This window comes from Dermochelys coriacea, chromosome 5, assembly GCF_009764565.3.
Source record: "Dermochelys coriacea isolate rDerCor1 chromosome 5, rDerCor1.pri.v4, whole genome shotgun sequence".
NCBI classification, from domain to species: domain Eukaryota; kingdom Metazoa; phylum Chordata; order Testudines; family Dermochelyidae; genus Dermochelys; species Dermochelys coriacea.
Window position 1 is genome coordinate 61,386,423 of NC_050072.1, and position 1,058,241 is coordinate 62,444,663.

General features: G+C 40.8%; 12 protein-coding genes and 3 long non-coding RNA genes across 56 annotated transcripts in view; 7 read left to right on the forward strand and 8 right to left on the reverse strand.

The window, feature by feature from the left end:
• KIAA0825 (KIAA0825 ortholog) overlaps positions 1-42,734 on the reverse strand; it is a 423,444-nt gene extending 380,710 nt beyond the window's left edge. For 2 of the 8 annotated variants that reach the window (XM_043514586.1, XM_038403487.2), the window contains exons 1-2: positions 42,251-42,377; positions 3,724-3,835 (exon numbers count right to left, since the gene is read on the reverse strand). Coding sequence is in view for 2 of the 8 variants with exons in the window: in XM_043514581.1 (XP_043370516.1) it covers positions 42,251-42,692 (442 nt within the window). In the remaining 6 variants the exon portion in view is untranslated. Of the gene's footprint in view, positions 1-3,723; positions 3,836-9,958; positions 9,978-33,275; positions 33,342-42,250 lie in introns of those variants that run through there. The other 6 variants (XM_043514582.1, XM_043514584.1, XM_043514583.1 and 3 more) reach the window with 6 other exon arrangements.
• Positions 42,284-110,232, forward strand: SLF1 (SMC5-SMC6 complex localization factor 1). 7 transcript variants are annotated; one of them, XM_043514590.1, is made up of 18 exons: positions 42,284-42,426; positions 43,537-43,650; positions 43,848-43,923; positions 58,740-58,983; positions 63,181-63,343; positions 66,522-66,653; positions 68,344-68,397; positions 69,510-69,668; positions 70,909-71,075; positions 74,158-74,295; positions 75,064-75,229; positions 84,299-84,446; positions 92,602-92,747; positions 95,181-95,350; positions 95,952-96,085; positions 98,090-98,182; positions 98,599-98,781; positions 102,623-103,619. In XM_043514590.1, the coding sequence occupies exons 2-18, from the start codon at positions 43,537-43,539 to the stop codon at positions 103,123-103,125; spliced, it is 2,790 nt and encodes a 929-aa protein (XP_043370525.1). In that variant the 5' UTR covers positions 42,284-42,426; the 3' UTR covers positions 103,126-103,619. The 7 variants fall into 7 exon arrangements, with proteins under 7 accessions (XP_043370525.1, XP_038259420.1, XP_038259418.1 ...); XM_038403492.2 differs by lacking the exons at positions 42,284-42,426; positions 102,623-103,619 and adding exons at positions 42,439-42,572; positions 110,193-110,232; XM_038403490.2 differs by lacking the exon at positions 42,284-42,426 and adding an exon at positions 42,439-42,572.
• A 13,962-nt stretch (positions 110,233-124,194) lies between these two features.
• Positions 124,195-580,738, reverse strand: MCTP1 (multiple C2 and transmembrane domain containing 1). 6 transcript variants are annotated; one of them, XM_038403494.2, is made up of 21 exons: positions 579,707-580,731; positions 396,963-397,077; positions 353,500-353,642; positions 350,420-350,499; positions 349,261-349,369; positions 341,154-341,192; positions 329,693-329,863; positions 316,618-316,748; positions 288,185-288,371; positions 283,131-283,224; positions 271,463-271,565; positions 269,343-269,445; positions 268,911-269,012; positions 268,485-268,559; positions 266,320-266,439; positions 206,102-206,221; positions 193,639-193,692; positions 142,253-142,362; positions 140,158-140,267; positions 126,816-126,913; positions 124,195-125,743 (listed from the first exon to the last, which is right to left on the reverse strand). In XM_038403494.2, the coding sequence occupies exons 1-21, from the start codon at positions 580,283-580,285 to the stop codon at positions 125,672-125,674; spliced, it is 2,715 nt and encodes a 904-aa protein (XP_038259422.1). In that variant the 5' UTR covers positions 580,286-580,731; the 3' UTR covers positions 124,195-125,671. The 6 variants fall into 6 exon arrangements, with proteins under 6 accessions (XP_038259422.1, XP_043370530.1, XP_043370532.1 ...); XM_043514595.1 differs by lacking the exon at positions 579,707-580,731 and adding an exon at positions 415,191-415,420; XM_043514597.1 differs by lacking the exon at positions 579,707-580,731 and adding an exon at positions 412,923-412,946.
• Positions 530,757-536,737, reverse strand: LOC119856218. The gene is made up of 3 exons (XR_005293208.2): positions 536,653-536,737; positions 532,610-532,775; positions 530,757-532,139 (listed from the first exon to the last, which is right to left on the reverse strand). It is a non-coding gene; the product is annotated as an uncharacterized LOC119856218 (long non-coding RNA).
• On the forward strand, positions 579,608-606,207 carry LOC119856219. Of its 3 annotated transcripts, none has more exons than XR_006281360.1 (3): positions 579,608-579,817; positions 585,596-585,715; positions 606,043-606,207. It is a non-coding gene; the product is annotated as an uncharacterized LOC119856219 (long non-coding RNA). The 3 variants fall into 3 exon arrangements; XR_005293209.2 differs by lacking the exon at positions 606,043-606,207 and adding an exon at positions 592,991-594,275; XR_005293210.2 differs by lacking the exon at positions 606,043-606,207 and adding an exon at positions 590,067-590,271.
• A 23,963-nt stretch (positions 606,208-630,170) lies between these two features.
• On the forward strand, positions 630,171-694,654 carry FAM81B (family with sequence similarity 81 member B). The gene is made up of 9 exons (XM_038402878.2): positions 630,171-630,510; positions 634,398-634,460; positions 655,197-655,449; positions 662,538-662,656; positions 671,977-672,106; positions 676,230-676,336; positions 685,794-685,929; positions 691,415-691,607; positions 694,348-694,654. The coding sequence occupies exons 2-9, from the start codon at positions 634,420-634,422 to the stop codon at positions 694,440-694,442; spliced, it is 1,074 nt and encodes a 357-aa protein (XP_038258806.2). The 5' UTR covers positions 630,171-630,510; positions 634,398-634,419; the 3' UTR covers positions 694,443-694,654.
• A 4,735-nt stretch (positions 694,655-699,389) lies between these two features.
• Positions 699,390-789,582, reverse strand: TTC37 (tetratricopeptide repeat domain 37). 9 transcript variants are annotated; one of them, XM_038403413.2, is made up of 41 exons: positions 789,445-789,582; positions 787,041-787,138; positions 783,207-783,350; positions 781,178-781,269; positions 780,100-780,175; positions 778,584-778,724; positions 775,291-775,389; positions 775,082-775,190; positions 767,249-767,389; positions 764,848-764,949; positions 763,747-763,886; positions 761,557-761,643; positions 761,362-761,465; positions 761,143-761,269; positions 759,623-759,802; positions 757,925-758,049; positions 756,894-757,147; positions 752,813-752,915; positions 746,188-746,364; positions 745,564-745,708; positions 745,329-745,407; positions 745,174-745,235; positions 744,997-745,053; positions 743,795-743,863; positions 741,881-741,955; positions 740,944-741,085; positions 739,812-739,905; positions 733,807-733,884; positions 732,033-732,157; positions 731,205-731,328; positions 723,824-724,045; positions 722,809-722,881; positions 722,361-722,414; positions 722,133-722,244; positions 711,686-711,814; positions 709,308-709,429; positions 706,919-707,077; positions 704,811-704,963; positions 702,877-703,007; positions 701,625-701,748; positions 699,390-700,274 (listed from the first exon to the last, which is right to left on the reverse strand). In XM_038403413.2, exons 1-41 carry the CDS (start codon positions 789,464-789,466, stop codon positions 700,197-700,199), a joined length of 4,728 nt encoding a protein of 1,575 aa, XP_038259341.1. In that variant the 5' UTR covers positions 789,467-789,582; the 3' UTR covers positions 699,390-700,196. The 9 variants fall into 9 exon arrangements, with proteins under 9 accessions (XP_038259341.1, XP_043371157.1, XP_038259344.1 ...); XM_043515222.1 differs by having other exon boundaries at positions 787,041-787,135; positions 789,445-789,579; XM_038403416.2 differs by lacking the exon at positions 789,445-789,582 and adding an exon at positions 789,303-789,424 and having other exon boundaries at positions 787,041-787,135.
• A 212-nt stretch (positions 789,583-789,794) lies between these two features.
• On the forward strand, positions 789,795-840,910 carry ARSK (arylsulfatase family member K). 6 transcript variants are annotated; one of them, XR_005293200.2, is made up of 9 exons: positions 789,795-789,968; positions 798,178-798,307; positions 802,889-803,048; positions 820,722-821,004; positions 824,505-824,676; positions 826,958-827,182; positions 827,495-827,622; positions 829,370-829,953; positions 831,061-831,135. XR_005293200.2 is itself a non-coding variant. In XM_038403422.2 (8 exons), the coding sequence occupies exons 1-8, from the start codon at positions 789,795-789,797 to the stop codon at positions 840,501-840,503; spliced, it is 1,650 nt and encodes a 549-aa protein (XP_038259350.1). In that variant the 3' UTR covers positions 840,504-840,910. The 6 variants fall into 6 exon arrangements, 3 of the variants coding, with proteins under 3 accessions (XP_038259350.1, XP_043371161.1, XP_043371162.1); XR_006281705.1 differs by lacking the exons at positions 829,370-829,953; positions 831,061-831,135 and adding an exon at positions 839,453-839,576; XR_006281704.1 differs by having other exon boundaries at positions 829,370-831,305.
• Positions 840,911-858,672: 17,762 nt separating this feature from the next.
• GPR150 (G protein-coupled receptor 150) lies at positions 858,673-861,193 on the reverse strand. The gene has a single exon (XM_038401194.2). It carries the CDS (start codon positions 860,935-860,937, stop codon positions 859,651-859,653), a length of 1,287 nt encoding a protein of 428 aa, XP_038257122.2. The 5' UTR covers positions 860,938-861,193; the 3' UTR covers positions 858,673-859,650.
• A 19,064-nt stretch (positions 861,194-880,257) lies between these two features.
• Positions 880,258-888,512, forward strand: RFESD (Rieske Fe-S domain containing). Of its 2 annotated transcripts, none has more exons than XM_043515450.1 (5): positions 880,258-880,315; positions 883,317-883,497; positions 883,597-883,631; positions 884,418-885,781; positions 887,328-888,512. In XM_043515450.1, exons 2-4 carry the CDS (start codon positions 883,320-883,322, stop codon positions 884,685-884,687), a joined length of 483 nt encoding a protein of 160 aa, XP_043371385.1. In that variant the 5' UTR covers positions 880,258-880,315; positions 883,317-883,319; the 3' UTR covers positions 884,688-885,781; positions 887,328-888,512. The 2 variants fall into 2 exon arrangements, with proteins under 2 accessions (XP_043371385.1, XP_043371384.1); XM_043515449.1 differs by lacking the exon at positions 880,258-880,315 and adding an exon at positions 880,332-882,200.
• A 718-nt stretch (positions 888,513-889,230) lies between these two features.
• Positions 889,231-909,158, reverse strand: SPATA9 (spermatogenesis associated 9). Its single transcript, XM_043515467.1, is given in 8 exon segments — positions 889,231-889,301; positions 889,304-889,413; positions 889,415-889,476; positions 890,138-890,152; positions 890,421-890,717; positions 903,540-903,628; positions 903,754-903,822; positions 908,906-909,158. Coding segments are annotated over 8 exon segments (966 nt in total).
• Positions 909,159-913,699: 4,541 nt separating this feature from the next.
• Positions 913,700-925,107, reverse strand: LOC119855425 (carnitine O-palmitoyltransferase 2, mitochondrial-like). 2 transcript variants are annotated; one of them, XM_038401295.2, is made up of 5 exons: positions 924,914-925,107; positions 921,410-921,490; positions 919,679-919,785; positions 916,682-917,983; positions 913,700-914,495 (listed from the first exon to the last, which is right to left on the reverse strand). In XM_038401295.2, exons 1-5 carry the CDS (start codon positions 925,105-925,107, stop codon positions 914,167-914,169), a joined length of 2,013 nt encoding a protein of 670 aa, XP_038257223.1. In that variant the 3' UTR covers positions 913,700-914,166. The 2 variants fall into 2 exon arrangements, with proteins under 2 accessions (XP_038257223.1, XP_038257225.1); XM_038401297.1 differs by lacking the exon at positions 919,679-919,785 and having other exon boundaries at positions 924,914-924,975.
• A 203-nt stretch (positions 925,108-925,310) lies between these two features.
• On the forward strand, positions 925,311-995,246 carry RHOBTB3 (Rho related BTB domain containing 3). 7 transcript variants are annotated; one of them, XM_043515442.1, is made up of 15 exons: positions 925,316-925,469; positions 926,150-926,302; positions 932,583-932,808; positions 933,736-933,810; positions 945,429-945,621; positions 948,886-949,037; positions 968,964-969,075; positions 970,598-970,963; positions 977,944-978,056; positions 981,790-981,910; positions 986,379-986,552; positions 988,032-988,198; positions 989,039-989,135; positions 990,475-991,684; positions 992,442-995,246. In XM_043515442.1, exons 2-14 carry the CDS (start codon positions 926,274-926,276, stop codon positions 990,588-990,590), a joined length of 1,941 nt encoding a protein of 646 aa, XP_043371377.1. In that variant the 5' UTR covers positions 925,316-925,469; positions 926,150-926,273; the 3' UTR covers positions 990,591-991,684; positions 992,442-995,246. The 7 variants fall into 7 exon arrangements, with proteins under 7 accessions (XP_043371382.1, XP_043371377.1, XP_043371380.1 ...); XM_043515445.1 differs by lacking the exon at positions 989,039-989,135; XM_043515446.1 differs by lacking the exon at positions 970,598-970,963.
• Positions 982,615-983,541, forward strand: LOC122460458. Its single transcript, XR_006281769.1, has 2 exons — positions 982,615-983,227; positions 983,370-983,541. It is a non-coding gene; the product is annotated as an uncharacterized LOC122460458 (long non-coding RNA).
• Positions 995,247-1,008,678: 13,432 nt separating the features above from the next.
• Positions 1,008,679-1,015,809, reverse strand: GLRX (glutaredoxin). Its single transcript, XM_038403409.2, has 3 exons — positions 1,015,512-1,015,809; positions 1,012,003-1,012,123; positions 1,008,679-1,008,915 (listed from the first exon to the last, which is right to left on the reverse strand). Exons 1-2 carry the CDS (start codon positions 1,015,716-1,015,718, stop codon positions 1,012,013-1,012,015), a joined length of 318 nt encoding a protein of 105 aa, XP_038259337.1. The 5' UTR covers positions 1,015,719-1,015,809; the 3' UTR covers positions 1,008,679-1,008,915; positions 1,012,003-1,012,012.
• Between the last annotated feature and the right edge of the window lie 42,432 nt (positions 1,015,810-1,058,241).

The following is a 1,058,241-nucleotide window of genomic DNA, read 5'->3' on the forward strand; positions in this document are numbered from 1 at the left end:
AAAGGCAGAATATATTTCATAATAGAAGGTAAGGAAAAATTGATAGAGAAAAGATAAAAAGGTAGTAAAAGATTTCCCTGCAGATTTCCATTAACGAATTCACAAATTTATTTTTTCTTTAATTAATTTTACTGCATTTTTACAACTTTTATATAAAGCAAAAAATTACAAAACTCAAGAAATAGGATGATGAGGCAGCTAGGAACTTATATTATATTCAAGATTTTAAAAGCTTAATCCATTGTTTTTTTTGTAATTTAACCACTTAAAACTGAGTGCAGTGACAGCTATGTTGGATGAGTTCCGACTAAACCTATTTTTAGTTCAGTTGTTCCATTACAGTATGCTTCTCTTAAATCAGCTACTCCATCTCATCTGAAAGTGCAACCACGCTTTGTCCGGGGACCACATCCCCCGGGTCTGGAGGACACCGATATGCACCCCCCCAAGCCGAAATAGAGACGTCCAACACCAACTCGATGGAGTGGGGAGGGTTGTCGAATGGAACCCCTTCCAGGACAGTTCTGCGGTCGGTCCACCACTGCAGGGAAGCAAGTATCGATCTTTGGTAACAATCTATTCCAGGGGGTCTCAGAACTGGGAATAGACCGTCGCCAGCCATTGTTGCAGGGGCCACATCCGGAGCCTGGTATGGCAGACCACCTAACTGCATGCTTCCATGTGGCCCAGCAGGCGCAGACAGACTCTGGCAGTAGTCAGAGGGAATGCAGAGACTTCTGCTATGAGGTTTGTCAATGTGTGGAACCTTTCCAGCAGCAGGAATGGCCTGGCACAGGTCGAGTCAAGGACCGCTCCGATGAACTCTATTCTCTGCACTGGCACTAACGTCGACTTTTTGTCCTTCATCAGTAGGCCCAGAGCGCAGCATGTAGCTTGAAGCACCATGACATCCCTTTGAACTTGAGACCTGGAGCTGCCTTTGACAAGCCAGTCAGTCATCGAAGTACGGGTAGATCTGGATACCCCTGCACCTGAGGTCAGCCGCTACCACCTACATGCACTTGGTAAACACCCTTGGTGCTGTCACCAGCCAAATGAGAGGACCGTAAACTGGTAGTGGTGGGGCCCCCCCGTAAACTGGAGGAAGTGTCTGTGTCCTTGAAAGATCGCTATGTGGAAGTATGCACCCTTCAAGTTGAGGGCAGTATACCAGGCTCCCCGATCCAGGGAGGGGAGCAAGGGGGAGGGTAGAAAGGAACAGGAGGGTATAACCCTGTTCCACTGTGCTGAGGACCCACCAGTCTGAGGTTATAGCTGACTCGGCAGGGAGGAAGAGGGAAAGGAGAACACTCAGAAAGACAGATCCGGGGAATGGTCTGGTAGTTTGTTCTTGGGTGCACCCTCAAAACACCTTTTAGCCCCCTGCTTATTCCAGATCGAACCCGACTGGGCAGAGGGTAGAGGCAGGTGGCTGGGATGGCACTTGTAGCCCTTGACTTGTTTATGGGGCTGGTCCTGCCAAGGCTGGCTCCCCGACCCTGTGGCTGCTGTGGTTTGAACGGCTTATGTGCCAGGGCTAGGACGTAGAGACTGATGGTCTTCATGGTGGTGCGCGAGTCTTTAAGGCCATGCAATTTGTTTTCTGTTTGCTCTACAAATAGGGCCCAGCCATTTAAGGGCAGGTCCTGCATAGACTGCTGGGTCTTGGTGGACAACCCAGAGAGGAGCAGCCAAGAAACTCGCCACCTGGAGATAGTGGAAGCCATGATGCAGGCAGCAGCAGCAGCAGCGTTTGACACCACTTGGAGGGCTGATCTGGCTGCGGTCATGACCTCATCATAGATCGCTCGGAACTTTTGAAAGCCTTGGGGAGCGACCCTTCAAACTTGGCCATGGCTTGCCACATATTGAAGTCATATCAGCCAAGGAGGGCTTGGTGGTTGGCTACTCTCAGCTGAAGGCTGGAAGATGAATAAGCCTTACGTCTGAAAAGATCCAGCCTCCTGGAGTCTTTATTTCTGGGGGTGGGCCCTGGTTGTCTCTGCCTCTTCTTGTGTTCAACTACCTCGACCACAAGAGAATTGGGGGCTGGGTGGGAGTACAAGTACTCACGGCCCTTGATTGGCACAAAGTACTTGCATTTGGCCCTTTTAGAGATGGGGCCAGGGAAGAGGGGGTCTGCCACAGGCATTAGTGATCTTGAAAACACCTTCATGAAGGGGTAGAGCCCCCCCCACCCTGGCAGGAGCCAAAGAGTATAGGATGTCAAACAGGGAATCTGAGGGCTCTTCCAGAGGGCTCTTCCAATTCCTCTGCCTGAAGTTAGAAGCGACCCTCTTCAAAGTTCCTGGTGCGCTTTGGTGTCACGTTATAGATTTGTCTGGTGACGATAAGGATGATGCCAGTGTTACGGGAAACTCCATATCCACTGGTGGTCCAGCAGCTTGCTCCCCTTGGTCCTCATGGACCTGTGGGGTCTTACCCTCTGAAGTCTCAAGCACCTGAGAGGGATGGGATACCGAGGCCAATAGCCCGACACTGATTAGCAGCCTGGGAAGTTGGATGAACCCCTCAAGGGTTCCCCAGGTACCATGGCGCCGGCCACTGAGCTTGGGGCCATGGGACAGGTTTCGGTGCTAATAACATAGTTGGCACTGCCGATACCGGGGCTTGTCCCGCAGTCAGGGCCCCACCATCTCCAGGGAAAGCAGAGAAAAATTTGAATTAGGGCCCGGACAGCACTGCCCTCTGATAAGGCTGTAGAATGAGTACATGACACCCCATCGCTCCCTGTCTGGAGGGGCAGGGTGTAGTGGAGACACATTAGGCTGCCTGGGGGAGAGGGGTGGAGACGTCCTCCCCCAAATATCACCACTCCCCGCTCGCATCCCTGTGATGCTGCTTGTGGGGCTGTGGCTGCACAAGCAGCTGCCCAGGGACACACTGCGCCCCAAAGCACAGTCCAACCACCTGCACCATACTGGGAGGCCCTGCACTTGGAGGTGGGCATGGCTCCACAGGGCTCCAGCCCTGGCTCGGCTTCAGCCCGAGCAGTCCATCAAAAAGCCTCTGGCAGTCCAGATTTGGCCCAAGGTCTGCTTATTGACTACTCCTCATGTAGAATAACCTTTAACGTACCCTTAGGTTAAGTAACTAAGCATTTAACAACTCATATAAACAATCTGCAGACTAGCATCAAAATAATTGCTATGTCCTATGACCATGCATCATATGACATATAATACAATATACTGTTATATATAAACTACTACATTGCTCTGACCTGTTCACATATTGTAACACAATCATCTACAGTATATTCAGAGCCCAAATCTACCTATTTCTCTATGATTATGCCAAGTACATCTGGTCCACAGAGAAATTATGAATTTCTGTAGTTGCTCACCCTGAGCAAGATCACTTTTAACTTTTCTTTTAACTTAAAAAAATAAAAAAGCTGAAATTCAAAGTCAGCAGCTGTTACATGGTTCTCCAAACAGGTGTCTAAAGAATAAAGTCTCACATAGTCTTGATTAGAAACATCTGACCTATAAGTCAAAGAATTTTTAAAATGTAAACTTATCTTTCATCCTTTGTTTCTGGTCAGTGGGAGGAGAATTGTGTTTTGAATGCACATGTATGACAGCTATGACAATTTTCACACTAGAATTTCATAAACATATATAATTTATAAACAGGGCAATCTTGAAAAATATCCTACCAGGTACATATGTACTAATTACAGACTGTACTATACAGTACCTTCACTAAACAGATTTTCTTTGTAACACCACCTTGTGACCTTCAACTTTAAGAGTTTTCTTAAGGGACCATGTTGAGTTCACATAGCACTAGCAGAAGTTTTTCAATAGCCCTATGTAAAAAAAAACAAACAAACAAACAAAGTAATAAGATTACTGACTGGTAGAATTTTAGGAATAAAAATATTCAAAAGTAAGTCTTAAAGATATTTTAATGTTACATAAAAACATTTTTCAATAAAAAGAGAAAAATCTTAATTCCCATTGATAAATTGTTAGCTTATGCTCTTGGACAGATTATTTTTTTTTTATTTAAGTGCTGGTTTTAACTTGGAGTTTCTTCACTTCAGTTGGTGCATGTCTCAAATTTGTGTGTGTCTGTAAATCTTCTGACCAATAACTTAGTCTGAGTCAGATTTAACTTGGAGGGATCCACATGGGTCTAAAAGGGCTACTGCTGCTTACTATAGAAGTACAGTATATCCCATCCATCAACTGAATATTCTATAATACAACTTTGTGAAAAGAGGGTTCTTGACTCTTTCAAGTCAAGTAATTTTTAAAAGTGACTGAGAATTGTGGAGGGTTTTAAAAACTCAATTTTGTATAAAGGAATGGAAATTCCTTCTGGAGTCCTCTCCAGAATGGATCAGCTGTGGCAATGGGAAGAATTCTCAGTCAAGTAGCTGGGATGTATGTTGGGAAACACTAATACCACCTCTAGTCCACAATTAAAAATTAAACTCCTGCCTAAATATGCTTTTAACTAATAGACCAAAACTACTGAACAATCCATTTCTGTCTCCTGGGTACAATAACACACAGTGTTTTTTTTAAAGAAATAAGTAATAATGGAAATACAAAAACCTATATGAAAAATGACATTAAGGTTGTGACACCAGAGAACAAAAGCCAAGCAATTTAAGTTAAGCTGACACTCAGTCCTTAAATCATGCTATTGTGCTTCTTTTTAAAAAGCAACAATGCGAGTTAATGACAAGTTGTCAGCCTTAACTTTGAATTGCCTGAAGTTTGTCATTTGGTGTTTGTGTCATAACCTTAATGTTATTTAAATGTAGTTTTTAATATCTATTATTTAAAAAAGGTCTACTTTAAGACAGCAAAGAGCTTTGAAGGAGTAAACCTCAAAGCACACCGCATTGCTGGTATGCCACTTCATTAGAAGTAGTGCATAAAACATATGCTGTTGACAAATCTAATTCATTAAAGTTGAGATAGATGCACTTTAAAACAACTGGCTGGCATCATTATCTACAGTTCCTTTTATAAATTATTCCTCTTTTTCCTTTTGACTGAACTTGTCACTGTTCCCTTTTCAGAGTGTGAATGTTATGCCTTAAAATTCAATACTTTCAACGTGTTTAGACAAGTCATAAGTTAAATAAAGTAGCTTATTTGCTAAAAATAAGTGTGTAAGCAAAAAAACTTACACTGATTATTTCAGTGATTTTAACTGAAGACAAGTAAAATTAGTTAACAATGTATAGCAGTTTCAGCTTGATCAAAAACATAAAATAAAAATGTATTGAATAGGAATAGGGAATTAAAAAGTAGGAGAGAGTAGATTCTGGCAGCCCTGTTGCATTGCCATGCTGATGATTTGAATTTAGAATTGAATTGTGCTCTGCAAGAGAGAGGAGATCAGGCACATCACAATGTTGACAGCTGACACATACTTTTAAAGGGAAATTGCTAACTGTATTACTCTTAGAAACCAAAACACAGTGCAGCATTATGTTGACTGTTTGGAGGAAGCTATGAGCTGGGAAAGTACACTTAATCAGAGAAGAAAATTTCTCAAATATTAGCTACTTTCTTTTCTATGAATTAGATGTTCAATTAAAAGGTCATCCTTCCTTGACAGTATTTGAGGGTAGCTACAAAGCTCATCTGTAGGCTTCTTCAGTGCAAGAATTGAACTTTTAGTTTCTTTCAAAAACTACATAATGCTACACACAACTGGAAAAAACTGTTATTGAATTAGTTACATAAAATGCATCTCAGCATCTGCATATGCTGTAACAAATCATTTTAAAAGGCTGGTGGGAGCAGTGGATATGTAATTCAGAGAAAGTTAAATTAGGAATTTTTTCTTGCTCTGTCCTATACACCTACCAGTTCTTCACTAAATATTAGGTGTCCCAACTGATTCCATAGTCTCTTCTCCTTATGTTTTGGATGAGGACAAAAGCATAAAGAACTTTTTTTTTCTTTTAGGATTTATTAAACCTCAAGTTAATTTAAGGGTAAACTCTGGACATGTACCAGGAAAAAAAATTTTCCTGATGAAAAATGAAGTTCAACTGACCGAACTTCAGAAATCCAGGAGAGCTGACTGTATTTTAAAGAATCCTTATTGAGGTTGCAGGAACAAATCATCCCGATGTGTAGAAAGAATAATAAATATGGCAGGTGACCAGCTTGGCTTAACAGTGAAAACCTTGCTGATCTTAAATACAAAAAAGAAGCTTACAAGAAGTGGAAGCTTGGACAAATGACCAGATATGAGTATAAAAATATTGCGCAGGCATGCAGGAGTGAAATCAGGAAGGCCAAGCTGCAACTAATATGGAATGTTAAGAGTAACAAGAAGGGTTTCGACAGGTATGTTAGCAACAAGAAGGTGGTCAGGGAAAGCGTGGGCCCCGTACTGAACAGGGGAGGCAACCTAGTGACAGAGGATGTGGAAAAAGCTAATGTATTCAACACTTTTTTTGTCTCTGGCTTCACGAACAAGGTCAGCTCCCAAGACTACTGCACTGGGCAGCACAATATGGGGAGTAGGTGACCAGCGCCCTGTGGAGAAAGAACTGGTTCAGAACTATTGAGAAAAGCTGGATGAGCACAGGTCCATGGGGCCAGATGCACTGCATCCAAGGGTGCTAAAGGAGTTGGCGGATGTGATTGCAGAGACATTATCTTTGAAAACTCATGGCGATCGGGGGAGGACCCCTGTGACTGGAAAAAGGCTAATGTAGTGCCCATCTTTTAAAAAGGAATGAGGAGGATCCGGGGAACCACAGGCCAGGCAGCCTCACCTCAGTCCCTGGAAAAATCATGGAGCAGGTCCTCAAGGAATCAATTTTGAAGCACTTAGAGGAGAGGAAAGTGATCAGGAACACTCAACATGGATTCACCAAGGTCAAGTCATGCCTGACTAACCTAATTGCCTTCTATGATGAGATAATTGGCTCTGTGGATGAGGGGAAAGCAGTAGACGTGTTATTCCTTGACTTTAGCAAAGCTTTTGATACGGCCTCCCACTGTATTCTTGCCAGCAAGTTAAAGAAGTATGAGCTGTATGAATGGACGATAAGGTGGTGTGACAAAGCTCTGTCCTTGCCCCGCGTTTCCTGGCGGATTTCACTAGCTTCAGAGGCTCACTGTGACCCTCCACGTAACCCTTCTTTCTCTAGAGACAAGGGTCATAGTCTACTGAGCCATTTTCATCATAAGCCAGCAAGGGAGGTGAGGAGAAGTTATCCTTCCTTGCACAGTCTCTGTTGTCTCCCAGTCTCAATGATTAATCAGGGGGCAAAGGTTGGGGGGGAGCCGGGGCCCACCCTCTACTCCATGCTCCAGCCCAGGCACCCTAATAGTATCAGCTATGGTAGCTGACCTTTTAGAAACATGACATGTATAATTCCCTGGGCTACTTCCCCCACAACAGCCCTCACTTCCTCAAGCTCCACTTCACCCTTACCTCAGGGCCTCCTTCCTTGTGCCTGATATGGTGTGTACTACTCAGCCTCTCCAACAGCGCAACATCTTCCCACAGCTCCTGACATGCACAACCATCTGACTGACTGTCCCAATCAACATAGCATTCTCCCTGCCTTCTGGAAAGTTCTTAATTGGCCCCAGGTGTCTTAATTGACCTGGAGCAGCTTCCATTTAACTTAACCTGGTACCATTTGTACCATTAAATCATTTGTTTAGCCTGGAGCTAATATATCTATCTCCCACTACTTTTCTATAGCAATCTCGCCTTGCCCCGTCACAGTGGATAGAAAACTGGCTAGATCATCGGGCTCAACGGGTAGTGATCAATGGCTCCATGTCTAGTTGGCAGGGGCGGCTCTACCAGTTTTGCTGCCCCAAGCAATCACCACCGAATTGCTGCCGCCGCATTGCCTCCACACCCGGAAGAGCAGCAGACCGGCTGCCCAAGAGCCGCCGAGGCGGGAAGAGCGGCGGAGCTGCCGCCGAATTGCCACTGCGGGACATGGACTGCCACCCCATTCTGAATGCTGCCCCTGGCACATGCTTGGAAAGCTGGTGCCTGGAGCTGGCCCTGTTAGTTGGCAGCCGGCATGAAGCGGAGTGCCCCAAGGGTCGGTCCTGGGGCCGGTTTTGTTCAATATCTTTATTAATGATCTGGAGGGTGGCGTGGATTGCACCCTCAGCAAGTTTGCAGATGACACTAAACTGGGAGGAGTGGTAGATAAGATGGAGGGTAGGGATAGGATACAGAGGGACCTAGACAAATTAGAGGATTGGGCCAAAAGAAATCTGATGAGGTTCAACAAACACAAGTGCACTTAAGACAGAAGAATGCCATGCACTACTACAGTCTAGGGACCAAGTGGATAGGCAGCAGTTCTGCAGAAAAGGACCTAGGGGTTCCAGTGGACAAAAAGCTGGATACGAGTCAACAATGTGCCCTTGTTGCCAAAAAGGCTAATGACATTTGAGGCTGTATAAGTAGGAGCATTGCCAGCAGATCAAGGGATGTAATCATTCCTCTCTATTTGGCATTAGTGAGGCCTCATCTGGAGTACTGTGTCCAGTTTTGGGCCCCACACTACAAGAAGGATGTGGAAAAATTGGAAAGCGTCCAGTGGAGGGCAACAAAAATGATTAGGCTGGAGCACATGATTTATGAGGAGAGGCTGAGGGAACTGGGATTATTTAGTCTGCAGACGAGAAGAATGAGGGGGGATTTGATAGCTACTTTCAACTACCTGAAAGGAGGTTCCAAAGAGGATGGATCTAGTCTGTTCTCAATGGTACCAGATGAGAGAACAAGGAGTAATAGTCTCAAGTTGCAGTGGGGTAGGTTTAGGTTGCATATTAGGAAAAACTTTTTCACTAGGAGGATGGTGAAGGACTGGAATGGGTTACCTAGGGAGATGGTGAAATCTCCTTCCTTAGAGGTTTTAAAGATCAGGCTTGACAAAGCCCTGGCTGGGATGATTTAGCTGGGGAGTAGTCCTGCTTTGAGCAGGGGGTTGGACTAGATGACCTCCTGAAGTCCCTTTCAATCCTGATATTCTCTGACTCTATAACTCTTTGCACCAGACACTGTGGGAAGACAAGACACCAGGAACATGATTTAACTAGGCCACAACTTTATTAACACATTTGGAAACTATCCAGCAACAATTCATCCAGTGCAGGTCACCCTTCTTTTGTAATCCATGCCATCTGATGGAGGGCTGCCATCAGCCTCCCCCACTCCTCAGTAAACCTGGTCCCAGCATCATTATTGGAATCTATTGTCTTTTCCTCATATGAAAGTTATGGAGGGGTTGTCTCCTCAATGTATTGGACATTAAGAACCCCAACCCCAGCCCCAAATTCTTTAGGAAATGCCTTCTCCTCATCCATTTCCAGTTTATCAGTGAACTAGACGCCATACTGAACCATTACCTGCACTGGGCACCTGCCACTAGGAGGCACCAGAAATTTGCTTGGCTTCCTCCCCACCATGCCTGCTGGATTCCCAGATTGTTAACACTTCATTCCCTAGTAGCCGCCAGATTAACCTCCATTCCCCACTGGAGAGATGTACAACCTCTTCTTTGAATAACTCAAGTACTGAATATGCATTTTCATGATGGGTAATCATCAATTTTTCCTGCTCACATAATTTAACCACCAGTCAATTTAATTCTCACCTGCCCTTGCCCACCCACTCCCCACATTAGATCCTCCACTGCAGAAGCTCAGGCCAGTTCATGATTACCCCCAGGAAAAGGACTTAGTTCCACTCCTAATATCTTTGTCCTAATCCTTATCTGTACTCCTTTACTAAATCCCCAAATAGTTTCCTACAAGGTACACAATGATCCATTCACATGGCCCCTTCCTGGTCAATGAATATAAGAGTGGAAGCTGCTGATCCCAGAGTCTGCCCCTCCAGCTAGACCAGTTTAGAGCTGCCTCATTACTGAGGCCCAGCTTTGAATTTCCAGAGAGAACTGGCCACCTACCTGTGGGGACCAAGTGCACAATACTTCGCCTCCACAACTAGATACCTATTCCTGTGACCCATTATCTTGATCTTGAAGGAAGAGAAAAAAAAAGGAAGAGTATAGTACATTTAGACCACTGAATAATCATCCCAGAAGGGAACGTCTATACATCTGTATGCATTTGGATGCCCCCACTGATACCTGAAACAACTGTGAAACTTTGAAAAGTTTCCAAGTAGCAGCTGTGTTAGTCTGTATTCACAAAAAAGAAAAGCAGTACATGTGGCACCTTAGAGACTAACAAATTTATTTGAGCATAAGCTTTCGTGAGCTACAGCTCACTTCATCGGATGCATTTGGTGGAAAATACAGTGGGGAGATTTATATACACACACAGAGAACATGAAACAATGGGTTTTATAATACACACTGTAGGAGAGTGATCACTTAAGATGAGCTATTACAAGCAGGAAGGAGGAGGGGAAAGAAGGAAAATCTTTTGTGGTGATAATCAAGGTGGGCCATTTCCAGCAGTTAAGAACGTCTGAGAAACAGTAGGGGATGGGGTAGGGGGAGAAATAACATAGGGAAATAGTTTTACTTTATGTAATGACCCATCCACTCCCAGTCTGTATTCAAGCCTAAATTAATTGTATCCAGTTTGCAAATTAATTCCAATTCAGCAGTCTCTCGTTGGAGTCTGTTTTTGAAGTTTTTTTGTTGAAGGATAGCCACTCTTTAGGTCTGTAATCATGTGACCGGAGAGACTGAAGTGTTCTCCGACTGGTTTTTGAATGTTATAATTCTTGACGTCTTTGTGTCCATTTATTCTTTTACATAGAGACTGTCCAGTTTGACCAATGTACATGGCAGAGGGGCATTGCTGGCTCATGATGGCATATATCACATTGGTAGATGCGCAGGTGAACAAGCCTCTGATAATGTGGCTGCTGTGATTAGGCCCTATGATGATGTCCCCGAATAGATATGTGGACACAGTTGGCAACGGGCTTTGTTGCAAGGATAGGTTCCTGGGTTAGTGGTTCTGTTGTGTGGTGTGTGGTTGCTGGTGAGTATTTGCTTCAGGTTGGGGGGCTGTCTGTAAGCAAGGACTGGCCTGTTTCCCAAGATCTGTGAGAGTGATGGGTCGTCCTTCAGGATAGGTTGTAGATCCTTGATGATGCGTTGGAGAGGTTTTAGTTGGGGGCTGAAGGTGATGGCTAGTGGCGTTCTGTTGTTTTCTTTGTTGGGCCTGTCCTGTAGTAGGTGACTTCTGGGTACTCTTCTGGCCCTGTCAATCTGTTTCTTCACTTCAGCAGGTGGGTACTGTAGTTGTAAGAATGCATGATAGAGACCTTGTAGGTGTTTGTCTCTGTCTGAGGGGTTGGGGCAAATGCGGTTATATCAAGGAGCTTGGCTGTAGACAATGGATCATGTGGATGAAAGCTAGAGGCATGTAGGTAGGAATAGCGGTCAGTAGGTTTCCGATATAGGATGCTGTTTACGTGACCATCGCTTATTAGCACCGTAGTGTCCAGAAGTGGATCTCTTGTGTGGACTGGTCCAGGCTGAGGTTGATGGTGGGATGGAAATTGTTGAAATCATGGTGGAATTCCTCAAGGGCTTCTTTTCCATGAGTCCAGATATGAAGATGTCATCAGTGTAGCGTAAATAGAGTAGGGGCATTAGGGGACGAGAGCTGAGGAAGCGTTGTTCTAAGTCAGCCATAAAAATGTTGGCATACTGTGGGGCCCTGCGGGTACCCATTGCAATGCCACTGAATTGAAGGTATACATTGTCCCCAAATGTGAAATAGTTATGGGTGAGGACAAAGTCACAAAGTTCAGCCACCAGGTTAGCCGTGACATTATCGGGGATACTGTTCCTGACAGCTTGTAGTCCATCTTTGTGCGGAATGTTGGTGTAGAGGGCTTCTACATCCATAGTGGCTAGGATGGTGTTTTTAGGAAGATCACCAATGGACTGTAGTTTCTTCAGGAAGTCAGTGGTGTCTCGAAGATAGCTGGGAGTGCTGGTAGCATAGGGCCTGAGGAGGGAGTCTACATAGCCAGACAATCCTGCTGACAAGGTGCCAATGCCTGAGATGATGGGGCATCCAGGATTTCCAGGTTTATGGATCTTGGGTAGCAGATAGAATACCCCAGGTCGGGGTTCCAGGGGTGCGTCTGTGCGGATTTGTTCTTGTGCTTTTTCAGGGAGTTTCTTGAGCAAGTGCTGTAGTTTCTTTTGGTAACCCTCAGTGGGATCAGAGGGTAATGGCTTGTAGAAAGTGGTGTTGGAGAGCTGCCTAGTAGCCTCTTGTTCATATTCTGACCTATTCATGATGACGACAGCACCTCCTTTGTCAGCCTTTTTGATTATGATGTCAGAGTTGTTTCTGAGGCTGTGGATGGCATTGTGTTCTGCATGGCCGAGGTAATGGGGCAAGTGATGCTGCTTTTCCACAATTTCAGCCCATGCACGTCGGCGGAAGCACTCTATGTAGAAGTCCAGGCTGCTGTTTCGACCTTCAGGAGGAGTCCACCCAGAATCCTTCTTTTTGTAGTGTTGGTAGAAAGGTCCCTGTGGGTTAATATGTTGGTTAGAGGTGTGTTGGAAATATTCCTTGAGTCGGAGACGTTGAAAATAGGATTCTAGGTCACCACAGAACTGTATCATGTTCTTGGGGGTGGAGTGGCAAAAGGAGAGGCCCCGAGATAGGACAGATTCTTCTGCTGGGCTAAGAGTATAGTTGGACAGATTAACAATATTGCTGGGTGGATTAAGGGAACCACTGTTGTGGTCCCTTGTGGCATGTAGTAGTTTCGAGAGTTTAGTATCCTTTTTCTTTTGTAGAGAAGCAAAGTGTGTCTTGTAAATGGCTTGTCTAGTTTTTGTAAAGTCCAGCCACGAGGAAGTTTGTGTGGAAGGTTGGTTCTTTATGAGAGTATCCAGTTTTGAGAGCTCACTCTTAATCTTTCCCTGTTTGCTATAGAGGATGTTGATCAGGTGGTTCTGCAGTTTCTTTGAAAGTGTGTGGCACAAGCTATCAGCATAGTCTGTGTGACATCCCTTAATTGGTTTTCTGACCATGTGAGATCTCTCCTTCTCATTGCAGCTCTTTAAACCCCAAATCCCTATCCAAATCCACCGTTGCCGACCCCTTAATAATCCTTACTGAGACGAACCCCCCATAGCCTAACTAAAACCCACTACCAAGGTTCTGGTAACCCAGTATCTTAACACAAAGCATGTTGCTCAAGCAATCCAAAATGCAATATGATGCCAACCTTCAGTGTACCCATGATGCCATCAATTGTACTACCCAACATAAAAATAGGTCAGATTTTCTGAGAGCTCTCTCCTGTCCTCAAATGGAGTTGAATAAATTCCTCAAGAGTCCCAACATACACCTGAATGTTCTAGCTGCTTTGCAATGAACCAAGGTTCTAGAGACCTAGCTGCACCTGAATGAAAAATAAGAGTTACATCATCGTTCTTTCCAATCACTTATTAACTTTCTCATATTAAGGCACTGGCTCAAGTCATAGTCCTCAGGTTCTTTTGGGGTACCTGCTTCAAAAGAGAAGTTCACAAATCTGCTATCATGAAAGACCCTGAAACTATTTTTTCCCTACATAAATCTCATCTCTTACTATGAGATATAAGCCCTCCAAGGACTTTGAAGTCTGGAATCATTCTAAGACATCTATCTCTATACAGGTTTCAGAGTAGCAGCTATGTTAGTCTGTATTCGCAAAAAGAAAAGGAGTACTTGTGGCACCTTAGAGACTAACAAATTTGATTAATTCACGAAAGTTTATGCTCAAATACATTTGTTAATCTCTAAGGTGCCACAAGTACTCCTTTTCTTTTTATCTCTATACAATATATGCTATATTTAGTCAGGCTGAACATAGTTTCCTCCCTATGCTCTCCCTTGTCATGGTAATCCCACAGGAGTGCCCAGGGTATCTTGAGCTCAATGACAGATTAAGCCAGTTCTCTGTTCCTATCCCTAGATGGAGAGCATCTGACAGACTCCCACTGATGGAGTGTAACCTCCCCTGGGAGTCTGGACCAAACGTGCTCCACCATTGCCAAAATGTTTTATTTTATTTTTAACCTCCATGTTTGTATTTGCATGAATTCCAACAACATTTGCCCTCAGTGAAGGTTGTCTAGTTGGGAACAAAGGATGACATTTAAATAGCTGAAGTCATCCATTCTAACTACATATAAAGATAACGCACGCGCACACGCACACGCACAGACCATTCATTATAAATAACTAAGGTTGCCAAGTCAAGCACTTAAAAGTTAGGAAATGGCAGAATTAAGATTGCCATTGAGCCCCTTGTGTATGTTCAATATGATCTGGTCTTTAATTACACGAAAACACTTTTGTTTTTTAAAAACCTTCAGTGCACAGGATGGACTTGTTCTCAGGAATGAATTGGGATTGTGTAGTGAAGGAATGGGTTTGTTTAGGACCGCTGCTTCATTTGTTGCAGATGATGAATGGTGTGTAGCAAATGAGGCTAGAGATTGCAGAAAGGAAAAGGATGCTCTCATGGTTAAGAAAAATGAATACTGCTCTGGTGAATTGGATTCTATTCCTGCCTCTGCCACAGAGTTCCTGTGTGATGCTAGGTAAATCACTTAAACTAAACCTTTCATGGGTGGTCACTAATTGTGTACTCCTCATTTTCTGGGTTCCCCTCTCGATACCCTGGAGTCTGATTTGCAGAGGGCCTGAGCACTCTCAGCTACAACTGAAGTCAATGGGATCTGTGGTTTGAACATATAAAGTGCTATGTAATCTTAGGTATTCTGAAAAATACCTGAACATAAAAGTACTATCAAAAAGAAAAGGAGTACTTGTGGCACCTTAGAGACTAACAAATTTATTAGAGCATAAGCTTTCGTGAGCTACAGCTCACTTCATCGGATGCATTTTCGCATCCGATGAAGTGAGCTGTAGCTCACGAAAGCTTATGCTCTAATAAATTTGTTAGTCTCTAAGGTGCCACAAGTACTCCTTTTCTTTTTGAGAATACAGACTAACACGGCTGCTACTCTGAAACCTATAAAAGTACTATGTAATTAGGTATTTTGAAAAAAAATCACATCCTAAGTGTCTCTAACTGGACACTCAAAATTAGTAGATATTTTTTCCCTTAATCTCTCTGTGACTCAGTTCTTCCGCTGTAACATGGGGATAATAAACCCATTCATCTTACGTGTTATAAAAATAAATTAATTGTTTGTAAAGCACTCAGACACTATAATATCCATAGAAAACCCTATGAAGAAATTAATAATTCTGTCTTCAGAGCAGGATCTGAATAGTGTGTAGTAAATAAGGCAAGCGACCACACAATGAACAATTAAAAAACAAAATATTGAATAGCTGCTCATTAAGTGAGCATCATCCATCCTGTTTACTAAATGAAGCAGGAGCATGTAGCTAAAGACTGTATCATAATACAGATGCACAATAGGGCTGAATCAAAGTTAAAAAGACATATTTACTTCTGTCACTTCCTAACTTTTGAGTGCTTGACTTTGCAATCTTAATAGTATTGTTTTAACATAGTTTGTGTGTGTGTGTAATTTCTTAGATTAATAAAAAAAACTGAAAAACCAAAAATTCCATTAAGTGACATTGTAGTGATGATTCCCACTTGGTTCATCAGCAGGGTTGGAACCTTTAGCTCCACTGTAACAGGTAGCAGTTGTATGTTGTCATCTCTTGTGGACCAGCACTGTGGGGGGCAGGAAGGGAGGGAATGAGACACTTTTCCAGGACGTTCCACAAATATTTGTTGACAGCAGAGAAACACTGAGATTCAGGAATCTTGAGTTCCATTCCAAGCTCTGGAGTCGACGGTGCTTTGGTGGCAACAGTCTCTTCTACTAGTTAGTCACAGACCTGACCCATTCTGCTCACCCCTTCCAACCTGTTCCAGTCCTGCCTCTTGGCAAATTTGGCAAAGTGAAAGCAACTGAAAACAATTCATAATGGGAAGTGCTGGGTAACTTTAATAATAGGCAGTGATACCAGCCCCATCTATAGTCAGCCTGGTCGCACTTAATTCCCTTACACACTGGAACCATCAATCCAATTTCTTCCAAATAGGCCCATGCCAGAGCCCTAACTGTACTGTGGACCCAACAGACTTATCTGTTATATTCTGACATTGCTGAGTCTTCCTCTGAATCTCTGTCCAACAGCATGCCTGCACATCTTCAATGGGAACCATGCCCACTTTTCCAGATCCAAATTAGTCCGTTAGCTTCCATACCCTCCTTTTCTGTCTTTGCTCCTATCTTCCTTTCACAATAATTAGATTTTATATATATTCATCCCTTTAAATATGATCTCTATTGGCTTAGAGAAGAAGGTGCACTATAATAGAAGCACTTCTATTAAAGCCTGCTTCACCAAAAGTCCCTGGAAAAATCTTAGAGCAGGTCCTCAAGGAATCAATTCTAAAGTACTTAGAGGAGAGGAAAGTGATCAGGAACAGTCAGCATGGATTCACCAAGGGCAAGTCATGCCTGACTAATCTTATTGGCTTCTATGACTAGCTAACTGGCTCTGTGGATGAGGGGAAAGCAGTGGACGTGTTGTTCCTTGATTTTAGCAAAGCTTTTGACATGGTTTCCCACAGTATCCTTGCCAGTAAGTTAAAGAATTATGGGCTGGATGAATGGACGATAAAGTGGATAGAAAGCTGGCTAGATTGTCGGGCTCAATGGCTAGTGATCAATGGCTCCATGTCTAGTTGGCAGCCGGTATCAACTGGAGTGCCCCAATGGTCGGTCCTCGGCCGGTTTTGTTCAATATCTTCATTAATGATCTGGAGGATGGCGTGGATTGCACCCTCAGCAAGTTTGCAGATGACACTTACCTGGGAGGAGAGGTAGATACACTGGAGGGTAGGGATAGCATACAGAGGGACCTAGACAAATTAGAGGTTTGGGCCAAAAGAAATCTGATGAGGTTCAACAAGGACAAGTGCAGAGACCTGCACTTAGGATGGAAGAATCCTGTGCACCGCTACAGACTAGGGACCGAATTGCTAGGCAGCAGTTCTGCAGAAAAGGACCTAGGGGTTCCAGTGGAAGAGAAACTGGATATGAGTCAACAGTGTGCTGCTGTTGCCAAGAAGTCCAATGGCATTTTGGGATGTATAAGTAGGGGCATTGCCAGCAGATTGAGGGACGTGATCGTTCCCCTCTATTCGACATTGATGAGGCCTTATCTGTAGTACTGTGTCCAGTTTTGGGCCCCATTCTACAAGAAGGATGTGGAAAAAATTGGAAAATATCCAATGGAGGGCAACAAAAATTATTAGGGGACTGGAACACATGACTTATGAGGAGAGGCTGAGGGAACTGGGATTGTTTAGTCTGCTGAAGAAAAGAATGAGGGGGGATTTGATAGCTGCTTTCAACTACCTGAAAGGGGGTTCCAAAGAGGATGGATCTAGTCTGTTCTCAGTGGTAGCGGATGACAGAACAAGGAGTAATGGTCTCAAATTGCAGTGGGGGCGGGGGAGAGGTTTAGGTTGGATATTAGGAAAAAAATTTTCATTCGGAGAGTGGTGAAACACTGGAATGCGTTATCTAGGGAAGTGGTGGAATCTCCTTCCTTAGAGGTTTTTAAGGTCAGGCTTGACAAAGCTCTGGCTGGGATGATTTAGTTGGGGATTGGTCCTGCTTTGAGCAGGGGGTTGGACTAGATGACTTCCTGAGGTCCCTTCCAACCCTGATATTCTATGATTCTATGAAAGACTGGGACTGTTAATTGCAGTGGCTTCCACCACACTACATGCCTCCCACTCACTCTCAATGCAGTGGAAGCCATCTGAGTGGCCTTGAGTTAGATTTAAAGATGTTTGATCTGTAACATTATGCCTGCGGGAAGGACCAATGCTCCATTGGCTGCTGCCATTACTCCAATCTTGAACCTATGCAAGTCATGAATTGGTGTAAGGCCCAGATTTTATGACAGCGGATTACTTTGCCTACCCCTAATGTTTGCGCACTAGGATCCAGGAAATCCACAAATCCATTTTAGCAACACAACTACCAGAAGAATATGGAGCCTGTGGTGCTAACTCCTAAACAATCCAGGGGGAAAGAAAACCGCTTCAACATCTGATCATTGTTTAGAGGAGATCTTGAACCCCTGTCAAAGGGAAACTTCCAAGTTCCATCCCTTATCCCCCACCACAGATAAATGATTTCAGCCCCTAGGGAACTTCCTGCCTTTCCCCCCCACTTTTCTTTCCTGCCATAGTCCTGTGGGGGCAAGAGCTCAGCCAGCATATCAACCATGCTGCCCCTTCAGGACCCACTCATCCATCCTGGGACCAACAAGAAACATCCCCAACTTCCATCCTCCTCTATTACCTCCACAGGGGAAAAGCTCTGGCTCCTATTGCGTGCAAATGGCCCGGCCCAGCCCTGGGCCACTACTTTGGCATGACTGCTGCCACACATTCTTTCTGCTGCTGCAATCCTGAGGGTGATTTCCACCCAGTCCTTCCTGGGACCCAGGGACTCTTGCTGCCAACTAACAGAGGATTACACAGGGATCTCCTGGGTCAGATATATGCATAATAGTTCACCAGAGGGGAGCATGTGAGGTCTACCAAGAGCCAGTATCCCACTGATCATAATAATTATGACAAGACATTTGGAGAATCATAGAATATTAGGGTTGGAAGCAGTGATGAGCTGCCAAAATCTTAACAACCGGTTCCCTATAAAAAGTTCTGATTTAAGGGATGTGCCCTTTTGTATCAACAGCGTTACCATATGTCCATATTTTCCTGGGAGGAATTTTTAAAATTTAAAAATTCCTCCCGGACTGCCATTTAAGAACCAAAAAGCCTGACTGTCCGGGAAAATACGGATGTATGTTAAACCTGCCTAAAGTTCTTTTTTAAAAAAAGATGGGCCTGAACTAGAGATGAGCTCTGTTTCACATGTGTGGGTCCCCTCCACTCCCTGGGATATGCTAGGGTGACCAGATGTCCCGATTTTATAGGAACAGTCCCAATTTTGGGGTCTTTTTCTTATATAGGCTCCTATTACCCCCAATCCTTGGCCTGATTTTGCTGTCTGGTCACCCTAGGGTATGCACATGTGTGGGTCCCAGCTGCTCCCTGCCCCTCTCATTGAAGCAGGTATGCAGGGTTACTGCCCTGGGAACTGCAGGGCACCAGTGAACATGGGGCCAGCTGCAGACAGGGGCGTGGGGCTGGAGGCAGGGGGTGCAGGGCTGGCTGTGGGCAGGGCAGGGGGTGTGGAGCTGGCTGGGGACAGGAGGATGCGGGGTTGACTGGAGCAAGGGGGGCTGGCTGCGGGCAGGGCAGGGGGTGCAGTAGGGGCTGGCTGCAGGCAGGGGGTGCAGGGCAGGCTGGAGACAGGGCTGCAGACCGGGCAGGGTCTGGCTGCGGGCCGGGCAGGGGGTGCAGGGGTGGCTGGAGACGGGCTGGCTGCAGGCAGGGGGTACTGCAGGGGCTGACTGGAGGTAGGCCCTGGCTGCAGACAGGGCAGGGGGGTGCAGGGCTGGCTGCGGACAGGGGAGGGGGTGCGTGTGGCAGGGGTTGGCTGGATACAGGGCAGGGGTGCAGCAGGGGCTGGCTGCAGACAGGGTAGGGGGTGGCTGGAGATGGGTTGGCTGCGGGCGGGGGTGCTGTGGGTGGCTGTAGGCAGGGCAGGGGCGGCTGGAGAGGGGAGCTGGCTGCAGGCAGGGGGTGCGGGGGCGGCTGGAGGAAGGGCAGGGGGTGCAGCAGGGGCTAGCTGTAGGCAGGGGTGGCTGGAGACGGGCTGGCTGCAGGCAGGGGGTGCGGGAATGGCTGCGGGCAGGGCAGTGGGTGGTTGGAGGTAGGGCAGAGGGTGCGGCAGGTGCTGGCTGTGGGCAGGGCAGGGGTGGCTGGAGATGGGGGCTGGCTGCAGGCAGGGGGTGCGAGGGTGGCCAGATGCAGGGCAGGGGGAGCGGCAGGAGCTGGCTGCAGGAGGGGGTGCTGGGGGTGCAGCAGGGGCTGGTGCGGGCAGGGGGTGCTGAGGGTGCGGCAGGGGCTGGCTGCAGGCAGGGGGTGCTGGGGGTGGCTGGAGACAGGGCAGGAGGTGGCTGGAGACAGGGGCTGGCTGTGGGCAGGGCAGGGGATAGCTGGAGACAGGGGCTGGCTGCAGGCAGGGACTGGCTGCGGGCAGGGCAGGGGATAGCTGGAGACAGGGGCTGGCTGCAGGCAGGAGGTGCGGGGGTGGCTGGAGGCAGGGACTGGCTGCGGGCAGGGTGGTGGGTACTCACCGGGAGAGCAGCAGGACGCAGCCCAGGCCCAGCAGAGCAACCGGGGACGCACCAGGCAGTATCGAGAGCCCCAGGGCAAGGGGAGCAGCAGCAGCAACAGCGCTCGTGCCCAGGGCCAGGCGGCAGCCCACATGGCTCCCGCAGCACAGCGCCCCCGGCGGCCGGAGGAGGAATTACATCACTTCCCGGCCGGAACCCATCAAAGCCTCAGCGCCCCCTGCAGGGAAGCAGGTTAACAACCGGTTCTAAAACTGGTTCAAAATTTATGAAGCAGTTCATGCTAACCGGTCAGAACCGGCTCCAGTTCACCACTGGTTGGAAGAGACTTCAGGAGGTCATCTAGTCCAACCCCGGGCTCAAAGCAGGACCAATCCCCAACTAAATCATTCCAGCCAGGGCTTTGTCAAGCCTGACCTTAAAAACCTCTAAGGATGGAGAGTCTACCATCTCCCTAGGTAACCCATTCCAGTGCTTCACCACCCTCCTAGTGAAATAGTGTTTCCTAATATCCAACCTAGACCTCCCCCACTGCATCTTGAGACCATTGCTCCTTGTTCAGTCATCTGCCATCACTGAAAACAGCTGAGCTCCATTCTCTTTGGAACCTCCCCATCAAGTAGTTGAAGGCTGCTATCAAATCTCCCCTCACTCTTCTCTTCTGTAGACTAAATAACCCCAGTTCCTTCAGCCTCTCCTCGTAAGTCATGTGCCCAGCCCCCTAATAATTTTCGTTGCCCTCCACTGGACTCTCTCCAATTTGTCCACATCCCTTCTATAGTGGGGGGACCAAAACTGGATGCAATACTCCAGGTGTGGCTTTACCAGTGCCGAGTAGAGGGGAGTAATCACTTTCCTTGATCTGCTGGCAATGATCCTACTAATTCAGCCCAATATGCTGCTGCTGACTCATATCCAACTTCTTGTCCACTATAATCCCCAGGTCCTTTTCTGCAGAACTGCTGCTTAGCCAGTTGGTCCCCAGACTTCTTAAGTGCAGGACTCTGCATTTGTCCTTGTTGAACCTCATCAGATTTCTTTTGGCTCAATCCTCCAATTTGTCTAGGTCACTCTGGACCCTATCCCTACCCTCCAGCATAACTACCTCTCATCGCAGCTTAGTGTCATCTGCGAACTTGCTCAGGGTGCAATTAATCCCATCATCCAGATCATTAATAAAGATGTTGATCAAAACTAGCCCCAGGACTGACCCACCCCTGGGACACACCAGTCGGTCCAAAACGGGTGAAGTAAAACTTGTCACCTGAGTCACCACAAGCCTCAGGGCTAACTCAATCAGCACATAGAACCATGAACACCTGCCTAGTGTCTAGGCCAGGTGCAGGCCTGACGAAGACAAAGAACTCCAAGATAAGCCTCTGAAGACGGGACCTCCTGGGATAAGAGACAACGGTCTGTACCAGCAACAAAAACAACAAAGAGAGGGGACAAGATTTTATCTTTCATTAAAGAGGCAAGCTGACAGCATGACTTGTCTCATGAATGATGGATGACAGCAAAACCCGGCTGTAAAACGCTGAAAGGACTTAGGGTAAGTATTGTTCTATAAGACTTGAAAGTATCAGGTAAATAAGTCTAGGTTCTAGAATGTATGTTATGATATTATTTTACATGTAACCATTTGTTTCCAAAAACTACTACCTGCTATCATTTGAATCTCTGTACTTTGTTAAATAAACTTTTACTTGTTTTCACAAAAAACGTATCTAAGTATTGTTTATTAACATGAGAGGTGATCTGAGGTAAAACCGGTAAGCTGGGGAGTACTGTTTCTTTGGAAGAACTGGTTCTGTGAATGCTGTGAGTGTCCAGTGGAACAGGGGCTGGACACTCCACGAGGTTGGAGTGTGCCTACTGCTAAGCTGTAGAGAAACAGTGGAGCCTGCATAGGCCTAAAGAGGAATGCTTGTGTTGCCAGTGGAGTAGGGGAGCTGACCCCCATCAGGGACGGACAAGGCTTCTTCATGCTAAGGGCAGGTAGTAGCAAGTTGTTTCACAACCTTGGATACCTCCAGGAAGCATTTCAGATCCCATTTCTAACCCTGAGGCTCATGGGGACCCTCCACCTTGCAGTGCACAGTGGGGTGCCCTGGATATAAACAACCACAGCAGGCTTTTCTGCTGCCTGCCACCTTAAAGTAACTCCACCTCCCTCACCAGGTGCAGAAGGAAAGGCTCCTGTGCAGAAGGAAAGGCTTACACTCTCTCCCCTTGTGTGCGAGGCAGCCAACAGGCTTATGTTGCACTCTTCTATCCAACCCATCAGCCACAGTATCACCTTCTGACCTCCTCAAAGTGAGGGGAGGTAATCCTTAAAGAGGCCATGCTTCTTCTTTCTCTGCTGCCCCAGATAAAGCCTATCCATGACCTCTGAGGCTAGGGGTGGAGGGTTGGAAGGAGTGCAGCATTGTTCCAAAACTAGTATAGCTGCTCAGGGACCTAATTTTCAGCAGTGCTGTGCACTCACAGTTCTTACTGAAGTCATGGCTTTCAGCAACTTTGATAATCAGATTTATGCTAACCCTTCACACACACACACAACCTTGAAATTATCTTTTGCTAGAAACACTCTTCATTTGTTGGTATCCATAACAACACTAAAATGGTCCATTCTCTGCTTTGGAAACATTACTCTTTCCAAAATCAATAAGACATGGTATTTCTGGCCAATACTCCTTGCTTCATCTGCTTGCTGGCCAAGTCTTCCCAACTGACTGTGATAAATAAGTTATATACACATGCTAAATATATTTTAGAACATAGAGTTGCTACTATTACAAGAGTTTTTAATGAGAAGTTTCAGGGAGTTGATAGCCCAATAGGGCAGGTTGGTACTGGTAGTGACTCGGAACTCTTATGGCAAAGATAAATGAAAGCATGAAGATACAATATACATCTGTAAGATCTGTCGGTGACAGGAAATATCCTTCAAATTGATGTGAGGACAGACAAACATCTCCATGATAAATGTCTTCTAGCATCTTACAGACAGCACTTGAAAAAAAAAATTACCCACTATACACTAACCTCAGGACTAAAACGTACTAACCATGTACAAAAATTACAATTTAGTACAATTCTGGGCACTAACACCACATTTCCCGGCAGTCCCAGTAACAAAATGAAAACAATTTCCATAATTATAACATACTGTTAGTGATTTTTTTTACTTTTAAAAAAATATAACATGGTAATACTCTGCCTTTGTTATACTTTCTTTACCTTCCTGATTTTACTTTCACACTCCTCCCTTTTTTTCTTTTTGATCACAGCATATGGTATATATTTTCCTGCATTGCTTTCAGCATAATTTTATTTTCTCTTCCCTTCCATAACCTTATACTGCTTCATCTTTCTTTCCTTTCATCCAAGGCAACCACAGACGTAGTGAACAGTAGGAAAGGCAAGTAGTAGATGGGGAAACATATTGCCCCAGTTGTTGCATCACATGTGAAATTACTTTCTAAAGTTCTGTGGGATAGGGTTCACATTTATCTATCATGTGGCATCAAACATGGTGTTAGGGGCTGTTTAATAAAAACATAGCTTTCTGCACTGTAATGTTTGTCCTTTGTGAAGAAAAATAAATAGCGAAAGGATAACTGCTTCATTGGAAGTTAAAATAAAAATATACATTTGTTTTAATATGTGGTCACAATTATAGAACTATCACTATGCACATGCACCAATTCACTTGCAAGTGCTGAGAGAAGGCTAGTGCATAACAGAAATAAAGAATTTAAATAAATAAATAAATAAATAAATAAAATGAATTGATATATTAGGTGAAAAATGCCCTGTGGAAAGGATAGGAAGAGTAATTTGAACAAGGAAAGAGGTTGCTGACCAGCTCATGAAGGACATTCTACATAGGGAAGAAAATATTAGAAGGCTGTGAGGGAAGCAGAACAATTAAGCATTCCAGGCTGGTATCACTGGTTTAGGTCAGAGGGAGAGAAAGGGAACATGATAGGAAAGTTGCGTCAGACAGACAGGGAGGGGCAGGGTAATGCACAGTCCTGAAGGCAAGGACAAGAAGCTTGAACTTGATTCAGTGGTGAAAAGGGACCTAGTGGAGGGATTCAAAATCTTTGTCTATGCTAAAAAATAAATAAAAATAAAATATACATGCATACCATGCCATCCTTACTTCTGCACTGCTGCTAGCAGCAGCTCTGCCTTCAGAGCTGGGCTCCTGGCCAGCAATCGCTGTTCTCTAGCTCTGGAGGTAGTGCCGTCACCAGCAGCAGTGCAGAAATAAGGGTAGCAGTACCACAACCCCCCCACAAGTAACCTTGTGACTCCCCCCCGCCCCGCTTTTTGGATCAGGACCCCTACAATTACAACACCATTAAATTTCTGATTTAAATAGCCAAAATGATAAAATTTATGATTTTCAAAATCCTATGACCGTAAAATTGACCAAAATGGACTTTGGTAGGGCCCTAATCATGGCAGATTCTTCATCACTGACAATTTATGAAACAAAATTAGATGTTTTCCCAAACGATACGCTATAGGAATTATTTTGGGCAAGTTCTATGGCTTGTGTTATATGGTGGGGGGAGGGGGGTCAGACTAGATTATCACAGTGGTCCCTTCTGGCTTTAGAATCTATGAACCTATGGAGTATTGATTTAGCAGTACCAAATGACAGCACATGTTGTCTATAGTGGGTTTGTTATGAAGAGCAGACAACCTAATGAGGTCAGATTGATCTAAGAGGATGATTTTAGAAGGGTTTTTTATAAGAACTGACAGGAGACCAGGTGGGTGTGGAGATCAGAGAAGATGAGATTTCAGAAGTCACAATGGAAGGGGATTAGGATGTAGACAAAAGTTTTAGTTGTCTGAGCTGAAAGCAAAGGAAGCATCTTTGAAATACTATGGAGAAAGACGCTTCAGGCTGTTAATACAAAGTTGTAATTAAGAATTAAAATCAACAAGGTTCAGAAAATAGTACTAAGTGTTGTGAGAACTATTCTACCACATTGCCATATGTGTATCTAAGCATGAAACCTACTGCTACACAGAGCAGTACAAATGTCTACATTTGTGGAAAATGAATTAATTGTTAGGTGAACTATAACTTTTGCATGTACTGGCTTCTGTGCATTTAACTGTTTAGCTGTAACATTTCTATTTTCTCTTTTGGCACTATAAGTTAACATGACACCATAGTGAAGGATGCCACATGTTATATTCACTGTATATTTTGGGGAAGCGCTGGTTTCATAGTTAAGGAAACCTTATGAAATGGCCTTAAAATGAGACAAACTTATTTTTTTCCTGTACATGCAGGTGGTCTTTCTGTGTGAAATTTTATACAATGTTAAATAAATCAAAATGTACAAACTATGAAGCTTCTGACTGATTTCCTTTTATAAATTTTTAACAGGAAGTTTTTGACATTGGGCTATGACTGAAATTTGTCTGTGGCAGTCCAACATGTATTTAGTTGAATTATATCTGTTAAAAAAAATTGCTCATCTACAAAAACACTGGTAGAAAGGGTAATCATCAGTAAATCTTGTGCACTAGATAAGGTTTTTTAATATAAATATATGTAGGATAAAATATTTCCCCATCATATGCATAAAATATTCTCCATTGGATAATTTTTTTTCCTTTCAGTAATTACACTTTTCTGTGAGATTATATTTTACAAGACAGAATGTTTTATGCATGTACTGTACCACTATCACAACTATCACACACCACTTATTCATTATAGGCAGAGCTGCTAGCACCTCTAGTTAAGGTCTTTTCAGTTGCTTATGACTGCTGAAGTTTTAACTGCTTGAGCTGAAATGTAAATACCACATGTTTGACTCAGTCTAAATTTTTGGGGGGGAAACGTCACTTAAAATGGTTCAGTTGTTTCTGATAAACAGTTAGGAAAAATACACTGTCCCTTTTGGGGGGTTATTTTTGTTTTGTTTTTACAACTGTTCTGTTGCCAAGCTAGTTCCTCCATGCAATGGAGCAGGCACTTGAAATCTGGCTGGCCGGGGGGGTGAGGAAATTTGCCCAAAATTTGTCTAAGTTATAAGCCTCCAAAAAAATTCAATGCTTAGTAGATACTAATTAGAGTTTGGCAGCTAAATTATATATAAATTCTGACTGTAGTGAGCTCCATCCCCTCGCAGCTTCTACATGACTACCAGAGTCTGCATGGCTAACGTGTATAGCAACTGAACATGCTCCATCCTGGGACTGCATGGACGGAGCAGGATTTTTCCTAAAATTGCTCCTCCCAATAGCAGGGGTGACCCTGGGGTGCTGAGCATAGGAACTGAGAACAGGGATTGTCTATCTTGAGCACTTAGTGCTCGCACCAAGGAAGCATGGAGGAGGAGAAGCAGGAGGAGGAGGAGGAATCAGCCATACTGGAATACAGAGGAGTGAGACATGATGAGGGGGACTGACAATTGCAGAAGCCAGGGAGGGACAGGAACAGCAGGGAGGGGGCAAGAGCCAGGGAATGCGGTGATGGTGGATGGGAGCAGAGGGTGACAGATGCTGGGGGAACATGTGTAGAATCAAATGGAAGGGGGGGCAGGAGACAGAAGAAGTCAGATAGGAGCACAGGGGGACTGAGACAAGCTAGGTGCACTGGGGCAGAAGAGTCTAGAACTATTTGAGTACATTCCCTTACAGAACTTGGAACTGAACCCAGCGTTTCTGAGTTAACATTCCTTGGCTGTCAACAAATATCTGTGAAACCCAACGCCGAAGTGCGTCTCTCATCCCCCCTGTAGAGACTTGTGCACCCAGAGAATAACAGTATTGTTATTGTTATTCTACTATTGTTATCAGTTACTCCATTATGTCAAGGGAAAGAGGTCTCTACTGTGGACTTAAAGGTTCCATCCCTACAGATGACCCAAGTTGGGGGTCAACATGGTTCCACATTAATTTGTTTTTTTTTTCCATTTTATTTTAAAAAAATAAAATCATAAATTACATAACACACATTAAAATAACATTAAGATGGCACAGTCAAGTACTCAAGAGTTAGAAATGCTGTTAAGGCTCCTTTGTGCATATGCATTCTCACAATCTTGAATCACATGCTGTTTTTTCCACAGAACGCTTGCTTCATTCTGTTAATGGGGGCAGTTATTTAATATTTCCTTTTATATTCCACATTCAACGTGTCCCCCCCCCCAGACTTTCAGTATTGCATCCCACCCAAAACCTGCACTGAATACAAAATGATTTATTTCCTCATGGGCATTTCAGTGATGTTTTCACTACAGTACCAATGTGCTTCAAAAACAATGAATTTATCTTCACAATACCTGTGGAAGATTATTATCCCCCATTTGATAGCTGAAGAACTGAGACAAGAAGAGGCATTGTCAAGACCCCACTAATTCTGGGTGCCCAACTTGGGACACCTCAGGCCTGATTTTTCAGAATATTTAGCATTTTATACGTTCAAAGCACTGATCCACTTGACTTAAGCGGCAGTTGTGAGTGCTTAGCACTTCTACAAATCTGGCCCCAGATTGCTCACATTGGACACGCAGAAAATAAGGAATAATTAGTGGCCAGTGGTTAGTAATAATTAGTGGCCAGTTTGATTGAAAGTGACTTATGCAGCATCACATAGGAACTTTATGAGAGGAAGGGACAGAATCTAATTTCCCAAGGTGTCATTCAACTTTTTTAACCAGGAGACCATTCTTTAGTCTTCCTGCAGTCCCATATGTTTCATTCATTACACACCTTCCAACTTGTGCAACAAATGAAGTAGGAGTCCTCCAGACAACAGCCTCATTCACTACACAACCCTCGTTCATCCCCACAGCACAATCCATCACACACACTGAATAAGGCAGGGGTCTTATAGTAGGTGATCATGTAATTAAAGACTGTATCATAATGCATACACAAAAGGAGGCCACATTAAAGTTCTATAGGCAACCTCAATTCCGCTGTTTCCTAACTTTTAGAGTTCTTGACATTTCAACCTTATCTTATAATGAAGGTTTTTAAAATATAATTTTATACAAGTTATACACCATTATCGTAGCTGCACAAATGTGCTGATAGATAACTGATGATTGTTTGGGATATCATTAAGGTTTTTCAACAAATTAGATTTAGACTAACAAACCACTGAGATTTTTAAAGTATATCAAAACTGTGCTGTAAGTATGGCCATTAATATTGTTACTTTGAATACACCATTCCCCTTGGAGAACAGTAAACTGGTGTTATTTTAACAAAACTATGTGAAGTTTCAATAATGTTACAAAATCAGTATTAAGAACATTTTAAAGTTAAGAGCTATCTTAGTCACCTACTTTTTAATCATGGGATTGGAAAAGTAAGTAGATCAAAAGAGGCAAAAGAGATTACGGTTATATAGGTCTTGTCCTCTGATAAAGTAACAAGAATTTTGAGATTGTATTGAAATGTTGAATTTAAGGGGGAAAAAAGTCTTCCTTTTCCTGTGGAGCTCTTGCACAAGTAGAAATGAAAATTCTCTACCGAGTACTGACATATTTTATGTAAACTAGGGATTTTTTTTTAAATTGCCATATTTCATTAAACAGGGTAATATACTGTATGTATTTGAGGCATCTATTGTACTATTTAAATAGAGATTGGTCATGGAAAATTTTTTTATGTATAAAAATAATCAAGTGGCTAAAACTAAGATGTTTTGGCTGAAAGTTGATTGGGTGTAAATTAGATTGGTATGTAAAGGGAACAATGAACATGACTCTGAAGAACAAATACATTTTTCAATAGTGAAAATGAGGTGATAAATATCTGGTTTAAAAACAGATAGCACGTAAATCTTAGAGAAGTTATTTCAAAATTTAAAAGGTGCAAACAGTAAACATCTACGGTTGGTAATACGAAGTGTACTAAATAAAATGGAAAAAAAAAAACTTGTGTTGTACGGGTTTCAGGAGTCAAAGAAAATTATTCTAAATGCTCTTCCATAGTCTACAAAAAGTAACTGAAGATTGATATAATGGTCTTTTTCTGTAATGCTGAAATGTCTAACTTCTGCAGTAAAGATATTTGCTGGAAGAAATAGTAACTAGACAAGAATGACTAGGACACTGCCAGAATTCATAACTAAGCATAATCATCATCCTCTTGACAGACCAATACTAATACTTAGACTTGATTTACTTCTTTTTTTTAAATAAAAAATGCAAGCTATAGAAAGAGATATTCACAGTGCTGAAGAATTTACAGTATTTTTGGAAATCTAGATTTCCCAAAATTTCCCACGTCACTGAAATATCTCATCCACAGATTAAAAGACATCTTGAAATATACAGAATGCTTAACTTAAAATCATAATATTTTATGAATTCTGAAGTTATTTTACCTTTCTATATGTATTTTGCTCTAAGCTTTCAAGTTAAATGAGAATGGGTACACATGTTGTGATCCAACCTTGAATGCTGTATTGATTTAGTATATGCAAGTGACAGTATTGCATTCCATGAACTTCCAGAAATCAAGCCCACGTGCCCCAATATTCAAAACCACAAAAGCTATCATTCCTTTTACGATTGTCAGCCTAATGAAGCACAATGCAACCTTTTTGATTTTTTCCTCACAAGAATTTGTTTTTACTACCAGAAATGGATGGTAGGCTTCACTCTCCATGCAGACACAGTCTACAAAAAAGCATTTACAGCCAGCCATAGAAGATTGGAGAACTCTGTGCTGCCAAGAAGGAATAAATAATTTTGCATTGTTCCTGTCATAAATATAAAGGGAAGGGTAATCACCTTTCTATGTACAGTGCTGTAAAATCCCTCCTGGCCAGAGGCAACATCCTGTTACTTGTAAAGGGTTAAGAAGCTCAGCTAACCTGGCTGGCACCTGGCTCAAAGGAACAATAAAGGGACAAGATACTTTCAAATCTTGGCGGGGGGAAGGAAGAAGGCTTTTGTTTTGTGCTCTTTGTTTATGTGGTTGTTCTCTCTTGGGACTGAGAGAAGCCAGACAGAAATCAATCTTCTCCAACCCATCCTAATTCAAGTCTCCAATATGGCAACCAGTATACATAAACCAGGCAAGGCAGATTAGTTTATCTTTTGTTTTATGTGAATTTTCCCTGTGTTAAGAGGGAGGTTTATTCCTGTTTTCTGTCACTTTAAGGTTTTATCCAGAGGGGGATCCTCTGTTTTGAATCTGAATACCCTGTAAAGTATTTTCCATCCTGATTTTACAGAGATGATTTTTACCTTTCTTTTTTTTTAAATAAAATCCTTCTTTTAAGAACCTGACTGATTTTTCCATTGTTCCAAGATCCAGGGGTTTGGGCCTCTGATGATTTTGTAACAAATCGGTTAGGATATTATTCTCAAGCCTCCCCAGGAAAGGGGGTATAGGGCTTGCGGGGGAAGACGTCTCCAAGTGGTCTCTTTCCCTGTTCTTTGTTTAAAACGCTTGGTGGTGGCAGCATACTGTTCAAGGACAAGGCACAGTTTGTACCTTGGGAAAGTTTTTAACCTAAGCTGGTAAGAATAAGCTTAGGGGGTCTTTCGTGCGGTCCCCACATCTGTACCCTAGAGTTCAGAGTGGGGAAGGAACCCTGACAATTCCTGACAAAGTTTCACATCACTGGATAGAAAACTTGTGATGGTGTTAGATTTTGGAGAGGAGATGAATGCTAGTTTCCTGAATAGAAACTTTTCTTTTTAAGTCCCTCTGTGAAACTAAGTAAACACTTGCTGAGCCAATCAATTCTGCTAGAATGTTAGAAGTTATTGTAGAAGGAAAACATTTATAAGCAGCCTAACCAATAATATAACCAGATTTGAATATAGTAGGATTTAAATCCATCAACACACTAAACATGGAACAAGAGAAGAACAACTAGCATTTTATACCTTATGAAAAATTAGCTTTTACACAAATCTAGAGAGTTGAATACGATGCTGCTGCAAGTTACAAAAACAAGTTTAAGACATGACATAGGTAAGGAACCAGAAAAAAGCACTGGAAAGAAATTTGGACCATCAATGAGATTGGTCTCCTGTGTCTACAAAGATAAAGGTGAACTATTTTATGCAAGAAGTACAATATATTACAAGATAAGAATATTTAGCTACTATAATCAGAACTCAGGCAGGACGAATATGGAGTAGGGAAAAGAAATTCAGGATTCTAATGAAAAAGACATGCAAAAGCATGTCTTTAGTACAAAGTCACTCGAAATTGTTAGACTGAATGCAATGCAAGTACAAACTTCATGATCCTTCAAAATTTCATTTAAAGAGTAATTATTTTATATCATTACACCACAGTGTGGTCACTACAGTAATTTAGGACCATCATGCAAGGAATGTTTTGATGACAAATCTGTTGTCCTGATCCCATGAGTTTTGTGCATCAGAGTAAGAATAATATAATTCCCGTATAAAAATAAATTTAAAATAAAGCAAAAACTAGAGAACTGGGTAAACCCATAAAGATCTAATGACCATCACATAAGAACACAGCTTCATCACTACTGGCAGAGGATAAAATAACCTTCCTTTTTTAACTAATGCATTGCATTTTCAGCTGTATAATAATTATAATCTCAGAGTTAGAGGAATTAGTCCTGAGAAAAGACCCAAGCCATTAATAAACCTCCTTATTACATCATTCACATCTTTTGAGTTTAGATTCAAGGCATGTTTCTTTTTTTATTTTATGTAGTTTAAAGGAAGATGTTTGTCTACTGTTTAACTGAGAGTGTGTTACTGGGGTGAGTATCCTGGCATTGGCTTTAGTATTTTGTAGGTTGTGTTACCTGTGGTATTGTTTTCTAGTTTGGGAAATTAAGTGCCCTTGTAGAGATCCTTTGTAAAAAAGTATATTAAAATATTAAAATGAAATAAAAATATTAAAATGTACCTGAAATATTGTTTTAAATGAACCTATCTTTTACAAAACTTAAAAAGCTCCAGAAATATTGCCACAATTTTGTTTTCTACATTCCAGCGGAGATAGTTATGTTAAAAAATGTACTCAGTGCTACTGAATGCAGTGACTCTTTTTTTCTGGGTAGCAGAAAAAAGAGAATGGGGCTCCCTACTACATTTGGATTTCGATGGAGGAGAAAAGAGAACAGCCTTACCTGACTGAAACCAAGGAGAGAACAGGAAGGAACTTGGCCGGATGGAGGCACTGACCTACCATGCACACTAGGCAAAGGGGAGGGTATTTATACCCTATGCATTCCAGAAGAAATTCTGCCTCCCATAGTCACTGATGAGCAGTGTCCACCCTCAGGATCAGGGCAGGACCAGATTCTATGATTTGCTGTGGGTTTATGCTAGTCGCCTTTTTCCTGGAGGGGGGGGGGCAAGTGTGGGAGGGGAGAGAGGTTGAGAAGTAATTTTTCTTTCACCACCAGATTGGCAGAGACAGGGTGGATTTTTGAACCTTCCCCATAGCAGAGCACTAAAATCAGAAAAAATACTTAAAAATAAACATTGACATTATCCATCAAAATTACAAAAAATAAAAACTGAATTCTGCCAAGCCTAATTATGATATAATCTTTCATTAAATGATCACATACTAGTTTTTCCACAGGACCCCTGCTTTACTCAGTGCACAGGATGGACAGCACTCACTGAATGGATAACTATTCAATATTTCTTTTTATCTGCATCCATGTGTAACATCATTTTATTTACTGCACAAAATCCAAACTTTACACTGAATAAAAAAATAATAATTTCCTCATGGGCTTTTTATTTACACTCATCACCATAGCAGCTGAATGCTTCACAAATATTAATTAATTATCCTACCAATACTTATCTAAGTAGAGATAATTTTACTGTCTCCATTTAATATATGGGGAACTGAGGCACAGGAAAATTAAAGGTCAAAATCATCCATTAACTTTAGGTGTCAAATCTGAGGTGTCTACAGTCTGATTTTTCAGAGTACCTAGCATTTTATAGTACTTTATACATTCAGAGAAAAGCTTCCACTGACTTCATTTGCAGTTGTGAATACTCAGAAGTTCTGCAAATCTGGCCCCAGACGTCTCAAATTAGGCACCTACAAAATGAGGAAGACACAATTAGTGGCCACCTGGGAAAAGTTTGGTTTAAAGTGACTTCTTCAGAATCACACAGGAACTCTGTGAGAGGGGCAGGGATAGAATCCTGTTCTTCAGGGTGTAATTCAACTTAATCACAAGATCATCTTTTATCTTCCTGCATTCCAATGTCTTATTTGCTACATACCTTCCATCATCTCCAACAAATGAAGCAGGCATTCTACAGACAACAGTCTCATTCACTAGATTACACTAACTGATTTCCTGCCCATCCTGTCCAGTGAGACTCAGGGATCCTCTGGAAAGACTAGAATGTGATCATGTAATGAAAAACTGGATTATAATGCACAAAAGATCTTATGCACAAAAGATGCATGTGATCTTATGCATGTGATCTTATGCACAAAAGATCTGAATTAAGATTGCACAGGCAACCTTAATTATGGCACTTCCTAATTGCTGAGGGCTTGACCTACAACTGTAACATTATTTTAATATGGTATTACGGGGGGTGAAGGGGTGGGAGGGGGCTTAGTTTGCTTCTGGGTGGATAAAAATCAATGATTTTTAAAAAAATACGATTTTCATTTAAATTGGATTTTTTTTTTTATAAAATGCTTTTTAAGGAAAAAACCTATCTAAAGATAGTTTTAATTAAGATATCTTTGAGCTATGATGCATCTCATCATGGAATAGGGATTATAAATTCTAATTCTATAGTATGAGACAATATATTCATGTAATGTTTAAGAAAAGTTTTGTAAATGAGTTCCAATAGTTCATGGATTAGGGACTCAATCTTACGGGGTTCCAGGGGCTTCTGTATATATTATTTAGGTTAATCTTTCTATCTACCCAATGGGACTCAGTGCTCAGTCTAGAAGATACCATCAGAGATGCTTAGTTTTGCAGTTCTCAAACTGTGGATTCGTTCATCAAGAGATAACATGCTTGTTAACAGCAAAAAACGGTTAAAAATAAAAATAAATACATATACAGAGGTGAGAAATAACAGACCTTAACCCTACTGTCCCTCTGCAAATTTGTACACAGAGTCAATCCCTTACCTCTCTCTAAAAGTGCAAAGTTTCAAAAAGTTCAATGAATAGAAGATTGTCCAGATCTATTCCACCCCCAACAATGAGAAGAAGTCTGGAGATAAATGTAAGAAGGGAAGGACAGACAGTAGAAACAAAAGTCAAACTGTATGAGCAGCATATTCCAGAAGTCTTGAGGTCTTTCTGAGTGCAGCCTTCATTGATTTGAGATCTACCATACCATTCTCTCACTAGAAGGGAAAACCTACAATGGCAGCAGGCCGTAAGAGAGACCCAGTTTAGGAATATTTTAATGAAGTTCCTCTACCTGTGGGTAAGACAGGCATGTGTGCAAAATGCAAACAGTGCAACAAAGAAATGCAAGGCCTGGTTGTCCGAATGAAACATCATCATGAGAAGCGTTCCTTCTCGGGAGGAAGCCGCACTGAAGATGATGAAAGGAACATGTCTGAACATGCAGGATCTTCAGGTTGGTAAATTTTTTTATTTCATACTTCTTTTTTAAGGACTGCCCATCTTCCTTCTGGGACTATTCTTGAATTCTCATGTTTGAGCAAAAAATATAGTTGTTTCTCTATGGCACTATCATTTTAGATGCAGTTGTGATAAAAAATAAATAGCTGAAATAGGCAGATCTTCCTTTTACAATTTCACATTTAAAGTAGTACTGAGTGTTAGTGAATGCAGTGAGTAATAATAAATGAGCAGTATGGTAATAATGATTAAATAACTGCATTGACTTATTTTGTTTCGGAGAATCCATCCTCAACATACAAGATTCTGAAGACTATTCACTTTCAAGATCACCATCACCTTTTATAGTTTCAGAATTATCTGCCAATGATAGTGTTTCAGTCACGTCATGTATATCCCATAGCCACAGTATATCATCTGTAGATAAGTTTGTGATAAGAACCAGCAGATTTTTAAAAGAGAAATATACAATGACAGAGTTAAATTACAAGCATTAAAAAAAAAAATAATGGGACAAGCACAGCTCATTTTCTTGCAAATATTCTCAATACCTGGTACCAGGGTCAAACCTGAAGAAGAGGAGTTGGCTATGACATAAACATTCAGCAATCATCCGTCCATAATAAACTTCCGAGCTAAGGGTGAACCATTAGAGAAATATAGGTTTGCTGATGAGGTTTTAAGAAAGTCACACAAGTGAATTGATGGAAGTCACTTAAGCACTTGGATTCAGAGACCATTGAAGTGATAATCTCTTCTTCTGCTGGTGTAGAAAGAATATTTTCTTCCTTTGGACTAATTCATTCCAAATTGAGAAATCGTTTGGGACCTGAAAAAGCAGGAAAGCTTGTTTTTCTTTTCCAGATTATGAACAAACAGGAAAATGAAGGTGAAGATGACTGAGTTAGCTGCAGAAGCCAATATTTTAAAATTTCTCATGTTGACCTGACTGACATATTCGATTTAATTTTGTTTGTTTTTAAATATTTCATTTAACTATTTTAATTAAAAAATAATTTTAACAAAAACAAACCTGATTTTAAAAAACGTGAATGTTTAAATTAAAAAAATGCATATGCTTATTTTGTTAAAATATTGTATGCTTGCCGCTGAAGGAAAAAAATCCAGAATACATAACGTTGTTGTTTTAGTTAACTAAAACAATTTAAACGTCTGTCTGGTAATGTTCTCCTCCTAATACAGCATGGCAAGAAAATCCTCCAAATATTAATGATTAACCTGTTGAAGTGGAGATAGTTCACCTCCCAATGACTTCATAAATATCTGCTTCAATTACCTTTGGTAAATGAAATAACCAAACAATCATTCATTTTCTGATATAGCTGTAAAACTAATCTGAAAAGTTTTCAAAATAAATCACTTTAAAAACGTATAGTATGTACCTTCTAAAAATGAAGCCTACATCTATCTCTAAGGTGTGAAGAATATGTATTAAGGTTATAACAACCAACAAGAATGCACTTTTATGTAGAAATCCATGATTAAATTGAGTCTTTATGACTAGTGGTTTAAATCAATTTGATTTAAATCAAATCCACCCTGGTTTGCTTTTTTAAAAACTAAGGATATTCCATCATGTAGAATTGTACTGGTCCTCATATGGGTCATCAGTAGGGCTGGAACTAATACCAGATATTTTTGAGCTCTTCTATTTTGTTTCATAAACACAGCACCAAAAGCATCACCTTGCCACCATCAGCTGAAAATGGGGGAAGATTTAAAATAAGATTAAGTTGTTCAGTGAGGGAGGAGAAGATCAGGGTCAGAACTCTGGGGTGGTTTTTGCAGCAGAAGAAAAAACCGCCACAAGCAGTGCCAGAACCTGCATCAACTAGCAGACCCTGACAGAACTGAGGGAAAGAAACCTATGGAGAGTAGGCATGCTTGTTATAAGGTAAATATAGAACTGAAATCATATTAATGATCACGTTTGGAGCAATAAAGATGTGTATTTCTGTTAGATCAGTGGCTCTCAACCTTTCCAGACTACTGTACCCCATTCAGCAGTCTGATTTGTCTTGAGTATTCCCACGTTACACCTCACATGAAAACTACTTGCTTACAAAATCAGACACAAAAAGGGTCACAGCACACTATTACTTAAATTGCTTACTTTCTGATTTTACCATATTATAAATGAATATAAATACTGTACTTACATTTTAGTATATAGAGCAGTATAACCAACTCACTCTCTGTATAAAATTTTAGTTTGTACTGACTTCACTAGTGCTTTCTATGTAGCCTGTTATAAAACAGGCCAAATATCCAGATGAGCTGGAAGACATTTGCATCCCCCTGGTTGAGAACCACTGTATTAGAGCTTAAACTTTATACATATAAAACAATGTAAAATTTCTGTCAGCGACTGCACATGGCTAATCACCATATGTAGCATACGTGCAACACTTAGTACTGTTCTCATTTTATGACACTGCAGTTCAAATATTTTTAAATCTGTATTAAGGAATCGTGTTGATGAGATTACATTGTAGCCAGGAAACATCAGTGTGCTACTATATTACAAGATACTTTGTTTTGGAAAAGTACTGCCTGTGTGTCAATCAACTATATCAGAAGACCGTATCTGTGTCCTCCCAAGGGTAACTGATCTAGGATACTCTGGGGAGTTTTTCTAAAAAGGGAACCTCTAGTAAACCGAGGGCATTTCTCTAGGGCAAGCCCCCTTTCACCATTTAGAAACATATTAATAGGTTAGTAGGCTACCTTGAAGGGAACCTCTGGTAAACCCAGGAGGGGGCAACAGATAAGCTATTCTGGGGGTACCCTGGGTCTATTTTGGGGTAACAGAACCTTTAATGCACTGTACAGACCTCTGCCACATGAGCTAACATAGTAACGAATAGCAGGAACAGGTCGTCATCCAGTATGTAGATCAGCCTCTAGAGCAGGGATTCTCAAACTTCGTTGCACTGCGACCCACTTCGGACAACAAAAATTACTACATGACCTCAATGTCCTGTATTACTCTAAATTATAGAGTCTAGAATCAGGGCTTGTGTTAGGGGGTGGTAAGCAGGGAAATTGCCCGTGGCCCCATTCCACAGGGGGCCAAGTGAAACTAAGTGGCTCATGTGTTGGCTTCAGCCCTGAGCAGCAGGGCTTGGGCTTTAGCTTCCGCCCCCCGCGGCAGGGTGTCTAACACCAGCACTGGCGACCCCATTAAAAGAAACTTGCGGCCCACTTTGGGGTCGTGACCCACAGTTTGAGAACTGCTGCTCTAGGAGATGAGACACACTTTGCCAGTCAGTTTCACTGATATTTACTGGCAATAGAGGTATGTTCAGGCGCAGGAATACTGGGATCTATTGCAAGTTTCTGGAGGTAGTGTCATCCAGGGGATACAGAAGCCACAGACTCTGTCCTTCCTTCCCAAGCCTGAGCCATTCTGCCTAGTTCCCTATCATGTTCCTAGTTCCCTAGCACTGTGCTTCTGTACCCCACCCGACTGACTTGTTCCCCCCCTCTAGCTCCTGTCCCTGTCCTCACTCTTCTTTAACAAACTCTATTGAGCATGGCAATACCGTCCAGATTGGTATGGATTTTCATCGGGAAAGCAAAAGATACCTTTTTGCAGCTAGGGTGAGCCCCCTACCAAAATTCCACTCACTGCTCCACTGTATATTAGATGATAAAGGTGCTCATCAAAATGGTGGCAAGAATTTAACATTGTTTTGCCAATATACTTTTCCCTAACCTTGTTCTGAGAAATAGTTGAACTATTTTTGCTGTTTTTGTTTTTATTTTCCAGAAACGTTCAATCTGAGATAAAGATGCAGCATGAAAATTTCATCCTGAATTAACATTTGGCAAAGCTGTAAGCAATGAAAATGCTTATAATGGAAAGCGTTAGACAGCATTTACTATTGTTGGTGCTATAAGCTCCACCTATAATTTCAATAGATTCCAAAGCCAGAGGGGCCCATTGTATAACACAGGCCATAGAACTTCCCCAAAATAATTTCTAGAGCATTTCTTTTAGAAAAAGTATCCAGTCTTGATTTAAAATTGCCTGTGATGGAGACTCCTCCACGACCTTTGGTTCCAATGGTCCAATTCCAATGGTTATTACCCTCAGTGTTAAAAATTGACACACTATTTCCAGTCTGAATTTGTTTAGTTTCAACTTCCGGCCACTGGATTGTGTTATAACTTTCTCTGTTAGACTGAAGAGTCCATTATCAAATATTTGTTCCCATGCAGGTATTTACAGTCTGTAATCAAGTTCCTTCTTAACCATCTCTTTGTTAGGCACAAGCAGCTCAATCTATTTAACTTATTTCTCTAAGTAGGTTTGGCAGAACTCAAATTTTATTTTTTTTTATAATTTTGACAGATATAAATGTGTATTTTTTAAGCATTTTTCTCATTTTTATCTATTTAAAGTTCCAAAATTGTGCAAAATTATATATGTTAAGTATTTTTCATCCATTTTTATCTATAATCTTTCAGAGTTGTGGAAATTATAGGGGGCAGACAACAATAGGTATCAGATAATTATTTAATGACAGCAATGTTGAGATTCAAAAAGTTAAAGCTTTATAATAATTAAAACACAAATTGTCAGCATCACATATATATTTTGATATATGAAATAAATATCCCTGAATCAAACTGTAATGAGTTCTCAAGTAGTATTTTTCTTAATTTACTTACCTATAAATTTCAATTATGTATTACGGAAACTTTTTTTTTTTTTTGGAGTGTGTGTGTGTATGGTAAAACTGACACGCAAGCTAATCCTTCCAAGCCTAACTATAAGGCACATTTCCTAATCTTTTAATAATTCTCATGGTTCTTCTCTGAATTCTCTCCAATTTATTAGCATCCTTCTTGAATTGTGGACACTAGGACTGGATGCAATATTCCAGGAACCTTCACACCAGTACCAAATACAGAGGTAAAATAACCTCTCTGCTCCTGCTTGAGATTCCCCTATTTATGCACCCCAGAACTACATTAGCCCTTTTGGCCACAGCATCACACTGGCAGCTCATGTTCGGCTTATTATCCCCCATGACCCCAAATCTTTTTCAGAGATACTGCTTGCCAGGAAAGAGGTCCCCAAGTATGGCCTACATTCTTTGTTCCTACTTGCACACATTTACATTTAGCCATTTGAAAACACATATTATTTGCTTGTGCCCAGATTACCAAGCAATCCAGATTGATCTGTATCAGTGATTTATTCTCTTAATTATTTATCACTCCCCCAATTTTTCTGTCATCTGCAAACTTTATCACTGATGACTTTGTGTCTTCTTTCAAGTCATTGATAAAAAGATCAAATAGCATAGGGCCAAGAATTGATCCCCGCAGAACCCCCACTAGGAACACAGCTGTTTAAATGATTATTCCCTACTTAGAATTCTATTTTGAGACCTATAAATTAATCATCTTTTAATCCATTTAATGTGTGCCATCTTCATTTTATATTGTTCCAGTTTTACAAAGGGTTGTCCGGTACCAAGTCAAATGCCATACAGAATTATAAGCACATTACATCAATACTATTATCTTCATCCACTAAACTCAGAATCTCATAAAAAAATTACAAAAAGTTAGTTTGAGGGGATCTATTTTCCATAAACCCAAGTTGACTGGCATTAATTATGTTATCCTTCTTTAATTCTTTATTTATGCGGTCCCATATCAACCACTCCATTTTCTTGCCTAGGACTGATGGCAAACTAAGAGGTTTATAGTTCCCCAGGTCATCCAGCTTACCCTTTTAAAATATTGGCATAACATTAATTTTTTTCAGTGTTCTGGAACTTCCCCTGGATTCTAAGACTTATTGAAAATCAACATTAGAGGTCCAATGAGCACCCGAAGCAGCTCTTCTAAAACTCTTGGGTGCAAGTTATCTGGACCTGCTGATTTCAAAGTGTTTAATCTTAATAGTTACTATTTAACATTCTCCTGAGTACACCAGTGGAATGGAAAGAGTGTTATTATCATGACTACATCATCTGTTTTCCCCCTGCAAATACAAAACAGAAATATTTATTTAACACTTCTGCTTTTTCTCCACAATTCTACCATTTCCATCTAGTAATAAACTAGTCTCTAAGGTGGCACAAGTACTTCTTTTCTTTTTGAGACTAAAACCAATTGACCTAAATAACACTAACTAGGGATACCAAGCATTTGTAGAAGACTTGAATTTTCAGACTCGCCATTAATCCAATTTAACAACATCTCTTTTGAAGTAGGTGGCTAAGACTTATTTGCCTAGTGGGGAAACTGAGGCAAAGAAGGTCTATGTTAGTCATTCTTCAACAAAAAATAATGTGATATATGCCATCATGTGCCAGCAATGCCCCTCTGCCATGTACATTGGCCAAACCAGACAGTCTTTACATAAAAGAATAAATGGACACAAATCAGACATCAGGAATAGCAACATACAAGATCCAGTAGGAGAATACTTCAATCTCCCTGGACATACAATAACAGATTTAAAAGTAGCCATCCTTTAACAAAAAACTTCAAAAACAGACTTCAAAGAGAAACTGCAGAGCTACAATTCATTTGCAAACTTAACACCATCAATTTGGGCTTGAATAGGGATGGAGAGTGGCTGACTCACACAAAAGCAACAGTTAAAGTTAAAGTTAACACTGGTTCTCCGCTTGTAAGATGACTCCCTTCTCTTCATGTGCCAATATACATTTATGCGTGTAATTTTCACTCCATGCATCTGAAGAAGTGGGTTTTTTAGCCACAAAGGCTTATGCCCAAATAAATGTGTTAGTCTTTAAGGTGCCACCGGCCTCCTCTTTGTTTTTATGATGTGTGCAAGGTCACAAAAGAAGTCAGGGCAGGACCAGAAACAGGCCCTCCCCATCCCAGTGTCCCGACTAATTCCAGGCCCTTCTAACCAAACGTGCCGTCTTTAATTTATAGCACCACCACCACCACCACTTGGCAAAAGGAATACATTGTAGGATTGTAGGGGGGCAGCCTGGGGTCGTCACCATCTGCTCACCCCGGGACAGACGGTGGCACACGGCGTGTGACCCGGCTCTGGCGAGCGCAGCAGCCGGAGCGCACCACACGCTGTCAGACAGCCAAGTTAGTTATTCACAGGCACGAGTGTGCGTGGCGGGGGAGGGAGGGGCACTAACGGTCAGTCACAAGGAGCGTCCTGTTGTGGGGGCTGGAGGGGAGCCGGGCCCGGGGACAGGAGAGAGGCTAGTGGGGAGCAGGGCGTCTGCCAGGGCGGTTCGAGTGGGGCCCAGCTCCCCAGGAGGTGCGCGTTGGGACACAGCGGCCCCGGGGATGTCTCGGACCCTGCCCACGGTCTCTCCACCCCCGCCAGGCTCACTTACCGGCCGGGCCCCGCTCGGCTCCGTGCTCACAGCCCCAGAGACCAGGGAGCGTCAGTGACAACGTCCCGGAACTGCTGGGTCCCACATCCGGGGGCGGGGCCGGGGCCGGGGCCGGCGGGAAGGAGGCTGCAGGGGCTGGTGCGGCCGCGCGCCCGCCGTCTCTTGCAGCAGCTCCGGTAAAGGCGGGGTCGGGTCTTCTACAGCCGCTGCGGCGCTGCCCCCTCTCGAGAGCAGCGCTTGGGCAGCTAATGCCAACAGGCACGAGAGGGGGCGTTTGAACCGCCTCGTCTGTGTGAGCACGACCGTCCCTCGGCCGGGAAAGGTGAGTGTCCCGGGGTGACCGAGTGTGGCCTCCCCCTGCTCCCGGGGCCCCCTGGTAGATGTGGGCGGGTGAGAGCTGAGTACCCCACCATGATGCACGTCCTAGGCCTAGCAATGCCATGCAAACTGTTCCCTAATATCCATGTAGAATTGACTGGTGATGCCCCAGGAAGTCCAGCTGCTGGTTCAGGTTTGAAAATGTAGTTATTGGCGCCACCTCCGTTCAACATCCTGTCTCTTCCCCTTCTGTTTTACTTTTTCTATTAAGATGCCTTGGGGCCCTTTCTGCTACAACCTACCTTGCCTAGGACAGCTGGTTTCGCTTTGCTTATTATGCACCTCCCCCATCAGTGGCTGGTCTGAGTTCCTCTATCTGCACCCAGGGATTTGGTTAGGGAACAGTCACAGCAGACCTTGTTGACACGTCTAACTCTCTTCTTTGAGGTGGGTAGGCTGGCACACAAAGTTGCAGACCTGGGAGCAGCATGTAGGTGCTCAGCATTGTTTGGAACCTCTGCTTTAGGCTAAAAGAAAAGGAGTACTTGTGGCACCTTAGAGACTAACAAATTTATTTGAGCATAAGCTTTCGTGAGCTACAGCTCACTTCAGCAGATGTATTAACTCACAAAAGCTTATGCTCAAATAAATTTGTTAGTCTCTAAGGTGCCACAAGTACTCCTTTTCTTTTTGCGAATACGGACTAACACGGCTGCTACTCTGAAACCTGCTTTAGGCTGTTATCTTTAGTTGACATTAATGCTACTTAGTAACAATTTTAAAATGGTTATGTTTTGTAGTATCTCAAAGTAGCATTACTCTAATAGAATCATTTGCTTATAGAGCTATATTAAGTCTTTAATTTTATCCAAACACATGGAAGGAATAGAAAGTTCAAATACAAATTGTACAAACAATTTATGCATATATTCCTCCCCCCCCCCCCCCCAAAAAAAAACATTTTACAGATGGCGACTACTATCCAAAAACGGAGAATCCAACTAACTGGATTTAAGAAACAAGAAAAGGAGGCTATAGTTGAATTACTACTTAAACTGGACTGTGTTTTTATTGATACTGAGGTAAGCATATACATTCGTTGTTTCATTCATTAAATTCATAGAAGGAGCAAAAGGAAGCAGCAGATAAGATGGAAGCCTACAGACAAATAGGCTGGATAATGGTCTGTGCTATAAGCTAAAACTATAAGTCTGTGCTAGTAGCTAAAAAACTAAACCATTTTCAGTTACACTTTTTTGTTTTGTTTTGTTTTTGTTAGCAATACAGAAATTGCACACATCTTATAGCAAAACAGCTTTCCAAGAGTGAAAAGTTCTTAGCAGCTTGTGCAGCAGGTGAGTAACAAGTTGTGATATCCTCTTTAACTGTATCAGTTAATGAACAAATAAGATTATTAACCTTGTTTTATAATTATTCTTATCTTTACTAATAAACAAGACTTTTGCTCAAGCTTGGATTTGCTTCTTCTCAGCTTATCTCTTCCCTTTGTTTGACTGAAATCATTAAGTCTGTTAGCCCACAAAAAGATAATTGTTGGTTAAGGTAACAGTTAAGATTGAGAAGTCACTTTTTATTCTCTCCAATAAATAACTTGTATTGGAATACTTGCTATTGGTAGCATACAATTCTGACGCTAAACTTCACACTGACATTCACTCACAGACTACAAACTTCTGCCTGCACAGCAACCCCTTATGGCCAAAAGAAAAACCCTTACCTGTGCCTTTTATATTGACTCTAGACTCCAATTTTACTCCTTTGTTTTTTTTTCATATCTATGGCCAGAATCTGAAAACCCTTACTCAAACCATTAAAGGTTTTCAAGATGAGACCTCTATATTGTAAGATGTTTTTGATGTGGGGCTTCCTGGAAGGGCTTTATGGTGTTTACATGCTGTTATAGACATAAGTTTTGCAGTGGCAATATACTGACATGGTACCCATTTTGAGTATTATCATCCACTTTTCTTTTAATCATACTTGTGTCATATATATACTGAAGCATATGTATTATTACTAATAATTATTTGTATTATCATAGTGTTTAGGGGCCCTACTCTACACCAGGAGGACCACATTATACTAGGTGCTGTACGAACACACAACAAAAAGATGGTCTGTACCCCAAGGGGCTTATGATCTAATCATAGATAAGACAAACAGATGGGAGAGTTCAAGTAAACAATGAGAGGTACAGGTCAGCATGGTAGGCAGTGCACATTAGCAGCCTAACTTAAGTTTTTCATAGGCCTCACTGCAACTGAGAATTTTGGGGAAGGATTTTAAGGTGAATAATGAGGTCGGTTTGTGAATATTTAAAGAGGGTAGCTCCCAAGTGTGTGGGGCAGCATTGGAGAAAGCATGGACAGGCAGGCAGTGGAATCTGGCATCAAGGAATGATTGGAGGTGAGAGTTAACATGTCAATAGTGAATGAGAGAAAATTAAAAGAGAATATAGGCAGCTTATATTTGATTCAATAGAGAAGGGAAGCCAGTGAAGGGGTTCAAAGAAAGGAATGACATGGTTGAAGTGATGGGCTAGGAAGATCTTAGTATCTGCATTTTAAATTGAAATGAGCAGGGCATGATTGCATTTGTTAAGGCCAGAGAGAAGGGTGTTCCAGTAACTGAGACACGAATGATGAGAGCTTGAAGGAGAGTTTTGACTGTGTGGATAGATGGGCCATATAGAGACACTATGCATAACGAATTGGTAAGATTTAGATGTAACCTGGATACGAAGCCTAGAGAAAGGTTGGAGTCGAAGATGACACCCATGTTACAGGCCTGAATGACAGGAAGGGTGGTAGTGTTATCTACAATGATTGAGAATAGAGGCTTTATTTTTTAGCCATGTTTAGCTTGAGCGGGCAGCTAGATATCCACAAGATCATCTCCAGGAGGCAGGTCATGGTTTTGGTTTGGACAGAATGGGACAGGTCTGGAGTTGAGAGGCAGATTTGTGAGTTATCAGCATAAAGATAGTGGTTGAATTTGTGTTTGTGAATGAGATTACCCAGAGATAAAGTGCAGATGGAGAACAGAACAGAACCAAGGATGGAGCCCCCACATAAAGTTACAGGGTGGATGAGGATCCTCCAGAGGATATGCTGAAAGAGCGATTAGAGAACCAGGAGAGAAGAGAGTCACAGAAGCCAAGCAAGGACAAGATTTCAAGATTGTGTCAAAGGTAGCTGACAAGTCAAGGAGGACGAGGATGGAGTACTGGTTCTGAACTTTAGCTAGAAAGAGGGCATTAGAGATTTGGTAGCAACCATTTCAGTGAAATGTAAGGAGCAGAAGTCAGATTGGAAAAGGTCTAGGATAGAACTGGAGGAGAGGCACTCCAGAAGGCAATTGTAGACAAGAGCATTCAGTGAGTTTATAGATAGATGGGGAAGTAGTTATAGGCAAGTGGGGTTAAGGATATTGTATTTGGGGGTTTTTTGAGATGGGAGATGCATGTATGCTGGGGTCATAGTTCAAGGCAACCGCACTCATGTTTCTCCTCAGTGGTCCAGCAAGGACACCATTCTCAGGCTGCCAGCTCCCCGGTCTGTCACCTTTCTTGGGTGGAGACTTCCCCCCCCCCCCCTTTCTGACAAGGGTATCTCCAAGCTATACAGTTCCCTGCCTTCACTATGGTGTTCCAGCACAGACAGGTTGTCCAAGGAATACCTATTTGTTTCTCTTCAGAGATGGTTAACGTGTAATTGCTACAGTTGTAAGTACCCCAGAGTTCTTTCTATGCAAGCCTACTTTAGAATAAAGGTAAAAAACTTTACAGATAGTGTATTGAAAACAAACAAGAAAAACCTTACATGTATGCTAATAAGGTTACCAGACATCATCGCAGTCCTAACATGGATTCTGGCAGGAGCAGTCCTTCAACCGCCATCACTACCTAAAGGGATTCCCTGTGGTTCATCACAGCTGAAGCTCAGAACAAGCCCTTAGTCCAGTGGTTCTCAACCTGTGGTCCAATCAGCGCACATCTGCGGCCCAGGTGACATCCTCAGGGTCATACACGTAGTGTATATATATTGTATGGATACGGCCCACATCAACACAGAGCTGCATATACGGCCCACGATGGTAAATGGGTTGAGACCCACTGCCTTAGTCTTATGAGACCTCAGTAGTCCCAGTCCTTCCAACCCTAACTTAAGGACTGGGGCCCTCCATGGACCAGGGTTCTTGTCCATTTGGTGGTTCAAGAAGGCCCATAGCCAGATTAAAACCAGGCTATTTATCCAAAAATCCTCTTTTTCTGTTGGTCCCTGGAGAATCCTGTCAGAATTAGTATATACACATAGCTCTGCAAGGGGGTGGCTTCAAAGAGATAACAGAAGGAAGTGCATCCCCCCACCCTCACCAGAGAAGGTACATACAATGCCACAATAACACATGCACAGTTGTTTTTTAATACAATATACCTCAAAGGTATTAACCTTAATTTGATAAGATTTAATTTATATAGAGTTAATCTTAATTCTGTAAGGTTTGTTTAGAATATTACAGGATATTGTCAGTCTGGCACAGTTTGAATTTGAAGACTGGTATAAGGCTAACAGGCTTATATACACAGATATGCTAAATCAGTATTTACTGATGATTGTAATATTGTTCAGTTGTATTGGCATTTAAATGCCAGTGATAGACACCTTTGAAAATTCTAGCATCTAATGACAATTGGCTATATGTGGGTAGACTGGTACCCCATGCAGAGCCTTATTGAAGTCAGGGCTATAGAATTTAGGTCCTGATCCTGCAGCAAGTTCCATGTCTGCAGAAGCAGACAAGGTTCTATTTGTGCTGGAATTCCTTGCAGGATTGGGGCTTTAGTGAGAGAAGTTAAGTGATTTGCTTGAAGGCATAGAGAGATAATTGGTGTCTGAGTCAAGATTAAGAGTCATGATTTTCTGTCTCCTGTCTAGATGGTATTATCTCCTCCAAAGGTGCAGGCACTTAAACCAAATTGTTTTTGTAAACAGGATTACTTTTTTCAAGGAAGGATCAAGCAAAAGAGAAAAGTGGGTCCGTGAAAAAGAAAATTCCTATTAAAGCACATTTTTCAGTAGTCAAGAAAACCCAAGAAACTATTGGCAAATTCAAAGTGTGAGCATGTATGCATATGCTTAACATTGTATAATATGAAAAGTCCTTTACCTATATTTAATGAAGTAGATTCACATGGTTATGATGTTGCATACAATGGACTTCCATCTCAAACCATCCCTTACAAGTCGTCTCCCTTCCTCAAGAGTCAGTATGGGAGAATTCAGGCTTCTTAAATCCTTCAAAACTGCATCTTCCAAACTCATTTGAGGCAGACCTTGTGCTCCGCTTCCTTTCCACTCAGCTCTGTAAACCTTCTGTAGATGCATACCTTCTTCTACATGAGAGAGGTTCTACGTGACCCCACAGCTGCACTCTTCTTGTTCTTCACTGATGACAGACGGATGATCCCAGCAGATGCAATCTCCTCGTTTGTGACAAAATCAAATCAGTGGATGTTAAGAATCTGCTGTAACTTTTTTAATATTGAAAACTGTTTAATTTCCTCTCCTCAGCTGTTCAACTGCCATCTTTCTGATCCATATAACAGGGTTGTAATCACCACCACATTAAACAATAAATATCCTGCCACGTAAACAGAGGCCGTTGAAGACACTGAATACCATTGACAAGACCAATTCAACATGTGACTACTTCAGTTATAGAACACCTTGCTGTCAACCAACTACCCAGATAGAGAACTCTTCATCCATTTGACGTCATTACCATCTACCTGTAGTGTCAGCTGATCATTTGTTTCCATTTTATAGGTACTTCTATTTATCACCAATGATCTTAAGTCCCATAGTTTCTGCATTAGCTGTAATTGGTCAGTAGTGACTTCAAATAAGGCAATATCATCCACATATTCAAGATCCTCAAATTTCACCCCTCCTACTCGGCCTCCATCAGCTTCGTTATCAGTTTATTAAAATACTAGATAATATGGGGGAGAGAGAGAGAGAGAACACACATTCCTGGAATACTCCTGATTCTACTGAAAACCAGTCTAATACAACCATTGACCCTCACACTACTAAATGTACCATGGTAGAATTCCTCCAATAAGCATGCTACGTTGTCAGACACCCTAAACTGACATAGCAGTACCCAGGGTGCATCATCTGATTGATGCACTGTTTCAAAAAGTGGCTGCAAAAATCTCTGTAAACACAATGTTAACTTCCTTTTGCTGCTCCAGTCATTTTTCAGTGACATTCCACAAGGTAAATATAGCATGGATTTATTCCTTGGGGCATTCTGCACCAAAAAATTAAATTCTGTGCACAATATTTTAAAATTCTGCAAAATTTTGCACTTTTTATTTGTCAAAATAACTCTACATAGTCACGCCAGTTTCAATTATTTTAGTAATTTGTTTCAAAATACCTGTCAGCAATATGCCTGTAACAATACAGACACCCCACAAATTCCCCAAGGAGCATAGAGTTAAAGAAAACCCTATGACAACCCAGTTCCTGTTTCTCTCCCCCTCCCCTGCCCCCAACCCAGAGATCCAGAGTGAGAAACAGACTGATGCTCAGTCCCAGGCTTGCACAGAATTTCCTGTGTGCTGCCCTCTTCTTCCCTCAGGGCATGCTGGGCACTGCAGCAGCCAGGAACCCTCTAGCTCTCTCTCCCTCCTCCCAGCAGTGTTTTCTGTGTGAGCTGGGCTCTTCTGGATCCAGTGGCAGCTAGCAGCACAACAGCCCATTTTTGGGGAGGGCAGAAATTCTGCACGCACAATGTTAATTTCTGCAAAATTCTACATTGTGCAGTGGCACAGCATTCCCCCAGGAGTAATGGATTGTAGATCAACCTGTACAGAGGCCATATTGGTTGTTTGTCATACTAGGGTTGAAACAGTATTTCAATCTGTTCAGTAGTATGATCATATACATCTTCCCTGGGACGGACAGACAGGGTTATTCCTCTGTAATTTGCTCACATTTGTCTCTCCCTTTTTAAAGTAAGGGATGATGCACTCCCTTTTCCAGTCTTCTGGAATGTTACCAGTTTCCCTAAGTTTTAAAGATATTATGAAGCCAGTGAACTAAATCCAAACCTCCACTCTTTTTTAGCAGTTCTCCAGAAATTTTGTTAAGGTCGGATGCTTTAATTTCATAATTGTGTGACTGCAAATATCACTTCCTTTAATGTCACCAGCCTGTTTTTTGCAAGGTTCATTTTTGGATTAAGTTTTAGTATACATCTTGGTGGGGAGCTGTTGATTATTTAACAAAAATTTTCACGCCAACTGTTATATTGTGCATCAATATCCTGGCAATATTTTCAATTTTTGTCCTTAATTTGCAGAAGTCACGGTAATGGATGGCCAGTTAGGACATTCAGAATCTCAAAGATGCATTCCTGGTCATGTCTTGGAGGGTCTCTCAGTGCTCTGCATTATATTTTTCCACCATTGATTATGGTCAGTCCAACAGGCCCTTCTAACTGCACATTCAAGTTATTTCTTTTCTTTTGTTGTGCATTTCCTCTTCTCTTACATAAGAACAGCCATACTGGGTCAGACCAAAGGTCTCTTTGCTAACTCTCTTCTGATCTTCCAGGACTTCCATTCTACACTGTGTCTTCCCCCCCCCCCCCCCATAATTTGGTATCCTCGGTATTCCAACACATCTTTTTAATGCTCCTTAGTCCTAGTCATTCTCCAGCAGTCTCTGAAATAAAATCCCCAAATGAAGTCTACTCTTCCTCTGCAGTAGACAGCTAGTCATCCAATATAGAATATTTATTGGAAGTTGCTACTGCATAATTCTTATCAATCATTTCATCATGAAGCTTATCAGCACTGAAGCATTTTGACGCAGTAGGTATCAGTCTCTGAAACTTGGTTCAGTGGAACATCATTGTTACTATTAGTAGTCAATCCGATTCTGAAGCTAGATCAGCACTTGTAAATATACTTACATCCAGGATGAGTTTAATCAGGGGTTTCTGAACTAGAACATGATCTAAGGTTGCAGTATTGCCAGACGGATATCAAAATGTACATTTATGGAAATTCCTGTGGTGAAACTAGGTAGCATTAAAAATAGTCTGTGTTGAAGCAAATTCTAATGGACACGCACTATTATCGGATTTCTCTTCCAATAAGGTGTGTGGCCCCAGTAGCAACACAAATCTAGTTGTCTAATGACCAGTTCTTAAAGTTCTCCATTATTTCCTAAAATAACAATATGATGTTGAAATGAAGTGCTTGATAAGTCCTCTAGTGTGGCATAAAAAGCATCGTTTACATCATCAGGCTTTACAGCAGTGGCTTGCGTTCTGAAGACCAGTGATAATCTGAAACTTTTGCTTTTCTAGAGAGAGTTGGCTGTCATGTAATGCTAGTTCCTCACTTCTACCTGACTTAAAATAAATGTTTTCCTAATATGCAACTATTGTAGATGCCATGACGTTTTTATGTCGTTGTGAAGAGGAGAGAAGTGGTCCATAAGACAGCCTTTCTATTAAAATAGGGTTTATGCTAGGAAAAAGTTTTACCACACTTCATAGGAATCCTGGCAGTATTTTCCATTTTTGTCCTTTAATTGGCAGAAGTCATGGGAATCAGTGTCCAGCTAGGACATTCAGAGTCTCAAAGATGCAATTCTGATCAGGTCTTTGAGGTTTCCTGAGGGATTCCTAACCAATTATTATTCCCCATCCCCAAATATTTTCTCATGGATACCAGGAAAATTACTATAAATGAGCTACGTAGTGGGGAAAGGGCAGTTTTCCCATGCTTGAGGGGTGGCCCAGACACATCAGCAGTCCTGTGTTGCTGTGCAGCAGCATGACAGTGTCTAGCTGATGCTGTCTGAGAGCTTGGGCGATATGAGAGGAGCTCTGAGCAGCCCTTCCGATAGGGAAATGGGTACAAACAGGACAGGTAAAACTGGGGAGAAAAGGGTCTTTTCTACAGCTGCCCCTGAGCTTTACCTGATTTAAAATATCCTCCTCTCATTGCCTTTAATGGGGCTAAAGCCAAGTTTCCTTCAGTAAAGGTGGTTGCGATTTCCCTACACTTTTTCTGATGTGGAAGTGTGGTTGCCCTGAGTAAAGATAGCTGCCAACTCATTATTTGTGGTGCGACTGAAACTAGGCTGCCCTCAACTCAGGGGCGGCCATCTTCCCTAGTTAGGATAAGGTAGTTTGGAGATCAGGAGGAGGCTAAGAGAGTGCGGAGGAAGCAGAGAGGGGAAATGGTAAGGGTGGATCTTGTAAAGGGCAAAGAGGGAAATAATGGGGGCAACGAGGGGGTAGACACTGTGGAATATGAAGTGGGGAGGAAAAACTGGGTTGTGTAAGGAGAGAGATGTAGAAAGGAAAGAAGCAGGATAGTACTCCTGGGGGAATTCTGCACCAAAAAATTAAAAATTCTGCACACAATATTTTAAAATTCTGCAAATTTTATTTGTTAAAATAATGCACTATAATCCTGTTGGTTTCAATAATTCTGGTAATTTGTTTAAACTACAATACAATGGATGAAGAATGGGAGTAGGGAGCATTGGAGGAAATCCCCAACCCCCGCCACTGTCTAATAGTAATGTAGTTAGTAGTAACCCTTTAGTCAACAAATATATGCAGCCATATGCTCAGTATTACATCATAGGCAACTGAAGAACAAGTGAGGGTGGGGACTCAAACTCGCAATTTTTATTGGCTACTGACCATCTCCAGAAAGGTCAGTAGCAAATAGTTCACAGAGCACATTTTGATAAGAATTTTTTTCAGTCCAAAAATGTAAACCAGTTCTAATCAGTAAAGCACCATAAGCATTTATACGGCCACACTGTCCTTTACAATCAAGATCCTTCATACCACTCTGGCAATGTAAAGGAGCCTTAAAATTTTAACACCTTTTTATACTCCTTGGGAATTCACTAAGAACACTGGGAACAATTAACTAAGCAGGCAGGCTGTTATATTCTGCTCTGCCTAAGGGGACAGAGGCTGCCTCACGCCTACCTCCCCAGAAACATCCCAAAGCCCTGCTCCTCCATGCTGAGGGCGCCACAATAGCAAGTGAGAGGGACAGAGTATCTGTCTCTCTCTCACACCTGACTTCCCAGCTCTCCCATCTCGGCAGCGATTTATGTCTCTACCAGCTGCTCCAGGTGCCCAAACTGACCTGCCTGTGCTACCAGGGAGGGGCTTGTGACCACTCTGGCGGCTTCCCTTTGCTTTCCCATCAGAAGTCATTTTTCTGCGGGGAAGCAAAGAAATCGGCCAGGGCCATGAATTCTGCACAGTGCGGAGTGACACAGAATTTCCCCCCAGAGTAATGATAGCAATAAAGTATGGGGATGGACAGGGAAAGGATGGCAGCTTCTCCACTCTAGGGTTTAGGAATGTTTGTTAGTTCTCAGAAGCTAGCAGGAATACTCACATTTCACATGTGCTTGTCGCATTAGATTTTGAGCATGAAAATAATCAGACTAAAGGTACAGGTGGCTTCCATCTAAAAAACTTGGCGGGAAATTAAAACAAATCCCAGATTTTAATTCATCTTTCTTGACATCTGACTCATGATTTTAGACTATTAGGGATTGGCTGTAGTGCATCCATGCAGATGGCTCCCCACTCTGTGGGCACAGGGTCTTGATAAGTCTCTTAAGCCTGTAAATCCTCATCCTTTCCCATTTCCACACCTGGGGTGGTTAAAATACATTGAAAACAGGGTGAGCAGCTCTCACCAACCAGTTGAGCAGGAGCAGCTGCAAGAAAGTGCTCCTTGCATATTCCAGGGAATGGAGAAAGAGCTTTCCCTGCTTTTACCAGAAGGGGGGAGCCGCTCCCTCTCTTTAATCTCTGTGCAGCTCCCCTCAGATTCTTCCCCCTGAGGTAACAGTGTAAAGCAGGGATGGGCAAAACATGGCCTGTGAGCTGGATCCGGCCTGTCTAACATTTCTGTCCGGCCCGCCATAACTAACATTTCCATCTGGCCTCTTCTGCCCCCTTGCGATCTCTGATTCCGGGCCGCTAAAAGTCCCATGGCGCAGACTGCACCTTGCACCCCCTCCCACATCCCAACCCCCTACCCCAGGTCAGAACCCCCTCCCGCACCCAGACTCCCTTCTAGACCCCTCACCCTCTCCTGCACTCCAACATTCTGCACCAGCCTGGAGCACCTCCTCCATTAATATAGTAGAAATATGCGGCCTATGACAACTTACCAAAATACGGGGAGTGGCTCCCCTGCAAAAATTATTGCCCACCCCTGGTGTAAAGGGAACTCTGTTAGGGATATTTCAGGAAGATCTCCTGCACATCATACCTCTCCTAGGTAAGGACTTCCCTCCCCCCTTTCTCTCTCTCTCTTTCTCAAAAGGACAACTAAACCACCAAAACAGCAGGAAGAGACAAAGTGAAAGTATCAGAGGGGTAGCTGTGTTAGTCTGTATCCACAAAACAATGAGGAGTCCAGTGGCACCTTAGAGACTAACAGGTTTATTTGGGCATAAGCTTTCGTGGGTAAAAAAAATCCACTACTTCAGACGCATGGAGTGACAATTACAGATACATGCCTAAATATAGGTTTCATAGTAACAGCCGTGTTAGTCTGTATTCGCAAAAAGAAAAGGAGTCCTTGTGGCACCTTAGAGACTAACAAATTTATTAGAGCATAAGCTTTCGTGAGCTGCAGCTCACGAAAGCTTATGCTCTAATAAATTTGTTAGTCTCTAAGATGCATAAATATAGTGGCACATGAAGAGAAGGGAGTTACCTTACAAGTTACCCAGTGTTGACAAGGCCAATGCAGTCAGGGTGGATGTCCACTCCCAATAATTCATGAGGAGGTGTCAATACCAAGAGAGGGAAAATTGCTTTTATAATGAGGCAGCCACTCCCAGTTCCTATTCAAGTCAAATTAATGGTGTTAGGTTTGCAAATGAATTGTAGCTCTGCAGTTTCTCTTTGAAGTTTTTTGTTAAAGGATGGCAACTTTTAAATCTGTTGTTGAATGTCCAGGAAGATTGAAGTGTTCTCCTACTAGCTTTTTGTGTGTTACCATTCCTGATGTCTGATTTGCGTCCATTTATTCTTCTATGTAGAGACTGTCTGGTTTGGCCAATGTACATGGCAGCGGGGCATTGCTGGTACATGATGGCATATATCACATTATTAGATGCGCAGGTGAATGAGCCCCTAATGGTATGGCTGATGTGGTTGGGTCTTCTGATGGTGTCGTGAGAGTAGATGTGGGGACAGAGTAAGCAACAGGGTTTGTTACAGGGATTGGTTCCTGGGTTAGTGTTTCTGTGGTGTGTAGTTGCTCGTGAATATTTGCTTCAGGTTTGGGGCTGTCTGTAAGCGAGAACTGGCCTGCCTCCCAACGTCTGAGAGAGCGAGGGATCGTTTTCCAGGATAGGTTGAAGATCGTTGATGTGCTGGAGAAGTTTTTAGTTGGGGGCTGTACGTGATGGCCAGTGGTGTTCTGTTATTTTCCTTGTTGGGCCTGTCCTGTAGTAGGTGACGTCTGGATATCCCTCACACTTTGTCAGTCTGTTTCCTCACTTCCCCAGGTGGGTATAGTAATTAAGAATGCTTGGTAAAGCTCGTGTAGATCTTTGCCTCTGTCTGAGGGATTGGAGCAAATGCGGTTTTATCTTAAGGCTTGGCTGTAGACAATGGATCATGTGATTGTCCTGGATGGAAGCTGGAGGTAAGTATAGCAATCAGTAGGTTTCCAGAATAGGGTTGTGGTTATGTGACCATCACTTACTTGCACTGTAGTGTACAGGAAGTGGCTCTCTTATGTGGACTAGTCGAGGCTGAGGTTGATGGAGGGGTGAAAATTGTTGAAATCCAGATGGAATTCTTCAAGGGCCTCCTTCGCGTGGGTCCATATGATGAAGACGTCATCAATGTAGCACAAGTAGAGGAGGGGAGCTAGGGGACAAGAGCTGAGGAAGCGTTGTTCTAAGTCAGCCATAAAAATATTGGCATACTGTGGGGCCATGCAGGTACCCATAGCTATGCCACTGACTTGATGGTATAAATTATCCCCAAATCTGAAATGGTTGTGGGTGAGGACAAAGTCACAAAGCTCAGCCACCAGGTGTGCTGTGGCCACATCAGGGATACTGTTCCTGACAGCTTGTAATTCATCCTCATGTGGAATATTGGTGTAAAAAGCTTCTACATACATGGTGGCCAGGATGGTGTTTTCAGGAAGATCATGAATTCATTGTAGTTTCCTCAGGAAGTTGGTGGTATCTCAAAGTTTGTTAGGAGTGCTGGTAGCGTAGGGTCGGAGGAGAGAGACCAAATATCCAGATAATCCTGCTGTAAGAGTGCCAATACCTGAGATGATGGGGCATCCAGGATTCCCAGATTTTTGGATCTTGGGTAGCAGATATAATACCCCTGGTCAGGGCTCTAGGGGTTTGTCTGTGTAGATTTGTTCCTATGCTATAGAAGGGAGTTTCTTGAGCAGATTATGTCATTTCTTTTGGTACTTCTCAGTGGAATCGGAGGATAGTGGCCTATAGAATGTGGTGTTGGAGAGTTGCCTGGCAGCCTCCTGTTCATAATCTGACCTGTTTATGATGACTACACTACCTCCTTTGTCAGCCACTTTGATTATAATGTCAGAGTTGTTTTCTGAGGCTGTGGATGGCATTGCGTTCTGTACGGCTGAGGTTATAGGGCAAGTGATGCTGTTTGTTCACAATTTCAGCCTGTGCAGAAGTCCAGTCTGTCATTTCGACCATCAGGAGGAGTCTACGCAGAATTCTTCTTCTTTGTAGCATTGGTAGGAGGGTTCCTGTGTGTCAGTGCACTGTTGAGTGGTGTGTTGAAAATATTCCTTGAGTTGGAGACCGTGAAAGTAGGCTTCCAGATCACCGCTGAACTGTATCGTGTATCGGGATGGTGGGGCAGAAAGAGAGTCCCTGAGATAGGATCCGATGAAGTGAGCTGTAGCTCACGAAAGCTTACGCTCAAATAAATTTGTTAGTCTCTAAGGTGCCGCAAGTACTCCTTTTCTTTTTGCAAATACATATTAACACGGCTGCTACTCTGAAACCTGAGATAGGACAGATTCTTCTGCCGGGCTAAGTGTTTGGTTGGATAGATTAACAATATTATTGGGTGAGTTAAGGGTATCACTGTTGTTGCCCCCTCTGGCATGTAGGAGTTTAGATAGTTTATTGTCCTTTTTCCTCTAGAGAAGTAAAGTGTGAAAATATGAGACTTGTTAGAGGGATGGGGTAGTGATAAGGCTGTTGCCTCTGGAGAGCAGAGCAATGAGAAGGGCTGCTTGCTTCTCTTTGTTTCTTGATCTAGACCCTGTAAATTCTTTCTAGCTCTCCACTTGTTTCCAAGTTTATGCTATAGTTTCTACATTTTCTGTCTTTTTTTAAACACTAAATACAAAGCTATGTCCAGTGTGATGGAACCTTGCAGTTTTGATTCTGCATTCTTTAGTGTCAGAGAACTAAGGCATAAAATAGTCTTGGTCTGTGTCTATCAGTTTGATTTATTATATTATACCATTTTGACATAGATTTGTACCAGAAGTTTAGAAAATCACTATATCTGAAAATTGAGAAACATTTCTATAAGCCGTGATGGCATAATAGTCTACAAATCAGAGCATTATATAACTAAGATCTGTGGCACAGACCTAGTAAAAAGGACTGGATCACTTTGTTCCCAAAGTGAAAAATGTACATTTACTATTAAAGGTAGTATCAACATCTTGAGCATAAGAGATTTGACTTTTCGACTAAAGGCTAATAGTCTTCTCTAATTATCTTTGAGGTACGTTAGCAAGTTAGCTCTTTTGGAGAAGAGGGATAACTACCATTGGAAAGTAGATAGCCTAAGTTTTGTGAGTGTCTGTTTACATGATTTTAAAAAAAACAAAACCCTCAACTCAGTGCATTCAGAATCTTTTTTAAACTGTTGCTCAGGGACCATAGTGTATGAATTAAAATGGGGTGAAAACTTAATTTAGGGACCAATCCCTCTCCCCGTCTCACCAAACATTAATCAAAGGACTTTGTTCAAGCATTTCTTATTGGGTTTGGAAGGATGGAGTCCTTCTTTCAATTTACAGAGTGCCAGTAGAGCTGCTCTGTGATGACTGTTACATCTCTTCTATTAATGGATCTTCATAATCATGTAGGCTCTGGCTGTACTTCTGCTCTCCATCATGGAGCCCTCCTATGTACTGTGGGGAATCGCATTTGTTTTGCACTCTTGCACTGATGCATTTTACCAGTAACCCTGCTGTTCTGAGAAATTGATTAGGATCGCACAATTTCACTTAATGTGTGCTGTAAGCAGTGTTTCAATACAAGAGGATCACAACTCCTGATCTGAACCTGAAAAGATGGACATTTAGAAAAGAGGGAGAAAGAGGCAGAGGAGGTGAGGCCAAGGGAGGGGAAAGGATGTGGAAAGGAGTACTAGTCTAAAATTGTTTCCCCCTAATATTGGTATCTACTAAACTTACACAATTAGAAATGTCTAAACTTTCAGAGTTTAGAGATGAACTATGCTGTGCTTTTAGAATGCTAAAAATTTGGACAGTTTTGTTAGCTGGTGGTACTGGTATTTATGGCTTCAAATAAGAAACTAGCATGGAATGCCTTTATTTGTACATCCAAACAGATTATTCATATAGGTGATTTGACAGAGTTGTTGCATTTTCTCCGAGTGCACAGAATATTCACAGTCAGGAAATCTATTTTTACAGTGTATTGTAAAACATCATATAAGAATACTAAGGCTAAGCTGATACTGGACAAAAGACACAGGAGCAAAATCTAGAGAGGCAAATTAATATTATGATTGTTCTTTTGTCTGGTATTATTTTATTCTGGAAGACCTAAGAGGATACTATGTCATTAGAAAAAAGCAAAACTACCATGTCCAGTGACTTTGCGCAATTCTGATGTTAAAATATTAGGAAAGAAGAACTTTTGGAGTAGAAAGAAAAATTGTTTGAAATGTTACATAAAGATGTAGTGTAGTATTTGAATGAGAGAGCTTGAAGTTAATTTTATATTTCATCTTCATTTGTCTGTACAAAAATTCTTTTGTGGCTAACAGTTAACTTGCTTTCTAGGAAAGTGGATACTAACTAAGGACTACATAATTAATAGTGTTGAAAGTGGCAGATGGCTTGATGAAACAACTTACGAATGGGGATATAAAATTGAAAAAGGCTCCCATTATTCACCTCAAATGCAATCTGCACCTAAAAGATGGCGTGAAGAACTAACATGCTCTGGTGCTTTAGGGGCCTTCCACAAATGGAAAGTTATCCTCCTTGTGAAAGAAGGTGATAAACGAAGGGGTTCTATCACAAGGTAGGATATACTACTTAAAGTTGAAATAATGAATGATAAAGTAGTTGATATAGCTGAATTACATTGTTGTTCTCCCTCTCCCATTCCAATTAATTTGGTCTGCAACAACTCCCAGTGCTTTAGTCTCTGCATGGCATACTGTTCCACATAAATATAAAAGTTGGAACAGTAAAAATTGCTGGTTTTTCTCTTAGTACTATTACCACATTGTTAACTATAGCACTTATGTTTTTATGCATATTTTAAATGAATAGCCTAGGAAGACTTTCTCTGCCCCTCACCCTGATTGGTTCTTAGCCATATCCTTGGAGTTCATGCTCATTAGCAGTATTCTTTTATTTTTCTGTGGTACTGAAATGAAATGTCCAGAACCATATTTCATTCGTGTAATGAAGCTTTCTTTGAGTTGTATAAAGAAAAGGAGTACTTGTGGCACCTTAGAGACTAACAAATTTATTAGAGCATAAGCTTTCGTGAGCTACAGCTCATGTAGCTCACGAAAGCTTATGCTCTAATAAATTTGTTAGTCTCTAAGGTGCCACAAGTACTCCTTTTCTTTTTGCGAATACAGACTAACAGGGCTGCTACTCTGAAACCTGTCATTATTTGAGTTGTATGTTACAGTCTACTATGTATCTAGCATTTTGTTAACTTTGACAAATGTTTAGATATGAAAATACCATTAAACTGTTCCATTACTATAGTATTTTTAAAATAAGGGCATCTTGGTCTAGTTTCACATTTTTCACCTCACTATTTTTGGTCCCCTCCTCCCCCAAAACTGTAATGCCTAAATGCTAATGTTGAACTTGGAGAGGCAGGATGTGTGATAAAAGGGCAAGGAATACAGATAGATCTGTGATGAACTTAGTCTATTGTAAAACTTTTTTTTAAAGAATTTTTTTTTTTAAAATCCCACTTTTCTCTGGGATGGCAGCTTTGTCTTTTATTATATGAGTGGCAATCTAGAGGAAAACAAGACTGTCTCATAGGTAAGAGTGAAATAATATGCTAAGTATGGTTCGACATATTGTAAAGGCACATTCTGACTGACTTGGGCCTTTTTTGTGTCACACTCATGCGGCAGATCCCCAATGGTACACTGCTGCAGCCTCAGAACTGAAAAACACAAAAACTTACTTGCATCATGGTAAATAGGGAAGATTCGAAAGGAAGGGGACAGAGATGATAAAGGAGGGAATGGGAAGAGAAGGAACTGACGGAAAAATGAGTTTAAAAGTGCTCAGTAGTTGGTATATATTCTCAAGCCTCCCCAGAAAAGGGGGTGAAGGGGCTTGACGGGATATTTTGGGGGGAATAGGGATTCCAAGTGACCCTTCCCTGAATTTTTGTGTAAAACACTTGGCGGTGGCAGCAATACCGTCCAGGGACAAGGAAAGCAATTTGTGCCTTGGGGAAGTTTTAACCTAAGCCTGTAGAATATAAGCTTAGGGGGTCTTTTATGTGGGTCCCCACATTTGTACACCAGAGTTCAGAGGGGGGGGGGAACCCTGACAGATGCATATGTTTTAATAAAGTGAACTGAAAGTGGCCATTGGACCACATTCTGCTGCTGACAGGGCAGGTAGGCTTCTGAAGGACAGGAGTGAATCAGGAGGATCTTAACACTCAAAAGTTATGATAAAATTTCTAGTAAAATATAGGGCATAATTGCTCCTCATGTTTATTAAATTTGTTTTTTTAAAATAAAAAAACCTCATTCCAATAGCTAGTTAAGTCATTAGTGCATCAGGTGGTTATTGTTGCACTATGGTGGTTGAAGGAATTCTGCCTTCAGCCTCATGCCCCACAACTCATGATATATGTTAAAAGCTTTATGATCTGCACCTTCTTGTGACTTATTGCTATGTTATCAGGGTCTGCTAAAGACTCTCCCTTCCTTAGAACAAGCAAGTTTGAGCTCAAGCATCTATTAGGTAGTGAACAAAGGCTCTGAGATTAAAGCCCCATTACACTAGGCCTAGGTGTAGACATGGTCCTGGCCTTGAAAAGCTTATATTCTAAAAAGACAAGCAGTATAAAAGGGTGGTGGAGGAGATGCTATACAATATTATATGCACATATACTTGTCATATTTGATATATATTTTTTTTCTTCTCCAGGCTTAGGGGTAAGGAGGCAGGAAGAATTAGAGTAGGTCAATACTCTTGCTGCAATTACAACACTTGGGCAGGCAGGGGGAAAGCAAATATGACTCGTATCTGAGCATATAGAAAGAATCCTTGTTGGGATTTAAAGGAAGATGGAGTAATAGTCTGACATATCAGTTTGGAGAGTGTTCAGGACTGCAGCTTTCATCCAAGCCATTTTCTAAAGCAGATTGAAATCCAACTTAATTTTATATTTGTAATCCATTGTCATTTAACAGCAGGTTCCTCTGTCAGATTAATCTCTATAGATCAAACAGTAGAGATCTGAAAATCCCATCTTCTGCTCATATGAGACCAATGTAATTCCCCTGAAGACAAAGCCAAATTTTTTCATTCTTATATGGCCTAAGCTCCTTACAGGTCTCATGTAGCTCTCAAAAACTACCTCAAGACAGGCTGTAATAACTACTTGTCTTTTCTCCTCGTCGTCTTTTCATCCTCATATCAACATTAACCTAGGTTACTACTAGACTGAAACTTCCTTTTCTTTTTCCTTGTAAGTAGGTAGTCAGGCTGCATCCAGAAATTGTGAGCTATGACCCCATTCCAAAAGAGAGAAAACTATTAACATCTAGTTTATTAAGTTGTATATGGTTTCTCCTTTCTTGGCAGGGGGAAACTGAGCTGTCCTGTGCCCTTCTCAAGCAAAATTCGTTAAATATTGCTTTAATGGCAAATTTCAGAGTAGCAGCCATGTTAGTCTGTATTTGCAAAAAGAAAAGGAGTACTTGTGGCACCTTAGAGAGTAACAAATTTATTTGAGCATACGCTTTCGTGAGCTATAGCTCACTTCATCAGAGGATATAAACAAGCCAATTTTCTTCTTGTCAGGGAAAGTAAACAGCCACTATTCCTGACCTGTGGCTTTAGCGTTCCACTACAAGTTATCATTGTTCCACTTCTTCTTTCTTTGTTGCTGTCTTAGCGAGACACAGCTGACTACCTCTCCTTTTAGCTTGCCAACTAAGGTGCTCTTTACAAAATGAGACAAGTTTTCTTCCCTCATCCTCAGTGTCTGGGTACATATATCCTGCAGCACTTCTGAAAGACATTCTGTTCTTTCACTGGAATCTTAACCTGATTCTTCAAATCCCTGTTTGTTAAGAATGAAAGTAACTTTTAATAGCAGCTACATCAGCAAGACAAATGAACTGGGAGTTGTATGCATTGGGGAATCTGTATTGTTTCCTAAGACATTACCATACAACAACCTGGGCATCCCTTTACTTATGCATAAAAGCATTGCAAGGTAGATATTTTGCTTTCTGAAAACATAGCTTTCAGTCAAGTCTCCTACAGGTGCCAGTAACTTTTAAAAAAGATTGATTTTTCTCTATCAGCTGTACATAATACCTCTGTTTATTTGTTTGGTTCTCTTCTGCTTTTCTCCAATTATGACTAACCTAACTTGTGTGTGTATGTGTGTGTGAGAGAGAGAGAGAAAAGTAGGTGATCTTTCCTTAGAAATATAAATTGCAGCAGTGTACCTTTTTGAAGTTGTGTATGGGGAAACGATTATAGGTAGCAGGCCAGAAACATTAGCTGAGCTGTCTGGGTATTACATTAGGTGGGACTAACTGTACAGTGTGGAGTCATTCCTGCAGTGTAGGTATATCTTATGAAAGTTCCAATTTACAGATAAGGAAAACAATACTCCATTTTCAGTAAATGCCTCTTTATTTAGATAAAGATCCACTAATTCTCTTAAGCTGTATTGCAATAAACCATAGGTATTTTAATACTAACTTTGATCTTTATAAAATGCACTTGTAGAAGCTTTCTAAAAGATGAAGAAAATTAGTGTTTTCTCTTCTAAACTGAGAAGGCAATTCTGTCTAGTTGGGTTACCTACTTATCTCAGGGCTCTGAAATGCTCAGTTAGCCTGCTAAGGAAGGAAGTGTGACTTCATACCTGCCCATTTTCTGTTAATTTTGGGTGCATTGTAGGTTGTGAGCATTAAAATATGTATTTACTGTAAATTTGTTTAAGTATTTTTTAAACTGTATTATTATTATTTATTATTAGAGTTCTAGAAGCTGGAAAGGCAATTATATATCCACCACAAAAGGAAGTGAGAGCTGTTACTCATGTATTCACTGATAATAAAAGTGTCACCATAGAGAGAGAGAAACATCTCTTTGAGGCTCCATATTATCCTGTGCAATACATAGGGGATTATCTTTTTGAGGTAAGTAAAATAAATATTCTTAACTGAAATTCTGATGACCTTTTAAATAGCATGTGCTAACTTTTGGGGGTTTTTTAAGTGTCCTTGAGAAGATTGTGTATAGCCAGGTTTTCTGCTTTTGGTTGGGTCTGATAGCAACACCACCAAGCACCCTCTTTCTCTGTGCACACACCTGCCTACTATCTCTTCAATTGCTGCTTATTCACTGCTGTTACTTGTAAACATACTGTTAGAGCTACAGGTATAAATTTGAGCAGTTCATGAAAGCGATGCAACTGACCAAACAGTGAAACTAACTATTCACAAAATGCCAAAGGAAACCTATTTTTTTCCCCTGTAATTGTTTTTCTAGTATCTAAGTACAAAAATGTCAAATGGAAGTGGATTTTTTTTTCCAAGTCTGACAATGTCTACTTAACTGCATTAAAACTGTACCTTCACGCTTCAAACACCAGTTTAGTGATTTACTTTCCCCGCCCCCATGCATGAACTCATAACTTACCCTGCATTTTCATCCAGATCATATAACATTTTAGCATAATTTGTAAAGGTTCAGAAACTTACTGAAAGCAAATGCAGCTTGCCAGTGGTTAATTTGGACCAGTACCTAGTAATATCGTAGCATTTATGAAACTGAAAAGGGACTCAAAATTGGTAGGTTCAAAACTTCGTGTCTTGCTTTTCACTCAGCGCTTTGCAAAGCTAAGTCTTTAGTGCAGTTTCAGGAAAAAAAGTGATGAATGTTCCACAATACTATGTGAAAGACCTGGGGTCATGTCTGCACTACAGGAACTATATAATATGTTGGTATAACATGGTAGCATAGACACAGCCAACAGCAACAGAAGGGGTTTTTCCGTTATTGTAGGAATATCACCTCCTTGAACAACAGTACCTAGGCTGGCGGAAGCATTTGGGGGTTAAGTCAGTATGGCTACAGCGCTTAGGAGTGTGGATTTTTCACACCCCTGAGTACCACAGCTCTTTTGACATGCATTTTAAAATAGAGTAGGCCTTAGTCTGCTCTCAGTTTCTGCTCTGTAACCTTGGCCAAGGAATGTTTTCTAGAAAAGAAGTGCAGATATGAACATGGTACATTTGAATCTTGCTCCCACTGAGGCCAGTGGTAGAACTCCCCTTTAATCTCATTGTAGCTGGTTACAGCCTGGACTCCTGCAGGGAGTGTTCTATGCTGACTTGGATTGATTCTGTAGTCCAATTTAGGATCTTCCTTTGTCCCAAGGAGGAGTTAGTTATCCAGTCCTTTTAGGCCAGGGAAAATTGTGGCCGCAGCATGGGGCTTAGATGGGAGGGAGACGATGTGTAAGGAAGAAAGGATGCAGAATATTTCCACGGTAGGAATCTAATGTGGTATTTATATGCAACCTTACGATGACAAACCAGCATGCAACAGAGAGATACTTGAAAGTTCTCTTAATAAAATATGTAAATGGTTATAAACTGTGACATAGTTAGACTTTTGGCGCCTTAGAGACTAACACGGTGCCACAAGTCCTCCTTTTCTTTTTGCAGATACAGACTAACACAGCTGCTACTCTGAAACCTATACTTAGACTTTGTCTGTTAGATCACAAATAAATAGAGGACAGGTGAAGGGAAAAGACTCAGTTTAAAGGTCTTGTAAAGCAGAATTCTTCTTTGAGTAGCCTGTAGTTAGACTGTGATTCTACTAAGGGAAGAGTTTAAGACCTAGAAGGACTGGATGACTTGGATAACTGGTTAATAAGATATGGAACCTTTGTTACACTAATAAAAATATCAACAGGATCTTGTAAGAGGGACAAGACAAAATGCCACGTTTATTGTAAATACAACAAAACATTACTATATGCAATTTCTATATAGATCCATTCACACACACAGGTTTCAGAGTAGCAGCCGTGTTAGTCTATATTCGCAAAAAAAAAAAGGAGTACTTGTGGCACCTTAAAGACTAACAAATTTATTTGAGCATAAGCTTTCGTGAGCTACAGCTCACTTCATCACACACACAGACATTTACACAGGTTCTGCAAAGAGGTTGTTATAGTTACCAGCGTAGACATTGCTTGTGCCAAATCACTGGCCAGGTGGCCTGGACACGCAAGTGGAGCTGAGTCATTGTCAGGTGCTCATCCGATGCTCCTGGAGGGTGATTGCAGAACCAGACTCAAAGAACACAGTCCCTGAGTCCAATTTTTATAGGTCTCTGGTTCACTCTGCATATTCTTCGGCCCATCGATAGCAAGGTTGTAATTCTTAGGATTAGGCTGGCACCATTTACTAACCAATTATTTCCCTGCTTCAGGCTTTCAGTTCCATACACTCATCATTCATTCTTTTACTTAACAGCACAGTCTCATGACTCTTTTGGTTTTAACAAGTTCCATCCCACTATCTTTCCTTCTTTGGATACAAAGATTTACATAGGCATGACAAGGGGCCCCGTGAGGGAAGAGCGTCAGGGTGTTGCTTCAAAGAACAGCATTATTTTCTCAAAGTTCTTATCAGTTTCCAGCACAGACTCTTTGTCCTGTACCAGCCATTCTTATCATCTCCTTGCATAGTTTATTAGCTCAGTCCTTGTACCAGCCTGAAATAATTAGCACTTTGGCCTTGCATTTGTTACAGAATGAAATTCAACAGCATGGAACTGATGTTCATAACCTTTTGCAATACCTATATACTCTTTTATCTATCTTAATTATAATTATGTAGTAGTAGAAATAATCATACTTGTATAACTTTGAAGATGACCCAACACCTTTAAACTGTAGGTTGCCAGTTGAACTTCATCACTGGTAGTCAGCCATTGTAAGGGATTGACATCTGATCGTATTTTGTTGCACTTTATGAAATTGGGGCTTTTCTAGACAAGGACTTATTCCAGAATAACAATTCTTGATTAACTCCTTGTGTGAACACTCTTATTTTGGAATAAGAGTTCCTTAACCCCTGGATTAAGCTAATTCAAAATAAGAGCATCCATCCACAGAGAATTAATCAGGAATAGTTATCTTTTAATTTCACCCCCTATTTTAGTCCGAAATAATTTTATAAACTTCATAAAAAAATATGCAAAAATATCTATAGAGGAGAGAAAAAAGGTGTAAGTAGAGTTGATTTAGACAGCTGTCTCTTTATATACAAGTTTTTTTAAATCTTTTGACCTTCACAGAATGAAATAGAAAATATTACTGAAGATAACCAAATGAACCATCTTTTAGCTGAACAAGAAGCCAGAGATGCATCTGACATGCAACTTGTTGAAATGAAAAATGCATTAATAAAGCATATATATTTTGCTCAGGTAAGGAAAAAACCAGTACTGTGCCAACTTTTAATTGTAAAAATGTAATAAAATTCTCCCTAAGTATATTTGCCCTTCAAACACAAATGTAAGAAAGATAACGTTAGATTTCTTAACATCTGCATAAATTGTAACAATATATTGTAATTTGTAAAGTTTACAAATTCTGTATTTTGTACAATACTATCTTTTTATTACCAAACTAAGATCCATTCTATTATTAGGTGATTGTTTAGTATGTGTCTAGTGAAAAAAATGATGGACTAGATGAAATATCAGTTCTAATACCATAGATAACTAATTGATTGGTCATTTTATTTAATTTTGGTTTTTAACTGTCTCACAAAACAGTGGATTGGCTTTTAGTCTTTCAGTGACTGACCTTTAAATAGCTATATTTATATGTTCTTCTCAAAACCAAAGATATCCCTGAACAAGCAACATTTTGCTGAGCATTATGAAACATTCCACACAGCAATAAGAATTCATGTTAGGGAAAATAAAAACTTAATGTATTCTACCATTTTAATAATATCACAGATTTAATCATGAAGTGCATTAGGAAGTGAGAGCATTATTTCATATTTAGAAAAATGAGCAATTAATTGTCTTGAATCAGTACAGAATATATTACCAGCATAATATACTGATTGTTATTTTAGTAGTTATTTTGTGAGCCTTAATACAGCAAACACACGTTTGTAAACTTAGACTTATGAATATATGGATCTTCAGGAGCAGGTCCATGGTATATATTAATACTTGTTTTATTATTATGCAGTAAGGTATGTTGTCATTTTAGGGTTGCCACACTCACAAAAGCAAGGAAAAAAAATTTAACCCTCTAACAGTAAATATCTAGTGCTCTTCTACCCACAGGCACATAATTTATCAACTACCATACATCACAGACCATTCACTGCCACCGTACCTCTGCCCCAATCTTTTCCTTCCTCTTACACACCTCTTTACCGATTATTTTTTCCCCCAATGCTAGTAGTTGTGGATGTTTGGTGGATGCCTGGTTATGATAGGAGAAGGTCATTTAGTAAAGGGTTAGGCACAATGATGGGTGTGTGCCCAAGAGGGTTATTGAAGGCTGGCATTCCCAGGGGGGCATGCTTTTTTTTGTTAAGGTGCAGTTTTTTTATAATGTACATTAATAGGACCATAGTGGTGACCCCTAGCTGGATGTAAAAATGATTTTACATTTATATTTAGTTCATTTTATTTCATAGGCTACCAAAGCACTTTACATCATAAACACTAGTGTATATACAACATCTCACCATTGGAAAAACAGAAAAGAAAAGAAAATCAAGAGTATGCTTAAGTGCAAATTAGGTATCTTAAACTGAACCTGTCTTCATAAAGCAACAGTTTAAAACAAAAAGTGAAGAATAATGCATTAATTCAAATTGCAGGACAATTTTAGATTTGAAGAATGAAATTGCCCAGATTATTTTTTGACTTGGGACACCTCTTGTTAAAAGTTTCATAAGTAGTACACCTTTGGTTTCTATAAAATGAGCACTAACTAGATCTCCATGTTAAATTTGCCTTTATTTTTTAACCAATGGTTAAATATTTTTTAACGTTGATGTATGTTTTGCTGGTCATTAAATGTAGTATTTTCAGTATCCAACCTAAGGGTTTTCATGCATGCCCTTGATTTACTTCTGTTTTACAGACTGTGAAACAGAAGTCTACTCAAATAGACCAACTGAGTGGATGTGGTACAGGGGTAAGTACCTGTAATTTCTTGATTTCTGAAGGTGTAACATATAATAGTTCAGCATTTATCCAATCATCTTCGCTGAATTGAGGGATCTGTTTTTTGGAACAGGTTTTTCAGATGATTTTTCACCACTCCCAGAAAGGAACTTGACAGTTGCAGGCATTGGAAATCATTGTGGTTTCCATTGTGGGTGTGATTATGTGAGGCACCCCATGGCTTTAGAAATTTTATTCTGTGGTAGTTTTCTACCAAGCTCTCAGAAGGCACACCCAAAAGAGTGAAGACTTCCTACAATATATACCTTAGGCTATGTCTACACTTACAATGGCATGTACAGTATGTTCTGTACACCCTCAGCACAGGAATAAATAAAGTGTAGACAGTGAGACGCTGCTTAGGCGACTAAAGACACAACAGAACCTGAGGGTATATACTCTACATGCCCAGCAGTGCCTCCTCCGTTTGCACTACAGTTTTTAGCAGTGTAGCATCCTGCTGCTGGAGCAGTTCTTTGTGGTGGGTGAAGATTTTGGCTGCTTCCCACTGCTTTTCCCCCCCATCAGAGCCATTCACTGCCATGTGTAGCTACACACTGCAGTGTTGACACTGCCTGCGCTTCACTGCAGCATGTAAGTATGCATACCCTACATGCCAGTGCCAGTGTAGATGAGACCTTAGAGAGTAAGTACAGTAAATTGCTGGGGCTTAAATAATAATATTATATAATTCCATCACCTGAGATAAGTATATCCTGCAAGGTACTGAGTGCTTTTAGTGGGAGTTCAAATCAGTAGCGGTTAGGAGCAGTGAGGTCCTTGCAGAAGACATTCAGCATATCAGTGGATCGCACTATAAATTAGTAATTACTTTAAATTAGAACTGTTGTTTTCTATATCTTAAAACAATTTCTTACCTTGTTATATGATGAACAAAAGTATATACATACTTTTTGGCCAAAGAAATTTTGTATAAAGATTCATAAATGTTTCCCTTTTGTAACTAAAGGGACTGAACTTTCAGTTGGTTCTCATTTTTCTTTTACGATAGAACTATGTTTATAAATCTTTTATTTAGCCATTCTTTCTATGCAGTTATTCACAAATATTTGCCATTCCTAGGTTAAAACTATTGACCTCTCCAGAGGTATATTGTGTATACTTGAAGGACTAGTAGAAGGACATTTCTTTACTGATGTAATCACAGAACTTGCTGCTACTCAAAAATACTCTATCCCTCCTGTGCAACTTCTTCATTCTCTTCTAGAGCATATGCTACAGGTGAGAACTAAAGGCTTGGTCTTTTGCAGTATTAAATCAGGGGAGGGAATGTAAAAAACATGGTCTTAATCAGATACCAACAGTATATTTTAAAAAAGAGGGTCTTCATCCATGATTTCTTTAACCAAAGTTCCCTTAACCACTACTTCATCAGAATATACTGTCAATATATTGTTGAAGGAGTCAAATCCCAGCATACCATGCAAGACAGAAAATTATTCATTCAGATTGAGCAAATAAATAGTGTCTTTTTTTCATACTGTCAACATTACCTCCTTTAGGACTATACTATCTACAGGTAACAAATTATGTAGTAAGTTACATATTTGTATCAACTGAGACTATAGTGTATATTAGGATAACCACTCTAAGACCACAGGGAACATCCATGGATTAAAGTGAAATGCTTGTGCATGTACTCCCACTCACTCTCAACTTTTTCTTCAGTACAATTAATTTAAATAATTGAAAACAGTCAGAAACCAAATAGTATTTTTCATAAGCCCTATTTATGTAGTACCCATCTTATTGTTAAATGCTGTCCTTTTATGTAAATGTAAAAACAGTTACAGAAAGGAAGGGTAAGCAGTGAGGTTGAGGCTTTCCAATACTTTGGTTGGCAGCAATAGAAATCTTGGTCTCTCTGAATAGCATAAAGATAATTTGGAAATAGGAAACAGGTCGGAATTGGAAAGAGTTGTAAATTCAGGATTAAGCAAATAGTGTAACTTGCACTGTTTTTGGTATTGTGATTCTCCAAAATGAGCATGACTTGCATATACACAGGTCTGAATTGGTAGTTGCAGGCAAGGCAACAAGCAGAAGGGTGTATATAAAGCAATTGCATGCACACTTACACTGCATCATTAGTCTCTAAGGTGCCACAAGTACTCCTTTTCTTTTTGCGAATACAGACTAACACGGCTGCTACTCTGAAATGCATCATTCCCAACTCTGTAAGAGATAAAATTCTCTGGTATAAATGAGTTAATATCAGAGCTGAATACCATTTTTGGTTCAAGTTATGCTTATTTTTTTCCTTTCCTGTGCAAATTACAATATTTTGCCTCTTGTATTCCTCTCTCTCCCTTTCCCACATGATATTAAGCTAACATTTGTCATCCGTGAATTTGAATTTTGGATGAGTTTGAGTTTAGGAGGACTATGACTAACACAAGCTCTTCTCTATTAAGTCTTTGCCCAGTACAGAACCAATATTTATTTCTTATTTTTAAAACAGGGAAATACAGACACAGTATTCTCCACTAAATTTTTTCACATCTTGTATATTCTTCTTCAACTTGATCCTCCTTGGAAGTCTCCTTCCATGTTAAGATATTATCTGGAATTTCTTCAGTGTCCTATTTGCATGAGAGGAACATGGTCTCTGGTAGAGATGCTTGTGAGGTAAGAAGCAGTTGGAAAGGGTTTGTTTTGTTTTGTTTTATGTTCTCTTGTTTGGGGGCTTTCTCTCTCTCTCTCTCTCAAAGCTTAGCTAAGTGGAAACAATATCACACTTTTTCAGAAAAAGGTCTCCTTAGTTAAAAATTATAGAATTTACATATAAAGCCCTATTATATGGAAGTCACTTTTTCAATGTACTGTAATCACTTCATTATAAGTGAAGGTTTTCTATAACTAGAATAGCATTTGTACATTTCAGAACTTTTATTATAAATTTCAATTAATCTGAACTCCCTGAAAATAGCTATCACTTTAGAGAAAAATTATACACTTCTTGTTTCTCCCATTCTTTGCATTTCTATATTAAATGTTTCAGGATAATTATTTGTATATTGTGTGGCTTTTGAGAATCTAGATCAATGTATATTACTACTGTTTTTTTATATCTATTTTGCTGCAAATAAAACAGTATAAATCTTATCTTGTCAAATATGCAGTTTCATGTTATATTTTGATTTTAAGCATGAAATTTGCAAACTTGTTCATTGATCTTAATTAATCACTATACAAACACAAGACTCAGGACAGCAGCCTTTTGGGTGCTTCCACCCGATAAAAGGAGAATTTCAGGTTTCTATGACTTTTGTGAACAGAAACTGATTAATTTCATCTCTGGAAAGAGTGAATGCACCTCAATTCATCACTGTGATATCTTCTCTAGTTTAACATTTAAGTACTCTAATATGGCAATGTTGACCAGTATAGAAATGCATATGGGTTTTTTTTGTTTAAATATATCATTCCATATTCTGAAACCATTGTAAGTATTAACTGTTACACTCACATACAAACTTTATTCACTTACAAGGAAGGTCACTAAAATGCACATTCCTCCATTATTAAAGCTCAATGAAATCACAAGTCCAAGGCAGACTTAATCATTTGTTTTAATAGCCAGTCATCATGCTATCCAAATGCACACTGACTCCTTCTCTCCCCAGCAAACTCCCTCGTACTTCCTAACATATAGCCAGCCATAATGCACAGATCCAGTTCCTCTACATCACAATGAAACACATAACCCATCCACCACGGCCACAACTGGGTAGTGTGGAAACCTCTTCCAGAGGTTTGCAGGGAAGACATGAATATTGTGTATTCATAGCCTTTTTACCTTCCTAGTGCACTGTGTGGGGAGCTACCAGGAGGATGAATAGCAGTGTGGGGGACAGAGGTAAGGTGGGGTTGTACTTCCAACTTGAGTTGGAAAGGTTATGCATAGGTAGACAGGGACTCTGCAGTAGACCTGGGTGGGGAGCCAAGTTACTGTGGCAATCCATAAGAGCTTGAGCTGCCAAGTGCTGATGCCTTAGCTTTGTAGCACACCAAGGCACTGGCTCTGTAGGGAGTCCTTGATGTGTTCATGTTTTCCTACCTCTGTCAAATAATTTAATACTAGCATTTCAAAGCTGATACACCATGCTTTCAAGTACAGACAGAGAAGACAGTTGAAAACTAAAATGATTATCCTAATGATGGGTAGAAAAGAGATTGGTGTGTGCTTTCTTTTTTTGTGGGTGGTTGAAAAAGAGCAGGCAACTCCTTGAATTTAAAAGCCATATGTTATGTGCAGGGCTTGAAAAAGCCACTCACTCATGGCCACTAGTAACCTTTTCAGGGTGAGCGAAGAGGAAAAAGTTGAATCTGTGTAATTTGACAAATAACAATTTTGTATAGGAATGCTTTGCAAAGCACTGTTCTCAGACGGCTTATTGTCAAACCATCCTGAACAGAGAAGGAAGGCACTCAAACTCAGAATGACATCAACAGACATGGGACATTGGGCTAATAGGTGGCTTATACAATTCAATGTAGGAAACTTATGCTAATGAGGTTTTAATTCAAAAAGAAACCAGAAATAAACCCATCAATGTTCTGATGCTAAAAAATATCTGAGACTTGGGAATATAATTGTTGATAGAGCTTTTCAAACCTTGGGCAGAAGACTGAATTGCAGAAAAACACAAAACAAATCAGTGCTGGATATATCAAGGGTACTTACTCTGCCAATGTCAAATTCCTCCAAAAATGTAAACTAGAAAAGATGTTCTGCTCTTATCTTAAAACAGTTCATCATGTTGTTAAATTATGAAGTTCCATCAAGGCGTGGCTAAAATGATATGCAAATAGGATCTAATCATGGAAACTCTTACTCGTGTTAGTAAAGGTTTACAGGATCATGCTGTAGTTTCCAAAGTACTAGGAAATATTTTGGAATTAAAGCCTTTTTTATAAATATTCTATTAAATACAAGAACTCTGCCCCTCCACAAGGAATTCCCTTCCTCCTCCAGTGCACAAGGAAATGCAACAATAATTTATCTCACACTATAACATGCACCTTTAATTAAAACTTTTTTTCCCCAAAATAACACATGAGATCAAACACCTAATCAGTGACCATGCCAGCACAGAATATATATTTTAAAAATTGCTGAAAATCTGGCCTTAAATCATCAGTGGTATTGGTATGTAAATATACGTTTACTTACAATATATAAGAAACACAAATTAATGTCCTTTAAGTAAAAATTAATTTGGGAGGACTCACTCTGTGCACTGGGCCAGCATAAGGCTTATGCATTACTTAAATTCTACTTAAGGCTTTAAAATAGAACTGACATGATAGTGCCTTGCATTGGCCCTCCGTACACTGGTGAAGTTCAACTTTTGTGCGCAAATAACTAACTTTCTTAATTTTATGTTTTTAATCTGGACATAGAGAAATTCCCTCCTAAATTGATATTGTATATGGCAAGTTTCATCCTGAGCAAAGTTTTGACCAAGTTAAAGAATCCTTCAGTTATTCTCACTTTCATGTTCAAGTGTGACACCTGTAATGGGGTCACTATGTTTTGTCATTTTATTAATTATGATTATTTCTGAACTGCTGATTTGATTGCATTTACAAAACCTCACAAGGACGTTACTGCAATTTTGGAACTAAAATGTCAGAATTGCGTCGTGCATTGATTAGTTAGTAGATCATTTGAAACTTAAAGATTGTCTGGTGTTTTATTTTTCAGATCTTGCCTTTACTGCAAAATGTTTTGTCATGCAGTCTCTGTTTCAGAAAAAATAAGTGAACAGAAGGTGGTTCACAAAGCATTACTCAAATTTTTCTTTAATTTAGTGAATGCTGAAGTACAGGCTTTAACAAGAAGGTAAGTGTTATAAGAGAATACTTTACTTTCTTCTGCTGCTGCTGAAAAATTCAAACCCATTTCTCAATCCACAATGGAATTGTACCCTGTCTTTACTATGCTCGCTGTCTCTGAAATGGGATACAGTCCTCATAGAGGTTTGCAAGTGGTATTTGGCCATGCACTTGCTAAATGTTTCCTCTGAAATCTCTCATTTCTTTGCCTGTTCATAACTAGATTTCATTATGTTAAAAGAATATTCTGCCTGGATGTTAGTATGGAGACTTCTGACTAATTTTTTTTGCATATTATTTTCCCACTAAGTTGCGTGTGTGGATAGGTGTTTAATTTTGTTTCATAAGGGTGAGGTTTTTAGCTTTGCAGTTCTTAGATTTTTTTTTTATTGTCTAGCAAATACTTAATTGAAAGACCTTGAACATACAACATACATGTTGTCTTTTTTAATCTGTAAGCACTTGTATTATCTCATCCTCCCTATTCAATGTAAATGAATAGATGTATGTATGATTGCCTTATAAAGTAAAAATTTTCCTTTTGTTCCAACTGTAATTATATTTATATAATATTAACACAACATTTGAGTTCCTTCACTTTGGCTGTCTTCATTTTACATATATTATTCATCAAAAAATTGTGTGTGATCTTTCTGTGCTTAAAAATTTCCAAACCTTTGTATGTTTTGACAGGAGACGTGTTATCTGTCTAGTAACTATAGTAATCAAATTGGCATAAAGCTTTAGGTTTTGTTCACTTTTTCTTCTTCTATAGATTATGTGAAGGGGCCAATTCGCAGCTTCTGCAAGTTATGCCACAGACAGTTCTTCTGAAGACCTTTTGGTTGGGAAGTGAAACCTCTCTGCTTTTTACCAAACAGATAAATATTCTGGTAGATTGGGTCATACATTCCTATAGAGAAAAGTTCAAAACAAATGATGTGAGTATGATTCTTTTCTATAAAAAAAGGTAATGAAGGTCAATGTATTTTTTTTAAAAAGGATTTATTTCTTCACTCCTTTCTGAGAAACTACGTTCAGGTATCAAAGCTGCTTGTTACATCTACCTTTTGTTGTAAAGCCTGCTGACTTTTGCTCCACAAAAAGAACTCTCTATAAGATTCTCATATGTTGATCTGTAAAGAGGAAATGTAATGGAGCCATGAGTGGTTTTCTGTTTGCACTCAGATGTTCATATGCCTTTACCAGCAGTTGGTGGTGCAGTCATTAGGGACATAAGGTTACGATATCTTATCAAATAAACTGTAATCAATGAGGTAATTATCTTATTTTACTAAGAAAAGTACTTTTTAGGAAAAAAAAATTATTCAGTAAAAATTGTCCGAGGATAGAACTAATGAAACAAATGTTTTGTTTTTTTTTTGTTTTACATACCTTTTTTAACCTACCAGTTTTCTTCCCAATCCCTTGAGTTTCCTTTGGTGCCTCCTCTAGTTCTTTTTCATCCAAACAAAATGGAAGACAACATAACTGCTGTTCCATAGCATGCTGGCCAGCAGGACAATGACCTGAACTGAAACTGGCTGTCCTCTATATACCACCCTTCCCTTGCTAAAGCCTTTCTAAAGTCTTTGACTATTCAGTTCCCGAAAATTACTATGAAAGTATAGAATACGAAGGCAACACACATCCTTTCAGCACTATTGCAAGACAACTACAGAAAATGAAGTATTGTAGAAAGAAAAACATTTCCAATGTACTATCTGATTGTTCTGCATAGTGTGAAGAAGGCAGAGAGATTTAAACACGTTGAAAGCTTTTCTCAGGTTACTTTAATTATAGCCAGTCCACCTACTGTTTTTGAGAGATGGTGAAACAAGCCATGCAGAAATAAAGTATTGACCTTTATCCATGATCAGGATATATACATATACATTTTAGGCTTCTAAATCCATATTAGCAGCTTAATCAAGTGGCATGATTTTTTTTTCGAAGATACTGAACACCAAGAAAGCAAATGTCCAGTTGACTTTCAGTGGGAATTCAATACTGCTTGAAAAGCAAACCATTCTTTTAGGTTCCAAAGTGTAAATTCTGGAGCTTAAGTGTAGGCACCCACTTTCTTTTTTTAATCTTGCCCTTTCTTCTGTTCAAAAGTTTCAACTTTTTTAAACCATACAGTGTTGCAAGTTGTATTGTTTCTTCAGTAAGTACAATATTAACTTGTAGACAAGTAGACTACAGTATAAGGTGTATTGATTAAAAAGAAACCAAAAACTTTTGATAAGACTAAACTGTAGTATCAAACATGCACAAAGTCTGCAATAGACTTAAACCTAAAGTATCAGTTGTCCTTTTCCACAAAAACAAGGTTCCCATTCCTGTTCAACTTTCATTTTATACGCTACATTGTATAACATCCCAGCAGATGTGAAATCTGACTTTACAATGCAGCTATATTATATTGTTCCCTGACAAGCTACTGTGTTGTGGTGTTTTGCTTTGTTTTTTTAAATAGCCCTCATTCCTTAACTGTGCATTTAATTTCTTTACCTCATATTTTAAACAAAAATAAGATTGATAAAAATGTTTTGTATGAATAACTTTCTCCCTGATATGTGCAAAGCTCATTATTATCCCTTTCTGTGTTTTCAGTTTTGAGCTATTGTCTGCCAAACATGGGTACCAAACTTTGTCTACATAGTCAATTTTAAATCCCTTAATGTAGATGAAAAGATCAGTTCAAAAGAAATACTCACAGGAACAAATCCTCCCCATTGGTACATAGCTAGCTGTGCCTCTCTTTTCAATTTCTTTGTGTTAGAGGTGCAGAAGGAAAATTTGGAGTGTTTCTGTAGCACTGAGCTTAGCAAATAGGGAGCAGAATTCTCCTTCTCTCCATAAGCTTGGGCGGGGGGGAGAGGATTGGTGAGAACTGTCTGGTTGTTATGTGAAGTAAGCAATGTTAATTAAACCCTACAAAATCAAAGAAAATATTTAAGTGAGTTTATTTAGAAAAAACCATTTATCTGTCTTAAAATAGTCCAATAAATGGAATATTAAGAATCTGAAATCCAGTTAAGTCCCACTATTTTTCTGGTACCAATGTTTAGGTCTGCCTCCTCTCCAGGAACATAGGCCAACCTTTTGGAGGTTAACTGGATAAACTTGGTATTTTAGTTTACAACAATATTTGCATATCCCAACAAATTATTACAAGAGTTTTAAATCTAATCATTTGGCTGTGTCCTAGGGCATATCTATATTGCAATGTGAGCCCAGGGCTCTTGGAACTTGAGTCATCTGATCCCTGATTAGAGAACTCAGGGCTTAAGTGTCTACACTGATTGTTAACCCTACATGAAGAATTTTCTAACCTGGGCTGGAACATGGCGCTCTGGCATTCACACTGCAGAATACAGACCCGTGTCAAACCAACCATAGCCCAGACTCCCAAGAACCCTCCTGAAATGTGGCTGCTCTAGCCCTTTGACCATGGTGCATTGTGAGAAAACTTGACTGTCCACCCTGCACGTTACAGGAAGTTTGAATGACCCATCAATACATCCTGCCGAGCACTCACTTTTGTCTGTGCATCCCCAGCTACTGGAGCCAGAACATGAAAGAGATGCCTTTTGCTTGTGCTTTCACTCCTGTGTCAGGAAATAGGCAGAGCTTCCGTGAAATGCTGGGAGCATAGTTTATGATGGAGGAGGAGGGCACAGACATGGCAGGCTCGAACTGGCTGATGGTGTTCATGGCACTCGGTACAGCCACTGGTGTCCCCTGCATAGACCAGTACTTCTGGAGTAAGGCCACAAGCACAGCCTGGTGGAATTACATCATCATGCAAACCTAGGATGATCAGCAGTGGTTCCAGAACTTTAACATGAGGAAAGCTACATTTTTAGAGCTTTGTAAGAAGTTTGCCCCAACTTTCCCAGTGTAAAGACACATGCATGAGAGTGGCCTAGCCGATCCAGAAGTGGGTTGCTGTAATCGTTTGGAAGCTGGCTACCACAGATTGCTACAGGCCTGCTGCCAACCAGTTTGGTGTTGGAAAGTTTGCCTGTAGATAGAGTAGTGGTGGAGGTTTCTGAGGCAATCAGGCAAGTGGTTTACCCCAAGGCAGCGAGCTTAAAAGATATTCCTGAAGTAACAGCTTGCTCTGAGAGAATGGAGTTTTCAGACTGTGCGGGGCCATTGATTGTACTCATGTGCCCACAGTTTGCCCACCTAAAAGAGCACGAGAGTACATAAACTATCATTGTGCAGGCCCTCGTGGACTACAGAGGTCAATTTTTGTGAATGTCAGTGTGGGTTGCACTGGAAAAGTTCACGTTGCCAGGGTTGTGTGTTTGTGTGTTTTGCCAATCAGGGGTCTACATTCATGGACAGGCTGGGACACTATTCACACCAAATGATGTTGTAAGCAGAATTACTGTCCCCACCATTATTCTGGGGGACTCCTTGTACCTGCATTTGCTTTGGCTTATGAAACCATACACTGATTTCAGAGGCCCTGGCAGAAGATAGTTTAATTACACTCTCAGCCAGTAAGAATGGTGGTTGAATCTGCTTTTGGTAGATTGAAATCCCATTGGCGATGTTTACAGACTCATTTGGATTCCAGTGTAAGCAGTGTGTCCGCATTACAGTGGCTTGTTGTGCTCATCACAACATTTGTGAAGCCGGATGTGAGCTGTTTCCTCCTGAATGGACCCATGACAGTGAGGGGCTGCTGAATCAGGGATACTCAGCCAGAAAGTGAACCTACCACAGCTGGAACTGGATGCACCCAGGCCCCAGAAGTCAGAGATGCTTTGTGTTCCCACATTATGGACTTGGATGGCCCAATGGAAGTGGAGGGACAGTATCTCTATGAATGTGTTCGTGGGTGTGGGGATGGGGCTCATTGATTGTGTGGGTATATGTGGCTTCAGTGGAACCATGTACAAGACAGAAACCCCATACTATTGCATGTGTGTTGGCCCCTGTTCAGCTTTCCCCTTTCTCACCCATTTGCTATGCAGTTTGTGCTGGGGAATGTGGGTGGAGGTATGCATGGGGAGGGGATCAATATGGAAGATTGCAAGGGGCAAAGTTGCCTTGCCCAGCTACTCATGGGAAGCCCGATTTGCATCAGCCACCCAGCCATGGAGTTTTCCAAGCTGTTTCTGGACTGCATCAGAGGGATACCCTTTAGGGGGCTCAGGCCATGGTGTGGATGATGCAGCAGGAGCCTGTACTCTTGTAGCTATTAGTGATAGCAGCAGCTCAAACAATTCTTTCTGCTGAGCTCTGTCCTCCTCTCTTAGCTGCAGCTCCTGTTCCAGGAACTCCAAAGCAAGTGCCTGCTCCCATGCTGAAACCCTGTCCTCAAGCTATGAAGCCAGGCTGAGGTTTTCCTCTTGCCTCTCGCCATGCCTTCCTTCTAGCCATATGGCCCTCTGTTTTTTGGTACTGGACCTACTTATTGGCCCAGTCCATAACTTCAACCATAAGTTCATCATGGAAATGCTTCCTCTTGGAACGGTCCAGAGGTATGTTGGTCCAGGCTTCTGCCACAATGTGAGTGAGCTGTTGACATACTGCAGCCAGTAGAAGTTGAGGAGCCTGGAATAGGACAAGACACTTAGGGTTACTGTCTGGTATATCTCAGTGCAGTGAAGGCCACTCTTCAGCACCAAAGATGAGCTCAGTGGCCTCCAGGCACCGATCGCACCTGCTGGTGCTGCATAAGAAGCAAAGAAGAGCTGAGGGGGGCGAGTTGCCAAAAGTAAGAGCAGTGGAGTGGGGTGGTGCCCACCGAGTGTGTCTCGTACTGGAACACTCAGCTCCTGCTCAGGCAAAACGGGCACCGTTGACTCTGGCCACACAGGTGGACCCATTGAGTCTGATCCCGTTGGACTGTCCAGCATGGGACAATCAAATGGGAGAGTTGGAACTGCCATCTACCCCGGACATGTTCGAGGACACCAGGGACCTAGTAGAGATGGCTGCCCTGCAGTCACAATGACAGCACTGGCACCGCACAGAGGAGCGGTGCATTCCAAGGGCAAACCAGCCATGCTCCGGCACTGGTCATCCTCACCTTGGCACTGCTCTCCAGCACTGTGCTGCACGGCACTGCTGTGGTCTCAGAGGTCAGACTTGTCTTCGGGGTCGGAGCCGGAATCATGTCCTAAGGTGGATCCGGCACCGCTCTTGGTATTTGAGGCGTGAAGGACACCAAGTCTCCATGATGCCCTGGCCACTGTAATGGTAGGCACCCACGTAGTGGCTTTTCTGGAACCCATGGGCATAACATCAAGCACAGGGGATGAGCTCCAGGTCCCTGTCAGTTACCTTGGACACATGAGGCCCCCCGTCTTCCTCAATGGTGAGGGAACCTTCATGGGGATCGCAGCCCAGTTTCTTCATTTGCTCAGTATCTTTATGGGTTGTCCTTAGGAGCATCTTCTTTTTATGAATATGTAGTTTGTTAATTATATATGTATTAGGGTTGTAATTCTTTCTTGACAGTTATATTTCCTTTGTCTTTGACAGGAGATTCTTAGAACATCTTTAAATGTAGCGTTTTAGCTCTGTTCAATCCATTTTCTGAGAGCGTTTTCAGTTTCATTAGGGTCTAACAAGAAACAAAATTCTGCCTCCAAAAAGTCCAAGCACTCCTATGCTTTTATATAAACATTTTTTTAGTTTGCAAAAGTTTTTTAATATTAAACAATACTTAGAGAGGATTTACCTTAAATAGTTATTTAAAAGTTGCTGCTTCAAAAATTTTTTTGGCGAGATGATGATTCTTGTCTTCCTGAGTTGGTTGAGAGAACTGCTTAAGCACTGTGTAATTATTTTCCCATTAATGTCAATATTCTATACTCAAATAGCTTCTTGTATTGGTAATCAGTTTAATTCAGGTTAGTACACAAAGTGTTTTATCATTTACAAAACAATGATATTTGGAATACTAGGAGCTTTGCTTTTAGCTAATATTTGCAAGTATGCATTTCACAAAGGGGTTTGTCATTTCAACATTTAAGAAACACTCAGATTTACAAAGCCATTGTTAATTTTTAAATACCAAAATCATTGATAAAAGGTCTCTTCATCATGTATAAGATTCTTGCCTTCAATTATATGCTAAAACTACTCATCAAAATAGTACACTAAATTGCAGAAGGACTATGTAAAAATGCAAGGGTTAAAATGTTTAGGAAGCAGAGTAGAGTTATACAATAGCAGTATAGATTATTTTAATACTTTGGTTTGAAGTTTTCTATTATGGTTAATAAATAGGAGCTATATAGTTGCACAGTGATTGTTGCCATGCATGATTAATGTGGAAGTTAACTGAGACTTTTTTATACACATACTTTTTCATTAAAGTATATATCACTACTATTTTTTTGGCAATTTTCATTTAAAATAATTTCATGCATTTTCATAGGTCTTAGTGTTAGTGGTTTAGGATACCATTTTCTTTATGTGTAGCATTGGAGCATTTTCTTCAAATCATTAACTAAACAGAAATGCTTAGTTTATGCAAATGTTGTTTTATCATGTCAGCCAACTGAACGTATGCCAGTTCTGCCAGCTGACGACATAGCAGTAAATTTCATTATCAAGAATCTGAGAATACAGTAGGCTTTCCTTGGCAGTGGACAGAGGTGAGATACTTAATTGTGGAGGAGTTGTAGCTCCAATTTGTGCATCTGCCAAATTGCTCTGCAGCTCTTTGCTATCTGTTTTGTAGAACACCATTAACATATGCTCTATAAGCAGGTTTCTGGAACAGTGCCAAAAGTGGCTCCATGTGGTCTCTGCTCTAGATTAAATCCCTGGAGAGGTGAGAGAGCTGGCCAATCAGCACCCTTCCCCCACCCCAACTGGCCAGTGGGTGCTAGAGACTCCAAGGGGAGGTGGGAGGAGTTATCTGGTGTCCCTCATCAGCAAGCGTCTCCCTCCCTCCCTCACTGCTGGGGCTGTCCGCTTTCATTGCTGGCCCCATCAATTGCATTTTGCTCTATAAGCAGCTGTTATCCCCTCTTACACTTCAAGATACCTACAACCTTTGCCAGAAAGAAAAATCAGGGAACAAGTAGGATGGAGAGGTGGCTGAGGAACAGGAGAAGGAAACAGAATATCTGGCTCTGTTCCTAGATATACCCTAGTCTACTTGTGTGACCTTGGGCAAATCACTTAATCTATCTGCAGTAATTCTGCTTATCTCAGTGGTCCACAAACTGCGGGGCGCATCCCCTGTGGGGTCTGGGCCCCTCAGGAGGAATGTTGAGAGGGAGGGGGGTGCACGGCAGGGCCTGGATCAGCCCCCACAGATGGGCGGGGAGGGAGCAGCATGCAGACAGATTCCATTAATGATAAGAGGGGGTGTGACTGGAAAAGTTTGCGCACCACTGGCTCTTAAAAGTGCATTATAACAAAACAAATTTAAATTCTGTTAATCTCTTCTGCTTTCTATTCCTGACTCTCTTAGGAATGTTTAAAAATATGTACATCAAGCAGGGAAAAAGTGTGCCACTTTTTTACCCTTGCCCTGCCCAACTAATCTCCTCAATTCTACCTTCCTCACTTTTTTTAAATTATATGCTAAAACTACTCATCAAAATAGTACACTAAATTGCAGAAGGACTCTGTAAATTTCTCACTCCATCTTAAGTAAAGTATTAGTTTTTCTTCATTTTACTGTGTTCTAAGTGGAGACTCTCCCTGTGTATTATAAATGGACTGTGTGTGTGTATTCCAGAATTGGTTTAGAGATACCTTAAGTCTGATTTGTCCCATAGTCTCTATTATTCTTAAATCTCTATCTGATTTATGAAACTTGTACTTTCTCAGTCATTGGTGCTTTCTAATTCTGCTAAGAGAATTGTTTTTAATATTAATTTGATCCTCAATCAGACTTTGGTCTTAGAAATATCAGACGTAACTTGGGGCATGGTTGGTGTAATTGATATACTAACATATAAAATGGTCCCAATCCATAATTTTGTTGCACAAAACGAACATCATTTTTTCAAGCTGAAAACATGAGAGAGAACTTCTTAAAGGAGATGAAACTGTGCTATTTTGTTCATCGTGGTTTCTTGCACCAGATCTCACATGTTGTATGATGCAAGATTTAATATACAATATGTGGGTTGGAGCATCAGTCGAAGAGCTAAACTTTGTTTTTGACTGCTACGGATTGATGAGGGTGAGGTGAAACCTTAGGTACCTCAACATTAGTGAATAGGTAATAAGACCTCACAAGTCAAAATGCCTCCTGAGCACTACATTCAAGATCTGTAAAAAATTGGGTACACATTTTTAAAAAGCTGAAGCTTATTCTTTTTCCCATGCCTAGTCCCCTATAGCAGGCATGGAGGGAAGGGATAAGGCTTGTATCTCCATCTCCATTCCTCCCAAACATGCCCCCATTGGGCTGGTTAGAATTGTTGACAGTACTAAGAAAGTTCCCCATTCCAAAATGCTAGGAGACAGAGTTTGCCTGTCTCCTGCACTTGTGTTCTGTGGAGCAAAGGACCTCTTTACATCTTCACCTGCCTCTAGCAAACCCATGTCTGGTCATAATTTAGCTTTAAACATATATTTGATGATATCTTTGAAAAAAATAATTTTAATGAGCAACAAGGGAGGAAGATTTCTGTAAAAGTAAATAAGCAGCTTAATTGAAGTAAATGCCCAACCTGAAATCATGCATTTAAACCCAGACTTAACTCAGCCTCTTTTGTGTGTGACTTTAAGTATTGATCTCATTTTGCATGTGTTTGTTTTTAAATATTGTAAAGCACTTTCTTCTGAGTGTTCAATTGACTTGTAATTAATGGCATGTTAATCATATTAACTTACCTGCAAGAGTTAGCCCTGGAGCTGGAGAAAGTAAAGTCTTTGAGAAAGTTAATTGTCAGCGGAGTGGATCTTTGTTGTTGCTGCTGTTACCAAACCATTATCGTTTTGTTTTGGGATTTTTTGGTATTTTGGTATTTCTTAAGGCTATTCTACAAATACTACATACTCTGTTTTAGGTCTTCAAAGACGAAGTAGCTATGCTGCTAACTGGAATTCTTGGAAATGTAGTAGAATATTGGATTCTTTCAGGCTTCATGATGGACAGAAACGTGTTGCATCAAGTGGCAGATGACCTGGCAAATTACATTGCCATTGCATGTGACGGTGAGTGTCTGGGATACATTTTATCCTCTTTTAAATGTTAGTCCTAATTTAAGTTAATTTAAGTTTCCTGTTAAGCTATTTTGCCTTTCATTATGCCTGTGCAACCTCATTGCATAGATATTTTAAAATTATAAAAGGGGTAATGTTTGACTCTTCAGTCTATTAACTGATGCAAGGGCCAAAATTTAACTGGCTTTCCTTGCAGATTTGTGCCGGACAGGTTTTTTCATCAGGCTCCAACTCTTGTTAAAATCCCTCTTAAGTTGCAGAATGGGAGCTCTGCTGCAAATGCTGTTAGCCCAGGAAGAGGCTCAGAACCTGGAAGGTTTATTGGGGTCTCATCGTACCCCATATCTGCTGGGACTCCACTAGGGATATCTCGTTAGGTCAGATTATTCCTTCAGCTCTTGAGACTCAGCAAACTGGACACTCCTCACTGACCAAAGACTTTTTTTTTCAACAAATTTGAAAATCACTTTGAATTCCCATGTCCAGTGCACCTTGATGGAAAAGCACCAGTGTCTCAGCCCACGTCCTTAAATCAGTTATTGAGTCACTGGGTAAGAAATCAAATGTTCTTCTGGGTTACCATTTCTCCCAAGAGTAAGACCTGGGGTCTTTTAGGGAAATATCACTACACTGCCTCTCAAATTATGTATTAAATAATGAAACACCATTTCACAAACTGACCACCACAACCATGATCCAACAGGAATCTCTAGCTGAGAGAAGAGCTCTGTCCTCCAGGGATGATGCCAAAGGGGAAAGGAAACCAAAAATGGAAGAAAACAAAAATACCTTTTTAAAAAAAAAAAAAAAAAAAAAAAAAAAACCTACTTGCCTTCCATAAGCTCTTACCCACCAAAAGATACCACGAATGGACTCGCTTTATATTACCTTCACTCAGAACACCAGAGAGAAGTCTAGATTAGGGAATAGGTCCAAGTCCTCCTTCTAGTCCAAACAGCTAGCATTACTATAACAGGGCCTGCCTCAGTATAGGAATACAGGGAGTCTTGGATTTACGTCAGACGCCACTTACAACGCTTTTCAATTGACTGCCCATTTTGCCCCTATAACATTTGTTTCGCCCTTACGATGTTCGATTTGCATAAAGTTCACTTGAAATCACTTCCTGGTTGAGTAATACTGGTATGGAGCTGGAAGGGGTCACTTCTGATTGGCTTCGAGGCAGTAGAGTAGCTTGTTGTCTTTGATTGGCTGAGCCCAGTGCCGGGAGCCAATGAGAAAGCTTGAACAATGATTGGCTGAGGCTCAGCATGTGTGCCATTCTCCCTGGCTATCTGAGTATGTGTTGCTGGCATTCTGAGCAGCATATGTGAGTTTATATGTTTGTTTGAATGCTATTTACAAAAAACAATTTACAGTAAATACATTGATGTTGCAACATTAGTCATCTATAATTCGTTTAGTATAAAAATCTGGGTTATTGTGGTGAAAATAGTGGTTCAGGAACCAATGCCCCCTCCATACTATTGATTCCTATGGGAAAAGTAGTTTCGCTTTACATTTAGACTTACAATGCAGTTCTGAGGAATGAATTGTGTCGTAAGTCTGAGGATTCCCTTCATACCTCATACATAGGGTGCAGGCACTTCTTGACACCTGGATCTTGTCATCTTCAGCCAGAAGGGTAGGTGCAGGAGATAATGCTGCACTGATACTTTCTGGAACTTCAGTTTGTTTTTTGAGTGCCTTATCCATATGTGTTCCTCTAAGCACAAGCACGCCAACAAAGCACTTGAGTTCAGATTGTTCTGGCTAGCAGTGGCTATTGCGGAATCATACCTGTTTCCTGAGTGTTCTCATGCCTCTAACTGAGAGTATAAAGGGTGGGGTGACCCCAACAGTCCCTCAGTTCCTTCTCACTCACCCTGTAGTGTATTTCTTGTGTAAACAATTGTAAATAGGTAGGTACTTGATAACATTTCCTAACACTAATTATTAAGAAATTACTCTCTTGCTTTTACAAGGAAAGTTGCTCCTTTATTTTGCCTGTGAGTTACTCCTGATACTGGGATCAGTCATGACTGAACACAAAAGTGTAATGCCTCTAAATGGTGGGCATATCAGATACCTACTGTGTCTTGCTGAAGGGCACATTAGAGAAATGTGCTATCTGTAAATCTTTTAAATGAGACTCCCTAGCTCTCTGGGTTCTCTTAAGAAAAAAATGTTTCTTTTGGAGAAAGCAATGCATTTCTTCTCAAACACTGGGATGCCTGAGGCAGAAAGTGCTGAACATGCATGTAAAAGTTCTTCAGCTGGCTCCTGTACCTATAAGACTTTAAGTTCCTACTTCCAAAGATCTGTTGTCCTTGCCTGGGTGACAGGGAGGAAAGACCACAGAGAGAATAGGCCTAGGTCTAGGTCTCCTTCACCAGGCCCTTCCTCAAAGAACCACAAATCTCCTCTAGTCTCTGAGGTTAAGGATAGCACAAGGCCCAGAACAGGATACCTTTGGCACCCAGTCAGGCACTGTGCCTCAGGAGCAGGTTTTTGGTATCACATAAATCACCTGGTACTGACCCCTCATCATGGAATTGCCCCAGTTCTCCAAGATTTCCTGAAAATTGACATTAATTGTCCAGAAAGCTTCTCGATCAGCTCTTTTAAAACTCTTGGGTGCAAGCTATCTGGACCTATTGATTTCAAAATGTCTAACTTCAACAGCTGCTATTTAACATCCTTTAGAGATACTAGTGAAATGGAAAGAGTGTTATTACCATATGATGAAACTATATCATCTGTTTTTCTCCAAATACAGAATAGAAATATTTATTGAATGCTTTTGCATTATTATTGATAATTCTACCATTTCTATCTAGTAATGACCAATACCATTGTCATGATTCTTTTTGTTCCTAATATATTTTAAAAACTTCTCATTGTCCTTAACTCTGCTGGATATAGATTTCTTCTTTCGTCGCTTTGCTTCCCTTATCCTTTTCTACAGCTCCTAACTTCTGACTTACATTCATTACTATCAACTTCCCCTTTCTTCCATTTTGTTATATATTTTTTATTTATTTTTTTGCCATCACTTCCCCTATAAACAGATCAGTTTTTAACCATTATGGCCTTCTTTGTTGACTGGATTTTTGGGCAACTAGTAAGACAGTCTTAAGCCCCCAAATACTTGAACTGTTTCACTGTCTTCCGCTCTTGTCCACTGACAGTGATATGTGAGCTGATCCCATCACATTTGTTTGTCATCAGGTTGGTTTTCTCTGTACTGATTTCCATACCGTATTTTGCGAAGGTTTCATCCAATCATTTTACAAGGTTGGCAATTTCATCTTCACTGCCTGCCAGGCCATCAATGTCATCAGCATACTGAAGATTTGAGATTGTGCATATGTGATCTAGGGCCTCAGTCATTATGCACTCCGAGTAGATGTTGAACAGTGTGGGCGAAAGAAGGGAGCCTTGCCGGACTCCAGCAGCGGTGTGAAACCACTCTCCTATTGTGCCATTGACAAGAACTGCACTGCTGGCCTTGGCATACAGCTGTTAAATGGTAAGAAAAAGCTTACGACCAACATTGTACTTCTTCAAGGTTCCCCAGAGAGTTTTGTGCCATACTCTGTCAAGTGCCTTTTTGAAGTCAACAAAGACATGGTAGATATCCTGCAGGTGTTATGAATATTTCTCACCTAGAACATGAAGGTTGAAAATCTATTCTGTGGTACTTCTTCCAGCAGGAAAGCCAGCCTGTTCTTCAGCCATGATATTGTCTGCTTGTGGCTTCAATCTGTTCACTATGACTTTCAACATTTTGACACAATTATAGGTTGCCTCTCTTTGGCAGAGTAACGATTAGTGACTGTGTCCATGTGGAGGGCCACTCATCTGTTTGCCAGATCTTGTTGCAGATCTTGCAGATCGTGAATACATCTATTACTATTTCTCTTCCGAATTTCATCAGTTTGGCTGGGATGTTGTCAATACCTGTAGTCTTTCCATTCTTGAGTGATTTCACAGCTGTCTCCCCTTCTTCGCATAGTATTGGAAAGTCCTCCTCCTCCTCTGTTGAATCTGGGCTGTCTAAGACACTAGAATCTCCATTTGTCAGGTGGTTCTATAGATCACAGCAGTAGTTTGTCCACTATTGATGATGTCCCTTTCTTCTGTAAGACTGTTCCCTTCTTTGTCTTGGATTGCATTCACTTTGATCCATCTCTCCTTTGTCAGATCTTTTACAGCCTGGGAGGCTTGTTTGCTATTTTTATTATTGATACACTCTAATTTTAGAACATTTGTTTTTCAATCCATATCTTTTTGGCCATTTTCATTCCTTTTTTGATCTTTCTGCCAATCACCCTGTATTTATCAGCTCCCTCAGTGCTGTTCTTGTCTCTCAAGTTCTCTTCTAATGTCACAGATTTGTAGTATTTCATTTGTGACCCATGGTTTTTGTCTTCTTACGATGTTTCCCAAGGATGTCCGTTGCTGCCTCATTCATTATAGCATTGAAATTGTTGGTCATTGTTTCTACGTCTTCCTCTAGAGCAAGCTGCACGGGGCAAATTTTCCATCGATCATTGCTTGAAATGACTCTCCAATGTTTTGGTCTCTGAGTCTTTCTAAATCAATCTTGGTTCTGGTGAACTTTGGCCTGACGATTTTTTCCTTTGCCACCGCCAAAAATTTAGCATCAGAAGGTCATGATCACTTCCAATATCAGCACCGGGGAAGCTCCTTGTTTTAGCACTGTTAATCCCAGAATGAAATCAGTTTTGCACCATTATGTAGTCTATCTGGCTGTGATGTAGACTATTAAGTATGTGCCATGTTGATCGTCTGGATGCTTAATGTGTTTGCAAGAACCAGATTGTTATAGCTGGCAAACTCCAAAAGTCTCAATCCTCTCTCATTGGGTACCGCATTACAGAAAGGGCCACAATAATCTTGCCAATCTGCCTGTGCATCAGTACCCACTTTAGCATTCCAATCTCCTTGTACAATCAGGATATCTTTCTTGTGTACCTTATTAATGGTCTCTTGGAGCTGATTGTAAAAGTCTTCATTTTGCTCATCATCATAGTCTGTTGTTGGGGCTTAGACTTGTACCACTGTGATATTAAACGGTACTGCCTTTAGACGGATGTAAATAAGCCTGCTGGACATTGGGCGGCATCCTAATACTGAATTCTTGATATCTTTATGCACAAGAAATTCTACACCATTGACATATTTGTCCTCTCCACTGTAATAGAGTACATAGCCGCCTTCTCTTAGTACCTCTCCAAAGTTCTTCCATCTGACCTCAGAGATTCCTAGTAGGTGCCAGGTGTATTGTTCCATTTCGTACGTGAGTTGTTTCAACATCCCTATTTGTCTCCATGTCCTTACATTCCATGTGGCTATGGTGATGTTATCTCTTCCATGGATCCTCTTTGTTGGGGTAACACCAGCAGTATACTTGTCGCATCTGCCCTGGTGGAGACAGATGGTACGGTCCATTATTAACCCGGGCTGCGATCAATCCGGTATGTACATTGTTGACTTGCTCATGTGTGTCTTGGACAAATTTCTAACCTGGTGAAACCCATCCCTCTCCCCCTTTTAGTCACCTCTTACGACATGCAGGAGGAGCAATGGGCCTATTCTATCCCCGGATCCACAGGGGAACTTTTGCACACTCAATCCTTCCTAAATAGGCTATAACCATTGATTTTTAACATCCTAGTCATGGTTAATCATCCCATTGGTTTTAGTAATATCAACTAGATCACATTTATGCTCATAAGAGGAATTCAGATTGCTCATTTGTTTGTTATCCAGACTCCTAGTATTGGTGTATAGGCAATTCAAAAAATTTCTTCTCTTAATGTGCTTTGTTTCCTTGATTAATTTTGTTCTCAACATCTCAATATTGTGCTAAGTGCTCTTATCGTTCCTCTTTTTACCCTTCCCTTTTTCTATTTGCTTAATGCCCCCTGAATACTCTAGCTAGCTTTTCCCAATAGAGACTGGTTCCCCTTCTACTGAGATGGAAGCCACCCAAGCTATACAACCCCTTCTCCCCATAAAGAGTGGATCAGTGTTCCACAAACCCTCCACCCCTTACCTAGCCAGTAGTTCCCTTATGCATATCAATATTCCTGACCCTACTGGGGCCTTCGTGGAATACACCACACCAGAAGACCGGTGTCATCTTCCTAATCCTGGGCTAGATTCCTTTTTCCACCTCACAAGGGGGCTTTACCACCAGCTCAATATGTTCCTCTGCCAACTGTAAACAGATTATTATTCAAGTGCTTGCTCATGTCCATTCATGTAGGTGTGTGCTCGCCCCAAGTGCCAGTGCCAGAAAGTTTTAAGTTCTTTTAGGGAGCAGAAAGTCATCTACTAGAGCTACGTACCTGGAAAAGTGGGAAAGATTCTTGATCTGGTCGGCGCAGAAAGGTGTCTCGCCCACGTGGTCATCAGTGCCTTTCATTCTGGACTACTTGCTACACCTGAAGCAGCAAGGACTATCGGTGTCATTGATTAGAGTCCACCTGTATGCAGTTTTGGTGTGTCACCTGTGGGTGAAGGGCCAGTCTGTCTTTGAAAACCAATCTGCAGTCGGTTTCTCAAGGGTTTAATAGACTATGCCCCCAGGTACGTCAATCAATCCCACCCTGGGATCTCAACCTGGTATTGTCGAGACTCATGGGTTCCCCATTTGAATCATTGGCATTGTGTCTTCTGCTCTACTTGTCCTGGAAGGTGGCCTTCCTGGTGGACACAATTTCAGCTAGAAGGGTCTCCTAGATTAAGGTCCTTACTTTGGAACCTCTGTACATGGGATTCTTCAAGGACAAGGTACAGCTGCATCCTCAACCAGCCTTCCTCCCGAAGATGGTTTCACAGTTCCATAGTAATCAGAACATATTTCTTCTGGTCTTCTATCCAAAACTGCATGCCAACAAACAGGAGTAGAAACTTTAGATGTTTAGATCTAAACACTAGATGTCAGATACACGCTGCCTGCAGGCTTCCCAAAAATCTCATAACTGGGAAAAGGCCATTTCCAGGAAAGGCATTTCTGTTCTAAATCTACTTGCCTTCTTCTAATGAAGATCCCTTACACAAAAACTGAGGGTACATTTACACTGCAATAAAAGACTTGTAGCAGCTGGTCCAGGTCGGCTGACTTGGGCTCATGAGACTTAGGCTGTGGGTTATAAAATTGTAGTGTAGACATTCTGGCTTGGGCTGGAGCTCAGGATCTCAGACTCCACGAAGTAAGAAGGTCTCAGAACCCAGACTCCAGCCCAAGTCTGAGCGTCTACAGGGCAATTTTATAGCCCTGCAACCCAAGCTTCATGAACCCGAGTCAGCTGACCTGGGCTCTGAGAGGCGATGCTGGGTTTTTTTATCACCGTGTAGACATACCCTCGAAATACTGAACTTAACAGAAAACCTTGTTACTTTAACCAAATATGCATTGTATTCAAATGTAGCATTTAATTTATTAATTTGGGGGAGGAGGGAAAGTGTTCTAAATGCCTTCCTATGGAATATGAAATTTGTAAAAACAGGTGATAAAAGATTTGGTTATAAACAATGTTGAGCATGTTTGGGGAAGGGGAGTCAGCCTCCACCTTTGTTACAATCATTGGATATTCTTGATATCGAATACCATTAACATGTGTCAGCATCATGACAGCATAACATTCATCCAGGATTTACTACTGCACTGTGTTGCTTTTATTATATGCCTTCTTGACTAATGTTTAATACTTTTTTTTTTTCATATGGATGGTATTATGTTGTCCCATCTGAAATTTTGAAGATTATCACTAGTGTAACTTCCTTGAATAAATACTTTCCTTTTCAAAAATCTTAGCATAACTGTTATGCAGATTGTATCAGAGATAGTCTTTTATTTTAAAATGATTGATTTAATATTTTAAGCAGATTCACTTTTTAAAACCTGATGAGCCGTGTCACAAAAACTATGCTTGTTAGCTACTGAATTATATGTTTGTAAATTGGCAGTTTTAATCATTTAATTTATGAATTATCAGTAGTAGGAAAGAAATCCAGCAGGGGCATGAACTATGATTTCGCCTTCTTTGATATGGCTTATGTATCTATCTTTTATTTGTTTTTCTGTCTGTTTAATTTTTCCCCAATCTAGACTTTTCAACACAGGAATTAAAAATGTTCATTTGTTCCATACCATCTCTCTGGCTTCAAATGTTTGTTGCAGAGGCAGTCTTTAAAAATTTATGTTTACGGAGGAACATTACTATTTCTGCCAAACCTCTTTCTCTTCACAAAATAGTAAGTAGCATTTGTACTGCTTGATATTGAACTACATTTTGGAATGTAAAATGACTAACAGACTAATGGAATTCTGGAAACCAATAATTTTTACTTATTTGCCTTCTCCTTGTCCTATACCACAGTTAGAGGAGATACGCATTGCCTGTGTCGCATTCCATCCTTGGAGAATCCAAAGCATTTAAATGAAAAATAATATTGGGTTTGGGTTTATCCTGGCACAGATCTGAGATCATAGTTCAAATATGGATATGATTTTTTTTCTTACGAAGCAATTCTTAGTGACAACTGTCTTGTTAAGGTGGCAGCCTACACCATCAGATAAAGTGAAAAACATTAAAAATAATCTTTTTTCATTGGAATATTAAATTCCAGGTGTAGGAATATGCCCAATTTTGTGTGATAAAGTAAATACTGAAAAAAGGCAATTCTATCCACTATATTATTCCCAAACACAACATTGTTTCATGATTCAGAACAACAGTGTTCCATCTAAATTTTCTCCTGTTAATGTTCCATCTTCTACTTCTGTCAAAGTTGCTACCTTCACCTCACAATTTCTGGTGCTTGGGTATGCAATGTCAAGACTGTCTTCAAAGGGTATGTTGTAGTCAGGGCAAGGGCAGAACAGGGAGAGGATGGGGAAAAACAGAGTGGAGCTCTGTTAAAGTGGACAATCAAGGCCTAAACCCTCAATTCTTGAAGGTGGATTCAAAGTCAGACAGCTTCACAAAGCATAGAATATCAGGGTTGGAAGGGACCTCAGGAGGTCATCTAGTCCAACCCCCTGCTCAAAGCAGGACCGAATCCCCAACTAAATCATCCCAGCCAGGGCTTTGTCAAGCCTGACCTTAAAAATCTCTAAGGAAGGAGATTCCACCACCTTCCTACGTAACCCATTCCATTGCTTCACCACCCTCCTAGTGAAAAAGTTTTTCCTAATATCCAGCCTAAACCTCCCTCACTGCAACTTGAGACCATTACTCCTTGTTCTATCATCTGGTACCACTGAGAACAGTCTAGATCCATCCTCTTTGGAACCCCTTTTCAGGTAGTTGAAAGGAGCTATCAAATCCCCCCCCTCATTCTTCTCTTCTGCAGACTAAATAATCCCAGTTCCCTCAGCCTCTCCTCATAAGTCATGTGCTCCAGCCCCCTAATCATTTTTGTTGCCCTCTGCTGGACATTTTCCAATTTTTCCACATCCTTCTTGTTGCGTGGGGCCCAAAACTGGACACAGTACTCCAGATGAGGCCTCACCAATGCCAAATAGAGGGGAACGATCACGTTCCTCAATCTGCTGGCAATGCTCCTACTTATACAGCCCAAAATGCCGTTAACCTTCTTGGCAACAAGGGCACACTGTTGACTCATATCCAGCTTCTCTTCCACTGGAACCCCTAGGTCCTTTTCTGCAGAACTGCTGCCTAGCCACTCGGTCCCTAATCTGTAGCAGTGCATGGGATTCTTCCTTCCTAAGTGCAGGTCTCTGCACTTGTCCTTGTTGAACCTCCTCAGATTTCTTTTGGCCCAATCCTCTAATTTGTCTAGGTCCCTCTGTATGCTATCCGTACTCTCCAGCGTATCTGCCACTCCTCCCAGATTAGTATCATCTGCAGACTTGCTGAGGGTGTAATCCATGCCATCCTCCAGATCATTAATGAAGATATTGAACAAAACCGGCCCCAGGACCAATCCTTGGAGCACTCCGCTGGATACCGGCTGCCAACTAGACATGGAGCTATTGTTCACTACCCGTTGAGCCCGACAATGTAGCCAGCTTTCTGTCCATCTTCTATACAGAACAGTTGCCTTCAGCTTACATATGGATATAGAAGAATTCAAGATAGATTGGAACTTTTTTATGCATTGTTCACCATAAATAATCTTTAAGCAGAGCACTGGGGAAAGACATATGTAAGCTGACAAAACAAGCCAAGAAATGAACACACGAGCTAGCTTTACCATGTGTAATCAACACATACGCAATAGAAAACTCTACTAATGTTTATATAACATAGTCAGCATTATTAAGTCTTCATATGACAATTGCACAGTAAAGTAAATGGAAACATTTTTTCAGTGAATAAGGCAAATTCTCATTCCTTTTGCAAATTTTTCTTGGTCTCATGGAGATTTTTCCCCTCCTCCACAGGGTGGTATTAATTTCTGGCCTAATTTTGCCGCCTGAACTCCTGTTGAGTATTATCTTGTTACCTAAGTAGTCCCACCTTAGCAGTATAAACATTCTTAAACTTTTTTAAAGTAATGGGTGTAGTGATGTGATTGTGGTAGGAGACGGTCTTACGTAGAGTAAATGCAGCAAAAGATGGAGGGAAAATGAATTATAATTTCTAATGACCAGTTAAGCAGTACTTCTTTTTCCCTAAACACAGTCATAAAAATTATACAGGCATATTATTTTTGCAACAGGTTTGTTCCTATTTGCCTGCTTTAGGAGAAGTAGGTATGCATGAGACTGGGAAAGTGCAGAAAGTGAAGAAAAAGAAAATAGGGCAGTGGCCTTGCCCTAAGTCTCAAAGGGCATTACTGATGCTAAATGGTGATGAGCAGAACCAAGCCAAACTGCTGCCTGATCTACCGTAAGTAATATCTATAACATCACCAGTTTTATTCTGCTTTGGGGGACAGCTTCTGACCTGACACATTTCTTGAACTTTATGTGACCTGTGTTGTTGTCTGCAAATTACTGTGACAGGCAGAAAGTTCCATTTTAAACTTGTAACACATCTGGGTAGGTTTTTTCCTCTCTCGGTTTATATGTATATTGATGCACGTTCATTTCCCTAAGGAAGCATTTTGCATTAATAATGGGAAAATGTAAGTATTCACAGAATTATTTTTTTTAAGTCTGATCCCCATATAATTACTGCTTTAAACAAGTATGTACTTTGCCAAATGTTTTTAAAATACAATTAAGATTAAGTATCAGAGGGGTAGCCGTGTTAGTCTGTATCCACGAAAGCTTATGCCCTAATAAATCTGTTAGTCTTTAAGGTGCCACCGGACTCTTTGTTCTTTTTAATTAAGATTAAATTTCAGACTCTCTAACTCGAAAACACACATTATATGTATGGATTATATACATGCTGTAATAACATTAAATATGTACATATGTTTAATAATTTTCCAAAATGATTAATTTAATAAAAATATACTTGTCGTTGCTTGTTTTCCTTTTAGTGAACTGATCTTCAATAAATTCCCTCCATTATCAAAGAAGTTAAGGATGAAAGCAGAAGTTGAAGTGTCAAACACCAAAGAGAATCGCCACCCTTTGGATGAAGAGATGCACTTTTACAAGACTAATATTAAAGGTATTCTGTATATCTAATTTATGCTAAAAATTTCATATGGTTACAATCAGTACTTTCAGGTTTAATACACTTGCCCTGATGAATGATGAGCTAAAGTGACGTCCCAAGCCCAAGAAATACTTCCTTGTGTATCATATTGTTGTTTTCAACATTTATTTGAGAGAGAAATCATTTTATACATGGTGAAATAAAGCTGCTTTCTCTATTCCCCTTCCTCCTCCCAACCCCCCCGAAATATTAGAGTGTATAGCTTGTGTGAGCTCATTCCAGTCTTGCCCGTCTTACTTTGCTAATCCACCTCAACCTGTACTTGGTAGGATCAACATCTTCTGATTTGAAAGTATAATTCAGTTTTCATCTCTTTCAGTCCTAGACATTTTGTGAACAAAGACTGAGAAGTATGCTGTGTTGCATAGCTGTGTTAAGCATATGGACGGTTTTCTTCCAGGCATTGAGCCCAGACTATAAAATGCATTTGGCTTTTAGTCTTAACTATACTGGAACCCAAGTATCTTGGAATGAAATAGCACTGCAGTAATTCACTCAGGCCTCACTTACTATACAAATTTAATAAAATGCACTTTACACAAGCCTGTACCTAGCCAGAATCACTTGCTGGAACTGGGTGGGTTTTTTTGCTTTGTTTTGTTTTTTAATCTGAGCCTTACCAATAGTGTTTCTAATACAAATATATCTATCATGTAGACACTCAAGGGAGAAGTGAAGTAAAATTGGCACCCAAAAAAAAAAAAGGCCCTCATCATTCAAGGTTTTATATTCAGTAGTGTATGTCTCAAAAAATGAAGGACAAAAAATTCACCGCATTTTGGGATTTATTTAAAAAAAAAAATTCATCAGTAACAGAGCCAGGCCATGCATTTTAAAAAATTGGTGCCCTTTCCCTTTACTGCTACTGTAAGTAAAATTAACATGAATGATTGCAGGCTGCTTTTATAAAGGCAAAATGAACTAGAGGAATAGGGCAGAAAATGGTCAACTCTTCATCTTCCCCATCTCTCTACCAAAATCTCAAGTAGCATCTCAATAAAAATAAAAATTCTACTGAAAAGAACTAGTAGGGAACTGACATTTGTACTTTAATGTGTGCATTAAATATCGTAAAAATACACTGTCTTGGCACTATTGTAGAGATTGAGAAAATTAGTCTGATATATATTTCATTTCTAACCTGTTTTGCTGTTGCATCTTCGGTCACCTTGCATCAAGATTTTGATCTGGCTTTTGTTCAGATATAATCACTTATTGAAAACAAATTTATGCATACAGTAGGCCTGAAGTTCTTACCATGTATTCATTAACTGTATCTTTACTTATACATAGCAGTTCAGTCTCTTGCTATTCAGTTTGTCACCTTTGTTTCAGCTTTAAATGGTACCTTATCTCTGTGAACGATTTTTTTTTCCCTTTTTTTTTAAATGACTCCCTTCCCCCTCCCCCCCCATTGCCAAGTCAGACAGACTATTGAGAAACAGCAAACCATCTGTTAACGGATTTGAAATTCTGAATTATATTTGAATGTGTAGAGGCACTTGTGCTTAGCCAGAAACATTCATTTGAATTAAGCTATAAATGCTGTGTAAAAAGAATCATACATTTAACGTAGGTTCATGAATAAATTTAAGGGAGGGCAACTGCACGCTAAACTTTTATTGCTTGAAAACCCAGTATTTTTGGTGTTCTGTGATCATTCAGTGCTTTATAGTGTGATTGAAGCTTTAAACCTTGAATTGGGGGGCGATAATTCCACTGTTAAACCTTTTGCAGTACAATTTCATTGCTGGATCTGTGACGGAACAGAAGCTCTGTGGGTTTTTAAATTTTTTTTATTTATTTTTTTTAAGAAAGATGTTTAAACAGGACAAAGGAAAATCTTACTCATTATTGAATTTTCTGGCATGCAGCCAGATCTAGTTCCTAGTTTGATTATTTTCTTTAGTTGCTATCTTGTCTAATCTAGTATAATCTATTATTCTTTTATGGTAGGGGAGACAGCCCTGCATATAGCTTGCATAAGAAACAAAGTGGAGAGACTGATTCAGCTTCTCCCTTTCCCTGGAACAGACATTAATGTTAAAGGTAAGCTTGTTGTTTTTCTCTACTGAACCAACCTATTAAACCAACCAAATGATTTTAGTATTTTCATTTTGAAATACAAAGTTCACCTTTTAGAAATACTTAAGATTTTCTTTAATTGTTTTAATAATATGGAATCATGACTTAAAGTACAGGTTTTATGAACAGCTAGCCTGTAACTAAAGTCCAACCATGTTTTATATTAAGTCATAGGTGAAGTCTTAAAAATTTTCCATGTGTTTTTGAACGAATTTCTTTTTATTATTTTAAAATGGGATTAAACTTCAAATGTTAAAAGGTAAGTGTGGTGCTATTTAGCAGAAAGAAAGTAGTGCCATTTAATGAATCAGAATTATTATATTATGAACAGTTTACTACTACTTTTGCTCTTTTAAAACTTCCCTTGATTTATAATTCAGACTATGCTGGCTGGACGCCTTTGCATGAAGCCTGTAACCATGGTAGCACAGTGTGTGTCCATGAAATTTTGCAGCGTTGTCCAGAGGTAGACCTGCTCAGTCAAGTGGACGGGGTGACTCCTTTGCATGATGCACTGTCAAACGGACATGTAGAAATCGGCAAACTGCTACTTCAGCATGGGGGTGAGTGCATTTATGCTAAACTGGTTTTAAGAAAGTGTCCAGTGTTAAATGAGTCCATATGAAGTTCATAGCATCCTTCTTTGCTGATGGTTAAAATGCAATACTCTTTTAAAAGAAATGTTTAAAATAAACTTTAAAAGCCGTTTTGGTCACTATAGATAAAATCCTTTTGATTTTTTTCATTTATTCAGCTTCTCATAAATATGTGAAATATAATATATGCTTGACTTATAAATTCTTTTCAGGGTTTGAGTGTTTTGATTTTTTTTCTTTGTTTAAAATGTTTTATACTCCCATGATGAGTTAGAGAGTTATATTCTGAAAGATTTTAGTGAGTGAACATAAAGATTACCCAGTTACCAAGCAAATCTACAGAATTTTTTTATTGTTTCAATCTATATTTCAATGATTTCTATAGAGATTTGCTAGTCTAGTTTTCTAGGTTGTGTTTATATATTTAAATTAAAACTTGCTCAGTATTTATGAAAATGATTATCTTTGAAGAATACAGTTTGCTGACAAACTAGCTGAAGAAGGGACGTTTTGTAGTTGTCATAACTGCTGTTTGGGGAGGGGGGTACCAATAGGAGGGAGACCATAGTTTAACACGCATACATTGTTCCCAATACAATTTACAATGCATGCTTTTAATAATTTTTTTCTTTAGTGACAGAATTCTTAGATCATGTCTTGATAAATGCTATACCAGCTGAATTAACTTACCATGTTCATGAACAAAGCTCATGTAAAATATTGACTGTTTAAAAAAAACACAAAAACAAAAAAACAGTTGATGTCTCATCTGCTAAAACAGAGATTTATGGCTACAGTACTTGCTTGTACTGTTCACACTTACTTTGTGTCAATCTAATCTCTATGCATTATATCCCATGTCCAAATCTTTGTGATAGTGATCATTCTGCACATAACCACATAAGGCAAAAGAATGCACTGTATTTAGATGACTTATAACTTAATTCAGCTAGAGACAAAATTATGTTTGGTTTTTGGAATTATAAGACTTCTGTATTTACAGTCTTCTCCTGCCCCCTAAAGGCTACTTCTGTGTCCGTTGGGCAGACATCATCTCATAATCAATACATTCTTTTGCTGTTCTACCTCGGTATGTTTGATGAGCTTCAATGCTGTGGCTCCCAGGTGTTTTATTTGTCTACTCACCCATGTATCTGACAGTCCAAGCCAATACCTGGCCTCCCTTCAATTGGTCTAAGTGATGCAAGAGCCAATATTATAGTAAGCCCAACTCTTCAATAGAAAATGGCATTGCACTGACAGATGTGCATTTTTCCTGAGCCTTTGTGAAGAATAGGCAGTGGATGATGCTCTTGTCCTCGGGGAGATCTACTTGCACTTGTATTCATCAAGGTCTTCTGGCAACTGTACAGACTGCATGCAGCCTTATCTTTGCCTTTGTCAGATTCTAGGTTTTGGCCTGTCAACCAGTTTGACACCATGGTGGTGGGAACTGCATTACACATTCATATTAGATTCACTAAGGCTTGGTAGCTGTAATTTGGAGCATTTCTGCATTAACTTTCATTTTCTCTTTCTCTCTAGTATTCAGGTTTTTACAAAGTATTCTTTTTTTTTTCAAAAAGGCTTCACTTTGCAAAAGTTATTGTAGCTACTTTACATAATCAGTGTTAGATTAAAACAGTGTTATATTTAAAGCAGCATTAACTAATTTAAAATACTCTAGCTATTGTGGCTAGATTTAGTGGTATGCACATGGTACAATAACCTTCTATTGGAGTTTAAACTGCAATTTACCTTTTCAAAAGATAGGCTAATAGAGAGACGTTATGTTAAAGAAACTATGCCATTTTATAGCAACCCAAATTTGCAACTTAAATAAGCAGTCTTGAAAACACCATGTGTTGTGCATTAACATATTTCTGGTATGGCCATTTAACTTACTTGTGATCAATACATTTGTAAAGTGTTACAAATCTGAAACTATTTTAGTAATACATTTAGGGATTATTAAAAGGAAGAATCTGACACAGTCTGAAAAGCTAGCATGTTGCCTGTTGAAAGTTAATAGAACACAGTTTAATACAATACCTAACCTCTGTATTGCAGAGATTGCTAAAAACAGGTATTGTAACTTAGTATTTAATAGCTGAGAGGGACCTGGATTCTCATCTTGCCAGCTGACTTGGTGCATGACCTGGGGAAAGGTTACTTGACCAGCTTGTGCTTTAGCCAGCCCATCAATAACATAAGGTAAAATCTGGACTATGCTAATAAATGCTGCATTTGGGCCCAGCTTCTGCAAGTGTATATCAAATAACTGATCACTAGAAATTCTTAATGAAACTGCCCACGCTGCACCTTAAATCAGCGGGGTGCGAGGAGGGGAGGGAGACCTTGTCTGGCTTGTCGGGGATAGGGGTATATCAGTTTAAGGATTGGGAGGAGAGAGGCACAGACACTGCTGCAAGGGCAGGGTGGGTCAGCATTGTGACACTGACTCATCCCTCAGGAACCAGGGGACTTGATAAGGGCAAGTCCGGTGGGAGAAGCTCCTTTTCCCTGAAGCAGGTGGAGCAGCTTCCACCCTTGGAAGTGGCAAACTACCAGATTTGGTTGAGACCCACTGTGGGCATTGCACTAGCTGCTCCTTTTTCGGGGGGCTGGGAAGGAATTTTTCCCTTACCACCAGATTGGCCAAGGCTAAGTGAAGTTTTCTTCGGCTTCCCCACAGAGGGTTCAGGGGGGCTTTGTTAAAGTGCTTAGTGAAGGGAGTTAGGCTATGATGTCACAACTTATTATGTAAGTGTGGGGCAGATGTCCTGTGCAGGTACTCCACAGGGAAGGGATACAGTGGGGGGGGTTTCATCTTCCTCTGCAACATTGGGCACAGGTCACAGGCAGGTTGCCCTAGTGTACGTGGTAAATTTTCTGTAACTTGAAGTCTTTAAATCATGATTTGAGGACTTCAGTAACTCAGCCAGAGGTTAGGGATCTATTATAGGAGTGGGTGGATGAGGTTCTGTGGCCTGCCATGTTCACTAGGTCAGACTAGATGATCACAATAGTCCCTTCTGTTCTTAAAGTCTATGAGTCTGTGATATAGTGATCAGATAAATGGCTTGGTAAACAACTTAAAGGAGGTGTTTGTTAAAGGAGCTGAACAGGGTGGGGTTTGGGGACCAATGACTGGCATGGCAGGGAGCCAACCCCCCGTTCCTTTATAGCCCACCTTAACCCTCCTTCCAGGTGGGGGGATGGTAATGTCCCAGCAATGGGTTGTCTGGGACCAGGATGGAAAAGGAAAAGTGGGGGCTGGCAGAAGCCCCCAGGTGGACATAGAATGAACATGGAGTTACCTGCACTCTACACTTATCTGCTGGGTAGTCCCAGACATCAAAATATAAAGTTGCGTCCTGATTAAACCATATACATACGTCTCCTTTCCTTCTTCCGATATAGCCAGACAATTAACGTTTGCAACACTTCCAATACAATGCATGTTAGTTTGTATGTTTGCAGTATAATGTCACTTAAATTTAAAATAATTAAGATGATTGTGATTTTTTTCAATTTCCAAATAATATTTTGCTTTCATATAATATATCAGATGGTAAACCAAGGTTTATATAATTTTGTACAAAACTAGGCAGTTGACTTGAAATTGCTTACTAATGTGTCTTGACTAGGCACATGTAACTAGTTAATTGTGCAAACATAATTCAGTACTAAAAGAGGTTATAAACAGAACCCCTATGTGCTGCTCCCCTCCCCCAAAAATAGCAGCACGGCTCAGCTGCTATCTTAAAAATGCTGTTACTATTAATATTTTATATTTTTCTTGCAGGACCACTGCTCCTACAGCAGAGGGACTTTTATGGGAAATTGCCACTGGATTATGTGGAGTCCCTAGCAGTAAAACAAGAACTTTTGGATATTGTCCACCCAGAAGAGACTGTCAAGGACTTCTATGAACGTGTGGAAAAAGATTTCCACAGCCAGCAAAGAGAACTTTGGTTAATTTTATTTAATAAGTTGTTGCTAAATTTTTGTTCAGTTTATAACTTATCTTCACCCTCTCCTTTACCTTTTAAAGAAGTAGCCCACTTAAATTCACTTCCATTAGTGGCTATTAATGGCTGTAAATTGAAAAGTAGGTCTCTTACTGATTGGTTAGTAGATCTTTATGTTGGAGAGCTACAGACTTTCCAGAAACTTCCAGAGTTTATTCAGGAAATATCTGAGAACCTAAAAAAATCTTTTGGAGAACAGGTACATCCCTTACTGGCAACACTAGAAACTATGGCAATGGCAACTCAGCTGTCTACTTTTCATCTTTCTAACCATTAAGATTAATTTTCAGATCAGTTTCATTGGTTCAATTGTGATAGTTTATCATGGACACTCAACCCCTCTTTTTTTCCCCCTTCTAGCACATTTTCTGTCATGAGGAACCTTGTGCAAGAATTCTTTGCTGGTTTCAAGGATGTTGACCCTAAAATTTATCTGATTTAGACGCTATGGTTGGTTACTTTTTTTCCAGGATGTACAGTTATGCCTGCTGTTCTCATGTGACTAACTTTTTGAATAGTTGTCAAATAAATAAAACAAAAATGGAAAAACTACTACTACTACAATTATCCATATTTTTTATATCATCATCTTGGGAAATGCATATCTTTAAAATACATTTAAAAATTTAGCTCAAAAGTTAGTTTTTAAAATTGTGTATTTACAGTACCAGTTTACAGTACTTCCCCTATTGTCCTTACTGATTTTCTATCAAAGGATATTGACAAAGTTTTTCATGCAAATGATCCATTAAACTTTCTACTAGCTTTCTGCAGTATTGTGGCGCTCACTCATTCATACCTATATAATGATCAGCTTGACTCAGATCCTCAGCTACATTAGAACTGTGGTTGGCAGAGCTGAATCAGGAAGGGCTAAAAGGAACCAAGCTTTCTTTATGCTTTCCAGATTCCGAAAGCTCCTGTGGCCCAGTTTGGCCTCCAACATAAGTTACACAACCTTGGGGCTTCTCCAAACTATGCTGGCTTGTAATAGCCCTATATAAGTCTGTATCACTGGCAGGGATTGCCAAAGCATGAAATGTTGTAACGACATCCTCAAGCCTGCAGTGGTACTTGTACAGAACTGACATTTTAGTAGCTGGGGATCTCACCCTGTCAAGATAAGGCAGTTTTAAGGTAGCTCCATGATGCTTTTTTGAAGTTGGGGTGCCAGCCTCCTTAAAAATTGCAGCCCCATTAATATTAGGATTTTGTCCTCAGTACTAAGAATATATGAATACTAGATGAGATAAATCCTCTACACTGATAAACAAATCCTCTAAACTGATAAACTAATCCTCTAACCTAATTTAGGATTGTGTGCTTATAAAGTATTATATTGGCTGTGCTTAGTAATTAATTATACAGAAGGGGCAAATCCTGCCCCCTCCTCCAAATGTACAAAAATTGGTGTTTCTGATTCATAAGAGGAAGGGCTGAAGGAGGACAGAATTTGGGGAATCCATATTGTGCTGCCCTGCACAGGGGAATTGAGAATAGGATGGCAATGGGGGATCTGCCAAGATATGGATACTCTTCACGCCCAACTCAATTTAGGCTGAGGTCTGGAGAAAGAATTTGCCCATAAAGGAAAATACAAAGAAATGCTGCTTTATAATAAGGATACCTTACTGAAATAGTAGGACAAATTATAATTCATTAAAAGATTAAGAATAATCTAAAATCTTAACTGTCAGAAGGAATGGGCTGATTACTAATGTTTCAATTTGCAGTTCTTTTCTAATAGCAATGTATAGTGTTAAAGAAACTAAAAGAAAAGGGGATAATAGCCATTTCTGGAATTGGTGTTGCTTGACTAGAGGGAATAAGTTACATTGATACAGCTGGCTGAGGCACATTAAAACTTTCATTTAGCTTTCATGCAATGGAGACGTGAACTCGGCAATAAATACACTAAAGATGCTCAGGCTGGTTTGGTCGTGGAACCAGATATTTATTACAAATGTTCAGTGGTTATTAATGACTGATTATTTTTATTAGGCATGTATATTGAGTAAACTGTTCTAGTGAGGATAAGGAGTCCTCTTAGGTTAGATTTGTTTGTTCTGAGCATTTTGACTTTTCTACAGTCTGATACTTTACAATAAAATAAAACTTTGTTGTAGATGAAATGTGATAGCAATTGTAATTTCAGTGTATGCTGTAGTAAACAGGCATAGTGAAAGTGTTCTTATGTACAGATGTTGCTAAGATTGCAAAATATGCCCTTAATTGGTCACATTAAATTTTATTTTTTTTTAATCATGAATTTGAGACTCGGTTACATCATCACACCATAGCAAGCCACAGCAAAAGGATAGTGGTAATACTTGTAAGGTGTTGGTTCAGACTTCAGAATAAAAAAAATCTTAGATACAGAGATGAAAGCCTTCATGGCTTTTCCTTGACCTGATGGAGAGAGTTTCTTCTTTGCTTCCTTAAACTTACATTTAGTCCAATATATTTCCCACCACAGCTACTTGCTATTTTGTCATTTAGTCAGGGCAACAAAGAATAGTACAACTACCAATTCTAAGACCTGTTTATATATAAAATTTATTTTGAGTGTATCTCTATAGCATATCTGTAGAACGACCATGATTGGTGCTCTCCTGCAAAGCAAAACATGGATAGGAGAGTCTGGGCTGTGCCTGTAAGACCGTGGGTCTTACGGTGGCTTTAAGCCATCTTTGCACCACCTAGACCTTGAGTTGCTCTGCTGCACCCTGCATAATTTAGACAGCCCTGGTGGCCCTGTCAGAATTATGGCAGCCTGTCCTTAGCTGCCTATGGGCACAGCACAGCCCTGCCTGAAATCTCCATAATGCTACAAAGTGCAGCCCCTCCTGCAGCATGCCAAGACTGGTCCTCTGAAAGCAACCTTATGACACTTCTCTCCAGTTCCTGCACCACAGGAATCTTCTCCCAGCCAGAGTCTGAAGATAAGGATGATTCCATATCCCAGTGGTTGGGCACTAACCTGAATATAAGAACGGCCATACTAGGTGAGACCAATGGTCCACATAGCCAGTATCCTGTCTTCTGACAGTGGGCAGTGCCATATGCTTCAAAGAGAATGAAAAGAACAGGGAAATTATTAAGTGATCCATCCTCTGTTGTCCACTCCTAGCGTCTGGCAGTCAGATGTTTAGGCACACCCAGAGCATGAGATTGCATCCCTGATCATCTCGGCTAATAGCCGTTGATGGACATATCCTCCATGACTTCATCTAAATCTTTTCTGAACCCGGTTATACTTTTGGCCTTCAACATCCTGTGGCAACAAGCTCCATAAGTTGACTGTACATTGTGTGACAAAGTATTTCCTCATGTTTGTTTTAAACCTGCTGCCTATTAATTTCATTGGGTGACCCTGGTTCTTGTGTTATGTAAAGAGGCAAATTACACTTCTCTATTTACTTTTTCCACACCGTTCATAATTTTATAGACCCTTAGACGTCTTTTTTTCCCCCCCTAAAATGAACAGTCCCAGTCTTTTTAATCTCTCCATTTGGAAGCTGTTCCATGCCCCAACCACTTCTGTTGCCCTTCTCTGTACCCTTTCCAATTCTAGTATGTTGCTTTTGGGACGGGGTGACCAAAACTGCACACTCAAGGTGTGGGCATACCGTGGATTTCTATAGTGGCATTATGATATTTTCTATTTTATTATTGGTTCCTAGCATTCTTTTAGCTTTTTTGACTGTCGCTGCATATTGAGCAGATGTTTTCAGAGCACTGTTCACAACGTCTACAAGATCTTTCTTGAGTGACAAAATCTAATTTAGACTCCATCATTTTGTATGGATAGTCGGGATTATGTTTTCCAATGTGCATTACTTTGCATTTATCAACATTGAATTTCATCTGCTATTTTGTTGCCTAGTCACCCAGTTTTGTGAGATCCCTTTGTAACTCTGGCTTAAAGTCCTTGGTCCAATGATTATTCAATTAGTTATACAAAGTGAAACAGCTTCAGCAGGAGAAACTGCAAGAATGCAATCAACCAGCTATTGCCATCCAGTAGCCTAGCTAGCAGTCAGGGCACTCATCAGCGAGTGCCCCAGAGTGAGAACCTGGATCTCTCACATCCCACTACTATTGAGATAAAATGTGACCACTAAACCTCTTGTGGTTTTGTGACTGCTACCTACATCTCTTTGGGAATCCACCCTGAAAAATCAAAATGATTCATTCTGATAATGTTCAAACACACCTTTTGAACACTTCCATTTTTTTTTCATTTAGACTGAAACAATTTGCTGAAATTGACATAAATTCACAAAATGTTTTGGTCAATCCAAATCTGCATTCGTTGGTGAAAACCTACTGTCAGTGTAACAGGTCCATTCAGGATATCCAGGATTGTTTGATCCCCTTTACACTAATCTGCTCCCTTTCCCAGTAAGGAGCTCATCCAGAGTTGACACAGTGCACCATATCTGAATAAAAGTTGGCTATAAAGGTTTGTAGCAATAAGGAGGTGCTTTTGTGCAATCTTCTGACATTTCTTTGCCTTAACCCTACCTTACATGTATTCAGGATAGCAAATTCAGTAATTTTAGAATCCTTTATATGTTCTAACTCTTGCCTAACGCATACTATATTTCTAGTAAATTAATAGGAAAATCTACATTTTTGTCTGAAAGCAAAACTTTTACGTGAATTAATAATTGCAGTAAAATGAGACCTAAGTTGATGAAAAGTAAATTTGTTTGATTTTTTCATCTCCTGTACTGAGGAGATTCTTCATTTCCTCCTGAAGTTTTGAAGAAGCTGTTTTCTTGCAGACCCTTCTTTCTCCACTGGAAAAGTACCCCTTGTCATGTTGGTAGGCTGCCTTGTTGTCCCATCTCTAGGTCTCCCTGAGTACACCCCACGTAGGTATCAGAAATCATCTCTTTACCTCTTCTGGGAAGGAATTCCACAATTCACCCACTCTCAGACCAGGTTCTGGGTTACAGCCCCCTGGATAACCACTGTGATATCCAGTAATTCAGCAGATTTAACTGGGGTTGGACCCTGCAAAGGTTCTCTCTTTCGGAGTCTGTGACAGCATGCATTTGCAGTGAGATAAAAACAGCTTCCTCAAAACAAAGCCTGATTTATTTTGCTCAAGAGGTACTCAGCACTTAGAGAAGTGGATTTAAAATAACAGTGACCTTATCTAAGTATAACCTCTCTATCCATAGCTCAGGCCAGGCTGGCTTCTTCTCCCTTGTAAATTGGGAGAAACGCCTACTTTCTTACAATCTTCTCCCTCTGTTTCTGAAGGCTGTCATCCTCAGGCTACCAGTCAGTGAGTTTAATATTTAATACCAGTTAATTTTGTTTTTGTAAAGTGCTGTGCAAACCCATCATGCTGTTTAAAGAATATATTTTGTTGGAAATTAACAATTCCTTGTCTTCAATATTGAAAATTGCTGTGTCAAAAATTGAATTTGAATTGTAGACCTATGCATGCTTTTAAGGTTTCTCTTGAACTTGATGTTATTGAATGTACTGGAACATAATGGCATATAATATTTAACATAATATTTAAGTTGGGATGATATAGTGTTGTAATATTTTTGCTTAATATCATGGTGTTTTGAAAACAGGCTCAATAAATAGGCTAACTTGAACACAAAGTCTAAATCTAAATAGCTTTGATTCAAACCATCTGAGGACACTTAAATGTAGGTCTGTCCTACAAAGGAAGCATGTTATTTATCTTTCTGATGTACTAATGGGGCAAAATAAAACAAATATTTATGAGAATTACTAGCTTGATGTCTGCATTTGCAGCTAAGTCTTAAATACAAATATCCGTGTCAGAAATTAAGGAAATCCCATTTAGTAAATTGTGAGAAAATGTTCATAAACTGGAATGAGGGCTGGTCTAACCGCCAGATGTGGAACACCTTGAAACCACTTGTACAAGTCCCAGTTATTCACATAAAGTAGATAAATAGAATCTTGATGGGTGGGTGGGTGTGTCTTTAAGATGAGACCTTAAAAAAATTTCCCACCTGCTTTGCATGGATGTTAAAGCTCATGTGGTGCTTTTAGGTTTGCCTTCATGTCACAGGGAAATGTTTTTGCCATTCTCCTACTGTTTCCCCCAGTGTGCTGTGGTCAGTTGGCTGCCTCCTTACTCGCCCATCTTGATTTCAGTGATGCTGAATGTATATATTTAATGTGTAAAGAGTGTTTTGCTCCTTTTCAATGAAAGGCAATAGAAAAGTATAAATTGTTTTATTATTATGATTATATGGTATCTACATGTTAAATCTTTAATATTGGTTTAATTTTAGACTTGATTACATTTATCATCTTAACTCATCAACTTATTAAAACACAAGTACTTATTTTTCCCCGTGTAAACCAATGTGGTTCAGGGTAAGTTACTGTAAATGGTGTTATCACTAGGTATCACTATTAGCATATGCGTGCAGTCCTGAAAACTTAAAATAGCACCTCTTCTTAAACAAAATTTCCTTTTGTTTTTAGAGGAATTCCCATATTATTCTAGGGAATTCATACAGTAGGGGAGGAAATCCCTTGTAGGACATGTGAAATTTTAAGGCTCCAAGACTGTAGTAATGTTACACTGAAATATTTGAGTATCTGTAAGCAACTATGCTTTAAATGACTGATTAAATTACTCCAAAAATACTTATAGACACTAATATTGATCTTTTTGTGCATCCCTATCTGTTTAAACTTGATACTAGTTAAGAAGGGAAAAAATGGAATATACTTGTAATGCTAGTAGGAATTACTGTTGTAGACTACTACAGTGGAAGAGATTACTGGTTGGGAAGGAAAAGGGAAAATATGTCAGTATTTAATGGTTTTTCTGTTTCTATACTACATTAAGACAAGCATATCTGAATCTGGGATCCTGCATTTAAATTTCGCCCGTTCAAACGCTCCACCAATCTTTCAGATGGGTTGTTGCTGTATTGGCCTGTGAAAATTGTGATTCATCTTGATTGCAAAAGAATTAAAAACAAAAGAAGGATTGAGTAGTCAGTCTATAAAGCTTGTTAATCCAGGAGTGCTGACGCACACAAAGAATTTTATCTGTCATCGCAGTCTCTTGTATATAGCTAAAGGTTAGAGTAATGAACAGTAATTCTTCTCACTCATAACTGAACTTTTTATGCATTTCTTAATTTTCAGAGATATTCAAATTGGTAATTCTTGAGGAGGGTCTCCACATTTTTCTCTTAACAGCTGGTACATTGAATTCAACCAACATTGCTGTTTTATTTACAAATAGGCTATGTTTTAGTCAGACTACTAATCTGCAATAAGACAACTATTATTATTCAGTTATCCTGTCTTTTTTTTTTTCAGAGAAGCAACATCTATTTTATTGAAAAGACATTGAAGATAGAGAAGGTATGATGTAATGATTTGTTTGTGAAGCTCTTTTTAGAATATAAAAACTATTATATAATCAGATTGCAGTAAAACATTATTTCACGTTTTAATTGTTTGTTTTTCTAATCATGTCTGCACTAGTTGTCCATTTATTCTTAATTTGGTATTTTCTACTTCACACTTTAGGATTTTTTAATGAGGTCTTATCGTGTTACATAGATGGGTATTTTGGGGACATTAAGGTATGTGCTGAAATTTTCCTCTGAGAATGTTTCTGATCTGTCAGTTTGAGGTGATCTACCAATCATTAGTTTAAGCCTTCCCAAAGCAGACCTTTTCTGTGTGAGGGACATGCTATCTATAATGGCTCTTAAACTACTAAAGACTGAACTTTTTCATATGGATACCACGTGGCTTGATGATAACATATCTTCTCTATCAAGCCCTTATGATTTTAGGAGTGTTCATGGAACATGAAGAATTACTTGTTCCCTGATGGGTCTTTTCAAACTCAACACAAAAAAGCAGGGAGGGAATTGATAAGATTAAATGATGGGGACACTTATCAAAGGCTCTACCATAGATGTATTTATAGGGAGTTCACTACTGTTATTAGATTATGGTTCTTTTTTCTTGTCAAATCCAGAAAAATGCTTTCAAATGCATATTGTATGACAGCAGCATCAGGTTTAAGAGACAATGCTTTGAAATGGTATTATCTAGTTTGTCTACAGTGAGTCCTAGCTACCAGTCAAATTGCTGGCTTACTGTTCTGTCAAAGGGTGTGATCTCATACCTCCACAGTGGAAAGAAGGAAAGCAACTTCTGCAGAAGAAACTTTACACAGGTGAACTGTCTAATTTTCAAACTTTTCATTTTATGTCTGCTGACAATTATTTTTTTTGTAAACAGGCAAAGTAGTCTGAGTTAAAACTACCCAACTGACAGCAAAAGCTAGGGACAGACTGATCAACTGGAAACACAAGTAGATTGTATAACTAGCTGGTTGGTAAACTACCCACCCTATAACTACAGTATATGTAAGTGGTATACACCTTCAGTTTCTCAGCAAACTTTGTTTTCTTTACTCTCCTTCTGCCTGCCTCTGTTACGCCAGCCAGATTTTTGAAACCCTAAACATGTTACATTATTTTTACAATGCACTGGGTATACATGAGGCTTCATGTATCCATCTGGAAACATGGTCCTTGTCCTCAAGAATTTAGTCTTAGGTCCTATATTCCCCTCTGCTTTCTGCATGCAGTGGAGAGAATCCATATATCTAGACTGGGTGGGGATTGTACATGGATGAGTGCCACCAGTCCCACTACCTGAATTTCTGTAGGGACTCCAGGTGGGGCATGTGGTTGGCATTTTCCAATCAGTAGGGGACCTATCTCCGCTTTGCCAGATTCTCAACCTACTCCCAAAACCCATGGGGGAAGCTGGCCTAAATTACTGTAAACAGTAGCTGCAACACAGTATGCTGTTTGCTTCTGTGCTGATTTGAACCCCTTTCAAGTGGTCCTATGGAATTCCATGTAGAAGTAAAGGTGCCTCATCTCATCATTGGCAGTGGTACCATCACCTTCCCTAGCCCTGCTATGCCTTCCCATTTCCTCTGGCGTAGCAGGGCTGAATCTGGTCCATTCTCTTATGGCTTATACATATTTGTTTTTGTTCTTTAATTATGGGGTTACTTTGTCCTAAATGATAAGTGTTTTATCTAGTTTAGAATTCTACACTAACCATTTAATTGCTTGTCTTTGGTAGCAGGGTCTGCAGATCATGGTATAGCTGAAGTTAAAAGGTGAGGGGTTTGGTTTGAAAGGTTGGCAAATTTACCAGTCAAGACCAATTATTAGAAGTTCCTGAGTGACTGGTGTCTAAGTCTCATTGAATGTCCATGGAACTTTGGTTTTTTAAAAATTTTTGGCCATCGTCTGTTTACTTTTGCTAAATGATATGTCCCAAATAGATTTAATTAGGATGTACGTAAATGAGAATGTCTGTGGATTTGAGATTGTGAAATCAATGTTTTAAAAACATCAAATAACTTTGATTTCTAGAGTTCATTTGTAGATGCGGTTTAACACTGAGATGAGATGAGTATAAACTAGTAGCTTTTGCATTTACTACTTCTGCACATACTGAGTTCAGACAGTAGATCAATAGCTTTTTTGGTGTTACAAGGATTTAAAATGTAGGGTAAAAGGTTGCTGTTAAATGATAGTGCTGGATGTTCTTTCTGTAGGGGTCTGCGGACATGAACTAAAATACAATATCAGTATAGCAACTTCACAGACCCTGTCGAACAGCTACAGTAATGTATGTCATATTTCATCAATTGTATGTTAAATGCAAAGAAGAATTTAACTTTCAGGGCTGAGATTCAGACAAAACCCAGGAAATTCAAAGGCTGACAGTTCATCCTTATCTGTTGTCATTTTCCTTTTTAAATTGGTCACATTTAATTTAGTGCTGATGAAAAGTGTGGGATTAATGCACCAGGTTGAGCCAGGAGCAGCATGGGCAGATACTATGCAAGCCTCCACACACAGGTATGACAGTGCACCTAAAGCCTCATTTGCATTAACCCATCTCTTCTAATCCTGGTTACTTTTAGTTGTGCCAGATTATGAGGTGGGTCTGTGATTTAAGGACTAGCAGACACCAAAATTCTTGAATATCTTTATCCTCAATGAGATTTGAAACCCAGTTCTCTAGCAGGGCTGCTGGTATGAACACTTAAGCTGCACCATTGAGATTTTTTTTTCCTCTTTTTGATTTACCTCTGGTTGAATTAAAATCTAAATAATGTTCCTAAATTTGAATATCCTCACATTTGACTGTGCATCAATTAAAAAATGTTAAACATTTAAAATTCTATTTTATTTGTAAATGTCATTGTTTTGGGGAGAGTAGGGTCAAAACACAACCTCTATGTTGCCCTCTAGAAGAAGTTCCCTCTGTGTTGCCAAACTGCAAAAATCAAATCACTGTGTATAATTATAAAAAACAGGACTTAGCAAAAGAACAGGAAAATTGCAGTGTGAAAATTAGTTTTCGGCTTTACATAATTCATTAGAATAACCCTCTTCTATCCATCCCCAGATGTCCTTGCTTTGACATGAGTGCTTACTGGAAACGCAACACTTTTTACAAACCACTGCTTTCCTGTTTTTGTTGTTGTGGCCTTGTCCTTAAACATTTTCAAAATAAAATACAAAGATATGATTTGATTCTAGTCATTCAGAAGCACAATTTCCTCCCCTTTCACTGGAGCGCAGCCAGATTTTGTAAATCTGTATACTTTAGCCCCAAATGACCTAGCCCATAGTTTAATGCTTACACGCTACAATAACACCTACACAACCTCCTGCCAAAGAGAGTTGCTTCCCTTTATTCCCAATGCTACTGGTAGATCTTATATTCTAGTATTTTTAATTTCTATAGTACCTTTCATGTGGTAGGATCCCAAAATGCTTCAGAATCTGTGTCCACCACTTAAATATAACTACCTTAAGCAGTGAAAGTGAGCAACTAAGTACCTAACCAGCATGGAAGGAAAAATCTCTGCCAAGGACAGGGGGGATGTTACGTAAAAGACTATAGCACCCAGTATCCCTAGCCACCAGCAGAGCCCCATAGTGCTAAATGCTGTAATAACAAGAGATCAATCTTTCTCTAAAGAGTTTATAACCTAATATTCAGAGCAGGCATAACAAATGGTCATAGTAAATATTTAGAAGAAATGGGGGAAGGCAGATGAGTAACCATAATATGAAGGTATGTTTACATAGGATAGCTAGATTGTCTTCTGTTAGGAAGCCCAGAGAAGAGGTTTCTGTAGGTCAGGATGGTAGATGAGGGCCTGAACTAGAATTTCAGTGCTGTGAACAAGAAGAAGAGGCCAAATCTTAAGGATACTATGGAGGACGAAGTTGAAGATTTCTATGAGATTGAGATGTGCAGGATCTAGAAAGAAGATGGGGTCCAGGATGCAGGCATGATTGAGAGGAAGGATGGCAATGGTAAATGAGAGAAAAGAGGAAGTGGGGGAGGGCTTGAAAGGAAGACAAGGTACTCTGTTTAAGTTGAGGGTGAGACGCATGGAAAAGATGTAGGTCTGGACTGGAGACGGCTCCAGGAGTTAGGATAAAACTGACGTATTGGTTTAAAGATAATAGTTGAATCTGTGTGAAGAGAGGATTGCCAAGAGATTAGGAGAAGATAAAGAGAGTGAAGGATAGAGAGGAGAGGAAGAGGACTCACTGAAAATGATGCTGAAGGAATAACAGGAGAAGTTGGAGAAGTGGCAGCTGAGAAAGGGCAAGATTTTAAAAAAGGTTATCAACTGTGTAGAAGCAGTCAAAAGGTCGAGGAGGAGGGAGCAGAAACCTTGGAACTGGACACTTAAAGCCCTGGGTGAGAGCAGTCTCTAACAGTGGAGGGGATCCAGGAGAGGAACTCAAGTTATAAGTGATTTGTTCAGTGAGTTAAGAGGTGAAAAGAAATTGGATGGTAGGTGGAGAGGGAGGTAGGGACAAGACTTTTTTGTTTTGTTTTGTTTACAGGATCGGGGAGAAGAGAATATGCTTGTGTCATGAAGGGAAAAAAAATATAGGACACTGATCCATCAGTGACTTCTTTAGTGTGTGCTCCATCCTTTTTTCAATAAATCATGAGGGCTCTTTCTAAAATTCTGTTACTATCGCTATGAATCTTCTCTAGTTTTGTTTTCTTGTAAACAACATTCACTTTCAGGAGCATATTGAAGTTAAGATTCTTGTCCTTTAAACAAAGGATTAGTGCTTTATTACTAATCAGTGACATCACAGTTCTGTTTTTAACAAAATTGTCTGTGGCAATTAACATTTTTACCTAGAAGTGCTGTGAAAAATGTATTTTTTACCTTTTAACAATACCAAAGGGTATGTGGTCAGATTCTCAGTTAGAGGTGGAGCAGATCTTGTTTAAATATACATCCTAACAATCCTTAAAGGATTATTGTGTGTGTGCTTGTAGGCACTTTCCTCAGTTCAGCTTCACAATAAAAATGCCCCAGCCGACCTATTTTCAGAGATGCGGCAGTGGGGGAAAGAAGGCCCTGAGATTCCTTTAAGGATTTTCATCTTCTTCCTGGGCTTGAGGAGCAGGAAATTAACTGGAGCAGGGGAACTTCCTAGTTGATTAAGGGGACTGAAGGATGCAGTGGAAGATCATTGGTTCCTGTGCAGCCAAGGGGAGGATTAATTGGCACCCTAAGGAAAGGGCCTTTGTTTTGGAGGAAGGGTTGAGGCTCAGAAGGAATTTTTCCCTCGCTGACCAATTGGCTTGGGCAGTGTGGGATTTTCTTGGTTTCCCCTTAGGAGCCCAGCCCTGTTGAGTATGTTAGGTTGAAAAGATCTTGTTTTTGTTGCATCTTGACAGGTGCTCAGTGCCAGTCGTCATTGACTAGGGGGTCTGGTTCCATGACAAACCACAGTTGGAAGCAAGATTAGAAGAAAGCATCTTTGAAGAGGTTGCACAGGATGGGATTGAGGCTCCTAATATGTGGTACAGCAAGGATGCAATCCCTATTCCTTGTATCTCTTTAAACATCTTAGGAACAAAAGGCAGTGGGGTCACAGTAATAGTACTGAGATCAAGTTAAAGGTGTGGAAAGGGATGCTGCAAGTAGCTTCCTCTGGTGATACAGATTACAGGAAAAAAAAATGACCTGCACCTAACAAGTTATTGCCAGATAGTTTCCCAGATGTGTTTGTTAAAGTTGCATCATAATTAAACCAAAATCCTGATGATGTCTGTATTCCCACAGTGTCCAGAACAATCTGTTACATACCTTATATTGTAAAACAATTGTTTGAGACATTTCATTTCTTTTCTAAATTAAGAGAGTTGTGAAGCTTAATCATGCTGATATTAAAGGTTCCCCTTTATTTAATAAGACTTCCAGCTGGCTGTCCCTCCTTTGCCACAGGTCAATGCATATCGTTGTACCCAAATGAAACCACAAAGTTATATGTACTGGAAGTAATGTTGTTTGCCTATTTGTTTTTAGTGATTTTTTTTTTTTTTTTGCTCCAAAAAGTTGCTTTATCAACTTTTGGCCTAAAAGCATTTTTTAAGAGCAAAGTCTATAAAATTATGAAAAGCTACTCAATAGTGATACAACTGTACTATTGCCTTAACTTTAGCATTGAATCATCCCAGCAGGATAAAGAAGGTAAGCAAATGTCAGTTCATTTGAATACTCTTTAATCAGCTTGATATCAATAAGCAAATAATTTTGTGGACTTTCTGTGAATAACCTGTTCTAATTTATTTAGAATTTGACTGAGAAACAGCAGTTTTGTCTTGTGTTTCTATTAATCTTTTATGTTAAAAGTAACATTTGTGTTTACTTATTGCTACACGAGTAAGGGCTAAACTATTTAGGCTTTTCTACTAAATAATCTGACAAATATAAAAAAGCAGTTTTGACATAATTGGATTTTTGTTCTGGGAAATAATGTTTATATTTACTTACCATCTTACTGGGACTCAGTTTGTCTTTTTAGGATTTTTATATTAAATATCCAGATTTAACTGATTTAAAAATATGGCTATGGCTTAATTCGTTAGGTGATAAATTCTTTCACACCAAAATGAAATTCTGTAGAAGTTTCACTCACACACACACACACACACACACACACACACACTCTCTCTCTCTCTCTCTCTCTCTCTCTCTCTCTCTCTCTCTCTCTCTCTCTCATAGATACTTATTGCTCAAGTAGATTAGCATACTACTTTGGATATTAATACCGTAACAGTTCATAAAATGTGTGTGTCAGTTTTTAAATGAATATTTTATTGATCTAAAAATCTTAATTTATAAGTAAACCTTAAATTCCCTGGATTTATTACTGTAATGGATATATTGCATTTACAGTGAATCGTGCTGCAAAAATAATCTACCCTGCCTGACGTTCTGACCTTTTCCTTTTCAAATCCCTTAGGACTACTAGCAACAGAGTTACACGCTCCTTTAATTTTTTATTTTTTTATTTTGCCTTTAAGGGCCTACATGCTCTAGTTCCTGCCTCTCTCTACTTCCCCATCATCACTCCTTTTGCTCAACCCCCAGCCACTTGACTAGCTGCTTCATGCTCTCAAACTTGGTCATCTTCCACATAGTTCTCTAAGTTCTCTTGAAAAGATAATAGTGGCTTTTTGTAAAGATACCATGTTTACATCAATCCCGTTGATAAGCTAAGTATCTCACAGCTCTTTCTGAGAGATAAATTCCCTAGTAAAGGATTTGAAGATTGGTTTCCTTCATGCTTTAGTTGTTTTAAGATGAAATTAATATAAAATGTTCCAAATGTCTCTCTCCCAATACCTGTAACTGCAGTCTTGCTCTCCAAAGCCTTTGGAAAAGGAAGGTTTGAGATCAGAGGAGTTAATCTGTGGTAGAAGAATGGGAGAGAAGGCGTCTTCCTAGACCCTAACAATCACCATTTTAAAAAGAGAGTGGCCTCTATTTCAACCAGCTGTTTCTTGCAAAGCAATCTGGAAATCACCCCACCAAGACTGTGGCATGCTAGAAAATGAGACAAAATCTGTTTCCCCTGTAAACATAGCCTCTCATAGCAGAATAGATTAAGGAGAACTATTATCTTCATATTGGATAGCTGTTGGTAGTTTTAACTCTTTCCCCCTTCGTCCTAAAAGTATTGCATGCCATAGTCTTACTGCCTAATAGCATAGTAAAAAAAAAAATTGTTATAACATGCAGCCTTCTTAATTACTGTGCTTATTCCATTAATATTTTAACTCTTACCTATTCTACAGTAAGTAATAATACTACAACATTTTGAATAAGACTTTAATAAGTACAGGGTACCACTTTTCAGTTAAGCTTCGCACTATTGTGAGAACTACTTAGGCTGATAGTACCTTAGTTGTGCTCTCAGTCTCATAGAGCTGAGAATAAACTCCTCGTGACTGCTCGTCCCTTGCTACATGTGATCCTAGAACACACTCCACTCTACATACTTATTTTGTGAAAACCCTTCTGTTTGACCTAAGTTATAATGCAGCATCGCTTTCTGAGAAAAGGTACTAAATGATTGATTAAACCTTTTTTCCCCCTTCCTTGTGGCAGAAATGAGAGGGTATAGACCAACCCTGGTGGGGGTTTTCTGTGAATGGATATATTACTACTTTAATAAAAGTTAATTTCTTGGTAAAATATTGCTGTACAAAAAAGTCATTTCTCAGAAATGCCATGAGATAATTTCATTTTAAATATCTAAATAGCTGTAGAAATAACCTCTAGAATTAATCTACTAACATGAGGCACAAGTCGAGACTAGTTTCAGAGGAGCAGCCATGTTAGTCTGTATTCGCAAAAAGAAAAGGAGTACTTGTGGCACCTTAGAGACTAACAAATTTATTAGAGCATAAGCTTTCGTGAGCTACAGCTCACTTCATCGGATGCATTCAGTGGAAAATACAGTGGGGAGATTTATATACATAGAGAACATGAAACAATGGATGTTACCATACATACTGTAACGAGAGTGATCACTTAAGGTGAGCTATTACCAGCACGAGAGCCGGTGGAGGGGGGAGGAACCTTTTATAGTGATAATCGAGGTGGGCCATTTCCAGCAGTTGACAAGAACAAACAGTGGGGAGTGGAGGGGGGGGAATAAACAAGGGGAAATAGTATTACTTTGTATAATGACCCATCCACTCCCAGTCTCTATTCAAGCCTAAATTAATTGTATCCAGTTTGCAAATTAATTCCAATTCAGCAGTCTCTCATTGGAGTCTGTTGCTGAAGTTTTTTTTGTTGAAGAATTGCAACTTTTAGGTCTGTAATTGAGTGACCAAAGAGATTGAAGTGTTCTCCATCTGGTTTTGAATGTTATAATTCTTGACGTCTGATTTGTGTCCATTTATTCTTTTACGCAGAGACTGTCCAGTTTGACCAATGTACATGGCAGAAGGGCATTGCTGGCACATGATGGCATATATCACATTGCAGGTGAACGAGCCTCTGATAGTGTGGCTGATGTGATTAGGCCCAATGATGGTGTCCCCGAATAGATATGTGGACACAGTTGGCGACGGGCTTTGTTGCAAGGATAGGTTCCTGGGGTAGTGGTTTTGTTGTGTGGTTGTTGGTGAGTATTTGCTTCAGGTTGGGGGGCTGTCTGTAAGCAAGGACTGTCCTGTCACCCAAGATCTGTGAGAGTGCTGGGTCGTCCTTCAGGATAGGTTGTAGATCCTTGATGATGCATTGGAGAGGTTTTAGTTGGGGGATGAAGGTGATGGCTAGTGGCGTTCTGTTATTTTCTTTGTTGGGCCTGTCCTGTAGTAGGTGACTTCTGGGTACTCTTCTGGCTCTGTCAATCTGTTTCTTCACTTCAGCAGGTGGGTATTGTAGTTGAAAGAATGCTTGATAGAGATCTTGTAGGTGTTTGTCTCTCTGTCTGTGGGGTTGGAACAAATGCGGTTGTATCGTAGAGCTTGGCTGTAGACAATGGATCACGTGGTATGGTCTGGATAAAAGCTGGAGGCATGTAGGTAGGAATAGCGATCAGTAGGTTTCCGGTATAGGGTGGTGTTTATGTGACCATCGCTTATTAGCACCGTAGTGTCCAGGAAGTGGATCTCTTGTGTGGACTGGTCCAGGCTGAGGTTGATGGTGGGATGGAAATTATTGAAATGATGGTGGAATTCCTCAAGGGCTTCTTTTCCATGGGTCCAGATGACGAAGATGTCATCAATGTAGCGCAAGTAGAGTAGGGGCATTAGGGGACGAGAGCTGAGGAAGCGTTGTTCTAAGTCAGCCATAAAAATGTTGGCATACTGTGGGGCCATGCGAGTACCCATAGCAGTGCTGCTGATTTGAAGGTATACATTGTCCCCAAATGTGAAATAGTTATGGGTGAGGACAAAGTCACAAAGTTCAGCCACCAGGTTAGCCGTGACATTATCGGGGATACTGTTCCTGACGGCTTGTAGTCCATCTTTGTGTGGAATATTGGTGTAGAGGGCTTCTACATCCATAGTGGCCAGGATGGTGTTTTCAGGAAGATCACCAATAGATTGTAGTTTCCTCAGGAAGCCCAGCAGAAGAATCTGTCCTATCTCGGGACCTCTCCTTCTGCCCCTCCATCCTCATGAACATGATACAGTTCTGTGGTGACCTAGAATCCTATTTTCGATGTCTCTGACTCAAGGAATATTTCCAGCACACCTCTGAACTACATACTAACCCACAGAGACCTTCCTACCAAGACTACAAAAAGAAGGATTCTGGGTGGACTCCTCCTGAAGGTCGAAACAGACTAGACTTCTACATAGAGTGCTTTCGCCGACATGCACGGGCTGAAATTGTGGAAAAGCAGCATCACTTGCCCTATGACCTCAGCCGTGCAGAACACAATGCCATCCACAGCCTCAGAAACAACTCTGACATCAAAAAGGCTGACAAAGGAGGTGCTGCCATCATCATGAATAGGTTGGAATATGAACAAAAGGCTGCTAAGCAGCTCTCCAACACCACTTTCCACAAGCCATTACCCTCTGATCCCAGTGAGGGTTACCAAAAGAAACTATAGCATTTGCTCAAGAAACTCCCTGAAAAAGCACAAGAACAAATCCGCACAGACACACCCCTGGAACCCCGACCTGGGTACTCTATCTGCTAACCAAGATCCATAAACCTGGAAATCATGGACGCCCCATCATCTCAGGCATTGGCACCCTGACAGCAGGACTGTCTGGCTATGTAGACTCCCTCCTCAGGCCCTACGCTACCAGTACTCCCAGCTATCTTCGAGACACCACTGACTTCCTGAGGAAACCTACTGACTGCTATTCCTATCTACATGCTTCCAGCTTTCATCCAGACCACACCACACGATCCATTGTCTACAGCTAAGCTTTACGATACAACCGATTTGCTCCAACCCTTCAGACAGAGACAAACACCTACAAGATCTCTATCAAGCATTCTTACAATTACAGTACCCACCTGCTGAAGTGAAGAAACAGATGGACAGAGCCAGAAGTCACCTACTACAGGACAGGCCCAACAAAGAAAATAACAGAACGCCACTAGCCATCACCTTCAGCCCTCAACTAAAACCTCTCCAATGCATCATCAAGGATCTATAACCTATCCTGAAGGAGACCCAGCACTCTCACAGATCTTGGGTGACAGGACAGTCCTTGCTTACAGACAGCCCCCCAACCTGAAGCAAATACTCACCAGCAACCACCCAACAGAACCACTACCCCAGGAACCTATCCTTGCAATAAAGCCCATTGCCAACTGTGCCCACATCTATTCAGGGGACACCATCATAGGGTCTAATCACATCAGCCACACTATCAGAGGCTCGTTGACCTGCACATCTACCAATGTGATATATGCCATCATGTGCCAGCAATGCCTCTCTGCCATGTACATTGGTCAAACTGGACAGTCTCTACGTAAAAGAATGAATGGACACAAATCAGACGTCAAGAATTATAACATTCAAAAACCAGTCGGAGAACACTTCAATCTCTCTGGTCACTCGATTACAGACCTAAAAGTTGCAATTCTTCAACAAAAAAACCTTCAGAAACAGACTCCAATGAGAGACTACTGAATTGGAATTAATTTGCAAACTGGATACAATTAATTTAGGCTTGAATAGAGACTGGGAGTGGATGATTCATTACACAAAGTAAAATTATTTCCCCTTGTTTATTCCCCCCCCCCAACCCCCACTGTTCCTCAGATGTTCTTGTCAACTGCTGGAAATGGCCCACCTTGATGATTACTACAAAAGGTTCCCCTCTTCCCACCCCCCTCAGCTCTCCTGCTGGTAATAGCTCACCTTAAGAGATCACTCTCGTTACAGTATGTATGGTAACAACCCTTGTTTCATGTTCTTTATGTATATAAATCTCCCCACTGAATGCATCCGATGAAGTGAGCTGTAGTTCACGAAAGCTTATGTTCAAATAAATTTCTTAGTTTCTAGGGTGCCACAGATATTCCTTTTCTTTAAGTCAGGACTAGTCTCCATAGTGGTATCCTATATATCAGATGACCCTCAAAGAGCAAGAATGGAACCTTAGACAAATCAGTGAGAAACCAGAGAAACCACTGACTTTAACTGCTGCAGGCTCATCTTATATAATGAGGTTGCATTTTTAACCAGTGTTGCTTATGTAAATTTCATTTGCACAATGAGATACTATTTTTCATGCTTCACCCACTTGCAGTGTAAGTGGTAACTCTCTACTTTGATTTTAATCTTGAACAATTTACTACTGTATACTGAAAAGTTTTCTGTCTGGCCATGCTTCTTCTAGCATATAATTCAGGAGAAAACAAGAGTACAGGTTACCAAAGATTAAACATACTGATCTACTTAATACTGACAGCTTCTTGTTTTAATGATCTCGCCATACATTAAGCAGTGGAGACTGTCTAGCTTTTTGGAAAAGGTGTATGCCCTTTAAGGGCTAGTAAACCATTCTGCTACAGACTAGGTCAACCAGAGGAGGCTAACCCATTCCTCCCTACCTCCTGCTGACCAGAAGAGAGGGGAGGGACTATATTAGTCCATGCCAGTGTAGCAAGAGCCCTCTTTTGGGTGAAGCAGCACTCACCCTCCCACCCATGGAAGTGGTGAAATACCAGGTATTGGCAGAATACACTGTGGTCATTGCGGTAGTTGCTTCTGTCTCCCTCCCAGCCCATCAGATTGGCTAAAGTAAAGTGTGTGTGTGGGGGAGGGGGGCTTGTCACTTCTCCACAGCACGTTCAGGGAACTTATTTGGGGCAAATATGAAACAGGAGTTAGGCTAGGATGTCACAACTGCTTAGAATCATAGAATCATCAGGGTTGGAAGGGACCCCAGAAGGTCATCTAGTCCAACCCCCTGCTCAAAGCAGGACCAAGTCCCAGTTAAATCATCCTAGCCAGGGCTTTGTCAAGCCTGACCTTAAAAACCTCTAAGGAAGGAGATTCTACCACCTCCCTAGGTAACGCATTCCAGTGTTTCACCACCCTCTTAGTGAAAAAGTTTTTCCTAATATCCAATCTAAACCTCCCCCATTGCAACTTGAGACCATTACTCCTTGTTCTGTCATCTGCTATGTAAATGTGAGGCAGCTGTCCAGTGTGGATTCTCCATAGCAAAGGGCCAGAGTGATCAGATTAAAGAATACCTCCTTTAAATCCTTTATCAATCCATTTTAAGGAGCAGAAACAGGTTGTTTAGAGCACCTATAACTTGTACAGGCTGGAACTAATATTGTCCATAGTCGTTGCGAGTCCCCCTGTTAACCCACATTTGAGAGGAGGAGGGTGACAAAAGCCCCCTCCCTATAAATTTATGGAATTACCTGCACTTTCTTAAATATCTGGGAGTATCTTGCAGATGAATGAAGGTGGCAGTACATTTAAACCACTGCATATCTCCTGTCCACCTTCCAGTGCTGTAAATGTTCTTATGGTAGACATTACCATTGAATTAAATATTAGAAATTCAGTATAGGAAAGTGCAAACAACTGATGGATAAGATAGAGTACAAGGCTTTCAGTACAGCAGAGAGAGTCTGGACACATCAATGGGGCCCAATTTTTATACCTTTGTTTGAATAACTTAATAGAGTCCCATCAATAATGATGCTTTAGTAAGGTTGAGTTGTTTATTAATGGTGTATTGTTCTTCAGCAACCAACAGTGACAGGATAGGTATGGGTGCATTTTAAATAGATCACTATAACATAATGATCTAACTGGAGCCCATTTAGGCCAAAGGCTTTTCACAGAAAGGTAATAGGAGTGGCTTTCTTTCAGGCATGTTCGACAAATGGAAAAGATCAAAATAGCTCTATTATAAGAAATAGTAATTAGCAACATATCTTTACAACAAAAATAAGTTTCCAAATTAGCTCTCATGAGCAATGCAGTTTATTTTTTAGACACACATATATATATTTCCCTGCACACACTATTTCTAAATATCCTTTTCAAATACATATTCCTACAGTAGTGCAATACAACTTTCCCAGCAATCAGAACACAAGCCAGCTGCCCCACAAGATAGGGCATAGAGAATTTCTCATGGCCACAATCCTGCAGTTTCTACTCGGTCAAAACTCCTAGTAAAGTTGCAGGGAATTTTGCTTAAGAGTCAAACTATTAGGCCCTTAGTGGATAGTAAACTCCTCTGTGGGGAGTTACTTTAGGGATATATTTTCATATCTCTGCCTGGAGAGTTCTACACCTAAGTAGTATTTATACAATGGCTATTAAAACATTTGAAATGTAAATTATTTGTGTGTGTGTGCTCTATAATTTACAAAATAGACTTTCAGGCAGTGGGGCATGTCTGTATCAGGAGGACTGATTACTTTAGTAAATAAAGAAATAAAACTGGTATATCACTTTTACCATTGCATTTTTCCCTTACACTGTATGTCACACCGGTAACAGGTAATATAATATGCCATAAAGCATCTTAATATGCCCTATAATTAGAAAGCAAAAACATTTTCTGTAACAGTTTAGTATTAAAATTCTTTGTGCACAAATGGCGTTCATAACCTGACACCTGAAACAATATGGATTTAGTTTGATAGTTCAGTTGTGAAGAAAATACTATGTACTTCATTCACTAAACTAGTTAGTACAAATTAATATTAGTGGTACATATAAAAAGAGATGCAGTCAGTTACAAACCGGCAGTATTTTTAGATGTATGTATGTATTTTAAAGTCTCATGATGGAATGATAAAAAAGGCAGGAATCTCTTCAATTAATGGAGCTCCTGTATGAGATTTGCACTCTGCATTTCTCATTAGCTTACAAACAGCCCAAGTCAGTCTGAATACACTGCACCAGAAGTTAACAAGCGTTGAAAGCTCTGATAAAACTTAAATGCAGTAGATTCCATTACTTTGTATTTCTGTTTAAATATATAAAACATAAAAACTGTAATGGAAATTTATTGGATAAAAATATTAACATTCAAATAAAACCACACTTACATTTTCAAATCAGATTTAAATTTATATTTTTGCAGATTTCATCAGCATGACTTGAATATTTAATTTAATTTTATGTGCCTTCTACTATCAAAAGATATTACATATCTACCACGTATTTTACATTAGGTATTTTTATTGTATTATGTTATCAATCACAGGCTTTCCCCACAGCATAACCCATATTTGAAGGCTTCATCAAATTTGTCTGTACAATGCTAAATCTATTTTCAATGATAAATGCCTTTGTACAATATTTACAAATTCTCTCCATTGTGATTAAAAAGGCAAAACCAAATAAAAAGCTTAGAGAAAGGAAATGCTGCCTAGGCTTTGGGCTTTTTCTTTTATCTTCCCCCCAGCAGATGCTAGACTCCTCAGGAGATGAAGTTGGCTAGCCAGGATTGTTTCTCTTTCTCTTATTTGGGCTGTGACTGGGATCTTGTTTCAGTTCTTGGTAGTGCACCTGTTTAAACACAACGTTCAGAAGGAAACTGGTCAGGTGGCCACTCATGAGCAGAAAAAAGAGCACTAAAGGAATGAGATTTTTTTTTTTTCCTTGCGGGGGGAAGGAAACTGCTTCAAACCGTATGGGCTCTGCAACTGGGCTGCAAAAACAACAGAATGATGGATCTGGAGTAAGAAGAAAAATCAGAATTAGGAATATCCTGCCAGAAAATGCAATAGGGTATTGATTTAGTGAAGTTTTTTTGTTTTCCTCACAAAATATTACATTGAAAATAAAACAGTATCAAGTTGAAAGAGATCAATAAAAATTCCTTACAATCTGTTATTTAATACATTCTCCAGTAATGCAGAGCCCATAGCATTAGAGGGGCAGATTCTGACATAATGTATGCAAGTGCAACACCAAGTGTGAATTTAACCCAGCATCTGAAAATGTTGAAAGCCTATCCTCTTGATCTACCTAGTGAGTTATGAGAACATGCTGTAGCACTTAGCAGTTCATGGAAGATCCCACACCACACTATAAGTGCACAAACTCCATAACACATTTTTTAAAAGGGCAACCTCATTCCCTTTACTAAATAAAACAACAGTTTTCACCTTAGAAAAATAGGTGGCAACAATCACCCAAATTCACAATGCTACCACACGATACTGGGCAAAACAGCCTGCCATTGACTGCACTATTGAATTTGCTTTTATTACTGGATATCCCTAGTTCCTCTCTTCAGGGGCTGATAGCTTCAGGCAGCAGCACTTCCTACAACAACCCCAGCGATATTTACAAGTCCCTGGTGGTTGGTTAATAGCACCGTCACCCACTACCATTTCCTAAACATTCTTTTTTTACTGATTGCCCCTAAAGAGACAACCAAGGCAAAACTAATTTCATAACTGGAAAAAGTGCAGAAGACTCATCAGCCTGTTTGAATTTTTGTTTCTTTGGGCCAGAGAATATAAAGTCAAAACAAAATAATACAGTTTTTAAAATTACAAAAAACAAAGGCATAGAATTATTAAACTAATGTTAAATTGACAACCATATGAGAATTAAAATAATATATACACACCACTTGTACATCTGAGGGAACTCTGGAAAGGAAGTCAAGTAGCTCATTGTTATCAATTGCATATGGACTGCGAAGTTTCTTTGTAAATTTATTGATGCCTGGAAAAGTGATAGTTCAAACATTATTAAAATCTCTGGAGTTTTTATATCACCAGTTATTAAAAACACATTTCTGACAAAGATTTTAAGATACATTTTTAGCATTAACTTAGTGCACTATATACTCAGGCCTGGTCTATATTACAAAGTTAGGGCACCATAGGTTGATTTGCATCGACCTAGTTGTGGCATGTGTCTACACCAAAATTTGTCTCCTGCCAGCATATGCACACCATTACAGTGACACAATGACACCATCTCCCCAAGTGACACAGTTGACCTACTTAGGGTGAGAGTGCGAGTGTAAACACTGCATTTCCTATGTCAACTCTAACTGCTCTCCAGTAGCTGTTCCACTCCTGCAACAGTGGACACTCTGGTCACAAACTCCACAGCCAAGAGGTCACAGAGACCCGAAGCTGCCCACCACCTCCTCACCCCTCCTTTAAAATCTGTATGTTTTTGAAATTCCTTTTCCTAACTGCCTCCCCCTTGAGAAACACTTACCAGCTCACCTTTGTTGTGTGCATCAGACCTGGCCAGCTTCAGAGGCACTAGAAGCACTCCTGCTGAGAGCAGGCAAGAAGTTCTGGATCTACTTATGTGGGGAGAAGAGGCTGTGCAAGCACAGCTATGGAACAGCCACAGAAATATTGACAGCTATGTGCAGATTGCACAGGGGCTGCTGAAATGGGGCAAGAGAGGGATGAGCAGTAGTGGCACCTGACAACAAAGGAACTTTGCTTGAGATACCAGAAGGCAAGGGAGGGCAACAATAAATCTGGTAAAAAGAAAAGGAGTATTTGTAGCACCTTACAGACTAACAAATTTATTTAATTTAATTCAGTTAGTCTCATAAATTTGTTAGTCTCCAAGGTACCACAAGTACTCTATCTTTTTGAGGATACAGACTAACACGGCTGCTACTCTGAAATAAATCTGGTGTTGCCCCCAGACCTGCCGTTTTACAACAAACCATGGCATACTCGCTGATGACCCACCGACAGTCTACAGAGCACTGTGAATGCTTTGCTGGAGCCTGAGGACAAAACCCCTGCTGTGAACAGTGATGAGAGGGCAGATGTGGACTGGAAAGGGGTCATTTTAAATTGTTGGACACAACGTAATTTTATTTTAAAAATTACTAAAACTATTTAGCTGAGGGAAACAAGAAGCGGTAGGCCAACTCTTACTAATTATTTCTCTGGCTGCCAACCCATGGGTGTAGCTCCCACTATTTAGTCATGGGGGGTCTTTTACATACTTTAAGGGACACCATGATTAAGGCAAAGAAAAAAATCACAATTATTAATCATTTTATTATTAAAGGAAAAGAAAACAACACAAGTAAATCACTGGTGACTTCCATTACATCTCTTGTCTGTCTCTCTCTCTCTCTCTTTCTCTCTCTCTCTGTGGAGAGCTTTAAAAGAGATTACACCCTGGAGAAAGAACCAGTCCAGGGGCTGCTTTTCTCTTAGTAAGTTAAGATCAAAGAATATTGTTTCCCAGAATTATTGTGAATGCACTTTAGCATTGTATTAGATACTTCAACCAATTATTGTTACCTCTACATAAACAGCTTAAGGCCAAGTGGATTTTGTTGGTTATTAATAAATAACCAACCAGTTTAGTTTAAATATTTTCTTCGATTTCATAGGATTAGTTAAGATTACTTACTTTCTCCAATTATAGTTACCTAGTAGAAGCCATTTCAGGCTAATTAACCAATACTAAGAATCCTAAATCCAATTAAAATCCACTATTTCTCTGTTTGCCAATGTTTAGCCCATCTTCTCTCCAGGAAGTCATGGTTTAACCATCTGACGATTAACAGGAGAAAGTTAATATTTTAAGTTACAACAGCATTATAACATCCCAATAAAATCATTACAAGGGTCTTGGCAGTGTCTTAGTTAATTTTCTCTCACCAAACTAGGCCCTGGTCTACACTAGGCATTGAGGTCGAATTTAGCAGCGTTAAATCGATGTAACCCTGCACCCGTCCACATGATGAAGCCCTTTTTTGTCGACTTAAAGGGCTCTTCAAATCGATTTCTTTACTCCACCCCTGACAAGGGGATTAGCGCTGAAATCGGTTTTTCTGGGTCGAATTTGGGGTACTATGGACGCAATTAGATGGTATTGGCCTCTGGGAGCTATCCCAGAGTGCTCCATTATGGGACAGGACTGGACAGGACTCTCAACTCAGATGCACTGACCAGGTAGTCAGGAAAAGGCCCATGAACTCTTGAATTTCAATTTCCTGTTTGGCCAGTGTGGCAAGCTGCAGGTGACCATGCAGCGCTCATCAGCAGAGGTGACCATGATGGAGTCCCAGAATCACAAGAGAGCTCCAGCATGGACCGAACAGGAGGTACGGGATCTGATCGCTGTATGGGGAGAGGAATCCGTGCCATCAGAATTGCATTCCATTTTTCAAAATGCCAAAACATTTGTGAAAATCTCCAGGGCATGAAGGACAGAGACCATAACAGGGACCCGAAGCAGTGCCGCATGAAACTTAAGGAGCTGAGGCAAGCGTACTAGAGAACCAGAGAGGCCAACGGCTGCTCCGGGTCAGAGCCCCAAACATGCAACTTCTATGATGAGCTGCATGCCATTTTAGGGGGTTCAGCCACCACTACCCCAGCCGTGTTGTTTGACTCCTTCAATGGAGATGGAGGCAACACAGAAGCAGGTTTTGGGGACGAGGAAGACTATGATGATGAGGTTGTAGATAGCTCACAGCAAACAAGCAGAGAAACCAGTTTTCCCGACAGCCAGGAACTGTTTCTCACCCTGGACCTGGAACCAGTACCCCCTGAACCCACCCAAAGCTGCCTCCCGGACCCACCAGGCAGAGAAGGGACCTCTGGTGAGTGTACCTTTTTAAAATACCATACAAGGTTTAAAAGCCAGCATGTTTAAATGATTAATTTGCCCTGGCATTCGTGGCTCTCCTGGATATATTCCCAAAGCCTTTGCAAAAGGTTTCTGGGGAGGGCAGCCTTATTCCATTCACCATGGTAGGACACTTTACCAGTCCAGGCCAGTAGCACATACTCAGGAATCATTGTAGAACAAAGCATTGCAGTGTATGTTTGCTGATGTTCAAACAACTTCCGTTCTTTATCTCTCTGTGTTATCCTCAGGAGAGTGATATCATTCATGGTCATCTGGTTGAAATAGGATGCTTTTCTTAAGGGGACATTCAGAGGTGCCCATTCCTGCTGGGCTGTTTGTCTATGGCTGAACAGAAATGTGCCCCGCTGTTATGCGACCTTGTAACGAAAGCACATGTGCTATGTATGTAATGTTAACAGCAAAGTTTACCGTGAAAGAGTGTACCCATTGTTCTATAAAAATGTCTTTTCAAATACCACTGTCCCTTTTTTTTTTTTTCTCCACCAGCTGCATGTGTTTCAAGGATCACAGGATCTTCTCCTTCCCAGAGGCTAGCGAAGATTAGCAGGCGAAAAAAAGTTCTCTGAGCTCATGCTGTCCTCCCACACTGACAGAGCACAGACAAATGCACGGAAGCAGACAATGTCAGAGTGCAGGAAAGCACAAAATGACCAGGAGGAGAGGTGGCGGGCTGAAGCTGAAACGTGGCGGCAGCGTGATGAGAGGAGGCAGGATTCAATGCTGAGGCTGCTGGAGGATCAAACTAATATGCTCCAGCATATGGTTGAGCTGCAGGAAAGGCAGCAGGAGCACAGACCGCCGCTACAGCCCCTGTGTAACCAACCGCCCTCCTCCCCAAGTTCCATAGCCTCCTCACCCAGATGCCCAAAAATGCAGTGGGGGGGGCCTCCCAGACACTCCACCCCAGAGGATTGCCCAAGTAACAGAAGACTGGCATTCAATAAGTTTTAAACTTTTAAAGTGTTGTGTGACCTTGTCCTTCCCTCCTCCACCCCCTCCTGGGTTACCTTGGTAATTATCCCCCTATTTGTGTGATGAATTAATAAAGAATTCATGAATGTGAAGCAACAATGACTTTATTGCCTCTGCAAGCGGTGATCGAAGGGAGGTGGGAAGGGGGGTTAGCTTACAGGGAAGTAGAGTGAACCAAGGGGCAGGGGGTTTCATCAAGGAAACAAACAGAACTTTCACACCGTAGCCTGGCCAGTCATGAAACTGGTTTTCAAAGCTTCTCTGATGCGCATCGCACCCTCCTGTGCTCTTCTAACTGCCCTAGTGTCTCGCTGTGCGTAACCAGCAGCCAGGCGATTTGCCTCAACCTCCCACCCCCTCATAAACATCTCCCCCTTACTCTCACAGATATTGTGGAGCGCACAGCAAGCAGTAACAACAGTGGGAATATTGGTTTCGCTGAGATCTAACTGAGTCAGTAAACTGCACCAACGCGCTTTTAAATGTCCAAATGCATATTCTACCACCATTCTGCACTTGCTCAGCCTGTAGTTGAACAGCTCCTGACTACTCTCCAGGCTGCCTATGTATGGCTTCATGAGCCATGGCATTAAGGGGTAGGCTGGTTCCCCAAGGATAACTATAGGCATTTCAACATCCCCAATGGTTATCTTCTGGTCTGGGAATAAAGTCCCTTTCTGCAGCTTTTGAAACAGACGAGAGTTCCTGAAGATGCGAGCGTCATGTACCTTTCCCGGCCATCCCACGTTGATGTTGGTGAAACGTCCCTTGTGATCCACCAGTGCTTGCAGCACTATTGAAAAATACCCCTTGCGGTTTATGTACTCACTGGCTTGGTGCTCCAGTGCCAAGATAGGGATATGGGTTCCATCTGTGGCCCCACCACAGTTAGGGAATCCCATTGCAGCAAAGCCATCCACTATGACCTGCACGTTTCCCAGGATCACTACCCTTGATATCAGCAGATCTTTGATTGCATTAGCTACTTGGATCACAGCAGCCCCCACAGTAGATTTGCCCACTCCAAATTGATTCCCGACTGACCGGTAGCTGTCTGGCATTGCAAGCTTCCACAGGGCTATTGCCACGCGCTTCTCAATTGTGAAGGCTGCTCTCATCTTGGTATTCTTGCGCCTCAGGGCAGGGGAAAGCAAGTCACAAAGTTCCATGAAAGTGCCCTTACACATGCAAAAGTTTCGCAGCCACTGGGCATCGTCCCAGACCCGCAACATTATGCGATCCCACCAGTCTGTGCTTGTTTCCCGGGCCCAGAATCGGCGTTCCACCATATGAGCCTGCCCCATTAGCACCATGATGCCCATATTGCCAGGGCCCGTGCTTTGAGACAAATCTGTGTCCATGTCCTCATCACTCTCATAACCGCGCTGACATCACCTACTCGCCCGGTTTTGCTTTGCCAGCTTCTGGTGCTGCATATACTGCTGGATAATGCATGTGGTGTTTAATGTGCTCCTAACTGCCAAAGTGATCTAAGTGGGCTCCATGCTTGCCGCGGTATGGCGTCTGCACAGAAAAAAGGCACGGAATGATTGTCTGCTGTTGCCCTGACAGAGGGAGGGGTGACTGACAACATGGCTTAGAGGGTTGGCTTTAAAATCAACAAAGGGGGTGGCTTTGCGAGAAACTGAAAGGCCGCCTCAAGGATAGAACTCAAAACTGGGTTTAGTAGGCCGTTGATTTCACAGAGGAAGGGAGGGAGGAGCAAATGAATACAAAACAAATCTGGTTTATTTCTTGTTTTGAGCCAATTCATCTATCTTTATATATCTTACTGGCAGCAGACTGTGCAGTACGACTGCTAGCCATCGTCACCTCCTGGATGCTCTGCAGAAGACTGTGCAGTATGACTAGTGGCCATTGTCTTCTGCTAACTGCAGATTAAAAGACAGTGCACTGCCGGGAGGACACAATCGCCATGAGACGAAACAAGGGAAATGACCTGGCTGAGTCACTCCCATGTTTGCCCAGGCGCCCGGTTAAAAGAGCACCCAGGACTACGTCGACGACGGCTACCAGTCATACTGCACTGTCTGCTGCCAAAAGGCAATAAACTGCTGCTGTGTAGCAATGCAGTACCACGTCTGCCAGCACCCAGGAGATATACGGTGACAGTTAGCTGAGTGGGCTCCATGCTTGCCGTGGTATGGCGTCTGCACAGGTAACTCAAGAAAAAAGGCGAAAAATGATCGTCTGCCCTTGCTTTTACGGAGGGAACGGGGGCCTGACGATATGTACCCAGAACCACCCACGACATGTTTTAGCCCCATCAGGCACTGGGATTTCTACCCAGAATTCAAATGGGTGGTGGAGACTGCAGGAACTGTGAGATAGCTACCCACAGTGCAAAGCTCCAGAAGTCGACGGTTGCCTCGGTACTGTGGACACAGTCCGCCGACTACATGCACTTAGAGCATTTGTGTGGGGACACACACACTCAACTGTATAAAAACGCTTTCTACAAAACCGACTTCTATAAATTTGACCTAATTTCGTAGTGTAGACGTTCCCTTGGTTGATGTTTTGGGGAGGTTTCCTTGGTTTCTTCTTGAGTCTTCTGTGTTTTTCCTATCTGTCTGTGTCAGCTTGCTGGATGGATAGGATGGTTTGTGAGGTCCTTGCTGTCTAAGCAGAATAGCGAGGGTCAGAGGGCTTTATGCACGTGTGAGGCGCTCACTTCAGAGTTTTTATGCCCTTCTTCCTATTTTCAAGAAATGATAGGTAAACGCACTCTTTTGAGGTTTTTATATTTAAGGTTGATTGCTGTCACCCTTTCAGAGTTGGCTTAGGTGATACTTTCAGCTCTTGAATATGCAGTCTGTTTAATGAGTATGCAGCATTTCTTTAACTGCCTTTGTTCTTGGGGATGGAAAGATCCAGATGTGTGTTAAAATGTTCTTTTTGTTCAGTCCATTTTCTAAGATATTAAAACTTAAAATATATTTTTCCAATTGTCCAAAACATTCCTGTTTTTATACAAAAGTTGTTCTTAAAACAGTTTTTTTTAAATTAAATAATTCAAATAGTCTTGAGCTTAAATAATTAAGTGTTGACGACTTTGGAGATTTGATACTTCTGTTCCGGAGTTGGTTGAGGGTCTGCTTGTGCACTGCCAGAAATTAATTTCCCATTAATATGAATATCCTATACTTAAATGGCTTCTCACACTAGTTGAGCAAGGTCATTAGATTCCATGTTGGTACATAAACCATTTACACAGCAATGACATCAGGAGCTACATTAGGAAGTTGTCATTTAGTTAATGTATTTGGAAGTCTGCATTTCACAGACGTGTTTGTCATTTCAACATTTAAGAAATAAACAAAAGTTTAAAACATCTCCAACTAAACATGTTTTTCTCTAAAGTGTTTAAGAACACAAGCAGATTTTCTTGTAAGAGTATGGGGGTTGGTAGAGCCCATTTTACCTAAACTTATTGCTCTGATAACACCCTACATTCCTTTCACAGTCATGGTTCTTCCTAAAACATCAAAGTTTACATGGTTTATTTCTTGATGTTTGTTTGTCCATAAAAACAGAAACCTGGAATTTCTTTGATTAGCTTTAACATTTTGTAACATAACCAGCCAAACGTATGTATTTCTAAACATCCTGATTATAACCTTCTTAAAGCTATATCTTAATATTTAGTAAAGGTGCAAACAAGTTTGTAATGACTTAAGAAATTAAGTTGAAATACATTTATCAATGTAATTTTTGCATCAATATTGAAGTCTTTTTTCCGCAAGAAACTGGGCAAGGAGGAAATGTGGCAGGGACCATACTGTGAGGAAGGATCTGTTTGAAACTCTCCTGGAGTCAAGCCAATCCCAGGTGAGTGCAGATGTGCTGATGAAGGGGAAGGGAGCTCAAGTAAGGTAGTATGGTACTCCAATTACACAATTCACATCAGATCAGTTCCTGTACTCAGGTCTGCTTTTCAATTCTTTCACTTGTTGAGGCAGGCAGGAGGGGGCCATGCAGAGTAAATTGTTTATCTGAATAGGGATGTCTCTTCTACCCTCATGAGAGATGTTAATGAAACTTTCATGGAGATATTCTACAATCCTCTTCCAAAAATTCCTATGGAGCACATCCTTGTTTCTTCCCCCACAATAGGAGACCTTTAATGTAGGGGGATAATGTAAGACAGTTTTGAGACTTGTCTTTCCCTTTCCATTGTGACTGTATATCTGTGCTGTATCTGTCTGTTTTAATCAGCAACCCCTGGCAAGGTGGCCTGGAAAGGTGCCCCTGAATGTCTGACCCTGATCAGGAGGCGAAAGAATAGGATTCAGAAGGACGTGCTCTCTTGACACCCTCCCATCCTCTACTACCTCAGTTAGTGAACATAGGGTTTGGGAGGAGCCGTATGACCATGAAAGACCAAGAATGGAGAAACCAGTTGTTGCAGGAGAGGGAAAAAGGCAGAGGTGCATGGGGAAGCGCACCAGGACATCATGAGTTTGCTCAAGCAACAAACTCAGATGTTGCAAGCAGTATTGACCTACATGCCCAAGATCCTGGACTCAGCAGCCTTTCCAGTCATTGGAGAACTCCATAGTCGCAGCTCCTTACATCCCCCAACATACCAAATGGCAGCCTAGTCTACATCCTTATCCCTACCACTGCACATGGGCAGGACAAGAAGGATCATAGTGACATATACAGGCCTGTGAAAACCACATGGTGCATGTGTGGCCACAACCTACTATACCACAGTAGGTTTTACTTATATGAATATTAACTATCACTTTTTACTTCGCATTTTCAAGTATTGTTCAACCTTTTACAGTGTTGGTAGAAGACAACTTTGTGTGTTTGTTGGCTCTTTAATTTTGTTGTCTGTTTCTTTGCAAACAAAGTTCTATTTTTGGAGATTCGGTATCTTTATTACTTTACACCAAGCATTACAAAATTCATAGCCGGAAGCAAACTCCCACTGATATTTAATCTTCATGCACACGACAGTCACTTTCATAAAACCATCAGACAACATGATTGTGGTTGACGGTTAAAAGAGAGTCTTTTTTTAAGGCCTCCTTTAGCCATATATCTCCAGTTGACTCTATCAGCCCATGTGTCTGGCTGTTCAAATTCAGCAGTCACCCAGTCCACCCTGACAGTAGCTTTTTCCACTTCATCCTCACAGATATTATGCAGTACACAAACAGCTATAACAATGGAGATGTTGGCCTTGCTGAGATCCTAGCTAGTGAGTAAACAGCACCAGCATTCCTTCTATCTATCAAAAGCACATTCCGGGGTCTTTACCTGCTGAGTTAGAAGCTGAATCTTTTTTTTGTCCAGGTAGCCAGTGTACAGCTTCAAAAGCCAGGGAGCAATGGGTGGGCCAGGTCCCCCAGAATCACTATTAGAATTTCAGCATCACCAATAGTAATCCAGTGGTCAGGGAAGTACGTTCCTGCTTGAAGCTTTTTGAGAAGTCTTTTGTTCTTAAAGATGAGAGTATCATATTGCTATAAGTTAAGTGTCCCTGGTGATCCACTAGCACTTGCATAACCATGGAAGAGTATCCCTTTCTGTTGATGTACACAGTGACAAGGTGGATTAGTGCCAGAATAGAGAGATGCATGTTGTGTGTCACCCCAGTATAGTCTGACAACCTGATTGCTGCAAATCCATCCACTATTTCCTGTACATTACCCAGCATCACAGTCCTGCATAGCAGGAGTTGCTTAGTGGCCTTACACACTTGATGACAACTGCCTCCACTGTGGATTTTCCAACTCCAAACTGATTGCCAGCTGATGGACAGCAATCTGGCATTGCATCCACATCATGATTGCCACTTGCTTCTCCACTGTTAGTATAGCTCATTTTGATGTCCCTGTACTGGAGGTCTGGGGCAAGCTCAGCACACAGATATTGGAGTGTAGCCTGTTATATTCAAGAGTTCTGAAGCCACTGCTAATCATCCCAAACCCTTACAATGAGATCCTATTAATCAGCCCTCATTTCTCAGGCCCATAAGCAGTGATCCACCATCTAGAACAGCTCCGCAAACACCAGCCGCAACCTGGCATTTTTTTCATCATCCCCATCAGTATCTGATTATTGTGCTTGACCATCTCTTCATCTTCATCTCTCATCACAATCTTGGTTGTAGTAGTACTGGTTCAAGTTCTGAAAATACAGGAGAATTGTGCATCCTGTATTAGCAACTCTCATGAGAATGGTGCTGAGCTGTGAAGGATCCATGCTTCTGCCACAGAGATGGCAGAGACAAAAATGCAGTGCATGAGGCTGTGGGAATTTTTTTAAATGATGTGAAAATTATAGGATGTCAAAATTATTTCAGGATGGAGAAAGCGGCATGGTGGTAACTTGACCTCTTGCTCCCAGAAATCCCTAGGCATATCACTGGTATCCCACAAAGCACCACAAAAATGTAGCTGCCCAGAGAGATGGGGAGTCCTGACATCCCACAATATTTCATCCCAGAAACACTCAAACATGATGTTTCTAAAATATGCCATGTGTTGATGGGGCTGGCAGGCTCTCTGGCTCCATGGCAGCCTCCACTCTGAACATTCAGGAATTGTCATGGAGCTGGGGATCCTGGAAGCCCCAAAAGCCGTAGCAGCTTCTGATTACAAAACTGCATGTCAGTTACAGTCAGCAACCACCAAGGGTCTTGGGGAACATATTTCACTCCAGAAATATGTTTTGGTATTTCTGAAATTAAATATTACAGAACTTCAGTTCCACGAAAAATATGGACTCTTTGGCCTGATTGGAACAAATTTTCTGAAAACTCTAACATTACTGCAGAATGGACATTTGATTTCCTGGTCGGCTCTAGTGGCGTGCGCGCGCGCGTGTGTGTGTTTGTGTTAACCTTTTGGAACTTTACAGTAAATTGAGGTAATGATCTTTACTCCTCTGCTTCAGAACTCTCAGGCTATCCTGTCAGATTTAAGCTCCTGTCACAGTTTTGTTTAGGGTTTTTTAATATATATTTTGACTTACGAATATTTTTAGAATGGAAGGTCTGATAGTTCATTTTTCCACACACAAAAAAGCTGTATTGGGTTATTCAAATCAGCAACCAAAGTTCAAAGGCACCAAGCCCATCTTCCAAGACTAAGCTAAAACAGCATTTCTAAATTACAAATCGCTATTGCATCATTAGAGACTGGGTCTGAATCACTCCGGTGGGCTCACTGGGTACTAGCCTGGAAAGACCTAGTTTGTGGCCTGTGGAAACAAAATATGTCCAAAGCAGGGCCTACAGTGGCACAAGCCTCCCAGAATCCCACATCACCCAGAGCAAGCTGGGACAGCTCTCAAAATGAACTGGGCCTGCTCTATGGGTTTTGGGACCAAGCTAGCTGGGAGATGAGATGATTCAGTTTCTCATTCAGGCAGTCTTTGCTGGTAGATCATCTATGGAACTGTAGCCAGGTTATAAAGCTTCATGCCCTTGGCAGAATGTTTATAACAGAGCAGCAGTGGTAACACCACTGGCGTCCCACAGAGTGAATCCACAATTCTACACAACTGCCCAGCAATGCAGAGTGGGAGGAGAGGAGAAAGTTGCACCTTGTGGGGGTGAATTTTTTGGTATTTGGTGTACATTTTGAAATCCTATCCCTTACTAAAATTGGTGAATGGGGAATCTGAGACCCAGCCACATCCATTTGAGAGGACCCAATTGAGCATGGAGGCACTGAGAAATCAAGTGTCTATCCCAGACCTTCTCAAACTGATCTGTGGACCACCTGTCGGTAAGGAAGAGCTGGCAGATCTCATGGAATCAGCTGCTTCTTGGTAGCACAAGAAGAGTCTGCATATCTGTAAAAATAGCTATAAATAAGGAGGAACAAACCTAGGATCCTCCTGTTAGCTTTATCATATGAAAGGAGTAAGAAATGAGCCACCATGACTGGAGATTGCAGCCAGACAAGAGCCACCATTAGGAGAGAAGTGTTCAGGAAGAAGGGAACCAGGCACCATGTGAAAAGGAGTGGGTGAAGCAGAGGACTGTACAGCAGTGAGACAGAGAAGAGAAGAAAAGCAAAATGGATGGGAGGGGAGCTGAATGGAGAGCAGAAGGAAATGATGTGATTAAGCCTTTTCAAAACGTTTAAGATGAAGCATTTTGATAAGAGCTAAAAATATATCAATACTTTCCTAACATTATTTTTCCATACAAGCAGCTGTGTTAGCCACAGGGATGCTGCACAATTTTGAACAGAATTAGGCTGCAGGTGGTCCAGAAGAGACACTGGACAAGTTTGAGAATTGTTAGTTTATGCAGAGGAAAGAGCAAAGAATCCTTTGGAATGAAGAGTCTCAGAGAAAAAGCCTTCTGTGGGTGCAAAAGAGGAAAATGTAGCAATGCAGATGCTATCTGATGTTGCATGGAGGAAATTTCTTTAGAAGAGTCGCTAAACAGCAGCATGGCCGTATGAATTTGCAAAGCAGCTCAGAAACTACTTTCCTGGAAGTGACCACCTGTCTTTCACTAAAATCAAATCAAAATAAGCATTTGCTTTTAAATGCAGAAAAAATGAATGAGAAGAGGAGTTGAATATACACCAATGAGGGTAGAAACTCCAAATAAAGTGAAAATGTGTGAGAGTTTGCAGGGTTCCATTTCAAGAGCAGTTTTTAAATGAGACAATTTTCTCTGTGCAGGGTGTGTACTTACAGAATGCAGGTACAGCTGCTACAGAGGTGGCAAAATATGTGATCGAAAACGTTGAACAATCTTTATATCTGGTATACTGTACAGCAACTTTTCTAAATCAGTATAAAGAAAATACACAGCCTATGTGAGAGGTTAAGCTGTCTCCTAAAAAAAACCCAAACAAAACAAAAAAACCCAACCCACTTTTGTTCATTATCCACCAGTAAAATATCAAAGTTTTTGTTAGTCTAAAGGTGACCTTTTAAGCAGGTGTCTAAGCACTGTGTTTACATACACTTTCACAAGATAAAGTGCTGCAGCAAAAACATATCGTCCTAAATGCACTATATAGATTGAAATGCCCCTGTTTGTGTGTAAGTGGTGAAAATAAATCAGAGTAATATCTAGACAAAGCTACACTTTGATATATGAAAAATCCTCATGGCTACATGTTTATAGTATGATGAAGTTTAGAATGCCAGACAAGAAAAATGCATTTTCCAGGTGGGCCTAAATCTTTACCCAGTTGTGATTTTTAACTAACCTGTCTGTTTCCATCATGGAATAGCTTCATGACCATAAATACTGAAAACTACTGACACTATAATTCATCCCTTAAAAAACAGTTTGTTCTAAGTGGCTCAGACAGTTAAAAAAAGGCTTTACTTACCCCAGACAAGGACAATGTATCTCAGTGGAATTAAATACAGGATGACTGTGAACACACAGAGGGCAACAATTGCCAACCAGCTTAAGAATGGGACAGTCCAGTTGAATGTACTGAATGAAAAATTAACATAAGTCAGAAGTCTAATCACTTCACAGAACTAATAAGAGAACAAATAACGGGCAGGCAGATTACAACTCTGTAAATGGAACAGTCAGTCTTCAGCAATGAGAGTACTGAAACTGCATATGAATGCATGGATGCTAAATATGTTGGAGATCTGGGGTTTGAAACACAAACACCCCATGTGTGGGAACACTGGCTCCTCACTTAGCAAACCTCCTTATGTGCTGTGTTAGCACTGTATTCAGTACAATTTTCCTTTCCTTCCAATGTTCTTTTACATTTTTAGGAACAAAATTACAAAGATTTATAGGAAGTGTCATTAATCTCACTTATTTAGCAAGTTATGCTGCTTTCTTATACAATGGAGCAAAAATATCTAATTCCAAAATGCACCATTTAACAAAATAATCAAGATGACCTCCCTGTGCAGCCTTTTAATGAAAAGTTTCTTTCAAAAGGGGGCTTCTTTTTAGAGCTTGCACAATATAAAGTGTCTGTGCCTACCTCTGTGGTGTGCATCTGGCCTGGTTTAAAGTTGCATAATGCACTATTTTACACACATACTCCCACTGGAAGAGCTCTCAGGTTTTCCTTTTAAAGCCTTTGTTCTGAAATTCATAGACTACAACTTTCTGTAACACTATTCTCATAGAGTCACAGAGTTTAAGACCAGAAGGGACCATCAGATCACGTAGTATGACCTCCTGTTTATCACAGGTCACCAACACCACCCAAAACCCACACTCTAAACCCAGAACATCTTGATTCTAAAACACTTTCTACTAGCCTATTAAGAGGTGACGGAAAGCAGCATTTGAGAGCATGAGAAGCCTCATATGTCCTGCGAACTGGCCACTTGCCAATATGGCATTTCTTCTGATTCACTTCCATTGGGAGTATTTATTTTGTGACTATATTACTGTGCACATATTGCAATCTCATAAACATGGAATATAAATGATCACCTAGGCCAGATTCACCAAATCTAGAACAGAGATGTGTGAAGCCTGAACCCTGGATAGTGTTCAAAATGAGGCAGGAAAACAACGCTTTCACTGTCATTCTCCACTTTAGAGTCCATTGAGTGTATCGCAGGAGCCTTGCTGATGGAGACTGTTGAGGGGATGCTCTGAATCAGTGCAGCTCCTATCTTTTTGGCTGTGCTGCCATAGCAGAAAGGAGGTTGTGAATGCTTTGCACTAAACATTCCATCGTTGGGGGACATGTACCTGACTTTATGTTGGCAGAAGTCCAGGATGAATTTAGTCCTGTCTTTTAGTTGAGAGAATCTTTATGGAATGTTTCTCGTTTCAAATAATAAATATTAAATTACTCATTCGTTTAACATTTCAAACACCTACCAAATTTCCTGAAATGGGCCAGCATCAATCAAAGGCAAACACTGAATAATTTTGTTTTCAAAAACAATCTATACATATGCTGTATAGTTTTAACCACTGCTTATTTTTTAAGATTTAAGTATTTTGGTAAATCATATATTTTATGTACAAAGACTATAAATTACACATAAAATAGGATGAGAAATTGGTAACCTGATCTAAATAAAATCTTCCTAGTAATAGAATACATGTGTATCTTCAAAATCTCTGAAATTCTTATTTAGGTCTGCTTATTTCTTTTATCATGACTTTGTATTGATTTTTTAAAAATATCTGGGTTAAAAACAGTGTTATGTCTCTCTCATCTGAAAGACAGTCTTATTTCTTACTTCAAAGCCACAGTTCTGATTCTTTTCCAATTCATATATTTCTAAATTCCAGAATTAAAATGACAGGACTTCCATGCATCCAAGGGCCAGCATAAAGCAAAGTAAATAATGATGAGATTTAGCAATATATCATCCAAAACTGTCGGCCCCTGCCAAAAGAATATAACATTTTGCAGCTTGGTTGGAGGGAAAAAATGTGAGCACCATCAGAGAGCAATCCAGCACCAATGTGTCAGCACTCACTTCTTTATCCTTTCTCCAAAGGAAGCCACTTCATCAAGGACATTCTGGACACTGACACACACCTCCTGGATGGCATAGAGTTTATTCATAAATCCTTTTTTTTCACTATCCTAAAAAAATAAAAAGGAAGTTGCAGCAATAATTGGTGTGAAAACTTTTTTGACCATACTCATTATACTATATACTTCTGAAGTAAAATTCAAAATCATATATATTGCAGACATACACAATGCTCATCAGTAAAAAGTCAGCATTTAAAAACTCTTACCACATGGCAGTATCTTAGAGACCACAATTCTTACCCTCTACTTTGAATAGAGGGTACAGACAGTGTATAAACTGGGTACATAATGGAGCGTAGTTTCATTTGTCACTAATAGTTTTCTAAATACATATTTCAAAAGTCCAGCTCTCTGGTCAGTGATAAGAGTCAGGCAGCTATATTACAGCTCAGATTTCTGAACTGAACTTTCTTTAGTTGATGCAGACATCCACATTTCAAGATGATGAAAGCTCCTTTGGCAGTACAGGGAGTAAGAAACCAGACACACTTCAGGTCCTAAGGACAGGCTACTGACCTTAGAAAATGACTTGTCAAGTTTCTGTATATGATTTTTCTCCCCCTCCGCTCATGTGTGGGCAGTGATTACTTTGAATTGGGCTGAGACAGTATTGGGAAATGCCAAATGAATTAACTTGAATGTGATAGGAAGGTTTGGAGCTCCTCCCTTCAGCTCTGAATATTACAGAAATCCAAAAATCCTTGCATTGCTGGTCCTCTGCTGCATCCACTATGCTGCTATCATCTTTTAACATTCCAATTAAACGTATAGCCTACTAGGACATCCTGGTACACCCACAGCACAGCACGTGCAGTCTCCCCAGGCAAACCTGTATGCACTATTTAGCAGCAGACAGATGTGTGTTTAAATTGTCAGACATACCAGTGACCTCAACAATCATTCCACTGAATTTAGCCAATGAGCATACACCATCTTCCTGTTTCCCCTCTTAATATTCCAAGTGCCAGTGTACATGCAGTGTATGTAAGTGTACAACTTCCTTACAAAATATTTTGTATAGTTAGCTGTTTTAGAGTAATGAGTCAGCCCTAAAAGGAATGAACGATTCCAGGAGAGGTGGCATTCTGTATGATAGTTTGGTTACTTCCTTAGCCAGGTTTCCAAGCTGTATTGGATTTTGATTCATAGAGCCATTACTTTACTTTATCTACATAATAAGATTCCAGGATTGTCACTCTGTGTTGTCACTCTGAAGCCTAGAACATCTGTGTTGTAGCCACGTTGGTCCCGGGATATTAGAGAGACAAGGTGGGCGAGGTAATGTCTTTTATTAGACCGACTTCTGCTGGTGAGAGAAACAAACTTTCAAGCTCACAGAGCTCTTTCTTCAGGTCTTGGAGAAGAGCAGCTCTGTGTAAACTCAAAAGTGTGTCTCTCTCACCAACAGAAGTTGGTCCAATAAAAGGTATTACCTGACCCACCTTCTCTCTGTACAGTCAGTGTGAAGCAATGGAAACAGCTACAAGCATGGTTCAGAGTTCTTGTTTGTTCAGACTATCATCAGATTCAATAATCACAGATTTGCAGTCCGTGGCCAATTTAAGTTCTCAGCCATTTTTCGTCTTTTTTTACACTTTATGAATTATACCCATGCAACAGCATGCACCTAGTGTTAATGTAAAGGTCTAATTAATTATACATCCAATGTCATTATCTTTTTCAACTTTTAAGATTCTTTGATCAATTTTTTTTTGTGAAATGACCAAAACAGAGTGATCATTTGCCTCTGAAAACTAGGAATCATCCCTTACAAGTCCTTTTCATGCTAATGTTTTACTAACAGCAACATTTTGTCTGTTTTTTTTGCCTCCTGAAGGAACCGTCAATCAGCGGAACAGATGAAACTGACAAGGAGTAGGCTAAGCAGATACGCACCTGAAGGACCACTCCTCACAAGGTATGCCCCATGTTGATACTCTGTTCTCTTCCCCTAGGAGACCTCGCCAAGAATCCTCACACAGTAGCCACATAGCATCAGATCCATATGGGGTCAGATTCTACCACTGAGAAATGCTGCATGTAACGACTCTACCACTACAGCGGCTAAAAGTAATTTTCTCCTGGCCTTTCTCAGAACACATGTGATTCGGAGGTTTGACAAATAAGCCAAAAATTTACTAATGGATTGATTCATTGTCATCCTGTCTATAATGTATTTTCTTAAAAGTGTTTTATTTAAAAAGATGCTTTTCAAGGTTAGCAAAGTTTTGAAAAGCAAAATGTTTTGATAGAAATTTTTTACTTTAAAATTTCTTCCATTACAAACTACGTACTAACGTGGTCCCCTATGAATGAAGTAGTTACTCTTTATATATTGTATCTGACACAAAACCACAGTAGATAATGGAATTGCTCTGTGTTGCATTCTAACATTTCTTACTTTTTCCACTAATGTTCAATAGTTTATGAGTAGAAAATACAATGGTATATTTCTTGTAGTGTCATTTTTGCTTTTTTCCTTATAAACCAGCTTGGATGAGGGAAATATCATCTAGCGTTTAAACGTACAAAAGTTCTTTAGTGACATTGGTTCAAAAACTGCAATGTCAAGATTTCTTCTGAAGATGTTAAAAGAATTGAAGCACAAAAGATGGGTTGGCTTTAATGCAGCAATCATAGGAGGAATATATATGGCAAAACTATTTCTAATGATTCAGTATACTTTGAAAGCTGTAAATACCAGGGAATGTAAAACATCCAAGTCTTTTTGAACCCACTTATAAGAGTCAGATTGTATCCTCAATTCATTTGTGAGGTTAATAACAAATTGCTGTTAGTTCAAATAATGCCTTGATCAAGCAACAATGAAACTGTGGTACTCTTAACCCACCCAACAATATTGAAGTCTTTTTGAAGATTTTATTGAAGTATGGCTACTTTTCAATCTGTTATAGAATGTCCATGGAGATTGAAGTGCTCTCCTACTGGCTTTTGTATGTTATCATTCCTGATGTCTGATTTGTGTCCATTTATTCTTTTACTTAGAGACTGTCCGGCTTGGCCAATGTACATGGCCAAACCCCGTTGCCTACTCTGTCCCCATATATACTTTAGTGACACCAGAGGACCCAACCACATCAGCCACACCATCGCGGGCTCATTCACATGCACATCTACTAATGTGATATATACCATCGTTTGCCAGCAATGCCCCTCTGCCATGTACATTGGCCAAACTGGACAGTCCCTACATGAAAGAATAAATGGACACAAAACAGACATCAGGAATGGTAACATACAAAAGCCAGTAGGAGAACACTTCAATCTCCCTGGACATTCTATAACAGATTTAAAAGTAGCCATCCTTTAGCAAAAAAATTTCAAAAACAGACCTCAAAGAGAAACTGCAGAACTAAAATTCATTTGCAAATTTAATACCATTAATTTGGGCTTGAATAGGGACTTGGAGCGGCTGGTTCACTACAAAAACAGCTTTGCCGCTCTTCATCAATTATTGGGAGTGGACCACATCCAACCTGACTGAATTGGCCCTGTCAACACTGGTTTCCACTTGTAAGGTAACTCCCTTCTCTTCATTTGTCAGTATAATAATGCCTGCATCTATAATTTTCACTCCATGCATCTGAAGAAGTGGGTTTTTTACCCATGAAAGCTTATGCCCAAATAAATTTGTTAGTCTTTAAGGTGCCACCGGACCCCTCATTGTTTTTGTGGATACAGACTAACACGGCTACCCTCTGATACATGAAAAAAAAAAATCTGTTTTTTAATATAATAGGAAACAAACAAACCACACTTCAGCCACAACTGCTTTCTGCTCTTTATACTATATTTAGTTTTGCTTCTTCAGTTTACATTCTGAGATGCTGCTTTCGTTATAAATGTATCTTGATTTATAATCAAATTGTGTGAGAAAAGAATTATAACAATGTAATAAAAACAATGGCCTTTGTGACGTCTCCAAAACTCAGCAGGGATTACTTTAGGAGATCCTGAGGCTATTTTTCTTTACAAATATTTTACAAGACAAACTTGTACCATTTTTGAAAGCACGTCTGTTCCAAATTATTCCCTTAAAAAAAAGAGAGAGAGAGAACGTGAGAATCACCATTCCTTCCCCCCACCTTCTGAGTTTAGAGGAAATTTGTTGACATATTCTGAGGCAGGCATAGACAAAACAGCACAGGAAAGACAAGGTGGTCAGAAGGATCAGGGTTCGGCTTTGCTTAAACTAATTCCACATGCCCCTGCTCCAAAGATTGTAGAGAAAATAATCTAGGATAGGGAAAAGCTGCACTTTTTTTTTCCAGTAAGATGCTGTGTTAGCAAATGGAACATATGAGCCACCTTCAGAGAACCAAGGTCCTTAATAATCCATTTTTCAAACACTACTGGCATTTCCTTTCCAGACAAAGATGGACTGTGACAGGAATCAATTTGATCGTTTGTGTGGCTACAATTGCCAAGTTTCTGGAAATAATTGCCATTTAAATACTGGATAAAATTTATTATATGAAGCCAACAACAGTTTTATTACTATTTAATTTCTATGATTGGTTTGTTTGCAAGGTAACTCAAAAAGCAAGATGTTTGGCGAGGGATGGGTTTAAGAATAAACTACAAAAAATGTCAAATTAATGTTGGTCTGACTTGAATTCTCAAAAGTAAAGGGAATTCAGAATAAGGATTGAGACCGCCTTCTCATAAATTGTGGTTTACAGTGAATATACTACCTGACAAATAACACCACTTAGCACTGATACAGTGATTTTCAACCATCTCTCTATTTTAGATATAGTGAGTCTGAGGAAGAAAGTTTAATGATTTCTCCCAGATCACATTGCTGATCCATATGAGAGACAGACAGACTATAACCCAGCTCACCTGTGTCCCATGCCCTAGCACTGGACCATACCTCCAATAGCATGCTGCAATGTGGTGAGTTAAGAAAAGAATAACAGCTCCAGCACCATTTTTTTTTTTTTTAGTTAAAAGGCAACTCTGAAGCATGTATTTTAAAAAAGGAAAAGGGGCAAAAATCAAAAGGACAGATTCTTCACTCAGGTTGCTGTAAATCAGGGATAACTCTACTGAAGTTAATTGACTCAAATATGTAAAGAACTGGTTTTAAGTGAGAGAACATTTTAAAGGTAGAAATCAAAGCTCTAAATAGGTTACAGTGGATAAATGCTCCAGGCACAGACATAACTTGACTAACTGGAAGGAGTGGGGCAGTTTTGGAAACAAGACAGAGATGGGTGAAGTCGAGGGGATGGGGGGAAAGAATCACAAGTGGAAGTAGGTAATTTCTAAGTTTTTAGGTGGTGCCATGGTGAGGAGCAGGAACACAGAGCATCCCTCATTTCCTGAGCCTCTCTTTCCACCTGCTTCCTCAGGATAAGGAGCAGCAAGGCGTGTGTTGGGTGGTTATTTGTACAAAGGCTAAAGCTGACTGGCATGTAATAGATAAAGCAGGAGAAGAGGAAACTAAGCTATCAATGGTAGAAGACCAGATAGGAATCTCCTCATTGCACCATAGGGAGTTTTTTTCTGAACCTATCCCAGGGTTGTGGTAAAAACAAACATTTAATTCTTTACCTCTGTCCCAGTGAATTCCCAGTTTCTGCACAAACACTGCAGCCATCAGTAGGGACTCAACTTGTGACTTTCAGCACTAAAACCAAAGTTCTCAATAACTTGAGATGAGGAAGAACTACTTTAGCAGTTGGAATACCATCTGTAAAATCCTATCCAGCAGCCCCATTCCAAGTCATGGGTCTCCCCATTAATATACCCTGCCTTTACAAGGTTTCAGAGTTGACTGTTTCTCCCTATGACGAGTTTCTCATCTTCTCTGCAGATAAGAGTGATTAAGATTTGGGTCAGTCTCAGTAGCAGAGAAGCTGCAACATCAAACCAGAAGAAATCACATGCACTGCCTCCCCTGACTGAGTTTCAACCAGTCTCACAGTTGAAATGTGCTGGGAAATGTCCATTCAGCCACCTGAAAATCAGACCCATATCAGTTGGGAATGCCTTAATCCTTTATTGGCAGGAATTGTTAATGCCTCCCTTAGGGAGGTCAAACGGGCAGCTATTGTTAAACACTATGCTATGGCCTGGCTCTGGCTCATAAAAACTGTCACTAGGGATTAACAACCTCACCAGTTACCTGTAACCCCTGATTTCTGGGGAAGATCACTGAGAAGGTGATAGTAGGCCAACCCCAACAGTATTTGATCTTCTCCAGTTTTTCTAAACCAGTATCAGTTTGGCTTCAGACCTGGGCATGGCACACAGATGATTCATTTGCGTATCATTTCCTCGGGGAAATGAGAAGAAGTCAGACATCCACAATGATGCTACTAGATCTAAGCAGGCTTTGATGCTGTGGATGCTGCTGATTTGTCCATGAGACCTGAGGGGGCTCATAAATGATCTGGAACTGGTTTAATTCATTATTTTTGTAGTGATCTCAGAAGCTTAGGATGTTTTAATTGCTCTTCTTCCTTACACTTGTCACCTGTGGAGTACCATAATGATTCAATTTTGTCATGTCTTATTTAACAAGTATGTGAAGAGATTGTGAGATTCTTTCAATGGCATTTGAGGGTGTTTAACAATTTGCAGAATCCAGCCCTTAATCTCCTAGCTAGTGATATCCCAGGTCCTTTTTCTCAGCAGCTGGTTGAATTCTGAAGAGAGATGGGGTATCAGTATGTGCTCTCCATTTTGAGCAAATCTTGCCATTTCCTAATCATAATCATGTAAAAGGAATGCAGATACTATGGGGTTGGGGGAGACTTACTATACTGTAATTTATTTTACATTTATTTATTTATATTATGTATTACATAATACATTATAGTCATTCTGAGAGAGACTTTTATCCTGAAGCAACATTCTGGACTTCCCAAGCCAGCCCTTTGGAGTCTACTGTTGTATGAAAGGCCAAGGTCTACTGATATTATGGAATAGGAAGGTCCTGAACCATAGGTTGTCTAACTCAGGCAAGAAATATGAAAAAGCAGAACCTTACAACAGTCATACCTATCACGAAAATGAACAATTGAGGCAAACTTTACATTAGATAATCAGAGCTTGATTTTCAGTTTCTGGCCTCCACTTGTGCATTACAACTTTTCACAATCACATCAATAACTGCACTTTTGGTGTACTGACATCTGTATGCAAAAATGCCACGTGTTTCACCTGCAAATTCCATTTGCTAACATCATTCTGTATATGCCAATTCAACCACCTGCATCTACAGATATTAGTGCACAGATAGTATGTGCATGCATAGTTGCATGTGCACAGATTGTGGTGTTACTAAAAGTCAAAACTAGGGGGCAAAAGGCCAAAATGACTATTAACACTTTATGGAGAAAAGGATATTTGTGGTTATCAGTTATTAAAGTAAAACAAGATTACTAACTAATAAGTGTTCAATATTTAAAACTGCAAAAACTAGGCAAGAAACAATGTAAACATACAGATAAAACACTGTAGAGTCACTATTTATGAAGACACCATGACTGTGAGCATGAACATTATCACAATCATGCAGAGCTGATAATCATTTTGAATCTTCTGTTGTGTGTGACTTTTTGGCATTTCTATCCATGTTACATATTTAACTTTTTATGTATGAACTGCTGCTATGATAAAATATAAATTTAACCAAATTAAGTCAAGAGCTACACTGATAATCTAAGGAAACACAGGCAACATTAAAATCTATATGTTTAAAAAAGGAACGTTGTAAAGACAATTTTCACTTATCTTAAATATAAAGATTTTCTTTTCAATTTCTTTATTTTCTCTCAGCCCCTTCCTCCCCCACTGTTACCAAATACAATTTAAATCTTTTTCTTCATGATCTTACTTTCATTGTATGCTTTAATTCAAAAGAGATACCACTCCAGATACAATACAAAAACATTAAAGCAGTAGTGCCAATTAATAGTCTGACATGCCATTTTACTGAAAAGCCATCTAGTGGGGAAAAATAATGCACTTAAATTTTGAATAATGGAATAATGGAAACATTGGCTGATTTTGGCGAACATGACATATTTACGAACTACTGTTTTCAAAAATATTCTAAAACAAAACGATGCTTCAAGAGGACAGCAGGTTTGTCTGTTGCTTGCATAAATATCTAGTTCCTTATGTTTCTAGCAATTTATTGTGGGGTAGATCATTGGGAGAAAGGGAATCTATTAGGCATGCCTGCTGAACATGCAAGGTTGAAAATCCTGAGCTCTTCCTTTTGGCTGACCATTTCCTTTTTAAATGGGAAAAATAAAATCCTCTATTTTAAGTGAAACTGAATGATGCTAGAATTCAAAAACTATTTTCTTTGTGTATAGTATACACTGCCTGTATAGTATTCTTTTCTTTTTAGTCTAGTCAACATCACTTTCACAAAGGAGAAAGTCCCACATAGACTAAGACTTGGGTCAAAGGCGTAAGGTTAGGCTAGTGTGCTGTCAGGTCAGTTATTGGCCTAACATTTTAATATTTTCAAAAGCAGATTTGTTGTCCATGGGAATATGGGGTATATGTAGATCTCCCTATATTCGAGAATATTATTGTCACCAAGTTGGAGGACAATCTTTTTTGTATCTTAAATGCTTGTCAGGCAGTAAAATTATTGGAATTAAATAACAAAGATGTGTAATCATTTGATTCTGGTTATTGTTTGGACTGTGTGTTTCTGTGACCACAGAACAACAATTAGCCACAAATGGGAAAATCTAAAGCACCTGCAGGATATTCCATCAGCCCTGCAAAGCGGTGCACCCAGTCATCTACCGTAAGACAATTTAAACTTGTACCCATCCTATCTAGGTATTTGCCCCAGGACTGTAGTATCTCAGTGTCTCAACTCCCCTGTGAGGTAGTGAAGTATTATCCCCCTGTTACTGATAAGAAACCATGGCAAAGAGACTAAGTAAATTTCTCAAGGTCACCTAGAGTCTAGAAATTGAACCCAGATCTCTTGATTCCCAGGTTTAGTCTTTAATCAGAAGCCTATCCTTCCATGCCAAGTTCAAATAGTTCCGCCTTTCCTTTACTACCTTTGGTAGTAGATCCTCTCTATGCTCGTGTCAGCTCTGGGCATTCTTCCATAGCACCCTGAAGAAGCCTCAAACCCTGGCATTCTGGGGTATCACTAATTGGTTGTCTTCAGTACTTACTTACATTGAGTTAGAACCCAGCCTTGAGGAGCTATATTACTGAATGTGATTTGTCCCTATCTACACTGATGGCTAAGTTTCAGTTAACATTGTGTCAGTTAACATAACTCCTCAAGGTTTTGTTTTTAGCAAAGACAAACTGTAAAAGTAAAACCACAAAGGAGTCACAATTTAAAACAGGCAACAGATCTTGCCAATGTTATTGGAAAGACATCTACTTCCTCTGGGAAAGGCCCTTGATGTTGGACAGGCTGGAAGGAATGTAGGGAGAAGAAAAGGCACAGAAATTCCCCCTGAAAATTTCTGAAGAAAAGAAGATTGGAAGAGCGTTGAGGAGCCAGAAAGGGAAACTCAAAAAGGATCGGGGGTTAGATAAGCATATGTACTTTTGGATGCTTATCCAAACCAGACCTCCAAGATTTCTGAGGTTCAACCTTCATTAACAAGAATATTCAATAATGAACTGTTTGATATTGAATGTTTAAAATAATGTTCAATAACTTGTTTATTCGTAAGAGTCATCTTTCAATGTACATCTCTACAGCTCTCCACTCTAGGAAGAGGATTGATTATGTAGTTCTTCTGGAATTATGTTAATCATAATTATGAAGTACATTGGTTCAAATATAGCAGATATAAAAGTTAGACCGATGTTTCAGTTTAGACCATGGAACGTAATTTTCATTTTCTCTTTGAAAACTTTAGGATAAACAAGTTCACAGACAATAGAACCTAAATAGTCAAGATCTTCATCATACAGATTTATGACATTTTAACTCAGTGTCAGACTATACTTTGAAGATTTACTTTGTTTTGAAAGTCCTTGTCAATAAGATATTATGATTTCATAACTCTCTCTTGAGTCATTCAACTAAACAAACAGAGATGAAGATTTTAGGCTAAATTATGGCTGGACTTGCACACCCAAGAAAGGGGCTGCTGTAAATGTTGCTGCTGTCTCAGAGACCTGCAGCTCCAGGAAGGGTGCACCAGAGGGAGGATCACTTAAAAGATGCTACCACTGCTGCAACAGCTGTCACCCAGATAAAGACTTACTTGCTCAACAACTGATATCAGAGAGAGGAACCTACAAATTCTGGCTCCTTTCTAATCAGTATCTAGACCCTATTGCTCCAAGTGCCTCACTGCTATGGATATTTCACAGCTGTTATTTCCACCCACCCACGCCGCCTTTTTTATTAGATCAGGGGTTTCCAAGTCAATGATGTTTTGATCCTTAGCTGCTGAAATTTTTGGCTTGGACCTTTTGGTTCCTAAAAATACTAAGTGACAGGGAATTTCCCCCCCTAGATTTTAATTTTAAGTTACCTGGACGTGGTCACAGAGAGCACACTGTAGTCGAGGGCTCTAAACACATCTCCCCTGCAGAGACCAGGTTATCTATTGTATATGTCTGGGGGAAAAGAACATAGGCCATACAGAAGACAGGGGATTCTATCGTGGGAAGCAGTGATTCTGAAAAAGATTTGGGATCATGGTGGATATCAGCTGAACATAAGCTCCCAGTGTGACACTGTGGCCAAAAGAGCCAATGTGATCCTGGGATGCATAAACAGGGGAATCTTGACTAGGAGTACTTGGGCACTGATGCAACCACAGCTGGAATACTGATGCAAGTTCTGGTGCCCACAATTTAAGAAGGCTGTTGATAAATTAGAAAGGGCTCAAAGAAGAGCCACGAGAATTATTAAAAGATTAGAAAACCTGTTTTATAGTGGTAGAGTCAAACAGTTCAATATGTTTAGCTTAAAGAGAAGGTTAAGGGTGTAAGTATCTAAATGGGGAACAAATGTTTAATAATGGGCTTTTTAGTCTAGCAGACAAAGATATAACATGATCCAATGGCTGGAAGTTGAAGTTAGACAAATTCAGACTGGAAATAAGGTGTAAATTTTTAATTGTGAGAGTAATTAACCACTGGAACATTTTACCAAGGGTAGTGGTAGATTCTCCTTCAATGACTATTTTAAATCTGTATCGGCCGTTTTTCTAAAAGATCTGCTCTAGGAATTATTTTGGGAACATTCTATGGCCTGTGTTTTACAGGAGGTAAGACTAGATGATTACAATGGTCCCTTCTGGCCCTGAAAGATATGGATCTATCCCCCCCCCCAAACAAGAATCTTTTATGGCTGACCAACCAAAACATTTTGGCCACCTTTTCAGTTTATTGATTTAATTTAATGGTGACTTATCGTGAAAAACTGGAGGGGGGGGGGGAAAAAGAATTCTCCCAGGAATGTAGTCTATTGATCAACAGTTCAGGGACTTTTAACACTATAGACCAGACCCTCAGCTGATATGTATCAGTGTAGCTGCACTGAAGCCAAGATTGCTAAGCAGATTTACCATGATGAAGATCGAGCCCTAAAATTTTAAACTGAAAAGATCAGTCTCAAGTACTCACTGCTAATGCAGATTCTTTGCATATAGTATTAAATACAGGGATTAAAGATATTGGCTTGATTCTTAGCTGGGTGCTAATCAGCATAGATTCATTGAAACTATTCATTCTAAATAGGATTTCATAAAAACAGTATTAAAAGTAGTAACTTTGGGGTTCTGGGCTTCCTAGCTCATAATGAAAGTTCTAATGTTGGCAAAAACATTTTGGGAGAAGTTTTGAGACTGAATTTCAAAGCAGCAAATTGATCTTTACAGAGCCTACAACATTTTTACTAGAAGTTCAAGAGGTGATGGTAAATAAAAAGGTAAGCTTAGACCCTGAAGTGCAAGATGTACTACTATGATCATCTCTTCAGTTACCACCTCACAGAGATCTTATTTCTAGAGCAAAGAAGATTAACTAAGCAACCTTTGAGCGTATTGAATATATTTATTTCAAGGGATAGTTTAAATTATTCAAGCACACTGCTGAAGATTAATGTAATTGAAGGAATTTCAGAAAAAGCACTACTGCTTCTATGAGTTCTTCAGATAAGGTTTAAGTTTGGCAAAAATACATTTTTATCCCCAGTTACAACAAGGGGAAGGGTGAATGAGTTGTGAGACATTGGAGGGTGGAGTAAAGAAATCCACCTGTCTGTCCAATGTTAGTAGCATCTATCTCAGTGATACTCAGACTGAGGCTTTCAAGCCATAGAGACTCTTTAATGTGTCTCCTACAGCTCTTTGCAGCACATATTAAAACACTGTGAGATTGAATATATAATACTACAATAAATGAAATAATGGAATCACACTATTACTGTGGCTCTTTTGGGTAAAGTTGGTCTCTAATCTGGCTCCTGAACCACTGAGTCTGAGTATCACTGATCTATCAACACCCTTGGGGCACTTTCAGCAAGGAGCTGGATACCTGGACCAGAGATCCCAGGCTAAAATTCCATGATGTTCTGAGAGGAAGTGTCCCAGAGAGGGGCCTTAAGAGGCACACTGCCTGCTTATTATCCACTATACCAGCTGACTGAGGGGCCAGTTAAGAAGCGGGTTGAAGCTACTTGAGTGAAAGGATGCTGTAAGGGTTTTCTTGAGGCATTTCCACTTCCGCTTACTGGCCTGTTTGTGCTAGCCTAGTGGCATTGAAGAGTTACTGCTGGATCCCACTGAAGGCTGCAGGACTTCAAAGGTTTGGCAGACTAGAGCTTCTACAGTGTTGAGACTCCATCCTAGAGCTGCCTGCCTATCCAGAAGGGAGTCAGAAAGGCTACTTGCTTTCTCAGTGTGACCCACTGATGCTCCATACTGATCTGCCTGGCTATTCTATAGGAAACTCCTCCAGGTCAGAGAGGCCCCTTGGGATAATCTTTCTTGGGAACAAAGCAAACAGTTCTCTTCTACAAAGGAGGTCCTGCACTTGCAACAGGATACATACTCCTTTTGTTCCTTCTGCTTCATGCTGCTGAGTTTGTCTACTTTAAGGTCCTGGTGACAGGTAAGGCTAATCTGCCATGAGGAAGGAAGCAGGGAACAGAAGGAGACAGCAGACATAGAAAGGAATAAGTTTAAGGCAGATGGGAATGTTCTGAAGATAAAGCTGAGTCCTTCCCCTGTAGTAAGTGACCGACACTCTCTGACAATTCACAGTCAAGTGAAGGATCCAGAAAGAGCTGGCAGAAAAATGGGGTGAATTTTCATGAAAAAATCATCCCCTTTGTTTAGTTGGAAAACTTTGAAATTTGACATTTTTGGACTAGCTGCAGTTTCAATCATCAGTTTAGAACAATCAGGACCACTGAATCTACAACCTTGCAGTGCAGGCTATCCTGTCACAACATGATGTTAATGTGTAACTATTTCCAGGGTATTTTCTGTATTCATTATATCCTTCTCATGCTTCGTCAGAAAAATATACATCTATTTTTCCATATTCATACAGGGCCCCAATGAATTAAAGTCTGAGTAAAAACTGAATTATGTCTTTAGGATTTGGAGTACAAGAAGTTACATTAAAATTTTTAAAAAGCTGCTTACAAGCAAATATTTACACAAACTCTATTTGCTTCTTCAAATAAACAAACATTAAGCCATTATGACTTGCCAAAGCTTTCAGTGTGTGTACACTTATTACATTACACTACAAAACCTTGTAGAAAAATGTGCTAGGTTGTTTTCAGTCACCTTAGGTGAATTTGCTTTTGAGAGATGTATAATGAAACTCTCTCAGTTGAAGTAATAATGAATGTGAACGTTTCAGATGGCAGCACAAAAACTATTGCTAGAATTAAATGCAAACTCCACATGATTAGTGCAGTATTAAGAATGATAACTGAAAAACACAAATGGCAAAAAGCACATGAAAAGTTAGGCTACTCTTGATAATGTTAACTTGCTACTTATGCATCATTTGGATCACTGATGATGCTATAAAATATACTAAAGCAGGGGTTCTCAACCTTTTTCTTTCTGAGGCCCCCCAACATGCTAAATTCCATGGCCCACCTGTATCACAACAACTGTTTTTCTGCATATAAAAACAGGGCTGGCATTAGGGGGTAGCAAGCAGGGCAACTGCCTGAGGCCCAATGCCACAGGGCCCCCCCCACCAAGCTACATTGCTCAAGCTTCACCTTCAGCCCCAGGTGACAGGGCTCATGGCCCCAGGCTTCAGCCCCATGTGGTGGGGCTTCAGCTTTCTGCCCTGGGCCCCAGCGAGTCTAACACTGCCCGTGCTTAGAGAACTCCCTGAAACTTCCTCGTGGTCCCCCAGTGGTTGAGAACCCTGTATTAAAGCAATATAAGCAGAAATCCAGTATACTGGAACAGAGTTGTGTGTGTTTATATTTTATTTCCCCAGCTACTAAAAGAAAAGAAATACTCTGGTGCCCCATCACCTCTAGCTGCCCACTCTCCTGATCTCTGTAACAAATCCACTATCCCCTTCCCAGAACGCTCCTTGATTACATACTGTAATTTGAACATGGAGATATGGATGTTTGGAGGGTTTCTCAAAGTTGTGAGAACTAATGGACCTGACAGCAGCAGAAGGAAGGGAAACCAGAGGATTCCTACAGGTTAGGGAGTTTGAGTTTATCACACCGGGGGATAATTCTGGAGGGTTTGGCAGATGAACTGCAAGCATGAGTGAAACATTGGAAGAAGGGGTGAATTAAAATAATTTGGCAGTTGATGAAAGATCTCACATTATACATCCAGTGGGCCCACAGGCCTTTGCATGCAGTGTCACTTTATATGCCATCATGTGCCAGCAATGCCCCTCTGCCATGTACATTGGTCAAACTGGACAGTCTCTACATAAAAGAATAAATGGACACAATTCATAGATACTAAGGTCAGAAGGGACCACTCTGATCATCTAGTCGGACCTCCTGCACAGCGCAGGCCACAGAATTTCACCCACCACTCCTATGAAAAACCTCACCCATGTCTGAGCTATTGAAGTCCTCAAATCATGGTTCAAAACTTCAAGGAGCAGAGAAGCCTCCCTCCAGTCAACCATGCCCCATGCTACAGAGGAAGGCAAAAAAACCTCCAGGGCCTCTCCAATCTGCCCTGGAGGAAAACTCCCTCCCGTCCCCAAACATGGCAATCAGCCAAACCCTGAGCACATGGGCAAGATTCACCAGCCAGATACCCAGGAAAGAATTTTCTATAGTAACTCAGATCCCATCCATCTAATATCCCATCTCAGGGGATTTGGCCTATTTACCCTGAATATTTAAAGATCAATTACTTACCAAAATCCCATTATCCCATCATACCATCTCCTCCATAAACTTATCGAGTAGAATCTTAAAACCAGATAGATCTTTTGCCCCCACTGCTTCCCTTGGAAGGTTATTCCAAAACTTCACTCCTCTGATGGTTAGAAACCTTCGTCTAATTTCAAGTCTAAACTTCCTGGTGGCCAGTTTATACCCATTTGTTCTTGTGTCCACATTGGTGCTGAGCTGAAATAATTCCTCTCCCTCTCCTATATTTATCCCTCTGATATATTTATAGAGAGCAATCATATCTCCCCTCAACCTTCTTTTAGTTAGGCTAAACAAGCCAAGCTCCTTAAGTCTCCTTTCATAAGACAAGTTTTCCATTCCTCGGATCATCCTAGTAGCCCTTCTCTGTACCCGCTCCAGTTTGAATTCATCCTTTTTAAACATGGGAGACCAGAACTGCACACAGTATTCTAGGTGAGGTCTCACCAGTGCCTTGTATAACGGTACTAAAACCTCCTTATCCCTACTGGAAATGCCTCTCCTGATGCATCCCAAAACCGCATTAGCTTTTTTCACAGCCATATCACATTGGCAGCTCATAGTCATCCTATGATCAACCAATACTCCAAGGTCCTTCTCCTCTTCCGTTACTTCTAATTGATGCGTCCCCAACTTATAACTAAAATTCTTGTTATTAATCCCTAAATGCATAACCTTACACTTCTCACTATTAAATTTCATCCTATTGCTATTACTCCAGTTTACAAGGTCATCCAGATCCTCCTGTATAATATCCCGATCCTTCTCCGAATTGGCAATACCTCCCAGCTTTGTATCATCTGCAAACTTTATTAGCACACTCCGACTTTTTGTGCCAAGGTCAGTAACAAAAAGATTAAATAAGATTGGTCCCAAAACCGATCCCTGAGGAACTCCACTGGTAACCTCCCTCCAACCTGACAGTTCGCCTTTCAGTAGGACCCGTTGCAGTCTCCCCTTTAACCAATTCCTTATCCATCTTCTGATGTTCATATTGATCCCCATCTTCTCCAATTTAACTAATAATTCCCCATGTGGCACGGTATCAAATGCCTTACTGAAATCTAGGTAAATTAGATCCACTGCATTTCCTTTATCTAAAAAATCTGTTACTTTTTCAAAAAAGGAGATTAGGTTGGTTTGGCACGATCTACCTTTTGTAAAACCATGTTGTATTTTGTCCTATTTACCATTGACTTCAATGTCCTTAACTAATTTCTCCTTCAAAATTTTTTCCAGGACCTTGCATACTACAGAGGTCAAACTAACTGGCCTGTAGTTACCTGGATCACTTTTTTTTCCTTTCTTAAAAATAGGAACTATATTAGCAATTCTCCAATCATTCGGTACTATTCCTGAGTTTACAGATTCATTAAAAATTCTTGCTAATGGGCTTGCAATTTCAGGTGCTGATTCCTTTAATATTCTTGGATGAAGATTATCTGGGCCCCCCGATTTAGTCCCATTAAGCTGTTTCAGTTTCGCTTCTACCTCTGATATGGTAATATCTACCTCTATATCCTCCTTCCCATTTGTCATGCTACCATTATCCCCAAGATCCTCTTTAGCCTTATTAAAGACTGAGGCAAAGTATTTGTTTAGATATTGGGCCATGCCTAGATTATCTTTAACCTCCGCTCCATCCTCAGTGTTAAGCGGCCCCACTTCTTCCTTCTTAGTTTTCTTCTTATTTATATGGCTATAGAACCTTTTACTATTGGTTTTAATTCCCTTTGCAAGGTCCAACTCTACTCGACTTTTAGCCTCTCTGACTTTATCCCTACATCTTCTGACCTCAATTAGGTAGCTTTCCTTGCTGATCCCTCCCATCTTCCACTCCCTGTATGCTTTCTGCTTCTTCATAATCACCTCTCTAAGATGCTTGCTCATCCAGCTTGGTCTACAACTCCTTCCTATGAATTTTTTCCCCTTTCTTGGGATACAGGCTTCCGATAGCTTCTGCAGTTTTGATTTAAAGTAATCCCAGGCCTCAACTGCCTTTAGATCCATAAGTTCTTCAGTCCAATCCACTTCCCTAACTAATTGCCTTAATTTTTGAAAGTCAGCCCTTTTGAAATCAAAAATTCTAGTTGCAGATTTATTTTTGTCAATCCTTCCATTTAGTTTGAACTGAATTAGCTCATGATCACTTGAGCCAAGATTGTCCCCTACATTTCTTCTATGAGGTCCTCGCTACTCACCAAAATTAAATCTAAAATGGCATCCCCTCTAGTCGGTTCAGCAACTACTTGATGAAGGATTCCATCAGCTATCGCATCTAGCAAAATCTGAGCCCTATTATTATTACTAGCACTGGTCCTCCAGTCTATATCTGGGAAGTTAAAGTCTCCCATGATCACGCAGTTTCCATTAGTATTTACTTTATTAAAGACATTAAAAAGGGCTCTATCCATAACCAAATTAGATCCCGGAGGTCTGTAGCACACCCCAAGCACTATCGTAGGAGAGGCTTTACTAGTTTTCTTCCCCAATGTAATTTTTGCCCAGACAGACTCTGTCTTATCCATTGCATCGCTTCTTATTTCTTTACATTCTAACTCATCGTTGATATACAATGCTACTCCACCCCCTTTACCTTTGTTTCTGTCTTTCCTAAGCAGCACATACCCTTCAATACCTGTAGTCCAGTCATGACTACTATTCCACCATGTTTCTGTTATCCCTATAATATCTGGTTTCACTTCCTGCACCAGTAGCTCTAGTTCCTCCATTTTGTTACCTAGACTCCTCGCATTGGTGTATAAACATCTTAATTTTTGCTGTTTGGCCTCGCTCACATTTTGTACCCTATTAGGCACAGTCATTCTACAGCCAGTATAACCTATTAGACTAGTATCCACACCGCCCTCGCTCCTTATATACATTCTCCTACCCATGGCTGTATCCTTTCTTACTTCATCTTCTTCCCTCTCAATGCTAAAATCTGGCGTGGAGATTTTCTGGACATCTCCCATCCATCTCCCCCCAATTCCTAGTTTAAAGCTCTCTTTATCAGTTGTGCCAGCCTCGATCCTAGAAGTCTATTTCCTTCCCTACTCAGATGAAGTCCATCCCGAGAGAACTGACCTCTGTCCGTGAATGCCTCCCAGTGGCCATACATCCCAAAGCCCTCCTTATAGCACCACTGCCTAAGCCATCTGTTGACAGTCATAATCTTGTCACACCTTTGTTGCCCTTCTCTAGGAACAGGAAGGATCCCGCTAAAGATCACCTGAGCCTCAATTTCCTTAAGCGTCTTCCCCAGCCTAGCATAGTCTCCCTTGATACTTTCCAGCGAGAATCTGGCTGTATCATTTGTTCCCACATGAAGGATAATTAGGGGATTCTTTCCCGCTCCCTTGAGGATCCTTTTCAACCTCAGGTCTACATCCCTTATCTTAGCACCCGGAAGACAGCACACCCTTCTATTCTCTGGATCAGCTCTAGTTACAGGCCTGTCTATTCTTCTCAATAAAGAGTCCCCGATCACATAGACCTGCCTTTTCCTGGTGACAGTGCTATTCTCCAGTCTCTGCCCTGTTCCCTCTGGCTGCAAGTTCTTTCCATTCCTATTTTCCCTTACAATTCTCTTCATCCCATCCTGTATCCTCCTGGGGCTCATATTTGGTGTAGTCTCCCTTGACTCTTCCCCTTTTTCTATAGGGCTAGCCTCTCTTCTCTTCTTCCTTACCCTTCCACCTTCAGCGACTACCTGCTGAGCCCCTTCTTCATTTTCCAACTCTGCAAGCCTGTTCCTAAGCTCTATTTCTCCTTCACTAGCCCGTCTTTTTCTCTGCCTGGTTCTTTGAGTCACATGTTTCCACTGACCACTTTCCTCATCCAGTCTCTCCTCAAAATTCCCCCGCCCTGCTTCCATCCGTGAGTCTGAGCTTTTCCCTTCAGATACCTCATATCTTTGCTCCATCATCTGCTCAAACCCCTTCCTAAACTCAACGAGACTTTCCACCTGCATCTCCAAACCTCGGATCTTTTCCTCCATCAGCTCTATCAGACGGCATTTCATGCAGACAAAACTCTTACCGGTTCCCCCCTCCAGGATCATGTACATACCACAGCTTCCACATCCAGTCATCCTCAATGTGTCTTTCACTGCAGGAGTCACTCCCACAGCTTCCTCTGTGTTTGTCATCGCCTTCCCACCTAAATCCTGTTAATCTGGGAAACACAAGCCACACCAAAAAGACCACCCCCCCAGCAAAAGCAAAGCCCAAACAAGCACCACAATCCAAACTCCCCTTGCAAACTCCCACTCAAACTCCCCTGTTTAGAGCTCTCTTTGCTGGCTCCTGTGCCGCTGCAGCTGTCTGTGCCGCTACCTGACTGGCTGGCTACCTTTATAGGGCCCCTAGTCAGAAGCCCCACCCCCTAGGCAGGGCTCAGCTGCTCTCTCAGCACAAAGCCCCACCCCCTAATCAGGCTCAGCTGCTCTCCCAGCACAAAACCCCTACACACACACACATACAAATACAAATACTAAAAATACAAAACCAAATACAACTACCTTCTCCTCCAACAGAACTCCCACTCAAACTCCCCTGTTTAGAGCTCTGTTTGCTAGCTCCTGTGCCGCTGCAGCTGTCTGACGTCAAGAATTATAACATTCAAAAACCAGTTGGAGAACACTTGAATCTCTCTGGTCACACAATTACAGACCTAAAAGTGGCAATACTTCAACAAAAAAAACTTCAAAAACAGACTCTAACGAGAGATTGCTGAATTGGAATTAATTTGCAAACTGGATACAATTAGGCTTGAATAGAGACGGAGTGGATGGTTCATTACACAAAGTAAAACTATTTCCCCATGTTTATCTCCCCCGGCCCCCCCGCCCCCACTGTTCCTCAGGTGTTCTTGTCAACAGCTGGAAATGGCCCACCTTGATTATCACTACAAAAGGTTCCCCCTCCCCCCGCTCTCCTGCTGGTAATAGCTCACCTTAAGTGATCACTTTGGTTACAGTGTGTATGGTAACACCCATTGTTTCATGTTCTCTGTGTATATAAATCTCCCCACTGTATTTTCCATTGAATGCATCTGATGAAGTGAGCTGTAGCTCACAAAAGCTTATGCTCAAATAAATTTGTTAGTCTCTAAGGTGCCACAAGTAGAAGAAGACCAGCAGAAAGATCTCCAGACCACTATATATAATGATGTAATCTAAAAAGTTAAATCCAAATCTTTTCTTTTATTTCTACAAGTGCCTGTACAATCATACTTTTGCCCAGAATTCCACACCAGGGGTGGAAAGAGATCTGCTCTGAAGGCCTGGGTGGTGATTTGTGGTGTTTCTCAATTATCCTTGACTTTGGCAACTGCCTCTCCCCCTCCACTTCTGCAAGGTTGCCTTCCCTGTGCAACTGAGGGAATGACACAGTACACAAATGGTAACAAGATGCAGTATTTTTGCAATGCTTTTTTTATTAAAATCCCCATGGGTTTTGCCAGAGGAGGGGAGGATTGGGCCCCGTTTTTTCCAAAACAGAAAAACCCTGGCTTATTTTAGTGAGACTAACAAAGAAAACATCACCAGTCACAGTATGAATTCAATGACAGCTCTCATCTTCAACATTTGGCAGGCAGTTTTTGTATTATTTATTGTCTAGTAAATAAAGTTTAAATGTTTTTCAGCCTTGGTTGCAAACTATCTACCCGTTTGCAGTCCAACAACAGCAGGGAATAAAAGCTGTGATCATCTAATGTCTTTTTTCTCCTCAGTGTACCTCTTTTCCATAGATTTCATTATTACTACTGGATCTGCACACATTGTCATATCTAGGGCACAGCAGTACTAAGTAAACAGGGAGGAGAGATGTGAAATTTTTATAATCATTGAAACAACTGGTTGGGAGGATATACTGTATTCACCCTTTCCCAAAGAAAACAAAATCAGGAAGAGAGCAGGTGCTGTTCCTCCAGAATATGATCTGCACTTGCCTAGTCTGACAGTTTGAGATTAAATGCACAAACACCTCTGAGATGTTTATACTTCACTGCAAAATGATTAGGAACAGACTGCTGAAAGCAACCCAATCAGGATTAAAATAGCTTTTTAAAAGGGCCAGATTTGTATTACATGATTTTATAATATATAGAACAGATCTAAATTGATTGCTGTTGAAAATGTGTTGATTATTCCTTGTAACAGGATGACTTGTCCTGTTAAGCACTTGAGGCCTGGGGTAAGCTAACCTTAGTAACTAAGTAGGCACATATGAAAGGGATCAGGTATTTCCCCTATAAGAGCAGTAGAAAGCTTCAACCAGTGAGGAATGGTGGGGGGCCGTGGGCAGTGGAGGTGCTTTGGGAGAGAACCAGAAAAAGCTGTGGCAGAAACTTCAGAAGAGCTTCAGTGAGTAGGGAACTCTTAACTGGAGTAAGGTATGGGCCTGGAAGTCAGAGAGCTAGTGATGGCTGAGGGCCAGGGAGAGTGGACTCCACATGAGTAGAAAAAGACCCCAGTCAGGTAGCACTGTGAGTGACTTGCCAAAGCAGGGAAGAGCTGCAAAGAGCAGACTTGGAGGGAAGAAGAGAAGCCCCAGGACTTTGGTGTTTTATGCCAATAAATTAGATCCTGGGAAAAAGAGCATTATTGATCAAAAAAGCCTGTGTATGGTTTATTTAAGGAAGTCCATTATGGGGGAAACTGAGGTAGGGCTGCTGCAGAGCAGCCCCGGGACACAAGAGGGTACTGGGGAGATGGCCTGCCCTACAACACTCATTTAGTATGTTGGGGGGCACAATTGTGAGCCAGGAGGTGGTGCTGGAAGATTTGATGGTTAGAAATATTGATAGATGGGTATCTGATGACTGAGAATCTTTTGGTAGTTTGCTATGAAAAGAACATGCAAGACAAGCAAGTGGTAATGAGAAACCTGCAGTTGTAGCATACAATTTGACCAGTAAATGGGCAGTGTAGGACAGAGGTCCTGTGTCTGAGAGACATTCTGGCCAATTTCAGCCAATAGGACTTTTGCCATGGACTTCAATGGAGCCAGGATTTCATTCTACATTAACAGAAAAGGGCTTAAATGCAATACCTCTTTGGTCACACAGAAAACACCACCACTACGGCAGTGAATCTCAGAGCTCAAGGCAACTGACTCAGGCTTGTGGGGCTCTTGGTATGGGGCTAAAAATAGCAGTATAAACTTTCCTGCTCAGGGTGGAGCCCAGGCTCCGAAACCCGGGGATGGTCGCAGAGCCCAGGCTACCACCTTTTTCAGGAATGGCTACGCTGCTATTTTGAGCCCTCTAAAGCACAAACCCAACTCAGTTGAGTTAAGGCTCTGAGACTCGCTGTCATGGGCTTTTTTGTTTGGGTTTTTTTTTTGTTTTTTGTCTTTTTCAGTATAGATGTACCCTGTGGAAGCTCTCTCTGAAACACTTCTACTTCCATGTGCAGGGCTATTAGGCAGTCTCAATGTATGGAGGACAACATGGTGCAAAGAAAAGAGGGTTAAATTCATTAGGAAATGGGGAAGCTTTTTCCTTACTAAAATCAGTTAGTATATCAAAGGATGGAAGGCAGCAAAAGTACCTGGTCTTTTTAAAAAAAAAAATCGATTAAGTGGTCCTTGGAATTACAGCTCAATAGACATTACATCAAGACCTGGTAAACTAGATGAAACAATTAAATACAGAATTATAAAAAAACCTAGATGGGCATGATAGATTAGTGACAAATAGTATGATTTTAAAGGAAAACTGATGGTCTAATTTACTGCAGTGCTTAGAGTGTAAAGAAAAGAATGGAGAAAGGAAAAAACAATCGACAATTTATTTGGCCTTTTAAAAAGCCTTTCATGTAGTCTCTGACAAAGGGGTATTAAAGTAACTAAGGAGTGAGGAGAGAGAGGTAAAATACTTACTTGTATTGGAAACTGGCTAAGAGACAAAAAGAGAGAGTAGGAATATGTGGTCAATTTCTAACATTTCATAAGGTTAACAATAGAGTGCTACAAGATTCTCTATAACTAATTGTTATTAGTACATTTGTTAATATGCTGGAAAAGAAACGAAGATTGAGGTAGCAAAATTTGCGGATGACAGAATTATTTAAGCTAGTCAATACCAGGGAACACTCTGAGGGACTTAACAAATCTAAATGAATGGGCAGCACAGTGGCAGATTAATTTCATTGTTGACAAAACAAATTATAATCGGGTATTATTATAATATTATATAAATCAATTATATGCCCTCTCCTGAAATACTGTGTTCAAGTTCATCTTAAAAAATGGCAGAAACAGAAAGGGTGCAGACACAGGCAAGGGAAATGATTAAAAGCATGGAGGAGAGACCGAAAAAAGACAGTTACCTTTTCCGTAACTGGTGTTCTTCTAGATGTGTTGCTCATGTCCATTCCATGTTAGGTGTGTTTGCTTGCCACATGCACTGGTGCCGGAAGTTTTTCCCTCAGCACTATCCATAGGGGACTAGCTCTAGCACTCCCTGAAGTGCTGCCCACATGGTGTGGTATAAGGGGCGCTGCTGGCTCCCCCAACTCCTTCTTGCTGGAAACGCTGACAGTAGTGAAGGAGGACAGGTCATGGAATGGACTTAAGCAACACATCTCAAAGAACACCAGTTTGAAAAAGGTAATGATCTTTTCTTCTTCGAGTGCTTTCTCAAGTCCATTTCGTATTAGGTGACTCCAAAGCAGTACCCCTGGAGGTGGGTAGGAGTTCACAAACATGTAGATTACAAAACGGCTTTGCAGAACCCAGTGTCGTCCTTGGCTTGCTGAATGATGGCATAATGAGTAGTAAACATGTGGACAGAGGAGCACGTTGCGGCTCTACAGATGTCCTGGATAGGAACGTGCGCCAGTAAGGCCACCGAAGACACCTGAGTTCTCGTTGAGAGGGCTCTGACAATCAGCGATGGCAGAACCTCCACTACGTCATAACAGGTTCTTACGCATGAGGTAATCCAATTGGAAATCCTCTGCGAGGACACCAGGTGACCCTTCATCCTATCCACTGTAGCAATGAAGAGTTGAGTTGATTTACAGAAAGGCTCGGTATGTTCTAAGTAAAAAGCCAAGGCCCTCTGGATGTCCAGGGCATGAAGACGCCTCTGTTCATTGGTCTTGTGTGGTTTGGGACAGAACTCCGGGAGGAAGATGTTCTGGTTCATATGGAAAGTGGAGACCACCTTTGGCAGGAAGGCTGGGGGCAGCCACAACTGAACCTTATCTTTATTGAAGACTCTGTACAAGGGTTCTGAGTTCAAGGCTTTAATTTCTGAGACCAATCTCGTTGACATCACTGCCACCAGGAACGTGACTTCCATCACAGATGGGAAAGGGAGCAGGACTCCAGCGGTTCAAAGGGCAGACCAGTGAGCCTAGAGAGGACCAAGTTAAGATGCCACTGTGGGACGGGAGCTGACACCTGTGGGAAGAGTCTCTCCAGCCCTCTCAAGAATCTGAGATGGAGGAACTAGAGCTACTGGTGCAGGAAGTGAAACCAGATATTATAGGGATACAGAAACATGGTGGAATAGTAGTCATGACTGGACTACAGGTATTGAAGGGTATGTGCTGTTTAGGAAAGACAGAAACAAAGGTAAAGGTGGTGGAGTAGCATTGTATATCAATGATGAGATAGAATATAAAGAAATAAGCGATGCAATGGATAAGACAGAGTCCGTCTGGGCAAAAATTACATTGGGGAAGATAACTAGTAAAGCCTCTCCTACCATAGTGCTTGGAGTGTGCTATAGACCTCCAGGATCTAATTTGGATATGGATAGAGCCCTTTTTAATGTTTTTAATCGAGTAAATACTAATGGAAACTGCATGATTATGAGAGACTTTAACTTCCCAGATATAGACTGGAGGACCAGTGCTAGTAATAATATAGGGCTCAGATTTTCCTAGATGCGATAGCTGATGGATTCCTTCATCAAGTAGTTGCTGAACCGACTAGAGGGGATGCCATTTTAGATTTAATTTTGGTGAGTAGCGAGGACCTCATAGAAGAAATGATTGTAGGGGATAATCTTGGCTCAAGTGATCATGAGCTAATTCAGTTCAAACTGAACGGAAGGATTAACAAAAATAAATCTGCAACTAGAGTTTTTGATTTCAAAAGGGCTGACTTTCAAAAATTAAGGAAATTAGTTAGGGAAGTAGATTGGACTGAAGAATTTATGGATCTAAAGGTAGAGGAGGCCTGGGATTACTTTAAATCAAAGCTGCAGAAGCTATCGGAAGCCTGTATCCAAAGAAAGGGGAAAAAATTCATAGGCAGGAGTTGTAGACCAAGCTGGATGAGCAAGCATCTTAGAGAGATGATTAAGAAGAAGCAGAAAGCATACAGGGAGTGGAAGATGGGAGGGATCAGCAAGGAAAGCTCCCTTATTGAGGTCAGAACATGTAGGGATAAAGTGAGACAGGCTAAAAGTCGAGTAGAGTTGGACCTTGCAAAGGGAATTAAAACCAACAGTAAAAGGTTCTATAGCCATATAAATAAGAAGAAAACTAAGAAAGAAGAAGAGGGGCCGCTAAACACTGAGGATGGAGTGGAGGTTAAAGATAATCTAGGCATGGCCCAATATCTAAACAAATACTTTGCCTCAGTCTTTAATAAGGCTAAAGAGGATCTTAGGGATAATGGTAGCATGACAAATGGGAATGAGGATATGGAGGTAGATATTACCATATCTGAGGTAGAAGCGAAACTCAAACAGCTTAATGGGACTAAATCGGGGGGCCCAGATAATCTTCATCCAAGAATATTAAAGGAATTGGCACCTGAAATTGCAAGCCCATTAGTAAGAATTTTTAATGAATCTGTAAACTCAGGAGTTGTACCGAATGATTGGAGAATTGCTAATATAGTTCCTATTTTTAAGAAAGGAAAAAAAAGTGATCTGGGTAACTACAGGCCAGTTAGTTTGACATCTGTAGTATGCAAGGTCCTGGAAAAAATTTTGAAGGAGAAATTAGTTAAGGACATTGAAGTCAATGGTAAATGGGACAAATACAACATGGTTTTACAAAGGGTAGATCGTGCCAAACCAACCTAATCTCCTTTTTTGAAAAAAGTAACAGATTTTTTAGATAAAGGAAATGCAGTGGATCTAATTTACCTAGATTTCAGTAAGGCATTTGATACCGTGCCACATGGGGAATTATTAGTTAAATTGGAGAAGATGGGGATCAATATGAACATCAAAAGGTGGATAAGGAATTGGTTAAAGTGGAGACTGCAATGGGTCCTACTGAAAGGCGAACTGTCAGGTTGGAGGGAGGTTACCAGTGGAGTTCCTCAGGGATCGGTTTTGGGACCAATCTTTTTATTAATGACCTTGGCACAAAAAGTGGGAGTGTGCTAATAAAGTTTGCAGATGATACAAAGCTGGGAGGTAGTGCCAATTCAGAGAAGGATCGGGATATTATACAGGAGGATCTGGATGACCTTGTAAACTGGAGTAATAGTAATAGGATGAAATTTAATAGTGAGAAGTGTAAGGTTATGCATTTAGAGATTAATAACAAGAATTTTAGTTATAAGTTGGGGACGCGTCAATTAGAAGTAACGGAAGAGGAGAAGGACCTTGGAGTATTAGTTGATCATGGGATGACTATGAGCTGCCAATGTGATATGGCTGTGAAAAAAGCTAATGCGGTTTTGGGATGCATCAGGAGAGGCATTTCCAGTAGGGATAAGGAGGTTTTAGTACCATTATACAAGGCACTGGTGAGACCTCACCTAGAATACTGTGTGCAGTTCTGGTCTCCCATGTTTAAAAAGGATGAATTCAAACTGGAGCAGGTACAGAGAAGGGCTACTAGGATGATCCGAGGAATGGAAAACTTGTCTTATGAAAGGAGACTTAAGGAGCTTGGCTTGTTTAGCCTAACCAAAAGAAGGTTGAAATTAGACGAAAGTTTGTAACCATCAGAGGAGTGAAGTTTTGGAATAGCCTTTCAAGGGAAGCAGTGGGGGCAAAAGATCTATCTGGTTTTAAGATTCTACTTGATAAGTTTATGGAGGAGATGGTATGATAGGATAATGTGATTTTGGTAAGTAATTGAATATTCATGGTAAATAGGACTAATCCCCTGAGATGGGATATTAGATGGATGGGATCTGAGTTACCCAGGAAAGAATTTTCTGTAGTATCTGGCTGGTGAATCTTGCCCATATGCTCAGGGTTTAGCTGATCGCCATAATTGGGGTCGGGAAGGAATTTTCCTCAGGGCAGATTGGAGAGGCCCTGGAGGTTTTTTGCCTTCCTCTGTAGCATGGGGCCCGGGTCACTTGAGGGAGGCTTCTCTGCTCCTTGAAGTCTTTAAACCATGATTTGAGGACTTCAATAGCTCAGACATAGGTGAGGTTTTTCGTAGGAGTGGGTGGGTGAGATTCTGTGGCCTGCACTGTGCAGGAGGTCGGACTAGATGATCAGAATGGTCCCTTCTGACCTTAGTATCTATGAATCTGACCTTTATGTCATGTGAGAACACTGTCTGTATTTGGATCAGCGGGTGAAAAGTGGAGATGGCCACAAGATGCACTATAATGGAAAAGTGTGCCAGGCCCTGGTTCCTCAAATGGATCAGGCAGTCAAGGACAGCCCGTATGGAGGAACGTGAGGAAGAGATGCCCCATTCAGACACCAGTGGGAAAAACCTCATCCACTTGGCCAGGTAAGTCAGTCTAGTTGAAGGCTTCTACTTTCCAGGAGGACCTGTTGGACTCCTTCTGAACAGATCCATGCTGAGAGGTGGAAGGACCCAAAGTTTGGGGTGTAAGAGCCGACCATGGTCCTGTGATAGCAGGTCCAGTGGATTGGACAGGAGCCAGGGAGGGGCCGCCAACAGGCTCATGAGAGTGCTGAACCAGTGCTAGCAAGGCCACGGGGGGGACGGAGGGAATCATGATAATCTGTGCCTGGTCTCTCAATCTTTGCCAGGGCCCTGCTGCTGCGTGGAATCAGAGGGAACACCAGGCTCCCTGAACACGACAGGAGGAAGGCATCGGAAAGGGAGTCCTTGCTCAGACCCTGTCGAGAACAAAACTGGTGGCATTTCCTGTTCTGTCTGGTAGCAACTTGGGAGTTCCCCACCTTTGGAAGATCATGCAGGCTACCTCTGGATGGATGAGAGGGAAGTCCCTGCTGAGCTGGTTTGCCAGTGTATTCCTGATGCCAGGAAGATGACAAGCTTCCAGGTGGATTTCGTGGCTGATGGAAGAGTCCCGGAGACGGAGCACCTCCTGAGAGAGAGCCGATGAGCATGCCCCCCCCTTGCCAGTTGATGCAGAACATCGAGGCTGTATTCTCCATCAGGACTCGTACTATCTTGCCCAACAGGTGGGGCAAGACGACTCCACATGCCAGCCAGACTGCTTGGAACTCCTTGACGGTTATGTGCAACCACGCTTTGTCCCCCGAGTCTGGAGGATAACGATATGCACCCCCCAGCCGAGGTCCAAGGCATCCAACACCAACTCAATGAAGGGGGCAGGGCTGTCAAATGGAACCCCTTCAAGGACTGTTCAGCGGTTGGTCCACCACTGCAGTGAGGCAAGTATCAATCTTTGATAATTATCTTTTCATGGGGTCTCAGAACTGGGAATAGACCGCTGCCAGCCATTGTTGCAGAGGCTGCATCCAGAGCCTGGCATGGCAGACCACCTAACTGCACACTGCCAGGTGGCCCAGCAGGTGCAGGCAGACCCTGGCAGTAGTCAGAAGGAATGCGGAGACTTCCATGATGCGTTTCGTCAGCATATGGAACATTTCCAGTGGCAGGAATGCCCTGGTGCAGGTCAAGTCGAGGACCACTCCGATGAAGTCTATCCTCTGCACTGGCACTAACATCGACTTTGTCATTTACCAGGAGGCCCGGAGTGCAGCACGTAACTTGAAGCATCGCAACATCCCTTTGAACTTTAGACTTGGAGCTGCTCTTGATGAGCCAGTCATCGAGGTATGGGTAGATCTGGATACCACAGCACCTAAGGTAAGCCGCTTCCACCGACATGCACTTGGTACACACTCTCGGTACTGTCAACAGGCCAAATGGGAGGACCATAAACTGGTGGTAGTGGCGCCCCACTGTAAACCAGAGGAAGTGTCAGTGTCCTTGAAAAAAGAAAAGGAGGACTTGTGGCACCTTAGAGACTAACAAATTTATTTGAGCATAAGTTTTTGTGAGCTACAGCTGTGGAAGTATGCATCCTTCAAGTTGAGGGCGGCATACCAGTCTCCCAGATCCAGGGAGGGGATAATAGAAGCCAGAGAGATCATGTGGAACTTTAGCTTCTTTAGGTACTTGTTGAGGTCTCGCAGGTCCAGGATGGGTTTAATTCACACAGTGAAAAACCATCTTTTAAAGCAGATTTTATAATTTAAAAACATTTATTAACGTCCATTATGGTGAAACATGCAACCAAATTCAGATGTTGCACATTATGGTCATTTGTGACAAATTTTGATTGCTAGTGCCACATTGACAGGATTGAAGTTTTACAGATCAGATAATGATATCGGAACTTTATTAAGACACATTATGTTTATTAATACATGTGTACACATGCACAATAGTACCTACTCTATTCTATGTATAAGTATTCTCTCTCAAGCCAGTTAAAATTTCCACATTTTTAAAGTCTGACCACTGTGTGTGCGCGTGTGTGCGTGTCAGCATTTTTCAATGAGATTTCAGAAAGTGGCATTTTATCTCTTTTTGTTTCCCCTTTTTTATTCTTGAGTTCACTCTTCTATAATGTATACATCTCTTATATGCATGCTGATTTACATGGTTAATTCATTACAATTTCTCAGCATATGTATAGCACTACTCTCTTTAGCCTCTTTCTGTTACAGCTATCAATAGGATACCACATTTATTTTCTTTTCAGAACACTATATAAATTGTTATTGTTTATTAAATTAGGTTTCTCAGTCTTTCAGGAAGGGAAAGTTAATTGAAATGTTGTATGAATTTATTCTTTTCCTTGTAACTGATTACTTTTGAGGGTTTTTCTTTCATTTCCTATGGTTTTTCTTTTCTCATTAAAATGTTTCATCTAACATTCAGAATTACAAATGAAAAGAGTCAGAATCTGAAATTCCACTCTCTCACTGCTTCCTGAGTGAACCACAAACAAAGTCAAAATTTCCTCTTCAAATTACAAATTATGCTTTTACAAACACGTAAAACCATTTCCTTAAACCAGATATGAAGAACCATGTCTTATTTCCTGCAGGAATCTACCCGAAGGTTCCTGCAGATGACTGCATTCTCATTAACAAAAATTCTGTAACTCCAATTTCCTTTCTTCTATTCCAATTGTAAATTCCAGCTTAGTTAAGTTACAGAAAATTTCTGCTTGACACAATACTGGCAATACAAGGGTGATCTTGAGAAGCAAGTAAGTGCCACCGGGTCATCAAACCTGATCAAAATATTATTTATTTAAACAAAACAACATATACATGCCTTTGACTGCTTCACTACAGAAATAAACAATATGAAAGATAATTTTAAAAGCATTAACGTAGGTATAATGGGACATACTCTGCCCCGTCCTCTAATGTCCCAGAAACCTTAAAAAGAAAAGGAGTACTTGTGGCACCTTAGCGACTAACAAATTTATTTGAGCATAAGCTTTCATGAGCTACAGCTCACTTCATCGGATGCAGTCAGTGGAAAATACAGAGGTGAGATTTATATACACAGAGAACATGAAACAATGGGTGTTACCATACGCACTGTAACCAGAATGATCACTTAAGGTGAGCTTTTACCAGCAGGAGAGCGGGGGGGAAGAGGGGGAGTAAACCTTTTGTAGTGATAATCAAGGTGGGCCATTTCCAGCAGTTGACAAGAACGTCTGAGGAACAGTGGGGGACGAGGGGGGGGTAAACATGGGGAAATAGTTTTACTTTGTGTAATGACCCATCCACTCCCAGTCTTTATTCAAGCCTAAGTTAATTGTATCCAGTTTGCAAATTAATTCCAATTCAGCAGGCTCTCATTGGAGTCTGTTTTTGAAGTTTTTTTGTTGAAGAATTGCCACTCTTAGGTCTGTAATCGAGTGACCAGAGAGATTGAACTGTTCTCTGACTGGTTTTTGAATGTTATAATTCTTGACATCTGATTTGTGTCCATTTATTCTTTTATGTAGAGATTGTCCAGTTTGACCAATGTCAAAGCAGATGTCATGGCAGAGGGGAATTGCTGGCACATGATGGCATATATCACATTAGTAGATGCGCAGGTGAACAAGCCTCTGATAGTGTGGTTGATGTGATTAGGCCCTATGATGTCCCCTGAATAGATATGTGGACACAGTTGGTAACGGGCTTTGTTGCAAGGATAGGTTCCTGGGTTAGTGGTTGTTGGTGAGTATTTGCTTCAGGTTGGGGGGGCTGTCTGTAAGCAAGGACTGGCCTGTCTCCCAAGATCTGTGAGAGTGATGGGTCGTCCTTCAGGATAGGTTGTAGATCTTTGATGATGCGTTGGAGAGGTTTTAGTTGGGGGCTGAAGGTGATGGCTAGTGGTGTTCTGTTATTTTCTTTGTTGGGCCTGTCCTGTAGTAGGTGACTTCTGGGTACTCTTCTGGCTCCGTCAATCTGTTTCTTCACTTCAGCAGGTGGGTATTGTAGTTGTAAGAATGCTTAACAGAGATCTTGTAGGTGTTTGTCTCTGTCTGAGGGGTTGGAGCAAATGCGGTTGTATCGTAGAGTTTGGCTGTAGACAGTGGATCGTGTGGTGTGATCTGGGTGAAAGCTGGAGGCATGTAGGTAGGAATAGCGGTCAGTAGCTTTTGGTATAGGGTGGTGTTTATGTGACCATCACTTATTAGCACCGTAGTGTCCAGGAAGTGGATCTCTTGTGTGGACTGATCCAGGCTGAGGTTGATGGTGGGATGAAAATTGTTGAAATCATGGTGGAATTCCTCAAGGGCTTCTTTTCCATCAGTCCAGATGATGAAGATGTCATCAATGTAGCGCAAGTAGAGTAGGGGCATTAGGGGACGAGAGCTGAAGAAGCATTGTAAAACTATTTCCCCACATTTATTTCCCCCCCACTGTTCCTCAGACGTTCTTGTCAACTGCTGGAAATGGCCCACCTTGATTATCACTACAAAAAGGTTTTCTAACCCCCCACCCCACGCTCTCCTGCTGGTAATAGTTCATCTTCAGTGATCACTCTCCTTACAGTGTGTATGGTAACGCCCATTGTTTCATGTCTCTGTGTATATAAATCTCCCCACTGTATTTTCCACTGAATGCATCCAATGAAGTGAGCTGTAGCTCACGAAAGCTTATGCTCAAATAAATTTGTAGTCTCTAAGGTGCCACAAGTACTCCTCTTCTTTTTGCGAATACAGACTAACACAGCTGCTACTCTGAAACCAGAAACCTTACAGATTCTGTCCAATAAGTGGTAGTTTCATGTGGGTGTATTTATATCCTCATCACCAGTAGTCTCATGCAACGAAGTATTTCCAGTGTTTCTTGCCCTTTAGCCATTTCCCTTTGGCCAGGGAGGAATAAATATCTCCCTTCCTTGAGCTCTCAGAGCATACAGGGCTCAGCTAGCCCAAGTCCTCCCACATTGTTTCTTTTATACCCCTTATGATGTTTTATCCTCAGCTGATGGCTAACTGGTTCATCAGCCCTCCCAGCCTGATCAGCCAATTTACTGTATATTGCCCAAACAGCCATCTCAAGGGGAACTGATTGGTGCCTAAGTGATCAGAGTGCTAGCTCACCTGCTAGCTTCTAGCACTTTGTCACAGTGGGTCCTACTGAGAATGACTGGATTATGAACATAGTTTTCCATGTTTTTTTGGGGGGGGGGGGAACAAAAACCAAAACACACTATGCATCATAAATGAGATAATATTTTTCCCTTTTTGTTTTGCAGCCAGAAGAGGGATATGTTATTCATCAGGGGGCCAATCCAATTCCCACTGACTTTAATGGGAGCTAGATCAGGCCCCAAGAAAGCACTATGTTATTAGCAATTACCATGCCAATTATATTTACATTTACAAACAACTGTCCTTTCCTTTCACTGGAAATGAAGGAAAAACTGCATTTTAGCTTTCTTTTACAATTTCTCTTCATCATCAACTATAGCTACTAAACAAACCGTGGGAAGGATGCTTTCCACTGCTTGGAGCCCTTCCATGCCACCTGAGAGGTGCGGAGGGGCTGAATCCAGAACACAGCAGCATAGCTGAGAGGTCCTGCAGGAGAATTCTTAGCTGATGTAAAGCAGACACAGCAGTCTCTTCTACCTCTCAGCTCTGACCCAGCCTTATTTTGACTTAAGGATATGGAGGGGGTGAATTTCATTCTAAATGAACAAGCCTCACAACTCCTCTGAGACAGAGTCAGAGTTTAAGGCTAGAGGGGACCACCAGATCATCTACTATATATAGATAGACAGGCAAGCATTATTTCTTTTTACAGATAGGAAACTGGGGATAAGAGATTTAATGACTTGCCCAAGGTCGTAGCTTTAGTCACTGACACAGCCAGGAGTAGTACCAAGATTCCTGACTCTTAGGCCTGGTCTACACTGGGAGGCAAGGGGGATTGATCTAAGTTACACAACTTCAGCTATGTGAATAATGTAGCTTAAGTCGACGTACTTAGAGCTACTTACCACAGTGTCTTCACCGCCTGCGTCTCTCACTCTGGTGTAGTACCAGAGTCGACAGGAGAGCGCTCAGCGGTCGATTTATCATGTCTTCACTAGACGTGATAAATTGACCCCTGCTGCATCAGTCGCTCCGAGGGTAAGTGTAGACATGCCCTTAGCCCCATCTCCTGACCATTAGGCCATGTTCCCCCACTCCTACCCCTTTGAAATTTGCCACTTCCTGCTTTGAAACAGATTACACTTTATTAAGATTCATTAAGAACAAAAACAATTTAAAAAACAAATTCCTCCAATTCATGACTAGAAAAATACAATCAGAGCATCCTCACTACATTTCTATTTGAAAGTTCCCCCCTCAGACACAATAATCTCCATGTTACATGGATGAATGTGAACACCTGGCCAGAGTCACAGCCAAATATAAAAAGCACCTGAAGAATTTTTTTTTTTAAGGTGCAAGGATTTCCCTGGTGTTTTTTTTTTTTATTTTGTTTTGAGATTTGGGAGTTTGTTTTGTTTTTTCTGATGAGGGAGCTTCAAAAAAATTAGTGCAGAGGCCAGTGTTCCTGCTTCAAAGTGAAATGAGGATGGCAAAAATTGCTCCTTCCCATTTAGAAACGGTGAGCTTCATCTTCACAAGGCATCAAAGCTTATGGGGAAACTTCATATTGCTCCTGAGCTTGTATCTTCTGCACAGTATCTCATTATACTGCCACAGCCAAATCACTGAATCAGCCCAGCAATTTTATTGTTTGTATATTGATGTTAATGGTTTTGATTCCTGTGCAAAAGAAATTACTACTATATGTCTGTGGAGGGGAATTCAATAGCAAGGCTTATTCAAAACACTGGAGCAAAGACTACAGAAGTATCTAGTGTGCAAAGCATTTCTCCCAAGTACCTGTAAGCAACTGGGAAATACCCCCATTGTATTATGCTAATGTGAGGTGAATCTAAAAGTTTCCTTGGCAACCAGAAATGGCAAGTCCTGATTGGATGTAGTTCAAGTGTTTTGTTTGAAATCGCTCCTCACCTCAGGGAGGAGGATTATTAAGAGGTGTTTGTTCTGAGAGAGAGAGAGAGAGAGAGAGAGACTGACTCTCTCTCTCTCTCTCTCTCTCTCTCTCTCTCTCTCTCGACTATGCCAGGAATGGGATTCTGGGTAGACCTAGGTAGCCCCAGAGGCTTAGCCTAGCTTAGGTACTGAATCAGGGGACGGGAAAGAAAAACAGCTAGCTAGATCAAAGAAGGTGGGTGAAGGAAGTGAAAGGATGTCAGAGATTAAGTTAGCAAGTATCTTTAACAGGCTAATTGATGAAAGGAGCCATTAGCTGAAGAATTAGAGTTACAGGGGTAACTGTGCCCACAAAGCCAAAGTGAAGCAAGAAGCTGAATTTATTGCTGACTGGTGGTCATTATTAATATTTTCTTTGTATACATAGCCTTTATGACTCTCACCAAGGTATTACTAATGTTTATCATTTGTATTAAAGCAATGGCTCGAGGCCCCTTTCAGGATTCAACTACCATTATGCTAAGCACTCTACATGCAGACTAACAAGATAGTTCCTGCTCCAAAGGATTTAAAATCTACACAATCTAACCTTAGTGGCTATTATTCAGCAAGATTTTCTGTATGTGTTCATGTCTTTCCAAGTTCATGATTTTCCACCTATGCACCATAAAATTATATGACCAAATCCACTCTGGGTTATCATTCCAAAGTTGTTTTTGATTCTCACACAAGTTATGGAAAGAAACAAAAGAATGAAGCTATGGAATTTTAATATAAAAACAGAATGATTTGTTTGGAATTATTTTTAGGAAGCAATATATTTTAATTTTATTTACACATTTAGTTTGCCTTATTGCTACTATGAACATTTTTTAAAATGATAAATCATTTCTAAGCCATGATTTAATGGTTTAAAGAGAAAGAAATTTAAATCTATGAAATGACAGTGATGACTTATTATTGCAAATTATAGTTTTTACAGGTACAGGTAATTTAGCATATCAAATCACAATTCTAATTTCCTTCTACAGAGTAAAAGCAAGAAAGATTGTACTTGAGAGAAGAAGGGGCAGAAGGAAACCAAAAGACCCATACATATATAAATAGGACTTCTGATTTTAGGATTTCTGATACACTGATAAAACACCCCCAACACACACAAAAAATGGCTACTTGTATCTAAGGACTTATCTACACAGAGTAATGTGGACTACGGGACTGTAATTTCTAAAGTGCATTAACATGTTGTACATTAATTAGGCCACGTAGACCCCGCTGGTGTGTACTAACGGTTCCCTAATGCGCTTCACTGTAGTGCTGATCCAAACAGTATGTTAAAGCACACTAGTATGTTAAAGCACAATAAAGCACATTACAAAGAGATTACTCTAATACAAACTAAATAAGTAATGCATATATTATAGTACATAGAAAGAGAAAGCAACTTCCAATTTTTAGACAGCTACATAAACCTCAAAAATTGCTAAAAATTTTGCTAAAACTTCATTTTGGGGAGTAAACACTGAAAAATAGAAGCCATACTTAAGTCATTGAAAGTATTAATAAAAAGTAACCTGCCTACTATAGCCTATACTTTATAAACATGTGGGGTCTACAGGTATTATCCTCTGAAGCACAGTTGTCTTTCTGGGCTTTTGTTAGGATATACTTCTGGATATCATCATCAACCTAGGCACATAATGCCTAGAAGAAATGTATAAAGTATCCATGGTATTGGCATCTCTAAAAGGAAAGAATGACACTAAGAATGTCACGGTAGAGGAGGTGAGTTTGAATGGCATGTGTCCTTGAGTATGCTCAACAATGAATGAGGAAAAGAGGGCAAAGAAGGATATTACAAGAATATAATTGTAACAATCTTTCCCCCTGTTTAGTTTCATCCTTGAGAAAAATACACTACCTTTGATTCCCTGGCAACCATTACAAACCTCTTTCTTGTAAATGGCCTCTTGACATTTATCCAAACCTCATCTAAGGCAGGACCTATAATTTAGGCACACATGATGGAAGAGACAGAGATATCAGAAGTACATGAGGACTTTGATTTTCAGCAGACTAAAGTTCTAAAGATGGTAAGCTTTTATATTTCAAGATTCTCTTTTGAAAGTGGTTACATTACATTCTCTAGGTATTTTTCAGCTAGGAATCATGAAGACTCATCTCTTCAACCTTCTTTCACCTTGCTGTGAAATTGACAAGAAGTATGGAAACACACAGTCTTTGGAATGGGGAAATGGGTAAAAAAGAAAAAAATATGAGAATCTGTCAAATTTCCAATCACTGACACCAATTTTTGGAGTGCATTTTGATTTAAAAATAATAGCCAATTGCTCTTAAATGGAAGCCTATGTGGATTGTAAATTGGACTAGTTGATGGACTCATGAGATCATTTTAATGTATGGTAAATCTAATTTCTAGTGAGCATTTTGTAGGCTTTTAAACAAAATAGATGCATTTTATGTCAGACATTATTTAAAATATGTGCCATATCATGATCTGTGCTCCTTGAGTATCCAGAATCTGGAGGTTCCTCAATATTTCATTCCTTCTAACGCCAAACCTATAAAAGCCTCTTTATGGAGCTGTGTGGGGTCCTGGATCTGAACATGGAGAGAAATATGGTCAAAAGGACTGTCCTGTGGTTGGCCCTAGATATTTAGCCATTTTTTCCTCTGAAAATTTGTTCAATTTTTTTTACTAAGAAAAAAGACAAACTTTAATTGCGAGGAAGATTCCCCTTTCACTTTTGAAAACTGGTACTATAATTTGTTTTTCTCCAATCATTCAATATCTTCTCAGTTATCCATGACTTTCCAAAAGAAAATGTCAGTAGTACAGCAAGATTTTTAGATAATGCCATTAATAACCTAAAAGGTATGTCATTCCTAATCATCTTATTTACATATTTGTCCAAATTTTCCCTTACCTAATCTTTAATAACAAGTCTTCCTTTCTTTTTGCTTACAATTCCACATGGTTTGCATTAAAAACTTTATTTTAAAAGGGTGCCATGACAGGTTGGACCTGCCTTCTCGGATCCCACCTGATGTACTGGGATTTCACTGAGCCTACCTGCTCCACTAGCCTCAGCTCCCTCCCCCTGTTTTGCTGAATGAGGCTCTCCAGCCTCTGGCAGCGCACGCACACACACACACACACACACACACACGTGCAGCTCCCCTCTGGAAGGTAAACCCCAAATAAAATGGTCTTGCGCTGCAATGAAATCTATACAAATTAAGCTCATAAATTCACCCACTTCCTCAATGTGGAGGAAGATATGCACAACTTTTTGCCCCCCGCCCCCCACTTAGAAATTGCACAAACTGAGTTTAATAAAAAAAACAAGTTAACAACTATAAAAGGCAGATTAAGTGATTATAAGGGATAACAAACAGAACAAGGCAGATTACTAAGCAAATAAAACAAAACATGCATACTAAGCTTAAGATCTTAAAGAGACTGATTTCAAGAATCAGAGGGTAGCCGTTTTAGTCTGTATCCACAAAAAACAATGAGTCCGGTGGCACCTTAAAGACTAACAGATTTATTTGGGCATAAGCATTCACGGATAAAAAACCCACTTCTTCAGATGTATGGAGTGAAAATTACAGGTGCAGGCATAAATATATTGGCACACAAAGAGAAAGGAGTTACATTACAAGTGGAGAACCAGTAGATAACAAGGCCAGTTCAGTCAGGGTGGATGTGGTCCACTCCCAATAATTGAGGAGGGGGTGTCAATACCAATTGCTTTTGTAGTGAGCCAGCCACTCCCAGTCCTTATTCAAGCCCAAATTAATGGTGTTAAGTTTGCAAGTGAATTGTAGCTCTGCAGTCTCTCTTTGAAATCTGTTTTTGAATTTTTTTGTTGAAGGATGGCTACTTTTAAATCTGTTATTGAATGTCCAGGGAGATTGAAGTGTTCTCCTACTGGCTCTTGTATGTTACCATTCCAGATGTCTGATTTGTGTTCATTTATTCTTTTACGTAGAGACTGTACAGTTTGGCCAATGTACAAGGCAGAGGGGCATTGCTGGCACATGATGGTATATATCACATTAGTAGATGTGCATGTGAATGAGCCCCTGATGGGGTGGCTGATGTGGTTGGGTCCTATAATGGTGTTGCTAGAGTAGATATGGGGACAGAGTAGGCAATGGGGTTTGCTACAGGGATTGGTTCCTGGGTTAGCGTTTCTGTGGTATGGTGTGTAGCTGCTGGTGAGTATTTGCTTCTGGTTGGGGGGCTGACTGTAAGCGAGGACTAGCCTGCCTCTCAAGGTCTGTGGGAGTGAGGGATCGTTTTCCAGGATAGGTTGTAGATCGTTGATGTGCTGGAGAAGTTTTAGCTGGGGGCCATACGTGATGGCTAGTGGTGTTTCCTTGTTGGGCCTGTCCTGTAGGAGGTGACTTCTGGGTACCCGTCTCTGTCGATCTGTTTTCTCACTTCCTCAGGTGGGTATTGTAGTTTTAAGAATGCTTGATAAAGATCTTGTAGATCTTTGTCTCTGTCTGAGGGATTGGAGCAAATGCGGTTGTATCTTAGGGCTTGGCTGTAGACAACAGATCGTGTGATGTGTTCTGGATGGAAGCCAGAGACATGTAGGTAAGTATAGCAGTCAGTAGGCTTCTGGTATGGGGTGGTGTTTATGTGACTATCACTTATTTGAACTGTAGTGTCCAGGAAGTGGATCTCATGTGGACTGATCCAGGCTGAGGTTGATGGTGGGGTGGAAATTGTTGAAATCCAGGTGGAGTTCTTCAAGGGCCTCCTTCCCATAGGTCCAGATGATGAAGATGTCATCAATGTAGCGCAAGTATTAGGGGACATTAGTATTAGGCATTAGGGGACAAGAGCTGAGGAAGCGTTGTTCTAAGTCAGCCGTAAAAATGTTGGCATACTGTGGGACCATGCAGGTACCAATAGCAATTCCACTAACTTGAAGGTGCAAGTTGTCCCCAAATCTGAAATGGTTGTGGGTGAGGACAAAAAATCACAAAGCTCAGCCACTAGGTGTGGTTGTGGCCTCACCAGGGATACTGTTCCTGACAGCTTGTAATCCATCTTTGTGTGGAATATTGGTGTAAAGAGCTTCTACGTCCATGGTTGCCAGGATGGTGTTTTCAGGAAGATCACCAATGCATTGTAGTTTCCTCAGGAAGTCGGTGGTGTCTCGAAGATAGCTAGGAGTGCTGGTAGTGTAGGGTCTGAGGAGAAAGTCCAAATAACTGGATAATCCTGCTGTAAGAGTCCCAATGCCTGAGATGATTGGGCGTCTAGGATTTCCAGATTTATGGATCTTGGGTAGCAGATAGAATACTCCTGGTCGGGGCTCTAGGTTTCAAGAAGTAATTTCTCACTCTAAATGTTGTTTTAGGCAAGTTGCAGAGATTCTGTAGCTTAGAGTTCCAGTTATTTCTCTCTACAGACTAGACTCCTGTCTTAGTCTGGACTCAGTCCTTGCCTTTCCCACTTCTCAGTTCCTTTGTCTCTTCAGGTACTTTCAGCAGTCTTTCTTCTTGGGCAGGAAGGCAAAGGAGAAGAGTCCTGTTTGCCTTACTCCCCAGCCTTAAATAAGATTTACATAAGGTAGGAATCTTTTGTTTCCCAGTCTTGACCTCCCCTTCCTTTTAGTGGAAAATTATTAGAAGTCCAAGTTGATGTTTAGTACAGGTGACAGGACCACCTGACCTAGCAGTGTCACAGCTAGGGGACGCCTTTCAGGAAGGAGAGATTAGTATCTTCATGTTCTTGTTGTTTCTTCCTAATGGCCCATCAAAGCTGATGGCCTGTTGTCTGGTGGGTGTCTGCCAAAATACACACTCAGTTGTAATTGTTACATAGTCAATATTCCTAACTTCAAATACAGAAATGATGCATGCATACAAATTGAATAATCATATTCAGTAAATCATATTCTTTCCGACGATACCTTACAAGACTCACCTTGCATAAAATATATCTCAGTTATGCCATATCCATATCATAAGCATATTTCCATAAAGAATATGGGGTATAACATCACAGGTGCTCAGTACCAGCTATTTTAAACTAATTTTATGCCTTTCCTCATGTATTACTGGACCTAATTTACCATTTTTACTGTCCCCTACATTTTAATCATGGCATGATTTTAGTAACCAAAATTTCATAAATCACTAATGTTAGAGATTAAGGGCTAGATCCTTGGCCACAGCCAAGATACACTCAAGTCAGCTGAAGCTGGCCAGATAGAAGGAGGTCTGCCCATAGTTTAAGTTACTGACTGAGGTCACGAAGAAATTGATAGGACAGTTCTAAGGGTTGTCCTTAAGCTCAGAGGATGATAGGACAACTGCTCCAACATGCCATCTTGACCTTTAGGAGTCAAAGATTTTAAGAGCTTGGGGTTTCTGCTGGTCTCGGTTAGGTAGGCAAGACACGTAATCCTGCAAGATGATGTCTTCTGAAAAATGGACTTACAAATAATTAATTTACCCATTTTAGGTCTGAAGATATAAAAAATTAAGAATTAGTAGTAGTAGTAGTAGTAGTATTTGCCTGAGACTCTGCATGCTCATAATGGTCTATTGAGTAAATTCCTAATTAGGGCCTTTCAAAAAGGACTTTAAACCTTCTTGAAAATGATAGTTTTTACTGAGGAATTGCAGTACCTCTCCTTAATTCACAGATTATTGATCATCTCAATGCAGCTGCCACTCGTACGATCTGAGTCTATGTTCTAAAAATCCTTATGAAATGTCATTGGGGGGAAAAGCCTCACTTCAGAACAGTTAAAGGAAATAATTCCATATTTATGGACTAAACCTGCAAAATTCAGAAAAATATAACAGTTTTCAAGATGAGCAACATACTTTGTTCTAAAAACAAACATATTTCTTTTCTTCCCCTCCTCCTTCTTCTATAAAATAAAAACAGTATAACAAGTATTTTCAAAATTTTATTTAAAGGAACTACATTTTTGGGCTAAGATCCTATGTGCTATATTTCAGTTCAGGGCAAATTTTCATAGCTGAGTTATTAGATTTAGAAAACTCTTGTTTTTACTAGAAGTGATCACCCAATAAAGCTATTACTATGCAAACCACGCCACTATCAAAATGCATGGGTTTATGTTAAACTTGGAAAAATAACTGACTGAGCTATTTCCCTATCTCCTCATATGCTGTATGTTGATCTAAAGTATACCAATGTGATTTGTTTACTGAGAAGGGACAGCACAACAGTGCTGGAACTCCACAGAATCAACTCCACAACATTTTTATGTCAATATATATATTAGACTATCCCAAAAATTTAAATAATACAGCCACAAACCAAAAGAGGAAATGTCCCCTGGGACTGCCATCTCTCTTCTCATACTGTTACCATTATTTAAAGTTTTAATCAAGAAATATTTCAAGGTCAACAAAGAACATGCCTGCATTTAATTTCAAGTGACAGCTAATATGGTGCACTAAAGGTGAAACAGAATACATGTGGTAGTCACATATAGCAAAGTTAAAAGGGTTAGAACATTCATAAGACATCCTAAGTCTAAAACACTTAAAAAGCATATTTGCTGAACAACTAATGTTAAATTTTAATTGGTTGCAAGGCTTCAATATTCTCTAATAATCTGAAAGTCAATACTGATGCAGTTTTGACTTTCAGATTATTAGAGAAAAAGATGAATCGTTTTTAGATAGAGTAACATCAGCTTCCAAGTAGACTTTTTCTCATAACTTCATGTTACTTAGAGGCCATGAAATATCTGTTAAAAGTTACTTTTATATAAATGGATTACGTAAATTGTTTTTTCAAACTCATTAGCCTTTAGAACAACAATAGTTCATTAGTATAAAATATTCCTCTCCCCATCCCAGACTTTATTACCTAATGACTTGAACAAACTAAAAAAGAAAAGGGGTGAAATAAATATTTAACAACCATTTTACAATTTCTTTAACAACCATTTTACTGATGTTGTTTTTAAAAAGTATGAAAATAATCCAGTTGCATTCTTTAGCTTGATTACTTACAAATAACTTATCTGTAAATCAAATAAATCTGTCAGTTGTGCAAGTTCAATTTTCCATGTGCTATCTAGAGATAAGCAGGTCTGTAATATTAGATTTCCACTGACATAATTGTGCATGAATTCTGATCTGATTTGGTATTACATGGTGCAAAAGGTGACACATTTTCTCTAATATAGCCCATTCAAAAAGGAAAGAAATTGCCAATGTATGAAATCTGAGGTGTCTGATTCAAAGACTGGGAGACTTTGAGGTCAACTCAATGGACAAGTAACTTGTTCGACTACCCCAGGCAATAAAAGCGGTGACAAGCAAACCTAATACCCATGGTAGTTACTCAGTTAGAAAATCAATAAAAACATTACATTATCAGACTGCCCCAGCTGCATGTTAGCCTATCATATTACCTTGTCTGTTCCCAAAATGCTCAAACATGCATTTACTGATCGTTCAGATAACAGATACCACCCCAATGCATGTGTTACACCTAGTATTTAATAAAAGAGTGCTGTAAGGAAATTAGTGAGCATTTATATGTGTTTCCATATACTGTAACATGATGAATTCTAAAGTTAAAGTTATATATATATATATATATATATATATATATATATATATAGAGGTAGATCAGGGAAATGGATGTCTGTTGTGCACAACTATGGCACCATTATTCTTTAAAGAATTTAGCCTTCAGTTTCATTGGTTTTGACTGTGAATACTAGGGAACTAGCATGTTAAAAATGTTTTGTGTGTATCAGATGTTAAATGGCACCAAACTGACAAACAGAAAATCCATAAAAAATTAGCAGTTAAGAACCATATCATCCCCTTTGCCACTGGAGACTGGGCTTCATGGAGTAGGAGAGGGATGGGCCTGCGATTTGGCTGTTCTTGGCAGCACTGTACCCCCTGCAACTCTGCGCTTTAACATGCTTCTCCCCTCCCTTATGTGGAACATACATACCAGGGGGTGAAAGCTGGTTATGTGGGGGCAGTGGCTATTGAAACCAACCCTGGAAACATGGCTTCTGAAGGAGGCACAAGATCTCCAGACATCACAGGTGATGGGTCTGTAGAGGCTGTAGCTTCTGCTGAGGTGGCTACAGCAAACTACACTTCCTCCTTTGTGAGGAAAACTATAAATGCAGTCTCATGCAGTTTTCTAGGCACTGCACTCTGTAGGAGATGGTAGGGCTCTTACAGATACATATATATCCATACAATGAAAAGGAAGTAGTCTAGAGCTGATTATATGTGCTATTTATTTAGGAACTCCATTCACGACAAATTTGCTTCTCTGCCTGCTAACCCATGAAGCTCAGCAGCTCCTGAGGCTGCTCTCTATTGCACGGAGTTCTGTCCTCATGGAGACAACTGACGATGCTAAATTTGTCTTTCCAAACCACATTAGTCTCTAGGTCATTTTGCACTTATGTTATTTTGTTTTATTTTGTCAGGATTGTATCTTGTTTAGCTGATCTATCCAACTATTTCTTTGCATGTAAAACAGCTAACAACAGCTATTAGCATTATGTAAATAATAAACAATTTTATCCTGATACTGCAGAGTCCAAACAACATATAAAACATATACAAATTGTTAGCACAAAATACAATTTGCACAATATTTGTTCACATTCTCATATATCTTATTAACGGTTGTTTCATAAAACACAGCAACATTTGATCAGCTGTGCTACCAAGTTTTGTAGTTAGGATTGCAGCTTTTTGTTACACGCCTCTCAATGAAAGAAAAGCACATCACAGATTCACAAGCTAGATTTTAACTTATGATATGCCATAACCCTTATTGGCATGCCTCACCTGAAATACTGGAGCGTGACATGTCTTCCATTTCACAGAGAACCATGCTGCTGGGATATGCCAGTATTTGCTCCACTCCATGTGAGTTGCAGGCTTCTCTCCCACTTATCTTAATACTGTGTCCATAAAGCACTCAGCCATAGGCTAGCATGTTCCCAGAATGCCTATTTAGACAAGCCTTGAGGTCTAATACTCACTGCTCTTTTCTTCTCAGTGAAATATTTCCTGGGGCTGGGTACAGCAGGTCAGTGGGTCTCCCGCCCCAAAGACATGTTAAACACTCCCATCATAGTCCCCCAAAGTTGTGCCTCAGTTTTATAATGTCTCTGATTTTTCATAGAATTAGATAAAAAGGTTATTTTACGCTCTGGGCCTGTATTTGAAAAATCACTTTTTTCTGGGTGCTCAGCTCAGAAGATTCCATCCAAGTTGGATATATTAGGCTGAATCCACCACTGTGCCCAATAAGCTCTGGGAAAGGCTAAGGTGGGGAACCATAAAAGAGCTTAAGTAGAGATTTAGATGTCTGTCTAACTTTATGTCTAAATGTTCAAACTTTGGTGTTTGTGTGACTTGCCTGCAGCTACACAGGTGGTATGCGGCAGGATCTGGAATAGAACCCAGATCTCCAGGCTCTTATTCCTGTGCTTCAACCTATACAAAGTCTCAAAAGTTTCTATGAGAGTCAGAAATGGCTCTTCCCATTGGTTTCTAAAATGCCATAATGAATGAATGCCCTCTTTATAATTTAGGAGTCAAACAATCATTAGGCCTACATTCACATTAAGGTCCCAAGGATGAGGCAAATAATGAGGCAAATAAATATTTCCTTTTTCTTGAGTCACAAAAGGGGTACTAGAGACATATCACTTATACTCCTTTCCCTGAGTAGTTAGTTAAAAAATAAATCCTTCCCTAGACAAAAAAGAATTTAAATCTGCTTAGTTACCACAGGAAACAATATTAAAAATAAAAAATTTGCAGGGGTAAAATTGTGTCACATTTTGTAACAGCTAACATAATTTAGAGATGGTCTTCATTTGATGTAATAGTTTATTGAATTATATTTGGATTACTTAATAAATGAAGAATATTACCTATATTGTATTAGTCACAGGTGAAAAAAAGCTACATATATGGATGAGTGTAATCCATTCAATAGTTTATTGACCCAAAGTCCCCCAGAGACTATCACAAATACACATGATATCCCTGAATGTTAAACTTTGCATATGGATCTGAGTTATCCATATGTAGTCAGCGGGCCACCTTCTGATCAATTCTACTGGTGTAACTCCAGAGTCACCCATGACTTCAACAGAGTTACTCCAGAATTATACCGGTATAACTGAGTAACTCAGAATCTGGCTCCCTAGTGACTAACTATCTGAGGCGCCTTTTCTCAGTTGTGATTCCCACAAAGAATATATTGTGTTTGTGAAATATGTCCCAGATTCACTAATATTGGAGGGGGCACCAATACCAGACAGAAGCATGGGTGAGATTTGCCTTTTTGGGAGGTGCTAATGCAAAGCTCCACATGCCTCGCGGTAGTTCTGGGGACCAGGGAGAGAAAGGACACATGGAGTGAGGTGCCAGGGAGGCAAGCTCCAGGATTATGGTTCAGTGTGGATGCAGTGGCCACAAAACCCCTGCACAGGGGCTGGGGAAGGACATCAGCAGCTATTTCAGCCTATAGGCTGAAGCAGCAGAGGCAAAGGGACCCTGTTTTTGCCATCATCCCTTCCCCTATGTAGGAAAAACTATATAAAGCCCATTTACTCGCCCAATTTATGGTGATTTTTTAAATATCACCCTAAATGAGTAATTGGCATACAGCGAAAAAAAGTTTCTCTTTTATTCTAACCACATACTTATTTCAGATTATTCGATCACAAATAAGTGTGTGTGTGTCCTAACTAACTTTTCAGAGGACAGAAATATCACATACAGCTACAATTTTGGTTAAAGGCTGAAACACTCAATATGCTCAAATGCATATATTGTTTCTTGTTTAGGTGGTATACATATACAGAATCTAAGATCAGAATGAAACCATAAGTGTGTCTGAAGATTTTTCCATTCAATTTTTTTTTAAATTCCCTTTCCATCTCCTCCTCTTTTTTTTAAACCTGTTTTCCTACAGAGCATTTATTTTATAGAAAGTAACTGCCATTTTGACAGATTAGAATCTTTTTCCTTTTATATCATATCACAGTTATCCATCCCCCCCCCCGATGTACTCAGGATGCACAGACATGCTTCTGAGGCAGGTTACAAACATGTTTGGGCTTGAAAACAACGTTGGTATCTCTAGGCAGCTATGATTAAAAGCTTAAAAATATATTTTAACCCAAGTATATTTCATTATAATAGCATCAAGTTATCTTCATACATGATAACATTGACTTAGAACTACACAGATTTTTCCAAACGAAGTACAAATGGTTAGAGAAAGAAGCTGAAGTGCAAGTGACCTGATTTTTAATAGAGCCTTTTAACTAATACAGTTAAAATCCAGAGTTCACAGGTTTTTTCCTCTTACAAATCTGAACTATTACTGCTATTTGGGGGTGTGAGCTGCAAAGTGCTCAATGCCTCCTGCAAAATGCTGAGCTAGATGCTCATCAGCTCACCCATCAGCCCCTGCGACTGCCTGGACCTTGTTAAAAGCATAAGAAGCTATATGAAAAGCATGCCTAAAAACTTCTTAAGGTACAGAAAGAAATCTTAACTTCATTACTTAGATGACTAGATTTTGCATGTTAACCACTTTATTATTATTACATAACACTGTAAGAAGCCATTTTATGGTTTGTTGATAACTTGACTCCAAGTAATTTAACTAACTCTTATTTGCTAAGATACTGTATTAACCACCAAGTCAGAGTTTGGAATAGGGTAAAAAAAAAATCAGATCAAATTGTAAATTTGTGGTTGGCACAGGTTTATTGAAAAGTACAGAACATATGGAACACAGAATGTAGTGTTATCTTTTTGAAACGCGAGTATTAAATTTATGACAAACGTCTGAACCAAACAGCAAACTGCAACAGCATTTCAGTTCTTAAAAGCATATTAGTAAGTAATACTATTAAGAAAGCAGTGTCCCACAGTTGAACAGTAAATTGTAGCTGATAACAACGGTAAGCATACTTGCCATTTTTAAGTATTAATCATATTTCAATTGAAAAGAAATGTTAATGTCATCCAGTTAAAAGAGTGTTAGGCATCACACGACCTTAAATTTTTAATCTTGCCTGTCTGATTATTTGCACTGCAAGGTGATATAAAAATGTAAAATGGTAAATCTGGAACAAAACCAAAATAAGGTTTGAGGAAACAAGCAACAACCTAATTACAACTCTACCTTTGCCAATCTTAATTAAACTCCACACAGGTACTAAAGGTAATTATTAATAAAAATATTTTACAAACTATTATTTTAGCTAATTATAAACATTTGGATAATTATCAGTCTCAATTTATCACTTGTGCGATTCTGCAATTTATATAGGGATGTCAAAAACAGCACTCCACCACACATCCAATAACCTATTTTAGTGTGTGCCCACACGGACCTCATCAAGTAGCCAATGAGTTGTTCTTTCATTGTGAGTAAGTGACTAATATCTATACTGGCTCTAAAGAAAGACACTTTTCATAATCGCACAACAATCTGCTAAATGAAAACATATGGATAGGCTTAGGCAAAGCCTGCCAGGGGTCTTTATTGAATGGAAAACAGGTGCTTTATTTTTGTGCCATGTAATACCCCATTTACCCCCAAGTCCAAAGGTTACAGGACTAATAGCTGCCTTGTGGTAATCAGGGAAAGCAAAGACAGTGGCCATGGTTAAACATCTGGGACATATTTTGCATACTTGCAACATATGCTTCAGGTTCAATTAAAGTGAGGCTTTGGCACATTTATTAATCTTTTTACTTTTATCCTATAAGAGGACCCATTGACCTGACTTTACTATTATACCACATGAGAAAACAGAAGTAATGACAACTGGAGGTCAGTACCTGCCAGTACTGCAAAATGTGCATTTGTTTTCTCACCAAATTTCATTATGCACAAAACTTTAAGATTAGGAATCTATGAATTTAAAAAAGGAGTATAACACTGTGCTCCTTCAATTCAGACACACCAATATTAAAAATCTTCATCATCATCTTCATCTGCAAACAGTACATGATACAACTTAAAGGAGGAAACTGGCAAAAAAAAGGAGCTTTGTTATCTGTTTTACAGTTTAGTGTCTGAAATAAAATGTCCATTCTAAGAATAACTGTGTACACTGTACAGTATAAGCATTTTTTAAAATAAAAAATATGTCATTTTCTTTTCCATTCAAAATGTGATTTTCATGATAGCATATTACAAGAGCTCAAATAAAACTTACATATTAATGAAACAGGACTTTGAATTTATAGATATCAACCTACATGCCTTTCATATAAGAAACACACTGCTCTTAGGTATTAAATAAAGACTACCACTGAATTCACACAGTAATTTAAGCACTCACCTTCAGTCAACGTTGGTAACTATATCTTTAAGTGTGTAGAACCCTGGTGTCAGTTTCAGACAGCTAAACACTAGATTACAATTGATACAGCTCCAGAGATTTGGTGTTATTTCTAACCTGGTATGTTCTGTTTGGCATCTACTTTAGTTAGACTGTAAAAGGCTTTTTAAAAAGGGATATCGCTTGTTTAATAACTCAACTGCCCCCTGACCCCCCAACTAAATGGTAAATAGACTGACTAACTACAATTATTAAATTACTGTACTTTGTGAACCAATCAGAGTTATTAACATTGCCAGGAATATGTATACTGTACTACTGGGATGAAGCTCTTATAGTTGCTTTAATAATAAAGCAGCAACAAGCAGGGGAAAATGGCCACAAATGGATGGCAGATCAGTGTTTATCAGAAGAGAAGTGATGATTCAGAGCTTGCATGTTGAGTTAAAATACAAGCTCTCTACATCTACATGATTGACCTTTGCAATAAATCATGTATTTTATTGCCAGAAGTGTATGCTCATATCATTTAGTGCTAAAAACTAGCACGTACATGTTTTGTAAAAAGGAGATTGTTATTACGTTTGATTATTCCAAAATGATGTAGCTAATGATTTAAATTATGTACAGAAGAATTTCACATATCTTTCTGTCAATTCTAAAATATTTGAACTAACAATAGAATGAGGGAAATACTCTTTTTTTATCCTCTCTCAAATCTTGGGTTAGCTAACAGAAAAATAATCATTCAGGGGATTAACTAATCACAGTGAATTTTCTGACATTTCAAATATTTGCTGCCAGCATATGAATTCTTACAGTGGTATATAACTATATATCTCTACTAGAAACAAAGGTCAAGGGAATAAATTAAGATACTGTTTTTCTCTCCTCTTAAAAAAAAAAAGAATTCATTGCTTTACTACAACAGAACTAGGGAGAACATTTATGAAGGTCAAAATTGTCTGTATTTAATTCAAAACTGTTTTAAAATAATCTGTATTTTTCCTCTTTCATGTTTCATTTTTTGGTATGCAAATCCCACAGACAACAACAAGGCTGTTTTCACTGCACTTGTCTCTCCATCAAAGCTGTCCTGCCAACACTATCCATGGCTTCGGTGGTGCAAGGTCATTTTAATTTCCTCCCTCTGGTTTTTCCATCTCCCCAGGGGACAACCAATCCAACCAACCCATAGCTTGGCTCAATAAGATGTGGAAACGAGCTGTTATTTACTGTGGTTGCAATCCTCAACCCAACCAGCAGCCAGGAATTGAACCACATATTCTCAAAAGCTGAAAGATCCACAAAAAAGTCTCCTACCTTGCTGGGCCACAATGCCAGCTCCAAATGAAGTAGACATCTATGAGAATTGTGATTATTTAAATGTCATACAGAGTGCAGAACATATCAGCCATTCTTCCACCAAGTAATTCACTGAAAATTACAGGTGGCAATATCCGATTTTCAACCCATGTGGAGTTACTATTTTTACACCATTTTTTCCCCTAAAGTACAGCCCTATTTGTAATACCCAAGACAGGACAAATGTTTGTCCTTCAGAAACAGTTGTCACTGCAGTTATCTTCACAAGAGCTATCAAGTTCCAGACAAGCTGAATTATTTTTGTTCCTGGCAGAAAAATATTTGACACAGCTCTGGACAAAACAAAACAAAAAAAAAGGGGGATTTATAGTCCTCTATCCCTTCCTACAACATACAATATCATTGTTAGGATGATAAACAGCTCTGTCCAATTTTCTGGAATAAAACACTTCAACTCCTTTTTTAACTGTCTGTAAAAACAGTGTCATGTCTAAATTCTCCCATCCCAAGGTACCCAAGTGCTAGGAAAGATAATTACCTTGTCATCTCTTTCATCCTCTTCTTCCTCGTCCTCTAGCATGTCCTCCACTACCTACAGACAGAAACAGAAGTAGTTGTCATGATTTAAAAAGGAAGAGTTTTGTTCTGTCAATAATAAACCTTTTGTAGATGAAAACTTTATTAACATTTGAAATAAATGCACAGCAGGAAATGTACAACTAGAAAAACATTGGATCTAGAGATTCAGATTTAAGAAAGTGTTGTAACTTTAATTGACCTACATCAGGGAATAAGACACTGAAAACCTCTACCTTTATAAAATGCTGTCTTGACAATTTAAGTATTTAAAAAGGTAATTCAAAATTCACTCCAGTATATTTTTAACTAAGGAATCCTTTTTATCAGCTCTAGTGGTGGCTATGAAATACAGTACAAGTGCTTACTTTGGATTTACAGCTAACCTGAGAAATATATAGCATTTTGAACTTAATTTACATTGTTCATCAGGAGGACTAGGAAGCTTTCAATCCCAAGAATAAATTCATGCTAGCTTGCTTCTTTATGGTAATAGCCCACAGCAGTGACCCAGGGTGCATGCTGTATCATCATCAGCACAGTGTTTCCTAATAGTGATTTTGTACTATTAGTATATCTAATATACTGCACATGCATCTCTCTCCCTCTCATTATGTGCAACTGTACCACATGTCCATTTAAATAGATAGTAGACCGGTAGATTGATATGTGAGAGAAAGAGACAATACCTACCACTTAAGGTTTTATGTGTTCAAGGCACTGTACTCACATTAATAATTAATCTTATTGTATCGTTGTGAGATAAGTAATAATTATACCCATTTTACACACCAAGAGAGGGAGTGACTTTCCCGAGGCACTTGGAGAGTTAATGGCAGAACCAGACTTAGAACTCAGAAATTCCTCCCTAATAACCCCATGATCAAGCATTCAAACTATGGACCAAATTCTCGGCTGATGTAAATGGAAATAGAGTTGAACCCCTTTATACCAAAAGATAAATTATCTCTATAGTTCTACATATACAAAAGTCAAGACAGAGCTGTAGATACAAAAGGGGAAAATTCTGGTCTATTTTACAGTGAGTTATAAACTAAAATCATAGGATACACCATTAGAGAAGACAAAGTTAAACCATAATTCTACATTACAAATTAGAATGACAAAAGAGGATGTCACATTAGAAACTTATTTAAGGAACATATTGGTTGCTATACAGGAGAACACAGAGACTCCCATCAACCCTAAAGAAAACTACATATGTTCGCTCGCCAGAGTTTCAGTTGCTACAGTATATTGAAGCAAGATTGCAATTTTGGTCTGTGGTACTGCAGAGATGCAAAGCAGCCTCTAACACAGACTAAAAGCTAACCCTTAATTTGTATGTCAAGTATATAAAGCATATTAAAACCAGAAAGTGATGTAAACTGTTGCCCAAAACATAAAATTTACAAGAGGATTCTATATTTTTTTGTCAATAAATTACCACTAAAATAATAATTTAGAGACAAATAAGTAAGTTCCTGCCCTAAGAATTTAATAATGTAAAGACCAGATTGTGACCATATCCTGCATGGGTATAGAAGGTGAAGAGAAGGGACAAGAAGCCTTCTACCCTTTCAGCTCCCCATGCAGGGGCAGAACAAAACTGAAATCTCACACATCTGCACACACCTCTTGCAGTGAGTAAGCTGGCCATGAAAGGGAACACATTCTGCATGGGTGTAGCAGTACGTGAGTTTACCCTTTATATCAAGGATCTCTGAGAGCGAGCATGCCCAAAGGAGGCATAGTGCCTATTAGAGATTCCATCTGCAGCCATACATAGCCACCCCACCCCTACTCAATGCCTTAAAGCACAAGAACGCTCTAAATTTGTCACACGTGCCATTTTAAATAATATGTTTAGACTATTTCTTTTTGATTCTTAGTCCAAAGAGCCAACAATAATTGACTGGATAAGCTATTTACGACTTAGTGTGAACAGTGATCCTGCATTAGTGCAGGGGGATGCGCTAGACGACCTATGCACTTCTTTCTTTTCCAGTTGTCTACAATATAAATACTAATGTATCTGCAAGATGTCCTATCCAGAGACCTAAAAGTACATTAATCTGAGTTCTGAGACAGGCTATATTAAGTCCTTGACCAGTACCAAAACAAACACTGCTAATGCAAGGGATAAGTGATTGATCCAGTGACTGATATCTTATGAACTGCCAGGGTAAAAATGAATATTGTATGACACTGGACGGCTGAGATCCACAGCTTCCCCGTGATATGCGGTATTCATTTTTAGATATTGTAGATAACAAAAAAATGGACCATTGACACATCATTCTGGCCTGATCTGAGTGACCACTATCTTGTGAAGCTCTGGACCTAGAAACAATGTTTTATGCCACTAGAAGCAGCAGGGAATCCAAGTTTTTAGATGATATAAAGTATTAAATTACTCTAGGTTTGTGAAATATTACTAAAACAATAAATAAACTCACACAGTGCTTTCTAGCCACAGATCTCAAATCACCTAAAGGAAGGTAAGTATCATTATTCTGATAGGGAAATTAAGGCATAGAGGTCAAACAACTTACTCTACGTCATACTAAAAGTCCAGGTAGCTAAAGTATCAGGCCAGAAATGAAAGCGTGGGCACCGAGGGATTGCATAAGCCCTATATTATATTTATGAAAATTTCATTTAAAATGTAAAGTTGCGATACAAGCTAACAAAAGTAAGGAAATTAACTTGCATTGTTGGGGAAAAGCCAGCAAAAGCCCTACCCTGGGGGGAAGAAAAAAAACAAACGAACAAAAAAGCCGCTAAGGACAAAGTGTCAGCCTCAACTCTGAATTGTTAGCTATTTACTGGTTCTTACTGGTTTAAACATTATTTAATCTATGGATGGATTTTTGTGGGGCTGGAGAGGCCCGCACTGTAACAGACAGATCTTTCAGCATTATCTAAGTTACAGCCGCCTCCGTAGAGTTGCTCTATGGGCTACAATCTTGCATACTATGGCCCTGCTCCTGGCACACCCGTACACCAGGGCTTGAGAGAGGGTGTACAAGAGGCAGTCTTTCCTTTTCTGCACTAGCACAATCCTCTGGGCAGTTATGGGGCTTTTAGGGCCCCTTTACACCACTGTGGCTCTTTGACACAGCACAAAGGAGGTTGAGCTGGGGGGTAAGAATCTCACTTTTCCTTTTTCAGTCATTGGTCTCATAAGTTTAGCTTCTGTGGCTCACTATGAGGGCGCTGACCACAGTGGCCCCGAACAGGCAGGTGTGAAGAACAGTCCCTTAGGAATGATGTGTGACCATTTCAGTTGCAACCCCCTATCCTCCTACATTCCCACCATGGGGCTTGGTGTGGAGGGCCTTGCCTGGGATCTCTACATGTAGGTGAATTTCACCCCTAAAAACTAAATTCTGAAAAACGGAGCTAAGCCGCTCCCCTGTTACACTTACTTTTTCCCTTAGGGATTGGCTACATGCAAAGCTCCACCAGCGTAACTAAAAATATGATATATATTCAGTTTAATTAAACCAGGACCCAGGGTTGCATGGAGACATTTAATTGAACTATAAACCTCTACAAATCAGGGTTTACAATGGAAATGCTGACACCACCTTAGCTGTCTCATGGCAAATAATGACTCTGTTTAGATCACAAACAGTCTTATTCTAAACAAACAGGATAATACTTCACACCTGTACTGTGATTTTCATCCAAGGATCTAAAAGAGCATTACAAACATTAATAAACTAAGCCTCACAACACTGCTATGACCTATAGAGTATTATTATTATTTTAATAGTTGAGAAGTTTGACTTGCCCAAAGTCATACAAGAAGTCTGTGACAGCCAAAAATTGAACCCAGATCTCCAGTTCCCAACTTCTGTTGTTTAGCCAGAAAACTATTTCCTCTCTCCCCCCACCCCGTGGTGTTCCATCCTATTTTCTCATTCTGTGTTAGTCACATCATCAATTAACTAAGCTTTAGGAGTGTCAAATTGTCTGGAAATGAAAAATGATTTAACTCAGTTATTGTATCAAAATAAAATGTAATAAAAGTACGGTACTTCCATCTCTGGCCAGCATATATTATTCTTCATGGCATATGAAACATTGACCCATGTTTTCACTCATCATGAAAGTTTGAAAGAAGAGTTAGAAAAAAAGGTGCAGAGTGAACGCACATCACTAGAATGAAACAGTGGATCAGAAGAAATTCAGATCCTCAAGTTTCTTAAGACTGGTTGCTACCCAAAATTGAAACAATGAAAACAGAATCCTTATAACCACATGATATATAAAAAAATCTGCAAGCTGAAGTCTTTTTTAAAAATAAACTTCAGAAAAACCTATTTACACAGACATGTAAAGCCAGGATTTATAAGATCATTACAGCAAATACAAATTCAACAGATTCCAGCTTTTGAGTTTAACGCCATACCTAGGATCAAACCAAGAGTAAGAAAAAGGATTTTTTTCTTTGACTCTAGCTCGCTGCTTTTCAAATAAAAACCTTATTTGTGCTACTTTGGTCCTCAGCAACACAATACAGTAATCCAGACATCTAACACAATATCATGCTTTTTCCAATGAGAAAAATTATTAAAGGGAAAAATTATATTAAGGGGAAAAATGTATATCAGTTAACAAAAATATCAGTTATTTTACAAAAAGTTTTACAAAAAAAAAATCTTAGATCAGCCCTAGAATACTCACTCTAAATTTCCGATACCTTGCTTGAAATCAAGGTAGTATTAATCAAACAAAGGAAGGGCACTGGGGAAATCAGAAAGATCTAATGCAAGCAGTTAAAAGTGACATGACCTTCTGTAATGTCACTTGTCACAGCCTTATATGCCACACACTGGTAGAAGGTCTTGAAAGAACCTGATTCTTGGTACTGTTCCTTGAATGTAAGACTAATACAGATGACATTTTAAAAAACACACGTAGACAGCCTCAAATATGGAATATTTGGCCAATATTACGGTCAAACAATAAGGAGATATTAAAATGTCACAAAACAAAGCCCTTCCTGTAGTAAATAGTTTTGAACAGTAAATATTGTTCAGAAAAAACACAATAATTTGTATATGATAGGAGATCACTCTTGCCCCATTCCCCATGTAACAGAATTCTGTCTGCAAATGCTGCATAATTCACAGTGTGTTGCTGTAGCACTTCTAACAGAAGCCACTTTATACAGTAAGTTATCTTAGTTACATTCAGAAATATATAGAAAAACCTTCACTACCCTCTTCATGCTTTGCAAGAGAAGAAAATTGGATTAGCATGTACTCTTAGAATTTAGTTGGCAATCAATTACTTTTTAGTTACTCCTCTTCTAGAGTTTAAAAAAATCTAACTATTTATTAATAATTCATTAAAAGATGGGATTTGGGAATAGTGGGGACTGTTCAATGTAACATCTAATAGCAACATCAATAAAATAGTAGTACAGTCAGATTCTTGTTATTTACAACCATCTTAGGTCAGGATGAGAGTGAAGAATAACTCAATCCCAAAGATCCTTACAAATATCTACTGAAATTAAAAATTTTCACACAAAGGAAATATATTAACTGTGCATATAATGTTAGCAAAATTGTCTCTTACTTTAGAACACTCCTGCAGTTTCTAGAAGAAAAGTCACTACATAATCACAGCAAACGCACAGTAATTAAGTACATTCATCTACCACCAACTTTTGTATAGCTATTCCATTGGAAACAACTGTGTGGTTAAAGGGGTATTTTGATACATTTCCAAGTGAGTAATACCACAGTACTCTTTTACTCTAATACGCAATGTAAGAGCATTCAAAATGAAGAAGAACCATAGTCATCCAGATGTGTTCAATGACTGAAATCTTAATATAATTTAAAGGCCAAATCCTGTGAAGTGCTCAGCAATTCCTAAAAAGGAGTAGGGAGGTGCCATGAACTGGTAGTTCAAGTGTTCAGCACTTCTGAGATGCTCAGCACCTCAGTGGATTGGGCTTTAAAACAATAAATTGTTTCAAATGAAAAAAACATGTAATATTCTATTTTATTTTGTTAAAATGTCCAAATGCCTGCAGACACTAATATTTTGATACAACCTATCACAAATCAGGAGTCTGCTCCTGCTTCCATTGAACTAAAAGAAGATAGGATTGGGTCCCAAATAAACATTTCCACCCTAGAGTTGGTTAGCTGTATTCTTCAGCACAGTCTGGAGTTCAGTTAGATCATTTTGTCTCCATGTAAACTAACTACAATATGTGTTGGTGTGTCAGTGGATTTATAACACTTCTGTGTAAATGTTATATAAAATTATTGAATGTGTATGGATTGAGAAGGATTCCCAAAACTGCTCAGGCTATTTCAAGCATCTTCAAAGTACCTGAGGTCAAACTGAAAACTTTCATAGTCAATAAGCTTGTTATTACTGTGTTTATGTTATCTTAGTCACAAAAGGACATCTGCTTTTCCCACAGAGCTGTTGAAGAGGAACTTTTCAAAAGACCTAGCTTAATTAAAATATCCATCTATTTTACATCATATTTATAAAGACAATAAAACTCACTAACAGATTTTAATTTAACAATGTAGTGTATCTGAAATACAACTGAACTTATGGTAGCTCCTGAGTTTGATTCACACAATTAAAGACTTGACCTTGAAGTATTTCATCTACAGGAGTCATCAAGATAACTGAACTACTAGATGTAATAATAATTAGTGTGATAAGCTTGCCAGTAAGGCTGAATATATTGCAGTACAAAAGAGGAGACTAAAAAGAAAAGCATTAGTATTTTACTGCTAAAAGACTTCCTGATTTATACAGAAACAATTATTTATTCTTACAGAATACATTTCCTTGGCTCATTCTGAGAAGTGCTCATGATGTAATTTAGTCTGATTCTTAATAGGAAATGTGACTTTAATGTGGCTATCAGATGCCTTTTGATGCATGCCACTGATTACATATAGTCATGTAACATCAACAAAAGAATTTTTATTTGCAGTATAATAAGTTTCTCTGTAATATACTTTATTACACAATAACATGTAACTTTTTGCTTGATGTTAGCTTAATATGTACCCAATATTTACTTGCTAATGTGTAAAACTAAACAATTTTCATATAAAATATGGCATCAGTAGAAGAGTTTTTCAATGCATTTCTTTAAATATTTGGATCTCAATGCTTTCAGGAATTCTAGCTGATATTTACACAAAGCATTGTGAACAGAATACTAGATTTTTGTTTGAAGTATGTCTCCATCTAAAGGCTTCAGAATGTACTATATATTTGTCTTGTAGACAAAATCTGTCTGGCTTTATGACATTTTTAAACCAGTGAAGCAGAAAAAATATTCTAATTTGGCTAAATATAAATTGTTATATCGTTGTATAAATTATTTATTGTGTTACTACACAAACTTTTAAACATTTTAAAATATTTTGTCACCAAGGTGTTTAAATAAAACATTGACAATAAAGTAATTTATTATATTTCTTGTCAACAGAATTAAAATGTAATTGTTTGTTTTAAATTTGATCATTAACTTTTCAGTTAGCGCTAGGATTCTAGGAGGACAAAACACCACTCAGCTACATATACATACACCATAACATATATATTTGTTTAAACAACATTAAGTTTGTGAGTGGTGCCAAAAGTTAAGATGCTTAAAGTTGGGGCAGCATTTTTGCCCGGTTACATATATGGAATTGTATATCCATATTATACATATGTCACTAACATTAGCCCAGCTGATTATGACAACTCTTTTTTATGTAATTATATATTTGGAGAAATGTGCTAACTTTGGAAAACTTGAAAATTACTGAGATCTAGTCTGAATTAACATCCATATGTTTAAAAATAACCTCATAAATGCGATTTTTTACTCCAACACTAAATTTTTCTTAAAGAATATTGACCAAGACATTTTGGAGCTGCTACAGTATTATGTCAATCCAGTAGTTACGTAAGTCTGGACACAAATGGAAAAAAAATTAAGAATTTTTGCATAAAAGAATGCCTATGCATTTTCCATACAATAGTGTAAGGCTTAAGGGGAAAAAGGGGTTGCAAAATTTCACTTTAAAAATTACTGTTTTGAGGAAAAAAGGGTAAAAATCTTTCTAAAATGAACATTTTTGGGATTTGTTTCCCTTTCTGTAAGCAAAAGCAACTGAAAGTAAGCTAGGGTTAGAGAAGTTTTTTAAAAAGTGCTATGGGGCTGAGACCTTGTATGCCCTGTTAGTGAGTTTCTATGGCAGAGATAGAATATAAAACCCTGAAGGCAGAGAATTATAATGGAAGCTTAGACAGCCTCCTTAACTATAGTGGCATGAATAGCCAACTTTAATAATGCATTCCTTTTCATTGTAAAAGAGAAATGCGGCACAGCCAACCTAATGTTTTCTTTATGTAGTGTACTGTGTGATTGCTAAATTAGTGCATAATGTATTTGTAATATTTATAGTACCAACATTTAGTTAAGTAACGTTTATGTAAGATTTATGTTGATTTTTTCATTTCTCATTTAATGGCAGATTATGAAGAGTGTTTCATAAAGATAATTCTCCATTTAAATTCATCAGGCCATTAAATATTAAAATTATGTTTCTGATGCAATCTAGAACAAATTTGTCCAGCTTCAGTGATTATTTGCATTCATAAAAATTAGGCTTGATTAATAAAATTTAAATGCTTGATTAAGCTGACATTTTCATGTTTCAGTTGTGATTTATTAAAAGGAGCCCCTGTCCCCTGGTCTGATCGGGTAAGATAGTTTACTTTTCTTCTTTACTATAGACGTAGTATATAAGGAATAAACACTTAACTCCATAAAAAGGAGGAATGGTTCTCAGCAGACTGCTGCTTTTGGTCTGTGTTCTGACAGAGCCCAAGTGAGTATACAGTTTATAACCAATCTATAAAGGCTTTTTTTAGCCAATCACTGTGCAGTTGAGAGTATAAGATGAGAACAGGTTGTATTTTTGTAGAAGTCAGCAACCAAGGAGACAAGTTATAGAAGACTAATTTTGTAAGGTAACCTTTGTGCACTTTCCTGCATTGCTGAAAGAGTTTTGAATGCCATGTGTCTCAAGCAGAACCAATGTCAGGATTAGAGTTGAAGCCTATTTTACTGTATACAGGAGAACTAGAGCACCTTATAGTTAGATAGCAAGCTATTGTTTGGTGAATATGCTACACAACCATTGCTGTGCAATCCTAAACAGTATTGTACAGTGAACGCAACTGTGTATTTCCCTTACCTTTATGGGATTACAAAACAAAAGCTAGTTTATATGTATGTATTTATATGTGAACCTGAAGATTTTTATTCTTTGGCTACCACTACCATTTATGCTTTTTTAAATAAAAGGCAGCTTTTCCTAATGAAATCTCAAGTGCTAATCCCAGAACTATCAGCAACTCTCTCTGGGGCAAACAACATAACTGCAGTTTTTTTCCATCTATTAATAGGGACAATACTATTTATCATCTTCATAGATTTGTTGTGAGAATTAAATTAGGTAATGTTTGTAAAGCACAATGAAGATGAAACACACTAGATATGTTGCCTGTTTGCCAACGCATTAAAAATATCAGTTCTTTCCCTCTCTTCATTCTCCTTCAATAGGCCAAGTGGTCAGTCATTGTGTCATGCTCTGCTACTCTGTATGTAGTATATGGAGGCTCAAAACAGATTAGAAGTGAAAAAGGAGATCTTTTATTCCAGATCTTTTATTCCACATAGAAAATTAATCAGGCTGCATCTTGAAAAAACTTCCTTGCACCCATCCACCCACAACCCCCTGGAGCATGCTCACTATAGCCTTAGGGCTTCTAACAGTAAATAGCTATTCTCACATTGCCACCAGGTGGCAATAAGCATAACAAAAATACTTACAACATTACACTTGACATGAACTACGTGAGCCGGTCCCATGTAGAGGCAGCACTTCCTATCAGTGAGTGACTGACAGGAAGTGTTGCTTCCAAAAATACAGATTCAGTGCAGCTGACTAGGAGGGGTGGACAGAAAGGTAGAAAGTGTACCAGAAATAGATACCACTTTGTTAGAAAACCAGAAAGAGACTGGACAAAAGAAGAAATACTTTTGCCAGGTTATTTTTAAGTTGCAAAAGATTTTGGAATGGAAGCAGAATGAAAAGGAGCCCAGGTAGCAACATTAAAGGACGAATGATATTGAATCCTGGGACAATATGAAACTGTGAGCCTTCATCATGTGTGCGCATGCATTTTCATAAAGATGTTCTAGGAGGAGAATTATTGCTAAATTGACAAGACATGATTTTAGTGGGAGAGATATCCAAGGGCATACTTATTGACAGGAGAAAACGTGAGATTATGTAGTGTTTCTTTAAATAAAAGAAGAAAACAAGGAAGAGGCAGCTAGGAAGATTTCAGGCAGAATCTTTGCAGTTGAAGACAGAGAAAGAAAAGCACTAAGGATAATACTATTTTACTTAAATTCTACTAAATTCTTCCTCATTCAGCTTTAAAAGAAAGCGATTCTTTCTGTGATACGTTACAATTGTCAAGACATTATGTAAAAAGTTTACTTAGTTTGGACCACATGTATTGCTGTGCTACCCTAGTACTCAGACCACAGCCTTAGCAAAAAGAAACAGTCATGTTTAAAAGAGACCTAAAGCTAATGAACAGAACTCTACACCTTCCATTTTTATTAATTCAAGTGAACCAGCTAGACAAAATCCTCCTTAAAGCAGACACCCTGATGCATTGACAGAAAAGTTCCTTCTTCAGTGTTGGAACAAGCAACTCTGTGATACTTTACCACTGCCATGTGATAGGAAAGTAATCAAACAAGGTGTTAGGGGAAGCAGAGGGTAGAGTTGGAGACAACGACAAGTGAGCCAGCAACCATAAAGATGTTGTGTATGTGTGCATGAAATGGAAGCAAGTCAGCATCCCTTTATGATTGGACATATTAGCCTGCCTACTAGTAGCATTTTAGTTCACAGCAGGTTTGCAATGTTTGTATATGCTAATCTGTGGGTCTTTTGAGCATAGTATCTGACCAGTATCATATGACAAAGAATGATGTAGGAACTAGAATTTGACCTCCCAAACTCATTTTACTTTTGATCCAAGTCAGGACTTGCGTTTACAAATGTATCAAAAGACAGAATAAGTGGCAGGTTAACTTAGCTCACATACAAATGATCTGAGTGTGATTTGTGTTGTAACAAAATTCTTCAGATCATCTGACAAGAGAAGAAAGGATTATGTCACAACAGAATAAGTGTCAATATGCTACAAAAGGGTTGTCACCTGTGCGGGCAGAGAAAATTATTCCTTAGCTGTAAAAATATTCTAAGGATGATGACTTAAGGTCAGTTCTACTCAGATAATTATTTCATTGATCTGCAGCAGAGTACAGCCTTATGCTTCAGATGGTTAGACAATTGAGATTGGCATGTAGTGGGGTATTAAAAATCACAAAGAACTCCCCAGTAGTTCTCCTTTCAATGTTCCCAATGTGTCTGATTATTTTTATTCATATTAGACAAGTTTAAAGAACAGTTCTTTATTAATGAGTATAAATTCATGTGCTGGGAGTTGAGCATTTAAAAACACTAATTAATAATAAATATATTTTGCTCTTACAATTTACAGAACCTTTAGCTTGACAATCTCAAAGCAATTTACAAAGGTGGGGGATATGTTTAGTTTACAGATAAGTACTAAGTGACTTGACTGAGGGCAAACAAGTCATTGTGAGAGCCAGAAATAGAACCCAGATCTTCCGATTTCCAGGACATTCTCTATCCAATAGACCACATTGCTTCACTAATTAGTTATTTTTTTCATTGTGTAGTAATTTAGAAGACAGAAATATTCTTGATACTTTGTCAAATTTCCATATGATACCTGTTAGTGAACTCAGCTGAGACCATCATGTAAAGATTTGTGATGGACCTTAAAAGCCATCTGACAAGTCTGCAGGTCTTAGTGAAAGAGGAATTTTGGTAGAGTCAACACTGCTTTTAATTTCAATAACTAAAAAAAAAGTTAGACTATAGTTTTTATAAGCTTTCAACAGGGCTACACTCACACACACACACACACACACAGTTTTCAAAAGATTTGTTTGCCCTTTCCTAACCAGTAAAATTACCACACATACACACAAGCTTTGACGACGGAGCATACTCTAATGCATTTTTAAAATTAGTTTCAACAAAAGTAGAAATATTTATTGAACAGCTGGAAAAAAGTTCAAACATGGCGAGGAAGAACTGTCCATCAAGCATCATAAACTGAAATGTTTTTGAAAGGACGTTGTATTTAAGTAGAAAAATTCAGTTTCTGAAACAAACTCAGTTTTAAAATCTTGTCTTAGTATACGTTAAACACACAAGTACAAGTATTTGCTTAAAAAAGTAAGTACTTACTGTATCATGTTGCCTGTTATCTTTCCCTGATAGTATCAAGAAATAGTTCCATGCCAACAGTAATAACAAAGCAAGCGGAATCATGTAGAGCTCAAAGTTCCAAACCACAAAAAGAAAAAGCTAAAAGATAGAGGAGAGATAAATGATTAAACTCTGAATTTATTCAGAGTAAGGAGCAGTACATTAAACAAATCTAAACAAAACACCACCCTCTCTTTGAGCAGACACCAGGAATGATTGGTTAATGTGGCTGAATGAGCAACTGAAACCACAAGTTTGAAAGCTGCTACACCTCTGAAAACCAGCAGTGACATGACAAACTTGATATAAAGCACCAAACTAAATATATACAAAAGAAAATATAAATCATTCCAAAAATGTGAAATCATTTGAATAAACAGCAATAACAATGTTTTACATATCAGAAATACTTTATTAAAGATTGTTTAACTTAAAAAAAAACAATCCCAGGATTTATTAAGAGAGTGTCTTCTTGGGGCACAGCTTTCAGCTAAAAATACTAAAGAAAAGGTGAACAAGATGACACTTGTACATACATTTGTTGAGATTTTTCTCTTCTCATAATAGACTTCCAGCTCTCACAATCTAAAATTACTTGCTTGGTTTTCCTCTCACTTGACAAAAATGATAGCTGAAAATACTATGGTAAACAATACGTTTGCTGAACCTGCTCCCAGTCTTCAGCATTGTGTATTGATAACACTACATGCTTTTCTTCCAAATACTATATTCAAGCCTTGCACTTCCTAACATTTCTTCTGCTTTCTAAAATCAATCAAGTGCAGTGTCCCAGAACTATGGCAAACCCAAACCAAAACATAGCTACTAGAGCAGAGGTTCTAAAACGTCATTGCGCCATGACCCCCTTCTGACAACAACAATTACTACATGACCCCAGGAGGGGGAACCAAAGCTTGAGGCTGCCCGAGCCCCACCCCCTCAGAAGGGAGGAGAAGGGAGGACAAAGCCGCACCTGAGGCTGCCCAAGTCCCTTGCAGGTGGGCCAAAGTTGAAGCCCAAGGGCTTCAGCCTCAGGCGGGAGGCCTGTAACTTGATTCCCACCACCCAGGGTTGAAGCCCTTTGGCTACAGCTTTGGTCCCAGGCAATGGGGCTTGGGCTTCAGCCCTGGACCCCTGCAAATCTAATGCCAGCCCTGGTGACCCCATTAAAATCAAGTCACGAACCACTTTGGGGTTCTGACCCACAATTTGAGAACCGCTGTACTATACTCAAACTAAAAAATGGCTCCTTTTGCTCATTCCTATACATTAGGTACATTTTAGTTCGATAGAGAACTAAAAAGGGATTTTAATAATCCCTTAAACTTGTGGATTATGTTTAATAGAGCCAAAACATAACATCAGATCATAAAAGACTAATGCAAACACCAATGTAAAAACCTACATTTTAAGAACTCCACAGTACCAGATCAACTAACTTGCCTTCTTCCTTCCTATGGCCACCAAATGGGCTGTATATGAATGTCTTGGGAGATTGCAGGACAAGCTTGATAGCTATTGAAATTTTTGGAACAGAAAGGTGTTATGTGGTATCAGACAATTAAGGGGATACTGGCACTTCTGATACTCATTACTGCAATTAGGAAATCTGTATGTTGTTCAGGTTATTTAGTTTAAAAGGAAACCCATTAGCAGTAGTGTTGAGTAAGAAACAAGTTTTAAGAGAATTCCAGAGATCTGTAAGAATTACTTATGAAAGAATTCTTCTAAGGGTTTACTAATATACATTTTGAAAGGAATATTTACAGGAATATGATTTAACAAGATCAACGCAAGTCATCTTTAAACAGGAATCTCCAGCTCAGAAAAGAAACTCACCTCTATTCACTCAGAAAAAGGCTTGAGTGAATAGGTAAGAACATAAGAGCGGCCATACTGGGTCAGACCAAAGGTCCATCTAACCCAGTATTCTGTCTTCCAACAGTGGCCAATGCCAGGTGCCCCAGAGAGAATGAACAGAACAAGTAATCATCAAGTCAACCATCCCATTGCCCATTCGCATCTTCTGGCAAACAGAGGCCAGGGACACCATCTCTTCCCATCTTGGATACTAGCCATTGATGGACCTATCCTCCATGAACTTATCTAGTTCTTCTTTGAACCCTGTTATAGTCTTGGCCTTCACAACATCCTTGGGCAAGAAGTTCCACAGGTTGACTGTGCATTGCATGAAAAAATACTTCCTTTTGTTTGTTTTAAACCTGCTGCTTATTAATTTCATTTGGTGACATCCAGTTCTTGTGTTATGAGGAGTAAATACTTCCTTATTTACTTTCTCCACACCAGTCATGATTTTATAGACCTCTATCATACCCCCCTTAGTCCTCTCTTTTCCAAGTTGAAAAGTCCCAGTCTTATTAATCTCTCCTCATATGGAAGCCGTTCCATAGCTCTAATCATTTTTGTAAACTTCAATGGGAGCTCTGGAAGTAAACTCTGCCAGACCAGGGAAAACAGATTCCAGAGACTGACTGCTGTGAACTGCCCCCTGCCTGCAGATCTCCCTAGCCTTAATTTTAAATCTGGTGACCAGTAAATGGAGAGAAGTAATTTCTAAAGAAAGACCCAACCACATATGGCTTTGTAGAAAAACACCCTGAAACAATTTGGTAACCAGTGCTGTCTATGGAATACAGGTATAACGTGCTCCTGGTCTTCCAGGGTAGTCCCAAGTAGAGTTCACTGTAATAATGCACTCTGGTCAGAAGACAGAAATAGTTAACTATGGCAAAGCCCACATCCAGAGGGAAAGCGTGTAAGCTCCTTATTTGATGCAAGTGAAAGAAAGCAAGCTCTGAATTGATGCATAAAAACAAAGGACTCTTACGCTGGAAACCTTTAACAATATGCAGACATTTCCAATGAATACAAAGAGTAGATATACACTGCCATCTCGTTTAGATGATTTTCCTGACCCACCAACATTATTTCCATCTTGTCTGGGATGAGCTTCAACCAATTTTCTCATTAAAACACCTGTTTCAGTCAGGCACTAGTAAAGCAAGGACACCACATTTGCTATGAAAATGAAATGAATAGCTATGGGAAATCAGGATACTGATAGGACTGCAGCTCAAACCGCTTCACTAGCTCCCACCCCGTCCCCTCATTAGAAAAATGCACAATAAACAAGACATGTAACAAACTAAAAACTCCCAATGTTAGAAAGATTAACATACATGATCAACCCCCAAAACTACCTGGGGCATAATGATGAAAAAAAATCCATGGGGATTTTTCACTTCCCACAGACAAAGCATCTTACAACTATTTTAAAAAGAAAAAGTTGTGTGAAAGAATCTGTTCCTTTAATTTCATTTCACCCATGAAAGGGAAGAGAAACTACATATTCCTCCATTAAAGTACAGATAATATCAAGAAAAGGAACAGGTAGAAAAGAAAAGGAAGAAGGATGAAAGGTCGCCGGGCCCTACCCATACCCGTAAAACATCAAATTGAACATGGACTATATCTGCTATGCTCTCTTTTAAAGAAATAATGGGTCCTCTCAAGCTTAAAAGAAAAAGAAAAAAAGGATCTTCATTACTAACGAAACAAGCTAACTATTTTAAGGGAGGAGTGGGTGTCCCAAAGGTTACAATTTAATATAGCTGCCATTTCCTACACAGGAGACTACACAGAAGAATTTTTTCCTTCCTTTCTCCCTGGAGACAAGGATTTCGAGAGTCACTGGCATGAACCAGTCATTTACAACATCACATCAGTTGATACCCTTAGTGTGAGATATATATGCATAAAATGATTATTCAGTGCGACACGTGATACTACCCTGGTGTACCACACTTCAAAAAATAATTTAAGTTGGAATATTGAATATCCTATTCTTTTGAAAATTATAGTATTTTAAAAAGAAATCTCATCCAAAATGATTAACACTTCCTACTGTTCAGGAAAAAAAAGCCTACCCTTTCAGACTAGCAGCTGTGAATCATTAGCTTTCCCGTGATGAGATGTGTTTGATGAGTATTTTTCTTTCTAATTAAGAGATGAGATTCTCTATTTGACTCTCTCTTCAGACAGAAGTGAAGAGAATGCTCTCTACCTATGTGGAGAGACCATATCCTACAGAACAATTATTTCAGATGTCTTTATGTACTCCCTTCTAAGTTCATTTATTTTTTTAATTGAACCCACATTTGCACCTAAGCCTTCACAGCATTTACCTATTTGTCACCTAAGCTTGCCCCTACTATATTATCCCTATTTTTTTCTATAATTAAACATGTTTCAGACATTTTACCAATAGTCAAGTCCTATGACCCATATATCTTCAGCTACAGCTGAAGGTGCAGGGAGGGATGGTGCAAGTGTTTGTATTCCCCAAGCCTGAGTTGGCTGTGCTAGGCTAGTCCTCCGGGATAAATTACATTAGAAAACTGAGGTTAAGGCATGATCATGCCATCTTCATTAATACTTGTAATTTTTACTCCAATGAAAAGGTTCATTGATTTTAAGTGGTATTTCTCTCATAAGAAAGGGTTGCATTATTTAAATCCTTAAGGACCTACCCCAAACTTTATATACAGTCTTTGCCACAGCCAGGAACAGAGCCTATGTTTGTGACTGAGTCCTGTGCTTTAATCATAGCATCACCCTTTCCCCCTTTAAGCTTAAAAGTGTTTTTGTGGGTATTCTCTTTTCTCATGTTTTTGGACTCAGAACACAAGTCTGGGTCTATTCCATTGTTAACAGAGCTACCCCATGAGTATCACAGGTGGTGAATTCATAGAATCATAGAATATCAGGGTTGGAAGGGACCTCAGGAGATCATCTAGTCCAACCCCCTGCTCAAAGCAGACTCTTGGATGTTTTCTCAAAAAAAATGAGAAGAAAACCTGCATAATATATTGTTTGGGTCTCCTTTATACGTGCTGTAGGTTTCGAGGCTTCAATGAAATAATGTATGTTCTCTGCACTGTAAAACACTGAAAGAATTGTTTCAGTTGAATTTGGCCTGTAGTCTATTGCCTGTTCCATTAAAAAAAACCAAAACCACCACACCCACACCAGGAATGAAAGTACTGCCTTTGGTGGTCAATTCCCATCTCACCCTCGGTGATATTTTTTATTTTTAAAAAAGCATTTTCTTCCACTTCATTGGATCCCACGCATGCTGAAAGTGTAAATGTAAACATTATATTGTGTCAGAGCGTGCACATTCAGATGGGGGTGGAGAAAATGAGCTTCGTAAGCAAATATTAAAATACTCCTAAGTTTTTCAGGCTCATTACCTGATCACGAGGTCTAGGTCAAATTCAAAAGGTCTCAATCTTAGCCAAGCTATCTACATCTACAGTAAGCAAACGTAGTCTGGAAAAAAGTGAAAGCATGGTGTGATAGTTAAAGCAAAGTATCAGGAGCCATCCCACTCAAATTTGCAATGTGACCTTGGATAAATCACTTCACCTCTTACCTCAGTTTCCCCCATTTAAAAATGCCTCATTGGGGCCCTAAGAGTGTTCTAAATCCTTTGAGGAGCTATAAATACAGTAAGCATTAACATGTACAGGAACAAACTATTGTGAGATTACCTATATTTTCACCTTCCAGTGCTGTGGAAATGTACTGAACACTTCATTACACTGAAATCTGGATATTTTCCCCTTTCGTCCTGCCTAGAACCAGGAAATGCAGAGGCTTCCAAGATGAAAAATAATTTCAAAAAAAATGTTAAGTAACTTTTATTTTAACCTAAAAAACTGTTAAGTTGAGGTTCAGTTCAAGCTTTAAAGTGAAGTTTCAGGTCAATTCTTATTTTAATCACAGCCCTGATGAGCCCTTTGGCATATTAAAAATTATGTTGCCTCTCTAGTTAGAATACTTTGGTGCAGTATAAAGAAAAAGCAGTTGATATCAAAGCTCCCATTTCTTAACAGTTCTGGGTCTTGGTTTTTGCATGCTGATAGCTGGTATTATAAGTCAATAGTTATATTGCATTTAAATTCTTTCATGTAAGCATGGTTTGACTCCAGTTATTAAAGAAGCAAGTATGAGAATTAGATACGATTCATTTGATGTGTTTCAACCCACCCAATTTTCTTTTGAAAGATCTCTATAGCTAAATGGACTTATTTCACCTGAACAGCTTCAAAGATGATGCTATCATCCAATCATAACATAATGTAGGTTACCTGTGTCTTGACAAGTTTGTCAGCACCAATAAAACCTGCCAGCTAGAGGCTTGAAAGATTTTTATTTAAATTTAGATTTCCCCCCCCCCCCCCCCACTTACAACTTGTATGACATTTCACATCATTTTATAGAAGTCAAAGATGAAAGTGCGATGACTTTGCTTTGAGGATACCGACAATTCCAAAAAAGTGAGTCCCAGAGCCTGTGAATACAAGCATCACATTAACAGTACGTGAATTACAGATGTAAAATTCATACCACTTATGATTTTCATATAGCAAAAGTTAAGTAAGCTGTAGCTCATGAAAGCTTATGCTCAAATAAATTTGTTAGTCTCTAAGGTGCCACAAGTACTCCTTTTCTTTTTTGTAAATAAAAATGACATTTACAAAGGAATCTGTAAATATTCACAAAACGTTGACTCTCTCTTGGGTCACTCTCTCTTTCAGTTAAGAATTTCTGAGCTGTATTAGTGATAGTAGCCAGATATAAAATCTAAAGCTTGGTTCACTGAAAAGATCGGCGCGTGCAGGTTCTACTTGACTGAAGTTCAATACATATTTGTTCTCTCAGATTTACAAAACACACAATTAAGAAAAATCGGTATTACTTTGCGTGTGACAAATATACTGGTATCAAGTAACGACTGCCCTACAAAGATACATTAGTGACTAGATCAAAGAAACGCCTCAGAATAAGGCTATTAGGTTCATCAAAGCTTTTCCCTTTTTAGTACTCCATTTCCCCAACAGAGTCAATTTTTTTCTTGAATGACCCATGTCTTTGTCTCTGCCACATTACCTAGCAAATCATTCTATACATTAATTATTTTTAAATGAAAAAAACGCTTTTAATGCCTCTCCTCAATTTGTTTTTGTTTTACTTTTCCATATGCATCTTAAGCAGAGTTACTGTTTTCAGTGCAGCACTGATGAGGAGGTAATCACTGTTCAAAAAGATTCAAGGCATTATATAACTCAGTTATATCCCTATTAAGTGTCTGATTTTTCTCTAGGCTATACAAAATACAGCTTTTTAAGCCTTCCCTCATTGCTCATGCCTTCTAGGTTTGAGATCAATCTAATTCTTATTGCCTCTTAAACTTCCTCAATGATTGTTTAACACAATTACAGAACTGAACATGCTATTTCATTTCAAAGTGCATTGATACAAAAGGTATCATTTCTGTACAGTACACTTTACATTTTAGACACATTTTCTAAACACAAACCTATTTCACAATGTTGGCTCTATATTTTTAGATAGGAATTTACTGCTTTGCAATTTCAGCAGATTCTTCTGTAGTTTTCACACTGTTAGGAGGAGGTATTGAATGTGGAAATGACTAAATGCATACGACTTTACTACACCTTAAAAATTAAAGTTTCTTTTCTCGTAATTACCCAGGTGAAAATCCTTTTGAATTATTTACCCATCTCTATGTGCTCACTGCAATATCAAATATACATGATCAGCAAATATAACCAATTTAGAACTTAGCTACACACAAAAGTTGCATACCTTTGTGCTGCTTTAACTCTACTGATATAGCTAAACTCCCCTCCAACCCGGCATGGAAAGGGAATAAACCATATCAGTACAAGGCACCTTTATATGAGTACAACTGTGCTCACACTAGGGGTTGTATCTGTTAATTATTATACAATCACATGCCTAACCAACACTATTACGCTGGTACATCATCTGTATGTAGTCCAGGCCTGGGTTTGTCTCATCTAACTGTTGTAACTACTTAGGCCTGGTCTACACTTAATATACCTATGTTGGGAAAAGCACTATACTAATATGACTGTTCTTATACCAATATAACTGCATCCATACCAGAGGGTTTTGCTGGGTCAACTATACTGGTATAGCCAGCAAAACCCTACTAGTGTAGACAAGGTTTGACAAAATAATGTTAGGTGAAATTCACTCTTTTCTCACAAAGACTTTTGTAATTGTGTGGAAACTCTATGGGGGCTGACTTAAAACTTTGGGCAAACTGTAGAAGTGCAATATTACCCTTCTGTGGCCATTATTCCAGCAATATAGATTAGAGGAATCTTTGTGATATCCTTCTTCAGGCGGTTGAAGAAAAGATTTTTTTCAACTCAATCACAGTCCCAACTAGAAGAGGGACTGTAGCTTCTCACCCATGCTAGCTACTCCATTCCTTCTGCCTGGTCAGTTTCTATCTGCCTCTTCATCTTCACTGGCTTTTCCACCAAGCCCCTAATTGTATCCTACCATAGAATTCCTCCTGGTCCCCACTCATTTGCCCAGTGGGCCTTTATCCTGAAACCCATCACTAAGGACACAGCAAAACTACATTGCATTTCAAGACAGGAAGTGAAGAAACTGTACAATTATGGAAACTTCCACTCTGACTCTTGAGGGATACTGCTCAACTTCTCTACCTGTATCTGACATAGCCAGTGACTATCCAAATATGGAAAAATAAATGAAGTATCTGCAGATATTTTTCCTTTTTCTCTGAAAAAAATTGAATTTTCTTCTTCTAAAAGTTACAATCTGCATAAATTTAAATTTATTAAACACCTTTATTATTACAAGAAAAGGCAATGTTCTAACAAAGAATCTCCATTCAAATATACAGAGCATCAGGATATGCAAGGTAAGTCTAACTGCTGTACAAGCAAATTTTGTGGTTGCATTTGGTGAACAGGTAAATGTATACTTTGCTGGCTGTACAGTCAATATTGACATTTAAGCAGTAGTAATTAGGATTCAAAGTCACCTGGCTAAGAGGAAAGTGGGCAGTCTAACCCTTTCTTCGTAGTCTTGCTTCAGTCTGTCTGTACATTAAGATACTTTCCAAGAAGAGAGTATAGAAAGTTATGCAATATGTCCTAAAATCCAAATTTCACAGATCAGATTTGATTTGCCCTTGAACAGAGTTCTTCTTGGAGATACTCGAGGCCAAATTTTCAGATTAGACTTAACCTGCACTTTTGCTTCCACAAATATTTGTTGGTGGCGTTAGGTCAGTTGGACATGTAAGTACCTGGCTGCGTCTACAAATTGGTTACTTTGATCTCCAGAGGACTTTAATTGTTACTACAAGGTAGTGCTTTTCCAAATCTGGCCATTCAGTCAGACCCAAAACTTTGTATCATTACCTTTCTCCTCCCCGAAAGAGAAGTCCAGTAGGAAACCAAAATTTTTAAAACGGCACAAGAGTTTCTCTTTATTCAAATTTTACTATATGTGGATTTGTTTAAATTGCCCTGTGATTTTTTTTTTAAATTTTCAACATTAGGCTCATCCTACTAGGTGCTGATTGTCATTAACTCTCATTTGACTTAAAGTCATTTGGAAAAAAATTTATTTTTTAAGATCACCATCCTGCCTTAGTGTTCTTTCCATGATGATTTTATCAGGTTCCTAATTGATTACCTGCTCTGTTTTACTGTTATGGGATGCCTAGAACATTGGCTAGGAGTAACTGCTAAATAAATGAACAGTGCTAAAGATTTGTTGATTTTCCATTCTCCCCAAATACTTAATATCTGTGTCTCAATTGAAAAGTCATTCAGCTGATGTTAGCTTTTTTTCTTTAAACTATACTCCACTGTAAATATATTATTCCTTAAAATGTATTTCAGCTATCTTGCCACCCTTTGTAACTTCATCTCCCAGTCTGTCTTGTAATTTTCTAATTTTCTCCTTCACTGATTTCAAGTCTTTTTTCCTCAGTTCTGGAAAAAACTTCAAGAGTTATGTTTAGCATCTCTAGCAATGTCTGCATGTTTCTCTTTGCAATTCAAATATTAATCTTAGGCTGATTTAAGAGACTTCTCTTCTCAATATTTTACTCTTGATATATGATGCCTAAGGGGAAAAAAAGATTTTTTTCTTGATTGATCTGTTAGTTATTTAATTCTGGAGAGCTCTATATGTTTGTATACTAGGTATATATTTCTCTTCTATATTTACCAAACCTCTAAACACTCTTGTATCGAAAAGGCTACAGTAATAGGAAGACAACAGAGAATACTGGTTTCTACAGCAAAGCAAGTCAAGCTCCAACTGTTCAAACGGCCTGAATTCTGTAGTAAAAAGAAAAAAGTAAAAAGAAAGGCCCTAGGCCAAGGCCACTGAGATAGGCAGGTATTTTTAGATCACTTGTAAGATGACTGCAATACAATTCTACAATATTTTCTTTAAACAAAATGCAACAAAACATAATTCTTTAAGCTCCTTCTAAGCTGGGTTTTCTTTAGGAAAATACACAGATTCTTGAGGAAGCTAAAGTACATTCAAGTAGAAGTAAAAACACTGGTGCTATAAACAAAATACAGATATCTGTTATTAACATAAATGGTGGAAACAATGTCCTTTTCATTCAACGTATTTACCACTCACTGCACGGTGTCCCAGAAAAGGGATGGAAAACAAAGAATTTTGTTGCTATTTATTTTCCCTTCCAGAGGTAAGGAGGGGCACATTCTTCAACTTGATCAGTGCAACAAAAAATTACAAAAACAACAAAGATATTAGGTATTTACTATGAGTTAATTTTATTTCCATGTGCCTTCACTAGATTCAGTCCCCTTTGCACAGATCCAGCAGTACACGGGGACTTAAAATTGCCCTATGCAGTGGGAGAACCCACAGCTTGTGTAGCCCATATGCCCCACTTTGGAGGTAGGGTATGTGTTCAGAGCCAAGAAAGGAAGGGCCAGAGTACAGTTCACTCCAGTGATCTGGAACTCTTCCTACTGGTATCGTAACAGGGTCAGCTGCCTCCTGTCCATCCCCTCAGAGTTTAGGATCACACTATATGCAGCCTGCCTCTATTTTCTCCCTCTTCAGGCCCCTTAAGAACTCGCTCAGATCCCCTTTGGGGGTTAAATTTGTTGAGTCCTCCAGTGTATACTGGCCCTCTGGACCCCAATCATAGTTCAGTGTTTCTCTCCTGGCAGGCCAAAATAACAAAGACATACTCACACAGTCTTTATCCCAAGTTTCAGTTGGACACAACCCCTTCTCCAAGGGACTGTCTTTCTGCTTCCCAGGTCCTCCTGCTTGGAGTTTGCTCTTCTCGTCAGGCTGTCTCAGCTGGTACCCTCCCCCTACTTATTCAGGGCCCTGCAAGAGCCTTCTTACTCCTTGCTGTGTCTACAGACACAGCTCTGGTGTCCTAGAGTTTCCCCTCCCTGTGCGCAGCTTCCTGCTACTTTTATACTGTAATTACCTGATTCATCTCAGGTAGGACTCATTCTGTAATCACAACAGCTTTGCCCCAGCTGTCCAGCCCATAAGGCAAGTCAGCCTGTTACTGGTATACATTAGAGGATTCCTGAAGCTGGTCCCAGGACTGGGGGGACTGGGAGTGGCAGAGTGGGTATGATACACTTACACTCCTCTCTTCTTAGATGTATTAAGGTCAGATCAGCTTCATCTGAGTGTTAAGCTCTATATCAGGAACCCAATAGCACTTCTTATGACTAGAGAGAGAGTCACATTCTGAACTGATGAGGATTAGCAAGCAATGGAGAACTAGGCCTTGTATACATGAGGATGGGGACTATTCCAGTTACATACATTTGATGATGGCTGTGACACATTATCTCTTGTGAAAAGGCTGCATCAGTGCCCACATAACTGGTGCACATACCAACTTAGTTTACTGGGAAAGCTGGAGATGAGAAGCACTTGGACTTCTGAAATGAAATATGTCCATCAGATAACGGAAATGTTATGTGCAGACAAAATAGAAGAGGTTTGCTTAGCAAAACCAAGTAGAAGGCAACAAAGTGTCTGCTTTTGGCTTACAGCTAAAGGAAGAACATGAAATTCTGGGGAGAGTTAAGAAATGATCACATGAAGTGGATGCTATAAAAGTTTATGCCAGGTGGGGACAGAATGGAAAGCAAAGATGGAGAACAACCATGAGTGAACAAAACAGGCAGAAAGCTCTCTGGAGTCAGGCGAACTGGGTAGGAGAGAATTTGGAAGAAAACAGCATGGCATGAAAGTAAAAATATAGCTGTATTATAATCATGCTGACTAACTTAATTTTGGCATGAGATTTTACATATTTTCATTTCAGTTTGTTAATGTTCGCTCTCGTCAGCTTATCTATAGTCCTACCCATTGTACTGAGAAATAAATTCTCTCTCCATTCATGCCACAAACACAGCAGGAAACTCTTTGACAGAGATCAGCAATAGTTTATTGGTAAACGCTGGTCAGTGAGACTGACTCTTTGTTTTGTTGGGTTTGTTTCCTCAGTATATTACATCAAGGAAGCAGAAATGAAAACTGATGATCACAGCAGGAAGAGTGAAATAAAGCTGGAAACTGCTTCCCACTGTTTTTGTTCAAGTAGTTAAGGTATTGCGAAAAATCCTGTATCTTTGTACAATTACAAAATAATAATCTTGCCATTCCAATTGTTTCTTCATAATGAAACTTATCAGTGTGTTTTTACATGAACTAAATTAAATCAAGTATAGAAAAGACAGGTGTGCGCTGGCAGATTTCCCATTGTTTTTAAAGTCATTTTTCCAGCCATCAAGTGTTGCAATCTAAGCTGGCTCCCTCTTTACAGTTAGCTTTCTCTGTACTTTAGCTCACAGGGAGACAGGTGTGGCAAGAGAGCAGCCAGGGGCACCAACCACACATATACCCTATCATAGGGAGCAGTGAATGAGTCTTAAGGAATACATATAAATAACAGTCTTCTTTCCTGCCTCTCTTTCTCTAGAATAGAAATAATATACAAACAAATACAGTTATATTTTCCTATCTCTATTATGCATCTTTGACACAAATATTATGGGTTAAATATTGTTCTCAGTTTCACCTGTCTAGGACTGAATCTCCATTGCTTTGCACCTTGTGTAATCATTTACAGTTGTGAAAAGTGATTGTAAAGTGCCACAAATCAGAAAGTGTCTCACACCCATGGCACACTCCCTCTAGACAGGTATAAATGACTACACAAAGTGCAAGGCAGTGGAAAAGTCTGGCCCAGATCCTCATGTACAGCTCAGAAGAGCACATATTGTAGCTCAGGAGTGAAGGGTAAAGAGGACTTTTGCAAGTCTCTGTCCCTCAGCACACGAGATTTGTTGACTGTTAATGACCCCATCAAGCCAACATGGCAACTTGGGATGGATGGGGTGTACACAAGCCTTAGCTACATACCTTTTCACTTGCCATGACCCCTACACCCTCAGAGGAGGAAAAAAGGATGCTGCACGAACCACTAGACTGGCTCTGCACCACTAGGGCATCCCCCATGCAGGGGTGATCTTCCCATAGCCAGCTATGTTGCTTTAGGGCCACTCTGTACTGAGTAAGCAGTGCAATGTGGCTGCACTGCAGGAGAGAATCTGTGAATCATTCCCTTAGAACAATCTGTAATGCAACATAAGTCAGAGTGGAACAGCTGTGTTATATGGGTTAACCACTGATGTGATATAAGGTTTCTGGGCAGTTAACTCTGGCCCCTGAGTTACCTGCAAATTTTCTTTGGAGGCTGTACTTTGACCCAAAGTCTGACACTTATCCCAGTGCTTTCTGCTTAACTCACACCATTATTTATGTCACATCATTGTATGGCTCCAGACAGCCGTGTCTTCAATAGAGCCAACTGTATTTTATAACATTTGATTAATCTGTTTTTCCTTACTACCTTCCTCACACGCAGAGGGATTATGTTAAAGAATAAATGAACAGAATCATGAACTGGCAGGCAGTTAAAAGCCTGCCCAAAATATCAGTTGAGAACAGTGGGAAATATTGGAGTTGAAAAAGCCTAAGGCTTTCGTTTGAGGATATTTTAGAGCAACTTTACAAGACATCTTTCTGTAATCTCCTTCTTCAATTTTAAAGAAAGGTTTACATTAAAAAATAAATCATACCACTTTATTAGAAGGGCCTTTGTCCTCTAGAAGCCTTTAAATAGATTTATATGTCGTTTCTAATGATGGATGGTTTCATAGTGAAAAAAAAATCTATTAAAAAAGCCAAGATTTTTAATTTTTGTTGTTATGGCTTCATTCCCAGTTAATCAATGTGTGGTTACTTTTGGAACCTAATATAAACATTTCAGGAAAATACCCTGTAATGTGTAAACACAGATGAAATTCTAAGTTTAGTGACAAAAAAATTCAGTGTTTCACCTCCTTCTCTGCACTATAAGGGTTTTGTCAGGCTACAAGCAAACAATCTTGTTGAAAACTTGGTTGAGCAATCTTTTTCCATTGCCGTGAGTATGTAAAACTGTGTGTGTGTGTACTACCTCAATGTTATATATTAAGGCAATCATCTCATTTTACTAGCCGGTAAGATAGCTAACAACAGTTCAATGGTATTTGGGAATATCCTTAAGGTTTTGCATAAATCACTCAGTATACCTTACATCAATCCCTGTACAGCATACTTACTATAATGAAGTGATACGAACCAAATGTTTTTGAGATTTCTACGCAGAGGGGAGGTAAAGTGTTGGGAATGTACACCAGAACTACATATCACTAGACCACCAATAAGGCTTCCGGTAGTACATGCAGTCTAAATGTATTTAACAAAAATTTAAATTAGTGTGAAGGATTTAGTTATACCTACATATTAAAGATGTTATACAAAAATATAGTGTGTCGGGTGACATATTGGCTAAGATATGCTGCAGGATTTTTTTGTTTTTTGTTTTTTAATAGATCACCAATAATTAAAGGAGGCTGAAATTAGGAGAATACTCTTCACATACAATAAAGCATATATTCTTTTGGCACAAGTGTCTCCATATTTGCCATATTTGCACTCTTCAAGATCATACAGTGAAAGGCAATGGAGAACTACAAAAGGAAAATAAAAAGCAAGAAAAAATCTGTTTCATAATTATGCTACAGAATATCTTATTAGTGAGCCCCATCCTAACCAGCTCTCTCACAGAGGCATATGACATGCTCTTCTACTGGATGAACAGGTATTTGATTTTTGACTTAATGGCACCATCTGAAAAATGTGACAACTCCCTGAGGTAAAATTTAAGATACTAGTTTTCTGCTGAAGCAGGTGAACCCTAATTGCAGATATGGATTTCAGTGTCTCATTCTATTCTTATACTGTGCCCATCATCATGGAATCTCAGAGCCTTCCAAAAGTGGGAAATGTCTGTCAAATGTATTTACTCTCCCATAAACATTTTGGAAAGTATAAAATATTTGTGTGCAAAGCTTCTTTGAGCATTATTAGCTGGGGAACAGGCAGACTGCTTAAGGTATTTCAGGTAGACTATTCAAAGCACTAGAAAAGATTTTATAGGGATCAACACTGCACCAACAGAGGGTCCGATGGACAAAATGACCTAATAGGCCTTTTTTCATCTCTAGCATCTATGATTCAAACAAACAACTCAAACTTTTAATTTATCAAATATGAACACTGCCACCATAGTCAATTCCCCATAGGAGAGGTGGGAGACCTCATAGTCACTTCACAAATGTTCAAAGCTTTTTTCTGTTTGATGAAGCTCTTTTGAGCAGACACAATACCTACAAACACAATGAACCATTTCAGTTTTCCTCTTTACTCATTTTCTGTGGGAAAGGCATGTAGCTGTGATATGTTAGTGCTTAATCTATTATCCACCTTTTTCATTCTGTCCCTCTCCCAGCCCTCATCCAGCCACTTCTCCAGTCCTCACATAGGCATCATCACCAGCAAAAGAAATAGCTAGTAAAATTTTCAAAGGTGCTGATGTGACTTAAGCCTAAGTCCCATTTTCAAAAATGACTATGTCCCAGGTCCTCAATAGGAGTTAGGGAGTACCTAACTCCCATTGATCCCAAATGCCATCAGTGGGAGTTAGGTACCTAAATACCTTTGAGAATCTGAGACTTAGGATCTTAACTCACTTAGATTCTTTTGAAAAATGTACGCAGCAGTTTAGATACGAGTTTGACAAGGTTACCATACATTTTTGCTGCTTAGTTGGCTCTTCTATTTGTAATATTTGAATTTACTTTGGTACTGATGTATTTTTGGACGTCTTCATTATGCTCAGTCTACCTAGATTTTCTGCTGGCACATGAAGGCTCTTTTCCTACAGAAGTTCCTCAAATAGATAAATAAAATAAGAATAAAACAGCAGTGTAAGATGCAAAGAGCCTCTTTTTTTTTGCTATAGTTTGTTAGTAGGGTAAAAGTTAATTATAACACAAGAAATATTAGCAATAAATACCAATTTTATATTTATACACCTCCTTTCATCTCAACCTATATATAATTCAATGCCACTGAAATGCAGCTGAACCTTGGGTTGAAGATGTCAGGCAACCAAGCTGCACAACAGTGCAGGAATGTGAAATATTTTAAGAAAACTAAGCTTACAGACCAGTCATGGGATTTTTAATGTCCACATAGACCTTGTTTACTTTAGATTTTTCTCCTTAAAATGTCCCAGTGCAGATTTGCCAGTGATAACAATGGTGGAAGCTTTAAGTAGGTAAGCCATTGTACCATGTCTAGACAATATGATAGTTAAAACACTGGCAGCCAGTTTATCCCAGTGTTCCCATCATTGCTAGTATCAGAGGATCTAGACCTTTTCCCAGAGGATGACAGTCAACTGGTCTGAAATGATGAAGTGGGTGATACAGTGGGAAGCCACCGGGCCACTACAAGTGGACAAAGCCCATCCCATAAAACCCATCAGATTTGATACCAGAGTTACTCAAACATGATAGTGTACACCTCACTGATTGGGGAACAGATATATATTTTAGCTGACATTATGGAGGGAATAGTTAAATATCTGGAAACCTGGGTGAATCTGAGTGGGGGAGACAACCCAGCTAATTGCTGGTGCCTCCTTGTGGAAGGTGCCCAGTGCAGATACTCATTCCATAAGGTACATAAGATCCCTAATAAATTGGAATTGGAAGTGGATTTAGGGGAAGGCATCCTCTAACAGAAGTGGGGAAAAGGGCTGGGTTTCTAATTTCTGGTACAACAGGGAGAAACCCCCCGCGCACACACTTTTTCCTGCCCCTTAATCCTTCTACAGGGGGAGGGTGATGGGGTCTCATCAACAAGCTGAGATCAGCTGTGGAGGAGTGGAAAGCTGATGGCAGCCATCCAGCAGGTGGAAACAATTAAGGAAAGAATTAAGGCATTCATTTTATGAATTACAGTGGATAGCACTCAGATGAGTTAAATTAATATAAAGTTGCATCCTAATTAGAACACATCCCTTGCATCCTGTCTTTTTTCCCATGTATCCGGGACAAAATGCAACCCCCTGCCACCTCAAGGTAGTGGGTGGGGCAGGGGTATATTTGGACTGGCAGGAATAAAGGGTAGAAGAACACCTCTTCAGATGTCCCCTCTTCCCTCAAAAGTGAGATGGCCACATGGACAAGAAGGCATTCCTGAGCTCTTGGGGCTCAGGTAATCCATTGACCATGTGCACCTGTGGGAGGGTACATAAACACCACTCCTCCAGCCTGAACCCTTTCTCAGCCCTGAATTAACCACTGCCACAAAATCAGAGTAGGATCAGCTTTTTCGATCTGTTGTGGACATTGCACTAGTTGCTGGTTTGGGGACTGGGCACTAATTTTTCCCTCACCACTAAATTGGCCAGGATAGGGTGGGTTTTTTCAAATTTTCCCACTGCAGCTCAGAGACCCAGTTGGGTAGGTCAGGAGGTAAGGTTCAAGTTGTTGCAATTTAGCAGGTATCCAGAGCAGGTACTCATTTAATAAAGATCTAGTTCTTTGATGAGGAAGCAGACTTATGGGGAAGGCATCTCCTAAAAAAAGCTACGTATCCTAATGTTAACCCCTTTCCCCATCCCTTTATAGAAAGAGAAGGTGGTAGGGTCCCAACAGCAGGCTGGGGATCAGCTGTGGAGGTGTGGGGGGCTGATGACAGCCCTCCCCCAGCTTGAAACCAGGGTGGATTAATTTAAATCAAAGTGATACAAGTCAAGGATATTGTTTTGCATTTGCACTTTTTAGTTATTTTACTAAAGAAGGGTTGATTCTCATGGGTTGGTAACCATTAAAACATGTTACAAACATGCAATCAAATACAGCCCTTGCCCTAAATGTGGTACCAGGAGGATACGTTATACCCATACACATTTTATGTTAGAAAATGGTGAATGACATTTCTTATTTACCAGAAAAAAGAAAAGGAGTACTTGTGGCACCTTAGAGACTAACAAATTTATTTGAGCATAAGCTTTCGTGACCTACAGCTCACTTCATGGAATGCATCTGATGAAGTGAGCTGTAGCTCATGAAAGCTTATGCTCAAATAAATTTGTTAGTCTCTAAGGTGCCACAAGTACTCCTTTTCTTTTTTGTGAATACAGACTAACACGGCTGCTACTCAAACTTATTTACCAGATGAGGGTTAATTATTTACTTGTGATTTGTGTCAAGCTGTATTTGGATGGAAATTGGAGCTCAATCAAAATGGACAAAAACAACATTTTAAAATTATGTTGATTAGATATATAAAAGCACCTTAAGTGTGCTGGATACATAAGGGGGGAAAAGTAAGTTTATCAAAATATGTGCTGCATTTAACCTAACTGATTTTCTAAACAAAGGAAGTATCTGTAGTTAGTGAATTGAACTGATTTTTCTGGTCCCCATGCATTCAAGATGTTAGAACTAGTAGATATCATCATCTCAGAACTTGTTTTTATTCATACACTGTAAGAGGAAAACAAGCTCACCTGCTTTTTCAACTTTCAACTGGTTTCTCAACTTTAAATGAATTAGTAATTGAATTGAACTAACTGAATAAATTGAAATGAAGAAAATATTCTTTCTGCACTAGGGTAACCAGATAGCAAGTATGTAAAATCGGGACGGGGTCAGGGGTAATAGGCGCCTATATAAGAAAACCCCCCGAATATTGGGACATCTGGTCACCCTACTGTGAACCGTATAAAAGGCCACTGTTGTTAAAAGTTGTTTTAGCAGTTTAACCTACTTTGGTACCATATGTCTAGCAATGAGTTCCACCAGTTCAATGGTTTGACTTCCTTTAAAATTTGGCAGCAAAGATTTATTATTTGAAAATATTTTTATTTCATTGATATTTTAATAGATTATGCTAAATTTAAGCCTTAACATAGGTACTAAATTTCAAATTTGATTTTCAATTGATTTATTTAAAAATGTATTATTTAAAAAATCAGATTTAAAATTAAAAATGTTTGATTTTTTTTAAATATTGATTTTTGTCCACCCCGGTAGAAATGATTAAGGAATGAATGGTGATCTGCACTATATAAATTATTGCTGAATAGTTCCCAGATGAGTCAAGTTAATAAAGTTGCAGCCTAATTAAACCAAAAGTCTTGCAACTCATCTTTTTGTTTGTCAAGGACAAAGGTGGAAACTTTAAGTGGACATTGGAGCATGTCTAGACAACATGATAGTTAAAAAAATTGGTGGCCAGTTTACACGTGTGTTCCCATCATTGCTAGTATCAGTATCAAGGACTATGTAAGTGAAAGCAATTATAGGAATTTTAAAGAAAAGAATCTAGTGTAAACCCAAACACAGAACAGCTGAGACCATATTCTTAAAGGCCATATCCAAAACACAAATACACAATAAGCAGTATAGCCGCTTATTTATCTGCCTCAGAAGGATGAAGGACTACACTGAAGAACTACACTGACTATAAAGCAGGGTGTGTCGTGATGTGATAACACACATTAAGTGAGTTGGTCTCCTCTTACTTCCACACTCCAAGATACTTAGTTATCTCAGTATGACTGCACACGGGGAGGGTTATAAACAGCTTTCGGAAAAGGTGAAAAAAGCAGTCAAAGAAATACAACCAAAGAAAACAGAACAACAGAATAATGAACAAATCAAAAAAGAAGAAAAATCAATTGGTGTAAAAATGTATTGAAATACCAGAATTTTTGAAGTCTCTTTAAAATATTTTTATTTTAATCATATGTAAATGTATTCTTATGTTATGATGCTAATCAACCCATGCAGTTATAATAAAATAAGGGCAATGGCAAAACCTCATCATCTAATCACATCACTTCTTTCATCCAAGAAATTTTAGCAAGATATTATTCACCACCAGACTACTGGAGTTTTATTTTTGTAAATAACTCATATTCTAAAATTGACTAGGTATAATAAATTATGTCTAACATACCCCAATTATGAAACACTTCTTTAATTAAATTATTTGTATAATTTTAATGCAAGCAGGGTGGGGAGATGGAGTCAAATTTATATTTTAAACAATTAAAAGGAAGAATAAGCTGTTAAATTATCTGCATAATATGTTCTTATTTCTGAATGCTATTTATTAGTTTTGTAAAAACTTTCTCTATGGAGCTCTGATAGCAGTCTTAGACTATTGTAACAAATGGGTTTTCTTCTTTTCAGCAGTACAATTCTATTCTAATCTTAAGAATCAAAACAAAATAGATTAAGTTCCACCCACAGTAAAAAGTAAAAATATGTGGGGGTAGCAATGAGGATTCTTCAAGCTACATACTGCAAAAGTAAAATAAATTGGGGAAAGTTAAAGGGGGGAAAACATTTATTAAAACACAAATATAGCATACAAATTGACCAAAAATGTGGAGCAAACTTTTCTAATTCAAATTCATCAAGAACCAATATTTATCACTTCCATTCCCTCCTTCCTGAACCCCTCATACATAATTGTATCATCTGCAAGACCTGTATTGTTTCCATGTTTAAGTCCTTTTTTTAAGACCCACTTCTGCTGTGCTGCCTAACTTTAGGCATGAGTAGCTCCTCATTTTCCTTCCCCAGTCAAGCCCTTCCTGCTACCTCCTTTCTTGATCACAGTGGACAACACTACCATCTTGCCTATCACTCACGACCATAACCTGGTCAAAGAAGATGCCTTGGACCTTCTTCTCAGTCCTCATATCCAAGCTGTATCTAGATATGGAGATTACTTACCTGTAAGTAGAAGGTGTGTGGCCCCTATGTGTATTGCATATATAGGTACACATGTGCACCATGCACTTGAGACTGGAAAATCTTGTGAGTAGAGTCCATTGGTCCATGGCTGTGCCCTGGAGCTTCTTGTGCTCAATATCAAAGGTATAAGGATGGTGCAGACCAACCATCTCTCCATTTCCTTCTTGACCATGAATCCAGACAAACTGAAGCACCGGTCTAGGAGGGCGACTAGTGGAATATAGATAGGGACCACACATCTCAAAGAACCTCCAGTTACAGGGAAGTTACCTCCATTTCTTCTTTGAGTGCTGGTTCCTACCTGTATTCCACACATCGGTCACTGGGAAGCAGTAGTCAAGTAAGAGCAGGGTGCAAGGATGGAGACTCTATAGATATCTGTAATACTGCCATTCCGAAGACTGTATCCGCAGAAAAGGCTTGGATTAAAGCATAACACTTTGTGAAGGCAGGGATGGAAATCCAGGTTGCTGTCTTATAAATGTCCAGCATAAGCACTTCTCAACGAGATTTTACTGAAGTTGCCTGTGATCTAGTGGAATGGACACTCAGCCCATCTGCAGGAGGGAGATGTACTAACTGATAGCAAAGGAAGATACAGCCAGAAATCCAGTTAGAGCAAAGGTTCCCAAACTGTGGTCCATGGACCACCAGTGGTCCACGAGCTCCATTCAGGTGGTCCACAGATAGTTCCCTCTAAGGTGTGCACCTGGGCGGCTGCAGACTGGAGAATAAAGGGCCACCCCCCTAATTAGTAGAGTTGCGCAGCCGTGGCTCCACTAATTAGGTGCCTGGACCCTGGAGAAGATGCACATGTAAGGTTAGGTGGTGGCCTTGGGGGGAATAGGGGGTAGGTGGGACGGGGGCAGTGGGGTGAGAAGATGGGGTGGGGAGAATCTGGGACGTGCAGGACTGTGGCAGCCGGAGAAAGAGGCGACTTTCCCCAGCTCCAGGGCTGTGGCTGCTGGGAAGAGATGGCCCTCCTTCCCAGCCTCAGCTCTGCGGCTGCAGCAGTGTGGGAGAGAGGGCACATCCATCGCATTAGAAAAGTAAAACTACCGATATTAAAATATGAGTTGTGTGCTTTTATTTGTTGAACAAAAAATGTTAATTATCCAAAGTGCTTTACAATAGTTAGCTAACAGTACAAACAACATTTGGAAAGATCATTAAGTGGTCCGCCGAGACCGTCAGCAATTTTCAAGTGGTCCATGAAAAAAAAAGTTTGAGAACCACTGAATTAGAGAAAAGAAAAGGAGTGCTTGTGGCACCTTAGAGACTAACAAATAATTACTCTTTTTCTTTTTGTGAATACAGACTAACACGGCTGCTACTCTGAAACTGAATTACAGAGTATTTGAGCAGATATTGCTTGACCCCATGTCCATTCTGCTATAGCAACAAGTAGATTAAGCTTTTTCCTAATTGGTTTAATTCTTTGCAGATAGATCGCCAAAGTTAATCTGACATTGAGAGAGTGAAGACTCCACTCCACATTGGAGGCATGAGGTTTCAGGAAAAATATTGGTAGTGAATTGATTTATATAGAAAATTAGAAATTACCTAGTGAGACCCTTCAGGAATATAATTATTATTGGGTAATTAGAAACAGAGTAGCCTTCTACAAGAGGGTGGAAGGCACTAACTGGGGATAGGTGGACCAGTAGCAAGCTAACAGACAGGCCAAATGTCTTGAGAGAGAGGAGGTAGTCTAGAATAGCAGGAATATCCAATGCCTCTGTGGACAACTGGTTTTGTTCTGCTCTGCCAGAGATATGCCCCATTTAGCTAGATAACATTTTCTGGTAGTTTTTTCTACTGTGATTGAAAATAGTTTGACCTGCCTCTGAACATGAATGCTGTAGGTCTGACACCCATCCAAATGCCAGGTCATGAGGTGAAGAGAATCCAGGTTGTGATGTCTGATCCTGCCATTCTCCTGAGTTAGCAGATTTGGAGAGGGTTTTATACTGATGGGAGGGTGGGTTGACATTTGCAAGAGGTTCGAAAGCCAGAATTGCCTGAGACAAACTTCCTTGCAGCAAATCTTCTGCAGACCTTGTGGTAACAGTGGAATAGGAGGAAAGGCGTACCACAGGTGGTCTGACCAGGATAGCAGAAGGGCTTCACTCTGGCAGTCCCAACCTCATGCTGCTCTGGAGCTATATATATTTAATTTCTTGTTCATCAGATCTCAGGCGCCAGTTCCCCACTGAGTGAAGATTTTGTTGAGCACTGAATTATGTACCTCCCACTTGTGTTTGGTGGAGAAATGCCTGCTGAGATTGTCTGCCAGAGAGTTTTGCACACCTGGGAGGTAGGTCTCTGAGAGTCTGATCTGGTTCCGGATACACGGTTCCATAAGCATACTGCTTCTATGCACTCAGGAAGGGGTTTCAGACCTCCTTGTTTGTTTATATAGAAAACGGTCATCATGTTCTCTGACATTATCTGGACATATGGGGACTGTATAAGTGGGAGGAATGATTATAAGTCAGCTGGACTGCTCTTGGCTCCAGAAGATTGATATGCAGCATCCTGGCCTCCCACGGTATCCACCTATTTGTGTCATATGATCAACCATGTGATCTCCCCAACCTATGAGGGATGTGTCTGTGATAATGGTCACATTGTGTGTGGAATGAGAATCCAGCGTGCACTTGTCTGGTGAACACAGAACAAGGGAACTTCCCAGTTACAGTTGCCTGTTAGGAGCCAATCATCCAGGGACAGTGTAGTCATTTTATCTCATCTATGCAGGCTGTTAGGGTTCCCTCCCCACTCTGAACTCTAGGGTACAGACGTGGGGACCTGCATGAAAGACCCCCTAAGCTTATTTCTACCAGCTTAGGTTAAAAACTCCCCAGGCACAAATTCTCCCTTGTACCTGGGGTTTAAGTAACGCTTTAAGTAACGCCACAACCAAGTGATTTAACAAAGAACCAGGGAAAAAGACCACTTGGAGTTCCTCTTCCCCCAGCAATCCCCTCAAGTCCTTACACCCCCTTTCCTGGGGAGGCTTGAGAATAATATCCTAACAAATTGGGTACAAAATGATCAAAGACCCAAACCCCTGGGTCTTGGAACAATGGAAAAATCAGTCAGATCCTTAAAAGAAGGATTTTATTTAAAGGAAAGGTAAAAGAATCACCTCTGTAAAATCAGGATGATAAATAGTTTACAGGGTATTCAGATTCAAAACACAGAGGATTCCCCTCTGGGCAAAGCCTTAAAGTTACAGAGAACAGGAATAAACCTCCCTCTTAGCACATGGAAAATTCACAAGCAAAACAACAGATAAACTAATCCGCCTTGCCTGGTTTACCTATACTGGTTGCAACATTGGAGACTTGGATTAGGATGGGTTGGAGAAGATGGATTTCTGTCTGGCCCCTCTTACTCCCCAGAGAGAACCCCCACACAAAACAAAGAGCACAAACAAAACCTTCCCCCTCCCAAGATTTGAAAGTATCTTCTTTCCCCATTGGTCCTGTTGGTCAGGTGCCAACAGGCTATTTGAGCTTCTTAACCCCTTACAGGTAAGGAGGAATTCCAGGCTACCCTTAGCTGTATGTTTATGACACAGGCTCACCTGGAACTCTGGGCATTGTCCTTCTCCTGAGAGGGGAAAAATGGGGAGGGTCCCAAGGCTGGGAAAATTAATCTAAGCTAGCTATAAAGACAACACTAAAAATATATATTCAATACAATGTACAGATCAGGATGAAAGTGCAAAGATAACTTCAGATACAAAGGATTCCAACTCAAGCCATGCAGAAGTAAGGAGGAACTAAAGAGGCAGTTGGACTACACCTCCCCTTATGTCTCATTGCTGAACCAGGGCACAGATGCAGATCAACAGATACTTCCTGCAAGATTTTCCAGTCCCAGGCATGTGGTGTACGTACATACCCATGTGCGAAATACACATAGGGACCAGCACTTGAACTTTGCTGACTCTTTCTGCATAACACCTCTAACATATGTCTTTTCCTAGCCATCCACACTGCTAAAAGTCTCATCCAGGCTCTCATCATCTCACATCTCAGTTACTGCAATATGCTTCTCTCTGGCCTTAACAAATGCAATCTTGACCTGCTCACATCCACTCAGAATGCTGCTACAAAGATCATTCTCCTAGCCCTTTGCTTTGACCATATCATCCCTCTCTTTCAATCCCTCCACTGCCCCCCCCCCGCCATCTCATCAAAACACACTTTCATAATCCTTCAGTATTGCAATGTCAATTCTCACCTCCAAATCAATCAATATCAAGCTGGGTAGGGTTGCGAGTGCTTTGGAGGATAGGATTAAAATTCAAAATGATCTGGACAAACTGGAGAAATGGTCTGAAGAAAACAAGATGAAATTCTAAAAGGACAAATGCAAAGTACTCCATTTAGGAAGGAACAAATCAGTTGCACACGTACAAAATGAGAAATGACTGCCTCAGAAGGAGTACTGCAGAAATGGATCCAGGGATCAGAATGGATCACAAGCTAAATATGAGTCAACAGTGTAACTCTGTTGAAAAAAAAAAGTGAACATCATTCTGGGATGTATTAGCAGGAGTGCTGTAAGCGACACAGGAAGTAATTCCTCTGCTGTACTCCATGCTGATTCGGCCTCAAATGGAGTATTGTGTCCAGCTCTGGGCACCACGTTTCAGGACAGACGTGGACAAATTGGAGAAAGTCTGGAGAAGAGCAACAAAAATGACTGACAGTCTAGAAAACATGACCTATGAGAGAAGACTGAACAAGTTGGATTTGTTTAGTATGGAAAAGAGAAGACTGAGAGGGGACATGATAGCAGTTTTCAAGTACATAAAAGGTTGTTACAAGGAGGAGGGAGAAAAATTGTTCTTCTTAACCTCTAAGAATAGGACAAGAAGCAATGGACTTAAATTGCAGCAAAGAAGGTTTAGCTTGGACATTAGAAAAAGCTTCCTAACATTTGGGATAGTTAGGCACTGGAATAAATTGCCTAGGGAGATTGTGGAATATCCCTCATTGAAGATTTTTAAGAGCAGTTTAGACAAAACACCTGTCAGAGATGGTCTAGATAATACTAAGTTCTGCCATGAGTGCAGGAGACTGGACTAGATGACCTCTCAAGGTCCCTTCCAGTCCTATGATTCTATGAATAATGCCAGCCTCCCACCCAGTTAAATGTTCACTCAATAATTTCATGCTTTCTGACATGTGCTGCCACTTGTGTCTGGGAAAAGCTCCGTGTAAGCATCCGCAAAGCTACCTCATTATTCACCTTCAAATCCCACCCTAAAAACTCTCCTTTGCAGTGATGCCTACAGGAAACTTGGCTATGATTAGGCAGCTGGCATGTTCATAAATACTGCATCTGTTTCTTTGCACTACCCCATCTATGTGTATCCATCAGTCTCAAGTTATACTTTTACTGTATGATCATTGGGGCAGAGGCCATCTTTTTGTTCTGTGTTTCTACAGCACTTAACACAATAGGGTCCTGGTCCATGACTAGGGCTCCTAGGTCCTATGGTAACAGTAACAAATAATAATGTCAGAATCTTGGCCAGAGGGAGGCCAAGAAACAGTCATGTTTCCTGCCTGCAACTCGGAGAGAGGATTTAAATCTTTCCAACCTCTATTGTTCCCTTCACAAAAACAGTTTATTGGGAGGAGGGTAAAGGAGGGGAAGGAGAGCTGTGGTTGCTCAGGGCCTCTGACAATCAGGCCACTTTTTATTTAGATGCCTAATTTTAAGCATCCAAATAAAAACATGTTGGTATCAGTTTTTATAATTCAGGAAGAATTAATTTAGCAGCTCTTCCACTACTTCCTACCCTTCCAAAAACTGCATCATCTGTGAGTGTTCATTTCAGTCACAAATTTTGGGTCAGTGATGAAGAATGTGACATAAGTGGAGAAAACTCTATTTGCAATTGTTGGAATATCATTTGCTCTCACTGTGCCTGCTTCAAACTTTTTTTTTTTAAAAGCTCATTTTCTATGCTGTTGCTTCTCACTACCTTATGAAGGCAAGACACCCCCATATGTTGTAGAATTATTTTCAATGTCAATTTTTTGTTTATCACTTTTTCCATCCTATATATCTTTTAGTAACTGATAAGTCTCCCTGGGATCTAGATACAACTCTGATAAAGAGCTGCTTGTCTGCTGCATTCTTGACACACACATTCTTTTATCTCTATATAAATATATGTAAACAAAACTATAAAAACACATTTGTATGTATATATGTTCCTGATAGTATGGACAAACACATATACAAAACAAATGCATATGTGCACTCATATACATACAGTAATTCGATGGGATTCCCATAGGGAAATGGGGAAGTTATTGTTAAAATGTCTGTGATTCATGTAAAGGAAACAGCAATGAGCTGGGCATAAAATCTGCATACAGCCCCAAGCACAGAGGTTCCTGTATATGTAGTGGTCTACTGTTCTTGATGATAGGCATATCTGGCAGGAAGATTCTGTCAGGATTAGCTCAGGAAAAAACACCCCCAAGGAGATAATTTGAAGACATACTGAGAATTTGCCTCAATACATGAAAATAAACACGAAATCATCAGGAAACTATGTACACTAAAAGTTACCACAAACAACTAAGCCACACACCAGGGGATAATCTATTTCAGCTAATTAACACACAGCCATACACAACATTGTTAGAAGTGGTTGCCACTTAGGACTGATTTAGGTCTCATATTGCTTAAATAAACTTGGGAAGAAAAGGTTTTTTACAAATGTGAAGGGAATGAGGAAAAAAACAAAAAGTAAAATAGCTGAGAAATAAACAGGTTGAGATTCTTTGGATGTCTTATTTACTTTTCCAGAAGGTATCAGCTCAGTGTTATAACACTATTATGATGTAAACTAACTACATAAAAATTAACAGTATCTTCCTTAATTTTAACACTGCTTTCTGTGAAGTCAAAACAAGTACATAGCACCCTAGACCTGTAGCTTCAAAAGTATAAAAAAATAGTTTAACTTTAAACTTTGTAAACATTTTGTAACAAGAACTACTCATGTATTTTGTAAACTGAAATGGTAACAACCTCTTTTAGGATCTAGGGAGGAAGCAATCTATACAATACATATCTTATTTTAAACAAATTTTACCAACGATACATTTAAAAACAAAAATTACCAACAGTTCCCAGGATTCAAAGGGGAGAATACACCAGCCTCTTTGCTGGGAGTGAGAGAACATGCCAGATGCAATTTCATAATACCAGACCACAAATATCTAACTGAGAGGAATAATAGAACACCATAGAACTAAAGGACATGAAAATATGTTTACAAAAACTCATAGGTAGATGTCACATGTAAATACCTGTACTTCTTGTAAACATACACGGTAATGATTTCAAGTATCTTTAGTGTTTTATTTACCAGACTAATTAATTTAGCTGTAGTTATTTAGCTGTGTATTATGCACAGCTTATGGAAATTGCTGATGAATACAGAAGAAGAGAGACTAAAGATACATTCCATTGAAGACTGCTGATTTACAAGAAAAAAAGCTCAAAGTTAGTGTGTAAACTAAAGTTCATATTAACCCAGGAAGTCTATTCTCTGAGATCAAGGGATCTTTTCAGAAACATCTGAACAAATATAGGAGACTAGCAGAAGCAAGGATACAGTATGAGAATGAGAAATGTATCTAACAGAACAATAGATACCCATAGGTTTAAAAAAAAAAAAAAGGTTAAACAGCTACAAAACGCAGGAGTTTAACACCAGAATTGCAAGCTATTGGCATATATCCAGCATGACAAATGATGGTCAATTTTCAAAGTCCAGTAACATGAAACAGTAAAACTTTCCACCAGGAATATAAATTTATTGAAGAGGTTAGGCAAGGGCAAGTAGATCAGTAGAAGAATTTTCCCCATCTCTCTCATTAACCCTAGCGGTAAGAGAAAGATGGCATTATTTAGAAATAAATTGGCACCATAAGATTTGATTAATGATTGGAAGGGGAAACAGAATATTTTAGCTCTCAGGGAAACTAAAATAGATTCTCATGTGCCAGAGTCAGGGGAAAATATGTTATCCTCTATTAGTTTAGGGGGTACAGGCCTCATTCCCCCATTCCTTTCTAAATGAAAAAGAACAGATTCATTTTGTATGCAGGACAACCTCAGACATAATGCATGTAGTCTACTAAGCAATTTGATAAAAAGTGTTACCACTGTGGGCTTTTGGCCATAAAGTATTGCTATGTCCTTTCAGATTTTGGTGTAGGCCATATAATCACTGGGAGTAAAATTTTCTGTATCTAAGTGACTTAAGCACTTAATAACAGGATTTTTTTGCAAAATATGATGAAGAATGAGCAACTTAATGAGTAGCTTTTAGGGCTGTATTAGAAACAGAACAAAAAAGAGAATGGCAAGAGAGAGAATGAGCTAAGGACAAAGAAAGATATGGGGAGACACAAGGAGAAGGTGGAAGATGTGAATTCTCGGAGGCAGAGACCCTCGGGAAAGATAAGAATAAAGGAATCAAAAATAGCATTGCTAATGTAATAATGAAGCCGCAAAAGGAAAATGAGAGAGAGAAATAGATGGGAGTGAGGGGGGAAGAAGGAGAAATTCCCCACATCCTCAAATATTGCCAGTATGGGAGCACACTGATTAGCAATGCCTCAAAAGAGCATATAAGAGCGAAGTAATAATCCCCAAGAAAATAGTGATGCAGACGGAACACCATCAGAAGAAAAAAAAAGAGACCTAAGGACTGCAGTGGGCAAGGAGGCCACTAGTTTAAGGTTAACAGAGATAATGAGTTTGTGGGAGCAGGGATGAGGTTGGCGAGAGTATGTTTGTCTCTTGTTGCACTATCTACCAAAACTATCATCATCATAATTGAGCATTTCAAACAAGCAATTTTTCTCATAAAATTTCTGTATTGTCCTTGTTTAGGGATGGAAAATTGACACATATGGAGATTAAGTGACTTGCCCAAGGTCACAGAGACAGTCTGTGGTAGACCGGGAACTAAACCCAGATCTCCTGAGCCCCAGTGTAATGCCAAAACCATAAGACAATTCCATCATTCTGTCTCTCACTTGTACTCACTCTCTCACTTTTGCAGGCTCTAACTTGTATTGAGCTTAATAAAGATCTGGTGAGCACTGCCCTTGCGCAGGCTTTACATGTTTTCCCATAATGTTTCCTCTGATGTCTAGGCATTGTCTTTTCCCCTTTCTTTCTGGTAGAACTTCCACCCCACCCCGTTTTTCCGCAAACTTAGAAAGTGGGATGGGAAGAGAGAATGAGATATGAGAAGAATGAGAATACACGGCGGGCAGTATATGACTCTTACCATTGGTAATGGGAAGTGCAGGTGACAATGGTGGGGCAAGAGGGGGTCTGTTAGGGGTAAAGAAAAGGAAGAGGGGAAAGAAGAGGGAAAGTAGTCTCATCTCTAGTGAAAGAGAGAAAACTGAAGCAAAGGTAGAATGAGAGGCTTAAATAGGGGAGAGGTAAAATAAGAGGGGGGTGTCTCATCATCTAATATGGAAAGGGAAACAAAATTTGGAGCAGAGGAAAGGAGAAATATGCAAATGAAAAGAGAAATGTAATAATATATATGGACAATAAAGTTCTCATGTGCCCTAGGTAAAGCATTATTGTCAATATGGCTGCTCCAGTTCACTAACCTTAAAGCAAGAAAAGGCTGAAGCTGGAGGTTTCCGCAGAGCTAGAAGCACACATTTTAATAATGCAGGAGAAGAGTATGAGCGATAGCAGAAATTAATATGGCCTCATCTCAATGCAACAGTCATGCTGGTCCAGATGCAGGGGGTATAATAGTTACAATGTGGTAGGAATTTTGTTTGCTTTCTCTTTTGAACTGATGCCTCTGATGTCAGAAATAGCCCCAAGAAGGTTAATGGCAATAGATTTTCAAAATGGAAATAATTTATATGTATGAAGAACCCATTCCGAGAAAAAAGGGAAAGAACTGTTTGAGGATTTATTTTGTTGTAATTATGATATTGGGGGTTGATTCTAACTTTTGAGCATAAACACAAGGAGTGTTGGAATGAGGAGTCCTTTTAAGTGGAGAGTAGGAATGAGTATCTGTTTAGATAAAAATAAGAGTTTTGACTGAGTTGTGTGTGTTTATTTATGGGAAATCTTGGGGTGGTATTGAACACCAATTTGTTTTTCAGGTGGTTGAATGCCTTTTATCAGGGGATTGTCACCAGATCTTTTATGAACGGGTGGTTGTGAAATTAAGTCAAACTCTTTTTTCTGGGGTCAGATAAGAAGGCCCTGAAAAAGCTCTGGCTAGTTCACAATGCTGTAGCCCACCTGCTCGGAAACATATCACCCTGATACACTGTTCTGCACTGACCCTCTGTGTGTCTTTTTATCTCTCTCTAGACTCTTACATTGGCATCTCTCATATCTTGGCGCTTCCCAACAATATGAATGATAACAATATCTCTCTTCCTCTTCTGTGAGCAAGAGACAGGCTTAGGGGGTCAAGGTATTTTGTGTTGTTTTGTTTTAATTGAATATATAAGTCTGAGTGTTGTTGCGGATGATGATGATGGCTAATGTAGTGCTCAGCTTTAAAAAAGGGAAGAAGGAGGACCTGGGGAACTACAGGCCAGTCAGCCTTACCTCAGTCCCTGGAAAAATCATGGAGCAGGTCCTCAAGGAATCTATTTTGAAGCACTTAGAGGAGAGGAAAGTGATCAGGAACAGTCAGCATGGATTCACCAAGGGCAAATCATGCCTGACTAACCTAAATGCCTTCTATGACGAGATAACTGGCTCTGTGGATGAGGGGAAAGCAGTGGATATGTTGTTCCTTGACTTTAGCAAAGCTTTTGATATCCCACAGTATTCTTGCCAGCAAGTTAAAAAAGTATGGGCTGGATGAATGGATGATAAGGTGGATAGAAAGCTGGCTAAATCATCGGGTTCAATGGGTAGTGATCAATGGCTCCATGTCTAGTTGGCAGCCAGTATCAAACAGAGTTCCCCAAGGGTCAGTCCTGGGGCTGGTTTTGTTCAATATCTTCATTAATGATCTGGAGAATGGTGTGAATTGCACCCTCAGCAAGTTTGCAGATGACACTATACTGGGAGGAGTGGTAGATATGCTGGAGGGTAGGTATAGGATACAGAGGGCCCAATACAAATTAGAGGATTGGGCCAAAAGAAATCTGATGAGGTTCAACAAGAACAAATGCAGAGTCCTGCACTTAGGACCGAAGAATCCCATGCATTGCTACACACTAGGGACCGAGGGGCTACGCAGCAGTTCTGCAGAAAAGGACCTAGGGGTTACAGAAGCTGGATATGAGTCAACAGTGTACTCTTGTTGCCAAGAAGGCTAACGGCATTTTGGGCTGTATAAGTAGGAGCATTGACAGCAGATCGAGGGGTGTGATCATTCCCCTTTATTCAGCATTGGTGAGGCCTCATCTGGAGTACTGTGCCCGGTTTTGGGCCCCACACTACAAGAAGGATGTGGAAAAATTGGAAAATGTCCAGCAGAGGGCAACAAAAATGATTAGGGGACTGGAACACATGACTTATGAGGAGAGACTGAGGGAACTGGGATTGTTTAGTCTGAGGAAGAGAAGAATGAGGGGGGATTTGATAGCTGCTTTCAACTATGTGAAAGGGGGTTCCAAAGAGGATGGATCTAGACTGTTCTCAATGGTACCAGATGACAGAACAAAGAATAATGGTCTCAAGTTGCATTGGGGAGGTTTAGGTTGGATATTAGGAAAAAACTTTTTCACTAGGAAGCATTGGAATGGGTTACCTAGGGAGGTGGTGGATTCTCCTTCCTTAGAGGTTTTTAAGGTCAGGCTTGACAAAGCCCTGGCTGGGATGATTTAGTTGGGGATTGGTCCTCCTTTGAGCAGGGGGTTGGACTAGATGACCTCCTGAGGTCCCTTCCAACCCTGATATTCTATGATTCTGTGGTACTATTGCAGGAAAGATTTTAGTTGGAGATATGGGGTTTGTATTTATCTCTGAATTTAGTGAGGTCAGCGATTATTCTTATTTCATCTATAGGTAAGTTCTGTAGTCTTGATCCTGCTCTTGTAAAGACCTTGCTAATGTCATGAGCCTCTCTCTGTTGGTTAAGTTTAATTTTCCAGTACCATGAAGCTTTTTTGTGATGTAATAATCACATTGAGACATTACTATCAGGTGGCTTTAACCAATTCCATACAAAATGTTCACAATCCTTGAACTGAATACCTGGACTCAGTGGAGATAGAGGCTCTAATTCAGCCTCTGTCCTTATAGATGAAGCCTGGATGTAGCTTCATTCTAAGTCCAATTTGGACTAGCTCTAAAATGGATAGTGGGGTCACTTTTGAGCAAAACTAATGTCTCCTCTCCCAACATGCTTACGCCCAGATTTTTAAAGTCATTTAGGTCAGCCAATGGGATTTAGACTGCTAGATGCCTACCTCCCTTTTGAAAATGAGATTTAGTCTCCTAAATCAGTTATACATTGCAACTCTGACCACAGGAACACCTAAATACCATTAAAAAGCTGGACCTAGGTGCATTGCTTTCACAGTGCCTCCCAGCCCACAGGCCTTAGGAATAAGATATCTGGGGCCTATTCTGATCTCAAAAATGTGTAAAGTCAGGAGTAATTTCAATAAAGTTAAACCCCAGTGTAAAACTGGTCTAAACAAGAACAGAATCAGATTTCCACGTTATACTGCAAAGCACCAACACTAAACCTTCAAGGCAGTGAATACTCTGCACTAATAATGTTTATTCATGTCATATTTCAGACAGAAAAATATATTAAGAGGAAGGCCACGATTCCCAGTGTCTGTTTTCATTCTTGAAAGCTTATGATTGCATTCCAGTTTTTCCTTTGAAAATTTGATCTTGTAGCTTGACAGTGACAAAGCACTGGTTCTTTTGCTCTGTGGACCTTCCTGATAAAAGATATTCCTCCATAAGTGAGGGAATATTTCAGGTAAACCCATTCATATGGACTGAGCCTGCCCTTTACTGAAAAAGAGTTTGATCTAATTGCCTGAATGACATCAAAGGAAAGAAACTCTCTAAATGGATTACCATGTAAATTTTAAATAGCTGAGAACACTTGAAAAACAACTTGAAAAAGTGTTATATATTGTAACTGCTCACTCATGGTAAGGGCCATCGACTATTAATATATTGACTAATCCTTGAATATAATTAGTTCCTTTCAAAATTTATTTTGCTGAGGAAGAAAACAGGTTTAAAAATAAAATTGCTCTGTACCAGTTTTATCCCAAAGTTTCCATCAAACATTATTTTGCCAGTTTCCTTTCTTACAACTTCTTCTATCCTTACAGCCCATCATGATAGCCAGTATTAGCACATGATGTTATTGCCCCCACCAATTTAACAGCTGGGAAACTTCATTGGATCTGCAAGGAGCCAGACAGCTTTAGAATAAAAGGGGGAACGTATACATTAATAGGTCCTCCTCTCCCTGGGTGATATGCTACCTGTTGGTCAGCCAGAGAGATGCAAGCCAATTATCTGTTGCTTCCCACAATCATTTATTTAAACCATGCCCTGGGTTTCTCAGGCTTCTTGCCCCATTTTTAGCATTTTTACCTGGGTCAGTCCTCATTCATGTGCATGTCCTGATCAATTCACTGCATGTTCTCTGCCATGGAGTTTTCTAATTATTATAACTGCAACTAGGAAAACTAGCAAAAGATCACTCAAAAAGTCTCTTTAGGTAACTGTTTTCCCATAGCCACCCTCCTTCAACACGAACAGCAAAACAATTCTACAAAGCAGATCTAGCTTGTTACATTTAGAGTTGCTTTATTTTAGCCAGCACTTGCAAGAAGCAGAAATGTTCCTGAAAAGAATATATATAAGAAAAAAAATAACAAGTCATCTCTGTACTTGTTTAGCCATTTATCATTATGCAAATTAAGATCTGTGTATGACTTGCATGTAAAACAGGAGACACAAAAAAAGAAATATGCATTATTGTGATGGCATGAATAGGGGAGCTTTTGAAAAGAAAAGCAAGTGCCACTAAAAAAAAACAGATTTCATGATCTATAGATATAAAAGCCTCCTTTCCACACACTAAATTTATTTCCCTCATCTCTCCACCAGTTTGTGTTTCTGTTGATAGAGCTCAGTCATTAAGAATCCCTCTTTTGGGGCTTCTTTCTTCCCCTGGGGACCACCATGTTGGAAAATGACTCCCTTGTCTAACTAGTCAAGATAGGAACATTTGCTGTGAACACCAGCTGCAGTTCTAACTTGGCTACAGACACTGCAAATTGAAGCAGGGTCTTCAAGACCCAGTAAGCTCTTCTTGTTAGCCTTACTGCATTCACACAGGAACAAGATTTAATCAAAAAAGCATTCTTCTCAATTTCTTTTATGGCTGGATTCCCTTTACAATTTAGAAAATTAGAAGGTTCGTGTTTTATAAAAATCCATGCACACAGTGGTGCAGTGTGCGTGGAGAGGCTATCTGTGCGTCTTTCCTTCGTGATAAAGATAGTCTATTCTAGTGAGACAATGAAAGGCTGAAAACTCCCATGCTGATAGTCTTAAATATTTTTGCTGCTACAGTGAGTCAAAGGTTAGCTCCCTCCCACCTGCATCTGATTTTGCATGTTCTAGTGTACGCACAAATGTGCAGATAATAGGATTAGAAAACAGCTTGTTCATACAAGGCTCTCTCAAATGTGCAGTGTTCCCTTCTCAAATATCCCATGGTGCAGCACACTGACAAAGGAATAATAAAACTTCGCTAAGGTGCCACAAGTACTCCTTTTCTTCTTCCAGCCTAAATAAATGTCTCTACAAAGACTGATTGTTTTGTGGTACAAGGGTGCTACCTACAGGCGTGAGTGGAGAATGACATTCAACTGAGATATAAAATCTTGAAGAACCTACAAACAAGTGCAGCATTTACTTTATCTACACACAAAATAAAAGATTAGTTATTTGTAAGATAAGCAATATACATTATATAGAAAAAATTATATTAAAATTCTTGTTGAGATTTTCATAGTTAACCAGTTTTTGAGACTATCTAATTCTTACAACGATGCCAATATTTTTTCTATCTATATGGAATTGTTTTCTATGGTTAAATTTTTCTGCTACCATAAAAGTAAATAACAGCTAAATCCTTCTGCTATATTTCAGAAATTGAACTATGTTAAATTATTTTGACATTCATAACTATTAAAAGGTCACAGTCGTGGTTTTGGTCTCCAAAACCACTAACAAGCATCTAGATAAGAAATATATGTATCATATTACATATTTCTTGAAACTATACCACCAGTATAAAATAAACGATAAAATAGGTCCCTTTACTTCAATAGGGCACCATCATATGTGAAATTATTTATAAAAAGCTTAAATATTCATCTTTTCCCAACAGCTTTGTTTAAGATTATTAAAAATATTTGGGAATTGTAATTTAATTTTAATATATATTTTAATTTCTATGTCTTTTACCCTTTGTATGCTGCTAGCTTGTCTTATGAAGGCCTGATCCTGCAAACATTTACACATGTGAGTAGCTTTATTTATGGAAAAAATCACATTAATTTTAACAGAATAAAATGTATTTGCAGGATCAGGCTCTCAGATTACGAACTCTTCAGGACAAGAACCACATCTTTCTACGTGTATGTGCTTAACACACCGTGGACACTACAAGAATAAAAAAACAATACATAGTATTTTTTCATTAAATTAATTAATATTCAGACAAGCCAGGGATTTTAATACAAGAATGTTGTGACTTTTTCAAAAGGCAAAATGACTTTGTGATATTGGATTCCCCATTCCCTTTTATTGTCGGCTACATTTACCAAAATATTATAAAAATGGACAAAAGATAGAGACCACTAAATTATCTTTATGTGGCATAGTAATGACTGAATTTGTTTTTCCTTCTAAATATAGAATTCAGTACTTTTGTATTTAAGGATACATTTTTATATCCATAGTGACTAGGACACATCACTTGTCACAAGTACAATTAAATATATTTTAATATAATTACAAGTGCCATAATTAGGATTATCTGAAAATAAGTAACATTTTGTTTCTCCAAACTGTTGTATAACTGTTTAGGTACAAATATTAAGATACACTTTTGCTTATATATATTAATTTCAAACTTCATAACTATTTCCCCAGCAGAGAACAACCAAACCCTTTACTTGAAATTTCCTGTAAGCACACTGGTTAAACTGAATTTCTGAAATTAAGTCAGGATGAATTATTATTTATACTAACATTAATTATAAGCTGTATTAATTTGAACAAAATAAGAAATGTGTTAATCAGAGAAAAAGGTCAGTACTGATGAAAGCTAAAGTATTAAAAGGAAATGCATAACTTTATTGCTTTAATTTTGGATAACTGAAGATTAATTCTATTGATATTACTGAATATTGTAACTGATTTTAAAATGAAATACTGAAACAACAGCAGTTTGACAAAATTAAATCCTGAACTAGTCACAATTTTCTGATGAAAATTTGAACAATAATCTGTTCACTATCTGAAAATTATCAAATAACTATTCTTTCCCTTTTTAAAACCGAAAAACAGCAATTGTTGATTTTTATGAGATTTAACTGTATATAATAATATAATTGCATCACAATTAAATGAGTTGAATTAAATTTGAATTAAGGAGATAATCATGAATCATTTTTATTAGAAATGTCTCACTATAATTAAACTGTTCAGAAAACATTTTAATAGATGTTGAAGAGAGAATCATATAAACTGTGAAAGTATGTTCATAACAAATTTGCCCCAAAATTAATATTTAATTTCTTTAAAAATACCTTATACTTCCTATATAGCAGTCTGTAAATTATTTTAAGTTACCTTTCCCACTGATTGAACTTTTTCATATTTTATTCATTTAACCAAATCTGTAATGGCATCACAGTTAGTGCTTATGTTCTTTGGTTATAGAGAAACATTAATAAGGAAAAAAGTTATTACCTGTCTGATTAGGCAAATTAAATTTTAAATCATATGTCCAAGTTTTATCAATTACTCGTGTGGAACCAACAAACATACAAATATTGAGCCTTATTTTAGCACATAAAATAATATTGAGGTATTGAGATATTTTTTTCTGATCAGATTTTATCAGCAAGACTGAATTTCCCTAAAAGGGTAGGTTGGGGGGCACACCTGTGTATCACAGGTATGGGGAAAAAATGGCACATGGTCATATCACCCAAAATTGGCTAAAATAATGCTTCCAGTAAGAAAAAAATAAAAACAGCAAAACTAGTTTTATATGTAAGCATTTATTCCTAATTCAGTGAAACATACGTAGAAAATTTATACATTTTAAAGATAAAACAGTATTTCTCTAAATCTGCTATTGCTTTTTTTTAAAAAAAAATATATAGTCGGATTCTACTTATGCTTTCCCATCGTCCTGGCACTCAACGTGCACTGTGACTAAAAATTCTTTCCCATTTTGTACTGTTATAACATTATCTCCCACACAAAGTTTCTCTCTTGCAGGAACAATAGTATCATTCTTTCTTTTGTTACATTTTCTGGAACATTCACAGACTTTTTTAGAAAACTAACATAAAATAAATAAAAAAAAGCATTTTCTTTATGAAAAGCTCTATGACCTTTGGCATTATTCACTATTTAAAATCCCATAAAAGAATAGATAACAAATATATGACTCACAAATTATCAATTGTGAAAAATAATCTGGTGCAGAATTGCTGCACTAATGCAAAAAGATGGATTACTTGTCATAAACCAATAAAGCTTTTGTTTGTGAATTCAATATCTCATTTCCACTATTCGGGCTGGATAACTTAAAATGATTTTTAAACCACATTATCTTTAAAAAATGCAACTGTTATAAAGGTGAACACTGAACTCCCTCCCCCCAACCCCTGACATAATCTGTCATTCTTGAAACAATTTATAGTTTGTATTCAGCCATTAGCTCTAAAAAATAGAGATTAAGTCACCGGGGCTAGATGCACCACGAACAACCATACAGTACTGTACTTTAGAGATCGGTGAGGGTGTTAGTTCAACCATACAGGACTTAAAATGGTCTCAAAGATGTGCCAAGTCTGTCATTGCCAGACAACAGAATTTCATTAGTTCATAACTACATTTTAGAGTTCAGACAGCTTGTTTAAAGGCATTTCTGATCCTTCCTTTCAGTTGAACAGAATGTTTTTTTCTTTCTTTCTTTTTTTAATTCTAGAAAGTAAAAGTGGAGTGGATGTCTGCGTAAAATGGTATGAATGCCAACCAAGGAGCTGTGTAGCATAGTGTCACCAGCCTAATGAGAGGATATCTGGGAAAGGACCTAACATAACGCTCCCAACAAAGAGACTGACATAACCCTCCTCAACTAGCAAATGACAGTACCGCCAAGGTAATGAGTTAAAAAAAATCATCAGAAGATAAACCAAAGTAAATGTATAGGATTTATTTTCACCCTGAAACGCACAGATATCCCTCATCCATTTCATGTACCCTTTTTGCCTTGTATGTGCATTGTAGTTCCACTTCTTGTGGCACCATGATATGAAAAGAATGTTTATAGGAAAGTTATAGGAACACACCCTGGATGTATGAAAAGCTAATACTGCACTTACTGTTAGTTGAATTTGGGATTGCTATTTCAGAAACAACCCTTTTATCCAACTCAGAGCTTGCTACTGATTCCGTTTGAATCTATGACCTTGAATGACCCACATTACCTTAAGCCTTGGTCTCATCAAGTTTAGATATCTGATTTTAAATTAGTATTTTCACTTATAATTTTTAACTCTCTCTCATTGTGAGGGACAGTCCCACATTTTCAAAACAAATTCCATCTGTCTTACAATTGGGTGATAAATGAAAATACACTGGATATTTTGAATAAAGCAACAGAATGGCATCTCCGTTATCTAGATATAGTGAGACACATTAACTAAGCAACAGATTCAGGTTCAAATCCTGGGGTCAGATTCTCACTCCCTACTCTCAACTGTGATTGGGAGCATGCCCAAAGGTGACATGTTCTGCACTTAAGAGTGACAAGAGGGACAGGGAATTAATCACATTGTCACTCAATAATGACAGCTGCTGGCTGATCAGGAACCACATTAACTAAGCTCTTAACTTTAAACTTTGCAAATTACTTAGGTCAAACTTGTGGCAATGGCTTGAACAAGTGAACATGGCCTGTGGATTTCTTATTATCTAATCAGAATTAAAGGCACTGATCAACTACCACAATCAAAAAATAAGTTGTGCTGTGATAAAACACTGTGTTGACTGAAGTTGACCAGCTTTACAATTACTCAGGCACTGTTTTGCAAGTGTTGTACTTTTTCAATAATAAAACAAAACAAAGCTTATGGACAACTAATGTTATTATTTCATATCAAATGGTTAACCACAGCCATCCAATAAATGGAAAACTTTACTTAAGCAATTTAACCATTTATTTATTCTGCAAAAACAGACTATAAGAACAACCCATGAACTTTATCCATTTATTGGGGAAAAGAAAAAAAAAAGTAAGTAGGTCCGTATCTAAGCTTAGCCTCATGAAGAATTACTTTACTATAGTCTTTATTGTAATTCTTGACTGGCTAAGCTCCAAGTCAAAGACAACCTGCATATTTACTTTCAGGAAACTTGTAAGTTCACCATGTGCACAATTTAGACAAAAACCTTCCTTCTTCAATCTACTTTTAAGTTAAATTCAAAACAGGTGTTTAATGCTAAAGCTGTAACCAAAATATTTCCCCTTATAACCTATGACTCTGATAAGGCCTCCTTCGGAAATATAATGGTTACACATCCCTTTTATGGCTTTAACAAACCCCTATTTTCTCTCTTCCATCCATACAATGTAGAGTCTATTTGCACCCATTCAGTACTAAATTACAGATAAAGTTACAGCAAATTTGTTTTCTCAAAAAAGCAGTGAGGCCTAATATCCCTTGAGTAATAACAGACTTGTCATTCATTCAGAAGTAGAACTGGCATAATTTTCTCTCAGAAACAAACTCTACTTCCTATGACAATGGAACTGTTCTTAAAACTCTGAATGGGATACAGCTCAATTTGCAGGTGTTCAGGTAGAAAGGCAAGAAGGCATTTGACCTGCAGTGGGTAATTGTTGCTGTGGTAGGTAACTTCATTCTGTTCAGTTATATCATTCTATTAGACGGGGCTGCCAGGGTTTTCAGCTCTGAATAGTGAGGTATGTTCAAGTGAATCAGTAATTTATACAGATTTATCTCATTCATTCTGCTGATATAAAGATACATACCAACAGCTAGCCGCAGCTTTAGAATAAAGCAAGAGATATTGTAAGAGAGCAAAATAAACCATCCCTCTGTGTGAGCAGAACAATTACATAATAATTATCTAATAGATTCTTAATTTCATTTTCCAACTTCTCTAACAGAGTGTGATAACAAATAGATTTTCTGTGTTTTACTGAAGTTGCTTTATGCGATGTTAATATCTATTTCACAAGAAGTAGGTACACAAGTGAAACACTAAAAATAGGATACATATTTAGAATTGTGGTCACCCTTTTTAACATACTCAGAGGAGGGCTCCCCAGCCAGCAAGCCAGAACCTTTAGCCAGTTTTTTTTAAATATTAATCCAATTCTAAATAGGTAATAAATAATGTACTATGTAATATGTTAATGTTTTATTGTAACTTTAATATATTTTTGAAAGACACTATTCAGATTGATTTAAAATTATAATTCTATTATATATAGAAACACAATAGAAAACATTTAAAATATAAAATTTAGAAATCCAAAAAGGTTACATTAATTAGCTGTATTTTAAAAAACTAAATTCTCTAAAATATTTAAAATTTCTGGTGTAAAAGTACTTTCTAAAAGATGAAAATCAAAGGCAGTTAGGGATTGAATGCTAAGAGTGCTGTTGCTGTGGCCTTGTGCTGTTAATCATTATCTTGGGGAAATTATATTCTGTTTCATATACTAATACTATCACATTTTTATTAACTCATAATCCCTTTGCTAACAGTGCTGCATTAAGCAAGTAATATTAAGCAAGAGGGCAGCAAATATTAAAAATGCCTACTTTTAATCCTTCAGTCCTCTTAAAGAGATACAGTGTCTTCTAGCATTAGAACTTCTTTAAGGACAAACAGATAAACTTAATATTATATTTCAAGCAGAAACCGATAATATATACATTACCAAGGAGGCTTAAATAATAATTACTAGTATGCATTATACCAACCTTTACATCTATTAAGGGAATTGCTTATTTTAAATTACAATAAATGTGCCTTCCCTGGCGATTTAAAGATTTGTGGTTCTTGGAAATAGGGTTCAAAATGGGCCTGAGTAAGCCTCTGTCTTCTGGTTTGCGACTGATGCTCATGCTGTTCTATACTGTTGACGGAAACATTCCATTTGGTGTTCACTCCACCAGGTCTTAGGCACAGCAAACAGAGGAGCACAAACAATAAGGCATCAGAAGTGGACTTAATGATGAGGGATGGTGGAATGGGAGCTGCTCAACTTCCTTAGCAGAGAGGGAGAAAATGAGATTTATAGAATGCTGCTACCTAAGCTATCCTATAAGTTGATAGAGGTAAGAAGGAAAGAGCCACTGAACAACCTTACAGAAAGTGAAAAAGTGAGAAGGAAGAGATTCTCCCTCCCTTATAAAGGTCAGTACACATGAAAGAGCCCCCAAGAGAGAGAAGACAGAAATGTTAACACAAGCTGATATTAAGAGGAGACTAAAACTGAAGTGAGAATCTCATAGCAGAAGAAGGGTAGAAGATATGCTTCATAAGAATATAAATGTGTGGCATGACAAGAACTATTAAGAAAGAAGTCCAGGTTCATTCAATGCTACTGTTGTTACACTATAGATTTGTCTTCAGCTTTACACTTTTACCTCTGAAGTTATGATGAGCCTTCAAAAGAAGTCTGTGGAGGATCACAGTGGTATATGTTAACTGTGACTCAAATGCATTTCCTCAACATGCTATATCATTTGTTGTAGTGACAGATGCGAAGATATATGCAGTGTAACCACATATAATTGGTTTCATTTCGTTTGATTTTTTTCTTTGCTAGTTTTTTTTAATGGAGTAAGGAAGTGTCTCTGTCTGCCATTAATGAACAGTGTCTAGTTAAAGAGGCTAGTCAATTAGAATCAGAATACAGGCATGCCTAATCATGACTGCTATATGGTTATGGAGAGAAAATCATGTCTACTATACAGTCAGTGCTCTGTACTAATTACCCAAGAAGTTCCAAGTGCATAATACCAGTTAACATCACTCAACTTTGGAGAGATGATGATAGATATTGGGGGGATGGGGTGTTTATCTTATATAAAGAAGACTAAATTTTTGCTTTTTCAGAATAGTTAATAAACTTTCGTGTGCCTATTTCTAGGAAAGCAGTTCACATCCTGTAACTTTAGCATTGCTGTAATTCTGATGTTATTCATGGAAATATACAAACTTTTAAAGATTTGTAAAGCAACAGAAAAATCTAGTAAGAAAATCCATTCTGTATTACATGCAGTAACTTGTCTTACACTTATTAATCCTTCTTTGGGATGCAGGGATGCAACCCCATTGCTCAGAGTGTCTCTAACCTTTTAGCGTCAGAAGCTGGGACTGGACGACAGGGGATGGGATCACTTGATAAATTGTCCTAGTCTGTTCATTCCCTCTGAAGCATCTGTCAGAAGACAGGATACTGGGCTAAATGGACCACTGGTCTGACTCAGTAAGGCTATTCTCATGTTCGTTAGCTAAGATCCTGTTACTGATCCCTAAACTGAGTTATCTCCACTGCTCCACTCCATAGTTATTCCAGAACTATGTTAGTCAAAATAAGTAAAATCTAAAAATGGGCTAGAAATAAATCATACATTCCTAGTTCCAAACAGAAACTGTAGTACCATATCAGTGACAGACTTCAAAATAGTTCTCATTGTAACATGGTTTTCATTTTAATTTAAAATCTAATAGGGTTAAATAAACTAACGAAATGATTTCTTGTAAGACTTGTAACCACTTGCTGAATATAGAAATTTTACTTCAAGGTCAGTTGCAATTTTTTGCTCTTATGGAAGGTGAATCACTTAAGCTTGACACTCAGTACATATTCAACACACCTGTAGCTGTCTAACAAAACTAGTTCCATGTATTGAAAAACTGTATAGATTCATAGATTCATAGATTCATAGATACTAAGGTCAGAAGGGACCATTCTGATCATCTAGTCCGACCTCCTGCACAACGCAGGCCACAGAATCTCACCCACCCACTCCTGCGAAAAACTTCACCTATGTCTGAGCTACTGAAGTCCTCAAATCGTGGTTTAAAGACTTCAAGGAGCAGAGAAGCCTCCCTCAAGTCAACCATGCCCCATGCTACAGAGAAAGGCGAAAAACCTCCAGGGCCTCTTCCAATCTGCCCTGGAGGAAAATTCCTTCCCGACCCCAAATATAGAAATGAAACTACCAGTACTTAATGCTAATGATGTCACCAAGTGACATTTATGCCTGTTTTGTACTATTCTCAATCTGTGCCTCAGGTAGTTTTCATGTCTGTATGAAAATTTATTTATTTTTGGAGGGCATGGAAAGAGAACATTTGGCATGCTATTTCCACATATGTACTTTTTCCATCAGAAATTAGTCTTTCCTGACAAAGAGGGAGAGCTTCCAATTTCTTGCCAGACTGGAAAATGAAGTGTTAGCAGAACCTGGCCTGTTCTGAAGTGCTATTTGCTCTTCTCTAGTAAAAGAGCAGGCAAACTCTTTATATCGGTATCTTCCACCAGGATTCATCCAGGTAGGGAAATGGAAAAAATAAATATCCATGATATTGTTTGCTCTAATCCTACTAAACAAAAAGGAGTTTAAAGGCACTCTTTATTGCTCTTTACAATGCTGTAACCAGTATAAGTTATTAGTCTATAAGACTGGGCACAGCATGTACTCAGTCTTCACCACTGACTACAGACAGGGGACACAAAGTTCATGTTAGCACTCTCCTGTATGACTTTGCCAGACCACCAGTTTGGCTTGTAATTAAGGAATTTAAGTAAATATCCTGCCTCGACTGCAATCTGTTTAATGAAGCCTTGTCAATAAGAATTGTAGCTGCTGTCTGGGGTCCACAAAAGGCAGCCCTTGAAGATCTGAAAAGAAAAGGTGGCGGGAGGAAACAATGTGGATGGATAACTCAGAGAAGCATCAAGGTAACCCTTTTCCTTATGAAAGAGGCGTAATCCTAGTTCCTTAAATATGGAAAACAGCCTGCTTTTGAAAACAACAAAAAATCCCATTTTAACATTACTAAAATGTATAATAAGTATTATGTTAGTAATGTGCCAGCAAAAGTCTGCTTACATTTTAAAAACAAAATGAAACTGATGTACATAAACTTTAATCTAGCAGGAACAGGTATAACAAGATCCAATGGTTGGAAACTTTGAAGCTAGATAAATTCAGTCTAGAAATAAGGAGCACATTTTTAACAGTGAGGGTAATTAAGTATTGGAGCAGTTTACCAGGGTTGTGGTAGATTCTTTATTGCTGGTATTTTTTAAATCAAGATTGGATGCTTTTCTCAAAGATATTATAGTGAAAACAACAAAATATAGTTCAAGTGTTATAGTTCAAACAGGAATTAATTCAGGGAAGTCCCATGGCCTGTGTTATACAGGAGGTCAGAATAGATGATCACAGTGGTCCCTTCGGGCTTTATGATCTATAAATTTCTCAGGTGTTCCCTAGCTTTACTATACACATTATTATCTTGTCCGTATGATACTAAAACAGAGTCTTTGTAATACTCTTAACACATCAATATTATATCTATCTATCTTGTACTAATCAAAGGAACTCTTCCTATATTAGTGTTTTCCTATTATGAGAAAGTCCCTCTGATTAAAATAAACAAATGGAGCAATATTTTTCTATCTGTAGTCAAACCTGGCACGCTGATACATAAAATTTTCTTAAACTGCATGAAGCAATTTTATTTTGAGCTTATTCCAACTGAAATAAAAATTAGACTTTTAATGATAGAAGGTCCATCTTATGCAGAAGAAAGCAAAGTTGTCAAGAGATAAGAGAAAGCTTGTCAATCAGAGGGAACCAGCCATCTCTAGCGTAGAACAAGCCAGCCACAGCCTACCAGCTAACTGCATACTTAATAATCCGCAGGTTCCAAAGCAGACGGGGCGGGGGGAGAATATGAGAAGGGGGATGGATGGGTTGCATCTGCCTTCACTCCAATATCCTGCTGTCTTTAGAGATACAGAGAATGGACCGTACCGTCTCCATGACAGTTCTGCTATTTTTTGAAAAGAAAGGCCACCAATAGCTATCACATTGGTCATCCTCTTGCTGTCTCCGAAGTGAGTTGTCAAGCTGTCTGTCTGCCCCAATCACGCCACCTTTGGAAAGGGAGCATATACTTGGCCTCTTCCCAAACACACCTGGTGCATGTGCCAAATCATACAGACTGTAACAATGGTTACCTAAGATATTCATTGAGGCTTTATTTATCAACATAAATAAAATCAAATGAACACCAGTACAGTTAGGCATACTGTATGTGCTGAAATAATGATGTTATGGATTAGTAGGGAAAAAGTGACCATGAGAAAACATGCTTAATTATTATGTAAAATACATTCTAATATAAAATGTTTTAAAACCATCAAATCTTAGTATATTCAGAATGAAACCAGCTTTTCTGTTCTTAATTCTTCCAATTATGTTCAGGTATTGTAGCTAATAATATCACCCACTATTCTTCAGCCCCCAATACAAGCTGACTTTGTAGACATAAGCTTATATATACCTAGATTCAATGAGGTGCATTAGTAATAGAATTGTAACCTTAATTCTGAACATTCTATTTTTATGATTTTCTGGTATATCAAAAGTTTAAAAGCTTCTAAATCCTGTTTCCATTAGTTTGGATTTTCTGACTAGCATACAATACAACTGGTTTTGTAATGACTGTACACAAATTAAAGGGGGGAGGCAATATTAATAAATAAAAAAATAATAATTAAAGCCAACAGGCCTAAGCTTACAAGTACTGTTCTAGTTTGGTTTGTATTATAGCCATGTACAAGCCCAATAGGCCAAAGGCTAGGACACAACACAGTGCCTGAGTGGATAGTCTGTGATCTAGATAGTCTAGAGATCGGAGTGGATTGGAGTGAAGGAATCCTCCCCTTTGCTAAGGAATGGCAGCAGAAACATTCCACAGTTGCACTTGAAGACTTAGGGTTACAACAGCTACTCCTGCTGCTATACTTCATTTCTGTAGGTGAGAATGGCTGATGGATCGTCAGGCACAGATCTACCAGCCCTGTAAGCGCCTCTCCCCCAAACCTAGAGTGGTGCACCGACAAGTTCTCCAAAATCGACCCGGCCCAGGAGTCTGAAAGTCACCATCCCAGGGCAGTTCACATGACAGGGCTTTCCAGGAGCCACAGCCTCTGAGAGCTTTGGCAAGTGCTGAATGAAACTGACCTTCAGCATGCCACAGAAGAAGTTAAACAGATATGAATATCCATTTCACATAGCAGTTCCAGGTCCAGGGCAGCACATTTCATTTTGGAAATACCATGTGTTGGAATGTATAGTTTAAGATAAATTAGGAAATGAGTGGTTTTGATTGATTCAAAACTAAACCAAACTTTGAAAAGTCAAAACTTCTCTGAAACTGAAAGTCACAACTTTCAGCCAGCTGTGCTGCAAGCACCTCAAATCCTGCCTAAAATTTTGCAGGACCACATAAATTTTGCTGAGTCTTCTGAAGCCATGAACAGGATTTAGATGACCGTGGGTTCTATCTGCTTTTAAAAAGGAAGAAGCTGATTTTTGTGATTTCCTTCCCTTTCCTTATGATAAGGCTGAAGCTGGCAGAGCTGAGACACTGTCGGACATATATGTGCATGCTGTCATAAATGAATCCATCACCTGGGTTTGTCACCACTGTATCATTCTGCTTTTGCAGAATTCTCTTTTGAAAGCTGATAGTCTTGTCATCAACAAGAACTTTTTTTTTTAAAGTTATTTTCAGGCTACAGTAGGTTGCATTATCAACCACCTTGACAGTGCCCCTTCGAATCAGTTTTTGGACAGGAGACTTGCAAGAGGGAATCTGTTTTTTTGGGGTGGGAAATGGGAGTGAGGAGCCAATCTCTAAATCAAAGTATGTCAAAAAATATTTTTCTACAAATAATTTCCTTCCAATTTTGAAGACTTCTATACACAGATTTAGCCAATGTGATTTGAAGTTATTTATATAATAGGCCCTCAAAAATTGGATTGATAATGGAAACATCCACTGACCATTAAATACAGCCACAAGATTCTATTATGTATTTGCAAAGCCAAAACAAGAGAGAAATACTTAAGATAATTCTCATACGTGCATGAGAGTGCTTCTGTTGATATATCATCTCTCTTCCCAAATATAAAACTCTTTTTACAAAAGCAACCATTGAAAATGCTGTAGTGGGCATTTTGGAGGGTAGGGAAACAAAATGTGTCATGTCAGTTGAGATAACATAGTACAGTTATTTCTAATTTCTTATTCCCTATTCTAAAGCCTATCTCCTTTTTCTGTCTTCTTTTCTATTAAATTGTGTTATAACATTGCTACTTCATTGACTAAGTCTGAGAGGACTAACACTTCATGAAGGGCCTGCTCCTCTCAGGAAGTTATTATGCCATTTACACACACCAATTGTGTGATGTTGGAAGAAAAAGGAAAGGTGAAATAGATCTGAACAATGACCTAACTTGAAGGTAACATTTAATCACAGTTTAAAAGTTCAAGAAAGAACAATTCCCCTTGTCTGACATATACAAAGGTATGGGGAGTCAGAATAGGAAGAGAAGGATAAGTGCATAGAAAACCTTCCTGTGCACTGGAAAGTGGAGGTGATCATGGAATCATAGAAATGTAGAACTAGAAGGGACCTTGAGAGACTGAGGCAGGACCAAGTATACCTTAGACCATCCCTGACAGATGTTTGTCTAACCGGCTCTTAAAAATCCTCCAATGACAAGGATTCCACAACTTTCCTTGGAAGCCTGTTCCAGTGCTTAACTATCCTTATAGTTAGAAAACTTTATAATATCTAACCTAAATCTCCCTTGCTGCAGGTCAAGCCCATTACTTCTGGTGCTATTTTCAGTGGCCATCCAGAACTTTTTAAGAGCCCTTAACATATCTGACAACTTATCAGGTCTCACACTTTGTCTTCTTTTCTCAAGACTAATCGTGCTCAGGTTTTTTTTTTTTTAACCTTTCCTCATACGTCAGGTTTTCTAAACCTTTTATCATTTCTGTTGCTCTCCTCTGGACTCTCCTGATTTGTTTACATCTTTCTTAGGGTGATGGTGGCTCTAGTCTTCCAAATGAGAAAGGAAACAAGTTCATTTTATGAGTAAGAGTAAAACATTCAAACTGGCAATTAAAGTGCTTTATTCAGGCCATTTTGGGACACCAAATACTTAGATAATGACAGGTTTCAGAGTAGCAGCCGTGTTAGTCTGTATTTGCAAAAAGAAAAGGAGTACTTGTGGCATCTTAGAGACTAACACATTTATTAGAGCATAAGCTTTCGTGAGCTACAGCTCACGAAAGCTTATGCTCTAATAAATGTGTTAGTCTCTAAGGTGCTACAAGTACTCCTTTTCTTTTTGCAAATACTTAGAGGATCAGATATTCCATAATATTTCATGTTCAATTCCTCTAAGTATAATATGTGGCTCCCTTTAGTTATTCTGTTATGAATTTTACTTTAAAGGCAAGAGGACACTTTTGATAATGCACATCTTAAACTTTTCATTAAACTACCAAATTTAAATTCTCCCTTTTTGTGCACTCTGACATTTTTGTCTGGCATTTTCATTAATTTTGCGACATACATAAATGTAGCTGAAATGTTAACTGATCAATACTTTGTCTCTCTCATGTAGCACTAGAGCTCAGTTCCCGAAGGACCACGTAGCAGTACAGAAATTAAATGTGTAAAATATCAAATGTTAATGTTAAACACAGCAGCACTTACTGCATAACGACTGAAAAGGCTAAAACAATTCAAAATGGACAGATGGTAGCACAAATTATCTACAATCACATTTAAAGATTAAAGTTTGTCCTGTAAAATAATTCATTGACTCATACTGAAGTGTGTCCTTTTACTGATAGCTCAGTTGTCCAATTATTTTTGTGCTCATTAAAGTGAGAAATGACAGTACTGGAAAGAGACAGTGTACACTCCCTCCCCCCCACATATGGCACCCACTGACATCCACAAGAACACAAATGTCTGGTCAAGAGGCTGATGGAAATTAGACCCAATTTAGTAGACATTTCATTGCCTACAGTAGATTATTCCAAAGAGAAACCTTGCCACTTTTGCATAGCATATGACTGGAGTACAATTGTTATGCATAAAACATTACGTATTAATTACTGAACTTAAGAAATCTGTTGAAATAATGTTAAAAGGTCTCTCTTAAATATAGAAAAGCTAGGAAATTTAAAGTGAAGGCTTCTACTCTGTATTCTGCTCATTTCCTTTTCGCCGGGGTGTTAGAGAAGAACAAGTACAGAAAGAGATCATACATTCTAGGTCCAATACCTAGGTATAACAGGGCCATTTTAGAACTGTAATATTAATTTGACACTATTTTTGTGTTTTGCCTTTAACAGTTGGAAAAGAACATACATTGGTAGGAGAGAGGGAGAACTTTGTCAATTTCAAATCTGCTGATATTTCAGATCGAAAGGCATATCATTGTAACCAGACAAAAAACGGTTACTAACCTTCCGTGACTGCTGTTCTTCAAGTTGTGTTGCTCATGTCCATTCCATGTTAGGTGACTCACAAACAGCATGCCAGGGTGTGGGCTCAGAGTTCATGGACATACTCACTGCAACACTGCTTTTCCGAACCCGGTCTCATCTCAAACCCCGTTGAGCAATGGCATACTGGGAAGCAAAGGTACGCACCAATGACCAAGTCCTCAGAGTTCTTGTGAGGCTTTGAGAAGACGACATGCAGGAAAATAGCCTGGTTGCTATGGAATTTTGGAACCACCTTTGGCAGGAAAGCTGGGTGGAGGCAAAATTGGACCTTGTCCTTGAAGAGCACAGTGTATGGTGGTTCTGACATATGCGTCCTGATTTTAGAGACCCTTCTTGCTGAGGCGATCACCACCAGAAAGGCAACCCTCCAAGAGAGAAGTAGCAGAGGGCATGATGCTAGCGGTTCGAACGGAGAACCCATTAACTTTGACAGGAACAGGTTTCAATCCCTTGGAGGGATAAGCTCACGGATCTGCAGGTCAAGCCAACCATTTTGAAATCGGACCATTATCTCATGGAAGAATATTGACCTGCCATTCACTGGCTGGTGGAAGGACAAGATCATTGCTAAGTGCAGCTTGATAGATACAAGAGACAGACCTTGCTGCTTTAGATGGAGCAAGTAATCCAAGATAGCCTGTAGGGAGGAACGAACTGGAAAGAACACTCATTGGAATACCCACATCAAGAAGCATTTCCATTTAGCAAGGTAGATAGCCCTAGTGGACGGTTTCCTACTGCCTAGCAAGACCCAGTGAACTTCCTCTGCACAGGCTTGTTCCTCCAGTTCAGTCATGTAGCATCCACACCATTAGGTGAAGGGAGGTGAGATTCAGGTGGATCAGCCTGCCATGGTCTTCCGAGATCAGGTCAGGACAGAGTGGGAGCAGAAGAAGGGGTGCTACTGAAAGGTCCAGCAGCTTGCCGAACCGGTGTTGCTGTGGCCATGCCAGAGCTATAAGAATAACTCTTGCCTTGTCCCACTTGATATTCAGGAGGACCTTGTGAACCAGAGAGACTGGGGAAAAGCATAAAGTCTCTTCAGGAAAGCATCAGAGAGGGAACCTGGACCGTTCCCATGTAGCGAGCAAAATTGATGGCAGTTCTGGTTCCGCTTGGTTGCGAACAGGTCTACGTGGGGAGACCCCCACCTTTGGAAGATGAACCTGGCTATCTCCAAGTAAAGAGACCACTTGTGGTGAGAGGAAAAGGAACTGCTAAGGTAATCCACCAGTGCGTTTAGGGCTCCTGGAAAATGTGACACATCCAGGTGGATACAGTGCTCCACATAGAATTCCCAAAGAAGGATGGCCTCCTGAGACAGAGCCAAGGATAAAGCATCTCCCTGTTTGTTGATATAGAACATGGCTGGGTATTGTCTGTCAGAACTTGCACCGCCTTACCTGAGACCTAAGGGGTGGGAACGCTTGGCAACGTACACCCTGAGTTCCCTGACGTTTATGTGCAGGGAAAGTTCTTCTTGGAACCACAGGCTCTGAAGCAGTTGAGATGAGCTCCCCAACTTAGGTCTGACGCATCTGAAACTAGGGACACTGACAGTTAAGGGGCAACAAAGGGCACGCCCCATTGTTACGGATCTCAGGTCCATCCACAAGTCCATGGAAGTGAAGACTGGGGAGGAACAGTGAGCACAGAGTCTAAGTGGTGTCTGTTTGTGGGGTAAACTGATGCCAGCCACATCTGGAGGGGCCTGAGATTCAGCCTTGCATACTGGACCACGAAAGTACATGCAGTCACGTGCCCCGATAGCTTGAGGCAAACTTGGGCAGTTGTAATTGGGTGTACCATGACCTTGGATATCAGGTCTGACAGTCTGAAATTGGGTCTCCAGAAGGAAGGCTGTGGTCTGGATTGAGTCAAGCATTGGCCCCAATAAATTATATTCTCTGAACTGGGACAAGAGTCGAATTTTGCATGTTTATCAGCAGACTCAGTGCTTAGAAGGTGACTTTGACCATGCTGATGTTGGCCTGCACATGAGTCTCTGACTGACCTTTAATCAGCCAGTCATTACCGTCTGAGGAAGGCCTCTACTACTGCCACACATTTTGTGAAAACCTGTGGGGCTGCTGACAGGCTGAAGGGAGAGCAGTGAATTGCTAGTGGCATTGGTTCACAATAAATCTGAGAAATCTTCTGTGGCCCCTGAAGATATATGTGAAAGCATGCATCCTTTAAGTGGAAGGCAGCATACTAGTCCCCTGGATCCAGGGAGGGAATGATGGAGGTCAGGGAAACCACGTGGAACCTCAGTTTCCTAGATATCTGTTGAGGCAACCCAGATCCAGAATGGGCCAGAGATCCCATTTGGCCCTTGGGATTAAGAAGTATTGGGAGTAAAACCCCTTCCCTCTCATGTCTTGTGGAACCTCCTCCACAGCCCTCATTGATAGGAGGGATTGCACATCATGGATGAGGAATTGCTTATGGGAAGGGTCCGTGAAGAGGGGTGGGGGTGGGGTGGATAAAAACTGAAGGGTATAGCCAACTGTCACCGGACTGAGCACCCAACTGTCTGATGTTATGCAGACCATGCTAGGCTGAAATGGGATAGATGGTCCAAAAAAAAGGGAAAGTCAGATCTGAAGTAGTGACTGGTATAGTGCCCTCGAGTGCACCTTCAAAAGGCCCACTTTGGGTCTCCAGAGTATCTCTGTGACTCTGGCTGGGATGCTGAGGTGGATGGGAGTGGATGGCACCATTTATAACCTCTCCCTTTTCTTTTATGGGAATCCTCTCTCGGAGGCACCAAGCAACGAGGAGGCTGTTGGGGCCTGAAGTGCTTCCTGGAAGCCGTCAGAGCATAAAGGCCCAAGGATCAGAGGAGGGCCCTTGAGTCCTTTAGACCATGAAGTCTTGTGTCCGCCTGCTCCAAGAATAAAGAGGAGTCTTTGAAGGAGAGGTTTTGGATGGATTGTTGGACCTTGTGAGGAAGTCCAGAGGACTGAAGCCAAGAACAATGCCTCATGGGTGACTGTGAAGGCCATCGTCCTGGCTGCCAAGTCAGATGCATCCAGAGCTGCCTGGAGAGAGGTCCTGGCCACATTCTTATCCTCCTCCTACAGGGCAACAAATTTCTGCCTTGAATCTTGGGGCAGAGATTTAATTACAAATTATAGTCCTATCTCCCCAGCAAAGCTTGCTGGTTTGAGATACATAGTTGAAGACTATCTGTCAAATAAACCTTTCTTCCAAAAAGGTGCATTTCTTGGCATCTCTGTTTGGGGGCTAGCTCTCAACTGGACCTGCATGTCCCTCTCGTTACTGCTGCCACAACCAGGGATACTATAGGGGTGTGTGAGTATAGGTATTCAAATCCGCTCACTGGCACATAATACTTCTTTTCTGCCCTCTTCGAGGTGGGGGGAAAGAGAAGAAGGAATTTGCCACAGGGCCTTGACCAGACATATCACAGCTTCATTAATGGGTAAAGCCACCTTGAAGGGAACTGCTGCAGCCAGAATATCAATAAGGCTGTGTGATTTCTTTAAGCACCAGGTTTACTGCTACCCATTTGAGGAGGTCCTGATGGGCCCTGAAGTTATTCTGCAGAAGCAGGCTACTGGGTCCTGCTATAGCCTCATCTGGGGAGGAGGAGGAATAAGAAGCTTACACCAGAGGAGTGGCTTATTCCTCTTCCTCAACAATGTCCACAGGAGCCATATCCTTAACGTTGGTACTGGGGTAAGTCCCAGAGTCAGGGTCCGGTGCAGAACAGGAAGGAGAAGTAGCCTGCTTCTCGGAAACCCCTGAATAAGAGCAATGGGAGGAAGATCCGGCAATGGGAGAAACCCCAGGGGTTCCAATAAAGCTACTGTATTGGCCAGTGACCTGCTGGCCAGTGCCGGTGGGGGGACCGGCACCAAAATCCTGTGGCGCATAAGATGGGTTCTGGTGGTGACTCTTAGGTTGCACATAGGATTCCCCTTCAGACTCAGAAGAGGAGTCCTCTCTTGCAGACCACAGAGGAGCGATACCCACATTTGCTTCTATGTGGTGCCAGTGGTCTGGAGACTGGCGGCAGACTGGAGATGGTCAGGATGACATGATCAGGGCCTGCTTGCCTCTTGAAGCTCCTGTTCTTCCTGTTTCTGGTCATCAGAGCTGGCACTGGAGTTGGGGGGGGGGTATCAGGAGAGATAGTAAATTCCTGGATGCTGAAAAGGCTCCGGAGTCAATGGGATAGTCAGACTGTGGCGCCATGGTGACTTCCAGATGTCGGGGAAGATTTCGCACTGAACTCAACGCTCTAGGTGGAGTCAATGGTGCCATTCGTGGGGCTGGGAGTGGAAAAGTGGCTCAGCATGGGTCTCACTGCATTGCTTTCCCCCCGTTTGTCCTTTTGGTGCACCAGCGAGCACCCTCTGTTGGTGCACTGCTTTTTGTGTTTCTTCCTCAGCACCAGAGATGGTGAACAGTTTCCAGAAGAGCATGGTGCCGGAGGAACACTTCACACCGATGCCAAAGTGCTCAGTGCTGAATCGGAGCAGCTCAGCTGAGATGGGCCTGATGGTGGCTTCCATGAGGACAGCATTCAACCTGATGTTTCAGTCTTTTTTTAGTGTGGGGGTCTAAAGTCCAGACAGATCTGGCTCTTGTCCCTCATGTGAACATTCTAGCAGCTAGAGTGTGTGTTGCTCATAGGCACAGGTTTGCCAGAGGAGGCATGAAGTTTGAAGCCCAGAGACCAAGGCATGTTCTCCCCCTGGGGTGAAGATGTCCCTTGATGATAGAGACTATTTACACTAAATACGTACACAAACACTAATTACAACAATACAGACTAAACTATGATAAACTAGAGTTAGAGTCCAAAAATCACTGGGAAGAAGCCTTGCTGAAGCAAGAAGGATCATTCCAGCAACCATCACAGGCCGTAAGAAGGAACTGAGAGGGTGAATAGTCGGCAGTGCCCCTGATACCAGCGCGCAAGCATGCGACTCCAGAGGGAGCTAGAGCTGGCCCGACAGATACCACTGAGAGAAAAATCTCTGGCAACAGTGCACTTGGCACACACACACCTAACGAGGAATTGACTCGAGCAAGCACTCAAAGAAGAAATTTATTTTTTATGAGTTACTTATACATAAATGGGATATTCAGAGGCACTGCCTTATTAATTTAAAAGCTACATTTTTGGAATAAGAGATTGTATATTATTGTCTGTTCAAAAATAAAGTGTCCCTCCAATATTGTTATATTTATTCTGACATATTGAGGCATGGCTAAAAAAGAAAGTGAGCTAAATCTCTGAACTCCCACTGAAAATAATGGTACTCAAAAGTGCAACAGAAACCTGGAAAATATTTAGTATAGGTGATGCATGAGCCAGAATGCCCCGAGCTTGGTTTTCAGATCCCAGACTGAATTTGTAAATCTGGGAGTTAGATAAAATGTATTCTTACTTACAAACTGAGCAAATATTATTGGAAATTCTTGAGAAAAAAAATAAACATGGAATTCCATGATGACACTTTTACAAAGTCTTTGTCATAGTATCATTACATTCTAAAGTTCAACAAGCAGTTCAGTTCTGGAGCATAAGCAATCAGAAAGAATCCACTGAAAACTTTTGAATTCTCTGAGATGAGCATTCTGGCTGACAAAATTTTAAGTGTTTACTATTAAACCTACTGACTTTGAAAAGTGCCCCAGTGAACACTTCAATGTGCAAAAAGCCCAGAGTGAATACCTTATAGCATCATAATCTTAATTAAGGGTCTGCATGTGTTTCCATTCTAAAGTCTATTTCTCAGTGGTGTACCTTTAACTTCATAGTTAAAGTTCTGACTCCATCTCTAAATTTGTGAAAGTTAAGCTAGTCCTCTGCGAGTGTGTGTTTTTTGGGGAAGAGGAAGAGGAGGTGGAAAGAATGGGTATTTGTGATTTTTTTTAAACGTTTGGTTATTCAGATGAGATGTTTCTGGATTATGATGTGAAAAATCATACCTAAAGTATTTCACTTTTGTAAAATTATTCTGAATTTTTATTTTAACACTATCAAATATAGCTTGGTCCAGAAACTCCATGTTGGGTTTTGCTGTTGTATTCTAAAAGGATTGGTGTTGGTTTTTTGGGAACGCTGAATGTTAATTTTAAACATTATTTTCTTTTCTGCACATGTAGCTGGGAACCTGGAAAACCCTATTTTTAATCCCTGTTGTGACACTGATACCGATTTATTCTATGGTCTTCGGAAGTCCTCTAAGGGCTATGATTTGTAATGGATTTCAAAGCTGAAAAGTGATATATATGAGGTAAGAATTATTATAAAATTGTTTTCCAAAGGGAGTGTTGAATAATGGTACAACCTTAGCACAAGCCAACATAAGACCGCCAACTGAAATAAGTCACACTTTCACAAGGCTGTGCAAGATTTTGCAGGGACCCAAGGAAGCTATGAAAATCCCAGCCACCATCTTGAAATGAAAACTGCCCTGCAATCCCTTTCTGAAGTTCTTGGTTTAAGTAACAAATGTCTATTTTATGATAGGCAACATTACAAATGCTTTTTGAAACCGAGGGAGAATGCTTCACAAACACCCATAGGGACTTGCTCCTCAGAAAGAGAGATTCCAAAATAGCAGCCATAGTTGATACCCACTTCTGCAGGGCAGGACCACAACACATTTAAAGTCACAACACTGAAATTGGTACTGCTTATCAACATCTGTTCCTAAAGTCAATCTAATTATGAACCAATTCTCTTCTGTGCAGAAAAAAGAATTGTGTTGGTGAATAGAAAAGAAAGTATATTGTTATATAACCAGAAATATGTTTTTACTGCAATGTACAATAGCTAGTGTTAAAAAGTATATTTATTATGGCACTAAAATAAAAGATCTGTATTTATCTATTCTCAGCTTCTTGTTATGATTGCTTCTGATCATATAGAATTTGTTTTGTTAAGATTTAATAGTGACACAGCTTTCTTGATAGTGACAGCAGTGCACCATGAGAAAGACTGGCAAGTGAAGTAGACTCTACCAATGACACATAAAGCAGGGTATCACTCCACTTTCCTGTCTTCTACTGATATTAAAAGGGAGTTCCATGTCAAAAGGAAAACTGAACAGATGTGTATGTATTAATCCTAATAGCAATACAACTAGTACAAAATGCTGCAGCACGTCTCCTCTGCAACACAAGCTACTGTGAGCATACCAAACCTGTCCTCCACTCTCTACACTGGTTTTCCATAGAATTGCAAATCAAGTTCAAGGTTTCGGTCCTTATCTTCAAAGCGCTCCATTTCCTGTGCCGAGGGTACCTAACAGACTGTCTAAAGGACAAAGACAGTAGTCAACAACTTCGCTTCTGTGGCACAATGGAACTCTCACCAGTAGGAGTAAAGCTTGTCTGTGCATGAGACAGAACCTGAGACCAGAGGTGGTCCGAGACTGTGTAATGAACAACCCCAGGAACTAAGGATCATCACAAAGCCACTTTTGCTCCAAGTGCAAGGCACATTTCTTTACATTTATCTCTAAATGTAACAGGTACACAGCAACAGGTACACTTATTTAATAAATAAATGAATGAATAAAAACAACAACAAAAACTTTTATCAAAACAAGACATTCCTCTGCCTCTTTGAAGAGAGGATGAGAGAACAACCAACACATGGCAGATGTGATCATGATACTTAATGCATTAATGAAGAGGGCTCAGGTACTATGACAACAAGTGTGGTATAAGAACTTATATAGGATAGGACAGAGCCTTAAGGAGAAATGTGCATTATCCTAAAAGTTTTATCATTCTGAACTCAAACAATGAAGTACTAAAAAGGATATTTAAATTATTTTAGATAGCAAGATAAGCCAAAAACAGCCAAGGAGTTCAAATACAGACTGACCATTTGTGCTACAATCATATCTTGGGGCACAGCTGAAGCCCCCTCCACCTCTGCTGGAAGCTGCAACCAAGAAAGAATTCACCTTCCAGGGGTAGTGGTACTGCTGCTGTCCTCTGCCAGGGAATAACTTTAAATTTTAGCCATCAGATGAAAGGAGATGCTAGCAGATGCTCCCTGGAAGATACATTAATTCAGTGTGGCTCCAAGATGCCACAGGCAGCTCTTCCCACTTTGTGAGTTGCAACACATGGCAGCAAACCCCTCAAAAAAGTGTGTCCCCACACCACTATTGCTACAGCTGGTCTTCTGACCAGCCGAACCCAATCAGTGAATCTGACCACCTACTGGTAGCTCATGTACTGTAAAATGAAAACAAACAAAAAAGGCACATACATTATGTCCCCTTAGTAAATGCTGAGTTTTAACTTAGTATTTTCCAGTTTTGACAAGCATGAGGTAATTTCCATGGGATCACTAGATGCAGAACTGTGGCCAGAATTTGGTATCTGGTGATTTTTAAAAATTGCAATTTAACTGGCAGATTACATTTTATCTAAATAGGTGCTATTGGTGTTTAGGGTTACTCACTTTTTTTAAAAACAATTTTAAAAGTATAATTTTTTATTAAAAAATGAAGGAGCTGATCCCATTGTAATGTATATTTATTATTGATGATGTGTACTAAAAATTCTTATGAAAGCTTTGCCACCTCACTGTTTTCATCCATTTTTATTTCAAAGTATCAAAAGCATTAAAAACAATTTATAGACTAATTGTGCCATATTCAGCAAATTGATCAAACTGAAGTCAATGGGGCTATTTGTGAGGGTAAGAAGACTAGGGTCCAGTCCACAGTTTACCAAACTGTGTTTTTGTTATATCACAAACTAGTTTTATTTAGATAAGTACAAATTTGAGTATAAACTAGTAAGCTTTTCCTTCTTTGCACCCATGCAATTTTAAAATTAATTGTTTTTGAAATGAAAATTTAAAAATATGTTCTGTGACTGAGACACCAGGGTACAGCAGGTCCAATTTCAGCCAGGATTAAATGCGTACAGCCATTCTGAGGACTGGAGTTTATCATAGCATCTTTGACATTAACTTTAACTGCAGCTAAACAAACACACAACTATGATTACAAAAGGTAATCAATAAGTATATGAAGTGTTACAAGATGATCATACCACAAAAGCAGCCAGACTCCTTTGGGGTGAATCCCAGTCAAAGCAACTGTTAACATAGTAGGCAGCATTTATGAGCACCATGACACATCGCTTCATGCGGATAAAGTTCCTTAACAGCAGCTGTGGGAAAGATGAAAAGATGAAAATATATTCAGAAAAAACAAGACTTCAAACTATCAAGAGAGCTTACAACATCTTCAAGCTCATTCTCATTAAAGCAAGTTAGTAAAGTTGAAAGAATATGTCAAGTTGTTTAGTTTACGGATCTAGAATAATATCAGTATTTACTGAAGAATGGGAAGGGGAAGCAAATCTAGACAGTTATACAAATCAGTTTATCGCCTGTTGAACTTAATTCTAATGTTTATAATTTTGAATGACATACAAATGTCTGTTTCTCCCAAGCATTTCAAGATATTGTGTTTAAAAAAATATAATAAACAAGAACATGAAACATAATTTGCAAAAATTCAAGCATTATTTGGTCAATGAAATTTGGGAGTTCTATTAAATATGTTGACAAAATTTTTCAAAATTGGGTACCTAATATTAGGTTTTTCAGACTACATTTAGGCACCCAAGTAAGTGGCTTGATTTTTCAAAAGTGCTGAACTCTTGAACTCCCATGAGTTTAATGTTTTGAAAATCTTGGTATTGTTTTAAAAATTTGCGTTGTGGGCCATTGTGCACAAACTGTGCAAAATTATAGCTCTAATCAAACATATCACCTATATTCAGTGCATCCAATTTTTTCCCCTTTGCTTTAGAATATCTTGCTATAGTTGCTTTTACAGTCATCATGTATTTTATAGCATTTATCCCTGTAATCTTAACCATAAGAGGTCTTATTCTTATCACAAAAGTGCGTCATATGGAGATACAGGTTTCAATTCAGGGAGAAAACTCTTTAAATTACCTAAAATGATAATGAAACCTAATTTATAAGAGAGCTGAATGTAGTAATGCATCATTTAATTTAAGTTAACACATTATATTCTTCTGTGAAATTAAAATCCCACTGATCATTAGGAAATGTAGACATTTTAAAATGCTACTGTAGCTACCATTAATTCAAGATCTCCCTTTGTAATTTTTGAATAGCCCTTTTCTTTTATATGATGTATTATATTATAAGCTAATATCCTAAAACTAAAAGAAGGTATTTAAAGTTTTTGCCAACTGCAAGCAAGTACAATAACCATCATTTTCTGTTATGAAAGTGGGGAGAACAGCGAATCTTGAATAAAAGGCCTTCTTGTTTGTTTGCTGTAATAATGAGGGAAAAATGCAGCTCTAGAAACTGCTTTCCTTACAATAGTGAAGACAGACAGTATTTTGCCCTTTCCAATCTCTTCTGTGAAATACAATGGACAATGCATATACAATTCATGTGGCAGATATTGCAAATCACATTAATGTTTATGAAGGCTCATTAGTATTTGAATAGACTAGGGTCTGACAAAATAAAATGGTTTAAAACCTACCCCTTTCCCACCACAAACAACAACAAAAAACTCTACTCCTCACAGCCCAACCAAATATCATACTCTACATAACTAAAATACAGTACTGTGGAAAATGAAAAAAAGTTATATCAAATATAATTGAGGACAAAAACGTAAGATGTGCCTTTAAAATAATTATTACCAGAAAATATTGTAACCATATGAGGCAAAAATATTTGAAAAGGAAAATGGAACACAGTTTTCCCAATCGGATGGCCCTGAAAAGTTATAGATTATTTGATTTTGTAGTCTCATTTGAGATTCTAATAGAGCACAACACTTAAAACCTAGCTCAGAGAATGTTAATACACTCCTTCCCCCACAAACAAAATGGGGTGCTTTCAGATCAAGGTTAACGGCATAAGTTTATGCTAGACTTAGCTTAGATCCACCTATGCTATTACCTGATATGTGTGGACACACTGATGATTTGTGTTCTCACACACACTTTTCATGGAAATCAAATTGCAATTTATGATGAACTGATATAATAAAAATTATATATTTGTTTTTCTCTCTTCTTGAATCTCATAATTTAGTTTTGTAAACAGATCACGGAAATGTAATTCTTTTCCCCCACTGAAGTTTGACATGAGGTATCTAGAAGCTCACAGCTGATATTAAGTCTTGCAAAAGGACTAGTCTTTTCTTATGCTTTACCTGTTTAGACAGTCTGTTTTCCTCTTCGATGTACTTCTGTTCTTTGGGCATTAATGTTCGTATGCTGGCTTTCACCTATACATCAAAATACGTGTCAATGTTATGGGCTAACTTAACACTCACTAATAATACAGACATCAATTTGCAATATTTATTAAGTTTCAAAGTCATAGCTGCCAAGCCCATAAAATATAAACGTATACACAGGCACGAGTTTCTGTTTCTTACATTAGCAGCAATAGCAGCAGCCACAGCACAGTAAACAAAAAGAGAGGGTGTGCCAGCCAGTGGCAGAAGAGTATTCTGTAGTATACATCAAGGTTCAGAGAAAATGAGGAATGACAGAAATTCTCTACAAATCAGGAACAAAAGCTTTCATGAAACTGAACTCTTTAGCAGTACAAAAAAGCCAAAGTTAAGACTTACAGCATTAAAAATCACATCTATTTCAAGATAGATGACCCCCTTTGTTGGCCCTGTCAGCTGCTTGTTTTTCAAGACGTAGGCTTTCTGTTCACCATTTTGAATCTGCAGGAAAAGGACATGACAGCCGTCTGTCTCGCGGTCTCCACTGAATACACTTCCTCAGTAACCTTTGACCCCCAGCTGCTGAAACTGACAGAGAACCCAAAACAACTGTGGCAATTCTGACAAGTACCTGTTCATTACCAGGACCAAGTCTGTCAGGAAAAATTAATTATCATGGGATTCAAACATGGCCGTGAATTGAGTATGTTAAAAATTTTAGTGTTCTTATTACAGACCTTGGCTGAGAAATGACAGACAGAGTTGAGATTTTTTTATGTTTTCCTTGAGCAAAAGAAATACAGAGCAATATGTCAGGTGAATGAAACTTACAGACAGCAATGGTATCGCAACTTTGCCCAGAAAGTCAGCACTCCGATCTCTATCTTCGTCATAAACTGTCACTTCAAGAACTGAGTGGATATCTTTAATATTGCTATTCAGGAAAAAATACACACGGGGGGGAGGGAGAAATGTCATTAACATCAATAGTTACCAAGGACAAAAACATAATAAAGTTAACAAAAAGCAAGTAATACGTATATTTTTTTAAAAGCATCCAGGGAACAAAACTTAGGTAAATGAAAAGCCCCTGAATGCAGGAAAACCACAGTTTTGGTCACTTCATAGGCAGCATGGCAGTTCTGCTATTTGCATGACCTTACACCATAGACCTGATTCTTTAAATCTTCTACCTGGTGTGGGCACTGCAAGAGTTATAATGAAAAGCAGTGATGAGTAGCACTAAGGGATTTACAGATGCAGACAGCAGATCTGATACCCATAAAAGACTATCCTTTAAAATGTTACTGTCTAAGATAATTTCAGATGGCAACCTCTTTGATATCTGTGGCTCTCTAAATGAAAATAAATAATAATGAACTAGCTGAGCAGATCTTTGGGCTCAGAATGAGCCCTCTACTTCCAAAATTCCAGTTTAATGCAAATTATTCAATAGCCACACTAAAAAGAAATTTAGAAAGATGGATACAAAGCATATAACATTATTCAGCATTTTATAGTATTTCAGCTACTAGATATTAAATAGTCCATTACCATGCATAGCAGATGGCACAGTAAAATCTTATGCGATTACTCAGATTTTTGGTTTGGAAAAAAAACCAAAAGTTGTTAGACAGCACTTGTTCTTTGATCAAATTGCTTACCCAGAAAACATGAATTAAAGGAAAATAACTGAACTTGAGTAAAACACCCACACACATGTAGGAAATTTTTTTTAAAGGCAAAAATCAATCAGCAAATTTGAGAATATCCCAAACAATTGATACAATTATAGATATTACAGAAAATCCTGTGAAGATCCTCCTTGACGATTGTATGAGTTTTTCTAGTTTCTGACCAGTCTTTTGTCCTTTACAAAAATGTCTGATTCCTCATTCAGAGAGCACAGTCAGGTAGCGGAGTTTGATTAGTTACTGATTCTCTTAGCATTAATTAAAAAAAATAATGAAGAATTTAGAATGTTTTTACAGATTCATAAATGAGAACTTGTGAGGAAGCTACTGAGAAGAACAATTGCTGTGGAATTTTTCTTTTGTTCTGTGTTCATTACTGAGGCCCCATCACAGAGGAAGGGGAGCAATGATCTATAGATCCTGTAGCATAGGTTGTAAAGAGATGACTGACAAATTTTAAGAACAATGGGGAAATTAAATTAGAGGTTGTTTTGGGATCAAGAGCAATACTTGATATTCTCATTTATGACAAACACACAAAAAGCTAAAGTTTCTACTGGTTTTTAGAGTGGATTGTTTGCAGATTTCAGTTTTCTGATCAGTTTTCTCCTCATTGGTGTGGTGATGCACTCAGGGAGAAACAAAGTATTAAAAAAAGAAAGAAACAAGGTGACACTTCATTCTTGGAAGAAAAATTCTGCCTTGAATTTGTCAAAACTTTTTATTGTTTTCAAAATCATAGAGAAATAAAAACAACATGCACCACTTCCTCCACAAAATGAATGTTTCAGACATATATTATCCAATAGCAGCACTGCATGAGTATAATATAGGATACTATTGTGTCATGGTCATTTGACAAAATGAGAGAAAAATAATCAATAAGATCTTACAGAAAAATAAGTGTGTTTTACATTTCTTCCCACAGTTAACTAGTGTTTTATAATTACATTTTATAAAGTTCATAAGCATCAGTATATTTCCTCATTTTCAAACTCTAGGCCCTAGTCCTGTGACATCAACTGTCACTAAAACTAGTGGGAATTTAGAATGCTCAGCACTTCACACTTAGCATCTCATCGGAATGGGACTTCTTTTCTTACCATCAAAGTGATCTAGTCTTCATTTCTTTGAAAACATTTTTTGTTATCCTCAACTGAATTCCTTTTCAGTGAATTATTTGGTTTAAAAAAATAACAGCGTTCTAACTCTATCTTCCTAGTTTAGCAGTAGGTAGCTCTGATTTTAAAAACTTACAATGTGAAGACTTTGTTCCATTCAGGGTTGAGATTCTTGTAGACTGTATGTGTCAGCAGTCTGTCATTGTTCAACTCAACTACGCAAAATGGGTCACTTTTACCTAGAGAGAGAGAACATGGAACAAAATCCATGAATATTCTGCACCTAAAACTCACAGAACCTCCTCTCAACTTGGATTAAAAAAAAAAAGCCGTGAATGTAAAGATAAATTCATACGTACTGCTTTTCTGATCACAAACTGCAGGATCCTTCAATGTGCTGAGCACAACCAGGAGGCTTTGAAATGTCTCAGCACCTTGCATGATCAACCATATAGTTAGCTATACTGATCAGATAATTAAATCATCCTGACACACAGGAAATTAAGAAAGAGGCACAACATGATGCAAATTATTCACCTGATACTTCAAATTAGATATTTTCCCTCAAATAATAATAATAAAAACTCAAACTAATTCATGGGTGGAAGAGAGAGTCTGTCCAGCTCTAGGTCTATTTTTATTTACATAACGATTACTTGAAGAAAACAACCACTTCACTTTGTTGCATCATTCCCACTCTCCCATCTGATTAATTAATAAAATGAAGTAGCATTTGCTCAACAAGAATATTGCACGTAAATTCCAACATGGCCTGATGCTGATGGCTTAAAGCCAAATTCTATGCTTATTTATATGCATGAGCATCCTATTTAAGTCAATATGTTTCGCACAAAGTGCACATGTGCACAGAAGTTGCATGTTGGGCTGTGAATCATTATTAAGGGTACCAATACATTAGTGCCAAGTCCCAAAATATCTCATACTCCCATAAGCTGAGGGAACTATGTTTCCCTCACGCAAATTAACATCGACAACTAAACTGCGTATTACAGAGTGGATCATCCTTGTCTCTGGTCTGTCCATAGAGAACTAAGTGTTGGAAAGTTATTGAGTGTTGGCATTAGCTCTTCACAATCAAATCTAGCATACTAAGCAACTATATTTCACAATGTCTTCAATATTCCTGTAATGCGATGTCATGTATTATAAGAACACACAAATTCAATGGCACTACATTAATGATATTAGTAAGGCATGTAATTTGTTCATACCTTTTGCAAATAACAATGAAATCAATATTTAGACAAAGCTCTCCAGAGGTCACATCTTCCAAACTGAAATATTGATTTAGATTACAACAGAGTTTAATGTGGATATTATTAACTTTAATGATAAAGAATAATTGTTTTAAATACAATGTGAATTACAGTCACAGTGGACATTTACATTCTATAGAAAGCTGAATATCACTGAATCTTTTAAACTTGAAAAAAAGAGACGGATACAATATTGCATCTCAGAATGTTTACCCGCCACATCCCAACTCTAAAAGGAAATTAGAAACTGATTTCTCACATTTCTTAGGTTTTCTGTTTCAATATTTCAAAAGAAAAGAGATAGTCACAATTATAAAGCAGAACAAATGTACTAGCTAAGCAGAGTAAACTGTTATTGTATCATCTTCTTTGTTCACTTATATTTGCATATGATTGTAGAACATGATTAGTTTGAATTCATTGTACACAGAAACAGGAATATGGTTAAAAAGTTTCCTTTCACTGAAGTGTCTAAATGCCCTTTACTATAAATAAAGAAAGTATCTGATACAATAAACTCATTATGAAAATGAAATTATGATAACACTTCTTTTGTTTACTGCATACTTTGATGTATCACTTTTTTCCATAACTTTCTTCTTACAAAGGTATATTAATACCAGTCCAGTCAAGAAGGCCAAATAATAAGTGACATGAATCATGGTGGACATTTGATCACATGCTCCTGCTCCTCTAGATTGAATCTAATTTCTCCATCATTATTGGAAAAAAAACAACCCCTCTGCATGCATAAGTTCAACTTTTTTCAATTTTTCTAAAACAAATGAAGGAATAATATTGACCTAGCTTTAGGACATAAGGGAATATCATGACACTTTACATGAGGTGTCCCATATACTCTTTACTACACCAACAGAAGTTTTGTCACCATTGCCATCTCCATCAAGGAATAACATCTTACTCTAAAAGGAGGAAAGGGATCTCACATGGGAAGACAAATCTTTGTCCATGAGCATATTTTTCCATATACTAAAGCCCTCATATCTGAGTTAAACAGCTGTATGACAAAGCACCTTGTCACAAGGTGAACTGGCCCTTTAAGGGGCTTTGGGCTACACCTGTGCCAGTGTTAGCTTGCCCCATGTAGAAGAAATAAGTGACAAAAGATCAAGTGGCTAAGAGTAGGCCTGTGGTGAGAAGAAGAGCAGCCTGTAGTTCAGTGAGGGAGGGGTGGGAGTGGGGATAGAGGCTCAAAGAGAGGAACTCCAACGAGAGGAGACTTTGGAATTGATTCTTTATAAAGAGACAGAGAGCAGCCAGGAGGTCTGGGAATACAGGAAGAGACACCAGGAAGATGACAAGGCAGTTTTGGACTATAGAAGGCAAAGAGCCTCATCGTTCCAACCCTGGTAACCCACAGTAGAGGCTGGACATAGACTCCCCATATCCTGTCACCTGGTGAGGAGGAGCAGTGACCCCTGGAAACAAGGTGTGGATGGATGTCTAAAGCCCAAAAGAGGTAGAAGCTGAGCTCAGAAGAAGGGCAGCACTGGAAGATTTGTGTTTGTTTTGAGCTACAGGGTTAAATCACTGGAGCCACCTGATGACACTGGGAATCAGGAATTCTAGGAACTAGTGAATGATTGAAACTGAAGAAAAACTGAAGCAGAGGCAGGATCTGGTACTAGGTTCAGAGTGGCCTTGCTATTCTCCTCCAGATTAGCATTTCTCCTTGAAGCATCCAAAATTGAAGCTCATACATCATCTTCCATTGTGTAGTCTCTGGAGGTATAGGCACGAGCAAACCTTACTCTGAGCTGGAAATCAATATTTCTTATCTTGAATAAATGGACATCATCCACAAAGACAAATCCAGAGAAATCTTACAATTGTTTGGTGTGGCTCATGTCTACCCTTCATCTCACTGGTTCTGGACACATGACAAAATAACTTTATGCTGTTAGCCCCTTTCCCAAAGAGCTAACATTTCCCATATGACTGTTTAAGTATTTAGCACGAAGGGGACTGGACCAGTTTAAGGCCTCTAGGCTGCCCCAAAATAATAATAAATATCAGTAACTATATCAGGAGGAAGGGGCACTTAGAAGTCGAGGCTTGTAAACTCCACTCAGCACCATGACAATAAAATGAATGAAAAAAACCCCAAGAACTTTACTTGCTTCTGTGATTACTTTTGTGACATTCCATCTTCCGTTTGAACCTAGGATGCTTCCCCTTTTTACTTCCACTTTTGCAGCAGCTGCCTGCCTCCCTTTCCAAATGAATCTCCTTGAATAATTTATAACCCCTTGTTGTACCGTCTCCCCTGAATCAGACCATAAAAAGAGATCCGGAGGGCACTGTTCCAAATCAGATTTTTCCAGAGGTCTTTTTAATAATTCCTGTTAACACATTTTTCTTCCTCTGATTCTGTAGTATTAAGGTAGGAGAGCCTAACAGACAAATTAACTCATCTAGTTTCCTTCCTGGACATCATCTATTTTTTCTACCTTGTCTTCAAGACAAGGCACATTAATTGGTGTATCCTTCATGGCATCTAAATGCCTTATATAAAGCAACATCAAATTAATGAACTCTCAACTGCCTCAGCTCCTTATTCTCCTGAGCAAGTCCAGTGGGCGTGGCCCTAACCTATCACTTCTACCAAAGTTCCAAACCTGTAGGGTGCAGAAGCCAGAGGAAACCTCTTTTATTCTTAGCACCTCTTCCTCCAAGTGAAAATTCTTTATTTCAGGGCAAATTTCCTTTTATATCAGGTAATTCTTCAAGCAATGTAGTTGCATTTTTGTACTCTTTTTCCTACCCTGCCAAGTCACTAAGACACTGCACAGACAATTAAAATATAATAAGAATAAACTATAAGAATGACACTATTGGGTTTAGTGTGCAGGTGCTGAAGGGTGTTGATGGTCTGAGACATATGGAAGGACCAATTAGGTGATTGGGTGTTCCCTTTTGGCCTTAAACTCTACGACTCTAAAAAGCCAAACATGGGTAATCATTTTTCAAGACATGCTTCCCCATATTAATATCTTTTCATCTACTCATTTTAAATATCAGCAGGCAATAACCATCATACCATTCAGTAAACTTTGCCTCCTTATATGGTATCTGAATAAACAACAACAATGAGACCACTGGTGACACTTTTCCAAAGTCTCTAAGTCTCTTATCTCATCCCCTTTCTTATCCTCTCATTATATTAGGGCCTAATTCAAAACCAATTGAAGTCAACTGCAGTCTCTCTCACTGACATTAGTGGGCTTTGGAAAAGGTCCATAATGCTCCCACTGAATCTTATATGACAACTTGGGATCTACTAACCTACCTATTTTGACTACCTCAAATCACTCAAATCCTTCTTTAAAATGCACTTCCTTCCATAAAACTGTCCAAAAATGATCCTTCCAAAGAAGAAAAAAGTACATAATAGAAAATTATATTTTAATTTTACACAATTTTAGATTTCATCTCAGTTTTCTCATCTGGTGCACTGTGTGTTTGGCGTTTTCTGTTTAACTTCATGGGGCAATGATGAAAAAGGCATTTGGGAGGATAGAATGGATTTATATACTGTATTGCAATGCTCTTGATTCCCCTTCTCTTTAGTCCCGACCACTTTAACAATGCAAAGTAATAAATGGGAGTTTTCCCTGATTAAAGGCCATCGAATTTGGCCCTTCTTTTAAATTTCTCACTGGCTATATTATACACAGATTAAACACAAAAGCATTTTCATTATAAAGTGATATTAATTATAAGCAACATGAAAATATGAATGTACAGAACTCTGCTGCATAATATTATTGGGTTAAGTAGGTTAGACATTTTAAAAAGTGAGGCTTCAAATGCATAAGACTAGCATTTGCAGATGCATTCATTTGAATTAAAATGACAGTCACCAATATTCATATTACAGGAAATAAGATGACTTCCAACTAGGATCAGGCAGAATGTTTCCTTTATAGAATTATGTCATCATGTTTTTTGTATTTGTTTTTTTCATACCTTCCCTTAAAAATCCATTAATAACTGTTAGAGAGAGCAGAACACAACTGACTTAAAGGACAGAAGGTCTCTCCAAAATGGTAATTTTTATATTCTTAATCAGAGCTGCCATTGATCTATTCTCTCCCTAGAACTGCTAGGGCTAGATTCATTTCAGTAGACATAGGAAGATGTACAATGCACCTCCACCTGCCCCAAAGCGCCCACTGTGCGCTGTGAAGATTCACTTGTAGTGCCCCGCTAGCCCCACTAAGCTACACAGATGGCTACAGTGAGGATGCACTAAATTTCCTGGTCATGTCTCTTTCCAAGACCATGGTTACATTGTATCTTTGGCATATATATATATACTTTTTTATTTTCTTTTTTTACTAAGAAGGATCATGTGTCAGCATAAACCAGGAATGAATGTAGCTTAGAACCTAAATTTCTGTGGGCTCCATAAAGCTATGTACAACTATGATAGTTTATATTACTCAAGCAAATTCTAGTATAGAGTTTGCTAGGTTGTAATTAGGCTAGAGCTTGAATATCAATTCTGTGCCCAAGATAAATATGATCTGAATTATTTTTTGCACTATTCATGTTATACTAACAGTCATTCCCTTCCTGCCTCCTCCTAGCCCTGAGCAGACCTTTCCTTTGAGACCTGCAACAGTGACTACTTTATTTTGAAGACTTAGAAATGTCAGAAGTAATTTCAATTGCACTTATCAAAAATAAGTTCACAGACCTTGTCCTCAAAAGGATATTTACATAAATGTAATTCAGTTGCTAGAATTGAATGTTTGTCATTTATTGTTTGAAAATATCACAAATCATCATGCAATTGCCCATGGCTGGCCATTGCGATCTATGAAACCCATTGCCAAAAAATTGTTCATTTTTGAACGAACTGCAAGACAGTTCATGACCGTGCCATTGGGGCAGCCTCTAAAGTCACAAAGGTTGCTGCAAGCTCCCTAGCAGCCAGCTGCCTGCAACTGAGCAGCTAGTATGACCTCTGGCCACAAGGAATGATAGCTCAACAGCGTCGTGTTATGGTCTGTGTTATACCGGATGTCAGACTAAATAATCACAATGGCCCCTTCTGGGCTTAAAATGTGTGAATCTATCTATGAGAGGCTGCCTTATCTAATGGATTAAGTACAGGACCAAAACCAAGAAACTCCAGCATTCTTATGGTAGATTTGACAATGATGCAGTCTGTGGCCTTAGTTGAGTCACTTAAACTTTCTTAGTTTTCCACCTGTAAAACAGAAATGATGATAATATCTACCTCACAGTGATGTTGTTATTGATTAATTATGTGTTTGAGTGTCATGAATATTCAGGATATCTGACAAGGACATTCAGTTCAACAACCACATTTAAACAAATTTTGTAGAATATTTGAATAAAGCAAATTTCAAGTTAGTAATCAAGTATTTGCACCAAAAACCTGATTCTGAGAGCTCTGCTCATCCAATCAAGGAACAGAAAATAAACATCTGATATAGTTTTGTTACTTGTTTTTTCCTTTAATAATTAAAGCCTTTGAGTACATAAAATATTAGGGTCAGTTTGAGTTTCTATTTATCTTACAATATTGTCTATTTTGCATGATTGGTAGTTACTTTCATAAAGACTGATTTAAAAACTTATCTAGACACTGGATATGCTGCTACTAGATAGTGCAAATTACATTTGGAGCCATGATTTCAAAGGGTTACTAAATTTGCTCCAACAATTTTTTTGAGTAGAGCCTTCCATATCTGTACTCAAAATTAACATTTGTACACATAAATATGACATTTGATTTGCAAAATTTTGCAAACATTTCAGGAACAAATTCAAATGATGTTTTGTGAAAACATAGCCTTAAAAAACTTACCACTCCACAGTCTTGAAATTTTATCATCTTGATTCTGATCCTACTTTCAATTAAATCAATCAAAATTTTAACATTGAATTTATTGGGAATAGGATTGAGTGTCTTATATAAAACTTTGAAAAAATATAAAAAATGATTCACTCAAACTGCATTTTCTTTCTGTTCTCTGAAGAATCTCACAGCTATCTATGATAGTAAATCCAACTATTGTAAAGCCTTTTATAAAAATATACCTTTTACACCAAACTCTATCTAGAAATCTCAGAACCTAAAACACAGTAACAATCAACTGATAATGAGGTCAGAAATACAAGTAAATTTACTTCTAATGAAGTCAGGAGACACAGTAATCAAAGTGTTAAAAATTCATTTCATGCATATCTCATTTGCCTCTTAGCTGATATTTATCACATAATACTGTGAGAAAGTAGAGGTCTAAGATGCTCCAGATAAATGGCTCAATTAATTGTACAGAGGTAGCCCTCTTTGAGCTGAACCAGAGCTGTGAGCTCTTTATTAAAAGCACTATTCTGTAGCCCATAACCTTGTTCCTTGACTCCTCTCTAGTTTCCAATTTAAACAAGTCCCCATGCGGCCTGCTCTAAAGGGCTTTGTCTCCCTGTCATTGTTAAGAGAGCCAAGGCATCCTGGAAGTGTGAAATCAGACCTCATGAGCTGAACGGTTCCCCAGGGAACGCTGGACTGAGCAGAAGGTCAAAGTCATGGGCTGGACCATCTGAAAGCGTCTGATCACCGGTCTGTGTCACAGCAAGTGGGGTGGGGGAGCTAGGAGACTGGAATTGAACACATCTTAATTAAAGCCCACAGACAGCAAAACAAACTGTTTTCTAGGCAGGCTGTCAAATGGAGCTTAGATTTAGCATTACTAATGAATCTGAATTGCTAACTCTTATTTCTTAAGATAATAAGAGTCTCAGAGAAGTTGATAAAAATGGGGGGATATCTATTTCCTCCGTTTTCTTCCTTAAATAATCCTTAAATAATCTGCCATCAATAATAAGGCAGCTTTCTTCAAAAGAAAAGCATGAACATGTTTACCTTAATAAAGTAGTAGCAAACACCATCTTATTAAACCAGAAGGTTTTTCACTCCAGAGGGCTAAGCCTTCTATATACGTAACCTTGTTGCAGAAAGCAGAATACATTTTACCTGGCTATTGCTTTAACTGATATTGTATCTCATTTTAAAAAGTGCCTATTGCTTTCTGAAATATATTTGGGTTAGGTACACAAAATATATTAATTTGAGATATCAACTTACAGGATGATTCCATTATGCATTACCTTTCACTATATTGCCAGTATATATCTTCATTTAAAAGGGCTTAATTGTATATACCACAAGAGGCTTGCCTCTCTGAGAAGACTTTGATCACTTTCTGGGGAATCACAAGCTGGCTGAAGGTAAAGTGGGGAAAAGGGATGAGAACTTTCTTTTTTGTTGAGGACTTGGGGGAGAAAAACCAACTGCAACCCTGCAACAACCCACCCCCAAGCATGAATAAGTAATATTCAGTAGGGGATTTAAATTAAAATGTCTAAGGCAGAAAAGAAAAACCAAACAGAGTATTTTGTTCCATTCCATTTGGTCAAATTAGAATTCCAAAAATATATTTTCTAATATTTTTCTGGTGAATGCCCTTTGCTCCACCACACTTCCCAACTTAATAAAAGTGGACATTGGTGAAGGTCCTAATATTTTTGGCCTGAGGCAGGAATTCCACGACCACATTTGAGATACACTGCTCTGTATTTTTGTCTGGTGCAAGGAAAGTATATTCTTACAGTAGGTCAGCTCCTTTAGAGACCAATCCTACAACATGCTCAGCACTCTCCATTTCCATTGAAATCAAGCTGGAGTGCTAAGCACTCAACACCTCAGAGGATTATGCCCTTTTCGTGTGTTCCTGGAAATGGGTTCACCAAATAGTACTTTTCAATACTTCAATCTCAAACCTAGTTATAGCACACTTAACTGTGACCAATTTTCAAAACTGTAGCACCCAGTTTCTCAGGCTGTGAAAGCCTGCCCACAACTTGACTGAAATTTCAATCCACTCTCGTGTCTTGTTCAATGCATGTGTATGTGTGGGAGTTGTAAATGGAGGCCTTAACCACCCAGTTAATCTCTTTTTTTAATCTGTATTAACCTTAATGATTTGAAGTGCACTGTCCAATACTAGGCTATTGAGCCTAAAGAAAAAACTACCCTCTACTATCAACAGTTTATTAGGGGCTTAACTGAAGTGACCTACTGTAGTCTGAACAAGGCTATGGGCTTTTTGTGGAAAGGAAAAGAATTGAGGGTTTCATTAAAAAGTAATTTGTGCTTTTTACTCCCTCATTCAATGGGACTCTCAATTGCTCTTTATTCACACAGAGTTAATACAGTATTACAGTGCTTCTCAATGAATGTATAGTAACAAAAGAAAAATTTTACATTTTGAAAGGAAAAAATTCTTTTTTACTGTAGTAAGATTGACGACTACTTAAAAGATTACAGAAATCTTTCCCACTCTGCGCTTATGCTTAATGATGGACTATTATGATTTTTTTTAACTATTCAGCCTAAACTAATGAATTTTGACTTATTACTTTATATTAAAAAAGGCCTGAAAGTGAAATGGGATATTTTCAGCCTACAGAAAGGGAATAAATCACACAGGTACTGTACAGGCGTGTCTGTGTGTAGCTGCTTAGACTCAGGAGAAAAATCCATAAGATTAAATCAGAAAAAGGATGTATTATTATTTGTATTATTATAGAAAAAATGCAGATTAGTATCCTGATCCATGTTCATATGAGCAATTCTTAATCACACATGTAGCATTGTTGATGTCAGCTGGTCTACTCACATCAGTGAGGATTACTCACTTAAGTAAGAGTTGGAGAATGAGGTCCTAAATGTTATTTACAAGACACTTCACTGGAGATGTACATGGGATGAACATATAATGAATAATTAAAGACCAAACAATCAGCAAATAAATCATCAGTTATTTCTAAACATACATTATTCAAATTCAAAATTTAATCTGAAGGTATATCAGTCACATAATTCTAAAGGTCAGTACACAAAACAGGTGTAAATTACAGCATTTCTTAATAAACCTATCAGTTGCCTTTCAAACTGATGGCAATTTTTTCCTCAAAAAGGTGCAATAATTTCTATAAACTTTGAAATACATAGCCCTTTAAAAACACCTATATTATATAAACAATTGTTCTGGCTATTCGTGGTGGACAAAATATTTAGGACACATAGGAATGGGGAGGATATCAAATATCCCTTCCACTTGCTAACCCACAGTCATTTTGAATGTGCAGAGTCTGAAAATAGTTTTTGGTAGTTATGTACATCTCTAATTGAATCAAATGTATTTCCAAAAACTTCTGCAACTGGTACAAATGACATATTGATCAGGAAAAGTCCAAGACTGAACAAGGTCAGAGACTGAATTATCCCATTCCCCCTGAATAACTTAATCTCTCTCTCTGTTCAGACCACATTGGATTATAAGGTCAAAGCAGAGTGAAGAACCTTTAGAAGTGTTTTACCAATCTCTGCCAAAGAAAGAATCTGTTATTTTGAGTTCCACCAACAGGATGACCAGTTTCAGCAATAATTTTTTTGTCCTGTTAGATCATCTAAGATAATAAACTATTGATATTCATGTTAATTTACACAGAACTATTAGGAAAGGAATTTTCTACCATATATCTATATTTATACCTGTGACAGAACTTGTACTTCAGGTTCCCAAGTGGCAGCTAAGCCAACTAGGTTAATATAGTCAGCATATTCATGAATTCTTACAGCTGCAATGGCTACTTTCTGAAAGAGGACAATCTCAGTTTGTTCCATTCAGCATGTGCAGTGTGCAGGTGGTGTACTTTTAAGAGATAACATATTTCTGAAGAAAAATGGTTACTATGACTGCAGTGATTATTTTTAAATAATTTCCAAAAGCAGAAGGCAAAATTATCCAATCAGCTAAATATTAGTACAAGGACAAAACAAGAAGATTTAAAAACAGAATGATTTCAAAACTGTATTTTCTTGTGATTATTTTGGAAGCAGTTATTCAAGGTCCAGTCTTTTACCTATAATGGGTTATTTACATTTGTAGCACTGATTGCGGGAAACTATTTCTTTGGAAGATTTTTTTTTTTAATTTTAAACCACATACAGTGTGGCAAGCTCTTTAGCAAGTACCAAAATTTTGATGATTTAGAGCAGTATTTGACTTTCATATTTTGAACTGTTAACTCATTGCAGTTTTGATTCTGAGAATTTTGTATATTTATATCCATTAAAGAATGAAGTCCTGCATTTGTAGCTCATGAAATGTCTTTGCAGGACCTCTGATGGAGAAAAAGGTGTATTTCTCCTTTCCCATAGACTCTCTATATAGGACTCTAGGCCCTGGTATTACAAGGGCTCATAGCATATAAAAAGTTTTGGTTGGGGATTTTTTGGGGATAAAAGGTGGGATTATTTGCAAACTGGGCAATGAAATTCTGACATACTTATCTTCCTTAAACTTCACACCTTGTGGAGACCGATCGATTCTTTAAAAATGACCAAATCCAAGACTCTCTAATTATACTATCTACTATCACAGAAACTGAATCAGTCCTTGCCTGTGACATCTGCTGCCATCAATGCTTCTGCTCTGACGACCTTCACCTGTAGAAATCCTACATCCTTCATGTTGTGAAACATCCTTATTGTGCTCTAAACAATAATAATAAAAAGTTATTACAGGTTGTGTGGAAAGGAAAGAGGTTAATGGTTTTCCCTCCCCAATCCAAAATTCATTAAATACAATGCTGTTTCAAATGATTGCCTTCTTAATTTTTTAATTTTAATAGAAACTTACTGTTATCAATCTCTGTTTCAACACACTCCATTACCCAATCATTATAAGATAAAAATGGAAGAGTATGTCAGGATAAAATATATTAATAAGAAATTAAGGCTGCTGTATTACTCCCCTAATATTAGATATTTGAGCTATTAACTACAGTTTTAAATTTTGATATCCTATTAAGAATAACAAAATATTTTTTAAAAAATTATCAAATGTACAATAGTCCCTCCTGCACATGAGAATCATACTTATGTTTTCCTTGTTATAGCTTGAGCAAGACAGGTTCATGTGTGATTAAGGGCCAATTTTTTTTTCCCCTTGAGGAAAATATGCAACTACCACTGTGCTTAACAAGAGTGACACATGCAAAGAGAGAAGAAGAGACTGAAAGATGGCTCTCAGTACATTACAAGGAACTCTCATAATAAATCTCTTTTCCCCACCACCAAGGTTTATGTATAATTTAGACACATTTTATAAAAAGAAGAAAAAAAACTGGAAAAGAGTACAAGCCCTTATTCATGATAAGCAATATTTTTAGAATTCTCTGTTACAACTATTTAGAAACAGTATTTTGTTGTGTTTTTAAATAACAAAGTAACAGAATGGTATTACAGTAACTGAGTGCAATAGGCCAGAAACATTTTTTATAAAGCTTGAATGCAGTGGCCAGTTCCACAGATGCAGTTTTAACCCCACAATTAGGTGAGAGGACCACTGCTAACATTTATATATTATACATTTAAATCAGTATCTCCAAAACTGGGAAATTAAAATTAGGCTTCCAAGTCCAGATTTAGACACCTAGGGATGTGGTCTGATTTTCAAAAGGGTTTGAAAATCTTGGCGGTAAAGGTTATCATTTGCGTACAAAGTCACTCATCAACAAAACACTTGGACCCATTTTTTAAGGCCCAATAGGTTTTATGCCAATGGTCTTATTCTATTATTGTGACACAGATAAAGCATGTGAAATCTCTAATTTATGGCTGAATATTTATAATAATATTTTGGTTTGTAGGTCATGTAAGTATCAACAGAGACACTGAATCAAGGATTTTAAATTATATTACATGGGTAAAACTGACTATTATGGAAAATTAGAGTTTGATGTGAGCAAACTAAGATTACTGTTCTACTTGTTAAAGATGCTATTTGAATATAATCTTAAATGTTAGACTGCTTGAAAAATATATAATATTTATGCATACCAAACATAGCTATTAAAAAGTTAGGAGTATAAAATGCATCCTTGTCTTTTATTAATAAGAAAATTTTGACAGTCAAATCATACTCTGACATTAATTTTATAAGTCCCATCTGACCGTTTATTGTTTGTCCTTGGTATACTGAGCTGAGGAAATGCAGTTATGTGTAATCTCATATGGTTTACTTTTTTCATATATGAAAAGTGTTTATCACAAGGATTATGTTTTAATCTTTTAAAACATTTGTTTATCTTCAGAAATCTGTTTAAAATAGACAGATGACAAAGTTTAATCAAAATATACTTCACCCTCTCTTTATGTGCTTGCAAATTGAGGGTGGTGGAGGTGGTGTTACAGATAGTGATGTTATAATTCAAATATTTGTTGGCACAGTCTGTCATTTATTACAATAATGATCAAGTTTTGGAAACTTCTTATCAGGGCTGGTAACAACAGAAATAATTTCCCTCTTCTAATGCAGTGTGGAAGATATTTATAAAAAGGTTTCTGCACCATATTTTTTGAAGCTACTTAACCCAAGTTTCATGGTGGCTAGAAACAAACAAAAAAACAATAAACCCTCGCAACCCCCCAAAAACACACACAACATTGGTAAGCTCACTCTGCAAAAAAGGCAGCATTGCTATATTTCACTTTCAATACCCGATATCCATCTTCAGACTCTGCAGGATAATTATTGTTTGAACTTTTAGTTTCAGCAAGTCAGCTGATTTAGAGTCATTTATTGCATATTCTGACATTCTGGGTCCCTGACATATGGTACAATATTATTGTAGGGCCACTAAGAAATATGAATTATTTTAATATATTACTTTAAATATGTAACTTTAAGTAATGATTTATCAAAAAGTATTCTGTCTTCTTATTTATGATTATTGTTGAAGGCCTCAAAACCTGGATGGTTTCTGAAGCCTGAAATTTCCATAGCAGAGGAATCTATGATTTGCTGTGAATCCTTTCAGCCCTCAATAGATGGGGAAAGATTGAAATGCTCAGGAGATGAGTCCTCTTTATTTTTTTAATGAAAGGCTGTATAATATATTTTCTGTATGGCTGCAGCAGCTGTCAGGGAGAGCATCTCAGTTCAGCTCTATTATGGGAGAAGCAATACCCCATCCTATGGCATCGAGATACACTGAGGGGCCAGTACTGATTGACAGCTTGTCACCGTGACGTCTTATTCCATCTCTGTTATGGAGAAAATTAATGTCACAGCACCAGCCTTATGACTCGCTGTCATCTTAGAACCGCTCACCTTTTATCAATGCTCTAAATAACATTTCAAGCCCATCGTCTCACGGTGGACAATCCGGTCAAGGGACATTAAATCGGATGACTGTGAAATGTCATAATAAAAATGGAATGCTAACAACTTCTTCTCTAAACTAGCTCCTCTGGTTTTTAAACTGTGACAAGGGGGACCAGGGGTTCAGCACACCCATTCTGAAAAGGTCATACAATCTCTCTTGGTCTGTACCCATTACTGCGCTCCTCCCCGAAACCCAAAAGGAATTAATCTTCTCAGACAATTGTGGTAAAATAACGGTTCAAACAGTAATGTCTGTTAAATTTGTAGGGCTCTAATGTTCAGCTACAAATGGTTAAATGACAGTAATAGAGTAATTTTCCAAGGCTACTTGATCTGATGCCAGGGTCAGCTGATGGACTGCTTTTGGCCACAAGAATGGGTGCAAAATACATTTCAGATGGCAACTAGATTCTTTAAGAAAGCAAAAAATAAAAAGCCCTAAAATAAAGACACCAAATGATATAGTGTACCTCACTAATTGCATAATACTGGTTTATTACATCTCTGTCCTTTAAGGAAGACAACCACTGAAGATAAGCAGAGAGCTAAAGAAAGAAAATTTGAATTTTGTAAATACTGTATTTTAAGTCTTTATCCTCTATTTCTGCTGCTATTTATAGATCACTTTAGTGAACAAAATATTGCAGTTTCTTAGCAGGCATTTCCAATGTTAAAATCTGGAATACATGTAATTGTAAACCTTATTTTTCTACCACATATCAAATTAAATACATCCTTCAAACAATGCTTATTTGTGCATATTGAAAACATATTTAAATTTTGAAAAATGATGTTTTGTATATAAGAACATGTCAGAATACAAAATCATTTGATCATTCTTTTTCCACATAAATAATGCCATGTGTTTAATTTATGAAGCAAAAAGGGAATTTAAGAAAGCTATTTAAAAATATGGAGCAATACTACTTTTCTATACTGCTGCTAAACTATGAAAACTATCAATACCACTTAACTTGTATCATCCTACCACAATAATCTACAAAAATATGGTATTTTTACACATATCAAAATGTACGTAACTATCAAATTAATCTATCGGAATGTATTGTATTTATAAAGATCTATTCTGACAACAGACTCTGTACTGGTGGATACCAACATCTGAACTAATTCTTATAATTTTAATTATTTTTTAAAGATGGTGCACAATACCTTAGCTCTCAGCTGGGTTAGAAAATATAATGTTTAGCCTTGCTAAGTCACCTCTATTAAACTGTGTTTATGATAACACTATTGGTGTATGAGTTGTACAAGCATTAGAGGACAGCTGATTCAGTGGAGATAGCCAGAATAAATTTGCTGAAGCGCACATCCTGCTAATCTGTTTGAAGAATATTGTACAGCATTAGTACTAGCACTTCATGTTATCTGCACAGCCTGATAAGGTACATCTTTATTAAATTCAGTTATTGAAAGGATGTCAGTCAGGGAATAGGAATATTTTAAAATCTAAAAAAAAAAAATATTAAGCGGCTCTTTGTTAGTCAGAGCTTGGTTTAATGGCTGAGTGTCTAGAGAATCCTTCTAAACACCTGGCAGCATTGTACAATAAAAGCTTTGTAATTTTAAGTGGAAATAGCTTTTTTTTTAATTCTTCATATGTAGAAAGACAGTTACATTTAGTGATTTAGGAATTAATAAATGCTGGAGTAAGAGCTCCCCTCTCTGTTGCTTTGATAAAACTACACAGATTCTGCACCATGTGAGGATGCTGGGAAATAAAATAATTTGTTTCAGAATATTCTGAAATGGAAAGATGGTTTAATACAATTATTTTAATGAGACAAACCAGTTCTCCAAACTCTAACACTTAGTCAAAAAATAAGAATTCATCCCGCTTTCTACTATGCTGTATAACAACTGCAAAACCTTTGAAAAGGATATGGGTGCTTTACACAAGCTGAAATGAATAGTTGCTATTGTAAAGATTCTCTGAAATATTGTAAAACTGCTAAACAACATCTTAAATTATACTGCACTTGGAAAACAAAAATAATCAAAATTACATAAAGTAGTTAAATTAACTACTTAAATGACACATGGTCAAATACAGTAGCTGACTATTCATGTACACAACATTTATAGAAAGGTAAATTTTAGGGCTCTAATGATGTTATCTAGATATTTAAGTCAATTACTACTAATATTAATTATCTTAAATCAGCTCCATTGATTACATAGTAGATATATTCAGAATTTTTTTCTCATAGTAGTTAATTATTTGCAACATTACGTTAAGAAGGATAAGCGATAGGTGCTACATACATATCTCTTTAGTATTTCCTCTCGCTCTTTCTGGTCCTCCAAGGAGTTGACAGAGAGGTCAGAGATACTGACTGCAGCTGATGCTGTCAGGGTGACCAGCAGTACCAACCACCCTTCTCCTTCCTCCAGCTGCAACTCCAGCTTGTGAGTTTGTTCTCTACTCAGGGCCGACAGGTCAACCTGACACCTACAAACAAACGTTTTGAATCAGTGAGTGGCTTTCTTCACAAGATCAAACAAAGGCCATATGGACTGACCTGCACTCCACTATGCAAAAAATAAATAAATGGAAATTCCTTCCCAGTCTGTGGAAAGATTTATCTTCAGTTACAGCCATATCTCTTGCCTATTTTTAGCTTCAACTCATTATTTGCTGAGGCACTGTACATTTATTTTAAATATATACACAGAAAGAAAATCTACGACCAAAGTAGGGTGCTAGGAATACAGATTCAGATCCAAATTGTGAAGCTTTAGTCAGTCTCGTATGTACACATAAAATAAAAGAATTAAGTGTGCCTTTTTAAATCTTTGAACACTAAAACTAATACAGTCATGCTTTTTTAAAAAAGAATTCTTCATTAAGGGATTGAATATGACAGTAGATAACATGGCTGGACATGAGAGTAAGGGGAAGGAGGCATCCCTCCAATGTCTGCATTAAACCTCTTATGGTGGTTCTGGCTACAAGAGGCAGAGCAGGAGCTGCACACACTATACTTCCCACTGTGAGCAAGTAGACAGGAGTAGCCTCTACATGAGCCAGCCAACAATGTCTGGGCACAGCTGAAATATGCTTCATCCTTAAAAGCCAGAGAGAAGCAGGGAAGAAGTTGTGCACCACTACTCACACAGGGCCGTGCCTAAATGCTTAATCAAGCTTTACAGGAGAATACAGTCCATAAATATTCTTCATATATATTCTAGGTCTCTTGTAATTAAAACTGTCTTGTATTTTTAATATATTAGTCTATTTTCACATATTTAATCTTTCCTAGAATGTAGCTGTGAATTTCATATTATGGTCATTCTGAAAACTTGTAGAACTGCCGCATTACACTGAACAGGAATTATTAAAAGTATTACTTGAACTATTTATATCCATAACTTTTTTTCTTAAAGTTATGGCAATAAATTAACAATCCATGAAAATAAAATCCAGATGAAGTAAATGGATACATTCTACTTATAGTTTTTCCATTTTATAATGTAGTTTTAACAGCAATTATTTAATCTGACAGGTCCATGTTCTATCTGCCACTCTGACTAAGCTAAACATCTCACAAATTCTTTTAATAAAAATGTGAACTGCTTTTGAAGAGAAAGATAATGTGGTGACGAAAGGGCCAATAAACTGAGAGAAAGGTGGCAGACATGAATAAATAGGCATTTAAAGACAGGATATAGCCAATTATGAGAATAAATGTGGCCCCATAAAATGGACACTCTGCTATTATGGACAGGTTAAATTTGTTACAAGGATATTCCCCTTGCCCTCTCATTTACTGTATATTGTTTAGCGTTTATCTTTCATTTTGGATTTTTTTATGAAGACTAGCAAGCAGTGGAAGGAAGTGAGAGGAATAGGGAAAAGATTAAAACTACCCTGGTCAGTATAAATGCTATACCTCTACCTGTGTTATAAACTTACAATTTAGGCTGCAATAAAGAACAATTTCTTCTTTACTATAATGAATATTGGTAATTAAATACTCAGAGATCTAATATAATGTCAAATGATCAATCTTTTACAATTAAAGGTAAAAGGTTTATTGTGATTTGGATTGCTTCTATTATTAAAATCTGATATTATATATTCCAGTGTAGTTATTTTGCACCCCCAATCCCCCTCCTCCAAAACAGGCAGCATAGACCCTAAAGTATCCTTAAAACGTCTCCATGACAACACTGCTGTGTTGATCACTGGACAGTATTACTATAAACATGGTCTTTAATTTGAATAGTTTAAATTCTGCCAACAGGGTCAGTAAGAGAGAGTGACTAGGACTTAATATCAGTAATCCAACTGAAATCAAAAATAGACTAGTCATTTTAGAGTCTTAGCCAGAAAAAAATAAGGAGAAATTGATGAGTCTTGATATACACACACATACAGATCTATTCATCCACTAGTCTGTTTGTGTTATAAGTGCAAACAAAGAATATTTATGGAATGCTAAAGTTGAAATATCAGTTCCAAAAGTTATATTCTTCTCCTCCAACATTAACATAGCACTCCACATATCTTTTGATATATGTTGAAAGGGACACCATCAACCTGAACATCAAAACTCTATTCAAAATGGCTGTATTCACAATTCTACAGTTATACACATCATCTAATATTACTGTAACTAAGAAATCTACTGGAAAACATTTCTCTACTTCAACTGGTTTATTCTACACATTCAATAGCAATGCATGAACAGTCAGTGTTTTGTTGATAATTGCACTTGATGTGTCGTGGATTATCACCACCACTCTGGGCAAAATTTATATGCACACTCCTTATATGCACACATGCCAGGACCTGTAAGGGGGTGCTTTCCAGAAAGAGCTTCTGCTCTTTCTGAGTATGTCTCTCCTTTTGAAGCTCCTAGGACTCCTTGCGTAGAGTAACAGCAACAAGGGGTGCACATCAGAAAAATCCTCTTTCCTCTCAGGAATCACACAAAGGGCTAGGGAGTGTTTGTTATCTGGGGGCAGGAGTGCAGAGGCGATCCACAGGAGCTTTTTCTATCTTTCTACCGCTGCTCAGAAATTGGGGGCTTTTTCTGTGGAAAATTTCAATTTTGGGGGCAAAAAATGAAAATTTAAATATAGTGGCCAAAAATGAAATATTTTATGTTGAAAATGCCATCAAGGTGCCTTTTGGGAGTTATAGTTTGGGTGCCTCATTCTCCCATTCTTTTCTATTGGTTACGTTTACTAGTCAAACTACATTTCTCATCATGCACCATGGTCTCTCCTGTTTCAGAGGGAAGGCAGTACCTTATGGGAGATGTAGTCTGGCTGGAAAGCCCAGCCTATAGAGGAGAATAGGGACAGAGGAAAGCAAACTACAACTCCTATGAGGCACTGTAGTGGCATATTCTATTGAAATATTTTGGATTTTGGCTGAAATATTTCAGTTTACAGGCACTAGTTTTTTCAATGAAAAAAAAAATTTTGTCACAGAAATTAGGCACTTACATCAAACTCTGTTTAGTCACAAATCACATTTTACATTAATGAAAAATTTCAACCATGCTACTTCTTTCCCTCACCAGATCCTTGCATGGGAGCAGGGATGAACAAAAGCCTGAGAGAGGATAGGAGGAGGTGGGGTTCTTCATTCCTTAGGATGCTACTGCTGGTTCCAGTGAGAAGTTTAGAAGCTGGAAGGTCTTACTTAAGTGCTAATGCTATTGCTGAAATATCCTTTATAAACATCAGTAGGGAGCTATAAAAACCTTATACATCTTAAAGGAATTTAATAAAAACAAATTAATGACATGCTATTTAATCTACCCCAAAGAGTTGAAGTTAACAGCACCCTTTAATAAATAATACAACCTTAAAAGTATTATTTAAAAGGAAAACAAACAGACAATACTATACATATAAATCATAGAAATTTAGGGCTAAAAGGGATTTTGAGAAGCCACTAAGGCACGATCAAGTAAACCTAGACCATCCCTGATAGATGTTTGTCCAATCTGTTCTTAAACCTCCAGTGCTAGGGATTCCACAACTTCCCCTGGAAGCCTAGTCCAGAGTTTAACTATCCTTATATTTAGGGAAATGTTCTCATATCTCTAAATCTCCCTTCTTGCAGATTAAGCCTATTATTCTTAACCAGCCTTCAGTGGACAATGAGAACAACTGATCACAGTTCTCTAAACTTATCTGAAGATCTATCAGGTCCCCCCTCAGACTTCTTTCCTCAAAACTAAACATGTCTGTAACAATCTTGGGATTCATTTAATAACAAACCAGTGAATGAGAAAGGAATAAAACTTTAATAAAACAAACTGGAGAGTTTCTGTAGTGAATTTCTGCACACAGCCACGTGGTGTTCCCAGCTTGCCTCCAGGGCACATCTCCAAATTCCCACACTCATAATACTGTCCCTTATGAGGGAGCATCTCCAAATCACAATCCTTCATAAACATATCTCTACATCGCTTACAAGTATCTAACACCACATATTATATTCTCAACCCATCTAGTACATTTTCATAAACCCAGTGGGTCAACTACCTAGAGAGGAGAGGTTACCAGAACATCACTCTTGAGTGAGTCTTTACCACTCACTTTTCTCAAATATCCCTTTCTCCAGGAAGGTTAGCAAGTCTCTATGAGTCCTTCAGGATGTTCAATCTCCCGCTCTGATCTTCTCAGTATCAGCCTTTCATTAGAGTTTGAGTTGTTCTCTTGTTCCTTGACAATTTCTCCTGTGTGTGTTGATGATAAAGGATCAGTCAGATGGGAAATGCCAGAGTCCACCTCAATTGTCAATGTGTTGGAACTTTCTAGAATTACTCATAGATCCCTTTGATTACATTGAAATGTCTCCCCCTGGTCTGTCTGTACTGTACAAGACCTTGAATGTAGTTGTTCTTTAACAGTACCTATTTGGCCCCAAATATTAGAGGTCTGATTCCTCTATCAGATGTGTTGAGAGATGAGAGATCACAGACCCTTTTGTCAAAATAATATTTCTGATTTTCTTTAATCTTCCATGTGGTTGCATGGTTATGAGATTTCAGCAGGTTATCAATAATTGGTAAATTAGATCTGATCCTTCTTCCCATTAACGGCTGAACTGGAGAAAAGCCATACTCCAGTGGTGTACTTTGGTAAATCAATAAAGCTTTATACTAATGACCCCTTCATCACATCATGAGGGAAAGAAGTAGCATGGTTGAAAATTTTCATTAATGTAAAATGTGATTTGTGACTAAACAGAGTTTTATGTAAGTGCCTAATTTCTGTGACAAATTATTTTTTTTCATTGAAAAAACTAGTGCCTGTAAACTGAAATATTTCAGCCAAAATCCAAAATATTTCAATAGAATATGCCACTACAGTGCCTCATAGTGCCCACTGTCCGTATAGACTTTTCCACAAGTCCATTTGATTGGCGGTAATTTGGACTTAATGTTTTGTGATGAAAGTCCCAATCTATGGCAAATTACCTAAAATCTGCACTGGAAAATTGCGGCCTATTATCGCTAAAGACTTCAGAATTCCATGTCTGGAGAAGATTCCCTTCCTGCCAGCTATCACTGATTTACTATTCGTACTGTGCAGTGTGCTAATTTCTGGATACAGAGAATAATAATCTGTGACTATTAAATAAACATTTGATTGCCAGGTAAATAAGTCAGTGCCTACCTTCTCATAAGGCCTTAATGGAACTGGATGAGGTCTCAGTGGCTCTGCTTGTTGGCATGGTTTGTATTTCAAGCAGGAAAAGCAGTTTCCTACCACATTAGTGATGTTGTGATTGATCCGTGGTCGACATAGCACCTCTCATGCTCATTGTTTGCACTTCTCAATTCCTAAATGACCCTTGTGGATCTTCTGTAGCATTCATTTTCAGAGGCTCATTGGAATTACAACATACTGCCCTTGAAAATCACCCCATCTATCACAGTAAATTCATGTCTGCAGTCCAATACTCTCTTATACTTGAATAGCAACTGTTTATTTCTTCAGGCCAGCCTTAATTATCACTTCTTTAAGGATTCCTAATGATTCATCTTTCTCCATTTCCTCTCTTATTTGTTGCAATTTCCTGTTAGCTATAGGAATTGACTTTACAATCAGACCTACATAGGCTTGCATCTCTATCTCTAAATTGTTCTCTAGTTTTTGGGAGCCACTTCTCTAGAAAGTGCTTTTGCTGTAAACATGCAATTTATCAGGCATGTAGGTCACAACCAAATCCTACTTTTGCAGCTTTATCATTTGTATAACACTATTAGGAGTTTGTGGGACGTTTAAACTTCCACTGTGTGTCCATAAATATACTGATTGAATCTCTCACAGGCAAACAGTATTCCTAAAAACGCCTTTTCAATCTGCATACATCTCGTTTCTGCCTCAGTCAGTGATTTGGCTGTATCATGCATATGCCACTGGTTACCAACAACCCTCATGCTTCTGTAAAATCATGGCACCTAACCCAGACTGTGAAGCATCTGCTGAGATTTTAATAGGCCTTTCTGAGGCATAAAATTTCAACACTGGTTCTTGTATCAGTTGTTGTTTTAAACCTTCCCATGATTCCTCCTGTTCTTCATCCCAATATCATTCATTTTTATTCTCTAGGAGTTTTCTCAAAGTTGCTGCTTTGGTAGATAGATTAGGTATGAATTTTATAAAGTAATTAGCCATTCCCAGGAACCATTGTACATCTTTCTTTGATTGGGATGTGGCATCATTTCAATGGCTGAAATCTTCTTTTATCAGGTTTTACAACCTTTATTGGAAATAACGTACCCAACGAAAGTCAGTCCTAAAACATGTCTCCCTATTTAGTTTGAGGTTTGCAGCTCTAACTGCCTCCAGCTGCAAACCTCAAAGTAGCTGCCCGAAGTCTAAAATCATGCTCCTCTTTCGTTGAGCCCCATATAATGACATCATCCATTAATGGTGTTGATACCTGAATATGTTCATAGATCATTCATATGTATGGCTTTGTGGTACCCTTCTGGTGCTGAAGCTATGCCGAAGAATAAGCGTAAGAATCTATCTTCCAAATGGGATATTAAATGTGCATAGCTTTGAGCTTTCTTCAGTTAATTTTAGCTGCCAAAAACCTAAGGATGAATCCAATTTACTGAAATATTGAGCGTTTGCAAATTGAGCCATAACCTGTTATCTGGTTGGTAGTTTGAAATGTTCTCTTTTTATAGCCTTGTGGAAGCCTCTGGGATCTAAGCGTATGCGTAGCTGGCCATTTCTTTTCTCCACAATGACTAGGGAGCTCACCCATTCTGTTGGTTCCTCAATTTTGTGTATTAATTGCATTGCTTCCATCCTTGCAAGTTCAGCCTTGAGTTTATCGCAGAGTGAAAATGGCACCTTTCTACATGGATGGATAACTGGAGGGACCTGCTTGTTTATCTGGATGGTCACCCTTCAAGCAACTCAACCCTGGAAACAAGTCATGATATTCCTGAAAGAGTGCTTCATAGCCAGGCTCAGTATGATCTTGTAGTGGGAGCAGCAGTTTTACCAGATTGAGCTTCTCATGTGCAGTCGAGCCTAAAATTGGTGTCACCTCTTTTGGTATTACAATGAAAGGGAGCCAGTATATGGTGCTTTTATGGTTGATGCTAGCAATCCACCTCACCTTCACTGGTATATTTGTTCCAGAATAACCAGTTACTTTTATTTCTGTTGGTCCCAGTTTTGGTCTTATTTTTTGTCTCTAATGTGGTTCAGACAGAATATTAACCTGAGGTTCTGGAATAATTGCTCCATTCACTGTCATAGGCAGTATCCAGTCCCTCTCATCAGGCTTGCCAAATTGCAGTACACCTATGAAAAACTCCTCAATCAGATTTGTCTTTAACTGAATATACTTGACTTTTCTGCATTTGGCATCTGCAGAATTTTGCAAAATGATTATTTTCCCCACATTTATGACAGCTTCCCAAAGGCAACACACTGTCTGGGGCCATGCTGTAATTCACACCTTCCACATGACTGTCTGTATGCGGTCTTTTCCCTAGTATTGGTTTTCATAGCAAGCAGTTCCACTCTTTGCTTTGACCTATTCTGGCTGAATTATTTTGTACTTAGTACATAGATAACCCCTTCTGGTGAATTCAGCTCTCTGATTTGTGCTTTCACAGCTGCATATTTGGAGAACTTTTTCCTAAAGTTAAGTCTCCTTCATGGAGCATTTTCTCTCTTAACACATTGTAATTAAGAATCATTTGTGGCATATCTCTGATCAGAGACTCTGTCAGCTCACCAAAGTCACAGGTTTTACTGAGTTTCCTTAATTCTGAGACATATTGCTCTACAGTGTCATGAGTTCTTTGCATTCAAGTAAAACATTTATCCCTCTCAAATGTTTCTTTCCTTTTTGGCATGCAATATGCCTTAAATTTAGTCAGTATTTTACTTAACTCACCTTCTTCAAACTAAATGTTGTTATGCTTCCTCCCCAACAATAGGCAAACATACTTATGATTTCACTCTATCGTTTTTCACCTCTGCCCCATGGCTGCTAAATACAATTAAAATCTGTCAATTTTTCCAGTTCTCTGCAACATTGCCTGACAATTACAGATGGGATGGAGGTTGCAACACATCCATTTTTGTTTTTTTCCCCCTTCTTAAGCTAGTCAAGCTACTATTGTGCTCACCAAATATATACAAAAGCCTGTTTCTGGTGCCCCATTTGCTTCTTCGGTGCCTCCCTTTGTCTTTTTTTTCAATTGCAAACTCAGAAGTTAACTTCAAAATGACTGCAGTTTCCTTCTCATTCAGCACTTCTGACACCATGTAATGATCTTGGGGTTGATTAAACAACAAACCAGTGAATGAGAAAGGAATTAAACTTTTAATAAAACAAACTGGAGAGCTTCTGTAGTGAGCTACTGCACACAGCCAAGTGGTGTTCCCAAGCCCTGCCTCCAGAGCACATCTCCAAATTCCCACACTCAGAATACTGTTCCTTATAAGGTAGCATCTCCAAATCACAAATCTTTCATAAACATCTCTCTACAATGTCTAGGCTTTTTTTTTAAAATCTCCATCATAGGCCAGGTTTTCTAAACCTTTTATCATTTTGTTGCTCTCCTCTGGATTCTCTCCAATTTGTCCACAGCTTTTCTAATGTGTGGTGCCCAGAACTGGACACACTACTCTAGTTGAGGCTTCACCAGTGCTGAATAAAGTGGGAAAATGATCTCACGTATCTTATATATGACACTTCTGTTAATACAGCCAAGAATGATATTAGCTTTTTTATAACTGCATCACATTGTTGACTCATATTCAGTTTGTGACGTAGATCCTTTTCAGCGGTACTAGCACCTAGTCAGTTGTTCGCGATTTTGTAGTTGTGCATTTGGTTTTTCCTTACTAAATGAAATACTTTGCACTTATTTTTATTGCATTTCATCTTGCTGAATTGAGACCAATTCTCCAATGTATCCAGATCATTTGAATTGTAATCCTCTCCTCTAAAGTGCTTGCAACCCCTTTTACCTTGGTGTCAACTGCAAATTTTATAACCATACTCTCCATTCCATTATCCAAGTCTTTAATAAAAATATTGAACAGACCCCTGTAGGACCCCACTAGATATGTCCTCTCTGTCTGACAGTGAACCATTGATATCTACTCTTTGAGTATGGTCTGTCAACTAGTTGTGTCCCCACCCTATAGTAACATCATCTAGACCGCATTTCCCTCATTTGCTTAAGATAATGTCATGTGGTATTGGGTCAAAAGTCTTACTAAAAATCAAGATATATCACATCTGCTGCTTCCCACCTCCTTACCCCCATCCACAAGGCCTGTAATTTGATTGGTTTGGTAAGATTTGTTTTTGACATCAAGGATGAGAGCTAGCTATTCCTTATAATCCTACTATCCCTCTAGGTGCTTACAAATTGATTGTTAATAATGTGTTCCAGTAACTTTCCAGGCATCTAAGTTAGGCTGACTTGTCTATAATTCCCTGGGTCTCTTTGTTCCCATTTTTAAAGATAGATACTATATGTGCCATTCTCCAATCCTCTCGGACCTTACCTGTTCTCCATGACTTCTCAGAGATAATTACTAACAGTTCCAAGATTGCTTCAGCTAGTTCCTTAAGTAGCCTAGCATGAATTTCATCAGGCCCTGACCAACTTGAATAAATCTATCTTATCTAAATATCCTTTCACATATTCATTCCCTATTCTGGCTTGCATTCCTTCCCCCTTGTTGTTAATTCTGTGTTGAACTTCTGGTCACAATTAACGGTTTTAGTGAAGACTGAAGCAAAATCGGCAAACACACCTCTGCCTTCTTGATATCAGTTATTAGCTTTCCTTCCCCACTAAGTAGAGGGCATACACTTTCCTTCATTTTTCTGCTGTTCTTAATATATTGTGACAAAGTTCCTCCTCTATCTTGGTGGGTCTTGCGCTTATTGGCAGATTTGCTCGCCTTGGAGCTTCACGGCAGCCCTCAGTTTGGCCGATTTCATGAACCCACAGTCCAGGTCAACTCCTCCTGTGTCTGACCAGGAGTTGGGGGGCTTGGGGGGAACCCGGGCCCACCCTCTACTCTGGATTCCAGCCCAGGGCCCTGTGGAATGCAGCTGTCTAGAATGCCTTCTGAAACAGCTGTGTGACAGCTACAACTCCCTGGGCTACTTCCCCATGGCCTCCTCCCAACACCTTATTTATCCTCACCATAGGACCTTCCTCCTGGTGTCTGATAATGCTTGTACTTCTCAGTCCTCCAACAGTATGAGTTCTCACTCTCAGCTCCTAGCGCCTCTTGCTCCAAGCTCCTTGCACAAACTGAAGTGAGCTCCTTTTTAAACCCAGGTGCCCTGATTAGCCTGCCTCAATTGATTCTAGCAGCTTCTTGATTGGCTGCAGGTGTTCTAATCAGCCTGTCTATCTTAATTGTCTCCAGAAGGTTCCTCATTGTTCTAGAACCTTCCCTGTTACCTTACCCAGGGAAAAGGGACCTACTTAACCTGGGGCTAATATATCTGCCTTCTGTTACTCTCCTGTAGCCATCCAGCTCGACCCTGTCACATAATTTAAAGACCCTCTTTTTTATTGCCTTTTATATCCCTTGCTAGTTGTAACTCATTTTGTGCCTTTGCCTTCTGATTTTTTCCCTACATGCTCGTGCTATTCTTTATACTCATCCCTAGCAATTTGTCCATGTTTTCAGTTATTACAGGATTCCTTTTTGATTTTCTGGTAATTAAAGGACTCCTGATGGAGCCATATTAGCCTCTTATTATGATTCCTAGCTTTCCTTTGCATCTAGATAGTTTGCAGTTGTGTTTTTAATATTGTCTCCTTGAGAAACTGCCAGCTCTCCTGAACTCCTTTTTCCCTTAGATTTTTTTCCCTTAGGACCTTGACTATTAATTCTCTGAGTTTAAGTCTCCGCTTCTTTTTAAGTGCATTGTCCTTATTCTGTTGCTCTCACTCCTTCCTTTCCTTAGGATCATGTAAACTATCCTTTTATGATCACTTTCACCCAAATTGCCTTCAATCTTCAGATTTGCTAGCAACTCCTCCTTCTTGGTCAGAATCAAGTCTAAAATTGCTGTCTCCCTGGTTACTTCCTGCACTTTATAAACCAAAACATTCCCCCAATAAATTCCAATAACTGACTGGAAATTTTGTGTTTTGCCATACAATTAGGTAGTTAAAGTTCCCCATTATTACCAGGTCTTTTATTCTGAATATTTCTGTTTTTTTGTTCTAGAAATGCCTCATCCACCTTCTCTTCATATAGTCTACTATACACCACCAGAACAGGCAGTATGTCAGAGTTAGTGATAGGGAATAATATGGAATTCCCTGGCTTTTGAGTGCCTAGTATTTCAATCTTTAAAAATGCATTAATGTTGGCTTTTTCATTTAATATCCCAAGTCTTTTAAAAAATAAAATATATTTTAAAATTCAGAGCTAGTGAGGTTGGGTAACTCACAAGCACTTCTGTTTGTGACAGGGGCTGTTGTTTCCTCCCTGAATTTGAACAATGTCTGTGGCTGAGGTCTGGGCTTGAAGGAGAGCTGCTGTCTCAGCAGCTCATTTTCTCTATGATGAAGAGACATAGATCTTGTGACTAAAGTGTCACTCTACTGTTCTTAAAAGTGTGGAGTGCTTTGCCTTTAATACTGTTGCATATGGTAGTCCCTTCAAATGGGAGGTCCTCTATAGTAGTTTGGACCTCCCACAGGATCCCAGATACCTAGAGGCAGGAAGCACATCTCAGGGCAATAGTAGATGGTCCTCTGTATCAGAGGTGGCAAGGGTGGCTTACAAGGAGGTCCTGGTGGTCAGGTGTTCCTCCACCATCAGAGTCTTCAGATGCTCCTGTTGCTTCTGTGGTAATTTGTGATGCTGGAGAATCTCCAAAAGTAGAAAATCATACTTGGAAAGCAAAGCTTGATAATCTTCCACCCTCATTTGGAGGCGGGTGGAGAAAGACACCTTGAAAAAGACCAATCTTTTTGGATCCTTGCTGTGAGGACTGCTTCTAGCGTTTCCCTGCTGTTTGGATTTACACTAAGCTGCTTTGACCACTAGAAAGCCAGCGATAGGGTGCCAGAAAAAAAGTACTCATATCACTTCTCAGGGAATTGCTGATTTCTGTCTGCTCTTTGAGGTGGGTGAAATGGAAGTGGAAATATGCCAGATCACCTTGGCAGACTTGAGAAGATTTTCATTAATGGGCATAGTTATTCTGCCCCATGTTACTGTGTGGAGATGTCCAACTGTGGATGGTGTTTCTACTGTATGATTAAAGGAGGAATGTCAAGGATGTTTGTGATTCTCTTCAAGAGGTCTTGGAAGGTTTTGAACTTGTCTTGAGAGATCAAAGAAGGTGGATTAGCCACCATATTAGGTGACAAAAAGGAAGCCCCATAAGAGGCCAGAATCTCCTGATCTGGGGAGATGGTAGTCTCCCCTATTGAAGTACTCCTCATCCTCTACACATTGGGGTTGAGGAATTTGCATAGTTGGAGGAGGCTGCAATTGCTTCCTCAGTGAAGGAAATCCTGGAAGAGACACAAGAGAGGTGGGTCTCCTGCAATACGGATTCGTGCACCAAGGAGACCAGTATGGTCACAGTTGGTAGGCAAACTGTGATGGTGGACATTCGGGAGGGTACCATGAAGGATGCTCTCTGGAGACTACAAGTCTCTGAGACTCTGTTTCTCAGTTTAATGCTCTCTGGAACCCCTACTGGACTCCCAGTGGGTCACCCGGAGTGTAGACTGAGGTCAGGAGGGTGGGGTGTTCTGGTGAGGACAACAAGGAGGAATAAGTCTCCTCTAGGAGTCTTATTTGGAGTACTGGGTCTACATGATATGAGATAAAGTGAAGCAAGACAGATGGTTGCTTCAAGATGGCATCTTACATGAGGTCCAGGACAGGAGACTTTGGTACCGGACTGATAGATAAGTTGGCTGATACCATGAAAAACATTGGCACCAGGACCCCCAGTGCCAAAAAATCCAGTACCAGAGTGAGGGTTAATGCCAAGTAGTTGATACTCAGTACTGCAGGCAAAATTGGTAGTAACAAGAGGTCTGATTGCCAGGATTGGTGCCAGAGCACGTGGTGCTGGTGTGGTACTGGAGGCAGCACAGTTCTTTTGGGATGAAGGAGCCATCAGAGGTAGGTTTCTCTTTGGTGCCAGGGCACCATGGAAAGATATTGAATTTTGGGTGTTAGTGGAGGAAATCCAAGGAAAAATTTTAGGTCTCTTACTCAGAGTTGGGGAGGGTGATCTGTGCTTGGACTCCCAACTAAGCAGTGCTCCTTCCTCCCTTTCTCCAGAGATACAGACACAGTTTCTGAGTGTAATCTGTGGGAGGAACCCTTTTGGGAGGTAAAAGCAGAACCAGCTGACTGTGATTCTAAGGTGGGGGACAAATCCTGGGGGGCAGGAGCCAGAGATTACATGGATCTCTCAAGAAAAAATAACTTCACCTTGCCTCCCTATTCTTTAAGGTCCTCATGGACAAAGAGTGGCATATAGAACAAAACTCTGGTATGTGCTCCTCTCCAAGACAGATGATGAGACATCTGAAGTGCCTCCCATAAATGGGTTTGGTGGAATCACATAATGGAGGGGTCTTGAAGCCAGGAGACGTACGATCCACACTTATGTGGAATTACGTCTTTGTATGAGAGTGGGTGGGCGGAAGAATTCTGATACCTCTTTAACAATGTTTTAATTAGCCAACAGGTGAAAATAAAAACTAAACTAATATTAAGCAAAACTATAACAAGTCCATGAAATGAAACAAGAGGAATAGCTATGTCACATGAGGATGTGGACACTGCTGGTGTTCCAAAAAAGAACAAAATAGAAGCTTACAAGAAGTGGAAGATTGGACAAATGACCAGGGAAGAGTATAAAAATATTGCTCAGGCATGCAGGAGTGAAATCAGGAAGGCTAAATCACACTTGAAGTTGCAACTAGCAAGGGATGTAAAGAGTAACAAGAAGGGTTTCTACAGGTATGTTAGCAACAAAAAGGTCAAGGAAAGTGTTGGCCCCCTACTGAATGGAGGAGGCAACCTAGTGACAGAGGATGTGGAAAAAGCTAATGTACTCAGTGCTTTTTTTGCCTCTGTCTTCACAAACAAGGGCAGCTCCCAGACTACTGCACTGTGCAACACAGCATGGGGAGGAGGTGACCAGCCCTCTGTGAAGAAAGAAGTGGTTTGGGACTATTTAGAAAAGCTGGATGAGCACTAGTCCATGGGGTCAGAAGCACTGCATCCAAGGGTGCCAAAGGAGTTGGCGGATGTGATTGCAGAGCCATTGGCCATTATCTCCATTATCTTTGAAAACTTGTGGCGATCAGTCCCGGATGACTGGAAAAAGGCTAATGTAGTGCCCATCTTTAAAAAAGGGAAGGAGGAGGATCTGGGAAACTACAGGCCAGTCAGCCTCACCTCAGTCCCTGGAAAAATCATGGAGCAGGTCCTCAAGGAATCAATTCTGAAGCACTTAGAGGAAAAAAAAGTGATCAGGAACAGTCAGCATGGATTCACTAAAAGCAAGTCATGCCTGACTAACCTAATTGCCTTCTATGACGAGATAACTGGCTCTGTGAATGAGGGAAAAGCAGTGGACGTGTTATTCCTTGACTTTAGCAAAGCTTCTAATACAGTCTCCCACAGTATTCTTGCCAGCAAGTTAAAGTAGTATGGGATGGATGAATGGACAATAAGGTAGATAGAAAGCTGGCTAGGTCATTGGGCTCAACAGGTAGCGATCAATGGCTCCATGTCTAGTTGGCAGCCAGTATCAAGTAGAGTGCCCCAAGGGTCGGTCTTGGGGCTGGTTTTGTTCAATTTCTTCATTAATGATCTGGAGGATGGCATGGATTGCATCCTCAGCAAGTAGCACTCCGAGTACTAAACCGGGAGGAGTGGTAGATATGCTAGAGGGTAGGGATAGGATACAGAAGGACCTAGACAAATTAGAGGATTGGGCCAAAAGAAATCTGATGAGGTTCAACAAGGGCAATTGCAGAGTCCTGCACTTAGGACGGAAAAATCCCATGCACTGCTACAGACAAAGGACCGAGGGGCTAGGCAGCAGTTCTGCAGAAAAGGACGTAGGGGTTACAGTGGACGAGAAGCTAGATATGAGTTAACAGTGTGCCCTTGTTGCCAAGAAGGCTAATGACATTTTGGGCTATATAAATAAGAGCATTGCCAGCAGATCGAGGGACGTGATCATTCCCCTCTATTCAGCACTGATGAGGCCTCATCTGGAGTATTGTGTCCAGTTTTGGGCCCCACACTACAAGAAGGATGTGAAAAAATTGGAAAACGTCCAGCGGAGGGCAACAAAAATGATTAGGGGACTAGAACACATGACTTATGAGGAGAGGCTGAGGGAACTGGGATTGTTTAGTCTGCAGAAGAGAAGAATGAGGGGGGATTTGATAGCTGCTTTCAACTACCTGAAAGGGGGTTCCTAAGAGGATGGATCTAGACTGTTCTCAGTGGTGACTAAATGACAGAACAAGGAATAATGGTCTCAAGTTGAAGTGGGGGAGGTTTAGGTTGGATGTTAGGAAAAACTTTTTCACTTAGAGGGTGGTGAAGCACTGGAATGGGTTACCTAGGGAGGTGGTGGATTCTCCTTCCTTAGAGGTTTTTAAGGTCAGGCTTGACAAAGCCGTGGCTGGGATGATTTAGTTGGAGATTGGTCCTGCTTTGAGCAGGGGGTTGGACTAGATGACCTCCTGAGGTCCCTTCTAACCCTGATATTCTATGATTCTATGATTCTAAGATGCAGGTCTCAAAATGGCTACCATTTCTAATTGTTCTCAGTCTGACTATGGCCAAATGTTACCCTAAGGAAAGATTCCCACCACCATTTACCTGCTCCTCTCTGCTTCCTAACAACATAAGGGTTCACTTTCCTCCCCGGGAATGGCTTGTCTTCACTCCTGTTGGAGACAATGAAAGGTAGTGGACATTTTGAAAGAGGGCTTCTTAACTGATGACACTTTGTTGTCTTAGTCCTATTCAGTACTACAGGAGATAGCAGCCTTTTTTGAAAGAGGGCAGTTCTTAACAAATTTCTTCTAAAGCGGAAAATTTATGTGCCGGCATCTGCTGACGTATAAACTTCTTTGATCGATTGTCCTCACCTAGTCCATTCTTGGTGTGTATGCACTCCATGCACATGAGATGAGATTCTTTTGACTAGCAGTATCTGTGGCTGTGCCTCCGCCCCTCATCTCCCACACCTACCGGAGTCAAAGTTCTTTCCTACCATCTGTGGTGTGAGGAATCATAGAATACCAGGATTGGAAGGGACCTCAGTAGGTCATCTAGTCCAACCCCCTGCTCAAAGATTCCACCACCTCCCTAGGTAACCCATTCCAGAGCTTCACCACCCTCCTAGTGAAAAAGTTTTTCCTAATATCCAACCTAAACCTCCCCCACTGCAACTTGAGACCATTACTCCTTGTTCTGTCATCTGCTACCACTGAGAACAGCCTAGCTCCATCCTCTTTGAAACCCCCTTTCAGGTATTTGAAAGCAGCTTCTTAACGGAGCACTGCTTCTGACCTTTAATGCCTCTGGGAATAGGAGATGGGAGCCATTTCAGATAAGGGCTGTTCCTTATGGAAATTCTCTGGAGAAGAAAAATTTCAGTTATGAAGAATTATGACAAAAGTTACCATTAATCCTAACATATGTACATATTCAAATGTAGCCTATACAAGATTTTAGTGTGTTTTAACTATATGGGTAGTTTGAAGAGTCTTATTCTATTATTGAGATCATTTAAGAACAAAAAGGTCCAACACAAGGTGCTACATTTGTTAAATGAACAATTTTTTAACTTAATTTGAACTCATAAATCAATTAATTGATATACTTTCAGTTTTCTGAGAATTCAGTTCTGTGCTCAAAGACTAAGTGCTATAATTTGGGGAAGGAGATATCTTCTCCCTACATGGATACTTAAAGATTCACAGATTTTAAAGCCAGAAGGGATCAACAAATCATCTAGTTTGATTTCCAGTATGACACAGGCCATAGAATTTCATCCAGGTAGTCCTCTAGCCAGCCTAATAAATTTGTGTTGAATTAAGGCATATCTTCCACAAAGGCATCCAGTTTTGATCTGAAGATTTTAAGAGATGGAGAATCTACCACATCCGCTGATAATTTTTTATCTGATTTTTTATCAGTGGTTGATCATCCTCACGCCTAAAAATCTGCATCCTACATTATTCCTAACTGGAATTTGTCTGGCTTTAATTTCCAGTTATTAGTTCCTATTGTGACAGATTGTCACACCCAGAGTGCAGTCTGGGAGTTATGGAACAGCTGCGCCCCTCTAACCACCCAGCTGGGCTGGCCCTACCCACACTGCTTTGTTGATGATTCAGCCTCTCTAGGCCCTGTTATCACCCAACACGACAGCAGGCAGCGCCACACGCCCAAACTGAGCTACCTGAGTGGTGTACCACCAGCTGCTCAAAGACAGGCAGGAGACAACAGCCAATTTCTCAGCTCCTCCACCTTGCATGCTTGTTGGAGTATAAACCCAAAATTATACAGTCTTACACTGCACAGGGATTTGTACAAGGTAAGCTCATAAATAAAGTTCACCTTCCCCTTGATGTGGGAAGGATAGGAAACAAGCCTGTGTTAACCAAACTGAGATTTTTCCCCGGACACTTCAAAGGCACACTGATTTAGATAAAGCAAAAACAAGTTTATTAACTATGAAAGATGGATTTTAAGTGGGGCATCACTGGTGGTTTGTGGGGGTGGACTGGGACCCCTGCTAGTGCTGGGGGAGTAGGGCAGGCAGCAGTGCATAGCCTGGAACCCCCACTGCTGTGGGGGGGAGGTTGGTGGGGCTGGTAGGCTCCCTACCTGCCACCGCTCATCTCCCGGAACCAATGATATGTCCCTCCCTTGGCTTCTAGGGGGAGGTGCAGCCAGGCAGCTCTGTGTGCTACCTCTGCCCTGAGCGCTGGCTCTGCAGCTCCCATTGGCCAGGAACCGCAGCCAATGGGAGCTGCGGAGGCAGTGCCTGTGGGTAGAGGCAGCACGCAGAGCCATCTGGCTGTGTCTCTGGCTAAGAGATGGGAGAGGGACAAGTCACTGCTTCTGGGGAGCCCCACACAGGTAAGTGCCACCCATAGCCCTCATCCCCTCCCACATCCCAACCCACAGCCCTGAGTCCCGTCCCACACCCAAACTCCTGCTGCTGCTGGGGGGAGGAGGGTGCGGTGGCCCGAGACTGCCCCAGCAGCAGCCAGTGTGGCTGGTACTGGGGCTGCCTGAGCTACTCAGGCCAGCCGCACCAGTCTCTGCAGAAGTCACAGAGGTCCTGGAAAGTCATGGAAGCTGTGACTTCTGAGACCTCCTTGACAAATTTGCAGACTTAATTATAAGTGATAGTAAACAGATCAAAGCAGATTACCTAGCAAATAAACAAAACACAAACTAAGCCTAACATACTAGAAGAGGCCCTGGAGGTTTTTTGCCTTCCTCTGTAGCATGGGGCACAGGTCACTTGAGGGAGGATTCTCTGCTCCTTGAAGTCTTTAAACCACGATTTGAGGACTTCAATAGCTCAGACATAGGTGAGGTTTTTCGTAGGAGTGGGTGGGTGAGATTCTGTGGCCTGCGTTGTGCAGGAGGTCAGACTAGATGATCAGAATGGTCCATTCTGACCTTAGTATCTATGAATCTATGAAACTGATAATATATAGCTAATCTCTCACCCTGGCTGATGATACAAGCAGGTTACCAGGTTTCCTTGCACAGGCTAGAAATCCCTTTAGCCTGGGACCAGCACTTCCCTAAATTCAATCTTTGCTCCTCAGGTGTTTCCAGGAGTTTCCTTGTGTGGGGAGTGAGCCCATTAGATGATGTCATACCCCACCTTATATCGCTTTACCATATGGCGGGAACTCTTTGTTCCAAACTTCGTTCCCATCCCAGTTTGTACCAAACTGAAGTTCTGTATCATGTGGTCTGGTCACATGCCCTTGCTGAGTCATAGCGGCCATTACTTACAAGCTGGCTAAAATGTTTACAGCAAGGCTAAGCTCTTCTACAGACCATTGATGATGGCCCATCAGCAAAGACAATGTTTAGCTTCTTTACTGTTGTACCTGAAAGGCTAGCTGTGGGTGTTCCCAGAGTAAGCAATTTTGAAATTCAGATACCTAGTAAATATTCATAATTTCAGATACAAAAATGATACATGTATACCACAGGTATATTCAGCAAATCATAACTTTTCCATAGACACCTGACACGATGTATCTTGTACAAAATGTGCCATAATTATATCATAATCATACAACTATGAAGAACATGGGCTGCAGTGTTACACCCTATGTCTTTCTCTGATAGTTTAAAGAGCCCTTTAATATCCAAGTATTGTCTTCCCACAAAGGTGTTTATATACCACAATCAAGTAACTTCTACATTTACTTTTTGATAGGGTAAATAGAGTGATCTCCTTCAGTCTCTCACTCTAAGACATTTTCTCCAGCCCCAAAATCATTTCTGCAGTTCCTTACTGCACCTCTCCATTTTTTTCCTTACAGCTCTTAAGTGCTGATTGGACTACACATGCACCATCACCACAAAGTGATTGAGAATGCCCTATTTTGAGGCTGCAGAGGCTGAACATGACTGTCCCTGCAGTTACTGCTCCAGGCTGCTGTGGTATCAGACACAAGTATTAAGAAGGGAGATTGTCCCTCCTATGCTCCCCTTACTGTGAACCAAGCAGCAAGAAGTAAGTAGCCTGACTTAGAATGCAGATGGGTGAGAAAGAGAAGGGGGGGTGGGACAGTAACTGGATGGGGATGTGGCGTGGCGGGAAGTAGTGAGAGACAGAAGCTGGGAGGATGGCAGCATACAGGGAGGGATACCAGGGCCAGGGGCCGGCAGGGTTGGCTCTCAGCAGAGGGATGTGCAAATCCTGGAGGGTATATTGATGCAGCTGAGGAGGGGAGCATAGGGGAAAAGGGTAGGAGCCTGGAGGTGGGGGGAGGAAAAGAAGAAAGGAGGTTACAGACAGGCTTGAGGAAGGACAGGGAGCAGAACAACATAAAACCACTAGAGCTGTGCTCATGGTTATAGTGCTGCTTGTATATCTGTCTTCATTCTGCTCTCTGAATGTGCTCCCTCAGGTATTAGGCCTCCCCTTACCTGTTAGGGGTTGATTTTTGCAATTCTCCCACTCTTAGACCAGGATCTGGGTCCAGCGCCCCATCTATGCCAAATTCTTGTTACAGTGCAGGCCCAACTGGACACCTGAATCTCTTTCCTTGGGGAGCCTATGACTAGCACCTTACAGTGACAAACATCCTTCTTAAAACAAGCTGGTTCCAAACATTAGAGAAAATGATTTTACAATTTACCAGCATTACTATACTGGTATAAATCCCTGTGTAGACACTCATTCGTAGTACCAGTGTCCCTTTTTTGATTTAGCTTATGTCAATATAGTAAAGCTGGTAAATTCCCATGTAGACAAGCCCTTGGATGGGCTTCCCTCTTGAGTTACAGGAAAGGAACTGACCCTGCTTACATTCTTTTAGCAAGCCCAAGAACTCTTGGGACCCAGCGTGGACTCAGTTTGCTTTCCAAAGAATGTGTGTCCCAGTCTGCCTCTCCCTGGTTCTCAAAAGCTATCTTCTCTGTGTGAGCCTGAGCCTAATTTCCTCAAAAAGGAACCTCATCTTCACATAACTCTTTAAAATCTTCTTCCACCTAATATCTCTGCTCTCATTTCCCCCACTCACTGTTGTGTTCCCGACACCTATGCCAGTCTTTTCATTTTTACTCCCCTATTTCCCACTCACAGTTGAGTAATTTTGACCCCATCCCCCCAAAAAAAAGTTGGTAGAGAAAGGGACAAAAGAAGCTGGCTCTACAAATGTAATGAACAGCTACTGTTGCAGATTTGTGAGCCAAAATATAATCTAGTTCACTATTTTTTGTCTTAGAACTCTAGTGGCTCTTTAGCTTTCACAGTAGTAACTATATACATGGATATGGTTTGGAATATCTTGAAAGCCAAATCCTGAGAGTTGCTGAGTACATGAAATCAATGGGAGATGTAGGTGCATCTTAGAGAACTGATGCAAAGATTAGTAGCACCGTTCAATTAAAAAAAAAAGAAAACTGTGAGATATAAATGTTTTATATACAAAATCCCATCTCTTCAGTTTAGAACTTCCTGACAAGTATACCACTGTGCTTTCAAATTAATAATGCAACACTACAGTTCTCATTCTGCTTTTATTTATGTGTGTGCTAACAGAACCTCTATAGCTTACTTACTGTGAAAAAGATTATATAAACAAACCATAATGGACTGGGTGTCAAAAATTTAAATTAAATAACTAATTTTCAGTGTTTTTAACCTTATGTTTTCATGACATTCATTTTAGCAAGAAGCAAAGTCAAACAAATTTGCAGAATACACACATAAAATTTTAATGATATTCAGAGACAAAAATATGAAAAAGGAAACTTCTCCCAACAAATATAAACAATATGTAGTGTAATGAATATACAACACAAGGTGTTCCACTCATCGCTTGCATCAATTTTGGAAGGTAGTGAAGACTCACAGATGCTGATGAAAACACACACACACACAGACACACACACACTCTATTACTGTTAACTAAATAGATAGATAGAAGTCAAGAGTAATCCCCTAGTATAAAAATATGAGCAAAAATCAATGTCATTTTGAAGATAAACATGCATTTCCCCACTAATAAATAATGTTATAAGTCCCACTGTATTGGATTGCAAATAGCTTTATCTGAATAAAATTGCATGACATGGGATTTAGTTATCCTGCATGTTCACAGAAACAACTTGTTCTCTGACAGCATTCATTCTTGGCAATTTATGGCAGCTGTCAGCAACCAATTTGTTCCGATTACTGCTATGCATAAAGGTATAACAATCATAAGGATTTATTAGCTGATTATTGTAAAGGTGACAGAGCTAGAATCGCTTTCAAAAATGCAGGTGATAAGAAAGCTAAATAATTACATGGAGATTAAAATCATTTCACCTTCATTTGATTTTTTTATCTTAATAGTAGCTGCTTAATATTAGCTGCCTAAACTTTCTACAGTATACAGGTTTTATCAAACTAGTCTATTTTCTGACACAACAAGGAAATAGTAAACATTTACTTCCAGTTATGGTAAATCTGTGACTATTTAATTTATTCACCAACTGCATGATCTGGACATTCAAATTATGTTTTTCAATATTGTTGATGTAAAAGTTATAATAAAAATATTTGGTGAAAGGATATACTCATTAGAAGTGATGACTGATCCTCCAAAACCTTTGGGAGGTTCAGAAAACCATCCCAATTTTCACATTTATCTGAACTTATAAAGGCTGCCTGTAAGCCTCTAGGTTCTGTTGCTCTCCAGAAAAATCCCTCCACAAGGTACCCAATGTACCTAGGGCAACCTCCTATTCCCTAGACCTTGGCCCCTTAACCTTTTATATTATCTTTAGAAGATTGAATGCTCTCTCTTTCCACCCTCCAATAGCAGGTCCTAGCTTCTGTTGTTTACGAAGCTAGGTGGTTCTTTCTGGTGATAGGACCCAGTGTTCCCTCACCAGAGCCTGCACGTCTCTGAAAATTTATTTGCACTCTGAGTCTTTCCCAGTTCTATCATTCAAGTGTCCAGTGTGCTTCTGAAATCCTAGAATATATATTTAAATGGTTCTAGGTTTATATATTTTAACAATACTCTGAGATACACATTCTAGTAAAGCTCCAGCTTACCTAGAATGGATTACAATTTGCCCTTGTTCTTGTTCTACCTGAATAATTTCACCAATTAATAAATAGGAGTATGTATAGGAGAATGCATTCAAGTACTGTACAGTGCAAACTCAACGGAACTTCATGGGTACGGAGTGCTAGAAGGTACATACAACATTTTGTTTTTCAAATATTTCACTGCATTAAGTGACACACAGTTAATATTATGGTCTATTTTAATTATACAAAAAGGGCCAGACTGGTTTCCCCTGCGTAAAAGGTTGAAGAAATTTGGCTTCAATTCCCAATTATTTTATTTCATGGGAGTCCTACCAAGCAGGGTACCTCACCCAGGTGTCAGATGGAACCAGAATACCTTATACCTTATATCATTAAAAATAAATTTTATTGTCCTTTTGTGAAGGGGTCGGGTCCAATTTTGTTTTACCAAAAGAAAATGAGAGTGATGTGGGGGTTCAATGATTAAATCAGAGGGGAAAATTTTAGAATAAAGCTTGCGGAGGCAAGGGGGAAATTTTATCTGTGAACTGTGATAATTTTGGAATAAGTCTGTACAATTTATAAATTCTGTGGAAGATCATATATTTATATATATATATATATATATATATATATATATTTTACACACACACACACACACACACACACACACACACACACACACACTCGGCTATCTGTATACTCTGTATATCTGAATAAAATCTGTATCTGACATGTTACTCAGGTAACCAGGAGAGTCTGTACACATACACACACTTCCTCACTCTCCTGGTTAGCTGAGTAGCAAGCCAGACAGAGATTTTCTTTGGATAATCAAGAGGGCAGTGCACTGCCACACCTGCTATTTCAATTATTGCAGGCACAAGGTTCAATGATATAAGCTAAACTGGTACAACTTGTGCAGACAAGACTCTAGCACCGCCAGGAGACAGCAATCCTGGCAGGGCAGAGTAGAATCCTGAACAGGGATTGGGTGTCATCGGCCTTGTGGCAGCACAGGACCCATCTGCAGTTCCACTGTTAGCGCCCTGCTCACTCACTCCTGTGACAGCAGAGCTGCCACGCAGGAGCCTTCAGCAGCAGAGTGGCCTCCCCTGTAGCCCAGGAATCTCTGCTCTCTTATCCAAACCTCGTCCTTGTCCCATGCTGGGGGACAAGGACAGGATTCAGATAATGTTGAGGTCTGGAGAACAGGGTTTCAGAAAATCAAGAAGATACTCTATGTGTGTGTGTGTGTGTGTGTGTGTGTGTGTGTGTGTGTGTGTGTGTGTGTGTGTGTGTCAGACACACACACACACACACACACACACACCAAGCTCCAGACTCCATTTTGAGCACGCTTTTTGGTAGCCTGATCTGTTATCCTTTGCCTCCATGTTGGGCTGTAGTCCCAAGATGTAGATACAGCGCTGAGAATAGAGGATAGTTGACTAAGTACCCAGTCCCTGGAAATCTATTCACTCTGGACAAAGGACTGGTCCCTGCTCAGAACAACTGGTTTAGCAAGAGGGAGCTCACCTTGTCAACAAAGTCACCTGGCAGGGGGCCTCTGACCCATCAAGAGACTGGGCAACGAATTTGAAAGTTTTAAAAGAGAAGTTATTCTGCTCAGGGGACATTTTCTCCAGTATATGAGGGAGAAAAGTCCCAGCATATGTAACAGTCAGTGAGAGGGAAGGGAGCTTGCTTGCCTTCCTGGACACACATGGTCCCCGCAAGGACTCACAGGGGAAGGGTGAGCTAACGATGGACATTGTAAGATGTTTATTGCTTTGTATGATTTGTACTCATTCGTGTTTTATACCACTAAGTAGAAGAGCAGTAAGGGGCTAGACTCTGAACAGTGTTTCTGCATGTTAAATGCTTTACAGCTGTTGCGTGTCTCAAGAGAGAGTTAAATTATAAACCAGCAGCTTCACAACTTTGGAATGGGATTCTGGGACAGGGAGTGTAGGCAACTGGGGCATCATAGCGGTAGGGGCGGAGGGGGGGGTCAGCATTGGTCCTGGGAGTCTAAGGAGCTCCAATTCTGGGAAGGCATAGCAGACAGAGTCAGTGCTCAGGACATGTGCCAGAGAGGCCTAGGGAGGAAATAGTGTGGGCAGCCTGCTGAGACACAGGGAAGCTTAAATACATGGGGATCTACAGGGTTGGGTTCCCCTCTCAGCAGTCCAGTGGGTAGCTGGACAGAAGCCACCAGCTGGATTTGTCACACTAACATACAATATTATAAAGGTAAATATCTTTTCTGAGATCCACAAAGCAACACTTTTTTTGTGTGTGCATATTCTGCATTTATTCCTCTCAATTTCTGCTGACATTCATGAGTGCTCTGCAAGCAGAATGTATGCAAAATGTGCAATAGAGAACTGCACTGTGGATCAAAGATGAGACTTTGTTCCCTAAATAATGAATACTTTTTTTTCCTCTATTTCTCTCCTCAATTTGTTCCATTAGTGGAAACTCTCTCTTCATCATAAAACATGGTTTCTTCCTCACCAAACTTTAGTCATATATGGCAGTCATTCAGGATGGAGTCTTAGATTTGCATTATATAAAAAATTACCTCTAGGAGAGAACTGCTAGTGCTTGAAAAATATTCAAGGTGGCAAGAGGTCCTTATTTAAGATAAAAGGAAAGATGCCTGAACACTCAGCTAAGCAGGAAGAATAGTTTTCAATTTCCCATCTAGATCCTAAGCATATCACCTCTTCTGATACTGAAAGCACAAGATCTCATGTCACCCTTATTATTATTATTATTATTTGTATTACCATAGTGCCTAGGAGCCCCAGCCATGGACCAAAGATGGCGCTTTGTGGAACCCCACAGAAAATTGGAGAGGGGACAAAGAGGGTCCTCCAAAGAACACACTAAAAAGTGATTAGAGACGTAAGAGGAGAAGCAGGAGAGGATGGAGTCATGGAAGCCAAGGGAAGACAAAAATTCAGGAATAACAGAGTGGTCTCAGACTTTAAAGCCAGAAGGGACAATCATGCTCATCTAGGCTGATCTCCTGCACATTGCAATCCACAGAACCTCACCCACCCACTCCTGTTATAGACCCATAACTTCTGGCTGAGTTAGTGAAGTCCTCAAATCATAGCTGAAAGACTTCAAGTTACAGAGAATCCACCATGTACACTAGCTTAAACCTGCAAGTGACCTATGCAGAGGTCGAAGACTGCAGAGGAAGGCAAAAACTCGCAGGGTCTCTGCCAATCTGACCAGGGGAAAAATTTTTTCCTGACCCCAAATATTGCAGTCAATTAGACCCTGAGCATGTGGACAAGACCTACCAACCAGATACCTGGGAAATAATTCTCTGTAGGAACTTAGAGACCTCCCCATCTAGTGGATATTTGCTACTAGCAGTCACATATTGGCTACATGCCATTGTTGGCAGTCTCATCATATCATACCATACCTCTATAAACTTATCAAGCTCAGTCTTGAAGCCAGTTAGGTTGCCCCCCACCCCCTATTCTCCTTGGTCAACTTGTCAAAGGTGGCTCACAGGTCAAGAAGGATGAGGATAGATTATTGTTTCTGAGATATGCCTAGAAAGAGGTCTGTCTGTCTATTTCAGTATTTATATAATGTGAATCACTTTCATATCTTGAGGCAGACCACCAAAACCATTCAAATTATTCCCCATTTTAAAATAGCAATGGTTACAAGCAGTCTTTTTAGAGAAAGGTATTCTCTTGGTATTATCCATCAGATGTCTCCATGAAACAAACAGAAATCACTATTTTCATGATGCCCACAAGTTTTTTTTTAAAAGACGAAAAATTCTTTTAGATGTGTGCATAATTATCTACACAACCTCATGTTCCTGTGGTTACAGGCCTCTCTTCCTGCTCTGTAACTATTTTATTTTTACACTTGTATGCTTTATCTTTATTTAGACTGCAAACTGTATGCAGCAGGGACTAAATCTTCATCTGTAAAATACTTTTGTGGTAAAAATATTACTTGTTAATAATAATAATTAAAAAAACCCAAAAGCTGCCTTGAATACAAAGAGTCCTGCAAAGTCAATTGTTGGAATTTTAAATCTCGTCTTTTGAGAAAAAACTCTGTAGCAGATGAACACAGAATAGAAGCTATTTTCCAAGGCATAACAGGTACTCACATAGGACTGACCCATTCAGCTACTCTGCCAAACTAAAGTTATTATTATATCCACTCACTGCAGATGCGACAAAGACAAAATGTATACATATATTAATCCCCATTAATATACATATATTAAACCTATTAATAGGTTATCATTGTATAAAATACAATTCCAATGAATATGTGTTTTTTAAAAAAAACCTGATTGACATTGAGGCCCTTATACACCAAAAAATTTAAATCTTTTTTGATTCTTTACATTATATAAAAGGCTGTCTCCAAGAGAAAGTAAAATGTAATATTATGACCAGTCTGCCCCATCATCTAGTATGGTAAACAAAGGCGCTTCTAAACACAAGCATAGAGAGGGAAAGATTAACACATTGACATAGAAAATATATGGCTCAGTTCATAGGAATTCCATTCATGAATATGTACTTTCAACAATGACTAATTCTACTGATTACAAAGCATCAATGTACTAGTCATAGCATCTACAAGTTTTTAATATTCTACTCTGACAGACAACTACCCAGAAGAGAGAGGATTAATACAATTTACCAGAATGTGCTGTAACTTCATATTATGTAACTGAACATTTGAACTTCCCAATAAGGCTAAGTTTTCACAGTAGCTACACACATTTAATATTTTGAGACTTTTTTCCGATTATGAGCTGATACAAATGGGCTGTATTTACCATGACCTATCATAATAAAACAGTTTGAGCTTGGTGATTCAGATTTATATAATTTCCTGAACTCTGAGAAAGATCCCAAAGATTGAGTCACTTGAGAATTAATTACATCGATGATCATATTTTATTGCTAAAAAGGTTGTGTGCAGTGCTTTAAGAAGATTCTCATTTCACCCAACAGTAGATTAAAAATGAGGATGTGTTTTAGTCTTACGAGCATTTTGTAATTCATGATATTTCTTTCACCTCTAACCCTGACCCTGAAATCGTTGCCGCATGGAACCTCCTGCATCTTGATTATACTTAATACAATATGTCCACATTTGAAAATCTATGTCTATGAATAGGTAAAATCTGCCACCTACTGGTCAAGCAAATAATTATTTTGTCAGCATTACAGTGAGGATGGTCATAAAGGCAGGAAAATGTACTTATACTTTGTGAAAGCTCAATATTTTCTTTACAAGGACAAATGGTTATAAGAAATAGTTTTAACAACAAGACTCATTGTAATCATCTGCTCCCATCTCCAGAGTACTAGTAGATTGTAATTACACACACCTGCCAATAAAATCATCCCTTTTGCCAGCATCTTTGTCCCACACAGTAATATCAATAATTCCACCTCGCTCTTCATAGAGATGAAAGTCAAATTGCTCCCTCCACTGAGGATTTAAAGTTTTTGGCACAATCTGAAAGGAGAGTAAAGAAAGTCATTACTGCACTGTGTAGCCATGTTCTTCCTGAATAGTGAAATTAATTTTTAGATGCTGCCCAGAAAGTCTTGTTCACACAATTAACGGCTTTAGTGACGTTTTTTAACGGAAAAAAATAAGGCTACTGAACAACCCCATTCCCCTGTTGGACACAGTACCAACCTCCAGAATCTCACAGTTCATCACCACTGAAAGTCTGTAAAACAATGAATTTGCCCTGGGAACTGAATCATTTTTTCTCTAGAGTAATGATTCCTCATCTTGTGTGACAGGAAAGTGACAAAGTTGTCTTTCTAAAACAAAACCAAAAAAAAAATTAAAAAAAGTCTACCTGAAAATGACAAATAGACTGAAATTGAAAGTACTTAACCAGCAACTGCAGTTAACCAGCAACTGCAGTTAACCAGCTTTGCATGATTTCCTCCTCTTTTTCTTGCCATTATAATGTTTTGGATTGTAGGGGTGGGAATAATGAATTTGCCAAGCTAATTTGTTGTTTATTTTTAATTACAGGAGCAGATGCAAATACTTATTTAAATATGAAGTTTTCCTTTATTGTTGAATTCAGGTTGAAGTAGACAGCTTCAATAGTAGACAGCAACACTAGTTCAGGGGTTCTCAAACTGGGGGTCGGACCCTTCATGGGTTGCGAGCTGTCAGCCTCCATCCCAAACCCTGCTTTGCTGCCAGCATTTATAATGGTGTTTAAAATATATTTTAAAGTGTTTTTAATTTATAAGGAGGGGTCGCACTGAGAGAGACTTGCTACGTGAAAGGGGTCACCAGTACAAAAGTTTGAGAACCACAGCTCTAGTTATCTTTGAGAAGAAGAGGTTACTCACCTTGTGCAGTAACTACAGTTCTTCAAGATGTGTGTCCCTACGGGTGTTTAACTTAAAGTATGCACGTGCCCCATGAACCTTTGATCAGAGATTTTAATTAGCCGTGCCTGTTCGGCCCACACGTGCTCCAGACATCCTTATGCCTCGCACTCAGGATATATAGAGTGGCACAGGCAAACTGCCCTCAGTTCCTTCTCTGCCATGAATTTCCTTGAGACAACTCTGAAGCATAGGAAAGGAGGGCAGGTAGTGGAGCACCCATAGAGACACAGATCTTGAGAAATCCAGTTACTGCACAAGATTGAGTAAACTCTCCTTCTTCAAGTCGTGTTCCTATGAGTGCTCCACTTCAGATGGCTCCCAAGCAGTATCACTGGAAGATGGAGGGAGCTTCAGAGTCGAGTCCAACACTGAAGATAGCACTGAATTACCAAGCTCAGCATATGATCTGGCATCGTGAACCATGGCATAGTGTTTGGAGAAAGTATATGTTGAAGACCTCTCTCAAGAGTGCCATGGAAGCAGACTGGAATCTTGTACAATGGGCTAACGCCCTACAAGGAAGTTGAATGTTGGCAGCCTTGTAACAAGAGATAATACATCCAGAAATCCACTTAGAGAGTCTCTGAGTGGAGACTGTGGAGACTTTGGATTTGTCTGTAAATTAAAGAAAATGTGGAGACTTTCTAAAAGACTTGGTTCTGTCCAGATAGATGGCTAATGCCCTTCTGACATCCAAAGTATGGAGGACAACTTCCTCTGTGGTCTGGTGTGGTTTTGGAAAAAACACTGGAAGAATCTTGGTTGATATGGAATTCAGAAGATACCTGTAAAAGAGAAATCTCTTGTGAGAGGCATAAATAGCAACATGAAAATATGCATCCTGAAGGTCGAGGGTTGCAAACCAATCCCTGGAATCTAATGATGGAATTGAAGCTGCAAGACACACCATCCTAAAATTCTGTGATTTCACAAAGGCAGACAGGAGCCTAAGATCTAATATTGGTCTCCATTTCCCATACTTTTTTTGGAACCAAAAATAACTTGGAATAGAAGCCTTTCCCTTTGTGCTGGATTGGAACTGGTTCTATGGCTACTATGAGTAGGAGAGAGATGACTTCCTGTCTCAACAACAGTTTGTGAGATGGGCCCCTGAAAAGGGTTGGAGGTAAGATGGTTGGAGTAACCCGTTGTTATAACCTCCAAAACCCATCTGTTCGAAATAATCTGTTCCCAGGAAGGTTGGAAATGGAAAAACTGACAGCTAAAGGAGCATGTATTCTCAAAATACCCGGCCCCTCAACCAGACCATCATCATGGCTGAGGATGACAGTTGGGTAGTGGTAACAGTTCCATTAGGGTGTCTCTCTTTTGATATCTTGAGCTCTTTCTTGGTGGCTTTACAGATCCATGATATTTTGAAAACTAGACCATTTGGGATCTCTGTGTGGTTTGAAATCTACTATATTTTCTTTTATTGCAGGCAAATATATTTAGAGAAACATGAGTGTGCTCTGAGTCTTTTAAGATATGTAAGGATTTATCTGTGGACTCTGAAAAGAGCATGAATCCATCAAAAGGCAGGCCCTTCCACAGTCTTTGACCTCCTTTGAAAAACCAGATAATTGTAATCAGGATGCTCAATACATAATGAAGGTGGAGATGGATAGAGCCATAGTCAACTGCATCTAGGGAGGCTTGCGATGACGTCTTTGCTAAGAACTGACCTTCCGCTATGATGGCTCTGAACTGTTCTCAGGTGTTCCTCAGGGAGATGTTCAATAAAGCTGTTGAATTTACCATAAATGGTGTGGTGATATTTTGCCATCAGAGCTTGGTAATTTGTGATCCTGAATTAGAGAGTCACTGCAGAGTAGCTGTTGTGACCAAATTGTGTGACTAGATTAAGTCACTTTTAGTCTTTGTTGTAAGGCTCATGTTTTGCATGGCCCTGTCTGCCACATTCATTGATTAAAGAATTTGTTGGTAGGTGCAAGAACAAAAACCTCAGAATTTTTGGCTGGCATGGAATATTTTTGTCTGCCCATTTATAGACAGGCCATGCCATCTCAGGGGTCTGTCAGATGGTTTTAGCAGGTTCCATAAGAGCCTTATTGACTGGTAATGCAATTTGGCCAGAGACTGTCAAATGTACAATGTCCCAAAGTTTATGTTCTGACTGTTGGATCTCCTCTAAGGAAACTGGAGTGAGTCAGCAACATGTTTAATCACCAAATGAGGTGGTCGAGGCATTACAGCTTCTTCTGGTGATGACAGAGATATTTATATTGGGGTGGGGGTCCCCTTTTTGTCACCTCTAGCCTCTTCCTCCTTGAAAGTTTCCTCTTGAGGCTGAGGAGGAAGATATGGTACAGAAGAATGTATTTTTATATGTTCCCCATGGGAGTAGCTAGGAGCTTTCAAAAACTGCTGGAGATAGAGAGCCCAGAGGTCCCAATATTGCTACTGAGGGGGAGCATAAGGTAGAAGAGAGGACATCCAGTGTTTGTCATACTAATGAAAAGGGCCACAAGGTTATTTCTGTGTATGCACTTTCCCCTCATGGTGGGTGGCCCAGGAAATGTCCTCTCCGTGGTATATAGGAGACACCTAGACAGAGATCTGGGCATAAGAGAAATTATTCATAATATAGTCCAACAGTGAGGTAGAACTAAAGATAAAGGTAGTTGTCTACCATGTGCAGCAGGTACTGAAGAAATCAGAGTCACCATGGAAAGATAAAAAGAAAAGGAGTACTTGTGGCACCTTAGAGACTAACACATTTATTAGAGCATAAGCTTCCGTGAGCTACAGCTCACTTCATCGGATGCATTCGGTGGAAAAAAAAAAGATAAGAAAAAAAAAGATAGATAAGATCTCAGTGACCCAGAAGATCTTGATACTGACAAGCTAACTTCCCTCTAACCTGTGCAGCTGCATAGCTGCCTATTAAGCTCCATGCAGGGGTTCAGGGCTGTGGCGGGGAGAGGCACCTTTCCCTGCTGGCCCCAACATGGATCTGCCATGGCAGGGAGAGGCGCCTCTCTTTGCTGGCCCTAACACGGACCTGCCACAGCAGGGAGAGGTGCCTTTCCCTGCTGGCCCCAACACGGACCTGCCCCGGACTTGTGTGACCTGGGGAGAGGCATCCCTCCCCCAGCCCCAACCCAGCCCTGGCATGGACCTACCACTGCCGGGAGAGAAATGCCTCTCTTCCCCGCTCCCGAGCCTAGGTGCTGCTGCGGGGAGAGAGAGCTGGGGGGAGTCCTCTCTCCCTGCCGTAGCCTCCAGGCAGCCTGCACCCCAAACCTCTCATCCCCAGCCCCACCCCAGAGCCCACATCACCAGCCGGAGCCCTCACCCCCCCACACCTCAACCCCAGCCCTGAGCCCCACTCCCACAGGCTGAACCCCTTAGCCCCACCCCAGCTACATGAATTTTGTTATGTGTACCAATATGGAAGTGATTTTTACACATCACCTCCGTATTGGTGCATATAACAGAATTCATTCCTCACATGCATGGGAAAATTTAGAGGGAACAATGCTAACAAGTGCTTGGTACCCATTAGCAATGGGGATTCCAGTTCTTCAAAAACAAAAAGACCACTGGAGAATCTGAATTCTTGTGGTGCTGAATGTATCTGAGCTGAGATTAAGTGAGCCTCCACAACATCCAGGGTCAATACTAATCTTGTTGACTGCTTTGCCATTGTCTGTCTCAGTCTGAGGGTGCTGATTGTTTTGGAGGTGCATGTCTAACAGACAGTGCCAATACCAAATATTCTGATGTTGTCTGGTGCATTGGTGTGGCAGACTGGGATCCCAGTTTGGGTACAAAGGTGGATGTTATCAGCCTTCTAGAGTCAGAATGCTTGGGGTCTGCAGATGGTACTGGTTTCTAAGAAGCAGATTTCTTGGGCTTTCTGCTCAGATCATGTTTCATTGGTACTGAAGCATGATTGGTAACATGGTTGTCAGAGGAACTCAAAGCCTTGATGAGCTCCTGGCACCAGAAATACTAGGAGCCTCAATAGTACCTATTCCAGGACCTGAGGTCTCCTGGGGTGATTGAGATTTCTTCAAAGAAGGATCTCAGGTGGCAGACTCAGAACTTCTCTTTCTTGGAGCCTTGTCAGAACCTTCACCCTTATACTGCAAAGGTCTCTGTCACCTTGACACAGAGGTTGATGAGGCACTAAATGCACTTGAAGGCTGGTGTACAAGAGGGTGCTCCAAACCCAGGTCCGAAGCTGGGATCAGGGCTTCCTCTTTCATAAGATGCCAAAATTCAATACCTCTGTTTCAATTTCTACATCTGCTATTAAAAGTAGTACAGATCTTACACTTGGATAGAACACAGGTGTCTCCTAAATAGTACGGGCGTAGCAAACCACCTTTGCTAACCAGGGTGGACCCCCCACCGGAAAGGCAGTGCTTAAAGCCTGGGGACCTTGGTATAACAAGTGATAACGACCCCTGATAGTTGCCTCTCAAAGTCCTGGTCTACACTACAAGTTTAGGTCAAAGTTAGCAGCGTTAGATTGATTTAACCCTGCACCCGTCCACACAACGAAGCCATTTTTGTTGACTTAATGGGCTCTTAAAATCGATTTCTGTACTCTTCCCCGACGAGGGGATTAGTAGGCCTCTGGGAGCTATCCCACAGTGCTCCATTGTAACTGCTCTGGACAGCACTCTCAACTCGGATGTACTGGCCAAGTAGACAGGAAAAGCCCCGACAACTTTTGAATTTCATTTCCTGTTTGGCCAGTGTGGCGAGCTCATCAGCAGAGGTGACCATGGAGTCCCAGAATAGCAAAAGAGCTCCAGCATGGACCGAACGGCAGGTACTGGATTTGATCGCTGAATGGGGAGAGGAATCTGTGCTATCAGAACTCCGTTCCAAAAGACAAAATGCCAAAATATTTGAAAAAAATCTCCAAAGGCATGAAGGACAGAGGCTATCACAGCAGTGCTGCATGAAACTTAAGGAGCTTAGGCAAGCCTACTAAAAAACCCAAGAGGCAAACACCCACTCAGGGTCAGAGCCCCAGACATGCTGCTTCTATGATGAGCTGCATGCAATTCTAGGGGGTGCCCCTACCACTTTTCCACCCCTGTACTTGGACTCCTGCAAGATGGGGAGTCTCATGCAACAGGAATGATGATTTTGGGAATGAGGAAAATGATGAGGAGGGGGAGGTTGAAGATAGCGCACACCAGGCAAGTGGAGAAACCGTTCTCCCCAACAGCCAGGAACCGTTTATCACCCTGAATCCAATACCCTCCCAACCTGGGCTCCCGGATCTTGAAGGCGGAGAAGGCAGCTCTGGTGAGTGTACCTTTGTAAATATAATACACAGTTTAAAAGCAAGCATCTTTAATGATTAATTTGCCCTGAAGACTTGGGATGCATTCGCAGCCAGTACAGCTACTGGAAAAGTCTGTTAACGTGTCTGAGGATGGAGCGGAAATCCTCCAGGGACATCTCAATGAAGCTTTCCTGGAGGTACTCCCAAAGCCTTTTCAAAAGTTTTCTGGGGAAGGCAGCCTTACTGCGTCCTCCATGGTAGGACACTTTACCACAGCAGGCCAGTAGCATGTAGTCTGGAATCATTGCATAAGAAAGCATGGCAGCCCGTAGTCCTGTGTTTGCTGGCATTCAAGCAACATCCGTTCTTTATCTCTCTGTGTTATCCTCAGGAGAGTGATATAATTCATGGTCACCTGGTTGAAATAGGAGAATTTTATTAAGGGGACATTCAGAGGTGGCCGTTCCTGCTGGGCTGTTTGCCTGTGGCTGAAAAGAAATCACCCCGGCTCTTAGCCACACAGTGTGGGGAGGAATGAAGCGATTATCCCAGAGAATTGGGTGCGCAGGGGGGTTTAGTTGGGTTTGTGCTGCACGTTAACCCAAAAACATCAGCCCCTCCTTTTAAATGGCCAATGTGTCTTTTTCAATTTTAATCTCCCTTTTTTTCCTCCCTCAGCTGCAAATGTTTCAATACTGCGACTAGCATCTCCATCCCAGAGGCTAGCACAGATAGAAGGTGAAAAAAACGCACTCGCGATGAAATGTTCTCTGAGCTCATGCAGTCCACCCAAACTGAAAGAGCCCAGCAGAATGCATGGAGGCAGACAATCGCAGAGTCCAGGAAAGCACAAAATGAACCACGAGGACAGGAGGGACGCGCAAGAGGATAGATGGCTGGAGCAACAAGAGAGATGGCAGCAACGTGATGAAAGGATGCAGGATGCAATGCTGAGGCTACTGGAGAATCAAACTGATATGCTCCGGCATATGGTTGAGGTGCAGGAAAGGCACAGACCGCCACTCCAGACCCTGTGTAAACAACAGCCCTCCTCCCCAAGTTCCATAGCCTCCTCACCCAGATGCCAAAGGACGCTGGGGCGGGGGGGGGGAGGACAGCTCCGGGCACCCAACCACTCCACCCCAGAGGACTGCCCAAGCAACAGAAGGCTGGCATTCAATAAATTTTGAAGTGCAGTGTGGCCTTGTCCTTCCCTCCTCCCCTCATCCACCATCCCACCTGGTGCTTCCCTCCTCCCTCACTCCTCCCGGGCTACCTTGGCAATTATCCCCCTATTTGTGTGACAAACTAATAAGGAATGCATGAATTTGCAACAACAATGACTTTATTGCCTCTGCAAGCAATGATCGAAGGGAGAGGGGAGGGCGGTTGGCTTACAGGGAAGTAGAGCGAACCAAGGGAGTGAGTTTTCATCAAGGAGAAACAAATAGAACCGTCACATTGTAGCCTGGTTAGCCATGAAACTAGTTTTCAAAACTTCTCTGATGCGCAGCGCGCCCTGCTTTGCTCTTCTAACCGCCCTGGTGTCTGGCTGCGCATAATCAGCAGCCAAGTGATTTGCCTCAACTTCCCACCCCACCATAAACATCTCCCCCTTACTCTCACAGATATTGTGGAGCACCAGCAAGCAGTAATAACAATGGGAATATTGATTTAGCTGAAGTCTAACCGAGTCAGTAAACTGCGCCAATGCGCTTTTAAACATCCAAATGCACATTCTACCACCATTCTGCACTTGCTCAGCCTATAGTTGAACAGCTCCTGACTACTGTCCAGGTTGCCTGTGTACGGCTTCATGAGCCATTAAGGGTAGGCTGAGTCCCCAAGGATAACTATAGGCATTTCAACATCCCCAACAGTTATTTTCTGGTCTGGAAAGTAAGTCCCTTGCTGCAGCTGTTCATACAGACCAGAGTTTCTGAAGATGCGAGTGTCATGTACCTTTCCCGGCCATCCCACATTGATGTTGGTGAAACATCCCTTGTGATCCACCAGTGCTTGCAGCACCATTGAAAAGTACCCCTTTCAGTTTATGTACTGCCTGCCTTGGTGGTCCGGTGCCAAGATAGGGATATGAGTTCCGTCTATTGTCCCACCACAGTTAGGGAATCCCATTGCAGCAAAGCCATCCACTATGACCTGCACATTTCCCAGAGTCACTACTCTTGATAGCAGCAACTCAGTGATCACGTTGGCTACTTGGATCACAGCAGCCCCCACAGTAGATTTGCCCACTCCAAATTGATTCCCAACTGACCGATAGCTCTCTGGCACTGCAAGCTTCCACAAGGCTATCGCCACTCGCTTGTGAACTGTGAGGGCTGCTCTCATCTTGGTATTCTTGTGCTTCAGGGAAGGGGAAAGCAAGTCACAAAGTTCCATGAAAGTGCCCTTACGCATGCAAAAGTTTCGCATCCACTGGGAATCATCCCAGACCTGTAACAATATGCAGTCCCACTAGTCTGTGTTTGTTTCCCAGCCCCAGAATCGGTGTTCCACGGCATGAGCCTGCCCCATTGCCACCAGGATGTCCAAATTGCCAGGGCCTGTGCTTTGAGAGAAGTCTGTGTCCATGTCGTCATCACTCTCGTCACTGTGCTGCCATCGCCACCTCGCCTGCTTTTGCAGGTTCTGGTTCTGCATATACTGCATGATAATGTGCGAGGTGTTTACAATGCTCATAACTGCCGCGGTGATATGAGTGGGCTCCATGCTTGCCATGGTATGGCGTCTGCAGGAGAGTAGAGTGGCAGCAGAAGCGGTGGTTGGATGACTAGTTTTGCCTAGACTAGATGACCGTCTGCTGCCAGGACACAACTGCTGAGCGGGCTGCATGCTTGCCATGGTATGGTGAGACAAGAACAGCCACGCAGAGTTGCAACGGAAGTGGCCCTGTGAGACCACCAGGAGAGCAGAGTGGCAGCGGAAGCGGTGGGTGAGCAGTCCTACTGCACTGTCTGCTGAAAGCAGTATGGCTCCTGCACAGAAAAAAGGCACAAAATGATTGTCTGCCATTGCTTTCATGGAGGGAGGGGCCACTGACGACATTTACCCAAAACCACCCGAAACAACATTTTTGCTCCATCGGGCATTGGGAGCTTAACCCAGAATTCCAATGGGCGGCAGAGACTGCAGGAACTGTGGGATAGCTACCCACAGTACAACGCTCTGAAAGTCGATGCTAGCCTCGGTACTGTGGATGCACTCCACCGACTTACTGTGCTTAGTGCATTAGTGTGGGAACACACACAATTGACTATATAAAATCGCCTTCTAAAAAATCAACTTCTATAAATTCGACCGAATTTTGTAGTGTAGACATACCCAAAAAAAAGAGGGGGAAGAAGGTGTGAGATAAAAAAAAGCCCAACAGAAATAGAAAGGGGGCTTATCCAACTAATAATGACAAATAACGTACTAGACTACACTAAACTAAACTATACTAAGTTACAGCAAAGGTGAACTCCAGGAAAAAAATTGGGACCAGGTAAAATAAAGGTTCAGTCTCAGGTCATCAGGCAGTTGAGAAGGAACGGAGAGCGGTGTGTCTGTGAAGCTCACACATCCACTCTAGACATCCTCAGTCCAAGGTAAGAGGAGGTCTAAAGTGGATGTATGAACTGAATGGGCTCTGTTACTGAAAATCTCAGCTCAGAAGCATATGTTCACTGGGCCCAGAGGAATGCTACTCAAAGAAGAAACATATAATCTATAAACCGAGCCCTCTCTAGAGAAAGCAGTAATCTCCTCCATCATAGCTTAATAGTAGTGGTTAACTCCTGTACTGAGCAGGAGTGGAAATTGGCTCAATGTCTGCGTTATGGGGCAACTACTAACTTCAACAAAGGCCACAAATTCCACTGGATTTATCACTAGGAGTCTTACAGACCTTTGAAAGAACTAAAAAGTACTTTCTTTAATCATTTTTAGTAGAACTAAATATCCAAAAGTTAACATTAAAGTATGGGTGAAAATTTGGTTTCAGCGTTTTGGTTTGTACATATAAAAATGTGTCAGCTTAGAGATGCCAACAATTCAAAATAAGTAACATTCAACAACTCTGTATAAAACAGGTGGCAATTAACTTTGTTAATTCTAGCCTCTATGTGGGAATGGATGGATTGGTGAGTTGTGGGAGATGCAAGAGGATGCAGGAGAGCTGATTTCACCCTACTGATTCTATGATGAACAGACCTTCAAACACCTGAAGAGCTTTATGGTATCCAATAAGGAGTTCATGCCAACACAATGCATAGGTATTATAATTTCAAAATTTCTTATAATTTAAAAGTTAATCATAGAGTCAGGGAGTAAAAAGGTCAAAATAAGACAAGAGTCCATCATCCATATAGTAATTATGGTTCAAGCCCAAACACCAGCATAATAAAAATAAGGAACATTCATTCCAACTGTACTTACAGAATAAAGACACTAAGTCAGAAAAAATATGGAAATATGTGAAATATGGAACAATTGTCTGAAGACAACTGGCAGTTTCTAAAACTATACAGCATAATCATACTGTCCCTTCCCATCAGTATCGCGTCATTCACTTTGGAACTACAAAAGCGAAGTTGTTTGTTTCAAGCAAAAAACCCAGGGTATGGAAAAATGGTACTTGAAAAAAGTACCTAGATTAAAAAAAAAACAGGGAAAACATTCCCTATGGGGGTTTTCTAAAGGAAAAAAAAAGTGGTTTTGGCTGCTCTATTAGTCTTTATGTCATCCTTTGTTTTGCCCAGGCTGGTCAAAGCAAACATTGCATTAAAAGATTACTTTTTAGACATGTAACACAGAAAAGTAATTTTTTTTACTCTTCAAGCTGAAAATATGTTGCACGTTATTTTATCTGAAATGTTTGAAAAGAAATTATTTCATTAGTTTCTTTGGAACCATGTTCAACACAATGTTCTTTCCAAAAAAATATATGGTGTCTTCTGACCTCTGTTGGTCCAAACAATGACAATGTAGCTATTAAGCTATAGCTGATTAGATAATTCTAAACTGTCTAGTCCCCACAGTCTGAGTTTGTGAGAAAAACAGTTTGAAAAGATAAAGAGAAACATTTTTGCATGGGGGGGGGAGCAACACAGAGCTTATATTGACCATCTTGACAACTAAACAAAGTATAATGCTCATGGCCATGCCTTCCCACTTCCCATGGCTTGCTCCATTAACCCCACCCAGCCACTCGCTATGAGGACCAACCCCTTTCACCTCCCCCGGGCTGTGCCCCAATGCCTCCAGCCAGCCCCTCACTTTGAGGGTCGACCCCCCCATCCCTCCAGCGCCGTGCCCCATTGCCACCATCCAGCCCCCCGCGCTATGCCCCATTGCCCCCGGCTGGCCCATCACTCCAGGGAGGTACTCAGAAAAGAGGGGCCTGATGAGCTCAGCTCCCTACACCAGCCTCTGCTCTCCTGCTGCATGCCAAATCCCTGAGGTAAAATCCACCCTTGGAAACAAGGGCTTGCTCAGCTGAAGGGAGCCCACTTAGCTCAGTAAAAGGAGATGAGCCCATTACCAGAAACCATCCTTCCAGAAGCAGCAAGCAACCTTCCCTCAACTTCCTCCTACACAAATTATTGCTTGCTCTTCCCTCGGCTTCCTCCAAACACTGAATGCAGATTTCTAAGATGAAACTGTCTTCCTCTTTGGACAGGAGGCAGGCAAGCCCCAAAATCCAAACCAATAGGAGCAGCATCAAGAATTCACCCTTTTCCTGCACAACTCACACCCCTCCCATCTCCAGAATACTGACTTTCTGAGATAAAAAAATCTTACCTCTTCAATAAGCCAAGACAGCTCCTCTAAAGGAGGAGTAAGAAGTAGGACTGAGTGGACTTGTAGGCTCTACAGTTTTACATTGTTTTATTTTTGAGTGCAGTTATGTAAAAATAATAATTATATATTTGTTAGTTCAACTTTCATGGTGAAGAGATTGCACTACAGTATTTGTATGAGGTGAATTGAAATACTACACATTTCTTTTGTACATCTTTTTTACAGGGCAAATATTTGTAATAAAAATAATATGAAGTAAGCACTGTATACTTTGTTTGTGTTGTAATTGAACTCAGTATCTTTGAAAAGGTAGAAAACATCCAAAAAACGTTTAAGTAAATGGTATTTTATTATTTTACAGTGCTATTAAAACTTCAATTAATAATGATTAATTTTTTAATCACTTAACAGCCCTAGTTTTAATCCTTCCTCACAACAGCCTGGAAATCTGACCAATTAATTAGGACAATGAAAAAGGAAAGGAAAAATAAATTAAAAAAACCCCAAACTGTGCTGTTACTTGCAGTCAGTGTCCTGTAACAGGGATAGATGTTGTAAGTGGGTGACCAGTTCCTGCGGTACACCCAAACACACAAACCAGATTGGTTTGATCTGCAGGTGCTTAAGTCCCATGCAGATGGAAATCACTTTCACAGGCATCAACAACCCCTGCAATGGGGCATACGAGAGCCCAGCACTGGCTGAATCCCTCCATGAGAGTATTGGGAGTAAACATAAACTCCTGAGCATGTTACCATAATATTGCTGTATTTGGCATATTGAAAAATAAAATAAAAATTACTTCTTTTTCCAATGCTTCATTTTCTTCATTCACATATTTATCTCAATTTTAGTAGTAATAAATGACAACTATACAAAGGTTCTAGGTGCTGTAAAACCTAAGCAGTAATACAACAAAACTCCAGAAGTTAAGTACAAACACAGTTAAAAGAAGTTACCTTACTCTTGTACTTCTGATGGCCCAGCCGGAACTTCACATAGGGATCACTCAATCCATTTGCATCCATGGCCTTCAGTTCACATCCCTCTATCAAAGTGATACTGACTATTCCTCTCCAGAGCTGAGATTTTCTGTGCATGTCTGACAGGCGTAAACTCTGGGGCTGAAACTTCAGGTTAAAGAAAAAACAGATTTAGTTAAAATATGCAAACATTTCTTTTGTAATTTATTCTTCCAGCATTTATTGAAACATAAGGGAAACAAACTTTTCAACCTATCTGTAGATTTTTGTTTTTTTTTTTATAAATCAAATATAGGGCCAAATACACAGGTAAAATAACCTCTCTACCCCTACTCAAGATCCCCGTTTATTCATCTAAGGATCGCATTAGCTCTTTTGGCCACAGCATCACATCGGGAACTTGTGTTCAACTGATTATCCACCACTACCCACAAATCTTTTTTTGGAGTCACTGCTTTCCAGGACATAAACTCCTCCCCCGGCCGACAGGAATAATTATGCTTCAATTAAATACATTTTTTAAGATCTGATGAAGAGGCATTGTATGAACGAGTGAACTGAAAAAGGAATGCCAAAAATATTATGGGAGAGGAAACCTTGATTAAAATAATGCAAAGCACTATGAGAAGCAGGAAGGGGGGGGGGGAAGAGGACTACAAAAGAGGAGGAAAATAAAGTTCAGAATGGCTGTGTAAATGACAACAATCTACAGTCCCTAAAATGATTCTTATACCCACAAACACTTGACTATTATGCAAAAACACGGGGGGGGGCAATCTTACAGAGGCACCATTTTATATTCTCAGCAGACATCCCTTTGTTGATGTTTATGTAGGTCACTTCCTAATTTGACCATTACTTGAGAATGGAGAATTTAGAAACAAAACAAAAAATTAAAAGCTTAATTAAACTTTTAAGTACAACTACTAGTGGATCTACTAGCCACATGTGCCAAAAGGGAATTTAGGGAACAGCCTCACTGGTTGTGGAAAAATCCTTGTATCCTTTTTAAAACATAGGTCCTGATTACAAAATGTTCTCTCAAATTCGTTCTTGATATCTTGTTTTCTCTCAGAAATTCAGACGAAGCGTCCTTGTTTGCAGTAGTTTGATATGATTGGCTATCCATAATTTAACCTGACATTTCAAGATTCAGTAAAAGAAGCATGCCACAAAGTGTACATGCATCAAAGGAAGTATTTCCACTGTCAGTATTCCCTCCTGCCTACTTGTAGTATTATATAATTCTGAAGCCATCTTAATGATAATTCCCATTCTGATTTACAAAGCACATCACCACATCAAGTAGTTCTAGAATTAGGGTCAACAATAAAGGAGAGTCATTATATAGTCTTTGTCTTCTATCCAGTACAATACAACAGTTTAGTGTAAATGCCAGAAATAAATTAACTGTGTTTGAATATTTCAGTTAGTGATGTAACTGCTCTTTTCACATGTGTTACAAATATTGCAGAAAGTTAGTATGTTTTCACCAAAGTGAGTCTGTTGACTAAGTTTAGTGCATGTTCAATCTCTGCAAAGAGAAAATGGAATTAAACTTCAACATATATTTGTGCATTTTGGTAACATCAATAGTGCTCTTCCATTCAAGAATTCCAGGACTGAACTAAAGTAATTATCAAAACCATGTGGACACTTGTACTTAAACCCATCTGAACTTGTGAAACAGAGATTGAACACTGAAAATGTTAACATTTACACAGAAATATTTCTTACCTGTTTTGATAATTAACCAGATAGGCCCTCTTCTTCCACTCACATTTAACACAAATATAAGTCATACTGAATCTCTTGTCTTTTCAAATATTAGTGTGGTAGCCACTATTCTCAAGCGTTTTGCTCTGCAATTGATTCTTACCTGCTATCATCCCAGTAATTTTTCTGTAAACATCATTTATTGCTGACAAATTGACATCTAGATGTGGCTATTTTATGAAAGTGAAAATTCTCATATTTTATAGATTAAGGTACTTTTAAAAATTATCATTCCCCTCCCACTTCCAAATTATACTAAATTATTATTGCAACATATTAATCATTTTCTGAATTAAGAAATATCACACAAATTAGTGTTTTTATTTGCTTCCATAATCTTTATAATATAATGTGCTATTTCCCATTTTTATTCTCAGCTCATGAAGCCTCATGCAACACTGGAAGCTGTGCCTCCATTCTAATAAGGGAAACTATTTGACAATGCTGCCAACATTGGGAAAAAGAAATCAGTGACTACACACTTAAACATCTTGAATCAGGCACAAAATCATCATCTCATCCAGCCACCAGTTTCAGCCTTTCACTTTGTACAAATTTAGACTTGTTCTGGAAGTGCACACAACATTTAAAAAAAATCAATGAGATGGGCAAAGCAAATGTTGCATTGTTACCACAAATACTTTTTATAAATTATAATATATGAAAATGTATATTTTAGACAACATACACAATCCTGTCACTAAGTTCTGACAAAAACTGTGACTGTAACGCAAGTTAAAATTAAGTGTATAATTTAATGTTGTAAATGGAAAGGAAAATAAATATTTAGGAACAACATTCGTAAATATTCATCCTTCTTTTGGCAATAAATGTCGTAACTATTTTACTATAATTTGTAGGTCTGGTGAATCAAAAGTAATTTCCAAACACACACTGCAGGATGCCAAAATATTTTTACTGGTATGCTGCTAATTAAAATAAAAACTTGCTATAATTCAAAATATTTCTAGCTGAAGTGATGGAGAATGGACTTCAGTCTCTTTTTTATTATACCAGTTTTGTATACTGTAGTACTAACATGGTAGATAATATTCTTAATGGAGCACTACCAGAGCTCAAAACAACTTTTCCGTGGCAACTGAAGGTGAAAGAGGGAAGAGAGGGAAGGTTTTTTTGAACCCATAAAGTTTGCTACTTCAAACTATAGATTGGAACTAAAAAATTATACTGACGACAGACCTAATTAAGAGCAAAGGCCTTATTTTAGAAGACAATTTCCTATCTTCACATTTTCCCCTAAATTTTACCAGTACATCATGACATGACAGAGAAGAGCTGATAATTGTCAAATAACTACTTTTTTCCATTATGTTTGACTAAACATGCAAGATAATCTGTTACTGCACCTTTCCTTAAATTAAGGCACTTAGAGGATTTTACTGATGTATTTTAATGTGTCATTAATATATCAAATTTAACTATGCTCTCCAGATTTAAGGCCCAATCCTGCTTCAGTTGACTTCAATGGGAATTCTGCTGTTGATTTCAATGGGAGAAGAGCAGGCCATTACTGAGCTGAAAATAATTTTCAGTTTAAATGAACAATATTCCCTTCCAGGGCCTTATTTTGGCAAGCTTTTGCTATAAGGTATTGTCTTGCATTAAAATTCCTCTGCCAAACTGATGATAATAAGAGTCTTACATAAAAAAGCATCAGCAGCTGGATTCTTTTCTTGGCATGCAAACTGTGCTTAAGTGCACTTAGCATATTAATTAGACACTCATGAGAGTGCAAAGTGCAAGTGGTATGTATAGATGTAAAATAAAGCTGTTTATGGAAAGACAGAATTATGTCACTGATCACAGCAAGCATTGGTTGGTTTTCCATCAGAAATGCTGATTCGATGAAATCAAAACATTCCATGGGAATGTGCAGATTCATTCAAAACTTTTGATGAAAACCAGGCAGATAGGCAGGTTTTCTGCCTGTTTGTCTGCCTGCCTCCTTGGACTCCCCAGCTCCTCAGCAATCTGTCTAACAGGTTGCTGGGGAGTCACGGTCCCAGGGCTTACAAACCCTCAGCTCCTTGGCCACTTACATGATGGGTTACCAGAGAACCCAGGCTTCTTAGCGTCCCAACTACCTAAGCAGTAAGAAAAGGAGGACTTGTGGCACCTTAGAGACTAACAAATTTTTTTGAGCATAAGCTTTCGTGAGCTACAGCTCACTTCATCGGATGCATTCAGTGGAAAATACAGTGGGGAGATTTATATACATAGAGAACATGAAACAACAGGTGTTACTATACACACTGTAACCAGAGTGATCACTTAAGGTGAGCTATTACCAGCCTCAGCCCCCCCACGGCCCTCTCCTGCTGGTAATAGCTCACCTTAAGTGATCACTCTGGTTACAGTGTGTATGGTAACACCCATTGTTTCATGTTCTCTATGTATATAAATCTCCCCACTGTATTTTCCACTGAATGCATCCAATGAAGTGGGCTGTAGCTCATGAAAGCTTATGCTGAAATAAATTTGTTAGTCTCTAAGGTGCCACAAGTACTCCTTTTCTTTTTGCGAATACAGATTAACACGGCTGCTACTCTGAAACCTACCTAAACAGTATGACTCTCCCTGTGGAGTTGGGTAGCCCCTGGGAGCAGGATGAAAAATTCTTTTTTGGTTCTCCAAAAACAGATTTTTTTTAGAATTTAGCTCCCATGAAAAATTTTAAATATTTGAATTTTTCTTCTGATTCGCGATTAATATTTTCCCCCACATTTTTCCCAATGGCAGTTATATTGTGTTTTCCATCCAGCTCTACTCATCATATTGGACAACCAGTACCTCCAGTGGACTCCTCAAGAATTTGCCCAAAACTACTCACATGCTCTAAGTTAGGCACTTGCTTAATCACCTGAGGGTACGTCTACACTACAAGAGGCAGTGCAGCTACACCACCATAGCACTGTAGTGTAGATGCTTGCTACAGAGATGGAAGGGGTTTCTCCATCTCTGTAGTAAATCCATCCCTGCAGAGGCAGTAGCCAGATTGATAGAAGAATTCTACAGTAGCTGCATCTCCTGTGTTGGTTAGGTCGACCTAACTACATTGCAGAGGGCACAAAATAGTTCACAGCCTTCGGTGACATAACCGGGTCAGCTTAAGTTTTAGGTGTGTACCAGTCCTTAGTCAGGGCCTTTAAGAATGTTTATAATATTATAAAGTAGAAGCCTTTATCAAGTCAACATCTGGCAACTGTTGTAAGTTACCACAGACGTATCCTATTCAAAGCTTAAAGAAAAACTGTGGTAATTGCATAACATTGTGTTGTTAGTGCTGAAAGATTCAGACTTTTTAATGGTAAACACAAGTTTGACTCTATAATGGCTGTTGATAAACCAATGTTCTAGTTTACCCAGCTCCAAATCTGGATATGTAACCTGGTGCAGACATTGCACACTGCATGAAAGGCAACACTGTCATATGCCAGAATTAAACTGAGACTTTCTCAGTTGCCTGTTAGGAGGCTTACTTTAGACACTGATGTTAATCATTCCTCTACCACGGCTTCTTAAGTGAAACTCACAGAAAGGGTGGACATACTGTATTTGCATAAAACCAGCCTATTTTCTGACTCCAGCTTAGGAGGATTTAGACCACAGTTCCAATAGCAATGAGTTGCACTTCTCTCTCACTTCCAACATCCAGGATGACTATTTTGCCTATTTCTAAATCATTACAATGTCCTGCACACAGTCGGTTATTTGAATTCCATGAACTATCAGTTAACCATAGTGGATACGGAAATTAGAATCATAGGACTGGAAGGGACCTCGAGAGGTCATCTAGTCCTGTCCCCAGCACTCACGGCAGGACTAAGTATTACGTAGACCATCCCTGACAGGTGTTTGTCTAACAGTTGTTCTTATGCTGGTTTATGTGCTTTGTCCTTACACTGGTCAAATCATTTTGGGTTTGTAACTTGCATGTGAGGTAGGGTCCCCTGTTGGTCATGCCAGAGGCAGAAAGAATAAAATATATTTTAACAGTCATATGTGGGCCCAGCCTGGAGGTCCCTTTCAAAGCATTCTATGACTAGTAATTGATTAACTTCAGCAAGACTAAATGGAACAGCTGTATGTCAGATATCTTCTCAGTTGAGAAGCTAATTGGATATATTTGGATTTACTTTACAATATTGTAAATCCAACTGTAGAAAACATATTCATATACAAAGGAATAAGGAGGGACAGTTCCCTGGACATGCCTTTCTCAGAGAAGAGAAATCGACAGATCAGTCAACATTTTCCATTCTCTATTGAGTTGGTGTGCCCAATGACCAAATTATTTGGTGCAGCCAGTAGTAAAAATACAAGAGAGAAGAACAGTAAATGAATACTAACAGACAAAAAAAGAGACTATCAGGATTTAGGCGGAACCATGGCTTGGAGCATCATATTCCTGAAAAATTCTGTGTAGGGCAGCTTGTATGGTCAGCTTTCATGTTTGGATGTTGGTCCATGTTGCCACTTTGCATACTATCTTTGCTGGACATGCTGGCCTTCTATACTAAGAATGTGGCCATTGATCTAGGACTGGGCTTTGGGTCCCTAAAGTGCGATTAAATCCCTGATTTTGTAAATTGAATTCATTCAATTTTATATCTGGTAGAAATGATACCTCTGTCAAAGATGAAAGTAGAGAAAAATCAGACTTCTTGAATCCTGTTTAAGGATAAAATGGCAAGTATAAAATATTGTGAAATGGAAAATTCCCTTATAAATTGACTCCACTATGTCAGCAATGCCAAGAAAAATGCAACAGTAAGTTTCCAGCTAGATTGCTCCCAGCTCTGAGAATGTGTGTGGACATAACTGCTGCTGGGACTTCTAGCATAATAGTAAGGAAATAAAGTGACATTGTACATAGCCTGGACTAGATTCGCAATGGGTGTAAATGATTAGTGGGCCTGTGAATGCCTGCGGTATAGCACTGAGTTTCCTGGGTGGATTCACCTATTCTGCAGTTTAAGGAATTTGAATATTTGAAGCTGAGTGATGAGGTACTACTCCCCTGGAGTACAAAAGTTTGATACAAGAAGATATATGTCCCGTGAGGGTACTGGCTCTAACACCAAGAGAGAACTTCTTGTAGGAAAAGCACTATCTTGTGGTCCACATTTTTTCCAGAACATCAGTAAATTCAAAAATTTTATGTATTGCTCAGGTATCCTGGCCCCTCTGAAGTCCGTGAGAAAGGATTTTACCCCAAAAGCACATTCATCACTTACTTTGATAGAAAGGGAATTGGTAAAATGCATAAAGTAGCACAGAAGGCCACTAAAGATAGCACATTCATTACTGCTTTTTAGTCTGTCTCTCAGTAAAAGAATAGTGATATCTTGCAATTTGATGATATTGCTGAAAAATCTATATTCAGATGTTGGAACCTTAAAGCAATCTCTTGAAAAACTGCCTGGTTCAGAGATCATTCCACTGAAAGATGTTTTCCAACTGAGGCGGTCTACTTTTATGTTTAGGGGGCCCTTTATGTGAGTGGTGCTCAGAATCACAAAGTATAAATCTATCTACTGAAAAAGCGACACAGGCTTCTAATCTGTCCCCATCAGACTCTTCCTCACTCTCTGCCCTGTCCTTAAGAAATTGTCCTACTCTCCAAAGATCGTTTTTATATTTTTTCTCTCTTCTGATTCTCCCACCTGTGGTTACAAGTCAGACTGCTGGACTCCACCCAGTCAGAGGTAAAACTTCAAAAGCAAATTACACTTGCATTGTCCTTCAAGGGCTGGTAAACAGGCTAGTTGAAGCTCTCGACCCCCTTCTTGCATAGATACAAGCAACTTCAGCTTGAATTAACCCCTTGTATTCATATAGCAAAAACTACGATATCAAACAAATGGATGGGACATACAATATTTATAAAATATTACAGGCATCCCCATATCCTTCATGAGAGTGGACTGCATTTTTATCTAAAATACAGCTTTGTTAAAGAAATAATCATTAGGAAAGCCTTTAGCTTTTCCAAGTCTACACAAAGAAAAAAAATCCCAACCAATTGCTGAATTCAGATAAAATTACATCATCTGTTTTTAATAAAAAGAAAAGGAGTACTTGTGGCACTTTAGAGACTAACAAATTTATTTGAGCATAAGCTTTCGTGAGCTACAGCTCACTTCAGTGCATTCAGTGGAAAATACAGGGGGGAACTCCTTTTCTTTTTGCGAATACAGATTAACACGACTGCTACTCTGAAACCTGTTTTTTTAATAATAAACTTGGATCGTAAATGTGTACATTACAGACACTACTCTCACTGTGAGACGTAAAGTTAGCAATTATTAGCGTGAGTAAACACTAATAATCTAACATTTTGCCATAGAAACACTTTTTTTGTTTTTGCAGATTTTTATCCCCTTCCTGTTTCTTATTATGATCAGATGATGTTTGGTTTTGGGCAGATAACACATTTGCTCTGGGTAACATATAAATCAATACTGAAGTTCATTTACTGTTTCACTGGCCACAGGCTTACTATTTATCCTTTTGATTTCAACACTAAACAAACCCAATTTCACATTATGTGAGTGGCAGAAGTAATAAGATTTTATCTGGGGGGAAAAAAAAGCCTATTATTGGCAGCATAGCTGAGAAAGAAAGAAACCTCATCAATGGAAGTCAAGACGAGGAAAATAGTGAATGAGTACTTAAGCAATGGAAATGCTGTATCTTGTACAAAAAGGATAAATACTACATTAAAAAAAACAATGCTACTCATTTCTCTCTATGATTATTACTTCCTTCAGGCTCAATAATACAGAAGAGATATTTTTAACCCTTTCCAGATAGCATTGCACTGTATAGGAGTATAAAAAGTTATAAAGGCAAAAGATTAAAAGATGCAAATGAGACACTCATTGATAGTCGGCCAACAGTTTACTAAGGGCCTTGGACATCATCTTCCCTTTGGATGGAGAAGGACTGGAAATGAATCTATTTTTCCAATACATTTTCATAACCAACCAATTCAAGTTGATGTTCTTTGTTCATGAAAGCTCTAGTTATATTAATAGTTGTATCACAGTATTTTGTGCTGGAAAGAACTTGAAAAGCTAGTATTGTTCTTTTCACCACATAGACATAGTGCTGACTCTCATAAGTACAAATTATTACAATTAATTACTGAAAAACTATTTTTAGAATGTTTTAGGGAGTTTATAAAAGCAATTCATAACTCACAATCCGTAAAGCCAGATTCCCTTACTATAGGTGCAACTATAAAGACCTTGGAGGGTTAAAAATGTACTTAATACATTTTAGATACACCTAAAAGTTATCTCTAATAGCTTTTCTAATAAATCATATCATGATCTTAGGGTTTGATATCTCAAGCTCCTAGGTCCACAAATAAGTACTGTGTCCCACTGAAGAGGGGTGGAGCGGAAGATTTCCCTCCTACACAATAATATAAAGTACCTATTTCCAGACATTCCTTAAACCTCAGTGATACTTCATTTAATATTGATCCATCCCACATCTCAGCTTATTGCAATTTTTGGAAGAAATTCTATATTTGTGAAGACAAGAAAACATCTTTAGTACAGGTTGCTTTTTTTAATTTAAAAAGGCAGCTGTTTGAAGTTTTTTCAACTTCAACTTTTTCAAATTCAGAGATTTGCAATTGTAGAAATAGTACAGGTGAAGATGGATTAATAGGCAAAGTGCAAGTGAAATGGCCTAAGCTGCACAATAAATGCAGTTTATCACCTGACTATCATCATCATATATGTGATAGAAGCACCTCTATGTATATGAACTCCAGTGAATCTGGCTTCAGTGAATTATAGATACATGAATACAATATTTAAATTAATACATTCTGTATGTACCAAACGTTTTTATATGCCTATCAGTGAGAGCTGCAACTGTTAAATGAAATTGCTGTTAAATGACTCTAACATGAAAGTGAATAGAAAACAAATCATATAGGTAGGACATTTTTGAGAATTCTTAACTATGACATCAAGCATTTTGGATTATCAAGGCTGTCAACTGCTCATCGTCAAATGCAGATAAAGCATGAGAAATTGCTTTTCAAACTAGGGAAGTTCCACTTGAATGAAGGTACTAAAACACTGGAAGTTAAAGCTTCACTTACAGGATACGTAAATCAATGTGTTTCACCAGCTCCACAACAACATTTCATTAGCACTTCAGAAGAACTCCAATCCGAGTTCCCTGTGTATTATGGAAATTGCTGAAAATGCTTAAATTAATAATCATACTTCCATAGCATCTTCCATCTAAGAAGCTCAATGTTTTGTACAAACATCAATGAATTATTGTTCATCACACTACTGTGAGATAATTACCCATCATCTTCATTTTACAGATTTGGAAAAGAAAAAAGAGAGGATAAGTGGCCTGCTTAAGCTTACATAGGAAGTTTACGTGAGTGTCAGGAACAGAACCCAGGAACTCGCAAACCTAGTTCTGTACTTTAAATATGATTAAATGATAAAAATATTGATTTAAGCATTTTCCATTGAGTATGTAATATACAATTGCCCTCTGCAATGACACTATAGTTAAGTTTTTTTATATACTAGAAAAGTAAACCATGTTTTTTTAAAAAAATAAGACTCGCCCTTGGATGGCTAATATGTTTTAAGGAATTTAGAGGATAAATAGCTAATCTCAAAATCAGATTTTGCAGTCAATTTCAAATCTTGGAGCTGTTTTCCTTCTTTTTTTAAAGTTACATAAATAAAAAGGAATACACCTCAAGAGCAGTACCTATACTATACACAGTATATGCTTAATCAGAAAGCATACTGTACTTCTGTGGTATCAGTTCCTAAAAAAAAGCAACAAAAGCTTTTTAAAGTGTGAACTAACTTTACAGAAACATGCACAGAAAATATGTAAAACTTAAACTTTGTTTGGTGTTAGTGATCTCAGTCAAAGTCTTAGTAGCCAGATCTGTACATTGCATACACAACCATAACTGCTTACACTATGGTGGAGAGTGTTAGCAGAAAGTCCAACATCTGAACTGGCTTGGAGATGGGCCTATTCAGCTACCACTTGATACTCCCTGACCTGGTCCCTCAAAATAACAGTTGAGGCTCATTGTTGGAGTTGGGGTACAGTAGGAAAACTTGACTACTCTTGCTTATCCTGTGTCTGTCCTGTGGTTAGAGGAGTTAATTCCTTAGACCTATCAAGATTGAAATTATGCTTGCAAATGTTTCTGTCAATTTAACTATTTTTTTCTAATTTGATTTTAAGTGATATTGGGACACAGAGACCCTCACATATCTTTCAGCTTAGCACATGAACTTTTATTTTTAGGCCCTGTTGTGTACAAAAGAAAATTTACCATACATGATAGGTTACCAGTGTTAGGGAAAACATTGCCACGGTTGCCATTTACATAAATAACTGGACGTGTTTGAATGGATTTGAGACAAGTTAAAAGGTTGTAAAAACACACTTGAGTAGTTTTGTTATTACTGAAAAGGCTCACTCAGTTGTCCCCAAAATTATATAAAAATATAACTTCAATAGAGAATAAATCCTGTGCCATGGTATGCAATACAAAGAGAAATATTTAGCATGGCGTATCAATCTTCTAAAAAATAATGCTAAATGACCACATGCTAAGAATTACCTTACTTGATCTTTTCCAACTCTTCCTCATTAGCATGGTCTGTAAATAAATAAAACATTTTAATTACCTTTTACTCTGACAGACTCTGATAGAAAAAAGGAGGCTAACTGTCTTCCAAAGGGACAATCCACATTTAATCACAGCTACTGTAGTGACAGATATTTTCCAGTGACAACTACGCAGGACTGAAATCAAGGCAACTAGAACCCCCTCCCATACTCAAGCAAACTCTTCAGATGGATTTGGTTCTCGTAATATTTTTGGAGAAATTAAGGTAATGAATGCAAAGAATGTCTAAAATTAAAAAAAGTAGGGAAGTGGATAAAGCAATGAAAAAAATCAATTATTTTAAAAGCAATTGCAATTTTTGACTGATCACTTGAGTAATAAGCTTTGAATTTTAGGAACACATGCTCCAATACTTTAGAGTACTCTAGCTCCTTTGCACAGCAGATACAGCCACAGGTGGATACCTCCTGCATAATGGCATCTTTGTGTGGTGTGCAGCCACTATAGAACCTTTAATACTACCCTTCTAGTAGCAAAGTGGTGAGGGAAAAGATGTGTGACTGGGGCTCCCATGTGTCTGGCTAATCCCTGGCCACCAGTAGCAGATGGCATAAAATAGAGCAGCCTTTAGTTTGATCTTCCTTCCAGGCTAGTGCCTCCTAATCCTAGGATCAGGTGAACACAAAGGCTGCTTAAAGTTGTTGTTCTCTGTCCATCTCCAGACTTGCACCAAGCACTCCTTGACTGCTCAAGAGACTTTGGTCAATTGAAAATTTTTCTGGATTTTATTTTCTGCTGATAAGAAATTAGAACATTCAAAATTTTGTTGCTGTGCTATGAAGTACTGATCACTTTCTGCCTTTTTTATAGTTAAATTTTATACACAGCACTGAGAAGCAAGATGTATTATAAGGTGTGTAGTGTCTAGCCAGGATGTTGTATAATAAAACTGCTGAAGAATTGAAGGTCTCCAATAACCTTTTATTAATGGCACACTACACTTTCTGGCATTCATCTTACAAAATTATGATATTTGTTCTTTCTAAACAAAGAGGCCCACATGAGATTACCTGAATAATTTGTCAAAATTTAGCATTCCAAGGACATCATTTCTGAGGGAGGAACGAGCATGGACACAAATTCTTAATCACTGAATAGAATAGATTCTACTGGTCAGGATGCAGGGGGACAATTTAGCTGAGTTCCAACTGCCACATCAAGCATTTTACTTGAGCAATTAAGTTGTGTACCTTATATTCATAAAAAGGTTAATGTTATTTTAGCAATGTAAGTTTTAATTTAGTGTGAACAAATAAAATGGCATTAAGTTCCACTGAAACTTTCTTTGTCCCTTGCAAAATAAGCAAATTGTGCACTATGCTTAATTTTAGTCACTTTCTTTTTCAGGTGGTCTGAAAAGAGATTTAAAATATGAGATTTCACAGTCAGGAAATAAAAATACTGTATGGAGGAAAAAAAGGTGGAGGGGGAGAAAGATGTATGTTATTGATAATCTTAAAATAAATCATGAGACTTTTCCATACCAAAAATAAAACTTTAACTGGAAAATTGGAAGAAAAATGGTTAACCCATGTGTATTTATTTAAGCTGCAAAGCATAGTTTAAACCTAAAGGGACAAATTTTGTCCTCAATAAATAATATTCAAATCTTAGCAAGTACTTTTCATCCACAGATGTCAAAGGGCTTTACAATGTTGGGTAAGCATCATTACCTTTATTTTTACAAATAGGAAAACTGGGACATACAGAAGTTAAGTAACTTGACTAAGGTCACACTCTGAGTCAACCGCAGAGCCAGCTCAAGAACTCAGATTTCCTGAGTCCTATTTACTGTACCACACTGCCACGCACTGAATACAGTGTGTTTTGGATAACAGCCTACGTGAGGAGACAATTGGCTCCCAAGGCTAAATCAGATAGAAATCTAATACTATTTCATCTCTGAGAACTTTATTTTGTATTCTAGCTACAGAAACGCATGATTGTATGTTTGAACTTATCAATATTAACACAGGTGTTGCAGTATAAGTTTAAAGTTGTAGCAATAACAATCTAATCAACTTTCCTTAGAAGTCAATAAAATGAATGCATAGCACAAAACAGACTGATAGATGAACTGCAGGAAATGGTATCATTTGAAAACATTCCATGACCTGAATCCATTCCATTCTTTCATTCTCTTTTTCTGTGACATTATTAACCTTTAGGCAGATACATAAATACATAATAGAATTCAAGGGGACAAACAAATCAACTACATTTTAACAATGGGTATATTTTTTCTAAAATCAAACTAAGATTATGCATAATCATTTGGGATAAACCACTTCAGAAACAAATCAGTACCATAGGTTTTATTTGCATTTATCAGTAACATCCTTGTAACATTTGTATATTTGAGGATTTTTAGCTTTTATTTTATTTTTAATCTTCTAACATTAGCCAAGCTGTTTATAGTTCTAGAAAATATAATGGAACATGCAGTTACTTTGTAAATTATCCAGTGATGAAATCTGTGCATTGAACTTTGCTAGAGAAAGAGCTAGAAAAATTTCGTACATGCACAATAGCACAAATTACCATGATACAGGACACAAGTTTACAAGAGGCACACCAATATGCTTTTTAAATCAGTTTGCATGCAGTTGTAAACTATATATATGCCATGCTTTACATTACACTTTACAAAACAAATATTTATCATAAACAAATGCAGTGAGTTAAAAAACCAAACAAGCTTTATTCAAACATGACTCAGATAATTTTAAAGCTAATTTTAGGCCTCATTTTTCTAATTATATTTTATATATGTAGCAATTAATAGTGTAAAATCATTCATACACTACTGCTTAATTTTTTGTAATTAGAAATACCATTTTTCTAGTGCTTCTCATATTTTATTTTTCTCAACTCTTCTTTTACTTGCATTGATTATCCAAACTGCCAGTCTACACGACAAATATTCAAACTGCATTATTCATGTAAGCAAAGGACAGCGTTAGCACCACACAGCAAATACACAAGATTTTCTGATTTAGAATTGTTGGAACTAGTGCTACTGCAACTAATACATAATTAGGAACCATTTCTGGAAAGCACCTCGAGAAATATAGTTTTTATAGTTAAAATTGCCCTAAAAATGATAGAACTACAATTTTTATTCATGATATTTTAATATTTTAATAATGCATTGTGAATGTGCTTATACCAATATTGTACTGAATCTCCTTTAAGCTAAGGTCTCTTCTTTCACCTAGAAGAAATATCGGAAAAGTAGAATATTTAGCATAACTTTACACAATTTATATCATCTCACTTTTCCCAGTACCTAATATGCTTTCACAGATTTTCTGTATTTTAGAAAGTGACATGTTTTTATGTGAGGAAACTGGATACATCAGCTGCAGATCTGAAGGAAGATCATCTCACCAGTCAGTATTTTGACCATTGCATCCCATCAGAGCTTCTCTCAAGCAGATAAACCAGAGAGAGTGCTCGATAGCACTGGAGAGGAGAGTGAGTGTGTGCAAGACGGGGTGTGGCTCGTCTATCTTTTGGGTATTTATAAGTTACAGAGGCTGGGCACCCTAAAATCAAACACCTACTATTCTTGAATCAATACTGTTTGATGTTTTCATTTGGTATCACATTTGGTATCACACATCTGTTAGCACAGATAAGAATATACAACATGCCTAAACATATTTGCATCACCTGAGGCACTAATCCAAACCTCCAAAACCATCTTTCCCTACAACACAGAACCAAAACACTTCAACATTTCACAAATGGGATAAAAGGATGTGGCTCCCTCCAATACTCAGTCACATTACTCTTGATAGATCATCAAAAGTTAACACTGGAAGCCTTACCTTCTTTTGACACAATATGGTTAAATATTTAACTGCCATGATACTTCAAATCCTTCTGGTTTGGGGACCAAAAGATCATATCAGACTTTGTAATCTGCATCACAAATGCATCAAACAATATTATAGTTCACAGGTTCATAATTACTGGTAACGTTTGTTCAGGAGGGGCTGAAGAGAGGAACAGAATCCTTGCAGGAAGCATGAGTACCAGGACTAATCTCCACACCTGAATGATGGTGTAAAAGTTGCAGAGCTCCTAGTGCAGCATCCTTCAGGTCAGTAGCATAGGGATACCCTACCCATTGAACCTAAGGATGTGTCTGAATTTATGACATCCTAAAAACCAGTACACCTCTACCCAGATATAACGCTGAGCAAAAAAATCTTACCGCGTTATATCAAACTTGCTTTGATCCACCGGAGCACGCAGCCCTGCCCCACCGGAGCATTGCTTTACTGTGTTATATCCGAATCGTGTTATATTGGGTTGCGCTATATCGGGGTAGAGGTGTACTTCTAACTCCAGTATTTATAACTATTAAACCATGTTTGGCGATGCTCCAAAAATTTCAGTCCTATTCCAAAGTACACTTTAATTAAAAAGTATACTATACAATACAGATGGCAGAGTAAAAAGGAAAATTATTTACTCAAACACTACAGACCATCCACTCTCATTACTTACTCTTGGAGTGTTATTTGAATAATTATTTTATAAGGACCACGTCTTGCCTATGAAGTTGCATAGGAATAACTAAGAGAAAGGTTTTGACTTATATCTCTAATATAATTAACTGTCTCTTGAATCTGATTTACATTAAATTTCCTGAAAACTACTCTCACTATTACAAGACCTGTTAAAAGAACGCCCTAGGATGATGGTTTAATTGGAATGAAATACATTTTTAAAATCTCTATGTATAAATAAAACAAATAAGTAAATAATGTGGAAGCAGAACACAAGATATATTGCATCTTGAATCTTTAAATAATTGACTCATTCTTATGAACCAACTCAGTGTTGGTAGGTCTTCTTTCCTTCACAATGACACAAACTCTTTTAATGTAACTTTGCTAGAACTTTACTCCAATATGCATAGCCTGGCATGCTATTTTTTAATAAGAAATTCCATCCTCAAATTACAAAGTAGAATAATGAAGGTCTCAGACCCTCTTCAAAATGGGAGGTCTCAGGTGATCACAGTTTAAATGGAAGAATAAAATTGTTCCTTTTGCTAAAATAATATATAGAAAGTAAATGGAGTTGAAGATCTAACATAACAGCATGTCTTCCTGCTGCTACCATCATAATCCACTGAATCTGGAAGAGGCTGCAAGCCAGCGAACATATGCACTCCTGGTCCTTTCTCACATTCAATTTCTATCCCATAAGGTAAAGATCTTGTTGAGGGGCAGGAATGAAGAAGCAATGCTGTTGTTATGAGGTAATTTTTAGTATATTTAGATTTCACTGTGTAATGGATGGTCATTCTTCCTGAATAGTGACTAGCACAATATATGTCTGTGTTTGAGTATGTGTGTTAAAAAAAAAATCTTTAGAATGTTACTTTCTACATCAGAAGTTTTCCTTACAAAAAAGTAATATTCTTCTGACTGTTAAACCAATGTTAAAGTAGAATAATTCCAATTTTACAAGTTAGGTCACTTTGAGCAACAGGGTTGTTGCAAAATAGCTCAGTAATGCCTGCTTTAAGGACAAAATTTAATCTCAGATATGTTTTACAATTTATTATCAGAAATACTTGTCATGATGCAAATTTGTAGGATATTGTACTGAGCAAAATGGATGAAGCCATTGTTTAAAAGAGACATTGCACTTCCATTTTTTGAACATACACATAATAGGTTTGTCTTTTTTTCAAGCAACTCTTACAGAATGTCATGAGGGGACTTAATGGTGGGAGAATTGTTTTCAGAACTCTAACTCTATAGCATTCCAATTACCAGTCATACACATTCATGTACTGATGGTTTAATTATAGCTGGAGGAAAAATGAAGAACAATGTTTCAGTCCTCCCCAGACTTCTCTAAGTATAGTAGTTGTATGACACTCCAACAAGACTACATACTATATACTACAGTCCTGTTTTATACAGGGTAAAATACAGTCTGCGAAAGACCATAGAGACAAACTTTTTTTCTGTTCTACCTACTGTTAAACCACTTAGCTTGGTTTACTTGACCTTTGATGCTTGGTTTGGGTAGTAAGACTTATGTTTGATCATCGGTTGTGGTGGGCGGATTTTACACTCCCTATTGAAAACCCAGAAGATTAAAAGGATTTTTTCAATTTTGGTGTTTAGGAGTGAGTACTACATATTTCTTGAAATCTATTTCACATAAAATCTATTTATAATTCAGAGCAATAAAAAACAAATATGTCAACCCAAATTCCATGAACCTTTGGGCATGTTCTTATGTGGTCCCACTGAGAGGGGGAATGGAAAAGGTAGTGGGGAGGATTTACCATCATACAGTGGGCCTTAAAACTCATCTCACTATATAACTTGTCAAGGGGCTGATGCTGCTTTCCAGAAGGGATTTTCTCTACTTCCTTTGTGAAATTCTAGGGGTAGACTCAGGTTTCCCATTCATTTGAATAGAGGAGTTCAACTCAAAATGCAACTCAAAAGTCAACAGGAGAAAGGATCCAAGCTAAATGCTGAATTTACATTATCAGGGCATTTGGAAAAACAAAAGGATAACATTTTCAAAATCACCTAAGTGTCTTAGACTCAAAACTCAATAGGACATACACTTTCAGAAATTTTACACAAAAGATCAAATTTAATGACATAGGTTATAATAAATAGAAAATATAAAATTGGCAAATCCTGTAGGAAAGCTCAAGTTTTCTGCATATAATGGCCCAAATGCCCACATAATGTCAAAATTTTCCAGTGTTTTAAAGTGCCCATTTTGATGTTACTGCTGTATCCTATGATTCTATGAAATGTCATCCTTTGAATGAAAAGTGATAGCTTTGCAGTCAGCATAAATAAATAATAGCAAATATGATCAGGAATAAAATTTGACACAATATAAATGTTAATTCTTCATTACTTAACTTTCTCAGATCTTTAAAAGCTACAGTTGCATCCATGTTCTGTATTGTAAACTAAAGAAAATTCTCTCTCTTTATAGATTTTAACTGAAAATGAGAGAGAACTAGTTTATGAAGCTGTGAATCAGGTTTAATATGTTGCAGATTTCACAGATTCTTTCTTGAAGCAAATAGTTACCTGGTAAAAGCTTGACTTAATGAAAATCCATCCTGACCAAAAAAATGTTTAAGTTATTTAAATGTATTTATTTTTGTTCTTCTCCCAATCTCTGGAACCTTGTTCTTGACCATCATCTTTATGCCATGCCCTTGGCTTTTTCATGGCATGATGGAGAAGTAAATTACAGTAAGTGCAGAAAAGAAAGGGTCATTTCATTTATGGCACTTTACTAAGACATCAAAAAATATCCAGTGTTTCCATAATTAAATGCCAAGAAGCAGAAATTCTAATTATTGCAAGTTTCCCTCTTCATTCCAATACTGTAATATGGTTAAAATGTTGACACTGCAGCACTAGGTCCAAAATTCTTTAACAAGAAAATGGTTCATCAGTGCACTTCCATATTAATTACTAATATTCACCTGGAATTTTGTTTGAGACTGTTGTACATTTATGTTCCACCCATATCCCTCACTATTTTCACAAGAGGATCTGATCTGAAGTAGGACACTTTCACTCAAATGCACCATAAACAGTGATCAATAGTAAAAAGAAAAGGAGTACTTGTGGCACCTTAGAGACTAACAAATTTATTTGAGCATAAGCTTTCGTGAGCTACAGCTCACTTCATCGGATGCATTTGGTGGAAAATACAGAAGGGAGATTTCTCCACCAAACGCATCCAATGAAGTGAGCTATAGCTCACGAAAGCTTATGCTCAAATAAATTTGTTAGTCTCTAAGGTGCCACAAGGACTCCTTTTCTTTTTGTGAATACAGACTAACACGGCTGCTACTCTGAAACCAGTGATCAATAGTGTTTACCTATAACAAATTTGTTTCAAGATTGTAGTCTCCTCTTCTTATGCTACCAATCATCTGACCGTGGAAGGATCACATTATCTATGTTCTGTACGTGAAAACACGTTAACACTTACTTTTTGAAACTTTTAAACTTACCACTTCCCTCTGTTCTTCTTTGGGAACCAATAGAACTGATAATAATATAGTTCCCAGATCATGGTCAGGGTAGTGAGGATCCTTCAGAGTCAAGTTGATATCTGTTGGTCTAGCAGACCAAAAGACAAACATTTATTCTTCATTTTGAGCACCAGTTTAATGACGTTTCTGAAACACCAGGCTCAACAGAATCCACATTTTATATGAAACAACTTAGAAAATCATTTTAAAAATCAATTACTTTAATGAATTTTAATTTATCTCTATTCTTAAGGACAAACCTCTAAATACATTTGTGTAAGAGCCAACATGTCTCAAACCTGGATCTGTAGAGCTGCCAGGCAGTGAACATCTCCATGCTGTAACTCAGAAGCAGCTATAACCAGCTCATGCCCCACTACCCATGACTTGCTGTGGACACAGACCATGGGAAGTCCTGCCTCAAGAGGTCTGCAAGGCAGCAGCCTCACAGCTACTGATTGGCTTCCTGCTGTATGTAAACTGAAGGGGTGTTCCAGGAAGTGTCCTGGCAACAGCACACATCTCCTGTAGCTGCCACAATCATTCCATTCATGCTCTTGAAGTCCTGGCTTCAACCTCAGCTTCATTTGAACCTTTCCTCCTGATCCAGCCACTGAAACCTGACTCGGACTCTTATCCTTGTTATCAACCCCAGCCTGGAACTTGACTATGAATTCCTCTGCTACTCTCAGCCTCAGGTTTGACCTTGCTCAAACCCTTGGTCCCAATTGTCCTTGTCAGGATCCTGACAATTTCACATTTCATGCTTTCTAAGCGGCTGGTACATACTGAAGTAATTCAATCTAAACTATAAAATTTATTTCAATTAAAACAGAAGAAAGCTAAATTTAAGAACAACAATAAAAATCATGGGAACAGAAATAAAATGGCTGCATCCTAAGCCATCTGTAGGTACTTCAGCAAGTGTTATGTACAATGACTCAACACAGTATTATTATTAACATTAATATTAGCAGTGCTCTAAAGCTACGTGTCCTTTGACTGTTAGCTGAAGTGGCAGAGACTTGTTATTTTTAAGTATCTTGAAAATTCTATTTGCAATGCCACAAATATGAGATTAGTTGACACCTCAAGGATTGTGCATGTATGACTATGGACTTTCACACCAGCATCGTACCTGTTTAATTCTAGTGACGTGAGATCCAAAAAAGCTGATCCAATAAAGTCATCCTGAAGTCCAAAATCATAATCAAAGACCTAAGACATACAAGAGAAGAAAGTGTTTCCAGTATTAAAAACTTTTTTTGAAACTTCCTTAATTAATGAATGTTTCTTAAGTGTCCATTTCTCAGGATGGATTTTCATCCTGTTAAAGCAGGATTACCAAGGGTTCATGCCTATCTGAGGCAAGTAAATTAAAATTTGAAGCTGGTCATTTAAAGTTCAGTGTGCCTACTTATGGAAATGCCCAAGGAATTATTAGATCTGGACTGCATAAAATGAATAATATCAACCTTCTATTGACAGAACAAGCCATTTTATAACAAATCCATTGAGACTGAAAAGGAAAAACAGATATAAGAGATTTAAAAAAAATCACGGATTCAGCATCCAGGTTATGAATTATACCTAAATTGTTGCATTGAGCAATTCTACAAAGCACAGGCTGGAGGGCTGAGATATAGTTGTCAGAAGTAAATGGACTGTGGTGGAAGTATTAGTACTGATAATAGACTGCTAGCAATATAATTTTGCAAGGTGCTTTATAGAATTTTCTTTAAAAAGAAATTACAATCTAAATTAAGCAATTAGGAGATTTACATAAGGGGATTTTTATCACTGGAAAAATTAATAAATCAGTATGTGGTAGCCATTAGCTGACTTGTCTGCCCAGAGAGGGTGGAAGATCTCATGAAGCATCTAAACCAGAGGTGGCTAAACTGTGGTTCATGAGCCATATGCGGCTCTTTTACAATTAAAGTGCAGCTTGCAGACCCCCCTCCCATTCTCCACCCACCAGACTGTGGTGGGGGGGGGACATTATCTGATTAAAAGTATGACCATGCAAACCATTGTTGCTACTGCTGTCATATAATTCCAATGAATCTTATACAAACTGTAACACATGGCCAGAAATGGTTAAGCAGCTTGCAGGCTAAATGACCCAAAGCCAACCATTAGAGAAATGTTAGAAGAGTATATAAATGGTAATTAGGGCCATTCCATGGTAGATAGACTACAATTTTGAAATGCAAACCTATATTGTTAGAAATTAGAGGCGATACTAATTATATGTGTGTACTCATATCTTGTCAAATATTAGCCATGTAAACAGACAGTTCCTGTCTGTCACTATGGCTGTTGATTCAAAGATCAAAAGGGAATATTAACATCTAGATGAATCTTGGGTGAAATAATATCATTGTCTATATGTCTCTTTAAAGTTTGTGATAGACTGCCTCATGGATAAACTGCCTTGTGTTCATTTGGGTAACTAATTACCAATGATGCTTAGGAAATAGGTCTACATCAAAGTATCCATAATTGCCTATTGTTTGCCTAAGGATAAAGATGCCTTGGGTCCCAATCCTTTTTATCTCAGATCTACTTAATGCTTCAGGCAGGAGAAGCTTAAGCCCAAGATTGAGATCTCCAGTCCTAAATTGGAACACCCTGAATATAAACATTGGACTATAACCTATGAACCAATTCTGAAAGAACTCTTTGCAGCTACAAAGCTCACCATCTCTGCTATGGTTTCAGAGTAGCAGCCGTGTTAGTCTGTATTCGCAAAAAGAAAAAGAGTACCTGTGGCACCTTAGAGACTAACAAATTTATTAGAGCATAAGCTTTCATGAGCTACAGCTCACTTCATCGGATGCATAAATGCTCTAATAAATTTGTTAGTCTCTAAGGTGCCACAAGTACTCCATCTCTGCTATGAATCTGAATCTCAGGAATTATACTCATGTCTGTATGCATACTGATCTTTTAACTAATACTCTCTCTCTTCTTTTTTAATAAATTTTAGTATAGTTAATAAGAATTGGTGGTAAGCGTATATTTGGGTAAGATCTGGAATATTCATTAACCTGGAAGTTAATGTGTCCGATCCTTTGGGATTGGTAGAACTTTTTTATATGATGAATAAGATTTTCAGTAATCCTCATCATATATGACTTGGGTGTCTCAGTTGAGGCCCAAGGCTGGGTTGTTTTAAGGGAACTGTGTTGTTGGATTCTGGGTAACCAGTGAGGTATTACAGAAGCTGTTTTGTGCTGGCTCGGTAAATCTAAGTATTGGAATATCCACCAGCTTTCGGGATTGCCATGCCCCATTCTTTGCAGTTGAGTGACCTTAGCTGATCTCCCCCTAGTCACAGGTTTCAGAGTAGCAGCCGTGTTAGTCTGTATTCGCAAAAAGAAAAGGAGTACTTGTGGCACCTTAGAGACTAACAAATTTATTAGAGCATAAGCTTTCATGAGCATCCGATGAAGTGAGCTGTAGCTCACGAAAGCTTATGCTCTAATAAATTTGTTAGTCTCTAAGGTGCCACAAGTACTCCTTCCCCTAGTCACAGGCAGAGATCAGGACTTCTGCCTTGCAGCAAGGTGGTGGGGTAGGGGCTTGTGCCCAGTGGGAAGGGGGGCCTGGATGCATCCGATGAAGTGAAGCTCATGAAAGCTTATGCTGAAATAAATTTGTTAGTCTCTAAGGTGCCACAAGTACTCCTTTTCTTTTTGTGAATACAGACTAACACAGCTGCTACTCTGAAACCTATGTATAAAGGTGTTCGTATAAATACAAATTAAAAACATTATATATAAAAACTCAATTTTTTTCCTTTTCTTTACTAATAACAATAGACTATTAAAAACTGAAGAGTTTTGGAAGCCTAATTTACATTTTTTATTTCTTAATTTTGCATTTCACTCAACTTGGATACAAAAGACAGACGTCTTCTTTTTAATCAGTTTCACTTTCTGGCTTTCACGCACTAGCACACTATTGTCTGAAATGACAACATGAAAAAGATGTATTTAAATTTTTTTTAATTGATTTACCCGATTTTGTAAAAATATAATGAAAATCATTACCGCTGTTTTGCTTAAAAAAAATAACTTTAGAGATAAAAATTTGCTGATCGTATCCCTTTATGAAATGTAGCATTACATGATAATTTTTGCAGAGATAAAGAACAATATCTAGAATTGTTAAGTAAAACTTCTGGAGAAGTAAAATAAATGAATAGCTCACCTTTATATACAATGGTTCCCGAGTGTGATCAATAAGAATGCAAGTTTTTTCCTCCCACACTGGATTGAGATTCTTGTGAATAGTTTTACTTCTAAACACTTCTTTTCCTCCAATTTTAAACTTGACGTATGGATCGCTGGTCCCTGTTAGAGAGAGGAACACATTGATGCAATTTAATTACATAACTTCTGTGTACATTGGGAATTTAAATCACCCTAAAATGAATTAAATATAATTTCACTGACTATATGAACTTTGGAGAGAAGAAAATAGAGTTGATAGAGGGAAAAAATAACTTTGCTTTGTTATTTTAGGATTTTATTTTATACACTTGTTAGCTATGTTATTAGGACAATGAGAAAATATGAAGGGTGAAATCCTGGTCCTATTGAAGTCACTAGCAGAACTCCAGTTGATTCTATTGTGTCCAGGATTTTACCTTAAATTTGGGAAGATTTTCTTCCACTACCATGAATAAGCAAATTCCCCACCCCACTCTCAACACCACACACTGACATCCACACAGGTTTAGTGTTTAAACTCAACCGCTTCCTGCAGTCATCCCCACTGCCCATCTAAGAGAGGTTCCAACCCTTGTTAACTGTAATTAAATCATTCTGGCACCAGCTCTTGTGCAGCTTCTTCCAAAGTTGTACTCTATACACTGTCAAAGAGGGACTTCAATGCCTACACTAAGAAAGTATTAGGAATGGCAGTTTTCAAAGGCTTTCATATCATAAATATAGTTTAGTGTATGAACTGCATTTCTGTTTACTTGCAATTGTGCTGTTCTAAGTTCCTGCTTTTATGGCGCCCTGACAGAATCAAACTGGTCAAGTGCAGAAAGACCACAGCTCTTTCCCTGCACTTTTTAAATATAAAATTTAATTTCACAATTTTGTAAAAATCTTGGAAACATTAAAATTGGGTAAACACTCTCAAAACACCGATCAATTTTTAACCTACTTTTGTAAAATTGAATTTAAATTTCATAAAAGGTGCTGAATTGACTGCAAGTTTGCTGATTCTCTACCAGTTAACTGTCTGCAACGACACTTCTGTTTAGCTCCATTTCATCCAAGATGATTTTAAAATAAATGCAATACCTTCAGTGTCACCACAATTACAAGAGGTGCGAGAAGAGACCGCTAACACAGAATGTAGAACTTTTCCAAATTTTCTTATTTATATTTTTGTAGACTGTAAAAAGTTTATGATCATATCCACAAAAATTTAATAAATGAATTTTGTGAAAGTACTTTATACCTCTAAACAAAAATAAAACTTTTTACAAGTTTCAGAGTAGCAGCCGTGTTAGTCTGTATTTGCAAAAAGAAAAGGAGTACTTGTGGCACCTTAGAGACTAACAAATTTATTTGAAATAAATTTGTTAGTCTCTAAGGTGCCACAAGTACTCCTTTTCTTTTTGCGAAAACTTTTTACAGTGCTCTTTGCAATATTTTATCTAGCCACTAGATGGCACTGTTATTTACCTAAAAACTATACACTTCATTCTAAACCATAGCTGTGGGTACATTTCAAGCAGGTTTAAGTCTAGCTCCTTTATTATAATAGGATCTTAGTTTCATTGGCAACACAATGTATGGTCCAATTATAAAAAAATAGTGAGTCAACCAATTCCTTCATTCTTCTATTGATGATGAAGCTCTTCAGGGTAAAAGTCATGGCTTTTTACATTTGTTCTGTAAAGCATCGAGAAAATTTTGGGTGTAAGTAACAAAATAAACAATAGTGATAATAGCTAAAAGGGTTTGGCCTCATGCCCAAACACAAAGTTTCTCCTTCCCTTCACTGTTAAGTGTACCAGCTGTCTGCCTAGCTGTTGCCTTTCATGCCGCATTTCTGGATACATCTACACTAGCGACTGTACATGTGTCCAGACATCCATTTAAACTCCAGACACTCGTGTCTGAAGGTGAGTAAGCTAGCAACCCTCAGGGACATGGGTAAGTACATGTCTTTGGCTGTAACATATCCTTGTACCTATGCCAGTTTGCAGTGTGGACAGGGAAAAAGGGCCGTGTTCCAGATCATGCCTTTCAATAGTCCTCCAGTCCCGAGTCCAACAGTGCACTGTACCCTTTTTTGCCTGACCCTTACCCAGTCTATAAGGGTCCTTGTCCCACCCCCCGCCCCTTCCGTTTTCATTGGTAGTAGTGAGTTGATCACATCAGAATACCTTCATACTTTACTTTTTACAGATCAATACAGGTAAACATCGATCCTGCTCAGAGAGCAGATGCTCGGTCTACAGACCACACCATGTGCTGATCAATATACGGTCAGAGTACACCATCATCCACCTGGAGTGGCAGGAATATTCATCTGTACCTGGAAATTTCGCAAAGGCTGGAACAGGTGGGCAACTCAGCAAATTCTGGCCAGTGGTGAGCTGGAGCCGGTTCGCACCGGTTCGGGCGAACCAGTTAAATTTTGAACCAGTTTTAGAACAGAACCGGTTGTTTACCTGCTTCCCTGCAGGGGGCGCTGAGGCTTTGATGGGCTCCGGCCGGGAGGTGAAGTAATTCCTCCTCCGGCCGCCTCCAGCCACCCCCTGCCCTGCCCGCAGCCGCCCCTGCACCCCCTGCCCTGCCCTGCCCTGCCCTGCCTCCAGCCACCCCCGCACCCCCTGCCCTGCCCGCAGCCAGCCCCTCCCTCCAGATACCCCCACACCCCCTGCCCTACCTGTAGCCACCCCCGTACCCCCCTGCCCTGTCTCCAGCCAGCCTCACACCCCCTTGCCTCCAGCCAACTCCGTACCCTCCTGTCTTCAGGCGCCCCTGGACCTCCTGCCTGCAGCCAGCCCCTGGCGCACCCCCTGCCCCACCCACACCAGCCCCTCACCCCCTGCCCAGCCTGCACCAACCCATATCCAGCCACTCCTGCACCCCCTGCCTGCACCAGCCCGTGCCGCACCCTCTGCCCATCTCCAGCCACCCCCGCACCCTCTGCCCTGCTCAAGCCAGCCCTGCAGCTAGCCCTGCCCCACGACCCTGTCTGCAGCTGGCCCCACGTCCACTGGTGCCCTGCAGGTCCCAGGGCAGTCAGCCTGCACACCTGCTTCAATGAGGGGGGCAGGGAGCAGCTGGGACCCACACATGTGCACACCTTAGGGTGACCAGACAGTAAGTGTGAAAAATCAGGATGGGGTGGGAGGGTAATAGGAGCCTATATAAGAAAAAGAACCCAAAATCGGAACTGTCCCTATAAAATCAGGACATCTGGTCACCCTAGCACACCCCCAGGGTATGGCGGGGACCCACACATGTGAAATGGAGCTCATTACTAGTTCACGCCCATCTTTTTAAAAAAATAACAGGGTTAACATACATCTGTATTTTCCTGGACAGGTCAGGCTTTTTGGTTCTTAAATCGCCATCCAGGAGGAATTTTTTAAAAATTTAATTTTTTAAAAATTCCTCCTGGGAAAATATGGACGTATGGTAACCCTGTTGGTACAAAAAATACGTACTGGGGCACATCCCTTAAATTGGAACTTTTTATAGGGAGCTGGTTGTTAAGATTTTGGCAGCTCATCACTGATTCTGGCCCAATGCCAGGACCCTGAGGCTCCTTTACAGGAGGGATCACCTTAGGTGCCCCTTTTTACAATAAGCTTGACTGGATGCAGTCAAGGGCTACCAATACAGACCCTGAAGTGGCTCATAACTGCTTCCTCAACCCTACTGGCCTCATTGTCCAATGGGATGCTGATGAGGGCAAGAGTGAGGAAGCAGAAGGGAGCACAGAGGATACCCTGGAAGATGAGGAGCATGTGATTCTGCACCTCTAGCTGGAGGAGCTGGCAGAGGAACTCCCCATATATGAACCAGAGGAGGAACCACAAGAAAGGCAAGAACCAGACCTCAAGGCAGGGAAGTTACAATGGACCAACACCAATATCTCCTCTCGTTCCAGTGCTATACTCCTGATTTTAAGCCCAAACCCTGTTCTGTTTCAACCCTTATATGGTCCCCAAGAAAGACATGACTGTACATCAATAATTGCATTGATTTCCCACGAACCACTGTTATGCATTTGCCTGAAACTATAAAACAGGTTGTTTGATAATAATCATTGTGCCCGTGTGTCTGTGCTTTTCTCGGCCAAGCCTCAGGCAGCAAAGGCCTGGGGGCCACACTGATGGCCACAGGAAAGGAGAGGCTAGAAATGTATAGTTGGTTGTCTAAAGTTAGAAACAGCCATCTTTGTTCCTTGGAAGATAACAGTGTTTCATGCTGCTTCTTCCCACCCATATCTTACCATTTCCCTTACAAACACACTGAGCCATGCCGAACAAGCTGGGAGAAATGGGGGTAGGACAAGGAATCAATGTGACAGTTGGCAAATACAGTGTCGCTTCACTATAGAGAGGTGAGGTAGTTGTGGTGTTGATCTGAAACTTTTGGGGAACAAAATGAAGTTGTGGTGTCTCTTTCTCTGTCCATGTTACCATTGTTAGGTGGGCACAGAGGCAGGATTTTCTAGTGAAACCGAGGCGGAGTAGTTCGTGTTCATGGTTAGCTTTGCTTGTGCCATGGAAACTCCATATGCTAGCTGAGAATATAGTCAATTTCCAGCCAAACTGCATCCCAGTCTTCTAAGCATATGTAGCCAATTAGTTCATTTTATCATCCATTTATCACTGTATTATGTGATGCTATGGTCAACTCATATGCTATTTCATATATAATCTATGTATGCTAAATAGATTTAAATTGTTGGATTATTGAAATATAGGATTGATAAGTATTTAAGAATGATGAGGCGAATTAGGAATTAGTAAAGCATGGCTGAAACACAGAGTTGACAGGCAGAGACATGTAAGGTTTTAGCTTAGCCAGGCTAGGCCAGAGGCTTAAGAATGCTTGACATGAGTGAGGGACCAAGGAAAACCCATGCCAACAAGGTCACAAGGTTACTACATAAGATGTGCCAGTAGGTGAGGTTATGGAAAAATGGATTGCAATAAACTGCAATGTGTTTTCCAAGAACACAAGACACCTGACTGTAACTTCTTTGAATTTCTGTTTGACCCTGCCAGTAGATGGCATGCATAAATGCTAATGAGAATAAGAGAACCTATGAACAACCTATGAAAAACGGGGCAGTTCAATATTCATGGGGTGCGAAAGTACAGATAAGGAAAAGACGGTTGACATCTTCACACACATGATTAAAGTGTTAGGTGTACTCAGAATTACACTGTATAAGAGGGTTGGTCCCAGAGGTGAAAGTAAGCTGGTACGGGCTGGTATGGCATACTGGCAAGAGCCAGTGCACTGGACTGGACCAGCTTCCTCAGGCCTGCGATGTAAAAGAGCCCAGCACTCCACTGCAGTAGTGGTGGCTGGGAGCCCCTAGCCCTTTAAATCACTGCTGGAGCCCTGCCGCTGCTACCCCAGGGCTCAAGCAGCAGGGCTTGGGCTGCGATTTAACAGGCCCGGGGGTTTAGTCGCTGCTACCACCCCGCGCCCATTAAATCACCGCCTGAGCTCCACTTCTGGAGCCACTGGGGTAGTGGTGGCAGCCGGGGGCTCTGGCAGTGATTTAAAGGGCCCAGGGCTCCTAGCTGCTGCTACCGCAGTGGAGCCCCGGGCTCTTTAAATCTCCGCCAGAGGCCCGAGGTAACAGCAGCAGCTGGGAGCCCCAGGCCCTTTAAATCACTGCCGGAGCCCCGCCGCCGCTACCCCAGGGCTCCAGCAGCAGGGATCAGGCTGCAATTTAATGAGCCCAGGGCTCTGGCCGCCGCTACCGCCCCGGGCCCTTTAAATCACTGCTGGAGCCCTGCTGCCGGAGCCCCTAGGTAGCAGTGGCAGCTGGGGGCTCCAGCGGCAATTTAAAGGGCTCCATTGTAGTAGTGGCGGCCGGAGCCCCAGGCCCTTTAAATTGCCTCCTGAGCCCCGCTGCTGGAGCCTTGGGGTAGCAGCGGTGGCCTGGGGCTCCAGCAGTGATTTAAAGGGCCAGGGGCTCCCATCCGCCAGTACTGCAGCAGAGCTCCGGCCCCTTTAAATCTCCCCGCAAGCCCCACTGCCAGAGTCCCGGGGTAGCGGTGGCAGCTGGGGGCTCTGGCGGTGATTTGAAGGGTCCGGGGCTCCACTGCAGTAGCAGTGGCCAGAGCCCCGGGGTTCCCAGCTGCCTCTGCAGCTGGTAGCTCCGGCTGTGAGTTAAAGGGCCTGGGGCTCCCAGACACTGCTACCCCTGCCCTGGGCCCTTTAAATCTTGATTTAAAGGGTCCGGGGATTTTAAAGGCCAGCCTCTTCCAGTTGAGGCCCCGCCCCTGCTCAGGACTCCGGCATATTGGTAAGTCCTTTAAATTACTTTTACCCGGGTTGGTCCCCTGATTGGGTATACGTGGGAAGACCCAACGGATGACCCAAGAGGAACTATCCCTCTACTGATAATAATCTATTGAGAAGTCCACAAGACCCTAGAATATCTTTGAGGATGTAAGTATGACCACAGTTATAATTATTGCATAGGTTTTTGTAGGATTTCTATATTCATGGGTAATTGTAACTTTATTTATTGCTTTAGTAGAACTTGTAGTACAAATAAGACTTTGTACTTTGATTGTGTCTGTGGTTATTATCCTTGGTCTTCGTGTGTTTCTAGAGCCTCCAAATTCGAGAAAAGCACCAGAGGCAATTTCACTGTATTGAGCCTGAAACTGTAGCAACCAGAGCCAAACCCATGATGACATAATAAAACATCACTAAATTTGCTTTAAATAAAATAAAAGGCTACACATATTTCAGCAAATTTCTGGTACAGCAAAAGCTCTAGCTGGGTCTTAAGGTTCAACTGCACTACAAATTTCCTTGGCTCACTTTTAGAGCTGACCAAACCCCTTCATTCAGCAAAATACAGAGGGGTGACCATTAGCAGAAATTTAATAGTGGAAAGTGCAAGGTCATGCATTTAGGGATTAATAACAAGAACTCCTGTTATAAACTGGGGATGCATTACTTGGAAGTAACAGAGGAGGAGAAGGACCTCGGAGTATTGATCGATCACAGGATGACTATGAACCGCCAATGTGATATGACCATCAAAAAAGCTAATGCGGTCTTGGGATGCATCAGGAGAGGTATTTCCAATAGAGATAAGAGGTGTTAGTACCGTTATACAAGGCACTGGTGAGACCTCATCTGGAATATTGTGTGCAGTTCTGGTCTCCCATGTTTAAGAAGGATGAATTCAAACTGGAACAGGTACAGAGAAGGGCTACTAGGATGATCCAAGGAATGGAAAACCCGTCTTATGAAAGGAGACTCAAGGAGCTTGGCTTGTTTAGCCTAACCAAAAGAAGGTTGAGGGGAGATACGATTGCTTTCTATAAATATATCAGAGGGATAAATACCGGAGAGGGAGAAGAATTATTTAAGCTCAGTACTAATGTGGACACAAGAACAAATGGATATAAACTGGCCATCAGGAAGTTTAGACTTGAAATTAGATGAAGGTTTCTAACCATCAGAGGAGTTAAGTTCTGGAATAGACTTCCAAGGGAAACAGTGGGGGCAAAAGACCTATCTGGCTTCAAGATTAAACTCAATAAGTTTATGGAGGAGATGGTATGATGGGATAACATGATTTTGGCAATGAATTGATCTTTAACTATTCATGGTAAATAGGCCCAATGGCCTGTGATGGGATGTTAGATGGGGTGGGATCTGAGTTACTACAGATAATTCTTTCCTGGCTGGTGAGTCTTGCCCACATGCCCAGGGTTTAGCTGATCACCATATTTGGGGTTGGGAAGAAATTTTCCCCCAGGGCAGATTGGCAGAGGCCCAGGGGGTTTTTCACCTTCCTCTGCAGCGTGAGGCACGGGTCACTTGCTGGAGGATTTTCTGCACCTTGAAGTCTTTAAACCACGATTTGAGGACTTCAATAGCTCAGACATAAGTTAGGAGTTTGTTACAGGAGTTGGTGGGTGAGATTCCATGGCCTGCGTTGTGCAGGAGGTCAGACTAGACTATTATAATGGTCCCTTCTGACCTTAAAGTCTATGATTCTATGATTCTCTGGCATAGATGAAAACAGCTATGTTCTCCAAATGTTCAGCTTTTAAAGAAGAAATTGCAAACTGGTAAGATAGCCCTTTGGAAGTAACTGCATCCCTCACCCCTCACTCATCCTCCTTAGAAAATATAAACGAATATTTTTTGAAAACATTTGTACATTTATCTTACCATTATTAGCTTCTGCTCCTTCCCCAGGGGCTGTTAAAATTGTTTGAGAACCAAGGACAGGCTAACAGTTCTATTCCTAGTATACTGAAAAATATCAATATTGTGACCTCCCACAGCAAAATCATGTAATATGGGGGGATTTCTCGACTTCATCAAAGGGAAAAATAATAATGTTATCCTCATCTTTTGAATTGGCAGGACTTTTGGTTCCTGAGCAGGAAACTATTCCACTGGGGATGGGGCAGGTGAAGCACACCAGACAGACAAAAGATCTTGCAGGAGTTGCTTATTTGCATGGACAGGAGGAACCAGGGCATTCTGAATTCCTCAAGGTAGAGAGAATCAGGCTCTTCAGCAGAAAGAGACATTGATGAACTTGCTCTTGTTTCGGCATGGCATAGGGAACGGAAGATGCCCTAATGGAGAGGCTCATAGAACTAGTGGCTGAATGAATTTGGGGTCTGTCTGCTAGCATGGCCATTATGCCTCTCTGGGAACTGGCAACACCTCCTCTTTCTTGTCCTCCTCTGGCTGTCACCCAGAGTGCTGTGGTGGCAGAAGACCCAATTCCATGAAGTGATCTGGAGGAGCCTACAAACCTCTCACCACGGATCCCCTGAGCGTCAAGCTCACCAAGTGCCCTTGTGTTTTGTGCCATTGTGTTTTGTTGATTTACTTCTCCTTTGACAAAAAGTTTCCATTACATATTGGATATATTAATTTTAACATATGTCAGTTTCCTTGATTTATGTATGGACCCTCATTCTTGAGTATGAAGAATGTGAAATGTTTTCAGATTTGGGGGCCCTACAATCACAGCACATGAACTGGAATAGTATAACTGTCTGGTACCATCACTCTGCAAACAGTTTTCTGTCCAACTCACACCCATTAACTTCCCCACCCTGCCACCAGATCAAGAAATATCTGAAGTCCCAAGGACACATGAGCGGGATGGGGAAAAGTACATTGTTATGTGCTTACAAAGCATTGATAGTTTTAAAAACAGCAGAACTCAACACAGAAAATGTTCTTTGTGGCTTAGTTTGCATGCAGAATAATGAAACACAATTAAAATAAAAATACAGGTATCTGCCACTACCCACTGTTTAAACAGCTCATCCTTCCCACTCCGCCACTCCGCCTCCCACAACCCCAAAATCTTCACCAGTTTCAATCTTTGGGTTAGTGCTCCAGACTTCACACAGCTACCACTCTGAGACTTGCTCCAGAAAGGCTGTTAAGTGTGCTTAGCACTGCTGACAATGAACGGGGGACGGGAGAGTGAACTCCTCCATCCCCTAAACCAAATGTTCATAAGGTCATTAAAACAGACTGAGTGTCCCAAGAACAGAGGTTTATAAACAAATGTGAACATTTAAGACAAAAGTGCTGCACAATGGCCACATTACAACTCAGCCACCACCCTCCACAGATGTAAGATGTTAACTCAGTTAATACATCTTGTTATAATAGTCTGTAATAGACCAATTATCAGAGGAACAAATGGCTAATGACCATGACAGGGGAACAACCCCCCCCCAGTTATTTCGCCCTACAAGTAAATGCCAATGTCCCCCCCTGCATTTCCAGCAGGACACATGAAGGTGTCCCTTGGCGCCAGCACCTTCTGCCTCCTTGTTGTTCCAAAATGTGTGCATATGGCATCCCAGATTTCCCTTGTCCCTGGAAACCAGGACTACTGTGCATGTGGCTGGGATCCAGCTGTCTTATAGAGTTTGTAAACCAGACCTGTTCTGTGTCCACTGCAATTTACTCTTGCAAATGTTATGTGATGCACAGCAGGTGATGGTGATGTGATGTGAATGGCATTTGCCACGCTCGCATTCAGATAGATGCACAGGCAGCACCAACAAGTTTTCGTCTTACCAAACACACACTACACAACCATTCTGCAGCTACTGAATTTTTATCTGAATTCCCGTTGTTCAGGCTCACTGATGGCAGCGTATGGTTTCACGAGCCAAGCTAGGAGCAGGTATGCGGGGTCTCCAAAAATATCCATTGGCACAGACATACCATAAAGAATCATATCGTTTCTGGGGAATAAAGTCCCTTCTTCTCTCCAAGTACAATCCCGATCTCCTCAATACCCTGGTTTCATGGATCTTTCCAGTGTTTCCCAATCATAAATCTGTCTCTGTGGTGCAACAAACCTTGCAGAATGAATGAATAGTAACATTTTCAGTTCACGTACTCACCCTTTTGGTGAGCAAAATACTGGGACATGGGTGCCATCGATGCCCTTGCACAGTTCAGAAACCCCAACCTCAAACACATCTATTATTTCTGGAACTTTTCTTATGGCAACCACACGTGGGTAGATTGCAGTGCTAACTGCCTCGCAAACTTGCACAAGCAAAATGCTGACAGTGGTCTGCAACTTATCGTTAGCGATCTGCTGTCGCCAACTAATACAGGGCAATAGACACCCATTTCTGCACGAGTATGGCTTTCCTGAATTGAGTGTCCTGGTGATGGAGATGTATGGTAAGCTCATCACAGAGCACCATGAAAGTCTGTTTCATGATTTGGAAGTTCTGAAGCCACTTCTGGTCATTCCAGATTTCCAAAATGATGTAAATCCACCACATGGTGCTGGATCTCCTGTATGAGAAGCAACAATCCACCTGGGGCATCCTGGGGCATTACTGGCATTTACCATATCTGTTCCATGAGACCAGAAAGGATTGTCATTCATCCACATGGTCAATCATCTTTGGCATTCAGAAAGTCTTCCCAGGTTCCATCCTGCATCTTGATGATCATCTACTCCACTACATAAACATCTGTCCCTCAATCAGGAGTGGGAGAAGAACCGGATCATCATCCATTTACACCATGTTTCCCATCCAGTTTGGCAGGAGGGAGACGTGAGCAGGAAATGCCATCAACAAATATGTGAAGGTGGGAGATAGTACCAACAACACACAGTAAAGCAACTCCTAGAGTGTCTCCTGTGATGCACAGAACTCTGGATACCGCCCCTGAAAGGGCAGAGCTAATGTTCCATAAAACAGAGGGAGTGGGTACGTAGGTATATGTTTGTACACGTTATATGCACCTTCAGCAGAGCATCTCTGGACACTTAGCACAGACGTGGGGAACATGCACAAGCACGTACATGATCAGTTAACTGAGTTTGCATACCAGTGCAGACACAGTCTGACTGACACTTTTCTGAGAGGTTTGTGAGGCATTTAGGGATCCTTCGGAATGAAGGTATTATATGAATCAAAAATATTTTTTTGTGGAGAAGACGCATTTAGATTTTGGAGGATGTTGGAAAATCAAAACATCATATCGATAGTTTTTGTGGGGGCCACGACGGGAGGGTTGGAATTCCCTCCCAAAATTAAGCTGAAATGTATTAGTAGTTTAGGACAAATATTAGTCCCACTTAAATTAGTGACAAAACTTCCATTAACTTCAATAGGATCAGAATTTGGCCCTTTAAACTATAAATACAGCAGTTTAAGGATTCTTTCAAAATCTGATTTAGAATCTTTAGATAAAAGCACTGTATAAAAGTGCTAACTTATTGATTTTTGTGTATTAATGAACCACATTCAATAAAAGACTGCACACAAAGGAAACACTACATTTGGAAGCTCATTTATCTCACTTTTAATAAAGTGGAAAATTCAGTCAATACAAAATCATTTATTAAAACAATATTCAAAAGCTATTATTTTAACTCTAAGCTCCTCCTATTATTTTCACCTCTGTACAGGAAACCCTGCAAGTTTTGGCATACTCTTCTTTTTGTTTGCACATACTTTCTATCACCACCAAAACTCTCCCTCCGGCACACACACTTCTCTGCTGTTGATTTTTAGTCCAACTTACATTCATAAGCTCCTCCAAGCAGAAATCTTGTTTTTTATTTTTCTTGTAAAATAATTACAATTACCAAAAAAAAAAAGGCCACTTACAGTTGTGTAAAATGAATACCTCAGGTAAGAAAGACATCCGTCAGTTTTTATACTTTCATATATTCTTATGTATACATTTCAATTTCTCCCTACTGTTAGTCATACCTTCTTGTCAACTGTCTGTAATGGGCCACTCTGTTATCACTTCAAAAGTTATTTCTCCTCCCTTGGTATCCTGCTGTTAATTGATTTATCTTGTTAGACTGACCTCACACTTGGTAAAGCAACCCACTTCCTCTCATATATTTGTACCTGCTCCTATATCTTTTACTTCATACATCTGATGAAGTGGGTTCTAGCCCATGAAAGCTTACACCCAAATAAACTTGTTAGTCTCTAAGGTGCCACAAGGACGCCTCGGTTTTTTTTGCTGATACAGACAAACATGGCTACCACTGAAACCACAGCCAAAGGGGGAGACAGCATGGTTGGTCTGCCCAGGAGTCCTAACCCTACTGTTTCTTCCCACTCAAGCTACAGGAGCTTTGTTCAACAATTACATCTTATTTCTTCCTTTTATAACATATAATGCACAGAAATTGGAACCTACCATTAGTTGAATCTCCAGCTCTTTGTTTTGCTTAAAAACTGCCAATGTGTCTTCAGACACTTCCCACACCTACACATCTATAGCAGCTAGTCCACACAGTCCACTCCTACCCTTGCCAGACAGACCTACACTAGCATTGCTAAAAACAGCAATTGTAGATACAGGGAGATGGGCTTCAATGCAGGCTATACAACCACACCAAGCATGCCTAGGTATGCCAATACATACACGCATTGTTGGCCTGTACTGAAGTCCATGTTGCCACAACCACATAGTTATTTTTAGCTATCCTAGTGCAAGTAAAGCTAACATGGGTATGTCTATCCAGACTGCAGTCACACCTGGGATTGCCACATGAATTGATTGATTTGCCTTAATTTTCCTCAGTGTTCCTTTGTAGACATACCTTAAGTCAAGTGAAGCAACAGTAGAATGAGTGCTAATTGAAAACAATAGAGGGGGAGTTAGGTGCTAAATGGATGTAGGGCAGGAAATGCAAAATACTGTGTCCATTTGAAGCTGCAGATTGAATTTAGGTAGACAAAATGCAATTATCTGTACTGCAGGTTGATTAGGATATTTGAGATAGCATTCCTAGTGTTTCTCATCTAGATATCGATCCAGCACTGTCCTGTTAGTCAGGTCAGCTTTCCCACAGAGCTAAAACAGTCGGTTTTTGGCTGTTGTGCAACAAATGCCTATGGAAAGCATATGATTTTCCATCATAACTACAGAACCAAAAATCTTAGAACTAGTGTGTTGGTCCTTATTTGCTTTATACACTTTTTTATACCTTTTTTCCATAGTCTAATGGGGAACGTTCAACGTCTGACATCATTTCAAAAATAATTTGGGTCATCTAATCTGAAATTTTTTAATGACTTTAAAGGTTTCTAGGAAGATAAAGTATTTTCTTACTCTTTAGAAATACTGACTCATCACCATACAAATATTTGCCTCTCTTCTGTTCAGGGAAAGGAGGCCCTCCTAATACAAATCAAATGGAAAAGAGAGGAGATATTTAATCTTGATGAGAGAAGTTTGTGATATACAGGTAAAATTTCAATTGTGTTTATATCTGAAAAAGATCTATTAAGGTGATCAATGTTCTCATTAGGGATGGTCAAAATTTTTCCTTTAACTTTTCTCATGGAAAAAATGACTTTTTAACTTAAGCTTTTTAAAATTTTAATTTGTTTTTTTTCCTACAGTAAATAAATCATTTTTACTGGAAAAGTGAAAACAGAAATGTATTTATTTTTGGCAATTTTCAGCTGAAATTTCTCAGTTTTTGCTTATCCCAAATTCCTCGGTCTCTTTCTTTCTTTTTTGACAAAAGTAGACATTTACAGAAAAAAAACCCTATCTTCTGACCACACAAGTTATGATGTCTAGTTGAAGGGAGACTAGTGACAGGCTGGAGAACAGATTCTAACTAACTTCAATTTCCAAGGTACACCGAACATCCAGGGCATGAAAGCTGCACACACACTCCTCTCAAAACAGTTGGAGACTCAGGGAAGCCCATAAAAATCTGGAGTCCCCAGCTTCAGCTCCTCTGTTGCAAATAGATGGCTCAACACAGTTCAGACATAAAGATTCTTACTAAGGGCTACTTGTGGCACCTTAGAGACTAACAAATTTATTAGAGCATAAGCTTTCGTGAGCTACAGCTCACTTCATCGGGAAAGCTTATGCTCTAATAAATTTGTTAGTCTCTAAGGTGCCACAAGTCCTCCTTTTCTTTTTGCGAATACAGACTAACACGGCTGCTACTATGAAACCTACTAAGGGCTAGTTTACATTGGCACCAGGGACTCCACAAGGGGAAGGCAGCTTTAATCTCTCTCTTTCAGAGGAACCCTTACAATGATGGCAGCAGCAGGGATATGCTAAGTTAGTGCATCCCCTCAACACCTATGCCATGCTCTCTCATGCGAGGGTTGCCCACTTTTCAATCTGAGTAAGTCTGGCCCATTGTCTTCTACTATGTCTTAGTGGAACTCCATGTAACCCTGCCCCTCTCCCTTCATTTCTCAGCCCTCTGCATTCCAATCAGGCTGCCTGAATGCCTGCAACAGACACATTCAGAGTAGGGTTGCCAACTTTCTAATTGCATAAAACCAAAACTCCTGTCCTGCCCCTTCCCGAAGGCCACACCCCTACCCAGCCCCTTCTCAGAGGCCCCGCCCTCCACTCATTCCATCTCCCCCTTCCACCACTGCGCACTCTCCCTCACTCACTTTCACTGGGCTGGGGCAGGAAGTTGCGGTGCAGGAGGGGGTGAGGGCTTCGTCTGGGGTTGCAGGCTCTGGAGCGGGGTAGGGGATGGGGGCTTGGGGTGCAGGAGGGGACTCCAGGCTGAGGCAGGGGTGCGGGAGGGGATATAGGGGCAGGCTCCAGGAGGGAGCTCAGGGCTGGGGCAGGGATGTGGGCTCTGGAAGGGAGTTAGGGTGTGGGATTGGGACATGGACTCCAGTTGGGCAGCACTTAAATCAGGCAGCTCCTGGTCAGCAGTGCAACGAGGCTAAGGCTCCCTGCCTGCCCTGGCTCCGCACAGCTCCTGGAAACAGCCAGCATGTCCTAACTAGAGGGGCCAGGGGCTCTGCATGCTGCCCACACCCACAAGTGCTGCCCCCGCAGCTCCCATCGGCTGCAGTTCCTGGCTAACGGGAACTGCAGAGCTGGTGCTGGGGGCAGGGGCAGTGCACAGAGCTTCTCTGACCACCCCTCTGCCTAGGGGCTGTAGGGACATGCCGGCCACTTCTGGGAGCTGCGAGGAGCCCAGGCAGGCAGGGAGTCTGCCTTATCCCTGCTGTGCCACCAAGCAGACTTTTAACAGCCTGGTCAGCAGTGCTGACCGGAGCCACCAGGATCCCTTTTCGAATGGGCGTCCTGGTCAAAAACCAGACACCTGGCAACCCTAATTGAGAGCACAGCAGAGACTGTCTCTCTATTCTCAGTTCCTTCTGTCACCACAGCAGCCCTAAGCAGATGGAAAGAACAATTGCAGGGAACGTACTGTTCAGCCCCCTATGTCCCTGGATTGCAGCATACCCAGTGAATGCCCAAAGAATTTGGCTGGTAAACTTTAACAAGTCTCTGCTAAGCATGTGTGAATTGAGATTTTTTCCAGAGGTTATAACCTGACTATATTTGGGTAAATTTTCAGAAGGATGGTGCCCTGACATAGGGCACCCCCTTGCCAAATCTTAAACTTTTGTTCCAAAGAATGGAGATTAGAACTTCACAACAAAATGGTTGTATGATTTTTTTTTAAACACTGGCAAAACAATATATTTTTTCCAAAAAAAAGTTGAGCCTGATGCAGACACCTAGCATGGGAAATTTTAATCCAAAGAGTTAAAATCTGGCAAAACTACTCAAGCAACTGAAAGCAGGGTCTTATAATGGAAAGTGTGGGGCAACCTTAACTATGGGCAGTGCTACCAGTTCTGCCTACAATGAGATCTATAAAACAGTTATAAGATCATTAGTGGCTTCATGATGGGTTTAATCAAATCTCTTGTACAATTTCCATTCTGCCTTGTGGTTTGCTTTAATACTAACACATCAATACCTATTCTGCCATCTACAACTTTCAACAAACACAAGCACGAAAAACAAAAAGTGATACAACACCACAACCACTCTAGTAATTATTCATGTTCCCTGGTCCTCCCACTCACCTCATCCAAACACAAATGGAATGAAGATTTCTTAGTATGGAAAATTATTAATCTTAAATCTTAAAAACAAACATTTTCCGCAACTCCGTCCTCCCCCAGCAAAACACCACACTCACATGTGCTGTCTAATGATAATACCAAAGGCAGTACTAACATCCAGATGATTAAGTAATGTTTTGAGCAGAAAACTGAATAAGCAATGCATGATCTATATTTATCTGTTTGTCAAACCAAATGAGAAATCAATACCACATCTGTGAATGTACACACTTCACATTTATTGAATTTGATTTTCTCATTTTAATTTCTATCACTGGACCATTGGAATACTAAAACGTAAAAAGACCTTAATTCACCATGAGTGATTTTCAAAAATAAATCTGATATGAAGGGGATATCAACAGCCCTTTGAACATACTTTGTCAAGAAGATCTGTATAAATGTTAATCTTTCCCTACTTCCCTATTTGGGAGAAAAACCCTACCCATCTTACGAACTTAAAAATCTGCATGATATTGCTATACTCTTTGTCCACCCTTCCCCACCCTAATTCCCTCAATCTTTTATGACATCTATTACAACAGCTTGTCTTAACTTCCACTGTAAACTCTTCACTGGGGAGAGTGGATGAAATCTGGAACCCAGTGAAGTCAACAGGAGTTTTGTCGTTGTGTTAAGTAAGGCTAGAATTTCATCCCAATTTTATCTGTCTGTGAAGTGCCATGCATGTTTATGATGCTATATAAATAATAGTAATAAAACATCAAGCATTATTTTTTTCATCAAAATCAGCAGTCTGGAGCTCCCAAAGTGACAGACCAGAACCAAAGACCAAAAACCTGATTCTCATGCGCAATCTATGTTGGGCTGAGCATTGAGGACATCCATACGGACTGCAATGGAGGAACTCGCCCACCACTGAAGACACAGAGCCACTTTAAAAATTACATAAAGACTATCACAACCTCATTTTCAACTAGGGAATCTAAAGTATAGCAGTGTGATCAACACACCACCCTAATACCAACTTTAAACCTATATTACAACGCCCTCCCCCCCCCACAAGATAGACACCCTTAAACGAATCCAGTGAGACACATCCTACATTCGATATCAAATTCAACTAGGATAGCTCCTCCAAAATAAACTAAATGCTCTTGCTGAACTGAATACTTGCCTAGAGACAACCAGATCCTAGTAAAATTCAGTTGCCTCATTCTTGATCGAGTTATGGACAGTGATAGACTTCTTAAGCACTGAACTTGCTTTAAACATGAACCATAAAGAGAGGGTCTTGGTCAGCAGATGCCTTTAGCTCTTTAAGTAAGTCCTAGACATGGCAGTATTTTATATTCAGAGGAGTGCATGACACAAAGCCCCAACGGATACAAATTTCAGTAAGTTAGAAAGATCTATACATTGTACAACTATAGCTAGGGCTGGATTTCCTATTAGGCATAATAGACATGTACCATGGGGTGCCTTACCACTCTAAAACTGTGTGCAACACAAAGATCAGCTGTAGGTGGTGTGTGTGTGTGGGCGTGCACGTGCGCGTGCTGAAGATGCTCCGTCTAGGAGCATATGAGGTGTAAATCTGGACCCTATAGCCAGGACCCTTCTACACCTATATCCAAAGACTCGCATGGATTTTTTATACTTTGAATGACTGATATTTGTATATGAAAGCTGGGCAACAGAAACTTCTGAAAAGGAGTAAATTATTAGCCTCTGTGCATCATGCTAATATGTAAATAATTTTTGTAGGTCACGATTACGTTAAGCTCCACAGAAAATGCATATCTAGAGAAAGAAAAAAGTTAATTTTAACCAGATAATCCATAAAAATGTGAATTAAAGTAGATAACGTACATTTTTTCTACAAGACTTGCAGAGTGAGCACCATGGTAATGAGACTGATAGAAATGGAATTTTGCTTGACTCTCATTATTTAATAAATGTGATTACTGAATGATTCATTCTCTAGTGCATTCACAATGAGAAAGGAAAACAGGAAATGTGTTTTCTTCTCAACACAGTTAATCTAAAGATGGACATTCCCAAATCATAATGAAAACTGAAGATAAAAATTATGATCATAAGAAGGCCTTTGGTGTTATTATCAGAATCTTTTGCTATTTAAAAGAAACTCATTATCTTTATTCAAATACTAGAAACTAAAATCATCAACCTTCTGGTCTGATGCAAAAAGTCACACTCCAAGTAGCTAGATTTCCACAAGGGGAAACTCAAACCACCATTGATAATTCAACGCCATCAACACTTTGAATAAGGTTCATAATTGTCATTGTGATTTACAGTTGATCTGCTGTGTGTGTATAATCCAAGTACATACCCAGGGTCCTTGGCAGGCTTGAACTGGAGTGGTGAGTCTGTGCTTAATCCTGTGCTACCACATGTTCATTACTATTGTTACTGGAGTTAGCTAGATTAAGATAGCACAGTGCTAGCTAAGAATCACAGTTTAATTTGTAGTGTAGACATAACCTATGTGGAGCTGGGAGGTATGATTTCTAGCTTAAGTAGACACGTGCACTTGCTTTGCTTGAGCTAAAACAGTAAGGACAGCTGCCTGAGTATGCACCTAGGAGCACGGACAGGGTTGCACTTGCCACTGCCCATGATAATACAGCCATGCTGCTATTTTTAGTGCACTAGCTCTAAAAGAGCTAACATGTATTATCTACCTGAGCTGGGAATCAGCTGCTGTGTAGACATAGCCTAAAAGGTCTCTGAGGCACAATGCCTTCTGGTGCTCTACTACGCCATTGAGGGTCTGCACGGTCTCCAACACAAGTTTGGGTCTAAAAGCCAGAAAAAATCCCCACTATATCTTCTTTATATGTCCAAATCGAGTTTCCTTTACATCTATGACAGCAGTCTCCAAATATAACAAATTGAAAATTGAGTTCTCAACTAGAAATGGAGTAATTTATAGCTAGCTACCTTTAAAATAATATTGAACAGATGCAGATGTATAATTCATGTTACTGTTTCAATTGAAATAATATACCAAAGAAAAGCATTGTGAACTTGAAAAGTTTCAGTTTACAAATACAAAAAGAGTATTTCATTATATGCTCTTATGAATTACCAAAGAGAAGGTTTGAAGGTTTCCATTTGCAGTGCAGTAGAAACCAATCTGGAGAATAACTAGTCTGTTGAGAGGAGCAGGATAAATGTGAACGATTAGTAAGATTTACTGTTTACTGAAAAACAAACCAATAAAATGGATCTGATTCTCTACTCTGTGTTCATTTTTATGTTAGTGCTACTCCATTGATAGAAATAAATATTTTTATTGGTAGAGCTGGATTTAGAAGTCATGTTAAAACTCCTATATTTTCCAAAGTGACAATGGGCCAAATCCATCACTGACTCACCCTATGTAATCCTATTGGGCCCAATTCTTATCTCATTGACACCAGTGTAAAACCAATTTCTCTTGAATTAATTCAGTGGAATTACTTTTGATTTACACTAATGATATCAGAATTGGACCCAATGACTTTAATTGGCCCATTCATTTTCTAGTTATTGCAGGCCGGCAACATCATCTCTTTTTTTTCTTGAATGCCTCTCTGACTGCATCCATCTTTTCTCTCATACTTACATTGTAAGCATTTTGGGTCAGGGACCATCTTTTTGTTTGGTGTTTACGCAGTCCCTAGCACAGTGGAGTCCTATAAATAAATAAATAAATAAATAAAAATAAATAAATGCCTGCTGGTACATTAGCTTCAGTTATAAAGAGCATCATTGTCCAGTCTACACAAGTAGTAAGCTGTTTTTAGTATCGGTTAGTAAGGTGGATAGTAAGATTAAAAAAACTCAATTTCCAAAAGTACTATTGAGATTTAAGAACTAGAGAAGGAGAGTATTGTGGGTAAAGTAAATGCCCAAAATTAAAATGATAAAAAAGTGGTTCATTTTTAAAATAAATTCAAGACAGACTGTGTGATGGTGTGAAACTTCCTGTAAAGTCTTGCTTTGCAGAATGAACTACAGAAAAAAAAGGTTTGAGTTTGAGCAAAGGATTCACATTCATTGAGAACAGTTTTGATTTGTTTTTAACCTGTGTGAAGTCAAACTCTAGGAACAGCAGCCATTTGAGGGTAGATGGCCAATGACTGGCTCTGAATTTGTGAGTAGAGGATTTCTGAAGATTGGGTGTGACAAGGTAAGGCAGGGGTGGAAGCAGCAGCAGAAGTGACGCACTCCTTTTCTCCCCTATATGGGATCCCACTGTATTTTAGTGACCAAAGCAATTGTGCTGCTCTTAACTAGTGGGTATGAACCACTGGATGTTTCCTCACACACCCTCTTTTGGGTGATGCTCACTAGCTGAGAACTGCTGTGGTTATTGTGTTTTTGGATGTGTGTTAGTGATAATCAAAAAAAATATGGTATTACATGCACTCATAAAAGGAATATTTACAATAGATTGACATTAACTCATCCTGTCACCAAAAGGATCCCATCACAATTATTATTGTGACAGCTACAACAGTAGATACAGCAGACAGATACACCAGTAAAAGGTATTACTATAGCAAGCCAACAGAGCAGTGAGGAGATAGCAGCATATGCTACTCTGGCTGAGATTAAATTTATGACCGTTAGAATTCCATCTCACTGGAAGAACCACCAACACACAAAGGCAAACATGAGAAAAAGTATTTATTATAAAAACAACAAAAATCCCACACAGATTTTGCTTGTCATTTTTCATGTTTTCTTTTCTAATCCTTTTCCTTTCTCTGATCATTTCCTTTTCTGACGCCAGTACACAGCCTGAGCAACCAAGCTGCACAATCTGCATGGATTTAGGAGAGGGCTAAAAAGTGTTTTTCCTAAATTGAAAATTTCTCTGTGAAGACAAGGAATATTTTTAATAAGGACACTGCTAAAATTTTCTTAAGCTATTTTACAATCTTAAAATCCTAATTTAGCAAGTCATATCCTCTGAATTCTAAGATTAGAATTCCACTGCCTTGCATCTTGTGTTGTCATTTACAAGGCTGCAGAGAATCAGGAGCAACGTAGCTGACAAGTATGCTTTTAACTTTTGCATTATATCCAATCAAATGCTGCAATGATTTTCTAAATAATAGCATGGATTAAAAGAATATATACCCACCTCTGCACAACTAAGCTATACGCTTGTTCCCAGCCCATGCTTGTAACTCCAGCTGGCATCGATGAGACTGCCATACTGTGACAGACTGACAATATCCTGAACAAACCTCACGGAATTAAGATAAACTTAACTAAATAAGTTAAAGAGAAAGCAAGCAGGTGTGCAGGAGCAGCTTCTCTCTGCTGGGAATAATATAGTGAATGCAGGGAACCATGAAGCCTGGACATATCATGGTCAGAAAGGAGTGAGATGCAAGTTTCCACCCAAAAAGGCACTGGCTGGAAGCATGAGAGGGTGCCCTTGTTGAACCACTGAGAGGAAATACAGGCACAATCACCCTGAATTGTGACACACACACTTGCATCAGGTTACGGCACTCAGACTAATTTCATTGAGCGATTCAGATGATGTCATGAACTACACATGGGAAGCTTTACTTATGTATCCATAATACGGAATACCAAATAGAATTACAGACTACTTTTTTGTAGATACATTATATGCTGGTGTTGTCTGCCACAGTTTGCCTCAGATCCTTCTTGCTCATCTTACGAATCTCTACTTACCTCCTTTCCTGAGTCCTTCATTCTCCTTCTTATTCAGCTCAACTCCACAAGATTACCCTTTGAATATTTATTTCTTCCAAATTCATGCATTGTGAAGCTTAATGAATATTTGTAAACTATTTTCAGATCCTGGGATAAAAGGCACTATGAAAAGGCAAAAAATATTTCTATTCCATAAATTATATATTATGCATTATGTACTTTCCTAACTATTATTAATATTATTTATGTATGTTTTGGAAGCATTTAAGAGTCCCAGTGAGGATCAAAGTTCTGTACTAGACACAGTACAAACATAGAAGTAGACATGGTCACTTTCTTATTTTGGAATTAAGTACTGAACAATACTAACCATGCAAATGCTTATTAAACCTGTTAGAGAATTCCATGTACTTTTATATAAAGACAGAAATCTTGTTAACTGTAGTTATTTTGATTTTGACAATTTTCCAAGTCACGAGACAGCCCCAACACTTAGCAACAAATAGTTAAATGTGATCTTTGAAATAACTCCAGTAAAGATTAGCACCCACAAAAAGGTCTTTCCTTAAATGAATGCTGACACCAATTAAAGTTTAATACAAAAAAAGAAAAAAGTTAGACAATCACAGTGAAATGAACAATAAAACTCAAGTATCTTTTTTTAAGAGACAAAAAGGCTATCAGAGAGCTATAAAACCTTGAATTTGGAATGTGTACACCCTCTACCTGGGCCAATATTTTAAAAAAATAGGTACCTAAAGTAAAGCTCCAAAATCCTTGTTTAGGCACCTAAAAGGTGTCATGATTTTCAGAGGTGCTGAGCACCAGCATTTCCCATACTTAATGAAAAGCATTTTCTACAGAGGCCCAAGGGGAGAAAAGGATTTTGTTTTATTAACTATTCCAAGTATCCATAACTTTCATAGACGGGTCAGACCCACACAATGTACTATACGAAAAAGAAATAACACCTAATATCCTAAAGATGTATTTTTTTCTCTTATGCAGAATTTTTAAGTAATCTCTCATTTTTATCCATGTTCTGAGATAATCCAAAAGGAGTACGAGTGGAGGAGTTTGGTGCGCAGTTGGTGTTCTCTTAGATCCTTCTGGCCAAGGGTAGGGGCCCAAGCAGAGAGAGAGATGCATCCTGGAGGTGAATTCCTGGCTGTGAAGATGGTTTTACCAGGAGGGCTTTGGCTTCCTTGACCACAGGATGCTGTTCCAGGAAGAAGCACTGCTAAGCAGAGATGGGGGTCCACCTACTGAGGAAGGGGAAGAACATATGTGGATACAGACTGGCTAACCTAGTGCAGAGGACTTTAAACTAGGTTCGAAGGTGAGCGGCAGGTGAGCAAAGCTAAGAACATGGTGACTGGGAGAAAGTTTGGAATTTGGGGGGAGCATGGGCTGTTATAGCCAGGATAAAGAAGAGACAAGACAGAACTCAGGGAGGGGCGGGAATCAAATCGGTATCTTAGATGTCTGTATATTAATGCGAGAAGTATAGGAGATAAACAGGAAGAACTCGAAATGCTAACAAACACAACTATGACATAGTTGACATCACAGAGACCTGGTGGGATAATATACATGACTGGAATATTGGTATAGAAGGGTACAGCTTGCTCAGGAAGGACCGGCAAGGAAAAAAGGGAGGTGGGTTGCCTTATATATTAAAAATACACACTTGGACCAAGAGTGTCTCCTATTTCCATCTGAAACTTATTGAAAGTCTCTGGGTAAGGATAAAACAAGGGTGATGTCATGGTAGGGGTCTACTACAGACCACCTAACCAGGAAGAAGAGGTGGATGAGGCTTTTTTTAAAACAGTTAAAAAATCATCCAAAGCTCAGGACATGGTGGTGATGGGGGCCTTCAACCACCCGACATCCATTGGGAAAATAACACAGCAGGGCACAGGTTATCCAATACATTCTTGGAATGTATTTCAGAAAGTGGAGACAGCTACCAGGGGAGAGGCTGTTCTAGATTTTATTTCGACAAATAGGGAGGAACTGGTTGAGAATTTGAAAGTGGAAGGCAGCTTGGGTGAAAGTGAGCATGAAATGATAGAGTTCATGATTATAAGGAATGATAGGAGGGAGAACAGCAAAATAAAGACAATGGATTTCAAGAAGGCAGACTTTAGCAAACTCAGGGAGTTGGTAGGTAAGATCCCACGAGAAGCAAATCTAAGGGGAAAACCAATAGACGACAGTTGGCAGTTTTTCAAGAGAGACATTATTAAAGGCACAAGAGGAAACTATCCCACTGTGTAGGAAAGATAGGAAGTATGGGAAGAGACCACCCTGGCTTACCCAGGAGATCTTCAAGCATCTTAAAAAGAGTCCTATAAAAAAGTGGAAACTAGGTAAAATTACAAAGGATGAATATAAACAAATTACACAAGTATATAAATTTGAAAGGCCAAGGCACAAAATGAGATCAAACTAGCTGGAGACATAAGGATAACAAGAAAACATTCTACATTAGAAGCAACAGGAAGACCAAGGACAGGGTAGGCTCATTATTCAATGAGGTGGGGGAAATAACAGATAATGTGGAAATGGCAGAGGTGCTTAATGAACTCTTTGTTTCGTCTTTCATCAAAAAAGGTTGGTGGTGATTGTACGTCTAACATAGTGAATGCCAGTGAAAATGATGTAGGATCAGAAGAGGCTAATATAGGGAAAGAATAAGTTAAAAATTACTTGGACAAATTAGATGTCTTTAAGTCACCAGGGCCTGATTAAATGCATCCTAGAATACTCAAGGAGCTGACTGAGGAGATATCTGAGCCATTTCCTTTGCAGTTATCTTTGAAAAGTCATGGGAGATGGGAGAGATTCCAGAAGACTGGAAAAGGGCAAATGTAATTCCCACCTATAAAAAGGGAAATAAGTGCAAACCAGGAAACTACAGACCTGTCCGTGTAAACTTCTGTACCCAGAAATAATAATGGAGAACATAATTAAGCAATGAATTTGCAAACATCTAGGAGATAATAAGGTGAAAAGTAATAGTCAGCATGATTTGTCAAAAACAAATTGTGTCAAACTAACCTGACAGCTTTCTTTGACAGGGTAACAAGCTTTGTGGAAAGGGGGGAAGTGGTAGACATGGTATATCCTGACTTTACTAAAGCTTTTGATACTGTCTTGCATGACCTTCTCATAAACAAACTAGGGAAATGCAATCTAAATGGAGCTATTATAAGGTGGGTGCAAAACTGGTTGGAAAACCATTCCCAAAGAGTAGTTATAAGTGGTTCACCATCATGCTGGAAGGGCATAATGAGTGGGGTCTTGCAGGGATCAGTTCTGGGTCCAGTTCTGTTCAATATCTTCATCAATGATTTAGATAAAGGTATAGAGAGTACACTTATAAAGTTTGCAGACGATATTGGGAGGCGTTGCAAATGCTTTGGAGGATAGGATTAAAATTCAAAATGATCTAGACAAACTGGAGAAATGGTCCGAAGTAAATAGGATGAAATTCACTAAAGACAAATGCAAAGTACTCCATTTAGGAAGGAACAATCAGTTGCACACATACAAAACGGGAAATGACTGCTTGGAAGGAGTACTGCAGAAAGGGTCTGGGGGTCATAGTGGACCACAAGCTAAATATGTGTCAACAATGTAATGCTGTTGCAAAAAAAGCAAACAACATTCTGGGCTGTATTGTGTTGTAAGAAGTGTTGTAAGCAAGACACGAGAAGTAATTCTTCCGCTCTACTCTGCTCTGATTAGGCCTCAACTGGAGTATTGTGTCCAGTTCTGGCCACCAAATTTCAGGAAGGATGATGTGGACAAATTGGAGACAGTCCAGAGAAGAGCAACAAAAATGATTAAAGATCTAGAAAACATGACCTATGAGGGAAGATTGAAAAAAATAGGTTTGTTTAGTCTGGAAAAGAGAAGACAGAGGGGATATAACAGTTTTCAAGTATGTAAAAGGATGTTACAAAGAGGAGGAAGAAAAATTGTTTTTCTTAACCTCTGAGGATAGGATAAGAAGCAATGGGCTTAAATTATAGCAAGGGCAGTTTAGGTTGGAGATTAGGAAAAACTTCCTAACTGTCAAGGTGGAGCACTGGAATAAATTGCCTAGGGAGGTGTTCGCAAAAAGAAAAGGAGTATTTGTGGCACCTTAGAGACTAACAAATTTATTTGAGCATAAGCTTTCGTGAGGTTTTGGAATCCATCATTGGAGATTATAAAGAGCAGGTTAGACAAACACCTGTCAGGAATGGCCAGATAATTAGTCCTGGCATGAGTGCAGGGGACTGGACTAGGTGACCTCTCGAGGTCCCTTCCAGTTCTATGATTATGTTTAGCTTCCATTAGGGCTATTTCTTCCACCTTTATTTTCTCTTCTATCCCAGCATATGAGCGCATATCCTATTCCCCTATCTGGTTCTGGTTTGCTCACCCAGACTACTCCTCTGCCCACACAACAATTTTTGTTTTTAAAACTATTGTTGCCCCTTGGTCTAACCAGCTAACCAACATTCCATTTCTTGCCGAGTGATTTCCATTACAAGAAAAAACTGATGAAGTCAGTTATTTCTTTGATACAATCCTATTTCTTTAAAAAGAATTTTACATGTGTTCAGGGAAACAGAACCTAGTTGGAACAACAGGTTTCCTTATTCGTAAATCCAAGTCTGTTTTCCAGCTAGTGCTGTGCTCCACGGAGTTTTATCTCTGCTCCTTCTCATGGCTATGCTACCAGCTGATTTATCTGGCTTTATTATAGATTTCTGATTGCTTTCTTCTTCTGACACACACAGCTGATCCACACTGAGCCCCTTCACTTGGGTTACCTACTTTCTAATAGCAGAAAACAACACCCTTGTCCCGCCCTTTCACTGAGGCCCTGCCCCTTCTCTGAGGCCCTACCCCCACTCACTCCATTCCTCCCTCCCACCCTCCCTCACTAGCTCCTTTTCAATGGGCTGGGGTGCAGGAGGGTGGGGAGGGCTCCAAGTGGAGGTGTGGGCTCTGGGGTGGGGCCAGGGATGAGGGGTTCAGGGTATGGGAGGGAGCTCTGGACGGGGGCAGAGAGTTGGGTGCAGGTGTGGGCTCTGGGAGGGAGTTCGGTTGTGGAAGGGGGCTCAGAGCTGGGGCAGGAGGTTGGAGGGCAGGTGGGGGTGCAGACTCCAGGTGGCGCTTACCTTAGGCGGTTCCTAGGAAGTGACTGCATGTCCCACTGTCTCCTAGGTGGATGTGTGGCCAGGGGGCTCTATGTGCTGCCCTCGCCCAGAGGCGCCACCCCTATAGGAACACCGCTTCTGGGAGTTGTGCAGAGCCAGGTAGGGAGCCTGCTTACTCCACTGACCGGACTTTTAACCACCTTGTCAGCAGTGCTGACCAGAGCCGCTAGGGTCCCTTTTCAAATGGACATTCCGTTTGAAAATCGAACACCTGGCAACCCTATCCTTCACTTGCAATTGGTCCCAGGAAAACCCTTTTTTATTCTTCCTTATTTAGATGTTGCTCAGGCCTTCCAGTGCCTTCAGAGGTGGCTTCTATTATTTCAGCTATCACTAAACCAAGGGGCATTTAATTGTTCTCTCATTGGGCCTGAATGAAAGATAGCTAGCATGCTCAATAGCTTCAGTTAGGCCTGTGATTGCCCAGAGATCAAAGTGACACTTGCAGGCAGCCACTAACACTCTCTAGCATAACTAACTATAAATTGCCTTGAATTCAGTTCTCCATTTTCCCTCTCATGTAACCATATGCGCTGTTAGAAAACCCTTTTAGAGGCTAACATAGTTCCTATTTTTAAGAAAGAGAAAAAAAGTGATCTGGGTAACTACAGGCTTGTCAGTTTGACATCTGTAGTATGCAAGGTCTTGAAAAAAATTTTGAAGGAGAAAGTAGTTAAGGACATTGAGGTCAATGGTAAATGGGACAAAATACAACATGGTTTTACAAAAAGGTAGATCATGCCAAACCAACCTGATCTCCTTCTTTGAGAAAGTAACAGATTTTTTTAGACAAAGGAAACACAGTGGATCTAATTTATCTAGATTTCAGTAAAGCGTTTGATATGGTGCCACATGGGGAATTATTAGTTAAATTGGAAAAGACGGAGATCAATATGAAAATTGAAAGGTGGATCAGGAATTGGTTAAAAGGGAGACTATAGCTGGTCATACTGAAAGGTGAACTATCAAGCTGGAGGGAGGTTACCAGTGGAGTTCCTCAGGGATCGGTTTTGGGGCCAATCTTTTTATTAGTGACCTTGGCACAAAAAGTGGGAATGTGCTAATAAAGTTTGCGGATGATACAAAGCTGGGAAATATTGCCAATTTAGAGAAGCATCGGTATATCATACAGGAGGATCTGGATGACCTTGTAAACTGGAGTAATAGTAATAGGATGAAATTTAATAGTGAGAAGCATAAGGTCATGCATTTAGGGATTAATAAGAATTTTTGTTATAAGCTGGGGATGCATCAATTAGAAGTAACGGAGGAGGAGAAGGACCTTGGAGTATTGGTTGACCCACAGGATGACTATGAGCCGCAAATGTGATATGACCATCATAAAAGCGAATGCAGTCTTGGGATGCATCAGGAGAGGTATTTCCAGTAGAGATAAGGAGGTTAGTACCGTTATACAAGGCACTGGTTAGACCACATCTAGAATACTGTGTGCAGTTCTGGTCTCCCATGTTTAAGAAAGATGAATTCAAACTTGAACAGGTACAGAGAAGGGCTACTAGGATGATCCAAGGAATGGAAAACCCGTCTTATGAAAGGAGACTCAAGGAGCTTGGCTTGTTTAGCCTAACCAAAAGAAGGCTGAGGGGAGATATGATTGCTCTTTACAACTATATCAGAGGGATAAATACTGGAGAGGGAGAGGAATTATTTAAGCTCAGTACAATGTGGATACAAGAACAAATGGATATAAACTGGCCATCAGGAAGTTTAGACGTGAAAGTTTAGACAAAGGTTTCTAACCAGCAGAGGAGTCAAGTTCTGGAATAGACTTCCAAGGGAAGCAATGGGGGCAAAAGACCTATCTGGCTTCAAGATTAAACTCGATAAGTTTATGGAGGAGATGGTATGATGGGATAACATGATTTTGGCAATGAATTGATCTTTAACTATTCATGGTAAATAGGTCCAATGGCCTGTGATGGGATGTTAGATGGGATGGGATCTGAGTTACTACAGAGAATTCTTTCCTGGGTATTTGGCTGGTCAATCTTGCCCACATGCTCAGGGTTCAGCTGATCGCCATATTTGGAGTCGGGAATGAATTTTCCTCCAGGGCAGATTGGCAGAGGCCCTGAGGGTTTTTCACCTTCCTCTGTAGCATAGGGCACAGGTCACTTGCTGGAGGATTCTCTGCACCTTGAAGTCTTTAACCCATGATTTGAGGATTTCAATAGCTCAGACACAGGTGAGAGGTTTATTGCAGGAGTGGGTGGGTGAGATTCCGTTGCCTACATTGTGCAGGAAGTCAGACTAGATTATCATAATGGTCCCTTCTGACCTTAATATCTATGAGTCTATGAGGCAGCACTTCCTGTTAATGATTAAAAGAAAATAAAGGAGGATTCACCAAGTGACAGCAGCAGCAACCTCATATTAATGTTTAAAAATATTTGAATAGGAATGGGTTACATCACTCATTTACTCTCTCTGCTGCCATTACACAAGATCAATTTAATTCCACTAACAACTCCAATGGGAAAATACAAAAATACCAATCATATTATTGGAGGAAATGTTTTCAGAGGGCCAGACTCTTACTCTGACTCACATCAAGTAATAATGCATTACGTGTAAGCACATACTGCATTGAGAATGGCGGAGCTACTTTAGAATAACAGAGCTTCTCGTACAGTAATACAGTATTCAATGTAATTATGGGTGGTAGAAGTTGACAAAAAATTGTATTGATGCTCCATGCTAGGAAACATTATTCCATATTTCTTCCAAATTTGGATTCTCGTTTGTTTTTAAATTGGGAGGTGTCTTTTGAAAACTACAAACAGGGTTCCCCAAGAGGCTATACTTTGTTGTGTCTAAGTGGTTACTGGACAGTGAATTTAAAACAAGACTATTTCCTGTTTTAATTGAAGACCAAAAAGCAGTTTCCTTTTGAAATGAAATCCATACCACATTATTAATTCAATTATCCAGATGATGGTGGAAATCTATGCTCATTATACATCACCATCTGTTTCAACTGTTTTTTTTTTTAACATTTAATAGCAAAACTCACCCAAAGATCCTTCAGTGACAATCTTCCTACCAATTAGTAAAGGAGAATTGTACTGTTTTATTCATATTATAATTTTTTATAGAAAGTTATACATTTGATAGGTACAGCTGTAAGGGGTGAAATTCTGGTCCCAATGAAGTCAATGTAATTTTACCATTGACTTCAATGGAGCCCAGATTTCACCTAAGATTTATAACAAAAAAGTAGCTTGGTGGAATAAATGCAACACCTATCATGAAACTGACATACTCATGAAAAAATGGAAAAGCCTTCTACCTTTTATTCTATAAACAGTTCATAAGCATTTAATATGGCAAATAAATTTCATTATAATTATAAAATGTTAAATAGTATAAAATTCCCATATTTGTTCTACTACTTTCTCTTACTAATGCAATGTTTTCACTGCAGTAGGTTATATCATTGCAATAAGTTATATTGAGACAAAAATGTATATTTTAAAAAGTCTTAAATATAGGTGCCAGTCTTTTGTCAAAATCTGGGAACACAGAACCCTGCACCCATGCAAAAATCTCAAGGAAGTCAACAGGACAACGAACAGGTCAGGGAGGAGTGGGGGTCCTAGTTAGCAGATCTCAATGCAAGATGCCGACATTATAAAAAGCAACAAGACAAACAACCAGTGGGCAGCCCTGTAAGGAGACTCAGGAAACAAATGAGCTCCTTTCTCGACTAGTGTTCAAAAGCAAATATTATTCCTCTGCTGAGATGGTCTACAAGTCCAATCATTTTGGTCTGACACCCTCCTGATCCTGCCAGGATGCAGGACCTTGCCCCGAATCCCACCTAGAAATTCAGACTTCTTATCTTGAAATGAGTCAGACAAGCAACATGAGAAAGAGCCTAGAACAACAATAATTTGAAAGGATAGATATTGCTCATTCGGTGTTAAGAGCTTCTTACAATTTCCCTCCCACAACTGATGCCGCTACCTGCTATGCTCATCACTGATATGAGTAGAAGAGATGAAAAGAAGCAAATCTAGCCCTGTTTTCTCCTGAGAATGCAAAGGGAAAAGATCTACCTCCTTATCTAGAAGACTTAAACATGACTGCACCCAGGTCTGTGTCCCCGTGGGACGAGAGAGTAACATGATACTGAAGACAGGGCACTGATTTAGGACTTGGGAGTCCTTTGCTCTACCACAAAACTTCTGTGTGGCTTTAGGCAAGTCAATTCATCTCTCTGTACCTCAGTTTCCCTTCCCATACTTGTATGTGTCGACTATTTAGACAGTAATCTTTTTCCTGAGGGGTTGTCTCTTAGCTGAACGCAGTGGAGTTCAATCTTGAATGGGACTTCCAGGCACTATGGTAATATAAATAATTAATAAAAATAATAGGGCATTTCAAACAGGAATTGGGCAAAACATTGTTTGTCCCATCCAAATAGTCTGCTGCTGGATTCCTCTCAACACTGCAACACAACCTTGATCTTCTCTGTACCCTGGTGAACTTAAGTGTTTTGTATCCTGGTTTTGAGTTAGTTAAGTGGGCAGCCAATTGGATGAGGAGGCAAATTACAACAGCGGCTCCACTCTAACAGGATGGCTGCTATATGACATAGATCACTCAAAGTGAAGTTTATTAGATAGGACTTTTTCCTCTGATGTAAGTGTAAAGAATTTTCTATCTAATTTAACTGAGAGTGTGTGGTTCCTGTCATATAGTATATATTTATGTATCATTTTCATTGTGTATCTGTGCCATAGATCACTGTATCTGTGAAGAATATTGCTGATTTCCCTGTTCTTAGTTTTTATTAAAAACTTAATCAGGGAGGTTACCTCACTGTGATGTGAGGTAAGCTGTGATGGACTCCCTGTTGAGGTGAGAAGCCAGACTCTCTTTAAAATTATCTTGGGGGATAATACTTTCAGATCATTATTTCTAGGTGAGGAACTCTTGGAGAGGAAGGATGGATGATGGAAAGAAGGATGCATTGAAAAGGAAGAACTAACTTTAGACATCCTGATTTTTGAGAAGCGCCCCCTCTGAATACTAATTACCTTCAGGAGCAAAACTGGCTCAAAGAATCTGATTTCTCACTGGGATATGTTTCCTCCCCAAAAGATCTGGAGAAGGAAATCTCAACCTCCACCGAGTGAGAAGGTTCTTTGACCTGATTTCTATTCTTGAGGTGTTTTACATATTCTTCCTCTTGTGAAGGAAGGACTATTAAAATGGGACAAGGGCCACAATAGGTCAAATGAAACAGTACATCTTTCGCGCCTTCCTGAATGGAGGGGGAAGAAAGAGGTAGGAAGACTACCAGTAGGGGGACCGACTCATACCATTGGCCATACGAAGGGAGTTTGCTGTTGCTTCTGAGGTTGCCAGTGGGGTCTGAGGTAGTGGCAGGGAATGGGGATTTCCTTCAGGTATCTGAGTATTGCTGGGCTAAGGCAGAAACAGGAAAGCACCATCAGGAGAGAAATACTGCTCAGAGGCTTGAGCTGACAGATCTGTTTGCTGGAATGGAGCAGAACAACTTTTGAGTTGAAGGGCCTTAAGCCAATGAGTTTCAACTGAGAACAGAGGCTATGAAAGGTGCATAACTGCCACCTCAAGCTAGTAGGAATCAAAAGGCCAGGACTGAACCTGCTTTTTTGAGAGTCTTCCGTTGGATGTTATTAGATATCTTGGTGGTTGCCAGCAGTGGTTCCTTTACAGACACCAGCTAAGCAGGAAAAAGCCACTGGTCCTACACTCATGTATGAGAATGAGGAAGTGGGGGGAACTATTCTTCACCTTCTACATGTTCTCTCTCCTCATTTTCTAGCTATCGCTACCCATGCATCCTTAATTGCTGACCGCCTCACCTTAACGGTTCCTCTTCTCCCCCACACCTATCATTGCTTGGACCATCTCTGGTCCAAAGCCTCTTCAGGATGAGAGCCATTGCATGGCACTTCAGCTCTGGCCTTTCAATAAGGAGCAAAGATCACTTTTGGTCCCCACTGCTGCTGAGAGGCAGGTGGCTCAGCCCAGCAGTGCTGCTGCATGGACAGATGACAGAAGCTGGGTGAGAAGAAGGGGCAGATAGGGGCTAACTTTTTAGCATATATGCAAATATTTTTCTCATTTTCATTTTAAATTAAATTGCATGCCATATCTATGTCAAATATTCCTGAAAAGATTAATGCTATCCTAAAAATGCAACCTTCTACTTGCAGAAAGAAGGTGAATGATGATTACCTTCTGCTTGAAGCATAGATCTCTTTACTGTCCTGCAGAGAGAAAAAAATTGTACCCAGTGAGCATGCAATAATGGTATTCTTGAAGCAGATGATGTTACACCCAAAGTGACAGACAAGAAATTCTCTGGTTCAAACATAAAGAAGTACCATTGATCTACTATCACTGTGGCATGTGATACTGTATGTGCACAACTGGAGTTCTCAAATGAATATAAATGGATATCCAGAGAAAAGTTAATATTTAATGTCACAGATCATTCTCAGGACAATGCAGGCAAGATAGAATGTTTCATGTCTAAATGGCGATAGCTGTAAAGTGAATAAGACAAAATGAATAAGAAGGCTCTTCTATCAGAGCCCGCAGCTCACAGACTCTCCTTGTGGATGTTATCAATTCCAGAAATGCTGTCTTCTGATACAAAAGCAGAATGGGACAAGATGCCAGGTGGTCAAATGGTGGTTCCATTAAAGCCACTAGGATTGTGTTAAGGTTCCACAGACGAACCGTTTCTTGGATCGGAGGAGGGAGACAAAGGAAGACTTTTTAAGAATTTTGGTTCTATGGCTTTGGAGAAGACTGATCTTCCCCAAATGGGAGGATGAAACACACTGATATGGTTCAATGAGCTAAGCCCAAGATCCAAGGACTGAAGATGCAGCAAGTACTCCAAAATGTGCTCAGTAGCATCAGTTGAACTCTGTGGCCCAACAACCACAATGAAAACTGCTTCCATTTTGCCCAATAGGCCATGCTGGTAGAGGGCTTTCTACTGCTCAGTAGGACTTGTTGAGCAGCCACCAAACACCGCACTTTCTCCTCATTCAGCCACAAAACAGCCACGCCGTGAGGTGCAAGTAACTGAGCATGGAATGTAAGGTGCAACTGTGATTCTATGTGACTAGATCGGGATGGAGAGGAAGGGGCATGGGAGGCTGAAATGACAGTGTGAGAAGGTTGGAGAACCAGCACTGCCTCGGTCATGCTGGGGCAAAGAGCTTGGTCCAGTCTGCCTTCATCTTGAGGATGACCTGTGTGATGATCAGGATTGGGGGAAAAGCATACAGGACAGTTGACTGTCAACTGAGATGGAATGCATCAGACAGAGAACCTGGACTGAGGCCCCCTCAAGAGCAGAACAGATGACATTTCCTGTTGTTCCTCATAGCAAACAGGTAATGGTTGGAATTGCCCAAGCTGCGAATATGACCAGGGAGGATACCTGTCTCTCAGGAACTTGTGACTCAAGGGAAAACTCCTGCTGAGGTGGTCTGCGAGATTATTTTGGATACTGGGCAAGTGGTTGCTTATTGGAGTGATGCTCTCCTCCGTCAGAACTGCCACAGCCTGATCACCTCTTGGCAGAGCACCCTGTAGAGCACTCCCCCTTACCTGTTCACATAATACATTGCAATGCTATTGTTGGTAAGTATGAACCTCGCGAGCCCCTTATACAGTCCAGAAAGGCGTGACATGCTCACAGAGATGGCCCAAAGCTGCAGTACATTTATATTCAGTGAAGACTTTTGCTCTGACTACAGATTTTCAGCGACCTGAGATGTGCTCCTCATCACATCAGAGAGGCACTGGTGACAACAGGCCTAGTTGATAAGGGCAGACGAAGAAAACATGCTAACAAACATCTGGAAGTGTCCACCACTGTAAGGAATCCAGGACCAGTGGTGGGATATGGACCAGTCCATGCAAGGAGTGAAGAGTTAGACAGTAAACTGTCCTGAGCCACATTTGAAGAGGGCTAAAAGACAACCTTGCAAACTGAACCACTTGCATGCAAGCAGACATGTGGCCCAAGAACCTGAGGCACATCCAAACTGCTGTAGAAGGCTCAGACTGCAGACTGAGACAAAGGTGGCAAATCATTTGAAAAGGGCCGGTCAGCAAACTTGTAGAATCGTATAGGGCACCAATGAACTTGGTATGCTGAGTGGGAACCAAAATTTCTCTCACCCCACTGGATATTGCAATTCATAGTACACAGATTTCACCCTTGAAACCTGGCCAGTCTTCTCTGTTGGAGTCTTCAGTCTTCTGAGTGTCCTTGTTGCTTGCAGCATAGGTGGGGAGGAGGAGAAAAGGCCAAGCATGGGGCCACTGTGTTCTGTTTTATACCCTTAGTCCCATGTGCTTGGAGAACACAAGTCCAGACATGTCTGGTGGGCATTGCTGAGTCCCCAGGCAAGGCTGGGCAATTCCCCTGGTGTGGCCTTGTCCAAGCGTGTCATTGCATTGTAGCTCCATTGCTGGACAATAGCTGTTGATGGTTGTTCGACGCCTGCCCAGCTACTGGTTACTTTCTTCGTTGTTGCTGGAGAGCTAATATCTCACTGATTTTACAACTTACAGCATGTTTTAGTGACAACCATACAACACAATCACATAACTTCATATGCACTAAAGATATACATATTTAGATAGAACAGTGACTTTCAGCAGATCGTAACCTTTCTTGTGATACCTCACATGGCATATTTATATATAATTGTGATCTTGCATATAAAGTAAGGAATATACGGATTACAGGGTGCTCCCCCAAGGTATAGAATGTCACAACGATGACTTTGACTCCTTGATCTGGAGCAATGTTACAATGGGCACTTGAAGGCTCTAAGGGTATGAACAGCCAATCTGACATCTGTAGCCCAGAATGAAGAGGGAACTGGCACCAACGGTGTAAATGGTACCGCCAGCACAGAGTATGCCTCCATCATTTCCAGTACCAGCAGTATTGACTCTAAAGTCAGCAGCAGAACCAAGGAGACTCACAGTGCTGAAGCAGAGGGCGGTGAGAGCCGCCGCAACATTGGTGGCACCGACTGCAGGGGTGATGAAGTTCCCAGTGCCAAGGAGGTCCCACAGGTTCAGCAGCCTGCCCAGCCAATGGGGCTATAAACAATACAGCCCTGGCAAAATCCTGGACCAAGGGAGAGGTTGGAACAGAAAGGCAGAAGAGGTCCATAGTCGTCTGATACACCATCAGCATGTAAACAGCTGGTGCCAGCATGAAAGGATGCCCTGATGCTGGAACCAGAGTACATGGTACGGGGTCTCTGACCTCTCTGTGCAGCACCAGGGAGCGGTTGACAGGACTTGCTCCATCCCATGCACCAGCATTCACACTGTGCCTCTCCACACTCCTACTGGAGGAGGCAGACCAGTCCCCATGCAACCTGGAGCACCCTCAATTGGCCTAATACAATCTTTTCCCTGGGGAGAGACTCCTCTGTCTCTTTGGACAATCACAGACTCCATAGCATGAAATGGCAGCACTCTCTCAGAACCCAAGGATGGCCTCCTATCCAATGTAGACCTTGAGGCCAAAGCAGGCTGCGTGGCCTGTTCAAGCAGGTGGTGCTTTACACAAAGATCCCTTGCCATCCCAAGTTCGTTTAATGAACGATTTGCAAATTGAACACTGCTCCTTGAAGTGGGCTTCACCTAAGCACAGCAAACACTGCAAGAGGAGGTGGATCGCTCCTTAACATGATGGACAACATGTAAACCTTGGTGAGGATATCACCAGGGAAATACTTAACTGAAGCTAACTTTATACTAAGGATACTAACTAACTACATACAACTAGAAAAATCGCTAAGTAATAGAAAGATTGTGAGGTTAGAAACCAGAGCTCTGACTCCAGCCACAAGTGGTAAGAAGAACAGAGGTGGGATCAAGGCATTGCCACCTCATCTAGCCGGGGATGGGCTATGAGCATGAAGTGTGAGTGCTATCTCCTGTGGGTACTGCCAGGCAAGATTCTCCAGCTCTGGTGTGCTGGGCACGCACACGACTAAGTGGAATACACAGCTGCATCTAACTTGAAGAAGAACAAAGCAGTGTCCACATAAAGTAAAAGAAAATAGTATTAAGGAAATAGATTTCAGGTCTCAAGAGGTTATTATAAATATACTGTAAATAAAAGAGGTTTTAAAAAATATACTTTTTAAGAAGAATACTTTTAAGTCTCTCAAAATAATCTCATGAGAATTTTGATTTATTATGACTGAAGAGTGGAAAAACACTGGTGTCTCAGACAAGGAAACTTTTCTTTTTCAACAATACTAACCTTTCACTTTACATGTCTTATTGGAGATCTCTCTCTTGGAACACAACTACTTAACCACATGTTTTGTAAGAGTTTATATCAATCTCTAGATATTACTAAACATTTATAAAAGGAATGCCACCAATATAAAGGAGCTTCATAGAATTTACATTAAACTCAAACAGTGTTACATATATTTAAAGAGGAATTTAAACATTTGCCATTATTTTACTGAAGTTCCCCCCGAAAGTTACCTTGTTTTAGTTATTCCCACACAGTTATAGCCTCAAATTTCTGCATCAATAAAAATAGCAAGATGTTCGCCTCTCCATCCTAAAGCTTATTTCCACCAAAGCATCTCAGCACATTATCTCTTTATGCTATACAAAATTTATACTAACAAACATTAAGAATGCAACATTAAGCACTAAAGAAGTCAAGAAATGATAAGGCTAGGGTTAATATTCAACAGGATATTTTATCAATAAAGATAGATTAAGCTTTTGTTTTTAAAATTAAAACTTATTTTCTGCTGAAAACATTTGAAATCTGAAATATTCATTTAGGGCTTAATCCTACAAACACTTAAGCATGTACTTAATTTAGTGCACTGAGTTATCCCATTGAAGTCAAATTTTAGATGTACTTATAGTATTTACTGATTGCATTTCACTCAACTTAGTTAATGAAAACAGACTAGTCAGTTTCAATTAATGGTTCTCATGCATTAGCACAGAGCTAAAATATATGAATTGCAAACATTTCCATGGATTATTTGCAGAAAAAAAACTTTGTATTGAAATAAAAATAAATCATATAAATATTTATATTAAAATGAGATTTTGTACAACTTTGGGCCTTGATTCTGCTCCCATCTGAATTACTCTAAATCCATTTATTTCAATTGACTTACACTTGAGTAAGCTTCAAAGTATGTATGTGAGTACTTAAGTCAATCCCTATTCAGCAAAGCCCTTACACACATGCCTACCATTAAGACTGTGCTTAAATTACATACTTTGCTGATCAGCAATAGAATGCTGGTGAGAGAGGATATCTTGTTTCAGCCTGATCTTCTTGAAAGTATTCTTTAATGCTACACATACTAGTGGGAGAATTTCTGTCCCTTAAGTTTATCTGAATTATTATTTCACATTATATTTTTTGAGTCTGAACACACATTATAATCAGTGGTGTCATTTTATATTATTGAGGCAAAACAAAAATCATTTCCCATATCTATCTAGGAAGTATATATATATATATATATATATATATATATATATATATATGGGTGGTGGGTTTGAGGTAAGTCTACTATTAACTCCAGTTGTTCCCATCATCTGGCAGACCCACAATGTAACCATTTTTCAAATCCATTAGGAAAAAGCCTTGCAAAATAATCAACTAAATTGAACATATTGATTATTTTTGAAGGGGTTTGACCAAGGGAACTATTATAAGTCATGCCTTCGATCACTGTACTATTGCCAGAAGCAAAAAGTGTAGCATGTTTCATCAGGTAGCTCAAAAGTTCTACACTGTTTTGGGACAGGAGGCTGGATGGGTATGAGGGTAGAATTTTGCCAGTCTACGAAGTCACTTGGAATGAACAACAGTATTTCCTTCCATCATATTGCACATACAGGAAACATGAATATTTCATTTGCTAACATTAGGTGTTATTTTCAAATTGAGAAGTCAACACTTCATTACAGGCTGCTGCAAGTTATTGGTTCTCTTACTAGAAAAAAATGATGTTTCCCCCTTATTAACTGGTTTTATCATCTGTGATTATCAACTGTACCATTTACCAGCTAATTGCCATGATTAATGTTGGTGTTGTGTCTTATTGTAGTTAGCTACATAAATACAGCTGCAAACTTTTCCTTCCAAGACTGATGTGGACTCAGTGTATTCAAGTTTGGGCAAGTGGAAGCATGCATGATTCATATATACCATCTTTGCTTGGAAGATTTGAATGGCCTGACAGTGAAAATATTGATAAGAATTTTGTTTTGAATTCCAGGTTTACAACAAGTTCATTAATAGGTTCCTGTAAACTGGTGTGGAATTCCAGTTCACAAACTAATGAAGATGAAAAGGTAAAATTAAAAGTCAATTATTCTCTATCATATAGTTTAACTACTCCATAAGAGTGAAGTTAATTTCATCCACATAAAAGACAAGTAATCAGACTTTATTTGGGTGAACTGCACAAGGGCTTAGACCGGGGCGGGCAAACTTTTTGGCCTGAGGGCCACATTCGGTTTCTGAAATTGTATGGAAGGCCAGTTAGGGGAGGTTGTGCCTCCCGAAACGGCCAGGCATGGCCCAACCCCCGCCCCCTATCTGACCCCCCTTGCTTCTCTTCCCCTAAAGCCCCCCCCGCGCCATCCAACCCCCCCCCGTTCCCTGTCCTTTGATGGCCCCCCCGGGACCCCTGCCCCATCCAACCCTCCCTGTCCCCTGACCGCCCCCAGACACCCCAACCCCTGACTACTCCTCACCACCCCATCCAACCCCTCCTCTCATTCCTGACTGACCCCCTCCCGGAACCTCTGCCCCATCCAACCACCCCTTCTCCCTGACTGCCCCCGGAACCCCTGCCCCTGACTGCCCCCCACTGCCACATCCAACCCCCCTCTCCTTCCTGACTGCCCCCCCGGGATCCCTGCCCCCATTCAACCCTCCTGTTCCCTGCCCTCTGACCATCCCGACCCCTATCTACACCCCCACCCCATGACCACCAACCCAAACTTTCCTGCCCTCTATTCAACCCCTCCTTCTCCCTGCCCCCCAGAGGTGAAAGTAAGCCGGTATGCCCCGGTACGGTGTACCGGCAAGAGCCGGTGCGCTGTACCGGGGTGGATTGGTTTCCCCAGGCGCAATTTAAAGGGCCTGCGGCTCCCAGCAGCGGCTGAAGCCCCCGGCCCTTTAAATTGCTGCCAGAGCCCCGCTGCCGGAGCCCTGGGGTAGCGGCAGCAGGGCTGCGGCAGTGATTTAAAGGGCCTTGGGCGGTAGCGGTGGCTGAGCCCTGGGCCCTTTAAATCGTCCCGGAGCCCCGCTGCCACTTCCCAGGGCTCTGGCAGGCTCCGGGGATGATTTAAAGGGCTCGGGCGGTAGTGGCGGCCAGAGCCCCGTCCCCGGAGCCCTGCTGCCAGAGCCCTGTGGAAGCGGTGGCGGGGCTCCGGGGACAATTTAAAGGACCCAGGGCTGCGGCCGCCGCTACTGCCCAGGGCCAGAGCCCCTGGCTGCCGTTGTTACCTTGGGGAGGGGGAAGGAGGCACTTGATGGTACAGGATGGGCTGGGGCTGGCTTTGACCCCACAGCCCCGCCCTTCTGCCGGAGGCCCCACCCCTTCCGGGAGTCAGAGCTGGCCCCAGCCCAGCCCTGTACCGGTAAGTCCCTATACTTACTTTCACCCCTGCTACCCCCTTACCGTGCTGCCTGAAGCACTGGTGGCACTACAGTCGTGCTGCCCAAAGCACCAGGAGAAGCAGCTGTGCCACCTGGCTGGAGCCAGCCATGCCACCGCACAGCACTTAGCACCAGGTCAGGGCACAGCTCTGCAGCTGTGCTGCCCAGCAAGAGCTCACCGCCCCGCTGCCCAGAGCATTGTGCCGGCGGCGCAGTGAGCTGAGGCCGCGGGGCAGGGGGAACAGCAAGGGAGGGGCCGGGGCTAGCCTCCCAGGCCAGGAGCTCAGGGACCTGGCAGGAGGGTCCCACGGGCTGTAGTTTGCCCACCTCTGGCTTAGACAAAAGGAGTGGAAAAGAAATGCACTGCTGCAAGCTGGGGCTTAGAGTGAGAAGCTACAGTGAAGCATTCCTGTGATCATTATTCAAGCCTATGGATTGGAACAACACAGTAACACCTCTGTGCTTTTAGCCCAGGCTAAGAGGACACCTGGATATACATAATTGTATGGCCCTTCTTGTGGACTGCCCCATCACCACCTTCTGCCCTGGCCTACACAAGGCTAATGCAGAGTATCTCTGCAGTGTGCAGGGAGTTCAGATGCTCCCTTGCATGGTTGCTTGATTAATGCCCCCATATCTCTAAAGGCCTACCAAAGGAATTAAACTCCTAAATTATAGAAGAAAAACAACAACAAAATGTAATTATTGTGGTTAGTTATAAGAATCTTGCCCACACAAAAAGAAATTTGTACTCACATTTTAATTTCATATTTAAATAAAATAAAGTTATGTTTTTATTCTAATGCATTTGATTCAGACACTAAGTCAATTATATGGACATCTTTCTACCTCATGGAACATCATAATATCTTGTTTTATGAACATCAAGCACACTTTGCTAATGTACCTATACACCAAGAGGAAGAATAGAGTAACAAGTTATTCTTGAAACAGAGAGCCATATTCAGATATGTTACACTGGTATAAATCTGAAGTAACACCATTGATTTAAATGGAATTAATCCAGATTTACACTACCGTACCTAGGGTGACCAGACAGCAAATGTGAAAAATCAGGACGGGGGTGGGGGGGTAATAAGAGCCTATATAAGAAAAAGACCCACAAATTGGGACTGTCCCTATAAAATCGGGACATCCGGTCACCCTAACGGTAGCAGAGATCTGACTCTAGCCAGGCAACTTTACACAGATCATGTGACGTGACCAATAAGTCTTCCTTGGAAAGATTCTTGACAATATTATTGTTTCTTATATTTCCTGCACAGCTCCTCAGTATCTGACAGGGTCTATTTTGCAACAGATTCAAAGTATTTTTAGTCAAATTTTCACATCAAACTTGCTCCTCATAAAAGTCTGAATATACAATGTTCAGGTGGTCTGGTTTTCAATGGCAGCTGCAGATGCATGTTCTGCACCACTGGAAGAAAAAAAATATTAAACCATTTATTCCTATAGGTCAATTTGCCCTGTAATAATGTTTTCTTTTTCTAAACTAGGGTGCCCAGTGCATGACGCAAATGCAACCTGTGAAGCATAATACGTGGCCAGTAGTTGCAGACACACTGTATTTGCAAGACTAAGACAAAAAAACTGATCAAGCAGAGTTTAAGGTATGTGCATTATTTACCTCAGAGAAACACATGCTTATTCCCCCCCACACACTGTTACTCTCACCTTCTTGTCAACTGTTAGAAATGGGCCATCCTGATTATCACTACAAAAGGTTTTTTCTCCTGCTGATTATAGCTCACCTTAACTGATCACTCTCATTATAGTGTGTATGGCAACACTCATTTTTTCATGTTCTCTGTGTGTGTGTGTGTGTGTATCTTCCTACTGTATTTTCCATTGCATGCATCTGATGAAGTGGGTTTTAGCCCGTGAATGCTTATGGTCAAATAAATTTGTTATTCTCTAAGGTGCCACAAGTACTTTTTACATTTGGGCATATCTGTTCTAGCCAAACATTACAACCTAACACTTAGGACTTGCCTACATGGGGACTCTTGGGAAAGTTAAGCCCAGCTAACGAAAGGTGGAATTTAAGTGCATTAGTTAAACCACATTAAGCTCCTATGTGGATGCTCTCATTCAGAAGGAAAGCATCCACAGTTCACTTTAGCTGTAGCTTCTGAATGAAAGCATCCACGCAGAGGATTAATACAGTTTAATTAATGCACTTTAAATTCACACCTTTAGTTCATTTGGCTTAATGTTCCTGAGTGTTCCCATACAGACAAGCCCTTAGAGACATTTTTAAGGCTAATAAGCCATTAGAAGTATTTGTACTGTATTTAATTCAACTACCAAAAACATAACTTACACGACACATACAAAACCACATTTATCAGCATATTCTTACCTCCACGATCCCGCGCTGCCAAATTTTGACCCCTTTTTAACGTAATGTCCAACTGGTACATTCCAGGATCACCCAAGGGAAAATCTGCATTACTAGTTCCAATTGTATTGGTTCTCTGAAAGGCAAAAAAACCCCACAAAATAACTATATAATACATATGGCAGAATAAAGAACAAAAAAAATACATCTATAACTGAGGCTGCAATCCTGCAGAACCCCAAGACCACATAGAATCTCTCTGACTTCAGTGGAACTCCTCAAAGGAGCACCAATATCCACTCACATGGAGTCAATTACAGGTTTGTGGTCTAATGGAGTGGAGCCAGGCAGATACATTCCTGAAGAGAGCTCTGAATTTCCCCCCAAAATCCGGCCTGGTGCAAAACAGGTAATGTATGTCACAGTAGTGATGACTTCAGCAGCAGACAAAATGCTTGACATAATCATTGTAAGTGAAAGCACAAATGGCTAATTCCTAACACATTATTATTATTAGCAAACTCTTAGCCTGTGTCTACACTACTAGCTAGGGGTGAGATTCCCATCTTGCATACACATACTCACACTATCTCTCATTGAACTAATGCGAATATAAGTAGCAGTGTAGCCACAGTAGCAAAGGCAGTGGTGGCCCAGCTTAATCAACACCCCCAAAACCAGTGGAAACATCCTTGACATGTCTCCTATCACTGCCGGTGCTACCATGGCTATGCATCAGAGTTGTTTGCCAAAATAAGAAAGGGGGATGTGAAGGGAATAAGAGGACAGGAAAGGAACGGAAGCATTCATACCCAAAGTATTGAAGAAACACTCTGACCATACTTTTAGTATTATTCATATTACACCATTGATGTCCATGGCATTTCAACAAATAGACTCTAGAAATATCAGTATAGGAACTGCAGGTGTTCTCCATGCCATTCCATCTTCACCTTGTTTGAATTCCAACAAGTTCTCTCTAATTACACAATCCAGGGGACAGCTTCCCCGAAAATATACAATCATTCTGAAAGCAGAGACCCTAGCTATATTTTCATAGCATTTGCAAATTTTATTTTATTTACAGCTAATAGTGATATGTCGTATCTGTTATAAAATAAAATTCATGGAGCATAATTCTAATTTCACTTTTCCTGGTGTAAATCAGAAATAACTCCACTGAAGCCTATGGTGTTACATAGGTATGGGATCAGAAGTTGGTCTATAGAAGAATTATCTTAACAGTTAATTGCTAACCCCTCCAAAAAAAATTTGGCAGATAAATGGATCCCGATTTCACATTAGAACATTCCCACTTGCACTAGGTTTCTGCTACTTAGAGAACAAACCAAACCAAACCCAAAAGAAACCAATGTAAGTTCCTCAGACGCCAACATCTGCTCCTTATAACAGAAGCTTCCACACCTGAGAAAACTAAAATCCTCAAGGATGGCTCAGCATGGTTCCCTCTCTATCACCAGCCAGCCAGGGAGAGCAAGATTATAGCCCACTTCATTTCTGCCTTTTTTGGGATGATTAATGCTCCAATGATTGTCACTGGTAGCAATCTAGCCCTCTGTGTAATAAATAAATAATATTTTTCCTTCTTTTCCTCAATATTTGAAATAAATAATATTTTTCCTTCTTTTCCCATTTTTACTCTAAACTTTATTTTATTCTGTCCATTTTTTCATAATTTGTTTTGTTCCAATATATATGGGAAAGTCTATTTTTCTTTTGTTATTCAGGCGAATAGCTACAGCTCAGTTCCTAGAAGTTCCTGATTATTTCAAGAACTAGTAAATTCCCACATATATTAAAGACTTAATCTTGACCTTTTATATTTTATGGATCCAATGAAGTAGTTCATGGATAAAAATGTTGTTGTTTCTGCAGAACTCTTGTGCCTGGTAGCTGAAGGTTAAGTAGGTAGAGAGAAAACTAATTCCTAGTTTAAGATTTTAGCATTAAAACTCTGTTATAAGTTCTTACGGGATTTTTTACACCAAAGTTAAAAAATATTATACTTATACTAATTTGATTAGAAATTCAAATGAATAAACCAAATTAAAATTACGTTTGACCTAATGACATGGTCCAGTAAACACTATAAATTTGGAAAGCAAGCAAAGTGAAACTCATTTGTAACCATTTGATTCTGAAATAACTCTTCCTTTAATATGCATATGGAGCCACTGAGGGTATTAAGAAGACAGAGCTGGGTGTCATCAACATGCTGAAAGCACCTCAGCTCCCATCTCCTCACGAGCACTTGATCCAGCCAACACAGTCAATTGCCTTGCCCAGTAGTGAATACAAATGGGACATGGATAACAATTAACGGACAGACTCAATATAGAGAAGATTGTGGTGATGTTAGTTGGTTAGGGGAAACAAATGGAAGAGCTGGTGAAGATAGTACCAACTTTTCTGGTTGGGGAGAGTGTAAGTCACAAAGCTCCCAGCAGCAGAATTCTAGTGCCTTTCTTCAGGAATAGGATTATTTTCCAAAACTAAAACAATCCAGTATGAAAGCCCCTCCCACGGCCAAAAAGGGGGTGTGAGGCATAACTGCTACACTCTGAGGTCTAATAGGACGTCGGGGTGAGACACTCTACCATAGACTTGAATAACCTAGCCAAGACCATAGAGACTACGAATGCTTCCCCTGGCAATGGAGAGCATGTGTGAAAACAAACAAAATCAGGAGCATCCCACGTTAAACAGGAGACACAGGACATCTAGAAACCAAAGCTGGTGCAGAATTTGGCAACTCATTTGTTCAGGTCTCACCTGAAGAAGAGCTCTCTGTAAGCTCAAAAGCTTGTCTCTTTCACCCACAGAAGTTGGTCCAGTTAAATATATTACCTCATCCACCTTGTGTCTCTAATACCCTGGGACCAACATGGTTACAACAACACTGCAAACAGTAAGTAATAGAATGTCAAGCCACTATCTCTGCATTAGGAGTGGTGCTTATTCAACTAAATGATTAAAAATGGAGACAAACTATAGATATGACTATCAAATGAATCATCTTTCCAATTATCTTTAACAAATATAAAATAAAATAAAAAATAAATAAAATATAAAATATAAAAATAGCACTCAGAAAATGATTATTAGTACATAGGGATCACTGAAAGGCTGCAATCTCCTTTGGAAAAAATGTTAAGACAAACTTTATGATCAACAGATTACCAAACACTTCATAGCATAAGCATTCCAGACAAAATTGGAAATAATACCCAGGGATTAAAACTTGCTATTGAAGTGTTTTACAGGGATTTTACACTTACATTTAGGGATTTGTTTTAGCACACTATTTTATATCTTGCGTCTTTTACTAAAATTTATGTCCAAATAAGTTTCTCCCTATGTATTCAGGACTATCATACCTATAACACTGTAGCCAAAATGAAAGTCAGCATTTAATGGTTGAAAGGCAGCTTTCAGACCTCATGCCATCTGTTGCAGACATAAAAAACACAAATCAGGCAGTGTCAATTTACACCAAGAAACCTGGGAAGTATCCTTCAGAGACTAGAAGCTTCTCTGAATGTACTGCTTAATAACTTCAAAAATAATTTCTTAAAACTTCCACACTCCACCTTGTCTCGAAGTGGGAAATATTTTCTTCCACACAAGTATCCAGAATAGATACCCCAGAACCAGATCTATATCTTTATTATGACATCTGCCATTCCTTTAAGCTAGTACTGGAAGATAAAACCAAGACATCTGAAGCAGAGACTCTGAAGGAAAATTTTGTCTTCTTCTCTAATATCCTAGAATGTAGTGAGGGTCTTGAAATACAATATTATCTTCACCATGAAGTCAAATAAAAACATTGGAATGATAGATAGCAGAAGGCCTTTACACATTCTATGAAACAGAAGATATTAATCATTAAGTGTTTAAGCTCTACAACTAGAGATCCTCTAACGGAAACAATGCTTGAACAACTACTTTTCAGCTGTATACTTTGCTTTGAAGTTACTTGGTTATGTTGGTAGTTTGTCTCATTCTATTCAGAAATAATCTAGTGAGCTAAATGATATTACAGTTCTTGGATCCAACTTAATTCACAATGAAAATGTGGATGAATTTTTGTCTCAAAAGAAAAAACAGTTTATTTAGCTAATACAACCACCATTGCCACAGAACTCTGAAATACTATTAAAATTGTAGCTTACAGAACCACATGAGCATGATGAAAAGAAGATGTCTGATTAAAAAGATCAGGGGAGAGATATCAATGATAACAGCATTTTATGTTTAGTAGACATTGCATTAAACTCCCTTGATCAGTGCTTTTATCAAATCAGTGAGAGTGCTGCTTTAATTTTCAATTAAAGGTCTAAACCGGCAGTACATTTTTCTTTTAATAGTCTAAATTTAAAATAAATGGATCATCAGTTATAACTTGTTACTGACTTATGACATTTTAAATGGATTTTCTTACATGTCCTAAAAGCGCATAATTTAACTGAGTTTTGTCTAAATCCACAAGCAAAAACTTAAACTATCATTAGTTAAAGTTGCTGTGATCAATAAACTGAACCATAAAAAAATAGGAAATACAAAGTTAAGGATTAAAAAATATTAAAAGGTTTCAAACCTATCACTGAGAGAAAACTCTGCTAAAAAGGAACTTGGAGATCACAAGTAGATGCAACTTCTCCAAGTTAAATCTATAGTCTGAAAGTGAGAGAAAAATTTTGGATTAATGCTAAAAGATTGGAGATTGTGATTTATCATCAACAAAAGAGCATCATCTGTCTATAGCATCAAATTATATGCCGATGGACCATTGTTAATACTCTGAATATTTGGGTGAGAATGTATGATCATCTCTGCAGACATTAGAGCCAGACTGCACACAAAAGAGGTGTCTCTGGGGAGGTTAAATGAGTCTGAAATAATGCCAATGGCTAAGATACAAGGCATAGGGCCCTTATATAGAAGTTAACCCATTCACTAAAACCGAGCCCCAAACCAAAACTTTGGACTGTATATATAATGTATTCACAGTTCACTATCTTTTCTACATCCAAGGCTAAAAGCCACTATTATAACTAACAGCCATAAGTTATCCAAGTCATGCAGCCAGTCATAACAGCCTATAGCCAATCCCAACCTGATCTGGATGTGATGCGTGACCAGAAAGGGTTAAGTATCCTGCAGGACAAATGACTCAAATTCAACCCTTAAAAACATATGGGTAGTGTGACAGGGTCAGGCCAGACAGCTATAAGAGTGATTTTTTTTTAAATGTAAAACATTTAATTTAAAAATGTTGACACTACAATATATAAAATAGCTATTATAAATGAACAGTGTATTATATAGCTGCCAGGTTTACTGTAAAAAGAAAAGGAGTACTTGTGGCACCTTAGAGACTAACAAATTTATTAGAGCATAAGCTTTCGTGAGCTACAGCTCACTTCATCGGATGCATTTGGTGGAAAAAACAGAGGAGAGATTTATATACACACACACAGAGAACATGAAACAATGGGTTTATCATACACACTGTAAGGAGAGTGATCACTTAAGATAAGCCATCACCAGCAGCAGGGGGGGGAAAGGAGGAAAACCTTTCATGGTGACAAGCAAGTTACACTGTGCTTAAGACTTATAGTTTCACCCTCTGAAAGTCCACATTCTATCACAGTGATGTATGGTCAGATTTAACAGCCCCAATTGTTAAACACTTGGATCAAGTCATAACCAGTTTTATTGCAAAAGGACCATGTACATATTTATATCAATTTTAGTACCTTACAATTTTAGCTACCCAACAAGTCATTAACATATAGTAACATGCTTGAGAAGCAAGAAAAAACACACATCCCTTCTGCACATTAGCAACTTGTCACTCTTGTGAAACAAGGCTCACATCACTGCGGTTTGTGAACAGTCACTTTTAGCATTCATCTTGAATGAAAGATGGTCAAAGGCAGGGATTAGCCCCAGGATAAGCAGATCTCTTTTCCCCCTGGTAATTAAACAGGGGTTACTCCAGGTTAATTAGGACACCTGGGCCCAGTCAAGGGCCTGCCAGAACCTGTTAAAGGCCTCCCCTCCAGTCAGATAGCAATAGGAGCTGTAGGGGAGACACCAGGAGAGAGACTACAGAGGTGAAGAGCAGGGAAAACCCTACACAACTGGGTATACAGCCCTTCTGGGCCCCAGAGATTTGAGGGAAGAGACCCCGCCGGAGGGGAGAGACTGAACTGGGTGTCTGGCCTGTCTCCACTATGTCCGAAGGAGCTACTAGAGACTAAAAGGCTCTCCTCCCCATCTCCTGTGAGGGACGCTGGGAGGAACCCCTACTCAGACAAGGTGGGGACAGTAAACCCAGGAACTTGAGGAAATTCCTAGAGAGAGAGCAATCCCCCAGTCCGTGCTAAGAGGAAGAGTGGAACCCGCTAAGGTGGAGAAGGAGCTCTGCCACCACAGATAATGTTTGTGTTTTTGTGTATTTACATATATATATTGGTAGCGGTCAACTATGTAATCAAACAATCAAGATGCCAATATGTAATCAAACAGTCCCTGTCTATCCTTCATTCTGTTAATTCAGAGATCAAAAGGACAACATTTAAATGAACTGTTAAAATAGGATATCACTGCATTCATCTCTTTGAAATGTATAGCAAATCATCTGTGAATGGTGGAAAAGCAGGCAATTGCATTATGTTAATCTGTGTGAATAATAACCAGCAATACTTAGAAAATGAGTGTCTGTTGTTCGCGGAGGAACTCCAACCTGTCAAAGGCAGCCTGAAACTGTATAAAAAATGGCTTGGGTCCTAATCCAGTCATCTCATATCTGCTTGAGGTTTCATGCAGGGGAAGCCTCTAAGCCATAAGGACTGAATCCCGCCCTGAGTGATCACTTAAGATGAGCTATTACCAGTAGGAAGGGGGGGGAGGAGGAAAACCTTTTGTGGTGATAATCAAGTTGGGCCATTTCCAGCAGTTAACAAGAACGTCTGAGGAACAGTGGGGGGGTGGGGGTGGAGGAAGAAATAACATAGAAAAATAGTTTTACTTTATGTAAAGACGTTATGTAGAGACTGGGAGTGGATGGGTCATTACATAAAATAAAACTATTTTCCCATGTTATTTCTCCCCCCATTCCCCCACCGTTCCTCAGACGTTCTTGTTAACTGCTGGAAATCACCCACCTTGATTATCACCACAAAAGGTTTTCCTCCTTCCCCCCCTCCTTCCTGCTGGTAATAGCTTATCTTAAGTGATCAGTCTCCTTACAGTGTGTATGATAAAACCCATTGTTTCATGTTCTCTGTGTGTGTTTATAAATCTTCCCACTGTATTTTCCACCGAATGCATCCAATGAAGTGAGCTGTAGCTCACGAAAGCTTATGCTCAAATAAATTTGTTAGTCTCTTAGGTGCCACAAGTACTCCTTTTCTTTTTGCGAATACAGACTAACACGGCTGCTATTTTGAAACCTGTCATCTCTGCTATGAATTTGAAGCTCAAGATTTGTGGCAGGAGCCTTCCCTAATTTCATGGACTTCGGGCACTTAGAAGCTCGGATGATGCAAATGGGGCATCCAGATTCTCCTGCTGAACCTCAGAGTTGGGGCACTTGTATTTTAGCAAAGGAAATGTCCAGGGCTTTCTTTGAAGGGCCAGAATCAGAATTGCACTAACTTTATAAAAATTAAAGAATTGTTTATTATGCTCATTTCAGATTGCTGAAACAATTCCCCTAGCTGCCATTTGTGTACAACCTGCCTTCTCCCTCAACTCCGAGAAGTCTTGTCTTAATCGAAAAAAAAGCTCAAACTCTGCTTGGGCCACATGCATCTTATTGAGCACATACCTTTTTCTGGTCAGTCTGCATAAGAATTCTGGGGAAGGATTTTGAGCATACTCCTTTCTTTAGCCACAGCAAAAACAACAATTCTGCCTCTAAGAAAGACTTTTAAAGTTTCCCATCGAAGCTTGCTATAGGGAACTGAGGGCTCATTGGTCTCCAGGGAGTGATCAGTTTCCTTCTTTATAAACAACTTGAAATGGGGGTCTAAGATTACTAAAGTAGTAAGCTTCCATTTATTTTGTTTCTTGCCCAGTGTGTAGGGGGGGAAATTGTAGAATAATGGGTGCATGTCAGAGATCACCATTGTATTTTTGAGTAACTGAACACAGATTGGACTACCTGCCCTGAGATTAGATAGAAGTCAGTAGGTGAATATGTATGATGGACAGGGAAGAAAAGTGTATGATCTTTCTGTTGGATGTGTGAAATTTATATATGCACCATGTGAGCCAAGACTTGGTGCTTTTTAAATTTATTAATTTTCTTCAGCACCTCTTCTTTTGGTGCCTCAATCCCCAATAATGCCTTGTTATTATCATCAGAAAATAGCAGGTTTGGGGTATGTATTTCCAACATTCTTTGTGGTAGACACTGATGCAAAGAAATCTTGTAGTGCCTCAGATTAGAAGAGCCCAGTGATTTTCTCTCAGGCTTCCCATTTCTGATAAATGTAAAGCATTTATTTGTTTTTGTACTTTTAGCTACTTACTCTTCAAATTCCATTTTAGCCCTCCTAATTTACCTTACGTATTGCCTGGTCTAGTTTATGCTCTTTTAATTTCCATTTTCTGAAAGTCAAAGTCACGTGCATGGTTGCAGGATGTGGCTCTAAAAATTATATCTCTATCTATATTTTTAAAGAAGATGTGCTGGGGAAGTCAATGTCATTTTGAACTGATGAAGACTGACTTTTTTAGTCTGGTTAGTTACATAACTTTTAGTGAATGTGGGGTGAAAAAATCATATCACAATGGTCTGGCCATACTGGAAGAAAAACAAATGGCAATGCATGTGGTTTAGTGATGTTGCAACATCATTCTCTTAAAATACTGGGTGTAGCTGTAATAAATAATAATAATAAATAATAAATTGCACAGTACAGGTCATCAACATTTCCTTAATCACCTCCACATAATTCCCCCTTCCTCAGCTCCCTTAATGGGCAGCTCAAAAAGAAGTGTGTGTGTGTGGGGGGGGAGAGTCACATCCCTACTGCCCCAGATGTAGGTGCCCCAACCCCTCCACTTCCTCAGCTCCTTTAAGAGATTATTTCTTTCGAATGCTTTTTAATCAATGTTCTTTTGTAAACGTATCCCTTCCATAATGAGTACCTGCACTGGGCATCTGCCATGAGTTTTGCATATTTATATCTAAATTATGACATTAGAATCTAACCCCCATGCACCACCTCACTGAGTCCCGGAAGGCGGGAGAGAGACCTTCTTCAGCCAATCTGTCAGCAAGGGAAAAATTCCTTCTCAGCCCCCCAGGGAAAAAGGGCTACTAGTGTGTTGCCCTCAGCAGGTATGAGAAATCCTAATCCTTATTTAGATTTCATGGGTAGATCTGTGCTTCCACCAGCTTAGCCATGTCAAAGAGGGATTTCTTCAGGGCTGTATGGCATACAAATACTTCCCATCTTCTGGTGAGCAAGAAGGGCTGTGCACTTCCTATCCACTCCACCCGAAGTGGTTCAGCTGCTTCCTGCTCTTCCCTTTGCCATGCTATAAACCTTCCCACTCCTACTCCTGCTCTGCCTTCATTGTAGGGGAACCCCTTAAAAGGGGCAATAAATAATCCCTTTTCTTCCAGCCAGCCAGACAAAATACCCACAGCATCAAGCTTCTGGAACCAGTGAGCACACTTCCTGACCTCTAATCTTGCTAAAACTGGCATGAATATAAAGAAACAAAGCAAATGCAATTACCAGAGATATTGAAGTGACAAATTTGAATTTTAACAGGAATTTAAAGCCATACTGATGAAATGTAAACTGAAGCCTTTCCTTAAGGACAAGTTTTTTAAAAAATATTTTTAGTCAATTTATCTCCAGATCAAGGGAATAATTTTAATGGACTGACCTGTTTTCGATACATGTTTTGCTTAAATCACCTCTAAATCATGACCCTACAGTACCATTATTACAGACAAAACAAGAAATAAATTTACTACCCAAGTTTCTTATAATGAATCAATGCACTTTCAGTCTGTCAGTGTTCGCAATTTGGCACTTTTAGTTAAAACCTAAAAAGAAGATATTGGCTACAATTTTACTATCCATTACACTTTTTCCAAATAGTTCTTTGTGATGCAGAGTTAGCTTTGGAGAGTAGGGAAGAGCATGGAGGGACACCTACCAAGTTTAAAATGGAGGGAAAAAAAGCCACCAAATTTTAATCACAAAATCTTTACATTTTTAAACTGGTTGGATAGTTAAACAAAGATAAAAGTATAATTTAAACTGGGGTCCTGATTCTGCGAATGTTTATGCATGTCAGCATGACCAACTGTTAGAAGGTACTCTGACTGCAAGCTTTTGCAGGATTAGTTTATCACTTATTTTAATTTTCCTAAAATATTAACATTTATATCTGCTGCTTTACAACATTAGCATAAGGAAGGAAGGAAGTTTTACTCCCAAATATGGTGGCAACTTTCAAAATCAATGAGAACTACGTGAATAATATACCCCATCTATCTCTAAATTCAAGTTCTAAATTCTTTTTCCTCCTGACTCTACAAAATTCAAGTGTTTATTATAAAAGAATGTAATCTAATTTCATTTCCTTAGACAGTTATTTCAGCTGTTTACACTCACAAAGGTACCTAATATAACAAAAGCCTGATTTGGAAGTTGAAAGAGCAAAGGGGAGCATGAGCAGGCCCCAAAACTCTATTATAGCTAGCTTTTAAAGCGAAACACTTCTTGAGACAGGCATAGATGGCCTGTGGCTAAGACTGGAGCTCTGCTGAAGTGCAGACAGTTTAATAAATAGATAGATTTCTTCATTATAACTACTTATATGCTGTTCCATAGAGACCAACAAGTGGATAGTTACAAAGATCAACAGCTGTCATATTAACTAATTTTATTACCCCAACAGAAAATTAATTGTAAAATATCAGGATTTTTTCTATTTGGGTAATTTTTCTTCCACTGTTTTGACAGAAAGATCTTCAATGTTGAAAATTGTTGAGATTACTGGGAGACCTTCAAGATTCAGAAATTAATGTTTCCCTAGCCATATTCAAGTCACTTCTACACTCAGCTATACAGAACATTTACTTTCTCAACTCCAGGCATGTGCAATGTCTCTTACATAAGAGATTTCAACCTTCCTTATTCTTTTTAATATAGCTTCCTTTTATGTTATCTTTAGACCTCCTATGGGTCTATCATCAGAAGGGCAGCTTTCCACTTTCAGCAATTAAGCTATATCTGTTTGGATGAGTTTTACAAACTAGTGAAATTCATATTTAAATATTCTATCTGCTTGTCAACCTTAATCATTTGGGATAACAACAATGTAATAAAAAATGTTAGCTCTGCATCACACCCATCTTGTCTTGAACAGAAAGTAAATTACTGCTCTTTCAATACTCTATAGCAAATTAAGTCTAGCTATTTATTTCAAGAGGGTAGTCCAAAGTTAACGTATCTTTTTATCTGCTGGCCCTGACAGATGTATTGGAACAGCCTGTTCTATATCCATATTTCAAGTAGGTGCTTTACATCTTTATTTTCTTTGCTATTCCTGACAACCTAAGAAATGTTTTTCTTTTACATTCCAATATCTCTATTTAAATGCACCATATTTCATATCTATGTCATGATAACATTATGCATAATTTTGACAGGCATTTTTTTCAAAGCCTCGCTGCAATTTACATATCTATTTCTCTTTACACAGGTTTTCCCTTTATACTACATTATTTTTCATCTATTACAATTTACACAAGCATACATAAAGATTGCAAATTGCGGTCATGATCCTGTAAATGTAATAATCATCCCCTTGGTCATCACAAGAAATTGAACCTGAAACCTCAGAGTTCAGAGCATAAGCTTCTATAGCTCAAGCAAAAGGACTTTTTAGATTAGTAAAAGGAGCAAAGTCGCTTACTATGTGGATCAGGCACATAAGAGCTCATGTCATATAGACTTAATGGGCTTCACAGTTACGCATGTGCTTAAATTGACAGAAGTGGGTAACCCAACTGAAGCCAGTGAAGCTACTCACATGCATATAATTAAGCATGTGCATGTTTGCAGGATGCGTAAGCGACTAATGAGAACAAACCTGCTAATTACATTACTCAGCAAGACCCAAAAGGGTGTCTGAGTTGTGATTCTGGCACATCCAGGCATGAGGATGAAGGCAGAGTTCTAAAACTTGAGAAGATGCAACAAAACTTTAGTACATAAAACATTGTATCATAATAGGTGAGCCCTGTTAAATATTATTCCAGGACAAAGGGAGAAAAAAAAGTTAACCTACTTTAGTATTTTCCTATTCTCTTCATTGACTCCAAACTCACCTGGAGCGAAGCTCGCTCCATTGTATTTCCATCACCATTCTCACAGATAATTTTTCTTTTTGAATTCTGTACTAGGTGTGATTCTACATTTTGTTCAAATCAATGGATTTATACAAGTGTAAAACTGGGGTAGAAAAATTGCAAATCAGGCCTGGCCCAACAAGTTTTCATTGTGTATCACTCCTGATGTTGCAGTCTTGTTGGGCAGCACACAGAGCATTTGAACGCAACCTGGGCAAAGTGTGGTACAGAGCCACATCCCAGTGGTAGTTTAGACATTTTTCATGCACCGAAGTTTTAAAATCCTGTCATGCTGAGTACCCTTTCCTCTACTTGCTGTAAGCCTTAAAACTATTGTTTTCCATTATTTTCTAGCAAGTTATTTTGTTAATTGCCCTACACAGAGCAGTGACCATTTATACCAAAGTAATATAATCATTTTTGGTAGGAAGCTGCTATGGCTCCAGTTATCTGTTTCCTCACAGATCTTGAGGGACTTAAGCAAGACATACTTGTCCTGAGCTTCTACGCATGGCTGGTTTCTAAACTGACCAATTGCATAATATCAGACTCAAGTTGACCAGTGAGGCCACCAATTCAGTGCTAATTATCAGGACCGTTACCACTTATGTGGTGGATAGAGTTAGGATGGGAGACATCCATCAAGATAAAAAACCATGTGTAACTTGCATGAAATTAGCGTCCCGCTAGCTGCCTGAAGATGGTGGTTGGTGAAAGAGAAAAGTGAAATTTCTTAAGAGGCCTCATGAAATATTGTGTCCAAGTTAAAATGCCTGAGTAGGATACTAGCATGCATAATAGTCACAGAAGGACATGAGCTTCAGAAGAGCAGTTGACAGAATTATTGTCTCCTTTCCTTAGAGAGGCATACATTATACAGCCTGGAATCAATTACCACTCCAAAATATTGGATCTCTGGAAAAGTTTCTTATAATGCCATAATCCTCCCCAACCCCAAGAGCCCCCCCCCCCAGGTCCCTTCTCACAGGGGTCAAGGGCTCGTGCTCGCATTCTCCACCATGTGTAAGGGAACTCAGCCAGGGCTCGTCCCTCGGCGGGGTGGTGGGGCACCACACTGCCTCACTACACTCTCTGCTGGGTTGGGGAATACCCAGTCTATGGCCCAGACCTTCAGGCAGGGTCCCGCAAGCGGTTCGATATAAGCCCCAGCTCTGGGTCAGGGCGAAGAAACAGCAAAGAAACAGTGAGGGGCTCAGGCCCTCAGGCAGGGGCTGAGCAAATAGTTCAGTATAAGCGTAGGCCCTAGTTTTAGCAACCAGGGGGAGGGGGAGACTGCCACCTGCAAGATGGGTGGCAGGGGGGACGCAGGCCCACCCACTCTACTGCATCCCAGCCCGGGGCCCTAGCAGCAGTCGAAGACCCTCTGCTGTGTCGGGATGGGGGAGGGAGGGCTCTGCGCAGCACTTACCTCAGGTGGCTCCCAGAAGTGGCTGGCATGTCCCTTTGGCTCCTAGGTGCAGGAGCGGCCAGGGGGCTCCGCGCGCTGCCCCCATCCACAGGCGCCGCTCCCACACCTCCCATCGGCCATGGTTCCTGGCCAATGGGAGCTACAGAGTTGGCGCTTGGGACAGTGCCTGTGTGGAGCACCCCTGGCCGCCTCTGCACCTAGGAACCAGAGGGACAGGCTGGTCGCTTCTGGGAGCTGTGTAGAGCCAGCCGCTGTGGCCAACTGGACTTTTAGCAGCCCGGTCAGCAGCACAGCCGCCAGGATCCCTTTTCAACTGGGCCTTCCTAATGAGCGGATCATCTCTCTGCCCTTTGCCCAGAGTTACCTCATTTCTCACAGCAGCATGTTTTTCATAACAGCTTCCCCACACGGGTTAAACCCCTTTAAAAGGAAACAGTTACTGCAGAATGGGAATAGCGGCAACCAGGTCATTATTAAATCCTACTGGTATTTTTCTGCTAGTCTGTCAGAGGTTGCTGGGTCCATTTCTCTGCAGTTTAATTCCCCATCTACCTGTCATGTCCATTTAACAGGAGCAAGCTGAGCAAACGTTCATAAGACACCCTTTAGTGGGATCAGAGAGAAGAAAGGAGGATGCCAATTAGGCCCCCAAACTCCTCCCTCAAACAAATTTGGGGCAACTACTATTGGTTTTCTGATAGTTTTATCCCTTCTAAAAATAAAATGAGAGAGTGGCCCTATCCTTTATTAGCAAATGAACAAACATTCTACAAAACATTCCTGAGGCAATATTTTTTATCAGATTATTCAGCTCGTTGTAAAAATTGTTAGACTTATTCATCCCATTGCATGTTGTGCAGAGTGCTGGCATTATGGTCCTTTCTGTTAATCTAAATACCCATTGGCTACTTATAAATTAAACAACTTTTTTAAAAAGTAGTACAGAACTTCATAAGTTATCACAAGAAATAGAGTAAATATTCAACATGGTAGCAAATCATCAGAAACTTCTTGGAGGCTAACAATTTAAAATATATTACAGATTGTTTCTCTCATGTTTATCTTACAGTGCCATGTATAGTACAGACACTGAACACGCAGCTAGCACTGAGCAGTGTACAAGTAGCAGTGTACTGAGTCAGTGCTCACGTGAGTAGAGTAGGGCATAAGATTCAGGACAGGACGGGACTACACACTCACGTAGTGCCTCCCAGGTTTACAATGTTATTTTTAGCAGTGTAGTGGCCTGCTGCCAGAGCCTTTCTCCAATGAAAGATGCCGGCAGAAGGGAAAGTCCCTGCTACCCCCTAATGCCTGCTGGAGCCCTTCACTGATGCCTGTAGCTACACACAACAGTGAGTACAGACACAGTTTGCCTTTCACTGCAGCGCCGAACTGCATGTTTCCTACACTCTGACACAAACATAGGCAAGAGTAGACAAGGAGAGGTCATACAGCTGTTTTCTTTTGAAGCTCAGAATAAACAATAACTTTATAATAAATGCTGGCATATGGTTAAATCTGTTCTCTTGTCGCCAGTCTGCTAGTTCTGGCTGGATCTGGTAGAACACTATTGCAACTAATGATTCAAAAGTAGTTTATTGTCTGCATTTTTTTTTCTGTATAAGAATATAGTGTGCTCAAGATATGCATAAATGCTGAACATTTTTGAACAAGCTAGAGAAAGCATATATTGTAGTGTCCGTGCATGCTGTTAATTTAACCCTCCTGTCCCCGCCGCGATGTTGCCAGTGTTCACCAGTGCCCAAGGCCACTCTTTCTGAAGGCAGACACATTCTTTTCAGTGGTACAGCAAGACATATTTCATGTTTATATACCAATTTAATATGCTTTCTTCATAGATGTATAGTGTGTCACATGTCTTCAGGCAAAAAGCTAGTTAAACAGCCAAGAGCTTTAGTTTTTAGCAAAACCAACAGAATGGTCACTGTCTGTTTCAACACTGCTGATTTCATCAATAAAATAAGCACTGTGGGAATATTTGTTTCTACCAAGCACTTTCAACAAAACAAATCAGGATGCATTTGAGCCATAGTACTGCCAATAAGTTCAAAGAATACAAGAGAAAATACATCTGAACATAGAACATGATCAGTGTTCACATTTCACTTACCTCAGAAAAAGACTAGTATGGTTTTAATGTACATCATACACTATGAAAGCCTAGTTGCAGACTTTCATACACACTATTACATATAACTCATAAATCCAAGAGATGGTGTCTTCAAAACAAGTCTCAAGGTGAAATTCAACACTCGAGAAACAATTTTTTTTTCTGTGGAATTGTTAGGTGACAGATTCTCTGGGTCACATGAGGCCAAATACATTGCTGGTGTCACTCCAATCCAGTCAGAGTTACACAGGAATAAATACGATGCTCAAAGTCTTCCACAGAATGCAAAAAAATCTCCAACCACACTTAAATTCAGAAAAATCCCACAAGTACCATCATCACTACTAGTGGAAGAATCTACTTCTTTAAGCAGAATGGATGAAAAAAGACTCATGAAATAAATTAGCTGACTTTTTTCACATGTGTAAAAGAATTCAGTTCTCAGTATAGCTGAAGAGTATGTGCCTCCCAGCCCTGTTCTAGCTAAAAAGATTATTGGGAAGTTATGGGTATGTGTGAGGGGCAGATGGACTACAAAGAACTAGCTAACAGATTTTATAGATTTCCAAGCCAAGAGCTACAGTATAAAACAAATATCTAAAGGCTTATATAAAACAAATATCTAAGGGCTTCAAAATCCATGGAAAAGCATATGAATTTTTTTTAAAATACACTTTTCCCCAAAATGAAGTACGAGATCCTAGAATCACCTTCATGTGCCAGTTAAATACAAAAATCATATGTGCATTTCCTCATCACTGTTCAGTAACCTGAAAACCATAGCCCCAGATACATTTAGTGCTAATCAATTTCTGTGGTAACTATATTTCTAAACAAATTAGAACAAACTTAAAAACACAAAAGGCCTCTGATTTGCCTGAAGAGTGCAGGATTACATTGCTAGTTGTATCATAAGCACTGCACAAAAAGAATAACTCGATCAATATCTACAGACAGATGTCATGTTCATGCCTGTGAAAGGTCCAAAACTGAGGAACTTCCTCCATTTCAAAGGTGACATATTATACACACACACACACACACACACACACACACACACACACACACACACACACACACACAAGTAAATGTAGCACATCATTTTCTCAAGTTCTCCTTCAATAGCCATAGTTTAGAAAAAATAGTCATAGTTTGAATAGCTGAATCTCCATACTACAAAATAAAACTAAGACATCTAATTTTAATTAATAGAGATTACCCATAATTATTTACTACTTTTAAATTTAGATTCTAATGATATATCAGAAACTAATATTTTAGCACTGCTTCTTTAAAATGGAAACTATACATATATTTAAAGTCTTCTGTTAAGTCAGGTACTCTACTACAGTACAATCAAATCAACTCCATAAATATATGGCTGATGTTTACAGCTACTGAAAAAAGTCTAAAGAAGAGTGGCTATTCTAGAGGCAGTTTCCTTACAAAATCAATATAGTACTCAGCAGTATGCAAGTATATTCAACAGCGACTGAGGAAGTGAGCTAATGATCTTAACTATATTTTAAACATAAATAACTCAATTGGTAAGTCGATAAACAAGAGTTCCTGTTAATATGCAAAAAAGAAAAGGAGTACTTGTGGCACCTTAGAGACTAACACATTTATTTGAGTATAAGCTTTCGTGAGCTACAGCTCACTTCATCGGATGCACAAGTACTCCTTTTCTTTTTTGCGAATACAGACTAACACGGCTGCTACTCTGAAACCTGTTAATATGGAGATCTTAACATGAGCATATCAAGGGTGGAATTTCACCACTGTTTTATTTTCTGACTAGATCTCTAACTACATGATGACAAACACACACACTGTAGGATGACAAAAAAACCCTCAGTTTCATAGTTCCTAATCTATAAACATACATGATGCTTGAAAGAGAGAAACAATACATGTTAAAATGTATTTGTTAATGTAGATAATTAGTGCTATTCCTTCCCACCTTCAGCATTCTGAATTTGAGAAATACATTCATTTTTCTGACTCAACAACATGCGCATATTTAAGGGAATGTATAGTTTTCACAAAAAAAAAATCTATTTAACCATTTTCCAGAAAAGAAGTATCTTTAAAAGTACTTGGATTTCAAAATAACAGATGAGAGAGCCTTTGCTATTTGTGTAAGAAAAAGAACACAGTATTACTTGGTATACAATATTATACAGAATTGATTTAAAACAAGATGTGATCTAGTGCAAGTCACTAGAGCATGGTACACTTCACAAAGATAAGCCAAAAACATCTTACCTTATTGTACCCAAATGGCAAAGTTTCTCCAGTTTTCAGCTTGCAACTATCTAGCATAGTGGAACAGGAGAGAATAGAACATCTTTTGCTTTACAAAAGGTACCTGCACATCCACAACTAGCCCTTTTGAGATGACAACAGCTAAGCAATATTGTTCACCTCCAGCTGGCAGCAACAGCCTCTTTGCAAATATCACTTGCTTGCTGCTATGAACTGCAGCTACTCAGAATGAAAGTAAGGGGAAAACGTGATGTGGGAATACTGTTGCTTCATAGTTAGCTTCAAAGGAATGACATCTCCCCACCTCAAGACACTAAGAACTGCCTTTTCTGCCAACTCTAAATGCTGAATACAGAGAGTACAGAAAATGAGTAGGGCGTATGGGTTTTATATATACATAAAAATAAACATGATCCAAACATTTACCTGTTAAAACATTCATTTTACTATTTAGCATGTTTCCCACACAGAATTCATGTGTGTGATCACATATACCATAGAAATAATCTCACACAGCAAAAGAATCTGTAGAAAAAAAGATATGTTCTGTAATGCTGACCAGATATGTGGTTACAAGCTTGCCAATGTGAATAGTTCCAGTCCGGTATAAAAAGGTAGAAGTCAAACATGCTAAAACTGTTAATGAAAACTAACAAAGTTCTTTTAAAAGCGCCTTTTTAAAAAAAAAAAAACCACACACACAGACTGTAAACATATATTTTTCCTTAACATATCCTGAACTGCATTATCATCATCTCGTGACAGTAAAACAGTTGTCTCCTCTGAGTCAAAGCTATTTATTTTTTCAACTTTGTCAACATTTCTTCACTTGTTATATACAGCGCTGTTGTAGCTGTGTTGGTTTTAGGATATGAGAGAGAAAGTGGTGAGGCCTAGTAAAAGATATCACCTCACCCACATTGCCTCTCTAATTATCTACATTAAAGTAATTTCAGAGCTAAAACATTAACACTGAAAACAAATTCAAATACCATCGAGAAGATTAACAACATAAATTAAATCTTTCTACCAAGAAAAAAAGATGGATTTTATGCTGATTATGGGGGCATATGATGGTGGAAAAGGGGGATGGGGAAAAATCCTGAAGGAAAAGAAAGAAAGCAAACATGGATTTTTGGCTGAATATGATGCCATATAGTCACATTAACACAAGCATTCCACTGCTGGATATTATTATCTGCATGTCCCTAGAGATTGTCTAGTTTTTTGTACTCTTGGTAGGATATGTCATTGATTTCTTTAATCTTCGCTCTGGAAAGAATGTACTTTTGTTTCACAAAAACAAAAAGGAGTACTTGTAGCACCTTAGAGACTAACACATTTATTTGAGCATAAGCTTTGGTGAGGTACAGCTTACTTCATCGGATGCATGCAGTAGAAAATACAGTGGGGAGATTTTATATACACAGAGAACATGAAACAATGGGTGTTACCATACACACTGTAACGAGAGTGATCAGGTAAGTTGAGCTATTACCAGCGAGAGGCAGGAAACTTTTGCAGAGATAATCAAGGTGGGCCATTTCCAGCAGTTGTCAAGAAAGTGTGAGGAACAGTGGGGGAGGAATAAACATGGGGAAATAGTTTTACTTTGTGTAATGACACATCCACTCCCAGTCTTTATTCAAGCATAAATTCATGGTGTCCAGTTTGCAAATTAATTCCAATTCAGCAGTCTCTCATTGGAGTCTATTTTTGAAGTTTTTTTTGTTGAAGAATTTCCACTTTTAGGTCTGTAATCGAGTGAGCAAAGAGACTGAAGTGTTCTCCGATTGGTTTTTGAATGTTATAATTCTTGTCGTCTGATTTGTGTCCATTTATTTTTACGTAGAGACTGTCCAGTTGGCCAATGTACATGGCAGAGGGGCATTGCTGGCACATGATGGCATATATCACATTGGTAGATGCGCAGGTGAACAAGCCTCTGATAGTGTGGCTGATGTGATTTGGCCTTATGATGGTGTCCCCGAATAGATATGTGGACAGAGTTGGCAACGGGCTTTGTTTCAAGGATAGATTCCTGGGTTAGTGGTTCTGTTGTGTGGTTGCTGGTGAGTATTTGCTTCAGGTTGGGGGGCTGTCTGTAAGCAAGGACTGGCCTGTCTCCAAGATCTGTGAGAGTGCTGGATCATCCTTCAGGATAGGTTGTAGATCCTTGATGATGCACTGGAGAGGTTTTAGTTGGGGGCTGAAGGTGATGGCTAGTGGCGTTCTGTTATTTTCTTTGTTGGGCCTGTCCTGTAGTAGGTAACTTCTGGGTACTCTTCTGGCTCTGTCAATCTGTTTCTTCACTTCAGCAGGAGGGTATTGTAGTTGTAAGAAAGCTTGATAGAGATCTTGTAGGTGTTTGTCTCTGTCTGAGGGAGCAAATGCGGTTGTATTGTAGAGCTTGGCTGTAGACAATGGATCATGTGGTGTGGTCTGGATGAAAGCTGGAGGCATGTAGGTAAGCATAGCGGTCAGTAGGTTTCTGGTATATAGTGGTGTTTATGTGACCATCACTTATTAGCACCATAGTGTCCAGGAAGTGGATCTCTTGTGTGGACTGGTCCAGGCTGAGGTTGATGGTGGGATGGAAATTGTCAAAATCATGGTGGAATTCCTCAAGGGCTTCTTTTTCATGGGTCCAGATGATGAAGATGTCATCAATGTAGCGCAAGTAGAGTAGGAGCATTAGGGGATAAGAGCTGAGGAAGTGTTGTTCTAAGTCAGCCATAAAAATGTTGGCATACTGTGGGGCCATGCGGGTAACCATAGCAGTGCTGCTGATTTGAAGGTATACATTGTCCCCAAATGTGAAATAGTTATGAGTGAGGACAAACTCACAAAGTTCAGCCACCAGGTTTGCCGTGACATTATTGGGGATACTGTTCCTGATGGCTTGTAATCCATCTTTGTGTGGAACGTTGGAGTAGAGGGCTTCTACATCCATAGTGGCTAGGATGGTGTTTCAAGGAAGATCACCGATGGATTGTAGGAACCTAAATAAATTTGTTAGTCTCTAAGGTGCCACAAGTACTCCTTTTCTTTTTGCGGATACAGATGAACACGGCTGCTACTCTGAAACCTGACTTTTGTTTCAGTTTAGTTTGGTGGGCGAGGGAGTGTTTTGTTTTTGTTTTATTAAACAGGTCATTTATGATTTACCATTTGGTTTACATTTATCTTTTAAACAAAATGCAAATTGTGTGTTTATATCTTAGCGTACTGCCTAGAGAGAACACTGTATCAAATACTTCAGACTCTTAAAATTTATTGCTATCCTTATTTTGCTGAGGGGAAACTGCAGCACATAAAAAAACACTGTGAAACTTACAGTATGAGTGTGACCATACATGCATGCATGTTCTTGCATGCAGAGAAAGTGGAAAAAAGAGAGATGCCTTTTACTTTAAAGTATTTCAATTATGTATATTACACCCTTACTGATAAAGAGCCTGATTCTCCACTTACTTACACTTGTCTAAATGTGGAGTGATGCCATTGAAATTGATTAATCTGAACTGATGTAAAAAGTGATGTAAAAAGAATCAGGCTCAATAAATGTTAAATCCTTGCTTTTTTACCTGCTTGGCATAATTCTTGAGTGATCTCATACAAGATATTTGAATCTGAGAGCCCAAGAACCACAGGTAAAATGTAAAATATTATCTCTTCTGCAATATGGGTACGCAGAAAATGTGTAAAATTTATTTTAGACTCTAGCCAAAAATAAAAACACCATTCTGGCTCTGGAATCCCTCAGCACATCTTTTGTCCCAATCTCAACGGTGAAAGAAATGCCACACTAATTTCTCAATTAAGCATATAATAAGTGACATTCAGAAATGAGTTAATTTTATAAATTGCATCTTCTATTCCTCGTCACAAGCAGCACAAAAAACAACTGAACTACTTTAAACTTTTCATTTTGAATGGAGTTTTCCTGCTCTCTAAAGTTCATCTCCCTGAAAACTCATAGTCAAGGGACATCTAAGATAAATAGACAGTCTAACAAAACACCCACATTTCTCTTCTGCTCCTCCACTACAGCTGGCACGAGATCAGTGGAATAGCCAGCTGCCTAAGGCAAAAGAATATTTGGTATCAAACCCTAAAGGATTGAAATTCTGCAATTATGAAAATTGTTTTCCACCACTCAGATTACTCCATCTTTTTCTCACTTTATTTTGTCTTATCACTTCAGAAAAAAATGAAAGAATAAAATATCCCTCCAGCATTAACTTCGTCTCAAGGTGGATTTTAAACTTGGTGTTCCAGTTATGACTGTGAGGCACACACATTTTCCAATTTGCCTAAGGGAGCAAAAATTCTAAAGACATTCCTATATCTGAGATTGCTTTAGGGCATAAATCAGTCATCATCTTGGCAAATAAAAGTGCGAGTTTCCCTTCCACCAACTATACTACAATGTTACTTCCTCAGAAGCACCTTGTACTGACAATTGCTAGAGACAAGATACCAGACTAAATGTAGCAGCCTGATGGCAATTAATTCCTACCATGTGTTCCTAGGACCTTTAAAAATGAATAAACACACCAAACAACAAGGGAAAGATGCTATATCACTGTTGATTTGGAATGCAAGAATTCCTCTTGCAGGTAAAAATTCATTTTTCTAAACCAGTCATCAATATTTCACTAACAGAATCTGTATAACAATTTCTAACAATACAAACAGCCCTACAATCTTATATTGAATTTCACATCTGCCAAAACAAGACTAGTAATTCTAATAGCCAAAGAAAACAAAATGTAATTTTTAAGTCTCACCACGGCCTCACTATTTTCCACCCAATAAGAAGACAAGGCTGACTACCCCCCCGGCAACTCCCACTCCCCGGACATTAGTTCTCTCTAAAAGGGCTTTTGAGATTCGTTGTCTGATACAGCTGACAAAGATAGTCATGGACCAATAAAAGATTTCTTAGGACCTACCTAAATAACTAGTCAAACAGATGGAGCACTTGAGTCTTTGACAGATAGAACTAAAAGGAAGAACCCAAAGACACAATGAACATCCAACAAGAACTGTCTTCTTCTGGGTTAGAATATAGACACATTTGGTAAGAAGAGAACTTTGTCTCGCTTTGCAAACTGTCCCATTAGAGTAATGTATGGAGTTTTGGGTAGTTGAAGGGCCCTCAGTTAAAAAATATGGAAACACTGGAAGTAGGAGGAAGTCATCTAAACCAAATTTCAGTAACCCAGATCAACCTATACATTGCAAGTTTAGACTCAGGTTCTCCTAGGCTCATCAAACCAGGTGACCCAGTAACACCAGAGTTGTCCCTTGATGTGGTTGTACATAGTTTCTGTATGTAGCATAGATAAGGTCTTACCCAGGGTTCCAGAGGAACCCAATGAAAGTTCTGTAACCAAGTCAGAAGACAATTGGATCATAACCAGATCCCTTGACTCAGTCAGACCATAAATGGGGGTCTCTGCTCTCCAGAAAAAAAGACAGTGAGGAGAAAGAGCAGATACACTGCACTTCTCCAGAAAACAAGATGGCGCTTAGAGCTCTCTTGCATGCCTGGATCAGCTGAAGCAGACTGAACTCTTCATGCAGAAAGCTGGGGGAAATATTTCCCTTTGGGCAGACCCTTTTGTCTACTAGTATATAAAAGCAATTTAGACTCATTCACTAGGAGCACTGACTGGCATGAAATAGGACATTTGACCTCCCTGGCAGGAGATTTCTCTCCCCATTGACAGAAACTGCAGGAATGATTCCACAGATGCAGGAGAGGACTGGGACTCAGGAGCTCTGGGTTCAGTTTGTGTTAATTCTTCTGTGTGATTTTGGGCATGCCACTTAATCCCTCTGTGCCTCAGGTATCCATCTATAAATGGAGAATAATAATACTCCTCTACCTCATAAGGATGTCATGACCATAAATTCATTTTTTGTGATGCACACAGATACTACTGTGATGGGACCAACATAAGTATCTACACAGACAGCATTTACTTTTGGTCCCTCTATTTACATAAGATACAGCCAAAATGTTGCCGAACATGACTAGAGCTCACAGGTGCGATCAGTTCATCTTAAGCACTGAAACACTCCTCTTACTATTCTCACCTCAAATCCTCAAAGAATTTTACAAAGAGTCTTTCTATACTTGAGAGTAGAAAAACGAGCACTGGATGAAAACCACAATATAGAGGGAGGAAAGCTGTCTGAAGATATAAAAAATTGGAGCAATACCATTTATTACTGTTGCCTGCTACTCAAAACCCTAAGACAGGAAAACCCATCTCTTCCAGTTTGCTAGACACTAAGAGAGGGATCCCCTGCTATGTCCAAAGTGCACACAGAACAATTCTGGGTAATATAATGTTCAAAGGTGGCTTAAAGAGTAGCTTAAGAGCCTCTAAACCACCAGAGGTTGATAATAGCTCTATGCCACCAAAGGATTGCTCTTGCACTGAAGTGATCCTCCTTGAGTCAGCTATCATCAGTTTTAGGGCCAGTTTACACTGACAGTGTGGCACAAAATGATCATGCTACACTGAAAAATATGGTCCAAACAGCTCAGAAAATTGTTTAACAAAGCTTAATAACTTTTCCTGGTAAATTTAATACAATAGCACTGAAGTTTAGGGTCTAATTTATTAAATTATATCTTAGAAACAATATGAATTTTAAAATGAGAAATTACTATAGATTGGTATTGCAGATTTGATGAGAGCATCTCTTCAATGCACTGAACTTTCATATTAAATGAAAGCAATCATTTTTAGCAACATGATGTGGCACAATATTTGTAAAACTTAATATTTTTAAAACATTTAACAAAATAAAGGTATTTTAACCCATAGAGAGCATACTATAGACACATGAATGAAAAATTGTTTAGTTTTTTTCTTTAGTCACCACAACCACATTATTCAACTTTTGCTCTGTGACTCCCTCTCATTTTAATGGGGCAGTATTCAAACAGAATAGTATGGGAAGTCATATTATGTTCCATATATTTCTCACTTTTAAAATATGCCTATCTTCTTGGTATCTAAAGACAGATGTAGTTACTTCATGTTTTTGAATTTAAAGCTTTTTCCAATATCTATTTTAAATCCTATATATGGTGTATAAAAGATTTGAAATCTTACTTATTCTGCAAGCTAAATCAGGCCCCTAGTATGTTAAAAAAGTAATAACTCCTGTGAGACAGCAAACAGATAAAGAATATAATATAGCAAGTTGTTTTTTAAATGTACAATCTTCACTACATGTACATATTGGGATACAGGAGGGCCAAGGAGCAGTGGTAGAGGGGAAATATATAAACCCTAGGCTAATTAAGGTGTGGTTCCCTGAAGACTAGGGAGGGTTGCTACAAGTTAATTGGAGCACCTGTAGTCAATTAAGCCCTGTCAGGAACCTAATAAAACCCCCCTGCTTCAGGCAGTCATAGGAGGAGAAGGAAGGAGAGAGGATGGGAGCTTGGAGGTGTGTTGTAAGATGTGAAAGACCAGAGAACCAAAGTAAGGTATACCCTGCCCAGCAGTGGAGGGAGACTTTCTCCCACAGCATCTAAGGACTGAAGGTTCCCCACCCAAGGGGGAAGAGGGTAAGAACCTGCAGGGGTTGAGAAGGGCTGGGACTCAGAGTGAAGAGCAGACCCTCCCCTGCTTCCCTCCTCTACCACCTTCCTGGGCCACTAGTGGGGACCTCAGTGGCCCAAAAGCAGGGGCAAGGGGTGGCATCTTAGCCCCCCTGCCAAGAAAAAGCCCCCCACCATACTAACATTGGCCATCTTGCCACAATATTTAGACCAAAACAGATTGTGTGCTAAAATACATATCTGTATTTTAGATTTTGCTTTTGAAATCGGAATATTCAGAGTTAAAGGTATAAATAAGTAATCAACTTTGCTTCATTCAAGCAAATGATTAGAAAATTTAGTAAATCGCTGTAGTAACAGTTATCTTAACCTGAGATAGAACAACTTCCTTGAGATAAGCAGATAGAGCAGCATGGTTCTGTTTGTCTTGAGAAGTTTACAGCTTCCTTTGAGAGTCAGTTTTTCAAGGACTTGCTGTGTCTTTCAAAAAGAAAACCTATGTGGTCTCCAGGACTGTTGTAACCTCACATCTCAATTTTCCCCATAAATAAACACTGTCGCAAGCAAATTGTGAGGCAGCTGCTGCTAGTCCAGGTATGTACAGAACAACACTTCTCAGGCCAAGGAAAGGAAAAGAGGGAGTAACCAAAACACTTAAACAATTTAAAACCCCCATCAATGTACAGTTAACAGTGATTTGCGTAATGCAATAAGAATCAAACTGAATGGATACCCTTTTTGTGCTTCCTTCCCTCAATTTGTTCAAACTTTTCCTTCAGCTGATAATACTTGTATCTGAAAACACACTTATACAGGCATACAGCTAAAGACTCATTTCTTTATATCAAAAATATGGAGATTACAGAGTTGGTCTCTTGGTAGCAGAAGAATAATAAGTTATAGATCTAATCTTTCAGAGGTGCTGAGTACTAACAACCCCAATGAATCAATGGGAAATGCAGGTGATCAGCACTTCTGAAAATCAGGCCCTGGCTGTTCAGGCTCCATAAACATGATCTCTTGGAACAAACTGAGTGAATGCTGATGGAGTAAATGATTACTTCTACAACCAAACAATAATTCTTCAGTGAGTTGAGTCCAAACAAAATTTGCCTCAACCTACTCTCTCCCTTCACTTCCTCCTTCACTCACCCTCAGATCACTAGTAACCACAGACATTTACAATGCTTTATGACTGAACTATAGATCAGGTAACTATAACCACTATGGATCTATGCCTAAACTTCTAAATGATAAAATAATAAAACTCTTGTAATGCTAAAAAAAATTGTGAGACTATGCCCCATATATCCTATAATATCTCTCTGACGAATGATTATGGCATAACTACAATGCATTTTATGCAAAATAGGTCATATGAGATTATATTGAAAAGGTGATCTACTGAATATGCTTGGTTTTTTTGCATGTATCATTTTGGTATCTGAAGTTAGGAATGTCGTCTATGCATCTATTACAAATGGAGTTTACACCTGGGGAATGCCCACTAGGCAGAATCCAATCCATCTTGATGGCCTGCTGGGAAGGACCACTAGAGAAAACTGGCCTTAGAAGAAGTTTATCTCCCACCAGGGAATCTTCCTGAGGATGCTACAAACAACCTCAGAGTCATGGCTGCTGTGACCCTACAGGGACATGTGATCAACCTACCTGGTATTAGACACCATCTTGGAATACCAGTGTTTTTCCACTGAGCAGACATGGGAAACAAGCTTGGAGACAAAGGGCTCCTTTCCTAATGAAGGGGAGTGACAACATCATAGTTCTTCACTGACTCCCTACCCAAAGACAACTCTTGGAAGCACCTGAGGAACAAGGACTGAACTGGGGGGTGGGGAGGTGAAGGGCTGGACCCATGCTAGAGGGATTTCTAGCCTGGGAAAGGAATACATGGGGTTTTAAGTTGCAAGCAAGGGCAGCTGGCCCCTTAAGAATCTCTGCAACCTACTTAAATCATCATTTAGGGTGGGACATTGCTACTCATATCCAATTTCTTTAGTATATTAAGCTTAGATTGCATTTTTTGTTTGCTAGGTAACATCTCTTTGCTATCCCTTATAATCACTTAAAATCTATTTTTTTTTAGTTAAACTTATTTTTGCTTTATCTAAAACCAGTGCATGGGAGTCATAACTTGGGGCAGAAAGCAGTGTATATTCCTCTCCACATTGAGGGAGGGGGAGAATTTCATGAGCTTACACTGTACAGTTCTCTGGGCAGCGCAAGATGGTATAATTTTAGGTTTACCCTCCAGAGTTGGGTGTGTAGTTGAGTAACTGGGCAGTTCCAGAGTTCATCTCAGCATCTGTATGTTGCTGAAGCTGGGTGTGTCCCTACCTGTATGTGTGCTGAAAGGGGCATGAGGGTTGTCACAGCAGTACAGTGTAAATGGAGCCCAGGTTGGTGGGTCAGGTGGGCTTAGGGGTACCCCAGTTCCAGGTGGTACCCTGGGGGGAACCCATCACAAACTGCTACAATAAAGTTCCCCATGCCTTACATAATGCCACTCAGTATTTCTCTTTACCTAGAATGGGGACAGTGCATACTTTATCTACATTGCTCCATACATGTGCCTAGTCCTAATCTACAGGCATCATTTTTAAAGATACTAAATACACCCTCCATACTCATTTAACACAAAGCCCAAGAAGTTAAACTTCCAATAAAAAGGTCACTTGTAATAGTATTTTTTGGTGATGAAGATAGTCTCATGAAGACTCTGAGGCTACCAAAACACATTCCAGGTAGATCCTGGGCAGCCATTAAAAGTAAGTAATGTTCAAGCACTACCACCATGGGGAAAATTGAAACTGGTAATTTACTGTACAAGTGAAAGGCTTTCTATCCTACGATCAATCCGCCTTGCCATCTAGTCTCCAGTAAATATACTACTTACATCAGGCTGCTGAACATTAGAAAAGTCCTTTTAAAAATTCAAAGGATGAGTCTCTCTCCCCTAGATAGCATAGAGGGACCAGTGCAGAGGGGCCAGAAACAGCATCGATGAGCTATACCAGCCCTGGATCTGGCTGGAGAATTCTGCTGGCAGGGGAACTGAGGAAGACAATCACAGGCTGCATTCCAAGAAGCTCCCTGTAAGCCCACTGCCTGAGGACATGCTGGGTTGTGGCTAGGGGTCAGAGGAGAATGTCAATGGCAGGGCTGCAGCATGTAGTGCTGAGAAGGCGCTAGGGGAGTTCTATAAGCCCATAGGGCAATCTACAGAGGCTCCCCTAACTTAAGCACTCGGGCCATCCACACTGTCACTCGCATTATTTAAATTACGCCAGTGGGCACTCCAGCCTCCTGATCAGCCCAGAATCAGGAAGGAACAAGGGTAGCTTCAAGTGACCTTAGCTCTCTTCCCCTGGCCCATAAACTCTTTGTTGTGTCTCAAAAAGGTGCAGCACAGAAACTCACCCAATTTTTTTGGCCTTCCTGGAAGAATTTTGAAGGAAGTATGTTTAGAGTTAAATTAGAAATTAACCCACTCTGCTGGAATATATGGAACAAGGTGCGCCATACAACAGACCATTAAAGTGGAGAGCATTAAGTAGATATCGTGGATAGAATAGCTTCTGTATATGAGGAATCACTTTCAACTATGTCAGCACAAGAACAGCCTTGGGGCAGGCCATAGGAGTGACAACTAAATCCATGGACATGTAGAGGAAAGCAGTTAGGAACAACTCTAACCAAGGGGCTAGAACACTTGCTGCAGAAGGGCTCTAAAACTGTCCTTCCTCTGCCAGCATGCTTGCGGTAGAGCCTATCCTTCTCCAACTCTTCCATCAGTCTACTTATCTATGAGAAATAAGCCTATGAAACAGTTAACTTAGCTATAATTCCTGTGAAGCTGAGCTGAATCTTTTAAATATTTACAGTATACCTCCACTGTCAGTTACTGTACTATATAATAAATCTGTATATACAGGAAACTCTTCAAAAAGGTATGGCTGTTTTATTTACAGTGCTAACACCAAATAAGATTTATCCTAAGTACCTAATTCTCTGTGAAACATTCCCCACATATTTTGGAAAATATATAGTTCTATGTATTATATAGTTATATATATTCTATATATTCACACTAGTTCTGCTCACCTACTACACTTCTAGAGCAAAAGCCTGTTATAAAACTGAATCCACTTGCACTTTGCTAATTTGAGATATACTTTCATATCCTAGACACAGGGAACACCAAAGTTGAAATGGTACTGATGTCATATTCTAGGGCTCCTACGTGCTATGATAATACAAATAAATAAAACAAAAACACTAGAATACTACATTTTGAAAACAGAAGAAAAAAAGTATTTTTCTACAATAAAAGTAAACAAAAGTTTTCCATACTGGTAGTTACACTGGAAATACCAAATCCTTCCCCATGAGTAACTTTAATTTCAAGAATCTTAAAAAAGAAAAACAAATGCAGGCTGTTTATACTAATGAGGTCTACTCAGACCTTTTGCTTCTATAGCACCTCTCTCTCGTGTGCGCTCGCAGACAGACACACAGACACACCCCATTTAAAGTATACACTTTTTGGTTCAACTCCATGCAGATGATTAGTATCTGATACGAGAACATAAAAAGAGAATGTCAGCTGTTTATTCTACACCCTACCACCTGATAAATGCTCCTAGGTTAAGAAGATGCATATTTTGCTGTTGTTAAAACACCCACTTACTATTAATGATTTGCTTTTCACAACAAGATCAATTCAGAAAGTATAGGCAGCTTGAAATGGGAAAAGTGAAGCTTTAGTACAACCTCTGATTACAGAGACTTTCAAAATGTGGAGTCATTTAAAATGCAGTTGACAAAGAGCAGCACCTGTAATTTTTGGAAGAAAATATCCAAGCACACAGGTTCATTACTGAAATAATCTAATCAGAAAAGTTATTTTTCACTTCTCCTCTCCCTTAAATATTATAAATTCAGGTTTTTTAAGTATTTGCAATTACGTCAGTTTCCAAATGATCTGTATTTAAAATTACAACAGCAAGGCCTTTATACTTCATTTTAACTGAAAAGGTTTAAAAAAAAAAAAAAGACAGCTCTACTTTGTGATCCTATTATTGGAAACTCATCCTCTTCAGTCACTGCAATGTACTGGGTTCTTTTTCTAAAATAGAGTCTAAGCATTCCCATAAGGTAATGATGAATAACTTTAGGAATTTTTCTATAAGGTTATTTTTCAGAAATATAATACAGAGTCTATGGAAAATATACATTAAGTGAAGAAATGTCAATAGATGTTCCCTGTTAATTATGTGATTATAAATTAACTGCGTCTTAAAATTTTATTTTCTCTCCCTTGGAACCAGCAGCAGAGTCAAAAACAAAACAAAACAAAACACCCCATACACAACACAAATTGTATTAAACGTAAACTAAAAAAAAAAAATAAAGGGAAAGCAGCATTTTTCTTATGCATAGTATAGTTTCAAAGCTGTATTAAGTCAATGTTCAGTTGTAAACTTTTGAAAGAACCACCATAATATTTTGTTCAGAGTTATGAACATTTTAGAGAGTTACAAACAACCTCCATTCCCGAGGTATTTGTAACTCTGAGATTCTCCTGTAATAACTACAATAAAGATGGTATTGAGAGATGGAACAGGGAACCTTCCCTCATGGGTTTAGAGAAAAGTTTCATGAGCTGAATAAGAATCTGGTTGTGGGTTCGCTAACCAAAGAGCAGATGTTCATTAACTCTTTCAAGAATTTTTTTTACTATAATTAGGGCGAAAATAGTGTTTTCCTTGACTAAGGTGGGATGAACTGAAATGGCTATAAGATGTACTTTTACAAGTGATAGGGAGAGTCCCAAGGATTGCAAATGAAGTAAATTCTCCAGGAGGGATTGAAAAGGAGCTGAAGCTGGGTTTAGGTTATTGTTGCCCATGAACTGAACCTTTTCCATTTATGATTTTAACACATACTATTTGACTGCTTCCTGCAGTTTAACAGAATGTCCTTCACTTTTTTTGAACAGTGCAGTTCTAAATCTGTCAAAATCCTATGGCCCATGCTGTCAAAGTGGAGAAAGCGAAAGTATAGTTGGTAAATCCAACCTCACTACTGGTTCTGTAGATCCTGCTCTGGCATTTGTAGTTGTGTCTTGTTGCAAATAGGTCCATTTCCAGATACCTCACCCGGAGAATATGTCATTCACTACAGAGTTATTGAGAGATCATTCATGATTATGTACAACTTTGCTAAACTGATCTGCCAATATCTACCTTGCCTTCAAGGTAGAGAGCTATAGAGTAAATTTGCATCTGACGAAGGCATCCGATGAAGTGAGCTGTAGCTCACGAAAGCTTATGCTCAAATAAATTTGTTAATCTCTAAGGTGCCACAAGTACTCCTTTTCTTTTAGAGTAAATTTGGCGTACAATACACCAATCCTACAGAGCTAAATCCACTTTACACAACTGGCTGGAATACACTCTTCCCCCATCCCCCGCAGGTTAACATAAAACATCACTGTAGTGTTGCCACTTGATCCACTCAGCCATATAAATGCGGGAAATAGGGCTTGAAAGCCCACTATATCACTCTTAATTCCAGAATGTTGCTATGCACTTTTTCCTCTGAGGAATTCCAGCAACTGAATTGTTAAATTCTTGCAATGAATTCCCTAGCCCAGACTGTAGGGATTGAAGGTGACTGTGGCCAATAGAATGGAGTTGGGGCGGGTGAATAAGGAACACATCCATGAGTAGTATCAATTTCATAAACATAGCTGTATTTGTGTCATTGGTTCATCTGGGCATCCTCATGGGAGGGCCTAGCCAAAACCTATCAATTAAAGGTAGACATGGATACCCTAAAACCTCAGATGTCACTGAAAGGAACTTTGTGAATACTCAAGGTGCAGAAGATGGGCTAAATGGATTGTTTATAATGGTAATCCCTTCCACAAAAGCCATAGGTATTTTCAGTGCCAAGGTCTGACAATAGGCATCCTGCCAATTCAGAGCCCCAGACTTTTGGTTTTCTATAGATAAAAAGAGGGGATAATAGACACTATGGTAACTGCGCTGAGTTAGAACTTTATGGTGAAAAAGAGTTGAGCTTCTTAAGATTTAGAATGGGTCAGAGATGGGATCAGAAAGCACCTAGAATAAAATCCCTTTCCCTGAAATTCCTTGGGAACTACCTCCGTGCCATCCAACTCTAAAAGTGAATAAACTTCTAAACTTGTCTGCTACTGTTGGAATTATTTGGTTTGAAAAGAATACAATGTAGATGCCAATGGTATGGCTTTTTGTAAGGTATAGAGAAATCCCCAGATCTGGAGATCTCCTTGCAGGAGATCTGGTGTCTTTCAGTTTCTCTAGAACATCATCAGTTGTAGAGCTAAACAGCCTTTCACCATCAAATGGAAGGTCTTCTATCAAGGTTCTTGTTTCCAGAGAAAGTCCAGACAAACATAGCCATGAGTAGTGCCTCAAAGGAATGATGGATGCTACAGCTCTAGAAGCCACATAGGAGGTATTGAAGGACATGCTCAGGAAGTGCTTAGCAACCAAGTGAAAGGCAATGTGACTCATTGGATAAAGCAATGGACTGGGACAGAAGACCTGGATTCTATTCCCAGTTCTGCGACTGGCCCACTGGGTGACCTTGGCCAAGTCATTGTCTCAGTTTCCCCTTCTTGAAAATAGGGATAACAATTCCTTTGTCTTCCTTTGTAAAGTGCTTTGAGATCTACCAATGAAAGCACTATTATAAGATCTAAATCTTTATTATTAACAACTGTCATTTGGTAATTAAGATTTTGACCAGTTCTCTCTGAACTTCTAGCACAGACTGGGCAAAGAGTACAAAGAATGGCAGCTACCACCAACAATGGATAAGTCTGCAGGAACAAGAAACCCTCAGGATGCAGGTGGTATAACAAGTCTGCTTTCTCAGAAATTTCCAGTCCAGAGACTGGGTTTAACTAGGTATATAAGCAGGCTAGAATAAACTGCTAAAAACCAGGCAGAGGCTACTCATAGACGTATTATCCCCAATTTAAAGATAAGGGAATGGGGAACTGAGGCACAGAGAATGAGCAGGTTTCCCAAATTCCCACACAGTCTATGGCAGAACCAATAATCAAACTGAAGTCAAACCAATAAATCAAACCCTTTGAGGCATTCCCTCCTGCTTCCACTCCTCTCTCGGCACAAGGTTTCACTGATTTCTTCCAAGAGACAATTGACAAAATATGACAAAATTCCTCCTTCCCTCAGCTTGCCTCCCCTTCCCCTCCAATAAATATCACTGCCTTCTTCTGTCACAGAGACAGAAGTTTCTCATATGCTCTCCTCCTCTAACTCCTCCAATTGCCTCAGTGACCAAATCCCATTCCAATTCCCAGCCTCCCTAGGACCCACTCTCATCCCCCATCTTACTCTTCTCCTGACCCTCTTGCTCTTTTCCCTTCACAATACAAGCATCATCTAGTCTCTCCCACCTTTAAAAAAACCCCCATCTTTGACCCCACGTCTCTCCAATTACTGACTCATCTCACTTTCACTTCTAAGCTCATTAAACTTGCTGTTTACAATGGCTATCTGGAATTTCTCTCCTCCAATTCCATCCTATACCCTCTCCAATCCTGCTTCTGCTCCTTGCACTCCATTGAACCATTCTTGCTAAGGTCTTTAATGACCTCTTTCTAACTAAAGCTCAGAACCAGTACTCCATCCTCATCCTTCTTGACCTGCTGACCATTATCATCTCACCGTTTCCTTGTACTCCCTATCTGGCTGTACCCATCTGTTATCTATCATCTTAGATTTAGACTGTAATCTCCTTGGGGCAGAGTGTGTCTTTTGTTCGGTGTTTGTACAGCACCCAAGCATGATGGGGTCCTAGTCCCTGACAATGCTTCTATGCACTACAGTAATATGAATAATAAATAAATCACATGCTAGTGCCTTGTTCTGGTAAATAAAAGGAAAGATGAACATGTAATTAAGCCACTGGTCTGGGGCTTAACATAGGATATTAGAACAAGATTGGTAGAATGTGTTTCCTAAAATCTATACAAATGAAGTATTATGGATGATGGTCATTTATTATATATATGGTATTTATGAATACTCCCATGGGTAACATGAGATGCCATTCTTGTTTAACAACATATAACAGTTATTCAATAATACTTCAGACTTGGGCTAGGATCATTTAATTTAAAATAGAATACTAAAACTATTCAATTATCTAGAAGTAACCTTGAGCAGAAAAATGTAAGATTTCATTTGTTCCTATTTCAGTCCCTCTGCCTAGAAACCACTCATTTTAGTAGTACATTTATCCATATCATGAATGCTTATTGTATCCTTACAAACTGATAGTTCTATATGTTCTAGTGTCCTTGAAAAAGTCTATCAATATTGTAAAATTACAGATGGCCAAATTACAAGAGGCCAAGAGGATAGTTTGCATCTGACATACTGGTCCTTGTTTCATTAGCAGTAGGCATACAGTTCCATATTTTCAATCTTGTGTGAACTAAATCCTCTGCGCTTTTGCATGCTTCTAACTTGCACATGCACAACGTCCAATGCATGCAAGTTTAAGATTTGTACACACCACATACACCTAGATAGGTGCAGCCTCAAATTCAGGCATCAGGCATTAGCAATGCAAGTCAGGATATAAAGAAAGTGCCCAGGCACTATTGAAATTGTGAGTCAGTTGCTCAGTTCTATAGAAAAAAGTGTTTATGTACCTTGAAACTTTATTGAAATATACCCTATTCTCTCTAGTAGACAAAATCACCACCACTTCTTAGTATTTTGTTTTCCCATTAGTCCCTTGAAAGAATATGCATCTCTGCCAGAACTCCTCTGGACAGCCTCCATATTTGGTACTATATTTGTAAAAAGAAGCTTCAAATAGCTATTCAAAGCAACTCTCGTGGTAGGGGGAGAGCTCAAGTCACAAGAAAAAGAGTAAGAGTAGCTTAACACTAGTACATATCTGATATGTTATCCCTCATGCTTAGGGTTACTATATTTCAAGTTCCTAAATAGAGGACACTGCTGGGGGAAGGGGAAACTGGGGGGCAGTACAGCAGCCGCCACTCTCCAACTGCCCAGCTCCAAAGGCAGCGCCGCTGCAAGCAGCGCAGAAGTAAGGGTGGCAATACCATACCATTCAACCTTTACTTCTGCACTTTTGCTGGTGGCAGCGCTGCCTTCAGAATTCAGCATCTGGCCAGCCATCGCTGCTCTCCTGCTGCCCAGCTCTGAAGGAAGCACAGAAGGGTGGCAATATCACGGACATGAGTTCACATTTAAAAAATCTGCCCAGATGGAGATCAGAGGACCAAAGAAAAGAAAAGGTCATGTCTGGGAAAATCCAGACGAATAGTAACCCTACTCATGCTATGGAGCAAGAGAATCCTGCACAGGAAGAGCCCCATAATTAACTTTCTCTAAAAAAAGATTCCCCACCAAAACATCTACTGAAGAGGTCATGGAGGAAGAGGGAGAAAACCTTTAAAATGCCTCACATTTTACACAGCTTCAAAAAAGCATCTTTAAAATTAGAGGAAAGAGTTTTGAAGTGAACATATGCAGAAGGAAAATGACAGATTCTTTATTTGTAAAAATGTAATTATGTATTAAGGGAGACATTATCTCCTCAAATGCTAATGGAAGCTGACACTTCACTCTATCAAGAACAAAGAAAGTCTTTGTATAAAAATCTGTAAGACTCAGAAAAAGTAAAACAGACTCTGGGAGCTCACTGAACATACCTACAAAATGTGAGCCATCGAGTGACACAGAGGAGCTGGGAATGGCTAGTAAATGGCCTTTGTTGTGGGGTCTGATAGAAAAAGTGTGCACCAATAATTGATGTGGACACAGTGACAAAATGAGGACAGACTCATGGAATTAAGCAATAGGCTGCTATTTTTATTAAACTTTAAACACAGGGAGGGGGCTACCCTCCCATCACTGATAATCTCCTATACCAAGCATTTAATTGGTTCCAGAGCAGGGCTTATAGGCCTCTTACCATATAACTAGGGGCCTGCCAAATTCACGGCAGTGAAAAACATGCCACGGACCATGAAATCAAACCTCCCCTGTGAAAGCTAGCTATTGGAAGGAAAGGGCAGGGCAGGGCAGAGCAGCGTACTCCTATCATGCTCCAGATTCCCCTGCATGGCCGCTCTCGGAGGGAGATCAGACCCACCCTCCAGGTACCACCCCTAACTACAGGAAGCTCCCTGGCTGCACTGCCTTCAGAGAACACAGTCTTCCTAGCTGCTAGTCCTGGCCAGGCTGGAGAGGGACAGAACTTTTCTCCCCTCACACAGCTGGTCTAGGCAGGGAGATCAGACCCGCCTCTGGATACCAACGCCTTTGCCACACGGTTGCAGGAAGCTCCACGGCTGCTGCCTTCAGTTCTGCACTGCATGCAGACAGCTGCAGAGATGCAGCTGGGGAGATACCTGGAAGGTGGGTCTGATTCTCCTCACCCCAAGAGCAGCCATGCAGGGGAAGAGGAAGTCTCATCCTTCCCCAACCCTGCCAGGACTGGCAGCTAGGAGCCCACGGCTGGGGCTCTCCCAGCAGCATGGGGGAGATCAGACCCATCTCCAGGAAGCTCCAGGACTGTTGCCCAGTCCCAGAGCTTCCTGCAACCATGGGAGGTACCTAGAGGTGGGTCCAAGCTCCCCGCAAGAGCCGCCATGCAGAGGAAGAGCAAGTCCAGTCCCTCCACAGCCTGGCCGGGACTAACAGCTAAGAGCCCCTAACTGAGGCGCTCCCAGCAGCACAGGGGAGATCAGACCCACCTCCACCTCTGGGAAGCTCTGCAGCTGCTGCCTTCAGAGCTCAGCCTAAGCACAGCTCAGCTCTGAAAGCAACGGAAAAATTAAGGTGACATTCCCACGACCCCCTTACAACAGCTTTGCAACACGTCACAACCCCATTTTGGGTCGGGACCCCCACGGTTACAACTCCATGAAATTTCAAATCTAAACATCTGAAAACATGAACCTGACTAATTTTAAAACCCTATGAGCATGAAATTGACCAAAATGGCCCATGAATTTGGTAGAGTCCTACATATAACCCATAATTCAGAGTGGCTCTCCTCAACCTACCCATTCCCCTGGGGGGGGGGGACCTTGGCCCATAAGGGCAATAAGATCCTATCACATGAGCCCAAGGTCCATCACCAAAATCCCAGGTCTTTTACCTCTGGGAACATTTCATTTTATTTTCTTAACCACATTGGAAACTGGCTACAAGTTGCGACGAAGAAAGAACACCCCCTGCCACAGTACCTCAGCTGGTTTATCTTAACCCACAATTTTCCTCATCCACTGATGCAGGTGGGTGGCATTTTTAACCATTGCAATCGTATTACCTGCAATAGCACAGTTTTTGTAGCCTTCTACTAAACAAAAATTAACATAAATGGTCCTTTGTTTTTATGGGGTTCTTTTCTAGTTCTCAAAGAACAGTATTTTTAAAGTACAACCGTAAGTTAGAATTGACTGTTAACAATGAGGTGTAGTATCTGCCTGTGTATCCTAGATATGAGAGAATCCCAAAAGAGGTGAAAATAAAAGGTCCAACTAGTCTAGTGATCTCCAGATCACGGAGGCTTCTGTCATAGGAGTACATCATACAATGTCTGGGGGTTAATGCTAGCACACAACAAATGCTCATTACAGGTTTACCACAGCTATCACTGGCAGTCTTCTCAAGAAAGAACTGGAATATCATGGGTAAAACTGGAATATCATGTGTAAATTGTGAAAAGGAAGTCAGGTGAGTTGCAAGACCTCTGTAGGAGGGCTTATATACACTTACTCATCTTAGTCGTAACTACTAATTAGTACTTTTAAACATACTAATGAAATTAGCCAAAATAATTTTAAAAGTTTAAAAGCATTAAGACTTTTCAATGCAAAATTTAATTTTAATTGAATTAGATTGAGTACGGAATAGGATTTTAAATTATTTCAACGGTGATTTTAAATACACTGGACATACTTTTTATTTCTTTTCCATTTGTAGTTGAAATAATGGCAGTGCAGTCACAACTATCATATCCATCTTTGTTCTGTGGTACATCTGATTGGTGTGGGGGTGGAGGTTGGGGGGGAGAGAATGAGATTTTTGAAGTCTCTAAAGCCAGCTAGCTACAAAACTGTGAGAGGCTAGAACTCCTGCTGTTATTCCACTATGTGAATGAACACAGAAAGTTAAATGTTGCCACTTCCACAGGAGTGTCAAAGAATTCTTTTAGCCTAACCATACAAGATGGTCTTGAATTGCCACAGCTTTCAAACAGTCCTGTCAGTGAGTGAAGAACCCCGAGATTTTCATTTGCTTCCCTTTGTGCTTCAGTTTCGATCGTCCTTGATGAACAAGAGCTATGAGACATAAGAGTTAATGGCCCAATCCTTCATCTCTTCTACACCCAAATCTTTTGGCCCTAGACTGCAGGATTGGACTCAATCATTTGATTAAGGCGAGTACTACTGTTTTCAATAAAGAAAGGTAAGGAAAACAATTAGACAATTTGAAAATACCATATCAATAAGACGCAACAAAGAAAATCTTGTCAAGTTAATGTTCCCACTTCCAGAACAAAAAATACAGAGGAGACCAATTTTGATTAGCCATAATGCAGTCACACAGGGCAGTCAGGGGAAGTAAGGATCTCCCATCCTTCTGCATGGAGCAGAGGGACAGAGTGCGCAGAACCACCATTGTGCCTCTCTCTTCTGTGTCAGCCAGGAGAGCTAACGGAGTGAAAAGGAGGGAAACCAAGCTGCACACTAAAAGGGGTGAAATAACTTCTGTGTCCCAGAGCAGTAGAGGAGCATGAAAGAAGTTATGACCCTTTGAGAAATTCACAAAGCTCGTTCTGAGACAGGGCAGATATGTGCTGTCCTGTACTCATGATTGATCCTAAAGACTCAATCTAGCCCAGGATGGTTAGATTACAAATGATTTTGGATAGCTTTACAGATAATATTCTGTTCACTACGTTTTGCATACTGCTGAAAAAATAAAAAGTCCACTACAGGGAGAGTTAAACATACACTTCAGGGAAAACAAGTTTCTCAGAAATAAAGGACCCCCATGTGCTGCCCTGTTTTTCCATCTACGTTCTATTTTGTTTTTTGTCTTCGTCAGTACATCAAAGACATCACTTCAGTGAGACTGTTAGAGTTAACCTTCAGGACTTTCCTTTCATTATATCTATAGTAACAGAGGATGAAAGCCAGGATCTTGGCATTACACAGGATCAGCATCTAAAAGCTTTAAAATAACTAATTTAAAATTCAGAGAGACAGATGTTTCAAATCAATTTTACATCAAATTTTAAACTTCCCAATTGAAGGATCTTCTTCCCCATATCTAGCTTTGCCCAAGGTAAGCTAATATGGATAGTACTTATATGACAATGTCTTTGAGAAGCCCCTATACAATGAGGGCCAACTACCTCATTTCTGGTAAAGGATTCATGTTCAGCTCAATTTGAAGGATGAGACAGTAATATGACTAGTTCTCAGGGAAATAGGCTCTCTCTAGGACTAACTTTTGCCCAATGCAACAATAACCAGAGATATGGACAACTTCAGAATTAAATGTAAGGCATGCCTCTTTATTATGCTGGCTTTCACCAAGTTTTGCAGACCCAAGATGTTTGGGTATTTCAGGTAAAGTTCAGATAAATTCCAAAACTTTTAGACACTGATCTAGACTAAACCTTCTAAAGTTCAGCAATGGTTATGGGACTGTTTAGATGTGCCAAACAGGCAGAAAATTGTAAAAAGACAGTGTTGGTCTACACTACACAGTTAAGTTGTCATAAGGCAGCTTATGTCGACCTAATTATGTCATTGTCTACACTACAGCCTTCCTTCTGCCGATGTAAATGCCCTACTACACGACATAATAACTCCACCTCCATGAGAGGTGCAGGACTTATATTGGTATAGTTAGGGCAATGCAGTGTCTGGGTAGACATTGTCCCTTACGTCGGCTGTTGGCTGTCCTGTCAAGTTCAAGGGAGGAGCTGTGAAAGTGACATGAAAGCCTGAAAGCTACAGCCCAGCTGCCCCCCTCTCTCTTGGAGAGCTTGGGTGAGAAGCCCCAGTAGCCCCCTGGTGATCCATGAAATTGACAACTTTGTTGATGTTTTGGAGGCCAGTCCTGCATTCCTTGCACCCAAAACTAACTCTGGAATCAATTAGACTTTGGGTTGTGCACGAATACCAATTCGGACTTCTGCCAGTACTAGTGCACGAATACCAATTCAGACTTCTGCCAGGAGAGCACTGTTGGCCAGGAACAGGAGCTCACACAGAATCATTGCTAGCTTGACACAGTTCTGTCAATGGGTGAGGCAAAATAAAGGACTGAATCATGAAAGATGCCCTCAATTCCCACTGAAGCCAGTGGTTGTTGACAGCTCACCACATAGAGGATAACACCTTGCAAGAGAAAGCTCAAAAGAGATTACATCGGATTAATTTAAGACCAACTGTTGCAACACAGAATGATTCAACAGTTAGAAAAGGCTCTTGAAAATGATCTTGTGTGGGAAAAAAATAAAATTATCTTGCTTCTGAAAAGTCCCTTACATATTTTTCTTTTGCTTATGTTTATATATGCTATATGTTTATCTTGTATTATTGACAAGTTTGGTACTTGCCAGTAGCCCAAGCTATATTCTTACAGCAGCTCAGAAAAATTCAGAGGGGAAAAGAAAGCCCTTGCAGGAGTGTGTGGACTGTTTCCCATGTTCCTTGCGAAAATACAAGTCATTTGGGGCAATCTTCTGTGTTAAGTTGTTTTTTGTTCAGATATATTTTTATCAACCTGTCTGGGACAATTTAGCAGTATCAAGGTAGGAGCATAAAATCTACCAACAGCAGAGAAATCACTCCAAACATCACCTGCCTCATCTACATAATATATAATTTTGGCATGTTCATGCTCAGATTGAGGCAGCTGTACAGGGGAACTACAGTTACTGGCCCAGGACAGACAATGCCCAACTACAATTAAAGAAATTCTATGTGGACCTAAACTGTTGGGGTATTTATTATACGATAAATACTAACAGTGACTTTTGATGCACCAAACTCATTCTAACACCCCTGACATGTCACAAGGGACAGTCTCTATTATCTCTTTCATCAGCATTAACAAAATAAATAGTACTAATAACAATTAACGCTGTGCAACAGAATAAAACTAAGTACTACATAATAAAATATCACCCTCTTAAAATACTGAGTAATGAGAATTATATTGAGGGAAGAACACTCCATGACTCCCTTACAAGCATAAGATGAGAGGTATTAACATTACAGCTATATACTTCTAGTTCTTAAATAAAAAAAGTTTATTTATATTGAGTGGTACATGTTCAAAGCAGTGTACAAACATTAACTAATCCTAAAAACAAGGAAAATACAAGAACCAGCACATTAAAGAGAGACCTCCTAAAGACAGAATAAAAATGGAAGCATCCATAATTACATTTTACTTAACCTTTTTAAGGTTTGGAAACAAGCAGATGTTATCTTACATGAATCCAATAAAAAGATACACATCTAGAGGCTGAAACCGCCCCTCCCACCCCAATTTAATTCTACAATACAAGAAGCTGGTATAAAAGGAGGAAGATAGTAATAGTTTCAAAGTTTGAAATGGAACTGCAGTTACTATACTGGAAAAATACACTCATATTTACAGAGATACAAGTTCATTCGCTTTTAAATTCCCCCCCATTTCTAAATAGAATATTTTTCATCTAAAGTTTCTCTCTCTAGATCACACCCTAGGTAACAATGGTTCTGGAAAGCCAGCTGTAACTTGAAATGGTTAAACAAAGTTAAATTTACTTTAATGAGATCGGACTTAAACATCACTTACAGCCCAAGCCAAATAGTATTGTTCCAACCTACTTAATATAGATTAAATTGCTTTGTATCTACTTGGTTCTTTCAATATAATGGTTTAAGTGAGTTACTTGTACCATAGTTGTAATTATATTATAATTTCTATTGTGATAGTTTCTAGATGGTCCACGTCATGGACCAAGACCCTCCCATTTTGTGAGGCACTATGCAGAATAAAAGAGGAAATTTGCATTAATTAGTGTACACACACACACACACACACACACACATACAACATCGTAGCTTCTGGCAGAGGAGAGCATGGCAGAGTTTGTGACTGTGATATGAAAGCAGCTTCTTCACCTAAATAAACACTACTCAGGCAGGTCTACACTTAAAACACTACATAAGCGCAGCTGCACTGATGCCACTGCACCGCTGTAGTGAAGGCTCTCCTATGCCATGTAGTTAATCCACCTCGAGAAGAGATGTAGCTATGTTGATGGGAGAAGCTCTCCTGCTGACATAGTGCTGGCTACAGCAGCGGCTAGATTTTTCTGAGCAACGTAGTTATACCAATATAAGTCTGTAGAGTAGACCTTGCCTCAGTCAGTCTGTCATTCTACTGCAGAAGGAGTGGAGGAAACACTGTTAGGACCCAGTTTATAAATTTTGGTGCCTAAATTGGGTACCCAAATCCTAACTGTATGTATCCAAACTGGCCACCCAAATTTCTGACTCCCAGCCTTTGGCCTCTAAATGCCAAATTGGGTGTCAAAGCTTTAAAATAAGGTTTTATGCCTGGTATGCAAATATACTGTTATTTGTGCACTATAAATGCAACATAAATAATAAAGTACAATATAAATACAAGAATTTCCCCTTTATATTCCCTGGTGGTGATTTATATTATATTTTTCATTATTAATATTAAATCACCCATTTTGAATCATTTGCTTTTCTTTCATTTGTAAATTGGTTTCATACTTAAATGGTTAAACATTCTTAAATATAAAAATTAAATTTGAAAAAGGCAATTGAAAGCAGTAACTTCTTATTTCCAGATAAAATCTTGGTGACCAACAAGAACTGGTCACCAGTAGAGGGACAGATTCTATCCTCCACCATGGCCTGATATGACACTGCAGCAACATGTATAGGCCGGAACTGTGCCCCCAGAGGCCAGGGAAAATTGCCCCCTGCACGGGCAACAGGGTAGGGTTGCCTACCACAGGCAGCAATGTGGTGACCCCTTTGCTAGTCCCAGTGAAGTCCTAGTGGGGTAAGGGTTGAAGGTAACAGTAATAATAATATGGTACCTAACCTTTCATCCATAGATCTCAAAGCACTTTACAAATGTGGTTGGCATCAAAGCTTTGGTCAACTCCTAGTGTAGAGGTTGAATTTAGCAGCGTTAAATTAATTTAACCCTGCACCCGTCCACACGATGAAGCCCTTTTTTTCGACTTAAAGGGCTCTTAAAATCGATTTCCTTACTCCACCCCTGACAAGGGGATTAGCTCTGAAATCGGCCTTGCTGGGTCGAATTTGAAGTACTGTGGACACAATTAGATGGTATTGGCCACCGTGAACTATCCCAGAGTGCTCCATTGTGACCGCTCTGGACAGCACTCTCAACTCAGATGCACTGGCCAGGTAGACAGGAAAAGACCCGCGAACTTTTGAATTTGAATTTCCCGTTTGGACAGCGTGGCAAGCTGCAGGTGACCATGCAGAGCTCATCAGCAGAGGTGACCATGATGGAGTCCCAGAATCACAAAAGAGCTCCAGCATGGACCGAACGGGAGGTATGGGATCTGATCATTGTATGGGGAGAGGAATCCATGCTATCAGAACTACATTCCAGTTTTTGAAATGCCAAAACATTTGTCAAAATCTCCCAGAGCATGAAGGACAGAGGGCATAACAGGAACCCAAAGCAGTGCCGCGTGAAACTTAAGGAGCTGAGGCAAGCCTACCAGAAAACCAGAGGTGCAAACGGCCGCTCTGGGTCAGAGCCCAAAACATGCCGCTTCTATGATGAACTGCATGCCATTTTAGGGGGTTCAGCCACCACTACCCCAACCATGTTGTTTGACTCCTTCAATGGAGATGGAGGCAACACAGAAGCAGGTTTTGGGGACGAGGAAGATGATGATGAGGTTGTAGATAGCTCACAGCAAGCAAGTAGAGAAACCGGTTTTCCCGACAGCCAGGAACTGTTTCTCACCCTGGACCTGGAGCCAGTACCCCCCGAACCCACTCAAGGCTGCCTCCCAGACCCCCAGGCGGAGAAGGAACCTCTGGTGAGTATACCTTTTAAATTAGTATACATGGTTTAAAAGCAAGTATGTTTAATGATTAATTTGCCCTGGCATTCGTGGCTCTCCTGGATATACTGACAAAGCCTTTGCAAAAGGTTTCTGGGGAGGGCAGCCTTATTCCATCCACCATGGTAGGACACTTTACCACTCCAGGCCAGTAGCACGTACTCGGGAATCATTGTAGAACAAAGCATTGCAGTGTATGTTTGCTGGTGTTGAAACAACATCCGTTCTTTATCTCTCTGTTATCTTCAGGAGAGTGATATCATTCATGATCACCTGCCTGAAATAGGGTGCTTTTCTAAGGGGACATTCAGAGGTGTCTGTTTGTCTGTGGCTGAACAGAAATGTTCCCCGCTTTTAGCCACAGGGAGGGGGAGAGGGGCTAGCCATGTGCTGGGGGGAGGCAAAATGCGACCTTGGAATGAAAGCACATGTGCTATGTATGTAACGTTAACAGCAAGATTTACCGTGAAAGAGTGTACCCATTGTTCTATAAAATGTGTCTTTTTAAATACCACTGTACCTTTTTTTTCGTCCACCAGCTGCATGTGTTTCAAGGATCACAGGTTCTTGTCCTTCCCAGAGGCTAGCCAAGATTAGAAGACGAAAAAAATGCACTCGCAATGAAATCTTCTCTAAGCTCATGCTGTCCTCCCACATTGACAGAGCACAGACGAATGTGTGGAGGCAGCCAATGTCAGTATGCAGGAAAGCACAAAATGACAGCAAGGAGAGGTGGCGGGCTGAAGCTGAAAGGTGGCGGCAGCGTGATGAGAGGAGGCAGGATTCAATGCTGAGGCTGTTGGAGGATCAAACTAATATGCTCTAGCGTATGGTTGAGCTGCAGGAAAGGCAGCAGGAGCATAGACCGCTGCTACAGCCCTGTGTAACCAACCACCCTTCTCCCCTAGTTCCATAGCCTCCTCACCCAGATGCCCAAGAACACGATGAGGGTGCCTCTGGCCACCCAGCCACTCCACCCCAGAGGATTGACCAAGCAACAGAAGGCTGGCATTCAATATGTTTTAAAGTTTTAAACTTTAGAAGTGCTGTGTGGCCTTGTCCTTCCCTCCTCCACCACCCCTCCTGGTGCTTCTCTCCTCCACCACCCCTCCTGGGCTACCTTGGTAGTTATCCCCCTATTTATGTGATGAATTAATAAAGAATACATGAATGTGAAGCAATAATCACTTTATTGCCTCTGCAAATGGTGATCAAAGGGAGGAGGGGAGGGTGGTTAGCTTACAGGGAAGTAGAGCGAACCGAGGGGCGGGGGGTTTCATCAAGGAGAAACAAACAGAACTTTCACACTGTAGCCTGGCCAGTCATGAAACTGGTTTTCAAAGCTTCTCTGATGCGCACCGCGCCCTCCTGTGCTCTTCTAACCGCCCTGGTGTCTGGCTGTGCGTAACTAGTGGTCAGGAGATTTGCCTCAACCTCCCACTCAGCCATAAACATCTCCCCCATACTCTCACAGATATTGTGGAGAGCACAGCAAGCGGTAATAACAGTAGGAATATTGGTTTCGCTGAGGTTGAACTGAGTCAGTAAACTGCGCTAGCGTGCTTTTAAACGTCCAAATGCACATTCTATCACCATTCTGCACTTGCTCAGACTGTAGTTGAACAGCTCCTGACTACTCTCCAAGCTGCCTGTGTACAGCTTTATGAGCCATGGCATTAAGGGGTAGGCTGGGTCCCCAAGGATAACTATAGGTATTTCAACATCCCCAACAGTTATTTTCTGGTCTGGGAATAAAGTCCCTTCCATCAGCTTTTGCAACAGACCAGAGTTCCTGAAGATGCGAGCATCATGTACCTTTCCCAGCCATCCCACATTGATGTTAGTGAAACGTCCCTTGTGATCCACAAGTGCTTGCAGCACTATTGAAAAATACCCCTTGCGGTTTATGTACTTGCCAGCTTGGTGCTCTGGTGCCAAGATAGGTAAATGGGTTCCGTCTATGGCCCCACCACAGTTAGGGAATCCCATTGCAGCAAAGCCAGTTTTAGCCCCATCAGGCACTGGGATTTCTACCCAGAATTCAAATGGGTGGTGGAGACTGCGGGAACTGTGGGATAGCTACCCACAGTGCAACGCTCCGGAAGTCAACGGTTGCCTCGGTACTGTGGATACACTCTGCCAACTACATGCACTTAGAGCATTTGTGTGGGGACACACACAATCGACTGTATAAAAACGCTTACTACAAAACCGACTTCTATAAATTCGACCTAATTTCATAGTGTAGACATACCCACAGAATCACAGAATATTAGGGTTGGAAGGGATCTCAAGAAGTCATCTAGTCCAACCTCCCCCCCCGCCCAAAGCAGGACCAATCCCCAACTAAATCATCCCCGCCAGGGCTTTGTCAAGCCTGACCTTAAAAACTTCTAAGGAAGGAGATTCCACCACCTCTCTACGTTACGCATTCCAGTGTTTCACCACCCTCCTAGTGAAAAAGTTCTTCCTAACATCCAACCTAAACCTCCCCCACTGCAACTTGAGACCATTACTCCTTGTTCTCTCATCTGCTACCACTGAGAACAGTCTAGATCCATCCTCTTTGGAACCCCCTTTCAGGTAGTTGAAAGCCGCCATCAAATCCCCCTTCATTCTTCTCTTCTGCAGACTAAACAATCCCCATTCCCTCAGCCTCTCCTCATAAGTCATGTGTTCCAGTCCCCGAATCATTTTTGTTGCCCTCCATTGGACTCTTTCCAATTTTTCCACATCCTTCTTGTAGCGTGGGGCTCAAAACAGGACACAGTACTCCAAATGAGGCCTCACCAATGTCAAATAGAGGGGAATGATGACGTCCCTCGATCTGCTGGCAATGCCCCTGCTTATACATCCCAAAATGCAATTGGCCTTCTTGGCAACAAGGGCATACTGCTGACTCATATCCAGCTTCTCATCCACTGTAACCCCTAGGTCCTTTTCTGCAGAACTGCTGCCTAGCCATTCAGTCCCTAGTGGTGCATGGGATTCTTCCGTCCTAAGTGCAGAACTCTGCACTTGTTCTTGTTGAACCTCATCAGATTTCTTTTGGCCCAATTCTCTAATTTGTCTAGGGCCCTCTGTATCCTATCCCTACCTTCCAGCATATCTACCTCTCCTCCCAGTTTAGTGTCATCTGCAAACTTGCGGAGGGTGCAATCCACGCCATCCTCCAGATCACTAATGAAGATATTGAACAAAACCGGCCTGGGGAGCAACCGTTGGAGTACTCCACTTGATTCCGGCTGCCAACTAGACATGGAGCCATTGATCACTACCCGTTAAGCCCGACAATCTAGCCAGCTTTCTATCCACCTTATTGTCCATTCATCCAGCCCATACTTCTTTAACTTACTGGCAAGAATACTGTGGGAGACAGTGTCAAAAGCTTTGCTAAAGTCAAGGAACAACACGTCCACTGCTTTCCCCTCATCCACAGAGCCAGTTATCTTGTCATAGAAGACAATTAGATTAGTCAGGCATGACTTGCCCTGGGTGAATACATGCTGACTGTTCCTGATCACTTACCTCTCCTCTAAGTGCTTCAGAATTGATTCCTTGAGGACCTGCTCCATGATTTTTCCAGGAACTGAGGTGAGGCTGACTGGCCTGTAGTTCCCAGGATCCTCCTTCTTCCCTTTTTTAAAGAGAGGCACTACATTTAGCGTTTTCCAGTCGTCCGGGACCTCCCCCGATTGCAATGAGTTTTCAAAGATAATGGCCAATGGCTCTGCAATCACATCCACCAATTCCTTTAGCACTCTTGGATGCAGCTCATCTGGCCCCAGGGACTTGTGCTCGTCCAGCTTTTCTAAATAGTCCCAAACCACTTCTTTCTTCACAGAGGGCTGGTCACCTCCTCCCCATGCTGTGGTGCCCAGTGCAGCAGTCTGGGAGCTGACCTTGTTCGTGAAGACAGAGGCAAAAAAAGCATTGAGTACATTAACTTTTTCCACATCCTCTGTCACTAGGTTTCCTCCCTCATTCAGTAAGGGGCCCACACTTTCCTTGACTTTCTTCTTGTTGCTAACATACCTGAAGAAACCCTTCTTGTTACTCTTAACATCTCTTGCTAGCTGCAACTCCAATTGTGATTTGGCTTTTCTGATTTCACTCCTGCATGCCCGAGCAATATTTTTGTACTCTTCTCTTGTCATTTGTCCAATCTTCCACTTCTTCTAAGCTTCTTTTTTGAGTTTAAGATCAGCAAGGATTTCACTGTTAAGCCAAACTGGTCGCCCGCCATATTTACTATTCTTTCTACACATTGGGATGGTTTGTCCCTGTAACCTCAATAAGGATTCTTTAAAATACAGCCAGCTCTCCTGGACTCCTTACCCCTCATGTTATTCTCCCAGGGGAACCTGCCCGACAGTTCTCTGAGGAAGTCAAAGTCTGCTTTTCTGAAGTCCAGGCTCCATATTCTGCTGCTCTCCTTTCTTCCTTGGGTCAGGATCCTGAACTCAATCATCTCATGGTCACTGCCTCCCAGGTTCCCATCCACTTTTGCTTCCCCTATTAATTCTTCCGGTTTGTGAGCAGCAGGTCAAGAAGAGCTCTGCCCCTAGTTGGTTCCTCCAGCACTTGCACCAGGAAATTGTCTTACACTTTCCAAAAACTTCCTGAATTGTCTGTGCACCGCTGTATTGCTCTCCCAGCAGATATCAGAGTGATTGCAGGCCCTGGTTCTCATAGGATACTTCAATCTAGTAACTTCCGTTAGTTGCCAGAAGAAAGCCTTGTCCACCTCATACCCCTGATCCGGTGGTCTATAGCAGACTCCCACCATGACATCACTCTTGTTGCTCACGCTTCTAAACTTAATCCAGAGACGCTCAGGTTTTTCTGCAGTTTCATACTGGAGCTCTGAGCAGTCATACTGCTCTCTTACATACAATGCAACTCCCCCACCTTTTCTGCCCTGCCTGTCCATCCATGACAGTACTCCAGTCATGTGAGTTCTCACCAAGTCTCTGTTATTCCAGTCACATCATAATTCCTTGACTGTGCCAGGACTTCCATTTCTCCCTGCTCATTTCCCAGGCTTCTTGCATTTGTGCATAGGCACTTGAGATAACTTGCTGTTTGTCCTGCTTTCTTAGTATGAGGCTGGAACCCTCCCCTTTCACGTTCTCCTGCTCATGCTTCCTCCCGGTATCAACGTCCTCACTTACCTCCGGGCTTTGGTCTCCTTCCCCCGGTGAACATAGTTTAAAGCCCTCCTTACTAGGTTAGCCAGCCTGCTTCTGAAGATGCTCTTCCCTCTCTTTGTTAGGTGGAACCTGTCTCTGCCTAGCACTCCTTCTTGGAACACCATCCCATGGTCAAAGAATCCAAAGCCTTCTCTCCGACACCATTTTATGGATAGGGGAAAGAGAGGCAAGCAGGGCTGCAACTCACCCATGATCACCTACCAGTCCATGGGCACACCCAAGAATATAACCCAGATCCCGAGTCCCAGTTCACTGCTCTGTGTATTAGGCCACATTGCTTCTAGAAGGGGGACTCTCTCTAGTGCACACAACTATGAAAATTCTGAGCTGCTCCAGACAGAGGGTAGCCTTCAAAAGTTTGTTGTAAATTAGAGTTGCTCTAATTTACATTGCGAGCACCCCGGAATTCAGAGGACAAAAAGGTGGCTTAAAGCCACTTTTGCCCCATCTCTCTTCTGTGACGCACTTCCAGGACTCAACTATCTCTCTCATCCTGCTGTGGGATCTGTAATGCCAGACTGGTATGCCTGTGCAAAGTCATGCTGAAATCACTAGAACTGCCTGAGCTTATTCTTTTGCAGAATCCGAAAAACAGTCATTAAATTGGAATGTTAGTTAGTTTTTTCTTTTACAATAATATTGAATTTTTACCCATCATCTGAACCTGGTTGGAAATCTTCATATATGTGAGTATTCACAGAGATTTCTAAAGTAATTTGAAATATAGCCATTACATAGATATTTTATTAAATCCATTAAATCTACTTTTATAAAACATTGAGTGAAATATTTAAAAACTACTATTCATTATGAAGTAACTTTACAAGTGTGGACACAAATGGAACTTTTTGATCAGCCAATTATGTCATATCCATAGCAATAATCTCTTGTTAATACACAGTCATGATCTTTCTATTTTGATGTACTGTGAGTATTAAATATGTATGTGTTTGTACGTACACACCTATGCATACTACTGGCAAATGTCACCTCTGTAGGCAGAAGGAGGTACAATTTCAGTATTGCTAACTCCAGTCATTTAAAAGAGCTTTTACAAAACAACAAGTTATGGATTCTTTTTATTTGCCTTCTAGTTTTTGAGCCTTTAAGGTTCACATTTGCAAGCTATTCTCTGAAATCTTGAGGGCTAAAAATTGAGCTTTCCATAAGAAACAAAAAGTGAGATTTTCACAAGTTCACCTGACTTCGAGAACAGAGACTTTTCAAAAGGTGCCAGATATTGAGAGACTTGGCATAAAATTGTGAGTTAGCTCTGTATACTGAATGGGGGCAGTTTACCCTGATAGAAAAATTTGCTTGCCAAATTTACATTAAAAGTCAACTGGTCACATGGTGCTCTCTCTCCTCCTCGTTCCCAACTGCTAAATTACTTTAAAGAACAGCTAACATTAAATACTTAATATCAATTTCCCAATATGTAAGTAATTGCTATAGTGCCACAGGGATATTAGACAGGTGAGCATATTTTCACAAATGAAAAATTAGGATGCTTTAATAGTGACTTTTTAGGATTGTGAAATAGTCATACAAAAGAAAACAGCTACTACCAGCTTCTAACTCAGTGACGGGCATATTCCTCAGTGTGGGGGATTTTTATTGTTAACTTAGTGTTCTGAATTAGTTTATCATGAAAGACTAACTGTCATTAACATCCACTTTAGACAAAAGAACAGCTTTGATAGTATCTACACTCATTTAACTTTTCTGTTCACTCCAGACACTGTTCATCACACTGAACACTCATTCCACTGGGAGTGCTTATCCTGATAAGCAAAGAGCAAATTTTACTCTGTAAAGTAATGAATATTGAACAATTATATTGTAGTTATATGTATAAAAAAGAAACACCTTCTAGTAAAAGAAAGAAACTGACATTTCAGGTTATCACAGATCATCTTGATTTCCTTGAAGGACACTTACCATAGTGTTAAAAAGAAAAAGAGTACTTGTGGCACCTTAGAGACTAACAAATTTATTAGAGCATAAGCTTTCGTGAGCTACAGCTCACTTCATCGGATGCATTTTGTGGTCTGAAACCTGTCATTATGCAAGGCACTGAATTTAGCCGTATAGAGTGGAAATCTGTCAACTTCATGAAGGTTTTTTCCACCAAATGCATCCGATGAAGTGAGCTGTAGCTCACGAAAGCTTATGCTCTAATAAATTTGTTAGTCTCTAAGGTGCCACAAGTACTCCTTTTCTTTTTGCGAATACAGATTAACACGGCTGCTACTCTGAAACTTACCATAGTGGTGTGAGAGGATTAAACTGAATGCATGGCTTCCATCACATATAGAGTTTACAGTTTTGTTCAATATCTTTCAAGACCCACACGCTAAGGTTTTGTCTACACTGGCACTTTCGTCGTTAAAACGTCTGTTGCTCAGGGGTGTGAAAAAACACACCCCTGAACTACAAAAGTTTTAATGACTAAAAGCACTGGTGTGGACAATGCTTCAGTGGCAGGAGCCACACTCCAGTTGATGAAGCTATTGCCCCTCACTGGAGGTGATCTTATTTGTCAATGGGAGGGCTCTCTCCCGGCGACAAAGAGCAGCTACACTGCTTTCCTTACAATGGCACTGCTGCAGCAACGCAGCCACTCACAGTGTAGATATAGCCTTAAAGCATCCCTGCATGCACACCTGGTGAAGACCTCAAGTCCGAAATCCTCTGGGTAGTGGGGACCCCACAGTCCAATTGCCTAGGCTCTGAAACTAGTTGATATCTCCCACAGCTCTTGTACATTCCCAAAAATCACACCACAGGTATGAGAGCCTTCTGAGTTTACCTCTACAAGGATGCACAATAACGAAAGCCAACAGACTTTGCACAGGATTCTAAACACAGTTTACTACAAAATAATAAAAATGCCTGCCTTAGTTCCCTCACCACTCTGCAGAGTCCAGGATCTTTCCTTTCCCCCTGCCCATGGCTTTTCATCCCTTCTTTTCCCCACCCCCAAAATGACTGCTGAAATATCCTCTTTTATGATCTCCAGCTCCCTTTTTCAGGTGACTCCCTGGTCAACCTCATCAGGTGCTCAAAATCCCCTGTCAAGTGATTTGTTGCTTAATTGCCAGCCCACCAAGGCAGACAGACTCTTCTGGGTAAGAGGAGATCTATTATCTCAATGCCAACACACTTAACTTAACAACCCTTTATTGTTAGCCCTGAGCTACTACCTCTTGGAATGCCAAATCCAACAGGGAAGTAAAAAGACAACAGGGAAAGCAAACAAACTCCACACTCAAAAGGGGGTATGCAGTCTGACACAGATGTATGTCAGAGCCACCAATATCATACAGAATTCATAAGCTGTACATAAAAAGATTCCCCAAATCACCACATACATGTCCCAAAAGAAATGTCCAGAACATGGACATAAACGGGAAGGAAGGTGGTGCACACAGTCAGGTGACATTTACCCCTATCCAGAGGATCCGTCCAGAGGTAAATTTCAGCCATACCTGAAGGGAAAATGAGGAAATGCCACAGCTCATGGTGGGATAAGTTGCCACAATTGGAGCAAAAAGTGCCTGAAGTCTTGAAGAGGCTGGTTCTTACACCAATTACAACCTAGTTGGTCACTGGATTTAATTTGCCTCCATTTAAGATTCTAACAGACTGAGCACTGGTCTAGAAGCCAGATCTGTTCAATTCTAGTCATGACTCTGACACTGATTAATACTGGATAGCCTTGGGCAAACCTTAACATTCCTGTCTTCGTTTTCCCTTCTGTGAAATGGGAACAATAATACAACATCAAGAATCCCATCTCTATAAGATGGAAGTATGCTCCTTTCACACACAACTTCCTTCATAACCACTTTACACAGGTAGACATGTTAGAACTTACCCGAAACTGCATAACATATTGCCTGACATCAGTCTATTCTGTTGCCTTTTTATCATATATTAATGCTTTTTTATAATTTCACATTCGCAAAAATACAAACTATATCTTGTGTTTAGAAATCTTGAGGAAAAGAGAAAATATTTGATGTTTCCCGCTAAAAAGAAAGCTATTTACAGCTGTTGCACTTTGCAGAGCATGTAGGTAAATGTGGTAGCCAGTAAGTCCTCTGCAACAGATCACAGAACCTGGATAATTAAAAACCCATTTTGCTCAGTAAAAGAACACCACCTTTGAGATTTTAGTTATTGCTTACTCATTTAGGTTAGTGCCACAGGAACTTCATCTTCCATTTAAAACACCCATCATAAACAATCCAAAAGGATGCCAGTTTAATACCTCATAAAAAAAAAAGACATCTCTAACCACAACACCCCAATCCTCTGTTCAAATGCATTTGCATAGTTGCACATCCTCTGGCCTGTCCCCAAAACAACCCTCCAAACAAAAGCAAATTGAGCCCCCAGGGCAGAGCTACTTGACTCCTAGGAGATACAAACATCCTGTGTGGGCTCAGGACACCTTGGGCACCCATCTCACAAAATAGAGCTGTACTGGTTCTGCTGCTTAAGGTCTTATACTTTATAGAAAAGTTTGGGACAGGACTTACCTCTTGGTTTTAGAGAATATCTAGGTTCAGAGGCAGCTCATATAAAATTATTGTATTCTTTAATTTTAGTATGTTATACGTGTATACACTGCATTTTTAACAGATATTCAGGTAGCTATAAACTTACTAAGATTTTAAAACAGGTCGATCAATTTAAAAACTTTAGTTAACTAAACTTGTGTGTAAATACACATTTTGAGAAAGCCCTCTAGCTTGCAAAATTCCTATCCCATCAGGAAGGAGTGATGCCACAGAGTCTGTTTCAGGGTACAATTTGTTGGTTAAGCATAAAATTTAGGAATACCACCAAAATTAAGAAGTTCCTCTGCATGACACAGGATATAGTTCCCAAAGGCTTTCCCCATTCCTCTGTCAGCCTCTCCAGATCCTTACTCTGATCCAAGATCTCCTCCTACAAGAGCCTTTCTATTCCCTGCAGTTCTCTCCCCAAGCCATCTGCCTGGGAGTCATATCATAAAGTGCAGAAAGTCCTGCACTTAGGATGGAAGAATCCCCCTAACCCCACTTAGGTTGGGGACTGACTGGCTAACCCACAGTTCTGCAGAAAAGGACTTGGGGATTACAGTAGATGAGAAGCTGGATATGAGTTAACAGTGTGCCCTTGTTGCCAAGAAGGCTAACAGCATATTGGGCTGCATTAGTAGGAGCATTGCCAGCAGATCGAGGGAAGTGATCTATTGGGCACTGGTGAGGCCAAACCAGTATTGTGGAGTATTGTGTCCAGTTTTGGTCCCCTGACTACAGAAGGGATGTGGACAAATTGGAGAGAGTCCAGTGGAGGGCAACAAAAATTATTAGGAAGCTGGGGCACATGACATGGTTGATGGTGGGATGGAAATTGTTGAAATCATGGTGGAATTCGTCAAGAACTTCTTTTTCATGGGTCCAGATGATGAAAATGTTGTCAATGTAGCGCAAGTAGAGTAGGGACATTAGGGGACGAGAGCTGAGGAAGCGTTGTTCTAAGTCAGCCATAAAAATGTTGGCATACTGTGGGGCCATGCGGGTACCCATAGCAGTGCCGCTGATTTGAAGGTATACATTGTCCCCAAATGTGAAATAGTTATGGGTGAGGACAAAGTCACAAGCATTCTTACAACTAAAATACCCACCTGCTGAAGTGAAGAAACAGATTGACAGAGCCAGAAGAGTACCCAGAAGTTACCTACTGCAGGACAGGCCCAACAAAGAAAATAACAGAACACCACTAGCCATCACCTTCAGCCCCCAACTAAAACCTCTCCAGTGCATCATCAAGGATCTACAATCTATCCTGAAGGACGACCCAGCACTCTCACAGATCTTGGGAGACAGGCCAGTCCTTGCTTACAGACAGCCCCCCAATCTGAAGCAAATACTTACCAGCAACCACACACCACACAACAGAACCACCCACCCAGGAACCTAAATCCTTGCAACAAAGCCCATTGCCAACTCTGTCCACATATCTATTCAGGGGACACCATCACAGGGCCTAATCACATCAGCCACACTATCAGAGGCTCGTTCACCTGTGCATCTACCAATGTGATATATGCCATCATGTGCCAGCAATGCCCCTCTGCCATGTACATTGGTCAAACTGGACAGTCTCTACGTAAAAGAATGAATGGACACAAATCAGACGTCAAGAATTATAACATTCAAAAACCAGTTGGAGAACACTTCAAACTCTCTGGTCACTCGATTACAGACTTAAGAGTGGCTATCCTTCAAAAAAAAGCTTCAAAAACAGACTCCAACGAGAGACTGCTGAATTGGAATTAATTTGCAAACTGGATACAATTAACTTAGGCTTGAATAGAGACTGGGAATGGATGAGTCATTACACAAAGTAAAACTATTTCCCCATGTTATTTCTCCCCCCCCCACCCCACCCCCCACCGTTCCTCAGATATTCTTGTTAACTGCTGGAAATAGCCTACCTTGCTTGTCACCATGAAAGGTTTTCCTCCTTCCCCCCCCCCCCCCCCCGCTGCTGGTGATGGCTTATCTTAAGTGATCACTCTCCTTACAGTGTGTATGATAAACCCATTGTTTCATGTTCTCTGTGTGTGTATATCAATCTCCCCTCTGTTTTTTCCAGCAAATGCATCCGATGAAGTGAGCTGTAGCTCACAAAAGCTTATGCTCTAATAAATTTGTTAGTCTCTAAGGTGCCACAAGTATTCAAAAACTAGTTGGAGAACACTTCAATCTCTTTGCTCATTCGATTACAGACCTAAAAGTGGCAATTCTTCAACAAAAAAAATTCAAAAAGACTCCAATGAGAGACTGCTGAATTGATATTAATTTGCAAACTGGATGCAATTAACTTAGGTTTGAATAAAGACTGAAAGTGGATGGGTCGTTACACAAAATAAAACTATTTCTCCATGTTTATCTCCCCCCAGCTGTTCCTCAGATGTTCTTGTCAACTGCTGGAAATGGCCTACTTTGATTATGGCTACAAAAGGTCCCCCCGCCCCTCACTGGTAATAGTTCACCTTACCTGATCACTCTCGTTACAGTGTGTATGGTAACACCCATTGTTTCATGTTCTCTGTGTAAATAAATCTCCCCACTGTATTTTTCACTGAATTCATCCAATGAAGTGAGCTGTATCTCAGGAAAGTTTATGCTCAAATAAATTTGTTAGTCTCCAAGGTGCCACAAATACTCCTTTTCTTTTTGCAGCTTTATTCAAATTACCTTAATCCACTCTGTTAGGGACTGGAAGAATTATTATACTGTCATGAACACTAGTATCCTAGTAGCTGATGTATAGTACATGGCAGGTAGTTGTTATGCTGGTAGATCTGTGTGTTACTAACTCCAGTATTTGTATCGTGGTTCCATTTTGCTTACCAAGTTGTATCTATCAGCTCTATTTTACCTCATGGAATTCGAAATGAAAAATCAAAACATGATCTACTTAAAAAAATTAGCTGAACAGTATTCTGCATAACATAGTAAAAAGTAATTACTGAGCAGTAATTACCGATATACAATACATAATTGAGGATTTGAAGAGGTGGTGCTTATTGAATCTTGACTAATCACAAAGAAAGTGATCTCAACTCAGCAATTCAGTGGTACAGTTCTGGCGTTAGGAATGCATGTACCTGTCACTATACCTGTTTCCCCACATTGAAGATTGTTCATTTATATGAAGATTTATACAAAGGAAAGTTACCCCTATTGAACATTATATATGTTAACAACTTCCATGTGATTTGGCTCAGATAAAGTTGTCATGCCTTGTCAAACTTAATCTTCTACCTATAGTATGGAACAATATATTTCTAACATATTATTTTGAAATCCAGAGTATATGTCAAATAGAGCTGCACTGAAAATGTACCTGATGTCCAGTGATAATTCCACTTGACTTAATGTGTTATTTAATGGAGGCTTAATGGTCTTGCCTTCCAGTCATAAAGGGTATGTCTACATTGCAGTTAGATACCTGCAGCTGGCCTGCTCCAGCTGACTCAGGCTTGCAGGACTCAGGCTAAGGGGCTGTTTAATTGCTGTGTAGACATTCGGGCTCAGCCTCTAGGACCCTGTGAGCTGGGAAGATCCCAGAGCTTGGGCTGAAGCCTGAGCCTGAACATCTACTCTGCAATTAAACAGCCCCTTAGCCTGAGCCCTTCGAGCCCAAGTCATCTGGCACTAGCCAGCTGCAGGTTTTTAAATGCGGTGTAGACATACCCAAAATGCCTAACAGATGTTAACATTGCTGCTACTACTATTGAGCTTTTGAAGTGGAGGTGTTACTGCTGTTGCATTTGGGTCTCCTTAATTCAGATATGAGCAGGAGTAGGCTCTGCACAGACTAAAAAGGAACTTGTAAGTAAAGTGTCTGATTTGTGGCTGATATGTGCACCATTAATGTTTCACGAAGGGAACTGCTGAGATTTTCCAAATAAGTCATTTAATTACTACATGGCTTTGCACAAGAACTGGGATTTTCTTGGAATTTTACATTATAGTCCCTTTTTGTAGCTTGATGAATTCAGTTAGGTACTACTCAGATTGCTTCAGAAGAGCCTATGAAACACCATTTCTCTTTGAGAACTATTTTGGTCTGGGAGTAATATGAGCCTGTTGAGTGACTATCAGTGGGAAGTTAAATAGTACTTGAACTATACTGTTGAAACTTCTTTAGGGAAAGACACACTTTGCCTTGCCTAGGCATTTACTGTGTGTTCTCAATTTACCAGCTTGTATTGCTGGTAGGCGGGTTGTCATCTGTGCTCTGAATGAAGAATTCACCTATATCAGAGAATCACTCATCTTTCTCTCACGCTGAGGTGAACAAAAAAATTCTCTAATATACCTGGGTATATGCAGTCAAAGTGACTAGAAGGTCACACAGCTAATGCCAATATTTGCACAAACTATTTCTTCTGTACAGTAATATAGAGTTAAATGTTTGATAAACAGCTGGAAAAATAGAACCTGTCTGTGCCTTGAAAAAAATTAATATCCAGTGTGGTGATAATAGAAGTCTATAAAACAGATCATCAATTTAATTATTCCCAGATCAGTCTCAAAATTTTTTCAGACATATCAGATGATTTCTTTAAACAAAAATCTGATGTTGATAAATTTCTCGGAATCAATACTTTATCATAGTACAAAATAAATATTGGCACAGGAGATATCAGATATAATCAATACTTAAAACTATGTGGGATTAAATGGCTTCTCAAATTGTCATATGTAGTTTTGTAATGGCTCTAAAATAAATATGTTATCCATTAAAATGTATTAATAGTTTATTCATGCCCAAATACTGTCCGTGACCTTAACAATAATACCTTCACTATTAATTTTTTTCTAAAGGTATCTGCATTTAAGTAAGGAAAATATGCAACGGTCTGCAAATTATTTAGGTACATCTGAAAGTCCTTTTGAACTGCAACACCACAAGATCATTGTGTGTACTTTTACATAGCTATGATCAACAAGAATTTAAGGGATCTGTAGGTTGGTTTGCTAATTCTATAATATTGGGGGAAGTGTATGACTCAAAATTAGGATTCAGATGTTTGGATTGTTTTTAAAAACACCATGTTTTAAGTGTACACCAAAATCTGTGAAGAAAGTAAAAAGGATAATGTTGAGACTAAATCAATTATATGAATTATTAATTTCCATTGGTACATTTAGGTTAATTGCATTTTTCATTAGAGATGTGTACAGGCCAGTTAAAACTGTCCATGATTAAAAATTTTAGAAAGCATAAAAGAAAGGATATACTGCAAGATGCTGAGCACCCGGCCCCAAGCTAGCAAAGCACTTAAGTACATCTTATTTTTGAGATGCATTGACCTCAGTGGGACTACTCATATTTAAAGTTAACCATGTGCTATGTTGGATTAGGGCCAAAGCGATCAGCATCTTGTTAGATCAAGCCTCATATTTGCCTACTGAACCTTGGACTATGGAAGGCTAGCCATAAAGCTGAGTGAACTGAGTCCATATAGCCCTGTTCTGGAAAAGATACAATCTGGATAAAAATGAATTGCGAAGTTTTTAATTGTTACTTCTTGGCCTATGTTGGTATGTCCACATTTGTACACCAAGTCCAGGCTCTGCCTCAGGTTTCATCTTAAGCCCCCCATCCTGACACAAATATCAGTCTGACTCAGGTAAGCAAGGACTCAGCTTGTGGTCCTAGGACCCTACTAGAGGGGTAAGTCAGAGCCCAAGCTCTGCTGAGACTCAGAGCCAAGCACATTTTGCAGTGGCCCTCGTGGTGATTTGAGTTTGAGATCCCTGATCTAGACCTTAAAAAATTAGGATCATCTGAAGTCACCAACTACCTCATAGTAACTTTGAGTGTGTTAGGATTGTCTGGTATGGGATCTAATGCATCAAAGTTGCTGAAGGATTTTTTCCTCTGCAACGTTTCATTGAGTCTATATATCAAAATGTTTTAATTAAAACTTTATATCACAGTTTGGAACAGACTTCTACAACAGAATGGTTTGTCAGAGTTTCAGACATTATAGCAATGGAAAAAAGCATTAGACAAAGCAGAAAAAAAAAGCAATCTTTCCAAATGTAGGTGAGGAAACTTCACCACAGTTTAAATCCATTCAATTAATGTCAATAGCTCTGTTCTTATATAATTATACTATGTGTAAAAGGACATTATGCACTTTGGATTGAACATCTAATACATAGGTGTTCTTTTTATTAGATATTTATTATTAAGCACCACTATGTTCAGTACTGTAGGAGATGTTAATAGGAGATATTTCCGATCTTGAAAGAGTTTGTAATATAAAAAAAGGCAAGCACAGGGAAAACAAGATGTACTCCGAAAAACAGAGGCAGGAGTCAGGTTTGTGTTGTTTTATTTTGCTTTTTTAAATAATTACTCTGATGTTGGGATGGGAAAGGCATACAAGGAGGACTGGTATGTATGAGAACAGTTTGTGACCAGACTGATCTCAGTTACAGTGATGGAAATCAGAATCTGGATCATTGTTCTTGTTCTTTTTTAAATTCATTTTTTAAAAACATTAAGCATCCTTTGGCAATTTCTACTTAAAGGAGAACTGAAAAAGTTTTGCTAAATTTTTTTTTGTTTTTAAAAAACTACAGGTAAGATCCCAATAGGTGAAACTACATATAGTTGTTTAAAAATGTAATGAGCTCTGTATTTTACCCCACCTCTACATGAAACCTGAGCTGACGTTTTGATTTCATCACAAATACTATGACAAAGAAAAAAGAAAAAAAAGTGATGAAAACAGGATTTAGGGCCCACTTCTGATCCTACTTAAGTCAATGGGAGATTTGACATTGATTTTAATAGGAAAAGGACCAAGTCCTTAGAATGGAATGGTTCTTTCCAATGTTTTATTTATTGTACTTGTGCTATCATTTGACACAGCAAGAAAAAGAGGAAACCTGTAACTGAGGAAAGAGGCATTTTAATTGTGTTAAAATGTACTATTAATTATATTTTAAAATAATTTCTATATATTTTCTCCCTTTTTAGCCACTATGCAAAGGAGTTTTAAGAATTAAAAAAAAAAATTGCAGTTCCCCTTTCGGACAGCCGCACCACGTACAGCAAAGGTGATGGTAATTCTCTAATTTCTTGGTAATACTCCTATATTTATTTTTCTTTCTGTTACCTAAAAAATGAAGATGTATAATAACAGTGTTAATATTTCTAAACTCGAATAGTTCCTACCCTATTACAGTATTTCCTGCTTTATTCTTGTTGACAGAAATGATTCCTTGACTCTTTTTCTATAAAACACTTACATGTCAAGAGGATGTAGTCTTAAACAAAACACTCCTGTGATACCAGCCATGAAGGGAAAGAAGGAATCAATTATATTGTAAGGGAAAGGATATAAACTTTCAGATATTGATCTTGATCTTGTGTTAATTCTTTAACTAGGTTTGTTTCCTTTATTTAGCTATACAGTCTAATCCAGGGATCTCAAACTCAAATCACCATGAGGGCCCCATGAGGACTAGTACATTGGCCCAAGGGCCACATCACTGAAACCTTTTCATACATTGATACAAAAGTTTAGTCAAAAATGAAAAAAAAAATGAAGAGCAATATAGTATGCTATTAGATTCATAGATACTAAGGTCAGAAGGGACCATTCTGATCATCTAGTCCGGCCTCCTGCACAGCGCAGGCCACAGAATCTCACCCACCCACTCCTATGAAAAACCTCACCCATGTCTGAGCTATTGAAGTCCTTAAATCATGGTTCAAAGACTTCAAGGAGCAGAGAAGCCTCCCTCAAGGCAACCATGCCCCATGCTACAGAGAAAGGCGAAAAACCTCCAGGGCCTCTCCAATCTGCCCTGGAGGAAAATTCCTTCCCGACCCCAAATATGGCAATCAGCTAAACCCTGAGCATATGGGCAAGATTCACCAGCCAGATACCCAGGAAAGAATTTTCTATAGTAACTCAGATCCCATCCATCTAATATCCCATCTCAGGGGATTTGGCCTATTTACCCTGAATATTTAAAGATCAATTACTTACCAAAATCCCATTATCCCATCATACCATCTCCTCCATAAACTTATCGAGTAGAATCTTAAAACCAGATAGATCTTTTGCCCCCACTGCTTCCCTTGGAAGGTTATTCCAAAACTTCACTCCTCTGATGGTTAGAAACCTTCGTCTAATTTCAAGTCTAAACTTCCTGGTGGCCAGTTTATACCCATTTGTTCTTGTGTCCACATTGGTGCTGAGCTTAAATAATTCCTCTCCCTCTCCTATATTTATCCCTCTGATATATTTATAGAGAGCAATCATATCTCCCCTCAACCTTCTTTTAGTTAGGCTAAACAAGCCAAGCTCCATAAGTCTCCTTTCATAAGACAAGTTTTCCATTCCTCGGATCATCCTAGTAGCCCTTCTCTGTACCTGCTCCAGTTTGAATTCATCCTTTTTAAACATGGGAGACCAGAACTGCACACGGTATTCTAGGTGAGGTCTCACCAGTGCCTTGTATAACGGTACTAAAACCTCCTTATCCCTACTGGAAATGCCTCTCCTGATGCATCCCAAAACCGCATTAGCTTTTTTCACAGCCATATCACATTGGCAGCTCATAGTCATCCTATGATCAACCAATACTCCAAGGTCCTTCTCCTCTTCCGTTACTTCTAATTGATGCGTCCCCAACTTATAAATAAAATTCTTGTTATTAATCCCTAAATGCATAACCTTACACTTCTCACTATTAAATTTCATCCTATTACTCCAGTTTACAAGATCATCCAGATCCTCCTGTATAATATCCCGATCCTTCTCCGAATTGGCAATACCTCCCAGCTTTGTATCATCTGCAAACTTTATTAGCACACTCCCACTTTTTGTGCCAAGGTCAGTAATAAAAAGATTAAATAAGATTGGTCCCAAAACCGATCCCTGAGGAACTCCACTGGTAACCTCCCTGCAGCCTGACAGTTCGCCTTTCAGTAGGACCCGTTGCAGTCTCCCCTTTAACCAATTCCTTATCCACCTTTTGATGTTCATATTGATCCCCATCTTCTCCAATTTAACTAATAATTCCCCATGTGGCACGGTATCAAATGCCTTACTGAAATCTAGGTAAATTAGATCCACTGCATTTCCTTTATCTAAAAAATCTGTTAAAAGTCAATGTATTAACTTCTTAAAAACGAATGCAAAGCGCTGCCAGCTAAGTTGCCAAAAATGAAATGACTGCCAAAATGAGCACTGACTTTTTGCATCAACCAGAGCATCAATATTAGGTTTGATATCCTGTGACAAAACCAATCTCAGTGTTGCTTGCAAATGTTCATCAGTGAGCCTTGACCTTAACACAGATTTGTTAATCTTCATGGAAGAGAAAAACTGTTCTCATATATATATATATATGTACTTCCAAACATTGCCATTACCCTTGTGGAAGCAGAGAACATGGGAAATCTTTCTTTGAAAGAAACCAGTTGAATTCTGGAATTCCAACATCTGTATACTTCTGCTTCAAAATGGCATCACACTGAAGCTCCACTAACTCCATCTGCATTTCCTCTGCAACATTGTCAATGTCCACAGCAAAAGGTGTGGAAAAAAGTTGAAAATGTGGTTCAAGTGCCTTGAAATCTTTAAACCATACAAACTGTTTGTGTAAGTTAGAAATGATATCTGAATCACTTCAAAACATTTCCACAACTCAGCCATCTAACTTGAGTGTGATACAGAAGTTCCCCATATTCACTGTCCATACTTACTAGAAAAGTAGTGAACTGTCTGTGATTCAGCTCTCATGCACGTATAAAATTAACGGTTTTAACAACTACATCCATAACTTCCTTCATTTGTAGACTTTTACTACTCTGGCTTCTTGGTGCAAAATGCAATGTATACTGGTGAAGCTAATTCCTGGTATACTGAGGCTGTTCAGTTTGGTCTTCAATAATCCAACCACACCAATGTTTTCAGAGAACATAGATGGCGCACTGTCCATAGCCAAAGATACAAGTTTGGCGCAGCTTTTTCAATGCACTCTTCCAGTCCTTGAAATATGTCATGTCCTGTTGTGGTACCCTTCAGTGGCATTAAGTCTAGCAATTTTTCAGTTATATTCAAATTGCAATCCACACTTCTAATAAACACTGCACACTGTGCAGTATCTGCTACATTTGTACTCTCATCAAGAGCAATTGAAAATGCTTCAAAGTCTTTTGCCATTTGAATCAATTGTTTTTGCACATTATCTGCTAAATCCATTATCCTGAAGGCAACTGTATTGGCAGACAAGCTTATGCCTTCAAAGACTTTCTTCCTATCAGGACATAAAATTTCACTGGCCTTCACAAGACATTCTTTTACGAATAGGCCTTAAGAGGTTGCAATGATTTAGCTATCATTTTGCTTATCACAAAACTTGCTCTTACTGAATCTTCACTAGACTTGTTAATCTTGGAAAAGAAATTTCTTTGCTTGGCAAATGCTGCTTTAAGTTGCCAAACTTTTTCCTCTCGGATTTTTCTGGTGAACCCATCATATTTTTCTCAATGTATTATGTTGTAGTGCCAACGCACATTAATCTCCTTAGGAACAGCAACCATTTGCTGACAAATAAGGCATTGAATTTTATCTTTTACCTCTGTGAAAAAAATATAAATTCTCCCATTTATCTTGGAAAACTCCTTTCTTCCATGAGTGTTTTTTTTGATGCCAAAGTCATTTCTGAGGGGTTTTAATAAAATATAAAACCACTCAGTAATGCACTTCACTCAAAGGACAAAACACGCACTTACTTTTAGAATTACTTGTTAACCCCCATCCCCGGCTCCACCTCTTCATCCCTCCATCCCTTCCATGAGGCCCCACCCCGGCTCCGCCACTTCCCACTCCTGCCGCACCCCCATTCCAACCCCTTCCCCAAAGTTTCTGCCCCTCACTGTCCCTATTCCAACCCCTTACCCAAATCCCCACCCAGGTCCTGCCTCTTCTCGGCCTCCTCCCCTGAGTGCCCCAGTCCCCACTCCTCCTCCATCCCTCCTGGAAAGTCCTAAGCACTGCCAAACAGCTGTTTGGCAGCAGGAAGCGTTGGGGGGGCAGGTGGAGGAGCAGGGATGCAGCGTGCTCGGGGCAGGGGTGGGAAGAGAGGGGGGTTAGGGGAGCGCTCCAGGAAATAACAGCGTGCCCTTGTTGCCAAGAAGGCTAACGGCATTTTGGGCTGTATAATTAGGAGCATTGGCAGCAGATTGAGGGACATGATCATTTCCCTCTATTCTAAAGATCTAAAGGTGGAGGAGGCCTGAAATTACTTCAAGTCAAAGTTGCAGAAACTATCAGAAGCCTGCATCCCAAGAAAAAGGGGGGAAATTCATAGGTAGACCAAGCTGGATGAACAAGCATTTCAGAGAGGTGATTAAGAAAAAGCAGAAAGTTTACAAGGAGTGAAGATGTAGGGACAAAGTGAGAAAGGCCAAAAGCCATATAGAGCTGGACCTTGCAAAGGGAATTAAAACCAATACTAAAAGGTTCTATAGCCATATAAATAAGAAGTGGGACTGCTAAACACTGAGGGTGGAGTGGAGGTTAAGGATAATCTAGGCATGGCCCAATATCTGAACAAATACTTTGCCTCAGTCTTTAATGAGGCTAATGAGGGGCTTAGAGATAATGGTAGGACAACAAATGGGAATGAGGATATGGAGGTAGATATTACCACATCTGTGGTAGAAGCCAAACTTGAATAGCTTAATAGGACTAAATGGGGGGGGGGGGCAGATAATCTTCATCCAAGAATATTAAAGGAACTGGCACATGAAATTGCAAGCCCATTAGCTAAAAATTTTTAATGAATCCGTAAACTCAGGAGTTGTACCATATGACTGAAGACTGCAAAGGATCACACTGAAAGGTGAACTGTCAGGCTGGAAGGAGTTTATGAGTGGAGTTCCTCAGGGATTGGTTTTGGGACCAATCTTACTTAATCTTTTTATTAAAGACCTTGGCACAAAAAGTGGGAATGTGCTAATAAAGCTTGCAGATGACACAAAGCTGGGATGTATTGCCAATACAGAGAAGGACTGGGATATCACCCAGAAAGATCTGGATGACCTTGTAAACTGAGCAATAGTAATAGGATGAAATTTAATAGTCTGGAAATAAGGTACAAATGTTTAACAATGAGAGTAATTAACCACTGGAACAATTTACCAAGGGTTGTGGTGGATTCTCCATCACTGATAATTTTTGAATCAAGATTGGATGTTTTCTTAAAAGATCTGCTCTAGGAATTATTTTGGGGAAGCTTATGGCCTGTGTTATGCGGGAGGTCAGACTAGATGATCATAATGCTCCTACTGACCTTGGAATCTATGAATTTGGATTAAGATAGGGTGTGAATTTAAATCACAATAGCTTTTCCAGAAAAACTGCATGTGTGGACACACTTATTCCAGAATAATAATTCCTTGTTCCTGTTTAGACTAGTCCACTTTCCAAGTAAAGTAAACGGAAATGGAACATGGCACTTATTACTCCACAATAAGAGAGTGTATACACATGGTGTTAATCAGGAATAGTTATTCCAGATATTTCCTTTTATAGTACTTATTCATTTTAAATATACCGGTTTCTGATTGCATATTCTTTTTTCAATCACAGAAAATGTTTCATGGATTAACCTAAATTCACTCCACACAGCATTTAGCAATCTGCGTGACTGTGACAACGTAGAATAAATATAATCATATATACTTGCAAATTACATTCCATCATTTTTTACAGTCAAAAAAATTGAGTTGGGGGAGGAAAACAAAGCTATTGACATGACTTCTGAAATAAGCAGTAATGGCTTGTTGGTTAGGAACCGTGAAACACTTTAGAACAGGTATTAATTTATTTGCTAAAAATAAGTAGAATAGAATCATGAATTTTACCAAGTCTTAAGAAATATTTGCTTTTAAGAGCATATGAAAGATTTATATGTATATTAGATAGTTGTATAAAACTGCAAATAAATTGTAAAATTTTGATTAAATTACTTTTAGGCACATATGATAAACTTAAATTACATAGAATTTGTTAATACATATTACTAATATTTTAAGTAATAAACAGTTGACATTTTATCTAAGGATCTCAAAGAACCATAAAGAACTAGATATTAGTCCTAATTTTACAGATGGAAACACTGATGTAGAAGATTATATGGCTAGCCAAAAGAGATACTGAGTCAGTCTGTGGTAGTCAGGAACAGTTCTCCTGGCCTCAAGCTCCTGGCTCCAAAAAACATTATAAAATGCTGTCTGCTATAAGGCTAGAGTTGATATGAATTTTCTAGTCAAGTGTTAAGGTCTGATTCTATTAAATCAGGTGTGTATATCAATCTCCCCTCTCTTTTTTCCACCAAATGCATCCGATGAAGTGAGCTATAGCTCACAAAAGCTTATGCTCTAATAAATTTGTTAGTCTAAGGTGCCACAAGTACTCCTTTTCTTTTTGCGAATACAGACTAACATGGCTGCTACTCTGAAACCTATTAAATCTTTGTGATCCTTGGCCCTATTCAGCCTGATTTACATTGCTCCAGGGCACAAAGCAACCAAAAATTTGAGACCTTCCCAGCTAAGGATTCCAAAGCAGCATAAAGAAAAGGAGTACTTGTGGCACCTTAGAGACTAACAAATTTATTAGAGCATAAGCTTTCGTGAGCTACAGCTCACTTCAGCATAGAGTCAGCCCTGCTATCCAAAAGCACCAGGGAACTTCATGAGTGGTTGAAAAGCTGGAATATAACTTTGTTTTACAGATTCCCGGCTGTGAGAATGGCCTCTTCGGGCCAAGGACAGCCAAGCCTAAGGCTGTTCTATGTAGCAGCAAGAGCTTCCCTAGCCTGCCAATGATTAGCAACAGGGTAAGGAAGCTGCAAAGCTGACATTAAGCTACCTTTTTCCCTGCTGCCCCCTCACCTTCCCACCATCCCTCCTCCACCAGTCCTGTACTGAGTGCAGTTTGGTCAGACAAGTGCATCCAGCTCAACACAGAATTGTTTATACTTCCAAAGGAACCTTACATTCTTCAATGCCAACTCTATCAGCAACACCAACTTCTAGCGTAGTGGCATTCAGCTTTTAAAAGCTGAACAGTCACGGTCTCCAAACGCAGCATCAGCTTTCCAAAAACCACTAATTAATCATCCAAATACATGGATATCAAAATTAAAACATAAAAACAGTAGAGCATAATTACCATGCTACACATCAAGGCTGAAATTTTCACTTTTCCTAATTAGATACCAATACAAATACAAATGTAACATATGAAGAAGGGTTTCAACAACCATGAACTTACCAAAAATGTAATAGGAGGCCTTATTCAAACAGGAGACTAGAACCCAATACAGAGCTTTATTTCTCCCCCCAAATGTAGCTCTAGTGATTCTGTACTTCAGTATTTCTGATAGAATAGAATGTGTTATGGAAGCTAATAAAACTGTGGTTTAAACTTCCAACTTACTTTTATCAAAAGTATTGAATTAGATCTTAAGTGTATGTACAATTAGTAACAGCTTTGTGTTAGTCTGAATGTGGTGTGTTATCAGTATACATAGTAACCAGCACTGACATTGAGCTAAAGGGGTACTCATAAGCCGTTCTTAAATTTATTTTCCTACCCACACTGCAATCTTTTACTGAACAAAAGTTGCAGCATGCAGAAAATTTTGCCTCTGGAAAGAGTCAGCTGCAAACCAGCTGAGCGGCAAACAGCAGAGAGGCTAACAGAGGGATTTTGCCTGGGATCTGTCTAAGAGGAGGTATGCCAAGGGCTGCATTAGGGAGGCTGTATTGGTGAGTATCTGAGTGTCTGTTGTGGGGACAGTTTGACCTTGTTTGAAAAGTGTGAATTGGAAGTGCTTTGTTCCAAGTGAGCCTTGAGTGGGCCTGACTGTTATAAAAAGCCAGTCAGCTGCGAACCAGCTCAGCGGCGAACGGCAGAGAGGCTAACAGAGGGAGTTTTCCTGGGAGTTTGCCTGCGAGGCTTACATCTTGCCAGCTTCTCTGAGAAGTTACTACAACTCCTGAGGAAGCTCGTAGAAGGAAGGTAACAGGGATGGGGAGCGTTCAGCTGTTGTGACCTGCACTGGATGTGCCATGCGTGTCTTTCTTCCACAGGACAGAAGCGACTTTGTCTGTACAAAGTGCAAGCTGGTCTCCATATTGGAAGGTTCAAGGTCTGGAGAAACAAGTATCGACCCTGCGTTGCTAAGAGAAACTGAAGATTTCCTGGACAGACGTCAGGATATGCTTCTACGGGCACAATGTTCTGTAGATTCAGAGCAGGCTGCGCAGCAGGGACAGGAGGACGGTGAAGAAATTTGGCAGCATGTGACCTCCAGAAGAAGAAAGGGGAGCATCCATGTACCAGCAGCGCAGATACAGGTAAGCAACCATTTTCATATTCTCTCCACAAGTACCAATGCAGAGAGTGGACTAGATGATACATCTGAGGGAAGGGAACAGACGGAGACTCCGCCGATTGGAAGGCATGAGATGCACTGTCCTAGGGATGGGGGTTCCACGACTACCGCTCCGAAGAGGAGGAAGCAGTGGTGGTGGTGGTTGGGGACTCTTCTCAGGGGGACTGAGTTATCTATCTGCTGCCCCAACCAGGAAAACAGAGAAGTCTGCTGTTTGCCAGGAGCTAGGACTCACGATGTGACGGAGAGACTGCCGAGACTCATCAAGCCCTAGGATCGCTACCCCTTTCTGCTTCTCCACGTGAGCACCAATGATACTTCAAAGAATGACCTTGAGCAGATCACTGCGGACTACGTGGCTCTGGGAAGAAGGATAAAGGAGTTTGAGGCACAAGTGGTGTTTTCGTCCATCCTCCCCATAGAAGGAAAAGGCCTGGGTAGAGACCGTTGAATTGTGGAAGTCAAAGAATGGCTACGCAGGTGGTGTCCGAGAGAAGGCTTTGGATTCTTTGACCATGAGATGGTGTTCCAAGAAGGAGGAGTGCTAGGCAGAGACGGGCTCCACCTAACGAAGAGAGGGAAGAGCATCTTTGGAAGCAGGCTGGCTAACCTAGTAAGGAGGGCTTTAAACTATGTTCACCGGGGGAAGGAGACCAAAGCCCTGAGGTAAGTGAGGACGTGGGATACCGGGAGGAAGCATGAGCAGGAGAACGTGAAAGGGGAGGGCTCCTGCCTCATACTAAGAAAAGAGGACAAACAGCAAGTTATCTCAAGTACCTATGCACAAATTCAAGAAGCCTGGGAAATGAGCAGGGAGAACTGGAAGTCCTGGCACAGTCAAGGAATTATGATGTGACTGGAATAACAGACTTGGTGAGATAACTCACATGACTGGAGTACCGTCATGGATGGATATAAACTGTTCAGGAAGGACAGGCAGGGCAGAAAAGGTGGGGGAGTTGCATTGTATGTAAGACAGTAGTATAACTGCTCAGAGCTCCGGTATGAAACTGCAGAAAAACCTGAGTGTCTCTGGATTAAGTTTAGAAGCGTGAGCAACAAGAGTGATGTCATGGTGGGAGTCTGCTATAGACCACCGGATCAGGGGTATGAGGTGGACGAGGCTTTCTTCTGGCAACTAATGGAAGTTACTAGATTGCAGGCCCAGGTTCTCAAGGGAGACTTCAATCACCCTGATATCTGCTGGGATAGCAATACAGCGGTGCACAGACAATCCAGGAAGTTTTTGGAATGTGAAGGGAACAATTTCCTGGTGCAAGTGCTGGAGGAACCAACTAGGGGCAGAGCTCTTCTTGACCTGCTGCTCACAAACTGGGAAGAATTAGTAGGGGAAGCAAAAGTGGATGGGAACCTGGGAGGCAGTGACCATGAAATAGTCGAGTTCAGGATCCTGATGCAAGGAAGAAAGGAGAGCAGCAGAATATGGAGCCTGGACTTCAGAAAAAGCAGACTTTGACTTCCTCAGAGAACTGTCGGGCAGGTTCCCCTGGGAGAACAACATGAGGGGGAAAGGAGTCCAGGAGAGCTGGCTGTATTTTAAAGAATCCTTATTGAGGTTACAGGGACAAACCATCCCAATGTGTAGAAAGAATAGTAAATATGGCGGGCGACCAGTTTGGCTTAACAGTGAAATCCTTGCTGATCTTAAACTCAAAAAAGAAGCTTAGAAGAAGTGGAAGATTGGACAAATGACAAGAGAAGAGTACAAAAATATTGCTCGGGCATGCAGGAGTGAAATCAGAAAAGCCAAATCACAATTGGAGTTGCAGCTAGCAAGAGATGTTAAGAGTAACAAGAAGGGTTTCTTCAGGTATGTTAGCAACAAGAAGAAAGTCAAGGAAAGTGTGGGCCCCTTACTGAATGAGGGAGGAAACCTAGTGACAGAGGATGTGGAAAAAGTTAATGTACTCAATGCTTTTTTTGCCTCTGTCTTCACGAACAAGGTCAGCTCCCAGACTGCTGCACTGGGCACCACAGCATGGGGAGGAGGTGACCAGCCCTCTGTGAAGAAAGAAGTGGTTTGGGACTATTTAGAAAAGCTGGACGAGCACAAGTCCCTGGGGCCAGATGAGCTGCATCCAAGAGTGCTAAAGGAATTGGTGGATGTGATTGCAGAGCCATTGGCCATTATCTTTGAAAACTCATTGCAATCGGGGGAGGTCCCGGACGACTGGAAAACGCTAAATGTAGTGCCTCTCTTTAAAAAAGGGAAGAAGGAGGATCCTGGGAACTACAGGCCAGTCAGCCTCACCTCAGTTCCTGGAAAAATCATGGAGCAGGTCCTCAAGGAATCAATTCTGAAGCACTTAGAGGAGAGGTAAGTGATCAGGAACAGTCAGCATGTATTCACCCAGGGCAAGTCATGCCTGACTAATCTAATTGTCTTCTATGACAAGATAACTGGCTCTGTGGATGAGGGGAAAGCAGTGGACGTGTTGTTCCTTGACTTTAGCAAAGCTTTTGACACTGTCTCCCACAGTATTCTTGCCAGTAAGTTAAAGAAGTATGGGCTGGATGAATGGACAATAAGGTGGATAGAAAGCTGGCTAGATTGTCGGGCTTAACGGGTAGTGATCAATGCCTCCATGTCTAGTTGGCAGCCGGAATCAAGTGGAGTACTCCAACGGTTGCTCCCCAGGCCGGTTTTGTTCAATATCTTCATTAGTGATCTGGAGGATGGCGTGGATTGCACCCTCCGCAAGTTTGCAGATGACACTAAACTGGGAGGAGAGGTAGATATGCTGGAGGGCAGGGATAGGATACAGAGGGCCCTAGACAAATTAGAGGATTGGGCCAAAAGAAATCTGATGAGGTTCAACAAGGACAAGTGCAGAGTCCTGCACTTAGGATGGAAGAATCCCATGCACCGCTACAGACTAGGGACCGAATGGCTAGGCAGCAGTTCTGCAGAAAAAGACCTAGGGGTTACAGTGGACGAGAAGCTGGATATGAGTCAACAGTGTGCCCTTGTTGCCAAGAAGGCCAATGGCATTTTGGGATGGATAAGTTGGGGCATTGCCAGCAGACTGAGGGACGTGATCGTTCCCCTCTATTCAACATTGGCGAGGCCTCATCTGGAGTACTGTGTCCAGTTTTGGGACCCACACTACAAGAAGGATGTGGAAAAATTGGAAAGAGTCCAATGGAGGGCAACAAAAATGATTAGGGGACTGGAACACATGATTTATGAGGAAAGGCTGAGGGAACGTGGATTGCTTAGTCTGCAGAAGAGAAGAATGAGGGGGGATTTGATAGCTGCTTTCAACAACCTTAAAGGGGATTCCAAAGAGGATGATCTAGGCTGTTTTCAGTGGTACCAGATGACAGAACAAGGAGTAATGGTCTCAAGTTGTGGTGGGGGAGGTTTAGGTTGGATATTAGGAAAAACTTTCACTGGGAGGGTGGTGAAACACTGGAATGCGTTACCTTGGGAGGTGGTGGAATCTCCTTCCTTAGAAGTTTTTAAAGGTCAGGCTTGACAAAGCCCTGGCGGGGATGATTTAGTTGGGGATTGGTCCTGCTTTGAGCAGGGGATTGGACTAGATGACCTCCTGAGGTCCCTTCCAGCCCTGATATTCTATGATTCTATAGTTGGATAGAGGATGTTCAAAAACTTACAACTAACCTTGATGATGTTCAATTAGAGGTACTGATAGATGACTGCAATGGGTAATTCTGTAAAAATGCAAGGAACAGGTCCCTACTGCTCATGTCACTAATCAACAATTAGTGAATCAACATTTAAAACATATAAGCATGACCTTTGTAAGTATTAGAGGGTTTTTTTTAAAATACTTGCTGGGTTTGGTTAATTTTTCAGTTATATTTCAGTTAACTACTTAAGAATGCTTATTTTATCACACAGTAAAATAAACTGTCAATTTTAAAAAGCCAAATGTGTTATTTTCTACAGTACTATTTGATCATCTCTTATGTTGCTAGCTAATAACCTCAAAAGCATAAACTGAAGTCATACAAAAAATTCACATTGGCAAGTAAAACTTAGGTTTTCCTCATTTCATTTATCATGCACAGTAACATACTTTGTTTCTTCAGCAACAATCACAAATTGTAAATTATGCTGTTAATCCAACAAATTCATACCAGTACAGACAGTATTTCAGGTTTTATATTTGCTAGGGATTAACATATAATACTGACAAGACAATTTGGCGCTGTTTATACTTTCTAATCAGCAGTACAGGATGAAGCTAAAATAAAAAGTGAATCATAACTAGAGAAGTACAGACAGGTTTTGAAGAGCACTGGCAGTGAAACAACAGAACAGAAGGACACTCATGTTGTACCAATATCATGCATCCAGTCCAGTATATCCTCGTACAGTTTACACAACCAAAGCTATCTTCAGGATATCTAGTTGTATTTAAGTTGTTCAATAGCAACATTATCAGAAATACCAGATTCTACTGTAGTAGCACTCAATGAGCACACGAGTTAAATCTCCTGTATTACTGGTACCTTCACAAGTATACATTATAAACAACACTTAAAAAAAAACAGCAATGTGCCACAAAAGTTAAAGTTACTAATGTTCCAAGCCTGAAAAATTTGATCCATGTAGGCAGTCCCCTGTAAGCTCAGAGTCCCACAGAGTTCAAAGGGGCTCCATACCTGCATTGGGGCCTGTCTGGATCAGATTTCAGGAATGATGTCAGCATTAAAAGGGTTCAGTCACTAGCAACAGGGGAATAACATGGCAACATCTAAAGTATTACTCATCAATCTGCAAATGGCAGCCCAAACCTTAAGTCCTTGTTCCAGCAGAACTCTCACTGAGGTCAATAGAAAAAATGAGTAGAGACTACAGACTGGACAAAAATAAGTTGGCCTTTAGTGTATTTTCCAATAAGTTTCCTACTTGCTGCAGGACTTGTAATGGGGCTGTTTTGGGTCCTATTGTGGTTAGAAATAACTTAATAGTTTATTTTGGTTGGTCTTCTGATTTTTGAACTCTTGAGTTTGGTATTACTTCCAATTGCCTATGAGCGAGTGCCACATAAGAATCTGGTGCATTACAATTCTGGGTCTATCCCTGGGTAGGCTAACTCTATATCTCATCCATACAGTGATTTGTTGAAATTTGTATTAAGTTTCATCCTTTTTTCAGAACAATGGGACTACTTCTAAGAGTGTAAATTGATTTCCTTGTTTGACAGTCAGTTTAAAGGGATCTCTAGTTGTAGTGATAATTTTGCTAGTCCTTTAATGATCATGACTTTGATCTTACATATTTTTAGTGGCTGCTTGAATTTGCTCATCAGTTGTCCTCTAAAATGCATTTCTTTCATAAGCCTGATGTTACAAAGGTGTAAATTACCTCCTAATGGAAACTTCATATGCAATAGGGACTACATTTTCTTTAATTTTTTTTTTACACTTTTTTACACTTACATTTTTCAACACTTTACAGTGTTGTTTTGCTCTTTTAGCTTCTACTCTGTTCTCTCATTTTCTAATTTCTTATGTACTTTGCACAAAGTTTGAAGGGAAAGGATTAAAGGTGGTGTTTGGTAGATGCGTCTTTCAAAGTTGGAGTACAGTACTCCTCAATTCTTAAGGAGGAGTCTCACCATGGGCTTTTTATAAATCTGTTAAAAATAAGAAGTCTAGTTAAGAGCAATATGAAATTTCATTCTATTAACTTTTCATCATACATACCTACAGAACTTTAACTCATGTTAAATGTTTGTTTTCTTCTAGAGGGAGACATTTCAACTTACCCTAGTTTAAACTGAAAGCAGAATTTGGGACAAAAGTGATGGGTATCACCAAGACACAACAAATCTCAAATAAAATAGTTGAACACTAATTAAAAATACGAGTTCAGAAGAAGTGCAACACATTTAAAATATATTAGGAATACATTAATAGCACTTCATTTTATCTTACTGCATAAGGAAAGGCAGTCAGTTATAATAATTTAGCTTATAAAAGAATTGATTATTGAAATTTATTTAAAAAGTGTGTCTGTAACTATAACCCTTACTCTCGCAAGTAATTTTCATACATACATACTGTGGTAAAGCTCCAACCTTGTTCCCGTGGATCCCACACTTCCAGGAGGTTTATGCTAGCCTCAGAAGCTCACTGCGACCCTCCACATAGCCTTCTCTCTCTAGGATCAGAGTACAGTCTACTGAGCCCTGTTCATCATAAGCCAGCAAAGAGATTGGTGAGAGAACTCTGTTGTCCCTACAGGCTTATTCCAGAATAGTTTAGCCTCCTGTCCTGACAGGGGCCTGTCTTCCCCTCCCAGGAGGTGTTTCTGTAGTGGGGGATTGAGAGGAACCCAGGCCCGCCCTGTACTCTGGGTTCCGACCTTTCACTGCCAGAGTTGCTACATTTCCCTGGGCCACTTCCCCACAGCTCCCCCGCTTCTCTCTCTTAACGCCTTCTTCACCCGTACCTTAGGGCTCCCTTTCTAGTGGCTTGAGGGTGTCTTCACTACCCAGCCCATCAGCTGCACTTCCTCTCCTCTGGCTCCCTGGCTCTCCTCAGCCTGACTGGAGTGAGCCCTTTTATAGTATCAGAGGGGCCTTAATTAGAGTCAGGTGTTAACATTAGCTTAACAGCCTCACCTGACTCTTTGCAGGTTAATTGGAGTCAGGTGTTCTCATTAGCCTAGAGCAGCCCCTGCTCTGGTCAGTCAGGGAACAGAAAACTGCTTAACTAGTGGCCAGGATATCTGCCTTCTTCTATGCTGCTGTACCCAACTGGCCTGGGTCTATCACAATACATACATGCAGTTCCATTAATTTAAACAGAACAACTCACACAACACCATCATCACCTAGCTCTTATATAGCACTTTTCATCCATAGGTCTCAAAGCACTTTACAAAGGAGGTCAGTGACAATATGTCCAATTTACAGAGGGGGAAACTGAGGTACATAAAGGGGAAGTGACTTATCCAAATCTCCCAAGGCCCAACCTGCCCCATTGCCTACATGAGTAAGGGTTGTCAGGATCGAATCCTTTGCAAATTACTTTGGTATACTTCTAAGTACTTATAAGGCTCTGATCACATATAAACACCTCCACAGATCCTAAGGCCCCAATCCTGCAAGGAGCTCTGCACTGCCAGAGCCTAAATCCTGCAGGAACTCCAACTGAAGTTAATGGAGATCTACCTATATGCTGCTCATTGCAGGACTGGGATAAAAAGACAAGTGGCAGATGAAGGATAAGAAGAAGATGACAACTATCAAATATTTTTATTTTATATTCAAATACATATTTTCAACTTTCTCCCTATTGTTAAACAGAATGAGTGCCAACTAGCCCATTCTTCCCCTCAATCTAGCCATTATAATTTGACTGACATCTTGCTGCAGCAGAGGTGGTCATTGCTTAATTAAGATGGTTTTAGAGCACGTCTGAAGCATAACTGATACTTTGTGAGAATTCCAGAAAGGGGATACTATTCTTTGCTTGATTCACCAATATAATGAATACAGCCACCATGGATACTTTTGAGTGTACAAAGAAGCAATTTGTATGCTTTGGGTCTTAAAGATTTATTGGTCCTATACAGTAAAGATATTCTAGCATCACTACTCATTGTCAGGAATAGCTGAATGCTTTTCTTCCCCCCGCCCCCCACTGTAGACAATTCTAGTGCAATATGACAGAACACATCTAATTTTTCTACAGCATCGTTCCTCCCATGAAATACAATAGCAATTTACTAATTCCTTCAAAATTCACAGAAAACAATGGTGGCTCCCCACTTTATTAAAAATCTAATAGCAATGGTCCTTGCATTACCAATCAAGACTCATTACTTTTCCAAAGTAAAATATACAGCAACCACAGGGCCTGGTGAAGTCATCTAGCTGCAGTAGTTGTTGTGTGGTTCCACACTGCTCCATAATCTGCAGGAAGAGGAAAACCCCATGCACCTCTCTAGAGCTTATCCCATTAATTCAGGTTGCGTGTTCACAATTTCTCACTTACTTCTTAAGTTAAAAAGTATTGTAAACCACAATGGCTTTCCCAGCTACTTATATGAATGAAAAAGGATCTACTATGTCACCAAATGCTTTAGAGAGAGACCATTTTGATTTAACCTGCAACTTATTTTGTCTTGTTCTTTCACTAGCAGCACTTCAGACAAAAGTGCAATGAGAACATTGACTATATTTCTTGTTACTGAGGTCTTGATAGAGACTAATTTGTGAATGTCAACTCCTGTAGATATTGATCTGTTTTTCTTTCCTGTATATTTGGTTGGTATCAGTGCCCATTATCTCAGTTGCACCATTCAAAGATACTCAAAGTCTCCTACTCAAAGTCACATGAGATGAAGTAGAGAAAAAGCTGTCACCACAGAAGCTCAAGTAGTTAGAATCCTTTCAAGAGACTGGTCAACCATAATAGGTTCAGTCTGTTGACAAGCGGTGATTGTGAAGGTCAAAACTTTAACAGACCAAGTGACTTGAAATAAAGATGCGCAAAATTATCAATTTCTTATCCATTGCCTTGCTGCAAAATATGAAATTGTCATTAAAATTTGGGCCATTGATTTTTTTTGTCGTCAAGTACACTCAAGATGTTTGCTTACCACATTTTTCCCCCAATGTTTGTTTTTTAAATTTTACAAAAATTCATAAATTGTGGTACAGGACAGATTTTGAATGGTGTTAAAGTATTGCTGTGCTCAGTGTTGCAATGCCTAACTGATTTAGGAGCGTAAATCTCATTTTCAAACATTAGGCACTTAGGAGCCAAAACCCCATTGACAGTCAATAGGATTCAGCCCCCTAAGCACTGAACTCCCTTTTTGAAAATGATATGTAGGCTCCTAAATCAGTTAGGCATTGCAACACAGAGCACAGCAACACCTAAATACCTTCAAAAATCATGGTCTTTGTCTTCTGCAAGATTTTGAATTTATTCCCTGTTCTCACTTTCTCAAAGACATCTCTACCAGCAAAACAGCTTTTCACTATAGGAAAGATAGATCAAAATGGTGGTATTACCAAGTAGAAAGGTAATTTGTGTTTGGGAAAAATTACAGAATCCAGATGTATACTACAGATACTCTGCTAAAACCAGAAATAAAAGGACCTGATCCTGAAATTTTATCACTGACTTCAGCGGAAGTGGGAACAGACTTTAAAGGGCCTGATTCTGGAAGGTACTGAGTGCCCTCAACCTCTATTTATGTGAGCTAAGGGTATTCAGCACATCAAAGGATCAAGTACATCATTAAACTCAAATATTGTTATAATGATAATGGTAGCTTTATCTAAATGAAAACAAAGTTCCTCTACTATTTTGGGCTTCAAATTGCAACATTATGGATTTATAATACCATTCGCTACACTAAACACCTTGGAACCAAATTCTGTTGCCACTTAGCCTCACTGAATCCTTCTTAAGTCAATGGAGCTTCCTGTGTATAATCAAGGACAGGATTTGTCCTGCAATATGCAGCCAAAAGGTTTGATAGTTTTCAGATTTTTTTACCTGGTCAGTAATTCGATGGAAAAATTCCAGTGTTAACCTAGATGCTTCAGGAAGTGGTGCTCTTGAATGTCTCCATACTGATTTATGGTTTTCATTAAAAAAAAAAATCTAGTGAAATTAGTGGATTTACATTATTTCAAGACAGATTCAGCAATTCTGACTGACTTTTGCTTTGAGATTGGGGACAAATTCCAATATCAGTGTAAAAGTTGGGAGGTGAGTACTTGTGTGAATCTAAACATTAAAAAAAAAAAAAGGTTGGCAAACCACAGTGAAGTAAAACAGCTGAGTTTCACATGACTCTGATTTCCTTGTATCTGTACGACAAACACAATGTAAATAACTGATGTAGCACTAGTTCTATACCCACACATTTATCAACAAGAATCCACCTCTCAGGAAGAAAACAGAAAGCAAGTATGTACAATATTCTGGACCGGGCAAATTTATTAACATAAAACACCATCATATTGGCAAAGCAACCATAAAATGATATAAAAGAAGAGGACTTTTGGTATTCTGAAAATAAAGACTCTTACATCTTGTGGGGAAGCACTATTCTTTTCCCAGGCCAGACATTCTTCTAATCTCCACTTTACTAGTATGAATCAAAAAAGTGGCAATATTTGCATATCATACTGGGGACAGTGACAGATATATATTTCATTCTTCCTTCTACCTGATGTAACACATGAAAAAACCCCACACATTTGAGATTAAACATTATGCTGATGAAGAATTCTGAATTCGCTTCCCAACTGAAATTTAAACTAAACTTCCTACAGAAGGCAAAAGAGTCAGCAGAATTAAAACTGCTATCTAAGGATGCTAGAAAACCTTATTAACAGACTCTTGTAACAGCTACAATAGTCACAAAGAGACCATTAATCTTTTAATTTCACTTTAGAAGCAAGGACTACTCAAGGCAAAAGGACTACTCAAAGGGCACCCAACTAGAGCTGGATGAATAACTGATTTTTTGGTCCAGTAGCAGTTTAAAAACAATTTTTTTTTGTTTGGGTTGAACCAAATGTGAAATTTTTTGGAATTTTCACTGGAATTGAAAAAGTCCATTTTGAGTCTGTTCCAGAGTAGAGATTTGAACCTAGTTCTCCTACATCCCTAACCGCTGGGCTAAAGGTTGCAAAGGTAAGGAAAGGGCAACAGCATCACCAGCACCTACTTCTTCCTCCTCATCTGGTTATTTTGTGAATAACTGAAATTATTCATATCAAATTCACGAATAGTTTTGGGTCAGCCAAAACTGCATTTTTCATTACATAAACTATTAGTCAGAGTGGCACCAACCAAGGTCTCAAATCAAAGGGATATAATACCCCATCAGTGCTGCAACCCTTTTATGGCTGTCACTCCTGGTGTTCAGGAGACTCGGTCTCCTACCACCACATCTTAGCTCCTCAACCCTTTCTCCTAACTGCCTGATCTCAGAGGCAGCCTAGAGAGATTGTGATTTGGAGGCGCTCCCACATAAGTGACTGTGTTGTGAGTGTGGGAATTTGGAGATGTGCCTTGGAGGTGGAGGTTGGGAACACCACATGGCTGTGTGCCGCAGTTCAGTAGGTATACTCTCCCGTTTGTTTTATTCCTTTCTAATTCACTGGTTTGTTATTTAATGAACCCTAAGATCATTACCAAGGCCTCCTGAGTTCCCTTTTCTATCCTGCCTCAACCCATATTCATCCAACCAGTCCCCTAGAAACACAAAAACACACTTACTTCCACCTTACTTTCCCGACAGCATCCAAGCTCTGTCTCCCATTTGACTCTTTCCCTTTCAGATATAAATCGGCTTCTTTCCATCTCCACTCTTCCCTACCCCATTCTCACTCACACCACCTACTTCCCACTACCCTAGACCTTGCATATTTCAGTGCATAGAAAAATGAATTTCCAAGTAAGATCCACTTTCTGAAAATAGTCAGTAAAGAGGCAATTAACAGCTAGTCATCGTAACTTCATTTACTAACCTTAGGAAAGGCTGCTAATTTTCACAGCTTTCTTTTCTGATGTATTTGTGCAAATTTATTCAATATCTGCAGATCCCTATTCCACATCAAATCTGCTAGGAAGCATCAATAAATTCTAGTTCACCAAGTTTAAGTGTTTTGTTTGTTTTACTTCTTTCTTCCTGCTTGCTTCCTTTGCATCTCCCCAAATGATAGGTTAGTCCTGGGAAGATGCCATTACTAGGAGAAGACCTTGTAAATGTTCTGCATTGTCAGGTTGGTTAGCAAGGCTGCTGAGGTAGACTGTACCCTGGTGGAGTGGGACAATATACTGCCAGGCGCCTGTTTGGCCACTAGTTGGTAACCAGTCTTGATTTTTTGAGCGATCCAATTTGATATCCTGTGAAGACATGGTCTGCCCCTTGATTCTCTCTGTGTAAGCCAGAAACAGCCTGGGAGACTTCCCAAAGGATTGTGTCATATCAAGGTAGAACAACATGGCTCTGCATACATCCAGTGTATGCAACTTCTGCTATGCTCTCCCAGCATGAGGCTTTGTGAAGAAAGTAGGTGGGTGCATGTCCTCATTGATATGGAATTATACCACCTCCTTAGGATCTGACTGGGGACAGCTGCTGGTTCTCCTGAACATCAGCGGATCAGAGAGCACAGTGCTCCGGGAGCGGTGATGCTCAACTCATAGGGCTAGGAAGGTTCTGACTGGGTGCTAGAAACATTGACACTGCCAGATCTAGGAATCTGGAAGGCATCAGGAGGCCAATGCACCTCCAATAGCTGTGAAGGCACCAGTCTTGGTGAAGTAGCCCAGAGTGCGAGAGCCCCTATCAGTCAGTGCAGCAGCAACCGTTCAGGTTACCAGTGCCAAAGGCAACAGGATGGCTGGTACCAAAGTCAGACTTCCACCAGGTACTGCATGAGCTGATGCTAGTTCCAACTGCCTCAGTACCAAGGACACCAGTACTGACATGATGCCCTCTATTTCTGCCATATCCATTCAGCTGGCGTCAATGCTCAGGGAACTTTTCCTACATTTTGAAACATTCTTAATGTCTGACAGCCTCATGGTCTTATGCACCTTCAAAGTTAGATCGGGGAAGGCGATATCCACCTCTTCTCCTTTGAAGACTTGGGCTTCAAATCAAATGTGTCTCTGTGCTTCCCAGATGAGGTAGTCATAGGCCTGAGTGACCTTCCAGACAGTTTCAGAGTCAATGCCGGGGCAGATTTTAACAACCTCCATCCCTCCAAAGGCTTAGACACCTGAAACCCAGGGTTGGAGACTGACCACATTACCTTCTCTGAGAAATCCTCAGGCATGCTTCTCTCAAGCACTTTGAGAGAGTAGGACCAGAAGATTTCACAGCTCTCCAGGGCATGCCCATCACCGAGGCAGAACAAACACCTTGTGTTTCCATTGTTAAAAAGGCATAACTGCCTTGCAGGATGGGTAGTTCCTGAAGCCAAGGGACTTGCAATACTCAACCATGGCAACTGGTGATCAGGGGAAGAGGAGCCCTTTTCCCAGTGGTGTCTCCTAAGCTGCGCTGACTAACTACCACTGCTAACTAGTTATAAAATGCTGACGTGGATGTTAATCCAAGGACAGTTGTTCCAAGATGTGTCACAGGTGGTAGAGAAGGAACTTGGGTGCAGTAGGGCGGTGCTGCCCTGTAGACCCTTAGCAGAATGCACAAGGACAGGAAGGGTTCTTGAGCTGCCCTGATGGATGCATGCAGACTAGAAAGTTCTCAGACATAGGTGCACTGGACGTGCACTCACCAGCTGTAGAATGTGCATATAGACTAGCACTCAAAGAACTCCATATTTGAATCAGTAATTTGAAATAAATCACATTTTTGGCATTAATTTTTGAAAGTGTGAGTTTTTTTTTTTTAAATAAAATAGAATATTGAACAAGTATTCTAACTTTTTCAGGTCCCAGTCCTGCAAACACATGCATGCTTACCTTCATGCACACAAGTAATCCAACTGGGACTATTCAAGTGCATTAAGGTAACCATATATGTAAGTATTTAATGGACCAAAAACTCAGTTTGTAATAATATAAACCCAATTTATCTACATTACATTTGCTCCTCCTTATAGTATAATGTTTCCAATCCAGCAGCTCTCGTCCCCTAATGCCCCTACTCTACTTGCGCTACATTGATGACATCTTCATCATCTGGACCCATGGAAAAGAAGCTCTTGAGGAATTCCACCATGATTTCAACAATTTCCATCCCACCATCAACCTCAGCCTGGACGCGTCCACACAAGAGATCCACTTCCTGGACACTACGGTGCTAATAAGCGATGGTCACATAAACACCACCCTATATCGGAAACCTACTGACCGCTATTCCTACCTACATGCCTCTAGCTTTCATCCAGATCATACCACTCGATCCATTGTCTACAGCCAAGCGCTACGATATAACCGCATTTGCTCCAACCCCTCAGACAGAGACAAACACCTACAAGATCTCTATCATGCATTCCTACAACTACAATACCCACCTGCTGAAGTGAAGAAACAGATTGACAGAGCCAGAAGAGTACCCAGAAGTCACCTACTACAGGACAGGCCCAACAAAGAAAACAACAGAACGCCACTAGCCATCACCTTCAGCCCCCAACTAAAACCTCTCCAACGCATCATCAAGGATCTACAACCTATCCTGAAGGACGAGCCATCACTCTCTCAGATCTTGGGAGATAGACCAGTCCTTGCTTACAGACAGCCCCCCAATCTGAAGCAAATACTCACCAGCAACCACACACCACACAACAGAACCACTAACCCAGGAACCTATCCTTGCAACAAAGCCCGTTGCCAACTCTGTCCACATATCTATTCAGGGGATACCATCATAGGGCCTAATCACATCAGCCACACTATCAGAGGCTCGTTCACCTGCGCATCTACCAATGTGATATATGCCATCATGTGCCAGCAATGCCCCTCTGCCATGTACATTGGCCAAACTGGACAGTCTCTACGTAAAAGAATGAATGGACACAAATCAGACGTCAAGAATTATAACATTCAAAAACCAGTTGGAGAACACTTCAATCTCTCTGGTCACTCGATCACAGACCTAAGAGTGGCTATCCTTCAACAAAAAAGCTTCAAAAACAGACTCCAACGAGAGACTGCTGAATTGGAATTAATTTGCAAACTGGATACAATTAACTTAGGCTTGAATAGAGACTGGGAATGGATGAGTCATTACACAAAGTAAAACTATTTCCCCATGGTATTTCTCCCCCCCACCCCACCCCCCACTGTTCCTCTGATATTCTTGTTAACTGCTGGAATTAGCCTACCTGCTTGTCACCATGGAAGGTTTTCCTCCTTTCCCCCCCCCTGCTGTGGGTGATGGCTTATCTTAAGTGATCACTCTCCTTACAGTGTGTATGATAAACCCATTGTTTCATGTTCTCTGTGTGTGTGTGTGTATATAAATCTCTCCTCTGTTTTTTCCACCAAATGCATCCGATGAAGTGAGCTGTAGCTCACGAAAGCTTATGCTCTAATAAATGTTAGTCTCTAAGGTGCCACAAGTACTCCTTTTCTTTTTACAAAACCACAAACATTATCTACCAAAATGTCCCTAAGGGTTGAATTTCAGTCATTTATTCTGCAGGATGCTTAACCCTTTTTAACCACATGTCAGATTTAATTTTCACAATAAATCTGTGATATAGCGGGGCATCATTATCCCCATTTTACGGATGGGGAGCTAAAGCATAGAGATTAAGACCAAATTGCCAAAACTGTCCACTACTTTTGATACTCAATTTGTTAGAATACTTTGGCTGTGTAACGTGTTGTAAAAATGCAAAGCCCAGCTCCAACTGACTTCAGAAATACTGAGTACTGACAGCTCCCACTGAAAATCAGAACCCAGGTATCTCTAGTTGGGCACCCAGAAAATTAGGAATACAAACTTAGTGACCACCTGTGAAAAGACTGGATTTAGTGACTTGCCTAGCATTACATAGGAACTCTGTGACAGAGGAAGAGAAAGAATCCAGTTTTCCAGGACAGAAGTTAGGCGCCTAACTATATTTAAGTCCCTAATGACCCATGCATCTCAACCATGACTCTCTTGAATAGCAATAATAATGGATTCTGAAGAGAGTCTCATTTCAAGTCTCACAAGATGGAAAGATGATGGCCGGCATACATCAATGGGAGAAGGCTTGAAGAGGGAAAAAATTAATCCTCCCCTCCCCAACCACCCTAAATCGAGAAGAAAAAAAAATCAAACAGCCACATATTGAAGAAAATTATACAGAGTGATCAGATGTCCTAGTTTGCAGAAAAACCCTGATATCTAAGATGGATCATTCTAAAGTTAGGTTTTATACCTGCTTTGATATGAATTAGCTAGCTGTCCATTCACCATGCCATTCACACTTCAGTTTAAGGTGCAGAGACAAACACCTGTCAGGGATGGTCTAAATGATACTTAATCTTGACTCAGTGGAGGGAACTGGACTAGATGACCTACTGAGGTCCCTTCCTGTATTTCTAGGATTTTAGGTCAGCGGGGTAGGGTAAAGCAGGAAAGTGAGAAGGCCAAGTAACAGGTGGAGATGGGTGAGGAGTCACGAGCATGGCTACTTGCCAAAACCCTTCCTACAATGTGATTGATACCTAAACATCACAATGCCAGCTTCCATAGCAACCACACATTTATCTCTCTAACAGCACTCAAAGTTAGTCAACCTTCTCTTTCTCAAGTGTGGTAGTCATTAATTTGAGTGGTTTGAGTAATTTGACGTTTTAATAAAATGTATATTTATTTGTTCTATTTCAATTATTCCATTCTGATGTGACCTTTCTGCTTGACTAAAGCAGCCATACAGCCAATAAGCAATTTATGAGGCAATAACTTTAATGGAATATAAAGTAATTCCTCCACAAAATTGCAGTGCATAATAAATCAAACAAGAGCCTCAGAAATACCTTTTCGGCATCTCACAAAACTGGAAGGCCAGACTGACAGTAAATTCACCCACACTTTTAAAACTATTAAAACTATTCTTAAGTGCTGAAACAAAATGAACATCCTTACTACTTTTAAACAATGACTTGCAATACAATTTACATACTTTTTATTTGATATATTTCAATGTAAATACGGTATTGTTCTGGAGTTCTACACTAATGTGAAAACACACAATGGCGAAGGCCACATCTTTGCTATAGCAGCACAGCTACGGTGCTGCAGCTGTGCCACTTAGCGCCGTAGGGTAGACGCTTCCTACCTTCACAGAAGGGGATTGTGTGTCAATGCAGGGAATCCTCCTCTCAGAGGCAGTAGCTAGGTTCATGGAAGAATTCTTCTGTCAACCTAGTTGTGTCTACACCAGGGATTAGGTTTACCTAACTATGGTTCTCAGGGAACACATTTTTTCACAGTGCTGAGCAATATAGCTAGGTCCATCTAATTTTTAGATGGACCAGGCCTAAGATTGGCCTGTATTTGGATGCTCCAAGAAGTCGTTTCTGTCCCTAGCGTTATCTATGATTGGAATATAACAAGATCAGAATATTTATGTTCTTGTTTATTTTAAATTTAACATGTATAGATCAAAGGTCTGCACATTTTTAAAATGCATCATTTTCTTTTGGTGACAAAGGCACATAAAAGACAGACAGAACTCTAACTGTAAATATATTATGAGAATTTCCTGCCACAAAGACAGTATGGCCATAAAGTTGAGGAAAAATTACAACCCTACTGCACATGTAGTAGCAGATGGCCTATTCATGAGCAGAAACTGCTAACAAGACAATACTACAAAGGAGCTGAGCCAATGAAAAGATGCATTGTTGTTTCTAAAGCATTAGCGTGGGATTTTGGGGGAAAATGGTGGTAGTGTATTGGCTCATTGAGGTGAAAGGAAGAGTGCATCTTAGGCAGGAACTTCAGGTGTGTGCGGAGCGTGACCTTAGGAAGAATGTGGTATACAGATGTTCCACCATGAGTGCTCCCATTTCTCCTACTGATCTGGCAGACATGATTGCTATCAGGAAGGTGGTCTTAATGGATAGGTGGAGAAGGAAGCAGGTAGCCATTGGCTCAAAGGGTTTATCCATCAGGGCTCTGAGAACTAGGTGGAGGTCCCAGGGTGCAGCAGGTGGTTTTACGTCTTGATAATATGTTTGGATGCACTTCAGGAACCTTTTGGTTACTGGATGGGCAAAGACCGTAGTATTGTCAATCTTATGGCGAAATGTGGTGATTATCATGAGGTGGACTTTGAGGGAACTTGCAGAGAGACCTGATGTTTTAAGGTCTAGCAGGTAATCCAGTATCAGTGAGAGTGGGGCAGAAACTGGGGAGGTCTGTTTGGCCACACACCAAGATGTGAACCTCTTCCATTTATGTAATTAAGTACTGCGCATGGTGTGTGTCCTGCTGTGTAGTAGGACTGTCCACACTTGTTCAGAACATGCTAACTCCTCATCAGAAGAGCACTGATTAGCCAGGCCCTCAGGTGGAGTCTCTGTACATGAGGGTGAAATAGCTGGTCCCTGCATTGTGATAGGAGGTTGCTGGGCGGGGGAGAGGGGGAGAAGGAGAATCAGTAGCTTGACAGACATCCATACGAGGAAGGTATACCATGGTTGTCTGGACCATGATGGAGCTATTAGAATGATGTTGGATCTGTACGTTCTTATCTTCTGTATTACTATGTTCAAAGGTATTGGTGGAAATGCATACATGAGAGTGTCGGTCCATGGGAGCATGAAGGAGTCTCCTTGAGAGCGTTTCCCCAGGTAGGCTCTGGAGCAGAACGTCTGGCATTTTTTGTTTATTGCCGTGGCAAATAGATCTAGTTGGGGATAACCCCAGGTCTGGAAAATGGTGGCTAGGATGGCATCATCGAGTTCCCACTTGTGCTGTATGGGGAAGGATCGACTGAACTTGTCTGTGGTGGTGTTCTGAGAACCAGGCAGGTATGAGGTGGAGATATGAATATTGTGTTGAAGGCACCAATTCCATAGTTTTACCGCCCTCTGTGCAGAGGGAGTGGGATCGGGCTCCCCCGTCTGTTCACATATAACATGCATATGATGTTGTCTGTCATGATCCGAATTCTGCAGTTTTTGATAATGGGAAGGAAATGGAGGCAGGCATTGCGAACAGCTCGGAGCTCTAGTAGATTTATATGAAGCTTGGTTTCCGTAGAGAACCAGAGGCCCTGAGTGGTGAGGTGACCCATGTGAGCTCCCCATCCTGTGAGCGATACATCTGTAGTGATGGTCAGTGAAGGGGGTTCTTGTCAGAAGGGAATCGCCGCACAGATGTTGATAGGAGAGGTCAACCAGAGGAGTGGATTCTTGACTTTCAGAGGCATAGTTAGCAATTTGTTTACTCTGCGGATAGTTGGTTTGTATCCCATAGCTAGCCACCCCTGAAGGCATCGCATGTACAGGCAGGCAGTTGGGACCACGAATGTGGAAGCGACCATGTGCCCTAACAGCTGCAGATAATCTCAGACTGTAACCTGCGGGCTGGCATGTATCTGGGTAATTAGGGTACCCATTGTGTGGAATCTGTCCTGGGGAAGAGAGGTAAGACCCGTGGTGGAGTTGAGGTGTGCCCCGATGAAGTTTATTTGTTGGGTAGGTCGTGAGGTAGATTTGTTTCTGTTTATTTGCAGACCCAGGGTGCGGAAGCAGTGCACAGTTGCAGAAGTCACTCTGATCACCTCCAAGTGAGTGGGGGATTTGAGGAGACAATCGTCCAGGTAAAGAAAAATGAGGACCCCTTTCTTTCTGAGATGTGCTATTACTACAGCTACCACTTTGGAAAAAAGACACATGGGGCAGTGGATAGGCCAAATGGCAGGATCCTGTATTGGTAGTGTTCCATTCCCACGACAAATCTGAAAAAACGTCGATGGGCAGGGTGAATAGTGACATGGAAATATGCATCTTGGAGGTCGAGGGCTGAAAACCAATCTCCCAGCTCCAGCGTCGAAATTATCATTGGTAGAGTAACCATCCAGAATTTCTGTTTCTTCACGAACTTGTTTAGATGTTGAAGGTCGAGGATAGGGCACCATCCGCCATTTTTATTTTCTGTCAAGAAGTAGTGGGAGTAAAACCCTTTTCCTCTGTGTTGAGCTGATACCCGCTCTATAACTCCTAGTTGTATGAGGTGTTGTACCTCTTGACAGAGCAACTGTTCGTCAGAGGGGTCCCTGAAGAGGAACAGGCTGGGAGAGTGGGTTGGGGGGGTATGGAGAGGAAGGGGATGGGATAACCTGATCTTATAATTTCCAGGACCCATCTGTCCATAGTGATAGCTTCCCAATTTGCAAGAAACGGGTGCAGACGGGGTCCAAAGAAATGGATGGTTGAAACTGACACTGAAGAGGGTGGGAGGTTTTCTATACCCTCGACCAAGGCTTCAAATTTGTTCGTTAGAGGCAGGAGGATGGGTCGCTGTTGTTTGTGGAGGGCAAAGTCATTGGGTTCTGGGTCTATGGCATTGTTGTTGCTGCATATCATATTGTCTGAAATGTTGATTTTGCACAAAAAGCATGGTAGTGTGGCCATTGGTATGGCTGATATCTGTACCGCCTCTTTTTTTGTGGCAGGTGGCTGGATACCTAAAGATCTGAGTGTGGCACATGATTCTTTCATGGAATGGAGGACCTCATTGGTTGTAGAGGTGAAGACCTTGACTCCATCGAAGGGAAGATCCTCGACAGTGCTCTGTATCTCCTTGGGAAAGGAGGAAGAAGTAAACCATATGGCACACTGCAGGACAATGGCTGTAGCCGTGGATATGGTAGCTGCATCCGCAGCATCAAGAGCAGCCTGAAGAGCTGTGCAGGAGATCAATTGGCCCTAGAACACCACTGCTTTGAATGGTTGTTGTTTGTCTTCCAACACATCATCAATAAATTGCATTACTTTAGCATAATTTTTGTGGTCATATTTTGCTAAGAGCACCGCGTAATTCGCTATTCAAAATTGCAAAGTGGAAGATAAGGAGTACTTGTGGCACTTTAGAGACTAACAAATTTATTTGAGCATAAGCTTTCGTGAGCTACAGCTTACTTCATCAGATGCATGCAGTGGAAAATACAGTGGGGAGATTTTATATACACAGAGAACATGAAACAATGGGTGTTACCATACACACTGTAACGAGAGTGATCAGGTAAGGTGAGCTATTACCTGCAGGAGAGAAAAAAAAACCTTTTGTAGATAATCAACATGGCCCATTTCCAGCAGTTGACAAGAATATGTGAGGAACAGTAGGGGGGAAAAACAAACATGGGAAAATAGTTTTACTTTGTGTAATGACACATCCACTCCCAGTCTTTATTCAAGCCTAAATTCATGGTGTCCAGTTTGCAAATTAATTCCAATTCAGCAGTCTCTCATTGGAGTCTGTTTTTGAAGGGTTTTTTTTTTTGTAATATTGCAACTTTTAGGTCTGTAATCGAGTGACCAAAGAGACTGAAGTGTTCTCGGACTGGTTTTTGAATGTTATAATTCTTGACGTCTGATTTGCGTTCATTTAGTCTTTTACGTAGAGACTGTCCGGTTTGGCCAATATACATGGCAGAGGGCACTGCTGGCACATGATGGCATATCACACATTGGTAGATGTGCAGGTGAATGAGCCTCTGACAGCGTGGCTGATGTGATTAGGCCCTATGATGGTGTCCTCTGAATAGATAGGTGGACACAGTTGGCAATGGGCTTTGTTACAAGGATAAGTTCCTGGGTTAGTGGTTCTATTGTGTGGTTGCTGGTGAGTATTTGCTTCAGGTTGGGGGGCTGTCTGTAAGCAAGGACTGGCCTGTCTCCCAGAGTCTGTGAGAGCGATGGGTCGTCCTTCAGGATAGGTTGTAGATCCTTGATGATGCGCTGGAGAGGTTTTAGTTGGGGGCTGAAGGTGATGGCTAGTGGCGTTCTGTTATTTTCTTTGTTGGGCCTGTCCTGTAGTAGGTAACTTCTGGGTACTCGTCTGGCTCTGTCAAACTGTTTCTTCACTTCAGCAGGTGGGTATTGTAATTGTAAGAACACTTGATAGAGATCTTGTAGGTGTTTGTCTCTGTCTGAGCGGTTGGAGCAAATGAGGTTGTATCGTAGAGCTTGGCTGTAGACAATGGATCGTGTGGTATGATCTGGATGACAGCTAGAGGCATGTAGGTAGGAATAGCGGTCAGTAGGTTTCCGATATAGGGTGGTGTTTATGGGACCATCGCTTATTAGCATGGTAGTGTCCAGGAAGTGGATCTCTTGTGTGGACTGGTCCAGGCTGAGGTTGATGGTGGGATGGAAATTGTTGAAATCATGTGGAATTCCTCAAGGGCTTTTTTTCCATGGGTCCAGATGATGAAGATGTCATCAATGTAGCGCAACCACTGCATGCATCTGATGAAGTGAGCTGTAGCTCACGAAAGCTTATGCTCAACTAAATTTGTTAGTCTCTAAGGTGCCACAAGTACTCCTTTTCTTTTTGCAGATACAGAATAACATGGCTGCTACTCTGAAATGCGGAAGATGAATACACTTTGCGCCCAAAGGAGTCCAATCTCCTGTTCTCCTTGTCAGACGGGGTAAATAGGAAAGGTTGGTGCTTATTTTTCTGTTTGGCCACCTCGACCACTAGCAAATTGGGTGATGGGTGAGTAAATAGCAACTCCAAACCCTTCAACAGGACAAAATATTTGCAGTTCAGTCTCTTGCTAGTGGGGTTTATTGTGGGTCTGCCAGATAATTTTAGCATGATGGCCCCATTAATTGGTAGGGCTATTTTTGATGAGGTGGTAGCTTGTAATATGTCAGTGAGTTTGTGGTGGGTTTCTGGTACCTCCTCCAGGGTAATCTTGAGTTCATCGGTTACCCTTTTAAATAATTCCTGAAAGCGAATGAGCTCATCAGTAGTGGGAGGTGGTGGCGGCACTGTGGCCTCCTGTGGTGCTATCACTGTAGGATGGGGAGCGATGTCCTGTGCAGGCAGTGAGGCTGCTTCAGGTCTTATCTGCCTATCCATGTGAGAAAGCATAGGGGAGCGCCTGACAGCTTTTCTACGGGCAGCACAATGAACACTCGATTGTGCTGTGCTGTAGTTCCATGGACCCCAGTGTGGCCATTACCCAGGAAAGGGGGTAGGTGGTCCCATCCAGGGGTTGCCATACCAGTGTGGGTAGCCACTAGGATAGGAGGAGTGTGGTATAGTGTGTTTCCCACTTGTAGGTAAGCAAACCTAGGAGGAATATTGTGAAGAAAACATTATATATATATATATATATATATATATATATATATATATATATATATATATATATATATATATATATATATATATATATATATAGTCATCGTCCCCTTCCTCCTCCTCCTCTTCTCCACTTGAGAGGCTTGGAGTGGTAGGGGAGTACCGCAGATAGGGTGCTGAAAGTCCTCGTGATAAATCGGTGCCGAGTAGCAGAGACTGAGGGGTATATGACACTCTTAAATCCCCTGGATGTAAAAACTGAGGCGGTGCAGTGACTCCAGGTGTCAAATAATAAGGCAGGAGAGGAGTAAGGGTTAACCGAAGTGGAGCTGGTGCAGCTGCCGTTGGTGCAGGCAATCTGTGGAGGCAGCTGCTGCACCGAAGGTTGCACTGGGGGTAAATACTGTGCTACAGGAGTAGGTGCCCCCGACATGGGCACTGTCGGGCAGGCAGGCGACATGAGGTGGCTCAGTGCCAGGAGCATCGGCTGCGGCGGGTGAGAAAGCAGCTCCACAAGATCAAACAGCGGTGCCGTGATCTCTGCTTGAGTCTCGTCACCGTGACAGCACTCGGCCCCATGCTGTCAAAGGTTGCTGAGGAAGAGTTGTAGGAGGAGGGCAACTGAAAGCCCTGCGCCCTGGCACCAGGCAGCTGAGCAGCCAACTGACAGTCGGTGCCTGAGGTGCCTGCAGAGTTAAAAGTGCTGAGCCGTGGAGCTGCGAACACTGGTGAGGTGGAAGTCAACTGAGACTAATTTTTTGCTGAGGAGCGGCCCTGAGGAGCAGGGTAGGAAGCTGGCCGTTTCTTTGTTTTACCTTTCTCCCTTGAGGGTTTTAAAGAGCTTTGCTGGCCAGGGTCAGACGAAGGTCTGAGGGAGTTTTCTAAGAGGAGCAGTTTCAGTCTGAGATCCCTGTTCTTGCGGGTTCGCACTTTAAGCTTATTACAGTGGACGCAGTTTTGGGGTACATGAGAGTCCTCCAAACAACGTACACACTGTGAATGACCATCTGAGATAGGGATGGCCTTGTTGCAGGAGGCACATCTCTTGAAGCCGGGGGAGCCGGACATATCCGTAGCCGAGGTTTTTGTTTTGTTTTTTGCGCTACTCAAACACTGACAGCTTGTGAGGCAGGCAGAGCGCCTGTGTGGCCTGTAGGGGTACTGCTGTAGAAATCTCCGATCAAAGACACACTTTGACTGAAGTGGAGCACCCACAGGGACATCTCTCGAAGAACTGTTGAACATTAAAGTGATTAGACCGTGTATTGCTGAAGACGAACCATCAGCTAGCCTTGATAAATTCCACTGTTTCTCAATTTAACTGGGATTTAGGATTCCCAATAGTCATTAATTGCTTGTTTCAGGACCACTCCTTCAATAACTTCTTTTAAATAGCTGATTTAAAAAAAACCAAAACCCTCTTCTGTTTCATAGGATTTAGTTAAGATTACTTTGCCCATTTGTAAACTGTCTAGGTTAACCATGATTTACCAAACAAGATTCACCAATCCTAAAATGGTGATATAATACACTAAAACAAGACTCTCTGAGTTTTGGGAATAAGGTACTTTGGTTATCTTGATAGACCCTCTCTCCAGTCTAGCAAAGAAAGATATAACATGATCCAACAGCAGGAAGTGAAAGCTAGAAAAATTCAGAATGGAATAAGATGTAAATTTTTAAGTGAGAGTAATTAACCCTTGGAATATTTTACCAAAATGTGGTGGTGGAGGATTCTCCATCATAGCAATTTATTGAATATTTTTCTAAAATATATGTAACCTCTGTTGAACGCTTCCTACAGAGATGTATACAGAAGAGGCTGTAACTAAAGTAACCATTGTTTGTGTTAAGGAAAAAAAATTAATCATACTAATTGTAACTAATTATTTTCCTTGTTTTTAAATCATAGCATTCCCCAAGGCAGGCAAAGAACCACTTGTGACTAAAACAGTTGGGAGCCATATCCCTGAAATGTCATGGAGAGAGAGTTATTAACATTTGGTCCATGCTTTGTTTCTCTAGTGTAATTTTTAGTAATTTTTTAAATTAAATAAAATTACTTGGCTCTCAACAACTTGAAACACCACTTTCTGCCCAGCCCCTGCTCCTCAGTACAGAGCTAAGGCTCCCAGCTAGTATATTTTTTGGAAATACCAACCCATTTCTGCTGTGAGAATGTTTTGGTGTTTCCAAAACAAAATCATGGAATTTCAGTACCAAGAAAAATTTTGTGGGAAAAAAATAAAAAGGTTTTGGTTTTTATCCCAATTCAGGCTACTAAAGTTACTGATAAAAATTCTAAACTTTTCATGGAAATGAAAATTTTGTTTCCCAGCCAGTTCTACTGATGACCTCTCTTTGCTAGGTTTCAGAGTAGCAGCTGTGTTAGTCTGTTGAAGTGAGCTGTAGCTACAGCAGCACAGAAGCTAGCAAACAGAGCTCTAAACAGGGGAGTTTGAGTGGGAGTTCTGTTGGAGGAGAACGTATTTGTATTTGGTTTTGTACTTGTAGTATTTGTATTTGTGTGTGTGTTTAGAGGCTTGTAGGGGCTTTGTCGCTGGGAGAGAAGCTGAGCCCTGATTAGGGGGTGGGGCTTTTCTGACTAGGGGTCCTATAAAGGTAGCCAGCCAATCAGACAGCAGCACAGACAGCTGCAGTGGCACGAGAGCTAGCAAACAAAGCTGTAAAAAGAGGAGTTTGTATTGTGGTGCTTGTTTGGGGTTTGTTTTTGCTGTGGGGGGTGCTCTTTTTGGTGTGGCTCCTGTTTCCCAGATTAACAGGATTTAGGTGGGAAGACTATGATGGATACAGAGGCAGCTGTGGGAATGACTCCTGTAGTGGAAGACACAATGAGGATGACTGGATGTGGAAGCTGTGGTATGTACATGATCCTGGAAGGGGGACCTGGTAAGAGTTTTTTCTGCATGAAATGCTGTCTGATAGAGCTGATGGAGGAAAAGATCCGAGGTTTGGAGATGCAGGTGGAAAGTCTCGTTGAGTTTAGGAAAGGCTTTGAGCAGATGATGGAGCAAAGACATGAGGTATCTGAAGGGAAAAGCTCAGACTTACAAATGGAAGCAGGGCTGGGGAATTTTGAGGGGAGACTGGGTGAGGAAAGTGGTCAGTGGAAGCATGTGACTAAAAGAACAAGGCAGAGGAAAAGACGGGCTAGTGGAGGAGAAATAGAGCTTAGGAACAGGTTTGCAGAGTTGGAAAATGAAGAAGGGGCTCAGCAGGTAGTTGCTGAAGGTGGAAGGGCAAGGAAGAAGAGAAGAGAGGCTAGCCCTATAGGAAAAGGGGAAGAGTCAAGGGAGACTACACCAAATATGAGCCCCAGGGGAATACAGGATGGGTTGAAGAGGATTATAAGGAAAAATAGGAATGGAAAGAACTTGCAGCCAGAGGGAACAGGGGAGAGACTGGAGAATAGCACTGTCACCAGGAAAAGGCAGGTCTATGTGATAGGGGACTCTTTATTGAGAAGAATAGACAGGCCTGTAACTAGAGCTGATCCAGAGAATAGAAGGGTGTGCTGTCTTCCGGGTGCTAAGATATGGGATGTAGACCTGAGGTTAAAAAGGATCCTAAAGGAAGCGGGAAAGAATCCCCTAATTATCCTTCATGTGGGAACAAATGATACGGCTAGATTCTCGCTGGAAAGTATTAAGGGAGACTATGCTAGGCTGGGGAAGACGCTTAAGGAAATTGAGGCTCAGGTGATCTTTAGTGGGATCCTGCTTGTTCCTAGAGAAGGGCAACAAAGGTGTGACAAGATTATGACTGTCAACAGATGGCTTAGAAAGTGGTGCTATAAGGAGGGCTTTGGGATGTATGGCCACTGGGAGGCATTCATGGACAGAGGGCAGTTCTCTCGGGATGGACTTGATCTGAGTAGGGAAGGAAATAGACTTCTAGGATGGAGGCTGGCACAACTGATAGAGAGCTTCAAACTAGGAATTTGGGGGAGATGGTTGGGCGATGTCCAGGTAAACTCCACGCCAGATTTTAGCATTGAGAGGGAAGAAGACGAAGTAAGAAAGGATACAGCCGTGGGTAGGAGAATGTATATAAGGAGCGAGGGTAGTGTGGATACTAGTCTAATAGGTTATACTGGCTGTAGAATGACTGTGCCTAATAGGGTACAAAATGTGAGCGAGGTCAAACAGCAAAAACTAAGATCTTTGTACACCAATGCGAGGAGCCTAGGTAACAAAATGGAGGAACTAGAGCTAGTGGTGCAGGAAATGAAACCAGATATTATAGGGATAACAGAAACATGGTGGAATAGTAGTCATCACTGGACTACAGGTATTGAAGGGTATGTGCTCTTTAGGAAAGACAGAAAAAGGTAAAGGTGGTGGAGTAGCATTGTATATCAATGATGAGGTAGAATGTAAAGAAATAAGAAGCGATGCAATGGATAAGACAGTCTGTCTGGGCAAAAATTACATTGGGGAAGATAACTAGTAGAGCCTCTCCTACCATAGTGCTTGGGGTGTGCTATAGACCTCCAGGATCTAATTTGGATATGGATAGAGCCCTTTTTAATGTCTTTAATCAAGTAAATACTAATGGAAACTGCTTGATCATGGGAGACTAACTTCCCAGATATAGACTGGAGGACCAGTGCTAATAATAATAATACGGCTCAGATTTTTCTAGATGAGATAGCTGATGGATTCCTTCATCAAGTAGTTGCTGAACCGACTAGAGGGGATACCATTTTAGATTTAATTTTGGTGAGTAGCGAGGACTCAGAAGAAATGGTTGTAGGGGATAATCTTGGCTCAAGTGATCATGAGCTAATTCAGTTCAAACTAAACGGAAGGATTAACAAAAAATAAATCTGCAACTAGAGTTTTTGATTTCAAAAGGGCTGACTTTCAAAAATTAAGAAAATTAATTAGGGAAGTGGATTGGACTGAAGAATTTATGGATCTAAAGGTAAAGGAGGCCTGGGATTACTTTAAATCAAAGCTGCAGAAGCTATCGGAAGCCTGTATCCCAAGAAAGGGGAAAAAATTCATAGGCAGAAGTTGTAAACCAAGCTGGATGAGCAAGCATCTTAGAGAGGTGATTAAGAAGAAGCAGAAAGTATACAGGGCTTGGAAGATGGGAGGGATCAGCAAGGAAAGCTCCCTTATTGAGGTCAGAACATGTAGGGATAAAGTGAGACGGGCTAAAAGTCGAGTAGAGTTGGACCTTGCAAAGGGAATTAAAACCAACAGTAAAAGGTTCTACAGCCATATAAATAAGAAGAAAACTAAGAAAGAAGAAGAGGGGCCGCTAAACACTGAGGATGGAGTGGAGGTTAAAGATAATCTAGGCATGGCCCAATATCTAAACAAATACTTTGCCTCAGTCTTTAATAAGGCTAAAGAGGATCTTAGGGATAATGGTAGCATGACAAATGGGAATGAGGATATGGAGGTAGATATTACCATATCTGAGGTAGAAGCGAAACTGAAACAGCTTAATGGGACTAAATCGGGGGGCCCAGATAATCTTCATCCAAGAATATTAAAGGAATTGGCACCTGAAATTGCAAACACATTAGCAAGAATTTTTAATGAATCTGTAAACTCAGGAGTTGTACTGAATGGTTGGAGAATTGCTAATATAGTTCCTATTTTTAAGAAAGGGAAAAAAAAGTGATCTGGGTAACTACAGGCCAGTTAGACATCTGTAGTATGCAAGGTCCTGGAAAAAATTTTGAAGGAGAAATTAGTTAAGGACATTGAAGTCAATGGTAAATGTGACAAAATACAACATGGTTTTACAAAAGGTAGATCGTGCCAAACCAACCTGATCTCCTTTTTTGAAAAAGTAACAGATTTTTTAGATAAAGGAAACACAGTGGATCTAATTTACCTAGATTTCAGTAAGATGTTTGATATCGTGCCACATGGGGAATTATTAGTTAAATTGGAGAAGATGGGGATCAATATCAAAAGGTGGATAAGGAATTGGTTAAAGGGGAGACTGCAACGGGTCCTACTGAAAGGCGAACTGTCAGGTTGGAGGGAGGTTACCAGTGGAGTTCCTCAGGGATCAGTTTTGGGACCAATCCTATATAATCTTTTTATTACTGACCTCGGCAAAAAAAGTGGGAGTGTGCTAATAAAGTTTGCAGATGATACAAAGCTGGGAGGTATTGCCAATTCAGAGAAGGATCGGGATATTATACAGGAGGATCTGGATGACCTTGTAAACTGGAGTAATAGTAATAGGATGAAATTTAATAGTGAGAAGTGTAAGGTTATGCATTTAGGGATTAATAACAAGAATTTTAGTTATAAGTTGGGGACGCGTCAATTAGAAGTAACAGAAGAGGAGAAGGACCTTGGAGTATTAGTTGATCATAGGATGACTATGAGCTGCCAATGTGATATGGCTGTGAAAAAAGCTAATGCGGTTTTGGGATGCATCAGGAGAGGCATTTCCAGTAGGGATAAGGAGGTTTTAGTACCATTATACAAGGAACTGGTGAGACCTCACCTAGAATACCGTGTGCAGTTCTGGTCTCCCATGTTTAAAAAGGATGAATTCAAACTGGAGCAGGTACAGAGAAGGGCTACTAGGATGATCCGAGGAATGGAAAACTTGTCTTATGAAAGGAGACTTAAGGAGCTAGGCTTGTTTAGCATAACTAAAGGAAGGTTGAGGGGAGATATGATTGCTCTCTGTAAATATATCAGAGGGATAAATACAGGAGAGGAAGAGGAATTATTTGAGCTTGGCACCAATGTGGACACAAGAACAAATGGGTATAAACTGGCCACCAGGAAGTTTAGACTTGAAATTAGATGAAGGTTTCTAACCATCAGAGGAGTGAAGTTTTGGAATAGCCTTCCAAGGGAAGCAGTGGGGGCAAAAGATCTTTCTGGTTTTAAGATTCTACTCGATACATTTATGGAGGAGATGGTATGATGGGATAATGTGATTTTTGGCAAGTAATTGATCTTTAAATATTCAGGGTAAATAGGACTAATCCCCTGAGATGGGATATTAGATGGATGGGATCTGAGTTACCCAGGAAAGAATTTTCTGTAGTATCTGGCTGGTGAATCTTGCCCGTATGCTCAGGGTTTAGCTGATCACCATATTTGGGGTCGGGAAGGAATTTTCCTCCAGGGCAGATTGGAGAGGCTTTTCGCCTTCCTCTGTAGCATGGGGCACGGGTCACTTGAGGGAGGATTCTCTGCTCCTAGAAGTCTTTAAACCACGATTTGAGGACTTCAATAGCTCAGACATAGGTGAAGTTTTTCATAGGAGTGGGTGGGTGAGATTCTGTGGCCTGTGTTGTGCAGGAGGTCGGACTAGATTATCAGAATGGTCCCTTCTGACCTTAGTATCTATGAAAGCTTATGCTCAAATAAATTTTAGTCTCTAAGGTGCCACAAGTCCTCCTCTTTTTGCTGGTTGATCTCATGGTAGATAGGTACCATGTCTCATGCACCTTATTATTTTTCTCACTTCTGCACATTTTTTAGCAGGCCAGTCCTCTATTAGCCTCCTGTTCTTAATTTCCATAACAAATCTGCTTCTGAAGCAAGCATATTAGCATAAAATAAATATTGCCAACTCAAAATATTCAAAAATCATGACTCATCGCAACCTGCAAATCACAAGACTGACATTAAAAGAAAATCATGGAATTATAAATTGTGGGGCAGGACTGTTTGCCTTCTAGGTTTTGAGCACTTAGGTTATGTTTTCAGTCATCTCCACAAACACGAAGGCTAGAAACTTGTATTTTCTTTTTAATTATAAAGCTGAGATTTTTACATAAATCACAGTTTAAATAGCTGAGGCATTAAGAAATAAACAATAATAAATTAAAATTGTGAGCTCGTAATACTGCAACACAGAAGTCCAGGAGTTATGAAGGGGCCAGTAAGGGGGTATTTTATTGTTAACTAGAACGACAAAGTTAAGTCAAAGAGAGTCATACACTTTAAAGAACTCATCACACTGTGAAAAGCTAAACTAGCCATGCTTTTCTCAGTTAAATTATTATTTTTCATTAATGTAGAATAGATTCTTTTTGTGGTCCTGACAACTTTTTATTTAATGTGTTAAGCACAATATCATTTGACACATTCAAAGAGAATGATCATAATTCATTTTTTTCCTCTGCTTAGGTTTCAGGCGGCTGTAGGAGTGAAATTAGTGAATTTTAATGGTTGTGAGTAACAAGCTGACAGCTGTAGAGGAAGCCAAACAATTCAAGAAACTGCTTTGAAAGCTTCTATGTATAGCTTTATCCAAAAGAAACCCCGAATCTGGACCTATAATGCACCTGCTATTACAGTTTTGGGCCTCCTATAAAAATAAACTGTTTTGAGAAGCCAGCTAGACAATTCACCATTTTATTTATTTATTTGTTTATTTTGAAATCAGAGCTGTACAATCAACTACTGTCAGTGCTGCTGCCTACTAGCTGGATTGCAACTACATAGTTTGCTCATTATCATTATTGGCTAATTTAATAAATAGAAATAAATAATAAAATGATCTACGCCTGGATGTCCTCCCTTAATTTAAAAAAAAAAAAAAGTTAACAGACTTCTCTTCCCACACGAAAAGATAATACACACTTGCCAACATTAGAACCACAAATCACCCCACACACATAATGAAATCCCCCTCCAAAAGGCACGTAAACATCTCATACTAACCCCTCCAATTTAGTCTCCTCCAAGCACTCCCCAAATGTCCTAGAGAAAAGATGAGTTTTGAAGATAGTTACTTTTTCATGAAAAAGTAACTAACACGTTACAGACCATTGCACACGTCTGTAGGGGATAGATCTTAAAGTCTCAGTTAAATATGAGGGTTTGAGTGCAATTATGAGGAACTACATGTGTGCACCGTAGTTGGTTATATTTTGGATTTGAAATGGAGCTCTCCGGGGAGCTGAGTGTCTGAGTCTGAATGTTTCTGGATATTTAGATGTTAAGGTGGAGAGGTATGTAATATGAGTTAAGTCTGGATACTAAGATCATATTAACTAGTGATTTCCCTGATTCCTAGTGATTGTATCAATAGGAAATGCATTTGAGCAACCTTATTTCTAAATAAAAGCTAATTTTTGAGAGAATTATGTTCATGTATTATTTTTGTTAGCAAAGAGCCCATCAATCATGTCCTTTCCCCATCTCTTTGCACTTCTATCCCAACACTAGCTATTCCTTACTTCACAAATCAATCTGTTGCCTTAAAGTTCTTGATTCTTTTAACAAAGAGTTGTCTAAATACAATTTTTAACTTTACTGCAATCTTACTATTTGAAGATTCTTCTCTCTTGCATTGAAGCTTTGTTTTAGAAAAACAAATTGGTAGTTTTTTTTTTTAAATTTCAGAACATATCTGAGACAGGTTGGACACCCCCCCCCTTCTGGATACCACCTGATGAGCTGGGGTCCCACTCAGCCGTCTGGCCCTGCCAGCCTGGGTTGCACTGGGTTGCTGTGCCAGGCTCTCGCACCCCTTTGCAGCACATACCCAGGCAAGACCACACCCACCTGCAGACACAGACTGCAGTCAGATCTGTGTGAGAGGATTCACCCAGCACTCGCATGCACACCCACTGTGGAGAGGTAAACCCAGATGATGATGTCTTGCGCTGTACAGAAAGATCTGCACAGTGCAAGCTCATAAAAATTTGCTCTCTCCCTCAATGCGAAGAGAGATGTACACAGATTCTCCCCTCCCCCACAGATATGGTTTGCACAAACTGGGTTATGTTATTAACAAGAAATGAGTAACAACTGAGAGAGAGATTTTACATGCTTATAAGGGATAGAAAACAGAACAAAGCAGTTTACCGAGCAAATAAAACAAAACATGCATACAAAGCTTAAGATCTTAAAGAGACTGGTTTCAAGAAATAATTTCTCATCCTAAATGTTGTTTTAGGCAAGTTGCTGAGTTTCTGTGGCTTAGAGTTCGTTATGTCGTCTTACAGACTGGACCCCTGTCTCAGTCTGGACTCACCCATGTCTTTCCCCTCAGATTAGGTCCTTTCTCTCTTCAGGTACTTTCAGTCTTTTTTGGGTAGGCAATGGAGGAGAGTCCTGTTTGCCTTACTCCACAGCCTTAAATAAGATTTACATAAAGTGAGAATCTTTTGTTTCCCAGCCTTGACCTCCCCCCTCCTTTTAGTGGAAAATTATTAGAAGTCCAAGACTGTGTTTAATACCAGGTGACAGGACTACCTGACCTAGTAGTGTCACAGCTACATCCCAGGATGCCTCTCAGAAAGGATTCAGAGTAGCAGCCGTGTTAGTCTGTATCCGCAAAAAGAAAAGGAATACTTGTGGCACCTTAGAGACTAACAAAATCTCCCCTCTGTATTTTCCACTGAATGCATCTGATGAAGTGAGCTGGAGCTCATGAAAGCTTATGCTCAAATAAAGTTGTTAGTCTCTAAGGTGCCACAAGTATTCCTTTTCTTCTCTCAGAAAGGAGAGATTAGTATCTTCACAATCTTCTTATTTCTTCCCAATGGCCCATCAAAGCTGATGGCCTGTTGTCTGGTGGGTGTCTCCCAAACTACACAGAGTTGTAATAGTTACATAGTCAATATTCCTAACTTTAGATACAGAAATGATACATTCATACAAATTGGATAATCACATTCAGTAAATCATAACCTTTCCAATGATACCTTACAAGACCCATCTTGCATAAAAAATATATCTTGGGCCATATTCATATCATAACCATATTTCTATGAAGAAGATGGGGTGTAATGTCACAATGTGGTTGGATTTTTCCTTCCCTTTCTTTCCCTCTTTCTTTATAATATGGACAAATGTGAACTACTATAGATAAGAGGTTAAGACCAGTAATTCCCCCTCCCAATTTTTAACCTAAACCGGATTTAAACTCAGAGGATCAGATGACAGTCTAAAAACCTCTAAAACACTTAAGTCATGGAAGCCCAAACATTAGAGTTGCCAACTTTCTAATCACACAAAACTGAACATCTTTGCCCCACCCCTTCTCCAAGGCCCTGCCACCCCCTTCTCAAATTCCCTGCCCCCACTCACTCCATTCCCCCTCCTGCTGTCACTAGCTCTCCCTCACCCTCACTCCCTTTCAGTGGGTTGGGGTATGGTCTCCAGCTGGGGGTATGGGCTCTGGAGCGATGCCAGAAATAAGGCATTTGGGGTCAGAGGGGGGCTCAGGGCTGGGGATTTGAGTGCGAGCAGGGGTCTGGGGTACAGACTCTGGAAGAGGGCTGGGGCAGGGGTGCAGATGTGGGAGGGGATGCAGGGCTGGGTCAGGGGGTTGGGGTGCTGGAGGGGGATCGGAGTGTGGGCTCCAGTCAGCTTACCTCAGGCAGCTCCTGGTCAGTGGCGCAGCAGTGCTAAGGCAGGCTCCCTGACTGTCATGGCTCCACACAACTCCCTGAAGCTGCTGGCATGTCCCTGAGACCCCTAGGCAGAAGGGCCAGGGGGCTCTGCATGCTGCTTGCACTCACAAGTGCTGCCCCCGCAGCTCATACTGGCCACGATTCCCAGCACTTCAGGCAGGGACAGCGCATGGAGCTTCCCTGATTGCCCCTCCACCTAGAGGCTGCAGGGATATGACTGCTGCCTCCAGGAGCTGCGTGGTGCCACAACAGGCAGGGAACCTGCCTCAGCCCCACTGAGTTGCTGACCAGACTTTTAACAGCCTGGTCAGCAGTGCTGATCAGAGCCACCAGGATCCCTTTTTGACCAGGCATTCCAGTCCAAAACGGACACCTGGAAGCCCTACCAAACATTTATAATTAAAGGAAAAAAATAGCATAGCATTAGCCCTTATCTCATCTACCTTCTTTACTGTTTAGACCATTCCCCGCCCCCCAATAATATACTATGGCTATTTATAATTTTTTCCTGTGATATACAACTCTACAATCAAAGTGAAAGCAGTACCTAATAGATAAATAAGGAGTTTTGAGATAAACATCCTCCCACAACCTTCCAAAATCTTCCCTCCTCAAATGGCCTTGGTTCCTCATGATCTATGATCCATTCATCATTTCTTCAGCTGCATGATCTTTGGCAAACAATCGAGGAAACTCATCCTTTTGGTGGCAGCTCTTCTTCAGTAGCACAGCCTCCTCCTATACCCCTCTTTATTTATAGCAATTAGCCTGACTGCAAGGCCCTGCATTCTCTCAGTTGGCACCTGCTGCTTTACTTAACTACATTGCTATCATGTTTCCCCCTTAGTGATGATGCCCCAGAATGCATGGCACATCTTGAAAGGGAGCTCCACACTGCAAAAGATTTGATTTTTTTTCCCAAGGCTTCTGAATCACAGTGTGCACTTTACATCCTGACTCAAAGAAAGCCCTAGAGTAGTAGGAGATTTAAAAGGGGCAGTATCTGGGCCCAACAGAGATTCTACAAGACATGTTGAACCCTCTTCAGGTAAAGCACATGGCTGGGGAGTGAGCTAGGGGATAAATTGTAAATTGGAGGCGAGGGATTAATTTCTGAACTAATCCATAGTTTAAAAAAACAATTCCAGTTCAATTCAGGTGATAAGCAATGGTTCATGTCTTACTTTGCCTGAACAGGGTAGTCCATCTCTAATATGCATCTTATTAAGTAATTCTCTTAAGCATTAAGTACATAGGATTTTGGTGAGATAACATAACTACTGAAAAGTTAGAGTCAATTGTGAAAACAATGGTTCAAAGTTTAAATCTTAATCTACTAGAAATTGTGCAATAAACTCCATAAAGTTCTGTTAAAAGCAAACATTGTGTCCAGTTCTGGGTGCCATATTTCAGGAAAGATGTGGACAAATTGGAGAAAGTCCAAAACAACAAAAATGATTAAAAGTCTAGAAAACATGACTTATGAGGGAAGATTGAAAAAAAAAAAAAAGGTTTGTTTAGTCTGGAAAAGAGAAGAGAGTGAGAGGGGACATGATAACGATTTTCAAGTATGTAAAAGGTTGTGACAAGAGGAGGGAGAAAAATTGTTGTTCTTAACCTCTTAAGCAATGGGCTTAAATTGCAGAAGGGAGGTTTAGGTCGGACTTTAGGAAAAACTTCCTAACTATCAGGGTGGTTAAGCACTGAAATAGGGAGGGTTGTGGAATTTGCCTAGGGAGGTTGTGGAATTTCCATCATTGGAGATTTTTAAGAGCAGGTTAGACAAGCACCTGTCAGAAATTATCTAATAATACTTAGCTTTACCATGAGTGCAATCATAGGACTAGACTAGATAACCTCTCGAGGTCCATTCCAGTCCTATGATTCTATGCAACTCCTGTGATGGACTGAAGTTTCTCTGTCTCTAACTGCATTAAAAAAATATCAAGGACTGCAGCATTCTGTTGCATGTAAAGATGCGTTTTTGTGCTCTCCTACACAAAATACAATGGGAATATTTGAATGAGACCATGACAAATTAAGTTATACCATTAACTTGGATTAATTTGTCAGCAAGGTGATGCCTGACAAACAGGATCTCTACTTGATAGAGCAATAGAACATTCTGAAAAAAATACATTCTGCAGGACAGAGCCTTTTGTGTAAGAGTAGAAATGTTTGAAAAATAGATCTAAAAGGTTTGTTCTTCTTGGCTGGGTTGTTACTTACTAAAATGTAACATTTCTTTGGGACATGACAGGTTTATTCCATAGCAATGGAACATTGGACACAAGGGGACATTACAGCCTGATTAGAAATAATTTGTAACCATCCAAATCTCAGTCTTTTAGCTGAACATCTGTCATGAACACCACTATTTTTCAAATTACTTATTTCAGACCCAAAACCACAAAAAAAAATCCAAATGGCATAGGTAATTTTTTTAAAGAAAAGCAAACACTATTAAAAGAGTAGCAGTCTCAGGGAGAGGCAAGTGGCCAATATACAGCCTTAGAGATCTACAATGCAGCTTGAGAGGTCTCTTAACTACAGATCCCAGCATGTGATACTCTATCTTGATGTATTTGCACATGCGAACACCATATATTTAAGTATTACATGGGTACGTCATAAATCAGATGGGCATTGATGGGCTAGAGAGCAATGTGGTGAAGCTGCTGTAATTCTCCAGTTGGGGAAACTTATACGTCAACCAGCCCGGGAGGTTTTCATGCCTTTTAGGGGAGCAGATACAAAGAGCAAATCACAGAGGCAGGATGGCTAGTGTCCTGGGAGAAGTGGAGTATTGGAAGCAGTTGGAGGATGTTCATATTGGCATTCACCTTTTGAGGTCCTCAAAAAAGAGAGTTTGTAGGGAAAAGCTGGCTACTGCTGACTAAAAGGCAAGAGAAGAGGAAGAAGCCAACTTCACCGCCATGGCTGCCACCTCCACTGTCTCCTGGGACCCTGAGGTCCAGTGTGATGCCATTGTGGCTTCTCTCAGGATTAGGAGATATCCTGATCAGACTGGGCCACAGAAAGAAGAACCCAGATGACATTGCCACCTCCAACTCCAATCCCACACACAATCTGGTGTGACAAGCAAGGGAAATAACATGGGGAAATAGTTTTAACTTTGGAAAACCAGTCGGAGAACACTTCAATCTCTCCGGTCACTCGATTACAGACCCGAGAGTGGCTATCCTTCAACAAAAAAACTTCAAAAACAGACTCCAGCAAGAGACTGCTGAATTGGAATTAATTTGCAAACTGGATACAATTAATTTAGGCTTGAATAGAGACTGGGAGTGGATGAGTCATTACACAAAGTAAAACTATTTCCCCATGTTATTTCTCCCCCCACCCCACCCCACTGTTCCTCAAATGTTCTTGTTAACTGCTGGAAATGGCCCACCTTGCTTGTCACCATGAAAGGTTTTCCTTCTTCCCCCGCTCCTGCTGGTGATGGCTCATCTTAAGTGATCACTCTCCTTACAGAGTGTATGATAAAACCCATTGTTTCATGTTTTCTATGTGTGTGTATATCAATCTCCCCTCTGTTTTTTCCACCAAACGCATCCGATGAAGTGAGCTGTAGCTCACGAAAGCTTATGCTCAAATAAATTTGTTAGTCTCTAAGGTGCCACAAGTACTCCTTTTCTTTTTGTGAATACAGACTAACACGGCTGCTACTCTGAAACCTGTCATTATGCAAGGCACTGAATTTAGCCGTATGGAGTGGAAATCTATCAACTTCATGAAAAAACTCGTACAGATACAGACAGACATCATCTTCCTCTCCAAGTGCAAACAGATGGACATTATACCAAAAGGACTGAAGGTAAAAAATCCATTACAATCTACATACCACACAGACTATGCTGACAGCTTGTGCCACACACCGTCAAAGAAACTGCGGAACCACCTGATCAACATCCTCTATAGCAAACAGGGAAAGATTAAGAATGAGCTCTCAAAACTGGATACTCTCATAAAGAACCAACCTTCCACACAAACTTCCTCGTGGCTGGACTTTACAAAAACTAGACAAGCCATTTACAAGACACACTTTGCTTCTCTACAAAAGAAAAAGGACACTAAAGTATCTAAACTATTACATGCCACAAGAGGCCACAACAGTGGTTCCCGTAACCCACCCAGCAATATTGTTAATCTATCCAACTATACTCTTAACCCAGCAGAAGAATCTGTCCTATCTCGGGGCCTCTCCTTTTGCCCCTCCACCCCCACGAACATGATACAGTTTTGTGGTGACCTAGAATCCTATTTTCGATGTCTCCGACTCAAGGAATATTTCCAACACATCTCTGACCAACATATTAACCCACAGAGACCTTCCTACCAATGCTACAAAAAGAAGGATTCTGGGTGGACTCCTCCTGAAGGTCGAAACAGCAGACTGGACTTCTACATAGAGTGCTTCTGCCAACGTGCACGGGCTGAAATTGTGGAAAAGCAGCATCACTTGCCCCATAACCTCAGCCGTGCAGAACCCAATGCCATCCACAGCCTCAGAAACAACTCTGAAATCATAATCAAAAAGGCTGACAAAGGAGGTGCTGTCATCATCATGAATAGGTCAGAATATGAACAAGAGGCTGCTAGGCAACTCTCCAACACCACTTTCTACAAGCCATTACCCTCTGATCCCACTGAGGGTTACCAAAAGAAACTACACCATTTGCTCAAGAAACTCCTGAAAAAGCACAAGAACATATCTGCACAGACACACCCCTGGAACCCCTACCTGGGGTATTCTATCTGCTACCCAAGATCCATAAACCTGGAAATCCTGGATGCCCCATCATCTCAGGCATTGGCACCCTGACAGCAGGATTGTGTGGCTATGTAGACTCTCTCCTCAGGCCCTACGTTACCAGCACTCCCAGCTATCTTTGAGACACCACTGACTTCCTGAGCCACTGTATTTTCCACCGAATGCATCCAATGAAGTGAGCTGTAGCTAATGAAAGCTTATGCTCAAATAAATTTGTTAGTTTCTAAGGTGCCACAAGTACTCCTTTTCTTTTTGCGAATACAGACTAACACGGCTGCTACTCTGAAACCTGTAAGGGAGAGGGCAGCATGCCCAAAGACATTTTGAGTGGCTGGACAGCAGGTAGACATGCTATTGAATGGCTCCTGGTTGACTGAAATACAAGAGACACTTTACAACATAGAAAGCATTCCAGACATAGTGTGACATTAACAACAGTGACATAATGCATTATTATGACGGATACAGACTAACATGGCTGCTACTCTGAATAATGCATTATGCAGAGTCATGAAAAGACAAAGTCAATTGTATTGTAAAAAATTACTAGATATGAACGTGGAAAAACTGTTCAAGCTAAGTGCAAGTTCTGTACTTCTAGGAACGGGACATAGACAGAATGGAGAAACTTGTTGAATGGAGAAACTTGTCAAAGCTAAATTATAGCAGTCAAACACCAAGAAAAGGAAAACTGGTCTGCATCAAAATTTGTTTTCTTCTGTGCATTCTCCTTCTACTTAGTCTTCAGCATCATTATCACGGAGCAAGGAGTTTTTTTATGAAGACAGTGATATGAGTGACAGCAAAAGTGAAACTATTTCCATTTCTTCATCTATTCCAACTGCTTCTGCATCAAGAATCCTGACTCCCAGATAGTCTTCAGATGTTCACCAAATTGGTATTAAGATGTTTTCTGACAGAATATCCCATGACTAGAAAAACAAACTTGATCGTACATTTGCTAGAGGTATTTATGCCAGCAGTAAACCATTTCATATAGTTGAAAATTCTTAGATGCTATACTTTTTTTCATAAGTTGAGTCCAATTTACAAGTACCTGAATGGAAATGGCTTGCGGAAAGTCTTCTGAATGCCAAAGTGGATAATGTGAAAAAGAGTGGGTGTTCTTGTTGTGCAAGCTCCTTACATCTCTAGTGTCTGATGGAAATTTTAACAGCTGTATAGTGTAGCGAGAACTCACCGGCGCGGCATCTCCTGCTGGTCATCTTGGGAATTAGCTCTCCAAAGTACAGAGCGCCTCCTCCTAGCCAGTGTCTCACCTACCGCTGGCCCCTGTGTCCCTCCCAGACCCCGGTGCCCCTTTATCTTGGGGTGCTGCCCCCTGGCAGTGCCCCCACACTCTGGGTCTCCCCTCCCAGGGGAACCTCCAACCCTCTATCCCCACCTTGCCTCAGTGGCTACTGCCAGTCATCATCTACCCCCTGCTCACTGGGGCAGACTGCAGTCTGTAAACCACTCATCACTGGCAAGGGGGGGTTGGACCTATTGTCTTTCCCTACAGCCCAGTACCTCTCTTTAGGCCTTGCACAAGGCCTGCAGCCTGGGGAGTTGCCAGGCTTGAGCTCCCCAGCTCCTCTTGCCTTTCCCCAGCACTTTTCTACCTCTGGTACCCTGGCTCCCAGGCAGCTAGGTCCTTCTCTCTCCACCACTAAAGAGAGTGACTTAACCCATGGCTCACAGCCCTTGTATAGGGCCAGCTATGGCCTACTTGGGGCATGGCCCCAGCTGTGGCTGCTTCCCCAATCAGCCTAGCCTTTTCTCTCAGAAGCAGGGTAACTGCCCCGCTACAGGGTGTTACACATTTTAAGGATATACAAACAATTCTGACAGAGGTAGCAAATTATAAAGCAAGAAACAGCCTGTTCAGTCATAAAACAATGTGGAATGCAATCCCAGTAATTGAATCAGAACACCTTACTCCATCAAAGCTGGAAAGTGGGGTGTCCCCCTTGCACTCTAGTTACAGGGGCAGAAATTATATTAACACTTCCATATACTACTGCATGTGCAAATCAAAATTGGTCAGTTTGGGAAATCATCCACTCCAAAACCAAAAAACAGACTGAAGACCTCCACTGCTGGGAAGCTAGCTGATCACCATGCATCACAAAATAAGATTAGAGAAGAAAATGGCAGATAAAAAGTTGACTCAACATTCATCAGACGAAGAGGAATGAGAAGATATTGATGAATTTGACTATGAAGACAAAGATATAAATAAAGCAATTGAAGCTAATAAAGATGATAATAAAATGCAAGATGCGTGAAGAGCTGGCCGTCTGCTTACAGCGTAAGTGCATTTAAAAATTACTTTTTAAAATAGTTGCTATGCATTTAAACAAAAATAAAAACAATTTCATTTCTCTTTAACTGTTTAGTCTTGAACAACGTTCACATTTAAATCTGAACTTAATATTGCTAAAAATTGTATTTTTTTCTTTTTTTAGAATTTCATTGTTTCATATTTTTCCCCCCGAGTTAAAATAATGCAGTTAAAATAACTTGTTTTTTGTAATTAGGCGTGGTACCTAAGGCAAGCATATTGGAGATAATAAAGTCTTACTCCTTGTTCTAATAAATTAGTTCTTTTAAATATTTGACCATATTGCACAATATTTGACAAGTCAATTGACCAATTACTTTTGGACCGATCCAATGCTCAACCCTAAGTTGGCACAGGCACACAATGCAGACACCGCAATGAGGAGCTGAGAACGGATATGTATATACAAATTGAATGTTATCCATTTACTGATTTATTAATCTAAGCAGAGAATAAACCAGTCAAATGCCATGTCATGTTGTCAGTGAAAAGGGAGGTGCCGCTCTTCAAACTATCATTCCTATGTGCAGTTTCTTTTCAAACACATCAGTGACAGGGTGACTAAAACAAAACAAAAAACAATCCATATAAACAAGTTAACATTTAAAAAGGCACATTAATACCTATTTAGGGCCCAGATTAGACACTTGCTATAATGAAGAATGTCTAATTTTTAAGTTAGAGTTGAATTTAACTAAATTAAAATCCAATTTAACCAAATGAAAAAGCAAAACCCAACTGGCACCATGCTGTCACATACGATGAAAACAATGATGGTCTGAATAGTCAATTTAAAAAGAAATTACTCCAAAAGCTGTGCACATTTTGCTAACCTCAGTTCATAGATCCATAGGGTTTAAGGCCAGAAAAGACATCATATATTCTGACTTCCTGTACATCACAGGCCATAACATTTCACCCAGTTACCCTTGTATTGAGCCCCCAAAATTGTATTTGCTAAAGTAAGTCTTCCAGAAAGACATCTAGTCTTGATATGAAGAGTCCACCACTTCCCTTGGTAGTTTATTAAGCGCACACACTGTTAAAAATGCGTTCCTTATTTCCAATTTGAATTTGTCTGGCTTCAGCTTTTAGCCATTTGTTCTTATTGGACCTTTCTCCACTAGATTAAAGAGCCTTTTAATCCCCAGTATGGGTCAATTGCCTCTAAAGGAAGCATGGCATGCCGGAAAGTATAGTCTGTGGGGAGGGGGCTGTAGGCACCGCAAGGCAGGATAGAGGAGTGGAAGGGAACTCAGCTGGGGCTCGTCCCTCGGCGGAGTGGTGGGGCACCACACCACCTCACTACACTCTTTGCTGGGTTGGGAAATACCCAGTCTATGGCCCAAACCTTCAGGATGGGTTCCGCAAGCAGTTCAATATAAGCCCAGGGCCTGGGTCAGCGCGGGGCAGCAAACAAAAGTCAAGAACTCAGGCCCTCAGGCAGGGGCTGAGCCGAATAGTTCAATATAAACCCAGGCTCCTAGCTTTAGCAACCAGAGGGAGGGGGAGACTGCCACCCACGAGGTGGGTGGCAAGGAGGACACAGGCCCACCCACTCCACTGTGTCCCAGCCCAGGGCCCTAGCAGCGGCCGAAGACCTGCCGCTCTGTCAGTGGGGATCCTGGCCGCAACACACTGACATTGGCTCTGGCACTGCTGCAGCCAGACCGGCTGCCCTCAGGCTACTTCCAGACTCCCCTTCGTAGGGTACTTGGGTCAGGGTGGTGTCCTCGGAAGGTTCCAGCACATGGGCTCCTCTGGGTAGCTGGCGAGGGGTAGGCTCGGCAGCTCCTCTGGGCGTTGGTCAGCGTCAGGCATTGGCCAGTCTGGCCATTCCTCGGGTTGGCCGCGACTTGCTGGGGTCTCCCAAGCCGGAGCCAGGCCACGGGCATCTGGCCTCTCCAGCTGCTGTCACCCAACTGAGCTCCGGGGTTGGGCTTTTTTACCTCCTGTCCTGTGCCTTGACCTCTGGGGGGTGGGCACAGGATCCACTGGCTCTATCCATTTTGGTGTCTGGGGAGGTTCTTCCCTTGGCAGGGTGGTGGGGCACCACACTGCCTCACTACAAGGAGGTTTAGCGGGACTGGCTGCTGGCCACTTGGCTGCATGTGGGGCATTTTGCCTTTGGATGTCTGAAACCAGACAGGTCAGTAGCAGCAAAACCTAGACCATCTGTCGGGCTGTGTGGTCTCCTCTAGGAAACAAGCGTGATGGGTCTCAGGCTCGTTCAACAGTTGGCAGGCTCCAGGCACAAGGCTGGATTACTCTCTTCCCCAGGATTTAGGATGCAACAGTCAGGTTTCAGGCATGTTATCTGGGCTGTATGCAGCCTTGTGCTGTTGCTTTTTTTACAGCACCTGTCAAACTTAGATGAATTGAGGACTTCAGCATAGCACCTCAGGGGCAATAAATGTGCTTACATTTATTTAAAATTCACTTACATTATATTTTTATTGTCAACAAAAGAAATCCAAACACATTTACCTAGTAAACCTAGTAAAATTTGCAGAATTCTGCAGAATTTTAAAATATTGTGTGCAGAACTTACTTTTTGGTGCAGAATTCCCCAGGAGTAATATATGGAAAATGTCAAATGTATTTTAAAAATCATTATTGGCTTTCTAATAATAAAAATGTTAAAAGGCTTGGTAGAGGGTGTAAGGGTGGGATCCATCTGTATCCAATTATGAATTCCATGTTGTTTTGGACATTGTATCTGGACATGCCAAAGACAACCTACTTTTCTACATTCTGACAGCTGCTACCTAGGAAAGGCTATGACAGCCCATTGAAGGACCAACACAAAATTAACAGGGAGTTAATAGCTTTAAGAACCACCATCAAGAGTTCTTCAAAGTCAATGGCTCCAAACTACTAGCCCCCCATGGAACAATGATAGTTTTACACAAGGTGGGGGCAATCTTAACTCAGGGAGGTGGCTGAAGATCCCAATGAAGGACATGACAAAGAGATAGAGGTTTACTTAAAAGCAGAGTGCTGCTCTGGGTGGTGGGGCCAGGGGAAAGGGAGCATCACCACACACATTCAGGTTTCAGAGTAGCAGCCATGTTAGTCTGTATTCACAAAAAGAAAAGGAGTACTTGTGGCACCTTAGAGACTAACACATTTATTTGAGCATAAGCTTTCGGTGCATCTGATGAAGTGAGCTGTAGCTCACGAAAGCTTATGCTCAAATAAATGTGTTAGTCTCTAAGGTGCCACAAGTACTCCTTTTCTTTTCACACACATTCAGACACACAATCAAAGGACTTGCAGGAGGACAAGAGCAAGAGTGACTCTAGGTAGCCTGAAATGCTGACAAACCTCAGACTCACAAGAAGGGGAGAGATCAGACCAGGAGAGGGTGCATCTCATGACTTTTGTTTTAGACATCTGTAACTTTCAAGTGTTTTAAGAGTAAAGTTACTGTAATTAAGAAATTCCTTTGCTAAACCAGTATTCCCTGCTTTCCTGCCACACTGTCTCTGAAGAGATTAAATTAGAAGACAGGCATTCTCACAGCATAGCTGGAGTTCTGAGAGAGGATGTGTAAATGACTGGGGTGGGGGGGAAGGGACTCTTGAGATCTCAGGCACAGATTTCAGGGTCTAGGGAAGTGTGGTAATGCCCCACATCCCAAAGAAGGGTGTCCGACAAGAGGTCTGAGCCTGGAAGCATGCCCTGTAATCCCAGAGCCAGAAACAGTAACTAGACTCCACCCAGACCCAGTTGTCTTGGAAGCAACCAACTGGTAACCATACAGTGGGGTATGGAGTCAGGTGTTAATAGAGGGAAATCAGGAGAAGAAAGATTGACCAAAAGCCAAAGAGGCTCCATAACAGTCAAAGGTTAAGACACACTGACTGAGTCAACTCGTCTGCACTAACGAGCTTGTTATATTTCTGTGTCAGATGAGTACAGTTTCCAGTGTATTTTTATAAACTTGTAGTTCTTATTTCTACACATATATCAATCAGTTTGTTCTGCCTTGGGTATGAATAATTTGAACCACACATACTTGACCGGATTCTAAACACAGCAAAAAAAACTTAATCATCACTGAGTATAGTCCCAAGGAAGGCTTCTGCTAAGTATACAGTAATGGTCACAACAGCAAAATCAATGTTGCTTAAGTGTAAGGTAGGTAAAACACTCAAACATAAAGTGTATAGATAGTCAAACTCATGTTCCACTCCCTCAAATATTCCTAAACACACCATAAGAACATTTAGATATTAAGGTCATTTTTTACGTTTTACGTTGTTGCCTTGGCTGGACTGATACACAGAACCAACAGAGTGCTGTCTCCAGTTTCAAATCTTCAAGCGCACCCATGCAAGTGTCTAGAACTCTGAAATCCAAAGGAGGGTATACTACAGGGTGGGGTAAATGGTGGCAGTGTAAATGCCAGTTAGATAAGTTTCATTTATTATTGTATACTATATTTGTAAATTGATTTTATTCAACTGCTCCCGTAGATTTAAAATCAGTAGTGACATTTAAATCTTAGTCTGTTATAACCTGTTTCTTTAAATTGTTAAATTAGAGTTAATGCATCTTTATTTAAGTATATTGGATGTATATTATTTATAACTGGTATTTTTGAGTTAAACCCATGCCACAGATGATTATTATTATTATTATTATTAGAATAATAGATGTTCCCAAGGCACACCATTGAGCGTGTAAAGGGGCCAGCCAGGTGGAGGCACTGACAATTTTAAATTCCTTTAGGAGTAAAGGGACTGCAGCAGAGGGGTGGATAGAGGATTCCCATCTATCCATCACCACCAGTGGGATACTCAGGATCTCCTTTAATGTCAACAACATTAGGCGCCCAGGCACACAGGTGAGTGTTACCTGCTCCTGAGTAACCCAGGGAGGAAAGAGGGGTTACCAGGCCCGGTGCAAGGACGTTTCACGCCCTAGGTGAAACTTCCACCTTGCGCACCCCCCAGGAACCCTGCAGCAGCTCCCCATTGCCCCCCTCCACCCTGAGGCACCCTCCTGCAGCAACTCTCCTCCGCCGCCCCCCCACGGCCCGGGGAGCCCCCCTCGCGGTAGCTCCCCACTGTCCCCTCCCTCCCCTCGGCCCAGGGAGCCACGTACGGCAGCTCCCCACCCCAGCTCACCTCTGCTCCACCGCCGCCCCCAACCACCTAGTTCGCCTAGTGGTTGCACCGGCCCTGGGGGTTACATATGTAAAATAAGGCAGCCTACTAATTAGGAGGAGTTTCTGACTGTGAATGTATGAGACCTATGTTGCACGATCTGCACTAGGAGCTGGATTATGAATGGAGCACAAAAAAGCGTTGCTTTTGATCTATAAAGCTGTGGCTTGGGACCTGCTTATTTGAGATACTACTTCTCCTATACCACATTGCTCTGCTAGCAGCTTCTTTGCTTTTAAACCAATAGGGTTATAGCTCAGCCACATTCGGTGACTGCAGATGTCGCATTCTCCATGAGGGACTGTGAATTTTGACATTCACTCTCAGCCATACGATGGTCCTGAATAGTATATAGAGGAGTAGAGTTGCCAGGTGTCCAATTTTTGACTGGAACGCCTGGTCAAAAAGGGACCCTGGCAGCTCTGGTCGGCACCACCGACTGGGCTGTTAAAAGTCTAGTTGGTGGCACAGTGGGAGACTGAAGCTAAGGCAGGTTTTTTGGGAGAGGGGAGAAGGGGGGGTATGCTTGTGCATCAGTCTTCATCAAGTAAGGCTAAGAATTATGGCACAGTACATTTTTAAATTTTAAAAAAGACCTAAGAAAGAATGCATACAATAAAGACTGGTGGGAAAAAGTGAGGCATGTTTGCAATCTGTTTTTAAATACATTTATAAAATCTCTGTTCTCTTCTTTTATAGCTGGCTTTAAAATTTACAAGGAAAAGTTAATACCATTCAAAAAGTTTACCATTTTTATGGGTATGCTGTAGTATTTCCTTTTGGTTTTATAAGTGGAGTTGTTTCAAGATAATTGCTTGAAGTGTGTTCTCTAGGGCATACGATTCCGTGAGCTCTATCATTCTCAGGTGGGTATGTGAAATAAAGATGTCACCCACTATTACTTTTAGGTATTTGTTATAAATTATATCATGTCTTTATTCTCTGCTTCTTCCAGAAAATCTAATAATAAACAGGATTGTTTTGAAGAGCTGGTGGGGGAGGGGGAAAATCTATTGTTTTGTCCATTTTCAAACATTACATGGTGTTATTTTCACTTCCTGTTGTCCCTGTGATACAGTCTTCAAGTTCTTGTACTCATTCTGCTTAAATTTTAATTAATTATTGTGTCTGTACTTTCAATAGATTGTTTGAGTTCACATGCCCCTGTTCATATATCTGTTTCTTGCTGCTCAGTCAATGTGCCCTCCAGTAGACAGGATAAAAGTCTGTAATTGGATTTTCCCCTTAGGATGCAGTGTTTTTGGCTGTCTGGTTGTTTTGGTGTGTTTTTGTTTAAAAAAACAAACAAACAAACAGTTAAATTGTTTGCTTTATTCAGACTAAAATTTCTTTTGGATGGAAATTGTTTTGGGACTTTTAACCAGAAGCCTCCACAGAAGCTTTTCAAAAAGTGTCTGTATCTGTCCATCCTCATGACAGATCAGAAGACTATCACCACTCTTTCAGCCCCACCCCCACCCCCCGACAATCCACTTCCTTTACAGATCCCATCCTCAAGACCTTACATGGTAGTCACCAATCACTGCCAGGACTCCACTGTCGTTCATCAATGTTGCTCACCAAAATCTGGTTTAGACCAACATTTTTCAAAAGTCTCCAACCATTGCACTACCACATTGTAACAATAGCGGGAACACTAGTCTAACAAAGTTTACACATTTTTGCCACTACTTGTCCTCAACCTGTCTGGTGATTACAGACAGCCCACCAGTCTGAAGCAAATACTCAACAGCAATCACACACCACACAACAAAAACACTAACCCAGGAACCTAACCTTGCAGCAAAGCCCATTGCCAACTGTGTCCACATATCTATTCGGGGACACCATCATAGGGCCTAATCACAGCAGCCACATTATCAGAGGCTCGTTCACCTGCGCATCTACCAATGTGATATATGCCATCATGTGCCAGCAATGCCCCTCTGCCATGTACATTGGCCAAACCGGGCAGTCTCTACGTAAAAGAATAAATGGACACAAATCAGATGTCAAGAATTATAACATTCAAAACCAATCTGAGAACACTTCAATCTCTCTGGTCACTCGATTACAGACCTAAAAGTTGCAATATTACAACAAAAAAAACTTCAAAAACAGACTCCAATGAGAGACTGTTGAACTGGAATTAATTTGCAAACTGAACACCATTAACTTAGGCTTGAATAAAGACTGGGAGTGGATGTGTCATTGCACAAAGTAAAACTATTTCCCCATGTTTATTCCCTCCCACCCCCCACTGTTCCTCACACATTCTTGTCAACTTCTGGAAATGGCCCACCTTGATTATCTCTACAAAGTGTTTTTTTCTCTCCTGCTGGTAATAGCTCACTTTACCTGATCACTCTCATTACAGTGTGTATGGTAACACCCATTGTTTCATGTTTTCTGTTTATATAAAATCTCCTTACTGTATTTTCCACTGCATGCATCCGATGAAGTGAGCTGTAGCTCACGAAAGCTTATGCTCAAATAAATTTGTTAGTCTCCAAGGTGCCACAAATACTCCTTTTCTTTTTGCGGATATAGACTAACACGGGTGCTTCTCTGAAACTTTTCACAAAGTGAACACTCTATATCTGACTTCTCGGTCCTCAAAGGAAACTTGCCCAAAACCTTCAAAAGATGAGCCTAGGAGCTTAAATTCATAAATTTGCTAGACACTACAAATCGTGGACTTAAATATACTGAATTTATGGCTTATTACAACAATCTAAAACCCACTATCCCCCCCCCCACTCCCTACCTCCAATGACTGGACAGGTGTTAATGGGCCACTTTGCCTTGAATGGTTCCTTGAGATATCCGTTAAGTGTTTATGCTAAACAATCTGTTCCAATTTGTCTTTATCTGTACTCTGTGTCACATTTTCCAGACATGAAAAAAGAGCTCTGTGTAAACTTGAAATGTTGTGTCTCACACCAAAAAAAACTGGTCTACTAAAAGCTTACCCATCTTGTGTCTCTAGTATCCAAGGACCAACATGGCTCCAACAACACTGCATACATTTTATTGTTACTGACCATTACAGAGATCATTATTTTAAGCACCTGGACAACTGACAAGGGACAGAAAACTTTGATTCCCTTGACAACGGATTCCTTTTACATAGACAATATTCTGCATTACATCATGCAGCAATGTGAGGACTTTTGAGACCCATGACCTCCCGTGATCACCTTCCTAAAACAAACAAACAAACAAAAAAAACCTTAAGTATCTTTCAGATACTGTTATGGATGCTCAACCTCATATTTGAATCTGTTTACAGAATAAGATTACAAGTTGTAGTTTCTGTATGCATTTTAAAATTTAAAAATTAAATATTCTTTGCAGATAAATTCCAATTACTACATTGATTTATTTTATTCTTTTTACACCCAGGAGTCAGAATTTTAGTTTCTGTGCTTCATCAAGATCCCAAATTCAGAGTTAGCTTTGAGATTCTTACTTCCATCACTACCCTGTGAACAAACTGAAATTTCTATAGAAATAGGTTTCCTAGCAAACCAGTATGAACGGTAATTTTAAATAAAGTGTTCATGAAGGTTGCTAGAGAAATATTCCACACTGAAGTCTTATAACTCTCAATCTCCATCAGTAGCCAAACATTAAGTTCTAACTGTGCTTTCATGTCTGCACCCTTTGGAGTAAGACTTCAGGAAAGCTTGATAAGAGCAAAAGGTAAGGTTTATTCCCCTCACTCTTTCACTGTGCTCGCATTCTTTGTTTCCCCTCTTCTCCTACCCAGTGCATCCTGCAAATTGTAATTCCTGGACTCAAAGCTATAGGAACCAGCTAGGAACAAACTTACAAACACAAACTGGGGTAGTTATCAGCACCTAGCTAGATACAACATGTGGCATTAAAATTATTCACCACTTCCAGAGCTAAAAGAACTCTATTCTTAACATGAGAATGATTCACACAGCAGGAGAAAAAATGAGTTTCCACTCAGATTCCTACTCATTCTTATGTCAGGGATAGGGAGGAATTCACTTCATGTAAAAACCTGGGTTTCTACTCCTCTCTCCTACACTTGAGGTGATGCAAGAAACAATGAATATCATGTGAACATCCACTGCCATTGCTCTAGGACCTGACCTCACTGGCCTGGCTGAGGAAGAGCACAGTTTCTGTAGAAACCATGCTACCAGGCACTTTCAACTGCTTCATGGGATTCCATAGCATAAATTAATATACTCCCCTGCAGGCATAGGAATCCATAGATAATCCAAAGGAACACAGCGCCCCCTAAGTTCTCAAAAGGACTTTTATGTGGTCCAGGGGAAAAGGGATATTCTGCCTAGAAAGAAAACTCATACTCTCCATGGTTGCAGGCTGGGGAGCACGAATCCTAAATCAAACCCATATTCATTCAATCTTAGTCTCTTTACTCTCTGGTGGAGCAGACTGTCAACTGAAGAAGTGTTCAGCTAGATCATGCAAGGTACAGTTTCCACAAGTGAATAAATCAAATTTCACTCAGTGGACATGTAGGTTTTCTACAGTCTAGACTCTAGCAGAACCTGGGACAATTTTTAGTCTGAATGGGTAAATGCATATACCCAGTAAAACCATCTTTCTAGGTAATGTAAAAGGGATGGGAGCGTACTTCCTACTGCTACCCTCTATTCCTTCTCAGTGATTCATTCTAACAGACTATCCTGCCTCCCGGTCCAACTTTTCTGTTGCTCCTATACACTTTTCCCTCCTGAAAGAACCTACATCACATAAGAAGAAATGAGAAAAGAGAAAACATGAATTCCCAGAACCCTGTAAACATCAAAAGACGACCAGAAATGATTAAAAACTACGTGCAAAAACGAGGCCAATTGGTTTCCAGGACAACTATTCACCAGAGACTAAACCAAAGCAGCAAACTCATCGCTTAAAATTCAGGTTACACTTTGTCATAAATATAGAGGGAAAGGTAACCATCTTTCTGTACACAGTGCTATAAAATCCCTCCTGACCAGAGGCAAAACCCTTTCTCCTATAAAGGGTTAAGAAGCCAAGGTAACCTCGCTGGCACCTGACCCAAAATGACCAATGAGGAGACAAGATTCTTTCAAATCTGGAGGGGGGCAGGGAGTGGAAGGCTTTTGTTTGTCTGTCTGTGTGATACCTTTGCTGAGAACAGATCAAGGATGCAAGCTCTCCAGCTCCTGTGAAGTTAGTAAGTAATCTACCTAGAAAATGCGTTACGTTTTCTTTGTGTTTTGGCTTGTAAAATTCGCTGTGCTAGAGAGAATATATATTCCTGTTTTTATGTCTTTTTGTAACTTAAGGTTTTGCCTAGAGGGATTCTCTATGTTTTGAATCGGATTACCCTGTATTTACCATCCTGATTTTACGGAGGTGATTCTTTTACCTTTTCTTTAATTAAAATTCTTCTTTAAAAACCTGGTTGATTTTTCATTGTTCTTAAGATCCAAGGGTTTGGGTCTGTGTTCACCTGTACCAATTGGTGAGGATATTATCATCAAGCCTTCCCCAGGAAAATGGGTGTCGGGCTTGGGGGGATATTTTGGAGGAAGACATCTCCAAGTGGTCTCTTTCCCTGTTCTTTGTTTAAATCACTTGGTGGTGGCAGCATACTGTTCAAGGACAAGGCAAAGTTTGTGCCTTGGGGAAGTTTTTAACCGAAGCTGGTAAGAATAAGCTTAGGGGGTCTTTCATGCAGGTCCCCACATCTGTACCCTAGAGTTCAGAGTGGGGAAGGAACTTGACACACTTTAAATGAAGCATCCTAGAAGACAGATACGTTCTGCATCCACTAAAATCCCAAAATACTTCTTAAGAGATCCTTTATTCTTACATAAAAATATGAAAGTATAATTAGTTTCAACATCTGAAAATAAAGCTACATCAGCATTTAGTATTTGGATTCCTTATGCATTTCCTGTTAACTTCTATTAAGATTTCAAAAATGCAAATAATGTAAAAATAAGCTACTGCACATTATCCTCACAAATTTAATCCTCCACTGATTCCCCCTTCTGTATCACATCATGTTCAACCTGTCTGTCATGTTAGTAAATATTAATTTTTTTATATTAAACTTTTAATTTCTTAACCAGACGTCCCACAATCTTTTCTGTTTTGGCCAAAGGTGCTGACTAACCTCTAATGATAAAGAGTTTTAATTTGAATCAATGTATGTCTTTGTCCCAATAGGTTTGTACTTTATTATCCACTCTGCTTTACTCTGAACTTCAGCTCACCCTAGTGTGTTATCTATAAATTGAATTTTAGCTGGGACTTTAGCTTGTTATTTAATAATGGATTGTATCTCCTTTTTATTCTAAGCTATTGACCCTTAGGGGAATATCCAGAAAGGGGCCACTTGTAGCCTAAATGGTGCAGGTTCTCTAATAAATAACATAAAAGCATCCTTTGATGATTACTATCAGGAATTACTCTAAAATGATTTCTGTAATAATGACTGGGTTATAGATATCTTTTCTAATGGATAATAGTGGATGTTTGAACAGATGTCTTTACCTTATCAAATATGTAAGTCTGATACCATGAAAAGAAGTCCATGGTTAATGGTTCATTTCTTTGTCTCTGTTGTATGTTGTAATGGACAAAATGGTGTAACTGATAAGTAGAGCCCTACCAAATACACAGCCATGAAAAATGCATCACAGACTGTAAAATCTGGTCTTTTACCCTATACCAGTGGTTCTCAACTGGGTGGTCCGCAGCGCCCTGAAACCCAGTGCCCCAAATGGGGCTGAAGTGGGGAGTGGCATGGGGCTGAAGTCCTTGGGGCAGCTCCACCCCTCCACCTCCTCTCCCTCAGCCTGGCCTCAAGCCCCACCCTCTGGCCAGGTCTAGGTGGGAAGCCGGAGCCAGGCAGTGTGGGGCACCTGCTCCTCTGGCTGCTGGTGCCATGGAGTGGACATCCATGGCATTCCCTCATCTGCTGCTGGTGCTCAGGGTTATGGCTGCCTCTCAGCTCCCAGTCCCCTTTTACTGCTCACACAGCTGGTCAGAGCTGCCCAGGTGGCTCCACTGTGCAGAGCTGGCCAGAGCCCAGCCAGTCCTTCCCCACCACAAAATAGAAGTCAAACTATGCCTATGCCCAAGGGTTCCCCTGGCCCAGAGCCCTGAATCCCCCTCCCCCTGCTAGGCCCTGGAGCTTTTCTAGCATGTTGAGGGGAGCCTCAGAAAGAAAAAAGTTGAGAACCTCTGCCCTATACTACACAGATTTCATGAGGGAGACCAGCATTTCTCAAATTGGGGGTCCCAACCCAAAAGGAGGGTCACAAGGTTATTGTAGTGGGGTCCCAGTATTGCCACCCTTACTTCTGCCCTGCCTTCAGAGCTGGGCAGCCCCAGAGCGGTGGCTGTTAGCTGGGAACCCAGTTCTGAAGGCAACTCCCCTCCAGCAGCAGCACAGAAGTGAGGGTGGCAATACTATACCAAGATATCCTTACTTCTGCACTGCTGCTGATGGCAGCTCTGCCTTCAGAGCTCGGGTCCTGGCCAGCAGCCACCACTCCCCAGCTGCCCAGCTTTCAAGGCAGTGCCACCACCAACAGCAGCACAGAAGTAAGGATTGCAGTACCTCAACTCCCCCTACAATAACCTGGGGATTCCACTCCCAACTCCTTTTTGGGTCAGGACACCTAGGATTATTACACCATGAAATTTAAGATTTAAATAGCTGAAATTATGAAATTTACTATTTTTAAAATCCTATGACCATGAAATTGACCAAAATGGACTGTGAATTTGGTAGGTTCCCACTGATAAGCCATACTCAGAAATGCTCTGTAATTGACAAACTTAGTAACTGACAAAATGGACAAGGTACATGTGGTATAGCAGGTATGCTATTAAAAAAAAAAAAAAGCAATGCATCAGCAAAATATGAATGGATTAATGCCTAAATATTAAGAGCTAATTGTCGTCACAGAATTTATTCCAGTAATGATGTTAGTTATGAATATCATTGGCTTATTGATTCAAAATAAGAAATTATTTTTTATTATTTTGAACAGTACATAAAATGGTGAGTTTTAGGGAGTTAGTCATAAGTGAACTCAAGTAGCCTGCCTCACTTCTACAGCCTCAGATTTGGTACGTATGTTCCCCTTTGTGTATAGTGCAGTTTTAATTGTCTTGATTGTCTTACTTAAATAAAACTTCACTTGAATTAGTTATTTGACATCATGACTTATTAAATCTGAACATGCAACAGTCACTACCTTTAAGGCCTTACAAAAATTTGCCCCTTCTTACATAGTCTGTGTTATAATTGTTCAGGCAGAAAGTCCAGAAATCTGTAAGATTTATACAAGTGACATAATACCCTAATTTGCATCTCTCGTGGACATGCTCTGCTTCATCTATATAAAAGGCAGCAACTGTTTTGATTCCCAGAGAATAGGCCTGAAAAAGACAGCAGCATAGAACAAGCTTTAAGAACCTAGTGATTACCATACTAACTGAATCCAGTGGTTTATCTAGTCCAATATCCCATCCCTGACAGCAGACAGAACCAGATATTTCAAAAGAAGGTGCAAGAAACTCCACAGTGGATAATTATCAAATACTGGTACCTGTCTACCCGTAGGCAAAATATCTTCCTAATCCCTATCAGTTCTTGGCTAGATTATGCTGTGAAGCAGGAGGATAAGAATACTATATTAAAAGAAAAATATTCTTCTGCTGGCACTGCCCCAGGTTCACATGGACACTGCCACTACTTCCCACCCACCCAAATGGACCACAGGGTACAAGACCAGGAGTTAAACCCCTAGAAGTCAGGCAGGGATGTAGCTGCATCTCTAGGTTACATAGGGCACATAGAGGTGAAAATTACTCTTGCTTCTGAGTCACCCTCCTCCCTGATTGCACCTAAAAGCTTCTACAGCCACCTTCTTGTTCGTTCTCTCTCATAATTACATTTTTTTTATTCTGGCTGTTTGGGCAGTTTCTCTCTGCATTGTACCATGCAGGGCCTGCTGCTGACTTGTTGCTAATAATCCCAGCTGGCATATGGTCATCTCCCAGGTTTGGTGTCCAGGTAACTTGGGCTGCTGGCCTGAGTCTCTGGCCCTGGATTTGCCTTGTTCTAGAATGCTCTGCTGTAGTTGGGCTGCTAATTAATGCTGGCCTTGAACTGGGAGGGAGATTTGGCTGTTTCCTGACATCAACTGGGGGAAGCTTTAGCTGTACCACTAGCCCCTAATTGGGAGCCTAGCTCTGGCTATTCTTTGACCCCGACTCGGAGGTCTTACCTCTGGCAGGTGCTCCCACACCTCTTATCATAATTTCAAGGTAATTGCACCTGATTCCCATCCTCCTCCCCCCGACCCCGGTCCACTTCAGCAGTTCCCAATCAAGTCTCAGGTCTTAACTGTCACCTGTCTTTAGGCATGGACCTCTGTCCCACTCCCTTCTGATCGAAGGTTTTAAGGCAGTACAGCTCCCTGCCTTACACTGATATCCCCAGGAAGCCAGTCTGCCTAAGGGCCAGCGCCTATGCTTTGCTTTCTCCAAGGGCCATGAACAGTATTGCCAGAAGTTACAAGTTACCAGACAGCTCTTTCTAAGCATGCAGCTTTATTTTTAAGTTAGAAGTGTTACAGAGAAAACAAAAACAACAAACAGATTTCAAAACACACACACGACATACCGGGAGTTAGCTATCAGGCCCTAGTAAGCCTATGCCTTTCCCACCCTTCCTCAAGGGCGGAGGTATTGGGCAGAAGGTCCTGCCCATTTGCTGGATCAGAAAGAAGGCCACATGTCAGTACAAACTCATCCTTTTACACTAATAGCTCTTTCTTTGTTTTCTATGTGAACCTTCCCAGGGTGGTACCACTATGGAAATGTTTACAATATGAGTGACTCACCTCAATCACCCTTACTGTTTTACTTCCTGGCAGAGCTGTAATGCATCCGATGAAGTGAGCTGTAGCTCACAAAAGCTTATGCTCTAATAAATTTGTTAGTCTCTAAGGTGCCACGGGTACTCCTTTTCTTTTGGCAGAGCTGTAGTAACCATCTCCACAAGTAGAACACAATAAGGCAACAATGCATAAAATTAATACCATATGTTCCCCCCAAAAGTAGGAATATCCATCCCATCTCCCCCCAAAAGAAGGAGGTATACCTAAGGCTCCTGACTAGTATCCTAGGGGAATCCCCAACTTATTCTCTGGATGGTGTTTCTGCCATTATTATCTTTATTATCTTTCATAATTTCACATTTCAACTATTCATATAACATACATTCTACTAACAAGCCAGCACATATTCATAAATCCATACAGTGTCATTTGACAATCCCCCTCTGTAATTTCTCTCTTTAGAACCCCTGGGGCATATTTGTAAGGGGAGCTCTCATAGCCCTTCTTACCCATCACCACAAAATTTTTGCGTGTGAAATTGAGACCTGATCCTCCTGCCTCCCACTTGGATCCTAAGGAGTGTGCCTGGGCTGTCCTTTTGTGCCTTAAGACACCGTTTGTCCTCATCGTGGGTGGAGATTCCCCACTCCTCTTTGATATATTCCAGGAAGAAACTCTTTGGACAAAAGGAAGAAAAAGGCAGGGCTGACTCCCAGAGAAGCAGCTCTTAACCCCACACTGTTTTTAACAGCAAAAGGAGTCAGGTAAGGGAGATTCTTCAGACCTCCCTACAATCAAATTCATTTTTCTGCCCCATCTCCTCAGAGGTCAGGGCCTGGGGACCCGTCTAGCCTGACCTTAGCTCCTCTGAGAAGAGGAGAGGAAAGATTATTCATCCCCCCCACATCATTGGATTGACCCAAACACTGAGTCAAGGTGAGCAGCAGCTCTTCCCCCACTAGGCTAATGCCCTTTACCTTTTTTACAGATCACCAGGCAATTACAGATGGGGGAGAAGTTCCCCTTTCTTCCAAGCTGTAGTTACCGCCATCATCTCCCAAGCAGCTGTTGTATACTTTACTTTGGTATTTCTCACCCTGGGTGTCATACATTTGGTAGAGCACAGTAGCTACTTCAGTGTCCCCACTTTTGGTTGGAACGGTCATCATCAGGTTGTGTATTACCTCTGGTTCCCTGGTAAAGGAAGGCAGAGAACTTATCTCCCTGGCCTCAAGTCAGGATGGCATCTTGCTCTCATGGGACAGAAGAATGTCTCACCCCATTCCAACGCAACCTTCCCTCACCTTCAGGTATTTAAAATGGTTGCATATCCTGGGAAGGTAACTTGTTCTGGACAATGTTTCCTCTCAGACACGGACCACACCCCTAGTGCCAGCTATCCTGTTTGTATTTTGGTTAACAGTCCCTTGTAGGTTTGGAAGTAACTAAGTGGGCCTGATTTACCCCATCAACTTTTAAAGCCATAATATCATTCCCCAGCAACAAAAACCACAAGACTGTCTGCCAACACAGCTACAATCAACACTCCTGACCCTCCCTCAGGCAACGTAGCAATCTGTGCTGTATGTAAGGTGAAGGCTTTTACACCAGGAACTTGAACCCAGATTTCACACCCTGTGAGCATTTGCTGGGGTATCACAACAAAGGGTTTATAATTTCAATTTATAATCTTAGCTGTGAACAGTCTCTCTCCATACAAAGAATGTCTCCCCATTAACACAAGCCACCTCTCTCCCACTAGGGAGGAGATGGATCTGCATCCAGGAGGATTCAAAATGACATGTGGGAGGTGGATGGTGGTATGAATAGTTTGGCATGAACATTATAGGTCATTGGCAGACTGACTGTGAGACTCTCTCCCTTTGAAAATTCAGTCACACAGTTAACTCTCTATGGGTGAGCTGCAGCTAGCCTTTCCAGCACTGCACTGGGCCTCAGTGAGCACAGTGGTCAATTCCAGGTAAAATAACTCAGATGTCCACAGATAACACTTTCCCCCGCCTGTTCCAGGGCTTCTCAGAAGTGGTTTCCCTCCTTCCCTGGGTGTGGGTCACAGTTTGGTCCCAACCAGTCTTCTGATCCCTTTCCGTCCCTATTAGGTTTTCTATCAAGCACAGGCCAACTATCCACAACATGAGTTGGGAAATAGACAAAGATCCTAGATGTAACCAAGTCTTCCAATTAACCACAAATTGGGGTAGGAGGGTTTGAAGAATTGTTCTAAAATCTTTAAATTAGGAGGCTTTATCAACCAGGATAACTCCCAAACCACTTGCCCATTTTTTTATGCAACTCCTAATTTGGATTGACACCTCAGCATAGGTCATAGCCTCTTCTCTCAACTCCCTGAAACCTCCTCCTATACACTTCAGGTGTCAATTTAAACTTTTGCAAGAAAGTTTTTGACACAGTCCATAATCTCTATAGTTCTTTCTGTCCACATGGTGAAAATGCCTGAGGATTTTGTCCCTGACAGTTATTGTTCCTAGGATGCCTTTGGCTGAGGCATTCGGCGTGGTGATGTTCATCTAGTAGTTGTGTGGCATTAGCTGCTAGTCCTTCGGTAGTAGGCCCAGGCTGCCCCTGTGGAACTTTGGATGTGTGGTATGCCCTATACCCACCCCTGACACTTGAGTCTGATCAACACAGTGTAGCTCTGCTGTATGCCAAATAAAGGAACCTGAGTGAGGAGTGTTTTGGATCACAGAGAACTGAATGAAGTGTTTTCCCAAAACTGGACAGAGGGTTTGGATAAGCTGACTGGAAAAGGTCTCGGAGGGAATCCCAACAGCAGGGCTGACCTGAAGCCACAGACCCTGGAAGACCTGTGGTCCACAGTCTCAAGCCAATCCACATGGTGGGGCTGCCCCATAGTTACCAACCCTGGAAGTCCAGGGTCCCCAGCAGTCAGTCAGGAGCAGAGGCAGGTTTCCAGCTGAAACCTTCATGTGATTCAATGGAAGTTCAATGAACCCAAGATATTTTTGTGAAACATTTCAGGTTTGACAAATTGGCATTTTCCATCGAAACTCTGTTTTGTTGGAAAATTCCCAGACAGCTCTACTCCCAAACTGTGGTATAGGGGTCATTGTGGAGGTGAGACAAAATGAGACAAGGCAGATATTCCAGGCAGCGTTGAAGCCTATAGGGCAGCCCTGGGAGGCTACTGTAATTTAGACAGGTCCCACAGCTGTTTACCTATACCAGGTAGTCCAGGAGCCCAGGATTAGGAGGGTGCAAAGGTGACTTAAAGCCACCTTCAGGGCCATCCTTAGCCATAGGCAGAATAGGCAGCCACGTAGAGCACTACGCTGCCTAGGGCACCACTGTGCTGGGAATCGGGACAGAGGGGAAGCAGTGGATCATGTAAGAGGGCTGCTGGGTCCTAGAGAGAGCCGAATGCAGCACAGTCTGAGGGAGGAGATTGACTGCTGGGTCTCTGGGAAGGGTAGGAGTTGGGGGAGGAGGAACTCGCCTGTGAGTGTGACTCTCGCCCCTGGCATGAGGTGAGGCAGGCTCGGCGGCTGCAGCACCCCCCCCGCTCCCCCCCCAAGGAGCACCCCTCTCTCCCCCCTCCCCTCCAGCAGGGCTGGGTTGGGTGAGGGGAAGGGGGGGGGCTGACTAGCTGCGTGCTGAGGAATGAAAGTGAAAGTAACTCACTTCCTTGGCAGCCAGCCAGGACTGGAATGGTCACACGCAGCTGGCTGGGCCAGATAGCATGTGTGAAAAATCAGGATGGGGGTTGGGGTAGGGTGACCAGATGTCCCACTTTTATAGGGACAGTCCCAATTTTGTTTTTTTTTTTTGTTTTTTTTTAATATAGGTTCCTATTACCCTCCACCCCCTGTCCTGATTTTTCACACTTGATGTCTGGTCACCCTAGGTGGGGGTAATTGGTACCTATATAAGACAAAGCCCAAATATTGGGACTGGTCCTATAAAATCAGGACATCTGGTCACCCTAGCTGGGGAGTGTCTCTCTCCCCCAGGCTAGCAGTGATCCATCTCATCTGGTGGGGAGCTGCACAGGGCAGGATGAGCTGCTGCGGCTCCATGGGTGCCCCATCCCCAAGATCAGATGCTGTGCTAACTTCACCATGGGCTGGCAGTGGTGCCCATTGGCCTGTGATCGGACCTGAGGGTTTGCTGCTGCTGTTGCCACTCTGCACCCCAAAAGGTGGATTTTGGGATACTGCAGTTTTCTACCTATCTCCTCCTCTACTGCAGCTGTTGGACCAGGAGGCTGGGCTGGGGGGGAGAGGAGGTGAGTGAAACAAACATGAAAGCAGTACTGTGTTGCCATTTAGATTGTCATTTAACAACTTTGTTGCTAACAATCCTGAATCCAATTTCAATTTTTTAAAATATATATAAATCTAAATCTAATCTAATCTATTTTAGCCAAAAACAGAAAAATAAGTTGACAATTATTTGTGACAAGTTTGGTTTGGGGCAGGGAGTGGGCCAGTTTTCATCAAAGAAACAAAAAAATGTTGACTGGCTTTCCAATAGCCCTGTTACTGCTAAATAGAGCCCTCCAACAACTGTAATATGCTCATCTCCTTACTAGTGTATAGAGTGACCACAGGTTGTACTAAGATTCTCTTGCTTTTTTTCCAGTGAGTCAGTATAGCTTTTGCCAGTCCAGAGGTTGGGCAGCCAATGTCTTATGTTTTCACAATGTTTTGTCGAACTTTCATAAAGTAAATGGTTAATATGAGTTTAAAAGGTCAGGGACACTTCCTTGTGAAGAATCTGTGCAGCAGATCATGTCAGAGTTGTGAAAATGTCAGTTTTTGATGGAACTTTAGAGGCAGTGATTTATCATATATTTCTAGTCGTGCCTAAAATGTGCTGCTATTGCTAATGTCTTTCCAAACAAAAAATAAGGCACAATAGGACTTCTGTAACATTTCTGTGCTACCTTAATCTAGAGGAAAGGATTCTGTGCTGACTTCATTTTGGTCACTTTGTGCTTTACCTAGGAGTAAAACTAGGGTTATATTTTGCCACTGTTTGGAAACCCAGCTTATTAAACTGGATAATGCCATTGATCTAGTTACAGTACAAGGTTGATATAGAGTTGTAACTAACATTAAGACTTATGCCCACTATACATTTAAAACTAAAAAGTGGCTTTGTAAAAATTTGTAAAATTTGTAAAAATGACATGGGTTTCCAACTCTGTCTCAGTCAGGGTGGAACGCCTTGTGAGGTGTCTTCACACTAGCTCAAGGTCACAGACTCATGACTATCCTATATTATTTTAAATAATATTTCTGATAATTTAAAACAGTTATTTCTTTAAAAAAAAAACACGCTTATAAGTTATGTCGTATCGAAAACAACTTTCCAGGTCACAAAAAAGAAAAACCTGAAAGATGAAATAGGATTAGCTGTACAAGCACTTAAGTTTGTACATCATGAAAACAACGAAGTTGATCAAGATCATCAAGTAACTGCCAAAGAAAATGTTTATGCAGACAAAGCTCAAGAAATGCAGCAACATACAGAACAATTATCTGAAACAGATGCAGACACAAAACAAGAAATTACAACAGTTGAAACTGTACTAGCATGGGATATTGATGACATTGGCACACGGCCACAATCTTTAAACTACTAATTCCGTGCCATCATACTTGAGAAAGGCCCTGGAGAATAAAAGGTCTTGAATACCCTAAAGACATTAGGGGTAGGAAATTCACAGAAAACAAATTACTACAAAAGACTTTCTAATGGTGAAATTAACAGACTGTGGCTTGTGTACTCTAAATGCAAGGATGCTATATTTTGTTTCCCATGCAAGCTTTTCAATAGTTGCAATTTTAAGATAGCAACCATGGGTATTAATGATTGGAAAAATCTTAGTAACATATTACCGCAACACGAAAAGACAAAACACCGCATTGAAAGTACGTACAAACAATGTGAGCTGAGTGTAAGGTTAAAAAAAATCAGACAACTCGTGATGCCCAAAAATCAAAGATTACTGGAATCAGAGAAGCAGCATTGGTGTCGTGTTCTTGAACGTCTATTATCTATTGTTGAATAGATAAAAATCTTGCTTTTAGAGGAAGCGTTGAGAAATTATTCCAGCCCAAAAATGGCAATTTTGGGGGCCTTGTATAACTGCTGGGAAAATTTGACACAGTGATGAGTGAACATCTCCGAAGAGTAACTGAAAATGAAATACAGGACCACTATTAGGGACCAAGAATTCAAAATGAACTGATCATGCTAATGAGTGATAAAGTGAGAGACAAAATTGTTTCATTGGTTACTTTGGCAAAATATTTTGCCATAATTCTAGATTGCACTCCGGACATAAGTCATCAAGAACAGATGTCGTTAGTAGTGAGATTTGTCAACATTAGTGATTCAGCACAGATTACAGTTAAGGAATCATTTATCACATTTTTAGAAGTAGAGGACGCTACAGGTTTTGGACTTCAAGCTCTCCTTGATGAACTAAAATGAATGGGATTGGCGGTAATTAACATTAGAGGACAAGGCTATGATAATGGTGCCAATATGAGAGGATGCATTTCTGGTGTGCAAGCTAGATTGCTGGCAGAAAAATCCATGAGCCTTTTTTGTTTCATGTGCATGCCACAGCCTTAATTTGATTTTGTGTGATACGGCCAAGTCTTCTGTAGAAGCTATTTCTTTTTTTGGTTTGCATTTACATGCTCTTTTCAGCTTCCACTCAATGATGGCAAATATTCAAAGCACACGACAATGGTATTACTATTAAGCTTCTATCTGAGACACGCTGGGAAAGCAGAGTAGAAAGTGCAAAAACATTGAGATATCAATCTGAGGAAGTTTACAAAGCACTGGTTGCTATTTCGGAAGAAGCCAGAGATCCAAAAGCTAAAAGTGAAGCACAGTCATTGGCCTCTGAAATATCCAGCTTCAGGTTTCTAACATCTGTCGTAATCTGGTCTGACATTCTTGTTAAAATCTCAAGTGTAAGCAAAATAATGCAGAGTCCCACAATGCAACTTGATTTAACACACAAAAGACTTTTTAGTGAAATACAGAGAAAATGGATTCAAAGAAGCACAGGTTATAGCAAGAGAGCTTGCATAGGCACTCGGTGTAGAACCAAAATTTCCATGTCCGAACATGACACGAGTTTCAAGGAAAAAATGGCAAGTGGAATATGAAGGGGCAGATGAGCCCATAGATGATCCAGAAAAGAAATTTGAGGTTGAATTTTTTAATGTTGTGATGGATAAAGCAACATCTGCCATTGATGAAAGGTTTAATACCTTACGAGCACACCATGAACAGTTTGGATTTTTGTAGGACATAACTAAATTCAACAAAATAGGAAAACAAGAGCAGCAAATCACGAAGTACAAGAACCTAGAGAGCCTCCTGAAGCACGGTGATAGTTTTGATTTAAACCAACTTCAACTGTACAAAGAACTGAGTACATTGTCATCAATGTTGTCACATGCAAAATTGGTGATGGACATTGTACAGTTTATTCATATCAGCAAACTTGTTGACATATATCCTAATGTGTACATTGCCACTCGTATTCTACTGACAATTCCTGTAACAGTCGCATCAGGAGAATAGAGTTTTCCAAAACTAAAGCTCATTAAAAACCATCTCCATTCTACAATGAGTCTGGAATGATTGACTGGTCTTGCTACTCTTGCAATCGAACAAGACATCATTTTGTCTTTATCATATGATGACATTATTAATGATTTTACAGCCAAAAAAGCCAGAAAGATCACTTTTAATTAAAAACAAATCCTTGTTTCAATACCTCTTAGAAATTTCCAATAAAATGTTGACATTTAAAAAATTATATTATTTGTATCATTCGATCAATAAATCAGAATTTTTTCCTATAGCACTACTTCTTTAGTGCTAGTCCATCAGCATTACAGTGTGCTTAATTAAGTTAAACTGTTTTTAATAAAATGCATGTGGCAAGTTTTCCAATACTGTAAGCTTATGTTTGTGTTGCTAAGAGCACGCCAGGCATAGGGGCACCAGTTTAATAATCCCGCCTGTGGTGCCATAAATCCTAAGGATGGCCCTGGCCACCTTAATGCTCCTCTTTCCCCAGGATGCAAGGTCTGTGCTACACACTTAGATGCACAGCCTCCGGAATGTCACCCTGTACAGGGTTGTTGAGAAAACAGGGGAATTTAGGGAACTGCCAGTTCCTTATTGTAGATCAAGATGAGTTAGAAGTGAGTTTTAATGCATATAACAAACTTGAAGAGCTCAGTAGTTTTTAAATTTAAATGGAAAACAAACAAAAAAAAATACTATCTTTAATTTAGTTGTCACAGATCAGAGCCTGTTGTGCCTTGTGAATATACCCCTGCTTGTGATAGGCCTTGGAGTCACTCCCAGACTGGATTTCTGGGCTTCAGGGCCCGTTTTTTTGCTACAGCTCTTTCAGCAGGGCCAGTTTGGCTTGGTTCCCTGCAGGAGTCTTCCCCTTTGGAAGTCTGGTAAACAAAGAAAAAAGAAAAATGCATGCAGTGATATAGTTCTGTCTTTTCAAAACAAAATATTATTTTGTCTACAGAAACACAACAGTTAGAGATATGGGTTAAAACAACAAAGAAGGTCTACATGCATGATTCTTAGTTTCCCCTTGCATAGTTAGGCAGGCCCTGCTTCACCCAGGCAGCCTTGGATTAGGAAAGTGATCTGACATACCTACGGCCCCTCTCTCTCTCTGTCTCCCCCAGAGTCTGTCCTTCCTTCCCTGTATGCTAGAGAAAAAACACCCTAAACATTTGTGACTTGATAGACATACTCAGTTCAGGACCTGCTGTTTGAAAAGCAGCCTTTGGAGGTGGCAAGGTAGTTATATCAATTTCAAATTATGTCACAGGCAAATTTCAATCAAATTTTGATGTAAAGCAATAGTAGTTCACAAGGAAAGCCTTTCAAAAGTAGTAAGATTCCTCACCTGGAATTTTCTCTGTGCTTCAAATGAATTTACAGTAGTTAGAACAACTTTATCAATCCTTCCTGTGCCTGTTCGGCAGAGCATCCCACCCACAGGTGTTTTGACACCTCCCTAGGATTCTCATCTCTTGAACATGCGTTTCCTCAAATCAGTCCTTCTACAGCTGCTGAAAAAGAAAAACCTGACATTTGCTTAAAAATTCCAATTGAATATCATATACAAGAAATGACTTAACTAGATATAAACTGCGGGGGAGGGGAGGAAGAGGATAGCAGACAAATTAATTGGTAGGCTGAAAATTCACATTTTTCAGTCCAACATATCCACCAAATTCTAGCATCTGGGTTCTGAATAGCAGTTCTGAACTACCTAAAAACAAACCAATATAAACTAGGGCTGTCAAGTGATTAAAAAATTAATCATGATTAATAGTGTGATTAATCGTGCTGTTAAAAAAATGGAATACCATTTATTTAAATATTTTTGGATGTTTTCTACATTTTCAAATATATTGATTTTAATTACAACAGTACAAAGTGCACAGTGTTCAGTTTATTTTTATTACAAATATTTGCACTGTAAAAAATAGTATTTTTCAATTCCCCATTACAAGTACTGTAGTGCAATCTCTTTATCAAGAAAGTTGAACTTACAAATGTAGAATTACGTACAAAAAAAAACCTGTGTTCAAAAACAAAACAAATGTAAAACTTTAGCGCCTACAAGTCCATTCAGTCCTACTTCTTGTTCAGCCAATTGCTCAGACAAACAAGTTTGTTTACATTTATGGGAAATAATGCTGCTCACTTCTTATTTACAATGTCACCTGAAAGTGAGACCACTGAAGTAGCTGGCAGCGCACAAAATTTACATGCCAGATGCGCTAAAAATTCACGTCCTTTCATGCATCAACCACCATTCCAGAGGACATGCTGATGATGGGGTCTGCTCGATAATGATCCAAAGCAGTGCAGACCAATGCATGTTCATTTTCATCATCTGAGTCAGATGCCACCAGCAGAAAGTTGATTTTCTTTTTTGGTGGTTTGGGTTCTATAGTTTCCGCATTGGAGTGTTGCTCTTTTTGACTTCTGAAAGCATACTCCACACCTCGTCCTGCTCAGATTTTGGAAGGCACTTCAGATTCTTAAGCCTTGGGTCGAGTGCTGTAGCCATCTTTACAAATCTCACATTGGTACCTTCTCTGCATTTTGTCAAATCTGCAGTGAAAGCGTTCTTAAAATGAACAACATGTGTTGGGTCATCATCGGAAACTGCTGTAACATGAAATATATGGCAGAATGCAGGTAAAACAGAGCAGGAGGCATGCAATTCTCCACCAAGGAATTCAGGCACAAATTTAATTAACGCATTTAAAAAAAAACGCATCATTAGAATGGAAGCAGGTCCTCTGGAATGGTGGACGAAGCATAAAGGGGCATACAAATGTTTAGCATATCTGGCATGTAAATACCTTGCAATGCCAGCTACAAAAAAGTATCATGAGAACGTCTGGTCTAATTTTCAGGTGACATTGTAAATAAGAAGCGAGCAGCATTATTTCCCGTAGATGTAAACAAACTTGTTTGTCTGAGCGATTGGCTGAACAAGAAGTAGGACTGAATGGACTTGAAGGCGCTAAAGTTTTACACTGTTTTGTTTTTGTTACATGACTGCACTCAAAAAAATCTACATTTGTAAATTGTACTTTCATGATAAAGAGATTGCACTACAGTACTTGTATGAGATGAATTGAAAAATACTATTCTTTTTACAGTGCAAATATTTGTAATAAGAAATATAACGCAAGCACTATAAACACTTTATATTGAATTCAACTATAACAGAATACATTTGAAATGGAGAAAAATATCCAAATATTTAATAAATTTCAATTGGGATTCTGTTTACAGCGCAATTAAAATGGCGATTAATCACAATTTTTTTTTGAGTTAATCGTGCGAGTTAATAATCGTGTGAATAAATCGACAGCCCTTATATAAACTAATTGAGGGACTGCCCACAATGGTAGCACTCAGCAGGCAAAAATAACTTAAGTAAATTCTTGAACATCTACTATAGCCAAGATATACCAGACTGGAAATTCTGGGGCAACTTCAGGTAAAATGGAAAAAGATTTTATTGAATAAAATAGACTGAATTAGTACAGGATTCTTTGTTATTTATTTTGGGGCAGTTTTTGATACACTTACACTGAGTAGCAACTAACTCCACATGTAGCCTCATCAATTTCAATGGAACACCTGTGAGAAAGGGTGGCAGAATCTGGCCTTTTGTTTTTAAATTCAAAACACCCAGAGAACAAATTTCAAAAAGGCATTATAACATGTATTGTGCTCTACAGAATCAAAGAGCCAGTCAGGATACATAAACGCTCCCACTACAAAGCATTATGGAGCAAAGGTTATTGGGAATAGGGAATGACTTGAAAAAGAAACAAAACCTTAGCTGGATTTTCAGATAAACAATTCAGCAGTTTTTACAACTCACACAATTCTATCTGGCTTTCACAATCTCTAAAGTCCCCAGGGCCTCAGCCACAGCCCTAATAATCTTGCTCATAAATGCACACACAGCTATCAGTTCATTTCTCTGGGCCAGTGCATATAGTGAGATACTATAAAACAGCAGCCAAGAATAGCTACAGGCCATGCCCATTCTCCAGCAAACCTCTTATGCCAGGAGCTGTGAAGGAGAGTGGCAAAGGGCTATTTCACCGGCTCTGTGCTACTTGGGAAACTCTTATGTTGAGGGTATTCCCTAGATCAGTGGTTCTCAACCAGGGGTATGTACTCATTTGGATATTTGCCTAGTTTACAAGGGGCTACATAAAAAGCAGTAGTGAAGTCAGTACAAACTAAAATTTCATAGGACTTGTTTATACAATTCTATATACTACACACTGAAATACAAGTACAATATTTATATTCCAATTGATTTATTTTATGTTTATATGGTAAAAAATGAGAAAGTAAGCAATTTTTCAGTAATAGTGTTCTGTGACACTGTTTTTATGTCTGATTTTGTGAGCAAGTAGTTTAAGTGAGGTGTAACTTGCGGGTTCACAAGAGAAATCAGACTCCTGAAAGGGGTACAGTAGTCTGGAAAGGTTGAGAGGCACTGCCCTAGAGCTTGTTGCTGACCCCTTCATAGCAGCTGTGGCAGAACAGAGAATCAGCCTTGAAGTAAAATACCTTATCTTTTCTCTTTGAAGAACTGTAATTTTCTGTTCCCTCTCATTTGTCATCTGGCTTTTGAATTCCCTTGACTAAACCAGTGTGAGAGTGAGAGCAAGAGAGATGCGCATGCACAATTATAGGTGGAAAATTCAACCCTAGATGCGCTTTGTGCCCACATTTCTTCCTTCCCATTGTCCTCCCTAGAACTTGCTCCCACAGATAGTGTGGAGGCTGCTGGAGCTCCTGAGGTCCCTTCCAACCCTGATATTCTATGATTCTAACAGCAGAAGCAAAGTGTAGACAGCCTCCAACAAGACCACAGACAAAAGAACTGAACTCTGACCGGGATATTTGCTGGCCAGTAAGGCCACCAAGAAAGGGGTGGCCTGAATGGAGTACCCATGGCTCTAGGCCTGAGGAGCCCCATGAGGTACAGTCACCTTTATATCTTTGGACCGACTGGACTGCCCATGGGATCTGTGTTATGAACTCTTTGGTTGATCTTCATTGTAACTGTTAAAGTAATTGCCCCTAAGAGAACTGCATCTTTTATTTTCTGGCAGCCCAACTGTGAGCATTAATGGGAATCCACCAACCAGGAAGAGTCTGTAGGGCCTACTACCTGGAGCATATGTAGTTTTTGCCTCCAAACTCTTGGTACACAGAGCACACTACCAGACATCTAGAGGGGACTGATGTATCACAACATTCAGAGCAGCACCTTGCAGTGGGAGTGGTTACAATATAGATAATACACTGAAGGATCTGTAGCAGAGGTAGATGTCTGTAGTACTGGCATAGTTAGACTGTATGTTCCACAAATGGAACCTCTAAATACCTTACCTGGGGCAGGAGATTGACTATCTTTTCTCCTCTATTATTCATTCATTTGCTGTATACACACATTTGGAAAGCAACGAGCTGCTCCTGTTTGAAGACACCACAAACACTTCTGAAATACATATATGATAAAAAGCCAAATTCTTTGAGCTCTGAAATTTCCAGCTGTTTATTTGCTCCTCTCCTTGTTCATTACACAATGAGATCAACTTATTCATTCTGGATTCTAAGGAATAAATAACTCCAATCTTTCTGTTGCTTCAGCTGATGAAACCTCCTCCATCAGAAAAAGTTATTTTTCTTAATCCAATTTCTCATTTAAAAGTGGGACTCAGTTTCTTCTGGAATGGGTTATCTTTTCCATAGCCAGCAAAGCATGCATTTATGATTCATCTCAATAATTAATTAGGAGTATCTAATTTTGAGAACTTGCAATACTGTAAATGCTAGCTACTGTAATTTGTCTTATGTCATCCCTGTTCCCCAAAAGGAACTCAAAGTAGACGATAACTTTGTCCACTCTTTTGGAACACAGCACAACAATCTAATTGAAAACTGTTTTAATTTACGGCATTTCCACCAATTGTAATAAGAACAAATCCTTTCTGCTCTGCTCCACTATAACTTTTTACCCAGAACTGATGCAATTTAATTTTCCACTGGACATGGGCAAGACAGTAAGTAGTTGGCATTAGACAAAGGATTTTTTTTTCCAAAAGTACATAAGTGACTTAGTTGCCTAAGACCCATTTTCAAACATGATTTGTATACTTAGGAGTATAAGTTTCACTGAAAGTCAGGTTCCTAAATGCCTTAATTACTTTTTGAAAATGGATTAGACTCTTAAGTATCTTAGATTTGGGGCAAAAGTTTCAGAGCACCTGTTGCTCCCTTCCCGCCCAAAAAATGTTCCTATCATTTCCTTTATTTCACATCAACAAGCAAAAAGAAAAAAAGGAATATATGATAAACATGCTTATTCGCTGGCAAGCGAAACAATTTGCAAATGGGCAATTACATTTTTAAACACACAGAAAATTAATTTAACATGAGAGAGATAAAACAAGATGAAACCGATAAAAAACCTACTATTTTATTTAACATATATCTAGAAGGAGTTATAATACTCATAAAATTCTTGAGAGTATAATACAAAATCAGTTAGGGGTTATTGGTTATTTAAACTGCTCACTGTAGTTTATCTAATCTCCTATCATTACAAATCCATCCTCTTTTTAAACTCCTTTAGCAGTGGCAAAGTTAAAAGGCATGCGTCTGATGTGGCTCTCCCTATACTTCTATTGGACTCTTCCTTGTGCACATAGGCCTGGATCCACAAAGGGATTTTTAAGCACCTAGAAAAATGACTGGAACAATGGGATCCACAAAGCCTGAATTAGGTGTCTAGGCTCCCTATAAAAATGAATGGAGAGAGGTAGGTGCCTAGCATGTGATCCACAAAAGCCAACACACTAGATGGGGAGCAGCCTAAGTTAGCTAATAGGAGATATGACCAGAGAGGTTTGTCTTAAAGTCCCATCCCCTCAAAGTTCAGTGCCTAGTCAGGAAGGGAGGCAACAATCTCTGCTTGCATTCCACAGCCAGGAACTCTCTCCTTGAGTCAGGTGGTTTAGGGTCCTATGCTGTATCTTGCAAGAATGAGCTGGGCAAGCACCTAACTCCACACAAACCGGTTGGAGGTGGTGGTGGCAGCAGTAGCCTTCTGGCCAGGGGTTAGGGAGACTGGGTCATGGGCAGCCTGGCCTAGTGGTTAGAGTAAGGGTCAGAATCAGAGTTGAGTCTGGATGACGGAGCCAAGGTTCAGGGCAGAGTCAGAGACAGGAATCACAGCCAAAGGTCTGTCTAAACTAAGTGGGAGTTTAATACGATATGAAGCATACAGAGACTATTCTTCCTCCCAGGCTGAAAGTCTCAATTAAAAGCCTCAGACTATGTCTACACTTAAAACATAGACACCCCCTAAAGCGACGAGAGGGATTCTCCCATCACTGTAATTAATCCACTACCCCAAGGAGTCACTAGGTTGATAGAAGAATTCTTCCCTCATCATTATCACTGCAGCTTAACCTGGAAGAATCTTTGGTCTAATAAGCCCTCTTACTTTTGCCTGGAGCTCCATAACAGAGCTCTTTTTCAAGCAAAATTCACTGCTGGGCACACATCAACTTAAAATTCTCCTGTATCTAACAGTCAGCTATGGAAGACTATCTGGAATATACTCCATATTAGAACCTAGTTATAGGTAGGGGCCTCATAAAACATTTCTAGGGCATGCACTCTGAAGGTAGTTTTCATGAGAATAGAGCTCTCTGTTAGGAGATGCCACAAACCAACTGCTGTTCTTCCAAATCCAGACTTTTCTGTCCAATAGACTTATATAATTATAAATCCTAGCAAAGTAGATGAATCAATGTCCAAAACAAAAAACAAACAAACAAACAAACAAACCACAGAATCACAGACTATAGGGCTGGAAGGGACCTCACTGTGGCAGGACCAAATAAACCTAGACTGTCCTTGACAAGCATATATCTAACCTGTTCTTAAAAACATCCAGTGACAGGGATTCCACAAGCTCCTTTGGAAGCCCGTTCCAGAGCTTAACTACCTTCATAATTGGGGGTGTGGGGGGGGAAGTATAGTATCCAACCTAACTCTCCCTTGCTGCAGATTAAGTCAGCAATGTGATGGTTCTGGTTCTACCTTCAGTGGACATGGAGAACAATTGATCACAGTCCTCTTTATCAAAACGGCCCTTAACATACTTAAAGACTGCCTCTCCTCTGACCTCTTTTCTCAAGACTAAACATGCCCAATTTGTTGTTCGTTTGTTTTAGCCTTTTCTCATATGTCAGGTTTTCTAAACCTTTTATCATTTTTGTTGATCTCCTCTGAACTCTCTCCAATTTGTCCACATCCCTCCTGGCATATGGCACCCAGAATAGTACACAGAGCTCCAGCTGAGGCCTCATCAGTGCTGAGTAGAGCAGAACAACTACTTTGTGCGCTTTACATGCGATGCTTCTGTTAACATATCCCAAAATTATATTAGTCTTCTTTGCAACTGCATCACATCGCTGACATTCAATATGTGAGCCTCTATAACCTCTAAATCTTTCTCAGCACAACTACCATCTAGCCAATTATTCCCCTTTAGAAGCTGTGCATTTGGTTACTCAAGTGAAGTACTTTGCATTTGCCTTTACTGATTTTCATCATGTTGACTTTGCAATTCTCCATATCAATTCTCCAATTTGCAAAAGATCATTTTGAATTCTAATCCTGTCCTTCAAAGTGTTTGCAATACCTCCCAGCCTCTGATCAACTGCAAGTTTTATAAGCATACTCTCCACTCCATTATTCAATTAATCATTAACGAAAATATTGAATACTGGACTCATGAAACCCCAAAGTTTCCCAGTTTGACAGCAAACCATTGATAATTACTCTGAGTAATTTTGTTGTGCACACACCTTATAGTAATTTTATCTAGACTGCATTTTCTTAGTTTATGAGAATAATGTGGGCCTGTCAAAAACCTTACTTAAATCAAGATGCATCAAGTCTACTACTTCCTCCCTATCCACTAGGCCGGAACTCTGTCAAAGAAGGAAATTAGGCTGCTTTAGCATGGTTTGTTCTTGACAAATCTATGCTGGCTATTCCTTACAACCCTATTGTCCTCTGAGTGCTTACAAAGTGATTGACATTTTCCCTCTTACTGGAATATATTTTGTCTAAATACTTAAATTTAGATGAAAATCTCTCTCTCTCCACTTTCACTGTCAACACAAGGACTGAGAGGATATCCTTTGGGTCAAACCCCCAAGATTGGTTGCAAAGCTGCTTTTCTACAGTCACTGAATTTTAGAGAATCTAACCTATCGTTATTATATAGTCTCTTTATTAAAAGGAATATATGTTATAGACAATATTTTTTTAAATGGATGCTTAAGTTATATTCCTACATCTATATTTAAACATGTGAATGAGTAGGCTGAGCTCCTAATGATGTCAGTGAAAATTGCTAGGTGCTGAGCACTTTTGAACACCAGGCTTCTTTATTTAAGTGTCCTAATATGGATTTGAGACTAATCTGAGGCATCCACTTTTGAAAATATGTTTGCATATCTATGCTATGATTACAAAGACAGTATTACTGTAAACATCGACAGCGTGCAACTTTATAATATTGAGAAAAGAACATGTTTTACAGGGTGGATAAAAAACAATGTTTTTTTAAAAAAATATTTAAATTGTATTTTTTGATAAAATGCTTTGAGGAAAAAACCTATCAAGATAAAGATATCTTTGAGCTATAATGTATCTCATCATGGAGTAGGGATTATAAATTCTAATCCTATAGTATGAGACAATATATTCATGTAATGTTTAAGAAAAAAAGTTTTGTAAATGAGTTCCAATAGTTCATGGATTAGGGACCCAACCTTATGGGGTTCAAAGGGCTTCTGTATAGATTATTTAGGTTAATCTTTCTTTCTATCTACTGAATGGGACTCAGTGCTCAGTCTAGAAGATACTACCAGAGATGCTTCGTTTTGCAGTTCTTAAACTGTGGATTTGTGTCTCCAGAGATAACATGCTTGTTAACAGCAAAAATACAAACAACAAAACAACAGACCTCAACCCTATTGTCCCTCTGCAAATTTGTGTACACAGAGTCAATTCCTTACCTCTCTCTAAAAGTGCAAAGTTTCAGAAAGTTTAATGAATAGAAGATTGTTGGGGGCGGAACAGATCTGGACAAGGAAAAGAAGTCTGGAGAGATGTGAGAAGGGAGGAACAGATAGTAGAAACAAAAGTGAAACTGTTTGAGGAGCATATTCCAGAAGTCTTGAGGTCTTTCTGTAGCTTTCATTGATTTGAGATCCATACTGTTGCTTGCCTCGAGCATTTTGTGCCAGCAACAATACCATTCTCTCACTAGAAGGGAAACCATATAATGGCAGCAGGCCATAAAAGAGACCCAGTTTGGAAATATTTTAATGAAGTTCCTCTACCTGTGGGTAAGACAGGCATGCGTGCAAAATGCAAACAGTGCAACAAAGAAATGCAAGGCCTGGTTGCCCGAATGAAACATCACGAGAAGTGTTCCTTCTCAGGAGGAACTGCATTGAAGATGAAAGGAACATGTCTCGATCTTCAAATATTGGCAGAATCTTCAGGTTGGTAAACTTTTTTATTTCATACTTCTTTCTTAAGGACTGCCTGTTTTCCTTCTGGGACTATTCTTGAATTCTCATGTTTGAGCAAAAAAATATAGTTGTTACTCTATGGTACTATCATTTTAGATGCAGTTGTGATAAAAAATAAATTGCTGAAATAGATAGATCTTCCTTTTACAATTTCACCTTTAAAGTAGTATTGACTGTCAGCGAATGCAATGAGTAATACTAAATGAGCAGTATAATAATATAAACAATTGCATGGACTTATTTTGTTTAGGAAAATCCATCCTCAACATACAGGATTCTGAAGACAATCCATCATCAAGATCACCATCATTTTCTATAGTTTCAGAGTTATCTGCTAATGATAGTGTTTCAGTCACATCAGTCACAGTATATCACCTGTAGCAAAAAGAAAAAAAAAAATCTCCGTCATCCAGAAACAACCATAGATAAGTTTGTGATAAGAACCAGAATACTTACAAGAAGTAGCAGTAAAAGCTATAACAAACTGTGGAAAAAAATTCAAAATGTCTAATATGCATCTTGGTCACAGATTATGCTGCAAATGTATACAAGAGAGAGTCCCAAGCTAACAACATACAGTTGCAATACTCATCTGATGCATCTCCTAGCCAAAGTGTTCCAGAAATAAAAGCTAATGTTGTTGAAATTGCAAAATACTTCCGTAACAACCACTCTGCAGCAGCTCCTCTGAAAAGAAAGGAGAGAGGAACCAAGCTAACTCTCCCACAAGACGTGCGATGGACCTCAGTAGTGAACTGTTTTGAGCACTATATCAAGAACTGGCCTAATCTGATGACAGTTTGTGAACAAAATCATGAAAAAATAGATGGTACTGTCACAGCCAAAATTCTCAACATTGGACTTCAGAGAAATGTTGAACACATGCTGAGTACCCTGAAGCCTATTTCTGTAAGAACAAAATGCAGGGAAATAGTGATTTTATTGCTGACACTATTGAAATTTGGAAGGAACTGAGTGAGATCTTAAAAAGAGAAATAGGCAATGACTGAGTTAAACTACAAGCATTAAAAAAAAAAAAAAAAAAAAACAAATGGGACAAGCACTATCTCCAGCTCATTTTCTTGCAAATATTCTCAATACTTGGCATCAGAGTCAAACCTTAACTGCTGAAGAAGAGGAGTTGGCTATGACATGGACATCCAGCAATCATCCCTCCATAATGCCAACTATAATAAACTTCAGACCTAAGGGTGAACCATTCAAGAAATATGTTTGCTGATGATGTTTTAAAGAAAGATACCAGTGAACTGGTGGAAGTCACTTAAGCACTTGGATTCAGAGACTGTTGAAGTGATAATCTCACTTAGCAGTAGCTTCTTCTGCCGGTGTAGAAAGAATATTTTCTTCCTTTGGATTAATTCATTCCAAATAGAGAAATAATTCGAGACCTGAAAAATCAGGAAAGCTTGTTTTTCCTTCTCCAGATTATGAACAAAGAGGAAAATGAAGGTGAAAACGACTGAGTTAGCTGCAGAAACCATTATTTTCAGTTTCTCATGTTGACTTGGCTGACATAGTCGATTTAATTTTTGTTTTGTTCTTTACTATTTCATTTAATTATTTAAGTTAAACAATTTTAACAAAAACAAACCTGATATTAAAAAACTTAAATATTTAACTAAATTCAAAAATGCATATGCTTGTTTTGTTATAATATTATATGTTTGCTGTTGAAGAAAAAATCCAGAATACATAACATTGTTTTAGTTAAATAAAACAAATTTAAATGTCTGTCTGGTGATGTTCTCCTCCTAATACAGCATGGCAAGAAAATTCTCCAAATATTAATGATTAACCTGTTGAATTGGAGATATTTATGAAGCCATTGCGAGGTGAACTATCTGCTTCAATTACCTTTGGTAAATGAAATAACCAAACAATCATTCATTTTCTGATATAGCCATAAAACTAATCTGAAAAATTTCAAAATAAATCACTTTAAAAATGTATAGTGTGTATCTTCTAAAAAAGAAACCTACATCTATCTGAGTTGTGAAGAATATGTATTAAGGTTACACCAACCAACAAGAATGCACTTTTATGTAGAAATCCATGATGAAATAGAGTCTTCCTGACTAGTGATTTAAATCAAATCTACCCTGTTGTTTTATCTGGCATATTTTTTAAATCACCAAGTTCATATTCACTGACTGTCCACTGCCAGACAATATGCATATGTAATACAAACGTATTACATTATTGTGTGGTCTTTTGGCAGAACTAGAGAAAAAGATTCTGGCTAGATTCTCATATATATGATCACTGGGGTGGGGGCAGAAGGAGTGCAATTTGGAGTCATGGATGGGAAGAATTTGAGAGCTCTTCCCTTAAAGAAAAGATTTTTTTAAAATTAAGATTCTCCTAGCACAGTATTTTCTTCCTTCATTTTGATTTATACATTATCATTGCAGTTATCTAGGGAAATGTAATACAATTTTAGAACAAATAAATAAATTTTGGATATTTATCCTTTGTTTTAATATAGTGTGTGTATCCTGAGAATGATGCCATTTGTATCTTTTTCAGTTCAGGAATTCTGAAAAAAAAATTTTTTTTTATTTATTTACATGGTGTCCTTGGCATTTGATTTCCTACCAGTGACACATCTCAGAATTGCAGTGTCATAAATAATAATCAGTTTCATTAAACAAAAAAGCCATTTAAAATCAGAAAAAGAAAATGTAGCAAAACCCACAATCCTCTTCACCTAACAGCAAGATCTAAAAACACTAATTTCATTTTTGTACTCTACAGTGTAAAACAAATTTAAACATGTCAGCATTTTATAATTCTACAATATACAGGACCCAGTTGCTGCTCTTTACAGTTAAAATGAGTTTCATTAAATGTTATAATTTAGTTAGCCATTGTATCTAGTCAATATTTATCTTTGGCAATATAAATTGCGAATAGAGTTAGCCACTTGATTTCTACATACAACAGTGATTTTGAAGAAACAAGACAGATGAGCTGATATCTTTTATTGGAGGAACTTCTGTTGGTGAGAGAAAAGTTTTCAAGCTTTAGAATGCCCAGTGTGGACAGAATCTGGAGATTTTAGCTATTTAAACTCTAGCAAATCTCAACTGAGACTATGTGAATTGCCTTTCTCCCCAAGGCTTATAACTTCTTCAGATGTGAGCAGTTTTTCATGGGGATGGCAAAAGGCGCATCCTTGACAGAAGAGCCAGCCTCAGACAAATTTCAAGTTCCTTCTCCAAAACATGAGGTGCTAGAGCTTTCCAAGGAAAACTTTGGCAGAATTTTTTTTTAAACACTGAAAAACATTTTTCTCCAACCCTCATTCTCAGAAGTTGTCCAAACTGTTTTTTGACCTCAATGAGATTATTCGCAGTGCATAAAGTTAAGTGTACAAATTCTGCAGGATTAAGTTCACTGGAAGTATTTGCATGTAAATATATTCATCTCTGTAGGTGTTCCAGGGTTATGGCCTAAATAAGCCTATTTAGCACTTTTAACAATAAACCAAACAAAAACAAACAGAATTTGGCTTAATCCTGTGTCTGTTTAAATCAATGGCAAAACTCCAATGACTTCAAAAAGCACTGTATGCAGTGTTGTAGACATGTTGGTCTCAACATATGAGAGAGACAAGGTAGGGTAGGGGAGGTAATGTCCTTTATTGGCCCAACTTCCATTAGTGGGAGACAAGCTTTCGAGCTTACAGAGAGCTCTTCTTTAGGTCTGGGAAAGCTTGAAAGCCCTGGAGAACTGGATTCTATCCCTGCATCTGCCACAGAGATCCTGTGTGATGCTGGAAAGGTTATTTAAACCAAACTTTTCACAAGTGGTCTCTAATTGTGTGCATTCCTCATTTTCTGGGTGCTTGGTTTGATACCTTGGGGTCCGATTTGCAGAAGTGCTCAAATGAAGTCAATGGGAGCTGTGCTCTGACTATACGAAGTGCTAAATAATGCCATGAACACTGAAAAATCAGGTCCTAGAGGTCTCATATTAGGCACCCAAAATGTGTGGACACATTTTACCTTGCTCTCTCTGTGCCTCAGTTCTCCATCTGTAAAATGGGGATAACAATCTCTCATGTCACAGGGATGTTGGGGAAATGCATTTGTGTGTTGGAAAAACATTTGGATACTACTGATACTAGTGGATACTAGTGATGAGTGCTTTGTAAAAAAGCCCATGAGGAAATTAATAACTCTGCTTTCAGAGCGGAGTTTGAATAGTGTGCAATTAAAAAGGCCTAGGGCCACCCCTTTTACATCAAGAGGAAAAACAAAATGTTGAATAGTTGCTCATTAAATAAGTAACATCCATTCAATGCATTGAATGAGGCATGGGTCTTGAAGAAAATAGTATATAATCATAGAATTAGACTGTATAATGCATACACAGAGGCAAACCATAATTCTGACATTTCCTAGCTTTTGCGTGTTTGACTTTGCAACCTTAATGTTATAATACAGTTTTTTTATATGTAATATGATTATACAAGGCAACTGAATATAGCATTCAGTGCTAGATACAAGATGTTTCACAATTTTTTGTACTTTAATATGATTCCTTATAAAATCAGAGCTTTTTTCCCCCCAGAGGATTTGTAATGAAAAAGTATATTCGCAGAGAAATTAAATGAGGAAATTGACCTAACAAGGATTTTGAAATTTTTTTTGGGGGGGGAGGGGGGGAAAGATAGTTGAAGCGTGCAACCCTCAGAACAGATCCTCACAGGCCCCAAGATACGTAATGGACAATCTGTCAGTCTATTCTATATATCTTATTTCTGAATGTCAGAGATTTCTATTTGTCCCTTTGACCATTTTTTCCTTTTAACATGAAAAACAAAAAAGGTAAAAGTACCATAATTCAGTCACCTTCAGCACCAATCAAGAGTTAGGAAGCTTGCTACAGTAATTTGCCCAATCATTTAATTATAGCAAAACTTGTCTTAAAGTATAAATCTGCTCTGATTGTGTAAAAGTGTCATAGTGGGACTGTTTGATTATTGTTCCTCAATGTCTTCTACATCAAATGTGCTCAGTTTTCAACTATAAAGTTGAACTATAAACTATTTTTTTCCTAACTACCAGCTATACAAATTCAACCTCATACTATATATATATTTCAAGCTGGGTTCTGTCCTTCTTATACATTATCACCAGTGATAAAGGCTCTCAAATAGTGCATAGCAATTCTTTTCCCATTAAGATTTTTTTTTTAAAAATTGATCAACTACATAAGACCAATTTCTTCAGGTCAAATTCTGATTGCCATGTGTGCTGTTGTAATAAATGGACCTGCATTTTACCTTAAATTATGAGCTCAACTGTAAGAAGTAAGTGAAAGTTTATAAAGTGTCACAATAACCCATCACAAATGTTGAAAAGATGCAAGAGCAAGACAGACTAAGTTAGACCAAAACAATAGAGGCCTACTTATATAACTCAAGGCTTGTGTTAAGATCATGCCAGGTAAACGAGGAAGTTTTGGACCAAAAATCAATGAACCAGGAGTGGTGTGTGTCAGATTTTAGGCTTAACTGGTGGCCAAAATAATGAGACAGGCTGTTCTGCCATCACACCCCTGTTGGGGTCCTCAAAGACACTCTGGGGGAACAGACGACCACTGGCTGTCTGAAAGGAGGAGACGTGAGCTTCATCATGGCAGCCACCCCCATGGTCTCCTGGGTCCCCAGACCTCCTTGATCCTAATCCTGAGGGATATCCTGACATGACCTGGCCAGAGAGAAAGAGAGTGCCGGGGTGCTAGAACTAGGCATAATACATCCAGCAGCATCCCCACTTAAAGTGGTTTCCATCATAGCGAGGGTTTACATTTTTGTTGAATGGCTTTCAGCACCCCCACACCCACGCTATAAAAAATTGTTCCAACGCTATTGGAGGGACCCAGATGACATCTTCACCTCCAGCAACTAGTCCCAAATACCACCAGAGTATGAGCCTCTCTCCCCATACCATGTGTTCTTTTCCCATCTCCTTTCTTGTTCTGTCCAATAAGAGTTTGAATTAGCCAACCAAGGCCTGGTCTACACTGGGGAGGAGTGGAGGGCAAGCTAAGTCGGTTTAACTTCTGCAACTTCAGCTACAAAAATAGCGTAGCTGAAGTTGACATATGTAGAGCTACTTACACTGTGGTAGGTCAACTGCTGACGCTCCCCCGTCGACTCGACTCCACTTCTCACTCCGGAGAAGTACCGAGTCGATGGGAGAGCGCTCAGTCGATTTATTGGTGTCTTTACTAGATGTGATAAATCGACCCTCGTTGGACCTATCCTCCAGAAGTAAGTGTAGACATGCCCCAAAACTGCATATTTTTGCAACCCTGCTAAGCCTGTGCGATCAAAAAGGCAGCTAATGCAGTATCCCAAACAGTCAGCAAGTGAAAGTCAACACCAGAGACAGAGGCTGCATTTTCTACTTTTTACTGTTCTTTTCATTCCCCTTGAGTGTTTGTTTCCCTTATTTTGTCTTCTAGAAAACCGGATAGGAGTTCAATAATGACAGCTCCAGCCCACCACTAAAAACTTCTTTCCCCAAAAAGAACAGTTATCTTTAATACCATCTAAGACTCTCCAAGCTCATCATCAGAAGCAAACTCCCCGGAGTCTAGCACCCATCAACTCAAAGCAGCACTATACCCTGCCAGAACAGACAAAAATCCTGTAGACATCTCATTGCTGTGATGATCAGCACCCTCCCCATGACATACTTTTCAAGGTCCATGGGGCCTACACATGCCTATCACAACATATGTTGTACCTCATCCAGTGCCCCCAAAACAAATATGTGGGTGAAACAAGACAGATCACTGTACTCTCAAAGGAACTCACAGAAAAATGATAAGACAAAAACAACTTAGCACCTGTGAGTGAACACTTTTCATAACCTATTAATTCCTCCCTCCCCACCTTATCTATGACTACACAGGTGTTAACTGGCCACTTAACACATATTGTAAGAGGCCATTCACAGTGAACTACTTATGCTAAAAAAGAAAAAGGAGTACTTGTGGCACCTTAGAGACTAACAAATTTATTTGAGCATAAGCTTTCGTGAGCTACAACTACAGCTACAGCTCACTTCATCGGAAACCTACTGAGTGCTATTCCTACCTACATGCCTCTAGCTTTCATCCAGATCATACCACTCGATCCATTGTCTACAGCCAAGCGCTACGATATAACCGCATTTGCTCCAACCCCTCAGACAGAGACAAACACCTACAAGATCTCTATCATGCATTCCTACAACTACAATACCCACCTGCTGAAGTGAAGAAACAGATTGACAGAGCCAGAAGAGTACCCAGAAGTCACCTACTACAGGACAGGCCCAACAAAGAAAATAACAGAACGCCACTAGCCATCACCTTCAGCCCCCAACTAAAACCTCTCCAACGCATCATCAAGGATCTACAACCTATCCTGAAGGACGACCCATCACTCTCACAGATCTTGGGAGACAGGCCAGTCCTTGCTTACAGACAGCCCCCCAATCTGAAGCAAATACTCACCAGCAACCACACACCACACAACAAAACCACTAACCCAGGAACCTATCCTTGCAACAAAGCCCGTTGCCAACTCTGTCCACATATCTATTCAGGGGATACCATCATAGGGCCTAATCATATCAGCCACACTATCAGAGGCTCGTTCACCTGCGCATCTACCAATGTGATATATGCCATCATGTGCCAGCAATGCCCCTCTGCCATGTACATTGGCCAAACTGGACAGTCTCTACGTAAAAGAATGAATGGACACAAATCAGACGTCAAGAATTATAACATTCAAAAACCAGTTGGAGAACACTTCAATCTCTCTGGTCACTCGATTACAGACCTAAGAGTGGCTATCCTTCAACAAAAAAGCTTCAAAAACAGACTCCAACGAGAGACTGCTGAATTGGAATTAATTTGCAAACTGGATACAATTAACTTAGGCTTGAATAGAGACTGGGAATGGATGAGTCATTACACAAAGTAAAACTATTTCCCCATGGTATTTCTCTCCCCCACCCCACCCCCCACTGTTCCTCTGATATTCTTGTTAACTGCTGGAATTAGCCTACCTGCTTGTCACCATGAAAGGTTTTCCTCCTTTCCCCCCCCCCCCCCGCTGCTGGTGATGGCTTATCTTAAGTGATCACTCTCCTTACAGCGTGTATGATAAACCCATTGTTTCATGTTCTCTGTGTGTGTGTATATAAATCTCTCCTCTGTTTTTTCCACCAAATGCATCCGATGAAGTGAGCTGTAGCTCACGAAAGCTTATGCTCTAATAAATTTGTTAGTCTCTAAAGTGCCACAAGTACTTTTTTTTTTTTGAGAATACAGACTAACACAGCTGCTACTCTGAAACCTACTTATGCTAAACAATCTCTTCCACATTGTATTTAGCTTTGTCAGGGAGTACCTTTCCCAGACCTGAAGAAGAGTTGTGTGTAAGCTCAAAAGTCTTTTTCACCCACAGAAGCTGGTCCAATAAAAGACATTACGTCACCCACTTGTCTACCTAAATATCCTGGGACCACCAAGGCTACAACACAACCACTGCCTAACTCTGGTGGGACTTAAAATGCCTTAGCATCTACATTTTCATTGTAAAAGACCCCTGAGCTATTTCTATCATTCAAATTGCTCACTAAGAGAAGTACATTTGATAGAAACATATGAAAGTTAGGCCAAATCCTCAGCTTGTGTAAACTGATTTAGCTTTCTTAACTTTAATGGAACTATGCATATTTAAGCCAGGTGAGGATCTGGTCTACTAGTGAATTTAATTCTCAGTAATAGAAGCAGTTGATATCAACAGTACTAATTAATGTAATCAGGTCAGATGAGTTCCAGGGAGTTCTTTAACCTAGAGTGAATAGGTGTCGTCACTTAAAATTCCAAAATAAAGAAAATTAGCTTTCATTCAACTGCCTCATAAAATGAAATTGTTCCATGTCATCTTTGCTCCTTCTCTGTCTGGGTCAACCATTTGAATGACTCACAGAGAATTCCAGAGAGACTGCCGTGTAATTCAAGTCTGTCCACAGAAGTGATACGAATGGAAATAGTTCATCCTGCAGTGAATCTCCAGTTGCAGAATGATATAGGGAGAAATTTTTTAAATAGGAGGTTGATAATCTTCATATATCTTAAAACCTGGTAGCATTACTGTTTGGAGGGCTATTGGAAGGCTGGATATTTGCTGTTCTTGCACTTTCTACTTGGTGATTCAGACTAATATCAGACATATACTTGCCATTAAAAGTAATCAACCTAAAAAGAATTCACCATTTGTACATCAACAGAGCAAGCATTATTTTGAATAAAAAACATATTACAAAACATTTTCATGTTACTGTTTATCACGTGATATTTCTGACAGTCCTTAGCTTCAAGATGTGATGTGAAAGGCTGTCAGTGGAAACTCATTTCTGTTCCTTCTACTTAGGAGAAGTGATAATGGTGTCAAAGCCAGTCTCCTAGCTTTTCATACTATTTCAATAAACACTTCTACCATCTTTAAGGCAAGATCCCTCCCACCTATAAGGAATACTGCAGCATACTTTAAACATCTGTAGCACTATTAAGCTTTCTAAAAAGGGCTTGCTCTCTCAGAGCAGTGGCAGACCCATGGCCTGAGAGAACATGTATACCACATTAAGAAACTGGTAAGGCAGCTGATTTATCATCATTGCACTCCTTCTCAAAGCAAAAAAGCAAAAACAAAAAACAAACAAAAAAATCACCCCCACCCAATATATATAATCCTCATCGAACCCAATGTTTGGCTGGAAAAGTTATATGTGGCAGTTTCTCCATAATTGTCTTCTAAAAGAGTTGACTGTCTTAACTAATCAAGTACAATTGTTGCTTAGTCTTCATTCCACTGTTCATATCTATCTCACTGCTCTCATGCTTCCCAATCTGTCAGATCCACTGTTGCCTCCCACCTGTAAATTTGGATGAACACCTTTGTGTTCTTGGTGTGTTCAGCCGTCTTTTTGGTGTGTACCGTACCTAGTAAATAGCATTTTAGCTTCCAGGTTCTGTCACAATAATATAATTGATTACTCCAGTTATCTTCTCTTTGGCACACTTCTGACAAAGCCTCCTTAAACCATCAGCTAACCTAGAAGTTAGCAAGAACAGGAAACTTGTTTGGTTATATGAACTTTTTCTTTATTACTTAATTTTTTTTCAAGTAAAACACACCATAAATCTGGCTATCCCTGTTAAAATGGGGATATTATTACAATAAGGATCATCTGTATTTTGATGAGTTCAGAGATTCCTGACTGCAGCAGAATCTTGTATCTATAAGCCAAACCCATTTACCCTGAGTTGTTAATACATCATAACATTAAATGTGTTTCAGTTTTGAAATTATTGCACTGGAAGGCTCCTTCATGGGCAGGGTTTAAGTCTAAATTTTTGCCTCCAGAGCTATATGGAGACAGAGGGATCGATTGAAAAATTCATTGTCAATATATGGCATCCGCTCTCCCTAAGCTTGCTGGGAAAGATTCACATGATTAAATGTAATAGTCTTCCTATACACCTCTATATTTTAAGTGTCGTACCTTATTTTAAAATAGCATCATTAAAGCCTCTCTGGGGGGCTTGACCTGGTAAATGACCACAACTATCATTTAAAAAGCTACATCTCCATGTAGGCAAAGGGGAGAGGAGATGTTAGATTCCCAGACGTACTTATGCTTTTATCAAGTCACACATATCAAATTGTTCAGTTGCCACCCATGTGGGTATAAGAGCGTTAGCAAGCTAGAACCAAAGTATTAAAGCGTCCGATTCCCCCCGCGAGTCTCCTCGGCTCCTCTTTCTGTCCAGTGGAGAAAAAGTAAGGAGCCTACGGTGGTGGCTGTGTGAAGGGTCTGGGCTATCATAGCGAAGAGGTACCAGTTTCATCCTCACCATCATGCAAAAGCACCTATCCAGACAAACCAGATTTTCCAATTGGAAATAAATCTAAAATTTGGAAGAACTGGCTGTACAGGGGCATCATACAGCTTTCCCAGTTAGTCAACAATGAGAGCTTTGTCCCTTTTTGGGCACTAAAGCAGTGCTTTGGCCTGCAACACAGAGTGGAGTGGCAATACTTGCAACTAAGACTCTTGCTAATGTATCAGTTTGGCACAAATGCCCTAGGAATATTACTGGGAACTTTAGAAACACTTCAGATTCCCCAGATTCATGTCAAATATATGTGCTTTACTAATGAAGAGAACTTAGTCTGGAGTTCTTTATGAAACGTGGGAAGGGGATTTATCACACCCCTCAGAAAAAATCCCAATAGCAGAGCATATTATACAATATTAAAAATGCCTCTGTTGATCTCAGACTACGCTTGATACAACAAAAAGGTTTTATTCAAAATGTATTGGGCACTACAGTGGTTGCACAAGATAAAGGCTTATCCTCTGACATTTGTTGGCACTGCAATAAAGAAAAAAGCCCTGACTCGTACACTATGGGACTGTCCAATAATCAGGCAGCTGTGGAAAGAGGTGGTACAAGAGTTAAAATGATGCTTGACTTCAAACAGCTGAACCTCTGCCAAAAATTATATCCTAGGATACTGGCCTCCTAAGCTGCACTGTAATACAAAGACTGGTTCTTGAGATCTGCAATGATCACCAAACACAAGATTTTACAAAAATGGAATAGTAGGCTTAATACCACTGCTCTGCTGTGGGTATCAGACCTGTGACTGAACAGTCAAAGAATAGATGATCAACAGAGAGATTAGTTATGTGGATCTGACAAAATTTGGACCCCCATTTCTAGATACATTTGGATTTAAAAAAAAAAAAAAAAAAAAAAGACAGCTCAAATTATGCCACACCTTCATTCCACTAACATCTCCTTTTCTCTTCCCGTTCCCCTACTTCCCTTTTCCCATTTATGTATGCTTTCTTAGTGTTATCACGGTTATCCCCACCTTAACTTGTAGGGTCTATGTAATCTCTGGTTTTGTATTGCCTCATCTTGCAGGTTTTACAAGCTATAAAATTGTATTAGTGATTCTGTGAAGCGTGCAATATTTGGAAATAGATACAGTAGTACTTCTGAGTTATGTTCGTAACTCTAAAAAGTTTGTAATGGAACAAAACATTATGGTTGTTCTTTCAAAAGTTTACAATTGAACATTGACTTAACTGCTTTGAAACCTTACTATGCAGAAGAAAAATGCTGCTTTTAACCATCTTAATTTAAAATGAAACAAGCACAGAAACAATTTCCTTGACTTTATATTTAAAAAAAAAAACCCTCCTCCGCCCTCCCCCCCCCCTTTTTTTTTTTTTTTTTTTTTTTTTTTTAAGAACTTTACATTTAACAATACTGTACTGGAAGTTTGGTTGTTTTTTTTAATCTCTTGTGTTGCCTGATTGGGTACTTCCAGCTCCGAATGAGGTGTGTGCTTGATCAGTCAGTTCATAAGTCTTGTGTTCATAGCACTAAGGTTAAACTGTACAAGCCGTACGTCATTCATTTTTTTAGTATTTCATTGTTTTATAAAAATCAATTTAAAAAACAATTGTCAGCACAGCCAGCGTGTTTATTGCTAAAATGAAGTCAATGGTCTTGAGCAGTGCAATTGTAATTTTACAATCAAGATAACTGGAATAGTTACGTGGTCCTAGTGTCTATTACTAATACCAAAACCTTTCTTAAAAAATAAAGTGTATTTTTGTGTAATACCATTGGAGAGGGTGCTCCTGAAATATCAGACCTCTAGGGGACTCACCCAAACTACAGAAATAATGTGGCAGAATTTCTGGGGAGAAACAGGGCATAGTGCCCAACAACCTCTGAAGGTTATATCCAATCATGGCCCATTCCCACTGCAGACTGATTACACCTGTTGCACATTCAAAGCAAATCTCACAGATGAACACAGTTGCTGATATATTCTGAAGACACCATTACTAGGATGGTGCACTTATTCTACTTTCTTCTCCCCAGAGAAGCTCTGTCTCTAGTGATAACTGAATCTTTAATTTCAATATGCATTTCAGAGCTATTTCCTGGACCCCTATGGTTTTTTTCCCCCACAGAAATGCAACACTGGGTTCAGAAGTTCTTAGGATGATCCCCTCTTCTTATAGGAATTGTGAACCTTGATCACTGTAATCTGTTCAGAATAAGTTTCTGTCAAAGATCAATATTAGAATTATGTGGCATATCGTTCAGTCATATTCCACTATAGCACCTTCAATGGCTGAAAGATATGATAAATGTTTGCATCAAATATAAGCTAGTCTTTATTTTCAAAGCCTTTCATGACCTATCATTTCAAATGCTAGTGAGATGTCAACTCCTGCCTTCCATGAACCAATCAATCTTGCAGCCTCCATGACCCACTTATTAAAAACTTTCAAAACAAGTACCTTTGTGCTTTTTTCCATGCTGCCCTTCACACTTGGGAGGAGCTCCAAGTAAACCTCCACAAAGCTACTACATTGCCTTCCTTTAAAAAAAAAACAAAAACAAACAAAAAAAAAACCACAACTTTGTTCTGATGCCTACAAAAAAAAAAAAGTTTACAATGGTTAGGCAGCTGGTGTGCTGAGATCACTGCCTATGCTGCTGACCAATATTGTATCATGGTTTCCTTGTACTCCTGTGACAGTGTCTCTGTATCTAACCATTGTCTTGTCTTAAGCTATAAGCAATTTGAGGTAGGCATCATCATTTTGTTCTGTATTTGTACAGCATCTAGCACATTGGTGTCTTGGTCCCTGGGGCTTCTACAGTACATAAATAAATCCACACACCATTAATACCTAAACTAGTATTTTATTTATGTAGGCAGAGACACTGCTTTATAAAGCTTTAAAAGTTCTTCTACTTTTTTTTTAATTTTAAAAAGAGAGAGAGACACACTCAACCATACCACTCTGTGTCCATGCAGGCCTCTCCCCTTTCTGCACCCAAACACACATTATACTAGAATTTCTGGAACAACAAAATTGTTTTTTATAGTGTCAGACTGCGATGATAGGGAGGCACCCGATTGAGCAGGTACCAGGAGTGGTGATGCTGATGTCAGACACTTGCCTCAATAAGTACTTAAAAAAGGTTTTGGCTCATTTGTGTGTAAACCTGGTGGCAATGCTTTGTAATCATCATTATGGGTGAAAAGTGAGGTGCTACAGTTACACCTAGGTACACCTTATATTGCTTTACCATATCAGTGGTTTATGAGTGTGTATGGCAGGTCCATTTCCCCAGACAAATGCTGCACATTCAAGTGTACTAGCCAAAAGCTTTAAATAAATTCATTGTTACTGTGTGATTCTACAGCTAACACTGGATTCTGGGAGTATAAAACTGCAGGCTGCATTATGTAGTCTATTACTACTAATAGGTCTATAGTATGGGAAAATCCTAATCCTAGTTAAAAAAAAAAGTGTTACAAGTTATTGAAACCAGGACAAACATGATTAGAGGTCAAAGCCATATTTCTTAAGCTATTTTTACAGAATCAGGTCTGTACATTCAAGTGTAGATTTTGGCCTCTAATAATTTGAAAGCATATAACCACCTTTTTAGGTAGATATTCTGGTGCCGTTTTATGGGCCACCTTGAGGATTTTCATTTGTCCCCTGAAATGTTTTTATATATTTTAATTATTTTAGTAAATAATTGTTGATAGTACACTTCAGTAACATCATTTCTTATTGACAAGATTCAGCATTTGTGGGCTTTTGGGAATGTCAGAGTATTAAGGAGAGATTAGAAAGAGTCAGAAGAGACATGTAAATATAGTTGCATTATGCCACTGCAAAATTATATGTATTCTATTGAAGCCATCACAGTTTCTACATGACACTTCATTTTTCCAATCTTAATCAAATATTTACATTGCTGTCTGAGAGCAAGACCATAAGTAAGCTCTTCTTTGGTCTTATGTGACTAACAGACACATTACATTAAAAAAAAAAAAAAAAGAGAGAGAGCTCATGATAGCTGAAGTATATAGTAACGGTAGATTAAAATGACCTACTAAAGAATGAATTCTAAAATTTTCTGAATCCAGAGGACCCATATTGGAAGTTTTGAAAAGATAGCAGACCTTCCTGTCAAAGGCATTTACACCTGATGTGTTATCTGCAATTCTGCATGGAGGGCTGATGCACTGCTAGCATGCCCCCGCATCTTCACACTCAATGCGTCATCTGCATAAAAGAACTGTGTAGCCAACCACCATATGTTTCCAGTCTACATGCCAGGCAAAACAAGCATCTAACACTGAAACAAATCACTATTTTGCATAGCTGTACAAATCTTATAAGGAAACTACTGGCATTCTGAGAACCTGCATCAGAACAATATTCTTGTGTTTAAAAATCTACATAATTAGAACATTCCTAATTGTTATTCTGCATTAAGTAATCTCATGAAATTATACTACAGTACCTGAATCTTTAACATTAGTAGTCTTCTCTTGAAATTGTCACACTATCTGCTACCATACAGCTGGAACTTGATTTGTTAATCAATTTAAGAACAAACAAACAAACAAAACCACACATACACACACCCCCATTAGACTTGGTGTCTTCATCAAGAAGATAGTTCTGCAGTAGCGTTTCCACAATTCTTAGTGAGTTTTGTATGCTCTAGAAAGATGCAACATCATGCATATCCATTTCCCTATCCACATTCTCTTCACTTCTGCCAGTTTCCATGGTGTACTAATGTTATTTTCATAAACACAGTGTAATACTCAAGAAGCAGAGCTCACCTCATGACATCTTGAGACTCAAACAGTGTTTATTTTAATATCAACTGGTTACATAAAACGAGAAGCAAAACAAGGATCAAACGTTCATAGCTCTTTACAATTAAAAATTACTTCTATTAAAATTGTAATCACACATTTCTTGCAGAAGAAGAAGTTCTCAGCCAAGCGAAGGAGGGAGAACAAACTCCACAGTAGTACAGAAATAGCAGAAAGCACAAGGAAGAAGCACCATTTCTTCCTCCTGCTGCCAGACTCTTAGGATCATCCCCTTTAATTTCCTTAGGCTCTCCTGCTGTGGGCTCCCTTTCTGCTGTGTTTGTATGAGTATTGGTATTGATAAAGTCTAATTGACTAACTTCCTTTCTTTTCCAGTCCACTAAGTTACTATATTGTTCTATTTTTCTGACCATACCCCAGACAAAGTAGGAAGCCATCCTTTATTTTTTTCCTGTCTAGAAAGTAGTTTGTTTGGCCCTTGAGATTTAGAGCTGTGTCCCTGGTAGAATCAGGTAAAACTCATTAGCTAGTGCTCAAATTACAACATAAGCAGAATTCTAAACTTGTCAGATAAAAAGCAATCTTGGAATCCCTTAAAAGGACTTGTATTACTGACTGATGCAGAAAATATTCCTGAGGGAATTCTGCCCCAAAATAATTAAAAATTCAGCAAATTTAGTCAAAAACACTGTATAATCTTGCCAGTTTCAATTATTTTGGTAATTTATTTCAACATACGTGTCAGCAAGTATATCTGTAACAATACAGACACACACAAAGATTCTCCCAGGAGTAGAGAGTTAAAGAAACCCCTATAACAGAGGTTCTCAAACTGTGGTGTGCGGATCACCAGTGGTCTGCGATCTCTTTTCAGGTGGTCTACGGATAGTTCCCTCTAAAGGTGGGAATGCCTGAATGGCTGCACACAAGAGAATGAAGGGCCACCCGCCTAATTAGTGGAGCTGCACACTTAGGTGACTGGACTCTGGAGAAGACACACATGTAAGGTGAGAAGACACACATGTAAGGTTACATGTGGGAGGGGGCAGTGGGGTAAGAAGAGGGAGTGGGGGGAATTTGGGACATGCAGGGCTGTGGCGGCCAGAGAAAGGCGACTTTCCCCAGCTCCAGGGCTGCAGCTACTGAGGAGAGACTGTCCCTCCCCCCCACTTCCCAGGCCCAGGTCGGGGAGAGAGAGAGGGCATATCCATCTTTCATAGATACTAGGGTCAGAAGGGACCATCTAGTCCGACCTCCTGCACAATGCAGGCCACAGAATCTCACCCACCCACTCCTGTGATCAATAGCTCAGACATAGGTGAGAGGTTTAAGTCCTCAAATCATGGTTTAAAAACTTCAAGGAGCAGAGAATCCTCCAGCAAGTGACCTGTGCCCCATGCTACAGAGGAAGGCGAAAAACTTCCAGGGCCTCTTCCAATCTGCCCTGGAGGAAAATTCCTTCCCGACCCCAAATATGGCGATCAGCTAAACCCTGAGCATATGGGCAAGATTCACCAGCCAGCTTTTATCCAAAGTGCTTTACAATAGTTAGCTAACGGTACAAACAACATTTGGAAAGATCAGTAAGTGGTCCAAGCCCCTTAGCAATTTTCAAGTGGTCCTTGGGGAAAAAAAAAAAAAAAAAAAAAAAGCTTGAGAACCACTGCCCTACAACAACCCATTTCCTATTTTTCTGCCCCCTCCTGAGGCCAGCTGGGTCTCCCCCCCTCATCCCAGACACTCACACCTCCTTCCCCCCGAGAGCCCAGTTGCTTGTGTGAACATGACCAAGCCATACTAAAATCATGATTCAAACAGTTTATTTATGAAACACAGTTGGTGATTCATAGACATGCTCACAGAAGCTGGAGATAGCCAGAAAACCAGTGTTTTATGGCAGCGGTTCTCAAACTTCATTGCATCATGACCCCCTTCTGACAACAAAAATTACTACACAACCCCAAGAGGGTGGACCAAAGCCTGAGCCCTCCCAAGCCCCGCTGCCCCAGGCAAGGGGGAGCAAAGCCAGAGCCTCACCACCCCAGGCGGAAGGGGCAAAGCCGTAGCCCAAGGTAGCTTCAGCCCCAGGTTGGGGGCCTATAAACTGAGCCCCGGGCCTTAGCAAGTCTAATACCAGCCCTAGTGACCCTATTAAAATGCAATCATGACCCCCTTTGGGGTTCCAACCCACAGTTTGAGAACTGCTGCCTTATGGTAATATTTTACTATAAAAGTCTAAGGAAGACTATACTAGTCTTAAGACATTCAACACAATTGGATACAGTGTTGTTGTAGCCATGTGGGTCCAAGGATATTAGAGACACAAGTTGGATGACTTGAAGAAAAGCTCTGTGAAGCTTGAAAGCTTGTCCCTTTTACCACCACACATTGGTCCAATAAAAGATATTAACTCATCCACCTTGTCCCTTTAGTTGGGCTATGAGTTTAAGCATGTACTTTTTTGTTGTTTATTTAAGGTTCCCAAACAAAACAATCTTTTTTTGAATAAAAAAAATCAAGTTGGTGGGGGGAAAAAATAATCTAGCAGAATCTCTGACGAGTTATAGGTTGGTAAAATAACAAATTGATTATACTGATTATGGAGCAATCATAGGTGCTCTAGTGTTAAGGCTGAAGCCATCTTTGCATTATATGCCAAATGTTCAAACCTCCTCCTCTGAATTTCTCCAAGCAACAACCAATCCCCCAGAAACTGTACATGTCAGATCTCATGTCTCATCCCAGCATACTAGTTTTTATTTTTGGGTTAGGGAGGAGGAGGAGGAAGGGGAAGGAGAAGGAGTGGAGGGGAGACATCAAAAAGATTTTTAAAGTTCCAGTGTATCAAAAGCATCCCTCTTAAATTGTATAAAAATATCCTAATCATACTTAGCTCATTAAAGCAAACTCCAATTTCATTTTGTGGGCCTTGCTCAGGAAAATTTAGTCTTTTTCTCTTTTTTTTAACAGGGAGAAAGTTAATGGGAAAGTTACAAAGACACAAAGAATTGGTTTTACATGTACCCAGAGCAAAACGTTTAGAACATTAACAATATAAGTGTTCATAAATAAGATGACCTACTGCTTCTGCTGCCTCCAGGCTTTGTTATAGCAGCTCCTAGTCTGAGCCCTAGGTAGATGATGTAAGACATGGGGAAGTATGGAGGGCCTGCACTCTAAAAGAGGGAGGGGTAGGGCATATAATGAGGACAGCAGAGGACCAGGAAGAACATTTACTGATGGGAAGGAAGAAGGTGAACAAAGTTGCACTCTCTGATCTCAAAATGGTAACTTGACATGGCGTGAAGATGGTGTGGGTGTTCGAGGAGCACAAAAGAAGAGTACAAAATGGGAGAGCATAAGAAGAGGCACCAAGCCGTTTCAGAGGAATGTGGTAGGAATGGCTGGGATGCAGGAGACTGGAGGGGCATGATGAACAAGGGTGTTCAGGGGACTAGGTTGGTCACAAAGTTGGAAGAAAGGGCATAGAAGTAGGATTCAAAGGACTAGATAGGTAAAGAGGAGGACAGGGAAAGTCACTCTGAGCTAATATTTTGTTTGTGAATCCATAGACATTCTTTCCTCTAAAAATACTATCTCAATCCTATATGTCACATTTAATACTGCTTCCAAGTGTAAGCAAAGTCAGGATGAGCTCCACCCTGACATCTGGTGGTGCGTTGTGGCAAGTTGTGGAAAAGAACTTCAGGGGCTGATCTCATTTGCATAGGCACGCACACCCACCCCGCCTAGCATGAGCCCATAGCTGCCAAAATGGTCACTTTGGCTGCTGTGGGATCCCCAGTTTCTCCGCTATTGGGGCAGGAAGAATAAATTGTGATTATCCTGATTATGTGAATCAAGGACAGTGGAACTGTACTTGGCCTTTTGTTATGCTAGAGGGACTCCCCATCAATTAAGTAGCACCCGCTAGGCAAGGGACATGGGTTCCAAAACTCAGTGAATTGAGAGAGGTGGGGGACAGGTATTAATGGTGGTATGGACCCTACATGCCAATTGCACTTCTTCCTCTCTCCACTGTGGAATATCAGAGCTAATTGATTCCAGTAGGAGTCTAGTTACAGGCTACTCATCTCACAAACCATACTGCAGAACTAGAGGAGGTTCAGAGAAGGAAGATGAGGGGCCTGGAAAAACACATGAAAAGACTGGGATTGTTTACTTTAGAAGGGAAATTAATAAAAAGGTGACATAATAAAAGTATATAAAATAATTAATGGTATGGAACAGGCAGACTGGGAATTTCTATTTGCTTATTCTCATCAACACAAAAACCAAGGAACAGTCAATTAAATTAAAAAGGTAGCAAGTTCAAAACTGATAAGGGTAACATATGTAACAAAATGTAATTAGACTCACTGCCACAGACAGTTGTTGAGGCTAAGTAAAAATCAATAACTTTTGAATGCCCTATGCAATAGATTCCAAATTTTCAGGGAATATGGTAGGCATCGATGGAAAGAATCCAATTAATTTTGATGAAAACTGGAAAACCAGAAAAGGAAAATGGGGGACATGTGCAGCTTCTGGCTTTTAGTAGCTGTCCCAGCAGCTTCAACTGCGCAAGAGTGTGCCTACACTGCAGCTGGGAGTGTGACTCCCAGCACAAGTAGAGAGACTTGCACTAGTTCCACTTGAGCAAGCTTGCTAAAAATAGCAGTGTGGATGTTGCAGTGTGGGCAGCAGCTCAGGCTAGCCACCAGAGTCTAAGCTTAGTGACTACTTGGATCTGAACTGTGGTGGCTATCCCAAGCCACAGCCCATGCCTAAAAACAGCACTGTGGATGTTAAGTGTTCTAGCTCAAGCCTATCTACCTGGGCTGGGAAGCACATTCCAAGCTGCTGTGTAGACATACTCAAAATTGTCTATAGATAAAAGAACCTGTTGGCGTAGCCATTAACACCTTCCAGCACAACATTATCCCCTGTGTCATCTCAGTTTAACACACTGAATTCCTCATCTCCTAGACAAAGAAAAGAAATAATGGCGGGAAAGCGGGAGAATGGGGCAATAGGAGAGCATCCAGAGTCCCTGAAACAGAGTGAAGGTGGTGCACACAGAGTTTGTGGGAGGAGAATGGAAGGGTTCAAGGAGCCCCTGGTACAAGCGAGGAGTTCCGCCTACAGAAGCAACAAAGCATGCAACCCCCTAGTCATAATTATAAATATTTTGGAAGGGATGGTAAACAATGCTTCACTGTTTAAGCCAATCCCTATCTATCATCAATAAGGATAATACCGTGTGTGTGTGCACGCGCGCGCGCACGGGAGGGAAGGGAGAGTAGATTATCCCACATCTGCTTACTGCAGAGTTATTACACCTTCGTCTGAAGCATCTGGTACTAGCCACTGGGTCTGATCCACTATAGCAATTCCTGCATTCCTTTGTTGATGGCAGCTTTGGGAGAGCTCTATTTCTTAAAACATGCGCCTCCAATAGTTATAATGCAAAAGAGCAGCATAGAGCTACATCTCATTGGCTGGTATAAGAAACAGACTTTGCAAGGGAGAGCTCATTACTATGCTATGCTAAAAAGTCAGCAGTCACCGCCACTAGACACCCAGCTCTTATACATGGTAATCAATTTAGCAGATAAAGGCTTCCACTTCTGAGAAAGCCAGGAACAGTGTGAAAAAACAAGACATCTTGGAATGTCCAGCAGCTACCAAATGAGAATACCATTTCCAGTATAAATCATGCTTGGCTTGATGTCAAAAGACATCAGAGCAAGAATTCAATTGTATTTCAAAAACAGTGGCTCTAAACACACTTAATTTAAAAGTATAAAGCACCAAATGACTGCCACCCTGTCAGAGGGACAAGGTGGGTGAGGTAATATATTTTATTGGACCCACTTCTATTGGTGAAAGTGACAAGCTTTCAAGCTACACAGAGCTCTTCTTCAGATCTAGTTATCATTTCAACTGACTGGAAAATTCAGGACACTAGCTTCAGTAAAGAAGGAGAAGGAGAATCAATGTTAATGTGCCATTCATTCATCGCTCTTCCTGGGTTTGGATTTAGTACTACTATAAAAAAAAAAAACACCAAAAATCATGTTGCAATGGATATTCTGGGTGCTCCCAAATCCTATTTTGTATTACAAAATGTCATTTATATGATAACATTAGTATGGGTGAAGGCTTCTGATACAAACTGTTTTAACAACACATATGCAAAGAACAATATTGGAGTACAATGAAATGAACAAAAGTCTGTATGTATTTTAAATTTAACAAAGAAAGTATCTGCAAAACTGATTTAAAAGAATCAGACCTGTTCAATGGGATGCAGTACTGCCAATGCCAAAATTTTAAAAATCATAAATCAAATCCAAAAAGATTGTGAAATTGGCCCAAAAGTCCTCAGATTTTGACAGACAGGTTATATTGTGTTTTTTTGGTTTATCATTTGGTTTTTGAATCCCCCTTGTGACCGTGTGTGTGTGCACATAGGGAGAGGAAGGGGGGGGAGGCATCTGGGGCACTTTTGGCCAGTCACAGGCATGCTCAAGGATTGCCTTAAGGTGTGGAGCTTCTAGCTTCTCCCCAAACCCAGAACTTCTCATCAATTAATTCTGGCCCCAGCCAGAGATCTACCTATTTCCTAACCCATCACTTCACTATGCATTTCATTAAGCCCCTTTTCTCCCCGCCCTCTTAACTTTGCCTCCTTCCACCCCACATCTGTCCCTGCTCCTCAAAGGATTCTTTGTTCCTTCTCCCAGGCCCAAGGGGCAGTTGCAGCAGTAGCATCCCCTTCTCAGGCTTGGAGGCGGGACAGTTGCAGGGGCTCTACACCCTCTCCCTTCTCTGTCCCTGAAACACCAGGCCTGGGAAAGGAGAAGGAGAGAACAGACTCCATTATTCACAGGAGGGGAGTGGGTAAGGATGGAGCAGAGATGCTGGGCTCTTTGTGCTCACTCCTCCCCTCATGTCAGAATGGTATCAGCTGCTCTTTCTCCCCCACCCCTTACCCAAATACTCCTGCCAACTCCCACGAGATAAAATTGTGCCCGTCTTCTGCAGCAGATGGCTGCTCTTCCCAGGAGGTGTGGAAGTGGAGAAGGCATCTAAGCACAGGAGGCTTTCCTCTGTGATGGGCTGGAAACTGTGGGAGGTGGGAAAGCGGGAGGAGTTGGCTGGAGCTGCTCACCTGATAGAGAGACTGGCTTCAAGCAGGGGCCAAAGTCACATGGCTGGAGATGAAGTCAGGAGAGCTGGTAACATTATGAATGGATTAAAGGATTGGAAAGGACCATAGAACCTTTCGCCTCTAGCAAATCAGTTAAAAACTGGCCCAGATCAGCAGTAACCAAAATTATTTGGGGCAAGGAGATAGTTCCTCAGCTTATGCTGAAGGCACATTGGTAAGGTAGTGTGGGGAAGTTTTCACTACTATTATATCATTCTGTGGATCAACAGGACATTTCATTCTCAGGTGCTAATAATGGGAGCCTTACATGAATGCTAAATATTCATTAAGTTGTTTTAGAAGAATCACATAACCAATGCTTCTCCAGAAAATTTCAAAATATTTGGAGGCAACTAATAATGAATTCTTGTTTTAAGGCATACACATAGGTGATGACTGAGCGGTGCAAGCTGTAAGATAATGATTTAAAAAAAAACAACCTTTAAACTTTGTTGTGTACTCCTTTGAGCCAAGTATTTTTACTATTGTGATGAAAAGATAGCTATAGTATGTAGTATCATGGATGTGTATAAATACATTGAAAATACTTGTAAATAGTTTTTTTAAAAAAACAAGCCTTACTATATTTTGCATTAAGACATACTTTTTGCTTTGCTATGACAGGAAATACTGCAATTAACAAAAACGTGTTTTTAAACAAGGATATAAAAGGACACAATCCCTGTCAGCAGACCTAAGTTACATCCTAGCATGGCATTTAGCTAGTCTTAAGAGTGGACACCTTTAGGCTCCTAACTTCTATTTTGGCTCTTAACTTCCATTGAAATTAATGGAAGTTAGGAACCTAAATTGCTCTATGGATTCTATCCCTAGTTCTTACTTTAAGGAATCCACAAAATTGGATTTTTGAAGAATCACTCAATTTGAATAAACAAACAGCGTGTGTGTCAAGGTTCCTTCCCCCTTCTGAATTCTAGGGTACAGATGTGGGGACCTGCATAAAGACCCCCTAAGCTTATTCTTACCAGCTTGGTTAAAAACTTCCCCAAGGTACAAACTTTGCCTTGTGCTTGAACAGTATGCTGCCACCACCATGCGTTTTAAACAAAGAACAAGAAACCACTTGGAGACATCTTCCCCCAAAATATTCCCCCAAGCCCTACACCTCCTTTTCTGGGGAAGGCTTGATAATAATCCTCACCAATTGGTACAAGTGAACACAGACCCAAACCCTTGGATCTTAAGAACAATGAAAAAATCAATCAGGTTCTTAAAAGAAGAATTTTAATTAAAGGTAAAAATCTCCTCTATAAAATCAGGATGGTAAATACCTTACAGGGTAATCAGATACAAAACAGAGAATCCCTGTAGGCAAAACCTTAAGTTACAAAAAGACACAAAAGAAGGAATATACATTCCCTCCAGCACAGCTTATTTTACCAGCCATTAAACAAAAGAAAATCTAACGCATTTTCTAGCTAGATTACTTACTAACTTGACAAGAGTTGGAAGGCTTGCATTTCTGATCTGTTCCCGGCAAAAGCATCACACAGACAGAATCCTTTGTTCCCCCCCACTCCAGATTTGAAAGTATCTTGTCCCCTCATTGGTCGTTTTGGGTCAGGTGCCAGCGAGGTTACCTTAGCTTTTTAACCCTTTACAGGTGAAAGGGTTTTGCCTTTGGTCAGGAGGGATTTTATAGCACTATATACAAAAAGGTAGTTACCCTTCCCTTTATATTTATGATGGTGTGCATACTCAATAACATGAGGTATATAATCTAGATATATAAATCTGCAGCCATATCACCTTTTGTTATTGGTTTGAGAGATTTGATGGGCTATGAGAAGCATGATGGTTAGGTACTTTGACGGTATTGGGAAACTTCTAATAAATACCTAGTTGCTGCAGGAAGTGGTGATTTAGTAGGGGACACTCTTCCCCTTGACTTTCCATACTGAAGTGTTTTAGTACTATTACAGGGTACTGTGTGGCTGGCAATTGCCAAATCAAATAATTGCAATTGCCCTGTCTAGAATTCACCCTAAATTTTAATTTGGGTATAATGTGCTTCTAAAAATATGAGACGGATTCTTCTCTCCCAGCTTTGTGAAATTAGTGCAACTCCAACTCCTGTTTTACACTGATGAAAGAGAGAAAGGAAAAATCAGACCCCTGGCTGTGTTCCAACTCACAGCAAAATGCATTTCCGTGGCAGGTGAAGTGATCCTTTTATGTATTTCCCAAGGCGATGAGACTTTAACATTTGTAAAGTACTACAAGATCCCTGGATGAAAAGTACTAGTGGAATACAAATTAGACTATTACCCTTTCAGTATATTTTGCTATTTAACTTGCAGTCTGAGGTTAAAAACAGTACTCCAAAAAAAGTTTTTGTAACACATTTCTCTAGCAGCATTGTTACTGAATTTATACCACGATGCATAGTAAAGTATTTGCAAAGAGTTATGTAAGCCTCTGCCAGGCATCATTAGCCCAGTTCATTACTGTCCAAGGCTTCTGTTTAAATAAAGTGACTGGCTCAAACCACCTCCTAAAATCTTATCCTATCCACCACAAGCTAGGTTTTAAGAATTTAAAGTTTTGACTCTCCGGGTACTTTCACAGGTGCTTCTGCTCCACTCAAGCACACTTTGGGAATACAAACCACAATTACTCTTATCTGGGGAGAAACAACACCACATAAAAGATTAAAAATTTAAAAACCCAAGCAGTGCATGAGGTGTTTGCCAGATGCCTCAATCCTGAATATAATTGTCTGTTTTATTGAGGCCCAAAGTTCTTAGTCACAAAACTACACTCACTGGTGCAGCGATGATCAAGTAGAAAGCAGAAAATGGCTTTCCTCATTGTGAATTCTCAAGTTCTGAGAAGCCTTTACCACCAGGTTTCACTTCAGTTACTCTATAAACGGTTCCAAATTGCTGGTCAGAAAACTCAGACAGGACCCTCCAATTCACTGGTTGAATTTGGGCGAACCAACCACATTCCGCCAGGATGACTATCCACAGGCTATATCTTTCACAATTTCTATCCATTTCATAAACACATTTACATGCATCATTTAACACTCTTTTCTAAAAGAACTCCAACACAAAACACTATGCAGAAGTGAATGAGGGAATAATTATAAATTGTGTAAATTAAGTCTCTCATAGCCAATAGGTAGTAGAACTATCGGTGCTAAGCTGTCAAACCCCGTGGTTTGAAGTGGTTTCCATTATATAAAGGGTTTACAGTTTGATTCAATAGCTCTCAGCACACACACTCCTCTATAAAAAAATTGTTCCAGCATCCCTGGTCTAGATTTTTTTCCTCTTTCTTTATAGAGAAAGCAAAGAACTACTTTTATTTTAAAAGCTTAAAACACTGGGAGGTTACCATTATTTAATAGCCTAATTCACAACATGGTAAATGGAACAAAATACAACATGGTTTTACAAAAGGTAGATCATGCCAAACCAACCTAATCTCCTTTTTTGAAAAAGTAACAGATTTTTTAGCTAAAGGAAACGCAGTGGATCTAATTTACCTAGATTTCAGTAAGGCATTTGATACCGTGCCACATGGGGAATTATTAGTTAAATTGGAGAAGATGGGGATCAATATGAACATCAAACGGTGGATAAGGAATTGGTTAAAGGGGAGACTGCAACGGGTCCTACTGAAAGGCGAACTGTCAGGTTGGAGGGAGGTTACCAGTGGAGTTCCTCAGGGATCGGTTTTGGGACCAATCTTTTTATTACTGACCTTGGCACAAAAAATGGGAGTGTGCTAATAAAGTTTGCAGAAGGTACAAAGCTGGGAGGTACTGCCAATTCAGAGGAGGATTGGGATATTATACAGGAGGATCTGGATGACGTAAATTGGAGTAATAGTAATAGGATGAAATTTAATAGTGAGAAGTGTAAGGTTATGCATTTAGGGATTAATAACAAGAATTTTAGTTATAAATTGGGGACGCATCAATTAGAAGTAACGGAAGAGGAGAAGGACCTTGGAGTATTGGTTGATCATAGGATGACTATGAGCTGCCAATGTGATATGGCTGTGAAAAAAGCTAATGCGGTTTTGGGATGCATCAGGAGAGGCATTTCCAGTAGGGATAAGGAGGTTTTAGTACCATTATACAAGGCACTGGTGAGACCTCACCTAGAATACTGTGTGAGGTTCTGGTCTCCCATGTTTAAAAAGGATGAATTCAAACTGGAGCAGGTACAGAGAAGGGCTACTAGGATGATCCGAGGAATGGAAAACTTGTCTTATGAAAGGAGACTTAAGGAGCTTGGCTTGTTTAGCCTAACTAAAAGAAGGTTGAGGGGAGATATGATTGCTCTCTATAAATATATCAGAGGGATAAATACAGGAGAGGAAGAGGAATTATTTCAGCTCAGCACCAATGTGGACACAAGAACAAATGGGTATAAACTGGCCATTAGGAAGTTTAGACTTGAAATTAGACGAAGGTTTCTAACCATCAGAGGAGTGAAGTTTTGGAATAGCCTTCCAAGGGAAGCAGTGGGGGCAAAAGATCTTTCTGGTTTTAAGATTCTACTCGATACATTTATGGAGGAGATGGTATGATGGGATAATGTGATTTTTGGCAAGTAATTGATCTTTAAATATTCAGGGTAAATAGGACTAATCCCCTGAGATGGGATATTAGATGGATGCGATCTGAGTTACCCAGGAAAGAATTTTCTGTAGTATCTGGCTGGTGAATCTTGCCCATATGCTATGGGTTCAGCTGATCGCCATATTTGGGGTAGGGAAGGAATTTTCCTCCAGGACAGATTGGAGAGGCCCTGGAGGTTTTTCACCTTCCTCTGTAGCATGGGGCATGGTTGACTTGAGGGAGGCTTCTCTGCTCCTTGAAGTCTTCAAACCATGATTTGAGGACTTCAATAGCTCAGACATAGGTGAGGTTTTTCATAGGAGTGGGTGGGTGAGATTCTGTGGCCTGCGTTGTGCAGGAGGTCGGACTAGATGATCAGAATGGTCCCTTCTGACCTTAGCATCTATGAATCTATGAACATTACATAATCACCAAGGTCTTGAATCAGTAACAAAATTAAAGACTGAAAGACAAATTCTGTCCTCAGACGTCCACCTAGAGGTCTCACTGAAGCCTTGTGGAGCTCCACAGAGATGCATCCCAGGGCAAAATCTAGCATTTGTTAGTATACTGTGCCATACTACAAAACAAAATAGTTCATAAGCCGAATATTTTTTAGTAAAAAAGGAAAGCACCAGAGAAAGGGGTCGGCTTATGAACGGGTATATAGAGAGGGAGAGACGGGGGACAGCCCCTCCCCACAACAGAGGGAGCAAGGAGAGGCAGCACAGCCAGCAGACACAGAAGAAAAGAGGCAGGGCCAGAGTCTCTACGCTTCTAGCCACACTGCTCTCCCTCACACCTCCGAAGCAGCTGCAGCTCCCGCCCGGTTTGGTCTGCCCGAGCAGGCTGCAGCCATGCTGCCCAGCCTGCTGGAGCAGCTCCAGCCAAGCCAGAGACATCCTTTCCTGGCCCTCCCCAGATAAGGTAGGAAGGAATGGGATGGAGAGAGTGTGGGGGTCCCAGACTAAGGGTGGTCAGGGGTTACTCCCCTGGCCTCCAGCTTCTCCGCCCCCCCAAAAAAAAATTTCCCCACCAGTTGCTGTTCCAGCCCATCAGGGTAAGCAGCTGGCACAGCGGGACACTTTGTTTACTTACAGGTTTCAGAGTAGCAGCCGTGTTAGTCTGTATTCGCAAAAAGAAAAGGAGTACTTGTGGCACCTTAGCGACTAACAAATTTATTTGAGCATAAGCTTTCGTGAGCTACAGCTCACTTCATCGGATGCATTCAGTGGAAAATACAGTTACCATAACACCCATTGTTTCATGTTCTCCATGTATTTTCCACTGAATGCATCCGATGAAGTGAGCTGTAGCTGAAGGTACCACAAGTACTCCCTCTCTTTTTGTTTACTTAGTTTATCTTGAGCGTCCGCAGGCACGGAAGTAAACCTATCTCGACCCGCCAGCGGCTTATCCTGATGGCCCGGGAGCCAAAGTTTTGCTGACCCCTGAATTATAGGGTCGGCTTATGAATGGGTCATAAAAATTTTTCATTTTTACTTATCCATCTTGCGGGGTCAGCTTATAAATGAACTGGCTTATGATAGAATATATATGGTAATTTAAGAGTACTTAATGAAGCTGTACGATTCATAGATTCCAAGGACAGAAGGGACTATTGTGATCACTAGTCTGACCTCCTGTACATAACAGGCTACAGAATTTCCCCAAAATAATTCCTACAGAAGATCTTTTAGAAAAGCCTCCAATCTTGACTTAAGTTGTCAGTGAAGCAGAATCCACCATGACCCTTGATAATTTGTTCCAATGGTTGATTACTCTCTCTGTTAAATATTTACACCTTATTTTCAGCCCAAATTTGTCTAGCTTCAGCTTCCAGCCAGTGGACCTTGTCACACTTTTCTCTGCTAGACTGAAGACCCCATAATTAAATATTTGTTCCCTATGTAGGTACTTCTAGACTAACCAACTCTCCCCTTAACCCTCTCTTTGTTAAGCTAAATAGATTGAGCTCTTTAGAAAGCATGCCTTAAGATTGATTAAAAGATTGAATCTTTCTCTTGGCTCTTTTCTGAACCCTCTCCAATTTATCAACATCTTTCTTCAATTGTGGGCACCAGAACTGGGCATAATATTCCAGCAGCACACTGTGGTGTGCAAAATACAGAGGTAAAATAACCTCTCTACTCCTACTCAAGAATCCTTTGTTTATGCATCCAAAGATTATATTAGATCTTTTGGCCAGCATCATATGGAAAACTCATATTCAGCTAATATTCACTATGACCCCTAAATCTTTTTCAGAGTCACTTTTTCGCAGGATAGAATCTCCCATCTTGTAAGTATGGCTGACATTATTTGTTCCCAGATGTATTAAAATGCACAGTTTGCTTCCGCCCCGCTTATCAAGTGATCCAGATCACTCTGTCAGTTGACTTGTCTTCTTCCTGATTTACCATTCATTCCAATTATTGTGTCATCTGCAAACGTTATCAGTGATGATTTTATGTTTTCTTACAGGTAATTGATAAAAATGTTTGAGAGTATAGCCAAGAACCAATCCCTGCAGGACCCCACTAGACACCGTCAGTTTTAAAACTGTGTGTGCTGATGCTTTTAAGTGCTAAAAAGCACTTTTTTTGCAATGAAATGATAGAACTCTAAGTAGGAATTCTTTGCCTAACAACTTTTCGATATGCACTTCACCATAATGGCAATGTAGGCTGCTGCCTTGTCTCACCCAGCCCAGGAAAGACTGACACCACAACCTGAGTCTGGAGGAGGCCCTTTTTATCAGGGCTTCATTTATGAATGCCATCAACACTCTTCAACAAAAAAGTTCAAAAGCTAAATCATTTCACTAGCACAGGTCTTCCTTGTCAGACCCTCCCTACTCCTGGCAGCTTTCCTCTGTCCTCCCACAGGCAATATACTGGGACATCTGCTATTCCAGGACTTATCCCAAAAGCCAACCTGCTTCCTGTAGCTCCCTTTTCCTCTTCCAGCCTTTATAGTAATCACCTAGACCCTTCCCAGTTAGGATTGATAATGCCCTCTACCACAGCCAAACAGCTCTGGCCACAGACCCTTAAAGGGGCAGATGACTCCATCATAGGCAAGATGAAGCCCTGAAAAAAAATTCCTAAAATTCTATCATAGTAGCAAGTGGTTTTAGATTTTTCACTTTAAATTGTGGATCAAGCACGAACTTTTACTCTTTTTAAAATGGTACCTATGGCGCACACATGGAACAGTTCTATAGTAACAAACCTATTATTTTCCATGCCTTGGTGGTCAAAGGAGTTAGTCCCCTTGTTAAAAAAATGTTTCCTTATAGATGCTACTATTATAGAAAATAAAAGATTCAGCAATGATCACGGAAGAATTTAGTTGCAAACTACCATGCTGTAACAATTGTGGTAAAAAGGCTTTTTTGTAAATACAATTGTATTCAATTCAACTTTCACAAGTACTACTGTATTTTTACCAAAAAACAGGAAAAATGAAAGATATGGGATTGCAGTATCTAAACATAGAAGTAACCCGTTTACGCCACACTGCGTTCCAGTCCTGACTTTCCAATGAGCCATTCATTCCCCCAAATGCAGTTTGGGGTGGGGGGCAGAGGGGGAGAGTAAATTATAACCCTATACCTGCAAAGATTTCAAGAGGAAAAAATGAAAGTTCAAAATAAATGAGGTTATGAATGACAAGAAGAGTTGCTAGCTGGCTTTGAAATGTCTCTGTTCTGGTTACCGCACCCCAGAGGATGGGGAAGAAATTTAAATGCTAACCAGCCAATTTTGCAAGTGATCCACTCTGAAAACTCCAGGGACCAGCTTTAGTTAATTATAAGCACAAGTGAACTTGCACTTGATTAAATACGGTTGTACTGTACTTTCTTTTGATTTTAAGGTCAACTATAAGTGCATACACTTAAAGTATTGTGAAGTAAGACATAGATCAAAGACACAGCCTAAGAGATGAAAAGCAGACAAATACAGCTCACACTGCTAAAGGAACATCTTCTGTCAGAACTGCATAACTGGAGGGTGTCTGGGGGAGATTCCAGAAGCTAGACTCATCCAATGGTATTATTAAAGACCAGGGAAAAGAAAGCCTTCAGAAATTCTTCAGAAAGCTGTTGCAGAGGAAATCTTTAGCAACAGCTCCTTTCCCCACTCCTTTATCTTACACTTTTCCATTAACTGATAGGAGGTTCTCTTGGCCCAAACTCCTGTACTCTGTTTTTATTCTGGCATCCCAAAAAGTAAATTGTTTCCTGCTTCCATACCATGCCTGTCCACAGGGACGACAGTATAGGAACTCAGTTGGGTCCACCTGAATTTAGGAGAAAGCACTACTGTAAAAATTGGCTCTTCTTCCTCTAACAGCCATCCATGACAGCCCAGAAGAGGGGAAGGGGGAGGGAAAAAAAAAAAAGCTGAGAACCAATGACCAGTTACACCTCCCCAGTGGTTAAACAGGATTGAACCAGGAGGGGGATGATCACTACACTAGACAAGAGAACACTGGATAGAGAGCACTGCTTACCCAAGCCAGGGCAAGGAGGGAATGCTCCCTCTGCTTTTAGCAGAGAAGGAGGAGATGTGCTCCCTCTACTTATTTTAACCTCCGCAGCTCACTATCTTACACCAGCTAGCTAGAAATAGCTGGAACTTAGGTCAAGCAGAGGAAGTGGAACTGGGCAAAGAATAGGCATGAAGTAGTATTGACTGTGGCCTCTTGACCTTGTGAAATAATATCATATGTTCATTTTTTATGCTGAAAAGATTGGACACCACTTACCTAAGCCATGATCCTGCAAAGAGAGCTCAGCAGGTACACCCCCCTACACCAATACAGTTCTTTGTGCAGGATGAACTCCTCAGGTCATGGAATGCATCTTTATTCTCCTGGTGAGGTGTCATGCATACTGACAGCAGTGTAGACAGAGTAAATTAATAATAGATTGTTTTTACTAATTAAAGATTAAATGTGCCCAAGACCACATCCTTAATTCTTTTTGAAGAGTCATATTTCTATATTCCTGGTTTTTACTGTGGAACCAGGGCCGGTACAACCACTAGGCGAACTTGGCAGCTGCCTAGGGTGCCAAGTGGTTGGGGGCAGCCAAAAGCGCACTCCGGGTAAGCGGTGGAGCAGAGGTGAACTGGGGCAGGGGGGCACAGGGAAGGCCACCTGCAGCAAGTAAAGGGGGGGGGGGGTAGGGGCAGCGTGCAGGGGAACCGCTCCCTGCCCCAGCTCACCTCTGCTCCACCTTCTCACTCCGCTTCTCCTGCCTCCCAGGCTTGTGGCGCCAAACAGCTGATTGGCGCCACAAGCCTGGGAGGCAGGAGAAGAGGAGCAGCAGTGGCATGCTTGGGGAGGAGGCAGAGGTGAGCTGGAGCAGGGAGCTGCTGCTGCAGCGGGCCAAGAGGAAGCGGCGGCGGGGAGTGGACAGGCGCAAGGTGGAAGTTTTGCCTAGGGCACGAAACATCCCTGCACCAGCCCTGTGTGGAACTATGGCAACTTCTACAAGTTAAGGGCCCAGCAATACAAGGTATTGAACAAAATTTGTCCTTAAACAGTATTTTAAAAAAAATTACATGTACTTTTGTTTTTTCTTCCTAAATTATACATGGTTATATCCATTAATACGTTAAGGGGAGGGGTTGGAAATCAATCCTGAAGTTATTCCACACACAGAACTCTGATCAACTTCCATGGGACTCATATGCTCTGTATCAGACCCATTAATCAGAGACCATTCGATATAAATGGGTAGGCTTTCATTGACTGAGTTTATGGGTTGATTTTGTTTTATAGGTTGACTCTGATATTACTCACTCCGGTATAACTCCACTGAAGCCCGTGAAATTAAATTGCTGTATGTGACAGTAGAATTATGCCCTTAAGGTTTGCTTTTTTGGCTTTGCTATTTTAGAAATGTGAGAAATCTGCTATTTGAAATTCAGCTTCCATTGCTTTGAAAGGTTATCGTCTTGACTGAATGTCCTACAAAGTGCCCAACACACAATGTTTTTAGGGAGTTTTTATATATTCAGCTATCAAACTAAAAATTTATGAGTATAGCCACAGCTACTGTATTGATTTTTATTGCCACAAACATTAGAAGTAAACAAACAAGCAATAATAAATTATGTCCTTGCAGTGCAAGCACAACCTGAGTGAATCCTAGAAGCTAGAGAATGCATCTAGGCCTATATTTCATTAATGAGACCAAAGTTAGAAAGAAGCCACTCAGTTGAGGGCACCAGCAGTGGCGGATTTAGAGTAAGTGGGGCCCTGTGTGCAGCTTCATTTTCAGGCCCTCCCCTCGGGATCCAGCCAAGAAAAAGAATACTCTCCCATCTCTCCACCATTTTTCATTCTTTTTTTCCTTCAGCCTCCCTCTATATCATAAGTAATGAGAAGTTAATGAAAATAAAATGAAGTACCTTGATTGGGGCAGGGGGTTGAGGGTACAGGAAGGGGTGCAGGCTCTGGGAGGAAGTTTGGATGCAGGCTCTGAACTGGGGCAGGGGGTGGGGAGAGGTTTGGACTCTTGAGGAAGTTTGGAAGCGGGGTGCAGGCTCTGGGATGGGGCAGGGAGTCAAGGGGCATGGAGGGAGGGAGGCAGAGCGGGCAGGGAGCTGCCTTAGCCCTGCTGCTGGCACGTCTCTGGGCTGCCCTTGGAGGGAGGAGGCGAGTAGGTCTAGTTAGCACACGGAGCCGCCTCCTCCCCCCACCAGAGGCGCACAGAGACATGCCAGCAGCCGGCCACTTCCGGGAGCAGCATGGGGTCACCGGCCACAGCATGCAGGCAGCCTGCCTGCCTGAGCCCTGCTGCGCCACTGGCCTGGACTCAGGGGCAGGTTGTCAGATATTTGTCCTGCATTTTGGGGGCCCCCTGTATCGCTGTGGGCCCAATGCCGCCACATGGTTTGTTTCATGGTGAATCCACTCCTGAGCACCAGTCTACTTTGCTTACAAGTTACATGGCACTGTTTTACAAATGTTATGACCCAGCCCCTCTTAAAGTGAGGCTGTCCCTCTTGACAAAACTTAACATTGCAAAGCATATGAAATACATATATAGTTCCCTTGCCTAAACATCAAATTAAGCAGAACAATGTTGAGAAATGTTTTCATGTTTATCATGAGAATGTTTTTAAATTGCCAAATACAGTAGACTGTAAAAAGGTAAAATATACCCCGCTATTGTAATTACATAACTCATGTAATCCAGAGCAGTGGAAGGACATCCATAGCAGTAGAGGTTATATTGCATTTTATAGAACTTCCTCATGAAATTCAGGGTTTTTTTTGTTTTTTTAAAAACACAAGAACCACTCATTCATTATCTGCAATATTTTGTCCTGGTTTTGACAAGTCTAGGCATGATACTATGTCTTCCTCCCTACATTTTCAAACTAAAAATATCACCCAGTTAAAGAAAATTTTCACTCATTCCAAAGTTAACTTTTTTAAAGTTAGTCCTTGTAATGATCTTCAGTGGTGAAAAATCATTGAAGAGAAATATCCATTTTATAAACTCCTGCTTAAAAGTGATTTTGATTCTAAAATCAAGAAGCAAAAGTAATTTAACAATTTTCCTGATCTCTCTCAAAACACTGGGAAGCTATATAAAGGCCCTGATTCAGCAGAGCACTTATGACTTAATGAAGTCAATGGGACTGAGACATATGGTTAAAGTTAAGCTTAGGCTTTGATTCTGCACAGATTTTTGCAATAATGAACTTTACACATGAGGAGTCCCCTTGACTTCAATGGCATAAAGTTCAGAACACACAAGTCTTTGCAGAATCAGGGGCAGAATTTGTTCAGTGCTGACTAACTCAAATATACATATACACTTTATTCTTCCTGACACTCAAAAACTGAAGTGCACCTTTTAATTCAGTTACTCATTTCTCCCATAGCTAAAGATCAAAGAAGAATGATATATTCTTGTACCATATTGTAAAATGATTATTTCTGCAAAAGTATTTGATTGCTTAGACATACTCTAACTGCAGAGTGACTCACATATCCTGAACTTTTCTAGTAGAGAATCCATTGTAGGAGTTGACAGACCTATCAACAAGCATCATCACTTATGGCTGTCAGTTTGAAGTTAAGAGTGATAGCTTTGAACAACACCTTCCTCCAATAATGAGAAAAATGACTATTTCAGCCTGAAATTACTGCAGTGTGCGTGAAACATTTGCTAGTAGTGTCTGACAAATATTCTGCAAGTTTATTATATATATATATTTTAGAAATAACTTGTATTATCACAGATGCTATTTGTGCTGGTATTTGTACATATGCACAAAACAGGTTCACTTTTCTATATTATGCGAGAAAAGAAATTACCCAACCAGAGCCGATTTTATTTTATGTTATTATAATTACCGATAAATTAAAGTAAATGGGGCACATCATCAGGCTGTAACAGACACAGGGCTTTCCTACATGGGAAAGTTACACAAAGTATAAGATGGTGTGAATTTAAACCATTTGAGTTATACTGGTATAACTCCCTGTGAATGCTCTTACGAGGGTATGAGAATGCCTTTTTCTGATTTAGTTTATGTCATTGCCTTTTTGTGATATAGTTTAAACCATTTCCATTCTTATAAGAGCATCAACATGGTGGAGTTACACCCATATGATTATAGCAATTTAACTATACTGATATAGTTTATCAGTGCAACTGGAAACGTTTCTTGTGTAGACAAGCCTATAGTGAGGCATACAGAATTACTCTGGCAGTGTTAATCTCATGATGTGCCCTGATGTCACCAGTATGTTTGATTAACAGATTACTCCTGAAAAGGCCCAGATGGTACAACCACTTACAGATGTTTAACTTTAATTACTCATAAAACTTTTAATTCAATGGAACTACTTACATGCATGAAGTTACACACAGCGCAGAGTCAACCTGCGGAACTCTTTGCCAGAGGACATTGTGAAGGCCAAGACCATAACAGGACTCAAAAAGAACTAGATATGTTCATGAAGGATAGGTCCATCAATGGCTACTAGCCAGGATGGGCAGGGATGCAAAACCATACTCTATTTGCCAGAACCTCGGAACAGGCAGCACAGGATGGATCACTTGTTGTTTACCTGTTCTATTCATTCCCTCTGAAGCACCTGGCATTGGCTGCTGTGGGAAGACAGCACACTGGGCTAGATGGACCATTGGTCTGATCCAGAATGGACATTTTAATGTTCTTATTAAGTGGTGGTAGGATCAGAGCCAGAGTTTTTCCAGTGTTCCCCAGTCACAACTTTTCTAAGACTCCAAAAGCTGCAAGCCAAACTATGAACATGGAACCCTATGCCTATAAAGGTCATATGACAGGATCAAAGCCTAGAAGACATACTGTTAGCATTATACAAATACTCACACAAAACTTCAATTTTTGTTAACAGCAATGTGGCCTGAATAAAAGACTTCAGATTTACACAGAGCAGAAGGTGGCCCACAGTGGAACATGTGCACATTTCGTTTTTAATTGTGTCCTTATACTTAGCCAGGAAATCAGAATGATATTGGAATCATTTGTACTGTGAAGAGAGAAGACCGTTCAGTGCACCACATGGCGATGTTGATTACTTTGCCCCGGGCCTCGCCCCTACACTCACTTTCCCTCTTAAATACACGGTGCCCCCAATAAAAACAGTGGTGCAAACACACGCTCCTCCCACAGCCTGAGGCTCTCCGTCCTGTGTGCACGTGCAAGACACACAGCTGACAAGAGTGAAGCTTACACTGAGTCACGCTCTTCTTTCCTGAGCGGGTTTCAGAGTGGCAGCCCTGTTAGTCTGTATCCGCAAAAAGAACAGGCGGGCTTGTGGCACCTTAGAGACTAACACATTTTGCTCAGGAAAGCTTATGCTCAGATAAATTTGTTAGTCTCCAAGGTGCCACAAGTGCTCCTGTTCTTTTTTCCTAAGCAGGTTTGCCTCCCTTTCTAGGGCGTTTGAAGGGAGCTGGTTTAGCTGCCCCTCCGGTGGAGCGAGGGGCCTGACTTTCCTCAGCCTTGCAGCTGCTGTCCCATTAACACCTTTTCAGGGCGGGGGGGGGGGAATGCTACGAACCAAGAGGCGCCTGTTTCCCGCCCGCGCGGCGTGGCGCCGGGGTAGAGACCACCAGGCTCCCACGCTCAGGGGAATAAGGGCGCTCTCCCGCCCCCCTCCGCCGGAGCTGGCAGTGGTACCGGGGGGGGGGGACTCACCGCGCTGCCCCCGGCTCCCTCGTCCTCGCTCCGCGCGGCGCTGGGCTCGTCCTGCAGTAGCTGCTCCAGGCAGGTGGAGCCGGGCAGAGAGGAGCTCTTCTGGTGGGACAGGTGTGCTGCGGGGCGGCGTCCCTCCTCCCCGCCGGCCGGGGCAGCGGGGGGCAGCGGGGAGGAGGAGCCGGCAGGGCGGCCGGGCGGCGGCTGCCCCTTGCCCTGGTGGAGCAGGTGCTCGCGGAGGCGGCGCAGGGCGGAGGCGGGCTCGCCGCCCGGCTCCAGCGGCTCGGCCGAGGAGCAGCACAGGTTGGGCTGCGAGGAGGAGAAGACGCGGTCCAGCACCTGCTTCCGCCTCTTGAAGCCGCTCCACCTGGCGCCGGGCAGCGGGTCCCCCTTGCTGCTGCCCGCAGGAGGCGCGGCGGGGGGCGGGGGCTCCGCAGTGCGGCGCTCCGCGCCGGACCTGCAGCTCCTGGCTCTGCTGCCCAGCTGCAGGTTCTTCCAGAGCCAGGCCTGGAAGGAAGCCGCCGGCTCGGGCTCGCTGGGCTCGTCCCCGGCAGCAGCAGCAGCAGCCGCCCGCGGCTCCATCCTCTTCCTCCCGCCTTCACTCCGCCGCGGCTCCTGCTCTGGCGGAGGCTGCGGGAGCAACAGCAGCAGAGTCCGCTGGGTCTCGGCCGCTTCAATCCAGCCCCGGGTGGGGAGGAAGCTGCGCCCGCCCTCGCCGCGGGATGCGCATGGGGGGTGCTGGCGCTGCAGCAGCTCCGCCGCGCCGGCTCTTTCCACCGGCCCGCTGCCAGCGGGCGCAGCAGCTCGAGGGGCCAAACCGATGGCGCCGAAGTTTACCTGCCTCCTTTTCCCTAATTCCCTTCCTGCGGCTGCGGGCGGTTTTCACTGCCCGCAAGAGCCGGCCGCTGGCTGGGGCGGGGGGTTAACAAACACGTGTGCGATCATGGGGTAAACCCAAAACGCAGGGGCGGGGGGGGGGGGGGAATCATGGCTTCAGATCAGGATGGAAAGTTTGAAACGATAAATCCGCAGCTGATCCCCTGGCGGTTCCGGGCTGCTATGAACCCAGACCGCCCTGCTGCTGCTGCTGCTTGGCGGATTGGGGCTGAGCTCAGAGGTGAGTCTGCAAACGCTTTGATCGCGACGCCAACCGTGAAAGTTAGGAGTTTGTGGAGGGACGCTGATTAATTGGCCCACAGCATAGTTACAGTTGCGGAGGGGATGATGAGTGGCTTGTCACCGTACGCATCCAAAGTTGTAACATAAGCGGGTTCTCCCTGTTGTCTCTTCAACATCTGACTGCGTTTGCATTTGGGACAAGTCTGTATGAGAGAGCGAATATAACAATCGGCAGATACTTCCATTTAACCAGTAGATATGGCAACAGACTCCAACGAGAGACTGCTGAATTGGAATTAATTTGCAAACTGGATACAATTAATTTAGGCTTGAATAGAGACTGGGAATGGATGAGTCATTACACAAAGTAAAACTATTTCCCCATGGTATTTCTCCCTCCCACCCCACCCCCCACTGTTCCTCAGTTATTCTTGTTAACTGCTGGAAATAGCCTACCTTGCTTGTCACCATGAAAGGTTTTCCTTCCTCCCCCCCTGCTGCTGGTGATGGCTCATCTTAAGTGATCACTTACAGTGTGTATGATAAAACCCATTGTTTCATGTTCTCTGTGTGTGTATATCAATCTCCCCTCTGTTTTTTCCACCAAATGCATCCGATGAAGTGAGCTGTAGCTCACGAAAGCTTATGCTCTAATAAATTTGTTAGTCTCTAAGATGCCACAAGTACTCCTTTTCTTTTTGCGAATACAGACTAACACGGCTGCTACTCTGAAACCTATAAAAATGACTGCAACCCTGTGATTCCTTGCAGGCTAGTTCCGGGAAGTGGGGGGATTAAAGGCATAGCATCTATATGTAGACTAAAACAACCTTTGCGGGGTAGGATTTCCATTTATAGCACGAATGTCTGCTACTTGCTCCCTATTTCCCACACCGCGAGGCGTGCAGATAGGGCCGGACTGGATCTGGGGTCTCGGACTTGTTCCGCACGATTGCCTTGAGCTGCTGCACCGCCAAAGGTTTTCCCTTCCAGATCTCGCCAACTGGCTACATTGGCCTCATGCGTGTGAGGGTTAGTTTGCTCACAATGGGAACTGGGCTTTTGCATATGGAGACTCGGGTTGAGGAAATTAATCTGAAATTATAGGCAAGCGATGTCTGGCAAATCTCCTTTTGAGGGATTTCAGAGTAGCGGTCCTGTTAATCTGTATCCGCAAAAAGTAAAGGAGTACTTGTGGCACCTTAGAGACTAACAAATTTGTTTGAGAATAAGTTTATGCTCAGATAAATTTGTTAGTCTCTAAGGTGCCACAAGTACTCCTTTCCTTTGATAGAAAGGCTGAAACAGCTGACTTTTCTGCCAGGCACACTTGCTTGGGGATAAGCCTTTAATTCTCTGCACCTCCGGCAGTATCTTAACGTAACATTGTCTTCCTAATAGAAATTAGGAGTTCTTGAAAGCAAATATTAGTAATAAAAAGAAAGAGGAATATTACAGCTACCTCTAATCTCATGAGCCCACGCACTATCAAAGTAAATCACCAAAGGGATCGCTTCAGGGAGGAAGAGAATAGAGACTGTAAATAGAGATCGCCTTTACCCCGTTTGACCTGCTTCAGGTTCTGGATCTTTCAACATGGATCATTATGAATACCTGACCTATTCTCCCAATAGTATTTTCTCTAAAGCCATTCACAGAAGTGTCGCTGTTGAAAGTGACACTATGGAAGTGATGTTGGAGCAATGATTATTTAAAATGACTGATGCAGTAACAATCGCAGACATCACAGAAAACATTGACTTTAGTACACTATTTATCCAGGGGTACATGATGCATCTTCTGGTTTGTAGCTATATCCATATCCAGCCTTACTTTTCTGAAGGTATGAGAAAAATCATCTAGTGGGTTCCAATTTTCTGTGCAGCTAGAAAGCTTGTCTCTCTCAACAACAGAAGTTGGTCTTATAAAAGATATTACCTCTCCCATCTTGTCTCTTATTACATTGAATTGTCTGTTCCTATCACAACACACACAAAACATAGGTAAACAATAGAGCAACAATCAAGGATTAGCTCTCACAATACAACTTTGGATCTCTCTGAAGCTTTGTTGTTTATTTATTTAAAAAGTTGAGGGATTCAAATGGTGTCTTTTAGAACAGTATTCCACCATCACCAGCAAGGCCAAAGTATGGAAGTATGCAAAAGGCCAGATCCTTACCTCATGTGCCTCAATGTAGCTTTATTGACATCACTAATGTTCACTAGCTGAGAATCTGGCCCTGAGTATTAAGGACACTTGCTGAAATTCATGCTACTTTTTACATTAAACTGTAAGTCTAATGGGTATGTTGCTAATGTAGTACATAAGAAAGTTTTGTTGATGTAAATCCAACATGTGGTAATGGTGTTTATGGTACTGAGCGAAATTATAAGATGGGCAGAAGCTCAACTTGTTGCATCCCAGAAAATGAGAAAGAGAAGATGTCCTGTCAGAATAAATAGAAGCAATTATACACGAGGACAGTCATAAAGGACCAGGTTTTCAGTAATGTTTTGCCTACAGAATATACAGGTGCAAACAGCTGCACTTGCAAAATACATAATGACAAGATGCAAAATTGCATATGCAAATACCTGTACATGTTTTGCACATGTAGCTTCTAGTTTGCATATGAAAACATATATTTTGCAAATCATCTTCAGCACCTCTGAAAATCTGGCCACTAAAATCACTCTTGACATATGTCAAAATTCCCAAGAGGAGAAAACAAAAAAAGGACAGAGTTAATCCTACAAAGCTAGCAATCAAGACAAACTTAATTATTTAACCACAATAGCCAGAGTACAAAGCTAGGAATATTTAACATAAGGATTCAAACTAACATAGAATCATAGAATCATAGAATATCAGGGTTGGAAGGGACCCCAGAAGGTCATCTAGTCCAACCCCCTGCTCAAAGCAGGACCAAGTCCCAGTTAAATCATCCTAGCCAGGGCTTTGTCAAGCCTGACCCTGAAAACCTCTAAGGAAGGAGATTCTACCACCTCCCTAGGTAACGCATTCCAGTGTTTCACCACCCTCTTAGTGAAAAAGTTTTTCCTAATATCCAATCTAAACCTCCCCCATTGCAACTTGAGACCATTACTCCTCGTTCTGTCATCTGCTACCATTGAGAACAGTCTAGAGCCATCCTCTTTGAAACCCCCTTTCAGGTAGTTGAAAGCAGCTATCAAATCCCCCCTCATTCTTCTCTTCTGCAGACTAAACAATCCCAGCTCCCTCAGCCTCTCCTCGTAAGTCTCCTCTGTGCTCTAGACCCCTAATCATTTTTGTTGCCCTTCGCTGTACTCTTTCCAATTTATCCACATCCTTCTTGTAGTGTGGGGCCCAAAACTGGACACAGTACTCCAGATGAGGCCTCACCAGTGTCGAATAGAGGGGAACGATCACGTCCCTCGATCTGCTCGCTATGCCCCTACTTATACATCCCAAAATGCCATTGGCCTTCTTGGCAACAAGGGCACACTGCTGACTCATATCCAGCTTCTCATCCACTGTCACCCCTAGGTCCTTTTCCGCAGAACTGCTGCCGAGCCATTCGGTCCCTAGTCTGTAGCGGTGCATTGGATTCTTCCATCCTAAGTGCAGGACCCTGCACTTATCCTTATTGAACCTCATTAGATTTCTTTTGGCCCAATCTTCCAATTTGTCTAGGTCCTTCTGTATCCTATCCCTCCCCTCCAGCGTATCTACCACTCCTCCCAGTTTAGTATCATCCGCAAATTTGCTGAGAGTGCAATCCACACCATCCTCCAGATCATTTATGAAGATATTGAACAAAACGGGCCCCAGGACCGACCCCTGGGGCACTCCACTTGACACCGGCTGCCAACTAGACATGGAGCCATTGATCACTACCCGTTGAGCCCGACAATCTAGCCAGCTTTCTACCCACCTTATAGTGCATTCATCCAGCCCATACTTCCTTAACTTGCTGACAAGAATGCTGTGGGAGACCGTGTCAAAAGCTTTGCTAAAAGCTTTTGCTTACATCCAAAATGACAAATGGCAAGAAATAAATTTATTTTTGCCCTTACTTTTCACTGTCTGAAATCTGGATGCCTGGTTAGGTAACAGGATGCTGAACTGCTACAATTCCAGGCCATCCCTAAATTACAATCATTCATTAGATCATTCATTTGCCTAGAATGAATTAAACATAGGCAGGCCCTTTGCTGTCTTTCCAAAACCATATTTACAGAACAGAAATTGACCAGTGTCTGCTCTCTAGTAATCTTGCTTTCTTTGAAGCTATTGCCTAGATTCCCATTAAATTCCATCAGAGCAGAGTTGTTCCCTGGTTTGAAGTAATAATCATGCAAACTCATGGGGTATGTCTTTACTGCAAAATTAGTCTGGGGAATTAGCACCCAAGTCAGAGCACTGGGGCTAAGCTAACCCAGGTGTGAGCATCCCTAAAGGTAGAGTCTGGGAATGCTTAGATGAGGAAAATGGGACTGGGATGAGGAGTCAGAGGTGATCCACCACTGATCTAAAGGTTCCAACCCTGATGATGAACCATGTAGGTGTGATTATGATGGATTCCACATGATGTAATTTTTGCTTTTTCGGTTTGCTTTTTTAACCTACGAAATTATACCCCAAAAATGTTAAAAGAACATTATTGCAAAGTCAAGCACTCAAAAGTTAGGAAATGCTAGAATTAACGTTGCCTGGGCAACATAAATTTGGCTGCCTATGCATTATAATACAGTTAATTACATGATCACATATTACTTTTTCCTACAGGACCCCTGCCTCATTTAGTACACAGGATGGACCTGCTATGGGGATGAATCTGTGAAGGTTGTGCAGTGAAGAAGATTCTTGTCTGAAGGGCCACCTCTCATTTGTTGCAGAGGTTGAAAGGTGCGTAGTGAAAGGTCTTGTGAGTCAGGCTGTTTAATTACAGCAACTCACACCATCCTTGGGGTGAAACATCCAAGATTGGAAGGCAGTCTAATGATCCATGGCAAAATTGCAAGAAGTCATGATGGCATAATCTGGCATTAATCAGAAGCAATCATCATAAACAGGTCCATAAGAAAGGGAGTTATTGTACATGTTGAATTCTCTGAGCTAAATTACCTTTTGAAACCTTATTGTAAATCTGGAAGGAGGGTCATAGCAAGAAGGCTTATGCCATTGTAAAACCAGAAGTCACGTTAATTTTAAAATTCCTAGTTTGAATGAGACAAGAGTGAGCATGCAATGGCATATGGGACTTCACACCAAAAATAAATAATATTTTCACAATGTGGAAATAAGGTTTTATTCAATGCAAATATATAATTTATATATGGAAAAAAGTACTTGTCCGTGTTTTGTCATTAGTTGCTGTGCTGCTCTATGTTTCTATAGATTAAAACTGAGACAAATACAGAGTGACTTGATAACTCAAGCAAGAGGCAGAGAAAATACAGAGTAGATAACTACTTTTTCATTTTCACTGTTACTGTCAGAAAGGAAGAAAAATCTTGTGAGAAAAGCAGTCTTCAGTACTCTGAGGCATTTCCTAGTTCTTGCTGTAAGTGACACAAGGCTAACCTAAGCCTGTTTCAAGTTGAAAAATAAAAGTGACATTTTTATAGATTCATATATTCCAAGGCCACAAGGGACCATTGTGAACATCTAGTCTGACCTCCTGTACATAACACAGACCATAGAACTTCCCCCAAATAATTATTTTTTGAAAAAATCCAATCTTGATTTAAAAGTTGTCAATGATGAAGAATCCACCACAACCCTTGGTAAATTGTTCCAATGGTTAATTACTTTCACTGTTAAAAATGTATGCCTTATTTTGAGTCTGAATTTGTCTAGCTTCAGCTTCCAGTGAGTGGAACCTGTTTTACCTTGCTCTGCAAGACTGAAAAGCCTGTTATTAAATATTTGTTCACTATTTTAGATATTTACGGACTGTAGTCAAGTCACCCGTTCACCTTCTCTTTGTTAAGCTAAATGGATTGCGCTCTTTGAGTCTATCACTATAAGGCATATTTTCTAATCCTTTAACAATTCTTGTGGGTCTTCTCTGAACCCTCTCCAATATAACGATTTCCTTGAATTGTGGAGTCCAAAACTAGACACAACATTGCCACAGTGGTCTCCCCAGTGCCAAATACAGAGGTAAAATAACCTCTCTACTCCTACTCAAGATTCCTCTTTTTATGCATCCCAGGATCATATTGGCTCTTTTGGCCACAGCGTCACACTGGGAATTCGTGTTCAGCTGATATCCTCCATGACCTCAAAATCTTTTTCAGAATCACTGCTTCCCATCCTGTAAATATGGCCTACATCTTTTTTCCTGATCATATACATTTACATTTAGCCATATTAAAATGCATATTTTTGCTTATGCCCCTCTTACCAAGCGATCCAGATAACTCTGTATCAGTTAATCTGTCCTCTTCCGTACTTCAGTGGTTCTCAAACTAGGGCCGCTGCTTGTTCAGGGAAAGCCCCTGGGGGGCCGGGCCAGTTTATTTACCTGCTGCGTCCACAGGTTTGGCCAATCGCAGCTCCCACTGGCCGCTGTTTGCCGCTCCAGGCCTATGGGAGCTGCGATCATTGGCCTGGAGCAGTGAACCGCGGCCAGGGGGAGCCACGATTGGCTGAACCTGCGGATGCGGCAGGTAAACAAACTGGTCCGGCCCACCAGGGGCTTTCCCTGAACAAGCGATGGCCCTAGTTTGAGAACCACTGCCTTTCTTACCACTCCCCTACTTTTTGAGTCATTTGCAAATTTGATCAATTATGACTTTTTTTTTTTTTAGGTGATAGATAAAAATGTTAAATAATGTAGGGCCAAAAATCAATCCCTGCGGAACCTCACTGGAAATACACCTGCTTGATGGTGATTTCCCATTTACAGTTACATTTTGAGACCTATAATTTATCCATTTTAAATCCATTTAATGAGTTTCACATTAATTTTATATCATTGTAGTGTTTTAATCAAAATTTTGTGCAGTAACCTAGTCAAACGCCTTACTGTAGTCTCAGTATATTATGTCAACACTATTACCTTTATCCACCAAACTTGTAATCTCATAAAAAAAAATATTAAATTAATTTGACAGGATCTATTTTCCATAAAATGTTGATTTGTTGATTTGCATTAATTACATTATCCTCTTTTAACTCTTTATTAATTGAGTCCCATATGACCTGCTCCATTATCTTGGTCAGGATTGATGTCAGGCTGATAGGCCTATAATTACCTAGGTTATCCTGTTTACCCTTTTAATAAATTGGCATAACATTAGCTTTCTTCCAGTCTTCTGGAACTTCCCCAGTGCTCCAGAAGTTGTTGAGAATCAACATTAGCAGTCCAATGAGCTCCTCAACCAGTTCTTTTAAAACTGTTAGATGCAAGTTATCTGGACCTGGACCTGATTTAAAAATGTCTAACTTTGTACCTACTATTTAACATCCTCCTGAGATACTAGTGGAATTGAAAGAGTGTTATCAGCACTATATGATGAAACTATATCATGATTTTCCCCCAAATACAGAACAGAAATATTTATTGAACACTTCTGTCTTTTCTGCATTATTATTGATAATTCTACCATTTCCATCTAGTAATGGACCAATACCATTGTCACGATTCTTTTTGTTCCTAATATATTTTTTAAAACCCTTCTTATTATCCTTAACTCTGCCGGCTATCGATTTCTCCTTGTGTCCCTTTGCATCCCTTATCAATTTTCTACAATTTCTATTTTCTGATTTATATTCATTACTATCAACTTCCCGTTTTCCATTTGTTATATATTATTTTTGTATTTTTATAGCTGCCTTCACTTTGCCTCTAACTGAGATCAGTTTTTTAACCAGTACTGCATTTTTCCTTCATAGTGGTGTTCTTAAAATGGTTGCCAATTATCAGTCACATTTTTCTGATTAAGTTCTTCCTCTCAGTGAATTTAGCTCATAATTCTTTTCAGCTTTGTGAATTAGCTTTATTAAAGCACCAAGTATATATATTAGTTGTCTATTCTGTTTGGACATTTTAAATGTAATCCAGTCATGATCACTTGTACCTAAACTACCATTAATTTTTAGTTCTGAGATCAATTCCCCTTTATTGTTTAAGACAAGGTCCAAAAAAAAAAATTCCCCCATTTTGTGTGCAATACTTTTGGAGTTAGGAAATTGTCATGTATAATATTAGAAATTCCAAGAAAGTTTAGTACTGGCAGCATGATATCTCCAGTATATGTCACACAAATTGAAGTTCCTAATAATAACACAGATTTTTTTTCTACACATTATAGATAGGTGCACAAGGAGACAGTCATCCTGTTCCCTAGTGTGATTTGGTGGTCTGTAGGAGACACCAACTAGTACTCCATGTTGTGCTTTACCTGTTAGGACACTGATCCGTAAGCATTCAATACTCATAGACTTTAAGAGACACAAGAGACTTTAAGACACAAGAGACTCATAGACACAAGAGACCATCACAATAATCTAGTCTGATCTCCTGCACTTTGAAGGCCCACAAGATAATTTTCTTCTGAGTTATCAGTGACTTGGAAACTAATGCTCTTTTTGACATGCTAGGTACTATGCATTACATACATTTATTTTCTAACACACTTAGGGGTTGATCCAAAGCTCACAGAAGTCAATAAGAATCTTTCCACTTCTATAAGATTTGAATCAATCCCTGCTATTTCTCCCTATTCTTAGGTTCAGATAGATCTGAAATTTCTAATTCTGATACTTTCCCCCCCCCCCAGCCCCAAAATCCAGATACATTAGGAGAATTTTGAAATATACATAGATTAGTGTGGGGCAAAAAATATTTTACCATCAGGTTAGTTCAGGCTACATAATTTGGATATAGATTTGACCATTCCCAAGTTAAAGGGTATTTCCCAAGATCTGGGATTTTTGTTTCAGGTACTGTAACAATAGAAGCCAATAGCAAAGACTGGAACCACATTTTCCCAAAATTTGTAGGTGTTCAAAACTGGTGTTACAGTTTCATCCTCTTTCTACTCCCAATATTACTTTGGTCTGGAATATCCTGAATTTGTTTTTCCCCCCACACCTTTTTCCTTCTGGTGGGATATTCTTCTTTAAAAATGTCACAATTCTTGAGGGTTTTTCTTACTTCCTCTCACTATGTGCTACAGTTTGCTCTCGTCAGTTTTTGAAGATAATGCCTATGTTGTGGACTTTTTCTTTTTTCTATTGTGGACAGGGCTGGCTCCAGGCACCAGCTTTCCAAGGATCGGCAATGAGAATGGGGCAGCAGTCCGTGTCCTGCGGTGGCAATTCGGCGGCAGATCCGCCGCTCTTGCGACGCAGGCAATTTGGCGGCGACTGCTTGGGGCGGCAAAATTGGTAGAGCCACCCCAATTGCGGAGTTTTCAAATTTCAACATCACAAAGCAAAATAAAATCACATGTACTGCCTTTCTCTGAACCTTTTCTTCATCCATTGCATTCTGTGTCATCATTTACAGCTCCGCAAAGTGAGTTCTGAGTGGGTGCAAAACCCTAGCATTCTCATGTGTTAGCATTTTACATCAACTGTGCAGAGGTGTAAATGCCTGCACAAAGCAATGGATAATGAGGGCCAAGGTGAGTGTGTATGAGCAGTTTGCATAATTGTAAAATAACAATTTCAGTAGTATTTTCCATTGCTTTTTTAATATAACCTAACATCCTTTACTCATTTTGATTACTTTTTCTTCCAAATCATTGCTGAATATATTAAAGATACTGTAAAAATCAAACCATTTATTTAATTGACTAAATATGGATTTGGGTGCCTAGCTTTAGGTACCCAAGTCTAAATATTTTGGTCTCAGAGCCGAATAGTTGATACAAGTTCGATAGTCTTTTGTCTCCCTGAAGGAGTTGGCTGCATACCTGAACAGAATAGTGGAGGGGGGACCATTTCTTGCTGCCTGGGGCAGAGGTCCATTTGGGATGACAGTGAGATTCCCTTCAACTCAAAGCAGACCCGTTCATATCCCTAACCTTTTCTCACCCTCTGGCTGGAGTTATATAGGGATCAGGAGTTACAACCCTAGGGCTCCAGTAACTTTTTTACATGGCTGCAACAGATGCGACCAGGAAACAATCAAGGAGGATTCCTAACTGTGTTTTGGCACTATTCAAAAATGTAACTTGGTTGGAGGATTTGGATTCACACAGGGTCTCCTCCTCCTCCCTTGCTGATAACTTCAGCCTGTTGTGTCTCTCTAGCTAAGCTCTGTTTTGGAGCTGTCGGTCAAGGAGATGTCATTTGGCCATGCAACACTTTTAAGTCTTTTTGCTGGCTGATTATTAAAGGAAACTGCCTCTTGGTGGGATACTAGGGAACCAATGAGTAAAACCCTGATATCATTCTCCAGAACCTGAGTGCCACATCTGACAATCTGCTGGAATGGTGTAATAAAATCTGCTCCTGGGAAAGGAGGGAATTAGGTAGCCACCTAAACTGTACATAGCCATGTTTGGAGGTGGCAGAGAAAGGATCCCTCTTATGATTCAATAGCAGCCTCTCTGGCTGTAGAGCTCAGGTGGGTGTCAGAGCTCCTGTGGACTTCATATGGCACAAATTGTTAGCTAAGAACTAATTCTGCTCTTTTATGTCTATACTCAACTCATATTGAAATTGCATGTGAATATGGGAAGGCAGAACATTGCACCACAGTGATGTTTTAACTTGGCACTCAGGAGACTTCTACTTATTGAAATGCGATTTGGATCAAGTCTTCAGAGAGCACTTTCCTAATCTCTTTCTGGAAATGGCTGAAACATTTTTGCTAAAACATTCAAACAAAATTCAGCCAGAGACAGATACCTGTCATGGAAAATTTCAGCCAATATGGTTCAAATTTGGCAAAGTTATAAGCAACTGAAAACAGGGACTTATAATGGGAAGTGTTAGGCAATCTTATCTATAGGCAGTACTGCCAGCTTCATCTAAAACACACACACACACACACATATATATACTTAATAATACTTAGCTTCTTTCTGCTGGGATTCTTAATTATTCTCCTATATAAAATTTAGATAAAACATGTTCTAATTAACAAAAGGTAGTATCTCAGAAGGAAAATTACAATTTCCTCAGCAAATATCACCAAGTGTTAAATGTATATAGATATCTTAAAAACAACATAAGATAAGAGAAGAAGTTTGCTGTGAAGCTCTAGAATTCTTATTAGCTCTGCAAAATGCCTTAGCTTTTGTATTATATAAATTATTTTAACCTATTACTGGGTTTACAGATGTATTGAGGAAAAATGTGTCTGAGCACTCAGACATTAATGTGTGACAGTGTGGCTTCAAAATGCATTCTTAATACAAAATAGCTCCCTTTTTAATGTTGACAAAGTAACATGGAAGATTTTAGGATAAATTGTAACAAGAACTTAGGTACATTTATTGGAGGTTAATTACTCTCCTTTGAGTTAATATTTGTACATCTGATATTTTTGTAAAATTTCTAGCCTTCTGTTTAAACTATTTAGCTGTAGGTTTAGTCACTTATATTGATGTCTGTGATAGTTCCTCTAATAACTACAAATTCCAAGGCCTAGAACAGCATTTCTGCTGAATAGTTTGTGTAAAGGAGCAGAGAGCTCATGCAGGGAAAGTCCATAAGCCCAGTATATTGTGATATGACATCCATAACAATTCTCCTCAGGGGGATTTTGAATGGTGGGAAGTCCATCAAGACACCCACAAAAATGGGTGTGACCAGTGATTCCATATGTTTAAAACACTTCTGCATTGGAGGAGTGCAATAGGTTGCATCTTCTTCTTCTATCCCTATCCACAGTGGCTAGCAACCAACCAGTTATGTCAGTTGCCTGGCCCTACATATATGATCCATTATCCACAATAGTAAATAGAAAGACTCTCATTGACATTAATAGGACTGTCTTTCCTTCAGCGCTCCTGCCTTGAATCCACAATTCCATGTGAACAAGCCCTCTTACTTGGGCTTTGTTCCCTTTTTCAGGATTGGACCTTGTATAAATAAATGCATCTTATTTATTAATTATTATTGACTTTCTGGACCTTTTACAGCTTAAATGTGTGTCCATGGTCTTTTATTTGACATCTGACATCTACTTAAATACATTTTTCTTCTATTCTTCAGAATTCTTCGTACCTCAGTGGCTTCTCCACTTAATATATGAAAACATCACTGAAGAGGAGCATGGTTACATTGCAATACGCCACTTTGAAAATAAACCCCTTTACTGTCGGATCATACTGCAAATCTTCACATTTAGAGTTCCTTCAGGGCTTCCTCAAATGGAATTGCACAGAGTTCTTACTCATATGAGGTGATGACCCCTCTCACCTCCAGTTGAAGTTAAACATTGTTGTACAGCCATGCAGATTCTTCTGTTTCCTCTCACATCCTAAAAATATCTGCCACCTCGAGAGGGGTGATCAAAATTAAAAAGAGCCAAGGCCTACTGGTGCAAGGCCTACTGGTGAGAGATGAAGAACTTGGAGTCATTTGAAGGATCGCATATGGAAGTGAACTTTTTATTTGTTAAAGGTTTTATTTATTGATATTTCAGGTCATTTATGTGTTGGGGTTCCCCTGCTCCCAGCCTCTTTGCTTCCCATAAATGACTCAGGGATTCTCCCTTTTGTAGATACCATTTTATAGTTTATTTACAGTGTTTCACTCAATCACCTTTTACAAACTAGTGCAGTCTCAGTATTTACAATGCTATTCAGCTTTACTACCCCTTCTACAAAAAGGAGCGGGAGTGGCAGAAAGGTGTCTCCTCCCAGAGAACTCCCTTTTGTGAGGCCCCACTAGACTTCTCCCATTCCACTTCTCCCCCCAACCTTCTCCTGTGCTCTTTAATTCAGTTTCCTTGTTAATGGGTAATTAGCTCATTATATTTCCAGCCCTAATCTGTTCTGGAAATTAGGACCTCCTCTCCTTCATCAGGAAGGGGGAGGGGGAGCTAACTGATTAAAGTGCACAGAGTGTTGGTTTAGTGGCTAATTCCCAGTACTCTGTCACAATTAACAATAAAACATTTCAACTACAGTGTTTTAGGGAGGCATAGCTCAGTGGTTTGAGCATTGCTTCCTAAACCCAGGGCTGTGAGCTCAGCCATTGAGGGGGCCAAAAATTGGGGATTGGTCCTGCTTTGAGCAGAGGGTTGGACTAGATGACCTCCTGAGGTCCCTTCCAACCCTGAGATTGTATGACATAGAAGTACATACTTAGCTATATAATAAAATTTCAGGATTGTCACCTGTCTGTGTAATGCTGAAGCATAGAATCTCTGTTGAATCAGTGGGAAGTGATGGAAACAGCTACAAGCATGACTGAGAACTCTTTATGCTCAGAATATCACCAGGTTCAATCATCAGTTGGTATTTGTTTGATATTTTACTGTCCAATTTTTAAGTTCTCAGACATTTTGACTTTGTGAATTACATGCATGCAGTGTACAACTAAAGTAAGACATGTTTCTATGCCACACCAAGATTCCTAAATCATTGTGATATCAGAGGTAACTCAGCCATCCACTACCCTTACTCTACAATTAATTTGCATGCTACAATTTCATTAGTTGTATGAAGGAAACTGCACAGATGATCGATTAATTGGCCCCGTTACCACATCTGTGCGCCCAACTGCCGCCTACACAAATCTCCCAGCACAATACAACTCACACACAATATAACCAGCACTCACAATTAGTCCAAACACACATAGCCCCTCACCACAGCATGCATCCTACATTTGCCACTTGCAAAAATTCTCCCAGAACAACCCCTCTAGTCACAAAACAGAACTATCACACACAATAATCCCAGACATCACTGTGAAGTGTAGACTGTCTATTGAGTTAGTGTGAAGTGATGGAAACAACAACACACACGATTGAGAGCTCTTTTTTTTTTTCCACAATATCACCAGGTTCAGTCATTACTGGGATTCACAATCAGTTGCTGTCCAGTTTTGAAGTTCTTAGCATTTTTGGCTTTTTTTAAACACATAGACGCATGATTATACAGATTAGACATGTGAACTAGCATGGACTTTCAGCTACTAGGTTTCTTTAAAAATCCCATTCAGTTCCTTGTCTCAAAAGATTGCCAACAATGGTGCCAACTGTGGTATTAAATTTGTCAATATCAAATGTACCAGTACCATTGCCAAAAATTAATTTCACTTATGTCACCAAAGAGAAGGACTTTTGTCCATGAGATTTTCACCAGAACTGGTTTCAAGCCAATAACCTAATGGTGGAAGACATCTTCCCATGAACCATTATTAATCCCAGTAGCCATCTAAAAAGAGATTGTTTTTAAAGCTGACCCTAACTATGTTTTTTTGGTATTTAATATCTCTGTATGTTAAGCATGATTTCTGTATTGATTATCCATTTAACATCCTACGCATTGTGAAGAACCAGTATCCTTTTGATAGTGAAAGAATTTTTTTTCACAACATCCCCTACAAATTTTTGATTGGTGTGTGAATATCTCACTTCACAATGCCAGTATATGCTGTTCTAACAATGATAAAATAAAGGGAACATAAAGTCCTTAAAAACTGTAGCAATAACACAAATTATTTCCTCTGCTCAGCATAAACAACTGCATGTCTTAAACTGCAATTACGTTATTCCTCAAATTCGCATTAACTTCTTACTGAGATCAGGCAAGGCTCTGTTGGACTCTTTCCAACAGGCAGCTTTCTTCAGGAAACTCATTTGTGACATGCTATGTTGTAAATGGTTTACAAGAGGTGCAAAAATTGTGTCATTAAATCCAAATTGTCAAAGGAGTACAATTTATACACACCTCTTATGTGTTGAAGCCCCTGGTGTGTACCCAAGGTGTGTGTTGCTTGCTTGAAAAACGTACATTCTCATGTGATATTGTTTACCTTAAATGTTTTATGAAGTATCACACACTTCTTTGGGGTGGTTATCTGCCATCTCCATTCCCTACTGATAACTACTTGTATTCACAGCTATAAGGCTACATTTTATTTACAAGTCTTCAGCACCCACTTTTCTTTACATCAAAAATAATTAAAACTTTAGTAGAGATTTTGAACCTTCTTACTGAACGTGAATCTGAAGAAATATTAGGGAAGAGGTTCTCAAACTGATCTATGGAGTGCTTGTTGATGGTCCACAGAAAGCTAATAGTCATAGTGTTGGTTCCTTGTCTCCACCAGTGTAATTCCAATAAAAAGATACAAATACTTTCCTTTACCCATAAGCAGCAGTATAGTTATTACAGGTATATTATATGTTTGCAAATGGGAGGGCAGGAACTCTGTGGAATTCTGAATGGGAATGGAGACTGTCTCTGCATTAGGATGTGGTTGGAGTTAAAAAATTTGGAGAACCTCTGTGTTAAAACAACTTTGCACATTATTGAATACCACAAAGCCTCAAACAGCAGTATCTATAGTTAAGGCTAAGTTTTTGTCACGGCTATTATAAGTAAAAGTCAGGGACAGGTCATGGGAAATAAACAAAAATTCATGGCAGCCTGTGACCTGTCCCTGACTTTCACTAAAAATATCCCTGACAAAAGGGGTAGTGGGGTCAGCATCCACTGCTGCTGGGGCTCCCAGGTCCCCAACCAATGCAGTGTGTGGCAGCTCCAGGGTCCCCCTACCCCTGGGGCTGGACTGCAGCGGGGTCCCCTCGCCCCAGGCAGCTGGTAGCTGCAGGGTCCCCCAGCCACTAGCTGTGGCTGCAGCTGGGCAGCTGCAGTTCTGCCAGCCACGCATTGTATCAGTGGTTTCAGAGTAGCAGCCGTGTTAGTCTGTATTCGCAAAAAGAAAAGGAGTACTTGTGGCACCTTAGAGACTAACAAATTTATTAGAGCATAAGCTTTCGTGAGCTACAGCTCACTTCATCGGATGCATTTGGTGGAAAAAACAGAGGAGAGATTTATATACACACACACAGAGAACATGGGTTTATCATACACACTGTAAGGAGAGTGATCACTTAAGATAAGCCATCACCAACAGCGGGGGGGGGAAGGAGGAAAACCTTTCATGGTGACAAGCAGGTAGGCTAATTCCAGCAGTTAACAAGAATATCAGAGGAACAGTGGGGGGTGGGGTGGGAGGGAGAAATACCATGGGGAAATAGTTTTACTTTGTGTAATGAAAAGGAGTACTGGTGGCACCTTAGAGACTAACAAATTTATTAGAGCATAAGCTTTCGTGAGCTACTCATCCATTCCCAGTCTCTATTCAAGCCTAAGTTAATTGTATCCAGTTTGCAAATTAATTCCAATTCAGCAGTCTCTAATAAATTTGTTAGTCTCTAAGGTGCCACAAGTACTCCTTTTCTTATTGTATCAGTGGGAGACCTGGGAGCCGCAGCAGCAGTGGGTGCTGAACCCACCTACCCTTTTTGTCAGGAATATTTTTAGTGAAAGTCAGGGACAGGTCACAGGATGCCATGAATTTTTGTTTATTTCCCATGACCTGTCCCTGACTTTTACTAAAAATATCCGTAACAAAAACTTAGCCTTACCTATGATTAATGTTTTCTGGCCACCTCACTTCTGCTTAAATCTCCACTATGAAGCACAACACAGCTGGATTCATGCTGCAGATACGTGGGCCCTGGTGCATAACAAGTGTTGCCCAACTGAAAATGTCACCTATATTTTAAAATAAAGAACTGACACTTTAAAGAGATAAAGTGCAAAGGAGACACCTTCTTTACTGTGTGTTTTATTACATATATGTGGAGGAGAGCTCAGGGAAGGGAAGGCTTCAATTGTGTTTCCTCCTCTCTGTGTTGTGTTTTCAAACACAAAAATGTTACAGTGAGCTTAACTAAACATAGGAACCACTGACTTGATGACTAGTTATGAGGGATCCATCCTGCCCCGTCCTGCAGTTGGAACTTGACAAGTTGAAAGCCAAGTAATCTTTTTCCCTGACTATGGTTACCCTTATCATAGGAGATATTATGGGAGAGCTCTATATGTGTATATATGTAAATATCTAGTTAGTAGCAGCTGGTGCTCAAACATATACAGCACGGATCCTGTGTTTTGTTGGTCCAATGAGACTTGTGCACTGCAAATGGCTTCCCTTGTGTCTCTTTACATCAGCTGTTAACAGGAAATGAGCTAAGGTTGTTTCACTTGGAAATTCATCTTTCCTTCCTTACAGTTGGTATCCAAGAAGTTTGGGCCTTCCAGAGACTAAACTGTTATCTTTTCCTTCTGTCTTTTGTTGTATTGGGGGCTTGGTAGTGGTATGATGATAGAATCAATTACAGGAGTTTAGTTCTACTGATACCTGCCATGTGACAATATTATACCCATTTGTAACACTGATCCATGTCATGTGACTGGGGCCAGGAAATAACAAGAACTCTCTTAATAGTATTCCTAAGTATCATGCTCTTATTATAGCTGTGCCTTTGTTATTTTACTACATTATATTACACCTCTCTAACAATCCAAAATAATGACTGCTGGTTGGTAAACCTGATGATATAAAAAGCAATGTGTATATTTTACTAACACCAAAATCTTACAGAAAATTTCTCATCTGATGCACCCACCTCCTCCAAGTTATAGGTATTCTAACTGTCTGCGAGTCTTCTCTTTTACTGGTCTTTTCAAGTTCAAGTTGTTGAAAGGGCATCTTCGGGGGTATGAGGGGAAAGGTCTATCTCTGATCCAGATTAAGATAGACCAACTGTGGGTACATGCCTAGGGTCCTGGGTCCTGAAGTTCTGTGATGCCTTCAAAATCTTGAAAGATATGTTTCTAGCTCTAATGGTTCTGAAGGAACCATGAAAACATGCCCTGAATGTACCCTGTACACTGACGACTAACTGTACCTGCAGATAGCCTGAATCCAACAGCTATGACAGGCCCCATTCATCTTATAGTGCTGAAAAACATTGCCCCCCACCAAAAACATCCCAACAAGGGACATGCATGGAGTGTTCTCTGCTGGCGTGCTGTTGTTATCAACCTCTTGGCCTCTTTCCAATTGTTTGAGACAAACTTACTTACCATGTTGTTAAAATGGGTTGCAAACTCTTTGGGGAGGACTTCCAAAGTGTTTGTACACCTCCTTTGGGTTCAACTCAGTACAAATAAATAAAATATGTTCTTACTGCATCTTTCCCTTCCCACAGGAACTGAGGAGCCCAAGCCCTCATAAACACAACCTCCATGAACCTGGATTCTTTTTCAACCTTCTCAGCTTCGCTAAAATGGTAATTTAGTCTCTAAGGTGCCACAAGTACTCCTTTTCTTGATGGGAAGTAGTTGCTGCAGTTGAATGCCCAAATAAGAACAGCCAGGGCAAGCTGCAAAGTCTGTCTTGACCAGTGATCCTCCCGTCCCTATATCAATCCCAAAATACTTCTGTCCAACCCTCCTCACACAACATAAAAATCAGTTTCTTTTGCCTAACAATTTCAAGTGTCCCGTCCAACTAACTATCCAAAAATATTTAATCCACCTATTCCAACCACTATCAGAAAAATTTTATGGTGCTGTTAACATTTTTAAACATGAAGGATAAACATGTGCTGTAAAATTCATGAATATCATGAAATGGATCAGATTTGGTTTCAAGTAAAAAAAAAGAGTAGAGAAAATACAGATTTCTGGATCACCTTCAAGAAGATGAGCACAAAATGGATTATAAAAAGCCTATATTCTGCATATTTATTCTAAATGTTTGTAGTGAGTCTTTCCAGAATCTCAGTTGCATACAATCACTGCCTCTAATGGCTCACTAGTGGTATGGATTTCCAATGGAGGCAACTGTATGGACCGCAGCCAATAAAAAGTGTCTATCTACCTTTTAACTTTGTTTTAATAATTCCAAAATATTTTAAATAAACAAATATTCAGATCTATTTCTAATTTGGTTTCAGCACCATCTTCATCCTTCCACACCCAGATTTCTGTTTTGTTTTATCAAAATGTAAACTCATTGGGACATGGAACATGCCTTACTCTGTGATTTGCAAAGTGTCATTCATCTTTACAGCACTATAGTAAGCATTAATAATATGGGTATAATACTTAGTTCACAGGGGTGTTGGGAGGGTAAATTAATGAATCTTTGTAAAGTATTTTGAGATTCTCAGATGGAAGGCATGGTATAATTGCAAAACATTACCCACAATTAGAGTTGTTGCAAAACTTAAGTCTTTTCCTATCATTACAGCAAGAAGTGTTTTACAAGAAATCAGTACATTATATGAACGTACACTAGCTGTAAGAATTCAGAGTAGCAGTCATGTTGGTCTGTATTCGCAAAAAGAAAAGGAGTACTTGTGGCACCTTAGAGACTAACAAATTTATTTGAGCATAAGCTTTCGTGAGCTACAACTCACTGAATGCATCCGATGAAGTGAGGGGTAGCTCACGAAAGCTTATGCTCAAATAAATTTGTTAGTCTCTAAGGTGCCACAAGTACTGCTTTTCTTTTAGCTGTAAAAAGATACTGTTCTGGATGTTGTACACATAGGAAAGGCCGGCTCCAGGCACCAGCGAACCAAGCAGGTCCCTGGGGCGGCAAATGTAAAGGGGCGGCAGGACGTGGGGCTCTGGGGCAGCAATCCGCCCTCAGCGGCGGGGGGGAATTCGAGGGCTGCTCGGCAGAAATTTGGTGGGCGAGGACGTGACTCTTCTTCAGTTGCCAGCCGCACCATCACTCCGCCTCCGTGTTCGGCGGCAAGGTTTGTTTTTTGTTTTTGTTTTTTTGCCGCTTGGGGCGGGCAAAAACGCTGGAAACGGCCCTGCACTGTGGCTGAAAGTCACTGACACACACAAGCAAATAGCTCCCTTGCACCCCCCCGCCCCTTTGTTGGCAAACCTTCTTGCCAGATTGACAGTGATATGTACAGACTAGACCACAGGTTTGTGTTATTTAATAAAAGCAGAATATCACATGCTGAGAGAGCCTGCTGTCTGCATCTTTCATTACCACTATTTCCCATTTTATGTAATTAGAGTTTTAAAAAAAAGACTATTCATGAGTTCTGCGTTTTCACAAGGATCTGACTAACCTGCCACCCACACAGGTTTCCAGAATGCTCTGCCTGTTTGGATGCTGGGAATGGGGATGATGATGTCTGCTTGGATTAAGTCAAGGTGACATCTCTCTCAGTTCAGTTCAGGTCATTCTCCACTGCAGAGTTAATTGCCTTCAAACTAGACCCATGGAGGACAGTGAACTAGCAAAACTCTTGAGGCTTTCCAGTGACTTTTAGCATAACTGCTCGTTAGTAGCAACTAATGTAACCTACCGAGATATTTTCAAGCATTTGTCAGAATCAATAGTGTGATATATGGCCTCTGTCTTTCAGTGTCCTCTTTCTTTCAATGAATCTATGCATCAGTGCCTGTTTTCTTGTTTACATAGGCAAGGATATGTTGTATCTGTATAACTGTGAACCACAAGCTGATCCCCATGCTGGCCCAAACAGTGAAAAGCAGTCATAAAGTTGATGGCTCCAGTCTTCCGAGAATCCGCCCAATGTGAAGCATTCCTCAGGTGAGGGAGAGCTGCTAAAGCAGGCTGTTTGGATTCTTGGGGAGACAAAAAACCAGAACTCCTGAATAGTGTCATGTCTGGGATGTGCCTATGCCCAGTATTTTTTTTAAACAGCACTTCTCCATGTTTCTTATTTGGCTATTGATCTGTCGTCTTCATGGCTTTTGGCAGACAGTACAAAGAAAAGCAGCCCTGTGGCTGACCTGCTTAAACTTGGAACTGGTTTGGACACTAGCTACCCCAGGATTGAGTGGGTGAGGAGGTTGGGATAAAGGCAGTGTTAAGGCACCTTTGAGCCCCACCATCCCATTGAGTTGTGCTTAACACAGCTCAGGGTATTAGCCAAAAAGTGGTTAAATTATTTTTTAAATCTTCCTGGTTGTTTTTTCTCTTTGTATAACTACACCTTTACCCTTTTCTGGTTAGGAATGTAGGTCTCCTTACTCATGGTGTCTTGTGCTTGATATCTTTTCTGTTCACTTAGGGCCAGAGTCAAAGGCCACTGAAATCAATGGGATTCTTTCAACTGACTTTAATGTGCTTTGGATTGGATCCTCATGCCTTTCTTCAGTTTTCAAAAGTGATATAAAATTCAATAGTATCACCTGGCTAGATATGAATAGAAAGTTGAGTTTGGGATCATCGCTCTTGACAAATGGTGCAATTAACTCTCCCTACATCTGCTGTTACTCAGAAGAGGACAACACTTGTTTTCAGTTTGGTTTCTTGAAGTTGTTGCCAAATCTCATACAGCTACCTTGATTTAAATTGCACCCCTTGTGCACTGAAAAATGTAGCTAATATTGGCAAAACTACAGAACTGTCTCATTAATGCAGCTTTCAGAGTAGCAGCTGTGTTGTGATTTACTGGTTTCATCTTTCAGGTATTGTGCCACCACATAGTTTGATATGGTATCTTGCACCACAACCAAAGACTGGTTTCAGCAGAGGCTTCTGCAAGTAATCTATTCAGTTCAACATCTGAAAACTCAGTGAACATGGAAATGAATTTTAACCAAAGTTACTGCCGAAAGATTGTCAGCAACATTAAGCAGCCAAAATTATAAGTGTTGGTATAATTAATGACCAAATAATAATCTGGATCTGAGTCTTGCTGAAACATGGTTTGTTGAGCTTGGGCTTCCTCTTGTGGATATCTTGACAAGCTAAAAATAAGTCAAGGTCCTTAAGATATTGCTATAATATTTTAAGCAAGACCAGATTAAATTTGTTCTCACATCACAGACCTGGCTAAGCATAGCACATCTATTACCTGAATGTGTTTAAGAATTGTAAATGTGTGTTCTAGTGGTGAGCTGATGTTAGTGCTGAATGACCTGGCTTTACATTAACTGATGACGTTCAAGCCCAGTAAAACAACATGAGTAATATATATCCCTGGGACAAAATTGGTCTCTTCAATGCCAATGCTTTCTGAAGTTGTGAGCAGAATCTGTCAGAAAACTCTCTTACATTGCTGTATGCACTGGAGATTAAGAGTTCTAGAGCATGGTTTAGTTGAAAGGCAGGAAAATAAAACTTGGAGGTGGATTTGTTCTGGAGAAGGTTGGCTTAAGAATGGTCCTTTACTCTGAATGAGCTCCAATGAACAGGAATTGGGACTCAGGTTATTCCATAACTCAAGCAGAGCCCAAATGGAATGAAAGCAACTTGGAGAATGTGGTTTGAAGGTCTGAGGACTGACAATAGATAGAAGGTTCCATGTTACTGAAAATACAAATGTCTGCCAGTGCTGGAGAATGGAAGAAAGTTGTTCATTTCTCTACAGTGAGAACTGAGGGGGTTTGATTCTCTGTGACAACCATTCTCTGACCTAAGACTAGAAGAATTTCTGATTGTCGGTTCACTACAATATTCCAGGAGTAGTGTAGCTTTGCAGTGGCTTTCCTCTGGTCGGGCAACTGTATTTTCTGCAGTCTTTACCACTAAAATAGGATTAATGTATAGAACATTAGTCTCTCATCCATCAGGATACAGTAACTCCTCACTTAAAGTCATCCCTGTTAACGTTGTTTCGTTGTTACATTGCTGATCAATTAAGGAATATGCTCATTTAAAATTGTGCAATACTCCCTTATAATGTTGTTGGCAGCTGCCTGCTTTGTCCATTGCTTGCAGGAAGAGCAGCCCATTGCAGCTAGCTGGTGGGGGCTTGGAACCAGGGTGGACCGGCAGCCCCCCATCAGCTCCCCGCTCCCCTAAGTTCCCTGGCTTTACATTAACTGATGACTTTCAAGCCCAGTAAAACAACATGAGTAATATATATCCCTGGGACAAAATTGGTCTCTTCAATTGGCTATCAATTGCCAGCAGTTCAGCCATCCCTCCCCCCACTGCCATGTGCTGCTCCTGCCCTCTGCCTTGGAGCTGCTCCCGGGAGCCTCCTGCTTGCTGTGTAGGGGAGGGGCTAATGTCAGGGTGTCCCCCTTCCCCCTATTCCTGCCCCCCACTTACCCCTTCTCCATATAGAGCAGGGTGGGGACAGGACAGGGCTTAAGATGGAGAGAGCTTGCTGGCTGCAGCTGCTGTCTCAACTTCCTAATTTTTTTAAAGGCAATGTACTTAGAATGGGGTCAGCATACTTAAAGGGGCAATGAACATCTCTCTCCCTCTCCCATATATAATATAGTTTTTTGTCTGGTGAAAAAAATTTCCCTGGAGATAACCCCGCCCTTTACATTAATTCTTACGGGGAAATTGGATTTGCTTAACATAGGATTTCACTTAAAGTCGCATTTTTCAGGAACATAACTACAACATCAGGCAAAGGGAAAGAATGCTGGAAATGCAGCTAATCAACAGTCACTTTGGTAACAATCATCCGATGAAGTGAGCTGTAGCTCATGAAAGCTTATGCTCAAATAAATTTGTTAGTCTCTAAGGTGCCATAAGTACTCCTTTTCTTTTTAATCATTTATGAAATTGTAACAATATAATAGAGTCTCTGCAATGGTGGGGACTGCCACTGGCTGCAGAAAGAATTATCTGTTTCTGATTCTACTTTTGCATTCTTTCTTACCCATAACATTTTTATTATCTGTTAGTATTGACTCTCTCTGTTCATCCATCTCAATCCATAGGTGAGATACCAGATACCAAAATGAATGATAAATATCAGGTAGGCTTTTTTAGAAATAAAATTGAGAAAACTAATTAATTTAGTCCTTTCTTCTATTCAGAAATCAGCAGCAAACAGGCTGTTGCTTTTAGCAGGCCTCTGTCACCTGAGGAATTTTCAGTACCAGGGAATCTTCATGGGGCTGTCTCTGCCACAATGACAGCGTCTTTATGCTGCCAGAGTGGCACAAAGCAGCTGGAGCTTAGAAGGGGATCTGGTCCAATATCTGTGGTTACATGGATAAATGAATTCCCTATTTGTTTGCCTTGTTGCCAAGGAGGGGAGTTCGAGCCTACATTACCCCATGCAGTGAGCGCCGATGCCTACAGGTGGTGTCCAAAATTTTGTGAAAGAAAAAAGGACAGTAAAGGGTGACAGATTCAGAACAGATAAATTCAAGAGAATGACATTCATTCCAACAGACAGACTGCTCTACATTCCATGATATTCAGAGTGAAACCAATTATGAGGAGATCTCCAGATCAGTAGACTCCATTGGTCTTCTAGGACCAAGCATAAATTTTCTGTAATGTCATCATTTCACTGAAAAGTTGTTACAGTTTAGTTCCAATTTTTTTTCTAAATAGATTAAATAGTCTAAATTTTAGGGGACATGTGTTGGTGAAATAGGCACTAACAAGAAAATGAGACTAACAAAAATCAGGAAGGATTACTAACAATTACTCAAATTCGGTAACCTTTGAGGTAAGTTATTTTTGTACCTCTACCCAATCTGACCTTCATAAGCAGATAATATTTCATACGGCATATCTGAATTAAGTTACAAAATTGGTAACTATCATGATCTCCATTTTATAGAAACTGAGGCTCAAAAGGGTTATATATTTTACCCAAAGTCCCACAGAAATCAGTGTTAGAACCTAGGGGTTCTTACTGTGACACGCACGCCTAGTCCACTAGGCCATAGCCTTTCCCAGCTAAACCACCTGACATTAAACCCAATTTATTTTCAGATTTCCCCTCTAACAAATACACATACACACCAAAATACTTTTGGGCAGTTTGTAGATATTATCTGAACAACAATGGATTTCCCCACCTGACTCTTTCTTGTATTACTACCTTGTGTATAGCTTTGGAAGAATGTCTTCACATTTTTTAAATATAGATTTTTATTGAAAGGTAATGAAACACTAAAAATCTATATTTAAAAAATGTGGAGACATTCTTCCAAAGCAATTTGGTTTCAAAATAAACTGTTTAAATCAGCAAAACTCCACGTGATCTTCATACCCAAATTATCTTCCAGATAACATTACATAATTCTTGATAAACTTCATGATGTTCAGCCAACAAATATAGCATAGAAGTTACACACTAGAACTATAAATGGAGTACAACGAAAAATCAATACTAATGCAATTAGACATGTCTCCAAAAAGATTTAAACTCAGTTTCGAGCTGGGGGAAGGGCTGCTAAAATGGCTGGCTGATGTTCTTTCTATTTTCAGTTCTACTGGCTATGTTTTGTTTCTGTCTCTTCTAGTGTGAAGCGGGGAAAGGTCTCAAAGGTTCTGCTTTCCTCAGCCTGCTTCCAGTGCACTGGCCAGAAGGCAAAAAGGGACTCCATGGCTCTCTTTGATCAGGACTTGCAGGCAATGAGGACAGACACGGGAATGGATTTAAGCAGCAGGTCATAACTTTATTAACTTAACACTGGGGAGGGCGCTAGCCACCCCACCACCCCTGACTTTCACATACCATTTAAGTGGGTCCAATGTGGGAGTTATGGCCGGTCCCACCATGAAACCCATAATTGGCTGGTCTCTCTTTTCAGCCTACCCTTAGGACGCGGCACACTTTTCTGAATCTTCTCGCCTTCCCCTCCATGAGGAGGACAGAGGGTACCAAAGGGGCACCTCAGGCTGCAAAGACTTGAGGTCTCCCCTTCTCCTATAGTAGGCACAAGGTCCACCAGCAAAATCCCAGGTCCCTTGTGCTTCTAGGAGCTGGATCTTTTGGCATTTATTCCCCTGGCAAGATAGCAAAGTGGAGCTCAGAGGCTCCCCTTTCCTCTGGCTGCTTCCACTGCCCTTTGGTGGTAGGGGGGAGGAAGGGAAGGGGAATGAGAGAGTTCCAGGGCCCCCTTCTCATCTCTTTTCATCCTTTTCTCTCTCTCTCTCTCTCTCTCTCTCCCTCCCTCCCTTTCTTCCCCTTCTCTATCACATTTCTTTCTGCCCCTCCTCTCTACCTTTCACATACTCACAAAGCGAAAGGGAGGGACAGGAAGAGAGGGAGGGAAAGGGAGAGGATGAGTGAGGGAAAGGAGGAGATAATAAGCATGGGGAAGGGCCTGAATGAGAAGGGAGTGTGAGTTAGGAATGAGTGAATCAAAGAGTAGATGGAATAAGTGGGGGAATGGAAGTGGGAGAGGCTGTGTTCAAAAGTTCTAAATGTGAATGCCGCCAGCCTGTCATTCTGTGTACAGAAAATTTACAAAAAGAAAAGGAGTACTTGTGGCACCTTAGAGACTAACAAATTTATTAGAGCATAAGCTTTCTTGAGCTACAGCTCACTTCATCGGATGCATTTGGTGGAAAAAACAGAGGAGAGATTTATATACACACACAGAGAACATGAAACAATGGGTTTATCATACACACTGTAAGGAAAGTGATCACTTAAGATAAGCCATCACCAGCAGCGGGGGGGGGAAAGGAGGAAAACCTTTCATGGTGACAAGCAAGGTAGGCTAATTCCAGCAGTTAACAAGAATATCAGAGGAACAGTGGGGGTGGGGTGGGGGGGAGAAATACCATGGGGAAATAGTTTTACTTTGTGTAATGACTCATCCATTCCCAGTCTCTATTCAAGCCTAAGTTAATTGTATCCAGTTTGCAAATTAATTCCAATTCAGCAGTCTCTCGTTGGAGTCTGTTTTTGAAGCTTTTTTGTTGAAGGATAGCCACTCTTAGGTCTGTGATCGAGTGACCAGAGAGATTGAAGTGTTCTCCAACTGGTTTTTGAATGTTATAATTCTTGACGTCTGATTTGTGTCCATTCATTCTTTTACGTAGAGACTGTCCAGTTTGGCCAATGTACATGGCAGAGGGGCATTGCTGGCACGTGATGGCATATATCACATTGGTAGATGCGCAGGTGAACGAGCCTCTGATAGTGTGGCTGATGTGATTAGGCCCTATGATGGTATCCCCTGAATAGACATGTGGACAGAGTTGGCAACGGGCTTTGTTGCAAGGATAGGTTCCTGGGTTAGTGGTTTTGTTGTGTGGTGTGTGGTTGCTGGTAAGTATTTGCTTCAGATTGGGGGGCTGTCTGTAAGCAAGGATTGGCCTGTCTCCCAAGATCTGTGAGAGTGATGGGTCGTCCTTCAGGATAGGTTGTAGATCCTTGATGATGCGTTGGAGAGGTTTTAGTTGGGGGCTGAAGGTGATGGCTAGTGGCGTTCTGTTATTTTCTTTGTTGGGCCTGTCCTGTAGTAGGTGACTTCTGGGTACTCTTCTGGCTCTGTCAATCTGTTTCTTCTCTTCAGCAGGTGGGTATTGTAGTTGTAGGAATGCATGATAGAGATCTTGTAGGTGTTTGTCTCTGTCTGAGGGGTTGGAGCAAATGCAGTTATATCGTAGAGCTTGGCTGTAGACAATGGATCGAGTGGTATGATCTGGATGAAAGCTAGAGGCATGTAGGTAGGAATAGCGGTCAGTAGGTTTCCGATATAGGGTGGTGTTTATGTGACCATCGCATATTAGCACCGTAGTGTCCAGGAAGTGGATCTCTTATGTGGACTGGTCCAGGCTGAGGTTGATGGTGGGATGGAAATTGTTGAAATCATGGTGGAATTCCTCAAGAGCTTCTTTTACATGGGTCCAGATGATGAAGATGTCACCAATGTAGCGCAAGTAGAGTAGGGGCATTAGGGAACGAGAGCTGAGGAAGCGTTGTTCTAAGTCAGCCATAAAAATGTTGGCATACTGTGGGGCCATGCGGGTACCCATTGCAGTGCCGCTGATTTGAAGGTATACATTGTCACCAAATGTGAAATAGTTATGGGTGAGGACAAAGTCACAAAGTTCAGCCACCAGGTTAGCCGTGACAGTATCGGGGATACTGTTCCTGACGGCTTGTAGTCCATCTTTGTGTGGAATGTTGGTGTAGAGGGCTTCTACATCCATAGTGGCTAGGATGGTGTTTTTAGGAAGATCACCAATGGACTGTAGTTTCCTCAGGAAGTCAGTGGTGTCTCGAAGATAGCTGGGAGTGCTGGTAACGAAGGGCCTGAGGAGGGAGTCTACATAGCCAGACAATCCTGCTGTCAGGGTGCCAATGCCTGAGAGGATGGGGCGTCCAAGATTTCCAGATTTATGGATCTTGGGTAGCAGATAGAATACCCCAGGTCGGAGTTCTAGGGGTGTGTCTGTGCGGATTTGTTCTTGTGCTTTTTCAGGGAGTTTCTTGAGCAAATGTAAGCGATGGTGAACCCATTGTTTCATGTTCTCTGTGTGTGTATATAAATCTCTCCTCTGTTTTTTCCACCAAATGCATCCGATGAAGTGTCCTGTAGCTCACGAAAGCTTATGCTCTAATAAATTTGTTAGTCTCTAAGGTGCCACAAGTACTCCTTTTCTTTTTGCAAATACAGACTAACACGGCTGCTACTCTGAAATCAGAAAATTTACAGGGATCATTTATAAACATAGCTATATACTAAGAAATTGGAATGACATGGCAGTTAGTGTTGGAAGTGGCATACTCTAACACACACCTTTTTATAACTCCTTTGTGTTTACTGCTCAGTTCAGATCCTTAGGGTGTGAGGCCTGGTCTACACTACGGGGTTAGGTCGAATTTAGCTGCATTAGGTCGATTTAAAAATCACTGCGTCCACACAACCAACCCTGTTCCATCGACTTAAAGGTCTCTTAAAATCCACTTCTGTACTTCTCCCCGATGAGGGGAGTAGCACTAAAATCGACCTTGCTGAGTGGAATTTAGGGTAGTGCGGAAGCAAATTGATGGTATTGGCCTCCAGGAGCTATCCTAGAGTGCTCCATTGTGACTGCTCTAGACAGCACTTTGAACTCCAATGCACTAACCAGGAACACAGGAAAAGCCCCGGGAACTTTTGAATTTCATTTCCTGTTTGGTCAGCATGGCGAACTCAGCAGCACAGGTGACCATGTAGTCCCCCCAGAATCATAGAGCGTAGAATGTTTCTACGCTCCCCCTATCATCTCCGTCCCTGAGATTATTGCAGATTAGAAGGTGAAAAAAATACACTCGTGATGACATGTTTTCCGAGCTCATGCAGTCCTCCTGCATTGATAGGACACAGCTTAATGCATGGAAGCAGTCAGTGGCACAGGCCAGGAAAGAATTAAGTGAGCACGAAAAGCGGAGACAGGACGCAAAGCTGAGGCTAATGGGGGAAAAAACGGACATGATGAAACGTCTGTTGGAGCTGCAGGAAAGCCAACAAGATTACAGACCCCCACTGCATCAACTGTATAACCGCCTACCCTCCTCCCTATGTTCCATAGCCTCCTCACCCAGACACCCAAAAAAGCAGTGGGGGAGGCTCCGGGCACCCAGCCACTCCACTCCAGAGGATGGCCCAAGCAACAGAAGGCTGTCATTCAAACAGTTTGATTTGTAGTGTGGCTACAATAAGCAATGTGGCCTTGTTCTTCCCTCCTACCCCACCCCACCCGGGCTACATTGACCGTTTTCTCATTTTTTTAAAATTAATAAAGAAAGAATGCATGGTTTCAAAACAATAGTTACTTTATTTCAAAGGTGGGAGAGTGGTTGGCTTACAGGGAATTAAAATCAACAAAGAGGGTGGTTTGCATCAAGGAGAAACATACAACTGTCACACCGAAGCCTGGCCAGTCATGAAACTGGTTTTCAAAGCCTCTCTGATGTGCAGCATGCCTTGCTGTGCTCTTCTAAAAGCCCTGGTGTCTGGCTGCTCAAAATCGGGTGCCAGGCAATTTGCCTCAACCTCCCACTCCACCATAAACGTCTCCCCCTTACTTTCACAGATATTATGGAGCACACAGCAAGCAGCAATAACAATGGGAATGATGGTTGTGCTGAGGTCTGACCTAGTCAGCAAACAGTGCCAGTGAGCTTTTAAACATCCAAAGGCACATTCTACCACCATTCTGCACTTGCTCAGCCTATAGTTGAACTGCTCCTTACTACTGTCCAGGCTTCATGAGCCATGGGAGAAAGGGATAGGCTGGGGTAGGTGTGACCATGCGGTGACGCTGGCTGGGAGAGCAACCTGAGGCAGAAGCCTCCAGCTCACATAATATTTCAGGCAGGACTGAATCTCCATGAGATGAAACTTAAAGAAGAGAATGACTTGGAGTCTCTGGCTCCCATTCAGTGCTCTAAGAGAAGGATAGCCATGTCTGTCCAGGCGCCCCTGATGGACCTTAACCAAGGTCTGCCAGTAGCACCCAGGAGATGTACAACAGCTATCAGTCCTACTGCATCATCTGCTGCGAAGGCAAGGAGCTGCTGCTGTGTAGCAATGCAGTACCACATCTGCCAGCAGCACCCAGGAGACATATGGTGACGGTGAGCTGAGCGGGCTCCATGCTTGCCATGGTATGGCATCTGCACGGGTAACCCAGGAAAAAAGGTGCAAAACGATTGTTTGCCGTTGCTTTCATGGGGGGGGGGTTTGACGACATGTACCCAAAACCACCCACAACAATGTTTTTGCCCCATCAGGCATTGGGAGCTTAACCCAGAATTCCAATGGGCAGTGGAGATTGCGGGAACTGTGGGATAGCTACCAACAGCACACCACCACTCTGTAAGTCGATGCTAGCCACGGTAGTGAGGATGCACTCCGCCAACTTCATGTGCTTAGTGTGGACATACACAATTGACTGTATAAAATCGGTTTCTAAAAATCGACTTCTATAAAATTGACTTAATTTCGTAGTGTAGACAAGGCCTCTGAGTTACTTATACTGCCTTAAAGTTACATGGCCAAACTCAGACATAAAGTAAAAAATGGAGTGTGAGTTATATATTGGTAAATGGGTGTAGTCTAAGTCAGTAAGTCACAGTTTAAGTAAGCATGAGAGACCTAAAGTGCATGTAACAAGCAAGACAAGGAGCCAGAAGAAGATAAGCAAATTCTTAAACTACCAAACCCTTTTCTGAATTTGATCCACTACCTTCATAATAGAAAGTGAGATGCACTGAGCTCCAGGCTACACAGCTTTCATTGAATTTTATGGATATTTTGAAGTATTTCTCTGCAGAAATATATTGCAAAGTAAAAAGAAAATTAATTTAAAAAAAACGAATATGAGGTGACGGAGTCTCACCAACAAAATCTGCTCCGTAGTTTATTCCCAGGTCTATTTGTTTACAAAACATAATTCAAATCAGACTTAATTAATTATGTTTTGCTTCTGGAAAAATGAAAATTATAACAAGAGTGTTCTTATATTTTAGAAATAAATTTTCGTAAAATGGCATCTAACAACACAATTTTTGGTATATGGTGACAATGATTAAATGTGTACATGCTAATTAAAATGTCAACCTAATGCTCTTATTGTAACAATAATGCTCTTATTGTATCTTGTCATTAGTTACTATTAGAACTCAACACTCAGTTGTCTTAGTCTGTGGGCCAAATTACTACTACTAATTACTAATTACTAATACTGTCTTAAAAAAGATGTGAACAGCATGCAGTAAGGCAGGCCCAGGACAATGAACAATGAAGATAAAACAAAATGTCAAATAGCTGCTTACTAAGTGAGCATCTTTCATCCTGTGCACAGAAGGAGGCAGGGGTCAGGTGTAAAAAAAAACAGTATATGAATGTATAATTAAATACTATTATACTGCATACTCTCAAGGGGGCCAAATTAAGATTATGCAGGCAACCTTAATTTAGCATTTTCTAATTTCTGAGTGCTTGATTTTGTAACCTTAATAATGTTCTTTTAATATAGTTTTTTGTGTATAATATATTTACACACATGCATGCAGAGATAGATACATGGCATAAATATGTGTAACATCATTTATTACACAAACACTATAACAGATATGAAGTAGTGTATACTTTCTTGTATTGAAAAACAATCTGTTTAGCTCTATTAATTTGACAATACTATCAGTAATAGTGCATCTTTATCCACAGTACATGCCTCATATTTTTGTGACTCACTCATGGTACATAAAGTATTTTTACTGACAGTATTAAGATTATTCTAGTGTGAGGTCTATTGTAAGTATTGTACCATACATATCTTCTCCTAATGCACACATATGTGTTTCATCAACATTATAGCTGCTAATAATAATCCTTTTCAAATGTGTTGTTTGAAACAATACACAAAACTGAAAAAGTGCACCCTGATTTCTATGAGGAAAGTGGAGACAGTGGTATGCAATGCCAAAGGGACCAAATTCATATAGTGCCTGCACTAAATAAAGTGAGAAAATAAGGCTTGTTAGGTAGAGATACAATTGTGAATAAATTCCTTTCCATCTCGCAAAGTAAAACTTTTTCCCAACCTCTTTTTTTGCGCAGTGGCTCTTGGGATTTATTTCTGAGAGTACATAGTGCAAAATCTATTTTCCAGCCCATCTAGTTCAGACTCAATTATATAGCTCAGGGAGGGCAAAAAAAAGTTTAGTGATTTAGCTTATGTACTATACCCACAACTAGACACATTAATTAATTAATTAATTAATTAATTAATTTTCCCTGTCTTCAGTTCATTCTCTATTATGGGCATGTCTACACTTACCTCTGGAGCGATCGATCCACTGGGGGTCGATTTATTGCATCTAGTGAAGATGTGATAAATGAACCATCGAGCACTCTCCCATCAACTCCAGTACTTCACCGGAGCAAGAGGCGTAGGCAGAGTCAACAGGAGAGTGGCAGCAGTTGACCTAACGCAGTGAAGACACCGTGGTAAGTAGCTCTAAGTATGTCAACCATAGCTATGCTATTTTCTGAACTTAGACCGACTTAGCTTGGCCCCCACCCACAATGTAGACCAGGCCTATATGACTCAGCATTAGGTATCTTAAAGAACATCCTATTGCTAGACTGAAAAGTAAAAAAAGATATATAAACTGAGGTTTAAATGTAGATTAATCTGCATCAACCTTAAGATTAATTCAAATACTATTTTTTCTATTTCCTGCAAGTCTTATAAACCTTTTCTTCCACTCTCATTCTATTCTAAAATAAACCTCACTCATATGCCTTTTGACTTCGAGGAGGAAATTACAATAGATCATAGTGGCACAAAAGTTCTGCTCTAGTTAACAGAAGGTAAAGAGGTACACAGAAACACAGCGTGGAAGAAATCAGTAAAACATGCAGGAGACAGTAGTTCAGATTCAGTTACCTGAACCCCATCCACTTGACCACATTACATAATCTAATCATGGAAGAAATTTAACAGTATTTCACTTAGCTTCGCTTTCTGAAAGTACAGTTTAATAATCAGAGGAGTACAATGTGCGTTCATGTATTTATTTAATAAACATTTATATGGTGCCGATCACCGAAATATATTAGTGCCATGTGCATGGCTAAGATTGTGGCAAAAAAAAAACCATTTCTCATTTATAGGGAACTAATACCCTACATCCAGGTGACCATAAAAATGAACTGGAACAGCTCTAATCATATAATGAATTACTCAAAAATGTAAGCAGCATTGCACACCTTTGTACTTGACTGAGTACTCCCATGTATAGAAGTATCAGTGTTATGGTGCAATCTTTGCCACAAGGAGGAGTTAATATCAAGTGATTGGGATTTTAAGGGATCACTTTAATGTTCCGATAATTTTCATTAGTACAATATTTTATCTCCAGCTATCAGGTTCCTTGGTCACTACACAATAATCCCTACTTCCATTACAATGAACATATTCCTCAGCTCAGTTTGCTCATTAATCATTAATACCAGACTGCTCTGACATTAAGGTGCCTGACTTTTGTTTATTTGAATGTAAGAAAACCCAACAATTCTTCTATGATCATTACCGCTATATCAAGGTTTTTTCTTTTTCAATCAATTTAAGAATGATCAGAAATGTCTTTGAGTTTCAAAAGTAGGTTGCAAACAATGGGCCTATCCCTGCTCCAGTTTAAGGGATTTAAGTACGAGTGTTGCTCCAATTTAGTATGAGTATTGATATTTATTTCAGCTGGAGCAGCCACAGGCCCAATGTGAATTCAGATATAGTTAGTCATGTATCATAAAAAAATAAATATCATATGGGTGGAAAAATAAATATGGGTGGAAAAAATCTTAGATGATTACAAATCATTTTAGTGATTCTCTTTGATCTTTCCTTTCTGTACTAAACACTCTGGAAGCCTGATCCAAAGCCTATTGAAGCCAACTGGAATCTTTCCGCTACCTTCAGGGGGCTTTAGATGTGGATAGTCTTGACTCTTAGAGCTGTCTATAGCCCCAGAACTAGCCTTAACCATCTTTTTCTGCTCCAGGGCACAATCTCTTTCTTTGCTCTTGCATGCACAGTTTCTGCTTACAACTGAGGTAAAAATAATCCAGCAAAACAGTATTTTCCCTTGTCATTCAGTAAGAAATAATTGAGATGTCTATGCTGTCCCACCCTCACCCCCTCAGCTACTCACCCCTTCCACTCACCCATTATAACTAATTTCTCTTCTAATTTCCAAGACTTCATTTTCTCTTCTAGGCCCTTCTGTTCCAAGACATCCTTTGGTTTTTGTCACGACAAAACCCCATTTTAAACCTTTTTTTAAAAAAAACAGATATAATATATATGTTCTTTAAGTTACCTACAAAATCTTTCCTAAAATCTTCCCCGCCCCGCCTCGCTCTCATTCTCTCTTTCACATACAGGGTCCACTCCACTTTCAATTTAGCAGCCTGAAAATAATAAGGAATCATAGAATCATAGGATGGGAAGGGACCTCAAGAGATCATCAAGTCCAGTCCCCTGCACTCATGTCAGGATAAAGTATTATGTAGACCATTCCTGACAGGTGTTTGTAACCTGCTCTTAAAAATCTCCAGTGATGGAGATTCCACAGCCTCCCTGGGCAATTTATTCCAGTGCTTAACCATCCTGACAGTTAGAAAGTTTTTCCTAATGTCCAACCTATACCTCCCTTCTGCAATTTAAGCCCATTGCTTCTTGTTCTATCCTCAGAAGTTAAGAACAACAATTTTTCTCCCTCCTCTTTGTAACAACCTTTTATGTACTTGAAAACGTCCCCTCTCAGTCTTCTCTTCTTCAGACTAAACAAACCCAATTTTTTCAATCTTCCCTCATAGGGCATGTTTTCTAGACCCTTAATAATTTTTGTTGCTCTTCTCTGGACTTTCTCCAATTTGTCCACATCTTTCCTGAAATGTGGCACCCAGAACTGGACACAATACTCCAGTCAAATTTGAACTAACAGCCTAGAGTCCTGTTAACCGTGCAGTCACCCAATATCATTGTTATGGGCAAAAATATTAAATCAAGCAAACCGTCAGTTCAAACATAGAGGAAGTGGTGATCTGCTGGCAATTGAGAGAAACATGGGAAATCCATGAGTTTCCAATGCATCCCTTGGGATTGCTCCTCAGAATCACTTCAGCCTTCCTGAGCATGTAGTTTTGTAAAAGCCAGAATAGGCCTCATTTTGTGGGAATTCAGAATCTTTGAAAAGCAAATGGCATCCCTAAATGCACACCTATCTCAGAAACAGTGAGCCAATTGTTCTCAATTACATTGGTGAACTAACTCCTTTGGCTTTGCACTGAGGTAACTCTGTTGAACCCAATAGATTTACTCCAAATTTACAAGTATGGCCCAGCATGTATATGGCCTCTTTTCTTCCTCCTTGCTTTTATAACATATGAGTGGTGGGAGAAAGTGCTGCTGCTCTGAGATACAGAGAAAGGATGCAGTCTCTAGTCCTATCCCAAGTTTAAGGGAAACTGGCAAATGTACGTTCTCTCAAGGTCAGTATGCCTTTTAGAATATTAGTATATCTATTGCTTTTTATTTCTCCAAAACCACAGAAGATCTAATTTCTACAATAAGGTTTTTCAGCTGCAAATAAAAACTATCTAATAGTGATGGATATAAGCATCACAGAAACCAAAATATTCTAGTTATTTATCTACCTTAGCAACCTTCATACTACCATCCATTGTTGTAGGATCTTTCAATTAAAATAGCTTAGCAAAAGCAAAGTCCCTACCAGACTTCTTGGAGTCTATGGCTTTTTGCCTTTTAGGTTATAGAAAGTTTTGCTTAGGGTAGGTATTTCTGTGTGTTTGTTTTTAAAGGAGGATGATATTGTAAATTGTTTTGATTATCTACTTACAAATCCATTACAGTATTTTGGAGCTATGTTTATAAAGTACAATACCCATAAAGACTTTATCAGTAGCAGGGTGGCAGTAGTGCCAGTCCCAAACGTTCAAAAATAGTAAGTCTAGACCCCAAAGTCATGAGGGTTTTTTAAAAAAAAAGAAAAAAGAAAAGAAAAGATAAAAGATAAATGTTGATTTCTTTTTATTTGCCTTTCTGGTTTTTGAGCCTTTTGGTGAACTCACTTCACACTTAAGCTTTTCTCTGCAACCAAGAGGCCTAGAAACGTACTCTTTTCTAAATGAAAGTTGAGATTCATGGGGTATCTCTACACTGCAAATAGATAACTGTGTTTGGCCCATGTCAGCTGACTCATGCTTGCAGGGCTATTTAATTGCAATATAGATGTTTGGGCTCAGGCTGCAGCCTGAGCTCTGGGACCCTCCCATCTCATAGGGTCCAAGAACACAGGCTCCAGCCCAAGTCGAAATGTCTACACTGCAATTAAACAGTCCCTTAGCCTAAGTCAGCTGGCACAGGCCAGCCACAAGTTTTTAACTGCAGTGTAGACATACCCATTAATTCCAAGGCCAGAAAGGACCATTGTGATCAGTTAATCTGGTGATTTTCAACCCATGTCCTGTGTGCTGTATGGCCGAATCAGCACACAGCTGCGGCCCATGTAACATCCTCAGGCACATACAGGTAGTATATGTATTGTGTGGATGCGGTCCACATAACAAATAGAGAGCTGCATATGTAGCCCACAATGGTAAATAGGTTGAGAACCACTAATCTAGTCTGACCTTCTCTATAACACTGACCACAGAACTTCCTCAAAATAATTCCTAGAGCAGATCTTTTAGAAAAGCATCTAATCTTGATCTTAAAATTGCCAGTGATGAAGAATCCACTATGATCCTAAGTAAATTGTTCCAATGATTAATTACCCTCACTGTCAAAAATTTATGCTTTATCTCCAGTCTGAATTTGTCTAGCTTCCCCTTCCAGCCATTAGATTGTGTTATACTTTTCTCCGCTAGATTTAAGAGCCCATTATTAAATATCTGCCCACTGTGTAGATACTCACAGACTGTATCAACTCACTCCTTAGTCTTCTCTTTGCTAGACTAAATAAATTGAGCTCTTTGAGTTTATCACTATAAGACATGTTTACTAATCCTTTAATAATTCTCATGCTCTTCTCTGAAGCTTCTCCAATTTATCAACATCATTCTTGAATTGTGGGCCCCAGAACCGGACACAGTATTCCAGCAGCAGTCATACAAATGCCAAATATAGAGGTAAAATAACCTCTCTTCTCCTACTCAACATTCCCCTGTTTACGAATCCAAGGATTGCCTTAGCTGCTGTCAGGGTTCCCTCCCCACTCTGAACTCTAGGGTACAGATGTGGGGACCTGCATTGAAGACTCCCTAAGATTATTTCTATCAGCTTAGGTTAAAAACTTCCCCAAGGCACAAATCCTTCCTTGTTCTTGGATGAGTACTGCTGCCACCACCAAGTGAGTTTGACAAAAGATTTAGAAAACTTGGAGTTCCTGTTTCCCCAAAATATTCCTCCAAGCCCCTTCACCCCGTTTCCTGGGGAGGCTTGCGAATAATCTACCAACCAGATAGGTAAACAGGGTGAGCACAGACCAGATCCTTGGGTCTTTAGGACACTAAAAACCAATCAAATTCTTAAAAAACAGAACTTTATTATAAAGAAAAAAGTAAAAGAAGCACCTCTGTAAAATCAGGATGGAAGGTAATTTTATAGGGTAATAAGACTTAAAACACAGAGGATTCCCCCCTAGGCAAAACTTCAAAGTTACAAAAAATAGGGATAAACCTCCCTCTTAGCACAGGGGAAATTTACAAGTTAAAACAAAAGATAATTTAATGCATTCCTTGCTATTACTTACTATTTCTGTAATATTAGATGTATCATTTCAGTAGGAGCTGGATTACTTGCTTGGTCTCTCTCTTTGTCTCAGAGAGAACACACACACCACAAAAACAAAGCCCCCCCCCCACCAGATTTGAAAGTATCTTCTTTCCCCATTGGTCCTTCTGGTCAGGTGCCAACTAGGTTAATTGAACTGATTAACCCCTTACCCGTAAGGGGATTCTGTACCTCTGGCCAAGAGGGATTTTATATTACTGCATACTTAAAGGTTGTTGCCCTTCCCTTTATATTTATGCCAGCTGCTTTGTCCACAGCATCACATTGATTATCCACTATGACCCCCAAATCTTTTTCAGAGTCACTGCTTCTCAGGATAGAGTGACCCATCCTGTAAGTGTGGCCTATAATCTTTGATCCTAGATGTATAAATGTACTTTTAGCCATATTAAAATGCATATTATTTGTTTGCGCCCAGTTTACCAAGTGATCCAGATATCTCTGAATCAGTGTCCTCTCCTCTTCATTATTTACCACTCCCTCAATTTTTGTGTCATTTGCAAACTAACCAATGATGATTTTATATTTTATTTACGACACTGATAAAAATGTAAAGCATAGGATCAAGAACTGATCTCTGCAGGACCCCACTACAAATACTCATGCTTGGTGATGATTTCTCATTTACTGTTTCATTTTGAGACCTATTGTTATCCAGTTTTAAATCCATTTAATGTGTGCCATGTTAATTTTATATCATTCTAGTTTTTTCATCAAAATGTCATGCAAGTACATTGGTCAAACAACTTTTAGATGTCTACATATATTACATCAGTACTATTACCATTATCAACCAAGCTCGAAATCTCATCAAAAATATATCAATTATAATCCAACATCATGATTCCAGCAACTGGAGCTTGCAGAATAAAATATTAAAAAATCATGAGACTTGCTAAATCATGAGACATGATAAAAATCAAAAGAGCAGTCATACCACTGTCTGAAGCTTTATGGTCCAATATGCAGGCAGCTTCAGTCCTTTTCTCCTACATCTTCTGTCTGGGAAAGGAATTTCTGCCACTTGCTTTGAGTGGTAAAGATTTTTGATCTTGAAGGAAATCCAGTTCCTTAAATAAGATAATTTTTATTGCTAGAATGGTTCACTTTGCTCTTTCCTTGTGTTCAGACCAATTTGGAATGCCCAATCAGCATTTCTCTCGTTAGGTTGTTACAAAAATTTTCCAAACCTGGTGGATGGACATAAGGATCTGTGTGAAGCCAGGACCACCTGCACAGAAGGCCTGTACCCTTGCAGTTCATAGTGTTCTTTCTTGCCACAAGACCAGAATATAATAACCTATGACAGTATTAGCTTCTAATGTAGTCAGTTTTCAATAAGGAGTTATTTCAATTTGTCAAAAGGTTAGCCTTCCACTAGCTCTTAAATTGTCTTAATTGTTATTCACTGGGTTTTACTTACCATAGAACTGGGCAATTATATTCTTCAGTGCTTGGAATACATTCAGATTCTTTCCTTTAAAAAAAATATCTGTTTTACAAGCAGCTTTGTATAACTTACAACAGTGAAAGTGCCACATGGGCAGGGAGGGACAGACTCATGGACAGGCAGCATATGCATTCCCTACAGCATATGCATTCCCTTCTAGTAACAGGCAAAGAAAGAGAAGTTCAATCTGTATTTGCTCTCATAGCAATAAATAAAAAATGTAGCATCAAGTTATGCTTTGATGCTTTATTTTTAGAGAGTTGCTCTAATGAAAGGCAATCATCATCAGTGGTTGACTCCTCCTCATGTCTCTGACCATGCCCCCCAATTGTTGCATCTGTATAGGATGCAGCTGCAGCTAAAGGAGTTCAGTGGAAGTTTTTCCAGACTAAAGATTGCATGATTGGGACTTTCACCAGCTGTAAAAGTGCAAACAGAGGCCTGAATTCAAGTTTGGAGAAGTTAGGAAAAGAAGAAAATGTTTTATCTGCTTTGTTTAAAATATTGCTTAACTCTAAAAATATATTATGTACATTTAAGAAAAAGAAAAACTTTCCTTTGTTTTGCCTTACGGGTTGATGAATGTAGTGTTCTATCATCTTTCTGTTTATAAATGTTCCCTGTGAGATTTGGGACTGAATGTGGGGATGAGTTACTGATCATATCTCACTCTCAATTTAGTTTATAGATTAAACAGTGCTTTATTGACACAGACAATCAGGAAAAGCTGACTAATGTCTTTGCCTCCAAAATGTCCCCTTGCTACCAGCAGTTGATACTGAGTATTGGAGAGAGAAGTATCTGGGATGTCGCTTCAGTAAGTTATTATATTTCAAAATTATGGACATGAGATATCTGGAAATGAAACAGTATGGAGAGAAATCAAGTCCTAAATTATTGTGGTGTAGGTTGTATGGAGGACCTTCCACATCTCCTGGTGATTTAGTTCTCCAGTTTACTGGGCTGCATCTACACTGAGAAAAAAATGGGACCACTAACAGGCTATCAGAGTCTACCAGAGTAGCACCACTAAGAGTAGCAATGATGGAAAATCTAGCATAAACAGACAGATGTCAGATGATATGGTGATAGAAAACATGCCTTACTCACACTACAGCTTTCCCTGTTGTAGAACTGCACTAGCAGACTCTGGTAGTGAGTTACAGGTTCCATTTTTTCCAGTGCAGACAAGACCTTAGAGATCAACTAAGGACTACTGCTCTGGATTGAACCATCTGAACTAACAGACGATAACTAGAATCTCTATTCCATAATGGAAAGGAAGATAAATTTAGAGCAGTTATCCACATATAACAAGAAAACAATTTCTAGGTACAGAGATAAGGGAGGTTTGCAATTGCAGGGGGATCGTGGAATTTGCAAGAAATTAATGAATGCCCCTTGTAATTACTGTTTTTCATTATTGATTGAATACTTCCATGTATGTTATGATAAGGCCATTTGACATAAACTGCTAGCACTATGCAGATTTTTCACTAAGGAAAAAAAAATTATGGGTATGGAGGACCCTGAATGGAATGCTGCAAAGAGGGACATAGCAAAACTGTTTAGGTTTTACTGCACAAGGCAATCAGGATATCAGGAAGGTTTACAGAACGGCTATACCACATGCTAGTGGAGCACAGTGCCATAGCCTGAGTTATGGAGAAGTCTTTTGGGGAATGGCTGGAGAAAGAGTTGGGCTAGTGAAAGAATGGTTGTACTAACATTGCACAACATGCCCGTGACCCTTAGTGATCTCTTTAGACAAATGGGGTAATCTTTTTCTGTTCATTAGTAAAAAGGCCAACAGTTTAGCAGCAAAACTTTCATTGGCTTCAATAGAAATAGGATCCAGCAGTAAAACATTATGTCTGATTATGTGTGGCACCAAGGGGCTGTTCTGGCAGACAGAAATAGTAAGAGCACAGATGTGTAGAGCCCTCAAATCTGCTGACATATGCTTTATATCTGTGGATCTCCGCACCCACAGATGCGGATACAAATATCTGCGGACCATGTTTGCGAATCAGATGCAGAAACAAATTTTGTATCCACACGGGGCTCGACAGATGTGCCTCAGCCACATCCTTTCCCAGGCCATATGCTGGAAGGCTGCAAGAAAGATGGTGCTATGTGGCCTTTTTGCCATTCTCAGATTCTCCCTTATGCTAGGGGAGCCTCTGGGTAGTTGGCTAAGCTTGTTTTACAGCCCCTTTTGTGCAACTGAAGCAAAGGTTCTAGAATAGACCTGAAAAATTAGGTCCCATGTATTTATTTTTGGTGCAATTTGGTTGTACTGGTGGGTTTGTCCAATTACCACTTGTATGATATATTATTTTTTCAATGCCACAGAATGACTTACAGCTTTTTTAATCCATTCCATTTTTATCAAGATACAGTATTGTTTATCACCACCCAGGGAAGTTTCTTCTCATCTGCTATATTCCACAAGGGCTTTTTATTTTTATTATACATTCAGCTATTGCTTTTTGGTGTATGTTTGTAAAGATTCCATAGTCATTGTCCATTTACAGCAGCAACAATAAAAAGCCAGAAAGTCATAATTGTCATTTTGCATTGCTTCTGCTCTAACAGATATTGCCAAGTTTATGAATATTACATAACGCAAGCAAAACACCTACGGCCTCTGGATGAATTTACTGCTGTGGAGAGGCATAGTCAGTTTGGTTCTCTTATTTTACAGCTATCTGTAAACAGACCTCTCAGAGTAGGGCTATTGTGTTATAATTTGAAATACATTCAAGGGTCACCCCATGCCAAAACCACCAATCAAGATTTAGTAATGGTCTGACACAGTGGTGGTATAGTTAACCCAGCAGGAGAGACGTGTGGGGAGGGGGCACTGGGGATGTGTGGGAGGGGAAGGGATGTTGCGCCATGATAAACGGTTATTTAATGATAGCCAAGCTAATACAATGGGTTGTCAAAATAAATAACATAATGGGAATTAAACCAGAACTGGATTCTACCTACCTACAAGAATATTAAATGGACAAAGAATATCTATAATAAAAATGTATAATGGTTCAAATACACACACACACACACTCTAAGCTTTTTTCACAGTAGCAGCCATTAGTCTGTATCCGCAAAAAGAACAGGAGTACTTGTGGCACCTTAGAGACTAACAAATTTATTTGAGCATAGGCTTTTGTGGGCTACAGCCCACTTCATCGGATTCATAGAATGGAACATATAGTAAGATTATATATAATATACACATAGATATAAATAGATATATACACATAGATATAGATATACACACATACAGATAAGTTGGAAATTACCATGCAAACTGTGAGAGGCTAATTAGTTAAGGTGAGCTATTATCAGCAGGAGAAAAAAACGTTTGTAGTTATAATCAAGATGGCCCATTTAGACAGTTAACAAGAAAGTGTGAGGATACTTAACTTAAGGAAATAGATTCAATATGTGTAATGACCCAGCCACTCCCAGTCTCTATTCAAACCCAAGTTAATAGTATCTAGTCTGCATATTAATTCAAGCTCAGCAATTTCTCATTGGAGTCTGTTTCTGAAGCTTTTCTGTTGCAAAATTGCCATCCTTAAAGCTTTTACTGAGTGGCCAGAGAGGTTGAAGTGTTCTCCTACCGGTTTTTGAATGTTATGATTCCTCATGTCAGATTTGTGTAGATGTGCAGATTAACAAGCCCCTGATGTCGTGGCTAATGTGATTAGGTCCTATGATGGTGTCACTTGAATAAATATGTGAACAGAGTTGGCATCGGGCTTTGTTTCCAGGATAGGTTCCTGGGTTAGTGGTTCTGTTGTGTGGTGTGTGATTGCTGGTGAGTATTTGCTTCAGGTTGTGGAGCTGTCTGTAAGCGAGGACTGGTCTGTCTCCCAAGATCTATGAGACTGAGGGATCATTTTTCAGGATAGGTTGTAAATCTTTGATGATGCGCTGGAGAGGTTTTAGTTGGGGGTTGAAGGTGACAGCTAGTGGCGTTCTGTTATTTTCTTTGTTGGGCCTGTCCTGTAGTAGGTGACTTCTGGGTACTCTTCTGGCTCTGTCAATCTGTTTCTTCAATTCAGCAGGTGGGTATTGTAGTTTTAAGAATGCTTGGTAGAGATCTTGTAGGTGTTTGTCTCTGTCTGAGGGATTGGAGCAAATGCAGTTGTATCTTAGAGCTTGGCTGTAGACAATGGAACATGTGGTGTGTCCTGGATGGAAGCTGGAGGCATGTAGGTAAGTATAGCGGTCAGCAGGTTTCCGGTATAGGATGATGTTTATGTGACCATCACTGTCACCTTCAGCCCCCAACTAAAACCTCTCCAGCTTATGCTCTAATAAATTTTTTAGTCTCTAAAGTGCCACAAGTACTCCTATTCTTTTTACTCTATAACTTATTACTAAGTGTACTTAACTAAATATAACCCTCTAAATAAAGAAACATATCCATATCTATTTCTGTATGCACAGGCTATTATCTTATGGGTTATTATTCTTTTATTTTTATTTTTTTAGTCCAAGGATCTCCTTTCCCAAAATATCTCACTGGGTTTTGTCTAATGCCCAAGTCAGCCTTTGAACCTCAAGCAACTTTTGTGACTTCCTGAGAAGATTGACTTGATTCCAGTGATTCTTGCTTGTGGGGGTGACATTAGGACAGACCAATGCTGGGATCTCCAGGACCACATGGATCAATGATAAAAGACAACTGGAACCAATGATCAGAAACAAACAGGAACAGATGTTCAGGAACAAGCCATCAAACATAGACTGACCTGATCAGCCAACTTTAAACTAAATGGGACCCTCTTCTGCATGTCTGTCTGTCTGTCCTGCTCAACCTTAGTCTCTTCATTTACTGGTTTCCCTCCATCCTTCTCTCTGCCTTTTCTCCCTCTTCCTTCAGCACTACACTGCCTGCCTCTCCCTCCATCATCTCCCTCTTTTCCAAACGTCACTTCCCCTCCCTCTGAGGGAAGGGGCCACCTCCTCTCACTTTCTCAGAGGGAGAGGCTACCTCCTCTCCAGAAAAAAGAGACTGCATTTATCCTGAACCCACCCTAAATCATATATCCCCATACAGGGTTGAGTCCCTTTACCATATTTACATGTATATTACTCCTATCTAACAGCTGACTGGTCACATTGTCATCTCCCTCCAATACATGCTTACTTAATGTTGTTTTCTAAGTACTGTCAGGCTGACAGCAGCCCTGCTAAATTATTGACTTCAGTCTATTCTAGCTATAAACAAATTCAGTGAAATGATGTACATTAAATGAGATAGCACAGTTATTACACATAGGCATCTGTGATTAATGAATAACTCAACTTGTCCATGGAGACTACAGAGTTTTATTTTGTTTGCCAGACACACATTGGAAGCAGGGTGGACAAAGCAGTAGTGTTCAGGCAGAGATGCCCCAAGCCCCATTCTCCATGGGGAATGCAGATGCACTCAAAGAGACTCCGTGGACCACGGGTAAATTCATTTATCAGAGCTCCTTACAGATGGTCCTTCAGAAAGAAGCAGCATGCATCGCCCTTTGTGCCTGCCTCAGAACACAGCAGCTATGCCAAGTGTGGGGCAAATGGCTAGACAACTCTCCCACACACCTGGAGCTCCCTCCTTAGGGAGAGTCATGGATATTTTAGCCAGACTCTCTGTGAATGGGTGAGTACATCTTCTGGAAACCCTCTGTAAGGGATGTGGGGTCTGTTCAGGAACACCTCGTTGAGCCAGTCAAGGGATTGTGGGTTACCGAGCGTTGGAAGACAGCTGAGAGTTTTACTGTCAACTGGAAAAATAACTATGTGCAACTGAGACTTCAAGCACTGGAGGGAATATAGCAGCTAAATTTTGTGCAGCTACATGTGTGACATTTAATGCAAATTATTTACTAATATGTAATTTTGTTTATTACATAATTTGCTAATTAATCAGCCATAAACTTCATTTTCAAGTCAATCAATCCTGCCCCAAGCATCAGTGGAGAGAGAACACAGAACTTCATGAAACTTGGCAGCATGCTATACTGGGGTGCCTGAGCATGGTCAGCTAGGTTTGTGGGGGTATCTGCACAGAAGATGCGCTTTCTGGGGATGGGTGTCTGATGAGGGGGGCAGCTGGTTGCAAGCAGGGAGCCTGGGGCCAGGACTGGGTCCTCTGCATTGTCTGTCTCTGGCGCCTCTTGTCTGCTCCTCCCAGTTCTGCTTTTCTTCTTCCATCCATCAGGGAGAGCAGTGAGACAGACATAGCTTCACAGCCTGCAGAGAAGGCATTGCAGCGGTCTCTGTCAGTCACAAGATGCAGTTGCAGTCCAATCCTGCAGGCCCAGGGTTTGCATGAGTATCCACAAAGGGGCAGCAGCCTGCATGCATGCATGAGTGCCCTAGAAGATGTGTTATACTTGACAGGTCTGAGAGTGGAATTCTCATAGGAGAGATAGGTGTGGACTAGAAAGCTGGGCAGAGAGCACTGGGGAAAGAAAAGCTACCCTCAATGCTCTGTAATACTTCTTTTGTATTTTTTGAGTTCACTGCTTATAAAGCTGCATGGAAAGAATAGAATTGGAGACTTTTCCCCAAATTGGTGTCAATTAGATTAACCTATAACCCCTCCAATAAATCCCAAGTGAGAGAGGGTGATTTGTGCATTCAGCTCGAGGAGGGTGCAAAAGGGAAGGCCTCTTGATTCATACTGAGGAAGTAGAGCAATCGGCTAGTTATCTTAGGTTCCTGTACACAAACGCAAGAAGCCAGGAAAACAAGCAGAAAGAATTGCAAGCCCTGGCATAGGCAAGGAACTCTGATGTGATTGGAATAAGAGACTTTGTGGAGTAACTCACATGACTGGAGCCCTGTCGGGGGTGGGTATAAACTGTTCAGAAAGGACAAGCGAGGGAGAAAAGGGAAAGGAGTTGCACTGTATGGAAGAGAGTGGTATGATTGCTCAGAGCTCCAGTATGAAACTGGAGAAAAGCCTGTTGAGAGTCTTTGGATTTAGTTTAGAGGTGAGAGCAACAAGTGTGATGTTGTGGTGGGCGTCTGCTATAGACCACCAGACCAGGAGGATGAGGTAGACAAGGCTTTCTTCAGACAACTAACAGACGTTTCCAGATCACAGGTCCTGGTTCTCATGGGGGCTTCAATCACCCTGACATCTGCTGAGAGAGCAGTACAGCAGTGCACAGAATCCAGGAAGTCTTGAAAAGTGTTGGGGACAATTTTCTGGTGCAAGTGCTGGAGGAACCAATTAGGGGCTGTGCTCTTCTTGACCTACTGCTCATAAACAGGTAAGAATTGGTAGGGGAAGCAGAAGTGGGTGCCAATGTGGGCAGCAGTGACCATGAGACAATCGAGTTCAGGATCCTGATAAAAGGAAGAAAGGAGAGCAGCAGAATACAGACTCTGGACTTCAGAAAAGCAGACTTTGACTGCCTCAGAGAACTGATGGGCAGGATCCCCTGGGAGGCTAATATGAGGGGAAAAGGAGTCCAGGAGAGCTGGCTATATTTTAAAGAAGCCTTATTGAGGGCGCAGGAACAAACTATCCCAATGTGCAGAAAGAATAGCAAATATGGCAGGCACCAGCTTGGCTTAACAGAAAAATCTTTGGGAAGCTTAAACACAAAAAGGAAGCTTGGATAGATGACTAGGGAGGAGTATAAAAATATTGCTCGAGCATGCAGGGGTGTAATCAGGAAGGCCAAAGCACAATTGGAGTTGCAGCTAGCAAGAGATGTGAAGGGTACAAAGAAGGTATGTTAGCAACATGTTAGCAATGTTAGCAAGAAGGTGGTCATGGAAAGTGTGGGACCCTTACTGAATGGGAGAGGCAACATAGTGACAGAGGATGTGGAAAAAGCTGAAGTACTCAATGCTTTTTTTGCCTTGGTCTTCACAGACAAGGACAGCTCCCAGACTGCTGCATTGGGCAGCACAGTACGGGGAGGAGGTGAGCAGCCCTCACTGGTGAAAGAACAGGTTCAGGACTATTTAGAAAAGCTGGACATGCACAAGTCCATGGATATGGATCTAACACATTGAAGGGTTCTGAGGGAGTTGGCTGATGTGATTGCAAAGCCATTGGCTATTATCTTTGAAAACTTGTGGCAATTGTGGGAGGTCCTGGATGATTGGAAAAATGCAAATATAATGCCCATCTTTAAAAAAGGGAAGAAGGAGAATCCAGGGAAATACAGACTGGTCAGCCTCACCTCAGTCCCTGGAAAAATCATGGAACAGGCCCTCAAGGAATCCATTTAGAAGTACTTGGAGGAGAGGAAGGTGATCAGGAACAGTCAACATGGATTCACCAAGGGCAAGTTATGCCTGACCAACCTGATTGCCTTCTATGATGAGATAACTGTCTCTGTGGATATGGGGAAAGCGGTGAACATAATACCTTGACTTTAGCAAAGCTTTTGATACGGTCTCCCACAGTATTCTTCACAGCAAGTTTAAAAAGTATCGATTGGATGAATGGACTATAGGGTGGATAGAAAGCTGGCTAGATCATCGGACTCAGCAGGTAGTGATCAATGGCTCGATATCTAGTTGGTAGCCAGTAGCAAGCAGAGTGCCCCAAGGGTTGTCCTGGGGCTGGTTTTGTTCAACATTTTCATTAATGATCTGGATGGTGGGATGGACTGCACCCTCAGCAAGTTCATGGATGACACTAAGCTGGGGGGATAGGTAGATATGCTAGAGGACAGGGATAGGGCCTAGACAAATTGGAAAATTGGGCCAAAAGAAATCTGATGAGGTTCAACAAGAACAAGTGCAAAGTCCTGCACTTACGACGGAAGAATCCCATGCACTGCTATAGGCTGGGGACCAACTGGCTAAGCAGCAGTTCTGCAGAAAAGGACCTAGGGATTACAGTGGATGAGAAGCTGGATATGAGTCAACAGTGTGCCCTTGTTGCCAAGAAGGCTAATGGCATATTGGGATGCAATAGTAGAAGCACTGCTAGCAGATCGAGGGACGTGATTATTCCCCTCTGTTCAGCACTGGTGAGGCCCCATCTGGAGTATTGTATCCAGTTTTGGGCCTCCCACTACAGAAAGGATGTGGACAAACTAGAGAGAGTCCAGTAGAGGGCAACAAAAATGATTAGGAGCTGGGGCACATGACTTCTGTGGAGAGGCTGAGGGAACTGATCTTATTTAGTCTGTAGAAGAGAAGAATGAGGGGGGATTTGATAGCAGCCTTTAACTACCTAAAAGGGGGTTCCAAAGAGGATGGATCTAGACTGTTCTCAGTGGTACCAGATGACAGAACAAGGAGTAATGGTCTCAAGTTGTAGTGGGGGAGGTTTAGGTTCGATGTTAGGAAAAACTTTTTCACTTAGAGGGTGGTGAAGCACTGGAATGGGTTACCTAGGGAGGTGGTGGAAATCTCCATCCTTAGAGGTTTTTAATGTCAGGCTTGACAAAGCCCTGGCTGGGATGATTTAGTTGGGGATTGGTCCTCCTTTGAGCAGTGGATTGGACTATATGACCTCCTGAGGTCTCTTCCAACTCTAATCTTCTATGATCTGCATGTCAGTTCAATTTTTCTCTCCTGTTTCACCACAGCACTGTGATACCCTCTACCCCCGGTGCAATCCTCATTGAACACTTGTGTTCCTACTTGGCCTGACGCCTGCACTGCTGCAAGAGGGCAGAGGCTCCCTGCGCTCGCTCCCCAAATCCAAGGCATCCTCCCACAAAAAGCATGTGAGATCCTTTAACATTATTCTACAGAATCCTCATCAATGACTGTCAGCATAAGACAAATACAGCAGCTCAATTTCCTGTACACTTCCTTGTCTGAACAGGCATTTTGGTTACCTAGAAACAAGAGTAAACACAAGTGTCTCAGCAACAGTGATCCAAGAGACTCAGGGAACTTGCAACTCCTGTGTCTTCTACAAGTCCAACAGCCTTTTCTGATTTTATTTTCATTTCAAAATACTGTCACTGCTCCCAGAAATGTGCAGAATTGTAGGGAGTTTACCAGCCGGTATTCCTGGGTAGTTTGCCATTTTTCTGAGCTGCCCAGTGAACTTGCAGATGGACTGATGATGGTATGGGGAATTTGTGTTTGGGAGAGTTTAGCTGTTTCCTTGACAACAGCATTTGGGGCTCCCATGCACTGTGGGACTGAGACAATTAATGGGAATGACTTAAAGAGTTAAAAGAAGAACAAAGAAAATGTCAGCTGCAAGGTAAAGTACAATATCTACACAGAGAATGTATTCTCAATGCTGGACTCACTGGCCTCCCAAAGACTTACAGTAGCTAATATCAAATAGGACAATTAGTGTTTTTCAATGTCCATTTGGTAGAAAGTGGTTGGTTATCTTGGTGTAATGTCTATAACAAAGTCAAAGCATGCAATTCTAATATCCTGCTATTTTTCCTTCATTATAAGAGAATTTATTTTGTCTGTGTTATGGTTATATGTATGCTGTACTATTTAAGTTATTTCTTACAGAAATGGTTAGTGAAAAATTGTTTCTCATCATACAGAGATAGAATTTCTATTAAGTCACATGCCCAGTAAATAAGGTGATACAGTGCAAACAATTAACTGCAAACAAGCAGATGTGGAGTATAGCTATCTAATAACATTAGAAAAAGGGTTTTTCATTCAAAATAACTCTTGGGAATCCATCTGTTCTGTCACTATGATGACAGGGCTGCAGTGTGTGCAACCTCATTGACTTTGATGAAATTGCATCTGGATTTACTGAGAGCAGAATTTGTCCCATGTGTATGAGTATGTGTGTGTACACATCTTTTCATTATTACTCTGCATCTTTACCAGTTGGGTTACTCTTTTTTCTTTTCCCTATGACCTGTGTTAGTTCATGTCAGCCAATGGTTTTCTGCTTTTACATTATTTAATAAACCCTTTTCATTTGTATTCTTTGAAAATGATGACAGTAGAACTTCAGAGTTGTGAACACTTCGGGAATGGAGGTTGTTCATAACTCTGAAATGTTCATAACTCCGAACAAAACATTATGGTTGTTCTTTCAACAGTTTACAACTGAACATTGACTTAATACGGCTTTGAAACTGTACTATGCAAAAGAAACATGCTGCTTTTAACCATTTTAATTTAAATTAAACAAGCATAGAAATGGTTCCCTTACCTGGTCAAATCTTTTTTTTTTAAAGCTTTCCCTTTTTTTGTAATTTATGTTTAACACAGTACTGTACTGCATTTGCTTTTTGGGTGTGTCTCTGCTGCTGCCTGATTGCGTACTTCCAGTTCCAAATGAGGTGTGTTGGTTGATCAATCAGTTCATAACTCTGGTGTTCATAACTCTGAGGTTCTACTGTACTAGTGCTTGAGAAAGATGCTGGATTGACAGCCATAAAAACTGAGGACCTGAAGACTGGAAACCAAGAAGTGCAAATTTTCAGCACAACTCCAAATGTGTCTGAAATCTGCTCATAAGAGCTCTGTCCTTTGTCTCTTTGCTGTCTTCAGAGTGTGTGTACTATATATGGAGAGGATACAGTTACATAAAGGTAAAGTTCAATTCACCTGCATTTGAAACTGAGTGTCTTTCTAAAATATATATAAAAATTGTTATGTTTGCTACCACAGCAGAAAATAATAGTTCCGTCCACTGCCACAGTTAGTGAATGGCTTGTTATGCACAAAGTCAAACTAGATGACCACAGTGGTCCAATGGATTTTAAGGCCAGAGAAGCCAAAGCATCAGGCTCCAAGTAGGTGAAGTGCAGGGCAGTCGGGCTGGGGAGGTAAAACTCATTCCCCTTGCTGTCTTGGAACTAGGGTTAGAGCACTGGTTGCAGTCTCTGTGTTATCTGCCTAGTGTGATGGTGGATCCACAGAGAGATCGTCATAGACACAGATCTCAGGTTCTCTGCCCTAGCTTGCCTTTGGTCTTCTCCCAATGCAACACTCTACACAGCCCTTGGTGAAGCTATCACAGAAACCACTCCTGCAGCATACACGGAACTTGGAGGCATACTGAAGTGGATGCTCCATCAGTTTCTCCACAGACAGTCTCAACCTGGGATTTTAGTGTTGTGGAAAATCTTGCACTAGCTCTCCCTAACACAGGTTACATTTTAGCTTAGATGCTTGACACAGCTAATTAACCTTGCCCCTAAAGAGCTAGTTCATTCTATACACATGAACTAAATGGAATTCCATTGAGCAGTTTTCTTTCTTTTCTATGGGAAGAGACAAAAAAATTATATATATTGTTTGCAACTATTGGTTCAGCCTGGATTTAGTTGTTATTTTACCTAAAATTCTATTCGTGTCTAAGAGCTGTTCTGTTTCTATTTGAGAAACACAGTTAAAGAGCAATGGAAGAAGTACTAAATAAAATAAAACTAAATTCACCTCCTCACAAAAATACAGCTAGATCACAGGTATTTATAAACAGCTCATTTTAAGGAGGTGCAATGTGCTATCTGAAGGAATTCAGCCCATCAGTGGGATCTGGTTTGTATGTAATGCAATTCAATTGGTTAAAAATTCTGTAACTGGTCTTATGCTTTACTCACTGAACTTCAGAGTTTCAACTATGTGCCTCAGAAACTGGAAAGATGACATCACAGCATCTCCAGGGAAACAGATGCTCATTCTAAGCATCTTTTAGAATGGGGGCAACTGCCCCAGTATTTAATGCAATGCAGGACACCCACTGGTTGATGAACGGGCATACTTCTCTTCCTAAGTTTGAGGTAGAATTGGAAGCCCTTTATTTATCCATTTCCTGATTTTTGAGGGATTAAATTTATAATCCTTAGTTCTTTATTTAATGTAGTTTTTGCAATGAATTATATGTATCTTATTTGTGCACTCTTGTAATAAATGCTTAATAACAAAAGAGTGTTTTCCTTCTGTCCTATGTATATACATAAGTACAGTATATAATTCTGTGACTGTTTTATGATCCCATTTTTGTTCATGTATATCTCTTTATGATGATCTGTTTAGCACCAACAATGAGCTTAATGCTGGACAATGCACAAAAGTAGAGATAGCTCATAGATCATATGTAAGAACTAAGAATAAACCACTTTGCAATTTTTCACTCCCTTTATATGTTAGTAGTTATAAGGAACAATAATTTTAAGGAGGGAATAAGTCTTAATGTGAATACTCAGGGATACATGCCAGTACTGTATCGGTATAGAGGTATCAGGTGACAACTCTTAGCCCTAACCACTTTATCCGAATCAGACAGTCATTAGCTGCTTGGCAGTGAAAACAAATCCAATGTGACTCTTGAGAAGTATTCACATATTCTCTTGTTAGTTGCCTTTGGGTCTAGAGAATCCAGTCTTACCATGTCACAATTGTGAAAGGTAGGGCCAGTCTCTCCTCTATGTCTGAACTCCACTCAGAGGCAATATGTGTAGGAGAGTGTGGTGTCAAGAATCTGATTATTGTGGTCTTTTGATTAAAGCAATGAGAACCTGTATTAACAGCCAAGTTATTTGTAGTTAAAGATTACGTAACTCTTACCCAACAGAAACCAGAGCCTGTTGTTCACTGTGACCTGCAGTTCATGCACAGTCCCTGTATGGAAAATCATAGCTACACTCTATATCCTTACACAACAACAGCTATTCCACATATTCCCTCATCCTATGGGCTATGCCCATCTATACTAGACCTGACTTTTGTGCAAGTAGGCTGCTCTAACTTACACTACTGGCAACTGAGGGACCAGAGGCCAGTGGAGAATCATAATTGAGCGGAGCTTTGCCATGTTCCCTTCCTGACTTGCTCTGACATGCCTCTTCTTCTAGAACAGGAGATGACATTGGTACAGGAGTCGGCTCTCCTGACTTTGTGCCTGTGTTCCCCTTAGCTAGGGGAATTATCTGCTGATCAGATACAGTCAAAGTCTAGCCTTTTGCTCTCTCTGAATGGAAATCAGAAACTGCTCAATACTCTTCTGATTCTGCTATAGTTTCTGGGAAGCTTGCGGGTGTCTATGAAATATATATTCATGTATGAAGCCCTGTCCTGAAATATGGACTGTATAGATTGTAAACTCATTTGAGTCATGTACATGGAAGCCACAAATAAACACTTTAAACTTTTCTTTAGATAAGATTTTCTTCAAGCAAAAATGTCAGAGAACTCCACTGAGTTGGTTAACTACCCTGACAAGTAAGTCTGCAATTACTTAAAATCACAACTATTACCACAATTTCAGTGGAAGTTTATTCCATTCAAGTGCTTATTTAATGGATTGCAGAGTCCCAGACATAAAGCACGGTTCACTCTCTTGTACTTACTACCACTGCTGTGGCGAACAGAGAACAATGTAGATTTATTGGTACGTACTTGCTAATTGTGATTGGTGCTCTACATCAATGGTACTTAATCTGTGGACCTTGAACTGAAGAAAGGAAGAGAACCATTGCTATGTATGGCTCAGGTTCTATTGCATGTATTGCCTGTAGTGTATCATACCATTTTCTTCAGAATGGAATAAAATCACTCAACTGGTTGCTTCCATGGTCCATGTCGCTATGCAAGAGTGGACTTGCTAAGCTCTTTTGAAAGTAAGGTATACTAGACTTCATAATCGAATTCTGAATATGTGAATAACGGGAAGATATCATAAAATCATAGAAGTGTAGGACTGGATGGGACCTCATGAAGTCAGAGTCCAGCCCTCTGGTCTGAGGCAGGTCCAAGTAAACCTAGACCATCCGTGCTAGGTTTGTCTCACCTGCTTTTAAACCTTCCAAAGATGAGGATTTCACAACCTCCCTTGGAAGTCTATTCCAGAGTGTAACTATCCTTATAGTGAGAAAATTTTCCTAATATCTAACATAAATCTCTCTTGCTGCAGATTAAACTCATTACTTCTTTCCCTACCTCCAGTGGACACAGAATAATTGATTACTATCTTCTTTATAACAACCTGTGACAGGGCCACTCATCTCATGTGAACGACCCTGCCAGCCAAGTGTGTTTGCACCTGCATTCTCTCAGCTTTGCTTCACTTGCTGTGATCCCTGTTGATAGTTAAACTTTTTGAGCAAGTTTTCAGTGAGAGCTGAGTCACACAATCTGTGGGTATACAAACAAAACAGTTCAGATAAATATTGGCTCTCTTTGAGGTCTTCTGCCACCTTCTCCGGACTTAGGCCACTCCACCTGTGGCTGGTAGAGGGGACCCAGGCCTGCCCACTACTCCGGGTCCCAACCTAGCTCCTTCCTTTTAACTTGTGGTTGCATTTCCCGGGGCCACTTCCCTTCTTAGCCCCAGCATTTTCAGCTTCACTCTTACCTCTGGCCTGAAGTCTAGCTTGAGTCCCAGTCATCAGCCAGGAGCACCTTCTTTGCTCCCCTGGCTCCAGCTAGCAACTGATCTGCTCTCTCCAGCCGCTCCTGTCACATGAGCTTGCCGGGCTCCGATTGGCTGCTTCCCTGCAGCCTGGAGGACCCACCTCTACTGCTCTTTCCTTGGCATGGTGTGGGAGGACCACAAGGCCTCCAGCAGAGGGCCTCAAAGGGCCTGATACACCCCGTCACACATCCCTTGACATATATGAAGAGTTTTATCAGGTCCACACTCAGTCTTCTTTTTTCAAGACTAATCAAGACCAGTTTAACCTTTCCTCATAGGTCAAGTTATCTAAACCTTTTATCATTTTTATTGGTTTCCTCTGAACTGTCTCCAATTTGTCCACATCTTTCCTAAAATATGGCACCCAGAACTGAACACAATACTCCACCTAAGGCCTCACCAATGCGGAGTACAGTGGGACAATTCCCTTCCATGTCATACATGCAACACTCCTGTTATCACACCCCATAATGATATTAGCCTTTTTCTCAACAGCCTCATATTGCACCTTTTACTCAATTGCACCAAGAAGACCCCCGTTGCTTTTCCCCTCAAAAACAGTGTAATAATTATCCATGGGTATAAGTTACCACCCAGCCCTTTCTAAGCAAGCATATTTATTCTTAAGGTGAAAACATTACAGAGAAAATATTAAAACAGAAGAATCTACATGCGTATTAATAAGCTTACCAGGGATCACCCCCAGATCCAACAAGAGCTCTGGCAGATGAGCAGTCCCTCAAACTCTACTAAGGAGTTTTTTCTCTGGTCACAAGTTCACAACAGCTGTTAGCTTAGAACAAGCACACCCATGAATCTGAGTCGTGTCATTATACAGTTTGTGTCTTTGATCTGCAGAGACCAGGAATAGTTAGTCAGCCAGACAATAGCTCCTATTCAGGGTGAAGCGTCAAAAGGTTGGGTCTTTGCATATCTGAGCATGGTAATTTGCATTCACCTCCTTCCAAATATTTCCTAGAAAGCCCACTTCACTTGGTTTGTCTGGCACATTGTTTAAAATAATCCTTTGAAGCTCATAACTCTTTCCAATGTTTACATTGACTATCTTCCTTCTATAATGACAGGTTTCAGAGTAGCAGCCGTGTTAGTCTGTATTCGCAAAAAGAAAAGGAGTACTTGTGGCACCTTAGAGACTAACAAATTTATTAGAGCATAAGCTTTCGTGAGCTACAGCTCACGAAAGCTTATGCTCTAATAAATTTGTTAGTCTCTAAGGTGCCACAAGTACTCCTTTTCTTTTTTATCTTCCTTCTAGAGAAGTTACACACAATCCCAAAATAATACATAAGCTTTGCATTTTTAATAAATGAACTCCTAAAACACTTAAACTTAATTCAATTAGGTTTATCTAGAATATTGCAGAAAGTTACTATAGGTGGCCCATCAGTCAGCAAAACTAGGTTGGAGTAAGGAGGAATGCAGACTGCATCCAAGTAAAGGGAAAGCATTTTGTGCTGCTGTGAAGTTTACTGGAGGCATTGTGCCTGCCTCATAAATGATTCAGTGCACACTTGATTGTGCACAATGGTTGCTGCATAATCCCTCCTCCTCTAGCTAGCTGGAGCCATTTAAAGATGAATAAAAATGAAGTAATCATTGCTGACATGAAGGAAATGCAAGACTGAATCAAAAGTACAAACTCTAGGATTTCTCTTAAATTCTACCCCAATACAGATTTCAAAGAACCAAATGGGATAAATAATTTATGATTTCTCCATGTGAGTGAACTCAGTCATGCAACAACTGAGTGACAGATACTATTTTTCAAACTTGATAAGGAATATCTTTATTTTTTTAAGGATTGTACTAAGCCTCCTTTTTAGCCTTTTACTGCATATTTTGCACGCTAATACTACCAGTAGCAATGTGTTAAGTAGGCTGGCCCCTGTGGTTAGTGAGCCACACTCTAGAACCCCGACCTGGGGTATTCTATCTGCTACCCAAGATCCATAAACCTGGAAATCCTGGATGCCCCATCACCTCAGGCATTGGCACCCTGACAGTAGGATTGTCTGGCTATGTAGACTCCCTCCTCAGGCCCTTCGTTACCAGCACTCCCAGCTATCTTCGAGACACCACTGACTTCCTGAGGAAACTACAGTCCATTGGTGATCTTCCTAAAAACACCATCCTAGCCACTATGGATGTAGAAGCCCTCTACACCAACATTCCACACAAAGATGGACTACAAGCCGTCAGGAACAGTATCCCCAATAATGTCACGGCTAACCTGGTGGCTGAACTTTGTGACTTTGTCCTCACCCATAACTATTTCACATTTGGTGACAATGTATACCTTCAAATCAGCGGCACTGCGATGGGTACCCGCATGGCCCCACAGTATGCCAACATTTTTATGGCTGACTTAGAACAACGCTTCCTCAGCTCTCGTTCCCTAATGCCCCTACTTTACTTGCGCTACATTGATGACATCTTCATTATCTGGACCCATGGAAAAGAAGCTCTTGAGGAATTCCACCATGATTTCAACAATTTCCATCCCACCATCAACCTCAGCCTGGATCAGTCCACACAAGAGATCCACTTCCTGGACACTACGGTACTAATAAGCGATGGTCACATAAACACCACCCTATATCGGAAACCTACTGACTGCTATTCCTACCTACATGCCTCTAGCTTTCATCCAGATCATACCACTCGATCCATTGTCTACAGCCAAGCTCTATGATATAACCGCATTTGCTCCAACCCCTCAGACAGAGACAAACACCTACAAGATCTCTATCATGCATTCCTACAACTACAATGCCCACCTGCTGAAAAGAAGAAACAGATTGACAGAGCCAGAAGAGTACCCAGAAGTCACCTACTACAGGACAGGCCCAACAAAGAAAATAACAGAACGCCACTAGCCATCACCTTCAGCCCCCAACTAAAACCTCTCCAACGCATCATCAAGGATCTACAACCTATCCTGAAGGATGACCCATCACTCTCACAGATCTTGGGAGACAGGCCAGTCCTTGCTTACAGACAGCCCCCCAATCTGAAGCAAATACTCTCCAGCAACCACACACCACACAACAGAACCACTAACCCAGGAACCTATCCTTGCAACAAAGCCCGTTGCCAACTCTGTCCACATATCTATTCAGGGGATACCATCATAGGGCCTAATCACATCAGCCACACTATCAGAGGCTCGTTCACCTGCGCATCTACCAATGTGATATATGCCATCACGTGCCAGCAATGCCCCTCTGCCATGTACATTGGCCAAACTGGACAGTCTCTACGTAAAAGAATGAATGGACACAAATCAGACATCAAGAATTATAACATTCAAAAACCAGTTGGAGAACACTTCAATCTCTCTGGTAATTCGATCACAGACCTAAGAGTGGCTATCCTTCAACAAAAAAGCTTCAAAAACAGACTCCAACGAGAGACTGCTGAATTGGAATTAATTTGCAAACTGGATACAATTAACTTAGGCTTGAATAGAGACTGGGAATGGATGAGTCATTACACAAAGTAAAACTATTTACCCATGGTATTTCTCCCCCCCACCCCACCCCCCACTGTTCCTCTGATATTCTTGTTAACTGCTGGAATTAGCCTACCTTGCTTGTCACCATGAAAGGTTTTCCTCCTTTCCCCCCCCTGCTGCTGGTGATGGCTTATCTTAAGTGATCACTCTCCTTACAGTGTGTATGATAAACCCATTGTTTCATGTTCTCTGTGTGTGTGTATATAAATCTCTCCTCTGTTTTTTCCACCAAATGCATCCGATGAAGTGAGGTGTAGCTCACGAAAGCTTATGCTCTAATAAATTTGTTAGTCTCTAAGGTGCCACAAGTACTCCTTTTCTTTTTGCGAATACAGACTAACACGGCTGCTACTCTGAACTCTGATGAAAGATTCCGGTTCAGTTTCCAGGCTCAGCTTTGCCTTCACAAGTGCAGAGAGTAGGGTTGCCAACTTTCTACTTGTACAAAACCGAACACCTTGCCCTGCCCCCTACCCAGCCCCTCCTCCGAGGCTCACCCCCTTCATCCCCTCCCCTCTGTCGCTCACTCTCCCCACCCTCACTCACTTGCTCATTTTCAAATGGCTGGATCAGTGGGTTGGGGTGCGGGGGTGGGAGTGTGTGCAGGCTCTGGGATGGGGCCACAGGCCTCCAGAGGAGGTCAGGGTGAAGGAGGGGGCTCTGGGCTGAGGCAGTGAGTTGGGATGCAGGAGTGGGTGAAGGCTCCATCCGGGGGTGTGGGCTCTGGGGTGGGGCCGGGATGAGGAGTTTTGGATGCAGAAGGGGACTCCGGGCTGGAGGGTGAAGCCAAGGGGTTCGGAGTATGGGAGGGGGCTCTGAGCTGAGCCAGGGGTTGGGTTATGGGAAGGGATATGGGCTCTGGGCTGGGGTTGTGGGTTCTGGGGTGGGGCCAGAAATGAGGGGTTCAGGGTGAGGGAGGGGACTCTGGGCTGGGGTGGGGGGTTGGGGTGCAGGGGGTTGGGGTGCAGGGGGTGAGGGCTCCGGCTGGGGTGTGGGCTCTGGGGTGGGGCTTGGGATGAGGGGTTTGGAGTGCAGGAGGGTGCTCCAGGCTGGGATGGAGGGGTTCGGAAGACAGGAGGGGGATCAGGGCTGGGGCAAGGGGTTGGGGCATGGGGGGGGTGAGGGTTCCAGCTGGGAGTGTGGGCTCTGGGGAGGGGCTTGGGATGAGGGATTGAGGGTGCAGGAGGGTGCTCTGGGCTGGGACCGAGGGATTCAGAGGGAGGGAGGGGGATCAGGGCTTGGGCAGGAGGCTGGAGTGTGGGAGGGGGTCAGTAGTGCAGGCTCCAGGTGCTTACTCAAGCAGCTTACCTCAGGCAGCTCCAGGAAGCAGCAGCATGTCCCCCTTCTGGCTCCTATGCAGAGGTGCAGCCAGGGACTCCGTGCGCTGCCCTGTCCACAGGCGCCACCCCTGCAGCTCCCATTGGCTGGGAACCACGGGGCAGGGGCAGCACGCGGAGCCACCTGGCTGCACCTAAATGTAGGAGCTGGATGCGGGAGCCTACCTTAGCCCAACTGTGCCACTGACTGGACTTTTAATGGCCCAGTCAGTGGTGCTAACCGGAGCTGCCAAAGACCCTTTTTGACTGGTGTTCCAGTCGAAAACTGGACACCTGGCAACCTTAGCAGAGAGGTACAATTTTCATTCTCCTATCCCTGTGCCAGCAACGCAGCTGGGCTGGAAGGGGAATTCACTCATGTGGAAAGGCAGCAGTGATCCTCACAATGCTCTTTAAAGTAGAATGTCCACCACAGAGCTGCACTGCCCAAATCAGTCAACCCCTGTGCCCCGTCACCGAGGATTGCAGAGTTTGGAGCACTGTTTCCATAACATGCTAAAGCCTATGGCAGAAAGAATGCAAAGCTCTGCAGTGACCCAACACTCAGCCAGTAGGAAATCACTGTGACTCTAGGTTTTAATGAGGATTAAACTAGACAAAAAATAAGATGGAATCATTGGAAAATCAAATGTTATGTGGTACTCTTAATTGTGCCAGTTTGGGGGTCAAGGCAATGGACAGTTCATGCACATAAAGTGTTTTATGGTTGGATATCAAATGAAGATTTATTTTCTTCTAGACTGAACATTCAGGGTTCATAGGAGTTGAATATAAGGAGCATGTTTATGGCTCATGACCGTGAAGTACCCCATGCTAAAGTGGTACTACATGCTGAAGTACCATGCTAAATTATTCCTTTTTGCAGAAATGAGAGAAGGCCTTGAAGTAATGGAAAATTGATTAACTACCCCAGTATTACATGTATAAATGTTCCTCTCATGAATTTACTTGATGTGTTCTTGTGTTAATTTTTTCTTCAAACTTGGTTGCCTAAAGTTAGAATTGTCAGAATTCTAGAATTGTATTATAATTCACTGTTGTGGAAATGATTACAATGTCACTGAAGAATAATTTTTAGTTCAGATAGAAAATAAGTAGCAGGAGGAGAATTCTAATGAAACAAAAATCTTGTTTTCATGCAAATAAAGGAAGAAATCCAGAATAACATATTAGCAGAATTGTTCCCAATAGAAAATGTCTCAGTTTTCCCATTGTTTTTCTTAAAAGTATTCTGTTTGATAGGTTGGGGCAATGGTCGCTAATGACCCAGGTGAACCCTGAGGTTCTGTTCTCCCCCCGTTGCCCCACATCTTCCAAAGAAGCGATGTGATCTTAATTGATCAGCTGTGTTTGGGATCACAGACGTACATTTTGGCATCTGTACTCCTTCAATGACATAATGTCGATGATGCCAGAGAGGGTGGGGCAACACTACTGATCACTGGGAGATCTAACACTTTCTAGAGAGCTCTCAGATTCCTAACTGATGTAGGGAGTGCAGTATAGCTGATTCTCTGGCATCTTTCCTCCTGTCCCAGTCTCCTCCTGATCCCTCAGGAAGGAGTATATTTCTTTTATAATAAACATAATTTTTCACTAGCCTATGCCTTTGGACCTAGAGTGCATTCCTGAATTCGTATGTCCAAGTTGATCATGCAACTTGCTGTTGCTTGCTCGCTGAGCCAGTTAAATGAGGTGATGCTGGTAGGCAGAGGAAAGTATTTTGAAAAGCTTGCAGCTACAGTACTGTCTGTTTAATCAATTCACTCCATGGTCTAGGAGTACTCGTGGATTCCTCACCTATGCTGAGCTCTCACATAGAAAGCATTACACACAGATGCTATTGCCATCTCTGCTTGACTAGGAAACTCTCTCCCATCCTGGCAGGTGAAGGCCTGGCCTCAGTTATTCATACCTTTGTCTCCCTGTGGCTGGATTACAGCAATGCAGTATACTGGGGCATGAAGCCTTCAGCATTTAGGAAACTCATACTAATACAGAATGCTGTAGTGCATCTCCTCAGCAAAACAGGCTGCCACAAGCACATCAGAGCTTTCTATGCTGGCTTCCCATAGAATTTCAAATCTAGTTCAAAGTTTCACTCCATATCTTCAAAGTGCTTCATGACTTGGGCCCAAGATATTTAAAAGATGCCGAAAGCTCTGTGATTGAAGGCTGTGGTTGACAATTCCGTTCCTCTGGCACAATGGAATTGTCAAAACAAAAGTAATGCTCATCTGTGCAGGAGACAGAACTTTCTATGGGGATGGTCTGAGAGTGGAATGAACTCCCCCAAGAACTAAGGACAATCACAAAGCCACCACTTTCCACTCCAAATCCAAGATGCATTTTGTTGACCTTGCCTTCTCTAACATAAACACATAGCAACAGGTATATTTATATAAAACAACAAAACAAAAAACACCCCCTTCACCACATGCCTCCTATCAAAACAAGATACTACACCGCACACACTACTTCCCCTAGGAAGAGGATGACAGAACAAACAGCATGTGACAGAAGTTAATCACATTGTTTAATGCACTACTGGAAGGTGCTCACATACTACAGTGAGCATGGTCGAGGAAAGTGTGAGGCCCTTACTGAATGGGGGAGGCAACCTAATGACAGAGGATGTGGAAAAAGCTAATGTACTCAATGCTTTTTTTGCCTCTGTCTTCACGAACAAGGTCAGCTCCCAGACTACTGCACTAGGCAGCACAGTATGGGGAGGAGGTGACCAGCCCTCTGGGGAGAAAGAAGTGGTTCAGGACTATTTAGAAAAGCTGGACAAGTACAAGTCCATGGGGCCGGATGCGCTGCATCCGAGAGTGCTAAAGGAGTTGGCGGATGTGATTGCAGAGCCATTGGCCATTATCTTTGAAAACTCATCACGACCAGGGGAGGTCCCATATAACTGGAAAAAGGCTAAAGTAGTGCCCTTCTTTAAAAAAGGGAAGAAAGATGATCCTGGGAACTACAGGCCAGTCAGCCTCAATCCCTGAAAAAATCATGGAACAGGTCCTCAAGGAATCAATTTTGAAGCACTTAGAAGAGAGGAAAGTGATTAGGAACAGTCAGCATGGATTCACCAAGGACAAGTCATGCCTGACTAACCTAATTTTGCCTTCTATGACGAGATAACTGGCTCTGTGGATGAGGGGAAAGCAGTGGATGTGTTATTCCTTGACTTTAGCAAAGCTTTTGATCTGGTCTCCCACAGTATTCTTGCCAGCAAGTTAAAGAAGTATGGGCTGGATGACTGGACTATAAGGTGGATAGAAAGCTGGTAGATCATCAGGCTCAACAGGTAGTGATCAATAGCTCCATGTCTAGTTGGCAGCCGGTATCAAGCGAAGTGCCCCACGGGTCGGTCCTGGGGCCAGTTTTGTTCAATATCTTCATTAATGATCTGGAGGATGGCGTGGATTGCACCCTCAGCAAGTTTGCAGATGACACTAAACTGGGAGAAGTGGTAGATACACTGGAGAGTAGGGATAGGATACAGAGGGCCCTAGACAAATTAGAGGATTGGACCAAAAGAAGTCAGATGAGGTTCAACAAGAACAAGTGCAGACTCCTGCACTTACAACAGAAGAATCCCATGCACTGCTACAGGCTGGGGACCAACTGGCTAAGCAGCAGTTCTGCAGAAAAGGACCTATGGGTTACATTGGACGAGAAGCTGGCTATGAGTCAACAGAATGCCCTTGTTGCCAAGAAGGCTAACGGCATTTTGGGCTGTATAAGTAGGAGCATTGCCAGCAGATCGAGGGACGTGATCATTCCCCTCTCTTCGGCATTGGTGAGGCCTCATCTCGAGTACTGTGTCCAGTTTTGGGACCCACACTACAAGAAGGATGTGGAAAAATTGGAAAGAGTCCAATGCAGGGCAACAAAAATGATTAGGGGGCTGGAACACATGACTTATGAGGAGAGACTGAGGGAACTGGAATTATTTAGTCTGCAGAAGAGAAGAATGAGGGGGGATTTGATATCTGCTTTCAACTACTTAAAAGGGGGTTCCAAAGAGGATGGATCTATACTGTTCTCAGTGGTACCAGATGACAGAACAAGGAGTAATGGTCTCAAGTTGTAGTGGGGGAGGTTTAGGTTCGATGTTAGGAAAAACTTTTTCACTTAGAGGGTGGTGAAGCACTGGAATGGGTTACCTAGGGAGGTGGTGGAATCTCCTTCCTCAGATATTTTTAAGGTCAGGCTTGACAAAGCCCTGGCTGGGATGATTTAGTTGGGGATTGGTCCAGCTTTGGAGGAGGAGGGTTGGACTAGATGACCTCCTGAGGTCCCTGATATTCTATTATTCTAACCTATATAGAACAGAATTCAGTCTCCTCCTTTACTGTTTCTTCTTTAGTTTCTTCACATTGTATTTATTAAATGACCCAGTATGGCCATTCTTATGTTCTTATGTTGTGTTCTTAGCAAAAAAGGGAGTCTGTCTGGTGGAGGCATTGGTTCGCTTTATTATAGTCAAACTTGGCATGAGGGATCAAAGACAGCCAATCATCTCAGTCATTTAGAAAGCAACACTGGTACTGTTCTAGCTCCCTGGCTGCTCAGTGCTTATGCCCACCACTGTGACTATTCTTGTGTTTCCTTGTTCCTGCTGCCCCTATCTTGCACATATCTTTGCCTCAGCCCTGTTCCTGCCAGAGATCTCTTGCCTTACCCTGCTTGCTCCTGGTGATTCCAATTTTGACTCTTGGCTCTGGGCTCTCATTTCAGCTTGACTCTCAGCTGTGAGTCCCAGTGTCTGAACTCCAGCCTGATCCTTGGTTCTGGCTTCTGACTACTCCCGTCAGCTCTGACACTAGGCCCTGATTTCCGATGCTCGGTTCTTGATGCCACTCCAATCTGTAGGCCAAACCACCCACATCCTGGTTGCCTGACAAGTCAGAAACCTTCACGACTTTTGGCTTTAGTTGCTGTTAGGAAAGTATAAGAGAAATCAAAATTGTGTCAATAGAGCAAAAAGAGAATGCAAAGGAGCTAGGACAAACTTGAAGAAGCATCCTTTTCCCTGGGAAAAATGTCTCCTTTATTAAAAGTAAGTCTTGTTATATAGGTTGAGATTTTCTGCATTTGGATGCCTAACTTTGGACATTTAATTTTAATGGAAAATGTTTGTCTACATCTCCTGGATTGCTTTGAAAATCTCAACATACATGACAAGGCCCACTTTACTGAAGCCAACGTTTCTGACAGGAAAATGGAATGAAAATCTCACCTGTCTTTACAGTTTTATGACCAGAGCCTGTGCAGCTGGATTTCAGGAGGACTTTGAGTTTATGGCACACGCTTTCAGATATTTTGAAGAATTTAATTAATGCGGCAAAGTGGTTTAGAAATATAGCATATGGAGTTCTTAAATGTATATTCATTTTTCCAAAAGCATGACCAAACACAGATTTTAATTTCTATTTCAAACCAGCCAGACCAAAAAGATTAATATCAGTGACAGTAATTTATGGTAAATGAATTACCAAAATCTTTGATAATTCAAAATCCCGTAATAGCTCCAGAATCTGGTAAACCACTTTCTCAGATCTCACAGGTTCTATAGTACCCTTTTGACAAATATCAGCATTATGAATCCCACAAACCGATGGACTGGAGAAAGAAAGAAATAAAACTCTTATAAAATGTGGAGGAAATCTGAAAGATGATGCAAAATATCAACATCAAATGCTCCCATATTTGATATTTGCATAAAGAGAAGTATCCCACAGGCTTTCCCTATTCAAACAGAACCAGTCAGTGGAATACGGCACTGCCTGAGGAGGGCAAAGTGAAAGAGTCTAATGTTCTGTCTTGTAATGGAGCTGAAGGCCTCAAGCTTCTTGCAGGATCAGGCCCTTCATGAGGGATTTAAAACAGCAATCCAGATAGAAGAGGAAAATAGATTTTCTTTGTGTGTTATAATGCCGAGTCATGGTTTGTTCTTTTGCAGCTGTACAGCCATCTACCCAGCATGGTTCTAGGGTGCAATACTACATAATTAGTAATGGCAGAATAATACTGATATGGTTCAGGAGTGAGCTGTACATTTCACCTTTCTCTGGCTCCCAACGGTCACTTCTTTCAAGTGACAGGCCTACATTTGCACTTCACCCCGCGTGGAACCCCACATTTCACCCCACTTTTAGACGGGATCATCAGCCTTCAGCACCCCAGTTTACCAACCCTTAGTACTTTGACAATACCAGCTAGCTTTGATACATGCCATTTACATCTCTCCAGGAGCTTTGACCAGTTTGAGAATGCAGCTTGTTCAAAACAAAGTGTTATTTATCCACAGAACATAAGCAGAGAAAAAAGGCATTATCACAACAAAAGCACCATTGTCTTATCTAAACGTAGCATTTGCTCCTCCCTTCATTTTTCTGGGGATCAAGTTCCAGCCTGCTTTTCTGCAAACTGTCTCCCCTGTCTCATCAGAGGCTCGTTTTTAACTGCGTCCAGACTCTGTTTCAGAGTTCCCACACAAAAAAGTCTTGGGATTCAAGCTGCGGTCTTTCTTTCCACCCTCCCTTCCCCTGCAGAACCCGTCAGGTTCCAGTTCCATATTAGGGGAGATAAACTTCAAATTATCACCTCAATTGTATGTTTGACTATCAGTAGTCAGAACTGTCTCTAGTCATTAGCTTTTGGTTCCAGTAATTCCAGGTTAACCAAAACTAATTTAACTTTTTGTTACCTGTTAGCCAGCAACTCAACCACCAACTCCAGAGATATATACATAGCATCCATACAATTACTACAGATCTTTCACATTCCTCAGATACCATAGTGCAACAGCTACCCATTATAAAATAAATAATAATAAAACTAGCTCTTACATAGTGCATTCCATCCAAAATGTTTAGAAAGGAAGTTAGGAACATTATCCCCCACTTTACAGCTAGGAAAACTGAGACAGAGCAGGGATGTGAATCCTAGGTGTCCCAGTAGCAGAGCAGAGAATAGAATAAATATTTCCCCATATAGTTCAAGTCTTAGTTAAAAGATATCTGTAACATGTATTGCTTTCAATCCATCTCTGACTCCTAGTGGGATGGGGACAGAATGGAAATCTCAGTGTAAAAAAATATGAAACGGAAAAAGAGCTGTCATAAATATAAAGGGAAGGGTAACCACCTTTCTGTATACAGAACTATAAAATACCTCCTGGCCAGAGGCAAAACCCTTTCACCTGTAAAGGGTTAAGAAGTTAGGATAACCTTGCTGGCACCTGACCAAAATGATCAATGAGGAGACAAGTTACTTTCAAAGCTGGAGGGGGGGACAAAGTGTCTGTGTCTGTCTGATGCTTTTTGCCTGGACCAGATCAGGAATGCTCCTCAGAACTTCTGTTAAGTTAGTAAGTAATCTAGCTAAAAATGCATTAGATTTCCTTTTGTTAAATGGCTGGTAAAATAGGTTGTGCTGAATGGAAGGTATATTCCTGTTTTTGTGTCTTTTTGAAACTTAAGGTTTTGCCTAGAGGAATTCTCTGTGTTTTGAATCTGATTACCTTGTAAGGTATTTATCATCCTGATTTTACAGAGGTGATTCTTTTACTTTTCTTTAATTAAAATTCTTCTTTTAAGATCCTGATTGCTTTTTCATTGTTCTTAAGATCCAAGGGTTTGGGTCTGTGTTCACCTATGCAAATTGGTGAGGATTTTTATCAAGTCTTCCCCAGGAAAGGTGATGTAGGGCTTAGGGGGATATTTTGTGGGGAAGATGTCTCCAAGTGGGCTCTTTCCCCGTTCTTTGTTTAACACGCTTGGTGGTGGCAGCTTAGGGTTCAAAGACAAGGCAAAGTTTGTACCTTGAGGAAGTTTTTAACTTAAGCTGGTAAGAATAAGTTTAGGGGGTGTTTCAGGCAGATCCCCACATCTGTACCCTAGAGTTCAGAGTGGGGAAGGAACCTTGACAAGAGCCTTGGGTTTTCAATTTGGTATATTGATGAATTTCCATCAGACTGTTGGCAAATGACTAGATAGATCATCAGAAAGAAAGGTAAATGAAATAATAAAGCTCCAAATATCAAATAATTAATGTCTAACTAGCAAGCTCTCTGAGATTTAGTGAATGGAACTCTAAATCTTTCTCTAGTCAGACAGCTAATATGTCAACAGGGTTTATTAGAGTTTCATTTTCATATAATTAACAGGAGCCACTTTCTTTGTTAAACATGATGATCTGTGGGAAACAGCAATATATTTATAAAACTAAATAAGATTTTAAATAACTCTGTCCTACAGTGCAGGATTCTCAATCAGTCTTCCGTGACTTTGGTTCAGCAGTCACTGATAAAGCACAGCATACGCAATCTCAAGAGGTCAGTTTGATATTTAAAGTTTATAGAGCAGTGACTGACAATAAATGTTTATTTCCAGTGCTGTTTCATGGCTGGCAATGGTTGTGTTTATTTTTAAATCCTAATTGCACAGCTAAATGTAAAATAGCTTTTGGTACAAACAGCCCAGGAGCCAGAATATCTTTAGCCATATGGTTGTAAAATTTGTTGTGGATTACCCTTACACAAACATCAATCAGTAAACTGTCATCTTTGCATTTTCTATATTGATTGATCGGGACAGTTGAATTTTCTTCTCCTCTTCTTTCTTTACGTTATTTTTATATCAGGACATTTATTTATAGCAATCTAAAAGCAAAGATCACAATAAGGGAAAATGCATCTGATTTCTTTCCAGATTACTATCTGGGTATTTTTCTTTATTATTAAATTACATTTTTCATCTTAAACCATGTTATAGGGTACTGTCCTATGCCATTGTGGTTAAATTAAGAGACACATGATACAAGTGGTCTTTTGGATGAGATGTATATCCAAGGTTCTGACCCACTTGCAGTAATTAAAGATCCCATGGGACTTTTTACAAAAATAAGAGTGTCTTGACCAATTCCAGATTGGGTTTATCTATGAGTCCATTTCAAATGGATATGATATTCTTCCTCCCTTCCAGCTCTAGACAACTGCATAGTTTTGCTGCATGCTCCTAAATATCTGGTTCATTCCACCCCAGAGATGGGGGGTATGTGTGTGTGTATATGTGTGTGAGAGAGAGAGAGAAATATGATTCCTCTGGCCATATTCCTGTGTTCCCACATCCACAAGCAGATGGGCCTTGAATAGCAGTAGAATTAGCACAGTTCTTCTGTGCAGGGTAATCAGGTAGGTGGCAAGCCAGAGAAAGGTGGCCAGTCTGCAATTATTGTACACCATAGATCTGTGTTCTGTGGGGATCAGGACACCATCTGCAGTAGCATCAGGACAGTTTTGTGTGTGTGTATGAATAGACGAGGTATAGTTTATACACACACAAAAATCTTCCATCTCTGTGCAAAGCCCAAGTCCTAATTCTTTGTGTGGGAGCTCTTCACAGGCCAGGGAATGGAATCTTCCTCACAGGTGACTCTAAAGCAGCTGCATGTGTGGAGATTAGTAGTGGACCCACATAGCTGCTCAGATACCATGATGATGCATAAGAACCTTGGGGGAACAATGACATCAAGACCATTATGCAATATGGTCCCCATTTTTCACTATGACAGTAAGTGAGAATTGTAAACAAGCCAGGCCTTTAAAATGAATAAACTTCTCGTACATGAAGAGGTCACTAGAGAAGCAGACCTGATATCAGAATCCGTCCATAGTAAGGTAAATGAAGCCTTGATCCAAGGCCAAGTTTTATTTGGATTGATTTTCTTTATTGACAAAGGTAAGCTAACAAAAGAGACATTAACCAGAACAAGTACAAATTGTGCAAGTCCAGAAGAGCTACCAGTTTTGACCACACTATGCATTATGGAACAGTTCTGCATTAAAACTACATTGTTTCATTGTTGTTCTGTTTGGCTTTATGCAACTGTGTGAGTAAAGTTAAGATGAGGTATTGAATGACTCACGGGACTGATAATGGGACATAAGGGGTTTTGCTTCCAGGTTCCTAGTTCAAACCCAGTCAACATCAGTAATTACTAGAAATTTTTTCCATTTGAAGGCTGTTAGGGGATCTTATGTGAAAAGAGTTTGGGATCTCAGTCCAGTTTCCAATGGAAAAGTGTCAGCATTAACCAAACACTCACCATCACAATTGACATCAATTAGCACCCTACAGAGGGCACAAGGGCTGAACTACCTCTTAAAGGAAGAGATGGTCACTCCAGGTTGGGGCTGAGGCATAATGACAGGACAGAGAGAGACAGCTTGCACAGATATTGCCCAGGCTGTACTTGTTCTGCAGATAAACAGCAGACTCTAGTCTTCAGGGCTGTCAGACTTGCATTTTTTTAAAAATAAGAACATTGTGATACTGTGTTTGAAGGGCCGGCTGCCTAGCAGTTAGCATACCTGACTTCCAGCCCATGGTTTCTCTGACTGGACAGCAGGGATGCCTAGTTCCTGACCTTTGGATGGGAATCTTCTGGCCTCCACTTGAATCTGGGCATCAGTCTTGGGGGGGGTGTAGTAGTGAGACTCCGGCCCTCCCTCTCTACCATGTCCTAGCCCAGGGCCCGGTGAGAAGCAATGCCAGCAGGATCCTCTGAATGGATAATTCAAGTCCACTGCCCTGGGCTACTTCCTACCTATGTCCCTTCAGTTTGGGGCATAGCCCCTATTGTTCAAACAGTCTGTAGTGGCTCAACTTGACAAGCGCCCCCTCGTAGAGCTTCTGCTGCATCCTGCCACAGCCTCAGGTCCTCTGGGCAGGGTGGATATAAGCCCCACAATGTCTTGAAAGTCAAAATCGTAAAGTTCATTCACTGATGGATGCTCCCCAGTCTCCTCAACAGTCTCTCCCAGTCAGGAGTGCCTCTCCTGCAGCAGCTGTCCTGTCTGTCAGGCTTGTAGCGATGGCTCCCCTCCAGTAGAGAGGCAGGACTATCTTCTGCCTCTTCACCAGTCAGCCCTAAAATGAGCCAGCTTCTCTCCTTTTCTTCCCCCACCAGGCCTGCCACTGGACTATCTGTGCCCATAGGCTCTCTTTAACATCTTTTCTGCTGGTGTGAGGTTTCTCTGCTCCATCACACACATTTACAAGAAAATATGAAATTGTGCCATGCCTTGTATTTCTGTAACCTGCTCAGTTAGGGATGCTCCTTTTGGTCTTAATTTGACACTAAATAAAGGTATTACTATAAAACTTTATTAAATATTACTATTATTTGTACCATAGCAGCACCTAGGAGCCCAAGTCATGGATCATGACCCCACTGTGCAAGACATTATACATTCTTTGAGCTCCACATACAGTCTATACCATCCCCTATATCACAGTCTTTTCACTTTTCATGGAAAGCCTTATCTTCTAACCAAATAGAAGTTTTGCCATTGCCTTCAGTAGAAGTCGGACTGGGCACCCAGAGAAGATGTACTATGTTTGTCCAAGATCCACATATGTCTTATTTTGCTAGACTGTGATTTGTGTGTCCATGGGCATTCATGAGACTAACCCCTCCGTTTTCACACACCTGCACCTGCAAAAGTCTTTGTCTTGTGAAGGCATTCTTATGGTTTGCATTGAATGGGTGGATGGGATGTACAAATTATTACTGTTATTCATTATTTGTATTACAGTAGCATCTTAGAGGCCTCAGTTAAGAATCTGAACCTGGTGTGCTACAAGCTTGTGACAAGCCAGGTCCAGACATCCCGAAGGAGAACAAGAGATTTGAACCCCAAAGAATAAGGAGTTGAATCGACTGATTGTATAGAATGTTATTGTGCTATAAAAACATGTTGAGTAAGGTCTTTTATGAAAGCTTGTAATGTTCTAAACGTTAATAATCAGAGGATTTGTATACAGACAATGGTTATGATTTTATGTGTATATAGAGAACTGTACTCATAAAGCTTTGACTGCACCTCACAGCAGGATTGTGAGCGATCAGACAGGTAGAGACACCTCCCAATCCAGTTGTTTACATGAAACCACTTCAAGTACCCATCCATTGTCCAGCCCAAGAAAGGACAGCCATGGCCCACTAAAGTTAATGGAAAGACAGACATTTCAGCTCTCAAATCAAGAGAGGTTTTCCGCACTCTGAATAAACATGAGTCGCCAGGGACCAAGAGGGGGAAAAACAAAAGGAAAAAAAGCCTTTAAAATACAGACTTGTGCCTGTGGTTTGACATCCAGAAACTGAGGGACAGTCACTTGGCAGACTCTGTACATGAACTGCTGAATCCTCCCTATGGCTAAAGGGTATGCTGGGAAACTGTTCAAAGGCAATAGGTAACTTGTATTAGAAAAGAGATTTTATCTCATATGGAAGCGTAAAGTTTGAGGTTGTGTCCATAATCTGTATATGTTTGCTTTCCCTTCCTATTTCATCTCTGAATCTCTGACTTTTCTATTAAATAAACTTTTTGTCTGTTTTTACCCCAGGCAGGTCTCTGTTGTACAAACTGTGTGGAGTGTGTCCCCCAAAGTGAAATGGTGACTGTCGGGCTGGTTTCACACACTGGGGGTGATGAACCAGAGGGGGAACAGTCAGGATGTGTGATATTTAAGAACTTGAGAAGGACAAATTTAGGGAGACTCAGGACTGAAGGGCTGTTGGTTTCACTCTGCAATGAGTAACTAAGCTGGTAAGAGCTTGGGTGAGACCTTGTGCTTGTGGGGTGGTTATAGGTGTAAAGGAATTAAACCAGAGCTGCACAGAACAAAGGGCCCTAAGATTACTGGATTAGCAGTGACAGAACCTCTTATTGGTCTAGTGATCCCCAAAGCATCACAGTACTGTTCAAACAGATAAAATAAGACCATCTAGGCTCCAGAGAGCTCAAAGAAATCTTTCTGAACAAAGGGAGTAGCATGTCACTTTGTGCAATATAGCTATGTTATTCCCACAATCAATAAGGTGATAAAGGTGATATTTTTCTCCTGCAGAACAGTCTATATCATTATCAGCTTCTCCCCCCGTTACACTCTTGTTGTCTATGACTGTAGGTATTTATGTTCAGTCAATTTTTAGAGTTCTGCCAATAGATAGGGCCCTACCAAATTCATGGTCCATTTTGGTCAACTTCACGGTCATAGGATTTTAACAATCATAAATTTCATGATTTCAGCTATTTAAATCTGAAATTTCACGGTGTTGTAATTGTAGGGGTTCTGACCCAAAAAGGAATTGTGGGGGGATCGCAAAGTTATTGTAGTGGAGGTTGCGGTACTGCTACCTTTACTTCTGCACTGCTGCTGGCAGTGGTGCTGCCTTCAGAGCTGGGCAGCTAGAGAACGGTCACTGCCGACTGGGAGCCTGGCTCCGAAGGCAGAGATGCCACCAGCAGCAGCGCAGAAGTAAGGATGGCATGGTGTGGTAGAATCACAGAAGATTAGGGGTGGAAGAGACCTCAGGAGGTCATCTAGTCCAACCCCCTGCTCAAAGCAGGACCAACACCCACTAAATCATCCCATCCAGGGCTTTGTCAAGACAGGCCTTAAAAACCTCTACGGATGGAGATTCCACCACCTCCCTAGGTAACCCATTCCAGTGCTTCACCACCCTCCTATTGAAATAGTGTTTCCTAATATCCAACCTAGACCTCACTGCAACTTGAGGCCATTGTTCCTTGTTTGGTCATCTGCCACCCACTGAGAACAGCCAAGCTCCATCCTTTTGGAACCCCCCCTTCAGGTAGCTGAAGGCTGCTATCAAATCTCTCCTCATTTTTCTCTTCTGTAGACTAAAGAATCCCAGTTCCCTCAGCCTCTTCTCATAAGTCATGTGCCCCAGCCCCTAATCATTTTCGTTGCCCTTCACTGGATTCTCTCCAATTTGTCCACATCCCTTCTGTAGTGGGGGGGACCGAAACTGGATGCAATATTCCCTATGTGGCCTCACCAGTGCTGAGGAGAGGGGAATAATCACTTCCCTCGATCTGCTGGCAATGATCCTACTAATTCAGCCCAATATGGTATTGCCACCTTTATTTATGCGCTGCTGCCTGTAGAGCTTGGCCCTCAGTCAGCAGGTGCTACTCTCCTGCCACCTAGCACTGAAGACAGCAGTGCAGAAGTAAGGGTGGCATGGTATGGTATTGCCACCCTTATTTCTGTGCCGCTGCTGGCACAGCACTGCCTTCAGAGCTGGGCACCTGGACACCAGCCGCCACTTTCCAGCTGCCCAGCTCTGAAGGCAGCACAGAAGTAAGGGTGGCAATACTGGGACTCCCTTAAAGTAACCTTGTGACCTCCCTGCAACTCCTTTTTGGGTCAGGACCCCAATTTGAGAAACACTGGTCTCCCCCATGAAATCTGTATAGTATAGGGTAAAAGCACACAAAAGACTAAATTTCAGTGGGGAGACCAGATTTCACAGTCCGTGACATGTTTTTCGTGAATTTGGTAGGGCCCTACTAATAGATTAATCTGTTTGTTTATCAGATAGTCACATTACTCCATCATCTAGGTGGATTTACATGAATGATTATTATCATGGAGTTTGTATACTACAGAACCAGGGCAAAAAAAAGGAAAACTGTTATTATTCCAGTACTCTTGATGTCAAATTTTGATCTTACTGTAACTATTGTAATATGAAAGTGTAATGTGCAGCATATTTCAAACCTAATGTACACTGGACAGTCTTCAGCCTTATTCAGACATTACCCTGTACTGTGTTTTTCTGGACAGGGGCCAAGCTTTCCTTCCTGCAATTCCCATGATTCCTGGATACAGAGTGAATCTTCTAGAAAACCGGGTGTCCAGTCAGGAGAGGACCACAGCTGTTCTCCTAGATCAGGCCTTTCGAATCAAAGATGACATTGTTTCTTATCTTCAAGGAAGTAAGGGCCATCAACAGGGAGAGGCAACAGCACGACAACTGCTGGAAAACCACATACAGACTATTACAAGCATAGTTAAGAAGCTCAGCCATGATATAGAGGTAGGTTTGCATTTGTTTTTGGAGCTGGTGGGATTTGTTGCATCTCTAGTTTCCTATGATTCAGTCAGGACCAATATATTTTTCAACTATAGAAAGATACTTAATATTGTATAAGTAGCTAATATTAATATATCTTTGCTCTCCCTGGGAGGCCAGCTATCCATTTCTGCCCCAGTTACTGAGCATGGTACAGTTCTCAGAGGATTCTTGGCCTTCTCAAAAGGTTAGATTTTCTCATGTGGCTAAGATCTGCCTCAGCAGGGACATCAGGGAGCTAATTACAGTTCCCTGATTCCCCTATGCAAGGAGCATTTACAACTGGCCAGATACAGACAGATTCAGGCCCCATTTTGTTTCCAGAATGGCACAAATGGCCTGGAAAAGGGAGATAATTTGGCCCAAAGACTCTGCTCATTAGAAGTTGGAACATGCTTGGACTTATTACAAACACATGGAGACATAGCATACCAGTTGGCCTGATGAACAGACACACCCATCGTTGTTTAGGGCTTTGTGATGCGGTGAATTTCTAAAGATTTGTATCCAAACTCTTTAGGGATGGATATCTTTCAGGATCAAGTTTTTCATCAGATTTCTAATCTGTCATTATTTCTGAGACAATCCCTTCCCCAAAGAGCTTACACTTTATTTGTTCTGTTTATAAAGTGCCTAGCAAAAGGGGGCACCTGGTCCATAATGGGGGCTGGTGCTCCCACAATACAAACATTATTAATAATTAATTATTATTATAAGGAGCTGGGGTGAGAATACAGATGCTTAAAATCTTCATAAATTATAGCCTTAAAAAAAATCAAGTAATTTACCCTCCACCCCCAAAATCTGAGTACTTTAAAATTGTTATAATCTCGGGGTATTCTGGAATTCTCTCTTTTTTTTTTTAATAACTCCACCACAAAATGTAATAGTTACTGTTAATTCAGATCTTGGAAAAGGCAACTGATAGGAAGAATTTAAGTTAAACTGTGTTCCCAGAACCATGCTGACATTTTGATGACATCAGTAATGATGCTCAGCAAAAGAAGTAACCACAATACAATCATCAAACAGTTCTGGCTAGCGTTGCAAAAGAAACAGCAGGACAAATGCAATCAGTTCAGATGGAAAACAACAAAACCATTAGTGAAAGAAATGCTTAAAAATGATTGAACACTGACTTTGACCAGCATTGAATAGCTTTCACAGGTGCAGTTATTTGAATATATTTCACTCCTCCAAGGTTGGCAAGTTGTGGGAATTTAATACTGTTTGGAGTCCAGGGAATTAGATGAAGAACTGGAGTAGTGATTTCTCTCAATAAATAGGATATTGGTACTTTCCATCTTAATAAACGAAAGAGAGATACTGCTTTTGTCAACCAAAGAGCAGGTGTCTTTCATCCAACATTTCATCTTTGTAAGTTTATCACACCACATTTGCCTTGTTAGACATACTACAAATGAATCATTTGAGCTGTGCTAATACACTTGATCTTTTGAGAATAACATTTTTCTACCAAAGAACAAAAATAAATGTATAGTCAGGGCTCACTATTTTGGATGCATGCTATGTGCATTGTCACTAGAGCTGTGAAGACAGAATGAAAAGATTGTCATTACATTTTGCTCTCCAAATTTCCCAGCCCTCTCAGTTCTCCCATGCGCCATCTCTCTCGGGCCAATGCTAGAATTCCTCCTTCTGCTGCAGAGACAGTAAAGAGCTGATGTAGCGGCCATTTACATTAGGAGTATTCCCTGGTGGAAGTAGGGCCCTGATGCCTGCCCTATGACCGCTTTGCCCCAATCTAAGTAGTATAAAAAGAGCCACAAGGCAACGATAAATCAGGTCTATAATTTTTTCTGACTGACTGTTTGACAGTAAATTAAAACAAGTCAAAAAAATTTCTGTTAACTCTCAGAAATACATGGGATGGGCTCAGACAGTCAGGGATTCAGAACAAGGGCCATGTGTCTTTCATCTATATCACTTCCACAATGCAACCAAAGTCATCTCAATATCGGCAATGCATCACAAAAACTGCCTTCAAAACTTTTGCTAAGTTCTGTGTAACAAAGATAAAACTGTACCCAGCTTCAATAATAATTTTACTGATTCAAAAATGTTGCATTAAGCACTACATGTTTGAAGAAGCTCCAGGAATTTGACAACAGGCACATCTCAAATTACTCTGATTTTAGAATGCTTTACTCAGCTCTAATCAATGGATAGCTTGAAAAATCTGCTACTGTGTTTGCACAGTATGGGAGTTTTCAATGTATGCGTCCTCTCTCCTGCTCAAATTGGAACTCATCCTAAAATGTTTACTCAACTCTGTTAGTTATATCAGACAGACAGCATCAGAGGTGGGGCTGGTAGCACAGTTTCATGTTAAGGTTTCCTGCTAGTTCCCATTAGATGGCCCTGTTTTCAGTTACTTATATGCTAAACTTTATCTGTTCAAGCTCAAATTTCCTATGCTGGGTGTGTGCGCCTCAGCTCTCTCTCACACACACACACACACACAAACAAAACTTCAGCCAAAATGGAATAGCCACTTCTGAGAACAAGGCTAATGAAAAATATGTTGTTCTTCCCATGTTAAAATTACAGAACTGTGTTTTAGATGCATTAACTGCTATATAATGCTAAAAGTCTCTGGAAAAAAGTCAGGTTCTAGACATCTCATTGACTCATAGATTTAAGGCACAAAGAGACCATCATGATCATTTAGTCTGTCTTCCTGCATATCATAGGCCACAGAACTTCACACACCCATTTCTGTAATAGGCCAATAACTTCCAGCTGAGTTACTGAAGTCCTCAAATCTTCATTTAAAGACTGAAAGTTACAGACAATCCACCATTTATTCTAGGTCAAACCAGCAAGAGAGCCTTGTCCTATCCTTCAGGAGGAGGCTAAAAAAAACTCAGGGTCTCTGCCAATCTGACCTGGGGAAAATTCCTTTTCAACCTCAGATATGGCAATCAATTAGACAATGAGCATGTGGGCGAGATCCACCAGCCCAACACCTGGGAAAGAATTCTTGGTAGTAACTCAGAGCCCTCCCCATCTAGTGTCCCATCTTGTAGTAATTGGAGATACTTGCTAATATCAATTGCACATGGGCCGTATGTCATTGTCGGGTCTCTCTTCATACCATGCCCTCCAAAAACGTATCAAGCTCAGTACTGAAACAAATTAGGATTTTTTTTTTGCCCCCACTACTTCCCTTGGAACTTCACTTTTCTGATGGTTAGAAACCTTTGTCTAATTTCATGCCTAAACTTCTTGATGGCCATTTTATATACATTTGCTCTTGTGCCAACATTTGCCGTTAACTTAAATAATTCCTCTCTCACTCCTGGTGTTTATTCTCTCATATATTTATAGAGAGTAATCATAACTCCCCTCAGCCTTCATTTTGTTAGGCTTAACAAGCCAAGCTCCTTAAGTCTCCTCTCATAAGGTAGGTTCCCCATTCCTCTGATCATCCAAGTAGCCTTTCTCTGCACCTGTTCCAGTTTGCATTAATCTTTCTTTAACAAGGGAGACCAGAATTGCACACAATATTCCAAATGAGGTCTCACCAATTCCTTGTATAATGATAACAACACTTCCCTGTCTCTACTGGAAATACGTCGTCTGATTGCATTGGTCTTTTTCATGGCTGTATTATATTGGCTGCTCTTAATCATCCTGTGATTGACCAAAACACCCAGGTCTTTCTCCTCCTTTGTAGCTTCCAACTGATACATCTCCATTTTATAGGAAAAATTCTTGTTAGTCCCTAAGTGCATGATCTTTCACTTTGCATTGTTAACTTTCACCTCATTTCTATTACTCCAGTTTTCAAGGTCATTCAAATCTTCTTGTATGATACATCCCAACTTCGTGTCACCCACAAATTTTATTAGCACACTCTCACTTTTTGTGCCTAGGTCATTAGTGAAAATGTTAAATAAGATTTGTCCCAGCACCAGTCCCTGAGGAACTCCACTGGTAACCTCTCTAACCAAAAGCATCCCTGTATTCACACTGCACACGCCATTGTAATAGTCTTAGTACTAAATATGCTTTGGGAGGTATCATTTGAAAACTGATAACTTGCTGGTCAATAATATTGTGGTAAAATATGTGTAGCAAAATTATATGTGAAGTTATTAATTCCCCCATATAATGTTGCTAGCACATGTTCAAACCCACACAGTCTTGACTAGCCAAAAATTGTTAAACAGTTCTATCCTAAACAAAGGAATGTGTGTTTACTTCAGTTTACATATAAACAGTATACAAGGTTCTTGAAGCAGCAGGAGGGGAAATGACAGGAAACAAGGCAAATCTGTATTTCAGCATACACAGGTAGAAGAAAGAGTCTGGAGCCAACTTCACCACCATACTCCACATCACCTTCTTTATTGTTTGAATAAACTGTGCTTTGGGGGGTAATCCTCAGAAGAAACCACTTGAAAGGGTGACTGTACTATAAAAGTGAGTATTGGAATCAGGCATGGAGATTACATAAGCATCTCCCAGATTCCTAGTTTAAAGCTCTTTCAATCAGTTGTGCCAACCTCCATCACAGAAGTCTATTTCCCTCCCTGCTCAGGTGGAGTCTATCCCATGAGAATCGGTCCTCTGTCCGTGAATGTTTCCCAGTGGTCGAACATCCCCAAACCCTCCTTATAGCACTACTGCCTGAGCCATTGTAATCTTGTCTCATCTTCATTGTCCTCTTCTAGGGACAGGTAGAATTCCACTGAAGATCACCTGAGCTCCCATTTCTTTTAAGTGTCTTTCTTGGCCTGGTGTAGTCTTCTTTGATGTGCCCCAGCAAAAATCTAGCAGTATCATTTGTTTCCATGTGAAGGACAATCAGTGGATTCCTTCCTTCTTCCATTAGGATTTTCTTCAGCCTCAGGTCCGTATCCCATATCTTAGATTCCAAAATGTTGAGCACCCAAAATAAGTAGATTTTTTTACATTAATCTTTCTGTGCCTTAGTCATCCATCCGTAAAATGGGAGTAATACGACACCCTTACCTCCCAGAATGTTTTTAAAATAAATTAATGTTTGAGAAGCACTCAGGCGTTATAATGATGAGTGCCTTTGAAAAGCACATGAGACAATTAATAACTCTGTCTTCAGAGTAGCGTTTGAATAGAATATAGTAATTAAGGTATGTGCCCACTGTAGCAGGGTAGTCACCCCACTCTGGTCCTGAAGGGGTTAAAACAGCCCTGAGCGAGGGCTGCCCTGCGGAGCCAACAGTAAAAGCAGCCCTGGAGAGGGCTGCGGCTGGGGGAAGAGGAGTTCAGAACAGCTGGGAGAAGCTGAGTGAGTAGATGACCACAGCTGTGGCCAGCTCAATCAAGGCCCAGCTGTCCCTTATAAGAAGGCTATGGGCCAGAAGCAGAGGAGTCTCATTCTATCCCTGGAGTGGGAAGGGCTAGTTACCTGGGAGCAAGGTACCTGAGGCAGAGCAGTGCTGGGGAAGGGTAAGCGGAGCTGGGGAGCTCTAGCCTGGAAAAGTCCCAGGCTGCAGGCCTTGTTAAAGGCCTACAGAAGGTACCGGGACTGCAGAGGTGCAGCTTGGGGATAGGCAAAGGCAGCAGGTCCTACTCCCTTGTCAATGATGAGTGGCCATTACAGACTGCGGTCTGCCCCAGTGAAAGGGGGCTAGATGATGACTGGCAGTAGCCACTGAGGCAAGGTGGGTTTAGAGGGCTGGAGGTTCCCCTTGGAGGGGAGACCCAGATTGTGGGTTACTGCTAGGGGCAGAACCCTGAGGAAAAGGGGCACCAGGGTCTGGGAGAGACATGGGGCTAGTGGCAGGTGAGATGCTGGCCTGTAGAGGGTGCTCCATATGCTGGAGAGCTAATTCCCAGATGACCAGCAGGAGGTGCTGCACCGGTGGGTCCTCGCCTTGTTACCCCCACAGATTGAACAATGAGAATAAAACAGTTCATGCTGAATGCTTGAATGTGGCCTGGGTCCTGTGGAAAAAAGCATGTGAACATATAATTAAAGACTGAATCATAATGCATAGGCACAAAGGGGGCCTGTCATAAATATAAAGGGAAGGGTAAACACCTTTAAAATCCTTCCTGGCCAGAGGAAAAATCCTTTCACCTGTAAAGGGTTAAGAAGCTAAGACAACCTCGCTGGCACCTGACCACAATGACCAATGAGGAGACAAGATACTTTCAAAGCTGGAGGGAGGGAAAAACAAAGGGTCTGGGTCTGTCTGGGTGATGCTTTTGCCAGGGACAGAACAGGAATAGAGTCTTAGAATTTAGTAAGTAATCTAGCTAGGTATGTGTTAGATTATGGTTTCTTTAAATGGCTGAGAAATTAGACTGTGCTGAATAGAATGAATATTCTTGTAACTTAAGGTTTTGCCTAGAGGGATTCTCTGTTTTGAATCTAATTACCCTGTAAGGTATTTACCATCCTGATTTTAGAGGTGATTCTTTTTACCTTTTCTTATATTAAAATTCTTCTTATAAGAAATTGAATGCTTTTTTTTCATTGTTCTTAAGATCCAAGGGTTTGGGTCTGTGGTCACCTATGCAAATTGGTGAGGATTTTTATCAAGCCTTCCCCAGGCAGGGGGGTGCAAGGTTTTGGTGAGAATTTTGGGGGGAAAGATGTTCCCGAACAACATTTTCCAGTAAACCCAGACGTTTGGTGGTGGCAGAAGTCCAAGGGCAAAGGGTAAAATAGCTTGTACCTTGGGGAAGTTTTTACCTAAGTTGGTAAAAGTAAGCTTAGGAGGTTTTCATGCAGGTCCCCACATCTGTACCCTAGAGTTCAGAGTGGGGAAGGAACCTTGATGGGGCAAATTTAAGTTTTAATAGGCAACTTTCATTGGGGATTTCTTGACTTTGCAACCTTAATGTTCTTGCAATGTAGTTTTTATTCGTCTAATTTAGATAGACACTATAAAGAAGTACAGCTGTGCTGTAGAAATTCAAATGAAAACTTTGAGAACTCCTTCTTTAAAGGATGTTTTGGCTAAGCTTTGAAATTTTAATAAATAATGAAGTTGTTAAACTAAACAAGCTCATAGGATGTGACTATGAATTTATAGGTTTTGGAGAAACAAATAAGAACAAGAGATAATGTTGCAACAGGAACTACTTTTGCTGTTCAAAGTTTGGACCATAAATACTTCCATGGATTTGGAGACCTGCGTGGAAGGGTGGCCAGGTAAGTAAAATGTAGTGGGCCTGATTCTCATTTACACTGTTCTAGGAGGGTAAAAGGGGCCTTAAAGTGGGTATAAACAGCCATACTGGTTCAGACCAAAGGTCCATCTAGCCCAGTAGCCTGTCTTCCGACAGTGGCCGATGCCAGGTGCCCCAGAGGAAATTAACAAACAGGTAATCCTCAAGTGATCCATCCCCCTGTCACCCATTCCCAGCTTCTGGCAAACAGAGGCTAGGAACACTATCTCTGCCCATCCTGGCTAATAGCCATTGATGGCCCTATCCTCCATGAACTTATCCAGTTCTTTTTTTGAACCCTGTTAGTCTTGGCCTTCACAACATCTTCTGGCAAGGAGTTCCATAGGTTAACTGTGCGTTGTGTGAAGAAATATTTCCTTTTGTTTGTTTTAAATCTGCTGCCTATTATTTGGTGACCCCTAGTTTCTGTGTTATGAGAAGGAGTAAATAACACTTCCTTGTTTACTTTCTCCACACCAGTTATGATTTTATAGACCTCTATCATATCCCCCTTAGTCATCTCTTTTCCATGCTGAAAAATACCATTCTTATTAATTGCTCTTCATAAGGCAGCCTTTCCATACCCCTAATTCTTGTTGCCCTTTTCTAAATCTTTTCCAATTCAAACATATCTTTTTTGAGATGGGGCAATCACGTCTGCATGCAGTATTCAAGATGTGGGTGTACTATGGATTTATGTAGAGGCAATATGATATTTTTTCTGTCTTATTAAATATCCGTTTCTTAATGATTCCCAACATTGTTAGCTTTTTTGACTGCAGCTGCACAGAGTGTCTGTTTTCAGACTATCCACAATGACTCGAAGACTGTTCTTGAGTGGTAACAGCAATTTAGACCCCATCATTTTATGTCTAGCTGTCTAAATTATATTTTCCAATGTGCACTATTTTGCATTTATCAACATTGAATTTCATTTGCCATTTTGTTGCCCAGTCACCCAGTTTTGTGAGATCCTTTTGTAGCTCTTCGCAGTTTGCTTTGGACTTGACTATCTTGAGTAGTTTTGTATCATCGGCAAATTGTCACCTCACTGTTTACCCCTTTTTCCAGATCACTTATGAATATCTTGAATGGGACTAGTCCAGTACAGACCTGTGGGGGGGCGCCATTATTTACCCCTCTCCATTGTGAAAACTGACCATTTATTCCTACCTTTTGTTTCCTAATTTTTAACCAGTTACCAATCCATGAAAGGACCTTCCCTCTTACTCCCATGACAATATACTTTACTCCCTTTTACACTGTCAGAGCATGTATGAGTGACCTAGATTCTCATGTACAATGTGTTAGTAAAATACAGTACCAGGCTTGCACTTGGAAAGCACCCAGACTGTGGACCTGCCCATGCTCAGCCTCTTCTCCACCCTCTCCCCCTCTGCCCCAGGCTCCATGCGCAGCTGGCTCCTCTTTGATCCCAGCCCCCCTGTGCACTCCTCTCTGCCTCTTCCCTTCCCATTGCTCACATGGTGGGGCCTCAGGGGAAGAGGCCAATGGGAGTAGGGGCCTTGGAGAGGGCCCAGAAAAGAGGCACAAAAAATGATTCAAGGTCTGAAGAAAATATCTTAATGAGACTTAAAGATGCTTGCTTAGTTTATCAAAAAATTGTGAGTGGTGACTTGATCAGTGTATAAATACCTTCACAAGGAGAACATACTGGTCCTAAAGAGCTCTTTACTCTAGTGGAGAAAGGCCTAACAAGATCCAATGCCTGGAAGCTGAAGCTAGACAAATGTAAAGTAAGTACAAAATTTTAACAATGAAGGTGATTAACTACTGGAACAAACTACCAAAGTGATGGATTCTCCAGCTCTTGATGTCTTCTTATCAAGACTGGTTGCTTTTCTGGAAGTCGTGCATTAATCAAACAAATTACTGGGCTCAATACAGGGACAACTAGGTGAAATTTAATGGCCTTTGGGGTTGTCCATGACTTATGTGACATATTACAGGGTGGGTCCTTAATTATGTGGGTTGTTTGCTTTCAGTGTTACAAGGGTGTAGTCTGGGGGGAACACTAAAAATGCATTCCATAAATTAGGGATAGCCCCTGTGATATACAGGAGTTAATACCCCCTTCTAGTTTTAAACTCTAATAATCTACTGTACTTCTAGGGCTGTAGCTTCTCCCAGGGAAGAATCATACCCCTTCCAGAAGGGGAATGGTCACAAGATTAATTGTATAGGGATGGATCCACTAGTCATCCACCAGGCCTGACAGCAAATGTGTCCCAATTAGCTCCAAGGAGCTCTGTATTCCATGCATCTGCAATCTTTCCTCACCAGGGATAGAACTGCAGTAGTTTGCCAGCATTTGGGGCTCCCAGCCTTTGGAATGAAGTATTTGCCTCTGAGGAAGCCAAATTTCCAGCTTGGCAGTGCTGAAAACTTATTTTCAAAATTGTACATATTAGGCCAGATTCTCTACTAGTGCAAATCAACTGGAGTTATACCAATTTACACCAGCTGAGATTCTGGCCTATTATATTAGTTATTTGATAAGCAGAAGGTTGCAAAACCCCATTTTTCAATTGGTCAGAACTGTCCTAAAATTTCACTTTGGGGTGAAATTTTCCACAGTTGTACTCCACCTAAATATGAAGTCTGTTTTTTAACTTAGAGGAAAATCCATTCAGCCATATGCGTTAAGCAATGCTGAGAGAAACTTTTACCATTGTAAAAAATTATTGGCACACTTTTTTCACACAAATAACTCTCAGCTGAAGTTGAGACTTGGTATGTGAATAGTGCCCACTGAGGTGTACAGCCACACTTGCAATTTAGCTTTTCACTGCAGTTCCACACCTTGTTCTCAAAGGAAACCTGCACAAAATCTTCAAAAGATAAGTCTGGGAGCTTAGTCATAGCTTGCTAGACACTAAAATCATGGTCTTAATAAAGGCAATGGATTTATGGCTTATTACAACAATCTGTAGCCCACTAACCCTCTTTTTTGTACTCTGACTGGTCTGGTACTAACAGGCCACTTCACCTTGAATGGTCTCTCAGAATGTGGGTAACTCCTATCCTGACCAATTTGTTCCACCTTAAATTTAGCTCTGAGTACCTTTCCCAGACCTGAAGAACTGCTCTGAGTAGCTCCAAAGCTTCTCTTTCACTAACAAACTAGTCCAATAAAAGTGATTACCTCATTCACCTTGTCTCTCTATATAGTTTTAAGCAATTTGAAAAATTTGTGAGCATGTTCACCTAGTAACTGCTGAGATTTTTTTCAGTAGTGCCTAATTAATCACACCTTGCCCTGTGACTTCTCAGTGCATACTTTCCCTTATGCATCTTGACCAGTATAAGGGCTGCTACCTTTAGACTACTGCTGAATGCTGGACAACTTGCTTGAGGTTTTTCTGCACCGGTTGGGCCAGCAGAATAGCATCACTGTCAGCCTGCTGTGGGTTCTCATCTTCATCTCTCTTCCTCCACAGACTCATGGATTTGCTCTCCCAGTAGGATCTCTGGGATCTCTTAGGGTGTTCCACACTCCTCTGCCCACAATGGTGTGATCACTCCCAGAACTGCCATGGCAAGCACTGTAATCCTGTCCTCTGGAGGGAATGATGCCTTGAAAACTGAGTTTTGACGTTAAGCTAAATCCTACCTTGCAAAGCTTTACATGTGGGATAGTACAATTCAACACCATGCCCTAAGATATTTGTAGGTAAATGTGTTTTCTTCCTTTCAATCAGCCCCATCTTCCTTCTCCTGCCTTATCCATGGATTGATGTCCTCAGCTATTCTGCCAGGCTGCAATAGTCACTCCCATGGCAATTTCTGTGATGTCACAACAAGAAGATTCTGACACTAGCTCAAATGGAAAATTAAAGACTGTGCTGTGTGCAACCATAGTCACCCAGAACAGACCACGGACATATGAGGAAGAAGAATCAGAGTTGAAACAGGGAATTTCATAAGCCAAAGTGGGTGGAGGCAAATTTGCATAGTTGGGTGACTAATTTACTATTTTTTTAAAACAGAAGCATGAATCATCTACCCATAATTATAGGTTCCTATTGAATTTGTAGATTAGTTTCCCTTGCATCCAATTAAGTGAGATGTAGCTCACGAAAGCTTATGCTCAAATAAATTTTAGTCTCTAAGGTGCCACAAGTACTCCTTTTCTTTCTTTCTTTTCCCCTTAGCACAAAACTATTTGGGCTGAAAAGGACACTAATGAACCCTGGCCCTTTGTCCATGAGCTACAGTAATTATCCTTCTATGGTCCATCATATAGAGCATGCTAATGTACACTGGAGTTTGTCATTCAAACCATGTCTTCCTTTCTCTTTACTCCACCTCTTCCCCAAATGATCACCTCCATAATACCTTTTGTCTATTCCAGAAAGATCAAATACAAGATCTGAATTTTCTCCCTCAGTATGGTGTAGAAATGTTCCACTACCAGCAAATGCATCATAAAATAATTCTTGAAAGTTCTATAGACATTTCTGAATAACAGGGAAAGCCCGCCTCCAATATAGAATCATAGAATAGCAGGGTTGGAAGGGACCTCAGGGGGTCATCTAATCCAACCCACTGCTCAAAGTAGGACTAATCCCCAATTATATCATCCCAGGCAGGGCTTTGTCAAGCCTGACCTTAAAAACCTCTAAGGAAGGAGATTCCACCACCTTCCCAGGTAACCCATTCCAGTGCTTCACCACCCTCCTTGTGAAAAATTTTTTCCTAACATCCAACCTAAACCTCCCCCACTGCAACTTGAGAACATTACTCCTTGTTCTGCCATCTGGTACCACCAAGAACAGTCTAGATCATCCTCTTTGGAATCCCCTTTAAGGTTGTTGAAAGCAGCTATCAAATCCCCTCTCATTCTTCTCTTCTGCAGACTAAACAATCCCAGTTCCCTCAGCCTCTCCCACATAAGTCATGTGCTCCATCATTTTTTCCAATTTTTCCACATCCTTCTTGTCGTGTGGGGCCCAAAACTGGACACAGTACTCCAGATGAGGCCTCATCAATGCCAAATAGAGGGGAATGATCACGTCGCTCAATCTGCTGGCAATACCCCTACTTATACAGCCCAAAATGCCGTTAGCCTTCTTGGCAACAAGGGCACACTGTTGACTCTTATCCAGCTTCTCGTTCACTGTAACCCCTAGGTCCTTTTCTGCAGAACTGCCTAGCCATTCGGTCCCTAGTCTGTAGCGGTGCATGGGATTCTTCCATCCTAAGTGCAGGACTTTGCACTAGTCCTTGTTGAACCTCATCAGATTTCTTTTAGTCCAATCCTCTAATTGGTCTAGGTCCCTCTGTATCCTATCCCTACTCTTCAGTGTATCTACCACTTCTCCCAGTTTAGTGTCATCTGCAAACTTGCTGAGGGTGCACTCCACATCATCCTCCAGATCATTAATAAAGATATTGAACAAAACCGGCCCCAGGACCAACCCTTGGGGCACTGCACTTGATATACAGTTAATTGTTGTGTTTGTGTTTGCTCTCAGAAAACTCTATATTTACTAATTTCCTGATTTTTAAAATGAGCCCAAGCACAATTGTCTTTGCACATATGGACATGTCACAACAATACAAACAAGCTGACAAATGTAAACAAAGACCCTCCCCATAAACGTAAAAGTACTCTCCTCAACCCACCAGCAAAAAACTGAACAAGGAGATGGACTTTGCACTTTTTGAAGGTTAAATTCTGCCTATTTTTTTTTCTTGCATATGTCTCTGTATCACAAAGCAATGGAAATCAGAAAAGTCCAGAACTTTATCAGATTATTACAAACCATGAATGAAGTTTACAGAATGAGAAACAGTTACTAGGTGCTTCAGAATTTTTTAATCCTTGGCTAGATACAATGGTATAAAAGAAACTGTTCCTTTCATTGTACTCCCTATAATTTGTAAAATTGAGGTCCTTCAGGATACAGTAAGAAACTTTGGGGCTATATTTATGTCAATAATGAAATGCATAAATGTATCATTTGAGGTTTAATTATTCATATGCAAATTTAAATCTCATGGAATTAGTGTCTAGGTAGTCTTTCACTGCAGTCTGCACTGTGTCTAGCCCCTCCCTGTCTGACCAGGAAACAGGAACCTCACCTTAGGCAACTCTTGTCTTCCTCTTTTATAAACAATGAATTAGATCAACATGTTAAACAGTTTCCTGTTTCCTTATTGTCTTGCTCCGATAGCATACAAGCTTTATAGTATACCTTCAGGCCTAAATCTTCATGTGTATGTATGCAAAAATGCGCACACATTTTCCACATACAATTATTATGAGATTGTGTATGCAGCCAGAATAACTGCATCCATAAACACTCTAGACATCTATTTGGTCATTTGCATACATAATCTTGCTAATAATGCTATCTAGCTCCTATAGAGAACTTTTCCTCTGTCAATTTCAAAGTGCTTTGGAAAGAAGGATTCAGTATAGTCCTTCTTATAGTATTTCCCCTATTTCCTTTTTATAGTATTTTAAAGTATTTCCCCTTTTTATAGATGGGAAAACTAAGGGATTGAGAGGTGCAATGACTTGCCCATGGCCACCCAGTAACCCACTGGAAGAGCCAGAAATAGAACACGTCTCCTGGGTCCCAGTCCAGAACTCTAGCCACCAGTTATGCAAACACAGTTGTCTTTACCCAATTATGAAAATCAGATCCTTCATCTGCTGTGACTGTACTTTTCACATCCTGCATTAAGCATTCTCTGCATCTGATGTTCAGGTGCTTTGGTTTGTTGTTTAAATTATTTCTTCTTATTGATACAGAGACCCTAATCCTCAAATTTCTCATGTTTACATTTTTCAAAACTCCTCTTCTACTTACTGCTTAGAGTTGGGATTTTTAAAAAGGAGTCTAAGGGAGTTAACAGCTAAATGGGAGCCGTGTGCCTAACTTTCATAGGCTCTCTTATAATATTATGCAGGCTGGGATTTGCATGTTATCTTTTGCCAGGTTTCATTTCAGTTGTATATCGATGCTCTCTCCCTGATGATCTGACTCTTTTAGAACTCTGTCCATTATAGAACAGAATTAAAACTGACTTTTGCTTTCATGCCAGCAAAATCAACACTTTTTAAAAGTTATAGGACCAATTTTTAAGCTGGAACAGCTCTCAACTTCCACAGAGTTGTGCCAGCTTACACCAGATATAAATTTGACTCACCCTGCCTAGAGTTTTTTCCACTAGTTCTTGCCCTCACAAGAAATTTACGACAAATAATTCCATAATATCTAGATTGTAGATGCTTTCCCCTTCGTAAAAAGAAAAGGAGTACTTGTGTCACCTTAGACTAACAAGTTTATTTGAGCATAAGCTTTTGAGAGCTACAGCTTACTTCATCGGCTATAGCTTACGAAAGCTTATGCTCAAATAAACTTGTTAGTCTCTTAAGGTGCCACAAGTCCTCTTTCTTTTTTTTTTTTTTTTTTTTTTTTTTTTTTTTTTTTTTTTTTTGCGGATACAGACTAACACGGCTGCTACTCTGAAACATACTATGCAATGTTATAAAAGTTGAGTAAGGAAATCAACTACACTTTTAAATATTTGAATAAACTATTTTCCTAATGACTAGACAGAGTAAGACAGGAGAAGGAGAGTCAACATTGTTGCTAGATAAAAGTCTGAAGAGAGATTTGTGGATGGGATTGAAAGTCTTTAAATAAAAGATGACAAAGCTACTCTGATTCTTGGATATTGTGATAGACCTCCAGAGCATTTAGATAAAATGGAACAGGAAATCTAATTGTAGATAGAGACCTTGTAAATAGGCCAGAACTTTGATCAAAAGGGATTGACTTGGAGAACAATTACATAATAACCAAGAAGGTGAACATATGTCTAAACAGCAGGGTTGCTTTCTTACACAGTTTGTTGAATTGTTTACTTGGTCAGCAGCTTTTTTGGCTCAAACCCTGGGAACTAAGCCAAGAATAATATGAAGTGCAAAGGTTTCAGAGTAGTAGCCGTGTTAGTCTGTATCCGCAAAAAGAAAAGGAGGACTTGTGGCACCTTAGAGACTAACAAATTTGAGTATAAACTTTCGAGAGCTACAGCTCACTTCATCGGCTGTAGCTCACGAAAGCTTATGCTCAAATAAATTTGTTAGTCTCTAAGGTGCCACAAGTCCTCCTTTTCTTTATTGCATAGTATGTAGTGTCCTTAAGTTCTATTTCAACTATTTTTTATTGCAAGTACTCTTAGCATTTGAATAGAAAAAGCCGCCTAGAGGGCCAGCTGCTGCAGCTTAGAGAGGTTGTGGGGAGTGCTCTAAGAGGAAACCAGCATGAATATTCTGCACAAGGGAGGGCACCAACTGTGAAGATGTGGTGTGGGTACATTTTGCTTCCCTTCCATGCTGTGTAGCAGGTGCATTGGCCACCCATCTCGCATTGAAAGACGTGCACAGAAGTGGTAGATGTGACTCCACGTGAACATAAGTTAACAAAATGCTTGTATTAAATAGATTCTAAAGAGAGAGAGGGAAAACAGCACTTTAAACTGCCTTAGAAGTAAAGTTGATTAAATATTATTCAGTCATTCCATTATTCAACAAATGTCATTGTCAAATTTTCCCATTTTGAATCACCACACAGATTTTGGTGAATGCAGCTGAGAGTTAAAGTAGATGGTGACAAACTGCTTATAAACCCGTATACTTCTGTCAGTAATAGCACTAAAACTGCTCTTCCTTAGTATCTGCTCCAAACTAGGTATACTGTAGTCACAAGCTAGAACATCAGTTGCAACAATGTCATCTGTGTTCATAGGCATTTGTTTCTAATGCAAACACAGCAGCACCTGGACCCCAACTTAGCCCATGGGCATACATTTTAGAACTCATTTAACTCTAATTGTTGGATTATTTCACTGTACAAAACCTAGAGGACCCAGTCCTACAAGTTGCCGAGCTTCCTCTGTTTCCATTGGATCAATGGGAGCTCTGCAATTTACAAGAGATGTTCAGCATATCAGCCTTATGCTTCATGGTTGCAAATTAAGGGCCAAATGCTGACCGTCTTCAACTCCTGTTGACTTCAATTATTACAGAAAATAAATTATTTCCCTAGGCAACCAGAACTGGAAACAGGGTTGGTATCAGAATTATTGTATCAATGTTTGTCTAGCCCAGGGTATCCTGCCACCAGTCAGGATCCTACCAGGGGACATGGGGCAATTGAATGGTGGCATGATGAGGCTAGCAATTGTCCTCAAGTGCAAAAATAACAATTCTACTGTTAATACACTTCATGTTTTGTAGTTAACCTCTTTTTTTTTTTATTCTAGATGTGATGCGAGCATTGCAAAGCTATCTGGAGACATAAATATCATCAGGCACGAGATCCAGAGGCTAGAGAAAGAGATTGGTGGCATCCGCTCTACCTCAGAAAGTTATGCTAATAATTTAGAGATGAAGGTGGGCAGATGAACACATAATGAAAAAATCTTTTGGCTATAAGATATGCATATAACTTCTCTCTTCTCTCATCACAACTGCTGACCAATGTTAATGGAGCATGTGATATTGACATTGGGTTTATTGATTTGTTTAAACAAGCCCCTTTCCATTACAATAGCATCATGGGAGTGTACACACACTAAGGAGTAATGCAAACTAAACAGTGCAATCCTGGGATGTGGGGATCATGAAATGCTTAAAAAAAAATCCCATTATAATTTGCTGCTAATATTTCATTACACAAACCTTAGACCCTTGAGCCCTTTCTTGTTTTAAAATGCATCTTGAAATTTCAGATCCAAGGACTTTGAAGTTGGAAAATACCACAGGAAGCCAGGATTTTATTCTTTAGTTTCAGCTTCAGAAAGTAGCTGGGACAGATCTAGTTGCTTAAGTTCATCACTAATTAGCCATGCAAATTTTGGAACCATTGCGAAGTGCTCTTGAACTTGTTATTCTTAGGGTAAAATTTTCACTTTTGTCGGTCACTTTTTCTGCTAAAGTATTTCTTTTTCTGGAGTGTGTGTGTGTGTGTGTGTGTGTGTGTGTGTGTGTGTGTGTGTGTATATAGCATGGATGTTTTCACAAGCGACAGTGCTGTATAGTATTCCTAGCATTCGACCTCTCCCGTCAGACTAGTACCCTCAGCTCCCTTTTCCTTCAATACAAATACAAGCTGATCAGCATCCTGCAGGATTGAGTACCTAAATAGTATCTTTACACACAGGTAATTTGGCTCTACCACGTAATAACTGCTGGTCCCTCCTTCCACCCCAGTGAGTACCCACCATATTCATTAAAGGTTGCTATTTAGATGAAATTTACTATACCTTAGTCTCTAATTTATTTAAAATAGTCACTTCACTGCATTCTGTGTGAATGTGCTTCTATGTAAAACAAGCTTCCAGTCATTTCATAGAGTGCAAATACCAGCTTTATCTGCTCCAAGGCAGAATTACCCATGGCAGTTCAGATGAAGATATCTTACCTGTATTATAAGATACTGTTTTTGGAAATCTGTCTCTTTCAATACATGTAAAAACATCCCATCTCTCTACTAAAGGGAAAGCAGAACAGGTGTGTGCTAAAATGAAGCAGCATACAAATGTGTGTGGTTTAATAAAAAAAAAAAAGTCAGCCACCTCATATAGAGACGTTAAGCAGAAAATGGAACAACAGTGTCTACTGAAGCAAAAACATATCTTCTCACAGAATGACCCTAAACAGAATGCAGAAGAACAGTCTGAATATAAGTTAATCGATTGATCAGAAAACTATATTGGAAAACTATAGTAAAGAACAGAATTATCGAACAACATAGATGAACATTATTTGGTGGAAAAGAGTCAACATGGTTTTTGTAAAGAGAAATAATGACTCACAATCTACTAGAATTCTTTGGGGGGGGGGTGTCAACAAGCATGTCCACAGGGGTGAACCAGTGGATATAGTGTACTTAGCTTTTCAAAAAGCTTTTGACAAAGTCCATCACCATAGGCTCTTAAGCAAAGTAAGCTGTCATGGGATATGAGGGAAGGTCCTATCATGAATCCCTACTTAAAAGATAGGAAACAAAGGGTAGGAATAAATGGCCACTATTCAGAATGGAGAGAAATAAATGATAGTGTCCCCCCAGGAGTCTGTACTGTGTAAAATACTGTTCAACATATTCATAAATGACTTGGAAAAAGGCATAAACAGTGAGGGGCAAAATTTTCAGATGATACAGAACTACTCAACATAGCCTGATACAGGAGGGCTAGGGAGCAGTGGAAGAGGGGAGATGTATAAACCCTAGGCTAATTAAGGCATGGTTTCCTGTAGACTAGGGAAGAGTTGCTACAGGTTAATTGGAGCACCTGTAGTCAAGTAAGGCCCTGTCAGGAACCTAATAAAACCCCCTGCTTCAGGCAGTGAGTGTGTGTGAGGAAGGAAAGAGGACTGGAGTTTGGAGGTGCATTGCTGGGATTTGAAAAACCAGAGAACTGAAGGAAGGGACACCCTGCCTCAGCATCAAGGATCGAGGGTAACCCTACCCGAGGGGAAAGAGGGTAAGAAATCTGCAGGGGTTGAGAGGGGCTAGGGCTCAGACCCAGACCCCTCCCCTGCTTCCATCCTCTACCATCTTCCTGGGCCACTAGTGGGGTCCTTGGTGCCCCAATGGTGTCTTAGCCCCTGCCAAGAAAAGCATGGGGCCCACCATATCAACATTGGCCGTTCTGTCACCATAGTTAAGTCCAAAGTAAACTGTGGCGAGTTGGAGGGATTTCACAAAACTGGGTGACTGGGCAGATGAAATTCAGTGTTGATAAATGCGAGGTAATACACATTGGGAAAACATCCCAACTAGACATATAAAATGATGGCGTCTTAATTAACTGTTACCACTCAAGAAAGAAATATTTGTGGTGTTCTGGATAGTTCTCTGAAAACATCCACTCAATGTTCAGTGGCAGTCAAAAAAGCTAACAATGTTGAGTAGCCTTGAGGAAGGGACAGATAAGAAGATGGAAAACAGCATATTGCCTCTATATAAATCCATGAGATGTATACATCTTGAATACTGTGGGCACATGTGGTTGCCCTATCTCAAAAATATACTGGAAAAGGTTCAGAAAAGAGCAACAAAAATGATTAGGGGTATGGAACAGCTTCCATATGAGGAGAGATTAATAAGACTGGGACTCTTCAGCATGGAAAAGAGACAATTAAGGGGTACATGATAGAGGTCCATAAAATCATGACTGTGTGGAGAAAGTAAATAAGGAAGTGTTATATACTCCTCCTGCTAACACAAGAACTGGATGTCACCAAATTAAATTAATAAGCAGCAGGTTTAAAACAAACAAAAGGAAGTATTTTTTCACACAACAGAGTCAGTCTGTGGAACTCTTTGCCAGAAGATATTGTGAAGGCCAAGACTATAACAGGGTTTAAAAAAGAACTAGATAAGTTTTATGAAGGATCAGGTCCATCAATGGCTATTAGCCAGGATGGGCAGGCATGAAAACCATGCTCTGAAGTTTCCCAAGCCTTTATTTTCCAGAAGCTGGAAATTAGGGTGACCAGACATCCCGATTGTATAAAGACAGTCCTGATTTTTGGGTCTTTTTCTAATATAGGCTCCTATTACCCCCACTCCCTGTTCTGATTTTTCACACTTGCTGCCTGGTCACCCTGCTGGAATAGTGATGGGGTATGGGTCACTTGATGACTACCTGTTCTGGTCATTCCTTCTGGCATTGACCACTGTTGGAAGACCGGGTACTGGGCTAGATGGACCATTGGTCTGACCCAGTATGGCTGTTCTTATGTTCAGAAAACAATGTAATCACTGTGGGCCTGATTTGCCCCATCTTGACTCACTTTAAGTAGTCCTGTGGATTTCAATGATCCTACTTCTATGGATTAAGGTACTAACAGTAAATAATGGTGGCAGAATTTGGCCCTGTATAGTTTGGGATTACATTTGCCATATACAGTTTTCTAATTGCCAAATGAATTATTATTTCCCAGTAGGTGATTTTTAGCTCATGATAAAAGTCTTGCATGAACTTCAAAAAAGCTTTTACATTAGGGCCTAATTAAATTCATCTGCCAAGTGTACTGAACATAATCAAACTCTTGGTATTTCAGATTTTCTCAAATTTGGTCTCCCAATTTAGGTAGACCTGCATCCTGGATTCTCTACATAAAACCATCATTTTGGCACCAAGTATTTGGAATGCTACAAAGAATGCTACCAGTGAATCATCATGGGTTGTAAATAGAATTGGGAGCCAAGATAGGTAGCTGTATATAAGAATTTTACCTTATAAAGGGCTCAGTCCCCACTGATCTCAATGGTAATTAAATGGTGGTCAGCATCTTGCAGAATCTGGTCCAAAGAACAGAGTATACAGCCAGAAGTTTGACTGCTAGCCTTTAGCATGCAGTGAAATTACTTTTGGAAAAAGAACTTTCAGTTGCACACCCACCTTAAGTTCAGGCTGATTTCCCCGCTCCTGTAGCAATAATGTGTAGTTAATGTAAGTGCTGATAATTTGGCTCATGAAAACGTTCCCCGTTGAATTTTCATTAGGTAATGCAGCTATTAGAAAAGATCGAGACTTCCAACACTGAGCAAAGCTCTCATTTAAAGACAGTCCAGGGGAATCAACACCATGAATTGCAACTTCTGGATTTCAAGTAGGTGATGGAAAGCTTTTTTTTAATTATATTAATGCACTCTGAATGCTTTAGTCTGATGATGGAGTTGGCATGAAACAGCAAAACAAACCGATTTATATACATTCAAAAATGCTGAGGGAAGATGTACACAATAGTCATCTATTAAAAATATAGAATTGAAGAATATTGTTTTTAAAACTAATCCTTAAAATGAAGAGTCACTAAATGCCACCTAGAAAAAACAACAAATGCAAAAGTCAATGACACTTACCATACTTAAAAGAAAGCCACTAGCCACATTTGTTCAATTTACCATAACATTTATGGCTGACTTGCAGCCTGGCTAGTGTGGCAGCACAGGGGCATACAGGGAATCAAGGTACCCCCCTCATACCCCTGCTGTGGCTACCCATGCCATGGGAAGCAGCATGGGAAGGGAAGCAGGCTCCATAGAGCTGCTACTTCACCTGTTTGTGCAGGCGGGCAGGAAGGGTGAGGAATAGGTGGAACTATAGTTCTGGCAGACAGTGTAGCTATGCCAAGGCATCAGGAAATATATGCCGGTCATGATCACTTGCACCTAGGCAACCATCAATTTTTAGTGGAGTAACCAATTCAGCTTTATCGATCAGAATGAGGTCTACTATAGAATTACCCCCACCTTGCTTACGATACTTTGTTAGAAAAATTCTCACATTTTTTTCTTTCAACATTTATAAAAAGATGTTTAAGGAGCTGTTCAGCCTGCATTTGTGTGGTTCGGTGGTAACATAACCTTACCCAGTAGCCCTGTCACAGCTCTAGATGAGCTCCCCCTCCTGGACACTCACTAGACAGCTCTGAGGGGATCCAAATGCTGAATCCCTCCAGAGTCTGAACGGAGCCTAGGCACTGCCCCAGCTTGAGGTGTCTAGGCTCACACTCAGTGAGGATCCCTTACTTAACTTTCTGCAAACTGAGACCCTGCAGTCCCACTGTCCAGCCCAGTGGCTGCCCTAGCTACAGGCAAACTAGGCAGCTGCCTAGGGTATCATGGCAGCCAGGCCAAACCTGAACTATGCTGCAACCCTGTGCACCAGGTCACAATGCTGCTCACTCAAATTTTACCCAGCCAGCCCCTCCCCACATCATGATGGAGAGACACCAGGCCAAACCTGAGTGAATGGCACTGCAACCTGGCACTTGGCTCCCCCACTTCTACTACAATCACTGGAAGGCTCCCCACACTCCCCACCAAAAAAGTCCAATGCGCCTTTTCTAGGAGGTGGAGGGGAGTCGCACACTGAAGTTTTGCCTAGAGGGGGTAGATTGTCTTGAGCAGCCTCTGGCCCAATTCTTGTTACCAGTGGTGACATCTCTGGTTCCCTCATAGCTTAAACACACCTGCTAGGTTTAGTTTACATCTTCAAGGGGTATGTGAGATGTATACACAACACTTTGCACAGGAGTCTAAAATACATTTGCTCTTAGTAGCATGAAAAATTTACAGATCTAGACAAAAATAAACCCTACATGCTTCCCTCCCCTCCCCCCGCAACTCGCTCTGTTTCTTTACCACTCTGGACCGTTCTTTGTGCTGGGGCCAGGGTCCTCTGGGTGACCCAGGACCCTTCCCCTGCAGTGACATGACTTATCTGAACCTTAGGGCATCTCTCTCATTCGCTCACTCTGCAGGCCAGCTTGCTTTGATCTTGGTTGGTCCTACAGCTAAATTGCCCCCACACCCTCACTAAGAAAGCACATCCATCTCTTCTCCTTGGGTCCTGTGTGACTTGAGAGTTCTTCTCTTCCCCCCCCCCCCCGCCCCATCTTTTCAAAATCTTTGCCATCTCTTGCTTTGTTCTCTTTGGGAATTTTTCTACTCTCCTTCACCAGTCCCCTTCAGAGAGAAAGGATAAGACAGATTCTCCTAGCTTGAACTAACCTATTGTTAGGAGCTAGCAAACAGAGCTGTAAACAGGGGAGTTTGAGTGGGAGTTCTGTTGGAGGAGAAGGTAGTTGTACTTGGTTTTGTATTTTTAGTATTTGTGTGTGTAGGGGCTTTGTGCTGGGAGAGCAGCTGAGCCCTGATTAGGGGGCAGGGCTTTGTGCTGGGAGAGCAGCTGAGCCCTGCTTAGGGGGTGGGGCTTCTGACTAGGGGTCCTATAAAGGTAGCCAGCCAGTCAGGCAGTGGCACAAGAGCTAGCAAACAGAGCTGTAAACAGGGGAGTTTGTATTGTGGTGCTTGTTTGGGGTTTGCTTTTGCTGGGGGGGGTGGTCTTTTTGGTGTGGCTTGTGTTTCCCAGATTAACAGGATTTAGGTGGGAAGGCGATGACAGATGGGGAGGCAGCTGTGGGAGTGACTCCTGTAGTGGAAGACACATTGAGGATGACTGGATGTGGAAGCTGTGGTATGTACATGATCCTGGAGGGGGGACCTGGTAAGAGTTTCTTCTGCATGAAATGCTGTTTGATGGAGGAAAAGATCCGAGGTTTGGAGATGCAGGTGGAAAGTCTCGTTGAGTTTAGGAAGGGGTTCGAGCAGATGATGGAGCAAAGATATGAGGTATCTGAAGGGAAAAGCTCAGATTCACAAATGGAAGCAGGGCTGGGGAATTCTGAGGGGAGACTGGGTGAGGAAAGTGGTCAGTGGAAGAATGTGACTCAAAGAACCAGGCAGAGGAAAAGACGGGCTAGTGAAGGAGAAATAGAGCTTAGGAACAGGTTTGCAGAGTTGGAAAATGAAGAAGGGGCTCAGCAGGTACTTGTTGAAGGTGGAAGGGTAAGGAAGAAGAGAAGAGAGGCTAGTCTTATAGGAAAAGCGGAAGAGTCAAGGGAGACTACACCAAATATGAGCCCCAGGAGGATACAGGATGTGGTGAAGAGGATTATAAGGGAAAATAGGAATGGAAAGAACTTGCAGCCAGAGGGAACAGGGGAGAGACTGGAGAATACACCGTCACCAGGAAAAGGCAGGTCTATGTGATCGGGGACTCTTTATTGAGAAGAATAGACAGGCCTGTAACTAGAGCTGATCCAGAGAATAGAAGGGTGTGCTGTCTTCCGGGTGCTAAGATACGGGATGTAGACCTGAGGTTGAAAAGGATCCTAAAGGGAGCGGGAAAGAATCCCCTAGTTATCCTTCATGTGGGAACAAATGATACGGCTAGATCCTCGCTAGAAAGTATTAAGGGAGACTATGCTAGGCTGGGAAAGACGCTTAAGGAAATTGAGGCTCAGGTGATCTTTAGTGGGATCCTTCCTGTTCCTAGAGAAGGGCAACAAAGGTGTGACAAGATTATGACTGTCAACAGATGGCTTAGGCAGTGGTGCTATAAGGAGGGCTTTGGGATGTATGGCCACTGGGAGGCATTCACGGACAGAGGACAGTTCTCTCGGGATGGACTTCATCTGAGTAGGGAAGGAAATAGACTTCTAGGATCGAGGCTGGCACAACTGATAAAGAGAGCTTTAAACTAGGAATTAGGAGGAGATGGTTGGGAGATGTCCAGGTAATCTCCACGCCAGATTTTAGCATTGAGAGGGAAGAAGACGAAGTAAGAAAGGATACAGCCGTGGGTAGGAGAATGTATATAAGGAGCGAGGGCAGTGTGGATACTAGTCTAATAGGCTATACTGGCTGTAGAATGACTGTGCCTAATAGGGTACAAAATGTGAGCGAGGCCAAACAGCAAAAATTAAGATGTTTATACACCAATGGAGGAACTAGAGCTACTGGTGCAGGAAGTGAAACCAGATATTATAGGGATAACAGAAACATGGTGGAATAGTAGTCATGACTGGACTACAGGTATTGAAGGGTATGTGCTCTTTAGGAAAGACAGAAGTAAAGGTGGTGGAGTAGCATTGTATATCAATGATGAGGTAGAATGTAAAGAATTAAGAAGCGATGCAATGGATAAGACGGAGTCCGTCTGGGCAAAAATTACATTGGGGAAGAAAACTAGTAAAGCCTCTCCTACGATAGTGCTTGGGGTGTGCTATAGACCTCCGGGATCTAATTTGGATATGGATAGAGCCCTTTTTAATGTCTTTAATCAAGTAAATACTAATGGAAACTGCGTGATCATGGGAGACTTTAGCTTCCCAGATATAGACTGGAGGACCAGTGCTAGTAATAATAATAGGGCTCAGATTTTGCTAGATGCGATAGCTGATGGAATCCTTCATCAAGTAGTTGCTGAACCGACTAGAGGGGATGCCATTTTAGATTTAATTTTGGTGAGTAGCGAGGACCTCATAGAAGAAATGGTTGTAGGGGACAATCTTGGCTCAAGTGATCATGAGCTAATTCAGTTCAAACTAAATGGAAGGATTAACAAAAATAAATCTGCAACTAGGGTTTTTGATTTCAAAAGGGCTGACTTTCAAAAATTAAGGAAATTAGTTAGGGAAGTGGATTGGACTGAAGAATTTATGGATCTAAAGGTAGAGGAGGCCTGGGATTACTTTAAATCAAAGCTGCAGAAGCTATCGGAAGCCTGTATCCGAAGAAAGGGGAAAAAATTCATAGGAAGGAGTTATAGAGCAAGCTGGATGAGCAAGCATCTTAGAGAGGTGATTAAGAAGAAGCAGAAAGCATACAGGGAGTGGAAGATGGGAGGGATCAGCAAGGAAAGCTACCTAATTGAGGTCAGAACATGTAGGGATCAAGTGAGACAGGCTAAAAGTCGAGTAGAGTTGGACCTTGCAAAGGGAATTAAAACCAACAGTAAAAGGTTCTATAGCCATATAAATAAGAAGAAAACTAAGAAAGAAGAAGTGGGGCCGCTAAACACTGAGGATGGAGTGGAGGTTAAAGATAATCTAGGCATGGCCCAATATCTAAACAAATACTTTGCCTCAGTCTTTAATAAGGCTAAAGAGGATCTTGGGGATAATGGTAGCATGACAAATGGGAATGAGGATATGGAGGTAGATATTACCATATCTGAGGTAGAAGCGAAACTGAAACAGCTTAATGGGACTAAATCGGGGGGCCCAGATAGTCTTCATCCAAGAATATTAAAGGAATTGGCACCTGAAATTGCAAGCCCATTAGCAAGAATTTTTAATGAATCTGTAAACTCAGGAGTAGTACCGAATGATTGGAGAATTGCTAATATAGTTCCTATTTTTAAGAAAGGGAAAAAAAAGTGATCCGGGTAACTACAGGCCAGTTAGTTTGACATCTGTAGTATGCAAGGTCCTGGAAAAAATTTTGAAGGAGAAATTAGTTAAGGACATTGAAGTCAATGGTAAATGGGACAAAATACAACATGGTTTTACAAAAGGTAGATCGTGCCAAACCAACCTAATCTCCTTTTTTGAAAAGGTAACAGATTTTTTAGATAAAGGAAATGCAGTGGATCTAATTTACCTAGATTTCAGTAAGGCATTTGATACCGTGCCACATGGGGAATTATTAGTTAAATTGGAGAAGATGGGGATCAATATGAACATCAAAAGGTGAATAAGGAATTGGTTAAAGGGGAGACTACAACGGGTCCTACTGAAAGGCGAACTGTCAGGTTGGAGGGAGGTTACCAGTGGAGTTCCTCAGGGATCGGTTTTGGGACCAATCTTATTTAATCTTTTTATTACTGACCTCGGCACAAAAAGTGGGAGTGTGCTAATAAAATTTCCAGATGATACAAAGCTGGGAGGTGTTGCCAATTCAGAGAAGGATCGGGATATTATACAGGAGAATCTGGATGACCTTGTAAACTGGAGTAATAGTAATAGGATGAAATTTAATAGTGAGAAGTGTAAGGTTATACATTTAGGGATTAATAACAAGAATTTTAGTTATAAGTTGGGGACGCATCAATTAGAAGTAACGGAAGAGGAGAAGGACCTTGGAGTATTGGTTGATCATAGGATGACTATGAGCTGCCAATGTGATATGGCTGTGAAAAAAGCTAATGCGGTTTTGGGATGCATCAGGAGAGGCATTTCCAGTAGGGATAAGGAGGTTTTAGTACCATTATACAAGGCACTGGTGAGACCTCACCTAGAATACTGTGTGCAGTTCTGGTCTCCCATGTTTAAAAAGGATGAATTCAAACTGGAGCAGGTACAGAGAAGGGCTACTAGGATGATCCGAGGAATGGAAAACTTGTCTTATGAAAGGAGACTTAAGGAGCTTGGCTTGTTTAGCCTAACTAAAAGAAGGTTGAGGGGAGATATGATTGCTCTCTATAAATATATCAGAGGGATAAATACAGGAGAGGAAGAGGAATTATTTAAGCTCAGCACCAATGTGGACACAAGAACAAATGGGTATAAACTGGCCACCAGGAAGTTTAGACTTGAAATTAGACGAAGGTTTCTAACCATCAGAGGAGTGAAGTTTTGGAATAGCCTTCCAAGGGAAGCAGTGGGGGCAAAAGATCTTTCTGGTTTTAAGATTCTACTCGATAAGTTTATGGAGGAGATGGTATGATGGGATAATGGGATTTTGGTAAGTAATTGATCTCTAAATATTCAGGGTAAATAGGCCTAATCCCCTGAGATGGGATATTAGATGGATGGGATCTGAGTTACTACAGAAAATTCTTTCCTGGGTATCTGGCTGGTGAATCTTGCCCATATGCTCAGGGTTTAGCTGATTGCCATATTTGGGGTCGGGAAGGAATTTTCCTCCAGGGCAGTTTGGAGAGGCCCTGGAGGTTTTTCGCCTTCCTCTGTAGCATGGGGCATGGGTGACTGGAGGGAGGCTTCTCTGCTCCTTGAAGTCTTTAAACCATGATTTGAGGACTTCAATAGCTCAGACATAGGTGAGGTTTTTTGTAGGAGTGGGTGGGTGAGATTCTGTGGCCTGCGCTGTGCAGGAGGTCGGACTAGATGATCAGAATGGTCCCTTCTGACCTTAGTATCTATGAATCTATTGTCTCAAGATGCTTCCACCTGAACAGGCAGCTAGCAATTTCTAACACCTTTGTACCTGGTAAGGGAAGAATGTGACACAGACCATGTCAGCAAAGATGGGAGCCACATGTACTTAGAGGTATTCAAAAATACAGTCCTTTTAAAAGAACAACTTCATATCCTCTATCAGAATTCATAACTTGTACAGACAAATTCCCCATCTTGTGATTTATCAGTTAGTATATTGATCTGTATGTATAACAGATCCTGCCCTTCTGAATTGTCAGTTCTAAAGCATGTAATGGTATCTTTGACATAGAATGCCATTCTCCCCCACCCTCTTCTGCCCACTCTTTCCTAAATATGAGCTTTAGCATTCCAGTCACGTGACTCACCCACTCACTTTTCAGTAATACCAATTATATCTCCCCTCCTGACTCCCTTTAAATTACTCAGGTTGACTACTGTACTATACTATCTGTTATGATATCAATACACTCAGTATATTTTCTGAGAGCAAGTAAAACATTTCCAGGAAATGCACTTAACATAAATTTTTTTGCCAAGTGGTGTTGCTTATCTCCCTGATTACAATTTGCACTCCAGTAGTACCTAGGGACCCCAATGATGTGCTAGGTTCTATACAGCACAATGAAAATACAGTCCTCACCCAAAGAGCTAACAGTAAAACAAGAGAACAGGTGGATACAATAGTAGGGAAGCTCAAAGAAATAGTTAGACTAGCGAAACTGATAAGTATGAGCAGAAATGGTCATAGCATGCCAACTGCCCATCATTGTTGAGGTTTTTTATAGGCATCATGCAGAGGAGAGCATTTTAGGGGGGCTTTAAAGGAGGCCAATGAGGTGGCTTAGTGGTTGTTTACAGGGATCTTTTATGTGGGAGGGCTGGCAAGGGAGAAAATGTGAAGATGCTTTTTGAAAACTTACAAATGGATGCTGAAGACTGGCATAGTAGAAGCAAGAGTGGTGTCTCAATAGTAATATAAAAGATGACGGGTAAGGCAGGGATAAACCATGACGGGCCTTAAAGCAGAGAAGAGTAGTTTGTGTTAAGAAAAGGGAGCCAGTGGAGGGATGCAAAGAGATGTTGCAGAGAAACAATGAGCCAGGAAAATATTTGCAGCAGTGTTTTGAATAGCTATAAGTAGGGAAAGACTGCAGGATTATGAGGAAACGTATTGCTCTTAAATGGGCAGAGAAAATGAATGAACTGATTTTTCTGGTCCCTCACCACTCCTTTCTGCAAGCCTATTCATCCCTGGCTTATCACTGACTATGGGGAAAAGGGCTCGTCAGAGCCCCTTGTTGAAATACTTGTAGTACAGGATTATCATTTTTCTTGATAAATGGGGGGGCTCCTTTTTCCAGAAAGTGAGTCCATTGCCATGATGCTAGAGAAATCCATGTTGATTACAAAGGATATAAATCAAAATTGCTCAAATTTTCATTCTTGAACTTTCAGAACAATCTCTTGCAATTGTTTTGTTTAGAAATAACAAAAAATGACCCAATGCATTATTTAAAATAGCTCTTGATAAGGTGTGAGCTACAGGCAAGAACTGATGTCAAATTCCATGTATAGCAAGTCATTTACTATTGCTCTGTTCTTGTTTTCAGAATCTGTTGCTGTTAATTACCATTATCTCTACCATAGGACTAATAACACCGTACCTGTAGCATTGTTTTAAAAGTCTTTCAATTTTTTTTCAGGATGATATTTGAACTTTAGAATTACAAGTAAATGTGCCTTCCAGGAATGCTTAGTTATAAGCTTGTTTTATATTTTGACTGAGACACAAAAGCCCAGCTGGCTTGCCCCAAAGCTGTGCACTTACTCAGTAGTACCGCTCAAATTAGAATTCCAGGAGTCAATGTTTACAGGAGAACAAATATGTCAGAAATTAGCATAGAAAATATTTTCTAATACTCTTTAAGGTCAGGTCACCCACAAAAGCTTGGAAATTTACATTTATAACTGAAACTTGGTCCTAAAATCATCTCTGTAATATAGGTCACAATGTACATTATATCACATTTTTGCAGCATAAAAAGACCAAAGTCTAAAACGCACAGCCCCCTCTAATTAGACACTGTTCACAACTCCTGATTTCTGAGCTGTTGGCCTCAATCCCCCTCCCTCTTCCTCCCTTGTCTGCTTTCTGGACTTTATCCTCTGTCTTTTGGAGATCTTCCAGACTCCCATCCTCCCCCAAGGCAAACTCATCTCCTTGTACTCTCACAAGCTTCTATTCTGTCTTTCCATGTTTCCATTTCCAGCTCAGTCCTGACTTTGCTGCTCTTCCTGGTGCCAACAATATAGGGTATGCTCGGCCCGATACTCTAGGGACCACAACCAGTTGGATCCCTGATATGACTAGAAATGGAGTAGAACCAATTCATTTCAAGAGTAAATTTGATCGGAGAAGTGAATGTCTGTAATAGTTTATTTTCCCATTCCAATCTTCTCCCCCAGATGAAAACGTGCATCAGAACTAAGCCAGCCTGGCATGTTAAAAACAATTTACTCAAGTGACTAAGGTTTTCACATAACATTGGCTAAAACTCAGATATATTACTAAAAGATTAAACCTTCTTAATATTAGGGTGAATAGTCTTCTAAATGACCTCCGGGATCAAATTCAGGACCAACGAAAATGGATAGAAATCCAGCTGAGGCGATCTGAACAAGAACAAGCCTACCATACAGATCAATTTCTTATTGCAATGAAGGAGAGACTGGTAAGATGTTTGTTAATCCCAGACTGATAAAATAGTATAGATTTCTAGACCTCTCAAGACTGATTATAAGAGAAACCCCAAAGATTTTTGATTCCATAAAAATTTCCAGAGATGCAAAGTCAAAACCCACAAAATAGATCACAAAACCCTTAAGCCCCAGAAGCACAACGCTGTCAGTAAAATGACCAAAGAATGGAAATGGACTGGTAATGCAATATAAAATCTTTAGTCTCGATGTTGTCAATTCAAATCCAGCTCCCAGTGGTACTGACCAAAAGCTACCATCTGACTGTTTAATGGTCTGTGTGCTTGGTGCTCTAAGTCTATTTTCCACTGGACAGTTGTCCACATCACAAAAACCACCACCACATTTGGCATCCTTAGACATTCTCATCAGGGAAACCAAGGACTGAGTGGCTAAGGGCATTCTACACATGTGCTACCTGACAGCCAGAGCTGAGACATGGCTGGATCAAAATGGAGAAGCTCATGCTGTTCCCATCCATGCTGAACCTGTGCTATGAATAAACAGAGGACTCCAGCTGTCTCATACTTGCTCCTTCAATGAGCATTGTATTCAGACAAAGCATTTTAGAAAATTAAACACAAGTGAAAGCTGGGCCACATCAACCATATTATTCTTTAACATTCCTTCCTCTCCATCATCTTAGAAATAGCTGAAGAACTTCAGTGTTTAAAGCTTCAAAATGGTTGGGTAAAACAAACAAATTCTTCCTCCTGAAGCCTGGCAAAATAATTTTCCTGAAATCACCCTTTCAGCAGAGCCCCAGGAAGAAAAGAGGCAAGGGGGAGGAAACAGGGTAAATTGAAGAATGCAGGGAGGATTTAAAGGAGTGTGAAACTAAAAGGGAGAGAAAGGGGTGCAAAGTGGAGAATATGAAAGCTGAGTAAAGAGGTAGAACAGATACAGATAAGAGAAGGCTTGCAGGAATGATAGTAGAATTCCTGGTAATGCAGTACTCCACAAATCAATTTTTCATTTTGTGTAATTGGGCTCAGTACATTCAAAATTACTGCCAAGATATACAATAGACAATGTCCTTCTATGAACTGGAGTATTCACCTGAAAACAAATGCAGTACATTTTATATTCACTATTCCTTTAACTCTGGATACTATGGCCCCCAGCATGGATTGAGACCTAGTTCACCCAACCATACCAGAACTCTCCTATCAATAGTAAACTGCCCACAGTTCAAAGTACCAAAATTCACATTCTGAACTTACACACTTTCACTTTGAGCTCAGACACCAAAGGTCTAGAGCCAATGTGATTGTGTAAGGCACTGAAGCATTCTTCAGTATTAGTGCTTAGCTTCAGAAAATCCCTGTTCTCAGGGTCTGGAAATGAAGGTTTATTTTGTTGGACTGATGAATCAAACTTCTACCATAACATCCTTCCAGCTGCATTAAGGATTCTTTCTTTGCATCCCAAGAATAGTCCTGTAGAGAATGCAATACATTTAGCAAACTTCTTTTAGTTCTTACAAACACAAGTCTCAAAGATCGCTAGTGCACATTTTAAATCACATGATTTATAGGATGTACAAAATTTGTCTATATAGAATTTCATAAACATGTTTCAAAACCTCCAGCTTACCAAATATTAAATTTCATAGGAATTAGGACTGTCAAGCAATTTAAAAAAAATCATGTCTAATCGTGCAATTAAAAATTAATCTCACTGGTAAATAATAGAATGCCATTTATATATTTTTGGATGTTTTCCATAATTTCAAATATATTTACTTCAATTACAACACAGAATACAAACTGTACAGTGCTCACTTTATATTTTGATTATAAATATTTGCACTGTAAAAATGTTTCAGTTTGCTTAATACAAGTATTTTAGTGCAATCTCTATCATGAAAGTTGAACTTACAAATGTAGGATCTAAAGATTTTTATATTTTAATTTTTGAGTGTAGTTATTTTTTGTACATAATTCTACAAGTCCACTCAGACTTCTTGTTCAGCCAATCATTTAGACAAATAAGTTTGGTTACAAATTTGCAGGAGATGATGCTTCTTGACAACAGGCATTCACATGGCACTATTGTAGCTGGTGTTGCAAGATATTTACATGCCAGATGCACTAAAGAGTCATATGTCCCTTCATGCTTCAACCATCATTCCAGAGGACATGTCCATGCTGATGTCAGGTTCTGCTCGATAATGATCCAGAGCAGTGCAGACAATGCATGTTCATTTTCATCATCTGAGTCAGATTTTTCTTTTTTGCTAGATAAGATTCTGTAGTTTCTGCATCGGAGTGGTGTTCTTTTAAGACTTCTGAAAGTATGTGCCATGCCTCATCCCTCTCAGATTTTAGAAGGCACTTTAGATTCTTAAACCTTGGGTTGAGTGCTGTAGCATCTTTAGAAATCTCACATTTGGTATCTTCTTTGCGTTTTGTCAAATCTGCAGTGAAAATTTTCTTAAAACGAACAACATGCTCGGTCAACACCCGAGACTGCTGTAATATTAAAATATATGGCAGAATGCGGGTAAAACACAGAGCAGGAGACATACAATTCTCCGATTGAAGTGAGCTGTAGCTCACGAAAGCTTATGCTCTAATAAATTTGTTAGTTTCTAAGGTGCCACAAGTACTCCTTTTTCTTTTTGCGAATTCTCCCCAAGGAGTTCAGTCACAAGTTTGTTTAATGCATTGTATTTTTAACAAGCGTCATCAGCATTAACATGTCCTCTGGAATGGTGGCCAAAATATGAAGGCGCACAGGAATGTTTAGCATATCTGACATGTAAATACCTTGCAATGCTGGCTACAAAAGTGCCATGTGAATGTCTATTCTCACTTTCAGGTGGACATTGTAAATAAGAAGAGGGCAGCATTATCTCCTGTAAACAAATTTGTTTTGTCTTAGTGATTGGCTGAAGAAGAAGTAGGACTGAGTGGACTTGTAGGCTCTAAAATTTTGAATTGTTTTGTTTTTGAGTGAAGTTATATAACGACAAAAAATCAACATTTGTAAGTAGCACTTTCACAATAAAGAGATTGCACTAAGGTACTTACATGAGGTGAATTGAAAAATACTATTTCTTTTACCATTTTTTACAGTGCAAATATTTGTAATAAAAAATAAAGTGAGCACTGAACACTTGAAGTCCATGTTGTAATTGAAAGCAATATATTTGAAAATTTAGAAAAACATCCAAAATATTTAATAAATTTCAATGGGTATTTAATAGTGCAATTAAAACTGAAATTAATCACAATTTTTTGAATTAATCATGTGAGTTAACTGCATTTAATCAACAGCCCTAATGGGAATAATTGGGAATTGATACTTGAGTAATACATTTTAATTAGTTCTTTTAAAGTTTGGAAAGCTTTTCTGGCCTTTTGATAAATACCCTACATCCTGCTGCAGGGTTCAACATCAAATACTTTATTATGATTCGCAGCAGCAGGAATGATCTTGGGTGTGTCAAAGGACATAGCTCTGAGTTCCAAACAAAACTCCTATGAAAATGTCCTTTACTTTGAATCTTGAACAAAATGCTTCTATAACTTAGTCCATCGAGTCATCTACTGTACTGAATAAATCAAATTTATTTACTACTGATGATACAGTGCAATAGAGAAGACACTAAAAATATTATTTCCAGCCCTATAAAACACATCAGCTTTGAGGTATCAGAGGCAGCAAATAATACTGGCATTTGCATGGGTGTTTTGCAGACAAGACACCTATATGCAGTGCAATTTTTCTCTATAGAGAGATTGTATGAAAGTTGTGCCAAAACATAGAGTCAACATTAGCCTGAGCTTGCAGCACTACATTTGAATAGAAGAAATAGGGCAGAGCATATTTTCTCTCTCTCTCTCTCTGGAGTAGCTAAACTGTCCACTGGTGGTGGTTGTTGCTTCATGAAAAAACTGCTGGAAATGCAGTTGTCTGGGTGGGACTTCGAGGAATCTTCAAAGCAGAACCTCTGAGAGAACAGCAGTGTATAGAGGGGATGGAGTGTTCAAAGCTACTCACTAAAGTTCTGATCATATCTTTTGGGGGGTACTTGACACCGATCAGGCCGTAACTGCTAAGCCAACTGTTACATCCTGTTGTCCAGGCTCCACATATTTTGAAACAGAGGATACAATTGCTTACTCTTCACTCATGTGACATACAGAAGCTGTATGAACATGAGCACAGATTAGGCTCGAGGTTTACATGTTATAGGATGGAGCTGTTTGAGTGCAGAACAGCAGTAGGTTATTCTGGGAGATGACTCATTTCATCAGCCACCTGTATATAATTTCAGTATTTGTACATGCAAAGTTTAGTGTATTGGTTTAAACAAACTCTGGTTAGGTTTCAACAACACTGCTGTTTGTAAACATTTTATTTTTGAGGCAAAGCCTGCTGCTGCTGAGTCCCCTGGGAGCAGAAACATGCCATTCTGCTGTGTAAGACCAGGGGGTGCTGACCATAGTATGATACTGAGCTCTGAGCCACAAGCTCCCTGTACTGCAGTGTGCAGAGCAAGGGGGAGGTGGCGGAGGGTAGCCACAAAAAACCCCTCCCTTCATGCCCCACAGGAGCTGTGTAGTAGCCTTCAGAGGCCACAGCAGCCAGTAGGCTTATATGTGGGAAAGGATTTCTCTCCAGCCCCTAACTGCACATCTACTTCAGCTCTAGCCTGGCTACTCATGCTGGGCTCTGGATTTGTTTCTTACTGTTTAACACTTTGGGCTAGGAAGCTTCATGTGAGAGAAGCATAGTAACAGAAAGCTGCAGGGGAGTGTGAATTCGTTTTCAATCCTTTGTTCCAAGGTGAAACATGGACTAAATCGCTGTTTGTTTTTTTAAAATGCCCTGCACCAGCCTTCATTCCACCTGTATCACCCCCTGAATCTCAGGGGGGATGGGAGAGGGTTGTAGGACATCCTGCATGGGTATAAGCTCCAGCAACATTTATTTAGTTAATATAATATTGTCTATATGGATTTCAAAGGTAAAGAAAACTGCCTCTTGGCTGGCAAGCATGAGTTAAACCAGTTTTTTCTGGTGAGCAATGTAATCCTCTGAGGTCCTCTCAACACTGATGGCCGCATGCAGGGCATGTGTAACTACACATGCCTGAGTAAGGCTCTGACAGTGGGCAAAAGCTCCAGCAGTGCGGAGCTGTCAGAGCCTTTCCCCACTGCCAAAGCCTTTTCTTGCAGCAGGGAAAGGCTCTGGCAGCAGGGAGGCAGTGGGTTATTACACTGCTAAAAACAATTGTAAACATGGAGCTGTAGACTGCTATGTAGGATATATACTTGAAGGTTCTAGTGTGTCTTTACTCACCTAAGCATTGCCCCACAGTCTACACTGCTATTTATACTCCTGTTAGGTGGATGTTCAGTGTATGTACTCTATAGACTGCCATAAGTGTAGACCTAGCCTTATTAACTTTGGTATTTATGTGATGTTCACATGATATCTATTTAAAAGGAAGCAGCAGAAAAGAAACTGGAGGAAAACCTGCAGTTCTCACTAAAGTTAGAGAGCACCAATAAACCACAGCAATATGAAATGGCGCTGAGCCAGGTGACAAAATATGAAAATAAACTGCATGCAAGAATTACTAGATTTGAAAGACAGATCTGGAATGAGCTGGAGGAAATCCAGAATGAATATAGATCAGGTAAGAAGGGTTTATTTGTTATATTTGTACAGGACTGTAATATGCTTCCTAGTCAAATGGGAACAATACAAAAATATGCCTGCCTTTCTTCCTTGGTGCCATAACTATTTTTCAAATAGTTTTTCCTCACTGCCTGTCACTGCTGACAGACATTACAGTAGCCCACCACAATCCAGTACTTCAGTTTCCTTTTCCCATGATGACACTGTCCTTTAGTAGCTTGTATCCGGAGACCTGAATCTGGTTTCCAAACTCAGCTTTAGGGAGCGCATCTAACAGTGAGAATCCTTTCTTCCATCATCAGCTAATCAGGAGGCTGCAGCCTTTCCATTTGCACAAGAACCTTGTTACTGAGATCTTTGCTTGATGATGTGTAGCTGTGCATATTTTCACCTAAGGCAGCAGATAACGAGGTCCTTCTGAAGTTTCAACTTGCAACCAAGAGTGGCATAATACAAATCTGTACACTGATAATTAGATTAAACAGGCAGACACGCACATACATACCTGTTCAGTGTTCTATGATGAATGCTAGTGACATCCACCAGTGCACTTGCAGACCAAATTCTAACCTAGTCGTGTTCTACCACGACCTTCACAGATTTGGATTTGGCTATCTCAAAGACCACCTTAACATCCACAACCTGGCAAGACAGGATCTAGCAGGATGATGCAATTAGAAAATTCCTGAATTTAAAAATGCAGATGCTGGAGGATGAGCATTCTCAGCAGCAAGTCCTTGGTTGCTGAACTTCATGTCAGAGATAATCAGGCTAAACCCAAATCCAGCCATCTTCAGATCAAAATGCCAAAACCCAGCTTTTCTGTAAACACTTCCCCAGTAACTTTTTCCTAACTATCGGGTGGGGATGACAAGAAATAAGAACAGGTATAGAGAAACACAAGAAGATCACTTTCTTTGTAATTTTTATGCCATCTTAATAGCTGCTGTTGGTGCTTATACACTGCTGAGACAGTATAAAAGCCAAGATATCTTGGAAATGTCTGAAATATGAGAGATCTGTTTGGATTTTTTTATAACTTTGAATACTCTGCAATTACTTGCTTAAATCATATCTGAAGAGTTGCACTGATCAAATGAACTCCATATTAAACAACACTTTCAAAAGCAAAAGAAAAAAAGTGACAATCTGTCATGCTACTATGTAGACACTTTATTTTTAAGAGGACGGCTAGCTGGAAACTATGGTTAAGATGTTAATTAGCAAGAAAATCAAACATCTATTCTGACAAATTTGCAAACTAATCCTCTCTGTTTGTCCATTTTGAGAGATCCTGTAATTTGCAAATAGGGATAGATAAATCTAATTGTTCAAAAGCTTCCAGTCTCTGGTTAGCCACATTATAATGAAATGTTGATAAACTTCCAAGCATACCAGCTTTTTCTTTTTAAATCTATTTCAGAAATGATAGAATCTTTCTTTATATATTTACTTAGGTACATAAAAGGCCCTCATAACAGTAGTATCTGAGCTCCCCCTTATGCTGTCTCAAAAATTCATTTATGATTTTCATCAAAACTGTTTTTATTCTTAGTGATACCATATAGTGTATTTAGAAAGTAGTGACTACTTCCAAGACTAGCTCTCCTGCAGAATTGTTCTCAGTGTTTGGATTTCTTGGCATGAACTCCACTACCAGGAGGGGACACACCAAAGCTAAAAGTTTAGCATCCAGTTGCTTGAAATGAAATAATTGTATGTATCCCAACTGGAACTATAGTCACTGTCTGACATTGCCATCTATTAACAGGTGATGAGTTGTCGGAGTCAGACACCAGCCCTCCAGCAACCCTGTCTGTGATCGAGCACACCCCCATCCCAATCAGGAGAAGGCTAATGAGCACCTTTGGGCTCAATCCCTATCAAATAGACATGGCTGCACAGCCTGCTGTGGCAGTTGGAGAAAGCAAGCTTAAAAAGGAGAGCAAGTCACAGGAAGGGGTGGCAACCAGGAGGGAAGGAGCTGCACCTTGCAAGGAGCCGAAAGGGAAACAGCTAACAAACTTCTGCTGCCCCAAGCCTTACCACAACCCCAAAAGACTTTAGAAAGAGGGAAAGGGCTTTGAAGCTGCCTGAGGGTGAGCCCTGAGAAAGGCTCTGCCTACTTTACAGTGTTGCTGGCTAAAACTATCATATTAGGTTCTAAATCTGCAATTGATAGCATGTGGGATGATACTCCGCTCCCTTGACTTCAAGGGGGGGCTCCGTGCAAGTGCAGGGATCTCCTGCCATGCTGTCACTTGCAGGAGCAATGCCTCCAAGGGTATGTAAATGTAATTAGAGAATTTCATGGGTCCAAAAGTAAGGATTATAGACTTACAAATCAGTTACTGGATAAACAATGCATTAGTCATGCTTTTAACAGTGAAACTGCACAGCTGGAAAAATAACTTCAATAACAAGCAGGACTTCATTTTTGTTCATCATATAGAATTCAATTTTCACAGCCAATAAATGTGATGCAAGTTCCGGTAATATTGCTACAATTTTGGGAGCACTACCAGTTGTTTGGTGCTGCCCGGTACACATGAAGACATGATTCCAGTACCAGGGAGGTTATCTTTTTAAAATGCTAAAGCATCTGCATGACATGCAAAAAAACAGATTAGATAGTTAAATGACCTTAATGGATTTTAGATTAAATGGTAGCTAATTACTGCAAAGTTGCATAAAAGCCTTTGACCATAGTTTAACTAAATATACCTTTTTTATACCAGGATTTCAGTCCATTCATGAAGCTCTCAACTCGCTCCAACAAATACAGATGACAAAACTGAAACTAGAAAAAAAGAAATTCCAGAAAGACATTTAAAAAAATACAATGCAAGGTAACTGAACTTCAGGAAGACTGAAGCTTTTTCAGCATTTGTTGTTTGTTCTCTCAACTTAACAGGACTGTTGGTTTAAAGACTGAAACAAAGAAAACCTCATGTCTCCATAGCATGTTACTGCTCTGCTTAAATCATATTTTATAGTAGAACCTTCATGATCTAGTGCAACATAAAAGAAAATCAGTTTTGGTGATTTTGTCTTGTTTTAATATGTTGAAGCAGGGTCAGTGAGGCAAGAAAATAAAGATTAAGGACTGACAAATTTGAAAGGGATATTTCACAAAACATTAGTTCTTATTTTGGGATTTTTAGGATCCACTGTCCATTTAACTCCCTGAAATTCTTAAGCATAACAAGCCTACTTCTGGTCTAAATTATGCTGGTTTTACACTACTGCAACTAAAATCAAAATTAGGCCTAGTAAATTCTCCCAGTACTAATGTATGTACATACATTAAGTCCATTAATATTCAATGGCAATTGAAGGAAGAATAGCAAGCCTTGCCTCAGTCTCTCTAGAATATAGCAAAACATTTAGTGCAGTGTAATTTGGGTTGGAGCTAAAGAGAAGTTGTCATTCAATGCAGCTAAGGAAACTGGTGCAAGTGATCAATCAAAGGCAAGGTGATCATTTTTGCATTAGCAGAAATCTGGTATCTATTTCCAAGCTGCTTTTCTGGTTCCTGGAAAGAAGATGATGGTTATACCTAGCTTCTTGATCATTAAAGTGGGTAAAATAAAATCTTAAACACCTTTTTATCTGCTTCAACTTTAAAAAAGGAAACAACCCTGAAATAAGTTTACCTGGTAATTCAGGTTCCAGAATTCTGAGGCACTAGTACACACTAAATTCCAGTCCACTGCCATCAGAGACAATTGTGCCAGGCTGTGGGAATGACCACAATGCAATTGTGGTAGATACTCTGTCCTACAACTGATAAATTCATGTCTGAGTCTCTCTCCAGCGAATCAAATGGGATAGAACTCAGATAATCCTAGTGGCTCTGGTTTTCCATGTTTGTCTAGGACAGCACCCAGGGAAAAGTTCCGCAGGCAGGGGCCCTGCATAATCTCTTTAACAGCATGGTTGATGAATGGGCCTCAGTACAGATAACAGGAGAATCCAATTCAGTAACAAATATACTTTTCTTGCTGCAAGGAAACCTTCCTTTTCTATGCTATATGCAAAAAACTAGAATCACAACGGGAAATGGTGTAAAGACAAATAGTGACCAATGTCAAATGCATTCCTTCTGTGTTTCAATTTTGGTAAGTTTGACTCATGTTGGGCCTTGCAGGTAGCACTCTTACGAGACAAGTGTCTGCACTTAACACTGTTTGCTGCTCCCATCTTGGCAACCCTTTAAGATCACATCACTCTGTATGTCACACATTCAGGGAACAGCAGAAAATCTATAGTGGCACCTGCAATCCTAATATACTTTTACAGATCCTTACCCAGCTGTCTTCTGAACTCATCCTATAGGTCTCATATTATTCCCTGCCTATGAAGGTGCTACTAGGTATCATAATGTTACTTGTATAAGCCATGAAGTTATGGCAAAATATAGGGCCACTGAGGAATTTATTCCAAAGTAGCACAGTATGTCACAGATGTTTGGATGGATCCAGAGCATCCTACAGAGAGCCTAAACCTGACACAAGGGGAAGACCACAGCTGCAGGTGTGCAGACTGGCTGGGGAAGGCCCCTTTTCCCATCTATTCCCTCATTTGGACAAGATTACTCTTGCCTTCATGCTACAGCATAAAGTATTGATTTGCATGGTTACATTGCAAGTTTGAGATATCATTTAGAATTAAAATTTCATGTGACATAAACATGCTATATGAGCTTCAGTATTGCTGTTGCTGATTTTGCACAAAAACTGCCCAAAGACATGATCAAAAGCTTCTAGCCGCCTTTTCCTCATGATCCAATTTATACTCCTCTTCACATCCAGCCAAAGGTTCCTGGCTGGTCGCAGCTTTTCCTCATTGGTTGGCTTTGTGGAAGGCATATTAGTCTGGCCAGATGGCAAGGCAGATAACAGAATTCAAGGCCCAATCTTGGAAGTTCACATCCAAGAAAAATGTAGGACTGGGCCTTATGTTTTTTTTTAAAAAAAGAAAGAGTTTGGTCTAAAATGTTATTTACATAGCATGAAGCCAACAGAGAGATTCCAAAGCTATAGGCAGTTCACAGTACTTTGGAGCATCAGATAACCATAACCCTATTTGCAGGACAGGTGGAGTTATTTGTTACTATTGTTTTTTGCCAATCAAAGCTGTTTGTGTTGGTTATAAGGCTGTTCCTATCCCTCACAAATGCTTTTCTTTCTTTTAAACTATACAGAATACCTAAATCTATTAGGTCAGTGAGCTGGTCATGTTTTGTGATTTAATTTTGTGTGAACAATGCTTGAATAAGAATCCTATTTGGTGAAAGGATTATTGAGGGGCGGTATGCTTTCCAGAGATAGCATATATAGATTTTTTTTTAAATTCTCATGAACAGATTTTATTTCATGTGTATATAAGGGAGTTTAATTACCATGGATGATATCCTGGCTCCATTGAAGTCAATGGGAGTTTTGTCTTTGACATCACCAGTGCCAGAATTTCACCCTATTTCTGCTTTAAAAGAAGGCAATATGCACCATTAGATGGCAACCCTGCCTAGGAATGAGTGGACCTGTTTTTCATTCCCATCTCTACCACTGACCTTGGCTAAGTCACTTCATCACTATGGCTGTTTCCCCATCGGTAAAATGGGGGTTCTGCTTGCCTTCATTCGTAAAGTTCTTTGAGATCTACAGAAGAATGAATTGCTAAAACCTGTCCCACCCTCAGCAAACCTGGAATTATTTTGCACAGGACACAGCAGACACTTTTCAGAGTAGAAGCCGTGTTAGTCTGTATTTGCAAAAAGAAAAGGAGTACTTGTGGCACCTTAGAAACTAACAAATTTATTTGAGCATAAGCTTTCGTGAGCTACAGCTCACTTCATCGAATGCATACCTTTACATCTGGAGGCTGCAGTGCTTTGTCTTATATTTCTTGGATTTCATTAATTTAAATTAGAGCCTTCCCTTAACAGTTTGCACATTATCTTCACTACCTACACCTCGCTTTCTTTCTTCAATGTGTAGAATAAATTGCTTTGGGCTATAAAATTATCTTGTCAAAAATATCAACTAATAGTTTCTTCTAATTCGAAGGAGACAGCATTGTTAGTTTGAAGGTAACTTTTGTTATCTGATGAAATGCTAAGCACCATAGCATGTGTTGCATAGTTTTAATACATGAAGAACATCTACAATTGAGAGTTAGATGACTTATTCAGAGTGTTCATGTTGGTCCCATGACATGAGGTAGACAGGTAGATGAGGTAGTATCTCTTATTGGACCAACTTCTGTTGGTGAAAGACAAACTTTTGAGTTACACAGAGCTCTTCTTCAGGTCTGGGAAAGGTACTCAGTGTCACAGCTAAATACAAAGTGGAGAAGATTGTTCTCTGGAGACCCTGGTTTTGTCTTATTACAACAATCTGAACCCACTAACCCTCCTTTGTCCTATGACTGCAGAGATGTTAATTGCCTACTTAATCTTGAACCATCTCTTGCAACATGTGTTAACTCTTTATGCTTAATCTGTTCCACCTTGTATTTAGCTGTGATATAGAGTACATTTCACAGACCAGAAAAACTCTGTAGCTCAAAAGTGTCTCTCACCACAAAAGTTGGTCCAATAACAGTTATTACTGAAGTTATTGGATTGATGACTAAGGCTAATGACAGATGGGAGACATTCATTCTCCTATTCCCCCACCCTGACATTAGAATACACATGGTCTTTAGATTTACTGGCTGAGTGAAGCAAGGTCTAACATTCAACTCAGAAGCATTTCTCTGTCTGTTTGCCGGTAATGTGATAAAACTGAAAAGAAGGGAAAGGTAGAGTCTCTCAGGAGTCTCATTAGCAGAGCCAGCAGCTCCAACAACCTCTAGAATTATTTATAGATCAAAAAACTGGTTGAGGGCGGACCTTTAAACACATTTCTGCATAACAGTACCTCCCAGGTCAACTCTGTTGACCCTCCCAATACAATTTGAAAGTGATGATGCTGAAAGAAAGCCGGATAGACAAAATAAGAACAGTGTGTTGGCTGTGGGGGAAATAGGGGTGTACAGAGCCTCTGGTATGGGGACACAAACACCGACAGGAAGAATGGAAGACCATGTCATGAGGGCACACAGGGACCCTGGCATAGGGGCAGGTGCAAGGGCAATGGAGAAAGCCCCTGAAAACAGGGGTGGCATACAGAAAGCGTGTAGGTGAGAAAAAATGGGAGGAATAGAAGGAGCACATTAGGCCACAATGCCCTAGTCAGAGTAATTATTAAAATCCTAAATCTGATGATGTATAAGGTGATGAGATCATCCTACACGATTATTGCTAAAATGACAACTGATATGAACCACAAAAGCATGGAATTCACAACATTGTGGGTTTAAAAAAAATTCAAATAAGTGGGCAGAAACAGGATGGTGGCTAGTGATAGTGTAACACTACATGATGTACGCAAGCAAGTTTAAGAGTTGGATCCCTAGTCGGTCCCTGTGGAGTTTGAGCCAAGAACCAAAGACTGCAAAGGGAGAGTGGGACCCTAGAGAGAGAAGCAATTACTCTTCCTTCCCCCCCAAGCTACATTCAGTCCACATTAACTATCTGACCAATCACCTTAAGGAAAATGTCTTGCATGGCCATTTGTGGGAGAAGGAAATAGTAGAAGACCCTTGCCATTCCTCTCTTGAGTAATTTAAGAGCAACAGGCCAGCTAACCTGTTCAAACTTGAAAATTAACACATTTAAATATACAAGCTGCATACAGTAAGTTCCTAATTGTTTGCAACAAAACACTCAGACTAGATTCATTGCATTTTATTTTAATTACAAGTAAGTACAGGGCAGAATTGCATCACGTATCAAGAATCATCATCATGATTAATCCAAATAAGCAGTCAACAGCAGGGTTACCAAAAAATCATAAATACCAATTGCCATACACATTTATAAATATAACCATGGACCGGATCATTGTGCAAAACCTCGGTTTTACTTATTTATTTTTTCCTTGACCAGAGTATGTTGTAGAAATCTGGTTCCTCCTGTCTGCAACCTAATCAGTTACAGTGTTAAATATTTTTTTGCTTCCCATCACTGCATGTGGATTTGCAAATGTATTTGAATCCCAACTGTAATATAATGAACATTATAGAAAGCTTAGATTTCTGCAAGTTACAACAGTTGGGAGTAACTTAAAAAATATGAATTTGCATACTACTTTGACAACTTAAGGCTTTGTTTGAAAAAGTAGAAATTTGTCCTGCTTTGCACCACTGCAAGTGCAAAATAAGCAATATCCATGTGAGGAGCAGGGACATCTGCTGTAAACTCCAACAGGAAAAAAAAACAAAAACGGATTCTCCATTTCAGCAGCACAACATAAATGTATCAGTGAGGAAAAATACATGTTAAATGAACTTGAGTTTTGTTTAAGTAAAGGAAAAACAAATTGATGGCAGTGTCCATCTTAAAAAAATATTTTAAAAGCAATTTGCTTTTGTCTAACAAAAAATGATTTTCACTTAAAAAAATGTTTACTGAAGGTGGTGTGGATTAGGTTTCATGAATTTCCTCTGACGTCTGGTTCACCACTGAAAGAAGTCCATGCTAGGCAGATGCTGATAATTTCTTGTCTAGTTCCAGAGATCTAATATCTCCATTAGCTTTGGCATTCGCTACAAGTGCCTGTGGGAAATTAAAAAAAAAAAAGAAGTTATTTGTGATACCCAAATATTTGATTCTCTCCTATTCAGCTCCCCTAGAAACCCAAGCAACCCAAATAACCAGAGATAAATGGGATATTTCAGTATTATGCAATTGCAACCACTGCAATGCAAGACATCATTTGTTGCTTGGGGCTGAGATCAGTTTTCCAACTAAGTGATTCACTGACAGGAGGGAAGATACGACAGACCAACTAGGTCATACAGTCAGTCAGTGCAGAGTTGCTCCCTGCAGGATCCTTACGGGTATTTGGTAGGGCTAACTTAATATATGATCCATGTGATGGGGCCCTCTCACCGCCTACTTATTAACATTGTCAGGAGGTTTTTCCTGTCAGTTTAGGGTTTCCCCATTCTGAATTTAATTCTATGACTCCTACTTGAGGCCTTTGTACTCTTCAAGAAGAGCCCTCCAGCTTAGTGTTTTTACAGATGTTCATAGGTTCTGCTTGGCACTTCCTCACTCCCTGTGGTCATGTAGCCAAACTCTACATTAAACTCAATTTTTCTTTAAGAAAATCCCTCCTGATCCATACACTAGACTTTTTTATGACTCCTCTTTGAACTCTCGGTCGGTCTCTCGCTAGTAATGATTGCTCAGAATGGAGTGCAATGAATCCACACCAGAATCATATTGAGAACTCTGTATTGCCAATTCTTTTTTTGGCATGAGTCCCATAATGCATGTCTAAACATGGAACTTGGAAGAATTTTGCCCTAGATGCGATTTAAAAATTTAATGCATTTTGGAGCAGGAACTTTCAACACCACTCCCTTAAAATTCACAGTTAAATATCTTGCTTTTGATATTACAGTCAAAATATGAAGGTTTCGAGAGCAGTTCACATGCTATGTTGGATGTGCTGGCGGCATTCATGTTTACTCTTTACACTTTTTTTTAGCAACATTCAATAATAATTAAAACAAATCTCCCCCCCCCACTCCTCATTCTGTCTTGACCTATGTCTGCATCTGTGTTGGGGCTGACAGTCTAAGAAGCATTTAAATAAATTATCGTGTAACCTCAATTTTTTACTGTAAGCTCTCAGTCTTAAACAAGATGGAAGTGCACGATTGGCCAGCATCCAGTTTCAGTCACAATTAGTTATGCTGCCTCTGCCTGACAGTCATGGTACAGCTTTGATTTGAAGCACTGGCTCCACACAAAACTGGAATTATATTATGCTTTTGCTTCCCAAATCCTGGAAGGATTCCCTAACACACCCCAGAAATATTTCTATAAATGGGACTAGCATAGAAAGCTAGTCAACATAATTTGCATACATCTGTATAGATATAGACTGACTCTTACATCTATTAATTCATAATCATCTTTGGCATATAAATGTCTTAGGAGGTACCAGCGTGCAACTGATACTATGGTTTCTGGATACCCAGGCTGATACACCACTCTTTCCAACATTCGACGAGTCTCCCTAGGAACAAAAACAAAATTTAACACCGAGTAATCTCTAGAAATTTGTTGCATTTAACAATTTTCTTGTTTTGTATAACTAATGCTACCTGGAAAGAGAGTCAGAATTATTTTAAACTGTATTGATTAAACGAAATTGTCCTCTTAGCTAAAATTCGTTTGAGCAATCAAGTGTCTTGCAGCTGATGACACCAGTTGATAGCAATATCACCAATTTTTCTTACGTCTACTTCCCTTCTCCCAATTGTGGGTCCAGCTCTGCCCCTCAGTGTCCACAACGTACATAATGATGCATAGTTAAATTTATTTCCACTTAGGATAATAACTACCCTGAGAGCAATCCTCTCTAAGTACACCTGGAAATGTAAACTCTTCTGCTACAAGTAGTAACCCAAAAACTTATTTGTGCATCATGCTGCCCATAAATTCAATAATTTGGGCAGCACTGCCCTATTGAAATCCTAAAAGGCATTTGCTCTTGTTTAATAACAATAATATAAACCTTTAAGGTTTTAGGGAAGCAGTTACTAGAACACTAGTCCTGTGACCAGCAAAAAGGTTTTTAGTAAAGTGTATTTGTATAACCTGTGTGTACTCACACATGTATTATAGTCCATCTTTAGTGTGAAACAACTGTTTAATAGCTTGCAACAGCATTATTCAATTTTATGGCAAGTGAAAAAGTCAGCAAAGTGACATCCAAGGGGAAATTCAGGTAGGCAGAATATGGTTACCCAAGTTAGAATTTGGCTAGTTCACTGGTACCAGCAATCCTATTTTTGCAAATGTGTGCCATGGAAAAAAAAGGGGCCAGAAACTTGTTTTGAATCTCACATGAGACTAGATGGAATGAGACTGCTTCACTGCTACCATCCCACTCAACCAATACTCATCAGATAGTTCTTGCAAAAAAGTTTAAATATATTTAGTTTATATGTTTTTAAAAAGCTTAGCCAAAAGCTGTAGCTGTCTTTGACACCACAAAAAACTCCAGCTATAAACACTACTGCTTTGGTTCTCTGCTTTCAACTGGTTTCTCAGCTTTTAAAGTTGAACGAAGGCATACCACCTGCACTCAAGTTCACCAGACATTGTTTTTGTGGGGTACACTATTATAAAGAACACATACCTCGCCCCCATTTTGCGATTGTACTGTAGCAGCGCTTGCAGAAGAACAGCCAGTGGGCAGAAGGAAAGTTTCAAGGCTTCAGTTGTTGCCTCCTGAACCAAGGATGGCCAATGATCATTTGAAATGTTAGCCTATCAGCAAGATGACAGCAAGAAAACTTTAATAACTATGTTACTAGCCAAAATGTTTCACTGGGTACACGATATTTGTTTGCAGACATACCATCTGCACATGATTAGCCTTTAATTCTGCAAGTTTATCAATTCTTAAGCTTCCCTGTTTGTTAACTTAGATTTCTAAGTCTCAGGGTATAACAGTGCTGGAAAGCCAGAACTGCATTATTTCAGCACTCCTATAGGTGCCTTGCAAAATTCTACTTGGCCATTCATCTGCAGAGTTGTTTTTAACAGGAAAGTAAAACAGCATTACTTTATTATATTAAGGATGAGCAAAATTTATGACTCTATACATCTGATGAAAGCTTGCAAGGCTACACTGGAGAGATGAATTTATCCACATTGGATCCTCACAAGTACACGAAGTCGAAAGATAAAATCATAAGTTAAACAGCAACTCTAAATTTATGTTTATTTAGTGGAGCCACTATTCAGCAATTCATGTTTGCCAAGTCCACTGAATTAGATTACTGGAGAGACGGTAATATATTTGGTAAAATTTTTGCATGACAAAAATACAATAAAATATAGATGTTTATATGAAGTGCACAGGTTTTCACTAGGAAACATAACAAAGATTATTCAAGACTGTAAGAGACTGCAATTATGCTACTGACATCTACATGAAATAATTTAAGACAACAAAATGTGCCAGAATTTGCCCCAGAGTGGGTGCAATTTAAATGGGTTCAGCTATGCTAAAGATAAAGCTGAGAGCAAACAAATCTATGTAATAGAAACTGTCTTATAAACTGCTCTGGTTGTGCCAAGAGAATGCGGGTAGCGAAAGTTTTGTTAAAAAAGCTGATCTATTTGCTTCAAAAGAATTTAATCAGCTATGAAGACTGATCAATATAAAATACACTATAGAAAGAAAAAAAACACACAGTCTTAATTATGTCATACTCTAATCTTGTGCAAAATAGTCTGAAGCAAGAGAAGAGGTGGTTGGATGTGGCAGGGGTCCCAGGGGCCCGTCAGGAAGGAGACCGGAGGTTGGATGGGGCAGGAGTCCTGGGGGGGGGGGGGGCCTGTCAGGGGGCGAGAAGAAGGGGGAGGGGTCGGATAGGAGGTGGGGGGCTGGGCTATGCCTGGCTGTTTGGGGAGGTACAGCCTCCCCTAACTGGTCTTCCATACAATTTCAGAAACCTGTTGTGGCCCTCAGGCCAAAAAGTTTGCCCACCCCTGTTTTAGGGGGGGAGGATAGAATGACTTTCCTTAGGCTGCAAGCTCTTCAAGGCAAAGACCATCAATGGGTTTGTACAGCAAACTGCACAATTGTGCGCCAAACCTGACTGAAACCTCTAGGCACAAGTGCAATAAAAATGAAAATAAAATTTTAAAAAAACAAACAGTGAATGCAAGTCATACAAATGTCACATGTTCAGTGAAGTAAGAGTCTTGAAAGTGGAAGTTATACAACAGTCAGTTTCTAATCTAGAATTAGAAAATAAAGCTTAATGGTTTTAGTTGATTATTCCATATATTTTTCCTTTAGACAAAATATTCCTGGAGAGAAAAGTCTAAGAACAATCAATAGTCTTTTAAAATTAGAGTGTATTAGGTTTATTCCCATCCATGTTAGCATGAAATGAAAATTCCATTTCTGCTAACTATTGAGGAGTAGTTCACAAAAGAGAACAAAAAGTCCACAGTTTATGGAAGGACTTCATCTGGGAGATTTCAAAAGATAGCTAACAGCAGATGGCTTACATTTTAAATCAATTAATTTTATCATAATAGTTGTGGTCATCTTACCACACAGATTTCCAGGGCAAGCATAGCTAGCCTGAGCAAACTTGATAACTTCCCGTTCCAGCTGCCCTGCTGGGATGCCAATTGTAGACTCTTTCTGTAACACATCTCTGCTGCGACCATCATTCTTTGAGACTGGTACACTTTTGCCAGCCACTGAAAATAGAGAACCATTATGTTTGGTAGTGCTCGTTAAAACACATCATTCAGGTATTTTTGACTATGTAAATTTAAGTTTTCCAAATTTAATGAATATATTAAGTACACACAATTAGTTGTAGGTCATTTTACAGATGAACTTAAGGCAAGGAGGGTGCAAATTTCCATGCACGCTCTGCCAGTAGCTATAGCACTAAAGGACAGAGGTATGCTATTTCACAACAGAGGTCTCTTATTAGACACTGCCAACCATTTTGTAGTTTTGTGAATCTGGACATGAACTAGGAGGTAGCCAAACTCATTTTCCACTGGGGACCTCCTAAGCTTTTGGGAAATGGAGCACGCCACCTAGCACTAGATTGCCAATAACAGTTCTATTAGGCTGTTGGAAAGCTGTTCAGACAAGTTAGAAAGCTTCTGCCCTTGAACAAGATGTATTTCCTATCTCATGCTACTGTATGTGAGGAAGTAAAAATATTTAATCTTACAGCTTGAACTCAGTTGAAAATATGTAGTTATCCTTTTTGCCAGACAACACCCTGAACTTCTGCAGATAGAAGGTTCCTTTTGGAGGAGCTACAGATGGGAGTGGAATTAGGTGAGTCCGACTAACCTAGTGTTCTCATCCTTCTGCTTGCTCCACCAGCAAAGCAGAGTGAACTCCTCTTACAGAGAGGTTGGCAAGGGACTATAACTGAGGCTTATTTTGTACTGACATGAAAATGTATTGGTGCAAAAGAAATCAGGAGTTTGTAAATCATTGCATATATACCCTAGATGTTCCAACATCAGCAAGTCATGTTTGTACAGAAAGCTCTCCGTTAGGTCATGAAGCAGCCATGAAACAATGAAAGGATCTAGACAACTAATCTTTTAGTCTAAAACCTTCCCTAGATGATCCCTCTCCCCTGGTGCTTGGCTACTGGCACATTTTACAACTCTCGGAGCGGAGAGCAGGGGTACAATTCTAAGCACTTTCCTAAGAATTTCTTTTAGAGAGTTGCCTCTATATTTATGCTTGTGGGATTACTGCATCCATCATTAAGCAGTGTCCATTGGGGCGGAGGGGCAGCAGGGGGTGGTAACCAGTAGCCTCTCTCCTCCCCAACTGCAGAGTCCTGATGTTACCTAGAACTGAGGAAGGGTAATACGAATGCACAGAGGTGACTCTTGAGGAATGATTACTCTCCTCATATTTTTCTGTGCAAAAATGATAATAATGATATAATGAAAACATTCTTATATCAATATCAGGGAGAGGGCAAGGGTGGGGTTGCTTAAGGAAACAGTCCCTTTTTTGAAATACAGTATTAGCAACTTTAGTTAGATCTTCTCTTTCAGTAATATGGAATGGAAAGGAAATTTTTTTTTTTAAATGTGTCAGGGAATTGGGTTGTCTTGATGCTCTTGAACAAGGGGAAAGAGTTACTCACCTGTGCAGAGAGTGCAAACAGAAGGAAACACAGGGACAGCACATGTCCAGTTTTTTGTACACTGTTCAGGAACATGCCTTAGTGTTTTGAGGAGCCATTTATTTGTGTCTAGTAACATGTTATAGTACATTAAGCTACAATGGATCTGATGAAGTGAGCTGTAGCTCATGAAAGCTTGTGCTCAAATAAATTTGTTAGTCTTTAAGGTGCCACAAGTACGCCTTTTCTTTTTGCGAATACAGACTAACACGGCTGCTACTCTGAAACCAACGTTTTACTGGGGACCTATGATGTGGAAGTCAAGATCGGCAAATATTCACAACACATAAATTTACACTTTTCCTGCCTTCATAAGGAGGATTATGTACTTTCAGTTTTCTAATAGAGAATTATCTAGTACTCACATCTCACCAGCTGTTAGCATGCAAAGAGGAGGAATGTTAACTCAGAGTCCCTTCTTCTCAGATAATCCACTGTAATAGAGATGTGTATTGAAACAGGAAGAAAGAGTCCACTTACATGCCACGCTGTTACTGAAGTGGAGTTGGACATGACAGTTTTATGAAGTTCCTCCAAGACAGCATCTGGAAGCTCTTTGTGTGACTGAAAGAGTTGTTTACACTGAACTTGTCTCAAGAGCAGGAACAGATCTGGGTGATCGGGGCAACTTTTTAAACCCTAAAACCAAAACACAGTTTTTATGAGTTAAATGCAAGAAGTTATTAGAAGATATATTTAAAAACCGAGAACAGTCTTTTTAATACTTTTCATTTTGCACAGAAAAATGCGAGAGGAGAATTGCCCTCTTCTTATGATCCACTTGCAGCAGACCATTTCTGTGTATTAATCTCTCCTTTTCTGCACATCAGGAAGGTTACTGAAATCTTGGATTCGCACAAGTCCCATAGAGAATCTGTCCAAAGTCTTGCACCTGCCTCATACTTACAGGTGGGGTTGGAAGGCAGATATCTAATGTGGAGGGGAAGAACAAGGAATAGGAGTCTAATGAATCCATGGGGCCCAGAAGCCAGAGAAGAGAAGGAGTCTCAAAGCTAATGTATCCGATGAAGTGAGCGGTAGCTCACGAAAGCTTATGCTCTAATAAATTTGTTAGTCTCTAAGGTGCCACAAGTACTCCTTTTCTTAAAGCTAATGTAGAGACACAGGGCCACCGTGTGGCTAGAACTGGCTGTACGCGCATCTCCAGGGACTTGTTAGTTCTCAGGATAGTGTCCCCCATTTATTTTGTCTTAGGGGAAGGAGATGCCACACACATGTATACTTCCCCTTTTAGGAATGATTTCAGAATAAAAACAGCAGCCATCACATGGTTCTAATACATGCACTTTTTTTTTTTTACATTAGCAGTAAAGTCCCAAAACATTACTTACAGATTGGTTTTTCATTGTCCAAATCAGTACACATTTCAAAAACCTAGTTCAACCCAGATTCCTTTTTAAAGGGTATTTATTTGGAGCAAAAGGTGTATCTTGGGAATTAAGTGACTCTATATGTAACGAACATTTTAATAATCTAAAACATTCCAAGCTATTCCAGAGGGTTAAAGAGGCAACAGTCTAGTAGATGGAATTTGGTCCCTAGTCAGAGACTGATATTTTCAGTAGTTCTACCCTCAACAACTAAGGAATGGTCTCACATAGGTAAATGGTCTTGCCTAGCTCAGAAAAGAAAAACAGAAAAATTGATCTTCGCTCCTCAGTCAGATTCTTTCAGCACATCTTGGGTGATTAGAGCTTTCAAGGACATAGGGTCTACCTCTTAACTTTCTCCCAAGGAGAAGTGCTATCCAACCTAAATTTACTAAGACATGAAACCATAGTAAGATTAACAAACATTTTAAAAAAAATGAACTATATAGAGATATTTCCCTTAGGGAAATATGTACAGACTAATTCTCTTGTTAACGTATTTCTGTACAGGCAGGTCAATGGATATGCTGACTAAAGGAAAACTGATAAGCAAGAGAATTTCTTCTCTTCAAAAGGTGGCATGTCCACTGAACCTTACTCAAGGGCAGTAGCCAGTAGTCTTAAGAGTTTGGAGTGGCCAGAGAGAAGGTAATACATGAGCAAAGTAGGTTGACTGGGTCACCACAGCAACAGCAGCCTTCGTAAAAAAGCCACATTTGCTAAGAATTAGGTATTTATTTGGGAATGTTTGGTGAACGGCTTAAACACTAGATCTATGGGCTGCTTTGCAAATACTTCTGTGAAGGTGGCAGCCTTCTTAGTCCATTATGCACACATGCCACTTCAAAAAAGAAATTTAGTCTTCCTGAGACTAGAAAACTAACATAAATCACAAACGCTTTCATAAGATATTTTCTGAATTTTCACCATTTACTTAACTTTTCTTTAGCAATGCAAAGACTTGTAATGATTCAGGTGATTCAGTCTGGGGTAGTTTAAAATTGAGTGTGGGCTAGGAAGTGAATAATCAGTGTGACTGAGTACATAGCAAGTCATTCATCCCACGATACAGCCAACTGCATTTCCCTCTGGATAAAATGCCTTTGGAACTTTTGTAAGAATTTATTTTTTGCTGGCAAAAGCGAGGAGGGACAAGATGATAAGCACATGAAGCTAGATGGGATAAGATCAGGTTGAAGTAGGTTTTTTTGTTCTATAATGTACTGAACATGGCTGGTGAACAATTATTTAACCAATTTAAATGGTCAGTAAGTTTAAATTGAATTATAAAACTACTGATAAAGAATAGTCTTTCCTTTACTAAAAGGTGAAAAAAAGTCAGTTTATGCATTTGGGCTGTGCTCTGCTGTAACAGACTGTTGCTCCTTTGCTGTTTATTACCATTGCGTATGTAATACATAGGAATTAGTGCTCCACTCAAAGTCATGAAGCAGCAATGACAGTGGTAGTAACCATACCTTTGTGCAGAGAGCCTCAGCTTCTGTAATTCTACCAGTCTCTTTTAAACCTGTAATAGCTTGACAAAGAGACCAGTCTTCAAGAGCCTGGATGTACTCAGCTGAGAGGTCCTTTTCTTTAGCTGTAAATGTAAACATGCATTTAAGAATGTATTGCTGGATATGCTCTAGTGCCCTGCCACATATCAGGCTTGAGTCATAGTAACTAAAGATGACCTAGTGCATCTCATAATGATAGGACAGACAAACTAAGTGACAATACTCCCTGGTATTTTTATTACATACATACGCACGCACGCACCCACATATGGCAAAACAGACTTAGAAAGCGAGCACAGTTTTTATTTTGTTTTAAAAATAGGTATCAACTTGTAGGGTTGATAAAATAAGTGAAGCAAGTCAATTTTTCAAAATAATAAGAAAAAGTCAGTCAAATGTTAGTCTTAAAAAAAAAATTAGCCCTTTTAGCAAGGGAGGCTATATAGAGAGACAATGAACAAAGGCAGGCTATCCCAGATCAAAAACTTCTTTAGCATAAAGTACATAATGTATCAATTTATTGATTTAAATATCAGACCACTGTAGAAGTATTGAAAATAAAATGTTTTCAAGCCAGGACACCTGGAGTTAAGATTCTGTAAATAATCTTTTCTGACCCTGTATCCTTTGTTTACCTACCAAGGATACTAGTATTCAGAAGTATTATAGTGAAAACTTAAAGAGCAATTTGTGAGTAATTATTAACCTCTTTTGCATTTGTGAATTGTCCACAAAAGCTTATGATTTTCTCAAATGCATTACATTTGCAGAAGTTTGGTAAATAATTTTGAACAACTTTTCATCTATAAACAAAGCAACTCATTCAGAGTGTTTGATATTCAAAATATGAGTTGAGTTGGATAGTGCTCCTTGGACACAATTTATATGGTTTTGTTTGTGTTCCAGGGTTGGATAAGTACCTCTGAGAAATCAGATTTCTGGCACAAAATATTGCTGTTCATAAGTTCAAAATTTTTTTCAACAAATAATTTTACTATTTACTCAACATTTACTCAATATTTTTCTTAGCAAAGTCATTTGATAGAATATTCATAGAAAGCCAAGAGACAGCCATTTTTTAAAATTTGGAACGAATAGTCATAGAATATCTGCTCATATTACTGTACAACTATGCTTTTTTTAGACAGTGCTGTGAATTCTACACATGCTTCACTATGGTACTGTGATTGTGGTACTCTAGTCTGGTCCCTCTTCATAAAATGGCCAACAATGTCAGAGGTTTCATCAGGTACATTTCTGAAGGATGGGATCCAAGAGCCATATGGGGAGGAGGTAGAAAAGACTAGAACCTTCACTCTTTAGAGGCCCAAGGAGATACGTTTTCTGGTTCCTAGCAGAATGGTAGTTGGGTTTACCTGGTATGGCTTCAGAAATCTGCTATTGCCTCTGTTCCTCTTTCCTCTGATTTATTAAAGTTAAATCAGACTTCATGCTGCAGGTGTTCTCACTAACTCTCCCCTTTTGAATTTTGTTAATAAATCAGACTCCCAAAACACAAAATCTACCATCCAGTCTTTCCTGCTGGCTCACCATCCTTGGTGCAAGTTTTAGGCCCATCTTGCCGAGTTTCTTCTCCTAGCAGGCCCTTGCTACCTGCATGTTTGTCTCCCAGGCCTACCTAGGAGCCTAGAGAGTTACTCAGCTTTGACCTCCTCACTAACCCTTTCCTGGATGTTCTTCCTGATTTTTGTAGGCTTAGAGTGAAGTGCTCATTTCAAGGTCTGTACTCACTGAATGATCACAGGCTGCCCTTATGTCTCCCAGCACACATCATACTTAGTCACATGCTCCCTGTCATGTGACCCTTGTATTCATTCCCTCTCCTTGGTAGACTAAGTCTGGCATACGTGCAGCTGAGCCCCAGCCCTGTAAAGGGACTGTGACAATCCATATAAATATTAGAAATAAGAAGTGAGTTGTTAGTACTCTTCACCATAAGCCAAAGTGATCTATCAGATAGGTAAGCTAGACATTTTCTTCTTAAGATTGTCATTATCTATTCATTATTTAACTCCAGTTAAACCAAAAATGTGCATCGGGGAACATGCTAATTTATAAACAGGTTAAATACGTGGCAATGCCTTTGATGACAAGCAATATAAGCATTGTTTAATATTAAGAAGATCAGTTCTTGAGAGTCACAACCAGCCTGCATTTAACTAGTATAAGCGAGTTATGTTTTTCTAAGCAATTTTCTTTAGATTACTTATTGACGACTTTACAGGACAAACAAAAACAAAAAACCACAAGCCAGAAATATTGATTTTTTCCCCTCTTAGAAAAAAGTATGAAAGTTAAAAAGGTTTGTATAAACTTACTTTTGGCTGAAACTGTGGCTACAAGTGTCATTTCTAGGTCTCTTCTCTTAGGCTGTGTTTTGTTCAAATAGACAACAGTATTTTCAGCATGGCAGGCACCCATTAGCACTGCCCATGTAGCAGGATCATCTGAAAACATTTTTTAAAAATTGCCCATATAGTCAATATTATCAGCATTCTATTTACAGGAGTCTTCAACTGATAGATTTATCACAGCAGTCAAGGATCCATAAAAAAAATTATACAAGACAAAAAGTTAGAATCAAGTAAAGAAATCAATGGGATCTTTGGTTGGCTGAGGGGCCTCAATAACTTCAGGAAAAAAAAGACAGGACATAAACCTTTGTCTTTGTAATCACTACAATGGTCAGACCTAATTCTGTTCTCAGATGCAAGGGAGCTAAATGAGAGTTGCACCTGTACGTTAAGTGACATTTAATGAATCACTGAATTGCATTTCATTCTAGTTTTATAAGAAAGGACTAGAAAATAAAACTTGACAACTAAAGCACCAAATTATAAAACTGCATTCTCCTATACTTGGTAGTGCAGTATTATATTATGCGAGAGCATGTTTTGTGGGACTTTAGTAGAACTCAAGTCTGCTTTCATGTAGATACCACAGTGACTGGTGCTTTTGAAAGGATGATATTTTTCCAAGTCTGATGGCTTGGTCATTTCTTTCACCATCAGAACACAGCTGATCATAAGCATCCCCCACTGGTGTTGGAGAGAGAATAGTTCATCAGTACTATGTAGTACTGCAATCCAGAACAAAAAGGGAGAACAGTGAAGTTAGGGTCCTAAAATAGCATGGGAGCATTAAGGAGGCAGCTTATTAAATCTTTAATGAACATGGAATTAAAACAGATATTTATCATTTTATCTAAAATATTTAGAATGTGTTTATGCTAAGTCAGCCTGCCAGCGCATAAATCTCAGACGCAAGGGAAAAAGGGGAGTAAAGATGCAGCATAGCAAGCTTCTCTACACCCCTTCACCAATGCACCTCAATCAGGTCTTCATTCCAAAGAGGCAGTCTTGCAAAACGTTGGTCCACACAGTGTGAATTTTCAGTCCTTGGCAACAGGTGTGCTAATGGTAACTGTACTTTTTTTTTTTTTTTTTAAAATATAAACTACAGCATGCGCACATATCCACCAGGAACTGGACTGACAGCACCAGTCATTTTACTTATGACTCCAAACTGATCTGTGCTTAAACCAATGTCCTAAGTTAAACATTTCCCAATTTTTAATATAAATAGTGCAACTGAGATGATCCCAAATGTGTGCAAGACATGGATCTCTCTAGATAAGTTCTATTGTACATGAGAGATAAAGATGTAGGACAGCCGAAGGTTTATTTTCTGATGTAAGAAACTGATTAGGATAACATTAGAAGTACTCTATCAAAGAAACAAAATTTTTGCAGACTACAATTAACACTTCAAAAGTGCCTTCTGTTTAATGTCTGTGAAACTATTTGATATCTTCAATTTTGCCAAGCATCCTTGTGTAAAATTAGTAACAATTAGTCCCACATTACTGAGGGGGAATGGAGGCACAGAGAAATTAAATAAACCTACAGATTGTGAACAACTACAGTTTTGCAGAGCAGGGAAGAGATCCAAGCCAGACTCAGTCCTGCTGCAATCCTATGCACCGACCACAAGAATCTTTACTATAGTGAAATGAAAGCACTTGGGCCACTGCTAACCACTTAAGAACAGATTTCAAAGACCTGTTGCCAAAAATTGCATTCCTGCTTTCTGCCTGCACCAACACAAATCTAGCAGGTTGTGAATGTGTTTTTTTTTTTCAAGCTACATGTTTACATCACTTTTTTACAAATTACACTTATTAAAAATTAATTTTTTAAAATAATTTTCCTTGAATAACTGGGGTACGTTAGGGAATCTCACTGGTTTGGATAGTTAAATTAAACTGGATGTTCATTACAAAATATACACTATAGAAAACAGTCCAACATTGGCAGAGGGAGATCTTTTCCGCCCCTATTAGATTCTTTGATACATTTGCTAAAAGTAACAAGACATACAAGAACATATACCCTGTCATATCATGGTCATACCAAGAGCATTTCATTTAACATTATATCTATATCCAGAGGTCCACTGACCTTCCTATGCAAAAAATGCCATCTTTTCTTCCTCAGCTGTACTGAAGTAATTGTTCTATGCAATCTTGTGAAAAGGGGATTTTTAAAATTATTTTAATGATGTGGGATTGCAAGTTTCCAATATTTACTTTCTTTCATAAATGCAGGCTAGTCACCAGACACACAAATGGGAAGTCTTCATCTTAAGTATTAGGGTTTTAACATTCTGTTCAAGATCTGTACTTGTCTGAGATTTAATATCAAGCTATTTGAAAGTTTATTAAAAGTGATAATATATGCATTAGGGATTACATGGAAAATTGTTTTCATTTTAAACAGAAGTTTTATCTAGGCCTTAGGGAAATACTTAACTATAAAATATTTTAAATATCATAAGATGCAAAGCTCTAGCAGAATTTTTTTAAAAGCAAATTCTATATTTAGCTAAATATTAACTAAATTTTATTCTACTTGAAAGTATTTGACTTTGAAGAGGAATTTTCAAAATGTATGTTTTAGTAAATGTATTGCTCAAGAGAGATGCTAAATTAAAAGCCTGGAATTCTGTGCTCAGCAGAGCATGAAAAAGTATGGCCAATGACATTACAAGTTTCACCTACTCTTAATTGTTTAAGCCCTGGAAAGGCCGACCTTTAGGAGTGAGAAATTAGTTCAGTCTCTATGACCCAATCCATCTTCGGCCTCTGCAGAGACCACCAATAAGGTGGTCATCTATTGTGATGGGTTCACTAGGAACTGGACAGATAATGTCACTTAGATCGAACACATTCATATGAAAACTACTTGCAATCCTTGCCAATAAGGGAAGCACTGAATATGCTTTTATTTCTAATCCTGTACTTTGCAAATCATAGAATCATAGAATATCAGGGTTGGAAGGGACCCCAGAAGGTCATCTAGTCCAACCCCCTGCTCAAAGCAGGACCAAGTCCCAGTTAAATCATCCCAGCTAGGGCTTTGTCAAGCCTGACCTTAAAAACCTCTAAGGAAGGAGATTCTACCACCTCCCTAGGTAACGCATTCCAGTGTTTCACCACCCTCTTAGTGAAAAAGTTTTTCCTAATATCCAATCTAAACCTCCCCCATTGCAACTTGAGACCATTACTCCTCGTTCTGTCATCTGCTACCATTGAGAACAGTCTAGAGCCATCCTCTTTGAAACCCCCTTTCAGGTAGTTGAAAGCAGCTATCAAATCCCCCCTCATTCTTCTCTTCTGCAGACTAAACAATCCCAGCTCCCTCAGCCTCTCCTCATAAGTCATGTGCTCTAGACCCCTAATCATTTTCGTTGCCCTTCGTTGTACCCTTTCCAATTTATCCACATCCTTCCTGTAGTGTGGGGCCCAAAACTGGACACAGTACTCCAGATGAGGCCTCACCAGTGTCGAATAGAGGGGAACGATCACGTCCCTCGATCTGCTCGCTATGCCCCTACTTATACAACCCAAAATGCCATTGGCCTTCTTGGCAACAAGGGCACACTGCTGACTCATATCCAGCTTCTCGTCCACTGTCACCCCTAGGTCCTTTTCCGCAGAACTGCTGCCGAGCCATTCGGTCCCTAGTCTGTAGCGGTGCATTGGATTCTTCCATCCTAAGTGCAGGACCCTGCATTTATCCTTATTGAACCTCATTAGATTTCTTTTGGCCCAATCCTCCAATTTGTCTAGGTCCTTCTGTATCCTATCCCTCCCCTCCAGCGTATCTACCACTCCTCCCAGTTTAGTATCATCCGCAAATTTGCTGAGAGTGCAATCCACACCATCCTCCAGATCATTTATGAAGATATTGAACAAAACGGGCCCCAGGACCGACCCCTGGGGCACTCCACTTGACACCGGCTGCCAACTAGACATGGAGCCATTGATCACTACCCGTTGAGCCCGACAATCTAGCCAGCTTTCTACCCACCTTATAGTGCATTCATCCAGCCCATACTTCCTTAACTTGCTGACAAGAATGCTGTGGGAGACCGTGTCAAAAGCTTTGCTAAAGTCAAGAAACAATACATCCACTGCTTTCCCTTCATCCACAGAACCAGTAATCTCATCATAAAAGGCGATTAGATTAGTCAGGCATGACCTTCCCTTGGTGAATCCATGCTGACTGTTCCTGATCACTTTCCTCTCCTCTAAGTGCTTCAGGATTGATTCTTTGAGGACCTGCTCCATGATTTTTCCAGGGACTGAGGTGAGGCTGACTGGCCTGTAGTTCCCAGGATCCTCCTTCTTCCCTTTTTTAAAGATGGGCACTACATTAGCCTTTTTCCAGTCATCCGGGACTTCCCCCGTTCGCCACGAGTTTTCAAAGATAATGGCCAAGGGCTCTGCAATCACAGCCGCCAATTCCTTCAGCACTCTCGGATGCAATTCGTCCGGCCCCATGGACTTGTGCACGTCCAGCTTTTCTAAATAGTCCCTAACCACCTCTATCTCTACAGAGGGCTGGCCATCTCTTCCCCATTTTGTGTTGCCCAGCACAGCAGTCTGGGAGCTGACCTTGTTAGTGAAAACAGAGGCAAAAAAAGCATTGAGTACATTAGCTTTTTCCACATCCTCTGTCACTAGCTTGCCTCCCTCATTCAGTAAGGGGCCCACACTTTCCTTGGCTTTCTTCTTGTTGCCAACATACCTGAAGAAACCCTTCTTGTTACTCTTGACATCTCTTGCTAGCTGCAGCTCCAGGTGCGATTTGGCCCTCCTGATATCTTTCCTACATGCCCGAGCAATATTTTTATACTCTTCCCTGGTCATATGTCCAAGCTTCCACTTCTTGTAAGCTTCTTTTTTATGTTTAAGATCCGCTAGGATTTCACCATTAAGCCAAGCTGGTCGCCTGCCATATTTACTATTCTTTCGACTCATCGGGATGGTTTGTCCCTGTAACCTCAACAGGGATTCCTTGAAATACAGCCAGCTCTCCTGGACTCCCTTCCCTTTCATGTTAGTCCCCCAGGGGATCCTGGCCATCTGTTCCCTGAGGGAGTCAAAGTCTGCTTTCCTGAAGTCCAGGGTCCGTATCCTGCTGCTTACCTTTCTTCCCTGCGTCAGGATCCTGAACTCAACCAACTCATGGTCACTGCCTCCCAGATTCCCATCCACTTTTGCTTCCCCCACTAATTCTACCCGGTTTGTGAGCAGCAGGTCAAGGAAAGCGCTCCCCCTAGTTGGCTCCCCTAGCACTTGCACCAGGAAATTGTCCCCTACGCTTTCCAAAAACTTCCTGGATTGTCTATGCACCGCTGTATTGCTCTCCCAGCAGATATCAGGAAAATTAAAGTCACCCATGAGAATCAGGGCATGCGATCTAGTAGCTTCCGTGAGTTGCCGGAAGAAAGCCTCATCCACCTCATCCCCCTGGTCCGGTGGTCTATAGCAGACTCCCACCATGACATCACTCTTGTTGCACACACTTCTAAACTTAATCCAGAGACACTCAGGTTTTTCCACAGTTTCGTACCGGAGCTCTGAGCAGTCATACTGCTCCCTTACATACAGTGCTACTCCCCCACCTTTTCTGCCCTGCCTGTCCTTCCTGAACAGTTTATAACCATCCATGACTGTACTCCAGTCATGTGAGTTATCCCACCAAGTCTCTGTTATTCCAATCACGTCATAATTCCTTGACATCACCAGGACCTCCAGTTCTCCCTGCTTGTTTCCAAGGCTTTGTGCATTTGTATATAAGCACTTGAGATAACCTGTTGATCGCCCCTCATTCCCAGTATGAGGCAGGAGCCCTCCCCTCACAGACCTTCCTGCCTGTGCTTCCTCCCGGTATCCCGCTTTCCCACTTACCTCAGGGCTTTGGTCTCCTTCCCCCGGTGAACCTAGTTTAAAGCCCTCCTCACTAGGTTAGCCAGCCTGCTGGCAAAGATGTTCTTCCCTCTCTTCGTAAGATGGAGCCCGTCTCTGCCCAGCACTCCTCCTTCATGGAACACCATCCCATGGTCAAAGAATCCAAAGCCTTCTCTCCGACACCACCTGCGTAGCCATTCGTTGACCTCCACGATTCGACGGTCCCTACCCAGGCCTTTTCCTTCCACGGGGAGGATGGACGAGAACACCACTTGCGCCTCCAACTCCTTTATCCTTCTTCCCAGAGCCACATAGTCCGCAGTGATCCGCTCAAGGTCATTCTTGGCAGTATCATTGGTGCCCACGTGGAGAAGCAGGAAGGGGTAGCGATCCGAGGGCTTGATGAGTCTCGGCAGTCTCTCCGTCACATCACGGATACTCCATTCTGTGTAGATTACTGATTCAGACAGACAAAGGCTGAAATATGCCTGAACAGAAAATGCAAGGTGTTTGGGGAGCAGGGAGAGAAAGCTATACAAGTAATTTTGCTGACTCCCTGCCCAGTTGTTTTAAGAAGTGAAGTTGCATCCAATATCTTAATAGGATTTATATTTCAGCGTAAGCACATTTACAGAAAAGAGCTAATGGCTTACTGTGCAGTTATATTCTGGAAAGTGACTAAAATGACATTATAGAGTTCCATTTTGTTGGCTCAATGGCTAAAAAACACGTTTCGCAGTTTACATGTAGGATAAAAAAGTCCTAACGACTCCACAATTCCTTAGCTGTCAGCCCTGCAAACTTCCCCTGAGATTGGAAAGTCGAGCTTTTATTTCTGAATCATGCATGACCACTAGTGAGAAGTATTTTACAGACAGAATAGACATAGTTTTATTGATGAGTAAGCACAAAATAAAGCAGTCAGATATGTTGATGGGCTCAGTAGAAAAAATACTTTATAGATTCTAAGATCAGAAGGGACCACTGTGATCCTCTAGTCCAGGGGTTCTCAACCTTCTTCCTTTCTGAGCCCCCCCCCGCCAGCTATAAAAATTCCATGGCCCATCTGTGCCATGACAACTGGTTTTCTGCATAAAAGCCAGAGCCAGTTTTAGGGGGTAGCAAGCAGGGCAATTGCCCAGGACCCCCACACAACAGGAGGCCCTGTGAAGCTAAGTTGCACAGGCTTTGGCTCCAGCCCCAGCTCAGGGCTCCAGGCCAGGGGGGAACTGTGGGCATAGGCATAGTTTTACTTCTATTTTGGGGTGACAAGGGCTGGCAGGGCTCAAGCCAGCTCCGCACAGCAGCGTCAAGGGAGAGACCGCCACCCTCCACTCACTTAGGAGGCCACCCATCTGTCTGGGCTGTGGCGGGAACACAACCAAAAAATATAACTCAAAGTGGGGACTCAGTTCAAAAAGTTTGAAAACTGCTCAGAGTGCAGGGAGGGGGTAGATAGGGGTTGTGCGAAGTGAGGGGGGTAGCTCCGGGTGCAGGCAGAGGGTAGTTAGGGGCTGTGTTCCCAGTGCAGCTCCCAGCTTTGAGGGGGGAGGGAGGGAAGGCATGCTGGGGCCGCTGGCTTCAGCCTCGTGCCGCTCCCAGCTTCAGCACTGGGGCTTAGGACACTGGGTTTGAGCCATGGGGCTCCGTAGCCCCCTGAAAGGGTTCACGGACCCCAGGGGGCCACAGACCACTGGTTGAGAACCGTTGCTCTAGTCTGACCTTCGGAACAACACAGGCCATAGAACTTCTTCCAAATAATTCCTAAAGCATATATTGAGCTGAATTCTATGATATCTTTTACATTAAGTGCTTGAGAAGTTGTGTGTACTAGCAGCAACATCACTGAGTCCCAGAGAACCCTTTTAGATTAGGCTACAAGTTAAGTGTTATTACAAAGAAGGGAATGTTTTAAGAAGCTCCAGGGAATATAGTTTCCTTTGCTTCATAATGATGGAATTTTGTATACTAAAACTGTGCACTTATTGCAGCGTTTCCAAACACTACCCAATATTATGGCATAATATTGTCCTTTTGTCCAACACTTGTGAAGAACCTGCTTCTCCCTGATCATCACTGTATATTCTGCAATCCCAGAATAGCTCCATATTTTCAACAAACATTTACCTCTGTCCCATACAAATCCAGTGTTCTCACTTCAGTCACTGTATTAAGGTTGCAAACTCAGGCACCCAAAAGTTAAGAAATGCCAGACTCAAGCATGCCTTGGCAATCTTAATTCAGCCCCCTTGTGTACGTGCATTATACAGTAATCAATTACATAGGACCCCTGCCTCATTCAGTGTAGAGTGGACGGGTGCTCACTTAATGAGCAGCTATTCAGCGTTGTGTTTTCTCTTCACAGTGCAACATGTGGGCCCCATGCCACACACTAAACACGTATAACTTCCGAGGTTTTTATTTTTAAACCAAACTGAAAAAACTAATTCCATCAAGTAGCACTGTATCAACAACCACATAGTTCATCAGTAGGGGTGGAACCTTAAGATCCACTGCACAGACCTCTTAAATTAGTAGAAGTAGTAAGTTATCCTCTGTGGACCAGTATGGGGGGAGGGAGTGGGGGGCCAGAGACGCACAAATTTTGCCAGTGTGTTTCACAGATATTGCTATGGGCAGAGAAATAGTGCAACTCAGGAATTCTATATTATATTCCAGGCTTTGGAGGGGAGTGTGCTCTAGAGGTCAAACTGTTCTGCCCATTTCAGGGCTTGCCCTTCTGCCCTGTTCCCTCCATCCTGATCTCTGTACCGTACGTCTCTTCCCTACCCCCGACTCCTTGTCCAATCTCGTTCTACTTGCCTATCCAATCCCAGCCTCCGCTCTTCAGGTTAAACCATCCTGCTTCCACTCTCAGTGTGTCTGCCTGCTCTCCTTTGTACCCAGTCTCAGACTACTTGCCACAATCTTCTCCTTTCCTCCCACCTGGTCCCCTCTGCATTCAAATTAGATTGCTTCTTCCTCCAGGCTGCCAAGGTGTCGGGAGGGAGAGGGACACACACACACACGCTCTGCTCTCAGTTCTAGTGCCATACTAGAGCAGCCTAGCTTTGCCCTTGTAGTCCTGAGCTGAAGGTAGCATACTAAGTTGCTCTATGTGGATGGTGCCCACAAAGACCAGTCAGCACTAGAGGCTCAGACATGCTCAGAGAGGATGAAATCTTGCTTCATTTTAGCAGCTAAAATGTCTATAATCTCTATGAGCAAGTACAAACTGGGTTTATTCTAGGTTTTATAATTTGACTGAATTTGGGCAAGTTTTCATAGGGATGGCAAAAAGACACATCCAATCACACAAAGGCCACTCCCCTGCCAAATTACAAGTCCTGGACTCCAAAGCACCAGGTGCTCACTTTGTTGAAAGAAAGGAGCACCAGATTTTTTTTTTAAATGGGAAAAATGTATTTTCTCTTAATCCCATTCTCAGAAACAGCTGAACTGTTCTGGCTGAAATTTTCCAAACTAAAATTCATCTTACAGGTAGATACTCACTATGGAAAATTTTAGACAAATGGGTAAAATTTGACAAAGTCATAAGTACCTGAAAATAGAGTCTTATGAGAAGCGTTGGGCAACGAAGTTAATAGGCACCAGTATCAGGCCCGCTATACAATTATTTGCATTATCATAGTGCCTACAAATCCAGGTCATGGACCAGAGTTGCACTGGGACAGTGTCTAATGCCCCAGGGAGACCTCCATTTACGTACAAGACAAGATATAACAGATGGATACAGACAGACAATAAGAAACAATAAGACAATATTGATCAGCATGACAGGCAGTGGTCTCAGCAGCCTACACTGTTAAAGTTTTTGTAGGCATCATAGCAAAGGAGATTTTTGAGAAGGGATGTGAAGGAGAACAATGAATAAATACTGGAAAATGAAACAAAGCTACAGAAAGTGTCAAATCATCCTATATCTGTGAGAAAGTGATAAAAAAGTTTATTTTTTATGCATTATGTTAATGCATACCACAGCATTAAACATTGTAGAAGAAATTTAACATTTTGATATTTGACTTCTGAGTGCTTGATTTCACAATCTCAACATTAGTTTTGCATTTACTATAATAACGAAGATTGCCATTTGCTAACAGGACAGCTGCCTGTAGCACTAACCAACATTTAGTAAATTAATACAGTATTTGCAATCCACACTCAAAAAATCATGAATAGATCTTTCCTGGTCAGTGCAGCAGGTTATAATTCATTGAGTGTCCGAATTTTGAGACTGGTGTATGAAACATCCACCACCACCAATCTCTTCTTCTATTGGGAGATTAAATAATTTCCAGTATTGTTAGAGTGAGCCTCAACCTTTGCATTTACCTATCCCCTTGATGTGTTCAAACAGTCCCTGGAAAGCTAGTTCTATTTTACTTGATCAAAGGCCTCTCCCTGAAATATTACTGGAATCCTGTCTAACAAATAGAAGTTTAAAATAAAAAACACAGCATAAATGTTTGTGATAGAGTAATGATCACCTGGAAAAAGATGTATTGCCTTTTGGATATCCTTCAGTGCATTGTTTTTCTCATCTTCAGCTGAATGACATCCCACCGCCAACTGATTAACTGCAGTATGCAGCAGGGCTTTCTACACGTGAAGAATAAGCAACATTAGCGTGCTTCAATATTACTTTATAAAAAGCCAAAACATGTTCACTTTAGGATTATTTATTGAATTAAAAAGTCTGAAGTGAAAAAACAAACCTTTCCATGGTTTAAATCAAGTATATGAGCAACATTTCCTGCCACAGCTCCACCCTACAAGATAAATATTGAACAGATTACATCACTATTGTTTAATGCTGGGGTTTTACGAGGGATGTTGAAATGACAGGATCATTCTTCTGATCTTGACCTTGATCAGCAATATGAAATAAATTTTACATTCAAGTATTTTCTCTTCCAAGCTGATGCATAGTATTTTTAATTTATTTTAAGGGGAGCATCACTGCTTTTGTTAAAGCATACACACAAAGAAGGCAGTTGTGCATACAACTTGTCAGAAATGAATTGTGAATGCAATCATAATAGTTGTTCTTGTTAATTAGTGCACAATAGCATATTAAAAAAATTTAATTACTGAACTCTACTCAAATATATGTTGCTTAACACATGGTCATAGCTTAATACAGGATAATTGCAACACACTTACCTTTGCATTTTGTGGCGTATACAGAGGAACAAGTTGAGACAGAAGAGACCAAAGAGCAGGATCATCTGGGTTACTACAGAAGAGTAAGGATATTCAGATTTGCATTTCCTATAGAGGTGTACTTAGCCATGTGAATCCTGCTTGTCACACCTCTGGATAGGCATCTACTTTCATACCCGCTACTATAATCAACACTTACATCTAATCTTCTTAAAAGAAGTTATGTAAACAGCTTCCATGGCTAGTGACTTAAAGTGAATAGACATATACGATTATAGATTAGATAGACTGTATTCTCCCTAATGTATCACTGTCAAAGAACAGGGACATGTTACTGAAGATCAGAAACCTGCTCTGGGATAAGGGAATTTAAGATAATCTGGAAAGAGAGAACAGTAGGATAACTGTCTGAAACATTTGAGAGGTGGTCGTACAAGTTGGTAGTTGTTAATGGCATAACCAAGAGCAACAGCTTGAAACTTAACCCCTCCCCCACACACACATTTAAATTAATCAAAAAGATTTAGTTAATGGACTCAACCTTCTAAGAAACCATTTAAGATTACATTAGATAAAACCCGAAGGATCAGTGCAGAGAAGAACCTGTTGCAGCGCAGACCTCTCTCAACTTTATCGGTTTCTATAAAGATTCTACTGAACAATCCAGAGACTTGACAATGAGCACACAGAAGTTTATAGTACACATGCTAACCATAAGTAGATTTATAACTGTGTACTACAGTGTAACGTGTTCCTAAGAGTAAAACAATTTGATCCCATAAAAAGATGATAGTATTTCAAAAATGCAAGAATAAAGGCAGCTTCTGCCATTTGACTTGATCTAAATGAATTACATTTTTCACTCTTAAGATGCCAGAGTTTGTCTCTAGGCATGTTGTAAAAAAGTGTAGATATTTTTTCTTGTTCGAGCACTCACAAAGTTTAAAAAGGATAGTTTTGCATGGGAGGGTAAAAGTTTAGTTGCCATTAATATATAAAAATGCAGACCACACACCTATGGACAGCTTTGGAAGCTTGCCTCTGCACTCCCACATTTCTACCTTGCAGCGCATACACAGCAGATGTAATAAGGCATCTCTCATAAACGTTATCCTTGCTTTTTGTGTGCTTCAGTAATTCTTTAAGTGCTGCTGTTGCAAGTGTAGCATCCCGTTTTGCTAGACCTAGAGTGCACAGAGCCTGCAGGCTTTCTGTAGTAGGTTCCTTTAATATAGAGCTATAAATACAATGGAAAACATGTTATTATGTAATACAATACTAGCCTCAAGTATACTTTGCAGGATTTGTCATCTACTTCCACTTGTCATAGTGTTGTAAGTGCTGGTTAAACAACAAACAGCAATTTACTCACAAGATTCATTACAAATTGAAACTACCTCTTCAGAGCAACAAAACATCTTCTTTAGCTCACATGTTTGAATTCCTAATCCAGCAACATTATTATTGCACTGAATTAATAGCCTCTCATGATGGGACTCAAACTCAGTCCTACATCAATATTCTTAAATCCTTTGGATAAGATTGAGTACAATGAGTTATGTGGGTTCAGCTTTTAAAGCTCATGACTATTGCTTGGCAAGAAGCAGGCATGTTTAGTTGTCTTTGTTTAAAAAGAGTAGCCATAAAAAAAATGTATGGTAATGGAGACATATCTCCTCAGCCTTATGCATCTACTTTCTCTTGAAAGAAACGTTTCTCCAATAGTATACATAATCTTATAAACTCAATTACTTCATACCAACCAATCTGATTTTTGGGGAGGAGGTTTTCCCCCCCACACACATTTTTTGAGGGCATGGCAGTATTTGCCATCTGATGTATATAATTTTGTTATGAGAGCTTTGATTTAGATTCCCTAGAGTAAAAAAAATATCAAATTTCTGCCAGGAAAAGAATTCCCTCTTACATAAAATTGTGCTTCAGGTAGCTGCAGAATTTCTGTACAATTTTCCAAGATCATCCAAGTTAAAATTAATTGTGTTTGAGTAATAAAATCTGCACAGAGCTAGCATTCTGGGTACAGGATATATGCATTTTCCATTTAAAAAAAAAAAAAACACACAGATGAAGGGAGGTGGGAGGGGAGGAATATTTACATCTTGTGTCAGTATCTCATTTAGCAGTCTGCACTGTACCATGAATACAAATATGATTACTGCAACTCTGTGCTATAGCAAAAGGAATTAAGGGAGACAATTTGCAGTCCAGTCAGTAGATTAGTTCTGCTGTTGCACATGCTTAACTGTATGCATTGTACTTTCCATGAAGCTGTTTTGAGGAAAGACGTGCAAAGAGATTAGGAAATTAAAATGAAATGTATGTGCATTAGCCACTGCTGATGAAACTTTAGTACCAATTTGGAAAGAAAATTGGAATACAGAATTAAAGCCCAATGAAGTATTGCTTTTTTTTTTTAAAAAAAAAAAAACAATTTTCATCTCTATAAAGAATATTCTAAAAAATTAAAAACAATTAACTATATTGCTGCTTAAATAAGTACAAAAGTAGGTGCTATCTAGTAGTTTTATAGAAAGCTTTGAATAGTAGTAATGCAGAAGCAGAACTGCTTTCCATGAAAGTATGAGAGCTATAGGGAGGAAAAACTACACATCACAAGAGATTGCACAAATTCAAGATGTTCTGATATAAGAAAATTGCTGCAGTATCATCTGATCAAATTAAAGGAAAACAACTTGCAGCCAGAGGGAACAGGGGAGAGACTGGAGAATACACCGTCACCAGGAAAAGGCAGGTTTATGTGATCGGGGACTCTTTATTGAGAAGAACAGACAGGCCTGTAACTAGAGCTGATTCAGAGAATAGAAGGGTGTGCTGTCTTCCGGGTGCTAAGATACGGGATGTAGACCTGAGGTTGAAAAGGATCCTAAAGGGAGCGGGAAAGAATCCCCTAGTTATCCTTCATGTGGGAACAAATGATAGGGCTAGATTCTCACTGGAAAGTATTAAGGGAGACTGTGCTAGGTTGGGGAAGACGCTTAAGGAAATTGAGGCTCAGGTGATCTTTAGCGGGATCCTTCCTGTTCCTAGAGAAGGGCAACAAAGGTGTGACAAGATCATGACTGTCAACAGATGGCTTAGGCAGTGGTGCTATAAGGAGGGCTTTGGGATGTATGGCCACTGGGAGGCATTCACGGACAGAGGACAGTTCTCTCGGGATGGACTTCATCTGAGTAGGGAAGGAAATAGACTTCTAGGATCGAGGCTGGCACAACTGATAGAGAGAGCTTTAAAATAGGAATTAGAGGGAGATGGTTGGGAGATGTCCAGGAAATCTCCATGCCAGATTTTAGCATTGAGAGGGAAGAAGACGAAGTAAGAAAGGATACAGCCGTGGGTAGGAGAATGTATATAAGGAGCGAGGGCGGTGTGGATACTAGTCTAATAGGTTATACTGGCTGTAGAATGACTGTGCCTAATAGGGTACAAAATGTGAGCGAGGCCAAACAGCAAAAATTAAGATGTTTGTACACCAATGCGAGGAGCCTAGGTAACAAAATGGAGGAACTAGAGCTACTGGTGCAGGAAGTGAAACCAGATATTATAGGGATAACAGAAACATGGTGGAATAGTAGTCATGACTGGACTACAGGTATTGAAGGGTATGTGCTCTTTAGGAAAGACAGAAGCAAAGGTAAAGGTGGTGGAGTAGCATTGTATATCAATGATGAGGTAGAATGTAAAGAAATAAGAAGCGATGCAATGGATAAGACGGAGTCCGTCTGGGCAAAAATTACATTGGGGAAGAAAACTAGTAAAGCCTCTCCTACGATAGTGCTTGGGGTGTGCTATAGACCTCCGGGATCTAATTTGGATATGGATAGAGCCCTTTTTAATGTCTTTAATCAAGTAAATACTAATGGAAACTGCGTGATCATGGGAGACTTTAGCTTCCCAGATATAGACTGGAGGACCAGTGCTAGTAATAATAATAGGGCTCAGATTTTGCTAGATGCGATAGCTGATGGATTCCTACATCAAGTAGTTGCTGAACCGACTAGAGGGGATGCCATTTTAGATTTAATTTTGGTGAGTAGCGAGGACCTCATAGACGAAATGGTTGTAGGGGACAATCTTGGCTCAAGTGATCATGAGCTAATTCAGTTCAAACTAAATGGAAGGATTAACAAAAATAAATCTGCAACTAGGGTTTTTGATTTCAAAAGGGCTGACTTTCAAAAATTAAGGAAATTAGTTAGGGAAGTGGATTGGACTGAAGAATTTATGGATCTAAAGGTAGAGGAGGCCAGGGATTACTTTAAATCAAAGCTGCAGAAGATATCGGAAGCCTGTATCCCAAAAAGGGGAAAAAATTCATAGGAAGGAGTTGTAGACCAAGCATCTTAGAGAGGTGATTAAGAAGCAGAAAGCATACAGGGAGTGGAAGATGGGAGGGATCAGCAAGGAAAGCTACCTAATTGAGGTCAGAACATGTAGGGATCAAGTGAGACAGGCTAAAAGTCGAGTAGAGTTGGACCTTGCAAAGGGAATTAAAACCAACAGTAAAAAGGTTCTATAGCCATATAAATAAGAAGAAAACTAAGAAAGAAGAAGTGGGGCCGCTTAACACTGAGGATGGAGTGGAGGTTAAAGATAATCTAGGCATGGCCCAATATCTAAACAAATACTTTGCCTCAGTCTTTAATAAGGCTAAAGAGGATCTTAGGGGTAATGGTAGCATGACAAATGGGAATGAGGATATGGAGGTAGATATTACTATATCTGAGGTAGAAGCGAAACTAAAACAGCTTAATGGGACTAAATCGGGGGGCCCAGATAGTCTTCATCCAAGAATATTAAAGGAATTGGCACCTGAAATTGCAAGCCCATTAGCAAGAATTTTTAATGTATCTGTAAACTCAGGAATAGTACGGAATGATTGGAGAATTGCTAATATAGTTCCTATTTTTAAGAAAGGAAAAAAAAAGTGATCCGGGTAACTACAGGCCAGTTAGTTTGACATCTGTAGTATGCAAGGTCCTGGAAAAAATTTTGAAGGAGAAATTAGTTAAGGACTTTGAAGTCAATGGTAAATGGGACAAAATACAACATGGTTTTACAAAAGGTAGATCGTGCCAAACCAACCTAATCTCCTTTTTTGAAAAGGTAACAGATTTTTTAGATAAAGGAAATGCAGTGGATCTAATTTACCTAGATTTCAGTAAGGCATTTGATACCGTGCCACATGGGGAATTATTAGTTAAATTGGAGAAGATGGGGATCAATATGAACATCAAAAGGTGAATAAGGAATTGGTTAAAGGGGAGACTACAACGGGTCCTACTGAAAGGCGAACTGTCAGGTTGGAGGGAGGTTACCAGTGGAGTTCCTCAGGGATCGGTTTTGGGACCAATCTTTTTTAATCTTTTTATTACTGACCTTGGCACAAAAAGTGGGAGTGTGCTAATAAAGTTTGCAGATGATACAAAGCTGGGAGGTATTGCCAATTCAGAGAAGGATCGGGATATTATACAGGAGGATCTGGATGACCTTGTAAACTGGAGTAATAGTAATAGGATGAAATTTAATAGTGAGAAGTGTAAGGTTATGCATTTAGGGATTAACAACAAGAATTTTAGTTATAAATTGGGGACGCATCAATTAGAAGTAACGGAAGAGGAGAAGGACCTTGGAGTATTGGATGATCATAGGATGACTATGAGCTGCCAATGTGATATGGCTGTGAAAAAAGCTAATGCGGTTTTGGGATGCATCAGGAGAGGCATTTCCAGTAGGATAAGGAGGTTTTAGTACCATTATACAAGGCACTGGTGAGACCTCACCTAGAATACTGTGTGCAGTTCTGGTCTCCCATGTTTAAAAAGGATGAATTCAAACTGGAGCAGGTACAGAGAAGGGCTACTAGGATGATCCGAGGAATGGAAAACTTGTCTTATGAAAGGAGACTCAAGGAGCTTGGCTTGTTTAGCCTAACTAAAAGAAGGTTGAGGGGAGATATGATTGCTCTCTATAAATATATCAGAGGGATAAATACAGGAGAGGGAGAGGAATTATTTCAGCTCAGCACCAATGTGGACACAGGAACAAATGGGTATAAACTGGCCACCAGGAAGTTTAGACTTGAAATCAGACAAAGGTTTCTAACCATCAGAGGAGTGAAGTTTTGGAATAGCCTTCCAAAGGAAGCAGTGGGGGCAAAGGATCTATCTGGTTTTAAGATTCTACTTGATAAGTTTATGGAGGAGATGGTATGATGGGATAATGGGATTTTGGTAAGTAACTGATCTTTACATATTCAGGGTAAATAGGACTAATCCCCTGAGATGGGATATTAGATGGATGGGATCTGAGTTACCCAGGAAAAAATTTTCTGTAGTATCTGGCTGGTGAATCTTGCCCATATGCTCAGGGGTTTAGCTGATTGCCATATTTGGGGTCGGGAGGGAGTTTTCCTCCAGGGCAGATTGGAGAGGCCCTGGAGGTTTTTCGCCTTCTTCTGTAGCATGGGGCATGGTTGACTTGAGGGAGGCTTCTCTGCTCCTTGAAGTCTTTAAACCATGATTTAAGGACTTCAATAGCTCAGACATGGGTGAGGTTTTTCATAGGAGTGGGTGGGTGAGATTCTATGGCCTGCGCTGTGCAGGAGGTCAGACTAGATGATCAGAATGGTCCCTTCTGACCTTAGAATCTATCAATCTATAACTATCAGAATGTGGAATGTTGAGAATTCATTTATTTGGTGGTCACATCCTAAAATTGGAAATAAATATGAATATAAAGGAGACGCTGCCTATTGTAATTTAGCAATGGAATATGAAAAGATTCCTAAACATATTGGTCCTATTTTGTTTTGACCTCACTGGAGGTCAAAAATTTAATATCCGACTTCTATGCTGTGTTGCTAATCAATGGAAGAAAAACAATCCTACAACATCCTGGTTAACCAAATTTTGTGAACTACAGATGGAAAAATATACTTATTTTATAAAAAGCACAAAAGAATAGGTAGAACATTTAGACCTTTTGTTTCTTCTGACTCCATCACAAGATGAGTTATACTCTTTAATATCAGCTACAGACACCATATATGTCTAATTATGTGAAATTCTTTTTTTCCAGGTTTTTGTGTTGCCATCAGTCCACTATATGGTGTAAAACCCACAGTAAAATTTAAAGTGTTGACAGATTTCACTTTTTATAATGTTACATGCTTCCAGTTAAAAGTGATGCATTTCCAGAGCATTTACTAGTTTTCTTTAATGCTAGTGACTAATGATATGTAGGAAGCACTCATTGTTGAAATTTATGTTAAAAATAGAAAGAACACTTTCGTGACTAACTAGAAGTAACATTTTCCTACATCATATTAATCATCAATTACTCAGGATTTAAAGCACCAGGTCACGGACCTCAATTATTTCAGTAATTTGACGATTTGCTGGCAGGATAGAGATGGTCAATATGGCCATGTTTCCAACACTGTATTCTTGGGTAAACAGGGAAAGTAATATATCGGGGGTAGTCATGTTAGTCTGTATCCACAAAATCAATGACGAGTCTGCTGGCACCTTAAAGGCTAACAGATTTATTTGGGCATAAGCTTTCGTGAGTAAAAAACCCACTTCTTGCATCTGAAGAAGTGGGTTTTTTATCCACGAAAGCTTATGCCCAAATAAATCTGTAAGTCATTAAGGCGCCACCCGACTCCTCATTGTTGCTTTTTTAGGGAAAGTAAAGTCAGACACTCTGCTCAACACTGGGGACTGAAATGGTAGAGGCTAAGTTCTGGCTGCCAACTGCCCAGTAACAGACCAGGCACTTTTTTAAATCTTCAAAGTGCTGAAAGATAAAAAACCTCTTCTAAAAGAGATGAAACAGGACTGCTGATCTTTAAGTGAAATCTACAGAATACTGCCATGACACTATGTGATGTTTAGAACATTATTCTTTGGGGGATTTTTAATTACTTAGGTTAAAAATTTTTATTAAGAAAAAGTTACATTTATTGTAGCTGAACACCACACACACTCTCTTCCTAACGATGGAAGACTTTAAACTCTCTGAAGAAAATTAAGATAGGAACTTACTTTGCAAGGAATGCCACAGAATAGGAAGTTAAAGTTTTGAACAATATCTTAGTTTAAATTTAAAAACATTTTACACAGCAAGCCACTCAACAAATGTGAAGACAAGTATTACTGGTAGGTACATTACCACCGCTTTTAGATTAATTTACAAAGCTGCCTTCAGTGTTTGTACCTCATTACTTTTGGGCTTAAAAAAAAAAAAAAAAAAAGGCAAGCCCAATAAAAGCTTCCAAGTTACAGCTTCTAACAGTACTTTCAAATTCTGACAAATTCTCTCTCACACATACTCATGCTACACCATCCACATACCATTTAAACAGCAACGTCTTTGCAGCATCCACTTTGTTCTGTTTGTACTCCATTATTGCAAGGGCAGTCAAGATATGGGCTTTGTCTTGTTCAGATTCAACAAGAGACAGGGCTCTCTCATAGGCTGGGAATATTAAATTAAGGTAGGAATTTAAAAAAGCAAATCAAGAGATTTAAAAGCATTCTGGAATGACAAGATACAGAGATGTATATGCACTAAGAGAATCTTTAGTTACATTTTCCCCTACAGGATCCCTGCCACATTCAGTGCACAGGTTGGACACAAAGGAGCAGAATCAAGGTTGCACAAGAACATGCAACTGTAAGTCTGGCATTTCCTAACTTTTTTACATATGTAATGAATGCTAAAAACTGTTGAAAAGTGATAAAGGAACATCCAGGAAAGGAATGCGTTCTCTTGATGTTTCAAGATCCCCTGCCCCAAGCAGCAAAAACCCATTTTTAAAGTTTAGCATCCACCTTTGTTCATAATATCTTTATTTCCCTACCCTCACATACTGGATGTAAACAAGTACTGCCACCGTGTCCTGCCTTGAAAATGTCAATTGATATATAAAAGATATTTTTTCCAGTACACTGCAATAACTCATGGCAACTTTCTGAATAGCAATCAGGTGATTATGATGAATTTTATATTAAAATCTGAAAATTCTCTGCCTTTACATACTACCCCAATGCGTGCATAAGTTGGGACAGAATTTGTCAGTCAGGAGTATAAAGTCAAAAGGGATACGTGTTCATCTAGAAAATGCCATATTCCTTTAGTGTCAGGCCATGTATTGTACCTTTGTTTAAACAGATACTTACCTTTAATGCTGTCTTGTAAAAGCCCTTTCTTGAAGTACGCTAGTGCAACTCCTGCAATGTCCTCTAACTCTGTGAGAGGAGTGGACATGTAAGCCTGGATGGCCTTGTCATGTTGACCTATGGCACTAAAAAAAAAAAAAAAAAAAAAAAATGCCCCAAATCAGCTTTGAACTGCAGTTTTAAGCAGCCCCAATTCATGATCTGTACAACCATCAGCTAAATTCACTAATGCTGTCTTTCAGAAGCCCAGTATATTAAAAAGAAAGGGGTTGAATTTTGATTTAAAGAAATGTAGAACTATTAGTGTACCCTCAAACCCTTCATTCTAGGTGTAGTATGAACTTATTGTTAATGTGGATATTTGCAATCCCATTTCACTTACGTGAAAGCTTCAAGTCCATGTTACTAGCTCAGAAATACAACATTTAGACAGATTTGCTAAATAAATAGTTACGGCTTGTTGGAACTATCTGACATTTGTATCAACATATGAGCACACCAATATTAATTGATCACACATACTATCCAGGGAACGATATTACAGTGTGATACAAAAAGATACTGCCTAGTGATTGCTATGAGGCAGGAGAAGAATAGATTTGGCAATCTTGCTATGAATAATACCATCATAGCAGAAATGCAGTAGGACTATTTACTAAAGTTCATTAACAATCATGAGAACTTTGTACTCACACAAAAATGTTGCATCATTTTGAATTCTTTCTGGAAGACCAGAAATGACCACACTCGCATACAATACATGCGACATGGAATGAGGATGTTGAGTATCACAACACTTAAGTGAATCTCTTTAGCCTACCAAGAGGCTCTGAGAAAAATAAATATGATGGGAAAATATGATTTCTCTAGGATGAGGGCACTGGTTCTCTCACTCACATTGAGGTCCGGGGTAGATATTTCCTGCCTAAAAAAAAAAATTTACTTCTAAAACCTTGCTTAACAGAGCTGAAGCCAGCACAAAAGAAGCAGTTTGAAACTGTCCTCCGATGTCAAGATTCTCTCCATCCTATGCCCTTGAGATGGAATCAGAGGACTAGAAGGTACTGATGCTTCTGACTGTTGAGGCAGACATCATAAAGAGGAGAATAATCTGTGCAATAGTGCTGTTTACGAGAACTAGTTCAAGTCAGTCAGCATGACCCCAAAAGGTCAAAGCAATAGCACAGCTCTGCTACAGGAACAACCGTCTCCCAGGAATACTAGCTACAAGATGCCACTCTATGGGGATCTCTCACATAACTTGAGACTCCAATACGGGCAACCTCCTGGAACTGTTGGACACCAATCTCAACAAAAAAATTCTTGCTTTAAAAAGCAGCGACAACATACAACAGCTAACTACTCATACTACAAACTGGATTACCTGCAAAAAGAAAGGGAATAAATTCCAAGTCAGATGGCAGGTAGAAAAACCAAGAGTTTGAGCTTCCTTCTGCAAACTACATAAATAGAGACAAGGAATGCTAAAAAGTTAAACCTAACTGTTGAATTATTATGGGTACTGCTCAGTTTTAAGAGTGGGAAACTGAAAGCAATTTAATGAAAGTACGTATAAGATACTGAAGCTCTAAATTTTGTGCTGCATATGAAAAAATGGTTTAAGATTAAAATGAAAGTTAAATATGAATAGTTTATCATCTGCCATAAAGTACCCATTAAATGATGTGGCCATTCCTTGTTCTGTGGTGGAATTTCTCAAAGTGTGATACTGTGATATTGCAAGAGGTAACAACAAACAAAAAACACTGCTTACCAGAGAGATCTACCATAATTTTGCATTGCTATGTTATACTTCTCTTTATCTTCAGAGTTCTTCAGCAATGAGACCGCCCTTGAAAGTGACCATAAAGAACAAGTAATTCACAAATATGCCCAGGAGTACATGCAAATAGTTGTTATAATGTAAGTAAGTGTGTGTCCATAAAAGGCCTGCAAGTTTATGCCCTTATTTCTCTCAAAATAAGATTACTTCAAGATTTACCAGAAGGGATCTTTTGCTTATTACTGCCAGTGACTTATCTACACTGCAAGAGTTGTTCTGTCTCTTTAATAATAGCTTAAAATTACAAAAATATATTTGCTGTGTTCAGTGACCACTACTGCATCCATGTTATCCCCCCTTTTTGGGAAGAACTGTGTTTATAAATTGTTTTAAACAGTAGAGACAATGCAACAGATACTTCACATTCCACAATCATATTGAAAAGATTCAATATACTGCAAGGTTCCGTGGTAATTTTCAAGAGGCATTGATTAATTTGCACTTCTTTGAAAAAATACAGTTACCTTTTTCCGTAACTGGTATTCCTCGAGATGTGTTGCTTATGTCCATTCAACTTAGGTGTGTGTGTGTGTGTGTGTGCGCGCGCGCGCGCGCTTGCCACATGCACCGGTGCCGGAAGTTTTTCCCTCAGCAGTATCCATAAGGGACTGGCTCCGGTACCACCTGGAGTGACATGCATATGCGCCAGTATAAGGGGAACCACTAGTCCCCTCCACCCTCAGTTTCTTCTTGCCGGAAACTCTGACAGCAGGGAAGGAGGGCTGGTGGAATGGACATGAGCAACACATCTTGAAGAACACCAGTTATGAAAAAAGGTAACTGTTTTCTTCTTCGAGTGCTTGCTTATGTCCATCCAACTTAGGTAACTCCCAGAAGCACCCTTGGAGGCGGGTAAGGAATTCATGGACATGTAGATTGCAACACAGCTCTGCCGAACCCAGCATCGTCCCTGGCCTGCTGAATGATGGCATAGTGGGCCGTGAACATGTATACCAAGGAACAAGTCACAGTTTACAGATGTTCTGAAATCGGAACATGTGCCAGGAAGGCTGCCGAGGATGCCTACGCTCTAGTCAAGTGGGCTCTGACGATCAGCGACGATCAGCGGCGGCGGGACTCCTGCTAACTCGTAGCAAGAGGTGATCCAGTTAGAAATCCTTTGCATGGACACTGGGAGGCCCTTCATCCTATCAGCTGTAGAGATGAAAAGCTGAGTCAACTTACAGAAAAAAGGTTTGTCCCATCTAGGTAGAAAGCCAGACCCCTTATTATGTCCAAAGCGCGAAGACACCTCTCTTCACTAGTCTCCTGGGGCTTAGGGAAGAAGATCAGAAGAAAGATGTCTTGGCTCATGTGGCAGGCAGACACCACCTTAGGAAGGAAAGCTGGTTGGGGCTGGGGCTGGGGCTGGACCTGGACCTTGTCCTTACAGAAGACCGTGTACAGCAGTTTTGAGGTGAGGGCTCACAACTCAGACTCGCCTCACCGACATCACTGCCACCAGGAAAGCTACCTTTCAATGATAGGCAAGATAGGGAGCACAAGGTCAAAAGAGGACCTGTGAGAGCCTGGACAGAACCAAGCTGAGATCCCACTTAGTGGACGGTGATTGAACTTGGGAGGAAAGAGTCTCTCGAGGCCTCTAAGGAACCTGACCATTATGTCATGGGAGAACACAGTTGGCCCCTGGATTGGTGGATGAAAGGCCGAAATGGCCGCCAGGTGCACCCTGATAGAGGAGTACGCTAGGCCCTGGTTCCTTAAATGAAGCAGGTAGTTCAAGATCGACTGCACTGAAGAATGCGAAGGGGAGATGCCCCATTCGGCCGCCCAGCGGGAGAAAACTCATCCACTTTGTCAGGAAGGTCTGCCTAGTCGAGGGCTTTCTACTCTCGAAGAGGACCTTCTGGACACCATCCAAACAGGCCCATTCATCTGGGTTCAGCCACACAACATCCACGCCGTGAGGTGGAGGGACGCAAGGTTGGGGTGCAAGAGTTGGCAGTGATCCTGTGACAGCAAGTCTGGTCAGGGCCAGGAAGGGATTGCTGACAAGCTTGAAAGCATCATGAACCAGTGTGACAAGGCCACGCTGGGGTCATCATGATAACCTGTGCCTTGTCCCTCTTGATTTTCACTAGGACCTTGCTAATGAGCGGAACTGGAGGGAACAGCAGGAGGAAGACGTTGGAGAGGGAGACCTTGCCCAGATCCAGTCTGGAGCAAAACCTGTGGCACCTTCTGTTCTGCCTGGTGGCGAACAAATCCACTTGGGGAGTTCCCCACCTCTAGAAGATCATGCCAGCTACCTCCAGGTGGAGCACCCACTCTGTGAGAGGAGAAGTCCCTACTTAGGTGATCTGCTAGCATGTTCCTGGCCCCCAGAAAGTGACATGCTTCTAGATCAGTGGTTCTTAACCTGGGGTGCGAGATATGCCAGATTTTTTTTTTTAGAAGGTAAAATCACCGAACACACAAATTAAGCACAGGCATGCAAGTACAACTACTGTGTTTCATCAATTAATAAATACATAGGTTTAACATTGTATTACAGTAATCATTAAAAAATGTATAAACAAAAATCTATCTAGGTTTAAAGAACTGACCTACTTCAATGATTTTTGATAAGGGGTGCGAGAACATATTTTGAGAACCAAAGGGTTCAGGCTGCAGTAAAGATTAAGAACCACTGTTCTAGATGGATTCCGTGATCGATGCACAAGTCCCAGAGATGGAATGCCTCTTGGCAAAGGACCGAGGATTGCGCTCCACCTTGCCTATTGATGTAGAACATTGAGGCTGTGTTGTCCGTGAGGACTTTGACCACTCTGCCCAACAGGTGAGGTAGGAAGACTGTGTATGCTCAGCACACCACCCTGAGCTCTTTGACGTTTATGTGTAGCGTCGTTTCCTCTGGGCACCACATACCTTGGGTCTGGACTCTGATGCAGAGGTGTGCACCCCCCCCATCCGAGGCATCCAATACCAAATCAATTGATGAGGAGTGCTGATGGAGACAACTCCTTCCAGGAATTTCCCAGGGTTGGTACACCATTGCAACGAGGTAAGTACCGTTGTGGGGATGGTGGTGATCTTCTCTAGATGGTCCCCGGACTGGGAGTAGACTGTTGCCAGCCATAGCTGCAGGGGTCACATCTGGAGCCTGGCGTGGCGCACCACACACACACACACACACACACACACACCCCGCTATGTGACCTAGTATGCATAGGCAAACCCTGGCCATGGTCGGGGAAAACGCGAAAACTTCCGCAATTAGGTCCGTCAGTGCCCTAAATCTCTCCAGTGGCACGAAAGCCCTGGCATAGGTCAAGTCAAGCACTGCTCCGATGAATTCTATCCTCTGAACAGGAACTAACATGGATTTGTCGTCGTTCACCAACAGGCCAAGGCAACAGCACGTGGCTAGCAGCACTGTGACGTCCCCTTGGACTTGCCCTTGACGAGCCATCAAGGTACGGGTAGATCTGGATACCCCGATGTCAGCCGCCACAACTGACATGCACTTGGTAAATATCTGTGATGCTATTGCTAGGCCAAATGGGAGGACCACAAACTGATAGTGGTCTGGACCTACCATGAACCAGAGGAACTGTCTGTGTTCCTCAAAGATGGCGACGTGGAAGTACACATCTTTCAGATCGAGGGCAGAGTACCAGTCTCCTGGATCCAGGGAGGGGATGATAGAAGCCAGAGAGACCATAAGAAACTTTAGTTTTGCTAAGTAGCAGTTCAAGCCCCGCAGGTCTAGTATGGGCCACAGATTGCCCTTAGCTTTGAGGATTAAAAAATAGCGGGAATAGAACCCCTTGTTCCTCTACTCCACAGGAACTACCTCCACCACACCCAGCTGTAGTAGAGGAGTCCCTGAAGAGGGATGGGGGGCGGGGGGGTGGGAAGGTGGGGTAGAAAGTAACTGAAGGGTACAACACTGCACCACTGTATTGAGGACCCATCGGTCCAGTGTTATAGACGCCAAGACAGACAGACAGACAGACAGACAGACAGACAGACAGACAGACAGAGACAGAAAGAAAGGCGGTTGGCAATCAGAGGGGAGGAAGCATCCAGGGTACAGTCCGGTAGGTCACTCTCAGGTGTGCCCTCAAAACGTGCGCTTGCCTGTCTGCTTACTGTGGGTTGAGCCCGTCTGGGATGTAGATGGGGGCTGTTGGCCTGGGCGCTTCTTGTAGCCCCTGGACCTTTTTGGGGGGAGAAGGGGGTGTCCTGGCGAGGGTGGCTCCCCTGGCTCCGAGACTGCTGCGGCTTAAATGGCTTGCAGACGAGGCTGGGGATGTACAAGCCCAGTGCTTTTAGGGTCATTCGGGAATCTTTCAGGCCATGGAGCTTAATGTCCATCTGTTCTGCGAACAGGGCATGCCTGTCAAAAGGGAGGTCTTGCATTGATTGCTGAACCTCCAAGAAAAGACCAGAGAGGAACAACCAGGAAGCCCTGCACAACGAGATGGCCAATGCCATGGTACGGATGGCTGTGTCTGCAGCATCTGATGCTGTCTGGAGAGCTGCTCTGGCTCCAGTCAAAAACTCATCCAGGATTGCCTGGAACTCCTTCCTAGAAGTCTCAGGAACTTGGTCATGGCCTGCTACATATTAAAATCACTGTGGCCTAATAAAGTCTCATTGTTGGCCACCCACAACTGTAGACTGGAGGACAAAAACTTTATGCCCAACCAGTCCAGTCTCCATAAGTGTTTATTCTTAGGAGTAGCCCCCAGTTGACACTGTTTCTCCCTGTGGTTGACCGCCTCTACCACTAGGGAATTGGGAGCAGGGTGGGTATAAAGGTACTCATGGCCATTGTCTGGCACAAAGTACTTGCATTCAGACGTCTTGGAGATCGGAGGCAAGGAGGAGGGGGTTTGCCAGAGGCCATTTGCAATTTTAGCAACCCCCTCACGTAGGGGCAAAGCTACCCTGGCTGGGCCATGGGGCAGAGAACATTAAAGAAGGAGTCTGTGGGTTCCTCCAACACCTCAACCTGGAGGCCCAGGTTGGTAACAACCCTCTTTAGCAGCTCATGATATGACTTAGCATCATCTTGGGGCACTTCATGCTTAACGAGTGGTACCAGGATGTGGAGAGGGATCAGGAACTAGAGCAGGCTTGGTGTCATGAAGACGTAGCCACACATGGCGATGCCACCTTGGGGGGGGATTGGCGACAGTCCCGGGAATGGTACTGTCAGTCTCTCAACCTGTCCATGCAGCGATACCAGTGCCACAGAGATTCCAGGTGCTGACTCTGAAACTCCTGCCAAGGGGTGCGTACCTCCAGAGATCTGCACCCAGTTGCTGGCAAGCAATGCCTTGAGCCTCTCTGCCCTTGTTCTAGGTCTGGAGACTGGATAGGGCTATGAAGCTTCTGCCTATCATGGTCAGAAGCACATCGGCTGTGAGAGGACAACCGTTCGCAGGACCTCCCCTGCGATGGGGAGCACTGCTGGAAAGGTGGAGACTGTGGTGGTCCCAACAAGGGTTTGCCCTGGGACTGGCAAGAAGGAACTGAGAATGGAGGGGGCCAGTGACGCCCTATATGCTGCAGCATACACACACCACTCCGGGGGCGCCAGAGCCCATCCCCTATGGATACTGCTGAGGGAAAAACTTCCTGCACGGGTGCACCTGGCGAACACGCACACCTAAGTTGAATGGACATGAGCAATCACTCAAAGAAGAATGTTATGTTCTAGTGAATGAAGAACGCTCAGAAACAGGTATTTTACTGTAGTTTTATACATTCTGACTAACCTTACCATCTCAATAAACGGGGGCTAGAAACAGATCAGACATCCAGTGTCTCCCCTTTAAATGTGATTAGTTAAAATGCATTGAGGAAACTGGCAAATAGTGTTTAGGGAAAAAACAAACCCATCTCAGATTTTTCACCCTGAGGGTACATTTCAGCACTTAAAATCTGTTCCGCGTATAGGTTACCTTTGATACGCATCTGTTGCCTGCTTTTTCAGTTGCAGATATTCATTCAAATAACCCAGCATCGTGAAAGCAGATGCATCATTTTGAATTCTTTCTGGAAGACCAGAAATGACCATACTCACACACAACGAGCAGCGAAAAAGCATCAGGGTCATATGGTGAAACATATTACAGCAACATGTATTTTTCAAAGCAACTTGAGTTCTAGCTATCAGGTGCTCACTGAGGTCATTCGGAGTCACTTTAGCATCCTTCACACAACACATGGAAAATATATCCATCAAAACCCACCCCATCTTCAGACTAGTTCAAGAGAAGATTTTAATTCATATGGCATTAGTATTATTGCCCATAAGAATAAGTTTTATTTTACCAAATAGTCTATGTATTTTAAAATTTCTCAAACTTTGACTACAAAGAGACAAAAAAAATTAAAGAAAATGACTTCTGAAAAGGTTCAACTTTTTACAGATTTTAGCAAAATATAAATTGAATATCAAGGTTTTAGCTTCAGTTTTACTGCTCTGAAGTCATGTCTATTAAAATGAAACAGTACTGAAAAGTATTAATTTAAAACTTCAAGTCAGATGCTAGCAGTTCTCCCTAGAACATACCACCACCTCTTTCAAGATCTTGTATAAATGAATTATACAAGAAAAGATTCGGATTCTGCAGTTAGAGCCTCAGAGTTTTATATTGTATGCAAAATTCACCCAATATTAGACATTCTTGTCAACAGCACAAGTTCAGTAGTCAAAGTGAGTCTATTACTGGCATCGTTTAAGGAAAAGTCAGGCAAGGCCTTAATCTTATATTCCTTACTCATCTCTTCAGGGAGATTCTTTCTTGAAGAAGGAGAGCCAGAATGAATTCAGTCTTATTGGGGTCATATTTTCATTCGGCATAAATTTAACAAAAACAAAGATACACACACACACACACACACACGATACATTTTGGTTGTCTGCTTCATGACTCAGAAGAGCCTCCCCAACCACAAGGTTTCATGACCAGCTCAATTTTGGCAAAAGTGAATAAGTAATAGCTAAGACACATTCATGCTGAATATGCTTTTTAGTCAAACTTTTGACAGATATCAAATGAAGTATTTTAACTTTAAGATGTTACCTACCTGTGTATTTGCTCAAAACCACATGCGCTGCTGGAATAGCATTCATTTGAACAATGTTATACCGATACAGCTCTGTTTCTCTGTTGGTTTTATCTTGTAGTGTTGAGCATACCCAATGAGCATAGCCTTTTGCTCCCTCAGTCTCAAAAAAAACAAAACAAAACCACCATCACACAAGCAGGCATCATTAACTGCTCAACCAACAATATGCAAAAAAAAAAAAAAAACCACCATAAAACCTCTGTTCTATAGTACACTAATCTTCAATGAAGAGTGGTTAGGTGTAACATCAGGTCAGCATTTTCCTTTTACTACTTAACAATTGTGTTTTAGCTTACTGCAACTCCAATTATAAATTCTTCTTTTGTATATAAATGTAAAAAAGTTTTATCCATTCACAGCAGATTATAAAAGGGACAAAAAAGTCATCACTCATGTGCATTCTTTACTCTTCAAACATAAGGGAATTTTCTACCATATAGGTAAAGTTTACCTGTGCAGGACAGTGCTTTCTTGGAGGACTGGTCCAAGACTAAGGAACAAACTTCTACAGGAACTAAACACCAGTGCAAACCTCACCATACTCTACTCCGAATGTACTTCTACCTGGTCTTCTCTCATATAAACACACAGTGTACATATTAAACATTTCTTCCCATGGAGAGAGGATGAGAGGAAGAATGAGCCACATATGACATATTAGTCCAATTGCTTAAAACGCTACGGGAAGGTGCTCAGATACTACAACGATGAGAATGGTATAAAAACCTATATCAAGTAGAATGCAAAACATGAGAGGTAAGGGGAATTTGAAACAGGCCTCTAACCTTTTGACTTTAATAAGATAAAATATGAACTTTTATCACATGCCTTTCCTTATTATGAAAAAGGCTAGTTGTTCAGAATCTGCTAATGAGAGGACTGTTCAAATACTTACATGCATGCTGAGTTCAGTGGTATGCCTAAAGAGATCCATAGTTTCATAGCTGCCTACAGCCTCTGCAATAAGAGCCTACAGACAAGTTTAAAAGAAAAAAAGTTAATTGATTAGGTACTGTAAACCGATAAGAGAGTTTCCTAATCATTATTCCCACTTAAAGGCTCTTCTTGAGAGGCAAGAATTGCAAAGTACATAACAAAATGACCATAAAAATCTCATAAGCACCTAATGTAAGGGAATTTTTTTTAAAGTAAAAATGCACAAGAGATCTTTGTGAAACCTCCAAATATACAAGAATGGTAATATTACTGCTACAAGAATAAAAAAAAAAATCACTATTAAAGAGTGTGTAAACTTAGATGAAGGAATGGAACAGATTGCTGCATTTGAAGTATTTATAGAGCGAAACAAAGAACTTTTACTTTGCAAGTCCTCTTTATACAGCACCCATCAGAATGGGACCCCAATCCTGACCTGGATTTTGGGACACAGCAATATAATAAATCTTTACCACTTCTCCCAACAGTTCAGTTTCACTTATGCATGATTAGCAGGGCAGCAAGGAAAGGTTACAGAGGGTACCTACAGCAATGGAAGGGGAACAACAGGACGAAGAGAGAGTTGGGAATGTCTCTATGGCCACACATATTCCTCCTTTCCTTTTTCACTCCTGGAGTCTCAAGTGGCAACCATGATAGTGAAGCTTGCTCTAGTAGCCAATTTTTCTCCCAGAGTCCTTCTTTATGGACTACAAAAGGGAATGATGGGTACCACAGCCCATTCTCTTATTGTTTTGTTCACCAACTAGGCCTAATATCCGACACCAATTCTGGTTCAAGAATATCCAGTTTTATACTTTTTTTTTTTATAAAATCAGGCACTCTCTCAACACACTCCTATCTGTAGGCCTTTTTGTTTGGACTAATTCACCGTGTTTTAACTTTGCACCTTTCCCTCTCCCATCAACATTTATTATGACATCTTATGACCTTCCCCCCGACTTTTTATAGTTGAGCTCACAATTAGGGTACATTTGTAGACCCAATTTTCACAGTCACAACCACCCCCATGACAGTAACATGCAGGTGGTTATAGAAGCCTCTTTGCCATCTCTGCTCCTGCAAGATGGCAAATGGAGACTTAAATTTGTATCTTAATACACAATGCAGTGGTGGCAAATTAATGTTCAATGTGGGAGAGCTACCACTATTATGAGAATTTTACATTTGCTGTCTTTAAATTACTGAACTTAATGCTACACAAGCAAGTTTGTTTTTTTTTTTTTCCTCCTCCACGTTTCTTAGGAGCAGTTCCATTGACATCAATGAAAGTATTTGTATGACCAAAGGGTGCAGGATTTGACCCATAAACACTACTTCTGTTTAGCAGCATTATGGACCGACTGTTCCAAACTGAGCAGGTGACTAGGAGATACCAGTGGTCCATCATGATCTCTTGATATGGCCGCTAGAGTGTCTTAATACTTGAGAAGGTTTTTGATCAGAATGTCCAGGGGAAAAAAAGCACTGAAAACAGTACTCTATCATTAACCATGATACTAATAAATAAATCATCATCATCATGCATCATTAGCCAATTTCACTATACTGCTCCTTCCAGAGTAAGTAACAGACTACAAAAATAAGTTATGAAAAAAAACTGATAATGAACACAGCTCCCATAATGGACAAGAAAACCTTTGTGGAAACTTTAGAGAAAGCCAAAGTAATAGGAAGGTTTAAGTGGCCTTCTTCTGTTTCAAGAAGACGCACACAAAAAATGTAAACTGAGACTTAATTTTAAGCACACGCTTAAATCCCAGTGAAGTGCTTTGCTGGGTCGGTGCCGAAATTCAATATACCTTGTTAAAACCTATTGAAACCCATGCTATGAAAGATATTGACATCTTACCTGTCCAATCCAGCACATTAAGTAAGATGGCTCAAGGGACTGAGCTACTTTGAAGGCTTCATGAGCTTGCTGTAAAAGCACATAAGAAATCAGGTACATTACAGTGAGTCATTTAGCATTATAAGCCAAAAACCTGCTGTTCTAGATATTGAAATACAGAAGCAATGGTGTAACTATTTACATGGGACAAAAATCAGATCACTAAAAATATCCAATGTGGCATACAGAACAGTGTAATACCCATATAAAGTATTTCAGTACCACCTCATGCTTTAACCATAGGAACACTCAGCTCCCTCCTCCCCAAGCCACCTCCTACTCCCACATAATCAAACAGCTATATTTGCTATTGGGGAGGTGGGGGGGAGAAGAGGAATGCAAGCTTCTAATACTAGAAGCCACTGCTAGAAATACAGAACTTTCTCCTCTTCATTAAAAAAAAAACAAAACAAAACAAAAAAAAAAAAACCACGTAGCTCGCTTAGTTCTGGAAGTGCTCATTCTTTGACTCCACATTTTGCTTTGAACTGTGTGTAATCTTAGCATTCCCATCATAAAAATTAGATTCTGAGCATTTAAGAGCTTTGCAACAAGTTTTGAAAGCTTCAGAAATTACTAATCCATTTTTAAAGAAATCAGTTTCTCATATCGCAAATTTAAAAAAAATAAATAAAATAAAAGCAGTGATCAGTTTCTGTTCTGCAACTGGGATTTTCACTGCCTCTTTCTAAACTATGCTCTGCTCCAGTCAAATTTCCTCATACAAGTCTAAATAAGTTTTAAATTTTCATTTAAAGGCACTCTTATTATTCTAGCTTTCTCTTGAGCAGAAACTACAATTGAATTTTTGGCAAGCAGAATTTGTATTTTGATTGCAGTTTTTGTCCCTTAAAATTGCATACACTATAATTTTGATTTCATTAAACTGTCTGAAAAACTAAAAGCTGTGCTATTTACCAGAATATTTTAATTATGTCTCCTAACTGAAATCACTTGTTTCAAACAGTACTGAATAAACCTCAATTCAAGTATGTGATTTTGCCTGTAACTCTTTAATGGTAGAGCAGATTAAATTTTATAAACTGGCAATACTTTTACCTTAAACAGGAGGGTGTGCTTTGCTGTTAAAAAGCATTCTAGAATTGCATTAAAGTAACACCTTTTCAAAAAGCCATCATAGGAGGAGGAGGAGGAATATTTACCTGAATGTTTTCAGTTGCTAAGTACAAAACCCCCAAGTTGGTCCAGGCAACAACATTCTACGCAAAATAATTAAATACAAAAATTAAAGCCAGTTTATTACTGTATTCAAAAACAGCCCCATAAAAAGAATCTTGAGTGCCCATTTGAAACAGACAGTAGCTGCCTACTGCACTTACTATTTGTTCAGCTTGAACAGATTTGATGAATGAATGTTGAGCAAGAGCATAATTCCCAATACCTGAACGACAGAATATTAGATGTAACTGATTTTTGTAAACAAAAGCAGCCAAGCTGCCCTCTAAATTAGCTGCACAGAATTTGAGAGACTTACCACTGCAACAGGCAACCACACCAAGTGCATTCCAATAGAGATGGTTTTTGCTATCAAGCCTCACGGCTTTTTTGAGACACTGGAATGAAGAGAATTAACTGTTAGTTGTTATAGCACATTAGACTTTAACCACTGTTGTTCTGTCACAGATTTAGGTTACACTGAGCACAAAGTGATCCTGAAAGTGACAGTGTTTAAAAAGCATCACTGAAGATGGCAGAAAGACATGCAATACCTGTAAAGATTTCTCTAACAGTTCACTGATCTCATTCGTGTCACTATCGGATGCTGTTAGGTGTTCTGCTTGACGATAGTAGTTTATTCCAAGATCACACCATGTGTTAGGTGAGGACATCAGTTTTAATGCTCTGCCATAACACCTACAGAAACATGAATCACAGAAGTGTTTTATCCCCACTCATTCCACTTAAAAATAAACCACTGAACTGAAGCCTGCCTTCAGAAGCGCTTTGAAGTAGAGGCAGACAAAAATGGTCACTAACAAGTTACAGGTGTGGAAAAAAATGTCAGAGCCTTTATGCTGAATTCATGCTAGTATTCTGTGGCAACATTTTTAAGTTAGACTGCTGTCTGAAACTGATCTGGGGTTATGAATTCCAGGGGGGAAAGTCATAAGAAAATTGATTAGGGGGCAAAGTGAAGGGTGTGATGGTCAAAGTGTGCATAATTCATTTATCACAAAGTTCTGCAATTTATTCCATGCATATCACTTCCACATATGTATGCTGGATGCATATTGATTTAGTATTTGAAATTTTTAGCCTTCCAATCTTTTTGGTCTAGAATATTTAAGATTTTAGTAGACTTTAATATGGTGAAGCATCTCAATGATTGTTACCTTCCTCCCAAACTGAGGAGCTCACTTTTCTTCAGCATTTGTTTGCCTACATTCTGACCAATAAGGGATCCCAGAACTTTAACATTCACTTTGGATGATGAAATAACATGCACGATAGTACATGCATCCCCAAGTAGTTTCCAAAGGCAAGATACGTCAGGACGATGCTGTGTCGCTCTGCAAAATAAGGTATTAAGTTATTTAAGGTATGGCAGTCCTCTCCTTTTTTCAGAAAGGGAGTTTATTCTGAAATTGAGAGGAAATTTAAAATGAACACGAATTGTTTGAGCAAGAAAGATTGATACAAATTTTTCCTTTCTGCCCCTCCAAATAACGTGTTAAAAAAAAAAAAAAAACAACATCCATACGTAGAAAAAGAACAAATTAAAACCTGTCACTTTCCATTTCCTCTCAACTATCCATCACAACTAAAAAAGTGAACGTACCTAGTTTGCAGTAACAAATTACACTTCATTGGACGCATCCGATGAAATGAGCTGTAGCTCATGAAAGCTTATGCTCAAATAAATTTTTTAGTCTCTAAGGTGCCACAAGTACTCCTTTTCTTTTTGAGAATAGAGACTAACACGGCTGCTTCTCTGAAACCTGTCAAATTACAAGGAAACACTCAGAATGACCTCAACTCTGAGCTTCCCCAGAACAGTTGGTCTTCAATACATCTTTGGGTTGCTTTCTACCATTCAAAAGCATGGACCGAACCTCTGAAGAGAGGCCCAACTCAAGACTAGAGAACCATTGAGGCGATCTGGTGAAGAGGGTGCTGTGTGATCCTCACTAAAGTTGTCAAAACCATTTAGAGGAAGGTGCAAGGCTGACAGGTTACCACAGAAGAGGCTCTCTTCCTTTGAGGTCTGAATCTTTTTCTAGGAGGCTCCACAGGACTTGAAAAAGCCTGGCACATTTAGAATGGAAAGGGTCAAAAATATTGAGCTGTCTGTGATTCACAGAAATGTTCAGTGTCACCAGTTGAAAGCTTAAGTCTTCAAAACAGTATTCTGAACTTTCCTGGGGAGGCCAGAAGATTGCAGCAAACCCGTGGTTGCTACTGACCACGAGGCCATGCTGGCAGCATCAATTGAGGCCTGCAGAGAAGTTAGAGTTATAAACTGACCCTCTGAAATGAGGGCTTGAAATTGTTCCCTTAGTTCTTGAGGCAGATGACTGAACTAAGAATAATTGTTGAAATCATATTTTTCCATCAAGGCCAGATAGTTTGCCACCCAAAATTGAAAAGCAGCGGACTAACAGCTCTTCCAACCAAGAAGTTCTAAACTCTTGGACTCCTTGTCTGAGCAGGTGGGCTTGGAGTGAGCTTGACCATGTATGCTGTTAACTGCATCCACCAAGAATTTGGGGCTGGGATGAAGGGGGTGGGGGGGGCAAAAACATTCCAGTCTCCTAGCTGAAATGTTACATTTATTTGCCCATTTGCTGGTATGCACAATGGCAACAAGCATCTCCCACACATTAGGGGCTGGTGACAATAATGCCTCAAACAGGCAAGGCAACCTTGCCCTGGGGGTGGAATGCAGAATGTGCACCAAAGAAAGTTTAGTCTCCTGAATTTCCTCCAATGGAATTTGGAGGGATTCAGACAGACAGTCATTTTATTAGGTCCTGAAAGGCCCTGCAGCCATCTGCATAGGAGGATGGTGGTGGCAGCAGCAGCATCACCGCCTCACTGGGGGAGGAAGAGGACTACTTATCTAATGGGGGTGTACTGTCCTCAGCTGCTAGCTCCCATTCCAGAGTCTCCTCCTGGACAGGGAGCAGTAGTAGTACTGGTGGCTGAACTTGTAGGACCAGAGGCTTCTGTGGGACCTGGGGTTCTCTAAACAAGATCTCTTACAAGAGGGTATCCTATAAAACAAGTCCCTATAGGGAGCCCAAGAATTCCACTGTGGTGGTAGGTTAGGAGAGGGCAAGGGTGGTCCTACCAGGAATGCTGAGAGCATCCACTGGGCTCTGGTACATCCTCCTCACAAAGTATCTCCAAAGATATGGGAGTGAGGCAGAGCCCCAGCTCAAAACCCTCAGTGTCTGAGAAATTATCACCCATGTCCAGTGGAAGGGCTCTGATCATCAGTACCAGAGGTCAAGGTGGCATTGGAGATCAGGATCCCACTCCAGAGTGAAGAGAGTTGGTCATCAGCAGGTGTAGCAGTACCAGGGAATGATTATTCCCCTCAGGGAGGTAGAGGCCAGTCTGAGTGCTCCATATGGCTATGAGAAGGGAGCAGTACTGAATTTAAGACAGGCTAAGAATTCTGGAAAAGCTTAGAGGAATCATGATGCCTGGAAGTCTCTGCTGCCTCTACCAGGGTTGGCACTTTGCATTGATGTTTACTGGAAGACCTCTTGGGGCAGTATCAATGCTTCAGTATTGAAGTCCACAGGCGCCTCAGCAACGCCCATGAAGTCTCCGTTTACCTCCTTGAAGTCTCCTTGAATCTAGCTCAAAGAAGTGACTTATTCCCTCTTCTAGAGTCTCTCTGTGAAATGGGGCTCTTTTCTTCAAATGCAGCGTTTCTGAAGCTGCCTCTGGAGCTCTGGCAGTCACTGTTGCAGCCTCAGAGGATGAGGCTGATGTACCCAGGGGGAGGAGATTTGAACAAAGAGCTTCAGGGAGCACTTCAGTAAGAAGAGCTTCAGTCTATCCTCCCTCAGTTTGCAAGATCTGGTTTTGAACCCCATGCAGACCTTGCACTTTGATGGGAGTATGAGACTCTTCAAAGTACCTGAGGCAGCTGAAGTCCTGTCACTGAGGAGGAAAGACCTTTGGCAAGTCTGATGGGGTTTGAAACTCATGGCCTTTGGCATAACTCAAACAAGGAGTACTGCAAACAACAAAGTCTGGGAGAGGGGAACCCAGCACAAAACTATGGCTAAAAAGGAAAACAACAACAACCCTCCTCCATGAGTACAGATACTTCTAGAGAAGCAGTGGACACCGCAGAGCTCCATCTGGAGACAACAGCAGTTGAGAAGGAATTGGATCAACAGTGGGTCTGCCCTTCCCTATATGCCCTTGCACCAAATTGCACAGCGTGTAGGTTTGGACCCACAGACGCTGCTAATAAAAGTCTCCAGCCAAGAGTGCATGGGCATTTGGATCCTACAGCGAAACACCCACAGGGACAACACTGGGGTTATGCAAGTTATTGTTGTTTTCTATAGTCCAAAAAGGAAGAGACAGAAAAGTGTGTGTGGTATATGGAGGAGTAAACAGACCCTATATTGCGATCTAGAAGGTGAAGCCACAGGTGAAGTTTATCAGCAACAGTTTCACTGGAGTAAGCCGAAGAACTTGTGACAATGCCTCATAAAAGTGCCTCCTACATAAAGAAGAACACTGGGAGTCTACTCCCATAGCTACTTCAGGGAGAATGTGGGTAAGGCAGATGAGTCATCCAACTAGAGGAAGAGGAGCTCAAGACCGCTCCTAACAGACTTAGGCTGATTTACAAAACAGTCTTGCTTTGACCCAATATGAGCAGGAAAGAATTATGCTCTACTAAAGTAAAGGCTTAACTACATAGTGGGGGAATGCACTCTGTGGGTGTGCAATTTCTAAAGAACCCCAATATGTTGAGCTGTGTAGACTCTGCAGGTGTGCATTAGTGTAGTGTTGGCTGAAACATTATCACGTTAAAGCACACTAGGGAATCTTTAGCGTGCACCAGCAGGGTCTACACAGACCAATTAATGCACAAGTTAGTGCACTTTAGAAATTACAGCCTTGCAGAGCACACTAGCCCACACTCTAGACAAGCCCTACATTCTTTTTAACTTTCCCTCTTCTAGACCATGCCAAATAACTATATGAATGTCCACATCTAGAAATTCATACAATACACCCTGCTATTGAATGACATACTGCTGGCAGGCAGACGAAAATGGGATGTTTTACAGAGTCCTCTTCTACTGGGAGATCACCTCTACCAACCAACCAACCAGCCTTCTATGGCAGCTTCACGGAAAGAAACAAGATTAGATGTTGTGACATCTAGAAATTTAAGGTCATAAATAAAGAGATGGAAAGGGCAACAGGAGTGGGCTCTTTTCCTGTTAAAAGTTTTAGTGATGATGTTAGGGCTCGATTGTAGACTGTGATGTGAAAGGTCACATAACCAAGCTAAATCCATTTATTAATCAAAGATTAATTAGCACAATATAGAAAGGAAAGGTTGATCCATTGCTAATCTGGAGAAAAAACTTGAAGCAGTTACATTTTCACTCTGTTCCACGCATACTTACACCCCTCATTACAATAAAGAGAGAAAACTCCCCAAGGTACATAATGAAATGTTGGAATATATCTTTTTTGCACCTGCTTTTCAAGGCTCTCGTTCGCCACAACAACAGGGGCTGCAAGTGCCTTAAAACCCTGAAGTATCTCACGGGCCCAATCAAGGAACTACAGTAACTCCTCACTTAACATTGTAGTTACGTTCCTGAAAAATGCAACTTTAAGTGAAACGATGTTAAGCTGGAGCACCCGGGGGAAAACTGGCAGCTTCCCGCACTGCTCTCCCGCCCCAGCTCACCTCCGCCTCCTCCCCTGAGTGCGCCGCTGGGTCCTGCTTCTCCCGCCTCCCTCCCAGCGCTTGCGCCGCAAAACAGCTGTTTCGCAAAGCAAGCCTGGGGAGGGAGGAGGGGAAACACGGCACACTTTGGGGAGGAGGCGGGGCCGGGGAGTGGATTTGGGGAGGGATCCAAGAGGGTCAGGCAGGGTTGAAGTTGGGGTGGGGCCGGGGGGGCAAGAGCACCCACCAGTGCCGACAAAAGTTGACGCCTATGCTCCCTCCCCTGCCTCCTGCCCGCAGCAATCAGCCGATTGCTGCAGGCAGGGGGAAGGCGCACCACTTTCTCACTCCTCCCCCCTCCCTCCTGCCCGCAGCAATCAGCTGGCTTGAGACATTTCAGGGGGCAGGAGGGCGTGGGGAGGAGTGAGGACTCAGCACGCAGCCTCCCCCCTCCCTCGCCTCCGGCGATCAGCTGGTTTTCAGTGTTCAGGGGACAGGGAAGGGAGGGGGAGCTTGCGCACCGAGTCCTCGCTCCTCCCCACTGAATGCTGCAAGACAGCAGATTGCTGCGGGCAGGAGGCAGAGGGGGAAGGCACTGATCCGCGGGGTCTGCCGGTGGGTGGGGAGGTGCTGTGGACAAAGCAGGCAGCCAAACGACGTTATAGCGAAGCATTGCACAACTTTAAATGGAGGATGTTCTGTAATTGAGCAGGGATGCAAGATCAAAACAAGGTTAAGCGAGAGGACGTTAAGTAGGGAGTTACTGTACACAGAGGAGGCCTCCTTTAGTATAGGACATGGGCATAGGCTGCATGTGCAAGGGCCACAAGAGATCTTGCTGAGATGGGGGAACAAATCAGTATAGCATAAGAAATGGTGATAGGAAGAAAAGAAAGTACTCCAGACAACAGCTTGTATACAAGAGTAATTGCAGACTGTAGTTCAATTAATCTTTTGAATGTAGCTTTTTATTCCATAAATACAGTCACCTGGGCTCCTGAAATTTTTTTTGGGGTGGGGTGGGGCGCGCTATGTGTATAGGTGAAATTATAGCCCATTGAATTCAGTGAGAAGTTTTGCCATTTTTCTCAGTGTGGCCAGGATTTAAGCTATGGCCTTTAAAAAAATAAATGGTTAAGGCTAGTTTCAGCAGCAATCTGTAGGTAATTTATTAGTTTCATTAAAAATGAACTACAGTTGAAAATCTTAGCTCTCCCACAAGAATTTCTGCTGTAGCCTCCAGTATGCCTCAAAATGAGAAGAAAGTGAGGATGTAGCATGAGGAACGTGGAGTTTGTTGATGTACAGGAGATTTAAAGGATTTTATTGCTTTTATTTTTAAAGCCTACATTGCGGGTGTAAACTTCAAAACAGAGCTATGCAGCCATCCATTGTTTTTTGTTTGTTTTTTTTTGGTAACAAACAACCAGTCCCAAATAATCCCTCATACTCTTTTTAACAGGAGGCTCCACCTCAGATCAGATTCTTTCCTGGGAGCAGGGAGCGGTTGTTTCAGACAAAAGTCTACAGTAACAATGTATGATTTAAAATGAAAGACAAATTTAAGTCTGTTAAGTTTGAGAGAGAAAAGTATGTTTTACTAATACCACTCTGATCTGAACAATCTATTACACAAGGTAAACCACCCTCAGTTTGGAGTACTGGAGCAGTGAAGACTGAGAGGACCATAGAAAAAGATTGGGGTTAGGCACACACAAAAGGACCAAACCAAAAACACGCCCACACACAAAAACCCACTTCCCACCCCCCCATTTTAGTAGTGATTACATTTCCACATAGTTCTCCCCAGTGTTCTGCAAGGTCATTGTTGCTTTTTAATCAGTCTCTTCACACTATGACAAGAATAGATTTAAAAACAATCCTATCAATTGTTAAAATTTTCTAATCACTTCATGTGGTCTGAATACAAGATACATCATTCACGCTATTCATAAAAATACAAAATAAAATTTCATGCTAGATTAGTTTACTACAAATTTTTTTATCCCAAATTTAATTAAAAAAAACCCACACAGGATCTTAATTAAGATTTACATACTTGAACCTGAAGTACTAACCGTGTAAAATATTCAAGTGCTTGTTCTACATAATCTAGAACTTTCCCATCAAGGTAGTCTGCAAGAGCAGCCTGTGCCATCATGAGATAGCACTCACCCAGACCTGAAAGGAAATTAAACAGTTAGTCTGTGAGCAGGACAGTGACTTGAAGAGAAGCTTGAAGGACACCTTTGTATAATTAAACTCAAAAACCCAAAGTATTATGGCACAAAGAACATTTAGCAAGCACAAAGAATATTTAGCAGGTCAAAGAAGCATAACTAAGCGGTAGCATGCTTTGTAGCTTCTGCAGGCCTACCTTACTGTACACAGAAGGAGCTCCTTGCATCCCTCCATTCCACTGCACAAGGTCCCTGTGTACCACCCTTCCATATTCCTGTATTTCAGGGATTCCTTAAACTCCCCCTAGTCTCCCACCATACTAAGGTCCCCAATTTCCACCTGCCAGGGACTGTGCCCCCCCCTCCCATTTGCCATCCCATGGCAGGGGTTGTGCATATGCCCCCATTCCCTCCTTCCCCTCCCAAAGATTACTAATTGTCTGGGAGACGAGTCATTCAGGGCATCATATTAAATTCTAATGGGAGGATGTGCAAAGATGAAATGGGATATGATTATGCTGGGACAAGTTTGATCTACAGACCACTGCAGAAGTGCTTGAAGCTGTGCTTCTGCTTAACAGCAGGCAGGGGCTCTGTGTCTCCCCTGTTTAGATTTTAGAACGAAATCAGAAAACCATAGGGTTCCAGCCACTGATGCCCAGAACATTCCCTGAAATTTTAAAATTGATGGATATGGTGCTCAAAAGTTATCACATTACATGAGACACGCCACCAAGTTGAGTGCAAGGCATTTGCATGCTTGCTGGCAATAATATGACACGCTCATCTTTGCAGGGCTACAGAAGGCCCTCTAACCTATGTTAGAAAGTAAGCTGTTACCTACCCTGGAAGAATATGAACTGGAGAATTACAGATACACACAAAAAACTCAAAGCCTAAATAGTCTAAAACTAGACTGTTTAAAAACTTCAGATTTGTTTTTAATGTCCACTAAAACACTTGGGAGGAACCCTCTTTGCTAAGAATCCAGCCATTCCCACCCATTCACTTATGGGCAATAAAAAGCTCACAATCCACATTTCAGCTATCAAAGTTCTCCTCCAACTCGCTCAAAAAACAAAAAGGAGCTTGAAATTCCTCATATTTTCAGAGGAAAATACAAGCTTTTGTTTTTGTTTTTTTTTTTAAAATGAAAAGCACAGAGTCAGGCTTTACTATAGAAGAGCAAAAAGACCAGGCACAAACCACCTCTTCCTCCTCTCTTTGCAATGCAGTGATTTTTGCTCTAGGAGTAAAACACAAGTAGAGGTGGTGGGAGGAAAGAAGTGAAGAGAAGGGTATGTTTTAATCAGGGCTGTCAATCAATCACAGTTAACTCACGCAATTAACTCAAAAAAATTAATCGCGATTAATCGCAATTTTACTCTGTTAATAAATTTCAATTGATATTCTATTGAATCACTATTTGGGATTTTTTTTACATTCATATATATTTTATTCTGTATTGTAATTGAAATCAAAGTGTATATTTTCTATTACAAATATTTGCACTGTAAAAATGGTAAACAAAAGAAATAGTATTTTTCAATTCGCCTCATAAAAGTACTGTAGTGCAATCTCTGTTGTGAAAATGCAACTTACAAAACGTAGATTTTTTGTTACATAACTGCACTCAAAAACAAAACAATGTAAAATTTCAGAGCCTACACATCCACTCAGTCCTACTTCTTGTTCAGCCAATTGCTAAGACAAACATGTTTATTTACATTTACAGGAGATAATGATGCCTTCTTCTTGTTTACAATCTCACAAGAAAGTGAGAACAGGGCATTTGCATGGCACTTTTGTAACTGGCATTGCAAGGTATTTACGTGGCAGATTCTAAACATTCGTATGTCCCTTCATGCTTCAGCCACCATTCCAAAGGACGTTTCCATGTTGATGACGCTCGTTTTAAAAAACAAAACAAAAAAAAAGCGTTAATTAAAATATGTGACTGAACTCCTTGGGGGTAGAATTGTGTGCCTTCTCCTCTGTTTTAATAACATTCTGCCATATATTTCACGTTACAGCAGTCTTGGATGATGACTCAGCACATGTTGTTCATTTTAAGAACACTCTCACTGCAGATTTGACAAAACACGAAGGTGGTACCAATGTTTAAGGATCTGAAGTGCCTTCCAAAATCTGAGAGGGACGAGATGTGGAGCATGCTTTCAGAAGTCTTAAAAAACCACCAGTCCAATGTGGAAACTACAGAACCCAAACCACCAAAAAGAAAATCAACCTTCCGCTAATGGCGTCTGAGTCAGATAATGAAAATGAATATGCGTCGGTCCACACTGCTTTGGATTGTTATCAAGCAGAACCCGTCATCAGCATGGACGCATGTCCCCTGGAATGGTGGTTGAAGCATGAAGGGACATATGAATCTTTAGCGCATCTGGCACGTAAATATTTTGTGACACTGGCTACAACAGTGCTATGAGAACGCCTGTTCTCACTTTCAGGTGACATTGTAAACAAGAAATAGGCAGCATTATCTCCTGCAAATTGTAACCAAACTTGTTGGTCTGAGTGATTGGCTGAACAAGAAGTAGGATTGCATGGACTTGTAGGCTCTGAAGTTTTACCTTGGTTTTATTTTTGAATGCAGTTAAATTTTTGTATATAATTCTACATTTGTAAGTTCAACTTTCATGATAAAGAGATTGCACTATAATACTTGTATTAGGTGAATTGAAAAAGACTTGTTTTTTTTTACAGTGCAAATACTTGTAATCAAAAGTAAATATAAAGTGAGAACTGTACACTGTGTTGTAATCGAAATCAATACATTTGGAAATGTAGAAAACATCCAAAAATATTTAAATAAATGTAATTCTAATATTGTTTAATCACATGATTAATTTTTTTTATCACACAATTAGCAACGATTAATTTTTTTTTAAATCGCTTGATAGACCTACTTTTAATTCTAAGTTTTAACCACACCTACCAAACTGAGAATCTTTTAGGTTTACCTGCTAGGGCTCAAGAATATCCTCCATTTTAACTTTTTGTCTGCTAGTGCCCAGCGAGTGCTGCTTGCTGGTCAAAGTCATTTTTCCATTCTATACAGTACAAGCTGTCATAAATATAAAGGGAAGGGTAAACACCTTTAAAATCCCTCCTGGCCAGAGGAAAAACCCTTTCACCTGTAAAGGGTTAAGAAGCTAGGATAACCTCGCTGGCACCTGACCAAAATGACCAATGAGGAGACAAGATACTTTCAAAGCTGGGGGGGGGGGGGGGGAGAAACAAAGGTTCACTGTCTGTTTTTGCCAGGAACAGAAAAGGAATGGAGTCTTAGAACTTAGTAAGTAATCTAGTTAGATATGCGTTAGATTCGGTTTTGTTTAAATGGCTGATAAAATAAGCTGTGCTGAATGGAATGTATATTCCTGTTTTTGTGTCTTTTTATAACTTAAGGTTTTGCCTAGAGGGATTCTCTATGTTTTGAATCTGATTACCCTGTAAGGTATTTAACATCCTGATTTTACAGAGGTGATTCTTTTACTTTTTCTTCCATTAAAATTCTTCTTTTCAGAACCTGATTGCTTTTTCATTGTTCTTAAGATCCAAGGGTTTGGGTCTGTGTTCACCGATGCAAATTGGGGAGGATTTTTATCAAGCCTTTCCCAGGAAAGGGGGTGTAGGGTTTGGGGAGGTTTTTTTTTTGGGGGGGGGGGGGGGAGGGGGGAAGACGTTTCCAAGCAGGCTCTTTCCCTGTTATATAATTTGTTAGATGCTTGGTGGTGGCAGCAATAAAGTCCAAGGGCAAAAGGTAAAATAGTTTGTACCTTGGAGAAGTTTTAACCTAAGCTGGTAAAAAGCTGGGGGGGTTTCCATGCAGGTCCCCACATCTGTACCCTAGAGTTCAGAGTGGGGAAGGAATCTTGACACAAGCATTTCCCAGTTTAGAATTTGGTGCTTCAATTTTCAATCTTACACAAAGTTAACAATCCATCTTTATTACCTTTGAGTGCAGGTACATATTCTTTTGACTTCTTTAAGATTTGTTGGTATTCAGCTATAGCGTCTTTATATCTTCCTAGAATCTGCTCAATTGATGCAGCCTTGTAAATACTGTATATCGATTTGGGATTCAGCTCACTGGCCTTTGTGAAGGACTTCAGTGCTGTTGTATAGCCACCTCTGCTCAGGTATGCCTCTCCCAGAGACTCCCAACAGTTGGGGTCCTTTGGATCTGCCCTTAGAGCTGCCTGCAAGCTGAATATGTCAGGAAATAAAAGACAGTTACCCAAATTCAAATAATAAAGTAGACCATTAGTTAATTTAAAATGCAAAATCTCTGCCTTGCATAAATGTATCCATTTTGTCCAGATACATGGACATATATAAAATGATATAAAGTGTCGGGGATAGCAGCTTTAGTCTGTATCCACAAAAACAACAAGGAGTCCGGTGGCACCTTAAAGACTAACCGATTTGTTTGGGCATAAGCTTTTGTGGGTAAAACACAAACACACACTTTTTCAGATGCATGGAGTGAAAGTTACAGATGCAGGTATTATATAAATGACATGAAGAGAAGGGATTTACCTCTGAAGAAGTGATGTTTTTTTACCCACAAAAGCTTATGTCCAAATAAATGTGTTAATCTTTAAGGTGCCACTGGACTCCTTGATGAAATGATATAGTTTTAGGTTTTTCTTATGTAATTTTCATCCTCTTATAGCATATTACACAATGTAATAAATTTCAAAGTTTTGGCTCAAGATCCCATGTAGACAAAGTTTTATAAATTATCTCAATGAAATCTGATTTCTGACTACTGCTCTCAAGCTAAGTTTTTCTGTAAAAGGAGAAAGGTAGACAATATGACTATAGCATTTGCTGCAGCATCATCTGCAATAAGCCAAATCTCTTAATAGGGAAATTTGCTTTGTTATTTACAATGTCTTTGACCTAAGTAAATTTTAGAGAATAAACTGTTTGACTAGCACTGTGTGGCTAATAGCTTAACTCAATTACAAGTTCTCTTACTCAGCCACTGCTTGAGAGTGCTGACCGGCTCTCAGATAGTAAAGTCCACGACGAAGCCAGGCCCACTTTGCTGTACCAGCACTTGCACTTTCAGTTACTGCAGTCAAGATTGCCAGAGCAGTCTCCTAACAAAATCCCAAAAATATGAGATTAGATACATCTACATGTACATGCAATATAAAGAGAACAAGTCATTGTTAGTGATTTGCATTTGTCTAACAAATTAGTTAGTACACTACTCAAGTATTGGAGACACAGGTCAGTTACTTTAACAGGGAAAACAAAAAAGCCTATATTTCTCCAGAAACACTCTCGTATCAGAGATTAGTTATGGACTATTGTCTGGGAATGGGCCACGTTTTAACTTTGTCATTTCTTTCACAAGGAGAATAATGAGACTGACTTGCATAGATTGATCTTAAACTTTTGTTCACCCCTCTTTTATCAGATCTCTAAAAAGTAAGGGAGACAGGAGGGGGGGGGGGCGCAGAGGAAAAGATGGGAGAAGAATTATAGAAAAACTTTCTATTAGCTGACCTTACCACAACAGAAAGGTTACTACTGAGGCAAGGAACAATTTGTCTCCTTCCTCCATGGACTCCGCTAAGCATCGCTGCTTTTTAGTCCGTTTTTGCCTGTTAGAGACCTACACAAACATGGGTCACTTCAAAAGTTCCACTGAAAATTCTAGCAGCTATGCAGACCCTACAGTCTAAATTTAATTTGTTTGAATCTCAGACAAGTCTTGTCTGATCAGAGGCATTAGCCTGAAAACTGACCCCTAGTTGTTTGGGAAGGGGGAGAACCATTAAAGATCTAGAAGACAAGGATAAACACTCACTTTGAACCTGTGCTTAAATTAATCTGTGACAGATAGATAGTCATGCTTTTGTACATTACTAAATGCTCAGTTTTCTAAGAACACAAGACTCTTTAAAGGGCATGAGTTATTTGAAAGACTTTGCAGTTCATTGAAGTTCCATACCAAATCTGATTCTAGTATATATTCTAAAGACAGTTTATTTTTCAAACTTCTCCCTGTTAACAGTTTCATCCACCTCAAATAGAACAGGCAGATAACTACGACATCTCCTGGGAGCTGGATGAAAAAAAAAATTAAGAGATCTTTAATTTTTCCTACTTTGAGCAGAACTACTGAAAGCCATAGTTACTGGCCCTATATTGGAGTTCCTATCAATAAGCTTCCAGAGTTCTATATTGTTTTGGTGAAATTATTAAGAGTGGGGTTTTGCTTTTTAAAACAACAACAAGAAGCAGCAGCAACAGCTGCTACAAGAGTTGACCAGGTAGGCAAAGAAGTTCATCTAAAATAAATATTCTGTGGGAGGATGTTTTGGATTGATTGTTTGGAGTAGTTTGTATGGCTGACATTAACCCTAGCAGATCACCGGTCCGGATAACACCAGAGAGGAACGTCACACCCTCCCACCTCCAAAATCATGCTAATTCTGGGGCTCAGAAATATTATGTAAAGTTTTCTTTCCCAAAAAAGTTTAATCAATATTTTTAAGTGGAGAAGTCGAGCAGGCCTGAAGCTATAACATTACTAAACGATGAAAAATAGACCAACTGTCCAGTCTCAAAACTCTATGTATTTTGAAGACAAGAAAATCTGTCGTTCTACAAGTCACTTCAAATTCGACCATAAATGCTCAAAAGATGTTGGATATACAATACCGTGTCTTCAAGTTCCACACTTAAGTCTACAGCTGCTGCTCCAGCTTCTCCATCAGTTCTATCTAGTTCAAAAGCCTTTCTATAGCAGCCACGAGCCCTGCTTTTGTCTCCAGCTACATCTCTGTAGTAATGGCCTAAATAGCAGAAGACGCTTCCCATGTAGCTGTCCAATTTTGCAGCCTATGAACAGGCACACCAATGGAAAAGAATAGGATGCATTTTGAAGCATAATTATAAATACACAAGAATGAGTCCATTGATATGTAAATATTTACACAACAGAAGTCATATCGAACCAAGAAGACATACATTACTTGTGAATTTCTCATGTAGCATCAAAAGGTAATATGTTAAAGGTAGGAAGAATTTTGAAACAAAAAAATACTCAGTTGTTTCACAGTTTACAGGGGGTGATAAATATGCCAAATGCTTGTGAATGTTGCACATCAGACAAAACAAGTTGTGAATGGAACATTAAAATCCATTTTAATAAGCATTTAGTGTGTTGTTACAACAGGAAGTTGTCATTTTTCTAGCACTATGCTTGTAGTTCTGCTGCAAGCCGATTTTGTTATGTACTAAAGTTTAAACAATCTTAACAATGGGAACTTTCAGACCTAAACAATAGCAAATACTTAAAGACCACAATCCAAGCAGCAGAGTGGCAGTTTTGTAGTGATCAATTATTAAAAGTGTCAGTTTCATATTGTGCAGCATTCAGCACAGAGATCAGACTGGAGGTTGTAGAAGAGGATGCCATTCTTTCACTCTTCACTGTTCAGGTTGGAGCATATAAATGCTCTTTTCCCAGCCAGAGTGACAAAAAGAAAGACTGTGGTTTGGGTATATTAAAAAACAAAACAACACCTGTGGTGCATCTGTTGACCAAGTTTATAATCCATGACAAAAAACAAGAATGCAGCATGCTCGCCATGTCCCTTAAGTGAGTAGTGTGCATCACAATTGTGTACACATTCATTTCTATATAGGAAAAAAAAAACAAGGGGAAAACCCCAGCTTGCTTACATCAGTAGCTCCCAACCTTTCAACTTGGTTATCCTCCTTTTTTCATCTCTCTTGCCCCTTTGCCGCCCCCCTCCCCATTTTTTCAGTCTCCACTTTAATTTTCCCTTCTTCTTTGCTTCCTTCCCCACTTTCTGAAGTGCATGCGCAGCCCAGTCTGGACATGCATTGGCCTGGACTGCATAGCTCATGAGAAAAGGTAGGTCAGAAGCTGCTTCCCAAGTCACTACCATTAGGCTGCATTAGGAGCCTCTATGAGAGGAAGGTGAGGAGGCGGCAAGTAGCTTTCAAAGAGAGTCACATGGTTCCAAGAAAAAGTTTGCATGGAGATCCTTTTTCCCAAGTTCCACTTTTAATTTGTCCCATGTGCAAACTTTCCAACTCCTCAGCTTGTGAAACATTAGATATACATTTAGCCCCATTCCAGCCAAGATATTTTCTAATTTAGGTTTTATAAAAACAGTTCCACATGAGCATGTTAACAGTGTTTTTGTTACCTTCAGAAACTGAGTGAGAGCTTTTGTTTTATCTTTCCTTATTTCTTCACCCATGAACCAGTAAGTGAGTCCGAGGTGGCGATGGTACTCTGCAGTTTCAGCTTTTCTTTCAATCGCTCTTTGAAAGCTAAGTAAAAGAGGAGGCACGGGAGGGGGGAAAGGTCATATAAAACCTTAAAGAGTTCCCTACTGCCTTATAAAGGCACACAGAAAACCTACCTTCTCTCTGCCTGTTGATAATTCTTTTGGGTATAATGAATCAAACCCTCAAGAACATGGGCTTCTGCCAGGTGCGGGTGGGACAACACAAGCTGTTGTGCAACCTGCCAAAAGATATGTTTTGATTTTTTTTTCCCCCAGTTATGTACAGGAATAAAAATAGTTCAATTTAAAAGAAAAAAAAGAATAGTTTACCTTTGAAGCTTGATCAATCAAACCTTTGTTCAGATAAGCCCGACCTTTGAGAGCTAGAAGCACTGGGTCATTATTTATATCTGAAACCTAGAAAATAGTAAACACTAGCTGAAACTTTATTGAACCCTACAACTGGAAGATTACTCAGCTAAGATATAAGACCTATCTCCAGGCATAATAGAAATAGTAAATATATTAACTCTATCCCCTGTGTCCCCAGATAATGCTAGGAATCTGTGTTGAATGCCATTCACAATAGAAGTATTCAGTACATACATGAATTTAAGTTTTGGAGGGGTTATTTAGATCCTTGAAAGTTATAACTAACTGGCCTTTGTTCTACTGACTCATCATAGCTAAGAAGTATGTTACAGCTTGTAGATCAGCAAATAAAAGGACTTTGAGTATAGAAAATGTTATACACACATAATGGTAGAGTTTTATTTTAAAAATAAGATTTGCATATCTTCTCTCAAGAAGCTTAATGTAGCATTAGAACAGATTTTATAGTTGTGGATTTAACCATTTTAAGCAGACTTTTTCGGGGCCGAGTTTCCAAAAAGAAAAATCAGACAGCAAGATAACTGAAGATAAATGCTACAGAATAGTTAATATAAATCTTAGTAGAGCTATCCAAAGTAAAACCTGCTTCGACGGGTTATCTTTGAAAGTCAGCTATGCATTTCTGCTTGTGTGTCAGCTGTCAATTCCCCGTTCTCCCCACCAAGATGTATGGTGATACATATTACACTTCTCAGGGCAGGACTGAAGGTCATAATAATATTAAACATGCAATTTCACATTGATAGTGCACCTCCCACAGTTTAAGATAATCTTAAAAGGAAGCTTGCATATTAAGTGAGAATTTCATTGGTTTAAGTTAGGAGCTTAAGTGACCTTGGACGGAGTGGTTTCTGTGGAGTGTAGGGAGCAAGTGGAGGAGATCAAGGCCAGAGGCGGAAGTCTAAGCAGTGAGTAAAACAGCATGCACTAAGATTTTGGAGACAAAAAGAAAGATGGGATAGTAAAGCAGCAAGCAGGAGCTGTCCCTCATTCTCTCCTCCATGTATTTGTCACAATAAGTGAGGAAAAAAAAAACAAAAACAAAGAGTGCTTCAAGTATACTTAATGTTTTTCCACTAAGTCAGAGAGACGTGAACTAGAGAAAACAGAGCTAGACTTTAAGAAGGACCCAGAGAGAATGTTTTCTCATCCTTGTAATTTTTCCAGAACAAGATATTAGAACAGGTACTGTTGGACTCCAGAACATTTGTTTAAGGCTAGATTGGCAACACACAGAAAATGTTGGACATACTAACAGCCACATGCCAACCTTTCACACATCCTCTATACCTGTCAAACAGTGCATGTATTCTGGATTTCCATATTGAGCACTCTTTAAGTGCTACTATCTTTCCTTCTCCAAGCTTGTGTATTTTTGGAGTGCTGGATGAGCTGATATTAAAGTTCACAATAAGAAACTGCAGTAGCTATAGGGGCCCAGAGTATTATTTTGAGAAAATGGAAATCTACAATTCCTCCCTCAAACACAGACTGGTTTAGTGAGCTCTCTAGTACTGCCTAAATGGACACAAAAAAAAAAAAAAAAAAAAAAAAAAAGAGAGACTAATAGAAATGCTTGGAACAAACATGAGGATGACTGGTCACGTAACTATTGCATACTTTTGCAGTTGAGTATATATTAATCCCCAATACATAAAGTGAGACCATAACCTATCTATTTAGTCACTTTGATAACTGATGCTCTGTGTGACCTCTATGGGCTCAGGGTTTGTATTATAAATCATAAAACATTGAATTTTTTTTCCTTTGTTTTTTCCCCATCTTGTGCATGTGTTATATATGTTTTGTTTCGTTGTGTGTTCAGACTAAAACAAAAATAAGGGACCAGAGATAATAAGGTGCGAAAATGAGTTCATCAATGAGACAGGTTGAAAATTTAAAGATTGATAGTAGGAGAGAGACTGCCAAATGAGAGCTGAAATGACTAAGAATGTGGAAGATGAGAATGTGGAAAGTGAAACATGTTTTACCAAATACTGTGGATATAAAATAATTCTCTGCACTGGGAATAAAATAAAGGGAGTGGGAAGGGGAAACATCCTTTGTGAGTGCAATAGGAAGACAGCTTGATTTTCTTTACATATACCTATATCAGCCAAAAAATACCTGTGCAAGAGTGCCAATGGCTTCTTCTGCAGCGTCAGCGCCTGCTATTTTAATAAGAGCCTCTGCTTTCAAACGAAGGGCAAGGTATTTCTGCTGTAGATTGCCACTATCATCATCAAGTTGTCCTGATATCTTAAGAGCTGTTAAAAAAAAAAAAAAAAAAAAAAAAGATAGATTTCAGTTTAGTTCCATGCTTGATTTAAGAAGGACACTATCAACTTGACATTTTGTGACGCTTACTTATTTAAGTGTTCAAATTTGACAGAGCACCCTCTATCATACCATTTTTCTTAAGATTTTTTTTTTAAGTGTGTTATTTGGTCTTTTCTGTTCCCTGTTATTTAACTCTTTTTAGCAAGAGAGCAATTAACTAGGAATATTAATATAAATATACTAGGAAGAATGTGAAATTGACTGTAGACAAGGTATCAACAAACATACAGAAGAAACTGAAAGAAAAAAAAAAAAAAAAACACCACTTTATTTTCACTAGTTTTCCAGTTACAATAATCTTGTAACTTACTAGGTGCAAAATTTTCAGACATTTTAAACCAACAGTGCCCCTTTAATAGCAAAATTTAGCTTTCCCTTATCTGTGTAGAGGGAAATTCAGGTGGAAATCAAGATTGATCTTAGTATCAGTAATTGCAGTTTTGGAAATTGCTCCAATAAATAGCAGCTTATAATCTCAGAGGATCAAGACAGTTTAATAACTCTAGAGCTTGAACACTACAGGAAGATGGCCATGTGCAAGATGGACTTGTGAATATATCTAGCTAGATATTATTTTATCCTTCAATTGCACCAGGCCTTTTCAGAGGAAAAAAACATCCATGCAGAGTACCCATCTATTTATAACCATAACATTAGCTTCTTCAGTAGGCACTACCGCAAATTCTTTTTCCACTAACATTTTGAAAAGAGAGACCTTATTAGCCTTGGAATCAGATTTCTTAAGATAGTTATAGTTCAGAAGCACAATATAACTCACTTCTTCGTATTTACTACAACGTAAGCCAACAACGTGGCCATATTGTTTTCTAATCTAATATAGAGTGAAAGATTAGGGACTATTACTCCTTTCAGATACAAGACAATTACCTCGATTGCAGGAAGTAACAGCTTCTTTGTGTTTATGCATTTTCATTTGCGCCTCTGCCAGATAATACCATGCTGCTTGACATTGGCTGGTCTGCTGCAAACCTAGAACAAGTATTTTTAAAAATCAGTATCTGTTTAAAATAAATCTTGGGGATACAGATAGCCTTACTGGGTGTTGGAAGTGGTTGTACATTACAGTTCTATCACAAACATACCACCATGAATCACCATGCTAAGTGGCACAGAGACCCAAACAGAGATCTTTTTATTTTAGTCCAGGCTTATAACATTATCTTGCCACTTATAATTAAAAATGAAATAAAGTGGAACAAAAAAAAAAAAAAAAAGTGCAAGGTTCGCTATTATGACACATTCAATATTTTCACAATATTCTTCCTATCCAGCAAGAAACTGGGAGAAAAGGGCAAGAAATTACACAACACTATGGTTTAGAGATGTATTTTCATTTTGAATATAAAAATTTCCATTTAATGGGAGACGATCAAAATCTCCTGGACTGCTCCAAAAATTTCTCCACTACTAAAAGATCTACGGATGCTAATACAGCATGAGCTCCACCCAGGTTTAAAGGCAGACTGAAAGAGATCAAAGAAATTTTAGGATTTAGATAATATTAAAGTATTTCACCACAACCTCCTCACTAGCTTTCCTTAAAAATGGAATGTTAAAAATCTGGTGATAATTGAGGAGTTCACTGGTGTTTTGAGATTTAGACACCCCTCTCTGCCCTCCCACCCCAATAAAACTTGAGCTAATCTGTTACTGAAAAGTGTAAGTACTTTGATTGTCCCCTGGTAACTGTCAACAATAGATTCAACTTTCCTTACCAGGCCACAGCCTGAAGTTCCCTCAGAGCCTCGATGAGCAAAACTAGATGAAACCCAGCACACAGACGCATGGCATTAACTGTACTCCCCATCACAGACAGAGTGTTTGTTTTAGGGAAAAAAAAAAAAAAATGTAAGGGGATATTTTGAAGGGGAGGGGGCAGTTTAGCAATGATTCAGTTTCACTTGCTCCATGTCACTCATTCTTTCCCATATTAGGCACTTTAACTAAATGAATCTGAAATTTGAGTTCATGACTAGGGCTAATTGTAGTATTTTCAGTTCATGGCCAAAAACATTTAGATGTACAGGAATTCCATTTAAAAAAAAACAAAACAAAACAAAAACAAAAACACACCAATCAGTTTTATGTCAAAAGTCCCTACATTCTACAGAAAACCAGGTTTTTAAATTAAGGTTTTTTGGGGGGCAAAACAGTATCTGCTTTCTACAGAAAATTGGTTTATATCAAAAAAGCTAAATGTCTGAAAACCTGTATTTTTGGCCAAAAAATGAAATATTTCAATATGGATATGATGCCATGCCTCATGGGGGTTGTAGTTCAGATGCCACAACTCCCCATTCGTTTCTATGGGCCAGGCTCCACAGCCAGACATCATCTCTCATGACACACCATAGTCTCTTCTTGTGCAAGGAGAGGTAGTACCTCATAGGAATCCCTGGCCATAGTTCATCATGGGAGATGTAGTCTGATTGGAGGTGTGAGGCACCTGATGATCATTCCCATAGGCACCCCACTGGTATCAGTAAATTGAAACATTTCAGGTTTCCAGTCAAAAAGTTGAAAATTTTCCGTGTGAGCTGGGGGGGGGGGGGCTCTTATTTTCCAACAACCTCTAGTCATGACCCTTTTAAGAGAGCCTTTTACATCTAAGTGCAACCAAGCCACTTATAAATAAGATACTTAAACTTTGCAGTAGTTATAGCTGCTGTATAAAAGCTTAAAGATTATCTTTCAAAGGCCAAAAATCATTTTTAGTGTATACACACACATACAAAAGTTTTTAAAATGACACCATAGCTTAATAGGAAGAAAAAAAAAAAAAGTTACATCGGAGTTTGTTTTTAATCTATTTTCGTAAGGCTACTACAACTGAAAGATTTAAAAAAAAAATTATGGTTTACTCTATGCATTGGTATACCCCAGAACATAGTCAATTTCACTATTTCTTTTGTATAATACACATCCTCTGCCCTTGGGTTTGTATAGGATTTGACTCAGCAACAGGGTGACAGGAAAAAGAACGAACGAACAAACACACACTTCTAGAAACACTTCAGAATTGGCAAGGGAATTTATGTGCAGATGTAGTAACCAAAACAACTTAACTCTTTTTTTAAAAAATTGGCTAGATTTCAAGCAGACATCCCTTTAAATTTACTGCTTGTTTTACCTAATTACAAAATGTTTAACTGATTCCACTTTAAGCACAAAGCATAAAATAAATCTAGTATAATTTAGCAATTGTACCTAGCAGAAATATTGATTACTATGCAACATGTTATCCATTCCTTTTATATTACATGTTTACCTTCAGTTAGGCTCTTGACAGCTTCTTCATATTTTTTTTCTTGGAGGAATTTGATACCTAAACCAATTAGGCCTGGGCTGCTACTTGAGTCCATCTCCATAAGCCTGCAACAACAACGCCGGGCCTCTTCAGTGAAACGGCCTAGTATCACAAAAAGAAAATTTCTCATAACCACAGCTTGATGTAGATAACAGCCAAAAGTCACAAGAACATTTAACAATGTATTCTACTCAACAGATTTAGAAAGAAATTAATTTACTTAGCCATCAGACCTAATTTGGCTGAATTTTTAGTAGCAGTTTCTTACCATACAGTAATTTCTAAAACTAGCAACCAGTTTTCAGAAGTACTATAAACACAGAGTCAAGAAACACAACAGGTACTTAATGCCTCTGAACTGCATACCAAAATTTGTAGACCTGAATTTGGAATTAGCCACTCAGGTTAAATTGCTAAAGGTCATATCCTCATAAAGGGAAACTACTTTCTAGATAGACCTTTCAATTTAGCCCACACAGAGTCAAGAAACACTACAGGTACTTAATGCCTCTGAACCACATACCAAAATTTATAGGCCTGAATTTGGAATTAGCCACTCAGGTTAAATTGCTAAAGGTCATATCCTCATCAAGGGAAACTACTTTCTAGATAGGCCTTTCAATTTATCCCACCTGCTACAGCTAACAACCCAAAATTAATGCTTGCCTGAATTCCCCATCCCATGAGTCCACTACAGAGGACCTTTCAGTCTGACATAATGCAATTTGAAAGAATAGTTAGGTGAGAGAGAAAGTGTACAAGCATGAGAATTATTCTGTAGTTTGATGTTTTGAGCACTCAGGTGGGAGACCCAGGATCCAGTCCCCCTATTCCAATTACTTTTCTTTTTTTCACCAAATTATTTCTTCAGTGGAACAGCTTCAATAGGAGAGAGACTAGGGGAGTCCTACATCAGAATATCCTATAGCTTAGTGATTGGAATACTCATCTGAGAGGTAGCCAATTCTTGTTCAAATCCCTTCTTGCCATCAGGTGGATAGAGGACTCCCACTTCCCAGGTGAGTCCCTAACTACTGAGCTAACAGTTTTAAGGGAAGGACTCTCTTTCTCCTCCCACTCTCCAAACAGCATCGGTGCCTAACTCCAAAAGAGGGTCTGCACCTAAGAATCTCAAGCAGAGGGAGGTGCTTCCCTCAAACCTGGACTTGGCACCTATCTCTGTGAGATGGGCAGGGCTTAGCACATACCCCCTCAGATTGGCATTTCCCAGTGGTTAGCTTAGGAGGTTCCCTGCCTAGCATGCTTAATTTGTGAATCCCATTCTAAAGCACCTATCTCTTCCCACTCATTGTATCAGGAGTTTAGGCATCTAACCCAAGCTTTGTGAATCCAAGTGATTTTCTAGGTGTTTTAGTTTCTTTGTGAATATAGCCCTTAGTTTCTTGTTCCTTCTCCATTTCCCAAAGGACCTAACAGCAAGTTCACTCCTGGTGGTCTCCTAAGGCACTATGAACAAAGGAATGTCCAGTTTAACTCCAAAGGAAAAAGGAGTGAACTACACAAATGCTTGTTAATCAGTAATTACAGTGGCTTGAATGACCTCATAGCAGCCAAGTTTCGGTTCAAAACACTTATAAAAATGGACAGCACGTACAAACATTATTGAACCAGAGGCCTTTACTACAGCACAGGAGAGGAAGAAAGAAGCCCATGCCATCTCACTTCAGGAATTTCACCCAGGAACTTGTAACTAGACAAATACTCCACTCCTCTATTTTGCCATTGTGGTAGATGTGAAATCATGGAAGAATGGAAACTAGTCAAAAGATTAGTTAGTATACTGAGGTGTGCCATGGGATTTGTCATAAACTTGTGTATCTATAAATGCTATATATAACTTTTTGAGCTAGGGATGGTAGTCTAGCCCCAGCATGGAGGATTACAGAGTCTCACCCCCTGAGAATTAAAATGGGAGGGCAGGGGTTAATTACTGCAGATTCTGGCACAGGTAAACAACTCCTGAGAAACATCAGACTAGTTCAGACCAGGGTCAAGAGGCCCAGTAGACAAAGAAAGACATAAGATTGTAACCAAGAAGGCAAAATGCTACTGGAAGGGTTTGAAGGACTCAGAAACTGAGCAGGCTGTCCTTCATGTGGAAGATGGGTGACACCTAGTTAAGCTTAGTATGCACACAGACCAGTAGTTCTCAACCAGTGGCCCATCTGCAGCCCAATCAGCACACTGCTGCAGCCCATGTGACATCCTCCAGGCCATACAGGTAGCATATATATTGCATGGATGTGGCCCACATAACAGAGACCTGCATATGCAGCCTACAATGGTAAATAGGTTGAGAACCACCGGCTGTAGACTGTTTATTGATTATATATGGATTAGTGAGAAGCAACAACATATGAAACTATAGGTAACAAGGTATCTGTAATTGCTACCCAAACCTAAGAGAGAACAAATGTCACTTTTTAAAAAGTAAGCATATGCATCTGCAGAACTTACTTTACTGGGCATATTTCAGGATTTACTACCACTTTAAAATTATCCCTGCAGTCTCTTTTCTGTGTGTGTGCTGGAAGGTTATTGTCAATCCTACATGAGCTACAGGCAAGATTAAACTTCCTAAGTGATCAAGATGACTTTCCAGCCTGGTCTAAATGACCATGTCATTCAGGTAAAATATTCTAAGAGCCGCTGAAATAAGATTCATGCTGTGTATAAACTAAGCAGCACAGTTAAACCAAAGAAGTTTGTGTGGTGACTCTCCTACTTTATGGTGCAGTTTGTTATAGACAAGAATTTATTTCTACTACTTCAGTTGCCAGCTGATTGATAGATTTTCCATTTTGGGGATTGGTTAGCAAATCAGGATGTCAGTGATTTTTCTCATATGCATACACAGCCTGCTCATCTTTAGTTACCAATACAAAAGGGAAATACAATTACTGTTAGAAAATTGCAGCCCTAGTGGCAAAGTAAATGAATTTGTGCAATCTTTTAAAAGAAAATACAGCATCTGTGTTTTCACATGTTTGTGGCAGCTTTGAAGTTATAGACAGACTTGGGGAAGGAAGGCAGAGATCCATAGAAGAAAGCAAGACACAGATGTAATAAACAGTTAAAAAAAAATTGAAGACAGATTAAAGTAATTGTTCAGATGGCTGTACATGCATCTTGCATTTCTGCATAGTATTAATGGAACATAAATTTTTTTAATACATATATATATACACACACACACACACATCCCAAAAACATCTATTTTTAGAGCATATTATTTTCTGATCATGAGCATTTCCTATTTGTAAAACTTTACATAATATATGTTGTTTTAAACACATACAGTACAAATGCTTTAACTCAGTGGTTCTCAATTGATTACACATTGGGTTACGTGGGCCACTGAGGCCAGGCAGCAGCAGCCCCATCCCCGATCCTCAGCGTGCGGGGCAGCCGGCTGTCCCAGACCCCGGGCCTCCTCCACACGGCTGCCCCAGACCCCGCCATGCAGGAACGAGCCAGATATCCTGGACCCTGTAGCTTGCAGGGCCGGGCAGCTGACCTGGATTCCCAACCCCGCAGGGCCCGCCAGCAGCCCAGACCCTGGATTCCCAACACATGGGGCGAGCTGGCAGCCCCGACCCTGACGTGCTGTGTAGAAGGGCAGCCCAGCCAGACCTCTCCACGCTGTGTAGCTGGGAACCTGGTGGACCCAGGGCATGCGGCGCGACCTTTAGCACACAGCCGAGCTGTACCGCAGCTGTGTGTAATTGGGCCGCATGTGGCCCGAGAATCCTTGCTTTAACTACCTCCCTTTCCCATACCAAAAGTTGGTCACTTAGTGATGGGCAAGAGCCCTACCATTTCTTCTTGTGCTAACTATGAATGAGGTTCAGTATCTGTTGTCATTCATCTTCATAAGCTGAATCATATTGACTTGGAGACATCAGCATACAAGCCAAGGCAGGAAGGAAATAAATGTACTTGTCCACAACAGAACAGAAAACAATGACGGATGGCTTTGAAACAGCTGAGTATCAGAGAAAACAGATGCTCAAGCATTACAGTAAATAAGCTTATGCTGCAAAGTGACTTAAGACTTTTCATAAATACTCAAATATTTGTTTAAGTCAAGTCAATAATTAGGCTGTATACTGTGGAACATACATGAGGAGCATAAGTCAAATGAGCTGCGCTGTATGTAGAGGGCCTGGAAAGAAGCCACATTCTATAAGACTGTATACACAATATCACCAAAAAAATGCCAACCCCAGTAAATTTTATACACAAGTGCTGGAAAATAAAGTCATGAAGATTCAGCATACTAACAGCAAGTCCAAATTTAAAATAGTGTTTTGGCACAGCTGTACCACTGTAGCACTTCAGTGCAGATGCTACTACACGGACAGGAGAACGTCTCCCATCAGAGTAGTTAATCCTTCTCCATGAGAGCCCGTAGCTATGTCAATGGGAGAAGCCCTCCCATTGACACAGAGCTGTCTACACTGGGAGTTAAATCAGTGTAACTGCATCATTCAGGGATATGGATTTTTCACACCCCTGAGCGATGTAGTTATATCCATGTAAGTTTGTAAGCCATTGCTAAAATCCCAGCAGTATCACAAGCAGGTACTGACTGTTCAGGGGAGGCCAAAATTCAGGATAACTGCTCCCTCAGACTACTTTGCACCCTGTGATCTCACTGAGAAATTCTCAAGTAGAAGGGTTCTGCTGGGATAGCTAACTATTTCATGCCTTTAAAAATGAATCCAAGATGGGTACCTTGTCTCCTAGACCAAGATCTCTTACAAAAAACGTATCTTGAAATTGGATTATTAAAACTGAAATTTTAAAAGTGTGTAGTGTTAAGGAATACTGAACACTGGGGCCAACAAATCTATGAGGGATAAGAAGGGCGATATCTTATTAGTGAAATCCACCCCCTTCTTTAAATTACTCCAAGCAAAATTCAATCCGTCTTTAGAGATTACAGTGTTCAGGATCTTGGGAATTTGCACAAATATTCACGGGAGAGTGAAGGCTGTAGGTTACCATTATCTGTGATCTTTGTCTAAAGAGAGTCATTTTTGTATACAAATTTCCCTATGCAACAACTTAGATGAGGCAAACTGGATTTTCTGAAAGCAGAAATTCTACAATTGGTACTGTATCAATCACCAAAATGTTGCATTATCAATGACAAGAATTATTTAACTGACGATAAACCCATAACATTTTGAGAGAGATAAGTTGTGGCACCTCAGTACCAGAAGAGTGAAGACAAAATTGAGAGATTCTACTGCTAGATTCAAAATTCCTAATTTCCATAATTGTACAGAGATGGGATTCAACTGACTTCCCTGTTTCTTTAGCTTCAACACTCCAGACCAGATCCAGTACTGTATTTGAGTTGTGCTTGGCACAGCTCAGAAGAAAAGTAGAGAAAAAGGTGGCATTAAGCCAAATTCGTGTTCCCCCAATTTTGAGGCTGGTTGACAGCATAAATCATAGCGCTAAAGTCATTTAGATTATTAGGTGTTTAAATATGGATATACGAGCCTTACCTTTAGACACGTATTTTTTTTAAATCTTGGTCTAAATTTCTATGATTGTTCATTTATAAAACTTATATATTTGTTTAACCTGGATTAGACTGCAGAAAATGGAAGCATGGTCTAAACAATACACCTTGTAAAACTCGTTTATATATTGTGTGCTGTATTATATTGTGTGATCTTTGAAGCGTTGACCGTAATATCTTTACAATGTTTTATGTTCTATAAATAAGTGAACACATGCTAGAATTTGAGTGCAGTTTCAAGTCCACATCTTTCTTAAAGTGTAAAACTGACAGCTAAATGACAATTTATGTATAAATGGACTGTATGGTAGTGTGCCGATACTACATTAAAGAAATCACTGTTTGAGCTTTACATTTAGGCTATACAGTGTATTATGTGTGGTGCTCGGAGACCCCAATTGCAATCAGGGTCCCATTATGTTAGGCACAATGCAAACACCTAGATAAAAGCAGTCTCTTCCCCATAGAGCTTATAATCTTTCAAGACAGACAAAAAGTTGGAGGGGAATCAGGCACAGTGAAGTGAAGTGACTTAGCCAAGGTCACACAGCAAATTCCAAGGCCAGTAGGAATTCCTTTCGTCTCTGAACAAGTTCACCACTGGCATAGGATCAGTAATTCCATTGAATTTAATGGAATAACTGTAACTGAAAGGGATGTCTGCTTATTCCAGCAAGGATAAAGAGAGAACACTGAAAACGGTTAAAGCTCAGGAAACTATATGGTTGGATAGTTAAGATTCATTTTACAAAATACTGGTCCAGGCACATAGAGATGAAAATAATAAATGACTCTTTGCAAGGAGGAGTGAATTCAGCAGTTTTGTGCCTGGTGCAGATCAGTGCATTCCATAGCAGCCAGCCATATCTATTTTGAGATAGAACTTCAGCTTTAAAAGGCTCAGAAAAGTCACAAAGAAACAGAATAGCTTAACAATTCCCTTCTCTTTGTTTTAAGCATAGAAGCCTGATTACATATTTTGGTTCAGACTTATGTTTAATATAATGGAATGCACACATTCTAGATAGTCTATTGTATGACCAGCAGAACTATGTACTAGCACTTCTTGCAGATGAATTATACTTGTTGGTTTGCTCTTGCTGGTTCCTTTCCACTGGGTTCAATTGTTTTAAACACTGAAATTAAGAGTTCTGTATTACAATTTTTCTGCTGCTGTATTACTTTCATATCTAGCTCCCTGAAACTTGGTACTATAAGGCATTCTTCCACTCCTAACAAAGGAAATTATACAGCTTTATTGTTTAAAAAACACAGGAATTTCTGTATGGATTCTTGGCATACATTTCTACTTAGTTTTTGTGTGACATTCCTGGTCGATATGACTGTATATTTACAAATAGTTTTTTGGGGGGTGTCCAACTTGAAAGTCACTTCTGGATCCTTTAAGATATCAGCTGTGACACCAAAAGCTGACACATTTAAAATCACTATTCATTTATATAATATTTATGCAATAGTGAGCACTCAAAACTGAAATTTAACACAGTTTCAAACCCGGCAGTGTGGAAGACCACATGCTGCCTTCTTAAAGCATATAACAAACAAATCCATTTATAAAAAAAAAGACCCCTTTCTTCCACTTCACTGAAACACCCTAAAAAGCCCCGTTTACTGCCCATCCACAAGGAAGTCTTGTGTAGAAAGATTCATGAATGTTCCTGCTAAGATGAAAGGGGTGTACTGGTTCTCTCACCAATTCTCTCACTTCAGCCATCTCCAGAGCTTTGTTTTAGTGTCACCATCCTTTCCATCAAAGACAAGCAAACAGGATTCTCTTCAAACCTCATGTAGCTAATCTTCATTTATCTAGAGAGGCTCCTTTTGAGCTTCATGAAGCACTCTTCCCATGGGCCAACAAAGGAATCAAGAATCCAGAACTGGTCTTGAACAAAGAATACTTATTTTTTAAGAAGTCCTTTGATGGTACAGTAGTACTAAGTTTCACAGCTCTGAGACACTATAGTTTAGAACAGAACTGTCTTCCTCCTCAGGGTGGGAGAAACATAGCACCTACTACAGACAATGTATTTGTGCTGAAAAAGTGGTGCAAGTTGCCTCAAACTACATCTTCCCTCAACAAAGTGAAGTAATAGATCTTTAAAGACTGGTTCCCTTTTTTATGAGAAGGGCTGGGGGAGTGAAGGGCAAGACAAAAGTCACAGTGAAAAGATACAAGACTTGGAACAACAAAAATGAACCAAAACCATCCCACTCACCTGACTGAATAAAGTGCAAGCAGAGCACTTCTAAAGGATAACTCATGGTAGGATACAAAACCATCATATCATCACAGGCCTTCTTCAACCTAGCAGTCTCATGAGGAAACTTGAGGAAAAAAAGTCAAAGCAATTTATTTAGCTATTCGTGCAGTATTATTAGATGTTATTTGTGTTATTGAAGAGACTATTAATTAAATTGTTCTTACTTTTGACAAACACTGAATGAAGTTTTTATAAAGCTTTTGGTGATCTTCACTGGGAACCGTGTCCACAGAGTTCACTGCATGTTCAAATGCAGTCAAAAGCTGAAATAAGAAATTGGTAAGTGTACAACAGTGTGAATTAGCAAGAAAAGCAACAAATAGTACATTTATGAAATTTAGTCACTGTTTTGGGTAACTAAACAGGGTGCAGTATACCATGGACATGATTATAATATGTTTATTTGGCCCCACTGTGCCCATGTGGTCCTTCATAGAACTTCTGTTGTGTAAAAGACAAAATACATAACAGGGTGGTTCTTCATACTCAAGTATTATTATAGTGTTCAAAGCCTGGTAGTAAGTCTGCAACTAGTTGAAGGAGGTAAACAATCTAATCCATGCAATGGCATAAGATATATACAAAAAGAGCACACGTGAAGCACTATCCATTATGACAGCTATGAGCTTGAATAACTTATTAAATATTGGTATGCAAGTGTTCATTTTGACGCTCCTATTTTGTGTGCCTTTAAGATAGAACCTTAACACTGCCAAAATGAATCTAAGCTTTTAAAAGTAATGCATCACAGAAGATTTTTTTTTTAAAACAGCAGTTATGTAAGACACTACATTACAGGGGCTTTTCAAAAATGTACTGAAATCCATCACCAGTAAATTCTCCTGACTTCATTTCTATTACCAATATTCTGGGACACACAGAGTGTAATATTTTCAAAGGTTCTATGGCCCAGGACCACAATGTTATTTAGGCTCCCAACTTCCACAGATACCTTTGCGGATCTGAGCCTAAGTGACTTAGAAACCTAAAGGCAAAATTTTCAAAAAGCCTAAATCCCACTGAGAGTCAATGGGTCTTGGGCTCTTCATGTCACTTAAGCACTTTTTAAAATTTAACCCAAAGTCTAGTTGTCTGTATCCACTAAGGTGTGTAATGGCTATTTTGCTTCAGTCTTTACTAAAAAGATTAATTGTGACCAGATGCTTAACACAATTAATATTAACAACAAGGGGGAAAGAACACAAGCCAGAATAGAGAAAAAATGGATTAAAGAATATTTAGTTAAGTTAGATGTATTCAAGTTGGCATGGTCTGATGAAATTCACCCAACGGTACTTAAGGAACTAGCTGAAGAAATCTTGGAACCATTAGTGATAATTTTTGAGAACTTATGGAGGACGGGTGAGATCCCACGGGTGAGACTGGAGAAGGGTAAACATAGTATCTATCTTTAAAAAGGGGAACAAAAAGGACCCCGGGAATTAGAGACCAGTCAGCCTAACTTCGATACCTCAAAAGATACTCTAACAAATTATAAGCATTTACAGGTTAATTGGATGATAAGCAATAAGAAGCTGTATTTGTCAAAAACAAATCATGCCAAACCAACCTAATTTCCTTTTTTGACTGGGTTACTGACCCAGTGGATGGGCCGAAATAGTAGACATGATATATCTTGATTTAATCTGACACAATCCCATGCGACATTCTCATAGGCAAACTAGGGAAATGTGGTCTAGTTAAAATAACTATAACTGTTTGAAAAACCATACTCAAAGAGTAGTTATCAATGGTTTGCTGTCAAAGTGGGAGGGTATAGCTAATGGGGTTCCACAGGAGTCTGTCCTGGATCCAGAACCATTTTTCATTTTCATTAATGACTTAGATCAGAGGTTCTAAAACTGTGGACTGCTGACCACCAATGGTCCGCAGGCTTCATTCAGGTGGTCCGCAGATAGTTCCCTCCAGAGTGCGCGCCTAGGCGGCAGCACACAAAAGAATGAAGGGCCACCTGCCTAATTAGTGGAGCCGTGCAGCCATGGCTCCACTAATTAGGTGGCTGGATCCTGGAGAAGATGTACATGCAAGGTGAGGTGGTGGCCTTAGGGGGAATGGGGGTAAGTGGGGGGGCAGTGGGTTGAGAAGGGGGTGGGGAATTTGGGACATGCGGGACTGCGGCAGCCAGAGGAAGAGGCGACTTTCCCAAGCTCCAGGGCTAGGGGTGCCAGGGAGAGATGGCCCTCTTTCACAGAGATGGCTCTGTGGCTGCTGTGGCAGAGCAGAGACCCCACTTCCTTCCCAGCCCCAGTTAAGGGGCTGAAGCGGCAGGGGAGAAAGGGCATATCCATCGCATTAGAAAGGTAAGACTATTGATATTAAAATATGAGTTGTGTGCTTTTATTTGTAAAACAAAAAAACTTTAATTATTAAGGTATTTTTTTAATATAGTGTTTTTATCCAAAGCACTTTACAATAGTTATCTAATGGTACAAACAACATTTGGAAGGCTCATTAAGTGGTCCACCAAGACCCTCAGCAATTTTCAAGTGGTCCATGAAAAAAAAAAAATTTGAGAACCACTGACTTAAATAATGGAGTGGAGAGTACGCTTATAAAATTTGCATATGTCACCAAGATGGGAGGGGTTGTAAGTACTTTGGAGGACAGGATTAGAATTCAAAATGAGCTTGATAAATTGGAGAATTAATCTGAAATCAACAAGATGAAATTCAATTAAGACAACAGTAAAGAACACTTCAGAAGAAAAAAATCAAATGCACAAACACAAAATGGTGAATAACTGACTAGCCAGTAATACTGCTGAAAAGAATCTGGGCATTATAGCGGATCACAAATTGAATATGAGTAAACAACGTGATGCAGTTGAAAAAAAGGCTAATATTCTGGGATGATTTAACAGGACTGTCGTAAGAAAGACACGGGAGGTAATTGTTCCACTCTACTTGGCACTGGTGAGACATCAGTGGAAGTACTGTGTCCAGTTTTGGGAGCTACACTTTAAAAAAGGTGTGGACAAACTGGAGAGAGTCCAAAGGAGAGCAATAAAAATGATAAAAGGTTTAGAAAACCTGGCCTATGAGGAAAGGTTAAAAAAAACAGGCATGCTTAGTCTTGAGAAAAGATGACTGAGGAGGGACCTGTTTTCAAATATGTTAAAGGCTGTTATAAAGAGAACAGTGATCAATTGTTCTGAATGTCCACTGAAGGTAGAATAAGAAGTAATCAGCTTAATTTGTAGCAACGGAGACTGAGATTAGATATTAGGGAAAATTTTCTAATGATAAGGATAGTTAAGCAGTGGAATAGGGAGATTGTGGAACAGCAACATTGGAGATTTTTAAGAACAGGTTAGACCAATAGCTGTCAAGGATGCTCTAGATATATTTGATCTTGCCCCAGCAAGATGTGGGGGATGGACTAGCTGACCTCTCAAGCCTTCCATTTCTGTGATTTGAGTAGGAGGGAGAAATATTACCAACTGCTGTGTCTCATTATCGTGATTCTCTGTACTGTCTGGCAGTAATTGGATCAGCCTCTTCCATAGCTGGTGGAGCTCAGCATTATCTGCACCTTCCTCCTGTTTTATCTTTATCAGTTTGTGCCATGTGTGAGCCACCTGTCAACAGGAAAGAGAAATGAATCATTCTGTAACTCATTTAAAAATCTGACACCCAGTGTGATCACTCCAATTTATTTTAACCTCTTGCCAATAAGATTTACAATTTCCCAACTTAAGTGGTTGGAAAATAGCATTAGCACCTAGCAAGAGGCAAGGGCTAATGAGTTAGTGTTGGACAAATTACTACACAGTGCTGTTTAGTACAGTCAACAGAACTAGTGGTATTTAAGCAGTTTAGTACTACAGACTTAGCTGATGGTCTTTAATTGCTCATTTAACCTTGTATAACAGAATACTGCTGTAAAGAAACTCTTCAAATGTTCCTTGAAAAACTCCATCATAATAGAGGAATCTGCATTAATAATAGGTCTGATACTACCCTACATGCACTGTGTAAGGTAAAGAATTCGATAAATGATACTTCTGATGACTAATTTAAAAAAGAAAATAGCACCCCGAGCACTATTATCTTTTCCAGCAGTGAAGTGACTCTGCATTATATTCGGATAGAGAATGGAATACCTATTAAAATTTGAGACTGTTAACGGAAGTGAAACAAAGAAAGTATCAAATAACCACAGTGTGGCTCTCTCTCTCTCTAGTGGCTAGACCACATGGAGAAAGCTGAATTTATGAGTCTAAAACTGGCTTTGAGATACCAGAGCTGGATTTTAAGGCTCACACAGCAGAGGCTCATGCTTTTAGAACCTGAGATTCCAGGTTCAATCCCTCCTACTACTGAGCAAACTATGGTTTATGTTTTACATCTAGGTTTTCAAAGGTTTGTCTGCCTTGCAGACAAAATAACAAACTAATAATAATCCTTGGCAAAGAATTTTTGCTATGAAACCAACATTAAAGTTCTCAAACTTCAAGGAATCTAAATACCCCCAAAAAACTGGAGTAGATGAAAAAGTACTGTAGAAAAAATAGTATGTGATCATTTAATTACAAACTGTATTATAATGCATACACACAAGAGGGCAGAATTAAGGTTGCCTAGGCATCCTTTAGCTGGCATTTCCTAACATCTGAGTCCCTAAGTGGAAAAATATTCAAATGCTTGACTGCAACCAGAAACTAACATTTTAATGCAATTTTGTTTATATGACACAACATGTCAACACGGTGAATTTCAGAACATTGTATTGAACAAAATGATTGCAACATCCTTTTAATAAAAGGTAAACTAACCATTTCTAGGATTGCTTTTTATGTTAAGACATGTCAATTCAATAGACTGCCTCTAAATTTAGTGGTAAGAGCTGGTCGGAGAACAGAGGTGTATAATTAAGTGAGATAAGTTCTCACTACCAAAAAAAATATGAATAATTTGCATAGGAAAAGAAGAGACAGTAAATCAGTAACTGACCTCTAAGTATTTTTTTTCTTGGTGATACAGTTCCACAAGTTTCCTACACACTTCACACCACTTCTGCTTGTCAGTACTAGAAGAAGATGGGGAAAAAAAAAAAAAAAAAAAACACAAAAAGGCCAGGTCTGTTTTCTAACAAATATAGAGAAATGCATTCTTCAAGAGACACTGACAACTTGAAATCTAGACATTTTTTTTCTTTTTTAAATGAGAGCATTAGAAGTTGCTGCAGATACTATATGTGCCTCCAAGTCCTAATGCAACTATTGTGAATTTTTTTAGAATGTTTTTCTCTTGCAGTTGCTGTGTGAAAAATCTACACAGACTATATATCGTCAGTTTATCCTAAATGCTGTCAAATGCAAAAAGTAAACAAACTGGAACAAAAGTATTTTTCATTAATCTTTCAATTATAGTTATCTTAGATGTTATTTGTAACCGAAGTAATTAAAAATGTTTAAAAAGATGTATGATTTATAAGTTGACAGTGTCCATTAGCCAAAACCAAAATCAAAATCACAAAAACAAAGCAATAAGAACGCTCCAATCAGTTGAGGAAACTGGTGACATACAACCAGAGCTAGCTTTGTTTAGAACTGTAAACTGTAACGGGAGATGAAATTCCCTGTGACCATAAAAATTGTGAGTAGATGTACTAGTGATATTTATGCTAACCATCAACATCAACTGAGAGTTATGAGATTTATAAAGTTCAACCATCTATGCAACACATTAAGCCAATGGATACAGTCATGACACCAGATACTTAATGTCAACAATTTAGATAATATTTATTCCAAAAGATTTCTTCTTATAAAAAGACAATAGAAAAGTGATAATTTATCTCTATCCCAACTTCACATTATAGAAAACCACCGGGGTGACAAGGCCTTACCTCTGATACAACATGAGTATTAGAATTAGTTACTATACATAGGTTTCAGAGTGGTAGCAGTGTTAGTGGCAGATTATCACATATATCAGTGATGGCATTAAAACTGGACTTTTTCTAGTGCAACTGAAATTTTAAGATAACATGTTGCAGTGTCATAATTTAATCTGAAATATTCTTTACCTTTCATAGAGTTCCAAGAGCTTTTGGTAAACATTGAACAAGTTTTCTTTGACATCTGTTTGGTTAGATTTCTCATACAAATTTGCTAATCCCTAAACAAAAGTAAAATGTATGTTAGATTTCACATCTGATATTTCCAAGATCATTTTAAGGCATGCAGCCTGGCTGTGCCCACAAGAACCCAATATCTTCAGTGCAGCTCTGCACAGGTACTGTAATCTGTCTGCTCAAATCTCAATGCAGGATCAGAATACAACGTTATGCTGAGAGGTACTGGTGACTGCTTAGATCAGAAACTTCTTTGAAATTGGGTGTGAATGCATTCTTCAATTAACAAAACTGTCAGGGTATGTTAATCACAAAGCCCCTGCCCAATTGTTTTCAGACTGTTGGGGCAGAGATGGTCAGTAGTGGTTTTGTAAAGGGTGGGTAATGCAGACACATAGAGCCGAGACAGTCAGCCTGAAAAAGCAGCTGAAAGCAGTATCTGCCCCGGAAGAAACCTGCAGAGCTGAGTTTTTGGATCGGTGTGCAGGCTGAGAAGAGTGCACTTGGTGCTGTGAGCAAAAGAACTGCTTTCGGCTACACGATTCCTTCCATGTTCAGAGACACTTTCTTTATAAATAAACAAAACTGCATCAGAGAAATACCCGACTATCACCAATTTTTCCTCCCAACTGGAACATCCCTTGGACCCCGAACTTCGACTAGCTGCTTGGGTCAAAAAGGGGGCAACAAAAACATGGGAGTATTTCTTCACAAAACGCACAGTCAATCTGTGGAACTTGTTGCCAGGGATTCTGTGAAGGCCAAAAATATAATTGGGCTCAAAAAGGTTCATGGTGGATAGTTCAATCAATGGCTATTTGCCAAGATGGTCAGGGACACAACCCCATGCTCTGGGTGCCCCCAAACAACTGACTGACAGAAGCTGGGCCTGGACAGCATGGGATGGATCACTCAATAATTGCTGTGTTGTTCATACCCTCTGAAGCATCTGGCAATAGCCACTATCGAAAGACAGGATACTGGGCTAGACAGACTCTTGTCTGACCCAGTACGGCCATTCCTCTGTTCTTAAATATCATTTACATTATAATAAAAACTCACTGTATTTTCTTAAAACTATTTCTGAGATTAGTGAAGTGAAACACAGACTACCTGAACACAGTTAAGTAAAATCATATTTTAACACCAGCCAATGGACAACAATAAAGCATCTTAAATTGGGCAAGACTACAGAAAACATTTTTGTCTCAGTAAGTTATTGTTTTGTACTATCTTAAAAAAGCCAGAGCCTGATTGGCTGATGAGGATTCAATGAAGGTAATTTCAATATATGTCCAATTGTTGCAGTTAAAAAAATTAAAATTACTGATATTAAAAAACCTCTTTATTAAGTTACAATACACTAAATATTCCCTTTTACCAGACATATGAATCAATGACCTAGCCTTCAGCCACATGCTTCATGATGTGCCCTAAGGGCACAGGAATCTAATATAACAGCACATGTTGTAGATTATCACTTGCACAACCATCTTAAAGAGTGTCTATTATTGTTGCCTAGGACCATGGAAATCAACAACATAGTCCAATTTTCACAACTCTGTATCAGAGGCTGGGAAAGGTTACTGTGCACAATATTCTCTCTTATAGAAGAGAAACACCAAACTAAATTTACTGAGTCATGAGCAAGGGAACTAAGAAAGCACCTAAGGGGGATAAGCATACTTTTTCTGTTTGGTTGGTTGGTTTTCCAAGGGAATGAAACGTATTTATCCATTAGAAGACCTATCATAATTTAAATATAATGAAACCAAAAGTTGCCCTCTTTTATACACATGCAACTCCCATTGGTTTTCACATTGTACATACAAGGAGCTGGTATAATTTGTTATATGACAATTTACACAACTTGAGGATCTGCCCTAAGAGTCAAATGTTGATTGGATCTTGTTCCTATACTTAAGAACACAGTAGCTTATTTAATAGGAAGGGTAAAGGGGAACTAGAATTAAATACATACCTGCCATGCCAGTAGCTGGCCGGGTTCAAGTTCAGCAGCCTTTTTGTATGCACTTTGGGCCTGATCAGGTTGCTCTAACTCAGCAGCTGCCAGGCCAATAAACACCCAGGCATTGTAGTTATTTTTCTCTTGTTTCAGCACTGCCTAAAAATATAAGAGTTCAAATGAAGCTAGTGTACTAAATGTGTCTTACAGGCTCAACTACCAAGTTTGATTAATCAATTTTCTTACTTTCTAGAAAAAAAAGCTCCTGAACATACTAGTCTGGTACACAGTGAATTTTATTTATTAGGTATCTATTTAACAAGATGTTACTTTCTGCATAGTGATAACATAAGTTAGAGCATTAATAAAAGGTTAATGTTTTAACTGGTAGCTTTCTCTAGCAAGAAGAAAACGCATATAAACGGTCCTAGTGACACAGGTCTCAGTAACTATGGTCATTGAAGGATTCCTCTAAAGTCTATGGTTAAAGACAGACTTTTGTCACAGTCATCTGAGAATTAATACAGTAACTCCTTGCTTAACGTTGTAGCTATGTTCCTGAAAAATGCGACTTTAAGCAAAATGATGTTAAGCGAATCCAATTTCCCTGTAAGAATTAATGTAAATGGGCGGGGGGGGGGGGCTTAGGTAAATCTTTTTCGCCAGACAAAAAACATTATATACATATACAGTATTAGTTTTAAACAATTTTAAACAATGTAATACTATACTCAGCAATGATGATTGTGAAGCTTGTTTGAGGTGGTACAGTCAGAGGGTGAATCGTCCGGCTGCTCCTCTTGCTGAACTTTCCCAACTCGAAAAAACACATCTAGAGATTGCTGTTTTGATTTCCTTCTTTTTTATTGGTAAATTTCTTTATGCCAGTTTGGTGCAGTTTGACTCACAGCTGTGACTTGGTAAGTGAATATCCTCTGGCCCCAGAGTTCTGGTGAGGGTGTGGGCCAACACCACCCCCACTCCTAGGCCTACAAAGTCCTCCCCATGCAAGCTCTGCAGGTCTGGGCTCGACACGGGAGCCAGGAAGAGCAGGCAAGCAGCAGCACAAAGGAAGGGATAGTGTGCTGCTTCCTTCCCAGCACCCAATGGGGATGTCTCTGCTGGCCCCTGAGCAGCAGAGCACACAGCCTGCTCCAGTTAGTCATTGAACACCTCCCACCCCCTGAGATGCTGGGGAGACCAGTCATCTCCTAAGAGAACCAATCTGCCAGGTTGCATGGTATGCTTGGGACACACAATGTACTGGGCCTCTAGATCCCTGCAGAGCTGGAGACAGCCATGGGCTTCCAGGGCCAAAGGCGCTGACTTTTCAAACTGCCGGGGGGTGCTCAACCCCCGACTCTGCACCAGGCCCTGCCTCCACTCTACCCCTTCCCCCAAGGCCCCACCCTGCCTCATCGTGCCCTCACTCCTCCCCCACCCCACCTCTTCCCGCCCAGTTTCGCTCCCTCCCCCAAGCTTGCCATGTCCTCCCTCCTCGCCTCCCTGCATGCTGCGAAACAGCTGATGCAGTGGGCAGGAGGCACAAAAGTGAGTGGGGAGGCCCTGGTCCACGGGGCCTGCTGGCGGGTGGGAGGCGCTGGTGGGTGGAGGGTGTTATAACCGAACACTGTGCAACTTAAAACGAGCATGTTCTCTAATAGAGCAGCAACATAACAACGAAACAACGTTAACTGGGACGACTTTAAGTGCGGAGTTACTGTACCCTCTGCTTCGCATTTAAGCACATGCAACAGAAAACTGATCTCCTTTTCTGGACAAGCTAACATGGGCAACTAATGAAATCAACATCACATCAACCCACAGTATCTACCATCTAGCAATAAGATCCAGTGTGTGAACTGAAAGGGTGGCATTTGTCTGACTCTGGTGAACTTCATCTTTATTCAAGAAAAGAAGACTGATCCATCCACAAGGATTTTAGTGATTACCCCACAACAAATTATTCACTATGAACACTGCCAAGATGTGGTGACAATGTATACCTTCAAATCAGCGGCACTGCGATGGGTACCCGCATGGCCCCACAGTATGCCAACATTTTTATGGCTGACTTAGAACAACGCTTCCTCAGCTCTCGTACCCTAATGCCCCTACTCTACTTGCGCTACATTGATGACATCTTCATCATCTGGACCCATGGAAAAGAAGCTCTTGAGGAATTCCACCATAATTTCAACAATTTCCATCCCACCATCAACCTCAGCCTGGACCAGTCCACACAAGAGATCCACTTCCTGGACACTACGGTGCTAATAAGCGATGGTCACATAAACACCACCGTATATCGGAAACCTACTGACCGCTATTCCTACCTACATGCCTCTAGCTTTCATCCAGATCATACCACTCGATCCATTGTCTACAGCCAAGCACTACGATATAACCGCATTTGCTCCAACCCCTCAGACAGAGACAAACACCTACAAGATCTCTATCATGCATTCCTACAACCACAATACCCACCTGCTGAAGTGAAGAAACATATTGACAGAGCCAGAAGAGTACCCAGAAGTCACCTACTACAGGACAGGTCCAACAAAGAAAACAACAGAACGCCACTAGCCATCACCTTCAGCCCCCAACTAAAACCTCTCCAACACATCATCAAGGATCTACAACCTATCCTGAAGGACGACCCATCACTCTCACAGATCTTGGGAGACAGACCAGTCCTTGCTTACAGACAGCCCCCCAATCTGAAGCAAATACTCACCAGCAACCACACACCACACAACAAAACCACTAACCCAGGAACCTATCCTTGCAACAAAGCCCGTTGCCAACTCTGTCCACATATGTATTCAGGGGATACCATCATAGGGCCTAATCACATCAGCCACACTATCAGAGGCTCGTTCACCTGCGCATGTACCAATGTGATATATGCCATCATGTGCCAGCAATGCCCCTCTGCCATGTACATTGGCCAAACTGGACAGTCTCTACGTAAAAGAATGAATGGACACAAATCAGACGTCAAGAATTATAACATTCAAAAACCAGTTGGAGAACACTTCAATCTCTCTGGTCACTCGATCACAGACCTAAGAGTGGCTATACTTCAACAAAAAAGCTTCAAAAACAGACTCCAACGAGAGACTGCTGAATTGGAATTAATTTGCAAACTGGATACAATTAACTTAGGCTTGAATAGAGACTGGGAATGGATGAGTCATTACACAAAGTAAAACTATTTCCCCATGGTATTTCTCCCTCCCACCCCACCCCCCACTGTTCCTCTGATATTCTTGTTAACTGCTGGAATTAGCCTACCTTGCTTGTCACCATGAAAGGTTTTCCTCCTTTCCCCCCCCTGCTGCTGGTGATGGCTTATCTTAAGTGATCACTCTCCTTACAGGTTTCAGAGTAGCAGCCGTGTTAGTCTGTATTCGCAAAAAGAAAAGGAGTACTTGTGGCACCTTAGAGACTAACAAATTTATTAGAGCATAAGCTTTCGTGAGCTACAGCTCACTTCATCGGATGCCACAAGTATTCTCCTTACAGTGTGTATGATAAACCCATTGTTTCATGTTCTCTGTGTGTGTGTATATAAATCTCTCCTCTGTTTTTTCCACCAAATGCATCCGATGAAGTGAGCTGTAGCTCACGAAAGCTTATGCTCTAATAAATTTGTTAGTCTCTAAGGTGCCACAAGTACTCCTTTTCTTTTTGCGAATACAGATTAACACGGCTGCTACTCTGAAACATTACTTAGTATGTACATTACTGTAGAAAGCATAGAGTACAATTCCAGTGGACAGAAAATAGTAGGGCTTTTTACATGTACACACAATTAATGTTTATACAAGTGGAAGAATTAATTACCTTGCAATGTTTTAAGGCTTCTTTGTATTCTTTATTTCTTATTGCATCTCTGGCACTTTTCAATGCTGCCTTCACCTCCTTATTTGACATTATTACTGCTAAAGTCAAAAGGACAGAAAATTAGTTTTCAAGAAAAGACATTTATATCAAATACTGTTCAAAGCATTTGACTTATATTGCATTATCATACACAAAGAAAACATTTTAGCAAATGTTAACAGTATGTTCGCTGCTGTACAAGTACAAGACAAAATCCCTGCCCCACATAGTTATCAGTCCAGTATAGACAAAAAAGCAGTATACGTATAAACAAATGTATATGTGATAGTACACCTCTAAACCCCAATCCCAAGCACATGCATCATTTTTAGTATGCGAGTAGTCCCACTGAAGTTATTGGGACCAATCACGTACTCAGATGTATACACATCCTCACAAGCTGTGCTGGATCTGAGCCATCGCCTTCAAATACTAAAAGGTGCTTCTCATCCCAGAGTAGAATTTTTCTTGACAGTTGGAGCACATTAAATAAGGAGTTTCAGTAATATGGAGGTTTACATGTTTCTCTGTCATTCACATTTTAAAGAATTTCCCAACACTTTTTGGCCATACCATTCTACCAACATCACTGAGTAACTTCAAATTCCACTTCCTAATGTGGGAAAGAGCACTTCATAAGTTTGGAAGGGATGTGTGCAGGAATGAAGGAAATATTCAAATTTGTTTTAGTAAAAAAATGGAAACAAACAATAAAGTTAACGATATATTTTGAAGTTTATACATAGTATCATTTAAAGCACATACATATATATTTAAGTATATTGTACACACACATCAGTCTGATGCACACATTATTTACACTCACTCTAGCACATGCGTTAGAAAGCGTACATGATTCAGATGCAATTACCATCATTGCCAGGATGGGGAGAGTGGCAGGAAGGAGATACCTGAGTGCAAAAGGATCTATGTCTGAATGAGTAGAAAAGAAACACTATACTGGGGAGCAAGGGTCCACTATGAAAAACTGAATAGAAGTCATATGTTACTATTTATTTATTTATTATTTAGCACAGTCACAGACCAGTGAGACTGGAAAGATAATGACTCTATAGTCTGGTGGTTAGGTTACTCCCTGGATATGGGTGAACCAAGTTCAAGTCCCTGCTTCTGAGCAGAGATTTTAAAACAGATCTCCCACATTCCAGGTCAGTAACCTGATCAGCAGGCTACTGGCTACAATATTCGGGGTGGGGGGGGAGAGGAAGAGAGAAAGAGATCTCCAGTTTTTTGTGAAAAGGGCTGACCTGGCTTAGGTGCCTAACTCCAGGAGTGGATCCCAGTTCAGATCTGTGATGCCAAAGTAGAGACAGGCCCTCTATCTCTGGCCTTGAGTCAGGCACCTAACTCACTTTGAGAGATGAGGGTTAGCCCTCACGCTTCTCCTTGGCATTTCCTACTGCCAGATTGGACAGCTCCCTGCTCAGCATACTGGTTTTTGTAAATTCCTTTCTTTGGAGTCTAACCCACCCCATGCATTGTATAGGGAGCCTGGGCACCTAACTCAGGGCTAAGGATCATCCCACTTGGCAGCAGAGTGCCTAAATACCAGGTGTTGCAACACTGAGTATAAGCGTGTTTATGTCCTCGGGGGGGGGGGCACAACTACCGTGGCAGCAAGTCTCAGAACCCACGGTACAGATTCAGGCTTGCAAGGCCCGAGCTAGGGCGGTAAAAATAGCAGTGTGTGGACGTCCCTGCTTGGGCAAGCCGGAACATCTGCACCGCTATTTTCAGCACTGTGGCGTCAGCCCAACACGGCTGTAGCTCCGGGCTCTGGCCAGGCTGCTGCAGGGAGTGTTTGCAGGGTACACTCCCCCCCGTCCCTTTGTGGATCTAGCGCTAGCCACAGCCCCCCGCCGCTCTCTGGGCTATTTCGCCTTCCCTGCCCAGAGCTGGGACCTTTCTTCTCCTCTGCCGCGGCAGCCAGCGGGACTGCCCGGTTACTCCACGTCACCAGCAGCTGCCGCCCACGGGGCCCCAGGCCTCCCACTCGGCAACGCGCACCGGCCCCTGGCACCCTCCCCGGGCACAGGGCCCCCTTCCACCCACGGACCCCGACCGCCCCGGCTTAGCTGGGGAGCGCTGGGCCCACGCAAGCCTCGCGCAGAGTCGCCCGCGGGGGGAGGGGGGGGGCAGCAAAGTCCCTCAGGGGCCGGCAGCGGCACCGCCCCCTACGGCCGCTCCCACTGAGCACTTCACCTGCCTCCGCCTTCTGCTTCAATTACCAGCCAGCAACCCCCCGTACCCCGGCCACCCGGCTCGGCCGCGCAGGCGCACTCACTCGGTTACTACCCTTTCCGCGTGAGGGCCATTGACGCGGCCCAGCACGCCGCTATCTTACCGTCCTCCCGCTCCTGTGGCATGACGGGAGCCGTAGTTCATCCCCCCCATCTCCCTCACCGCCTATCCTCCGAGGCATGATGGGAGGTGTAGTTCGTCGTGGCCCGCTTCCGCGAGGCCTGATGGGCGCCGTAGTTTGGTCTGCTGCGGGCAGAGTTCGGGAGAGTCACGGGGTCTTGCTCTCAGGCCTCGGGCAGGGGCCGGCCTGTCGGCGGGCAGTGACAAAGCGCTGGGGTGGGCAGGGCTGGTTCTAGGCCCAGCCCTCCCTCAGTGGCTGCAGCCTGGCTGCCGGGGAGCGCTGCTCGCCCTGCGGCTGCGTGAGGGGCCGTGTGCCCTGGGCGAGGGGAGAGGATGAGGGGGCGGTGCGGAGAAGGGGCCCGGACGGTGGTGCTGGCGGCTCTGGTGCTGCTGCTGGCTTCCACCCGCTGGGAAGGTGCGAAGGCGCGTCCTGCGGCTTGGGGACAGCTGGGCGCTGGCAGCAGCCAGAGAGCGCGCAACGTGGTGATGGTGATGTGCGATGCCTTTGTAAGTATCCCACCACTCTGCAGGCCTCTGCTCACAGGGAAAGAGCCTGAGCAGGTATAAAACAGGTAGCACCAAATATTAACCTGGTGTTGCCAGCTTCTGTAGAGTCTGATGAGTTTGGGGTGCCCTCTGCACTTCAGAGACGCTTGTGCAATGTGACCCAAGGCAGTGTGTGCCTTGATGCCAGATCGTCTTCGTCTCATGCTGAAATGGCATTTCACATGCTGAAAATTATTTGGGAGCTGTTAATGGGTCACAGTCAGGGCTTGCGAAACTACCTTGTCCAAGCAAGGACCACAATCCCAGAAAAAAAGAGGATATGTTAATACTCCGAGAGCTGTCCAGCTGTATCATCCCTTCTGCTTGGGACCATAAAGACAGGGCTGCAATTAACTGAAAGACTTTGTATTTTTGAGCTTAAAGAAAGAGTCAGATTTTTTTCTCAAGATCACACTTTTAAAAAGAAACCTGTTATTTTAGTCAGTTAAAAATAATCAAATTATGTGTAACTGATTTCTGTTATCAGTTATGGTAACCCCTAGTCATGATATAACAGTAGCAGTGAACACAGCAAAACAGAAATGTAAAAACAATTTATTTGACCTATGTTGAAAAGAGAAGAACACTCCTACCAATAGGAAACTGGGAGCAATCCGAGATTTTTGGGCTGTGTAGCCTTTAGAAATTATAAGAAATTCAGGTATCGTCCACCATGGGGAAATAGATAGAATTATTCCAACCAATTTAAACACAGGCTCAGCGGAACTGGAGGGAATCATGGTACTGGGCCCAAGCCTGTTTTTATCACTGTGCTTTCATCAGCTTTAACTAACATGGTGGTAAAAACACCAGAAGCTTATCTACACTATATGTCCGCCAGTTCAGCTAAAGTAGTGATAAAGCTGATGAACATTTTTTGTAAATGCCCCCTGTGTCCATAACGGCCACAGACATAGGCATCTAACAATACAGGTAGATAGAATGGGTGCAATCGGACCCTTGAATTAATTATTTATCATCTTTAAAACTTTATTTCATTTAATCTTTATTTACTTCATAAATACATATCCTTTCTTATTTATGGTAGACGGCAGCTCCTTTGGGAAGCAAACAAATCTTAGCAGTTCATTAAAACTGCATTGCACTCATAACTTGATTATTTTGTATAAAAAAGTTTGCATAATCTAAATTCACATTTTTATTTTCTCACTTTGAATTTTATTTATTTAGTTTTATTTTGTAATTTTCCTCAGGTTCTTTATTTAATGTTAATGAAAGGACTAGGCAAGAATTTGTTTTTTGAGGAATGTGTAAACCTTACCCTGCTCATATTCATTTAGAACTCTGCTGCAAAAATCATTTTCCTTTCTTGTCGCTTTGCCGGGATTATCTGGGTATTTTCCACTTAATCATTTCCCTGTCATCATGGGGGCCTCATGCACTGGTGCACCTTGGTCCCTCCTGTTCACTTCCTGTGACACAATAGTCTCCTCTCTTGTGGGCTGTAATACTTTGATCTAATTTCAGTTGTTGGGTTTAGTATGTGTTTGGAGGGTGGTCTTGGTGGCCTGTGGTATACAGGAGGTCACATTAGATGATCTGGTAGTCTCTTCTAGATTTAAACTCTCTGATTCTATATCATCCCTTTCTTTGCATCCTTTCACTGACTCCCACATTATCGCACCTAGCATAAACACTTGTTTTCACTTTCAAGGCCCCTCATGGTCTATCCCCATTATATCTCTCATTTGCTATCTAGATGTCAATTCCCACTTCTGATTGGCCCATGATGCAAGCCTTATTACATTTTTAAACAAGTCCCCTCTCTGTGCTCTCTCCCATGCTGCTCCCTCTTGCTTAGGAGGTGATCCCTTTAAATGTCCGCAAAACAAATAAGTTTTTCTCCTTCAAAACCCTCCCTAAAACTTTTTTCTGTGATGCCCAAGAAAAATTTGACAACAATGCTGGTGTCCTGAGATTATGGCCTATCATGCTAACCAACATTGTTTCATTGTACTCTGTTTCGTCTGTATCCATTTATTTTCTCTTGTCTTTGAAGCAGGGACTGCCTTTTTATTCTGTATTTGTACATCATCTAACTCGATAGGGTCCTGCTCCATGACTAGGGATCATAAGTGTCATGGTTATAGAAATAATAATAATAATAATATAAAAAATTATTGTGCTTGTTGCCTGTTTAGTCCCAGAATTCTTTTCCCCCCAGGGGACTATATAAGACAGTGAAACCCTCTCCAATGAAGTTATATCAATATAACTGAAATCAGAATTTGACCACATATCTTTGAAGGCACAGAAAAGTTTAGCATGAAAAACACAATATTCTTTAGGCTGAGTAAAATGTTTTTGTGGATTTCTATTGTAAGGCCAAAGGCAGAAAAAGAAGTTATGATTCCGTTTTTGTGTATGTTTGCCCTCCTGTCTAAGTATAGCAAATTTAAAATACAATGTGAAGTATAGATGTAATCATAATGTTAAGCAATTATTTTTAACAAATTAAAGATTCTTTCAAAACTGAGTATCTACAGATCTTACATTACTTCTCTATACTGTACATGCTTTTTCTTAGGCCATCACTGACTCAGATGCTAGAGAATTGTCTGTATCCATTTTACACAGCTTATTCTTTTAAAGGTGAAATGTCAGAGAGTCTAGGGCCCTGGTCTTTCAAATGCTTGTGACTAACTATTCAGATGAAGCCAGGATCAAGTCCTATCTAAAAACTAAATCTTTGTGCACTTTGAGAAGTTATGTGAACTGTTTATTGATATCTGTTGTAGGAATCCAGGCAGAGTCTGAAGGAGATTTTAGGTAGAAATCCCGCAGTGAAGCAGAGTGAGAGCTTTAAGTATGATGATAATGGTTCCCTTTTTCTAAAAAAGTTCCTTGTGCAATGTTAGAAAAAAGAACTTTGCCTTGATTCCTTACCATTGTCACATGACACACATCCATAGATGTAAATTACTAAGGTTATGCTTGAATAGGAAAAAAGAATGGAAATTCAATTTACCATGTTATTTCTCTGTTTATGAGATAGTATTTCGCTGAGTAATTATTTTCACATAGTTCTGAATTCTGGAAAACTATCCATTAAGAGCCACTGTGCACTGACTTACTATTTTTTGGTATGCTACAGCATTACCCAAATAAGGATTGGGACCTTATTGTGATTAGTGCTGTACAAACATAAATACATGAGTAACCTCGCTCCCATTAATTCAATGGGACTACTCTCATGCTTGAAATTACATGTGTGTAAGTGTTTGCAGGGCAGGACCATATAGTGAAAGACAGTCCTTTCACCAAAGAGCTTACAATATAATTTAAGACAAGCTGCATCAAAACACCCTGAGAGTAGAGAATATAAGCACAACAGTGAAAGGAACAGGTGGATACCTACACTAGCTATGTGCACAGTTAGTGGGATTTAAGTCATTTGAAGTTTTCTTTTGGGAAAGGAGGGAGGTTTGGTTTTAAGATATAAATAAACAAATATTATTGATAAAAGTTGTTAAAGAAATTGATAAAATGGGCCATGTAAACATTGCAGGATACTGTTGTGGGCACCATTGCAAGTTGCAGTAAAAGTGAGAGAGCTGCAAGCGGGGCTGCTACTCCCCTTCCCATACAGTGGATGGGCAGATGTGGGGAATCGGTTAGGGTTATGGCCACATACAGTGTGAGCTGGAGCCAGTTCACTGGAACTGGTTGTTAAATTTAGAATCCCTTTAGAACCCTCATGGGACAATCGGTTCTAAAAGGACTTCTAAACTTAACAACCAGCCAAAAGTGGTGCCTTAGGCACCAACTCCGTGGGTGCTCCAGGGCTGGAGCATCCATGGGGAAAATTTGGTGGGTGCATCCACCAGCAGCTCCCCGCCAGGCACCAGCTCACCTCGCCTCCACTCCACCTCCTCCCCTGAACATACCACCCCGCTCTGCTTCTCCACCCCCTGCCCTCCCCCCAGTTTCCCGTGAAGCAGCTGTTCACGTGGGAAGCCTGGGAGGGCTGAGAAGCAAGCGACGGCCTCGCGCTCAGGCCCAGGAGCAGAGGTGAGCTGGGGCGGGGGGGGCGTGAGGAGGGCCACCTGCACCACAGCAGGTAACCCGGGGAGCACGCAGGAGAACCGCTCTCTGCCCCAGCTCACCTCCCTCTCCCTGGGCCTGAGCAGGAAGCCACCGCCTGCTTCTCAGCCCTCCCTGGCTTCCCACGTGAACAGTTGATTCGCGGGAAGCGGGGGGACGGGGGGCGGAGAAGCAGAGCGGGGCAGCACGTTCAGGGCAGGATGGGGAGCAGAGCAGAGCTGAGTTGGGGCCAGGCAGGGAGCTGCTGGTGGATGCTCTGCACCCACCAAATTTTCCCCATGGATGTGCTCCAGTCCCGGAGCACCCACGGAGTCGGTGCCTAAGGCACCACTTTTGATGTGATCAGTGGGAGGAGAGGCCGCTCCCCCTGCTCCCTCCCCAGCTACACTACCCCGTCCCTAGGAGCCAGAGGGACCACCGGGACTCCCCCACCTCGCCCCCTGGCAGGTCCCTTTGGCTCTGAGGGGCGGGGTGGGCACCCACTACGGTGGCCCACGAGATCCTCCTGCCCAGTTCTGGGGGCAGTCAGGGGACAGGAGAGGAGGGTGGATGGGACAGGGGTCCTGTCAGGCTGGGGAGCCCCCTGGAGTGGCACCTCCATGGCGCTCAATATATGATCCTGCTGACCTGGCGCCCTCTCAGTTCCTTCTTGCCGGCTACTCCGACAGAGGGGAAGGGGAGCGGGTTTGGAATGGATATGAGCAACACATCTCGAAGAACAACAGTTACAAAGGTGACTAACCATTTTTTCTTCTTCAAGTGTTTGCTCATATCAATTCCAATTAAGTGATTCCCAAGCCTTACCTAGGCAGTGGGGTTGGAGTTAAGGAATGTTGACTGTAGCACCGTTCAACCGAAAGCCATGTCATCCCTGGCATGCCGGACGATGGCGTAGTGCGAGATGAAGGTATGCACCGAGGACCAAGTCACTGCCCTGCAGATTTCTTGGATCGGTACCTGGGCCAGGAACACTGCTGAGAAGGCCTGGGCCCTAGTGGAATGTGTACATGAAGCCATGTGGCTGAGGGGACTCAGGCATCCCCTTGCTGTCGAGGTCGGGAATCGCTGAAGGCCTCGAATGATGACTGCGATAGCTTGGAAACAGGAGTCCAGGAAGAAGGCCCGCACCTGTACGGTGTCCAGCAATACCCCGATGAATTCAATCCTCTGGGTCAGTTCTAGCGTCGACTTTGCTATGTTGAGGAGGAGACCCAACCGTTCCAATTTAAAGCTGACCAGGTGGAGGTGATACTGCAGCCCTGAAGCAACCAGCTGTCAAGGTAGAAATACACTTGCACCTGCCGTCAACAGAAGAAGGCAGCCACAACCGACATACACTTGGTGGACACTCAGGGGACTGTGGAAAGGCCCAATGGAAGGGCCATAAACTGGTAATGTTCGCAGTTGACCACGAAGTACAGGAAATGCCTATGTGCTGGATGAATTACTGTGTGGAAGTATGCATCTTTCATGTTGAGGACAGCATACCAGGATCCAGTGAAGGGACAATGGTCCCCAGGGAGACGGTGCAGAACTTCAATTTTACCATGAATTTGTTGAGCCCATGCAGGTCCAGAATGGGTCAGAGGCTCACTTTGGCTTTGAGGATTAGGAACTATTGGGAGTAGAACCCCTTGCCCCTTGGTTCCCACAGAACCTCCTCTGCCACCTCCAAGGCAAGGAGCACCTGCACCTCCTGATAAGGAGTTGCTCGTGAGAGGGGTCCCTAAAGAGGGACGGGAAATGGGGGTGGGAGGGCGGGTAGGAGCAGAATTGGAGAGAGTATCCCACTTCCACCGTTCAAAGGACCCAGCAGTCTGAGGTTATTTGGGACCATGCATGGTGAAAGTGGGATAAACGATTCAAAAAGGGTGGGAAAGATCCGGGGGTAAGGCGTGCTTGGAATCCGATGATGGTTTGGTCAGGCCCTGACACCAGACCAGGTGTTGGAGGGCTTCCTCATGCCATTCCACCCCTGCTGCCTGTAAAAGTCCTACCTTGTCCAAGAAGGGTAGCAGCGCTGTTGCGGCTGCTGGAGCTTGAAGTGCTTCTGCTGGGTTGCTGGGGTGTGCATACCCAGGGACTTCATGGTTGCCCTCGAGTCCCTAAGGCTATGCAGCCTAGAGTCAGTCCGCTCCACAAACAGGCCCTCCCCGTCAAAGGGCAGGTTCTGCAGCATCTGCTGAACCTCAAGAGGCAGGCCAGAGGCTTGCAGCCAGGAGGTGCACCTCATGGCAGTCCCTGAGGACAAAGTACGCTCAGTTGGGTCTGCAGCGTCCAGTGAGGCCTGTAAAGAGGTCCATGCCACGGTCTTGCCCTCGTCAACACCATCACCATAACGGCACCAGATCAACGCCGGCCTGCCTCGAGACGGTGCCATCCTCTGAGGCACCAGAGGCTTGGCGATGAGATCCCTTGCAGCCACAAAAGTCTTCAGAGTGAAAGGCAGCTGGACTTCCACAAAACTGTGGGTTGGGGAGTCCAATGGCACCGGACTCAATGGTTCCCCCAGCGGGGCTGAAGTTGAGAGTGTCACGTCTACGACCTTCGCTCTCGGGTACTCCCCTCCAGGACGCACCACAGTGGCCAGTTCCAGGGGGATGTGTCTCTGTGAAGGAGAGCCACCCATCTCCGGCTTCCAGTGTTGGAGAGTGGGAGCAGTGCCGGGTCGATGTTGCCGGCTTTGGTGTGAGGGAGCGGCGGTGCCGCGAGTCGTGGCCAGAGTCCATCCACAGTGCCGCTTCCACTACCACCGCTGGGGCGCAGTGCACCGAAGAACTTGGTGCCGGGTCCTGCCATGCCGAAGGAGGCTGGGGTCTAAGGGTCTCCTCCATGAAGAGCTGCTTCAGGCGAAAGTCATGCTCCTTCTTAGTCCTTCTTAGCATGGGCTTGGAGCAGGACCTGTAGGGCTTGAATCCCGGGGACTTGGGCATGACAGACACAAAGAAAAAACACCAACCCAGTAAACCCCGCAACCCTGCTACCACTAACTATAACAAAAACAAAGAACTACCAACAAAAGCAAACAACTACTATCTACAAAAGCTAGGGAAACTTGGAGAACTTGTAGCGCAAGATGCCACAGTTTCAATGACAGTCATGGGTAGTAAGAAGGTACTGAGGGGTCAGCAGGGTTATATATTGAGCACCGTGGAGGTGCCACTCCACAGGACTCCCCAGCCGACCTGACAGATGCTGCTAGGGGAAAAACTTTCCGACGGCCGGGCATGCAGCGCACACGTACACCTAATTGGAATTGATATGAGCAAGCACTCGAAGAAGAAAAAAAACTTATTTTTAACCCCAGTTTAGTTTTAATCAACTGTTCTTCATCTTGGTGCTTGTCTCATTCAGGCACCAGGCAACTGAGGGATGGTGCTTTCTATGTTTGATTTGAAAGAGCTGTAGACTTGGGTATTGTCTGCATGCTCAAGTACTGAAGTTCAGGGTATCTCACTTCTCCCCTAGGAGCTTAGTATATGTTGAAATAAGGTGTACCAGGTGTCTTAAGCAAGTCAGCAGCACCTCATGGCCAGTGTCAAATGATGCTGACAGATCAAACAGCAGAGATGTTTGCCCACTGTTCATGGCTCAAAGAGATCATTTACCAGTGTGACCAGCAGTGTTTCTATGCCATTTTATAATCTGAAACATGTTTTGAGATGAAGGGTACTAGGTTATTGGTAAAGATGGCTCAAGTGTTGTAGAAGATGGCTTCTTAGTCATCTTGACAAACATGAAGATTAGACACCAGGGTGGTAATCGGTGAATCATGTTTCAAAGTTTTCCAGGATAATTCATTTTTGGAAGGTGCCAGATTTAATTATTCTTATAAAGAATTTCACACTACATTCACATAGGAGTATTATTATCCTATGTAGTTGCACGAGGATTTTATTCTTTGCAGAGTTTACAAGATCAAAACTAAGTACAACTCTTGGACAACCAAAATGTGGATGAAGTTTGTTTCAGTAATTCCTAGAATGGTAAATTTGCCATATACTGTAGCTTTGGGTCATTTTCATAACATTTTCTTTAATAATCAGAAATAAAATATTATCGTTATCAATTTTAATGTTTTTAAGTACCTTCTGTTTGATTGCAGGATGGAAGGCTGACATTTTATCCAGGAAATCAGACCGTGATCCTACCTTTTATAAATCTCATGAAAAGATATGGCACTGTTTTTCTCAATGCCTACACCAATTCTCCAATATGTTGTCCTTCTCGTGCAGGTAAGACCATATTAAAAATCTTAAGGGAAATAGTAAGTACCAGGGGAGAGCCAGTTTAAATGTTCATTAGTGATGGACAAACCTCAGAAGGCATGAGCTGAATAAGCCCCCATTTTAAACGCTTATTTGAAATTATCCAAACCTGAGGTTTTATCCATTCTCTTTTCCCCCCCTTGTCTGCCTCCCATTCCTTCCTCCCAACCGCATTCTTCTCTTCCAACTTCTCAGTCCCCAAGCCACTGCAAACTTCACTCAGGTTCAGTACTTCTGAAAACCTTTAAGGGTTCCAATGGACTTGTTTGTCCTCTGCAATGTTGATCTGTGGCTGCATTCAGGGCTGGGCTTTGACTTCCCAGCACAGAGATACTTTCTACCTTTCTGACTGCCTAGAACACATATGAAATGCTAACAACTGACTGAAACTGATGGATAGCCTTTAACTTTGCCTTGAGACATCAGCTCTTCTAACCAGTTATTCTCAAATATCTTGTATTTTCAGTAGTTATTACCTAAATATGTTAGTGTTTTTTAAACTTTTTCTGTTGTTTCAACCAGTTATAATCAGAGCCTTCTGTAGTGTGAAATTCTATGACTACAAAATTTGCCATATTATACACCATTTGATAATAGTTGTGCTTCAGAATCCAAGTTTTCATTTTAATAAGTTTCTAGCCCTTATTGTTGTGGAGGAAACCTTTCACATATGAACTAAGTGTAACCAATCTAGCAATGTCTGTCTGAGTCCACAGAGGGACTGAAACAGTAGCTCTGAGAGGAACTGGTTCATTCATCTCCCTGAAGTATTCACACTGAAACCTAACACATGGTAGATTATGGCCCTGATTCAGAAAAGCACTTATATGTATATTTGATGGGGCATAGAGGCCCCATACTGGCAGCAAAGGAAAACTGACTGGCTCTTCTCTAGCAATGATGAGAGGGTTAAGGAGAGCCTTTGGACCCAGCTGATGCTGCCGTTATACCTGCACCCAGTGCAGCCAATATCAGGCATGGAAAGGAGAGCTAAAAGGAGAAGAACTAATCCAATTCAGGGCTGACCAGGGAAGCCTGGTTCAAGCTGAGAGTTTAGGGCAACTTGCTACCTGGATGAACCCTTTGGTGGATAGAACAGCTAAGTCCAGGAAAACTAACAGAAAGGGACTAACTGTTCAGAGCAGGAGAGCAAGGGTCCTCCTGAAGATCCCATGGATGACCCTGATTCTGAGATCCGTTTTCCTTTCGGTTTTGGGTTCTGACACCCCAGAAAAAGTAGAGCTTGAGCATGCCATAGCCAGAGAGCTAAGGCACCACAATACCAAATCTGTGAGGGGTGATGGCTGGGGACCACAGTAGGGGTTAGTCGTGTCCTGATGGTCAACATGCTTAATGTTAAACTTATGAACAGTCCCACTGAAGTCAAGGGACCAACTCACACTTGCAATTTAGCACATGTTTAAGTCCTTTGCTGTTTTGGGGCCTTTCTAAGTAAGGCATATTATTTTTACAATCAACAAAAATGTTTCTCTTCTAGGAGAAGAAACTAAGTTTAATGATTGTGCAATGGTTAGCATAGTGGGATCTTGGCCCATGACTGGGGCTCCTTGGCAGTGACACAATGCAAATTAAAAAATCATTATTAGATCATGTAGCTAAGAGTCAGGCGACCTGGATTCTACTCTATTCTCTATTATTGACTACTGGGTGAATTTAAATAAATAAATTTTACCTCTCTGGACTTCAGTTTCCTTATCTGTGCAATGAGGATAACAACATTTCTACATGACCCAGAGGGACTGCATATCTTAATTAAGTGTGTTGAGATGTTTGGATGGAGGATGTTATGGAACATGTTATAAAAGTACAACGTATTAATATTATTATAGGGCTGTCAATTAATCACAGTTAACTTACACGATTAACTCAAAAAATTAATTGTGATTAATCGCAGTTTTAATCACACTGTTGAACAATAGAATACCAATTGAAATTTATTAAATATTTTGGATGTTTTTCTACATTTTCAAATATATTGATTTTAATGACAAAACAGAATCCGAAGTGTACAGTGCACACTTCATATTATTATCTTTATTACAAATATTTGCACTGTAAAAATGATAGATAAAAGAAATGGTATTTTAATTCACCTCATTCAAGTACTATAGTGAAATCTTTTTGTCATGAAAGTTGAACTTACAAATGTAGAATTATGTACAAAAAATAACTGCACTCAGAAATAAAACAGTGTAAAACTTTAGAGCCTAAAAGTCCACTCCATGCTATCACTCGTTCAGCAAATCACTCAGAAAAACAAGTTTGTTTACATTTGCATGAGATAATGCTGCCCACTTCTTGTGTCACATGAAAGTGAGAACAGACATTCGCATGGCATTGTTGTAGCCAGGGACACAAGATATTTACGTGCCAGATGCACAAAAGGTTCATATGCCCCTTCATGCTTTAACTACCATTCCAGAGAATGTGTCCATGCTGATGATGGGTTCTGCTTGATATCGATCCAAAGCAGTGCGGACTGACGTATGTTCATTTTCATCATGTGAGTCAGATGCCACCAACAGAAGGTTGATTTACTTTTTTCATGGTTTGGGTTCTGTAGTTTCCACACTGGAGTGTTGCTCTTTTAAGACTTAGAATATCAGGGTTGGAAGTGACCTCAGGAGATCATCTAGTCCAACTCCCTGCTCAAAGCAGGATCAATCCCCAATTAAATCATCCCAGCCAGGGCTTTGTCAAGCCTGACCTTAAAAATCTCTAAGAAAGGAGATTCCACCACCTCGCTAAGGAATTCATTCCAGTGCTTCACCACTCTCCTAGAGAAAAAGTTTTTCCTAATATCCAACCTAAACCTTCCCACTGCAACTTGAGACCATTACTCCTTGTTTTATCATGTGGTACCACTGAGAACAGTCTAGATCCATCCTCTTTGGAACCCCCTTTCACATAGTTAAAAGCAGATATCAAATCCCCCCTCATTTTTCTCTTTTGCAGACTAAATAATCCCAGTTTCCTCAGCTTCTCATAAATCTCCACCTAATCATTTTTGTTGCCCTCCACTGGACTCTTTCCAATTTTTCCACATCCTTCTTGTAGTGTGGGGCCCAAAACTGGACACAGTACTCCAGATGAGGCCTCACCAATGCCAAATAGAGGGGAATGATCACATTCCTTGATCTGCTGGCAATGCTCCTACTTATACAGCTCAAAATGCCGTTAGCCCTCTTGGCAACAAGGGCACACTGTTGACTCATATCTAGCTTCTCATCCACTGTAACCCCTAGGTCCTTTTCTGCAGAACTGCTGCCTAGCCACTCGGGCCCTAGTCTATAGTGGTGCCTGGGATTCTTCCATCCTAAGAGACTCTGAACTTGTCCTTTTTGAATCTCATCAGATTTCTTTTGGTCCAATCCTCTAATTTGTCTAGATCCCTCTATATCCTATCCCTACCCTCCAGCGTATCTACTACTCCTCCCAGTTTAGTGTCATCTGCAAACTTGCTGAGGGTGCAATCCACACCATCCTCTAGATCATTAAGGAAGATATTGAACAAAACCGGCCCCAGGACCGACCCTTGGGACACTCCGCTTGATACCAGCTGCCAACTAGACATGGAGCCATTGATCACTAGCCGTTGAGCCCTATGATCTAGCCAGCTTCCACCTTCAAAAGCATGCTGCACACCTCGTCCTGCTCAGTTTTTGGAAGGCACTTCAGATTCTTAAACCTTGGGTCAAGTGCTGTAGCAGTCTTTAGAAATCTCACATTGGTACCTTCTTTGCATTTTGTCAAATCTGCAGTGAAAGTGTTCTTAAAACAAACAACATGTGCTGAGTCATCATCCAAGATTGCTATAACATGAAATATATGGCAGAATGCGGGTAAAACAGAACAGGAGAAATACAATTCTCCCCCTTGGAGTTGAATCACAAATTTTATTAACGCATTATTTTTTTAACCAGTGTCATCAGAATGAAGGGGCATACAAATGTTCTGCATATCTGGCACGTAAATACCTTGCAATGTCGGCTATAAAAGTGCCATGTGAATGCCTGTTTTCACTTTCAAGTGATATAAATAAGAAGCGAGTAGCATTATCTCCCGTAAATGTAAACAAACTTTTTTGTCTGAGCGATTGCCTGAACAAGAAATAGGACTGAGTGAACTTGTAGGCTCTAAAGTTTTACATTGTTTTGTTTTTGAGTGCAGGTTTTTTTTTCATAACTGTAAATTTGTAACTTCAACTTTCATGATAAAGAGATTGCTCTGCAGTACTTGCATGAGGTGAATTGAAAAATACTATTTCCTTTGTTTCGTTTTTCAGTGCAAATATTTGTAATAAAAATAAATATAAAGTGAGCACTGCTCTGTATTGTAATTGTAATCAATGTATTTGAAAATGTAGAAAACATCAAAAAATATTTAAATAAATGTTAGTCTATTATTGTTTTATAGCACAATTAATTGTGTGATTAATCACTATTAACTTTTTTAATCCCTTGACAGCCTTAATTATTGTTCTATAAATGCATTGACAAGCATTTGTTTCTGACTTGCTTTTTTCAGCTATGTGGAGTGGCCTCTTCACTCATTTAACAGAATCTTGGAATAACTTCAAAGGTTTAGATCCAAATTATACAACATGGATGGACCTGATGCAAAAGCATGGCTACCACACTCAGAAATATGGGAAACTAGATTATACTTCGGGACATCACTCAGTGAGGTAGGCAATGGATATATTCCTCTCTGGTATGGCATCCATAAATGTGATTAAATGTGAATAGATCATGGAACAACAGATTGACCATGGCTTATGGCTGTCAATTAAAAGGTCACGTTGATTTTTTTTTTAAAGAAATTCTGTTAGAAATGTATAAGGGTCCAGTCCTGCAAAATGTAAGGCCCGGGCATACCGTTACTCCCATGAAGAGTCACATTGACTCAAGTAAGGGTATAAGGGCACCGAATGACCTTTTTGCCTGTCACAGGTGCAAATAATTATACTTAAGAATTCTCAATTTATACATCTCTGATTTGTCCATTTGGATACAATCTGGATAAAACTAAATTTTTAATAATTTTTTTAAAACAACTTCATAACAAGATTGCAGTGTAGCTAGCCCAAAATAATTTGATTTCATTGTGATTCTCACCAGAATTCATCCATAAATCCTAAACATGTTCTGCTGAATTTTGTGCAATGTATTTATTCATTTTAATTGGCAAACTCAACTTTATTTCAGTTCTTTGTGTAGGTCAATTTCATTTTGTTGTGGTAAAGTAAAATAAAATACATTATTTAGTACAGAGCACTAATTACAATTTTCGTAGCTTTACTTGGTAAACCAGGGACCAGTGCTTTAAGATGATAAAGGCATAATCCATCTCCATTAAATTCTGTCTGAATTGTCTACAAGAAGGATGATTCATTTAACTGAATCACACAAAAGGCTAAAAAGATTTTAAAGTCTTTTCATTTTCTTTTTTCTGATTTAATTACATTTTTTTTCTTTTAACAAACCGAAGATATTTAGATGCCAACATAAATAACAAGTACAAAAATTAATATATGTTCCCAGCACATGGATTTTTATACCATATATCCAAATAAATTAATAAATAAAAATGAAAGGGAAAAAGATAGGGGGAAAGAGGTGAGAGGAGAGGGAATAGAGAGGAAGGCTATAGATTTATCTCCTGTCTTTCTTTCAGGCATTCTGCACGGATTTTAGTTGATCAGTTGTAGGAAATTGACGCAAATAGACTCAGCTTTTTCTAGGGCTTGCTAACTACTGTATGTGATGCTGTGATGGTGTGGACTAGGTTCAGAGGTGCTGTGCTGGAGGCCTCAGGGTCCTCAACACATGTCCCAGGAAGAGAGCAGGAGAGGAGTCCTCCAAGCAGCCTACAGTTGCTGCAGGGGAAGCAGCCAATCAGAGAGGCTGCAGGGAGCAGCCAGTCAGGGTCCAGGAGAGCCATATAAAAAGAGCTGCAGAGCCAGAGACAGTCGGTTCCTTGCTGGAGCCAGAGGAGTGCTTCTGGCTGGCCAAAGGGAACTGCAGCACCATGGACTGCTCGGTACTGGCATGACCAGGAAGAGCTACTTGCTGGCTGCTGGGCCTGAACATAAAAGATCCTTGAGGTAAAGGTGAAGCTTTAGTGAAGCTGGGGCTATGGGGAAATGGCCCAGGGAACTGAAAGCAGTTTTATTAAAGGGACATGGTGGCAAATGGATGCTATTCTTTGGGTCCCTGGGCAGGAACCCAGAGTAGTGGGTGGGTCCAGGTTCTCCCCCCCCCATAGACCACTAAGGAAGTGGCCTACAATTGGACAGCAATAAACCACAGAGGGGGATCTGAACTGCTAAGAGGCCCAGCCAGAGAGCTGAGGCCAGAACACGCCAAAGAGGGCAAAACCATTGCCTCCAGGGAAGAAGTTCTGGGGCTATGGCTCAATACCAGGTCTGGGATTGTTTAAAGATTGCAAACACACCTGACCAGAAGGGAGTTCTTGTAAGAGGTGGGTGCCACACCATTACAGATGCCTTCCTTTGCAGACAGGTCTGCCAGTCCATTAAACCCACTGGGGGGAAAAATGAGGGGGAAGGGACAGATTTATTTTTCCAGTGTACAAAATTTGACCTCTCACAGCCAGTACAAGTCTATGTAGCCATTCCCTTTGGTAGGGTGATAGCCTCCATTTGCTGGGTATCTGACCCAATATAGTATGCAGATGTCCACTTTTAAGGTCAGGTGACAATTCTACGATTTTATTAATTCTGGTTTTAATATCATCCCAGAAGCTGGAAACAATAGGGCATGATCAAAACATATGCATGCTGGATCTTTAACAACCCTGCTCTCCCCCCCCCCACACACACACACACACACCTGAACATTGATCACTGAGCGTAGCTTTAACTTTGTGAAGTGCTTGGGGCAACCAGTGAACCCTAAACATTACTTTTTGTTGAAGGAGACTTAATTGGAGGTCCAAGGTTGCTTCTTTAATCTCTCATGTTGTTCTATTTCACTGTGGGATTAAGATATTTATTGCCAATTCTTTGTTCCATTTTTGCGTCACTTCATCTATGTTAACTCTCTGGTGAGTAATTAGGAACTCATCTAGTGTAGCTGCCAGTCTGGAGAAATAGTATTATTCTCTACAAAATCTGGCAAGTTCTAGCGCTTCAAACAATACAAGTTCCTCTGAGGTGAACATGTGACAAATTTGAATATGTTGCCATATTGCAGTACTTGATACGTCATATTCTAGTTGGAGAGAAATTAAATGGTGTGATCAGTCCTCTGATATTAATTGGGATATAGATAGCATGCAGCATTCCATCCACATTATCTTCTTCCATGCCCAGTTTGTAGCATGGGATTCCCCCCAGATGTGATCCTCTACATGAGATGAAAGATAGGATTTGTGTTGGTTTGCTTAGTTGGTCCATATGTCCTTTCATATTTTTTGTTTGGAGTCACACAGCAGCCATTCTAATGTTTGTAATCCTGTTGTGTTGAAGGCTGACTAGCCTAACTGTTGCTTGCTCTATTTGTGAATGGGATGTGCTAGAGGGGAGGGGAAATTTTAGCCAAATTATATAAAGACGGCTGTATCAGTCTCAAAGGAGGCTGTCTGTTCATCAACTTCACTAGAATATGGTCACTGAAATCATTTTTTCCCAGCATGAAAGAGCTTGAGAGATATTAGGATTGAAGGTCACTTCAGGCAGATTGTATTGCTTCCTTGGTAGAGTGCCCAGAAGCTGTTTCCCTATAGGCTGTTTAAAGTCTGTGCTAGGCCTTGCCTCAATGCCTGCTTGAACCTAAATATCTGAAATATTTGGGCAGGTGGGGAAGCAGACCAGAAAAGTTTTTGTGTTAAAAGTTATACGTTCAGTGAGAGTATCTATTGTTGCTGCAAAGTTTTTCTGTGAAGAAAAGTTTTGAATGAAAGCAAGCCGTGAAAAACAGCAAAAACTTTAAGGAGCCAAACATCTTTCACAGTGATAGTAAAAATATGATATAAATAGATGGAGTAGATAAAATAATGTCACTGTGGCTTCCCCAAGTATATATAAAAATTGCCTTTTTGCATTTTTTAATATGGTACACAATTTTCCTGGTTTCTGATTTTGTCCACTGTTGAAATGTTTAATGGTGCTAGCTCTGAGATTTCTCTTTCTTTTCTACTAAACTAATATCTCAGAATTTCTCTACCCTTCACTCCCTTCCCTATCTGAAATGAGTAATCAGATGTTGAAAGAAGACTTTGGTAATTATTAATACTTAGCATTTACACAGCAGTTTTCATCTTCAAAGTGCTTTATAGACATTAGCTAGCTAATCCTCATCTGAAGTAGGTAACCCATTTTACAGATGAAGGAATACAGGTTTTTTCAAAGTTCAGGTTCTGCACGGGAAAGAAAGGGTGATCCTGAATGAAGACTCTACAGCAAAATCTTACGTTGCCAATGAGAACTTTCTTTAGTGAATTAAGTCCGTAATACATTGTATGTAAACTTATCTTATAAATGCATGTCTCTCTCTTTGTGACTCTTTACATAATTTGTCATCTGAACTACGAATGTATGTCCCCTACTGTATCTTCAGATTTTATCATTACAGAACTTCTGATGCATTTGTCTTTCTTTTTCAGTAAGAAATAGATACATGTACAGTATATGTAACAATATGTACTTGTAAAAGGATTAAAAAACAAAGGTTTTTCATTTTTGGTTCTTAATACTGGTTTATGTGCGTGATTTAATTCCTCACTGTGCCATGTTAAGAGCTGTAAAACTAATTGTAAAGGAAGAAAACTATTTACGTATTGTGACGGGGCAAGGCCAGATGGCTATAGGAAAGTAGTGAGAGACAGATATATTATCCCCAGGCTAAACAAATCCCTGTTACCAGGGTAAGCAAATGGCAGTTGCTCCAAGTCAATTAAGACACCTGGGGCCAATTAAGATCCTTCCAGAAAACAGGGAAGACAGCTAGGTTGATTGGGACACCTGAAGCCAATCGGGGCTGGCTGAAACTAGTTAAAAGCCTCCCAGTTAGGTGGGGGCATGTGTGTCATGAGCTGTAGGAGGAAGCCACACTGCTGGAGAAACAGAGTAGTACAAACCCTATCAGGCACAAGGAAGGATGCCCTGAGGTAAGGGTGAAGTAGATATTGAGGAAGTGAGGGCTGCCGTGGGGAAGTGGCCCAGGGAATCATACTCGTCCTGTTTCCAAAAAGTCAGCTGCCAAGAGCTGCTACTATTAGGGTCCCTGGGCTGGAGCCCAGAGTAGAGGGCGGACCCAGGCTCCCCACTCCCCTCCCCGACTAATCACTGAGACTGGGAGACAACAGAGACTGTGCGAGGGAGGATAACTTCTCCTTGCCTCCTTTGCTGGCTTATGATGAAAATGGCTCAGAAGGCTGTGACCCTTGCCTCTAGGGAGAGAAGGGCTATATGGAGGGTCACAGTGAGCCTCTGAGGCTAACGTAATCCACCGGAAGCGTGGTACCCACTGAGACAAGGTCGGAGCTTTGTCACAGCATGTTTGTATTTTTGTAGGTTAAAGATGTGCATCACTAACTTGTTGAGTACTGCGGTTATTCATACTTTTTAAAAGGCATAGCTGATCTTAACTGTATACAAATACCTCAAATGCACCTTTACTGAATCTTCCTTTGAGAAAGCAATGGGGTCAGAGTTTGTGCAATGTAATGCAAGGAATTACATAATTACATTATGTGGATGATTCATTCTTTTGCAGACTAGAATAGAATTATTTAAGGCAAGTGCAAATTACTTTTGAAAGATGAAAATTTTCTGCATGGCTGCATAAGGAGGGCCAGGACCAGATTCTGCCCCTCATTTGTCCCCTTTGTGCCACTCTTGGGTAGAGGTATCCCCACCTATCATTCAAATGGAAATACCCATTCTAAATCCAACCTCTTGGTTCCTATCCCTGGGGGAGAGAGTGCTTTGAAGTCCAAGTGATCTCCAACCAGCATAATGGGCTCCTTAGAGTAGTCCCAGGGCTATCTAATTTATACTAATTCATGATAGAGGTTAAACTGTTTTCTAGCTTCCCCAAAGATTATCGGAGCACAGAAGTGGCTATGGGGAAGAAAACTTGGTCAGACCGACAGATCTGGGCTCCAGATTTAATACTGAATTCCTGTTCTTGCTCCCAGAGCCAAAAGCTTCAGGAAGATTGGGGTCTCATTGCAAAGGCTTGAGTGCAGAAGGGTGTAAAATGAATAAAATAGGTTATCCTCATCACTATTACAGATGATCCTTTACAGTATTACAGGGCCAGATTAAGGCAATTATGGCCCCCATGCGTGCACATACACACACACACACACACACACACACAGCAGCAGGGGGAGTCACCCTCCCACCCCAGAGAGAGAGGTAGTGGTTTGGAGCCTCCTTAACACCAGAGGAGCTGGAGTCGTCCTCCCCTGGAAACAGCATGGTCAGGGTAGGACCTGAATACTTACCTCAGCAGCCAAAGTTTATCTGCCTCAGTGGTTGCGTGAGCAGGCACACTGAATTTTTCTCCTTCTGCCACACAGTCTTGTGGTGTTGAAGAAACACCTCCAAGGCAATGGATCTTGGAGTTGATATTCCATATTGATACATAGGGAAATTCAGAGCTCTGAGATACTGTTTCAGGGTGTCTGCAGATTCGGGCAGATGTCACTACATTGGTTATAGTTAGGTCACGTATTCAAGCTTTTTTTGGTAACCATTAGGATTAGTAACTTACTACTTTATGAAAACAGAGTCTGATGTAATAACACGGCTCAAGGCGCTGTAGACATAGTCCTATAGTGCCTATGCCTCAATCTCCCCGTTTGGAATTCCTCCTTCTGTAGGGGAAAGAAATGAATTTGTGTTAACCTGCTGCCAGTAGAGCTATTTTAGTATAATCCTTTCAAATTCTGTTTTGAAGGGTAGGATTTTAATTTCCAGATTTGCTTACTGTAGTATGGACACAATCTAGAAAAACTGAATGACAGTTTGACTAGATAGCTGACTAAAGTTTGGATAATTGAGAAATTTTAATTGTCTGTGGTGGAAAATATCATGGAACAAAAACCATTAATTTGTTGCTTTTGTTACTTTCTGCCTTGCTCTACAGTTCTTTATGAAATTTCATCGCTGCCTGTTCTATGCAGCTAAATAAATCCTAAAATGCTCAGGTTTGTCTAGAACACTTAAGAAAAAAGAAGCCAACATATTTAAATTTATTTAAGAAAAAGAAAGCATGCAAAATTGATATACAGAGGAGATGATGATGATTGATTATTTATTATTAATGTATATATTATCATGTATTTACATGATTGTTTAGTCATCCAGAGCTGAATTTTCAGGAGCTTGAGGTAGATTCAGTAGTAATACAAAATATAATACAATCAATGGTTCTGCACTGACAACTTGAGTAACATAGTAGTGAATCAAGCTCAGTGATTTTAGTCAGTGTTTATCTTTGTGGTTTATGCCCTGAACCTGCTACGCTGAAAGCCTTTTGCAAGTTACTGAGCCTTCTCAGATTTCTATTTAGTGGGGGTTGAGGAGGATCAGCACTTCACAGGATCAAGCCCTTACTGTTGCTTGAACAAAAGTGGGTGGAGGTTGAGAATAAATGAAAATAAATACATGTTGAGTCAGCCTTTTCTAGTATACATAAGTGGAATTTTAAAATGTAATACTTTTTTTAGTTTTCAATTAGAGAACTTTTTTATGTTTTTTTTGTTAGAGAAAAATGTGTGTCTCATTCTAATTGCATCTACATATACATTTAAAAAGTCTAACTAGCCAATTAAATAATCTATAAATAGTGTGGAATAAATATAAGGAAGGTTACTGTTGCATGTTGAGTTAATTAGCGCAGTCCTGTTGCTTTGGTTTCCTGGTAAAGAGAAGGCTTGCAAAGAGAAACAGAGCTGTCCTCTCAGTATGTGATGTATGACTGTTAAGCTCAATAGACACATGGATATTTTAAAAATATAGATTTGATCCACACAACATGCAGTTGCTTCTGTTTTGAACCATGGAGCAAGAGTTTGCCCTAAACATATATCTAGGTTTGGCAGAATTTGACTTTTTTATGTAATTTTTATCAATTAAAAATCAATGTTTATTTTTAAATTTTTTTTTCAATATTTATCTATTTAAATTCCTACAGTTGTGGGAAATGTATTGCACCCCCCTCCCCCAATATTTAAAGACAGTAGAGGTTAATATTCAAAAAGTTAAAGCTTAATAACTGTTAAAACAGAAATTGTCAACATCACAATGTCAAAATATACAAAGTAAATATCCGTAAATCTAACTCTGAGTACTCAAGCAGCATTTTTTTTTTTTACTTTGCCTAGTTGTAAATGTTGATTAGCATCAACGGAAGTATTTTTTCGTTGGTTTGTGTATGTACGGAGAAGTTGATGTTTACCAGCATTTACCAATTAAAAATCTAATCCTTCCAAGCCTACGTATATCTATTAACTGACAGCTATCTGACAAAGAATATGGGCTGTTAATTTTTTTTTTAATAAAGTACCAGGAAAACTAACTTTCATTTGTCCTAGGAAACTGTTGCAGTTAGGGCGTTGATAAGAAAAAAATAATCTTTGCAAATGTGAAGTTTCCATGTCTTAAATGTGCAGGAAGTATGTGATTATATACAACCACATTAAATGGTTTATTATGAATGCATCACAGTATGATCCTGGCAGCTACCAGGCATCTGTCACTGCTGCATGATTAATCAGATTTGAGGAGGATGCTAATAGAAGTATATACAAATAAAGGGCCAGCTCTTCAGCAGCTGTAACTCAGCATAGCTCCCTTGAAATTAACAGAGCCATGCCAGTTTACACCAGTTGAAGATCGATTGCAGAATAATCATAGACTCATAGGACTGGAAGGGACCGGTAGTGTATCGTGCACGTCTCCCAAAAGGGGAAAATCAGAAATATAAAAAAAGCTAAAAAAAAATGTAAATGACTCTCGCCCTCTTACTTGGCGTGCCCTGAATAACTAAACGGGTGCTTGTGCAGGATTTGTTTTCGCCTGCACAAAAAAAACTAAGGCAGATTGTTCTCCAAAACCACTTGGCGTTAAATATTTTGCTGGCCTCTCAGGAAAAAACATTTGCGTTAATTAAGCAAAAATGCTGTGTATATGTTCCGAATGTTTATAACGCCACCTAAAAAAAAAAGCAAACCTTATACAAGTTGCAAAAAACCATTTAAAAAAAAAACAAAAACAAGTCAACTCATAATAAAAGAATTTGTTCAATTGGGTTCCAGATATAGGTTGCTGATTACATAACTTGCTTCGCAGAGCTGTTGTAATTATTTGTGGCCTAATAGTTTGGTATGTTATGTTAAAATATAGTTGTTGAATGGGTACCAAGCTGTGCCTACCAACCAGTAAAGAGTCCTAAGTCACTACCCCAAATGGCCAGTATGTCCCAAGAGTTCCCCTATGGCACTCTGGGGAAAAAAGGAAGATATGTTAGGTGAAAAAAGTGAAACATGAAGCAGTTAGGCCAATCAAACCAAAGTCAGGCCAAGAAAGGCTGCTGGGAAAGTCCCTGAAAGTAGAATGAAAGAATACTTGTTTAAGCTACAGAGAATGAGAAAAAAGGGGAGGCCTGCATTTTTGTACCAGAGGTACTGGGAACAGTCCTTGAGATACGGGGGTACTGTTTTCCACTCCCTGTTTTTGTGTTATGTCTGTTCTTAATTCCTTGTCTCCTGGTTGACACCCATACCAATAAGAAAGTTAGTGAAGCATTACGATTTGCTAACAGTTATCTACAATAAGGGGGTAAAAGTGCATGCATAATAAAAAAGCGAATTTTAACTAATATAAAAAAGGGGTGGGCTGCTTTATAAATAATTCTGTAACGCGACGGAACTGTCTATAAAAACCTATTTAGTTTTACTTACTGGTTCTCTTTAAAAAACGGGCTGCTCTCTGTTGTTGTGTGCACTCTTCAATAAAAAGCTTTGTGTTCAGACCTTGCTGGTGTTGCCTGTCTCTCTCCGGTCAAACAACGAACCGTGCCGTCTGGGGTTCAAGTCTTCAACACTAATGTCCAACCTAAACCTTCCTTGCTTCAATTTAAGCCCATTGCTTCTTGTCCTATCCTCAGAGGTTAAGAACAATTTTTCACCCTCCTCCTTCATGTACTTGAAAACTGTTATGTCCCCTCTTTTTTCCAAACTAAACAAATCCAACTTGTTCAGTCTTCTCTCATAGGTCATGTTTTCTAGACCTTTAATCATTTTTGTTGCTCTTCTCTGGACTTTCTCCAATTTGTCCACATCTTTCCTGAAATATGGTGCCCAGAACTAGATGCAATACTCCATCTGAGGCCTAATCAGTGCAGAGTAGAGCAGAAAAATTACTTCTCATGTCTTGCTTACAACACTCCTGTTAATACGTTCCAGAATAAAGTTCGCCTTTTTTTTTTTTTCCCCCACCAGTGTTACTCACATTTAGCTTGTGGTCCACTATGACCTGTAGATCCCTTTCCGCAATACTCCTTTCTAGGCAGTCGTTTCCGATTTTGTACTTGTGCAACTGATTGTTCCTTCCTAAGTGGAGTACTTTGCATTTGTCCTTATTGAATTTCACCCTGTTTATTTCCAACCATTTCTCCAGATCATTTTGAATTATAATGCTATCCTCTAAATCACTTGCAATCCCTCCCACCTTGGTATCGTCCACAAACTTTATAATGTATATGTGCATGTGCGATTTCACTCTTTAAAGTGTAACAACATCTCTTTTGGGGAGAGAAAGGGCCAATGAACTCTGATCATGTTACAGCCCCTTGAAAGTTTTTTATAACACAGAATAATCAGAACATTACATTAAAGGTGAAGTTCACTTGTGTGCAGAGGGCTAGCATAAGGCCTGTCTACCATTTTAGGAGCTTAAGTGGGCTACAGGCCTTCTGCTGGCCCTCTGTACAGGGGAGAATTTCATCCTAAATTACCATTTGCACTCTTCAGGAGTTCCAGGTTCACTTCTATTGTCCAGGCCAGCAGGAGATGGGATTTCTGTGGAAACATGTTCTGGACATATGAGGATTCTTCTGGCCAGTTAGGGAGTGGAATTGATTCCTGTTATCTCAGCAGTTTTCCCAGATTTACAAGCCCATAATAAAGGACTGACCTTGGGAGCCAGATTCTTACATTGTCTGTGAAGCATTTTGTTGTATTGCCACTAGCCCAACAGTTCAGCCCACCTACCTGCAATTTTAAAGTAATACATTGAATTACACATTTAATTTCATAAATACTGTTTAGAATAAAGAGTGTGTGTGTGTGTCTACATTTTTTTTTCTTTTGAGAACATTTTCAGGGAAACAGATGTCTTAAAGATTGTTTTCTTTTGTGGACAATAATATTTTATTAAATAACACAGTGACAGTCAGGGTCCAGACACCATAAGGGGTCTGAATCCCAAAGAATGAACAATAGAATCAATTTGTATACAATGTTACTGTGTATAATATATCTATTAAGGTCATTTATGAAGGCTTGTAATGCTCTGAATTTGATGATCCTTAGGAGATGTGTATACAGGTTATGGTTATGAGTGTGGTGTGTGTATATGTGTATGTATATGTATATGTATGTGTGTGTGTGTGTGTGTGTGTATATATATATATATATATATATATATATATATATGCAGACATTTGTAATTGTAACTAGGATGCAACCACAGCATTACCTCATAGCTGTGTGGGGAAGCAGTCAGACAGGGAGGGGCAACTCTGTGGCTTGCTACGTCTGCGAAACTAACTCCAAGAACCTAGCATTGTACAACCCAGGAAAAGACCATGCTGAACATAAGAGCAGCCATACTGGGTCAGACCAAAGGTCCATTTAGCCCAGTATCCTGTCTTCCGACAGTGGCCAATGCCATGTACCCCAGAAGGAATGAACAAAACAGGTAATCATTAAGTGATCCATCCCCTGTTGCCATTCCCAGCTTCTGGCAAACAGAGGCTAGGGACACCATCCCTGCCCATCCTGGGTAATAGCCATTGATGGGTCCTATCCTCCATGAAGCTATCTAGTTCTTTTTTGAACCCTGTTATAGTCTTGGCCTTCACAATATCCTCTGGCAAAGAATTCCACACACTGACTGTGTGTTGTGTGGAAAAAATACTTCCTCTTGTTTGTTTTAAACCTGCTGCCTATAAATTTCATTTGATGACCTCTAGTTCTTGTGTTATGAAAGAGTAAATAACGCTTCCTTATTTACTTTCTCCACCACAGTCATGATTTTTGTAGACTTCAGTTATATCCCCCCTTAGCTGTCTCTTTTCCAAGCTGAAAAGTCCCAGTCTTACTAATCTCTCCTCATACGGAAGCTGTTCCATACCCCTAATCATTTTTGTTGCCCTTTTCCAATTCCAATATATCTTTTTTTGAGCTGGGGCGACCACATTTACACACTGTATACAAGATGTGGGCATACCATGGATTTATATAGAGGCAATATGATATTTTCTGTCTTATTATCTATCCCTTTCTTCATGATTCCCAACATTTTGCTTTTTTGACTGCCGCTAAGCATTGAGTGGATGTTTTCAGAGAAATATCCACAATGACTCCAAGATCTTTCTTGAGTGGTAACAGCTACTTTAGACCCCATCATTTTATATGTATACGTGGGATTATGTTTTCCAATGTGCATTACTTTGCATTTATCAACATTGAATTTCATCTGCCATTTTGTTGCCCGGTCACCCAGTTTTGAGAGATTCTTTTGTAGCTCTTTGCAGTCTGTCTGGGACTTAACTATCTTGAGTAGATTTGTATCATCAGCAAATTTTGCCACCTCACATTTACCCCTTTTTCCAGATCATTTATGAATATGTTGAATAGGACTGGTCCTGGACCATTAAAGTTAATGGAAAGACACTGAAGCTAAAAAGAAAACCCTAGTCTTGCAAAATTAAGGAAGGAGGGAGTTTCCCCTGCTTTGTGTAACCATGAATTGCCATAGTTTCGGAGTGTGAAAGAACAAAAACTGCAAACCCTTTTAAAAGAGAACATGTTTAAAGTGAAGCATGTCCAAAAACTGAGGACTAGCATCTAAGGTAGCTGCTGTCAGAAACACTGGATCTTCTCTAAGACCAAGGTCATGTTGGGAAACTGTTCAGAGGCAATAGGTAGGGAGTATTCGAGAAGGGAGTTTAACAGATATAGAATTATAAAGTCTGAGGTTGTGTATTCGTGTTTATTTTCTGTGTAACTTGTATGTGTTTGCTTTTTCTTACTATTTCATCTTTCAAGCTGTGATTTTTCTATTAAATAACCGTTTTGTTTCTTTTTACCCTAAGCAGGTCTATATTGTGCAATCTGGGTGGAGTATCCCAAGTGGACTGATAACGGGGGGCACATTTCCTTCCTTCAGGGATGATGAACCAGAAGGGAAAAGTCTGAATGCCTTGTTGTTAAGAACTCAGGGAATAGATTTGGGGAGACTCATGACCAGAAAGGCTATTGGGGTCACCCTGCTATCAGTAACTTAGTGGGTGGAAGTCTGGGTGAGGCGTTGATTCTTATTCTTGTCTACTGATATCTGTCAGCTCTAAGTGATAGCATTAAGGCACCCAAATTTTCCAGGCAGGTGGTGACAGAACCCTTTACTTGTCTGGGTGATTCCCGAAATGTCACAAACACCTTTCTGCTAAAGATTGTGAAATGCTTTAGAAACTTCACCACATGCTTTTGAGGTCATTTAGGAACATTCTGTATCTGATCACAGTGACCCTGCCTCTTCCAGGTCGCCAGTGATGCCTGCCTTGATGACTCTTTGGCTGTGCTTTGAATCAAATGTGGAACATAGAGATAGAACACACATCATAGGCTAATATACAAATCAAAATTTTAAAATGTTTGTTCTAGCATGCTGTGTGCTAGCATTGCTCAGTGACTACGTAATCTCATTTGATGTAAACTTGGTCCCTATTCTCACCTTCACACTGCTTTGTGACCCACATGATTGCATCATATTTGAAAGTAGATTGTACACTTGTTTTGAAGTAGGGGCTGTGTCTTATTTTTTTTTCTATGAGCCACTGAACAGAGTTGAATGCTCTGTGCTGTGTCATATAGGGATCACATCACCAAGCACTGAAATGGGTTGGAACATGTCAGGTGTTTAACAGTTCTCAGCAGAAAACTGTATCCAGCTGCATCTACATGGGAAATTTGTAGCAGAATGTAACTAATTTACTTTGAATTTGTCCAGGACATTGGGACTAACTGCTGTGCTTCCAAAGAGTGACTTTTTAATGACTGACCCAGTTCTTCATCTTATCCAATAGACTAGAGTGTCAATTCTTTGATATTGTGGACAGTGACAGCTGCTGGAAGCCAGTTGCAGCTCCCAGGTCCCTAACTGTCAGGCTCCAGCAGTTAAGAAGGCACTTTGTTGCTGTAACTTCCACCTCTGATGTAAGCTCTGTAATGTAGCAAGGAGATCAGGTGTAGGGGAGCTTAGCTATAGCACAGCCCCTTCTTCTACTGAGTAACTCCTATCAGAACCTCAGCTCACCTAATAAGTCCTTCTTCCTGCTTAGGGCAGAGATATGCAGCTGGTGTAGGCGGCACATATACCACCTCCTCCACCTTTACACCAACAGAGATCTCTCTCTCTCACACACTCACACACACACACACACAGGAAAACAGCGGTCAGATTAGGTTAATTTTGCAGAACCTGAGCATCAGAGGAATTAAACACATTTGGACAGACTCTTCATTGTTACAAACATAAATCATGACTCTCTTCAGCTGTTTGAAAAATTTCAGTACTTGTATCAAAAGGAAATGAGGAAGGTTATAATGTAGGCATTGGCCAAAATTTCCCAATCACCACTGCTGCTTGTCGGATACCTGCTACCCTTCCATCAAAGTACTGTAGTGACTACATTTTAGCAATGTTGTATAATTATAATTGTGAGGCCCTTTTGAATGAAAGGTTGTCATAAACAGAGAGATAAGGGTAGCATAAAATCCCTCCAAGGCAGCTCTACTGAATCGCTTTACCTGTAGGGAGTTAAGAAACTCAGTAAGCTAGTTGGCACCTGCCCAGAAGGACCAATGAGAAAGAAGATACTTTCAAATCTGGGTGCAGGGGAGAAGATTTGTTTGTGGCTCTCTTTGTTTGCTCCCTCTCCGGGTGAAGAGAGAGACCAAGCAGGTACAACATCTCCTGAAAGCATACCTGAAATGAACCATCTAAAATTTACAAAAATTGTAAGGCAAGGAAATGCGTTAGGTTATCTTTTTTGTTTTGGCTTGTGAATTTTCCCTATGCTAAAGAGGTAGTTTCATTCCTGTTTTGTAACTGTGAAGCTGAGCCAGAGGGGAATCCTTTGTGTTCCAAATCTTTTTGTTTACCCTGTAAAGTTACCTTCCATCCTGATTTTGAAGGTGTGATTCTTTTACTTTTTCTTTATAAATAAAATTCTTCTTTTAAAAACCTGGCTGATTTTTAGTGTCCTAAAGAAAAGGTTTGATCTATGCTCACATTGCTAGCCAATTGGTTAGTATATTATTCTCAAGCCTCCCCAGGAAAGGGGGGGAAGGGGCTTGGGGGAATAGGGACTCCAAGTGACCCATTGCTGAATTTTTGTGTAAATCACTTGATCATGGCAGCAATACCGTCCCAGGACAAGGAAAGGAATTTGTGCCGTGGGGAAGTTTTTAACCTAAGCTAGTAGAATATAAGCTTAGGGAGTCTTTCATGCGGGTTGCCACATCTGTAGCCCAGAGATCAGAGTGACAAGGGTGCTATAGACATGTAAGAATTTTATTTAAAATATTTCAGTTGGGACCTAAATTACTTGAGTGGCCTTTTATATGTTTTCACTTGTACAGTAGTAATTCCAGCTCTTAAGATTTTCTCTTCATTATTAAGCAACATTATTTTTCTGTCCTTTATCTCTTCGTTGTTTGTTTCCACTCTCTAAGTTGCTATCTTTGGAGTACCATCTGCCAGCAAAGGAGGTATAATCCTACTTCTTTCTCATTACGAGTATTACAAACAATTGTTTAAGATTCATTTCAAAACTTTTAAATTCTTATTAGTAACTCATTTTCCACCTGAACTCTGACATCTGATTATTAAGGCTTTGTTTACAGTTTGCGGATCTCATGTCTTCTTTGCGGAGAAGATGATCCCTTTAAACAAATCGTCTGATTTCTTACTATGGTTTAATTAAAATTGTATGATGTATTATAGCAGAAAATACATATTTCTGCCTTCAATTGGTTTAACACTCCATTAGTATTTACTCTTCCTTTCAATCTGTGGATAAAAATGTAGTTAATGGTGCATTTTATGGGGCATAGAGATTGCCCCATTTATTTCTCCACCATCCTTTTTGTTGCAGCAATCCTTTCTCTTTCTGCCTGAAGATTTGTTTTCCTTTGGGACCTGTCGATACTTCTCCCCACTGCTCTAGTACTGGAGAGTGACCTGTTCCATTCCTTTTCTCCCAAGCCCCAAACTAACTATCTGGATGGTCAGACTAGCCTACATTTATTTTTTTTTTTTAATATATATATATATATATATATATATATATATATATATATATATATATATATATATATAAAATCAGTGTTATATTTTAAGTTCTATATTACATTAAATATAGTAAGCAATGTGCACAAAAAAATCTAAACCATAATTGCACACACTTTGTACAGGCAATGGATGCCTAACTGTACAGTATGCAAGAAAGGGGTGACAAAAATCAAAATGACCCCTTAAGTCCTTTAAACCAACCCCTGCCAGCAGAAATCAGTTCTTTTCTTCTTCTAGGGAACAGGCAGGCTCTCCTGTAGGCATAAAGTAAGGGAAGGAGCAGCTTAACCAAGTTCATAGAGTACTTACCTCAGAGCCTTGAGTCAGAGCAACCAAACTTAGACAGAAAACAAGTCTCTAAGGCCCAGGTTCAGCTAGTGGCCCAGGTCCTGTAACATATAGCAGCCAGCTTGGCTTCTTATCCCTTTCTGTCCTGCTCAGCTTTCTTTTATTTATATAAAGTACCGAGATAGGACAGCATGCTTTTTCATTGCCCTCGTGCCTGTTTTGGCCATAAATAGAAGACTGTCCTGTAAAGGGGTAGTACTCCTCATCACACTGATACTTTGAAAATTAGGTTCAATAAATATTAAATCTCCTACTGAGATAAATTGTGATTAATCTTGTTAAAATGGTTGTGATTAATTCAGTTAAGCATAACAAACATTTGTTTATCTTGGAAGTGCAGATAACTACACAAGATTTAAAAAGACCTAAAATTGTTTTATTGATAAGTGAGATACAAAGGTTTTGCTAAAATTTAAAAACTCATTTGTAAAATTCCAAATGAGGAAGAAAAAGTACATGAATGTTCTTTGAAATATAATTGGCACTATAATTTAACAAAACTATATGGCTAAAGTCCAGAGGAATCTGCTGCTACATACTTTTATCATTCCTTGAATGACATGTAAGCTTCTAAAATGAAGTGGCACTCTCCAATCTTTGTTTATGATACTTCTGGTGTCATTTCCTTTCTCTGCCAGAGTGATACATCTGTAGCTCAGATTTCTCAGGATTTTAGAGATTCAGTAATTGTAATTGTCTGAAAATCTGGCTCAAAACATATTTGATCATGAAACTTGTTTCATTTATGCCTCTTGGGGCTCCATTGCCGCCTCCACCTTTCTCTGATAATGTTATCATCTGGAGTCAGCAGGGTTGCACAGGGAAAGTCAGGAGAGGATTTGGTCCAAAGCGGCAGTGTTACAAAAAGTGGTATAGTAGAATCCAAAATAAAACAGTATAGTTTCAAAAGATGTGATGCTCTAGATGGTTGAAATGGTCCAGTAGAAAATAAGTTTACATAATAAAATTTCAAGATTAGATGCAGCAGGTAGAATGAGCGATGAAGCCATAGTAAAAAGTGAAGAGAATCCGTTAAGTGAAGATATGGCAACAGGGTTTGGAAGTGCTGTGTCTAAATGTTCATTTGCCAAAGTAGAACTGGGAGATGGATCAAAGGCAGGAGAAAGAGCCTTATGGCATGAAATGACCAGGAATAAGAAAAAAAGATTCAGAATTGGAAAAATATTAACTAAAGCAATGAATATATAGTTTAGCTCTTGGTTATTTGAATCTAATAACACTAATATTATATATAGAAATATGTAAATAAAATGCAGTTGCAAATTTAGAAAGATGTTCAGATATTTTAAAACTGAGGTGATTACTAAATGTTTAGTTGCATGAAAAGAGAAGGAAATGCTTTGCTTTCCACCAAATACAGTCTTGTATTTTCAGTAACCGTGTGGAAGCTTGGACAAGGGATGTTGATTTCCTGCTCAGACAAGAAGGCAGACCCATGGTGAATCTTACTGGCAACAAGACATTCATGAGAGTGATGGAAGAAGATTGGCAGAATACTGATAAAGCAGCAAGTTGGATAAGGAAAGAAGCCACTAGCTTTAATCAACCATTTGTTCTTTACCTGGGGTTAAATTTACCACATCCATACCCATCGCCCTCTACAGGGGAAAATTTTGGGTCCTCTACATTTCTAACATCTCCCTATTGGCTTGAAAAGGTATGTGAAAAAGTATAGAAACTTAAATCAAAATGAATTTGTAACTGCATTTAGTATGTACATTACCTTATTTCGTACATTACATAATTCACATCAAACTTGGGCTCAGGCCCAATTCTGATATTATAGTGCACTGTAAGGACATCTGTGGATGAGATGTTAAGCACACTTCTTAAGATTGCCCAGGTAGAAGTGAAAAAAGAAGGTGACAACTCCAGTCTCTCTTGGCCAATATTCCCTGACTCAGTAAAACCATTTCTGATTCCAAAAGGAGCGTATATTAAACTGGACACTTAATGGTGTTTGTCTGTACAAACTTTGCACTCCTAGTCTCTAGCTCATTGTTTTGTAAAGCATTTGGTAGCAACTTGAATACAAGAAATGCAATATAAAATAAAATTGTATCTGAATTCTGTGCTGACAGGTTGATCTTAACCCAGAATGGCTGCAAAGGTGCTAAATCAATGCCTTGCACAATGCAAATTTTTCTTTTCTGTTACCTGATGCTTTGATTACTAATCTAGCTCTTTCAGTTTTTCATTCTAATGCTAAGAAAAATCTACCTGCTTCCATGTGTAGGAAATCAGCAAATTCCTTCTCCCAGAGAGAATGGTGTGAACAATTTGTTTATCTGCCTCTTCTATTGTCCACAAATGCAGTTTTACTGTTGTCACAAAACTCTCTCATTAGTTACCATGGCTCCCACTGCCTAAATGGCAACAAGATTTCACACAATCCAGTAACTGAGCAGTAGGCTTTGAAGAGACTTTACATTTATCTGCCCAGTCTTTACTACTGAGGTGCTATAAAGTCAGTTTACCTATGTAATTTGATGGACCACCTCTTACCATAATATCCAATACCCTTTCAAGCATTTAAAAATAGAAATAACAATCACACTTTCTTCATTCTTTACCTATGAAAAAGTAGTTAGATTACAATGAGGTTTTTTAAATTTTTCAAAAATGCATTATTTTATTTTGAGTTGTACATGAGAGCACCATGTTAAGGGAAAGCAAAGTCAACGAGATGTGTTTTTTTACATTTAGTTTTGAATGCAGGAAGGCCTGTGGTCATTCTGATCTGTTACAGGAGGGAGTTACATAAGATAGGGCCAGCTCCTGTGAAGTTTTTTTTTTCCTGGTTTAACGAGCCACCCTCCATTTGTTGACTGTTTCATGGTTCTAGCTGAACACGGTTGTCATGGTTATGAGGAAAGACATGGTCTCTCAAGTAGCTAGAAGCAATCTCATGGAGATCGTTGAATACAAGGACAGAGACCCTGAATTAAATTCTATCTTCAAGGGGGAGCTACTGCAGAGTGAAGCATCACCATGATGTTTCTGGTACCCTGTATTGCTAAGCAGATGGTCTGCTGCATTTTGTAGGGAATGATGCTTTTCCAGGGCACATGGCTTTGTTCCCAGATACGAGTTGCAACAATCAAGCATAGAGATCATGAATTTAATGGATCACTATTGTCAGGTCTAAGTCCTTTAGGAAGGAGTTTAATCTTCTGGCCAGTCACAGATGTTGACTTAATACGAGGGCAGAGGTCCTTGAGTAATGGGGAATGTTCTAGAAGAACCACTTGTTTGAGGAATATCTTTCTCCCTACTGGCATTCCACTCTTGCCTGAATTCAGCTGGAGCCAGTTTCTCATTTCATTTAGACACTGAGAAAACTTGGAGCGGTTGCTGTTTACATTTAATGTCAAGGAGATAAAGAGCCAGGTGTTGTCAATGTATGCTGCTGGCACTTCAGACCTTGCTGTCTCACCAGGTCTTTTAATGACTTCATATAAATGTGTTTGGATAATATGGGAGAGAATACTGACTTTTGTGGAAGATGAGGGCTTTGGAGATGTTGGCATGAATGGCCATAATTTCTTTCGAGTTTGGTATGAGAGGAAGAAGTTAAGGCATTTCAAAAGTGTTTCTGTACCACCCTATAGCCTCTTAAAGGTGGGACAATAGTATTTGGTTAAAGGTACCAACTGCTGCAGAGAGGTCTAACAGGTTGAGTGTGGATGTACTTCTCTATGTACATTTGTACTTTGTCTATGAACAAAGATTCATTCAACAGAGAATTGCTGTCTCTGCAACATGACCCGATTTGAAACAGAATAGTGTCAGCTGATAGGTGGAGTTGGAGGCTGGTTTTGTTCTCTTCTTAATTAGCCTGATAATAGTGTATTTAATCAAGAAAAGGTAATGGAAATGACATCCCAGTGACCAGTGGCAGCTGTGGGGAGTCTTTAGCACTAGCTAGAGTCTGGGGAGCTCTTTCCACTGCTGAACTCTTCTACCTCTGATGCCTCAACTCCCCATCAGCATTAAATAAAATGAGCAGTGGAGGCTCCAGAGGGGTACCTTGCTTGTCCTCTATTAGTCCCACAAATTCTGTCAAGATGCCGCTACCACTAGGACACATACATACATATTTAGAATCTAAAGTCATTAGAGCCTGTGGAGTTGTGTCTCTCTCGTGGTATTTTCATCAAGAATAAAAAAATTTTGTTGATTTTGTTTCTTAGGATGATATTTGCATGCTGCTATAAATACTCACTGTACAAGCCCTGACATCAGTTTTGTTAACTCATTTTGAGGTGCCAAGTGTTCCTAGCCCAGTCTCCATTGCCTTCCTATACTGCATGTAAGCCTCCCAGGACCTGCTACTACATTGTGACCTAGGACTTGTCAACCTTGCCTTCACTGTGATTATTAATTAGTAAGATCATGGAAGAGTTAATACATTACTTTTACTTTGTTTTTCAAGTTATAGAGGTTTCATATTGTGTAGTTAATTCACAGTTCTAAATATTTAGAAATCATTCTTGATCAGTAAAAACAAACATTTTAAAATCTGAGTCAAAAGTCAATGCTTATTTTTATATTCAGGGTCCAGTTTGCAAATGTGTGTGCCTAAAAAGAACATCTCCATTATAGACCATGGCATTTAAATTGGCACAAGGCATCAAACTGGCCTAACTGCCAATCTAAGCATCCAAATGCCAGAATTTATATATCTAGTATATATTTGAAAATTAGACTACCCATGTGAATTCTTTTTCCAAGATATAGATTTCATGCCAACTCTTCTGGAGATTTTCCCAGAAAGAGTAAATTGCCATGTTGATCTGTTTTCCCAGATGACACCTAGTCCTTGGGAGGCAAATGGTACAACATCTTTCTTTTATGTGGTGCTATGCCCACAGTTCTGAGATTAGTTACTGAATATAGTTCTAAAAGACTGTGTCCTTTATCTATCTTTTGAGATATCAGCTGGCAGGTCACATGCTGCTGGGTCCTACTCTAGTTTTACGACTGATTTTTACTGGTGTCCAGGCTCTTCTTTTTAAGGTGGTGATTGGATATCTGTAAAAGTAACAGATAGTAAGCAGGTGCTGCATGGACCACGGTTTGAGAATTTCTGATTTAAACCCATTGTAAAGCATTAAACTCACTTGCCAAAATAATTTAATTTCCTCTTGTTTTTAGGTGACATATGAAGCCATTAAAATTCCAAAATGGCCTCCTCTTTCAGACATGCACCCAGTAGATTATTATTCTTCTTACACCAAGAATTGCACAGGGCAGTTTACAAGGAAAGAAATCAGAGATATCAGAGCATTTTATTATGCTATGTGTGCAGAGACAGATGCCATGCTTGGTAGGTAATCTTCCAGACTAATAATACAGAAAAGAGATTTGAAGCTGTTAGTAGATAACTCTGATCAGGCTAGCCTTTTGTAAAGAGTTACTCAAAGTAAAATAGCTTCCTACATATTGCATAAATAATGCATGTGCAAAAGAACTTGATGGCTTAGAATATTGCTGTCAGATTTGGAAGGAATAGAGTTTTGGGTGGTAAACGTTGATTTTACTGTACACATACAAACTGATGAAAAAATATTTCCATTGATGGTGATCAAAATTTACAAGTAGGCAAAGTAAGAAAAATCATGCTTGAGAAATTGATTTAAGGCTATATCTTTGAATATTTTGACATGTGATATGACAATTTGTTTTATAGGTTGTAAACTTTTAACTTTTTCATATCATTAAATTATTGCCTGCGGGGGCCCCTTCCCCACTGTTTGTTTGACCCTCCCTATAATTTCTTGCAACTGAAATTATCCATAAAATCCATAAAAGTAGAAAAAAATGCCTAAACAAACAGACATTACCTGTTGAAGATTTTTTTTTTTTTTTTAAATAGAGTTCTGCCAAGCCTGCTAATGGACCATTTTACTAAGTGTTCTCACTTACTTGTGTGAATTCAGACCAGGATGGTAATTGTATGTTAAAAGGGGTTAATAGCGTTAAGACCTGGTAAAAGTCAATGGATATGCTAAGCACGCTTCATTCAGGCTAAACAGTGGAGCAATTAAATAGCCCTTTGTTTAATGATGGCTAAAACAATAGAAGCAACTGCCCAAGACACAGACATCATGGCAATGCCAAAGTAGAAACTAAGCCATGTGACACAAGTGGTTTCCTGGTAAGCAATTGCAAATATAGGGGCTGGGGGTATTGATTAAGTGTCCTTGTGTGCGAAGGAACCAGAAAAGAAGGGAGAAGGCAAGCAGACTACAAAGAAGCAGAGTGAGTGCGGCCTTAGGAAGAAGCCATAAGAGATTTTTTGGGGAAGAATACTCACTGAAAAGGCAAACTTAGATTTCTGCACTAGGAGATTGCCTCCTGATTTGTTTTCTACTGTGTTCAAGGAAACAGAATTTTGGTGCAATCCTATTTATTTACAAAGATTCTATACAAACAGACATCTGACCCCTCATTATTTCTCCTCCGAATGGAAACAACCTAGAAAGGCCCCAAATATTAGCTAACTGCTTGGGCTAACGGGCAGCAGTTGTGACTATGAAGTAGACAACAAAATGACCTATGCAAGACTCCATGTTTGTCCCTGGATATAATAGCAACATATTAAAAATTACAAGAAAAAATAAGTTAAATCTAAATAAGCATGCAAAGTTTTCCATAGTTTGTTTTAAGATATACATGTATGCAAATTCGCCTTAATTTACTGTGTTTTGTTTCTTCTTTTTAAAAAGTGATATATAAAGAACAAGAATTCTCAATAAATAGAGGAGTTACTTAAATGATTTTTGTGATGTTAGAATGATTAGGTCATATATAAATGCAAAGGACCAATCCTGTGGTTTCACACAGGCCTCTCATGGAGAAGTAATCAGGCCTCCCTGGACCTCTGATCCTGAAGCGCTCATGCTGCTGCAATACATGGCGCAGGGTAGCTTTCGCCTAGAGTCCCTTTTCTGTAAGGTATTGAAGTATGTACATAATTTTAAGCATATGAGTAGTCTCATTAAAGTCAGTGGGATTACTCATGCTTAAAGTTATGCATATGTAGGTAACTTGCTGAACCATGGCCATCCTTTCTACTGTGCTTCCATTGATCCTGCCCCTCTTTCTTTCTCCATTGCACAAATTTGAGGCTGCAGTAGCTCCTATGGAGATACATGCACAAGAGAGAATGAAAAGCCCAGTGACTGGGATAGAGTGAGGGCTCAATCAGGACCCCCAATATCCAGTGGTTTTGGTGGGGACTCTGCTGTCCCAATTGCCCTGGGTATTGTTAGCTGCAATGGGATCCCATCCAGAACTGTGGCTGGCCTCCTTTGTGAGGAGGGAGTGCCTCTCATCTCTTCAAGATGTCCTTGGTGGTGGTTCAGCCCGATCTCCGAGGCTGGGATTCACAGTCCCCAGCAGTCTCAGACTATAATGGATATTGCAGTGAGGGGTGGAGTCTCAGGCTTTGCTTTCAGTGGGAAGGAAAGGAGCTCCAAGGCCTTTGAACAGCACCCCAGTTGCTAGTAAGGGCCCGCTCCCCTCAGGATTTGCATGCTGTTCTGCAGGTGCAGAAGCTTAACATAGTATCTGAACAAATTTTTCAAGTCTCTCTTTTGTTGCAGGTGAGATCATTTCAGCTCTAAGTGATACAGGACTTTTAAAAAGAACCATTGTTATATTCACAGCAGATCATGGAGAACTTGCTATGGAACATCAGCAGTTTTATAAAATGAGCATGTATGAAGCAAGTTCCCATGTTCCTCTTCTAGTTATGGGGCCAAGCATTAAAGGTCATCACCACCTATCAAATGTGGTATCTCTTGTAGATATTTATCCAACTATGCTTGGTAAGTAACTTGATTCTATTTGAAATAACTGAAACTTTGAAATTTGGGTATGAATTGGTGGTGGCAGTAGTAATAGCATTATGTTTAGGGTTCCGTTGTGATAGGTGATATACTAACATAGTAAGATATGATGCCCGCTCTGAAGAGTTTACAATCAGATTTAATACAAGATCAACAAGTGGTGTAGGGATTAAATGGAGGGATTGGAAGAAGTGGGATAAGGGTAACAGTGATAGGAACATGTGGTCACAAAGACTAGCGATGTATGCAATCAGTTCGTTTCAGGTATTTACATTTTTTCCTTTTTTTTAGTCTTAAGATGTAAACACACAAGAAATGTTATGGATCTCAGTAATCCCTACTACTTACCTACTTGACCATTGACTGTAAACATCACAGTACAAGTGGGTCCTGAGGAGGGATTTCAAGTCAAAGTCAAGGTAGTGGCTTTACTTACTAGTTTGAGGACAATATTCCATTCATAAAGGGCAGCATGGCAGAAATGTAAAGGTACTTGTGAAAGAAGTGGACTAATAGGAAGATTGAGGTGGGCATCATGAGCTGAGAGGAAGGTCCAGGGGTGATGTAGTAAAACCACAAGAGTGGCTAATTGGGAGGCATAGTATTATGAAGCTTCTTGAAGATGAGGACAAGAACACAAGTATCAGACACAGATGAATATGATTTGTTGGGGAAGAGTCACCACAGCTTTTGTAAAGGGAAATCATACCTCAATCATTTATTAAAATTCTTTGAGGGTGTCAACAATCATGTGGATAAGGGTGATCCAGTCAATATAGTGTACTTGGATTTTCAGAAAGCCTTTGATAAGGTCTCTCACCAAAGGCTCTTAAGGAAACTAAGTAGTCATGGGATAAGAGAGAAGGTTCTCTCGGATCAGTAATTGGTTAAAAGATAGGAAACAAAGGATAGGGATAAATAGTTTTCACAGTGGAATGAGGTAATTAGCGGGGTCCCTCAAGGATCTGTAGTGGGACAAATGCTGTTGAACATGTTCATCTGGAAAACAGAGTTAACAGCAAAGTAGCAAAGTTTGCAGATACAAAATACTCAAGATAGTTAAGTCCAAAGCTGACTGCCAAGAGTTATAGGGGGATCTCACAAAACTGGACGACTAGGCAACAAAGGGCAGATGAATAATAGAAGTGTAGGACTGGAAGGAACTTCAATAGATCATCTACTCCAGTCCCCTGCACTCAAGGCAGGACTAAGTATTGTCTAGAGACTATCCCTGACAGATGGCTATCTAACTTGTTCTTAAAAGCTTCCAATGACAGAGATTCCTCAACCTCCCTAGGCACTTTATTCAAATTCAGTGTTAAGTGCACAGTAGTGCATTCTATAGTTGGGATGATTTTTTCTTCATGAGTTCTAAAGTAACTGTCACCACTGAAGAACGATCTTGGAGTCATTGTAGATAGTTTTTCTGAAAACCTCAGCTTAATGTGCACCAGTGGTCAAAAAGGCTAACAATGTTAGGAACCATTAGGAAAGGGATAGCAAATATCATAATGCCACTATATAAAATCCATTGTGCACCCACACCATGAATATTATGTACAGTTCTGGTCACCCGATCTCAAAAAGGTTGTAGGGGAACCTGGAAAAGGTTCAGCGAATGGCAACAGAGATGATCATGGGTATGTTATGGCTTCTATAGGAGGACAGATTAATAAGATTCAGGCTGTTCAGTTTAGAAAGGAGACTGTTAACAGGGGATGTGATCGAGGTCTATAAAATCATGAATGGTGTGGAAAGAGTGAATAGGAAAGTGTTATTTACTCTTTCCAACAATATAAAAACTGCACATTGTTCCCCAAATCCTCCTACCATTCACAGTCAAAACCCTTAAACATGTATAGGTGCACACTGAATCCATACTTACATGCTCGCCTAGGGATGTCGGGCAAAGCACATGTTGCGCTTTGAGCTACACCTCTACTCACCCATTTTGTAGTGTGGATACAGCAAAAGCAAAAGTACCTGGGATTGTGTTTAGATAAGCCTCCACTGCCATTCCCACAATTCCCGGTACCTGCATGCTCTGGCCCTTTAACCTACCCACTTCATTGTCACCCACTATGTACCAGATGCTACTGCTGGTTTATACACAGTTGCTCGGCATTTAACCTTTCATTTCCATGCGACCTGCTTGTTTCTGCACAGCTCAACTGTGCCTAATAGGAAGAGGCACATCATCAGCATCGTTTTAGTTAGCTGCAGGAGTACTCCAGAGTTCTGGTTAACCTCTAGTGTGAGTACAGCAAGCGTTATGGAGTATCCAGAACATCCACATATGAGAGCATCATGAAGAAGCATCATGGGCTTAACTGGATTGGTGTGCAGCACAGGGAGCGCATCAAGCACTTAAAGCTGGCACAGCAGATCTTGCAACTCCCTATCTATATGCCCTTTCTACAAGGAGTTTGGACCGGGTGCCACTGCCCTGAGCACAGAACCACTTGCCACTCCCTGAGCACAGAGCCCACCGTCCTTGACATACTTCCGAATGCAGATCATCTTGCTTTCAGACCAGAGGAAGGGGGTAAAAACTCTGGGGATGGCACTGGCTGACATCACAATGAAATCCCATAAACCAACTGTGGAGCAGGAAGCCCAGGATCAGTCCATGTGGCCGGATGGGTGAGTGGGTGTCCTGGGTGAATTTTCAGAGGATCTGTTCTGAGATGGACCCAGAGAACTGTCCGGAGAGGAAGCAATGCAGGACCAGGAATTGGATCCATAGTCTGGTAAGTGCAACCCATCATCTTTATTACCATGTGGGAAATTGTAGCATAAGAGTGGGATTTCAGGATTATGACCAATAAAATCATTGTTATGGAGGATATTACATGGGATGGGTTTATCTTTGGGTAAGGGCAAAAGCCACCCTGCTTTCTCCGCATCATGTGTGATCTAAAGTGATTTTAAGTATTGCCCAGGGCAGGAGGGTGATTTAAACATATCTAGTGATTCTTAACTATTTTTTTAAAAATAGCAGCAAATTATGAACAGCAACAGACTTAGCAAGCATGATTACATCTCTTTCAATATACCACTGTCTGCAACTCAATCACCCCAGTAGCATTAAAGCATTGTCCCAGACAATATGGATTATAAATCCCACTGGCTGCATTAAGTAGTTAAGTCCCTTGTGGACTTCAGTGCTTGGCCGTCTGGTTCTGTCCATTCACAGCACGCTGTCTGGGCTGGGGTTGGGAGTGAAAATCAGTTCTGCTCTTCAGAACTCTCTGCATCCTACTTCAGCCTCCTGATAACATTTGCCTGAATTTTCTCCCACTTCTGGAAGATGCTTGAAAGTTTTTCATAAAGGAGAAATTCAAGCGGGTTTGTAAAATTCCTGGATAGGCAAACTTCCAGTGGCTGCCTACATAACCAACCAACCCTCTCCATGCTTTGATCTGTTGTTCAATCACCAGGCAACCACAAAAATCTCCCTTGCTTAGATAGGTAGATTTCTGCATGCAGCCTGCAAAATTTGTTTGTCCTTCCAAATAATAATATCCTCCAAGGCTTCCCTGGCCTGAAATAATATTGAAACTACTACTGGTAACAGAGCCCTAACCCCACAACCACCTCCTGACATTTTTTGTAAAGTAATAGTTAAATCTGAAAATCTTACCATGGTTTGTCTTTTGTCTGGGAATGTTGCTAGAAGAAGCTTCTGAATACATTAGTGTATGAAGATGATGAAATAAAAGCATACCAGGTTGAAAAAAAGTTTCAAACCTTGGCCTCATTTTGATGCAAAACATAAAGTGGGAAGGATTCTTTCCTTTCTCCAAGCCCTCTGCCTCCCTTGAAAAAAGTAATAAGCTCTTTCATTTTCTTGACAGGCATTTCCACTTCAGCTGTACCAACATTACCACACTGGACTCTTGGGGACAGAACCCTTAACCAGCATGGGAAGAGACCAGTGCTTGCAAACTCTTCTCTGTGGTACCACATCTTGCAGCAAGTGCAGCGACTGGCAAACTCAAACTGACCAACCAGTGAATAGCTCTATGAATTGGAATGGGCAGATGTACTCTATGTATTCCAGCCCTTTACAGTGCAGTCGCCATGTTTGGCCAGGGAGAAGGAGAACAGGAGGCACACTTGACATCCAGTTCCACTACCAGCAAGACTGACTGTGGAGCTTGGACTTCAGTGAATTGTACTGTTTCACAAACCATTAGCATTTTATTTAACTTTGCACATTTGTCAATAATTGCTTATGGCAGTGAGCTGGTATGCTTGCAATGGCTTTGCTATTACTTCGTTTTCTTTTCTTTGGGTTTTGTTAATAAATGGTTTGGTCGCACAATTAATTGGTATATGTGAGTGCATGAAAAAGGAGGAAAAGTCAAGAAGTTGTCTCCAAAGCTTTTGATAAAGTATCAGTCTCTTATCACATAAAGTCAATATTAAATATACAATAGCAAACCAGGTTATACATCAGTATACAGCCCTTCTGCATCACAGGTCCCCAGCACAGCATCACAGGTCCATATCCACACACCCTGAGATGCTAGGATGTGGCCATATCCCCATTTTCTCATGCTTGCCTGGACCTATTCCTGGTGCTGATCAATGCACTTTCTGGTTTCATATATCAAGTGTCTTAAGACTGTTCCATGTGAAAATTCTTACTTTTCGCCTTGCAGTGTTGTGTAGGGCACAGCAGGCCACAATAATTTTGAATGGTATTGGCCACACAGGCATCCAAATGTTTTTTGGTAGTGCCATCTTGCTTTCTGCCTGCCAAATGTGCACTCCACCACTATCGTGTAACTGCTAAGCATATAATTAAACCTTCCGCCAGGTCCTCCAAGGTCAGGGTATGGTTTCATGAATCATGGTAAGAAAAGTTTAGCAGGTTCCCCTAAAATAAAATTCGACAGACACCCCATTGGTTACCATGTCATTTGGAAGGAATAAGGTCCCTGCTCACGCAAACACGTAAACACCAGATATCCTCAATACCCTAGCATCATGCACCTGTCCTGTATTTCCCATGTTGATGAACCTGCCGTTGTGGTAGTCCAAAGCCTGTAGAACCAGGGAGTAGTATCCTTTGTGGATGACATTCACTTGCCTCTTTTGGCAGGCAAACTATGGGCACATGCATGCCCTCAATGGTCCCAGCAGTTTGGGAACCCCATTCTCTGAAAGCCACCTATTATTTCAGACACATTAATTATGCCCCATTATCTGTGGGCATACTGCTTGTGGACTGGTATGGCCTCCCTCATTTGCATGTCCTCGTGCTGGAGGGTCAAGGTAGGCTCCACACCCAACTCCATGAAGGTAGTCTACTACTTTCAGAAGTGCTGGAACCACTACTCGTCATCCCAGGTCTGCATGATGATCTGATACCACCACGATGTGCTACTTGTTCTGCACTGGAAGCCCCAGCCTACATTTGGGAAAACTGCTGCAGTTGCAATAAACATCAGGTGTCTCCAGTCTGCCACGAATATAACCTCCTTTGGGTGCCACTACCTTACATATTTCAGAAACTGCTGCTGAAATGTCATCCAGAATCTCACAGAACACGTACCCTGATGCATAAATACTTCAACTACTAGTAGGAGCAGCTCAGTTGATGGAATCCATGACATGGCCCCCCCAGCTAGAATGAACAGAAGTGACAAGTGTGCAGAGCTAAAAGTGCCTCAGCTAAATGTATTGACAAGCTAAATCCACTTCCACACAGGAGTCTGGGAAGAACAGAAATTCTGTCGCAATACACCACAAATCCTAAAATAGCTCCAGTTGGTAAAGTGCTAAGAACCATTGGCTGTGTTCCCAGAAATCTTAGTGCCAAACACATGTAACTGCTGCGCTAGTGTGGATTTGGCTACATGGAGTAATGGGCACATGGACACTCAGGCAGGCTTAGCTAACAAGTGCCCATATGCATGCGAACCAGGACATAGGCGCTGTAAACATACCCATAGAGACAGGCTGAGATGCAGCATTAGATGAAGGGAAATAAGTCAGGAATGAGAAAGTAGGTGGTAGTTGAAGTCAAGATGAGAGAGAAAGGTTACAGAAGGGACAAGAGCAGCCCTAGAAAGTTGTAGCCCTGTGAGGACTCCACTAAAAGTGGAGGATGGGAGGAGGCAGATCCACTAGAATAGGTGCTTAGAACCACCAGAGAGGGAGGAGGAGAACCAGAAGATAATTATGAAAGCCAAGGGAACCATTTCAGTATTTCAAGAATAAGAGGATATAATTATTCCTTTTAACACTGTCAAAGACCAAAAAGACTGAAGATGAAGTAGATCTGGCCATAAAAAAAAAAAAAAAACTTTCAAGATTTTGGTGACAATTTTAGTGGAACAGAGGAGATAGAAACCAGATTGGAGAGGGTTTAGAGTAGAGATGAAAGAGATGAATTCAAGGCAATGGCTGTAGATGCTGCATTCAGTGAAATTGGAGGAGAAAGAAAGAAGAGAAACATGCAATGTGGGGAGAGGCAGGTCTGGTCAAATGTGGGGTTTTTGAGGAGAGAGGAGATGAAGGCGTGATTGTATTTTGAAGGAAAAGGACAGAAGATGGAGAAATTGAGGAGGAAAGGAAGGCAAGCAGTGATATTGGGAGCAAAGTAGGTCAGGAGTTATGAGAAGATGGGTTCACTGTGTGAGATCCTGAACCTGCAGGCTGCTGGCACAATCACAACCTGCCTGCTGTACTAGTGACCGGAGAATTGGGAGCCCTAAAGCCTTCCACTCCATTAACGGTAATGCCCACAGAGACCTGACTGGAGGCTCTCTCGAGTCCCTGATAGGGCCGGGTTCACTAGTTAAGCCAGTAAGAGAGACTAGAAGTTGTCTGTGCAACAAAGTGGATCCTGGCTTGCTTCTGCTACAGACCCTGCCATCCACTGCCTCACTTCTGGCATAATCTGCGCTTCCTAACTTCAACCCAAGCTTGTTCCCAGCTCTTACCCTCAGCCTCATTCCGGTCCCTCAATCCTATTGCCCTAGTTTCTGACTGCTCCAGCTCTAACCTTATTCAGCTTTTTGGCTTCTGACTTAGTAGTAACCCTTGGCTTTAGTTCATGTTTCCAGTCTGACCCCAGCTCTAATGCTAGGCTATGGCTCTATAGCTTCAGACTTCAACTTTGACATCTGACTCTGGATCTGCCTCTTGGCCTATGGAATACTGCATCGACCACAAAATCAGACCACCCATGTCCTGGGCACTGACACCAGTCTTCCACAGACCCTGACACACTGGATCAAGCAGAAAGGTTAGAGAAGAGCAGATGAGACCTCAATGTTGAGCGAGCATCTGTCTTGGTGAGTGAGAGAGTTGATCTAGCTTTGAAGGTCAGACTTAATAGATGATGAAGCTGGTAGGATGAAAATGGTACATGATTACGAGATGGAGAGCCAGGTGTCAAAGTCAGAGAGGAAAGTGGATAGGGAAGAGTGGGGTGGACTCTGACAGCAACATTGAGGGGAGAGGAGAGTCAGAATGTTGTCCAATGTTGTGAAAAGGGATAGGAGGAAACGGGTAGAACTGGCAAAGTTGTTGAGAGAGAAGAGAAAAGAAAATACCCAAAGATGAGAAAGCACCTCCTCATAGTCTGTTCTCTCTCTTCTGTTCTGCCACTTCCACTTCTCTCATGTCCTCCTATCCCTCTGCCGTCAGCATATTTCTCGCATCTCATCTCACTGTTTTTGTCACCCTTTCTCCTCTGCCCATTGTTTGTCTTTTCCTTAATGAATTGCATATGAATTAAAAGTGCTGACCTGCCAACATTGGAAAGTGATTGTGTCCAAAGAACGGGTACAGCAACAGAAGCACAGTGCAAACATACCAAAATTTCCCTTTTAATTGGTCTCTGAAGAGACTCCATTCATGGGTGAGAAGATAGGTCAGTTTTCATGCTAAATGAAACATGGGACTCTCTTTAGTGCTAATTGTAATCGCATTTTTTGTGATCTGAACTGTTCTACTGTAGATACAGGGTGAGACCACCACATTTCACATTAGATCACCGAACAGCCATCAGATGGTACTGATATTTAGTCAATTCCTACTGGAGACTGAAGTCTCTCAATCCTATGACCAGTCCTCTGCGTCATCCATTTTCACGATATGGTGCTTTTTGTAACATAGGAACCTGTTCAATAGGGATTAGACTATGACCACATAGACCTTCAAATTATAACTTTTCAGTCACTTCCACCTTGATTCAAATTCTAACTTGGGACTGTGGAGGAATTGACTCACTGCTGGCATGCCCCCTCATAGCTGGACATGGTATAGTTGATTTGTCATATAGTGACGCCCTGCCAATGGCTGCCCCAGCCCTGTGGTGGTCTCTCTTACGACTCAGCCCTGTGGCCAGGTCACACTTTAGTCCCGCTCCTTCTAGGTAACAGAACAACAAGCAGTCCAATGTCCACACGAAGGTCTTTGGCCCTGATTCTGGGCCCCATGGTCCTCACATTGTTCTCCCAAGGTTCTCTGTCATCATTGTCCCCTACTCAGGGGCTTCATGCCATCTTTCCTAATAGTTGGTTTGAAAACCCACAGTACTGGGTTCCAGTCCAGATACCCTACACCTGAAGTCAAGGTCTGCTCCCAGACTTCCTGCTGCATCCTCCCTACACTTACCACATCCTCTTTTTTAGGGTGTCTCCCCACAACCTTCATCCTTCTTTCAGGACCTAGATTTGCAAGGCTGTCTCCCTTGGAATCCCCCCATCAAAATCTCAAACAAAGTACCAATTTAAGTCAACTTCTACCCTCCTTGGGCTTAATCCATCATCCCTCATATGTTTCCCTTATCAGTGCCTCACGGAATGCATCCCAGGAAGTCCCAATCCTGCCCTTTTATCAGGGCTTACCACTGGAGCTTGCTGCTCCATGTCTCTTCTGGCCTCCTGCCAGACTTCCCTATTCCAGAGAGGGTCCCAGGACCAACTTTCCCCCTGGTCTTCCTACTTTACCCTCCCAGTCTCTCCACTCTAGAGTCCTACAGAATGAGTGCAGAGTTTCTGTCTGCAGCCCCCTTCTGGTCTATATTTCCTTTGTTTGTAGTAATCTCTCAACTCCTTTCCTAGCTGGACTTCAGACATATTTAGGCCTGGTCCATAACCCAGATAGCTTAATTGTCCTCTCAGGACAACATCAGCCCTTTCAGAGCCAAGATAGGATATATACCATCTTAGGGACCAGATGTAAAAGAGCCTGTGTTCCAGATTTGATTCCAAAAAAATATTAACAGATTTTAAATCCCTCCCTTCTTGGTTGTGTCTGTCACTCCCTCCAAATAATTTATTGATCCAAGTGTTTTAAAATCCTTCCTTTTCAGTCTATCTTCTTGAAGTTTGTATTTTTAAAGCTCTCTCCTTCCTGTTCTCTCACTCTACTTCTGTTCTGCCAATTCCTCCTTCCTGTAATCAGTATTTCAAAAATAGAAACATAAATCAAATAGAATTAAATTATTCAGGTGACTAAGAAAAAAAAAAAAGGAAGAAGCATCTCAGTCATCTTTTAACCTTTCCTTTCTGGCAAGTGATGAAACAACCCATGCGTCTTTGGGCATTACAAATGTAATTGCTTGGCTTATATGGTCACAAGGAAATATCCTGTCTTCTCAAGATACCATCTTATCTAAATACTTTGTTTTCTGAGAAACTGGAGATTCACTCCTTGCCTGTCTGACTGATTTGAGGGTAAATTGCCTTCAGTACAGGATGGTGCAGAGGGTCGTGAGTAACCCTGGCAGAAACTCTGTGATAGGCATAATTTCTCTAAGATTGCAACTTTAGTTCCATCCTTTAACAGGGTGGGACATGCACTTCCCTCCAGGTGGCCTCAGCTTTGCTGGTCAGCATGGAGGTGGTTTGGGGTGTGTGGCCCAGCCCCATGGGGGAGGCTACAGCTATTGAAGATGTTAGCCTTGAACACTTCTTGATCTTAAAGGAATGCAGTGACTACAGTTCCCACTCCTTGCACAGTGTAAGGGAGCAGGGCTTATATCTCTTGTGCACTCATTTAGGGCTGGGCATAGTCTGGCCCAAAGACTGTAGGTTACTGGTTTACAAAGATACCACTTTTCTTCCTACTGCTAAGTCCTACTGCTGCCTCCATGAAGCCGACTGTTTACCATAGCAGGATGCAGATCTATAGACTGATGCACAGCCTACAGAAGCAATTTAACAAAGCTAAGAGAGGAGAAGAAAGATGTTGGATGCTAATAAGAAAAAATATGTCACCAGTATGGGCTATATACATACAGTAAGTGCCATTAGCAAATGAAGTGACTACTCGATGTACCTGCAATAACCTGTGCATAAAACAGGAGCTACACTACTACAGGCCACTGTGAAATGGAAAACAGTTATTAATGACACATAGTATACTGTGTTTGGGGGTATGATAAAAATAGTACTATGTTCCTAATAGACACTTTGGTGTTTAGATAGCATGGGTGATATTCTGTACTATGCCTCCTAGAGTATCCTGGACTGCACCCTGCCCAGAATCTCTTTTGCACCATGTGCTGTTATGTTGCTTCCCAGGGTTATGACTCTGAGGTACCTAACTACTACTTGCCCTTAGTTTGAAGCAGTCTTGTCTGTGCCTGCTGAAACTAGCAGCCTCTGGCAGCACAAGCACCGACTTCCAGGTCTCTGCAGGCCTTACTTTCTCTGTGCAGGTAGTGATTGGCACACACCAACCACTTAGTTTCAGAGCACTTCTTGCAGTATCAAGGCCCTTAATCCACTGAATACTCACAGAATTACCAGGCTCACAGCTCCCAAAGGAACAGTACATATCATCTTGTAACATGCAACCCCGGATCACCACTTTGGTTGATATCACAGCACTTAAACTTATTCTTGTTTTCACTATAAATATATCTATTATAAAAAAAACAGAAATTCAAGTGATACTGAGTAAGAGAATTAAAAACAAACAACATATTAAACAAAATTATAACACCCTGCATAGAAGGTATAACTTACAGATTCATTTCTTGTCTAAAGATGCTTGTCTCACTTAAAGTTCTCTCCAGTGTTTTCAACCAAGTCTGGTTGAGACCTTTTTTCATGAAGCAAAACTGCTGTCCTTTTTCTTCCTCAGTAAATTGTGCCCAGGCATCTCCTTTGTCCCTACCAAAATACTCAGGCAAATGTTTGAAGAACACCTCTAGATAGGGTTCTTCCACCCCATTTTTTCTCTTCCTTTTAGTTTTTCACTCAAATCCCCACAATTCTTCATTTGTATTCAGTTCAGACTGGTGATAGGAAACCCACTGTGAATCAGACAGTACTTAATTTACATGTAAACAGATGGATAAACATCTCCTCTCTGACAGGAAGCCTGTTTTTCACCTTTGCTGGTGACCAGTCCCTAGCCACAGACTTTAAGAAGACATTTTCCATATATATGTACACACACAACTCCTTACATAGTATCTGTACATACATTTCACAATGATACTGAGTGACACAGACTTTTATTCAAGATCTTTTATGACACTGTTTTTCTGAGCTATAACGTAAATACCAGAGGAGGAGATCCTGTAACCCCTATGTGCCCCTTGTCAGTTGGCACTAACAGGTTCCTGAGTCAAAGCTGTGGCCCTGCCCTTTGGAGGCCCCTTTTGCTCCCCACCCCACTTCCAGTATGGGATTGCAAGGAGATGGGTGACCTTGGGTGAGTCACTTCAGATCTCTGTGCCTCAGTTTTCTCATCTGTAAAATGGGAGTAGTGATACTGACCCTTTGTAAAGAATTTAATTTATTGCTGAAAAACACTATATAAGAGCTAAATAATATTAATGCAGTGCCTGGGCCAAGTGAATCCTTCCCCCAATCCCCTATGGAGTTTTTAGGGCCCCTTTATGTTGCTCTAGTCTTTTCATATGGCATAAAGGGGCCAGAGTGTTGGTGGATATCACCTCAGACATACAAAGATTAAAAGAGCATAACATGAACTGCATCACTGGCTGACTAAGGTGGAATTCACATTGATGTGACAACCATATTTTAGAATTTCCTTGCTTTGTTGTTTTATGCCTCAATAATGTTATTTTTAGTGAACCTCTGTGTTTCTGTTTCCTAATAGGAAGCATAATTAGAGGACATGGTTTAACACAGTAGTATGATCACTGTTCAGATAACTAATTAATAATTTAGTATTTTGATATAACGTTCATTATCATTACTAGAGTTAATTAAAAGAAGGCTTAACTGTGTTTATATCTTTGTTCAGATATAGCTAGTATTCCTATCCCGCAGAATCTCAGTGGATATTCCTTGATACCATTGTTGACTGAAATGGCAGAAGATAAAGTCTCATCCAGAAGGCTGCACCCCACATGGGTTCTGAGTGAATTCCATGGATGTAATGTGAATTCTTCCACCTATATGCTTCGAACTGACAAATGGAAATATATAGCATATTCAGATGGGCATTCAGTACCTCCTCAGCTCTTTGGTATACTAACCATGTTTCTTCACTAGATATTTTTAGGTTTCAGAGTAGCAGCCGTCTTAGTCTGCATCCATAAAAAGAAAAAGGAGTATTTGTGGCACCTTAGAGACTAACAAATTTATTAGAGCATAAGCTTTCGTGAGCTACAGCTCACTTCATCGGATGCATTCAGTGGAAAATATAGTGGGGACATTTTATATACACAGAGAACATGAAACAATGGGTGTTACCATACAGACTGTAACAAGAGTGATCAGGAAAGGTGAGCTATTACCAGCAGGAGAGTGGCGGGGAAGAGGGAGAACCTTTTGTAGTGATAATCAAGGTGGGCCATTTCCAGCAGTTTACAAGAACAGTAGGAGGGGAAGGTCCCCCCTTCCCCCCACTCTGAGTGAGCTGAAGCTTATGAAATCTTATGCTCTAATAAATGTGTTAGTCTCTAAGGTGCCACAAGTACTCCTTTTCTTTTTATAGATATTTTTAATGGTTCTGTTTTTACCAAATCATATCTTGGCAAATTGCACTTAACTGGTTTTTGTTTGTTATAGATCTGTCTGCTGATCCAGATGAACTAACAAACATAGCTACAACATTTCCAGAAGTCACACATTCCTTGGACAAAAAGCTTCGCTCTATAGTAAACTATCCAAGAATCTCTGCCTCTGTGCACAAGTACAACAAGAAGCAATTTATCAACTGGAAGCAAAGTTTGGGACAGAATTATTCCAATGTTATAGCTAATCTCAGATGGCATCAGGACTGGTTAAAAGAACCAAGAAAGTATAACTATGCAATTCACAGGTGGCTCCAAATGAACACTAATGAATAAAGTAACTGCAACAAGGGATTATTGACTGCCCTTATAGTAACCGTTTCTATTAAACGAGCACAATGAACGCACTCAGGAAATGAAAATATGCAGTTGTAATTGCAACACTATACAGTTCATAACATCACAAATTGTTTGCTAATTTAAAATAGCAATCCATGAAAATAAAGCTCGCACAAACTTTTATATCCTTTTAGCAAGTTAAATGTTTGTTATATAACTGACCATGATACCAAACCTAGCTCCCATCATGTAAAATTTAATATTTGTGGGGGTTAATCAACTTTTAAGAATACATGGGAAGGAAGGACACATATATAAAAATTGCTTTCTATAAAATACTGTGTATTAAGAAAATACAGAATGTATTAGCCAATTAATATTTAAGCAATAAAATGCAAAGCAGATTTTGCATGTGTAAGGACTAATTAAAACCTGAATAAAAACCTCAGGATTTGATCCAGTGGGATACAGATTATAGTGAAATATCCTAGCATCCCAATAGATTTTAAAATAGTAATGAAAAAGATTCCCCAACCCCACCCTCCCACGTACACATCAGAGAGGATGTAGAGCATCAAAAAATGGTAATAATTAGTGTTGGTCTGAACAAAAATTCTGAGGCTATGGTAGGTACCTGAATAGACAACTAACTAACTCACTCTCTGTGATGGGCTGGATAACAATAACCCCATTGAGGCTGCTAACTGATGTGCCAAGACTACTTCTGCCCCTGCTTTCCCTGCCCTTCCAGCTTGGGACTTCAGTGCCCAGCCTGGTTTGAGCCAGGCCCACTAGCCTGCTGCAAACCCAGACCCAGGTCTGAACCACATCCCCTTACAGTTGTAGGCTTAAACTGAAAGCAGTTTAAGAAGTGTTCCTGTCTTTAACACTCAGATGCCCAACTCTCAATGGGGTCCAAACCCAAAATAAATCCATTTTATTATACAGAGTAAACTCATAAATTGTTCACCCTCTATAATACTGATAGAGAGATATGCACAGCTGTTTGCCCGCCCCTAGGTATTAATACATTCTCTGGGTTAATAAGTAAAAAGTGATTTTATTAAACACAGAAAGTAGGATTTAAGTGGTTCCAAGTAGTAACAGACAGAACAAAGTGAATTACCAAGCAAAATAAAATAGAACATGCAAGTCTATGTCTAATACAGTAAGAAAACCAAATACAGATAAAAACCTCACCCAGTAAGCTTCCTTTTGCAAACTAGTCTCCTAGTCTGGGTCCAGCAATCACTCACACCCCTGTAGTTACTGTGCTTTGTTCCAGTTTCTTTCAGGTATCCTTAGGGGTGGAGAGGCTATCTCTTTAGCCAGCTGAAGACAAAATGGAGGGGTCTCCCATGGGTTTAAATAGACTTTCTCTTGTGGGTGGATGCCCCTCCCTCCCCCTGTGTAGAATCCAGCTACAAAATGGAGTTTTGGAGTCACATGTCCATGCATGACTCAGTTTTTATAGGCAGCAGCCATCATCGCCCACATGCTATCTTGAATGTCTCCAGGACTTCTTATTTGGATTAGAGCCTTCCAAGATCGTTAAGTGCTTCTTGATTGGGCATTTAACTTGCAAATTCCTTTCTAAAGAAGTTGACCAAATGCCTTACTAAGGTTTTTTAAAATCAAACAAGTATACAATCAATATGCATAACTTCAAATACAATAATGACACATGCATACAAATAGGACAAATAGGTAGATCATAACCTTTACAGAGATATGTTACATGGTATATGTAGCATAAAACATATTCCAGTTATGTCATATATACATTCATAAGCATATTTCCATAAAGCCTTATGGGGGGCACTGTCACACTGTCTCTCTCTAAGTATGAATGTGTACACATACACGCCCACACACACAAACACAAAAATTAGAGACCTCTGGTTCTCTTTCCTCTCCTAATGAACTTTGATGGCCAGTTTTCAACTTCTGTTTCTGGGGCCTGCTATCCAGAACTCAACGTATGCAAACAAATCACAGAGCAACAAATAGGCAAATATAAACACCAATTTTTCTCTATATGTGACAGGAAACTACAAAGCACAAAAACCAATGTTTGTGAGTAGACCTATTCATTAACCATCAACTGTATGCTGTGCACTGTATAAAATAGACAGTCTGCCAGGAAATCTTACAGTCTAAGGTACCAATTCTCCATGCAAGTGGATACTTACACCTGTATGCATCTGAATGCAGAATCAGGAACTAAAAGATAAAAGGAAGGAGATGTGCTGCAATGGGAATCCCAAAGAAAAGATTAAGTTTGAAAATGTCAATATTTTTAAATCACTTCTAGTAGACCTTACAGAAAATAATCAGTCTTACAAAGAAATGGAGCGTAGGTAGGAAAATTGACTGGCAACGCTAACCTACTCTGTTTTTTTAATGAAATACATAATTACATGAGCATTTCAAAGTACAGCTTATTCTTCAAGCTACATGCAGCTGCTATAGTAACTATTCAAGATCACATTATTCTTCATATTTAAGAGCTCTCAAATAGGAATCCATAATAAATATTTCAACAGTAAAATAAAACTGGCAAAGATAAACATGAAAATAGAATCATAGAATATCAGGGTTGGAAGGGACCTCAGGAAGTCATCTAGTTCAACCCCTTGCTCAAAGCAGGACCAATCCCCAACTAAATCATTCCAGTCAGGGCTTTGTCAAGCCTGGCCTTAAAAACTTCTAAGGAAGGAGATCCCACCACCTCCCTAGGTAACGCATTCAAGTGTTTCACCACCCTCCTAGTGAAAAAGTTTTTCCTAATATCCAACCTAGACCTCCCCCACTGCAAGTTGAAACCATTACTCCTTGTTCTGTCATCTGCTACCACTGAGAACAGTCTAGATCCATCCTCTTTGGAATCCCTTTTCAGGTAGTTGAAAGCAGCTATCAAATCCCCGCCCCCCATTCTTCTCTTCCTCAGACTAAACAATCCCAGTTCCCTCAGCCTCTCCTCATAAGTCATGTGTTCCAGTCCCCTAATCATTTTTGTTGCCCTCTGCTGGACGTTTTCCAATTTTTCCACATCCTTCTTGTAGTGTGGGGCCCAAAACCGGACACAGTACTCCAGATGAGGCCTCACCAATGTCAAATAGAGGTGAACGATCACGTCCCTCGATCTGCTGGCAGTGCCCCTACTTATACATCCCAAAATGCCATTGGCCTTCTTGGCAACAAGAGCACACTGTTGACTCATATCCAGCTTCTTGTCCACTGTAACCCTTAAGTCCTTTTCTGCAGAACTGCTGCCTAGCCATTCAGTCCCTAGTCTGTAGCAGTGCATGGGATTCTTCCATCCTAAGTGCAGAACTCTGCACTTGTCCTTGTTGAACCTCATCAGATTTCTTTTGGCCCAATCCTCTAATTTGTCTAGGTCCCTCTGTATCCTATCCCTACCCTCTAGCATATCTATCTCTCCTCCCAGTTTAGTGTCATCTGCAAACTTGCTGAGGATGCAATCCACACCATCCTCCAGATCATTTATGAAGATATTGAACAAAACCGGCCTGAGGACCGACCCTTGGGGCACTCCACTTGATACCGGCTACCAACTAGACATGGAGCCATTGATCACTACCCCTTGAGCCCGACAATCTAGCCAGCTTTCTATCCACTTTATTATCCATTCATCCAGCCCATGCTTCTTTAACTTGCTGGCAAGAATACTGTGGGAGACGGTGTCAAAAGCTTTGCTAAAGTCAAGGAACAACACGTCCACTGCTTTCCTCTCATCCACAGAGCCAGTTATCTCATCATAGAAGGCAATTAGATTAGTCAGGCATGACTTGCCCTTGGTGAATCCATGCTGACTGTTCCTAATCACTTTCCTCTCCTCTAAGTGCTTCAGAATTGATTCCTTGAGGACCTGCTCCATGATTTTTCTAGGGACTGAGGTGAGGCTGACTGGCCTGTAGTTCCCAGGATCCTCCTTCTTCCCTTTTTTAAAGATGGGTACTACATTATCCTTTTTCCAATTGTCCGGGACTTCCCTCGATCACCATGAGTTTTCAAAGATAATGGCCAATGGCTCTGCAATCACATCCGCCAACTCCTTTAGCCCTCTCGGATGCAGTGCATCTGGCCCCATGGACTTCTGCTCATCCAGCTTTTCTAAATAGTCCTGAACCACTTCTTTCTCCACAGAGGGCTGGTCACCTCCTCCCCATGCTGTGCTGCCCAGTGCAGTAGTCTGGGAGCTGACCTTGTTCGTGAAGACAGAGGCAAAAAAAGCATTGAGTACATTAGCTTTTTCCAGATCCTCTGTCACTAGGTTGCCTCCCTCATTCAGTAAGGGCCCACACTTCCCCTGACTTTTTTCTTGTTGCTAACATACTGAAGAAATCCTTCTTATTCCTCTTAACATCTCTTGCTAGCTACAACTCCAGGTGTTATTTGGCCTTCCTGATTTCACTCCTGCATGCCTGAGCAATATTTTTATACTCTTCCCTGGTCATTTTATCCAATCTTCCACTTCTTGTAAGCTTCTTTTTCTTTTAAGATCAGCAAGGATTTCACTGTTAGCCAAGGTGGTCACCTGCCATATTTACTATTCTTTCTACACATCAGGATGGTTTGTTCCTGCAACCCCAATAAGGATTCTTTAAAATACAGCCAGCTCTCCTGAACTCCTTTCCCGCTCATGTTGTTCTCCCAGGGGATCCTGCCCACCAGTTCCCTGAGAGAGTCAAAGTCTACTTTTCTGAAGTCCAGGCTCCATATTCTGCTGCTCTCCTTTCTTCCTTGTGTCAGGATCCTGAACTCGACCATCTCATGGTCACTGCCTCTCAGGTTCCCATCCACTTTTGCTTCCCCTACTAATTCTTCCCGGTTTGTGAGCAGCAGGTCAAGAAGAGCTCTGCCCCTAGTTGGTTCCTCCAGCACTTGCACCAGGAAATTGTCCCCTACACTTTCCAAAAACTTCCTGGATTGTCTGTGCACCGCTGTATTGCTCTCCCATCAGATATCAGGGTGATTGAAGTCTCCCATGAGAACCAGGGCCTGCGATCTAGTAACTTCCGTGAGTTGCCGGAAGAAAGCCTCGTCCACTTCATCCCCCCAGTCCAGTGGTCTATAGCGGACTCCCACCACAACATCACCCTTTCTGCTTTCTGAGATTAAACATTGTACAGCTATTCAGTAACTGAATCGATAGACTGATTTACTAGGGGGAAGGGATAGCTCAGTGGTTTGAGCATTAGCTTGCTAAATCCAGGGTTGTGAGTTCAATCCCTGAGGGGGCCATTTAGGGATTTGGGGCAAAAATTGGGGATTGGTCCTGCTTTGAGCAGGGGGTTGGACTAGATGATCTCCTGAGGTCCCTTCCAACCCTGATATTCTATGAATGAAGGGAATTAGATGTACTTGAGATTCTATGTTTTAAGTGTGGTATTTTAAACTATAGTATATCATTTTTTTGCTTCCATAGTATGTTAAAGCTGATCTTACACAGACCATTAGTATTTCCCCCTCAGTTTTTATTCTGAATCAAAAATTTTACATTAATAGTGCAAATGAATCTGAGCAGTGCAATGTAAATTATGATTCTTGTTAAAAATGAGTACAAGGTTCAAATGGTGATGAAATCACTGTCAGCAAAACTGAAAAACAGAAAAGGGATCAGATCTAAGGAATATATTGGAAACTGGCTATGTACTTGAGAAAAATATTCACACATGAATGTCTAGGATTGCTCAAGACATTAACAGCAAAGGGAATTAAAGCGTTCAAAGATCTGGAAAAGGGCAGTATACTGTACAGTACATTCCAAAATAAGAATGATCACAAGCCTTTATTCCAATGGTATCTCATTATGTATCATTTAAAGAAATTATAGAGAAGGGAAAATTATGTAATCTGAAGGATTTGTGGACACAGCAGTACCTTTCAAAGCTGGTGAGCGTGCTTCAAAATGTAGTTGTGGGTAGGCGTTCTGCTCACAGAGGGGGCCATTCTGTAGCACATTGTGTGCTATATGAGGGAATAAGGCACCCCGTTTACTCCCTTGAACCAGCTTCCTGGATCATAGGTAGCAGCACAGAGGAGCCTTTTCAGGGCTGCCTCATCTCCATGTAATTGAGCAGGACTGGGCACAGCAGGAGAGGGATAGAGTTGGGAATACCAATCCTCAGTGTGCTGGCTACCATAGGCCTAATACAAGGTACTTCTTCTGTGGAGGAAGAGGAAACTAGGAGGCAGACTGTGACTGAGGGTATGTCCACAGTACAAAATTATTTCGAAATTATTCTATTCGAATTTTCGGAAGTGATTTTACACATTCGGTCATGAGTGTCCCCACTAAAGCGCATGAATTTGGCGGAGTGCGTCCACAGTACTGAGGCTAGCATCGAATGTCAGAGTGGTGCACTGTGGGTAGCTGTGGGTGCACAGTTCCCACAGTCCCCGCCGCCCATTGGAATTCTGGATTAAGCTCCCAGTGCGTGATGGGGCGAAAACATTCTCGCGAGTGTTTCAGGGTGTGTGTCGTCAGTCGCTCCTCCCACCATGAAAGCTAAGGCAGACAATTGTTTCGCGCCTTTTTGGTGAGCAGACACCATACTGCTTTCAGCAGACGAAGCTGCACTGCTTCTCTCCTGGTACTATGACTCCATCTCACATTTCCTCTCGTCTTTCTATGTAATCTCTATTAGTATCTACTCTTTCTCTTCCTCATTGACCGCTTCCACTACCAACTCTGTTCAGCCATTGTGAACCGAGCAGCACAACTTCCGCCGCCAACTCTGCTCTCCCACTCTTGTCACGCTACCAAGCTTCTCCATGTTGTCTGTCCTGGGCACCTGCCTCCATGAAAGCTACAGAAGACAACCATTTTCCACCTTTTTTTGGCTATTGTGAACCGAACAGCACCTCTTCTGCTGCCACTCTGCTCTCCTACGTTTCGTGCCCTTTTTCCAGGATTACCGGTGCAGGTGCCATAACGCGGCAAGCATGGAGCCCACTCAGATCTCCGCTGCAGTTTTGACCATTGTAAATACCTCGTGCATTATCCAGCAATATGTGCAGTACCTGCAAAATCGGGCGAGGACATAACGACAGCATGATTATGATAGTGATGAGGACATGGACACAGACATTCCTAGAAGCACGGCATGTGGCAATTGGGAGATCATGGTGGTGTTGGACCTGGTTCATGCCGTGGAACGCCGATTCTGGGAAACAAGCACAGACTGGTGGGACCGCATAGTGTTGCAGGTATGGGATGATTCCTAGTGGCTGCAAAACTTTCATATGCATAGGGCCACTTTCGTGGAACTTTGTGACTTGCTGTCCCCGGCCCTGAAGTGCAAAGACACCAAAATGAGAGCAGACTTCACAGCTGAGAAGCAACTGGCCATAGCCCTGTGGAAGCTTGCAACACATGACAGCTACTGGTCAGTCGGGAATCAGTTTGGAGTGGGCAAATCTACTGTAGTGGGGCTGCTGTGCTGCAAGTAATCAACACAATCATTGGCCAGCTACTATCAAGGGTAGTGATTTTGGGAAATGTGCAGACCATTGTGGATGGCTTTAATGCGCTGGGGTTCTCCAACTGTGGCGGGGCGATAGACGGAATGCATGTCCCTATCTTGGCCCTGGAACACCAGGGTGGCCAGTACGTAAACTGCAAGGGGTACTTTTCCATGGTGCTGCAAGCATTGGTGGATCACAAGGGACGTTTCACCGACATCAGTGTGGGATGGCCGGGAAAGGTGCATGATGCTCGCATCTTCAGGAACTCTGGTCTGTTTGAACAGCTGCAGGAAGGGACTTACTTCCCAGACCAGAAAATTACTGTTGAGGATGTTGAAATGCCTATAGTTATCCTTGGGGACCCAGCCTAACCCTTAATGCCATGGCTCATGAAGCCGTACACAGGCACCCTGGACCATAGTAAGGTCAGTTCAACTATAGGCTGAGCAAGTGGAGAATGCTGGTAGAATGTGCTTTTGGACGTTTGAAAGCATGCTGGCACAGTTTACTGACTCGGTTAGATCTGAGCACAACCAATATTCCAATTGTAATTGCTGCTTGTTGTGTGCTCCACAATATCTGTGAGAGTAAGGGGGAGACCTCTATGGTGGGATGGGAGATTGAGGCACCTCACCTGGTGGCCAATTTCACACAGTCAGACAACAGGATGATTAGAAGAGCGCAGCAGGGCGTGCTGCACATCAGAGAAGCTTTGAAAGCCAGTTTCATGACTGGTCAGGGTATGATATGACAGTTGTGTTTGTTTCTCTTGAAGTTACCCGCCCCCTATATATATGAAAGGAAATAAAGTCACAGTTGTTTAAAAACTGTTCTTTATTAATTGTTGCACAACACATTGAGAGAAATCAGAAGGTAGACCGGAGAAGGGTGGGTACTGAGGGAGAGGGGTGGAGGAGGAGGGAAGGACAAGTCCAGAAACCAAATCAAAATTACGGATATGCCAGCTTTCTGCTGCTTGTGCAATCCTCTGGGGTTCAGTTTGTGGGTCCCTGTAGCCTTCCCCCCCCCGGGGTTCTTGGGCATCTGGGTGAGGAGGCTATGGAACTTGAGGAGGAAGGAGGGAGGTTATATAGGGGCTGCAGCGGCAGTCTGTGGTCTTGCTGCCTTTCCCGCATTAGATCCACCATACAGCGGAGCAGGTCAGTTTGCTCCCCCATGAGCTTGACCATAGCATCCTGCCTGCTCTCATTGTGCGCGTCCCTCCTCTCTTCGTGTTCATTTAACGCTTTATGGGGGTCCACAATTGTTTGCCTCCATGCATTCATCTGGTCCCTATCAGTGTGGGAGGACTGCATGAGCTCGGCAAACATGTCGTCCCCAGTTTGTTTTTTCCATCTTCTAATCTGGACCAGCCTCTGGGACAGAGTAGATAGGGGCCGCGTTGAAACATTTGCACCTGCGGGAGGAGAAAAAGGGAGGATAGTATTTTAAAAGATACATTTTAGAGAACAAAGAGGACACTTTCTCAGTGAAACAGGTAATTCATAGTACAAAGCACATGTTCTTTCTGTACAAGGTCGCATTTTGCCTCTTATACTGAAGTGCCTGCCACTTTGGTGTGAGTAAGCCATCACATGCAGCCGGGCAACAGAATTCAGCTTGCAAGCAGCCATGGTAAGCCCTATGGGCACGTTGGGTTCTGCTTCTTCCGCATTCATTTCAATGCTTTCAAACTGCCAGGCCCCCTTTCCCATAGCAAGCACTGCCTAGTGGGTTTGCCATATAAAAGGAGGGTCCTGCAGGCTCTCTGGGATGATCACTTCATATAACACCCTCCCACACATCCACACACACACCGTGTGGCTCCGATGAGGCTCTGAGAAGGGCTGAGCCCTTTAAACTAAACGTGAACAGCCCAGCGTGGCTGGGTTTCCCCCCATCCCCCACCGCATGGCTCCGATCAGGCTTTCACTCACCAGAAGTGAGTGCCTTCTCCTGGGTCCTGGTCTGGGAGCCCGCATTGGGAGTGGGGGGAGGTTATTGGGTCCAGCATTAAGAATAGTTCCTGGCTATGGGGGAAAACAGATTCCCCACTTGCTGCCTGTGCACTGTCCTCCTCCTCCTCCTCTTTGTCCTCCAATAACTCATCCTCCTCACTCCGTGCAACTCCCCTTTGCTGGTGTCCACAGACAGTGGTGGGGTAGTGGTGGTGTCACCTCCCATAATTGCATGCAGCTCACCGTAGAAGCGGCATATATGGGACTGTGACCCAGAGCACCCTTTCACCTTCCTGGCTTTTTGGTACATTTGCCTGAGCTCCTTGATTTTTGTACAACACTGCTCTGTGTCCCTTGAGTAGCGTCTTTCCGTCATGGCCCTGAGACTTTAGCATACGTATTTGCATTTCTTTTTTTGGAACATAGTTCTTCCATAACAGATTTTTCTCCCCAACATGCGATGAGATCCAGTATCTCCCATTTGGACCATGCTGGAGCTCATCTGTGAATCTGGGACTGCGTGATCTCTTGTGATTGTGGACTGTGCTGATGGTGACCAAACAGGAAATGAAATTCAAAAGTTCTTGGGGCTTTTACTGCCTACCTGGCTAGTGCATCCGAGTTGAGAGTGTTGTCCAGAGCAGTCACAAGGGAGCATTCTGGGATAGCTCCTGGAGGCCAATAACATTGAATTGCATCCACAGTACCTGTAACTCGGAACTGCGATATCAATTTTAGTGCTATTCCACTTGCCGAGATGGACTACAGAAATCGGATTAAAGAGCCCTTTAAATCGAAAAAACTGGTTTGGTCCTGTGGACGGAATCAGTTTTATTTTGAATTAACTCGGCTAATTCCAAAATAACCGCGTACTGTAGACCAGGCCTCAGAGTCATAATGTGCCTGGCACAGCATAACTATGCACTTCCCCTTGACTGTGGCAACCCCACAAATGAGTCCAAAAAAATTACTAAAGTTGAGCAACTTGCTCTCTCTTGCCATCCTAGTGCCCAACATCCTGATTTTCTTGTTTCTTTATTAAAGAAACAAGGGCCAAACAGTTTTAAGAAGGAACAAACACTTCTTAGGGGGAGGGACAGTGCTAAAGGAGTAAGGACAGAAATTAGGATGAAAAGGAAGGAAGATCAAAGGGAACAGATAAATAAATGAACACCTTAATCTTACAACAATAATCAGACCCTCCCTGAAATAATCATATTCCCTCTAGTAACTAATTATAATCAATATGCCTCAAAAATAATATAAAGGTAACGGGGGTACACCCCCAGTGTCTACCCATCAGTCTCAGGCAAATGGAATGTACACACTGCCCTATGCATTGGAGCACTTTTGGAATGAGCAAAGGAAGGTGAATTGGAAGTTACAGGGAAGTTGCAGGCCTGACCTTTGTTGGGAGCACTGTGGTGCTGGCATACCCTTTCTGCTCCATGTAAGCCTTCTCTTGGCTCTGTATACACAGACCAGCTCTTAACTCACCCCAGGGGCTTTATTAACTAGCTTTGAGAAGTGCACATATTACTCACAATGGTGGCATCCTATTGTAAGGCAGGCAGATCACTCATTGGGATAAGCAAATCCTTGTTGATCAATTCTTAGTCTTCCCTCACCTTCCAGTACAAGGGAGGCTAGAATCTCCTCTCCCTCTGAACAGGGACCTTTGGTTGTGTTCCCACCCAAGACTTTCAGTAGCCAAATGATTTCAGGGACAGGTAGTTGAGGGGGGACACCCCCAAGAAGCTGGAGGCTTTTGGTCAACTGGTTCATTGGGAGGAGAGTCAAATGGAGTTCTATCTCCAACTCTGTAGAGAGCAACTGGGGGCTGACTCTCCTGTTTCTGGAAGCTGACCCCTTGGAACCAACTCTCTTGCTTTAAACATTGTCCCTCTCTGGTCAGTACAGACATTTCAGGGCCTGCGTTTGCTTATCCTGGCATGTCCATCTGTCCTATGGCCCAGTAACATCTCTTCTTTCAAGCTCTCAAGGATAAGACAGCAATACAAAAGTGAGTCAAAAGAAATTATATGCAGCAGAGCTACAATTTTGTGTTTTTCTCTATAAAAAAAAGTTACACACACAAAAAATGAACACCACCATTCATCGCTTTAATGTCCTGTAATCTCTATATTTATGTTATCAACCAAGTGCTATGTAAAAAAAACCAAAACACTTCTTGTAGTTTATAAGTATAGTGTCTTCCTTTACCACATACTTATTCTAAAACTAAGGTTGCATATCTAGTTTGGTGTTTCTTCTCTTGTAACGTTTTAAGAAATCAAAGTATTTGTTAAAACAAAATGCAAAATGCAAAATTCAAATATGTTGGCTTCCATAAATAAATTATTTAATCTCCTTTGGGTCTGAACTTTCTTTCTGAAGCACTGGGAGGAGAAAAGGGAAGCACTTTAATACTCCCTCTCTCCTTACACTAGATACCCAGCATAAATTCTGCTTGTACAAAGTTAAACCAATTTAACTTCAAAAGTGGTTAATTTAATAGTGTATGCTATATAACCTGTACACTATTTTCACATAAATGTTAAACATCCACACTACTATTCTTGCAGTCCAAGTCAAATGAACTTTGCAACACATGGAATTTAAGGAAATAGTAAAGGACAAATTCTGTTCCTGGATCCACAGGCATATAAATCCACCAGGTGAACATAAAAAACAACCATACTGGCTAAGACTAATGGTCCATCTAGTCAGTACCCCTATCTCCTGACACTGGCTGGTGCCAGATGCTTCAGAGGGAATTAATAGAACAAGGTAATTTATCAAATGGTTCATCCCCTGTCATCCAGTCCCTGCTTCTGGTAGTTAGAAGTTTAGGGCCACCCCAGAGCAGGAGGTTGCATCCCTGACCATCTTGCTAATAGCCATTGATGGACCTATCCTCCATGAATTTGTCTAGTTGTTTTTTAACCCTGTTATACATTTGGCCTTCACAACATCCCAGGGCAATGAGTTCCACAAGTAAACTGCATCATGTGAAATAGTACCCCCTTATCTTTGTTTTAAACCTACTACCTAGTAATTTCATTGGATGATCCCTAGTTCTTGTTATGTGAGGGGGGAAATAATACTTTCCTACTCACTTTCTACACACTATTCATGATTTTATAGACCTCTACCACAGTGGTTCCCAAATTAGGAGCGCCGCTTGTTCAGGGAAAGCTCCTGGTGGGCCAGGCCGGTTTGTTTACCTGCCGCGGTTCAGCTGATCCGCAGGTTCAGCTGATCACAGCTCCCAGTGGCTACGGTTCGCCATTCTCAGCCAATGGGGACTGCAGGAAGCGGCATGGGCCAAGGGACATGCTGGCCACCCTTCTCACAGCCCCATTGGCCTGGAGCAGTGAACCACGCCAGTGGCAGCAGCGATCGGCTGAACCTACAGATACGGCAGATAAACAAACAGGCCTGACCCGCCACGGGCTTTCCCTGAATAAGCGACACCCCTAGTTTGGGAACCACTGCTCTACCATATCCCCCCTTAGTCCCTTCTTTTCTAAGATGAACAGTCCCAATCTTTTTAATCTCTCCTCAGGAAGCTGTTCCCCACCTCTAATCATTTTCCCTACTCTTCTCTGCACCTTTTCCAATTCTAATTTTTTATTTATTTATTTATTTTTGCATGAGATAACCAGAACTGCAATCAGGACCCAAGGTGTGGGCATACCATGAATTTATATAGTGGCATTATGATATTTGCCTCTTTTATAATCTATCCCTTTCTTCATACTTCTTAACATTCTGTTAGTTTTGTGACTGCCACTGCACAGTGAGCAGATGTTTTCAGAGAACTATCCAAAATGATTCCAAGAGCTCTTTCTTGAGTGGTAACAACTAATTTAGACCCCATCATTTTGTATGGATAGTTGGGATTATGTTTTCCAACATACATTACTTTGCACTTATCGACATTGAATTTAACCTGCCATTTTCTCACCCAGATTAGTGAGACCTTTTGTAACTCTTTGCAGTCAGATTTGGACTTACTATCTTGAGTCATTTGGCATCATCTGGCATTTCACTATTCACCCCTTTTTCCTGATCACTTATGAATATATTGAACAGCACGCATCCTTGGGGGACCCCATTTCCCTCTTTCCATTGTGAAAACTGACCATTTATTCCTACCCTTTGTTTCCTATCTTTTAACCAGTTACTGATCCATAAGTGGCCCTTCCCTCTTATCCCATGACCAATGTTCCCTTTATCTTTTTCCACCTATGTGTGGAATGAATTTTGTTATGTGCACCAATATCAAGGTAATGTGGATGTGCACCACCAGTAGAAACCAAAAACCTAGATATAATATATATATTTTAAAAGTTATCCTAGGGATAATGACTCCAACCAGGACAGGTTGGGCATTTTAGAACTCACTATTCAAAGAATTAAATTTAAGCATAAGAATAAAAATTATGAAATGCATAAACAAGTCAAAAAAATAAAATAGCACTTTGAAAGAATAAAATTACAGAGAACGTATGTGCATTGCAGAAAGTATCATGAAGTAACAACAAGAAGTATGTGTTGGAAGGTGAGTGTGAAAGACTGTGTGTATATACGTGTGAGACACAGTGTATATGTGTGACAGCATGTGTATGTGTGTGACAGTGTGTGTGAGACACACACACACACAAATATCTCTCCCCTCCATGACCCCAAGGCGGGGCTGAGGGAGAGAGCCATCTCTCCCATCCCCGCCACATCCCTAGCTGGAGCATCCCCAGAAGCATCTCTCCCGTCCCAGCCGCAGCCCCGGCTGGAGCTGAGGACAGGGGAGAGGTATATCTCTCCTGTCCCCATTGCAGCCGCAGCCCGAGCTGGGGATGGGGGGGGGAGGCATCTCTCTCCCCGCAGCCCTGCATGCCCCAAGCTTCCCCAAACCCCCATCACCTCACCCCACTGCCCCCACCCTCCACATTTTCCATGCTCACCTGATGTGCATCCCTTGATGGCCTCATGAGCGCACCTACGAGGGAACACAGCCCATGACTGCCTACTGTACTTTGTTTAACAGCCTTTGGTGAGGGACCTTGTCAAAGGCATTCTGAAAGTTCAATATACTACATCAACTGGATCACCCTTGTCCACATGCTTGTTGACTCTCAAAGAATTCTAATAGATTGGTGAGCCAGAATTTTCCTATGCAAAAGGCATGTTGACTCTCCCGCAACATATCATGTTTATCTATGTGTCGAATAATTTTGTTTTTATTAGTTTCAAACAATTTGCCTGGTACTGAGGTTAGGCTTACTGGCCTGTAATTGCCAGTAAGGTGGCAGAATTTCAAGGCTCAATCATGATTGCTGAAGTTGTGCTGAACATGATTTAGTCCACCCTACCCTCATAGTTAAATTGTTTACACTTTACAGCACTGGTTCAACTTCGCCCATAGTTAATACCCCTTTCCAACAGCAACTATGTTACCTAGTATATACAATGCTTGCCGCAATGTGGTTCTGTAGAATTCTTTGTAACAGCTGAGCTCCATCTACACTGTTTTCAAAATGTAAGCACTTTTCTAGGGAGAACCATGTTTAAATGTCATTTTCTAGGAAGGAACTAATCCAGGTTTAAATGGCACAGAGGGAACTTGTCTGGCAGGATCTATTATTATTACTGGTTACTTGTATCACAGTAGCAGCTAGACACATCTACTGAAATCAAGGCTCCAGTGTACAAATGCATAGCAAGCAGGGTGGATAAAAATTAATTTTTTATTTTTTTTTTAAAAAAGCATTGGATTTTTTTTATTTAAATCAGATTTTTTTGATAAAATACTTTTTGAGGAAAAAACTTATCTAGTTTTAATTAAGTAACATTATAAAAGCTATCTCATCGTGGAATAGGGATTATAAATTCTAATTCAATAGTATGAGATAATATATTCATGTAATGTTTAAGAAAAGTTTTGCAAATGAGTTCCAAAAGTTCATGGATTAGGGACTCAATCTTATGGGGTTCCAGGAGCTTCTGTATAGATTATTTAGGTTAATCTTTCTATCTACCCAGTGGGACTCAACGCTCAGTCTAGAAGATACCATCAGAGATGCTTAGTTTTGCAGTTCTCAAACTGGATTTGTGTCTCCAGAGGTAACAGGCTTGTTAACAGCAAAAATGTTTTAAATAAATAAATAATATATAGAGGTGAGAAACAACAGACCTCAACTGTATTGTCTTTCTGTAAATTTGTAAATACAGAGTCAATCCCTTACCTCTCTCTAAAACTGCAAAGTTTCAAAAAGTTCAATGAATAGAAGATTATTGGGGGAGGAATCGATCTGGATAAGGAGAAGAAGTCTGGAGATAAATGTGAGAAGTGAGGGACATACGCTTGTTTTGTTAAAATATTATATGGTTGCTGTTGAAGAAAAAAAATCCAGAATACTTAACGCTGTTGTTTTAGTTAAATAAAACAATTTAAATGTCTGTCTGGTGATGTTCTCCTCCTAATACAGCATGACAAGAAAATCCTCCAAATATTAATGATTAACCCGTTGAACTGGAGATAGTTCACCTCCCAATGACTTCATAAATATCTGCTTCAATTACCTTTGGTAAATGAAATAATCAAACAATCATTCATTTTCTGATATAACTGTAAAACTAATCTGAAAAGTTTTCAAAATAAATCATTGTTTAAAAATGTATAGTGTGTACCTTCTAAAAATAAAACCTACATCTATCTCTGAGTTGTGAAGAATATGTATTAAAGTTATAACAACCAACAAAAATGCACTTTTTTGTAGAAAACCATGATTAAATCGAGTCTTCCTGACTAGTGATTTAAATCATGAATTAATTTAATCATGATCAATTTGATTTAAATCAAATCCACCCTGATAGCAAGAGATGGTCCCTGCATGAAAGGATATACAATCTAAAGGGACAAAACAGACAACAGCGAACAGAAATACACAAAGATACAGTTACTTGCTCAAGGTCACTCAGAAAGTTGGTGGCAGGGTCAGGAATGGAGCCCTGGTCTCCTAAGCTCTAGTCCAGTGCCCTATTCACTGGACCATGCTATTCTATTGTGCATTATGAAATTGCCTAGGAGGACCAAGTAACAGTTTTGTAGAAAAACTAATGAAACTGTGAACACGCAACTGGAATCCTAGCATACATTAGCCTTTCCCCCACTAGAACTTCCCACTGTGGCTAACACCAGTGCAGCTCCACAGGTGAGAGCTCAAGTGTAGACAAACTGCCACTGGTTTTTTTTTTTTTTAAAACAACTGCATGATTTATATTCCATTTCAGCAGTGTTAGACAACAGTGTTAAATGTGGCAGTTGGAACCTTGTCTATAATAGTGCTCCCACCATCACTACCATCAACAGAGCTGTGTAGAATGGCCTCCTCGTGACCAGGCACAGCATAGCAGCTCTCTTTCATTCTGGCACCCTCTGCGGACATTCATGGTGTTAGTCTCTCTTCCAGGGGAAAACAGGCCCTCCCACTACGCCAGATTCCAACCCCTGGACCCTATAACTAACAGAAAAGGTCAATACAGCCCCACTCTTTGCTGCTGTTTCCTTTGTCTTCTTCTTACCCAGCCTCTCTCAGGCCATCTTCCCCACTTCTTTCAAGGCTATGATCCTTAGCTTATTTTTCCCACCCCAGGTTTCCTCCCCACCACCTCTTTGTTCCTAGGAAATAACTACACCATCTCTTACTACAGCCCACTTCTGCTCTCAACTTCCTGACTTTCTGTTAACCAGCTTGCTCTTACCAAACTGGCTTCATGATCAGTTAAGCCTAGTTCTTCCTCCAGGAGCAGCCAGGTAACATAATTAGCCTCTCAGGCCCACATTAATCCTTTCAGGGCCTGTGTAGGGTTCACACACCATTACAGGCCATTTATGTGGTAGCAATAGTGGGAAGCATTAGGAAGGAAACAGACTAGATACAGCCTAAACAAGTTAAAACTAGTGTTCAAAATTACCACCTCTTGACCCCAGCAGTATATGAATGTGACTTTAAGGCTTCTCTACACTACAATTCCAATGAAGTTAGGAGAACCAGTAACTACATAGCTCCCAGTTGTAGCATCAATGGGACCTTCCAAGTCCAATTATGGAATACTGTTCAGGTTCCATCTACAGGAATCAAGTTGTCACTATTTAAAAGGACAACCCTTGTTATCACTAGGTCTCAGAATTCTGTTGTAATTATAGTAAAGAGGGAAGCCAGTTCTAGCATGTTAGTAGTGTTGATGTATATACCATGATGTATAAATGTGCTATATGATACACAATTCACATTCAACTCAATAGGAGTTTTACCTAGCTATCTGAAAACAGGATTTAGCCCTGTGTTTCACTTTATTTGTAGTGTGAACAGGGCCCAAAAGGGCATCCACAAAATATTCAATTAGCTACATGGGTATTAGCCAAATCCTAAAAAATAGGTGGGATGGAGCCAATTATCTCATTAAATGAACTCTATATTACTGTTCCTTAGGCAGACATATAAAGAAATTTTAGAAGACCTTTGTCTTTTGCAAGGTATGTTTTGTACATGTAGATTTCCATTACACTCTGCCCACACAACCCAATGACTCAGTCTTCATTGCAGATTATTAACACATTGAGCAGCTTATCCTACAGAGTCCAGCCAGATTGAAACAAAATGGAACCATTACTTTTACATTGTTTCTTTAAACAAAATGTCACTTCATATACTCACTGATTTTATTTACAAATGGGCTACCACTAAGTCCACAGAGTGCAACAAAAAGATTCAGAAGGCTTTGTAAAGGTTACAAATATAGAGCTATTCATATGTACAACATTCAGTCAGTTTGCATAGCAACAGCAGCCCTGCTGATTTTTGCACTCTTCTCCTGTAAAAAAAAAAAAAAAAGACTGAAAACACAAAGGACAATGCTATGGTTAAGGACATGAACATTGTTATGGTGCAGAAAACCACCTCATAACACAAAACCTTATCCTGGCTAGTTTTCAGGAGGCTTTCCGTTAAAGGCTTTCTGAAATTCCTTCCTGCCTATACATATCTGTATATAATTGTAAAGTACTGGTGCTCTTTTGAAACCCCTATCTTTGAGCCTCACATCCCTAAGGAACAAGGAGGCAGCTACTTCAGTTGTAATAAAAATATTAAAGATGCAAAATACACAGTTCAGCTTCTATAAACCACATTACATCTAGTCATCACATGGCTACAAAAAGTGATGGAATGAGGCTTGTTCCCCCTGCTTGGTTAGAGAACTGAATTTCCCTCATCCCAGGAACACAAAGATCAGTGTCTTGGGAGCATTTTGAACATGTAAGGAGCCTCTCATCAGAGGAGGTTAACTTTAAACCCCATCTTTTTCCGGAGTTTGAATAACGACAAAGAAAGAAGGGAAAGTTGGAGAGATGATTGAGAGGAACGGTATGGGGGGGGGGAAGAGAGAGAGAGGAAGAAGAGACACAAGAGACACTTGGCAGAAAAGTAACAGGAAGAGAGAAAGGCGTGCGCGGGAGTGACGGGGGAGGGAGGTGACAGGTGAAGGACAGGCTGGGGCGATGGCCGGGCACTGGGGCAAGGAGGATGTTAAACGATATCGTCCTCTGCCCTCGGTGGCCTGTTGCTTGCTCCTGCGGCGGTGGGTGCCGCTTGGCGGGCTCTGTCCCCCGCCCCGAGGAAGGCTGATCAGAAGCCGCTCTCGCAGGCGGAGGTGTCCTCGAGCTCCCGGGAGCCTGAGCCGGGCGGCGGCGCTGGGGTGCCGAGGGCGGCGCGCTGGGCGCCGGGGGGCGGCCCGTCCTTCGGGCGGTGTCGGTGCGGGGCGCGGTGGTTCGGCCGGCGGCGGGGCTCCCGCTCGGGGCCGGGGCAGCAGCAGGTCGGGCCGGGCCCCGCACTGCACAGGCTCCTCTGCAGACGGCGCGCCCAGGGCCGGTGGCTCTGGAAGAGCAGATAGGCGTAGGGGTTCAGCGCGCTGTTGGTCACCGCCACGATGCCCAGCGCGGCCCGCGCCTCCCGCAGCCCGGCCGCGGCCGGGGCCTCGCCGCCGGGCCCGAAGGCCATGCTGAGCTCCAGCACGAAGCGGGGCAGGCGGCAGAGCGCGAACAGGGCGATCAGCACCAGCGTCAGCTGCAGCGTCTTCACCCGAGCCCGGGGCATGGGGCCGCTGGCGGCCGGCAGCCCGAGCAGCAGCGGCCGCGCGGCCGGCAGCCCCAGGCGGCGGCGGCCGCTGCCGCCTTCCCCCCGCGCCGCCGGCGGCTTCTCCTCCTGGGCGGCCCAGAGGGCGAGGAGGATGCGGCCGTAGGCCCAGCACAGCAGGCTGACGGGCGCCAAGAAGCCGGTGACGGCCCCGTACACGCCGTAAGCCTGGCCGTGCCAGCGCGGGAGCTGCTCGAAGATGCTGAGGCAGCGGCTGCCCCCGGGGCGGGAGGCGAGTCTGAACACGAAGGCCTGGGGCAGGGCGAGCAGCAGCGCCAGCAGCCAGCCCAGCGCGGCCAGGGCCCGGGCGGGCAGCGGCGGGTCCGCCGGCCGCCTCACCACGTGGTGCCGCTCCGAGGCGAGGAGCGCCAGCACGTTGGACGAGGCCAGGAGGCCGGAGCCCTGCAGTAGCTTAAGCAGGCGGCAGGCGGCGTCCCCCGCCGGCCAGGCGGCCCCCAGCAGCTCTGCCGCCAGATGCGAGAAGAGGGCCAGCCCGCAGCCGTAGAGATCGGCCAGCGCCAGGTGGGCGATGAGGAAATCCATCTTCCGCCGCCGCCGGCCCCGGCCGCAGCAGCAGCAGAGGCGATGCAGCACCAGGCAATTGCCCAGCAGCCCCAGCAGCAGGATGGCGGCCGCGGAGATCACCCGCACCTGCCGGCGAAGGGAAGGCCAGCGCCGGTCCCCGGGGGAGGAGGAAAGATTCAGGCTCCAGCCTGGCTGCAGGGCACTCGAGAGGTTGAGTTCCGGGGAAAATCTGTCGAGGCTGAAAGGCTCTTCCATGGCTCCCCGCAGAGCCCCAGCAAATGGGGGGCTGGAGTCTTGTGCAAGGCAGTCCCGGGGTCCCAGGCTCTCAGCGGCCCGCTCGCTGCACGCCTCCCGGCTCGACTCTGCTCTTTGGGATACAAACTTTCTTGGGAAGCAAGAGAAAGGATTGCGCTACTGAGGAATGCGCTTCCCGGCGACATATATAGGGGCTTTGCCTGTCATCTGGCACACAGAGAGGGTGGGCTGTGCATGCACACCGCAGCGAGCACGCCTATTATCTCCCCCCCCCCCCACCAAACAGCCGATTTCTCCCATACCACCTACTTAGGAACGTCTTCCCCAACCAAGCAATTAGCTTCTCACCCCACCCTAACAAAGCAACTATAGTACCCCTCCCCCAACAACACAGTATCCCCACCCCCAGATCCACTCGCAACCATCTCCCCCCATCCCTGCAGTTTAGCAACCATCTCAATTCCCAACACCTGAACCAAGCAACAGTCTTTCCTCCCCCCCACCACCCCACCCCAAAATGAAACAGCTATGGCCCTCACACGGCCCATACATTCGCCCGCCAGCCTCCATCTCCTCTCCAGCCAAAGTCTTTATTAACGGACCGGCGGTGAACAGATCCGAGCGCAGTCCGAAGTGCCCGCAACACACCTTCACGCTCTCGCTGCCCTGCATCACCCAAAGCCATTTCCACCTCTGAGGTCTGTCTCGGGACTCTGCAGGAAGAGGAAAGGAATCTCGGGTGGGGACAGCTCACGCATCTGACCCGGCTTTTTAAACTGCGGGGCAATTTCAACAATCTTTCATAGCAGACAAAACAAAAGGATTCTCGGTTCTGGGCTGTGTGTTGTTATTACACAGCCCCTGAGCGCAGCGTAAACACGAGGAAGTGCTAAAGAAATCAGAAGTAAAGGGTAATGTGGCATCTTGTTTTAATCAAAACAAAATGACGCTAAAGCTGTTCAGGAGTCCCATTTAACAGAAAGCAGCCTGTTGAGCGCTTGCATTCTGTAGTTAGTGTCGTTTCCTGATGAAATACTAATCGCCACCACATTGTATTTCCCTGGCAATGCTTTGTTCAGGCATCTTTCAAAATATTTTTTTTTCAACAGCAGCTCCTCCCCTTGGTACGATATGAAATATTAACCTAGAAGGTTATTGAAAGGTTTTATATAAATGAGCCATTACTCACGTGAACTGGTTTGTGTTTTGATTCAAAGAACAAATCTCTCCCTTACACCCAATCTCTTTTAATAAAATTTCCACCAGATGGCACTTGGCTGCAGGGACGCCTCCATTCAACATAAGATAAAGTGACTCAGAAAATGCTAAAGAAAGGAGCCAAGTTCTTCATAAACTATTGAGAACAAACCAAATAACACAATCAGTTTAAAGTAAAAGGGGAAAATAACTTTCCTCCTTTTGACTCAGAGTGTTTACTTAAACTAATTGATGATACATATAGCCTTTTGACTCTGAGAGATTAATCTAATTGCATCCTACAGGAGCTGGGAAATTGTGGGTTTGGGATGGATGTCCACACTTTGATAACTAGATACTGCCTTAGGAAATCACATCATTTTTCAGCATGTATTTAGATTTTCATTGGTGCCCTGATCCCATCCCCTGCATACTATTCACAGAAATGGGTGTATATATTTCATCATCTGAAAAATAGACTTAAAGCTCTTCAAAGATAGACACGGCCACAAACAACATTTGGGGGCAAGTGAAAAAAGAAGTGTCCTTTCAGTCATGAGGTGCCATCCATTTTCTTTTCAAGGTACATGAAAAATAAAACTCTTGAATAAACAAGAATAGTATCATCGTATTTGAACCAAACGTCTTCTATACTTACACTACCCACATGACTTTGATTCACTTTAACCTGATAGTCAAAGAACATAAAAAAATATTGTAGATATGCTGCAGAAGAACACGGTAATTAAGGGTCCTATGGTATGTGGGCCATTGACTTCAAGGCCTGTTGAGGACACTCTACCCATCACCCATCTGGCCCCCAGTGAGAGAAGGCATCGAGTAATTCAGCTGTACAGTACCCAACCAGGCATCAGGTGCAAACTGCACTTGGAAATAGGAACCTATCTAAGACCATTCTGCAAAGAGCAGGAAGGGGTCTGAGCTGGATGAGCATCCCAATGTGAGAAAATGCTGTGAATTATCAATCATGGGAAGATCCAACCTGTCCCAGTCAGAAGAAAAGTTGTCCACTTGTTTGCTCTCAGGTGCGATTCAACTAGTTAATTTTACTGACAGTAGCTTTGCTTCTGTTATTTCCTGTACATGTAGTACATGGTTAATGAGACAGTCAAATGCTCTTCAGGTTCGGTGACTATTATAATTAAGGGGTATGTTCACAGTTAACTCAAGCCCCTGGGTGGAAGGAGTTGTATAATTAACTATCTCCTCCTAGTTGGATGATAAATGATCTGTGAGCATATGACCTGTGAGAGTTTACCTTTCTGTGCTGAGGAATGTATTACCTGTACACGGCTGCTTTATCAGGGCACTAAATAAATAGTTTTCAAACATTTCAAATATATGCTGTACCGGTAAAATGATAAGACATTTATTTGGCTTTGTAATAAAAATAACTCATTAGTAGTACAAACTTATCAGATGCATATATGGAAATAAAATGGCCTAGTATCCAGGAGTATTACCAATTATGGTAAAAGAGCTCACTAGTGTGCCAACTTTTTTTAAAAAGGGGGGTTTGAAACCATTACTGTCAGGAGATTTCCCACAAGATCTGAATCTGTAACAAGCAGGCTGGATTGATTTAAATAAAAGGGATTTAAAGCACCATTTTCAATCCTGATTTAAATCAGCAAGCAGGAAACTGTGACTAAAAACATGGATTTTAATCATGTTTTGCATTTTACTTTTAGTTTTTTCCTAAAGAAAGGTTAATTCTCGATAGTTGGTAATCATTAAAACATGTTGATTTGCAACTGAATATAGACTTTATGCTAAATTTGGTGCTTCTTTTTTCTAACTAGGAGTATACACTATAGTTATACACATTTGTTTAAGCAGTTGTATAGCTTAACTTATATTTGTTCAGATACTTAATTTTTGCATTTTTATTGTATTAGAAAATGGTGAATGATGCATTTCTTATTTATTAGATGATTTTTTTTTACTTGTGATTTGTGTTGGGCTCTCTTTGATTAAAAATGTACAAAAACAGCATTTTAATTTTTGAAAATTAAATAAAACTACCTTAAATGTGCTGAATAGGTAAGAAAAAAATTGTATAAAAGTTTATCAATACATCTTTTGCTTTGAAAACTAATTGATTTATTAAACAATGGAGTATTACATGTAGTTAGAGTATTGAACAAATTATTTCTGATCACTATGGCTCTGATCTACAAAAGTACTTTGACACCTAAAGTCTTGAGTTTAGGCACCTAAGTCCTAGTTTTAGGCTCCCCTGTGATTCACAAAACTCCTGACAAAACCTGTTGTCACCTAGATTCACTGGTCACCTTAGTTTTCAGGGTACAAGTTCCCTAGGAGCCTGTGTTCTTCCCTCTGTGTTCACCGGGTGACAGAGACCAAAGCCCTGAGGTAAGTGGGGAAGTGGGATACCAGGAGGAAGCACGAGCAGGCAAATGCAAGAGAGGAGAACTCCTGCCTCATACTGAGAAAGCAGGAGAATCAGCAAGTTATCTTAAGTGCCTATACACAAATGCAAGAAGCCTGGGAAACAAGGAAGGAGAACTGGAAGTTCTGGCACAGTCAAGGAATTATGGTGTGATTGGAATAACAGAGACTTGGTGGGATAACTCACATGACTGGAGTACTGTCATGGATGAATACAAACTGTTCAGGAAGGGCAGGCAGGGCAGAAAAGGTGGGGGAGTTGCACTGTATGTAAGAGAGCAGTATAACTGCTCAGAGCTCCGGTATGAAACTGCAGAAAAACCTGAGAATCTCTAGATTAAGTTTAGAAGCGTGAGCAACAAGGGTAATGTTGTGGTGGGGGAATCTGCTATAGACCACCAGACCAGGGGGATGAGGTGGACGAGGCTTACTTCCAGCAACTAACAGAAGTTACTAGATCGCAGGCCCTGGTTCTCATGGGGGAGTTCAATCACCCCAATATCTGCTGGGAGAGCAATACAGCAGTGCACAGACAATTCAGGAAAGTACAGGGGACAATTTCCTGGTGCAAGTGCTGGAGGAACTAACTAGGGACAGAGCTCTTCTTGACCTACTGCTCACAAACAGGGAAGAATTAGTAGGGGAAGCAAAAGTGGATGGGAACCTGAGAGGCAGTGACCATGAGATGGTCGAGTTCAGGATCCTGACACAAGGAAGAAAGGAGAGCAGCAGAATATGGAGCCTGGACTTCAGAAAAGCAGACTTTGACTCCCTCAGGGAACTGGTGGGCAGGATCCCCTGGGAGAACAACATGAGCGGGAAAGGAGTTCAGGAGAGCTGGCTGTATTTTAAAGAATCCTTATTGGGGTTGCAGGAACAAACCATCCCGATGTGTAGAAAGAATAGTAAATATGTAAAAAGTAAAAAGCAGGCGACCAGCTTGGTTTAACAGTGAAATCCTTGCTGATCTTAAACACAAAATAAAGCTTACAAGAAGTGGAAGATTGGACAAATGACCAGGGAGGAGTATAAAAACATTGCTCAGGCATGCAGGAGTGAAATCAGGAAGGCCAAATCACACTTGGAGTTGCAGCTAGCAAGAGATGTTAAGAGTAACAAGAAGGGTTTCTTCAGGTATGTTAGCAACAAGAAGAAAGTCAAGGAAAGTGTGAACTCCTTACTGAATGAGGGAGACAACCTAGTGACAGAGAATGTGGAAAAAGCTAATGAACTCAATGCTTTTTTTGCCTGTCTTCACGAACAAGGTCAGCTCCCAGACTACTGCACTGGGCAGCACAGCATGGGGAGGAGGTAACCAGCCCTCTGTGGAGAAAGAAGTGGTTTGGGACTATTTAGAAAAGCTGGATGAGCACAAGTCCATGGGGCCGGATGCACTGCATCCGAGGGTGCTAAAGGAGTTGGCAGATGTGATTGCAGAGCCATTGGCCATTATCTTTGAAAACTCATGGCAATTGATGGAGGTCCCAGATGACTGGAAAAAGGCTAATGTAGTGCTCATCTTTAAAAAAGGGAAGGAGGAGGATCCGGGGAACTACAGGCCAGTCAGCCTCACCTCAGTCCCTAGAAAAATCATGGAGCAGGTCCTCAAGGAATCAATTTTGAAGCAGTTAGAGGAAAGGAAAGTGATCAGGAACAGTCAGCATGCATTCACCAAGGGCAAGTCATGCCTGACTAATCTAATTGCCTTTATGACAAGATAACTGGCTCAGTGGATGTGGGGAAAGCAGTGGACATGTTATTCCTTGACTTTAGCAAAGCTATTGATACGGTCTCCCACAGTATTCTTGCCAGCAAGTTAAAGAAGTATGGGTTGGATGAATGGACTATAAGGTGGATAGAAAGATGGCTAGATCATCGGGCTCAGCAAGTTAAAGAAGTATGGGTTGGATGAATGGACTATAAGGTGGATAGAAAGATGGCTAGATCATCGGGCTCAACGGGTAGTGATCAATGGCTCCAAGTCTAGTTGGCAGCCGGTATCAAGTAGAGTGCCCCAAGGTTTGGTCCTGGGGCTGGTTTTGTTCAGTATCTTCATTAACAATCTGGAGGATGGCGTGGTTTGCACCCTCAGCAAGTTTGCAGATGACACTAAGCTGGGGGGAGTGGTAGATACACTACCAGAGATAGGATACAGATGGACCTAGACAAATTAGAGGATTGAGCCAAAAGAAATCTGATGAGGTTCATCAAGAACAAGTGCAGAGTCCTGCACTTAGGACAGAAGAATTCCATGCACTGCTACAGACTAGGGACTGAGGGGCTAGGCAGAAGTTCTGCAGAAAAGGACCTAGGGGTTACAGTGGATGAGAAGCTGGATATGAGTCAACAGTGTACTCTTGTTGCCAAGAAGGCTAATGGCATTTTGGGCTGCATAAGTAGGAGCATTGCCAGCAGATTGAGGGACGTGATAATTCCCCTCTATTCGGCATTGGTGGAATACTGTGTCCAGTTTTGGGCCCCACGCTACAAGAAGGATGTGGAAAAATTGGAAACAGTCCAGCAGAGGGCAACAAAAATGATTAGGGGACTGGAGCACATGACTTATAAGGAGAGGCTGAGGGAACTGGGATTGTTTAGTCTGAGGAAGAGAAGAATGAGGGGGGATTTGATAGCTGCTTTCAACTATGTGAAAGGGGGTTCCGAAGAGGATGGATCTAGACTGTTCTCAGTGGTACCAGATGACACAACAAGGAGTAATGGTCTCAAGTTGCAGTGGGGGAGGTTTAGGTTGGATATTAGGAAAAACTTTTTCACTAGGAGGGTGGTGAAGCACTGGAATGGGTTACCCATTGAGATGGTGGAATCTCCTTCCTTAGAAGTTTTTAAGGTCAGGCTTGACAAAACCCTGACTGGGATGATTTAGTTGGGGATTGGTCCTGCTTTGAGCAGGGGGTTGGATTAGATGACCTCCTGAGGTCCCTTCCAACTCTGATATTCTATGATTCTATGATTCTCTGGCTTGTGCACTGCTGCCTTACTCTAGGTGTCCATCTAATTCCTTGAGAAATCCCTGAACTGTGGAATACAGGCAGATAAACACCAATCTCGCATGCAGGGCCCAATTCACTTGGCATACTCAGAGGCTGCCTGCCTAGATCAGGGCCCGTTCAAAATCTGTCTGGAGGAAGAGGTGCCATTGTTGTCACCCACCTTATAACTTTTAGCACAGTGGGTAGAGCACATAACTGGGATATGGAGACCCAGATTCAGTTTCCCTCTCTGCCTGAAAGGGAGCAAGAATTTGAAGTGGGGGTCTTCTACTTCTCAGGACAGTGCTCTAACTACTGAACTATGGGATATTCTGATGTGGGGATGCCACATGTACAACTAAAGGCCACCAGGCAGTCACCCCTTCTGACCCACCACCGCACCTCCTGCTCCAGCCATTTTATGTGGAGGCAGGCGTCTGACTCATTCTCACAAAAAACTACTTAGGAACCTAAGCCACCTGACTCCAGGAGACAGGTTTCCATTCATGGATCGCTAAGCAGAGATAGGCACCTTCCTGCAGCCTGGATGTCGGTGTCTATCTCTGTGAGGGGAGAGGTGTGACAATCAAGGTCCAGATACACCAAAGGAAGAAGAGGAAGTTTAAACTCTAAAAATAACCATTTAAGCCAAATGATTGCATTCTGTATTATTGTACTATAAATGTGTATCAGGTAAGTCTTTTGTGAAACTTACAATGTTCTGAATGTGATGGTCATTATGAATTATTTATACAGACTGTCATTGTAAATGTATGCATTTGTGTATATAGAAAACTGTGCTCATAGTCAGTAGTACACCTCACAGCAAGGCAGTGAGCAGTCAAGCAGGGAGGGGCACCATCAAAACCAGTTATTTACATAAAACCAGCTTCAAATAACTATCCATTGTCCAACCCAGCAGAAAACAACAATGAACCATTACAGGTAATGGAAATACACTGAAACAAACTTGAAATTGAAAAGAACATCCCAGCTCTGAAGCCAAGAGGGAATTTCCCCATTCTGAATAACCAAAGGTAACCATAGACTGTGGGCATGTCTACACTACAAAGTTAAGTTGATGTAAGGTAGCTTACACTGACCTAAATATGGAGGTGTACACACTGCAATGCTCCTCCACCGCTTTAATATGCCTTCTACACTGACCTAATAAAACTGCATGGACAAGAGGCATTAAGCATATCGCAATGTCCTTAGAGCGATGCAGTGTCAGTGTAGATGCTACGTGGCTTATGTTGCCATAAGAGACCTCCAGGAGGTGTCCTACAATGCTCACCATGACCACTCTGGTCGCCATTTTGAACTCTGCTGCCCTGCAGCCAGGTACACAGGTGAATGCCCCTTCCCTTTAAAGCCCGGGAAGTTTTGATAATACTCTTCCTGTTTGCTCGACCTGGAGAGCAATTTCCCAGCTGAATATGCTGCCTCCACTCAGCAAACTCGCTCTTGCCTGGAGTACTCAAGAGGTGGTGAATCTCCTGGATCTGTGGGAAGAGGAGACTGTGCAGTTACAACCCCGCTTCAGCCACAGGAACTTTGATGTCCATGGCAGATTGCTCAAGGTATGGTGGAGAAGGGCTATGACAGGGACATGCTGTAGTACTGCATAAAAATCAAGGAGCTGAGGCAGGTGTACCAGAAGACAAGGGAGGCAAGTGGCCGCTTTGGTACAGAGCTGCAGACACACCACTTCTACATGGAGCTGCACTCCGTCTTTGGCAATGACCCCATCTCCACTGCTAAGAGCCCCTTGGATGCTTTGGGAAGGCTGGAGTCACTGGCAACCAGAGTGAAACCAGACGACAAAATGCTGGGCAAAGAAGTGGAGGCAGAGAAGGATGGGGGACAGGAAACAGGGTAATCTGGTGCATAGGCACCAACTCTGTGGGTGCTCTGGGGCTGGAGCACCCACGGGGAAAAATTAGGGGGTACTCTGCACCCACTGGCAGCCAAGCTCCCCCCCACACTGCACCTCTTCCACCTCCTCCCCTGAGCGCACTGCTTCCCCACTCATCTGCCTCCATCCCAGCGCTTCCCGCCCGGCCACTTGGAGGGAGGGGGAGAAGCGGGAACATGGTGCACTCAGGGAAGGAGGCGGGGAAGAGGCGGTGATTTGGGGAAGGAGTCGGAATAGGTGCAAGGAGGGGGAGGAATTGGGGCGGGGACTTTGGGGAAGGGGTTGGAATAGGGGCAGGGCAGGGGTTGGAGGGGGCGGGGCAAGGGTGGAGTTGGGGCAGGGCCATGGGGGGGGGGATCGAGTACCCACCGGTGGGAGCATAAGTCGGCGTGTATGATCTGGTGGTGTGGTCAGCCAGGACCTCTTTTTGACTCCTGGAAAATCTAGCCATTCCCAGCCATCCAGCACGGGCAAGCCTGATGCACGGGAGGGAACCTCTGGTAAGTACTCATTCTGCTTCAATAATGCAGGGACCCATCTGCTCATGTACTACTTTTTTAATCAGGCTACAAGAGGTAGTGAATAAACAATGCAGAAACAGTTTCTATCTGCTTCTCATTCCTCGCTACAGCTTGAGAGAGGGGACCCTGCAGAAAAGTTTTTTTATGTACATTGAGATGTCCCGGGAATCCTCCATAGAGATCTCGAGGAAACTTTCTTGGAGGTGATCTCCAATCCTCTGCTGAAGGTTTCTTGGGAGGGCTGCCTTGTTTCTTCCCCCATGGTATAAAACTTTGCCATGCCATTCAGTGATTAGTTCAGCAGGGACTATAGCAGCACACAGGGCAGCAGCATACAGTCCCGGTCTGAAACCACATGCATGCAGGAGCTGGACCATTGCAGCCTTGGTTAACCTCAGGAGTGAGATAGCAACTGCAGTCACCCAGCCTGTGAAAAATAGTGCCAGTATTCAGTGCAGTAGCCCTATGCTCTGTTACTGATACTCTCATGGCTACCCCACATCTTTGTCCTAACTCACTCCCTCCGCCTGGGCCATACTCACCATGGCTGGGACTACCACCGTACTGGGTGAGTGTCAACGGAAAGTGAGAAAGATGTGTTGGCTACTCGTTTGGGTCAAGGGTGTAAGTGCACTGACAATAACTGTTGTTATTGTTTCTTTAGTACCTGCAGATGTGCCTTTGACTGTCTCCCACAGAACAGCAGAGCACCTCACCCAGCTAAGGAAAAGAAACTGGAGAAGTAAGGAAGAAATGTTTAAGGAGGTGCTGCAGGCGTCTGGTACTTCGAATTGTGAGCAGAGAGCATGGAGGGAGGCAATCAGTGACAGATTGCGGAGGGATAGTCAGGATAGGAAACGGCAGGAACAGATGATAACACTGCTCAGGGAGCAAACAGACATGTTGCGGTTCCTGATTGAATGTCAGTCTGAACACATCTGTGCCTGCCTCCCTCTGCAGCCCATACAGAACCGCTTTCCTGCACCTTCCCGCAACGGCCCCCTCCCCTATTCCTCCTTTCCTCTGGGGCCTCAGCAGCACAGTGAGCACTGGACATACACCCAGCTCTGAGAGCCTCACCGGCAAATGTGCTTGGGAATTTCCTTTTCCTTCCCCTTTAAAGATACTTTCCCCTGTGTGTATGAAGTTTATGTTACCAACACATAAATATGTGTGCATGGGTATGGAATAAAACTGAATTTATGGAAAGTGAACAAAACTTTATTATTATCCAGCATATGGTGACTACTGCTAACATTCAGAGACAATACCAATAGGTGCATTTGCAGTGTTATATTAGCACATGCCAGGGGGGTAAGGGGGCTCCAGCTTGCTCGGCCCCTGTCCCTGGCAGTCAAGCCTGGGCAGGGAGCAGGCCACCACTGCCTCCCAGCCAGGCTCTCTCAGGCAGAAGCGGCTCCGTCCCACTCCCCACCCAGCTACCAGAGAGAGCAGCTGAATGTTACAGAGGGAGGCGCAGGGTAATGTGGAGCGGGAAGAGCGCAGCGGCCCTGGGCTGGGCACAGGTCGGTGGGGGGGGGTCCCTGGGCAGAGGAGACACCTAGGGAGGTCATGTGTCCTCCCCTTTAGATTGTACCCCCCAAGTATGGGGAGGCAAGAGTCATCTATGCCAATGGCTCATTCTTAAAATGATCCCTCAAAGCCTCCCTGATACAAATAGCTCCCCTTTAAGCCCCTTTTACAGCCCTGGTATCTGATAGCCGCCCCACCTCCATGCTCCACCCCTGAGGAAACTTCTCCTCCTTTGATTCACAAATATTATGAAGGACACAGTAGGCAGCTATAACCATGGGGATATTTTTCTCACTGAGGTCTAACCTGCGGAGGAGACAGCACCAGCGCCTCTTTAAGTGGCCAAAGGCACATTCTACAGTCATTCTGCGCCTGCTGAGCCTGGTGCTGAAGCGCTCCTTGCTGCTGTCAAGGTGGCCAGTGTACAACCACAAGAGCCACCAGAGAAAGGGGTAGGCCAGTTCTCCCAGGATTACTATTGGCATTTCCATATACCCAATGGTAATCCTCTGTTCTGGAAAGAAAGTCCCTGCGTGCAGCTTCGTCATCAGGTACCTTCCTTGATTAGCCTGCATTGATGCCAGTGCAATGACCCTGGTGATCCATTAGCACTTGCAGGCCCTAGAAAAGTAGCCCTTTCTGTTTGTTGGATCATATTAAAGAAGTTCTGTATTAAAATCACAAACGAGTTTGATTCTCCATAGTTTAAATTCCAGGGTATTACTAAATAAGAGGTCTCTTGGTTTTTGCTCTCTTGTTTTTACTGTTTCTCTCCCTCTCTGTGTGAAACTTGCAAGCTGCTAATTGTGTTAGTACATCCTAAAACAGAGTCTGTTCGCAAAGCAATACTTTGTAACAACAGAAACAGCACACAGAGACTCCCCGTCCTTTTGTTGTATTCATCTCGCTTTGTTAACAATTGTGATTAAAATAGAGATAGAGGATGTATGTGGATGGATGCTTGGTGTGGATAATAACTGAATGATCAGGGAGGTGCCAGCCTAAGTATCCAGTGTCCATCGGCCGAAGAAGGCGTCAAGTGGAAACAACCAGAGGACCCTCAGAGGGCAGACTGGAATCCACCCAACAGCCTCAAGGATGGGAGAACCAAAGAATAAGATAATATCTGGCAACATGGAGCCGTCAGGAATGTGCCATCTGCTGATTGATTCAGCAACAGCATGATGAAGCAATTCCCATAGACTGGCATAGGAATAAATTCCTATAAAAATGGACTCTAGATAAACTGAGAACTTTGGGGTCTGATTCTGCAAACCAACTTCCAGGAGCATCAGATGTGCATCTGACAAGGCCCTGCTCCCTCCTTGTGTCCAGGCCACCTGGCCAGTGGCTTGGCACGAGCAACTCTAAGGCTGGTAACTATGATAACAACCTTGCAGAACCTGTGTGTGTGTGTATGAATGAATGTGTGAATAAATATGAAATTGAATGGAATGTTATAGCTATAACTAACTGCTTACTATGATTCTTTCTGTATTCACAATAAATGTGGCATTTTGCCTTTCCCCCTTTAATAAGATCCTGCTGGTTTTTATTTTATTGATGTTGATGTACTCCATCTCAAAGTAGTCTGGAGCCAAAATGGGGATATGTGTGCCATCTATCACCCCACCCAATTAGGGAATCCCATTGCTGCAAAACCATCCATTATTTCATGCACATTGCCCAGAGTCACAGTCCTTTGTATCAGGAGGCAATTAATGGCCCTGCACACTTGCATCCCTACAACCCCCAGAGTGGATTTCACCACTCCAAACTGATTCTCAACTGATTGGTAGCAGTCTGGCGTTGCCAGCTTCCTCACAGCAATCGCCACTTGCTTCTCCACTGTTAGTGCAGCTCCCATTTTGGAGTCCCTGCGCTGGAGGGTTGGGACAAGCTCTGCACACAGTTTCAGGAAGGTGGCTTTGTGCATCCAAAAGTTCTGCAGCCACTGCTCGTCATCCCATACCTGCATAACAATGTGATCCCACCACTCAGTGCTTGTTTCTCAAGCCCAGGACTGATGGTCCACCATGTGCAGCTGCTCTATGAATGCTAACATCAATCTTGAATTGTTTCCATCCATGACACAAAACAGGGCAGATACCATGGCATCATCAGAGTTGCAGCTCATGAAATACTACAGGATCAGGCGTGTTGTGTTCATAACGCTCATCACAATACTGGACAGCAGTGCAAGATCCATGCTTTCTGACAGAGGTGGTAGGCAGGCAGTTTACAGGGCCTGTTGAAAAGCAGCATAAAATGTACTAGGAAGGCCATGGAATGATGGGATGGAGAAAGCTGCATCATCGGACACTGAGCCTGCCACCATGAGGCATTGCAAACCCCTCCCAGAATGCCCTGTGGCAGATAGTGGCCAGTTGCACAGTGAGATAGCTATCCACAGTGCACTGCTCTTTGTATTGATGCAAGAGCTGTTCATGTGGACATGCTCCACCGACACAAGGAGCACAGTTTGGACATGCACCAGTGGTTTAAATACAGCGGTGGCTGTACATCAACGTAATTTAAGTTGACGTAACTCTGTAGTGTAGACATGCTGTGAGAGAGAGAAAAGAAGAAAAAAGCCTGTTAAAAGCAGGCTTGGAACAGAAGTTTTTTATCCAGAACTTGAGAGACAGTTTTGACTCTTGAGGTGGGAGGCTGTTCATGAATACTGGATCCTTCCTTTAGCTAGAAATATTCTGGAAAACTGTTTTAAGGCAATAGAAAATGTAACAACATAAGAATGGCCGTACTGGGTCAGGTGAATGGGCCATCTAGCCCCATATCCTGTCTTTTGACCGTGGCCTGTACCAGATGCATCAGAGGGAATGAACAGAACAGAGCAATTTCGAGTGATTCATTCCATTGTCCAATCCCAGCTTCTGGCAGTCAGAGGTTTAGGGACACTTGAAGCATGGACTTGTGTCCCCTGACTATCTTGGCTAACAGTCTTTGATGGACCTATCCCACATGAACTTATCTAGCTCTTTTTTTAACCCAATTATATTTTTGCCTTCACAACATCCCATAGCAACAAGTTCCACAGCTTGACTATGCATTATGTAAAGAAGTACTTCCTTTTGTTTGTTTTAAACCTGCTATTAATTTCATTGGGTGACCACTGGTTCTTATGCTATATGAAGGAGTAAATAACATTTCCTGATCCACTTTCTCCATATCACTCATAATTTTTATAGACCTCTATCAATATTCCCCCTTAGTTCTATCTTTTCTAAGCTTTCAGCAGCTTCAGTTTTTTTAATCTCTCCTTGTAGGGGTATTCTATACCCGTAATAATTTTCATTGCTCTTTTCTGAACCTTTTCTAATTCGAATATATCTTTTCTGAGATGAGGTGACCAGAACTGCATGCAGCATTCAAGGTGTGGGCATACCATGGATTTATATACTACCATTATAATATTTTATTTATTATTATCTATTCCTTTTATTTTATTATCTATTCCTTTCTTAATGGTTCCTAACATTTTGTTAGCTTTCTTGACTGCCGCTGCACAGAGTGCATGCTTTCAGAAAAATATCCACAATCACTGCAAGATCTCTTTCTTTAGTAGTAACAGCTAATTTAGACCCCATCACTTTGTATGGATAGTTGGGATTATGTTTTCCAATGTATATTACTTTGCACTTATCAACATTGAATTTAATCTGCCATTTTCTTTCTCCATCACCCACTTTGTGAGATCCTTTTGCAACTCTTCACAGTCAGCTTTGGACTTAACTATCTTGAGTAATTTTGTATCATCCACAAACTTTTTACCTCACCATTTAACCGCTTTTTCAGAGCTTCTACATCCATAGTGGCTAGAATGGTGTTTTCTGGAAGATCATCAAAGGATTGTAGTTTCCTCAGGAAGTCAGTGATGTCTCGAAGACAGCTGGGAGAGCTGGTAGCGTAGGGCCCGAGGAGAGAGTCTACATAGCCAGACTATCCTGCTGTCAGGGTGCCAATGCCTGAGATGTTGGGGCATCCAGGATTCCCAGATTTATGGATTTTGGGTAAGAGGTAGAATACCCCTTGTCTGGGCTCTAGGGGTGTGTCAGTGTAGATTTGTTCCTGTGCTTCTTTAGGGAGTTTCTTGAGCAGATGGTGTATTTTCTTTTGCTAATCCTCAGTGGGGTCAGAGGGTAATTGCCTGCAGAATGTGGTGTCAGAGAGTTGTCAAGCAGCCTGTCATTCATATTCTGACCTATTCACGATGACTACATTACCTCCTTTGTCAGCCTTTTTTATAATGATGTCAGAGTTGTTTCTGAGGCTGTGGATGGTGTTGTGTTCTGCACGGCTGAGGTTATGGGGCAAGTGATGCTGCTTTTCCACAATTTCAGCCCGTATACATCAGTGGAAGCACTCTATGTAGAAGTGCAGTCTGTTGTTTTGACCTTCAGGAGGAGTTCTCTACACCAACTTTCCACACAAAGATGGACTACAAGCCATCAGGAATAGTATCCCTGATAATGTCATGGCAAACCTGATGGCTGAACTTTGTGACTTTGTCCTCACCCACAGCTATTTCAGCTCTGGGGACAATTTATACCTTCAAGTCAGCGGAACTGCGATGGGTACCCGCATGGCCTCACAGTATGCCAACATTTTTATGCTGACTTAGAACAACGCTTCCTCAGCTCTCGTCCCCTAACGCCCCTACTCTACTTGCGCTACATTGATGATATCTTCATCAGCTGGACTCATGGGAAGGAGGCCCTTGAGGAATTCCACCATGATTTCAACAATTTCCACCCCACCATCAACCTCAGCCTGGACCAGTCCACACAAGAGATCCACTTCCTAGACACTACAGTGCTAATAAGCGATGGTCACATGAACACCACCCTATACTGGAAACCTACTGACCGCTATACTTACCTACATGCCTCCAGCTTCCATCCAGGACACATTACATCAGCCATTGTCTACAGCCAAGCTCTAAGATACAACCAAATTTGCTCCAATCCCTCAGACAGAGACAAACACCTACAGGATCTCTATCAAGTGTTCTTAAACTACAATACCCACCTGGTGAAGTGAAGAAACAGATTGATAGAGGCAGAAGGGTACCCAGAAGTCACCTGCTACAAGACAGGCCCAACAAAAAGTAACAGAACGCCACTAGCCGTCACCTACAACCGCCAACTGAAACCTCTCCAGCGCATCATCAAGCATATACAACCTATCCTGAAGGATGATCCCTCACTCTCACAGATCTTGGGAGACAGGCCAATTCTCGCTTACAGACAGTCCCCCAACCTGAAGCAAATACTCACCAGCAACTACACACCACACAACAAAAACACTAACCCAGGAACCAAACCTTGCAACAAACCCCGCTGCCAACTCTGTCCACATATCTATTCAAGGGACACCATCATAGGACCTAACCACATCAGCCACACCATTAAGGACTCATTCTCCTACACATCTATCAATATGATATATGCCATTATGTTTCAGCAATGCCTCTCTGCCATATACATTGGCCAAACCGGACAGTGTCTAAGCAAAAGAATAAATGGACGCAAATCTGACATCAGGAATTATACCGTTTAAAAACCAGTAGGAGAACACTTCAATCTCCCTGGTCACTCAATAACAGATTTAAAAGTGGCCATTCTTCAACAAAAATACTTCAAAAACAGACTCCAACGTGAAACTACAGAACTGGAATTAATTTGCAAACTGGACACCATCAAATTAAGCCTGAATAAAGACTGGGAGTGGATGGGTCATCACAAAAACTAATTTCGCCATACTAATTTCCCCCTACTGTTACTCACAACTTCTTGTCAACTGTTTGAAATGGGCCACCCTCATTACCACTACAAAAGTGATTTTTCCTCCCTTGGTGTTCTACTTTTAATTGAATTGTCTTGTTAGACTGACTCCCAACTTGGTAAGGCAACTCCCATCTTCTCATGTACTATATATATCTACTACTGCATTTTCCACTCCATGCATCTGATGAAGTGGGTTCTAGCTCATGAAAGCTTATGCCCAAATAAATTTGGTAGTCTCTAAGGTGCCACAAGGATGCCTCACTGTTTTTGCTGATACAGAGTAACACGGCTACCACTCTGAAACTTGTATAGGTTAGCTTTCCCTCACTATTTCATCTTTGAATCTGTGTTTTTTTCTCTTAAATAAACTTTTTATTTTCTTCCAAAGCAGATCTCTGGTTTTCAAATGGTGTGGACTGTGTGTGCCAAAGTAAGTGATATCTATGGGGTTGGTTTCATGCTTCCAGGTGTGACAAACCAGAGGGGAATGGTCCGAATGTCTGGTAATGAAGAATTACAATGAATTTGGGATAGGGTTACCATACATCAATTGGGGTGTTCCTGGACATTGCCTCTTTTTTTACCGTTCACCCTCAGTCCCAGCAGATTTTCCAAACAACAGGCAATGTCCGGGGTTTTGCAGAACAATTATTGCAGCTCAGAAAGAGCCCCGATTGGTCCACTTCCTGACTGGTCCCTCCCTGCATCCACAGCTGATTGGTCCATTCCCCTGCAGCCACAGCCGCTGGATCCCACCTATCCAGGTTCTGGCTCCTAGCCCTGGGGAGGGGGTCCCACAGGGAGGCACTGACTGATGGCTGGCACTGTGCCCTGGGCTTGAACCAGCCGCCCTTCCACCGAAACAGACACAGCCCCCCACCTCCAGTGAGTACTCCCGCCACAGATACACGCTCCAGTACCCCAAAATACTCCTCCCAGTATACCCATACCCCTCCAGCATCCCCAAGCACCCCCTAGTATACACTCCCCAGCACCTCCCAAATACCCCATCCAGCACCCCTCAATTACCCCCTCCAACACCCCCAACTGTATGTCCCCTCTAACTCCCCTGCCCCTCTGGCAGTGTCCTCTTTTTGGGAACCTGAAATATAGTAACCCTAATTTGGGGAGACTCAGGACTGAAAGTCCTCTTGGTGTCACCCTGCATAGGGTAAGGAGACTGGTGAGAGCCTGCGTGTGCTTGTGGGCTGGCTACTGGTGTCAAGAAATTGAACCACAACTGCACAGCATGAAGACCCCCAAAGTTACAGGGCAGGCAATGAGAGAACCTCTTATCGGTCCGGGTAGTCCCCAAAACGTGTCAAGAGGGGCTTAGCACATACACCTGTCATTGGCATCTCTGACTGGCTAGTTTAGGTGTCTCCCTGTCTAGCTTTTGTGGATAGCATTTACAGCACCTATCTCTCCATTTCATCTTGTAAGGAGCCTAGGCACCTAACTCAGGCTTTGTGGATTGTGGTTTTGTTCCTGTGATTTTCTATGTGTCTAAAAGTTAAGCACCACAATGCTCAGTGATGCGTTATCTAAATCCCTTTATAGATCTGGGCCTACGTCCTTTAAGGTTTTAGAATTAGTAGATCTCATCTTCTAATTTTTATTCATAGATTGGAAGAGGAAAATAAGCTTTCCTATTTTTTTCAGCTCCAAATTAGTTTCTTACCTTTGAATGAACTAGTCACTCAAGTGAATAAATTGAAATGAAAAAAAATTCTCGGCATCTGCAGAAGAGGCCATTGCTATCAAAAGTCTGCTGTCAGCAGACTCCAGTTCCAGGTACTTAGCCAGTGACTTCCATCATTCAGGGGTTTGACTTTCTTTAAAATTTCAGGAGCAAATAGATCCTACTTCATATTTTTATTATAATAATATGTCAATAGATTATAATAAGTTTATGCCTTAACATAGGTTGTCAATTATATATTTAATTTTAAATAGGCTTATTTTGGAAAAAAAATAACCACCTGTATTCAATTTACATGTTAAAAAATCATTTTTTATTTAAAAAGTCCTCTATTTTTATTCACGTTGGTAACAAATGGGTTTGGGAGAGTTTTTCACTGTACTATTGTCGCCGCTTGTGAATCCAGTCATCATCATCAGCTATGAAAGTTTCCAGTCTAAAGCTGAATTTCTAGGCTGTTAGCACTAGGGGGCTTTGCTCCTCTTTCTCAAAGTAACAGGTTCCAAGGGCCTTGATGCTGCAAATAGCGATGCACCTGACGTGCTTTATGCGGGTGAAGAGTCCCAGGGTCTACAAATGTGTTAGCCTCTAAGGTGCCACAAGTCCTCCTTTTCTTTTTGCGAATACAGACTAACGCGGCTGCTACTCTGAGTCCCAAGGACTGAAACTTGTCACCACTGACTTCAGTCGCCCTATCTGGTGAGCGATCACTGTATCTACAGATCACAAGAGATGCCCTACCTGCGCTGTCCGCAACAGTGAGCTCCAATGAAATGATGTGATATTTACAAGACGGCGGGGGGGGGGGGGGTGCGAAACCAACCCAGCCCCTTAGGCCAGGTCTGTCACAAGTAAGGGGAGGGGCTCACATGTCTGCTACCGGCTGAACAGACATGGATAACGGCGCCGCCCCACGGGCTTCTGGATGGCAGAAGTCTCCCCCTCTGAATTTCTGCTCTTTCATCCCAAACGTTTTGGGAGCGAGCAGCGCCAGCAAGGGCCGCGCATACGGTGCTTCCCCGCCCCACTGGGCGGACGCGACCCTCCCATCTCCCTTCCGTGCCTGTCCCCACAGCGCTCAGCGCGCAGTACCGAGCCTCCCCGCTAGGGGGCAACGGAGACTGGCTCCATCGCCGGGATTCCCGCGAGTCACGCGGGATAATCGCTCGGCACGTGGCACGCAGGGCTCCAATAGCCCGGTAGGTCTCTGGTCACGTGTTTCTCCGCGGCCCCTCTGTGGTGGAAGCGTGTCTCGCTGCTGCCGGACCCTTCCGTGGGTGCGCCGCGGCCGGTTCTAGCGGCGGAGAACGCTTGGCGCGTGTTCTGTTATGGGACCTATCAGAGTCTGAGCGGTCGCGGTGCTTGCCGGAAGTTGTAGTCTCCCCAGGGGGTGGGCCCTGAGCCTGGCTGCGGCGGCGCAGGGATGTCTCGCGGCCCTGCTGTGCGTGACGCACATTGGAAGAGGGGCTGTTTGCACGGTAGTGACGGCTGGGATCCAGAGCGCGCTGAGGCGGCGCTGCCCTATCAGCGCCCTAGGTTGTGCGCGTGACCCCCCCCCCACTCCCTCCGCCCGGGTACAGAGCCCTGTTCGCTCTGTCCGCTGCGGGGCTCGCGCCAGGCGCGAACACCAACGGCTGTTAAATGGGGGGCTCGTGAGCCCCGTCGCGGCTGCGAACCCTGGGCTGAGCCCGGCCGGGGAGCTGACGGAGCGGGCTCTCCCCGGGTGCTTCCGCTTCGCGCGAGGCCCCAGTTGTACCGGCACCGTTGTGTCCCCTGCCCCGGCCAGACCCAGAGAGCTGCCGCCCGCGCCTAGCCCTTGAGCCTGCTGCTCGCACCGAGCCTGGGGGCCCGGGCGATGGCGCTCCCTGTCCTCTGCTCAGGCGGCGGGAGACGGGGTGGGGTGGGGCCACGCTCCCCTCGGCCTGGCAGGGCTGCGCGGCAGGAGATGCTGGATGGAAACTTCAGGAGGGCGCGGGCCTGCCCCGAGGAGCGGCCAGGAAACTTGAGAGCCCCCCGCGGCGGGTGGAGGGGGAAGCTGGCTCGGGCCACTCCTCTTTCCGCAGCACTTCAGTGGCTGGGGGTTAGCGGGTCGCTGAGTGTTTTGAGGAGAGAGCTGCTGTTTTGGCGGGGGCTAGGAAGCGCTCCAGCCAGGCGAGGGGGAGGGGGAGGAAGGATACCGGAGGAAGGCTGGAGTGGAGTTTCATGAGGTTTCTGTCATGCGACGTGGAATCCCCCCCCTTAGGGAGACTGCTGCTCCCAGTGGGCAAGGAGCCTGCCTCCTCCCATCTGTCAGAGCCAGAGTATCCACTTCCAGCCAGTTCTTCCCATGCTCACCACCAGCTCCCAGCTGAGAGTCGCCCTTAGTGGGCTGGAAAAGGTCTAATTATAGCTTGCCCTTGGCAGGAATCCCTTGGCTCTCTCCCTCAGTGCTAGAAACCCTTTCTCGGCCACAGTGCTTCTTAACAGACTTGTACTCAGATTCAAATAGTCAGCCTCAAGGGCTTTCTCTGGAGGACCTGCCGTTGGTTGGGACAGTTTTGGTCCTGCAGTTAATTGTAAGCACATATGCTAGTATTTACATATCAGCCTGATTGTGCCTCAAAATGACGTTTAATATTTAAATGTTCGCACTTGCCCCAACTATTAAATGTGGGTGCCAGAACGTACCAGCAAAATCAGAGGCTGAGCTGAAGCCTTTTTAAGTCTGAGTCAAACTTGGGTGCATGCCTATATGTAGGCAACCAAAGAAATGTGGCCTGATTGTCAGAGGTGTTGAGCAGCTAAAACTCCCATCAATCTTGATGGGAGTTTCGGGTGCTGATCATCATGCAGAATCAGGTCACTTATATGTAGGCACCTGCGTGAGGATGAGAGTACCTGATTGTAGGCACCGTATTTGAAAATTTTGGCCTCCGTGACTTGCTGAAGGTTACATACTGAATCAGTGATATTAGAGATCACAGTCTTCAGAATATTTTGTACTATGCTTATTTACAAAGCAGCTCTGAAAGAAGTGAGTAATTCTCAGGATAATGTATTCCTGTGACTAATAATTACTATAATATCTTAGCTAGAAATAGAAACGTGGTATGAGCTGAAACAGAAATGGATGGGACTGCCTGAAGGAGCCGTACTGCTATTTGATTTATGCATAATCAGCTTGTAAGTAGCCTGGAAAGTACCATGGTGTTTACACCAGCCTGCAGGGGCTGTGACACACATAGTTGATTTAGAATTATTTGTTTGTCATGTGTGAATTACCATAGGAATGTTATAAAAAAACTTCTAAATGCTGTTTTAAATGAATGTGACTCCAAGATAACTTCTGGAGAAGGCAGCTACGAGATAATTATAAGCAGTAAAGAAGCAAATAACACTCATCTTCTGTTACCAGCCCAGCCACAGCCTTCCTCTTCTCAGTTCTTGCAAACTTCACTTCAGCCATGCAGTGTCCCACACAAAGCCTGCCTTTTTTTTGCTGTTCAGACCAGTTCTGCGGCCTTTTAGAAAGCTTTTTTCAGTAAAGAAGCACTTATCAGAGCTGATACATAGAGAATAGAGCAGGCCTGGATGTGATGGAGCTATAGAGGGAATTGGTGCTGCTCTCATTACTTTGCAACTTCATTTCTTCATCCATTCTTCATCTCTGTCATGCTCTAGTGTGGATCTAAGGCACTGATGTGTCTTGATGTGTTGCTGAGGAGCTACATTGCTTTTATCCCATTTAGAGCTTGATTCTGTCCCAATTTGGTTACTCCCCTCTACCCTCCCTTGTGCACATTCTCCTTTGTACATACAAAGACTTTTTTTTTTAACTTTGTGTTTTGGGTTTTTTTGCATGTAAACTTTAACCCTTTTATTTTTTTAAATCAGTGTATATACCCAATTCGGACATTATCTAAAAAGTAGTTTTAGCACATTTGCTTTTGTTGTTATGGAGTTTTTTGGAGATTGGCATAAATGAATGAAAAGAGGTTTAGAATCTAAGTCTTATTTTGCCCCTAACTGTAGTGTTGCTGTTACCCAAGCCCTCAGTCTAGTAATGAACTTTAATGAATAGGTACCATGACATTTGTTCTTTTATCTAACACTCTGACTCATTGTTATGAAGCAGGGATGTTTTATTAATATAATACAGATATATTTTCACCAAAACTTTTGCTTATGATATTTTAGTTAAATATCTTTATGAATGATTTGGTATCCAAAGTGTCCTTGCGTAGAAACCCTAAACTTTAATTGTTTTATAAAGTGGCTTTTTACTATTTTTAACTAAAGGACATGGATTTGCACTGCTCAATTGAAACACCTGATAAAGTGAAGGCTGATGCTCATGTATATGCTGGTAAAGAAGAAGACATAAAACAGTCCCAAAGAATAACAGCTAGTGTCCATGACAGAGAAGTTGTCATTTTCTACCTTGAAGGGAAATTTTATGCCATGGACCGTTACTGTTACCGTAAGATTGTTTGCACTCATCATCTTGGTGTTTATGTAACAATTTTAAAGTAAGCTAGTGCGAGTGTTGACTCTAATTCCATATTCCACTATGTTTCAGACGCAGGAGGTTCTTTACATCTTGGAGAGATAGAGGTATGTAACATTCTAAAAATATCTCACACAATTATTCAAAATCTTTTTACATTTTAATCCCAATTTTATATTATTCTCTCACTTTGGGCTAAATAATATTCTTAGTAACACTGCAGTAATTCTACTGAAATCAGTGGGGTTACTTTTGATTTACACTGGTATAGCTGAAAGCAAAATTTGGCCCCCCTCTCTTTATAATGGACCACTGTCTTTAACAGTCCTTAATTTTTAAATGTCCACAATGCTCCCAACTCCCTGCTGGCTTGAAGGACAGGAGGCCAAGTTCAGGTACTTTTGAGACAAATAGTTTAATAATCATTTATTATTATTAGGCACTTACTAGACACACTTATTTTATAAAACACTGACAGCATGCTTTGTGTTTGCACATCATAGAGAGATATGGTGTATGTCAAAATGTAAGTAAGTAAAAGCATCTCCAGTCACACTGTTGAAAATAAAAATGGCTATTATCTTTATTATCTGGAGTCTGAAAGAATCCCTGTCATCTACACACACACATCCCATTATGATAGAGTATTGCCAGTTAGGGGCATTATGGGTTTTCCTCTGAATCTTCTGACATTGGCCACTCTTGCAAACAGGCTATGCTAGCTGGATCAGTAATCTGATTTGGTATTCCAGTTGCTGATTTTAAAAACAGAACCTGGTGTTCCTGCCATGGCAGTACAGGGCTTTAAAACTAGTCCACAAAGCTATGTGTTGGTCTAGAGATATTTCATAGGGAAGAGTAAGATTTGTGGGTTGTCTTATTTTTTTCCTCAGGATATCAATGGACAGCCCTGCATTATTTGCCCTTGGCACAAGTATAAAATTACTTTGGCAACAGGAGAAGGATTATATCAAGCAGTAAACCCTACTGAACCATCAGCAACACCAAAATGGCGATCAAAAGGAATAAAGCAAAGAACTCACAAGGTTACTGTAGACAATGGAAGTGTTTATGTGACTCCTTCTGACTTATCTATCAGCTGTGACTCTGATTACTATGCTGATAAGTACAAAAAGACTGGAAGGTCTGATATGAAAAAATAATGCACATCCTGAACTTCAAAATCAGTGGCCATAATGCAAAATGTGTGTGTACACAAGGCATCATCAGTATCACAGGATAATATGCAGATTTTTTCTAGATGTTAATATAATGAAATACCAGTGTTAATCTTACTGCTATTAAAGCATTAAGTATTGTAGAAATGAGTAAGATCATAAACAAAAGTTCAGGACCCTCTTTAGAATGAGTTAGCATTGTGCCAGTGCAGTTTTATATTTGCCTTTAATAAAATAAGTTTTATGTATGTACATTAGACTAGTTTGTAATATTTGAAGTGTTAAATCTTCCATTGCTAGAGTTTAAATCTTTTAATCTTTAGGAGGAGGATTATTATACTATTGCATTTAATTAGTTTATAAAAACATCTTGAAATCTTATGGTAAATATCCATTGAAGGATAGAATTTTTTGTATACATTAAATAGTTTAGAACTCTGAAACCTATAATTTCAATGTAATTGAGAGATTTTTTTTAAAAAAATATATTTCCAGGTCAGGAGAAAAACCTATTATTTTATCTTCTTAACACATAGGACCAGAGTTTCATAAAGTGATGTACAAAGCATTTGTGTGTTGTAATGTGCCTTTGCATGGTTACTTTTGTGTGTGCAATTACCCCAGTTCTGTTCTAAATAAGTACTTATATCTCCTTCATCATGGTAGTGCCTGAGCACATTCCAATAATCAATTAACCAACATGACAAACATCTGTCACATGTGAGTTCTCTGTCATCCTTTCCTCTGGAGGAAAATTGGATGTGTAGTGTAGGATTTTGGTTTTGGACTATTTTAAAAATGTAAACACTTATCAGAGAGTGTCATAAATATAAAGGGACGGGTAACCACCTTTCTGTATACAGTGCTATAGAATCCCTCCTGGCCAGAGGCAAAACCCTTTCATCTGTAAAGAGTTAAGAAGGTAAGGTAACCTCGCTGGCACCTGACCCAAAATGACCAATGAGGGGACAAGATATTTTCAAATCTGGAGAGGGTGGAACAAAGGGGTCTGTCTGTCTGTGTGATGCTTTTGCCAGGAACAGATCAGAAATGCAAGCCTTCCAACTCCCGTTAAATTAGTAAGTAATCTACCTAGAAAATGCGTTAGATTTTCTTTTGTTTAATGGCTGGTAAAATAAGCTGTGCTGGAGGGAATGTATATTCCTGGTTTTGTCTTTTTGTAACTTAAGGTTTTGCCTAGAGGGATTCTCTGTGTTTTGAATCGGATTACACTGTAAGGCATTTACCATCCTGATTTTACAAAGATGATTCTTTTACCTTTTCTTTAAATAAAATTCTTCTTTTAAGAACCTGATTGATTTTTCATTGTTCTTAAGATCCAAGGGTTTGGGTATGTGTTCACCTGTGCCAATTGGTGAGGATTATTATCAAGCCTTCCCCAGGAAAGGGGGTTTAGGGCTTGTGGGGATATTTTGCGGGGAAGACGTCTCCAAGTGGTCTCTTTCCCTGTTCTTTGTTTAAAACGCTTGGTGGTGGCAGCATACTGTTCAAGGACAAGGCAAAGTTTGTACCTTGGGGAAGTTTTTAACCTAAGCTGGTTAAGAATAAGTTTAGGGGGTCTTTCATGCAGGTCCCCACATCTGTACCCTAGAGTTCAGAGCGGGGAAGGAACCTTGACAGAAGGTATCTTGGATAAGGCAGTTCAAAGAAGCGTGTACCTAGAACTTGGAGCAGAAAGTGGCAAAGTTTGTGACAGAGGCACTGGGGCAGTTCATTCCACTGTCTCAGACTAATCCCCGAGAAAGCTGTGCCTCTTGGACAGATGAGCTTTGCTCATATGGTAGAAAGTTGTGCCTGAGGATCAGAGTTGTCAAGCACAGCACTTATCCCAGAACTTTAGGGGATCTTTCAGATACTATGGGGTCAGGTCATTCAGGATAAGTACCAAGACCTTGAACTTGATTCAATATTCTGGGTGAAGTCAGTGTAGAGAGTGGAGCACAAGGCTGATGTGCTTATGGTAGCCAATGTTGTTGAGATGTGCTGCAACATTTGGTATTAGTTGGAGTTTCCTAAGCATTGAAGGCTTCAGGCCCAGGTATATTGCATTATGGTGGTCCAGATAGGAGCTGGCAAAGGAGTGAATAACTGAGGGCAGGTCATTGTCTGTCTGCCAGGATGATACGGAATCTCATAGGCAACTGGAGCTGGTAGAAAGCATAACTCATGTTTTGCGTTATGCAAAAGCTTAGCATCATTGAGGAATCCATGAACATTCATAAACTACAGATTGACTTCATCAATTAGGAGCGTATACCTTCAGTCAGAGGAAGGTATTTGCCTTATTCCTGTAAATTCTTCATAGTGCTTTTCTTTGCGCACCAACATATTCTTTTTCTTGCTCAGTGTCTGCTTCAACCAACTATTCTTCATCCAGGTGCTGATCTAATCAGAGAACTGGGCCATCTTTGTTTTAATGGTATAGTTGAATCTGTTGAAGGATGGTGTGACACTACACCCCATATTTTTCATAAACTTGTTATAATATGATTATAGCATAACTGTTTCTTGCAAGATAAGGCATGTAAAATATTATTGGAAAAGTTACGATTTACTGAATCTGATTATCCTATTTGTATGCATGTATCATCTTTGTATCTAAAGATAGGAATATTGACTCCATTGAATACATCTGTACTACAAAAGTGTTTGCACCTGGGGAATGCCCACGAGGTAGAATGCAACCAGTCTGGCTGGCTAGCTGGGGACCAGTCAATGGACCATTAGGGAGAACAATAGGTCTTTGAAGATACTCATCTCCCACCTTCCTGAGAAGCTTTCCTGGGATGCTACAAACAACCTCTGACTCATGACTGCTTTGACACTGCAGGGTTATGCGATTGTCACCTAGTACTAGACTCCATGGTAGAATACCAGTATTTTTCCACAGAGGGGGGTGGTGGTGGGAACCACACTGGAAAACAAAGGGTTCCTGCCATATGTAAAACCTATTTAAGGCTGGGGAATGACTTAATCAGCATTCATTCTTCACTGAATCCCCACCCAGGATGAGTGCAGGAAAAGACAAAGGGGGGTGGGGAGAAGGACTGAGCCCAAGCTGGAAAGGTGTCTGGCCTGTGAGAGAAATACCTGGAGTTTCAAGCTGCAAGCAGGAGCAGCTTGCCTTCAAGAACCTCTGCAATCTGCCCAAAACAATATTTAGGATGAGAAACTACTACTTGTAACCAGTTTCTTTTTTTGGTTTCTTAAGCTTATATTGTGTTTTTTTTTTTTTTTTTTTATTTGCTGGGTAATCTGCTTTGATCTGTTTGCGATCCCTTAGATTTTAAGTGATATTTTTTGTAGTTAATAAACTTTGTTTTCTCTGAAACCAGTTTGTGGAACTTATAATTGGGGGGTGGGGGGGAAAGCTGTGCACATCTTCCTCCATATTGAGGAAGGGAGTGAATTTCATGAGCTTATGCTGCTATACAGTTCTCTGTGCAGTGCAAGACAGTATAATTTTGGGTTTACTCTCCAGGAGGGATGTGCACTTGAGTGCTGGGCATTTCTTTAGTGAAGCCTTCCCATGCAGAGCTGATTTCAGTGTCTCCCATCTTTCTGAAGCTGGTTGTGCCCCTACCTGGGTGTATGCTGGAGGAGGCTTGAGGGCCTGGCTCAGCAGGACAGTGTAAGGGGGAAACAGGTGGGTACCTCAGTATATCAGTGGGGGGGGGTAACCCATCAGATGGGTAGATCTGTTTATACATAAGTAGAGCTATACGTGTGCATTGTGTATTTGCAGGGACTAAGGAGTAATGGGGTGTGTTTAAATGCTAGATTAAGGTGGTGCTTGTGGACCTTGGGCCTCACTTCATTAAAATCTGGCTTCTGAAGTTCTAAAGAGATTTAAAAATGAAGCATAAGAGAGTGTGTGGCCTCTCAACACCAATGGGACACAGAGGAGAATATTCTGTTAATGCTTTGGGTAGAACTCAAAGATGATCTCTTTTCATAATTCTGACATGATTGGATATGGTTATTTTTAAACGTCGTAACATTTTGTGAAGTCAAACATCCTAGTCCAGTGAATCAACCCAGGAGATGAGAAAAGTGGGTAAAGGGAAAAATCAGAGAGAAACATCCTTGGCAGGCTGACCCACAGTAAAGGAAACAAAAGCATACATTAATCCAATATAGTCAGTGACCATCTGCTAGAAAAACGCAATTAGACATGGGCCAGATTTGTGGAATTTGGTATAAAAGGAACACTCTAGACTCCACACTTAAAAGCAGGGGATTTTTTTAACTTGCATAATCAATGAAATTTAAACAGTTTGTGTCAGTGAGAAATGTACATCCTATAGAACATGGCCCTAAAAACATTCATAGTAAGGCCCTCAGCCACACCTAGATAGACTTTTTTTTCTTTCACTAGTCAAGGAACTCTGAAGATAGCTATTTGTATTAATTATTTTATTAACAAATAGAGAATGTAAATTCTGTGTATATTAAATGTCTTCCTTTTCACTTCAATGCACTAACAAAAAGCTCACAAACCTGAGCTTCAGTTACCACTACTAAGTACTGTATCTTGATCCAGTGCAGAGTGTAGGATGTGAATGCTGCTCTTAGTGAATCAACAGGAAATTCAGAAAAGACTTTTTTCTCTGGGGAGGGCACAGTGTAACTTGCTAAATCTTCATACTTGCAGAATACATCTTTTTCTTCCTTATTCTTAGTGTTTTCTTGAGGCATTTTCTTCTTCAACAACGTTTTTTATTTTCCTTAATACTATGTTAATAGAGACTGCCTACATACAATAAAGATATGTAGTTTAGTTGAAGAAAACCATAACTTGGAGTTGTATGTTACTGTCTGTCTGATATTTGAAATGAACAACAAGAAGTACCCTTTATTTTGAAGTTTTTTTAATACATACCAATAACTTAGTAATAAAGGACTCAGTGCTTCAAGGTGCTGACCACTTTGGCCACAATCCAATACAGTTACACATATGAATAGTCCCAGCAAATTCAGTAAGACTATATGTGCTTAAAATTATGCGGAGGCTTAAGTGCTGTTAGATCAGGGCTACTAGTTTAGCACTTCATAGGATCAAGTTTTTATACATCACCACGGTAGCCACACACTTTGTACAGTTGTAGCTAAGTGAATTTGCTTGTAAGGTCAATGCCGTTATGTCTATCAAACATTTAAACAGTTATTACTATAACAAATTTCTTCTATAGAATGTATTATTGTAAATAATTTTTATCATCTGTGGGTCACTGGAACGTACAGGAATCACAAGCATAAAGGGGTGGCATCCATCACAGCCCTTCTACCAGCCTGCCTATTCTTCTGACTCAGCAGGCCTTCTGTAGGTTACAGGAGAAAGTAGCGGTGGAGGAGGAGAGTTAATGCTGCTGCAGAGCTGGCTAAATGCTCTTTCCATGTGGAAGGAGGAGAACCATGTATGCAGGGGCCTCTCCACTTGCAGATATTGGGTGCAATCAGGGGATCTGTTTGTATACAGTCCTTATTCAGGCAAAATGCCTACTGTTTTGGCCCAGCATGTTAACTGAATGAGGACAAACCAATGGTTTCAGGATCTGTGCCCGTATGAATTACTATGTAATAGAGGTGAAAGTATTCATGGGGGAAAAATGAGATAAAGATGGTAAAGATTCCAGTTTTGCAGTAAACTTGAATGAGCTGTGGAACAGAACTTTTAATTGAAAATAGTTTGAAAACCTGATATACACCGCAGGTAAAGAACGTCAGAATAGTCCTAAATAATGAGCATTTGAACTAATGCTCCCATACCTGATTTTTATAGAGAGGCTGCTTTGGTATATTTACATTTTTCAGAAGACGAGACATAGTATTTAACTCTGCAAAACTTTGTACAAGTTGTGGCTGCAAGACTTTGGCAACAGATTTTGAAGATGTTGATATTCTGTTTAGCCCATTAATAACTCTTACTCCAGGAGATGAAGAGAATGCACTTGCCACAACTGATCTGGATGCTTGTAGAATGGGAACAATTTCCTGAAAGGGAAGTGTTTGAGAAATAATATGATAAATGATTCTAAAATGAATTTCTTAGAATATCATGACTTTATGGAGAGTGAAAGGCTATTCCAAAGATAATCCTTTGATACTGAGGCTATGCAGAGATACAAGCGATTTTATTAAAAGCTCAGTTATCATTCTTCATTTAACTCTACAATAATAATGAACACGTATAATTACTTGAATTGTGGCAACGTCCAAGACGCTTTATAAACACATAGGAAGATATAATCCTGCCCCGTGTTTATATATGAAGTACCAGAATGTTTTACACTTTTAATGTCTTGGGAAACAACATGCATTTATGTAGCACAGTTAGCATCTAGAAGAAAAAGCTTTTGTAGCTCCTGTTTGGCCAGTGGGCACAAGACTACCCTTCTCCTGTAATAGGTGTATGACCTTTGCAGTATTCCCAGCCCTACAGTGGCTTAGCAAACAGGAAAGTGCAGCTATCATCTGAATTTGAGAAGTACTTTACTTGTGTGGATGTTGATGGTGTCATCACCTCCCAGGAGGCTGTCATCTGGCAGAGCTCACCATATTTTCCATCAGACTCAGCATCAAAACCAAACCTAAATATATAAATTTGGAGATGCAGGTGTTCTAGCTGAGAGAGTCCATCAGCTCAGAACATAAAGAGCGTAATAGAGGATGTATCCAATTAAACAGACTACACTTGATATGGGCCAAAAGAGTTTAATGGTTTATTGTTGGCGATTTACCTATTGATTTCAATTACAACATTGCCACCTGGTAATACAATGATGGGCATATTAGAAATGCACACGATAGAGGCATATTCTACTTCAATATTTCAGAGTAGCAGCCGTGTTAGTCTGTATTCGCAAAAAGAAAAGGAGTACTTGTGGCACCTTAGAGACTAACAAATTTATTAGAGCATAAGCTTTCGTGAGCTACAGCTCACTTCATCGGATGCATTTGGTGGAAAAAACAGAGGAGAGATTTATATACACAAACACAGAGAACATGAAACAATGGGTTTATCATACACACTGTAAGGAGAGTGATCACTTAAGATAAGCCATCACCCACAGCAGGGGGGGGAAAGGAGGAAAACCTTCCATGGTGACAAGCAGGTAGGCTAATTCCAGCAGTTAACAAGAATATCAGAGGAACAGTGGGGGGTGGGGTGGGGGGGAGAAATACCATGGGGAAATAGTTTTACTTTGTGTAATGACTCATCCATTCCCAGTCTCTATTCAAGCCTAAGTTAATTGTATCCAGTTTGCAAATTAATTCCAATTCAGCAGTCTCTCGTTGGAGTCTGTTTTTGAAGCTTTTTTGTTGAAGTATAGCCACTCTTAGGTCTGTGATCGAGTGACCAGAGAGATTGAAGTGTTCTCCAACTGGTTTTTGAATGTTATAATTCTTGACGTCTGATTTGTGTCCATTCATTCTTTTACGTAGAGACTGTCCAGTTTGGCCAATGTACATGGCAGAGGGGCATTGCTGGCACATGATGGCATATATCACATTGGTAGATGCGCAGGTGAACGAGCCTCTGATAGTGTGGCTGATGTGATTAGGCCCTATGATGGTATCCCCTGAATAGATATGTGGACAGAGTTGGCAACGGGCTTTGTTGCAAGGATAGGTTCCTGGGTTAGTGGTTCTGTTGTGTGGTGTGTGGTTGCTGGTGAGTATTTGCTTCAGATTGGGGGGCTGTCTGTAAGCAAGGACTGGTCTGTCTCCCAAGATCTGAGAGAGCGATGGCTCGTCCTTCAGGATAGGTTGTAGATCCTTGATGATGCGTTGGAGAGGTTTTAGTTGGGGGCTGAAGGTGATGGCTAGTGGCGTTCTGTTGTTTTCTTTGTTGGGCCTGTCCTGTAGTAGGTGACTTCTGGGTACTCTTCTGGCTCTGTCAATCTGTTTCTTCACTTCAGCAGGTGGGTATTGTAGTTGTAGGAATGCATGATAGAGATCTTGTAGGAACACAGTGCCATCCACAGCCTCAGAAACAACTCTGACATCATAATCAAAAAGGCTGACAAAGGAGGTGCTGTCGTCATCATGAATAGGTCGGAGTATGAACAAGAGGCTACTAGGCAGCTCTCCAACACCACTTTCTACAAGCCATTACCCTCTGATCCCACTGAGAGTTACCAAAAGAAACTACAGCATTTGCTCAAGAAACTCCCTGAAAAAGCACAAGAACAAATCCGCACAGACACACCCCTGGAGCCCCGACCTGGGGTATTCTATCTGCTACCCAAGATCCATAAACCTGGAAATCCTGGACGCCCCATCATCTCAGGCATTGGCACCCTGACAGCAGGATTGTCTGGCTATGTAGACTCCCTCCTCAGGCCCTTCGTTACCAGCACTCCCAGCTATCTTCTAGACACCACCGATTTCCTGAGGAAACTACAGTCCATTGGTGATCTTCCTAAAAACACCATCCTAGCCACTATGGATGTAGAAGCCCTCTACACCAACATTCCCCACAAAGATGGACTACAAGCCGTCAGGAACAGTATCCCCGATACTGTCACGGCTAACCTGGTGGCAGAACTTTGTGACTTTGTCCTGACCCATAACTATTTCACATTTGGTGACAATGTATACCTTCAAATCAGCGGCACTGCGATGGGTACCCGCATGGCCCCACAGTATGCCAACATTTTTATGGCTGACTTAGAACAACGCTTCCTCAGCTCTCGTCCCCTAATGCCCCTACTCTACTTGCGCTACATTGATGACATCTTCATCATCTGGACCCATGGAAAAGAAGCTCTTGAGGAATTCCACCATGATTTCAACAATTTCCATCCCACCATCAACCTCAGCCTGGACCAGTCCACACAAGAGATCCACTTCCTGGACACTACAGTGCTAATAAGCGATGGTCACATAAACACCACCGTATATCGGAAACCTACTGACCGCTATTCCTACCTACATGCCTCTAGCTTTCATCCAGATCATACCACTCGATCCATTGTCTACAGCCAAGCGCTACGATATAACCGCATTTGCTCCAACCCCTCAGACAGAGACAAACACCTACAAGATCTCTATCATGCATTCCTACAACTACAATACCCACCTGCTGAAGTGAAGAAACAGATTGACAGAGCCAGAAGAGTACCCAGAAGTCACCTACTACAGGACAGGCCCAACAAAGAAAACAACAGAACGCCACTAGCCATCACCTTCAGCCCCCAACTAAAACCTCTCCAACGCATCATCAAGGATCTACAACCTATCCTGAAGGACGAGCCATCGCTCTCTCAGATCTTGGGAGACAGACCAGTCCTTGCTTACAGACAGCCCCCCAATCTGAAGCAAATACTCACCAGCAACCACACACCACACAACAGAACCACTAACCCAGGAACCTATCCTTGCAACAAAGCCCGTTGCCAACTCTGTCCACATATCTATTCAGGGGATACCATCATAGGGCCTAATCACATCAGCCACACTATCAGAGGCTCGTTCACCTGCGCATCTACCAATGTGATATATGCCATCATGTGCCAGCAATGCCCCTCTGCCATGTACATTGGCCAAACTGGACAGTCTCTACGTAAAAGAATGAATGGACACAAATCAGACGTCAAGAATTATAACATTCAAAAACCAGTTGGAGAACACTTCAATCTCTCTGGCCACTCGATCACAGACCTAAGAGTGGCTATACTTCAACAAAAAAGCTTCAAAAACAGACTCCAACGAGAGACTGCTGAATTGGAATTAATTTGCAAACTGGATACAATTAACTTAGGCTTGAATAGAGACTGGGAATGGATGAGTCCTTACACAAAGTAAAACTATTTCCCCATGGTATTTCTCCCCCCACCCCACCCCCCACTGTTCCTCTGATATTCTTGTTAACTGCTGGAATTAGCCTACCTGCTTGTCACCATGGAAGGTTTTCCTCCTTTCCCCCCCCTGCTGTGGGTGATGGCTTATCTTAAGTGATCACTCTCCTTACAGTGTGTATGATAAACCCATTGTTTCATGTTCTCTGTGTGTGTGTATATAAATCTCTCCTCTGTTTTTTCCACCAAATGCATCCGATGAAGTGAGCTGTAGCTCACGAAAGCTTATGCTCTAATAAATTTGTTAGTCTCTAAGGTGCCACAAGTACTCCTTTTCTTTTTACTTCAATATTTGTAAACATTTTAAAATGTTTTCTACTCATCTGCTCATCTCTGAATGCATTTTCCCTTGCCCCCTGCTCTGACAATGCCAGCCTTGCCTGAGTCCACTTCTCCAACAAACATCTATTTCTTCCATGATGCCATTTATGCATGGAATGTCATTCCTAAGCTGATAAAAAGCCTCTACTCTCCCCTTCAAATCCCTCCTTTCCTTCTCTTCACCCACTTCTTCCAGGACACTTAGCTTGCCAGTTTTTAGTAATAGTACAAATTACAGGTTGAGGGGCCGTCAGCATATACAGCTGACATATTAAAAAAAAATAGCAAGAAGTTCCTATTATCACCTTGATAATACTTTGCTTGTATGCTAGCCAGTAAGTGACTTTTTAGATTGTAAGCTCCTCAAGGAAGAGCCATCTCTATTTATGCAGTGCTTATCATAGAGTCTCAGACTTTAAGACCAAAAGGCATCATCATGATTTTTTAGTTGGACTTCCTGTGCTTTTCAGGCCACAGAAGCTCACCCTCCCACTTCTGTAATAGGCCCATAACCTCTGGCTGAGTTACTGATATCCTCAAATATTGATTTAAAGATCAAGGGGGCCCAGTACTGATTGGAGCCTTTGGGCATTACCATACTACAAGTAACAAAGCCTTACAAAAATCTTTCATCCTTGCATCTCTGGTAGTTATCACTTAGAAACCTGACCTTATATCCTACAGCTCAATGGGATTCAACCAAATGTTAAAGAAAACCTAATCAATTGATTAGTGTGAAATTTACCCTAATGTGGGTAGGGGGAAGCAGCACAAGGCCCTTAGCACTATTTCTGCCCCATGGTGATTGTACTGTGGTCAGAGAGATTGTGGAAAGTTCTCTGAACCCTCTCCTTCACACTCTATAAGGGAGCTCTGTGTCAGCTCTATAATGGACCACATGATCTGTAATTAGAGGGATACAATGATCCAAGTGGTTAGGTACAATGTAGCAGCAGTCATTCTTCCTATCCATACACTGGCATAATAGCCTGGCCACAGGATGACGGTGTGAGAAAAATCTAAGTATGAGCACTCCACAGCAGTCTTCCCTCCACAATTTTAGCCACTCAGATTTTGTTCAGTGAGGTTGATGAATTTCAGGGACTGCACTAAATGGGAGAAATTGTATCTTACACATGTAAGGAATTAAGACGTGTTTCTGTGCGCTCTGCAGTGACCTGTATTTTATCTGATATTGGTCAGAAGTGCAACTTCCATTAAAATAAAAAAATCATCAGTGGGAGTCCTGTAACTAAACCCTATGCAATGTTGCTTGAAAAAAAAATGCAGGGTAGATTTTGAGATGTAAAGTGCCATAGTTGTTGAAATAAATGGAACTATGACAATTTAAACCAGATGAGGATCTGTCTTAAATGTTTTGTACCATTGGCTATTACTATTATGATATGTGACAAATATAAAAAAAATAAAACTACATAAGGTTCTCAAAACATTTAGGAAGGAATGTGCATTGAAATGGAACATAGGATCTAATTCAAGAGGTGAATATAATTGCAACCATAACATAATTAAATTTAACATAAGGGGGAGGAGAATGCAAATAAACCCACCACAGTAGCATTTAATTTAAAAAAAGGGGAACTACACAAAAGTGAGGAGGCTAGTTAAATGGAAATTAAAAGGAACAGTCACAAGAGTGAAATGCCTGCAAACTGCATGGAGACTATGTCAAAACATCATAACAGAGGCTTGTCATAAATATAAATGGAAGGGTAAACACCTTTAAAATCCCTTCTGGCCAGAGGAAAAACGCTTTCACCTGTAAAGAGTTAAGAAGCTAGGATAATCTCGCTGGCACCTGACCACAATGACCAATGAGGAAACAAGATACTTTCAAAGCTGGAGGGGGGAGAAACAAAGGGTCTGGGTCTGTCTGTGTGATGCTTTTGCCGGGGACAGAACAGGAATGGAGTCTTAGAACTTAGTAAGTAATCTAGCTAGATATGCATTGGATTCTGTTTGTTTAAATGGCTGAGAAAATAAGCTGTGCTAAATGGAATGGATATGGATATTCCTGTTTTTGTGTCTTTTTGTAACTTAAGGTTTTGCCTAGAGGGATTCTCTATGTTTTGAATCTAATTACCCTGTAAAGTATTTACCATCCTGATTTTACAGAGGTGATTTTTTTTAACTTTTTCTTTTTTAAGAAACTGAATGCTTTTTTCATTCTTAAGATCCAAGGGTTTGGGTCTGTGTTCACCGATGCAAATTGGTGAGGATTTTTATCAAGCCTTCCCCAGGAAAGGGGGTTTAAAGGTAAGGGAGGATTTTGGGGAGGAAAGACATTTCCAAATGGGCTCTTTCCTAATAATAATAATAATACCGGTTAGACGTTTGGTGGTGGCAGCGAAAATCCAAGGGCAAAGGGTAAAATAGTTTGTACCTTGGGGAAGTTTTAACCTAAGCTGGTAAAAGTAAGCTTAGGAGGTTTTCATGCAGGTCCCCACATCTGTACCCTAGCATTCAGAGTGGGGAAGGAACCTTGACAAGGCTCAAATGAAATGTATGCCCTAAATAATCAATTTAAAAACTATAAGAGGACCGTGCTACTGTGACTAAACAGCGGAGTAAGAGAGGCTGTTAGAACCCCCTCCCCCCAAAAAAAATTCCTTTAAAATTGGAAGTAAAATCATAGGAAAATAGAAAGAAGCTTAAACTCTGTCAAGCGTAAAAGTATATATAATAACACAGGGCAAAAAAAAAATTGAAGAACTAGCTAAGGTAAAAAAAAATTAACTGCAATTTTTTTTAAGTATATCAGAAGCTGGAAGCCTGTCAAACAGTCAACGGGGCCCCAAGATGGCCACGGTGCTAAAGGAGCACTTAAGGAAGATGGGGCTGCTGCAGAGAAGCTAAATGAATTCTTTGTATCAGTCTTCACTGCAGAGGCTATGCGGGAGATCCCGACACCTGTGCTGATCTTCTTATGTGACAAATCTGAGGAACTGTCCCAGATTGAGGTGTCAATAGAGGAGGTTTTGGAACAAATTGATAAATTAAACAGTAATAAATCACTAGGACAGATGGTTGTCACCCCAGAGTTCTGAAGGAACTCAAATATGAAATTGCAGAACTAACTAAGGTATGTAACCTGTCACTTAAATCACCCTCTGTATAAGATAACTAGAGGATAGCTAATGTAACTTACATTTTTTTTAAAGGCTCCAAGAACAATCCTGGCACAGGCCAGTAAGCCTAACTTCAGTACCAGGCAAACTGATTGAAATTGTAGTGAAGAACAAAATTATCAGACACATAGATAAACATGATATGTTAAGGAAGAGTTAACACAGCATTTTTAAAGGGAAATCATGCCTCACCAGTATATTAGAATTATCTGATAGCGTCAACAAGCATGTGGACAAGCATGATCCACTCAATATAGTGTACTTGGACTTTCAGCAAGCCTTTGACAAGGTTCTTGAGCATACTAAGCAGTCATAGGATAAGAGGGAAGATTCTCTCATAGATCAGTAACTGGTTGAAAGACAGAAAACAAATGGTAGGAATAAATGGCCAGTTTTCACAGTGGAGAGAGGTAAATAGTGGGGTCCCCCAATGTGTACTGATATCTGTGCTGTTCAACATATTCATAAGTGATCTGGAAAAAAAGGATGAACAGTAAGGTGGCAGATGATGCAAAATTACTCAAAGTAGTTCAAAGCTGACTGCCAACCATTACAAAAGGATCTCACTAATCTGGGTGACTGGGTGAAAAAATGGCAGATGAAATTCAATGTTGATAAGTGCAAGGTAATGCACATTGGAAAACATAATCCCAACTATATGTACAAAATGATGGGGTCTAAATTAGCTGTTACCACTCAAGAAAGAGATCATTGTGGATGGTTCTCTGAAAACTGTACAGTAAAAGTCAAAAAACCTAACAGAATATTAAGAGAGGAATAGATAATAAAAAGACAAAAAATATCATATCACTATGTAAATCCATGGTATGCCCACTTTGTGCAGTTTTGGTTGCCCATCTCAAAAAGAGATTAGAATTGGAAAAAGTACAGAGAAGGGCAACAAAAACAATTGGGAGTATGGAACAACTTCCATCTGAGGCGAGATTAAAAAGACTTGGACTGTTCATTTTAGAAAAGAGACAATGAAAAGAGATGATAGAGGTCTATAAAATCATGAATGGCATGGAGAAATGGAATAGAGAAGTGTTATTTAGCTCTTCATGTAACACAAAAACCCCAATGAAATTAATAGGCAGCAAGTTTAAAACAAACAAAAGGAAATCCTTCTTCACACAATACATAGTCAACCTGTGGAACTCATTTCCATGGGATGTTGTGAAGTCCAAAAGTATAACAAGGTTCAAAAAAGAACTAGATATGTTCATGGAAGGCAGGTCTATCAATAGCTGTTAGCCCGGATGGTCAGGGACTCATTCCATGCTCTGGGTGTCCTTAAACCTCCAACTGCCAGAAGCTGGGACTGGACCACATGGGATGGATCACTTGATAAATTGCCCTGTGATGTTCATTCCCTCTGAAGCATCTGTCTCTAGCCACTGTCAGAAGACAGGACACTAGGCTAGTTGGACTATTAGTCTGATCCAATATGGCTGTTCTTATATGTATCTCAATGTCCTTAGCACCTAATGACTAAATGTCACCATATCCATTATGTATGGTATATGCATCCACACACACTTTAGCTCATGTTGTCAAGGAAGAAGTGTAAATTACATTTTATCAGTGTCCACAAGCAGGTTTAGTAGTGCTGTTCCCACCTGAGTCAGTGGCAATCTTTACTCAAGCAAAACTCCCCAAATGGGAGCTTTGCAGTAGTATAATTAGGTATGGGGGGGCATTTGTAGCCACACTTTCAGTCATATTAGTCCCCTAATAGAAAGTGGGATTATTGATGCCAATGTCAATAAGAGGTGAAATAATAAATATTTTCTTGTTCATTTAAGGCTGATCCCAAGCCTATTAAAATAGCAAAACCCCCACTGACATCAGCAGGAGCAGGATCACGTCCTAAATGGCAATAGAAAAAGGCATTTGTTGCCTATCATATTTTAAGCTCTTTGGGTCACCACTTAGCACAGCAGGATCCCAATCCTAATTGAGGCCTTTGGGTACTACTGCAATAACATAAATAATAACATATTTATAAATTATAACATTCAATAGACATTGCTGTGTTATTCCTATTATTATTTTGTATTATCGTAGAACCTAGGAGCCCCAGTCATGGATCAGAATCCCATTAAATCATAGAATCATAGAATATCAGGGTTGGAAGGGACCCCAGAAGGTCATCTAGTCCAACCCCCTGCTCAAAGCAGGACCAAGTCCCAGTTAAATCATCCCAGCTAGGGCTTTGTCAAGCCTGACCTTAAAAACCTCTAAGGAAGGAGATTCTACCACCTCCCTAGGTAACGCATTCCAGTGTTTCACCACCCTCTTAGTGAAAAAGTTTTTCCTAATATCCAATCTAAACCTCCCCCATTGCAACTTGAGACCATTACTCCTCGTTCTGTCATCTGCTACCATTGAGAACAGTCTAGAGCCATCCTCTTTGAAACCCCCTTTCAGGTAGTTGAAAGCAGCTATCAAATCCCCCCTCATTCTTCTCTTCTGCAGACTAAACAATCCCAGCTCCCTCAGCCTCTCCTCATAAGTCATGTAAAGTCATGTAAGTCATAAGTCATTGTGCTAGGTGCTGCACAAACACAGACCAAAAAGACAGACCCTGTTCCAAAGAGTTTACAATCCAAGTATAATGAGACAAAAGATGGACACAGAGAGTTAGATGGGGAAGTGCAAGGAAACAATGAGATGATACTTGTCAGCATCATTGTCAGTGGTCTCTGCATGCCAGCAGCCTAACCGTGGTCAAGTTTTTTTAATAGGTATAATGGAAAAGGAGAATTTTAAGGAGGATAATGAGTTAGTTTTGTGGATATTTATGGGGAGCATCTCTCAGGTGAGGGGCAGCATGGGAGAAAGTACAAAGATGTTTATTTTATTAATGAGTGGATGATGGAGGCTGGCATCATGACCTGATCAGAAATGGGAGCTGACACTTTGATCATGAATGGATGATAAGTAGGATGGTTGGTAATACATTGTAAAGGGCCTTGAAAGTGAAAATAAGTTGTTTATATTTGATGCAATACAGAAGACAGAGCTAGTGGTGGGATTCAAAGAGAGCGAGGTGATGTGGTCAAAGCAATGGGCAAGGAAATTGATCTTTGTATCAGCATTCTGCATAGATATGAGCAGGGAGAGATTTACTTCATCGAGGCTAGTGAGAAGGATGTTGCAGTAATTGAGATGTGAGATGAAACCTTGGACAAGAGTTGTAGCTGTGTAAATGGACAGGAAATCTCAAGAGTTCTTATATGGAAAGAAACAGTAAGATTTAGATATAGCCTGGATGTGAAGACGAAAAAACAGGTCTGAGTTTAAGATGACTTAGTGGAAAAGATTAAGAACTCTGTTTCAGCCATGCTGAACTTGCACTGATATTGCGTTGTGGATTTTTAGCCAATCAGACAGGCAGGCCATGGTTTTAGTTTAGACAGAATGGGACAGGCCTGGAGTAGAGAGGTAGATCTGTGAGTCATCAGCATAGAAATGGTAGTTTAATTTGTATTTATGGATGAGATTTTAGAGATAAGTGTGGAGGGAGAAAAGAAAGGGATGAAGAACAGATCCCTGTGGAGCCCCTACAGAAAGCTGGAGAGGAAATGAGGAGGATCTTCCAAAGGACACACTAAAGAACAATTAGAGAGGTAGGAGGAGAATCAGAAAAGGACAAGATTTCAAGAGCATTAGTAAGTTTCAGTTAAGCGCAAAGGATAGAAGCTAGTTGGAGAGGGTCTAGGATGGAACTGGAAGAGAGCACTCTAGACAGCAAATGTAAACAGCATGTTCAATGAGCTTAGAGGTGAAAGGGAGGATGCGGCACTAACTGGAAAGGCAAGTTGGATCAAGGGTGGATTTTTTTTTAAGATGGGAGAGATTAAAGCATGCTTGTATCGTGAGGGGAAAGAGTGTCACGAATCACGACCTGCTGCAGATCTAGTCTCCAGGCAGCCTCCTCAGTACATTTGGCCTACAATAGCTGTCTGATTGGCTACACCACCTGATTGGCTGGAGGGGGCAGCAGCATCAGCTTGCTGGCTGCTCAACGTTCATGCTCACCACTGTGATTGCTCCTGTTACCTTATTCCTGTCCTGCCTCTGCCTTCAACCCCTCCTTGCCTATTACCTTGCTTGCTTTAGTGCCTGACCTTAGTTTGATCCTTGGCCCTGGCTTCCCACTACTGACTCTGGCTCTGCTCCATGTCCTTGGTTCCTGATGCCTGCTCTGACCACTAGGCTAGACTGCCCTCATCCCAGTCAACTGAGCCAGAGGCACACAAGAGGTCAAGAAGAGTAAGGGAAGGAATGAGAGGGGGTATGAGGGAAATCAAATAGGAGGGGTCACTGGGGCAAGAGGAAGGCTTAGAGGAGGAGAACAGATGAGAAACTCCTGTGTCTGTAACAGGGAGGCGGAAGAAAGAGTTGTAGAAAAAGAGGTGGAAGATCATATTGGATTTTGTCAATTTTCTCATGGAAGAAATTGGCAAGAACTTGTGCAGAGGGAAGTGGAGGTTGGATGAGGAGAGGGTTTGAGGAGTGGTCAGAGGTGGTTGGGATTGTGGACATGAGATTCAATTAAATTGGTTAAGTGGAGTTGTTTAGCTAGGAAGATGCCAGAACTGAAGAAGAAAATGAATTTGAAGTGTTAGAAGTCAGCCTAGTCACGGCACTTCTGCCAAAGATGCTCCGCAGCCAGAGACCAGGAACAGAGGAAGTAGATGTTGGGGTGTTTCAGGCAATAATTTATTACAAGCCTTCTTCTCCCAATTTTATTTCTACATGAGAGGGATTGGAATTGATGTCCTACTTCACGGTCTGATTTGCCAGTGTCAGTGGAATTGGAAGTGTAGGAGGAGTTGAGGGTCTATCATAATAGAGAGTCTGAGCACCTCACAAGCCTTAATGGATGTTACCTTCACAACATCTCTGTGAAATAGAGAAATTTTAATCTCTATTCCATAGATGAGGAATGGAGGACAGCCGGCTACATCCACAAACATCTACTTGAGGCATTTTAAGATTCTCAAGTTAGGATTCTCAAAACCTCCAATCAGCTGCCACCTAACCCACAAATTACCTAGGCATCTACATTTCTGCTGATAAATTCCCCTACATTTTTGCCAGTGGGTATGTACGGAGCCATCTAAATCCTGATGCCATAAAGCAGCTTAGGCCATTCCCCCGCCTATCTCACCTACAATGTCTAATTCAGAGTCCACTTTCCAGATTGGGCCCAGCCCAAAATGGAAGTGGAGAAGCCCCACCAGAGAAAGAGTGAAACATAACTCTACAGCCCAGAGATTAGAGCACCCACCTGGCAGACGCAGGTTCCAGTCCCTGCTCCAATAACTATTTAATGACTACATATCAACCGCAGCAGAACATGTCTTATTAAATAATGGTAGATAAAACACATTCATAATATTTTTAAACAAGAAGGGGAAAATCCTTTATCAGAACTTCAATGGCAATGAAATACAGTAGTTCAGTATTTTTACCTGGTTTGACTGTTGCAATCCAATTATGGTTGAAAATTCATCCTTAATCTCATCTATAATTTCCACAACTGCTCTCTGAATTAGGTAAACTGAGGTAAAAAAAGAAGCAATTAAAGACCTCCTAATTAATTAAACAAAGTGGTGGTACCATGTACAAATAGGTAGGACAAGTAAGGTTTATGGGTTTAAATGGATTACAACCAGGATTATGTACCTTGTCCAGAAAATCTCTTTAACGCCTGCCCACATATCCACCCAATTGGTTTGATGGGTATCTTGTGTCCTAGGGTGAGTTCCCCTGAGTCCTAAGCTCCAGTTACTCACATGCCTAACCCAGATGGACTCTCAGATCACAAATGAGCACACCATGCCCCCCACACACACATGAACATCACCATATCCAGGCAGGGAGCCTTTATGACAGCACAGTGGATCTCTTAGATACCCACTTAGCTTCTGATGCTCTGTGGATGTGTGGTGCCCAAGGTATGATCCTATCAGGAAAAAAATCATCTGTACTTTTCACAAGTTGCCATATAAATGATCACATTTCTTCTAAGTTGTGCACAAGGAGACACTGTTTTACATCTTGCTCTTCTGGTATCCTAAATCCATGGGCTTGGGGCTAAACAAAATACATCTCTGATTTCTTTTGTCTTCAGGTTCAAGGTAAACAAACAAAAGTCCCTTATTCCTTTCCTTAAGTTTTAAGCAAGCAAGAGAACTCAGAGTTTTTGTCCTTTGCATTAGACTGTTTCTCTCAGTATAGCTATGAGCCTTTCCATCAGTCAGCCAGTGATTTATTATTCCTTTTCTTATTATATGCACCCGGTTGGTTCCTGGGAAACTAATAGGCTCCAGCTGCTTCTAGTTCCTTCTGCTCTTCTCTCCAAGACAAGGAAATACCCAAGTGTCAACACGCTAATGTTGGCCACTACCAATGGAGCCCTCAAACATGCCAAAAATATATGTTTAATTCAAATGATTCTTAATATGGCTGCATTGGTTGCCAACATAAAGAAAACAGAAACAAAACATTGCCACATTTCTGAACTAGGGGTATTTGTTAGCTGTCTTTAATTAGTATAGTTTATAAACTCCTGTGTTTAATACTGAGAGGTAATGTTCAGCAAGACCACAACAATAGTGATGCCTTTGGACCAGATGCCAGGATGGCTGGTGCCTTGCCACTATTAGTGAGGAGAATAGTGTTCCTACTGGCCCCATATAAACCCCCATTTACTGAGGAAAATGTGGGGGTTGAGAATTTCACCCATTTTCCTTTGAAGTATTGCAGAATATATATTATTTGTTAATTCAGATTTGCACTATAGGGTATCACTGAGGTGTTGTGCATCAAAGTCTGCAGTGTGGGTAGCTTGGAGGAAGGAAGGAATACCATGCTATGGCTTTCAGTTCCAAGATGTTCATATGATGTTTTAGATTGTCCTGAGACCAAGAACCTTGCATTTGCAAGTGATTCAAGTGGGGCACACAAGCCTGTCCATGATGTGTCTGTGCCAGTGTCATTGGGGAGGGGACCAAGAAGACTATCAATTTTCTTACGATCAGCAGGTCTATCCACTATTTCAGTTCTTCAGGATGCAGAGTGGGACTGAAACACATTTGGTTATAAGGTGGCCAGATGAGAGTCAGACTGTCCTCTGGCAGCGATGCATAGGTCACTAGCAAAATCTGGCAAGTAGTATCACATACATCCATGTAGACATGTATACACTGCAACTATCAATCTTGTCTGTAGGTCATATGTCATTGACTTGACTGAAGGTATACAAACCTGTCTTCTGGCAGGAAAGCTTTTGCCAAACTAGAATTGAGCATAGCTCCTATGCACTCTGTCATCTGCATTGGTATGACAGACAAATTCTCATAGTTCATGTGAGATGGAAGGGGGTAGTTTTTAATTATTGAACATCTACTACTTTGGTTTTAAAAATTACTAAAAATATTTAGTTCAGAGAAACAAAAAATGGCAGGCCAGCTCTGACTAATTGTTTATCTTACTACAAACTCAGGGATGTGGTTACCATCATTGAGTCACAGGTGTTCTTTTAAATACTTTATGGGACACCATGATTAAGACCAAGAAAAATAATCACAATTATTAACCAATGCTATTTTATAATTAAAGAAAAGAATAAGAAAACATTAAACACAAATGATAAACTGGTTACTTCCATTACAATTTTTTTCTATATGTCTCTTTGTGTAGAGCTTTTAACAGAGATAGTACTCTGGAGATTTTAGGGCAGATAAACCTGCCAGTTTATAGTTGGCAAACTCAACAATCTTAACTACAATCTATGAAACGGAAGAAAACATTTAAATCAGTTACTTAGAAGAAGCCATTTAAGGAGTTGTATTGAGACAAGCCAATTAACCAATATTAAACATTTTAAATTTAATTAAATCCTACCTTTTTTTTGTTTACCAGTGTTTAGTCCTCCTCTCCTTTCCAGAAATACCTTTTAACCAGTTGGTGATTAACAGGAGAAACTGTTAGTCTTAATTTATTTCAGTATTCCAACAAAATCATTATAAAAAGAAAAGGAGTACTTGTGGCACCTTAGACTAACAAATTTATTTGAGCATAAGCTTTCGTGAGCTACAGCTCACTGCATCCGATGAAGTGAGCTGTAGCTCACGAAAGCTTATGCTCAAATAAATTTGTTAGTCTCTAAGGTGCCACAAGTACTCCTTTTCTTTTTGCGAATACAGACTAACACGGCTGCTACTCTGAAACAAAATCATTATGAGACTTTTATATCTAATCCCTGGCAGTGTTTTAGTTAACTTTTTCTTACCAATCCATTCATGTTGAAGTCTTGGGGAGATTTCCTTGAGTTGGTTTCTTCTTGATTCTTCTCTAAAAGAAAAGGAGTACTTGTGGCACCTTAGAGACTAACATGGCTGCTACTCTGAAACTTTGATTCTTCTCTGTTTTTCATATCTGTCTGTGGCAGCTTCCTTTTAGTGGTGGAAAGGCTGAACTGAGGAGTGCTTGCTTTCTAAACAGAGTAGCCAGGGGTGTGGGGTGCTGACTTGTGAATTTTGTATACCCTTATCATTATTTTGATGAAACTATATGAAAACACACCTCTTTAATGCTTGTTCATATTTAAGTTGGTTACTGTTATTCTTTTATTGGCTCCATGCCTTAGGGGTTGGCTTATATGATACTTTCATCTCCTAAATATGCAGACTTTCTAATATAAAAAGGGGGGGAAGGGGGATTAGCATAGGCCCACTTTACCTCTAGATTTATTGCTCTGATAACAAACCTACATTCCTTTCACACTCAGGTTTCTTCCTAAAAGTGTTCATTCAGATTGATGTTTGCTTGTCCTTGGGACCTAGAAGCAGAAACCTTCTGGAATTTCTTTGACTAGCTTTAACATTTTGTAACCATGTGTACTTTTTAAATACTTCTTGTAGCTACTCTTAAATTTAGTAAAGGTACCACACAAGTTGTAATACTTTGTAAAAAGTTTTATTTAATATATTTTTTGCAACAGTATGAGAATCTCTCTCCCCATTCATTAGGAGCCCTAAGTGGGAGAACAGGGAAAGGAAATGATCCAGAGCTGTTTCAGCCTCCATTTGGGACCTGCTGGTGACTTACATATGAGTAGACATGAATTCTCCGTTTCCTTAGATGAGTCCTACTATGGCCAGACACTTAGTGAACACTTTCAGTGCTGGAGAAAGTATGAAAGGCAGAGCCCTGTATTGGTAATGGCTGCTCTCCACTGTGCATTTTAGGTACTTCCAGTGAGCCAGAGGGATGGCCATGTGGAAGTATGCAACCTGGAAGTCAAAAGATGTGAACTAATTTTGAGGTTGGAGTGATGGGAATGATGGAGGCAAGTGTTACTATCCTGAATATGAAACAGCATATATATTTGCTGAGTCCCTCAAGTCTAGGATAGGACAAAGATGTCTTTTTTTCTTTGGAATAAGAAAATATTAACAATACTTCTCCTGTACTCTTGAGGAACCCTCTCTGGAGCTCTAAGTTAAAGTAAAGAAGCCACTTCTGTTTGCAATAAGCTCTTGTGAGTCAAGTCTCTGAAGAGGGATAGGGAAGGGGTGTGGGTGTGGAATCAAACTATATGGGGTAGCCATGGCTATAATCTCCAGTACCCTCTGTCTGATGTTAACAGAACCATGCCCTGTGGAATGGGGCAAGGTGGCTTCCAGAGGTTGTGCTCTGTAGACTGGTTCCTATGTGCCTCCCAACTGTCTCATCAAATTTGCTCATGAGTCATCATGGTAGAGTGTGGGACAGAGGTCAAAGAGGCTTGATGCCCCTCCCTTGTTGTATTTCATGCATTCCCAGCATGTACTTCATCTGTCTGTGGTAAGATGGAGTATGCAGCCTCTGCTGGTGTAATGGTTGAGGGAGGTACACCTTCCAATAGGGCTGAGGTGTGTAGGTTCCAGAGAGGACAGGGTTACTATGAAAACTTTCATCGAACATAGGATACTATCAGTCTGTTCGCTGAACAGCTCCAAGCCCTCAAAGGGCAAGTCTTCAGTCGTGTCTTCTATCTTGTGAGGGATACCTGAGGCTTGGAGCCCCAGCGCTGTCCGCTTAGTCACTATGGTCACATAGACCTGGCTGTGGTGTCAGAAGCATCCACTGCTGCCTGTAAAGCTGTGTTGGCCACAAGCTGACCTTTTATTATGTCTTTCAGATTGTATCTGCTTTTGTGAGGGGCTTGTCCAGGAAGGGTGTCATCCGTTCTCATGTTAAAAAATCATGTTTGGCCAGCAATGTTAGGCAGTTGCCCACCCTCATCTGGAGCAAGGCTGAGGAGTATTCCTTTCTTACAAACAGATCTAAGCATTTGGACTCTGACTTTGGGCATATTCTTGGGGAATCTTGACTTCTCCTTGACATCCAAGAGTGTTGGGGTGGGTGTAAGAATACTCAGATCTCAAGGAGGGTACCTGACACCATTTTTCAACATGTTTCACCATTGGTATTATAGTGACTGATATTTGTTACAAGGCTCTTTCCACATCTAGGATGTCTTCATCTGAGGTCGCACTCACAAAGTCACAGGAGAGGGGACCTCCCCTTCCATAAAGACAGGGACTGGCTTCTAAAGGACTGATAAAGTGGACCCCGGTAGCTGCAGTAGGGCCACAGTGGCGTGCTGTATGTGCATGGAGGGTTGGTGAGCTGCTTGCAAGACTAGTGCCACCATGCTGGTGATTGAGATCTGTAGAGATCCTCCCAACTCTTGGCAGCACTACTCTTAGACCTCAGTGGCAAAGAGTCGCTGCTGGATGCTGGCAAAAAAAAAAGTGTGTCCTGGGGATGGTGAGGAGAAGTGTACCTCTTTCATACACAGCGCTAACTGGTAAAACAGTATCAGCAACAGACTGTGTTGGTGACAGTGAATACCTCAGTGCCGAGTGCAGCTCCAGTGCGCTGTGTGTCTCTGCAATTGGTATTGGAGTTGACATATATGGGGCATTGCAGGTGATGGGCCTGGTACCAGTGGAGTACGCTGCACTGTAGTCTGCTCCTTTCCACCTGTCTTTGAAGCCATTTGTGACTTGGCTAGCTTGTCTCTTGGCATCTTCCATGTCCCTCTTTATGGGAGGACCTAGAGCTCCTTCTCAAGTTTCTGCACTTGTATTTTGGGTGGCCCCTTTTGGCACGCTGTATTGACATTTGAGGTGTCAAATTTGAAGCTGGCACTGTTAATGGCATCAGCACTGGTGCTGATGATGCCAATGCTGGAGCTGGACCTGGATTTGGTGCTGCTTTCTCTGCAGAAAGGTGGTCTGCGTATTAGATGGAACACTGGAAGATATGAGTCTGACTATTAGAGGGGTCTTTTAACTTGGCTTTTCTGGATTTCTCATAGATTGCTCCAGAAGACAGAGCTTCAGCTTCACATCCCTCCACTTGTGGGTTCCTTGCAGAAAAGGAGAGGCAGAGTGAGCACCTGCTTGGGAAGCAAGACTCTCCCAAGCAGAACAGCCATCTTCTATGCCCGTCTTTTAGTGGAATTAATCTGTTACAGGACAGACAAGGCTTGAAGTGGGTTTTGAGTTCACCATTTTTTTTGAGTCCTGTGCAGGGTGTGTGTGTTATGGGAGAGGGTTGTATAGGTAGAGGGGCAGTCTGCAAGCACTTTTTGGTTCAGCAAGTACTACAGCAGTCTAGGGTAATAAAAATAAAAGAATGAAGGTGATTCTGAAGAATCTCAGAAGTTTTTGAGAAATTTAGCCAGGGCTAAAGTCTAGTGGGTCAGACACCAGCTAGATTCCAGCTTGCTGCGATGGGTGGTAAGAGGAAAGTGAGGGAGGGTTGCAGCTGCCTGCCCTCATACTGGAGCATGAGGCAGCACAGGGTACATACACCCCAACTGCTATTCAAAAAAATCTGGTATTATGTGCTTGGGGCACATGCATACCTACAGTGGGATCCACACTGACACATGCACAAAGAATTAAAGATTCTATGGCATTTTTTACAGTAGGCAAGTTAACACTGAGATCCTGGCTAAATTCCAGTTCTGGTGATTTTTTACTTTTCCTGCAGTTACCAGATCAGGTCTTTTCTGTTCTAAACTGTTATCTGTTGGACTCTGGTGCATGCAACAGTGGTGAAATAATTATTGTACACAGTAGTTCATGAAGTATTCAGGGTTTCTTCATTCTAAAAGGGCCTGCTTTAAATATATTGTCACAGATTCTTTGACCTGCCTGTACTGTGCTCAGAGGACTAAAGTGAGGGGAATGGGACAAGACAAAGATAATTTTATGCCAATTTGCAACTTCCCCCAGTGAAAGAGCACTCCCATAACTGCTTAAAGTTTTATGTCCCTAATGGACCATTTTGGCAGCTGCCAATAACAGTGATATCCAGTTATGCCTTTTTCAAAGAACATCCCTATCCCAAAGGGTGGGAAGAGTGTGTATGCACTTATGCTAATGTTTTGCGCAGGTCCCCTGACTCATTCAGTGCACAAGTTGTGTGGCCCCATAATATTTAATGCACACTCTTCAAACTGTGTCACTATAGCATATGAGTGCTTCACAACATACCTGTGAGGTGAAGGGGTGATATTATCCCCCTTTTACACAAAGAGAATTGAGGCATTAATTTTGGGTCCCCAAATAAAGATGCTGAAGGCCTGATTTTTTTCAGAGTACTGAGCATTATATAGTATTTTATATGTTCAGAGCACTGGTCCCACTGACTTTAATTGCAGCTGTGAGCGCTCAGCACTTCTGCAAATCAGAGCCCAGAGTTTCAAGCTGGGCACTCACAAAATGAGCAGCACACAATTCATGACTACCTGTGAAAAATTTAAGTGATTTGCCTAGCTTTACACAGGAAGTCTGTGGCTGAGGCAGGGATAGAATCCAATTCACCTGGGAAGCATTCATCATATGCCTTTATCATAAACTAAACATTTCTTTTCCAGAAATCCCCACCTTATTCACTACACAACTTCTGACTTGTGCGACAAAGGAAGCAGGGGTCCTACAGACAACAGTCTCATTCACTACACAACTCTGATTCACCCCAGAGCATGGTACAGTCTGTACACTGAATGTGGCTGGGTTCCTGTGGAAAAAATAGTATGTGATAATGTAATTAAAGACTACCATAATGCATATGCACAAGGTAGGGTGACCATATTTCCTAAAGGGAAAATGGGACACCGTGTGGGGATAGCCCAAGTCCTCCCTCCCTGCCTCCCCACCCCCACAGGGGGCTGGCCAAGCTGCTTGCCTGAGCCCTGCCCTCCCTGCATGGGTTGGATGTCGTTGCTTACCCAAGCCCTGCCTGCCCTTCTGTGCAGGGCTGGCATTGCTGCTCCCACCGCCCCCCCATGTTCTTCCACACCCCACTTTTTTGACAAAAGTGGGTATTTGTCCCATTTGCTCTTGCCAACTGATCAAGTTGGCAAGAGCAAATAGGACAAATGCCCGCTTTTGCCAAAAAAATCAGGACAGCCAGGACAGGGCTTTAAAAAGGGACTGTTCTGGCCAAAATGGGACTTATGGTCACCCTAGTACAAGAGGACTGAATTAAGATAGCACACACGACTTTAATACTGGCATTTCCTAACTTCTGAGTGCTGGTGAAGGTTGAAGTCACACTTTTGACCTAGTTTTTTGTGTAAGTTCCTAGGTTGTTTTTTTTTTTTTAAAGCAATACAAAAAAAGTAATTCTATCATATGGCATAGTGACACCCCATATGGTTCATCAGCAGGGCTGAAGTCTTTAGATCCACTTCATGTACCTCTGCCACTTGAACTAATTAACTGACACAAGCAGAAATTTGTCATCCCCTATGTCAGGGATCTCAAACTCAATTTTCCTTAGGACCAGTGCCAGTCCTCAAACCCTACCAGAGGGCCAATAATGTCACTCATGCCACCCAGAACCCACCCCCCACCTACCTAAGGCTCTGGGAGGGAGTTTGGGTGGGGGAGGAGGTCAGGGGCAGGGGATTGGGGTACAGGCTCTGGGAGGGAGTTTGGGGGCAGGGGGTTTGTGGGGATGGGGTGCAGGCTCTGGGAGGGAGTTTGGGGGCAGGGGGTGTGTGGGGATGGGGTGCAGGCTCTGGGAGGGAGTTTGGGGGCAGGCTCTGGGAAGAGGTCGGGAGTGCGGCGCTTACCTGGGCCTCTGTCATAAGCATACAGCTAAGGATAGCCTAGAATTCCTCCTTACCTGTAAGGGGTTAAGAAGCTCAAATAACCTGGTTGGCACCTGACCAAAAGGATCAATGGGGAAAGAAGATACTTTCAAATCTTGGAGGGGAGCCTTTGTTGTGTGTGTTCTCTTGGGAAGCAGAGAAGCACCAGGTCAGAAAACTCCTTCTCTTGTAAGCCATCCTAAAAGTCCCTCATATTACAAAAATTGTAAGTAAAAGCCAGGCAAGGCGTGTTAGATTATCTTTTGTTCTGCTTGTGAATTTTTCCTTTGCTGGAGGGAGGTTTATTCCTGTTTTTTGTAACTTTGAAACTAAGCCTAGAGGAAGTTCTTGTGTTTTTGAATCTTTTGTTACCCTGTAAAGTTATTTTCCATCCTGATTTTACAGAGGTGATTTTTACTTTTTTTTTTTTAAATAAAATCCTTCTTTTAAGAACCTGACTGATTTCTCTATTGTCCTAAGACCCAGAGGTTTCGGTCTGTGGTCACTTTTTAACCAATTCGTTAGGATAGTATTCTCAATCCTCCCCAGGAAAAGGGGTGTAAGGGCTTGGGGGGATATTTTGGGGGAGTAGAAACTCCAAGTGGTCCTTTCCCTGATACTTCATTAAATCACTAGGTGGTGGCAGCGTACCCTCCAAGGGCAAAGAATTTGTGCCTTGGGGAAGTTTTAACCTAAGCTGATAGAAGTAAGCTTAGGGGGTCTTTCATGCAGGTCCTCACATCTGTACTCTAGAGTTCACAGGGGGGAGGGAACTCTGAGAGCCTCCATGTGCTACTGCCCTCAGGCACCGCCCCCGCAGCTTCCCATTGGCTGCAGGGGTGCTTGGGGTGGGAATAGCATGCGGAGGCACAGCCCCACCCTGGGCCGCAGGGAAGGGCCGGCAGCCACTGGAGCAAGCAGGCAGACACAGTTCAGCTTGGCTGCGGGAGCCCCTGGAGGGGGAGCACCCAGGGGCCAAGGGAGAGACCCAGCTCCAAAACTGCTAGAGCCCTGCGGGTCACATTGGGGAGGTCACAGGCCGCAGATGGCCTGTGGCCTGGGAGTTTGAGACCCATGCTCTATGTAGACCAGCCCAAGCAGAAGATGAGTCATGTACTCTGCCAGTATGTTTCAGAGACATTTCCTGGCAGCAGAGGAATGGTGGGAGTCAAAAATCTTGGGTTCCTTTCCAGATTCTGTAGGGCAGCGTGCATGACTATTTGACTGAGTAAAGCAAGCAGTATTTGTCATAGTTGGGCACATACCAGGTGTGTTCCACTTTTGTTTGTAATTTGATTACCCAGTTTGATTGGTACTAGTTACTAGTGAAAAGAAATATTCACCACCACAAAGCAAATAAGGATTTATATCAGAAACATCAATTCCACATTAATGTACATTAAAGCTAAGAAAAAGTTTGGCTTCCCCTATAATTGCAATACAGTTATGAAAATTTTTCTCCTGTAGTTAAGATGTTAAACTTTTATTTTAATAATCATGTTTGAACAAGCACAGCCATGAAGACAAAATACAGTATAACAATACAAAGCAAACAAAACAAAACTCAACCAAACAACCCCCCTCTAAAAATAAATAATAAGCAGAGTATAAAAAAAGAACAAACAAGTATAAAATTAATGGATTCACTAAAATAGGAAGAGTTTGGAAAATATGGAAAAAAAATTCTTGAAGGCCTTAATGGATGTTGAAAACTAGTAATAATTTAAAAAAAAAAAAAAGGCCAGAAACAGAATAACATTTTAACATTATTTTGTCAGTCCACTAATTAAGGTTTCAGAGTTTCCTTTTCTTTTGTAGTTATTTCCCAATAGTTTATTCTCATTATTAGATTTTTGCTGTTGATTTTGCACCATTATTTTTATGGGTCAGAAATTAGTTTTAAAATAATTCCTAATATTGCTGATCACTTATGATTACACAAGAGGTCTTCCTTCTAAAACATCTAAAATATCATTTAAACTATACTCTAGGCATCTAAGAAATTCTTGTAGTTCTCTATTTAAATAGCCAGTTGTGTTACATCCTACCCACGTATCAAAGACATTATATCCAATTCCAAAACCATCTGGCACCACTGGCCCAAATCCACCAAGATGAACTGCAGGACTGTGTAACGTACTAGTTGAAAGGATAATATGGTTTAGTTTTTGGTAGGCTGAGTCAAGAAAAAGTTCAGGCATAGGATCACCTCTGGACACTGAAAGATGTTTTAATGCAAATAAATGGCGATCAAATCCTTTACCTAAATAAAACAAGAAGGTTCAAAGTATGTTAAGAATACAGAAAATATTTAGGTTATTTATTAAAGTGCAACATTATAAAACTTTTCTAAGAATCAATGTTGGTAAGCTCCAACATTTTAATCTATTAGATATTTACTGTTCATCCTGTAGCTATAATAATACAAGAGGCATTATCTTACACTAAAGATTGACAATCTTGTATTTTCTGCTTGTATGTAAGACAATTATTTAGGCATCTAAGTAGAAAATTAAGAGCCTAACTTTAGCACCCATTTTTGAAAATTCTGGCACTTCATAGGACTCGTAACGTAAGCATAAATTTCTCTTAATAATTAAGCAATTCCCTAATTACCTCTCCTTCTCCTCTACCCCCCAAAATGAAATTGCTTCTTTAATCTGACTCTTTCCCAAAACCAACAGATTAAAACAAACTGTGAAATTTCCAGGCCAGCCTTTTATGCATTTAATTTGGTATTCTTCTGGCACTCACAGTGGGAGTCAGGAGGGGGTACAGGAAGAATAAGGGTATACCGGAATAGCTCCCTGTGTGCACACTATTTCAGAATAAAAGTTATGTTATACTGGATCAAATACTCAACTTTGGAAGCACACTAAGGTAATTATTCTGGAATAAAATAACTTTAAATAATTTTATTATGCAACAGCTATTCCAGTCAATTTCCCAGCACAGACAAGTCCTAAAAAAAGGGGAGGAAGAACAGAGACAGAGAGGTGAGGCTCCTACTGAGAGTGATCAGGGAAAGGACATCAAGTGAACTTATTCCACTTAAAATCCTAAAATCAAAATAAAGAATTCTAAGGATCAAGCGCTGTTCCAGTTGCCTATTTTGTCACATCACCATTAGTATTCAATTACTATTTAAAGACTTAAGATACACTGGAGTGTGAAAGGCATTATATATAAACACATAATTCTATTCTTTTACTTGAAACCTAAGTAAATATTCAGAAGTTTCCCATATTGCCTTCTCTTAGTTACTGGGACATATTACATGCTCAAAGGCTGTATTTACTTCATACTTAAAGTGAACAAAATGATGGGCAACATACATCCAGCTGTATTACTCATTATACAGAGCTATAACGTTTTACAAACACATACATGTGAAAAGTTGATGCCCCAATGAGTGTGCAACTTAAATAAGAATAAACATGTAATGATTTACTTAATATACTTTTCATATCCAAATAGAGATGAATCAGCTCAATGCACCTCAGCTTTTATTACACCCAACATTTTGTTTCCCCTTATCTTTTTTATGATGACCATTACTTTTTCCAGCTTTGTTCCTCCTTCCCTTCTATTATGTACTTCCCCTAGCCCTCCTCTTCTCTTATTTTTGCCTTTCCCGAGTTACTCCACGTCATTGTGTTGTATGTGAGCATAATAGAACTGACTTTAATTCTAATCTTTGCCTGGATGGAACACAAGACAGGAATTCTTAAAGGTGATCTGCAAGGCAGATATGGGGAAAAAATTGGGGTGGTACCAGTTCTTGACTTCATTAAGAAGTATACAGAAGGCCTGAAAAGATGCTGGGAAGGAGTGCGGGGGGGGTGAGATCCAAAAAAGCATGAGCAGGGGTTGTGTGTGCGTTTGGGGTGTCAGATTTTTTTTTTTTTTACTTTACAAATTCAGGTATTAGGTATTATCTACCCTGGAATATTTGATGGCAATTAAATTGTCATAAGAGAAAAGGGATTGAACTATGGGTAACTGAAAAGACATTTAGTCAATCTTTAAAACTCTTTGTTTTTGTTAACACTTATTTAAATTCAATGCCTAATAAGTAGTTTTGACAAAAGAAGTACTTTTGTTAATGATTAAACAACCCTAGTTGCTTCAGTTAAGATGCAAGATCTAAAAATATATGTCATCCAGGATCCTCCAACAAATCAGAGTTGACACTGATATTTCTAAGCTAAAAAAACAAGCAAAACCCATGTATAAACAAAGCCATGGTTTCAGACAACCTTTGTAAATCGTAAGGAAGTGAAAAGGGCAGAAGGTCAATTTTAAAAAAACCCTTCCTTTGCTGGTTTAAAATGAATATATAACAGGATTTGGGATCTTAACATACCTCTCTAAAGAGGACTTCAGGTATCACAACACCTAGAAAAAATATTACTAACATTTGAAAGATCACATTGGCACGGAACTAACCTAATGCAGCTTCCAGTTGCAACCGTCTGTGATATTTTGAACATTCATCAATCATATTTCTCAGTTCTGCTACACTGTGTTTGCTTCGTTCTTCAACAAATGCACGTGAACATTGTTTTGTTAGTATAGATGTGGGTCGAATAGTTTCTGTGCGGCCATGTTTAAAAGCAGCAGTGCTACATGCTTCGTAAGATGAAATAATTTTTCCAAACTGTCGATAAGCAGTAATCTGACATGCAAGTTGAAAAACAGCATCTGGACTCAGCTTTTGTTTCACTAAAAATTCTTTTCCAAACTTTCTGAATTCAAACATTCTCACAGATAGTTTCTCATTTGTTTCTTTAAATTTCATATGTGCAGCATTTATAGCAGATTGGATTGAATCATTCAATTTAAACTCCAGTCTCTCACAACGGGTAGCACTTAACGCAGGAGGACTAGAATGTGGTACAATAGCTGGATGTCTTGTACTATTTCTATATACTTCATTAACAAAACGAAGGACTGCAACTCCATCTCCCCAAGAATGCTCAAAATTTACCCCTGCAGTGCCATCACTAGTGATGATCAGACTAAAGGATTTGTCAAACCAACGATTAAAACCATGTCCATGAAGCATACAATGTGACAGCTCAGTATCATTCTTTGGGGATATATTGTCTAAGCATAGGCAAAAGACTGCACTATCAATTTTTTGTAAGTTGTCTTCATTGCCTGCTTCGAGAAGCTGTTGTCTTACTGCTGCCCAAGTATTCCTGTCTTCAGTGGTGAGATAACAAAGGGAAAATTCAGGCAAGCGATCTGCATCTTGTAAAATATAAATTAACTGAGCCTGGATTTCAGACGGATGCAGAATATTACCAATAGAATCCAAAACATCAAAAACATAAAAATGTCCATTTCTCATCACCAACAAATGTCTTCCCCATTCATCAGTAAACAGTTCATCTTTGTTTAATTTAGGAATTCTGGAACTGTTGAAGAGACACTTATATTGTGACATATCTAAGGGATATGCGTTTACCATATAAGCTCCATACCAAGACACAGAGGTTGGAAGAAGGCGGATAAAGTTTTTGAAGACCCTACTCTGGCTCCATTTTGGATTGACATAATAGATATCTGGCCGTAAAAACTCATTCTTTAGAGAGTTAAGAAATTTTATTGATGATACTACCAGATTTGTTGCCCTCACTACCTGACTGTTGTATGCTTCTTTTGGATCAGGATTTAAAGAAATAAAAGGGTTGAAGTTTAAAACAACAGGGTCTCTGGCACAGAGATACATATCAAACCAGGGATCTACAAAAAAAAATTCGAAAATTAAGTTAATAAAATCAATTTTATCGTTTTGATGTACAAACGTATTTTTATAGACACAATTTATATACAGCATCTCATTATTTTACTGAATTATTTGTTTCAAATTAGTACACAGACACTTATGAACGTAATCTAAAAAGAGTATAAAGCACTCAAACTATAGATACATACTGAGTTTTTGAAAAGGTAACCAATTTATCTTTTCTATTTTCAATTTCCACTTCAGATCTGAAAAGGACACGCTTTCATTGAAGTGCATAGGGATTAAGGGGTAAATTCATCCACTGGATAGCTCCACTGAAGTAAACGGCATTAAACCCAGAATTAATTTGGCCTGAGGCATAAAACTCCCAGTCAGTTGGTTCTTCAATACCAAAGTAACTAGTGTCTAAGAAATATCTATGATAGGTAAACACAAGCTGTACATCTCATTTCCCACACAAACTATACTGAATAGCAGTTTTGAATGTAGACTAGGAGTAAGGACCCAAATATTCTGTTCCCTTCCCAGCAATACCACTGATTTGTTTTTTTGACATAGAGCACGTTAGTAAATTTGTTAGTGCTTCAGGTTTACCTATCAGTAAAATGAATATAACATTTATCTATTTCATAAGAGTGTTTTGAAGCATAATGTATTAATATTTATAAAATACTTGTACAGCCTCATGTAAAAGCAACTATATAAGCACAAAACATTGTAAAAAAAAATATATAAACATTTGGTTTTGCTTTTCACTGCTTCTTTATAATGCATGAATATTGTTTCAATTCCCTCCCTGTCCACTCCTCAAAATAACCATTTCATTCTGCTTCCTTTTTATATTTAAAATTTCATATCCTTACTTCCCACTCTTTGTTAGAAGTTCCTGGCTACAACTTCAGAGGACCTGAATAGTGATGTCACACAAGACTTTAACCCAAATTGCATTTCTCCCTACGACCATTTGAGAAATTGAGATGGATGATAAAGTTTAGGACTCTCTCACAAAGAGAAGGGAGTGAAGACATAATATCCCTGACATTTCAAAAGTAAACAACAAGCAAAAATACCCCAAACAAACCTATTATTTGGGAAAAAGTCTGAAGCAGTCTTTACACGTTATAAAGAGGCAGTAAAGAATAAAAACAAAATGGTATATTTATGCTTTACAGTTTACCTCTATGTAATATTCAATATTTTACTCCTAAATTTCAGATGGCAGAGTATCATAATGACTTGGAGCCTTATCTAGGTCTCCCTTTGAGTTCCGTGAGAGTAACTAATTTAGGGAAGAGGGTCAGAAACCAGTTGTCTGATTAAAAGGACAGAGAGGGATTCTGGGGGGACTTATTGTTGTCCCTTTTCCCAGGACCTGGGAGAGCAAATGCCTACTATCAGGAGATGAAGGCAAGAGCTAGGAAATACCAAATTCAAACTAAAATGTTTTAAATTAACAAGACAAGTTGAGGTTTTGTTTCTAAAGCCAAATCAAAACTGAATCAGAAGGAATAGTCTGTAAGACTCACACTTGATGTTTGTTGATTTCAATGGAAATGCACAGCAATTGCCATGCAGAGCCATCAGAAAAAGTAACTCAAGTACTTTAATAGTAAGTTTCAAAAGAGGTTAATGATTCCAATAGACAACTGAATGTTAGAACTTTAAAAATAATAATAAAATAGAAAACAAACCTGATATATAACTGGTATGCTTATTCTTTTTATCAAATTCAACAAGATCTCGGTGTAACTTCCTGCCCACTCCTTTTCCAAACTCCCTAGCAATTCTTTCAGTATTTCTATAGTATTGAAAACAGTTTATTATTATAATATAGGTTCTTTAATTGTAACTTTTAACTATAGTATTTCATAAAAATACTATTCCTTTTTGTGTAATAACAAAGTTTAGTAAAACTTTATTGTGTAGCTCATTATGTAATGAAATTGTAAAGTCTTTAGCACAGGAACTATCTTTTTTTTATGGGTTTGTACTGTACCTAGCAATGTGGCCCAGATTCTTGTTTGGATCGTGAGGTGCTGCCACAATACAAGTAATTATTGCTCTATTTCAATGCCAGCACAGAAATTACACTGGGGACTAACACTGTCCCTTTTTAAAGTACAGATTAGGGCACCTAATTCCACTGGTCCATGAACTACATCTTCAATTGGTTGATTCAATTAGGCAACTATACTCCCAATCCTGCAACTAATTCAATATAAGCAGACCACTGTGTTCCCACAGAACTCTACTCAAGTCATCGAGCTGCATGTGTGTGCAACGATTCACACAGAAAAATGAGAACTATTCCTGTCCACTAATTGTCCACTAATGACTTGACAAAGTACCTAGTACTTTCTGGAGAAATTTTGAGTATTTTTACTTTTGATTAAGTTGTATTTTGGAAAGGAGCTTCTGTTAACGTACTTTATAGTTGAATTAGGATATAAAAATTAAAAGTTGCTGCCTAAAAACACAAGTAAACTCTTGCTTCTTCCTGAACTAAATCAAGCGATAGGAAGAGTTACCTCATTTTCTATTCAGGATTCTGGCATATTTTGTGTTCTCAGCTTTGTTTGTGGAAAGAATTGATTCAAGAATGTCATCAGAAAACGCTAATCCTGCAAACTGTTCTTGACTTCAACCTCTACCTGCACTGCACAACTTGCAGGATGGGGGCCTACCTTTGTTCAAAAGCAGAAGAGTAGATAGAGTATACAGTAGGATTGGTCTAATTATCCCAAGAGCACAAATTTAATGAGTAATAAAGAGATGTCCCTACCTACTTGATTCACAAGTCACAGCACAAGAGATGTGGTCTTTGCACGACCTACTTGTAGAATAATTTCTATAAAGCAAGGGGACATGGGAAAACCCATGCTGAGCTTGACCCTCCTGTAGAAGGTTAAAAATAGATTAAGAACTCTTTCTTCAAGATATGTAGGGTTCCAAACTAAGACTCTAATCCTACAGACATTTAAGAACACAAGTTCCAATTGTCAAGCCAAACTTTATCCTCAGTTGCACTTATGACACTTCAAAGGACTGATGGCAAAATACATAGCTGGGACCTTATTAATGGTCATGACCCAGAAAAAAACAAAACAGCTCGCTTTGAGGTTTAGTAAGAATCTGTAGGGCTGGCATTTAAAAGTGAGCAAATCTAATCTGGAGTCATTGAGAGCCAATAAATATGGAACCATAAAATGCCTCCCCCACACTTTTTTTTTTTTTAAACAAAGTGACTTTTGAATATAGAAGAAAACTTCAAAGAAAAAAATTTTAATTAAATATTGTGAAAATAACAGTAATGCTGTGCTTGGAATTTGTATGCCAAGTTTTAAAATGAGTGTGAATTCTAATAGCCTATTTACAATCCAGTCTTCATTTAAATGCCTCATACTCCGTGTCATTTTTCATACCTGTACTGATCATCATCCAATAGAGGTTTCTGAGCAGCCAAATATCTCTTCACGCTATCCTCCAATTTTGGAACAGGTAATCTAGAAGTGCAGAATGTTAACACAAAACTATTAAATAAGTTCAAAATATATTTATTACTAATATGGGGAGAGCAATGAGAACATTAAAATCCATGAAAAAAATGTGTGGTGGTGCACCCATGAATTATGTTATGTGACTAATCAAAGTCTTTTGAATGGGAGGTGAATGCTGTACTGACAGCAAATCTGGGGGAATCGGGGAAGTAGTGGGAGTCTGGAAAAGAGAAGTAAAAGAATGGAGACAGAAACTGAAAGGAGAGTGGAGATATAAATTAAGGCATAGATTCCCCCATCCAAGAGATGGATTTATGTATTGTATACACAATTTTTTTAAACGATGAGGCTGTAATTCCAAATAATTCTGTGACTACAAAACGTATTTGAGATTTGTGCTGAAATCGCCAATTATTAAATTAGTGTGTTTTTCTTCTGTTTATACTGCATGACTAGGCCTCCTAGATTCTACAATAATACAAACAATAATAAAATTATAACTGTAGCCCTGAACAAATGCATTTTTATAAAAAAGCAAGAATTACATTTTAAACCAAAAGCCTTTATACTTGTTCCTTGAGAGAACATCCCATCTTATGAACTGTTACCCAATACCAATTTCCTTTTGTTAACCACTACATAGTTTGCTTATCTGGGTACAATCTCCAATATCTATACTATATTTTTACTTCATTGCATGACTGGTGCTTGTGTATAGATAATTACATTTTGCAATAATAAGACCTTGCCACCGTGCTGAGTCTGGGTCAAGGGGAGCCCCATGCAGGGATATCGCTAGAGTCCTGGACTATTATAATCTGGTCCTGCAGGCAATAGGAACATCTGTGATCTGTTAGGATCCTCCGGTTACGTTTTTGGGCCCACTGACCTAACATACAACATCTGCAGAGTGAAATGCCACAGAGCTCCATTGCATATGGTATTTGCAGAAACCCTCTCTTTGGCCTCCCCACAAACCACAATAGGACTTGCTCAGTAGTGTACAAAGTTTCAAGGTCTCATTATTGCAAAATGTAATTACCTATACAAAAGCACCAGTCATGAAATGAAGTAAAAATATAGTATAGGTGGCCCTTGCCACTCCTCCTTAGCCCCCCGCAATGAGGTAGGGGGGAGTAGAAGGGGCCACCTATACATGAGACTGGTAGGTACACTGGTGGGTGGCCCACCATTCCAATTGGGCAGGCTGGGACTCCCACTTTCCTGGATCACAACATTCTCCCTTCTCAGAGGCTAGGGTTTCTCCTGGAGCACTCTGGCTGTGCCTATACCCAGTCCTCTGTCCTAAGACCCCTTCTGACAGCATCCTAGCAAAGTCACAATGAGGTGGTATCAGTAAAGGCCTCCACACACTGATTCTTTTGTTGGGATAGTGTTAGCAGGACCTCCCCGCCCAAAGCAGCATGTTTCACAGTTAGCTCCCTATTTAGGTGAATGGGGCAGTTCTTCCATCTCACAATTAGGCTCTCTTAAAAGCAAGAGAGAATGCATCAAATAGGCATCTCTCAAGTAGTTACACAGTTTGTGTTTTCAAGATTTTCTTTACAATTATGAGGGCTGAAAACGATTTTTTGTTTTATTAAAGCTGATATTCTGATACCATCACATATATCAAAGAGCCAAAGCCCTACGCATTGGAGTACCGTGCGTATGCCTTAAGCTTAAGCTGGCCCTAGTTGCTTGCAGGCTGCAGGAGTGGCCAGTATGGTTGTAATAGCGTTCCTAGTTTATTTACTCTTTTTGGTTACTAATCATTAAAACATGGTGAACACAACTACCTACAAAGTGGGCACGGGACTTGTCCTACTTAAGGAACTCTTCCTTCGCTAACTTTGATAACATTTAAAAATTGAAAATAATCACTCTTAAACATGCACAGTAGGCATCTAAGCTTTCAGCAATGCTTAATAAAACTCTGCCCCCTGTGTAGCATCACAGAGCAAGGAGACCTATACATTCTGACCTGACTACGGCATTGGGGGGTTTAAAGGGGAACAAGCAAGTACTGGTCCCATAATGTTAGTCTCTTGATCATTTTGGTTACATTCCACACTAGTCAGCAAATTCTTTTTTTTTTTAAGAAAAAGTTATATTTTTCCATTGAAAGAGAACCATGTCAGTGAAAAGGAAATATTATTTTACACAATATATCCCAGGGTATATCTATACTGCAATTAAACATCCATGACTGGTCCATGTCAGCCGACTCAGGCTTGTAGCGCTTGGGCTAAGGGGCTGTTTAATTGCAGTATAGATGCTTGGGCTTGGGCTCCAGCCTGAGCATCTACACCACAATTAAACAGCCCCTTAGCTTGGGTCAGCTGACACATTCCTAATGGGAAGATTATTTCTTAACTATCTATGGAGGGGGAGTCATTTTTTGAAATATTTTGTACTAGTCACAGTCAAACAGAATATTAGACTAGATAGCCAATCCATTGGTCTGATCCAGCATGGAAGTTTCTATGTTTTCCAATGGGGAAGATATGCATGTGCTAAGGCCTTTAGCTCTGCGCTTACTCAACTCTTCTGAGACAGGTTGTGGGGGGGGGGGGGGGGAGGGAGACGTAATCTCCTTTTACACAGCCATCCCACTCAGTTTTCCGTCTCTACTCCGGGACTCTCACCACCTTTGTAGGGAGCATTCAGTGGGGAGTTGCTCTAAACAAAGGCTGACAGTAAAGTAGGCAAACAACAGCCCTTGCAGGGAAGAAGCAAATTCTGAATGACCAGGGAGGCAGCGAGTAGGGAAGGGCTCCATGTCTAGGGTGCAGCGTGAACACTTCTGCAGCTCCAGGACAGGTACGAGCTTGCACTCCAGGGCAGTCTCAGAGCATAGGTGCTCTTGCCAAGTGTTTGCAAGTAGACCTTAGGATGGCCTGTGCTGACGCCAGCTCCAGCCCATGCACTGGCTCTTTAGAGCAAGGGTTCCCAACATTTTTCTTTCTGAAGCGCCACCACCATGCTATAAAAACTTCACAGCCCCCCTGTGCCACAATAATGGGCTTTCTGCATATAAAAGCCAGCCCCAGTGTGATTGGGTAGCAGCCAGGGCAATTGCCTGGGCCCCCCGTGCTTCAGGGTCCCCTTGACGTTACATTGTTCGGGCTATGGCTTCAGCACCAGACTGCAGGACTCAGATCCCTGGGCCCCAGAGAGGGTAATGCTAGCCCTGCTTGGTGGATCTCCCCTGCTCACGGCCCCCTAGCGGGCCCTGGACCCCTGGCTGAGAAAGCTGCTGTGGGGAGGGGGAGGGGGAGGGGGGGAAGAAGTGCAGGGAGCCTCAGGGGCAGCATGAGAGCGGCGAGGCGGTCCAGAGTCTGCCCGGGAGTTCGCTGCTGCTGCCGCCTCTTCCCCCATTTCGGGTGCCCGGGGTCCGGGCTCCCCGCCGTGCCCCGAGGCAGCCACCTGGGCAGGCTGTCCTGGAAGTGCATGGTGGGGATCGTGCTCCTGTGCACGAAGTGATGGTCCGTGTCCAGCTCCGAGATGATGCCCTCGGTCAGCCCCACGGTCCGCCAGTACCCGCGGCGCCCAACGGGCCCCGGCCGCCTCAGCAGGAGGCGGCCGCCGCCGCCGCCGCACGCGGGCCGGGCACAGAGCATGTTGCGCTACAGACCCGGGGCCCGGCTCCGCAGCCCAGCGGCGGGAACCGAGCAGCCGCCAACGCCGACGCCTCCGGGACGGCAGCGCGAGCGAGAGCGGCGGTTGAAGGCAGAAGCGGTGCGGCTGCGCGAAGTAGGCCACCTGTGCGCCTGCGCGGAGGCGCCCAGTAACCTGAACGGCCAGAACGAAGAGAGGGAAAGAGCGCGACGAGGCGCAGAGAATGCTCTAGAACGGCCTGCGAGTCCCCGCCCGGAGCGCGCGGCGGTTTCAGAGCCTCCGGCCGAGGGCAGCGGCAGCGGCTTTGCCTTTTCGCTGCCCCGAGGAACCTGCCACGCAGCGGCAGCGTGCTGGGAGCACGCAGGTAAAATAGGGGACGCGGGAGAGCCGGGGCGAAGTGCCTGGGCTCAGCTCGCTGAGTGGCCGGTGCTCGGACGCCTGCCGCAGAAGGGGACGGGGATTAAAGGATTCAAGGCGCTGGCGGGGAAAGTTTGGCAGCCCGGGTTGGACGCGGGCCGCGTCGCCTTGGCCCAGGCTTTGCCGAAGCCCCCGTGGCAGCCTCGCCCCTGAGAGGCTTCTGGTTGCCTGCTCCGTGCGGCTCTGGCCTGTCGAGTGCGCTGGGTGTCCGGGGCCCTAGAGGGGGCCGGCTGCTGGCTGAGGGGGGTGAAGCTGTGTGGGGAAGGGCTGTAGCCTTGGCGCCCACCTCCTGCTTTTACCATGCCCAGGCTGCTGGCGCAGGACCTCGCCCTTCTCCTGAGCTGACAGCGCCCCGGCCCCTATAATCTGGGCCAGCCGAGTGAAGAGTTTCTGTCTCTGGCGTTGCCGTTGCGCTGGTGTGGCGTTTTCTGGAGGGGGGTGGTTTGAGGTAGGGCTGTTTTGCCCAGCGTACTAAAACAATCTGGGTTTTGTGTGTGTGTGTTTAACAAAGGTGGGAGGTGCACCAGGCCTGACTCCACTCTGCTGGGCTTTTCCGTGGTGTGATCCCATTGATGTGCATGGAGTCACTCCTGGCTTACAGAGCTTTAACTCGTGATGTAATTTCAGTTCTCCAGCTCTAGTGTTCAAAATATTGACACGCGGATGGGGACACTTACGTCAATTCTTGTCTGAAGCGAGGAAAGGCTGCCGCTTGGTTTATGACACATCTTATAGCTGAAGAACATTCCTGATGGCAGGCTCCCTAAAAGCAAGCCTGATGTAAGCTTTTATTTTGTTAAGAAAAAGAGAGCTATGTTTAATAATAACTTAATAAATGTGTAATCTGAAATGCTTTCTCCCTCCTTCTCTCTTTAAATGTTTTGGAGAATCTTTACCTGTCTGCATTCCTTGTGCACCCAAAGCTCCCATTGACATTAGTGGAAGCTCTGTGTGCATAAAGAACGCAGGCTCAGATAACCAGGAGAACTGTCAGCTCTTCTGAATTCCTGTCGAATCACACACTAACTGAGTGCACCAAGCTCAGTCTTCTCTGCAGTAAAGGAGGCTAAAAATCATATCTGAAAGACGCAGGTAACACCGGCATCTCTAGGAAAATGAAGTCTTCATCCATGACTCTGCTGTACTTTCCTTTTCGTCATCAAAAACCAGTATTTTCCCGTCATCAGCAACCAAGAACATCTGTCCCTGTTCATCTTTTTGTCTGACTGATTTCCAGTGGATAAATCAGCAGAAATAATTTGAGACAATTTGATGATCTGTTGTTTAAATGTCACTGATATCAGATATGTCGTTGTTTTCTGATTTCTGCCAAAGACTGGCCCAATGTTTTACAGTTTCTTTCATCTGGCAGCTGTAACAAGTGTCTGCTGGTTGCAATGTTCATTGTTCATGGCATACTCAATTCCTATAGCTGCAAAATACCAAACAGAGTGATCCCTTTTATAATTCTTTTTTCAGCTAAATACTCCCATTTATTGTTTGCTCCTGTTGTCATACTGAATAGCTTGACATGACTGTGCTGCAGAAATGCCAAGTGTGGTTTTTCAGTGTAAGGTTTCAGAATAGCAGCTGTGTTCATCTGTATCCGCAATAAGAACAGGAGTACTTGTTGCACCTTAGAGACTAACGCATTTATTTGAGCATAAGCTTTCGTGGGCTACTGCCTACAGTGTAAGGCATTGATTAGTTATGAAGCAAGTATTTTCTCAGTTTTTGAGGAGTTTTATATAATACACAATCTCAGTACCGCTGAAGAAATTGGGTTTTGGATTTAACAAGGTAGACAGTTTCCATCCAACTTAAATAACTTTTTTCAAAACTAAACATAAAATTTTTCTTCTTATTGTCAAACCGGCGTTAAAATAGAACAATATCTAGTGCAAATGGTGTCTGAATGCTGTGGCATAACCATTATAAAACAGATTTTAAATCACACATAGAGGTAACAATTCATTACTTTTTAGTATGATGATATTGTCCCCAATAGGGTTAGAAACACCACCTGTGATTATAAACATTATTTTCAAATACATTCATAGTACATGGACTTAAATGCTTTTTGAACTTTCAGATTGCTAGTAGGAAAATGTGGTTGGAGGTTTCCTTTAAAAAGGATGCAATAAATATTAGTTCTGACTTATGCATTTTTCCTTAAAACATTGTAAAAAATAATCCAAATCTTCTGTATGCTGATTGCATTTATCAATATACTTTCAGAAGATTCATTTAATGTGTAATATATTGCATCCCTTCCATGAGAACTCGGAGAACAAAGGTATTGTACAGAAAACCGGATTATTCTCTAAACAGTGAGAACAGTCCTGCACTTCAAGGGGTATGTACTAGAGCTAGTAAGATTTTTGCATCTCTAATTTAGGATATTAATGTAGTGTACCTTACTTGCTATGATAGCTGCTAATTTACCATAGCAGAGCATGTAGTTGTATAAAATGGACTTATCCTGTGCATAGTGCATCAGTATTCAAGATTCCTGGTTTATATGTATAAATCTAAATCTTCCCCCCTCGGAACCTTTTCTGTGTGAACTCTTCTACATCCTGCTAAAATCTTTGGGCCCAAGAGATATTACTATATTATGTGGCTCCCATCACGCTGTAGGGTAGTGCAATATCTCTATGGCCTGAAATGAAAAATAAAAACACTTTTTAACTGGCTCTTATCTCTTGTATTTGATCAGTGGTAGACAAAGTTCAGATCCAGTATATGACCCACAAGGATTAAATTCAGCATTTGTGGTTTGCAGAGATTTCTACTATGTATATATTTGTGTGTGGGTTTTTTGTTTTTTTGTGTGTCTTTTTTTTTTTAAACTTTAAATGGAAGCCTTGAGCAACGTTCTGCGCAGTCTTGCATCCCCATGTTAATAAGAAATGGTCAGTTACGTTACAGAAAGAGGAGCTAATTTGTCATCCTGTAACGGGTTGGCAAACTTTCAGAAGTGGTGTGCCGAGTCTTCATTTATTCACTGTAATTTAAGGTTTCGCATGCCAGTAATACATTTTAACGTTTTTAGGAAGTCTTTTTCTATAAGTCTATAATATATAACTAAACTATTGTTGTATGTAAAGTAAATAAGGTTTTAATAATGTTTAAGAAGCTTCATTTAAAATTAAATTAAAATGCAGAGCCCTCAGACCCGGTGGCCAGGATGTGGGCAGTGTGAGTGTCACTGAAAATCTGCTCGCGTGCCGACTTTAGCACACGTGCCATAGGTTGCCTACCCCCCTTCTATAAGGAGGAGTAAGGTATGTGTAAGATGAGTAGGGGTCAGTCTTTGGCAGAATTTAGTGACAGGCAGTCTGAGATTTTTGACTTGGAACAGCTGACTTGCTGTGCAGGAAAAGTACCTGTTTAGCATAGTGGAATACTGGAGATAGACTGCTCCATAGTTAAAGTTCTTGCCACTCTTGAACAGGTGGGAGTGGAAGGAAATGTTCTTTCTTGCCAGGTGAAGAACTAAAGGCCCAAACCTCTGTGTATGGATGTGGAGAGGGTGTGTACCATTATTCCAGCCCACGGAGCAGAATCTGTTAGGCCTAAGCATGTAGTGGGGAGGGGGAAGGAGAGATTCTGTTACAGTCAACCCCAGCCAAGTTCCTTACACAAAGTTTAATTACCCAGGCTTTGTCTGGAAAGGAGTGAATTTTTCCCTTAAGTGAGACTATTAAAATGCATGCATGTAAATAAGTTGTGTTTATACAAAACCACCGTTTCATTGATTTCATTTGTTAGATCATAAGTACGTGTTTGAGGAAACCTACACAACCAGGATGTGTGAATATTATTTAGAATATTTCAGTGAAGCTTTTGTGACAGACCATTGGGTAGCCCCCACCTGTAGAAAAACCCCATGTAATGGGATTGGAGAGGAAAACTAAGGAAAGATTCCCTTAAACATTTTCTACTATATTGTTTCATTGGGTGCTGGAACTTGTTCCCTCCCCCGCAGGGCTTACTCCAATCAATGAATCTCCAAGTGTCTGTAGGAGATTAGGTTGGTGTCCGAAGCTCTGAGTCTCTATAGCAGGGGTGGGCAAACTTTTTGGCCTGAGGGCCACATTGGCGTCGTGAAACTGTATAAAGGACCGGGTAGGGAAGGCTGTGCCTCCCCAAACAGCCTGGCTCCTGCCTCCTGACTGAACCCCCCCAGAACCTCGGCACCATTCAGCCACTCCCTGTCCCCTGACTGCTCCCCAGGACCCCCTGCCCAGCCCCCTCCTTCCATCCCCTTACTATGCTGCTCAGAGCAGCAGGAGCTCGCAGCCTGGCCGGAGCCAGCCATGCTGCCCGGCAGGAGTGGCAGCCTGGAGTGCTGGCGGCATGGTGTGCTGAGGCTGTGGGGGAGAGGCTGTGAGCTAGTCTCCCCGGCCAGGAGCTCAGGGGCCAGGCAGCACCGTCCCGCGGGCCATGGTTTGCCCACCTCTGCTCTATAGCAACTCGCTTTTTATGACCGTTCTCCCCCAGACCCTGGCAGTGTTGTTGCCTTGAAGTTGTACTGCCAGGGAATTCCTCAGCTGTGCTTGCACAAGGAAGTCACCTTGAAGGAGACGCCCAATGCAGAATGACCTCCATGGAAAAGATAATACAGACAAAATGTAATATATTTTGCTTGTAATCTCTATTCTTTGTGGGGGAGGGGAGTGGACAATGAGAGTTCCCTCTGGTCATCCTGCTCTAGACCACCATCCAGTTCCTTCTCCCTCCCTGTTCAAACCCAGGACCCAGGGCTCAAAAATGACTGAGCTGCACTCTTTAAGCAGAAAGGAGAAAATCTTCACAGCCCACATGCCAAACAAGACTTCACCCTTTTGGGGGGTGTACTTTATTCACACAACCTGCCACAGTCTCAAACCCAGTCATCCTCTGGGGTTCTGGTTCATTCACATTACAGTTATCTTTCCTCAGGGTTATTCTCATAGTCACCCATTTTCAGAGTTCTTGGTTATTCACAGTTCAGGCTTCTAAATGTATGGTTACAGGAAACATTCCACTCAAACATCCTCCCCAGCCTTGGTCCTACTGTAGTCTAGTATGTGGCAAACCCCAGCTTTTCTGTTCAGACCTTCAATCTCCAAAGGCTACTTTTACTTACTTTATATAAGTGGATTAGTGGACATAGTCGATGCATTGTTTTGGCACTAACTCACTTGACATTTTATCCAGCATCAGTCACTACTAATGAAGGATGTATTAGGTGACATTGCCAACCAGTTTGAGGGCCAAATGAAAAATGTGGTGCGTTTTTAAACTCTCTCCCTTGAGGAGAACTGCCAAGAAAGGGCAATGAGACTTCAAAGAGGAAACTACATCAGTGGTCTTTCAGCTTCCTAGGCCAAAGTTAATTGCAGTGGGGGAAACTGGGAAGTGGGACAAAAGAGAGAGGACATTTTTGAGAACTACCATTTGGTCTCTTTTGCTGTAAAAGTCTAATATTTATAGTTTATAAAGGCTATTAAAATAGGAAAGATTTTTAGAATTTATTTAATTGCTATAATAGGTATTAAATATTTTTCAGTGTTGTCATATGTGTGTTAGGGCTTGATCTTGTGCCTCTGGAAGTCATTGGCAGTGCTCCCATTGACTTCAGTGCAGAGGGTCAGACACTGAAGCTTATAAAAATGGTCTAGCCAATCAGTATGGATATTCACAATTGACTGGTATAAAACATGTGTACTGATGTTTATATTTAGTATCTCATATACAGTTTTCTGTTTTACTAATTTTTGCATTAGTGTTTTTTTAAATAATCCAGATTCTGCAGTGGGAACGTTTTTGTTGATGATTCCATTGGTTATTTTATGAATGATCATGTTTGAGTGATTACACTAATGTAAATCCAAAGAAAAAACATCAAATTATGTGGAACTGAGAGGAGAATTTCCTCCTATAGCCAGTTTTATATTTGCCTTATTATTTACACTCTTACACCAACTTCCCCCACTCCCCTGTGTGTTTAGACCATAATATGTGCAGTGTATTCGGTAGAAACCATTTCATTTTAGACTGAATTAATTGGCAAAAATATGCTTTTTCACAGATAAAATACTGCATCTTTTTATTAGACCTAAAAATTGGCCCTTTGAAAATGGGGTTTAACACGCTTTTAGATTTTCTATAGCTATCAGGCAACTGTTAAAAATACTTTTATTATGCAAGTAAAAGGTTTGAATTGCTTAAGTAGAAAGATTCAGCCTTTCATACTTCATTTTTCTTTTTGCAGCCTTTCCTTAGTGGGGGCTACCCTCATTTGCTCATTTACTTGAGTAGCATCTTCATAGTTCAGAAGGCTGTCTTCATACAGATTGGATGGCAGTGAGCTCATATATTTGTTTTTGTTTTTTTTTTTTCTCCCGGCAGCTGCAGAAGAACACCATGTAATCAGCTCCCTTCCATGCAGTCGAATGTGCTGTTGCTGAAGAGCCTTTGTCTTTCTTTGCTGACCTGGCCACATTATTTTGGTTCTGCAGAAATGTCAAGTCTCTCCATTGTATGAATTATGCCCTTGGGTAGGGTTGACGTAAGGAGGCAGGGGCTGAGCCTGGGGCTGCCTGCTGCTGAGGATATTTGCTGAATTCACCTACAACAGAAGCAGATTAATAGCAAGGGCTTGTCCTGCTACTGTCACATGCAGTTACATTCATTGACTAGCAGGGGCTGAAGGACTGAACAGGAGCTTAGAGCATTGAAAACACGCTAAAGCCACTGAATATGTGACAGGAATCGTTGAGGTTACATCTGTGAAGCTACATGCGGAAATGGACAAATAAAAAGCCAAACAAGCTTGTGATTTATAAAGCAAGCAGCATTTACAGCACTCCTTTCCACTTTACTCTCTTTCTGCTATTGGATTTGAGATCATGTATGTAACTCACTGTTGACTCCTGGGGTTTTAGTCTGGTGAAAGAAGAGGCTAGAGAAGGATTAATGTTCTTGTTTTGATATGAAAGTATATTCTTACTCCCCCATTCTCCCCTTGTCACCAATCTTTGCTAACAGCACTTTTTGTTGTTGTTTTTAGGTCTATTCATGTTGTAGCCTTTGGAAATGAAAGAGAGAGATTTTCTGAAGACAATCGGCAATCAAGTCTGATCTGGACCTATCTTGGGAGAAGTGCTCTCATTTCAGTGACTGAAAGCAGTTTGCTGCTGAACTCTGCCAACCATGTTGGAAATCCTGTGTTTACTGAATATCAAGCCTGTGTGTTTGGAAATGTCAGACTGGTGGTACATGACTGTCCCCTTTGGGTAAGTGACTAATCCGAAACGATGTTCTGCAATCAACATTGTAGCCACTCCTAATTCAGTCCAAATACAGTTTGTTTGGTTTTTTTAAAATGATTTTGATGGTCTTAGCTCATTAGTGGTATTTTATCTAGTGAAAAATATTAATTTAAAAAGTTTGGAAGTTTACATCTAATGTTAAAATACAACCACCAAAACAAATACTGACAGTCTCTTGGAGGAACAGGAGTAAAAGACCCTCATTAGCAGGGTCCCAAACTATTGCACCTATATGGAGGTAGTATTTTTCAATTCTGTTCAGTGAAAATTGCATGAAAATAATCCAAAAGAAAACAAATGTTTTGTGAAGCTTGAAAATCACGCTCTTGATCCGAATGTTTTGCTACAACAGTTCTTTGAAAATTATTGATTTTAAATTTTATGATTGGTCAGTTCTGAGGTACGGTATATGGACTCATTTTCATTTCTAGTGGTTCCTGTTTAATATACTGGATGAGCAAGTGTAGAAAATAAGCTCCTAAATTGGAAAGCATTAAAAAAAAATTTTATAAATTTTAGCTTTTGTTAGCAGTTTTTTTTTTTTCCGTTATGTGCAATAATGGACTGATTTCTCTGTTTTTGTGAGAGAATCTGCACCCTTCTCTATTTTTGTGATTATTTCAGAGCACTATTTTTTTTTTTTAAATTGTTTAAATGTCTGTTCCATCTGGGGACTTCATTAGTTGCAATTTAATAATATTCTATGGGGCCTGATACTGCGTTCCTTGCACACCCAAAATTTCTGTTGGAGTCTACAGGAGTTTTGAGTTTAAGAAATGCATGATGCAGCATTGGTAGCTTAAGGCTTAAGACCTGGGTTAGTCAGCATTCTGTTCTCTAGTGGTAGCCTGTGTTTTTGATCAATGATTTTGCTTTAATCAAAAAATTCAGATGAAACAGGATCCAAGTTTGAAAGTCTCTCACCCTTGTATGTGTAGTCCTGTTGACTTCAGTGGGACCAGACCTGTGAATAAGAGCTATTCAACATGAATAAATGTTGCAGAATTGAACCCTTAATTAAGATGCTGTAGGAGATCAGCAGGATAAATTGGGAGGCGGGTTGGTGGGTAGTTGGAGAGTGGTATAAGAAGAACATCCTATTGCCTGGCTTGCAGAGAGCGGTCACACATTCAGGAATTTGTTTTAGTTTTATAATCATACGAATTTTTTGGATGTCTTAATACAACCAAAGCTTGAATTCTGAAGACCTTAGGATCACAGTGACTGAACAGCAGTGGCAGCTTATATTGTTGTCACCCACTTCATGCTTCTTGGAATGCTATCATAGTAATTTCTGCTCTAGTCTTTCCCAGCTGGGGCACATGAGGGGTTTCTTGGGGCATGTCTTCACTAGCAACGTTAAAGCAGCAGCACTTTAATGCGGCATGTAGTCACGGCACCATTGCTGGGAGAGAGCTCTTCCAGCGCTCTTAAAAAAAAAAAAAAAAAAAAAAAAAAAAAAAAAAAAACACTCACCTCCACGAGGGGAGTAGCTACCAGCGCTGGGAGCACGGTCTATACTGTCACTTTACAATGCTGAAACTTGCAGGGCTCAGGGGTGTGGGTTTTTTTTTTTTTTTTTCATACCCCAAGTTAGAAAGTTGCAGTGCTGTAAAGTGCCAGTATAGACCAGCCCTTTGTGAAGTATGGAGAACAGTAGGATGAGCATTTTTTTGCTTACGCTTGAGGCTGTCTCTGGTTATTTGTGTTTTTTTTGTTTTTTTTTTTTTTTTTTGTTTTGTTTTTGTTTTTTTCCAAGGATGGATCCCTTGGGGACTTCTGCCTTCTGCAGGCTGAAGATTGTAGGTATATTTGGTGACACTGCCACTTCAATGCCACATGTCTGTGGTGGTTGAGAGTTTGCAGTTACTCCTGGTGGCTGGAGATTTGGCAGATTTAGTGAGTGAACAATTCTAAAGAATCTGCTCACATGCCTTTATGACTAAGACTAGACGTAAAAGGGCCATTGTCAGGCATAAGACAGATGGTTGACATTTGATTTGTTCAACTGGTCTTGTCTGCCACATGTCTTATCTCAGTGGCCTAGAGAGATTATAAATGGTTGTGCTAACTATTGGCTGATGGTTTAATGTATGGTTGTCACTAATAAGACTAGGAGTACTTGTGGCATCTTGGAGACTAACAAATTTATTTGAGCATAAGCTTTCGTGAGCTACAGCTCACTTCATCGGATGCTGTTGCTCACAAAAGCTTGTGCTCAGATAAATTTGTTAGTCTCTAAGGTGCCACAAGTCTTCCTTTTCTTTTTGTGGATACAGACTAACATGGTTGCTATTCTGAAACCTTTAATGTTACAGCTGCCTCTGTATTAGCTCTGTTTTTGGCATCTGAATATGCAGTCCAGCATAATTTGGAGAAAAGGGGTTGGCTGTGTTTTTTGTGACTGATCTCAGGTGTGAGACACCTTGTCTCATATTCAACTGCATTTATCCTAGATGATCCACAACTGTGTGGGTAAATAGTTGAACAAAAATAAATGTGGGATTCTGGTGCCAACTTGGAGGAAGTTTTCCTTGCACAAGATTATTGCAGAACTCTGCATGATTGCCAGTCTCTAGTTGGGATGGCCAAGAACTGTAATATCAACAGTGTGTTGCTAACTAAGATGGGCGTGAGGTGCATGTGAGGAACTCTATAGGAGTTAGAATTAAAGCAGTCACAACTGTATGGTGTAGTTATTTTTCTCTTTCATCTGTTCCTACATCTTAACTTCTTCTCTTGTTGCCTTTTCTCTCCTTCCTTCCCTTTTTATTACTCTTCTCTCCATTTTCAATTCTGTCATTCTCACAGTCTCCCTTCACAGATTATATTGCTGCTTTTTCCTTTCCATTCCTTCTGAGCCCTCTGTTCTGTCCTCCTTTTTCCTCTGCCCTTTTCTTTCTTTCTCCCTTTCTCTCTCTCCCTCCCTCCACCTCAGGGATGAGCAACTAGTGCAGAGGTGGGCAAACTATGGCCCGCAGGCCAGACCGCCCTGCCCTGCCCTTGAGTTCCCTGGCCCCTCCCCTGCTGTCCCCCTGTCCCGCAGCCTGAGCACACTGTGCCCCCACCGCTCCTACGGGGCAGCACCGGTGGCGTGGCTGGCTCCGGCCAGGCAGCTGCAAGCTCCTGCTGCTCTGAGCAGCATGGTAAGGGGGCAGGGAGCAGAGGGGTTGGATAAGGGGCAGGGGATCCCGGGGGGCAATCGGGACAGGGAACAGGGGGCGGTTGAAAGGGGCAGAGGTTCGGGCAGGGGCAGTCAGGGGACGGGGAACGGGGTTTTGGGTAGGGGCGGGGATCCCAGGGGGCCTGTCAGGGGCGGGGGTGTGGATAGGGGTCGGGGTAGTCAGGGGACAGGGAGCAGGGTGGGTGGAGTCCTGGGGGTTGGTTGGGGTCTCGGGAGGAGGTGGTCAGAGGACAAGGAGCAGGGAGGATTGATGGGTCGGAGGTTCTGATGGGGGCAGTCAGGATGTGGCGGGCCAGGCTGTTTGGGGAGGCACAGCCTTCCCTACCCGGCCCTCCATACAGTTTTACAATGCTGATGTGGCCCTCGGGCCAAAATGTTTGCCCACCCCTGAACTAGTGGCTTGGGGAACATTCCTGGCCTGCCAGATCATTTTATTTGTCCTGCCCATAGATGGGGTCACAGCCTGAGAATTTTTTTTTTTTTTTTAATTGAGCTGGGTTGCTGAGGGGCATGTCTTTTAGTAAAGCTGCTGCTGCCTCAGACCACTTTGCTTCCCCATCAACACAGGCTCTGATTCAGCCCCACACCACCCAGCTCCAGTTACTGCCTCCCCAGTGGCTGATTGAGTGGTAGGTAGGAAACAGGTTCTGGCCAGGCCCCTCTTCCCCCACAAAGCAGTGGGTGGGTGAGGGTAGGGTTCACCTCAATCAACAGAGAGTAAGTAACCAGAGCTAGGTGGCATGGGATGGAGCCATAGTCTGCGATTCTGGGAATTGGAGTGAAGCCCAGGATTGGGAGCAGGGCCCTTGTTCTGGGTTGCAATGCCTGTATCAGGGTTCCCTCCCCACTCTGAACTCTGGGATACAGATGTGGGGACCTGCATGAAAGATCCCCTAAGCTTATTTCTACCAGCTTAGGTTCAAAACTTCCCCAAGACACACATCCTTCCTTGTCCTTGGATGGTACTGCTGCCACCAGCAAGTGAGCTAGACAAAGATTCAGGAAAAGGGCCACTTGGAGTTCCTGTTTCCCCAAAATATCCCCCCAAAACTCCTTCACACCCTTTCTTGGAGAGGCTCGAGAATCCATATACCAACCAAATAGGTAAACAGGGTGAGCACAGACCAAATCCTTGGGGTTTTTAGGACACTAAAAACCCATCAGGTTCTTAAAAACGGAACTTTATTATAAAGGGAAAAAAGGAAAAAACACCTCTATAAAATCAGGATGGAAGGTAATTTTACAGGGTATTAAGATTTAAAACAAAGAGGATTCCCTTCTAGGCAAAACTTTGAAGTTACAAAAAACAGGAATGAACCTCCCTCTTAGCATAGGGAAAATAATCTAATGCATTTCCTTGCTTTACTTACAGTTTTTGTAATCTAGATTCTTATTTCTGGTAGGGTTTTATGAGAGTTGTTTGGGTTTTTTTCTGCCTTGGTCTCTGTGTTCCAGAGAGAACAACAAAAGGCACAAAAACAAAACCTCCCCCCACAGATTTGAAAGGATGATCTTCCCTTATTGGTCCTTTTGGTCAGGTACCAACCAGGTTATTTGAGCTTCTTAACCCCTTGCAGGTAAAGGAGGGATTTTTATGGTACCCTTAGCTGTATGTTTATGACAGCCTGTCATTGGCCCAACCATGTATCAGTCACTCGCGCTGGAGCAGGGCTCTTCCCCACACCCCTTGGCTCTGGTTACTGCTTTCCCAGTAGCTCCCCTCTTGTAACTGACCTGACCATGAGTATATCTGGCTTTGATTTGCCATGCTGCTCATGGGCCCTTCTGAACAGATTTTGAATGGGCCAGGGTAATGTGCAGCCAGCTTTCACACCTGGGGCCAAAGAAGGGATCCCATGTGAAACTGTGTCTCAATGCTGACAGCCACCCTCTGATCATATTTGATGGTCGTCTGAGGGCTTTGAACTTTGCTGATGAGACTGCCACAAATTTGGCTTGGCAAGCTCTTCGTCTGAGAAGAACATAATTGGCTGCCAGCTCCCACAATATGATTGTGCCCAGCCCTGTTGCCTGTCGCTTGGCTGAGCATTTTCTGGGCGGGGAGCATTTCTGCCAGTGAGGAGATGACAACCAGAGCTGGGTGGCACAGTGGCAGATCTCCTTCCCTTTTGGCATGAAAGAGAATGGCCAGGCCAAATTTGAGTGGCTTTTTGCAACCCAGCACATGAGTTCTTGTTCCCAGTTCCAGGCTCCACCTCATGTAGCAGAGCCTGTGTGCATGAGGAAGCAGTGGAGGAAAAAACATTAAGAATGATGTTTTTACTTCGTTGTTTTCATTTATTAATCCCCTGCTCTTCAGCACATTGAAAAAAGGTTAGTGAAAGATTTATGTGTAAGCTGTTGGGTTTTGGGTTTTTTTTGGTTTTTATTTGAAGGTTGTGCTCTGAAGGGTTTTTATATTTTAAGAACACTTTGGGTTTACACTGTTAATACACAATTAATTGTGTATTGCATACTGTAGCAAACTTTTCGGATTTATAAGATATGTAGGTTCTTTTAATTTAAAAAAAAAAAAAAAGTATGGCCCGCCAAAGAGTTTTAATGGATTTTGTGGCCCTCTGCTATCTTAAAGTTGCCCATCCTTGCCTTATTTTCTGCTCCTTGCTTTCCTTCCTCCTTTGCTTTGTGGCTTATTTCATCCCTGGCTTTGTTTGGTTCCAGCTTCCTGTGGTTCTCTGGTTTCCTCTCCTGCCTGATACTGTTTCGAGTGTTGGGAGATCTTCTTTGCTACTCTCATATTGCTGGGACCACCTTTTGAAGTTCTCCAGCTTAGTGACCCTTAGGCTAACTGTGAGATAAACTGGTTTGTACATAAGATTGGAAATAGGATATGAGAACTATTCCCCTGTTCTCAGTAGATTAGTATCCAGGGTGACAATCTCTGAAGAGAGGGCATGGATACATAAAATGTCATATTTATCTAGAGATGACCCTTATAGGTCACCAATGAGGAACATTGGTGCAGAACTCATTATGCTGCTGCCTATGCTGTTTGGGTTTTTGGGGGGTGGAGGGGGGGGGATAAAACAGACTTCCCTCTTCAGACTGGCAATCTAGAATCCTTTAACCTATTACTAAATATGGAAATGAAAGAATTGCCAATCAAAAGCAACACTGCAAAACAGGTATTGGCAGTATAGGACACTGCAGACAGGAGAACAGGAATCTTGAACAGCCATCTGAACAGGAATTTTGATTAGCTCCTCTGTCTTAAGAGGAAAGTGTTGGAAATGGTGTTCGAGACTGCTATGGCCCAACTGCTCTCCACTTCTCTGGTCTCAGTGCTTGTCGACATGGGGACACTCAGGAAAGTTAAAGCAAAGGGATACTCTAGGACTTGTCTACAGTTACGGCTCTGTAGTAGCGCAGCTGCACTGTTGCAGCTGTGCTGTTGTAGAGCTTAGTGAAGACACTACCTCTGCCAATGAGAGAGCGTCTCCTATCAACATAGGTAATTCACCTCCCCAACAGGCGGTAGCTATGTCGACAGGAGAAGCCCTCCTGTTGACATTGTGCTATCTACACAGACAGCTGCAGCGGCACAGGAGCTAGCAAACAGAGCTGTAAACAGGGGAGTTTGAGTGGGAGTTTGCAAGGGGAGTTTGTATTGTGGTGCTTGTTTGGGGTTTGCTTTTGCTGGGGGGGTGGTCTTTTTGGTGTGGCTTGTTTCCCAGATTAACAGGATTTAGGTGGGAAGGCGATGACAGATACAGAGGCAGCTGTGGGAGTGACTCCTGTAGTGGAAGACACATTGAGGATGACTGGATGTGGAAGCTGTGGTATGTACATGATCCTGGAGGGGGGACCTGGTAAGAGTTTTTTCTGCATGAAATGCTGTCTGATAGAGCTGATGGAGGAAAAGATCCGAGGTTTGGAGATGCAGATGGAAAGTCTCGTTGAGTTTAGGAAGGGGTTTGAGCAGATGATGGAGCAAAGATATGAGGTATCTGAAGGGAAAAGCTCAGATTCACAAATGGAAGCAGGGCTGGGGAATTTTGAGGGGAGATTGGGTGAGGAAAGTGGTCAGTGGAAGCATGTGACTAAAAGAACCAGGCAGAGGAAAAGACGGGCTAGTGAAGGAGAAATAGAGCTTAGGAACAGGTTTGCAGAGTTGGAAAATGAAGAAGGGGCTCAGCAGGTACTTGTTGAAGGTGGAAGGGTAAGGAAGAAGAGAAGAGAGGCTAGTCCTATAGGAAAAGGGGAAGAGTCAAGGGAGACTACACCAAATATGAGCCCCAGGGGAATACAGGATGGGTTGAAGAGGATAAGGGAAAATAGGAATGGAAAGAACTTGCAGCCAGAGGGAACAGGGGAGAGACTGGAGAATAGCACCGTCACCAGGAAAAGGCAGGTCTATGTGATCGGGGACTCTTTATTGAGAAGAATAGACAGGCCTGTAACTAGAGCTGATCCTGAGAATAGAAGGGTGTGCTGTCTTCCGGGTGCTAAGATACGGGATGTAGACCTTAGGTTGAAAAGAATCCTAAAGGGAGCAGGAAAGAATCCCCTAATTGTCCTTCATGTGGGAACAAATGATACGGCTAGATTCTCGCTGGAAAGTATTAAGGGAGACTGTGCTAGGTTGGGGAAGACGCTTAAGGAAATTGAGGCTCAGGTGATCTTTAGCGGGATCCTTCCTGTTCCTAGAGAAGGGCAACAAAGGTGTGACAAGATTATGACTGTCAACAGATGGCTTAGGCAGTGGTGCTATAAGGAGGGCTTTGGGATGTATGGCCACTGGGAGGCATTCACGGACAGAGGACAGGTCTCTCGGGATGGACTTCATCTGAGTAGGGAAGGAAATAGACTTCTAGGATCGAGGCTGGCACAACTGATAGAGAGAGCTTTAAAATAGGAATTAGAGGGAGATGGTTGGGAGATGTCCAGGAAATCTCCACGCCAGATTTTAGCATTGAGAGGGAAGAAGACGAAGTAAGAAAGGATACAGCCGTGGGTAGGAGAATGTATATAAGGAGCGAGGGCGGTGTGGATACTAGTCTAATAGGTTATACTGGCTGTAGAATGACTGTGCCTAATAGGGTACAAAATGTGAGCGAGGCCAAACAGCAAAAATTAAGATGTTTATACACCAATGCGAGGAGCCTAGGTAACAAAATGGAGGAACTAGAGCTACTGGTGCAGGAAGTGAAACCAGATATTATAGGGATAACAGAAATGTGGTGGAATAGTAGTCATGACTGGACTACAGGTATTGAAGGGTATGTGCTGTTTAGGAAAGACAGAAACAAAGGTAAAGGTGGTGGAGTAGCATTGTATATCAATGATGAGGTAGAATGTAAAGAAATAAGAAGCGATGCAACGGATAAGACAGTCTGTCTGGGCAAAAATTACATTGGGGAAGATAACTAGTAAAGACTCTCCTACGATAGTGCTTGGGGTGTGCTATAGACCTCCGGGATCTAATTTGGATATGGATAGAGCCCTTTTTAATGTCTTTAATCAAGTAAATACTAATGGAAACTGCGTGATCATGGGAGACTTTAGCTTCCCAGATATAGACTGGAGGACCAGTGCTAGTAATAATAATAGGGCTCAGATTTTGCTAGATGCGATAGCTGATGGATTCCTTCATCAAGTAGTTGCTGAACCGACTAGAAGGGATGCCATTTTAGATTTAATTTTGGTGAGTAGCGAGGACCTCATAGACGAAATGGTTGTAGGGGACAATCTTGGCTCAAGTGATCATGAGCTAATTCAGTTCAAACTAAATGGAAGGATTAACAAAAATAAATCTGCAACTAGGGTTTTTGATTTCAAAAGGGCTGACTTTCAAAAATTAAGGAAATTAGTTAGGGAAGTGGATTGGACTGAAGAATTTATGGATCTAAAGGTAGAGGAGGCCAGGGATTACTTTAAATCAAAGCTGCAGAAGCTATCGGAAGCCTGTATCCCAAGAAAGGGGAAAAAATTCATAGGAAGGAGTTGTAGACCAAGCTGGATGAGCAAGCATCTTAGAGAGGTGATTAAGAAGAAGCAGAAAGCATACAGGGAGTGAAAGATGGGAGGGATCAGCAAGGAAAGCTACCTAATTGAGGTCAGAACATGTAGGGATCAAGTGAGACAGGCTAAAAGTCGAGTAGAGTTGGACCTTGCAAAGGGAATTAAAACCAATAGTAAAAGATTCTATAGCCATATAAATAAGAAGAAAACTAAGAAAGAAGAAGTGGGGCCGCTTAACACTGAGGATGGAGTGGAGGCTAAAGATAATCTAGGCATGGCCCGATATCTAAACAAATACTTTGCCTCAGCCTTTAATAAGGCTAAAGAGGATCTTGGGGATAATGGTACATGACAAATGGGAATGAGGATATGGAGGTAGATAGTACCATATCTGAGGTTGAAGCGAAACTAAAACAGCTTAATGGGACTAAATCGGGGGGCCCAGATAATCTTCATCCAAGAATATTAAAGGAATTGGCACCTGAAATTGCAAGCCCATTAGCAAGAATTTTTAATGTATCTGTAAACTCGGGAGTAGTACCGAATGATTGGAGAATTGCTAATATAGTTCCTATTTTTAAGAAAGGAAAAAAAGTGATCCGGGTAACTACGGGCCAGTTAGTTTGACATCTGTAGTATGCAAGGTCCTGGAAAAAATTTTGAAGGAGAAATTAATTAAGGACATTGAAGTCAATGGTAAATGGGACAAAATACAACATGGCTTTACAAAAGGTAGATCGTGCCAAACCAACCTAATCTCCTTTTTTGAAAAGGTAACAGATCTTTTTAGATAAAGGAAATGCAGTGGATCTAATTTACCTAGATTTCAGTAAGGCATTTGATACCGTGCCACATGGGGAATTATTAGTTAAATTGGAGAAGATGGGGATCAATATGAACATCAAAAGGTGGATAAGGAATTGGTTAAAGGGGAGACTACAACGGGTCCTACTGAAAGGCGAACTGTCAGGTTGGAGGGAGGTTACCAGTGGAGTTCCTCAGGGATCGGTTTTGGGACCAATCTTATTTAATCTTTTTATTACTGACCTCGGCACAAAAAGTGGGAGTGTGCTAATAAAGTTTGCAGATGATACAAAGCTGGGAGGTATTGCCAATTCGGAGAAGGATCGGGATATTATACAGGATCTGGATGACCTTGTAAACTGGAGTAATAGTAATAGGATGAAATTTAATAGTGAGAAGTGTAAGGTTATGCATTTAGGGATTAATAACAAGAATTTTAGTTGAGGACGCATCAATTAGAAGTAACGGAAGAGGAGAAGGACCTTGGAGTATTGGTTGATCATAGGATGACTACGAGCTGCCAATGTGATATGGCTGTGAAAAAAGCTAATGCGGTTTTGGGATGCATCAGGAGAGGCATTTCCAGTAGGATAAGGAGGTTTTAGTACCATTATACAAGGCACTGGTGAGACCTCACCTAGAATACCGTGTGCAGTTCTGGTCTCCCATGTTTGGATGAATTCAAACTGGAGCAGGTACAGAGAAAGGCTACTAGGATGATCCGAGGACTGGAAAACTTGTCTTATGAAAGGAGACTTAAGGAGCTTGGCTTGTTTAGCCTAACTAAAAGAAGGTTGAGGGGAGATATGATTGCTCTCTATAAATATATCAGAGGGATAAATACAGGAGAGGGAGAGGAATTATTTCAGCTCAGCACCAATGTGGACACAAGAACAAATGGGTATAAACTGGCCACCAGGAAGTTTAGACTTGAAATCAGACAAAGGTTTTTAACCATCAGAGGAGTGAAGTTTTGGAATAGCCTTCCAAGGGAAGCAGTGGGGGCAAAAGATCTATCTTGTTTTAAGATTCTACTCGATAAGTTTATGGAGGAGATGGTATGATGGGATAATGGGATTTTGGTAAGTAATTGATCTTTAAATATTCAGGGTAAATAGGCCAAATCCCCTGAGATGGGATATTAGATGAATGGGATCTGAGTTACCCAGGAAAGAATTTTCTGTAGTATCTGGCTGGTGAATCTTGCCCATATGCTCAGGGTTTAGCTGATTGCCATATTTGGGGTCGGGAAGGAATTTTCCTCCAGGGCAGATTGAAGAGGCCCTGGAGGTTTTTCGCCTTCCTCTGTAGCATGGGGCATGGTTGACTTGAGGGAGGCTTCTCTGCTCCTTGAAGTCTTTAAACCATGATTTAAGGACTTCAATAGCTCAGACATAGGTGAGGTTTTTCATAGGAGTAGGTGGGTGAGATTCTGTGGCCTGTGCTGTGCAGGAGGTCGGACTAGATGATCAGAATGGTCCCTTCTGACCTTAGTATCTATGAATCTACACTGGGGGTTAGGTCAATATAACTACATTGCTTCGGGGTGTGGAAAATCTGTACCTCTGAGCGACGTTATATTGACTTAAGGTTGTAGAATAGACCAGGGCTCAGGAAAAGTAAGGTGAATTAACTGAAACAGTGAAGTTAATGTACACAAGTTAAGGCACGTCTAACCCTTTCATGTAGACGTTCTCGTTCAGAAGTAAAATGGCCTTAGTTCTCTATAGTATGGTAAACAAAGACCACTTTACTTCTGAATAAGAGCATCCACACAGGATTTAATCTGGTTTAATTTATGCATGTTTACTTGGCAGCTTTAGTTAATTCTCCTTACTTTTCCTGAGTATCCCTGCGTAGATAACCTCTTCTCTGAAGTCCTTTCTTTAACTGTAATTAATTAGAATCACGAAACAACTTTAGTGTGTAAACCTTGTTATAAGTGTCAGTGATAAATCAGTAACCATAGTTACTTCTTGTAACCAGAACTAGAGATGGTATGTACAGTTATTATATAGTCTATAAACTGCCAACTCTAAATAGGTAGCTTGTTAGTGAATACATCAGAATCTTTTGTGCAGGCTTTTTTATAGAAATATACAGTGTAGTGAATGATATACAATATTCAACTCTGTAATTTGTAAAATTTGCCTTGAAAGTTCTATAAGTACACAGCAAAGGGTTTGTGTATCCACCCAAAAAGATCCTGCAGTACTTTAACAATATCATAGAAATTGCTGCATACTTTTACAATTGAAGCTGATGGCACTGTTTTATTTCGTTAGTAATACCATTTTGAAGTTAAATGATTTAAAGAGCAACGTATATTTCTGCATGCAGTGCTTATTAAAAATACTGTGAGTTTCAACTGCTGTTCTTTCTTAGGATTTGAGGCATTCATAAGCTTACTATTAAGTGCAAAAATTGTTTCTCAGACAAGAAAATTATACAGAGAAATTACAAAACAAACCCACTCTTCTATTTGTTGCATCTCGTCAGTTCAAAAACATAATTTATCTATTTTTTGTGTGCAAGAGTATTTGTATAGACACTCTCTCGCCTATAAATAATAATAAAAAAGACTTGATGCATTTTCTCTCCCCCCCCCCCGTAGGACATTTTTGACAGTGACTGGTATACCTCTCAAAATCTTATTGGAGGAGCTGATATCATTGTGATTAAATACTCTGTAAATGACAGATCTTCATTTCAAGAAGTAAAGGACAGTTATGTTCCAATGATAAAAAGAGCATTAAATCATTGTTCAATTCCAGTCATAATTTCCGCTGTTGGCGCAAGAAAAAGTGGTATGTATTAAATCTCGTATTATAAACTGCTGAAATATTACCTTGAAGTTAGATGTTGGGTAAATCACAATGAAGTCTGATTACATCTTCAGTCCAGTCATGGTAAAAAGTTTGTTTTCTTCAGAGTTTGTCACATTGACAAAAGTGATGTGTTAAGGTGCTGTAGATTGACACTGATTGATTTAATATCAATATTACATGTTTTTAAATTATTGAATAAAACCAGTAAAATTAATAATATGCTTTGATCTCTGTCAAATAACACTCCTGCATGGCTCATCTGCAGGAATTGAACCAGGAGCTCTGGATCTGCTTTTGGAGCTAAAAGTCTAAGAACTACAGTGTGTTAGGGTGCGTGACACTGGGATAGGAGGCTAACCCCTCTGACTGCAAAGTGGGGAGAGATCTACACTGTACTCAAGATCATGTGGAGCCTCTGGACATCAGTTTTGAGTTAAACACATAACTGTAGTGTGCTCTATATTCCAGAGTAGTGGTTCTCAACCTATTTACCATTGTGGACTGCATATGCAGCTCTCTGTGTTATGTGGGCTGCATCCACACTCTTATATAACAAATACTAAACTTTATTTAAAAAAAATAAATGTACAGGTATTTTTAAATGACAGCCATATAATGCAGAGACAGGGTACCCTGTCCAGGGCAGAATCCCTCCCCAGGGATGGCCCCCTCTAGCATCCAGTCCCCCACCTAGGGACTGCCCCAGATAAACCCAGCCCTTCACCTAGAGATTGCCTTCCAGATCCTCCCCCATCCAGGGACTGTGCCTCAATATCTAACCCCGCATCCAGGGATTGCCACTAGTCCCCCAACCTAGAGTCTATCCCCCATGCACTGTCCACACCCTCCTCCCTGCATCCCTGCACCCCCTCAAGTCCCCTTCTCAAGTCGGTGGCTCAGCTGTGCAGTCCATGGTGCCTGTCTGCTGCCGTGGTCCTAGTACTGGGGAGCCTGTTCCAGCCAGGGTCCCTGGACCTGCGAGTGTGTGAGATAAGGTGGTGCCAAGCACCCTAGTCTCTTGCTAATGCCTCTGGGCCCAATCCTTAAAAGGGGAGCTGATGCCTCAGGGCCCAATGTTGTGCTGCCCCATTTTTGCACCCTCCTGCTGTGCCCTAGTTATGGCCCTGAGGATGTCACATGGGCCGCAGCTGTGTGCTGATTGGGCCGCAGGTTGAGAATCACTGTTCCAGAGTTCCCATATACCAATATAAAAAGAATAAAAACTAGTATAGTGTTTAAAAAGGGAAAAAAGGCACATCAGGTACCAGAATAATTTTAGTAAAATAATTTAACATAATACAGAATATTTCATTGTGGTTTAAAAATTGCAGTCATGGTGTGTAAACTAAGCAGAATTAAATGTGGCCTATACTGGGCTGGGAGACCTCCAGTGATCACACATTACTGCATTTGTAATGTGTGGTACTGTGTTGGTTCTGCCTACACTAGGAAAAATTTTTCTTTTTTTGACTTTTTAAAATTTGCTTGATGTTGATAGTTTTGGTGTTTTCCATTCTTTATTCTATACTTCTTCCAAGCATTGTGGTATTGCTGATTTTTATACACTTAGTCAGACCAGGACTTATTAAAGAAATCTGCATCTGTTTTACTTAGCATTTTAAATTTTGACATGGTATGAACTAAAAATAAGGGATATATGAAGTGGGTATTCTCGGAGGCAGATCGTATAAGCAGATTTCTATCCGATGTCAATAGTGTTTAAACAATCAAACCAAAAGAACTTTATTTTATAGTATAACTTCTGTGGAGATATTACGCAAGTAAGCTTTGGCAAAATTGAATTTATCTCTCTTCAGTGAACCGAAAAGAGCTGCTATTCTGTATTTGAAACCTTATGAACAGTTTTGTAATTCATTGACATGGCAAAACATGACAGCTTGAGTAATGTAGGTGGATGATAAATCTTCCAGTTGTTGTCCTATATAATAAAGTGAGGGTTAATTTAACTGAGGGGCTCATGATTCAGGAGGGGGCTACCCAGCTGGAGCCGTAGTTTGCCCACCTCTGTTCTGAACAGACAGTTACACAGGACACAATCATGACTCGCTATATAAACTTGCACAGGGAAGTAAAGGGATCATAAGGGTAATGTTCCCTCTTACCTCTTTGCACATGTTTCTTGCGTCCCTGGTCACACTGCAGGGGACATATCAGTCTCTATGGGGCTGCTGCTTCTCTTCCCACATATAGCTGGAATCATGTAATTACTTCCATAGCTCATGGAGGCTAAACTAGATTTGCACAGGCATCCTTAATGCTGATAATTCCTATCTTTTCAGTGCTTGATTTCACAACTTTCACATTCGTTTTTAGTGTGGTGGGTTTTTTTGTGTTGGTTTGGGTTTTTTATGTTAAATTAAATCTATCAGATACTTAATATTCTGACTTGCAAGAAAATGTTTGATTTTGTAATGTACCAGTATTAGAGAGACAAGGTGGGATAGAGAACATCTTTTATTGGACCAACTTCTGTTGGTAAGAGAGAGAAGCTTCTGAAAGCTTTTCTATCTCACCAACAAAGGTTGGTCTAATAAAAGATACTGCCCTACCCACCTTGTTTCTCTAATATCCTGGGTCCGACACAGCTACAACAATACTGCATGTACCAGTATTAATTAGTTTAACTCTTTGATTTGTTGCTTACTATATACATTCTTTAAGAAAAATGTTAATAAATTGGAGAGGGGAGCAACAACAATTATAAAAAATTTAGAAAATGGGGGCTATGAGGAAAGGTTGAAAGAACTGGCTGGGCATGTTTAGTCTGGAGAAGAGAAGATTGATGGGGGGTCATGATAAACAGTCTTCACATTTATACAATTGTTTATAAAGAGGATTGTGATGGATTGTTTTCCATGCCCACCAAGAATAGGAGAAGCAGTAATCAGCTTAGTTTGCAGTAAGGGGGATTTAGGTTTCATGTTAGGAAAACTTTATAACTACAAGAATAGTTAAGCACTTGAACAGATTACATAGAGAGGTTGTGGAATCCCTGTCATTTGGAGGTTAAGAACAGGTTAGACGAACACCTCTCAGGTATGGTATAGTATACTTACTCCTGCCTCAGCAAGGGGGATGGACTAGAATTGATCTCTTGAGGTCCTTTCCAGCCCTACATTCTGTGATTCTATGATATAATGTATATCTTTACTAGTATTTACAAGCCAGTGTGTATTGGACTATTTAATTAAAATGTCTTCTATAAATTTTTCGTTTTCTCAGAAGTTCCTTGTACTTGTCCACTGTGCACTTCAGATAGAGGGAGCTGTGTTACTGCTTCTGAAGGGATTCAACTCGCTAAAGAGCTAGGAGCTACTTACCTTGAATTGCACAGTCTCAGTGATTTCTATATAGGAAAATATTTTGGAGGAGTGGTAAGTGAGAAACTGTACTAAGCATGAAGATTTTATTTTTGCTCTGCTATCTCTCCCAAATCCAAATTTTGGCTTTAATTTAAAACAGTGTGTACAATGTAAATGAGAATTGCATAATTGGGACAGTGACTCTGGGGCCTTATCTACACTAAACTTTTTTTCTCTAAAATTTTCCACTGGTGGTGCATCTTTCCCAATTATAGCAATATTGGGAGTATTCTGTTGCAATCATCTTCAGGAAGTTTTTTGACAAACTCAAGGAACAGATCTTTTTCCTAGTCATATAATCTACTGTCCTGTTACTTTAGTGATATGCTCCAAATTACTCAAGATGCTTAGGTGGAATATTTGGTGTTAATTGCTTCAATGCTTACAGTTGTGCTCTACTTGTAAATGAGCATGTTATTGTGTTTGAATTTTAATGTATGCCTGAAATGTTTTTGTTTTCAGTCATTAAACAGTTTAGAGTCTCCAGCAGTCCGTCCAGTCAGCTGAAATAAAGTTGAGCTCATTTCTTTTTGCCTGAAAATGCAAAACAAGGGGAAGGAGAGTGATTGAAAAAAGTAAACCATGAACATTTTTATTGCAAGTTAAACGTACATTTGTTGAGGCAAGGACTTTGGCCAGGTCTGCGCTACAAAGTTTTGTCAGCATCGCTATGTCTGTCAGGGTTGTGAAAAAAACACATAGGTATGTGGTCATAAACCCAATGTAGATGCAGCTGTGCCACAGAAGAGTGCTTCTGTGAACATAGCTAATTTAGAGAGACAAGATGGGTTAGATAATTTTGTCTTTTATTGGACTGCTCATGAGAGAGACAAGCTTTCAAGCTTAAACAGAGTTCTTCTTCAGGTCTAGGAAATGTACGAAGTGTTACAGCTAAATGTGGAAAAGATTGATTAGAATAAATAGTTAACACATTTGAAGGGACCATTCAAGGTGAAGTGGACTGTTAACACCTCTCCAGTCATAGGGGGAAGAAATGGGTGGGTGTGGTTGGTGTTAACACCTTCAAAAGACAGGCCTGGCAGCTTAAATTCATAACTTTGCTAGATACGAAAGATCATGGACTGGATAGAGACAATGAATTTATGGCTTGTTACAACAATCTGTAACCCATTTAAACCTTCCACCCCAGTTTCCCCGCCTCCCCCTCCTTCCTTCCTTATGACTGGAGAGTTAACTGGGCACTTCATTTTGAATGGACCCTTTTGAAATGTGTGGAACTACTTTTGCTAAACAATCTGTTCTACCTTGTATTTAGCTGTGACACTCCATACATTTCCCAGACCTCAATGTAAGCTTGAAAGGTGGTCTTTCTCCAACAGAAGTTGGTCCAATAAAAGATCTTATCTCACTCACCTTGTCTCTTTTTAATATTCAGCAGGGACCAACACGGCTACAAGAGCACTACATACAGCACTGCCAATGTCCTTCAAGAAGATGGTGTTACTATGCTGGCAGAACACCTCCTACTGTTGTCATGCTGCATCTGTGCTAGGAGGCTGTGCTGTTACAGATGTACTGGCAAAGCATTTGTAATGTGGAAAAATACTTTTTGTGTTTTTATATTCGTATAGGTAAAGTAATACAGCCTCCTTCCCTCCCTGACTGTGGATGAGTTACACTGGTATTAAAGGTGCATTAAAACTGTTTTCACAGTTGGGGTTGTACCAGTATAACTATTAAGGTTTTTTTTTTTTTTTTTAAAAAAAAAAAAGAAGCTCTTCTTCTTTGAGTGATGTCCCTATGGGTGCTCCACTGTTGGTTGTCAGTCACTGTGTCTGGGATCCAAGATCTTCATTAGCAATGCTGGTTGGACCACACATGCACACCTCCCCATCTCGTGCCGTGAGTGACATGTGTACATACAGCACTGTGCGGTCCAACTGCCTCCCAGTTCCTTTTAAACTGCTTTTGGTCTAGGATGGAATCCACAGCAGAGCCCACCTATCCTTTGAGTTGTTAGATAGTGTCTTACCTGTTAGTTTTTAGTGTAGTTTAGTAGTTAATTCTTTCCTTTATCATCCTCTTTCTTTCTTTTTCTCTTTCTCTCTTTCTTTCTCTTTCTTTCTAAAAAATATTTCCTTCCTCTTATCCTCCCTGTTAGTTCATAGCTTAACATTTTGTTTTCCTGTTTCCTGCCCTTCCTGATTGGGAAACTTTCTCCCTCATCCTTATGCTCAGATCTCCTGAGTTTAAGTGGTGTGTTTCCTGCCAGGAGGCCTTCCTGGTAAGCGACGGTCACCCACAGTGCATCCACTGCCAGGGAGAAGGACATGTCCCACAGAAGTGTACCCATTGCCTTAACCTGACTGCCAGGGCCTGAAAAGATCAGGACATTTGGCTGTGACTTCTCATGGAGAGATCATTGAATACAGCATTGTACACTGTCCCAGACGCTTCCTCCACATGGTTCTCACACTCTCTGCTAGCTCATCCACCGATCCTCATTTGCCAAGTCATTCTAAGAGCACATCTTTTCCCCCATGCTGACAGGAAGAAACAAGCCCCCTCATTGCTCACTGCCCGCCAGAACACCATTCCCTGCAAGATCAGTTTCGGATATGAGATAAAGCTCCAGGGACTGTCCAAGTACCTCCAGTATCGGAGCTAAACATATGTCTAAAGGCGCTAAACGAGCAGACTTGCAGGCATCGGCATCATCTCTCAGCACCAGAGACTGCAATGCAAGACCTTAAAAATAGCGCTGACTGCCCCGACCAGATCAGCTTTGTTCGTCATGGCACCAACGAAACCACTGGCAGCTCTGTCAGTACTGACATCGCTTTCGGCACCAACAAAACATGCGGCACTGGCCAAGCTCGCGTCACTGGTTCAGCCTCCAGTGCTGAGCAAACCCTTGGCACCGAGCAAATCCTCATCTCCATCTGCTGGCTGCTCAAGAGAATGCACGTTTCCCTCAGCATCGATGCATCTGTTGATGGGGCTTCTCTCTCCTCTCCAGGAGGTCAGATACCCCAAGGACCTACTTGTGACTCAGGCAGGTCAGATACAAGTACTCAGTCATGAGCTCCCTCGACCTCTGCTCTCTTCTCTGGAGTCACAGCACTTCTCTCTTTCCCCTCTGAGGATGGTACCACCCTTCCCCCATGAGGAAGAAGAGGAAGATTACACCTTCCCTTCCCCCCCCCCTTACATTTGGGACAGGCACAAAGCACATCTGCACATCCTCGCTATCCATGACCCCCAACCACCCCAGGACAATCCCACGTGCCATTCCTGAGCCTACTACAGAAACCCAGCCAGAGGTGGTGGAATGAGACTCCAGACCAGAGTCTATGGCAGCAGTTATAAATCCAGTTCCTGGAACCCAGCCAGAACCAGTCCAAATATTGAACTTGCAGAGCAGTCAGTACCAGAGCCCGTGCTTGCAACCCCACCGGAGTCAGGGGAGCTAGCACCAAAGGACGCCACAGAACCTACACTGCAGCAGCAGCTAGACCAGCGCAAGAGGCTCAACTGGAGCCTGAAATACCACCTAGTGCACCAGTGGACAGCGGTTCACAGTCAACGGAAACAACCCCATCACTTGCATTGCTTCCAATGGGACTAAGCCCAAGTCCACAACCCAGCGAGGAACTAATGTCTCCAGCATCAAGGGAACAGTTCCAGGTAGAGCAGGAAGCAGATGAGAGAGTCACAGGAGCTTGGATGACGGCACAGAGCGACCCACCACCTCTCAGCTCTTCTAACAGGTCCAGGTTTGTTATAGAAGGAGGACTCTTGTACAAGGAGATTCTTTCTGGTGGGCACAAGGAGAACTGGCATCCTCAGAGACAGTTGGTAGTTCCAGCTAAGTATAGGGAAAAGCTCTTGAGCTTAGCCCACAATCACCCTAGTGGCCATGCTGGGGTGAACAGGATCAAAGACTGTTTGGGGAAGTCATTCCACTGGGAGGGAATGGGCAAGGATATTTCTACCTATGTCCAGTCTTGTGAGGTTTGCCAGAGGGTAGGAAAGCCCCAAGACCAGGTCAAGGCCCCTCTCCAGCTACTCCCCATCATTGAGGTTCCATTTCAGTGTGTAGCTGTGGATATTCTGGGTCCTTTCCTAAGAAGAAACCCAGAGGAAAATGGTACATACTGACTTTCAAGGATTTTGCCACCCGATGACTGGAAGCAGTAGCTCTAAGCAACAACATGGTTAAAAGCGTCAGCCAGGAATTGGCAGGCATTTTTGGCAATTGCCAAAAATTGGCAATTTTTGCCAGGGTAGGTTGGCCCTCCGACATCTTTACAGATTTGGGAAGTAACTTCCTGACAGAGACCATGAAACATCTTTGGGACGTTCATGGGGTGAACCACTTGGTTGCCACCCATTACCACCATCAAACGAATGGCCTAGTAGAAAAGTTTAATGGGACTTTGGGGGCCATAAGTAAATTCGTGAATGAGCACGCCAATGATTGGGACCTAGCGTTGCAGCAGTTACTATTTGCCTACAGGGCTGTACCACATCCAGTTTGGGATTTTTACCCTTTGAACTAGTTTATGGCCGTGAAGTTAAGGGGCCATTACAGTTGGTGAAGCAGCAGTGGGAGGGGGTTACATCTTCTCCAGGAACTAACATTTTGGACTGGTAACCAACCTGCAAAACACTCTCAAGCCCTTGCTTGAGAGAACCTACAGGATGCTCAGCAAGAGCAAAAGGCTTGGTATGATAAACATGCAGAGAGCGTTCCTTCAGAGTAGGTGACCAAGTTATGGTCCTGAAAGCGCTCCAGGCCAGTAAGATGGAAGCATTGTGGGAGGGGCCATTTATGGTCCAAGAGTGTCTGGGAGCTGTTAATTACCCAGACCCTACCCTAAAACCTAAAGTATACCATGTTAATTCTCTAAAGCCCTTTTATTCCCGAGAAATCAAGGTACTCTAGTTTACAGCCCAGGAGAGAGAGACACTGAGTGGCCTGAAGGAGTCTACTATGACAGAAAAAACAACAGTGGTGTGGAAGAGGTGAGCCTATCCATGACCCTTGGGCGCAAGCAGTGACAGCAAATGCAGGAGCTGTGCACCAGTTTTCAGCCACCCCAGGATGGACAGAATGGGCAGACCATTGATGCACGTGATGCTAGCCCAATTAGAGTCCAACCCTACCGGATGGCTCCTCAAGCCAAAACTGCAGTTGAAAAGGAGATCAAGGACATGTTACAGATGAGTGTAATCCGCCCCTCTGAGAGTGCATGGGCCTCTCCAGTGGTTCTGGTTCCCAAACCAGATGGGGAAATCGGCTTTTGTGTGGACTACTGTAAGCTAAATGCCGTAACTAGCCCAGAAAACTATCCAGTGCCACGCACAGATGAGCTGTTGGAGAACCTGGGACACGCCCAGTTCACATCCGTCTTAGACTTAACTAAGGGGTACTGGGAAGTGCCGCTAGATGATCCTGCCAAGGAAAGGTCAGCCTTCATCACCTATGTAGGATTGTATGAATTTTAATGTACTCCCTCTTTGGACTGCGAAATGCACCCATCACCTTCCAGAGATTGGTAAATAACCACCTGAATGGATTCGGGGAATTTGTAGTTACCTACCTTGACGATGTGGCTATATTCTCAGATTCATGGGCAGAACACCTCCAAGCTGTCTTCCAGCCCATAAGTGAGGCAGATTAATCGTTAAGGCCAAAAAGTGTCAAAGAGGCCTAAACAGGGTAACGTACCTTGGACACCAGGTGGGTCAAGGTGCTATCAACCCCCTACAGACTAACGAAAATACTTTCCAAAATCGGCCTATTCCGAAGTCAAAGAAGCAGGTCCAATCCTTCTTGGGCTTGGCCAGGTATTACCGACGATTTGTACCAAACCATAGCCAAATTGCCACCCCACTGACAGACCTGACCAGGAAAAAACAGCCAAATGCTGTTCAGTGGACTGAGACGTGTCAGACAGCCTTTAACCAGCTTAAGGTAGCCCTTACGTCTGATCCTATATTGAGGATCCCAAGCTTCGACCACCTATTCGTCGTAACTACAGATGCCTCTGAGCGTGGTGAAGGAGCAGTTTTAATGCAGGAAGGACTAGATCAACAATTCCATCCTCTTGTTTCTCAGCAAAAACTTTGAGGGGGAAAGCCATTGGCCAGTCTCAGAAAAAGAATGTTACACCTTTTGTGTATGCTCTGGAGAAGCTACGCCCATGCATTTTGGGTCGGCAGTGCCACCTGCAAACTGACTGTGCTTCACTGAAGTGGCTTCACACAGTCAAAGAAACAAACTTCTTTGGTGGAGTTTAGCTCTTTAAAACTTGTATTTTGAAATATAGCACATTTCAGGAGCCTCTAACAAAGTGGCTGATGCACTCTCCCAGGAAGGTTTCCCAGAATCAACTGGGTAAAAATGTGTCTGCATTTTAAGTCATTGTAGTCCTTGAAATGTAAGAATTATTGTTTAGTTTTTCATGTAATTATTAGTAAAGCTAGAGTTGCATGTATCTTATTAATTCTGTTTCCTAAGCCTCCAGGAAGAAATCCCAGTCGGTGTGGACCTGACCTGAACCAGGCTGGCCAGCACCGTCTGTGATTTAGGCAGCATGAGAGACATGAAGGGGGAGGAGTAGCTGCCTTTGATGGACACCCAGCCAGCCAGTTAGCTGTAAAATCCCCTCTGAGTCTGTTCTCCGCTTGCTTTACCCGTAAAGGGTTAACAAGCCCACAGGTAAAAGAAAAGAAATGGGTACCTGCCAAAAGAGCCAATTTGAAGGTAGAACTTCTTAAAATTGGGGAAAAAACTTTCCCTTTGTCTGTTGCTCTCTCGGCTGCAGGGGTGGAGCAGCAATGCTATGTAAGGCTTGAACCAGGAATAAAAATTATCTTCCATATCTAGAAGAAATTATTTGGATATGGAATGTTTACTTAGACACAATCAGGTTTATTTTTTATTTTGGCTTGTGAATCTCCTCTGTGCTAACCCCAGATGCTTTTGTTTGCTTGTAATCTTTAAGCTGAACCCCCAAGAAAGCTATTTTGGGTGCTTAATTTTTGTAATTGTTTAAGATCTAGCAAAAAGCCTTAAGTTCTGGGTGTATTTTTTTTCCCTTCTTGGTTTTTAATAAAATTTACCTTCTTTAAAAAAAAAACATTTTGGATGGATTTTTGGTGTCCTAAAAGGTTTGTGCATGTTTGATTAGCTGATAGTTACAGCTAATTTTCTTTGTTTTCTTTCTTGGCTTTTCCTGGGGAGGGACGGGGGTTGAAAGGGCTTGATGGTATCCCACAGTGAGGAATTCCCAAGTGGCTCCTTCCTGAGTTCAAAGGGGTTTTTTTGCATTTGGGTGGTGGTAACGTTTTACCAAGCCAAGGTCAGAGAAAAGCTGTAACCTTGGGAGTTTAACACAAGCCTGGAGTGGCACGTATTAATTTTTAGAATCCTTGCATGCCCCTACCTTCTGCACTCGGAGTTAGAGTGGGGATTCAGCCTTGACACCTCCACTTTAGCCATACTGGAATCCGTGGGTCAAATACAGATGAGTTTGGGATGTCTCCCATAGAACAAAGCCAGAGGCCTACAACTTCGCCATCTCTTGATCACCGGAGACGGATAATGGATGAAGAAGAACTGGAGGAGGAGGTTACACTGCCACTCTTTCTCCTCTTCTTTCCCCGATGACGCTATCATACCTCCACCCCCTATGTCAGCCAGCGATTTTAAACACTTCCAGGAGCTGTTTCACAGGATAGTAGACTCCCTCCAGATTCCTTTGGAGTTAGTGAAAGAACAGCATAAACTGCACAACATTCTGCACACATCCTCATCCTTCAAAATAGCCCTCCCTGTCAATGAGTCCCTTCTCGACTTGGCCAACGTGCTCTGGCAGACCCCAGCATCCATCTGCAAGTGTGCCAACAAAAAATATCACTCCACTCCAAATTCCTTAGTTGTCAAGGCCGTGCATGAAAAGGGATGCCAATACCAACCTAGATCCACCCCTTATGATGCGGATTGGAAGTGATTGGATCTATTTGGCTTCAAGGTTTATTGATCTGCTACCCTCCAATTCTGCATCTCCAACTGTGAGGCCAAATACAATTATGTCAATTATTACAAAATCCGGGAACTCTGTCATGACCTTCCTGATGCCATGAAGGAGCCGCTCCAGGCGCTTGTATCTAAAGGATACCTTGGTCCATATAGCTTTACAGTCCTCCTTGGATTCTGCAGTTACTGCTGCCTGTTCCATTGTGACTACAGTAGTCATGAATTGGGTCTTATAGCTGCACCTCTCTGTGTTCCTCAGTGAGGTCCAAACCATAGCTGAGGACCTTTCCTTTCGAGGTTCCTAAATTATTTGCAGAGTGCATAGATAAGTCCCTGCACTCCCTGAACACTCAAATACTCTATGCTCTCTCTGCATCTATATGCTAGTGCTGAAGAGACAACTGGGGAAATAGCAATATCCCTGCAATCCTGAGCACTGTTCTCTCCTCATTTATGGTACAACACTTTTGACAGAAACCCCCTACCAAGGGCAGACATACAACTCCTCAAGGGCTACGTCTCTCACACTTTCGGCCAAACAATAATTTCTGAAGGTGTGGTCGAGGCCCCAAGAAGTCTTCCCCCTGTTCCAATGTGAACTGCCATCTCCAACATCCCACCAGTTTGACAACCATTTAGCCCCTTTCCATCATGGCAGCTCATTACTTTGTGTAAGTGGGTTCTAGAGGAGTGGTTCTCAACCAGAGATATGCATATCCTTGGGGTATGCAGAGGTCTTCCGGGGGGTTCATCAACTAATCTAATCTAGATATATGCTTGGTTTTACAACAGGCTATATAAAAAGCATTAGCGAAGTCAGTAAAAACTAAAAATTTTATACAATGACTGGTTTATACTGCTCTAAGTACTATACACTGCCACGGCCAGAAAAGATCAGAACATTCGGCTGCATCTTCCAATTGGTTTATTTTCTAATTATATAGTACAAATGAGAACATAAGCAAATTTCTGGTAATAGTGTACTGTGTAAAAGTGTATTGTGAAATTTTTTGTATTTTTGTGTCTGATTTTGTAAGCAAGTAGCTTTTAAGTGAGGTGAAACTTGGTGTATGCGAGACAAATCAGACTCCTAAAAGGGATACAGTAGCCTGGAAAGGTTGAGAGCCACTGTTCTAGAGATCATCAATCCCATTCCTATCTATCGATCCTATTCCTATCTATCCTTCCTACCCACCCTCTCTCCCAGTCTCTTTAGAACACATTCTACAAGAAGAAATAAACCACCTTCCGCAACTGAGAGCGATAGAACCGGTCCCATCCCTGCACACAAGGAAAGGTTTTTACTCCCGTTATTTTCTGATCCAAAAGAAATCCAGCAGGTGGAAACCGATCCTAGACCTTCAAAACCTCAACAAGTTTGTCAGGCTGCCACTTCAAGATGGCTACCCTATCCATCATTATGCCAGCACTGGAACAGAGGGACTGGTTCTCAGCCCTGTACCTCCAAGGCATGTATTTTCACCTCACAATAAACCCTGCCTACAGACAGTTCATCTGATTTATCATGGGAACCAATCGCTATCAATAGAAAGTACTGCCCTTCATACTTTCTAGAGTCCCCTTGAGTGTTCTCCAAAGTCCTCACAGTAGTAGCTGCCTACCTATGCAAAGAGGGCATAGTCATCTAAATATGGAAATGACAGTCTCCTCAAGGCCCCATCTGAACACGATGCCCTTCATGCTGTACGAATGACAATGGATGTCTTCTTGAATCTCGGCCTATAGCAGGGGTAGGCAACCTATGGCACACGTGCCGAAGGCGTCACGAGAGCTGATTTTCAGTGGCACTCACGCTGCCTGGGTCCTGGCCACTGGTCCGGAGGCTCTGCATTTTAATTTAATTTTAAATGAAGTTTCTTAAACATTTTAAAAACCTTATTTACTTTACATACAACAATAGTTTAGTTATATATTATAGACTTACAGAAAGAGACCTTCTAAAAACATTAAAATGTATTACTGACCCACACAACCTTAAATTAGAGTGAATAAATGAAGACTCGGCACGTGACTTCTGAAAGGTTGCCGACCCTGGCCTATAGTGTAAGCTTATGAAATTTGCTCTCTCCCTCAATGTGGAGGAAGATATGCACAGCTTCCCCCCCCACACACACACACACCATGAATTACGCAAACTGGTTATAGCATAAACAAGTTGATTAACTACAAAAGGTAGATTAAGTGATTATAAGGGATAGCAAACAGAACAACGCAGATTACTGAGCAAATAAAACAAACTCGCAAACTAATTTCAATACATTAAAGAAACTTCAGATACAGAAATGACACTTGCATACAAATTGGATAATCACATTCAGTAAATCAGAGCCTTTCAAATGATACCTCACATGACTCCTCTTGTATAAAACATATCTTAGTTATGCCATATTAATATCAGCATATCTCTATGAAGAACATGGGGCGTAGCATCACAACACATTCTTCCTCACATGAGCTGTGCCGCTGTTCTGTGTCTTTCCTCCCTTTCCCCTTCTGTTCAGAATATTTCACGAGATCCAAGGGGACCCAGCCTGAGTCATCCTTATTCGCATGATGGTATTCCCTCCGAATACTCTGCAACCGACTCCATCTCTCCTTTCACAGGATGCGGATGAAATCTTCTATCCCAATCAACAGCTACTCCATCTGAAGGCATGGTGCCAGGATTCGGAGATGACCTGCTCAGAGGCGGTTAAACAAGTACTCTTGAATAGCAGATGTGATACAACTAGATGCACTTACTTCCACAAATGGACTAGATTGCAGTCTTGATGCACCTCCAATCATGTCAAGGCAATGAGCACTCCAATTCCACTCATCCTGGACTATATTTTACACCTGAAAAGATTGGGGTTATCCACCAGCTCCATTCATGTGCACTTGGCAGCCATCATGGTCTTTCACTCCTAGATAGACAGCCACTCTTACATTCACCCACCAACCAACCGCTCATGAAAAGATTCCTGAAAGGCCTCTAAAATCTTTATCCTCACATATGGGCTCCCTTCCTAGCTTGGGCCCCTTGCCTTGTCTTACATTTATCTTACTAGACCACCATTCGAACCAGTGGCAACGTGCTGTTATGTTCACTTCTCCATGAAAACAGCATTTCTTGTTGTAATCATCTCTCCCTGTTGGGTTGGTGAAATTGGAGCACTCATGGCATCTCCCCCCTCCTGCTTCTCATAAAGACAAGGTTACGTTATGTCCGCATCCTAAATTTTTACATAAGGTTCCATCCTCTTTCCATCTAGACCAACCCGTCCACCTTCTCTGCTTCTTTCCAAAGCCACACAGCCACCAGCACTAGGTGGCATTACATATCCTGGCTTTCGGATGAGCATTAGCCTTCTACCTGGACAGAACTAAACCTTTCAGATGCTCGCCATGTTTATTCCTATCAATGGCTAAGAGATCCAAAGGCACAGCCATTTCTAAGCAATGCCTTTCCAAGTGGATTTCACAGTTTATAAACCTGTCCTACCAACTGCATAATCAACCACCTCCTTCTGGCACTCAAGCATATTCCACCCACTCTCTCTCCACCTCTTTGCCTTGCTCAACAATGTCCTGATTGCTGACATTTGAAAAGTGACTGCATGGACGTCTGTGGACATGTTTAGCTGTCACTACGCTATTACTCATGATGCAACATTAGATACTCTACTAGGACACCCTGTCCTATCGTCCGCGTTAAATGCTGCTCCGAAACCCCAGCCTTCCAACTAGGGCCTTGCTCTATAGTCACCTACAGAGCAACACCCATAGGGACATCACTCGAAGAAAAAGAGAAGGTTACTCATCAGGTGCAGTAACTGAGGTTTTTGAGACGCGTGTCCCTATCAGTGCTCCACTGCCTGCCTTTCTGCTTTGGAGTTGAAAGATGAGCTCTGCAGTAGAGAAGGAACTGGGTGACGGTTGGACCGCACAGCACTTATATATACATGCTGCTCATGGCATGAGACTGGGAGGTGTGCATGTGTGGTCCAGTGGGCACTGCCAGTGAAGATCTCCGATCCCAGACATAGGGCACTGTGGCACCTACAGTGGAGCAACCATAGGGTCACACATCTCAAAGAACCTCAGTTACTGCACAGGGTGAGTAACCCTCTCTTATACTGATACAAAAACTGTGTACAATAGGTCTCAGATAATGATCAAGATGACTCTTATCACTTGACAACCTAGTTTAAGTGGATTATCATACTAGCTTTTTTTCTCTCCCACTTTGAGATGTAACTTAATAAGGTTTTTTTTTTTAATGCCCGCTCCTACTCCCATTAAAATCAGTGACCACATTTCCACTGATCTTGGTGGAAGTAGGATTGAGCCCTTAATGTTAGATAGTTAGGACTAAAATTTCAAAAACACATTATTTACAAATATGAAATGAGCAATTACATGCGTAACACAAATTAAACAGTGGAGACTTGCTTGTGAGATTGCTTAAGTGCATGTTTTTTTAAATGTATTCCATACTAGTAACTTGTAAAGAATTTTAAAAATGCCAGGTTGCACCTTTTTTGCTTCTTTTTGGTGTGTGAAGAAGATCCAAAAGTTTGTTTTTGTTTCTCCAATAAGTTTATTTTCTGCTTTTTTTTATTAGTATTCTAAGAGTATCAGAAATATTAAATGTGATCTTCCCTGTCAATTATAACGTCTTGGGATCTCAGATGTTTATTTTGAGTTCTCACAACTTAGTGAAAAGGATTTTTTTAGACAGTCTTTCAACCAAGTGTTGATTAGACATTGTACTTAAATAGAAGTTAAACAGAGTTTTAAATGTGTTGACAAAAAAAAACCCTTTCACTCTCATTTGCTAGTTTTCAGTCTTAATTAATTTTTTCCACTCATCATATAGCCTTCCAAATAGAGTGGATTTGATTTAAATCACTAGTCAGGAAGACTCAATTTAATCATGGATTTCTACATAAAATTACATTCTTGTTGGTTGTTATATTCTTTACAGCTCAGAAATAGATGTAGGTTTCATTTTTAGAAGGTACACACTATACATTTTTAAAAATGATTTATTTTGAAAACTGATTTCAGATTTGTTTCACGGCTATATCAGAAAATGAATGATTGTTTGCTTCATTTACCTTTGGTAAATGAAATAACGAGAGAACTCACCTCCCAATGACTTCATAAATATTTCCAATTCAATAGTTTAATCATTAATATTTGGAGGATTTTCTTGCCATGCTGTATTAGGAGGAAACCATCAACAGACAGACATTTTAAATTGTTTTATTTAACTAAAACAACAACATTATGTATTCTGGATTTTTTCTTCAACAGCAAACGTATTTTAACAAAACAAGCATATGAATTTTTGAATTTAAACATTCAAGTGTTTTTAAAATCAGGTTTGTTTTTGTTAAAATTGTTTTTAACTAAAATAATAAAATGAAATTTATTTTTTTAAGAAAATAAAAATAAAATTGACTATGTCAGCCAGGTCAACGTGAGAAACTTAAAATATTGGCTTCTGCAGCTACCTCAGTCGTTTTCACTTTCATTTTCCTGTTTGTTTATCATCTGGAAAAGAAAAACAAGCTTTCCTGCTTCTTCAGGTCCCAAACAATTTCTCAGTTTGGAATGAATTATCCAATGGAAGAAAATATTCTTTCTATACCGGCAGAAGAAGCTACTGCTGTTAAAAGTGAGATTATCATTTCAACAGACTCTGAATCCAAGTGCTTAAGTGACTTCTACCAGTTCACTGGTGTGACTTTCTTTAAAACATCATCAGCAAATGTATTTCTTGAATGGTTCACCCTTCAGTCTGAAGTTTATTATAGTTTGCATTATGGAGGGATGATTGCTGGATGTCTCGTCATAGGCAACTCCTCTTCTTCAGCAGTTAAGGTTTGACCCTGGTACCTGGTATTGAAAATATTTGCAAGAAAATGAGCTGGAGATGGTGCTTGTCCCATTCGTTAATGCTTGTAATTTAACTCTGTCATTGCATATTTCTCTTTTTAAGATCTCACTCAGTTCCTTCTAAACTTCAACAGCATCAGCAAAAAATCAGCTATTTCCCTGCATTTTGTTCAAGGCTACAGAAATGGGCTTCAGGGTACTCGGCATGTGTTCAGCATTTCTCTTAAGCCAATGTTGAGAACTTTGGCTGTGACGGTACCATCTATTTTCTCAAGATCTTGTTCACAAACTGTCATCAGATTAGGCCAGTTCTTGATATAGTGCTCAAAAAAGTCCAGTACTGAGTTCCATCGCATGTCTTGTGGGAGAGTTCCTCCCACTTTTTTCAGAGCTGTTGCTGCTGTAAAGAGGTTGTTACAGAAGTATTTTTCAGTTTCAACAACATTAGCCTTTATTTCTGGAACACTTTGGCGAGGAGATGCATCAGATAAGTACTGCAACTGTATGTTATTAGCTTGGGACTCTCTTCTAAATTTCTTCTAATCTTGGATACATTTGCAGCTTTGTTTGTGACCAAGCTGCGTAATAGACATTTGGATTTTTTTTCAGTTTGTTATAGCTTTTACTGCTACTTCTTGTAAATATTCTGCTGTGTGTGCATTTCCTGATGTATCAAGTGTTTCTGTAAGGAAGACATTCCCTTCTTCTGTTGTCAAACAAGCAAATACAACAGGCTCACTGTGGACATTGCTCCACCCATCAAGACTCAAGGTAACAATTTCACCCTCTAGACCTTAAGCATACTGCTTAATTTCTCTTTCATATACTTTATCCAGCAGTTTGCCTGCGACATCTACTCTGTTGGGTGGACTGTGTCCTGGTCTTAATGACTGAACCATGTTAATGAAGAAGTGTGGGTTCTTAATCATACGGAAAGGAGAGTTTGTTGCATAAGCAAACTGGGCAATTTTTTCATCAATTACCTCTTTTTGTAATCTGCTGGTTCTTATCACAAACTTATCTATGGTTGTTTCTGGATGATGGAGATATTTTCTTTTTGCCACAAGTGATATACTGTGGCTATGTGATATACATGATGTGACTGGAATACTATCATTGGCAGATAACTCTGAAACTATAGAAAATGATGGTGATCTTGAAGGTGGATGGTCTTCAGAATCCTGTATGTTGAGGATGGATTTTCCTAAACAAAATAAGTCCATGCAGTTATTTAATTATTACCATACTGCTCATTTAGTATCACTCATTGCGTTCACTGATATTCAGTACTACTTTAAAGGTGAAATTATAAAAGGAAGATCTGCCTATTTCAGCTATTTATTTTTATCACAACTGCATCTAAAATGATAGTAACAACTATATTTTTTTGCTTGAACATGAGAATTCAAGAATAGTTCAGAGGGAAGATAGGCAGTCCCTAAGAAAGAGGGATGAAATAAAAAAGTTTACAAACCTGAAGACCTGCATGTTCAGACCTACAAACCTGCATGTTCAGACATGTTCCTTTCATAATCTTCAATGCAGCTTCCTCCTGAGAAGGAACACTTTTCATGATTTTGTTTCATTAGGGAAACCAGGCCTTGCATTTCTTTGTTGCACTGTTTGCATTTTGCACACATGCCTGTCTTACCCATAGGTAGAGGAACTTCATTAAAATATTCCCAAACTGGGTCTCTCTTATGGTCTGCTGCCATTTATAGGTTTTTCCTTCGAGTGAGAGAATGGTATAATAGATCTCCAAATCAATGAAGGCTACACTCAGAAAAACCTCAAGACTTCTGGAATATGTTGCTCAAACAGTTTCATTTTGTTTCTACTGGCTGTCCCTCGCTTCTCACATTTATCTCCAGACTTCTTCTCCTTGTCAAGATCTATTCTGCCCTCAATAATCTTCTATTCATTGAACTTTTTGAAACTTTGCTGTTTTAGAGAAAGGTGAGGGATTGACTCTGTACACAAATTTGCAGAGGGGCAATAGGGTTGAGGTCTGTTATTTCTCACCTCTACATATTATTTATTTTATGTATTTAAAAACATTTTTGCTGTTAACATGCTTGTTATCTCTGAAGAGACAAATCCACAATTTGAAAACTGCAAAACTGAGCATCTCTGATGGTATCTTCTAGACTGAGCACTGAGTAGATAGAAAGATTAATCTACAGAGAAGCCCCTGGAACCCCATAAAATTGGGTCCCTAATCCATGAACTATTGGAACTCATTCACAAAACTTTTCTTAAACATTACATGAATATATTGTCTCATACTATAGAATTAGAATTTATAATCCCTATTCCATGATGCAATGTTTTTGAACTATAATGTATGTTAATTAAAACTATCTTTAGATAGGTTATTCCTCAAAAAGCATTTTATCCAAAAAAACTATTTAAATAAAAAAATCTGATTTTTTTTTAATTTTATTTTTTAAAAAAATCATTGATTTTTATCCACCTTGATTCCAAAGTAGATAGGACCTGAATGTTGAATGTAAAAAAAGTTTGTCAAAAAGGGTTTCACATCTTTTAGACTATCATAAAAAAACAAAAAATTATAGAAGTCAGTTATTTTCCCCCATTGCAAGTCATCTTTAGTGTCTCCACTTTTTATAGTGAACTGAAAGTTCTTTCTCCGTCTTTTAAGGTGAAAGACTCATGCCTATAGGGAGTGCAGTACCTTAGTGAAAATTTGTTAAATAGGTCATCTCATCAGTAACTGTATTTTGTAGAAGCAACTTTTATCATGCATGGTAGTGGTTATTTTTAAGAAGGAAGCTATTTAATTTCACCTCATTTTTCTGATTAACCTATTATTTTCTTGTGCTAGACAACAAACATTTTTAATCTATGTAATGTCTGAAAATGAAATTATACTGTTAACACTGAGTGTTAACTTTATAAGCATTTTACAACAGTGTTTCTCCTTTAGTCAGAAATTGGCCTTTTTCACTCACTGCATGCCTGAGCATGTGATACAGATTAAATGCCTTGAAATAAAACTAAACGGGACTTTTTTCAGGATGCAGAATCTGCGAGAATATCATTTTGCTCTTTTGAAACTTCATGCATTTTAGAAACAAAAGTATAATATCTTATGTCAATGGGAAAGGGGAAGTAAATGAAAAGCTGAAGTATTAAAAACATACTGAAATCACAGCTATGGCCATTTTTTCCCAATATAGAGGTGTTCAAATTCAAAAGCAAATTTAAGAATTCAAAACATGTATAGTGCTCTAAGGTGGAAGCACCCCCTCCTCCCACCCCAAGTGGATATATGGTTGGTGCAATGATTAGGGAGGCAATATACAAAAACTGGAAATCTGAAAGTACTTTTAAATGCAAAAGCAAAATGCTCCTGCATGTTTAAATCATGTTGAGTAGTTTCCCTCCAGATAACCATATTACTATACTTGATAAGAGTTGTTGATTTTACCAAAAATATAGTAATAGTATATTGCTGGGTCAGTGGTCCTAGTGCAGAACTGGTGGGAATTCTCTAAGCTGTAAATTAAACCTCAGCAGGCAGCACGCATTAGTTATGACTGAGACTTAAACACCCTCTGTTGCCTGTAATTTTTTTTTTTCCAGTGCTGATGTTGGGGAAATTCCTCTGATAGCTGTTGCTATTGTAGCAGTAGCTGACTTTAGTCTTTCATATTATTTTTACATGAATTTACTTCTGCCTCTTTCACACTAACATGTAATTCTGAACATTATGAAGAGAGCCAACCTCAGCATCTCATGGATGTTAAATTTACTTTTATAGCCTCATTTGAGTTTTCTTATAGACATTGGGTTTATACTGTATTTGTTGTTGTTGCTTTGTACTGTTCTGCTTTTAGAAAAGGTCAGAGGAGTAGTCCAGTAGCTTAAATCATTGCCCTGGATGTAGTCATAAGATGTCCATTACAGATGGACCTGGCCATTGCTTGAGATGTCTCTGTGAGCCATAACTTGTTGGTTAAGAAATCTATGCTCAGATTCCACTCAAGCTGCTAGGTCTCAGTGAGCAACACAAGCTTCTCTTGATCTCATAAAGCTTCCGCTAAGTAGCTGAGAAGGCCTCAAAACATAAGTCCTTAAGTACTTCAGTACTTGTAACCCAGATGAGTCTTTGTTTTGGTATCAAAATAGGCTTCAGGGCAGCTCCTCTGGCATTTTTACAATTGGCCAGTTGCTCCCTCCAGGTTAGTCAGTGGGCACACCAAAGCTTTGGTATGCTTACAGCATTGGTTATACTCAATTCCAAATTTAAGTTTGAAGTACCACCTCCTTAGATAGAAGTCTACCTCTGGGAGAGACCTTATTATCTCCACTGATAATACCTTATCTGTCTCTAATTTCTTTCTTTGCAGAGATCTCTTTCTGGTTACTTAAGTTTCAAAAGCATTGGTGGTGTTGGGACAGACCTCTGGCTCTGAGCTACAGTTAAACTTGTATAGCCTGAAGAACACATTTCATTACATAGCTTTAGCTTTGTCAGTGACATATGCACCACATTTAATTGCTGGCTAAAACACTGATCTAGAGCTAGCTTTGAGCTTTCAGAGCTGTTAGTGTGCTGGGTTAATGATGCCAATATCGACATTCCTCTTTTCAGTGCTCTTGATTTACTTTGAAATACTTCAGTATTTACACCAATGCCATTGTTGCATTGTTTATCCAATGGTATCAAAGTTTTTGGCGTCAGTGTCTTTCACACTATTAGGGTTTACTTCAAAAATGTATCCAATGTTGTGTTTCCATCTATGTTCATGTTTTTCTAGTTCTTCAATTTGGAGTACTTCTTCCAAGTGCTTAAAACATCTAGAAAAAGTCTCCATTTCTTTCTGATATTTAAGACCCAAAGAAAGATGTTTGTTTTTCCTCTCTCAGTGCTTTCCTGTGTATTGTCTTATAGGGGTAGTTCAGAAGTGATGGAATTGCTCCCTTTCCCTTTAAGGCTGTGTGTGGTACATCTGCTGATTGAGAGAACTTACACCCCATACTTGACTCTGTTGGCATAGTTCTGTCATTTGATTGCCAACTACATTATACAGATTTTTAAACTGTACCACAATTAGGATGAAGTTAGTATTTCTGACACTTAATGAGCGCCCGGTTTCACTTATTTTCTCATAATTTGCATCTCATTTGCATGACCTCTAGTTTACCTTTGTCTGTATCATTGGTTCCAACATGGGAGGAAACTTTTTTTCTTATTCCAAGCCCCTGACCAAAACTTGTCTTGAAATGATATCTCCCTACTACCTGTGGGGCAACAAACCATAAAAGATTCAGTAATCGTGTATAACTGCCTTACCCTACTCATTTGTAAGTAATTACCTTTCATTACTGCCACTTTTCCTTCTGTTCTATGATCCCTTAGTTCTATATTTACATTTTATCATCTTTACATTATCTTAAGACTTTTGAGAAATGGATAATTTTACTATATGTACCATTCCTGTTACGGTGATTACATTTTTATATTCTGCTTTTAGAAAACTAAGCTCTTACTTAAATATATTCTTTATATTTTGACTTTATTATTATTTGTATAATAAAGCAGCTCATAAGTTTGGTGTTATAAAGTGTTGCTGGATAGCTCTTAGTAACAAAGCCCTTATACTGTTTACCATATTTCTGGGACTTGCGTCTGATTACCCATATTTACCCATCAATCCCCGGTCTTCCTCCCACCAAATCCTATAGCAGTACCTGTTTCGGTTGATGTATTGAATTCTTTTCTGGTAGCACAGCTGTGGTTTCTGCTTTCATTGCCCCAGAGGACAAACGACTAACTTTTGAATTGATAGTCTTTTTCATTAAGTTAACCCAAACTACAGTTCTTTATCACAATTCACTTTACTTGATTACTTATGTAAAATTTTAGTACTCAGTCAACATTGCACAGCTACTCACATTGAAATCAGTGTCAGTTCTGCATACAACTGAGGAAAAGTGAGGATGTTGATTAACTTTAACTTTATTTGTAGTTTTAAAAAATGCATCTCATGTTTTAGTTGGAGTATTTTATGATCCAAAGCTTGAATCAGAAGTCCTCTGAAAAAATGAAGAAAAGAGAAAAAAGCCACAAGTGTCATGGAGTTAAACCACCTCAGCTCGAACAGCCAGGTGCTTATAGTAGTAATTAGTTTTTTTCAGTGTAATACTGATCAGATTGATTATTTAAAAACATGTTTAATAAATTACTCATTAATAGCGACTACTGTGATCTGTGATTTTTATCTCAGAATGGATTACTTAATCATTTAGGGAAGACTTTGTGAATCTTGAGGATTTTATAAAACTATATATATGTAAGATAGATGGGTGATCACTTAAAATTTGTAGTATGTTTTATAAAAAAAAAATCTGGGGTTGTGCTCATAGAAGCGAACTCAGAATGTGGAACATTTAGTGAAATTATGGATGAAGCCTGAGTTTATACAAGCTGCACGTGAAGAGGAGATAAGAGACGATAGTAGTAACACAAGAACGTAAAGGGAGATGTTAGGAAGAAGGCCTGAAAGGCTAAAAGGTAGTTTGTCTTTTTTAATATAGGTTTCAGCAGTTTAACATCATACTAGTTTTTATCGTTCTTTTGATCAAATTTAAGTGCATAAGACTGGCCACCCTGAGTCAGACCAATGGTATAACAACTTGAAGGTGCTTCGTGTTAACTCTATATATAATACTTTTTCTAAAAAATGCCAAATATTGGACCTTAGCCCATGATCTGGAGCACAGTCCTCTCCCTAGTTCAAGTCAATGGCAACATTCCCATGGATTTAAACGAGAAGAGGACCAGACCACACCTGTTACCTTTAAAAAATGAAGTTACCTTAAGTTACGGTAATAAACATATTAGAAATTACCTTTGCAAAATATATACTCTTATAAAACTTCTCATAATTATACAACCATTCCTAAATCATTTTACACTCAGTTCTGAGATTGAAGTCAGAGTAGTACTTGTAATTGATCTGAGCTCCGCCTATGAAGTCAGAGGGGTTGCGTGGGTGTAAGGGAAGGAAGGATTTAGCCTACTACGTTTAATGGAGTTCTATAATTTTGCACTGAAACATTTTTTACTGACAATTAACTCTGAGTCTTTCAGGCTCTGTCTCTAACCTCTCTGATTTCTGCAAAGTGTAAGGTGTTGAGACTGCATTTATATTGTGGGTATGCAAAAAATTGAGTTGTTAAAGTTCTGAGTTCGGAAAGATTGTTTTACTAAACCATAATATTGGTAAAGTTTACACTTATTTATAGTTTTTTATGAAGTCCCTTTTAATGTAAAAACCATGTTAGATGACATGAAAGATTAGACATTTATATAATTTATAAATTTTTTAAAAAAATTTTGGAAGACTTATAAAATGGTGGAAACATTTTTACTAAACAGTTCTAATGTTAATTATTCTACTAACCTCACTCAAAGTGAATGAAAGACTGGATTTGTTCTAATGGTGAAGGTGATGTGTAGTTTTTAAGAGCAAATTTTTATTGAAGGTAATTAAGGAAATACCCTTTTATGTCCTCGTTTGATCCAGTTTCTGAGAATAAAGATGCTTTTGTTTGCATAGCAACTAATAAGAGTTTAGAGTTACAAAACAGTTCATTCATTATTATTTTTAATATCTCACTTTTATAGAAAAAATGCCAATCTTAAAAGGTGAAGCCTCGCATTATAATTCCGATTTACATAACTTGCTGATCTGCTGCCAATGTGTGGACGTGATATTTTACTCAGAAGATTTAAAGGAAGTAGTAGAAGCACACAAGATTGTTTTGTGCTCTGTAAGCCATGTCTTCATGTTACTTTTCAATGTGAAGAGTCCAGCTGATATTCAGGATTCCTCTATCATAAGGACTGCACAGACTCTGTTTGCAGTGAACAGTGAGGCTGTGTTTCCAGTTTCTAACCAAGGTTCACCATGCGGCCCACCGGTTAGAGTCATTGTTAAAGACTCTTTCTTCTGTTTTTGTTTGTCAGACATTCTGCACTTCATTTATTCAGGTATCCTGTCAGAATGGTTCCAGTGTTTACTATCTTTTTACAGAGCAAACATATTGCTATGAAGTGTATATATTACCCTACCAAAATATATTCCTTTATTAGGATTAAATCAGTTTGATTAAAAAGTCCATCTCTATAACCCATTATTTGGAAGAGCTTCTACATGGAAATGGATCTTAACCTTAAAATTATTGCTTTTAGTACTATACATTCAATTCCAAAGTCACTGAATCTAGTAAACCAGAATCTTCTAAAGTGGAAAAAAATTTCCTCCAAAATTCTAAAAATGATAACAAATTTTCCATAAGTAACAGGTAAAAATGAATGTAATGCCAAACATCACCCTTCTAAAAACAGCTTTTCAGTGAGATAAATTACAGAACAAAATAAAACTGTTAAAAATGGTTAAAAACATTGGGTACACTAGTATGTTAAAGAGAACGGGGAGCAACATTATCTGGTTTGTTAGAGCAGAGGACTGGGAGTCATGTGATCAGTGTTCTGTTTTCATTTCTGTCATTTTTATTTTGTAACTTTGGGCAAGTCACTTAACCTCTGTTTCCCTATCTGTTAAAATGGTGCTAATTATATTTTTCTGCTCTGTAAAGCATTTTGTGAGATTCAGTTGAAAGACACAATAAGTGTAAAGTATTATTAAAGAACACAATCATCTAGCAACTCTTTTGTTTGAATAGCCTATTGCTTTGTACTGATACGACTTCTAGTTGTATTACATATGACATCCCACTAATGAAAACTATAAGATATTTTTGGGAGGAAGTAGTAGTTCTCTAAATAATGCATCATTACATTCACAGTAATTAGAAATATGTACCTATATATTGTTAGAGATGTTATATGTAAGGAAGCTGAGTTTATCTTCAGAATGATGGTTGTTGAAAGTATTTAAAGGACTGTTCCCTTGGAATGGCAGTCCATAGCCTTTGGAAAGGACCAGGAATATTTTACTTTAATTCCTCCAAGACTGATTCCAATCTTATGCCGTCAGTAAATCAGCATGGAGCATTAGCAAACTTTTTTGTAAAAATAATTTGGATGTAAATTATCTGGTTGGCTGAAAGAGCCTTCAGTTTGTGTACCATGTTGTGTGTAAGCTGATTTTTTATTTTTTGGCCAAAGTCTCATACCAACCTTTGGAGGCGCGATCTTATATGAGGCTTGCATTGGAGGAAGTAGAGAGCTGAGCCCCCCAGTAATGTCACTTAACCTCTGAGGAGCTCTGCATGCTTCCTGATTCTCATGGCTTATCTATTGCTGCAGTGGGGTTGGATTTCCCTGGCAGGACTTAGTGCTGCTACTTGGCAGTTCAGTACTGCCTTATATACATGTGTATATTCCCACTATTTATATGCTGGTCAATGATTTGAAACCAAATTTAAAGTGGAAATTAGGAGATGATCATTCTATGTGATTTTCTGTACTAATTATCTCCCACTGAACACACATGAGGTCTATAAATCAACTTCACCAACTAGATCACTATGCTATATGCAGACTTATCAAATAATATTCATATAGGAAATGTTTAACTATTAATATCCTTTTAATGACTTTCTAAAATTCTTAATTCTCTTCTCTTTCTCCATTTCCTTTCCTCTTCCACTGCTCTAGAACTTTAGAGGAGGATGATACTGGCATTAATCCACTGAGTAATGGTAGCAGCTTAAGTAGGGCTTTAGAAGGAAAACTTCTGCTGGTCCCATGTATTTTAGCTGAGTGGCTGGAGCAGTCCTTACTAGGAGAAGCAGCACTTGAGTGATCTGCTTCTCTGTGGATCTTTGCTCCTGCCTTTCTGTTCAACTAGTGGTGGCAGCTTCTCTGAAAATGCTTCTCTTCAGCATCTCCGGACTGATGGGTGGTTTTTTTTTTTTTTTTTTAAGTAGGCAGAGGATTGAGGAAATACAGATGAAGGAAAGGGGGGGCGGTTGTAAAGGTAGGGAGAAGTAGGGCAAGAAGAAGGAAAGGAAAAGAGATGGAGGGTAAGGAGAAAAGTGAGTGTAGGTAGGTAGTTTACAAAATTGCAAAAAAGAAATGTATTTGAAATCTATGCCAAATGTTTTTAATACACTGTTTTGGAACCTTTTTGTGTTTTTTAAATCAGTCTACATAGAATAAATAAGTAATTTTCCTTAATTTAAATATAATACTTATTACAACAAATAAGATTTAATAGTATAAGTATTATATTTAAATTGTTAAACTTCTTATAAACCATTTGATAAGCTTAGTAATATGCTCAAGGGTGTTTGCTTTACCCAGTATACAAACACTGAAGATGTGTGCATATTGGCTGAATGCACACCCTGTTGTGTGCTATTGCTTCCTCATTCCGTAATGTTGATCTGCATTAGATGCAGAGGACAAAACACTATCTTGGAGAAGAAGATTCCTCACAGTTTGTTTCTCAAGCCCTTGATAATGCTGTAAATTCAGCCTCTTTTAATGGTGACTGACTTAGAGATGGGAGGGGGGGGAACTTTCAAAGACACAAAGGAATTGAACAGCTAACTCCCCTTTAGTACTTACCAAAGTGAAGAATTTATAATATTGGTTTAAATACCATATGGGCATGCACTGTGTGAGCCTCTCTCAACAATACCTCATTTGTGACTAATAATAATATCCCTTTTATTCTAGCCCTAGGGTTTTCTTGATCAGTCTGCCAATCCTTTCATACTGTGGAGTTTTTCTGATGTGCACCAATAGTTACCGATTAATTTAATTTCTGTTATAAATCAGGGTTTAAATTTAGATCTTCAGAGAAGAAAGACTAGTGAAGTAATCCTTTGTGCTTTGGCTTGTAAATACAGTTTGCTGGCCTATGCTGGTGTTCTGTCTTAATTTTACCTTCTTGTATATTAGCCAAAACACACAAGCAATTTATACTTGCATAGATCAAATTCTTCCCTAAGTTATAGCTTGTGATCTCATTGAGATCGTGAATGGTGTAAGTTGGTGCAGAATATGGTGCATATCAGACTTGGGTCTTCCCATTTAGAGGATTTTTACGGAAAATATGGAGTCAGGAAGAATAGAAGTCTAGTTTTTGAGATACAGTGTAGATGCTTTGTGCCCCGCTATCAATGGATTCTATTCATAAAGTTGAAATAGCCTTTCCCTCTCTCCCGCCACTGTTGGTATAGTGGCATGACTGGCGGACGGGGGTGAGATCAGGGTATTCCATACTGCATCAATGCCTAGCTGCTGTTTCAGCCCCTTGGGTTTGACTACAGTGGGTGAATGTGAGAGCAGACCTCAGTGTGTTCTAACTTATGCATGGGGACTGGCCTGCACGAAGTGGGGCCCAGCATCACAAGGACATGAATATGAGCCTTATGCCACCTTTTCGTCTCCCTTACCCCTTCTGACTATGTGCCTCTCATCTATAGTTGAGTCCCCCAACCCGTATGGTCATTGAAATAAAGCATTGATGTTTGAAGTTTATTCAGACAAAATATTAAACCATGTTTTTTACCTTGTTTCTTCAAGTGATACCATATGATACCAATTAAGTATACATTATTGCTAAATAAAGATATTTACTGTGCAGTTAGGGCTGGATCCTACCCCCATTAAGCGCAGTTGCAAATAGAATAAGCGTCTCCGAAAGAGGGGAGAGTTTTTTAAATGCTGGAATATGCTACCTATTGCTGAAAGAGACTTTCTCTTTACTAACCTTATAACCATTTGGTAATGTTCAGATGGAAGTTCTACAGATAACTTTAAAAATGTTTGTTTTTCACATTTACTACCAAAAATTTTAGCAATTGCAGTTTAGTCTTTTGAAAATGTACATAATCCCTCAATTGGATAATTGTCTTTTAAAAATCACGTACATGTAATTCAGATGCACTTTCTGGGGATACAGTGATTTAAGAATGAGCACCTGAAATTTTCAACGGTGTATAATAATGCGTGTGTGTGTGTGTGTGTGTCCCCGTCCTCTGACTTGGTCATAGGGTATCATGTTTCCATAGGCACTTTTTATCCTGACAGCATCATCTCCTCGATCACTTGACAAATGGGAAACTGAGGCACAGAGACCAAGTGACTTGCCCAAGGTCACACAGGAATTACATAGTGGAGATGGAATTGAACCCAGATCTCCCATGTCCCAGGCCAGCACTCCAACTATTCAGCCATCCTTCCTCTCTTAATGATAAAAAGTTCAAACAGTGAAGAAAGCATGAATATTCAGAGAATTTGCCACTTCAAAATTCTTCATAGTCAGAGATGCTTGTGGCTCTTTATAATCAGTATAGAAACCAAACATCAAATTATCAGGTAATGCTGTTCTGTTCATCTGGTTACCAAACACCCTAAATACAATTGTTTAGTGTACCCTTGTGTGTATTTGGGTTCAGATTTTTAGTAAAATAAGTCTGGTTTCTTTGCCTGTGGAAGTAATGCCTATACACCAGAAAACCACAACATCTAAGGCCCTTAGCATCAGCAATCCCTTTTTGGTATCCTGTTGGCCAGTATTCCACTATAGGATGGTTTATTTCTTTGGAGACCGCTAAAATTATCAGTCATAAAGCAGATAACCCAGAAAGGCTTTCTTTGCTCCTTTAGAATCTTGAAAGTTTCTTTCCTGTAGCAGGGATGAGCAACACTGGGAATACCTATCTTTTTGGAAGTTAAGTGTTTTCTGTTTACACCTACTTTTCTTAGTAGCAGTAAAGGTTTCAATTAGTTTTAAGTTTATTTTTTCCTGTATATTCATTTATGCATTTTTCATTCTTTATTTTATTCATAAATAGGCTTATTGCTTTCAGACCCATGAAAGAAGCAGAACAGACAAAGTAATAATGTTCTTTCTATCTCCGTATCTTTGAAGTCCATGATATTTTACTTCCTTTCTCCAAAATAGAACTGCTATCTGTGGAGAGCCTAACATATCACTTTGACCCAGAATACCCACAGGAAGCAGATTTTTGTGAAGATGTTAGAAGGTGCCATTTTTACATGTTAAACTTTTTCTTCAGATGACAGCTGAGAGCACATGTTATAAAGCAACAGCTCTCACAGTTGGATGCTAATGGACTCCCATATTCAGCAAGTTTTTCAGTATCCTTCCTGAGGGCCCAGTTGCCCTTTATGACTCCATCCAGCCCAATCACCATAGAGTTCACCTCTAAAAACAGAATATCTACGGCAGGGGTCCCCAATGCTGTGCCTGCGGGCACAATGGCGCCTGCTGGGGCAGTTGTGTGTGCCCACAGGACACCGCACCGCCGAAATGCTGCCGCCGAGCGCGGCCACCTGAGAACCCCCCACCGAAATGCCGCCAGCAAGGCTTCTTTCCGCTGCCCACCACAGTCTGTTGGGAATAGGAATGTGCTATTCCCACAGAAAGGTTGGGGACCACTGATCTATGGAATGCTTAATCTTACATTTCGGCAGTCATTGGAGAGGTGGAATTTTTCTCTTGTATCAGCAAGTGCTATACATTTCTAGGAGAGCAGCTACTGCACAACTGGAACCTATGTAAGAATTATCAAGACCCAAGAAAGTTGTGGATATGTGATCTTTTTTCTCTTTCAGAATAGCTTCCAAATTTTGATCAGGTATACGTGTAGGATATTTATGGATACTTTAGCATACAGTTCTTGATCTGTAGATACTAGGCTTTCACGAGGGAAGATTTCACTTGTTTTTTTAACTTGAATTTTTTGATACTTGTGTGTGTTTCAGTAATGGCTTTCTTCCTCTCAGTCTAGCTTCTTCTACTTGATATTGCAGGAAACTTTTGATTAACATTTTAGATGTTGCTGTAGTTTCCTTGGCAATTAGAGATATCAAATATAAATTCAATCCAGAATCTGAAGGAGAAGAAGTTGGTTTGTAAAGGAAGGTCTTGAAACACAAGTATCTTCCACAATAGATAACTTTTATTTTAGAAAGTGTTATAAAAATAAAATCTAATTTTTTCACAGTATCCTAGGATTTTAAGGAAGAGAGAGACATATGCCAAAGAACAAACTTATTTTATACTGTTGGAAGCATACATACTAGGGAGGTGAGCATAGTATAAAACCCTAAATAGGTTAGTTTTCAAAATTTTCCTTAGAACAGATTTTAATAGAAAAGTTGTTTCCCATTCACATTTGTGAAGCTTACCTCCTCTCAAATTTAGCAGCATTTCTTTGGAATATACAGCAATTGCTTACATGGAAAAGTAATATTAGGAAAATACTTTTAATGTAGTTTCTAGTCCTTTTAATGTAATAGGAAGGAGCCAATGCTATGTTATCAGCCAGCTCTTTGCAGGCCGCTAATGGCCCAAGGACAGTAGTTTGAGAACCTTGGGACTAGAAAACATAATAGGGAAAACACAGAAAACGAAAATTTAAATCGATTTTGGTAGAAATGTCCTCCCCCTTCACTGTTTTGCCTCGTGTGTAAATTTCTTTAAGTAGCTGATCCTTTAAGCTTCAGCAATGTAGGCATCATTTAAAACGTCAAATAATTGATATATTAGGAGAAATTAACATAGTTAAGTGCCTAATTCTGTGCTTAAACAGAATCTTTTCTGAAATTGTCCATACAAAGTTTATACAGGACCTTGAGTTAAGTTTGTCTTGATACTTTTGAAGCAGTCCAGGGGATTTAGACTTTTTTCTATGACATGTACATATTTAAATTGCCTAGACTTCTTTGAGAATCTAAATCAAGATATGCTGGCCTCATCTTGCAAAATCCTGATAAAGTCAACATTACATCAGTGCATAGGGTTGACCATAGCAGAGTTATAATTTGTGCTTTCTAGGGCACAAACTTGCTGAAAAATCTAACTAACAAAAGTGCTGAGAAATACTTTTTTCTATAAAACTGAACTGTTGGGCATGGGCATTCTTTTCTTTGTCCATGAAGTCCCATGCACATTAATTTATAAGTAATAATATGGACCAAAAAGCTATTCCATGCCTTAAGGATGTTACTTGGTTTTGTCATAGGTGCTTTCCAATGGGAATTGTTAGAAGAAGATATAAAAAAGAAGTTGAAAGACCCAGGAGAAGTTGAGCTCGTGCTTGAGAAAGTTAAATGTATCCTGAAAACTCCAGGAAAGGTCAATTGCCATTATTTTCTTTTGTAATCACTTTTAACATAGAATAGCTAGACTTTTCGTAATGATCTTTGTTGTACAAGTATTGTGGTTTGCCGAATCTTGTCTGTCAGCTGTTTTTTTTTAAAAATAAATATAACAGCTTAAATGTGTTGTAGCCATGTTGATCCCAGGATATTAAAGAAACGAGGTGGGTGCGGTAACATCTTTTGTTGGACCAACTTCTGTTGGTGAGAGAGACCCTCAGAAGTTGGTCCAATAAAAAGATGTTACCTCTCCCCACTTGTATAATAACGTAGATGCACTTCCAAAGCACAGTATTACTGTAAGTTTGATCAGTGAAGTCTACATAACAGTAGGTTACTTAAAACGATTAATAATACTTTCTCCATCACAGTCTACCCACCAGTATTAACAGTAATTCAGATGTAATAGAAGCTGCGCCAGGAAAGCTCTGCCATTATGTGCATCTGCCAGAAGTTCTGCCTCTCTAACAGAAATCAGGAGGTGGTTTCTTTAAGTGGGTGTTGTGAAGTAAATATCTGTCTACTAATAATTATATTTGAACCAGAGTTATTTCACAGGGAAATAAGAAAAGGAGTACTTGTGGCACCTTAGAGACTAACAAATTTATTAGAGCATAAGCTTTTGTGAGCTACAGCTCACTTCATCGGATACATTTGGTGGAAAAAAAAAGTTGTTGTTTTTTTTTTTTTCCCACCAAATGCATTCGATGAAGTGAGCTGTAGCTCATGAAAGCTTATGCTCTTAATAAATGTGTTAGTCTCTAAGGTGCCACAAGTTCTCCTTTTCTTTTTGCGAATACAGACTAACACGGCTGCTACTCTGAAACCTGTCATTTCACAGGGAAATGTAATTTACATGAAAATAAGTGTATTATTCAAAAATACATAGTGGTCTAATTTTAAACAAATCTTAAATAAATTTACCTCCTCCCTGCTACTGCAAAGCTTATACAAAGTTTTTTATTTTTTATTGACTTAAATGGGAAGTGGGTTGTACCCTAAATTGAGTGTGTTAAACCTCCCCCCCAGACAAAATGTGAGACAACAAGTCACTTAGCTTTTGTAAATAGAAGTTGCTGCTCTCCGAATGGCAATATTGCCAACCCCAAGCATTCAAAGGTTATGAGCCAAACCCAGATATTCATGATATTGGTTTAAAAAGAATCCAATATGTATTTTTTGAAGGGGAAAAAAAATCTCATGATTTTTATTTGCCTTTTGGTTTCTGAATCTTAAGTATGCACTTGCTTAGCACTGTCCAGCTTTACTTCCCAGTCATGAGAGCTAGACACGTACTTTTAAAAATAAAAATTGAAGTTCTCACAAGCTCTTGATTTCATATTTGGGGCTTTAATAAAAGCACTAAATATACTGAGACTTACAATAAAATTGCAAGAGTTGACAACAGTGCAACTGATAGGTGGAGGGTGCTTGAAAGGGAGTCGTGCTTTGTAAAGCTCCTCTTAAATCAGGAGTGGGCAAACTTTTTGGCCTGAGGGCCACATCTGGGAATAGAAATTGTATGGTGGGCCATGAATACTCACAAAATTGGGGTTGCGGTGTAGGGGTGGGGTGAGGGCTCTGGTTGGGAGTGTGGGCTCTGGGGTGGGCCAGAAATGAGTTCAGAGTGTGGGAGGGGGCTCTGGGCTCATTTAGGGGAATAGGGTGTATGTGGGGGGAGGTGAGGGCTATGGAGTGGGGCTGGGGATGTGGAGTTTGGGGTGTAGGAGGATGCTCTGGGCTGGGACTGAGGGGTTCAGAGAGTGGGAGGAGGATCAGGGATGGGGCAGGAGGTTGGGGTGCAGGAGGGGATGCAGGCTCTGGGGTGGGGTTGGGGATGAGGGGCTTGGGATGCAGGAGGATGCTCTGGACTGGGATAGAGGGGTTCAGAGGGCAGGAGGGGTTCAGGACTGGTGCAAGGGATTTGGACGTGGGGGAGTGGCTCGGGGGTGTAGGGTCCAGGCAGTGCTTACCTCAAGAGGCTCCCAGAAGCAGTGGCCATGTTCCCCACCCACCCCCCCGGTTCCTACGCTGAGCCATGGCTAGGTGTCTCTGCACGCTGACCCGTCCACAGGTGCCATTGGCCACAGTTCCTGGCCAATGGGAGCTGTGGGGACAGCATGAAGAGTGGAGCCCTCTGGCTGCCCTTATGCGTAGGAACTGGAGCGAGACCATGCAGCTGCTTCCGGGAGCCACATGGAGTGGCCCCTGACCCTGCTTCCCAGCTGGAGCACCGGAGCGGGGCTGGGCTGCTGCTTCTGGGAGCATGTGGAATGGCCCCAGACCCCGCTCCCCAGTGGGAGTTTGAGGGCTAGAGTAAAATGGCTGGCGGGCCGCATTTTGCCTACCCCTATCTTAAATGGAGCTTTTATTTCTCTTGCTTCCCTGACTGGCAGATGGAAGGGGCATGGAAAGAGAGAGAAGACTCCTATTGAAAAGACAATCTTTTAAATTGGTACTCCCTCTGGCCCCTCTAGCTGCTCTGGATATATAGTCGGATTTTCTTGTAAAGTTAAAAAAATTAGATCAGATTTTAAATATCAGTTTAGCCCTGTTTAATTAAACTTCATTCAGGAAAATCAGCAATATGATTTTAATTACTATTATTTTTAATTTGGTTTCCCTTCTTAATTACTTATATAGAACTTTGAGTTTTAGCTTTACATAAAGTTTCTAAATTCATAAAAATTATTTGAAAATCAATAATTGAAATCAAAGCAAAAGAATTAGCTTTTGAGGAGGGATTTGAAGGGAGAAAGTGAGGGCATTTTGGTTTGGTTTACACTACCAACTTAGGTCAGCATAACTATGTCACTGAGGTGTGGAAAATCCACACCCCTGAGCAATACAGTTATCTGACCCAACTCCCAGTGTAGACAGTGCTATATTGATGGGAGAGTTTCTCCCATCGACATAGCTACTGCCTCTCAGGGAGATGGAGTACCTATGCTTATGGGAGAAGCTTTCCTGTCAGCCAGCATAGGTAGTGTTTTCACTGAATGCTACAGCAGCGCTGCTGCAGTTGTGCCACTGCAATGCTGTAAGTGTAGAAAAGCCCTTGGTTTGCAGGAGAGGGGTATCATTGCAGATGTAGGCTGTAGTGTACTGGAAAAAAAACACAAAGGGTATAAGCGGGAGTGGGAGACAAAGGGAATAATGACATGAGGAATGGTCTAACCACAAGCTGACATGAGATGTAGAAATGGGAGCTTTAACAATGAGGATGAGCAATTACAGCTTTCAAAGGAAGAGACAAGGAACCAGTGAAGGGACTTGAGCAGGGTAAAGATATGACTGAAATGACAAAAAGATTTTTATAGCTTTTTATGTTGGAAAGGTGAGAGATGAAAAGACTGGAGTGGAAGAGTTTACAGTGGTCCAAATGAGAGAGAACAGTGGTATGAAACAGGTTGTGATAATGGGGGTTGGAGAGAGAGAGAGAGAGAGAGAGAGGCAGATTTTAGAAATATTACAGCAGAAGCAGTAGGTCTTGTCAAGATTTTTGCATGTGAGCAGAGAGCAAAAAAAGGTGCCAGGGATCTTCAAGATTATAAATTTGAGAGATGGGGAGCATAGTGGAGTTGTCAACAGTGATGGAAAAAGGAATTAGGAGGAAAGATGAGAATCACTTCATTTCATGGTAGAAACAATATGCAACACCCATGTACAACTAAGAGGCAATTATACATGTCAGTATCTTTGTCTTGCAGGTGAATAGGGCAAAGAATTGCAGATCTCATCAGACAGCAAGACCCTTGCAGTTACGTGATACTTCTCTCAGGCTTTTCTTTAACACAGATGTGTTAGCTGATGTCATCTTCCAAATACAAGGTACAGTGTCTCAGTTTTTCCTTGTTTTTTCCCCCATCTTAATGAACCTTAAGTATTTTAGAGGCTGAGTAATATCTTCTGATGCTTTTTCCAGAAGGAGATTATGAAAGGAAAATGCCTTCTTGATTTTTAGTTTGTAGTGGTGGTGTAGCCATGTTGGTTTCAGGATATAGTGAGACAAAGGTGGGTGAGGTAATACCTTTTATTGAACCAGCTCCTGTTGGTGAAATAGACAAGCTTTCAAGCTCTTCTTCAGCTCTGGGAAAGATACTCAGGGCTTGTCTATAGTTAAAACGCTACAGTGGCACAGTGATCCTATCTAGTATTTAGTTCTGACGCTCTGAGTAAGTTTCCCAGATCTGAAGAAGAGCTCTGTGTAAGCTTGAAGGCTTGTCTCTCTCACCAACAGAAGTTAGTCCAGTAAAATATATTATCTCACTTACCTTGTCTCTCTAATATCCTGGGACCAACAGTGCTACATCACAGGTGAAAAAGATTGATTAGCATAAATAGTTAGCACATAATATAAGGGACTGTAGCAGGGCATAATAAATTATGCTTTGCTCCAAAAATCACTCAGAGACTGAACGCATTCGATGAAGTGAGCTGTAGCTCATGAAAGCTTATGCTCAAATAAATTTGTTAGTCTCTAAGGTGCCACAAGTACTCCTTTTCTTTGAGACCTTCTGACTCAGCAATCACTGATGCAGTTTATTTACACAGTGTAAACCTACCACCTCTCACCATATATTGCTGGGGGTTCCAGCCTTAGGGGCTTTACTTTCTTGCAGCCAGGAGGGAATAGCAACCCCTCTCCTTCCACTCTCTGGCTTCCCACTCCCCTCCCTTCCTCTCACTGAGCCTGTATATAGCCCCAGGCTAATCAGCCTGGTAGCTCTTTCACCTCTGCCAGTCAGGTTCCTCGAATCAACTCCAATTCACCTCCCTTAATTGGAATGGAGTGACAGAGGGCTGGCTCAGCAGTTCCTGGTCAGCACCCTGTCACAGGTACCATTCAAGGGGAAGTGGCCCATTAACACCTGTACAGTCATAGGACAAAAAAGAGGAAGTAGCATATTACAGATTGTTATAATAAACCATAAATCCAGTGTCTTTATTAAGGCCATGGTTTTTAGAGTGTAGCCAAGTTATGAATTTAAGCTCCAAAGCTTGTCTTTTGAAGGTGTTGTGCAGGTTTCCTTTGAGGACGAGGACTGAGAGGTCCTATATGGAGTGATGGTTTTGTGAGAAGTGATATGGTGCGAAACGGTGTTTGTCTTCTATAATTTTTCTGTGCGAGCTAGTTTGAGAGTATAGGTTTCAGAGTAGCAGCCATGTTAGTCTGTATTCACAAAAAGAAAAGGAGTACTTGTGAAACCTTAGAGACTAACAAATTTATTTGAGCATAAGCTTTCGTCAAAGTACGCCACAAGTACTCCTTTTCTTTTTGAGAGTTTAGTGATTGTCTGTCTGGTTTCACCCACATAGTTGCTTTTGGGGCATTTAGTGCACAGACGAGATACACCATGTGTTGTGGTAGGTGTGCATAGGATCCATGTTCACCATATAATTTTCCAATAAATTTCCACAGAAAAAAGAAACTTTTTTCTAAAAGCCAGTTATTAGCTTATTTAAAAAAACAGCCATCCAAATACTTTAAAATAAGGTAATGTCCAGTTCAAGTATCCATTTTAACATACGCCACTCCCGACACGTTACATTCGTACTTTTTTCATAGACTTTGCCCCGCTATGAATAAGTCCCATACACCACCAAGAGGTACAGTAACGCTATACATACACCACATTCCCTACAACAGCACTAGCACACAAAACTTGAACTTATCCTGGAAAATAACACCCCTCATACTTTTTAATGGAAAATAATATATCATAACTTCATTCTTTGATTAGTGTCTAACAGTTACGTATAGTGATGCTGGGATTAAGGTTTTGCTTTATAGTGAGGAGTGTGCTATTTGTATTAGGTTACTGTATCTATTGTAGGTGTAACTTGCTTTTTACACACTTTTTTTTTTTTTTTTTTTTCCTTTGGGATGTAATACAGATCTTGAAGATGAACAGATTTAAATTGTTAAAAATAACCTGTTAAAATAATTTGCATAATTTTTCTAGTACTCTTAATAGTGAAGACTTAATTAAAATATTTAATGTTTAATTTCTTGATTTGTTATTGAAATGACTGTGAAGAGTACAGGCTAGCTCCTCTATCACCAGCTTTCTGCTTTGTGCAGCCTCTGTGCCTGCTGAGGGAAACCTGGCTTGGGGGAATGGAGCCAGTTTTTACTCCCTTCATGCTACTGGAGCAGCCCAGAGAGTTTTCCCATCTATGATTTTAATACAATACAAGAGACCTTTTTAAGAAAATTGAATGGATAATTTGAAAGGCTATTAACTGTTAGCTGAGCAGGATTGATGGTTTATGAAGATTTGTAAGTATTGGCAGAAGCCCAAAAAGGGACCAAACCACTGGATCTATTTTCTCACTGCCTCTGAAGAATGTGTGTGCGCATCACAAAAGTAATGGCATAGTCTAGATAACTTTCACAAGGACTAAATACACTTATCCAGTAAAGGAACAGTTGCATGGAAAAAATGATACATTTGGAGCGTGCTGTTGCAAATCATTATGAAACAAGATACTTATCTGAACACTAACAATTTTCCTGACTTGTCCACTCCTACCCCATATGCAAAAAAACCTCGCTCCAAAGACTAGACAATTGTTGAATTATTTTGTTTTCAACTTGAAACACCCAGGGTCGAATATGAAGATTTAATTCCTCAAAAATGGGTTCACAGAGAAAAGGGGATTTTTTTCTGGATGTCGTTTTCAGTATGCAATAAAAACAAAAGGACCTTTGATAATGAAAACAAAACACTAATGCAAAACTTGGCAACACAACAGTTCAGTTCTAAGTTCCACTCTTGGGATATTCCTTGTGGGAAGCTGATGAAACAATAGCACCCACTACATATTTCAAAGAAAATATCACTGATGTATAAATTGACATTTACAAAGGAGCATGCCATCCATTACCAAAATGGTGGCTAAAGGATTAAAAAAATGGCTACTTACTATTTTCACGAAGAGTAAGTTTTACTCTAATTTTCCGATCACTGTTGTAGTAATTTCTTTGATTTTTTAAGTAGGACAGTTAGAAAAATTAAACTGTGCAATTAAGAAATTTTTATATATTGTGACAGGGCTTTGGTCATGATCCTGCAAACATATGTGCTTAACATTAATTATGTGAGCAGTTCTATTGAGTTTGCAGGATTTGGGCCCCTAGACTATAAAAGTATTGGTACTTCAGTAACTGTTGTTGAAACATTATACAAATACAGTGGCTCCCAGTTGAAAAAATACAGATTATTTAATCTCCTAAATACTGAATGTGTGTATGTATGCAAATATTTGTATATAATTTTATGTAGACGTCTTTTATTTAATGTGTACCTCTTACATATGTGCATGTATAGATATAAAATATATGCTACAGGTGTACCAATGTATTTAATGTGTGCTAATTAAATAATCTGAAATTATAAGCAAAGATTAATCGTAACAGAACAAAAAGCAAACACCATTTACTGATGCCTATAAGATATCAGCCAATTAGTGATGGTTAGGTTCAGAGGGAAATGAAGATGGTTGGTATGTTGTCATAATAAACAGATCAGTTAAATGCTAATGTATATACTTCTGTGAAAATTCTATATATTGACTATATAACTCCTCCCCACCCTTCAGACATTATCTGTCTTGTTAGGCCCTGATCCTGTAACTTCTTGCATATGGGTGAATTGCTGCACTTCTGTGCAGCGTATTCCTTTTAGTACAGTGCTGCACAGGTGCAGCAATCCACCTAGACTCAAAAAAATTGCAGGATCAGGGCCTTGATTACAAGTTTTTCAAAGAAAGGACTATACAGCACCTAGTACAATGGGATCCTGCCCTAATGAGGCAATGTAGGTAATATAAATAGTAAAGTCGCATATGAGATAATGAGATATTATGTAGACATTATTATAAAACATCACAGATTTACTGAAATGTGAAATATTTCATTTAATTTGGGCTAAATTCGTATTTGCTGAAACTCCATTGACTTCTTGGCATTCCACCTTGGATGATTTGCCTTAGTGTGTTTGAATGGGATCTCGCAAAGCTTTAGATCTCGCAAAGCTGTGATGCTCCTGAAGTCAACTTGGGAACTACTTGGGTATATTGCAAATCCTTACACATGCCTTTTACTTGCATACAGAAGACACAGTGGTCCAAATCCCCAGCTGGTATAAATAGTCATATCTCCATTGACTTCAGTGGAGTGATGTCAGTTTATACCAGCTGAGGATCTGACCTGAAGTGATAAGTACTTCTCTAACTTGCAGAACTGGTGTTGAGAGCAGGCTGCAGTCATAATTTTTTGTTTTAAATCTGACAGGTGCTACTGTACCAGCCCACAGAGCAGTCCTAGTGGCTCGCTGTGAAGTAATGGCAGCTATGTTTAATGGAAGTTACATAGAAGCAAATAGTTTTCTGGTTCCAGTTTATGGGGTTTCCAAAGATACTTTCCTCTCCTTTCTAGAGTATCTGTATACTGACTCCTGTTGTCCAGGTAAGCAAATGTAAAAATATCCTTTAACTCCTTGCATACTTCAGGCATATTTTTGCCCCCAGATTTTTTGGGGCATAGAGGGGTGAAAGGGGGAAGTAAGGGGGAGGAGATACACCCGTGACTTTTCATTTCCCTGCCTCTGCAACATACTGAATGAAGGACTGAAGTTTTACACTTATCTGTAAATTAATATTCAGGTGTAATGCCAAAATAAAAAAATTAAGTGAAAAGTTTCTAGTCGTATTTTTAACAGCTTCATCCTTTCATGTTTTGTGTCAAAATGACAGTGTTGTAAACAAAGTACACTGGAAAGAGTTTTGCATTACCAGATACTTTACATTCACTAGTAAAAGTGTATTTTCTGGTTAAGGATTTCTGTTGGCTGAAGATATTTCTTAGAAACTTTTTGTCTTAGGTGTAACTTTCTGAGGTACAACATGAAAATGAAGTTCTCTCCCCTTTACAAAAAAAAATAAATTCTTGTTTCCTTTTTATCATTACAATGAAATGTATTTATAATGGAATCAGGGTGAAGTAAAGAAAGAATTTACAAATTGTTTTATGCATCTTCTACTTAAGTAACGCACTGAAAATTAAATCTTAAGTCATTTCAAGGCCATTCCAATGCCTGGAGGCTATTTTTTTAGATCAAAACAATATTTAAACTGTATTTCTTTCTAGTCAGAGCTCCAGGTTAGTACAAAGTTGTTTCTCTTTGTCAAGTTTCATTTTTTTAAAGCTTAAATCTATCTAATCTCAGAGTGCAGTTATAACAAAACCGGATGACTACACTGAGCTGGAATAAATCCCCCAAACAGATTTTGGTTAAAGTAATCTTGGTTTTATAAACAGTCATAAGGAATTTTTGAATGTTTTACGTTGTAGTACTTAAATATTTCAAATGACTCCACCTAGGAGGACATGAATTAAAATTATTTAAAAAAATAATAATGCTCTTTATTTATTTTTTATTTTTCATCTCTGTCCAACACTACCTGCTTAAATGTTACCATTGTACTTTACTGTTTGAAAAAAAGAGAAAGACCTTGCTATATTATGTCTGTTTTTTTCATGAAACTTTGCATAATTTTACAAAAACAATTTTTTCTCCATACAGCAAAATGATATAAATTGGAAGGTCAAATCCTAAATTCACTGAAGACTGTTGACTTATGTGAGGCCAGCAATATTTGACCCACAGTTGACAACATAGGAAAGTTTAATAACTACATATTGCATTAGCTCATTCTTTTGGAAGATAAAATAGTGGTCACTCTTTTTAAAATTAAATACTTGTCTGCTAAAATAGAGTTCACCTGTCAAAAATTGTGAAATACAATACAGAAACATAAGATCAGCAGCAGCACTTGGATTTTGTGTCTATTCCAAGCAAATTTAAGTGGTTACTGTAAAACTGGTTTTGATCAGCCTGTCAGTGAGATTGCGCTAACCATAAGTCATGTTTGTATTTTTTACCAGCCAGTATTTTGCAAGCCATGTCTCTCTTGATTTGTGCTGAGATGTACCAGGTATCCAGACTCCAGCATATCTGTGAGCTTTATATCATCACACAGCTGCAGAGTATGCCTAGTAGGGAATTAGCGTCTACAAGTCTCAGTGTTGTCAGCTTGCTCAGAAAAGCCAAGGTATGTATTGCTCATACATGAACATGTAATGTATGAGTAATGGAATTTCTTTAAAATTTTTTTTGTTGATACCAACTTTGAAATTGACTTTTAACTGGACCTGAATTTTGTCAGTCCTCGTCTGCTTTGTGAGACTGTCATGGTGGCTGGCAGCTACCTGTTTGCTGCTATTTCAAATACTTCGTGTTTTAGTTTACTCTTTTTGTAAATAGAAGTAATAATTAGAATATAATTTGCAATACGCTGTAATTTTCTTTTAAAATTCTCATGTAATACATCTGTTTTTCAGTAACTGTTCAGGGAGAGAATCCCCTCATCATTCCCACACAGATATGGAATTCAAAAAACTATTAAAGTCAGCTTCTTCCTATGACGTCTCTTACTCATTTCTCCCTCCATTTAATTGTAGATCAGCTGCAGTAGTAGCACCTGTGCTTGTTTGTAATTTTTCATCAGAGCTTTATCACTGAACTCCACTGGAGGGAGGGGTCTAAGCAGCTACTTCAACACCTCCCTCAGCTAAGGAAGGTTGCCTTTAACAGCAGTTTTTAACAATTGGCACCATGCCCTGTTGTTAACGTGAAACGATTTGCCTGTCCCTATGGTAGTACATTTACTTCCACCTGACATTCTCAGAATTTGTATGTTGTTGCCAGATTGTTGTGCTATATTTTCCCTCATTTATTTTTTCCATGGATACCATTCCTCATTTGCTATGCTGCTATATTGACACTGGAAATCTTAAATTATGACTTCTGCTTTTTCCTTCTGCTATCTTTTTATCTGTTTTAGTCATGAACACTATTTGTATTCTGTTTCACTTTCCTTTTTTCCTTGCAGTTTCACAACTCTGACTGCCTTTCAACTTGGCTCCTTCATTTTATTGCCACTAACTACCTCATCTTCAGTCAAAAGCCTGAATTTCAAGATCTTTCAGGTAGTTAACCAATTCCTGTCTTTTAAAAACTAAAAAAAAAAAAAACCCAACCTTTTCCATTATATTTGGACTGAAGAATTAATGCTAAGTAATGTTGCTTCTGAGCATGTGAGGAGATAAATAAGACTTCAGAGAGATGTACTTAAGTCTGTTTATTTTATACATTGAATCAAGATTACAAGTTGCTTCCAAGGACATGGTATTTAGACACCAAATAATAAGCATAACATTTTTTTAAAGAAAAAATTTAGGATCTCTATAGTGCTGTTCAATAGATGATATAGCGTATTATGAAACCAAATGATTAAATGGCACTTCATTCATGTAAGTAAATCCAAGTGACAAAGTCAGATTGGTTTAGGAAATAGAAGTGGAAGAGGTAAATTATTATTATTATTATTTTTTTTTAAGCCAAACCCTGTGAGGTGCACCCACCCAGTTTGCTTTAAGAGAAATGTAGAAACCCACCTGCCTGATTAATGGGAGTTGTATTGGCTCAGCACCCCTCACAATATGGCCCTGTTGTACACTGCTGACATCTGTATTCTGCCTCTCACTAGCCCAAGAAAATTGGCAGTGGACATCCTCTGCTGCAATCTGATTCAGGAAATGCTGGGACACTGAGTTAGTAGGAAGGATGTATCTTGCCTAATTATGATGACCTAAAATTGTGTTTCAAAAAAAGTTATTTTTTAGGAAGATCACTAACAAAATCAAAAAACAAACAAGAAAAAAATTAAGCTAAACCCGCAACAAAAAAGAAATTCAGCAATAGGGCTTATTTTACCCTTTTGTCACTATTAGAAGGCTTTTGGTGATCTGTGTAAAATTGAGTAGTAGTTTTAAATTCAGTTCTTATTAGAGATGTATCCACATCCCCTTTGTTGTCACTCTCAGTATAGGAAGTCGGGAGTGGAGAATGAACTATGCCTTGTTTGTTGTGATTGCATAAGAAAGTGTCCTGCATTGTTGCTACCTATGCTGTATCTCTTTTGTGGATAGAGGATTTGTCTCCAGGACTGTCATTTTGATATCTTTTCTGAATACTATGTTCATTTAAAATTAACTAACTTATTTATGCCTAGCACAACAGCAAGGGTATTCAGGCAGTTGATCTTTACAGTTTGTGCTGCAAAAAAAACTTAGGTACAATGGACAGAGTTTCAACTTTAACTTTATTGCTCCCTTCTATTATGGGTTTTTGTGCCCTTAATGTTGTTTAAAGCAATTTTTAGAAGTTTTTAAGTTTGTTTGTGTGTGTGTGTGTGTGTGTGTGTGTGTGTGTGTGTGTGTATACACACACACATATTTAACATTAATACTATTTATTTACTTTTAGCGGAAGAACGCAATTTTGTTGAGATTCACAGATGGCCTTCCAGTATGTACCTGAAACAGCTTGCAGATTACAGGAATTACATCAACTCCCAGAAATGCCACTGCATAGTAATGTAACCAGAAGACTGATTATTCACAAAGTGTTCATAGACTGGAGAATAACAGGCTGGGAATTACATGCAGGCTATTAAAACTGTAACAGGGATGAAAATAAACATTTGAGTCCTGCTGTACTCTCTAATGCGCTTGCTAATATTCTTTTCATTAATAATGAATTACTGTGATGTTTTAAAGGAATTAAGAAATATACCATTGGACAGCATAAGGAGTTAATCAGGCCTGGTCTACACTACAAAGTTAGGTCAACGTAAGCCGCATGTGCATGTGTCTATACCTATGTTTGTCTCTTACTGATGCAAGTGCCCCGTTACAGCAATGCAGTAACACTACCTCCCTCCCAGCAGCATTAAGCCATGGTTGATGTACTGAGTTCGACGCAGCGCAAGTGTAAACACTGCGTTACTTATCTGAATTCTAACAGCCCTCCAGCAGCTGTTCAACAGTGTCTGATGATGACCTCTTTGGTCACAATTGTGAATGCCATTGTCCAGGGGTCATGGAGTCTGGAAGGCCCTCCCTCTCTTTTAAAACCCTGCAGATTTTGAAATACCTTTACCTGTTTGTCCAGCTGGAGAGCACACCTAGCAGCTCTCCCATTGTTGTACGCAACTATGCAGCTGACCATGGCGGCTACATGATCCAGACACACTCCAACTTGGAATAGACAGGAGATATTGGATCTCCTGGGCCTATGCGGAAAAGAGGCTGTGTAAGCACAGCTATGGACCAGCCATGTTTATCTATGAACAGCTTGCACGGGGTATGCAGGAGAAGGAGTACGACAGGCCAGCTGCAGTGCTGTGTGAAAGAGAAGGAATGGGTCAGCCATATCGAGAGGCCAGCAGTCATTCTGGTGCTAACCCGCAGACCTGCCACTTTTACAAAGAGCTGCATGCTATAATTGTCAGAGACCCTACTGATATCCCACACGTAACCATGGATAACTTTGAGGAGCCCAAGCCGCAGGTCCCTGCATGAACGACTAGGAGGAGGATGGGGGATGTGCAACCAGGGAGCTCCACCTATGCGGGGAGCCAGGACCTGTTTTGAGACTCCACCACAGTCCAGTCAGTCCCAGCAGTCGAGCATGGGTGAGCTTGATGCAGGGGAAGGAACTTCGGGTAAGTGTGTAAATGATTTTCCCATTACAATGACGTCCTGCTGGTGCCCCCAATTTAACATGGCACAGTTACTGACTTTTCATTAATTTACTTGTACTAAAAGAGGTAGGAGTACAACAAAGACAGGTATTTTTGTTATCTGCTTTTCATTCTCTTGTAGAATTAGGCCAGTAGGGGCATGTGGAGCACTTTATGTACACAGGGATGTCTCTTGAATTCTCGTGAGAGATCTTGATGAAACTTTCATGGAGGTACTCTGCAATCCTCTCCTGAAGGTTTCTAAGGATGGCAGCCTTATTGCTTCCTTTGTGGTAGGACACTTTCCCTTGCCACTCAAGGATAACTTCAGCAGGCACCCTTGTAGTACACAGGCTAGCAGCAGACAATAAACAGCAGCTGTGCTCTCTGCACCTTTGTTATATCAGGAGTGAGAGATCAGCTAAAATCACCACTTCATGTGGACAGTAGTGCCAGTATTTAGTACCATTGTCCTATACTCAATTTCATGCAACTGAGCAAAATTCCCTCATTTCCTTCACCATTGGCGGGCCGTACTCGCCATGGCTGACTGAGTGGCACCGTGCACAAGCACTCTGAAGCAAAAGTGTCAATAAGCATGTCTTGTTTAAAATTTTAGAGATGCAAGAGAAGGGGGTTCTGAATTTTAACTTTCACTTTCTGTTGTAACTATATTGACCGTGGTACCTCTGTGTGTTTTTATCTCCAGCTGCTGCCATTGTGGTTCTGAGAGGTTCTCCCCTCCGCACCTGAGGAACACCTGAGCTAGATAAGGAGGAGAAAGAAAAGGACTTAGTATGATGTGTTCAATGAGATCCTGCAAACCAGTGCTGCGTGAGACTATGAGAAAAGGGTCTGGAGGGTGAACATGACAGACAGTCTGGGGAAGGAAAAAGCAGAGAGGAGAAGGAGAGGGAGATGCACCAAGACATAATGGAGCTTCAACAACAAACAGATGCTGCAGACTCTTGTGGATTTAGTTGCAACAATCCCAGTTTTGCCTTCCTTTGCAGTCCGTGGGAAACTCCATAACAGCACCTCCCTATGCTCTCCCACCCTACGTTCCATGTCCATGGATAGGGACTTTATCCCTATCCCTACCACTCTACCCCAGCAGACATTAAGAACAACCACACCCTCACATAAACTGATCTGTGAAAGCCATGGTTGCTGTATATGTAGATTAATGGACAGGAATGTTCTTTCCACTGGTTGTTCTGTTTCATTAATTTATTAAGTTTTTAATGTATTTACTTTTAAATTGCACAGATTTTTCTTTGCACTGGTTTTGCTACTGAATAAAATTATATTATTTGGCAAATAATCTTTTAGTTCACAACACATGCTTCAAAGTGCCCAGCAGTTCTGAAAGCACCTACTTAATTATTACTCTACAGTGTGGCACAACTCATAGGATCAGTGACAAACAGCATAATAATCATAAATGTACAGCAAGCACCACAAAATTAAGAGGGGCATTGACAGTGCTATATTCATAGATGTACACTACACAATTCCTAACTGTCCCCAAAACAGCAGAGCCAGGTAGAGCAGAGTACACCACACATGACTGTGGCTCACTGTTAAAATGCTCTTCAAAGTCTCTCTGAGCTGTGTGGTTCAGTGTTGAGCTCTTCTAATAGCCCTTGTGTTTGGCTGTTCTAACTCAGCAGACTTCCAGTCCACTCTGGTGGAAACTTTTCCCCCTTTGCTTCCCTGAGATTATGCAGAACACAGCCGGCAGCTATAACCATTGGGATGTCTTTTTTTTTTTCACTGAGATCCAGTCTTGTGAGTAAACAACACCAGCATCCCTTCAATCTTTCAAAAGCACATTCAACTGTCTTTCTTCACCTGCTATGCCAATAGCGAAATCTTTTCTTGCTGCTATTGGAGTGCTTCATGAGTCAGGGGAGCAAGGCGTAGGCTGGGTTCCCTGGGATTGCTACTGGTATTTCAACATCACAACGTCATCAACAAAAGTCCCTGCTTGTAGCTCTCTGAACAGTCCTGTATTTTTAAAGATGCAAGCATCATACACTTTCCTTGACCAGCCAAAGTTAATGTCAGTGAGGAGACCCTAGTGATCCTCCAATGCTTGCATAACTGTAAAAAAAAGTAGCCCTTTCTGTTGCAAGATAGGCTTGTCCCAAAATAGGGAGATAGATATATATACTATCTTTGCTTCACCGCAATTCCGGAATGCCATTACTGCAAATCAGTCCAGTATGTCCTGCACATTGCTGAGTCACAGTCCTGCATAGCAAGAGATGATTAGTGGTCTTGCACACTTGCATGATAGTGGATTTTCCAATTCCAAAATAGATTTTGCATTTACCAGTAGCAATCTGACACTGCAAGTTTCCACAGTGCAATCACTACTCTCTTCTCCGCCATCAGTGCAGCTCTAATTTTGGTGTCCCTGAACTGGAGGGCTGAGGCAAGCTCGGCCCTCAGATTCAGGAATGTGGCCTTGTGCATTCAAAAGTTCTGCAGCCACTGCTCGTCATCCCAACCCTGCATTATGACGTGATCCCACCAATCAGTGCTCATTTCTTGGTTCCAGAAGTGGTGCTCTACCATCTGCAGTTGAACACCAGCAACAAACAACTTTGAATTGGTTCTTGCTATGTCCCAGAGCAGTCTGTGCTCCAAGATATTGTTGTGTTCCCTGCTTATTTGGTTTGAGTTACAGCTCTGCGAAGATCATGTGTCCTGTGCTCTCAATGCTTACGACAATAGTGCAGAACTGCAAGCGTCATGCTTCTATCAGATATGGACATTGAGGAGGGCTGCGTAGGTTCATGGGGAAAAGGCATGAAAATTATGGGATATAGATGACATGGCATGGATGGGATGAAAACAATTGCAAACTGGGAAGTTGGCTTCTTACCCCCAGTCACCACGCTTGACGTGTTTCTGCCCCACTATACATTGCCAAAACATCCCAAAAGACAGTGCACTGGACAGTAGTGGGTTGCACTAAGATACCTTACCCTGCATTGACACAAGCACTCATGAGTATGTGCAATACTTGTGCAAGGAGCCACATATGCATGCCCATGAGTGATGTACTAACAGTGGTAGCTTTATGCTGATGTAACTTGCGTCAACCAAAGTTTGCAGTGTAGACATGGTCTCTGTTGTTTAGCTGCAACCTGTTTTCCCTAAGGATTCTTTGCTGCAATAGTGGTGGTTTTAACTTTTAACTTTTGTAAATCTTTTGTTTAACCTATGGGTGAGATTTTCAATGACGTTGGGTACCCAGCTTTCCGAGGCGCTTTTGAATATCCCACCCTACCTGCTTATTTTAGCCTGTGATTATCACACAATCCTTGTAACATATGGGCTTGCTCGGTAAAGCATATTGTCAAAACATTGGGGTAAGTGTATAACTATTCCCTGTATAAATTGCCCTTACAACCACATGAACTGGTATTTTCTCTCTAGCTAGGTGCTTATATGGCCCCTCATTGTACTGTGTGAGCGCCTCCTTTGTATTTAAAAATAGAAATAACAATAACAATCTTTCTTCCCAACCTGTAGGAGAAAAAGCTGGTTTAATTTTAGGGCATTTTCTGTTGTTGTTTGGTAATATTATATATCTGTGTGTGAAGAAATTAAGGGAAAGTGAAGGCAAAGAGGAAATTTGTATTCTTGTGAAAGCTATGAAGTCAACAGTCATCCTTATCTGTTGCAGGAGAAAATTCCGTAGAGTAGGAAACTTTCCTGGGAAAGTTCTGTCTCCCACAGTCAAACTTCCCCCCTGTTGGTTGACAGTTAAATCATTTCAACTGAAAGCAGATGCCAAGGGGATAATATTTATAAAGAAAGAGGTAGGCATGGCCAGTTCTATGGAGAGCTTTGACTAACAGGACAAACCTAGAACTCAGCTCTCTTCAATAGGAAGCCTTTGCAGAGTGGCGCATCAGCCCAATGTGTTCATGGTGACCTGTGTTTCTAAGCAGTTGGGATGCTCCATGTTTTACTAACTAGATTGGTTCAGGTTTCAGAGTAGCAGCCGTGTTAGTCTGCCACGGGTACTCCTTTTCTTTTTAGATTGGTTCAGGTAGTGTGGATTCATTTTTTGATATGAGCCAAAATAATCAAGCCTGGAGATCTTAAATAGGATCACCATATTTTTGTGCGATATTCTGGTGAGGTATAAATCACAGTGAGTGGCTTTTTTTCAACTATTGGTGAATAGACATTCAGTAACACTGAGTCTAAAAGGAGCCCCAGGCTCAGACCATCTTAACAATTGAAGGATAGATGTCTACAATAACAGGAATTTTATACAGGAAGCAAGTTCTTCTAAGTGGTTCCCTCTGCCTACCAGCAAAACCACAATCTTACTTAGGTTCAACTTTAGCCAGCTATTCTTGTTTTGTAGGGAATGGTGTTTGTGGTATGTCAGTGTTTGGTCCTAGAGGGACAATGTAAAAAAAGGAAAATTAATGAAAAAGTTTTAATCCTGAAAACAAGGCAGAATGAGCCATTTTAAAGGCACCTGCAGAAAAAATTGCAGCCAGGAGAAGGTGAGACCCACCATATTAACAAGTACCTACAGTGCTTTTCTGTGAATAAAAAGGAGTGTTTTGTATCTCGACACAGTTATTCTTTTGGGAATTACACACTAGAACCATAGGGGATTTTCTTCTGGTGCAGTTTTAGAGGTCCAGATAGCATTTCCTATTTTTGGACAAAAATAATGGTACTTTGCTGGCTCCAGATATCCAAGGTTAGCTCAGTATAGGAATGTTAATTAATAGTATTTATATATGGCTTTGTGTCTGAAGATCTAAGAGAGCTTTACAAACGTGAGCAGCATTATTATCTTTGTTTCACAGATGAGGAAGACTGAAGCAGAGAGGGGTTAAGATTTGTTCAAGATCACATTGCTAGTCAGTGACAGAACTAGGAATAGCACATTGTCTCCTGCAAGGAATAAAACAGATGAGTCTGCTACCATGGAGAAAAAGAGATGTTAAAGATGGAATAAAAATGGTTATACATGAAAGTAGAAACAATATATGCATATAATTTTAAAAAAATGTAAAAAATTTAACTACCTCCTTATTTCCTAATTTTTATATCTGTTACCGTAGAAATTAAAAATTCTAGATGTAGATCAACTGGATGAATGACAAATTTTGAAGTTTTGAAAGCTTAAGGCCCATCAGCAAAAATGACTACAGAATTGTAAGTCTAATTTGCATGAACAATTACCAGTACTGAACATGCTCTGTCACAGTATCTGCACTACAGATGGCCAGTTTAATCATTTAACTGGTGTTTGTATGCACAAATACTAAATTCACATGTGCAGTCATGGTAACTACATATACAAATTGTGTGTGTGAATGTTTGCTCATATTGCATGTGGCCCTAGATTTTTTAATATTTTGAAAATCTGATCTGCTACATAAGAATTTTTTGCCAGTAACTCAGTGTAGTGGTATTTATTTTCATGAAGGAGATTTCATAAATCCTTTTTCCCGTTAATAGCTTTTTAAAAAAAAAAGGTAAAATGGAAATATAGACCATTTCTGTGGACCAGAGACTATTTTATGGTATTGTATATTTATTTTAGTCTTTTGTATTACTCAAACACAAAATATCTTTCCATTCTTCGCAGGTGCCCCTATTATGCTACCTATATCAGGTTGAGACACTGGGTCAAACCCAGAATGATGTGATAATTTGAGAAAATGAGTGATTTCGCCACATAAACAGAATAACAAATGGATGTTTTTCTTTAGAAATGTGCTTTTTAAATTTTAAATTTAAAATCTATGCCTTAGATATAGGTTTCGCTAACAATATCTTGTTACTTAGGTACAATTCAGAAATCCACAGATGATATTCAGAAGTTAGTCAAAGCATCACTGAGTTTGATATATGTGGCAACTTTACATGTATAATATTTTTGCATTGGTTTAAATTAAAAATTAGGAAGTTCCCCGAAAACTTGATTCAAACAACTAAAAGATCTGGAAATATTAAAATAGCTTAGAAAAGGAAAACCAGTAAATTTAGTTTAGGAAAGTAACACTCTTTGGGCTTTGTATAGCCAATCAAGTTTATTTTAAGAAAGCTGTTCTGCTAATAATTTGCAAGTTTCTCCTGAGATAGGATTATCACCTCTTATCAGTTTAATATATGGTATAGTAGTATTCAAGGATCTATTCTTTTATAACTGCTTTGAATGCATATTGAGGAGAGACTAGACCTCTACCTTATTAGCGAATCTTGTTAACAACATTGTTACACACCTTTTTTCCATGTTTGTTTATGACACATGTACACTTATGTCAAGCCAGTATGGAGACTTATATTGAGACTAACATAGGAAGTCTTCTGTCCTAAGAAACATTAATTTCCCCAGGACAGAGAGTCTCTGCTCTCATCTTTAGATCTCGGTGAACTAGGTAAGAAAAAGGTGTAGGAGAAAATAACTTATTTTACTAAGGCATGTGCTGAAATTCAGCTTTTGATATTTTCATAAGTTATGGAATGGTATATTCTCTTTGACTAAAATTTACAATTTCTAGATTTAGTATTTAACACTGTAACAAAATAATAAACATTTTTACTGCATCTCAATTTCATGTGATTATTTACCTATTTTTGTTTAGAAAGTTTGAACAGTGTGCTGGAAAGCATTAAACAGCAAAACTGTGTAATTCATATACTGGTAGATAAAGTGAGAGTAAACAATGTTGTTCTGCATTTGCAGCATTCCAGAGCCCAAATTAGAATTAGGAACCCACTGGACTACATGTTGTACGTAGGAAGACATTTTGTAATAGGATTTGTGTTGAATAGCATTGCATTCTTCACATGGTTTGTATATAAATACTGATTCATTTTAATGAAGCTTCCAAAATTAAGTCATAGAGATGCAATAGTCTCTTTGCAAAAAGAAAAGGAGTACTTGTGGCACCTTAGAGACTAACAAATTTATTTGAGCATAAGCTTTCGTGAGCTACAGCTCACTTCAGATGCATTCAGTGGACAATAATCTCTTTGTAGCCACACTTCCATCTTTATTTTCATTCCTTCTCGAATACTCTCAGAATTTTTTTTTACTGAGTTTGAACTAGCCTGAGAGATGGGGAGGTGAGGAAAAAGAATGACGTATGAGGTGTTTCTGTTCAGTTTTTGTCTTAGTGATGCATCAGAGTGTATCCAGCTCCATCATAGCACTTCTGCCAACACTTGCTCTTCAGTGCTGATCTCTTAGATGAGCTGAAGCTTGGTAGTAGAAAAGAGAACTAGAACAGGATACTTTGGTATGAAGCTCGGACGGATTTGAGTCCTGATGCTGCATATTAAAGATTGACACAGATTTATGCGCTGAGGATTTTTCCTTTGAAGTAAATCTGGGCCATAACTTAAATACCAGAAGGGACCATTATGATCATCTAGATCAGTGGTGGGCAACCTGCAGCCCGTCAGGGTAATCTGCTGGCCACCTGCCAGACAGTTCATTTACATTTGAATGGCTGCCTACAGCTCCCAGTGGCTGTGGTTCGCTGTTCCATGCCAAGGGAGTTGCAGGAAGTGGCGCGGGCCATTGGGATGTGCTGGCCTCTGCTTCCCACAGTTCCCATTGGCCGGGAACAGCAAACCGCAGCCACTGGGAGCTGCAGGCGCCTGTAAAAATGTAAATAAACTGGCGCCCCACCAGCAGATTTCCCTGGCAGGCCCCAGGTTACCCACCACTGATTTAGATGCTCCAATCACTGTACATGCTGTCACAGTTGTGGGGTAACTGCATCTTTGACCCCTTTGTGGCATCTTTGAAAACACCCACTTAGATGTTGGCTAGAGGCCTGAGCCCTAAGAGGGGTGTTGTAAAGGATGGCATGAACAGGTCAAAGTTGCAGTTACCGCAGATGTGACAACACTGGAGCATCTAGATCAGGGGTGGGCAAACTTTTTGGTCTGAGGGCCACATCTGGATATGAAAATTTTATGATGGGCCATGAATGCTCACAAAACTGGTGGGCGGGGGGTGAGAACTGTGGGTGTGGGGTGCAAGACAGTGCTCCAAGCTGGGACTGAGGGGTTTGGAGGGTGTGAGGGGGATCAGGACTAGAGCATAGGAGGAGGTCAGGGGTGCAGGAGCCAGGTAGTGCTCATCTCAAGCAACTCCCAGAAGCAGCGGCAGTCGCCCCTCTGGCTCCTACCTGGAGTCATGGCCCTGGTCGGGCAGCTTTGCATACTGTCCTGTCTGCAGGCATCGCCCCTACAGCTCCCTTTGGCTGCGGTCCCTGGCCCATAGGAGCTGCAGAGCGGGCACTTGGGGCAGGGGGAGCCCCCTGGCTGCCCCTATGCATAAGAGCTGGAGGGGGAACATGCTGTTGCTTCCTGGAGCCACGGCACATGTGGAGCAAGCCCATGACCAGAGCTTGAGGGCTAGATTGCCCACCCCTGATCAAGATGCTACTGTCTTACAAGCAAGAGTCTCAAACTTACTGATCGATTTTATTTTTTTAAAATTTTTTTTACCTTGGACAGGATTAACAATGACCAGCCACCTTTTCACAAAGCACAATACATTTACTTTAGGACAAAAACATTGCAGAGAAAACATACCAAAAAATAAAAAGTCTACATGCATGCTAAGCTTACCAGTTGTTGCCCATCTTTCCCATGGAGACCCTGGTCGATTTCAAAGTCCTTCAAATTCTTACAGCAGAGTAACACTCTTGGTTAAAGTCTCATGTCAATTTTTGGATTGAATGAGAGACCCCCTCCCCTACATTAGACTTTCCACTTTCTACCATTCTGCATTCTTTTTCTCCTAGGCCTCTTAAAACTAGTCAAAACCAGTAGCTACAGTTCCCCCCGCTCCTGTCCCTGAAATGGTGGTACTTCTCTAAAGTTGTTTATCTGTGCAGGGATTTGCATTAGTGTGTTTTCTTCCCCTCACTCCCAATTTTAATTCCCCCACCAGAATACAATTCACAAATATACATAAAGCATTTATAGGCATAGTAGTCTATGAGTATCCTATGTGCCAATAGTATCTGGCCCATCTCATTACAATAATGTAAAGTTTCCATGCTTCCACAGCCTCACATCTGTCACACATACATGTAGTAAGATCCTCTAAATAAAGACAGAGGGTGGGGAAAAAGGAAATAGTTATTCCCCTGTTGTACGAAAGGGGAACGAAAGACCACATAAATTAAATGACTTGTGCAAAGTAAAACAGGAACTCCATGGTGGAACTGGGATTCAAACCCATGTCTCCTACCCTTAGCCAGACCATCTTTCCTTTCCAACTGAATCTTTAACTGTTTTAGCTCCTCTAATGCCTCTTGTCTTAAGACTATGAGTTCCTTGGAAAGTTGTGTGGCTACAGGCACGCGGACAGCGTTCCATAAACACCCGCATACCACTACCTTGCTGGCAAAATAGTGATGAAAGTAAGAGGAAATCCTCTGCTTTAACAAAATGGCTGCCCGGTTGGTTTATAAGCAACCCAGACGCACATTTAAAATAGAAATGACTTATCTGGTCTTCTGCCAGCAGCAGCAATGTTGTTTTCCTTCTTACTGCAATTTGACCTTTTCAAGTAGTGTTTCAGTGACTCACATCCTATAAGCAATTTGATTTATTGCTTCCAAGTGAGTGACATTTTAAGGTCACAGACATTCCATAAGGGGAGCTATTTGTGAAAGACAAACTGCTCTATAATAAAATCAAGAGGGAAAGGAAAGCAGTCATCTATTATCCTAGGGTTGAGGGGGACAGGGAAGGGAGGTGAAAGCTTGTGCCAACATCTTTCTTTGTAAGAGAAGATTTATTACGGTGCAGGTGGAGAGGGCTAGCTGTAGCTTGTTACTGCAGCTGGGCCCATGGATGGCAGGTGAAGCTTCCCCTGGGGGAGGCTGGCCGCCTGCCCTTTCTCTCCTGCCCCAGCTTGGTACTCTCAGCCCCTGCCCCCCCATGGGGGGGGGAGGGGGCTAAGAGCTCGATCGGAGCCACAGAGTGTGTGTATGTGTGTGAGGGAGAGTTGTGAGAGCTCAGCCCCAGCCAGGGTCAAGCTCTTATCCTCGTCCAGGACCGCAGTGGAGCCACGGGTGCCGACTCCATGGGTGCTCCAGGGCTCAAGCACCCATGAGAAAAAAAATAAGAGGTCCTCAGCACCCACAGGGCAGGATTCATCTTTTGTGTGCTGCAGCGCCCTGATCATGGCCCCTCCACTAGTGCTCCACCCCAAGGCCCCACCTCCCCGTCCACCTCTTTCCCCCAAGGCCCCTCCTGTGCTCCACCATGAGGCCCTGCCCCATTCAAACTCTTCCCCTGAGGCCCTGCCCACTTCTCACACAAGGGGGAGGGGTCAGAGAGTAGTACCCATTGGCAAAACCAAAAGTCTGTGCCTGTGGGTGGAGCTCTCAGCCTTGGCTGGATCTCCAAGCCTGGAGCCCCTCTCCCATTTTGCTTCTTCCACCTGAGTTCAACTCTTCCCCTGTGACCCCATGCATGGTCCCTTCCCCCATGGCCCCATCCCACTCTGCCTCTTCCCCCCTCTTACTCCCTCCCCTCTGTGGCCCCAAGACCAGAAAAGCTCTGTACCCCTTCCAGAACCCCTGGTCTGTATCAGGGAGCAAGATCTACTCCAGCCCAGGGCCACAGCGGGGGCAGATTTTTCCAGGGGCTCTAAATGGGGGCATGAAGTTTGGGGAGGCTTAGCCTCCCTTAAGTGCCTCCCATGGCTGTGCCTCTGTTTAAAAAAAATGCACTGAGGGGTTCTGTTGGTGCTATGCAAGGATAAGTCAATCAATGGCTATTAATGAGGATGGGCAGGGATGCAAAACCATGCTCTGAAGCATCCTTAGCCTCTTTTTGCCAGAAGCTGGGAATGGGAAGACAGGGGATGAGTCACTTGATGATTAGCTGTTCTGTTCATTCCTTCTGGGGCACCTGGCATTGGCCAGTGTCAAAAGACAAGATACTGGGCTACACAGACCTTTGGACTGACCCAGTATGGCCATTCTTCCGGATTGTTCCAACTATTATGATTAGCATAAGGTACAACCTCCAAGTTGAAATGTTTTGACTTTAGTAGTAATAATATAACATAAGAGTTCAGTCAATAAGGTCAAAACAAAATGCCACCATTTCACTTTGCAGCAATTTCAATTTTTCATTCTCATTTGGAACCCAAAAAAAAAGGAAATTTAGAAATTTCCCATAGAAGGAGAATTTTGGGTTCTGACTCACTCTAGTTGTCTGTCTTACAAATGAGCAATGTGTGGTATACAGAAGTTAAGTGATTTACCCCAGGTCACACAGGAAGCCTGATAGAGAGTTAGGAATGCAGCCTAGGTGATCAGACTTTCCAGGTCTGAGCTTTATCAACAAGACCATACTTCCTCCCTAATAGTGCACAAATTAGTTTCCATCTCATGACACACACATCTGCATTTCTTTATACTAGGAGAATTTCCGTGCCTGTTTTTCTCCAGTGACACCCACTATTTCTGCCCAAGCTCCTTCTGCTTCCTGGGAAACGAGCACGTGGTACATGGCTATGACCCAGCTCAAATCCTTGTGTCTCAGCTAACAGACTACATTTTAACCTTCAGTCCCCACCTTACCCATGTATCACACAAGCAAAGGCAACATAAAGCTCTGTCTTAATACGGTTTAAGAACAAATGCAAGGTGATTATACAAACATGTCCAGCAATACAATGTATTTCCCTGAATTATCAGCTGGTTCTTGTTCAAGAGTAATTTGCATATTCTACACTGAGGCAGCCAGTTTCGATTTCAGAGCGTGCAGCTCATGACAATCAGTGTATTTCAGCCACCTATAGAGAGCTACCAGTTTTCACTCATCCTACAACATTCCAATTCCTTAAAGACGTTGTTAGAACTTTCCCTCCGGCAGCTTGATCTACACCTCCCTGGGATCCAAATTTAGTACTAGCAGCACATATGAGTGCTAGTATATATAAGCACATATAAGCTCAAAGCTTACCTTTGAGCCCTTTGCTAAATTCAGAAAGGAGCATGACAAGCTTTTTGACAGTGACCTCCTCAATGTGGAGGGTAGATGCCCTTGGTGCCCTCTGGGCAGACCCACCTTATACCATATTTCACAGAAACAAGGTGTTCCTCCAGCTACATGCTAAGTTTGTTACTAAGGTCCCAGTGTGACTTTAATGTGAATCAAATGATTAATTTACCAGTATTCTAGCTGAAGTGGCATGAACTGGAGAGCAGAGGATATTACGCTCTCTGACTGGTTGAAGGGCCATGGCTTTCTACTCAGATCAGACAAAGCCCTTTCAAAAATCTCCTTCACTGTTCACTTTATTTGCTGAGAGAATGAAGGACAAAGTCCGCTCTTCTCAGAGACTCTCAAGGTGAATCAAAGCTCACCCAACCCACAGGCTGCCTCAGTAGTGTTACTGCATAGTGTCCCCCTTTCTGAAGTCAGCAGAGCAGCAACTTGGAATTTGGTGTACACATTCAGCAGGCCGTATGCCCTGACTGACGCCTTAGCAGCTGGTGCATACTTTGGTTCACTACTTCTGACTATAGTGCTAGGTACCACCTCAGATCACCCGCCTCAATGAACATTGCTTGGGAATCATGCACAGTGACTACCCATAGGGACCAGCACTCAAGGGTTTATTACTTATTTTATAGCAACTGGCATTCTTAGAGCTGTACGGTCCCTGAGTACTCACAACCCGCCCTCTTTCCTCTCTGCTTTGGATCATCATGTGAATCACAGTAAAGTAGGAACTGAGAGAAGGTCAGGCCATATCACCATGTAGATCCTCTGTTTGCAGCATGAGGCAGCGTAGCACGGAAGTGCAAACCAACAGCCAACTGTTATTGAAGAATTTGCAATCCCAAGCATGTGCACACTACCCATGGGGATCACATATCTGGAAGAACTCTAGGTACAATAAGGTAAGTAACTTTCCTTTATTGTAACTCATCCCCCAAAGAAAACTATACTGAGAGAAAGGATTTTAAGAACATAAGAATGGCCATACTAGGTCAAGCCAATGGTCCATCTAGGCCAGTATCCTGTCTTCTGACAGTGGCTTATGACAGATGCTTCAGAGGGCACAAATAGAACAGGCAATCATTGAGTGAGGTATCCCTGTTGTTCACTCCTAGTTTAGGGACACTCCAAGCATAGGTTTGCATCCATGACCATCTTGGCTGATGGTCATTGGTGGCCAATCCTCCATGAATTTATCTAATTATTTTTTGAACCCCAGTCAAGTTTCGGCCTTCACCATCCCCAGGCAACAAGTGCCACGGGTGAAATATGCAAAACTTCTGTGCTGTATGACTAGAATACTGCAGATTTTTAGTTGTGAAGTCTTACCTGTTTTAATTTTTGCTTTGCAGCTTGTAACGGTGCTGGTTCTGGTGGGACCCAACTGAGAGTGCCAATTCAGGACAAATTGCTTAAAGCAGGGCAGTTACAGCCCAAGGCTGGGGTTTTTCTACCTTTAAGGCAAACCAAACCAGCCAGAGAAGACTTTGGTTTTACCCCACTGGCTAACCACAAGTCACACAAGCAATTCCCTTAGACACTCCAGTTTCCCAGTATCACCACCAGTGCCACTCGCTATGGGGACAAATGGTTATGAAAACCAATACCCCAGTAAAAGAAAATAAGGTTCTCCTGATCCCAAAGGACCAAGCCCCAGATCCAGATTGATATACAAATCATATCTTACCCACAAGTCATGCTATTGCCAATCCTTTGGAATCTAAAGTCTAAAAGGTTTATTCATAAAATGAAAAAGATTTAGATGAGAGCAAGAGTTGGTTAAATGGAATTAATTACATACAATAATGATAAAGTTCTTAGTTGAGGCTTGTAGCAGTGATAGACTTGATTTGAACCTGCAGTTTATTTGCTGGAGTACATCTACAGCTGGGATGGGTCATCAGTCCTTTGTGTAGAGATTCTGTTTATAGCAAAGTCTCTTGAGAGGTAAGAAGCAGGATTGAAGACAAAATGGAGGAGCTGCAGCAGCTTTTTATAGTTTCTTGCTATGTGGTCTCTGCTTTCTTTGTCCCAAGGACAAGCTGTCCATCACATGGAGGTTTTTCCATGCCGAGTTCTGTCCATAGGCATGTCTCTGCATACCTTGCCGAGTCACAAGGTGTGTCTGCGTTCTCACAATGGGTCAAGTGTACTGCTTGATGGCCCATTAATGACCATCAGCTAGCTAGGCAGAGCTGACACCAACTTGTCTGGGGTGTCACCCAGAAGCATAGCGTAAGTTTGAAATACAGACAGTATAGAGCCAATATTCATAACTTCAACTACAAAAATGACACCTATATACAGATAGCACAATCATAACCAGAAAACCATAACCTTGTCTTAGACACCTTACTTGACCCCCTTTATACCAAATTTGGTGCCACTACAGGAGTTTGGTTGCAACAATGATCTATATGGTTACAGAGTCTGTCAATAACATCACACAGCTCACCTTACATTAATCTAACTGCATAGGCTTCCCACCTCCCTCTGAAGAATCCTGTAGTGGATGGTGCTGGAGGCCAAATATTTTACTAGATCAGTGGTCTAAGTTAGTACTTTCTAACGAATGCACTTTATTGAGACTAGTCAATAGAGTGTAATTTATGCCTTTCGCTGAAAGAGAGAGCGAAAGCATACTAACTTGCATCATATGCATAACACACAAAAAAACAGCTCTACCCAGAAAACGATGAGCAAGGAGCCCAGCTACATAATGTAATAAGTCACTACAAATAAAATACTCCTTCATATACAGGAATTGTAATGCTGTATTGAACATATTCTCTCATCAGAAGTGATTGTGGCTGCAAATGGTCAGCTAAGTTTCTGCAAAAGTAGTCAGATATTCTGCTTACAGTATCATATAAGCAGATGGAGTTCTGAGGGAGATTGATTTTCCTACAGTTGTGAGTGGAGCAGGGGAAATTTCTGTAGCAGAGCCAAAGCATGGTACGCTGGGACTTGCTATTGTTAAACTTACCCAGTCACTAGCAACTCTAGCTGCTACAATTGATAGTTGGAAATACTGTACATAATGCTAGGCATACAGTACTGAGTGTAGCTTAAACACAGTTTAAAAAAAAAAAAGCAGCATTTGTTACTCAAGAAATCCCTACTTGATAAATTTTAAATTTAAGGAACAGAACATTTTATTTGCTTATAACAGTCTACTAAATTCCCCCCCAAGAAGAAACAGGGAGTGATAGGTTTTATGGAACAAGCTGTGCAGTACCCTACAGTCTAAAGCAGGGGTCCCAAACTCAAACCTTAGGGCCAGTGCCAGTCCTTAAATCCTCTCAGCGGGTCAATAATGTCACTGAAGATGATGTTCAGAAAAGAAAATATTTACAGTGTATTTTTTATTTTGAATATCTTAGAAATAATAAAATTGTCATACAACTTTATACAATTCTTTGCCTGCCAGAGTGTTTTTAGTGTTTGCCAGATAAACTGACAGAACTGCAGTATTGCCAGGTGTTGATGTTTGGCGTCAGTGGCTGAGCAGTTGAAACCTTCAGGATTGCAGCAAGGGGGTGCATCAGATAGTTGTGTTCGGTCTTTTGACTTTTTTTTTTCCCTGCAATGAATACAAACAAGTGATGCTGCCTCCATGGCTGACTCTGCCTGGCAACTAGAGATGGTATCTCTGTCCCTCTCCCCCAGCCAATGGGAGCTGTGGGGGGCAGTGCCTGCAGCCAATGTTGACAGCAGCATGTCTGCCCAAGTCTCTCCTCTGCAGGATGCAGTGGGGAGGTTCTCGGGCCACAGATGGCCTGCAGGCCGGGACTTTGAGACCCTTGGTCTTAAGCCAGCTAACTTATAGGTGTAAAGCCTTTATTCCTCCAAGAGGAAGAGGGTATTAAGCTGGCCAAGAACCACACTGCTTTTTCCCTTCCATGGGTTTTCCAAAAGGGAAGGAAACACATGGATATGAGAATGCTGCATGACTGTCTAAGCTTAGTCCTAGCCAGGAAGTTTAGATGACAGACTCTCACAGTCACATTGGGCTGGCCTGCTGGAGACAAATTGTGCTGTCTAGCATGCTTTGCTGAGGGTGATCCCAACATGGCTAAGTCCCTACCACAGTACTTCACCCCCATCAACCAGCCTGGGTTCTTATTCCCTTAGTAGTACTTTGAGTTATCAACACAAAATTTCCTTAAAACAAAAGTTTTCAGTAGGCCCTCCCTACACTTTTTTTTTTTTTTTGGACTTTTTGAACCAAGAGTTTTGACCAGTTCTACTCGTCAATGGCCAACACACTGACCTCCTCTGCCTCTGCCCCCATTCTGCTGTCCACCACAACTCTGTTCTCCTGGAGTCCTGAAATTGGCCAGTACCATCAGAATAGTCTTCAAGTTATTTCCATTTAAAAACCCAACACAGTTTACAGGCAGGCTGTACCTCCCCAGAAAATTACACTTCCCATGTAGCATTCCTTTCCTATCCAGCTGCACCCATTCTGAACTAGCTGAGCTGCAACTATCTGCCTGTAGCTGTAATAAAGGCAGCACAGCAGAGAATATTGTTTTCTCAACCCCTGTTAAGAGACTTGTCAGGGTTACCAGAGGGTCATATGCTTGGCAGATGGCTGGGGTCAGTATGCACTGACTCCAGCAGCTACTTTCAAACAGGGTTCCAGGATCCCATTTGGCCCTAAGCATCAACATCCTACACTTTCCCCTATATGGCTTCAGCTTAATACGTGGTCATAAAGTGGAAAACAGCTAAAAGTTCTCTACACTACTAAGGAAGAGTTGAGTTGCTGGATAACTATCCTGAAGGGTGGGGGAGGGGCAGAGAGAAATGTACACAGAAGGGAGACAGCATGAGTGTGATAAGGTTTGAGCAGTACAAAGAATGTTTGTATTTGGGTAATGGGTAAACACAACTCATTAGTGCAAACATTTTATTCCTTTAGGCAAAGTCTAACCATTTTCTGGGTTTGCTCCCAGGGCTAGACAGGATGAAGGGATATAACATATTGCACCACTATTACCACCACCAAAAGAACAGATGCGCAATATCCACATCTCTTGTAGATTTAGAAGGAAATCAGATGGCAACAGGAAAGTCACTGTTAAGGCTCCGGTGGCAGGGTGATGCATTCACAAATTCCAGTCATTTTTGGCCTGAAATTAGAAATGATACAAGTAGAGATTACAGGTTCTTTTTGGAAGAGGCCAGTTTACCAAAAGAATACATGCCTAGAAGAGCTCTTGACTTCTTAAATCAAATCTTAGTTACATTAGTGACACAAGTACTGCAGGATACTCCATGGAAGTGTAGCCGTCTTTCACTAAGAGATCTACTGCTCAAATCAAAGGAAAAAAAAACAGTAGGGATTTTTCAGAATGAAGAGTTCAAGCAGATGGAGGATCCGATTGGCTGACATCATCCAGAGTGCAGCTTGTCAGGAATTTTGATGAACAGCTTGTCAGAAGAGGCTGATTTGTTGGAACCAAAACTTTTCATGGAAATGTATCAGTTTTGACAAGACATGCCTCAGTTCCAGGATGAAATTTCAGGTCAAAAGAAGAAGAAAAAAAAAAAAAAAAAAAGGACCAGAATAACCAGTAGTCCATTGGTTATTAGGGAGCTTACTTCGAAAGTGGGAAAACCAGATTCAAGTCCTGCCTAATTCTGAGCAGGGACTTGAATCTGGTTCTTCCACATCCCTGGGCTATTGGCTATTCTTTGATGGTCTCTCTCCCCACCCCTCCAACCCCCCCCCCTTTTTTTGGAGATATAAAAATCAAGTGTCAAAACTTCAACATTTTTCATTAAGTGGAATACTTGTTTTTTTGGCCAACCCTAGTTCAGAGCAAGATAATTGCTTTCCTATCAGAGGGTAGAGAGTGTTGTAATGTGGCAAGAACATATGAAATTTCAAGAAAGCAGGAAAGCTAGCTGACCACATACTGGATAGTTTCACATATGGAAAGTGCATATTTAGCAGAGGGTTATTTAGAGGCACTGCATCCAAGTTACCAATATTTGGGCAGTAAGCAGGGTATTGTTTGAACATTAAGTTTACAATAAAGTAACAAGTGTTATTTCTATTTATCTGCTGGCTGAGATGCCATCCACTGAGCTCCATGAAGCACCAAAGACAAAGGAAGACTGAGTTTAATGAGTAGTTTAGTTAGTGGGAACAGAAAACAGATCCAAGTTTAAATATTTGGATTACTTATATTTGTGTAGCAGCACTCCCAATGACTCAAGTCACTATGCCAATGCTAGTACAGTACAGTACTGGGATTTCAGTTCTAATAAAGTGGATTCCCAGCGCTCTGTCCCACCCCTTTTAAAAAGGGATAGATAATACACAGCTCATGCTCACGCTCTCCAAGCAACAGTCACCGTGGCTATGTTGTGCTACACCAGCTAGCATAGTGCTTTTTTTTTGGGGGTGGGGTGGGGGGAGGTTCTTGTTCCAGCAGCAGCAGATCTGGTGCTGTGTAAATCTAGATATATAGGAAGTTCTGCACTAGGGTGGCTACCTCACATTTTCATAGGTGTGATATTATGCCGAGTTTCTATAAAACCCATCAATGCTTTACCCACCCTTTATCTTCCTACCCCTCAGTCAAGTGTGGCAAGTTAGGAAAGACAACTTAATATTTTCACCCCCAGGATTAGACTAAAATGAAAATCAATCCCTGCCTGTACATGTTAGAGCCCCAAGATAAATAGCCTCTCTTAAAGGCCTTTTCATGCATAGGTGATGAAGCACTTTATAGAGGTGGTAAGTGTTGTGTCCATTCTATAGATGGGGAAATGGAGGAACAAAGAGGTGAAGTGACTTGCCTAAGGTCATTCAGCAGATCACTGGTCCAGCCAGGACTAGAATCCAGGTTTTCCAAATCCCACTCTAGTACCCTGTCCACAGGATCACAAAGCTTTCCACTGACTTAATACCCCCATGTAGTTTTTCTGGTATTATGACAGACATCCTTCCAGCCAACTAAGCAATGCTGCCTGATTCATTTCCACAACCTTCTGCCTCTAGTTTCTGATATGAGACCAAAATGAACCCCTTATAGATTTAATCCATCCCTGGCTATACAACATCCAAAGACCACTGGTGATCATGTTGCAGGTCCCCCTCTTTACTCAATCCATGGAGGATACAAGGATGTTACAGCTCCAGCTAGACAGCCTTGGCTCTTTAACTTAAGCTGTATCAGCTCATGCTTATAGCTCTGTAGGTCCCTGGTTCCAATTCCTCCCGTGTAACAATCAAAATGGTGACCACCACACTTGTATTACTACACAACACTATCTTTTTGTTCTGTTTGTACAGCCCTAGCACAGTGGGACCCTGGCCCATGACTAGGGTTCCAAGGCACTTTGGGAATACAGACAATATCATTTTAAAAAGTAGTGCCATCAGGTAACAAATATGGTAAATTAACAGATTGTGGGAACTTGCAATGGATCTCTTAGAGCCCACATGATAATACTATGGCCCCATCTTCTCCATGGGTCAGTCAGGCTACATCTTTCTCTACTCCAAAAGGAGCTTCTGCCCTGTGAGGTAAAGAGTCTATTAGCTGCAGTAGTTTTCAGCAACCTATATCCTACACAGACCAGTTAGGAAAGGGTAAAACAGTCGAACACTTGGGCAAGTGTAACATTCTCTCTGGTAGGGTAGTCAATTGGTAGGCAAGCTGTTGCAAGTAGAAAGAAACCATGAGCGGACCTGGGAATCCAACGCTGGTCAACTGCATCACAGTACTCACCATTATGATACCGAGTCAGGCATAAGCATTAAAACAAAACCCCAGCCACCACAAGAATGCTTCTGTTTTTAACCTGAGAAACACAATGCTCCACCATTCTGCAGGAATTAATTTTCTTGAAATATATTTGGATATGGGCAAAAGCAGTGACATCATGTATTCCCCTGGATCTGAAATAAGAGCTACCAATAATGTATCCTTGTGTGGTTCTGAATCCTCCTTAGTCCTGCAAGCAGAGCTGGCTTTGTATTATCCTCCACTAACCTTTCACAAAACTACCAGCAGGACATTTGCTTTTGTGTTCCAGAGTGAAACGGATGGTGCCCTGATTTTGTTTCCCTGGAAAGGTGCAGTAAGCACAATACCAGTTACAGCTGAGTCAGAAGTGGCATTGATCTACCTGATGACATTCAAATTTCCTCTCTGATACAGGAACTGGTTCCTGGTGGTTGGAGTATGTTCCCCCTCACTTACCTTCATGTTACTACAGAGCACCAATTTGCGTTAGCTTTTGAGAGAGTTCTCCTTGCTCTTCTAAAGCAGCCAGATCAGAATATCCACCAATGCAGACTTCTCCAATATACACACGGGGGACCTAGAGGTGCACACAAATGACATTTGTTAGTCAGTGGCAAGGAAAAACCAAGCTGTACAGCAGGATCTCTGAAGACATTAGGATCCAGATTCACAATGATATTTACAGGTTACAAAGCCTAATCCCTAGATGCTTTGCCACAGTGGAATTCACAACCTTACATTAGGTGCCATCCATTACATGGAGAGAACAGGAGTACTTGTGGCACCTTAGAGACTAACAAGTTTATTAGAGCATAAGCTTTTGTGAGCTACAGCTCATCCGATGAAGTGAGCTGTAGCTCATGAAAGCTTATGCTCTAATAAATTTGTTAGTCTCTAAGGTGCCACAAGTACACCTGTTCTTTTTGTGGATACAGACTAACATGGCTGCTATTCTGAAACCTGTCATTATATATGGAGAGAGGTAGGCACCGCAAGTTGAGCGGGAGCCATCTAAGTTAGCCAGGAGTGAAATTCAGAGGAAAGGGGTGGAGCTGAGGCTATTGGCTATTCTGCTCTGTTATCTTGTGAGAAAGATCTGACCTAGTTAGGCACCTCACTCCAGAAGAGGGTTCACAGCTGAAAATCCCCAGTGGCGGAAGCAACTCCCTCTGGCTCGTCAGTCCAGGCACCTAGGCTGGCTTCTTATCAAAATCCTTTCCTTAGGCACCTAACTCTTCCCATGTATTGTATGGAATACCTGGGACCCTAACTTGGAGCTGTAAATTCCACTGAGCTACAGGAATCTTAGGATGTAGGTGTTGTAACACCTAACTTGCCTTTGTTAATCTAGCCCGAAGCTCTTAACTGGAGTTTTGCCAAATCTCAAGAGGTTTGGTTTTAGAACTACAAAAAAGAATCAGGGTTGGGGAGAAGTGTGTCATAATTGACTACTTATAGATTCATAGATACTAAGGTCAGAAGGGACCATTCTGATCATCTAGTCCGACCTCCTGCACAGCGCAGGCCACAGAATCTCACCCACCCACTCCTACGAAAAACCTCACCTATGTCTGAGCTATTGAAGTCCTCAAATCGTGGTTTAACGACTTCAAGGAGCAGAGAAGCCTCCCTCAAGTGACCCATGCCCCATGCTACAGAGGAAGGCGAAAAACCTCCAGGGCCTCTCCAATCTGCCCTGGAGGAAAATTCCTTCCCGACCCCAAATATGGTGATCAGCTAAACCCTGAGCATATGGGCAAGATTCACCAGCCAGATACTACAGAAAATTCTTTCCTGGGTAACTCAGATCCCATCCATCTAATATCCCATCTCAGGGGATTAGGTCTATTTACCCTGAATATTTAAAGATCAATTAATTACCAAAATCCCATCCCCATGAGCTATCTGCAGATTGCCAACTCAAAGGTAAATCTCTATGCCTGTCCAAACGATTTTGACACCAAAATCTATTTTGTGTTCAAAACAAAACAATTTCCTGTGTAAAGCCCGAGTCAGGTGTCCAGGAAATTATTTTTAGTTTACTAGAACAGGCTGGCCTGCTACTATGCAAGTTGTTATCTGGGAGGAGATCTGTTTACCAATCCGTGTGCAACTTTGTGAAATATAAAACTGAAGGGTCACAAGTGAGACTGGCTTAACAATGCGTGTCCTCTGTGCTGCAAATGAGGAAGTTGCTTCATAAGTAGTTGGGAAAACCTTCCACCAGAGGTGTTCCAATTGCTTCACAAGTATTATGACCCACAATGAGGGCATTCTGAAGAAGTAGATAATATTATAGCTACTTTACTGCTACATAAAGTGGGGCAATTCAGATAACCGCTCTGCCTAAAGCTATATAGAAAGCCAGTGGCAGAGCTGAGTCTAAAGCCCAAGACTCCTAGGGCCTATGTTCAAAACTACTAGACCATACTTTCACTTTGCTTGTGTTGTGAAAGGTTATCTTGTGTACAGGTTTTCCAGGGTGCTTATCACTATAGTGTCTATGTACATTAAGATTCCATGCCACTCTTACAGTATAAGTGACAGGGCAAGAACAGTGAGTTGATATTAGGTTTATTATGGATTGTGCCAAGCCTGCTGTGAAACTGGGGGAACTATCCACCATCTTCCATTTAAGATAGTTATAAGAAGCCATTAAGCTCATTTATATTACCAGATAGCTGACACAATAGGACCCCCACCCCAAACACATGCACTTAGCAAGTTTTGAGTAGAATCTGAACTGTAAGGGTCAAAGGGTATCCCTGATGAATTATACAGCAAATGCAGGGGCCAGAGCATTGACTGGATCAGAGCTGTGTTCATCTGGGCGTCTGACAGAAACAGCAGAAAGACCGGAAAAGCTGACAGAAGGCAGCAAGGAACACCAGACACAGCCACAGAAGCACAGACAGCATGACCCAGAGAAAAAGCTAATAGAGCTTTTTGACCCAGTACTTGCTGAAAGAGACTTGGAGCTAGGAGTAGATAGCCATCTGAGTGTGTTCAGGAAACAAAGTCTTTGTAAATAAACAGGGATTGCATTGAACAAATAGCTGATTCCATCATCCATGTGTCCTCCCAACAGAAACAACCCAAGGGATCACAACTTTTGCCTGTTTGGGTCAATCAGGTTAATTGTATCTATGATGCCGTAGACATAACAATGAGTACCTTCCAAATACATAGAAAGCCAGTAGGGAAGCTGAAAGGTTTCTATAAAATGTATTACACATCTTAATTAAACTAGTAACACAGTAGCTCTGGAACAGAGCAAGACCCACAGAGAGGAGCACGTTTCAAAGTAGCAGCCGTGTTAGTCTGTATTCGCAAAAAGAAAAGGAGTACTTGTTAGTCTCTAAGGTGCCACAAGTACTCCTTTTCTTTTTAGAGAGGAGCATGGTGAAACAAGGAGCTCTAAAATACTACAGGTTTCAGAGTAGCAGCCGTGTTAGTCTGTATTCGCAAAAAGAAAAGGAGTACTTGTGGCACCTTAGAGACTAACAAATTTATTAGAGCATAAACTTTTGTGAGCTACAGCTCACTTCATCGGATGAAATGCATCCGATGAAGTGAGCTGTAGCTCACAAAAGCTTATGCTCTAATAAATTTGTTAGTCTCTAAGGTGCCACAAGTACTCCTTTTCTTTTTTTAAAATACTACAGTACACAAGACAGCAATACTGCAGTTACTCTGAACATGGGAAGCCATTTTACAAGAGAACAAACAAAAGACGCCACAAAGAGCATGAAAAACCAATTAAACAGGTTTGGGGGAAAAAAAAAAAGTCTTGGGCTGTATTTTATTTTCCCTTCTATTCCACCTAGCTAGGCCGCAAATTCCTCAGGAGAGGGACCTGCCCTCTGTGCCTGCAAAGCACCGAGCACACTGTTGGGCACTACATAAATGAGAAAACTATGACCACAATTAAGCAACTGTCAAATATGAATAATTGAAAAACTTACTGTTCTTGCCCCTGTTGTCTGCTGAAAATAATCCTGAATGCCGTCCATATCATCTTGGGTGGTGATATCAATGAATTCCAGGTGGCCTTTCTTGAAAGAATATTTGTTGAGTAGTTTAACTGCATCACGGCTGTAAGGACAGTTTGGCTTTATAAAAACAGCCACTTTATCAGATTTGATTTTGCTCTGCACAAACTCCCGAGTCATGTTTACAGAATTGCTTTCTAACACAAGGAGGAGTCAGGCAGCTCTGTCCTTCAAGCAGAACAGAAATAGTAATAGTTAAAGCAGTAAGTGATTGGGGTTTTTGTAAACTGCAAACTGCCTTCTTTATAGGGCCACCACCCTGTAGGAGGAGTTTTCCTTCACTCAGTCTTGGATGTTAACAAGATAATGAACCAATCTTCTGGGCACTATTTTAGCAATTGCAATTTAGCGGTTGTAAACAGATGAATGGTTTTCAAACGTGAAGCAATTTGCCCATCAGCTGTTATTTCAGCATCTCTGAGTTGTGATATGAGAAAATTTATACAAGTGGGCTGCTCTGCAATGTTTCCTTATTAACTAATGCATGCAAAAAGGGTTAAACCTTAAGCCTTGCCTCTCTCTCCAGACTTGAGTTTGTGTGGTGGCTTGCCTGCTGCTGGTTTCAGCTGTACTGAAGAGTGGATATCACTCTAATGCAGTTTTTCTCAACCTTTTTGTGCTGGTGACCCACTTTGGACTCCCCCCCCACTAAGGAAAATTGTGATTCCGTACCTTATGTTTGGGGCTTCACTCCCTTGGTGCTCAGGACTTCAGTCCTGTGTAGCTTGGGCCTTCAGCCCCGCAGGGTGTGGGATTTGGGCAGCCTCACATGGGGCACAGGACATGGGGCTTCTGCCCCACAGGGTGCAGGGTTCAGGGCATCAGGCCCATGAGGTAGGGGGAAACTGAGATACAGAGAGGCTAGGGGTCTTGCTCAAAGTCGCACACTGAGTCAATGACAAAAGAAATCCTAAATCCCAGTCCTGTGCTCTAACCTCTACTAGACCAAGGCAGTTTACTGAACATGGCCCCAATCCTGCAAACAGTTATGCACATAATTATATATATCTGAGAAATTCCATTGAAGTAACTGGGCCTATTCCCAGGCATAATATTAAACTTGTTTAGCTGTTTGCAGGCTTGGGGCCTAATACAGAAGAATGATAAATACAATTATGTCTTTTTAAATAACAAAAAGAAAACTCTCTCTTCCACTTGGTCCATCTGGTAATTCATGTGCAGGTTCTAAGACCCCTCCCCTGCATTGAAAACTTCTTAGGCTTATGTGTGTGCCTGCACAGTTCTCAATACTGGGTCCAGATCTAGGAAGATCCATTTGTTTCTCTAGCTGTGAAGGGTTGGGAGCACTCAAATGGGAGCCTATAAAGATCTTAACTAAAATTTTGATTGTTGAGTGATTATGTTATTTATTGATGGAAGGGATATGTGTGTGTGTGTGTGTGTGTGTTAACGGCAGTAATCTGCTTTTAAGCATTCAATTTTTTACATGTCAAGATGAGCCTAAAATACAGACTAAGGGCCCCATTTCACGGAATGTTTATATAAATCAAAAGAAATAAATAAGAGTAAATAAAAAATACAGTTTAAGGGGGTGTATTGAGAGCTCTGTGCCAGATTGTGAACTGCTGGCTCCCACAGGTGAGCACTTCCTCATGTGAGTAGTCTCACTAGGAATACTTGTGTAACTGCTCAGCATCAGAATAAATGTTTCACAACCTGACCCATCTTAGACACAAATAGAGCTTTGGAAGGGGGTGAAGAGGCACTCAGGGGAGTGGCTACAGCTGATACTGTATTGGCTTGGCCAGATCTAGAAGGGAAAGGAAAACAAAATCACTACTCACTTTTTAAAACGTAATTTGAGTTTTTTGAAATTTATGTAACCCCTTTGGGGTTTAGAGAGCATGGCCCCTTTAAATCTTTTTCCTAAAGGGGGTGGGGGAGCAGTAAGAGAAAGAAGGAAAATTCCAGGTGTTGCTCTAGAGCGCCAAAAAAAGAAGGGCTGCAGTCCGTAGGTCCTCACAAAGTGAAGTAGCAGAGAACCTGCCTAAAGCCTGGGAAGGACAGGGCAGCCAATCGGAAACACCCCAGGACAGGAGCCAGGAGAAGCACTGTGCCAGGGGGAATCGCCCAAGAAGGACAGGCCAGAGCTGGATCCAGTATCACTGCTGCCCAGAGCTGCATGGGGCAGTGAATACTGGGGCTTGTGACTCTGCATTGGGAATAAGGAGGGAGGCTGTTAGCTAGTTAAGTGGTTGCTCTGTGTGGCTTTGCAGAGAGTGGCAAAAGAGGGCACCAAAGGGGTTTGTTGGGAAAAGTTTACTGGCGCCAAAGATGACCAGAAGTACCCAAGACTCACCACTAAACTAAAACTTTGCTCGGAACTCCTAAACTCTGTGTGCAGACACATTGCTCAGTGTCTGCCCTTTTGGACTCTGCTACCACTGGGCCTGTGGGGCCTTGGTTTGGAGGCAACCCTCCCCCTATATTTCCCCTTATTGTTTTTCTCCCCTCATCCCTCTGTAAATAAATATTTCCCTTTCCTTATATCTATTGTACTTTTCCAGGATGTGTATGTTCACACTGGGGGGTTTGGAACAGGTGCCCCTGGGGTGAAAGGGACTTTTACTGCTGCATTCGTGCGTGTGCCCTCTTTTGGCCAAAGCTGCCTGCAGAGCAGACTCCATCTTGGCTATGAGACTGCTAAAGTTACATTTAATTGAACCCCGCTCCCTTGTACAATGAAACAATGCAATTAATGATGAATGCATCCCATCTGTGCATCTCTGGCATCCAGGAGACCCTCACACACATGGCAGGTAAGTCAAAATCCTGGTGGAGTTCAAGGAACTGTAGCCAGCGGCACCAAGTCCAATCAAAGAGGCTTTGAATTAACTTTCTATTAACCCAGTCATCCCCTGAAATAGCAAAAGTCCTGGCCAAACATAATCAACAAGGAGAAGCTTTTCAAAGCCACATTCTGTCAGGAATCTAAAACATACGTTTCCTAGAAAGATATAAGGAGTAAAACTTGCACCCATAGTGCAGCAAGGAGGAGGTTGCATTGCTGTAGACAGGGGGTTAGAGTTTGGTTTTGTCACTAAAAACTGCTAGTGGAGACAGCAGAACTGATGGTTCTTCTAAGTCCCATTGAAAGTCACTTTTTCAGTGACAGGCAGACCCAGCAACTTTCAATAGGATTTACACTTCCAAGTCACTTAGGTGCTTTGGAAAATTTTACTCACAGTGATTAAAACACCCGATCCACACTTGCTGTAAGCAGGGCAGATGCATTGTTGGGGACAGCTACTGACACAGGCAGGGATTTTTCTATTGCAGACAAGGCCTTAAAGGCCAGATTATCAGGTGTTTTGTACCTACAGTGGGGCCAGATTTTTCAAAGGGCTCACTGCATTGAATGCTGAGCACTCTGGGAAACCCGGCCCTTGTTTAGGTTGCCTGATGGGAGCTGAGCTTTTCAAAAGAGTTGCCCCTGTTGCAGATGCCAAGCACTTTTCAAAGCCTGGATCCCCATGATTTTGGACTGGGCTAGCTTGAGGGACTAGCTAACTTTCCATGCAGCGCTGCCACAGCCAATGGAGTTGTCTGAGAGGGAACATCTTCCCCCACCCCCAATTTGAAAGAGGACAGTTTCTGTGAGATGCAATGTATTTTTGAATTTACCCCTTCTGTCAGTCAGAAACAACATGGATCTATTGGCCTGGGGGGGTAAGCTGCAAAGTCCATTTCTCTTACCAGACCCTTGCAGGGAGGGAGGGTGCACCAAGGACTGAGATTTGTGGCTGGGTTGTTTTTTGTGTTTGGTTGTTTTTTTTTCCCTTTTCTTTTCTGGTTTTGGGTTGGTACTGCATTTATTTTTACTTGGCTATAATACATGGTTAAGGCACCTAGAGCCCTGGCTGGGTACTTTATAACATTTTGTATAAATCTAAATGAATAAAATAGTGAGTTGCCAGAGTTCAATAGGCAAAAAGTCCAGTAATTACCTACTGTACTTACCTTACATAAAAGAGCCTCAGGGTCTCTGCTGTCAGCTTTCAGTAAGTAAGTAACTGAGATACCAACCCTATGTTTAACTGATGTAAAGATTATGAAACAAACAGACAAATGCCAGGAAATTCAGAGTTACAGTTTGGCTTTGGGGAGTCACTCCTGATAGTTGCCACCCACTCACATTACAAAGACAACAGCTTGTATTTCCAAATGAGAGGGTGACAGTTTGCGTTTTATACAGTGCGTCAGTAATATTATGTTTCTAGTCATGATCTGAGTTGTTTTATTATTCATAATGTCTCACAGGGAAGCAGCAGAACATAAGCTCCTGACAACATGTGGTAGAGCTTGGGTTAAAAAAAATCTTACAGCTGAACAAAAGCTCTTCAGGGCTGCCCTTGATATAGTAACTGCCAGAGCACTCCAGACCTGGGCGTGGCTAATATTGCAAGAGGGAGGTTTTGGCTGTTACTCACTTTTTAAATTTAACCTGGTCTCCATTCATTCTGGAATAGGAAGCATGAGAGTTCTTTGTGTATGAGGTTATTGTCCCAATATGGAATGCATGGGTGTGAAGCCACAAAGCTGGGCAGGGGGTGGGTTTGGACATTTATATGAGCTGTAATGGTGGAGTAGACGCCACATCGCCAAAATGACAGGTCGCCTTAGGGTTAGACCTTATGATAGGAAGGCTATATTTTTGGGGCCTGGGGATAAGAGACACTGTTTAACCCACAGGATAGTGTGATTGTTTTGTTGTCTGGCACTGTGAAGCTGATTAGGCTGTGACCATTCTATCCTGCATTTCTATGAGTTTCACTCCCTGGCGTTGTTGTGGCTGTGGCAGGCCCATCTCACACCAGCCAAAGGTTCACCACAAGGATATTTGACATTTAATATCCTTCCAGCTCAGGGGTCTCTGTCACACATTGCAGTCAAGTATAAGCACTAGTAGGCACAGTGGGCTAAATTAAGCCCTGGTGTAACCCCATTGGAGCCAATGGAGTTACCCCAGAGATTAGTCTGGGTGTGATATGGTTATGCATCTCTCACAAAGAGGAGTCTGCTAAGAGCAAGGGTAGGCTACTCAGACTTCTGTTCTAGGTTCATCATGGACATCCTGGCTGAATTAGAAATACCGTATATACTTGATCATAAGACTGTTCGTTTATAAGCTGACCCCCCCCCCCGCCCAGATGGATTAGTAAAAATGAAAAATGTTTATGACTCATTCATAAGCCGACCTTATAATTCCGGGGTCAGCAAACTTTGGCTCTCAGCCCATGGATAAGCTGCTGGCAGGCCGAGACGTTTACCTCGAGTGTCCGCAGGCACGAAGGTAAACCTGCATCCGATGAAGTGAGCTGTAGCTCACGAAAGCTTATGCTCTAATAAATTTGTTAGTCTCTAAGGTGCCACAAGTACTCCTTTTCTTTTTGCGAATACAGACTAACCCAGCTGCTACTCTGAAACCTAAGTAAACCAAGAGTCCCAGCCTGCCAGCTTCTTACCCTGATGGGCCAGGACAGCAACTGGTGGGGAAACTTTTTTTTTTTGGGTGGGGGGGGAAGAAGCTGGGGGTCAGGGGAGTAACCTCTGTGGCCCCCCCATCTGACCCCACCCCTAGCCCAGGACCCCCACACTCTTCCCATCCTATCCCTTCCCACCTTCGCTGGGGCGGGCTAGGGGAGGATGTCTCTGGCCTGGCCGGAGCTGCTCTGGCAGCCTTGGCGGCATGGCTGCAGTGTGCTCCAGCGGGCAGGGCCAAGTGGCACAGCTGCAGCCTACCAGCCCTGGAGCTGCAGCTGCTTTGGAGGCGAGGGGGGGGAGGAGGGAAAGAGCAGCGTGGCCAGAAACGGAGAGACTCTGGCACTGCCTCTTCCCTTCTCGCTCTGCTGGCTGTGCTGCCTCTCCTTGCTCTCTCTGTTGGGGGGAGGGGCTATGTTCCACCTCTCCCTCTCTATACTCGTTCATAAGCCGATCCCCTTCTCTGATGCTTCCCTTTTTTACTAAAAAAAATTTGGCTTACGAACAAGTATATACGCCAAGTAGCTCTAAAAGGTACTGATAGGTGCAAATGCGTCTATCTTTGACCTGTAAAAGTTAATTGGTTTTTTTTCCTTAAGAAAACCATGGGTGTAAAAACCAATAAAAATATACTGTGAGGTTAGTAAATAAGGGCAAGAGATAGGACAAAATGTTGAAAGTTAGGTGCGTGCATTTATGTGTATACATTTGTTTGCATTTAACATACGATTGTAAGTATCCAGTATGTGTGCACTTAGGCACCAGTTTTGTCCAGACCTAGACATTTAGTTAATTTATGTGGATGGGGGAAATTCTGGCCCTACAGAAGTCAGTCCCAGTTTTCTCCGAGTACATCCTGTGACTTTAATGTGACTACTCTCAGGGTGAGATTTTCAGAAAGGCACCCAAAGAGAAGAGGCACTCAGGGGAGGGCACAGAAGGTGGCGGCCACTGTTCCTTCTAAACTGTGCATGTGTGCGCCTGCACACAGATCCTAAACAGCATGCACATGGGAAAACACCGCACGCACAAAAATTTGCACAGAAGCACAACAATTTGCACAGAAGAAATTTTTTGCACACACGGCCTGTCAAAAATTAGAGGGAACATTGGTGGCAGCTGCTGCTGTGGTATCCAGTGTGATCTGATCAAGGGGGAAAAAAAACCAAAACAACTAGGAAGTTTTTAAAATTGTCTCAGTTTTTGAAATTTAACTGAAACAAACAGCAAATGAAATCAAACCATGATGAATGTGAACCATTAAAACACCTCTGATGCCCAGGAAACCCTCACACACTGCAGTTAAATCAAGGGTCCTCCTGGAGTTCAGCAAAAAGAAAAGGAGTACTTGTGGCACCTTAGAGACTAACAAATTTATTAGAGCATAAGCTTTCGTGAGCTACAGCTCACTTCATCGGATGCATTTGGTGGAAAAAACAGAGGAGAGATTGGAGTTCAGGGAACTGTAGCCAACTTCAGCAATTCAAGTCAAAGAGGCTTCCAATGACCTTTCTATTACCCCAGTAATTCCCTAAAACAAAAAAAAAAAAATCCTGGCCAAACAATAATCACCAAGGAGAGGCAGTGTTTTAAAGCCACATTCTGGCAGGAACCTAAAACATATGTTTCCTAGAAAGATATAAGGACAAAACTAGCAGTCATAGTACAGCAATGGCTAGCACTGCTGCAGACTGGGATTAGGGACTGCTGCAGACTGGGATTAGGGACTGACCACGGTTGTGGCACTGGTATAACAAGGCAGTCGGGTGTGATTATTGTTTTTGTTTGTTTGTTTTGTTTTTTTAACCTAAATAGTTATACCAGTACAATCCCGCTAGTGTAGATGCAGTTATATTGGCAAGTCTTACACCTGTATAGCTGATTCCCTTTTCTGTCTGGGAATAAGCTATATGAAAATCTATACCTTTATACTGGTATGATTGTATTAACACTAGGGGCCTATACTGCTTTAACTATGCCAGTATAGTTAAAACAATACCATTTTTTGTATGTAGACAAACCCTAAGCGACTTGGGAGCACAAGTCCCATTGAATGACCACTGAATGAAGTCCCATTGAATTTGAAATGCAGTGGGACTTGCCCTTCTGAAAATCCCACCCTCCATGCATAACACTAAACAAGTGCTTAAGTGCTTGTATGACTGGGGCCTTAGAAGGTATTTGCACTGGGCCATAAAGTGCTCGGCATAGCTGGTCTAGCAAGTATGTGGTAGAGATTTGCAGGCATAAATTAGACACATGCAAGTGTCAGAAGTGAGATTAAAAAAAACTTTGAAAACCTGGCACATTATATTTGATCAGTTTGTGTGGCAAGCAAGCTCAAATAGTAGCAAGGCCATAACCTTGTAATTCAATTGAGTTTTTAATTAAGGCTGTGGCTACACTACAGTTTATGTTGGCATAACTTAAGTCGCTCAGGGGGGGTGAATAAACCACTCTCCTGAGTGACTTAAGTTACGCCAACATAAGCGCTCGTGTGCACAGCATTATGTTGGTGGGAGAGCTTCTCCCGCCGACATAGCTTCTGTCGCTTACAGAGAATTTTGTTATGCCGACAGGAAAGCTCTCGCCTGTCAGCATAGAGCGTCTTCATCAGATGTTGCCAACTCTGTCCACATATCTATTCAGGGGATACCATCATAGGGCCTAATCACATCAGCCACACTATCAGAGGCTCGTTCACCTGCGCATCTACCAATGTGATATATGCCATCATGTGCCAGCAATGCCCCTCTGCCATGTACATTGGCCAAACTGGACAGTCTCTACGTAAAAGAATGAATGGACATAAATCAGACGTCAAGAATTATAACATTCAAAAACCAGTTGGAGAACACTTCAATCTCTCTGGTCACTCGATCACAGACCTAAGAGTGGCTATACTTCAACAAAAAAGCTTCAAAAACAGATTCCAACGAGAGACTGCTGAATTGGAATTAATTTGCAAACTGGATACAATTAACTTAGGCTTGAATAGAGACTGGGAATGGATGAGTCATTACACAAAGTAAAACTATTTCCCCATGAAGAAAAGGAGTACCCGTGGCACCTTAGAGACTAACAAATTTATTAGAGCATAAGCTTTCGTGAGCTACAGCTCACTTCATTGGGTACTCCTTTTCTTTTTGCGAATACAGACTAACACGGCTGCTACTCTGAAACCTGTCATTATTTCCCCATGGTATTTCTCCCTCCCACCCCCACCCCCCACTGTTCCTCTGATATTCTTGTTAACTGCTGGAATTAGCCTACCTTGCTTGTCACCATGAAAGGTTTTCCTCCCCCCCCCCCTCCCCCCCCCCCCCGCTGGTGATGGCTTATCTTAAGTGATCACTCTCCTTACAGTGTGTATGATAAACCCATTGTTTCATGTTCTCTGTGTGTGTGTGTGTGTGTGTGTGTATATAAATCTCTCCTCTGCTTTTTCCACCAAATGCATCCGATGAAGTGAGCTGTAGCTCACGAAAGCTTATGCTCTAATAAATTTGTTAGTCTCTAAGGTGCCACGGGTACTCCTTTTCTTTTCATCAGATGTGCTACAGCTGCACCCCCGCAGCGCTGTATGTGCGGACATGTCCCTAGTTTTTGTTGATTATCGCATCAGTATAATGGAAGAAATCCTGACCCTACTGACATCAAACATCAATGGCAAAACTGTAGGGAAATAAAACGTGGTGAGACTGCCCAATGCGGGGACATGGGAATGAGTGTTTCTGACAGTTGCTTTGTTTTTAACATGGCAGCTATGTGAAACAGTTCAAGTGATCAGAAATGTTAGCAGTGGCCTGGGGAGGTCAATTATTAAATAGAGGCCTGGTCAGAGGTCATTGATAACATGAAAAACACAATTTGTCACTGCATATGTGGAACGTATTCACTTGTTACCTAAAAAAGTGGTGGTGTTTTAAATGGAGAAATTTAGAAAATGAATAAGGTATAAAGAAGGGAGTTAAGATCTGATATCTTACTACTGTAAAGTATGCACAATATTAACTGGTAAAAATTAATGTTCTCAAATGTTTGAGAGTTAGAGGTAATGTTGCATATGAATAAACTGATAATTGAAAAATAGAGATTTAATTACTTTAGTGCAGATGCACATTGTATCATTTTAAAATAAATGTGTGTAATTTACTGGCATCGATTTAGCATATAATTGTTAAATCATCAGCATGAGATGTTAGTTCGTTTTAACTCATAGGACATGATGTATAAAAGAATAAGGTATGTAACTTAAATGCCAGTTAATACGTAACATATTTACTGGCTGACCCACTAGTTGCTGTGCAGTGTGCTGAGCTGCTGACCCAAGGATCTGACTTGGGGTCCTTGTTTCCCAGGCCAACAGGGACAAGATATTCCAAAGAAGCAGCATGTTTGGCTCCTGTTGTCTCTGTGCTCTAACTCCCTTCTTGCCAATGCACGGCACAGAATTATCAGTCATAATAGGAACCTGTGTCCCATCCTTGTCATCAGAAGGATGGTTACTTAAACACAGGCCCTTTGAGTTGGAGAAATTAGGTGGGAAGCATCCTGGGGAGGGGATATATTTGGTGTTTAGATAAGCTACAAACTACTGTGATTGACGGATATTGCATAGTTGGCAGATGTTTTTAGCAACCTATTAGTATTCAGTGAACATCACAAAATCCACAAGGCAATCACACTAGCAGGTTTTAGCAATGCTTTTTATTTAATATGCAGCAGTGATCTTATAGCTAAAGGAAATTAATATTTGGGGATCTTAATTTGAAACATGGTCTCTATGCAAAGCCTTTGCTGTTTCTATAGCAGTGATATACACGCAGCATGCAGCGCTCAGAGGGGATTTACTAGAAAAGCAGAAGATGCAGTTCCTTTGTATTATGTTACATTGTCTTATTTGCCGATTAGCAGGTTCCCAGTTTGTGTGAGCATGAAATGACCCTATTGTGATTAGCAATGGGTAAACTTCCAACAGTTCAGAGGTTTGCTTTGGTTAGGAGAAGCATTCTGAAATTCAAATGTTTCAGAGTAGCAGCCGTGTTAGTCTGTATTCGCAAAAAGAAAAGGAGTACTTGTGGCACCTTAGAGACTAACAAATTTATTAGAGCATAAGCTTTCATGAGCTACAGCTCACTTCATCGGATGCATTGAAGTGAGCTGTAGCTCACGAAAGCTTATGCTCTAATAAATTTGTTAGTTTCTAAGGTGCCACAAGTACTCCTTTTCTTTTTGTGAAATTCAAATGAACCCCACGCTGCTATAGTGTTTTCTCTGTTCTACCTTCCTCTCACTCCACCTCCCTACTAGTAGCTACTTATGCACCTCACAAACATCATTGAACACCCCCCAAATAGCTGAGGCAGGAAAGAGTTATCACAGTTTACCACTGGGGAATTTAGCTCTAGAGACAGAGAAGGTGATATTTTCAGGTTCTCAGTTTCCATAATTGAGGCTAGATTTTTTTTTTTTTTTTAGATGGGAAGGACTGTCCACTGGTTAGGACACTAGCCTAGGCCTCAGGTTCCCTGCTGTGTCACAGACTTCCTGTGTGACCTTGGGCTAGTCATTTAGGACCAGGTTTTCAGAGGTATTTAGGCACCTAAAGTTGCAAGTAGGGCCTAATGGAATTTTCAAAAGTGCCCTGGAGCCATACTCCACTAGGCATCTATCTGCGTCAGTCGTTGCTAAAACACCTTTAAAAATCTGCCCCTTAATCTCATTGAACCTCAGTCCCCATCTGTGAAATGGGGATAATAGCAGTGCCCTACCTCATGGGGAGCTGTGACGATAAATACATTAAAGATTGGGAGGTACTCAGATACTATGTAGACAGGGCCATATAACTTAGGCTGGATAAATTTTTCAAAAAAGCTCAGATCCCATTCAGGCATCTTAATGAGGTGGCCAGATTTTCAGAAGTGCTCTGTACCAGAGCAGTTCCCATTGAGAACAGTGGGTGTTTCTGAGCACTTTTGAAAATCCAACTCCTTCATTTAGGTATCTGAATGGGAACTATAGTGTGGTGAATTCTTCCGAAAATCTGGCCCCAAGCAACTTGGCCAGGAACGTCTCCAGAGATCCAGCCTAAGCCTCAATACCATCCCTTCCTCTCTCTTTGTGGGGTTGCCCTTCCCCCACTTGTATGTAGCTCACAAAAGCTTATGCTCAAATAAATGTGTTAGTCTCTAAGGTGCCACAAGTACTCCTTTTCTTTTTGCGAATACAAACTAACACAGCTGCTACTCTGAAACTTGTATGTTCTGTGGCTCTCCCTATTAGCAGCAGGCGGTAACCACTGGTCCCTATTCTGAATTTGGCCTGGTTTGGAGCTGCCTTGGCAGAGAAGACAAGATGGGACGCTTAAAGCAGGGAAATGTGGCTCCTCCTAGGTGCAGTGTGAATTCTGGGGGCTTCATTCCGCACTGTCATGCACCTTGTGTAATCTTTTTGGTGCAAAGTGAGTGTAAAATGCTACCAGATCAGACTGGCAGTGTTCTATCCCATTTGGCATATGAGTAAATGGCCACACAGTGGCAGGGTAGTGGCCAATCAAGCACTGTGAGATAAACCCTATATAGGACAGGAGAAGCCAGAGTGTTGGTGTCTTTGGGGCTGGCTCTGTTATATGTAGTGCAGTGTCAAGCATGCTGATGGAGCTCAACAAATAGTAATTTTGCATGAGATCCCAGCCAGAGGTAGGGGAAAGGGTTAATCAGGTCACTTCCAAACCTCCAAAAAGATTTGGCTTTGATTTGATCTGAGGGAAGGGCCAAAGTTTAGGCCACTTCTTATTTTGTCAGAGCCATTTTGTCCCTCTGTAATTGTGATGTGCACATTGCAAAATAAGGACAGGTAAAGTTAATGGTGGAACCTTAACTGAAAAATTTCCTAAAAATTTGCAGCTGCTTCGCTTCAGGTCTGATTTAGACTGGTGTATTTTCATTGACTTTTATGACATTCCTCCTCATTTATAGTGGCATGAAAGCAGAACTGGGTCCTTTGGGTTTACCTTCTCTTTATATTTTCAATTAACAACAGTTACAAGTGCTCAGCACTTCTCAGGATCAAGCCCTTTTGTGTTTGGTAGGAAACTTTTAATAAACTTCTGTTCTGATCAGCTTCTTTATTGCCATACACACTTTGTCATGTAACGATGTCCCTGTGCTAAGCATGCTGTCCAGCAGGTAGCAGCATCACATTAGTAAATAACATCCATTTCTTTTTGTTAAAAATATTAGCATGTGTGGCTGTCTTACTGCCAATTCACTTTCAGTAAAAAACAAGTCAGCCCCTTTCACAATCTCATCATTTTCCACATATTGTGTAGGTCTCATGGCCCAATCAAATGTTTCACAGCTAACGAGAGAATTAGAAAAAGGAACAACTCAGCCACATAAAGCCGTGCTATTTCTGAAATCAACTACCCTGTATGTTACATTAAATGTAGCTGATTAAGGGCCTGATCCAGCACCCGCTGACGCCAATAGAAAGGATCTCATTGACTTTAATGGGCATTGGATCAGGCCCTACATGGTCAAATTGAACGAGAGACAATTAGGGTTTATTTGTCCCTCTTAGATCTTTCAATAGAGAAAAGAGGTAGGAGACACTATTCCCATTTCCCTCACCCTTACCCTAAAACTAGAGGCCCCAGTTTTTTAAAGTGTGGGTGGGTGGCTGAGAGCAAGATGATGACAAATGGTTAGAAGAGGTTTGCTCCAGGGAAGCAGGGGATGTAAGTATCTTCTGGGAGGATTTCCCAGCTGGGAACAGTGGCATCAGGTTGTACTTGGTATAAGAGGGTTCATAGATTCTGAAGTCAAAAGGGACCACTGTGATAATCTTATCTGCCCTCCTCCATAACCTGGTGCTGGCTGTTTGATGAAGGCGGCTTGTCAGAGAGTTTGGCAGCCTGGGAGAAGGGCTCAGAAGGGCTGCTTGCTAACTGGAGTGTGTATATGAGGGCTCAGCAGCTGGGTCCTGTTTAGAGATATTTATCACTTGGACGTTAGCGGATTCTAGTTAGGGGTGTGTGGCTGGGAGGGCATGTTCAGCAGTATAGTAGGAGAGAGTTTTCTCACAGTGTGCACACCCCACACCCCTTTTTGGGGAAGGAAAAGTTAGGCTGCCTACTGTTCCCCTTCTAGCAGCAGGACCTTGCACCTACTTACACGAGATGTAATTAAATGGGAGCTGGGGCTCAGCAGAGGGTGCTGTGCTTCTGCAATATCAGTGAGAGGTGACGAGTCTATTGGAGGGTGTGTGTGTGTGGTGGCAGCCAGCAGAGCCTTGGTGAAGGCATAAGGATAACAGAGTGGCCATGTTGGGTCCAAACACATCCCCTTCTCTGTGGCATGTACTTGTACCCGTAACTTTTAAAGGGTGACCTGTGAAAGCTTGTGTCCTTTACTGCTTCTTTACATTATATAAAGAAGTAATTATTTTTCTTAAGGTTACTTTCTACTTGGGTTTTTTCTGTCAGCAGATGGGGATCCTCATCTGCTGACTTCAAGAGTTGCAGGTAGACAACTGACACAATGGTAAGTCCCCTAGAAGATCAGGTCTTGTCTACCCTCATTTATGCAGATACTAGAAAAATGAAATCTGATTACTTGAGATGTGATTTATATTCTGTTCAAAACTCTTGGCTTTTCATTAATCCTGATTTATCTAAAAAGCCTGAACATCTCCCAGTCCACTTCTCTGAGTCCTTTAACACAGTGTTTCTCAACAACTGATCTGTTGTTGAGGGACTGGTGCTGGTCACTGAGATCTCCCTCACACAGTTTAGGAAGGCAGCAAGCTAGTCCTGGGTATCAAAAATGTTGAGAAACACTTCTTTAAGGTAGACCTCCAGCAGAAAACGGGTGAAAAGACTAGGTATTCTTGATATTTATAAGGTAAAAATATTTAGGAACATTTAACCCCCCAACCTTTCTGGTATTTCTTCTTTCTCTGTCATAAAGTATTTAAAAAGACAAACGGCCAGCCTGTTCTCCTTCACAGGTCACCTTGAAGTGCTGAGTTAGACAGTGGGTATGTAAGGCAAAAGGCATGTCAGGTTCCTCATCTGAAGAGCTCGTGTAGAAGTGATCAATGGCTCCATGTCTAGTTAGCAGCTGATATCAAGTGCAGTGCCCCAAGGGTTGGTCCTGGGGCTGGTTTTGTTCAATATCTTCATTAATGATCTGGAGGATGGCATGGATTGCACCCTCAGCAAGTTTGCAGATGATACTAAACTGGGAGGAGAGGTAGATACGCGGGAGGGTAGGGATAGGATACAGAAGGACCTAGACAAATTACAGGATTGGGCCAAAAGAAATCTGATGAGGTTCAACAAGGACAAGTGCAGAGTCCTGCACTTAGGATGGAAGAATCCCATGCACCACTACAGACTAGGGACTGAGTGGCTAAGCAGTGGCTTCTGCAGAAAAGGACTTAGGGGTTACAGTGGACGAGAAGCTGGATATGAGTCAACAGTGTGCCCTTGTTGCCAAGAAGGCCAATGGCATTTTGGGATGTATAAGTAGGGGCATTACCAGCAGATCGAGGGACGTGATCGTTCCCCTCTATTCGACATGGTGAGGCCTCATCTGGAGTACTGTGTCCGGTTTTGGGCCCCACACTACAAGAAGAATGTGGAAAAATTGGAAAACGTCCAGGGGAGGGCAACAAAAATGATTAGGGGACTGGAACACATGACTTATGAGGAGAGGCTGAGGGAACTGGGATTGTTTAGTCTGAGGAAGAGAAGAATGAGGGGGGATTTGATAGCTGCTTTCACCTACCTGAAAGGGGGTTCCAAAGAGGATTGATCTAGACTGTTTTCAGTGGTACCACATAATAAAACAAGGAGTAATGGTCTCAAGTTGCAGTGGGGGAGGTTTAGGTTGAATATTAGGAAAAACTTTTTCACTAGGAGGGTGGTGAAGCACTGGAATGCATTACCTAGGGAGGTGGTGGAATCTCCTTCCTTTGAAGTTTTTAAGGTCAGGCTTGACAAAGCCCTGGCTGGGATGATTTAGTTGGGGATTGGTCCTGCTTTGAGCAGGGGGTTGGATTAGATGATCTCCTGAGGTCCCTTCCAACCCTGATATTCTATGTTTCAAAGGTGTGCAAGAGCAAATGGATTTGAAGCAACATGGGATGGGTAAAAAGTCTGATTTTTCTTTTAGGAAAACTGCTTCATCCCTTCCTTCATACAACAGCAGACAACCTCAGTATTTCACATGCCTAAATTTTATTTAGCATAACCATATTCAACCATTTATCTGTAGACACCTAAATATTGTAGCTTTATGGATTTTTACAGTACTCCATTTGGACACCTCACTACACTTCTCTGAGGTAGGGAAGCATTATTATCCCTATTTCACAGAGGGAAGAACTGAGGTTCAGAGATTTACCAAAGGTTGCACTGGAAGCCTGTGGCAGAGTCAGGAACAGAATCCCAAGATCCCTGTCTCCTAATCTGAGCCTTAAACACAAGACTGGCATCTATCCTCTCCAATGAATTTGGAACTCTGCCTGCGTGTACAGATCATCTTTGCAGTGATTTCTGATGAGGGAGCTTTGTGTGTGTTTGCTCACCATGATAACAATCAGTATGCTCTTTTAAAAATGGTCTCAGTGCTATTTGCTTATCAGCTGAGAAGTCATTGGTCTTACTTGGTCATGCAGAAGAAGACAGGAGATCAAGTTCATCCTTGGTGTATTGACATGGACTTCAGTGCGGTGACATCAGGAATGAATTTGATCCAGCAGCTTCAACTTAATGGTGGCTTTCATTAGTAACGTTTCCCCCTCTGTTCCTATTGTATGTTTGCTCAGCTGAGTAGATTTCCTGTATTTGTATTTCACCAGCTGTAATTTTCCCTTGTTGCTAAAGTATTGCTCATTGACTCCTACTACAGCAGAGATGCTGCTCAGTCATCTGTCAACTGTTGTGTGGACTTAATGTATTTTTTTTTTGCCTTTGATTTTTCCAGTGGGGTTATAATGTAACTTCCTGGCACTAGTGATCCTGCTCAATTGTTCTTACAGTTGAGGTTATATCATGAATGTATTCAAGCTTCTAAGTCAGTACAGTGCTCCCAGATAAATAAGGCTTTCCTCTCACTTACACCGGTGTACACTCAGTGTATACCAACTCTTGAGGTCAGTGGGGTTATTCAAGTATAAAACTGGTGTGAGAGAAAAATCAGGCTCATAGGTTTCATAATTAAAAGAGAGAATTAAATGAACAGAATTAGAGGAAGAGCCATCATAAGGAAATGACTGAGAAAATATAAATCACACACACATCACAGTGATTCCTCTTTTGATTACTGCACCACTGGTTTTATATTTGGGTGTACTGCTCAGAGCATCAAGGTTGCACACACAACTGTTGTGCAATTTAGGCTTCTGAGCCTTATGGTTAAACAACTGAGTCAGAACTTTGATTCTTTGCTGCTATGACAAACTGTATCACTTATTCCAATATTAGCAGGGGTGTTGGTCTGAAGTGAAGCAGAGAAATGTAAATGAGGATTTGAATTCTGAACCACAGAATAATTATTTTAACTGATCCAGGCTCTCCTCCATAGTCTGTAATTAGAATTGGGAGGACAAAGATTCTTCCTTGTGCTATCCATCTAATTTAGAGGATAACTTCTTCAAGGTAGGATAGGGAACTAGTTTTAGGTATTTCTAAACTGCCATGATGCCTATGGCACTCTATTAATACATTTTAAAACAGAAGTGGAACAATTTCAATTCTTTTTAATTGAGAAGAGCAGATGCAAATCAAACAGAACAAATCTATCTGATGTAGTTACGAGCAGAACTGACGCAGCTACAACTTTTAAATAACACTGTCCTGTTAACAGTAACGCCAGTTGGCCAAAATTAATCCGAAGAATAAAATTTGACTTCTCAATTCTGACAATTTTAAAACAAATTCAGGGTTTGAATCTGCCACTCAGACACACCTGGACAAGTACTTGCTTGCATAAGCAGCCTCAATAGATCCACTTACAATTAGTAGGACTTATGCAAGTGAAGGTTGCAGCACTACACCCACAGTTTAAGCCAAAACCTCAATATCAAACAGCATTAGGCGCTGCATGCCGCATCTTCCAAAGGATGTGACACTACTAAATGCTAAAGTAATTATTGCCATTGCATGTGTAAGAAAGCAGCAGCCAAACAGCTGCTGATAAAGTTCGTTATTAGATGACAAATCCGGATGTTTATAGTATATGGTTGCCACTAGACACATCCTGCCTGAACAGGTATCCAGGTAACTCAGCTAGCACAGATTCTAAAGGAGGAAGAGTAGGTGATAGCTCATGGCTTCTGAGAGTGGCTTTCAAAATATAATAGTATTTAAAATCTTTTTAGAGTGAAAAACTTCTCTTCTCCTTCCCCCCCGGGCAGACTTTTTATTTAATTAATTAATGTTAATTTTAGCTGAGAAAGGGCCCAATCCGGTGAGGTACTGAATGTTCACAATTCCAAGTGAAGTCAGCAGTTGTTGGGGCTGCTCAGTAGCATCTCACAGGCCCATACAGATGATGTAGTACCACTATGTCTGATTAAACCTCAAACAGACAATCCACTGGTTGGATTTAAAATGCCATTCCTGTCTTTCGGCTCCTTTTAGGTACTTTGAGTGAAGCATGAAAGCCTGTGTGTTGTGAATCGCCCTTTGGTGCAGGGTGGCTTAAGGGAAAAATCCTTGGGCTCTAAGTCCCAGATAGAACCGTGAATGAGTGGCAGAGCAGCAGGTTGCCATGCAGTGAATAACTGATTGCTACCTGCAGGCTGGGATATGCTTAGCTTGCCTGGGTGCCTCACTGGGGATGAAAAACAGCAATCTGGAAGAAAGGGCTAGAGGCGTTAGTTAGCCTTAAAGTGATGGCTGGGGCTCCAAGTCATTTCCTCGACTTGGTCCACTGGTGTCTCCGCACCATGTCACCCAGCTCTTCTGGTGCTGCTACAGCGTGGGATGGAGCTGAGGCAGCAGCATGAAAGGGTGGAGCGTTTGGCACTGAACCATTGAAATTTGAAGGGCTCCGGATGAAGGTGCTGGCTCCAGCATGCTAGGGACCCAAAGCCCTGGTGCTAATAGAGCTCTTCAGGGGTCAATGCCTCAACCTGTAGCCAGCAAGCTTCTCTCCACACAAGATCCTCTGCTCCAGGACTTTGCCTTCACTTGTGTTTGCCTCCCTTTGCAGGGAGCTCAACCTCTTCCACCTTCCCAATTTGCCCTACTCACTCTGCCTGCCCCTGGTTATTTTCTTCTCTCCAAAAGAACCTAGCTTGGGCTGGTGCAGAGGACAGCTGGTGGATCAGAGAAGCAGGCTGGGAGCATCAGAAAACAGCTGTAGCGGACAAATCTGAGCCAGTCCTAGGGGAAAATGTTTATGTAGCTCAAAGCAGAACTTTTAATTTTAAAAATTTTACAAATGGCTTATGTCTGAGATGTGATCAGAAAAAAATACATAGAGAACCTAATTGGCGTATGAAGAGGTATTCTATCATATGTGGAGACTCTGTTTAATCAGAGTGAGAAATGGAGATTTTAGTTTTAAGTGTAAATCTCAATGCAGCCTTAATTGTGGAATTGCTACCAATAGATACAAACACATGCACACAAATGTAACATACACATACCTTTCTGGTGCAGTTGAAATACCAAGATTAAAAAAATACAGAAGGATTTTTGGAAATGTATTGTGGAATGATATATTCCATCTACCAATGCTGGAGAGGCATCACTAGTCAGAGCTAAAGCTTCACCCTTGAGTCAGCTGCTTGTTTTGATGCTACTGAGAGAATTGCTACCTAAGAGTTTTTTTTTTTTTAAATTACCAGAAAACATTTACTAAAAGAAAACAACAAAGGCTATTGGTGGCCACCAGTTCACATGACGAGATCTCACTAATAGTATATCACTAAACCTATACCTTCAAAAATAGACAATGTCCAGACTGTGTCCAATACTTGGGTGGAAGATCTCCAGGGAAATCCTAGGTGGTGCAGGAAGTGGTGCATTTCCTTGTGAGTCAGTATGGACCAGGCATGTTCTTAGGTGACACTGTGCTGCTGGAGGTGCTGTGTAAAACCAAAGTCCTGGTCCCCCCTGAGGTAATTAAAAATGACCTCACATTTTTGCAAGAGTCCAGGTCTGTTAACTCTGGTAGCCTGGCCAATTTCTAAGTTAGGTAATTATATGCTTCTGGTCTAAGTTCCTTGTGGAGTTTTATTTGGATACAATATGTTTAGGCCGTCTCTCTCTCTCTCTCTCTCTCTCTCTCTCTCTTTTTTTTTTTTTTTTTTTTTTAAGGTTAGACCAGAAAACCCCATATTTTACTTAAACTATGTGTAGCTGCTGGTGTGCCACTGGCCAATCAGGTTTGTGTCAAATTTTCAGTGCTGGCCCTTAGCTCGCTTGCAAAAAGGCCTTTGATTGACTAAAAACAGTTTAAGTGACCGCCACCACCACCACGACGAAGTTGCTGCCTGAACTCCTGCTGCCATTATCAAAGATGCGCCACCACAGTGCTGCACGTAAATATTTCTGTTATAACTGGAGTAGGGAGCAACACAGGAAGTTGCACTGACAATTGAACTGATGATGAACGTACAGTGAGCCATGTCCAAAATCTGTTTGCATGGTTTGGAGGAACCATAACATACCCTCTGATGCCCCACATCCCCAAAATTAACCATTCCAAAACTATAGCGCTCTGCAATGGCTACTTGGCACAGCACAATCTTACATCAGGTGGATACGGCTCCTGAGGTTTCCCCTACCCATGGAATCTGCTCCTGGCCCACAGTGTACGGGATAAGTCCGTAGGCATATTATCCTGGCAACCAGATGGCCCCATGATCAGGTTTATCACCTCCTTTGCACTCACCACTCCTCAACCACAGACCAAAATCTGGGCCCAAAATGTTAACCTGAGAAAATTGAGATTGCTATTACATTGTTTCAACTAAAAATATGAATGAAGGATCCCCGATATACTATTTCTAAATTCGCTGCTTCACTTCCTATCAAACTCCTGAGATGTGTCAAACATGTCCTACAAGGCACTGAGTTCCCTCAACATCAGTTGATGTAAATGCCAGGCCAGGGCCATCAGTGTCTTGTAGGATTAGACCTTTAAACCTGCTGATAGATTTTATTTTATTTTATTAGGTACCTAATATATGTTGTGCATACAAGCAGTGACAAAGGTTGGATAAAACATGGATTAAAAAGGCATTTTACTGTATCAGTACAAAATTATTAGTTACATTTCATTTTTCAGCTGTGTGTTGTTTTACAGTAGTATATGACATAATTTATAGCAAGGAACTTAAGCTAACCTACATATCTAATGAGTGCTCCTTATTTTTAATCTTGTATAATCAAACACACAGCCTTGTCTCGCACATCAGCATTTTTTTGCTTTTCTAACTTTGTGTAATACAAGGAGTGTTTTTAAAAGTTAACAGTTTTGTAAGAGGCGTAATAACCTTTGCATGCTAAGGCAGATGGTGCCCAGGACATTTTAATAGGACACAGCAAATTTCAAAGGAATGAGGAAGATATGACACACATCCTTAAGGCGGGTGGTGACACAGGGAATTTTATTCCCCCAAACAGTTTTGTACTCATTATTAATCTTTTTAGAGAGCAGTTTCAATTGACTTGGTGTAAGGAAAGAATTATGTGCTGTGATTAATCAGTCTAGAGGCATGTAAGAAGTGCTTATTACCTTATATCTCAGTTTCTGCTATAAGTCAAAGGCTTGAATTCTTGTGGAGAGAGAAATCTAAATCTCCAGGTCTATTTAGGCACTTCAGTCCCAGTTTTGCCGCCGCTACCATCTACAAAACTCCCCCTGGATGCCTGTAGGCAGCTAAACTGACTTGATGCCTACATTTTCAGGGTGAAAGTTCCCTAGGAGCTTATGTTTCCGCTTTTGAGCATGCGCACTGCCCCAGAGCAATCTACAAACCAGGGGAAGAGAGACATTCAGCTGCCAAGTCATATGCAGTGCTTGGCCTCTGAGCGTGCCTACTGGACTATCTGGGAGATCGGCTCCCATTCAGAATTCTCCCACTGCTGCCAGAGGAGGAGATGGGGCCCATTTTACAACTTTTAGCCCAGTGGTTCAAGCACTCAGCTGGGATGGGGGAGACTCGTGTTCCCTCCCTACCTCTCTGCCAGAGAGGGAAAAAGGATTTGAACAGTGATCTCCCACTTCTAAGCAGGGTGCACTAATCACTGACCAATGGCACATTCTGCTGTGAGACTCCCTCAGTCTCCTGTTTCACTGTGGCTAAATATTTGAATGGTCATTGGGCCTGAGCGAGGAAGAATGACTCTGTAGTTCAGTGGCTAGGGCACTCACTAGGGAGGTGGAAGAACCCAGATCTAGTCCCCCTGCATCAATCCCTCTTTCATTCTTATCCACGGTGGGACAGCTTCAATTAGAGAGACAGAGAAAGCACCCCATCAGACTATCCCCTAGCCCCCTGGTGAGAGCACTCCCCTGAGAAATGGGAGACCTTTGTTCAAAACCTCTCTCCTCTCCCAACCCTCAAGCGGAGGAGAATTGAAGCTTGGTTTCCTACATCCAAGCTGATAGTGTTAATCACTGGGATAAAAGTTAAAGGTGGGTCCCACCTTCTTTTGTATTAAGTGAAGCAAGCACCTAACTCATTCCTGAAAGAAACTACAGTACTTAGGCTCTGAAGATGCCTGCTACAAGTGGCAGCAGGTTCCTGTTCGTGGATTGCCAAGCAGAGATAAGGTGCCTGAGTGCGGTCTGCAGGGAGGCACCTATCTCAGAGAGGGGTGGGGCTCTCGCACACCTCTTGCTAGCATCTCCCATACTAGTTTAGGCAGCTCCCCCACCTCGCATGCTGGCTTTTGTGGAACACATTCCAAGGCACCTTTCTCTCTCCATTTATTTTCTCGGGAGCCTGACTCAGGCTTTTTAGATAGCAGTGTTGGTGCCTGTGATTTTTCTAGGTGTCTAAAAGTTTGGCACCGTGACGTTCAGCATTGCAACGTCTAAATCTCTTTGTGGATCCCACCCATGACACTTTGATATCGTAGTGACAGGCACTTTAGATAGATGCTCAGGTGATACAACTTTTGAAGAGCTGGCATCACAAGGGAAAGTAATTTTATTCCTGTTTGTTCATATCACCTGCCCACCTGTAGTCTCACATGATTGGCGCTCTCCCCTTCAACAGAGGCCAATGGATAGTGGGGCAGCCCCAAGTTTATTTTAATAGCAGATATAAGTAAATGGCCATTTAAAGCTACAAGCCAAACACTCTAAAATCGTATAAGAGCAACAATGTAGAATAACTGCAGAAGAGTGCAGGAAGACAGGGACACAGCAAGTTTCAGCCACATGCAATAACCTGCCTGTTTGCTCATTACAAGCAGGCTTTCTTGTCTTACACCCCTTGTTCAGTGAAATTTTCTGGACTTTAAGGGATGACATATAAGGCTGGGTCATACAAAGCTATTTGTTCAAGTATTTATAATTGACTTCCCTTATTTTTGCTGCGATTCTTTGTATTTAAAGAGCTGCATCTCTACTTTGTTGACAATCAACCAGTCACCCTCTCTCGCAGCGGCCAAAGCCAGAGATATAAAACACTACTTTCCTAGGTACCCCACCCCCTGTTTTTGGATCAGCTCAGAGAGAAGCTTCAGCCTTCTAGCAGGAGTCCCATTCTGTCTATGTATTTAGTGTTCTCCCTGCCTCTAACTTGTAGCAAACAGCACCTCTTGCTAATTGTGTGATGCCACTTCAGTGTCTGTTGGTAACACATGATTTGCTTGGTATAAGCACTCAATGGTTACACCTAATTATAAACAGACTAACATCTCTGGCTGTGGTTTTTGTAACACCACACAAGTAAACCTGTGGCCATGCAGTCTCTGTCTGTGATTCTGACATCTCATTAGCTCAGTCAGGGTCAGGCTTGGTGCGTACTTGGTCTTTGAAGGTGGTGGAGGAAGTGGAGTTGTTGTTGATTCAGTAGACGAGATTGTTCCCTCTGAGTCAGTACCAAATTTGTGATTAACATGGAGTGCTGCAAGGCTGGAAAATGAGACATTAAAAAAAATCTGGATTCTGACTACTGGTAATCATTAAAGATCCTGCGATGTCCTTCCCAACACTTAGAAGCCTTAAGTCCACTGTTCTGGCCTACTTATTTTGGAAGCAATTTTTTGCCTACCTAAAGTTGCCGATGGAATGTCAATTGGCAGACATTCTTCATTTCTCCTCCTATAAACCAGGTGATTTTGGACTTGGCTTATACACACTGCAACATATACTCAAGTCTGAACTCACCTACTCACAAACGGTACATGTGACAGGGCACAGGCCCCTGCTCCTGTCTTCTTGTAAAGCAGTTCTGACACCTCCAGTCTGTAGCCACCGCTGTGTACTTTATTTGTGTTTTATCAGCCACCACCCTCTTATAGGCCCGTGCAAAAATTCCTATTAACAATGTTATACAATCATAAGGGAGGGAAGAGATCTCTCCAAGAAGAGATGTCTCTTTACCCTGGCCCTGCTGGCTTTTCTCCCTTCACTCTCCTCTTCCCCTTGTGCTTCCTATCTATGCTCCTTTTCTCTCTTAATTCTTACAGTTAATAGGCTAATTGTCTCCTTAGCGCTCTCCAGCCCAGGATGATCTAGTAAGTAGCCATTCCTTCCCTCAGTCAGGCTTTTTACAGGGGAATTAATTGATTAACAGTAACCAGAATGCTGGTTCAGCTCCTGGTTCTCAGCACTCTGTCATACACCTCTCCACCTTGTCTGGGGGGAAGTTTCCCCTTTTATGGGATGTTCCTCTGTTGCTGGAGGTGCTGCTCTCATTGAGTCCTTCCTCGTCCCTGGGGTGGTCCTCCAGGCTCCCCTTATGGGGTCCACCCATTCTCCATCCACAAAAATCACATTGAGGGGCAATCCCCGCCCACATAATTCTTCTGTCTTGGCCATTATGTCTTCACACCAGGCGCAGCCTGCTGGAACATTCTCCCCACTCTCACACCACCTTTGTTTTGTGGTAGGGCCCACTGGCATCCTTCACCCCCTGGTTACCAAGGATCTCAGGTTCTCTCAGGCCTCCAACAGCTTGTGGAGTCCCTCCTCCTCTTTTGGGTGACCATCCAACCCGTCAACAGGTACAGGCTGTCCTTATCCCGCAAAGCTAATTTTGTGTTTTCTTCCTTCTACCCCTCTTTCTCTAGGAGGCCTCTCTTTTCTTACTTTCCCTCTGGGTTGTGTTCCTGTGTCTAGTGTTTTTCCAATCCTTCAAGGTTTAGTTTCTCCTTTTTATTCCTCTCCACAGGGCACTCCAGGCCACAGCCTGCTTCCCCAGTGGAAAGGGGCTCCAGTCCATGCCTAGTATGATGTGTGGCACGTGTTCACTACCTCAATCAGTTTCCATCTAAACCTGTACTTCCAGGGATACCTTGGTGGAAAAACTGCTGCTTTGTATGGGCTTGTTATAGAAAAAAGTCCCATAGGTCTGGTGCAAGGACCGTCTCTGCAGGTGGTTGGACTGCTGGGAGGCCTGCTGGATCTTCTGCAGTTCTATGAGCCATTGCAATGTTTCCTCCAATGCCTGAACCACCAAATCTTTGCACCAGCTCCACCATCATGTTCTCCATCAGCAGGGCGATGGCAGATCCCCAACAAGCCCCTACTTGTGACAGGGTGTGGCCCTCTGCCCCTGTCTTCCCATATAAATGGCTCTGACACCATTGGTCTGTAATCACCCCAAAGTACTTTGCTTTATTAACCCCCACCCTCTTATAGTCCTGTGCAGCAATTCTCATTTGCAATGTTATATAATCATGAGAGAGATCTGTCTTTACCCTGGCTCCCGTAATCTTTCTCGTCCCACCCTCTCTCTCTCCTCTTTCCCTTGCACTTTCTTTGCTCCTTTTCTACGCTTGCAGTTAATGGGATAATTAGCTCCTTAGCTCTTTCCAGCCCAGGCTGATCTAGAAATTAGACATTCCTTGTCAATTGGGCCCCCTCCAAGGGAACAAACTGGATTTACAGTGACCAGAGTGCTGGGTCAGCTGCTGGTTTTCAGAACTCTGTTCCACATCTACACAGCAATTAAAGAACCACAGCATTGCTGTGGCTGGCTCAGGCCAGCTGACTTGAACTTGTGGGGCTTGGGCTGTGGGGATATAAAATTGCAGAATGGATGTTTGGGCTCGGGCTGGAGCCTGAGTCAAAATGTCTACACTGCAATTTTATATCCTTGCAACCTGAGTCAGCTGAATGGGGCTCAGACTTGGTGCCACAGCTTTTGTATCATTGTGTCTTGCAGGAAGCAAATTTCTATCACAGAGAAGAGGCAGAAAGCAATTAACATATAACATACTAGGTAGTTTAGCAATAAGAATCATGTGTCTATAAAATTCAGTTCTGACATCATGTGGCTACCCTGCATTCAAGATTTACACCCTTAGGAAACTTTAGATCCTCTTACATAGCCAAAGATAATCAAAAGTTTGTTTCATATTTGAGGCCTAATCTGTTAGCAAATTGAGTCTCAGTTTTTAATACAGTGCCTTAGTCATGCAAGACTCATTAGAATTAAGAAATAAGGCAAGGCTATTCCTCTTAAGAACTCACACCGTAATTTATACAAAGGACCTGAGTAAAAAGATCAGACTATAAGTAGTTGGAAATAGTGGGGTGATGAATAAAGGGGAGAAGACCAAAACTTCTAGGAGAGGGTTTTTTAAATCATGTAGGGCCAGATTTGCTAAGATGTTCTAGGTACCTCAACATGCAGATAAGTATGTAGGGGTTTACAAAAGCACTTAACTCCCAATGAAATTTAGACACCTACCCTGCTTAAGAACTTCTATAAATCCCAGTACGTACCTAAGTACCTTTGTAAATGTGGCCCTTAGTGTTACAATAATTGGAGATATTCATAATATAGGAAGAATAACTATCGGAATTGTCCTCCTCTATTTATAGACACACTTTGACGTACAGGAAATCAAGTAGAATTCAGGTTTCCAAGTTTTAAATGAATTAACTCTTGCTTCTATGCAATTTGTCATGCGGATGCATAAGGCTGATTGATTGTTAGTCATACTGCATTGGGCATTAAAATTCTGTCAAGTATTGGGACAGGGAGACATACATAGACTTATTAATATAAACCTTACACTTTCGATGTTGTTGAAATATTTTGACTAGAAAGAAGCACTTGTAGAAATAATGAAAAACCACAATTGTCAAAGACAACCATTATAACTTTGCAAGGTAAATAGGTGGTATTCTGGAACCCATACTAAGACTGAGCTTGATCTCAAACCATGTAGTACGTCTCCAGGACAATCTTACCTATTATCTTTTCATAGCATTGTGCCTCTGAAAAACTTTGGAAGTTCTTCCAGGCAAACTCTGAGTCACTGCATAAAATATCATTAATTTCAGAGGCAACTTTTCATGTTCTGTAGCTATAAGAGGACTGCAGATCCCCAAACTGTCAATCCAACACCTAAATTCATTTAAAAATAAAGAAATAATAAGCTAGATGAAAAGAGAAAGGGGAGAGAATTTCTTGCATATGGGTCACCCATTTGTGTGCCTTTTATTACATCTCAAAGGTTAATATTTTCTGCTCCTTTATGGGAAAATGAATCTCATAGTCTAAGAGAGTCGAGTTACACTGACTGTAGCAAAATACTGAATCTAATCAGGTAGAAATAAAGATTTCCTGACTCTCACTGCTGAAAGCAAACAGATAAGACACAAAAGTACATACCTACATGGAAAGAATTAGAGAACATACAGAACAAAGGGCAGGCTGTGTAACAACATTACCAGCATGTATGCATAATATTAAACCACCCACACAGGGCAACACTAATAGGGAAGAACGGGCAAGAATTAGGGAAAGGGGAACTGGCTCGGTTAAAGAACTGACCCAATCATTCATCCAGTATTTGACCTATGGATCTGTTTTGAGACTCGAAAAACTCATTACATTTTTGCTTAAATAGTATTTTCATGAGTCTCTGCACTTCCAGGATTTGACCAGGATCAAAGGTAATTTTGCAACAGTTCTGGCTCAGCCACAACCACAATATCTGTAAATCTTGTGAAAAGGACTGGTCTTGGCCAATAAAACTTTGGATGGGAACTGGTTGAACTTTGGGATGCTGAGGAGAATTGAACATTTTGGTGGTCACCCATTATCATTTGTGACCCAACAATTAGTTTACAAGTTACCAGCAATCCCTGAAGAAAAGTTAAATCATTATAAACTGGTAATGAAGCAGCTCCTGTTTCCTGGATAACTCATGGAGAAACATGTAACATTGCTTATGTTTGCCTCCAGAAAATACAAGCTAAGGCTCAATTCAAGCAGGAAATATGCAAGTTTATGGTAGGGCACAGTGTTGGCCAACTGGCATAGGCATAGCCAACCCAGCTTAATTATACTGAGTCACTACCCATTTACAGAAGGAGAGCTACATATCTAAGAAGAAAGGAGATCCAAGCTAGAGAGAGACTTTGGTTGGTTATACTTTTCTCTTGTGGTTGGGCCTCTTCTTAGTTCAGTTGCTATCATTTCCTCTTCTTCTCAGGTACTTTTTCCTCTCTGCAGTCTCTTCCAGGGTGCATCCTTCAGGAAAGTGTGTCATACTGCAACTGGCCAGCAGAGATTTCTTTATGGGAAAATTGTGATCCTTAAAAAGAGTGAGAGTTCTTTGAAAGAGGCTTCCTTCTTAGTATAGCACTGCACAACAACCCAGGCACTTTCTAAAGTATTTTCCAATAGCATACCAATAGGCCAGTACTGGAGATGGGATACTGGCCTAGATTTTATGTAAGCCATTGCTAAGTGCTGTGTTCAAAAGCTGGTTTCTGATCAGTTTAAATTTTGGGGTTCTTACATGCACACTTCTCTCAGCACAGGTTAAACAACCAGCAATCTGATTCCATCGAGCATAGTTAACGTCTGTATTTTAAATTTCAGGGCAATTACAAGTGTTTACATTCACTTGTGACATAAAACTGCTTTTAAACCAATCAGACTGCTGCACTCTAACTAAATAAGATGACTATCCACATCACTTTTCATTAACAATTAATTGGCTCTGAGTAGTCATGCTACAAGTCCATTTTTTCTCCAGCTGGCATCAGAAGTCAAAAATAGGATTTATTAGTCACTGATGTCAGACATTATTGATGTGCGAAAAATTCATAAAACCTAATTACCAGTTTAGGAAGAGAAGAGGGGTATTTAAAAAAAATAGACTGATCTCAATGAAAAAGTATCAGATTAAAAACCCAAGAGAAAAGTCAGAAAAGGCTACTGTGTTTAAACTAGCTGTGTAAATGTGTAGGGGTGGGGTGGGGAGAAGCAAATGTAACAGAAAAAAGGGGAGATGAATCTATAGAGTCCTCATTTGTTGAAATTAAAACAGAGATAAGAAACATTTTGATGCTGCAGGAAGTGGTATTGATCTTTCAGTAGGCACTCATTCCAGATAAGAGTATCCACCCAGAGCTATTCTGGAATAACTGCTCATGCAGACAAGCCTGTAGTTAACACAGTGTCCCGGCCAAATTCTAATGCAGGCAACTGTATGCTGGTCTTACATATTTACCCTACTGTTTGAACTGGAAAAATGACTCTTTCCTTTCTATCCTAAATTATTGTGTAATGATGCTGGATATTGTTAAACAATTTGTACATAAGGATCACTTCATTCACGACTCAAATAGTAGTGCTGAGGTGAAAGTCTCTAGACTGCTAAAATGTGCTTTAAGCAACTACTCAAAGAAGCAAAAAGAAAAGGAGTACTTGTGGCACCTTAGAGACTAACAAATTTATTAGAGCATAAGCTTACTGTAGCTCACGAAAGCTTATGCTCTAATAAATTTGTTAGTCTCTAAGGTGCCACAAGTACTCCTTTTCTTTTTGCAAATACAGACTAACACGGCTGCTACTCTGAAACCTACTCAACGAAGCTGACAATTCAATTGCTGTAACAGAAGTAGTCGCTGCATAAAGTTGGAGAAAAATAGTATTGTACTCAGTAAATTTGGGGATATTTTAGGATGGCCTCTGAAGACAACAGGTTGCCCAATGTCAGTGGTTGTTGGTACAGTTCCATTGTATATCAATTTGCACTTGATCCTTCTGGATAAGGGTCATTGTATAAGAGATAAGGAGAGCTACCAGGCCTCCTTTCCCTTTTCTATTTCTTATCACAAAAAGAATTAAACTCTCCCGTCGACTTGCCTTACGCTTCTCGTTCTGGTGGAGTACTGGAGTTGACGGGAGAGCACTCGGAGGTTGATTTAGCGGGTCTTCACTAGACCTGCTAAAATCAACCCCTAGTGGATCGATCACTGCAGCGTCGATCTCCGGTAAGTATAGACATGCCCCAAGAGTTGCTATACCTCAAATAGAAGTTATAGGCTTGATGCAGAAGTTACTGGGTGAGATTGTGGGGTCTGTATTATACAGGAGATCAGAGGCCCATCATGTCCCTTTTTGAACTTAAAAATCTAAGAATTCAAGCTATTACCTTGGTCTGGCTCTGAGACATCTCCTTGTGAGACATCCAGCCATCAATTGAAATTTAACATGACCTAACTGAGCTCTTGGTCTTTCTCCCCAAGCCTTTGTCCCTCCCCCTTTTCTCTATTACCACAGATAATATCACTATCTTCCTAGTTACTCAGGCCCATATTCTAGGTGTCACTTTTGACTTGGCCCTCTCTCTAGACTCTCATCCATAGAATGTCAGCACTCTTTCTTACGTAATATAAGATTTAGCCTTTTCTCAGTTGTCCAATAATGAATATTGACTACTGCAACCTAGCTTTGATGCTTTGCTGCCTATCAATTAATTCAAAATCCTTCGGCTAAGATCATCCTAATTGTCACATTGACCATGTCACCTCTTTTGTGTCATTTCATTGGCTCCCCCTTTGCCACACCATCAAGCACAACTAATTGTGTCTGCCTTGGCGACCCTTCATGATTTAGCCCCACCCTACTTATCTGCTCTATTATTTCACTGCAGTGTTTACACACGACACTGCTCAGCTAACAAACCCAGTGTTCATTGCATCTCCATCAAACGCCTCTGTGCTTCTTTCTCATGCCACCTCTTTAAGTGGGAAGAACTGCCTGGGGTGGGGGAGACACTACAAAGCCACTAGTTATCTTTAAAATCCCTTCTTAAGGAGTTACCACTCTGTCACAAGGCCTACAAAGTGTTTTCAGCTAGCAATGTTTCAGAGTAGCAGCCGTGTTAGTCTATATTCGCAAAAAGAAAAGGAGTACTTGTGGCACCTTAGAGACTAACAACTAACAGCTGTAGCTCACGAAAGCTTATGCTCTAATAAATTTGTTAGTCTCTAAGGTGCCACAAGTACTCCTTTTCTTTCAGCTAGCAATGGGCTCAGAAGGTGGTGAGCTACAACCCTTTGCTCATAGAACAACGAAGTGAGGAAGTTGTCGTTAACTGGCTTGTTTGTCTCATTCATCATCTGTTACATTTTGTCATAAATCCAGATTGTGAGGTTTCTAGGCCAGGAATATTATTTTATATGAATGGTAGCACTTAGAGGCCTCAACTAAGATCAGAATCTCACTGTCCCAGATACTGCACAGACACACAGTAAAAGAATCTCTGCCTTGAAAAGATCAGTCTCAATAAACAAGCCAAACAATGGAATTCCATTACATGACTATGACAAAGCAGTACTACTGGGGACTAACTAGGTGCTTTTGGGATTAGCAATCTAAAATTGTGGTAGAGATCCCTAAGTAATAAAAACAGTTGTCACAGGCTCTGTATTCAAGCTATCAGTACACAAACCACACTTATTAGCAATCAAATATAACTTTAACCCAACAGCTAAGGTAAATCTGTGGGTCTTGCAAGTTGTTTGCAATTTCAAAATAAGGGTAAACAATCATCCCAATTTGGACTAAAAAGTGCCAGAATTCTTTTATATGTGAGCCAGTAATATTTGTAGTAAGCAGATCGTTCTGTAAAGAGGAGCATGAGTTATCACAGTAGAATTCCATTTAATCCAGTTTGCTTGACAGGTGCTGTGATGGCATTCTCTATTCACCGTTGGGGTGCCTCCTTGTGGCTGCATCTGGGGAATAGCTCCGCCCAGTCTGATGTCCCTTCCCACCTCTTGCTTGTGCTGCCTCTCTCATGCAGTACTTATAGTAGTTCCCCTGAGAGTCAGGATGCTCCTCTTCATGGCTTGGCCTTCCAGCCAGGTCACCAGTTTTCTCCTTCTGGGGTATCAAGATCCCACTGGACTATTTGTCTCAGGCAGTATTTCGTTTTATTGATCAGACTGTGCCCCTTCCCCAGTGGCTGGTAGGGAAATCAAGCCCACCCACTACTCTGGGTACCAGCCCAAGGACCTTATTATTAGCAGTCAAGATCCGCTCCATCCCAAACCTTGCTACTATTTCCCTCGGCTGCTTTCTGTTCTGCTGGTATCAGACTTCTGCTCCATCACTCTTCTGGGCCAGGATCTCAGGGCTTCTGCTCTCCCCCTGGGTCTCCTCCTCTACCTCTAAGCCCAAAGAGTGACTGCAGGCCTCCACACTGCAGTCCTTTTTTGCTGCAAACTGCCTAGTTTTATACCAGCTCGCCTGGGCTCCATCCTATCAAGCTTAACTCTCCCTTCAGGTATGGCCTATCAGGTTACTTAGCCCCTTCAGAGCCACATTAACCCTGTACAGCCACATTAACCCTGTACAGATTACAGGAACACGCCACTGCACAGTTGCCAATACCAGATGCTTCAGAGGAAAGTACAAGAAGCCCCATAATGGAATAACCTCCTCACAGAGTTAGTTGATTCCTAACTCACCAGTTAATGGTTTATGGCCTAAAGCACGAGTCTTTACATCTTATAAATATTATCCTAGGTAATGTAACTTGTACTTTCCTGATGGAATAGTTTTGCTAGAATATGCTGATTTAAACACAATCAAAACATTCCCTGGGAACATAGTGATTCTGTCCAGGGCCGGCTCTACAGTTTTTGCCACCCCAAGCAGTGAAAAAAACTGCCGCCACAGACGGCAAAAGGAAGAAGCTGCTGCCAATTTGCCGCCGCAGACGGCAGAACAGAGAAGCTGCCGCTGAACTGCTGCCCCTTTCTAACTGCTGCCCTGCTTGAAATGCTGGTGCCTGGAGCCGGCCCTGATTCTGTCAAATGTACTGACAGGAACCAAGCAGGCTGGTAGAAGTAAGTTGGCAGAATGGTTGGTTGGTGATATCCCTAGCTCTCTTGGACCCTGCCTGGTGGGCTGTGAGGTTGTCCAGGAGCCAAGCAACCTGCCCAACCAGCCAGGAGGGCAGCCCAGTGGACAGGCTCTGGGGGAACTGTGGATCTCAGGGAACCAGGGATCTTGGACACCCACCAGGCTGCATGGGAACTGGGGAATCAGGCAGGCTGGCCAGCCAACCATTGTGCCTGCCTACCTACTTGGTTTCCACTGAAAGTTTCGACCAATCTTTAAAGAGTTCTAGACTGTCCATACATTCATTACACATCCATTTAACTTCCATGTCTGCTCATCATGCACTGATTAAAGATCATACTGTTTTTTCCCATTCATCAATAGTCAAGTTTCTCAAAGGGCTTCTCTGAAGTATTCCCACCAATTCAAGAACCCACTCTGTTCTGGTATCTCAGTATCATTAATAGGTTCCCTCTATTTCAGCCACTAGCTACATGTTCTTTGTTACATCTCTCCATAAAGACATAGTAATAACCTAAGCTTGCAGAGTGAGTGTACTGCAGATTCTTATGGTGGCTCCACCAAACACCATCTCTTTCATAGAGATAAGTTTACATTTAGGCCACACCCTAAGTTTCTCCCAAAGCTGGTCTGAGACTTTTACTTGAACTAATCCATATATTTACTAGTTCCCCCTCCTCCTTCCCACACTCTCTTCTTCTAGGGAGAGACCACTTTACATACTTGGGATGTTCTTCAGACCCTGTCTTTTTACTTACATAAAAACCAAAGTCCTTTAGAGTTTCTCCTAGGCTTTTTGTTGCTTTTACTGAAATATCTAAGGGTCAGGCAATTGTAATTCAAAGGTTATCTAAGCAGGTCTCAGTGTTTTAACCTGTGCTAGTTTAGAACCCAAAGGCCAGATTAAAGCAAACTCCACACAATCAGTTTCTGTGGCTTCTTTTAGAAGCATCTCTACAGCTGACATACGCAAGGCAGCTACAAAGAAGACCACACATGGGTTTACTAAGCATTATTTCATCACAGAAGCATCATGATCCAATGTTCGACTTGGCAGAGCTGTGCTGCAATCAGTCTCCAAGTGCCCACCTCTGTTTTTTGCCTGCTGCTTGCTAGTCACCAGAGGTGAAATACACAGAGAAACACTCAAAGAAGAAAGGGAAGCTATTTTCTGTACAATAACTGGAGCTCTTCCAGATGTGTTCTCTCAATGTATTCCACAACCTATCCTGCTTTCCTCACAACTACAGACTAACACCATTTAGAATCTGTATTAGCAAAGAAACTAAGGGTTGGTTGGCCTCTGTCCCCTTTATGCCCTTAGGTAGGCGAGTTTAAAAGGCACAGGTGTGGCCCAGTGGATGCTGCTGCCCAAAAAATTCCCATCTTGAGCACACATGCCTCAGAATTTAACTCCATAAAGACAACACATCAGAAAGAACTCCAGGTACTGTACAGTAAAACAACTTCCTTTTCTGGTATATCAAATTTAATTTTCTAGCAGCCTTATGAAAAATGACTCACTGTCTATATAGCCCTGGTGTGCACCTCAAGTGCTTTAAAAATGATAATAGCACTTCAACTACGTAGCTGCACTCAAGACTTATTGAATGCATTTATCAAGCATTTCTACTTGGCCAGAGTCTTACAGCAAAATGTTTTCATTGTATTTGTTCTTTAGTAGTAAAAGTGTGAAACTGAGGCTCATTCTCAAGGCACATACACATATTTTGAACTATTATTAAAGCTCATCCATTGAATAATTCCATTTTAAAATCAATAAAAGACAATACTTTTTATGCCATGTAAAAGTACTCGGTGGAGCTCATTAGTGCAAGGTATTACTGAGGACAAAAACTTAACGGGATTCATTGGTTTAGACATTTTTATATGGCTAATGATTAAAGCTGTCCGGGAAACTAAATTCTGCAGCAGAAATGGTCTGAAGTTTCTGAAACAAAATATACTCCCCAGAATCAAGTTGCCTGGGCTGCCCAGCTCACAGGCCTCCTGGGGAGCCGGCTGCCCAGAGAGCCCAGGAGCTGGGCAGGAGGGGCTTCTGGAGAGCATACAGTGGAAACACCGGAAAGTCCCTGCTGTGAAAGTTCATTTCCCAGCCTTTGACACTTTGCTTTCAGGCCTTGTATAGATTAATAAAAATGGTGGTTTTAAACCTTTAAAAACCCTAGAGTTGATTATAACCAGCTAACATTTTTAAAGGTGCTAGCATCTAGTATAGATAGTTTTAAACAGTACTTAATTGGTTACCTAATGTTTTTAAAATAGCCTTTTTCCGTATCTAGACAAGGGATTATTATTACTAATTAGGTGTGTTATTTTCTTAGTATCCTGACTAACCTGCCACCTAATCTGAACTGGTTAGTAACTGATAGCACTGTTCAATACTGCCTGGATTCAGAACACTCCACTCTACAAGCCCTGCCTTATCCAACTGAAGCCAGCCCACAAAAGGTGTTCTTTTGACACACTTCATCTCATATTCTCATTTTATTCTCTAAACCAGGGTGGGGTGTCAAACATATGGCATACAGGCTGGATCCAGCCTACTAGGCATTTTCATCTAGCCCACAGCTACCTTTGCTCAAAGACACCTGGGCCACAGCTGCTCCTCTGCAGCTTGTCCAAAGGGACAAGGAAGGATCGGAATTAGAGTTGGGAGAAATCAGGAGCTCTTGTCTACTTGGGCCCAGTCACCTGAGCCCCTCCCTCCTCTGCGTTCGCTTGCAACAGTGTGGACCTTCAGCCTGGGTGCAGACTGGAAGTAGCTCCTCCGTCTCCCATCCCTTCGCACATCCCTGCCAAGACCACTGGACTGTGCTGAGTAGTAGCTGCCTCACCTCCAGCACCTGTTGGAGAGAGGCCTGTTTTAAGTTGTCCAAGCTGATAAAAGTCCAGCTCAGCCAGCTATTGAAAGTTTATAAAAGGAAATACTGGTACAAACAGGCATGTTTAAGTGAAAACTGCGATGGGAGTCTACAAGGCTCTGGTAAAGTCACGAGTTGGCATAATGTTTTGAATGATTCTAGAAATGGGAGAAGTGTTTATAGTTGACATCCCAAAATGTATTTGGATTGAAGTTGAGGTTTTCCACCCCTTTTGGGGCATTGCCTATGTAGGTATTACTGACAAGAGTCAGTGGGATGGGTAGACTGGAAGGAGCATGCCTGCCTGTCCTCACTCTTTCCTAGGACCCAAGCATTCATCATGCCAGTATTCAGCTTTCAGTGTCCTGATCCTGAAAGGTACCTTAACCAGACCAAGCCAGAGAGGGCACCAAGTGACATCACCTCCACAGTTAAATTCTGATTATTAAAATGTGACTGACATTCCTCCTGCTTCCCTCTCTAGTGTATCTTTTTCCTTCCCGAACTTTTTCTCTTCTCTCTTTGCCTTCTCATCTTTTTTTTATTCTGATTATCTAGATTGGTTTACCCTCTAGTGTGGATGCAGTTATACCAGCATAAGGTATGCACACATGTAAAATTTACTCCTGTACTAGAAATCAATACAAGTAGAAGCTATCTTTAAAGAGATGAGTTTAAAGCTGTACAACAGCTGTGTTTAGACCAGCCCTTGCAGGAATCTAGCCTGGCTGGCCAAGACGACTCCTTTTGCAACATTGCTGAGTTTATAATCAGGAAAGCAAGCTAAAAGCAATGCCTTAAAACAGCCTGACAATAAAAGTTTGCCAGGCCTCAGAATGGTTGACAAGTGTGTGTTGTGCCTGTAATTTGCCAGCAATGAGCAAGCTTCAGAGACAGAAGCTTTATTTCCTAGTGTTGCTGCTATTCTTTTCTCTCCCCCTTGTGTGTGTTTTATTATACCTTACAGGGAACAGAATTACACTTAATAGCAGCAGCTCAGGACTTGAGCTAGTCAGGAATTTTTCAACCAAACCTGTGTCAGAAAAGACCAGTTCACAAGGGAAACAAAACTTCTCACAAAAATGTATCAGTTTTGACTTAACTTTTGTCAGGAAGGCTTCTCAGGTCCAGGATGGAATTTCTGGACAAAATACAGGGGGACCTTAGGAGCAACTGAACCTCAAATCCCTGCCATGTTCTGATTCAGAGCAGAGACATGAAGCTGTGTCTTCCACACTCCAAATGTGTGTCCTAACCTGTGGGCTATTCTGCAGTGGTCTCTCTGGTTCTTCACAAACAAACTTTGCAAGGTCTCAGGTTGCCCCGATCCAGAATTGGAAGGTCTTTGAAATCACGAAAATTCACAGAAGGTGAACTGCTCTATTCACCATCACCTAAGCTAACTCTTTTCTTTCCAAAAGGACAGTTAAATGTAGTTAAAAGGTTAAGGGGCGACAATCTAAAGTATCTACACGGAGAAGAAATTAGGGCTGTCAAGCGATTACAAAAATTAATGGCGTGATTAATCGCACTGTTAAACAATAATAGAATACCATTCAAATATACTGATTTCAATTACAACAGAACAGTGTACAGGGCTCACTTATTTTTTTTTTTACAGTGCAAATATTTATCAAAAATATATAGTATTTTTCAATTCACCTAATACAAGTACTGTAGTGCAATCTCTATCATGAAAGTTGAATTTACAAATGTAGAATTATGTACAAAAATTAACTGCATTCAAAATAAAACCAAGTCCATTCAGTCCTACTTCAGCCTATTGCTTAGACAAACAAGTGCATGCATCCGATGAAGTGAGCTGTAGCTCACGAAAGCTTATGCTCAAATAAATGTTAGTCTCTAAGGTGCCACAAGTACTACTTTTCTTTTTGCGGATACAGACTAACATGGCCGCTACTCTGAAAACAAGTTTGTTTACATTTGCAGGAGATAATGCTGCTGACTTCTTGTTTACAATGTCACCTGAAAATGAGAACAGGTGTTCTCATGGCATTGTTGTAGCCAGCATGGCAAGATATTTACATGCTAGATGCACTAAAGGTTCAGCTGTCCCTTCATGCTTTAACTACCATTCCAGAGAATGTGTCCATGCTGATGATGGGTTCTGTTAGATAACGATCCAAAGCAGAACAGCTCATCAAACACGTTCATTTTCATTATTTGAGTCAGATGCCACCAGCAGGTTGATTTTTTGTGGGTGGTTCGGGTTCTGTAGTTTCCGCATCTGCGTGTTGCTCTTTTAAGACTTCTGAAACCATGTTCCACACCTCTTCCCTCTCAGATTTTGGAAGGCACTTCAGATTCTTAAACCTTGGGTCAAGTGCCGTAGCTATTTTTAGAAACCTCACATTGGTACCTTTTCTGTATTTTGTCAAAACTGCTGTGAAAGTGTTCTTAAAATGAACATGTGCTGGGTCATCATCCGAGACTGCTGTAACATGAAATATATGGCAGGATGTGGGTAAAACAGAAGAGGAGACATACAATTCTCCCCCAAGGAGTTCAGTCACAAATTTAATTAATGAGGTTGGTTTTGTTTTTTTTAAAAATGAGCATCAGCAGCATGTTCTCTGGAATGGTGGCTGAAGCATGAAGGGACATCCGAATGTTTAGTATATCCGGCATGTAAATATCTTGCAATGGCGGCTACAAAAGTGCCATGCAAATGCCTGTTCTCAATTTCAGGTGACATTGTAAATAAGAAGCAGGCAGCAGTATCTCCCATAAATGTAAACAAACTTGTGTGGACAAGAAATAGGACTGAGTGGACTTGTAGGCTCTAAAGTTTTACATTGTTTTGTTTTTCAGTGCAGTTATGTAACAAAAAAAATCTACATTTGTAAGTTACACTTTCACAATAAAGATATTGCACTACAGTACTTGTATAAGGTGAACTGAAAAAATACTATTTTTTTGTTTATCATTTTTACAGTGCAAATATTTTCAATCAAAAATATAAAGAGAACACTGTCCACTTTGTATTCTGTGTTGTAATAGAAATCAATATATTGGAAAATGTAGAAAAACATCCAAAGTATTTAATAAATTTCAATTGGTATTCTATTGTTTAACAGTGCAATTAATTGTGATTAATTGTTTTGAGTTAATCACGTGAGTTAACTGTGATTAATCAACAGCCCTAGAATAAATATTTGATAACAGGCTCTTCAGTCTAAGAGGGAAAGGTATAACGAGCCAATGGCTGGAAGCTGAAGCTAGACAAATTCAGACAGGAAACAAGGTGTGCATTTTTTATGGTAAGAGTAATTAGTCATTGAAAAATTTTACCAAGGGTTGTGGTGGATTCTCTATCACTGACAATTTTAAAATCAAGATTGGCTGTTTTTCTAAAAGATCTGCTCTAGGAATTAGTTTGGGAAAGTTCTATGGCCTGTTCTATACAGGTCAGACTAAAAGATGATCGCAATGGTCCTTTCTGGCCCCAGAAGCTATGAAAAAGAACAGGTAAGTACCATCTAGTGTAATCTAAAAGGACTATTAAGCAGGGGGCGCCTCCTGTAGAGGCTCTACTGCTAATGTGAAAAAGAATAAGGGCAATTGTTCATATTAAAGCCTTCATTCTTTACATATCAAATGCTTTAATTGTTGTGTGGTGTTAAAAAAAAAAGATTTTAGTGCTGACTTACCTTGGGAGTTAGAGATAGGTTAGTCTGTGGTTTTGTGTCAAGGTAACGGTTTAATGTCATAACAATAAAACAAGGGTTTAACAATATTTTATTTCTTTTTAGGCCGGGGATAGCTCCCAATCCCTTTTCAACACAACAGCACTATCAAGCCCCCCACAGCAACAGGTACATGAGAGAGTCTCTGTTTCGAACACCGCACCCCTGCTCCCCAATTTCTACCACCACAAGAAATGAAGGAAGAGGGAAAAAAGGGAGGGGGGAGATCTTAAGGTGGGAAAGAGTTGGGGAGGAGAGGAGAAATTCCCAAACATGAAAAGAAGGAGAGGGCAATGAAGTGCTGGAGTGGGGGGAATGGATAATTGCTGTAGAGTAGAGGGTGATAGGGGGGACTTGACAGCTGCATTTGAAGTACTTCCACAGCTAGAGTGTGCCCCCAATGCAGCCACTAATATAGTGAACCAGAATACTATCTCCTGCATTGCCCTCTGCAGCATACCCATTAACCGTAAGAAACCATCAACGTTCCTGCCTGTCTATGTGGTTACACCATAAAAATGAGCAAACCATTCTGGCGATAGAACTGAGTACATTTGATTGTTTCATTGTAAAGACGTAAATAATCAAAGAAAAAACAAATGTCAGAATTGCAAAGTTTACATTTTATTGAACTTAAATTGGTGTAGAACAGAGGGGCAACAATGGCTCAAGTGTTCATTAGTTAACAAAATGCCCCAGGGTGCTTCAGTTTATGACTCTTAACATAGTCTGTGTGGAATTATTGAAAAATAGTTGTTTTAAAACAACGCTTCAAAAAAGGCAGAAAGGGGGATTCCAGCCCTGTTTTTCTTCACATTACCACAGTGCTGTCTGACATTCCCTGTCTTCCTTTAGCAATGTCAGTTTGAGATCCTTCCCCAAACTGAAAAGGCTACCAAAGTGCTACCCACATCTCTTCCCATCAGGTACACATGAAGAAATTATTTAGTAACACTTATGAAAATAATTAGCTGTAAGGAGACTTCCAAGTAGCAAAGGCAAACAGCAAGTCTATATGGAATGAATGCACATTTACATTGCCAGAAACAGAGACTGGCTGTGCTATTCCTATTATTTCAAAGTAAAAGTTACAGTATTTGAACTGCTTAATCAATCCAATTTTTGTTTAAGGCCAGTTAAGTAATGTGCCTCCAACACTTATGTCTGCATATGCTTTACATAGTATCTTAGTTAAATAGTTTTAGGGGGAAATTATTGTAAAACTTGCAAAATCAACTGGATACTTAGAAAAATTAACACCAAATTTTAAAAAAAAATTCAAAGTAGCCAGCACAGAGAGAGAACTTGTGTTCTCAAAACCACCACTTAACCTCTACAATTTTAAAAATGCGCTAACTTTCCTCCCCTCAATTCCTCCCATTAGACTAACAACCTATTAACACTGAAAAATGATCCCCTTTGTGTATGAATTGTTTGCCAATAGTGGGCAGCTATTCATTCCATTTGACAGAAACTATCAAAATGGTGTTTCAAATGCTTTCATCTCAGTGTATTTAAATGCAAGACTCATTGGGTTCCCTAAAACCAGACACACACTGACTCCCCTTCACCATTTCTCTTAAACCTACACAGGGTTGACTTAACAGTAGCATAACTCAAGCCAAGTTTTGCCACCATTTGCAAAAAGTTGAATCTGTTTGAGTGAGAGGGCAAATTTTGCAGGAAGGGCAATACTATTAGAGGCCTTACTTCAACAGGCTCTGACATTTAATCAACAGGAATGCAGACTCCAAGGAAACAGCAGATATGTTGAATTTTGCCATACATAGGCTATTGGGTATATTTTGCAAGGCTTGAGAAACGCTCAAAGAACAAAATTTAAATTAAGGGTTTTACAGTAGTTTGTCAGGTCTAATGATAAACAATGCTGGACCTCTATGAAAGATTAACCTCCAGCTGCAATAGATACCTGTAAACCAGAAGATGTGTGCCAGCACAGGTGACTCCTTTTGCACAAAAAGACAACATGAATGCTTTAATTGCAGCAGGCTAATTTATAAAATGATGGTATTACAAACAAAGTAGGCACTGAGATAATTACTACACATACTTTTCAGAGTAGCAGCCGTGTTAGTCTGTATTCGCAAAAAGAAAAGGAGTACTTGTGGCACAAGTACTCCTTTTCTTTTTACTACACATACTGTCGCTGCTCTAGAGTAACAACAGAGTAGATGTTACAAGGCTGTGCTTTGCCCTTCAGTTACATTTCAGATACAAGAACATTTATTGCCTAAAATAGCCCATTTTTAGATCCATACATTATTTGTTCAGCTTGAACAATACAGCCATAGTGATTTCATTTTTGCTGATGGACCAACCTCTAAAGTTGTTATACCAAAACTGAAGTCAAGTGACAAGGCATTGTGTTTAAGTTTACACATTACTTTCATAACATGTCTGGGATCTAATTCAGCTCTAAGAGACACATTTATTTCAATGGGAGGCATGCAATTTCCTTTGCATCTTACACTTTTAACAAACATTCAAATAATTCAAAGCTTAACATGGTGATTGTACCAATTACAATTAGTCAGGCAAAAGCACCTGAAATCTCAACATATTGTGTTAGAGACTTCAACTCTATACTAAAGCAGTGAAATCTGTACATATCTGTAGTGTAACTGTAACAAAGGTCCGATTACGAGGGACTTGTCTAAGCTATTGAATCTTTCTAGTTAATGTATCAGAAGGACTGACACTAACAGTGAACTCCATGTTCCAGTTATTTTAGTGTATACTTTCTGTCAATTCTATAAAAACATTTTCTGGTTTACAGTGATACACAACAATTGTTTTGATGCTGGAGATAAAGTTTATTAAAGATACTACCAAAATTTTGGCAAACATTCCAAAACCAGATTTGTAAACATAATGCTTCCCTTTTCGATTGGCAGCACTTTGAAAAGACAAATACAGTAAGACAAGTAAACAAAAAATTAATTCAAAATGCTTAATTTTGACCAAATAATTTATGTTCCCACATGATAAAGTGATGGTTTAAATCAAATTAAACCAATAATCTGCATGAAATGAAAGTTTGTGCTGTTTGATGATCACAGTATTTTATAGTTAAATATATCTGTTCTTTGTTATATTCCTGGCACCCAGGAGAAAACTCTTTAAATATACATTTCATGTAGGCAATAGTTTCTTGGCATATCTCTCTTCAAAAAAATACTTTATAGCAGTATATAAATAGGT

What these genes read in the sequence shown, in the direction of transcription:
- RFESD (XM_043515449.1), top strand. An exon ending in CATGGACCGTTACTGTTACC is followed by an intron (nt 883,498 to 883,596) that starts GTAAGATTGTTT and finishes ACTATGTTTCAG; the next exon opens with ACGCAGGAGGTTCTTTACAT. An exon ending in TACATCTTGGAGAGATAGAG is followed by an intron (nt 883,632 to 884,417) that starts GTATGTAACATT and finishes TTTTTTCCTCAG; the next exon opens with GATATCAATGGACAGCCCTG.
- LOC119855425 (XM_038401295.2), bottom strand. Translation starts at nt 925,107, where the DNA reads ATGCTCTGTGCCCGGCCCGCGTGCGGCGGCGGCGGCGGCCGCCTCCTG. An exon ending in GCATACCAGTTATATATCAG is followed by an intron (nt 917,984 to 919,678) that starts GTTTGTTTTCTA and finishes TTTTTTTTGTAG; the next exon opens with ATCCCTGGTTTGATATGTAT. An exon ending in GCAACTGGAAGCTGCATTAG is followed by an intron (nt 914,496 to 916,681) that starts GTTAGTTCCGTG and finishes TGTTTTATTTAG; the next exon opens with GTAAAGGATTTGATCGCCAT.
- GPR150 (XM_038401194.2), bottom strand. Translation starts at nt 860,937, where the DNA reads ATGGAAGAGCCTTTCAGCCTCGACAGATTTTCCCCGGAACTCAACCTC.
- RHOBTB3 (XM_043515442.1), top strand. Translation starts at nt 926,274, where the DNA reads ATGGCAGGCTCCCTAAAAGCAAGCCTGAT. An exon ending in TACTGACTCCTGTTGTCCAG is followed by an intron (nt 986,553 to 988,031) that starts GTAAGCAAATGT and finishes ATTTTTTACCAG; the next exon opens with CCAGTATTTTGCAAGCCATG. An exon ending in TGAATTTCAAGATCTTTCAG is followed by an intron (nt 989,136 to 990,474) that starts GTAGTTAACCAA and finishes ATTTACTTTTAG; the next exon opens with CGGAAGAACGCAATTTTGTT.
- TTC37 (XM_038403413.2), bottom strand. Translation starts at nt 789,466, where the DNA reads ATGCCACAGGAGCGGGAGGACG. An exon ending in CTCTTGGAACTCTATGAAAG is followed by an intron (nt 780,176 to 781,177) that starts GTAAAGAATATT and finishes ATCTTCTTCTAG; the next exon opens with TACTGACAAGCAGAAGTGGT. An exon ending in CTGTTCAAGCTGAACAAATA is followed by an intron (nt 745,054 to 745,173) that starts GTAAGTGCAGTA and finishes TATTTTGCGTAG; the next exon opens with AATGTTGTTGCCTGGACCAA.
- GLRX (XM_038403409.2), bottom strand. Translation starts at nt 1,015,718, where the DNA reads ATGACTCGGGAGTTTGTGCAGAGCAAAATCAAATCTGATAAAGTGGCT. An exon ending in AGACAACAGGGGCAAGAACA is followed by an intron (nt 1,012,124 to 1,015,511) that starts GTAAGTTTTTCA and finishes GTGCACCTCTAG; the next exon opens with GTCCCCCGTGTGTATATTGG.
- FAM81B (XM_038402878.2), top strand. Translation starts at nt 634,420, where the DNA reads ATGTCAGAGAACTCCACTGAGTTGGTTAACTACCCTGACAA. An exon ending in AGCTCAGCCATGATATAGAG is followed by an intron (nt 655,450 to 662,537) that starts GTAGGTTTGCAT and finishes ATGAATTTATAG; the next exon opens with GTTTTGGAGAAACAAATAAG. An exon ending in TTGCAATGAAGGAGAGACTG is followed by an intron (nt 685,930 to 691,414) that starts GTAAGATGTTTG and finishes TCTATTTAAAAG; the next exon opens with GAAGCAGCAGAAAAGAAACT.
- ARSK (XM_038403422.2), top strand. Translation starts at nt 789,795, where the DNA reads ATGAGGGGGCGGTGCGGAGAAGGGGCCCGGACGGTGGTGCTGGCGGCT. An exon ending in ATGTTGTCCTTCTCGTGCAG is followed by an intron (nt 798,308 to 802,888) that starts GTAAGACCATAT and finishes TGCTTTTTTCAG; the next exon opens with CTATGTGGAGTGGCCTCTTC. An exon ending in AGAGACAGATGCCATGCTTG is followed by an intron (nt 824,677 to 826,957) that starts GTAGGTAATCTT and finishes CTTTTGTTGCAG; the next exon opens with GTGAGATCATTTCAGCTCTA.
- SLF1 (XM_043514590.1), top strand. Translation starts at nt 43,537, where the DNA reads ATGGCGACTACTATCCAAAAACGGAGAATCCAACTAACTGGATTTAAG. An exon ending in AGCATATATATTTTGCTCAG is followed by an intron (nt 66,654 to 68,343) that starts GTAAGGAAAAAA and finishes TCTGTTTTACAG; the next exon opens with ACTGTGAAACAGAAGTCTAC. An exon ending in AAACTGCTGCCTGATCTACC is followed by an intron (nt 95,351 to 95,951) that starts GTAAGTAATATC and finishes TTTTCCTTTTAG; the next exon opens with TGAACTGATCTTCAATAAAT.
- MCTP1 (XM_038403494.2), bottom strand. Translation starts at nt 580,285, where the DNA reads ATGGAGCCGCGGGCGGCTGCTGCTGCTGCTGCCGGGGACGAGCCCAGC. An exon ending in AGGGAGCCGGGGGCAGCGCG is followed by an intron (nt 397,078 to 579,706) that starts GTGAGTCCCCCC and finishes TTTGCCTTTCAG; the next exon opens with AGAACCAATACAATTGGAAC. An exon ending in GATGGCAGCAGATGTCACAG is followed by an intron (nt 271,566 to 283,130) that starts GCAAGGACTGAT and finishes CTCTCTCTCTAG; the next exon opens with GTAAAAGTGACCCATTTTGC.